Raw genomic sequence first — 1,153,433 nt, 5'->3', positions numbered from 1 at the left:
CTGCAGAACAGCCTTTGGGAGCTCCAGGCATGCTCCCTGGCAGCCTGTACAACCGCCCAGAACAGGGTGTACAGCCATGGCCAAAACTTTTCAGAATGACACAAGTATTGTTTTTCACAGAGTTTACTGCTTCAGTGTTTTTAGACCTTTTTGGCAGATGTTACTGTGGTATACTGAAGTAAAATTATAAGCATTTCATAAGTGTCAAAGGCTTTTATTGACAACTACATTAAGTTTATGCAGCGTCAATATATGCAGTGCTGACCCTTCTTTTTCAAGACCTCTGCAATTCACCCTGGCATGCTGTCAATCAACTTCTGAGCCACATACTGACTGATGGCCACCCATTAGTGCCTAATCAATGCTTGGAGTTTGTCAGAATTCGTGGGTTTTATTTGTCTACCCGCCTCTTGAGGATTAACCACAAGTTCTCAATGGGATTAAGGCTCATTCAGAGCCGCTCGTTAGCAGCAGTACGCTCGTTGCGTTCCGATGTTGAGAAACCGCGCATGCATCGGTGTAACACTGCGCATGTGTGTACGGCAGTTTGCGAGCTTATTTTCACTCATTCAGCAAATTGCGAACAGGAAGTGACATGTCAAATGTGATTGACAGAACAGGCCATTTTTGGGCGTTGACGGGGGTGGAGATGGGAAAACGCAGGCGTGGCGAGGCGTTTTTGGGGCGTACATAAATTAGCTCATGCGAACATCAAATGTGTTCGTACCAAGTCATACGTCACTGGCTGATCCTCTTGCCGTTCAAACTGCTCGCACAACTTGGGGTCTGGATTACTCGACCACAATGGCGATGGCCTTGTCCTCTGGTCCGGGCCTCCTCGATGTTTCATCGATTTATCACGGCTTCTCAGATAAACAATCAACTTTGGATTGAAAACCAGCTTGTAATGTGTTTTTTTTTTTTCCTTTGGGTTAGCACAAAACCGTACGCAGCTGAAAATCTCAGATGCTAATTTCAGGATTACACAATTAGCGTATTTTTGAAGGAATGTTTTTTACAATTTTGTTAGGGTTTTGTGATATTGTAACAATATTGTCATCATGTTTGTGTGTATTGTAACCTTTTGCATTGGCCTGGAGATTTTTTTTTTTTTTTAACAAAGTGTTCCTTAAAGAAACATTTTTTTTTTAAACCTTTTTTTTTAAGGTTTTTTTTTTAAAGTTAAGATTTCGTTTTTGCCTTGTGGTACAGGATTAACTCTAAACCATTTTTCAAATAATGTCACAATACAGTTGAGAAATTTTTTTATTTACTCAACACATTTTTGAACAAATCATGTGCATTTTGCCTTAAAAGTTTGGGGTCATTGTTACACACTAATATTTTTTACATTTGACTTTAAAATTAAGCCAATTTTGGCCAAAAAAACCCAACAAATTAAAAACAATTCACAAGAAAGGAGAGGGAAGTTTTGGCCCTTAAGGAATATGGGGCAAGCACAGAAGGAGTGTGGGAAAAGTAGCCAGTGTTGTCATCGTTTCCCCGTTTGGCTGGGGTAGGGTGGGCGCCAGACCGGGTCCGGGATATCCTCTGGCTGGCCTGTCCAGAGGCAGATGTTGTGGCCTCTGGACTAGGCACAGGGCTAGGCACATTTGGAGGAATGGCTGTTGTTGTGCCAGAGGTGGAGGATCCAGATGTTCCGGCAGGAAGGGAGGTCGGCTCCACCATGTGCTGGCGAACGAGCTGCTCCAGGGCATTGGCGATTCTGATGTTGGCCCTGGTATTTTCAGCCAGGGCCTGACCAATGGTAACGTTGGCCGCAGCATTTTGCTCCAGGGCCTCAGCCACCCGTAGCAGACTGGCGTCCATCCTCTGCAGAATCTCCGTATGGGAATCCGATTTAAAATTGAGTTCTGTGAGGAGTGCCACTGCCTGCGAGGGGGATTGCCCAGGACTGGCTTCTGCAGGGTCCTCAGCCGGATGTACTGGTTCCTCCCCTGCAGAGCCAGCAGAAATTCTGCGGCCAAGGCTCCCCTCTGGAGCAGACTCATCCGCCTGTGTCTCTGTGAGAAAAAAGAGAAAAGAGGAACATTACAATCTACATATTGTCACAATAACATTTCAGAGTTGGTTACATCACAACATTTACCTGGGACAACATGAGGAGCCGCAAAGTCTGGCATGTCCGTATCCATGTTGGACACGCCAAACACCTCCACATCCTGCACACACCCCTGTGCCAGCTCTTCCAAATCATTAAACTCCAATGACACAGGGGTGGGACCCCCACCTGTCCCCCTTGCATGCCTAGCCCTGTCAGCCATTTTTTGCTTCAGGCGATATTTGAAGTCTTGCCATCTGTGGGTGAAAAAGTAGGCATTATTCCTGCATTATTTGACCCTTTTTATTTGTGTGGGTCAAGTTTTTACTTACCGGCGTTTGACATCCCGGGCTAGACGGACATAATCACCCACCCTATTGACAGCACTGGCTATCTCCTCCCAGATTCTCCACTTCTGGCTTACACCCATATTCCTGTCTGCCTGTGGCAGGATGTCCACACACTTCTGAACCAAAACCTCCATCTCCTTTCTTGTGAATTGTGGCTGCATTTTCTTTTTGCCAGCTTTGGCCGGAATACTGGGCCCAGCAGCCTCTTCCATGTCATCCTCAACACCTATTTACATTAAATTATTGTTAAGTTAGATGTCAATCTTTCGCTATATTCTGCTTCTAAATAAGCCTTGATTAGAAATGTGAGAAATACTTACCAGCCGCCTCTTGGCCATTGTTTGGCTGGTCTGTAGCCATTTTTCAATCAAAAACAAGAACTACACCAGACCGTTTGTTTTTTGCCGTGATGTATTTATACATGTGTCCTTATTATTCGGCCGCATCATTGATTGTGCGTTCCTATGATCCGTCCTTAATTTGAGCGGGAAAAGAAACACTATTTATGGCTTTTGGCGACTCTAGTCGAGGTGGCGGGTGTTGTTTGTTGGAGGTTACGTAGGTTGGAGTGGATTGTTGGCGGGAGTTGTTTTTGGAGGTGTTTTGGAATTTGTTAGAGGCATTTTTTGGGGGTTTAACTTTCCGTTCGCATTTTTTGGTGTGATTCTTTTAGTTGTGGTGTATTTTTTGTGTAAGTTTTTTCCCGTCATCCTTTTGTAAAATATGGCTCTCCTTTTTGTTTGGTTTTTGCCCAAAACTAATTTTTTTTTTTCTTCTTTTGTAGGTTTATTTTGGCTCTGCCCCAACGACCTTTTTGTTCTGTGACTTCTTTATCGTGTATTGGTAAGTTTGGATTTTAACTTGTTTGTTAAATATTCATGACTTGTTTTTCGCATCTTTTGGGGACATTACTGATTTCTTCTGGGTTTGTGGGGATGTGAAAACTGCGAACTATTTTGCGCACTTTTGTAGGCTTGATTCCCCTTGTTAAAATGCGAACTATTTAGCGCACTTTTGTAGGCTTGATTCCCCTTGTTAGAATGCAAACTATTTAGCGCACTTTTGTAGGCTTGATTCCCCTTGTTAGAATGCGAACTATTTAGCGCACTTTTGTAGGCTTGATTCCCCTTGTTAAAATGCAAACTATTTAGCGCACTTTTGTAGGCTTGATTCCCCTTGTTAAAATGCAAACTATTTAGCGCACTTTTGTAGGCTTGATTCCCCTTGTTAGAATGCGAACTATTTAGCATTCACAATCTGTTTTTTTGGGGGGGGGCCAAATTGTGGAAGTCATCACAATGTCGGTTTGCTCTTTGTAGAAATGTGTGTTTACCCCCTTTATTTTTGTGCTTTTTCAAAAATCAAGCTTACAAAATGGACACCCCAAAAACTATAATTTTTATGGTCTGTTGAAATGTAGGTTTTGGAAATCATGACAATACCCCGGCATGTAAGCATTTTTGGATTGTATCGTAAAGATAAGTATTTTTCAGTATTTTTGGGGGGCAACATACCTTAACTACAATTCTTACCATTTCAGGTTGATGTTGGTCGTATTATTGTGGCCATGCTACCGGAAGCCGACCAACCTCAATCTCGTCCCAGGCGTAGGCATCGTAGGCGTGCAAGGCCCCAGATATATAGAACACGTGTCACCCTTTTTGGAATGCCCGATGATGAGGTGTTAAGGCGCTACCGTCTTCCCCCCCAAATCATCATAGACACTCTCTCATTAATAGAGAATGATCTTGAGCGGCCAATTGACAGTCCTACAGCAATACCACCACTTACGCAATTTGTGGCGGTGTTACATTTCTGTGCCTCAGGATCCTTTCAAACCACGGTGGGAATAGTTGCGAGAATATCCCAATCCTTCTTTTCAAGGATCCTGAGGACAGTGATGGAGGCCCTTTTCAAGCACCTCCATCATTTTATTAAAATGCCTTTGGATATGGGTTCCCTTAGTGTGGCCAAGGCCAATTCTTACCAAATAGCTGGCTTCCCACACATCATAGGGGTTTTGGATGGTACTCACATACCACTTCAGCCTCCAGCATGGCTGGAGGCCATTTTTAGGAACCGAAAACACTATCACTCACTGAATGTAATGGTGGTATGTGATGCCTCCCTCCAGATCCTGTCCCTGAATGCAAAATTACCCGGGAGTGCACATGACTCATTCGTCATCCGGCAATCAGGGATTTGGCAAAAATTAAACAACCTACAAGCTGGTGATGCGTGGCTTCTGGGTAAGTGGAGACCTTTAGTAGATACCAATGCAAAGCTTGATACACAGTGATCCTGATGTTGTCACTTCTTTTTCACAGGAGACAGTGGCTACCCTTGCACGCCCTGGCTGCTCACTCCTTATTTGGCTCCCACACCAGGCCCACAAAGTGATTTTAATTCTGCACTTACAGCCACCAGGCAAGTGGTGGAGCGCTGTATCGGCCTTTTAAAAGGCCGATTCAGATGCCTCCACCGCTCTGGTGGCGAGCTCATGTATTTGCCGGATATGGTTTCGAAAATTGTGGTCCTGTGTGGGATATTTCACAACATCGCCATAAGGAGTGGTGTCCCAATGCAGCCAGAGGATGCCTTGCCTGAGGATGGCCCCCCCGAGGTTGGTCGGAGGTCAGTATGTGGGGGGGCCATATGCGATGATGTGGTGGCCAGATTCTTTAGGTAATTATTGACACAAAATAAGTTATTTGACACAATGTAGAAAGGTAATTATTTTTAAATCAAATTAATCTGTTTGTTATTTCCCATCTTGTGTTTTCTTTCATAATATTTTGGAATGAAACGATGACTACTTCCTGCTCCCAAAAAATTACTTCATGTGGCCACATTGGATATATCTTCTGGACCCAATTTTGCAACGACACATTTGTGGAATCATGTTGGCATGCTTATTCGTCAACCAGTTCCTGATTGTTTTTTGCCTTTTTTATTATGGTGTAGGCTGGATTTTTTAGATTGTTTTCACTGTGTGTATTGATTGTGACCCAACACTTTTTGTTTATTATTTATGTTTAATAAATTTTCGCTTATTTTAAAAACATCTTTTCTTTTTGACATTACAAGCAAGTGTAAGCTGGTTCACCCAAGGAAAAGTTGCTTAATGGCTAATCCTGTAATGTGTCAAATTGCTCAGTATTTTACTATGCTTTGTGGGTTAAAACCAACACCAAAAGGTATTATGTAGAATCAGTATGTTTTATAATCTCGGCCTAAGCAGGTTTAAAAAAATATTTAACGAACCCAACAAATATTTAAAAACACAAATGCTGGTAACTCACCAAACCTATTGTTAGTGTTAGGTGTTTCATGTGCCTGCTTAAAAAAATCAGCTTAACACAATCTTAGTTACATTACGTTCAAATACTTGCTGCAATAGTCTACTTATGTAAGTTTAAACAATCTAAGATTTACAGACAAGGAATGAGACTGTATTCAAAATTTAAATTTTTATTGTTTTAAAATATTTTGCAAACAAAAAAAAAAAAAAAAAATTAGTGGCGCAGGATCCCCATCATTCTATCCAGGACCACCAGCAGGCCGATAACATGCCCCCTTAACATCTGGACACACCCGGCTAGCTCCGCCAACCGCCTCTGGTCCTCTGTGGGTTATCAAATTGTGGTGCTTACTAAAATGAATCTTTAATTTATGATTCTAAAAAACTTCAAAAGCAAAATCGACTTAGCAAAAAGTGACAATTGTTTTAAAAAATCCAAGAAAACACCAAATCAATTTTCAAATTAAAAACTTAACCCCCCCCCCCCAAAAAAAAAAAAAAAAAAAAAAAAAAACCATTCCTGCCACCGTAAACAAGAGATACAAGTATGAGTGTTTGGACATGTGTGATATGTGTATGGGGAAAACATCTGCAAAATTTTTAAACAAAGATATATATATATAACCAACCTTTTAAAATACTAAAAAATGGAAAAGGCACAGACAAAGGATTACATCAACACATTAAAAAAAAAAAAAAAAAAATGGTTAAAAGGAAACATACCGTTCAGACTGACGCCTGGACCAGGAACCACACCATCATCCTCCTCGGAGGTGGGACAATTGCCTAAGGAGGTCGGCGGGGTGATTACTGACAGTGGTGATGGGGTGGTCAAGAGAGGGGTGGGTTGAGGGGAGGGGGAATTTTGAGGGATGGGAATTCTCCAAGAGGGAGGGGCGTCAGGGTCTGGGCAGGCTGGGGTGGAGGGGGAATTTTGGGAATTTTGGGGAGAGGAGGTTTGGCTAGGAGTTGGGGAGAGGGGACGAGGGCGACGTCTTCGCAGGCGATGACACCGTAGTCTTCGCTCGGCCCCTAAATGATGGATAACAAATTGAGGTTAGTTTTTAAATTCACCTTTCTAAACGCTAATTGGTTAACAAACAAAAAGGAAAACATGCACACGCAGATATGTGTGAAAAAAGAAACAGGCCAAGCAATAAAACATGCACACGCAGATAGGTGTGAAAAAAAGAAACAGGCCAAGCAAGAAAACATGCACACGCAGATAGGTGTGAAAAAAAGAAACAGGCCAAGCAAGAAAACATGCACACGCAGATAGGTGTGAAAACAAGAAACAGGCCAAGCAAGAAAACATGCACACGCAGATAGGGCCGCAAATAAAAACATGAAAACCAAACAAAACATAACTTACTTTCCGCTATACGCTGGCGAAAACATGCCAGCAAGCGGGGCGTCCGCCGTTGAAGGTCGGACCACCTGCGCTCCAGCTTGCCGATCTGTTGGCGTGAGCCGAAGGAACGCAGGCGGCGGCGAACCTCCGCATAGATGGCATGCTTCTCCCGATTGCTGATGGGGGGAGGCTGGCTGGTGATACGCCGGTCCATCACCTCTGTCAGGACAATAAGCTCCCGCTTGGTGAATGCAGAGGCTCTCATGATGGCAATGGTGTATTTTTAATAAAACAGTTTTAATAAAGACCAGAAAATAATTTTGATTGGCTAATGTAGTTGGGAAATTAACAGGAACCATTCTATTGGTTAGTGTGTGAGTCATGTGTTCTACAGGCCAAAAAAATCTATTGTGACTTATTATAGGCTTGATGCAGTGACATGCATAAGCTAATTTAAATAAAGAAATGAAACCACTAAATATGCGTGGGTAAAAACACGGAAAACAATTTGATAATTGGATCAAACATGTATTTTGGATAAAGAAAACCATTGTTTAAACCGTACGTATTCTGCGGGTAAACAAAAACATGGACAAGAGTAAAGTTTATTGAAAATGAAAAAAAAAGGTTTTGAACACATGTGAAGAGCAATTAACCTAATTGATATATTGATTGGCATGATACGATTGAAGTAGGTAGGCAGAATGAACGAGCAGGTAATCGAAATCTGACAGGCCCACTTCCGGTTTGTACTTGTGCGAGCGTTCCCTGCAAGCCACATTGGGGATGTACGCTCGCTATTTGGCTCGCTCGTTAGCTAGAGGAGGGGTTGGGAGACTTTGGGGAGGAAGTTTAGCTGTGTACGAAATTACGAGCGAGCGCTTAAATTAACATATTTCGGCACGTACGCCGAACGTACGAACGGCCACTTGCGTCCGGGTCTGAATGAGGGCCTAAGGTCTGGGGAGTTTCCTGGCCATGGACCCAAAATTTTGATTATTTGCTCCCCGAGCCACTTAGTTATCACTTTTGCCTTATAGCAAGGTGCTCCATCATGCTGGAAAAGGCACTGTTCGTCACCAAACTGTTCTTGGATGGTTGGGAGAAGTTGCTCTTGGAGGATGTTTTGGTATCATTCTTTATTCATGGCTGTGTTCTTAAGCAAAATTGTGAGTGAGCCCACTCCCTTGGCTGAGAAGCAACCCCACACATGAATGGTCTCAGGATGCTTTACTGTTGGCATGACACAGGACTGATGGCAGCGCTTACCTTTCCTTCTCCGGACAAGCGTTTTTCCAGATGCCCCAAACAATCTGAAAGGGGATTAATCAGAGAAAATAACTTTACCCCAGTCCTCAGCAGTCCAATCCCTGTACCTTTTGCAGAATATCAGTCTGTCCCTGATGTTTTTCCTGGAGAGAAGTGGATTCTTTGCTGTCTTTCCTGACACTATGCCATCCTCCAAAAGTATTTGCCTCACTGTGCGTGAAGATGCACTCACACCTGCCTGCTGCCATTCTTGAGCAAGCTCTGCACTGGTGGTGCCCCAAACCCATAGCTGAATCAACTTTAGGAGATGGTCCAGGCACTTGCTGGACGTTCTTGGGTGCCCTGAAGCCTTCTTCACAACTATTGAACCTCTCTCCTTAAAGTTCTTGATGATCCGATAAATGGTTGACTTAGGTGCAATCTTACTTGCAGCAATATCCTTGCCTGTGAAGCCCTTTTGTGCAAAGCAATGATGACTGCACTTGTTTCCTTGCAGGTAACCATGGTTAACAGATGAAAAACAATGATTTCAAGCTCTACCCTCCTTTTAAAGCTTCCAGTCTGTTATTCTAACTCAATCAGCATGACAGAGTGATCTCCAGCCTTGTTCTCGTCAACACTTTCACCTGTGTTAACGAGAGAATAACTAACATGATGTCAGCTTGTTCTTTTGTGGCAGGGCTGAAATGCAGTGGAAATGTTGTTTTTGGGATTAAGTTAATTGTCATGGCAAAGATGGACTTTGCAATTACTGTAATTGCAATTCATCTGATCACTCTTCATGACATTATGGAGTACATGCAAATTGCCATCATAAAAACACTGAAGAAGCAGACTTTGTGAAAACCAATACTTGTGTCATTCTCAAAACGTTTGGCCATGGCTGTACTGCCGCCCTGTTATGGCACTGGTTACTGTATCTAATAAAGGGACAGATTAGATGTATTAGTTCATGATTTTCCTCCATGAGTAATAACAGAGACAGAATGGGAGCATTGCACCTTTTATTAATTATCAAAGTTCAATTTTACATTTGATTTTGGCTTTGCTTTTCAAATCAAATCTAAGTAAAGCCGCGTATCCACTAGATGATATGCTCCAGCGATATCGTCTAGTGTTTCCCCGGCAGTGATATGCTCAATGTCGTTGACGACATTGAGCACCCAAACTGGACAATATCATTCACGATATTGTTCAGTGACGTCACCCTCCCTCATCCCCATACTTGCAGAACCTGATGATATTGTCAGGTTGCCCTGCAAGTATGGGCAATGAAAGATGTCATCAACGACCTGCGGGAGGGCACATCTCTGGTCATTGACGGCATATCCACTGGAAGATATTGCGGATGATGAACGATCAAATCATCCAAGTTATCGTCTAGTGGATACGCGGCATTAATGTGGAATTTGTATGTTGGTCTATGTAAAAGTACCAACGTTTTTCCTATATTCGATTTTGAGTGGGATTTGAGTGAAATTCGGTTTTATGTCTGATTTGACATTTGATTTTGCCTTTAGTAAATCTCCAAATCCAAAATCGAATGAAAATCGAATGTCAAATCACACTAAGATCAAAATTGAACATGAGTAAATATACCCCTATGTGTTCTTTATATAGCGGTATTCAAACACATTGATAATGCGAATTGAGCACCATTTATTATTTACAAAGAGTATTATGTTGAATATCACCTGATGTGGCTATTTGTCCATTTTATGATAAAGAATTCAAAGTAGCACAATAGACTAATTAGCACCTGCTGGTCATTTGAAAAAGGAAGAAACCACATGACTGCAGAAATACGTAACCCATATACTGTATGTGAGAACAGAGAGGGTGGTGTCAGCAGATACATCTTGAGAAAGGATCATATTTGAACGCATGGTTGCCACTGGGGATTGGAGAGAATGATCTTCAACACCGGGAGCTGCAAACATCGGGAGCAGAGCCGGCCCTAAGAAATTTGATGCCCTAGGCAACATTTTTGTTGGTGCCCCCTAGCAGATAATCCCTCCATCAAGCTTAGTATTTATACATAGACACCAAAAATAACACATTGGTTTATTTGGTCTTTGCAATGTACCGGCTACACCACCGCTAGTTCCGCCTCTGACCCAGCACCCCTTTCCCTTTCTCACAGCTCAGCACCCATCACCCAGCAGCACCTCTTGTAAATGAGTTATATTGTGTAGTTCCACACAATTGCATCATCATTATGTTTTCCCAGACACGGTTACGTCAGCCATATTGGACGAATACTGCCTCTCCCAGCACACGTTTTTCCTGAGAAACAATGTGGACCCTAGCTAAACCAGTCACTGCCCATAGGGCTTCTGTGACGTTGGGGCTGACAGATCCATGCCAAAGAAACGCAATATGCCAATGGGAACTTGCTGACCTTCCAGCCAAACTTGTGTAAACGGCGAGCCAGTCAGCCACGTCAGCATCCCCGTTACCTTGTGGTGGTCATATTACATGGTTGTTACGAGCGGAGCAACAGTGTGAGTCTGACAGCAGGGACCGACACAAAAGACAAGAACAGTTGCTGAGGCTCTGGGAGAAGCCCAAAGAAACCGCAAGAAGACACTGCGGCCCACGGGTCAAGTTGAGCTGTGAGTCAAGTTCAGGATGCAGTGTGTTACACTGAGCTGATTTTTTGCAGTGGGAAGCAAAATATCTCTCCTCTCCTTTGTTTATCTATTAGTAATTGCTGTGTTTAGGAGGAGATGAATCCAGCTTTATGAGAAGCCTTAGCGAGATGGCAGATAGTTCCGAGTTAGTAGTGTAGGTAGCTGCATTGTATTTACTCACAGGTGTTGCATGACCTACAAACAAGGTGACAAGTGTTGCGTAAGTGAGTATTCATGTTTCCCTTCTCTCCTATACCAATTTGGTGATCCTTACATGCTCGTGTTACACCTTCTGTACAAAAAGCATTAAATAGGTGAAACTAGGATGTCTGAACCTTGTGCCTCTAATGGTCATTCATCCATCCTGTGAAGATCACCCTTGAAGTGTTCCTTTTCCAAACGGTGAGAAGGGAGATGACATGTATCGAGTAACGGTATTTGTCTCTCTAATCACAGCAACCCTAAACTCTGGGTTGCCAGTTTACCATTTGGGAATAGCACCTGTAAGGGGCACTCTATCCAGGTGTCACTATTTCACTCTGTTTGGTACAGCTGACCTAGGGACGAGAACTGTGGTGTTTGCCAAGAACTGCCACAAGACAGGAAGGTCTTTGTTGGAAAAACTTGCAGGTTGCAGCCCCCTAGGGTAGCACAGAGTGAGACAGGTTGAGGGAAATGAGAGGTGCAGGAACAGTGTATACTGTAGCCTACCCTCCAACATGACCCCTTCCACCCGATGCAAATTGCTCTGCTCCTGGACTTCCCACCTAATTTATGATTGCAGACACCTTTGTTGACCTTGTTAATTGATGAGACAGGTGTTTCAACACAGGTGGCTGCAATCATCAATAACAGTAGGTGGGAAGTCCAGGAGTAGAGCAATTTGTACCGGGTGGAACGGGTCATGTTGCAGGGTCTGTTGTAGGAGTGGAGACACTACAGAACAGAGGGCCTGATTCAGCAAGGAATGCACAGGAGAGAACACACGCACTTGGCCGATGTTTCCGTACTGTGCATGCGTATGCATCGCACTGTGCATGCGTGAACTACCCGTGCGAGCTGGTAAGCATATCCAGACTACACGCAGTGTGTACACAGACCCCTTCCGATGTTGACTGACACGAAGTGCCATTTGTGGGTGGTGACGGGGGTGGTCGTGCAAACGCAGGCGTGCCTGTGCATTGGGACGCCGTTTTAGGGGCGTCCATAATTAAGCCAGTGCAGCGACGGCCACAGTGATGAGACTCCGTGCACACAGGAAGTTGCCAAGATCCTATTATGCAAATGTGGTTGATGGTTCTCAATGTTACTGATGTTTACGCTATCTTGCATACTGATCAGGCTTTGAGTAAAGGGAGATGGGCAGTTTAATATGGGGCTGGGTGTCTGCATCTCGTACTGCGGTCTCTGTGCGTATGCATTGATTAGCATATTCTCGCAGCGGCTGGGTGCGTGCGTCTGCTAGCGTGTGTTCCTTGCTAAATCGGGCCCAGAGTATGCAGGAACTGAAGTAGAACTGTAGTCTGAATTTGTAGCAATTAGAGAGGTACAAGCTGAAGCTGTAAATTAGAGATGAGCAAATGCGGATATCAGAGATCCGAACCCACCTGAACTTTTCCGCCTGACTCGGATCTCAAAATGAGGCAAAACGTCATCATCCCGCTGCCGGATTCTCGTGGGTTTTGGATTGTATAAAAGTTCCCTGCGATCACCGCCATTTTCATTCTCGCTGTTGACAGTGAAGAGGAAGGACGGGGCTGTGATCGCTGTGCTGATAGGGGCTCTCTACTGTTGTCACTTGTGGCAGAGGCTGGCTGCTTAATGTCCATAGGGGCTGGCTGTCTGTTGTCCATAGGCGCTGGCTTTCTGTGCTGCTGTGTTTTCTAGGCGATGCTCACTGCTCTGTCCATCAGGGGTGCTCTTCATCTTCACCCCCAGTGTAAAGTTTTTTCCGGGTGTGCGCAATAGCCACACTTATCACCAGCAACGTAGCTGCACAGGGGTGCTGCCTATGTCATTTATCAAGGGGCTGCTGTTTTGCTCAGAGGTACTCTCCCCCCCAAGTGCCCCCCCAAAATGAATGAATCAATGTGTTTTTTGTGTGTGTGTGTGCGCGTTAGCCATACTTATCACCAGCAACGTTGCTGCGCAGTGGCTGCCTATGTAATTTATTAAGGGGCTGCTGTCTCATTCATGGGTGCTTTCCCCCCAAGTGCCAAAAAAAATTAATCAATCAATCAATGTGTTTTTTTTTTTGTGTGTTTGCGAGTTAGCCACACTTATCACCAGCAATGTAGCTGCACAGGGGTGCTGGCTATGTCGTGTATCAAGGAGCTGCTGCCTCATTCAGGGGTGCTCCCCCCAGTGCCAAGACAAAAATTATTCAATCAATCAATGTGTTTTTTTATCTTCAATGTGTTTTTGTAGTTCATTTTGATGGACATCATCTTTTCCACATTTTGGGGAAGTAGTCTCAGGCCGTTCACTGACAAGGTTCCTGGCTGTGCTGAAAACTCTTTCTGAGTACACACTGGAGGGTGAGTAGCTCAAGTAAAGCAATGCCAGTTTGTGCAAGGGCCTCCAAATTACTTTTTATTCCTGCCAGTAGTCAAACGGACTATCTGACATGCCTATTTGGATGCTATCATTAACATTTTTTAAATAGTCCTCAACCATTCTTTGAATGGTGACCGTATCACTGGTAGAGGTGTCAATTGGCGGCAATGTCTAAACTTGGTTGTGTTGACTCAACTGCATCACCAGTGGGTGTTTTTAAAGTTAATTTTTTTCTCACCAGATGCACTTGCTGGAGAAACTGAAGAAGCCATGGCAGCATCACGTGCCATTTGAGCTGACAATTTGCTTATCAACAATTATTTACATCTCTTCAGATCTATGTGCGTTGGGAAGACGAAAATATGTTTGCATCCCATCTGGGATGAAAATCCACTACCAGGACCTGGCATGGTGCTCAAGAATTCTCAAGAAAGACATAACGTAAGACAAACTTTAATCTGAAATGTTGCATTTGCTGCTCTGTTCCGCTTGTCCACATATCTGCTCTGGTTAAGTGGATAGTGGGTACAACAGCTGTTTGAAGGCCACTATGTTTTTTTTTAATGTCCCTGTATAGGTTGGGAAATGTTCATGTGGAATATTTGTTTCCTGATGTGCCATATTAGCAGTTAAACTGCCACGTGTGCCGCCCACTGCTGCCGCTTAGCTTAGTCAGCCAGCTAGCTTGGTGCAAATTTTGAGCCTACACTGGATGAAAACAATATAGTGAGCTGTGAGGTGGTCAAAAGTGACTGGAAACTAGTGGAAATAAATGTTATTGAGGTTAATAATACTGTAGGAACAAAAACATGCCCATTTTATGTGATTTAAGCTGTTTTTATGACTTTTTAAGAAAAAATACAGATCCAAAATCAAAAACAAAACATGGAAGGGATGTTATGGCAAAACCAATCCCTGTAACACGTGTCAGGCCATGCATGCACCTGGTCAGAGGTTGCACCTCCCACACGCTCTGGGTCCTAGTGGACAGAGTATATAACAGAGGGGAGACATAGGTGATATGTATTTTTCATGTACCCAAGTAAAGGTCCCATCCACTTGTGTCACTTAGCTTATTTTCTATATACTCCATAATAGAAATGCATAGATCATACTTTCCTAAATTTCTAACCTCAGAATGACTTCAAGTTTCCGTAATGTGTGTATAACATTAAGAATATGTAACAATCAAAATTCCATCATCATATTTTCCTCTCAGCACAATAACCCTGCCTAGTTAGATTCTCGTGGCAGCTCTCAATTAACATAGACTGAGATTGTTGAACTAATATTTCAGCATAATATGCCTTATTTATCACTTCAAAAGCGTTTAACAATGTTTCAAACACTGGGTTTGAAAATAAGTGTTTTACTTTGTGTGTGTTAATGGTTACATTAGCATTAATTTCAAGGTCGTAAAATGATCCAATCCCACATTTCGTTAAAATGACGGGTTTCGCCTTCGCTTTCTGTATTATAGTGATACTTTGAACTTCCGGATTCTCTTTACCGGAATACTTCACAGCACATATCACATTTGAAAAGTAGGATAAACCTGAGCATAAACTTGGTTAAATTACTGCGCTATTGTGAGAAAGGATGTCTCATATTTTATTCTAAGCTGTTCATTGTAATGTTCAATTTCTTTCATTCTAATAAAATACTCCAGCCCATGTGTCAAGCAAAAATGTATAACAAAGTGATTAAAATAACAGCATGTTATCACACTTCATTATAAAATATTTCAAAAATGCATAAGCACATTAATTAAAGTGATACCATAATGAACATGAAAACCAAGGTTCTCTCTTTCTCTCTCTCTCTCTCTCTCTCTCTCTCTCTCTCTCTCTCTCTCTCTCTCTCTCTCTCTTTCTCTCTCTTCATTTTGGAGCAAGCAACTGGAAAAATCATGTCCCTAAAGGGGTGAATTTCATTTATGCAAAAGTGAAAAATTTTACGACGAATTGCCAAACTGTATATGATATTCTATTCTGTAAAGTACTATTTTAATAAATTGTGATCATAAAAAGTTTTTTCAATTATTAAGGGTGTCTATAATAATATAATTGTATTAATTTTATGGGCTTTTTAAACAGACAAATGAACAAGTAGACCAAGTAATTGGTTAAAATCTATTACCATCTTTCAGTTTAATATATAACCTCTGATTTTAAGAAAATAGTGCTCCCTTCACACCTTGTAAACTATATATGTGTGTGCATATATATATAATCCATAGATATATATCTATATCTGGGGACAGCTATACATATGTATATATAGCACCGGCTTTGAAATTGCCAGTTCTTTGCCTTTGTAAATGACGATCAATTATCCCACTTACAGTCTCTTGTTCTTTTTCAATAGTGACAAATATGGCAGAAAGTAATCACTGCATTTTTCTTCAATGTCACAGATAATTCTACATTGCTTCCCAACTAATCTCAATGCCTGTTGTTGCCCAGACAAATAATTGTAGTATAATAGCTGAATTATATCATCTTTCATTCCTTGGTTCTATGCTAGTTACACAATTGGTCAGATTGCAGAGAGCAATACTTATAAACTTCAGATATTTAATTTTTCTCCATCTTTTATAAGTCACACACTTTCAGAGTGTTCTGCAATGGACCCTTTATATTTAAATCTTGGCTAAGCATGCATCCTCTATTAGTGCATAAAAGAAAATCATGCAAGATTGAATCCTGTGATACAATGTGTTAGATGATAATCAGTTTGGATTTGGTGTTACAATGCAGGTTTCTATATAAACTAGTTTGTTAGCAGAACCCATGATGATGATGGTCAAATGTATTATCATATCACTCTCTTTTTTAGGGTCTTATATTCTGATCATGGGTCCTTAGTGTTTGCTATGGATTGGACAGTATTATTAACATTCTGTAAGGCGTCCATTAATTATTGCAATTAACAAATAGAGATTAAAAAAACCTTATAACTTTAAAAATAACCACACGGACAGCAAGTGCTTGGATTAAAAGGTCACAGCTTTTATTGATTATGACCGCATTATATTTCTAAGAGTTGGCAAAGAAGACGCTACCGGATCAGCTCCTGCCAAATTAAATATACACAAGGTGAGGGACGACTAAAACACTACTCCTGAAGACGCAACTGCTCTGCGAAGGACCCACCTCCCTTTGCTCGGGCACAGACTGAGTGCCCCCGCATAAAAATGCCCAGGTCCCCCCACATGACGGTGATCTGCAGCACCTTCTCGCCACAGCTAGGTTAACCAAAAACCGAACCTGCCACCACAAAAGAAAAAACAATCCAAGCTACTCTATGAAGGAAAACATCTTTGTAATAAAAATTACCAACCTAATTAGATAAATTAACCCCATCAGGCCTGTACAAGGCCTGTGCAGCAGATCCCATACCACTACACCCCCAGAACTCTTGAAAAAACTGGATATAACGATATTGATTTTCTTTCTGGCTTTATCCAGAGCCACATGGTACCTGGACCTTCACCAAATCAAATGTGGCACTATCTCAGAGCATACCAACCGCACAGCTGGCCACCTTTTTCTCAAAACAGCAATATCCACATTTAATTTTAAGATCAAGTCAATACCTTTCACCTGCCCAACATCATTTACACCAAGATGAATCACTAACCAATCTTGCTCCCCCCAGTTCTGCTCTGAAATGAAAAGTACTTCAAGTAAAGATGAGCAACCAACACCCTTAATACTTATCCACTTAACCCTATGTTCCCTCAATAACAAAGTGGCCTTCCTACTAATCATTCAAACACTGGTGGGTGATCAACATTTCTGGGTTATCGCGGAAGTGCAAAACTAAGGCTTATCGCAATGAATGTATGCATTGTATGCCACCGACTTTCATCTACCAACCCTCTGAATGTCTAATGTTGAGAGACCAGCAGCTGAAGCACACGGAGCAGCACCTATCATAAAAAATGCTTAACATATTCTTCATCCTTTAAACTGAACTGAACCAAACAGTGCTTAAAAACTCATGTGAACTAGCATTTAATAATTGGGGAAAAAATCTGCATGAACTAACCAATGGCTGCTACCTTGAGGCCTCAAAGAAGAATAAAAAGAGCAAAGCTTAAATGGCATATTGCGCTATTAGACTGTACTTTCAACTTAGGGCCTGATTCATCACCGATCACAACTGCGATTGCAATAGCGATTACGCACCTAGTCAAGCTGCGATAGTATGCTAATCCATTGCGAACGCTATGCTGCCGTAGCACAACATAAGGACGCCCACTTTACCTTACACACATCCATAATGTTTAGCAATACTGTGAAACCATCGGTACAATCGAGTATCATCGCAGCCTCACACACACTTGAATTTTAACTTCTATGAGTCCTCAGGCTGTATATGGCATCACAGTGGCTAATTTATGCCTGCCCCTGTAACGGCGTTCAAACACACCCCCTGTCACCACCCACAAATGGCACTTCCTGTCAATCACTCTGCGATGGGTCTGCGTGGTCTCTGTGCGTAGTCCCGATCGCCGTGGACGGTTCGCACATGCACACTGCGATGCATGCACAACAGTCGGCCGATTGTGTGCATAATCGCAGTTGTGATTCTTTACTGAATTAGGCCCTTACACCACTGCAATAAATTTTACATATAACCTCACTCTCCCTAATGAGATCGTTTCATGCAAGCAAACCCGTTGAGGCTGGCCCTTATGGCAGCCACAAGCTCGCTCACTCAAAAGGCCCCAAAAATGCAAATGAAAAAGCTACTTTAGCAAGTTAGGCTTCAGATCTACCGGTTTCCTGGAATCTAGGTTAGCATATTCGTCCTTAGCCCAGCCCTTAATAGCCTTGGGGAGAACAAACGATTTTGTGGCATCGTAACAACTATTCAATTTGAAAAAGAAAGATATACCTGCCAAGGCTGCCCACAATAGCAGCCTTGGTCCCACCACGTTCATAATGCCCCCAACCAAAAGTTCAACAAACATTGATCCAGTGACTTACCCCCTTGATAAAAATGGGCTAAAACAATTTCTATCATGCCTAGCCGCAGTATAAACTCCCAGCATCGCCAGGGCCAATGATTTTTGTTTAAGCCCCTCTATGCCTGTTCGATAATCTGCCAGACATGAGAAGAGTAAATGAATCCTTCCATATTAGCTTCGGGAGCTAGAGCACAAGATTTAGCAAAGTTAAAATGCAACAAAACATCTGCTATTGCGTTGTCAACACCCGGCACATGTTTGGTTTTAAAACCTATATCTGCCTGTAAACATTTTAAAACTAAAAGCCTCAAAAGCCGCAGAGCTTGATGAGAGGATGAACGCTGATTGTTAAGTGCATGTACGACCCCCAAATTATTGCACCAGAATATAATATTCTGATTAGACAATTTGTCGACCCATAATTCCACTGCCACTATTATTGGAAATACGTAGTTCCAAAAATAGGAGGTTGGTTGTGAAACATGTCATTTTACTGTGGGTATGGGGCTAGCGTCTCCATCTCAGCTGACGAGTGACATCTACTCATAACTCATCTGTGCCAACACCCATGGTACTATATATAATATATATATATATATATATATATGTAGATCAGAGAAGGTAGCACTCATTCATAATAGGCAAGGGGGTGCACGGTCCTAAACAAAACATAAACCACTAACACTTCCTGAAGCAGCAAAGTGTAAAAATCAGCACTCACGTTTAATAGGTAGAAATGTTCCTTTATTCACACAGTGATAAACAGCAGCGCTGTTGCAGTGCTGCTGCTTATCACTATGTGAATAATGGAACATTTCTACCTACTAAACTTGAGAGCTGGTTTTTACACATTGCTGCCTCAGTAAGTGTTAGTGGTTTATATATATATATATATATATATATATATATATAGTGTATACTGTATATACACCGATTAGCTATAATATTAATAGTACATGCCAATATGCCAGTTATTGTGTAGATCCCCTTCGTGCACCAAAACAGCTCTGAGGCATGGACTCCACAAGAAGTCCTGTGGTGTCTGGCACCAAGAAGTTAGCAGCAGATCTTTTAAGACCTGTAAGTTACAAGGTGGGGCCTCCATGGCTCAGACTTGTTTTTCCAGCTCATCCCATAGGTGTTCAATTGGATTAAGATGTGGGGAATTTGGAGGCCACCTTGAACTCCTTATCATGTTTCTTAAACCATTCATGAACAATTTTTGCAGTGTGGCATTATCCTGCTGAATGAGGCCACTTCCATCAGAGAATGCCATTGCCATGAAAGAGTGTACTTGATCTGCAACAATATTTAGGTACATGGTACATGTCAAAGTAACATCCACATGAATGCCAGGACCCAAGGTTTTACAGCAAGACATTGCCCAGAGCATCACACTGCATCTGCCATATTAAATTATTTCCATAGTGCATACTGGTGCCATCTCTTCCACAAGTGAACAATGCACACGCACTTGACTGCCCACATGATGTAAAAGAAAACATGATTCATTAGATCAGATCACCATCTTCCATTGCTCTATGGTCCAGTTTTGTTGCTCATGTGCCCATTGCAGGCACTTTCGAGTTGTGGACATGGGCCAGCATAAACTACATCCCATATATTTATATCGTGATAAAGGTACTGGGGAAGTTATTAATGGGAGCTATATATGTCCCAGGTTCTTAACTTGTGAGTGGTAATCACCAGGTAAGTAGAATTAAGCTGGATACACACTAAACGATTGTGTACCCAGTGATGCGACCCACGATCTCAGCGCAGTCGAGCCGACATATCGGGCGGTCTGTATGCACTGGGCGATTCGGTGCCCGACCGCCCGATATGCTGGCCCCCACTGCATAGCGCTGCATGGGATCATCAGCCACATCGCCTGATCTCCCTGCATGTACAAAAGATCAGGCAAAGTGGCTGATGACCCACAGAAGCGCGCACTGCACGATGTAATGCATGCACACTGCACGATATTGACAATTTGTCGCTCTGATGCATCGGAATTAGCAAAATCGTTATCAATGTATCAATGTTGTGTAGTGTGTAGGGGCCAGTTTCTCTGATCATTCTCTCCCTGCCTGAAGAAAGCAGGCTCGAGGCCTGCTGAGAGACACTGGTTTTTTTTATGCAGGTGCTATGCTAAATATGCTAAATGCTATTTTGTTTGTGATTTGGACATTAGGGGCTTCATTCAGAGGCGGCCGTACGGTATACGACCGCACTTCCACCTCAATGTTTTTCCAGTGCGCATGCGCACGAGGGAGCTGGCTCCTTCGTGCGCATGCGTGAGACCCGCTACGGCCGACAGCGCCGGTCATAGCGGGTCTCTTTCCAAAGGGGGCGAGCTGTCGATGTTGATTGACAGCTCCCCGTTTGGAAGGCGGGCCGGGGGGGTGGCAGCCCAAACGGAGGCGTGGGAACGCCTGCCGTTTGGGGGAGGCCCCACTGACATCACTAGTGATGTCAGTGGAGAGCTTCCGGCTCTGACAGAGCCAGAAGCTCTCCGGGGCTTACGACAAGTGAGACCATACCCTAGGGTCTCGTCGTAAGCCCCGATGGTCGCGATGGTCTATGACCATCGCGACCATCACCCTAGCAGTCGTTAGAGCTGTGGGTGTAAACCCACAGCCTAACGACCGAAACAGAGGCGGCCGGTCAGGATGCAAGTGGCCTCCCAGTTTCTGAGCGACCGCTTGCATCCTCCGACCGCCTCTGAATTGTCAGCCTAGGTCCTTCCACCTGGAAAGAGGGAACTTTATGTTAGAGCCAAGTGGTTAGGCTTTATTTTTATATGTTGTTTATTTTATGCTGCCAAATAAAACTACTAAGGCACTGGACTGGTGTGCTTTTGATTTGCATGTGCAGTGCTGCCGTTAACAGCAACTACTGGCTTCTGGATTGGGATGTGAGGTATAAGTATACTGAGATATGGAAAGAAGTGTTTGCCTGGAGTAGAGACCACATGTCCTGGAAAGATGCAGTCTTATCTTTCCCTAGGATCTTGTGACATAACTGAGGCATGAGGTACAGTACTAAGGTCCTGATTCAGAGGCACTCGCTATTTGCGAGCACTCGCTCTGAATCAGGGCAGGTTTTTTTTAAAAAGAAATTCGTCTCCAGGCCGCTCGCAGCTTTTGCGAGCGGCCTGGCGATGGTCGCGATTATTGCGACCATCGGCTTGCGACGAGACCCTTGTGGTAGGGTCTCGGTTCCCGCAAGCCCGAGTGAACTTCCTGTGGAAGTTCATTACTGACATCACGAGTGATGTCAGTAGGGATGCCCACAAACAGCAGGCGTTCCTTCGGGAACACATTCGTTTGTCCAGCCACCCCGCCTCCCCGCCTACAAAACGGGGCGAGCTGTCGATCAACATCGACAGCCGCCCCATTTTGTAGCGAGCCCCGGAGCGAGTGGTTCTCACTCGCTCCAGGGCTCGCGCATGCGCATTGCGCACACCGCGCGTGCGCACTGGCCGACCAACGACCGGCTTGCGAGCACTATGCGCTCGCGAGCTGGTTTGAATCAGGCCCTAAATGTTTGCCTTCATGGTGAGCAGGTGACGTCTTATCATGAGGTTTATGAATTTATAAGCCTCATATAAACCTAAGTTCCTAGTGGTGATTCAGCACTTGGCGCTGCACTGGAATGGAATGGATAGGAATGTACAGCTGCTGGTATTTTGACCTGTATGTTTTATTTGTCCCAATTAGCATGCACAATGGGAATTTGCTGAGTTATATCTATGCCCGTACAATATTCATGATAGCAATTTGGTATCACTGTAGTTTCAAGGTTATCAGGTGATTGAAAACCTTGTTGTCTACTTCAAGGTGTAACATATAAAAAGGAGATGTCATCTATTATGAGGCTCCCTAATGTCTATCATAAACTGCAGATTTACACGTGGATGTGTCTGCCAGGCATGCCTGTGCTATCTCTCTGCCTCTAGAAAAGATATGGAGCCTATAATACAATGTAGCAATATGTAACAGAGCAGATCCAATGAAATCTACTTTCCCTTCACAGACTGGCTCATCAGGTTTAATACTAACATTACATAGCCATTATTGTGGAGCATAAGTAACTGTATTGTGTATGTGGATGAGAAAACTGTAAATATATATATATATAAATGTTATGTTTTTATTAACAGTTAATTAACAAAACACATACCTGTTATGCAGCTCTTTACAGAGTTCCCATCCCAGCGGAGCTTACAATCTATATTCTCAGCCATGTGGATACAACTAGGGTTCAATTTTGTTCAATTAGGCTATCAGTAAATTTTTGGGTTGCTTAGGAACACTGCAGTACCTAGAGAAAGCCAACGAAGCATGGCGAGGATCCTGGTTGGAATAAAAAATAATCACCCAGGTGCTGCGATGCAGCAAGTATAACCACTGAGTCACAGTGCAGCATGGTGCAACAGTGGTTGGCATTGCTGCCTCTGGATCACCGTACATGATTAAGACCTAAAGGTTTCTTCTGGTTAAAAAATAGTGGAAAAAACGTTATATAGCAAAAGCAACAACAACAGAAAATCAAACAAAACTATTTTTTATAGTATATAAACTTGAGGTTGCTTTTAGGCAGGCAATCAAGCTATAGTTTTATTTTTTCATATCGACACTTTTGATTAAAAAAAACTATTAATCAGAAGATCGTTTTGTTTCAATTTACAAACATTTGTCTAAATTACTTTAAAAAGTACGACTCATTTTTCATGTAAATACTTACAATCTGTATTGTATTAATCTTTTGATTGAAAATTAAGAAAGGTCATTTATTTATTTTGTTGCCAATAAAGATACAACCCACTTTTTTGGCACATTAACTTTTTTTGTGTTAGTGTTGCTCATAATGTATAATCTGGACATTTTTTTAATTTATTATTTCCTAGTTTGAGTGACACATTGCAATTAACAATATTCCTTCTAAAAACATTTGTTTTATTTCCAAGTAAAATACATAAACTCATATGTCCGATGATATCAGTTCACAAGACCTACTCAGCCAGTGTTGTGTAACATAACGGTACAGATAATACAGACTCAATATCAGTGATCCTCCATCTGGACTGCCCCTATGAAGCGACATGTGGCTCTGTAGGGGTCTTTACATCACATGAGTGATCCACAATATGTTCCATACATTAACTGGTGTCTGATCTTTTGGTATGTAGCACCAGGCACCACAGGGAGCTGTTTCTGCATTGTTCCATTGAACTAAAAAAAAAAAAAAAAGAACTCAATTTTATAGTTTCAATATATATATAATAGAGGAATCTAGTTATGTCCAACTTTCATCATTTTTACAGCGCTACTCTTTCCATACTCGATCGCTTATATAATGGGTAAAAACTTTTTCCATGATGATGGAAATATTAAGCTACAAGTGTAGAAAGAGAAAGGGTTAATGGGGCATATTAAATATCACAGTTTTATTACAGTGTGTAATTTATTGCTTATCATTTGGCTTTGTTTTACCATTATGTAATGCACATAAATTAATCAATACTTTTGATTGTAGTACCAATATTGTCAGCTTGGTGGTGTCTTACCCCACTCTTGGAAAGTCATTTAGAAGATTCCATTCCACACTGCTCAATGGCAAAAATGTATTCACTGCGCTATTGTAGGAGCTGTGCAGAATATGGCGGGTGGGGAAACGCTTTCTGCTCTGATATCATTACACAAATAGGAAGCAGGGCATACGTCCAGATATAATAATGTGTGTTAGTTTAGTCCTTGTTTTAATAAATAAAGAGTAGTGAAGCAGGCTGATTGATTTCACATCGTGTGTTTATTTACTGTATATTTATACATTACTGGATTGTGAGTGTGACCGCTGTGTCTTCTACAGTAAAGATAACCTCCCTGTTAATGATATGCTGTAACATGTTTGTACTTGTGTTGTTGTCCTTAAGCTCTATACACACTTGAACAATGTAACAAATGGTGCAACAATCGCTCCACTTCACTAATCCCAGAACACACGATAACAAGCGTACACACTATGCAATCTACTGAACGACGGCACAATATATTACGTTGGAGGATTGTATCCAATTAATTGTTACTCCTGTTCACTATGGCCAGTTGTGCGTACACACTACACAATGTGCACCATATCGTTCATTGCATTGTCGCATCTGACGTGCAGCACATCAGATAGGACGATGAATGTGTTAAAGACGGATTGGGTGTACACACTATATGATGGTCGTGCAGACTGGTCGAAAGTACCAAGCATACACAATACTGTATATCATATAGTGTGTACCCAGCTTTATTTTAACACTGTTTTCAATATACAGTCTAATGTGCAATGTCACAACAAAAGTAACATTTATATAGTATTGTGTCAATGCATTTGTTGAATAATAGCTCATTTATATATTTATTTACTATACACTGATTCATTTAGTATATCACTGAACTGAGGACCTGAATCATTAAGGATCGCTATTGCGATCACAGCTCCGTAATCGCATGCAGGTCTTATATGCGAAAATATGCTAATGCATGCAATCGCAATGCCATCGCACTGCCGGCATAGAGACGCCCACTGCCTCCCACTACCACTATCTCACATCCATAATACCTTGCACACCTCCATAAACCTCGGTAGCATCGAGTACCATCGGCCCCTCACGCACAATTACAGCAGCCCTGACCTTACCTAGAAATTGCTAACCTCATTGCCCTCAGTAAGCACTCATGCTGCATATGCAATCGCACTGGCTAATTTATGTAGGCCCACGGCGGTAAAACGGACAGACACTCCTGCGTTTCTTCGACCAATCCCCCTGTCATCAACCCCAAATGCTCACTGCCTGTCAATAAATCTGCGCCGGCTCTCCGTGATCGTAGTAAGATCGCAGTAAGATTGCAGAGGTGCCTTCGCGCACGTGCACTACGATGCATGTGCACTACGCAACAATCGGCCATATGCATATGCTTTAGCAATAGCGATCCGCAATGAATCAGGCCCTGTGACCTCAATGTGGATGTATGCCTCTTGTTCATTGATATTTGTGCTGGTATCTTGTTTGCCAGTGTGTAATGTCCCCCCACCCCATTTCTGGCACCAAATGTAGTGTGGTGCCCTAAAATTATCCAAGTGTCAGTCAGTAAATAATACATTGCAGCAAACATGTAATAAAGTGAATACAGTTTATTTGGCGCACATAAGAAATAATAACCAAAACTGGGGTCCCCTTTATCATTTCAGATGCTAAGTGATTGATAGTCAGTATGGTCTACTATTGTACTCCCTTGTGTAGTTGGTATAAGGTGCATGGGTAGATATTTATCTCCTCTCTGATTTATTCCTCTTTTCTGGCCAGCTCATGGGTGAGGACAGTAAGTGATTATGGAGTCCCTGTACTTGCAGGTTCTGCATCTGAAATGTTATTGGTGTTGTTACATGGTATAGTACAAAACAATAAGTTGGACACCTGACCATCTCTATGTTGAAAGCTAGCATGGGCCTGATTCACTACTGTACGCAACTGCGTATGCAATTCAACTGTGATAGTATGCTAATTCATTGCCATCGCTATTCCCTCACAGGACGGCCACTTTACTTACCACACATCTGTAATGTTTAGCAAGACTGAGAGACCATCGGTACAATCGAGTACCATCGCAGCCTCATGCACACTTGCACAAGCTCTGACCTTACTCAGAGCACACTATCAGGCCTCAAGCTCCTTAGGCCATCACAGTGGATAATTTATGTACGCCCTATTGATACCTAATAATCGATAGTCACTCTTTAGCGCTGCAAGTCGCTTCAGAAAAAATTGCTTTCCAGTCCAATCATGTGGTTCCAAAGCACAAAAAGTTATTTATGTAAAGAAAAAGTAACACGATTAAAGAGTTAACAATTAGAGTAAAAAGCAATAATTAAGTACAAGCCGATACATACGCATGCGCACTGGTCCCAGCATACAGCCATCAATCCAGAAGCCTGTGATCATCAAAGAGGATGTCTGAACACTGGGATCGGGACACATCTTATATACCTTACAGAGTTCTGAGTTAACAAAGGGACTAAGTAACAGCTTTCCATTGGTTCTTGCTTCTGGATAATCTGGTCATTGGTCAGTTCATACGGTGTCATCAGGGGCATGGCTCTGTTCTCCAACGGTCTCTTTGTGTAGCTTCCCGCCGAACAACTGGTTAAAACTAGCTACAACACTACATGCATGTTATAACATTTCTATCCAATAACTCCCTGTCATCCATAACTAGCGGACGCATGATGCGACTTCTTTGCCGATAGATACGGATGTCTGCAATTAAACAGGGATTTAGTATGATACCAAACATGACATGTCCACTATATTCTAAACCTTAGATCTCGTTTAAGTACATATTACATCATAATTATTAGCTAAAAATACCTTTAATAACACTGGTCTGCATATGTGCATCTGTGTGTTGAAATAGCAACTATATACAAATGAGCGTCCATGTGTAAGTATGTGCGTACGCATATGAGCGTCCGTGTATATAAGTATATATACACTTATATGTGTGTGTGTTATGTGCATCAGTATATGTGTGTTGTGTATACGCAGTTTAGCGCATCGGATTGCGCAACGCAAAATAGCATCGTGGAAACACATCGTCAGACCATAGACGATTAGATCGTCAGATAATAATTGCACAACGATCATAACCAATTATTAGACTTTGACAGCCCCTGCAACGGCGTTGAAACGTCATGGCGCGCCGACAACCCCCCCCATCCCCCTTACAAACGCATACCTCCCAACATGACCCTCTCCAGGAGGGACACAATGCTCCGGTCCTGGACTTCCCCGGTAAGAGGTGAGGCTGCAGCGCTGTTCAAAAGTCAAATAGGGGAGACACACCAACTGTCATTTCACACGCTGCCAAACATCACTGGCTGGGACTCACTGGCAGTTGGTGTGACTCCCCTATTTGAATTTTGGACTGTACTGCAGCTTCACCTCTGGAGCCTCCACCAATCATAAATTACCAGGGAAGTCCAGGACCAGAGCATTGTGTCCCTCCTGGAGAGGGTCATGTTGGGAGGTATGCAAACAGCACTTTCTGCCAATCACTCTGTGATGGGTCTGCGTAGCTGCTGCAATCACAGTAGCGATTGCAATAGCTATTTCGCACACGTGCACTATGATGCATATGCATGCGCAGTACGCAACAATCGGCCGATTGCGTGCATATTTAGCAACTGCGTTCCTTGCTGAATCAGGCCCCATATCCTCTTTAGGACATCACACAGTCACAAATTAAGGGATGATATTTACATAACTCCTTGGGGTATATTTACTAAAGTGCCGGGTTTTTAGAAGTAGAGATGTTGCCCATAGCGACCAATCATATTCTACTTAACATTTATCTAGCTCCTTCTAGAAGATAATAGCTAGAATCTGGATTGGTTGCTATGGGCAACATATTCCCTTCTCTCCTCCTGCACAAATGGTTAAGTTACAAAAGGACACCAAAAATATGCCCATCCAATAACTCCTCCTCTTATGACACAGTTGAACATGCTTGGCCCACTCTGTCACTTACCCCTTCTCTGCTCACTGACACTGTCATTCTGCCTGCAGTCATAATACGGCTATATAATGCCGAAGGGGGTATTACATTATCACTTTACTTCCAGATTTGTACACAGTGGCACAGCAGCACATGCAAGGCCATGAAACAAATTCAATGTGCATCGTGATCAGCTCCTAGGGCCCGATTTAGACCCACTCGCTAGATGCGTTCGTTCACAGCCGTTAGCTACCAAAGTATGCAAATCCTGATATCACATGGCAAGGCATTAGCATGTCCACTATGTCTTGGCATGCGATCGCGATGAGTATTTAGATGTCCACCAGCCTGTCACAAGATGCCCACTTTCCCTTTGTAACACACGTCATCTCCAGGCAGTGTATGTAACAATCGGTAACATCGAGTACCATCAGACCCATACGCAGCACTTGTGGCTGACCATACCCTACCGCAAGCACTGCGAGTGCTGCAGTGTGTATTTCAGCTATGTGACGTGTACTATGACGCTGCATCTTAATTATGCACAACTCTGAAACTTCGTTAAGACGCACAGATATGCCTGCAATTGCACAACCACAACCCTGTTTCCATCGACCACCCCCTGTCACCACCCACAAACGGCTCATCCTGTCACTCATTCTAGCGAGGCATCTGTGTACAAGGGGTGATCGCTTTGTGATCGCATGGACTGGTTCGCGCACGTACACTGCAACTTATACGCATGCGCATATTGCAAACATCGGCAGGCTATGAGCGAACACATCCTAGCGAGGAAGTCTGAATCAGGCCCCTAGTCCCCAGGCCAGGCAACAGATACCTTGGGACCCGGTACACGGATACCTCTGGGCCCACCCCCATCATGACTAGACAAGTCCGAAAAGCTAAGCATGTTAAATGGCCCCATAGCTCATACAGTAGCTCTGTTCCCGTAGATGGTAGTGGCTACTGCAAGAGATGGCATTTGAAAAGCTGGACATATATCCATCCAGGGCCATAACTAGAGGTGTGCGACTGCTGCTCAGGGCCCTATGGGCAGCACCATCACACCACCATGTAGTGCTGCGACAGTGCCACCTGTAGCGTCTTTTGATGCTACAGAAAGGAACCCTGCCGTTAGTACACCTGCTCGGAGCGTCTTCAAGACACTCTGGGCATTTCTGCACTTCTGGGTGTTGTCAGCCCCACCCCCTATGCATGACATCATGCGCAAAAGGGGTGTGGCCTGCACAGGACACCCTGTTACAGCACTGTCTCCAATAATGACTGCTTTCAAGCATTGTTAAATAGGGGTGATACATAATTCTGTAGTTAAACATGAGGAAACAGCTGTTTCCATAAGTTTTAAGGACAACATTTATTTGATAAATAAGCCATTGTGCAAGGACCTGATGTTACTCCCTTCTTTAGTTTTCTGGGCCAGGCTCCGCTTTCCTGCTTTCTCCAATCACTGCTATGCCTCTTCTGTTCCTTATGGCTCTAGCTGCCTCTTCCTACTGACTCTCACTCCCTCTCATTTCTTACTCCAGGGGAGATGTATCAAACCTTCATAAAAGATAAAGTGAATTAATCCATAGCAACCTATCAACTTCTGTCATTTATCTAGCACAGACTATAAAATGACAGTTATAAGCTGATTGGTTGCTATGGGCAACTTCCGCACTTTATCTTCCCGAATGGTTTGATAAATCTGCCTTCTCTATCCCCTTCTCAACTAAAAAGAAGGAGAAACAAGCAAAAATCATTAACAGTTACTACACTTACCCCACACTCGGGCCTGATTCAGAAGTCCACATACTGTAAGTGCGATGCTGAACGCAGAATCCCAATGGTCAAGAATCTGCACAGGCGCCAGACCAGTAACTGTACATGTCTGTGTGATCGCAGGCTGTCTGGTGGCAGACTGTCAGTGATTGACAGCCTGCTGCCGTTTCTGGGCGGGGAGGGGGTGGCGAAGGCCTCCATTTCCAAAAATGGAGGTGTGTCACTGCTGTTGAGGGGGAGGGAAGAGGCAGCTCGGACGCAGCTCGGATCTTTAATACATGCAGGATGTGTAACGTCTCTTGCTGCATTACCATATTAGCAAGGACGGAATTGCAAAGCTGCTTGTGTGTGGCTTTGCAATTCCATACTATGTTGAATCTTTACTATGTTGAATCTTTCCCTCAGTCACAGTGACTAAATGCAATTCCTGAAAATAGAATGTGACATAATGGAAATGGAAACAGGTGAATAAGCAACTAGATAACAAAAATACACTGACAATTCTTCGTGCCTCCTTTTGCTTTCTAACCTAGCGCCTCACAACAGAGCCAGAACAGGGCTCTGTGCTGAAGTGAGCTGATGCCACCCCAAACACATGATGCCATGATGTCTGAGCAGAGTTGGACTGGCCCACAGGGGTACAGGGGAAATCCCCGGTGGGCCCCACTGCCTAAGGGCCCACCCCCTCTTCAAGGTGTCAGGTTCCAGACCTCAAATTATACATTGTTACTCTATTAGATGGTCAGTTATCTGTTGGAGCAGTACCATTGATCAATATAGGTGCTTGGTTCCCTTCTATAGAATCTACACCTATTGATTAGCCATGCAATTTGGGTGACTGGCCACACCCCGTCTGATGGATAACCACACCCCTTAAGCATGGGCCCCTACAACTGCATTCCCCGGTGGGCCCTTCATGCCCCAGTCCGACACTGTGTCTGAGGGCGCAGGGCTGCCAGCACCAGGAAGTATAGCACTAGGATGCTGAGTGCAGCTTTACAGGCTGCAGGGTACGGGTATCCTTAGGACACTCCAGGCAGCTCTGTACCAGCGATACAGGCTGCAGCATGCTGTACCAGACCTCATAAGTCCTCTTTCACAATCTATCAATGTTAATGATTAAGTGTCCAGTCGTTTATATACCTTGTGATGGAAAACGGCATGTGGTTTCAGTGAGCCAATAGAAAATATTTTTGCAAAAACACACCATTCCACAAAATGATTTCGCCATTTGAAAACCGCCGCTCGTCACCAGCGCATTGAGAATTACTTTCCAGGCCACTGAATAGTAAATCCAGTGGTCTGGAGGTGAAAACCATTGGAGATTTTTCAAACAGTCGTAGAAGCTGTTTCTTAGTAAATAACTTCCTGAATGTCCCATAATTCTCATTAACACATTTGATTGTCCAATAGTCACAGTAAACAGGACTTTAGCATTCTTTAGCTGTGCACAGTGGAAAAATAAGCACAATTTGCGATACATTTTCTCCACCTCATAGATGACCCCAGTATTCTTTTTGGAAACTTTCTTTTTCTGCATTTGAGAGAACTGAGAAAATAGTTGTATCAGTAAATATGACAAATCAAGCTGCATAACCAAACAATGTATAACGATTGTTGCAACTAATGTTCCCCATAAGATCAGTTGTAATAATTTCACAAAGAACTGACCCTATTCCTATAATCAGACAGGGAAACAGTAACAAATCTATATTCTCCCATGTAATTGCTATAGAAAAAGGATTATGGATTCCCATTCTGTTATAGTAACTGTCAGTTTGGCCAGTGGTACAAGAAGTGTTAAATCAATATCTCGAGCTATTACATGCTACATTCCAGGGCAAAATAGATAATATGATCGGGCTGGCTTCATAACGCAGACAGAAACCGAACTTTGAGGAAAAGGATTTTTTTTTAACTATTTAATGATGTAGTATTATTTAAGAAGAAAATTAAATAAGTACATGGAATTTGGGCCATGAGGGAGGCAGCACCAGAACTCCACAGTGATGGAGGATGGGACATTTATACACATTTTGCAGCATTTAATTTTAGAAACATGTAAGGTAGAATCATAGAACCAAGTACGTGTGGATCATAAACAACATGGAAATGCAGCACAATAGCTAATTCTCCTTATCTTGTGATGTCATTAGTGTAATTAGACGGTGACCTGAAGTATTATGTGTGGACAAAGCTTACATATATATATATATATATATATATATATATATATGTTGTTCATATCTTCAGTGCTGGAGCTAACCATTGGAAAGGCTTGCGAAGGGTTGCAGTTCCATTCTACAGCCAATGCATATCCAGCTGACTTATGCACTTTCCAGGCATGCACAAATGTATTTGCACAGTTCACGAGGAATCACAAGAACATAAAAGCAGTTGTAAATGTAATATTGTGCTTACTTGACAGTAAAGGGGTTCTCCTATTAGAAGCAAAAACAAAAAAATCTTTATGTTGCCCTTTTACAACCCTCTCAGTAATTTATTTCATTTGTACTTCCCTTTCCAGCACTGTATCCTGCTAATTCCTTTTTCGTAGTAAAATTTACAGTGCTGCAGATTCACATTACCATTTGCCTCTCCTGACACTCTTACTGTAAAAGGGACAGCAGGGAACATTGTACTGGGCTGCAGGGCCAGTACTACCACAGGATGCCAGGGTATACGTTTAATATGCCGGCGGACGGGATCCCAGGTGTCGATATACCGTCACCAGAATCCCAATGCCTGGCATAATGCCAACGATTATATCCAGAAGAGGATTGGGATACTGACGTCGGCATCCCGACCCCCACCATCCCGAAGGTAAGATGACGGGTAAGTATGATACTGAGCCCGGGGATGGGGGGGTTAGGTTTAGGTACCCCCCGGGGAGGCTTAGGTTTAGGGTGCAGGAAGGGGGGGAGCGGTTAGGCACCACTGGGGGAAGGTTAGGGTTAGGCACCCCCAGGGAGGTTAGGGTTAAGCACCACCAAGGGAGGGTTAGGGGGGAAAGGGGGAGGGTTAGGGTACTTACTGCCCCTGTCGGGATCCTGGACAATCGGGCTTCTGGCCTCGGTATTTGAACTGGTGGCTATTCAGCTGCCGGGATATTATACCGATTCCAATGCCAGGATAGGAGGAGTATATAAAACACTGAAAGAATGCTAGTGTCACTCAGTATTCTTATTCACCCACATTGAGCTCTGGCCACTGATTTGAAGGGGCAGCAGCTGGTAGTTTCTTACCTGTGAAACTGTTGCCTTCTCTTCTGTGTTGGTAAAGGTCTGAGTGTTTGGTGCCAGGCTATACTTCCAGTCAGAGAGGACCAGAAGGTGCCACCCTGCCATTAAACCACCCAAGGTGAGACTAGGAGTGACAGGATAGCCCAAGATGCAGGGTGGGCATGGATGATGGGGAGGCATCTGAGACTGGTGGCACTGGTAGAAGTGAGGAGCTTCCTAGGATGCCTATGTGACCATATCACTAGGGGGGTCCACTTAGATCCATAGAGAGCAGCAATGCAGTCTTCTCCCAGGACTCCTGCATTTTCCTCCCGTCAGAGCCCAAAGATCTGCATTTACAAGGGTTGTTCCCTATTGCCAAGAACCCACCCCTGTATATCAAAATAATTTTTCTACAGCCTAAGGCAATATTTGCTAAACTTCTGCTTTCAGACTCTGGAGACAGGATGTCACAGGGAGGTCAAGCACAGTCTAAAATGACCAAATAATATGAAAGTGATGGCAGTGTTGGAGATGTAGAATCACGGTTTGGTATCTGGAACCAGGTCATTCCCAAGCCTACACATAGAGGTTGCGTTCGTCCTTTCATAGTGGGGATGAGCATCATGTACACTGTACACAGTTTGGCCAATGCAGAGTTGAATGCAAGTCGGATGTAATTGCACTCACATTGCGTACATAGAGAAAAATGTGGATATTTGCCCATGTGCTGAGTTGTATGCATCTATGCAACCACACTGTCCCTGTCTATTCGCTTGGAATCATAGCCATCACCATTATCAGGGTGCACTTGCACCATTCCTATTCTCGGTCCAAGAGCTCTGGGCCTGATTCAGACCCGCTCGCGAGCACTATGCGCTCGCAAGCGGGTCGATGGTGGCCCAGTGTGCATGCGCACGATGGAGCCGGCTCCATCGTGCGCATGCGTGAGACCCGGATAGCGACGGGCAAACCATTGCTCCGGGTCTCGTACCAAAGGGGGTGTGCTGTCGATGTTGAGTGACTGCACGCCCCCGTTGGTGGGCGGGCCAGGGGCATGGCTGCCCAGACAGAGAACGTTCCCATGGGAACGCCTACCGTCTGGGGCCGGCCCCACCGACATCACAAGTGATGTCAGTGGGAGTGCTTTCAGCTCTGGTAGAGCCGAAACCACTCTAGGGCTTGCGGTAACGAGACCCTACCACGAGGGTCTCATTGCAAGCCCGATGGTCACGATGGTATTGACCATCGCGACCATCATCATGGCCGCTCGCTATAGCTGTGGGTGGTCACCCACAGCTATGCGAGCGGCCAGGAGGCCGCTATAAAAAAACAGAAGGCCGGCCCTGATTGAGAGCGAGCGCTCTGTCAGAGCGTCCGGCTCTGAATCAGGCCCTCTGTCTGAAAACAGGCTTATTTCTGCATATGCGTAAATCTGCATAGCCAACAATTCCTTGCTAAACTTTGTCAACATATGAACACCCCATTAACACCCAATTACACCCCATCAGCTGTAAATGCAGTTGCATATAACTTATTGGCAGATACTTTAGGTGTTCATACAGGCGGCAGCAGTAGGTCAGTACACATGATGAATAACTTAACCAGGATTGGTTTATTAACAAGCGGTAGAATGAGTTGCAGTGGACCGAAGGGTTAATGCATTAGGTACAAAATACAGCAGATTCTACAGATCCAGCCAGGAGTGTTAGCAGCCTCCCACAGTCTTTATTCTGACACTCTCAGGACCACGTCTTTCCAGTATGGAGGACAGAGCTGGAAGATGTGTGAAGATGGCACGCATGAGCAGTAGCTCGTTCGTTTTAACCCATATTGTACATTTTATATTTACACTCACTGTGGCAGCAGATGAAAATTAATGACATGTTTAAGAAAATGGGACAAATGACAGTGTTTTCAGTGAATTGACTGCAATTTTTTAGTTTCATAAATAGGCTCCTATGTAACACGGGTCTATTCATGTAGAACATGAAGTGGCTACTAAAAGATGTCGTTATATATCGCATCACATCGATGCGATATATAGTGATGTTTAGTAGCCATTCATGTACACTTACCTGTTCGACATCTGCAGGGGCTGTCCAAAGCCCGATACGCCTGTAACTTACTGCGCATGCCCCGGCGTCCGAGAGCAGCAGGTCACGTCAGACCTGCTGTAATGGATGCTGGGAAAAGGGGGCGGAGCCAGTGCCGGGTGCTGGGCAGAGAGCAGAGAAGTATGCTACTTTCCTGCTCTGTTTGGCTTGCGGAAAGCTGAGCTTTCCGTTCCTTCATGAATCGCACTCACCATACAAAGGTATTGTGATGTGATGCAGGCATGGAGCAGGGATGCTGCTGGAGAGGGAATAACCTTCTCCACGGTAAACTAGCTCCATGAATAGCATTAAGCAGAGAGGAGCCCTGATTTCCGCTAAACAGGGCTCTTCTCATGCTTCATGAATAGACCCCATACTGTGGTGATCAAGACTGAAGTGCAGGGATGGGTGGTAGGTTGATAGGTATGGTAGGGTGTTAGTGAAATAGTGCCAGCACAAAGGTGGGGAAGGTAGGGAGCTGCTATTACCACCTGAAATTCATGATTATGGATAGCAGTCCTGTTACTGTATGAAGGCAGAAGAGTTGTATGGTAACACAGGTATATATAGCAGACCCAACAAATTGTCTCCATGAAGGGTTGGAGCAGAAAGTAAATTGGAATAACGTATGTATTGATCGGGATGTATTCAGGATGCCGGCGGTCGAAATGCCGACTGCCAGAATCCCAACACTGAAAGCCCGGCATGGGTCTAAAGATAGGTGTTTAAATATCAACGCCTATCATTAGCCCCACGTCAAAATCCCGACGCCCGGCATGCCGAACATAGGTTAGCTGGGCGTAGCGACGTGTTAGGCGCAGGGGGGGGAGGGTTAAATTTAGGCACTCCCGTGGGGACTTAGGGTCCGGCACCTCCCCCCAGGGTGGGTTAGGTTTAGACTAGGGAAAGGGGGGGTTAGGCACCTGATTCCGCAAGGAATGCACGGATGTAGACGCTTGCAATCGGCAGCTGCGAGAATATGCTAATGAATGCATACGCACAGCAATTGCGGCACAAAGATGCAGACGCCCAGCACTACATAATGCCGCGCCCTTTACCGTACGCTAACGTCCGTACTGATGCACAAGGCTGAGAGAACATCTTGAACATCGAGTAACATCGGAGCAGCATGCAGACTAAAGGTAGATCTAACCCTGCCGCAGGAGTGGAGAGACTTCCTGCACGCAGAGGATGCCAGGCTGCGTCGTCATCTCAGTGGATAATTTAAGTACGCCCCAGTAACAGGGTGGGAATGCACTGGCATGCCTGCGTTCGGCCCACCACTGCCTATATCCACCCACAAATTGTACTTCCTGCCACTCACTTTTTCTTGGGTCTGTGTGTTCACTGCACTTGCCTTTACGGACGCAATGAGCGGTTCGCGCACGCACAATGCGACCCAGATGCATGCGCAGACTGCGAACATTGGCCGATTGCGTGCGTCTGCATCCGTGCGTTTCTTGCTAAATCAGGTCCTAGGTTCAGGGAACATGGCTTGATAAGTATTGTATGCACCAAGGTCGATTAAGACCATGCAATGTCCCTGGAAATAATATTAACATTTTGATTTATATATATGAATATTGCCGTTTCTGCAAACATTCTAAAATAAATATACGATTACGCTGAAGATCACGGCAACGCCGCCCAATATTGCAGCATTTTATCTGTCTTGATGTTTTGGACTAGTGCCTTAGAGCACTAAATTGCTTTCACTTTTTGGGAAATGCAGCTTAAGTAGAGCCAAGAAAAAGATAATTACAGAGCAATTTGTTATATTGTTGTGCCTGATTTAGAGTTGAATATAAATAGGTACTTTTTGTGCGTGAGCCCCAAGCTTATCCACATATGTATGTTTAGTAGCACACAGTTTAAAAAGTCTCAACCTTATATGTGAACTAGACGACAGTGGCCCTGATTCAGAGCCGGACACTCTGACCAGAGCGCTCACTCTGAATCAGGGCCCTCCTCCATTAAAATGGAGCGTCCTCCTGGACGCTCGTATAGCTGTGGGTCACCACCCACAGCATATACGAGCGTGCAAAAAGATGGTCGCGATGGTCTTGACCATCGCGACCATCGGACTTGCGAGGGAAACCCTGCGGTCGGGTTTCCCAGCCGCAAGGCCAGGAGTGATTTTGGCTCAACATCGACAGCACGCCCCCTTTGGTGCGAGACCCCGAGCGATGGAAAGCCCGTCGCTCGCCGGGTCTCGCGCATGCGCACGACGGAGCTCCCTCCATCGTGCACATGCACAGTGGGGAACATCGACCCACTTGCGAGCGTACTGCCGCTCGCGAGTGGGTCTGAATGACCCCCAGTGAGTGCCCTATTTTAAGATATGTTTATGTAGGTAACATACTAATACTAAAGCTGCATACACACACAACGATTTAGTTAATGAACGATTTTAGTAAATGATTTTTTTCCCTTGAAAAAATTAACTAAAATCGTTTACTAAAGTTGTTCATTTACTAAATGTAATGAACGATTTTTTAGAACTACAAACGATTTTTGCATATTAACTTACTGAAAATCGTTCAGTTAACAAGTCTGACTGAACTACAAATTACAAACTACAAACGTGAACACGCATGAATGGTAATCGTTCATCGTTTGACTCAGAAAGTGAATGATTTTTTCAAATGATTATCGTTAAACGATATCGTTTAACGATAATCGTTCAAAAAATCGTTGTGTGTGTATGCACCTTAACAGATCATCTGTGTAGTGTAGCTCAGAATAAGACACATCTGAAAGGGATGTGCTTAACAGAATAAACCTTACTTAACTGACTCTTATACTGTATTAAAGTCCCCTGATCTGCATTTTGACACACAAGGGGCCACAAGTTCAAAATACATGCAGCTCTAAATAAGTCTAGAGGCCTGATTCTGAGTTGCACGCACATGCATCCAGATAGCGTGCGCACAAAGTCAGAGTTGCGATTAGGGCGCACAAGAGGCGCACAGTCTCAAACTATGTAGTGGCCGTTTCTGGGCGGTGACAGGGAGGTGGCTTAGCAGGCGCACAGAGGTGGTGCATTTTATGGGCGTACTATGGGAGTGTCATGGGCGTGTTGTGGATATTTCAATGTACACATAGGAGGCCATAATCGGATGGAGAAACTGCACCTAGCATAGCAAGAGCAGTGAGACGCCTACTTTCAGGCTGTGTAGCCTATGCATTACCAATGGAGATTGTAAATACAGAACATAAGCATCAATGGAACATCGCTTGCCCCATCAGCATTTGTGGTAGCCTAGGGTCTATTCTAGATCAGGGTCACCTACCCTCCCGATTCGTGCGGGAGCATCCCGATAAACGGGTGCAGCTCCCGCCCCCCCCGGAAAGGCAGGGAAGCCTCCCGCCTGCCGATCCCCCGTCCACCCCCCTGCCAATACCTGTTAAACCGCCACAGCAGGGGGGGATCGCTGACGTGATTCACGCTGAATCGCGTCATTTTGGCCCCGCCCCCTGCTTCACAATGCCTGTTTTTTGGCAATGTGTAGCAGGGGTAGGGCCAAAATGACGCGATCTATTGTGTGACCACGCACCTGTCATACCCACAAAACGTCCTCAGCCCGTCTGGCCACGCTCCCTTTTGCCGGCCACACCCCCTGTTCTGCCTATCTGGCTGCTCCCTCCCGGAAGGAGCAGCCAGATAGTCGGCAAGTATGTTCTAGATACTATTTTCTAACCCAACTAAACATGGCATCTGAATCATTGTATTTTTTATTAAATGGGGTTATCCGGCTAAATCATAGTCCGGGAGACTACCAAAGCATAACTGTTGTCCAGGGGCTTGATGATGTGATTCACGTTAAATCATGGCATTGTACAGCAAGGGGCAGGCCTGCAAAGATATGAATTGTCATGCCAATACCAACCACTAGGACATCCCCTCAATGATCTCCCAGAGGGGACATTGAAAAAGTAGGTAAGTATGTCAGAAATGCTAGCATTAAGAGAACCATTATTATTAAAATATAAAAAAATAAAAAAATGGCCTCATCTCAAATGACCTTTACAAGAAATCAGCATGAACATTTGAGCTATTGTGAAGTGTATATAAAAAATCTGTCATCCCATTATTTCATCCATAGCCTAAATTCCCTTGATGTTTTCAGCTGTTATTATAAGTACAGTTTGCAGGACACAGTTACCTGATTTAGTAATTTTATAAGAAGGACATGTGACAAACATGGCTCGATTAGACTTTTAATCTACCATCATAGTTTTTGCATAATGGAAAAAGGATAACATTTTATCAATCTTCCTTTATATTACCGCTTTCAAAAGAACTTTAACATTAATTGAATGTAGTTTTTGGAATTAACATTGAATAAGCTTCTTTGCCTCACTAAGCTGCGGCAATCCATGGGTAATCTTGAATCTTATCTGAAAGCTCATCCTTTCCGATGTGCTTTTAAATACACCATCCCCTCTCTGTGCAACCTGCAGTTCATTTTACTCTCATGCAAGACATGATTTGCATAACTAAGCTCTGTGCACCACGGACACCCTGTGCATTTGTGTCCTACTCATAGATTTTGAGACTGGCGATGTCTTGCCCAGGCACAATAACTAAGTATCCTTTGCTAAAATTGCTACAGAAGTCAACGTTTATTTTCAAAACATATATTTATGCTTTTGTTTTTATTGCTTTTTTAAACAAATAAAACTTAAATATAAGTGACAATACGTGGAAAAGAAACAAAAGCACAAGATATTTATTATATAGCTAGCTAAAGTCCCTGGCGTTGCCTGGGTTTAAATCTTCAAGTTATTAAATTAGGCATCCCAGACCAATTGCCATCCCTCTGTGAAGTTTTCATCCAAATCCATCCAGTAGAAGACTCAGAACAGGCTTCCAGGGTCAAAGTTCTGCCCAGCATACATCAACCGGAGGTCCCACTGGGACCTAATATTGAAGTTATTAAGTTAGGCATCCCAGACCAATTACGAGGCATCTCAGACCAGTTGCCACCCCTCTGTGAAGTGTTCGTCCAAAATCATCCAGTGGAAGGCTCAGCACAGGCACCCTGAGTTAAAGTTCTGGCCAGCGTACACCAACAGGAGGTCCGACCAAGACCCTATCCCCCCTAAAATCTGTCCTGGATCCAACTGGACCACGTGCCATTGGTTTCACCTCTGTAAAGTTTTCATCCAAATCCATCCAGTGGAAGGCTCAGAACAGGCTTCCCTGATCGAGTCCTGCCTTGCGTACGTCAACGGGAAGTCTGACCTAATTTTCAAGTTATTAAGTTAGGCATTCCAAACCAATTTCCAGGCATTCCAGATCAACTGCCACCCCTCTGTGAAGTTTTCATCCAAATCCACCCAGTCAAAGGCCCAGAACAGGCTCCCTGGGTCAAAGTTCTGCCCAGTTACACCAATGGGAGGTCTGACAGAGACCTCAACTCCCTAGTATGTCTTCTGGGATCCAATGTTACCACCCTGTAAATTTTTGTCCAAATCTATCTAGAGGAAAGCTCAGAACAGGCTCCCCTGGGTCAAAGTTCTGCCTAGCGTACACCAATGGGAGGTTCAACTGGGTCCCTTACCCCCCTAAAACCTTACCTCGAGTTCATTTCATCCCAGTCGGTGCAAGGGTGTCAGAATGCATTACCGGACAGACACACACATAGACCAATGAATTATATATAAGATTCATAGATGTGAAGGTAGGCAATGTTTTATGCCATTCAGCTCAAGCAAGTATATTAAATACACTAAGCAGTCAGTATTTAAGGTGAACCAGATCTTACCATCTAATTGACTGATCAGTCAGTGACAGCATAAGGTGTGCAGATAATACTGAATTTATTTTGTTACCTGGAATAGGAATTGGTTACGGTAACGAGAGAAAAGAATGGATTCAGCTAATTTACTATGGTTGCCTTTAAGTGCTTGTTGGGGCCCAATTATCTTGTAAACCAATGGGATTCAGCAGCGCTGTGTATTAAAGTTAGTTGTATCAAACAAACTGGAACTGCTACCCATGGAAACCGTTATATAGGCATGACATTACTAGGGGGCTGCGGGGTGAGTGGGTCATACCAGCTGACACCAGCTGAGGGAGTGACACCAAAATAGCAGAGTTGCTCCGATATGTTGGTGTCACCCCCTCAGATGCTGTCACCCAGCAAAACTGCAGTGATGATGGATGACAAACACATGCACGTGTCATCCACACTGTGCTTAGAGAGGCTGGGGAATTCCCAGCAACTCCTGGAATGCTGGGCTACCACCCAGTGCTACCACCCCCAAAATGGCTTTTACTGGAGGGGCTAGCCTTGTGGGCACCAGGTCACTCCCCCTTTCATGAATGTGAGAGGCTTATGTCGCACTGGGAGTCACCACAACTGGTCATGCCTCTGATATAGGAATTGCATATATAGGATAATGTCTCATGCAGTGGATCAGGGTTTGTTCTTACAGTATTATTAGCCTCAATATCATAATAATTTCCACTCATTTCCAGTCAACTTTGACCAGCTCACAATATTGTTCATAAATATTGGCCAAAGGCTGGCTGGATAAACTAAGCGACAAAGCAGCGACACAAACACATGGCTGTTTAAAAGAATATAGCAAATCTATGAAAAATTGTGGCACAGCAGTGGCAGACAGGATGGCAGTTTAATTAGCTATGCAACCCCATAGAAATAAAGTTTTATATTAATCAAGAACTAGATCAGAGGTCCGAGGGCAGTACAGAGAAATGGAGGAGGAGTATGTATATGGTGAAAAATAGGTCAATGATTTATTGATTGATAAATTGATTTAGATTATTTAATTCGAGACATGGCCCTGTTTTGCTGCAACTGAGAAAAAGCCATAAAAGAATACAATTTATTTTGTTCATATTGCTGAATAATGCTAAATATTCTCCATAATTCTGTAAAAAAAAAAATATAATTTTTTTTTGTGAGGCACCACATTATTTCGGGGTAAAAATGTGTTGCAAAACAGTAATGTATTAGAGCAATAACCAATAAAATTGTTTGTCTGTGCAAAAAAGCCCATTACCAATACTCCCCAAACATACAGCCCATAGTGAAAAGAAAAGTTGTGCAAGATGGAATTGTCCTTGGGAATTATGTTGTATATTTTTGGTAAGGAGCTCTTTGCATCTCTTAAGATCTGTGTCAGTTGGAAAGAAAGACATTACGTATGACTTAAACCTGGGATCAAGCATGGTTGCCAAAATGTGGTGATCCAATTGCAAGATCTTGACAACCCTTTACTCCTGCAAATAAAGAAGTTGATCTACAAGTCCAACATACTTAGCGGAATCACATTGTTTCATCATCTCCTTCAGTTTCTCTAGCTGCTTTTCAAGTAGTTTTATTTAGGAAATCACCTGACTCAAGTTGGCAGTGTCTGAACTAATTTCATTAGTTTAGACACTCCAGTGTGCTGAACTAAGGTACATTCCCCCTCCTCTGCCAATGTCATGACTTGTTGTGAATATTTGGATGGTTTGTTGCTGTTTCTCCATTTGCTGAAGCATATAAAGGGTAGAATTACACCTGGGGGTATATTTGCTAATGTTCGATTTTGATTTTTGAGTGATCTGACATTCGATTTTCATTCAATTTTGCATTTGGAGATTTACTAAAGGCAAAATCGAACGTCAAATTGAATGTAAAATCAAACTTTGATAAATATACCCCCTGGTAACTATCTTTTGCTTCAGTTGGTGGCATCGCAAATTGAATAGTTCTCGCAGCTGCTGTTGCAGAATGCCGAAAATGTCCAAAAACATTTTCAGGCCACAGTCAACATCTCTTGCACGCTCCTTTTATTCATTTTTTTAATTCTGAACCACCAAATTTATTGTGTGGGCAAAATATGGGACGTGTTCAAATTCACCAAGTTGATGATCTTACAATGTTACTTGCATTATCAGAAATGACAAATCATGAGGAGTGTCCTAGCAGGGAAAGCCATTTTGCTATGACATCCCTGAGTTTTTCTAATAGGTTGACACCGGTATGTCTTTTAGTAAAGCCGGTGATACAGAGAGTAGCCTGCCTGTGAATGAGCTGGCATTGTGTGTTAAATACTGCTGCTGCAGGAGAAGTGATACACCCATCCAGTGTAATCTTTAGTTTGACCAGTAGCGCTTGTCCTTATATCTGTGCTTAAGTGTATAGTGGGTACAATGGAATTTTCTAGGCCAAGAACTAGTTTTTTTTTTTTACTTCCCAGTACAGGCACAGAAATGTTGTTCTTGTAAAATGGAATCGAGATGGAATTTGGTAGCGGGGCCATAAGAACTCAATCAACTGTTTAAAACCACATGCATTGATGGTAAAAATTTGACACAGATCTAATGCTAGCATGACTTCAGTGATCCACTGTGCAACTGGATGGCAGCTTTCCTTCTTGCTACCTCTTGCAAAGGATTGTTTCACAGTCAATTGTTGTTTGCTATTAGTCTTCTTGGTTCCCTTCTGGGATGAAGATTCACCCCCAGCAGCAGAAGCAGCCCTAGCGCAAAATGATTCTGCTGGGATATCCTGGATAGGGGAGGAGTCAGTTAGCTTTCGCAAATTGGATGCAGGAAGACTACCTTCGATCATTAATGAGGAGATTGATGATGAAGGAGTTGGTGATGGAGATTGCATCTATCAATGCTGCTGGCAGCTGATGCCGGACTGCTTGTTAATATATTTTTACAGGATTTTTGAGATTTTCTCAAAACATTTGCATGAACTCGCTGCAAATGAAGTAACAGTGGGGTGGTTTCTAGATGGCTACCGTCTCTACTTATTTTAGCTTCACAGATGGTGCAGATAGCTTGACAAATTTTGTCAGGGATTTCTGTAAAAATAATTCCACACAAAGGTTGTGGCTTTTTTGGTCTTGTGCCCAGGGATGACAATGGCCTTCTTCTTATCATGGGCAAGAACTACTACCACTGGTGGTTGACTTACTTTTACACAAACATCCTCATCATTGACATCCTCAGTACTGTCAGATGCACAAATATCCTCCATACTGTTGCATGTCCACAGTAGCATCCTCAATTTCTAAGTCACCATCTTTACTTATACTGCTGCTCATCACTACATTTGCAGAGGGTGTGTAAATAGTGTAAGGAGACTTCTCCAGGAGTACAGTGTCAGAAATGTCAGACTCATTACATAGCGCTCATGGATACACTTATAGTGCATACACATGGTACGATTAAAATGCATATGAACTATAACGATATCATATCATGCCTTTTTCGGTGCCTCCAACCCACCAACAACCTGCGATGCACGGGCACATATGGACGATAAAGATATCATCTATCGACCGTGCATGCAGGCCAACCTGGTCGATATCGACCAGGTTACTATAGGTCACTAGCCATCGTTGATGGCTTGGTGGTGTGCTGGATGATTGATATCGATCATCCAGCACACCCGGCAGATCGTTCAATGATATCATTATCTTTGACAATCATCCCATGTGTATGCACCATAAGACCCTCCTCAGGGATTTATGAAGTTTGTTCTCCAGTCTTAGATTTGTCTTGGTAAACTGATTTGCCTGTTTTAAAGGTGAATAGGTAGTCTATTGCAAGAAACAGCAATAGCAGAACCACCACTCTCAAAGGTAGGCCTGAGCCTTTCCTTGCTACTGTGTGTGGTGTATGTAGAGCCTTTGAGAGCTGTCCAGGGACCCAGTACTCTTGGGGTGGTGGGCTTTTTAAGTTAAACACAGTGCTCCAGTCCTAATGGCATTTTTTTTGCTTTTCTTAAATGAAAACTATGCCCCTTTAGGTTAAACTCAGTGCTCCTGTCCTAATGGCATTATTTTTTTAATGAAAAAGTGCCCCCGTAGGCTTTAGGGCTAAATGATGAACAGTAGTACAGTAAAGTAGTGCTGATTAAGGAGAAATCTGTGCGTACACTCTGCGTAATGCATGTTACCGTAGGGGTTTTCAAAATTTTCACGCATGCGCAGTTGCAAGTAATCGCCCAACTATGTGAACATTGGCATTGTGTGCAGATTGCGTGCGGCTCTGAACTATGTGAACATTGGCATTGTGTGCAGATTGCATGCGGCTCTGAATCAGGCCCTATGTTATTCATAGAGATGTGCGCCGACCCCCGTGTTTTGGTTTTGGATCTGGATCTACCCTGATTTTGGATCTGTATTGGTTTTGCCAAAACCTCACCTCCGTGTTTTGTTTTCATGTTTTGCTTTTGGATGTGGATTTTTTCTTTAAAAAATCATAAAAACTGCTAAAATAACATAAAATGGGCCTGTTTTTGTTCCTACAGTATAATTAACCTCAATAACATTTATTTCCAGTAATTTCCAATCAATTTTGACCACCTCACAATATTATTTGCTTCATCTAGTTAAGGCCAAAAGGTTGCATCCAGCTAGCAGGCTGACTAAGCTAAGTGACACAGTGGGCGGCACTACATGTGGCAGTTCAGTTTCTAATTTCCAACATGTATACAGTGTGTTAAACAGTGTTGGTTGGATACACTAATAGTGCACTTACTGTGACAGCAGTGTCGGCAGAGTGGGGTTGCTGACGGTGTCCACAGTACATGGAATGGCAGTGCTGCGATGCTGGCAGCGTCCTCAGTGTAGGGTAGCGGTGATGTCGGCAGTGCGGGGGTGCCAGTGGTGTCTTTAGTGCAGGTTTGCTGGCTGTGTCGGCAGTGAGGGGTGCCAGCGGTGTCTGTAGTGCAGGTTTACTGGCTGTGTCGGCAGTGCAGGGATGCCAGCGGTGTCCTCATTGCAGGTTTGCTGACTGTGTCGGCAGTGTGGGGGTTGCTGGCGGGGTCCTCAGTACATAGAATGGCAGTGCTGGTAGTGTTCTCAGTGAAGGGTACCGGCGGTGTCAGCAGAGCGGGGGTGCCAGTGGTGCCCTCATTGCAGGGTGCCAGCGGTGTCGCCAGAGCGGGGGTGCCAGCGGTGTCCTCAGTGCAGGTTTGCTGACTGTGTCGGCAGTGCAGGGGTGCTGGAGGTATCCTCAGTGTGGGAGTGTCGGCTGTGTCAGCAGTGTGGGGGCTGCTAACGGTGTCCTCAGTACTTTGGACAGCAATGCAGGAGTGTCGGCAGTGGTGGTGTCGGCAGCGGGGGATGCTACCAGTGGGGGTGCTGACAGTGTCGGCAGTGGGGGGTGCCGGCGGTGTCAGGTGGCGTGGGATGGCGGGCGCCATCTTCTTTTCCTCTTTTGTGCTGTCTTCAATGGGCTTAACGTTGATTGGCTGAGAGCCATGACAGACGGCTCTCTCAGCCAATCAGCGTTAAGCCTGCTCAAAACAAAATCTCATGACTCAACAGAGGGGTCGCGAGGTTTTGCCTCGGGTCAGGGATCCAGGGCAGGCAGGGAGATCCGCGCTGTGCTAGGATCGCCCTGGATCTCTGAGATCCGAACCCGCTCATCTCTAGTTATTCACAAAAGAGCATTTGTCATGCAGGCTGGAACTTAGGGCCTGAATCAGGGCCAGCCTTCTGTTTTTTTACAGCGGCCTCCTGGCCGCTCGCATAGCTGTGGGTAACCACCCACAGTTATTGCGAGTGGCCAAGAGGATGGTCGCTATGGTCAAGACCATCATGACCATCGGGCTTGCGACGAGACCCTTGTGGTAGGGTCTCGTTTCCGCAAGCCCTAGAGTGCCCAAAAGCACTCCCACTGATGGGGCCGGCCCCAGACGGTAGGCGTTCCCATGGGAACGCCTCCATCTGGGCAGCCACGCCCTGGCCCGCCCACCAAAGGGGGCGTGCTGTCACTCAACATCGACAGCACGCCCCCTTTGGTACGAGACCCGGAGCGACGGTTTGCCCGTTGCTATCCGGGTCTCATGCATGCACACGACGGAGCCGGCTCCGTCGTGTGCATGCGCACTGGGCCACCATCGACCCACTTGCGAGCGCATAGTGCTCGTGAGTGGGTCTGCATCAGGCCCTTAGATATAAGGTATTACACTTATTGTGTGGCTGGAGTTAAAGAGACCCAAAGAATGAGGAGTGAAGTATTGATATAGATCTGAAAGTTAAAAGCATTTGAAAGACATCAGGTGCTGGAACTTAAAAGTAGCGATGTGCAGGCTTGGTTTTCTAAAAACCCAGCCCACCCAAACTTCATGGATCCTAGTGAATCCGAGCACCGGCTTGGGTTTTACCGCCTTGCTCAGATTCCAAATTGAGGCAAAATGTCATCATACCGGCAGATTCTCATAGGTTTTGGATTCTATATAAGTCCCTTCTGCAGTGATTTGGATGCCATTTCACACTGACTCCAGTCTGTGCTGTGCTAACGTGTTCAGTGGCTGCTGTGCTGGGTCCATCCTCTCTACCTTCAGTGGCTGCTGCTTTGTGGTGTTCATTCCAGTACCTGTGTCCAGTGGCTGCTGTGCTGTGTCCATCCTCTCCACCTTTAGTGGCTGCTACTGTGCTGTGTCCATCCACTCCCTGTGACCAGTATCTGCTACTGTGTCCATCCACTGCCTTACTAGTCTAACTGTCACACACAGTGGTGCTGCACTGTGGCTCTGCAGGCCATACCCCACTGTGATATAAGCAGTGTGACTCCGTAAAAAAGGGAGCCGGAAAGGGACGGAGGGATCTGAAAGGATCCCTCTTCGCAACCCGAAGGAGCGGGTTTGGAGCCCGGAGCAGGAGCACTCGCACCTGAAGATGGCAAATGCTATTGCAGTCAAGCTCCGGAAATATTAGATTTTCGGAGTTTGATGAATTCTTTCCCCATACTAGTGTATGGGGACAGCAGGCCATTCCACAAAAGGTAGGTAAGTAGGAGATATCTGTGTTATCTCCTGCTTTACCTTCTTAATGGATGGCCCAGTAACTTAATTTTTACAATTGCAGGTGAAAATGTGCATTTTCACTTGCTTTTGTAGAAATTAAGTGATGATGAATAGGCCTCTTAGAGTGTAGAAGAAGTGTAAAAAAAATGAAAACTGGAAAAGCAGTGCTGAAAAAAAACACTAAGCCAGTAGAACAAACTGTGTGTTCAGAAACATCACAAATCCCTGAGGAGAGTCTAAGGGGTATATTTACTAAAGCTTCTAAAACAGACAAGTGGTAATGTTGCTCATAGCAACCAATCAGATAATAGCTATCATTTCTCTATTGCATTCCAGAAAATTATACACAAAATCTGATTGGTCTGTCCGCGTATGAAAATATTTTTGTGCTAAGAACTTCTGGCCGTGATACTCTGTCTGTGATATATAACAGTCAGTATGTTAGGTATGACTGTTAAGAATTGTGTGAATTAAAATAAAGGATAATATATCTGAATGATAATCAACGCTCAAGTTAAGTGCAAGAATATGGTATAAGAGGATTAGTGTCCAAATCCATTTTATTGGAGGATTCTAAAAGGTGCTCTGTAAATGTTACACATACTGTAGATATGTATGCATGTATGTATGTATTGTATGTGTGTATATATATATATATATATATATATATATTATATATGTGTGTGTCATGCCGGATGTGACATCATACTGTAGCATGTGCTTCCTCTGGGTGCCAGGGCCCGTTGAACTTTGCATCCAATGGGCTCGCTGGGGGAGGATAAGGGGGACCCTGTCTGTTACATGTATACTGGGCCCCACAATTTCTGATGGCAGCCCTGAACTCAGCCACTGATTCCCAACCCAGGTGTTGCCAGCACACCTCAAGTACCTTTGCTGGTTAGTTAAGCTGCCGGCACAGGGTATATACACGGACTACTTGCCACTGATATTTGCTGCATATACACTACAAACAGCACTCTTTCTATACCTTCAGTCGGTGATCTACACTGCTGGTTCCAGGCTTGTGCACAGCTGTTCTGATGGATAAGTCCTGCTGCGGGTGCAGCTTCACCAGCGCTCTCCTACATCTAGAGCAGGTGAGTTATACTGCATAATTATTGGGTATCATCAGTTCAGTCATTACATTTATACTGTATTTTGCAGTGACACATGGATAACAGTGATACAAAGGAATCGGTAACCCCTCTTCATGCCCCTTCCCCATAAATCAAAGTTGGCTCACACTGACCTCTATTGCTTCAACCCTGATGAAGTCGACGAAACGCGTTATATGTTTATAATCTGTGTCACAACACTGCAAGTAACCTCTGTCACAAGCTTGCATCCTAGTGTTAGGGCAACACAAAGAGTGGGAATTTCCATCTGCAGTTCAGTGGTTTCTTGTCAATGGTGTATGTAAACAATGATGGTGATTTTTTTATTGAAAATATTTTAAGAAATTTTTTTTAAAAGAATATTTGTAAACTATTAATTAATGATTTTGTATCGATAATAATTAACACACAAATGAATGCACATCAATAGGTCAACTCAGGTTTGACTTATTATAACTTTTTTGTTTAGATGGACGTCTATCAGAATGCCCTCTTTAATAAAATAGCTTGTATATTGTATTGTATTGTATTTGGTGAAACCTATGCTGGAGGGTTATATTTGAGAGGAATGGCTCCAGTTACAACTTAATCTATGCGCAGAGGACAGATCACACTTTTTGTGTGTGTGTTATATATATATATATATATATATATATATATAAAAAATATCATACAAACTCGGCAGTCACATGCTTTTCAAACTGCAACTCCTTTGAACATAGGGAATGTTGGTTCCAAAATATTGCAATAATTTGTTAAGCTGGCCACCGCTTCGCGGTCATTCCCATCTAGCCAGTCCCTACACTAATTCTCAGATAAATGAACTTGATCTGCCATCTTGGGCTCAAGCTTGCATACATTTTAAACATGAAACTGGGTCCTGCCTTAAAGAGACAGGACCACACCCAGGGCTATCAGTTAACAAGCACCTGGAAAAAGAAAAAAGTTTGTCTTACATTTGAAAAACAGGGTGCCCTAGCAAGTGTGACCACAAAATTTAAATAAACGACAGGCTCAATCCACGGCACTCAACCATCTGGGGTGCCCTTGGTATGTGACCACACCATCTACATAAAAAATATCATACAAACTCGGCACTCACATGCTTTTCAAACTGCAACTCCTTTGAACATAGGGAATGTTGGTTCCAAAATATTGCAATAATTTGTGAGTGCATGCCCCAAGAACAAGCAGGAACTGAAGACATTTGCAGTAGAAGCCTGGCAGAGCATCACCAGGGATGAAACCCAGCGTCTGGTGATGTCTATGCGTTCCAGACTTCTGGCTGTGATTGCCTGCAAAGGTTTTGCAACAAAGTATTAAAAAGTGAAAGTTAGATTTAGGATTGTTTAGTTTCTCCCATTACTTTTGGCCCCTTAAAAAGTGGGAGGCACATATAGAAACAGTTGTAATTCCTACACCGTTCACCTGATTTGGATGTAATTACCCTCAAATTAAATCTGAAAGTCTGCAGTTAAAGCACATCTTGTTTGTTTCATTTCAAAGCCATTGTGGTGGTGAATAGAGGCCAAAATATGAAAATTCTGTCAATGTCCCAATATTTATGGACCTGACTGTATATATAGGATTAGACAAACTGCACACTTTTAGTCCATGAGGTGGAGTGCAAAGCACATAATCATATATACAGTATATATACAGCATAGCTAGCTGGAATCGAAATGTTGATTACTGTATCTGTTAAAAAAATGTGTCCTGTGGGTTGGAGTTCCTGCACCCAGCCAGAGAGACAGTAATGGGAAGAATTCTTGTTATAAACATGTTCTGTGATGTTGAAGCACTGTACCCATGCTGCAGACTACCTTTCCCAAATCTCCAATGTACTGTACGTTAGGTTTCCATCCCTGTATATATGTACTATTAATTGAAGCCTCTTTAATCCTCATTGTTACAAACTTACAATGCCTGTTTTATCAGTAAAAAATGCTGCTTATATTATCCCAGGTTAATTAGAAAAGTTATCTGATCAGTAAGAAGGATCTAGGCCATGGATCACGCATATGGTGGACATTGTAATCTGTGACGGGAATGTTTGAAAAATTCCAACCATCCATCATAGTCACTTGATAAAACCCCCTGAGGGGCAGAAGGCTGGTGAAGCATGCTCCTGCCAGTCTACACACCTGCTGTCCCCAGCCTTTTATAGTATTATTATTATTATTATTACATTTTAATAACTCAGAAATCTGTATTTCTAAAAACTTTCTACATAGAATTTTATTTACTAGAACATTACATGGTAGCCAACATTTATACAACAATCTTAATTAATAATCAACATGCATTATAGAGATGCATGAAAAAGTAGGAAAACTAATTAAGAAAAATATACAAACCTAAAACAGACCAAGGGCAGGATGCAGCAACGGGAGAAATGCGGTCAAACTCCCAAACTGCGGATTTGACCGCATATCTCATCTGCACCAAGCCTTGGAATACAATGCATTTCTGGGCTTGGATGCGGTGGGTAATGCCATCTTCTGATGGCGTTACCCTATAGAAGCCTATGGCCTTCTATCCAAAGAGTGCAGTGAGAGTGAATCCAATTAGATTCCTCCCAGCAGCCCCTGCGGAGTGAGCGTCCTTCTGCACATGTGCAGAAGGACACCAGAGGGACTTCTGGGTCATAGACCCAGAAATCTCTCATTCGCATAGAACAGCTCTTACCGAGAGAGTTGTCCTTTGCATTTTTGTTTCTGCATACCGGTATATCTAACAGTGTCATACTCCTGAGATTTGATATAAAAATTATTAGAATAAAACAAAGAAGATATCTATAACATAAACATTTTCTTTGTTTTTTGCAATCATTTTTATAGTTAACATTCGTCAGCTTTGTGGAGCTCCCTGGGACAGCAGGGAGACGAGAGATGAGGCAGCAATAGCTCAGCCTCGCTTCTATATAGTCAGACACTGCTTGCAGAGCTGGGGTTGGGGCCACACCATGGGCAGTAAGCTGCACAGAAATTCAGCTAATGGAAGCATGCCTTCAGCACTGATGGACACCCTGGATGTGTCATGTGACCAGGAAGTGCACTGCAGTGTTAAGAGACACAGTGATGCAGTTAGGAGAATCAATGGACACTGAAGCTGAGTGTAGTGAGGGGAGAGTTACAATCAGTAGAGGCTGAGACAGGCTCCAAGCACTCAGACCCATTTCCATGTGTGCCTCCCCAGCCATTGACCTCACTGCACATCACTGGTGGGTGCAAGTCCAGACACTAATGATGACAGTGCCGCCTTAGACAGAACTACAGAGGGTGGGATAAGCTTCTCCATGCATTTACATGGGTTTTCAGTATACACCAGCAGTTTTTCACATTAGCATAAGGAAATACCCACTCACAGGAGCATGGCATAGTATCCAGCAGCCGGGACTATAGTACTCACTATTAGGATGGCGGTCAGTCCCATAATAGCCACATTTTAGCTGGATGTATTTAGATGCTAAAATGTAACAGACAAAAATGAAAGGGCAAACTACTTTATATTGTACATTTCTCATTCAAATAACACATAAATAAAATCTATTCTTGTCATAGATAGATGAATGAAGGACTCCATTTTGACATTAACACAAGGTCATCTTATACACATTCCGCGGCATATATCCTAACCCACTGCTCCATGCTCCTTCCTCACTATCTCCCCATCTGTGTTGCCCCTGTCTGTTTGCCCCCCCCCCCTTTAGAATGTAAGCTCTTACGAGCAGGGCCCTCATCCCTCATGTGCTTTCCCTCCCTTACTTATACTATCATGTACTCCTAACTCCCCAATTGGCACCTAACACTTGGTTGCTTATGCCCTGCTGCTTGTAGTATATAGCAATGTTTATAAACCATGTCCTTGTCATGCATTGTTTTGTACTACTACTACTGTTTTTTCTTGTGTGCTCATTTATGTACTGTGTAAGGTGCTGCGGAACCTTTGTGACGCCATATAAATAAATGATAATAATAATAATGTAGGCTGCCGTGGCTGAACAGAGAAGCAGCTAAGAATCAGGCCCTATCTGTGCAATACTTATTATAAACAAGTCATTCAGGGCCGGATTCACTACCGTACGCAACTGCGTTTGCAATTGCAATTACGCACGGAGTTCAGCTGCGATAGTATGCTAATCCATTGCGATTGGTATCCCGTTGCAGCACTGCACAAGGGCGCCCACTTTACTCAGCACACACATACTGTTTAGCAAGACTGCAAAACCATCGGTACAATCGAGTACCATCACAGCCTCACGCATACTTGCACAAGCCCTGAACTTACTCAGAAATTGCTAACAACCACGCACGCTATGAGTCCTCAGACTGCGTAGGCCATCTCAGTGGATAATTTATGCACGCACCTGCAACGGAGCGCGATTGCACTGGCACGTCTGCGTTCGGCCAACCACCCCCCGTCACCACCCACAAACGGCACTTTCTGTCAATCGATCTGCGATGGGTCTGCGTAGTCACTGCAATCGCAGTCCCCATAGCAGCGGTCGGTTTGTGATACGTACCCAATCAATAGATTGGGTACGTATTTGCAGTGGTGTACGGTAGTGAATCAGGCCCTCAGTTCGGTGTCTATGGATAGACGTGTAGTTACAGTAGAATTATTTACCTACTCTTAGTCAATGTGATTAAACAGAAACACAACAAGAATTAAGAGAGCAGCTGGGAGCAAAACACATTAATTTAACACTCATAGGGGTATTCAATATGGAGCGAAAACTCAGTTTTTGCGATGTTTTCGCACCAATGACGTCATTTTCTGAGGTTTTGGTTTTACACCGTATTCAATTTCAAAGACTTTTCGCGGGTTCGAAAAGTCTTTGAAACAAAACGGGGATAACTTTTCACCACTGAATAGGTGGCGAAAAAAAGTGCAGAATTGGGGTTTAGGGGTGCAAGCTTAAAAAAAATAGCTTTCACCCCTTGGAATGACATTTTAAAAATAACTGTGTCAAAAAAAGTTTTAAAAAAAAAATAGGGACACCCCAAAAAATTACTTTAATAATTGTGGTGAAAAAAAAAATTGGGAAAAAAGTGTTTAAAAATAGGGAAATAGGTTCAGGGCTATTCTGCAAGTATGCGGCAGGTGTATTCTAGAATAGGCTTTTAGCGGCAGGTGCATAGTTGCAGATTTTTTAAAACTTACTTTAGGGACATAAAAATATGCTAGTACCCATTTTCATGTACCCCAAATTTGATGGGACCACTTAAAAAAACGAAAAAAAAAAGTGCTCTTCTGCAACACTTCAATGTCGGGCAAAAAATACCTGCTGCGGCTCTTTAAATCCCCGACTTTCATTTGCAGGCTAAAACGGGGGTACCCATAGTGATCCCCCATGTTTTTACAACTTTAGGGGGGTCCTACAATTTATTCCAGGAAAATTTAATTTTTTTTACGCAGATCCCACTTCGCAACTTCCCGTTTTCGTAGGTTTTATATTGAATATGGGGATAAAGCGGGTGCGCCACCGATACTTTATCCCAGGAAAATCTCTGATGTGGAGCAAAAAGTCCAGCACGGACTTTTCGCTCCCATATTGAATACCCCTCTTAGGGTCCATTATCACTAAAAGCTCATACAGCGCATGTGCTACATTGTGTATACACACAGAGGCACAGTTGCTATTGAGATGCATGGGCATTCCTTGGCAGTGATTTAATCTGATATTGACGACTCTTGATCCGCAGGATGGTGGAACCTGCATTGGAGAATAGCTAACATAGCTGACATACTACCACTCTGAGACACAAGCCATTGTACATGAGTAATACAAATCCATCACCCCTCTCCACAGTTCTTAGAATCTTCATTCATTTTTTGACCAAGATATTTTGAGTACATGAGATTGGGGATGTTGTAAACCTCTGACCATCTGGCAAACCAAATGGATACATGGCTCAGGAAAATGCCAGATGCAAGACAGCTGTAGTTTTCATTTCTGGACATGCGCCCCAAGGGTGCATGTCTGCTATTTAGTACAAGCTAAGGACACTCAGATGTTTTTTAATGTACCAAGTCAAGGACAATTCCTATTCAAAAAAGATGAATGCAAAAACTTAGTGAAATAAATGAATTTGAGTAAAGTAACTATGGGCCTGAATCAGAGATGGATGCTGATCATACAGCTGCCGCGTCTTTGTACGCAGCAGCTGTGCGATAATATGCTAATGCTGCAGGAGGTGTCTTGTGTAAATAAACACCTCCTGCTGGCTTCCCTGATCCGCTGCATCAGATCATCTGCGTGAACATCGGTCATCTGAGTAACATCGGGTTTACGTACAGCTCTGAATTAGGCCCTTTATCGTTATACAATCAGGTCCATAAATATTGGGACATTGACAGAATTTTCAGATTTTGGCCTCTATTCACCACCACAATGGTTTTGAAATGAAACAAACAAGATATGCTTTAACTGCAGACTTTCAGATTTAATTTGAGGGTAATTACATCCAAATCGGGTGAACGGTGTAGGAATTACAACGGTTTCTATATGTGCCTCCCACTTTTTAAGGGGCCAAAAGTAATGGGACAAACTAAACAATCCTAAATGTAACTTTCACTTTTTAATACTTTGTTGCAAATCCTTTGCAGGCAATTACAGCCTGAAGTCTAAACTGTCATTATTTAAACACAGCCTGTAAACTGACAGTTAGGAGCTGAATGGTTGACACTTTATCTCTCTCCACTTTATCTCTTTGCAAGTTTTGATACATCTAGCCCTTAGGGGGAGTTCAATTAGGTGTGATTATCTCACACCCACAGGCGAGGGGGGCGAGTTGCCATTCGCAACAGCATATAAATACCATCAACGGCTTAGACTTGCACCGGACTTGCACAGTTTTGCTCGCAGCCACGTGGGGCTGTGAACAAAAATCTGTAAGTCCGGAGGTACTGTAAGTGCGACTTACAGCCACACGTACTCGTAGGTGCGAACTGAATTCCCCCCATAGGGCCTGATACTGAGTTGAACAAGTGCCTGCTTATTTTGCGTGTTGAGGGGGCCCATATGTAGACTCAGTGCGGGCCCCCAAATATCTTTAGCGGTGCCGCGGCTGCAGTAGATTTCCCAGTGGTTTTTGCGCTGCTCTGCAGCTCCGACCCAGAGCTGCAGAGCAGTGCTTTGGAGGCAACAAACAGGTAAGTATAAAGACTATATGGGTGCAGGGTGTGCGGTGTGGGCTGGCCCCCCTTGTCCCAGGGTCCATGTGCACCGCACACCCTACACCCATTATAGTTCCGCACCTGCACTATGCATAAACTGCAACCAAGTACGGGTGATGCAGAGTCATAAGCATTTCAATTGCGTCTCCACTTGTGACTGAAGAATAGTAACTGTGCTGTAATAGAGCATTATCATTTAGGTAAGTTCAGTGAGAGTTTGTTGAAGCATCTGTGGACTATTCAGAGTTGGACAGAAGTGTCATTCTAACCCTGTTGCACCAAGTATAGGGAAACATATACATTTATTTGTTTGCACGCAATATGGGAGCATATATAGACGATTTGCATCAACTCTGTTGACAAACAGGGTAACAACATTTGATATAGTGGGAACACACACCCGGCAATGCCGTCAATACACAGTCACCCTCCCGGCAATACCGTCAATATCTGGTCACCCTCCCAATCTGAGTCCCTAGCTCCTCCCTCATACGCCTGCACCCGACTTGAGGCTCACACTTGTTTAGTGTTGAATTCAGGCACATAGTCAAATTTAGACATTGTGAATGCAATATTAATTGTGATTGTTTATAATATTACAACATGTTTTTTGCATGCAAATAAGCACAAATCATTTTGTAAGCATACAGTATGTAGGCATATTTAAAACACCTACAGTACTATTAAATTAAAGTAGACAAAGAAGGGGAGTACAAGGTGTGTAATATATTTAGATGTACGCAATGGCGTCACTGTTGTCGGTTGTGCTCAGTAGATGCCGTGAACTCACAGTAATGAGCTCATTGTGCTCATTTAAAATTAAAAATGTTTGTGATTATCTGGAAAAAGGACCAATCCACATATACGTTTTTTTTTGCCGTGTAATTTCAAGTTATAACTGTTGAGTATTAAAATTAGAGATGTGCGGTTTCAGTTTTAAATAATTGCTTCTTATCGCCAAATTATCGCAAGTTCAGATTAGTTCAGATTTCTCTCGTTGGCTATTCAAAACATGTGACAGCTGGAAAGCCAATATGATGCATTTTTTGAGATCCGAACATATCCGAGTAAATCCAAATAAAACTGAACACATCTCTAATTAAAATATATGATTCAATAGATACATGGTATAAAGTTGTTCAGTTTAAATAAAAGCCTAGGCTTATCTGTATATGTAGCTAGGATCAGAGTAGTGTCCTTATGTGTAAGATGTGCAGTGATCTGAAACAGATGTGCCTTGCTAAAGGGTCTGTATATCATAAAGGTCTTTGATTAACTCCCACCCAAACTTGGACTGCTAGAAACTGCTGTTTTATTACAACTGTGTAAATCTTTTGGGTTTTTTTGTGTGTGTTTTTTCATACCACTTTATGTAGTGTCTTTTTATTTACAGTATCAATTCAACTCCAATTCCCTTCCTACAGAACACAGATTGAATAGTGACATTTCCTAATGCTGTCTGTATGAATGTACTGTATAATACAGATCTGTCTGGCTGATTCTGTGTGACTGTACTGTCCTCTAGTGATCCATGATTAGACTGGTGATAGAACATTTGTGGCAATGACCAGCTTGCAGCATATTTTGAATATTACAGGACTCAGTGCCAAGGCACTTCTGTTCTGATTAGCAACTGAAAGGACAGTCGCACACAATCATTCACTCTTGGTTATAAATGAGCCTGGTTTCACCTTCTAGGGAAATTTTCTAATCAGCAGTGAACTTAAAAGCATTTTGCACAGTAATAAATTGCTTTAAGGTGCTGGAGAGTGTTTGTGTAACTATGATCTATCAAACTGTTTCGTACTGTAATATCTGGTACTCCTTACCTAGAAAAACCATTTGTAATACTAAAGTGACGATTATTTCCATTTACCTGGGCAATAAAACATATGTGCAGTCATTATGCATATGGGCAAGTATAAATCATTAAGCCATCTCAGGCAATCTTCCCATATTCTCGTCCATCTGTGCTCTTTTTCCATTCACCTGGCGTGCAGTGATATACCTCAGAGTGAGCTTGTAACACCCCTATGGAAAGGGCAGAAGCAGGAGGCTTTTTTAGGGGTAGATTTATCAAAACTGCTAAGAAGGAAAAGTGGAGGCATTACCCATATCAACTGATGAGATTGATTGTTGCTATTGGCAACATTTTCACTTTTTCTTTTCTAGATGTTTTAGTAAATCTACTCCGAAGGCATAGATGTTGGGGTATATTTACTAAAGTGAAAGGCTATAGAAGTAGAGTTGTTGCCCATAGCAACCAATCAGATTCTAGCTATTAACTTCTAGAAGGTGCTAGATAAATGATAAGTAGAATATGATTGGTTGCTATGGGCAACAACTCCACTTCTAAAAACCTGCACTTTAATAAATATACGCCGTTGAATCCATAATACAGATTAGCAATGGTCCATTAGTGACACCAGGGCATCAAATAGATCAAGGAAACTTCACTCCATCCCTTAATCCTCTGTATTTTAGCTGAAGATTTTGAACTTATTTAATATTTATTGTATCTGGTACTATAATGCTATAGTATATATCTTCCTTACTAATACTGCTTTTATACCTAAATACTGGGTCTGATCTGGAGGTTGGAAAAGAGTTCCAAACCGGTTCAGACCCGAAAATAGCCGGCGCCGACCCAGGAAATTTCCGAGTCAGCGCGTTCACACCTTAGCCGGGTCTGCTGTGACCTGGCTCTTCCGACGTGGAAGCGGACACTTGGAGATGACGTCATCTCCAACCGCCACTGAAGCCGGCCCATCGGCCGGCATGCGGAGCGCTCCAGGTCATCACGACCCGGATCGTGCTGTTTACACTGTAAGATTTCACGGGTCATTCCCATGTTAAAGCCTGTAAGTTACCCCTTTACACCAAGGAGCTACCCACGTTAACCCTGTAATAACCCGGGTTTTAGCTCTGGTGTAACAGGGGTATAAATGATTACTATTGTGAAAAGTAGAGAACAAATTAAGGGCTTTATTTATGAGTGTAGTCAATGGTGAAGGTAGCTAGCTATCACTATATATTGCTGCATTTTAATTTTTGACTGATCACACTGTAATATAGAGACCCTACTGTATCTTGCTTAACATTTATTTTTAACATTCATTTGCAACTCATAACAGCTGCAAATCAGGCTCTGTTTCTGTTGTCCTTCAAAACTATGGACAAAAAGCAGTATATTTAATGTCTGCATATGGATATGTTTACATACAGTTAAATCACTTTTTATATCTTTTAACTGTATGTTCAATTGTTGGAATGGGGCACAGCTGGTTTTGGTGTCATTATGCCTTCAGAGCTGTTCAGCTATTGCCTGTGTATGCAAATGTGATTAGCGCTGACTGTGTGAAATTATCCACCAGGGCTTATAGGCTTGTCAGCCAATCAGAGCTGCTGCTTTCCCTGGGAAATAAAATATGTCACATCTACTACAATATGTAAATGTAACCTACAACTATATAGTTTTGCAACGCAGAATATATATTTTGATGCAGGCTTACATTTGTAACGTTGAAGTCTAATAAGTGATTATATCAGTAATATTTTCTCTAATATTTATCTATTAAGTGCATACTTTATGTCCTATTATATGGCATATATTTCAGAAGTATCATTTAATGATCGCAAATCACATTTAGTTAAATAGGATTGCATGCCTACATACGATGCAGTGAAATAAAAAAGGCAGACAGACAGAGTATGATTACATATTATTAAGAGGGGACGAGCCCTAGAGACCAAATCCTTTTGTAACACAACATTAAACTCGGCTCATTTCATATGCACAGTTTACCACTGGCCCACAAGGAACATACTTTCTGAAAAAGTCAGCAGAATTAATAAGGCTTTAAAGCAGTATAATCATAAACATCTTCTGGGTATAAACTCCGATAACGCAGCAAACTTGCTACAATCATTTCGTTTGGATGGGGTTTGAGAAAATTAGGTATTATGTGCAGACTCCAGCTGACAATTTATGTAGAGATGGTGATTGCACACAGAGGCGTAGGAGATATAAGGAGGCCCCAACCACTCTTCAACTCCCCACGCAACAGCGCTCTTTCTGCAGGCCAACGGCATATGGGTGCTTTGTACGTTTATTATCCTAATCGACCCTGTGCTTACATCCTGTTTTTTTGTACATTGCAGACAGAATAAGCTCTAAGTTTCTGACACATGAACACTGATTCGTTCTGTGAATGAGAAAAGCAGGGCATAAGGAATGTAGCACTGATGTCATACTGATTATCTCCTCCCACTCCCACAACTTCTCCTGTGCTGCTCCTTTCTTCTGGTACTCACTCCCTCCATTTGACTCTCCACCAGCCTGTAGAGTTTCAAACATGTTCTGAAACTACACTTGTTCATTAAAGTTTCCCAGCTCTCTCCATAAAGGCGTGCGCAGGCTCTGGGTAAAGTGTGTACAACTTCACCACCTTTGTACTGCGAACCCTGGCTGGTCCATCTGCTGCTCTATTTGTCTTCTTGCGGCTACTCTTCCTGGAGGGTGGCCGATCATGTTGTGGCGCTGGATTGGAGCATCTGCCGAGGTCATTGCTACACAGTCTCATCCCCAGACACACTGCTATCCTGCCAGTGTACCCAGGGACGGTGCTAGGGTGCTATACATTTGAGCCCTCCTTCCCATTTTTTATAAAGGGACAGCACACACCGACATTGGATGCAAGTGGCCAATGTTTTAAGTCTATACTGTGGGACGCAAAATGAATTTGGACACAGAGGGCCTGATTCAGAGCCGCTCGTAAGCGGCCGCTCGTTCGCTCCGAGCGATGTTCGCACAACTGCGCATGCGTATGGGTCGTAATGCGCATGCGCCAACCACTCATTGCGGTCGGAAATCGAGCGCTCGCAAAATAGCGAGTGCCTGCTAATTTGAGTGACAGGATGAGGTGTTTGTGGGTGGTAACAGGGGAAGGTGCTTGAATACGGGGCGTGCCAAACGGTTAAAACGGGCGTTTTAAGGGTGTGCATAATTAACAAAGCAGCGTCATCGACCACGTCACTTGGTTGTTTCTTAGCCTGAACTGTTCGCATGATTGCGGTAGGAAAATCCAACCACAAGCACTGCGAGCAGTTCATACGCCTTTCGATGTACTCGATTAATCAAATAAATAGCGGAGATGACGTAGGATACGAGCGGCCAGGGGGCGTCTTTACAAAATAGCGAATGCATGTTTCGTTCGCTCGCTCAGACATAGAGGCGTCAACAGACCGCAAAGAGCGAGCGCTCAATTTAAATAGCCGGCCCCTTTTTCTGAACGAGCGAGCGCAAATAGCGTCCGGCTCTGAATCAGGCTTAGAGAGAGCAAATCTCAGTGGCCATTCCTGGATGGTAACGGGGGTGGCTATCCAGACGTGGGCATGCCGCTTGCTTTTTCCACAGTTGCACTGATTTCTGAAGCCATGTGTGGTCGATGGTGTGTTTTAATATGCACAGCGGTGGATTAGAGCAGCAGCTGGTGTGTATCTCAGCATGAATCCCATTGACCGAGGCATTAGCAGTCGCAACTGCATTAGCATCCACTTCGAAAACAGGCCCTATAATTGAAGTAAGGGCCTGATTCCAAGATTGACGCTAATGTAATCACGGCTGCAATATCTCTCGGAATGCTATTGCAAAAATATGCTAATGTTTCCTAAAGCTTACCCGAGCATAGGGACGCCCACTGCTGCCTTCTCATATCTGTCTGACAACTTTCAACAGAGTAAACATTGGTTACATTGACGCACATAGGGCAGCCACGCAGCCGCTAAGTCAAGACTGACATGCCTCAAACACTGCGCCTCTCCTGACACACTGAGAGCTTTCATGCTCATAAGGAGATCATAATGGCTAATTTATGCACGGCATTGAAATGGTCAGACACCCCTGCGTTTTTGTATACCCACCCTGTTACCTTCCCCAAACGCTAACTACCTGTCACTCAACTTCCAAGTAAATCCTCTGGGCCAGCGTAATCGCAATTCAATTGCTCAATCTCTGCAAATATCGGCATCGTGTAAATCTCGGAATCATGCCCTAAGACACAACAGTGAGGGAAAATGTAGCACGATGAAGTTACTTGTAGCTAGAAAAGGTTGCAAGGCTGAGGACACAATACCAATAACTTTGCAACGAAAAACCTGGTACATTATTTGCAGACTATTGTGCAAACTTTAGGTGACAGTAGCACAATAAAGGAAAAAGCAGCAAAGTTGAGGAAAAAGTACACAAGGCAGAGAGATAGTGGGAGAATGTAGCAAGGCTGAAGAAAAAGTAGAGAATGTACACAGGGCTGGTGCGAAACGAGCGACCCCCGCCATGCAACAGTATCTAGCACAGTCTATAAAATTACAGTTAGAGGATGATTGGCTACTGTGGGCAACTTCTCCACTTTATCTCTATCAAAGGTTTGATACATCTCCCCCTAAGTCAGTGAGTGCTACTGTTATCCACTGTTACCCACCGATTCTGAGCCAGACAGATCTCTTGGCCTAATTCAGACCCGCTCGCGAGCGCTGAGCGTTCGCAAGCGGGTCGATGGTGCCCTAATGCGCATGCAAACGACGGAGGGAAGCTCCGTTGTGCGCATGCGCGAGACCAGCATAGCGACAGCCAAGCTGTCGCTATGGGTCTCGCACCAAAGGGGGCGTGCTGTCGATGGTGACTGACAGCACGCCCCCTTTGGTGGGCGTGCCGGGGGCGTTGCTGCCCAGATGGAGGCGTTCCCATGGGAACGCCTACCGTCTGGGTCCGGCCCCACTGACATCACTAGTGATGTCAGTGGGAGTGCTTTTGGCTCTGATAGAGCCAAAAGCACTCCTGGGCTTGCGGCAGCGAGACCCTACCACAGGGTCTCGTCGCAAGCCCAATGGTCGCGATGGTCTTGACCATCGTGACCATCTTTTTGGCCACTCGCTATAGCTGTGGGTGGTCACCCACAGCTATGCGAGCGGCCAGGAGGCCGCTCCATTTTTAGGTAGGAGGGCCCTGATTCAGATTGAGCGCTCTGGTCAGAGCGTCCGGCTCTGAATCAGGCCCTCTGTGCACAGACACCAACAGCAAGTTTTTGTATACAGCGTATATGCAAATGCCAGCATACTGTACAGCGAATACAAGGATGGAAGCAGACAGCACATACGCACATGACAGCATACAGAGCATACACAAATGCCAGCATACAGCATATACACAGATGCCAGCATACACCACATACACAAATGCCAGCATACAGCACATATGTGAGGGGCGGGTGCGGTGCAATGCCTGCTGCCGTGCAGGTGTACGTCTGTTACTTACCTTGCGTCGCACCCTCTCACCTTCAGGCCGTGTGTTGAGCAGACGGTCCTGGAACCTCCGAAGAGAACACGGACACGATGACCTAGGGGGAAGGAGACGAGGTGAGTACCGTCCTTCCTCACGTCGACCGACGCGCCCTACCGAACCGGGGGATAAATTCTTGTTTTAAGTGAAGATCATCATTGGCGCTTTTGGCCTCAGATCCCGAATTTTCACCTATCGGTACTCACGCACCAGGTGAAGATCCGTCCTTGCACCGGGTTGCAAGGTTCACCGTCCGCCCAGAAGGAAGGAGATAGATAGTGACAAACAGGGAGAGACAGTACACACAGATATTCCTCACCGTGTCCACTCTTGCTCTTCGTCCGCTCACTCGCCTACAGGTCCCTGTAAGGAGATACACAACACAGCCGTGCAGGGCCTAAACCTATGTCAAGCAACTACACATACTAAAACGGCATCACCCTCAACCTACAGTGTGTGTAGTGCGACAGATATAACAAAAACTAAACATTTGCCCTGCACGGAACACCAAACACAGACTAAATACACAAGAGCAAAACACAGTGCTGTCCCTTTAAATGTCTGCTACCTATCCAGAGCTGGCCAGCTCCTCTTCTCGTTGACTGGGGAGACCACTACCTCATGGGTGGAAGCCGTACAGCTCTCCACCACTGCTCACACCTCTAATCATCTATGCGGGGGCTACCTAATGGGCTCAGGGCCCTGGACCTAACGCCCAGGATCTTACCAGCGGCTCAGGGCTTATGCCTGCCTACTGCGGGGTACTCAAGGGACTTGGGCCTACTGCCCAGAGTCCCGCTCTATTTTGCAGCTCAGGCCTAGTGGCCTGCCTAACGGTGGGCTCTGGTAGTGGTCTGGGCCTAATGCCCTAATGCATTAGGCCCAGACCACATTTTATGGGGCTCAGATATAGGGCCTAGTGCCCTCCTGTATGGGTACAGGCCTACGCCTGATTTATGGCCACGGGTCTAGTGCCCGCCTACTCGATCATTTAGTGGCCTGGGCCTAGTACCCAGGCCACTCACACCTTATTACGGGCCAATCCTTTTATAGGGCCTAATGCCCGCTACTGTCCCCCGGGCCTTGTGCCCGACTAATTGCCCACGGGCCTAGTGCCCGACAATACTCCACGGGCCTAGCGCCCGACAATCCTGGCGGTCTAGGGAGGGGGGTATATGGTGGGCCTCACGGAGGGCCTACCTGCTACGTTGGAAGAGGCTGCGGGGGGGGGAACTTCGTGACGCTCTTTTACTTTCCTCCCCCGCAGTCCTCTCCGGTCCTCAGCCGCATTCTTCGGCCGCTGGCCCGTCCTGGCCAGCGGCGCCGCCTCTTCTTCCTTTCTTCCAGCCGGCGCCGCCTGTCTTCTTCTTCTTTCTTGACAGCGGCGTCTTCTGGCCTCTTCCGCAGCCGCCGCCCCTGTTGACACGCCGAACTGCTGCTCTTCGGGAGGTCTTCTGTCCTCCCTCTCCGCCGCCGAACTGCTCTTTCCCGCTCGGCGCCGTCTAATACAAGACGGCGCGAGTGGGCGGGGCTATGACGCGGCGAGCCGTGATTGGCTCGTCGCGTCCGCCTCTGATTGGCTGCTGGCCCGCGAGCCAGGTTTGGCTCGCGGCCAGAGCCAAACGCCCGCCGCGCCCAACGCCTGACCGGCGCTGGGAGCAAGTACTCTCTCCCAGCGCCGGCTACCCGCCGCTTCTTGGCTGCCGGGCGCCAAGCTCCGCTGAGCTTGCGCCCGGAGCCAAGCTTCTCCCGGCGCCACAGTACCGCCGGCACTGGTGAAAGGGACCAGGCGGTCCCTTCACCAGGTGCCCGCGGTATCTGCACCGACGCTAGGGACATTACTGTCCCAGCGCCGGCAACGGATGTTCCCGCAGAGGACACATCCCTTCTGCCTGCCCCTGCACGTCGGCTGATGCTGGGATCAAACTCGTGATCCCAGCACAGCCTTCCACACATACACAGATGCCAGCATACTGCACATACACAGAAGTAAGCAGACAGCGAATAGGAAGATCCCAGCATACAGCACATACCCAGATGCCAGCATACAGCACATACCCAGATGCCAGCATACAGCACATATCCAGATGCCAGCATACAGCACATGTGCAGATGTTGGCATATAGCACATACCCAGATGTCAGCATATAGCACATACCCAGTTGCCAGCATACAGCACATGCCCAGATGCGATTGTATAGCACATACGCAGATGCCAGCATCAGTGGCGTAAGTTTATCCCAGACGCCCGGAGGCAAGCTATAATTTGGTGCCCCCATCACAGCCGCTGACATTGTAATGTCGGAAGTGTCGCACTGACATAATCTGAGGAGCAGTGATGCCAATGAGTAGGGACAGGCTATAGATAGATGGAGGTAACCGCTGGACCTCTCCACTAGTGTATGGTGGCTTCTCAGGTGCTGGGAAAGGGTGCCATGTATTGGGTGGCCATGATGGTACACTCCAGGTACATAGTTACAGCCCTAAGTGGGGTAAATATATTGTGGGCGATGGAGGAGGTGCCCCTTCAGTACTGGCACCCGGCAACAAGTGCCTCCATTGTCTTTCATAGTTCTGCCCCTGGCCAGCATACAGTACATACGCAGAAGCCAGCATACAGCACATACGCAGATGCCAGTGTATAGCGCATACGCGGATGCCAGCATACAGCGCACATGCAGATACCAGCATACAGAGCATATGCAGATGCCAGTATACAGCGTATATGCAGATGCCAGCACACAGTGCAGACACAGATGCCAAATTACATATCTTTGCATATGTCCTCCTAGTCCTAGCAGAACTTGGACGGAACTGTCTTCCTGTAAAATTGGGCATTTCAGTGTGGGAACTGGACAGCAGCAATGTGATCACATGGAATTGACCTAACTTGTGGGAGCGTCGCTACTCTGAGTCATATGTACAGGGAAGGGACGCCTGTGTCTGATGGATCTCTTGCACCCAGCATGGGGCTTATGTACTGTAAGTGTCTATACTAATGATGATAGTTGCATCGACTGATATAAAATCAATGGGCGGCACAGGGCGGCTCTTAGATACTGCCTACAGCACATACAAAAACCCACACACACACATATATATATATATATATATATATATATATATATATTAGTCCAAGGTGCGGCACTCTTGCTATAAATAATACCATACACATCAGGCCATCAGGATGTAACGTTTCGGTTTCTCACCATCTTAAGAACATGAAACTACAAGTACAAACATCTTACCTTTATAAATGCACCACCCAAGTGAACGCCGTGCAGCTGAAAACGGGACCCAGCACCCGATCAGCAGACGCCGGCTAATGACATCATCGCGCATGTGAAACCCATCACCAGGCATATGGTTGCTATGGAGACAGAATCAACAGTGCAATCACGATTTCGTTGCTCACAATTTAAATCACTAAAAAACGCTATGCACATTAATAAAAAATCACTGTACTTATCAAACTGGACAAACATGACTATATATCATAACACATCATAGAAATAATAGGTACTGAACACTCTACAAGAAAAATGAAAGAGGCAGACATTCATTAAGCCCCCGTGGACTAACAACATCCAACCTGTGGATCCATCGGGATTCACACTTTAATAATGCCAGATTCCGATCACCACCTCTATTAGAAAGAGGAATGTGATCGATCATACGATACTTAAGGCTGGCTAAATTATGTCCTGCATTGGCATAATGTTGTGCAACCGGCTGTTCACTTGTGCCATTAGTAATAGCAGCCCGAATGGCCGAACGGTGTACACCCATCCGTTCCTTCAATTTTAACCCTTTATCAACCCAAATTAATAACATTTCTAAAAAATTATGGCCCATCATTCAAACTGATGAGTCATTGGGTTTAACAGAAACATCTATTATGCCTTGTTATACCAGGGGCAAAAATCTGAGGGATTCCCTAGTTAAAACTGATGTTACTGGTATGGGGGTTTCTGCACCTAAACATTTTTTATCCATGAAACGCTGGGGCTGTTTTAGGTGCTCATGCGTTACTTGCCGTCATTTGATTATTGGTGACACTTTTTCTCATGCCCACTCTGGTAAGGAATTCCGTATCAGACACCATCTGACATGCAACAGTTCCTTTGTGGTTTACCAAATTTTATGTCCTTGCGGACTGTCATATATTGGAAAGACACAGAGGAAATTTAAGGAATGGATGGGTGTACACCGTTCGGCCATTCGGGCTGCTATTACTAATGGCACGAGTGAACAGCCGGTTGCACGACATTATGCCAATGCAGGACATAATTTAGCCAGCCTTAAGTATCGAATGATCGATCACATTCCTCTTTCTAATAGAGGTGGTGATCGGAATCTGCCATTATTAAAGTGTGAATCCCGATGGATCCACAGGTTGGATGTTGTTAGTCCACGGGGGCTTAATGAATGTCTGCCTCTTTCATGTTTCTTGTAGAGTGTTCAGTAACTATTATTTCTATGATGTGTTATGATATATAGTCATGTTTGTCCAGTTTGATAAGTACAGTGATTTTTTATTAATGTGCATAGCGTTTTTTAGTGATTTAAATTGTGAGCAACGAAATTGTGATTGCACTGTTGATTCTGTCTCCGTAGCAACCATGTGCCTGGTGATGGGTTTCACATGCGTCACGCGCTATGCGCGATGATGTCATTAGCCAGCGTCTGCTGATCGGGTGCTGGGTCCCGTTTTCAGCTGCACGGCGTTCACTTGGGTGGTGCATTTATAAAGGTAAGATGTTTGTACTTGTACTTTCATGTTCTGAAGATGGTGAGAAACCGAAACGTTACATCCTGATGGCCAGATGTGTATGGTATTATTTATAGCAAGAGTGCCGCACCTTGCCGACTCTGTATTTGATTATTATGTGATGGCACCTTGTGAAGTTTAATCACTTTTGAATGGAGTGCCGGACCTCCCATGTGTATATATATATATATATATATATATATATATTCTATCTATCCATATCATAGGGCCCCTCAGAAAAAAGCCCATGCTGTAGTTTGGTTCATTGCTTCATGGTAAATGTTCATCTTCCTTATTGAGCAAGGGACAAGAGTAAATGGATGTCTTCATTCTCCCTCTAAGGATGACTATGACATTGCTGTGCCACTGATTCATTAACTTAATCCTCCAACTGCTGCAAATAGTTACTGGTACTTATTTGTAATTGTACTGTAGATGTACTTTGCTTTTACCTCTGCCATGAGCTAGACTCAATGTACTGTAAAGTTGAATGGCTACCCATTACTGGAGCACACACTACGTGTTTTCTCACTACACCTTCTCCGAAATCAAGCGCATGTATTATCAGCAATAGAGAGACATAGACATTGTAGGGGCACACCTGGACTGTAACAGGTTGTTCTCACGTAGGGCAGTGTGCACTGAGGGCGAGCCAACAGAACTGCAATCTATGCAGAGTTGGACGGAAGTGTAAATACGTCTGTTGTCAGACAGATCTTTTGCACCAAGGATAGGACTTATGAAAGTGTGCACTTATGATGATGAGATACATTACAGATAGGAGTGATCTCTTATCATGTAGGTCGTCCATATAGAACAACTCATAGTCAATACAAGTAAACTGAATGCTGTGCCTTCACAATGGAAATTGGGTCAGGAACCTTAGGGCTGGCCTTCTTTACAGGAAAGCAGAAGACGCTGGGTGGTTTTAGGAGACTCCTCCCCATGCAGATCTGCTACTGATGTGTGGATGTGAAGGAGGAGTTGAGAAGAGATGAGTAGTGGTGTAAGAGTTTGGAGACAGATGTCAGAAAAGGCTAGGCAGGTATCTGGGAACCAGGGAGCCCTGGTAGGCTGAAGCTGTAAGCTGATGGCAGGTGCCCTATTTGACTGAGGCAGACAGCTGTAGATAGGTAGCGTCTTTGCAGACTGAAGTGGACAACTGTAGAGTGAGACAGATGGCACCTTTGCAGACTGAAGCGTACAACCCGAGACAGATGGCGCCTTTGCAGACTAAAGTGGACAATGCAGACAGATGGCGCCTTTGTAGACTGAAGTGGACAACTGAAGACAGATGTTGGAAAAGTGGCAAACAGAGAGACGTATATGGGTAGAGATATTGTTCTGGCAACGGCAAGTGAGTCCAGGTTTAAGTAGGGTGCCCTAAGCGCCGATATCCTGAGCGGTCATATGATCGGAGCAGGCTGCACTCTGGTTGGTTAGAGACTGTCAGGTGACTCACACCAAGATGGCGGTACCCATGCACCATAGTCATGGGAACTGCCAGGAGGGAGACGTGGACTCAGAAATGGCAGGGCAGCCAACCCTCACAGAGACGCAACTTAGCCATGACGGACCCAGATGGCACTCAGGACACAGTGTCAAATCGGGTAATGAGGACTGGCTAATGACCACAACAACAATTTTTATTTTATACCAGTCAGCATTTAAGAAAAAAAACAACAACATGTGATATTATAATGTATATTTGTATGTTTCCTCCTATTTGTACATCTATTTAGGTAATGTTACTACTGTAGGGTCAAGTAAAGAAAATTGAAATTTAGACCAATCAATGCATTTAATCAAATATACTATCTGAAATTATTCACAAAATAATTCACCAATGGCAAACCTTGGAAATTAGTCTGTTTATCAGAATCGGCCAAATCAATTCGCCCATCTCTTCTGATAACACAGCTGCCTATTATTTAGCAGAAGAGTAAAGAGCTATGAAGAGTTAGTGAATAAAGCTACACATGTGAGGAAGTCAGTTCGGTCTTGTTGTCACATTGTAAAACAGTTACATGTTGACTTTTAGAAAATAAATGATAACTTTGTTTAAATGTTTGTTTTTGTTTAAACGTAAATATAAATATCATACAACATTGATGCTTTTCTCCCAGAAAAACCTAATGATATTTACAATACTTAATTACTTTGGCCTCATTTAAAATGTAGCATATTGTATAGTAGCTGAATACATTAGGATAACTTAGTAGGGGATATTTGCATATTTATGAAACACTTTACCTCCTGTTTTGCTAATATAGGTAACGTCACTCAGCACAGCAGTTGGCGCAAATCGTTTAAGAGATGATTTACCTTTTTCGTAATATATTTTTTCATGGAGTTGAGTCAATTTACATATTTAACATATGAATAAATAGTTATATGAAATAAATCATTTTAATTAATTGGACAGTTTACATTTTGGTGCAGCAGCACACATTTAATGCTGGAGGATAATCCAATTTCTCATCTCTGTTCCTGAGTGTATTCTGTATTATGCTATAATGTTGTATGAGACAATTGCCTTTGGCCTCAAGGTAGTAAACGCCTTAATTAGCATATCAGTGGGATAAAAAAAAATTCTGTGCAATAAACAAGAGAAGTTAAAAAAAAATCTTCCCAATTGATGTCTATGAGACAGCAAATTCTGGGCCTGATTCATGGTGGTCCAGTGCGCATGCGCACGACGGAGCCGGCTCCGTCGTGCGCATGCGCGAGACCCGGATAGCGACGTGCAAACCGTCGCTCCGGGTCTCGTACCAAAGGGGGCGTGCTGTTGATGTTGAGTGACAGCACGCCCCCTTTGGTGGGCGGGCCGGGGGAGTGGCTGCCCAAACAGAGGCGTTCTCATGTGAACGCCTCCATTTGGGGGCGGCCTCGCTGACATCACGAGTGATGTCAGTGGGAGAGCTTTCGGCTCTGTTTGAGCCAAAATTTCTCTGGGACTTGCGGCAACGAGACCCTACCACAAGGGTCTAGTCGCAAGTCCGATGGTCGCGATGGTCTTGACCATCATAACCATCTTCCAGGCCGCTCGCTATAGCTGTGGGTGGTCACCCACAGCTATGCTCTAAAAAACAAGAAGGCCGGCCCTGATTCAGATGAGTGCTCTGTCAGAGCGTCCGGCTCTGAATCAGGGCCTCTGTTTTATTTACAGCTTGTTTTCTCACAACGTTCCCTTGGTGACCAGAGATCATTTATTTTAGTGTTTTTGAACCTGAATTAGAGGAGGACGCTTATCCTGTCACGGCTCTCACTTGCACATCGAACTTCTGAGCAACCCTATGGCTTCTCACAATGGGCCTGATTCAGTAAGGATCGCAACTGCGATTATGCATGCTATCGGCTGATTGTTGCATTCTGCGCATGCGTATGCATTGCAGTGCACGTACGCGAACCAGCCACTGCGATCGGGACAGCGATCGCAGAGACTACGCAGACCCATCACAGAGTGATTGACAGGAAGTACCATTTGGGGGTGGTGACGGAGGGGTTGTTGGTGAAACGCAGGCGTGTCAGTGAGTTTCAATGCCATTGCAGGGGCGTGCATACATTATGCACTGCGATGCCCTACGCAGCCTGAGCTCTCACTGCGTACAAGAAGTTTATCAATTCCTGAGTTATGTCAGAGCTTGTGCAAGTGTGCGTGAGGCTGCGATGGTACTCGATGTTACCGAAGGTTTCGCAGCCTTGCTAAGTATTACAGATGTGTGTAAGGTAAGGTGGGTGTCCTTATGTAGTGCTGCGACAGCATAGCGATCGCAATGGATTAGCATAGCATCACAGCGTAATCGCAGTTGTGATCCATAGTGAATTAGGCCCAAAGTCCACGAGAAGTAAGCTGCCGGTGAAGCTGCATACGAAGACAAAGTCGCTTTCTGCAAAACGCCGTCCCTAAAACTTTCACTGACTGTCAATCACGTTGCGTTCAAATACTCACTATACCAACATCGGTAAACCATCGCCACACATGCGCAATACAAAAACAGCGGCCAGCTGCGCGCACAGCATCACTGTAACCACTTCTGAATTAGCCCCTTTGCTACATTTAAAAATTTAATTTATAGCAAGAACAAGGTCAAATCTATTTTATTTTTATTTGAACAGATAGAGCAAACTTTTTAATATTATGGAAGGGTGGAAAAAAATAATTTGGAGGCAAGGGGCTGATACTGTATGAAGTCTTTGCCAGTTGTTCTCACCAGAGTGTCCAGATTTTGACAAGCTTTGTTGTATATGCAGTCGTTTTGAATTGGCTGTGTAATTATTAATGGTGGGTACACACTATGCAATATTTAGGTCAATCAGCTGACTAACGACTTATCGCATAGTGCATCAGCAGGTGTGTACAGGCGATACATTTGTGAACTACGTAATTCACAGACATATCGCATTGGCCCTGCAGCACAGCCAATGCCGATATATCTTAAAGGTATATCGGTGCATCTGGCTGTGTGTACAAGTGACCCACCGACCACCTGTACACTTGCTGCAGAGACCCGCTGACACTGACATGCCCGTCCAGTTGTGAGGTCAGCGCAGACACATGGAACGTGTATATAGGCTTACCAATTGGCTGCTCAGTATGTGGATCCCTGAGTCGGCAGATAAGACACCCAGGTGTGTATCCATCCTAAGCAAGAAACTCTTTGTAGGAACAGGGTTCTATTAACAGTAAATATTAAGGAAGTGATAATAAATACAGCCTTGGATGTATATTTGCTATCCAGCGTGTTAGCAAAGCTGGCGATCATGGGTGGCTTTGACCGATTGAATTATGATAGCAATAGAAATAAAGGCTAAGCAAGCCTGATTTAGCATTTATTGCTGGTGATTGGCAGATTATGACAATGTGCTGGTTATTAAAAACACTGATTGGTGTGATTCCTGGTTTCTAAAGCCGCATACACACTAGACGATTGTTATGAACGATATGGACGATAACGATATCGTTCAACGATATATTGTTCATATCGTCCAGTGTGTATGCAGTGAACGACCAATGATACGCTCTCCCGCGGGTCGTTAGCACTGTCTTTTGTCATCCGTACATGCAGGCCAGTCTGACGATATCATCAAGAATTGTCTGTTCAGAGATGTAGCAGGGTGACTTCACTGAAAGACATCAGTAAAGATATCTTTCAGTGTGTACACCCAATATCGTTTGTCCTGCACTACAGAAAGTTCAAGGGAAATCTTTCAACAATATCGTTTATACAGCACATCGTCTAGTGTGTATGAGCCTCAAGTAAGAGCTCCTGCTAGGATGCAAAGCAATGCCAGCTATGGATGACAGGTGGCAGTGCATCTCAACACTGACTATAGTGCAGCAGACTTATCAATAAAATCAGGACTAAGGCCCCTATTTACTACAATCTGTATTTAAAATGCAGTTGTAGTTTGATTTCTTTGACTAAATTTGCATCGCGAATTTAGGAAATATCACAAGGATGTACAAACATATGTATGAAGGGACAGAGCTTGCGATTAAGCTCTGTCCCTGCCAATCCTCTTCATACACTTCTCATGGTATTTCTTGCAAGAAATGTCTGCGCCGGCTACCGCTACACCTCACCCCCACGTCTGGATCCCCCCTCCCCCGGGAACTCCCCTTCCCCAGCTGACACCTTGGTGATCGGTGAGCTCTCTCTTTCGGTCAGCTGGTCGCCAAGGCTCCTGGTCTGTGACCACGGTCAGCTGTGCTGTAAACTGATATGCTGGGTTACAGCACAGCTGACTGGGGTCACAGTGCACGAGCCCCGATGACCAGATGACCGGAGGAGAGAGCTCACCTATCAGCAGAGTAAGTGTTTGAGGGTTTGATATTTTTCAAACTATTTTATTTTTTACAGTGATCAGCTTGTGATATATTTAGACCCCAATGCTGATCACAGGGGTCCGGCTCCTGGCTCTGGAGTTGGGGAAAGCCTGGATAACGCCATCTGAAGGTTTCCCCGGTATCTTTTCACAATATATTTTTAGTAAATCTGAGCTGATCACATTTCCCATTACAAGTATGGGAAATGCAATCTGTTTACTAAAAATATGTGAATTGAAGGGCTTGGAGTCGTTTTTCACAAAAACAACTCCATTTGCCCTTTAATACATTCATGTGATGCTAAAATAATGTGAAAAGGGTGTGAAAACACTAGTTTTCACATTATTTTAGTAAAAGTAATGTTAATAAATATGCCCCTAAGAGACCTCAACAGCAGTAGCAGCACTTTTGTTAAAGATCAAGTAAATTAAGACTAAGAGATATCACGCCTCTGTAATGCCCTCTTTACTACCAAGTTTTGCACAAACAAAGTTTGGATTTCGGTAACCACAGTGTGATAGTAATAGTGTAACATATATTTGTCTAAAACATGTACAGTAACTGTAGAATGTGACCACCCACAGGAAGACTTGTTGTCTAAATATAATAAACAAGTCTTCATAAAAGAATTTATAGTCACCTAAAGTTAAATGGTTAAACTCTGTCACTGCATCTCAGCAGCATACAGATTCATGTACAAGGACGACCCTGACAGCAGAGGAGTAGCGTGGAACCATGGCGCCCGAAGAAAGTGCATGTCATAGCACCCCCCCCCTGCCTGTACTGAACTGTGCCAGTGAGGCATGGCCAGCCTGCGGGGGGAATACTGAAGTGAAGAGAAAGGGAGCAAACAGTGGCAGTATGACACTTGGCATTGAGGTACCATTGGGGGAATAGAATGCTTCGGTGATGCACTATCTGACATTAAGGGGTAGCTCCTTTGGTACTGCTTTATTTATGTATAGCACCTAGGATCTGTCTTTTATCTCCTTTGAATCATTGTTATTAGTCAATAGAGGAGATCGTATTATATTTTCTGATCATTTAACTTAAATTGACAAAATATATGTGCAAGAGTGGGATTCCACAAGGTGCACAGCTTATTACTGCAGTTACTGCCCCAAGCAGCTTTCACTGGAGTGGGAACACCTATGGGAAGTACCCTTCTCAGCTATGCTCCTACTTCACAAATATATATTGCACCTATAATGTGAGTACTACTCAGTGGCGGAACTCGGTGGCGGAACTCCCGGAGACAATGGAGTCATTTGCCAGTGGGCACCAGCCCTGAAGGGGGCATCTGGCTCAATTGTCACCCGGCCATTCCGGGCACTACTGGAGGCACTGCATAGGGGGACCACTACTGGGGGCACTGCATAGGGGGACCACTACTGGGGGAACTGCATTTGAGGACCACTACTGGAGGTACTGCATAGGGGGACCACTACTGGAAGCACTGCATAGGGGGAACATTACTGGGGGGTACTACATAGGTGGACACTGCATAGGGGGACCTCTACTGAGGGCACTGCATAGGGGGACCACTACTGGGAGCACTGTATAAAAGGAACTGCATAGGGGGGCGGAGGCACCTGGGGGGTGGTACATTTTAATTTGGGGGGTGGGGGGGAGGCACCAACATTTAACTTGCCTCCAGGCACCTGGGATGAAGTTACATCACTGGTACTACTAACCATGGCATGGTCTGTCTACCACCATTATTATTATTTCAGGTCTCCTAATATATTTTAAAAGAACTTTCAAATAACACTTTGTGGTCATGTGTGGGAACACCTCATTACTTTAAATAGCAAAGCAGTGACTTTGTTTAATCTAATACCTTATAATTGAAGTTTAGGACTTTACCTCAGGTGTGTCACTTTTAAGTCCATTGAAGCACAATGAATGAATGAGGAGAGAAGGAGGGAGGGGATCAAAGAGGATATGGGAGAGGAAAGTGCAGATCAGAGAGGGAAGGTGACAAGCCAATAAGAAAAGGAGAGGGGTGGTGACAGAAGCCAATAAGAAAGGAGTGGACAGGGGCAAAGAGCTGATTACAGGGTAGAGAGGGGAGGGAATTAAAGAGGTAAGAAGTGAATGTAATCAATCTGACAGGAAAGGGGAGTTGACAGAAGATGATCACTGAGGAGGGAGGGCAGGAGGGGAGGCAATCTTGGCAGCTTGAGGGAGCATGAAATGTAGAAACGGATCTCAGATCCATAACTTATTTAGGATATAAAGCAAACAAACTGAGATAAAACTAACATGTCATATTGAGTAGTGCCCATGAATTTCGAAACCCTGGATGGCGCCCTCTGTCCATTTTGGCGAACGGAGCTCATGCTCCACCAGAGCCAACCTCGCTACTCCCCTGCCTGACAGGACTGTCAGGTTGTGGAATCCATTTTTACACTCACAACGTCGATATTCATTAGGACTACATGAGAATGTTGACATGTTCATAATGTCGATGTTGATCATTTTGGCATTCAGCATGTCAACACCGATCTACTTCCTGATTCTGAGTCGCAAGCAAAAGCGCACACAGCAGTGTCTATTGGCGGTCGCCAGTCTGCGAGTTTGTGCAAATTCAGCTACAAACTCCTTCCCCTGGTGTAAATCCATGCGCCATAATCTGCAAGAGCTGAGACACCCACTTTTAGCGACCGTACACACTTTAATACCGATTGGTGAATCCTTATACGCCACAATCGGTCACATCATACTTGCACCAGCCCATGAACAACTGCAATTTCTCTCTCCTTGCTTTGGACTGTGCAGCCACTTGCATTGACACGCCCGCGACACTACCATAATACGCCAACTGAATGGACCATTTTTGCATGCACTGTTAGCCACCGCACAGGGACGTCCATCACTTTTCCTCCATATTTCTGTTACCGTCTGAATCCATCGCATCAGCGCCTTTGTGCTTACAGAAATTTTTGGGCATGCGCAGTTGCAAAAATTGCTGAACTACGTGAACATCGGCATTGCCTGTGAATCAGAATCAGGCCCAATGTGTTTTGATTATAATTCTATCCCTTAACCTATCCCTAACGGTAAAACTAACCCTAACAGTAACCCTAAACAAGGGTGTATTAACTGAGGAGGGGGCCCGTGTGCAGTCACCGCCTGGGCCCCCTCCTCTCTAGCGCTAATAGCCGGAAGCACAAGCTAGTAGTAGAATCTGGTGCTGTGCCAGTGTCTACTGCGTATATGCAGGTCTCCAGGAAAATGGGCAAGCAGCCATTTTCCCACTGTGCATGTGTATGCTGTCCCTGGAATATGGAAAGGTAAGTATTAAAGAAGTTAAAGAACATGGGTGCAGGGTGTGGGCACATGTGAACTGCATACCCTGAACCCATTATAGATACGCCACTGACCTTAACCATAATGCTAAACCTTATCCTTTCCCTATGGCTAATGGATATTGTGATACCCCAAAGTTTGGGGTCTCCCATATATTATTAGGAACTCCTTTGCACCTTAGCACCAGTTGTTGTTTTTTAAAGCAGTGTTAGATAGCCTTATGAATAGGAATAACAGGCTACACTGAACTTTGGCTGACCCTGCTGTCCCTGGACCTTACTGAGCATGTGTAACCAGGGGGGAAGAAAATACCCCTTGGTCAGAAACAGTGGCGGATCTAGACTTATCTGTAAGGGGGGGCGGCTTATCGTCTAGTCCTGACTCCTCCCCTCTCCAGTCCCAACTCCTCCCCCCCAATGTATACAGCATGAGCAAGGATGAGCTTAGAAGAATAAGACAGCAACACCAATTAGCTGCAGCGTTAGGCTCACTCCCCAGGGGTGGGCATGGCATTTAAGGGTATCTGTAAGTTCCTGATATGAGATATCAGGAAGTATGGAGCCCCTATAGCTGTGAGCCAGTACAGGAGCCCCCACTCCAGCAGTCATTACTCCATGTATTTAATGTGCCACTTACCCCTCAGCCCCAGCAGCAGCAGCCAGATGCCCCAGAAGCCAGCACTCCTCATCCACAGGGTGAAGTGAACCCACCGCCTGATACTCGGGTGTGATAATATTGCACCTGCATCGGCGGTGAGATCGATGTCAGCGCCCTGTTTGGGTGACTGGTGAGATGAGTGTCAGAGGCCCAGGGAGGATGCACACAGTCCGGGTGATCTGGTAATATGGGTTCAGAGCCCGGGCAGACCCAGCTGCCGTATGCCTGGTGTAGTCCGCACCCTGCCTGCCCACCGCTGTCTCCAGTTTCCATCCTGCAGCCACACGTGTTCCTCCCTCTTCATAGTTAGAACGGTCTCCGGGTAACCTAAGGACACCGCCTCCCCCTGTGCCTGGCCGCCAGCCAATAGGGTAAGTGGGGAGGAGCAGGGACATGTGAGATGCTGCAGCAGGGAGCTGAGCCTGGTGCTGCTGTACACAGCTGACAGGACAAATGAGAGAGGGTCTGTGAGAAGAACTGCCGGTCACTGTATGTGCATCCTGGCGCAGTCACACGGGAAGCAGCAGTGTTAGGGGTGACGATCGCCCCAATTGCCCCCCCTGGATCCGCCACTGGTCAGTAACCCATTTATTCGGAAAAATGTCCCTTCTTTTATTGGTGGCCTGGGTGTCCGGGTAGAGGAACCTAGGGGCGGTGTGATACCGGGGCCCCCTGTCCACTCAGAGGAGTCAGGCCAGACCTAGGAAGGCAAGCAGAGTAGTGTAGGGAGACGATAAATACGGCTCCCCTGGAGGGGAGAAGTGAGCCCTGATGGGAAGGAGCTGGGCAGCAGGTGCTGCCATGTAGTTAATATGGAGTTTACAGATTCTGCAGTAGGGGGAAGACTGCCTGACCCCGGAGAAATAGTTGTCACAAAAGGGGACACTGATGGGAACATGCCAGTGAAACAATTCCAGCATGTAACAACAAGCAGTTCATCACCTGCAGTGTGAGATGGGGAAAGAGCTGCATAGCAGAGCTGCCATGTAGCCGAAGGAGAGTTGAGTGTGCCTGCAGAAGGAGAGCGGCTGAGGGCATGGGGAGCTGCCTCAGTGAAGTGAATCCCAGCTGCGGTAAACTGGCGCAAGACCCCCTGCAAGGACCCTGACCCATGGGATGCTGCTGATGCTACTACTGTGCCTGCTACTATGAGAGCTTGCTCTTAGAGGAAGGCTGCTCTCAGCCCCAGAGGTAGACCAGCAGGGAGATCTGCCACTAACAGAAAGGCATCACAGGCTGTTACCTGGACTGCTGCTGGAGTGCTGGAGGAGGAGCCTGATTGCCACTAAGAGGACACGGCAGCTGTGAGGAGTGCCTGCTGAAATCAAAGAACCTGCTGGGAAGAACTGCTCCTGCTGACCGCTGGGGTACTTTTTGGAGAAGAGACCTGCTAGAGGAAAAGCATGCCTGCCATGAGGAAAAGACCCAGGAATTGCACCGGCAGAGAGCGAGACACCCCCATAGAGCAAGACCCTGAGAGGACCCCTAATCACATGCCTGGAGGAGACTCTGTGACTGGAGCCTGGGAGGAGAGAACCCAAGCCTGACAGGTGGAGTGAAGACAGCATCGCAGTAATCCACAGACTTCAGGATTCCTGGCGTTAGGATCCTGTATGGAAGCACAGCCGGTGCAATGATGTACATTCCGGGCAGTGCAGGTGATAAGAGACGAGCTAAGGAGCTGCAGTGGTGAGATACCCTGACTTTAATTATGTCTGCTGCACTGGTTGGCTGTCCTGGGGGGTGGGGAAGAAAATACTGTAGTAGTTTCCACCAGTTAGTTAGGGATAGGAGCTGAGCTGGGGTATTCCCAGGAGTAGGGTATTTCATTTAGGCTGGACCCAATGGGTAAGGCAGTATGGAGGTATTTACTCTGTTGCCCAGGTCATAGGTACTGTTAGGGGTCATCTTTGGGGCGAAGATGGTTAGCAGTATGTTTATATATGATGCAATAAAAACTGTATTCTATGCTAAACGCTGGATATTGCTGATTTCAATGTGCTTGCAACGGTATGCAGTCGGGAAGCTGGAGGACGTAAGCCCGACAGCCGGCTTCCCGACTGCTTTATCCCGGGAAGGGTTAAATGACAGGCGTCTAAATCTAGATGCCTGTCATTTTACCGACGCCTGGAGACCGGCGCCTGGCATCCTGATCGAAATGATGCCGGGCGTCACTTTGGACAGCCGCGGGGGGGAGGGTTAGGTTTAGGGTTCCCGGGAGTACTTAGGGTTAGGCACCCCCCGGGAGGTTATGGTTAGGCTAGGGGAAGGGAGGGTCAGGCACCCCCGGGGGGAACTTAGGGTTAGGCACCCCCCCGGGGGACTTAGGTTTAAGCGGCGGGGAAGGGGGGGTTAGGGTTAGGCACCCCTAAGGGGGGGTTAGGGTTAGGGGGGTTAGGTTAGTTGATACTTACCTGCGGACGATCGGGATTTTCATGTCGGCCAGCCGCTGTCGGGATTTGAACCGCCGGTCTTGCGTCCAGTGGTAATTCATACCGATTCCAACTTGCAACCGTTATGCTTAAATTCTGCAAATAAATTTATTGGAATTGGAGTACTGTTGATTCTATTATGCTGTTTTGGGGTGCTCTCACCTTTGTAGACTACTGGTTTGTGCTAAAGTATAATGCTGAATTATCATGGAGTTGCCTTCAGACTGATGCCAGTTGCTGTTTAGAGTAAATTGCACATGAATGTGACTGTTTTCCATAGTATCTTCATGTCATGTTTCAAAGTAGTGCTAACTATTTCAGCAAAAGCAAGTAAATATTTTATATTTAAATGCTTCACTCTTAGGGCACTAATTACTACAATCCGCATATTGAATGCAGATTGTAGTGTGATATTACCAACTGAATTTGCATTGCGAATTCAGCCAATATCACAGGGATTTACTAAAAATCCCTTGCAGGGACAGAGCTTGTGATAAAGCTCTGTCCCTGCGAATCCCCTCCACACACTTATCACGGTATTTTCACCATCACTAAGCCCCACCGCCCGCGATCGCGACCCCCCCCTTAATTACACTCCGGTGACCGGTGCTCTCTGGTCAAGTTACATCACATGATGGGAGACCAGCTGACCGGAGGCAGGACATCTCCGGAGCACCGATCACTGGCCCTGGACTCTGGTAAGTTTTTTTTTTACTACTTCTTTTTCTTTTTTTTGCAGTGTATCAGCGTGTGGTCTGTTTAGACCACATAGCTGATCACTGGGGCCGGCTCCGGGCTCTGCTCTGCCTGTTAGAGTGAAGCAGTAGTCCGGTAACCGGGGGAGCCTGGATTATGCCACCTCCAGGTGGCGTTATTATCACAAGGCTTTCCTCGGTATTTTTTCACAATGTACTTTTAGTAACATTGGTCAGATCACATTTCCCGTTACAATTATGGGAAATGCGATCTGCTTACTAAAAATAAGTGATAATTAGTGCTTGGTGTAGAATTTTACAAATTTTACTCCAATTGCCCTATAGCAACTTTAGGTGATACTAAAATAATGTGAAAAGTGTGTGAAAACACCCTTTTTCACTTTATTTTAGTAAAAATAATGTTAATAAATATAGCCCATAGTGTTATGCGGTTATTCATTGTGATGGGTTCAAGCGAATATTAAGGAATAATTATCATAAATACATGATTAGGCTAATGGGTAATGTACAGAAGTGTATGCAAACACCTATACTCTATTTCACTCTTATGCTTTACTGTGTCTAAAGCTAAAGCCACAAACTGTATGCTAAATCTCTATTTGTTTTTACTGTATGCTAGTCTCTATTAATTTTGCCTTAATGCTGGACTGTGCTTAAAGCTTAGACCAAGAACTGTATGCTAATCTTTATTTGTTTCTCCTTAACACTGGACTGTGCTTAAAGCTAAAGGAGCCAACTGCATGAGCCCTGTTCTTTTCCTCTAATGCTGGACTGACTTAGCTGAAAACTAAAGCCGCAGAACTATAGGCAAAACCTTGTTTTCACTGTTATGCTGTACTGTGTTTTTATTTATATATATAACACGAAGTGTAATTGTTTTTCTGAAGCCAGTTGTTTTAGGAGATGTTTATTGTGGTGCAGGAGTTGAACGAACCTCTTTTAAAGGAAAGCTGAGATAATGTACTAAATGTACCATTGTTATCTGCCAGTTGTTTCTTGCATAATAAAATAGCGTTGTACCCTTATAAAACGTCTGTCATTGTGTTTGTTTGAAAGGGAAACACATTGCTTGATCCTCTGATCAAATTCGAACCTGGTTCCTAGTAAAAATGGGACATTACAGTATGGCAACATTTTCTATGTCGACGTTATGTCAATGACATTCTAGCCATGTCAACATCATGAATGTTGAGCTGTTGCCTTTTGAATGTCAACATTTTGAACATAGACATAGTGAATACATGCCCGACTGGAACCGATCTTAAACACATACTGGGTGACTGGGCTCAAAACAAGATGGTGGAAAATCTGGTTGGATTATAATTGCGATCTAACCATGGGTATATCTATAATGGGTGCAGAGTATGTGGTGCACACTGGCCCCTGAGTCCAGGGGGGCCCAAACCACACACCCTGTACCCATACCCTATACTTACATTCCCGGAGTCTGGCGCCAGCACTAACTCTTACTGATATTGCCATACACATGCTGCTCTTTTGAAAAAGTAAAAGAGAAGCTCAACATATCAAAGGTACAATAAATGTACTGTATATGCAATTTCTGCCTGCTCTGGTTCTCTGTACGGGTTGAGACTCTTAAGGCACACATCCACTTAGCGATAATACTGAGCGATTGCACGATTACGACATCGTAATCGTGCAATTGCTCAGTAATCATGCACAAATCGTGCACTTTTATATCGGAAACGACCTGCGATGCGCGCTCCCACTGGTCGATTCCAACATCAATCATCACCCGAAAAATGCTGTACAACCAGACGATAACGTCAGGTTGAGCATGGTAGGGGATGATTGATGTGCCTAAACTGAACGACTGTGCTCCCAGTGAACAATGTGTAAATGTTCTCTTCAGGGGCCAGATAGAAAATGTTCCATGTAGTGAGTGGACTGTCCTGAAAATATACCCTCTCACCGAAAGAAATCACCCAAGAAAAATGGCCAATTGGCCTCTTGTTAGTAGATATCAGAATATTTATTCTTGATAAAAAGGCATAAACAAATATAAGAACGTTTACAACACCTTTGAGGGTACCTCACAGATGGCTGATGGATAAGGCACCAATAATCCTACACCATAGGATTCTGCATCTCACCACAACCCCCTGCTTCTCACTCCTGCATCTCACCAGTGTCACCACAACCCCCGCAGCTGGCTGGGGCCTGGCCACTGGGATGTACTGGAAAGGGCAGGAGGATCATGGATGAGAGATTTGTATTGCATCTACCGTAAGCATTATCAGCAGCATGTCCCCGGTGCTAAGGCACCTGTGCATATTTCCACAGCCTCCATGCACACCCCTCCCCAGCTGCCGAACATGGCGATGAGCAATGTCCTCTTTGCACAATGCAACCTATATTTTCAGGGCTTCCTATTGAGTATGTGATGCCCCTGTCCAAGAACAGTGCTGACTTCCATGGGAGGTGTGTGGCTGAGCGGGAACATCATACGGAGGAGGTATGCAGGTTCAGCATAGGGATGGACATCCGAAACCTATGGTTACTAACCATCAATGTTTTGTTTCGATGGTAGTGTTTGTACCATTTGATGGTGGCAGTCCGATGTTTGCCACATCGAATGGATTTGGTGGTGTTTGTTTTCTATTAAAATCCACGACCAATGCTGCATAGAATAGTGAAAACCCCATCAATATCCGTTCAGTGGTTCAAGGGATGAGCCCAAATGAACAGACAGACCCCACACCGGAAACATATATATATATATATATATATATATATATAGTGTGTAGGTTCTTTTTAAAAAATATTGATCACACGTGCATGAAGTTAAAAGCTAATTTAGTGACATCCACCTTAATATCCACATACTCTCCCTAAGAGAACAGAAAATATTTTTCCAAACAATGGTCTGGATGAGCATCTTTAGAAAATTGACTATGTTTCCATAAATTACTCAAGTATGAAAAATGAGCTGTCTTCTGCGAGACAGTCTAAGCGTATTTGTATCATCATTATGCCTTTCATGTGTGCGCAGTCCTCGCATGCAGATAGCAAGCTTTATAGGCTTATCTACCAGAAGCAGCCTCTGGAGTTGTAGCAGGTTGTTCTTTGTAAAGGAAACAGTCCTGAATGGAGACCAGCTGCTGGCAAACAGTGCAGGCTCTCTCCCTCCTCAATCCGTAGTTTAACACAGCTTTGATTCCACTAATTTGTTAATTTAAAGTAAAGTCCCAATGAATATTCTTTCAAAAAAAAAAATCAGACTGTACGCGATCTTTGATCTTAATTCTTCACCATTAATATTAATAGTGAAATGACAGGATTGTCGGTGGCTGTTACATTTTACAGCATTGATCTGCTCAGGGAACAGCCTTCATGTGGTGAAAACTAATACATTACAATATGCTGCCTGCTGACCTTGCCAGTTAACAGAGATTTTCCTAAATGTAAGTGTACTGGTAATGTTCAAATATTAAAATAGATCAAAGCACCGATGCAGGCTTCAAACAGTAGGCTTGGGAGGATTCTGATCAGATTAAATTTTTTTAAGAAGTAATATTATTCTGTAGAGACTTCAGCATAGCTTAAACTTCTCTCCATCTATACTTGTCAGACTGTATACTTATCTTTAATATAAGCCCTTGAATCACTTATACACTGAAGTACTGTACTTTCCTCTAAGTAGGTCGAATTCACTTTTTTTTTCACCTCTTGACATAAAATCTGATAACAGAAAAATTGCCTGATCAATTTTAAGTGTAACTAACAGCGGTTAAAGAAGCTGAGATAATGTAACAAGGCAAATATTAATTATAGGATTGCAATAAATGATACCACAGAACAATATTTTGATGACAGTTTGTTAGACTTAATAAGGATACTTCTTTTTAGCGGCACATATTCATAAATAAAACACCATAAAAAAATTGCTGGAGATTAAGTAAACAACATCTGAACTTAAGTTTCAGAGAAGGTAGAATATAATGTTCGTTATTGCATTTCCCATCTGAAAGAGGGATATTACAGGCTTGTACAATAACTCATATATATGTAATATCTGCTCTATAATTCTGGTTTAAAATGTTAACCCACAAAGGCTGACTTAGGAGACCTCAAGACACTCTGGGCCTGATACAGAGATGGACAGTATTACACAGCCGCAGGGAAGCGGCTGTACAATACAGTCCAAGTGAAATGCAGATGCAGCAGGAGGTGTCTGTAGGAAATAGACACCTCCTTGCTGCATCTGCAATCCAAGTGCAGTGTATGTAGACTCTGCTTCGGATCACAATCACAAACATTGCGATGGTTGCTCCTTTGGCCAGGCTGTAAGTTCAGTCTTACTCAGCCTAGTTGGTTCCTGGCAGCCTGCAAGGTCAGGAAATCTGCATCCACCAATGCATATCCTGGTCACGTCCCTCCCAGCAAACGGAGTCGACACATTTCTATGAATACTGACCACAGACACACCCTTGCTCCACCCACCAAACGCAGTAGCATGTCAACCATGATGTTTTGGGTCCTGCGATCTGGCAGATCCCCCAAGCCGCAGCATGTTTGACCAGTTCTGCACAGGCGCAGAACGAGTCCTGTGCATGTGCAGACTCCAGAACATCGGAAATGTGTGCAAAACATCAGGTTTGCGTACACCTCCGAATCATGCCCTCTGTCAATTCTTTCATCCCTCAGTTCCTTCACTTACTTTGCATTGTTCCATCTGCCTAGAGTTGTCAGTTTCGGTGTACAGTTACTACCATAATTACATAATTTGTGACTGCCACAGGATCAGGGTATCCTGCAACACTAAGCCTCCATTACTGGGCACCAACTGACAAAGAGATCCTAAAAACCAGTGTCATGACTCGAAACCATGGTATTTTTTCCTAATCCTTTTGTCTTTGCAAAGTGTAGTAAAAGTTCCAACAGGATATATCCTAAAAAGAGGATTAGTCCAGACAGAAGTAGAGGACGAAGAAATAGCTCAGCCTTGTCAGGTAGCAGTGATATACTGTAGCCTTCTCAACCAAAGCTAAAGGTAACTGGCTCATCAGTTAAGGTGCACACACACGGGGTAATGTCACAGTTGATATCAGGCAATTGCCTCCCTGGTTCAGCGTATGTATGACAAAAAAAGATGCATATTATATTGTGTTGCTTCACTGTACAGGTGCTGGCCACAACACATGCTCCAATGAGTAGAGTGATGGCACCGATAGAATGGACTAGCACCGCCCCACCCCCTCATCTCCAGGTGGTAGTTCCGCCACTAAGAACTATCCTACTTGAGGGCGAGTCCCACCAGACTGTGAATCTCTCCCAACACTATGCTTTAGGGGTTCACATCCCACTTTCTGCCAGATTGTAACTGTGTTCCTGTATTCCTCAGCTGCGTGGGTGCTCCAAAGCCTGGCTCCTTATGTGTGGTTAGGGACAGGCTCAGATTTTCTATAAATTGGAGGCATGCTTGGAGTAGAGGGTTAAACATAATACTACAGTATAAACAGGCCAGAAGCCACTTTCCAACCGTTTGGTCCGAGTACTGTATGTGATAGTGTGTACGCTGCACCCGTGGCCGACAGTCAGACTAAAACCAGTGTCATCGGGTCCTGGTATGAGGAGTGCTGCACAACATTTGTCTGACCCGATGGTAAATTATTGGGCTGAAAATGTAGTGTGTACAGAATTCTGATTGCCGAGCTCCCATTCCTGCTGATAGTTCATGTTAAAATATCAACTTTGTGGGTGTCTGCATTTAAATCAGCAATAAGGTGCCTCTTCTCAGCCCCTCCTAAAACGAATGATTGTTATGTAAATATATACAGTGCAAGTCTGTGTGTCATCTTACACAGTCTTTAGTGATCTATTAACCAAACTTCTACACCATGCAAAGACCAAAACTGTAATGGCGAATATTATGGTCTCTCTTCCTGTATGTTCATTCCGTCCTGCCCATTATAATAATTCAGTTTACATTTGGCATCATGGAAGTACAATTATCTGACAGTATGTACGGAGACAAGATATTGGCGTAAGTAGTTAAGAACAGACAATCATTTAAACGATAATTATGTAGCGTGTACCCTCGAAATCAGATGTTCTTGGGATCATTTGGGAAGCTCAAAAAATTGTCTAGTCCCTAGCATCATTTGGCAAATCTGTCAGGTGTATACCCAGCATCAGGGTAGAGTGAGGATGGGGCTTGTTTAACCTTTCAAAAAAGTGCATCCCTGATACTAAGTCTAAAATATATTTTATAAAAGTTTTTTTTTTTTTGTTAATGGTAGACAGCTAACACCAGAAGTATGCCGAAATTGCTATAGAAGTAAATGTTTATTTTCCAAACATATATTTATGCTTTTGTTTTTATTGCTTTTTACACAAATAAAACTTGAATATAAGTGACAATGGGCCTGATTCACTACGGATCGCAACTATGATTGCAATATTGATTACGCACGCATTCTCACTGCGGTAGTATGCTAATCCATTGCGATCACAATGGATAAGGACAGGGCTGTCTTAACAGCAGTGTGGGCCCTGGACAAAGCAATGCACTGGGGCCCCTACCCACCCATTCACGGGAAAAAATTAAATGGTCAAAAAATGAAACCTTTAGATCCCCACAAGTAAATAAATATGCCACAGCAGCTGCAGCACTGGAGATAGGCTGCCATGTATGAGCAGTCATGTCTCTCACACTGTCCCGGGGCTTATTGCTGCAATAATATCAAATAACTGCGCAATCCTATAATTATAACATGACAAAATCTCAGTATGACGGGGCTTATTGCTGCAATAATACCATATCATACTATGATATGGAATACAGTGATTTAAAAATATAAAAAATGTACCAACTGGCCGCGGCTGCAGGTGGGTGGGTTGGCGGGCCCCTTTAAGCTTTTGGCCCTTGGGCAACTGCCCAGCAAGCCCAATGGAAGAGACAGCCCTGGATAAGGATGCCCACTTTACCTTACACACATTCGTAATGTTTAGCAAGACTGCAAAACCATCAGTACAATAGAGTACCGTCGCAGCCTCACACTGACCTTACTCAGGAATTGCTAACTTCATTGCATGTTATAAGTACTCAAGCTGCGTATGGCATCGCTGTGGATAATTTAAGCACGCCCATGCAACGGCGTTCAAACGCACTGGCGCACCTGTGTTTCCCCAACCACCCCCATCACCTCCCACAAATGGCACTGCCTGTCAGTCACTCTGCAATGAGTCTGCATAGGCACTGGCCGGCTTACACATGCGCACTGCGATGCATATGCATGCACAAAACGCAACAATTGCCTGCGTAAACGCAGTTGCGATCGGTAGTGAATCAGGCCTAAGCATGCATATTGGTTGGGAAGACAACTATGTGACACAAGTATCCAGATTTTATGCATACTTGCCGATTCTCCTGCAATGGCCGGGAGGCTCCTGAAAAGGGGGATGCTCCAGAAGGGTACGAGAACTCTCAGCATTGTATAGCAGTGGGTGGGGCCGTGCTAACACGTGCCAACCTGAAAGTCGGCGAGTCTTGATGTAGCTAAATGCATGGGCATAACTGCAAGAGGCTGCTATGGGGCCCAGAGTTTAGGGGGGCCCATCTTCCTTGTCAAAGTTGTGTGTTATATACATTTTTCACCATTGGGTGGTACATAGGATCGCTTACAAACTTTTGCTATGAGGCTTTCAAATACCTAGTTATGCCCCTGGCTTAATGCGTGAGTAGCACTAGGTAGAAACATTTAGATGCTGATTCTAATTTGGATGCGGAAGAGTACGCAGCAGCATCTTATTGCGTTCTCTTGTCTGGGACTTTATGCAAATGCTGATACAAACCCCTTCCCTTGTGTACATTCATGCATCCGAATGTGCAAGAATCTTTGCAGTAATACCAATTGGTGCATCCTCAGACACCACCATTAGTGACAGCATTGAAACCTCCACTAACCCTATGGCAGGTGTAGTTTATACGACTGACCATGTCCTCCTATGCTTGCGATTGTGTATCTGTGTATGCAATCGCTTTCATTGACACACCCGTAACACTCCCATAACACGCCCACTGAACAGACCATTTTTGTCTGCATTACTAGCCACCTCCCAGTCACTGCCCAAGAATGCCCATCACCTTTTAAAAAACATATCTAATACAATGTGTCTCGAACATAACAGCGACTTTGTGCACTCTGTGTAACGCATGAGCTGTAGGAGTGTTTAGGAATTTTCATGCATTGCGCAGTTGTAAAAAATCGCTCAACTGAACATAGACATTGCGTGCAGTTAGCGTGCGGCTTTGAACCAGGGCCTTGGTGACATTTGCAATCATTTTGTATTTTTCCTGAATGTTTTTAATAACTTTAACTTATCTTTATTTATTAATGAGTTTGTAAATGCAAGAGACAGTCAAAATCAGATTTATCTGAACTGGAAGAGATTGTATTTGATCATGTTTAGTTATAATGTGTGATTTCCTGCATGTACAAATAATTAGCATCATCTCAGTCACCAGTAGTTAGGCTCAGTGGTTTGGAGGATCAATGGTATTGTAGGGAAGTAATGTTCTGGCAGAGTGTTCACATTGAACTGTACATTACTGTACCGTGACATTCGTCTCTCTGTAAATTAGCTTCTTTTGTCATTTGCCCAGAATTCCTCTTTTTAACCCTATATTGCATAGAGGAAAAGTACATCAGGGGTGTGCCCAATTTGTGAGCACAGAACAGACATATGCTGCAGTAATATAGAGCCTGATTCAGAGTTGTATGCTAATAACGCCGCCGCTGTACCTATGTTTGCAGCTGCGATGCAAAAATATGCAAATGACACAGCCGCTGGGAGATGTATGGAGACGCCACCTGCTGCTTTGCAAATCCAAGCAACTGCGCAAAATGTTGCAGCATCTGCATACAAATATGCAGCATCTGCCGCAGATGATTCAATTATTGCATTCCTGAGTGAGCCTAGAGTCGGAATTGAGACACCTGGGCATTTTTCTTGTATATGGGATCACAGACACAGGGTGTGTCACCACCAAAACGGTAGTGACACACGCCTGCGTTCTGTGCCACCACTCCCAGTAACATCCCCCAAATCTTTAATTTCTCATATGGATGTATGTCACACATATTGCAAACATATATGAACTAATATAGGGACATAGCAATAGAGATACTGGCCTAGAGACAAAGACCAGCCAAATCCCTAACATCGAGTGGAAGAACATATACTGTATATCCTATCTGCAGTTATACTATACGTTTCACAGCGCCTGGAATCATTGTGTGGGCATAGTATTAACTTTCCAAAATTAATGGTTAACTACCTCTTTGAGATTAAATTAGTCAGATACCATCTATCAATTTACATTAACACATAGGTCATTTTGCTGATAATTGAAGTATGGCAATAGAAGGGAGTATTTATTGCAATTTTCTCATATACCTTAATGCATCAACACAATAGTGAATGTCCCATTGAAGTGAGTTACCCAATGGGAACATTATAACTCACGGTAAACTATGAAATGCTTAATGGAAACATTACTGTGAATAGAAACATCACAGATCCTCTATGCAAGAGATACATTGTTTTCAGCATACAGCAGGCGTGTGAGAAAGCCTAATAGTAATTGTATGATCTTCTCACCTATCTCAACCCGGATAAGAGAAAATTGAGCAGGACCTAATTCTGGGAATTCATTATAGCCGAGAAAGAAACAATAAATATACCTCTTAAATCTGCAATATTTTGTCAGCAGTCGGGGTACGAGCTCCGTGCAGCTTGGATTATTTTATTCACTAATTTTTCTTCTTTATTATACATATCTAGTTTTATATTTCACTGTCTTATTGATTTGATGTTTTAATTTTATATAACATAAATAAAAGTTATATTTTAATATTAGTGCATCATAATATGACAAATCATCTTTTCTGTGTGATTGTGTAGTACTTTATTTGTTGTTGATAGCACCCCCGGTGGTTTGATCTGTATTATACATATACTAATACATATTAGGGGTTTGAAAATCTATTACTAAATAATTTGGTTACAGATTAATTATATGAACAATACCTGTGCGGATAGTTTTTTCATAATCTTTATATCTTCTGGGCGGTGACTGGGAGATCCGTCTTATGGGCGTGTTAAGGGAGGGTCTCCGGCATGTCGCTAAAGTGGTTGCGAATTCAGATGCCTAATCATTCACATTGGAGTCTATACTCTGATGGAGATCTGCCACTAGCATGGGGCTAGTGCAAGTTTAAATAGTGCGATTGCTGAGTCTAAAGACGCACACACAGATGTTGCAGAGTCCAACTCAGAATCAGACCTATAAAATATTATTTGTTTTACCTGTTATAATTTTAGTAGGGAGTGACATGTGGGATGCAAGCTTATAGAATGGGGTAATATTACAGATGCATGTTAGGTGGGAGTGGTAGTAGAGACATATGATAGCTTGGTGGGGATAGTGGTAGCAGACAGTTAGGGTAGAGAGTAATAGTAGTTGTGACACAGGAACATAGATTAAGGGCCCTATTTACTACAATCCACATTTCTAATGCGATTGTAGTGTCACCTACAGCTTCTTCCAGTCACTGTCTGCCTCTCCCCATCAGCCACAGCCTCTCCCCATCACCAACAGCCTCCCCAGTCACTGTCTCCCTTTCCTCGTCACCCTCTCATTGTCACCCTCTGCCTCTCCCAGTCACACACAGCCTCTCCCTGTCACCCTCTCATTGTCACCCTCTGCCTCTCCCAGTCACACACAGCCTCTCCCTGTCACCCCCTGCCTCTCCCAGTCACACACAGCCTCTCCCTGTCACCCTCTCCTTGTCATCCTCTGCCTCTCCCAGTCACACACAGCCTCTCCCTGTCACCCTCTCCCAGTCACCCTCTGCCTCTCCTACTCACACACAGCCTCTCCCTGTCACCCTCTCCCAGTCACACACAGCCTCTCCCTGTCACCCTCTCCTTGTCATCCACTGCCTCTCCCAGTCACACACAGCCTCTCCCTGTCACCCTCTCCCAGTCACCCTCTGCCTCTCCCAGTCACACACAGCCTCTCCCTGTCACCCTCTCATTGTCACCCTCTGCCTCTCCCTGTCACACACAGCCTCTCCCTGTCACCCTCTCCCAGTCACCCTCTGCCTCTCCCAGTCACACACAGCCCTCTCCCTGTCACCCTCTCATTGTCACCCTCTGCCTCTCCCAGTCACACACAGCCTCTCACTGTCACCCTCTCCCAGTCACCCTCTGCCTCTCCCAGTCACACACAGCCCTCTCCCTGTCACCCTCTCATTGTCACCCTCTGCCTCTCCCAGTCAAACACAGCCTCTCACTGTCACCCTCTCCCAGTCATCCACAGCCTCTCCGTCACCCTCTCCCAGTCACCCTTTGCCTCCCCCAGACACACACAGCCTCTCCCTGTCACCCTCTCATTGTCACCCTCTGCCTCTCCCAGTCACACACAGCCTCTCCCTGTCACCCTCTCCCAGTCGCCCTCTGCCTCTCCCAGTCACACACTGCCTCTCCGTCACCCTCTCCTTGTCATCCTCTGCCTCTCCCAGTCACACACAGCCTCTCCCTGTCACCCTCTCCCAGTCACAATCTGCCTCTCCCAGTCACACACAGCCTCTCCCTGTCACCCTCTCCCAGTCACACACAGCCTCTCCTTGTCACCCTCTCCCAGTCACACACAGCCTCTCCTTGTCACCCTCTCCCAGTCACACACAGCCTCTCCCTGTCACCCTCTCATTGTCACCCTCTACCTCTCCCAGTCATACACAGCCTCTCCCTGTCACCCTCTCCCAGTCACCCTCTGCCTCTCCCAGTCACACACAGCCTTTCCCTGTCACCCTCTCCCAGTCACACACAGCATCTCCCTGTCACCCTCTCCCAGTCACACACAACCTCTCCCTGTCACCCTCTCATTGTCACCCTCTGCCTCTCCCAGTCACACACAGCCTCTCCCTGTCACCCTCTCCCAGTCACCCTCTGCCTCTCCCAGTCACACACAGCCTCTTCCCGTCACTGTCTGCCTTGGGGCTAGTGCAAGTTTAAATAGTGCGATTGCTGAGTCTAAAGACGCACACACAGATGTTGCAGAGTCCAACTCAGAATCAGACCTATAAAATATTATTTGTTTTACCTGTTATAATTTTAGTAGGGAGTGACATGTGGGATGCAAGCTTATAGAATGGGGTAATATTACAGATGAATGTTAGGTGGGAGTGGTAGTAGAGACATATGCTAGCTTGGTGGGGATAGTGGTAGCAGACAGTTAGGGTAGAGAGTAATAGTAGTTGTGACACAGGAACATAGATTAAGGGCCCTATATACTACAATCCACATTTCAAATGCGATTGTAGTGTCACCTACAGCTTCTTCCAGTCACTGTCTGCCTCGCTCCATCAGCCACAGCCTCTCCCCATCACCAACAGCCTCCCCAGTCACTGTCTCCCTTTCCTCGTGACCCTCTCATTGTCACCCTCTGCCTCTCCCAGTCACACACAGCCTCTCCCTGTCACCCTCTCATTGTCACCCTCTGCCTCTACCAGTCACACACAGCCTCTCCCTGTCACCCCCTGCCTCTCCCAGTCACACACAGCCTCTCCCTGTCACCCTCTCCTTGTCATCCTCTGCCTCTCCCAGTCACACACAGCCTCTCCCTGTCACCCTCTCCCAGTCACCCTCTGCCTCTCCCAGTCACACACAGCCTCTCCCTGTCACCCTCTCCCAGTCACACACAGCCTCTCCCTGTCACCCTCTCCTTGTCATCCTCTGCCTCTCCCAGTCACACACAGCCTCTCCCAGTCACCCTCTGCCTCTCCCAGTCACACACAGCCCTCTCCCTGTCACCCTCTCATTGTCACCCTCTGCCTCTCCCAGTCACACACAGCCTCTCACTGTCACCCTCTCCCAGTCACCCTCTGCCTCTCCCAGTCACACACAGCCCTCTCCCTGTCACCCTCTCATTGTCACCCTCTGCCTCTCCCAGTCACACACAGCCTCTCACTGTCACCCTCTCCCAGTCATCCACAGCCTCTCCGTCACCCTCTCCCAGTCACCCTTTGCCTCTCCCAGACACACACAGCCTCTCCCTGTCACCCTCTCCTTGTCATCCTCTGCCTCTCCCAGTCACACACTGCCTCTCCGTCACCCTCTCCTTGTCATCCTCTGCCTCTCCCAGTCACACACAGCCTCTCCCTGTCACCCTCTCCCAGTCACAATCTGCCTCTCCCAGTCACACACAGCCTCTCCCTGTCACCCTCTCCCAGTCACACACAGCCTCTCCTTGTCACCCTCTCCCAGTCACACACAGCCTCTCCTTGTCACCCTCTCCCAGTCACACACAGCCTCTCCCTGTCACCCTCTCATTGTCACCCTCTACCTCTCCCAGTCATACACAGCCTCTCCCTGTCACCCTCTCCCAGTCACCCTCTGCCTCTCCCAGTCACACACAGCCTTTCCCTGTCACCCTCTCCCAGTCACACACAGCATCTCCCTGTCACCCTCTCCCAGTCACACACAACCTCTCCCTGTCACCCTCTCATTGTCACCCTCTGCCTCTCCCAGTCACACACAGCCTCTCCCTGTCACCCTCTCCCAGTCACCCTCTGTCTCTCCCAGTCACACACAGCCTCTTCCCGTCACTGTCTGCCTCTTCTCGTAACCTACAGCCTCTCATTGCCACAGTTTGCCTCTCCCTGTCACCATCTCCCCCTCACTCACTGCCTCTCCCCGTCACCCACTGCCTTTCCCCATCACCATCATGGGCTTGGCATATCCTTTGGGGCCACATCCCTTGCCATGAGGCCACGCCCCTTTCTCAGACGCGCGGACCTTCAATGTGTGCAAATATCAATGTCACATCTATCCCCACACCCCTTCCCCTATTGTGGTGCCCTCCCTGTCAATTTCTTCTGGATTCACCCCTGCATATGGGTGAGGGGTAGTGGCAATAGTATGGACACACAGGATGACAGAGGAGGATACTCAAATCATACCTATAACTCCCCCGGGAAACGGGTCACACTGTCCTCTACCAGGCTGAAGTAACATTAAATGAGCTTATTCCTCACTCTGTCATTCTCTGCAGCTTCTCTATCCCAACCTAGCTCAGTTCTAGCGACAGTAAGGCAAGGTCCAGCTGGGCAGCCCTTCTCTACAGGATATAAAGCCAGGACACACTCCTCTCCCAAAAACATCCACGTCATTCACATACTGAGTTTATATTGGTCATACAGGGCTATAGGTACACTATACCCTATAGGTAACTGTAGGACTGTTCAATACTGTTGCAGTGAAAGGCTAAACAAGATGTGCATAGGCAGCCCTCGATCATGTCTAGCTACACCCTCAGGGAGGCTTCACATGGCCAAAAATGTCCAATGCAGATCATTATACTGTATATCATTATAGCAAGGGGCATACAAAGCGTAAGGTCCCCCTGACATAGTACCAGCGAGCCCTAGGTTAGCCAAGACAGGGCTGACCTAGGGACCTGCACAAACAAATTTACTCCCCGCTTCACACCCTAGGAAGAATCACCCCTGTGCTAATGGTATTGGGCAGTGGGTGTAGGCTTAATAAATATAGCTAAATTGTATATATTTTAAAAACTCCCCCATACACTCATTGCCATCTTTATTACTCACTCACTCATACTTCATGGAATCTTGGGGGGGGGAAAAAAACAAATCTATGTCACATGACTTTTTCCCATGTTGCTAATGACAGTCACAAATGGTCATCCCATTAAAATCAATATATTTGAAATGACAAAACAATAAATTATTTTTAAATCATTTACTTATTCAATGTGATACTAAATACTTTATGAATACAGTACTTTACAAAAAAAACTATGGGCCTGCTTTAGAGTAGTATGCAAATCCGAAGGTTTGCATATAACTCTGATTATGAGAGACCTGTGCATGCACAGGATCTGTACAGCGCATGTTCAGGTCTCCCTATGTGAGATCTCTTGCAGTTCCCCCAAGCCGCAGCCTGATTGACAGGCTGTGGCCATTTGGAGGCGGAGAGTGAGCAGGGCCAGCCTCTTTTCCAGAAAATGGGGATATGTCGTCCCCATTTTCTGGAAATACCGAGGCAAAGGCCTGCGTCTTCAGATGCAGACTTCCTGGCCTCGGCTACGGAGCAACGAGGGGCATTTTGAGTAACCTCAGGGTTACTCATATTGCCAATGGTCTCGCAGCAGATCTGATGTTGGATCTTAATCTTAGGACGCAGCACTCGAAATATGCAATGTAAATAGTGTAAGCAGACGCTTCCTGCTGTCTTTGCATATCAGTTGTAAAGTATTGTACAGCTGCTTCCCTTCGGCTGTGCAATGCCGTACAAATCTGAATTGGGTCCTGTGTTATTCTCTTTTATATTCAGAATTAGCAAAAGCAATATTTGATAATATATGTGCTGTTGTACTGTTGTATGCATAAAAACATCTTCTTGTAAAAATAACTTTATCTCAAATAGTTTTCTTCCTTAAAAGCTTAAACATTTACATTTATATTTGTAAATGTTATTATATCTCTTTTATATACTGTAAACCAACTTATTTGAGTTAAGTGTTCCTTTAAAGAAAGTTTCAATCCTAGTTTTCCCAATAAATACTGCTCATCACATGCTGAGATGACATGCTATATTTTCTATAATTATATTTTCTAAAAAATGTAACAAGAAATAAGAGGAAATGAGGGGAAGACTATTTCAATCTGTCAAAACTGCCAATTGATGTGTATCATAATGTATCTTATTAAATAAGTAATCAGAATGTTCTATATTCGCAAAGTGTCCAGTGAGCATCTCAATCACATTAATTGTTTAGATGAATATGTTTCATTTGGCTCTTCTTTTGCCTCTATTAATGATCAGGTCCACTCTTTCTGTAAGAGACGTATAACGCCTTCTAGAAATAGATAATTACACAAACAGCCAGCTCACATCGTACATCTGTATCCAGTTATTTCTGGGTTATAGATTTCTATTTTTTAGTATATAATTTATAAAGTTTTTAAAGTGCAATTGTGCAGGTTATTTGCGGAGGCTTACATAAATCGATGTATAATGATAAGTTGTCTGTATTCATTGGCATATCTATAATGGGTGCATAGTGTTCAAAGCCCACGGGCCCCAAGGTCTAGGGAACCCACACTGCAGAACAGCAGAAATCACTGGGAAAATAGTGTGGTGGCCATTTTTGCAGTGTTTTGCGCATGCACAATAGAAAAGTGTCTAGGAACGTGGCACGGGGGCCTTTTTCCCAGAGACCTGCGCACAAAGTCAGCGTCCACGGAGCTGCCAGAGAGGATGGGCCCTGTATGAAGCCTGCAAACGTACCCTTCTCCTCTATTATACCCACATCTGCCTTATTGTTTTGTTTGTAGCATGTTTTTTCCATTAGTTAGAATGACTAAAAGAATATTATACCAAAAAGGGCTCTGAAAAAAATTTGTCATTTACGTGTACTTAATTGAATTTTTTGAAAAAATGTGTCAGCATTTAGAGGTTAATCCAATTAGGTGCGAGTTGGTTCCTGCTAGCCGTTCTCACGGCAAACTCGCACTGCCAATTTAATTTGCAATTCCAAACTCGCATTCATTTTTCAGAGAAAATTGGATTGAGCCCAGTAAGGCATTATTAATTATCATCCACTGTGATTTATTTGTGCGAGTCCTCCTGCAACATAGCTACCTGGATGGAAGTGTATATTTTTATTTTCCTGTTTATGTCACAAAATGACTGTGTCTATATACAAATGTTACATACAGTCCAAAGGGCAGAGTTGTGTCATATCTAAAGATGATATACCGTAAAGGGCTTTGTAAAAAAAACAAAACAAAAGGAAGCCAAGAAAACTCTATATATTGTGATTTACAGGTGGTCTATACATCCATCTCATTACAGTGTAAGCATCTATCGGAGCTAAACAGTTAAAACAGTTAAACTGTTTACATTTATTTAAGGTTTTTATTAGTCTTTTTTGTAGTGTTGCAACTATACCTAAACACAGTTTGCGACTGATGCAAAGTGAGCATGGGTCTGATTCACTATGGATAGCTATGGGGATCGTGGCTGTGATTAAGCAGGCAGGTCTGCTGCGTAAATATGCTAATTAATGCAATTGCAAAGCCGTCACACAGCCAGCACAGAGACGCCCACTACCGCTGTCTCATATCCATAATACCTTGCAGTCCTGTGTATTCATCGGGAACATCAAGTAACATAGGCCCCTCACACACAATTACAACAGGTCTGACCTCCCTCAGAAATTGCTAACTTCGTTGCACACAGTGAGTACACAAGCTGCGTATGCTGTCGCAGTGGATAATTTATGCACATCCAAGTAACGGCGTTCAAACGGACAGGCACACCTGTGTTTCTCCAACCGCTCCCCCGTCACCACCCCCAAACGCTGATGTCCCGTCCCTTGCTCTGTGATGGCTTTGTATCTGGTGATCGCAGTGCGAATGCAATGCCAACTTACGCATGCCCACTGTGGTGCACACGCATGCGGCACCATTGGCCAATCTGTGTACGCTGTTGCAATTGCGATCCGTGATGAATCGGGCCCCATGAACTGTATTTTGTGTGTTTTCACTCTGAGCATGCCCAGAAAGAGAATGCATGCAAATGCCCAGTTGCTTCATACACATTATACATATATCACCCAATATGACAGGGGAGATGGAACGGGAATGGGAAGGGATGGTCTGACATAGTCCAAGTACAGTCAGAGGCGGATCTACAGTGAAACTAATAATGCTTAAGCTTTAGGGCCCCTGACACTGGAGGGTCCCTGAAGCAATTTTTTTTTAATGAGTGAATTTTAAGTGAGTGTTATTAAAATAAGGTTATTTTAGTGATAGAATCATAAGCCAATGGGTTGAAGTACTTAATATTGACCTTAGAATATGCTCTACAATAGTGCATGTAGGGGGATTTCTGAGTACCCAGAAACCCTCCCTGATCAGTACTGGCCGGTACACCCTCTATCTAAAGCTCCGACCAGAGGATAGCTGTTATAAGCCTGCCGGGTGCAGAATAAAGAGCTGCTGTCAGTTTCACTGCTGAGTGCAGCACTGCCAGGTGCCACTAGATGCTCCCATCTCCATTTGTGCTGTCCCATCTGCCAGAAGTCAGCCCTGCAGTGCTGACCACAAACTGAAAGCTAGGCTGACTGAGGGATGGCAAGTAGCTCAGAGGCTTGAATACACAGTGTGGGGGAGAGACTTGACTCAGGGGGTTTCCAGAGATCCCACTCAGGAGGATGAATAGCTGGGATCCTACAGAGGAAGTGAATAAGTTTTGGTTTTGTATGTGATCTATTTACAATCTCTCTCTCTCTCTCTCTCTCTCTGGGTTTCTAAATCTATCTATCTATCTATTGATCTACAGTCTCTCTCTCTCTCTCTCTCTCTCTGAGAGTTTTCTACATCTATCTTTCTACAGTGTCTCACTCTCTGGGGGATTTCTACATCTATGTATCTACAGTGTCTCACTCTCTGGGGGGTCTCTACAACCTATATGTCTACAGTCTCTCACTCTCTGTGGGGTTTCTACATCTTTCTATCTACAGTGTCTCACTCTCTGGGGGGTCTTTACATCCTATCTATCTATAGTCTCTCACTCTGTGGGGTTTCTACATCTATTTACAGTGTCTCACTCTCTGGGGGGTTTCTACATCTATCTATCTATCTATCTATCTATCTATCTATCTATCTATCTATCTATCTAGCTTGGGTGAAGACTTACCTCTTCACCCAAGCATTTCACTAATGGCCTTTGTTTAAGCTTATTTTGTGTTTTGTACTGTAAAGGCAAATGTAAAGCACTTTGAGTCCTTTAGGAGAAAAGCGCTATATATATATAAAATTATTATAATTATTATTATAATGATTATTATTATTATTATTATTATTATTATTATTATTATTATTATTATCTATCTTCAGTGTCTCACTCTCTGGAGAGTTTCTACATCTATCTATTTATCTATCTATCTATCTATCTATCTATCTATCTGTCTATCTACAGTCTCCCACTCTTTGGGGGAATTCTACATCTATCTATCTACAGTGTATCACTCTCTGAGAGGTTTCTACATCTATCTATCTACAGTGCCTCACTCTCTGGGAGATTTCTACATCTATCTATCTATCTATCTATCTATCTATCTATCTATCTGTCTATCGATCTATCTACCTACAGTCTCTCATTCTCTGGGGGATTTCTACATCTCTACCATTTGGGCCTCAAGATCCGTCCAAAGCCCTTTGGACCTTATTGGATCTTGCTTTATTTTTGCTGGTTGCAAAGGGGCCCCCATAATGGTTCAAGCTTCAGGGCCCCAAAAATGTAGATCCGCCACTGAGTACAGTTACAATGTTTTCATGCAAATATGGCCCATGCCATCCAGAAGTTTTGTAGCTATATTCAAGAAAGGAGTAATAGAATGTGCACCAGCTACAGAGCAGGTACAAATATAGCAGGGCTGGATTAAGGGGGGAGCGACAGTGGTGGTTGCCCCGGGGCCCCTACACAGGGTCGGCGTGACCCTGCCGAGTACAGGTGTCCAGTGGCACCTGTTGTCAGATGGGGGCACAGCTGCCACAGCTCTGTGTTCTGAATGCAGTAGCACAGACATGTCCCAAGTCCACTCATCGGTGTTATGTGACACATCACGTCTGTGATGCTGTTGAGGGGACAAGGGAGCAGCTCTGCTGGGGGTCAGGTAGTCACGTAATCAGCATCGCGGTGGGAATGGAGCAGTAGGCTCCTTGTGGTTTGGGGGGGCCCTGTGTGGCTTGAAAGGGGCCCCCACACTTAGGTTGCCTGAGGCCCCCACATGCCTTAATCTGGCCCTAAAATATAGCATGGTAATGATGATGATAACGACAAGCGGCAACATGACCACATCAATTCTCACTTGACTGACTAAAGAGATCTATGCATCAACAATCCATAGACCCATTTCTGCATTTTGATGATGATGTTGTAAAAAAATTTTTTTTTACTCTTTAGGCTGATGTTCCCGTGCTATTTAGGTTTTCCATTTTCCTATCGATGTTGTTCAGCCTCAAGTGTGTGGTGTCTCTAATTTTTCCCGGAGTCATACTGTTGAAGGCTGTGCAGGAGCAGCACATTGTATCACACATATTTGTGAAGTGTCTCCCTGCTATCCTATAAAAAAACATTCAGGTCTCATAGTCACTCTAACAAGGGCCATCAAAGAGTGGACAACAGGGAGGTCAAGTGCCATCCAAAGATGAACCACAGTTACCGAAGTAAGAGGCAGTAAGTAAAAAATTTATTTAAAGACAGGTTTAGTTAGAGTCTTCTCTAGTGAAATGCCAACAGACAGCCCATCGGATAAAGGGGAGGGACAACAACCTCAGTCAAATGAATAATGTTCCATATATCTGTGCAATAATGATAAACAACTGGACATGAACACAATAAATGCCAGATAGTCCCTACCAGAGCATTACATTTTGATAATTCAGGGGTACTGTGACTACCAATATGAAACAGCTTGACTAGGGTGAAAAAAAACTCTCTCTGAAATATAAAAATGTACCTGCTGATATCACAGACAGAAACTAGCCTCCCTGGAGCTGCCCAGCATAAGACATGTCCTCCCTAGGTTCAGTCACTTGTCACTTCTGAAGCACTAGACTGCCTCTCACCATACTTGCCAACTCTCCCTTATTGTTGGGGAGACTCCCTCAAATAGTAGCAATCTCCGTTGACTCCCTGAAGAGTCTAGTAATCTCCGTGGTTGAACTTACCCCCATTATGTAGCTGGTTTATATATATATATATATATATATATATAAATATATATATATATAAAAAAACAGAGTTATATACATGCAAATGGGATCATTAGTACAATTTCCATGCATTGATTAGAATGCACAATGATCCCTAAGCATTTTCTGAAAAAGTATCAGTGTATTTTCATCAACGAATAGATCTTACTAACTGCTTTTAGGCTCACTTATATTTGGGTGTAAATGAATGTTATGATGAAAAACCTCTCATATGTAGCAGTAGACGTCCACTTTACAGCGCGATTATAGGTGCTGCTTTCACAATCTCCCTGAAATGCTTTTTCAAAAGTAGGTATGTATGCCTCTCCCCCAGGGCCGTAACTAGGGTGGTGCACCGCAGGGCAGGGGGCGCTGTTTGGGCCTGTCAATTTTCCTGTTTATTATCATTCTCACTTGTAGCTTCCTCTTCTTTTATCCCCAGCATCTTCTGGCCTCCCCTATCTCTTCCCTGGCCCTTCCCCATGAGACCATGGCCCTTATATCCCTATTTAAAAAATGGAGAGGGTGGGCCCAATGCTCGCTCTGGCACAGGGCACCAAAAAGTCTAGTTACGGCTCTGCTCTCACCCACCTCTTCTCCCCTATAAACTTACAGACATTGCCACATCAGTGAATGGGTCACAGCTCTCAACAATCAGGATGGTTGGACAGAACCCTCAAATCTAAATTGTACACCTAAATTGGGGCTTACTCTTACTACCAGGCATATATGTCAAAAGTTGACATAAAATCTAAGTGCAAACACGTTCACATTTGCACTTAGCACCTTGCACTATTCGGTGGCAACAGGTTTGGTAAATAACCTCCTTTTGTGAATAACACCTATATTAACTAGGCAATTTTGCCATTTTAATTTAAAGCACGTGAATGCTAGAATAAGCATGAGAGGACATAAGCACCCTGTTTTTTATTGTGCTAATACTGGTTAGAACTGGTTTGGGGGTTGCAGTCTCGTTACAGGTTAGGTTAGTGGTTCAATCAGTAGTGACAGCCTATCAGGGACCTGTTTGGGCGGGCTCTGTTTAGGAATATTAGGGTGCTGGGAGGAGTCAGCTTTCTCTTTTCCAGTTGTGATCCCACCCACCCACCCTATGATTATTGAATCGGCTTGGGCCGATGTTGTTCGTTGGAATGTTGTTGTATATGTTTTTTCTTCCAACAGGGGAGGCGCAGCTGGCGGAAAGCAGTGCTCCTCGGCGGCTCAATTTAGTGCAGCTGAACTTGGCTAGCATCCCCCCTTTGAGAGAGGCGAGTCGGTCACTGCCTTAGGGGAGGACCAGGTCTCCATCTTATGGAGGGATCAGCACTGTGCTAGATTAAGGGGGGATGGTACTACTCAAGGCAGCTCACATTGGGTGGTGGATTATCCACCTCCTTCTTAGTAATACTCTTAGATGGGCTGTAGCCGAGTTAGCACTGCTTTTTTCGCCACCATGCTCGATCATTACAATTCAATTCCTAATCTGATTTCAATAAATTTGGCTGCGACCTCTTTTTTGCAAATCTATATCGTTGTCAGTGTCTTTATTTTAGTTGGATAAGTTTAAGTTAAGTATGGTAAAATAATAAAACTATGGGTGACTTACAGTTCTTCTGGTGTCCATCGTGTTAATGGCATTGCTGTTTGTGACATTTTTGTATCTATTTTGAGTGAAAATACTGATGGTTATGTACATAAACTGGCTGATGCAGTTGATTTTCGGCTATAATTGCTCCCGCATTGAGTACACAGTGGTGACAGCTGGTGCGCACTCCAAATCCCCCCACGTGTGGTGGTGCCGTGCATGCCGAAAAGGGGACGTGGCCTTCAACTCTGCATCAGCTCCAAAGGTTTTTTTTTAGAAGTTTACTAGAGTTTAGCACTTGTCACGGTCGAACTACGGCTGTAGAACAGCACGTAGAAAAGGGGTGTGTCCTTATGAGTCACGGGGCATGGCCCCATGGCACACCCTGTCTCTGCATACCAGCCAAGCAGAGCACCGGGAAGTGGAGCTACTCGGTCAAACTTTTGGGCCGGACCAGCCCATTAGGCCAACGGCGCTTCTGGCATTTGCCAGTAGTGACAGATGGCCAGTCTGGCCCTGCTTACCATCCCCACAGTAAAAAAAAAACAATTGTACACAAGTTGCTCTTTACACAGCCTAATTGCATTTCCCTAGGTACGTTCCATATTTGGACTGTTAATTAAAACATGCTTATACATGTATATATTATTTTCACATATATTATGCAGAGGTTTTTTATGATTCATGTTTTTCCACAGATACTCATCTTCGTTATTATACCTTTAATAAAATGCCCTTTTTAGGGAATAGCTGTGTTTTATTCTGGGACCAAGCACTGCATTGTTAACCAGGGCTCCTGGGCACTCAGCCTGTGTTTTTGACAGCACCTGTAAATCTAATTCACCTTGAAGACACACATTCTTCACACAGGCCTTTATCTCATGGAGAAATCCCAGTGCTGAGGTAACTCATTTTGATGTAGTATAAAGGAAAGTGAAGAAACATATCTGCTATTTCTTTTCCTTGTGTTTTATTCCAGCTCTTTAGTAATACCTTTTATTGTCATTGTCCACGTTTGTCTATAAGACAGAAGGACACCATCTTTAATGTTACTTACCCTGTGAGACAAATGTTGATTATAAATATTAGTTAAAGGTTAATTCTATATTCACACAATGGGCCTGATTGGAAACCAGTGGAAATGTGTATCTTATGCGTGGATATCTGCATAATATGTGCATGTGTGATGACTTCCCCCATTCTAAGGTGTCATTTGCATACGGATGCTCCATATCGGATGTACCATCTCCGCACTTAAATAGCCGTTTCCTGTTCTGCTGAGCGGTATTCAAGGCAATACAAGGAGGTGACTTTAAATTGGCTTCAACCCGGCAAGTATAGCGGGCTGCACAGCCGCCAAGGGACACAGTAGCGATTGCTGAGGCAACGTCAACCCTCATCTGGCACCCGCCGACTGTCTCTGGGAAAGCTATCCTCCTCCAAACACTACAGCGCTGTACAGCCTAATAGGCTATGGACAGGTATCATTGATATACAGCGGCATCTGATCAGACCAATTGCACTTGACACATTATTTCCATATATATATATTTTTTCTTCTCGTTTTTTCTGGACATTAATTTAATATATCAACTGGACTTTTTTTGCACTATCAGGTGCTCATCAATTACTCCAATTCAGATTGCACAAGATACTCAAATGCACTATTTATTCAAGTAGTATTTTTTATTTAGTTTTTTTATGCTCATTAGAGTTTTACTGTTGCAATTTAAGAGACAGTGTATTTGACAGTTGAATGTTTGTTTTTTATTAATTGAAACATATATATTTTTATAATAAAAGGGTGTATATTTATATGTTTGGAGCCATGACTGTTTTTTGATGCATGTGAATCCTGCGATCTAAGCACTAATAAGGCGTATTAGCACAGTCTGTGAATAATTCATGTTCTGTCTTTTTTTGGGTATTCGCCAATCCCATAGTTTAAGACTTGCTGCTTCAATTTAATTAATGATAGACATCTGTGTATTTAATTTATTTATTATTTTCCTGATAAGCGCCAGTATCATTAGTTTGTTGGTTGCATGTGTGATGACTGCGCCAGACAGAGCCGTAACTAGACTTTTTGGTGCCCTGTGCCAGAAAGAGCATTGGCGCCCCCCTCATTTTTCAAAGGGACATAATGCACCCAAAAAAGGGCCATGGCTTCATGGGGAAGTGTCAGGGAAGAGATATTAGAGGCCAGGAGATGCTGGGGATGAAATAAGAGGAAGCTACAAGCAAGAATGATAACAAACAGAAATTTGACAGGCCCCCTGACAGGCACCGGTCGCATTACCCTAGCTACGGCCCTGGCGCCAGATATGGCATCTACCAGGGACGGAAATGTCAAGTGCAGATGGATTGATCCATCCGTCCACAGAGCACTCTTTCAGTGAAATGGGCGGTAACTGGACAGCAACCATGCGACACACAGAACTTATCCATCCTATGGAAGTGTCATGGGCGTGCTCGATCGTAGCATGCAGACGGAGATAGGACGTCTGTGTCAGGTGGATCTTTTTTACCCAGCATGGGAAGTAAGTTGGCTACTGGGAATGGGTATGAATTCCCGGCGGCGAAATAGCAGCCGGTTCATATTCCGACGCCGGCAGCCCGAAGGGAGAAGAATCCGACAGGGCAGGTAAGTACCCTATTTCTACCCCTCTCCCCCCTTAACCCTCCCTTAGTCATGCCTTACCCAAACCTTCCCCTAGAGCCTAACCCTAACCCCCCCTTACCGCACCCTAAACCTAACCCTCCTGAGGGGGGGTGCCTAACCCTAACCTCCCTCCCAAAAACCCAATCCTAAGCCCACTACGCTTCCTAAACCTAACCCTATTAAGATAGCGTCGGTATTTTGATGCCTATCTTAAGTCCCTTGTCGGGATTCGGATGTTGGTATTGAGGTCTCATAACTACATCACCGCTGCTGTGGCCGTATTATAGCTGTGGATGGTGTAACTCAAAACCAGGCCCAATATCTACTATATAAAAGCGAAAATTTGTCCTTCTGTCTTTCTATACAAATCCACAGTTTACAAGCCACGATCATGAAATTTTACATACGAGCGTATTAAAACACGGTGGAGGCAACTAAAATAATTTGAAATCGAAATTGATTACTGCTAATTTTTAATGAAAAACCACAATTTTTGCATAGCATTTGCCCTCTACAGGTCAGGTACGGAATTACAAAAGGATTTAGCTTATCTACTATTTTTTCTTTTCTATTTTTTCTACTAAATCGAAATTAATTACTGTTAATTTTTAATTAATTAAAAACCACAATTTTTGCATAGCATTCGCCCTCTACAAGTCAGGTACAGAATTAGAAAAGGATTTAGCTTATCTACAATTTTTTCTTTTCTATCTTCTCTACTATATAAAAGCAAAAATGTGTCTTTCTGTCTTTCTATACAAATCCACAGTTTACAAGCGAAGATCATGACATTTTACATACGAGCGTATTAAAACACGGCGGAGGCAACTAAAAAAATCTTAAATGGAAATTAATTACTGTTAATTTTTAGTTAATTAAAAAACACAATTTTTGCTGGACGCTCATTGTGGGGTCTCACGGCATATGGGTAGGGCCTCGGAGCAAGCGTTTTGTGTTGTCATGCTTTGTCATGATCTTAATTTTTATTATCAAAGAGAGCTTTAGCAGGCTTTGCCAGCATTCTCAGCTCTCTGACTATACCAAATTACGCAACAACAGTCACTTCTTTCTTCCAACTGTGTCAAAATTATGACTTTGTAAGGACCCTGCTGTACTGTGAGCTGCCAAAATATTACACATGGAATGCTTCTCCAAAAGTTTTTCTGCGTAGAAAAAAGGTAGTCACTGTAGATGTTCATCCTGGTATTAGAGCAAAGCTCTTGGCCGTGTTTACACTGTACATCCTACAAATTTTGAATGCTTCTATCTCCGAAGTTTGCTTTACACCGTTACAGGTCCTACTTCCATCGAAGACCTTAGGACTGTTGATGGGGAAGTTTGCCACACTTTTCGTGAGGCCTGCCTAAGTAGAGGTTAGTTGAAGGATGATGTGTAAACAAACATTCTTAAAATCCCGGGCAACGCCGGGTACTCCAGCTAGTCTATAATAAATGTAATATTTGCCAAGAAATGTGTCTTACTTCGTTATCGTAATAGCTGGGTTACCTGTTAAAATTAATAGCAGTTTTCTGGCAATGTATCTTTTGCACAATGCAGTCCCGCTGGAGAATTGCAGCCTACAGTACCATTACAGCATTGTGTGCTATGTCCGTACCGTGCATTCTGTGCTTAACACTGATATAGTAAACAGTGTCTGCCTCTCTCCGTAATATGGTTGGATCAGCTGAACTAAAGTTTGCATTCCATGCAGCACTCTTTGTGGCATCTGCTGTGACCGTCCCCCTGAGCTGCACTAACAGCCTACATATACCATATGCAGGTGCACGCTGGCCTTATGCACAAGTCACATTGTTTTATATATGATTCTTCTTATGTTTATTTTCCATTTTTTTAACAGTAGTTTAATGAGCGAGCTCAAACACTATCAACTTACTCAATAATTATCTAATTTACATCATTGGTACTGTACATGGGTTTGTATCAAAGTGCCACCAATAAGAAACAAAGAGTTTATACACTTGTTACATGTAGGTGAGTGCTTAGTACAACTCCTATTACTGTTAATTAGTAGTACGTTACCTAGAACAACCACATCAAACTCTCAACAAAATGAGACCTGGTAGTGCCTCGGGACACTTGCAGGGGTGCCTCAGGTTGATGGTCCAGCACCTATTCAAATTATTTATGGTCAATGTAATGTAAATATCTGGACAAACATAAGTGCAAACCTGTCCACCATAACTGAACCTAAGGATGGCACTATTTACTTCCCTTTACTACTTTACTATATTTTTTTCAGATTTTTTCAATAACAAACAAACTTAGGGGTGCCGAGAAAATAATACTGATATTCTAGGGTGCCGTGATTAAAAAAAGTTTGGGAACCACTGTCCTAAACTCAAGCCCAGAGATGATATGCGATTTTGAGAAATATGTATATTTGGACCTGACAAATTTGAGGAAGCCATTTATGGCAAGTACCCGCTGTGAGTGTATGTGGCACTGAGGGCACTGCCGTGTTCCAGAGCTGAGAGTAGGACAGAGGCAGTGTGCAGTTCATTGTGACAGCGCTTATGTTGAGCACTTGCGATTTGTGCACTCAGGACTGAGATAAGAGCATCAGATGCTAATCTTTGCCTTGCTGTGGATACATAAATGTAATAGGACAGTGACCACCTACTGTAGCAAGAGAGTACTCCAACGGAAGAGCTCTGTGTTCATCTATAAGTAAATGACTGATCAGTCTGGAGTATATATGATATTTTGCATAGTAATATAAATGGATCCTATTTGCTATTCTCTGTATATATGAGAGTGACTGTGTGTCTTCAGAATCTAATGTGTAGAAGTAGTTGATGAATTGTATTTTCTACCTAATAATATTAAAATAGGTGCTTGCAGCAACCACAGTTAAGCAGTGTATTTGATTGTCAAGAGAAACGCAGTTTGCTGGTTATTAATAGAGTAGTATTTCTAGGAAATTAATGCATATCATTATTATCTCATTTGTGTTATATTGCATATCATTTGCATAGTGATAATTACTTTCTACTTATTTGCTGTTTATTATTTATTGTGTGTCTCATTTGTATGCAGATAGTAGTTTATTGCATACCTTATACCTGGACCAAATTACTTTTACTCCATTTAATAAATTTGCCAGATTATTCTGCTTATCAGGGTTGTTACTAAAGGTGCATACACATGGGAATATTTGCTCCATGAACAACATTGTCCCATGTGTCCCCGGCAGAGGTGTGCTCAGTGTCGTTAATGACCGAACACCGAACAAAATCAAGAACGATTTCATTAAGTGCCGGGCTCCCTCCCTCATCCCCGAACATATTCAACCTGACAATATCGTCAGGATGGACGGGAGGTTCGGGCGATGAACGTTAACTACCAACTACAAACGGGAGCGCACATTGGTAGTTACCGTTCATCATTTTGGTGCTGAAACTGAACGATTTTTTGGACGACTGAACGATAACTAAATCATTATCGTTTAGTCATCCAAAAAAATTGCTGCGTATGTACGCACCTTAATGCTAGGCATACACTATACAATTATCTGTCAGATATCTGTCCAATCTGGCTGGTTGGAATGAAAATCTGGTAATGTTTGGGAGCCAGTAGAGTTTTGTGCATACAGAAAATACACCTGTTTTCATCGGAATCATTTGCACAGGGAATAAGACCGGTGTAAGTGAGCACAGATAATGATGACAGCTTTAATACACAACTCTACATATGAGCATGTATACTTTTTTTGTGCACACAATGAAGGTGATACTACATGCTGTATCAGACCGATTGTTTATGTTTTGTGGCTAACATTTTTTGATTGCAGACAGAGGGGCTAATTCAGCATTGCACGCAAGTGCAATGCTGAAGGCAGATTCCCGATTATTAGGACCGATGATTGCGATGGTAATCCCAGTCTGCGACCTCGGTCACAGTGCTGGGATTGCAAATGCAGCAGTGGGGTGTCATACACCTCCTGCTGCATTTGTATGTTTGCAAAGACGGAATTGCAAAGCTGCTTGCGTGCAGCCTTGCAATTCCATCCCAAACTGAATCACTCCCAGAGACCCTTGGGTGGCACAAGGAATGGTTATGGGGACATCCTCTTTTAAGTTGTGATTGAAGATCACAACACCCTCTCAGGGTGAGTGGAGTCCCCATGGCCTGGTGTGCTGGGGACAGTTGAGGGCCGTTACTCAGCTTATGGCCGTTACTCAGCTTATCGCTTTTAGTAAACTGCTTGACTCAAGTCCTATATTGATTCAGATTAGAAAAGGGCAGAGATGCTGAACACAAAAAAAATATTATTGTACTGTATGAAAAGGAATCTCATAATATTAAAACAAAAAATCAATTCCATTTGTTGATCTCTGGTCCAAGATTACCACAAGCATGTCCCAAGCAACCCATCTCCATTCATTGGCATAGATTCATCCCAGTCGTCCGGAGGCAAGCTAGAGTTCGGTACACCCCCTCCCCTCCCCCTTACACAGAAAAAAATAGAAAAAAAAATATGGTGCATATATATCTATCTATATACACACATGCGCAAACACACTAAAATAGAAAATGTGAATATGTTTCTATTGGACCTATTTACTTAGCAAATTTAGGGTTTATCTCCCAAAAATAAGTTTCAGGTGATATGGGCAAATTTACAGTATCTAGAGGAGGACCGTATGGCAGATATCAGAGTTTTCACTCGCAAATCAGCCCCCAAGATGCATGGCAGGCTCCGGTAGCTAACGCCATCTCACACATTGTCCCCTACAGGAGAAATTTAAAGCACATTCCCCCCCCCAGAAAAAAAACACACTTATTGTCCCCCACAGGATAAAACACTCACACATTGGCCTCAACACAGAAAAATATAAAATACATTGACCTCCACAGGAAAAATATAAAACACCTTGGCCCCCATGGGAAACAACACACACATTTGCCGCCAAAGGAAAAAAACCAAACACATTGGCCCCCACAAGATAAATATAAAATACATTGGCCCCCAAAGGAAAAAAAACAAACACATTGGCCCCCACAGGATAAATATAAAACACCTTGGCCCCCACAGGAAAAAAACACACATTGTTCCCCACAGGAAAAAAAACTCACACATTGGCCTCAACACAGAAAAATATAAAACACAATGGCCTCCACAGGAAAATTCTAAAACACATTGGCCCCCACAGGAAAAAACACACACATTTGCCCCCAAAGGACAAAAACCAAACACATGTCGAAGTTGAATAATTGGCTGAGACAAGTTCAGTTTAAAATTTAATCGCAGCGACGCCATCTTGCGACTGGCCGCAAGATGCCATCTTGGAAATGAGATCGCAAGATGCCATTTTGCGAATGGCCGCCTAAGCGCCATTTTAGATAAACTCACATCTAGTACATGTGGCGATGATACTATTAGCACAATGCGATTGCATTTTTCACCATTTCTCATACACACATTAATACGCACAATTGCGCTGTTAACTAGTCGCATATTAGCGAATGCATAGGACTTTGTATGAAACCGCTGTTTTATTAGCTTTAGGCGCACGCATCTACCCCAAGTTATATGGGCCCTTATATCAAACCCTGAATACCCACACATTACATATTCACACATAAGGTTCAATAAGCTTTAAAGTGTATGATTTAAGTTGGTTCAGTTAGTTTAAATGCTGAGAAATAAAGGTATTTGATAACTAAGGTATTATACATGCTAAAGAAGCCGTGTTTGGTCTTGTACTGATGCGTACTCTTTTTACAGTATTCCGGTGTTATCGGTGGGGAGGTCGCATCATGCAAACTCAAGTTATGGATCGCAGAGCCTACAAGCAACAAAATGTATATTTCATGAACAACTGTTAGAATGTTGCAGGGGGCGTGAAGAGGAAGATCCTCAGCTGTTAGAGGCAGGGAGAGTCTATTTGAACCAGCCTGTTAAATGTGCTGTAACAGATGCTTCTCCCCTGGGAACCAATGACATCAGCAACAAACTTCCCTATTGTTCTGTTTATTCTGGGGGGGTATAAATATGTGTGCTGGAATGCTGGTTCTTAGTCTTCATGCTGAATGCTGTATGACTAGGGGTCTCTTGCTGATGCCTATCTCCAGGTCCGGAAGCGCTGCGTATGTATACTGTACTTGGGTCTGTATAATTTCCTTTTGCGCCTAAATTGTGTATGGATCAATTGCATGTAACTGTCTGAACTTTTACCTGAATAACACTTGTGCTTTGGGACCACAGATTCCACGTCTAAGTCTTTATTTACAGTATGACTGCGTACGCAAATTAGCGTCATCCTTCGAAGGTATAGGCAGGACATCAGAAGATATAGACAGGACATTAGAAGGTATAGGAAGGTGTATATAGAGGTTCTGATCCAGTATCGTTAGTTGGGGGCTCGTAGTGAAGTCACTTACCTGCTCATACGGTACATACGTCGATCGATATTTCAGCAAAGGGTGGAGTGGCCACATGCAGGGTTTGCCTGCAACCCCTTTGTGCTGAAAGATCGCTATCCGTCTCCGTGTGAATCAAGGAAGCTGACTAGAGTCCAGGGACAAGAGAGGAAAAAGTTTGTTTTCCTCTGTTGATAGAACCTTACGTTTAAAGGGGTGCCGCAGTACTGAGTACGGGGCTAAGTTGCAGGTTTGCACATAGCAAAGAAGCACTTTTGCGTACACAGTTAAAAAGCCATTATACGGTTGTGTGGTAGTCGCATTATTGTGTATGCGACTGGTCGCACAATAGCATATACTTACTTCCGGTTGTGCTGCCACGTGTTTGAACAAAGCCATTGAGGTCTACATTTTTTTTCTATTACCAATATCTGGGTTAACGTGTATTTTTTTGCGCAGGAAAAAAGTGTGTAACAGTGAATATTTGTTGAGCAACGTTAAGGGTATCATATGATCCTTAAGGGCTAGGTGCAAGGGTTAGTCTAGCCGCTCGGTAAGCAGCTTTACCGTTCTATACATAGTAGAAGGTGTACATGTTGTCTTTGTTGTAGAGAGGTGCATTAGAGTAGCCGACATATAAACTCTCATAGGGGTGGAAGTTGCCTTACTAAATCTTATCCGGGTGTGGAAGTTGCCTTTTTCAAATCTTATCCAGGTGTGGAAGTTGCCTTACTAAATCTTATCCAGGTGTGTGGGCGCCGCCGACTTAAATCGTCCACAGGTAAGTGAAAGTATCTTGATTGTCTTTCACCGGTTTAAATCTTTATTGAAAAGCGTAGGAGTTGTCTCAGAATGGGAGCCACGCAAACAGTAGAGATGTTAGGCAATGATGTGCTGCTAATGGAGGCGCTGATCGGATCGGCCCGTCGTATCATGCATACCAAGTATGGTACTTATGCAATAAGGTATGGTGATTTATGGTTTAATATGACGAGGAAGAGTGTTAGACCGTTTCCCAGAATTGGTAGTTTTGATAAAAATGTGTTAGACAATGTCCGGGATCGCATCAGTTTGATGCGCTCCCGAGAGAAAAAGGTTAAATATTTTGAATGTTTAAAACTGTGGCAGCATGAAGTGGATGCGTGGCTTAAAAATGTGCAAACGACGCAAACTAGCGTCGTGAGCACATTGCCAGAAAATACATCCGCGACGCTGAATTGCAATACGGGCGAGCTGCAAAATGGCGCGCACGTGCAACAAGGTAGCGTTGTGGAGAGTATTGCCAGCAGTTCATGCTCACCTCCCCCACCTTATGTGGATGGAGGTGCAAGTACAGTTACCAAAAATACCCATAAAAATGTAACAAGCAACTTGTACACTCTCTTAAGCAACTATAAAGAAAATGTTCATGATACGGATGATGAGCCTATTGTAATGCCTGCCATTTCCCATGCTGTGCAGATGATAGATGCTGCATCACCACAATCACGAGTGGTGCCTCCATCTCCATCGGTAACAGCAAGGGAAGTGTTAATGCCCTCTGCACCCGTAGAGGAAGTTGTTCATACCATACGTAGCAGCAGCAGACTAAACCCCCAGCCAGGTAATCAGGTCAAAGGTAGCAGCGCTACCGGTCTGCATCCCATTGGGACAATAACTGTTCCAAATGGAAATGCAGATGCAAACGGTATAGTGCCCACGAGCGAATTAGTAATGCATTGTCCTTGGACAAGAGCAGAACTAAATTCCATCATAAATGATTTCCCCGATCCAAAAAAGGAATTAGCCAAATGTCAAAGATTTTTGAGAAATTTGAGTAGTTCACATGAACCCACTAATAAAGATTGGCATGTGGTGTTAAGGGCCTGTCTGCCACGCAATACTGACGTGACAAAATTTATCACAGATTGTGTATTGGATGGTGACGTTCCCTTAACAGACCAAGTAAACCAAGGTAACATTTCCCGCATTGTAACTCAATTGGGTATATATTTTCCCGTAGTAGTTAACTAGAACAAAATTTTCACCATCAAGCAGAAAGAGAGTGAGACTGCAGAAGATTATTGTGATCGGGCTCTGCAAGCTATCACCCAGTACACTGGGATAGAGGATATTAAAGATAGCACTCACCACCGGGGGATGATAGTCACAGTACTTGTGGGCGGTCTGAAAGAGAGTTTAAAAACTCGGGTTCAGACCTCACAGCCTGGCTGGCGGAGACTCACAATAGATACCCTCATAGAAACCGCCACTGAACATGATAAAAACATCTCCAAAAAGAGAGAAGCCCAGAGCGAAAAACTAATGGCTGTCAGTATACAAGCTCTGGAGGGAATGACGGTAACATCACAGCCAACAGACACACTTGCACTTGCACACACACTCACGTCTGAACAAGTATGTGCTCTCACTAACCCCACTCAACAACAAACACAACTCTATCCCACTAACCTGATGCAACCACAGGTCCCAGGATATCCACCAACTTCTTATCCCCCACAATACCCTTACCCTCCCTATCCTTACCAATATCCACCACCTTTACCCTCTGCGCAAACCTCACAACACCACATGTCTTCACCCAAAACACGAACATGTTTTAACTGTAAACAAACAGGACACTTAAGTAGAAACTGTACAGTAAAAGGAGTAGGGATCCCACATCAGGGAAGACCTAGATATCCCCATAAGGGATATGCACAGAGGCCAGCACATGTTCAGCAGACACCAGCTCCAATTGTAGCCGTAAATGCTATATTGGAGAATGGTAGCCAACGCTAGGGGTCAGGTCATACCTGTAGTCTACAGATGGTCAGGTTATTGGGAAGTACTAGGGAAGAACTGGTCATGATGGTTGATGTAGCTGGTACTGAATATCCTTTTCTTGTAGACACAGGGGCGACCAGGTCGGTGATAAAATCTCCCATTAATTTGCAGGTGACCAACGAGACAGTACCAACAATGGGTGTAAAAGGGTAAAGTGGAACATTATCCTTTAACAAAGTCCACAGAGGTTACTATTGGGCCGTTGCATACCAGGCATTCTTTTCTCCTGGCTGCTGTGGCTCCTACGAACCTACTGGGCAGAGACTTGTTATATAAGATGGGATGCGTTATATATTGCACCCCTGATGGTGTATTTTTAGATATCCCAGAGAGAATGGTATACGAGGTGCGGGATATGTTAGACACTCCTCAAAGGATAATGTATCACTCTACAGTTTTAAAAGAAACTCCATCACAGGTAGATGAAATGTTGCCCCTAATTCCAGATTCCCTTTGGACTAAAGATGGACAGGACACTGGATTAATGGCAAACGTAAACCCAGTAATGGTAAATTTAAAAAACGGAAGGCAAGCTCCAAAAATTCCCCAGTACCCACTAAAACAGGAGGTAGAATTAGGGGTTTTTCCAATAATTGAGCGATTATTACAACAGGGAATTTTAGTCCATGCAGCTAGTCTAGCCAACAGTCCCATCTTCCCGGTAAAGAAGAGTGGTGGGAGGGGTTATAGGCTGGTACAAGACCTTAGAGGTGTTAATAAGGTAGTAGATAGCCAATTCCCTGTAGTGCCAAATCCAGCTGTCATTTTGATGCAGATCCCACCAAATGCAACCCATTTCACTGTAATTGACCTCTGTTCTGCTTTCTTCTCTGTGCTTCTCCATCCTGACTGTCAGTATCTATTTGCATTTACATACAGAGGTTTACAATACACATGGACACGATTAACCCAAGGTTTCATAGACAGCCCCAGTATCTTCTCCCAGGCATTGCACGACTGTTTACAATCTTTTCAACCTGCCAATGGATCTGTTCTAATTCAATATGTGGACGATTTATTGCTATGTTCTGACTCGTTTACGTCATGTTTGAATGATACTAAACTTTTGTTACTTCATCTCTCGCATACAGGACACAAGGTGGCTAAGGACAAACTACAGCCATGCCAATCCAGAGTAAAATATTTGGGACACTGCCTAACCCAGGGGTTACGACACCTTACAACAGATAGAATCCAGGCCATACAAAACATGACACTGCCGCAGAATCAACAGCAAATTCGTACCTTCTTGGGAATGTGTGGATACTGTAGAATGTGGATCCCAGGTTTTTCTATTTTGGCCTTGCCTTTACAGGAATTAGTCTCTTCCTCAAAGCCCGATCATGTCATACACACAGAGGAATCAGAACAGGCTTTCCTTAATCTTAAGGACAGTCTGACAAGAGCTCCTGCATTAGAAATACCTGATTATAAAAAACCTTTTGATTTGTATTGTACGGAAGCCGATGGTTGTGCTGCAGGTGTCCTTACACAAAAACATGGTATGCCAGTAGGCCCTTAGCATACTACAGTGCCCAATTGGACACGGTAGCAAGATCACTCCCCACCTGTTTGAGAAGTGTAGCAGCTACCGCTCTATTGGTGAGTAAAGGTGAGGACATAGTATTGGGCCATGATATGATTGTCTACACTCCCCATGCTGTATCTGCTCTGTTGAACTCAGCTCAAACCAGACACGTCTCCTCGGATAGGTTCACCAAATGGGAACTAGCTCTAATCGCTCCTGCAAATATTACTGTTAAACGTTGCAGTACGCTGAATCCAGCAACATACCTACCATATGTACAACATGATGTACAAAGGGTGGAAGGAGAGGAGTTGCTGGCGGGAGGTGAGTCCGGCAGACATAATGATACGCACGATTGTATGACATATCTGAATCAGACCTTTACTGCTAGACCTGACATACATGACACACCTTTAGAGAATGTGGATGTAACTTTTTATATGGATGGGAGTTGTCATAGACAAACAGACACAGGTGAATTATGTGCAGGTTATGCTGTTGTAAATGACACAGACATCATAGAAGCTAAACCTCTCTGTCCTCCTCACTCAGCCCAGGTGGCAGAGTTAGTAGCACTGACTAGAGCATGTGAACTGGCAGCAGACAAATCTGCTAACATTTACACTGACTCGAGGTACGCGTTCGGGGTGGTGCACGATTTTGGGGCTCTATGGTGTCTGAGAAATTTTATGACAGCAGCAGGCACACCAGTTGAACATTCCTGACACATAAAACATCTTTTAGAAGCAATCCAACTGCCCAAAGCAGTGGCAGTAATTAAATGCAAAGCCCACACATGTGAGGATGACCCAGTGTCACTGGGAAACAACAGAGCTGATGAAGCTGCAAAATGGGCAGCAGGGTTAAAAATGTTTTCTCCAACTGAAACAATTATGTCATTCCAAACTATTGATATGCTGAAATTAATTGAGATGCAAAATTTGTGTTCAATTCAGGAAAAATCCATTTGGAAGTCCAAGGGATGTGGGCAAGAGTCCTTTGGGCCTCTGGAGGGACAGACATGGTAAGCCAGTAGCCCCCAAGGCATATTACCCCAGCCTGGCTGAGGCAGCACACGGTCTGACTCATCTGGGTAAACAGGGTATGTGCAAGTTGGTGAGGGCATACTGGTGCGCACCAGGTTTTTCTTCACAAGCAGAGAAGATAGCAATGTCCTGTCTGACCTGCTTGAGAAAGAACATAGGGAAAGCGATCCCTACCGAACCGTCCCACATTCCACCGACTGATGGATCTTTCCATGTGATACAAATTGATTTCATCCAATTACCACCCTGCAGGAACCTTAAGTATGTATTAGTGTGCACAGACATATTTTCTAACTGGGTTGAGGCCTACCCAGCGGCCACTAATACTGCTGCATTTACTGCAAAGAAAATAGTCCAGGAATTTCTATGCAGGTACGGTATCCCTAAAATCATCGAGAGTGATGGGGTACCCATTTCACAGGTGATGTTTTTCAAAATATGTGTAAGCTGATGGGTATTAATAGCCGACTTCACACCCCCTACCGACCGCAAGCCAGTGCCAAGGTAGAGAGGATGAACGGGACTATTAAAAATAAGCTAAGTAAAATCATGACAGAGACTGGACTAGGATGGCCAGAAGCGTTACCTTTGGTCCTACATAGCATAAGGACCACTCCTAGACCTCCTCTGAATCTGTCCCCATTTGAAATATTGTTCGGTAGACAACCTCATTTGATTATAGGTCCACAAGAAGATCTAAAGGGTAACAACAAGGTAACTGTGAAGTATCTTATATCAATGAGTAAGCAGTTTAAAGCAACAGCAGCAGAAACTGAAATTGTTGTCTAATGATATGCCTGAAAAGAACTGTCATGATGTTGAACCAGGAGAATATGTATTGATCAGAAATTTCTTGCGTTCAGGTTGTTTGACTGATCGGTGGGAAGGTCCGTACCAGGTGCTGCTGACAAGTACTACATCTTTGAAGGTGGCCGAGAGAGATACCTGGGTCCATTCCACTCACTGCAAAAAGGTCAATCAGCCGGTGGAGAAACAAGTCGGAGACAAAGCTGATAGCGTGGACCTGTCGATCGCGAGCTTGTTCCGGGAGGGTTGAACAGGTTGTAGTGAGCTAAATGAACTGAGAGAAATTTGCAGGTCTTGTTGTGACAATGGACGGGCGTGCTGTGTTCATTTTCATATTCTCTTTTAGAGTGTTCACCATCCTGGTCAGTCCGGGGATATCCAGTGTCTGTGATGGGAGACTGATTGAGGAAACGGGAGCTGATGGCATTGCTGATGGAGTGGAATCAGGAGGAGTGCAATGCCAATCAGGGGAGTGTCTGACCAATCTTAGTACTGTTATTGTTAAGAGAGCTGTCATTCCGGATACTCGGGGAAGGTGTGGATGGTTATCGTCTGAAGATTCCTGTATTTGTGAGCTTTGTGGGTCCCTAGTTGATCAGAACTGTATCCAACGGTGCCAACCTATATATAATTCGTACTGGGGTGGGTATCCTCTAGAGGATTATCATAGCATGGTAGGCAAAGTGTTAAATCAAACTGATTGCTGGGTGTGTTCACATGTGCCACAGGGACAGCATAATGTAGGGTTGGTGCCATTTCTGCTGAATATCACGGAAATTTTTGAATTGCAAAAAGGGAAAACATTGGATGGAAAATTCCTCTCATCCAAACCACCTCATTTCAAACTCCATCAATTCCAAGTAGATAGATCACTTTTGTGTCTAAACATAACCAACCCCAATAAACCCGGGAGTTGGGAAGTGACGGGGAATAATCAGACGATGACCTTCTCGCAAAGAGCTGATAATGAGTCCATAAACCATGATCTGCTGCGCTCCATTAAGTCTGGTGGGAAACATTTTAGGTATCGGTATACATTGAGTTCCACCAAAGAAATTATTGGTAAGGTGCCAAATGGTTATTGTGCTAAAATAATACAGCCAGAAACTTGCATGTACCAGATGGAGGAACCAGAAATAGGATTGTTTGCAAGGGAAATGTGCTTAATGATACTGATGCATACCATTCCTTATGTTCTCCCTGATAATGTATATTTCATCTGTGGAAGAAAAGTGTATAAATGGCTCTCCCCGAGTTCTGAAGGTTTGTGTTACCTGGGAAGAGTAGTCCCAGAAGTTATGACCCTCACACATGTTGAATTGCTGGGTATACATAAAAACACACCGTCACCATATCTTCACACACAATATGAACACAGAGGCAAAATAAATATGGTACCTGGTGATATACATAAAGCCACTCGGTTAATCAGTGAGACAACTGGCTTCCAAGTTCTGGTCGCATTGGACCCCACCAGGATCGCTCGGGGTACATTAAATTTTAGATATATCCAGGAACTTGCTAAATTAATAGATAATATCACCTAGATGTACGATGACACATTCAGGTATACAGGGAGAGAATTGCAAGCGTACAAGAAAGAACTGGTGCAACACAGGCTAGTGTTGAATTATTTAACTGCTGTTACTGGAGGGTATTGCGTAACATTGGCTACCCAATTTGGAGTAAAATGTTGCACCTATGTCACCAATGATACAAGCGACCCTAAGGAGGTGATAGACCGGAAAATGGATGAAATTTTGCAGCTAAAATGGGAATTTCGTAAGAACCATAATGCTTCAGTGGCTGAAGTAGGGGAAAAGATAGAAGGATGGGTGTCATGGCTGAACCCAGTGAAATGGTTCTCAGGCCTAGGGGAATGGGTCCAGGAAGTGATCGCCAGCATAGGCAAATTCTTAATCCTTATACTAATTGTCATCATAATAATTGGCATATGTGTCCGGTGTGTTCCTATTGTGTTGAAGTGTGGAAAATGTAAAAATAGAGTAAAACAAAAGAATGAAATCATGATGGTGGCCAGTATGAATACCGAGGTAAATACAGAACTGCATTACAACCCTGAGCTAGGAAACACCATTATTTAATGTATTATATTTAGACATGCATAGAATGTATTATTGAAATGTTATTTATAGAACACCTCAGATAATGTAGTCTCAATTCCCCTTCAAGACTGCTTTTATAAGACTGGTGCATTCCCACACCTTTCACATGATCTTCCAAGATCCGCGGTGTGCGTATAATAGTAGTTTTATGTCCCCACCCAGAGACACATTATTGATGGATTAAGAACCACCTTGTGCCATCCCATAATAACACCAAATAATATGTAAATGTAAGCCTAAATTAAATTCTAATAGCAGATTGTGATAGCGTGTTGTTTGCTATCAAAGGGTGGACTGTCGAAGCTGAATAATTGGCTGAGACAAGTTCAGTTTAAAATTTAATCGCGGCGACGCCATCTTGCGACTGGCCGCAAGACGCCATCTTGGAAATGAGATCGCAAGACGCCATTTTGCGAATGGCCGCCTAAGTGCCATTTTAGATAAACTCACATCTTAGTACATGTGGCGATGATACTATTAGCACCATGTGATTGCATTTTTCACCATTTCTCATACACACATTAATACGCACAATTGCACTGTTAACTAGTCGCATATTAGCGAATGCATAGGACTTTGTATGAAACCGCTGTTTTATTAGCTTTATGCGCATGCATCTGCCCCAAGTTAACTAGCGTCTTTATATCAAACCCTGAATTCCCACACATTACATATTCACACATAAGGTTCAATAAGCTTTAAAGTGTATGATTTAAGTTGGTTTAGTTAGTTTAAATGCTGAGAAATAAAGGTATTTGATAACTAAGGTATTATACATGCTAAACAAGTCGTGTTTGGTTTTGTACTGATGCGTACCCTTTTTACAGTATTCTGGTGTTATCGGTGGGGAGGTTGCATCGTGCAAACTCAAGTTATGGATCGCAGAGCCTACAAGCAACAAAATGTATATTTCATGAACAACTGTTAGAATGTTGCAGGGGGCGTGAAGAGGAAGATCCCCAGCTGTTAGAGGCAGGGAGAGTCTATTTGAACCAGCCTGTTAAATGTGCTGTAACAGATGCTTCTCCCCTGGGAACCAATGACATCAGCAACAAACTTCCCTATTGTCCTGTTTATTCTGGGGGGGTATAAATATGTGTGCTCGAACGCTGGTTCTTAGTCTTCGTGCTGAATGCTGTATGACTAGGGGTCTCTTGCTGATGCCTATCTCCGGGTCCGGAAGCGCTGCGTATGTATATTGTACTTGGGTCTGTATAATTTCCTTTTGCGCCTAAATTGTGTATGGATCAATTGCGTGTAACTGTCTGAACTTTTACCTGAATAACACTTGTGCTTTGGAACCTCAGATTCCACGTGTAAGTCTTTATTTACGGTATGACTGCGTACGCAAATTACCGTCATCCTTAGAAGGTATAGGCAGGATATCAGAAGGTATAGACAGGACATTAGAAGGTATAGGAAGGTGTATATAGAGGTTCTGATCCAGTATCGTTACACATTGGCCCCCACAGGATAAATATAAAACACATTGGTCCCACAGGGAAAAAAAACAAACACATTGGTCCCCAGAGAAAAAAAACACATTAATTATTACACCAGCCCCCCCCCCAGAACACTTACCTGACCTGTCGGTAGCAGAGGTGAGAGGAGCACCCAGCCCCTCAGGTACAGACAGCACCTACAGTCCGCAGTGGCTGCTGTCCCAGTCACTGCATATAGTTTGAAAGAGCACTTTGCTGGCAGGACAGCGATGCGGTGTGCAGTTGCAACTTTTGATGTCACGTAGCTGTGTCTCCACTGGTCACTGCCAGGGTCGCGTCAGAGCCGCTCGGTAGAGCCCAGTGCTGACCAAGCCTGAAATTAGAACTGGGCAGACACTGGACCAATGGAGGAGTTGCCCTTTCAGGGTTGGCTCCCAGAGGTGAGTGCCTCCACTGTCTCCGATAGTTCTACCCCTGTCTTCATCCATGTTGTAATATCTGAATGACCATGTGAATGTACTGTACAAGCTGTTTCTTAATTTGTGTTGTTGTTTTTCCACAGGGTCTAACACATTGTCTAGATGGATAGACTAAGAAGTGAACAAGCACAGACTGGGGAATCATGGAGATCCAGGAGGTGTATTGGTAATTAGCTTTGTTATCCTACGTTGCCCTGACTTCAGCTCACAGCACAGTACAAGATTGATGCCCTATATATAATTGTCAATTTTTTGAGATCCTGTTACACGATTAATGACTCTTTTCTGCAGTGCACCAAAATTCATGAGTCGCAAAGGAAGAAACATTCAGACAAATGTACATCCTAAAGTCTGTCCTCATCCCTCATTAACTTAACATTTTATGTTTTCTTCAAGCATTCTGTAAAGCACAATTCCTACTCATTTAGCCATTATCTAACTCAGGAAAGTAAGAGAACAGCAGGGCTGACTTTTCTGTTGTATTTATGGATTTTGTATAGTTATATACATTGATTTATTTGTGCTTAACTGTCCTCTTGCTCTGCCTTACGTGTGTAGAATGAGTGAGCGGAGTCTCACCAGAAGTAATGGACACTGTAACCTCTGAGGTGGGATTCAGCACTGTCCGAAAGCAGTGTTCCAGCTTCTGCTATCTTTACCCATCAGAGCACATTTTAATATTAGACGCAGAGCAAAATCTCATTTAGCGATTTATCCACATAGTGAACTCAATTCTTAGCAATATGTGGTTCCCACATCACTGAGAATTATGGTATAGACTATATCACTCATGTTTAAAATTGATGATGTTAGTGGCCGCATTGTGCCAATGTTCTGACCCTTTTCACTGTATCCCGACGCCACTTTGCGGCCATCGCTTCTAACTGAATTCCCATCATAGAATTGAGACTTGAAAATTCTACACAAGAAACTCCACAATCCATTCATGAACTAGCAACAAGATGTTTTCCTTTGCAAGGAAGGACATAGACAAACAACATAGTGCAATGGCATCAAAGACAGTTGTCTGCATACAACTTATGCACACCAGTAATTAAAAAGATGAGTTGGCAACCTTAATGTTACAACAAACAGAATAATCTGCTCAAATGTGCTGCCCTTTTTGGTTGTAAATACCCCACTGCATAAACAGCACATTGTTTGAAAAATCAGATCACTCTGGATTTTAATCACTGGAAGGCACCGAGTGTACTGTACTTACAAACTATTATTTTTGTGTTTTGCTGGTCTGCACAAGTTATTACAGTATCTTGGGGAAATAGTTCTGGGGACACTTATATGTACACAATGAATATACAGTTCTGGCCTATATTTGAACGATGAAAAATTACCTTAATGTATGCCTGAAGCTGCTTCGACTGGTGTTTGGGTCACGCTGGAATTAAGACGTCCACTTATACCCAACATACACATACTAAACTACAGTATATTGGCTCATTCTTGTCTTTTTCTTAAATGACATCGAGGAAACTATGGGGTCAATCCAATTAGATCCAAAAGAGTGCGAGTTGCCGTTGCAACAGCTTTAAAACGCCGGCAACGGACCGGCACCTCACACCCTTTGCGGCCCGCTCTGAGTCCCAATTTGCGGAATCCAGGCTGCCATAAAGTGCGGCCATTGCCGCGATGACTCGCGCCGGAGAGATCATCACGGCTAATAGGATCGACCCCTATGTGTTGGATGGGAGATTGCTAGAGAAGTGTGCAGATCCCCATGTTTTGGTTTTGGCAAAACCACCACCAAATGTTATGGTTCGGTTTCAGTTTTGGATTTCTTTAAAAAGTTTATAAGCACTGATAAAATCAAACTTGTACTTTTTTTTGTACCTATAGTATTATTAACGTCAATAACATTTTGCCCCCTGAAATCACGAAGGAGGAACTTACATGCGCTTAAAAACAGCCGAGATCCGATTTTTAGATCCGAGATCCAACTTACCGTTAGACCTGAGCCAGGACTTGGTTCTACTTGGAAGCCCAAAGGTGATCCGAGTCAGGAGTAGGTTCAACTTCCAACCTCAAAGTTCGGGTGTGTTTGCTTTTCAGCAAAACCAAACAGCTCATCTCTAGAAATTAGCAATACTGAGCTATACACACATTTATTGGGACTGTGCACTTACCATTATTTGTCCTTTACTGATTGTTATGTTAATATTTATATAAAATTTCATTTTATTGTATGATTGCAATTAAACGTAAAGTACCAGGATAGTTATACTTCGATCTCTGTGCTTTTGCAGTTATTTTTCTCTAAAGTCATACTTGTAAACTGCGTGACTGCCATAAATGGTGTACAGGAGAAAGCCACATATGAATGTTTTAAATATTTGTCCCCAGATACGGTTTTCCCTAGAATTGTCCTTATTTCGAAGTACTGACCATCTACACAGCAACATTCTTCTCATTCTGTCATAATGAAAGGAATTCTCATTATTCTTATTTTGTGACATTGCGATTCAGTTGTAATCCTCATGTGACTATCAGGCTGCTTATAGCTAATGATAAAATAAAGGCAAAAGAATTGTAAAAACTAAAATCCTTCAGTCATTTTACACTTTGGGACGAAATCAATTAGCCCCATTAAATTAACGAGGGTAAAAAAGGGTGGTAGCCTTGAGCTTGAATGTATGGGGTTTTCCAATTCCAGACCCTTTTTCACCCAAGCCCCTTTTTAACGCCTGTTAATTTAACGTGTTTTTACACATAGAACCCATGTCCTACAGTACACATTAACAGAGTTACGACACCCGTTAACATGCACTTTAACAGGGTTTTCAGACCACCCAAAAAATCCATGTTAAGTGCAGCCTGCGCGTTGCCTTCAGGGTTAGTTGAATAGCCCTGGGGGATCAATTAGCCCGTAGTAAATTACTGTGGCTAATTGAATTCCCTTCTTTATCTGTACCACATCTTCTTTAAAAGTATATGTATGCAGTATAATTGGGGAAATAAGCTGTTGTCCTATTTGAATTAAAGGAAACTATGGCAAAACTTTCAGCACGTTTTTTTTTCCATATTATTTTAGTTATCTCAATGTGCTGTCAAAGCAAAGCCATGTTTGTCCTGAAAATCTCTCACTGTGGTCCTCATTTATCAACGAGTTTTATCATTCACAAAGAGTGATAAACTCGTGCATGATAAATGGTGCTCCAGCCAATCAGCTCCCAATTGTCATTTTTCAAACAGATGACAGATGGGAGCTGATTGGCTGGAGCACCCTTACCGTACACAATGAGTTTTATCACTTGTTGTGAATGATAAAACTTGTTGATAAACGAGGCTCTTTATAATTTGTTTTGGTAGAGTAAAAAAAAAAGATATTCCTGGTGAAACCGATGGATAGCAAATTCATGACAAAGGACCTGATCAGTGAGGTACAAGATAGTTCCAACTATTTAGGGATTTAAGATGAGTATTTAACGTATAAATAAAATCAATTACATTATGGCCACATCCATTCAGTAAATGTGTAATGCGGCACCTAGTCAGCAGCTGGTTGTCCCTGGAGAGCCATTTATCTATTGGAATATACAGTATATGCTATATCCTGCTAACCAGCCCCTTCCTCAGTTCTATGTTGACCCCGCATTGGTAAGGATGAATATATTTATTAGTACTAAATGAAATGATAAAAGGACTAACTCAAATTTCAATTATCTGTGCTTTGGTTAATAGGGAACACTGGTCCTTGGCATGCATTCTGTATAGCAGGAGATAAGATAGAAATAGCAAAATAAATAGCAAGGGCCACATAATGGACCAAGTGATAACTTTCTGCCATTAATTTAATATACAGTGACATTTATATTACCATTAAGACATTCACAGGTTAAATGTTGCCTTATTAATTGGACTGAATGTTCCATCACTGCCCTTATTCTAGTAGGGAGAATCTACCATGGGCACCTAAATGAATGTTTATCTTCTTTGGACATTGGCAAAACTTTCCAGTGTTTCAGAACTACTATTCATTCAGCCACATACTGTATAAGGCCTGATATAGAGATATATGTAAAGATTCACAATTTACATCTGTACACCTGCGTTTCCATATCTACATTTGCGTTGCACAAATGTAAGAATAGAAGCATCCATAATTTTAATTTATAGATACATCCACAGCAACCATGTGACATTCGCCATCCACACCCCCAAAACCTGCACCCGTATCTGCACTTTATGGCTCCCGATCCACTAAGTACAAGGGGTTGAAAGTGCAAGATACTGTACAACTATAAATATGAACCAAATTCTGCCCTTGTGCAGTGAATCAGTTTTGCAGCCAGAAGCAACTTCACAAATGCAGCACTCATTCAAAGCTTTAAATCAGGACCAAAGGCTTGTGGTTTTCTTCAGTAGTCATACAGTATGTGAGTGTGTGTTCTATTGTGTGAAAGAACATCTAACAGAGCCAGACTAATATAATAACTTGTCACTTTCATTAACATTTATTTAAAAATATTTTACAACGGCAAAAGAAATAATAAAGATAAGACTCCAGAAATAGTACAATGATTAGAGGCTAGGAACCGCCTGCTGCGAGCCTTTCCTGAAACATTTCACATTACAGCATGACCCACTGAATGCTTTTAGTTTGTCAGTAAATGTGCGACATAGAATCGAGTGACTCATTAACAAAGTGTAATTTGCTAAAAAGAAATACCTGGTGTAGTATATTAGAAGTAGAAAGAGAGAAAACATAGAAGTTTGCGAACATCGTACAAATGATTTGCCTTCATTTAGGTCAGGATCACCTTGCAATGCAGCGAGTTTAATAGCTTCTGAAAAAGTTAATTATGCTTAGAGCTGGAAATCTTGTCTCTACCTTATGTACTGTTGGGCTTTTTAAAATCTCAGTCACATAAAGCCATTAACTAAAAACCAAAACCAAAAAAAAAGAAAACGTTCGCCCGTTTGATGTTTTGTTATTGCTCATTCTGTTGGTTCCATGTAATTAACATATTTTCTAATTGATCCATCAGATAAAGAAATTTTATTTTCTCAAAATAGCAAATTGACTTCAATAATTGTATATTTATTATTATAATGTAATACCTTTTAAGGTCTGCATATGTATGTAAAGGCCCCCACACACGGAGCAATATAGTGGCCAATCCGACAGATTGGAAAGATATCGCAGCTATATCGTTCCGTGTGGGCATGATATCGTCCGCTGCGCACTCCCGTGGGGTCGTCCGTTGTTCCACCAGATCTTTCTGCATGCACAGATCTGGAGAATCGATGAATGATCCCATGCTGGTCTATGTGGGGGGCGGCATAAGGGCTCCGTGTGTGGAGACAGCCTGATATGTCAGCCATCGGATCCTTAAGCGCATCGCTGGGTACACATTGTACCATGTGTACCCAGCTTTAGAGAAGTCACTTCCGGTTTGATGCTCTGCAATGTACGGAGCATAGCCTGCAGAATTTGGGGATGGCCATAGATTTAATCTGGTGTGTGGCCTGTTTTCTCCAGATGTTATAATTGGAATGATGGAAAGTATATCACTCCTGTACTATACATGCTGTAAAGAACTCATTTAGATATTGTAGGCCTCATGAAGACTTGAACTCGAGACTTGGCTTCATCTCACATTTATGACTCACGGCTTAAAAAGACAGATCGGGAGAGGGAGGCTAAGTTCAGGCTAAGTTCAGTAAGGAGGTCACGTAACTGCTAAGAAGTGGAAGCAACCACATATACATCTATCAGAAGGTGTATCTGCTATGGGTGCTCGACCCCTGGTTCTGACAATTATAATGATGATGCTCATTAGCACGGACCTCTGTAGTGTAAAAAATAATAATTTTTATTTGTTTATTTTAAATTGTCTTACCACTCCGCAAAAGTGATCTAAGCAACAGCGCTCATAGCTTGGCCTGGTTGCAAAAATTATGTGCAGACAAAAAGTGTGGGGTCTCCTGTAAAATCTGATGTCATCACTAAGCTATGACAAGTTGGACTGGTCACACAAACCTGCAGCGTGATGCCCCCCTGTTACAGCCCCAGCCTGTTCAGCACGGAATCCGTAGGTGAAATTTTGCAGAAAAAAAGTGCCCCCACTATCCAGGAAAAAAACCAGCCCTGAAAGCAAGCACTGAAGCTCCTCCTCCCAGCTGGTGGAAGTTGGGGCAATAATGTGCTAAAGCTTTAAGATAACATTTCTATAAATGTGGTACTATTAGACCCAGCAAGCCCTGGCAGCCAAAAGCTGACTGGGTAGGTGGGTACTACTACAACATACCCATGGCTGTCAGGGCAGGCTGGCATTTACACTATTAAAAGCTCTAGCATGCTCTGATGTCGATGGCCTGCTGGGGCCTGTAGTGCCACATAGAAAATTGCATATACATCCAACTCTACATGGAGCCCTTTATGTTTAAAAGAATATCAATGTAAATGAGATACAATTACAGATGTAAACCGCATGTTGTTGAATCATAAATAAGGCACTGCAGGAGAATATTGTGCAGTCTCCATTGGCCCTAAAAGTGTCCAGCAAATCAGCCTTTAAAAGGCTGTGTACACAAGGCTCTGCTCCAGCATTCATAATACGGTCAGAAATAGCAAGAGATTGTTTATGTTACCTTTAACAGGTGTTGTTCCATAATAAGTAATATTCTCCAAACCAGTATACTTAAGAATTTGTCATTTTATTAATTAATTAAATAAATAGATCAAGCCCTTAACTGGGACATATTCTCCCAGGGTTATAATGCAGGAATAACAATGATTGACATTGTCACACAGTACTTATACATTATTACAATATTCAGATTATACGCCCCTTTCATACACCCACTAACATTATCAGATAGACAAAGCTTATTTTTGTTAACTCCTCCTTAGCAATCAGACTCGAAACTGAATTCCTTTTGAGCGATACTCATCGTTTGGTGCATCCCATATTTAGTCTGAATAGTTTCCCCAGCACAAGGACACATATATGGGCATGATCTCTTCACTGTGATAGATAAATAGTTTCCCTAGGGTGCGGCCTTAAAGACATCACACTAGTTTCCATTTAAATCTGAGTTTGGAGAGAGAAACAAAATGGACGTACCAATGCCCTGTTAAATCTCATGTACTGCTTCATTATACAGCATAAAGCATATGTAAATATGGAATTATGTAAATTAGTCTTCGAAAAGATATATACCTTTATGCGTCCTGTATGTATTCCCTCACATGATCAGTTTAGTCTGCCTGCGGATGTAGCCTCAAAGTTCTTATACAAATCCTATAGCTCCATGTGAAGTTACAATTTATCGTCTCTACCACAGGAACACACCAAGTCCAATTTAGTCAGAAACCATTAGTGTGTTTTCAGAAAGTCCAGGGAAACCATAAAAACATAGACAGGACATAGGGAAATTGATGTAAACACTCTTAAAAGAAAGAGTCGTAGATTATCTCAAATCCAGCAATTTGCAGGATACCAAACAGCATGGATTTACTGGGGGGAGATCATATCAAACAAATCTTATTGACTTTTTTGACTGGGTGACTAAGGAAATATATAAAGGGGGGGCATAGATATAGCTTATCTAGACATTAGTAAGGCTTTTGACAGTTCCACATCGCAGACTGTTAAATAAACTGGAAAGCATGGGATTGGATACAAAGATAGTTGAATGGATAAGATCTTGGCTGCAGGATAGGAAACAGAGAGTTGTAGTAAACGGAGTGCAGTCTCAAGAGGGAAAAGTTACCAGTGGAGTACCTCAGGGATCTGTACTTGGAACAGTGCTTTTTAATATCTTTATTTGTGACATTGCAAATGGTACTGAAGGGAAACTATGCCTTTTTGCAGATGACACAAAGGTATGCAACAGGGTAGACACACCAGGAGGGGTAAACAAATGACTGATGATCTAGGTAGACTGGAGGAATGGTCAAGAACGTGGCAACTACAGTTTATTGCCAAAAAAATGCAAGATCATGCACTTGGGTCTCAAAAATCCAAAGGCTAAATATAGTATTAATGGCACTATACTGGAAACTACTGAAGAGGAAAGGGATCTAGGAGTCACTATTTCAGGTGACTTAAAGGCAAGCAAACATTGTAACAAAGCAATGAGGAAGGCAAGTCAGATGCTTGGTTGCATAGGGAGGGGAATCAGTAGCAGATAGAAAGAAGTGATAATACTACTGTATAGGTCATTGGTATGTCCTCATTTCAAATACTGTGTTCAGTTCTGGAGGCCATATCTCCAGAAGGATAGAAGGGCAACTAAAATGGTGCAAAGTCTACACCACAAAACGTACCAGGAAAGACTAAAAGATCTTAATATGTATAGTTTGGAGCAGAGAAGGGAAAGGGGGACATGATAGAAACGTTCAAATATATAAAGGCTTTTAACAAGGTAAAGGAAGGAGACATTCTTCAAAGAAAGAGAAGTATTAGAACAAGAGGACATGTTCTGAAACTGGAGGGTAGTAGGTTCAGGGGAAATTTGAGGAAAAATTACTTCACAGAAAGGGTAGTGGACAAGTGGAATAGCCTCCGATTACAGGTGGTAGAGGCTAACACAGTATAGTAATTTAAACATACATGGGATAGACATAAGGATAACCTTCAGAAGAAGTAAGGATCAATAAGGGTTGAGGTAACAATATGTTTAAAAATGGGGCAGACTTGACGGGCCAAGTGGTTCTTATCTGTCGCCAAAATTCTATGTTTCTATGTTTCATACAGATAGTATCCTAGTAACGAACTCAGCAACACTGTAAGGGAGCGATGCTAAGTACAGTGCCACCACGCAAACATTGCTTTAGTGAGGTGACCGTTATGTCTACCAAAGGTGCGAAAAACACGCCCAAAATTAAGCAGTATGTATTGTCTTTTCATTGTGTAAAAGATTAAAGATTTACTGAGTGCTATATTGGATTAATCTTTGTTTTCTGATATCTAGAATGTCATGAGTATATACTGAATGCGTATACATGAACACCCCTATTTATTCTCAACCACAATTACACTTAGATTGTTATTAAAAATGATCTTTCCATCTTTTATAGAGCTGCACCCAGGGCTCTTTAGATCATGTATTATTTCATCTCTGAGCTCAGGTGGGGCATTTTTCGTAAATTCACAGGTCTCAGTTAAAAAGTCCAGCAACAACTCCCCGTTCCGGTCCCCTTCCAGGAAACATTCTGTTATGTCCATATCAGACTCCAAATCGTAGCACTGATACTTTACACCCACAGAACTGAGCATGTCCACGATGTGGCCAGCTGTGATGTACAGGCACTGATCATTGAAAGGTAGACGGGAGCCGTATTTCTTCCACAATATAGACCACCCACTGTGTCCTGACAAAACATGACCACAAGTTGGATTTATACATTTAATTCATGTTGAGGGGTTCTACACATTCTATCAATTAGTGTGAGTGCCAGGCTCTTTTATATCCCTCCGTGCCTTATAACTTCAACTTATCCCACACCCACAAATAACATTAATACACATTACATCCTATCTCCAGGTAACTTGAATACACCCACACTCATCCCCTCCCTAGATACTTATTTTCCCTTGTAAGTGTCTCTCTTGCAGAACTATGGAGAAGGGAGAAATAGAATGTGGGGTGTAGATGCTATAAGAGTGGGAAGGGGAGGCACTGTCAGCATTTGTGCAAAGACCACTGCCTCTGCTACGTGCAATAAGTCACTGAGTGCACACGATCGCCCCAACCAACCATCAATCCCCAGAGCATGTGATGGGCATCCCTGTGTATCACAGGGGCTACAAAGCAATAGCTTCCCAATGCAAAACACATGGAAGCTACTTAGTGTATAAAGAGATGTCCACATTCACCATTTGGCATCCCATGGACTGAGTTATTTGGTAAATAATGTAGGTCCCTTAGACATATTTAGCAGTTACCACAGGTCTACAGAAAGTATTTATTTGTCCTATTACAGTAGACTGTGACATCGGCACCAAATAGTGTTAATCAAGTACATATAGTGACGTAATCTCTATCCATGTCTTACCAGATACAAGAATAATAAGGAGTTTTCCATCTGCTGCCAAACAGGTCCTGAAGAATTTTAATGTGGCATCTATATCTTTCACATAGTACAGCATCTGAAATATGTAAAACATTGTGGTCATTTACGAGTCATACTGCACTAAAGTGTATTGTTTGCCTCGGTGTCCAACTTCCTACCAATTAGGGGACACCCCTTTTATTAAATAAACCTTTTATTGTATTACCTGGAAATACGCATATCCAAAAACCGGGCAAAATAAAGGCGCAAAACGGGTTTAATGAAAAATAAAGGACTTGAAGACTGCCAACCCTGAGCTAGTGCAAAACTGAAGTGTTTTTTTTTTAAACTACTTCTGGGTTTATTATTGGCATGTGTGGTATGCCATGCAAACCCAATACTGTGGGCAGAGTTGGCAGTAACTTCCTATGCAATAAAATATATTATGATATTGTCACCAGAAATATGGCTTCTCGCGCTTTCATAACTATGCATATTAAATTCTCAGCGTTGTGCCACAGAACATCACCGATATACAGTATCTGGTTGCCCACATTACCGCTTATTATGGTAAGCTCTTTGCTCATTTTCCTGTGCATGGGGCGTGAGGGAAAATGAGTGAAGATTATAGTAATGGGTAACTTTGCCCAAATCTTCAGGAGGCACTCTGGGCCAGCACCATAACAAGCTGTCCGGGCACTCTGTGCAGGCCCTGCCCCCTGAGCTCATGACGTTGTGCAGAGGGGCTGGGGCCAGCAGCACTGCCTGGTGCGTCCTGAGCAGCAAACAGCTTTTAACTGTCTTGTGCAATGGTTGCTGTGATTCAATGCACATTTTACACATAACGCATACTTAGCGACTTTTTCTAGTTCCTTTCCGGAAGCAGCCCGGTGACTGCTGCTGCAGGCCGGTTCGGGGGGCGGGGACAGGCTGTTGCCGCAATTAGGCCCCACCCCTTTCCCTGTAAAGTCTGTGATTCGTGGACCTGCAAATTCCCCATTAAATCTCCCCATCCTGCCCGCTTCACTAGGAAGTAGGCAGGATGCGGGAGATCTGCCTACACTTACAAGGGTGCTGGGAGCTACCCGAAAAATCGGAAGTCTCTCACGACTTCCGGGAGTGTAGGCAAATATAACCTAAAGGCAGTATTAACAAATGAGCCTTATAGACTATAAACCTCTTTACAAACAGCAGTATTCATAGTAACACTTGCATAGCATAACAAAGAGCCTAGACAAAGCATTAAGGGGGAATGTCATTACAAAACATTATTTGTAATGGAAACACTATTTCTAATGAAAATAAACTGTAAATAATTAATATATTTATTTTATTACAACCGAAATGTGTTTCTTGATATGTCCTGTAACATTAATTTAAAAAACAATAGATGGTTCCTATCAGGATTGCCTACCCTCCCGATTCGGCCGGGAGCCTCCCGATAAACGGGTGCAGCTCCCAGCCCCCCGGAAAGGCAGGCAAGCCTCCCGACTGCCGCCGATGCCTCACCCCCCTTCCCCTGCGAATACCTGTTAAACCCCCGCAGCCGGTGCCGTTAAACCCCCGCAGCCGGGCCGGTGACGCGAGTCACGCTGAATCGCGTAATTTTGGTCTGTTTTATCGGCATTGTGTTGCGGGGGCAGGGGCGGGGCCAAAATGACACAATCATGTGGCCCCACCCCCCGTCACACCCACAAATGACATCTGCCCATCCGGCCACGCCGGCCTTTTGCCGGCCACGCCCCCTGCCCTGCCGATCTGGCTGCTCCCTTCCAGAAGAAGCAGCCAGATAGTCGGCAAGTATGGTTCTTATTACTACTTCCTGTACATCTAAACATTGTTTTGTGTAGTATTTTTGAAGCACAGGTGAGGACAGAGTGGTAGGGGAGGAATATGGATATGAGCTACATGTAATCGTCCTGGTGCAATTTATAAAAATCCTCATAAGGGGCCTGATGCAGAGTAAAAAGCAACTCAGCTGTAACTGCTCCGGATTACATGCATAGAATTAAATGTGTATATTCACCCATTTGCAGATTTATATGCATCTTTGCGCTTTATTTGCACCTGAGTACCAACCATGTAACTATCCTCCATTAATAATAATAATAATAATACAGGTTGAGTCTCCCATATTCAAAATGCTTGGGACTAGGGGTATTTGGGACATCGGAAAATTCCGTATTTTGGAATATTTGCATAAAATAATGAAATATCTTGGGAATGGGACCCAAATCTAAACACAGAATGCATATATGTTTTATATACACCTTATACACGTAGCCTAAAGGTCATTTTATACTATATTTTTAATAAGTTTGTGCATCAGAAAAAGTTTGTGTACATACATGAAATTTATTTATGTTTCATATACACCTTATACACACAGCCTATAGGTCATTTTATACTATATTTTTAATAATTTGTGCTTTAAACAAAGTTTGTGTGCATTGAACCATTAGAAAGCAATGGTTTCACTTTCTCAGTCATGCTAAAAAATTTTTCCGTATTTCGGAATATTCCGTATTTCGGAATATTTGGATATGGGAGACTCAACCTGTAATAATAATAATAATAATAATGTTATTAATGCATTCCAGGTCCATGTCTGTAATAATTCTATTAGGAACTCTATTTAGTAAACATAAAAATTGATTTTCTCCAGTATTTTAGCTAGAGATGATCACTTATGCTATTTATGGAGAAGAGGAAACCTCTTCTCCAAACTTTTCTACAATAAGTAATGCCATTTCTATATAGTATTATGGTAAGAGAGAAAAAAGAAACACAAATAATTGTAAGAGCTTATACAGAAAAAAATAATACAAAGAAATAGAAAAGTAAAAAAGTATTATATATATATATATATATACACATATTTACAGTATATAATATATATATATATTATTTATATAGACACACATATATACAGTATATATATATATATATATATATTTATTATATGTATAATAATTTATATACTGCAATATATATATATATAGTTTGGATACATATTTGCATTAATATATATTTTGTATACACATTTGCATAATATACATGATACTGGCCCCCGTTCACAAGTACCTAGGAAGGAAGAGATAAGCAGCAGGATCAGGGCTGTCATTACTTTCATGCAGCACAGCTAATCCTGCCATGCACTCCCATCCCTCTCCTTTCAGCAGGGTCTGAGGTCACCAGAAGCATCAGACAGGCTGGTGCATGTGCAGTGGAGGCTGATCTCCAGGAACTTCACCGGGACAGACCTTTAACTCCAGGTCTGTCCCGGAATTAAGTTTTATTTAAAACCTATTACCACATTATTGACTAAATACACCCCTTAGTGATTAGTAGTATCATAAATATAAACCATTACCTGGATCATATGAATAAAATCATACTTTTTATCCTGTTTCTTTTCATTTACTTGAAGCTCAAACTCAGCAGAGGTTTTTTTATGCCAGCAGAAATTGATATGGTCGAGGCCTGGAGCCTTGGCAACACGCTCTAAAACAAGTGTAACATAAACTTGAAGCAATAAAACAATGAAAAAAGTCAGAGTACACTGGAAAGTGAAACATTGACACATACTCAATAAGTACAAAGTGCACACAGTACAGTGCCAGGAAAGTATACTTACTGTACCTTTGTAGCTTAGTATTTGTTCTGGACTTGGCTCAATAATATCATTATTAATAGAGACTGTGGGATATTGAGCATGTATCTTGGAGAGAATTTGTAGGTCAATTTCACCTAAAAGTGTTTGAAGAAATATATTATGAAAAATAAACTCATGAATATGGTTTGTAGTAGTAGCACCACAATATTGCCCAGGTCTCACCCCTGACCAACTCTGACTTGGGCTGATTCTGCGTTGGCCATGTATAAAATGTTTGGCAGTGGTTAGCATTGCTGCCTCATACCATTGGGGTCATGGGTATAATTCATCTGTAGAATTGAAAGTGCCTACTATCCAAGGAAGTCCTGGAAGGCAGTATACCCTGTCTCCTGACACTAAGGAAAATTATAGACTGTTACAACAGTTTCCAAACGAGAGGAAAATAATTTTTTTGTTGACTCAACTTCAGTTATGTTTAAGTTTTTCAATTTCATGGTTTCTTGTGTAAATATGTATGCAGTACAACAGTAATCGAACTTTAACTTCATTATTTTTTTTCTCCAATATGAAACAGAGTACCATGCTGATTTTTGTGTGGTAGTAAGGTATACCTTTGTTAAGCAAGTAAAAAAAATTAGGCTACCTAATGTTGATTTAACCATGTGTTTTTAATTCTGTTCCAAAATCTTGAATTTTTGCTGTAATTCAAAATGTAAGGCAGATAAAGTAATTTGGTTTGGATTTTTGGATTTGGGAGGAAAAGTTACCTTAGGGGTCCAAATTTCATGGTGACCCCTTAATAAACAACCGTGATACTTCAAATAAATTGAATAAATAAGCCGTGATTAGTAAATAGTTTAATTAATTGAAAAATCAATATTTCGGAAACTAACAGTCAGACAGTCGAGATATTTGGCAGAAATAGTTTTTTTTTACATCCTCTCTTATCAAAAAATAAATTGTAAAAGTCTGAGACAGGTGGTGGACATTTAAATGTTTTTGGGTGATCTGATATGGAATGACCCTAAAGAGATTAAAAAAAAAAAACAATAAGACATATTAAGAAATAAATTTAACACCAATATCTTCTCGGTTACCCTAATGGCTCCAACAAGTGTTTCACCCTTAGGCTTTATCACAAAGAACTACATGATAAAGGTTGAAACACGCATTGAAGCCATTAGGAAGCCTCTCTCTGCGCAAGGCAGGATCCCCTACATTAGTTTGCAATTACAGATGTGTCATCATACATCATTGCTGCAGTCGCTTTAAACAGACCCTTTCAGCACGCCAGGTCCCATGCGACTCTGCTAGTGCCAGGTGTCTTTTTTGCTGATAATGCTTCTTAGTCACAATGTGATTTGACTAGGATGCACCAGAACATTGCGCTGTTTAATTTGATATGTGACACTATCATATCTGTGTGCGACTGAGTCTCTGAATCTACATACGACGTGCTACAATACAGCAGCTGCAGCTTTTTTTTACACCAAGCTCCATTGTGCTTCATATATAGACTAGGTCACACACAGATATTCAAGTGTCGCATATCAAATTAATCAGTGCAGTCTCCTGGTGCGTACTAGATTAAAGACCCCCACACACAGTACGATTTTTTTAAACGATATTGCTGTTTTCGACCAACTGTAACAACAAATCGTTTAAAAATGTGCAGTGAGTAGGCACGATAATGATGCGCGCCACCGCTGGTCGTGGTCATTGATCTCTTCAACATGCAGAAAGCTCTCGACCTGCCTTCATGATTTGACACACATCGTTCTGTTTGTATGCACGATGAATGATGTCATGGATGACGAACAATTTATCATCACTTTTCCTGGCCACTCCCCTCCTCCATTTTGTGCCGATGGAGAGAGAAGATGCATCGTTAAGTTGTTTGCTGCTAAATGGTATACCGTTAACGATTTGCATTCGTTAACGACCCCTCTATATCGTTTGATCGTTTGTACAATCGTTCCATGTGTATGCACAATATCGTTTGTCCGGGGGTGTTCAGTAGTTCAAAGGAAATCGTTAACGAGATCAGATTGTTACCTACCTTAAGATGCAGTTTTGGCAAAGAAGATGCCCAACGCTAGCAGAGTTAAAAAGGAGAGATATGGTAAAACTTACCTTAGTTAACTCTCTTTCTATGAAGTCCATAGGGTCCACAGGGAGACAATGGGGTGTAGGTGGTACTTGGAAGACCGGACACCAACAGCAAAGCTTTTTATGTCCCAGGATGCCCTGGTCCTTCCCCCTATACTCCGCCCACAGCCAAAAGGCAAATCAGTTTTGTTAACAAGCCCAAGGCTGGAGCAGAATAGGAGAGAAGGAAGACTGGTACACTAAAGAATCACACTCTCAAACAGAGAAGGAAACAAGTGACCAAGAGAAGAAACCCAAAGAAGCCATGTGCGTCACGGCGGAAGCCCTGTGGACCCTATGGACTTCGAAGAAAGAGAGTTAACTAAGGTAAGTTTTACCATAACTCTCCTATTCTTCTTCAGGGTCCGTAGAGCTCCACAGAGAGACAATGAGGATGTCCCAAAGCAGTTGTTCAAGGGCGGGGACGCTCCTGAGCTGAGAGGAGAACCTGGCATCCAAAGGAAGCATCCTGTGAGGCAAATGTATCAATGTCATAGAACCTAAGAAAGGTGTGGACAGAAGACCACATGGCCGCCTTGCATTGTTGTTTGGCAGACGCACTACGGCGGGCCACGGTGGGCTGCCCATGAGGGACCCACAAAGCGAGTAGAATGAGCAGATACTGTAGCCAGCACATGAAATCCAGCCTGCGTGTAAGCCTGTGAAATAGTCATGTGCAGCCATCTGGTCAGAGTCTGTTTGTTAGCTGGCCATCCCTTCTTGTGGAATCCATATAGGACAAAGAGGGAATCCATTTTCCGGAACGAACCAGTACTATCCACGTACTGTAGATCTCCATAGCATGGACTACATCCAAGGAGGCCTCACCTGCCGAGAGGTCTGGTGAGTGAAAGGCTGGAACTCCAATTTCCTCATTAAGGTGCAAACGAGAGACCACCTTAGTAAGAAAGCCAGGGCACGTTCAAAGAACAGCAATGTCCTGATGAAAAATAAGAAATGGGGAGCATCAGGAGAGCGCCCCTAGATCCGATACCCTACGGGCAGACACTATAGCCAGAAGAAAAAGTGTCTTCACAGTCAGCCATTTGACATCTACTGAGTCCAAGGGTTCAAATGGAGGTTCTTGAAGTGCATGGAGAACCACTAACAATCCCATGTAGCCACAGGAGGGACAAAAGGAGGTTGTATATGAAGAACACCCTGCAGGAAGGTGTGAACATCTGGATGTGGAGCAATTCTGCACTGGAACCAGATGGATAGAGCCAAGATGTGCACTTTCAGAGAGGCCAGGCAAAGTCTGAGATCCAATCCAGCTTGAAAAAAAGGGAAGGATTCTAGAAACCCTAAAAAACCTGAGGGTCATAGTTTCTGGTAGCACATCACTGGAAATATGTATGCCACACCCGATGATAAATCCGGACAGAGGCTGGCTTATGCGCTCTGACCATGGTCTGGACCACAGACCTTAGGAGGGATGTCTCAAGAGCCAAGCCATCAAAGAAAGACAGGCCAGGCCCAAATGTAGACAGGGACCCTGAGACAACTGGTCTGGTCATTGAAGAAGTTGGAGAGGAGCATCTATGGAGAGACTTTGAAGATCGGAGTACCAATGGCATCTGAGCCAAGCCAGAGCTACCAACAAGACTGTGCCCCCTTCTTGCTTGAACTTCTGAAGAACCCAAGGAAGAAGGGAGACTCGGGGCAGAGGTACGCCAAATTGAAGATTCACTTCACTGACAATGCATCCACGAAGGCTGCATCGGGGTCCCTTGTCTTGGACCCGTACACTAGAAGCCTTTGGTTGTGTCGTGAAGCCATGAGGTCCATGTCCTGTATACCCCATTTTCCTACCAGGAGCTGAAAGACTTCTGGATGTAGAGACCACTGCCCTGCATGCACATGACAGCTGAGGAAATCCGCTTCTCAATTGACAATCCCCGGGATGAATACTGCAGAGATGACTGGGAGGTGGCGTTTGGCCTATGTGAGACTGCGTGACACTTCTGCCATTGCTGACCGACTTCAAGTGCCTCCCTGGTGATGGAGGTAGGCCACTGCCATGGCGTTGTCGGACTGTACTTGTACTGGCTAGCCCTGAAGAATATCCTGAGCTAGAGTTAGGGCTCTGTATATGGCTTGGAGTTCCAGGATTGGTAAGATCACCTCAGCTGGTGTCCAGCATCCTTGGAAGGAGTGCTGGCCGGTCACAGCGCCCCACCCACGGAGGCTTGCATCCATGATGAGGAATACCCAATCCGGGATCCAAAAGGGGCAACCCTTGTTAAAGTCTGTAGCCACCAGGATAGGGACTGGTGAACCTCCAAAGAGAGGACCTTCATCTGGGATCTGAGCAGATGGGGCAGCCCTTTCCTGGAGAGGTTCAGGTGTTATAGGGGCCTGGAGCGGAACTGAGCGTACTCCACCATATCGAAGGTGGACACCATGGATCTCAACATCTGTATTGCAAAGTGAACTGGCACTCGGCGACTGTGGAGTAACCTGCGCACTTAGTGCTGTAGTGCAGAGATTTTGTGTGCTGTCAGGAAAATTCTCTTAGCATGTGAGTCCAGGAAGGCTTCCAGATCCACCATTATTTAAGAAGGGGTCAGGGAAGACTTCTTCCAGTTGATCAGCCAGCCGTGCATTTGTAGAAAGGCAATGGATACCTGTAGATGGCGGTGAAGAACCACTGGAGAGCTTGCCAAAAGCAAGAGATCATCCAAGTATGGGAGCAGTCTGGTCCCCTGTCAATGAAGATGGGCCGCCATAACTACTATGATCTTGGTAAAGACCCGTGGAGTGTAGAAAGCCCCAAAAGCAGTGCTTGAAATTGGTAATGTTGCTGTAGGACAGTAAAACTGAAGATATCGCTGATGAGAGGGCGCTATAGGTACATGTAAGTAAGTGTCCTGAATGTCCAGAGACACCATAAAGCCCCCAGGCTCCATAGCCAGGACAATAGAGCGTAGGGTTTCAATATGAAACCTGGGCACCTTGATAAACTTGTTCAGAGACCTGAGTTTAAGGATAGGCCGATGAGACCCGTTCGGCTTCTGGACCAAGAAAAGCGTAAAGTAATAACCCATCCCTCGCTGTGATGACAGGACAGGAATTATTACCCCCGAGTGCAGCGAGGACTGAATGGCCTTCTGGAGGGGCAGGCTTTGCTTGGGTCCGATGGAGGGCCTGTGCATAAGAACTGCTGGGGAGCCGCCTCAGGAATGAGAGGGCGTACCCGTGGGAGACTACTTCTTGTACCCAGGTGTCTGTTGCCAGAACTGGGTGAACAAAAGTCAGCCTCCCAAACTAGGAGCAGCCAGGGGGAGGCCCATCCCGTCAGGCTGCAGGCATGTCCTCAGATTTGGTAGATGGATGTCTAGTAGCCCAGGCCTGTTTGATCCTAGGCTTGGAGGCCTTTGTGGATGCCGACTGGCATGGAAAGGACTGAACTTTAGCCTTTCTCTGGGGATGAAAGGACTGAAAGGATGACATCCGAGGCTTCGTAGTATATGCAGAGGGCAAGAATGCCATATTAAAAGAATTCTTTAGTTTGTTTTGTATATGTAGCACTTTATACACTTTTTATTATAACTTCCTGCTAATGTAGGACTTAACACATAGGCTTTCTTCTTTATTATTCTTTAAACCTCACACTATTGTGATGCCATGGGGCGGTTCTGCTGGGTTGGCCTGGGGGGTCTCGTGCCCTGTATTTGTTCCATAGGAGTGTTAGGGACCTGCCTGATAGAGGTCACCTGGACGCAGTGGGCAGGCCCATAATTATGGCCATTATTATGCTAAGAACCTCTTGGATACAATTTAGCAGTATAATTATTAGGTTCAGCATAGTTAGAGTGTGCACTTGCATCTGTCTCTTTTTCTGCTTGCAGCACTACAAGTCTCAGCAAGTAGCACCTCACATTGTGCTTAGGGTGTGCAATCTAGGGCCCCTCCCCCTACATATTAAAAACTGCCAAGGTAGTCACAATCTTGTCCAATTCTGGGCCAAACAGGATCTCACCAGAGTAAGAGATTCCAAAGCCATTTAGAGTGTGAGTCTGCCTTCCATGAGCGAAGCCAAATGATACATGGGCTATCACGGAAGTAGCAGATGGCTCCCCGGAGCCCCCCGAAAGTATCTAGCCTATGGCTGGAGTCGCGGTGCCTCAGAGGGGTGATGAAGCAGCAGTGCAGACATCCAGAGGGCTGTCTAGCACTGCTTGCTCTGTTATAGTAATAAAAAAATATATAAATTATAAAATAAAGCTTGGGCTGCTTAAAAGCAGCCCTACTGTAAAATGGTGATCCAGCTCCTTCCAGACACCAACGAAACTGAGTTGCCTTCAGGCTGTGGGCGTGGTATACGGCGAAGGACTGGAGCATCCTGGGACAGAAAAAGCTTTGCTGTTGGTGTCCGGTCCTCCAAGTACCACCTACATCCCTTGTTCTCCTTGTGGAGCCCTTTGGACAAGAAAGTTATGTTTTAAATAATTTACTGTAGATAAGAATGTCCCCTCCTGTGAGTCTTTCTCCTATTCTGTAAATATTTTAGTGAGAAAAAACATTTTGTAAAACTGTCTCTCTTTATTCCTTATTACACTTTATTTCCTTTACATACTGCAGTGTGTCTTATGTACTAAGCATTTGCACTGACATAGCAATCAAAACGACCTTACCTGAGCCACCTCCTACACTGAGGACACCCATCACCGGCTTTCCGTTCCCTATACTGAAAAATAGACACAATACTTGTTTATACACAAGATGCCAGGAACAAATGTATGTAATGTAGTTTCAAATTGACATTAAAAATGCTTACTTCTTGCTCTAAATGAGTGTAACAATATATAGAAATGGAAGTATTTGATAGAATATTAAATGCTAGCTGGGATACCCTGTGTTGTCTGGGTTGAAGAATGGACCTTGAATTACATCTGCAGCCTTCATTTTTTACATTGGAGACCAACATTGGAGACCATGGCATATGAAAATGGGCTTGGCGGAAATTAGTAACTGTCATTAAAGGTGCAGTTTGACAGTTGATCCTCTGGCTCACTCCTCTTTTGTTGGAGTTTTGCCTGACACCCAATGGTACATATCAGCCTGTGCCTTCAGATCAGTGCAGTTTTAATCATCCTGAGTGAACTTCCTTAAACCAAAATTTCAAATCAGATACTCCTATGACAGGGCCGGATTAAGGATTGTGGGGGCCCCGGGGCAACTAAATTGTGGGGGACCCATCAAAAAAAATGGCCACTGCCAGGGTAAAATGCAGAATTTAGAGTGAGGGGATATATACTGTATAGATAGATATAGATAGATAAGATAGATATATAAATTTAGATAGACATATATAGATTTATAGATAGAGATATATATGTAAACACTATAGATAGAGAGAGGGGGGAGAGGGGAGAGGGAGGAATGGATAGGGAGTGAGATAGATTTAGGAGAGAGACAGAGAGGGAGTAAAGGGAGAGAGGGAGGGAGGAAGGAACAGGGAGGGAGGCGAGTGACAGAGAGGGAGTAATAGCAGAGAGTTACTAAGGTGAGAGAGAGAATTAGGGGAGAGAGAAAGGGAAGGAGGGAGAGAGAAAGGGAGGGACGGAGGAAGTGAAAAGGAGAGAGGGAGGGAAGGAGAAAGGGAGATAGAGAGGGGGAGGGAGTGAAACAGAAAGGGATGGTGAGGGAGACCAAGAGCGAAATAGAGGAAGTGAGAGACAGAGAGAGGAAGGGAGCGAGAGGGAGGAGGGGACAGAGGGGAAGAGAGAGATGGAGCACAAACAAACCTCTTGCAGCTGCATCAGATAACCTATCAGCCTTCTGATGGGGGCGGGCATTTCACTGCATTAGGCCCCACCCCCTATCCGTGCAGCCGCAAATCACGGCATTATGTCAACATGGGGCAGGGCTTCCATAGACAGCCACTGTCGGGTCTGTGAATCAGTGGCAGTGAGGCTGTGCTATGATGCTGCTGGGACCGGAAGCGAGTCAGTTGAGTAGCCAGGTTCCAGTCAATATTTTCAGGCAGTGTGGGGGCCCCTAAGGTGTGGGGGCCCATGGATGACAGCCCCGTTCGCCCCTCCTATAATCCAGTTCTGCTCCACGGCCTACTTGATGAGCACCATGTAGAGCACCATGGCCCTGAAAAACTTCAAACATAGCTAAAAGCTAATCCTGGTCAAGCTATACCACCATGCCGAATTTGGTAGCGCTAGGTACAAAACTCTTGTGGTGCATAAAGTACAAACAGACAGATACACACTTTCTCGATTACACAGATTTAGACAATTGCAGGGTCCCTCGTTCCATCTTCAATGACCCCAAAGTAGTATTTGCACCCCTCTTCTAGATGTATCTAAATCAGCAGTGTTACTAAAGGCTCATACACACTAGACGATAAAGTGAATTATATGGACGATAACGATATCGTTATCATTCATAGTGTTCAATACCATCCAGTGTGTATGCACGATATCTTTGATGATGCGCGCTCCCGCGGATCGTTAACGATGTCTTCCATCGCCTGAACTTACAGGACGATCTGACGATATCGTCAGATTCTGCAAGTTTGGGGATATGGAGGGTGAGTTCACTAAACAATATCATTCAGTGTGTATGCGCAATGTCTTTCCTGACATTGAGCCCAGCAGTTCAAGGGATAACATTTAACGATATCGCTCAAGGAGCATATCATTAAGTGTGTATGAGCCTTTAGAGACACCACAGTTATCACTCTTAAAAATTCTTGCTCTGCTCAGCTTACTGAGATGAGGGGTCCCATTGGCTGGAGAAACACCACTCTGCCGCTGGGAACAGTCACCTCACTGAGACTGACACAAACTGAAATGATTACATTGATCAGTGCAATGGGGGACATTTATTAGATCTTGGAGAGAGATAAAGTGAAGGTTGATCATACCAAATAAACAGCTTCTTCACTTTACAGGCTGTACTAGATAAATTACAGACGTTGATTGGTTGCTATAAGCAACTTCACTTTATCTCTCTCCAAGATTTTATAAATCTCCCCCAATGTTTATCAAGCTGATTGGACAAGTCTTTAGTTCTTACACTGATTCAGTGTCCACGGGAGGGGTCATAGTACTACTCTTAAAAAAAACAGCAGCCCACTTTGTTGCTTCATGATGAGTGGAGTGTTGGTGAGATGAGTGCCCTGGAGGGGGGAGGGGTGATGTATCAAACCTTCGAGAGACAAGGTGGAGAAGTTGCCCATAGCAACCTATCAGCATTTGTCATTTCATAAACTGCAAGATAAATGATAGTTAGACCCGATTAGTTGCTATGGGCAAATTCTCCATTTTATCTCTCTTGATGGTTTGATACCTCTCCCTCAGGGATTGAGTTGAGAGTCATCTTTGATAAGGGGATAGAAGGTTTGTTGCATAAATGCTTATTACTTATTTACTTTCTTTTCTGATTCTGGTTTGCATGCGAATGAGAAGTAGAAAGTTCCAGTACATTTTACTGTCTCTATTCAAACTATTGGCAGTGGAACAAAAAAGTAATTACAATAGATCTCTTTTGTCTTTAGGACACATTTTGCTACAGAATAGCATATTGTAAGACACTAGTGCGGTTCTAGGCACAGATTATAACTGAGTGACTAAAATATTTCAGTTTTGCTTGTTGTAAGCAGTAATGCAGATTAGAATAGAACATGGTCTCATACAGCATGGTGGCGTTGGGTTTAGCATTACTGTCTCACAGCACTGAGGTCATGGGTTAAGTTCCTGACCAAGGCCACAAAAGGGTGGAGTTTGTATGTCCCCCCTGTGTTTGCATGGGTATTCTCCCGCTCTCCAAAAACACACTGGTTACTTGGCTTCTGACCAAAAAATAAAACTAGTGTTTAAGTGTATCCATGAGGTAGGGAATATAACGGTATACGTTCAGGAAGCCGGCCGTCGCAATGCCGACAGCCGGCTTCCCAACTACTTAATCCTGGTGAGGGTTAAATGACAGGCGTCTAGATCTAGACGCCTGTCATTTTACCGACGCCGGGAGACCAGAAAAGGCTGCTGACTCATATGTTGTCCCCCAAAATTACCTGTCTAAAATGGTGCCATCAAAGTCACTCCTTCAAACATGCAACTATTGATAATAGCAAATATTGTAGCTCTACATTAATGCTCAAATCTCATATATTATTATTATCCTTTATTTATATGGCACCATAAGGGTTCCGCAGCGCCTTACAAAGTACAGTAACAAATGAGCACAGAAGACAACAGTTATTAACAGTACAGACAATGCAGGACAAGTACATGATTTATAAATAATGCTGCATAACACCTAAATAAGCAGCAGGGTGTCAGTAAGCAGTTTTAGGTGCCATTGTAAATGAAAGTAAAAGTAAGGCAAGAAGAAGCACGTGAGGAAAGAGGGCCCTGCTCGCTAGAGCTTACATTCTGAGGGGAGGGTCAGACAAACAGGGGTGACACAGATGGGCTAGATAGTGAGGAAGGAGCATAGAGTAGTGGGTTAGGATGAGCGCTGGAAAGCATTGAGGAAGAAATGGGTCTTGAGGGCTATACACTAAACTCACACAGTACGCACTGTTTTATAGGCCTCAGCCCCTGTAAATTCTAGGCCAAATTTAGGCAACCTGTAGCTTATGTGCAACAACATGTCCCACCTGCTGGGCCTTGCAGTCTAAAGTTAAGCAATTTCTCTCCATGTTTATGGATCAGAAGCAGAGGTAACTAATCAGTGACTTTACAGCTGGCAGGGAATAATACATCCCAGCACTGTAGGGCCTGCTGAGACAAGCAGTTCCACAATGCTTATTATGTAATCCTTGGTCCTGATGCTGAGTTGAATGCATGCCTGTTTGCGGTTTGTATTTTGCGTGTACCCCTGAGACAAGTATACGCATTTCAAACAAATTGCCACTTGTGACTGAAGGGGAATAGGTGTAACGGTGTTTTCTCACGTAGACAAATTACAGAAAAGGCTGCTGACTCATTTGTGGGCTATGCAGAGCTGGACGGAGGCATAAATACACCTGTGTCCTTTGCACCAAGTACAGGCTGGTGCAAGAGCAACCAGAGGATGATAACATAGCTCCTCCAAAATTCACTCCACAGCCTCCATTGGCCATGCTCCCCAACATCAGAGCCTGCCGGAGCTGTCAGCCACCCTGGATGATGGTTATCAAACTAAAGGTGGATACCATACCTCCCAACATGACCCTCTCCAGGAGGGACACAATGCTCTGGTCCTGGACTTCCCTGGTAATTTATGATTGGTGGCGGCTCCAGAGGTGAGGCTGCAGTACAGTCTAAAATTTAAATAGGGGAGTCACACCAACTGCCAGCGAGCCCCAGCCAGTGATGTTTGGCAGCGTGTGAAATGACAGTTGGTGTGTCTCCCCTATTTGAATTTTGAACTGCGCTGCAGCCCTGCCTCTTACCAGGGAAGTCCAGGACCACAGCATTGTGTCCCTCCTGGAGAGGGTCATGTTGGGAGGTATGGGATACACACTGGGCGATGTGTGCCGGGACGATATGTCGGCCTGACCGCGGGTATAAATTAGAACGATGTACTGAATGACAGAAAGATCGCTCATTCCGTCCTTCATTAAAATGAATGGGGTCGCATGCGATATCGTCAGGTTTGACGTGCAAGCATATTTTTTTTCTGAAAATGTGCCTCTCATTTGCATAGTTAAAAGACATGCAAGTGACAAAACTACATTGCTAGCGTACACTGATCAAGGTGATGTGCGACACTTGTACATTTGTGTGCGACTGAGTCTGATTCTGTGTAAAAAGGGCTCCAATTCGAGCAGCCGCGGCTTTTCCTCACGATAAGTTCCATTGTGCATCATCTACGACTTTGTACATGTGTAAAAGCAATCCCTGTGTAGTAAAAATCTCAGTTTAAGGTCTCTGGTACACTGTGAGCAGCTTTTCGTTGCTTCAGCAATGCAACTAAGATGCAAAATTTAAAGGAATATATGGTGAGCTGCTCCTCTCGGACAGTCTCAGTTGCATCAGGCGCCATAGGGCAGGAGCGATTACAGTCAGCTTGAGTTCAACTCATCATCAGGTCTCTTGTCTTGTAAGGTGCTGCATTGTTACACGGGTGGTCTTATGTAAATAGTTCACCCTTTCACTTTCATAAACAGACATATATTTAGCCATGGAAAGGTGCAGCTACTGTATTTGCTGAACATTTAGCCTCACTGTCAGGCATGCTTTCACTAGAAATCACTGCTGATGGGAAAATCCTGCCAGAAAATGAAGCCAACGACGTACCTGGATATAATGTCTGGCAGCTTGTTTTCTATAAACTGCTGCATACACTGGTGCTCTGTGGAATTCTTAAGGAAAAGACGAAAGGACTCCACGTATCGGCTGTTGTCTGTGATCAGGCTTCTCATTCCAGACTCCATGTTTCCTTCTGATCAGCGAGAGGAGAGACTGAAGCTTTCTTGTGTTTTTCTTGGTGTCAGTACAACTTCCTCTCTCAGAAAGATCAGAACTCAGAGAGATTGCTTCACTTCCACCTGTAGATAGAGCAGCACCAGCTTATCTGCAAATATGTCTCAGTAATTACAATGGGATAATATGTCTCTGCATAACATTCCCTGTGCCTAATCTCCTTTCTTACTATTTTCTGCAGTGCAGTCACTATACGTTCCATACTCTATAATAACTAAATAAATGCTTCCTAAGCCTAATTTCAGCAGTGTTAAAATATTCTGTCATCAAATATATTAGGAAGCAAGGAAGGTAGTTGCTATATAGAAGCTTTTAATTGTCTATTATGTGTTTCATGTCATCCTCATTAAATATGTTTCACTTATTACTTTAAACATATTATGCCTATATTTTTGTGATACTTCCAGCCTCCTACTGTAAACTGCCCCAACACATTGATAGAGAATCACTGCACAGAATACTGCAATAATACATCTCTGTACAGTTACAGATTAAGTACTGCAAAAAGGCACCGTTGACTTTAACATAAGAAAAAAAAGTTTGTGAAGTTTTCAGTTTTTGGGCTTAATGCTGAGTTGAATGCAAAAAGGCCACAGATGCTAGCACTTAGCATGCACATAAATCATTGGAGTCACCCAGGGCTGGGGCTACCATTAGGCAACTTTAGGCAGCCGCCCGAGGGCACTGGCCACTGGAGGGCGCCGCTGAGTCCACACAAAAAAAATGAATGGCATAATTCATGGCTGAGTGACATATTATGAAATTGCGCCAGTGTTATGAGGTGCATTAAGATTTTGGCACTCTGCTGTGTGTAATATTTTATATGGTATATTATTAATTTGGGACACTGCTGTGTGGTATGTTATTTAACTGGGGAGACTGATGCATGGCATATTATTATTTGGAGGGAGCAGGGACGGTTGGTGAAATGTTGCCATGGGTGCCCGTAAACCTTGCACCGGACCTGGTGTCACCCAGAGCGCCAATGCAGAGTCCTTGCACGCTTCGGAGGCGCTGTGGCCTTGTGTCCGCATTGCCAGTGCCACCCCTCCTGGTGTAAGACTTTTGAGGGCATGAGCGCGTGTTACACCACCATTCTCTCAACACTGGGGGCTTGCCCGGCGTTCCGGGAGCTACTGGCAGCCCCCAGCCTCTCCAGGCACAGGACAGATGACACTTGCATGCACGCGTGATTGATCACCATTGTTTTGGTGCCACCATCCAAGGGGTGTCACTCCCTCGGATGGTGTCACCTGATTCTGTCCGCACCCTTTGCACTACCTAGTGACGCCACTGAAGTAAGTGCGTATATTCACCCGTATGCAGAGTTGTACCTGTATCCTTGTGATCAACTTGCGTATTATCCATATGCTTGGTTTGCTACTCATCATCAGGGTGCACTTGCACAGGCCTAGATTTGGTACAAATGGTACTCCTGGAAACTGCATAGCCTGCAATTCCATCCAGGGAGCGAAACTACCGGAGGTGCAGCTGGTGCATTGCACCAGAGTCCGCCACAATTAAGGGGCCCGCAGCTGGCAGCATTATAATGAGTCAGACTGACTCATTATATGGTGCAGTGGGCTGCCAGTCCCAGTAACAGAATGAGCTGTGTGGATGCGTTCTGGTGGAGGGGGAGGGAGAGGAAGGGCAAACGATGCAATCTTCAACTAAGCATCAGGCCCTTTGCAAGGAGACAGATTCCTGGATAACAATGAGAATCATACAATGATGACCAATCACTGCCCGCTTTCTCCTGTGTGACTGGGACGCTGTGGTGAGTGTCAGTCCTAGCAGCTGGGAGGTGTATTACCTCTAATGCAATAATGTGCATGAGGATTTTTTTTACTTTTTTCTTAGCTCAATTCACAGGGAGGGGAAGCATGGTGACCTCATTGCAGTTCAGAACACTGAAGCAATACTGTGATTTGTGATATATCGTTCATACAGCTGGCGAACGACATATTGTGCCAACCATCGGTCAGTGTGTATATACAAAATATTTGTGAACAACATTGTTCACAGATATATCGCATTTGCCATGCTGCACGGTACATATTATATATCATACAGATATATTGTTCTGTGAGTACACACAATCAAACTATATATCAGTCGCAGAATCCATTGATGTCACAAGTGGGCAGGCATATTCAATGGAGTCTGCTAGGCCGACATGTCGGGCAGAAGATTGGCAAGTGTCAGACACCAGAAGCAGAGGCTGCAACAATGCCACTCCCAAGGCACACTACTGCCCTGTGAGATGGCACCGGCAGCACTACCCTCCTCATGACGCTGGTAAGTGTGTATGCACAATATTGTTTGTGCATAAACTTTATCAATCATTGGATCGGTCATGCGGACGGCCGATATGTCGGCAACTTGTGTACCCCACATAAAATTCACTGCAGTGGAAACTCAACTGCTACAAACTGGTATACAATGAAATAACTGATGCAATCAACTGCAAGATGGCCAAATATTGGACCTCATTCAGAGCCGGTCGTAAGCGGCCGGTCGGTTGTACGCATCCGATGTTTCCAAACCACGCATGCGCACGGTTAGTTGTGCGCATGTGCGTACGAGGCTTTGCGATCCAAAATGCTGTAGATCGTACGGCTTACGAGCAGGAAGTGGCTTCCGAGAGTTGATTGACATGAAAGGCCGTTTGTGGGTGTTGACGGGGGTGGTGGTCTGAAAACGCAGGCGTGCCTCAACGTTTTGAGGGCGTTTTAGGGGCGTACATAAATTACCTGCTACGACTGACATAGAAGGCCGGAAGTAGTAAAACGTCACTCTGCGAGCAGGTTCGAGGGCTGGCTGATCGTACAGCTTAAGGTAGGGTAGGAGCTCCCGCAAGCCACACAGTACAATCGATAGTATCAAATGTAACTGATGTTAGGTTTGATGTTTCTATTTTGAGCCACACAATGCAAGCAGCTAATAATCGATTGTTGAAGCTGATAACACTGCTAATTGGCTTGTAATTGATTCAGCTGCGTTTGCATTAGCGAATAATAAGAATAAATAAATTTCATGGGGATGGCTTTTTCTATGCAGTTTTTTTTTTATTTTTGTGGGCATCAACTCAACACAATCGGCCGCAACCATCAGAAGAAAATTAACATACAGCGACTGACAATGACTGACAACGATTGACTTGATCGCTAGCTGCTATCACTCGCTAGCTAGAGAAGGTGTATTGTTCACGTATGGGCGTCACTTTGTGACCGGCCGGCCGTGCGATTGTTTCCTTTTTCAGTTTCTCGGTCGTTAGGCGTACGACCGAGCGGCCGCTTACGACCGACTATGAATGAGGTCCATTGTCCTTACCATAAGTAGTCATTTTTAGCGTCTGAAAGCTAAGGCGCTAGTGGCATCACTAAGGCTGTACTTCCAGATATATTGGTTATGATCGCAAAATAGCTGTCTCCACGGTGTGTAGCAATGTAGGCAGAATAAATGCTTTAAAGGCTGGCCATAAATAATAATATATTAGTGCAAGCTGTATAGATTCCTTAAGAATTCCATGCACTACTGAATGTGCAACAGTACAGTGTTGAGATTCACTCTTGACTTGCATAGTTACATTACTCATTCCTTTCCTCACATCTATCCTACGGTGCATTTCTACATCCCTCTGCTCCAGTAGATAGGGATTACGTAACTCTTCCTTTAATAAACAATAAAAGTCCTACAGCCCAGGAGAGAGTTAAATACCAGAGAGGGATTAGCAGGGTAGACGCAGGAAGAGGGAGAGAGGTGGTGGCCTAAGTTAACTCATAACGTTGTACTACTGTATACTGTATGCCTAATTCCAAGACCTTTATAGGATGTATATTATCCTTTTATATTTATATAAGAAGCAGCATTTCTGTACTCACCATGGTGAGAGGGCCAGCTGAGGAGTGTGTACAGTAGTAGCTGAATTCTCTCTCCCCACCCCCAGATTCCTGTGTGTAGCCATGTGTCCAGGAAGTGATTGCAGCCTGTGTGCAGAGCTCTATAGAGAAGAACAAATATACCTATTTATCAACAGGATTTTACAGCACTAAGTTATCATTGTTCACTGCAGCTTGTAGATATTAATATATGCTGTTCTGTAAACATGCATATGGATTATATATCTCTGTACCACAATGTTTTTGCTCTGCATGTTTTAGTACATTAATATAAAAATGGTCAAACATTTTTCTCCTGCTACCGTATCATGCACTTTTTATTTTTTTAAAAAGCGTATATCAGACACTGGGGCCTAGTTATTGATGTATTATTTGCAGTCAATCCTTTGAAAACTGCCACATACTATATATATATATATATATATATATATATATATATATATATATATATATACAAATCATCATTACAATTTTTGTAACAATTTATTAAACCCTTAAAACATTTTTTTTAATTGCTTTGTTTGTTTGAGACTTTTACACGAAAAAATTATTTATACTCTGAACCATTCTTTGCAAAGGGCTGCAGATTGTAAAGTGATCTTTACTAAAGACAGGCTGCTCGGTTTTCTGAGTGCGGGGAGACTGGACAGTGGGTACATGTTACTCTTACCCAGGCTTCCCCACAAAACATGGAACTGCAGACTAATACCCCTTTAACGCCGAATTGAAAATCCCGGGTTGATGCACGAAAACACGCATTAACCCAGGATTTTTGTCAGTGTTAATGGATCCACCCGGGTCCAGGGACCTGGGGATAGAACTTGGGGTAATTTGCAGGGTGGCCACAGGTCGTTCCCTTGCCACCCTGCAGTGTAAACGACGCGTCCCGGGTCATCTTGACACACGCTACCCGATTGAGTGGCTTCAGTGGCGCTTGGAGATTACATAATCTCCAAGCGCCACTGCAACGCCGGAACAGCCGGGTCACTGCAGACACGGCTCCGGTGTGAATAGTGCTGACCCGCCCTACCCCAGGTTGGCACCGCACTAGGTGAGAGTCTGTCCCAGGTCTGATCCGGGTTGGAAACATGTTCCAAATCCCGGTTCAGACCTGGGACTTCAGTGTAAAAGCAGTATAACTTATAAAAAAATACCTTTTAGTCTACTGTATGTTACCCTTTATAACACACAAGTGTTCCCCATGTATACTGAAGTAATGATTTCACTAACCGTCACTAATACTGATATTATTTCTGGAATTTATATATACTCACTTGAGTATAATAAGTCAGTATGTTTAGCTCCTGTAAAAATAATAATCTACTTGCATCCTTGCTTATATCATAACACAATTTTACAGACGGCTAATCCTCTCATTAGTGAGTATGAAGTTAATTATCTGTGCCAGAGGTAAAGAAATTCCTGGAGTAACAGAGCGCTTAGGATCTTCAGTCTGCAGCTGTTAGAAGTCTCCAGATGGATTAAAGTACAAACATTCACTTTCTATGAACAATTCATGATAGCATAATGGGAAATGTATAGAGTTGGACGAATGTTACTTCCAAAATGCAAGAGTATAATGTGTTAGTTAAAATAAAATGGACATAAATAAATACTGTACTTGTTCTTGAGTAACACATATACTGTACTTAGATGCATGTGTTAAGCATATTACAGTATGTTGTACATGTCTGGTGCATGAAGATACATTTACATCTTATACACCAGAGCTAAAACCAGTATTATTGCAGGGTTAGCCCGGGTAGCTCCTTGGTGTAAAAGGGGACAGGGTTGGATCCAACCCAGGTAACTTGCAGGGTTTTACACGGGGATATCCCGTGAAACCCTGAAGTGTAAACGGCGCGATCCGGGTCACGATGACCTTGATTGTGCCACATGCCTGCCAATTGGCTGGCTTCAGTGACGCTTGGAGATTACATCATCTCCAAGCGTCCACTTCAACGCCGGAAAAGCTGTGTCTCTGCAGACCCGACTCCGGTGTGAACGGCGCAAGCTAAATTCCAGGTCGGCGCCAGCTAAATTCTGGGTCTGATCCGGTTTGGAACCCTGTTCCAACCTCCGGGTTAGACCCGGAATTTAGGTGTAAAAGCGGTATTATAAGAAAAAGGGCTTTTGGCCTTTCACACTAAATGGGGCAGATATATTGAGAGTCTGTCAGACGAGGCACAAACAAATACAGTATATGCAAAATATTCAAAAGCAAAAGGGTTTATGTTACGACAGATTCCTTAGGGTGGGATGCATCCCTCCACTCATCGCAAGCATAATGGCGTTTAGTAAGACCGTATGCTTAAAGAAAATTACAAAAGACAGCTCTCCCGGTAAGAGCTGTCCTTTGCGATAGAAAGACATCCAGGTTTAGCACCTGGGAGTCCTTCTGCGCATAACTGAAGTGACGCAAGCACCGCGGGGGGTGTCATTTTCAGAGGTTTGACCGTGAAATATGCTTTGCTGCGTCCTGCCCTCTGTGTGAGCTGTGTCTATTCCTTTAGACGCTTTTTGTATAAGGGTTTTGTTTGCCTGTGCCAGTTGCTGCCTCTTTCATCCCCCCTTTATCTTTCTCTTTTCTCTCTTTCTAACATTGTGAGATGTATAGAGTTATGGCACCAGCGTGGGTTTGTTTTGTTCCTACTACACAGCCAGCACCAGGCTATGAAAGGTTGGGTTGGTCACAGTATAATAAAAAAACCTGCAGTGTGCAGTCCCCCTCTCGTAACGTGACACAGCCCCAGCCTGCTCAGCATGGGGCTGAATTCCCTAAGGGGTCTATTTACTAAGCAATGTTAAGAGACAGAGTGAAAAGTGATAAGGTGTCAGCCAATCAGCTCCCAACTGTCATTTTTCAAACACAGCCTGTGAGATGACAGTGGGAGCTGATTTGCTGGCACCTTATCACTTTCTTATCACTTTTCACTCTGTCTCCTAACACTGCTTAGTAAATAGACCCCTAAGTCTGCAAAACACAAGTGTCTGAGGGCCCTAGGTATAATACAGCGGAACCTGCAATTGCTCCCTCTCCTCCTTGCACACCTGTCTAGTGTGTATAACATCGGCGGGGGTGCTGGCATCGGCAAGTGCATTCTCACTTGCCGATGCGCTAAAGATATCGCTGGGAACGCTCATTGTCAGCGACATAGCAGGTACACACTGGATGTGAACGATATGTCAGCCCGATCTGCTGGATCGGATGACATACACATCGTCTAGTGTATACCCAGCTTAAGAAAGAGCATTTAACACTGCATGTTGGTCAAAACCATGTTGCACTGCAGGTGGGGCGCGCGCACACACACTCACACACACACACACACTCTCACACACACACACACACACACACACACACACACACACACACACACACACACACACACACACACACACACACAAATAAGGGTAAAGTACAAAAAAATAAAACAAAACATAAGTACAACAAAGCACAATTTTAATAATGGCAATGTGCCACGAACTTTGCTATCTTCTACACTGCGCCATCTTCCCGGAAAGGTGGCGCCCGGCTGAAAGTATGGTGATGGGAGCTGCAGCTGGAGCTTTGATACGTCCGCACTATTATATATAAATGTTATGAGCAAGAACAAATGGGGGAATGACATAAAACAAGTGTATCTGAAGCACGGCATTTATAAAGCCACAGATCACCCTGCTGACTTCTAGTATCCTTATATTTCACAGTGTGGGGGATGTAATATCCTCTATATTAGGAGCAAATGAAAATATGTCTCTGTCCACAAGGGCGACGAGAGGGGGGTGGAGCCATTACCCTGTCCAAGCATTGTCTGAGGGGTCCGTCAGGGGGGTTTATTACAGTAGCAAGCTGTGGAGGAGGAGAAATGTCCCCCTCTACATCATGCGTGCTGCAGAGGGGGTCATTCCTCCTTCTCTACAGATCGCCAGGCCCCTCAGCAGCAGCCCTGGTTTGTAGTAGCAGGCAAATCCCTTTTTTTAAAGCATTTAATTAATTTTTCTGTAGAGTTACAGGGATATTTTATCCTTATCCTGATTGTACATTGGGACTATAATCCAGACAAGGCTGCAATGTACAAGAACTGTAAATATTAATATTTCTCTTTTGTCAAGTACCAATTATATTGTTCTACAAGCCTTTGCCATATGGAGCCTCATCAGTCTTCTTTATCAGTGCATCAGCTTTTGATTTCTATTAATAGTTTGCAGATTATTAATTTTACTATTCTCTTTAGAGATTTGAAGCACTTGCTCTATTCAAACTATTATAACAAACTGTGCCCCCTGCAACCAGACTATTTATCATACTTGATTAAGTCCTCAAGTATACAAACTGTTGTTATAATGTGTTTCTATGTTGCACCCAGAACGGGATGCACTCCATTCCAGTCAATTAAGGTAGCCCTTGAGCATTTTTTTGGCTTTTTATCTGTAACACAGATGTTCCCCAGAAACATTGGATTTTTTTTTTCATTAAATCCTATGGAGGAAGGGGTGACACAAAATGCAGCAAAGCAGGAAGAGCGGTATTGTTTTTTTGTTCATACTTTCCCTACTGCTTTCTTTTTTTTGTATATTCTGTTTTTATTAAGATCTGCAAATAAACATAAGCAATACAAACATTTCACACCTATAGTAAAGCATAACAGAACTCGCTCAAAAAAGTGATCCAGAAATCTCAGTAAAACAAAAAATGTATTGCATATCAAATAGAGAATATTTATAGGAAAACAACAAAACCGAAAAAGAAAAAACTAGAAAGAACGGCAAAGAGAGGCGAAGGGGAGAGTGAGGTGAAGAGTAGGGAAGGGATCATCCCATATGGGAAAAAAAAATGGTAGTTATTTTCTGAGAGTCATGAGTTATGTGGTAGATGGGATAGAAGACATATAATTCTTAAAATCATCTGAGGATGTATAATCCAACCAGGGAAACCAGGTACTGGTAGAGGCAGAAGGCTTCCCTGAAGAGGAACTTAAAAGATCCTCCATTGAAATAAAGTAATCAAGCTTTTGCCACCAATCTTTGTATGTCAGGGATTTAGTAGATCAGGGCTATAGCTAGGGTAGTACGGCCGGTGGTGTTTGAGCCTGTCAAATTTCTGTTTATTGTCATTCTTGCTTGTTGCTTCCTCTTATTTCATCCCCAACATCTCCTGGCCTCTCCTATCTCTTCCCTGGCCCTTCCCCATGAGGCCATGGCCCTTTTTTGGGAGCATTATGAGAGTGGATGCTCTTTCTGGCACAGGGCACCAAAAAGTCTAGTTACGGCTCTGTAGTAGATTTCCAAATATTGGAATGACAGTGGGTGCTGCATTATTAAAGTGGCGAAGCAGAGATTTCTTGAACTTGGCCACTGGGATTGAAGAGTGGTTAATACCCCTTTCAGACATACTGAGATTCCCGGGATTTTGGCCTGCCTCGGCCAAAATTCCCGGGTCTCATGTCTGTGTGAAAGGTACCTACCCATTAACACGTTCCCGGGTAGCTGCCCCTGCAATCGACCAGGGTATTTCCCGGGACTTAAGTCCCGGGAAGACTACCCTGCTCTAGTGTGAATGGTGCAACCCGGGGATTTTACTCCCGGGCTGCACCAGGCAGATTCTGATTGGCCCTGGCTCTGACTGAGCCACCGGGGAGGCGGCACCAGCAGCAGTAACATCGCCCGCACCCCTTCCCATACTCAGCGCCGGCAGCACTGAGAGTAGCGCCCCCCTGTCCCTGCAATTACCGGCGGTAGCAGCGCCGCCGGTAACAGTGCCCGCACCTCCCCCCCTTCCCATACACAGCGCCGGCAGCACTGAGAGTAGCGCCCCCTGTCCCTATAATTACCGGCAGTAGCAGCGCCGCTGGTAACAGTGCCCCCGCACCACCCCGCTTCCCATACTCAGTGCCGGTAGCACTGAGATCAGCGGCTCCTCTGTCCTCAGCCCCAGCGGGGGAACTTTCTGGCTGTCACCAGGCAGAAGTGGAGGGAGAGATTACAGCCTCCCCGTATGCTGCACGGAGCTGCGCTGGGAAACTACAGCTACAGTGTCCCTCTTTCACTTTCCCCACCTGTCCTTCTGTCACTTTCCCCACCTGTCCCTCTGTCACTTTCCCCACCTGTCCCTGTCCCCACCTGTCCCTCTGTCACTTTCCCCACCTGTCCCTCTGTCACTTTCCCCACCTGTCCCTGCCCCACCTGTCCCTCTGTCACTTTCCCCACCTGTCCCTCTGTCACTTTCCCCACCTGTCCCTGTCCCCACCTGTCCCTCTGCGCCTTACCGTCCACTTTAATAAAACTGTCTAAAACTCTCAAAAACCCTGCTCTTGTCTGAAAGGGGTCTACCCGGGAATTTCCCGGGTAGACAGTGTAGTGTGAAAGGGGGGTCTAGACCAAATACCCGGGATTTTTCACAGGAGAAATTCCCGGGTCTGAGCAGGAAATTTCCTGGGTTCTATGTCTGAAAGGGGTATAAGTAGCCAAAATGTGGAACCTGTAGGAACGGAGGTACCTAAAATTTGCTGGGAGACAGAAATAATGTCAGACCAGAAATTTGATAGGAGGGGACAATCCCACCAAACATGTCGTAGGGAGCCCAAGGAACTGGAACATCTCCAGCAGGTACTACATCTCTGCGAAGCAGTTTTTCGGAAGTGAAATACATTTCTCCTGCACTTGGTCAGTTTTTACTGCCTGAAGACAGGCTGTGGACGATCCACCCCCCCCTCCCTGTGCATGCGCCCACCCACGGGTGTACAATCCGCCCCCCCTTCCTCGGGTGTACGATCCGCCTCCCCCCCTCCCTGGTATCCGACCCCCCTCCTTCCGGTTGTTGCATCTTCTTAGCCCGCCGTGTAAACTGACAGCCTCAGAGTGGTGTTCAGTAACACCATCAAGTTCCGAAAAAGAAAAAAATTTCAGAACTTGATGAATGGCCTGACATTTTTTTTTTTAAGTATGTGAAAATGTTAATTTTCAGATGCTTTTGTGAAAAATAAGTGATGATGGGCCCCTCAGATATACAATCTATAGAAATCATTGCATCAGGAATATTATTGTTTTTATACATCTATGTACTTTCTAATCTGCATACTGTAATACAAGACACTGTACAAAGTAGATTAGTTACAAAAATAACCAGTCTATTCATTTTCCTGACCCAGCAGCACAGTGTAATGTTCAGTTAAACATGTTAGTTAGTTGGGATTCTGTAATTGCATATAGATTTGTTCGACTATTTGAATGAAGAAGATAGACAGAGTAATACACCTTTATGCAGGATTTGGATTAATTAGTATAGTAGAAGTTCATTAACATTGATTAAATAATTGAAGAGCTGTTAGCCTATATGTTTTCTAATGGGCATTCATCACTCATGTGTGATATGCTCATTAGTCTAATCATTACTTCTTTTTTTATCAAGTACTCAGTGGCTGTTGTGTCAATAGAGGGTCAGTTATATTTTTGGCAACCAATAAAAGCACTTGCAGTGGTTTAAAAAAAAAACTTTAGAATGCTATTTACTGTGTATCATACAGCAAAGTACAAATAGTCATTCAAAAATTCCATGCAAGTCAAAGACAGGATAGTCCCATACAAATTTAAAAACTACACCTAGGGTTGGTGAGTAAGGACAGGTCTCATTGTATACTGTACGTCAATTTTCATGGCCACCACGTGAAAACACACACACAGAAAAATAACACACATAATAATGTTTCTTTCTACTTCAGGGTCCATAGGGTATCCACAGGATACCTTGGGGTATAGGTGTGATGTCAGTCATCGGGCACCATAGAGTTAAGCTTTCAGCCTCCCAGGATGCACTAGGGTCCCCCTCCTATACCCCGCCCCCGAGCCAAGGCATCTCAGTTTAGTTCGGTGCCCGGCTGGAGTCGGAGGCACCTGTTAGAGGGGGGCCATGAAGAGCCCCTGAAGTTTTCGTTTTGCAGCTGTGACTGCACATCTGGAAGTACAGCATGGACAGTCAGTTTTGACGTCCATGCTGTCTTCCCTACACCCCCGCCGGTACCAGAACGCCGGTACCGATCCGGGGATGCTGGTGAGCATCTGGGGTCACTGCTAGCGGTGACCCCAGATGTTTCGGACCATGGCCGGATTCAAGGGGGGCAGCAAGGTAAGCAGCGGGGTCCCGCGGTGGGTCCCCGCTGATACATGGTCCAAAAGTCCCCAGGCAGGGGGCTCCCTGGGGACTGGCAGCAGCGTGGAGCCAGGTACTAACCTGCGCTTCCACTACCCCCCTGGGACTGCAGGACCGCGGCAGAGCGGTAGCGCTGCGGCGTCCCAGGGGTTAAATGCATGCCAGGGGAGCGCGCCTTCCCTGTTTCACAGCCGGCGCCTCCCCCGCTGCACACAGCCCTCTCTGCAACACGCCGACTGGCCCTGTGGCAGCGCTCCTCCCCCAGGCCAGCCTCCTCTCTGCTCCTCGGTGGCCATCTTCTAAGAACGCATGGTGAACACTGCTGGAAGTCTGGACGGAGGCATCGTGGTCTGGGTCCCCCCGCATACCTCTCCTCCGCTGTGGTCAGGTCTGTGTATGCAGCGCTGTGTCCTACCAGACTCTGTGTCTGTGTAGTTGATTTATCAGCGCTGTTAGTGCAGGAATTGAGTTTCTTTGCATTGTATGTGACTGTGCTAGCGCTGCTGCCTGTACTTTCCAAGGACTTATGTTGACCGCACTTCTTCGTTTAGGAAGTCGGATGCCTTGTTTGTCCTCTATGGCTTCCGTAAAAAGGGTTGGCCTGCTTCAAAGCAAACTTTGGCAGCCTGGATCCATATGGCTATTTCTGAAGCTTATCTTCATGAAGGTCTGCCGGTTCCTCCTTCTCTGAAGGCTCATTCCACTAGGTCTGTGGGTCCTTCATGGGCAGCTCGACGTGGTGCCTCTGCAGTCCAGATCTGCAAGGCTGCTACGTGGTCCTCTGTCCATACCTTCGTGAGGTATTACAGGTTTGACACCTTCGCCTCTCAGGATGCTTCCTTCGGGCGGCGGATTCTCCTTTCAGCACAGGAGCGTCCCCACCCTTAAAGGATACTGCTTTGGGACATCCCCAAGGTATCCTGTGGATACCCTATGGACCCTGAAGTAGAAAATATGAGATATGGTAAGAACTTACCTTTGTTATCTCTATTTCTGCGAAGTCCATAGGGTTCCACAGGACTCCCGCCCTGTCGCACCTGTGCTGCAGATGGGCTTTGCTCTGGTCACCAGTTTTTCAGTCTCCCTCTGGTGAGAATGTGATTCTTGTGTGTATCCAGATCTTTTTTCTCTTCCTTCTTCTCCTCCGGCCTATGGCTTGGTAACTAACTGAGATGCCTTGGCTCGGGGGCGGGGTATAGGAGGGGGACCCTAGTGCATCCTGGGAGGCTGAAAGCTTAACTCTATGGTGCCCGATGACTGACGTCACACCTATACCCCAAGGTATCCTGTGGAACCCTATGGACTTCGTAGAAATAGAGATAACAAAGGTAAGTTCTTACCATATCTCATATTTTTCCAGCCGATGGGCTAGAGAGCTGTACAATAATGAGTGTTTGCAGGCAACAGTGAAGCATGGAGGAGGTTCCTTCCAAGTTTGCATTTCAGCAAATGGAGTTGGGATTTCAGAGCCGGACGCTATTTGCGCTCGCTCGTTCAGAAAAAAGGGGTGGCTATTCAAATGAACCGTTCGCTCTTTGCGGTCTGTTCACGCCTCTAGGTCTGAACGAGCGAACCAAACATGCAGTCATTTTTTTGAAAACTATGCCCCCTGGCCGCTCGCATCCTACGTCATGTCCGCTATTTATTAGATTAATCGAGTACATCGACCAGCGTATAAACTGCTCGCTATTCTTGTGGTTGGTTTTTCCTACCGCAATCTTGCGAGCAGTTCTGACTATAAAATAACCCAGTGACGTGGTCAATGACGCTGCTATTTTAATTATGCACACCCATAAAACGCCCGTTTTGACCTTTAAGCACGCCTGCGTTCTGATCTCCACTCCCCGTTTTCAAGCACCTTCCCCTGTTACCACCCACATACGCCTCCTCCTGTCACTCAAAATAGCAGGCATTGACTGGTTCGCGCATGCGTATTACGATCCGTACGCATGCACAGTTGTGCAAACATCGCTCGGAACGAACTAGCGGCCGCTTACGAGCGGCTCTGAATCTGGCCCTTGGTCAGGATTAATGGTGGCCTTAATGCTGAGAAATACAGGCAGGTACTTATCCATCATGCAATACCATCAGGGACGCGTCTGATTGGCTCCAAATTTATTCTGCAACAGGACACGGAATTAACATTCCCTGAATTTGAATATATACACGAAGCTGTAAATTGAGGATGTTGTAGTGCTCCACTTGGACTAATTGCAGCCTTTTACCGGCACCTGGGACCTATCCCAAAAGGTCCTGTATAGAATGAATAGTATAGAAGTGTGGTGTGGAAGAATGGCGCTATTATCACTGGTGCCTTAGAATGAACAACTTAACTGTAATAAATGTACATGAACAAGAAATAGTTTTCTTAATACTTAGCTTTGAAACAGCAGATGTATTTCAAATTTCTTATGGTGTGTAATGTCGGTATCCTCGAAGATATTGTATGTGAAAATTAAAGAGTATAATACATTGTATGAAACAGTGTTACTCAAAAAATGTGACCAAATTCGGTACTGTGACGATGATTAATTAAGGAGCATATCCCCACTCACTCTTCAGAGTAGGGAGAAACTCCTAAACAAGGTATCTTTTGACAGGGTCCTGATACCGCTGCATGCCTCAAGGGAATCCCTTATGACAATAAAGATAGATGGTATTGTACTCTTGTAAAGTTTTCTTTTTTATGTATATATTCGACAGTAGTGCGTCCCTTAATACATATACAGGTTGAGTCTCCCATATCCAAAATGCTTGGGACCAGGGGTATTTTGGATAACGGAATATTCCGTATTTTGGAATATTTGCATAAAATAATGAAATATCTTGGGAATGGGACCCACATGTAAACACAGAATGCATTTATGTGTTATATACATCTTATACACATAGCCTGAAGGTCATTTTATACTATATTTTTAATAATTTTGTGCATCAAAAAAAGTGTGCGTAAATACATGAAATTCATTTATGTTTCATATACACCTTATAAACACAGCCTGAAGGTTATGTTATACACTATTTTTAATAATTTGTGCTTAAAACAAAGTTTGTGTACATTAAACCACCAGAAAACAAAGGTTTCACTTTCTCAGTCATGCTAAAAATATTCCGTATGTCGGAATATTCCGTATTTCGGAATATTTGGATATGGGAGACTCAACCTGTATATATATATATATATATATATATATATATATATATATAAAAATCCAAAAATTGTCCTTATAAGCCAGGAACAGAGGGCACTCACCAAAGTCGTATACTTAGTTTTTATTCCCAACAGGTCACTTGGGTGGAAAAAAAAAAAATATATATATATATATGCAGTGTGGGCACTCAGTGGCAAGCCTTAAAGCCTGCATGCTCATAGATCGTGTACTAAAACTTCAACGTGGTGGTGACCGTGAGGCAGCTTTGCATAAACGTGAAGCTACAGTAGGTGGATCTTGAAATTGGACACTTTGGCTCCATGTGGATTAAATGAATTGAATCCAGATAATATTTTTTAAATAGTCTTTTATCACTTACTAGTGACTAAAAAAGTGAAAGAGACATGTATATATATTTTCTTATTTTTCTTCAATTTATATATAATTTTTTTTTAATTTTTGTTTATTCTTATTTTATTGGTTTACTCATACATTCGGTTGTTTATTTTTTCTTATTTTTTTTCATATTACTATTGTTTATTTATTTTTTTAGGAAATAACCAGAGACCTTAATATGTTTTTACATATTTGAATTGTAATAATTAATAATGCTGGGCATACACGGCCAGATAAAATGTCTGTCAGACCGACAGACATTTTATCTGGCCGGCTGCCAGCCGCAGATGTCACCGGCATACACTGTAAGATTTCTCTCACAGTGTATTTGGCAGACATCTGCGCTCCATCCCCGGGGGAGGAGACATTTCCCTGTTCCTTCCGTAGGAAGGAACACAGGAAATGTCTGTCTGTCGGCCGCGGCTGGGCATACACTGCCCGATGTGGCCGACAGTTTACTGGGAAATATCGCATCGGACGGGCATGCTGGACAATCCGGCATGCCCGACCGAGCAATATTTAACCCTCGGTCGCCCCCCCCACATGCTACAATTATCAGGGCGATCCGCCGATATCAGGCGGATCGCCCTGATAATTATAACGTGTATGGCCAGCATAAGTGTATTTTATATGTTTAGTTTATGTTGGTGATTCGGTGTTGCTGACTTATTTACCCTTAAGTACATTACATGTTCTGCTTGTCATAATAGATATATTGCGGTTAGTGGCACTATGAGCTATGAATAATGTATATATATAAATGATGATACCTGATTATGGTGTTTGGCTGAACTCAGTGACACTTTTGGTATGTGCATTCTACTGTGGTTGAGAGCACGGCACTTCCGGTTTCGCAGATAGACCTGTGGCCGGTAGATTAAGGTTATGTAAAGCCTTGTACTGTAGCTAAGGACTTGGTTTTTGTATGAAGTAGAGTTTTATCTGACTGTTTATACTTATTGTTGCTACGACTGATGGACGCTGACCCATAATGCCCCAGGATTGAGGGCATTTCTTTTGCTTTATTGATGAGGGTATTTAAGTCAGCTTTTGGTGATGATGCTCATATCTCTCTTTGGCTGCTTGGTCTGCACTTGTCTGGTTGTTGTGTTTTGATGAAGGTCCCATAGTGGACCGAAACGTCGACTTTATGCACTGCACTTTATGTCACCTGTCAGATATGACTATTAAATAAGACACTATTTTTGCATTAATATGGAGAGTTCCTGAATGTTTTCCTTTGGATATGTTAAGGAGTTAGGTCTTTATTGGAGCACCCCAAGTTCATCTATCTTTTTTATGAATGTGGACACTCTTGACTATATATATATATATATATATATATATATATATATATTATATATACACACACACACACTATATATACACACACACATTGGTGGCCAAAATTGCGGACACTTTTTGAAATTTTAATGTTTTTCAACTTTGAATCCTTATAAAAACTGTTACACTTCACGCAGTGCAATGATTCATAAATCGAATAAAAGGAAATTTAATGCTGAATTCAACACAATAAACAAGGTCAAATATTTGCATTACAAGGGAAGTTATGCAGTGAAATCAACACTTAGGGTGAAAATCCCTGTGTACTTATGATGTTACTGTCCTATCAGTATTTCGTTGGGTATCCTTGATTTTTCAAGACAGCAGCACAGCGATGTGTCATTGAGCCAACCAATGTTTGGAGCTCTTCCTTCTTTTTTATGTGGTGCCATGAGACAATTATAGCCTCAATTAATTGTCTTTTATTGGATGGACGCCTCAGATGTACCAATTTTTTCAAACAGAACCACAAATGTTCTATGGGGTTCAGGTATGGGCTGTTTCCTGGCCAGCACCTGTATGTCAATCTCCATGAACCCCTTTTTGCATGTCTGTGTAGTGTGGCAGGGAGCTGAATCCTGCTGGAAAAAAAATGAGGCATTATCTGGAAAAAGATCCCTGATAGAAGGTAGAAGTTTTGGTTGTAGGATGGTGTCAATGTACTTTCTGCTGTTCAGTGCCCCATCTATGACATCAACTTCGAATGCTTATAAAAACTGTTTCACTTCATGCAGTGCAATGATTCATATATCAAATGAAAGGAAATTTAATGCTGAATTCAACACAAAAAACAGAGGTCAAATATTTGCATTACAAGGAAAGTTATGCCGTGAAAACAACGCTTAGGGTGAAAATCCCTGTGTATTTATGATGCCACTGTCCTAGGCGCAGAACTCTGGGAGACAATGGAGGCACCTGCCGGCGGGCTCCAGCTCTGAAGGGGCACCTCCTCCATTGTCCACAATATATTCACCCCACTTAGGGCTGTAACTACGTACCCGGAGTGTACCGTCATGGCTGCCCAATACATGGCACCCCTTCCCGACACCTAAGAAGCCACCATACACTAGTGGAGATCTCCACATCAGACCATCAGCTGCTGCCTTCGTCTATCTATATCCTGTCTGCATGCAAATTGCTACATTACAGTATCAGCGGCTGTGAGGGGGGGCACCAAATTATAACTTGCCTCCAGGCGTCTGGGATGAACTTACGCCACTGCACTGTCCTATCAGTATTTCGTTGGGTATCCTTTATTTTTCAAGACCGCAGCACAGCGACGTGATCCAGCATTGTAGTGTTAAGTGAAAATGGTCTTTCGTATGCAGCAATTGCGAGAGAAATTAATGGGAATGTGACAACATCAGGAGTACGAAAGTTTTGTTTACGCTATCAGGAAACACAATCTATACAAAACAAAGAAGGAAAAGGCCGGAAAAAGTGCACAACAGCTGTTGATGATAGGAGAATAAAACGATTTTGCGTCAGGGACAGATGGATGTCATCTGCGGCCATTAGCGGTAAACTGAGTGCAACTGGTGTGTTTATCAGTGCAAGAACGGAACGGAGAAGACTAACTACAGCATCTGCTGTCATACATGCCCAGATCATAACACTTGTAGGATTCTTTGTTGTCGCTTGAATAAAATCTGGATGTACCTCTTCCCCGATGCGAAGTCTCACACATTTTCTCCCATCACTACCAAATATCGATATCTTAGTTTCCACTGACCTTCTGTCCATGCAATGTGTTCTTTTGCCCACTGTATTCCTTTCTGACGCTGCTTTTTATTCAGCAATGGCTTTTTGGGGGAATCCTACCTTTTAGGCCAACCTCCGTTAGTCTTCTCCATTCCGTTTTGGCACTGACAAACACACCAGTTGCACTCAGTTTACCGCTAATGGCCGCAGATGACATCCATCTGTCCCTGTCGCAAATTAGTTTTTTTCTCCTATCATCAACAGCTGTTGTACACTTTTTCCGGCCTTTTCCTTCTTTGTTTTGTATAGATTGTGTTTACTGATAGCGTAAACAAAACTTTCGTACTCCTGATGTTGACACATTCCCACCAATTTCTCTCACAATTGCTGCATACGAAAGACCATTTTCACTTAACACCACAATCCTGGATCACGTCACTGTGCTGCGGTCTTGAAAAATAAAGGATACCCAATGAAATACTAATAAGACAGTAACATCATAAGTACACAGGGATTTTCACCCTAAGTGTTGTTTTCACAGCATAACTTTCCTTGTAAAGCAAATATTTGACCTCTGTTTATTGTGTTGAATTCAGCATTAAATTTCCTTTCATTTGATATATGAATCATTACTCTGTGTGAAGTGAAATAGTTTTTATAAGCATTCGAAGTTGATGAACATTCAATTTCAAAATGTGTCCACACCCCTTTGGTGCGAGACCCGGAGCGACGGAGCACCCGTCGCTAGCCGGGTCTCGCGCATTCGCACGACAGAGCCGGCTCCGTCGTGCGCATGCCCAGTGGGCAAACATGAACCTGGTTGCGAGCGCTCAGCGCTTGCGACCGGGTCTAAATCAGGCCCTGAATACGTTCACCGGTAGTTAGGTGGCCCCCAGATATTCTAGGCACACCAGGGTATACGTGTCACCTACAAGAGGAGTGACAGGAGAACAGAATTTGCTGGTTAAGGCTCTGGAGTGGCTGATGAGTCAGGAAATGGCTTATAAGAGCCGGAGTGCATCTAATGCCGCGATGCGGCTTTGTCTGGCGTGATCCGGCTGGTACAGCCGATGGTATTGATGTGGCCCGGAGTGACCGGGGTGTGGCTAAGTAAGCCGTGATGCAGCTGGTATAGCTGGTGGTAATTGATGCGGCCTGGAGTGACCGTGGTGCTGCTAAGTTTAGCCGTGGTGTAGCTGGTACAGCCAGTGGTTTTGATGCGGCATGGAGTGACTGTGGTGTGACTAAGATAGCCGTGATGCAGCTGGTATAGCAGGTGGTAATTGATACGGCCTGGAATGACTGTGGTGTGGCTAAGTTAGCCGTGATGCGGCTGGTACAGCCGGTGGTAGTGATGTGGCTGGAGTAACTGTGGTGAAGAACAACAGTGCAGAGACAGAATCCACACAGCAGAACTGTAAGGCACATTCGGAGATGCAATAACCGGCAAGGCCATGAGGACAATGCTAGGCATAAAAAAGTTGAGGAACCAATCAGAACCATGAACAATCATCCCGTGTTCCCAGTAACGCGTGATGTCATCCGGTGTCCAGATCGCCTAGCAACAGTTGGTGCAGTTCCCGCACGGCAGGTGGAAGCAGTAGGAGAGATCACCGAAGCATTGGAGTTTGACAAGTCACACCGGTGTCTTGTAACAGTACCCCCCCTTGACAAGGGGTTAAGGAACCCCTAGATCCTGGTTTGTCGGGAAAGTCTTCAAAAAACATATATAACAGCACTCTGTCACTTTTAAGACTGCAGCTGTAAAATTATTTTTTCTCCCAAGTGGAGGTTCTGTAAGGGATATATGTGACTTACTATTCTCTAACAATCCCTTAACGTTGGATATATATTGTATGGAGGTTTTCCCGGCCGGTATTCATTAATGTTATGTTCATTTTTTAATTGAATATATTGACATTTACTTGGTTTTATTTTTATATTTATTTTTATGTCTATTATTATTATTTTCATTGTAATAAATTATCTTTTCTACTAGCGCTGTCTGCACCTTTGTATATTTATCCCTGGTATTGGGTTTGAAGTAATTCACTCTGGAATGCAGTCCAGTGACACAGAAGAATGGAGAAACTGAGGAAGCAGAATGACACAAATTATTAAAAGCAGAGGCAGATAGCAGATAGATAAGCCAGAGGCAGATAGATAACAGAGCCAGAGGCAGATAGATAACCCAGTCATTATGACATTATGGAAACGTAACAACGGAGATACTGTTCCAATGACTGATTGGCGCGCTCCATCTGGCCATTGGACTGAGGGTGATAACCAGAGGAGAGACTGAGGCTAATGCCTAATGAAGAATAGAAATCCTTCCAAAATTAAGCAATAAACTGTGACCCCCGGTCGGTCACAATATCTGAAGGTAACCCATGGAAATGAAAGATATGCTGGAAAAACAATGTAGAAAGTTCTTTGGCAAAGGAAAGTTTGAGCAGAGGAATAAAATGTGCCATTTTACTGAAGCGATCCACTACAGTCCAGATCACGGAACATTGAGAAGAAGTAGGGATATCAGCAATAAAATCCATGGCAATGTGTGTCCAAGGCTTACTGGGTATGAATAAGGGTAGAAGGAGACCAGAAGAAGCTACACATGGAGTCTTATTCCGAGCACAAATGTTGCAAGCGAGAACGAACTCACGGACGTCTTCCGCAAATGAAGGCCACCATACTGAATGGGAGAGTAATTCCCTAGTTTTGCAAATACCAGGATCACCTACGGCTTTTGAGAGTGGAAGTCCACAAGAACTGCTTCCCGGAGTCTTTCTGGGACGAATAATAACTCTGCAGGTTTTCCAGGTGGAGCATCCGACTAAGTAGCTTGCAGGGAATCCGCCAAACTACGTGTAACTGCCAAATGGATGCGAGAACTAGGATCCTCAGATTCCAAGGTTTATTATGCCGGCAAAAAACACCTGGAAAGGGCATATGCCTTGATATTTTTTGACCCCAGACAAAAGAAATAATGTAATTGAAGCAGGTGAAAAATAAAGCCCAATGTGTCTATCTTGAGTTTAGCCTTTTTGGTGTCTCAATGTTTGCCAAGTTCTTATGATCAGTAAGAACAACAACTTGATGTTTGGCCTCCTCTAAACCAATGTCTCCAATCTTCAAAAGCCCATTTGATTGCTAGTAACTCACGATTGCCCACATCATAGTTTCTCTCAGCAGTGGCAAATTTGTGGGAGAAAAAAACACAGGGATGCAACCTATTGTCTTGGGGATCCTTCTGGGACAGTATGGCACCAGTACCAACATCAGAAGTGTCTACTTCAACAATACATGGTAGATCCGGATTAGAATGATGAAGGACCAGAGCATGGTTGAAAGCAGCCTTCAGTTTATCAAAAACTTGTACAACTTCGAAGGACCAGTTTGAGGTGTCAGCTCCTTTTTTGGTTAATTTCACTATTGGAAACACAATAGAAGAAAAATAATTGATGAACCTCCTATAAAAATTTGTGAATCCAAGAAAGTGTTGGATAGCTTTGAGAGTTGTTGGTTGAACCCTGTCCAGAATAGCTTTGACCTTACTAGGATCCATGCAGAAGCTTGGAGAGGAGATGATATATCCCAGAAAAAACACTTTTGTCACTTCGAATTCGCATTTGTCGAGTTTAGCGTAAAGATGGGTTTCTCGCAGCTTTTGTAGTACCTGCCGGACATGTTGACGATGTTGATCCATAGATTGAGAAAAAAATCAAAATATCGTCCAGGTATACAACAGCAAAAACACCCAAAAACTGTTAGGATCTGCAGTTAAGCAGATCATATTGCTTGGAGTTCCAGCCTTACTTGCTGCTGAGGCACTGCACTAATTACTGCCTGTCTGTGTGCAGTGTCAGGTGCACTAATTGATTCTCCTGTCTGGACACAGCCCAGGTGCACAGTAGTCTGTCATTAAGGGAGACTTGCTCTGATTGGACTCTGTCTCTGTTAAATTCCAGCCAGCCCTGCACTCCATGCCGGTGAAGAAGTTTCTTCGTACTTCCGGTTTCCTGTATCCTGCTTGTCAGTTGAGTTCAGAGTCAGTCTTGCTGTGCTCCGTGTGTGCTGTTTGTTCCATCCAGGTGGCTCCACCTGTAATCCATCCACACATGTTGCTTGTTCCATCTGGGCAGCATGGAGTGCTTCCTACCTCTGAAGCGCCTGTCACCATCCAGCGGCTTGTGTCAACCCGGCGGCACTAGTCACAGTTCTGCGGTCCAGGTGCGCAATCTAGCACACCATTGCCAGTGTCATCCTAGCGACACTGGTACCAGCTCTGCATTCCGGATGCGCCATCTTGCACACCATCGCCAGTGTCATCCTGGCGGCACTTGTAGCAGCTCTGCATTGCAGGTGCGCCATCTACCACACCATCACCAGTGTTATCCCAGCGGCACTGGTAGCAGCTCTGCGTTCCAGGTGCGCAATCCAGCACACCATCGCCAGTGTCATCCTGGCGGCACTGGTAGCAGCTCTGCGTCGCCAGTGTCATCCCGGCGACACTGGTAGCATCTCAGCATTCCTGGTGCGCTATTAAGCACACCATCGCTAGTGTCATGTTGGCGACATTGGTAGCAGTGCTATGTTCTCTGTTGCATTCCTCTCCTGAGTCTCATCAGCCCAAAGGCTGCAATGGTTCTGGGGCCCCAGGTCACTATAAGGCCTCTAGGCTGCTGCAACAGCCCAAAGGCTGCTTCACACCATTAGTCCTTTGGCCATGACTATAAAGGCCACAATCAGCCCCCAAGGCTGCTACAACAGCCCAAAGGCTGCATAACATCGTCTGTCTATTGGCCATGACTAGTCTCTATCAAATCTGCCCTCAAGGCTCCTTCTACAGCCCTAAGGCTGCATCTCTTCTCTTTGCCCTTGGCCACAACTAGACTCTATCAACCAGCCCCGAGGCTACCTCTAGAGCCCAAAGGCTGCCCCTCATATTCTACACTTGGCCACAACTAGTCTACTGGCTGCAGTCCTCTGACAACTCTTGTCTGATTAACCATCCAATCCATAACATTATCACCGGCCAAAAGAAAGTAGGTTAATCAGTGAGTCCAGTCAGAATCCGGCGCAAATCCTGGCCGCCTAGATTCAGGTGTTAACTCAAAAAGTCCAGGAACTCTCCCTCAAAGTTGAGGAGCCACGGTCTGCTCCCCTTCTTGCCACGGTTTGTGAAACCAAATTTCACTTGCAAGTCCAGCGAGTCAGGATTATTATTTCACTTCTACAGGGGACCCACAGACCTGGGCATTTGGGCTACTTTCCACTTCTTCTGCACTCCAGACGGTGGATGCCTTCTTTGCTGCCTTGGGACTGCTTTATGACGATCTCGACGAGACAGCTATGGCAGAGGCCTGTCTCCGCTCTCTGAAACAGGAAAGCCGAGCACTGGAGGATTACTGTACAGAGTTCCGTAAGTGAGCCGTGGACTTTGGATGGAATGATCCTGCGCTGCATAGCCAGTTTCGTTGGGGGCTGTCTGACCAGATCAAGGACGTCTTAGTCCAGGATCCCACCACGAGCACCCTGGATGACCTTATGAGTTTGTCTATTCGTATAGACCAATGTCTCCAGGAGCGCAGGCTGGAAAGGAACCTGCCATCGCAAGCTCCTCATTCCTCTCTTTGGATTCCGGCGGCTGAACAGGAGGAGCCGTTTCAATTGGGAGCATACCACCTTCCGGCAGAAGAGAAACGGAGAAGGCGCTTGCTGGATCTATATATGTATTGCGGAGGCAAGGGACATTTGGCCCAACATTATCCTGTAAAGTTGGGAAAAGATAAGGTCTAGATGTTTGTGGAGGGATACATCTAGGGCTTGCATCCCTCTCTACAAAAAAATTCAGTCCTTTTCCCTGCTTTGCTTAAAACTTCTCACAGCCAGATTCCTGTTTTGGGTCTACTTCCCGAACCACTGGACAATCCGGTTGCTGTCGTTGGTCTGGATGGGAAGAGTCTATCTTCAGTTCCTGTTATTACCCGGACGCCACCTATTCAGTTGACAGTAGGTGCAATGCATCAAGAAGAGCTCTCATTTCTTCTCCTTCAGTGTCCTATGGCTCCCATTGTGTTAGGCTTACTATAGCTGAAGAAGCACAATCCTGTTATTCAGTGGCAGACAAGGGAGATTCTCCAGTGGGGTTCTTCTTGTTTTGTCCATTGTTTGTCCTGTCTGGTTCTTCTTGCCACTGTCATCTCCATGGACTCTCCTAAAATTCCTGCTCCATACCGCGATTTTGCAGAAGTTTTTTCCAAAAAAAAGCTAACGTCTTGCCACCTCATCGTCCCTTCGACTGTGCCATCAACCTGCTACCGGATGCCAGACTTCCTAAGGGTAGACTATATGCATTATCAATCCCTGATGATAGGGCTATGCAGGAATACATTCAAAATGCCCTTGAGAAGGGGTTAATTCGACCATCCAAATCCCCAGTGGGTGCAGGGTTCTTTTTTGTTCAAAAGAAGGACAGGTCCCTCCAGCCCTGCATTGACTTTCGTGGCCTGAACAAGATAGCAGTGAAGAATGCATAACCTCTGTCTCTGATCTCTGTTCTTTTCGACTAATAATGGGAGGCTTCAATCTTCTCCAAAATTGATTTACGCGGAGCCTACAACCTCATCTGCATCCGCAAAGGAGATGAGTGGAAGACAGCTTTCAGCACCCACTCAGGGCATTTTGAGTACTTGGTGATGCCATTTAGTCTGTCCAATGCCCCTGCTGTCTTCCAAGATTTTATTAATGGGGGGTTTTCGCTGGTGTACTTAGATGACATACTCATTTTTCTAAGTCCCTGGAAGAACATCGACAACACGTCAGGCAGGTGTTGCGTAGACTTCTGGAGAATAGTCTGTTTGCCAAGTTGGAGAAATGTGAATTTGAGGTGGAGCAGATCCCCTTCTTGGGTTATGTAATTTCCTCGTCAGGGTTCTCCATGGACCCAAGTAAGGTGAAGGCAGTTTTAGACTGGGAACAACCCATGTCCCTCAAGGCCATTCAGCGGTTCCTGGGATTCTCTAATTATTACCATTGCTTCATCAAGTCGTTCTCCACTCTCATATCTCCTATTGTGGAATTAACCAAGAAGGGGGCGGATGTCTGTAATTGGCCTTCCAAAGCCATGCTGGCCTTCAAACAGCTCAAGTCAGCCTTTGTGGGCATACCTGTACTCCGTCATCCTGTTCCCGACCTCCCTTTTGTGGTGGAGGTAGATGCTTCGAAAGTTTAGAGTTGGGGCCATTCTTTCCAGAGAGATTTGAAAGACAACAACTACATCCTTGTGCCTTCTTCTCTAGGAAATTTCAAGCAACTGAGAGAAATTACGATGTGGGCAATCGTGAGCTCCTGGCTATTAAGTGGGCATTTGAAGATTGGCGACACTGGTTTGAGGGGGCTAATCATGTAGTGTCCATCTTGACGGACCATAAGAATCTGGCATACATTAAGTCCACCAAAAGATTGAATGCCAGGCAGGCACAATGGGCCTTGTTTTTAATGCGTTTTAATTTCAACATCTCTTTTCGGCCTGGGTCTAAGAACGTGAAGGCGGATGCTCTGTCCCAAAGCTTCCCTACTGACCTGTGTCCTACAGATAATGAGGAAACCATCATCCCTTCTACTTGGATCCATTTGTCCATAACAAGGACCTTGGCAGACTCAGACAGCATCAGGCTGAAGCTCCGCCGGAAATGCCTAGAGGGTTAATGTTCATTCTGGTAAGGTCCTGCAAGGCAGTCCTTAAGGATTTTCATTCGTCCAAGGCTGGGGGTCATCCAGGTGTTGCCAGGACTCTAAATCTTATGTCTCATTCCATTTGGTGACAGTCCATGTCTCGACATATCCATGAGTTTGTGGCGGCTTGCGATGTCTGTGCCAGGAATAAGACTCTCCGTACTGCGCCTACAGGTCTGTTGTGTCCATTGGCCACGCCCCTTAAACCATGTACACACATCGCAATGGACTTTGTGGTGGATCTTCCATCTTCTGCTCACTGTACAGTTATCTGGACCATTGTCGACAGATTTTCTAAAATGGTACATTTTGCCCCTCTCAGTAAATTGCCCTCAGCCAAACAATTGTCAAGTCTTTTTGTGCAACATGTCTTCAGAACACATGGACTGCCTTTGTATATCGTTTCTGACCGTGGTGCCCAGTTTGGTGCTAGGTTCTGGAGGTGCTTCTGTGCTGATCTGGGCATCAAGGTCAGTCTCTCATCAAGATATCATCCACAGTCCAATGGGCAGACAGAGCGGGCCAGTCAGTCTTTGGAGTAGTATCTCTGGTGTTTTATTGCTAAATGCCAGAACAATTGGGTGTCCCTCTTGCCATTTGCTGAATTCGCCTACAACAATTCTTGCCATTCCACATCTTCTGTGTCCCCATTCTTTTGCAATTTTGGAATTCATCCCAGAAGCAATTCTTTTGAGTCTTCATCAAATTCAAGTCCTTCATCTTCATCTGTTTCCAGATTTTAATCCGTCTGGAGGAAAGTGCATCAGTCCGGCAGGCGTCTGGTCATTCCAATTCTGGTCAGATAAACATTGTAGACCTTGTAGGCTGAAGGTGGGGGATTTGGTCTGGCTGTCCACCAGGAATATCAATCTGCGCCAAAGGTCACAAAAATTGGGACCCAAGTTCATCGGGCCATTCAGAATAATTGCACAAATTAATCCTGTGAAATTCCCTTTGAAGCTACCCCGGTCTCTCAAGATCAATAGTACCTTCCACTGTTCTCTCCTCAAGCCAGTGTTCCTCTCCACCAGATACTCTCTCAGATGCTCAATCAGGCCACCACCAGTTCTTGTTCAGGGACAACGAGAGTTTGGGGTAGATAAAATCCTGGGCTCAAGAAATTCCAGAGGCTGTCTTCAATTTCTGGTACACTGGAAAGGGTATGGTCCTGAGGAGTGCTCCTGGATTCCGGGAGACTCTTTGCACGCTCCTATCCTGAGGAGACATTTTTTTGTGGATTTTCCAGAAAAACCTGGGCCTAGGGCTTCCTTAACCCCTCATCAAGGTGGGGGGGACTGTTAGGATCTGCAGTTAAGCAGATCATATTGCTTGGAGTTCCAGCCTTAGTTGCTACTGAGGCACTGCACTAATTACTGCCTGTCTGTGTGCAGTGTCAGCTGCGCTAATTGATTCTCCTGTCTGGACACAGCCCAGGTGCACAGTAGTCTGTCATTAAGGGAGACTTGCTCTGATTGGACTCTGTCTCTGTTAAATTCCAGCCAGCCCTGCACTCCATGCCGGTGATAGAAGTTTCTTTGTACTTCCGGTTTCCTGTATCCTGCTTGTCAGTTGAGTTCAGAGTCAGTCTTGCTTTGCTCCATGTGTGCCATTTGTTCTATCCAGGTGGCTTCACCTGTAATCCATCCACACGTGTTGCTTGTACCATCTGGGCAGCATGGAGTGCTTCATACCCCCGAAGCGCCTGTCACCGTCCAGCGACTTGTGTCACCCTGGTGGCGCTAGTCGTAGTTCTGCGGTCCAGGTGCGCAATCTAGCACACCGTCGCCATGGTAATCTCAGTGACACTGGTAGCACCTCTGCATTCTGGGTGCACCATTTAGCACACCATCACCAGTGTCATCCCGGCGGCACTGGTAGCACCTCTGCATTCCAGGTGAGCAATCTAGCACACCGTCACCAGTGTCATCCCGGCGACACTGGTAGCAGCTCTGCATTCCAGGTGCGCCATCTAGCACACCGTCACCAGTGTCATCCTGGCGACACTGGTAGCAGCTCTGCATTCCAGGTGCGCCATCTAGCACACCCGGTCACCAGTGTCATCCTGGCGGCACTGGTAGCAGCTCTGCATTCCAGGTGCGCAGTCTAGCACACCGTCGCCAGTGTCATGCCGGCGACACTGGTAGCAACTCAGCATTCCTGGTGCGCTATTAAGCACACGGTCAGCAGTGTCATCTCGGCGACACTGGTAGCAGCACTATGTTCTCTGTTGCATTCCTCTCCTGAGTATCATCAGCCCAAAGGCTGCAACAGTCCTGGGGCCCCAGGTCACTCTCAGCCCTCAAGGCTGCTGCAACAGCCCAAAGGCTGCTTCACTCAATTAGTTGCTTGGCCACAACTATAAAGGCCACAATCAGCCCCCAAGACTGCTCCAACAGCCCAAAGACTGCATCACATCATCTGTCTATTGGCCACAACTAGTATCAAATCTGCCCTCAAGGCTGCTTTTACAGCCCAAAGGCTGCATCTCTTCTCCTGCCCTTGGCCACAACTAGACTCTGTCGACCAGCCCCCCAGGCTACCTCTACAGCCCACGGCTGCCCCTCATATTCTACACTTGGCCACAACTAGTCAACTGGCAGCAGTCCTCTGATAACTCTTGTCTGATTAACCATCCTATCCATAACAAAAGGACATCATTGATAAGATCCTGGAAGACAGCTGGGTCATTAGCAAGTCTGAAAGACATGACCAGGTACTATAATGTCTTGAGTGAGTGTTAAAAGCTGTCTTCCATTCATCTCCTTTCTTTATGCAGATCAAGTTATACGCTCCCTGGAGGGCAATTTTGGAAAAGATGGTCGCTTCACGTAATTGATCGAAAAGAACAGAAATCAAGGGCAGAGGATAAAAGTTCTTAATAGTTATGTTGTTTAGACCTCTGTAATCAATACAGGGTTTAAGTGACCTGTCTTTTTTCTCAACAAAAAAGAATCCTGCTTCGACTGGAGATTTGGAAGGGCAGATGAAACCCTTGGCGAGTGCATCCTTGATATATTCCTCCATGGCCTTATTCTCCGGATTTGACAAAGCAGACAAACGACTTTGGGTAACTTGACACCAGGAATGAGATTGATCATACAGTCATAACGCCGGTGAGGTGGAAGGATATCAGCCTTTTGTTTGGAAAACACGTTGGAGAAGTCCTGATATTTCAGAGGAAGAGTCCGAAGCAGAAGGTTGTAACATATGAATAGGTACAAAGAGGCACGTAGAATGACATTTGGAACTCCACTTAATGAGTTCACCAGTCTGCCAGTCAACCACAGGATTGTGATCTCTTAGGCAAGGTAGACCCAAGACTATATGAGCCAATGGACAATGTATGAGGAAAAAGAGATCTCTTCAGAATGTAAGACCCCAATAGACAAACAGGTAGGTGGTGACCGAACTGTAACAACTCCTTCTGAGAGGATATAGCCATCCAAACCACAAAAGGAAATGGTGTGGTCCAGAGGGACAGGAGGAATTCCCAGGCTTTTGAAAAAAGATAAGTCCATGAAGTTGCCAGCTGCTCCATTATTGAAGAAAGCGGTAGTAACAAATTTCTTTTCGGAAATCTGAATAACTGCAGGCACCAAGACAGAGTTTTTTTGGGAAACTGATGTGAGACCTAAATGTAGTTTCCCCTGTACATTTACACGCAAAGTCTAAAAGAATGCCTTCTATGTCTTTCTTCCGGAGGTAGATGAAAGGCTCCCATCTGCATAGGTTCTTCAAATTCAGGAGGAGGATCCTAAGTGGAAAACCTAGGTGATCTTGTGGGTAGATCCTTATCACGTCTACGTTCACGTAAGCGACGATCTATGCGGATAACTAAGTGCATAAGATTGTCTTGGGTTTCAGAAACAGAATGTTGAGCCAAAATATCTTTAATAGATTCAGAAAGCCCTAAGCAGAGCTGGCTACGAAGAGCAGGATCATTGCAACCAGAGTCCACTGCCCATCTACGAAATTCTGTGCAGTAGTCTTCTGGTGCCTTCTGCCCCTGTTTAAGAGAGCACAGTCTTTGTCTCTGCCAAAGCAGCTTTATCTGGGTCATCATAAAGGAGACCTAACTCTTTATAAAATGCATCCACAGACTGAAGAGCTTCAGGAGTGGGTGGTAATCCAAATGCCCAGGTCTGAGGATCTCCTTGAAGTAAAGAAATTATTAGCCCAACGCGTTGCACCTCAGTTCCGGAAGAAATAGGGCATAATGTAAAAGAGAGTTTACAGATGTCTTGAAAATTGAGATACTGTCACGTCTGAGACTGGAGTAGGAGACGTGGTGGGCCTAGGTTGTGGGAGGAAGCAGAGACGAGGGGCCTGGATATATGTTCTCCTCATCCACAGGTCTTGAGTGTTGGTGAGCCCTGGGCAAAGGTGCGGAATCTAACCCACAGGATGGTGTTCGCCAGTGACCCCTCCAATTGGGATTTGGGCTTAGCTGCACCCCGTGAGCAGGTCGCTGTCCTTTGACCAGGTACCCAAGCCCTGCGGGAATAGAGACACAACACCCGTGGCCCAGAGAGGTTATGCCTGGATAGGCACTAAGCAATACCCTAACCGTACAGTAACTATACCTTGACACGTAGATCAAATATCAAGAAGAAATTCAAGTGGAGAGAGACTCACGGTTACTAGAGAAATCACCAGAGATAGAAGGCACACAGGTAGAGATGGTATATACTGCTGCACGGATATTTACCAGAGACGGGAGGCACACAGGTAGAGATGGTATACACTGCTGCATGGATATTCACCAGAGATGGGAGGCACACAGGTAGAGATGGTATACACTGCTGCACGGATGTTCACTAGAGACGGGAGGCACACAGGTAGAGATGGTGTACACTGCTGCACGGATATTCACCAGAGACGGGAGGCACACAGGTAGAGATGGTATACACTGCTGCATGGATATTCACCAGAGACGGAAGGCACACAGGTAGAGATGGTATACACTGCTGCATGGATGTTCACTAGAGACGGGAGGCACACAGGTAGAAATGGTAACACTGCTGCTGTAAGGAAGGTTAGGAACCTGGACCGGGAACTCACTAAGGTACGCTAGGAGACAACCGTTGTTCAGGCAACTTCCTGTAACCTGTGGAACAGTTATATACCCAGGGGAACCCTTTGATAGATGCACAGCGTCAGCTGATCACTCACCTATCCTGGGAAGAAGATACTGTCACATGGGCCGACTGTCATGGCGGCGCCCATGTCCGGAATTGCGATGCCAGACACCAGCCCACCAGGAAGCCACTGCATGCGGGGAGAATGCTCAGCTTCTCCCCCGTCGCCGCGCCAGCTGCCCGACCACCCAGGATGACAGGCGAAGCCGGCAGCGCAGTAAGCGGGAGCCGATCCCCGGCTGAGCCCTGACAGATACTCTTTACAATTCCCCAAAAATCGGTTTGGAAGATTCATCTTAGGTTCCTTAAGGCTCATCTGAACTGACGTGGAACAAACATCTTCAACTTCAACTCTGAGTGAGAGCTCTTGTATCTTCTGAGTAAGACTTGAATCTGGCCAGCAAGGATCTGAGCTGTATTCTGTTAAGGATCCATGCGTGTCACAATAGTTTGGCCGGCTATAATGTTACAGTCTCCCAGGACTCTCTGTGTAAACCCCCAGAACCACGAGGCGAGGTCTTCTGCTAATAACAGCCACCCGCTGTTCCCTTAGAACTGAATTCGTTCACTGGTACTTAGGTGGCCACTGGAACTTAAACTCAAGTTAGTAGCGGTTTACACAGATATCCTAGGAAGACCAAGTTATGTGACACCTACAAGAGCAGTGACAGGAGAACAGAATCTGCTGGTTAAGCGTCTGGAGCGGCTGAAGTGTCACGAAATGGCTTACAAGAGCCGGAGTGTGTCTAATGCCACAATGCGGCTTTGTCTGGTGTGATACGGCTGGTACAGCCGATGGTATTCATGTGGCCCGGAGTGACCGGAGTGTGGCTAAGTAAACCGTGATGCAGTTGGTATAGCTGAAGGTAATTGATGTGGCCTGGAGTGACCGTGATGCAGCTATGTTAGCTGTGATGCGGCTGGTACAGCCGGTGGTATTGATGCGGCCTGGAGTGACCGTGGTGCAACTAAGTTAGCCGTGATGTGGCTGGTACAGCCGGTGGTATTTATGCAGCCTGGAGTGACCGTGGTTTAGCTAAGTTTAGTTGTGATGCAACTGGTTTGGCTGTTGGTAATTGATGCAGCCTGAAGTGACCATGGTGAAGCTAAGTTAGCTGTGATGCGACTGGTACAGCCGGTGGTATTGATGTTGCCTGGAGTGACTGTGGTGCGACTAAGTTAGCTGTGATGCAGATGGTATAGCTGGTGGTAATTGATGCGACTTGGAGTGATTGTGGTGCGGCTAAGTTAGCCGTGATGCGGCTGGTACAACCATTGGTAGTGATGTGGCCTGGTGTAACCATGATGAAGAACAACAATGCAGAGACAGAATCCACACAGCAGGAACAGGAAGGCACGTTCGGAGACGCTTTAGCCGGCAAGGCCGTGAGGACGCTGCTAGGCATAAAAAAGGTGAGGAACCAATCATAACCATGAACAATCATCCCGTGTTCCCTGTAGCGCGTGATGTCTTCCGGCATCCAGATCACCTAGCAACAGTTGGTGCGTTCCCGCACGGCAGGCAGAAGTAGTAGAAGAGATCACCGAAGTTTTGGAGTGTGACAAATCTCGCCGCCGACTTATAACATCTGATAAATGTGTCCTCCTGTTTTGTGGTCACTCGAGGTTGTCCAGGTTGTTGGCGATCATGTACACTGTTGTTTACAGCGCATCTTTTGAGGATACACTGCATGCCACCAAGAGAAATCTTCTCTAGTTGAGCACTTTTTACACAACTATGCCCTGCATTTCTCAAAGTGACTATGGCAGATCAATTTTCGATTGATAACTCTTTCCTAGGAACCATTTAAAAGACCACTTTACATGTTTTCACAATTGTTCACAGTATCACAATACACCAGAATTCTGCCACTGTAGATGAGTTGTGGAATCAGTTTCAAAACAGCATTGGTCATGAATCTGATATCACCTCATGACCTTTAGGGGCGTAATTTGTTTATTTTCAAGGTTCAGACAATACCCGGCTGTTAGCATACATCCCAACTTCCTTACCAACTTCTTTACATCCGAAATTTGGGGTATGGCCTGAAAGTTAGAAGGTGTGGCCTCACGATTAGGGGCTGACATTTGTTTGGAAAGCACAGCTATCAAGTTCTTCCTTTAAAGAGAAATCAACGAATCTGAGGGTGTATTGAAATTAATGAACTGTAGTGTGTATGTATATATATATATATATATATATATATAATCACACTAGTGGTGTTGTACTTGTTTAAACCTCTGGAAATTATATCTGTATAATTGCTGAACTGTGATGTAATCACTTATGAGTGAGTTATGATATCATCACTCCTTTAGGAAAAAGTGTATTATGAGGAATAGTGAACAACCTACTATCTACTACTACAGACATTGCAAATTATGTCCTATTTCTGTGACCTATATGAAAGCACACGTTATAATCACCTGCTTTACATGGCCACAGATCTCCTTGATGACTTTATTATCCATATCATTTACAATAGGCAGAACTGCCATCAGAATTTGTGGGGCCAATTCCAAACCTGGAATTTCTAGTATACAGTAGGCTTAAGACCACTTGAATAATCTCACTACAAGAATAAGGACTGATCGACTTGTCCAGTCTCGTACATGAACCTGTGCCGCATTGATGATAATAGGCACAAATAGATTATAGGTGCATATAGCAATAGGCAAAAATAGAATTTAATTGTATGGTTTGAAGAACTGTGCATCTGAGACTGTCAATTTTTGGAGATACAGATTACTCTTTATGCAGTGATGTATCTATTATGGGTGCAGGGTGTGCAGTGCGACGAGACCCTTGTGGTAAGGTCTCGTCTGCCGCAAGCCCCAGTGAGCTTCCGGCTCTAATAGAGCCGGAAGCTCACTACTGACATCACTGGTTATGTCAGTACTGCCGCCCACAAACGGCAGGCGTTCCTTCAGGAACGCCTCCGTTTGTCCAGCCACCCCCCCACCCCGCCTACAAAACAGGGCGAGCTGTCGATCAACATCGACAGTTGCCCTGTTTGTAGCAAGCCCCGGAGCGAGTGCACAACCATCGTCCCGCTTGCGAGGGCATAGCACTTGCGAGTGAGTCTGAATAAGGTCCTCAGTGCGCTGCCGGACGACGGGGAAAGATGAGGGGGCACCGGACGGAGACTACACATGGGCCCCCTCCTCTCTTAATACACCCCTGCAATTATGCATTTCTCCTTGACTAGCAGGGTTTCTTCAAACACTCATCTGCCTGTGTTTCAATTTATATGGCTGTCAGTCACATTAATACAATACTCAGTGCTCACCTTTGTATGTTTGTTATATGTTACCTACAGTATATTAATGCTAATGGAGAACAAAAGTGGCACAAAGAAATAAAATTGTCACTATGTAGCATAACATTTTTATTGCACCAATGCCTCAGGTTAGGTGTCAGTGACTGGGAACAAGTATGAGTCTGATCAGGGCAGTAGGACAAATACACAACAATACATAAATATTGGGTGATTTAAAAATAGGGGGTTTGAAAATTTAGAAGATATAAAAATACTAAAAATGTATATAAAAGAGTCCTGTTACTAACTGCAGGCTTTCCTAATTACATGGGTATGTACCAAATGCTGTTTAAAATAAAGTTTTCAAATGCAGGTTCGGAATACTCCTTAATTGGTGATTGGGAGATGGTCTCACCCATGATTCTGCAGTATCCACATAGCACCCTTCTGCAGATGCATCCCATCTGGCAGGTAATGCTGGACTCAGTATCCAGGACACGGGTATGCTGAGTGGGTCACCAGAGTGAGTCCAAATGTGATGCTGCCGGGGGATGTTTGGGCGCACTCACAGGGACTCAGCTGGAACAAATGGAACAGTGGCAGGGTTGCCACCATTTCCCTCAGTGTTTACACAGCAGTCACCAGCGAGGAAACATACAGCCACCTCATAGGGATAACAGGAAGCCCTGGATCAAGCTAGAATGACTAGTGAGGCTGCAGTTGGTTTGCTGCTGACCTCAGCTTGACCTCAGCTTGCGTGCTGTCATTGGTTATTCATCGGTTTGCAGGAATGAGGTGGTTGAAAGTCAGATCAGGGGCAAGATGCATCAAGGGTTAAAATGCGGTCAAACCCCGAAAATGCGGGTTTGACCGCATTTCTCATATGCACAGGGCATGGATGTGGTGGGTAATCTCCTGATTGCCGTTACCCTATAGAAGCCTATGGGCCTCTCTCCACAGAGTGCTGATAGAGGGATCCAATTTAATCCCTCCCAGCAGTCCCTTCATCGCAAAGGGCAGCTCTTACTGACAGAGCGGTCCTTTGTGGTGATCATCATGCATACCGACGTTACCAATGCCGGCATGCATGCAATGGCCGGAGGAATGCATCGCATTACGAGTGCAATGCGTCATGCATACCGTTCTAGGTGTGGTATACTAACGCGTTTCAGCCAACACAACGACCTTTTTCAAGGATATTGGCTGAGAAAAAATAGTTTCCTTAAGTAAAAGTAGTGATTCCAGGATGTTCGCGCTATTGGTCCACATGTTTGGTTTAGGTGTCTGTCTTTGATTGGTTCATAGGGGTGCGCACGGGGGGTACCTGGTGTGCACAAACACACTGTACTGTCCAGCACCCTCACACACACATGCCTGCAGTGATCTCCACCAATTAATGTCCTCCCAACAGCACTTGGTCAGGACTGATTGCTGACTGGGTTAATCATTTTGAGTAGAGTAGTTCTGCCTCCCAGTGTCTTCTTTAACCTATGTGTGTGCTTGATGTGACGTGATGACATCACGCTGCATGCCTGCCAGCTCCTGGGATTAATGATGGGGTTATAACTTTTGGAATGGGTTAGAGGACCGTTAAGTTTTATTTTTCTTCCAAAATCTATTGTTTTTGTATGTTAGTATAACAATACAAGCCCAAATCTTCCTACTGAAATGAATTGCTACCTACTGTAGTGCAAAATACTTGTAGTGGGAAAATATAGAGTACCTTTACTAATAGTGTGTAATACAGTAGTACTGTTGTTGTTGTTGTTTTTATCCATCTTATTTGTCAATTTAAGTAATCTTCAAACATGACATATTGGGGGTGCTTGAAGATCACAGCTGAAAAACCCTGTACAAAGTGTATTCCATCATAATGAGTTTACTATTGCTACTTTATTTTTTTGTTGCTAGTTTTAGAAGACCAGTCACCTTAGAGAATGTATCACTTTACCTTTTAATTCATTTCCTGTTTCACAAGCTCATACTGAGTCTGTACTTTTATGCATGAAATGCGTTAGTACATTGTGCTCTCTCACTTGCATGACTTTCTATGAATGAAGCCTGAATCAGCATTGGCCTCCTGTGTGCAGCTGAGAATGGGCTTTGCAATGCTAGCACCAGTGAGGATTATTAGTGCCCAAAAGAAGTTACTTCTTAGAGGAACTGTATTTTCTTTTACTTCACAGTCTCCACTGATGCACATAAAGAACTCAGATATGCCATGGAACCTAGACTATTGTCCTTTATTTTTCTCACTCATTCTACAGCCAGATACATTTATTTTTCTACAAGTTCTCTGTTCAGTATCAAACTTTCTTCTTTGGAGTTTAATCTGCAAATTAGACTGTTAAGTACCAGAAAATGAATATTTAAATGTGTTCAATTAGTCATTTTTGAAATGTGTCTGGCTGAATTTCCTTTTACACTTGTGAGAAAAATTAAACCAGACGTGCAATAAATTGGGCTGTAGTTAACCATTATTAGTTATGTTAAATGCTGCATTTTTACTCTATACATTGTTCTTTGATCTCTCTCTGGTGCATTGCAATATGTCAGTACATATATATAGACACAATTAAGGATCTATTGTCGGACTTTCGGTGTGAGTCTGTGAACCTTTAGAGCTAAAGCCACCTACACAGCTGGGCTATTAACTTGTTTTAAATGGCACTTTAGGGCTATAGTAGAGGCAGGGTCGAACGGACCCACAGGGGAAATCCCGAAGACCCACGCATGCGCAATAGATACTGGCATTAAGCCAGAATCTACTGCGCTCAGTCCGCTGCCAGAGAGGAGGGCACCCAAAAGGAGGTTGCACAAGGGCCCCCTCCTCTCTTAAAACACCCCTGACAAGATCACCAGCGTCTCCTAGCAAACTCATGCCTGCGCTCCACTGGGACATCCCCTGTAGCGCACACGCAGTAGCCCAGAGTGCGGCAGCCGAAAGAGTCTCCAACTACAATCCTCTGCCCTCTGTATAGACAACTGGAAGGATCAAAAAAGTGAACATCCATCACCACTAGAATATACACATAAAGAAAACCAACAATAAAACATAAACTGAAAATACAGAAAAAAACTTACAACATATACGAATATACACCCAAAAAAATTAACAGAAAATTATCCAGTAATCAAATAACTATCAAATGAATAAATAGGTATAGGATTCAATAATAATTAACTCAAGATAGAGTGTTCCAATTAATCTTGTCATTTAACCCATTAGGACTCATGGTATCCAGTTTAAAGATCCATTTTGTTTCTTTATTCAGAAGGATCTTGGCTCTGTTTCCTCCTCTCCTTGATTCTGGTACATGGTCAATTCTAATATACTTCAGAGATGACAATTTATGGTTGGCCTCCTTGAAATGGCGTGCCACCGGTTGTTCACAATCCTTGCCAGAGAGTATAGATGTAATAGCCGAACGGTGGAGCGCCATCCATTCTCTAAATTATCACGTCGTCTGCCCGGGTGTGATATATATAATAGGCAGTTCAATTCCCGACAGTGGCTGCCTGACAAAGGAGGAAATCCCGATCGTCCTAAAGGTAAGTATTTACTAACCTAACCCCCCTAACCGTAACCCTCCTTAGGGGTGCCTAACCCTAACCTCACCCCCTGTGCCTAACCCTAACCCCCCTCTAAGTGCCTAAACCTAACCCCCCCTTCCCCGCTGCCTAAACCTAAGTCCCCCGGGGGCGTGCCTAACCCTAACCTCCCCCCGGGGGTGCCTAACCCTAACCCTCCCTCCCTCTAGCCTAACCTTAACCTCCCGGGGGGGTGCCTAACCCTAAGTCCCCCCGGGAGCCCTAAACCTAACCCTCCCCCCCCGCCGCTGTCCGCTGCGGCGCCCGGCATTCACTCGATCGGGATGCCGGGCGCCGGTCTACAGACGTCGGGCAAATGACAGGCGTCTGTCATTTGTCCCTAGTCAGGATAAAGCAATCTGGAAGCCGGCAATCGGCATTTAGACCATCGGGTTCCAGACTACATCCCGTCTGTCCAACCTAGTACAAATTACATGGACATATGATGATGCATACTACATGAGTGGTGGTGCACGTTACCACTTGTCAAATATCATAGACGATGTCATTATGGGGATGCTTAAATATTTTACCACTAAGAAGAAAGGAACATGTAACACATTTATAACATTTGTAACAGCCTGCTGGTTTGCTGTCTACATTAGGGATCCGCGGAATATTCATATCCATGATGTCCGTTCGTACAAGCATGTCTCTTAGATTTTTACCACGTTTAAAGGCTGTAATCGGTCTGATCTCTTTTAGCCCAGGCAAATCTTTGTCCGAGGAAACAATTGGCCAAAGAGCTTTGGTTGCTCTATGAATGATGGGACTTGCCACAGTAAAATCACTCGTCCATGGTAGAATTTTACTGTGGCAAGTCCCAAGAACCCTTTAAACTGAAAAACATTGAGTTCTACAAACGTTATATAGATGATCTAATTGTGACCTGGAGGGGCGATAGTTGTAAGATCGAAGAATTTATGTCTTATATCCATACGAATTATTTCAATCTAAGATTTACTAACAAATATGATAATTCTAAGATTGACTATCTGGATTTGGTGTTGGAAGGTATACCTAATGAAGCCATTAAAACGCTCACGTTCTTTAAAGACATTGATGCAAACAGTTTTATTCCATCTGGGAGCTGTCATTATCCTGTGTGGCTCAAAAGTGTCCCATTTGCGCAATTCCTTCGAATAAGAAAAAATTGTAGTACCATAGAGGAGCTTTGGAAATAATATATAGGTCCACTTTAAGGACAGTATGTTGCCAGATTTTTTCCGTTTTTTTTACAATTTCTACATTTAACCTTTAAAGGTATATTTTTATTGTCATGAATTATGAGTAATGTCCTGTGTAAACATATTATATGATGTCATTTTTTAAAAAATATAGGTCCATCTAAAAGGACAATACCTTGCAAACTTCCTTTGGATTTAGTGCATATTTCACATTTTGGTATGTATTGACACCAGGACCAATTTAAATTGTATTAGACCCTATACCACTGTTTTGTACACCCATTTATTTTTGTTTGTATTTATCTTTAATTGAAGATATATATATATATATATATATATATATATATGCAACTGATGAAGTCCTAACAGACGAAACGCATTGGTTTGTGTATTGTCAGAAGAGAGAAACCTGCCTATTTGAAAACCTGGTTTATAGGGGTTAATGGCAGGCTATACATCATCTTCATCTGTTGAATAATTGAGCAAACTGTGTAAGCATATAAATTTTCTTCATTTTTAATAAATTTATTGTTAAAAAATCTAACAGTAGGCCATTGGGCCATTTTTGGGGGTGTTTTCTGGTGGCTTATGAAATGTACTAAAACCTTGCGTCAAAGTTGGTCCAGTCTACTATAGGAGAAAAGTGGACTGATCCTTTTTCTCCAAAAAGAGACTTTATCGGATATCCCATTGGTGGAGACTCTGATTTGTATAACGTTTTAACCCCACTGGTGTGGGTTTTGAACTGTGAAAAAATATTGAAAATCTTTTGTATTATCCATTTAATTGTTAAGATATCTTTGTGATTTGCGCCCTCATCATATTTTGGTCGAGGATTGTTTTGTTCCCACTAACAGGGCTTCATTTTTGAGGTGCAGTATATATACCATTAGCGCCAAATAAGGGCATTTTTTGTGTATATATATATATATATATATAGCAAGAGAAGCGGTTCGGAACTCAGCAAACAAATATATAAATAAACAGCTTGCCATGGTGCCATCCAAAAGTCCAGTACAACAATACACTCCAAATCGGCGGCACTCAAGGGACTGACATAGACAGATACACAAGTACTGCTACCACAGCAGTCCAATGTTTCAGTTTATTTCAACTTTTATCAAGGGCAGATAAAAGTTGAAATAAACTGAAATGTTGGACTGCTGTAGTAGCAGTACTTATGTATCTGTCTATATCAGTCCCGTGAGTGCCACCGATTTGGAGTGTATTATATGTATGTATGTATGTATGTATGTATAATGTGCGACATGTATAAATAGGATAAAAGTTCAAAATTATTAATAAAACATCGAGGGGCCTATTCATCAACACTAAAATAAATCTTTTAAGGACATTTTCCTTAAATAACGTTATTTTGGTATTCATGAACAGACTTAGCACAGGAGATATCACAGATATCTCCTTGCTAAGTTCCCCTGTGTTAATTTCCACACTCCACACTCCACACTACATTACTATGGGGATGTGGAAATTGTGGTATTCTTCAAATTCCGCAAATTATGAATTTTCGGAATTTGATGCAGTTACTATTCGCCACTGTGAGGTGGCGAATAGCAGAATCGACTTACCTGTATCCGCGTGTGCAGGTCCCCCGACGAGTCCCTCCGGCGCTCTGCTCCGTCCTCAGGCTCCGGAGGCTGGTCGGACATGTTTTTTTTTTTTTCTAATCTGTCATGTGGTCTTTTGGGAAACCACATGACAGACCAGCAGGACGGAGCCAGAGGCTGCTGCGCGGACAGGTAAGTCGGGCTGGGAGGTGAGCGGAGGGGGGTGGGGGGAGGGGGGTTTACACAAACTTAACGCATCACTTAACGCATCTGTAGGCAGTGCTGCGCATGCGCTGATTTTACAGATGTAACAGCGCATGCGCAGCACTGTTTGCAGATGCGATAAGGTAGTGTAGGCAGGGAAAAGTATCTATTTCCTGAAAAGCTGTCATCGCAAAAATGACAGCTTTTCGGAATAGATACTTATGGAGAGGTGGAATGATGAATTCCACCTATAATTAGGTAGAACTCCATGCGAGTTCTAAACCTAATTATCTCTAGAGAATTTTTAGGTTTAATGAATAGGCCCCTATATCACTAATATAAATGAATAAAACTGCTCTGTTAAAAAAGCATCTATACAGTACTTTACATAATCTATACCAGGGGTGGGGAACCTTTTTTCTGCCGAGGGCCATATTGATATATATAACATTATTTGCAGGCCACACCCCCTCAGTGTGATGTCACATGGGGCGGGACTACAGTCACTGGTGATTACAGCAATGCCCAGAGCAAGCAACCTGAGAATGCTCCGGGGAGCTGTAAGGGCAGCAGTGTGGCTGCCTGAAGCATCCTTTGAAACGCTTCAGACGGCACTGCAGCATAGATTATGTCTGCAGGGTGCCATTCTAGGCACCCTGCTAGTCAGATGAGGTGAGCAGTAAAAATCTCAGAGGGCCAGTCCAAATGATTCTGGGGGCCTTATACGGCTTCCGGGCCTGAGGTTCCCCATCCCTGATCTATACAGTACTAAAACACAAAATCTGTGAAAAGGAGTGACTATAAATACTCCATAAAATTATAATAACCTCAAGATCTCACCTATCAAGAATCTAAAAAAGTGAGAAAAGGATTAGCTATAAAATACAACTGTGACTTATGGACAAATCTTTTATAGAACTGGCTTATATGAATGAACTTCAGTGAGCTCCATGCTCTGACCCCTCGAGTGGTATTTTTTGGACTTTTCTATTTTATTTCATTTTTTGACAGATCAGATTGTATTTATGGTAGTGCGCAGTAGTGGGTATTGTTCTCCACCCTTTTATATGCTTGTTGAGAGTTTGATGACCCCCCTTTGACATATCCCCTTTTGCAGCCACCTGTGCACAGTCATTCTCTATACTCATTTCTTTCATTGCCTGTTGCAGAGATTTGCAGAACAGACCTCTCTGGGGGGAGTGAGGGCACAAAGCACCCACAGAAAGGGAAAAGTACCTGTCTACTTCTATATATGGAGTGGTTGCCGCGGCCACCAGACGTACTTTTCACCACATAGGGGCTTTCTCAATGGTGGCAATGTGGGGAAACGTATGTCTGGCAGCCGCAGAAATCACTCCATTAATAGAATCAGACAGGTACTTTTCCCTTTCTGTGGGTGCTTTGTGTCCTCACTCCCCCCAGCAGGGCCGGTGCAAGGTTTCCGGGCGCCCTAGGCAACGTTTCACCAACTGCCCCTGCTCCCATAATAATCATAATATGCCATGCATCACTCTCCCCAGTTAAATAAGATGCCACATAGCAGTGTCCCAAATTCATAATATACTATATATAGAATATAGCATACAGCAAAGCACCAGACTACCTGGGCCCGGGCTTCCTGAGGGGCCCAGGTCCGGCACTGCCCCCACCCCACTCTCTCACAGCAGCCCAGCACACAGCGTGTGCTGAGCTGCAGTGGGAGACTGCTCGTGGCTGCTGAGCAGCAGCCACAGCAGCCTCCTATTCCTGTAGGGGGGAGCGATCACACTGATCACGCCCCCCCCCTGGCTTTGTGCCGGGCTGAGGGGGCTCAGAGAGCCCCGAAGCGGCGCTGAAAAACTTTTCTTTTTTTCGGGAAGGGGGCGTGGCCACGCATCCCGCAGTTAGGCCATGCCCCCTGTTACTCGGGCCCGCCTGCTTGTACAGGACATGTGTCCCCCTGTGCCCTGCTGATCATGCAGCAGCGCAGGCAGCAGACCATCTGTGCCCCTAGTCTGCACGTTGCCGGGCATGTCCATGGGGGCCCTCCTTTGTGTGGGGGCCCCGGGACGACCGCCCCTGTCGCTCCTCCCTTAATCCGGCCTTGCACTCGCCAGTGGCTGGCGCCTCTAGGCGGCTGCCTAATGGTAGCACTGGCCCTGCCCCCCAGAGCAGTCTGCCCTGCAAATTTCTGCAACAGGCAGCCTGGGGACATGGTGATAGGCAAAGTGCACCTTATCTTTATCTGCTTTCTGAATTTACGGTTTTCACCTTGGGGCAGCTCACCCCGGGTTTACTGTGCATATTGTCACATACTCTGGGCAGCAACACCCTAACCGATTTAATCCTTCCTTCATCATTTTTTCTAAAATCTTATATCTGGCACTCTCATTGTTCTTTGATACCACCACACAGCTGTCCCTGCAATACTTTGTATCAGAAACGCTGCCGTCGTGTCAGTCCAAAAGCAGATGTCATTTACTTTCTTCACTACCCTGACACAATCATAGCAAGTCTGCTCACATGTCAATCACTGCAGGTGCAAATGACATGCAGCAGCCACCTGTGGTCTTGTGACTACTATGGGTATCTCTGCAGTCTTTTTCTGATGAGTACAAGAATGATTCTGATCATACTGATCACTATTTATAAATATGCACATTTCAGGAGCTGAATTTTTATGCAAAATTGATTATAATATTGTTTGTTCCATATCGACCTAGTGTATATTTGGATTAATTATCTGCGTCATTACATCTTTGACAGTGGGGGCTGCCGCTGCCTTAAATTAAGATTTTTTTCCTATACATCTTTATATATACCATTTCTTTCTTTGCCTGGGGACAGTTATCATCACTGTATTCCCTACATTATATATGTTTTATATGTTTGCCCTGTTTCTAAACATCGTGAATATCAGTGGTTCTTTAATATGGAGCATGGTGAGAATTGACTATGTTTTCTGTATTCCTAAATCCCATTATTTGGTAGATTTGCCCTGGGTTCGATTATAAAGTGCATTATTCTAGCATTTCAGACCCAGAGTAGTGATCATTGGAGATCTTCATATTTAGACGTCACACTGGATTTAGTTATTAAATTGTATTTTTTTTTGTCTTACATGTGAGAACATATATTTTATCTGCATAATAATAAAAGTTATGTTTTAAACTCTACTCGGAATTTATGATTGGTGGATAAGTGCCCCAACAAAGAGAGATATTTTCTCTTGTGACTGCCAACTATATACAGACACAGAGGTGCTATATAAAGTGTTTGTGCACCGCTGACTTCACTGTTGTCATGTACAGGTTGGGGGGATGGACTCTTTAGTCAGTAAGGGGCCAGTGCTGGCAGTGTCGAGTCATGAAGTCTAACAAACCCCCTGGTCTTCACCCAGAACCACCACATAGTAGTACAGATATGCCCAGTTACATATTGAAGACAGAGGGCACTCATGTGTGCAGGACAGACTTTAAACCCCTAGGCCAAGGGTCTTCAACCTTTAAGGCAGTGTGGGCCACATTAAAAAATTAAACGAAGCCAAGGGTCACTAAGTTATACTGCAGTATTTAAACTCTGCACTCTCCTCACACAATTATGACCCATAACTGCCCACTCCTACAATTTTAATTATGTCCCATAACTTCCCCCTCTGCAGTGCCCTCAGTATTGCCCCTTATACAGTGCCCCCAGTAGTGGTCCCCCCTATGCAGTGACCACAGTAGTGGTCCCCATTATGCAGTGCCCCCAGTAGTAGTCCTCCCCTGCTATGCCCCCAGTAGTAGTCTCCCCTATGCAGTGCCCCTTATATAATGCCCCCAGTAGTAGTCCCCCCTATGCAGTGGCCCTTATATAATGCCCCATGTAGTAGTACCACTATGCAGTGCCCCAACAGTGGTCCCCCTTATGCAGATCCCCAGTAGTGATGCCCCCTATGCTGTGCCCCTTATACAATGCCCCCTTTAGTGGTCCCCCTTATGCAGGCCCCCAGTAGTGAAGCCCCCTATGCAGTACCCCTTACACAGTGCCCCCAGTAGTGGTCCCCCTTATGCAGCTCCCTAGTAGTGATGCCCCCTATGCAGTGCCCCTTATATAGTGCCCCCCCTGTAGTGGTCTTCCCTATTCAGTGCCCCCAGTAGTGGTATTCCCTATTCAGTGCCCCCAATAGTGGTCCCCCCTATGCAGTGCCCCTTATATAGTGCCCCTGGTAGTGGTCCCTCCTATGCAGTGCCCTCAGTAGTGGTCCCCCCTATGCCACCAGTAGTGCCCTTTATATAGTTCCCTCAGTAGTAGTCCCCCCCCTATGCAGTGCCCCTTATACAGTGCCCCTTGTAGTGGTATTCCCTATTCACTGCCCCAGTAGTGGTATTCCCTATTCAGTGCCCCCAGTAGTGGTCCCCCCTATGCAGTGCCCCTTATATAGTGCCCCTAGTAGTGGTCCCTCCTATGCAGTGCTCTCAGTAGTGGTCCCCCCTATGCCACCAGTAGTGCCCTTTATATAGTTCCCTCAGTAGTAGTCTCCCCCTATACAGTGCCCCCAGTAGTGGTCCCCCTATGCAGTGCCCCCAGTAGTGCCCTTTATATAGTGCCCTCAGTAGTAGTCCCCCTATACAGTGCCCCCAGTAGTGGTGCCCCCAGTAGCGGTCCCTCACGATGCAGTGACCCCAGTAGTGGTCCCCCGATGCAGTGCCCCCTGTTGTAGTCCCCCCCGATGCAGTACCCCCAGTAGTGGTCCCCCCCAGCAGTGCCCCAAGTAGTAGTCCTCTCCCCCGATGCAGTGCCACCAGCAGTAGTCTGTCCCCCCCCCCAGCAGTGCAGACAAACACACACGTAAAGAAAAAAAACCACTTACCTGAATACCCGCTCCCGCTCCTGCCGCCACCGCTCCTCTGTCCTCCCACGCCGGCCCGCTCTGAATTATGGGAGAGACGTCATGACGTCTCTCCCATTACCCACTGTGGGGGTCGGATGATGGAGCTCATGAGTGAGCTCTAGCCCGGCTCCTGCAGTGGGCGCAGCAGCCAATGAGAGTCTGTCTGACTGGCTGTCAAAACAAACACACTGCTGCCGGCGCCAGCGGCAGTGTGTTTGTTTCTGTCTGTAGTGCAGACTGCACTTACTGCTGTCTGAATTACAGTAACCATCGGTGGGCCACACGGAATGGCTCCGCGGGCCACGGGTTGAAGACCCTTGCCCTAGGCCATAGGACAGTGGTACATCATAGCTGCATAGAGAGAAGAGGGCTAATCTTGTTTCAGTGTGTAGCCCAATGGTAAAGTTATTAAGCTGTGGTGTGGGAGAAGATATGAGACTGCCTCGTTTCAGCTCCCCCCCCCCCTCCCTCCCAATTTTTTTGGGCTATTTTTGATGTCGCCTTTTTTCTTTGGCGTTGGGCGGGAAAAAACTGCAGCCGGGAGGTCAGTGAGCTGATTAATAGGTCACTCCCCTTTGATATACCTTTTGACTGATTGTCCCGGCTAGGGTTAGCAGCCTTGGTTGGCTAACCGTGCATTTGGAAGGTATGGGGGAGTTTCATGTGACCTATGGACTTGCTGAGTGGGCAAATGGCCCTGCAAGTTTTTCTAGTCATCTGATTTGGTAGTCACTGACCTCTGATGGCTGCTGTTTCTTTCGGCCACCACCATAATTAAGTTATTGATTGATTGATAAATAATTAAAAGGCCGACCAGTTTAAAAACGCTACATCTGTCTCCGTGTCATTATTATTAGTCATAGTTCATGTTTGGAAATGTTTATATATGCATTAAGTTAATGTACTAGTGTCAATTGGCGATAGGGCGTTTATTGCTGCTTGTGCGACAAATCTTGCTATGCATGGCGCGAGTCGCGGGCCCGTGAATGGTGCCTGCAACCCCATAGAATAGCATGGTGCGCACCTGCAACCCCATAGGATAGCATGGTGCGATCGCAGTAAGTTTGTAGCGTGATCAGCAATGATGTAAGCGGACGCATCTGTATGCTGAATCCTCACCTTGTTTGCTTCACTGAGACAGCAAGGGGGCCAGTATAAGCTTTGCCTCTATGGTTTAGATGTCTAGGAGTCTTCAGGCTTGACTCAACGTCTTCTATACTAGTGGAGTGCTCGGCACTGCCTCTTCTTACAGCCGGGCACTAGGACCCAGACTGGCTCTCCACGGAGGTATGACCTATGACCTGCACCTTTTGCGCATGCGCGACTCCCACAGTGAACGTATATACCCGAGAGTCTCCTCCATAACGGAGGCAGTATACAACAGCCCACCCCCCATTGTATAAGACCCCATAATCACTTTTCCAACACAGCACTATATATATTAACTATTGCACTGCCACCATTGTTAATATAGCCATATACAGTGTGTGCAACAACCCGCTCACCACAATGCCCAGCAAACCCTACAAATGCTCCTGGCTGCAACTGGAGATTCCAAATAACATATACCTGTTGTTAACCCTGTGTTTACCTGTTCCTGTTTCTTCCTGGTTAATAAATCTTCAGCTTGTTAAGTCATCTGTCAGTATGCAAGCTGCAATTGACTTGTGCCCAGCACCAATTTTAAAATGCTGCATGGCCTCCTCTTCTTCAAATGTGGGATGCCAATCCTCTGTCCCAGCGCTGGAGTCCTGCCTCGCAGTCAGCCACCCTGCTTCTCTTACAATCTGTAGGAACTATTGGTAGTTCCATGATCAATGTACTGGTAGTGGGCTTGCAATGTGTGCAAATCTGTGGCAGCAGACTACTGGTGGCCTCTGTTCACTAGTCCCTAATAAGGGGTTCGATTAGGCAATATTACCCCTTAGACTCAATTGATTGTAAACTAGCCAAATATAACCTTTTCCATGGGTATCATCCCAATCACCAACATACAAAGTGGATACAATAGATGCTGACACATCAGTGTTCCACTTTTAAGAAAGTACATTGACATTAGTATACTTTCCAGTTATCTTTCCAGTTGAACTTGCATTATGTAGTTTGGGCCACATTAGTACTGAGGTAAGGTAATTTGTAAAAGTAATATTTAATCAAATAGCTAGTTTGAATAAACAACTCTGAGAATTCAAACATCTTCTCAATAACCAGAATTATTTCCGTTTTTTCAGGAACTCGTCCAAATGCAATTTTGTTCCAATTACAAAAGGAAAAAAATCCAGTTTCTTTCAGATAATGTGTTGTGATATTTCCGCAGTCTCAGAATAAAGCACATTTTCATTTACAATAAAATCAGCTATATTCATCCTGATGAATGATCTCATGTCAGAGTCAATTGGTTACTGCCTTGTACCGAAGAGCCAAATATAATAACCAGATGCTATTATTAGCCTGTATTGGCTTGTTTGGAAAGACATGTTTTCCTTGTCTAGCAATAACATTAAAGTAAAATTAATTTCTCAACTTTAAAGTGTCATACACTGTTCTTGATTTAAGCAAACTTTTGCTATTCAGTTGCAGTGGAACTATAAATACCAGCATGCTCTGCCAAGATTTGTAACTTTATAACAACCGAAAGGCAAGAACCCACAAATTGTCTGTCTCTGGATAATCAGTTAACTATTATGAGACTTCCTCAGAATACAGTATATCAAGATAAAACAATAGAAAACTTGATTACAGTTAGTGCTTTGTTCTCTGCTGGCCTTGCTACACCAGGGTCCTCGGACCTCTCTCTCTTCCAATCAGGTTGGGGAGCAGGGTCCAGAAAGAAAAGTACTAGTGGTGTGGTATGTTCACTTCTGACCAGATATGGTTCTATGAAATGTTTGCTGTTTTGAGAGGCATAGATGGAACCAGCATTTGGTGGGCATGCTGGTTCTTATAATGCTAAATGGACGACCCAGGGGTGACTCCCAGGTAAACTGGCTCTCAATTTGGAAGTATTTCTGTATGTGCCTTTACCATGAGATCTTACAATAGACAATTACATGGCCTAGAGTGGGTACTGTTATAATGCAGTGTAGGGACCACCAGTATCAGAGAAGCCTTGAAGTTGGCCTGGTGGCTTACCATGTATTTGTAAATGCATGCAACAAATATCTCTGCATTTCTATTACCATATAGTTTTCAAGTATTGTTGCAGGTACAATTTAGTGTGCTGGGGGATATCTGGGGGACACCCCACTTTCTATTTTTTTTTGTATTGTATGACCCCTCCCTTTCATGCACCTGAAGAGTATTGCCAAATTGATATGAACAGCTTCAACTTTGTTATGTTTGACATCATGAGGACAGCCAGGTGCGTGTGCATCTTTATCTGGGGAAGAGATGGCACCTGGATGCACTATGGCACTGTTTACCAAAATTGGTGCCGAGGCACCCTGAGTTGCTGCAGGGCACTTGCAGGGGTGCCACAGGTTGATGCTCTAGGACTAAATCAAATTATGTATGGTCAATGTGATAGGCAAAACTAGGGATAGTGGCTGCCAATCATAAATGTGTGGACAAACAGAAACACAATCCTGTCCACCACCACATAACTGAACCTAAGGATGACAGATAAACACAATTTACTTAATTTATTTTTTTTATGAATTTCTTAATAAGAAACTTTTAACCTATGGGTCGTGTGAAAAAGATGTTGATACTCTAGAGTGCTGTGATTCAGGAAAGTTCGGAAAGCATTACACTATTGGAAGGAGGCATTCATGTGGATGTTACTTTAACATGTACCATCTAAATAAACATTTTTACAGACCAAATACACCCATTCATTTTAATGGTATTCCCTGATGGCAGTGACCTCTTTCAGCAGGATAATATGCCCTTCCACACTGCAAAACTTATTCAGGGATGGTTTGAGAAACATGACAAAGAGTTCGAAGTGTTTACTTGGCCTCCAAATTCCCCAGATCTCAATTTTCCAGCACATCCCACATATGCTCGATCATAGTTAGGGGAGAAGGGGAGAGGGTACGTATACTTACCTGACCCCTGTTGGGATACCAACCTTCGGGATGCCGCTGTCGGTATTTTGACAGGAGGCATCCCAATAGCCGGCATTACATACCCATTCCCTTGATTTCATGTGCAGGCAATCACTGTGCCATACAATATGTATTACAGGGCGAGACTGCAGCTGCATTATACACCAGACAATAGAGAGGTTGCAAGTTAGGTCATATAGCTACTGTATGCCACTGTTATATGTACAGGCTTATTAGTCACTAACGTAATACTTGCAAGGTTAATATTAAGAACACTGAGACTTGCAGTTACAGATGGCTTGCTTTTTATAAAACATAAAACAAACAAAAAATATTCTAATGAAATAATTAGCATACATCAACTGTAGATAATAAAAAAATCTCAATATTGCGTTTGGACTTTCTCCTTTATGTGGCTGTAATCAGGGCCGTAGCTAGGGTAGTGCGGCCGGTGCCATCGCACAGGGCACCACAGGTCAGGGGGCGCTGTTTGGGCCTGTCATATTTCTGTTTATTATCATTCTTGCTTGTAGCTTCCTCTTATTTCATCCCCAGCATCTCCTGGCCTCCCCTATCTCTTCCCTGGACCTTCCCCATGAAGCCATGGCCCTTTTTTGGGTGCATTATGTCCCTTTGAAAAATGAGGAGGGCGCCAATGCTTTTTCTGGCACAGGGCACCAAAAAGTCTAGTTACAGCTCTGGCTGTAATGATCCTGAATATGGAATAAAGTAAAGCTTTTAATCTTTTAAACTATTTTACGCAGAGACTTTCCGGGTTTAATATTTAATAGGGGAGTATGACCTGTTTCAGCTCCTAGTAAAACGTCAAAATTCATATCACAAACTTTAAACAAAAAGGTTGAGATACTGAGTGCTGTAATCAACATTATCAGCAAGGTAACTTTAAAAAGCAGTGGGATGACATATGATTGGATGGGACACGGAAAATGCAACATGTGGTTGGCCCCAGGGCCGCCATCAGGGGGGAACTGCCGGGCCTCGAGTCCCGGGCCCTGAGGGAGGGGACAGTAAGGGAGGCCCGGGCAGCAGCGCCGCTGCAACAGCAGCAAATGATGCAGGGAGGAAGATAGAAGCAGGGCGGCCACAAGCCAGCCTGAGGTCGTGGAACGGCAGCCAATCAGGAGCGGCCATAGCGGCCGCTCCTGATTGGCTGCCGGTCCACAAGCTGTGATTGGCTCGTGGCCCGGCGCAATAAGCGGCAATGTTTGAAATGCTGAGAGGCCCTGCAAATGTCAGCATCGTACATCATTACTTCCCTCCCTGGCATCCTGTCTGCCGCTGCAGCACCGCTGTCACCCGGGGCCCCATCTCTCTCCATACTACAAAAGTAGCCAGCGTGGATTCTACCTGGCCAGCTGCACCAGCGCTGCCAGTTGAACACACACTAACGAGGTACTCCCTGACCTTGACATGCCACCCTCCCTAGTTCAGCCAGCCTTCCCTGTCCACCCCCCTGTTCCAGACAGCCTTCTCTGCACTGCCCCCCCTGTTACAGCCTTCTCTGCCCTCCCCCCCAGTCCAGCCAGCCTTCCCTGCTCAGTCCCCCCCTAGTCCAGCCAGCCTTTTCCACCCTGTGCCTCCCCCCTAGTTCAGCCAGCCTTTCTTGACAGCCCTGGTTGGCCCACATCTAAATGTGCTTCCGTCGTAATGCTGTGTTTCCCTAACACCCCGCTGTTTCAAAGGGATTTTGCATGTAAAGGTTAAAAACTATTGAGTGCCTATAGCCGAGGGATGGGCTAGGGTACAAATACTAAGCCCCTCACGATGCCACTACTAATCGCCCCCCGGCATCATAGCAAAATAGTCAGTGACCAGTCCGGAAGCCAAGCCACACCAGAATGAGGGCTGTCACGTCCCATTTAAGTTAATAATTTATACATTTAATATAAAATAATCAGCACTGTAAAATATTTTGTAACCAACACTGTTAAATCATTTTATTAGAGACCCTCCAATTATTTCAGCTAGTCTAAAATTTTATAGAACCAGCCCTCTATAACAACCTCAAACAATTGGTCAAAGCAATCTCAAAAATATAGGCATTTATGTCTAGTTCTTAAATTTGAAATTTGAGTTTTGAACTTTGATATTGCAGAGTACAGTTAAAAGATGTTGAACTAAGTATACTTAAAACTTTTATTTTCTACATGTAAGAATTTAAATGGGGAATTTGATAGTATGTTTTTAATTCATTTTAGCAGCTGACACTCCTGTACCTCAGTTTGAATTCACTATTACCTTGAATTTAAAAAGATAAAATACTGAAAACATAACCATCTGAACTCAAACATCGCTTTGCTTAAGGTTTGACAATTTAGGGCCTGATTCAGACCCACTCGCGAGCGGCTGTCCGCTCGCAAGTGGGTCGATGGTCTGCACTGCGCATGCACACGACGGAGGGAGCTCCGTCGTGCGCATGCGCGAGACGCGACGAGCGAAGGACTTTCCTTCGCTCGTAGTGTCTGATCAAAGGGGGCGTGCTGTCGATGTTGATTGACAGCACGCCCCCTTTGGTGGGCGTGCCGGGGGCGTGCCTGCCAGACGGAGGCGTTCCCAAGCGAACGCCTACCGTCAGAAGCCGGCCCCACTGACATCACTAGTGATGTCAGTGGGAGTGATTTTGGCTCTGATAGAGCCAAAATCACTCCTGGCCTTGCGGTTGAGAAACCCAACCGCAGGCTTCTGCTCGCAGTGGCGATGGTCAAGACCATCGCGACTATCATCCTGCACACTCGTATATGCTGTGGGTGGTGACCTACAGCTATACGAGCGTCCAGGAGGACGCTCCATATTTATGGAGGTGGGCCCTGATTCAGAGCGAGCGCTCTGGTCAGAGCGTTCGGCTCTGAATCAGGGCCTTAGTGCAAATTTACAAATGTTGAACTTAATATAATAGATTTAAACTTTTAAACAATTTTCAGCATCTCTGGATTTTAAACCTATATGGCTGTTGTTTTTGTCTTTGTTTATTACTGTCTTTGTAAATTACAGTTTATAGAACTGATTTAGGGGTGGAGTGATTTTTTGCTACTGTGGAAGGCTGTGCTGGGATCAAGTGTTTGATCCCAGCATCAGCAGAGTTGCAGGGGCAGTCTGCGGGACACATCCGTTGCCGGCGCTGGGACAGTGATGTCCCTAGCGTCGGTGCAGACGCCATGGGCACCTGGTGAAGGGACCGCCTGGTCCCTTTCATCAGTGCCGGCGGTATTGTGGCGCCGGGAGAAGCTTGGCTCCGGGCACAAGCTCAGTGGAGCTTGGCGTCCGGCAGCCAAGAAGCGGCTGGTAGCCGGCGCTGGGACAGAGTACCTGCTCCCAGCGCCGGTCAAGCGTTTGGCGCAGCGCTCCATGCGGCGGGTGTTTGGCTCTGGCCGTGAGCCAAACCTGCTCGCAGGCCAGCAGACAATAGGAGGCAGACGCGACGAGCCAATCGCGGCTCACCGCGTCATAGCCCCGCCCACTCGCGCGGTCTTGTATTAGACGGCACCGAGCGGGAAAAGGGAGTTCGGCGGAGTTTCAGCTCTAATTTCACGCACAAGTGTATTGAAAATGTAGTTCGGCGGCAGAGAGGGAGGAGAGAAGAACTCCCGAAGAGCGGAAGATCGGCGCGTCAACAGGGGCAGCGGCCGCGGAAGAGGCCAGAAGACGCCGCTGTCAAGAGAGAAGACAGGCGGCGCCGACTGGAAGAAGAAAAGAAGAGGCGGCGCCGCTGGCCAGGATGGGCCAGCGGCCGAAGAATGCGGCTGAGGACCGGAGAGGACTGCGGGGGAGGGAAGTAAAAGAGCGTCACGAAGTTCCCCCCCACAGCCTCTTCCAATGTAGCAGGTAGACCCTCCGTGAGGCCCACCATATACCCCCTCCCTAGACCACCAGGGTTGTCGGGCACTAGGCCCGTGGGGCATTGTCGGGCACTAGGCCCGTGGGGCATTGTCGGGCACTAGGCCCATGCGCAAATAGGTGGGCACAAGGCCTGGGGCACAATAGCGGGCATTAGGCCCCATTAAAGGATTGGCCCTTAATCAGGTGTGAGTGGCCTGGGTACTAGGCCCAGGTCACTAAATAATAAAGTAGGCGGGCAGCTGCCCGAGCCACCCAAAATATAAGGTGGTCTGGGCATTAGGCCCAGACCGCTAAGTGAGCCCCACAGATAGGCAGGCAAATAGGCCTGAGCCCAATAAAAAGTGGTCTGGGCATTAGGCCCAGGCCACTACCAGAGCCCACCGTTAGGCAGGCATCTAGGCCTGAGCTACAATATAGAAAAAGGGGACTCTGGGAAGTAGGCCCAAGTCCCTTGGGTACCCTGCAGTAGGCAGGCCTAAGCCCTGAGCCGCTGGTAAGACTCTGGACGTTAGGCCCAGGGCCCTGAGCCCATTAGGTGTGCCACTCATATAGAAAGGCAGCCCCGTATAGATGATTAGAGGTGTGAGCAGTGGTGGAGAGCTGTACGGCTCCCACCAATGAGGTAGTGTTTTCCCCAGTCACTGAGAAGAGGAGCTGGCCAGCTCTGGATAGGTAGGAAGTATGCATTTAAAGGGACAGCACCGTGTTTTGCTCTTGTATACTTATAGTCTGTGATTGGTATTCCGTGCAGGGTAAAAGTTTAGTTATTGTTATACATGTTGCACTACACACACTGTAGGTTGAGGGCGATGTCGTTTTAGTATGTGTAGTTGCGTGACATAGGTTTAGGCCCTGCACGGCTGTGTTGTGTATCTCCTTTCAGGGACCTGTAGGCGAGTGAGCGGACGAAGAGCACGAGTGGACACGGTGAGAAATATCTGTGTGCACTGTCTCTCCCTGTCTGTCTGTCACTACCTATCCTTCCTTCTTTCTGGGCGGACGGTGAACCTTGCAACCCGGTGCAAGGACGGATCTTCACCTGGTGTGTGAGTACCGATAGGTGAAAATTCGGGATCTGAGGCCAAAAGTGCCAATGATGATCTTCACTTAAAACCTGAATTTATCCCTCGGTTCGGTAGGGCGCGTCGGTTGACGTGAGGAAGGACGGTACTCACCTCGTCTCCTTCCCCCTAGGTCATCGTGTCCGTGTTCTATTTGGCAGTTCCAGGACCGTCTGTTCAACACACGGCCTGAAGGTGAGAGGGTGCGACGCAAGGTAAGGAACAGACGTACACCTGCACGGCAGCAGGCACTGCACTGCACTACCTCTTACACTACTGCACATGCATCTATATTGCACAACGCATGCATCCGTACAGAAGGCCTGATTCAGACCCGCTTGCGAGCGCTGAGCGCTCGGAAGTGGGTCGATGTTGCCCAAGTGCGGATGCGCACGAGGGAGCCGGCTCCAAAAGGTAGGAGGGACGGTCCAGATTCAGGGCCGGCCCTCTCAATTTAAGAGCGGCCTTCTGGCCGCTCGCATAGCTGTGGGTAACCACCCACAGCTATAGTGAGCGGCCAAAATGATGGTCGCGATGGTCAAGACCATCATGTCCATCGGGCTTGCGACGAGACCCTTGCGGTAGGGTCTAGTCTGCCGCAAGCCCTAGAGTGCTTTTGGCTCAAAAGTGATGTCAGTGGGGCCGGCCCCAGACGGTAGGCGTTCCCAGGGGAACGCCTCCGTCTGGGCAGCCACGCCCCCCGGCACGTCCACCAAAGGGGGCGTGCTGTCAATCACCATCGACAGCACGCCCCCTTTAGTGCGAGACCCATAACGACGGCTTGCCCGTCGTTATTCGGGTCTCGCGCATGTGCACGACATAGCCGCCTCCGTCGTGCGCATGCGCACTTGGGCAACATCGACCCGCTTGCGAGCGCTCAGTGCTCACGAGCAGGTCTGAATCAGGCCCAGAGTTTCAGTTCTAATTTCACGCACAAGTGTATTGAAAATGTAGTGGGCGTCCCTGAACAGTGACAAGGAGGTGCCTTATACTGGGTACACAGTGGGCGATATAATGGCCGATCAATTGAGCGGCCAATATATCTGCTGCCTGTCGGCCCGTGTGTACAGACCATACGTCTGTCAACGACGTCGTTCACAGACATATCGCATTTGCTCTGCTGCACAGCCGGTGGACAGATTTGTCTGCAGAGTGTGTACAGGCGGTCTGCAGACCGCCCGTACACATGCAGCGGCAGCTGCAGGGAGGGGGGCTTCACCCTGCCCCACGGCCAGCGGGACCCACGGTTGCCGGATAGATAATGGCCGTTCAGTGTGTATGAACGACCATCATCTACTGATATATCTGCAGATCACTCCATCTGCAGATATATCTTTCAGGTGTGTACCCATCTTAACGCTGAAAGTTGGCATCTCATTCCTTGCACTCTCGAAAGCATGGATGTATACAAGGTATGGACTTTGTATCAAAATTTGCATAAAGTCAGAGACTGACTACCGTCAATAGACACAGCTGCGGACAACTTCTGCATCCACCTCTGTATCAGGCCATATACTGGTATTTAGGGGTCTATTTAGTAAGCAGTGTTAGGAGACAGAGTGAAAAGTGATAAGGTGCCAGCCAATCAGCTCCCAACTGTCATTTTTCAAACACAGCCTGTGACATGCCAGTTGGGAGCTGATTGGCTGGCACCTTATCACTTTCTTATCACTTTTCACTCTGTCTGCTAACACTGCTTAGTAAATAGACCCCACTGATACCAAACCATTTAGCTAATTTGCTCCTGGACCAAGATTTTCCCTTTTGCAATTTCCACCATTGTTGAATTTGCTTATTTTATAATACCCATTTCAAGTAGGGGTGTGCACCGGCCACTTTTCGTGTTTTGTGTTTTGGTTTTGGATCTGGATCTTTCTTCATGTTTTGGATCTGGATTGGTTTTGCCAAAACCACCCTTCCGTGTTTTGGGTTCTGGGTTTTGTGTTTTGGATCTGTAGTTTTAAAAAAAAAAAACATAAAAACAGCTAAAATCACAGAATGTGTTGGTTTTTCTGCTCCTATGCTATTATTAACCTCAATAACCTTAATTTCCACTCATTTCCACTCTATTCTGAACGCCTCACACCTCACAATAGTGTTTTTATGTCCAAAAGGTTGCACCGAGGTAGCTGGATGACTATTCTAAGCGACACAAGTGGGCGGCACAAACACGTGGCCCATCTAGGAGTGACACTGCAGTGGCAGACAGGATGGCAGTTTGAAAAACTAGGCCCCAAACAGTACATAATGCAAAGAAAAAAAAAGAGGTGCAAGATGGAATTGTCCTTGGGCCCTTCCACCCACCCTTATGTTGTATAAACAGGACATGCACACTTTAACAAACCAATCATTTCAGCGCCAGGGTCTGCCACACGACTGTGGCTGAAATGATTGGTTCGTTTGGGCCCCCACAAAACAAGCTGGCAATTAATCTGTCCCTGCACAAACTGGCTCTACGGAGGCAAGATGTCGTCCTCATCCTCCTCATTCACCGATTCTTCACCCTCTTCAGTGTTGTGTACATCCTCATCCTCACAGAGTATTAATTCATCCCTGCTGGAATCCACCACCACAGGTCCCTCTGTATGTTCTGGAGGCTGGTCTCCCTGGAAGAGTTGATAATTCATTTTTATGAACATCATCTTCTCCACATTTTGTGGAAGCAACCTCCTACGCCTTTTGCTGACAAGGTTCCCGGCTGCACTAAACACTCTTTCGGAGTACACACTGGAGGGGGGGCAACTCAGGTAAAATAGAGCCAGTTTGTACAGGGGCCTCCAAATTGCCTCTTTTTCCTGCCAGTACAGGTACGGACTGTCTGACATGCCTACTTGGATGCTGTCACCGATGTAATCCTTTAACAGACAGACGCACGCTTGTCGCTGCTGCTTTGAGGATGAATTTTTTTTTTTGGAGTGCACTTTGGGGGTTACAGCACCCTTTAACGGACAAGCCAGCCGGCCCTTTACTTATGACACAGGCGCACGCTTGGCGCTGCTCCTTTGTTGATGCACGTGCAGCCACAGTGCACACAATTCACAAACACAGAAAATAATTCCTCCACCATTCTGTCAGTGGTGACAGTATCATATGCAGTGACAGTAGACATGTCAGAAATTGTTGGCACGTCCTTCAGTCCGGACCAGATGTCCAAACCGGCCCTTGACTTATGACACAGGTGCACGCTTGGCGCTGCTGCTGTGTTGATGCACGTGCAGCTACTGCGCATACATTTCGCACACAAACACAGAAAAAAAAGAATTGTTTATTTTTTGTGGAGTGCACTTTGGGGATTACACCACCTTTAAACAGACTTATGAGACACAGGCGCACGCTTGGCGCTGCTCCTTTGTTGATGCACGTGCAGCCACAGTGCACACAATTCACAAACACAGAAAATATTTTTTTATTTTGTTTGGAGTGCACTTTGGGGGTTACACCACCCTTTAACAGACGAGCCAGCCGGCCCTTTACTTATGACAGACAGACGCACGCTTGGCGCTACTTTGTTGATGCACGTGCGGCTACTGCACACACAATTCACAAACACAAAAAAAAATCATTTTTTATTTTGTTTGGAGTGCACTTTGGGGGTTACAGCACCCTTTAATGGACAAGCCAGCCGGCCCTTTACTTATGACACAGGTGCACGCTTGGCGCTACTTTGTTGATGCACGTGCGGCTACTGCGCACGCAATTCACAAACACAGAAAAAAAAAATATATTATTTGGAGTGCACTTTAGGGGTTACGGCACCCTTTAACAGACGAGCCAGCCGGCCCTTTACTTATGACACAGGCGCACGCTTGGCGCTACTTTGTTGATGCACGTGCGGCTACTGCGCACGCAATTCACAAACACAGAAAAAAAATATATATTATTTGGAGTGCACTTTGGGGGTTACAGCACCCTTTAACGGATGAGCCAGCCGGCCCTTTACTTATGACACAGGCGCACGCCTGGCTCTACTTTGTTGATGCACGTGCCGCTACTGCGCACACAATTCACAAGCACAGAAAAAATATTTATTTTTTTTGCACTTGGGGGGAGCACACCTGATGGACAGAGCACCCCCTGGACAACACTACAGCACCCCTTTAGGACTGGGACACTGCACAGGACTCTGGAGTGGACACAGCCCCTATGGACAACTGACTGCACAACACAGCCCAGCCAGCCCCTATGGACTTTGGAGGAATGGACACAGCCCCTATGGACAACAGCAGCACAACACAGCCAGCCCCTATGGACTTTGGAGGAGTGGACACAGCCCCTATGGACAACAGCAGCACAGCACAACACTACACTGCACTACACTACACAGCCCAGCCAGCCCTAAATCCCGCCCTCCCACTTCACTGTCCACAGCCGAGTGAGAAAATGGCGCCGACGCGGGTACCTTATAAAGAATCCAAAACCTGCGAGACCCGGAAGGCAGGATGATGACGTTTTGCCTCGATTTCAGATCCGAGTCAGGCGGGAAAAGTCGAGCCTGACTCGGATCGGCCTCGGAAAATCCGAACCCGCTCACCTCTAATTTCAAGGTATGTAAATAGCATTCTAGTAAGATTTAAGCCTGTTTTCTAGAAAATACACACAGCAAGAATATTCACACTACAAATATTGAATAGACAGCTGCTGCCACCTGCTGTTGGTATTTGAATTGCAGTTAACTCATTTAAGAAAACAAAACTTATGGGCAGATTTAATTAAAGGGTGAAAACGATTTTTTTATTATTTTGCTTTACACTATACAGGAATGATTTACCGCCAGCAACAGCTTCACAAGCACTCACTAAGATTGAGATTCCAGCTGCTTGGGAATGGGTTGGTTGGGGGAACAGGACAGAACATTTTTTTTTTAAATCATCAATAAAAACATTTTAAAGTATTTTTAAGCTTCCTGTTGGCAGGCCACACAGCCGAGACCACGTATCATACTGCATGTGGCCACCAATTGACTTGATCAGGGCCGGATTAAGGCCCACATGGGCCTGGAGCTGAAAATGTTCAAGGGCCTATACTGAGAAGGGGAAGAGCTGTGAACGGTGCTGTGTGGCTGTGGTCAGAGTCACCTTGGTGAATACACCCTCTAAACTATGACCACAATGTCTGCCTAACTACATAGAAATAGAAAAATTGCATAATTTTGTTTTTTTGGGGGGGACTGGGGACTAGAAAAACTATTTAAATACTTAAAATTTATGGCCAGTTAGGCAGCTGGTAATCATTCTGTCATGTTGATGGGCCTATTTTTATTTGGAGGCCTGGAGCTGTAGCTCCATCCGCCCCATTGTTAATCTGGCCCTGGACTTGATCTATTTCTCCCCTTTCTTTCCCCTCCATTCCTGATGTATTCCTTCCCTTCTGTGTGTCCCCACCCCTCACTTCTGAGAGTGCATCAGCTGACATGCGTTCTGTCAGACATAAGCAGGCAGATGAAGAGGAAGGTAGAAGAGTCTGCCTCTGCAACACATAACGTAGATTCGAGGAAGGCATGGGGGTACAGGCATCCTGGGCACTCAAGCTGCTCTGGAACTATACATTCCAGCTTGCCCTGCCACAGTTTTACTATTAGGGATGTGTACTGTAGTTCCATTGCAGCTGGAGCACCACAGTTTGCCTACCCCATGGCTACTGATTTAATAGTGGAGTGAAAGGTGGGCCACAGCCAATCTCTTGCAGGCTGTGGGTATATAAGGCACGAAGTGAATGCATCCAGTGTTGGTGATATTATCTGTCCTTGGAAATTTGGATCTGAACCTGCTACTACTTGTGCAGAACGGATCTGCTCTTATACAGCCGGGGCACAGAGCGGGGAGGAGAGGTTCATATGCGCTGAGACCTTGCCAGCTGAAGCATAGCTGGCTCTGGACTCATCACATACAATGTCGCCAAGTAAGTGGTTACAGCGAGATGTGTAAATTCCCACCCATATCATAACTGAGACAAACCAACCTTGGATAGTAGAGGGCCCATCACGTCTGAATGGTTTTCTGCAGGTAAGGAATAACTGTCTATTATCTTGTCTATAAGGAGCCATGAGAGATAGGTACAGAGAAAGACAAGAAACTATACACAGATTATGATCTGAGTCATCTTTGATAATGCTGAATTCCACAATGGAATTATCCACTAAAGAATTTATTGTGTGGCTATGAAGGACAAGCTGGGATACCCGGCATTGCCCAGGTTGAAGACTGGACCCTGAAGTACACCTGCAGCCTTTATTTGTATACATTGTCGTTGCCTATGACCCCATAACATTGATCCTGAAAAGGATTCCACTGTTTGCTAACATGCATGCTCAATAACCGTGAGTGCAAGGGGTGTGGCTGCTATGGTGCCCGAGCTGCCTCTGTGGCCCGCTGCTCCCCCTGCCCTCAGTGGGGGCTTACTACTGGGGGCTAACTACTGGGGCATTAGAGGGGGCTAACTACTGGGGGCATTACAGGGGGCATTGCAGGGGGCTTACAACTGGGGGCATTACAGGGGGCTAACTACTGGGGGCATTACAGGAGACACTACTGGGGGCAGTACTGGGGGCTAACTACTGGGGCATTACAGGGGGCTAACTACTGGAGGCATTACAGGGGGCACTACTGGGGGCATTGCAGGGGATTACTACTGGGGGCTTTCTACTGGTGGCATTGCAGGGGGCTAGCTACTGGGTGCATGACGGGGGCACTACTGGGGGCATAACAGGGGGCACTACTGGGGGCTTACTACTGGCGGCACTTCCTGGGGCATTACAGGGGGCTTACTAGTGGGGGCACTACAGGGGGCTTACTACTGGGAGCATTACAGGGGGCTTACTGCTGGGAGCATTACAGGGGGCTTACTACTGGGGGCACTACAGGAGGCTTCTACTGGGGACATTACAAGGGGCTTACTACTGGGGGCACTACAGGGGCCTTACTACTGGGGCATCAAATGGGGGCACTACAGGGGGCATTACAGGGGCCTTAGTACTGGGAGCATCATATAGGGGCACTACAGTGGCATCACTACTGGGGGCATAATATGGGGGCACTACAGGGGCCCTTACTACTGGGGGCACTACAGGGGCCTTACTATTGGGGGCACTATTGGGAGCACTACAACTTGGGGCATTGCAGGGAGTATTACTACTGGGGGCACTGCAAGGGCATTACAACTGGGGGCACTGCATAGGGGGACCACTACTGGAGGTACTGCATAGTGGGACCACTACTGGAGGCACTGCAAAGGGGGATCATTACGGGGGGCACTACATAGGCGGGCACTGCTTAGGGCGACCTCTACTGTGCACTGCATAGGGGGACCACTACTGTGGGCACTGTATAAAAGGAACTGCATAGGGGGGCGGCGGCAACTGGGGCTGGCATAGGTGCTGGGGGGTGGTAAATTTTAATTTGGGGGGAGGGAGGGGGGGTACCAAGATTTATCTTGCCTCCGGGCACCTGGGATGAAGTTACACCACTTCCTGCACTCAGTTACACACACAAGGTGGGCCGGTCCAGTCAGGGCTGCCGATGGGGGCCCGGGTGTCAGCGATGTTGATTTGGTGCCGGCCAGCCAGCTGATTACAGCTGACACACCGTCAGGCAGACATGGAGAGACAGCACCACCGGTCATGAGGCAATCAGAGCTTGTGGACCGGCAGCCAATCAGCCGAGGTGGCTACTGATTGGCTGCCGGTACACAAGCTCCGACTCTATAACCAAAAACAGGGAGGAATTTACTAAAAAAGAGGTCATCCACCTCCAAAAAGGGTACAATAAAACAAAAATCAAGTACTCCTGCGCACAGCTATTCTAATGATAAGGGTTCTTATAAACCAACATGAGTGGAAAAATATCAAAGTCACTTGTTTTCAATTGACTCCAGATAGTGTCTCTGATCAATATGGAACTTCAATCCTGTCGGTCGTCTTTATCCCAATCTTCAAATTGTGATATATATCTCATATATTCCTCAGGAGAGGAAAAAGACAAAGAAGAAATAAACAATGGTACAGGATTTCTCAAATAAAAGTGAAAAATAACAGTCCTCCACTTCAAGTCTTCAATATGTCAATCACATACCGTACTCACGTAAAAAACGGAGAATATACCACCCAAAAAGTTTCTTTATCTTCTATGTCACTAGGTAATCAATCAATAGAATTCTGGACCCATACAGGAATATATAGACAATAATGGGTAAAATAGTAGCCGTACCCCAAATCACAATGAGATATGCTGTGGTAAGCATATCAAGGTTTCTTTATGTCGTCCCTTTAACTTTTCTCCATTCACATATTTTCTTATTCACTGCTAGAGATCAGTTACATGAAAAGCACAGAGCTACAGTAGTAATGTATATTGGGAACACATGGGGCAGATTGGAGGAGGAGAACATACAGGGGAAGTCTTCTGAAAACAATAAGTGACAGCAGGTGCTCACATTACTCCGATTGCCTAGCGACTGGCTCCAGATTTAAATTGCGCTGGCACTATCTGTCCATGTCTGCCGCTGCCTGCCGGTGGGTCAGTTTTAATTAGCTGGTGGCCCGGCACCAAATCTACACCTGCTGGCTGCTGATGGCACACAGGAGGAGGCGCGAGGCTGCTGGAGGGACATGGGGGGGTGAGTAACTGGGGGTGCATAAAGTGTAAGGCGCACTTCTATTGTGTGGAATAATGTGTTATATGGGGCACTATTACTATGTGGCATAATCTGTATAGGACATTACTGTGTGGTATAATGTGGAAGGGGCATTACTGTGTAGTGTAAGGGGCATTACTGTGTGGAATAATGTACAAGGGGAACTGCTACTTCATGGCACAATGTGTATGAGTGGTACTACTGTGTGGCATAACCTGAATGGGCTCTGTATGGGGGCAAATGTATGTGTTTTTTTACCTCTGGGGGAGCCCTTTTAAGATCTTGCTATGTGCCCCCCAAAGTTCTAGTTAAGCCCTTGCATGCAAACACAGGGGGCTGACTAATATATATATATATATATATATATATATAGTCACTTTAAAAAAGACTAACTCCTGGATATTTGTTCAGAACCTCATGCATAGTCCCAATTATTTTGTCTAAATGTATCTCACATACTGAAATGTACAGTATATGAAGTTGTTCTATCACATTTATCTGACTCCTGCCAGACTACATACAATATGGCCCTCCCAATCTAGACTGTGTTGGCGTACATGTGGTCAAGTAGGAGAGCTCTTCCATGATTTTTGGAAGAGCCCTGTCATACATACTCTTTGGCTCGATCTTAATCTTAAAGGTCACTGTCTTACAATCCCCTACAACTGCACTTATATATATATATATATATATATATATATATATATATATGTACCCTTATGCTGTCCCAGTGTACCATAAGTATTTTATAAACCATGTGCTAATTGCTACTAAAGCAGCTATTGCACAGTTCTGGAAACCAGGTAAGGCTCCACCTCTCACGTTGATTATATCCAAAATCAACTATAGCTTCTTAATGGAAACTTTGAATTGCCCTACTCCTCAGATAACTCAATGATTATGAAGTGGTTCAGCTGGCATGAGTCCTCCACTGAAGGTCCACGCTTTCCAGTAGATATGCAATAATAGGCTTTATCTTATATTTTCTACTGTGACTACCTCCTAGAGAAAGTTTTTTTTTCCAATTAACTCTGTGTTACACACTGATTTTGATTTACTGTTATTATTATTTATTTTTTCTCTTATGTGCAACGCATGCCTATGTTCTTCCCATTTATTTTTCTGTAACCCCTTATTGTTTGAAAACTCCCAATAAAAACTATTGCTTAAAAGAAAAAGACTAGCTCTAGATTAAATATGAACTTCCATGTGTCATAAAGTTTACTCAGACTGTGAAGTTAAAAGGATACTCAGGTTTTTGGCTGACTGCCAATTTCCACTGGAGCCAGCCCCAGAACCTGAGTGTTCCCATTTTTTAATGATTGTGTGACAGTGTGTGGCCCTGATTAAGTTCAAACCTAGGCAAAAATCTAATCCTGGTCAGACTACACCACCATGCCAAATTTGGTGGAGCTAGGTCCAAAACTCTGGCTGTGCATAAAGGACAAACAGACACACGTTGTCGCTTATAATATAGATTATGTGAAACCAGTGGCGTAACTAGGGCAGGGCGAGCAGGGTGCGTGCCCTGGGCGCTGTGGAACCGGTGGCGAGGGGGGGGGGCGCTGCCGGCCACAGTACCGGCCCACCCTAGTTAGCCAGTGTAGCACCGACCACAGTGAGTGCGGTCAGCGCTACACATTTACACAGGACCGGCGCTAGGCTTCCAGCGCCGGTCCTGTGCTGCACAGCTGAGCCCCTTCCCTCCCCCTGAGCGCTTGCCCAATAGCGCCAGGAGGAGGGTGGCAGGCGGGCTCAAGCTGTGCTAACACACACATCACCGCCAGCATGGCAGCGATGTGTGTGTTATTCAGCAGCCAATGAGAGTCAGACAGACTCTCATTGGCTGCTGCTGCTGCACACACATCTCCGCCAGTGCTGACGGAGATGTGTGTGTTAAACAGCAGCCAATGAGAGTCAGATAGACTCTCATTGGCTGCTGCAGCGCCCACTGCAAGAGCCGGGTTTCCGTCCGGCTCCTGCAGTGGGTAATGGGAGAGATGTCATGATGTCATGACGTCTCTCCCATAATGCAGAGTGTGCCAGCCTGGGAGTGCGGACGTTGCAGTGCCGGGACCAGGAGCAGGAGCGTGGATGCAGGTAAGTTTTTTATAAATTTTTTATTTTTTTGCTATGTATTGGGAGGGGGGTACCTCTACTGGGGTCAGTAATTGGGGGCACCCTCTACTGGGGGCAGTAATTGAGGGCACCACTGGGGGGAACCTCTACTGGGGGCAGTAATTGGGGGGCACCACTGGGGGCACTAAATGGGGGGACTACTACTAGGGGCAGTAATTGGGGGGACTACTACTGGGGGCAGTAATTGGGCGCACCACTGGGGGGAACCTCTACTGGGGGCACTAATTGGGGGCACCACTGGGGAGAACCTCTACTGGGGGCACTAATTGGGGGGACTACTACTGGGGGCAGTAATTGGGGGGACTACTAATGGGGGCAGTAATTGGGGGAGCTCTACTGGGGGCAGTAATTGGGGGGACCTCTACTGGGGGGACTACTACTGGGGGCAGTAATTGGGGGCACCACTGGGGGGACCACTACTGGGGGCACTAATTGGGGGGACTACTACTGGGGCACTCCATCAGGGACCACTGCTGGGGAGACTGCTACTGGAGGGACTATATAATGGGCACTGCATAAGGGGGGGTCTACTACTGGGGGCACAATATAATGGGCACTGCATAAGGGGGGGTCTACTACTGGGGGCATTATATAAGGGGCTTACTACTGGAAGCACAAGGGACACTGCACTGGGGGCACTAAATAGGGAGGACCACTAGAAGGGGCACTGGATAGTGGGGACCGCTACTGGGGGGCTGCATAAGGGGGATTACTACTGAGGGCACTGTATAAGGGGCACAACTGGGGGCCTGCATAAGGGGGACCACTACTGGGGGTACTGTATAAGGGGAACTAATGGGGAGCTGCACAAGGGGCACTACTACTGGGGGTCCTGTACAAGGGGCACTGCTGGGGGCCTGCATAAGAGGGACCACTACTAGGGGCACTGCATAGGGCGGACTGTATAAGGAGCACTGCAGGGGTTAAGGTGCATATGGAAAGGAATGTTAAGAGTGACGAGAAAGGGTTTATGTGTCCTGTTGACACACCCCATTGTCAATTGACCCCGCCCCTTGTGACCACGCCCATTTTTTTTGACACGCGCGCCTTTGGTGCGTGCATATTGGGGGGGGAGTGCTCCATTTTAAAATTTGCCCTGGGCTCCAAATACCCTAGTTATGCCACTGTGTGAAACCCTTGTGGTGTCTGAACAATCCATGGGGCTGCTATATCAATTAAAGTGAGTTCAACTCTCCGAGCTGCAAAGACTAGAGCTAATATGGAGGTGTGCTTCTGAGAGTTGGAAAGCAAGCTCTTTAAAGCATCCAAAGCAGTTAGCTGTGACAAGAACAGATTAATATCCCAAGGTTTTGAATATCTAGGACAAATTGTTCTGGATAGAAGGTAAATAATTTATCTCTGAAGCCTGAAATCAGAAGATTGAGTGTTGAGCTCTGTGGTCTGATGGTAAGTGATGCCATCCCTAATTCAAATTTGTGGGCCAAGAAATATAGTCGTAGTTGAAGAAAAGAGGCCCTGTGAGAACCAGAGGACTGAGAACATCAAGAAATAAAAATAATCTTTATTATTATTATTATTATTATTATTATCCTTTATTTATATGGCGCAACAAGTGTTCCGCAGTGCCTTACATAGTACATAGAACTAATAGGTGAACAAGAAACAAGTAACTTACAGTACATTACAGTGCAGGACAAGGACACAATTTATATACATTGCTGCAATAGCGATTAAAGCACTCACAATAAGCAGCAGGGAGTTATCAGTCACGTGTTAGGTGCCCTAATGGGCAGTAAAGAGTAGATGAAAATGTAAAGAGAAGCACATGAGGGAAGAGGTCCCTGCTTGTGAGAGCTTACATTCTAAAGGGAAGGGGTAGAGTATCTTTGCAGAGTATCTAGCCTCCATTAACCTCAGGGTAGCGTTATGGATGTAGCTAGTGGTAAGTCCATCAACAGCCTAATAATGTTGCCATCCAAATTGAGCAAAGGAGATTCTGCAAATAGTTTGGGGTGCCTAGGAAGCAATCTGTGGGAAACTCCAGCAGAACTTTGGGACCTATTCTAAGATGTGCAATGAGGGGAAACCAAGATTTGGACTGCCAAACTGGGTAGACCAAAATTATTTGAGAAACCTGATCTATTTTGATTTTGTACAATGCTCTTAACAGAAGAGCTGGTGGGTGAAAGGCATAAAGAAATGGAATGTTTTGCTATCTTCAGTTCTGTTGATGTGCAGGAGTGCTTCTGCTGGAGACCATTAACCCCTGATTGCTGTGTCCTGAGAAACAGCTCCCCAACCCCGAAGGGAAGCATCTGATATAATGGAGAGGACTAAGGGAGGTAGAATGAGTTACGTTGGAGCCGGTATAGGTAAAGTTGTCCGGCTATGTATGTTTTTGATTTACATGATAGGGCAGGTGACATACCGTATGTTTGACAGTTGCAATGATTGTGAATTAGTGCTATAATGAATCTGTGGGGTCCTCTACAAAGTGGACGCGCATGAAAATACCCTATGGAAAAGGGCTACCATCTTTCCTAGCACTGCAGCCAGGTCCCAGAGGGATATTGTCTGCCTGTGTGAAAATACAGAAAGGGCATTATGCACCCCTTTCCATTAGCCTGGAGGAACGCTAAGTGAAAAGAACTCGGTATCTAGGGGAATTCCTGGAAACTGAATCTGAGTGAGAAGGTAAGAGTTGACTTTGGGTAGTTTATAGTGAAGCCTAATTCTACCAGAAGAGACAGAACTATGGGGGTCATTCAGACCTGGTCGCAAGCACCGATGTGCTCGCAACCGGGTCGATGGGTAGCCCTGCGCACGCGCAGCGGCCACACTGCGCATGCGCAAGCCCCGGAGCGAGAGAGAAACTCTTGCTCCGGAGCTTGCTACAAAAGGGACAGCTGTCGATGTTGTTCGACAGCTCGCCCCTTTTTGTAGGCGGGCCGGGGGGTGGTTTCCAAAACGGAGGCGTTCCTTAAGGAACGCCTGCCGTTTTGTGGGTGGCCGCACTGACATCATCAGTGATGTCAGTGGGGAGCTTCCTGCTCCATCAGAGCAGAAAGCTCCCTGGGGCTTGCGAGTGCCCAGACCCAAGCTTAAGGTCTGGTTGCAAGCCCCGATGGTCGCAATGGACCATCACCCTGGTCGCTAGCTAAGCTGTGGGTGGTAACCAGGAGGCTGCACCAAAAAAAAAAGCGCCCGCCCTCATTCAGAGAGATCAATAGCTTCTTGCGACCGCCTCTGAATGAGGTTCTATGTTCTAGTGGGCTATCAGAGTATCTATGCAGGAGCTTACTAAATGGGTACCATCTAAATAAATTACTGTATGCAATCTATGCATTACTGATGAAGGTGGCATAGCCAAACACCACTGGTACAAATGATCTCTCCACCTTTACCGTAATAGGCGTCTGTGGGATAGGTGAATGGGAATAAAGCATCATTGAGATCTATCCTAATGCAGTAACAATCTCTGGTATGAAGAAATGGAGAATCCTGCAACTCTTCTATACGCAACTTTTTGTGTTGTGCTGCAGTTTTACAATTGCGATCCTTGCAGATATGGTAATGCAGCAGGAGGCATCACACCTCCTGTGTAGTAATTATCCAAGCTGCATTGTCTAACACAGCATTGGATAATCTGCGTACCATTGGCCGGCTGCGGTGACCCATGGGGTCCCGCACCTGAACGCCACAGTTTAGAAGAAGAGGCCAGGAAATCTCCATCAGCTGACAAGATCCTGGCTTCTTCTCTCCCACACAATGCGGCGACACATCTCTGTTCCGGGAAACGGAGGGCATCGCCGCCCCCTCCCCGCCCACAGCCGGCAGCAGACTGTCAATCGTTCTCATGCTTGTTGTCAGGGGTCTCATGCTCGTTGTCAGTGGTGTCATGCTCATTGTCAGGGGTCTCATGCTTGTTGCCAGGGGTCTCATTCTCATTACCAGGAATCTCATGCTTTTGCCAGGGGTCTCATCCTCATTGTCAGAGGTCTCAGGCTCATTGTCAGGGGTCTCATGCTCGTTATCAGGGGTTTCATGCCCGGGATTTCACACTCATTGCCAGGGGTTTCATGCTCATTGTCAGGAGTTTCACAGGAGAAGATGCAGCTTTCTACATCTTCTCCATGCGACGTTAGCGTTCCCCGCACCTCCGGGTATTGCTATGTGCTCCCTGAGAGTAGGACCTCGAACATCTGTCTCCTTCTAGGCTGCAGCTATTTTTAGAGGGAAGTTTTCAGTAGGGATGAGCGGTTCGGATTCTGTGGAATCCGAACCGCTCCGAACAATGGGGATCGGATTCCCACCGATTCGAATCCCACTGCAAGGCCAAAAGTCATCCTCCTGACGTCGGATCCTTGCGAGAGGTGAGAGTGTCGGATTCTCTCGAAAGGCGAGAGTTCGCCTCTACATAAGGCGCCGAGAACGGGACTCGGTGTCATTTCACTTCCATGCTCCACAGGCGGTGCACTGCTCTGCTGATATTCTATTCACTGGCTGTGTACAGGGAGCGGGACAAGTGGCTGTGCTGGCAAAGTGACTGTGTAAGGGGGCACACTGCATGCTGATGCTGTGCTGTGCTATACTCTGCTGGTTAAGTGCTGTGTCCAGAGACTCACAAGTAGCTGTACTGGTAAAGTGACTGTACACTGGGCCTGATTCAGACCTGGTCGCTATGAGCATACGTTCGCTCGATGTGTATGCAAATATTTGAAAGTGACACGGCGGGGAGCGATCGCTCACCAAGGCATAAGCACGCCCATCTTACCTGTACGAGCGTTCGCTTTGTATATGCAGACTCCCCATTGCGAATGCAGAGATGCCTACTGCCCCACGTCATTTCCTGGAAGTTTGTGAAAACATTGGTACATAGACCACTATCGGATGTGAACGCAGTGCTTGTGGTAGCTTTCTTGTACCGCAAGCATTGCGAGGAAAACAGAGTAAAAAAATTGCTGGTGACGTGTACTATGACGCTGCCTGTTAATTATGCACGCCTCTAACATGGCGGTTAAACACTCTGGCACGCCTGCGTTCGCACCTCCACTCCCCCGTTGGACTGCCCCTTTTACCACCCACAAACGGCCTCTCCTGTCACTCACTCTGCTGGATTTGCTGTGCGAGCGAGGGATCTGCGAATGCACTGTGTAGTTTGCGCACGCGCATGGCGATGCATACGCATTTGCAGATTAGCAACCGTCGACAATAGCGAGCGCACTGCAGATAGTGTCCGGGTCTGAATCAGGCCCATTGTGATTTAACGTATGCTGCACTATACTCTGCTGATTAAAGTGTCGAGACTGCTGTACCCCACTGTGTATACAGGAACCGTGACTCCTTGGGCCTCAAGGCCTGATTCAGAGCCGCTCGCTAGATGCGATCGCTCGCACATTAGCACGCCCAGTATTTCTTAGAGCGCGATCACATAGTGTATGCAGACACCCACCAGCCTGTTTTAAGACGCCCATTTGTGCAGTTCATGTCTAGGAAGTGTATGCAACCATCGGTACATCAGATGCTATCGCAACGCTTGAGGTTGACCATACACTGCCACAAGCACTGCAAGCACTTCAGTGTAAAAACAAGCCAAGTGATGTGTACTATGATGCTGTCTTATAATTATGCACACCTCTAAAACGCCTTTGAGATGCTCAGGCACGCCTGTGTTTGCACCTCCATAGCCCCTGTTACCACCTACAAAGGGCTTCCCCTGTCACTCACTCTGCTGGGCTGTCTATGTGCAGCGAGCGAATGCATTGTGAACTTTCGCTAAGGTATGCACATGCGCACAATGCATACCATCGACAGCAGCGAGAGTATGCATCTTAGCGAGCGGGTGTGAATCAGGCCCACAGTCCAATACATATATTAACTGTACCAAAAACGCAAATACAAATCATGTACCTAACTTTATATAATAGCGGAGGTGTGGTTTTCTACAAACGTGGTACACATAAGTGGTACCGCCAGGACCTGAGGTACCATCAGTTCACATACTTGAGTGACTGGGGTTAACCCCTGCAATGCCTTTCAATTGCGTACACTAGTTAACTGCCTTTATCACAAGGCTGAGACTGTACCCTCTTTCACCTTTATTATGTCAGCTGTATATCAGTACAATTTGCTGGTCCTTTAAGATTAAAAAGGCTCTGAGCTTTTAAAGGACCTTACAAGTATCACTGCTTGAATAGGAGAAAGGGCAATTTTATTTGCTGAGTCCTACCCATCTCCATTTGTGTTCCACGTTGCGCAGCACAGTCACTGGTGGGACGGAACTAAGTTTTGTGACTTTAAAAAGGGCATTTCTGTGTGGCATAATGTCTTATAAGGCACATTACTACTGTGTAGAATAATGTCTTATAAGGGGCACTTCTATTGTGCGTCATACTATGAATTGTGGGCCCTGGTGTGTAGTAGAGGCCTGTTTGGGGAAGGGGGGGGCAGTGATATAATTGCAGGCTCCGGCAGCAGGCCTGCTGTCATGTTAATCCGGGCTCAGTGTCGCACTCCGCAGCCTCCCTCACATAAGTGCAGGTGTGACTGTGTCATGTCTGCTGCCCGGGCGAGGAGTAGGAGTGCGAGTGCGGCTCCTTCCCACATGTCACTGAGCAGATAATACATCAGTGTAGTAGTAAAAGCGTGATTAATTCTGTTTATTATTTTCCATCCAAATGTTTGTTTCATGTGTTCTCCTTGTGTATCTTTAGTGAGGTCACACTGGGCCCACATTATGCTGTGGTTTGGGTGTTTATGGCTCATATTTTTATTCATTCAAACATCATGTGTTTCCTTTTCTCTTGTATGGCGGAGGATTGAAAGCAGGGGTGTGCCATGAGACCATGCCCGCGCTGGTGTGCCAGCCTCTGTAATCACTAATGCTCTAACAAAATTCTAGAGTGAACACTACATAGGAAACCAATATGTGTGAACACTATCTTAATCCTATACAACTGCTAAGCTAGGGCTTGGTTATTGGGAAAATGCTGTTCCTTTTCTTTGTGGGTGACCTACACCAATGAAGTGCCTGCTTTACCTAACAAAACCAATCAAATACTAATGTCTGACTATGGCACACGTTTGAATCAGAATCGGTATGAAATACCGACAGTTGGGATCCTGGTGGTCAGAATCCCGATGCCGGGATCCAGACAGGGTTAACATACTGACACTTGTCGGTCGGTATCCTAACCATCCCGCCCCTCCCCAACCCTCCCTCTTTGGTGCCTAACCCTAACCTCCCCCCTAGTGCCTGAACCTAACCTCCCCCTCCCCACACCCTAAACCTAACCCTCCCCCCTTAGTACCTAACCTAACCCTCCCCCCTTAGTGCCTAACCCTAACCCTTCCTCTAGTGCATAACTATAACTCTCCCCCTAACCCTGTTACTTACCTTCCATATCCATGTTTGGGATGCCGGCGCCAGGTTTCTGACCATTTGAACCCCCTACAGGGTGAGAATGAGAATGATGTATACTTGTATGTTGTCCTATTAATTATATCTGTAAGAGCATAGACTAAGAGGTGGGAGGAGTCAGGGCCAGTAAGGGGAGTGGTCTATACCAGATCCTGACGTGAGGTGGGCCTGTGTGCTTTAATTGCCAGGGCCTATTTTTAGTCCCAGTCCGGTCCTGGCTGGAGGCACAAATATACCAGCTATTGCAGCAGACTGGGGACTTCAGGATCCCATGACACCATTTGGCAAAAAGTATGAAAGGAAAGCTCCTCTTTTAGCAAGAGTAGGAAGAATCATGTACACAGTTTGGCTGGGGGGTGGTTTCCGACTAAGCAGAGACGGCGACTTGTCCAAAAGTGATGGAATCCGGGTAGATGGAGTTCGGGAACATTCTATGAGTCACAGTAGAGAATCTTCCAGACATTATGGTGATTAATTCAGACACGTAGTGGTTTTCTCATTAGTATTAAGTGGAGCACTTATAAAAAAAAGGTTATGAAGGCATGGCAAGGACTGCATCCCAGAGTCAGCTAGGCCAAGTTTTGTCTGTCCACAATGCCAACAAACAATTGTGCCAGCTACTTTGGCTGCTTCTTCTACTGCTTTGGTAGTTTCTTGTCAATGCAATGCCATTCATGGCTTACATTAGGAATGACAAGACAGCCATATAATAGAGCAGATAGATTCCACAGGTTCCATTTGAGTAGGCAACTTTATTTGAATCTCTACACCTGGAAGACAGAGCAAATGGCCATCGAGGTGAACAAGCATGGCTAGGAGACGGCATCGGAATGACAACGCAGGCTAGTTACACAGGCTGGGTGAGAAGAGGGTCTCCGAAGAATATAAGTCCACCTACATCAGATTCACTACAATGTCTTCTTCATTTAAGAAGACTTAAAAATGGGGCAGCATTCAATAAAGAGGAAAATTATTCTGTTTACAATCTATTTATATAAATACAATAAATTAAAAAGAGAGATCAGTACTGACCCGCAAGGATTACTAAAATATATACAAAAAGTAGACTGCGCTAGCTGAACCAGCTGGAATTGTATTTATGTTCAAAAAAACAGTCACAATAAAATAGTCTAATATGATATCTACAAACAATATCACTGCAACCGTTCGAAAATCAGTGGTTGTCTGATGGTGAAATGTATCTGCATGTAATAATTGGAACAGCACAAAGATATTGTAAGTAGGGGTGAGCGGGTTCGGATTTCTGAAATCCGAACCCCCCCGAGCCCCCCCGATCCGAGTCCGATCCGAGTCAGGCTCGACTTTTTCCGCCTGACTCAGATCTGAAATCGAGGCAAAACGTCATCATCCCGCCTTCCGAGTCTCGCGGGTTTTGGATCCTATATAAGGTACCCGCGTCGGCGCCATTTTCTCACTCGGCTGTGGACAGTGAAGAGGGAGGGTGGGAGTTAGGGCTGTGTAGTGTAGTGTAGTGTAGTGCTGCTGTTGTCCACTACTTCAAAGTCCATAGGGGCTGGCTGTGTTGTGCTGTGCTGCTGTTGTTAATAGGGGCTGTGTCCACTACTTCAAAGTCCATAGGGGCTGGCTGGACTGTGTTGTGCAGTCAGTTCTCCATAGGAGCTGTGTCCACTCCAAAGTCCTGTGCAGTGTCCCAGTCCTAAAGGGGTGCTGTAGTGTTGTCCAGGGGGTGCTCTGTCCATCAGGGGTGCTCCCCCCAAGTGCTAAAAAAATAATATATTTTCTGTGTTTGTGAATTGTGTGCGCAGTATCCGCACGTGCATCAACAAAGTAGTGCCAAGCGTGCGCCTGTGTCATAAGTAAAGGGCCGGCTGGCTTGACCGTTAAAGGGTGCTGTAACCCCTGAAAGTACACTCCAATCCAAACCAAAAAAAAATTATTTTCTGTGTTTGTGAATTGTGTGCGCAGAAGCCGCACGTGCATCAACAAAGTAGTGCCAAGCGTGCGCCTGTGTCATAAGTAAAGGGCCGGCTGGCTTGACCGTTAAGGTTGCTGTAAGCCCCGAAAGTACACTCCAGTCCAAACCAAAAAAAATTATTTTCTGTGTTTGTGAATTGTGTGCGCAATAGCCGCACGTGCATCAACAAAGTAGTGCCAAGCGTGCGCCTGTGTCATAAGTAAAGGGCCGGCTGGCTTGACCGTTAAGGGTGCTGTAACCCCCGAAAGTACACTCCAGTCCAAACCAAAAAAAAAATTATTTTCTGTGTTTGTGAATTGTGTGCGCAGTAGCCGCACGTGCATCAACAAAGTAGTGCCAAGCGTGCGCCTGTGTCATAAGTAAAGGGCTGGCTGGCTTGACCGTTAAAGGGTGCTGTAACCCCCAAAGTACACTCCAGTCCAAACCAAAAAAAAAATTATTTTCTGTGTTTGTGAATTGTGTGCGCAGTAGCCGCACGTGCATCAACAAAGTAGTGCCAAGCGTGCGCCTGTGTCATAAGTAAAGGGCCGGCTGGCTTGACCGTTAAAGGGTGCTGTAACCCCCAAAGTACACTCCAGTCCAAACCAAAAAAAATTTATTTTCTGTGTTTGTGAAATGTGTGCGCAGTAGCCGCACGTGTATCAACAATGTAGTGCCAAGCGTGCGCCTGTGTCATAAGTAAAGGGCCGGCTGGCTTGACCGTTAAAGGGTGCTGTAACCCCCGAAAGTACACTCCAATCCAAACCAAAAAAAATTATTTTCTGTGTTTGTGAATTGTGTGCGCAGTAGCCGCACGTGCATCAACAAAGTAGTGCCAAGCGTGCGCCTGTGTCATAAGTAAAGGGACGGCTGGCTTGACCGTTAAAGGGTGCTGTAACCCCCGAAAGTACACTCCAGTCCAAACCAAAAAAAAATTATTTTCTGTGTTTGTGAATTGTGTGCGCAGTAGCCGCACGTGCATCAAAAAAGTAGTGCCAAGCGTGCGCCTGTGTCATAAGTAAAGGGCCGGCTGGCTTGACCGTTAAAGGGTGCTGTAACCCCCGAAAGTACACTCCAATCCAAACCCCAAAAAAATTATTTTCAGTGTTTGTGAATTGTGTGCGCAGTAGCCGCACGTGCATCAACAAAGTAGTGCCAAGCGTGCGCCTGTGTCATAAGTAAAGGGCCGGCTGGCTTGACCGTTAAAGGGTGCTGTAACCCCCGAAAGTACACTCCAGTCCAAACCAAAAAAAAATTATTTTCTGTGTTTGTGAATTGTGTGCGCAGTAGCCGCACGTGCATCAACAAAGTAGTGCCAAGCGTGCGCCTGTGTCATAAGTAAAGGGCCGGCTGGCTTGACCGTTAAAGGGTGCTGTAACCCCCAAAGAACACTCCAGTCCAAACCAAAAAATAAATAATTTTCTGTGTTTGTGAATTGTGTGCGCAGTAGCCGCACGTGCATCAACAAAGTAGTGCCAAGCGTGCGCCTGTGTCATAAGTAAAGGGCCGGCTGGCTTGACGGTTAAAGGTTGCTGTAACCCACGAAAGTACACTCCAGTCCAAACCAAAAAAAAAATATTTTCTGTGTTTGTGAATTGTGTGCGCAGTAGCCGCACGTGCATCAACAAAGTAGTGCCAAGCGTGCGCTTGTGTCATAAGTAAAGGGCCTGCTGGCTTGACCGTTAAAGGGTGCTGTAACCCCCGAAAGTACACTCCAGTCCAAACCAAAAAAAAAATTATTTTCTGTGTTTGTGAATTGTGTGCGCAGTAGCCGCACGTGCATCAACAAAGTAGTGCCAAGCGTGCGCCTGTGTCATAAGTAAAGGGCCGGCTGGCTTGACCGTTAAGGGTGCTGTAACCCCCGAAAGTACACTCCAGTCCAAACCCCCCAAAAAATTATTTTCTGTGTCTGTGAATTGTGTGCGCAGTAGCCGCACGTGCATCAACAAAGTAGTGCCAAGCGTGCGCCTGTGTCATAAGTAAAGGGCCGGCTGGCTTGACCGTTAAGGGTGCTGTAACCCCCGAAAGTACACTCCAGTCCAAACCAAAAAAAAATTATTTTCTGTGTTTGTGAATTGTGTGCGCAGTAGCCGCACGTGCATCAACAAAGTAGTGCCAAGCGTGCGCCTGTGTCATAAGTAAAGGGCCGGCTGGCTTGACCGTTAAAGGGTGCTGTACCCCTAAAGTACACTCCAGTCCAAACCAAAAAATAAATATTTTCTGTGTTTGTGAATTGTGTGCGCAGTAGCCGCACGTGCATCAACAAAGTAGTGCCAAGCGTGCGCCTGTGTCATAAGTAAAGGGCCGGCTGGCTTGACGGTTAAAGGTTGCTGTAACCCACGAAAGTACACTCCAGTCCAAACCAAAAAAAAAATATTTTCTGTGTTTGTGAATTGTGTGCGCAGTAGCCGCACGTGCATCAACAAAGTAGTGCCAAGCGTGCGCCTGTGTCATAAGTAAAGGGCCTGCTGGCTTGACGGTTAAAGGTTGCTGTAACCCACGAAAGTACACTCCAGTCCAAACCAAAAAAAAAATATTTTCTGTGTTTGTGAATTGTGTGCGCAGTAGCCGCACGTGCATCAACAAAGTAGTGCCAAGCGTGCGCCTGTGTCATAAGTAAAGGGCCTGCTGGCTTGACCGTTAAAGGGTGCTGTAACCCCCGAAAGTACACTCCAATCCAAACCAAAAAAAATTATTTTCTGTGTTTGTGAATTGTGTGCGCAGTAGCCGCACGTGCATCAACAAAGTAGTGCCAAGCGTGCGCCTGTGTCATAAGTAAAGGGACGGCTGGCTTGACCGTTAAAGGGTGCTGTAACCCCCGAAAGTACACTCCAGTCCAAACCAAAAAAAAATTATTTTCTGTGTTTGTGAATTGTGTGCGCAGTAGCCGCACGTGCATCAAAAAAGTAGTGCCAAGCGTGCGCCTGTGTCATAAGTAAAGGGCCGGCTGGCTTGACCGTTAAAGGGTGCTGTAACCCCCGAAAGTACACTCCAATCCAAACCCCAAAAAAATTATTTTCTGTGTTTGTGAATTGTGTGCGCAGTAGCCGCACGTGCATCAACAAAGTAGTGCCAAGCGTGCGCCTGTGTCATAAGTAAAGGGCCGGCTGGCTTGACCGTTAAAGGGTGCTGTAACCCCCGAAAGTACACTCCAGTCCAAACCAAAAAAAAATTATTTTCTGTGTTTGTGAATTGTGTGCGCAGTAGCCGCACGTGCATCAACAAAGTAGTGCCAAGCGTGCGCCTGTGTCATAAGTAAAGGGCCGGCTGGCTTGACCATTAAAGGGTGCTGTAACCCCCAAAGAACACTCCAGTCCAAACCAAAAAATAAATAATTTTCTGTGTTTGTGAATTGTGTGCGCAGTAGCCGCACGTGCATCAACAAAGTAGTGCCAAGCGTGCGCCTGTGTCATAAGTAAAGGGCCGGCTGGCTTGACGGTTAAAGGTTGCTGTAACCCACGAAAGTACACTCCAGTCCAAACCAAAAAAAAAATATTTTCTGTGTTTGTGAATTGTGTGCGCAGTAGCCGCACGTGCATCAACAAAGTAGTGCCAAGCGTGCGCCTGTGTCATAAGTAAAGGGCCTGCTGGCTTGACCGTTAAAGGGTGCTGTAACCCCCGAAAGTACACTCCAGTCCAAACCAAAAAAAAAATTATTTTCTGTGTTTGTGAATTGTGTGCGCAGTAGCCGCACGTGCATCAACAAAGTAGTGCCAAGCGTGCGCCTGTGTCATAAGTAAAGGGCCGGCTGGCTTGACCGTTAAGGGTGCTGTAACCCCCGAAAGTACACTCCAGTCCAAACCCCCCAAAAAATTATTTTCTGTGTCTGTGAATTGTGTGCGCAGTAGCCGCACGTGCATCAACAAAGTAGTGCCAAGCGTGCGCCTGTGTCATAAGTAAAGGGCCGGCTGGCTTGACCGTTAAAGGGTGCTGTAACCCCCGAAAGTACACTCCAGTCCAAACCAAAAAAAAATTATTTTCTGTGTTTGTGAATTGTGTGCGCAGTAGCCGCACGTGCATCAAAAAAGTAGTGCCAAGCGTGCGCCTGTGTCATAAGTAAAGGGCCGGCTGGCTTGACCGTTAAAGGGTGCTGTAACCCCCGAAAGTACACTCCAATCCAAACCCCAAAAAAATTATTTTCTGTGTTTGTGAATTGTGTGCGCAGTAGCCGCACGTGCATCAACAAAGTAGTGCCAAGCGTGCGCCTGTGTCATAAGTAAAGGGCCGGCTGGCTTGACCGTTAAAGGGTGCTGTAACCCCCGAAAGTACACTCCAGTCCAAACCAAAAAAAAATTATTTTCTGTGTTTGTGAATTGTGTGCGCAGTAGCCGCACGTGCATCAACAAAGTAGTGCCAAGCGTGCGCCTGTGTCATAAGTAAAGGGCCGGCTGGCTTGACCATTAAAGTGTGCTGTAACCCCCAAAGAACACTCCAGTCCAAACCAAAAAATAAATAATTTTCTGTGTTTGTGAATTGTGTGCGCAGTAGCCGCACGTGCATCAACAAAGTAGTGCCAAGCGTGCGCCTGTGTCATAAGTAAAGGGCCGGCTGGCTTGACGGTTAAAGGTTGCTGTAACCCACGAAAGTACACTCCAGTCCAAACCAAAAAAAAAATATTTTCTGTGTTTGTGAATTGTGTGCGCAGTAGCCGCACGTGCATCAACAAAGTAGTGCCAAGCGTGCGCCTGTGTCATAAGTAAAGGGCCTGCTGGCTTGACCGTTAAAGGGTGCTGTAACCCCCGAAAGTACACTCCAGTCCAAACCAAAAAAAAAATTATTTTCTGTGTTTGTGAATTGTGTGCGCAGTAGCCGCACGTGCATCAACAAAGTAGTGCCAAGCGTGCGCCTGTGTCATAAGTAAAGGGCCGGCTGGCTTGACCGTTAAGGGTGCTGTAACCCCCGAAAGTACACTCCAGTCCAAACCCCCCAAAAAATTATTTTCTGTGTCTGTGAATTGTGTGCGCAGTAGCCGCACGTGCATCAACAAAGTAGTGCCAAGCGTGCGCCTGTGTCATAAGTAAAGGGCCGGCTGGCTTGACCGTTAAGGGTGCTGTAACCCCCGAAAGTACACTCCAGTCCAAACCAAAAAAAAATTATTTTCTGTGTTTGTGAATTGTGTGCGCAGTAGCCGCACGTGCATCAACAAAGTAGTGCCAAGCGTGCGCCTGTGTCATAAGTAAAGGGCCGGCTGGCTTGACCGTTAAAGGGTGCTGTAACCCCCGAAAGTACACTCCAATCCAAACCCCAAAAAAATTATTTTCTGTGTTTGTGAATTGTGTGCGCAGTAGCCGCACGTGCATCAACAAAGTAGTGCCAAGCGTGCGCCTGTGTCATAAGTAAAGGGCCGGCTGGCTTGACCGTTAAAGGGTGCTGTAACCCCCGAAAGTACACTCCAGTCCAAACCAAAAAAAAATTATTTTCTGTGTTTGTGAATTGTGTGCGCAGTAGCCGCACGTGCATCAACAAAGTAGTGCCAAGCGTGCGCCTGTGTCATAAGTAAAGGGCCGGCTGGCTTGACCGTTAAAGGGTGCTGTAACCCCCAAAGAACACTCCAGTCCAAACCAAAAAATAAATAATTTTCTGTGTTTGTGAATTGTGTGCGCAGTAGCCGCACGTGCATCAACAAAGTAGTGCCAAGCGTGCGCCTGTGTCATAAGTAAAGGGCCGGCTGGCTTGACGGTTAAAGGTTGCTGTAACCCACGAAAGTACACTCCAGTCCAAACCAAAAAAAAAATATTTTCTGTGTTTGTGAATTGTGTGCGCAGTAGCCGCACGTGCATCAACAAAGTAGTGCCAAGCGTGCGCCTGTGTCATAAGTAAAGGGCCTGCTGGCTTGACCGTTAAAGGGTGCTGTAACCCCCGAAAGTACACTCCAGTCCAAACCAAAAAAAAAATTATTTTCTGTGTTTGTGAATTGTGTGCGCAGTAGCCGCACGTGCATCAACAAAGTAGTGCCAAGCGTGCGCCTGTGTCATAAGTAAAGGGCCGGCTGGCTTGACCGTTAAGGGTGCTGTAACCCCCGAAAGTACACTCCAGTCCAAACCCCCCAAAAAATTATTTTCTGTGTCTGTGAATTGTGTGCGCAGTAGCCGCACGTGCATCAACAAAGTAGTGCCAAGCGTGCGCCTGTGTCATAAGTAAAGGGCCGGCTGGCTTGACCGTTAAGGGTGCTGTAACCCCCGAAAGTACACTCCAGTCCAAACCAAAAAAAAATTATTTTCTGTGTTTGTGAATTGTGTGCGCAGTAGCCGCACGTGCATCAACAAAGTAGTGCCAAGCGTGCGCCTGTGTCATAAGTAAAGGGCCGGCTGGCTTGACCGTTAAAGGGTGCTGTACCCCTAAAGTACACTCCAGTCCAAACCAAAAAATAAATATTTTCTGTGTTTGTGAATTGTGTGCGCAGTAGCCGCACGTGCATCAACAAAGTAGTGCCAAGCGTGCGCCTGTGTCATAAGTAAAGGGCCGGCTGGCTTGACGGTTAAAGGTTGCTGTAACCCACGAAAGTACACTCCAGTCCAAACCAAAAAAAAAATATTTTCTGTGTTTGTGAATTGTGTGCGCAGTAGCCGCACGTGCATCAACAAAGTAGTGCCAAGCGTGCGCCTGTGTCATAAGTAAAGGGCCGGCTGGCTTGACCGTTAAAGGGTGCTGTAACCCCCGAAAGTACACTCCAGTCCAAACCAAAAAAAAAATATTTTCTGTGTTTGTGAATTGTGTGCGCAGTAGCCGGACGTGCATCAACAAAGTAGTGCCAAGCGTGCGCCTGTGTCTTAAGTAAAGGGCCGGCTGGCTTGACCGTTAAAGGGTGCTGTAACTCCCGAAAGTTCACTCCAGTCCAAACCAAAAAAAAATTATTTTCTGTGTTTGTGAATTGTGTGCGCAGTAGCCGCACGTGCATCAACAAAGTAGTGCCAAGCGTGCGCCTGTGTCATAAGTAAAGGGCCGGCTGGCTTGACCGTTAAAGGGTGCTGTAACCCCCAAAGTACACTCCAGTCCAAACCAAAAAAAAAATTATTTTCTGTGTTTGTGAAATGTGTGCGCAGTAGCCGCACGTGTATCAACAATGTAGTGCCAAGCGTGCGCCTGTGTCATAAGTAAAGGGCCGGCTGGCTTGACCGTTAAAGGGTGCTGTAACCCCCGAAAGTACACTCCAATCCAAACCAAAAAAAATTATTTTCTGTGTTTGTGAATTGTGTGCGCAGTAGCCGCACGTGCATCAACAAAGTAGTGCCAAGCGTGCGCCTGTGTCATAAGTAAAGGGACGGCTGGCTTGACCGTTAAAGGGTGCTGTAACCCCCGAAAGTACACTCCAGTCCAAACCAAAAAAAAATTATTTTCTGTGTTTGTGAATTGTGTGCGCAGTAGCCGCACGTGCATCAACAAAGTAGTGCCAAGCGTGCGCCTGTGTCATAAGTAAAGGGCCGGCTGGCTTGACCGTTAAAGGGTGCTGTAACCCCCGAAAGTACACTCCAGTCCAAACCAAAAAAAAATTATTTTCTGTGTTTGTGAATTGTGTGCGCAGTAGCCGCACGTGCATCAACAAAGTAGTGCCAAGCGTGCGCCTGTGTCATAAGTAAAGGGCCGGCTGGCTTGACCGTTAAAGGGTGCTGTAACCCCCAAAGAACACTCCAGTCCAAACCAAAAAATAAATAATTTTCTGTGTTTGTGAATTGTGTGCGCAGTAGCCGCACGTGCATCAACAAAGTAGTGCCAAGCGTGCGCCTGTGTCATAAGTAAAGGGCCGGCTGGCTTGACGGTTAAAGGTTGCTGTAACCCACGAAAGTACACTCCAGTCCAAACCAAAAAAAAAATATTTTCTGTGTTTGTGAATTGTGTGCGCAGTAGCCGCACGTGCATCAACAAAGTAGTGCCAAGCGTGCGCCTGTGTCATAAGTAAAGGGCCTGCTGGCTTGACCGTTAAAGGGTGCTGTAACCCCCGAAAGTACACTCCAGTCCAAACCAAAAAAAAAATTATTTTCTGTGTTTGTGAATTGTGTGCGCAGTAGCCGCACGTGCATCAACAAAGTAGTGCCAAGCGTGCGCCTGTGTCATAAGTAAAGGGCCGGCTGGCTTGACCGTTAAGGGTGCTGTAACCCCCGAAAGTACACTCCAGTCCAAACCCCCCAAAAAATTATTTTCTGTGTCTGTGAATTGTGTGCGCAGTAGCCGCACGTGCATCAACAAAGTAGTGCCAAGCGTGCGCCTGTGTCATAAGTAAAGGGCCGGCTGGCTTGACCGTTAAGGGTGCTGTAACCCCCGAAAGTACACTCCAGTCCAAACCAAAAAAAAATTATTTTCTGTGTTTGTGAATTGTGTGCGCAGTAGCCGCACGTGCATCAACAAAGTAGTGCCAAGCGTGCGCCTGTGTCATAAGTAAAGGGCCGGCTGGCTTGACCGTTAAAGGGTGCTGTACCCCTAAAGTACACTCCAGTCCAAACCAAAAAATAAATATTTTCTGTGTTTGTGAATTGTGTGCGCAGTAGCCGCACGTGCATCAACAAAGTAGTGCCAAGCGTGCGCCTGTGTCATAAGTAAAGGGCCGGCTGGCTTGACGGTTAAAGGTTGCTGTAACCCACGAAAGTACACTCCAGTCCAAACCAAAAAAAAAATATTTTCTGTGTTTGTGAATTGTGTGCGCAGTAGCCGCACGTGCATCAACAAAGTAGTGCCAAGCGTGCGCCTGTGTCATAAGTAAAGGGCCTGCTGGCTTGACCGTTAAAGGGTGCTGTAACCCCCGAAAGTACACTCCAGTCCAAACCAAAAAAAAAATTATTTTCTGTGTTTGTGAATTGTGTGCGCAGTAGCCGCACGTGCATCAACAAAGTAGTGCCAAGCGTGCGCCTGTGTCATAAGTAAAGGGCCGGCTGGCTTGACCGTTAAGGGTGCTGTAACCCCCGAAAGTACACTCCAGTCCAAACCCCCCAAAAAATTATTTTCTGTGTCTGTGAATTGTGTGCGCAGTAGCCGCACGTGCATCAACAAAGTAGTGCCAAGCGTGCGCCTGTGTCATAAGTAAAGGGCCGGCTGGCTTGACCGTTAAGGGTGCTGTAACCCCCGAAAGTACACTCCAGTCCAAACCAAAAAAAAATTATTTTCTGTGTTTGTGAATTGTGTGCGCAGTAGCCGCACGTGCATCAACAAAGTAGTGCCAAGCGTGCGCCTGTGTCATAAGTAAAGGGCCGGCTGGCTTGACCGTTAAAGGGTGCTGTACCCCTAAAGTACACTCCAGTCCAAACCAAAATAAAAATATTTTCTGTGTTTGTGAATTGTGTGCGCAGTAGCCGCACGTGCATCAACAAAGTAGTGCCAAGCGTGCGCCTGTGTCATAAGTAAAGGGCCGGCTGGCTTGACCGTTAAAGGGTGCTGTAACCCCCGAAAGTACACTCCAGTCCAAACCAAAAAAAAATTATTTTCTGTGTTTGTGAATTGTGTGCGCAGTAGCCGCACGTGCATCAACAAAGTAGTGCCAAGCGTGTGCCTGTGTCATAAGTAAAGGGCCAGCCTGCTTGACCGTTAAAGGGTGCTGTAACCCCCAAAGTACACTCCAGTCCAAACCAAAAAAAAAATTATTTTCTGTGTTTGTGAATTGTGTGCGCAGTAGCCGCACGTGCATCAACAAAGTAGTGCCAAGCGTGCGCCTGTGTCATAAGTAAAGGGCCGGCTGGCTTGACCGTTAAAGGGTGCTGTAACCCCCGAAAGTACACTCCAATCCAAACCAAAACAAAATTATTTTCTGTGTTTGTGAATTGTGTGCGCAGTAGCCGCACGTGCATCAACAAAGTAGTGCCAAGCGTGCGCCTGTGTCATAAGTAAAGGGCCTGCTGGCTTGACCGTTAAAGGGTGCTGTAACCCCCGAAAGTACACTCCAGTCCAAACCAAAAAAAAATTATTTTCTGTGTTTGTGAATTGTGTGCGCAGTAGCCGCACGTACATCAACAAAGTAGTGCCAAGCGTGCGCCTGTGTCATAAGTAAAGGGCTGGTTGGCTTGACCGTTAAAGGGTGCTGTAACCCCCGAAAGTACACTCCAATCCAAACCAAAAAAAAATTATTTTCTGTGTTTGTGAATTGTGTGCGCAGTAGCCGCACGTGCATCAACAAAGTAGTGCCAAGCGTGCGCCTGTGTCATAAGTAAAGGGCCGGCTGGCTTGACTGTTAAAGGGTGCTGTAACCCCCGAAAGTACACTCCAGTCCAAACCAAAAAAAATTTTTTTTCTGTGTTTGTGAATTGTGTGCGCAGTAGCCGCACGTGCATCAACAAAGTAGTGCCAAGCGTGCGCCTGTGTCATAAGTAAAGGGCCAGCTGGCTTGACCGTTAAAGGGTGCTGTAACCCCCAAAGTACACTCAAGTCCAAACCAAAAAAAAAATAATTTTCTGTGTTTGTGAATTGCGTGCGCAGTAGCCGCACGTGCATCAACAAAGTAGTGCCAAGCGTGCGCCTGTGTCATAAGTAAAGGGCCAGCTGGCTTGACCGTTAAAGGGTGCTGTAACCCCCGAAAGTACACTCCAGTCCAAACCAAAAAAAAATTATTTTCTGTGTTTGTGAATTGTGTGCGCAGTAGCCGCACGTGCATCAACAAAGTAGTGCCAAGCGTGCGCCTGTGTCATAAGTAAAGGGCCGGCTGGCTTGACCGTTAAAGGGTGCTGTAACCCCCGAAATTACACTCCAGTCCAAACCAAAAAAAAATTATTTTCTGTGTTTGTGAATTGTGTGCGCAGTAGCCGCACGTGCATCAACAAAGTAGTGCCAAGCGTGCGCCTGTGTCATAAGTAAAGGGTCGGCTGGCTTGACCGTTAAGGGTGCTGTAACCCCCGAAAGTACACTCCAGTCCAAACCAAAAAAAAAATTATTTTCTGTGTTTGTGAATTGTGTGCGCAGTAGCCGCACGTGCATCAACAAAGTAGTGCCAAGCGTGTGCCTGTGTCATAAGTAAAGGGCCGGCTGGCTTGACCGTTAAGGGTGTTGTAACCCCCGAAAGTATACTCCAGTCCAAACCAAAAAAAAAATTATTTTCTGTGTTTGTGAATTGTGTGCGCAGTAGCCGCACGTGCATCAACAAAGTAGTGCCAAGCGTGCGCCTGTGTCAAGTAAAGGGCCGGCTGGCTTGACCGTTAAAGGGTGCTGTAACCCCCAAAGTACACTCCAGTCCAAACCAAAAAAAATAATATTTTCTGTATTTGTGACTTGTGTGCACTGTGGCTGCACGTGCATCAACAAAAGAGCAGCGCCAAGCGTGCGCCTGTGTCCCATAAGTAAAGAGCCGGCTGGCTCATTTCTTAAAGGGTGGTGTAACCCACAAAGTGCACTACTCTCCAGCAAAAATAAAAAAATATTTTCTGTGTTTGTGTGCGCTTTAGCCGCACGTATATATCAATATAACATAAATGGAGGACCAAACTTTCTCGGAAAAAAATAAAATAGGGAAAGATCAAGAACCACTTCCTCCTAGTGCTGTTGCTGCTGCTGGGAGTTGTTTATCATCCCAGAGAGGAAGTAGGAACATCACTACTTTTACTAAACAATTGACCCTCCAACAGTCCCTAGCGATGAGGATGAAGTACGACAGCAGTCATCCTGAAGCAAAATGTATAACTGAGGCCTTGACTGCTATGTTGGTGTTAGACGTGCGTCCGGTATCCGCCATTAGTGCAGTGGGATTTAGACAATTGATGGAGGTAGTGTGTCTCCGGTTCCAAATCCCATCTAGATTCCACCTGCATCCTCAAAGCAGCAGCGACAAGCGTGCGTCTGTCTGTTAAAGGATGGTGTAACCCTCAAAGTGCGCTCCACAAACAATAAAAATATTCTTCTTCTTTTTTCTGCCTTTGTGAATTGTGTGGGCTGTAGCCGCACTTGCATCCTCAAAGCAGCAGCGACAAGCGTGCGTCTGTCTGTTAAAGGGTGGTGTAACCCTCAAAGTGCGCTCCACAAACAATAAAAATATTCTTTTTTTTTCTGTCTTTGTGAAATGTGTGGGCTGTAGCCGCACCTGCATCCTTAAAGCAGCAGCGACAAGCGTGCGTCTGTCTGTTAAAGGGTGGTGACACCCTCAAAGTGTGCTACTCAAACAATAAAAATATTGTTCTTTTTTTTTCTGTCTTTGTGAATTGTGTGGGCTGTAGCCGCACTTGCATCCTCAAAGCAGCAGCGACAAGCGTGCGTCTGTCTGTTAAAGGGTGGTGTAACTCTCAAAGTGCTAGAAAAAATAAAAAACTATTTTTTAAATGTGTTTGTGACTTGTGTGCGATGTAGCCGTAAGTGCATCAACATAGTAGCAGCGCCAAGCGTGCGCCTGTGTCATAAGTCAAGGGCTGGTTTGGACATCTGGTCCGGACTGAAGGACGTGCCAACAATTTCTGACAAGTCTACTGTCACTGCATATGATACTGTCCTCAAAGCAGCAGCGACAAGCGTGCGTCTGTCGGTTAAAGGGTGGTGACACCCTCAAAGTGTGCTACACAAACAATAAAAATATTGTTCTTTTTTTTTCTGTCTTTGTGAAATGTGTGGGCTGTAGCCGCACCTGAATCCTTAAAGCAGCAGCGACAAGCGTGCGTCTGTCTGTTAAAGGGTGGTGACACCCTCAAAGTGTGCTACACAAACAATAAAAATATTGTTCTTTTTTTTTCTGTCTTTGTGAATTGTGTGGGCTGTAGCCGCACTTGCATCCTCAAAGCAGCAGCGACAAGCGTGCGTCTGTCTGTTAAAGGGTGGTGTAACTCTCAAAGTGCTCCAAAAAATAAAAAACTTTTTTTTTTCTGTCTTTGTGAAATGTGTGGGCTCTAGCCGCACCTGCATCCTTAAAGCAGCAGTGACAAGCGTGCGTCTGTCTGTTAAAGGGTGGTGACACCCTCAAAGTGTGCTACACAAACAATAAAAATATTGTTATTTTTTTTTCTGTCTTTGTGAAATGTGTGGGCTGTAGCTGCACCTGAATCCTTAAAGCAGCAGTGACAAGCGTGCGTCTGTCGGTTAAAGGGTGGTGACACCCTCAAAGTGTGCTACACAAACAATAAAAATATTGTTCTTTTTTTTTCTGTCTTTGTGAAATGTGTGGGCTGTAGCCGCACCTGCATCCTTAAAGCTGCAGTGACAAGCGTGCGTCTGTCTGTTAAAGGGTGGTGTAACTCTCAAAGTGCTCCAAAAAATAAAAAACTATTTTTTTAATGTGTTTGTGACTTGTGTGCGATGTAGCCACACTTGCATCCTCAAAGCAGCAGCGACAAGCGTGGTCTGTCTGTTAAAGGGTGGTGTAACTCTCAAAGTGCTCCAAAAAATAAAAAACTATTTTTTTAATGTGTTTGTGACTTGTGTGCGATGTAGCCACACTTGCATCCTCAAAGCAGCAGCGACAAGCGTGCGTCTGTCTGTTAAAGGGTGGTGACACCCTCAAAGTGTGCTACACAAACAATAAAAATATTGTTCTTTTTTTTTCTGTCTTTGTGAATTGTGTGGGCTGTAGCCGCACTTGCATCCTCAAAGCAGCAGTGACAAGCGTGCGTCTGTCTGTTAAAGGGTGGTGTAACTCTCAAAGTGCTCCAAAAAATAAAAAACAATTTTTTTAATGTTTGTGACTTGTGTACGATGTAGCCACACTTGCATCCTCAAAGCAGCAGCGACAAGCGTGCGTCTGTCTGTTAAAGGGTGGTGTAACTCTCAAAGTGCTCCAAAAAATAAAAAACTATTTTTTTAATGTGTTTGTGACTTGTGTGCGATGTAGCCACACTTGCATCCTCAAAGCAGCAGCGACAAGCGTGCGTCTGTCTGTTAAAGGGTGGTGACACCCTCAAAGTGTGCTACACAAACAATAAAAATATTCTTCTTCTTTTTTCTGTCTTTGTGAATTGTGTGGGCTGTAGCCGCACTTGCATCCTCAAAGCAGCAGCGACAAGCGTGCGTCTGTCTGTTAAAGGGTGGTGACACCCTCAAAGTGTGCTACACAAGCAATAAAAATATTCTTCTTTTTTTTTCTGTCTTTGTGAATTGTGTGGGCTGTAGCTGCACTTGCATCCTCAAAGCAGCAGCGACAAGCACACGTCTGTCTGTTAAAGGGTGGTGACACCCTCAAAGTGTGCTACACAAACAATAAATATATTCTTCTTCTTTTTTGTGTCTTTGTGAATTGTGTGGGCTGTAGCCGCACTTGCATCCTCAAAGCAGCAGCGACAAGCGTGCGTCTGTCTGTTAAAGGGTGGTGACACCCTCAAAGTGTGCTACACAAGCAATAAAAATATTCTTTTTTTTTTCTGTCTTTGTGAATTGTGTGGGCTGTAGCTGCACTTGCATCCTCAAAGCAGCAACGACAAGCATGCGTCTGTCTGTTAAAGGGTGGTGACACCCTTAAAGTGTGCTACACAAACAATAAATATATTCTTCTTCTTTTTTGTGTCTTTGTGAATTGTGTGGGCTGTAGCCGCATTTGCATCCTCAAAGCAGCAGCGACAAGCGTGCGTCTGTCTGTTAAAGGGTGGTGTAACCCTCAAAGTGCGCTCCACAAACAATAAAAATATTCTTCTTTTTTTTTCTGTCTTTGTGAATTGTGTGGGCTGTAGCCGCACTTGCATCCTCAAAGCAGCAGCGACAAGCGTGCGTCTGTCTGTTAAAGGATTACATCGGTGACAGCATCCAAGTAGGCATGTCAGACAGTCCGTACCTGTACTGGCAGGAAAAAGAAGCAATTTGAAGGTCCCTGTACAAACTGGCTCTATTTTACCTGAGTTGCCCCCCCTCCAGTGTGTACTCCGAAAGAGTGTTTAGTGCAGCCGGGAACCTTGTCAGCGAAAGGCGTAGGAGGTTGCTTCCACAAAATGTGGAGAAGATGATGTTCATAAAATGAATTATCAACTCTTCCTGGGAGACCAGCCTCCAGAACGTACAGAGGGACCTGTGGTTGTGGATTCCAGCGGGGATGAATTAATACTCTGTGAGGATGAGGATGTACACAACACTGAAGAGGGTGAGGAATCGGTGGATGAGGACGACATCTTGCCTCCGTAGAGCCAGTTTGTGCAGGGACAGATTAATTGCCAGCTTGTTTTGTGGGGGCCCAAACGAACCAATCATTTCAGCCACAGTCATGTGGCAGACCCTGGCGCTGAAATGTTTGGTTTGTTAAAGTGTGCATGTCCTGTTTATTCAACATAAGGGTGGGTGGGAGGGCCCAAGGACAATTCCATCTTGCACCTCTTTTTTTTCTTTGCATTATGTATAGTTTGGGGCCTAGTTTTTCAAACTGCCATCCTGTCTGCCACTGCAGTGCCACTCCTAGATGGACCACGTGTTTGTGCCGCCCACTCGTATCTCTTAGCATAGTCATCCAGCTACCTCGGTGCAACCTTTTGGACATAAAAACACTATTGTGAGGTGTGAGGTGTTCAGAATAGACTGGAAATGAGTGGAAATTAAGGTTATTGAGGTTAATAATAGCATAGGAGCAGAAAAACCCACAAATTCTGTGATTTTAGCTGTTTTTATGCTTTTTTTCAAAAAAATACAGATCCAAAACACAAAACCCAGAACCCAAAACATGGAAGGGTGGTTTTGGCAAAACCAATCCAGATCCAAAACACGAAGAAAGATCCAGATCCAAAACCAAAACACAAAACACGAAAAGTGGCCGGTGCACACCCCTAATTGTAAGTGTATAAAACCACTGCACAGAATGAGTCCAAAAGCAAAAATGTATTGATACATATTATATAGAATTATATATCCATAAAATTGGTGAACAAATAAAAGGTGTATTGTAGTAAAATAAATAAATAAATAAAAAATAAATAAAAATATAATGAGAGCATCCCGATGTAAGGTTTACAAGTCACTGGTTCAAAAATCAAACTTAGCCTGCAGATGAGTTACCTCTGACGAAGCTGCGATTGACAGAGAAACGCATTTGATGGACCCTATATTCCCCGGATTACCATACCAGATTGACCTGGTTCATCGAATAATAGCAGAGAATTCTGTTCCAGTCCTATTGAGCCATACCTCCCCAATCCTTTCAGGAGTACAGGTACACCCCAAGCGGGACGGCACAGAGCTGCAAGAATACCTCAATTCTCCTGTTGAATTACCATCACCTCCTTTTATGGGACTGCATAGAGCTGCAGCAATTATTTCATCCACATGAACATGTCTACCGGATGGTATGGACACTCACTTTTGGACACGGTAACTCATTCATTTTCCTACCTGTAGGTTAGGTTTGATTTTTGAACCAGTGACTTGTAAACTTTACATCGGGACGCTCTCATTATATTTTTATTTATTGTTTTACTACAATACACCTTTTTTTGTTCACCAGTTTTATGGATATATAATTTTATATAATATGTATCAATAAATTTTTGCTTTTGGACCATCCTGTGCAGTGGTTTTATATACTTACAATATCTTTGTTCCGTTCCTATTTTTACATGCAGCTGCAAGAGTTACTGTATACTGGGCCTGATTCAGCAAGGATCGCAGTTGCTAATACGCATGCAATTGGCTGATTGTTGCGTTCTGCGCGCACATATGCATCGCAGTGAACGAACTAGCTATTGCGACCAGGAGAGTGATTGATAGGAAGCACCATTTGTGGGTGATGACAAAGGGGTGGTCGGGGAAACACAGGCATGCCAGTGCATTTGCACGTCGTTGCAGGGGCGTGCATAATTTAGCCACTGTGATGCCATTGCGCAGTGTGAGGTCTCATAGCGTGTGTGTTAGCAATTCCTGAGTAAGGTAAGGGCTTGTGCAAGTGTGCATGAGGCTGCGATGGTACTCGATTGTACCGATGATTTCGCTATTCTGTAAAACATTACAGATGTCCTTATGTTGTGCTGAGTTTGCATTTTGATTGCAATGGATTAGCTTGCTATCGCAGTTGAACTGCATGTGTATTCAGTATTGCGATCCGTAGTGAATCAGGCCTACTGCTAGACAGAAGGTGGGGATATAAAGCTGAGCTTCCAGCCTAATGCTATGAGAATAACAAGACATAGATGCAGAAGGACTAGTGCTGCTGGGTAGAGCTTATAGTCCAATTATATCAGGGAAGTACATTACATAGGGAGACAGATAATTCCTGCCTTGCAGAGCTCACAGTTTAATGCAATAACACATACATGTAATATAAAAATAAGGCATTGTCCTGCCTTGTATAGCCTACACTTTAGTGCTATAAAATAAGTAGAAAGTAATCATAAAAAATATGCCTGGATCTGCAGGGCTTGCACTCTATTTTTGGTACAAGCACATGCATAAGATGGATGGTTCTGTCCTTCTGATCTCACAAACAACATACGTGTTTAATAGATGACAGATAAATAAATTATTTTGTAATACTAATGGAAAATTAGGGCTCAGTTAATAGAGCTAGAGCCAAGGCAGGGCCGCAACTAGGGGGGGCTAGAGGTGCACATGCACCGCTGCTGGATTTCAGGGGGTGATGAAGGGCTGACTAAGCCCTGTCACACCCCGCAGAAGCTAGTGGGGCGCGGCGGCTTGGGGGCTGCAGATTCCAAGCGGACCAGCCATCCGCATGGAATCTGCTGCAAACAGCCCTCCGAAAAAGGCCACCGTCTAGGAAGCGACAGATGCTAGAGGTCCTACTGGACCTCTAGTGTCTGTTAGGCCAGCACAATGCACATAGTGTTCCCGGTAGTGCCGGGAATGCTAACACTGCCGGGAGAATATGCAGAATGCTGCATCTTCTCCCGTGAAACCCCCTGGCAACGAGCATAAACCCCCTGGCAACAAACTTAAACCCCCTGGCAACGAGCATGGAACTCCTGGCAACAAGCATGGAACCCCTGACAACGAGCATGAAACCCCTGGCAATGAGCATAAACCCCCTGGTAACGAGCATAAATCCCCTGGCAACGAGCATGAAACCCCTGACAATGAACATGAAGCCCCTGGCAAAGAGCGTGGAACCCCTGGCAACGAGTATGAGACCCCTGGCAACAACCATGAAACACCTGACAATGAGCATGATACCCCTGACAATGAACATGAAGCCCCTGGCAACAAGCGTGGAACCCCTGGCAACGAGTGTGAGACCCCTGGCAACAACCATGAAACACCTGACAATGAGCATGAAACCCCTGGCAATGAGCATGAAACCCCTAACAACGTGCAGGAAATTTTTAAGTAATTAGAAGCCATACTGTAGGGCATAATATGGTGTTGGGCAAGTGGCACTTTGGTAATAGGCATTACAGTGTGTGGCATAATGTGTAATGGGCATTATTTAGGGGTGTGCAACGGCCACTTTTCGTGTTTTGTGTTTTGGTTTTGGATCTGGATCTTTCTTCGTGTTTTGGATCTGGATTGGTTTTGCCAAAACCACCCTTCCGTGTTTTGGGTTCTGGGTTTTGTGTTTTGGATCTGTATTATTTTTTAAAAAAGCATAAAAACAGCTAAAATCACAGAATGTGTTGGTTTTTCTGCTCCTATGCTATTATAAACCTCAATAACCTTAATTTCCACTAATTTCCAGTATATTCTGAACACCTCACACCTCACAATAGTGTTTTTATGTCCAAAAGGTTGCACCGAGGTAGCTGGATGACTATGCTAAGCGACACGAGTGGGCGGCACAAACACATGACCCATCTAGGAGTGACACTGCAGTGGCAGACAGGATGGCAGTTTGAAAAACTAGGCCCCAAACTGTACATAATGCAAAGAAAAAAAAGAGGTGCAAGATGGAATTGTCCTTGGGCCCTCCCACCCACCCTTATGTTGTATAAACAGGACATGCACACTTTAACAAAGCAATCATTTCAGCGCCAGGGTCTGCCACACAACTGTGGCTGAAATGATTGGTTCGTTTGGGCCCCCACAAAACAAGCTGGCAATAAATCTGTCCCTGCACAAACTGGCTCTACGGAGGCAAGATGTCGTCCTCATCCTCCTCATCCACCGATTCCTCACCCTCTTCAGTGTTGTGTACATCCTCATCCTCACAGAGTATTAACTCGTCCCCACTGGAATCCACCACCACAGGTCCCTCTGTACGTTCTGGAGGCTGGTCTCCCTGGAAGAGTTGATAATTCATTTTTATGAACATCATCTTCTCCACATTTTGTGGAAGCAGCCTCCTACGCCTTTCGCTGACAAGGTTCCCGGCTGCACTAAACACTCTTTCGGAGTACACACTGGAGGGGGGGCAACTCTGGTAAAATAGAGCCAGTTTGTACAGGGGCCTCCAAATTGCCTCTTTTTCCTGCCAGTACAGGTATGGACTGTCTGACATGCCTACTTGGATGCTGTCACCGATGTAATCCTCCACCATTCTGTCAATGGTGACAGTACCATATGTAGTGACAGTAGACATGTCAGAAATTGTTGCCAGGTCCTTCAGTCCAGACCAGATGTCCAAACTTGGTCCTGCCTGCCCTGCATCACCGCCAGTGGGTTGCTTAGGATAGCTAAGTTTTTTCCTGGCAGCCCCAGTTGCGGGAGAAAATGAAGAAGAAGCTGTTGACGTGTCACGTTCCGCTTCAGCTGACAGTGTGTTCACCAGCAGGTCTTTGCACATCTGCAGGCTTGTGTCGGCCGGAAAGAGAGACACCACATAGGCTTTAAACCTAGGATCGAGCACGGTGGCCAAAATGTAGTGGTCTGATTTCAACAGATTGACCACCCTGGAATCCTGGCAAAACGAATGAAGGGCTTCATCCACAAGTCCCACATGCCGAGCGGAATCGCTCCATCTTAGCTCCTCCTTCACTTTCTCCAGCTGCTTCTGCAAAAGCCTGATGAGGGGAATGACCTGACTCAAGCTGGCAGTGACTTCACGTGTGGCAAATTCGAAGGGCTGGAGAACCTTGCACAACACGGAAATCATTCTCCACTGCGCTTGAGTCAGGTGCATACCCCCTCCTTTGCCTATGTCATAGGTGGATGTATAGGCTTGAATGGCCTTTTGCTGCTCCTCCATCCTCTGAAGCATATAGGGGGTTGAGTTCCACCGCGTCACAACCTCTTGCTTCAGGTGATGGCGGGGCAGGTTCAAGAGTGTTTGCTGGCGCTCCAGTCTTCGGCACGCAGTCGCTGAATGGCGAAAGTGGCCAGAAATTTTTTGGGCCACCCAAAGCGTCTCCTGCACACCCCTGTCGCTTTTCAGAAAATTCTGCACCACCAAGTTTATTGTGTGAGCAAAACATGGGATGTGCTGGAATTTGCCCAGATGTAATGCCCGCACAATATTGGTGGCGTTGTCAGATATCACAAATCACCAGGAGAGTCTAATTGGGGTAAGCCACTGGGCGATGATTTCCCTCAGTTTCTCTAAGAGGTTGTCGGCGGTGTGCCTCTTACTGAAACCGGTGATACACAGCGTAGCCTACCTTGGAACGAGCTGGCGTTTCTGAGATGCTGCTACTGGTGACGCTGCTGCTGTTGCTGCGTAAGGTGATACATCTACCCAGTGGGCTGTCACAGTCATATAGTCCTTAGTCTGCCCTGTTCCACTTGTCCACATGTCCGTGGTTAAGTGGACATTGGGTACAACAGCATTTTTCAGGACACTGAGGACACTTTTTCTGACGTTTCTGTACAGTCTCTGCCTAGTGAAGTGGAATCTAGACGGGATTTGGAACCGGGGACACACTACCTCCATCAATTGTCTAAATCCCACTGCACTAATGGCGGATACCGGACGCACGTCTAACACCAACATAGCAGTCAAGGCCTCAGTTATACGTTTTGCTTCAGGATGACTGCTGTCGTACTTCATCCTCCTCGCTAAGGACTGTTGGAGGGTTAATTGTTTAGTAAAAGTAGTGGTGTTCCTACTTCCTCTCTGGGATGATGAACGACTCCCAGCAGCAGCAACAGCAGCAGTGGCAGCAGGAGGCGTAGCAATGCAGGATCCTCCGGAGGAATCCCGGATAGGAGAGTCATTCATGCCAGTGACATGGCCTGCAGGACTACTTCCGATCCTGACTAAGGAGGAAATTAACGAGGAGGGAGTTGACGGTGTGGTTTGCAGGCGCTTGGATACAACGGGATTTAGGTGTCCCTGGACTGCTTACGGTCTTTTTAAACTTGACAGTAACTTTTTATGAACGCGCTGCAGGTGCCGTATAAGGGAGGATGCTCCTAGGTGGTTAACGTCCCTACCCCTACTTATTCCACCTTTACATATGGTACATATGGCAAGACAGTTGTTGTCCGGATTTGGATAGAAATATTGCCAGACCAAAGAGGTGGAATGTTTGGTCTTCTGCCCAGGCATGACCGTGATGGGCTTTTTCATCCCATGGACAACAACTGTCTCCCCCGGAGCCTGATTTAAACAAACCACATCACCATCAGAATCCTCCTCGCCAACTTCCTCCTCAGCGCCTGCTACACCAGTATCCTCATCCTGTTGTACTTCAACAGTGACATCTTCAATTTGCATATCAGCAAGTGGACTGTGGGTGCTCCTTTCAGCACTTGCAGGGGGCGTGCAAATGGTGGAAAGAGCCACCTCTTCCCGTCCAGTGCTGGGAAGGTCAGGCATCGCAACCACCACCACACTTGGACTCTCCTTGGGGATTTGTGATATCTTCTTAGAACGCACAGTTCTTTGCTGTGCTTTTGCCAGCTTAACTCGTTTGATTTTTTTAGTGAGAGGAGGGCTTCCATCGTCATGTGAAGCTGAACCTCTAGTCATGAACATAGGGAAAGACCTTAGCCATTCCTTGCCACTCCGTGTCATAAATGGCATATTGGCAAGTTTACGTTTCTCTTCAGATGATTTAAATGTTTTTTTCAAGGTCATTTTCCTGAACTTTGTCATTTGGGATTGTATGTGCCCTCTACTATGACATTGGGCATCAGCCTTGGCAGATGACGTTGATGGCATGTTATCGTCTATGTCATGACTAGTGGCAGCAGCTTCAGCACTAGCAGGAAGTGGTTCTTGATCTTTCCCTATTTTATTTTTATCGGAGAAAGTTTGGTCCTCCATTTATGTTATATTGATATATACGTGCGGTTAAGGCGCACACAAACACAGAAAATAATTTTTTATATTTGTTGGAGACTAGTGCACTTTGTGGGTTACACCACTCTTTAAGAAATGAGCCAGCCGGCCCTTTACTTATGGGACACAGGCGCACGCTTGGCGCTGCTCCTTTGTTGATGCACGAGCAGCCACAGTGCACACAATTCACAAACACAGAAAAATATATTTTTTTATTTTGTTTGGAGTGCCCTTTGGGGGTTACAGCACCCTTTAACGGACAAGCTAGCCGGCATTTTACTTATGGGACACAGGCGCACGCCTGGCACTACTTTGTTGATGCACGTGCAGCTACTGCGCACACAATTCACAAACACAAAAAAATATATTTTTTTATTTTGTTTGGAGTGCCCTTTGGGGGTTACAGCACCCTTTAACGGACAAGCCAGCTGGCCTTTTACTTATGGAACACAGGCGCACGTTTGGCGCTGCTCCTTTGTTGATGCACGTGCAGCCACAGTGCACACAATTCACAAACACAGAAAAATATATTTTTTTATTTTGTTTGGAGTGCCCTTTGGGGATTACAGCACCCTTTAATGGACAAGCCAGCCGGCCTTTTACTTATGGGACACAGGCGCACGCTTGGCGCTGCTCCTTCGTTGATGCACTTGCAGCCACAGTGCACACAATTCACAAACACAGAAAAATATATTTTTTTATTTTGTTTGGAGTGCCCTTTGGGGGTTACAGCACCCTTTAGCGGTCAATCCAGCCGGCCCTTTATTTATGGGACACAGGCGCACGCTTGGCACTACTTTGTTGATGCACGTGCGGCTACTGCGCACACAATTCACAAACACAGATAATATTTTTTTATTTTGTTTGGAGTGTACTTTGGGGGTTACAGCACCCTTTAGCGGTCAATCCAGCCGGCCCTTTATTTATGGGACACAGGCGCACGCTTGGCACTACTTTGTTGATGCACGTGCGGCTACTGCGCACACAATTCACAAACACAGAAAATATTTTTTTGTTTTGTTTGGAGTGCCCTTTGGGGGTTACAGCACCCTTTAATGGACAAGCCAGCCGGCATTTTACTTATGGGACACAGGCGCACGCTTGGCACTACTTTGTTGATGCACGTGCAGCTACTGCGCACACAATTCACAAACACAAAAAAATATATTTTTTTATTTTGTTTGGAGTGCCCTTTGGGGGTTACAGCACCCTTTAACGGACAAGCCAGCTGGCCTTTTACTTATGGAACACAGGCGCACGTTTGGCGCTGCTCCTTTGTTGATGCACGTGCAGCCACAGTGCACACAATTCACAAACACAGAAAAATATATTTTTTTATTTTGTTTGGAGTGCCCTTTGGGGATTACAGCACCCTTTAATGGACAAGCCAGCCGGCCTTTTACTTATGGGACACAGGCGCACGCTTGGCGCTGCTCCTTCGTTGATGCACGTGCAGCCACAGTGCACACAATTCACAAACACAGAAAAATATATTTTTTTATTTTGTTTGGAGTGCCCTTTGGGGGTTACAGCACCCTTTAGCGGTCAATCCAGCCGGCCCTTTATTTATGGGACACAGGCGCACGCTTGGCACTACTTTGTTGATGCACGTGCAGCCACAGTACACACAATTCACAAACACAGAAAAAAAAATAAAAAATTAAGCACTTGGGGGAAGCACCCCTGACAGACAGAGCACCCCCTGGACAACACTACAGCACCCCTTTAGGACTGGGACACTGCACAGGACTTTGGAGTGGACACAGCCCCTATGGACAACTGACTGCACAACACAGTCCAGCCAGCCCCTATGGACTTTGAAGTAGTGGACACAGCCCCTATGGACAACAGCAGCAGAGCGCAGCACAGCACAGCACAGCACAACACTACACTGCACTACACTACACTACAACACTACACTACACTACACAGCCCAGCCAGCCCTAACTCCCACCCTCCCTCTTCACTGTCCACAGCCGAGTGAGAAAATGGCGCCTACGCGGGTACCTTATATAGGATCCAAAACCCGCGAGACCCGGAAGGCGGGATGATGACGTTTTGCCTCGATTTCAGATCCGAGTCAGGCGGGAAAAGTCGAGCCTGAATCGGATCGGCCTCGGATCGGGGGGACTCGGGGGGATTCGGATTTCAGAAATCCGAACCCGCTCACCCTTAGCATTATTGTGTGTGGAATAATGTAAGTCACTATACCAGGGACGTCTGACTAGTGCACTGCCTTATGGAGGCACAAGGACATAATCCAGGTACAGGAAGGGAGGGGGTGCAAAATCACTGTCTTGCACCGGGTGACATATATCCTAGTTTCGGCCCTGGCCAAGGAGATGGTTACAAATAAAGGAAACTTGTGAGTGCGCTTTAATGAGTTGGGAATTGAACCAACTTTGTTCTGATGGCAACAAAAAGATGCGGCTGATCTACTAGAGAAGGAAAGAAAACTCCATTCCCAGACTTTGCTGTTTTCTATCCAGACCTGGCATTCAGAAAATATAATGCATCACCACTGATGATAGATCCCATGGCAACTGGAGGAAGCAGCACTGCACCTAGAACATTGGATCTCTGAAGGCAAAAAGACATGAGCTGGTCCTGGAGAGCAGTGAATGAAGTATTAGGGCAGCAGACTGTCATTTCTGGAGCTCCCATTAGCAGCACTCACTTTGCACAAATGATCTTTGGGATGTAGGCAATGGAGGCTCAATTTGTTCAGGTTTCTGTATGTATCTCCAATATCTGCTGCCGATATTCCTCAATTTCTGACAGCAGCCGCAACGGTGCAAAGCTGCCAGATTCACCAAGATTTGGAATGCAAAACATTCTGGAGATTGGCTCTCACCGCTATCACCATCTTTGGATGGTGTTGTGCTGCTATTTCCTATGGGCTACACATCGCAAAAATTACCAGGAATCCTCACCCAACACCGACAATCGCCACCACGCATGTGTGGCCTGTAGACCGCATATGCACAGAAGTCCTGCCAAAGGAATGACCGCTGACTTGGTCACTTCACTCGCAGTCCCTGTACATGCGGGCGCTCTTTAGTACACTGGACCGGTATGATCGCTTACTGCAATGCGATCATGAGCACTAATATCACGCCCAGATTACACTGAACATGCGATCATTGATAAATGGGCCCCTTAGAGACATCTAATGACGAGTTTCTCCAGAGATCTTTTTCTTCCTCTTCCGATTGTTAACTTAAGGGAAGTAAAAAGGAAAAACATTCATAGGGTAATAATGTAGCACAGTGGTTCCCAAACCAGGCGAGCACACGGGGGGGTTTCCGAGTACCTAGAAACCCCCCCTGTCTACTGATCCATCCATGGCACGCTGACCGATTTTTTTCTTTTACTTTTTAAAAGAGTAGCACTCAGGGACTTGTCACTGCCTCATGTAGGGGGAGCTGCAGCAGTAGCGTGCAGCTCCTCTTAGTATTTTCTCCTGGGTTTTGAGAGAGAGCTGGCTGGGCGAACCAGTGACTGTCTTCACTGACTCTGCAGCGGCGGTGTCTTGCATGCCGGAAAGGCCCGGCGGCAGGGGGCTGTGTTCCTGTTTTTAGGTGAGTGACGTGTTTGTGACTGTGTGTGTCAGTGTTTTGTATGCGTCTGTAGAGGGCTGCATCCGGCCGCCCTGACTTCGCTGATCCCAGCCTGTGCGGATGTTAATGCAGGCTGCTGCTGCCAGCAGTGTGCAGGTGTACACCCCTCTCCATCAGGAGGATCAGGTTACTGAGAGCCTCTTCCTCGTGGATGACTGCCTCCTTCAGTACTCCTGCTGGCTGGGTTATCTCCAACGCTGCCTCGGCTGCACAATGGGAACAATTAAAAGAAGGGCACTTCCAATTTATTGCAGATGCTCAGCGTGTTGTCCGGGGCTCAGGGCTGAAACCTGATTCCCAGTGAGGGACCTTTGCTCCTTATACAGCCAGGATAAGCCTTGGTGCACAGCCACTGCCTTCTATTCTCACTACCATCTCACACACAGATCATTATACCAGAGGACACATTTTATAGTGTTATCTTACAGTGCAGACACACAGATTATTATATCAGAGGACACATCTTATAGTGTTATCTTACAGTGCAGACACAGCTAGGAATTACAGAAGTAAAGTTTACCAAGAGACTCACATGCTCACTGCAGGGTTATTATGATGTCACAGCTCATTTCCTCATAATAAATAAGTACATTCACATTTATTTATAGAAAACTGTATTACATCATTGAATATTTACTAGTGCTAAGCTGTTGATGTCATAAAGCTTACAAGCATTCCCATTACACTTACACACCAGAAGCAGCTATTTGTGACTATAGAAACACTTAAAGTAAACAATAAAGTTTATGTTGCAGCCTTATTCTGATTAGACGTTTTTGGCATTGGTTCTGTAATCAACTATTCGGAAACCCCCCTTTCAAAATCCTGCGTTTGCCACTGCAAACTCCTCCATTATAGTCCAGGTTTTAAGGATATCCCAGCTTGAACCCAGATGGTTAAATCAAATTGACTGCTGTACTAATTAAATCACCTGTGATTAAGCATGGATATCCTTAAAACCTGGACTGTAATGGCGGAGTTTGGGGACCTCTGACTTAAGCGAATTTAAGAGTTCACTCTGTGTTCCACACTTACACCCAGTGAGAGGCCTCTCTGTAAGTAATAGTGCTGGAAAGAGGTGTATTAGTTCCCATATCTGTTTAGGATAAACAATAGAATAGATGCACCTTTAATATGAAAGAAATAGCACAGTATTGTAATGCCCTAATATTGGATTCCTGGGTTCAAGCATAACTCAAATTATTCTTTCACACTTTTCTTCATAACAGCATTCCATATGGGATGTGTGAGATAAACATAAACATGTACATAGCATGATAACGGCTTTTAAATGGCAAAATATATCTTTAATTGATGTACGCACATAAAAACAAATCAGTATATACATATAACAGTGACAGCCACCTACCAGAGATAGCATATCATCTTACGCCCAACAGGGTATTTAGGGCCTGACTCAGAGTTGTAGACTATGCCGATGTTTTTGCAGTTGAGCGATTATCAGCAAAATCGTGTTTCTGAGTCACACAGCGCATGCGTCACAGTGAGACTGACAGTTGGTAGCACTTCCCTCAATCAACAGTGATTGACAGCAGGCACCCTCCCCCCCCCCCCCCCTGGCGGCACGGTTGCCATGAATTCAAAAGTTGCAGCAGCCATGGCTCCTGGTAGCCGTGACTGCTGCTGTGTCCTGATCACTGTGGCCAGCAGTGATTGGGAAGCCGACTTCACCCCCCACCTACTGCGGCTGCAGGGAACCTGTTAACCTCCATGGAAGCAGGAGCTGCTGCTCCTGGAAGCAAGCCGCGGCTACTGCGGTGTCCAGCAGGCGGCACCCCACCTCCTCCTTCCGGCTGTTGCTGTGTCCCGATCCTTGTGGCCAGTACCTGACATACTATAACAGTGTGGGGGCAGTGCCATGGCAGGATGAATTTAATAACTACAAAAATAATGCCAAAGTTACTGTTGAACAGTCTGCATGGTGCGTGTCTTGTGTTTCCACTTACCAAATCAATGCTGCAACTTCCTCCCACATCTTCCTCTTCAGCTTTGTGTGGTTTCCCCCAGGTCCCTTGTTTCCTCCCACAGGTTGGGTACGCGATCCCAGCACATGCAATGCTGACATTCAGAATCCCGGCGCTGTAATCCTGACAGTGGAAACCCTTGTGCTTGCAGGTAAGTATCCTAACTCAACCCCTAACCCACCTTTCCTGAAGCTTAACCCTTACTCTCCCCCCCAAAGTTAAATGCCAACCCTCCCCCCCATCGCAGCCTAACCCCATCCCTCTCCCACGCAGCCTATGCCTTACCCTCCCCTTAGTACATAACCCTAACCCCCCCAAACTTAACCCTGATTCTGACTCCTGTCCGGATTCCGGTGCCGGGATTCTGAGCAGCTGCAATGTGTGCTCCAGGATGTTGCCTACATTCCCCTCCCACAGTTCAAAAACCTACTATATATTAGTGTGTTTGTGGGATGGGAAATGTAGACCATACCATCCCCAGGGCTTAAGCATGTCTTGCTGTAAGGGAAAGGCAGCTTGCTAAAAGTGAAGACCTCATGTTCTAATGGTCTTATCATCTCTCTTCCACTACTGCGCTAACATAAACCTTATGAGATCTAAAAATAATGTTATAAATCAAATACAATAAAATAAGGATACAATAAAATTAATTTATGAAATGTAATGAATTGAAACCACTAAAATCACCAATGATGTTTATTTAATTGGTAAGATGTTATTTGATAAGTGGCCGATGGTGTTATTGTACAATGCAGCAAGGTGACAGCCTCGGCCCAAGCGGATCTTTTCATCACCTTCCATGGGCACATTCCAGATGGATGACAGAACGTTCGTACAACGAGCTGTAGTCTTGATCTAAAGGGAATTCAATTAAAGTTTCAGATAATCAATTCATAGGAATAATTAAACATTTATGATTTAACAATAGAGAGAATACTCTAAATATAACAGCAATGAAATAGAAATTGTAACCAGAATACAATTCCCCAAAGAATTCTAATGGAAAGTATGTAATTACATGGTGTAAGCAATCACAGTTTTAGTTACTGCATGTAAAAAAAAGTCATTTTTATTCCAACTTTTAATAAGTAATCCAATGGGATTGTGTTATACAGTATGTGGAATCCACAAGAAAATATTTTTAATTTGTCATTTAATGGGATCTTCTTAATTTTTTAGGCAAATACATTTTAAATATTTTTATCTACAAGAAAATCTTTTTAATTAGTAGTCACATTTTTTTTTTCTTCTTGTAATTTATTGGTACTCTTCCTAATGTGTAATCCGCAAGAAATAAAAGAGAACAATAAAGACCCAAACAGATCCGCTCAGACTGTCTCTGCAGAAGGTTGGCTGTATTTCCCCTTCGTGCTAGGGAGCTGGAAGTGACGTGAGTGAGGGCGGAAGTGCAGTTCCTGCCCATGACAGCCAGCTAAAGAAGAACTTTGTCCCCACTTAAACAAGTTTGTTGTCCCCTCGCGGACTCGCTGCGCTTGCCACGCTTCGGGCTCGGTGGCTCCCTATGCTCGCCACATGGTTATATTCCCCCTCTATGCCCACTTGGATGGCAGGGAATGACGCTGGACACTGGCTGATGACGTCAGGGTCCTCTCCGTGAAGGGGATTTAGACATTACCCTCTGCAGAATGACTATGAGCTGGCTGATCAGCCAATTACAAGTGGTTTACTCCACACTAGCTGTTGTGATTGGTAGACTGTGAAGGAGGTCATGGGGATTCTTTGATATAACCAAACATCAGTACAGCTTAACTGAATCTCTGCTGATATAGGAAAAAAATAATTAGCAATGCTATGAGGCTCCATTTCTGTCAATCCATTTCCTATTGATTTCAAGAGAGTATCTATGTGTAGCACACAACTCCATTGTAACAAATGGGCTACTGGAATGTCCATTGACAGGAATTGCAAAAATATTGCACAATGTTGGTATAACCAATATCATATACAGGTGCTCAAAGGATATCTACCCAGCATCTTGTCTTATTGTCCCACCCCACCGCCACTGATGAACCTGAATAAAGTATAGATGATAAATTAATAACCCATCTTTGAAGCCTGTTTAAAGCACAGACTATTAAATTGGATATCTACTATACACTAGCCATCAGATTATGGGACTGTTTTATACAACACATACCTAATTGAGTATTTGATTTATATGCTAGCCACCAGATTGGGTCTTCTTAGTTTACTGGCCACCAGATTGGGGTCTTCTTAGTATACTGGCCACCAGATTGGGGTCTCTTTAGTATACTGCCCACCAGATTGGTGTCTGCTTAGTATACTGGCCACCAGATTGGGGTCTTCTTAGTATACTGGCCACCAGATTGGGGTCTGCTTAGTAACTGTGTGGAGTTTGTATATTCTCCCTGTACTTGCGTGGGTTTCCTCCGGGTACTCCGGTTTCCTCCCACACTCCAAAAATATACTGGTAGGTTAATTGGCTCCCAAAAAAAATTAACCCTAGTGTGTGTGTGTGTGCAGGTGGTAGGGAATATTGAGTGTAAGCTCCACTGGGGCAGGGACTGATGTGAATGGCCAAACATTCTCTCTGTAAAGCACTGAGCACTGAATATGTGTGCGCTATATAAATAACTGGTAGTAATAATAGTAATAATATACTGACCACCAGATAGGGGTCTGCTTAGTATACTGGCCACCAGGTAGGGGTCTGCTTAGTATACTGGCCACCAGATTGGGGTCTGCTTAGTATACTGGCCACCAGATTGGATTCCTTATACATGCAGATCATCTCCACCTTGGGATATCTTGTTTGGACACAGGATTTTTTTCCCAAATTGAGAATAAGTGAGCTCATCACTACATCTGGAGGTTCTCCTGAGTATTTGGGACGCTATCCCTAATAGATCTTGCTCTATAAAACTATCTTTTAAACCCCATGGAGCAACTAAGGATATGGTGTATTCATCTACCTATATCTGTGTGTACTGAAGAATTGTTATTGATATACTTAGATCTGATTTTATATATATATATATATATATATATATATATATACGCACACAGTACAGTATATACAGTGCTTGCGGTAGGGTAGGGTCTACCTCAAGGGCTGTGAGCAGCTCCGATGGTTCTCGATGGTTCTGATTAATCATGTACTTCCTGGAGATGACGTGTGTTAAGAAAGAAAAGTGGGCATCTTTAGACCGGTGTGCGTTCGCTCTGCTGTCGCTCTTTAAGACATAAAGGGCATCCTTACACCAGACAGTGGGATCGCGGAATTTGCATACCCGGTTCCTTGTGGCTGCGAAAGAGAGAACAGCTTAGCGTCCGGATCTGAATCGCCCCCTATGTCTCTGCCACGTCATTTCCATTACAAGAAACTGATTTTTCCTTTCTCCAAATTGTGTATAAATTATGATAAACGAGGAGTAATATGAGATGCAAATGTGAGTGTAATAAGAATTACATTGGTAAGTAGTGGGGTTAGGGGGAAGGCTAGGGGTTAGGGTTAGGCACTAGGGGGAGAGTTAGGGTTAGGCACTAGGTGGGAGGGCTAGGTTTACAGTGCCGGGTTGTATAAATGCTAAGTCATAAGGAAAGTGAAAGCAGACACAATAACACTGAGAGCACTTACGTTATAGCCAGATGTTTCCTTGGCATAGAGATCACGGGGGGCAATTTATGCCGCAAACCCCTAAAAGAGAAAACAGACACCATAGTATCTAAATGATGCCATGAGAACATCATTGGGACACTGTCCTCCTCATTTTATACTCATCAGTTATTCTATATTATTATACTCAAAAATAAATATATTACAATGACATACTGTATTAAGTAAAATGTACTATGCTCTATGATAGTTACTGAGATGCAAAGATTAGTATATGAATGGGATCCATAACTATATATTATGGCAGAGCCGTAACTAGACATTGTGGCGTCCTGTGTGAGAAGGAGCATCGGTGCTCCCCCCATGTCATATTTTGATATTACTGTTAGTTTGCGACACTGGAGGGGTCATGGCAAATGATACTGTACCAGTCTGGTCCTGGGGCTCTTGGCTGTTAATATTGTTTGTACCCATTTTGTGTGTTTAAATGCTGGAAAGTATGTACATAGGGCATGATTCAGCTTGGATCGCAGTTGATAATACGCATGCAATCGGCTGATTGTTGCATTCTGTGCATGCATACGCATCACAGTGCGTGTGCCCGTGCCGTCCACTGTGATCAGGACTGCCATTGCAGAGGCTACGCAGACCCATTACAGAGTGATTGACAGGAAGTGCCATTTGTGGGTGGTGACGGGGGGGGGGGTGGTCGAGGAAATGTGTTTGCATGCTGTTTCAGGGGCATGCATAAATTTGTCACTGCGAAGCCGTATGCAGCCTGAGGTCGCATAGCGTGCGTAGCTGTTAGCAATTTCTGAGTAAGGTCCGGGCTTGTGCAAGTGTGTGTATGGGTCCGATGGTACTCGTTTGTACCGATGGTTTTGATATTCTTCTGAGTATTAGTGATGTGCATTTGGTAAAGTGGGCAACCTTATGTAGTGCTGAGTTTGCATTGCGGTCGCAGTGAATTAGCTTTCTAACACAGTTGAACTGCGTGCGTATGCAGTATTGCGATCTGAATCAGGCCCATAGATCGAAGAACACAATTAAACACAATATATTATTCTCTGTAGGACACCTTTTCCTAATAGTAGAGGTTGGCAGTAGTGTCCTTAAATTAGATTATTCACATGAAATCTGTTGTGTAGATGAAAAATATCTCCATGGTGTAAAGTAATATAGTATAATATATGTGGTGCCAGGGAGTCCCTGACTGCTGCATACATACTATACATTTTTATATTAGCTTTTACTATAGTTAAAATGGTATAACTGTCAGTATGAGGGTACTTTGATATGTGTAACCTATTTACCTGCTATGACTGTGCACTGGAGTCCAGTGTGTCAAAGTGACACTCACACTGGGCCCTTCTATGTAGGATACTGGCGCCGGACCTGTCACGGTCCTGCCGCTGCCGCCCTCTCCTGCACACCCATGTTCCAACTTCCAACAAACAGCTTTCCTTGGAACTGTGGGAGCTGAGGAGAGACGTCATGACATCTCTCCCGTCACTGCAGACGGGTCAGGAGGCGGAGCAACCAGAGACTGACAGGCAGGGCTGCAGCTACAGTAACATAGCCAGGTGCACCGCTACTAATATATAGCAGTGGGTTCCCAGTGGCATATAGAGATTGCGTCGGGCACACCTGGTTCTGCCGTCAGGGCATTTTGCACCCTAGTTACGGCACTGTTATGGTATATGATGAACATTTAAATAGAATTAGCTAAAAATATTTCATAACAATCTATTCTTATCTATAAATTACACTATTTTTCATTATGTTCAATTTTTATCCATAATTCCCATTGTTACAATTGTTCATGAGATATCAGCACAAAGTACTTACGTACATCTCATAAGAACAATGTCCCTGGAACTGAGCCTGTTGTCCTTCCAGTCCGGCCCTATTGAAAAGAATACAGAAACACTACAGTTACTACTATGTCTGGTATATGTTGTGCATCAGTTATTCAATGGATTATAGTTTGTAAGTATAAACCACTATTTGTTCCTACTGTTAGGTCACTCACTTCCTGTGCCTAATCTGCATTCCAGTCCAGTGCAGTATACACCACTCCATTACAGCATACCCCAAGGCAGCCTTTATATATATATATATATATATATATATATACTCTGTATAGTGTGTATATATATATATATATATATATATATATACATCCAATTGTATTCCTCAATTATGGAAAATATATATATATATATAGTGCATAGCTGTAAAGACCAGCATGTGTACACACGTCCCAACTGTCCCAGCATGGTAACTTGTGGGATAACTACAATTTGTATTGCTGCGATGAGCTGTGATGCTGATTGTTAGTGCACAACTATGATAAACAGATCCCTTAAACTTTTAATTACATGGTACAAGAATACCAGGAGGACGAGTCTCAGCTGAACATTGGTTGCTCTGGCACCTTCAGGAATCTTGTGGGCCAGACTCAGATGGTGCGCCTTCACCTGTAGGAGGAAGGGTGGACAGCAGAGAGTTAGTTACTGGGCAACGAAACACTCAGAGACAGGATTATGGATGGATAACCTACGTGTTCTCACACAGACATGTAATACCACAGGTGTAGCTTTTATGACTGATTGAGCCTATAGTTGATATTTTTAACATATTTTAATTGGTAGCTGAATTTCTAATAGAATTTCAGTATTTAACTATATAATACTATAATGGATGACTAGATATATTATATATAATTGGAATACATTTATTGTACTAGTTTTATCTGGAGGTTTTTCATGCCTTTATTCACATTTCTTAGTTTTATATATTTAGCATATCTTATTGGCCATGATTCAATTCAGCACACTGTTAAGTTGGGGAATGGCGGTTCTCGCGACTTACCATGGGTGTTTAGTTGCGAGAACCGGCATTCACCGACTAAAGTGCCGGCCGCAAGGCTGTTTGCGCACTTTTGTTGGGTTTTTCCTCGCACCCCCAGGAGGGTGAAAGAAGAAATCCTTTAGTCGGGCCAAACATCAGGCTGAATTGATTAGCTCTGAGCGCTCCCTCCCGGGGCTATTCATCATTGCTTTGAATTGAATCGTGGCCATGGACTTGTCCACTACCAATTATTTTTATTTCATTTACAACATATAAAATGTAAATGTCAGTGTAATAAGCATTACATTGTATGAAAAAGAGATATATAATACTAGGACATAAGGAAAAGGTAAGGAACCACAATGGCACTGAAAGCACTTACCTCAGGTACTGCCAGGTGTTTTATTGGCATAGGGCTCATGGCCTCAATTACTGCCAGGTGGGTGTTTTCTTGGCATAGGGATCACAGCCTCAGGTACTGCAAGGTCTTTTCTTGGCATAGGGACCACAGCCTCAGGTACTGCCAGGTCTTTTCTTGGCATAGGGACCACAGATGACAATTTAGGCAGCAAAGCCCTAAAAAGAGAAAACAGACACATTTGCAACTAAAGGACTCCAAGAGAATGTAACTATAGCTAAGGTTAGTATAATATAATAATGTACCCATATATACATATTATGGTATATTATGATTAACATTTATATAGTAATAGCTAAACAAATACTTCATAACAATCTATTCTTGTCTATAAATTACACACATTTTCATCATTTTACATTTCTATCCATAAATCATATTGTTAGTTATTGTTCATGTGATATCTGCACAAAGTACTTACTCAGAGCGTCTCATAGGACCAGTGTTACTGGAACTGGGTGCTTTGTCCTGATGGTCCTTATGGGCTGGCTCTATGGAAAAGAATATGAATAGTACAGTTACTACTATGTCTGGTATATGTTTTGCATTAGTTAGTTAATGGAATATTGGGCCTGATTCAGAGCCGCTCGTAAGCGGCCGCTCGTTTGTTCCGAGCGATGTTTGCCCAACTGCGCATGCGTACGGATCGTAATATGCATGCGCGAACCAGTCAGCGCGGATGAAAATCGTTTGTTCGCTAAATAGCGAATGCCTGCTATTTTGAGTGACAGGAGGAGGCGTATGTGGGTGGTAACAGGGGAAGGTGCTTGAAAATGGGGAGTGGAGATCCGAACGCAGGCTTGCTTAAAGGTCAAAACGGGCGTTTTATGGGTGTGCATAATTAATACAGCAGCGTCATTGACCACGTCACTGGGTTATTTTATAGTCAGAACTGCTCGCAAGATTGCGGTAGGAAAAAGCAACCACAAGAATAGCGAGCAGTTCATACGCTGGTCGATGTACTCGATTAATCTAATAAATAGCGGACATGACGTAGGATGTGAGTGGCCAGGGGGCGTAGTTATCCAAAAAACGACCGCAAGTTTTGTTCGCTCATTCAGACATAGAGGCGTGAACAGACCGCAAAGAGCGAACGGTTAATTTGAATAGCCACCCCTTTTTTTTGAACGAACGACCGCAAATAGCGTCCGGCTCTGAATGAGGTCCATAGTTTGGAAGTATACACCTCTATTTGTTCCTATTGTTCCTGGGTCAGTTGCTTCCTTTGCCTAATCTGTAACTGTAATGACCAGCATATGAACATACCCCCCAACCACCCAGCATGGTAACTTGTGGTGTAACTACAATCTGTATTGCTGCGATAAGTGGTGATGCAGATTGTTAGTGCACAACTATGATAAACCAACCCCCACTCTTTTCATTACAAGAAACAAGAATACCTAGAGGACGAGGGACTTTCAGCTGCACTTTGCTTTCTCTTGTAGCCTCAGGGATTTTTGGGGGGGCATAAACACTGCTCCTCTCCACCTGCAGGAGGAAGGGTAAACAGCAGAGAGTAAGTTACTGGGCACTGGCACACTCAGAGAAATCAGGGAGACAAGAGATTATGGATGGGTAACCTACGTGTCCTAACACTGGGGCCTATTCATCAACCGATAAATGGCCTGGTAACCATGCGGAAACGCTAGTTTCCATATATATAGGTTACCGGGCTATTCATCATCAGGAGACCAAAATGGACCACCTGATATTCAGCAAACTCTGAAAACTGAAAGATTTTAGAGTTTGCTTCTGAGAACAAGCGCCATCTTTCAGTTTTTGGAGTTTGCTGAATACTAAGGGGGTCCTATCGGACCACTGATGATGAATGGTCCGATAACTTAAATATGTGGAAACTAGCATTTCTGCATGGTTACCGCGCCATGTATCGTTTGATGAATAGGCCCCTAAACTTTTCATTACATGGTACAAGAATACCTGAACAAGTCTCAGCTGAACATTGATTTTTCTGGCACCCTCAGGGATCTTGTGGGTCAGGCTCAGATGGTGCGCCTTCACCTGCAGGAGGAAGGGTGGACAACAGAGAGTGAGTTACTGGGTACTGGCACACTCAGAGAAAATAGGGAGATAGGAGATAATGGATGGGTAACCTACGTGTCCTCACACAGACATGGGCAGCACAGATGGTGTAATGGTTAGCATCACTGTCTCACAGCACTGAGGTCATGGGTTCAATTCCCACTTCGGCCCTAACTGTGTGGAGTTTGTATATTCTCCCTGTGCCTGCGTGGGTTTCCTCCGGGTACTCCAGTTCCCTCCCAGACTCCAAAAATACTGGTAGGTTAATTGACTCCAAACAGAATTTAATCCTAGTCTACATCTGGTAGGGAGTATAGATTGTAAGCTCCACTAGGGCAGGGACTGATGTGAATGGCCAAATATTCTCTGTAAAGCACTGCAGAATATGTGTGCACTATGTAAATAACTGGTAATAAATAAATAAATGTAATACCACAGGTGTAGCTTTTATGACCGATTCAGCCTGTAGCAGATATTTCTAACACATTTTAATTGGCAGCTGAATGTCTAATAGAATTTCAGTATTTAATTATACAATAATACAATGGATGACTAGATATATTATATAAAATTGGAATTAATTTGTATTACTAGTTTTATCTGGAGATTTTTCATGCCTTTGTTCACATTTCTTAGTTTTATATATTTAGGTTATCTTATTGGCCATGATTCAATACAGCGCGCTGTTAAGTCGAAGAATGGTGGTTCTCACGACTTAACATAGGTGTTTAGTCACGAGAACCGGCATTTTCAGACTAAAGTGCCGGCCGCAAGGCTGTTAGTGCACTTTTGTCGGATTTCCCAGAAGGGTGCGAGAAGAAATCCTTTAGTTGGGCCAAACATCAGGCTGAATTGAAAAGCTCTGGGAGCTCCCTCCCAGGGCTATTCATCATTGCTTTGAATTGAATCGCATCCATGGACTTGTCCACTACCAATTATTTTTAGTTAATTTACAATTCTAATGGACTAGATTTTTGCAAGATCATTTGTATTACAAGCAACCTATTTTTCCTTTCTCATATTGTGCATAAATTGTGACACTTGTGGAGTAATATAAAATGTAAATGTCATTGTAATAAGCATTACATTGTATGACAAAGAGATATATAAATACTAGGACATAAGGAAAAGGTAAGTTATCACAATGACACTTAAAGCACTTACCTCAGGCATTGCCAGGTGTTTTCTTGGCATATGGACCAAGGCCTCAGGTACTGCCAGGTGTCTTTTTGGCATAGGGACCACGGCCTCAAGTATTTCCAGGTGTTTTATTGGCATGGGGACCACGGCCTCAGGTACTGCCAGGTGTTTTATTGGCATGGGGACCATGGCCTCAGGTACTGTCAGGTGTTTTATTGGCATATGGACCACGGCCTCAGGTACTGACAGGTGTTTTATTGGCATGGGGACCATGGCCTCAGGTACTGCCAGGTGTTTTATTGGCATGGGGACCATGGCCTCAGGTACTCCCAGGTGTTTTATTGGCATATGGACCACGGCGTCAGGTACTGCCATGAGTTTTACTGGCATAGGGACCACGGCCTCAGTTATTGCCAGGTGTTTTTTTGGCATGAGGACCACGGCCTCAGGTACTGCCAGGTCTTTCTTGGCATAGGGACCACAGCCTCAGGTACTGCCAGGTCTTTTCTTGGCATAGGGACCACAGATGACAATTTAGGCAGCAAAGCCCTAAATAGAGAAAACAGACACATTTGCACCTAAAGGACTCCAAGAGAATGTAACTATAGCTAAGGTTAGTATAATATAATAATGTACCCATATCTACATATTATGGTGTATTATGATTAACATTTATATAGTAATAACTAAACAAATACTTCATAACAATCTATTCTTGTCTATAAATTACACACATTTTCATAATTTTACATTTGTATCCATAAATCATATTGTTAGTTATGTGATATCTGCACAAAGTACTTACTCAGAGCATCTCATCGGACCAGTGTTACTGGAACTGGGTGCTTTGTCCTTATGGTCCTTATGGGCTGGCTCTATGGAAAAGAATACAGTAATAGTACAGTTACTACTATGTGTGGTATATGTTTTGCTTCAGTTAGTCAATGGATTATAGTTTGGAAGTATAAACCTCTATTTGTTCCTATTGTTCCTGGATCAGTTGCTTCCTTTGCCTAATCTGTAACTGTAATGACCAGCATATGTACATATCTCCCAACCACCCACCAGGGTAACTTGTGGTGTAACTACAATCTGTATTGCTGTGATAAGTGGTGATGCAGATTGTTAGTGCACAACTATGATAAACCAACCTCTTAATCTTTTCATTATAAGATACAAAAATACCTGGAGGACGAGGGTCTTTTAGCTGCACTTTGTCTTCTCTTCTAGCCTCAGGGATCTTGTGGGGGACACAAACACGGTTCCTCTCCACCTGCAGGAGGAAGGGTAAACATCAGAGAGTTATGCTGGGTACACAATAGCCGATCAATTGATCGGCCAATACATCTGCTGGCCATTGGCTGTGTCGTTTACAGACATATCGCATTGGCTGTGCTGCACAGATGATGGACATATATGTCTGCAAACATATCTGAGCATCAGCAAGTGTGTAGAGACCACCCGTACACACACAGCAGCAGCCACAGGGAGGGGGGCTGCCCGCCTCACTGCCAGTGGAACAAGCAGCTGCCAGATAGATGATGGCCGATCCGAGTGTATGAACAACCACCATCTAAAGCAGTGGTGTCAAACTTCACTCGATCTGCAGATATATCTTTCAGGTGTGTACCCATCTTTAGTTACTGGACTTTGGCACACTCAGAGAAAAAAGGGAGACAGGAGATTATAGATGGGTAACCTATGTGTCCTCACACAGACGTAATACCTCAGGTGTAGCTTTTATCACTGATTGAGCCTGTACTATATATTTTTAACATATATTAGTGGCAGCTGAATTTTCAAAAGAAAGTAAAATGACACATTCCAACCAATCTTCTAATAAAACTGATTTTGAATGCTCATGTTTGTTTTATTTAATAATAAATCCCTTTTGCACCACAGTTATACCCAGTAACATAGATTAATATGCAGTTACCCCTTTTGGGCTGCTCACCACTGTTTTGATGTGCTTGGCCTTGCTCCCATAGGTGAGTGTGCTGCGAGAGTCTTCATAGGCAGCATCCGCAGGGCTGATGTGTGTGATCATCACCATTCTGCTCCTGCCACTCAGTGCACCCTGTGATAGATAAAGCTCTGGTTATAGGAGAGATCACTGAGGAATCCTCACACAGTGTAATGAGCAGTTTAAAGAACTACTATTGTTTTATACTATGTTTGTGAGAAACAAATGATTGCACTAATTACTAATATCATGGTTGATTGCAGCTATTATCTGAGATAATACAACAGGACATTGTGTTAGGAGCAATATTCCTGATGACTGGGGTTCAGGCATAGACAGGGCTGCTAAGAGAAATCTTGGGCACGGTTACAGCAATATCCTTTGGGCCCCCCAGGAGGAGGCGTGGCCACAGCATGTTGGGCATGGCTGCACCTCTTTGTGGGTGTGTCTAGCATGTGAGAAGCACCCACTCACAGGAGCATGGCATAGCACCCAGCAACTGGGACAAAAGTAGGGATGTGCGCCGGACCATTTTTGCCGGATTTGGATTTGGATTTGGTTCTAATTCGTCGTCCGGCTTTGGATTTGGATTTGGATTTGCCAAACTGCGGTGACTGGCTTTGGATTTGGATTTGGATTTGGATTTTTTTACAAAAATTGACAAAAAAAGCTAAAATCACATAAATTGGTCTTTTTTTTCATCCTAGAGTATTATTAACCTCAATAACATTAATTTCCAGTCAATTTAGACCATATCACAGCTTATAATATTGTTTTCAACATTATTGGCCAAAGGTTGCAGTGAGCTGACTGGTTACTAAGCGACAAAGCAGCGGCACAACGACACAGACACCACAGTATAAAGCACATTATGACACATTGCCACACAGCAGTGGCAGAAATGAAAAGTAGTGCACCCACCCAGTGGGGTACGGCCAGCAGAGTCACAGTACTTGTTTACAAAGTGGGCTACGGCCCTAGGAGTCACAGTGCACAATCTTATTAGCATTACACCGCACATAGGGCCTGATTCACATTACACCATAAAGTAGTGTCTCTTATTTATGTTACGACACACAGTAGTGCCCCTTTTACACAATGCCCACAGTAGTGACCCTTTTACACAATGCCCACAGTAGCGGTGTCCCTTACACAATGTCCCCCAGCAGTGGTGCCCCCTATGCAGTCCCCTTAGTAGTACGGTCCACTATGCAGTGCCCCCAGTTGAATGCTCCCCAGTAGTATGCCCCCCATTAGCAGGCCCCCCAGTAGTATGTCCCCCATTAGCAGGCCCCCCCAGTAGTATGCCCCCCATTAGCATGCCACCCAGTAGTATGCCCCCCAGTAGTATGGCTCCCCCAGTAGTAGGCTGCCCCAGTAGCAGGCCCCCCCAGTAGTAGGCTGCTCCAGTAGTAGCCCCCCCTGTAGTATGGGCCCCCCCTGTAGTATGGCCCCCCCTGTAGTAGGCCCCCCCAGTAGTATGGCCCCCCCCAGTAGCAGGCCCCTCAGTAGTATGGCCCTCCCAGTAGCAGACCCCCCCCAGTAGTATAGCCCCCCCCCAGTAGCAGGCCCCTCTGTAGTATGGCCCCCCCAGTAGTATAGCCCTGCCCAGTAGCAGACCCCCCCCAGTAGTGCAGACCCCCCCAGTAGTATAGCCCCCCCCCAGTAGCAGGCCCCTCTGTAGTATGGCCCCCCAATAGTGCAGATCCCCCCCAGTAGTATGGCCCCCCCAGTAGCAGACCCCCCCCCAGTAGTATAGCCCCCCCCAGTAGCAGGCCCCTCTGTAGTATGGCCCCCCCAGTAGTATTGCCTCCCCCAGTAGCAGACCCCCCCCCCAGTAGTGCAGACCCCCCCCCAGTAGTATAGCCCCCCCAGTAGCAGGCCCCTCTGTAGTATGGCCCCCCCAGTAGTATAGCCCCCCCCCCAGTAGCAGACCCCCCCAGTAGTGCAGACCCCCCCCCCCAGTAGCGCCCTCGGACCTTTGACAAGTAAAAAAAAAACAAAAAAAAACTTACCTGTATCCCCGCTCCCGCGCCGTCCGCTCTGTCACACGCTGAGGAGGGAGCCGGAAGACGGAGCTCATGTGTGAGCTCCAGCCGGCTCCCTCCGTGCAGCAGCCAATGAGAGTCTGTGTGACTCTCATTGGCTGCTGTAACAAACACACAGCTGCCGCTGGCGGCTGTGTGTCTGTGTCTGTGTAGGGCAGAGCGCTATCACTGCGCTCTGCCCTACACGCGAGGAGACCTGATGTCGGATTCTCTAGTGAGAATCCGACATCAGGCGGCCGCCGTTCGGCCCCGAACGGGGATCCGAGTCAGGCGGTGAACACCCGAACAGGGTTCGGGTGGACTCGGATCCCCAATGTTCGGAGCGGTTCGGATTCCACAGAATCCGAACCGCTCATCTCTAGACAAAAGTATTCACAATTAGGAATGCAGGATAGTCCCACAATATCTGCATCTTTAGCTGGATGTAACAGACAGAAATTAAAGTGCAACAACGTTATTTAGTACATTTCTCATGTGTATATAACACATAAATAAAATTATTTTCTGTCATAGAGATAGATGAATGAAGAACTTAATTTTGACACATCAGGTCATCTTATAACACACACACACATTCCGCAGCACATATCCTAACCCACTGCTCCTTCCTCACTATCTACCCCATCTGTTTCACCTCTGTCTGTCTGCTCATCCCCTTTAGAATGTAAGCTCACGTGCTTCTCCTTCCCCTACTTATACTAGGCCCTCGTCCCTCACATGCTTCTCCTTGCCCTCCTTATACAGGGGTCTATTTACTAAGCAGTGTTAGGAGACAGAGTGAAGAGTGATAAGAAAGTGATAAGGTGCCAGCCAATCAGCTCCCAACTGTCAATTTTCAAATACAGCCTGTTAGATGACAGTCAGGAGCAGATTGGCTGGCACCTTATCACTTTTCACTCTGTCTCCTAACACTGCTTAGTATATAGACCCCACAATCATGTACTCCTAACTCCCCAAACAGCACCTAACACTTGATTGCTGACACCCTGCTGCTTGTGTTATTCAGCAATGTGTATAAATAATGTCCTTGTTCTGCATTGTTCTGTACAGCTAAATAAAACATTTTCTTGTATACTCATTTATGTACTGTGTTAGGACCTGTGGAACCATTGTGGCACCATATAAGTAAAGGATAATAATATAAATACAGTAGGATGGCGGCACTCCAGAGTAGAAATAAAGACTCATTGCAGTGTTACAAGATTTCAACGTTTCAGCGCTTTATTGCGCATTTGTCGGGAACAGCATTTCTAATTTATTCCGGAATGCCGCCATCCCACTGGATTTATCTATATCAGCAGCATAGAGGGCACCCTGTAAGCAGCAGCTTTATTGAAAACAATGAGTGTCAGACCTTGCATTATATATATATATATATATATATATACATACTTATACACACACATATATTACACATGTTTAGAGATACAGTATGTACATTTTATGTAAATATGATATGGGATGTAAACAGTATCATATATATAAAAAAAACAAGTCACAGTCACTCACACAGTGCACTAAAGTACGCAGGAGGGGTTTCTAAGTACCAAGAAACCCCCCTGGCGAACCATTTTTTTTTTCAGATTCAGAGATGAAAAAAGCCTCGTCTCCGTCTCTGCATCAGCCGCGATCCACCCAAAACACAATGGGAGCTGCCCGGCCGCTGCTGGTTCAGCTGTCAGCTTTGCTGCATAAGGTGAATTTCATACAACCTGACGCAGAAGCGCTGACAGCTTAACCAGCAGTGGCTGGGCAGTGCGCTGCTATAAACTCTCTCTCAGAGGGAGAGAGCGAGATTGAGCGGGATGTTCGTGGCCGGCACCCAGGGTCATGGCAGGAGATCCCCAACTGCAGCTAGCAGCAGAGGGCCTGATTCAGACCCGGTCACAAGCGCTGAGTATTCGCAACTGGGTCGATGGTGGTCCAGAGCGCATGCGCACGATGGAGCAGGCACCATCGTGCGCATGCGCGAGACCCGGATAGTGACGGGCAATCCGTCGCTCCGGGTCTCGTACCAAAGGGGGCGAGCTGTTGATGTTGAGTGACAGCGTGCTCCCTTTGGTGGGCGGGCCAGGGGAGTGGCTTCCCATACGGAGGCATTCCCATGTGAACGCCTCCGTTTGGGGGCGGCCCCACTGACATCACTAGTGATGTCAGTGGGAGAGATTTCGGCTCTGTTAGAGCCGAAATCTCTCTGGGGCTTGCGGCAACGAGACCATTCCACAAGGGTCTTGTCGCAAGCCCAATGGTCGCGATGGTCTTGACCATCATGACTATCTACCTGGCCGCTCGCTATAGCTGTGGGTGGTAACCCACAGCTATGCGAGCGGCCAGGAGGCCGTTCTAAAAAAAAAGACCGCCCTGATTCAGAGCGAGCGCTCTGTTAGAGCGCCCGGCTCTGAATCAGGGCCAGAGTCCACACATCAAAGGACAAGCTACTATGTGTATGTGTGTAAGTATGCATTGTGTATGTATGCTATGTGCATATGTGTTTTTGTAAGTACAGTATGCTGTGTGTGTACATTCTGTGTTTTGTGTGTGTGTATGTATCTACATATGTATGGTGTGTGTGTGTATATGTATGTATGTATGCTGTGTGTGTGTATGTATGTATGTTGTGTGTGTATGTATGTTGTGTGTGTATGTATGTATATATGCTGTGTGTATGTATGTATGCTGTGTGTGTATGTATGTATGCTGTGTGTTCATGTATGTATGTATGCTGTGTGTGTATGTATGTATGTTGTGTGTGTGCGTATGTATGTATGCTGTGTGTGTGTATGTATGTATGCTGTGTGTGTGTGTATGTATGTATGTATGCTGTGTGTGTGTGTATGTATGTATGCATGTATGTATACTCTGTGTGTGTGTGTGTGTGTATGTATGTATGCTGTGTGTTCATGTATGTATGCTGTGTGTGTATGTATGTATGTTGTGTGTGTGCGTATGTATGTATGCTGTGTGTGTGTATGTATGTATGTATGCTGTGTGTGTATGTATGTATGTATGCTGTGTGTGTGTGTATGTATGTATGCATGCTGTGTGTGTGTGTGTGTGTGTGTGTGTGTGTGTGTGTGTGTGTGTGTGTGTGTGTGTGTGTGTGTGTGTGTGTGTGTGTGTGAATGCTGTGTGTGTAAATATGAAGGCAAGCTGTGTTTCACATATATACAGTGTGTGTTTGTATATATATATATATATATAGAGAGAGAGAGAGAGAGCCTGCGTTTGCCCCTGCAATGACAGACTCGCAGCACAGCAGTCAGTGGCACGCTGGAGCTCTTCCCTTCACAGTGCAGTCACCCCCTTATACTCAGTCACACTGAGTGTCTTGCCCACGGTCACCACTCACCTTAACTTCTGCAGTGATAATCCCTCTCGTCTCTGATGGCTGCCTGGAGCCTGGAACTGGTGCCCGTTGGTGATGGGAAAGAGCCTTGCGAGATGATGACGTCATCATCTCGCGAGAGCATCAGCTCCACAGCAGCGCGCCTACACATGGCCAGTGACAGGGACAGATCCTCTGCTCCCATCTTACCACCCCACCCCCCGCCCCCCGTTCCTCCCTCCCGAACTGCCGCCCACCAGCAGTGGATTAGTAAGGGTGACTGTCTAAAAAAAAAATAGAATTAAAAAAAAAAAACCTGTGGTGTGCTGCGGGCGGCCCGGGCCCCCTGCCATGCCTGGGTAATCTGTACCCGCTCCCCCCCCCTCTCGGCGCCCCAGGGCATAGATGCTGTGGCCACATCCCCTGTACACAGGACCTCAGCATTTACAACGAGGGTTGGTCATACCCCCATACACTAGAGCACACACCGCATTAAGTACCAGGGAATAATAGTCTCTTAATGGCCCTGTTTGATAACTCACATTCATATTCCTAAATGTTTATATCCCAAGAAGCTATCTAAGAAGTGACTAATGCTACTTATACATCAGCCATGGATGTATTTACGGGCTTATTAAGAGATGCTGTACTTTTTGATAGGTTGGGAGTAGGGGAAAAGAATGGGCAAGGGAAAATTGGAAAGGATAAGAGGGTAATACACAGCACAGAGAGATGGTATATAGAGTATTCACAGTCAGTTCGCTGATGGCAGCCGGGGAGAGAGAAGGGGGCCACAGATGGGTAGTGAATACGGACACACTCCTTTCTCCCCGGCTGCCGTCAGTGTACTGACAGCAGCAGTAGGCTCTGGGCACTAGAGTGTGCCCGGAATCTACTTCGCATGCGTAAATCACAAGGAAAATGGCGTGTCAGCACACCCTGCACCCATAACATATACCTAAACACTCTGCCAATGCTGCTGTAATCACCAATGTAGTCACCGGGAAAATTACATGGGTGCCATATTTCCAAAGTCCTGCATATGCCCAGTAGAGAAAGTGCATGGCCAGAGTATAATTAGTGCATGTGCCTGTAATACAAGGGGGAGGCCTGCATGGAGACTACACGTGGGGCCATTCTCTCTTATCACTGTCCCTGACATCAGGTACAGTTGTATTGTCATATGTGTGTAGGAAATCTCATAGTAATGACATACCTTTAGCAGCCAGGTCAATTTGCTGTCCCGATAATTGATATGGCTGCCTGGTCTCTTGCGTAGCGCCATAATGCAGTTCCTTAGGGCCAGAAGGGAGCGGTTTATATAGCCACTTTCTTTAAAGGTTTGGCCAGTGGACCTGATTCAGAGCCGCTCATAAGCGGCCGCTCGTTCGCTCCGAGCGATGTTCACACATCTGTGCATGCGTATGGATCGTAATGCGCATGCGCCAACCAGTCAGTGTGGTCAGAAATCGTGTGTTTGCAAAATAGCGAGTGCCTGCTAAACAGGATGAGGCGTTTGTGGGTGGTAACAGGGGAAGGTGCTTGAAAACGGGGAGTGGAGATCCGAACGCAGGCGTGCCAAACGGTCAAAACGGGCATTTTAAGGGTGTGCATAATTAACAAAGCAGCGTCATCGGCCATGTCACTTGGTTGTCTCTTAGCCTGAACTGTTCGCATGATTGCGGTAGGAAAATCCAACCACAAGCACTGCGAGCAGTTCAGACGCCTTTCGATGTACTCGATTAATCTAATAAATAGCGGAGATGACGTAGGATGCGAGCGGCCAGGGGGCGTCTTTACAAAATAGCAAGCGCATGTTTCGTTCGCTCGCTCAGACATAGAGGCGTCAACAGACCGCAAAGAGCGAGCGCTCAATTTAAATAGCCGGCCCCTTTTTCTGAACAAGCGAGCGCAAATAGCGTCTGGCTCTGAATCAGGCCCCGTGTTCTTAGTCTGATATAGAAACAGAAAAGATAATGAGAACACATCTGACTTCAATCACGGTGTGGATGTAGTGCAAACACTTAAACTACTATGGGCTCTATTTATCAACATTATTTTTACTAAAATAATGTGAAAAAGGGTGTTTTCACACCAGTTTCACATTATTTTAGTATCACCTATAGTTATTACAGGGCAATTGAAGTAGAATTCGTAAAATTCTACTCCAACCCCTAAGTATCACTTATTTTTAGTTTTTTTTTTTTTTTTTTATTTTCTTACAGAACAGAAAAACTGATATTTAAACATTGGATCAAATATCCTTGTTGTGACAAAATTAAATAGAGAGAAATAATAATAATAATAAAATAAAAAAATAATAAAAAAAAAAATAAAAGTAAAAATAAAATAAAATATAGTATATATATATATATATATACATCTACACATATACATACATACACATACACATATGTAGAAAATAGGAAAAATTTAAATTAAATATAAAAAACTATAAAGAAAAGGAAAAGGAAAACAAAGAATGGGGGAGGAAGCAAGGGGGGGAAAGGGCAATACTGAGACATAAAGAAAGTATCACAGAGGGGCTCCCGGCAGGGAAGAAGTGTGGAAAGTAAACCAAAGATTCCACACCTGTTGATATGCGGACACAGTATTGTTTAGAAGGGAGGTAATGTATTCCATGGAGGAAACATACTGTACTCTGTTAATTAGGGCAGTTTTAGAAGGAGATTGAGGTGATTTCCAATGTTTGGCTATTAAGAGCTTAGAGGCATTACATATATGTACAATCAGTTTATTCTCAGCTTTCGACACCGAACGCAAGGGCTCATGAAGCAAAAGTACAAGCGGATCCATGGGAACAACACAGGAAATTACCTCTGACATTAAATCAACTGTCATAGACCAAAACTGTTGGATCACAGGGCAGTCCCACCAGATGTGGAAAAAAGAGCCCACCATACCACAGTTGCGCCAACATTGATCAGAAGAGTGTGGATACAAACGATGCAACCTTTCAGGAGTTAAGTACCATCGAGTATATACTTTGAAAGCCGTTTCTTTGATGCTGACACTAATGGAAACTTTAGCAATCCGTTGTCGGATGCGGGACCAACCCTCGTCGTCCAATTGCAACCCGAGATCGCGTTCCCATGCCACTTCAAAAGTTTCTTTAGTGGGTTGTTCAGGGGCTAAAATAGAATGGTATAACACGGAGATTGCACCCTTACGTACCACAGAGTACAAACACTGACGTTCAAATGGGGTAGGTTGGCGGAGACTTCTAGAGTGGCATTGGGTATGGACAAAGTGAGAAATTTGTAAGTAGGGGTAATGAAGTGTGGAGGGGAGGTTATAACGTTCCTGAAAGTCTGCAAATGTAGATGGAGCTAACTCCCCAGATAAATGTAAAAAACGTGTAATCCCAGAGGAGAGCCAAGGTGCGGCCCATCTTGTAGAACAACCCATGGGGAATAGAGGGTGTTTCCAAAGAGGAGTTAGGGGAGATGGATAGGATGTGAGTGAGAGACGTCTATTAATAGCATCCCAGATTGACAGTGTAAATTGGATAGAAGGATCAGTGTAGGCCGAGGCTGGTCTGTGGACACGTGGTAGCCAGGGGAGAAAGTCTACACCCAAATCTGAGGATGAAGCACTTTCGATATCTACCCATTTCTTGGTACCAGGGGGAGAGTGCCATGAAATAATATGACTCAATTGGGTGGCGTAGTAATAGTTCTGCAGCAAAGGAAGGCCTAAACCGCCATTATCCGCAGATTTGGACAAAGTCAAGCGGCTCAGGCGTGGTTTTTTCCCCCCCCAGATAAACTTCCCAAACAAAGTTTGCAGGGACTGTAATACCTGCACAGGGACTCGTACAGGAAGTGTTTGGAATAGGTATAAAAGTTTAGGAAGTGCGTTCATTTTCACTGCATTTAACCTACCTACCCAAGATATGTACAAAGAGTTCCAAGTCGATATGTCTTGCTTTAGCCTCTGAAATAAGGGGGTATGGTTTGCATGATATAAATGGGCATAATGTTTTGTGATATAGATTCCTAAATATCGAATTTTTGCGGGTCGCCATTGAAATTTATTGGTGGATTCCAAGCGAGCCCTAACTTGACGCGGGACATGCAGGGAGAGCGCCTCAGACTTTTCTTCATTAATCTTGTAACCTGAGAGAGCACCAAATTGGCGCACTTCCTGAAACAAGGATGGAAGGGAGACAGTCGGGTTGGACAGTGTGAGAAGCACGTCGTCAGCAAATAATGATATCTTATATTGGTGACACCCCAAGGACACTCCAGTAAAGTTAGAGTTAGATCTAATGCGTGCAGCGAATGGTTCTATACAAAGTGCAAACAGCAGAGGTGAGAGAGGGCATCCCTGCCTAGTCCCATTCCCCAACCTGAATACTTCTGAACAAATACCATTAGATGAAATCATAGAGAGTGGATTTTGATATAGAGACCGGACAGCATGTAGAAAACGATCACCGAAGCCAAACGCTTCTAAGGTATTGAACAAAAACGGCCAGGAAACCCTGTCAAATGCTTTCTCAGCGTGAATTGCCAGAATCACCGAGGGTAACTGAGAGCGATTGATACTGTGTATAAGATCAATAGTTCTACGAGTATTGTCCAGTCCCTGGTGGTGGGGTATAAAACCTACTTGATCCGGGTCAATTAGTACAGGCAAAATCTCATTGAGTCTATTCGCCAAGACTTTAGCGAATAATTTGATGTCCGTATTCAAAAGGGAAATGGGTCTAAAATTAGAGCACAAGTTATGGTCCTTGTCGGGCTTAGGAATAACAATAATTTTGGATTTAGTAGATTCAGGGTGGAAAAAGGATCCCTCTAAAATAGAGTTAATTAGATTTGTTAGGTGAGAGATTAAGGTGGCACCAAAGGACTTGTAATAAATCATCGGGAAGCCATCTGGGCCCGGGGCCTTCGAAGGCTTTTGGGATTTAAGAGCCTTGGTGACTTCATCTATCGAAATATCTCGACCAAGATGAAGCGCCGTGTGGGAGCTGATGGATGGAAGATTACATGAAGCAAGGTATTCCTTACAATGCCGTGCGGATGCTGAAGGATCAGAGGGTGTGGGCAGATTATATAGTGCCTCATAGTAAGCTTTGAATGTCTGATTGATAACCTTAGGATCAAAAGACAATCTACCTGAATTATCTTTTAGAGAAACTATCGCTTGAGCGGCACGTTTAGCTCTAAGTTTGTTAGCTAATAAAGTGTCCGCTTTGTTGCCTTTATCATAAAATTTTTGCCCAAGCCAGCGAAGACTTTTTGCTGTTTTTTCAGCTAGGAGATTGTACAGCTCGCCCCTGGCATTATCAAGCTGTCGCAGTATCGAAGCAGAATGAGTGCGTTTATGTTCCGCTTCCAAGTGTTGAATCCGACCGTTCAAAACCGACACCGCAGCAAGTTGAGTTTTTTTACGCTGAGAAGCATATTTAATAATTTCCCCCCTAATTACTGCTTTATGCGCCTCCCATACCGTCCCCACCGACACATCAGGGGTAGAATTAGTCTCAAAATATTCTTTCAGTTTTGTAGTTAACATTGCCTGGAAATCTGGTAGCTTCAGGAGTGTCTCATTAAGCCTCCAGAAGCGCCCTCCCAAGCATGATGATGTCAGGTCTAATCGAATTACTAACGCAGAGTGGTCAGACCAAGGGTTAGCATAAATGGTCGAATCTACAAGAGAGTTAGTCAAAGAGACACAGCAAAGGAGCATATCAATCCTAGAGTAGGAGTTATGGGGGCGGGAGTAAAAGGTATAATCCCTGGCTGTGGGATAGAGAACCCTCCAGGAGTCAAACAGACCAGCCCCGACCATTTGTTTCCCCAAGGTCTTGGAGCTAGCAGAGCAGGAAGTGTAAGGGGAGCTACCTGAGCGATCTAGGGTATGTGAAAGAATTGTGTTGAAGTCACCTCCTAATATGACCTCCCCTTGGCGGAAATTATGGAGTTCAAAAAAAAAACTGCGGAAAAAAGCAGACTGACCTGAGTTTGGAGCGTACACTGTTGCAAGGGTGATGTCCCGTCCACCGAGCTGACCTTTCAGCATGAGGAAACGACCATTCTCATCGTGGCGCGAGTCAAGCAGCGTAAAAGGAACAGAATTGCGAATAAGGATTGCCACCCCACAACGTTTGGACCTATGGTTCGAATAGTAAACGGTTGGGAACCGCCGCGAGGACAACGAGGGATGGTCCACTTGCTTAAAATGTATCTCCTGCAAAAAAACAATGTCAGCAGAATGGGAGTGGACATAAGAAAACAACATAGAGCGCTTCTGTGGAGTATTGAGGCCCTTAGCGTTCAGCGTCAAAACAGAAAACGTCATGACAAATAAATAGAAGGTAAGAGGTACAGACTGAGGAAAGATAATGAGAAAAATAATAGGGAAAAGAAAAATAAAAGGAAAAGAGGAAAAAAGGGAACAGGGAATGTGTGCGAGGACCCCCCAAGGAGGGAGACCGGCCACACTGTTAGAGCACCCTTAAGGAAGTGGGGCTCAGGGTAGGGTGTGAGAAAATTAAACCCACATGGGTAACAGTAGAAAAAGTTTATCAGAAACAGTATAGAAACACCCTAAAAATAAAGTGGAGACGTGGACAGATAAAGAAAAGAAACCAAGATATAGTGAGACACTTCCAGAGCCCTCAGATAAAGCAGAATATAGCAAGTACAACCATATTAAACAACATCGAACAGTCATATAATAATATAACACATGTAAATGTAAAGGTTGAACAACTGGTACCCAAACGAGGGAGTCCCAGATGTACAGGGGCATATAGCCCACACCAAACAGCTAAAGGGGGAGGCGTTTACAGTGGCGGGGCCACCGAGCCTCATAAGCATCAATATAACTTAATAAGATATGTATATATCAAAACAGTTCAGGTAATTGGGTCGTCATTTCCAGCAATCAAAGGGCCTGGAGGAGCAGAGCACAGGTTCAACTGATGGAGAAGTTCTTTACCCTCGTCTGGGGATCGGATAACATGTTGACGACCTCCAATCTCTACAAAAAGACGAAAAGGGAATCCCCAGCGATATTTGTAGCCATGTTCTCGGAGTGCGAGAGTAACTTCTCTGAGATCCCTACGTTTGGCTATGGTAATAGGGGCGAGATCTTGAAAAATTTGAAGCTTTGACCCTTCAAAGGAAATGGAAGCAGCATTACGACTCGCAGATAGAATTTGTTCCTTAGTACGAAAGGGTAGGAAACGTAGGACCACATCTCTCGGAGGCTCAGATTCTTTAGGTTTAGGACGTAGGGCACGATGTGCACGCTCAATGCCTATATCTGAAGGGGACAGAGAAGGCACCAATGACACAAAAAGACGAGTGAGATAAGAATTGAGATTTGTAGGCTCGATTGATTCTGATATATTCCGGATGCGGAGATTATTGCGCCTTTCTCTATTCTCAAGGTCCTCATTCTTTTCCTTCAGGATATCCAGTTCACGACTACGGTATTCCAAATCCTTGCATGTTTCAGATTGAAAGTTAGAATGCTGGGAAGAGGTAGCTTCTAATGCTGTAGTACGTTTATCAAGAGCAGTAATATCCTGCTTCAGTTCGTCTACCATCTTGTGTAGTTCGGTAGTGAGGGTGTTGTTAAGGGTCACAAGTAGAGTCCGGAGATCAGAGATATCTTTCTTAGTAGCCGGTGCTTCTTCTTGGTCCATGTCGTGATCAGTGGAGCGACGAGGAGAGACAGATTGAGAATTAGTGAGTCCCAATTTATCCTGTTTGCTGAAATGATGTGTGATTTCGGCCTGGGCCCCTTTTTTACCTCTGGGCTGGGTTTTATTCATAGCGTAAAAAGAACAATGGTGTGTTCCAATAATAAAACTGATAAAGGGTAGACTTGCTAGGAGAAAGAAGCTCAGGAAGCGACACTTGGAAGTTAGCAAGGCATTATTATGGGACAAATTGGTAGGTACTGTTCAGGTGGTACTGTCCAGAAGCTACAGCTGTACTCCAGGAAAAAATTAAGCAATGTATGGGTTGGTGAAGATACTGCACAGGGAGAGTGTGGCAGACTGCTTCTCAGTCTGTAGTGTATGCAGCTGTATTCCTGGGCTCAGGAGGCACCCAGCAAGGACCTGGATGACTGGCCCTGCTGGTTATGGGGGTCTCCCAACGGGCGTGTATCACTGCCGTAGATCCACAACACAGAAGGGCAATAGGAGAGGAGCCGCAGCAAGCAACACCCCAGGACCACCCGGCGGCTGAGAAGGAAGCTGCGCTGAGCAGGAGCCACAGGTCAGATAGGCAGGGCTGGCGCCGCCCTGCAGATGGATGCTGGAGCTCACCAATAGCAGCGGTGAGGTCACACTGTGCTCCCGCAACTGTATGGGAGGAAAGACTCCGCTGTGGGGCCGCACTTTAGTCCGCGGCCGGGCGCTGTCTGAGAGGCCGCAATGCTGGGCAGGCACAATCCCGGGTGCAGGGAGCAGGAGATCACAGCCACAGGTGCCCTCGACAGTCCAGGGACATCAGCCAGCGCTGATCACGCAAGGATCATGCAGGGTTAATGAGGATAGCAGTCCCAGTAATCGGCGGTGGATGTAGAAACTGCGGGAGGGCCGAGACGCGCACCGGCACCCGCAGACACCACCGGACAGGCAGAGAGGATGCGGTAAGTAGGGGTGAGCTTTTACAAGCTCTATTGGCTGTGGGTCATGCAGGAGGGAATACCTCAGGTATACAGCCGCCGTCCGCGGCGATGTTATAGGCGGCGGCGGGTGACGGCCAAAATCGAGGCCGCGGCTTTTGGCGCGGACCAGGCCTCTGGTCCTCGGGAGCTGGTTGTATACCAACGGGATCTCCAACCACCCTAAGCGAGGGTCCGTGAGGGACAGTGAGCTGGTGGCTACAGTGGTAAGTCGCCATTGTTCCTGTCTGAAGGCTATAATTGGGAGTTTTTTGGGCTATATAGCCGGAGCCCTCATGAACCACGTCCTTCCTATTTTGTAGTCAGACCACGCCCCTCAGTATCACTTATTTTTAGTAAGCAGATCGCATTTCCCATAACTGTAATGGGAAATGTGATCTGACCAGAGTTACTAAAAATAAATGAAAAAAATACCGGGGAAAGCCCTGTGATAATAACGCCACCTGGAGGTTACCGGCCTCCTGCCCTGCTCTAATGGGGAGAGCAGAGCCGGGAGTCGGTCCCAGTAATCAACTGTGTGGTCTAAACAGACCGCAAGCTGATTACTGTAAAAAAAAGAAAAAAAAATAGTAAAAAAAAAAAATTACTTACCTGACTCCAGGGACCGGAGATCGGGCCTCCGGTGATGACTCCCCTCCAGTCAGCTGGTCTCCCACAGTGCACTGCTGCCCGGTCATCAGGTGATCGGGCCCCAGTGCAGTATGGGAGATCACTTGACCGGAGGAATGGAGAACATCACCGGAGGCCTGGAGCATGCAGGTAAGTGTAAGTAAGGAAGGGGGGATCGCGGGGGAGGAGGGGGGGTCGCGGGGGGGTCCGAGATCATGGGGGCGGGGCTTAGCACCGGGGGCGGGGCTTAGCGCCGGAGGGGGGTAGCTGCGGCGAACGGTCGGCGCATGCGCGGGCACTTAATCACGGTATTTTTTGCGAAAATACTGTGATAAGGCTCCTAAGGGGATTAGCAGGGACAGAGCTTTATCGCAAGCTCTGTCCCTGCAAGGGATTTGTAGTAAATCCCTGTGATATTGCCTGAACTCGCAATGCGAATTCACTCGGTAATATCACACTACAATCTGCATTACCAATGCGGATTGTAGTAAATAGAGCCCTATATGATAAATCTATTGACACAATTTACTTCAATTGTGGCCTAAAACAGTGACTCCCATTCACCTTAGTTACAGTTAGTGATATTGTTCAAAATGCTTTTCTTACTGCATGTAATTTAACCTAAGCTACTAAAGAAAGAAAAATGTAATTCTACTATTAGGATCATTAAATTGATACTGGTTTATGTTATTAATTAAAAAAATACTTTAATCAAAATGTTATATAATTTGTTATGAGTAAGGTCTCAGTGGGTGGGGGTCACAGAAATAAATGTATGTAACCAAGGAGGCGGTGGCTGGTAACAGATTGGGAATCACGGCTCTAAGGGGAGAAAGACCACGCTTAGGGAATACTACAAACACAAGATAAAAAGAGCTATAAACATGAAAGGCTCTGTTATAACTCCATCTCTACAGAAAGATGCAAAAACAAATTACAACGTTCATTAGAGCTTTAATCAAAGAAAATAGCTTACATTACATGCCACCTCAGGATACAGGACAAGGACTACCCTAGGACTACTTAGCGCTCTAATAATTATACACATAATGGATGTAATTTACGTTGCACAGTGCAAGAGCAGCTTTGGTCTCATCATGTGCCTCAATTTGTGTGAGCAGAGTAGTAACTAGGTATGGGCCACCAGTGCCACCCCACGGCCCTTGCTCCTGGCTAGCAGGGTGCATGGAATCCTGCAGTCAAGATCTCTGCTGCAGCACCCATGGGGCATCCTGCGGACACTACAGATGAGCACACTGCACAGTATATGCAGCCCACCGGGCATACTGAGGACACCCAGCCAGTACTGCGCTTTTTGGAGCTGCCAACCACAGCCCCCTGCACAACATAATGATGTCATACAGTACATGCAACATCATGACATGGTGCGTTCAGAGGGCGGGGGTGGCCCAGGGTGCAATTATCCCCTGTTACAGCTCTGTATGCGAGTGCACCTAGATTTCCATCAGGGTTTAACTGAACCAACCAAGCTGTCCCTAGCATAATATGTAAGGTGTTGGTGCACCACTGCTCCTCATCGTACAGAGCAGACCAGGACCAAAATCTTGCACAGTGCACATCTGGTGATTGTTCTCTAGGTTGCAGACGTTCCCCTAGAGCGGATAGTGGGCACACACCCAGGCGTGCTCTGGGTGCACAATCTATGCTCACTGGTGCAAAACCAAAGCATTTAGCATAGTGCAGCTTTAGTAACCTTCTATATTCCTGAAAATACATTGTATGTTCCTCTTTGTGATTGCGTGGGTTCTCTCTGGGTGCTCTAGTTCTCTTCAAAATCATTGGGGTATATTCAATTGGGCATGAGGTTTAGCAAGGCTAAAACCTCGCGTCCCTCGCGGCCAATTTCGGAATCCCGCTGGTATGCGCGCTCCCGATACCCGCGGGATTCAATCAAAAAAACAGTGGGTGCATGGTTTTTAGTGCCGCATAAATAATAAAAAAAGAAAAGTCACTTACCTGCACGGAGCTCCCCGGTGGTCTCCACGGCTCCCGGTGACTTCCTCTCTCTTCTTACTGGAGAGGGGGATGCTGGGAGTCCCGGGGGCTGCTGGGAGGCTCCAGGGGCTGGTGGGTGGGGCAAGGGCTGCTGGGAGATGTAGTTCTCCCAGCGCCCATTACGGGGGGTCACAGTGGCACTGGAGGGGGCACACTGACACCGGGACACACACTCATGCACACACACACAATCAATCACATACTCACCCCTGCTGCAGAAGAGCCGGCTCCTGACGCAGGATGAAGAAGACAACGCTGCCGAAGGTAAGTAATTAAAGACTAATTAAGCTAATTGGATACTTCCAATTGCTTAATTAGTCATTAGGGGGGAGCGGTGAGGGTGTCAGAGCAAGTCCCAGTGATTTTACCTAAAATCATCGATTGTAGGAAAAATCACGCTTACTCAGGAGGTGCAAGAATAAAAACCTCCCGACGCGTGATTTTAAAAAAACCCGCACCTAATAGAATAGCAAAAAACCCGCACCTACAGGGCAAACCTCGTAGGTGCGGGTTCTTGCTATTCTCGCAGCCTATTGAATATGCCCCATACTGGCAGGTGACTTGGCTGCTGGCCACAAAAATGGATACATGTGAGTGTATGTGTGTGCATGCGTGTGTGTGTGTGTTAGAGTATATATACTGTAAACTGCAATGGACCAGGGACTGGTGTGACAGACAAATATTCTCTCTGTAGAGTAGACAGTGCTAAAGCATGAACACTGCAGAAGGAGAGCAAACCCTTACGATATTCACCTCTAGGGATTGTAGGAGGAAATACAAAGATATTATAATGATATGTAAAACACAAGTGATACCTGGCATGCTCGCTCTGATCCCGCCAGATCTACCATGTACAGCCGGCCAGTGCACACTCCATCATTGCTCATCTGCTTTACGGTGACTTGTACAACAGCATGGGAGCGGGATGAGTTCTTATTGGCAGCTGTGGGTACCTTAGAGCGGCGCTTATTCCCTTTAGTCAGTAAAGCGATGGCCTGAAAAAGAAAGTAATATAGATCAAGGCTGCAACTAGGGGAGGCTAAGGGGGAATGTGACCCAGGTGCCGGACTTGAGGGGGTGCCGGGTAGAGGCTGCCGGGAGGCCAGGTTGCTGCTCTTGTGGGTTTGGAGTCACATCCCGGCCTTGAGAGGCACAGAGACACCGTCAGTCTAATGTGGTGCCAGTAGCAAGCCAATCAGTGCTCGCGGACCAGCAGCCAATCAGCAGAGGCTGCTTGTCCGTGAGCTCCAATTGGTTGGCGAGCGGCACCACATTATAATGATGGCAGTGCTGACAGTTCCCCTGTGTGTGGCAGCCCCCTCCCGTGCCACCCCGAGTTCACCCACCACATGGCCCTGGCAGATAAGAGAAGGGAGATGGGGCTTTTTTGTGGCTTAATAGACAGGGATGACTAATGGTGAAGCATGGACACTGCATAAGGGTAGCACAGACTAATGATAGTTACCTCTTCAGGACTGCTGGGGAAGAACGCTGCAATCCCTTCTATCTTGGTGTTGCCGTAGGGATCCTCTCTAAGGTTCAAACATTCCGAGGACAGTCTTAGCAGATCCCGAATGGTTTCATTGTAGACCTGAAAATGTAATGAAGGAATAATCACTCTCTGCAACACAATTAACAATCACTGTCTGCAGTACAAGCATGACAAGTGTGTAATCCACATTTACTCTCTGGAAAGGGCTTGGGTTACTTGTGGCTCTCCACATGCTGTATATCATGAAGAAAGTTTTTTGGGGGAATGTACATATAGGGCAGGGGCCCATCTTAGCTTTCAGTTCTACACCAGTCCCCATGAATTTTCAAAAAAGCAGAGATGGGGGTCTCAGTTGCCCCCTCGAGCTTTGTTATGGGTCTGGTAGTTGTTATTTATACCCAATTACATGTTATCATATGAAGGGGATCATTTACAGTTGGCCACATACAGTATGTGCGCAGAATGTACATAAAGAGGACACATAAAAAGCTTATTTAATGCATTTGTTGGGCCAAAATCATCTCAAGATGCATTCAGCTGATATACAGCATTTACTGCAGGTGCATGTCAGGTGTAATAAGTGTGTATAGCACACAATAACACAGATAAGGTGTAGATATGTGGATTGATAGTGTTATTAGAATATTATTAAGTAGCATTACCCTTTTTTTTACATATTTAATAAATGCTTAAGTGGCATGTTCCATATAGTGTACACAGATACTGTGATTGCAGATAAAATTATTTTAAATACTCTTTCCTTCTACCTGTTCCCATCTCTCCCACTCCTCAATCTCTCCCGCTCACCTGGCACTGTCCCCTCTGCATTCAACCATGCTCTTATTACCCCCATTCTTAAACAACCTACCCTTGATCCTAGCACTCTTTCCAACTACCGACTCATATGTCTCCTCCCTTTTTCTCCAGACTCCTTGAGCTTATTGTTTACAACTGCATTACCACCCCCCAAGGTTCTATTCTTGGCCCTTTCCTATTCTCCCTCTACAGGTCCTCTTTAGGTTAGCTCATCAGCTCTTTTGGCCTCCAATATAATCTCTATGCTGACGATACTCAGATATACTTCTCTTCCCCTGACCCCTACCCCTCTCCCCTCCCCTTGTATCTCTAACGGTCTCTCTGCTATCTCTTCCTGGATGTCCCAGCGCTTTCTTAAACTTAATATGTTTAAAACTGAACATCTTCCCACCCTTCCACATAACCTCACTACCCATAATTTAATTATCTATTCATGGCACAACCATCTTTCCTAGCTCCCAAGTGCGCTGTCTTGGAGTTATCCTTGACTCTTCACTCACATTCAAACCACACATTCAGTACCTTTTGCAGCCTGCCAATTCCATCTCATAAATATCCCTGAATGCTACTAAGACCCTCATCCACTCACTGGTCATCTCCAGACTACTGTAACCTCCTCCTATCTGGCCTCCCTGACTACTGTCTCTCATCTCTCCAATCTGTCCTCAATGCTGCTGCACGGCTCATCTTTCTCTCCAAATGTACTACATCTGCCTCCCCTCTCCTACAAGCTCTTCCCTTTCAGAACCTAATTCAAGCTCCTCACACTCACTTATAAAGTCATCACCCATTCCTCTCCCAGTTACATCTCTGACCTCATTTCCCTTCACACTCCCGTCTGCCCTCTTTGCTCCACTAATGAATGCTGCTTCTCCTGCCAACTGATTACTTCTTCCCATGACTGCCTCCAAGATTTTCCACATGTAGCTCCCTACCTCTCCCTGTTGGACTCTACACCTCTCTACAAAACTTCAAACGGGCTCTCAAGATGCACATCTTCATCAAAGCCTTTCATCTCTCATCCTAACACTCTGGGGGTCATTCAGACCCGGTCGCAAGCACTGAGTGCTCACAACAGGGTCGATGTTTCCCCACTGGGCATGCGCACGTCGGAGCCGGCTCCAACGTGCGCATGCACGAGACCTGGCTAGCGACGGGCGCTCCATCGCTACGGGTCTCGCACCAAAGGGGGTGAGCCATCGATGGTGAGTGACAGCTCGCCCCGTTTGGGAGGCGGGCAGGGGGCGTGGCCGGCCAAACGGAGGCATTCCCGATGGAACGCTTGTCGTTTGGGGGCGGCCCCACTGACATCAGCAATGATGTCAGAGGGGAGCTTCCTGGTCGATCAGAGCAGGAAGCTCCCTGGGACTTGCGGTTGACGAGACCCAACCTTAGGGACTCGTTGCAAACCCCGATGGTCGCGATGGTCTTGACCATCACGACCATCACCCTGGTCGATAGCAAGAGCTGTGGGTGGTAACCCACAGCCTAGCGATCGATCAGGAGGTGGCACTTATAAATGTAAGCGGCCACCCTTATTCAGAGCGATCGCTTGCAGCAATCGATTCTGAATGAGGTCCTCTGTCCCATGCTTACTGTCTATGCCATCTGTGTCAACCCCTGTCTGTCTTCCCCTACCATTTAGAATACAAGCTTCCAAGAGTAGGGCCCTCTTCCCCATATGCTTTTCCTTCCCTTACTATTATTTACAGCACCTAACTCTTGACTTCTGCAACCATGCTACTTATTTCACTGTTATGACAGCTGTTGCAGCAATATTTATATACGTTGTATTTGTCCAGCATTGTCTTGTACTGTAAGTCACTGTTTTCTTGTCTGCTCAATTGTTTATGTACTTTGTTAGGCGCTGCGTAACCCTTGTGGCTCCATATAAATAAAGGATAATAATAATACAAACATCTGTTACCTCATTCAAAATTCAAATGAGATGATTGTGTCCTGCAGTAGTCCTAGTGGTATCAATTAAGTAATGTCAATATATTGCCGTGACTCCATATAACATAGCCGGGATTCTAATGAATCTACTACTATCATCTGATGGGGTAGATACACAATCAGCCAATCAGTGGATGGCGCTGCTAACAGTTATAATCACTCTGTGTAGTTGCATCTGGCCCTCCAGCACCGGCAATAGACACATAACCCAAAATCTGCCTTTGCATCATGTCTAATTGTGCTGCAATATACTTGGCCTATGTATGCTCGCCGCTGCCTGTGCATGCGCAGTATGTAAATGCATATCTCCCAGAGTTCCATCCACTTCTAAATAAGACACATAGGGGGCCTATTCAATTTGGAGCGAAAAGACCGGACTTTTCGCATGCCGGACTTTTCGCTCCACATCGGAGGATTAGCAGGGGATAAAGTATCGTTCGCGTGCCCGCTTATCCCCGTATTCAATTCCAGAAGCTGCGGAATCGGGACCCGGCGGAAAAGTAAGTATAGAAAAAAAACAGGGAATTTTCAGGAAATGTTACTGGCACCCCCCTAAAGATGTTCAGACATGGGCGATCACTATGGGTACTCCCCTTATTGCCTGCTGAAGGGAGTCAGGGTTTTTAAATAGCAGCAGCAGGTGCATAAATGCGGCTTTCAAGAAGGGGAGAAGAATAGCACTTAGCTGATTTTTTGGGTCAAAATAACTATGCCCATCAAATTTGGGGTACATGAAAATGGGTGTACAGTAAGCATATTTATTTTTAAAATGATTTTTAAAAATTCTTCAAAAAAGCACCTGCTGCTACCAAAGTCTTTGAAATTGAATACAGGGTTAATTGTAGCAGGCGAAAATGACGTCAGCCAAATTGAATACCCCCCATAGAATATAAAACCAAGCACATATTTCTCACATACTTACCTCAGGATAGGACAATGAAACAGAGAATTTATTCTGCCCTCTCTGCACCTCGATGGTCTTATATAGATCTTTCAGAGTGCGAAATATCACTCCGGGCTCATGACCATCATGGTAAAGGTCTTCCCGGTGCCTGTGATAAATATAGAGGTATTAGGCATATACTCACTGACGTTACAAGAAAGAATGGCAGATATGCATTTATACAATGTGTCATGTCAGTAGTGAACAGTGACAGACATCATGTGACTAAGCCAATATTAATCAGGATGCTGCCCATCAGGTCACTCTCTCAGGGATGTCACCGCTGGTTAGTGAATGGATAGACTGTGCAGCATTGTATATCTGTTCTGCCCATAAAATGCTGCCTCCACATTTGGTGATGGGTGCATCTATTCTCTGGTCAGTGAACGTTAGAAGCAGTGGTTACCACAGCCTATCACAAGCTGACAATGTAACCATTAAAATGTAAACATCATTTAGAATGCTATATAAAAATCTAAAATATGCACATTTACCACCACTTATTTTACCAGATCACTACTTTTACACATGCAATATAAACAATTAGACTTATGTATTAATACCATTAATATTACCTGTAGGGCCGTATGCAAAGATAGCAGCACTGTACCCTGAGATGATATCATCCACTAGGTTCTTCATTGTGGACTGGTAGACATGCTCCTGAAATGACACATGTATTGATGCTACATAAGCAATCATGAAAATAATGAAAATACTATGCTCTATACTGAATAAGGAGAAATGACAGCTGTACAAGCATTACTGGCTGATGCTACAGTCACATACGGTATGATGATAAATTGTTCTCATGAACTATATTACTCCCTTACAAGATACAGGGGTGTATTTATCAAGCAGTGAAAAGTGTGGAGAAGTGGACCAGTGGAGAAGTTGCCCATAGCAGCCAATCAGCTTTGAAGTAGCATTTAAGTACAGTCTGTAAAATAATAGGTAGGAGCTGATTGGTTGCTAAAGGCAACTTCTCCACAGGTCCACTTCTCCATGCTTTACACTGCTTGATAAATAGAGACTTTGTTTGTAACCCAGTGGAGAGCGCCCGACTTGTTGTTTGTATTTTTCTCTGCTTGATAAATAGATCCCACAGTATGAGCAGTGCTGCCATATGTATAATGAGTGTGGGGCGTATGGTGCACATGGGCACCTGAATCCAGGGGAGCCCACACCACACTCCATACACCCATTGTATGTACTTACCATGCAGCTGCCTCAAAAGAACTCTACCTTGTGGCACCATTTTCCCAGAGATATACTGTATACCTGTACAATAGGCTCTGGCACAGTACCAGAGACTGCACCTCACATTCAATGGTTTGGGAGGGACCCATTCACAGACAGCACACAGGAACCCTCCTCTCATAACATGTCCCTGAGTACTGTATTATATATATTATTATTAACCCTTATTATTCATTGTAAATAGCTTAGGATTACAGTCACCTGGGTAGCTGCCTGATCAAACACCTCATTAAAGGTGAATGTCCTCTCCCTGGTCCTGCAGCAACGCAGGACGTCATCAGGATCCTCACCAGGGTCCTGCAGTAGTACTGTCTGTAAGGAAAGAGAAGACACACGTTCAGTATATGTTATCAGGCTTTACAAGCACCTCTGCGGCTGGAGCAGAAGATCTTAAGTCCAGTTTGTATTAATGGATAAAAGCAAAGTCACACATGGGAGTATAGAGTCATATTTGTCAGCATTTCAGCACAGTTTCCAGGAACATTTTGCTGATATCTATATAAACTCTTCTAGTCACTGGTTCTTATGCCCTTAAGAAACAGAGTGGTCTAACTCAATGGTTCCCAAACTGTGTGCTGTGGTTCCCTGGGTGCCTTAGGACACTTGCAGCGGTGCCTCAGGTTGGTGGTCCAGCACCAAATCAAATTATTTGTAGTCAATGTAATGTAAATATGTGGACAAACAGAAGCACAAACCTGTCCCCCACCACATAACTGAACCTAGGGATGTCAGATAAGCACAATTAACTACACTTTACTATTTTACTAAAAAAAATTCTGAATTTCACAATAACAAACTTAAACTTAGGGGCACCTTGAAAACAAGGCTGATACTCTAGGGTGCCGTGATTCAAAAAAGTTTGGGAACCACTGGTCTAACTCATAAGCCTGGCGGTCCTTCCAACTGTAAGTGAGACATATTATAATAATAACTTATTGGATTATGTCTCAAGTGGTTTGCTAACTATAGTGGAACTACAATTCACAGCATAACCTCCTTATTGGAAGGAATTGCCATATCTTACTGTCCATAAAATATGTCAATGACATCTTTTATCCCTACTGAACCGAGAGCCCTGGATTGGGCAGATAGGGTGAGATGGAAGATGTTGTCCGGCCTCTCTGCAATATAAACATAGACACATCTCCTCACACTAAAGTTGGGTACACACTGACAGATATACAGTATCTGTTCAATCTGTCTGGTGGAAAGGAAAATCTGGTCTGTCTTCCAGGGTTTTGGAGCAAATTTCTATTGGTATTTGATCCCATACATTACCAGATTTTACCAACCACCATCAAGATCTTAAATGGAAGGTCGACCTGCATAGGTTTAATTGAGCTTTACGCAGAAAAGAGTTTTTCCAACATAAACCACCATCCACATCAATTGACAAATTTGCAGATTTTTTTCAATCACATTCCTCCTCAACATTTGACCCACCCTCATCAAATGCTTCATTGAAAACTTTTTCAAGGTTATTGGATGAGTCTGCGACGAAATCTAAATTGTCTAACAAAAGAATTTACCATAATTTGAACAGAGAGGAAAAGACAGCATTAAAAAATTTACGTGATGATCCTAATATAGTAATCCGTCCAGCGGACAAGGGGGGAGCATTAGTGGTAATGGATACCATGTATTATTTACAAGAGATTGACCAACAACTATCGGACTCTAGCACGTATAGACTATTATCTCATGACCCAACCACCACATTTTTGAAAGAACTTGAAATAATTCTGACGTCTGCTTGTGAACAAAATCTCATTAATGCAAAATTGAAGGATGCTTTACTTCAAAAATCCCCTAGGATTCCGATTATATACACTATCCCTAAATTACACAAGGATTCCTTGCACCCACCAGGACGACCGATTATATCGGCTAGGGGATCACTATATCAAGTTACAGCTCAATTTTTGGATTTTTTGATCCAACCTTTAATCATGAAACAAAGTAGATTTTTAAAGGACACTACTCAATTTCTGCTCAAACTGCAAGACTTGGAGACTTTGCCAGCAGGAGCCATTCTCTGTACATTAGACGTGAAAAATTTATACATGGTCATTCCTCATCAAGAGGGCATAGCTGTTATGCGCAGATTCTTGGTAAACAACCAGTTTGATCGGCTGGATATCGACTTGTTCATCAAACTATTGGAGCTCACGCTCATTAGAAATTATTTTCTACACAACAATCGATTTTATTTACAGCTGAGGGGCTGCGCAATGGGGTCCTCTGTGGCCCCATCATTCGCTAACATTTTTATGTTTGAATGTGAACTCCAGTTCTTTTTTTCAGACAGCCATATCAGTAACAATATCATCATGTATACGAGGTATATTGACGATCTATTCCTGATATGGTCAGGAACAGAAAATGGGCTCAGCAGTTTAGTTACCTCCATCAATGCATTAGATTGTCCTATCAAACTGACTCATACATACAGTACAAGTGAGATTCACAATTTGGACGTCGCAGTATCCATATCTAATGGTACTATCACCACTAACTTGTACAATAAGCCCACGGATCGCAATACAATTCTTCATCACAGTAGCTGTCATCCCCCATCTCTAAAGCGATCTTTACCTCGATCCCAATTTATGCGAGCAGCCAGTATCACTAGCGACCCACAATCTGTGGAATCATGTATGGATGTATTAGTCAACAAGTTCATCCACCGTGGTTATCCCAGAGCTGGATTACTTATCAATAAACAAGAAATGTTACATACACCTAGATCCGAGCTGTTGAAACCAGCTATAAAAAAGAACACAAATCAGAGAATTCCCTTTATTTCTCAATTCTCTACCAACAGTTCATCCGACAATCAAGCCAGCAAAAGTCTTTGGCCTATTGTTTCAGGAGACGGTGACTTACCTGCATTGAAAAATTCTTGCTTAATGCCTGCATATTCTAGAGGAAAAAATCTCAAGGACATGTTAATGAAAACGTACATTGTCTCTCCCACGCCCAGTCCAAATACCTGTGTTCAAAGAAAAAAGTTGGGGTGTTATAAGTGCATTGCATGCACCACTTGTAGATATCTAGAACCTGGTCACTACTTTAAACATCCGCATAGTGGCAAGAAATTTCCGATTCGTCATGTATTGACGTGTACTTCCACGTTTGTCATATATATCATTATCTGCCCCTGTGGACTGTACTACGTGGGGCAGACTACTCGCACCTTTAGAGAGCGGGCTGCTCTGCATCGATCTGCCATCAGAGCATGGCTTGGGGGCAAGGAGGTAGAGCAACCTGTAGCTCGCCATTTTCGACAGGCTAACCATTCATTGGCCAGTCTCAAATATAAAATTATCGACTATGTTGCAGTGGATATTCGTGGGGGTGACAGAGCCAAGCGGCTGAGCCAATGTGAAGCCTATTGGATTTTCCATTTGGACACATTGGCCTCTAGAGGCCTCAATGAAAAGAATATGTTAAATGTGTTCCTGTAGTTCTACATATGATTATATGATGCTGGACTTATCTGCCACATTATCGCTATAGTTGTATACATGTATACTCAGGGCTGTTCCCAGTATGTTTATTTGGTATATAACTTGGCAGTAACTCTATGTTTTGATATATATTTTTCTCATTAAGTTTTGGTTATTGTTTGTTGTCACTATTAGTATGGTTTATTTTATGGTCACAGTTTAGTTTAGGTCTGTTACACGTGGGTTTTCACTTTTTCTTTCTTTTTTCTTTTCTAATTCTCCGTTTTTTGCTTTATTTCTATAGGGTCTCCCAGCCAGACCGGCCTGTCTGGAGTTGTAGCGTTGGTTGCTGGGCAACCACAGTAACGACCAGTGGCTGCGGGATTCCCTCACTTGCGGCTGACGTTCTGATCAGGTGGCCTCCGGCGTGGATTACATTCCAGAGGTCCCGACAGATGCCGCGTCACAGGTTGCTGGGCAACCCCAGCACAGGGTGACGTCAGGTGGGTTCCCCACTTCCGGCTGACGCTCCAGTCTCGTGGCTCCTGGCTGGGTGAGAGACCTTCTCAGCATTTCTTCCTTCTTTATATAAGGTAGGACCTCATTGTTTGTCTGTTGCTTTTTTTTGTGTCCTGATGAAAAGGCCCAAGGGCCTTGAAACGTCGACATATGTGTTTAACATGTTGATACCAGTTTGAATAATACAATTACTTTTTTCTATTGGAGTGCCGCCTCCTTCCTAGACTGTTTGAGTGTATTCTCATTCTTTCTGGATCACATATATATATATATATATATATATATATATATATAATGTGAAAAATCAAATAAATAAATGCGCTGTAAAGTAAAATGTAAACAACAAATAATGTATTGGTAAGAAACCAGTTAAATGTGTTTCATGTTAAACTAATTCAGTTGCTTAAGCTAAAATAATATTATTAGCATTTTCTTACCTGCTGCCCGAGCTGGTGTACAATGCATCGGGCGCTGCTCTTGGTCTCTGTCCTAGTAAATGGACGGATGCGCAGAGCGACCTGTGAAATAATGAAACAGACATAAGAACAATGCAGGATTATTAATGCCAAGATAATCTCCCTATATGGCAAAAACCACTAATATAAAGCAAACCAAACAGTGATAAAAATGCTCTTCCCCTGGTATAACAGCAGTTCACAATATGTTTGCTTTTATTTGAAGTAATTTGAAATCAGAACATTAACATACATATTAGAAAGTCTGGAAAGCTACTAAGCAAAACACAAAATAATACTCCAAAGTAAATAGTATTAATACAGAGAAAATAGGAGTTTTTAAAACTAATGCATCTAACTCTGAACTGATATGAAATCATATAACAGTGACCTATTATCATTACCCATCAGTAATACAGTGAGTCCATGGCTCTATAAGAGATACTTACAGTCATTTGATGGTCTTTAGGATGGTTATTTCCCACCTTCTTCATCTTAAAATAATTTTATCCACTCAAAAAATGAGAAGAAAAATATCTGTACTGTCACTAGTCCAGCAATATCAGATATGACCCAGGAAGCATACAGCTGCCTTGTTATACCCATCACACCTCCAATAGTGACATCATCAGTTGCCACTATGACATCACTGGATGCCCTGGCAGGGGGCTGCTATGTATCTTAGGCAGGGTATTGGGGGTTAACAGTAAATACAATGTGATGACTATAACGATACTGAATTAGAACCTGTGTGTACCCCTGCCTATACCTTCTAATATCCTACCTATAAACCTCTAAGAATGACGCTAATTTGCGTACACAGTCATACAGTAAATAAAGACTCCAGACTTGGAACATGTGGTTCCAAAGCACAAAGTATTATTCAAGTAAAAAGTACAGTCAGTTATACGCTATTGATCCATACACAATTTGGCACAAAGGAATTATACAAACCCAAGTACAGTATACATACGCAGCGCTTCCGGACCGGATGTTAGGCATCAGCAAGAAACCCCTCGTCAATCAGCATTCAGCACGAAGACTAAGACCCAGTGTTGGAGCACACATATTTATACCCCCCAGAAATAGACAACACAATAGAGTAGTTTGTTGCTGATGCATTGGTCCTCAAGGGGGATGCATATGTTACAGAGCATTTAACAGGCTGATTCAAATAGAAACAACCCAGCCTCCAACAAGTGAGGGTCTCTGGTTTCCCGCCCCATGCAACATCCTAACAGTTGTTCATATAATATACAGTTTGTTTCTTGAAGTCTCTGCGGTCCATAAGTTGAGAATGCATGATGCGATCTCCACACCGATAATACCAGAATTCTGTTGAAAGAGTACGCATCAGTACAAAACCAAACATGGCTTACTTAGCATGTATAAAACCTTAGTTACCAAATAATCTTTATTTCACAGCATTTATACTAAATGAACGAACTTAAATCTTATCCCTTAAAGCTTATGGAACCTTGTATGTGGATATGTAATGAGTGATCATGCGGGTTTTGATATAAAGAAGCCAGTTAACTTGGAGCAGATGCGTGCGCATAAAGCTAATGAACAGAGTTTTCATATAGGATCTTATGCATTCGCTAATATGCGATTAGTTACCAGCGCAATTGTGCGTATTAATGTGTGTATGAGAAATGGTGCACTTAAATCTCACTTAACTAAGTGAACACCTAGCAGTATGGAATGCTGAGCCTTATAGTTCCACACGCCCCCATCTCTCAGCAGCCTTCCCAGGCTCAAAATTAAAGTCCTTTTTTTCTCCCAGGTTCTTGTGTAAATGCAAATTAGCACAGCTACAAGACCCAAACCTAAGATAACACTCTTGGCTTTGAAGGTATTTTATTGCAGGAAGCCTGCTAATGTAAGGTGTGTATTCGAACAGGACCACCTGGAGTGAGAGCAGACGTTATATCCAGGAAACTTGTATACACAGGCTAGTTGTCACATGGCCATTTGCTCTGTTGTTGCTAATGCAATCCAATTTTGACATGCTGTAAAGCCATTTCTGAAATATATCCTTTAGGGGAATTATAATAATATACACTTTATCCAGAGCACCCAAACTACGCAAAGTCATGAAATGGGCTTTTGGTGAATCGCTGTAACTTATGGCGATGGTCACAGATGCATTTGCATGCTGCTAATAGTAATATCGCCACATGTACTATAGTGTGAGTTTATCTAAAATGGCGCTTAGGCGGCCATTCACAAAATGGCATCTTGCAATCTCATTTCCAAGATGGTGTCGCTGTGATTCAATTTTAAACTGATCTTGTCTCAGCCAATAATCCAGCTTCGACAGTCCACCCTTTGATAGCGAACAACATGCTATCACAATCTGATTTTAAAATATAATTTAGGCTTACATTTATATACTATTTAGTGTTATTATGGGATGGCACAAGGTGGTTCTTAATCCATCAATAATGTGTCTCTGAGTGGGGACATAAAACTACTATTTTACGCACACCGCGGATCTTGGAAGATCATGTGAAAGGTGTAGGGAAGCACCAGTCTTATAAAAGGCAGTCTTGAAGGGGAATTGAGATTTTACATTATCTGAGGTGTTTTAAAAATAGCATTTCAATAATACATTTTATGCATGTCTAAATATAATACATTAAATGATGGTATTTCCTAGTTCAGGGTTGTAATGCAGTTCTGTATTTACCTCGGTATTCATACTGGCCACCATCATAATTTTGTTCTTTTGTTTTACTCTATTTTTACATTTTCCACACTGCAACACACTATTGAACACACCGGACACATATGCCAATTATTATGATGACAATCAGTATAAGGATCAAGAATTTGCCTATACTGGCGATCATTTGCTGGACCCATTCCCCTAGACCTGAGAACCATTTCACTGGGTTCAGCCATTAAACCCATCCTTCTATCTTCTCCCCTACTTCAGCCACTGAAGCGTTATGGTTCTTACGAAACACCCATTTTAGCTGCAGAATTTAATCCATCTTTCGGTCTATCACCTCCTTGGGGTCGCTGGTATCATTGGTGACATAGGTGCAACATTTTACTCCAAATTGGGTGGCTAACATTATGCAATACCCTCCTGTAACAGCGGTTAAATAATTCAACACTAGCCTGTGTTGCACCAGTTCTTTCTTGTACGGTTGCAATTCTCTCCATGTATACCTGAATGTGTCATCGTACAGCTCGGTGATATTATCTATTAATTTAGAAAGTTCCTTAATATATCTAAAATTTAATGTACCCCGAGTGATCCTAGTGGGATCCAATGCGACTAAAACTTGAAAGCCAGTTGTCTCACTAATTAACTGAGTGGCTTTATGCACGTCACCAGGTATCATATTTCATTTGCCTCTGTGTTCATATTGCGTGTGAAGATATGGTGATGGTGTGTTTTTATAAATACCAAGCATTTCAACATGTGTGAGGGTCATAACTTCTGGGACTACTCTTCCCAGGTATCACAAACCTTCGGAACTCGGGGAGAGCCACTTATATGCTTTTCTTCCACATATAAAATATACATTATCAGGGAGAACATAAGGGATGGTATGCATCATTATCATTAAGCACATTTCTCTTGCAAACAATCCTATTTCTGGGTCTTCCATCTGGTTCAAGAAAGTCTCTGGCTGTATTATTTTAGCACAATAACCATCTGGCACCTTACCAATAATTTCTTTGGTGGAACTCAATGTATACCGATACCTAAAATGTTTCCCACTAGATTTAATTGAGCGTAACAGATCTTGGTTTAAGGACTCATTATCAGATCTTTGTGAGAAGGTCATCGTCTGATTATTCCCCGTCACTTCCCAACTCCCGGGTTTATTGGGGTTGGTTATGTTTAAACACAAAAGTGATCTATCTATTTGGAATTGATTGAGTTTGAAATGAGGTGGTTTGGATGAGAGGAATTTTCCATCCAATGTTTTCCCTTTTTGTAATTCTAAAAGTTCCGTGATATTCAGTGGAAATGGCACCAACCCTACGTTATGCTGTCCCTGTGGCACATGTGAACACACCCAGCAATCAGTTTGATTTAACACTTTGCCTACCATGCTATGATAATCCTCTAAAGGATACCCACCCCAGTATGGGTTATATTTAAGTTGGCACCGGTGGATACAGTTCTCATCAACTAGGGATCCACAAAGCTCACAAATACAGGAGTTTTCAGACGATAACCCTCCACACCTTCCCCGAGTATCCGGAATGACAGCTCTCTTAACAATAACTGTACTAAGATTGGTCAGACACTCTCCTGATTGGCATTGCATTCCTCCTGACTCTACTCCATCAGCGCTGCCATCAGCTCCCATCTCCTCAATCGGTCCCCCGTCACAGAAACTGGATATCCCTGAAACAACCAGGATGGTGAACACTCTAAAAGAGAATATGAAAATGAACACAGCAGGCCCATCCATTGTCACAACAAGACCTGCAAATTTCTCCTAGTTCAGGTATCTCACTACGACCTTTTCAATCCTCCCGGAACAAGCTTGTGAGCGACAGGTCCACGCTGTCAGCCTTGTCTCCGACTTGTTTCTCCACCAGTTGATTGACCTTTTTGCAGTGAGTGGAATGGACCCAGGTATCTCTCTCGGCCACCTTCAAAGATGTAGTACTTGTCAGCAGCACCTGGTACGGACCTTCCCACCGATCAGTCAAACAACCTGAATGCAAGAAATTTCTGATCATAACATATTCTCCTGGTTCAACATCATGACAGTTAGTTTCAGGCATATCATGGGACAACAATTTCAGTTTCTGCTGCTGTTGCTTTAACTGCTTACTCATTGATATAAGATACTTTACAGTTACCTCGTTGTTACCCTTCAAGTCTTCCTGTGGACTTATAATCAAATGAGGTTGTCTACCAAACAGTATTTCAAATGGGGGCAGATTTAGAGGAGGTCTAGGAGTGGTCCTTATGCTATGCAGGACCAAAGGTAACACTTCTGGCCATCCTAGTCCAGTCTTTGCCATAATTTTACTTAACTTATTTTTAATAGTCCCGTTCATCCTCTCCACCTTGGCACTGGCTTGCAGTCGGTAGGGGGTATGTAGTTGGCTATTAATACCCATCAGCTTACACATATTTTGAAAAACATCACCTGTGAAATGAGTACCCCTGTCACTCTTGATGATTTTAGGGATATCGTACCTGCATACAGATTCCTGGACTATTTTCTTGGCAGTAAACACAGCAGTATTAGTGGCCGCTGGGTAGGCCTCAACACAATTAGAAAATACATCAGTGCACACTAATACATACTTAAGGTTCCTGCAGGGTGGTAATTGGATGAAATCAATTTTTTATCACCTGGAAAGGTCCATCAGTCGGTGGAATGTGGGATGGTTCGGTAGGGATCGCTTTCCCTATGTTCTTCCTCAAGCAGGTCAGACAGGACATTGCTATCTTTTCTGCTTGTGAAGAAAAACCTGGTGCGCACCAGTATGCTCTCACCAACTTGCACATACCTTGTTTTCCCAGATGAGTCAGACCATGTGCTGCCTCAGCCAGGGGGCTACTGGTTTACCTTGTCCGTCCCTCCAGAGCCCGGAGGACTCTTGCCCACATCCCTTGGACTTCCAAATGGTTTTTTCCTGAATTGAACACAAATTTTGCATCTCAATTAATTTCAGCATATCAATTGTTTGGAAAGACATAATTTTTTCAGTTGGAGAAAACATTTTTAACTCTGCTGCCCATTTTGCAGCTTCATCGGCTCTGTTGTTGCCCAGTGACACCGGATCATCCTCAAATGTATGGGCTTTACATTTCATTACTGCCACCGCTTTGGGCAGTTGGATTGCTTCTGAAAGATGTTTTATGTGTCTGGAATGTGCAACTGGAGTGCCTGCTGCTGTCATAAAACTTCTCAGATGCCATAGAGCCCCAAAATCGTGCACCACCCCAAACGCGTACCTTGAGTCAGTGTAAATGTTAGCAGATTTGCCTGCTGCCAGTTTACACGCTCTAGTTAGTGCTACTAACTCTGCCACTTGGGCTGAGTGAGGAGGACCAAGAGGTTTAGCTTCTATGATGTCTGTGTCATTTACAACAGCATAACCTGTACATAACTCACCTGTGTCTGTTTGTCTATGACAACTCCCATCCATGTAAAAAGTCACATCTACATTCTCTAAAGGTGTGTCATGTATGTCAGGTCTAGCAGTAAAGGTCTGATTCAGATATTTCATACAATCGTGCGTATCATTATGTCCGCTGAACTCACCTCCCGCAAGCAACTCGTCTCCTTCCACCCTTTGTACATCATGTTGTACATATGGTAAGTACGTTGCTGGGTTCAGCATGCTGCAACGTTTAACAGTGATGTTTGCGGGTGCGATTAGAGCTAGTTCCCATTTGGTAAACCTAGCCGAAGAGACGTGTCTGGTTTGAGCTGAGTTCAACAGAGCAGATACAGCATGAGGAGTGTAGACAATCATATCATGACCCAGTACTACGTCCTCACTTTTACTCACCAATAGAGCGGTAAAGCTACACTTCTCAAACAAGTGGGGAGTGATCTTGCTACAGTGTCCAATTGGGCACTGTAGTACGCTACGGGCCTACTGGCATCACCATGTTTTTGTGTAAGGACAACTGCAGCACAACCATCGGCTTCCATACAATACAAATCAAAAGGTTTTTCATAATCAGGTATTCCAAATGCAGGTGCTTTAGTCAGACTATCCTTAAGATTAAGGAAAGCCTGCTCTGATTCCTCTGTGTGTGTGACACGATTGGGCTTTGAGGAAGAGACTAATCCCTGTAATGGCAAGGCCAAAATAGAAAAATCTGGGATCCACATTCTACAGTATCCACACATTCCCAAGAAGGTACAAATTTGCTGTTGATTCTGCGGCAGTGTCATGTTTTGTATAGCCTGGATTGTATCATTTGTAAGATGTCGTAACCCCTGGGTTAGGCAGTGTCCTAAATATTTTACTCTGGATTGGCACGGCTGTAGTTTGTCCTTTGCCACCTTGTGTCCTGTATGCGAGAGATGAAGTAACAAAATTTTAGTATCATTCAAATATGACATAAATGAGTCAGAACATAGCAATAAATCGTCCACATATTGAATAGAACAGATCCATTTGCAGGTTGAAAAGATTGTAAACAGTCGTGCAATACCTGGGAGAAGATACTGGGGCTGTCTATGAAACCTTGGGGTAACCGTGTCCATGTATATTATACACCTATGTATGTAAATGCAAATAGATACTGACAGTCAGGGTGGAGAGGCACAGAGAAGAAAGCAGAACAGAGGTCAATGACAGTGAAATGGGTTGCATTTGGTGGGATCTGCATCAGAATGACAGCTGGATTTGGCACTACAGGGAATTGGCTCTCTACCACTTTATTAACACCTCTAAGGTCTTGTACCAGCCTATAACCCCTCCCACCACTCTTTTTCACTGGAAAGATGGAACTGTTGGCTATACCAGCTGTACGAACTAAAATTCCCTGTTGCAATAATCGCTCAATTATTGGAAAAAACCCTAATTCTACCTCCTGTTTTAGTGGGTACTGGGGAATTTTTGGAGCTTGCCTACCGCTTTTTAAATTTACCATTACAGAGCTTACGTTTGCCATTAATCCAGTGTCCTGTCCATCCTTAGTCCAAAGGGAATCTGGAATTTGGGACAACATTTCATCTACCTGTGATGGATTTTCATTTAAACTTGTAGAGTGATACATTATCCTTTGGGGAGTGTCCAACATATCCCGCACCTCATGTGCAACTCTCTCTTGGATATCTAAAAATACACCCTCAGGGGTGCAATATATAACACATCCCATCTTACATAACAAGTCTCTGCCCAGCAGGTTAGTAGGAGTCGCAGCAGCCAGAAGGAAAGAATGCCTGGTATGCAACGGCCCAATAGTAATCTCTGTGGACTTTGTTAAAGGATAATGGCCCTCATTCAGAGCCGTTCGTTAGCATCAGTACGCTCGTTGCGTTCCGATGTTAGGAAACCACGCATGCGCCGGTGTTCCACTGCGCATGTGCGTAAGGCAGATTGCAAGCTTTTTTTTTCTCGTTCATCAAATTGTGAACAGGAAGTGACATGTGAAATGTGATTGACAGGCCGTTTTTGGGCGTTGACGGGGGTGAAGGGAAAACGCAGGCGTGGCGAGGCATTTTTTGGGCGGACATAAATTTTCAGATGCGAACGTCAAATGTGTTCGTACCAAGTCATACGTCACTGGCTGATCCTCTTTCCGTTCAAACTGCTCGCACAGCTTGGGGTGTGGATTACTCGACCACAATGGCGATGGCCTTGTCCTCCGGTCCGGGCCTCCACGATGTTTCATCGATTAATCACGGCTTGTCAGAAAAACAATCAACTTTGAATTGCAAACCAGCTTGTAATGTGTTTTGAAAAGAGTTTTTTTGGTTAGCACAAAACCGTACGCAGGTGGAAATCACAGCTGCTAATTTCAGGATTACACAATCAATTAGCGTACATTTGTAGGAATGTTTTTTTTATTTTAATTTTGGTTTTGTGCTATTGTAACAATAATGTCATCATGTTTGTGTGTATTTTTTCCATTTTGCTTTGGCCAGGAGAATTTGCATCCTTTTTTTAATTTTAAAGTGTTCCTTAAAGAGCCCTTTTTTAAAAAACCCTTTTTCTTTTTTTTGGAGGTCGTTTTTGGCTTGTGGGCCAGGATTAACTGTAAACCATTTATAAAATAATGTCACAATACAATGTAGCTCATTTTTCATATTTTTAATTTTACACACACATTTTAAACGTTTTCGGGGCCATTTTGCCAAAACACTTTTTGGCCAGTGTTAGACACAAATAACAAATAATTAGGACAAACATATTAAAAGGTTTGGGCAACTTAAACAAACAAATTAAAAACAATTCACAAGAAAGGAGAGGGAAGTTTTGGCCAGAAAGGAATATGGGGCAAGCACAGAAGGAGTGTGGGAAAATTAGCCAGTGCTGTCATCGTTTTTTCCCCCGTTTGGCTGGGGTAGGGTGGGCGCCAGACCGGGTCTGGGATGTCCTCTGGCTGGCCTGTCCAGAGGCAGATGTTGTGGCCTCTGGACTAGGCACAGGGCTAGGCACATTTGGAGGAATGGCTGTTGTTGTGCCAGAGGTGGAGGATCCTGATGTTCCGGCAGGAAGGGAGGTCGGCTCCACCATGTGCTGGCGAACGAGCTGCTCCAGGGCATTGGCGATTCTGATGTTGGCCCTGGTATTTTCAGCCAGGGCCTGACCAATGGTCACGTTGGCCACAGCATTTTGCTCCAGGGCCTCAGCCACCCGTAGCAGACTGGCGTCCATCCTCTGCAGAATCTCCGTATGGTAATCCGATTTAAAATTGAGTTCTGTGAGGAGTGCCACTGCCTGCGAGGGGGATTGCCCTGGACTTGCTTCTGCAGGGTCCTCAGCCGAATGTACTGGTTCCTCCCCTGCAGAGCCAGCCGAAATTCTGCGGCCAAGGCTCCCCTCTGGAGCAGACTCATCAGCCTGTGTCTCTGTGTGAAAAAAGAGAACAGAGTCACATTAGAAACTACATATTGTCACAATAACATTTCAGAGTTGGTTACATCACAACATTTACCTGGGACAACATGAGGAGCCGCAAAGTCTGGCATGTCCGTATCCATGTTGGACACGCCAAACACCTCCACATCCTGCACACACCTGTGCCAGCTCTTCCAAATCATTCAGCTCCAATGACACAGGGGTGGGACCCCCACCTGTCCCCCTTGCATGCCTAGCCCTGTCAGCCAGTTTTTGCTTAAGGCGATATTTGAAGTCTTGCCATCTGTGGGTGAAAAAGTAGGCATTATTCCTGCATTATTTATCCCTGTTTTTATTTTCGCATATAAGTTTTTACTTACCGGCGTTTGACATCCCGGGCTAGATGGACATAATCACCCACCCTATTGACAGCACTGGCTATCTCCTCCCACATTCTCCACTTCTGGCTTACACCCATATTCCTGTCTGCCTGTGGCAGGATGTCCACACACTTCTGAACCAAAACCTCCATCTCCTTTCTTGTGAATTGTGGCTGCCTTTTCTTTTTGCCAGCTTTGGCTGGAATACTGGGCCCAGCAGCCTCTTCCATGTCATCCTCAACACATATTTACATTAAATTAATTTTAATTTAGATGTCAATCTTTCACTATATTCTGTTTCCAAATCAGCCTTGATTAGAAATGTGAGAAATACTTACCGGCCGCCTCTTGCCCATTGTTTGGCTGGTCTGTAGCCATTTTTCATGCCAAACCAAGAACTACACCAGACCGTTTGTTTTTTTCCGTGACGTATTTATACATGCGTCCTTATTATTCGACCGCATCATTGATTGTGCGTTCCTATGATCCGTCCTTAATTTGAGCGGGAAAAGAAACACTATTTATGGCTTTTGGTGCCTCGAGTCGAGGTGGCGGTTGTTGTTTGTTGGAGGTTACGTTGTTCGGAGTGGTTTGTTGGAGGGAGTTGAGTTTGGTGGATTTGTGGATTGTGTTAGAGGCGTTTTTTTTTGGTTTACTTTCCGTTTGCATTTTTTGGTGTGGTTTTTTTTATTTGTGGTGTTTTTTTCTGTGTAAGTTTTTTCCCCTCATCCTTTTGTAAAATATGGTTCTCCTTTTTTTTTGGTTGGGCCTAAAAAATTTTTTTTTAATTTTTTTATTTTTGTAGGTTTCTTTTGGCTGTGCCCCAACGACCTTTTTGTTCTGTGACTTCTTTATCGTGTATTGGTAAGTTTTGATTTTAACTTGTTTGTTAAATGTTCATGTCTTGTTCTTCGCATATTTTGTGGTCTTTATGGTTTTTTGGGGGGTTTTTGGGGTTGGTAAAAATGTGAACCATTTAGCGTACTTTTGTAGGCTTGATTCCCCTTGTAAAAATGCGAAACATTTAGCGCACTTTTGTAGGCTTGATTCCCCTTGTAAAAATGCGAAACATTTAGCGTACTTTTGTTGGCTTGATTCCCCTTGTAAAAATGCGAACCATTTAGCGTACTTTTGTAGGCTTGATTCCCCTTGTAAAAATGCGAAACATTTAACGTACTTTTGTTGGCTTGATTCCCCTTGTAAAAATGCAAACCATTTAGCGTACTTTTGTAGGCTTGATTCCCCTTGTAAAAATGCGAACCATTTAGCGCACTTTTGTAGGCTTGATTCCCCTTGTAAAAATGCGAAACATTTAGCGTACTTTTGTTGGCTTGATTCCCCTTGTAAAAATGCAAAACATTTAGCGTACTTTTGTTGGCTTGATTCCCCTTGTAAAAATGCGAAACATTTAGCGTACTTTTGTAGGCTTGATTCCTCTTGTAAAAATGCGAAACATTTAGCGCACTTTTGTAGGCTTGATTCCCCTTGTTAAAATGCGAACCATTTAGCGTTAAATTCTGGATTTTTGTGTTTCGGGCAAATTGTGGAAGTTCTCTCAATCTCGGTTTCCTATTTTTCGAAATGTGTGTTTACCCCCTTTATTTTTGTGCATTTTCCATAAAAAAATAAAAAATGGCCAGCACAAAATATAAACTTATTATGGTCTTTTGAAATGTAGGTTTTGGAAATCATGACAATACCCCGGCATGTAAGCATCTTTGGATTGTATCGTAAAGATAAGTATTTTTTGTTTTTTTGGGGGGGCAACATACCTTAACTACAATTCTTACCATTTCAGGTTGATGTTGGTCATATTATTGTGGCCATGCTGCTGGAAGCCGACCAACCTCAATCTCGTCCCAGGCGTAGGCATCGTAGGCGTGCTCGGCCCCAGATATATAGAACACGTGTCACCCTTTTTGGAATGCCCGATGATGAGGTGTTAAGGCGCTACCGTCTTCCGCCCAAAATCATCATAGACACTCTCTCATTAATAGAGAGTGATCTTGTGCGGCAAATTGACAGTCCTACAGCAATACCACCACTTACGCAATTTATGGCGGTGTTACATTTCTGTGCCTCAGGATCCTTTCAAACCACGGTGGGAATAGTTGCGGGAATCTCCCAATCCTCCTTTTCAAGGATCCTGAGGGCAGTGATGGAGGCCCTTTTCAAGCACCTCCATCATTTTATTCAATGCCTTTGGATATGGGTTCCCTTAGTGTGGCGAAGGCCAATTTTTACCAAATTGCTGGCTTCCCACACATCATAGGGGTTGTGGATGGTACTCACATACCACTTCAGCCTCCAGCACGGCTGGAGGCCATTTTTCGGGACAGGAAACACTATCACTCACTGAATGTAATGGTGGTATGTGATACCTCCCTCCAGATCCTGTCCCTGAATGCAAAATTACCCGGGAGTGCACATGACTCATTCGTCTTCCGTCAATCAGGGATTTGGCATAAATTAAACAACCTACAAGCTGGTGATGCATGGCTTCTGGGTAAGTGTAGACCTTTTTTAGAAAGCAATGCAAAGCTTGATACACAGTGATCCTGATGTTGTAATTTCTTGTTCACAGGAGACAGTGGATACCCTTGCACACCCTGGCTGCTCACTACTTATTTGGCTCCCACACCAGGGCCACAAAGTGAGTATAATTCCGCACTTACAGCCACCAGGCAAGTGATGGAGCGCTGTATCGGCCTTTTAAAAGGCCGATTCAGATGCCTCCACCGCTCTGGTGGCGAGCTCATGTATTTGCCGGATATGGTTTTCGAAAATTGTGGTCCTGTGTGGGATATTTCACAACATCGCCATAAGGAGTGGTGTCCAAATGCAGCCAGAGGATGCCTTGCCTGAGGATGGCCCCCCCGAGGTTGGTCGGAGGTCTGTATGTGGGGGGGGCATACGTGATGATGTTGTGGCATGTTTTTTCAGGTAATTATTGACCAAAATGAAGTGAAATGACACAATGTAGACATGTAACAATGTAATTAACAAATTTAATTTTTGTTTTGTTTGTGTGTTTTTTCCATAATATTTTTCGGGGAAACCATGACTACTACCTGATCGTCAAAAATGACTTCATGTGGACACATTGGATTTAACTTCGGGACCAAAAATGTCGTCAACTCATTTGTGGAATCATGTTGGCATGCTACTTCGTCAAACAGTTCTTGATTGTTTTGTTTTTGTATATTTTGTGTGTAGGCTGATTTTTGATGAGTGTTTTCACTGTGTGTATTTATTGTCCTTAATCACTTTGTGTTTCTTAATTTTTAGTAAAAAATGTTGGTTACGTTAAAAAAAAGATTTCCTTTCTAAATTACATGCAAGTGTAACCGTGTTCCAAAAAGGCAAACTTGCTTAAGGGCTAATCCTGTAATGTTTTAAATTTTGCAGTATTTTACCATGCTTAGTGGCTCAAAACAAACACCCAAAGGTATTATGTGGAATCAGTATGTTTTCTAATCTCGGCCTAAACAGGTTTCATTTAATATTTACCTTACCCCCCCAAAAAAAAACAAAAAAACGACAAACCTATTAGTATGGTTAGGTGTTGAATGTGCCAGCTTACATAATTCAGCTTTCTAGAATCTAAGTTACATTACTTTAAAATACTTTCTGCACTAGTCAACTTATGTAAGGTTAAACAATATAATATTTACAGAGAAGGAATGAGGCTTTAAACGAAAACTTTTTTTTATTTTTTAGAAAACATGGCCAAATTTGGCAAAATCAAAAAAATTAAGGTCGTAGGATCTCCGCCATGTGATCGAGGACCACCAGCATGCCTATAACATGGCCCCTCAGCCTCTGCACACATGCTGCTGCCTCCGTCAGCCACCTCTGGTCCTCTGTGGGTTAAAAAATTGAGATGCTTAATACAAAAAAAACTAAATTTTGTTTGACCAACAACTTCCAAAGGAAATACAACTTTAGAGAAAGTGTCAATTTTGCAAAACATTACAATTCAAAGCCAACATTCTTGGCCAAAGTAAATTCCAAAAAATGACTCATAAAAAAAAAAGGAAACAATGAGAAGTACGCTGAAAAAATACTTTTGTGGGTACTGTAAACAAGAGATACAAGTATGAGTGTTTGGACATGTATGATATGTGTAAGGGCCAAACATCATAGACATTTAAAAATCAAGATATATAGAACAAACATTATAAATAAGGCAAATTTGAAAAATGCACAGGCAAAGGATAACATCCCCCCCCCCCAAAAAAAAAAAAGGGAAACATACCATTGCCAATGACGCCTGGACCTGTAGCACCACCATCGTCCTCCTCGGAGGTCGGCAAATGCAGGTCGGTTGGAGGAGGGGTGATTTCTGAAGGGGGGGAGGGGGTGTAAAAGAGAGGGGTGGTTGGAGGGGAGGGTGATGAAAAGAGAGAGGGGGGTTGAGGGGAGGGGGAATTTTGAGGGATGGGAAGTATCGGAGAGGGATGGGCGTCCGTGTCTGGCCCGGCTGGGTTTGAGGGTGAATTAGGGGTAGGGTGGGGAGAGGAGGATTGGCTGGGAGTTGGGGATAGGGGACGAGGCCGATGGCATCGCTGCCGATGCCGTCGTAGACTGCGCTCTGCCCCTAAATGATGGATAACAATTTAAGTTATGATTAATTTTTTACCTTGAAAACATCCGCAAAAATTTATTTATTAAAAAAAAAAAAAAAAAAGCACACGCAGATATGTGGTAAATAAACAAACAGGGCAAGAATGAAAACATGCACACGCAGATATGTAGTAAATAAACAAACAGGGCAAGAATGAAAACATGCACATGCAGATATGTAGTAAATAAACAAACAGGGCAAGTAATGAAAACATGCACACGCAGATAGGGCTGGAAAATAAAAATGGAAAGCAAAATAAAAAAAACTTACTTTCTGCTATACGCTGGCGAAAACATGCCAGCAAGCGTGGTGTCCGTCGTTGGAGATCAGACCACCTGCGCTCCAGCTGGCCAATCTGTCGGCGTGAGCCGAAGGAGCGCAGGTGGCGGCGAACCTCCGCATAGGCGGATCGCTTTTCTCTGTTGCTGATGGGGGGAGGCTGGGTGGTTATCCTCCGGTCCATTACCTCCATCAGGACGAGAAGCTCCCGCCTGGTGAACACAGAGGCTCTCATGATGGCAATGGTGGATTTATGAAAAAACAGTTTTTATAAAGACAAGATAATATTTTTGATTGGCTAATGTATTTGGAAAATTAACAGGAAACATTCTATTGGTTAATGTATGAGTCATGTGTTCGACAGGGTCAAAAATATAATGAGAGTTATGATTGGCTTAATGCAGTGACATGCGTTAGCTAATTTAAACCAAAAAATGAAACAAGTAAAATATGCATAAGACAAAACACAGAAAACAATATGAAAAAAGCCCAAAACATGTATTTTGGATAAAGGAAACCATTGTTTAAACCGTACGTATTCTGCGTGAAAAAACAAACACGGACAAGAGTAAAGTTTATTGAAACTGAAAAAAAAAAAGAAAAAAAAGGTGAAGAGCAATTAAGCTAATTTATCTGTTGATTGGCATGATACGATTAAAGGATGTATGCAGAATTAACGAGCAGGTAATCGAAAACTGACAGGCCCACTTCCAGTTTGGACTGGTGCGAGCGCTCCCTGCATGCACAATTGGAGATGTACGGTCGCAATTTGGCTCGCTCGTTAGCTAGAGGAGGGGTTGGTAGACTATGGGGCGGAAGAATAGCTGCGTACGAAATTACGAGCGAGCGCTTGTATTTGCATTTTTCCGCTCGTACACCGTACGTGCGTCCGGCCACTTGCGTCCGGGTCTGAATCAGGGCCTATGTTCCACCTTACCTGTTACACCCATTGTTGGTACTGTCTCGTTGGTCACCTGTAAATTAACGGGAGATTTCATCACTGACCCGGTCGCCCCTGTGTCTACAAGAAAAGGATATTCAGTACCAGCTACATCAACCATCATGACCGGTTCTTCCCTAGTACTTCCCGTTAACTTGACTATCTGTAGACTACAGGTATGACCTGACCCCTAGCATTGGCTACCATTCTCCAATAAAGCATTTACGGCCACAATTGGAGCTGGTGCATGCTGAACATTTGCTGGTCTCTCTGCATATCCCTTATGGGGATATCCAGATCTTCCATGATTTGGGGTTCCTACTCTTTTTACTGGACAGTTTCTACTTAAGTGTCCTGTTTGTTTACAATTAAAACATGTTCGTGGATCGGGTGAAGACATGTGTTGTTGTGAGGTTTGAGCAGAGGGTAAAGGTGGTAGATATGGGTAAGGATAGGGAGGGTAAGGGTATTGTGGGGGATATGAAGTTTGTGAACAGTATGGGACCTGTGGTTGTATTGGTTTAGTGGAATAGAGCTGTGTTTGTTGTTGCGTGGGGTTAGTGAGGGCATATAACTGTTCAGGTGTAAGTGTGTGTGCAGGTGCGAGTGTGTCCGTTGGCTGTGATGTTACCGTCATTCCCTCCAGAGCTTGGATACTGACAGCCATTAGTTTTTTGCTCTGGGTCTCTCTCTTCTTTGAGATGTTTTTATCATGTTCTATGGCAGATTTTATGAGTGTATCTATTGTGACACCCCTCCAGCCAGGTTGTGAGGTCTGAACCCGAGTCTTTAAATTAAAGACCGTCCATGAGTACCATGACTATCATTCCCCTTTGGTGAATGCTATCTTTAATATCTTCTAACCCAGTGTACTGTGCGATAGCCTGCAGAGCCCGATCGCAATAATCTTCTGCTGATTCACTCTCCTTTTGCTTAATGGTGAAAATTTTGTTCCAGTTAACTACTACTGGAAAATATATACCCAATTGAGTTACAATGCGGGAAATGTTACCTTGGTTTATTTGGTCTGTTAAGGGAATGTCACCATCCAATGCACAATCCGTGATAAATTTTGTCACGTCGGTATTGCGTGGTAGACAGGCCCTTAACACCACACGCCAATCTTTATTAGTTGGCTCATGAGAACTACCCAAATTCCTCAAAAATCTTTGACATTTGGCTAGTTCCTTTTTGGGATTGGGGAAATCATTTATGATGGAATTTAGTTCTGCTCTTGTCCAAGGACAATGCATTACTACTTCCCTCGTGGGCACTACACTGTTCGCATCTGCATTTCCATTCGGAACAGTGATTGTCCGAATGGGATGCAGACCGGCAGCGCTGCTACCTTTGACCTTATTACCTTGCTGGGGGTTTAATCTGTTGCTGCTACGTATGGTATTAACAATTTCCTCTACGAGTGCAGAGGGTGTTAGCACTTCGCTTGCTATTACCGATGAAGATGGCGGCACCACTCATGATTGTTGTGATGCAGCATCTATCATTTGTACAGCATGGGAAATGGCAGACATTTCAATAGGCTCATCATCCACATCATGAACATTTTCTTTATGGTTGCTTAAGAGAGGGTACAAGTTGCTTGTTACACTTTTATGGGTATTTTTGGTAACTGTACTTGCACCTTCATCCACATAAGGTGGAGGTGGTGAGCGTGAACTGCTGGCAATACACTCCACAACGCTACCTTGCTGCACGTGCGCTCCATTTTACGGCCCGCCTGTATTGCAACTCAGCGTCGCGGATGTATTTTCTGGCAATGCGCTGGCAACGCTAGTTTGCGTCGCTTGCACATTTTTAAGCCACGCATCCCCTTCATGCTGCCACAATTTTAAACATTCATAATATTTTCCGTTTTTCTCTCGGGAGCGCATCAAACTGATGTGATCCCGGACATTATCTAATACATCCTTATCAAAACTACCAATTCTGGGAAACGGTCAAACACTCTTCATCGTCATTATAAACCATACATCACAATACCTTATTGCATAAGTACCATACCTAGTATGCATAATACGACGAGCCGATCCAATCAGCGCCTCCATTAGCAGCACATCATTGTCTAACATCTCTACTGTTTGCATGGCCCCCATTCTGAGACAACTCCTATGCTTTTTAATAAAGATTTAAACTGGTGAAAGACAATCAAGATAATTTCACTTACCTGTGGACGATATTAACAGGATGCGCCTACACACCTGGATAAGATTTGAAAAAGGCAACTTCCACACCCGGATAAGATTTAGAAAGGCAACTTCCACACCTGGATAAGATTTAAATAGGCAACTTCCACACCTGGATAAGATTTAAATAGGCAACTTCCACACCTTCTCTGCAACAAAGAAAACATGTACACCTGCTACTGTGTATAGAACGGTAAGCTGCTTACCGAGCGACTAGCACTTAGCCCTTAAAGGTCATACGGTACCTCTAACTGTAGGGAACAAGTTACCCCTACCAACAAATACTCACTGTTACACACTTTTTCCTGCACAGAAAAAATACACGTGAACCCAGATATTAATAACAATTGAAAAATTTAAACCTCAATGGTTTTATTTAAACACCGTGGCAGCACAACCGGAAGTACGTATACTCTATGGTGCGACCAGTCGCATACACAATAATGCGAGTACTACACAACTGTATGACAACTTTTTTTAGTGGCGTACGCAAAAGTGCGTCTTTGCTGTGCGCAAAACTGCGACTCAGCCGCGTACTCAATACTGCGGCACCCCTTTAAACGTTAGTGTGAGGAATATAGCGATATGGCACATAGTGCAAATTATAGTTCTCACATCATAACAGATTGGTAATTAAAAGCCATAGAATCACTGGGCTTTCTCATCAGGGCAATATGGGAGAGACGCTTGTGGAATGATCTGGTGGATCATATCCCCGCGCCTCTTCTTAAATGGGGAGGTGTGAAGAATTATAGATTTTATATGATTGTGAGTTTGTTCTATAACAAATTGTTGTTGAACCTTGGCCCCTCACTGATCAATAAGATGCTAATGTCATGACTCACAGGGTAATTATTATTTTGAAGTGTACAAGTTAAGAAACCTGTTGGTTAGAGTCTGCCCAGGAAATGAATTTAACAGGGACAGGCTAAATTCCCTGTTAATGAAATTAGGAAGTACAACACAGATAGGCTCTAAGCTAGACAAATCTGTGTTGTACTTCATAATTTCATTAACAGGGAACTTAACCTGTCCCTGTTAAATTCATTACCTGGGCAGACTCTAACCAACAGGTTTCTTGACTTGTAAACTTCAAAAGAATAATTACCCTGTGAGTCATGACATTAGCATCTTATTGATCAGTGAGGGGCCAAGGTTCAACAACAATTTGTTATAGAACAAACTCACAATCATATAAAATCTATATTTCTTCACACCTCCCCATTTAAGAAGAGGCGCGGGGATATGATCCACCAGATCATTCCTCAAGCGTCTCTCTCATATTGCCCTGATGAGAAAGTCCAGTGATTCTATGGATTTTAAATACCAATCTGTTATGATGTGAGAACTATAATTCGCACTATGTGCCATATTGCTATATTCCTCACACCTCCCCCTTTTAAAAGATGACATGGGGATTGACTGCTCCGTCATTCCCCAAGCTCATCTCCTACAAATTCCTTGTAAGGTACCACCTTAGCTTCTGCTATTGATTCTACTTCTTGGCAAAAGCTTTCGGCTCAAATAAACAATTGACTTCTTCAGGCAGGGGTTCTGACACTGACACTGCTGTCTGTCTCTAGACGGGCACCCCCTCTCTGATCTCACAGGGATATCTCCACCACACTTTTGGGAACAGCTAACAGGGGCCACTACTTCGGTGATAGCTTTCAATTTCCTGTAGTCCACCCAGAAACGGGTAGTCCGGTCTTTCTTAGGATTGAGGACTACATGTGAGGCCCACGCACTCTGAGACTCCTGAAACACTCCCAGAGCTAACATTTTATCTAACTGTCTTTTTAAATCTGCTTTGACTTCTAGGGAAACTCTATAATCAGGTTGCCTAATGGGAAGATGGTCTCCGGTGTTCACCTGGTGAACCACGGGGATCGTCTTTCCCAGGATCCCTATGAAGGAGGTTAAGGCTAAAAAGTAGCAAAAGCATTCGCTCAGCTGGGCCCGCTGCGGCTTAGAAAGCCGGACTGAAAATTCAGCATCTTCTATTGATCCTGCCTCCCTGGCTGTACCGACTATGTCTACTAGAGAGTCGATTTCACCCTCTTCTGGCAGGCTGCATACTGGCAGGGCCCAAGACTCCCTGTCATGATGAGCTTTCATCATGTTTACATGAAAAACCTTCTGGGTTTTTGCTAACAGGATCTATAGTGACCACATAATTCACGTCATTCAGGCGTTGGTGAATGACATATGGGCCCTCCCAGGCCGCCTGAAGTTTATTTTGGGTCATAGGGACTAGCACCCAGACCTTCTGACCCATCTCATAAACCCTCTCCCGGGCAGTGCGATCATACCACTGTATTTGGTCAGCCTGGGCCTGTGCCATATTCTCCTGCACCAACCCTGTAAGAGCTTTCATTTCTTCTCTGAGTTTTAGGACACATTCTACACCTGAGACTTCAGGGGTCTCTAATTCTGGTCCTGCAGGACCCACAGTATCCCAATTACTGTACATTTTGCCCTTTATAGACACCATCTCATCCAACTACCCCTAGTCCAACAGCTGTAGACATAGCATCTGCAGTCCCTACCTCTGGGTCTGAGCTATGCCAAGCTACAGGGCTAGATTCTGGCATTATAGGGTTAAATGCTGCAGAATCTTCACCCAGTTTAACTAGCTCACTGATCACACCACTACCAAGTACAGAGTGAGTGGTTTCCACCATGCGGGACACACAAGTGTTGCAGGTGACCTTCTCACTCTCATACCTATTCTCTTTCTTAACCCAGCATTGCTTAGCAAGATCATAATACAGTTCTGCACAGTCATATACATTTACATTTTGGTAGTTATCAAAGGCATTACCATGTATGTCAGCATTATCACAACCTTCTACACAACTGCAGGTTTCAACATTAACACTGTGGGCCTGATCACTAGTGCACAGGAGGGAAGAATCCTCATTTCCTATCTCAATTCTCTCACAGCATTCTGTAGGATCCAAACAGTCCTCTTTCTCATTTACCTGTGACCCCTGGTGAATGTATGGGCTCACCGATGGCCCCCTTTGTGGGCTGTCTTGTCAGCAGAAAGCTCATTCTGCAGACTAAGGTCACTATTATACAGGAGAGCAGAAGCATTACCTCCTACCTCATAAACCCTTGAACTCTGGTGAGGGTATGGGCTCACAGCTAGTCCCCCCTTGTGGGCTCTCCTGTCAGCAGAAAGGTCTGTCTGCAGATGAAGATCTGCAGGCTGAACCCTCTGACTGCACAGGCCCACAGCTACATACAGGGAACTCCCACCTTCTGGGACATTGTATAAAGCATTCACAACACAAGTTCTAACAGGTTCAATATACATTTCCTCATTATTCTGTACCTCTAAACATAAATCATCAGTAGTACATAGTAGACTCTAACCAACAGGTTTCTTGACTTGTAAACTTCAAAAGAATAATTACCCTGTGAGTCATGACATTAGCATCTTATTGATCAGTGAGGGGCCAAGGTTCAACAACAATTTGTTATAGAACAAACTCACAATCATATAAAATCTATAATTCTTCACAGTTAGGTTCTATCAACAAAGGAAAACAAACTTTTTCCTCTCTTGTCCCTGGATTGTAGTCAGCTTCCTTGGCTCACACGGAAACGGATAGCGATCTTTCAGCACAAAGCGGTAGCAGGTAAACCCTGCATGTGGCCACTCCACCCTTTGCTGAAATATCGATATCCGTATGTACCGTGTGAGTAGGTAAGTGACTTCATTACTAACCCCCAACTAATGATACTGAATTAGAACCTCTATATACCCCTGCCTATACCTTCTAATATCCTACATATAAACCTCTAAAGATGACGCTAATTTGCATACGCAGTCATACAGTAAATAAAGACTCCAGACTTGGAACGTGTGGTTCAAAAGCACAAAGTATTATTCAAGTAAAAGTACAGTCAGTTACACGCTATTGATCCATACAGAATTCGGCGCAAAGGAATTATACAGACCCAAGTACAGTATACATACACAGCGCTTACGGACCGGATGTTAGGCATCAGCAAGAAACCCCTCGTCAATCAGCATTCAGCACGAAGACTAAGACCCAGGGGTTCGATATAAAGACGCTAGTTAACTTGGAGCAGATGTGTGCGCATAAAGCTAATGAACAGTGTTTTCATATAGGATCTTATGCATTCGCTAATATGCGATTAGTTACCAGCGCAATTGTGCGTATTAATGTGTGTATGAGAAATGGTGCACTTAAATCTCACTTAACTAAGTGAACACCTAGCAGTGTGGAATGCTGAGCCTTATAGTTCCATACGCCCCCCTCTCTCAGCAGCCCCCACCCTTCCCGGGCTCAAAATTAAAGTCCTTTGTTCTCCCAGGTTCTTGTGTAAATGCAAATTAGCACAGCTACAAGACCCAAACCTAAGATAACACTCTTGGCTTTGAAGGTATTTTATTGCAGGAAGCCTGCCAATGTAAGGTGTGTATTCGAGCAGGGCCACCTGGAGTGAGAGCAGACATTATATCCAGGAAACTTGTATACACAGGTTAGTTGTCACGTGGCCATTTGCTCTGTTGTTGCTAATGCAATCCAATTTTGACATACTGTAAAGCCATTTCTGAAATATATCCTTTGGCGATGGTCACAGATGTATTTGCATGATGCTAATAGTAATATCACCACATGTACTAAAGTGTGAGTTTATCTAAAATGGCGCTTAGGCGGCCATTCGCAAAATGGTGTCTTGAGATCTCATTTCCAAGATGGCGTCTTGCGGCCAGTCACAAGATGGTGTCGCTGTGATTCAATTTTAAACTGATCTTGTCTCAGCCAATAATCCAGCTTCGACAACTACATGTCAGTAAATCAAAATACAAAATTGGGATGAGCAGAAATGTAATCTTTACACACAGCAGTGATGTGTATTATCTGTGCACTGTGTCTGTGATACATTCAGGCCCATACTATGCATCAGTGAAAACATATACAAAGTGAGGCTCATGTAGTGTTGGACGTACATCTATTATTTGGAGTCAAATACGCATTTTCATACCGCATCTTCCTACCATAAAAAGCGCCTATACGTCTGTATTCAAATTGTGGTGCCTCTTAAGCTGGGTATACACTTAGCAATGTGTACCTGGACGATATGTCGGCCCTGCGGGCAGACATATTGTACCGTGGGTACACATTGAGCGATGTAATGAACTACGGAACAATTCCTTGTTCCATCCTTCATTACCTGCAACAGCACCACATGCATTATTGTCCTGTTGGTCATGCAGCATGGCCAGCCAAATGATATCGCATGCGACCATGGGAGCGCAGTCCGTACACACTGGACGATCCTGCCAATATGTAATTCAGATTTGACTGGAAACAATATATCGGGCCAAAATCGTCCTAGTGTGTACTCTGCTTTACACTTGCGATTTCTTAGGCCCTGGAGAAGTGTCATGAGGACGGGAAGGAAAGGGGGGTATTCTCATAATTATGACTGAAGCAAACCTGAAGGCAGATACACCTGCCTGGAGATGTATCTCTTGCGGTGGCTGGAGTGCTGGTGCATCCATACACAATGATGGTGACAACTAGCAGCACCAGCTGATCACTTCTGATTGGGTGTACTGAGCTCTCCAGCTGATAGAGCTTTAATCATTAGCATCTTAGCTATGTTATATCATCAATTCACATTACTAATGCTGGGCATACACTATATAATTATCTGTCAGATATCTGTCCAATCTGGCTGGTTGGAATGAAAATCTGGTAATGTATGGGAGCAAATGACAATCTAACATTTGCTGTCAAACACTGGAAAACAGACAAAAATGGTGATTCTCATACAAAATGGTTAAATCTAATGAATTTAACCAATTTGAACAAACATTTTTGTCCATTTTCCAGTGTTTAAGATTGTATGGTTGATTGTCATTTGCTCCCATACATTACCAGTTTTTCATTCCAACCAGCCAGATATTACAGATATCTGACAGATAATTGTATAGTGTATGCCCAGCATTATGCTGGGCATCAGGGCCGCCATCAGGGGGGGACTGCCAGGACTGGAGTCCCAGGCTCGGATACTTGCAGAACGGAAGGGGGCCCGGGCCCGCTCCTACCCCCAATGCACAGCACACACTACCCCCCGTTTCCCCTCATCCCCTCTTCAGCCTCGGAATGCAATGGGGCGGAGCCAATGCGACAAGCCCCACCCCCATACAACCAAGATTCACGTCATTGTAGAGGGGACGGGGCCTATTTATACGAGGTGCCCGTCCTCATTAGCAACCTCCTGCTGCATCTAAATGTAAGTCATAAGTATGTACAGGGGACTAGCGAGGGTGGTTCCAATGGAGCACGAGCTCCGGGCGCCAAAATGGACAGAGGGCGCCATCCAGGGTCCCAGAATTCATGGGGCGCTGCACAGTGTGACGGCCGCCTGTTAGGATATAGAGCAAACAAACCGAGATAAAACTAAATAAGTTACGGATCTGAGATCCGTTTCTACATTTTATGCTCCATCAAACTGCCCAGATTGTCTCCCCTCCGGCCCTCCCTCCTCTGTGATCATCTTCTGTCACCTCCCCTTTCCTGTCAGATTGATTACATTAATTCTCACCTCTTTAATTCCCTCCCCTCTCTACCCTGTGATCGGCTCTTTGCCCGTGTCCACTCCTTTCTTATTGGCTTCTGTCACCACCCCTCTCTGATCGACTCTTTGCCCCTCCCCTTTCTTATTGCCTTCTGTCACCTCCCCTCTCTGATCGACACTTTCCTCTCCCCTCTCCTCTTTGTTCCCGTCCATCCTTCTCTCATCATTCTGTGCTTCAATGAGATTAATAGTTACACAACTGAGGTAAAATCCTAAACTTCAATTATAAGGTGTGAGTTTAAAAAAAAGTCACTGCTTCACTATTTACTGTAATGGAGGTGTTCCCAGGCATAACCACACAGTGTTATTTGACCCCCCTTCCTACCACCTGCAGCAGCCGGCCCTCTCCCCCCACATCAGCCGGCAGTCTCCTCTCCCCCTTCCTACCACGAGCAGCAGCCAGCCCCCCCCCCTCCCCCGCATCAGCTGGCAGTCTCTCTCCCCTTTCCCACCACCCGCAGCAGCCGGCCCTCTCCCCCCGCATCAGCCGGCAGTCTCCTCTCCCCCTTCCTACCACCTGCAGCAGCCGGCCCTCTCCCCCCACATCAGCCGGCAGTCTCCTCTCCCCCTTCCTACCACGAGCAGCAGCCAGCCCCCCCCCCTCCCCCACATCAGCTGGCAGTCTCTCTCCCCTTTCCTACCACCCGCAGCAGCACCCCTTCCTCCCTCTCAGCAACCCAGCCGTTCCTTCCCCGTGAGGCAGTGGCAGCAGCCTCCCTTCCCAGCCCTTCACATAGCACCATGTGCTGGGCTTGGAAGGGAGGTTGCTGCTGGGCAGGGATCCTAGAAGGGAAGATACACAACACATACGCCGCTTTCAGCAAAAAAAAAACAGCAACTTAATTTGCCGACACTGTTTGTGTAAGTAAAACAGTGCTACAGAGTTATTTACACTAGCGCTCGCCGGCAACAGCATCATTAATAAATACAAGTTAAAAAAAAAAAACTGCAGCGAGTGAGAACGTTAAATATCACTCCACTTTAGTTTTCAGCTTCCAAACTGCAGGACAGTAAGTATTGTGGTTTAAGTCTTTAACACTCATCTAATTTATAGTGGTTGTCAAACCAGACAATAAACTGCAGCTTAGTACATGAATTCCTTGGTCTACTAAATGCCATTTTCAGTGCCATGACCAGCATGGAGGAGCCTCATCTATAGTAGGGTTGAAAGCTTAGAGATCATTGTTCTGTGTACATCATGACATCAGCATGTATACAGGGGCGTAGCCAAAACTTTGAGGCCCCCATATCCAGGGCCATCTCTTCCATTGAGCTTGTTGGGCAGTTGCCCAAGGGCCCGAAGCTTGTAGGGGCCCGCCAACCCACCCCCCTGCAGTCGCGGCCAGTTGGTAAATTTGTGATATTTTCATAAGTCGGCCACCGGTGCACTGTATTCTGATCTAACCTCCCCCACCCCAACCCCTCCCGATGATGAGTACTAACCTCAGTCGCAGTTTCACTTCATCCGCCGGCTTCAGACCAGTAAGACAGAGTCTCTCTGTATGTGTGTGAGGTCTGATGGGCATGCAGAAGAGTTTAATTTTATTGACCATTTAAATTTTTTTCTGTGAATGGGTGGGTAGGGGCCCCAGTGCATTGCTTTCCCCAGGGCCGACACTGCTGTTAAGACAACCCTGCCCATAGCAACATTTTGAAGGTGCCCCACCCCAATGCTCCAAAAGAGACACCTCTTTCCACATCAGTTGTTAATTTTATTCCCAATAGTAACAGTGGCGTCATGAGATATGCGGAGGGTGCGGGCCACACCCGGGTGTCACCCTCGGAGCTGGTGACAACAAAATGCCGGCTCCTCTGCAGTGACAGGAGCTGAGTGCTACAGTGTGACATTATCCTGCAGCACCCGGCTCCTGTAATAGAAGAGGAGCCGACAGTGCAGACTGCCCATTCTCCGGGGGCAGCCCAGCACCTTTGGTGATGCTGGGCTTCCCTCGGAGTGATGTTATCAGGATCCCACGCAAAGCCACACCCCTTTATATAGGTCACACAACCTGCTGGGTATCCAGAGTGCGCACCTGGTGTCACCAGACCTGGTGACATCTCTGCATAGTAATGTCCAAGTTAATTTTATGCCCCATAGTAGTGCCCTATTTTATTTTATGCCAGATCATTTATTATTATATTATTAGATTTTTATGCCATCATCCCATCGTAGTGCCTAGTAACATTACTACAATAGTAGTGTCCTAGTTCACATTACTGAAATAGATATTGGAGACAGGTGCGCAATGTAGTCTGTGTGAGCTATATTTGACTACTGAGCTGCCACAGTAATAAGTGGGAACTGTGACCCACTAAACAATGAAGTAGAAAAAGGAAAAAAGAAGGTAGCGCTAGTAGACAAATAAAAAACAATTTATTACACCACAATAATAAGCTAAACAGTACCAACAAGTAAAATAAGCAACCAATGTTACTAATACAATGTACTGTAGCAATAAAAGAACAAACTGCTGAAATTGACGGAATGATAACATAATATCCCCGGTGTTCCCCTTCTGAGTTGTAACAGTCCAGATGGTGAGTGGAAATAATAAAAGATTGTAAAGTCTCACCTAGTAGGAAAGTGTTTGTAATGTCCAATCTGATTATAGGGAATAAAGTCTCTGTGGTGGACTGTATGCGTGGCCCAGTTAGGATAAGGATAGAAGCTGCTGGAGTATGCTCATAACTGAGGGTGCCGTGGTATAATTCCCGTTTGGTCCTGTGGCTCACCTCAGCCTGAGTTAGCTTCTTATGACACAGTCTCCATTTGGATCTCTCTCACAGTATGCTGTATGTGTGGCACAGTGGGGTTGAGGCCACCGTAATGGAGAGGCACCATAGCGCATTAGCCGCCTGGTCGTCTGTCTCACCTCAACCTTAATAGGTAGTCAGCAGATAGCGGTCTCCGTATAGGGCTCCCACATGTAATCGGCCCGTGCTCAGTATTGTAATCGCAGTGGCCAGCAGCTTCTGTCCGCCTGTCCATGGAGCAGTTAGAAGGACAGAGGGGATAAGCGTCAGTGTTGTTCCGTCTCTGGTTGGCAGCATAAAACCAAAAAGCCCATATGCCTTAACACGTTTCTCCGGGACTTTTACTCCCAGTTTCTTCAGACGGAGGGCATGAGTGCTGTGCAGTACTAAAACAGGTTTATATATGGCTTAGAGTCACACCCCTTTCATTAGTTAATTAATAAAACACCTGTGATAGTACCAGAGTCTCACTTCATTCAGTTAGCTCAACACAATTTAAAGATTAGGAGGCAATACAAATAAAAAAAATAAAAAAAAGACACAGTGTGCACACTTAGCAAAATACATTTATACATATATAGCAATATGGAAAAAAAACTAGTTACTCACTACACTGGTATAGAATATAACGTATAACAAATAGCAAATGTATTTTGTTATCTGTATATGAGGCACCCCTTAAAGGACACTATAAGAGCTAGAAAGAAATAATATCCTACCAGCTCAATATTCCTATTGGTTTATATTAGTTTGTTATATCATATGCAGATTGAATTAGTCATACTTTTATATTTTTATTATTTATTTTATTATATTTTATTTTGAATTTCTGTATTTTTATATTATTATTATGCCCAGAGGGGTGACACATTTATTATTTTGGTTTGATTGTACACTTCATATGCCAATATTATGTAATCCCCTACTTTAGAGATCAAATACTCCAATGGTTTCTAGGTTTATTTATTTTATTTATTTTATAATATTACCAGTTATTTATATAGCGCACACATATTCTGCAGCGCTTTACAGAGAATATTTGGTCATTCACATCAGTCCCTGCCCTAGCGGAGCTTACAATCTATATTCCCTACCACATGCTCACACACTTACACACTATGGTCAATTTTGTGGGGAGCCAATTAACCTACCAGTATATTTTTGGAGTGTGGGAGGAAACCGGAAGTACCCGGAGGAAACCCATGCAAGCACAGGGAGTTAGGGCTGTAATGGGAAAACATGGGAAATCAAATACTCTAAATAATTTGTAAATTAGTTACATAGAGATGACCAAATTTTACAATGTTATTTATACACAAAAAATCTAATCATATAGGGGTATATAGACATAAAATACCACCTAACATGAGACACCACCTGAAACTACGTAGTGTTACATGATCACTAAGGATAGTCTAGCCTAAACATTTATATTAATTTATATTAATTGTTTATCAGTAAATCCATGTGTGGTCTCATATACATAAAAAATAATCACATTTGTTTTGGTCTAATCATTCTCTTCATGTTGCCATATTAGGCTATCTCTAGTCAAGACCAACAGAGACTCTAAATTAAGAATGAGTTACCACATGAAGAGAGATCAAAGGAAATATATGTAAAATACAATATAGGGGAAAAAAAGAGAGAGATGGGGGAAAGGGAAAGGGGAAGGAGGAAAATGAGGAAAAGGAGAAAAAATGAATGAACAAGTTGAATCACACCATCATTGTTTCATACTGGAGGGACCTAGAAGTCCAATTTAATGTTTTCATTATGGCCTTCAGGAGAAAGTGTGTGCATTATATGGATCCAGTAAGCTTCTCTAGCACATAATTTGCTATATCTGTCCCCTCCTCTCTGTGTGGGTTCAATTTGTTCTATAATTGTGGCCCCCTCAAGAGTTCAAAGGCAGCATTATGTGTCTCTGAAAAGTTGCGTGACAAGCTATGATTTCGGAATCTTCTCTTAATATTCCTGCAATGTTCCAGATACCTGATTTTGAATTTTCTGGTTGTGCGACCAATGTATTGTTTTTTTGCAAGGACATGAGAGTACATATACCACAAGCTCAGTTTCACAGTTTACGAAGGTCTTAATATTCCTCTCCTGTCACTTCACAGATAAAAGATAGAGCATCGGCACATGAGCAGCATCTGTACTGCGCATGCACCGCTCTTCTTCTGCAAGATCCCTCACAGTTCCCCAAAGTTGCAGCCTAATTAACAGGCTGTGGCCATTTGGGAGCAGGGAGTGGGTGGCGCCAGCCTACATTCACGGAATCAGGGACTTGTTGCCCCTGTTTTTTGGGAGGGCTGAGGCCAGGGTTGGATTAAGCAGCGTTACTGGTTATGGTTATGCTGGTAAGACGGCCATTCTGAGTAGCTTTCACATTTATTAATGATAATAACAGGAACATGCACTTCACCTCAAAGTATAGCAAAGAAAAAGTAGAGTTTCTAGATTTGGACATCTTCATTTCCAACTCTAAGATTCAGATGGAAACACATCACAAACAGGTTGACGGAAATAGTTATATTTTGTCAGACAGTAACCATCATCCAAACTGGATAAAAAGCATCCCCAAAGGACAATTCACCAGACAGGAGAAACTGTACCAAACTGAAGGATTACATTACACAGGGGAACAATCTAATTTAAACAAAAAGGTACAACATGGGAGATGTGGAAAAAGCCTTTAGAGCATTAGAAGATACATCAAGAGACAAGCTGTTAGAAGACACATCCAAATTACCCACAAAAGCAGAAGAAAAGGTTTATTTTGTCACAGACTATACAGGGGGTGGCGACAAATTAAAAAGGATTCTTATAAAGCACTGGCACATCCTACATATGATTGAGAAATTAAGCACAGTTTTGTCAGACAAACCAGAACTTGTGTTCCGCAAAGCAGCAGACCTAAGGAATAAGTTAACCCATAGCCATTTAAAATCCAACAATAATTCACAACAAAAAACTTTGGAGGGATCCACGATAGCCAAAGGCTTTTATCATTGTGGTAGATGTTCAGGTTGCAGAAAGTTAGACTACAACAGCACTAAACCAATTAGGACTATCAGGTAAAAATCAACACAAAAAGAGTATAATATATCTGAGAGGATCACCTGTGACCTCGACAATGTCATCTACCGTGTGAGCTCCAATATATAGGCAGAACTACTAGATCCCTAAAAACTAGACTGTACGAACACCTCGGGAACATAGCCAGAGGATATGAGAATCATAGCTTGTCCAAACATTTCAAAACCAGTCACCAATGTAACCCTAAAGGGTTCAAATTTGTTGGAATCGACAAAGTCAGATATAATTGGAGGGGTGGGAACAGGACAGAGAAGATAGACAAAGTGGAAAGTAGATGGATGTTTGACCTATGTACTTTACATCTAGAGGGCCTTAACATCGATCCATCAATTATACACTTTGCATTAAAACTCCCTTACGTCCATATTCATGGAATCAAATATGAGTCGACTTCACATGTCAGCCTAAGTCACTGATCAGTGTCCAATAATTATAGAGGGAGATAGGAACGTTATTTTACCACACAAACACCTTAAACTCCCATTTCCACTAAAGCAATCATGTATTATTGATTTATTATTATTTTATTATTGATTATTTATTATGATAGAAACACACACCTGAAAGTAAAGAATTCCATTCTCTAATGATACAGGGCAGATAGGGAACCCATCTAACCATATAAGCACCCTATACTCCAAATTATATTCCCCCAAAGAAATTATTCAATATTTATTATAGAATTACACACATGTAAGAAAATTATTCTATTCTCCAATTGATCCCTTTAATGCAAACTCATGAATATGAGATATTCACAATTAGATGTACACATAAAATTGTCACGACCCTGTCTAGTTTTCACCTTTTGCATGTAGACTTACCCTTGCCAACTGTCTCATGAATCTGTGTGTGTGATTTCCCTGGGAGATCTGCTCTCGTTATGCTGGGAATGCATTCCTTCCCACAGTGATTATTCACCTGGGTTCTTTCCTGTCTGTGAACACTGCTAGTCTTTATTGGAATTGCAGGTGTGGTTCTGACTCTCAGTACTGCCAGACCACCTGACTGTATCCACCAATTCCTGCGATACCCAGGGTATAAACTTCCTCCTCTGATAGCATTCTGGGCCTGAACATCTCATTACTTCCCATGGTGTGTAGTTCGTGCTACTTCTCAGTACAAGTGTATCCCAGGCTCCCCCAGGTTCCTAGACCTGTTCATCAAGAAATCCAGCTAAGTGAGTTCCTGTGTTCCTGACCTTAGTCTTGTGTCCTGCTGCTTGCCCTGCTCCTGGTTGGTCCCTGGCACCCTGCAAACCTGCACCATGTTACTCTGCCTTGCTTCCTGCTGTGGATCAACTCCTGGTCTTTCTACCCTGAACCTAAAATTCCCAGACCTACCTATTCCTTCCTGAACCTGTTATTCCCAATTACCCAATCCAGCCTGCACCTGAGTTCCAGCCTTTGTCACAGCATTTCCGGATTACCCTGTTTAGCCCTCAAAATCCCAAACCTACCCATTCATTCCTGGACCTGTTATTCCCAATTACCCAATCCAGCCTGCACCTGAGTTCCAGCTTTTGTCACAGCATTTCCGGATTACCCTGTTTAGCCCTCATCTCAGCATTACCTGATTTCTCTTCAGTTCAATCCACGTTATTCCAGTCCAGAGTCAAGTTCCAAGTTCTTCAGTTCAATCCATGTTATGCCAGTCCAGAGTCAAGTTCCAAGTTCTTCAGTTCAATCCACGTCACTCCAGTCCAGAGTGAAGCCCAAGTTCTTCAGTTCAATCCACGTCACTCCAGTCCAGAGTGAAGCCCAAGTTCTTCAGTTCAGTCCACGTCACTCCAGTCCAGAGTCAAGTTCCAAGTTCACCAGTTCAATTCAGCAAGTCTTCCTGCTGGTCCCAGTCTGGTTCCTCCAAGTTTCCTACTGGTTCCAAGTTCCTGTCATTTATCATCAAAGGCAGTTCTCACTGCCACATAAGTCTTGCACTAGAGCTATTTATGTCATCTGTGGTTCCAGTCATGCCGGTCTCCGTTGAATCCAGCTCATCACCTGAGACAGGTAACTCACAGACACCAATCGTGACAGAATGTTCAGACCCAACAATGGTAACGGATCAAGCACTCTATACTGGACCAAATGCTTTCCGTAACCTGGTCGCTCACTTGGATTCACACGAGAGCATACAGCATCAAGTGCTGCAGCTTTTGCAAATCCTGAATAATCAGCTAGATGGTACTCAAATCACACCTGAACCCCTAACTACCTTCCATCAACTGCTGGAGCAGCTACAGACTTTACACATCAACATTTTTCAGATCATTCCTGAGTTTCTTAGAGCTACCCCTTTCTCAACTAAAATCTCTGCCTTGGAATCTCTAAGAACCAAACATTCTTCCATACCAAGTAAAGTGAGACATCGAAGTTACCCGTGCCCCAAGCTCTCTGTGGCTGAATGCCAGTGGCGCAAATATTTACAGCTCTGTCTCTATTGTGGGGGTTCTGACCACTTTGTTAAAGACTGTTCCCTTTGCAGCTCCAGCAGTGGTTCCAAGTGTCAGCATCTCAGTGCCCATTCCGGTCCCAGCCCAGATTCTGCTCGTCCCAGAAGGGAACTCCAGTTGGGAACCCCAGGAGGGGCCTCAAATCTCACACCCCAGCAAGGGGTTTCAAGCCTTGCACCCCAGCAGGGGGTCTCAAGCCTCGCACCCCTGGAGGGGGTCTCAAGTCTCGCACCCCTGGAGGGGGTCTCAAGACTCGCACCCCTATAGGGGGTCCCAAGTCTCGCACCCCTGGAGGGGGTCCCAGGTCTCGCACCCCTGGAGGGGGTCCCAGGTCTCGCACCCCAGGACGGGGTCTCAAGTCTTGCACCCCAGGAGGGGGTCTCAAGTCTCATGCCCCAGGAGGGGGCTCCAAGTCTCATACCCCAGGAGCGGGTTTCAGGTTCCAGTTCCCAGGGAGGAGTGTTGTGTACTACTAATTCTAATCATGGTTCCTGTTCAGCATCCCCTGTGAATATTGTTCCAGAAGATGACAATCTCTATTTTTATTTTATTTATTTATTAACAGTTTCTTATATAGCGCAGCATATTCCGTTGCGCTTTACAATTGGAAGCATTGATAGAACAAAACAGGGTAATAACAGACAGACATAGAGGTAAGAGGGCCCTGCTTGCAAGCTTACAATCTATAGGGAAACAGGCATTGATACACAAGGATAGGTGCTATATATATTGCAATTTGGTCTGGCCAGAATGCAGAGTTTCTTGGTGGGCTGCTTGATCCAGTCACATAGGAATGTCGGCAAAATGTCAGGAGTATGTGAAAGAAAGACAATATGTGAGGTTATGTATGGACTGTGAGAGGGGATGTGATAAGACATGGAAGCTATGAAGGTTATGTGGTCGGTTCTGGAATCTGATAAGCTTGTCTGAAGAGGTGAGTTTTCAGGGAACGCTTGAAGGATTGAAGAGTAGAGGTAAGTCTTATTGTGTGTGGTAAGGCATTCTATAGTCTGTTCTCAGCTTTGATTGTTGATGCTACTGTCTCTAGCTCCCCAGGACTCCTTCCAGTTCCATCAATTGGTCCGAATTCCAAAACAGCTGTCAGCTTCAGTTATTTCGACTCCTCATCAATCGGAGTATCCTCAAGTTTCCTCCAGCCCTGCACTTGAATGTGCTCTGCAATCCTCGAACACACAGGATTCGTCGGATACTCCAGCATGTATTTATTTTGATGGGGACTTATCTCAATACTATGCTTTATTGAAACAATTCTTTGCTATGATGAATTCTTCTTTGCCATGTGGAGTCAAGCCTACTAATATTGTAGAATTTATTATCCCATCTTTTCAAGGTAAAGCTTGGGACTGGGTTGCCTCTATTTACTACTCCAATGATCCAATGCTTCTAAATATAAAGACTTTCAGTGAAGCTGTTGTCAAAGAATTTGGTCCTTACCCTGTAAACCAAAATTCTAGCGAAGTTCTCAGTTCCAAAATATTGTCCAAACAATCTCTTTGTGCTACCAAGAAGTCGTCCTCCACTCCCCTGAAGTCCGAACAAGGTCAAGTTTTCAAGGGTCAGCTTGCTGAATTCCAGGCATCCCAAGAAAGCAGCACTTTTGAATCTGTAACCCTGAACATGACTTGTGCGCACACTTCCTTGTCCCCTTTGTACTACTGTACCTCCCAAAATTCTGATCCTGTCCTTCCCAGTCACATATTTGCACAGGAGTCACCTGAAATTCCATGTCCGTTGGTTGGCACAAAACATTCTCGCAGCAAAAAGAAGAATCGGCGAAGGTCTTGAACTATCTCATTTGTAGACTTTCCACTCCAGATATCCCAACAAAATAGAGAATTGGGAAGATGTCTGAAGAAAGGTTTTTTGGTGTCCGGAGTCCAACCATAAAGAGGGGGGGTACTGTCACGACCCTGTCTAGTTTTTACCTTTTGCCTGTAGACTTACCCATGCCAACTGTCTCATGGATCTATGTGTGTGATTTGCCTGGGAGATCTGCTCTCGTCATGCTGGGAATGCATTCCTTCCCACAGTGATTATTCACCTGGGTCCTTTCATGTCTGTGAACACTGCTAGTTTTTATTGGAATTGCAGGTGTGGTTCTGATTCTCAGTACTGCCAGACCACCTGACTATATCCACCAATTCCTGCGAGACCCAGAGTATAAACATCCTCCTCAATAGCATTCTGGGCCTGAACATCTCATTACTTCCCATGGTGTGTAGTTTGTGCTACTTCTCAGTACAAGTGTATCCCAGGCTCCCGCTGATTCCTAGACCTGTTCATCCAGAAATCCTGTCACAGCAAATACCTGGCAATCCAGAGATCCTGCTACAGCAATACCTGGCAAATCCAGAAATCCTGCTTACAGCAATACCTGGCAAATCCAGAAGTCCTGCTTACAGCAATTCCTGGCAAATCCAGAAGTCCTGCTTACAGCAATACCTGAAGCATCCAGAAATCCTGCTAGTTCCCAGGCCAGTGCAACTCGTGTGTTTTCAGCATCAGCTAAGTGAGTTCCTGTGTTCCTGACCTTAGTCTTGTGTCCTGCTGCTTGCCCTGCTCCTGGTTGGTCCCTGGCACCCTGCAAACCTGCACCGTGTTACTCTGCCTTGCTTCCTGCTGTGGATCAATTCCTGCTCCTTCTACCCTGAACCTAAAGTTCCCAGAACTAACCTATTCCTTCCTGAACCTGTTATTCCCAATTACCCAATCCAGCCTGCACCTGAGTTCCAGCCTTTGTCACAGCATTTCCGGATTACCCTGTTTAGCCCTCAAAATCCCAAACCTACCCATTCCTTCCTGAACCTGTTATTCCCAATTACCCAATCCAGCCTGCACCTGAGTTCCAGCTTTTGTCACAGCATTTCCGGATTACCCTGTTTAGCCCTCGTCTCAGCATTACCTGATTTCTCTTCAGTTCAATCCACGTTATTTCAGTTCAGAGTCAAGTACCAAGTTCTTCAGTTCAATCCATGTCACTCCTGTCCGGAGTCAAGCCCAAGTTCTTCAGTTCAATCCACGTCACTCCAGTCCAGAGTCAAGTTCCAAGTTCACCAGTTCAATTCAGCAAGTCTTCCTGCTGGTCCCAGTCCGGTTCCTTCAAGTTTCCTATTGGTTCCAAGTTCCTGTAATTTATCAATAAAGGCAGTTCTCACTGCCACATGTCTTCCACTAGAGCTATTTATGTCATCTGTGGTTCCAGTCATGCCGGTCTCTGTTGAATCCAGCTCATCACCTGAGACAGGTAACTCACAGACACCAATTGTGACAAAAATATGATAAAGTATAGATATAAAAAAACATCTATACTATAACCCATTCTGGGTAAATATATAAACATAAAGACACACTGTAATGGCTTAGTGATATACTGTTATATTGACATATTAAACACACTCATGGATTACAACGCTATGGATACAAAACATAGGTTTGAGACTATTCAAAGATGGGTCCGCCCAAGAGAAGACAGAAGCCTGATCACTAGGATAGCCCAGCCCAGAGGCTGCTACTGGCTCAAAGGCTGCATCTCAACTCGTTTGCCTAAAGGCTTCAACTGTCCCGGGGCTGCTACTGGCCCAAAGGCCGCACCACAACTTTTTGGCCATCAGGCCTCAACCAGCCCAGAGGCTGCAACCGGCCCAAAGGCCGCATCACCACATACTGACTCACAGGCCTCTACCAGCCCAGAGGCTGCAACCGGCCCAAAGGCCGCACATCACTATACGGCCACACATAGCCAAGATACTCCAGCCCTCAAGGCTGTGCAAGACTTTTTCCCCCACTGTTTGCTCTGAGCCTTAACACAGGGCTTAATTTTGACCTTGAAACTTTCCTAAATCCACCTGGGATCTTGATGTGTCTATAGCCACTTATCATGAACAGTCCCTTTGTAGTGATATACTGTAGATTTTTTTTAAAAATCCCTTGCTAACAGAGTTTATAAAAAATATAAATAACATTTTTTGGATACATTTTGTCAATATGGGAACAACAGTTGTTAGGTTCATATGTTATATTTTTCAATAAAGAACAATTTGGGCCTAATTCAGAGTCAGGAAATACTAGACTACTATCCCAAGATAGCCAAGAGGCTCCCAAATCTCGGGCATTGCTTCCGGCTTCCCGGTAGAGTATTCAAGTCTCCCAGAGCTGCACCACGTCTGCTCAGCACTGCTCACTCCCTGAGTAAAGAGACGTGACTTGTGCTGAATTGCGTCATCGTAGCCATTCCCCTGCATTACGATGCCGTTTGCCTCAGTATTGTATAGCATGGGCGGGATCATGATGAACATGTTTGCACCATCATACCCTTGCACCACCCACCTATGCCACACCACGTCCCTTGCATACTACCTGCTGTGGCAGCCACAAAGTCAGCAATTAAGAGTTAGGGGCAATTTTAAAAAATAGCAAAAAAAAAGGACAATTTACCCCTTGCTAAAACCATGTGTCACTGCAGGTAGGACAGATTTAAAATGTGTAGAGATATTTAGTAGGAAGGGCACACTTGCTGACTTTCTGGCTGCCCCCTCTGGGTGGGCGCAGCCAGGTCAGCATGGCCTGGGCATGGCGCAGCATCGCTGGGCAGTGCAAGGGGCATTGTAAAGCAGGGGGCGGGGCTACCATGACACGATTCAGCACAAATTGTGTCTTTGGCCGTCCGGACCCACACTTCATTCTGGAAGTGGATGGCACTAGGCGGATGCAGGCAGGCTCTGGGAGAATTGTCCACTCTTACGGGTAGCTAGGATCGCATCCATTCTGGGAGAGTAGGCAAGTATGTGGGAGGGTGTGTCCCAGCATAATTCTACATTATTCAGTGTAAAAACAAAGCTACAGAATATTTATTCGCTACATGCAACAGCATCTAGAATTTTTCCTGCATTCAAAGAAATATATTAATGAGGTATTAATCCCACTCTGACGTTGGGAGTTATGATATTAGACAATCAATCTAAGCATCTCTGCATTTCAAAATCAGTTGTTTTCACATATTTCCACTAGGTGGCAGCAGTACAGTATATTTTACATTACATCTTCTATTTTCAAAATGCAATTGACTAAAGATATTTAAGGCTGGGAAAATGATTACTGTTTTAGGAACAGATTGTAAACAGCAGACACATATGCCAGGTTAATCATAATTATAATAAATGAGGTTGTTTAATATAAGTATATTATTTTATTATATTTCTGTTACTGTGTTGATTTTATATTGACTAAAGGGAGTTCCAACAGTACTAATTTTTTTAATGTATGTCTAAATCTTGGATTTTATTATACTTATACAAACCCTGAGTGCCCTCTTTTTGGGAAATCTTTTTGCAATCTTTTACAATTTTTTTGTTTACTAATTTAAAATTCTATGATGGACCTTCTGGATCTACATATCCTAATTTGGGCAAAATAAAAATACTTTGGAGAATTCCCGTAAATGGGGTTAATGAATAAATCTTAAATTGCACCGAACTAAAGTTACACAAAATGCATGACCGTGTTGGGCACTCTCTTTTGCAACGGGCATTACAGTATGTGTACCTGGAAAAGCAAAACTACTAATATCAAAGCATGGTCTAAAGCTGAGTACATACTATACAATGTGTGACCCAGCCAGTAATGTGATGTAACGATAAATTGCGCGTGCTGTATGCTGCATGTAACAGCACTGCGTCGTTCATTGCATCATGTTCAGCGGTGCAGAACAGCAGCTGGGATAATGCAGTGAACGACCATTGTGAACGACCGATCAAGAGTACACACTATATGTTGTGTACGATATATATCGATCCAATCCACATCGGAATAAAATATTGTATAGTGTGTGTACCCAGCTTATACCTTTCCTTCCCACCGTGGATGGTGTCCAGGACCCGAACCAGCTGTGACGTTCCTCTACGTCACAGCCGATTCTGATCCCGGAAGTTCTCTGAACAGCTGGAGATTTGGGCTTGGTAGAGCTTATTTCCCATTCGGAAGGTGTGCTTCCAGAGGAAGATAGAAGAGCTGGTACCAGGAGACATGACTGGGAACAGCGCGAGTGACTCGAGGAGGCCGGGGAAGGTGCAGAGCTTATGAGGGGAGGATCAAGCTCTTCATTTCGATACAAGAGAATTTTTGAGGACCTATCAAAGAAACCTTGATGAGCTTCTTGAATGTTCCCTGCCTGTAAGTAGGGTACGTGTTTGCCTTTGTACACTATCTCCAGTTGTTGTGATCTATATATCGGGGGACATAGCGAGAAGGGAAGATAAAGATACCCAGATAGGATTTTCCCCACTTGCCTTTATGTGAGTTGGGGTGCGCAATCCACATATATATAGGATTTTCTCCAGTAAATTGGGAAACCATCTTATTAAGAATCACATCTAAAAGGAAAAAAGGAAAAAAAAAGAATCCTGGTGCCTAGCCAACCTAGCACTTATGGATACAACCAATATGTTTGCTGCAGCTATCTGTATAAGGGAATTGCCCACCCTTCTTGAAAGATACGAATGTAAAATAAGAAAAATAACAGATAGCGCTGCAATCAATAGGATAATCCACACAATCATTTTAATATGTAATATACATAGGCAAACGCAGGGGGGGTTTCCATCTGCCTGGAAACCCCTCTCCCTGGCCCACACCATTACCACAATAGAAATAGAAATATAATAGAATTTTACTAGTGCTGCATGTTCTTGGAATGGTGCCCACATCTAAAATGAAAACATTCAGCTCAGGCAGGATGGACCTACTGCCGCACCTAATGGCTTACTGTGACCGTTGGTCCTGTATTTGCTGGAATTATGACACACAATACACTTTGTATGATGCATATTACAGCTGGTTAAGTGCTAATTATGGCCTCTTCATGGACTGGCCACACTCACTCTAAAATCAGCCATTTGGAAACCCCTCTCTAGAAATCCTGTGTTTGCCACTGATATACATGTTTATTAATACAATAATAAAAAAATAAAAATAAAATTGGGCAATATTAAAAAGAAAAAAAACAATTATAAAAATTGGACAAACATAGTATGTAATATTCCACTTGTTCAAATTGACAATGAATATAAACTGATCTCTTATAAAAAGCACCATTAATATGGTACCATCAATTAGTAGCTATATACTCCACACATGCATAGACTGCACATTAAAAATAAATACATATATTTTGGATAATCAATATTTACTAATCATGCTCTTTTAGGTAGGGCTGTATATAATTCCAAGGATAATGCTACCAATAGTGATTCTTAATATTCCCTATGGTCCGTTTTGGAGAATATGGAGCGCAGATATAAATATCCAATTCCTCAAATGGTCAGCATAATAGATGATATCTCCGTTCGTTTTGTAATTATAAAGAAAAAAAAACATATAGTCCAGCACTTGGATTGTTAGCACATTATGGTGCAAGTCTCAATAATTCATTGGTTGAAATGATTATCAAATTAATGAAAACATACGTTCCAGCACTTATATGGTTAACACACTGTGGTGCAAATCTCAGAATTCAATCCTCTTAGTGTTTTCTATATAGTGTTTGTTATAGCCCATATCAAGCATTAAGATAATTATTACACTGAGGTACAGATCAACGTATTATATAAAGGCATATAGTCCAGCGCTTTGGTGGTTAACACACTGTGGTGCAAATATCAAAGTTTAATCTTCTCAGTTGCTTTTTTAGCACATACTCATGTGATAATATTCACTAAGTGCAGATCTCAGAATTCAATCCTCTTAGTAGTTTTTATAACACATATCAAGCACTGAGATGGTTATCACACTGAGGTACAGATCAACATATTGAATAAAGGTATAAAATCCAGCACTTAGGTGGTTAACACACTGTGGTGTAGATATCAAAGTTCAATCCTCTTATTGGCTTTTTTAGCACATATCCATGTGATAATACTCACTGGGAACTTAGCAGAGGGATATTGTAAAACTCCTTCCCAGCCTCAGTGTGTTTTAAAGCTGAATAGTCCTTGCTGCATGCAACAGGTAACGTGGAGCATACACGTTGGTGGATAAGATGTAACGCGTTTCCCCGCCTCTCTCAGAGTCTCAGCGGCTTCCTCAGACAGAATACTCTCCATATTGAAGCTGGGGCTTTTATACCTCCTTGATCATTCGTAAATTGCAGGATTAGATCCTGCTGTGTTACTTCCTGACAGTGCGAGTCTCATTATCGCTACTTCAGGTTTTATGCGTTCCAACTGGTATCATATGCGTTCCAGCGGCCATTTTAGATGACTGTTTAGTTTGATCATGCGTTCCAAAAGGCTTCCTTTGCGTTCCAGCAGTCATTTTCACTTCCTATCTAATGGAGTTTGACATATTCTATTTCTCCCATGTATTTAACTTAGTTTTTATATATATATATATATATATATATATATACATTTTGATGGCCATTTATATCTCTCTTATTAATATACTTTAACCCTTTTAAAGGTGCCATTTCATTTGTGTTTTTTAACAACCTTTTACCAGTTATATCAATTGGTTGATATGCACATTTGTCCGCTATAGTGTCACATACCACACATAATATATCCATCACAATATTAGAACACAATGTAATACATACATCTAACTAAAACGTACTAAATAATTAATATAAAGTTATATAATATATAGATCACCTAAGAAACTTACATTCCCTAGATACATTTTATATTTTCTAAACATTGGTTTTGTCTATCCCAATTGAATTAATTATAATTAACTATAATCTAAGAGCATATCCAGTGCAGAAAATAATACTTAGTTCCTATTTCAATCCACCTAGACATTATTAAGTTCAATTGAATCATTTAAACCTTCTGGACATAGTGTTTTTAAACTATAGATCCAGAAGGCCTCTCTTCTACATAACCTATTATATCTATCCCCCTCCCTTTTTGTAATTTTCACCTGTTCTATTGCTTTTATCTTGATATTAGTCACATTACCCTTTTGACAATCTGTCATATGTCTATACAGAAAATTCGTTTTGGCATTCATAAGCACATTCCTCTTATGTTCCATAAATCTTACATGCAATGGTCTGGTGGTACGGCCTACATATTGAGAGCCGCACCAACAGTCCATCACATATATCACATAATCTGTTCTGCAATTCAAAAAACTCCTAATATAAAAAACTTCCTTGGTCACAAAGGAATTGAACTCAACAGTCTTCCTATGTGAACATTTACAAGTGAAACACCCAGTTTTCCCACATTGATGGAACCCTACTGGTCTCTCTGGAATCCATGTATTGATGTTCTTCTCACTACATTCCCTTTTTCTTCTAAAAAAACTTGGAGCAAGCTTCTGCTTTAGATTATCTGATTTTCTGAAAATAACATTACTATCTAAAAGTCCAGAACTAACCAATACATCATCCAATTGTAAAATGTGAAAACATTTTCTTATTATTTTCTTAATCATATGTGCTTCTGCATTAAATTGTGTCACAAACATTACTGTTCTATCCTTATTTTTTATATTTTTATTTTTTATAGTCCCACTAGCTGGGATTTTATCTTGACTAGTTAAGAGGGATAATCTATCTAACTGTCCTACTTGTATAAGTGCTCGATCTAAAAGATCAGCCGGATAACCTTGATCTATAAATGAATCGTACAAAAGTTTTGCTTGTTTATTAAAACTTTCAATGGATGAATAGTTCCTCCTCACTCTAAGGAACTGTCCTTTAGGTATGTTACATTTCCAATTGATATGATGACTACTATCATAGTTCAAATATCTATTCTGATCTACTTTTTTAATATAGGTCTCTGTTGTGATACAATTATCCACCACTGAAAGTGCAAAATCCAAAAACGTCATATGTGTAGCATGTATAGTATTAGTGAATTTAAGACCGTAATTATTCTGATTTAATCGGTCTGTAAAATTAATAGCTGAAACTAAATCCCCATCCCAAATAAAAACTAAATCATCAATATAGCGACCGTAAAGGACCAGGCTCGCCCCGCAGCTCCCCCAAATGTGCTCATCCTCAAACCTCCCCATGAACAGATTGGCAAAGCTCGGGGCGAACCTGGTCCCCATTGCCGTGCCACGTATTTGTAAAAAATATTGTGAATTAAAAAGAAAATAATTGTGACAAAATAAATTGTATGGATGCAAGAATAAATTTCTTTGTTTCATCTGTAATAGTGTTGTCATGTTTTAAATAATAATCTACCATTTTAATACCCAGCACCTGTTCAATATTAGTATAAAGCGATTCTATGTCGCAAGTAATCAAAAGATAAGTGGATTTCCATTCTACAACTCTTATCATATTTAGGAAATGTGTAGTATCCTTTATATAAGATATTAAGGACTTTACATATTTTGTAAAAAGCTGTCCACATATGCCGAAAGATTGTTAGTCATTGACCCCACCCCCGAGATAATAGGTCTACCAGGGGGTGAGGTCAATGACTTATGAATCTTCGGCAGATAGTAAAATGTTGGAACCACTGGATATTGTGAATAAAGAAAATGATATGTGTCCTTTGAGATCACATTCTCATTCAGGGCATCGTCTAGCATGTCTTTAAACTGTCTCTTGTAAAGCTCTGTCGGGTCCAACTGCAGCCTTACATAGAAACAGGGATTGTTCAGCGGTCGATATGCTTCCATTACATAGTCTTCGATATTCAAAAGGATCTATTAAAAAGCAATAGAACAGGTGAAAATTACAAAAAGGGGGGGGATAGATATAATAGGTTATGTAGAAGAGAGGCCTTCTGGATCTATAGTTTAAAAACACTATGTCCAGGAGGTGTAAATGATTCAATTGAACTTAATAATGTCTAGGTGGATTGAAATAGGAACTAAGTATTATTTTCTGCACTGGATATGCTCTTAGATTATAGTTAATTATAATTAATTCAATTGGGATAGACAAAACCAATGTTTAGAAAATATAAAATGTATCTAGGGAATGTAAGTTTCTTAGGTGATCTATATATTATATAAATTTATATTAATTATTTAGTAAGTTTTAGTTAGATGTATGTATTACATTGTGTTCTAATATTGTAATGGATATATTATGTGTGGTATGTGACACTATAGCGGACAAATGTGCATATCAACCAATTGATATAACTGGTAAAAGGTTGTTAAAAAACACAAATGAAATGGCACCTTTAAAAGGGTTAAAGTATATTAATAAGAGAGATATAAATGGCCATCAAAATGTATATATATATATATATATATATATAAAAACTAAGTTAAATACATGGGAGAAATAGAATATGTCAAACTCCATTAGATAGGAAGTGAAAATGACTGCTGGAACGCAAAGGAAGCCTTTTGGAACGCATGATCAAACTAAACAGTCATCTAAAATGGCCGCTGGAACGCATATGATACCAGTTGGAACGCATAAAACTGGAAGTAGCGGTAATGAGACTCGCACTGACAGGAAGTAACACAGCAGGATCTAATCCTGCAATTTACGAATGATCAAGGAGGTATAAAAGCCCCAGCTTCAATATGGAGAGTATTCTGTCTGAGGAAGCCGCTGAGACTCTGAGAGAGGCGGGGAAACGCGTTACATCTTATCCACCAACGTGTATGCTCCACGTTACCTGTTGCATGCAGCAAGGACTATTCAGCTTTAAAACACACTGAGGCTGGGAAGGAGTTTTACAATATCCCTCTGCTAAGTTCCCAGTGAGTATTATCACATGGATATGTGCTAAAAAAGCCACTAAGAGGATTGAACTTTGGGCCTGATTCAGACCCACTCGCGAGCGGCTGTCCGCTCGCAAGTGGGTCGATGTTATGCACTGAGCATGCGCACGACGGAGGGAGCTCCGTCGTGCGCTTGCGCCAGACGCGACGAGCGAAGGAAAGTCCTTCGCTCGTTGTGTCCGATCAAAGGGGGCGTGCTGTCAATGTTGATTGAAAGCACGCCCCCTTTGGTAGGCGTGCCGGGGGCGTGCCTCCCTGACGGGGGCATTCCCACGGGAACGCCTCCCGTCAGAAGCCGGCCCACTGACATCACTAGTGATGTCAGTGGGAGTGATTTTGGCTCTGATAGAGCCAAAATCACTACGGAGCTTGCGGTTGAAAACCTCAACCGCAGGCTCCGGCTCGCAATTTCGATGGTCGCGATGGTCTCGACCATCGCGGCCATCAAAAAGCACGCTCGTATAGCCTGTGGGTGGTGACCCACAGCTATACGAGCGTCCAGGAGGACGCTCCATGAAAATGGAGCCCGGCCCTCATTCAGAGCGTGCGCTCTGCTCAGAGCGTACGGCTCTGAATGAGGGCCTTTGATATCTACACCACAGTGTGTTAACCACCTAAGTGCTGGATTTTATACCTTTATTCAATATGTTGATCTGTACCTCAGTGTGATAACCATCTCAGTGCTTGATATGTGTTATAAAAACTACTAAGAGGATTGAATTCTGAGATCTGCATTTAGTGAATATTATCACATGGGTATGTGCTAAAAAAGCCACTGAGAAGATTGAACCTTGATATTTGCACCACAGTGTGTTAACCACCAAAGCGCTGGACTATATGCCTTTATATAATACGTTGATCTGTACCTCAGTGTAATAATTATCTTAATGCTTGATATGGGCTATAACAAACACTATATAGAAAACACTAAGAGGATTGAATTCTGAGGTTTGCACCACAGTGTGTTAACCATATAAGTGCTGGAACGTATGTTTTCATTAATTTGATAATCATTTCAACCACTGAATTATTGAGACTTGCACCATAATGTGCTAACAATCCAAGTGCTGGACTATATGTTTTTTTTCTCTATAATTACAAAAAGAACGGAGATATCATCTATTATGCTGACCATTTGAGGAATTGGATATTTATATCTGCGCTCCATATTCTCCAAAACGGACCATAGGGAATATTAAGAATCACTATTGGTAGCATTATCCTTGGAATTATATACAGCCCTACCTAAAAGAGCATGATTAGTAAATATTGATTATCCAAAATATATGTATTTATTTTTAATGTGCAGTCTATGCATGTGTGGAGTATATAGCTACTAATTGATGGTACCATATTAATGGTGCTTTTTATAAGAGATCAGTTTATATTCATTGTCAATTTGAACAAGTGGAATATTGCATACTATGTTTGTCCAATTTTTATAATTGTTTTTTTTCTTTTTAATATTGGCCAATTTTCTTTTTCTTTTTTTATTATTGTATTAATAAACATGTATATTACATATTAAAATTATTGTGTGGATTATCCTATTGATTGCAGCGCTATCTGTTATTTTTCTTATTTTACATTCACATCTAAAAGGACTTTGCATTTGTCTTTACCCTATTTCCCAGGTGGGCCTTCCCATTATGATCTTTTTACAGTAGCAGCAGCCCATGTTTGCCCCTCCCCCTGCGCAATACATGCCGCAGGCGTATTTTCAGCCATTGCAGCAGCCTGCCGGTTTCAGTATTGCCCCATCTCAGTTAGTACAGAATTTGCTTGGCATGCCAGTTAGGCCACAGCAGGCATTTCAATCCCCTCTCCCAATGATGCCCTCCCGGTTGCGCCACCTCCCCCTTTGCCAGTGGTTCAGGTCTCCCCCATCTGCTCCATCCGCCCTTACGGTTTCATCAGATACTGTTGCGCAGGAGGATAATATGGCTGTTTCAATTCCGCTGGTTTCAGCAATGATTTTGACCGCATCTGGGTCAGTGGCGCCAGCAGAGAGCCAGCAGATTTGGGATCGGCAAATCAAGCCGCGGTGGGTGCACAGTGCACCGTGGGACAGGATTCGGTTTCTCAAGATCCTTAGGCGGGCCCATCTGGAGCAGGTGAGCATGAGGTTTCTGTTCCCAGCAGCGACAAGCGTTACTCATTTTCGGATGACTCTACCGATTCGTCCAGTTCTTCGGGGAAACCTCGGAAGCTTATGCGTTATTTTGTTCAACAGCTTAAAAGGAAGGGTAAGAGCCCGAAAAAATCACGTAGCGGGGAAAGTAGCTCTTTGCCGGATGCTGCAGGGGACATGGTACACTGCACAAATACAGCTATATTGCGCGGCGTACGGTCCAAGGTTCGGGGTAAGATTAGGAAGGGTAAATTTGTAGATCTATTTGCAATAACACACGATGCTAAGAAGGCTTTGGATGCGGCTAAGTCCAGTGGTCCAGTAGCGGATGAAAGTAGGCGGAGTTATGCCAATTGGCTGTCGGGCATGTACGTGTTCGCAGCTTGTTATTTGGAAATGCGCCCTGGGGAGTATGTGAACATTTTGAAGTATATGCATAAGAGTCATGGCATGTATTTACCAGCTAGGGTCAATGTTTGGCGTTAGTATGACGAGGTGTTTTGGAAGAAGCAGGATAGGCATAAGGTGTTGTCTTTAGGTTTTATAGATGCTGAAGTGTGGCTTGAAGTTATGCAGCAGGGGAAGGTCATCACTAAGGGCTCAGTTAACCGTAAGCAGCCCTTTCCGGCAAAGCCTGGCTTTAATGTGCCCGGTAAGGGAAGATGTTACGCCTTCAATAATGCCCAATGTAACAGGGGTACCAGTTGTAAATATAAGCATGTCTGCATGTAATGTGGGGAAGCCATCCTGCCAAAGATTGTAGTAATCCCAGCAGTCAGGCAGCGCATCGAGGAGAGCAGAAAGGATCTGGTAAACATAGCTAGATCCGCTGTTAATAGTACTGTTTAGAAGTCTGGTTAGTGCACTATTCTCTGAAGGACAAGGCGGCCTTTTTGTTACAAGGTTTAACAGAGGGTTTTCGTTTGCCTCTTGTGCGACCAGTTTTGGTTGTTGCTAGAGGTAATCTTAAATCTGCTAGGGATTTTATGGTGGTTGTGTTGGCTAAGGTTAATAAGGAAATAGAGTTGGGGCGCATGGTGGGTCCGTTCCAATCTCTGCCTCTTGATGGTCTCTGTGTGTCACCTTTGGGGGTTGTGCCAAAAAAGGAGCCAGGTAAGTTCAGTTTGATACAGCACCTGTCTTACCCGGAAGGAGGATCGGTGAATGATGCACGCAATCCTTCAGATTGTTCTGTCAGTTATCAATCCTTCGAGGATGCGCTGAATATTGTACAGGAATTTGGGAGGGGGCGTTACTAGCTAAGGTGGATGTTGAGTCAGCCTTTTGGCTGCTTCCCCTTCATCTGATTCTTTTAGATACTTGGGGTTTAAAGTCGGTGGCCAATTTTATGTAGACAAGTGTCTACCGATGGGTTGTTCGATATCTTGTTCCTTTTTTGAATGTTTTGGTTCGTTCTTACAATGGTGCATGCAGGTGGGCACAAGGCAATCAGGCGTTGCTCACTATTTCTGTTGATGGGGCCGGCTGATTCCGCAGTTTGTAGGGGCTAGCTACTAGGTTATCCTACTTAGGTATTGCGATAGACACGGTTTTGGGTCTGTGTAGGTTGCCGGAGGATAATGTGTACCGGTTGCACCAATTTTTGGTGTCTTTTGTCTCCGCTAAAAAGGTTTCTCTGAAGCAGATGCAGTCTTTGTCACTACCTTAAAGGGGGGAACCAGGTCACCATCTCATGGAGGTACCAGTACTGGGCCATGTAGGGGGAACTGGTTCTACCCAATTCGGTTATGCGCAGGTGGTGGATTTCCACCCCCAGCTGCTATTTAATAATTTATTCCTGGAGCTGTGACCAGGGTGCATTGCCTTTCACCACCATTGCTAATAGGTTAAGCAATAATTCAATCAATAATTCAATTTGATTAATAAATTTGGCTGAGACCTCCCTTTTTGCAAACTTATTCAGTTGTCCATGTCGTTATTTTATCTGGGTTAGAAAGATAAATAGTAATTAGTAAATATTTAGGTTTGTCTGTGTCATTATTTTATTTACATTTAGGTTTGTCTGTGTCATTATTTTATTTAGTTAAGTAAGTGAAGTGTGAATAATATATAGGTGACTTATCCTTTATATAAAATGTATAGGTGGTGTTGACAAATAGTTACCAGTTCATGGGTAAGATTCCAATTGTAGAGGAGGTAGATGATATAGAGATGAGGGCCCAACCTGCAGCTCCTTGCAGTCACATTGAGGATTTTTGAGGATAAATGGTCAAGACCTGTGTTGCCAGAACACTCCTTAGAACCTCAGTGGAAGTGGTTTGATCACTGAGTAATAACTCTCATCATTGTGTACTATAGTCTGTCATCAAAGGGCCCAGTGAATGCAATTTGTAACGTGTTTCACTGTACCAGACAGCTTTGCCAGAGGCAGAATGGTGGATGCTCTGTGTTACACACACACACACACACATATATATATATATATATATATATATATATATATATAGAAACAGAGAAGTAATGCATACTCAAAAATAATGTGAAAACTGGGTGCACAGACATATAGGATTGTATAAATAAATTCATAAATAAATATATATATATATATATATATAAATATACCATAAATACTATCATCATTAATTTGTCAATTACATCTGAGTAATAGGGGCAGAGCAAATAACATTTTCTCGGTTCTCACACAGTATAATAAACATCTGAATATTCTGTACAATATTAGTAAAAGTAAAAAGTGTGAGAGCACCCACTCTGTGGTGAATAGTGAAATAGGAGCAGCAGCTAACCAAGGGATCCACCAACACACTTTGAGCATATAGCCCAAACCAACAAAGAGAAAGAACATGGAGGTCATCTTGTATGACTGGAGTGTCATAAACCTCTGGTCAGTCACGTGACACTCTGTTACACAGAAAAACGAGCAGTGGGCCTTGAGTGGGGCTTGGGTCTGTTCTTATTGGTCAATAACATATCAGTCGGGTTAGGGGGGGAGCCTGTTGAATGGGTATTGTGAAAAATTATAGTTGTTCCCTCTCTTTCTTCTGGAGATTGACGGTGCAGTACTGTTTCCATATTGCTTTCTATTTTTCAGTATAATACTGTGATTTGTATTCATTGTGTGATTTTGCCTTATAAAACCTTTCTTTCCTTTGCTAGCCTTATACCTCGTTATTTCTGAATCTGATCTAAACACTTCTCTTTCATTTTCATTTCCTATCCTTCCTTTCCCCTTATTAATCTGATCTAAACACTTCTCTTTCATTTTCATTTCCTACCCTTCCTTTCCCTTTATTTTTCTTACTGTCCATTCATGGATCGCCCCCGCCGTTCTGTCGGCATCCCCGCCCGTTACCTGGCTAACGCTGTGGCTGCGGGAGCGGGGTCTCCGAAAGAGCTACGTGGCAGGTCTGCAGGCCGCAACCTAGCGGCTGGACGCCACGCGGCGGGCCCCGGAGCGGGGAGGGGGGCCAGACTTCGTGCTGGGGCTCGCGGCCGGGTGGCTATTAGAGGGCTTTCTAGCTCTCCCATCCCGGTCGCTATGCCTGTGCGGCGCACTCCGTCGCGGCAAGCTAATCGGGCTCCCGGACCAAGTGTGGCCAGGCCGTACACGTCCAGGGACACGAGATCCCACAGCAGGGGGGGAAGGGTACCCTCCCATCCTGTGCATAATACGGCATACTTGGCGCCCACCGGTTCTAATATGACCAATACGCGGAGAAACGCTGCTCAGCGGAGAAAGGCCATGGTGCCTGCTTCCCCATCGACGCGCATACACGGGCATCAGGGGGTTGTTCCCGACTTCCCTCTGCCGCAAGATGGGGCTATTATTTCCCAGAGGTCACGAGTGTCCACCCGTTCGGCGGGTGCAAGGGAGCATAGCAACGCTCGGCCCCTTGGGGCAGGGGGGATGGCAGCCCCCTCCCTGCTTCGTGGGGAGCGTGCGGACCGGGCTAATCAGCGCAGCGGCAGATGTCTGGCTGACAGGAGGGGTGGTGAAAATGTTAATGGACGCAATCCGCGAGATGGGGAAAACATAGTGTTCCCCTCCGACAGCAGTGACTCCGCAGCAACGGATTGGGATGTTTCTGATGGGGGGCTTTCGCATGGGCCGGGGGATAGTCCACCAGCTCATACTCGCAGGTCTTATGCAGAGGTGGTGCGTGGGACACATGTGTCTCAGGCAGGATCTGTAGCTGGGTCTCATGCGGGGGCGGGGCTGGGCACGGAGACTGTGTCCTCTTTGTGTGCTTCACTGCTCTCTGCACTGGTGCCCTTGTTGGTGGGTAATAGTGGGCACACTGCCTTGGGTGCGGCAGACGGTCACATAGCAGCGCTCGCGGACCGGCTCTCCGGTGCCATGGGTCCCCAGGCGCACCCGGAGTCGCATCACGGCCTGGGAGGTGCAGGCGCAGACTGCACATGGGCAGTCTATTTCTGTGCAAGACAACAATGTTTGTGTCCCAGCAGGTGAAGGATTATCGGAGTTGGACATGCATCGCCAAACAGGATGTGAGAGGGCCGAGGCTGCGGTCGCCGTTGGCGCGACTAGTCAGTCGGATGGTGAGTCTTCCATCGATCCCGATTGGATAGGCGGGTCCAGTAGCAGTAGTCAGGGAGCACCGGCGCAGCGAAGCAGGAAGCGTAGGCGGGATAGCTCAGAGCAGGGCACGACTACTCTTTCCTCCACCTCCTCAGACTCCTCCGAAAAATCACGGCGTTCAGGCAGGAATAAGTCTAGGCGGTACAAGCGCAAGCATCGTTCGTCCAGCAGCAGCATGACTGTAAACTCGGATTGCTCGGAAGGGGTATTATGCTCTAATACAGCGGTGCTGCGTGGGGTTCGGCCCAGGATCCGGGACCGGATCAAACGCGGCCGTTACGTTAATGTATTCGCGCTTACAAGCAGAAGCAAGAAGGTTTGGGTAGCCGCAAAGAAAAAGGGGGGGCTGCACTCGACGGGGTCCTGACCTATCATACATGGCTGAAGAACATGTATATCTTCGCCTCCTGCTACTTAGAAACGCGGCCTGATGAACACATGCGCTTGATTAGATACATGTACCTAATACATGACATGTTTACTAACTCCAGAAGTGGCGCCTGGCGGACTTACGACGAAGAATTTCGTCGTAAGCAGCACGGTCGGGAGATCATAGATTTCGGAACAAAGGACGTCGAGATCTTCGTGGACGTCACGCAACCACAACGCTTGCAATCGGAGACGTCGTCTTTTCAAAGGGGTTTCAGGGGGCAGTCAGCCGCGCCAGGGGGAGGCCCGACGTGTGGGTCCACTTCCAGGTTGGCCCACGGAAATTGTTTGCCTTTAACAATGGGCAATGTGCATTGGGGACGCGCTGTCATTTTCGACACACCTGCATTCGTTGCAGTGGCCCACACCCCATCAAGGATTGTGCAAAGGGGCCAGGGGGTGCGACGGGGGGGAAAAGCGCTAATCTTGTCCGTGGTCCCACGGATCCATCCCACAAATAGTTCTCAGATACTGGATAGGGCCCCCACACCTGTCAAGGTTGAAGCCATGGCTTCAAGGTTGGCTGAGTATCCATTGCAGGGCATCGCACGGTTTTTGCAGGAAGGTTTCGCAACGGGTTTTCAAATTCCCATAGTCAGCGTAGTGCATGGGGGTTCGGCCCGAAACCTTCGCTCGGCCAGAGAGATGCCGACGGTGTTAAGAGCGAAAGTTAAGAAGGAAGTGGAGCTGGGTCGGATTGCGGGCCCCTTTACCGAACCACCCATCCCAGGCCTGGTGCTCTCACCGGTTGGGGTGGTTCCCAAAAAGGTACCAGAGAAGTTTCGTTTTATTCATCACCTTTCGTACCCGGAGGGTCGCTCAGTGAACGATGCTATACCAGACGAGTTATGTCGAGTGCTATATCAGTCTTTTGACAGTGCACTTGACTTGATTCGTTCCTTCGGTTATGGGGCCATGATGTGCAAGGTAGATATAGAATCAGCCTTCAGGTTGCTTCCCCTCCACCCACGCTTCTTTCAATTCATGGGGTTTCGGAACGGCGATGAATTCTACTTTGATAAATGTTTGCCTATGGGTTGCGCGATCTCGTGTGCTTATTTTGAACGGTTTAGCTCCTTCTTACATTGGTGTCTAGCCAAGGGATCCCTGGAGGCGGGGATAGCTCATTATCTCGACGACTTCTTGTTAGTCGACCCACGCAATTCACTCAGGTGCGAGTCTTTGTTGCATTTCGCTAGTAAGCTTTTTGCAACCTTTGGAGTTCCCATAGCAGCGGAAAAGACGGAGGGCCCTACCACTAGACTATCATTTTTAGGCATTGAAATTGACACGGTCGGGGGGTTGTGTCGCCTGCCGGATGACAAAGTGCGTCGGCTGCGGGATGAAATTGTGCTGGCCCTTTCCGTAGGTAAATTAACATTGAGGCAGGCGCAGTCGCTGCTGGGCTTGGTCAATTTTGCCTGCAGGGTGATCCCCGTCGGGAGAATTTTTTGCAGAAAGTTAGAAAGATTGACGGCTAAAGCGCACAGACCCAATCATTTTCTGCGACTCTCGGGGGAGATTCGGCGGGACCTGGGTATTTGGAATTCCTTTTTGATTAATTTCAATGGGGTTCGCATTTGGCCTGCGCAACCGGTATCGAACGTCATGTTACATCTTTTTACGGATGCGGCGGGATCAGTAGGGTTCGGCGCTTTGCTAGGAAGACGTTGGTGTGCTGCGCCCTGGCCACTCAGCTGGGGGAGTGAGGGCCTCATCAGGAACATGTTGTTATTAGAACTTTTCCCAATCATGGTTGCGCTGGAGCTGTGGGGGGGCTTGTTGCAAGATAGAGCGATCATATTTTAGTGTGATAATTTGGGGGTAGTGCAGGCGCTGAATCGTCAGAAAGCAGCCGGGTTGCACGCCATTCGAGTGATTGCGCAAATTATATCACGCTGCTTGCAATTTGATATTGAGTTTAGCGCTAGGCACGTTCCAGGAACCAGTAATGAGGTTGCTGATGCGCTCTCGCGCGGCGAGTGGGCAAGGTTTCACAGACTTGCCCCCTGGGCGAATGTGGTCGGTGACTTGTGTCCCGATTATGTGTGGCAGGTTGTTCGTCCAGCATGGAGGCTATAACACACCGGACCCTGGCCCCTGGGACCTACAGGGTGTATCTGGCGTCGTGGGAGCCCTGGAGTGGATTCCTCCTCAGGGAAAGATCGAGAGGTAAGATCTCTGTGATTCTTAATCGGGAACAAGGCCGGGGCCGCTAGGCTTGGCCGGCATTCTTTTGTTATAAAGGGAAGGGTAGAGTGGGAGCCTAGTTTCCGTTGGAGGCCAGGCACATCCCGCCTTGCCCAGGGTTGTCTTAACAGCAGTGTGGGCCCTGGGCAAAGCAATGCACTGGGGCCCCTACCCACCCATTCACGGGAAAATATTTTAAATGGTCAATAAAATTAAACCCTCCTGCATGCCCATCAGACCTCCCACACATGCAGAGAGACTCTGTCTGACTGATATGAAGCCGGCGGATGAAGTGAAACTGGGACTGAGATGAGTACTCGTCACCGGGGGGATTAGGTGGGGGAGGTTAGTTCAGAATACAGTGCACCGGCGGCCGGCTTATAAATATATCACAAATTTACCAACTGGCTGCGGCTGCAGGAGGGCAGGTTGGCGGGCCCCTACTAGCCTCAGGCCCTTGGGCAACTGCCCAACAAGCCCAATGGAAGAGATGGCCCTGGCCTTACCCCCCCTTTTTTTCGTTAGGACGCGGTGGGCAGATGCAATGCAGCAATGCCCCCCCCCCTTTTTCTCATTATTTTGCCCGGGGCAGGGTTGCTTGGGTTCTGCCCGAGGGAGGTCACAGGCAAGTTTGACGACCTCTCAAAGGTGGTCCTTTGCATTCTCTCTTTTGCCCTGGGTGGGGGGCTTTGAGGGGTTGCACCTGCTTGCCGAGTCGTCGTCTGCTACGGTCGGCCCATCTGGTCAGGCACGGGTTCACATAAACCAGTGTTATGACAATGGGACGTGGTCGACGGCAGGCGCTGCGGCGGTTCGGAGTCGGGTGTTGTTACCTTAGGTGACGCCCGGCTTCGGGCCTTTGCTTATCCCAACTTGGGGACTAGCTACTCGCCCTAGGTGGGGGTCTTGAGGAATTTTTGTTTAACCACTAGTTTTAACCTTGGCTTCTGCCAGCTGGTGGATTGTTTGTGTTTTTGCCTCAAGTCAAGTTGGGATACTCCCTTGCCCAAAACATCCCTCATGCCAGGTGTTAGAGATAGGTGCAAATAGGCCTAGCTTTACTGTAATACATGTCCCCTATTAGACACCAAAATTTAAAAATAAACTAACAATTATGTCATATCACCCTAACATTTTATTATGTGGTTTCAGAACCTATGGTTTATAAATCATATTAATCTATTTTCCAACAATTTTTCCCTGCCAGGATGTCGTCTGGATGATGCCTTCATATGGATTGTGGGGCATTCATTTGTATACTGGCTCTCTAGGTCAGAGGTAGTCATGTCAGCTAGAGAGATCCCGGAGTTGGCGCATGTCCGGTGGATCGGTCACCGTGGCATGCGTTGGGTTCAATTAGATGCAGTCCTTCGGGATGCCGTGGCCAAGTTCGGGTTCCCCCGTTTCCTGGTCATTCACTTGGGGGGCAATGACCTGACAGAGAGGACATGCCTGGATCTGCGCATGTCAATGAGGAGGGAGTTGTTGGCGCTGGTCCGGAATTGGCCTTTCTGCCGGGTCTTGTGGTCGGAGATTGTGGCAAGGTTATGCTGGAGAGGGGCGGAGCGCCCAGGAGCTATCGAGCTCTCCAGAAGGCGAATTAATTTGGTAGTGGGTAGAACCATGGTGAGTGAGGGCGCTGCAGTTGTGCACCATGGTAACATCTCTGTGGTGGATAGGCAGAATTACAGGCCCGATGGGGTACACTTATCTAGGGGCGGCATGGAGATCTTTTCCTGAAATTTATTCGGTGTCCTCAGAAGTTTGGATGTAGTGAGGTAGTGGATGTTGGGTTTGGAGTTATGGTGGCGGCGGTGGACTTGGTCCTTGTTGGCAGGTCTTGAATGACCCTTGTTATTAAGTGTAGCAGGGTGGATCTTTTTTCTTTGATTTCTGTGGAGTTGCCCGTGTGGATGGGGCGGACTTGAGGGCGCAGTCAGCACCACCGGTCCAGGTGGCTGCGGTCCCCCTAGGATGCGCGGGGGCTCCACATGTTGTGATTCCCGCATGGTAGGGCAGGAGGCCTAGGTACCATGCGAGTTGCAAGGGGCAGTTGGTCCCGAAGTCCCCCTTTTCCTGCTGGGCTGTTCAGGCCCGCAGTTTTTTGTTATTTTTCTTACTTTGTGTGATAAATATGTTGTTTCGTTTAGGCCATTCAAGCCCCCGCCACCATTTTGCCTTAGTATTTAGTGAGGAAATGCATGATAATTAGTTAGGTGCTTCATGATTTAGATATCACTAAATAGGTTTTAGTTTCTTGAAGTTTAATAAAAAGCTGACCCAAGTTTCAACCAATGCTATGTCTCTGCTTCGTTATTTTAGATAAGTTGGGGTGCGAGTGGTGTGGCATGAGTGTGTTGAGTGATCTGACCATAGAGCGTTTAAGAACATGGAGGTCATCTTGTATGACTGGAGTGTCATAAACCTCTGGTCAGTCACGTGACACTCTGTTACACAGTAAAACGAGCAGTGGGCCTTGGGTGGGGCTTGGGTCTGTTCTTATTGGTCAGTAACATATCAGTTGGGTTAGGGGTGGAGCCTGTTGAAGGGGTATTGTGGGAAATTATAGTTGTTCCCTCTCTTTCTTCTGGAGATTGCCCACTCTCCCTCCCTATGGTTTTAGGACGATTGTTTAGGTTATGTCAGCTCTTGTTGGTGTGGCAGGTCTTGAATGACCCTTGTTATTAAGTGTAGCAGAGTGGATCTTTTTTCTTTGATTTCTGTGGAGTTGCCCGTGCGGATGGGGCGGACTTAAGGGCGCAGTCAGCACCACCGGTCCAGGTGGCTGCGGTCCCCCTAGGATGTGCGGGGGCTCCACATGTTGTGATTCCCGCATGGTAGGGCAGGAGGCCTAGGCACCATGCGAGTTGCAAGGGGCAGTTGGTCCCGAAGTCCCCCTTTTCCTGCTGGGCTGTTCAGGCCCGCAGTTTTTTGTTATTTTTCTTACTTTGTGTGATAAATATGTTGTTTCGTTTAGGCCATTCAAGCCCCCGCCACCATTTTGCCTTAGTATTTAGTGAGGAAATGCATGATAATTAGTTAGGTGCTTCATGATTTAGATATCACTAAATAGGTTTTAGTTTCTTGAAGTTTAATAAAAAGCTGACCCAAGTTTCAACCAATGCTATGTCTCTGCTTCGTTATTTTAGATAAGTTGGGGTGCGAGTGGTGTGGCATGAGTGTGTTGAGTGATCTGACCATAGAGCGTTTAAGAACATGGAGGTCATCTTGTATGACTGGAGTGTCATAAACCTCTGGTCAGTCACGTGACACTCTGTTACACAGAAAAACGAGCAGTGGGCCTTGGGTGGGGCTTGGGTCTGTTCTTATTGGTCAGTAACATATCAGTTGGGTTAGGGGTGGAGCCTGTTGAAGGGGTATTGTGGGAAATTATAGTTGTTCCCTCTCTTTCTTCTGGAGATTGCCCACTCTCCCTCCCTATGGTTTTAGGACGATTGTTTAGGTTATGTCAGCTCTTGTTGGTGTGGCAGGTCTTGAATGACCCTTGTTATTAAGTGTAGCAGAGTGGATCTTTTTTCTTTGATTTCTGTGGAGTTGCCCGTGCGGATGGGGCGGACTTAAGGGCGCAGTCAGCACCACCGGTCCAGGTGGCTGCGGTCCCCCTAGGATGTGCGGGGGCTCCACATGTTGTGATTCCCGCATGGTAGGGCAGGAGGCCTAGGCACCATGCGAGTTGCAAGGGGCAGTTGGTCCCGAAGTCCCCCTTTTCCTGCTGGGCTGTTCAGGCCCGCAGTTTTTTGTTATTTTTCTTACTTTGTGTGATAAATATGTTGTTTCGTTTAGGCCATTCAAGCCCCCGCCACCATTTTGCCTTAGTATTTAGTGAGGAAATGCATGATAATTAGGTGCTTCATGATTTAGATATCACTAAATAGGTTGTAGTTTCTTGAAGTTTAATAAAAAGCTGACCCAAGTTTCAACCAATGCTATGTCTCTGCTTCGTTATTTTAGATAAGTTGGGGTGCGAGTGGTGTGGCATAAGTGTGTTGAGTGATCTGACGATAGAGCGTTTAATGTCAGCGCCTGTTTCTCCTATAATAAATAACTAGCGTTTGCCCGCATCTTTGCTTGCGTGGATGTTGTTGTTGCACAGGGGAACTAATTGTACAAAGACAGTAGTGACATCTAATATTGTGATATTTTATATTGAAGACATTGATCGCAAAATGTCTTTGTAAACAGTATTTGCAGTTTTTACTACCACAAAATATTCTTGGGGTTAATAACTCATGAACATGCCACGTAAAGCTGTCCATGACAAACAAATCTTATCTTTTAGATCCCAAATCCGTTACTACTTAACCTAGCGTAACACTGAAAGATTGCAAGTAACACGGAGAGCTACTCTGTGATATAAAGAAAAAACAAATAGGTGCGCTATCTGTTCAGTTGCTGTCTTAATATAAAAACCTGCAGCTGACACCAGAGGGGCTTCTGCATTAACCCTCAAATTATAGTAGAAAAAGGGAATTGAGGTATCTGCGCTGGTAATTATATAAATATATGACACCTTAATAATAAAACAAATATGTCATTTATTCAATAGTGAACTGCAGTTCAATACAACATATACACATATAACAAATGTTAGTAAAAATAGTTACCATGAATGATGCAAACAACCAATTGATTGGGGTGGTTGTTGCAAAATGGTATCCAATTGTTCCCAAAGGATAATGTATAGCCAATAAAAAAAACAAGCAACTGACAATAATGTTGATATATAAAAGAACCCAAATTAGGGAATAAAATTACTCAAGCTAATCAATGTCACAAATCGCTCACATCCCAATGTGTAAAGTCCAGTAACTACAACTCCTAACCCCAAGGGCTCACAGGAGAGAAATTGAGCGGCAGTGATGTATAGCTGAGTCACACCGTTCAGGCGACTCCTGCCCGCACTTGGAGGGATAGCGAGAGAACGTGGATGGAAGGTGCAACGTACCAGGTGCTGGTGTATAGCTGGATAGCCCCACGGGAACGACTCACATGCACATCGCTGGCAGATGGACAACAGCCCGCAGTAAAAGGGGCACCACGGCCAAGAAGCCCCAGAGGACGATGGAGACCAGCGGCAACTAGTGCGTGTCTGTCCTGACCGGCACAGAGGCCCGGCGGCTGAGCGGGATGGAGTCAAATAGCCGCTAGGTAGGTATGGGCGACTGCCGGGAGCTGAGCACGCATGGGCCCAGAGAGCTCAACCGGAGAGCACAAATGGCAATCACTTCAGCAATTGGAGCCACGAGTGTATGAAGTTATCGGCAGTTCACTGGTTCCTTGACGCATTTCTCCCCTATGCAGGGGTTTTCTGGGATGCTGCTTGCCTTTTGGTTGCCTTGCCTTTTGGTTGTTTGCATCATTCATGGTAACTATTTTTACTACTCTGTGATATGTAGCATTTGTCTTGGTGTGCCATCTACTGGATTGACATGTATACTGCAACTTCATGATTCAAGATAATCTGCCTGATTAATGCTTAATATATAGTTGGATTTTCCAGCAAAACAGATCTTGAGATATATATATATATATATATATATATATATATGTGTGTGAGTATTTCTATATGCATACATATGTAACTGTTTGCATTCAGGGTATGGAATATATGTATATATTAACATACATATAGTCTTCAGGTCAGCTGTCTCTGTGTTGGAGCAAAGATGAATTGCTGCGTTGCTTACCGTGAGTAAGAATGTTAATTATCTGGGTCCGCCCAGACCCTGATAATTAACATAATGAATAGAGCCCTTAGTCATTATCAATATTTTTCATGTCTCAATTATTACTGCTATACTTTATATCATATCCGGTGTCAATAGTCTTCTAATATTCTATACATTTGTGGTACTTGTTGCTGATATTTGTTTGTTTTATATGAAGCTGAAAGAAGTTGCCCCACCTTTCTTACCCTTGTAATTAGTAAATGTACTGTGGTGGTTTTAGCAGCAGACCCTGTGTATCTCATATTCGCTGGTTTTTAGGGTTGTCAATTGATCTCTGGATGAAAAAAACGTTCCCTACTCCGTGCTCTATCAAGATTCAGGTGGAGGCATTGGCAGAAATCAAGAGAGGAGAGATAAATACCAGTTACATAGCATGGCACTACAGAAATTAATGGTGTATCTATATTGTTCATTATAACAACTAATGGTACCTTAGTGTTATATATTTATACAGTACTCATTAGATTGGATACAAACCATTTTTAGGAAAAGGAGCAGATACACAAAACCTCTTTAGCGGCTGTAGTTAATTGCACAAGATGTAGTCTGGAAACAAACGGTCGAAATCCCGACCGCCGGCTTCCCGACTGTTAAATGCCGGTATGGGACTAATGATAGGCACCCCCCGGGAGGGTTAGGTTCAGGCTATGGGAAGGGAGGATTAGGGTTAGGAACCCCCGGGGGGAGGTTAGTGTTAGGCACCGCCCCAGGAGGGTTAGGTTTAGGGTGCGGGGAGGGGGGTTAGGTTTAGGCACCAGTGGGAATAGGTTAGGGTTAGGCACTAGGGGGGAGGTTAGGGTTAAGCACCTCTAAGGGAGGGGTAGGGGGGGGAGGGGTAGGGATAGTATACTTACGGGCGATGTCGGGATCTTCACCCATCGGGCTGCCGACGTCGGGATTTTGACCATATTACCCACAATTGAACGATTGTGTGGCACGTCCCTTTTGAAGTATGTTGAGGTGTCCTGCTCTGGAGGGCTAACCAGGCTTTGTCCTTGTGGATCATTCAGTCTGGCACAGTAAAGGGTGTTGGATTCCCTACAGTCCGGTTTGAGTTTGGGGTGGATGTTCTGCCTCTGTTTGAATATATTACGTTAACCCATACTGTTTTTCTGCAGTGCTTTACCAGCCACCCCTTAGTCTGATTTATTAATCAATTTAATAAAATATATGACCTTAATAACAACTACATTGTTGTTATGTTACTGCTTTAGCTAAGTTATTTGAAGCCCATTAATCAATAAGCGGCTTATAATTATAACTAAACAAAAATAACCAAAAAAAGTAGTAAACTTATTTACAATGGTTTATTGGCAGACATTTGTATAGCAGAGAGTTCAGGCACACACACAACAGGCAATCATCATATTCTGCACAAGCCTGATGCATTAACCTGTCTGTATGTACTTAAGAAGCACGATTGGTAAGCATTTATGCATACTAGGGGACATCTATACAGCAGGGAATCTTTTATTTTAGAAAACAAGCACCTGTGGCTGACAGTTATTATATAATGACCAATGTTACACATTTTGGTTTGCAGAGCAAAATTTCTATTTCTCATATCAAAATATCATTACAGACGGCACAATCCACCACCCTTTCTTACTTTCTAGACTGGAAGAATACATATTTAATGTGCTTCATTGTATATCAACATATTACCACTACTATAAGGCCAGTATTGTTTTCTGACTGTAGGGAGACAGGTTTATCAGTAAAGCACAATGCTGGCTTCTTACTCACCTAATAAATTATCTTGTCAAAAATAATTATCTAGCATTATGTATAGAGGTGCATTATTATAGCACAATAATACAATACATGATGTTAACCAAAAGTAGGAGAATTGGGATGTATGACACAGTCTACCAGAGGATTCATCACTGAAATTCCAACATATTGTATAAAGCAATTATTCTATGAACATTATTGAGATTCATTTTTCTGTTTAGGAGAATGATTTATGCCAGGGCACGTAACATCTGCCTGTTGGCAGTGACAGCATATTATTTAAGTAGACGGCTCCTGCTACCAAGCATTGAGCATCCAGTACCTGTCACAGAGAACAACTTAGTAGCAAACATGAGGCAGTAAGAAGCAATGATGAGGGTTCTCCAACTAGCTGCATTGTACTGAGGGGCAGAAACAAATGCACAGACAGAGGAGGACAATCTAGTATCTGTGGCATGATATCTACAACATACCCAAACAACGCTGCAGGAGGGACTTAGGGCCACATGAGAGTCCAGTAGAATATATGTAGCAAACAATGAGGCAGATGTATGAAGCTCTGGAAAATGATAAAGTAGAGAGTGATAAACGACCAGCCAATCAGCTCCCAACTGTCATGTTAGACTCTGGCCTCCATTTACTAACGAGTTTTATCACCAAAACGAGTGATAAATATCACTGTATATGATAAATGGTGCTCCAGCCAATCAGCTCCCAACTTCAACTGTTAGAAAAAAGACAGTTGGGAGCTGATTGGCTGGCGACCCGCTATTAGATTAGAGCAGATACAGAGATGAGTAAGGGGTTGATCCCACCAGTAGACAATAGCTTATTCATGTGACCTATCTTGAACGAATATACGCTGCAGCAATAATGTCCAGTACTTGACACATCCTAGACTGAAATTGATTTCCCTCAGAAATAACGAAAACATCTTTACAATATGTTGTGATTAATGAAGACTGATTGTTTAATGTGCTCTCTGTAAATTAATATTAGCCTTCAATTAACATCAAAGTTTAAACAATGCTTTCTGGTGAATATTATAATAATGTGTATTGTAAAGCAGCTGGCAGCAAAGTCAGGGAGCTAAGGGTCCGATTCAGACCCGCTCGCTAGGCTGCGTTCGCTCGTAGCTGTCGATGGTTCGCAATGTGCGCATGCGTACGCATCGCAATGTGCGTTCGCGAACTAGTCCAGGCGATCGGGAGTGTTCGCTCGCTGTGCATAGACAGCTCGCTACACTGAGTGACAGGACAAGCCGTATGTGGGTGGTGACAGGGGTTGGTCGATGGAAACGGAAGAGTGGTGGTTCGAACGCAGGCATGTCTGAGCATCTCAACGCCGTTTCAGAGGTGATCATAATTAATACGGAGCGTCATAGTACATGTCACTTGGTTGAATTTCACACTGAGGCACTCGCAGTGCTTGCGGTAGGGTATGGTCAACTGCAAGCGCTGCGTTCGCTTCCGATGGTACTCGATGTTACCGATGGTTGCATACACTTCCTGGAGTTACGTGAATAAGTGGGCGTCTTAAGACAGGCTGGTGGGTGTCTGCATACACCCTGCGTTCGCACGTCACAACATAGTTGGGTTGCTAATGCCTTGCCGTGTGATCATCTGCCTTTGCATACGTTGGGTGCATGCGAACGCATCTAACGAGCGGGTCTGAATCAAACCCTAAAGCCACAGTTAGCATTACAGCAATTTCCAAAAATGTATTAAAGTGGAACTAAAACCTTAAACCCCTCACAAAATTGTTTGCAAATCTCAGTTGTGTAAATGTTTGTCTTGACCCACAAATAACTCAATGTCCTTTATAAACCAGGAAACAAAGGAAAAATTCAAAGGTGCATAAGCAATTGGCTGCAAAGTTTTGCCTACAAAACATTACTTGGACCTCGTAAGTAATATTGGATTACCACCAGTATGCGCGCTAATCCAATATTAAATATTAAATCCAATATTGGTTACAGGGTTTTTTGTGGGCAAAATCACATGGGAGGAGATGCGGCCACACTCACCTTTGTTCTGGTGCGCCTCTCCCGGCTGCAACATGCTCCACACACACACACAGGGGACACACATGCACTACTGACAGGGATTCTCACACACACAGTACACACACAGGGGACACACATGCACTACTGACAGGGATTCTCACACACACAGTACACACACAGGGGACACACATGCACTACTGACAGGGCTTCTCACACACACAGTACACACACACAGGGGACACACATGCACTACTGACAGGGATTCTCACTCACACAGGAGACACACACTGACACCCCTCACAGACACCAGCTGCACCCCTCACACTGACAGACACCGGCTGCACCCCTCACACTTACAGACACCGGCTGCACCCCTCACACTGACAGACACCAGCTGCACCCCTCACACTGACAGACACCGGCTACACCCCTTACACACACAACATACATTGGCAGCACACACAGGACACACACACACTGGCAGGTGGTCAGACACATAATAACAGGGGTCACACTCAAGACTTCAGTCGGGGAAGTGGAGGAGGAGGACAGCATTGCAGAAGGTGAGATTGACAGCGTTGACAGGAAAACATTTTTCCTGTCACCTCATACTGCTGCCGCTGAACACGTAATTCGGTCAGTCCAGTATATGATTCCCCAGTGCCTTCCAATACCAAACAGTAAATATATACAGGGACTGGCACAATGGAGAAAAAGTACTTGTCACCTCTCTCTGCTTTCACATATATACATAATGTATGTGTGTTTGCATGTATACATTTATAAGCTTCACTTAGTGACTCTTTGTTTTCATTCTCACTATAGGGTATAGATCTGATATCTTCTTGGAATAGCTAGTAATAAGATTAGGTCCTTTTTATATAGATAGATGACACATTCATGACATAAGTAATTGACTCACATGCTTTTTAGTAGAGAGGGTTCAAATTCATGTGATCACTAAGTGCCATTTTTCTTTTTTGCCATGTTAATATTACACTGTTGATACATACATGTCTACCCTCCTGGTTTTCGCAGGAGGCTCACGATTTTCTGTGTAACCCCCCACACCCCTGGAAGGGTAGGAACTTCTCCCGCATTCTGCCCACTTCCTAGTGGGCAGAATGGGGAGAATTTCCATGGTGATCACGGGTCCTCGTGTAGGGGGTGGGGCTTAATGACGCGATTGTTCATGAATTGCGTCATTTAGCCCCGCCTCCCATATAAATGTGCGCCAATCACGGATATTTACTGTGAAGGGGCGGGGCTTAATGATGCAGACCATCAGGCCCCGCCCCATCACAACTCATTTGCTTCTCCTCCCAGGGAGGGTAAATTAGTGTTGATATAAGCAGAGTGGGGAGTGCAATTGAGGTGATTAAAGGAAGGCACTAGCCACACCCCCTGTGCAGACCACACCCCCACAGCACTGGTCATACCCCACCAAATCACTAGTGATTACTCACACCCCCTGACGCGGCACATAATAGGCCATTTGTAAATCTCCAGGCCCATGTGGACTTTATTCTACCATGGGAGAGGATCCAGCTCTGTCCGCAGCCAGGAATCCAGTCTCCCATGTGCTTCTGGATCACTGAGCTGTGAGTTCAGGTTCTTCAGCTCTGATGTCCAGTCCCAGATATTCCACATGTGTACAATGTATTGATGATTTTCCTATAGATTGTAAGCTTGCGAGCAGGGCCTTCCTGCCTATATGTCTGTCTGTTACCCAATTTTGTTCAATATTTCCAATTGTAAAGCGCAACGGAATATGTTGCGCTATATAAGACACTGTATATAACTAAATAAATGATTTTACTGCATAATACATATACTGTACTGTAAGTGTATACATACCCATTCATATTTTCATGGTCTATTTGACCAGATGCCTTGCATGGTATTTTATAGGTTTGTGGTAAGGGTACGAATACCAGTTAATGTAAAGGCACCTGCACATGTATCTTACTGTTAGACTAGGAAAATCCCATCAATTATTTTAGACTTTTAGGTTTTTATGTTAATGTAAAGCTCATTGAGCCCATCTATGTATTATATAAATAATAGTGAAAGCAAATTATTATATAATTAAAACTGAAAGCAAATATTTAAGTCATGCAGGGATGTTGTCACACATCAGGGTCTGAGTCCCTGTTACCAGGTCTGGCTGTGTTAATCATCGGGAGGGGGACCCCAATTTATATATATGCACAAACTTAAAACATAGGGGCCTATTCATCATCACTTATTTTTCACAATTAACATTTTCATATACTTTTGTGAAAAGTAAGTGTCGAGGCTATTCATCAAGTTTCGAAAAAACATTTTTTTCAAAACATGATGGTGTTACTGAACGCCACTTTCAGGTGGTGTTCAACCCCCAAAGCACTTCGTGTAAACAGCAGCCTGTGAAGATTAATTTATTCAGATCCCTCCCTGCTGTGTCTGTACTGCAGAGGCAGACATGAGGCCCGGCTCACCAAAAGAAGACAGTTGAGTCGGGTTAAGGATAAGGACACCCGTGTGGGGAGTCGTACACCTGCAGGGGGGGAGGTGTGCCGAATCATACACTCTCAGGGGGGAGGGAGGGCAGTGAAGTCCGCAGCCTGTCTTTAATAGGTTGAAGTGAAATAGGCAGTGAAATGTTTCACACATCAAAAAAACTGCTTCATAGATACAGCAGTTTGTCGGAGATGATAGAGTAGAGCAGGAGGCATAATAAATGCCTCCTAAACTGTATTTGAACTTGCATTGAGTTCAAACCATATTTATACATGTGATAATTATGTTTTGATGAATAGGCCCCATAGGCTGCTTGTGTGTGGTATCAACATTATGTGCCCCCCTCAATCAGACCCTCTAGGTTTCCCAACAGATTATATAATATACACCATTTTAAACTCATCTCTGTTGGCCTGCGTTCAGCAGACAGTGCATCTCCAGAGATGTAGCCAAGGTCGGGGGAGGCAATAGACAGTGCATCTCTAGGGACATAGCTGAGGTCAGAGCAGGTGGCAGACAGTGCATCACTAGGGACCTAGCCGAGGTTGGGGCAGGTAGCAGATAGTGCATCTCCTGGGAAGTAGCCAAGTTCGGGGCAGGCGGCAGACAGTGCATCACTAGGGACCTAGCCGAGGTTGGGGCAGGTGGCAGACAGTGCATCTCCAGGGACATAGCTGAAGTTGGGGCAGGCAGCAGACAGTGCATCTCCAGGGATGTAGCCAAGAATGAGGCAGGCAGCAGACAGTGCATCACCTGGGACATAGCCAATGTTGAAACAGGCAGCAGACAGTGCGTCTCTTGAGACATAGTAGAGATCGGTGCAGGCAGCAGACAGTGCATCTCCAGGGACGTAGCTGAGGTAGGGGCAGGCGGCAGGCAGTGAATCTCCTGGGATGTAGTCGAGGTCAAAGCAGGCAGCAGACAGTGCATCACCAGGCACATAGCCAAGGTCAGGCAGGCGGCAGAAGTGCATCTCCTGGGACGTAGCCAAGATCGGTGCAGGCAGCAGACAGTGCATCTTCAGGGATGTAGCAAGGTTGGGGCAGGCAGCAGACAGTACATCACCAGGGACGTAGCTGAGGATGGGGTAGGCGGCAGACAGTGTATCTCCAGGGATGTAGTCAAGGTCAGGGAAGGTGGCAGACATTGCATCTCCCGTGATGTAGTTGAGATCAGTGCAGGCAGCATACAGTGCATCTCCAGGGTTGTAGCAGAGGTAGGGCAGGTGGCAGGCAGTGAATCTCCCGGGATGTAGCTGAGGTTGATGCAGGCGGCAGACAGTGCATCTTCAGGGACGTGGTCAGGGCAGGCTACAGAAGTGCATCTCCAGGGATGTAGCTGAGGTTGGGGCAGGCAGCAGACAGTGCATCTCCTGGACATAGACAAAGTAGAAGCAGGCAGCAGACAGTACATCTCCTGGGAAGTAGTTGAGGTCAAAGCAGGCAGCAGAGAGTGCATCACCAGGGACGTAGCCAAGGTCAGGGCAGGTGGCAGACAGTGCATCTCCAGGGACATAGCTGAGGTCGGGACAGAGTGCAAGTCTAGGGACATAGCCAAGGTTGAAGCAGGAGGCAGACAGTGCATCACCAGGGATGCAGCTGAGGATGGGGCAGGCAGTAGACAGTGCATTTCCTGGGGTATAGCCAAGATCGGGGCAAGAGGCAGACACTGCATCTCCAGGGATGTAGCCGAGGTAGGGGCAGGCAGTGAATCTCCTGGGATGTAGCCGAGGTCAGGGCAGTCAGCAGACAAAGCATCTCCTGGGACATAGCTGAGGTCGAAGCAGACGGCAGACAGTGCTTCACCGGGGCATAGCCGAGGTTGGGGCAGGTGGCAGAAGTGCATCTCCTAGAATGTAGCTGAGATCGGTGGTGGCAGCAGACAGTGCATGTCCAGGGATGTGGCCAAAGTCAAGGCAGGAGGCAGACAGTACATCTCCAGGGACGTAGCCATGGTCAAAGTTGGAGGCAGACAGTGCATCTCCAGGGATGTGGTCGTGGCAGGTGGCAGACAGTGCATCTCCAGGGACATAGCTGAGGTCATGGCAGGTGGCAGACAGCGCATCACCTGGCAAGTAGCCGAAGTTGAATCAGACAGGGACATAGCTGAGGTCAGGGCAGGTGGCAGACAGTGCATCACTAGGGATGTAGCCGAGGATGGGGCAGGCAGCAGACAGTGCATCTTCAGGGACATAGCTGAGGTTAGGGCAGGAGGCAGACAGTGCATCTCCAGGGACGTAGCCAAAGTCGGGGTAGGCATCAGACAGCAGGAACAAGATGTTTTTAGAACTGCAGATTTTTCTACTTTTTGTTAGTCAAGGTCTACATCTGATGGCATAGTAGCTGCTTCTATTGGCACATTGTGATAAGTTTCACCTCATTTAGGTGACACAAATTGAATGCCATCAAAAAGCCTTTGGTTCATGGTAGTAATTGGTTCTTTGAACACTTCACTATGGGACAAAGGAATTTGCTGATCTTCATTTAGATCCATGGTCCTTTTGCAGTGTAACTGGGGATGCGGTTTTTCCAGTCTCTGTTGCTGCCCAGTTAATTAGAGAGAAGTAGGGGTGTTCCTGCACATTGCCATTTGCCCCGAGCCGGAGGGACTGTTCCTTATACAGAAGCTTTGTTATAATGTCCTTTGTTACAAGATCAGTAAGCCCCGACTATATTGGTACTTGAGTAAGGATCATTGTGTTTACCACTGAAGCTGACTCGCCATTAAAAGGGTACTTTGTAGGTAAAATAACGTCAAATGCGTACCAATCCACACCAGCACTGTACGGCTGACAAGTTATAATTTCTGGAGCATTATAGCCATTAGTTCCACCAAGTACTTTGACATTGGTTTCTCCATATGCATTCAATAAGACAAGACCAAAGACTGTGATCTTAACATGACCCTCTGTGGTCAGCAAAATGTTCTCCAATTTTAAGTCTCTGTGAATAATTCCTCTTGAATGCATGAACTGCAATCCACAAACCAGTTCAGCAGCTATAAATTTTATTGTAGTTAGGTCCACCAATGAGGTTTTCTTAATAAAATCACAGATCCCCTCTGCCAGCCATTTCCATTACACAGTATAGATAGCTCTCTGTGTGGAAGGCTGCATAACCATGGATCATAAAAATGCTCTCATGTGACATCTCAAGTACCTGACACTCAACCAGACTGTTCTCATGTTCTATTATTGCTCTCTTCTTTAAGATTTTGATTTATGCTCTCTTCTTTAAGATTTTAACTGCTACTCTTTCCCTATGAACAGCATCTGTTACCAGCATCACTTTGCCATAACCTCCCTGTCCAAGTAGTGAGTGGAAAGTAAATTGTTCCACTGTTAAAGGGACAGTGTCTGTGCTTTTGAGGCTGCTGGGTATAGTGCAGCTCTCTTTTGCAGTTTGCTGAACCTGTGGGATGCTTGGTTGGCCTCTGCTAATTGCTGTTATGAATTGATTTTTCTTATTTTTTAAAAATCATGCAAACCTGTCCCAGCGTCTCTGTAAAGCTGCTTTGCCTGACTCTTTTTGGTCCTCTCTTTTTTTAAAGGTTTGTCTGGCCTGCCCAATGGCTGCATCCATCACCTGGATCTTCAGCAAGGTCAAAGTTTCTTCTGTGTCTCACTCGTCAAAATCTGTGACATCTGCTGCATGCTCTTATGAACTGATCTCTTTTCTAGAAATGCAGCAAACCTTTCCCAGCCCCTCTGTACACCTGCTACAAATGCGTGTTTATTCTCTTCGCTCTCTTGACTGGTTTTGCCTGGCCTGCCTCCTTTCCTCTGCGTCTCTCTCCTTTTTATCGGGCGAATGCTGCATCGTGTCTTTTGGAATTGAATTGTGCAAAAAACTGGTGCGCGCATAGACAAGATAAGCTGAATTCGCATGTGAATGGTGCGAAAAGTTATTGTCCCCTATAGCTTTATATTTATAGCTTTTTTAGGTTTACTGAATAGACCCCTATTTCTGCACATTCACATCCATGTTTATGCTCACATCACTTCTCTGTGCTGTTTGAGGACCCTGTTCTTCCTGCCATTCCCTTACTACCATCCTTACACAGCCCTTTCATTACGCAATCACTCTAATGCACGAATGCAACACTCAGTGCCATGTGTTGACAAAGCTGATTGGATGAGCCACAGCAGCCATCCAATAAGCTTTATTGACACATTGTATATATGCGAAGTAACCACCACAGTTGATGGTATTGGAGATGCCATTGCAAAATAGAAGTGCAGCTAGGTTTGCAGAGAAGCATAAAATTCTGAAACGGTGCACTGTCCATATCAAAGTCCAATGCCGCTACCTGTTTAGGATCTTCTTTTCATTAAAAAGCCATACAGATCTCTGTACTAAAACCATACTTGCCAACTCTCCCCGATTGTCAGGGAGACTCCCTGAAATAGCAGCAATCTCCCTGTCTAGCTGAAGATTCTAGCTATCTTCCTGATTGCACCTTACCCCCATTATGAAGCTCTTATATAAAAGAAAAAAACAAATATCTATACATTCAATTAGGAAAACTAGCATAATTTCCCTGCATTGGTTATAAGGCACAATGATCCCTGTGGCTACATAAATTTTCTGAAAAGTATCAGGGGTCTATTTACTAAGCAGTGTTAGGAGACAGAGTGAAAAGTGATAAGGTGCCAGCCAATCAGCTTCCAACTGTCATTTTTCAAACACAGCCTATGACATGGCAGTTGGGAGCTGATTGGCTGGCACCTTATCACTTTTCACTCTGTCTCCTAACACTGCTTAGTAAATAGACCCCTTAGTGTGTTTTCAATCAACAAGTAGATCTTACTGACTGTTTTGGGGCTTCTTTACATTTGCATGTAAATCGGGATTATGACACACCTCTCAGAAGTAGCAGTTCATGCCCACTTTACCGCCACACTCATAAGTGTTGCTTTCACAATCTCCCTGAAATGCTTTTTCAAAAGTAGGCAAGTATGACTAAAACCCCGCTCAGTTTATCATCATGTATGGCTTGAATGAATCCTGACAGGCTATCTTTTCCCATTGTCCAATGCAAACTTCTCATCACTCAGCAAAGATTACCATCTTGTATCACAGCCCCTTGCAATGCCCTCTAGATGCACAATACAAAGCAAGGTGTAAGACTACCAGAACATCAGCCATTTTTATGCGCCATAAACGATCTCCCTGATCATAACAACATTTATGCACATTGCAATAGCTTCAGGGCCTGATTCAGAGATGGACGCAAGGTCAACATTTGTGCAAATTGAGCTATTGTTTACCTTTGCACATGCGTGTAAGTTGCAGTGCACACGTGCAGCGATTGAATTGCGATTACACTCGCACAGAGGATTCACTCGCAAAGTGAGTGACAGGTAGTCCGCATTTGGGGGAGCATTTAAACTCCGCTTTCAGGGCATGCATAAATTAGCCACTGCGTCCTGCGTATCTGGAGACACGCTGTGTTACACTTACTATACTCAGATGGCCGTCTGATCTCCGTTCGATGTTTCTGCTTTTGTGCATGAGCGGTGGTTGTGAGATGCTTTCAGTGGGCGTCTTAGCCCTGGACGGCGAGTGAGTCATTAGCGTATTTTCGCAATTGCGATCCGAGGGAAAGCGCCGTCGCAACTACATTAGCGTACATTTCTAAGTCAGGCCCTCAGTATGGCTCATAAAAAGCGTTTGTAAAATGTTCTCCTCTTCAGTGCTTAGGCTGCATATACTCCCATAATGGTCAAGTCTACCTGAGGTGCATGAATAAAGCCATCACACAACACTTGTCATTGAAGAAGTTTATTTGCAATAATAATTTAAACCTTTATGAGTCTTCAGCTGAAGTCTTCACTGGCAGAGATGTATTGATGTATTGATATTTTTACATTAGATACAAAAGTTGGGTTATAAATATATCACAAAATCCCATAGAAAAACAGATTTGCAGGTGTTAAAATGTGTTATCAGTCCAAATATTTACAATATATACAATATCATGTTTTATTTTGCATAACCCGACACAGTCATCGTCATTCATACCGTACACAGAAAGTGGATATACTGTATTCATGTTGAAAGTGTAGAAACTATTGGGTGATGCCACAAGATGCTTTTTAACAAATCTTGCAAACAGTCCACAATAAGTTTGAAATCACAACGGCTTATGTAGCGACAGAAACAAACTATGTTGTTTTAAACCAACGATGAGTTATGTAGAAATGATGAATTATGACAAGTCCATCCTACTGTAGACTGTAAAATTTATCTTTTAATGGATTCCTGTAGTATAAATTTACATTTTAGGTATTTAAATGAAAACTACAGACAGGCTTTGTCTATTGAAACAAGTATGAAAAGTTATAGTCTGAGCTAAAATATACGAACATCAGTTTTATCGTTTCTAGAAATCCATGAACGATGCAATATTTCCATACAGAGTTAAGGCAGCTGATTTATCTGTATTACGATTTATATACATATATATAAGTTACATATCAAAATCTCCATCGTACGCCAAGGTTAGAGGCTTTTGCTGAGGAAGCTTGCTTTTCTGTCCTTGTGGCTTTCTGCTGTAAGGGGAAAATTAAATAAAAAGTAAGTATCTCATTTACATTGCTTTAGTGACTGAGTTAAGACCTGACATAATATATCTTTTGGATCTCACCTATGGGACATCACAGAGGGGACAGTAGCGCGAATGCAGTGTATATAAGATGCAATTCACATCATTGTAATAACCACAGCACTTCTGTGCAATGCTGCTAATTGCATCATCTTGTAGTGAAGGGCCAGGGTCATGATGCGATTTTAGTGAAGCGCTTTATCAAGACTATGTGGGACATTGATAACATTCAGGAGGGTGGCCTACTCTCCTGAGAGTCCAGGAGAAATTTGGGAATCTCCTGAACAATCAAAGGTTCCCTGTTCCCTGAGCTAATGGTAAGCAGAGGTTGGAGAGAGTTCTAGATGGAACCGATATTAGCATTTAAACATTACATTCTGAATCGAGATAAAACAGAAATAACATTTATTTATTACCTCTGTAGAGCGCGAGGCAAAACCTGCAATGTTGATGGCCATAATGTGATGTTCCACAGTGGTACAGCACTAGAATAGTCCCTTGTGTCTGTGTGATTCTGCATAGCTGTGTTACTTTGGACAGGATGTATCCAGCATTGTATTTTGCATGACATGCACCCTGCCACTCATCGCATACATGCCCGCTTTAATAACGTCGGTATACATGAACATTTGCAAGTAAAATCGCAAAGGACAGGTCTTGTCGGAAAATTAAAGTTGCTTGCTATACATAGATTGGGTGGTTGACTGCTTGGAGAGAAATTCATTACATGGGAGGCATTACTTGACTGGAAAGGGTGCATGAATTCACCTGGGTAAGCAAGAATTAAATTTTGGGCTTGAAGTGATCTGAGGTAGGAATTAATTGATCTGGATTGAGGGTCATGAATTAATGCTATGGAGTACATTTACCAAGATTCGTTTTTGGTCGATTTGGTGTTTTTCTGCAATTTGGTGTGATTTTGCAAATCGAAGATTTACAAAAGACCAATTCACCTGCGACTTGCAGGTGGAACACGACTTAACACACCTATTCGGCACAATACACCGTTGAACCAAACATAATATCTTTTATACGGACTGAAATACAAATCACAGACTTACAAAGAATCGATGGCGCAATCTTAATCTTTCTTATCTGGGACGGGCTAACTTAGTAAAAATGTTTTTATTCTCGAGGTTACTCTATCCACTGCAGTCTCTTCCTATCCTTTTGACTAGAGGGAACACACTTGAGATTGAAAAGATGATTCATGTTTGTATTTGGAATGGTAAGATGGCTGGAATAGGCCTTGTGAAGCTCCAACAAACTAGAGCTAATGGGCATTAACTTACATCATATAGTCATGCAGCTCTTCTTTGTTACTTGAGGGACTGGTTACATAATCAGGACATACAGTATATGCCAATACATCATTGGAATCTGCTTTTCTAGAAGGAGTTACTTTAAGTACCTTTTACACTTACATGATTCTGAAATATCTCCTTCTGTTCAATCTAACCCATTATTGATGTCCACCTGTAGGCTCTGGCATATATTCAGACACAAGCGTTCTTTAAACTTGTATGTATCTCTTTTTTTACCTTTGACACATAATCCTGGTTTCAAACATGGTGAAGCGAGATATCCTTTTACCTCATGGTCAATATCGGGCATTACTTGTGTTCGTCAGCTCGCCGACCCCTCCACTAGGAAACTGCTGCTATACCACTTACCCGTTCCTTAGGTCCTTCCCTATATCCTATCTCCAAGCTCTGCACTACATAGCTACACTTGTCAAAGCATTGTTACCTGATGACTGGGATAATCCTCTGGATACTCTTTTTTTCCATGAAAATCCCACCCACAAAGATATTTCCGTACATTATCCCTTTTTACACACTCCTCTAGATTATGACAAATTGACCACTGGATTTGCCCAAAGGCGGGATCAGTTAGTTTCCTTCACTGTCCACTCAGACTATGTTGAGAATGTTGGATAAATCTATTAAAATGATTCCAGCAGCGTCCTATGTAGAACTTTTCCTTAATATTTTTTCATAGGACATATCTCTCACCTCATCGGAGATACCTGATAGGATTGACAGAGGATCACTCCTGTCCCAGATGCGGCTCTTTAAGGCAGATTTATTTCATTGTCTTTGAACTCAGGTTTGTAGTTATGTTACTCGCAATTTGGTTAATTATGCGTCCTTAACACCTGAGTGGGCCATATTTGGCATTCTTCCCAATGTCATTAGAGTGGCAAAGGGGGTTCAGAAACTAGAAATTAGTGATATCTACGGCGGCAAAGAAATGTATCCTTTAGATGTGGATACAGCCCATTAGCCCACCATTTTCACTTTTTCTAGAAAAGATGTTCTATATATTTAGGATGGATTGGCTGGAAGCTTCCCTTAAATAAGAAATATTTACTGAACGTTTCTTTAGTACTTGGGATAGTTATATTGACACCCTCTCCCCATCACTGAGGGAACGGCTCTGGAGGTGCTTCCGAGTTACAGAGTGGTTTGAGACACGTATGTGTTCTCAAGACACTCCGATATCCATTGATTTAATCTTTACCTGAGGTGCAAGTGGTATGCAGATTCAAGTCTAATTGATTTAATTAACCTTATTGTAATTTTTATTTCTATTTTTCAATATATGGAAATTGACATTATGGTATTGTTTCTCAATATTGTTATTTTTAACATGTTGCATTTTTTTTCTATTATATGATGCTATATGAATGCTTCAATAATGAAAAATTTGTTTAAAAAAAATAAATAAATTGTGTGGGGTCCTCCTCCAAAACCATAACCAGCCCCGGACCTCTGACCTAGTCTGGTACTGGAAAAAAATGGCATGGGGTCCCCCCTATTTTCCAGGAACCAGCACCGGCCTGAACTAGTTGGGGGGTTACTCTATACAGTGCATCTGGAAAGTATTCACAATGCTTCAGTTTTTCCACATTTTGTTATGTTACAGCCTTATTCCAAAATGGAATAAACTCATTTTTGTCCTCAAAGTTCTACACACAATACCCCATAATGACAACGTGTTAACAGGTTTTTTTGAGATTTTTGCAAATTTAATAAACAAAAAGACTCTAAGAAATGACATGTACATAAGTATTCACGGCCTTTGCCATGAAGCTCAAAATTGAGCTCAGGTGCATCCTGTTTCCACTGATCATCCTTGAGATGTTCCTACAGCTTAATTGGAGTCCACCTGTGGCAAATTCAATAGATTGGACATGATTTTGAAAGACATACACCTGTCTATATAAGGTCCCAAACTTGACAGTGCATGTCAGAGCACAAACCAAGCATGAAGTCCAAGGAATTGTCTGTAGACCTCCAAGACAGGATTGTCTCGAGGCACAAATCTGGGGAAGGATACAGAAAAATATCTGCTGCTTTGAAGGTCCCAATGAGCACAGTAGCCACCATCATGGAAGAAGTTCGGAACCACCAGGACTCTTATGAGTTGGCGGGCAGTCTAAACTGAGCAATCGGGGGAGAAGGGCCCTAGTCAGGGAGGTGACCAAGAACCCGATGGTCATTCTATCAGAGCTACAGCATTCCTCTGTGGAGAGAGGAGAATGTTCCAGAAGGACAACCATCTCTGCAGCAATCCACCAATCAGGCCTGTATATTAGAGTAGCCAGACAGAAGCCACTCCTTAGTAAAAAGCACATGGCAGCCCACCTGGAGTTTGCCTAAATGCACCTGGAGGACTCTCTGGTCTGATGAGACAAAGATTGAACTCTTTGGCGTGAATGGCAGGCGTTATATGTTTGGAGGAAACCAGGCACCGATCATCACCAGGCCAATACCATCCCTACAGTGAACCATGGTGGTGGCAGGATAGAGGGAAAGATGAATGCAGCAATGTACAGAGACATCCTGGATGAAAACCTGCTCCAGAGTGCTCTTGACCTTCATCTTTCAGCAGGACAATGATCCTAAGCACACAGCCAAGATATCAAAGGAGTGGCTTCAGGACAACTCTGTGAATGTCCTTGAGTGGCCCAGCCAGAGCCCATACTTGAATCCAATTGAACATCTCTGGAAAGATATGAAAGTGGCTGTGCACCGACGCTTCCCACCCAACCTGATGGAGCTTGAGAGGTGCTGCAAAGAGGGATGGGTGAAACTGCCCGAAGATAGGTGTGCCAAGCTTGTGGCATCATATTCAAAAAGACTTGAGGCTGTAATTGCTGCCAAAGGTGCATCAACAAAGTATTGAGCAAAGGCAGTGAATACTTATGTACGTGTGATTTCTTAGGTTTTTTTTTATTAAATTTGCAAAAATCTCAAAAAAACTTTTTACATGTTGTCATTATGGGGTATTGTGTGTAGAATTTTGAGGACAAAAATGAATTTATTCCATTTTGGAATAAGGCTGTAACATAACAAAATGTGGAAAAAGTGAAGCGTTGTGAATACTTTCCGGATACACTGTAGCAGGGAGACACCATGGGGTCACCCTGCCATAATATAAACCAACACCAAACTGGTTAGCTCACGGCTGGAAATCCTCAGAAAGTGGGGACTCTAAAGATAAAATGGAGTCTCACCTCCCGAGGATATGCCAGCCCTGGGCTGACCAGTTTGGGGCTGGTTTTACATTATGGCAGGGGGATTCCACACTGTGTGTCTCCCTGGTTCAGCCTGGTGTTGGTTACTGGAAAATAGAGGGGGCCCTACGCTGGTTTTCACCCTATTTTCCAGTACCAGACCGAGCTCAGAGGTCCAGGGCTGGTTATGCTTTTGGGGGTGCATGCAAATTTTTGTTTTTAAAATTACCCTTTATTTACACTTTTTAACATCAAAGCCTGCACAGATCATACTGACTGATCGCGCACACAACAGAAATCGCTGAGTATCACCATCTAATATAAATAGTCACTCAAATACGAAGATTAGTAAATTTGGTTCCTTGATCATAAAACCATCCGGCAATGTCCAGCGATTTGGATTCAACTTCAAACATGATTCTTAGTAAATTTACCCCTAAGTGTGAGCAAGGAGATCATCAGATACTGGGTCCTGCCACGATTTGCTGCTGTCATTGCCAGTGTCCGGCCTCTGACCCAGACAGACATGTGTGAGTTAGCCCCACATACTGTATTCACTCAGGTAATACAGACAGGTATTTATTTATATTGGGATATTTGGTTAGGGTTTTCTGTGTGTATGCATGTATGGAGAGTTAGGAGTTAGAGTTCGATCTAGTACTAGGCATATCGTCTATGGTTTGGCCATGCCCCTTCTGGTGGCATACATTGGGCCAGTTGAGTGGATTTTCCCCTGGGCTAATAATTGGCAGCCACACCCTTGACCAATTACTTCCATTCTCATTGATAGATGGTGACTCTTCATGTTGGCTTCTAACTTGCTTGATTTTCCTGCATGTATGTAACATGTAACATAGACATGCAGGGCAGCTCCAATTTCTGCACAAATTAACAATATTGCAAATGTAACCTTAAAAATATGAACTATTGTATTTGGAAAGAAACATGTAAAATATTTTGTGATGGATTATTTAAGATTTGCTTTCTCTTATGAATGATACTACTTTACTCAACATGTATGATCTTATGGGCAACGTTGTTTTAAGTGCTCAGGGTCCTTTAAACCCTTAATCCAGCTCTGGTGACATTTTTACTGTTTTGACATGGGCATTTTCTAGAATCGTAGGAAATGGTGTAGACTGATTTCATGAGGGTGTCTCATGAGACCAGCAAGCGGGCGTGAATCCTAAATGTGATTGGCAAACAGTTATGTGCACTTGCTGGGAATAAAACGGAAACACTTTTTTTTGCCAATATCTGGTAGCAGATATTTTCTGGCTAATATAATAACAGGCTGTGGTGTCACTGAGATTACGGACATAAAGCCTGGTGTGTGCAGGAGAATCTCCCCTCACAATCGTAATTATTAAACCTACCTTACCAGCCAACTGTTCTGAGTTTTATGGGACAATTGTTTTTTCTAATGGCCAAAGCAGAGTATGGCCTAACCGTAAAGGGGCACAAATTGGGTATGATTTGGTCAGTTCAGAACAGCGTTTGGACCAGGGCACGAAGTGAGCCGGTATACAGCGGTATGCCATACCGCTACTTCTGCCAGCAACCCCCGAAGCAGCAGGCGACGGCGCAAAAGAGAAGCAAAAGAGAAGCTGCAGTATTTTGTGGCGATGTTTCCCACTGGGGACACATCTCTGAGCAGTGCTGGCATGACCGATCATCAAATAACGATTTATGGTGGGCTGACACTAGGACAGATGCGGCGGCAGTACACAACCCCAGCGCAGGTAGCAAACCAACCACAAACCGACGGCCAAGTAAAAGAATCAGCGGAGATGGCCTTATAAAATTGGTGCTGGCTGCTAGCTAATCGTGGCTTGTAAACTAGCATCCAATCAGAGGGTGGGAGAGAAAAGCAGGTAGTGTGAGGTGCAGGGGCTGGGAGAGGGAAGTAGGCAGTGTGAGATGCAGGGTGTGGGAGAGGGAAGCTGGTAGTGGGAGAGGGAAGCAGGTAGTGTGAGGTGCAGGGAGTAGGAGAGGAAAGCAGGTAGTGTGAGGTGCAGGGGGGGGAGAGGGGAATAGGCAGTGTGAGGTGCAGGGTGTGGGAGAGGGAAGCAGGTAGTGTGGGGTGCAGGGGCTGGGAGGGAAGTAGGCAGTGTGAGATGCAGGGTGTGGGAGAGGGAAGCTGGTAGTGTGAGGTGCAGGGAGTAGGAGAGGGAAGCAGGTAGTGTGAGGTGCAGGGGGGGAGAGGGGAATAGGCAGTGTGAGGTGCAGGGTGTGGGAGAGGGAAGCAGGTAGTGTGAGGTGCAGGGTGTGGTAGAGGGAAGCAGGTAGTGTGAGGTGCAGGGTGTGGGTGAGAGAAGCAGGTAGTGTGAGGTGCAGAGGGTGGGTGAGAGAAGCAGGTAGTGTGAGGTGCAGGGGGTGGGAGAGGGAAGCAGGTAGTGTGAGGTACAGGGTGAGGGAGAGGGAAGCAGGTAGTGTGAGGTACAGCGTGAGGGAGAGGGAAGCAGGTAGTGTGAGGTACAACGTAAGGGAGAGGGAAGCAGGTAGTGTGAGGTGAAGGCTGGGAGGGAAGTAGGCAGTGTGAGATGCAGGGTGTGGGAGAGGGAAGCTGGTAGTGGGAGAGGGAAGCAGGTAGTGTGAGGTGCAGGGAGTAGGAGAGGGAAGCAGGTAGTGTGAGGTGCAGGGGGGGAGAGGGGAATAGGCAGTGTGAGGTGCTGGGGGTGGGTGAGAGAAGTAGGTAGTGTGAGGTGCTGGGGGTGGGTGAGAGAAGCAGGTAGTGTGAGGTGCTGGGGGTGGGTGAGAGAAGCAGATAGTGTGAGGTACAGGGTGAGGGAGAGGGAAGCAGGTAGTGTGAGGTGCTGGGGGTGGGTGAGGGAAGTAGATAGTGTGAGGTACAGGGTGAGGGAGAGGGAAGCAGGTAGTGTGAGGTTCAGGGTGAGGGAGAGGGAAGCAGGTAGTGTGAGGTGCAGGGTGTGGGTGAGAGAAGTAGGTAGTGTGAGGTGCAGAGGGTGGGAGAGAGAAGCAGGTAGTGTGAGGTACAGGGTGAGGGAGAGGGAAGCAGGTAGTGTGAGGTGCAGGGTGTGGGAGAGAGAAGTAGGTAGTGTGAGGTGCAGAGGGTGGGAGAGGGAAGCAGGTAGTGTGAGGTGGAGGGTGTGGGTGAGAGAAGTAGGTAGTGTGAGGTGCAGAGGGTGGGAGAGGGAAGCAGGTAGTGTGAGGTACAGGGTGAGGGAGAGGGAAGCAGGTAGTGTGAGGTACAGGGTGAGGGAGAGGGAAGCAGGTAGTGTGAGGAGCAGAGGGTGGGAGAGGGAAGCAGGTAGTGTGAGGTACAGGGTGAGGGAGAGGGAAGCAGGTAGTGTGAGGAGCAGAGGGTGGGAGAGGGAAGCAGGTAGTGTGAGGTACAGGGTGAGGGAGAGGGAAGCAGGTAGTATGAGGTACAGCGTGAGGGAGAGGGAAGCAGGTAGTGTGAGGTACAACGTAAGGGAGAGGGAAGCAGGTAGTGTGAGGTGAAGGCTGGGAGGGAAGTAGGCAGTGTGAGATGCAGGGTGTGGGAGAGGGAAGCTGGTAGTGGGAGAGGGAAGCAGGTAGTGTGAGGTGCAGGGAGTAGGAGAGGGAAGCAGGTAGTGTGAGGTGCAGGGGGGGAGAGGGGAATAGGCAGTGTGAGGTTCTGGGGGTGGGTGAGAGAAGTAGGTAGTGTGAGGTGCTGGGGGTGGGTGAGAGAAGCAGGTAGTGTGAGGTGCTGGGGGTGGGTGAGAGAAGCAGATAGTGTGAGGTACAGGGTGAGGGAGAGGGAAGCAGGTAGTGTGAGGTGCTGGGGGTGGGTGAGGGAAGCAGATAGTGTGAGGTACAGGGTGAGGGAGAGGGAAGCAGGTAGTGTGAGGTTCAGGGTGAGGGAGAGGGAAGCAGGTAGTGTGAGGTGCAGGGTGTGGGTGAGAGAAGTAGGTAGTGTGAGGTGCAGAGGGTGGGAGAGAGAAGCAGGTAGTGTGAGGTACAGGGTGAGGGAGAGGGAAGCAGGTAGTGTGAGGTGCAGGGTGTGGGAGAGAGAAGTAGGTAGTGTGAGGTGCAGAGGGTGGGAGAGGGAAGCAGGTAGTGTGAGGTGGAGGGTGTGGGTGAGAGAAGTAGGTAGTGTGAGGTGCAGAGGGTGGGAGAGGGAAGCAGGTAGTGTCAGGTACAGGGTGAGGGAGAGGGAAGCAGGTAGTGTGAGGAGCAGAGGGTGGGAGAGGGAAGCAGGTAGTGTGAGGTACAGGGTGAGGGAGAGGGAAGCAGGTAGTGTGAGGTGCAGAGGGTGGGAGAGGGAAGCAGGTAGTGTGAGGTGCAGGGTGAGGGAGAGGCAAGCAGGTAGTGTGAGGTACAGGGTGAGGGTGAGAGAAGCAGGTAGTGTGAGGTGCAGGGGGTGGGAGAGGGAAGCAGGTAGTGTGAGGTGCAGGGGGTGGGAGAGGGAAGCAGGTAGTGTGAGGTGCAGGGGGTGGGAGAGGGAAGCAGGTGGTGTGAGGTACAGGGGGTGGGAGAGGGAAGCAGGTAGTGTGAGGTGCAGGGGGTGGGAGAGGGAAGCAGGTGGTGTGAGGTGCAGGGGGTGGGAGAGGGAAGCAGGTAGTGTGAGGTGCAGGGTGTGGGTGAGAGAAGTAGGTAGTGTGAGGTGCAGAGGGTGGGAGAGGGAAGCAGGTAGTGTGAGGTACAGGGTGAGGGAGAGGGAAGCAGGTAGTGTGAGGAGCAGAGGGTGGGAGAGGGAAGCAGGTAGTGTGAGGTACAGGGTGAGGGAGAGGGAAGCAGGTAGTGTGAGGTGCAGAGGGTGGGAGAGGGAAGCAGGTAGTGTGAGGTGCAGGGTGAGGGAGAGGGAAGCAGGTAGTGTGAGGTACAGGGTGAGGGTGAGAGAAGCATGTAGTGTGAGGTGCAGGGGGTGGGAGAGGGAAGCAGGTAGTGTGAGGTACAGGGGGTGGGAGAGGGAAGCAGGTAGTGTGAGGTGCAGGGGGTGGGAGAGGGAAGCAGGTGGTGTGAGGTACAGGGGGTGGGAGAGGGAAGCAGGTAGTGTGAGGTGCAGGGGGTGGGAGAGGGAAGCAGGTAGTGTGAGGTGCAGGGGGTGGGAGAGGGAAGCAGGTGGTGTGAGGTGCAGGGGGTGGGAGAGGGAAGCAGGTAGTGTGAGGTGCAGGGGGTGGGAGAGGGAAGCAGGTAGTGTGAAGTACAGGGGGTGGGAGAGGGAAGCAGGTGGTGTGAGGTACAGGGGGTGGGAGAGGGAAGCAGGTAGTGTGAGGTGCAGGGGGTGGGAGAGGGAAGCAGGTGGTGTGAGGTGCAGGGGGTGGGAGAGGGAAGCAGGTAGTGTGAGGTGCAGGGGGTGGGAGAGGGAAGCAGGTGGTGTGAAGTACAGGGGGTGGGAGAGGGAAGCAGGTGGTGTGAAGTACAGGGGGTGGGAGAGGGAAGCAGGTAGTGTGAGGTGCAGGGGGTGGGAGAGGGTAGTAGGCAGTGAGAAGTGCAGGGGTTGAGACTGAAGCAGAGGCTGAATCTTATTATCAAAATCCCCGAAGCTTGGGGAAGGGGATTCAACTAAAATTTCCTTACCCCCATTTCAAAATTCCCACTTTGAGCACTACTTTGGACGGATTATGGCAGTGAGTTAAATCAGAAATTTTGGCAAGTTTGTTGTAAGGCAGGGGTTCTGTGTGTTTGGAAACGTATGATGTCATGCACCTTCTACACCGGCTGTGTCCTGATAAACTAGCTACTGTATTAGTATTAGTCTTATTTTAGTATAGTTATGTTGTGCAAGCTCACAATCAAATGATATTGTATTTATTAACAGTAATAATAAGTGGCAACGTAGATCTACAAATAATTGAGATGAGGGATATTGTCTATGACACAACAATGACTGATGTTGGTATTGTAAAATAAATACTTACCAGACTAGGTAAGAAATTATGATGAGAAATACCAGGATGAGAAAACTTCCCACACATACTACATAGACCCAAAGACTCACGCGTCCATCTGCAAACAATATACAAAAGGAAAAAACTGTAAAACACACTGGCAAGGCCCTATGTGTTTTATTACTGTCTTATATCACACCTGTACACTTAACCTTATTGGTTGTGAAATAAATGTAGCATTTATGGGATACTAATCTTTAAATTATGAAGCAGGAACATTACCCTTTATATAGAATTGTTTCCTTGTATCTTAAAGCAAATTATCCATTATTTTGTCTGCCCATTCACTGCTGCTCAGGAACAGGAGATACCTCCCAACAGGAGATACCTCCCAACCTCCCAACCTCCTCAGCCTTAAATAAATCATCAGCTAAACATATATTGTACTTAATGCTCCAAAGAACAGATTTATCCACTTTATTTTTTAAACAAACCAAAGTTTGGGAGGCAAGAAGCTTAGAACAGCCTTGTCACTAAGTAAAACAACATTTGACACTCCGCACCCCCTGATTTCTGAAAACTAAGGGGACTATGGACCTCATTCAGAGCCGCTCGCTAAGCTGCGCTCGCTCGGAGCAATTTTTGCCCGTCTTCGCATGCGTCTAAGTAACAGTGCGCGTGCACAAGCTAGCGTCTGCGATGCACAATTGAGCGCTCATAGTACACAGACAGGTCGCTACTTTGAGTGACAGATTGTGCCGTTTGTGGGTGGTAACGGGAAGGTGCTTGTGAACGGGGGAGTGGTTGTGCGAACGCAGGCATGTCTGACCGTCAGAACGGCGTTTAATGGGTGTGCATAACTAGCAAAGTAGCGTCATTACACACGTGACTAGGTTGTTTTTAGCCTAAACTGCTCGCAGTGCTTGGGGTAGGTTAGGTGAACCCCAAGTGCTGCGAGCAGCTCTGATGGCCCTCGATGTTCACGATTAATCAGACACTTCCCGTAGAGGATGTGTGCTGCGAGTGACAGGTGGGAGGTTTTATAGTCCGACGTACGCTAAGTGCCGTCACTCACTAAGACATAGAGGGCGTCCTCACAGCGCAAAGAGCGAGTGCTTGATTTGTCTACCTAGCCCGTTATTGCAAGCGAGCGATCGCATCTTGCGAGCAGCTCTGAATGAGGTCCTATGTGCTTAATAAATAATGAGTGATATTCTTGTTATCACTCATTACTAACTTAAATGGTGCTCCAACCAATCAGCGCCTGTCATGTGTTTGAAGAATGACAGTTAGGAGCTGATTGGTTGGAGCACCATTTGAGATTCATAACAAGTGATAATAAAAAATAAGAATATCACTCGTTATTAAATATGCCCCATATTAGTAGTAGTCTCTCAAAGGCAGTCTTCTCACTTACTAAAAAACAGTATTTACAGTATATTTATTATCTTTACATTAAAACTGCAAAATGTTAAAATTAGCTCAGCTCTTCCTAGAACCACTCACTTATTTAAGTTTTAATTTAACATTGTTTAATATGCACTTGCCTTGGTCAAATAGCTGAATCGACCAGTTAAATATCTGCGGGAGTTTGGAGTTGATGGGTTTGCTTTTTTCAATAAAAGTTTTCACATCAGCTTTCTTAGATTCAGTGCCCGGAACCTTCAAACAATAGTCAAGGACGCCGCTAGATCTCATTATTTGTGTGTATCCATCCTGGCAGCCGCAGGTTCCACTCTGGAAGAAACATGACCAAGCTGAGAATCACCAGGAGTAGCTCTGTGCAGAAACTGATATATTTTTGTGAAATATAACTACAGAATTGCTATAATAACTTATTGCACTATATGTTACTCTCATACAACATACTGGTATTTGGACAATATTCCCATGCAAGGTCTCACAGCCCTGGAACTTCTCTACCCTTGAATGTACCTGTAGAAGAGAGTATAAAGCTTATAGGATCCTACCAATTAGTGTCTACTCTACTTTGTCTGTAGTCTAAAGCTGGCCATACACATTGCGATTGGCACCGTGCGACACGACGGGGAATCCGACGTCCAACATATCGGGTGGTCCCCACACATGGTGCATTCGGGTGGCCGACCGCCCGATATGCCTGCTCCCCTCACCTCCCCACACATAGCGCGGCATGGGATCACACATCGCATCCTCTAATCAACTGAACCTGCAGTAAGATCAGAGGGTGCGATGTACAACCCTACGGGTGCGTGCTCAGTCTGACATCAGGCCCATACACGGTGCGATATAGCAGTCAAATTGTACCAATCATTCGGATTGCCTGCTTTATCGCACCGTGTATGGGGGCCTTTAGGGGTAGAGTACATTTACTAAAGATCGAATTTGGTAATTTGAAAACTGACCATTTACTAAAGGCACAACTGACAGAAAAACAACCAAAATACCAACTTTATAACCTAGGACCAACCATTGATTATTTTCGCAAAGATAAATAAAGAAGCCACAGATTTACTAAGCGGCAGTTTGGAAATAGACCAGAAACTGGCCCTAAAACAACGGCAAACCCACCCAAACAAGTTTGGGAGAAGCACTGACTGCACATATCAGTATGATCTGCACAGGCTTTGTTTGCTGTAGATATTAATAAATAGTTAAAAATAGAAAAAAAAGTGTGCTATCCCACCCCAAATCCATAACCAGCCCCAGACCTCTGAGCCTAGACTGGTATTGGAAAATAGGGGGAAAAATATTGTGGGGTTTCCCCTATTTTCCAATAATCAGCACTGCTGCTGACGCTACAGCAGGGGGACACACAGTGTGGATCCCCCTGCCGTAATGGTGACCAGCCCCAAGCTGGTCAGTCCCAGGCTGAAATCCCTAGAGTAAGTGTGGACACTTCCTCCCCCCACAAAATGGGGTTCCTCTCCACAAGAACAACCAGCCTTGGGCTGATAGCTGGCTACTGTAGTCCACCTATTAAAAAAAATAATTACACAAAATACTTAACACACACAGCGAAGGGGAAAGTCCTTTGTTAAATAAACACACCACACGGCCCTTGTACACCAGTTTAGTACTTACAAGATAAAGGGGTCACGCCTTCACTAGTCCATGTAGGTATCCAGACACTTGTCAAAACATAAAAACATCACTACTGCTCTTTACAAAGCCTTGTTGCAAATGACAGGTCTCTCCCGATCACTCTCCAAAGAAATGAATGAGGATGCACTGATTTGTAAGAGCATAGGAACTGCCGCGCTGTGACCAGTCACTGCATTTCTATGGAGAGTGACCTGTCATTTGTGATGGGGCTTTACTAAGAGCAGTAGTAGCTTTTTTATTATGCCAAGTGTCGGGATGCTACATGGACTGGAGAGAATGTGACCCCTTCATTTTGTAAGTAATAAATGGGTGAATGAGGGCTGTGCGGGAAATGTTTATTTAATAAAATACTACAATACTCCAGTTTGGGGCTGGCTGCCATTATGACAGGGGCAACTCCCACTGTGTGTAGCTTTGTTATAGCCATAGCACCCCAGCTGGTTCAGTCTATTGCTGGTTATTGTAAAATGGGGGAACTCCATGCCGTTTTTCCCCCCTATTTTTAAATACCAGCCTAGGCTCAGAGTACTCCAGAACTGGTTATGTATTATGGGGCACCCCACACATTTTATTTCTCTATTTTTAACCATTTATAAACATTTTAAGCTAATTAAGCCTGTACAGATCATAGTGATATGTGCATGGCTTCATCACCACAGCAGATTGATAGCGGATTTGACTTTGGATCTGCTGCGGTATAGGGGTTTGAAATGCAGTCAAAACTGATGCATAGTAAATGCTGGATTTTTTTTTTACTGCAATTCAATGTCGATACCTGTCACTGTTTGTTGCCTTTGGAATAGACCAAAACCTGACGGATAGTAAATTTACCCTTAAGACTCATTAATAATAATTTATTTGGGGGAACTGCCAAGTTTTTTGTAAAAATGTTTCTACAGCAAAATGGTTACTATCATTGTTCTTAATTTTGGACTCTAGTGTATTGTTCTTATGTTTCAGCTTTTATGTTACATTCATTTTAAGTGAATGTAAGATGAAACTTAGTAATAATTTGATAGCTGTATTCACTTACAAGATATTATATACATTTGATAAGATAGTCAAGATGGATATACTTAAATTAGGTTATTATCATAGCTTCGTTAATACCTCGTTTTTATTTAAAATGCATTTAAATACATAACTTATTATCATTATTATTAATAATATTAACAATACTTAATAATAATACAATAATATTAATAATAATAAAATTAATATTATTATTATTAGTAGTAGTAGTATTAATATTATTGTATTATTATTATTATTATTATTATATGTTATTTTTCTGTTATGTTAAAGAATATTTTCAAATGCCCAGGTATCATCACATGATGTAAGGTCTATTGCAACAAAAGACTAAAATGATTACAAAGAGTCACACTGTGACTTGCATGAATTTGTTATAATATGTCATTTATGAATGCATTCAATTACAGGCATGATTAAATATATAGCTTATTGTGAAGCAATTTAGTACATAATATAATGCTGACTAAAAACAGCAGATGTCAATTGTATACTATCTTACGTATAAATAAATGTATTTGGTGCTAAATTATTAAAGCACTGTGTCTTTGTAGAGTATTTCCAATGGAGAGAAGAATATATATGTATGCATTACTTTGTCTCATGTTTGTTTTCAGTATTTGAGCCTTGAGAATAATTGTACCATACAGATACAGAGGAAACAAGATAATTCATATCTGTGTGAGAATTATGAGAATAATGAATTCATAGATGTGTCTGTATCTAAAATACTAAATGAAAGATCAATACAAGCTGTGGGTTGGCAATTAAATACCTATTGTTAACTATTTCCTTATATGTTCCAAAATCAAGCATTTGGAAAACACTCTTTAGAAATATTTCCTACCCTTTATGGTCAAATGTTCAATACGGAATGGTAAAGGGAATATTCACAAAGTAATTTTAAAAAATAAAACAAATTAAGATTAATTTCCTTAACATGGACAACAACTGGGATATTAATTTCATTTTTTTTACAACATTAAAAATCAATTGGCGCTCAGGAAGCATTGTACCTAAGGATCTTTTTTTATGTGTTTCTGTAAAATAGGTCTTTCCATACAACGCATGTGTACAAAAAAGACTAAACTTGTATGGTTGGGTTACATCTAAAGTTGGCGATTCTCTACGCTAATACCCCTTTTACACCAAAGTTCCAGGTCTGACCAGGGGTTGGAACAAGATTAAATACTGCAGCTCCGACCCAGAATATTCCCGAGTCGGCGCCGTTCACACTGGAGCAGGGTCTGCAGTAACCCGGCTCTTCCGGCATTGCAGTGAATGCTTGGAGATGATGTCACCTCCAAGCGCCACTGAAGCTGGCCAGTTAAGCGGCATGCGGCACGATACAGTTCATCGTGACCCGGATCGCTGCGTTTACACTGTAGGGTGCCACGGAACGACCCGTGACCAACCCTGCAAAGTACCCAAGTTGGATCCCCGGGTCCCTGGCACTCAAGCCTGGGATTTTTAAGTCGATGTAAAAGGAGTATTAGAGAAGCTGAACAGGGCTAAAAAAAGATGGGACAAAGAGTACAGCTTTGGAGAAGTCTAGTTGATATCCTGATCAACAACTTATGCACCTTTGCCCTGGGGTACATGGAATATTATTGTAAAATGCACTGGAATGTAGCAACAACATAGCTGACACCACTCCCTAACTCGCAAAATTGCAGTTATGTTAATGTGTAAGATGGTAGTACTTTTTTTTTACCAACATAGTTATTCTTAGAACTATCCTGTAAATTGATAAAAACTGATTAGATAATATGTACATTTGTTTCCATATATATTAGACATGAAACTGTTATACTCTGTAACCATCACATAATGTACATAGAAACCCCATATGAAAGCATTTATGTACAGTACAGAGAAAATATCATACAGTAATTAAATCTACAAATCATTTCAACAATCCTGTGTGGTTTTCATTAATAAAAGATACTGAACCAGTAACGTGTATTGTTAAACTAATTTATGTATAGCAATATGTGGCCACAGTAACAGTATGAAAATCATAATAAATCATAATACATATTTCACTGGATGGTCACAGGTATCCAGCATCTGCGGTCCAACTTAAATGTCAACTCTGTACAATTCACTGAATATCCGCTAGGTGACACTATATCCTTTTAAAACACATCCCAAAGTCTGTTCTGTTCTGTATCTGTGTGTGAGATGAGGTTGGTTTATGCAGCAAGTGTTGCTTTAGAAGTAGGTTACCTGCATACAATAGGAAAAAGGTTTTCTGCATGGTGGGTCACAGTTCCGAACTTCAGCAGGCTGGGAGTTAGGAGAGCAACCTCCTGCAAGAAGAAAAACATCAATACCTAGTAAATCCACCTTCTATCTCATTATCTACACAGCTCTTCATCCAGTAGTCCCAAGTCTGGCTATGTTCATGTAGAGAGGCTCAGTGATGCTAAGCAGTACAGGCAGAACATTCTCATACTGTTGTACAGTAGTTATATTGTTTAATATACTTTTCCAGGGACAATTTGCTGCTACTGTGGCATCTTGGAGAACTACAATCCCCATCCTGCTGAATTTGGTTGCAGGATACTTTTCTTTGTATTTTCAATATTCTTATTTAATAAATATAGAATATAAAGCCAAGATAACAGGGATACAGTAGATCTAAGAATTGCATCGAATATGCAAAAAATTAAGAATTGTATTGTGCAATTTGGCTAGTAATGAAAAATAAACTTTTAGGGGCAAATTACAAACAAAATGGCACTGTCCCAGTAATTTAGGGACAATTAGCAACAATAGAATTGTGATAAGTAGCTGAAAAATATACATCCCAACTGTCCTGATATAGGCAGGACAGTCCCAGTTTGAGGGCTCTATCCCTCTATTGTGATTTGGGACAGATTTTTAGAATATAGAGTTCATGTAGCTTCATTTTAAGAACATTTTAGCTTTTCTTTCTGCTTCCTCCACTTTTATATAGTTTCCAAAATAAACCCATCACAAGATACAGAATTATTGCTGGAGGGCGCAGGTCTAACTATTCCCGGAATTCGTCCCCGTTTTCTAGTGAGGGATGAAGCCAGGGTCTGCGTCGGTGGACCAGGCACAGGCCAGGCTAAGGTAAGCTTCAGCTTACACAACCTTGCCAATGGAGCAACCAGATGGTTATGATGGTGATACGAGGCAGGGTCTACGTACGCTGTAATCGGATTGCAAATGCAGTAAGGAGGTCGCTATCTCCTACAGACACACCCTGCTGCATTTGCAGCTTGTTGAATGTTATTGAACAGTTGCATCTGTGCGGCTGTGCAATACCGGCCATCTCTGAATCAGTCCCTAAGGTCCCTGTGCCGTGTTACCACAGTATGCAGAGGAATGATGAAAAGGGTTTATGGTCTAAAAGTGCCTGCATTACATGTCTCCTTTGTTAAAAATCCTAATGATATTAATCCATACATTTCAGAATTAAAGAACTAAAAGCTGTATGGGGTAAATGTAATAGCCTGTGCGCTGCAGGCAATGGCAAGTTTCTGGTAAGTCTGCCTAATTTTTTAAAGAGACAATCATTTTAAATTATATGCCCAATTAAAACATCGTGCAGACTCGCCAGAAATTCGCTGATGTTGCATCGCGCAGGCTATTACCTTTACCCCTATGTGTTCTGCATCCACAGTACCTCTAATGCAGTATTTCCCAAACTCAGTTTTCAAGGCACCCTAATAGTCTAGTTTTTAAAGATACCCGTGCTTGAGCACAGCTGGATAAATCAAATTATCCTTAAAACCAGGACAAGGAACAACTTTTTGAAACACTAATATAATGTTTTATCATTCTGCCTTGTTAGTACAGCTGGTCAATGGTCGATGGTTTTGCCATTAATTGTGGTGATATGACAGTTCTTCGCCATCGATTGGTGAGAGGAAGCAATGTTTTTTTTTTTTTAACAGAGCATATACCCACCCCTGGTGGCCCACCAAATCCTGTCCCCTTCCCTTACTGACCTGCCATTCCCCTCAGCAAGGATGGCCATCAGTGAGTGCAAACCATCAATGGCTCCCGGTCTATGGTTTACACCATTGATGTTGAGCACCATCAATGGTGACCATCGATAGTTAACCCATTCCCAGTGGCGTAGCTAGGGTATTTGGCGCCTACGGCAAGGTTAAAAATGGAGCCCCCCCATCCCAAACTGTGTGTGTGACCATGTGCCAAAAGGTGGCGTGGTCACAGAAAAATGGGGGCGTGTCAACATGAACTCAGGGAACATTCCTTTCCTTTCCATATGCACCTTAATGCCCCCAGTAGTAGTGCCCCTTATGCAATGCTCCCAGTAGTAGTGCCCCTTATGCAATGCCCATTGTAGTAGTGCCCCTTATGCAATGTCCCCTGTAGCAGTGCCCCTTATGCAGTGCCCCCTGTAGTAGTGCCCCTTATGCAGTGCCCCCAGTAGTAGCGCCCTTTATGCAATGTGCACAGTAGTAGTGCCCCTTATGCAGAACCCCTAGTAGTGCCCCGTATGCAGTACACCTGCAGTGCCCCTTATACAGTGCCCCCAGTAGTGCCACCTATAAACAGTGCCCCCAGTAGTCCCTCTTATACAGTGCCCCCAGTAGTGCCCCTTATACTGTGCCCCCAGTAGTAGTGTCGCTTATATAGGGCCCCCAGTAGTAGTGCCCCTTATATACAGTGCCTCCAGTTGTAGTGCCCCTTATACTGTGCCCCCAGTAGTAGTGTCCCTTATACAGTGCCCCCAGTAGTAGTGCCCCTTATATACAGTGCCCCCAGTAGTAGTGCCCCTTATATACAGTGTCCCCAGTAGTGCTCCTTAAATACAGTGCCCCCAGTAGTGCTCCTTAAATACAGTGCCCCCATTAGTAGTGCCCCTTACACATAAAGCACACATATATTTTATATTGTCTCCACAATTTTCCTAAGCAGCTCCAAATTTCTGCAAGTGTCTTCAGTGTCTACTGCATCCATACAGTACTATGGGCCTGATTCAAAGATGGATGCTAATGCATTCGCTAGTACAACCGCTGCGGGAATATACAAATGCTAATCTCAGCCTTGTGCACCAGCGTGCGACGGAGAGTACAAGCACTGCAAAGCACACTTTCAGGCTCCAAAGACTGTGCAACTGCGACAGTGGTTCTAAACACTACACCATCGGCGCATCATTGGATGTACCATCGGCACTTGCGGTGGCCTAGGCAATATTCAGGCTATTCATCTCAAGTAATTCTAATATGGCCTCTGAGACTGTGGATGCACAAATTATCGCACCTCCAGTCTCCAGCCTGAAACACCCATGGATCACAGACACCATCAAAGTGATGTTGTATTCAATTGCATACACCATTGCACACCTGGGTTTGTGAGTGTGCAGTAAAGGTTTCCTAGCAGTGTCGTTATTTTGCATAATCTAAGGTGTTATTACAGATTGATGAATTTATGAAGATTTACTCCCTGTGCTTAAATGGAGATATAAGGTTTATCTATAATTACATATACCCAGGGGCGTGCATTCAGGGTAGAACCTCCCCTGTCATACTCCCTGTCAGACTGCAGAGTTTTGACTATAAAAATGATTAGAATAATATAAAGAAGATATTTATAACTTATAAACATCTTCTTTGTATTATTCTGATCGCTTTTATAGGTAAAACTCACCAAAATTGCAGCACTCCTTGGAAATACAGGGAGAGATGAGGCAGTAAGAGCTCAGCCTCACCTCTTATAGCTCAGACACTGCCTGGAGCTGGAGGCTGGGCCACAAAGCAGCCAATAAAACACGGAGAAAAAGAGCTAGCGGAGGCATGCACTGTGAGGGGGCATGCCTTGAGCTCTGATGGACACCTCTGACGATCAAGTGATCAGGTGACCAGTTCAGGAAGTACTCGGGCATCTGAGCTCAGCAGCAGCACTGAGGAGGGAAGAAAATTGGAATATGCACACAGAGGAAATACACAAAGGAGCAAAAGGTGAGGAGGGTCTGCTGTGGCCCACAGGACACTGTCTGGGGGTTTGTAAATCACTGTGTTACAGGATAGGAGGTTTCCCTGCAGACACAAGTACTGTAGCTGGCACCTAGTCACTATGCAGGAACTGGCACATTCTGTGTAAAGCTGGGTACACACTACACAATGAATACCCAGCACGACATCACTCTGATACTAGCCAATGCCTCCCCAGCCATTGACCTCACCGCACGTCCCTGCATATACCACACATGTAGGCAGAACCCTATTTATACTGAATGGCAGCAGTAAAGCTGAATGCAAAAGAGCATATGTGTTCTGACTTTGTTTTGCCGTTTCACAAATGCCCATTGGAATGAAAAATAAATAAAACAGCCAAGTAATCTCTATGTTTATTGACTGAATTTTTTTTTATTCAAAGAAAGATGGCAACAGCAAAAAAAACGTGCTTGCAGCGGTACATGTATGACTGCGAACACTCTTAAGTAGGACAAACCTAGCGAATATTTTCTCTTTTGGTGTCTACCCTTAGCTGTCACTCTAACATATTGTGAGAAAAGGTTTAACTCCCTTAGTAAATAGAACACTTACTACTGTGAAAAGATTAAAAGGCAGGAAGGTAATAAATAGCACTGAAGCACAATTACAGTATTGAATAACAATTACAGACTCATTTCTGTACCTGTCACATTCATCCCATCCGAGCGCTGGCACCAAACTATCCTTTTATTGTCCCTCCAGGGGCTCATCTTCCACATGTATTTGAAACATTTTCCTCCTGTGATGAGACACACACATTATAATTTTAACAATTCTACTGTTCACCTCCGTATCAAAGGCTTTAGATTTCACTGAATATATTTTGCCAAAACATTAAGCATTCACTAACTAATTGTGTGAAAATACTCTTGTGCACATAAAAATTAAATATAAAAAAATATATGAAAAATATATTTTAGGAACAAAATTTTTTATGAAAAGTTTAAATGACGAACTGTGTTCCCAGATTATTAATGAATACGGAGTCAGGGCAGGTGAATAACTGAAATGTATTCCAGCAATTATGAAAGATTGGATCAGTGTTGCCAATTTCTGGATCTCAGCTGCATGTTCTGCTGCCAAATGTGTCTCTGTAGGAATTGGAAAATAATTGCGATGTCATCATTGTAAAGTCTTTAATAAAATAGAAAAAAAACATATGAGCGTAACACATACTTGCCCATTCTCCCAGAACCTATGGGTGACTCCCGAAATAGGAGGAGATTCTCCCAGGTTCCATAAAAAAATGGGCAAGGGGCATGGCATAATGTGGCATGGGGGTGCCGTTGTGCCCCTCAGCCAGGGCCAGATCCAGGGGGGGGGGACGCGACCAGTGCGATCGCTCTCCCCCCTCCTATCAGGTGCAGGCAGATGAGACTGCTGCTGAGTTCAATGACAGCAGCAGCAGACTCCCTGTACTCACTGCAGCCCAGCACACAGCAGTGTATGCTGGACGCTGCTGCCTCTGACAGGGTAGGGGAGCGGCGGCCCCCACCTGGACCCTCCAGCAAGCCGGGTAATGAGTGCCCGCTCCCCCCTCTTGGCACCCCTGCTTACAATAAGTAAAAGTTTGTAAATTGTCACACAATCCCTATTTTAGGGGGAGATGTACTAAGCCTTGGAGAGAGATAATGTGGAGAGAGATAAAGTACCAACCAATCAGCTCTGTTTGAAAAATGACAGTTAGGAGCTGATTGGGTGGTACTTCATCTCTCTCCAAGGCTTAGTACATATACCCCTAAAGTAACATAAGTTTTGTTTGTGAAGATACAGAGTCAAGTTCTTTTTTCCTGCCAAACAAATAAATATATATAACCTGTACAGGGCCGAGTCTCAATAATAGGCCTTGGACAGTTTTCCTGGTTCTCCAAAGACTGTATAATAAAGGTTCTTGATCGGGTCTGCCGACCAACTGTTTCAAAACTGCGCCCATCAATGCAGGTGACCTCACAGGAACTCCAATGGGACCATTCCGTAAGGTGGCAATCACCTAAAGGACAAATATAATACAATCAGACACACGAATATCAGGATAATTATAATGTAATGTCTTCTCTCCCAGATAATCGAGCCCCCTGTCATGCAATTTAGAAATGTCAATGTAGATAAGCGTATCCTTGTCTGTGTAATGATACATCCGGGACTTGACACATGAGCTGGTTCAGTGCATAGCGTCTGCTTTACAGAACGCTGCAGAGATTTCAGAGAAATTAAAAATGCAATGTGCTTCATACGCAAGACAGGAACAAGTTGTGGGACGTAATCACCATCATTGGTGTTTTATAGCATTTTTATTATAAAATCATACAATATATTCCTTATAACCGTACAGGATGTTCGAGGATTTGATAGATTAATGTAAGAATAGTCAATAGCATACTACATATTTGCATTACATTTCTATGCTCTTAAACCTCTGTTATTAGGACCATTGTGTGCGTGTGTCAGGGAGGGGGGGTGTCAAAAAGACAAAGCCGTGTCCCCAGAATTGTGTGGCGATGCTCCCTTCAGCAGTGTCATGCAGCATCTAAAGAGGGGGCAAGGTGTTTGGAGCAGTCATGGTTACAAAACCATACTTAGGGCCTCATTTATCAACAAATTTTATCATTTGTTGCGTAAAATAATGGTGATCCAGCCAATCAGCTCCCTACTGTCATCTGTTTGGAAAATGACAGTTGGGAGCTGATTGGCTGGAGAACCATTTATAATACCAACAAGTTTTATCACTCATTGTGAATAATAAAACTCGTTGATAAATAAGGCCCTTAGTACCAGGACCCAAAGCTTCTAATGGCAAGCTTGCTGGATTCCGCCCCAAGCTTTTTTAGTAGTAACAAATATAATATTATAAACAATATAAAAATGTAAAAATAATCAAAAATCTTTTCAATCTTTTTGTTAATGCCAAGTGACACATGAAAAATAATACAAAGCACTGATCGGTGAAAGCATTCCCAAAAATGTTATAATCAATTGATGGAATAAAGTGTTCAGAATAGGTGTAACGCAGCTGATGTTTCATTATATAACTTTTGCCTTTGAACAACGTAAATCCGAAATCTAACTACTGTGGTACAGGAATTGCTAATGTACTGTGGACCTGATTCAGCATTTGTACGCAAACTCAATGGTTTGTGTAGAACTCCAATGTTTGAAGATCTGCGCATGTGCATAACTGCTTCTGTGAGTTAGCTTGCAGTGTCCGGACGCCGCAGCCGTTTGGGGGCTGCGTCAGACAGGGTCCCAGAAAACAAAGGAGTATCAACCCCATTTTCTGGGTGTGCTGAAGCCAGTGGCTACTGAAGGTTACTCCTCATGCTGCACCCTTGGGCACATCAGTGGATCACAGAAGCCGTCAGGAAGCGTCTATTTACACAAGACCCCTTCTGCGCCATTAGAATATTACTGCACAGTAGCTGTGTCCAAGGATGCAGCTACAGTGTAATAGTGTACAACTGTGAGTCAGGCCCTGTATCACAATCCGCTTTCACATTACAGTATGTAAAACACTGAGGGGCCTATTCATCGATAAATGGCCCGGTAACCATGTGCAAATGCCAGTTTCCGCATATTTTAGTTACCGGGCCATTCATCATCAGGGGTCCAATAGGGCTCCCTGATATTTAGCAAAGTCTGAAAACTGAAAGTTTTCGGAGTTTGCTTATGAGTGCAAGCACCATCTTCAGACGACGCTTGCTCTCGTAGCCCCGCTCCTTCCTATGGGAAGGAGTTCCGGGAATACGAAGAGGGATCCGAGTGGAGTCCCCGGCGGCTGTGCGCACGCGTGACCTCGGGCTACGCATGCGTAGCCGGGCCAATGGGGAGGAGGTAAGTAACGCAGCTACATCTGTAGTTGTGATACTAACCGAGGGGACACCTGCTTTTCAGAGCAGCTGTCCCCGCACCGGAGCAATGATGAATTGCTCCGGTATAAACTATCCCCTGCTGCGAGTTGGATACTTAGGTATCCCTCGCAGCGAGAACAATAATTAATTATCGGAGCCATACAGCCTCCGTTGATGAATAGGTCCCTGAATGGTAAAAGCAACAACCACAGTATATATAGTTACCTGGACAAGCAACATAACAGCTCATGCTGAGTAGATTTTCCTCACTGGGTAATTGGCCACAGAATTTAGGGTCTACTTGCTGTTTGGTTCCAGAGATGGTAATATTGTGCACCACACATGTGAGGTTACGAGACTTAAATCCTTCTCCACACTGGCCATTCTGCAAAGATGAGCCGAGAAACAAATCATGATATTCCAAGCCTACTTCTGCTGAACACCAAAAATGATATCAATTAGGGATGCAGCACGTTTAGTATATGGTTTGGGATTTTAGCAAATTCCAGAAAAGATTCCCGTTGGAATGAATCCTAATCAGGGGTGTCTCCCCTGTGAGGTTAGTGCAGAGTGCATAGAGACATGCATGAGCTTCAATTACATATCATCCTGTAACATACAATACTTTGAAATTCGGATTTGGAATTTATTAAGCAGAATCTAAAAAAAGAATTGTGTGTATCCCTACCATTAATACGGATGAAGGAACCCTAGATTATAATGCAATATGGTTACACATAGTTTTCCCCAAATGAACATGGACTATAAGCTGAGCTTGAGATATTTTATTTATGATCTTGGTCCATTAATATTTCAAAACAAGGATCAATATACCTTGAGCTCCTTCTTTGATTTTTTCTTTTTTCAGACAGACACATCCCCATTATCCCAAACTGCTAAACTGGGCTCAACCAATTTGTACTTCACAGTCTTTGTTATTAAGCTTTTATGTGTTGTCACATTTGGTAGTAATACTAAAAGTACCTGCTTTTTATTAAAACCTTAAGATAAGGGGAGAGATTCATCTGCTAACCTGTTTCAAAAAGTCAAAATTACACTAGAAATTTTAAATAAATAGGTCATTACAAATCTTTCTATTTAAACATATAGGGCTAATTTAGTACACAAATTGCTGCGAGAAGCAGCGGTGGATACTAAAACACTGGTGCAATTCAACATTGCTCCGGTGCGGAGACAGCTGATCCAAAAATCATCTTTCCCCGCAATCTTTATCACCACTACTTACGTAGCAGAGAAACTTAGCACTGCCGAGTCTGACTTGGCAGTGCTATTGTGCATACGTGAACTGGGATTTTTGTATGCGCACAAAGCTCTCAATTAGCAGAGGGAGCGGAACAGAGGCAGAGGGATCCAGAAGAATCCCTTATCTCAACCCGGACCTCTATAGGAAGAAGCGTAGGTCTCCACCAGGGACGTGCGGTCACGGTAGTCATACTCCCTCCCCTATCACACTCCCTGTCATGCTCCAGAGTTTTGATATAAAAACTGTGTTTTTATACATGTGTGCCTCCCCAACCATTGACCTCACCGCACGTCACTGGTCTATACTGTCTAATTTTTCAAAACTTCTGTATTTTCGGAGCTTAATTAATTTTTGTCACAATACTATTATATTGCCGGGCTAGATTGGGACTGAAAGATAAGCAGGAGATATCCATGATATCTCCTGTATTACGTTTGTACAGAATGGCCCCAATACTTAATTTCTACAAAAGTAGGTGAAATTTAATATTAACACCTACTTTTGTAGAAATTAAGGGATAATGAATAGATCCCCATAAAAACAAAAAAAAAGGTGTATAATGTTAATTCACCATTTAGCAACATGCTTGATTACATCTTTTCCGCTTTTGTGGCAAATTGCACCACACATGGCGCGAGTCGCATATGCGCAAGCATGTACGCTCACTGCTGGCACACCCGCAACTCCATAAGTTGCATGGTACAAAAGCAGCCCGTGGCATGGCTTAACGTAGCGCACGCTGCTGCGGCTAATCGCATGTCGCGATGCGTGCGCACGTTTGTAGTGCGATCAGCAAAGATGCAAGAGGACACATCTGTACGTCACTTGAGTAGTGTCTATTAAGAATAGTAGTCACCGTTTAATGTTTGCTGGGGTTAGCCATGATGCTCTGTATTGCAAGGAAACATGCCCCTTTATTTAAACAGCAATGAGATAACTGATGATTACTATGGGTTACCATAGGCAAAGGCAGGGGGGGTTTCCGTCTGCCTGGAAACCCCCCTCCCCAGCCCACATCATGACCACAATAGAAATAGTAAGGTAATTTTACTAGTGCTGAATGTTCTTCACAGTATCACAAATGAAATAATTAGCACCACCTGTGGATCTTTTAACATGTATCAGTCAGTAATAAATAACCTGTGCACCAACTAGGAGATCTGGAAAACATTCACTGTTAGGGATGTGCTGCTATAGAGCCCAATATGTACATATATGTCCAGGGCAGGGCTAGATTATTCTGCTGCTCCCCCAGACTCCCAGACTTGCTCTAATGCTCTCGAATGGTGCACACATCTAAAATAAAACCATTCAGCTCCAGTAGGATGGCCCTATTGCTGCATTTAAAGGGTTACTGTGATTGCTGGTCCTGTATATGATGGAATTATGACACACAATATACTTTGTATGGCGCATATTAAAGCTGGTTAAATGCTAATTCTACCCTCTTCATGGACAGGCCACACTCACTCTAAAATCAAGCATTTGGAAACCCTCCTCTAGAAATCCTGCGTTTGCCACTGGTTACAGTACTTTTTGAGCAGTTGCCAGTGTACCTATTTTCATAATTATCTCCCAATGCTTATTTTGGTATTCAACATTAGCTATGCTGAGGCTGACATTCAAATTGCATCTGAATGATACATAATATTAAGCTGTCTAAGCTCAGTTCCCATTGAATTCCTGGACTACTTTCCCTAAAGTACTGTACAGACACCTGCATCATCTTCAGACCTGTATCTACCATTCCTCTGGCTGCACAGGTAGTGTCTGCACCTGGTTCCTGATTCTGCTACAAGCCTGTGCTCATCATTCCCTGGCAGCACAAATAGTTACAGCTTGTTCCTGATTCCTGTATAGCTGGTTCTGCTCCGCATCCCAGCCCATCCCAAATAACTGGTTCTGCTCTGCATCCCAGCATATCCTGTATAGCTGGTTCTGCTCTGCATCCCAGCACATCCTGAACAGCTGATTCTGCTCCTCGCCTGTTGAACCAATCCACAGACAACATATGTAATTCCACTCCATTCCTGGCTCTATTCCTGATTATACACTACCATCCATTCCGGTTTCGGTCTGCATTCTGGTTCTGCTTCCATCTGAGTACATCAGTGCCCATCCAGTATATTGCTGCAGCAAGAGTACCTATAGGATATTATGCATGCTTTATGAGGTTGTGATTTGGACCTCCATCTACTATCGCAGTGGATCCACAATATTACCACACACATTATTTTGATATGTTTTTATTTTCATGATTGTATTGTTTTTATATTTATATTAAACTGCATCTATTATCAGCGCTGCATATTTTCCTTTCTATATTGTCATATAGGAGGCTGACTACCTCCCCTTTTTGCAGCTGCTGGGAAGACTTCTCACCACAGCGTCCTATTTACTATCTTTATAGTTCTATTCTTGCATAATATTAAGCTGTTTCTAGATAATCTTCATATTATAAATGGGGATCCGGGATACAGTCAAAATGCTGATGACTGGGAGTAAAGACAGGCGTCAAAATCCCGGTTAGGGTTAGGCACCACTAATGGAGGGTTAGGGTTAGAGGGGGGAGAGAGGAGGGTTAGGATACTTACCAGCCCCAGTCAGGATTTAGAGCGTTCAGACTTGCGGCGTCGGGATTTAGTCAGACTTATTCCCGGCCGTCAGCATTTCATACCCAACCCAGGGATCCTGGCGGATGCTTACAATATGTCACATTATAGCAGAAAACACAAGAATCAACCCAGCAGGACAAAATGAACACTGGGGCAAGAATAATGGCTCTTTTTTGAACCTACCACAAACACCCTGCAACCACATTTCCATCTTTTTGAGTAGGGTATTAGTGCAGGGGTTCCCAACCACAGTCCTCAAGGCACTCTAACAGTCTAGGTTTTAAGGATAGCCATAATTGAGCACAGGTGACGTAATTAGTACCTAAGTTATTTTGATTTAACTGCCTGTGCTCAAGCATGGATATCACTAAAACCAGAACTGTTAGTGTGCCTTGAGGACTGAGGTTGGGAATCACTGTATAATACCTCTTTTCCACCAAAAACCCAGGTCCGACCTGGGTTTTTGGAGATGGTTGCAACCCTGGTCAGACCCAGGTCAAACCCATTTACACTGCACCTTGGATCTGGGTTACTCCCAGGTCAGCCCTGTGCACACTGAACTCAGGTCTGCCCTGCTAAACCTGTGAGGTCAATAAAAGTGTGAGGTGACTGCCCCACAACCACCAATCAGCTCATTTTAGGCATGACCCAGGTCAGATAACCCGGGTTGCACCGTTTACACTGCACCATTACCCGGGTCCATCCTGGGTCCAACCCTGGTAGCTACCTGGGTTGGATTGCTGGGTCACTTGACCTGGGTTATTTTTAAGGAACCCTTTTACACTGAGCTGCGACCCAGGTAGACCCAGCAAAAACCCAGGTTTTTATTCTGGTGTAAAAGGGGTATTAGTGATACGGCTACTGCATTATATTGACTTCTCACTGTTTTCCTGGGATGTAAAACATTCAACACCATTTACCATTATTATTCTGATATCTGTCATAAGAAAATGAAAAAGTTTGCTGAAATAGAGAGACTTGTAACAAAGAAGCAATTCATTATTTGTGGTTAGAAAGAGTGGGCTTGGGAATTTATTATTTCACCAGTGGAGAAATAATGAGCATAGGAGGGAGCTGGAGTGGACACACATAAGTAAGAACAAAACCATTAAAAGAATGTAATTTGTAGGATAGAACCATTTTAGAGCTAATGAGACGCACAGAAGTTATTTTTAGTTAGATTCGTTATTTCAATATTATCACTTAGACTCCTGGAGCACTATGTATGAAAACTCGGAGCAATTTTCTGGTGGCAGAATAAAATAAAACATTCATAGAATGAATGTGCCAACACTTAATCCCATTTACAGACTTCCCTCAACATTCTAAAGATAAGAACAGAATTCTACTAATAAAATAAATGATTCTGAGATATATTCATGTTTTATTTTACTATTTAAATTTTTTTTTCTCCTTTTAAACTGCAATCGTAATAACATTATGGCAAGGTACTGATTCATCAGTCATTAGGGAATGCAATGAATTGTAAACTCTTTCCTCCAACAAGTGTGGCACTGGCAGTCTAGATGGGATTGGTATGAAATACCGCCGGTTCAAATCCCGACGCTGGAGGACCGGCAGTGAAGATCCCGACAGGTATTTAAACTATTACTAACCTAACCTCCCCACCCGAATCCTTAACCCTCCCTTAGAGTTGCCAACCCTAATGTCCCCCCCAAGTGCCTAAACCTAATCCCCCCTTCCCCGCAGCCTAAACCTAGGTCTCCTGGGGGGGTGCCTAACCCCTCCTTACCCTAGCCTAACCCTAACCCTCCCAGGGGGGTGCCTAACCCTAAGTCGCCCCCGGGAGCCCCTAACCTAACCCTCCCCCCCCCCGCGGCTGTCCGCGTTCGGCGCCCGGCTTACCTTTGACCGGTATGCTGGGCATCGGGCTCCCGGTGCAGGTAAAATGACAGGCGGCAGGATTTCGACGCCTGTCATTAGACCCCTGCTGGGATTAGACAGTCGGGAAGCCGGCAGTCAGCATTTCGACCATCTGCTTCCTGACTACATCCCGTCTAGACTATAAAGTACAGTACTGTATTGCAGGTATTCAGATAGGGATGTTTAGTTTGCTGCTGTGCTTACCACATACTGTCTGAGATGACAACAATCAAAGTTACCAAGAACAGTAAGTATAAGGGGTAAGTGGAGGAGCTACACCTGCAGCTGTAAACAAATACAGACATATCTCACTTTTTATATAGAAAAGATAAAACACAATTTTGCAAATGGAAGTTTTCTTCTTCAGTCCACAGGGATACCATGGGGAATATTATGTTTGGAGACCAGGCACCAAACAATTAAAGCTTCAGTTCCCAGGATGCCTCGGGTCCTCCTCCATATATACCCCGCCCCTAGCCTTCGGACTTCAGTTGTTCGTTTGGTGCAGCAGGATCAAGACACACCTTTGTAACAGGGGACTGCTCTGGCAGTCCTAAGCTTTTATTTTATGTTTTATTTTATTTTTTTGGGGTTGGCAGTACTAAGTGTCTAAATTAAGAAGCATATACTGCGACTCCATCTACCCCCGCTGGGCCACAACACCAGTGACTGGGCTGGTGATTTTGTCGGGTCGCGGCTAAGCTTGCTAGCCGCAATGCTGCGACCTGGACTGCATGGAGATATCAGGTAAGGCGATACAGGGAATCGGGTGCGGGAGTCCTTGCTTCTGGTGTCAGAGATGCACCAGAAGCCGCTGCTGTCAGGGCCCGGGATTGTCCACATCCTCACTACACCACCGGGGCCTTATCGTCTGACACCGGTGATCGGCAGCAGGCGCTTCTGCTACCACAAGGCTAGCGTACACGATTGGTTAACGCAGCTTAGGGGAGAGAGGCGGTCCCCAGCAGCTCCTCCCCCGACCCAGATGCAGTCCCTACAAAGGATTTTGGGTTTGGGTTGCTCCGCCTACCCTCCACGTGTGTATGAGATGCTCACGGTCCACGCTCAGTGTGCCCTGTAGCTGTTGGTCTCAGGAGGGTATGGGTCAGTTTCCCAGTATACCTCTCCCTTGGTTAAGGTATATAGGGCCTGATTCAGTGCCGGACGCAATTAGCGCTCGCTCGTCCAGAAAATAGGGGTGGCTATTCAAATCAACCGTTCGCTCTTTGCGGTCTGTTCACGCCTCTAGGTCTGAACGAACGAACAAAACTTGTGGTCGTTTTTTGGAAACTACGCCCCCTGGCCGCTCGCATCCTACGTCATGTCCACTATTTATTAGATTAATCGAGTACATCGACCAGTGTATGAACTGCTCGCTATTCTTGTGGTTGGTTTTTGCTACCACAATCTTGCGAGCAGTTCTGGCTATAAAATAACCCAGTGACGTGGTCAATGACGCTGCTGTATTAATTATGCACACCCATAAAACGCCCGTTTTGACCTTTAAGCACACCTGCGTTCTGATCTCCACTCCACGTTTTCAAGCACCTTCCCCTGTTACCACCCACATACGCCTATTTCTGTCACTCAAATTTTCAGGCATTCGCTATTTTGCGAGCACATGAATCTCGACCGCACTGACTGGTTCGCGCATGCGTATAACGATCCGCACGCATGCGCAGTTGGACAAACATCGCTCGGAGCGAACGAGAGGCCGCTTACGAGCGGCTCTGAATCAGGCCCATAGTGCTCTATATCCTACCATTCCTTTGTGTTTGTGTAGTTTATTTAGAGTCGATTGTAATTTTATTACATATGTATTGTATGTTGCTATTTGCTAGCTGCTGTTTAGACACTGTCTTTTATTTCTGTCTGTCAATTATAACTATCACTGTTTTATCTCTCCATCCTCCTGGGGTGGAGATTTTTCTTTGAGTACTTCACATTCATTTAGATTTTGTGCAGGCTATCACATAACATTTCAATTATTGCCTGTACTGAACATGTCAAAAGATGAAGGGATACAGGAGGGGGAACCCACTGTGCTGGTTTCATGTGAATCATGTATGGCTTATTTGTCCCCTTAGGACATTAAGGATGGTTTGTGTGTTGTCTGTCATAAAGAGCCACCTAACCAGTCCGATTTACCTGTTCCTGGACAAGAGCCTTCTTGGGTAGCCTCTTTGTCCCAGGTAATGAAGCAGTTTGTCGATCGTATGGCTGCTCCCACTATGCCTCCTTGGATGGGGTCGCCACAGCATGCTATGTTTGCACCACTATACATTTTTCCTGAAAGGATGTTGATGGCCATTCTAGTCGGAGTATGGCAGCATCTAATGTTGATAGCAGCCCATTAGTTAATAAGCTAACTTGCGCTTAGGCGCCTTAATATCAGTCTGCTCAACATATGGATTCAGACGTATCATCAGAGGATTCAGATGATGCGCAAAGTTCCTCTCCAGAGTCTAGCTCGGGGGAGGAGAACCATCCGTCTATAGTGGATGTTCCTTTTTTGGTGAAGGCGGTTAAATCAATCCTAGACATTCAGGATGGTGAACCAGCTCATAGTAAGAAGGCTCCAATGTTTAACCACCACCAGAAGGTGGCCAAAACAGAGTTTCCTGTATCTGAACAGCTCACTGAGCTTATGGATGGGACATGAAGTAACCCTGACAAACGTTTTTATGTGAATAAAAGAGTAACATTGTTGTATCCTTTCCCGGTTTCTGTATGTACTAAGCGGGAGGTATTTCCTACTGTGGATGCTCATGTGAAACATTTAATCAGAAATGCTACATTGCCTATTCTGTCGGCATCTTCCCTAAAGGATTCCATGGATAAAAATATTGAAGCATGTCTTAAAACGATCTTTTCATCATCTGGAGCCTTTACTCGTCCAGTTATGGCTGGAGCCTGGGTAGCCAAAGCTATTGAATAATGGATGGGAGCATTGGAAAATTCTCTACCAAATGCTACCAGAGAACAGATGATGTATATCTCCCATATACGGGAATCGACTTCCTATCTGGGAGGAGCTGCTGTAGATGCTGGAATTTTAGTTTCTAAAGCATCAGCAGCTTCAAGAGTGGCACGCAGGACCCTTTGGTTAAGATCCTGGAAAGCTGATACAGGATCAAAGAAGGCGCTGGAAGTTTTACCTTTCTATTGAAAAGTACTTTTTGGAGCAGAGTTGGATAAAATAATAGCTACTCTGGCAGCTTCAGAGTCAGCAGGTCTGCCATTTAAGGCAACTATAAAGTCTAGGAAGGTTTCTTTTTGGTCCTTCTGTTCTCAGGGATGAGCAAGGGAACAGCCATCCTCTAAGACGTCTAGTTTTCACAAAATATCAAGGCGACAAACTACTGAAAGAGGTCTGGCCCGGCAAGATGTCCAGCTTCTAATACAGACGACAAATCCTCTGCCTGATGGGGCGGGCCTCATCCTGGGGGATCCCAGGGGGGAGGCTGACTTCTTCAATTTGCGGATTGTTGGCATCAAACAACAACAGATGCCTGGGTCCGAGAAGTGGTCTCTCAGGGGTATGCCCTCACTTTCAGGAGGCATCCTCCCCAGAAGTTTTTTGCACAGATCCTCCAGCAGATGCAGTAAAGGTTTTTACCATTCAGGAAGCCATTCACTCCCTGCTGCAGGCGGGTGTAATAGTGCTGATTCCTGTGTCTCAACAGGGAAGGTGTTATTATTCCAATCTATTTATGGTTTAGAAACCGAATGCGGTTTATCGCCCTATACTAAATCTAAAAACCCTCAACAGGTTTATCCATGTACCTAATTTACGTATGGAAACTCTCTGATCAATTGCTTGTTCTTATTATACCATCCCACAAGCAATTTTTACAGTTTGCTGTCCTTCAGCAACATTACCAATTTCAGGCTCTACCCTTTGGCCTATCTACGGCTCCCCGGGTATTTACCAAAATAATTGCAGTCATGATGCCCTATCTCAGGTGTTGGGAAGTCAGAATTCTGCCATATCTGGATGACCTTCTGATAATGGCACAGACTCCGATTGTTTTACAAAACCATCTTCATCTGACCATAGCCTGCTTACAAAAGCACGGCTGGATCATCAATTGGAAGACATCACTTTCTCCAACACAGCAGATAGTACAGCTGGGAGCTCTTCTGGATTCTCAGGCACAGACAGTGCTTCTGCCAAAAGACAAGATTATGGCCCTATCATTGCATATATACGCAATCTGTTTAGCAAGTGAAGGGTATCCATTCTGTTAGCAATGCAGGTCCTGGGAGCAATGGTATCCACCTTTGACATGGTGGGGTATACCCAGTTCCATTCCAGGCCTCTGCAATATTGATTGTTTCTCTGCAAGTGGAACGGACAGTATCATCAAATAAAGTACCAGAGGATCCTTCTTACTCCAGAGGTTCGTCACTCCCTCCTGTGGTGGGTGAGAAAGGATCATCTGAACAAAGGAAGCCCATTCTGGATTCTATATTAGGTGCTGCTCACCACAGATGCCAGCCTTCACGGATGGGGAGCAGTGACAGGTCGTCACACCTTGCAGGAAAGATCGACAAATTAGGAAAGTCATCTGCCAATAAACATTCTGGAACTGCGAGCAGTATACAAAGCACTTGTCATGGCACAGGACCTGCTCCAGGGCAAGCTTGTCCAGATCCAGTCCAACAATGCAACAACAGTGGCCTACCTCAATCATCAGGGAGGCACAAGTTATGCATCCATGAAAGAAGTGACAAGGGTTCTGATTTGGGCAGAACGTCATCTTCCGGCCATCTCGGCAATATTAATACCTGGAGTCCTCATTTGGGAAGCAGACTTCCTAAGCCGCCAGGACATACACACCGGAGAGTGGTCTCTCCATCTGGGAGTGTTTCAGCTCCTGGAAAACAAATGGGTCTACCAGAGATAGATCTCATGGTCACATCACAACCACAAGGTCCTCAGGTACAGGTCCAATTCCCGAGACACATCAGAAACCTTTGCAGATGCACTAGCAGTAAGATGAGACTTCAAGCTGGCATATCTCTTTCCTCCGATCTCCCTCCTCCCAAGAGTTCTCAGGAAATTCAAGCAGGAAGATGGAACAGTAATCATGGTGTCTCCAGCTTGGCCCAGACGTCATTGGTTCACCGGCATACAGAATCTGTCAGTAGACAGTCCATATCCTCTTCCTCTATGGCAGGATCTGCTAACGCAAAGGTCCCTGCCGGCATTCGGACTTACCTCGCCTGGCTTTGATGGCGTGGCTCTTGAATCTTCCATCCTAAGAGCAAAAGATTTTTCCAATTCTGTAATTAAAACGATGTATAGGGCATGGAAGCCTGCCTCTGCCTGCATATATTACAGAGTTTGGCATTCATTTGGTCAATGGTGTTCCCACAGAAAGTATGATCCTAAGGTGTTTAGGATTTCCAGGATACTAGCTTTTCTCCAGGCAGGTCTAGACGGTGGTCTCTGTCTGGCTACTTTGAGAGTGCAGGTTTCTGCACTGTCAGTCTAGTTCCAGAAGAAGATTGCCTCAATACCAGATGCTAGAATTTTGTTCAAGGAGTTCTGCGAGTTCAGCCTCCTTTTGTTCCACTGGTAGCACCGTGAGATTTGTCTTTGGTTCTTAAGGGGCTACAAGCTCCTCCATTTGAACCTCTAGACTCTGTAGATTTGAAGTGATTGACAGCGAAGACACTTTTTCTTCTCGATATCTCTTCTGCTCAGTGCTTTCTGTCGCTCTCCTTTTTTGATTTTTCACCAGGATAAAGCTGTTCTTTGTACAAGGAAGAGTTACCTTCCTAAGGTAGTGTCCCGTTTTCATATAAATGAAGAAACTGTAGTTCCAGCTTTTCAGGCTCCAGATCTTTCTGTAGGTGAAGCCTCCATGGATGTAGTTCATGCTCTCCATATCTATGTAGAGCTCACAAACTCTGTTAGAAAATCAGATGCTTTTCTTGTATTATATAGTTTTCACAAGCGAGGATGGCCAGCTTATAAGCAGACTCTAGCGAGATGACTACGGATGACTATCTCTCAGGTGTACACACAGGCTGATCTCCCTGTCACAAGCACGGTGACAGCACATTTTACTCACAGTCTGTAGGGCCACCGTGGGTGTTTAGTCGTGGTGCCTCTGCTGAACAATTGTGCAAGGCAGCCACGTGGTCTTCTGTCCACACTTATCTTATTTTTATGCCTTTGATACATTTGCCTTTCAGGATGCTTCCTTTGGGAGATGAATTCTCCTTTCTGCTCAGGAGTGTCCCCCACCCTAGGGGAACTGCTTCAGGACATCCCCATGATTATCCCTGTGGATCCCTATGGACTTGAAGAAGAAAATTAGAATTATGGTAGACTTACCTAGATAAATCCTTTTTTTTAAGGTCCATAGAGTCCACAGGGAACCCACCCTGATGCACCTGGCTACATGGGTATTTTTTATTTTGGTAGCAGATTCCCTCATTTTGTGTAAGAGTGTTTCTGGAGTACGATTGCTCTTTCTTCTCCTCTTTCCTTCTCCTGCCTTGAGACTAACTAAACTGAATTGCTATGACTAGGGGCGGGGTATATATGGAGGAGGATCCGAGGCATCCTGGGAGCTGAAGCTTTAACTGTTTGGTGCCTGGTCTCCAACCATAATATTCCCCATGGTATCCCTGTGGACCCTATGGACCTTGAAGAAAAGGAGTTATCTAGGTAAGTCTACCATAACTGTAATTATTTTCAGGCACTTATTGACAGAAGCAAAACATCCAACAATCTACAAAAGTTACAGTAAGCCTTTCATTCCTGCTTTATCACATTAAGGACTGCAAGGAACTACTACTGTATATTCACCTGTATACAGAGTTGTTAACATCTTTGCGGCTCACCCGTCTCCTATACGTACTCTTAGAGGTATATTTGCTGAAGTGCAGGTTTTTAGAAGTGGAGAAGTTGCCCATAGCAACTAATCAGATTTTAGCTATAACCTTCTAGAATCTGATTGGCTGCTATGGGCAACATCTCCAATTCTAAAGACCCGCACTTTAGTAAATATACCCCTCAGATTGATACTCGTCATCATCAACAATGTGCACCTACGCCAGCCCTATGACATGTCTGGCAATAGGTGCAGTTCCATAGACATGCCCTCGCTGAACATTGCCTGCTCTGTTACAGCCCAGCTACACTGCTTCAGTGGCCTGTGGAGATGAGATTGAAATGTGTATGACTCTGCATCGCCTGTATTTGCATACTGTAAGCTTGGTTCTGGAACATGTGTAGTGTGAATTCAAGATATGCCTGCACTGCACACCCTGCACCCATACTTTTTTTTTTATACTTACCACTCCGAAGTCCCACAGAGTAGCGCTACACAAAACGCTGGGAAAATGGCTGCCACATCATTTTTCCGGTGACCTGTGCATACGCAGTAGACTCTGGGCACACTCCAGAGAGGGAGTGAACAAGGGCCCCCTCCGCTTTTAATAAGCACCTGCTGTACATGCTGCAGTGTGCATGTCTGGAGAGTTCAAATGACACTTTAGGTGGCACTGTAGCAATGATTCTGGCTGCAGGGTGCTGTTCCTGGCACCCTGCTAGCAAAATGAAGGGGCTGTGGGGCAGCGATGGTGATGCATACTGGGCTCTACACGGCAGCACCATTTACACACCCTTAGTTACGGCCCTGTTTATGCTTACACACTTCCCCCTGCTTACCTCCCACACTTCTTCCTTCTCTGGAAACCTCAGTAGTCATTGTAATTTACATAAATAAAAAAACCTTATAATAGTAATACCCAGATACTGTCAGTGCACACTATTTCTATTAAAAGTACAAAGAGCCATATTCATTATGTTAATTATTCTCAGGGCACGGACATTCTAACTAGCATTCATCATTGCTCCTGCAAAGAGACAGCTGATCCGAAAATCTGCATTTCTAGGTACTGTGACAAGGTCACTGGCATCATAGTGGAAGGCAATATATTTGCCCTAGACTCCTGGCCTATGTGTTTTGAAACCTCAGGAAGATGTTTGTGTTAGGAGCATTTTGGGCCATTAGCTTCACAGGAGGCTAATTAGGGCTTTCAGCTGTGTGGCTGTGTTTTAAGGCCGTCAGGCTGATCAGTATGGAAAGACACTACCTGAGAAAAGAGAGTCTTTTCGTGTCTCTCTGAGAGAAACAGGTCACTGAGACCAGGTAAACTATGTCTGGTAAAACTTCTTGCACCTTGTTTTATTATAAAAAGCTAGGATCACTTTTGTGTTTAGTTAGTGCCAGACGACAAGGTGTTTGTTTCTGTTTATTTTTGTTTTGCTGCATAATAAAACTGGCTGAGGCCAAATGCACCAGACCAAAGGACTTTGTGTGGTTTCTCAGCTGCTGCACATAGCCATCTACCCCAGGAGATGGTACCAGTTCTCCAACCCTGTTACAGTACATACCACGATAAATGTGTACCTGATAAGAGGCAGGATGTACTGCATCACAGATCCAATGCTTATTACATCCCGCCCTATGTCATTATCACCAAATCCCTCTTTTTAAATGTTTTTCAGATTCATTTAATACCATCAGAAAACATAGAAGCATATAATATAAGTCCCATTATTCTGCTTCACATGTGCAATGTGTATGTATATGGCAACATAGAGGTGTAGTTCTGTTCTGCATCTTTACCCCTGGTGCCTAGACAAATAGTCCCACCACTGGCCTATGGTCTCAGCTGTGTCTTCTCCAGTAGTGTAGATAATATACACTGGTGCCACAAGGACAGTGCAAGCCAGAAACATTTACAACAAGTTCAAATATTGAACTGCCTTCATGACAAATTTTGCAGGTAGCTATAAATATATTATCAAGTATTCTAATTGCTTCTCTTATTAATGTTTTAGCGCCTCTATAAAGGGATTTCATGTGGAAAAGTACCGCAGGAGCCTATTTTTATTACCTACAAGAAATTGCACATTTACAAGTGAAGAATGGAAGACTGTGAAGTAGATAAGTTGTTATAAATATCACAGTTATTGGGATGTCAGAGGATGATGTACCGAAATTGCTACTATTTTTGCTTCACTCTGAGGAAAATAAATGTTACGACTAATTTATTGGGTAAATGGTTTTGGCAAAATGAAAACCTGGTTTTTATTTTTTATAATTTAAATTATTTCAGCAGAAAAAGAAATTAAACTTTTGCTTCAGTTTTTTCAGAAGAGCTGTCCTTTGCCACTGTAATTGCATTTCTAGGTACATACCGGCATTATTAACGCCAGTATGTACCCAATAAGTGGTGGGATGTACCGCATCCACGATGCAGTGCTTAGTGATCTGTTTTTCTTGGGAGGGTATTTTGGTGACAGTTTACTTTTCATTATATTATTTATTTCCAGACATTATACAGTAATACAAGTTGAGTCTCCCATATCCAAATATGCCAAAATACAGAATATTTTTTAGCATGACTGACATAGTGACACCTTTGCTTTTTGATGGTTCAATGTACAGTACATAAACTTTCTTTAAGGCACAAAATTATAAAAAATATTGTATAAAATGACCTTCAGGCTGTGTGTTTAAGGTGTATATGAAACATAAATGCATTCTGTGTTTAGATTTATGTCCCATTCCCAAGACATTTCATTATGGTATGCAAATATTCCAAATTACAGAATATTCTGATATCGAAAATAAACCTGATGTGCAAATGATACATACAGGAAACAATGGTTCCAGTAGTCCGTGTGTTGTACTGAGGGTAAATGTATATAAAAAAAAAGTATATCAAAAAGTGAAAATGCTGCAGTACTGGTTACATAGCTATATAGAGTAAATGCAGCAGGTACACAATTATAGTGTAGTCTGGGCCACAAGTAGTTAGTCACATAGGGGCAAACAGATATACACACACTGCCTTTAATGCAGAAGGGGCAGGGTTGTGTACTTCACATCATTAGGCCTCGCCCATCAGTTTGCTGGCCTATGGGAAGGGGGCAGAGCTTGACATGTTGGCCCCACCCCTCCTTTCCTGGCGGCCAGTGTGGAAAAAATATATCGGTCCATCGGGGCGGGGGTCTGGGTATTCAACACCCCCCATCCTTAATGCACCAGTGGTCGCAAACATAATTCACACACTTGTACCCCTTACACAATCCAGGAAGCAGAAGTGATTAAGGAACTTTAAGGACATACCTGTACATCCTACTTGCCTAGTCTTTTAATATGGGAGATATACTGTATGTGGAAAGTGTAAGGGACAGGCCAACATCATCATGGTAACAAGCAGTGAGGATGGGGCCATGATGACCTGATTCACAGTGAATGTGGCTATTAGTAGTAGCCCAGCCTACTCTATAAATGCTTATTTCTCTAGTGGGGTGAATGATGAATAATTCCCAAATTGAATAGCTGACAGTCACATTGATTTGCCCATCTCCAGCTGTAACCTTCTTGAAGTGAACTCGGCACCAGTGGTGTCAAAAAGAAGGAGTATAGGGTGCAAGGCACTGGGGCACAGTGGTGCAGACACGGCACCCAACATGGGGTGGTCACACCCCTCCCTACTTACTAGGGCAAGACATTTGTAGTAAAGGAGCCCGTTTCTTCAGACCTGCATTTCTCTTGGTGGCCTTGCACAGTACCTACATTTCCAGAACAAATATTTAGATCATGACACAATACTAAGCAATGAGGGACAAATGTTAGCTAACAATCAAGATTAAAAACAAATTAAATATATTTTTTATTTAGGGGGGTTGTCTTTTTTGTCATTGTTTTATGATATAGTAAGTTTGTTTTCACATTTTAATGAAAAATAAACTAGTCCTTTACTACTCAGTGTGTGTTGCAGGGTATAGAAACACAACATTTTCTCATATCAGTAAGAGATATGTGGAGCTCATGAAATTTTAGTATCGCGGGAATATGGAAACCAGTAGGTTATATAAATTTTGCAGAGACGACCTCCTGCTCTCAATAACAGGAGCTAAGATGCAATAAAAGTGACTGAGAGCTTGATTAATCTAAGCTGTGCAAATGAATAAACAGTTGAATTCATAGTATCTGCATTGCTTTTATATATGTGGAGCCTTTATATAAAGTATTCTATTTACATTTCAGCACAGGCCGTATGACAGTGATTTGTCAATCTGCCATAAACATCTATAAACTATACATTTTGTACAAACATAATAATTTTTATATGAAATGTCTGTTTTATTTATTTTTATAACATAACCATCTTTGAACATTGTTAACAATGCTAAATATATATTTCTTAAAATATCAAAAACTTGATTGCAAGACGTGCATGCACCCACCCTTATGCACAAATAACTACCAACCCAATAAACAAACAAAGAGCATGGAGAGAAAAGACAACCATCTCTCTTGGATTAGAAGCAATGGGAATGGGTGAAGCCAGGGCCGAAACTAGGATATCTGTCACCCGGTGCAAGGCATTAATTTTGCGCCCCCTCCCTTCCCGTGCATGGAATTTGTCCTTGCTCCTCCATAAGGCAGAGCACTAGTCAGACGTCCTTGGTATAGTGACTTACATTATTCCACATACCATAATGCCCATTACACATTATGCCACACACTGTAATGTCTATTACCAAAGTGCCACTTACATATTTGCCCGAAACCATTTTATGCCCCACAGTAAGGCTAAAATTACCTGCTCATTGTCAGGAGTTTTATGCTCATTACCAGGGGTTTTATGCTCGTTGCCAGGGGGTTCCATGCTCGTTGCCAGGGGGGTTTCATGCTCGTTGCCAGGGGGTTTCATGCTCGTTGCCAGGGGGTTTCATGCTCGTTGCCAGGGGGTTTCATGCTCGTTTCGGGGAGTTACATGCTCGGTGCCAGGGAGTTACATGCTCATTGCCAGGGGGTTTCACAGGAGAAGATGCAGCTTTCTGCATCTTCTCCCAGCAGTGCCAGCGTTCCCGGTACTTCTGGGAACGCCCCATACTTGCCTTCTCTCCCGGGACTGCCGGGAGCCTCCAGAAAATTGGGTGCCGCTCCCGGCACCCCGCAAGACTAGGCAAATCCCCCAGAATAGCTGCAGGCACTCTGCAAACCCCTGCGCCCACCGCAAAAGTGGGCAGTCCGGGGGTGCGATGACGCGAATTGTGCTGAATCGCGTCATCATAGCCCCGCCCTCTGCCTTCTAATGCCAGTAATATTGGCATTATAAAGTGGGGGGTGGAGCCACTATGATTCGATCGCATTGGCACTCCCCCGCTCCGCCTACTTGAACCGCCCCCACCCTCTCTGCTGGACGCACCTGCCAGCCCCCTCCCGGATCCCCATGCACAAATGTCGGCAAGTATGGGGAACGCTATGTGCATTGCGCTGGCCTAACAGACACTAGAGGTCCAGTAGGACCTCTAGCATCTGTCTACTCCTTGGCGGCGACCATTTTTGGATGGCCGTTTTCAGCAGAGCCTATACAGATGGCTAGTCCGCACACTACAAGACTGCGCGGGGTGTGCAGGGGATGAGTCAGCCCTTTTTCACCCCCTGCATTCCGGCAACCGGTGCACGTGCACCTCTACCCCCCCTAGTTGCGGCCCTGGTGAAGCACAGGTGAATCCAGCTATCAGGTCACGGATGCCATCCCCAAGCCTTTTATCACCTGACAGTGAGTCCAACTGGTCAAGAAGGGAGGATAGCGCCACATAAGAGAGAACCATTCAAGTCCGCTGTAAAGCCAGATCCAGGAGACCTCCCCCCAATATCTGCTTGTCCCCAGGCACATATTGAGCTGTTGCTACGAACGTGTATCACAACAGAAACACCTCCCTGAATGTACTCTTCTAGGCTGTGACAAGTTAATAAAAACAAAGGAAAACATTAAGGGGCTCATGTAGAGTTGAAGTCCATTTTCAGGGCGTATTTTGTGTGTTTTTGCACTGTGCATGCTCCTGAGCTGAGCAAACACAAGTACAGGTGATGCAAAGTTGTAAGCAACTCACTCTCATCTCCACTTGCGGCTTACAGGATGTAACTGGATTGTAAGAGGGTTTAGCAGGGCCACGATAATGCAAACAAACTATATCATCACTGCCCACTGACGCCCACTTCACAAGGGAAGGTGTTTACTCTTCCGGGAGTCTGGTTTACATTCCCAAAAATGAAGCAAGGAGGTAAGTATGGTACGCACACATACTAGCGACAATCTAGCCAGTGGCAAATTAAGTTTTTAGATTGTGGGCAGCAACTTAAATATCTTGAAATCACCTATATGTACATGGGAATAATATACAAACTTTAGACAAATACTACGATGATCTAAATCTAACCCAAGCCCCCAGAGCCGAGAGGCAGCGATGCAAAATACTGTGCCATGTGGTCAATTAATCTCATTTTACATAAAATGTTAAATATTGTATTTTGTCAGCAGCTCTTTAAGTGTAGATAGTTTTTGCAGATTTTTTTTTCATGAATTTAGGAACAACCAAAAATCTAAAGGTGGGTACACACCTAGCAGATATATCTGCAGATCGAGTGGTCTGCAGATATATCTGTAGATATTGGTCATTCATATACACTGAACGGCCATCATCTTCCAGGGTCTCGCTGGCTGGGGGCGGGTCCTCGCAGCTGCCGGTGCATATGCATGGTCGATCAGCTGATTGCCCGACCACACTTGCCAATGGACAGATATATCTGTCCATCTACGTCGTTCACATACACGGACGGACTGGGGCTGTATATCAGCCCTGGCAGTCCGCCCTGCACTTCCGTGTAGAGGGGGGCGTGGTAAATGCAAGGGGGCGTGCCGTGAGTCACGGGGGCTGGCCTCACGCCACAGCCCTGTCTCTTTTCGACCCAGCTCAGCCACCGCCGTCCCATACACGCCCCCACCCCTTCCGGCTCCGTGAAATCTTAATGATTTCAGAGCCGTTGGGTGGAGGACGGGGATCTTTTCCTTCACCCCCTCCTCGAGCCGGTCTTTAGGCCATCGGCCCTTCTGGCGTATGCCAGAAGTGCCCGATGGCCAGTCCGGCCCTGTTCACAGACATATCGCTGGTACACACTGGCCAAAGGGCACCAGATATATTGGCCGATCAATTGACTGGCCAATATATCTGTCAGTGTGTACCCAGCTAAAAGAAACAGCTAAAGTGAGAAATGTTATAAAAAAAATGTAAACGTTCTCTGCACCTTGTTTAACACAGAGATAGATTTGTGAGGTAATTTTCTCAAAACTGAGATTTGTGTATTGTTTTTTTATTATCTGTGTAGTGTAGCTCACTTTATAGGCTCCTTTTTATTTGCTTTTTCTCAGCGTTATCACTTAACATGTTGCAATGACACGCTTGGCTGGAAATAGACGATTGCTCGGTCTTACATGCTTCACTCTCTTATTGTCTTTTAAGTGCTCATTATTGCTTTAACAAGAAGCAGTGCATGTGTAATGAAAGGCCTAAACTTTTAATAAGTCAGATGAAAGGGTTTTTGAATACGCTTAATAAGAAAGATTTCCTTTAATACGTCTCATGCTGTTTTTTTAACTGACGTCCGTTGACAATAAGTGTAAGACAGAAATCAAGGCCAGATTTGTAGAAGGGACAAAGAAGCTGGAATTTAGTACAGCAGGATTGCAGTGAGTTAGATCTACAGTAAGTTTTAAAAATTATAGATATACAGAGTAATAACTTTCTTTAGTTTTATTTTTTATATGGCTCTGTAAATTGGTTGGGGCTGGGTGAGTGGTTATGTGTGGCAGCATATTAAAATGAATGATCATTTTATTTGCTAGTTTAATATAGTTATGTATCATCAAAAAATGGAATGTGGGGGTGATTGGGGCTATGCGTGTGAACCTTTTGGGGCCACAGACATCTATAATTAGGTCAAAATTCCAATCTGCAGCAACAACTGGGCAGATGATACTGTAGATGGTATAAAACAACACAGAGGAAACATATTATAGGGGCAGATTTATATTACAGACACATGTACCTGCTTGAAAGCCTATCTGGCCCTGACAGAGAAAATAATAAAGGGGTACCACCCTTGACATTTATGTTTTCAAATGTAACATTTACCCACTTAAATTAGGTTTTTTTCTTTCCTAATCCCATTTTTCTGTGATGGCGAAAAGAACAATAAATAAACAATTTGACTTGCATATTCTGCAGACAAAGATCCACCTCACAGCCTGTGCTGCCCTTAGGCACACTTCCAGTATGCGTGTCTCAGGAGAGAGGAGAATAGGATTGAAGTGCTGACACTGAACCATCAAGGCGTTTTTCGCTATGGATCCAGCATGCTTTACAAATCCGATTCAGTGACAGATAAAAGCTAATTGCTATTTAGTTGCTATGATTTAGTTCCAATCTATACCTACAGTACATGTGATGTTAGTAAGTAAGTCTCACGGTTTGCTAAAATGGATTGTATTTATCACATGGTACCTGATGAGTTCAATGCAAATTGATTATAGTAGCCAGGGCCGGAACTAGGCTTTTTGTCACCCGGGGAAAGACAGTAATTTGGCACCCACCCTGGTATTGCTCCCATAGTAATGCCCCCTGCAGCAATGCCCCTATAGTAATTCCCCCTTTAGCAGTGCACCTATAGTAATGCCCGCCGGCGGGAATGCCCTTGTAGTAGTGCCCAAATAGTAATTAGTAATGCCCATATAGTAATGCCGCTGTAGTAGTGCCCATATGGTAATGACCCCATAGTAATGACCCTGTAGTAGTGCCCATATAGTAATGCCCCCATTGTAATGCCCCGTAGTAGTGCCCATATGGTAATGTCCCCATAGTAATGCCCCTGCAGTACCACTTACACACAAAAAAGAAAAACAATACCTTAAACCCCGCTCCTACGTCCGCCGATGTCCGGTCCACCCGGCTGCTCCCCGGAACTATGGGAGAGACGTCATGACGTCTCTCCCATAGTGCCCGTGGGGAGAGCTGAAAGCTGGAGTTCAGGAGAGAACTCCAGCCTCCGGTAACCGCGGCACTGCAGAGAAGGAGCCAGGCGCCCGCTGGTAATAAAACCTCAGCGGGCGTCCGGCTTGGAGCCTCCCTGCAGCGCTGGCCTGGAGGACACTGGCGGTGAGTGCAGCAGCGCACCCGCTGCACGTGTACCTCCAGCCCCCCCCTAGCTGCGGCCCTGTAGTAGCTCATGCACTGTGTACATGGAAATAATCTCTACATCTGCCCATATGTAGTTATATGCATTGTCATGGTACAGCCACCTCCTGGTTTGGTAGTCGTCGTCACCATCAGCATGCACTATGCGCCAGCCTATACTTGGTGCAAATTATATGTCTGGTAACAGGTGTACATACACTTAATGGAGGAGGTGTATGAAGAGCTAAAGCGGCATCAGCGCACGTTATGTGCGCTGATACCGCTAGTCCCTCATGTATGATTGGGGGGCTGGGCGGTGAGTGACCCTGTCATTATCAGCGCTGCTATGTACAAGATAGCAGCACTGATAGCCTGGGCTATATAGGAACAAAAAGTTCGCCTAACCATTTCACCCACTGCAGCTGTCGCTATTGACAGCTACAGCTTGGCGATGCCCTATCCTCACAGCAGAGACAGCGCTGTTTCTGCTGCAGTGGCTGCCGGCTCCTGGGCTGCACACGGGATCTCGTGATACTTGCAAGATCCTGCGCATGCACAGTGGAGCCGGCCGGGACTGAGACACAGCGCATCAACACTAGGCTGATGCACTGTGTACTCAGGCAGGGATCGCCGGAGAGAGGGGAGTTATCACTCTCCCGCTCCGGCCAATGAGATGGTAATTCATCTCATCGTTAGCGCTTCCTGCTTCGCCTCGGTAAAGAGGTGAAGCAGGAAGCACTAACGATGAGATGTATTAACGTTAAGTGCCGCTATAATACATCTCCCCCAATGTGTGCAATCCTGCATAGCCCGCAGAGGTGTTGATATGCTCTCAGTGAACTTCGCGTATATTTAAGAGAATGCGCCACTAAAGACCAGTTCCACTTCTTCAGTTGCAGGCGAAGATGCGCTTGAAATGTGTATGACTCTACATAGCCAATAACCTGGAGCATGTGCTACACGCAAACACACAAGATATCTTCTGCAAACAAGCATATGTCTAACTCAGCATGCAGCCCATGTACACATATATTGGGCGGGTGCATCACACATCGCATTTCAATCCATCCTGCCACTGATCGCATGCATAGCTGCATTTATTAATGCCATATACTGTACTTGAAGATATGTGATATAGAGGTCTATTTACTAACAGGTGTTAAGGGTGTAAAGAGGTCAGAAGCATAGAAAATCCAAGTACATACCGCCTCTCGATATGTACTAATGAATTTTCTGTTCTGTTGTGCTGCTAGTGCTAATTCTGTGGGAACTTATCACGCTGCCATACGCTCCTATGGTAGCACTAAGTGCCTCAGATGTTATCAAACTTTTTTTTCCACTTACTGTATCCTATGATTTCCAGCGCCGCATCGCGTCCCCCGGCTGCCGCTAACTCCTTTCTTCTGTCTCACTAATGAAGTCCTTGCCATCTGTTTTGCTCTTTGTAAATAAACTTGGTTTTGAAAGTACGAAAAAACACACAGTGCTACTGTGTTTGTGACGTCTCCCCCATCTCTCTGGATGCTCCACAGAGAAGATGTCAGATGCCGGAGGTCACGAGCCACCACACATTAAGCGCATGAGCAGACACTTTGCAGCCAATGGTAAGGAGGGGGGTAGAAACCGATGAGGGGTGAACTTAACGTTCACCCTTTTCGACAGCATGTTTCTTAGTAAACATTGCGGTAGCCGGCTCCTGCTCGCAGCGGTAGCAGGTGAAGCAGGAGCGGCATTAACTCCACGGTATGTGGAGTGTTAGTAAATAGAACCCTAAAACTGCAAATGACAACTCTTCCTATAAGAGCTGTCCTTTGCGTTGTGAGGACTTCTAGGTTTATGACCCGCGAGTCCTTCTGCACTTGTACGGTTGTCGAAAAAAGCATGCGTGAGCCGTGGGGGACTCTGGGAGGGATCCAATTGGATCTCTCTCCGGGAAGTCTCTGGTAAAAAGCCCATAGGCTTCTATTAGGCAACACCATCTATAGATAGCATTGCCTATTGGAAACAAGCTCCAGAAAGTTTCTCTTTCCGTAGCTTGATGCATATGGGGAATGCAGTAGAATCTCAATAAATGGCATTTTTGGAGGTTTTACCGCATTTTTGAAGATAGTGCAACCTGCCCTTAGAATTTTAATTATGTTATGCCCCTTTTGCTTAATATCTATGCACTAAGGGCCTGATTCAGTACTGAACAGAATTGCAAAGCTGCACACAAGCAGCTTTGCAATTCCGTCCTTGCAGATATGGTAATGCAGCAGAAGGCATCACACCTCCTGGTGCATTACTTATCCGAGTTGCGTTGTACAACGATAATCTGCGGGAACATCGGTCAGCTAAATGATCCATGGGGTCGCGCAAGCCGCCCGCTGCAGTTACTACAAAACGGCCAGGAAAGCCAAAACAGATCCTGGCCTCTCCTCTCCCCCCATCGGCGGTGACACACCTCCGATTCGGGAAACAGAGGCCATCATCACCCCCCCCACCCACAAACGGCAGCAGACTGTCAATCACTGCCAGTCTGCTGCTGAACTGTGTGTGATCATGCAAGACACATACTGCACATGCGCAGTACGGGTTTGGCACCTGCGCAGATTCCCGACCATCGGGAATTTGCTTTCAGCAGTGCAGTGCTGAATAAGGGCCCAAGTCCGATGATACCATTATTCTGCCAATAAGAACGAATGCTGACTCCCTGACACAAAGCAGAAAGTGGAGATTTATCCGCTGATGATCTGTTTGTCATCTTGCATTGTGTTCCAGAAAGCCCTTTGAGAGCTATATAAATTAACTAATTTGCCTTGCAAGCTTTCCATGTATAATATAATAACATATTGATTTTCTTTGCCAATAACTAAATAATTCAGCTTCAAAGATACCGGACACCCATGCACTCTCTATTCTACTAATTATCAACTGCAAGATCAATCAGGAATGTGCTGTAGGAATGTTTGTCCAATCAAAATTGACCTTTAATGCTATTAAATGTATGGCATGCTGGGCTGTAGAATTGATGGTAAATACACATGATGGGAATCCGCAAGTGACAAACTTTAGTAAAGGCTGACGTGCACATTACAAGAAGACTAATCCTAAGGAGTAAGGAATCAATTTGTCATAAAAACAGGCTCAAGCTTGACACCACTCTCTCTGAAAGTGACAAAGTAATTCTTAGTTACTGATTACATCTTCAGTGCTTTCATTTCTACATACCTCAACTTTACACATCGACCATCCCCCAAAACTCCAGGCATAGTGAGGGTAAACTGGGCAGCTTCTGTACTGGTTGAGCAGTGTTGGGCAAGGTCGCCCATCCCCTTCAGCTTGCATGATTATGTGTCGTAAGCGCATCTGTTGGCCTGCAAGACATATTCATTTGTTACCTTATTCGTTTTACAGAAATAGTAACAAGCATATACTAAATGCATATTCATAAACTGGTTTCCAATTAAAAAAAACACAATAACAATGTTACAGTAAATTATGAGAAATTTCTCAAATACAACAAAACAAATATAGCCTGGACCACCATCTGGTCAGCTGTGATGTGATCGTATAACACACTGTAGGAACTACAGGCAATACAGCACTTGTCAATAACTGAATTATACTCATGGCTTTGAAGCAGAAAAAAATAAACAAACTTTTATTTGACACATTCAGGAAAAAAATGTGAAATGGCGCAAAGAACCTGTTGGTAGCTGTTGTTTTCTAAATAAAAAAAATGACAGTTATATTATAATCTGATTGGTGGCAAAGGTCACCACCAGTTCATTACGTTTGCATATTTTTTTTTTAAAATGAGCTCAATCAATTTGAAAATAGCTAGTAAATTAAAGAGGGATACAAGTGTGAAAATTGATTTAGTTTTAATTGCAATTGCAAATGCCATAATTAGTTGTCAATTGATTTATTTTTTGTTTATGGGGCATTCTGCGTTCCATAATTATTGTATAAGCATTTAATTTCCCACAGGAGTCAGGCATGCTACTAGGACACCTGCTAGCTGTTCAATAGAGCTCCAGCAATTGTTGGTAAAGCCAAACATAATCTTTTCTCTGCAACCTAACCTATCCCCACAGTGCAATTTTACCCTAAAGCTGGGTACACAGTTGTTTATATATTGTTTGACTGTTGAACGATATTTCACGAGCATAGTAGCCTACTCTCCAAGAAGTTGTGGGAAGCTCATGATTTTTCAGGTAACCCCCCCACACACACACACACACACACACACACCCTGGAAGAGTGGCCGTCAATTAAAACAAATAATCATCTGGACAATTATTATTTAATATTTTTGGTGTTAGTTCCTCCTCGTTGTTGCTAGTTTCATGTCATGGTGATGGTCAAAACCGATGTATGTTGTGTGACTGAACTAGTGATTTTTATGATTTAATTTGGTTTGGCTGAAGACACATTAGATGTTTCTTAAATATGCAAAATGAGGAAAGCAGTTCCAGGCGTGCTATATTTTAATTCTTTAATAGCTCCCTATCCATACTATAGTTATACCCCTTTTACACCAGAGCAAAAACCTGGGATTTTGCTGGGTCTACCCGGGTCGCAGCTCAGTGTAAAAGGGTCCCTGAAAAATAACCCGGGTCAAGTGACCCGGCAATCCAACCCAGGTAGCTACCAGGGTCGGACCCAGTATGGACCTGGGTAATGGTGCAGTGTAAACAGCGCAACCCAGGTTATCTGACCTGGGTCATGCCTAAAATGAGCTGATTGGTGGTTGTGGAGCAGTCACCTTTCACTTTTTATGACCTCACAAGCTTAGCAGGGCAGACCCAGGTTCAGTGTGAACGGGGCTGACCTGAGAATAACCCAGATCGATGGTGCTGTGTAAACGGTGTCTGACCTGGGTGGAACCATATCAGAAAACTCAGGTCGGACCCTGGTTTTTGGTGGAAAGAGGTATAAAATTACACCCATTTTTACAAAATCAAATCCCAAGGCACTGTTGAACTTTTCCCAACAGGAAAAACAGAAATAAGACGGATATATCTTTACTGCCACAAAATTGCAAGAATAACTACAAGGTTTTTTTGCTATAATTATTAATACAAATAACCCCATCACAGAGCACGGTATTCCTTCCTGAAAGTGTAGTTACAATTATCTCAGATGAAAACACAAATGTAACTCATCAGAGCTGACAGAGGAACATTCATTGGTAGTTTCTCTGTAGGATATGGGCTATAATTATTGAATAAATTATCTGTAATTTCCAAGAACACCTTCCTGATCTTTCTTTTTCCCTCTTCATTATTTGGTGTAAATATTCCTGACAGGTCACATGCAGCAGAATACAACTTAGTCACCTCAGAGTGCAGCTTTTGAAGAGATGTTTTGTAATAAATGAATCATTGATTTGCTACATCCCCCTATTGTTATTGCTAAACCTCATTACTGATTCACTTCATATCTGTGCATATATTACTCTACAGCAGTCTCCGAAAATCACTGAGGAAAAAAAACGCCACAATGGCAATAAACCTCTCATTATCTATTCTTTTGTGAATTAATTATTAACAAGAAGTAAAAGCTCATAAAACGTGTGTCACGGCATTGTATTATGATCATGTCCAGTGGTCAGCTTATATTGGGGGTGTAGTGTTTTATGGGGCCTATCCAATTAGCCCCGGGGTTTACCAAAGCTGTTGGCTTGGACCAATTCCATTAGGTCCCTTATCCCCGACATCTTAAGCCCTGAAGGTTCACTCCTCCTCAGGAGCTGCAAGTTAAAGTCTGCATTAAAATACACAGGCAGGGAAACTGCTTCCGCATTTTATGCTACGCGTTGCACAAGGGTTTACCATGCGGGGAAAATGCTGAATAATTGAATAACTCAGGGCGTGGAACCTGGAGCTTAAGCCCACACCTAATTTGGATATGCCCCTAGGTCTGTAAAGCGTATAATAGAATTGAAGAAGCGAGTGGATCAAGGTGTTATGTTACATTTAGAAGAAACTGAGATATGTACAGTTAAAAATAAATTTGAATTGGACACAGCACTTTGACGTTAACCACAAAATATATCAGTAAATAGACTACCAACATTTAAAATAACATTGTTAATATGATCCCTAGGTCATGACACCATCATCCATTAAAAAAGTTATTTTTCACAAAATTGTTGCATAACACCTTCATCCACTTACTTCTTCATTTGTATTATGATTATGTCCAATTGTCAAATCATGTTGGAGGTGTGGTCCTCTATGTCTATATGCATTGTAATAGTTTGTATTATTATCATGTCTAGTGGTCAGGTCATGTTGGGAATGCAGTGTCGTAATTCTGTATATAGTGTAATAAAATTGCATTATTTATGATTATGTCCAATGATCATGTCTTGTTGGGGGTGTAGTATCCTGCCTGTATAGCATGTAATACAATAGCTGTTTCCTCACGTAGAAGAAGTGAGTGAAAATGGAATCCTCTGTTACCTTCAGATAACCAACTTCCGCTCTCCCTGATCTACATTGACATGGAGGAAAAGCAGCTGCTGACCCTCTATGCTAGTGTTCATTACTGAAAATAAAACACTGAAAGAGTGATATATCATTCTTTCAATGTTTTAGGAGCACCCCAAGCTTTGGTGCTATAGGCGATCATCTAGTTTTGCCAAACACTGTTTAAACACCATGCTAAACTGGAACTTAATGAGAGGTACACCATTAAGATGAACCAGCCACTGAGAGCGACACATGGCAAATTTCAAACAACACAGTGGAAAGTGTGAAAGGCATTGCTCTTTGCCCTATTGATCTGTTTTGAAGCAATGAATCTTAAGCTGGGCATACACGTCCAAATAAAATGTCTGTCAGACCGACAGACATTTAATCTGGCAGCCTGCCAGACGCAGATGTCCGCGGCATACACTGTGAGATTCCTCACAGTGTATTAGCCCAACATCTGCGCTCCGCCCCCGGGGGAGGAGACATCTCCCTGTTCCTTCCATGGGAAGGAACACAGGAAATGTCTGTCTGTCGGCCGTGGCTGGGCATACATTGCCCGATGCGGACGATATTGTACTTATGAATATCGCATCGGATGGGCATGCTGGACAATCCGGCATGCCCGTCCCAGCAATATTTAACCCTCGGTCGCCCAAACACATCGGGTCGATCCGCGGATATCGAGCGGATTGCCCCGGTAATTGTAGCTTGTATGGCCAGCATTACACAGAATCACCGCCTCCCACAGCAACACATTCTTAGAAATAAGGCACGTGGACACGGACCTCTTCGCCAAAGTGACCAGCTCTGCTTACTCAGATCCTCCTGCTGGAGTCTATAGACATCCTGCCGGGTTTTCCTTAGCCCAATATTTAGACTAATAAATCAAGAAATATAATTCAAATTTTTATTTTATTTTTAGAAATTTTTAAAAACACAAAAGAACACACTATAATGCAACCAGTTAAAAATGAGATCAAAGGAGAGTGAACATAAAATACCATAAAAAGCTACGCATGTCACGGAATATCCATCCACTTTCTCAGGCTGATAAATATTTTTTTAAATTATACACTACTTATTTTGAAAGACTATTTTTAAGCACCAAAATGTCCAAGACACTTGAATAGCAGAAAAAGGGTGAGTATAATAAATCCACCTGTTTCTGAACACCATCTTTATAATTGATGTGCATGATATCTGACAATCTTGGTCATCCCATATGAGTTATCGCACACAGAGGATCACTGAAGGAAATTTTCCAGGTTGGCATGATAATTTGCCAGAAATATAAAGGACAAGCTAAGCCTACTGGGCTAGCTGTAGATGCCAGTGCTCTAAAATGGAGACACTGAAAGTTTGACAAATCATCAGCAATACCATTACCTGTGTTGCCAACATGGCACACCTGAAAGCCAATATTGTACTGCAGGCAATGCAAAACCAGATGCTGCAGTAAGTACAATGCCATAGGGCAAGTGGAGTGCTGGTCGTTAATGGCCTGCATGAGCCCCATGTTGTCTGACCAGAAAACAATATTCTGGTCACAAAGTCAAGAGGACACAGCTTAACAGCGACAACTATCAGAAACAATTCCAACAGAATCAAGGTAGCTGTCAGACCTTTCATGCCAATTATGAAGTCAGGGCTTGGCACACCAAGCCCCATCCAAATAAGCTATTCACTGATGTTTCCAGGATGCTGGGTTTTGGAGCTTATCTCAGGACTAGGACCCAGAGCTGGAGGCTAAATGTGCACCCTGTTAAATTCCTGGAGGAAGACACAATACATCACCAGGTCATCACACAGCTCCCTAGGAAGGTGAATTTTACAAATAGAACAGTACTCAATGGGATGATGAAGTATAGAAGGCAGAACAATTAATGATACTGTCACTTACAGGTTTTAAGGAAATGGATATCTGATCAATTAATCTATGAACCTTATCAACCAGCAACAGCCAGCCACTGTGTAGGTCCTATGGTCTTGTTATCAGTAATAGGTACACCTAAAATACGGAAAAGCACTTGTATGGAGAAGAGCACATCCCTGAAAAGGGCACTTCACTGCGGTGACCAGGGGAATTTGATCATGGAGGGAAGCATGAGAAGTGCAGGAGCAGAAGAGAAAGGTGGGAGATGGGCATATCGGCCTTGAACACAAATCGGTCTGGGGAGGTAATGGTATCATAGGCCTGAAGTGAAGGGAAGAAAGGAGCAACAGGGGTACATGGAAGAGAAGGGGTAGGAAAGGGCAGGGACAAACAGTAGTGGGGGGCAGGGAAGGCTGATGAAACATAAGGTGAGAAATCAGAGGAGAATAGAAGGAATGGGGGTCAGAATGGGGGGTGAGGGCGGTGGCCGTCACAACAGCGTCCAATAGGAAGGCCTAAGTGAGAACACATTGGCGGTACATTTTCAGAAGGATATACACTGGTGCCTGGATGAGGAGGAAGCTGTTGCATGCACCTGAGAGAACAGCGCACTGCTGCATTAGAACAGGAAGCAGCAATGGAGTGCAGACTATGGTTCACAGTATGTGGCTATCTGTGTGGACCTAGAGGCAGCTGAAGAGACAATGCCATCTCCAGGGTGGCGAGAGCATGGGAGCAGACAGGGCAAGACATGGTGGGGATGGTCTGAAGGGGAGAAGGGAAGTGTACATATGGAAAGGGGTAATCAAGTTGAAAGTAGGCTAGAAAATAGAGGAAAAAACATATGGGGAAACAGAAAGGAGGGAAAATCAAGACAGTAAAGCAAATGAGCAGAAATAAATACAGTTAATGTAAATTAAAACACTTCCGGTTTGTTGATGCAGGCACAACGATAATTGGAACCAAGGGAGATCCCTCCCACAAATCCCAACCCCCATTACACATACTAAGACTACACCAGGGGGCCTGTCCACCACGGGCAATAGTGACATTATGACACACAGCTCTTAAAACATTATATCATGTCCCAAATCCAAGGAGCTCATAGGCCTTCAAGCTTAGTAAAAACTCCCAATTGTCTATAGTGACAGGTCAGTGTTCTAGACTAATATAATTATATTACAATCATGCAGAGTTGTCAGGTTCTGTTTGGAGAGTGTAGTGTAATAGATTGTATTATGATCATGTCCATTAGGATATACAGTATGTAGTGTCCTATGTGTTTATAGGGTGTACTAGCATTGTATTATAAACATGTGCAATGATCAGGTCATGTTAGGTGGTGCGTTGTCCAATATATTTCTTAAATATTTAGGTCTATAGATTCACTGGACCGTCAGCAAAGCCTAACTCTAACCCTAGACCTAACACCTAACCCTAAAAATAAACAAAAATTTTTTCAAAATGATAGTTTTTGTAATTCTGAACGTGTTGACATTTTAACCATGTCAACCTAACTGTATGTTGACATAATGGTCATCGACCTAATGCCCTTGTTGACAATCTGAATGTCAACCTTCTGAATGTCGACTAGCTGACCGGATCCTTTATTTCAAAACCACATGATAATCTGTTTTTATTTCCGTGAGCATATAAATATGTTTGTTAGTATCCTATCAAATATGTGTCATCCTTGGTGACTTTTCAAGAAATCTTCAGAGAGAGTCCCAAAAGGAGCAAACATGTCTGAGTTCTGGTGGGGCATGGCCCTGCAATCGTGTCATTGTCACTCCACCCCGAATTTCAAAGTTTTACAGCAGAGGGAGGGGACAAAAATAGCAATAATGTGTGAATAGCATCATCAAACTCCCGGTCCACCCATGTCACTCGGGAAGTGGCAGCATGTAGTAGACTGGCCCACTGTTTTGGGAATCCCAGGGAGCCTGCAGAAATGTAGGACTCTCCTGAAGTGGACATACCAGGAGAGTTGGCAAACAGGATTGTGTGTTGTCTTTGTAATAATTACAAAAACAGCACCAGTTTGCAAGAGAGATTTTAAAATAAAAAGTTTCTAAAAATATAAGCAAATGTTGTCATTTTTGTTAATAAAAGGAAACTATTTGTTTGTGGATCTTTGAAGGGTATAGCACATTTATTGCCAGACTGGTTTAATCGCCGGTGACACGCTCTAAAACTTGTTGCTGCAATGGGTCATTGAGCAAAGTCTGGTCTCTTGGGGATTTGCAGCAAAATAAGGGAATAAACACTCTACAGTTCTGCTTCTTGAAACGCCTCAGAACAAGCAGAAAGTTAAGATGACCTTGAGTAGAAATGAAATGCAATGTTCCCTACAGCCGATCACCTAATTCTATCTAAGTTACGTTATAAGAGTAGAAAAGCATTAAGTTAATCATGGTTTTTGCACTGCAATTCTATGGAAATAGTGACAGGGTATGCTAAAATTAAACTGCAGCCCATTCGTATTCAGCATTTACCTAGTAAATACAATGGATTCACAAACATCATAAGCCTGCTGGTAACAGTGCATTGAATATATATTGCAGAGCCGTAACTAGACTTTTTGGTGCCCTGTGCCAGAAAGAGCATTTGCGCCCCCCTCATTTTTCAAAGGGATATAATGCACCCAAAAAAGGGCCATGGCTTAATGGGGAAGGGCCAGGGAAGAGATAGGAGAGGCCAGGAGATGCTGGGGATGAAATAAGAGGAAGCTACAAGCAGGAATGAAAATAAACAGAAATTTGACAGGTCCAAACAGCGCCCCCTGACCTGTGGTGCCCTGTGCGATGGCAACGGCCGCACTACCCTAGCTACGGCCCTGATATATTGTATGTATACAATATGTTATACTATTTATAAAACATGATTTTTTACAAATCTATCTAGTAAATTATTAAACAAGGTTGTATAAAGGATTGATATTAAACAGGAGGCCACACCCCTGAAGAAATCATGCAATGAAATGCGTAGGATAGTCTCCCATGCGCTATTCTTTTTATGTTACTACCAGTCTGGAAGATTATTCAAGCTAATGAATTTTGTATGTATTATTTCATTATTTTGTGTACCACTTTAATGACAGTACCTAACTATTAGTCTCCTAGTATAGTGCTGTTTGTGTTCATGAAATAGGTCCATTGACTGGCAGAGGACTATCTGCAAGAAGCAGCATGGAATATCAATTTCCCTAGCACAAAATATTGACTTTACCAAGAATGAAACTTATCTCAAAGATAGGTCGTAGTCCACAACCAAAACATTGATCATTGTTCTAATAAACTCAGTTTTATTTCCATGGACAAGTCCTAATAGTACTATTCTGTCTGTGTTCATGACTGCTATTTATATTGATATTAACTTAGGAGGCATTAATCACCTGACATGATATGCATAGAAATGGTTTAACAGCCAATCGAGTATCTGCTCATAGTAGGATAAACTTATTGTATAGTCTACTGCACAGCAGCCAATGAAAGGGGGAATTTAACAACTTTCCTTGACTGGGCGGTAATGCCTCTGACTAGCTATCGGCAGGTTTACCTACAGCTATTCTGATGCAGCTCTCCGAAGCTAATCTTTTGGCCACCTACTGGAACCAAGAGAGACATGTGGGTTCCCTAAAACTATATCTAAATTCAATCTAAACTATGATTATTCTTTTATTCCTTATTTATTTTCTAGTCAGCCATAATACTTAAATAGCAACATATAAACTTATAATTACCTACACATTCAATACCTCAAATATTCATTAAATATCCACTCTGCAACATTCTATTCTTTTGATTATTTTATATTACATAAGTCAAAAACTAGTTTACTTGTGAAACATGTTATTTATAAGTGTGTGTACACAGTGGTGTGACAAATCCCACAAGCTCTCCAGCTACAGTAAGTGCTAGAAATGAATAATGAGATTAGATTTAGAACAGAACAATTAACTTAAGAAACAACTTATTTATATCTCCATTAGACACTTTGAACAAACAGTCACAGCAAGAAGTGAACCTTTTGGATAAAATACCAATTGGGTAAATGGGGAGTCAGTGAGATGACAATCTAATATACATAAACCCCCCCTCCCCCAAGCCACATTCTCACCCAAAAAAAAGTTTGTTACTCTCGGAACTCTTCCCCTTTTCAACTTATCTATGTCCTCATGCACTTTTACCAATATTTTATTTCCTCAGCTTTTGATATAATGAGACAAGGTGTTTTAAATCATTGCCATGTGATATATGAGACATCTCTGAATACAGTTAATTCTGGTTTACAGAAAGGGCAATAATGCTAAAAAAAAAAACACTGCCACATTATACAAATACATAGCTAAATATATAGAAGAAATAACGGAAATGCTAAATATTTAGTAAGAGTTGCAGAAAGGTATGAGCAAGGTAATAGTGCAAAGGTGTCTGAAGGTGGAACCCCCTTTATTAATACACTGTTTGTGGGAGAATCCTGGAGAATTCCATAATAGGCTTGTTGATCGATAAGCTGACCAGAAATGTGCTGATCTTGCCACAAGTAGAGGCCAAAATAGATCATATCTGGCCATTTGGACCCATGGAACTTGTGGTCACTTCACACCCATCATGACTTTACCCTGTTTGAGCAGTTGGGAAATGACCAAGCATACAGGTTAACATCTAATGACATTTCCAGCATGTCCAATAATGATCTGATCATTTCCAGTTTCAAGAAATGCCATCAAGTTATACATATTCCGATATATTATCAATGGTCCGATAACAGCAATCGCAGAATGAGCGGCCAGTATAATACAGTAAAGCATTGCTAAAGCCTCTGACCAGCATCTGTCCATGCTAAGACAGCCAGGAGAGCTGACTGACTAGTCATACATACTGAAAGCAAAATACCCTTAGTGGTGTAGAGATGAAAAAATAGCAGAGATTTGTAAATCACTAGTGTCAGGTTCAGTCTATAGAACACTCACCTGCAAAGCCACCAGTCTGAGCGCAAGGAGACCAGGCTGACCAGTCAGAGACGTGACAGTCAATTGTGCATTCGACCAGACATCGCAGATTCATTTTATCAGGCTTCTTCAATCCTTCCTAGATGGCAAAAGGAGAATAACAAGTTTCTTCAGTACTGACGTGAAATGTTAAACTTATCTCAGCATAACTTAGGAAAACTGAGTGTAGTGAGCAGGGGTTCAATTATCTGGTAAACGCTATATAACATGTTCTCTATCATATTTTGGATAGATTGGGGCATTTTTAAAAGTGTTTGTCCTGTCTCAGATCAAACTAACCAACTCTGCATGATAACATAAGTAGATAGCTGAAAGGCTATGGAAAAAAAACAAAAAAAACAAATACAAGTTGAGTCTCCCATATCAGGGGCGTTTCTAGAGAGGAGGAGGCCCGTGAGCAGTCTCCGACATGGGCCCCCTCCTCTCTGTCCAACGGCTGGCAGTGCACTGAGCTGTGCACGGCCAGTGCCGGAGTTATAGACTCTCGGCACTAGAGTGCGCCCACAGTCTATAGAGGATGCACTGGTCACTGGGAAAATGGCCGTGGCGGCCATTTTCCAGTCGTTTTTACAGTGCCGGACCCCCACGCCGACGTGGGACTTCGGTGAGGTAAGTAACTCTATGGGTGCAGGGTGTGCGGTGCGGGGCCCCCCTGGACCCAGGGGCCCGTGTTCCCCGCACACCCTGCACCCATTATAGATATGCCCCTGTTCCATATCCAAAATGCTTGGGACCAGGGTTATTTTGGATATCGGAATATTCTGTATTTTGGGATATTTGCATATCATATTGAGACATCTTGGAAATGGGACCCAAATCTATACACAGAATGCATTTATGTTTCATATACACCTAATACACACAGCCTGTAGATAATTTTACACAATAATTTTGTGTCTCAAAGTTTGTATACATACATGAAATAAATTTATGTTTCATATACACCTTATACAAAACCCCTGAAGGTAATTTTATACTTTAAAGCACAAAATTATTAAAAATAAACAAAGTTTGCGTACATTGAACCATCAAAAAGCAAAAGGTTTCACTATCTCAGTCATACTAAAAAAAAAAAATCTGTATTTCGGAATATTTGGATATGGAGACTCAACTTGTACCTGTATATCTTTAAAAAAGTTGCAGTTTGGCAGTTAAGCCCATTTGATAGAGGAAAACGAAAACTCATTTAATTTGAATAAAAAAATATACCCTATAAAACAGTAATGTTTGGTTTCTTTCTTTATTCTTTATGTGTCTCCTTCAGATGCAAATTACCAGTTGCAAATTCAGAATTACAGTCTTGCTGAGTATTGGGAAATAGGGAGAATATTAAATGGCCACATGAGAAGGAGAACGGTGCTAAGGCCGAGAGAGGCCTGATCGCAAGAGGGCCCGACAGTGTGGTCATCCATAGATGTTACACTGACCCATTTAATCTGGGAAACAATTATCTGCCTTAGAACCTACTTTTACACTGAATAAATTAGATAATTTGAAAGACTTGCACTATTAAGTAATTAGGTAATTGAGCCCTGTTTATTTCAGTCAGAAAGTCATTGCTAGGTTCAGAGGCAGACACATATCTTGGGTCCTTGGCTATATGCCCACTATAAAAAGGCATTTGGATGACTACCACAGTGATGTCATTAGTTCTTAGTGAAGTGATAGGTAGAATATTGGTTCAGTTTACAAAATGGCCGCCTGCACTGCATGCACACGACATCGTTTGAAGAAAAGATGACCTAGAAAACCTGTGGGGATTTTAAAGTTGTCAAATGTAACTATTGTTCTGTAAACAGCTAAATGTCAAGTCAATAGTCTGTTTTCATGCTGAGGCCAGCTCAGCTGAGGTTAGCCCTTAAGAGAGGCTGCCTGGACCAGTTCTGTGCCCTGAACATTACCTGCTCACAATAGGACATTTGTACAGATTTCCCATCGCTGCGTGTACAGTCTAAAAGCCGAGTTTTTATTCCTTCTCCACAGATAGCCTTTTCACTGACCTGACAGGTGCTCCACTCTGAAACAACCAAAAACCCTATTTACATGCAGAGAAAACACAATATATTATCCTTAATTACTGCATTGTTAACCCCTTAAGCACCACTTGAGTCTGAAATAATTTAAATAATTTCCTGCCACTTCAAACATTATGGGATTCTCCCTGATGGATCCCCTTTCAGTGTTAGCAAGAGAAACAACAACATTAAGGCAATACATTATTAATGGAGCAATGGAGTTCTCTTTATAACAAAAGCCACACTTTTGGAAAAAGAAAACAAATAGTGGACTTAATACACAATTATATTATTATTCCAGGTGGTATGTATCAAAAAAAGCTAATCAGGAGTTTTGGACTGGGGCACAGATTCAAAGTAATGGGGCCTCCCTTGGGGGCAGATTATAGTGGGCCAGTAATGGTGAACACCCTGGGCCCAAAGCTAATCACATCAGCCCACCTATGGGCACATCTGAGCTGGATTAGAAATGGGAGGAATGCCCCTAGATTTGAAACACAGCAACAGATAGTTATGAAGCTGTATGTACAGCTAGGAGATTGGGGGGCAAGGAGAAGCAGTTAAGGGGCCCAATGTTCCTTCCTTTCATTCATGACAAGAGAATTTTCACATAGGCCACCATTGCTAATAGGTTTCTTTACTTAGTTGGACAACGTTGCTACACCATGAAAACTGTTAAACCTTAGTGCTATAGAGAAGCCAATATGTTTAAATTAGAGATGTGCAGGCTTGGATTAGTTCAGATTTTCCCGACAAAAATCAGGTCTTAGAAAGAGGCAAAACGTCATCTTTCATAGACAGGCATGATCTTTTATAGACTTTTGTCCAGGAACGATGATGTTTGTCCATGAAAGATGATGTTTTGCTTCTTTCTAAGACCTGCTTGTTGGCAGGAAAAATTCGAATTTGGCGGGAAAATTCACATTTATATGCATTTGCTACAATTGCTAGTAGCTCTTTTTTTTACTAAGCAGCCTGCAGTTCTTACTTCCCATTAATTATATACAGTACTGCGCACATAACATATTACACAGCATCTTACAGAGAATATTTAATCACTGGAGACTATAGTCTAAGGGCCCCATTTAATAATGAGTCTTAATAGCAGCTGCATATTTGTTTAGTATCACAGTGATACTAACGAATATGCAGTTGGTATTCAACATTATCTACATCTCCAGCGAGGTCCAACAATGTCCCCCTCCTCAACGGCATCCTCGGCTCTGTTGCTGGCAGCCTATAGCTGCAAGTGACGAGCTTCTGTGTCATTGGCTTGCGAGATGGCCAGTCTGCACATCACTATCACTTGGTGGATACACAGCAAAGCCTGGAAGGCTTCACTGAATCTGGAAAGGCTGCGCTGGGTCCCCATTGCCGTATCGCTCTCGCCTTATTGATGGTGTAAGCGATGCAGTGACAAACAGTGGTAATCTTAGTTTATTGCTGCTTGTTGAATACTGAAACAAACGATGACATAACCCCTTTAGCGAGTGTTTTTTGCAACTAATTCTTCATCAGCCCCAAACACTTTAGGGTTAATTCTATTATAAGGCAATTCATTTACTGTGCCAGTATATTTTGGGACCATGAGAGGAAACAAGAACACCCGCTGAATACCTCCAGTATATTGGCACAGGCAGAATAAACATACCCCATACAGATAGTGGTCAGAATCTTATTCATGGCCGCAGCACTGTGAGATAGCAGATCTAACCACTGAGCCAGTTCTTTTCAAAGCCATTAGCAATAGGGCTGATTTATGATCACTGTATTTCAATGCAAAATTTGCATGGAGCCACAGCAAGCAATCAGCAATTAGCATGTAACAGGAACCAATTAGCAATTAACTTGAATCTGTCTAGTTCTAGTTTTGTAAATTGTAAGTGTGAATAGTGAAAATGTTGCACATAAATGCACTGTTGGTGTAATGGTAAGCATTACTGCCTCAGAGTACTGAGATCCTGATTTTGATCCCACAACGGCCCTAACTATGTGGAGCTGACGCCCCTAACTATGTGGAGCTTGTATATTATCCCTGTGCTTGCGTGGGTTTCCTACGGGTATTCCGGTTTCCTCCCACACTGCAAAAATATACTGATATATTAATTGGCTACCAACAAAAATGCATGTGGTAGGGTAGATTGTAGGGATCTGTATGCTAGGATTAGTTCGAATTTGCATGCCGGGTTCAGATTTTTCCCTCCAAAAATCGGGTCTCAGAAAGAGGCAAAACGTCATCTTTCATGGACAAACATCATAAGATGACGTTTTGCCTCTTTCTGAGCCCCGATTTTTGGAGGGAAAAATCCGAACCCGGCGTGCAAATCCAAACTAATCCGAGCCTGCACATCCCCAGTAGATTGTAAACTCCCCTGGAACAGGGACTGATGTGAAAAGCCAAATATTCACTGTAAAGCGCTGCGGAATATGTGTGTGCTACATAAATAACTGGTAATAATAATAATATGCTAAGCTATGATAATGAGCCCTGGTGTGACTGATAGGAGCTATCTCAGGAAAAAGAACCAAGATTAGCACAGTGCAGAGGATACCAACACCAGATAACAGATGCTGTAGTGGAATATTGTAATAATTATTAAATTTGATGGTAATGGATGGCATATTACCCACAATTAAACAATTACATTGATTTCAACCAAATCAATTACATTTTATCATTGTTTCATAATTGATTTAAATACAGCAATTTGCATTTTAATTAAATGTCTGTTTTCTATTGTAATAAGCAAATAAAATGTCTGAATATTTTTTAAATTGATTCTTCTACATAAAATGTGATGTCCTGTCCTTAAGAGGTACTTGGTGGGTCTTGAATAGCAGGACATTTAAATAAAACAATAAAAATATAACTTGAAATAAAAACAAAACCCTAAAATTAAAATGTTACACTGTTACCAACAGTAAACTAGTTAGTACTTTCCCAAAAATGCAAATAGGACGGATTTACTGTATATACAGTAGCAGAAACCTGCAGGCACAATAATATTGGGACCCTAAAGCTCTCCCTGTTCCCCAGACACACCTGCCTAGCTTCACCTCCATTTGTGTCCAAGGTGTCTTCTGCTCATTCAATAAGACAATTTACAGTGTATATTTTTGACGTAACACAATTAATAGAAATTCCGATGGGTCAATAATGACTCAGTAGAAGTGTGATTTAAAGCATGTTAACTGTGTTGGCATCATAACTTTAAACGTTATGGTAAAGTATCATATTTAAAGTAATAATGCTGACATGGTTAAAATGCTTTAAATTGTATCACCATTGTGTCTGCATTGATCCATCGGCAACACACCGTCAACATTTTGATCATTTTGATCGTTATCTACATCCCGCTAAGAAATTTGTTTTACAAATATTGCACAATAGCACTAGATTGATGCACAAAACATTCTATATGCCCTTAAGGCCTGTTTTGGCACTTAGTATAAAGCCGCATACACACTTAACGATATGCTCCATGAGTGATATCGTTAAGTGTTTCCCCTGCACTGCCGCACTCAATGTCATTAACGACACTGAGCATACACACTGAGCGATATTGTACAGTAGCTGCACCCTCCCTCATCCCCGTACTTGCAGAACCTGACAATATCAATATCACCAGGTTGCCCTGCAAGTATGGGCGATAAAAGACATCGATAACGAACCGCGGGAGAGCTCATCGTTAACAATGTCTTGCATACGCACTGGATGATATTGAACGCGATGAACGATAACGATATCGTTATTGTTCATATCGTCCAACTTATAGTCTAGTGTGTATGCGGCTTAACTTACAGTACCTGCCTCTTAGTTCAGTTATGTTCCTTGTTTTAAGTTTTTAAACCAATATAATAATTACTACATCTAAAAGACCATTACATATAAAAACTATTTAGTTTTTTTATAAACCCATCAGTTCTCCAGTGATAAAGTTGCCCATACAGTAACTGCTATTCCTGTGACTAATGCTGCCCATCTACTACACAACATAGAAACAACAGCACGATTACGACATTGTAATCGTGCAGTCGTTTCTATGTCTGTGATGTGCCTACTCTGAATGAGCAGTCGTTCAGTGCAGGCTCATCAATCATCTTGTAACATGCTGAACCTGACTTTATCGTCAGGTTGATCAGCTTGTTTGCCCGATGATAGATGTCCAATACGACCAGCATGTACGCGCATCGCTGGTCGTATTAGACATTAAACTGCATGATTTGCGGGCGATTACCAAGCAATTGAGCGATAACGATGGTCGTTATCGCTCAATCGATAGGTTTAATCCCCTAGTGGATGGGCAGCTTTAAACACCCTGCTGGGAAAGGGAAGACAGTTTCCTCCACAGAAAAGTCTGAATCCTTGGTGGTGCAGTCATGTACTATTGGGTTGACTCGTATCATGGAAATAGTGGAGAGGTGGACCAGTGGAGAAGTTGCCTATAGCAACCAATCAGCTTTGAGCTAGCATTTTTCAAGAACATTGTATAAAATAATAGAAGCTGATTGGTTGCTATGGGCAACTACTCCACTGGTTCACTTCTCTGCTCTTTTCACTGTTTCTCTGGTCTAGAGACTAAAATAGGAATGGACAATCTACATAGTATGACTAAATATTCTTGTCAGATGTATCCACATACAAGAAGTGCAGCTACATGTACAGAGAGGCATAGAGTTGGAGAGGTGCATTGTGCAAGAGTCTACAGATGTGTCCTCTATACATACGCCATGGATGCCCGGTGCTCCTGAGGCGCTCCGAGAGGAGTAGCGTACCGTAACTTTCTATGAATTTTGCATTGTATTTGCAACGCAGATGCAGTGAAAAGCCACTCACAGTGTAATAGAGACGCTGGGCTGCGACTTTAACCACACGTACAATGGAAGACGGCCGCTTGCATCAGCCTTTTTTACACCGATTCAGACTCATTCCAACATAAATGTCGCACATTGATCAGTACAAACTAGCAATTTAGTTTTGTCACTCCTAGTTGTTTGATTTATGTGAATAAGACTCAAGATTTTGAGCGAGAAAGACATAGAGAGTGGCTCTTTGGCGGGACTGAAGTCACAGTGAAAAAGGACACATCTGCAAATAAGATTTCACAAGATCGACCACCTCTTTTCAGTTTTTCACATCAAGTACCAATGAGTTTTAGCCTTATTTATGGCCTAACTTACAGGTTCTCAAACTCGGTTCTCAGGACCCCAAACAGTGCATGTTTTCCATGTCTCCTTACAGAACCACAAGTAAAATAATTAGCTCCACCTGTGCAGCTGCTGGGTGATCTGGAAACCGTGAACTGTGTGGGGTCCTGGTTACCAAGTTGAGAACCACCAGCCTAATTTAACAATGAGAATGAGAGGACAACATGACTGTTTTTACTAAAGAGACCTGATCTTCACTAGCTTGGACATGATGCCAAAATCAAGAGCTCTTGTGAAGTGGGTATGACTGTATTCCCTTCACCCAACAAGGAATAACCCTAAAGAGAATTCCTCTCTACTCCTTACTTTAAGTCAATAATATTGATCTACATAAGTAAATCTCGAGTTTTGCATGGTTAATCCACACAGGTGTCCTTAATTCATGCTTTACAAAGAATCCCCTAAATCTGCCCAACTACACCAATCAGTTGGTGGTACATTGCCAAATGGTGCCATCTAGTGCTGGAAACCCAAGTTCTAGATTAACATGTGCAAATCACGGCATTTTCAAAAAGGATTTCTCACTGCAACTCAGTTTTTTTGTATTTTGCTAACAGGACTTCACAGTGAATCCATTCACAGCCCAAGAAGCAGGGTAAGGGATAGGTTTAATAGCATGTGCTCCCAGCAGTGAGATCCCTCAGGAGTGAGATCAAGGAGAGGCTGGGGACTTCCCAGCAGTTCCCAGATCACTGGGCAATCCCCCAAATGGCATACAACAGAGGGCAGGCTTCCTTTGCAGGAGTAAATAGCTCCATGTGTAAGGTGTATGACTGTGAAGTGAGAGTTGATGGGTTCGAGTCTCGGGTATGACAGTATTTTGAAAATGTGTGTGTTAAATAAAGGAGGATGTGATTGAAGATGCTTGGGGAGGTGGTCAGTTGCAGAGGGAGTCGGTTATGGAGGGGATAAGGGTGGCAAGGAGATGCCGGGGATTAAAGAAGAGGAGGTTACAAGTAAGAATGATTATAAACAGAAAACTTACAGGCCCGAACAGTGACCGGTGCCATGGCACACGTCGTACAATGGCATAACTAGGGTGGTGTGACATGTGCCACCGCACAGAGCAACGCAGGGCAGGGGGCACTGCCCAGACCTGTCAATTTACTGTTTATAATTATTCTTACTTATATTTTCCTTTTATTTTATCCCCATTTCCTGGTCACCCCTATCTCCTACCTGGCCAATTCCCCCTCCATCTAACCACCTCCCCAATCACCTTCTGTCACATCCACTTTTATTTAACAGACACATTTCAAAATACTGTCATGCCCTGCACTCGAACCCATCACCTCTCACATGATAGTTAGACACCTTACACATGGAGCTATCTGACAAATAATTTCTGATGGCAGCCCATGAGGCCACATTATGGGGCATATACAATTGGGTGCGAGGTTTAGCAAGGTAAAAACCTTGCGCCCCTTGCGACCAATTTAGAAATGCGCACTCCCAATACCTGCAGTATTCAATTCCAAAAATACTGGTCGCAGGGTTTTCAGTTCTGAAAACCCCAGGCCGCGTAATTTAAAAAAAAAAAAATCTTCACTTACCTGGCCGGGAGTCTCCAGTGGTCTCCGCCGCTCCCAGTGGCCTCCCCTCTCTCTTCTTACTGGAGAGGGGACTGCTGGGAGTCCTAGGGATTCCTGGGAGCTCCAGGGGCTGGTGGGAGGGGCAAGGGCTGCTGGGAGATGTAGTTCTCCCAGCGCCCATTCCTTGGTGGCCACACAAACACTGCGGGGCCACACTGACAGTGGGACACACACACTCATACACACACACGCACACTCATACACACTTACATACACCACACACACTGACATACTCACTGCTGCTGCAGAAGAGCCAGCTCCTGATGCAGGATGAAGACAGCGCTGCAGGAGGTAAGCAATTAAGGACTAATTAAGCTAATTGGATACTTCCAATTGCTTAACTAGTCCTCAGGGGGGGGGGGGTGCCGCGGGGGTGTCAAAACAAGTCCCATCGATTTTAGGAAAAATCACACTTGCTCAGGAGGTGCGTGAAAAAAACTTCCTGGCACGTGTTTAAAATAAAAACATGCACCTAATAGAATAGCATAAAAACCCGCACCTGCAGGATAAACCTCGCAGGTGCGGGATTTTTGCTATTCTCGCAGCCTATTGAATATGCCCCTATGTATAGAGGGGGAAGCGTCAATGCTCTTTCTGGCTCAAGGCACCAAAAAGTCTAGTTACGTCTCTGCATCACACCACCCTAGTTCCGGGGCTGGTAAAACATTTTATACACAGCCTGAAGTTGAAGCACAATCAGCCATCTTATAGTAAGAATTGTGTCTTCACTGAGGGTTTGCTGTGAAAAATGAAATTTGCAAACTGTGCTATGGGCTTTCAATCGTCAAGTTCTATGATCATCATCATTTTTCAGATATGGACAAGTATTAATGTATCAAGTACGACCTGTAATGATGCATGTGCTAAGTGTATTAACGGGCATAAATAATGTACAATTAAAAATTCTTCTCAAATCGAATCATTAAACCAGTTAATGACTAACCACTGATTCTCAAAATGATACTACAGATTTTATAGGTTCAAAGAATATACTGCTACAGACAATTAAGTGTCACATTAGTTTCAAGAAGGTGTAATGTTGCATAATATTAATCACAAATGTTAAAATGCATAATTTCACTTTAAAATTAACAGTACAGTTGTTTTTCTCTTTTCACACTATATTAATTTTCTAGACCAAGTTTTTGTTCATATATAGCAGGGATTATTAACTGTATGTGATATACTTGTCGCGCCGGAGCGGGGATTACCACCTTGCGCTAACCCCCGCAGTCAGACTAAACCGTGCAGCTCATGGAAAAACACAAAATCGGGGTCGTGCTTGGGGAAAAAAAAAACATTAATTCCGCAGTTTACGTGGAATCAGTGGGTTTCCGTACCTGAATCCACGGAGATATTTGCTGGTAATTAGTCGCAGGGGAAACCCTGCTGCTAATTGAATACTCTCCTATGTATTTAAGAGCAAATTAACGCAATGCTGGACATACATAAATATATGTAATGTAACTTAAATATATGTCTTTTTTTATATCACTAATACCTCTTTCAGACAGAATTTCCCCAAAAACCTGACTTTTACCTGGCATTTGAGTGCTGGGTCATTTGGCCAGTCCCAGCCAGACAGAAAAGCAAATTATCGGGTAAAGCACTTTTACCCGGTAATTTGCTAATCAACACAGGTATTTTTTCTGTCTGTAAGGGTCAACCCGGGTCGAAATTGCTGGGTCATCGACCCTGGTAACTCTTGGGAATTTAGACCCAGGTTGACCCTTTCAGAGAAAATTACTGGGTAAAACTGCTTTACCTCGCAATTTGCTTTTCTTTCTGAAAGGGGTATAAATCTACCCATCATGTTATCAGTCCCATCCACTTATTAATAGATGACATCCTGAAAAAGCTGCCATAGGGGTGGAGAGGGGTCAGCTGTACTTCGCTATCATAAATCATTCAGGGGCGGTGCTTTAGTCACATGCATGCCCATTCGCTAATGAAAATTACTGTAGCTGCACAGGTTGGTAAGTTCAAACACAGGTATGTCGCCGTAAGAAACCACAAGATTTGAGAATAAATAATTGACAAATTGAGACAATACTATATAAAATTACCATATGGGAAAATGGGAGGTTTTGACCTCCTAGATATCTGACTTAACAGGATGCTGTTTTGCAAAAGATCTGTATACTAATATACTAATTAAATATACTAAATATACTAAATATGTAACAAGAAAAAAAACATTACCTGAAATAACTTAAACTTAAAGTTTGTATACTTTACTAAATATCTAACACCCCTTGTGTAGCAGGTTGTCCTTTTAAGAAGGAACTGCTTACATAGGAGGCAATTCAGCTTGGGACGGAATTGTAAAGCTGCACGCAAGCAGCTTTACAATTCCGTCCTTGCAATTATGGTAATGCAGCAGTAGGCATCACACCTCCTGGTGCATTACTTATCCGAGCTGCGTTGTAAAATGCAGCATCGGATAATCTGCTGGAACATTGGCCGGATCAGTGACCCATGGGGTCATGCAAGCCGGCCGCCGTAGATGAGAGAAAGAGGCCAGGAAATCTCCGTCAGGGGACGGAGATCCTGGCTTCTTCCCTCCCCCCAACAACAGTGACATGCCTCCATTTTGGGAAACTGCCATTGCCGCCCCCTCCCCGCCTACAAACGACAGCAGACTGTCAATCAATGACAGTCTGCTGCCAGTTGCTGTGCAGGACCGCACACCCGTTCTGCACATACGCAGAACGGCTCAGGTGCCTGCACAGATTCCCGACCATTGGGAATCTGCATTCAGCAGTGCACTAGCGTGAATCAGGCCCTCAGTCAGCAGAATGTGAGTGATAAGCTCGTTGTGCAGAAATGCATGGTGTCACCGCCAGTGATGTCACAGTAATTTAACTGACATCTTTTTATCTTGTTACAGTTCCAAAACAGAGCTCTGTCATTTAGATGTGAGATGTGGCTTTGATGTAAGATTGGAACAAGAAAAAGCCCCAATACAATGAACTAGTACGTGTACAACCACTGAAGAGGTATCTCCAGCTGTCAGAGGAGGTAAAAGGAAAGAAACAGAGTCAGAAAGAAAGAAAAAAAACATCCATGCGACATGGCACCGAGTCATCTATCCTTCCGATACGGCACAGGATCCACGCTGCTGTGTGGTGGGGATGGAGCCCTAGGAGCCTGCGGGGGCTTTCACTGGTACTCCAATGTGCCAGAAAAACATTGCAGTTGCTTGCACAGGACTGTGGAGGCAATAGCTTATACAGTCAATGGTCATTGGCAGTGAGCAGGTAAGTCCTTGGCATTTGCAGCAGTGATAACTACTGTAGGCGCTGGAACAAGCAAATCTGAAGATTTGTGGTGGTCCAATGAGAGCCAACTAGTTCTCACCATATGACTTTTGAATAGGCGAGCGCGATGAGCCGATCCTTGTTTGCAGTATCATTTCCCCAAACCCATGGTAATAGCCATATATTTGTTATTCCCAAGCAGTAAGGCTCAGTGGGTGAGGTTGACGATTCAAGAACTCCTGTAAGGGAGAAGGCACCTGGCAAAGGACATGTCAATGTCAAGCCAGAAGATGTTGAATGAAGCAGAAGAAGCTGGGTTAAGAAAGCATCAAGTTCAATATAGAAGATTCCTGGAAGCAAACAGGACACAGTGACAACAAAGCAGGTGGCTGCAAGAGTGATATCATGGTCCCCCCTGTTGGCGTCACAAGGCACCAGACCAAGTAAGGCACATGGGGCACTATACCCATGGCACTAGCATGTAGGCCAGTCTAAGGCATTAGACTTTATACCACCTCTGTTTCCTGGCATCAAGCCTGTGACCTCTATTTGTTCTGGACACTAGGTTCACAAACCCATCATTAGGTGTGTGTCGCAGTCCAGGTCTTGTTCACTCCAGGCATCTTTGTGGACTGCTCCCTTTTTACTCAAACTTTAGATCCTCCCCTCTGGAAAATCAGGGCATCCACTAGTTTAGTGGTTGCACAGTACTGGGCCACGACCCAAACCTCCGGTTTCCCACCATCATTTAAATTTTCCACTAAAACCACAACCTGTGGACCTAAGATTTCTCCTTCATCTCCCTGACCAATTAAAACAAGTAGGTTTGGGATTTTCTGCTATGTCACTTACATAATATTGATTGACCATTGGTAATTTATTTTCTTTTTGTATTTGCAGTGTGTTTTTCATTGTGAGGTTTTGTGGCATTAAAGAGACAGAGCAGTGCACTACACCAAACAATTTATTTGTTAAATTGTTCAGCATTACTGGCCACATACATTGTTGTTAGAGTCCTCAATCAAGAAAATACTATGGAAACCACCATGAGAATCTCTGTTGTGTTCACTCTTGGTTTTGCCCTTTTAATGTATCTGTGCAAGAGCTCTCTTTCATGGTGACCTGGGTCCAGGTCAGAGTTAATGAGGAAGTAGCTTCTGGCATGCTGCCTCAGTGCAGACCCACCAACATGACTCCTTAACATCAGGTACACAATGCTCTGATCCTGGATTTCGCTTTTAATATATGACTGCCGTAACCTGTATTGAACTAGTTAATTTATAAGAACGTGTTTCACACAGGTGACGGCAATAATACAGATGTTTCCTCATACATCTAACCTCCTTATGCGTTAAACAGCCTTTCTACTCGTGCCATGCCGTGGTGTGACTCGGTAGCAGCGAGAGTCTTTTTACCTTCAAATGCGTCTTAATCGCATAGCGTAGGTAGAGTATGCAGCATGCTTATATTCTGTGAGCAACTACGGGTGTATATGCATGCCAAATGGTACGTTACAGTGTCAGCGGTGTATCATATTGAATGCAGATACATCCACAGTTGCACACAGAACATAGGCATTCTCAGGGGTTAAAGTGGGCCGGAATGGGGCGGAACTGCGCTCTGTCACTTCTATTTGGAGATGGAACCAGTTCCGCCTCCTCTGACCCACCACAGCCTGGCACCACAGGGTGGCTCCATTTGCCGGGCGCCCGCTAAGATTTTGTTATCAGCGGCACCCGGCACCCTTCTCGCAGCGCCCCGGCTTCCGGCTCCCGCAGTGCACTATGGTTCTCCCATAGTTCGGAGGAGCAGCCTGGAGGACCAGATGGCAGTGGACGCGGGAGCGGGGCTTAATATAAGTATTAGTTTTTTTGTGTTAGTGGCTTCTCTATAGGGGGCTCTACTATAGGGGGCATTACTCAAGGGGCTCTACTACTGGGGGCATTACTCAGGTGCATAATTTGAATTGGAAATACTATTGTGTGACCAGGCCCATTTCTTTTGAGACCACACCCTTTTTTCGGCACGCACCTGCGTAGCGCGCTGTCCCTTTATTGAGAAAGCACCGAGGGGGGGGAGGGGAGTTCCACCACTTCTCTAGGACTACTTTAAGCACTGGGCATGCTGCATATCATTTTAATCAGCAGAAGATGCTTGTGCTACCTATTCGCATTACTGTGTGAATAATATGTATTTGAAGATTAAAAATTGCACGTAAAGATGCTCGGCACTACCGAGTGACACAGAGCTCCTGTTTTATGTGTAGCGCGACTTGTAGTGCATGGAGGATAGATGTATAGGGACACCACTGTATACAGTATATTAAGAGGGAAGTCCAGGAGCAGACCGTTGAATACCTGATGAAAGGGGTCACGATGGAGGATCTGCATTAATCCAGATACCACCTTATACACACCCAAGCTTTGTCACACCTGGTACTCATGTCATCCTCTTCCTTGTAGTGGAGTGAAGACTTTGGTGATTGCAGAGATCCCGGTGTTACAGTCTGCAGTTCTTCATGGGTTAATGCAACAAAACCAGGTAGGCCCCTTTCACATTGCAGTGTAATGTCAAAGTAACACTGTACAGTGTGTAATACTTTTACATGTGACTGAATTGCACATTTGGGGCAGTTCTTTAAGCTTTTCATCTTTTGTTTCCTTTTGGTCATATGGCAACTCCCACTTATGTTTATGAAGTCATATACAGTACTATATACCAACAATAAAGTGAAAAAATGAAAAACAGGCAATTATTTTTTTTCCTTTAGGTGCAGGATAAAATCTAACACTGGATGACTTTTCACCTATCAAATAAACAGCCATTTAATTATCCATGTTGCAATACATATCATTCTGAATACCTCAAGTAGGGATATCCAGGACCATAACCTCTGCCCTGCTAAAAACGGTTGATAATACAATTAAATTGGCTCAATAAATCCTGCTACAATTTCAAGTTAGTAATAGAAATATTAAACATCCTCTTTAATAAATATATATTGTATATATAAAAAGGGATCAAGTTAATGAATAATGAATGGTAACATTTAATGTTCTAGTCACATTATTAGGCCGTTCTAGTCCAGATTATAATAACCAGGGGGGGTGCACTCTCATACCTGTGACATTATACTGATAGTGGAAACAGTTACTGTTCAGGACACATGGCTCAGTTTCTGAGTCCTTAGGGCAGAGCTTTATGTTAGCAGGAAATCTCAGAGGAAATCTTGTCCTTGACCGCAGTGAGGAAGAGTCACAAAACTGATGGAGAAAACAGATAAAAGACTGTTAATATCATGATCAGTACATTAAGTCTCCACAAAAGTACTAGAAGTTATTCCCAGATATACATATCTGCAATATTTCAGGAACCTTGACATAGCTCAAGATCAGAGGTATAACTAGGGGTCTGCAGCAGGGTCAGGACAGAGCCTAGAGAACAGGCACGGTTAGGTAGGGGGATACTGGGAAAAGCATCAGGTGGAAGAGAAAGCAAATTAACAAAAAATAAATTTAAAAAATGTAAGACCTGATTCAGACCCGGTCGCTAGATGCGACTGCTCGCTCCCAGTGTATGCAAATTCAGCTAGGTGACGTCAAGGCAGGCGATCGCATGGCAAGGTATAAGCACGCCCACTATGTTTTGGCAAGCGATCACTTTGTGTATGCAGACGCCCATTAGCGTATGGTGAGAAGCCCACTAGCGCACGTCATCTCCAGGAAGGGTATTAAAACATTGGTACATCGAGGACCATTGTAAGTGATCGCAGCGCTTGTTTGCCTCTACCCTACCGCAAGCACTGCGAGGATTTCAGTGTAAAAAAAAGACTGGTGACGTGTACTATGACGCTGCCTGTTAATTATGCACGCCTCTGAAATGGCGTTGAGACACTCAGTCACGCCTGCGTTTGCACCTACACTCCCCCGTTTTTACTGGACTGCCCCTGTTACCACCCACAAACGGCCTCTCCTGTCACTCATTACACTGGGCTGTCTTTGCAGGGCGAGCGAGCGGGTCCCGATCGCTATGAGTAGTTCATAGCGCACTGCGATGCATACGCATGTGCAGATTAGTGAACATCGGCAGCAGTGAGCGGACGCTTGCTAGTGACTGGGTCTGAATCAGGCTTGTAGTGCGGTCTTTGATATATTGCTGACAATGGAGCTGGCAATCTAATTGTATGATGAAGGTGTCCATTTTGTAGCAATAATTTCCTGTAAACATGTAGACATCCCTGCATGGTGTCGGTATGTTTTGTCAACAGTCATTATTATAGACACCATAATGTCAGCAAGTACATGTCCACAGACAAAATGTCAACATGTTCCAAATGTTGTTACCCTAAACCTAGCCATAACCCTCAAATTTCTATTTTCAGCATTTTGACTGGGTCGCCATTTACAGAAGTTGATACACTGAATGTCAACATTTTAACAATCTCGACATTTTGCAATTGTCAGCATGAGGACTACATCCCCTCTGCATGGTACGTTTATAAATCTCCTATTGTAGCACAGCTGTCACAGATTTGGGTGACTGGTCTAAGAGGGGAGCGCCTTTGTCAATAGAAGGGGGCTGGGAGTGTAAGAAGAAGCATTTGGGGGGGGGGGGGGGAGCTGCAAAATATTAAATCCAACTCTGCATTAGCCCCCAGTGTACACGGAAAAAATACTACCCCAGCCCGAATTGTCACATTATTGCATGAAGACTTTTTAATATATATTTGTGAATCTAGACAAGTTACAAAATCTCATCGGTGGTCATACGGCAATAAATAAACACTATCACTTTGCAGTAAGGGTCAATTATTTAAAAATGGAACATAGCAGAACTGGGGTTCACAGAGAGATTTTCACCACAAAAAATCGTGCCCAATTTTGGATTACAGCGGATATGAGTGCTTCCAATACCCACCATATTAAATTTTAAAAAATGCATGCGGGGTTTTCAGAGCTGTAAACCCCATGGTGCGAGAAAAAAAAGAAAACAAAACTACTTACCAGTCTGATGGTCTCCAGTGGTCTCCACGGCTTTCGGTCATCACCTCTTGATCTCTGCACTGTGGAGGGGGCTGCTGGAATTCGAAGGGGCTGATGGGAAGGGAGGTGGCTGCTGGGAGATGTGGGGGCTTAAACACACACAGGGGTCACATAAACAGTCACACATACAGTACTTACACATATTCATATATACACTTACTGTACACACACTCATACACAGTCACACACACGCTGCAGCAGAAGACCGAGTCCCGACAGCCTGGAGGAAAAAGACAGTGCTTCGGAAGGTAATTAATTACTTTAGTCCTTGGGGGGGGGGCGATGGGGCCCAGTTCAATTCTCGACCCCTTTTTTAAAAAAATATGGACTTTAGGAAAAATCGGTCATGCTCTGGACTGGATGATTGAATAGCAAAAATCCCACACCTGCAGGAAAAACCTCGCAAGTGCGTGATTTTTGCTATTGTCACGCCTAATTGAATAACCCCCATAGCACAGGTTCACAAACTCGGTCCTTGGGACCCCAAACAGTGCATGTTTTCCCTGATTCCTCACAGAATCACAAGTGAAATAATTAGCTCCACCTGTGGATCTTTTAAAAAGTCCCAAGGGCCTATTCATCATACCTAAACTTTCTCTGGAGGTAATTAGGTTTAGAACTCGCGTGGAGTTCTACCTAATTACCAGAGGAATTCATCATTCCTCCTCTCCATAGCTATCTATTTAGAAAAGCTGTCATTTTTGCGAGGACAGCTTTTCGAAAAATAGATACTTTTCCCTATCTACTCTACCTTACCGCAGCTGTAATCAGTGCTGCACATGCGCTGTTACATCTGTAAAACCAGAACATGCGCAGCTCCCTACAGCTGCGGTAATTTTGTTTGTCCCCACCTCCGCGACTTACCTGCCTGCGCAGCATACTCCAACTCCGTCTGCTATGCTGACACGTGTTCTCCCGGCAGAACACTGTACAGTTTAGAAAAAAAAAACACATTTTTGTTTCCAAACTTTATTGTGTTCTGTTGGGAGAACACAGTGTCAGCACAGCCACCGGAGCCAGAGGACGGACCAGAGCGAAGGAGGGAGACGCCGGGGGACCTGCCCAGCTGAATGCAGGTAAGTGTCAACTATTATACGCCACCTCAGTGGCATATGGTAACACCATCAAATTCCGAAAATACATAATTTTCAGAATTTGATGAATAGCATAATTTCCATATCCCCATACTAATGTATGGGGAGTGTGGAAATTAACGCAGGGGAACTTAACCAGGAGATATCAGTGATATATCCTGCATTAAGTATCTTCATGAATATTAAAATAACGGTAATTAAGGAAAATGTCCTTAAAAACGTTATTTTAGTGTTGATGAATAGCCCCCCCAGTGAGTAACGAACACACCTGTGCATCTGCTAAGTGACCTGGAAAATGTGAGGGGGAGTTTGAGAACCACTGGTATAGTGTATATGACATCTCCTCTGTGACACTTGTTGAAATGTCTCACTTCACATCTAGAGAAAATTAAGCTTAAAGATCTAATTAGGGTACTTCTCAGTGACTGTATTTCTATAGACATAAATATCAATAACAAGAGTGTAGTAAAACTGCTAGACTTTAAAATGTTAATTTATAAAATAGAAAAAATATGGATGCCAGACACTTTTTCATCGCTAGCTCCTATATTACCACCATACTCATACACAGTTTTACACCACCATGCTGAAATATGGGATTGCATTCCATCATGGGGATAAACATACTGTACATATTTGTTACTGCAATGCAGCTATCTCCATTCAAATTTACTTTCCAATAACCAAACCAGTACCCTGTGCAAACGATTAACAATCTGAGCTGACAGTTATTAAATGTCTGAAAATAATCCACTAGCGTTCCTTATTCCATTGTGTGTTCTCTAGTGACTAATTAACTTCCTGTGCTCCCCCGCTCAATAAATACCCAAAGCAGATGGCGGTAACTCAATGAATTACTCCAGGCTGATAAACAAAAATAAGCAGACAAATAATATATACACAAAATAAACAGCTAAAAAGAAATTGGACCAACGGTATTAAGCATATTTTACTTCTAGATGATTATATACAGTAGGTTATGTATACAAAGACCGGTGGTCTGTATAGTAGTGTAGAAATGTCATTTCATCAGGTGTTAATGGATACCTGTGAAGGAATTTACTGGGTCTGATTCTGAGTTGGGAGCAAAGCAAAAAAAAAAAAAAAACTTTGCAAACGTACAAACCATGTTGCAATTCAAATGTGCCCCAAACTATGTTGCAATTAAAAGGGGGGCTGCAAAGGGTTGGGTACGAGATCCCCACGGTCAGGATGTTGACGGTAAAAATACTGACAGCGGCATCCAACAGTTAGAATCCCCTCAGATTTCTGTAAGTATTATAATATAATTATAATCATTACCCTAACCCTCCCTCTAATCCTAACTTGCCCCTCCCGCATCCTAACCCTCCCATCCCACAGCCTAACCCTAACCAGGGCCGAAACTAGGATTTCTGTCACCCGGGGCAAGACAGTAATTTGGCGCCCCCTGCCCCCCACAATAAAAAAACAGCAACATTGAGCACAAAAAGGATGTGTGGTTTCGGGACACAATAATGCCCCTTACAACACATTATGCCATAGTAATGCCCCTTGCAACACATTATCCCGCAGTAATGCCCCTTACAACATATTATGCCACAGTAATGCCCCTTACTACACATTATGTCACAGTTAGGCCCCTTACTGCACATTGTGCCACAGTAATACCCCCCCCCCAGAACTGACAGATGAAACACTATTAAAACTGGACTTTCACATTAAAATGGGATCTCCCAGTGAGCCGGCTCCCACCTTTTACCTGCCAGGGCTGCATATTGGGAGAGCTCGGGTGGCGCGGGACGGGACGGAAATGCCACATGTCGGGGATCTGTCAGCAACACTCATTCTAATGTGGCGCCAGTCGTGAACCAATTGAAGCTCACAGACTGGCAGCCACTGCTGATTGGCTGCCGGTCTGCAAGCTCTGATCGGCTTGCGACCGGCGTCACATTAGACTTATGGCTGCACTGTGTCTCTCAAGGCCAGGTTGCAGGCGGCTGCCTGCAGGTCCCGGCGTGCGGGACAAACCCACACATGCAACTACCTGGGGCCGCCTCTCCTAATCACCCCCTCAAGTCCAGCGCCAGGGGCAGGTTCCCCCTTAGCCCCCCCTAGTTGCGGCCCTGCCCTAACCCTCCTGTCCTGCAGCCTAACCCTAACCCTCCCCTCCCGCAGACTAACCCTAACCCTCCCCTCCCACAGGCTAACCTTAACCCTCCCCTCAAGTAGCCTAACCCTCCCACTCCTCAGCCTAACCATCCTGTCCTGCAACCTAACCCTAACCCTCCCCTCCCGTAGACTAACCCTAACCATCCATTTTGCATGCAGGGTAAATGCTGGCTGCATTTGCATGTAGCCCACAAATGTTAGAAAGCTTTTTTCTTAAACTGAAATTTACATTTGAGTTTGGACCCTCCCAAATTAAATCTCTCTGCACATTTTAAATCTGCCCCACCTGCAGTTCAACATAGTTTTGCCATGATGTAAAGTTACTTGCTTTCAATGGCGGGCTGGACCGGGGGGCAGGGTGCCATGTGCCCCCGGGCCGCAGCATCATGCGGGCCGCGGGCCGGTGCAGTCTGTGTCACTGTGACACAGACTGCACCGCGTGTGTAGCGCTGACCGGATGGAGTTCGGTCAGCGCTACACTGATAAACACACAGCCGCCGGCTCCGGCAGCTGTGTGTTTGTTTTGATCAGCAGCCAATGAGAGTCTATCAGACTCTCATTAGCTGCTGCTGCGCCCACTGCGGGAGCCGCTCCATCTTCCGGCTACCGCAGTGGGCAATGGGAGAGACGTCATGATGTCATATGACGTCTCTCCCATAATGCAGAGCAGCCCGGCCCGGGAGGACAGACGGAGGAGCAGATGGCGGCGGGAGCGGGGATTCAGGTAAGTGTTTTTTTGTATTTTGTTTTTTTATATTACGTGTATTTACTGGGGGGGTGTCTGGCACTACTGGGGGGACTACAAAGGGGGGACTACTACTACTGGGGGCATTACAAGGGGGGTGGGGGACTACAACTACTGGGGGCACTACAAGGGGGGGGACTACTACTACTGGGGGCACTACAAGTGGGGACTACTACTGGGGACACTACAAGGGGGGGGACTACTACTGGGGGCACTACAGGGGGGGACTACTACTACTGGGGGCATTACAAGGGGGCGGGGGACTACAACTACTGGGGGCACTACAAGGGGGGACTACTACTACTACTGGGGGCACTACAAGTGGGGACTACTGCTGGGGCACTACAAGGGGGAGGGGACTACTACTACTGGGGACTACTGCTACTGGGGGCACTATAAGGGGACTACTACTACTACTACTGGGGGCACTACAAGGGGGGTGGGGGACTACTACTACTGGGGACTACTACTACTGGGGACACTACAAGGGGGGACTACTACTACTGGGGACACTACAAGGGGGGGACTACTACTGGGGGCACTACAGGGGGGAACTACTACTACTGGGGGCACTACAAGGGGGGGACTACTAATGGGGGCACTACAAAGGGGGGGACTACTACTACTGGGGGCACTGCAAATGGGGGGACTACAACTACTGGGGGCACTACAAAGGGGGTGACTACTACTGGGGGCACTACAAGGGGGGGGACTACTACTGGGGGCACTACTGGAGGCCTGCATAAGGGTGTTCTCTCCTGTGGCACACGGGGGCACTGCATATGGGCACTACGACAGGGGGCTGCCCTAATCTTTATTTTTACCTTACATTAATCCCATATGGACCCGCCTCCTCCCTGGAACACTGGAGGGGGGGGTGCCGTAGCATGCATATTCTTCGGACACACACGCTACTCCTCTGCCAGGGCCGCCTGCATGCATTTGCCCCCCCAGGCTAAAAGTTGCCAGCCAGCCCCTGCTTGCTTTGCTCCCAATTCGAAAAAAAAGAAAGAAATGTCTCCCAGCACGCTGTAAAAGAGCACTATAAGATTTGAATACTGTTATGCCACATGATAATAGCACATACATTAATATATCTGAGTTGAGGGCCAACTCACCTGGAGGTACCCCAGAATCCTCCAAATAGCACTACAAAGATCCCTGAATTTCTATTATCAATCATGTAGGATTCAAATCTTATTGCTGATCTTTTGCAGTGTGCTGGCGGACATTTTCTTTCTAGTTTAGATTAAACACCTCCCTTTCAAGCACATGTCAAAGACCATTAAGTTGATCTGAGCAGCCACTATTTTACATCACTGTTCTAAGAGGCATGGATTGGACCAGCATTGGGAGGATGTGCTGGTTCCTGTAGTGCTATTTAGAAGATTCTAGGGTACCTCCAGGTGAGTTTGCTCTCAAATTAGATACATTAATGTATGTGCTATTATCATATGGCATAACAGCATACTTGCCTACCCTCCCGATTTGGTCGGGAGCCTCCCGAAAATCGGGTGCCATTCCCGACCTCCAAGGAAGGCAGGCAATCCTCCCGGCTGCCGCCCACCCCTCTTAACCCCCCCGCACTTACCTTAGAAACTCCCGCAGCCGGGGGAGCCATGATGCGATTCACGCCGAATCACGTCATTTTGGTTCCGCCCCCTGCTTCACAATGTGTGTAATATCGGCATTGTGTAGCGGGGCGGGGCCAAAATGACGTGATCGTGTGGCCCGCCCTTGCTCCGCCCACAAACGTGCATTACCTGGCCGGCTCCGCCTCCTCGCGATGGCCACGCCCCCTGTAATGCCGATCTGGCTGCTCCCTCCCGGAAAGGGCAGCCAGAAAGTCGGCAAGCCTGCATAACAGTATGCAATTATATGACCCAAAGTGGGTGCTATTATAATGTAGCGTTCGGGACCACCAGTACAGAGACGTGTTTACGCGGTCCGGATGGCTTAAAAATATCTTTGCAATATATTCAACAAAGTTCTCTGTATTTCTTTTATCATGTGGTATTGAAATCTTATTGCTGGTCTTTTTCAGTCTGCTGGGGGATATTTTTTTTCTAGTTTAGATTAAACCCCTCCCTTTCAAGCACCTGTGAGAGACCGTTAAGTTGATCTGAGCAGCCACTATTTTATATTTTGCTCCCAACTCATTCCCAGTTGTCTGAGTAAACCCTGAGAATAAAGCTTTATAACTAGGAATAAGTAGATTAGACTGGTTAACTGTCTTTAATCTGCCATCTAAGGCCCGTATTCAATTTGAAGCATTAAGTCCGGATCCGCGTTAAGTTTCTGCCGATGATGTCATTATCGCCTGTTTTGGTTTTACCCCGTATTCAATTTGAAAGACTTTCCGCCTATGCAATGTAATAGGCGGTAAAGTATCGCCTATGAATAGCAGGCGGAAAAAAGTGCAGAATTGGGGTTTTGGGGTGCAATGTTGCGGGAACCCCCATGCAGCCTTCAGACAGTCCTCCAAAGGTAATCTGTTTCAAAAAATTTAAAAACAAACTTAAGGACACCCCAAAAATTGACTTTGAAAAAGGGGGCGGAAAAAAAAAGTTGGGGTACAAAGTTAAAAACTAGCGAACTTGACTCTGTGTGGGCCCCCAAGTATGCCCCAAGTGTTTTTTGGATTGCAGGTTCTTGCGGCAGATGGATTTTTCACAATTTTTTCAACTTCACTTTAGCAACTCTAAAATATGCTAACCCCATTTTCAAGTACCCCAAATTTGCTGGGATAACTTCTTTTCTGGAAAAATTACTCCTAAATACTATTCTGCATCAGGTATAGAAAAACGCTATTTAGCAGCTATTGAGCCCATTTAAAAACACCAAATACAGTACCTTCAGCAAGCCAAATGCATAGTGAACCCCCATGTCAGAGCATCATTTGGAGGGTGTCAGGCTGATTTCCCCAAAACTGACAGTACTTTCCGCTTGTTAAAGTATCGCCGAGTCCCGTTTACGCGTACTTTCAAATTGAATACAGGGTGAAGCATGCACGCACGCGATACTTTTCCTCCTCCAAAACAGGAGAAGTTGGTGTTAAGTCTGGGCGGCATTAACTTAACGCGGCTCGGATCAAATTGAATACAGCTCTAAAAGTTTCTGTTTATAATGTCAGCATTTTCTTTCCATAGACCTACTGTCTTTATATAGAGCAGTGTCTTATATTCGCCGATAGTTGGTTTCATCAGGATGATTGGGAAGCACAAAAGATTATAAACTACAGACTAAGGGCCTGATAAATAGCCGCTCGCGAGTGCACAGCACTCGCAAGCGGCTCGATGTTACCCCACTGCGCCACGTACGGCATGCGCGAGCTGCGTCCAGCGACTGCAGCTCACACGCTACGGGGCTCGCTACAAGTTGGGTCAGCTGTCGATGGTGAGTGACAGCTCGCCCCGTTTTGTAGACGGGGAGGTGGGTGGCTGCACAAACGCAGGCATTCCCTTAGGAACGCCTGCCGTTTGTGGGAGGCCCTACTGACATCACTACTGATGTCAGTAGTGGGCTTCCTGCTCTATTAGAGCAGGAGGTCCACTCGGCCTTGCGGTAGCCGAGATCCTAGCACAGGGTCTCGTCGCAAGGCCGATGGTCGCGATTATCGTGACGGCCTCCTGCCCGCTTGCATAAGCTGTGGGAGGTCTCACACAGCTTTGCGAGCGGACAAAGAGAAAAAAAAAAACACGCCCACAGACCCTTTGGCAGCGAGTGGGTCTGAATCAGGGCCTAAATGTATTCCTTAAATGAAACAATCTCAAAGTATACATACATACTCTACTGGAATGTCTGGGAGACTCACAAACTTAGCAATGTCTTTTGGGAGTAGACAACTCTCCCTGATCCTGCCTACTTCTCCAGCAAAGTGGGTTGGACACAGCTGTGATGTGATGACTCGATTCACTATGAACAATGGCCCTCATTCAGACCCGCTCGCAAGCACTCACAAGCGGGTCGATGGTGAGGGCCTGTGCACGCGCAGCGCTCGCAGTAGGCGTGTGCACGCCCCGGAGCGAGTGACAAATTCACTCACTCCGGGGATCACTACAAATGGGATGGCTGTCGATGGTGATCGACAGCTCGCCCCGTTTTGTAGGAGGGGTGGGGGGGTGGCCAGACAAACGGAGGCGCTCCTGAAGGAACGCCTGCCGTTTGTAGGCGGACCTACTGACATCACCAGTGATGTCAGTAGGGAGCTTCTTGCTCTGTTAAAGCAGGAAGCTACCTGGGGCTTGCGGTAGACGAGACCCTACCACAGCTTAGCGAGCGGCCAGGAGGCCGGCTTTTAAAACATAAGCGGCCGCTCTCATTCAGAGCGAGCACTCGCTTTTTGCGAGCGGCTCTGAATGAGGGCCAGTATCCCCACACACACTGCATAATGGCACAAATTGCAGCATTATGCTGTGTAGGTGTCACAAACTCTCAGACGGATTGTGGATGCAGCCCGTATTTAGGGAATTGGCTAGACCTATGCCTGAGGCGCGGAGTCTAATGTCCCGGCGGTATTCACCAGGGACCCTCACAAGAAGGTTTGGACTTGGCTACTTCCGACACACAGGTCGCGGCCCTCAGGTTAGGTTCCCCTATACAGGTGCTGGTGAGTACGGGATGTCGTGCGGAAGAATAACGTAGTCGACAGGCCGGGTCAATAGCAAACAGATGAAACGGTACCAGGGAGCAGACGAAGACGGGTAACAGAGAGGAGCAGAGATCAGAACCAGATATCAGGAGCAGTACAAGGGATCAGGTGAAATCTGAGTCATGAACAAACCAAGGTCAAGATCAGGATAACAGGTGAGTTCTTGGAATGCTGGGTATGGTATAGAGCCTATACTTTGGCACAGGAGTGTTCCCAGCAACTTCCTTTTAAAGGCAGGGCTAGCATAGACGCCTCCGGTAACGTCATCACAAGTAATGCACTGGCCCTTTAAATCTTCTGCAGAACGGCACGCGTGCTCCTAGGGGAGTCACGGCTGCCTGCTCACAGCCGCAACAGCAGGGGCCGGAAGTAGCCAGCGCTGGGATCTCCCTGCTGCTGGCCTCCGGAAAACCAGTGCTGCCAGACCGGGTAAGAGATGACCGGGGTCCAGCACACTGTGACATTACCCCCCCCCCCTCTAGGGGTGCGCACCGAACACCCCACAAATGGCTTGTTAGGAAATTTCGAATGGAATTTTTTAAGAAGTTGCTGTGCATGAATGTCTGAGGCCTTGACCCAACACCGTTCTTCTGGGCCATATCCCTTCCAATCTACCAGGAACTGTACCGATCACCTTGAAAACCTGGAGTCCAGGATTTGCTTCACCTCATACTCCTCCTAATGATCCATTGAAATCGCAGGAGGAGGACTGCAAGGTGTAGAGAAACGATTAAGCACCAGAGGCTTCAGGAGAGGCTCTGTCGCAGCGGGTGCCGGGTTCTCCATGCCCGCTGCCCTCCAGAAAACCAGTGCTGCTGGACCCGGTAAGAGATGACCGGGGTCTGGCACACTGTCACAGTAGGTCAGGACTCATGCACCATGTTCCCTGCAGCTCACACTTGGGCCACCCCCTGGATCTCCTGGAAGGCACCACTTAGAAGCAGGTATGTCTGTGTTGAATATTTGTTCTTCAGATTAAAAATAAAAGTACAGGAAATTCGCCATTTAGAAATTTGCCCCTCCCAACTTCACTGCTAAAGTCACACCTGGCCAACAAGATTTGGAGAGGGTGTCGTTGATGCAGTCGAACGTCCTCCTACCACGGCAATGGTTATTTTACTGATGTCAACCCAAAAACAATAAAATGCCATTAATGCTCCATGCCACAAGGTCTTGGCATGGAGCATTAATGGTCTTCAATAGGAACGTTTCTAACCAAAAGCTAACCATTTAGTTTCTAACCAAAAGCTAACCATTTAGTTTCTAACCAAAACCTAACCATTTAGTTTCTAACCAAAACCTAACCATTTAGTTTCCAGCACACAACACAAACAAGGAATAATTGAGGTTAAAAAACTTTAATTTGTTGAACAAAGCCATGTACTTTTCTCCAGTTCGTATACAGAAAAGTGACACACAGTCAGAACTGAAGTTCAAACTCCTCCTCGCTGTGCCTACTTCGGTACAGGGAGAACACAGGGTCTGGGAGAAGAATTGGCACACTATGGCAGAACATAGTTCATTCTTAACTTTAGCTGGGCAAACCTTTTAAGCTATCATTAATACCCCTTTTACACCGCCGCTTTGATCGTTATTGCTGTGTCAACCCGGGTAGCAGCTCAGTGTAAAAGGGCCAACGTTGGATCCCTGGATCGAGTGATCGAACATTTCAACCCGGTAGCAAGCAGAATTGAACACGGCAATGACCCGTTTATTGAATTGAACACGGCAATGACCCGTGTAACCCTGCAGTGTAAATGGGTAACTCGGGTCATTCGACCCGGGTCTCGTTTACAGCATGGGGAGATCCGGATTTCCCAGCGCTTGGAGATTATGTCATCTCCAAGCGCCAGCAGAAGAGTTCCACTGCAGATAAGCGCAGTGTGATCGGCGCCGACCTGGTAATAATAACCCAGAACCATGTTTGACATTTTGGGTAAGACCCGGGACATAGGTGTAAAAGGGGTATTCATGAATTAAATAAAAGGCAAATTGTATAAACAGCATTGTGTCCAGGGCTTGGGTAATAAATCCCGGCTGTTGCGATGCCGCTGGTCAGAATACCGACAGCGGCATCCCGACAGCCAGAATCCCGACAATCCCTACCCTAACGCTAACCCTCCCTCCACGCTGCCTAACCTTAACTTCCCCAGTGCCTAAGCTTAACCTCCCCCTCCCTGCACCCCAAACCTAACACCCCCTCACCGGTGCCTAAACCTAACCTCCCCCCTAGTGCCTAACCTAACCACCCCCTCCCCGCACTCTAATCCTACCACTCTCTCTCCGGTACCTAAACCTAACCTCCACCTCTAGTGCCTAAACCTAACCTCCCCCTCCCCGCACCCTAATCCTAACACTCCCTCCCTGGTACCTAAACCTAATGCTCCCCCTAGTGCCTAACCCTAACCCCGCAACCTAACCCTAACCTCCCCTTAACACCCCGATACTTACTTTCGGGATGCTGACGGTTGGGATACTGGTGCCGGGATCCCGACTTGTCGGGATTTAAGCATGGGTATTTAGACCGTCGGCATCCCAGACGCCGACTACACATGTTGTGATACTAGATCAATAAGGAATGAAAATGACAGTAAAATGCAAAAGCGCCTGTCACCGAACTTGTTAGTCAAAACAGGAAAAAAAATAGTCTCTGATTAATAAACAAGCAAAATATCTAAATTACTCTGACCTAAATAGACTACTAAATGTGCCACACCAAACACTTGGTCCTACACAACAAGGGACATGACCACTGGACAGTTACCAATCCCTAACGAGTGCCCTACCCTTGCAGGTTTATTCTGGTTTATTGTGGCACACGCCAGTATTACCCCTAGAGTTTCAGCAAATGGTGCATCCTGACAACACTGCTGCAGCTGCTACATGTATCTATCCTTTAGGTCTTGCTTAGGGCATAGTGCCTAGAACAATAGAAATGTAATATAAAGGTGACAGCCCTCTGCAGTACAAATAAGCCATCAATCTCCATTTTTATCCATATTCAATACCTTTCCCAGGAATATATTCTCCTGTTTATGTTAATGGAGCCGTTCCTCTCTGGCAGGGGGAGGATGCACTGAAAAGACATCTGTGTCTCTTATGGCCTCTTCATGAATGTGTCCATGTAGTTTATGGAAATTTCTCAATAAAAGAAAATGCAAAAAAAAAATTGAGGCGGCTTTTGACAAACAAGATTCTGGTTTTATACAATCAGAATCCAAATTGGTTGCAAAGAAAAGAGACTGAGAATTTCCGGCAGTGTCAGGTGTATAACATCAGTGCAATTTAATTTCAGGAATGGGTTGAATATTAATGAGGATGGAGCTACACTACTAAAGTGATTCTATACAAATATATGTTTAATCTGTATGCAGAAAATATTATTTTTAATTAATTTTATGCATTCATATAGTCAGAGCTATATATTGTGACATCACACAGCCACTGTTTATTTGTATTATTAGTATGTGCAAAATGTGGATTTATGTAAAGAACAGTATATATCTAATATCTTGCTGTCTTGGATATACACTGTTCACTGTCATTGCCTTCAATGTGAAATACACATCCTCAGAAACATGCAATTGCTTGGTACTCATCAACACATTGGTACCCCTATTGTATTATTCTGCCTCTGCTTTATATGACATTTGCATGACTTGCTCCTTGCCTAATGGCTGTCCTCTCTTGCTGTGGGACCTGTTGCCAACCTAGCCTAACTCTGACCTTCTTCCCACATATGTGACTGTCCTGCTTATGCTTACCTTAACCAGTCAGTGTTCTGATTCCATGCCTTCATTAACAATGAACACCTCCGGTCCATGTGCAGCACATGGGAGTAACTGACTACACTAGTACCATTAGGGAAAGGCATCTTCTACAGGTAAAGAGCATGCTAGCCTGGTCACTTGTCTTAATTAATAGACAGGACAATATAATGGCAAAGAACATCAAAGGGCAGCTTACAAAATCAAAAAGCAGAAAATAATAGTATGATATAAGGAAATTGGACAGACTTTGGCCTTCAAAAGGTGTCAGGTACTGAAGCAGTCACATCCCCTTCACCCCTGTGAATTAGACCAGGTATCAATGAACTGGACAAAATAATAATCAGTAAATCGATGCTGTGTTTGTAGTAAATGCAAACTCATGAGTTCGTTCTGCAATTTTTAGAGAAAAAAGGTAGCACAACCAGCTCCTTCAAAAAGTTTGTCCAACAAAGAGTTTAAGGTGAAGCCAAGATGAATGTAGCACTTTTGTCATATAAATTTCACCCCTGGGAATTGAGAGACCTTATTTCAGTAAAACAATCAGTATTATTTAACAATTCCATCTTCTTAATGTTAATCTTATATGTGATATCACAAATCATTTTTTACAGCATCATGATGTTGTCTAATTGTTATATATTTTAAACATAGTTTCTTAAGACTCATATAGGAATAAATGTATTACCTTTGGGCATTGACTCCACTGGCCCCAGTTAGACATCACACATTCACCAGGGCAGGAGAGAGTGCAGTTTTGCCTGGTTGTAGGAATTTCTTGGTGGTTACAATATACATCATTTACAAAGTCATCCTCAGCACTTTTGGATTTATTTACACATCTAAAAAAAAACATAAATGCATTGTTGTATGTGTTTCAATACAGTATTAAATTGCTGCATAATACACATTTATGGAAACTGGTGCAAAGGACAACTGTAGTGTTGACTAAGGCAAGCCATCAAATTCTGGTACATTTAGTAGTGAAGGCAAATATTTTATTAGATCAACAGCACCACTTTTTCCATTTGTACATGTCACAAATACTTACGTCCCATTTGTGCTCATGTTACTTTATTTATACTATACATATTATGGGCAAATGTATTTGCCCTTGAGCATCAATTAAACAAAAAAAAAACAATTATAAATTTATAATACAGCAGAGAAACAACTCTGCAGAACAAAATATTACTTAAACACGCAAACAAAGTCATAATATACTGTACACTCAAGCGAAAAAGAAAAACTTAACATCAAAGGAGTTTTTGCAAACAGTCAATTATAAGCTGTTTGCTAGTGCATGTGACCATCATCATCATTAGGACCTGCCTCTGACCTCCCACAAACAAGTCACCTTTCTTAGAAGTACATGCGCCTGGTTGTCATTCTGCATGTATTTGCAATTGCGCAAACATGACTTTACTATACTTGACCTATGTTAGAATGACTCCGTCCCAACTATCCAGGCACAAGCAGGTGTAGTTTGCAGAAAGAAGCAAATCTGTGTATGTGAACAGTGTCCGCATGTGTATGCACCCAAAGTACTCTTTGCCCATAGGCCCACTGTGTTTACTTAAGTGATTAATCTAATAAGCTTTCATATCATTAGTTAAAAATTACAAGGGGGCCCACCCCGCACCCATGCATAATAGGTAGAGACTATTTCCACTTAAGATTCTGTACCTGGAAGTGACGTGCACTGAGGGCAGAAGTGTAGGTTTCCTGCCCACACAGTCCACCAAAAAAAGTAAATTAACCCCTCGCAGGCTCGCTTCCTCATCACGCTTCAGGCACGGTGGCTCGCTATGCTCGCCACATGGTTATATTCCCCCTCTATGCCCACTTGGATGGTAGGGAATGACGTTGGACACTGGCTGATGACGTCATGGTCAATCTACGGAAGGGGATCTAGCTGCTTCCATGCATAATACTTATCTCTCCGTCTGCTCCAAAGATGATCACTGGGAACATGGTGCAAGCGCCATGTTTCCGGAGATCTGCCCGTGCACACAAAATAAATCACGGGAAAATAATGCAGGCGCCATCTTCCTGGAGATCGGAGGATGAGCAATTGCGCAGTAGACTCTAACAAGTGCCAGTGTCTACTGTACTGTAGAAATCTGCAAGGGAGAGAGAGGGGGGAGGGGGCACGGAGTGTAGATTGCACATGGGCATCCCCTCTCTTGATTCGCCCCTGCCAGCAATACAGTTTTGTTTTAAAATGTCCCTGAAATAGGAAAACAAATAGTGTATTCTACATTTTGGAGATATGCCAAGCACATGCGTTATATTTGTTTCTAATCTCCTTAATGTCATTTTGTCAAATACATTCATATACCAGACAAGAGGCACATACATAGAGCTGTGATACAGCATAGAGGTCTGTAGACACCCAGACCTGTGAGAAGAAATGCAATGTCATGGGCATTGTGTACGTGGGAAAGCTCTATTACAGCCCAGCTACAGTTGTAAGTAGAGATGCTACTGAAATGTGTACAACTCTGTACCAGTATTGCATACTAACACTTGATTCTAGAGCATGCACAGGGCGTAATCACCTAAGATAAGTTCTGCAAATAAGTGTATATTCTGCTTTATTACTGGAGGCTGATAATGCTTCTGCCTGGCACTAGCCATACACAGGAACCAACTACAAAGTTATTCCTTACATGTCATGTGTTCCCCACACCACATAGATTGTAAGCTCATTTAAGGGGAGATGTGATGGGGAGAGATAAAGTAGAGAAGTTGTCCAAAGCAACCAATCAGCTTACAGTCATTTCATAGACTGTGCTAGATAAATGACAAGCGGATTGGTTGCTATGGGAAATGTCTCCACTTTATCTCTGTCGAAGGCTTGATACATCTCCCCCTTAACCAGGACCATATTTATCTTTTGTTTCAGGTATTTGTTTGTATGATGATCCCCTCAACAGGCGATGCTGCATATTATGTTAATATAAATGCTAATAATAATAACAACAACAAAAATACATAATTACTTATACCAACTATGATGCACATAGTGATGTTTAATGAGATAGTAAAGGTTTCGCACATTTATTAATACTTAAATTATATCAAGCAAGAACAGCCCCAAAATTTGTCATTTTGATCATTTGCTTCCTGGATAAGTGCAGCTGTCTAGGAGACCTATCCTGCCAATAATTCTGCACAGGAACACTAATCCTGTCTCCTACTTTCCACCATCTACTGATGACAGGAATTTGGAATTTGTTTCTTGTAGGTAAGTGGAATTACTGTAGTATCAACTGTCGCATTTAAACAGCATATTCTATATTTTTTTTTAAAAACAACAGCTTGAACTGCAGTAGTTTATATGATTAAACGGTTTTTGAACCCTCAAAAGCTTTTTTTTTTTTAATTCATTTTTCAATTAGTGCCATTATTATGAACAAAACGAAGATCTAAACCGCAGATATTTGCTCCTTTTTACCGCTAATATATGCTTGATACACAGTCCGCTTTAGTTTGCGGGTGTCACAAACCATATCCCTAAAATGAGAAGATTTCTCAAATATTGCAATGAATCTTGTGCCTGGGGAGCAATAATATTATAAAGGAAATGAAAATGTTTCTCTATAGATAGAGTCCATTGTGATGATGGATAAGCCACTAGACTGCACAACCTCCGTTCTGCACTAGTCCCACAGGATAGAATGATGCGCACAGTATTAATGCATAGATGTTTCATCTGATAGGACGGCCTTTTGCTTCCCTGCCTACATTAACTTCACATACATTTTCTTTGGCTATATTTCACCCAGATGCTGGACACCAGATACATTAATGTCAATGTACACTCGGCAATTTTTCCATGTAAGTAAAATGGTATGTAGATTTGGAATGTGAAACCTGAGCTTTATTGAATGTTAACTAGATTTGTAGCACAATACCCAAAACATAGTTATTTGTAACCAGTATCACAACAGACAACTTTGGAATAATTCCATATATTATGACACCCTAAATCGGTCATACTTATTTACTTATGAACAGAGCCGGCCCTAGCCCATTTAGTGACCTAGGCAAAATTTTGACTGGTGCCCCCTAAAACAAGTGGCCCTCCTTTTGGCCACAGGTGTAGTGCCCGCCCACTTTATTCAATAGTAATCTGGGCCTAGTACCCATGTCACTTACACCTAATAGGGCAATAACTCCCTCTAGGGCCTAATGCCCCTTATGTAGCCCGGGCCTTGCGCCCGCCTATATGCCCACGGGCCTATTGCCTGACAGTGCCCCCACAAGCCTAGTGCCCGACAACCCTGGTGGTCTAGGGAGGGGATATATGGCAGGCCTCATGGAAGGCCTACCTGCTCCGTTGGAAGAGGCTGCGGGGGGGAGCTTCATTGGCTCTTTTACTTTCCACCCCCGCAGTCCTCTCCGGTCCTTAGCCGCATTCTTCGGCCGCTGGCCCGTCCAGGCCAGTGGCACCGCGTCTTCTTTGCTTCTTCCAGCCGGCGCCGCCTGTCTTCCTTCTTGATCACAGCATCTTCTGGCCTCTTCCGTGTCCGCCGGAACTCTTGCCGCAATGCTCTCTTCGGGAGGTCTTCACTCCTCCCTCTCCGCCGCTATATTGCCTTTTCCCGCTCAGCGGCATCTGATACAAGACACCGCGAGTGGGCGGGGCTATGACACGATTGGCTCGTTGTGTCTGCCTCCTATTGGATGCTGGCCCGCGAGCCGGGTTTGGCTCACGGCCAGAGCCAAACACCCGCCGCGGCCGACACTGTACTAAGGCTACCGGGTGAAGGACTACAGTAGGCCCACACCCGAAGCCAAGTCCTGGCCGCCACGCCCGATGATTGACCGGTGCTGGGAATACATACTACGTCCCAGCGCCGGACGCTGATGTGCCCCACAGGGGACACATCTCCTCCTGCTGTGCCGATGCTGGGATCAGCCACTTGATCCCAGCACGGTATTCCACAAGGCAGCGGCAGCAAGGCAGGGGGGAGGGGCATGCAGCGCCAGTGGGGGGGGGTAACTGCGGCAGAGCCCTGGAATGCCTCTAGGCATTCCAGTTGCCCCTAGGCATTTGCTTATTATGCCTTTGCCTAGGGCCGGCTCTGCTTATGAAAGAACAGTGTTTATAGATATCCATATGAATAATTTTCATTGTTTGTATATACGTGGAAAGAAAATTGGGATCAGAATGGTAAGGCTATATTTCCTACATTACTCATAACCCCTCAGATAGATAACAGCATAGCTGCTAACATTTGAATATATTCTCCAGGGGTCAGGGCCAATTTAATTCTGGTCAGTCCTTAAACGTTTTAGCAGAATAGTTTAGATGGACGTAGAGCAGCACAATTCCTATAAATATATGATCCCATTATTATGTCCACCCTGAGCATACACAAGACTATTGTGACAAAGGGGCCTATTCATCATGACATAATTATCACTAGTGATAATTATTTTTTAAAATAGCTGCGATTTTAAAAAATATTTTCAAGTCATTCATCATGGCTCCCTAACAAAAGTATCACTTCCGAAAATCTGCTCTTTTTGCGGAGTCAGCTATTTGAAAAATTTATACTTTTCCCCCTTACCACTGAGGTATCCATATGGATTTCCTCACTGCTGCATCTCTCCCCCCCTCCCTCACTCTCTATCACTCAGCTGTGTCTCACCTCCTCCTCCCTGCAGCGCCTCCGATGTCCGATCCGGCCTCCCTCCCACCCCGCATCGCTGGTTTCCGATCGAGCCCCACCCGTGGGTTCCAATCCGGCCCCCCCTCTCCCCTGAAGCCTCCTCCACGGGTCTCCAATGCCCCTCACGGATGTTCGATGGCACCCCCCGCGGGTGTCCAATCCGGTCCCCCTCTCCCTTCACGGGTGGCCGGTGCCCCCTGTGGGCGTTCGATGACCCCCCCTGCTCCATGTCACCTGTGTCTTGTCTCTTCTGTCTTCTTCAGCCGCTGAGTGTGGCCACATGTCTGCAGTGCCCCAGAGCTCTCAGTTCCGGGGCTCTACAGTGCAGACACAGCAGGGAGGGATCATTATAGATCCCTCTGCTGCTACTGGAATGTAAAGAACAACCTGTAAAGATTATCGGGGGCTGAATGCCATCTTAGGATGGCGTTCAGTAACACCATTAAGTTCCAAAAAAAAATGCTTTTTCGTAACTTGATAAATGGCCATGACACTTACTTTTTACAAAAGTATGTGAAAATGTTAATTTTCACCTGTTTGAAAGTGATGAATAGGCCCAAAAAACACTGGAAAGGTTGTTAAGGGGAGATTTTTATACTCCAGATATTTAGCTTCTGTCTAGTAGACATAAGTTGATTAGTAGCTTTGAATGCCAGACAACCTGTTAGAAGCTGAGAAAGGGTGTGTAAGTCTCTGTAGTCAGTCTTTCACTGCCTTGGGAACAGGTCAGAGGCCTTTGTGAAACACTGCGATTACTGAATGTAAGTACTGTACTAAAGACTTTTGTTTTGTTTTCTGAAAGGGACTTTATGTCCTTCCACTCTAAGAGAGGGAATAATTTTGTTTAGTTAGAGTCGGACAGGCTAGGATTTACTTTTATGTTTTGTTTATTTTTGTGCTGCTAATTAAACTAGCTGCGGTACTTGTGGCAAGACCCTAGACTGGTGTACTACTACTGGGCTGTTGCATGACAAAGTGCAACCGTGCATCCCAGGAGATGGCATCCTTACTCTGATCTTGCTACTCTATATAGTGCCAGGCCCGTCTTAACAGCATTGTAGGCCCTGGGCAAAGCAATGCACTGGGTCCACTGTTCACCCATTCATGGGAATAAAAACTTACATGGTCAATAAAATTAAACCTTTAGATTTATTTGTATTTTAAACAATGTTAATGTTTAAACATAAAAAAACATGATGTAAAGTGAAGATTATGGACTCCACCTCCCTCTTCTCCAGCTCGCAGTGAAGTTCCTGCTCTACGACAGCTGTGATCAATGTATGAGGGACTCCTGAGAGAGGGAGGCACGGGGGCCCAACCCCCTTAATCTGGTTATGTGGCTGCAGGCTGGGAGGCAGGTAGATAATGCTGTGTGATTGTCAGATCACCCGTGGAGTACCTTTCTCTGTCTGCCTCTCAGTCAGCTGTCCTATGCATGGAGCAAGTGGCAGCACACTCCATGTAGATGACCCCAGGCCCAGCCCGCCCCTGATCGAAAGCCCCTAGAATCACAAGGCCCTCGACAGCTGCCCAGTGAGCCCATACTTTAAGATGGCCTTGTATACTGTCCTTTATTGAAAGATGAGTACAGCCACACTTCCCATTACATATACTGTATATCAAGCAAGCCAGTCACAGTTACACTCACTATGAGTTTGATTCTGACACATAACAGATTCAGTGTGTACAGGCACAAACCGTTAGCTTTTGTATACAGCACAGAATTTACGCATCTTTGCATATGTCTGTCCTATTGTGAGTCGGACGGAACTTGGCTGGATCTATCTTTCTGTGAAATAGGGCATTTTGAGGCGGGAGCTGGGAGGTGACAATGTGATCGCACAAAGTGTCTAAACCTATTCCTCCCCCCTTGGTGCCTAAACTTAACCCTCCCCCCAGGCTAATACCTAACCAGCCCCGCTATACTTACGTTCGTCATCCTGGCTGTCGGGATTCTGGCGTCAGTATGTCACCTGCTTTCGGTATTCCGGCACCAGTCTTGTAGCCGGAGAGTGACATTCCCGTGCCGAGATATCTTCAGCCGGGATGCCACGTGTCGGTATTTTAACTACATCCCGTTACTGATGGATCTCTTGGACCTAGCATGTGGCTGGTACAATGTGCAGATACAAATGATGACGGCTGCGGTGTCTGGCATAAAATCAATGGGTGGCATTTCCATCTACAGATGAACCAGACAACCAATTTTGCTGCATGGATCTAGCGTTAGCATAAGGGTTGAGATGTACTAAATGGGTAAATGCGGTAAAACCAGCAATAATGCAATTTTCGGGGGCTTTACCGCATTCCTCATATGTACAAAGCTTCGACCTAGTGGGTAACGCCACCTTCAGGTGGTGTTACCCAATAGAATACTATGGGCTTCTTATCGGGATGCTCCCCCTTGGAAGGGATATGATCGGATCCTTCCCGTAACCCACGCGGTACGCGCAGAAGGACTCTATCCGGAGCCAACGCAAAGGACAGCTCTTATTGGGAGAGCTGTCCTTTGCGATATTCTAGGTACATACTGTGGTGTGTTCCTAAAGACAAGCGGGATGTCCTGCATCGCTGATGCAATGCTTAGTACATCCCGCCCAAGGTAATTAACCAGACTACTGAGGCTGCCCACAACTGTAGCCACTTTCTATGTGACTCAGAATCAGACCCATTATGTGCACCAAGCTGAATAGGGGAATTCGCCCATATACTGAATTGTATACATCTATCTGTCCACACTGCCCCATACTGCACATACTTTTGATAAAATAGCTGTAATCATCAGTACAAATTTGTATCAGTCCTGTCCTTGGTTCAAGAGACCTGTCTGAGATCTGTTTTACAACCTTGCATAGTGTTCAGTTGCATCTACATGGCCTCACTAAACTTAGCCTACATGTGAACACCCAATTGCCACCCAGTTATGCCCCTTGAGCCACACGTCGATATGTGACAGAGATGGGAGTGACTGTGACTCGCCAATAAATGCATGCACACAGTTATAGAGCAAACACAATGCGAAAAATCACAGATCCATCTGCAAAATGGGTTTACTAACAGCTCTGCATCAGACCCTATTACACATAGAATACAGCACAGTTATGCTGCATGAACATACAGAGTAAGATCAGATACAGGTTGCAGGCAATTTCATGGATGGAAGAAAGCTGGATCACAAAGCTCACTTAAGAAAACTGTTATAGTCTTTTTCATCACAGCTATAGAAATCCCTAGAAAATCAGACCCTCAAATGTTCAGCGACAAAGGGCCTGATTCAGCAAGGAACGCAAATAAGAGTAGCATGCACTTGGCCGATATTTTTGCACTGCATATGCATCGCATGGCGATTGCGCAACCTAGCCAGAGCGATCGGGTTATGGTACGCAGGCTACACGCAGTGTGTACACAGACCAATCCGATATTGATTGACAGGAAGTGTCGTTTGTGGGTGATGACAGGGGGGTGGCCAGGCGAACGCAGGCATTATAACGCCGTTATAGGAAGCAGTGCGGTGGATTACGCAGCCATACCGTAAGCTGTACACAGGAAGCAGCCAAAATCCTGCGGCAGATCAGGTCAACCACAATTGTGCGTATGGGTCTGATGGTTCTCGATGTTACCGAAGTTTACGCTATCTTGCCTGCTGATCAGGCTGTGAGTAAAGGGAGATGGGCGGCTAAGTATGGGTCTGGGCGTCTGCATCTTGTGCTACGGTCTCTGCGTATGCATTGATTAGCATATTCTCGCAGCGGACGGGTGCGTGCCTCTGCTAGCGTGCGTTCCTTGCTGAATCAGGCCCAAAGTCCAAAACTTCAAAAGCATCTTCATCCAATTATTATTGTTAAAAGGTTGTAAGACAAATCCAATATTTTAGAAGTAGTTGTGTGAAGTTGAGCTCTCAGTACTCAGGGCTTTATTCAGAGGCGGTCGGAGGATGCAAGTGGTCGCTCAGAAACTGGGCGGCCGCTTGCATCCTGACCGGCCGCCTCTGTTTTGGTCGTAAGGCTGTGGGTTAACACCCACAGCTCTAACGACCGCTAGGGTGATGGTCGCGATGGTCATTGACCATCGCGACCATCGGGGCTTACGACGAGACCCTAGGGTAGGGTCTCACTTGGCGTAAGCCCCGGAGAGCTTCTGGCTCTGTCAGAGCCGGAAGCTCTCCACTGACATCACTAGTGATGTCAGTGGGGCCTCCCCCAAACGGCAGGCGTTCCCATGGGAACGCCTCCGTTTGGGCTGCCACCCCCCCTGGCCCGCCTTCCAAACGGGGCGAGCTGTCAATCAACATCGACAGCTCACCCCCTTTGGAAAGAGACCCGCTACGACCGGCGCTGTCGGTCATGGCGGGTCTCACGCATGCGCACGAAGGAGCCGGCTCCCTCGTGCGCATGCGCACTAGACAAACATCCAGTAGGCCGTGCGGTCGTAGACCGTACGGCCGCCTCTGAATAAAGCCCTCAGTGTGGTTCCAGGGATGGCAATTTCCAACATTGCTTGTATTTTTCATGCACTTGTATTTTACTGTTTAGCAGTGCACTGTGTATCATTTAACATATACAGTAAACTTGTAAACGGGATCAAATCAGAAAAGTTCAGCAGTCCCTACAACTTGTGCATACTGTATGTGTGCAAAATGTATGTCATACTCACAGCTGTATTTAGTCAAATTCTTCTGTTATCATTAGCCGTTAAGAAACCGGTGAATAGCAAAGGCCCCCATACATCAGAGACGGATCGCTGAGATCCTACGATCGGATACGCCGATCCGCTGGTCGAAAATGCCTACAAGTGGACATCGATGTTCCATGATCCGTCACTAGATCGGTGAAATTCTACATGTTAAATTTCACCAATTTGCCAATCACGATCATTTTTTTGATCGTGATCGGCACATCTGTTAAATTCAACATGTTGGATTTCACCGATCCGCTGACCCGGCATCTCTGGATCACCGCATCGCGCCGATCCGTCACTGATGCATGGGGGCCTTAAGCCAGTTCTCTTGATTGCAATCAAGGCAGTGGGCAAGCTATTTCATTGATCAGTTTTCCTCAACTGAATCCAGGTATCAAATTACACGGTGTCCAGTCACATATGTATAATGGGTATAAGACCCATGGGTCAAGTGGCACCCCATACCACAGACCCTGCACCCAGAATATACTTACACTGTGCTCTGCAGCTCCCCAACCCCATATATGTTGCATACTTGCCTACCTTTAGGCTGTCCCTTCCGGGAGGGGACAGCCTGGTCGACTCTCTGTACACAGCAGGTGGGCGGAGCGGGGGGCGTGGCAGCTCAATTACGTCAACGTGGCCCCGCCCCCCGCTGTGCAGCGCCCGTAATACAGGCACTGTACAGCAGTTGGCAGGCTTCGATAACGCAAATCGCGTCATCTGATCCCCCGGACTGCATACTAAGGGATGCGGGCTGCTACGACTGGTTCCGGGAGACTTACCTAGTCTTCCGGATGGTCGGGAGTGCAACCCGATTTTCGGGAGGCTCCCGACCATTTCGGGAGAGTAGGTAAGTATGATATGTTGCCAGCAGCCCGATCTTTTGAAAGGATGGCACCACCAAAAGGGGTCTATATACTAGGCTTTGTTAGGAGATAAAGGTAACGGAGATAAGGTACCAGCCAATCAGCTCCAGCTATTATTTTTCAAACACAGTCTGTGACATGACAGTTAGGAGCCGATTGGCTTAGTAAATAGACCCCTAAGAGACAACAAGGACTCTGTCGCTGTGCCAGAGTTGTTGCTATCTTTTGCCCATGTACCATCTTTTCTCAGTGATATCAGTGACTCCTAGTGAATTGACAGGTTGAATTCTCATTGTTAGTTCACACAAAATGGCTGCTTCTACAAAGTAATTTGGTGATTCTACTAACTTGATAAACTTAGACCTGGATTTGTTATAAAAACAAAACATAAAGATGGGTTAACGTCATTCAAGCCCCTTAGTGAACACTGGGCCTAAGGCAGGAGCCTACAGTAGGTTGTGTAATTGATAATCCAGCTATGGAAACCTACATTGTCATGAATATTGCTTCAATTCACTATGTATAGGAGATGAACAGACTTTAAAATTAGGTTCAAACATTAACAATCAGGGGCTGGCTGGCAACTTTTGGCCTGGGGGGTAGACACAAGTAAGTGCCCGATTTCTCCACCAGCGCATTGCAATGGAGAAAAGACACATGATAATAGCCTCTGTAAGTAAGGTGTGCCTAATGTGGGTGTGCTTTAAATAATGTAGAGAGGTTTGCAGTGACAGCCAGATTAGGGAGCATCGCAGTGACTGCCATATAATACAGAGAGGTTCGTAGGGACCATCAGATCAGGGAGTGTCGCAGTGACTACCATATAATGCAGAGAGGTTCGCAGGGACCATCAGATCAGGGAATATCGCAGTGACTGCCATATAATGCAGAGAGGTTCGCAGGGACCATCAGATCAGGGAGCGTCACAGTGACTGCCATATAATGCAGAGAGGTTCTCAGTGACCACCTGATCAGGGAGCGTTGTAATGGCTGCCAGACAACGCAGTAATAACCAGATTATGCAGAAATCATCAGTGACCCACATATAACACAGGTATTATGAATATACAGTAGCCCTCACACACAATAATAATACCCCCCCCCCCCACATTCACACACATTATTAAATCACCCCCAGCACCGACAGTATTAAAACACCCGATCCCCCAAAGATAAAAATAACTACAGCCCCCCATTGCATAAGTATTCCAACACCCCCCTTCCCTCTCAAATGTCATTTAATCATGTACACCTCCACTGGCACTTACCTGCCTGGAAGGCTGCTCTGTCTCTGGTCCCTGCGGAGCTCCAGGGTACAGGAAGAGATCACACAGACAGGATAGACCAGTGAAGGGGCGGAGACTCGTGGTGAGGGGGCGGGGTCTTCAGCAGGGACAGGAGGTGAAGGATTAATATAGTCAATCAGGGTAGGAGGGGGCGGGACCTTCCGATGAGGGGGCGGGGCCTTAGCCGGGGAGAGGAAGGAGCCCGAGGGAAGGGACAGAGGACACAGAGGTAGGTGCACAGCCCCTGCAGCGGAGCGGCCTCGGAAGGAGTGCTGCTCAGTGTGCAGCCACAAGCTACATAGGGTGACAGACAGCCCGGTAACAGGCAGAGAATGCTGCCCAGCCGCGCTGATGCTGCTATAGTCGGAGCGACTGAGAGCACTTTCTGCCTGTCACCCGGCCGTCAGTCATATGATACCGGCCCTCACTGAGGCAAAAGTCTACCGGCCCGGGGGGCATATGGCACTCTGCCCCCTGGCCCAGCCCGCCACTGTTAACAATCATTTAAGATAAAATACAGACCATATCCGTACAATACATCCTTTCTAATATTATACATTACAGCCTGATGCCGAGTTGAACACAAATCAGCCATATATGTTCCTGCATTGTGTACATGGAAATAAATGTAGAGTTGTATACGTGTTGTGGTGCGTTCACCCCCTTTCTGTACACTTGGTTTACTCTTCCTCATCATCATTTGCACCAGCCTATACTCAGTGCAAATGATATTCAATTCGACACACCATCACTGAACTTTGCCTACGTGAGACCACCACATTACAGCCCAGTTACACCTCTTCAGTAGTAAGTGGAGACTCAACTGCGTACGACTGCATCACCCATACTTGTATACTCTCAGTTCCGTAGCATGAGCGGGTGTGGTATAAAAAAGATTAACGGTGTATAGATAGTCAGTAGGTCAACAGGGTCAAACGTTAAAAGGTGGACATGGACTAAGTGATCAGAGTCAACTGATCGATAGGGTCAAAAGGTCAACACACAAGTGGTCGACACAGAAAAGGTCAACACATTTTTTTGTTATTTTAACACTAATCTTCACCCTAAACTCCCCCTAGTGCCTAACCCTTCACCTTCTGCATCCTAAACCTAACCCTCCACCAAGTACCTAAGCCTAACCCTAAAACATTATGAAAACCCATGTATCAAAAACACTTAAGATATGCATAAACAGATGTATGTTCAACTCCGCATCAGGCCTAACATTTTGTATAGCTTATAAAAAATGCAATACATATCTTCATTATTGCCTTCAAAATCCAATGATTACATTCATACAGGAATATTTCCTAGAAATGTCAGAAACATGTAAAAAAACCAAAACCACGTGCTAAATAGAGTTTGGAACAGAATTATTTTATATATTCGTTTCAAATTGGCAGCATCGCTGTAAACAGTCCACAAATTGCAATAATTGCAGAGTGTTGAAATACACAGCAGTTCATTAACATGTAATTTTAACTACTGAGTAGCCTGCTTAATAATATGTTAATCACCAATGGCGTAAATAGCCGCCTTAATGTGCTAATGCATCCATTCTGATTACCAGGTGCTAGTATCAGCCAGTGTTACTAATCAATAAAATGGATTGAATGTTTGTTCCCTGTGCCAAGGAGTTTATTTCCCCTCCCTGTTCTGACAAGAGGCCTGGAGAAGAGCTACCGTGAAATTTGTCATCTTCTGTGACAGCGACAACACATTTAAAGGAAACATAGCCTTAATAATAATAATAATAATAATAATAATGCCATTTTTATAAAAAAAGAATGGCAGCAACATGCACAGTTGATTCTTAGGAGTGTATTTACTAAAGTGCAGGTTTATAGAAGTCTAGTTATTGCCCATAGCAACCAATCAGTTTCCTACTATTATCTTCTAGAAGGTGCTAGATAAATGATTGGTTGCTATGGGCAACAACCACTTCTAAAATTCCGCACTTTAGTAAATATACCCCTTAGCGTGATTTTCTATTGCAGGTTTCCTAAAACAAATTGATACAGAGTAGAGAAGGCTGGGATTACATCACTGATATATTTTGGAACAATACCTACAATGCAATAAAACCCACCCTATTCACTAACTAACAACTGTATTGCATTGGGCAGTGTTTCCAAAACTCGATTATCAAGGCACCCTAACAGTTCAGGTTTTAAGGATTTCCACCTGCATATATATGTGTGCAAAAGGAGGATTGATACAACTGGTGATCTGTATCTATTATGTATCTGGAGGCTGATGTTTATTGTGGAACCATATCGAAATAGTGTTACACTGAATATAGGTTACCAGATACACCTTCTGCAGGGGTGTATCTATTTTGACCTTTGCAAAACAAAATCGGAACCAGCTTATATGTATTTTACTTTGTATTGTGTGTGATTTATATTTTTATTTATTCCTTGTCTTTTTATGCTCTTATAATAAATTGCTGATATAGCGCTCCTTGTCTGGATTTAGTCACAAGTTTTATAATTTATATACTATTGGGATTACCGTTAGTGATATATTTTTATACATCCACCAAGTGACGTTTCATCCAGGTTTACATAAATAACATAAAAGTAAATGTCCCAGCATTCCTTGTGCTAATGTCTGTGGACCTACAAGGTCCTGGCGCCCTAATGCTAACCACCACCCCTGACCTGTCGCCTGGCCAGTTTGTCTGGCATCAGGAGCAAGGAGCATCAGGTGTGTGAAAGTTTTAAACCATTCCTTTGCTCCAGTGATTATTCCAGCTGGGTCTGTGTAAATGTGAAAACCTGTAATTCTACACCTCCACTGCTAATGCAGTACGCACAGGTTTCATTCCAGCCTTCCTTAGAGGGGGCTGATTCCTCCAGAATGTGGGCAATTCAGGTGAGAGACAATCCCTCTCACCACAATATATAAAGCACAAATGAGTGTGTGTGTGTGTGTGTCACTCACAAGCATGTCCCTCTTCCCTCATGTGCTTTATATTCTCTCACGTATACCATCATTTCCTCCCACTGCCCAAAACAGCACCAAACCCTTGTGTTCTGCCTCCCTGCTGCTAATTTTGGTACTATGACAGCTGCTGCAGCAATGTTTATAAACCTTGTCCATGTCCTGTAATGTACTGTTAGTCACTGTTTCTTGTTTTGTTAATAATGATATTAATAATAATAATAATAATAATAATAATTATAATTAGAGATGTGCAGCACCGACCCCCGTCTTTTGGTTTTGGATATGGATCTCCCCTGGTTTTGGATCTGGATTGGTTTTGCCAAAACCTCACCTCCGTGTTTTGTTTTCGTGTCTTGTTTTTGGATCTGGATTTTTTCTTAAAAAATCAAAAAAACTGCTAAAATCACATAAAATGGGCCTTTTTTTTGTTCCTACAGTATTAATAACCTCAATAACATTTATTTCCACTCGTTTCCAGTCAATTTTGGTTACCTCACAGCTCACAATATTGATTTTTTTCCATCTAGTTAAAGGGCCAAAAGGTTGCATCCAGCTTGCTGGCTCAAAACTGATTGATATAATTATTAATAGAGTTGAGGACTGTGCAAAGATGATGGTTGGGATACCCTTGAGGATTGAAGGCATGGGCCTTCATAGAGGACAAGGAAGTTGACGGCCTTGCATTATCATGTTGACTGCTGGCGGCAGCTACAACATGTGGTTCTTGGCCTTGCTCTCCTGTCATGTGACAACTTTCCATATTTTCTGCGGTCTTGAAGCAGTGTCACAAGCACCAATAGTGTAGCCAAGGTGCGGTTACAAAATTCACACACGTGCAGTCGTGCGCACACAGAAAAACAATATACAAAAAACACTATTTTTTTTTTCCAGGTCCAGAACGTTGGCCCAGAGCACAGATTGGTGATGACTGGAGTCGGGCAGCACTAGGTTGCGTTGCTGTATCTTGTGTGGCTAAGCCTAAAACGCGCACACACAAAGAAAATAAATAGACAAAAGACACAATTTTTTTTGAAGGGGGGGGTTTTGGGTCCAGAACTTGGGCCCACAGCACAGATTGATGACGACTGGAGTCGGGCAGCACTAGGTTGCATTGCCGACTTGCTACATCTTGTGCGGCTAAGCCTAACACGCACAGACACACAAACAATTATTAGAAAAAAAAAACAATTGATTTTTTTTTTTCAACTCCAGAACTTGGGCCCAGAGCACAGATTGATCACAACTGTAATCGGGCAGCACTAGGTTGCAACTTGCGTTGCTGGCTGGATCTTGTGTGGTACTGCGGTCAGGGCTGCCATCAGAAATTGTGTGGCTCGGGACTGATAAAATACGTAGGGCCCCCACGACCCCATTATACAGTGCACATCTGGAAAATGGAGGCATATTAAAAATAGCTGAAGCCAGTGGAGCTGACCATCTTACAGTAATCACCTCACAGCTCCCCCCTATAGTAATAACCCCGTTCTACAGTAATTTCTGCAGCAAGTGCCCCCCTTAAATAATCCTTTCCTCCTTCAATAATCACTTGGCTCAACCTCCCTTCCCCTTCCCCAGCAAAACTTACCTTCTTAACTTTGGTGACGATCTCTAGTCTCCCGTTCTGTCCTGAGCCAGCAGCTTTCTCCTCTTCAGTGGTTGGCGCAGAGCAGCCTGCACTGATGTGACATTATCCACAAACACGGCGGCGGCAGCGAGAAGAGAGCTGGGTGGCCGCACCGCAGTGCACTGGTAGGCGGCAGGGCCCCAGCCGGGCCTGTCTGTGACAGACAGTAAATATTGTTATTGTGGCAGGGGGAAGAAGCTAGCAGGCAGTAGCACCAGGCGGGCCCCCCGCGTGTCCGGGCCCAGGACTAATGACTCGGCAGTCCCTCCCTGATGGCGGCCCTGACTGCGGTTAAGCCTAACAGGCACGCGCACACACACACACAGAAAAATATAAAAGACACTTTGATTTTTTTTTTTTAGCACAACTGGAGTCGGGCAGCACTAGCTAGCAACTTGCGTTGCTGGCTTGATCTTGTGCGGTACTGCGGTTAAGCCTAACACACACGCACACAAACACAGTAAAATATAAAAGACACTTTGATCGATTTTTTTTGACTATATATATATATATTTTTTTATTTTTTTTGAGTCCAGAACTTGGCCTAGATGGACACAGCACCAACCCAGATGTATCTGCAGTTCTGCACCAGCCCAGATGGACACAGCAGACATGAAAAACACCAGCCCAGGACACAGCAGACAGCACAGACAGCCCAGATGGATCAGCAAAAGCCCAGATGGACACAGCAGACAGCACAGTGACAGCTGTCACAGGCACCAGCCAAGAATGGATCAGCAGTCACCAGCCCAGGACACAGCAGACAGCACCAGCACCTCTCCCAGCCCTACACTACCCACCCTCCCTGTTCAGTCTCCACGGCCGGAGTGAAATGGCGTCTGTCGCATGGTCCCTTATATATTACATTGATCATTGAGAGGAAAGCTCGCAAACCGTGAGATTTCGTCTCTATGGTTTTGCCTCGATTTGAGAGATCCGAGTAAGGCGGTAACATCCGAGCCGACTTGGATCCCACTCGGATCTGCTAAATTCGGGTGGGTTCGGATCTCTGGAAACCAAATCCGCTCATCTCTAATAATAATGTGTATATGCAAGTGTGTAAAAATTTGCACTGCAGCTCTTAGGCTTTTTCTGTTTGACCACTGCCTATTCACTGCACTATTTAATACTGATAGATAGATATATAGATATGCAATATAAGCAGTAATTAATTAATTTCTAGTAGAACCTTTACAAGCAACATATAGTACTGCAACTGTCATTTCAGTCTACAGCTTGTACCACATACTCCATTGAACAGAACTGCCCCCTCATTCTGCTCAGGTGTGACGCTGGGCTTTCTGTACACCCCTCCCCCCACCCTTTTCTCACCCCATAGTTAGTAGTCACCCTTGGCTTACTGGATACCGCTATCAACAATGTAAAGTCTGAAATGTATCTAGTGTGAGGGGAAAAACATTTTTAGTCCCATAATATCAAGGTGCCAGCACCTGCTACATTTATTCTGTGATTCTTTTCATTTTCAATGGAGCATGAATGCTCAACTGTCTCAAGATCTGAGCGATCGGTATAGGATGCTACTTCCAAAAACTGTGGATCACCAAAATCAACTACAAATTATTGGAAGAATGTACATTGGCTGCTAATTACAAGCAGAGACTGTAACGGTGGATTCCTGTGGGAATAAGCTAATATTGTGTGCTGATTATTTTAACAACAGTGATGAGAGTGATGATGAGGATGACATCTTCAACTTTGAGGATGATTAACACTGTAAGCCTTAATCCCATTGGTAGCTTGGTTTAACCAAACCACCAAAATGTTTTCTTTTGTGGGGGCCCCAAAACACCAAGCACTTCAGTGACAGTGGCAGCAATAAAAGTGATTAGTAGCCCAATACAGTTTCAACATCTATTATTTATACATCACACATAGGAATATTAGGGTTTGAGTGCAGTTAGAATTTTCCATATTATTCCGTGACAGGGACTGTCACTTTTGTGGCTAAAGTGCTTGATGTGTTAAACTATGTATGTCCTTTTTAATATACAAAATAAAGGTGGGTGGGAGGGCCCGAGGACAATTCTATTGTGCACCATTTTATATTATGGGTTTTGCCCACCTTGCTGTGTTTTTTTTGTAAAGACTACTAGCCTGTTACTTAGACTCAATTTTTCTGAACTGGCTTGACGCCTGTTATTTGCCGGTTGAAGAAGATTGTTATTATTATATTTTCTACTAGGCTAATACTCTGGCTTAATTTGCCTGCATTGGCCTGAGGCAGGGGTCTTCAAACTTGGCCCTCCAGATGCTGTGGAACTACACATCCCAGCATGCACTGCACATAATTTTAGCATGCTGTTATATCAAAAAGGTGGCAGTGCATGCTGGGATGTGTAGTTCCACAGCAGCTGGAGGGCCAAGTTTGAAGACCCCTGGCCTGAGGCCTATGATTTGCTGTTTGGATTCAGTTTGTATTTGAAAACTCACATTTGGAAACTTGGATTTGAATAATTTGATCCATGTTTCAGATTTAAGTTTCAGAAATACTCCACCACCTCCAAGCACCTGGGCCTGTGATTTGCGCTGTTTGGAAAAAGTTTAATGTTCTACTAAGCATTACTCAGGCAGAAATCACAAGTACTGGCCTAAGGTCAGTGATTTGCTGTTTTGAGAAGTGTGTAGGTAATATATTATAATTTCCCCATGGCTTTTACTTTTATGCTATTAGTTCTTGATTAATGAAAACATTTTAATGGGCTGTATAGGTTATTAAACTGCCATCCTGTCTGACACTGCTGTGCCACCATGTTTCATAGATGTGCTATATTCTTTTAAACTGCATGTGTTATGCTGCTGCTCTGATGCTTAGTTTAGCCAGCCAGCTCTCTGCAGTCTTGGTCAAAACAATATTGTGAGCTGTGAGGCTATGAAAATTGACTGGAAATGAATGTTATTGATGTTAATCATTTTATAGAAACAAAAAGAGGTCGCAATTACACAATTTTAACAGCTTTTCATATTTTTTTTAAAATAAATTCAAACCAAAACAATCAGTACTTAATAAAAGGAATTTACACTTCTTAGTCCTGTGTGCTGACAGTGGCTATGGTAAGGCTCCTCTTTAGGAGAATGCCTTTGTAATGGCTCAGAAAGCAAGGTCCTACCTCCCCCCTCAATCCTTCACACCCTCCTCCCAACTCCCTTCATTCTGTGTGTGCCATTGCCAGTATATCAATGCAGCCTACGGCTGTGCTGTGATGCAGACTTGAGGCAGACACAGCTGTGGCCAACGGCGATGCTGAAGGGTTATGATTGATCATCAATAACTCATCATTGATCATGTTGCTGCAGCTTCCTGCTGACCAGTGCCCCCCTCAGTCCTTAACCGTGGTACATGATCCGCCCATCCATACCCTAGCTGCGCCCCGGACCTGGGTGATGTGTAACATGTGGGTGTCAAAAGGTTAATTAAAACAAAACCAACTCTCTGTCTTAAAATTAGTAGAATCTCACAAAACTCACATACTTCATTCACACTATTAAAAACACACTACAAGATTTAGTTCAAAAGCAAACAATTTTACTGCCTGAATGATCCCAAAATTAAATCAAAATAATATAATCAGAGTTACTGTAAACTAACCAATTCCCTGTACAAATGTACCATCTTTAAAAACACTAATGGTGGGTACACACTGGGCGATATTACTGAGCGACTGCACGATTACGACATCGTAATCATGCAATCGCTCAGTAATCGTGCACAAATCGTGCACTCTTATGTCTGAAACGACCAGCGATGCGCACTCCCGCTGGTCGTTTCCGACATTGTCCATCGACTGAACGTGCAGCACAATCTGACGACCTCGTCAGGTTGCTGCATATTGGGGAATGGGGGAGAGAGCCCGGCGCTGAACGAAAAGTCGAGCCTGACTCGGATCGGGGGGCTCGGGGGGGTTCAGATTTCAGAAATCCGAACCCGCTCACCCCTACTAACAACCTACTGGGCAGAGACTTGTTATGTAAGATGGGATGTGTTATATATTGCACCCCTGATGGTGTATTTTTAGATATCCCAGAGAGAATGGTATATGAGGTGCGGGATATGCTAGACACTCCACAAAGGTTAAAGTATCACTCTACCGTTTTAAATGAAACTCCATCACACGTAGATGAAATGTTGTCCCTAATTCCAGATTCCCTTTGGACTAAAGATGGACAGGACACTGGATTAATGGCAAAAGTAAGCCCTGTAATGGTAAATTTAAAAAGCGGAAGGTAAGCTCCAAAAATTCCCCAGTACCCACTAAGACAGGAGGCAGAATTAGGGGTTTTTCCAATAATTCAGTGATTATTGCAACAAGGAATTTTAGTTTGTACAGCTAGTGTAGCCAACAGTCCCATCTTTCCAGTGAAGAAGAGTGGTGGGAGGGGTTATAGGCTTGTACAAGACCTTAGAGGCGTCAATAAGGTAGTAGAGGACCAATTCCCCGTAGTGCCAAATCCAGCTGTCATTTTGATGCAAATCCCACCAAATGAAACCCATTTCACTGTCATTGACCTCTGTTCAGCTTTCTTCTCTGTGCCTCTCCATCCTGACTGTCAGTATCTATTCGCATTTACATACAGAGGTTTACAATACACATGGACACGATTACCCCAAAGTTTCATAGACAGCCCCAGTATCTTCTCCCAGGCATTGCATGACTGTTTACAATCTTTTCAACCTCCCAATGGATCTGTTCTAATTCAATATGTGGACGATTTATTGCTATGTTCTGACTCGTTTATGTCATGTTTGAATGATACTAAACTTTTGTTACTTCATCTCTCACAAACAGGACACAAGGTGGCTAAGGACAAACTACAGCCATGCCAATCCAGAGTAAAATATTTGGGACACTGCCTAACCCAGGGGTTACGACACCTTACAACAGATAGAATCCAGGCCATACAAAACATGACACTGCTGCAGAATCAACAGCAAATTCGTACCTTCTTGGGAATGTGTGGATACTGTAGAATGTGGATACCAGGTTTTTCTATTTTAGCCTTACCTTTACAGGAATTAGTCTCTTCCTCAAAGCCCGATCGTGTCATACACACAGAGGAATCAGAACAGGCTTTCCTCAATCTTAAGGATAGTCTGACAAGAGCTCCTGCATTGGGAATACCTGATTATGAAAAACCTTTTGATTTGTATTGTACGGAAGCTGATGGTTGTGCTGCAGGTGTCCTTACACAAAAACATGGTGATGCCAGTAGGCCCGTAGCATACTACAGTGCCCAATTGGACACGGTAGCAAGATCACTCCCCACCTGTTTGAGAAGTGTAGCAGCTACCGCTTTATTGGTGAGTAAAAGTGAGGACGTAGTATTGGGCCATGATATGATTGTCTACACTCCCCATGCTGTATCTGCTCTGTAGAACTCAGCTCGAACCAGACACGTCTCCTCGGCTAGGTTCACCAAATGGGAACTAGCTTTAATCGCTCCTGCAAATATTACAGTTAAACGTTGCAGTACGCTGAATCCAGCAACATACCTACCATATGTACAACATGATGAACAAAGGGTGGAAGGAGAGGAGTTGCTTTCGGGAGGTGAGTTCGGCAGACATAATGATACGCACGATTGTATGACATATCTGAATCAGACCTTTACTGCTAGACCTGACATACATGACACACCTTTAGAGAATGTGGATGTAACTTTTTATATGGATGGGAGTTGTCATAGACAAACAGACACAGGTGAATTATATACAGGTTATGCTGTTGTAAATGACACAGACACCATAGAAGCTAAACCTCTCGGTCCTCCTCACTCAGCCCAGGTGGCAGAGTTAGTAGCACTAACTAGAGCATGTGAACTGGCAGCAGGCAAATCTGCTAACATTTACACTGACTCGATGTACGCGTTCGGGGTGGTGCACGATTTTGGGGCTCTATGGCATCTGAAAAATTTTATGACAGCAGCATGCACACCAGTTGCACATTCCCGACACATAACACATCTTTTAGAAGCAATCCAACTGCCCAAAGCAGTGGCAGTAATTAAATGCAAAGCCCACACATGTGAGAATGACCCGGTGTCACTGGGCAACAACAGAGCTGACGAAGCTGCAAAATGGGCAGCAGGGTTAAAAATGTTTCCTCCAACTGAAACAATTATGTCATTTCAAACTATTGATATGCTGAAATTAAGTGAGATGCAAAATTTGTGTTCAATTCAGGAAAAATCCACTTGGAAGTCCAAGGGATGTGGGCAAGAGTCCTCTGGGCTCTGGAGGGACGGACATGGTAAGCCAGTAGCCCCCAAGGCATTTTACCCCAGCCTGGCTGAGGCAGCACATGGTCTGACTCATCTGGGTAAACAGGGTATGTGCAAGTTGGTGAGGGTATACTGGTGTGCACCAGGTTTTTCTTCACAAGCAGAGAAGATAGCAATGTCCTGTCTGACCTGTTTGAAAAAGAACATAGGGAAAGCGATCCCTACTGAACTGTCCCACATTCCACCGACTGATGGACCTTTCCAGGTGATACAAATTGATTTCATCCAATTACCACCCTGCAGGAAGTATGTATTAGTGTGCACAGACGTATTTTCTAACTGGGTTGAGGCTTACCCAGCGGCCACTAATACTGCTGCATTTACTGCTAAGAAAATAGTTCAGGAATTTGTATGCAGGTACGGTATCCCTAAAATCATCGAGAGTGACAGGGGAACCCATTTCACAGGTGATGTTTTTCAAAATATGTGTAAGCTGATGGGTATTAATAGCCGACTTCACACCCCCTACCGACCGCAAGCTAGTGCCAAGGTAGAGAGGATGAACGGGACTATTAAAAATAAGCTAAGTAAAATCATGGCAGAGACTGGACTAGGATGGCCAGAAGCTTTACCTTTGGTCCTACATAGTATAAGGACCACTCCTAGACCTCCTCTGAATCTGTCCCCATTTGAAATATTGTTCGGTAGACAACCTCATTTGATTATAAGTCCACAGGAAGATCTAAAGGGTAACAACAAGTTAACTGTGAAGTATCTTATATCAATGAGTAAGCAGTTAAAGCAACAGCAGCAGAAACTGAAATTGTTGTCTAATGATATGCCTGAAACGAACTGTCATGATGTTGAACCAGGAGAATATGTAATGTCCAGAAATTTCTTGCGTTCAGGTTGTTTGACTGATCGGTGGGAAGGTCCGTACCAGGTGTTGCTGACGAGTACTACATCTTTGAAGGTGGCCGAGAGAGATACCAGGGTCCATTCCACTCACTGCAAAAAGGTCAATCAACTGGTGGAGAAACAAGTCAGAGACAAAGCTGATAGCGTGGATCTGCCGCTCGCGAGCTTGTTCCGGGAGGATTGAAAAGGTCGTAGTAAGATACCTGAACTGAGAAAAATTTGCAGGTCTTGTTGTGATAATGGACGTGCCTGCTGTGTTCATTTTCATATTCTCTTTTAGAATGTTCACCATCTTGGTCAGTCCTGGGATATCCAGTGTCTGTGATGGGGGACCGATTGAGGAAACGGGAGCTGATGGCAGTGCTGATGGAGTGGAATCAGGAGGAGTGCAATGCCAATCAGGGGAGTGCCTTTCCAATCTTAGTACTGTTATTGTTAAAAGAGCTGTCATTCCAGATACTCGCGGAAGGTGTGGAGAGTTATCGTCTGAAGATTCCTGTATTTGTGAGCTTTGTGGGTCCCTAGTTGATGAGAACTGTATCCAAAGGTGCCAACCTAAATATAATCCGTACTGGGGAGGGTATCCTCTAGAGGATTATCATAGCATGGTAGGCAAAGTGTTAAATCAAACTGATTGCTCGGTGTGTTCACATGTGCCCCAGGGACAGCATAACATAGGGTTGGTGCCATTTCCGCTGCTATTATAAGACTGGTGCATTCCCACACCTTTCACATGATCTTCCAAGATCCGCGGTGTGCGTATAATAGTAGTTTTATGTCCCCACCCAGAGACACATTATTGATGGATAAAGAACCACCTTGTGCCATCCCATAATAACACCAAATAATATGTAAATGTAAGCCTAAATTAAATTCTAATAGCAGATTGTGATAGCATGTTGTTTGCTATCAAAGGGTGGACTGTCGAAGCTGAATAATTGGCTGAGACAAGTTCAGTTTAAAATGTAATCACGGCGACGCCATCTTGCGAATGGCCGCAAGACGCCATCTTGAAAATGAGATCGCAAGACGCCATTTTGCGAATGGCCGCCTAAGCGCCATTTTAGATAAACTCACATTTTAGTACATGCGGCGATAATACTAATAGCACCATGCATTTGCATCTTTCACCATTTCTCATACATACATTAATACATACAATAGCGCTGTTAACTAGTCGCATATTAGCGAATGCATATGACTTTGTATGAAACCGCTGTTTTATTAGCTTTATGCGCACGCAACTGCCCCAAGTTAACTAGCGTCCTTATATCAAACCCTCAATACCCACACATTACATATCCACACATAAGGTTCAATAAGCTCTAAAGTGTATGATTTAAGTAGGTTCAGTTAGTTTAAATGCTAAGAAATAAAGATATTTGATAACTAAGGTATTATACATGCTAAACCAGTCGTGTTTGGAGTTGTACTGATGCGTACTCTTTTCACAGTATTCCAGTGTTATCGGTGGGGAGATCGCATCATGCATTCCCGAGTTATGGATCGCAGAGCCTACAAGCAACAAAATGTATATTTTAGAAACAACTGTTAGGATGCTGACGGAGGCGTGAAGAGGAAGACCCCCAGCTGTTAGAGGCAGGGAGAGTCTGTTTGAACCAGCCTGTTAAATGTGCTGTAACAGATGCTTCACCCCCGAGAACCAATGATATCAGCAACAGACTTCCCTATTGTCCTGTTTTATCTGGGGGGTATAAATATGAGTGCACGAACACTGGTTCTGAGTCTTCGTGCTGAATGCTGAATGATGAGGGGTCTCTTGCTGATGCCTATCTCTGGGTCCGGAAGCGCCTGCGTACGTATACTGTACTTGCGGTCTGTATAATTTCCTTTTGCGCCTAAATTGTGTCTTGATCAATTGCGTGTAACTGTCTGAACTTTTACCTGAATATCACTTGTGCTTTGGAACCATAGATTCCACGTCTAAGTCTTTATTTATGGTATGACTGCGTACGCAAATTAGCATCATCCTTAGAAGGTATAGGCAGGACATTATAAGGTATAGGCAGGACATTAGATGGTTTAGGAAGGTGTGTATAGAGGTTCTGATCCAGTATTGTTAACTCTGACTTTACAAAGGGTACAGATGTCTTGACAATTGTTGTCCGGATTTGGGTAGAAATAATTCCACACATAAGAAGTCAATTATTTTTGTCTTATGCCCAAGCATGACAATGGGCTTTATGTTTTCACTTGTGCCTGATTTACACAAACAACATCCTCATCATCAACATCCTCATCATCAACATCCTTATTATCGTCAGATACAAAAATATCCTCCTCATCCAGGTCACTTCCACAGCAGCATCCTCAATATCTATTTCAGCATGTTGACTTGTGCTGCACATCCCCACATTTGCAGAGGGCACACAAATGGTGGACAGAGGCTCCTCTTTGAGTACAGTGGGCCTGATTCAATACCATACGCAACTGCATATGCAATAGCCATTACGCATGCAGTTCAACTGTGATAGTATACTAATACATTGTGATAGCAATACCCTCGCAGCACTGCACAAGGATGCCCACTTTACTCAGAACACATACACGTAATGTTTAGCAAGACTGCAAAACCATCGGTACAATCGTGTACAATCGCATCCTCACGCACAGTTGCACAAGGCCTGACCTGACTCTTAAATTGCTAACTTCCACGCATGCTATCAGGCCTCAGGCTACATAGGGCATTGCAGTGGATAATTTATGTGCACCCATGCAACAGCGTGCGAACACACTGGGATGCTTGCATTTCGCAGACCACTCCCCATCACCTCTCACAAACGTCACTTCCTGTCAATCACTCTGCGATGGGTCTGCGTAGTTACTGTGATCGCGGTCACTATCACAGCGGCCAGTTCACGCATGAGCAGAATGAAACAATCATCTGATTGCGTGCATAATCACAGTTGCGTACGGTAGTGAATCAGGCCCAGTATTGGAAAGGTCAGGCTCATACATGGCACCTGCAGACACATTTAGACTCTCTTCAGGGATTTGTGACATTTCTGAGCACACAGATGGTTCCTGTGCCTTAATGCTTTTTTTTAAACTTTTACAGGGAGAAAGGCTTACATCATCATAAGAGGCAGAACCACCAGTCATAAATAAAGGCAAAGGCCTTAGCCTTTCCTTGCCACTTCGTGTGGTGAAGGGCATATTGCCAATTTTATGTCTTTCTGCAGCTAACTTTCCCTTTGATTTTCTTTTTTTTACCACTTGAAAAGATTGGTTCTTTGATTTAAGATGCCCTCTATTAAGCCCTCCTTGCCCTTGGGCATCGGCTTTAGTAGATGACATTGACAGACTAGTATCGTCACTAGTGGCAGCAGCTACAGCACTAGTATGTGGTTCCTGCTCTCCTCTCAACTGATCGTTCTCCATATCAACAAACACGAATGAAGTGGGGTACAGCACACATCAATTTGTACCAACATTTTTAACTTTATTTTAAACTTTGTTCCCAAACGACACTGCACAGTCACACCGCTTATGTGAATGCACTGGAGTAGAACCTACAGTGTCACAATATTTTTATGAATATTACACTGCGGTATGATGAACATACAGCGTCACAATACTTTATAAATTTTTCACTGCGGTATGATGAACCTACAGCGTCACTCAAAATACTTGTATGAAGTTTACACTGCGGTTTGATGAACCTACAGTGTCCCTCTCAATACCTGTATGAATTTTACACTGCGATATAATGAACCTACAGCGTCACAATACTTGTATGAATATTACACTAAGGTATGAATGACCTACAGCGTCACAATATTTTAATGAATATTACACTGAAGTATGACCAGCAGTGTCACAGTGCTTATATATGGATACACTGGTGAGGGGGGGATGGCATTCAGCATCACAGTGCTTATATGGGTACACTGGGGTACAGCACAAAAAAAAAATCTTTTAAACTTTCTTTTTTACTTATTTTTTTAACTTTTAGTACATATATTTTTTTTTTTTACAGCCCGTGGATGGACAGCACACTGGATGGACAGCACACCCCTAGATGAGCAACATAATCCCCTGGACAGAGCACAGCACAGCCGTGGATGGGCAGCACAGCCTCCCTACTGGACAGAGCACAGCACACCCCTGGATTGGACAACACAGCCCCCTGGACGGAGCACAGCACACCCCTGTATGGGCAACACAGCCCCCAGGACAGAGCAGAGCACACCCCTGGATTCGACAACACAGGCCACTGGGCAGAGTAGAGCACATCCCTGGATTTGACAACACACCCCCCTGGACAGAGCAGAGCACTCCCCTGGATTGGACAACATAGCCCCCTGGACAGAGCACAACACACCCCTGCTCACCACTGGATTGGACAACACAGCCCCCCCTGGATGGAGCACAGCACAGCCCGAGAGCCTGGGACTCAGCAAGGAAATGGCGCCGATCACCGCGGGGAGGGACTTATATACAATCCAAAACCTGCGAGAATCCAACAGCGGGAGGATGACTTTTTGCCTCGTTTGGGTATCCAAGTTAGGTGGGAAAATCCAAGCCTGACTTGGATCCTGCTCGGATCCCCTATGTTTGGGTGGGTCCGGTTCTCAGAAAACCGGACCCGCTCATCTCTAAGTCACATTACTTACCAGAAATACTATAGAACAGTTAGTAGCATAAGGTGGAACAGCTCTGTAGAATAATTGAAATTGAATACAAATTTTAAAACCTTTAGTCATTGCAGTAAACTGCTCACAGATTTGTCTTTCAGCCACTGTGAGATACTGTAACTACAATTTTCACTCACCGTACTTTCCTGATTTGTATTCCCACCCCGCAGTCAGCAGTCTTCTCCTCACTGTGGAGTTTGCAAGCAGACCAAGGCTCGGTCACCCACAAGTACTGATTGCATTCATTATAGCATGGGATTGCCTCGTACACCTGTCAGGAGACACAGAAGTGCAGGATGTAAACAACGCTAATCAGTGTAAACAGCTGTCACTTTATATGTGTGCATAAAGCAAAGTGCTGCCTGGCTTATATGTTTATTTGCATCTGATTAAGATAACAATGTTTCATACTATGAACAAATCTACCAACTTTAGCCATTTCGCAGTGTGACAATGTTCTGCTCCCGTTTCCCATCCTGCTACCAATTATTGTAAACTGGGCTGAATGAACGATTACCAATTAATTAACCACAAATACATAATTCATGCTAAATGATTACAAAATGGAGGGAGGAGGGGGGAAATGGAAGGAGGGGGCAGGAATCAGAATAAAACAGAATAATGACATTATTCCACTGTGAACATTAGTCATGAAGGCATAGTATAGACTAGGTGCCTCAGAAAATTTACTATATATGTAAATATGAAGGATGTAAGCTTGCAGCTTGCAGTTAACCAGTTGTACTTTCCAGCGCATGTTGTATCTAAAGTTCATTAGTAACAACTTGACAACATAGCATTAATAATTGGAAATGTTACTTCTTGTAAATATTATGATACAGAAGTGGCCTTATACATACATAAAACCATGTATTTATAAATAAGGATCAATAATTTAGATATCATGAGAGGCATTTAATACACAATACATACAAACGCATGTAAATGCATGAATAAAAAAATATTTAAGTAAGACTCTGCTTTGGTCATTTTCTCCTAATTATATAGATGATTTTAAAGAAAATGTCCTTTTAAAATCAATCTAACTATAATACGATTTCAGACCTTATATGCTTGTACTTTGCATACATGCCATTTATTTCCAAATTATGTTTATTGTGCATACTGCCTTCTGTGTGTCTTACCAAAGCTAACGTAAAACAGCTCAGTGAATGCAACTGTTGAGCTGTAGAGGCAACTGTGCAATTGTGTCATTTTGGATATATATTTCTTATTTGTTACTCTCTTACCCTCCTCACACCCATATTTGAATATGGTAATATCAGTTTAAGGGGACAGAGTTTCACCTTCTGTGCTTGTTTTGCCATTTTTGTATGCTGGGAACATGACAAAACACATGAAAGCTGATGTGCACTGTAGATACATTTTAATGATGATGTTTTCTTTTAAGGCAGTTTTAAAAAGCACAGTCAATTGTAGGGGTACAGGGCATTAAAACATGAGAAATAGGTTCAACAGCAGATACTAGAGGTGTGAATGAGGCCTTGAGGCAAGGGTTGTATAGACATTTTTGATCCGAGGGCCAGATTGGAAGATAGCACTCATTTGAAAGGGCTGCAATAAAACACAACTTTCTTAAACGTGTCAAATACTGTATGTATAATTTACTACAGGAAAAAAGGAACACATTTGCAGTTATGTCACAACTCCCAACATGGTTAAAAGACAGATTCCCATGGAGACAGAAGTGTGTGCAACACTGTAAAGCAATGGTGCACCACTAAAGGCAGCATGTCCATCCTATGTAATGTGTGTGATCGCATCTCATAGGGAGTGAGCCATGTTCCACCTCTATAATACTTAGCCTACCTCACGTTTATAATAGCACATTTCCCCATCACCTCTGTAGGAACACATGACCCCATTATCTCTATAGTAACACATCCCTTAATCACCTTTGTAGTAACACATCCCTCAATCATCTTTGCAGTAACACATGCCCCCATAATATCTGCAGTAACACATGACCATCACTTCTGTAGTAACACATGACCCCATCATCTCTGTAATAACACATTCCTCAATCACCTCTGTAGTAACACATGCCCCATCATCTCTGTAGTAATACATGCCCCATCACCACTGTAGTAAACCATCCCACCATCATCTCTATAGTAACACATCCCCTATCATGGGTTGGATACAGGATGCCGATGCTCGGCATCCTGGCGGTCAGAAGGGTTAGTGTGCAGCAACAGCTAGAGAGGGGAGAATGTGCTAGAGAGAGCATGCTGCTATAAGGGTAAAGGTGATGGGGAAAGAGGTGATCATGGGAACATGTTATTGTAGAGGTGATGGGGGAACGTATTAATACAGAGATGATAGGGGTACGGTATGTGTTACTACAGAGGTGATGGGAGGAATGTGTTACTATAGAGGTGATGGGGCAGTGTGTTACTACAGAGATGATTGAGGGATGTGTAGACTACAGAGGTGATGGGGAGATGTGATACTACAGAGGTGATGGGGGAATGTGTTACTACAGAGGTGATGGGAGATGTGTTACTATAGAGGTGATGGGGTAGTGTGTTACTACAGATTTGATTGAGAGATGTGTTGTAGCAGCACACCCTCCCTCCCTTAAGCATCATATACTCCCCTCTCCTCCCTGTAGAAACATATCTAATTCACTACCAGACAGACCTCTTTGGCAAATGTCAGGTCTATGGGATGGTCCCCCTGAGACCTGACATTTATTGGGACCTTGAACACAAATATTGCACTAATACTTCTGTGCCAACATCCTGAGAATCCATAACTGCTTGGTAAGTGCTACTGATTTAATGCATAAACATTTTTGAGTTGTCCAAAACCCTTCCAGACAAAATTCTGGCCAAATAAAAGAATAGAACAGACTTGGGGGTACATTTACTAAAGGTCAAATTTAAGAGATTAAAATTGACCTAAATCAATCAACATCGATGTTGTGTTTCAGGGGCTAAATTGCACATTTACTAACACTTAAAAATCGATATAAAAAAATTGTCTGTTAGTAAATGTGTGATTTAGCCCCTGAAAAACAACATTGATATTGATCAATGTAAATCGACCTTTAGTAAATTTACCCCTTGGTCACAATGCTGTTCTGCCCAGCCACACCTCCTGTCCATCTGGCCAGACTAAAATATTACCAAGTGCCCCCAAAAGACCCTCCATTTTTAGTAAAATTGAGGCTGTTGGAGGGTTTGGGGTGCTTCATATTTTTGGAAAGACAAACAGTTTAGTTAGTGGCTTTACAACCTGAGCTTTTATAGGTAACCCAGCCAACGGAATTTGCTGTTTATAATGTATCAAAACAATCATTTGTTTTCTCATTATTCACAACTCTGCAAAAGTTTTCCTCCTGCACAACAAAGAGATATTTACTGAATGAGAAGTTTGAGCGAAAGATGAAGTTGATTTACTATCTCATCTAACAAACAAAGAAAACTTCAATTACCTATCTCTAGAAAATGTTTTAAGAGGAAACATAATGTAAGGGATACAGACGTGAACGTAATGAAGTTGTATTTTATTTGACGGAAATTCAAAACAAGTCAGTTTGTGAAAACACAAATAATAATTTCTAGAAGATATCAAAGGCCAGGATAGCTAGAATCAAACAGAAAATTTCCATATTTTATATTTCTGTCCCATCTAATGTGTGAAATCTATTTGCAATACTTGGATTTTATTTAAAACGTCCTCTAGGTTTTTTCTCTTTGAAGCTCCTGCAGCAATAGCAACTATCTTTGACACTTCAACATCAATTAAAAACACTTTCAGTCCAGTTTGTATTATCCTTGCAGTGCACTGTACTGTTGCTGCAGCACAAATCTCAAATTGTATGGACCAGTGAGATCAGAATGGTGATACAAGCCACATTTTCCAGTTTTGCAGCTTGTATATACTGGCGTGATGAATTTAAAATAGTATTCCACCAAAACGTTTATGTTTTTTAAATATCCTATGTGTATAAATGTACACTATCCTCCCTGCGCTGTTCCCATTGTAAAGTCGGGTACGCGCTAGATGATATGTCATCCGATCCGGCAGATCGGACGACATATCGTCCACATCGACCAGTGTGTACCGGCTATATTACTGATGATGTGCGCTCCTGAATGCAGCATGGCTCCCACCATTACTCCGTTGTTACCGACATCGGCAAGTGTGTATGCACGTGCCAATGCCGAGACCCCCTCCGGGTCCAGGCCTTAGCGAGATCGTTGTGGGTACACATTGTTTAGTGTGTACCCAGCATTAGTGTCATTTTGTGGTGAACTATTGCTTACAGTAATTGATGCATTCATTAAATCTGTCTGATCAGATAAACATTAGACACCTCTGCAAAGCATTATGGGACAGGCAACATTTTGAGGAGTACACCTCTATTGGCTGCTTATCTGTCACATCCAGAGTGTCCTTTGTGTCTTTGTCATACTTATATAGTCATGGGCACAGAAAGGTGGCAATGCCTCTTCAGCATATACAGCACACTCGCCGAGTCTTCCGCAATGGCCAGGAGGCTCCCGAAAATCTAGTGGCGGCCTCGCCCCCCCGCCCCCCCCCCACGGGAGAGGGCAAGTCTCCCAAGTCCGGCTGCGCCAGCTTCCCCATGCAACCCCCCTTCCCGTGATTTGTGCCGAATCGCGTCATCGTAGCCCCGCCACCTGCTTTGCAATGCCGGCATTGTATGGCGGGGCCGCGATGACGTGATCAAGCCACCACACCACCCACCTATGATGCCACCACGCCCCTTCTGTGCCAACCTGGCTGCCCCCTCCGGGTGAGGCAGCAGCTGAATTGTCGGCAAGTATGTTTACAGAAATGGAATATGAGAGGTAGCATGGGGGAGGGGTGGGCTGTGTATATTTTAATGTAATATGGGGTGCTGTATGGGGGAGGAGTGGGCTCTGTTTAAATGTAATATGGGTTGTATAGGGGAGGGGTGGGCTGTGTATGCTGGAATGGAATTTGAATGGTACCATGGGTGAGGGGTAGAGCTGTATTTAATGTAATGTAATATGGGGTGCTGTAAGGGGAAAGGGAGGGGTGGGCTATGTATACTGGAATAGAATATGAGAGGTAGCATGGGGGAGGGGTGGGATGTTTTTAATGGAATGTAATATGGGGTTAACTAAGGGGGAGGGGTGGGCTGGGCTGTGTATGCTGGAATGGAATATGAGAGGCAGCATGGGGGAAGGGTGGACTGTGTATATTGGAATGTAATATGGGGTGCTGTATGGGGAAGGGGTGGGCTGTGTATACTGAAATGGAAAATGAGAAGTAGCATGGGGGTGGGGTGGGCTGTGTATATTGAAATGTAATATGGGGTGCTGTATGGGGAAGGGGTGGGCTGTGTATACTGAAATGGAAAATGAGAAGTAGCATGGGGGTGGGGTGGGCTGTGTATATTGGAATGTAATGTGGGGTGCAGTCATTAAAATGTGTAATCTTAGATGTAATTAAAAATAATGCACTCCAAATACCATGTGATGATTTATTGGTGCATAAAGGATACAGAAATAAAAGAATGGACAATAAATGTATCCTGTGGGTGAACCAATTCACTTTAAACAGTGCACAAACAGTCAAACGGGCCAAGCAGTGGTGGCCTATCATAAATACTGACCGTAAGCTTCCTGCTTTACATAATTCCAAGTTGTTACCTTGTTTCACTAGGAATAGAAACATCAGAGACCATGTTGTCCGGCTTGACATCATGGAGGTAAGTCGCCAACAAAGACCAACACACTTTTTAAGTACTAAAATGGGGTGTTACCGTTGTTTGGAGTGTGTAACTTGTAGAACTTTATTGACTGGAAATTCTTTCAGTCACCCCCACACGGGTAAAAGATACAAAATTAAATTTGCATTAACTTGTTCGACCACCCATGTGGTTTATATGCTCACCTGTCCCTGTGGCTTGTCATATGTGGGTAAGACCCAACGACAGTTTAAAGAGAGGATGGCACTTCACCGCACCACCATATGACAAGTCATAGAAAATGGGTCTAGTGAGCAGCCACTAGCTCATCATTGTGCCCAACATAAAAATTGGGAGAGCCTCCATTAGAGCAATAATTATTATCATGTTCCCCCACTATTGAGGGGGGGGTGATAGAAAGAAAATCTTAATGCGTAGAGAGAGTAAATTGTTTTTTACTCTAGACACCATTGCTCCTAGAGGTCTAAACAAGTCCTTAGGACTTCAATGTTTATTAGGACTATTCATTTATGTGCTAGTTTATTTATAGGCATACTTATTTGATATAAATGTTGTGGTAATTGATTACCTGTTAATGTGATTTGGCCTATATTTATACATAATTGTCTGGCAGTCATAATATAGTATTTGGTGCATAGATTTGCCCTTTATATCTATATATCGATGTTTGCATTTGTTATATGTATTTTTATTATTGTGCTTGCAATAGGTGTTTATTTCAAATTAGTACAGTGGAGCTGATTCAGACCCGCTCGCTAGGATGCTAATGCTCGTAGCTAACCGATAGTTGCGATCTGCGCATGAGTATGCATTGCAATGTGTGTGCGCAAACCACTGCGAAAGATCACAATGCATTTGCTCATTGCGCATAGACAACCCAGCAGAGTGAGTGACAGGAGAGGCCGTTTGTGGGTGGTGACAGGGGCAGACCACAAGAAACGGGGGAGTGGAGGTGCGAACGCAGGCGTGCCTGAGTGTTTCAAATCCATTTCAGAGGCGTGCATTATTAAAAAACAGCGTCATAGTACACGTCACTTGGTGGGATTTCACACTGAAGTGATCGTAGTGTTTGCGGCAGGGTATAGTCAACCTCAAGCGCTGCGATCGCATCTGATGGTACCCGATGAACCAATGTCTTATAAATGGCTGGTGGGCGTCTGCATACACTAAGTGATCGCACGCCAAGACATAGTGGGCGTGTTAATGCCTTGCCGTGCGATCGCCTGCCTTGCTGGGCGTGTGCTGGACTTGCATACGCAGGCTGCGAGCAAACGCATCTAGCGAGCAGGTCTGAATGAGCTCCAGTGTTCCATAATGCTTCATAATGTTGTTATACTATATATATTGCTTGTACTTTGTTTTTTAAATGAGTTTTTATGAAGATCCATGATATCGTTGGTTGATAAGCAACATATACACTGTGTTACGGCTGATGACGTCACGTTCCTGCGTCAATAGCGCGTGGCTGTGGTGTTCTGATGCCGGCGTCCTGCAGATAAGTGCAATTTTATTGATTCTTGTGGCTATATATGTCTGTTTTTATCATTATGTTATTGTAATCTGCTGTCCCTGACGAAGGGGGGAACCCCGAAATGTTGGAAAAATAAAGGACCGTTTTAAAGATTAAATAAGGCTACTGAATGCTGTCCTGTTCTCTATCTACAGTATATGAAATGACTTTGACAGTCTGGACGGGCACCGTTGCAAATATCCTGCTTACCCAATATTTGAGTGCCGGGTTCAATTGGTTGTATATATGCAGTGCATCCGGAAAGTATTCACGCTTCACTTTTTCCACATTTTGTTATGTTGCAACCTTATTACAAAATGGAATAAATTCGTTTATGTCCTCAAAATTCTACACACAATACCCCATAATGACAACGTGTGAAAAGTTTTTTTGCGATTTTTGAAAATTTAATAAAAAAAACAACAACTAAGAAATCACATGTACATAAGTATTCACAGTCTTTGCTCAATACTTTGTTGATGCACCTTTGGCAGCAATTACAGCCTCAAGTCTTTTTGAATATGATGCCACAAGCTTGGCACACCTATTTTGGGCAGTTTTGCCCATTCCTCTTTGCAGTACCTCTCAAGCTCCATCAGGTTGGATGGGAAGCTTCGGTGCACAGCCATTTTCAGATATCTCCAGAGATGTTCAATTGGATTCAAGTCTGGGCTCAGGCTGGGCCACTCAAAGACATTCACAGAGTTGTCCTGAAGCCACTCATTTGATATCATGGCTGTGTGCTTAGGGTCGTTGTCCTGCTGAAAGATGAACCATTGCCCCAGTCTGAGGTCAAGAGTGCTCTGGAGCAGGTTTTCATCCAGGATGTCTCTGTACATTGCTGCATTCATCTTTCCCTCTATCCTGACTAGCCTCCCAGTTCCTGCCGCTGAAAAACATCCCCACAGCATGATGCTGCCACCACCATGCTTCACTGTAGGGATAGTATTGGCCTGGTGGTGAGCGGTGCCTGGTTTCCTCCAAATATAACGCTTGGCATTCACGCCAAAGAGTTCAATCTTTGTCTCATCAGACCAGAGAGTGGCTTCCGTCTGGCCACTCTAATATACAGGCCTGATTGATGGATTGTTGCAGAGATGGTTGTCCTTCTGGAAGGTTCTCCACTCTCCACAGAGGAGTGATGTAGGTCTGACAGAGTGACCATCGGGTTCTTGGTCACCTCCCTAACTAGGACCCTTCTCCCTCGATCGCTCAGTTTAGACGGCTGGCCAACTCTAGGAAGAGTCCTGGTGGTTCCGAACTTCTTCCATTTGCGGATGATGGAGGACACTGTGCTCATTGGGACCTTCAAAGCAGCAGATATTTTTCTGTACCCTTCCCCAGATTTGTGCCTCACGACAATCCTGTCTTGGATGTCTACAGACAATTCCTTGGACTTCATGCTTGGTTTGTGCTCTGACATGCACTGTCAAGTGTGGGACCTTATATAGACAGGTGTATGTCTTTCACAATCAAATCATGTCCAATCAACTGAATTTACCACAGGTGGACTCCAATTTAGCTGTAGGAACATCTCAAGGATGATCAGTGGATACAGGATGCACCTGAGCTCAATTTTGAGCTTCATGGCATTGTTAGTGTTTTTATTTGTCAATTAAATTTGCAAAAATCTCAAAAAAACTTTTTACACGTGGTCATTATGGAGTATTGTGTGTAGAATTTCGAGGACAAAAATGAATTTATAAAATTTTGGAATAAGGCTGTAACATAACAAAATGTGGAAAAAGTGAAGCATTGTGAATACTTTCCGGATGCACTGTATGTATGTATATATATATTGTCATAAATTCAACTTGTAATGTTAAGTCTTAGTCTTTTATTAACAGTGATTTCAAAATCTCAATTTCATATGTTAGATTTCCCTTTTTCCACCTGGAGCCTATCAGCCAGTAGCTCCATGTCTCAGCCACAACCTCCATCATTAACCTTATGAAGAGTTGTACTTTGACTGTGACATTTTCATTGCAGTTCAATAGAGCCGGGCTCTCCAGACTTGTCTGTGCTGAGATGCTTCAAAGATTGACATTTCAAGATCAGCTTTTAACTGAAGTTCATTGCTCAGGACCGCAGCAAAAAGCATAACTATCGTGTCTGATTAAAGACACATCCCCAGCATCTAAAAAGTCTGCTGGTTCTATACCAGTATAATGAATATATAAGGGAGAAAAGTAACCAAGTTAGATAATTCCAGTAGAGTTTTTTTTTCTGTTATTATAATGTAGATGTACATTTCTGATCTCTCATATTGAGGGATATTTGCCAAAAGGAAAGAATCACACAAAAACAGCATTTAATTTTACACCAAGGCACCTATTTATAGGCTCTGTACATAAAGATGCCGACAGCTTTGTGTGTGACCTTTTGCAGGATGGGAGGCCTACACTGGAAATGCACAAGGTGAAAACAACTGCTGATCATACAGTACAATCATGTTAGGACCACTCCGTCACTTTTCCTATTTCTACCTTAAATACTACATTCTGAAATTAATCATGAGCAATGACGCCAAGAGGGATCCCTCTCATGGGGCGTCTCCAAAAAAGCCGGGTAACGCCATTATCCACCGGGTCACAGCACCGAAATTCATCGCATTGTGCTGCTTAATACATATGAGAAATGCGATAGAACCCCTGAAAACTGTATTTTTGGGTGTTTTACCTAATTTTTTAACTTAGTACATTCCCACCCGTAATCTGAGGAGCTAATTCTGAGTCTCACGGACCTTTGTTCACAGATGTAAATTGCCAGATGCTGCATACAGTGCAAAAGTGAGTTTCTATATATTTAGGTAGGTCGTCCTTTTCTGAGTTGGTCAGAACTGGAGCTGTCTTTCTGTGAAATCGGATGATTTGGGGTAGGAACAGGAAAGTGACAATTGGAACGCATGTAACCACCCTGACTTGTGGGAGTGTAGCGGCCGATTCTGAGTTATGCGTACTGTAATAGAAGCACTGTAAAGTGGTCAAAGGCAGGTACATTTGTCCTAGGTTTTTGGCTATGTGTTCTAAAAAACCCCAGGAGAAGTCTGTTTTGTAAGCAGACCAGAGTATCGGCTTTTGGAAAAGCCGGTTTGGGTCCTGGGGGTGTGGATGTGAAGAGAGGGAGGGCTCCATCCACAGGCCACTCCAGGTTTTGGGCCTTTCAGCCTGGTAGCAGGCTCATTAGGGCTTACAGCTGGAACTGGCTGATATAAGCTGTGTTCAGTTGTAGCTGAGTGTCTCACACCTGGGGAAGTAGGCATGAAAGGCTAGCATGTCCAGAGACACTATTATGACAACCCTGTAAGTACTGTGCACTTGCTGTTGTTGATGGTGTGCGGGCAGTAGGCCCTACCGTCCTGGTAGTGAGGGTACCTACTGTTTAGTTATTGCCCAGACGGGCCAGGATTTTGGTTTATGATTTGTTATATTCATTTGGCACAATAAAGACTGGTGCCGACCAGTTTGTATGAGAACCCTAGACTTGTGTCCTGTTTCTACGGCTGCTGTGTGTGTAAAGAGGGAGTCCATCTACCCCAGGAGAGGGATCCCTATCCCGACTGTGTCACAGTATGGAGAAGGGAAGCCAGTTTATGATGGATGTCTTCCATCCAGCTTGGGGATGGTGCACATGCAGATACTAATGATGATGGCTGCAGCGGCTGGCATAAAAACACTAGGCACCACTGGTATCTGCTTGCACATGTACAAACAGCCGCATTAGTTGAATGGATATTCACATTAGCATCAGGTTTCAGGCTTCCGCGACTATAGAGACTCAGAACCGGCCCCTGAATGTTTTCATCCCATTGGTAGAATTGCACCTATAAACCATTCGGTATAAAATGTGCGTATAAGTGAAGTGTAAGTGAAGCTTCCGATATCTAACAACTCCAGACATGTTAGATGAAATCCTTTAGCAGGAGAAAGAGGCTCTACAGCTCCTTTAATCAGAAGATACATATGTCTGTGTACCTGCTGACAGTGCCATGTGCTTTCTGTCAGTGGCGTCCCTCCACTGGGTGACACCTGGTGCGGTGAGTACAGCAGTGTGTGCAGCTTCAAAAAGGGTTTGTGGGCTCACAGTAAAGGGGTAAAGGGGCATGGCTTCATGGGTAGGGTGTGGTCTCGCTGCCTGAACCCCCCATTTTAGTTTCACCAGGGGGGGTCACGGAGGTGTGGACTGTCGCGGGGACCAGTCTATTTGCAGTGCTGGCTCCCTCACTGTGTCAGGAGCCAAGTGCTGCACGTAATGCTACAGTACAGCACCCAGCTCCTGTCACCCGGGAGTGGCTCGCATCCCCCTTGTGACGCCACTGCTCTATATAAAAAGCACTTATTTAAAAATAGGTGTATGACAATGGGACAATTCAATTCTTATCCATGTACACTGAGTGCCTCCGCTACAGTTGGGTGGAGGCACTCCATGACAAATACATATGCTAATATTTAGTGTCCGCAGTCTCTGCTCCCGGTGCAAGTATATCCTGCAAGTCCGGGAGGCACACATCCCCTCATCCGGAAAATCCTCCCAGCTTCCCTTTGGCCCTGGTCTCCGGCAGGCAATCATTACTGTGCAGCCGGACAGAGAGCCTTAGTACTGGATCAGCTGCGTGACTCCGAGACGGTTTTCTGACCTGGTCAGCATTCTCCACAGTACAGCTGGTGAGAGAACAACGCTACCTCTATTTTTTAGCCATCTGAGATCTTGAGACCGGTCAGTACTCCTACCTTGTTCCTATTATTGTGTGCCCAACGGGGTAAAACTTTGAGTATCCCATAAGTTATTAACTGCCTTTGCTATACAAGCATCAGATTGTCTATTGTGGATATCTCAACGGATACAGTACTTGCAGGCTAGTGGCTACAATATTACCAAATCAAGTTAATAACTTGCAAAGTGTGTCTAAACTGTTGTCATCTGAAGCATCTGGAATCATTCCATGCAGTAACTGTTATCTTGTAAGTCTATCCCAGCACATTAGTACCACCAGCTAGTTAATACAATATTCATTCATTCATACGGTTTTTATTTTTACTGTGAAATATATATTTTTATTATTGATTCTATGTCCTATTGAGATATATATATATATATATATATATGTGTGTGTATTGTCCTATTTTTTCATAATTTTAAGTTATTATTAAATATTATAATTGTATTCTAAATTGCCTACCAGCGCGGTATGCGTGTTTAACAATATTTCGTGGCTTCCCATAGAGTTGGAAAATTTAGAAAATTGTCTACCATACTAAATAACAGTCTGCACACATGGACATAGCAGTGATGTCTGGCGGCATATCACTGAAGATAGAATATTCCTCAAAATGTCAAATGCACCAGGGATCTGATTATTCTGCAGCTTTGCAAATTACTTTTACTGTCTAGTTTCTTATGAGCTACCAAATATATTCCAATTTCTATAGTAGAATCAAGAGAATCCTAATCTAACATACCCCGAAATATTTAAGGTCTTTCTTCTTCAGGGTCCATAGGCTCCACAGGGAAATCTTGGGGTGTAGGTTGGGCACCACGCAGTTAAAGCTTTTGCTCCCAGGATGCACTGGTCCATCCTTCATATACCCCGCCCACAAGCCATAGGCACCTCAGTTTGAGTTGGTGCCCGGCCAGAGTCGGGTCACTGTTAACGCAGAGGGGCTACATAGCAGCCACTAAAGCTATTTTATTTTATAATTTGGTAGTTTCTGAACTAACTTCAGAGCACGCATACACAGACCACTCCATCACCCTGCCGCTGCCGCGACGCCAGTATCGATCTGGGGATCTCGGTGGGACCCCGGGGTCCGTGCTAGCCGGGTCCCGCGGACTTCCCAGACTGCGGCCAGACATACGGGGACAGGTACGGCAGGTCACCGCTTGCCATTGCCTCCAGTCTCCAGTCTCAGGGGACAGACCAGAGGCGCTGAGGTGGACGCAGGCCCCCCATAGCGTGCGCTTCCACTGGACCACCAGGGACAGTATTGGCACGGGAAGCCAGCATCTCAGGGGTTAATATTCAACCAGGGGAGTCAGCCTTCCCTGTTGTAGTGGCTCCTTCCCTCAGCTCAGCGCGCCTTTCCACTGCAGTCTGGCTTTGCTGAGCTGCTCCCCCCTACGCAGAGTTGCCTGCCCTCCCGAATTTCACAGGAGTCTCCCGAATTGAGGTTGGAGCTCCCGCCACCCTGCAAAGTTGGCTGAATCTCCCACATTCACAAAGCCCTGCATAAAAATATGGACTGCGCATGCTCAAGTCCGAAGGTAAAGGAAGCGGGGCCTGGGCTTAGGACGCAGGGGGTACTCACCGGGTGCAGTGAGGCAGGAGTGTGGCTGCTACTGGCTCGGAGGTCTCCTGGGCACACCTTCCCCTGCTCACAGACTGCTGCTGGGAGAGGCTGATGCTCCCAGCATTCCCTGGTCAGCATGTGATAACGGAGGGGGGAGGAGCCAACGCTGGAGGACAGGCAGTGGACACTGAAGATAGACCAAGGAGCTGCCTGAGACTGTGAGTGTTATGGTGCATACACACGGTCAGATTTTTCTTCAGATCTGAACGATAACTATTTAAAAAATTGTTCATATCTGAAGGAAAATATGACAATTCTGACATGTCTGAACGATGAACAATGTTCGTTCCCGATGGTCAGATAACGATATCTGACATCTGATGTGTTTGCAGTCAGATTTGGATGATTCCATTCATTTTAATGCAGTCAAAAATCGTTCATAGTTGAAATCGTTCAGATCGTTTAAATCGTTCAATCGTTCATCTGACACATCTGACAAATCTGACCGTGTGTATGCTCCATTAGAGCTCACTGCTGCTTCTGTCAAATCTATTCATGTCAGTGCGGTGGGGGAGGGAGATCTATTACTGTGTATGTGTGTGTGTGTGAGACTGTGTGATGTGTGGGAATCTATTCAAGTGATGTGTGTGTGTGTGTGTGTGTGTGTGACACTGTATGTGTGTGAGACTGTGTGATGTATGGGAATCCATACCTCCCAACTGTCCCGCATTCAGCGGGACAGTCCCATTTTTCTGGGACTGTCCCGCCCGCGGGCCGCAGTGTCCCACGGTGGGGGGGAAGTTGGGGAGAGCAGCGGGTGTACATGCACACGGCATCTGTTCTCGTCTGAACGGACTGCCTGGGGGCTGCCCAGCATCTTGGAGAGTGCTGGGCACGCCCCCAAAAGTGACGAAAATGGGGGAAGCAGCGAGGCTCAGCCCCATTTTCAATAGGCTCCACCCATTTTTACTTAGGCCACACACCCTTTTCGGACGCACGACCTGTCTCTCCTTCCAACATTGAGGTATGGTACGTTGGGAGGCATGGGAATCTATTCAAGTGATGTGTGTGTGTGTGTGTGAGACTGTATGATGTGTGGGAATCTATTCAAGTGGTGTGTGTGTGTGTGTGTGTGTGTGTGTGTGTGTGTGTGTGTGTGTGTGTGTGTGTGTGTGTGTGTGTGTGTGTGTGTGTGTGTGTGTAAATCTATTCTTGTAAGTGTGTGTTTGTGTGTGAGTGAATCTATTCATGTAAGTGTGTGTGTGAATCTATTCATGTAAGTGTGTGTGTGAGACTGTGTATGTGTGTGTGTGTGTGTGTGTGTGTGAATCTATTCATGTAAGTGTGTGTGTGAGTGAGACTGTGTGTGTGTGTGTGTGTGAATCTATTCATGTAAGTGTGTGTGTGAGTGAGACTGTGTGTGTGTGTGTGAATCTATTCATGTAAGTGTATGTGTGAGAATGTGTGTGGGAATCTATTCATGTAAGTGTGTGTGTGAGACTGCGTGTGTGGGAATCTATTCATGTAAGTGTGTGTGTGAGCTTATAGGAATATATACGCCCATAGGTGGAAGATGTGCAGGCTCGGTTTTACTCGGATTTCCCCGGATCTCAAAACGGCATTTTATTGGCTATCGCCTATCATGTGTTTTGGATAGCCAATATAATAAATCCGAATTTGCGGTAAAGCGGCGATAAGAACCGAGTAAATCCGAGCCTGCACATCCCTAGTCACCAGGGCCGGTTCTAGACATTGCGGAGCTCAGGGCGAAAGTTCACAGTTGCGCCCCCCCCCCCAAAAAAAACAAACAACTTTTTGTAGATGACGTTCCTCTGCACGCGCTGAAAGCACACGCGCTTCTGGGAAGGGGGCGTGTCCTTGCGGAACACCCCCAATTCATCACACTGTGGGGCATGCCCAGCACTTATGAAGGTGCTGGGCTTCCCCCAAGCTCTCCCCTCGTGGCGAATAATTGCCATGTGCAGTAATGCACCTTACACAGTAATGCCCTTTATAAATACATTATGCCACATGCAGTAATGCCCTGTATAACACATTATGCCACACGCAGTAATGCCCTGTATAATACATTATGCCACACGCAGTAATGGCCTTTATAACACATTATGCCACACGCAGTAATGCCCTGTATAACACATTATGCCACATGCAGTAATGGCCTGTATAACACATTATGCCACTAGCAGTAATGCCCTGTATAACACATTAAACCACATGCAGTAATGGCTTTTATAACCCATTATGCTACATACAGTAATGCCCTGTATAACACATTATGCCACATGTAGTACTGCCCTGTATAACACATTATGCCACATGCAGTAATTCCCTTTATAATACAGTATCCCCAATTCAAATTACGCCACACATTAGTCCCTTATTCATGTTATGACACACAGTGGTGCCCCTTTTACACAATGCCCAAATTAGTACCCCTTATACACAAGGCCCACAGTACTGAGTAGTATTGCCCCTAATACAATGCCCTCTTTAGTAGTGCCCACATTAGTAGTGCCCCAGTAATAATGCCCCCTACAGTAGTGCCCACAGTAGGAATGCCCCCTATAGTAGTGCCCAAAGTTGGAATGCCCCCATTAATGCCCCCTATAGTAGTTCCCTCAGTAGGAATGCCCCCTTATAGATATGTCCCCAGTAGTAATGTCCCCTTATAGACATGCCCCAGTAGTAATGCCCCCTTACAGACATGCCCCTAGTAGTAATGCCCCCTTATAGACATGCCCCCAGTAGAAATGCCCCCTTATAGACATGATCCCAGTAGTAATGCCCCCCTATAGACATGCCCCCAGTAGTAATGCCCCTTATAGACATGCCCCCAGTAGTAATGCCCCCTTATAGACATGCCCCCAGTAGTAATGCTCCCTTATAGACATGCTCCCAGTAGTAATGCCCCCCTATAGACATGCCCCCAGTAGTAATGCCCCTTATAGACATGCTCCCAGTAGTAATGCCCCCCTATTAGCATGTCTCCAGTAGTAATGCCTCTTATAGACATGCCCCCAGTAGTAATGCCCCCTTATAGACATGCCCCAGTAGTAATGCCCCTTATAGACATGCTCCCAGTAGTAATGCCCCCTGTAGTAATGCCCCTTATAGACATGCCCCCAGTAGTAATGCCCCTTATAGACATGCCCCCAGTAGTAATGACCCCTTATAGACATACCCCAGTAGTAATGCCCCCTTATAGATATGCTCCCAGTAGTAATGCCCCCCTATAGACATGTCCCCAGTAGAAATGTCCCTTATAGACATGCCCCCAGTAGTAATGCCCCCTTATAGACATGCCCCCAGTAGTAATGCCCCCTTATAGACATGCCCCCAGTAGTAATGCCCCTATGCCTCCCTTCTGAAAAATAAAAAATATAAACACAATACTTACCTTAGGCCCCGCTCCTGCGTCCGCTGCCATCCAGTCCGACCAAGGCTCCACCACGGATCTATGGGAGAGATGTCATGATGTCCCTCCCATAGTGCTCTCTGCTGGAGCCGGAGCTCTGCAGTGAGCTCCGGCTCCACGGATCTATGGGAGAGACGTCATGACGTCATGACGTCCCTCCCATAGTGCTCTATGCGGGAGCCGGAGCTCTGGAGTGAGCTTCGGCTGCCTCTGCAGGGAGGGAGCTGGGTGTCCGCTGATAACAAATATCAGCAGACTCCCGGCAACGCGGGGGGGGACCGGCACTGTTTTTTTTTTATTATGGTTTTTTTTTACCTTCTGGGGACTCAGTGGCGCCCTCTAGGGGCCGGCGCCCCAGGCGACGGCCCTGTTAGTCCACCCCTAGAACCGCCACTGGGTGGAACTAGACACGCCCTTTGGGTGGAGCAGACCACGCCTCCAAAACGCTGTGCCATGCTGCGCACAGCGCATTCTACAGCCCAGCCATCTGCAATCTCCCTCAAAGTAATTTTCAAAAGTAGGCAAGTATGCTCCTATGGCCACGCCCCCTCTGAGGTCTTCGGTGGCCATTTTCTTGTAATGATGCATCGCAGATCTCCTAGGACAGCGTTTGGTCCAGTCCCCCTGCCTACCTCTCCTTTGGGTCAGTGCTACGTTGCAGTATACTTTTTGCATTGTATGTGACTTATGTTAGCGCTGCCTATCTGTGACTTTGTTTCCTAACTGTCAGCATGTATCTATACCTTTCCTCTAATTCTACCCTAATACAGGTGTAGTTAAGCTGGTCTGTTAACTCACATATATAAAAGATAATATTTGTGAGGTCTGACACATACTGTTGTGTGCTGCACCATATTTAGGCAAAGGGTTCCTGCAGCTTACCAAAGTGACAGGACCAGTGTGTCGCATACTTAGGCAGTGGGCTCCTGCAGCTTATCCAAGCATTAGTCAGGACCAGTGTTGTTTCTCGGACAATTACCTTAACATACAGGTGTATTTGGGGGTTTTACTGTGCCTCACATTTATAGAACTAAGTATTTGTGAGGTTTTGTCACATACATTCGTTGCACTGTGCCATATTTGGGCTGTGTGCTCCTGCAGCTTACCCAGGCATAAGACAGGACCAGTATATTGCTTCCTACTAGTATCCTATATACACAGTGGTCGCATTATACCCTGTGCCATATTGTGTGCCGTTTACTCTGCAACTATGTCTAGCAAAGGCACCTGCTCCCATACTACTATCAGGCAAGTTATGGGCTGCAGGCTTAAGTGAGGAGGATTTGATAGGGGCTATATACAGTATATATATTGCCATGCAGCTGGTACCATGTATGATATGGGTAAAACCGAGCACGGGCATATTTCTTTTCTCTTTTGTTTCAAAATGTTGCCTTGTGCTATCATGGCAGCTTTCAATTAAGGCTATAAAGGCCTAGTTGGGTGTGGCTAACAGCCAGCCCCTGTATAGATGTGCCCCTCTGTATCTAGGAGGTGAGTACATTTAACTGTAATGTAATGATGTGCTGGGCATATATGCTAGTGTTAGGACCTGCAGAAAAATGGGGTCCCTTGATGCTGGGCTGCAGGCTTAAATGCTTTGATCAAATCATGACAAAATCCCCTTTGTTTTATTTGCAGCACACACATAAATTTGCAGTATGTTATTGTTAGCCTGATAGCAAAAGTTTTTCTGTTTTGTATATATATATACAGGTACTGGCCACTATTACGGACCGTCTAGCGGATCCAGCTGTAATTCCTCCAAGTGGGTTATCACAGCAGGATGTAATGCCCCCTTTGGAGTTGTCACATCAGGTTCAGGCGATACAGGTACCTCCTGTACCCCCACCATGTGTAGACGTACTCTCTAACTCAGTACAGAGTCTGATGGCTACATCTAATGCCTTTCAATTCAAATCATGTTGCAAGGTGGGAAACCTCTACTCAGTAAATCCTTTACATGTCTTGTGTTATCGTCACAGTCCACGCACAGATGCTGATCTCTTTAACCCTGACTCCCCTCCAGGGGCGCCGAGAGGGGGGGGGCGGGTACAGTTTACCCGGGCCCGGGCTTCCAGAGGGGCCTGGCGGGGGCCCGGGTCTGGCGCCGCTGCCCCCCCTCACTTCCTCCCTCCCTCTTCAGCAGCCCAACACACAGCGTGTGCTGGGCTGCAGCGGGAGATTGCTTGCGGCTGCTAAGTAGCAGCCACAGCAATCTCCTATGCCTGAAGGGGGGAGCGATCACACTGATCGCGCCCCCCACTGGCTTTGTGCCAAGCTGAGGGGCTCACAGCGCCCCCTCCCCGGTGCGCAGCGATGCTTCGCGGCGCTGCTTCGCGGCGCTGCTTCGCGGCGCTGCAAAACACTATTTTTTTTCAAGGGGGCGTGGCCACGCCTTCTGAAATTAGGCCACGCCCCCTCTTTACCGGGGCCCCGCGTGGCTCTCTTCGCCCCTGCTCCCCTAGAGAAGAGGATGGGAGTCAATCATAAATTAATGTACCTGCCTTGGTGCGAGCTGTCAGATACATCTTATTAATAGAAGATGACGAGCCAGCCCCTAAATCTAAGAACCCTCTGTTTAAATGACAGAAAGTAGCTTCAGCAGAATTCTCTCTATCGGATCATCTAGCTGAACTCATGGCTGCAGCCTGGCAATTGCCTGGTAGGAGGTTTCATACTGACCTCATGTTACTCTTTTCCTGTGGCTCATTGTGCAAAATGGGAAACACCCCCTGTGGTGGATTCGTATGTTACGTGTTTAATTAAAAGCGCTACGTTGCCTATTCCTACAGTTACTTCCTTGAAGGATCCTACAGATAGGAAAGTAGAAGCTTGCCTGAAATCGATATACTCTTTTTCAGGGACTGTTGCCCGTCCAACCATGGCTATTGCATGGGTGGCTAAAGCTATAGAGGGCTGGGCTGACGCACTTGAAGACTCTTTTCCCTCAGATGCTTCTAGGGACCAGATGTCTTTTATGCTCACATTCAAGATGCAGCTTCCTATTTTAGAAAAGTGACATTAGATGCAAGTCTTCTAACCTCCAGAGTCGCGGCTGTGTCTGACCACCGTACCCTGTGGCTATGCTCATGGAAGGCTGATGTGGATTCCAAGAAAGGCCTAGAAGGGTTACCCTACAATGGAGAGATCTTGTTGGGCACAGACTTTGACATAATTGTAACTACTTCTACTAGGCCTAGGAAAGCCTAAAGGTTAGTCCTTTCCTAGGCGTTCGGCTTCCACTAAAGCCGCCTTTGACATGATGGAATATGGAATATCAAAGCTCAGACGATGGTGCTCTCTCCAGAGGTGCGTCTGTCTCTATCTTGGTGGCTACAGACATCTCATCTATCCAAGGGTCACCCCTTTTGGTTCCCAGACTGGCTAATCCTAACATCGGGCACCAGTCTCCTGGGTTGGGGTGCAGTGACCGGTCCGCGCTCCTTTCAGGACTGTTGGACATCGGTTGCCTCAACCCTGCCAATCAGCATATTGGTACTTCAAGCTGTCTACAGGGCCCTCAACCTGGCCCAGCACATACTTCACGGAAAACCTGTACAAGTTCAAACAAGACGTAGGCACTGTCCTGCTGGTGACTCCAGCATGGCCCAGACATCACTGGTACCGGTACATTTATTAATGCAATCATTAATAAATGGGAAACAAAGGCACACATTTTCTCATTCCATTTCTGGGTGTGCCACCAAGCAAAATTTGGTCCATAGTAGGATTGTGCAGAGCAGGGGTGAAGCTAGGGCGAGGTGAGGACTTGTGCCTCAGGTGTTGGAGGGGTGTGTGCCAGGGTTGGATTACTCATTAAGTGCCCTGCGTGAACAGACATTTACCACTGTCATTTGTAAGATCAGTAAATTTCACACTATGTGGTAGTGGAGCCAGAGATCATAGTGATGTGAAGGGCTAGTTGCAGATCCAGAACCGTAACTAGACTTTTTGGTGCCCTGGGCCAGAAAGAGCATTGGCGCCACCCATTTTTGAAATAGGGACATAAGGTGTGTGCCCAAACAAGGGGCTTAGCCTCATGGGGAAGAGGCATGAAAAATTTGATTTGTTCTGGTGTTGGTGACAAACACAGTGTGAATACAATGGCTGCAGTGATGACACACAAAAATTATGCAGTATAACTCACCTGCTCTAGATGTAGGAGAGCACCGATGAAGTTGCATCTACCAGGGCCGTCTCTTCCATTGGGTTTTCAGGGCAGTTGCCCAAGGGCCTGAAGCTTCAAGGGGCCTTCCAGCCCCCTGCAGCCGCAGCCAGTTAGTATTTTTTTTTTTTTTAAAGAATTCTGTCTAATCCGCCAGCCCCCCACCCCCCGTGACGAGCGATACCCCCCTTCCCCTGGTACGAAGTCAAGTAGGGTGCCACATAGTGGAGGGTGCCTCGGCTGCGACCATGCGGGCTGCTGGCAGTCTGTGTCTCTGTGACACAGCTGCACCACACGTGTAGTGTAGTACTGACCAGACAGAGGGCCTGTTTCAGACCCGGTCGCAAGCGCTGAGCACTCGCAACCGGGTCGATTGTGGCCCACAGCACATGCGCACGACGGAACCGGCTCCGTTGTGCGCATGCGCGAGACCCGGCTAGCGACGGGCAATTCGTCGCTCCGGGTCTCGCACCAAAGGGGAGAGCTGTCGATGTTGAGTGACAGCTCGCCCCCTTTGGTGGGCGGGCCGAGGGGGTGGCTGCCCAAACAGAGGCTCTGTTAGAGCCGAAAGCTCTCTGGGGCTTGCGATGAACGAGACCCTACCACAAGGGTCTCGTCGCAAACCCGATGGTCGCGATGGTCTTGACCATCGTGACCATCATCATGTCCACTCACTATAGCTGTGGGTGGTCACCCACAGTTATGCGAGCGGCCAAGAGGACACTCAAAAAAAAAAAAAAAGCCCGGCTCTGATTCAGAGCGAGCGGCTCTAAATCAGGCCCAGAGTTCGGTCAGCACTACACAGTGAAAACACACAGCCGCCGGCACCGGCAGCAGTGTGTTTGTTTTAATTAGCAGCCAATGAGAGTCTGTCAGACACAAAGGGCCTGATTCAGACCCACTCGCGAGCGGCTGTCCGCTCGCAAGTGGGTCGATGTTATGCACTGAGCATGCGCACGACGGAGGGAGCTCCGTCGTGCGCATGCGCCAGATGCGACGAGCGAAGGAAAGTCCTTCGCTCGTTGTGTCCGATCAAAGGGGGCGTGCTGTCAATGTTGATTGACAGCACGCCCCCTTTGGTGGGCGTGCCGGGGGCGTGCCTCCCTGACGGGGGCGTTCCCACGGGAACGCCTCCCATCAGAAGCCGGCCCACTGACATCACTAGTGATGTCAGTGGGAGTGATTTTGGCTCTGATAGAGCCAAAATCACTCCGGAGCTTGCGGTTGAAAACCTCAATCGCAGGCTCCGGCTCGCAATTTCGATGGTCGCGATGGTCTCGACCATCGCGGCCATCACAAAGCACGCTCGTATAGCCTGTGGGTGGTGACCCACAGCTATACGAGCGTCCAGGAGGACGCTCCATGAAAATGGAGCCCGGCCCTCATTCAGAGCGTGCGCTGTGCTCAGAGCGTACGGCTCTGAATGAGGGCCAAAGATGAAACCAGATCCAAAACCCAATTGAGCTGGTTTGGGATGAGTTGGACCGCAGAGTGAAGGAAAAGCAGCCAACAAGTGCTCAGCACCTCTGGGAACTCTTTCAAGACTGTTGGAAAACCATTTCAGGAGACTACCTCATGAAACTGATTGAGAGAATGCCAAGAGTGTGCAAAGCTGTCATCCAAGCAAAATGCGGCTACTTTGTGGAATCTAAAATATAAAACATATTTTGATTTGTTTAACACTTTTTTGTTTACAACATAATTCCATATGTGTTCTTTCATAGTTGTGATGTCTTCAGTATTAATCTACTATGTTGAAAATAATTTAAATAAACATAAATCATTGAATGAGAAGGTGTGTCCAAACTTTTGATTGGTACTGTGTGTATATATATATATATATATAATTAGGGGTGTGTACTGGCAAATTTTCGTGATTTGGTTTTGGATCTGGATTGGTTTTGCCAAAGAAAAAAAAGAAGTGCAAGATGGAATTATCCTTGGGCCCTCCCACCCACCCTTATGTTGTATAAACAGGACATGCACACTTTAACAAACCAATCATTTCAGCGCCAGGGTCTGCCACATGAATGTGGCTGAAATGATTGGTTCGTTTGGGCCCCCACAAAACAAGCTGGCAATTTATCTGTCCCTGCACAAACTGACTCTGCGGAGGCAAGATGTCGTCCTCTTCCTCCTCATGCACCGATTCCTCACCCTCTTCGTTGTTGTGTACATCCTCATCCTCACAGAGTATTAATGCGTCTCTGCTGAGATCCACCACCACAAGTCCCTCTGTACTTTCTAGAGGCTGGTCTTCCCGGGAGAATTGATAATTAATTTTGATGAACATCATCTTCTCCACATTTTGTGGAAGCAACCTCCTACACCTTTCGCTGACAAGGTTCCCGGCTGCACTAAAAACTCTTTCGGAGTACACACTGGAGGGGGGGCAACTTAGGTAAAATAGAGCCAGTTTGTACAGGGGTCTCCAAATTGCCTAATTTTGTTGCTAGTACAGGTACGGACTGTCTGACATGCCTACTTGGATGCTGTCGCCGATGTAATCCTCCACCATTCTTTCAATGGTGACAGCATCATATGCAGTGACAGTAGACATTTCAGAAATTGTTGGCAGGTCCTTCAGTCTGAACCAGATGTCCAAACTTGGTTCTGCCTGCCCTGCATCACTGCCAACGGGTTGGTTAGGATATCTAAGTTGTTTCCTGGCAGCCCCATTTGCGGTAGGAAATGAAGAAGGAGCTGTTGACGTGTCACGTTCCACTTCAGCTGACAGTGTTTTCACCAGCAGGTCTTTGCACCTCTGCAGGCTTGTGTCTGCCGGAAAGAGAGACACCACGTAGGCTTTAAATCTAGGATTGAGCACGGTGGCCAAAACGTAGTGGTCTGATTTCAACAGATTGACCACACTGGAATCCTGGCAAAGCGAATGAAGGGCTTCATCTACAAGTCCCATATACCGAGCAGAACCGCTCCGTCTTAGCTCCTCCTTCACTTTCTCCTTCTGCTTCTGCAAAAGCCTGATGAGGGGAATGACCTGACTCAAGCAGGCAGTGTCTGAACTGACTTCACGTGTGGCAAGGTCGAAGGGCTGGAGGATCTTGCACAACAGGGAAATCATTCTCCACTGCACTTGAGTCAGGTGCATGTCATAGATGGATGTATAGGCTTGAATGGTCTTTTGCTGCTCCTCCATCCACTGAAGCATATAGAGGGTTGAGTTCCACCGCGTTACAACCTCTTGCTTCAGGTGATGGCAGGGCAGGTTCAAGAGTGTTTGCTGGTGCGCCAGTCTTCGGCACACAGTCGTTGAATGGCGAAAGTAGCCCAAAATGTTTTGGGCCCCCCAAAGCGTCTCCTGTGCGCGCCCCTGTTGTTTTTCAAAAAATTCTGCACCACCAAATGTATTGTGTGAGTAAAACATGGGACTTGCTGGAATTTGTCCAACGTTAATGCCCGCACAATATTGGTGGCTTTGTCAGATATCACAAATCCCCAGGAGAGTCTAAGTATGTAGGCCATTGGGCAATGATTTCCCTCAGTTTCTCTAAGAGGTTGTCTCCTACTGAAACCGGTGATACACAGCGTAGCCTGCCTTGGATTGAGCTGGCGTTTTTGAGATGCTGCTACTGGTGACGCTGCTGTTGTTGCTGTGTAAGATGATACATCTACCCAGTGGGCTGTAACAGTCATATAGTCCTTAGTCTGCCCTGTTCCTCTTGTCCACATGTCCGTGGACACTGAGGACACTTCTTCTGATGTCTCTGTACATTCTCGGTATCGCCTGCCTAGTGAAGTGGAATCTAGACGGGATTTGGTACCAGGGACACACTACCTCCATCAATTGTCTAAATCCCACTGCACTAATGGCAGATGCCGGAGGCACGTCTAACACCAACATAGCTGTCAAGGCCTCAGTTATCTGCTGTCGTACTTCAGTAGTTGTGCCTCTTCTTCAATGCTCCCTGTAGTTGTGCCCCTTCTCCGATGCCCGCAGTAGTTGTGCCCCCTGCAATGCCCCCAGTAGTTGTGCCTCTTCTCCAATGCCCCCTGTAGTTGTGCACCCTAAAGTAGTGCCCCCAGTACTAGCTCCCCCTCCCCGCCCACACCCGTGTAAAAAAACTTACCTGTATTTGCTCCACGCTATCTGGGCTCCCGGGTCCCACCGTCGCTGCTCGCTGGATCTAACTGGATCCAGTAAAGGCACGCAGGCACCTCTCATCGCGGGTGACGTCATGACATCACCCGCGCAATGCATCACTGGGAACGCTGGCCTCTGAAGCAGATTCAGAGGCCAGCGTTCCCAGTTACCTTCCAGTAAGTTGGTCACGATCTACATGCAGGAGCTGCACGAGCTTCCAGTAGCTGGCGACCAACCTTTTTAGCCGGACCTGACCTGGGGCATGTGGCCAGGATTCGGGGACAGTGTGTGGGGGCCCCGGGACGAACGCCCCTATCGCCCTGCCTGGGTAATTCATATTATGTATAATGTGTTTGGGGATCTCATAACATGTTTGAGGTGTTTGTACCTACTGTACACTATGGCAGACACAGAATGTCTGACTGAACATGGCCACTGGTGTCAGTGCAACTGTGTATTTAGACGCAGTCGCTGACACCAAAACGCCTGTGACACATCAGCGTCCCTGTGCAGTAGCCATCAGGACACATGCTCAGTGCGGTTCAGTCATAGAGGAAAACCATGGCCAACTTGCGCCTCCACAAGGCTTATGCAATGTTCCACGGTGCGACCGATGTTGCATCTTAATGTGCACAGCGGCAGATTAGCACTGCAGCCGGTAGGCACCTCTGTGTCTCTGTAGGAATTGAATCCTATCGGCTGCAGCATTAGCATAAAGAGTAACGCACTCGCACTGGAACAAGAGACCTCTTAATCAGGCCCACCCATTTTCTAAATAACTAGCTTACAGCCTCCTTGGTAACACATGTTTTTATAGATTGGTGATCCAGCACAACTATAGCTAGCAATGTCACCGATGGGTGATAGCATTTAAAATGTTTACACATAGGTAAATACTAATCTGGCTTCAGGGTTACTAATCTAGAAAGAGGGTGATAAAACACAGAGATGTCAAACTTACACTAACCACTGAACACATTAAAGTAAGTGCTGGCATGTGATAAAGTATTTCATCAATCACAATTATGACATATATTTGTATAATTTGTTAAATGACGAGACCTCTCCAAAGCCATTATTCTTGCTGGTCACGGTGAATCACTCATTTTCCTGCTGCCTCTGCAATATTCCCTCCAGTCCAATTACCGAAAGACAAAGCCATTAAGCAAAATAATTTCTTAAAAAGTTTCTCATTTTAAAGCCATAAAATATATACCTACAGTATTTTTGTATTATACAAACATCCCAGCAATTTCAACTATTTTCTATTTTCTTTTACCATGTTCCAGGATAAAAAAATATTTATTTTGTCTTTATAAAAATATTTCTAGTATTTGATGCTACTGCTGTCATTTGACTATTTTTGGGCCATTCGGGAGATCTTTGTTATTTCAAAATAAATATTTCATCAATCGATTTAATTTCTGCATTTACTTATTGATTGTTTTATGTATATCTATCTATATATATATATATATATATATATATATATATTAGGGGTGAGCGGGTTAGGATTTCTGAAATCCGAACCCCAACGAACCCCCCCCGATCCGAGGCCGATCCGAGTCAGACTCGACTTTTCCCGCCTGACTCGGATCTGAAATCGAGGCAGAACGTCATCATCCGGGCTTCCGGGTCTCACGGGTTTTGGATCCTATATAAGGTACCCGTGTTGGCGCCATTTTCTCACTCGGCTGTGGACAGTGACAGGGAGGGTGGGAGTTAGGGCTGGCTGGGCTGTGTAGTGTAGTGTAGTGCAGTGTAGTGTTGTGCTGTGTTGTGCTGTGCTGCTGTTGTCCATAGAGGCTGTGTCCACTCCTCCAAAGTCCATAGGGGCTGGCTGGACTATGTTGTGCAGTCAGTTGTCCATAGGGGCTGTGTCCACTCCAAAGTCCTGTGCAGTGCCCCAGTCCTAAAGGGGTGCTGTAGTGTTGTCCAGGGGTGCTCTGTTCATCAGGGGTGCTCCCCCCAAGTGCAAAAAAAATAAATATATTTTCTGTGTTTGTAAATTGTGTGCGCAGTAGCTGCACGTGCATCAACAAAGTAGCGCCAAGCGTGCGCCTGTGTCATAAGTAAAGGGCTTGCTGGCTCGTCCATTAAAGGGTGCTGTAACTCCCAAAGTGCACTCCAAATAATATATTTTTTTTTTGTGTTTGTGAATTGTGTGCAGTAGCCGCACGTGCATCAACAAATTAGCGCCAAGCGTGCGCCTGTGTCATAAGTAAAGGGCCGGCTGGCTTGTCCGTTAAAGGGTGGTGTAACCCTCAAAGTGCGCTCCAAAAAAAAATTAAAAAGTCTCCTTTTTTTCTGTCTTTGTGAATTGTGTGGGCTGTAGCCACACCTGCATCCTCAAAGCAGAAGTGACAAGCGTGCGCCTGTCTGTTAAAGGGTGGTGTAACCCCCAAAGTGCGCTCCATAAAAAATAAAAAATTCTTCTTTTTTTCTGTCTTTGTGAAATGTGTGGGCTATAGCAGCACCTGCATCCTCAAAGCAGCAGCGACAAGCGTGTATCTGTCTGTTAAAGGGTGGTGTAACCCTCAAAGTGCGCTCCACAAAAAATAAAAAATTCTCCTTTTTTTTCCTGTCTTTGTGAATTGTGTTGGCTGTAGCCGCACCTGCATCCTTAAAGCAGCAGCGACAAGCGTGCATCTGTCTGTTAAAGGGTGGTGTAACCCTCAAAGTGCGCTCCACAAAAAATAAAAAATTCTTTTTTTTTCTGTCTTTGTGAATTGTGTGGGCTGTAGCCACACCTGCATCCTCAAAACAGCAGCGACAAGCGTGCGTCTGTCTGTTAAAGGATTACATCAGTGACAGCATCCAAGTAGGCATGTCAGACAGTCCGTACCTGTACTGGCAGGAAAAAGAGGCAATTTGGAGGCCTCTGTACAAACTGGCTCTATTTTACCTGAGTTGCCCCCCCTCCAGTGTGTACTCCGAAAGAGTGTTTAGTGCAGCCGGGAACCTTGTCAGCAAAAGGCGTAGGAGGTCAGCTTGTTTTGTGGGGGCACAAACGAACCAATCATTTCAGCCACAGTCGTGTGGCAGACCCTGGCGCTGAAATGATTGGTTTGTTAAAGTGTGCATGTCCTGTTTATACAACATAAGGGTGGGTGGGAGGGCCCAAGGACAATTCCATCTTGCACCTCTTTTTTTTCTTTGCATTATGTACTGTTTGGGGCCTAGTTTTTCAAACTGCCATCCTGTCTGCCACTGCAGTGTCACTCCTAGATGGGCCACGTGTTTGTGCCGCCCACTCGTGTTGCTTAGCATAGTCATCCAGCTACCTCGGTGCAACCTTTTGGACATAAAAACACTATTGTGAGGTGTGAGGTGTTCCGAATAGACTGGAAATGAGTGGAAATTAAGGCTATTGAGGTTAATAATAGCATAGGAGCAGAAAAACCCACAAATTCTGTGATTTTAGCTGTTTTTATGCTTTTTTTCAAAAAAATACAGATCCAAAACCCAAAACCCAAAACACGGAAGGGTGGTTTTGGCAAAACCAATCCAGATCCAAAACACGAAGAAAGATCCAGATCCAAAACAAAAACAAAAAACACGAAAAGTGGCCGATGCACACCCCATATATATATATATATTTTTTTTAAAATTAGTTTCATATGTTTAATATTTCAATTATGTTCTGTTAACAACAGCTTATAAACCATTTTAATGTTGTTTTTCTTAAAATTATTCCATTCAAATATTTATTGACCTTTGTTTAGTCATAATATTAAGAGATGAATATAAGAGATGAATATATAATATCCTGAAAGCATCCCTTGGGGTAAATTTACTAAAGGTCGAGTTTTGAGTCGATTTTTATTTCGATTTAAATTGACTGAAATTGACTGCATAAATCACTAGCCAACTTTCTAATTTCCTAGCATTCGATTTTGAAATCGATTTCAAAATCAAATGCGATGTGGGTTGATTTTCAAGAGTGCAAAAATGGTCGATCAGGAATGTACACTTCAAAATTACCTATAAAATCGACAAACACTTCCTTATGTACTCCTACTGACCAAAACATACCACATGCACTGTAAGTCACAGAAACTCATTATAAAAATGCTGGCACGCACCCAAGCAAATTAAATGGTTGTTTGTGTAGAGATGTGTGCGGCCCCCTGTGTTTTGGTTTTGGTTCTAATTCATCAATGTGTCTTGGCTTTGGTTTTGTCAAAACCACCCTCAAGTATTTTGGTTCAGATTTGGTTTTGGATACCTTAAAAATTTATAAAAATTGAAATAAATTGATAAAAACAACTAAAATCGTGTAATTTGGACTTGTTTACAAGCAATCCAAAACTCAAGTTTGGTTTTTAAATCCGAGTTCCGAACTGACAGCTGACCCGAGCCAGGACTGAATTCCACTCGGAACCCCTAAGTTTGGGAATATTCGTATTTCAGGAAAACTGAACCGCACATCTCTGTTTTGTGGAGAGAGGGTAAGAGGAGTGTTTAGCAGGAGAGTGGGGATTTCATATAGGTATTTAAAAAGTGATTTCTGACAATTTTGTCCTTTTAATTTCTGTATTGTTATTGTTATTTTGAGGATTGTCTTATTTTTTGTCTTATCTATTTTTTTTATATTTTGTCAATGTTTCTGTGTGTGTGCCTGGGAAGTGTGTGTTTTTAGGTTTTGTGTTAAACTGGGTACACACTGGGCGACATACTTGCCAAGTCTCCTGATTGTCAGGGAGACTCCCTGCCATAGCAGCAATCTCCCTGACTCCCTGAAGAGTCTAGCAATCACCCTGATTGCACCTTACCCCCATTATGAAGCTGTTATATATTAAAAAAAAACAAAGCAGAATTATACATTCAAATGGGATCATGAGTATTATTTCCCTGCATTGGTAATAACTAAGGCACAATGATCCCTATGGCTACATGCATTTTCTGAAAAGTATCAGTGTGTTTTCATCAACAAGTAGATCTTAGTAACTGCTTTAGGGTTCATTTGCATTTGGATGGAAGTCAGTATTCTGACATGCCTCTCAGATGTAGCAGTACACGCCCACTTTACCACCACGCTCATATGTAGCAGTACACGCCCACTTTACCACCACGCTCATAGATGTTGCTTTCACAATCTTCCTGAAATGCTTTTTCAAAAGTAGGCTGGTATGCTGGGCATTATATCAGCTGCTCAGTTGACCGGCTGATCAATTGCAAGCGTATCAGTGGGTGTGTACTCCTGATATGTCTGTGAAAAATGTCCTTTACAGACTTATCGCATCTGCTCTGCAGCACAGCAGATGGCCGATATATCTGCAGATATATCAGCACATCTGGCTGTGTGTACATGCTGTCAGCCGACCTCCCATAGGTTGCTGCAGGGGCTGCCGGAGACTGACTGCTCAACTGGGTGGGTAAATTCAAATGTCAGTCCCATTATGATGTCAGGAGAACACACATCAAGTGGCCGATCAGTAAGTCTGTATAGCTTACCTAATCGGCTGCTGAATCGGTGGATCCCCCCGTTGGCTGATGCGTCGGCACAGTGTGTACCAAGCTTTAGTTCTTAAGTGTAGTTTGTGTATTTATTTTTCTATTTGTTATGGAGGCTGCCAGGAGTAGGGCAAGAGAGACTATGAAGGTGGGGGAGAGGAATCCAGTTGGTGAGGATATTATGATGGAGGAGGCAGAGGGCCAGGACGCTGATTCGTGCAGGAGCCTCAACCTGGCAAAACTAAATCTGGCCGCAATACCAGGTTTATCTTTGAGGAGAATTGTGCATTGGTAAACTCACTGTTGTGTAAAGGTGCATATCCACTTGCCGACAATGAAGGACTGAACGATAACAATGTCGTTATCGTTCAGTCGTTCATTATACTGTGCAGTGCCCACACTGAACAATATGTAGTTCAGTGCAGGCACCCTCCCTCATCTCCGAACATGCTCAACCTAACAATATCGTCAGGTTGACCACCACGTTCGGGTGATGAGCGATGCCGACAACGACCAGTGGGAACGCGCATCGCTGGTCATTGCAGACATTTTTCTGCATGATTACTGCACGACTACTGAGCGATTGAACTATAACTAGTGATGTGCGCCGGATCATTTTTGCCGGATTTGGATTTGGTTCTAATTCGTCGTCCGGCTTTGGATTTGGATTTGCCAAACTGCGGTGACTGGCTTTGGATTTGGATTTGGATTTTTTTACAAAAATTGACAAAAAAAGCTAAAATCACATAAATTGGTCTTTTTTTTCTTCCTAGAGTATTATTAACCTCAATAACATTAATTTCCAGTCAATTTAGACCATATCACAGCTTATAATATTGTTTTCAACATTATTGGCCAAAGGTTGCAGTGAGCTGACTGGTTACTAAGTGACAAAGCAGCGGCACAAGGACACAGACACCACAGTATAAAGCACATCTATGACACATTGCCACACAGCAGTGGCAGAAATGAAAAGTAGTGCACCCACCCAGTGGGGTACGGCCAGCAGAATCACAGTACTTGTTTACAAAGTAGGCTACGGCCCAAGGAGTCACAGTGCACAATCTTATTCACATTACACCGCACATAGGGTCTGATTCATATTACACCATAAAGTAGTGTCTCTTATTTATGTTACCACACACAGTAGTGCCCCTTTTACACAATGCCCACAGTAGTGACCCTTTTACACAATGCCCACAGTAGTGCCCCTTTTACACAATGCCCACAGTAGCGGTGTCCCTTACACAATGCCCCCAGCAGTGGTGCCCCCTATGCAGTCCCCTTAGTAGTAGGGTCCCCTATGCAGTGCCCTCAGTAGAATGCCCTCCAGTAGTATGCCCCCCATTAGCAGGCCCCCCCAGTAGTATGCCCCCCATTAGCAGGCCCCCCCAGTAGTATGGCCCCCCCAGTAGTATGGCCCCCCCAGTAGTATGCCCCCCCCAGTAGTAGGCTGCCCCAGTAGCAGGCCCCCCCAGTAGTAGGCTGCCCCAGTAGTAGCCCCCCCTGTAGTATGCCCCCCCTGTAGTATGGCCCCTCCAGTAGTAGGCTGCCCTAGTAGTAGGCCCCCCTAGTAGTAGCCCCCCCAGTAGTAGTAAGCCCCCCCCAGTAGCAGGCCCCTCAGTAGTATGGCCCCCCCAGTAGCAGACCCCCCCCAGTAACAGACCTCCCCAGTAGTATATCCCCCCCAGTAGCTGGCCCCTCAGTAGTATGGCCCCCTAGTAGCAGACCCCCCCTAGTAGCAGACCCCCCCAGTAGTATAGCCCCCCCAGTAGCAGACCCCCCCAGTAGTATAGCCCCCCCCCAGTGGCAGGCCCCCCCAGTAGTATGGCCCCCCCCGCACCCCCAGTAGCAGACCCCCCCAGTAGCAGACCCCCCCAGTAGCGCCCCTGGCCCTTGCACAAGTAAAAAATAAATAACTAAAAACTTACCTGTATCCCCGCTCCCACGCCGTCCGCTCTGCTGTCACACGCTGAGGAGGGAGCCGGAAGACGGAGCTCATGTGTGAGCTCCAGCCAGCTCCCTCCGTGCAGCAGCCAATGAGAGTCTGTGTGACTCTCACTGGCTGCTGTAACAAACACACAGCTGCCGCTGGCGGCTGTGTGTTTGTGTCTGTGTAGGGCCGAGCGCTATCACAGCGCTCTGCCCTACACAATAAGAGCCCTGATGTCGGATTCTCTAGTGAGAATCCGACATCAGGCGGCCGCTGTTCGGCCCCGAACGGGGATCCGAGTCAGGCGGTGAACACCCGAACAGGGTTCGGGTGGACTCGGATCCCCAATGTTCGGAGCGGTTCGGATTCCACAGAAACCGAACCGCTCATCTCTAACTATAACGATGTCGTAATCGTTCAATCGCTCATTTTTCTCATCTAGTGGATACGGGCCTTAACTTTGAGGAATTATTTTGTCGCTGACCTTGTGGTAGGCCACATTTATGTGGTGAATTCTAGTGGTCATTTAAAATGAGACAAGCACCAGTTTGTGAAACGTTTTTAAGACATCCGATGACGTGTCAAATCCAAGATGGCCCTGGAAAGGCGCTCTAAACGCAACACTGGAGGATGGGTCACCTGTGGAGGTAGATTATAATAAGTACATTATGAGGAATGGGTTCATGTGAATTATGCCACAGGAACTGGTATCAGGAGTTACAGTGCATGCCACAGCGCACCACATGCTTGTGTCTACTTTTATAGGCATCATAATTAAGTTCCTAAGCAAATTAAAAACAGTGCTCTATTCTGAAATCTATAGCTGGTCAGTATAAATATAGTAAATATGATAGGTAAACGAGCACTAGAGAATATGTGAGAAAGCATAAAACGTATTTATTAGAATAGACTTATACTGTAGGACTGTAATCTTAAATAATTTTTGTGCCTGTTTTGGTTTAAATTTGCTTATTAGTTTAATATCCGTTCCAAGATTCTTGCACCTTATACATTTGGTGCAATGGTAGAAGCTATTCCTGATCATTTCCAATATTCTCCATTAGTAGAAAAATTCTTGTCAGTTGTTTCTTTAAATTGTATGCCTTCCTGTACATGACATTTGGTTGAGATGGTAGTGAATCTCTGATTTCGTGTTCCAGAAGAAGGATATGCCAGTGTCGATTGAGGATTTTTTTTCATTTCTCTATGGTTCCCACTGTATTGGCTGATGAATGTTGTTGGTTTTTCAGTCTGGTGTGTATTTGGAATTTTTTATGAGATTAATTCATTTCTGTCCAGCTGGGAAACTGTTTTGATCTCATCTTCCAATTTTTGTCATTGTTCTTGATATTCTTGATAAAGGAATCTTTGTTTTAGTTCTTGGCTCTGTTTAAAAAATGGGGAATCTTCAGTACAATTTCTTCTTATTCTGTGAAATTGCCCTCCAGGAATATGCTTAATCCATCTTCTATGATGGTTACTATTGTATGGCAAAATAATGTTACCATTACATGTTTTAGTGTGGGTTCTCGTGTGGATGTGGTTCTCCTTGATGAAAATCTTCAGGTCTAAGAAGACCACCATCTCCTTACTATAGGTCGTTCTGAATTCTAAATTCATCCCATTTTTGTTCATGTACTGCATGAATGTTACAAGATACATAGATGACCTGGTTTACCACATGAAGAATAGATCATCTATGTATATTAACCAGCATTTTATGTTCTCCCTGTAGATGTCGTTGTCCCAGATGAACTGATCATTCCACTGGCCCATTTATACACAAAGTTTAAATGTAAAAGATCCTTGAGGTGGTGGAGTTTGTACTGATGAGGAGAGTGCCATTCTTCTTCATTTGTGTATATGTATGTATATATATATATATATATATATATATATATATTTTACACATACTGTACACACACACACATACATATATATATATATATATATATTTTATTTACACATTCACACACACACATATATATATATATATATATATATATATATATATATATTAGGGGTGTGCACCGGCCACTTTTCGTGTTTTGGTTTTGAATCTGGATCTTTCTTCGTGTTTTGGATCTGGATTGGTTTTGCCAAAACCACCCTTCCGTGTTTTGGGTTCTGGGTTTTGTGTTTTGGATCTGGATTTTTTCTTAAAAAATAAAAAAAAAGCGCTAAAATCACATAAAATGGGCCTTTTTTTGTTCCTACGCTATTAATAACCCCAATAACATTAATTTCCACTCATTTCCACTCTATTCTGAACACCTCACACCTCACAATATTGTTTTTAGGCCAAAAGGTTGCACCGAGGTAGCTGGATGACTATGCTAAGCGACACAAGTAGGCGGCACAAACACGTGGACCATCTAGGAGTGGCACTGCAGTGGCAGACAGGAAGCCAATCAGCGTTATGGTGCCCATTTGCATGTAGCACGAACCCGGGAGATCCGTGCTACATGCATCTGTGTGATTGGCACAGAGCAATGACAGGTCCGTGAGACCCGTCTGTGCTGCTGTGGTAAAAAAAAAAAAAAACCTGTGTAAAAAAAGAAAAAAATGGCGTGCACCCCCCCAAAAAAGAGCAACCAGCCCCGGGCATTAGTAACCCAGTGCTGGGTGTGCTTAAATACAGGGGACAAATGACGTAGGGGTCCCCTGTACTTAAGCACAACCAGCACCGGGCTAGTCAGAACCAGCGCTGGTTGCCAAAATACGGCGGACAAACGACATAGGGGTCCCCCGTATTCTGCGCAACCAGCTCTGGGCTCTGATCCGGTCCTGGTTCTGGAAATACAGGGGAAAAAAATTAGTAGGGTTCCCCTGTATGTTCCAGAACCAGCACTGGACTTTTTCTAGCGGGGGGCTGATGCCACAGCCAGGGGAGCCCTTTCACCGGGCCCCCCAGCCGCAGCATCAGCCCTGACCGCTAGTCAGCCCAGGCCGGGGATCCCTGGAGAGCTGGGGACCCCCCCAATAAAGGGATCACCCTCTCCAGGGCACCCCAGGCCCAGGCTGATAGCCCGGGGCTATCCCCGCCACCCCTGGTGGCGGTGGGTGGCGGGTTGATTGTGTGGTGTGGTGTAAATAAAGAATATCAAACATTGTCTTTACAAGTAGAACTGCAAGTCCCAGCTAGCCTGTCCCGCATGCTGGTACTTGGAGAACCACAAGTACCAGCATGCAGGGCATTAAGGGCCCACTAGTACCTGTAGTTCACCTGTAAAAAAAATGTTTAAAAAAACACAGGACACACACACCGTGACAGTATAAGTTTATTAAACATACATACACACACACACACACATGTACACATACTCACCTATGTAACATCGTCCACTTGTCCGGTAAAGTATCCATAGGGGACCTGTGAAAAAAAACATACTCACCATCTCCTATGCGAGGTTCTGTCCTCTTCGTTCCAAAGTAGGCATCCCCGGACTTGGCAAAAAAACAAAACGAAAACGCGATCCACGAACTTAGTACCGTTCTATAGAACGGTACTTCCCGAATGAGAGCTTAGCGGCGGGGTATCACCATGGAAACCCCGCTGCTAAGCGTTCATTGGCTGAGAGAGGTCATCTCCCGTCTCTCAGCCAATGAACGGCTCCCTCCATTGTAGTCAATGGTGGGAACCGCAGGGTAAACTTTAATAACCTTGCGGCAGAATACGGGGGACCCCTACGTCGTTTGTCCCCCGTATTTTGGCAACCAGCGCTGGTTCTGACTAGCCCGGTGCTGGTTGTGCTTAAGTACAGGGGACCCCTACGTCGTTTGTCCCCTGTATTTAAGCACACCCAGCACTGGGTCACTAATGCCCGGGGCTGGTTGCTCTTTTTGGGGGGGGGGGGCACGCCATTTTTTTCTTTTTTTACACAGGTTTTTTTTTTACCACAGCAGCACAGACGGGTCTCACGGACCCGTCAGTGCTCTGTGTCAATGACACAGATGCAAGTAGCATGGATCTCCTGGTCCGTGCGTGCATCTGTGTCATTGAAATACACAGCAGCACAGACGGGTCTCACTGACCCATCTGTGCTCTGTGTCACTGTCAGTCACACAGATGCATGTAGCACGGATCTCACGAGTCCGTGCTACATGCAAATGAGCACCATAATGCTGATTGGCTGAGAGCCGTGACAGACGGCTCTGTCAGCCAATCAGCACTTTGCCCATTAAAGGCAAAGGCATTTTTTTTAAAATGGCCGCTCGAGGCAGAACCTCGAGATCCGACAGCAGATCTCGAGGTTTTGCCTCGGGAGAGGGATCCGGGGCAGACAGGGAGATCCGAGATTGGGCTCGGATCGCCCTGGATCCCCGAAGTTCGGGTGGGTTCGGTTCTCAGGGAACCGAACCCGCTCATCCCTAATATATATATATATATATATATATATATATACACGCACACACACATATAAATATATATAAATGTGCATGTATGTTCATATATCTATATACAGTATACATATATACTGTGTATAATTTTATTGAATGGGGCCCTCACAAGTTTGTTGCCCAGGGGCCCCCACAGACTTTAATCCGGTCCTGGGGCTGGTATTGGGTTCCCAGAACCCGAAACAAAGGACATGTACAATTGTGTATCATCTGCATACTGTACAGCAGTAGTGGTAAACCAGGCCACTGCAGACCACTTGTGGTTCGACAAGTGTCATTCTGCCCGGGCAGACTTGCTGTAACCTGTAAGCCACATGTAAGAAACAATATTATTGAACTATTACCTCAACACCCAAAGCCCAGGGGGAGCAGAGAAGAGCCATGGGCTGAAAACCGTGGGAAAGGGGAACCCCATTTTTTTTTTGAGACCCCACTTTCCTAAGGATTCCAGCTGCATGCTGACCAGTTTGGAGCTGGATGCTGTTATGGCAGGAGGAGCCAACATTGTGTGGCATCCTGCTATATAGTGATCTGTGCAGTGTTTCACACCAATTTGCCTGCCAGACTCAGGTAAAATAATCAATAGTCTGTCCGATGGTCTGTTTCCGTCTATTCTCTGCGAATTTCCATCGGATTTGCCTTTAGTAAATCCCAAATGTGCAAATCCGATGCAGAAAAAAAACCCAAATCGTCTAATAAACTTTAAAGCTGCAAAGGAGAAAATGTCTTTTTACCATTTTTAAATGCCTGTAGAATGGGATCTGTGATGATTGATCATTCCACTCACATCTCCGTCACACAGTTCTGGTGTTCACCCAGGATGGTGCAAGAACCCCATGGGACTCTGAGCCTGATTCAGCACGGATCTCAACGCTGCGTTCGCACGCGCCCGTCAGTTGCGACAGTATGCAAATGAATGCGATCCCACTAAAGCCGCCCCCTACACTGTATGTACATCCGCATTAGTTAGCAAGACAGCGAAAACATCGGTAACATCGAGAACCATCAAACCCATACGCACAGTTGTGGTTGACCCTCATCCACAAACTGCTACGTACTGTATGCAATCGTAGGGGCTTAATTAAGCACGCCACTGTAATGGCGTTCAAATGCACAGGTACGTCTGCGTTTCTCTGACTACCCCCGTCACCACCCCAAACGGTCACTTCCTGTCAATCACTCTGCCATTCATGTGCCTGCTCACTGTGATCGCATGCCGATCACAGTGGTTGGTTGGCGAACACGCAATGCGATGCATACACATGCGCAGATTACAAACATCGCCTAGGTGCATGCGATTGCAGCATTGCGTTCCGTGTTGAATCAGGCCCTCTGGCAGGAGAAGGAGCTAATTAGCTGTAGGGGGTAATGCAGCTTTAAGACTTCCACGTTTACGCACATGATAATAGTTATTATTTTAGTTGTGATACATTTTCGTTCGTTCTCAAAATGTACAATTATTCTCACATAAGACTTGAATACATCATATAACAAATTACCAAGATTTAGACACAAATTTATACTACACTACAACATTTGAATTTTACGTCCTATTGAATATGGCTTTAATGTGATATTAGATATGTGATCCTACTCCATTATGTCTTAGATATCCTTTTTTGCGATCAGTGATTTTTAATATACATACAATTTACGGCAGCAAATACATCATCTTATACATAATTGATGAAATAATTGACGTCTAAATATTCTACTGTATTTATAGAATGTGGTCAAGTGCTTCTAATTTGTAACCAAAGCATCTTTCGTAAATAAAATAAATTGTCTTAAATTATGTATGGTACCAGAAAGCGCTAAAAATTAAGTGTAATAAATACAATTAATATGCCTTAAACAATAGCAAAAAATATAATACAATAAAATATATAATAAATGTACAATAAAAACGGGTCTGCAGGGTGTAATCAGTTAATAAGACACACATAAAATGCACAATTAAAAGATGTTTATAGCCCCTTTTGTATGAATGTGGTGAAAAAGGCCTTGAAAAAGTTACTCATTGTAACGAAACATGTTGGTGAAGGAAGGCAATCAGCAACAGTGATTTTACTCTCTCTTGGTGAGTCCCCTGGGCTATCCGCCTTCAGCGCTCAGGACGGAGCAGAGTGATCATACAGCCGCTTGCCAAAAGCCGGACAGACCCTAGGAGCCGTTATCTCGGGCAGAAGCAACAACAGCACGTCTGCTAGCTGCATTGACTGTGAACAGAAGATCACTCAGTAGGGTAAGACAGGGAAAGTTTTTCAGTACTTACAATGCTGAAACCCGAGAGGTTAATCACCACATTCATACAAAAGGGGCTATAAACATCTTTTAAGTGTAAAAAATATGATACCTAAGAATAAAAATTAAGCACAACCAATAAAATACAATAATAAATAATTGTTAGCTATATAGCAGCTCCCAATGACAGTGCTGGAAACACTACCCAATTAAGATCAACATAAACAAAATGAGTAAATATATATATATATTACCCAAGGGACCGCTGGATTAATTAATAGTAAATTTAATGCATAAATAACATTACATATAAGTACATCAATAAAATTAAGATAAAAGATACTGTATGACTAATATCCTATAGCAACATATTCTCATAGAGATATATCACTGATGACTGGCAAATTTCGGTCGCTTGAAAAATGTAATTCAAAGGATCCTGTGGAAATCCACTAGTGGTATAGAAACTTGATTAGTAGAGCCAGTGTGTTAATATGATTTGCATCCATATAGTCTCACCACCCTTAAGGAAATCCTAAGCAAAGGCAAAGTCCCCAGATAGTACCGGTGGTAGGGCAATACTCTGTGAATTACGTTCCCCGTCTGGTAATCAGAGTCTCCGCTTGGCAATGTGATGACGTCAGCGGCAGTGGGAGCAACACATCAGTGCCCAGATATGAGAAGAAGTCACGGCTCTTTCATAAGAAACAGAGGTTTAACATCCGTAGTACCACACTGTTCAGCAGATCCACTTGTCAAGCAGCCAGTATTAAGTCTACAAACGTAATGCGTTTCTCCGTTATTAGACCATACAAGGGTTTCCTCAGAAATTTACTATTATTTAATCCAGCGCTCCCTTGGGTGTATATATATATTTATTTACTCATTTTGTTTATATTTTAAGTGTGCATTTTATGTGTGCTATTAACAGATTACACCCGGCAGATTCGTTTTTATTGTACATTTATTATATATTTTATTGTACTATATTTTTTGCTATAATTTTATGCATATTTATTGTATTATTACACTTAATTTTTAGCGCTTTCTGGTACCACACATATTCTACTGTATTGTTCTAACTTTTAAAGGCAATTTCACATTTTTCACACGTTGTTTTTTTTCTTCTTGTACTTCTACTGAAAGCATAAGACTTAGTGAAATTTCAATTATTTTTAAAAGTAGTTGATTTGCCGAATGAAAAGTGTGAAAAGTTGCACAATAATTTATAGTGAATACACATTGCTTTTGAAACAAAATATAGTATATATATATATATATATATATATAAATTTTCTGTTACTGAAAGTTGGTAGATATAGAAGAGATAATTACTGTATAATGGTGCACAGGTTTCCTCATTTTCCCAGAATAGTGACAGATTTTGTCACTGGAGATCTTAAAATGCTTATAAATGTGGTTTCCTGATGCACTTAGATTATCAGGATAGTTGGTTGGAAATACATTGCTACAGTATAATGATATTATTTAAACAAAATCTTCATGTTAATCTGGTGTCATCGGTTTTACGTTAGATTTCATCTAATGCAAGATCCAATTATTTGCAGAATTGGGAGGCACCACGGTTACATCTGCTGTATTATTATATATTTGTTGCAAAAGACAGTAATGATTTATGTTACACTATAGCTATAATATAATAAGCCTGCTGTATTTCTGCCACAAAATCCTGCTTACAGAATATGTATGTTATCCAGTCAGGAAACAAGCTGAGGCAGGGAATGAAATAAGATATAACAGTCACCACAGGCAATCAGTGAGAGCATTGTACTGTATGGGCCGACAGTGTGTCCATGGTAGAAACCACCTGCTTCTATTCAGAAAAGGTTATAGCGCCCCTGCAAATACCCCCATTCTGTCACCTGTGTTCCCATGTGCAATACTCCAGAACATGGATCCACTACCATGTTGTACCTATTGTTTTTCACCCATTATGTGTATTCCTCCTACCTATAGAGACTGGGCACTGTAATTACTCCATGCACTTGCTTGAGGTGGTACACTCATCCCAAGCTGCAAGGATTCCTGTCAGGTGCGATACTTTATGGAAAACAAAGAATAGGCACTGGAGCCAGAAACACTGGCAATTTGTTTAACCAAAATGAGACTGCTATGTATTAGGTATGCTAGATAAACATATTTGGTGAAAGTAAGAACCTTTATTTTAAAATATGCTCACTTTTTTTAATTACTATGGATGGTTTTCAAACACTGGTGCTCATTTCTCTGCTGTCTTGAAGTTGAAAGACAATTTCATCTAATGCTCAGCTTCTCTGCAGTGCTAAGAAGAAGAGTTTACAGTTTCGGATGGTGCAACAACAGTGTACAAAGCTAACAGTGATGCTGCCGGCCGCTTGCTAAAGGTTTTCCTAATAGATAGGGAAAGATGAGGAAGGTAAGCCTAGATCACTATGCTTTCACACTCATTTCATACACGCTGGCTGACATCTCCAGTACACTAGTAGAATTGTTTACAGCACATTTAATATGTTTATTGGTGCTGGGGTGACATTAAAATTAAAGCAATAGCCCTCAAAAGTACTGCAAGAAGTAAAAGGGTTGCTACTATGGCATTCATGTACAATGTAATAGAAACATTAATCATTATCATTTTAAAATAATCTGATTATCAATTGGGGGAATTTCCTCCTAGTCAAGTGGAATTCCCTATGTAATGAAAGTCATTAATAGCTTGGTACTATTTTGATGGCACAGGTTATTAATGTATGACTTCTATGACTGATAATAGATTGCCGTAAGGCACACATATGCCAGACAACCCTGTTAAGTGATGGCATTATTACATGAATGTAGTGTTTTAGTATAGTGTATTGCCCTAAACTCTGAACAATATTGCAGCAATACAGCGATAACATTGAACCAGCTAAATGATATAGCAACAGCTCTCCCTGTCCCATTACAGGCTAAATTATTTACCACGCACACACACACGCACACACGCACACACACACACACACACTTACATGACTTGGACTGTGGGAGGAAACTGGAACACGTGGAGGAGACCCATGCTAAGACGACAATGCCATTCACTATGCAACCCAAATACACATTATCTTATGCAAAAACACACTTCAAATACATTAGGAGATGACTTTAGTAATTTCTTCCAGAAATGCTTACTTTATACATCTGTCTCATATCCTTTATGTTTGTCACCATGTATCCAATCTAGAAAGAGGAGTTTGTAATTTAAAAGAATATCAATATGGTTTTATATGGAGATATTCTGGCATATTCAATTAGATACGAGAATAGCAATAATCCTGCAGCAGCGGGGTTTTTCCTGCAGATGCAAGATTTTTGCTATTCAGTTAGGTGCAGGGTTTTTAATTTTTTAAGCGGCGGGATTTTCTTTCTCGCAGCCCCAGAGCATGACATATTTTTTCTAAATTTCATGTTTTTAGGAAAAATGGTCGGGGATTGCCCTGGGACCCCTGAGGCACTCCCTTAGTGACTATACAAAAGCAAAAATGGAGTGGCGCTTATCAATCAAGCAGCTGTTAATAGGAGGGTGTTAGTCTCCTCAATAGATAATGCAAGTAAAAGATAGATAACAACACTAATAGTGGTATATATATTCTCTAAAGTGGGGTTTGAGAAATTCATCCTGTATCAAAAATTGTTATAAATACACATGACTTGTTAATAAAACACTTAATAGACACTTACTACAGTACCTTATCACCTCCTGGAGAGGGAATAATATACACATACAAATAAAACAGATTAATGCATCCGAATACTTGAATAAGTTTGAGGATAGATAAGCACCCTGTTTGATATGTAATTTTGTTAGGTAAGTTAAGGGTTAAAAGCTGGAGGGGATGTGGTTAGTATTCGTCACTTGAGGAGTATAAGCCTATGGTAGGATTTAAGGGAGGGCTTAGAGGTTCCATATAAATATCCTGGTGAGGGGAGCCATCTTCCTCTTTACAGTTTATTTCAACCAGGCTGGCTAAGTGGCATATGTATTGTATTTTATATGTCTGTCTTTCTCTTCTTCTTTCACATTTCACACCCCATTTATTTCCCCTGGTCTACCACCCTCTCTGTCTCCTGTTAATTTTATCTTTTACTACCTTCCTTTTTCTAATTTCCCCCCTGTCCTTTCCTTTCTGCACATGTTCCATACTTTTCTTCCCCCTTCCCCTGCTTGTGTTTCCATATAGTCCCTGTTACCTGCCAGTGCCCTCCCTCCCTGTCATTTCCAGATACACAGGCCCCGTGTCCCCCCCCCGCCCCCGGCTGCCAGGCCTCTCACCTCCGTGACTGCTTCCCCAGCCAGGCGAGGGCCATGGTCCGCTCAGGCGCAAGGCTCCACCTGCCTACACTCCCTCTGCCGGCTCTCGATTGCCGCTCCCCTACATCGACCACCCCTTCCCCGCAGCCGCCTGCTCTCAAGCGGCAGTGATATTAGCTAGACGGCCCCCACTCCCCGTCTCCCCTCACGCTAAGCGCGGCCATCCCGCTCCCTGCACCGGTGGCTAGCTCCACCCACAGGGTTGCGGCGCCCATCTTGTGCAGCCAGGCGCCGCATGGTGCTCTGCCGCACCCCTCCGACCCCCCCATGCTCCCACTACATAAGAACAGGGGGGCACCTCCCTGCACAGCCCCCCCGCTCTGCCAGCACCAGAGACCCCCCTTGGTGCGGTGTCCCCTAGCGTGCCACCCACCAACTTGTCCCCTTTCCCCCCCCGCACCCTGGGGTGGGGGTTACACCCCCCCTTGCATTTAGGGGCAGCTGGTGCACAGCACAATAATCCTGCCCCATTCAAGCCTACAATGACACGCCGCCGGGCTGCCCCCCCCCTTATTTCCCTGCCACAGGGATGCTGCACATAAGCCCAATGCATTTTTCAGCCCCTTATCATCCGCCCCCCGCTTATGCACTGCCAGCCACTGCCCCCCACTCTCCTCCAGTTCGCCCCCCTCCACAGCTAACGCGGCCCCCCCCTTTTTTCCCAGGGATTGGCGCCTCACTACAAGGCGCAATAGCTATGCCCATCCAGCCGCATGCCACTACAGCTGTTTTCCTGAACCCATACATGTTTCCACCCCCTCCTCACACCCCTCCCCCCAAAACCTGATCCCGTACCCCCGCTGGCTACAGCATCTCCTGCTCTTTCTTCTGCGGAGGGACTTTGTTGCGTGGGTTTCATCGGATATTTTTTCGAGCCCCCAGGTCAGTTTTTTGAGCATCTAGGACCATTGTCGAAGTCCAGCAGACAGATGGTGCTGATGTCGAATCAAGTCGTGGTGGGCGCACCGCGCAGCGAGGGACTGTTGGCGAACACAAAGGAGCCAGTGGCTGGGCCTTCCACGTCAGGATCAGGTGAGCATGGTGTTAACCCATTTGCGCAGCACACATTCCCCTTCCACTGATGATTCTAGCGATTCTTCCAGTTCATTTGTAAATCCGTGCAAGCTTAGGCGTTACTTAGTGCAAATTTAATGGGTAGCAAGGGTGCCCTTAGAGATTTAACACAGTGTCAGCAATTGAGGTACCGGATGAAGCGCGGTTTATGGTTCACTGAGCGAATACGGCTATCCTTAAAGATTTAAAGTTTTAAAGTAGGGAGCGGTTAGTGAAGAGTAAATTTGTGGATATGTTTGTGATTACGGCTGACGCACATAGGTTTAGTTCAGGCTAAGTCAGCAGGAGTAATGGCGGGGGCCTTCGGGTATGTTATGTTTTTTGCGGCGTGCTACCTTGAGTCCAGACACAACAGGAGGGACAGGCAGTGTTTTCAATTAGGTTTCAAGGATGTTGAGGTTTGGCTTGCTCGACCAACTGCCTAGCTTGCCTGCGGAATCCTTGGTTGGTCGGAAGCAGCCCTTTCTGGCCTGCCCAGATCTGTGGGCATCAGCCGCTGGTAGTGCTACGCGTGTAATAACACGCAGGGTCATATGGGGCAGGCTGTGGATACAGTCATATCTGCATGCTCTGTGGGAGCATTCATCCAGCCAAGGTGTGCGCGTTGGTCTGCCGCACAGGGTCAAGGAGAATATTGCAGCAGCAGCGCAGAGGTGTTCAGAAAAGCACCGTCATTTATTAATTTGGGGGTTTTTGGCGTGGGTTTGCATTTATCTTTGACACAGGAATATCCGTGGTTTCTGAGAGGAATCTGAAAGCGGAAGTCCGGTGGGGGCCCATGCGTGGCCCCTTTTGCTCCACCCACTTTTGGTAGGGTTTAGGTGCACCGCCTTCAAGGGGGTGTCGTAGAAGGAATTGGGTAAATTGGGGTTGTTACAGAGTCTCTTACATAAATGGAAGGGTTCGGCAATCACACAAAATATCTGTCAGATCACTGCGCCGTTTAACAAACGGGGGGAGGGCTCTACTAGCTAAGGCAGATATCGCATCTGCTTTTTGACTGCTGCCCATTTCACCCCGAGTCCTTTAAATATTTGGGGTTTGGAGTTGCAGGGCTCAATTACGTTACACAGAGGGAAAGCCCTTATGGCCTTGTGGTTAAGATGACTGTTTTTACATGCCGGCCGATTGGCTTTTTCATTTCGTGTACTTTAGTTGAAGGTTTTAGTTACTTTTTGCAGTAGTTGTCCATGCGGGTATTGGGACATACTGTTGTGTCCCGCTACCTGGATGTTTTCAGGTTATGGGGCTAGTAGATACCAGAGTTTGCCAGTATTCAATTAATTTCCTTAGTTTAGTCGATATGGGAGCCCCGATGGCTCGTGACAGGTATGAAGGTTCAGTTATGCGCATTATCTTATTTGCGGATAGAAATCGATACCTTGATAGGATTATGCCGCTTGCCTAGGGCGAAGGCGTGGCGTTTTGGGGAGTTACTAGTAGCATTTAATTTTGGCAAAAAAAAAAAAAGTTTCGCTAGTACAGTTGCAGTCGCTATCGGGCCCCCTCAGTTTGGCATTTAGAGTCATACATAGGGGTCGGTTTTTCAGTAGACGGCTAGAAGGAGCCACAGCAGGGGTTAGGAAGCCTCGTCACCTCATATGTGTCCCTCTGGAGCGGAGTGGACATGCTGCGCATTTGTTTGTTTTTTATGCGCAAATTCAACGGAGTACAGTTCTGCACACGTCATCCGTAGCCAAGTCCAAACTTAGACCGTTACGTATGCATCCTGTTCATTAAGTGGTGCATTTGAAGGGGAGTGTGGCATGGAGCCTTGGCCGGTTTCCTGTGGGGTTCAGGGCCTAGACAGGAACATCCTTATTCTTGAGAATTTTTCAATTGTAGTGGCGGTCGAACTGCGGTCCAGCAAGCCTTGCATTAGGAAAATCCTGTTTGGTGATAACTTAGGTTTGGTATAAGAAGGCTCTAATCTAGGACGGACTTGGATCCGGCCTCGCAGTGGTTAGGCATCTATGTGTTTAAGGAATATTGGGTTTAGGACACGGCATGTTTCGGGCGTTGCTACCAAGATAGTGGACATCTTATATCGTTCAGTAGGACATGTTTCATTCGCTCGCGCCTCCTGCTAATTTACATGGTTTCTCCTTCCCCTTCCATGCCTGGCGGATTGTCACGCCGGCATCCAGGGACTAGCACAGAAGTCATGGGCACCAAGTACATTAAGACCTACACGCTAGTTTTGTGCGATTGGCAAGGTGTTTAGCTTCCAAGAGCGGGCGGTTTCAGATGGTTAATGATTGTATGGCAGAGTTTGTCTGTAGCTGCTATGACAGGGGTCGTTCCAAGGCGGCTTGTCTCCAGCGTTACCCAGTATAATTTTCCAAGTTGCACGTTTGGCGGATCCTGACAAATTATTTGTATTAAACAAGGCATTTAATAGGGTGGGCAAGAGAGTATTAACAAAAGTATTTAATAGGGTGGGAAAGGGAGCGTCCTAACAAAGGCGTTGCGCTGAGCCCCATCAACGCAGCCCTATTACAGGATTTGATTGGGCCAGTAAAGGAGTGGCTTCGGTCAAGTGCTAGGCGCCTTCCCCCCCCCCCCCCCCTTTTTGGTTAGCATTTTCATTAGCTTACTTTAGGGCTTTTAGAATGGGTGAGCTAGTTGCTGCTACTAAGATTTCTGCGCTATCAGGTTTAATGTTAAAATAAGGTGGTTATCAAACCGGTATTGAGCTTGTGCTGAATAGATGGGTCAAAGACAGATTAACTGGCAGGGAGCGAGGGATTTCTATTCAGATGCATACAGATCCAGTGATTTGGCCAGTTGCTCTTTGAGGTACTTTAATAGGGTTTGCCATCCAGGTGAGCAGTGGTTATCCATGTTAATCTAACTCCCTTTTGTCCAGGTCGTAGTTTACGAGGGTGTTTCAGAATTATATTATAGCTAGGGCAGTGGAAGTCGTATTTAAAACAAGTAGCATTAAGTAGTTGCGCTCCTTGCGAGTTTGTTGGGAAACCCAGGGGCCTTATGCCTACTGCCGCTAGGGATTCTGAAAGGATTTTCAGCTTTTGCCCTCAAGGAGGTTTTGCTGTTTTTCATCTTCAGATGGGTCACCCAACTATTTGTTTCCCTTTCCTTGTGGTTAGATTATTGTTGTTATTATACATAGCAATTTCTGTTTGTATTAAATACCAATATCTGTCTGTATAAATGCCAATTCTGTCTAGGTGAACTTTCGGACAGGGTTGTCCGTGAGTGCTAACTGTCGGGTGTGGGAAAATTCCTATATTTACTGGGCTAGCCAGCACCCTTTGGAGTTACATGCCCAATTTTGGTTGTGAGTGCGTAAGTGGCATTGCTTAGGATTACGAGAAATGCACTGTAAGTGCCTGCTAGATGCCCCATGGGCAGCAGAGGAGAAGTTTGGGGCCAGACTTGGGAGGCAATGATTTGGTCGCGTTCGTGGGTATTGAACAGATATGGCCATTGCACGCTTGTCATTTAGCGTTTGGTGGACGCGTCATACAATACCCAAGTTTATGTCACGGGGCAGAGAGCTTGCATAGGCCCGACGAGGTACATCTCACGAGCGCGCGGCTAGAGCGGTTGACCGGTGACCTCTGCAGTTTTCAATTTCATTAAGAAGGTCACAGTTTTGGTGGCGGGCCTGGTTCTGCGAACCGGGCTTTGGCGGGAAGCAGTGCTCATGGGCGGCCTAATATTAGCGCATGAGTGCCTGTGGTAGCATTCTTCCTGTTAAGGGTTAAAAGCTGGAGGGGATGTGGTTAGTATTCGTCACTTGAGGAGTATAAGCCTATGGTAGGATTTAAGGGAGGGCTTAGAGGTTCCATATAAATAGCCTGGTGAGGGGAGCCATCTTCCTCTTTCCAGTTTATTTCAACCTCACCCACCCACCCGTGTAAGATGGTTTGTGTAAATGTTTCTGTTGTTGGTTTGTGCATTTGTCTGTGTTTGCTTCCAACAGGTAGAGGTGCAGCCTGGCAGGAAGCAGTGCTCATGGGCGGCCTATTATTAGCGCAGGAGTGCCTGTGGTAGCATTCTTTCTTTGAGAGCGGCCAGTTTGTCACCGCCTAAAGGGGGGACATGGTCATTGTTCCAAGGGAGGGACCAATGCTGTGCCAATTAGGGAAGGATGGTACTGCCCCAGGTCAGTCTGCGCAGGGCGGGGATCCGCCCCTTTTTATTTGTATTGATATCCACTGGGCTGTGGCCTTGGAGCACTGCTTTCTTCTTGCCACCTATTCTAGAATTTCAATTTGATCAATAAATTCTGGCTGTGACCTCTTTGAATTCCATATACATGTGTCAGTGTGTTTATTTCTAGGTTTAGGATTAAGTTAAGTTAACAAAAGGGAATAAACAAATGGGTGACTTAGAAAAAAGAGAGAAGGTTGCTGATATTCAGCATGTTTTATTAACAAGTCATGTGTATTTATAACAATTTTTGATACAGAGTGAATTTCTCAAACCCCACTTTAGAGAATATATATATACCCCTATTAGTGCTGTTATCTATATTTTTACTCCCTTAATGACTAATTAAGCAAGTGGAAGTTTCCAATTAGCTTAATTAGTTAGCAATTACTCACCTTCAAAAGTGGTGTCTTCTTAATCCAGCGTTGGAATCTGGTCTTCTGCAGCAGCGTGTGTGTAAGTATGTTGTGTGAGTGTGTGTAGGTATGTGTGAGTCGCTAGTATGTGTGAGTGTGTGTGGTATGTGTAAGCATGTGTGAGTGTGTGTCTGTATGACCCCCCTCGTGTGTGTGAGCCCCCCAGAGGCAGCAGCGTGTGTGTAAGTATATTGTGTAAGTGTGTGTAGGTATGTGTGAGTCTGTGTAGTATGTGTGAGTGTGTGTGGTATGTATGAATGTGTGTAAGCATGTGTGAGTGTGTGTGCATGTCTGTGTGACCCCCCCATGTGTGTGAGCCCCCCAGAGGCAACAGCAGGGAGAACTACATCTCCCAGCAGCTATCTCCCCTCCCACCATTTGCCTCCCAGCAGCCCCCTCCCCAGTGCAAAGATGGAGGGGAGATGAACGGGGACCGCGGAGACGACCAGAACGGTAAGTATCTGTATTTTTTTCTCTCACACTGCGGGGTTTTCTAACCAGAAAACCCTGTGTGCATTTTTTTTAAATTGGAAACTGCGGATTTTGGGAGCGCGCATATTCGCGGTAATCCAAAATTGGGTGCGAGGTCTGCAAGTTTTTTGCTGTTCAAACCTTGCTCCCAATTAAACATGCCCCAATGAGTTATGTTTAAAGTTAACTAATAACCTGGACACAATGGACCTCGATAATGTTGTAAAACTGCTGAACATGGAAAAATCCTCTCTGGTGATGTTCTGTACCTCATTTTGTACTAGAGAATCTAGATTTCTGTATGGATTTATGAAGCAAGATGGGATATCTGAGGAGGAGCAGAGATTTGTACCAGCTAGTATGAGGATCTGTGCAGAGTGAGCGTGTTACTTGCCAAGTGCAGACCAAGGGCCTGATTCATTAGTGCACGCTATGTTCGGGAATCTGCGCAGGCTCCTGACCGTACTGCGCATATGCAGTAAAGGGTCCTGCGTGTATGCACACAGTGCGGCAGCAGACTGTCAGTGATTGACAGCCTGCTGCAGTTTGTGGGCGGGAAGGGGCGGCAACATCCTCCGTTTCCCGAAACGGCGGTTTGTCACCGCTGTTGGGGGGGGGGGGAAGAGGTGAGTATCTCAGACGGCTGACAGAGATTTCCTGGCCTCTTTCTTGTATCTGCGCTGACCGTCTTGCCTGCGTTACTGCAGATTATCCGATGCTGCGTCCTTGCATGCAGCGTTGCAATTCCGTCCTAAGCTGTATCAGCATGTAGTAGTGCAAGATAACAAATGGGTATATTTATTAAAGGTGGATTTTACTTGATTGTCATTGATTTAAAATCAATGAAAATCAATTAACATTGATGTTGTGTTTCTGGGGTTAAATCATTACTAATACTTAAAAAAAAACAAATCAAAAATTGTTTGTTGATAAATTTGTGATTTAGCCCCAAAAACACAACCATCGATTTTGATAGATTTTCAATCAATCAAAATCGAATATAATCGACCTTTAATAAGTATACAGTACCAACTGATATTTTAAACAAGATAAGGGGACGGAGAGTGTACATTTATTGGTGTGTTCCCTTTTGTGTGCAGAGGAACATGGCTAGTTACAATATGTGAAAGGATTTGATTTCTACACTAGCTCATGTCCCTATAATAATAATAGGACACACTTTGCACAACTTCTGCCCTTCCCCAGATGAATGCCTTTCTGGGTGCACACTGAACAATTAAAAACATGTTTTTATCAATCACGCAAAAGTGCCACATGTAATAAATACAGTCCCCATGTCCCTTTACCCACATGATTCATTTACAAGATAAATGAAAATAATCCAATCACTATATTCATCTAATAGTGGTTGTAAAGTGCCAGGAGGTTGGACTATAATGCCATACATACTCTTTTACTCAGCGCATCCTTATGATTTTCTGTCCTTCCACACTTCTATGATCACTTCTAGATTGCAGATACTGTGCTGAGCCTCATTTATTAATGAGTGATATTCTTGTTATCACTTGTTACTGGTGCTCCAACCACATGACAATTAGGAGCTGATTGGTTGGCGCACCATCTAAGATTAGTAATGAGTGATAACAAGAATATCACTCATTGATAAATGAGGCCCTGAATATCTCTCAGAGAGAAGACAATGATGGCATACCAATGCAAACTGAAATGTGCACATCTGTACATTGTAAATTAGGCCCACTGTGCTGCTTCTGGTGATCTGTTTTCTCTTGTGCAGTATATATACGCTCTATAATGGACAGTAAAGTGATTCATATTTTCAGTAACTAGAGAGTGAGAGCATACAGTCCGCAATGGGGACCAGGTGATTTTGTCAGTATAACTCAGAGTCTTATCTGAAGTTCTGCTAGTCTGCAGTAAGGAATTTACATACAACACTTCACAGAAAATTAGTGTTTACACATAGACCATGGACAATACAGTATGTATACAGATCTGCACCCTACAGCTTATAATCAAGAATAATCTTACTGTGTATGAAATGCCAATCAATATAAGAATGAAATACCAACCTGAGCCTTTGTCGAGGTCCAGATTAGCAGTGTGCATGACAAGCAAAGAGAAAAGAAAATTATATAGCCATTAGTTCACCTGCTTGATGACAAATGCCCACCAGAAGCTTATTCGGCTTCTACAACTTGAAAAACGTCTCTATACTATGTCTATAACTTGTAGGTGTATCCGAGCTGCAGTCACAATAGACACATATGGAGCAGAATTCTAATCTAATTATAATTAGGGAAAAACTTGGCATCTAAAAAATGCAAAATGAAACCTACTAAATAGAATTTTAGTGGCGGATTTATTAGCCCATAAAGTTTTTTATTATTACTATTCAGGCTGATTCTGAGTTAGGAGCAACGCAAAGCACCTTGATAAAGCCATGTTACAGTGCAGATGGGGCAGACATATTAAATGTGCAGAGATGTTGGTGTGAGAGGGACATTTACAAACTGACAGAAATTGCAGTGTAAAAATAAAGCTGTCCAGCATTTGTGGGCTACATGCAAAAGCAGCCAGTATTTACCCTGCATGCAAACCTTGTCTTGCAACATGGTTTCTCCAGGTCCAAGTTACCTGCTTTCTTTTGCTTTGCTCCCAACTCGGAATCAACAGAATTACTACGATCTCCAGCTTGTTTTCTACATTTCTCCACACAGACTTCAACAGATTTGCTCCCATATCTGTATTTTATCATTTATTGGTTTTATACGTATCTGGATTCCTGCATCTCTCTATTGTTTTATTGTTTAGAATATTAAATTGTTACAGAATAATTTCAGTTCTATATTTTACACCTATTTCCTATAGCGTTGTGTATCATCCTATGGACCCTTATTCCATACGTGGAACATTTGAGGTTTGACACCCCTCAACATAGCTGCTTTCATTTCACTGTTAATATCCTGTGCCTTTTGGGGTCCTTTTTTTGTTGTTCTTCTCTGTTAGACACCTGTCTATCTTTGTGATTTGTGTTAATCCCCTTGGCAGCAGTTATGCATTGTTACAATCAATTTGATAATAGAACATCTAGGAGGTAATCTTTCTTGTCTAATTGGGATAAAAGTTCCAGTAATTCCACTACCCCTGAGTCTCAATCTTTTAATAAAACATTGTATCACTTAGAAGATCTCTTAAAAACTGAGATTAAACATTGGCTTGATACGGTCAATTTACAGAAATATATAGATAACAATATGATACCTAGAGGTTTGAGACTAAATAAACCCTCTATTTTTGAAGGTAATGAGACCCTGCAGGGGGAGTGGAACTCTATTTTAGATAATTGTTCTTTTAATTTAATGAAAATGGTTATTAAATTTCGAGAAAATAAATGTATGATGGCAGAAAAAGAGATTATAGATATAAAGAGGAAATTAGAACCTTATCAAACAGAGGTGGAATTTATAGAAATGGATAGAAAAATAAATTTGAAAAACTTCTAGTTGAAACAAAACAAAAGAAATTCCAAAGAGATTTGGGGGATTACAAGAGTGGAGATATTAGAAACTACAGAAGGAATTTTCAAAGGAGATCTCCCAATAGATCTGGGAGAGCTATACATCAGAAATTGGGTAGATGTGATGATGATCACAATGCCCCCAATATCTTATCCCCTAGGAGACCATTTAGATACAAAACTAAGATCCCATATTACAAACACTCTTTATCCAGAGCAGAGCATTTACCATCTAGAGATTTGAGTGTCAGACCAAAAGAATCTCATAAGAAATATATGAGAAGGAATTCCATACACACTAGAGACATGGAGATCAAACGACATGACCTACCATGTGAATTACCTTATGAGAATACCTCTCATTACCATTTTTTAGACAACCCCAGACACCAAACCCTCAGAGATCTAAAATTAACAAACAGGTACCAACCTTTAGGTACACCAAAAAGGGTCAGAAATTTAGATTCAGAGGAAGAAGAGAAGGCCAACGATATAAGAGGAAAAAAGAAAAATGTAAGACAGATTTTAAATACACTTCCAAAAAGTATCTTTAATCTCTCTTCAAAAAATCAAAACAGCTGACCCCCAATCAGATTTCTTTATTGGAAAAAGGACTTCAATTATCCCCTAGTGTTGGTCCTAATCTTTTTGATCTTTTCATTGAATTAAATAGATTTGTTAGAACATTGTGTAGAAAGATATATTTTGCATCCAAAACCCTCAATTGGAAGAGAGATGATGCCTCTCCCATTATATTGGACTCAGAGGATTTGATTGGTTTAGCCTGTTTGGAAGAATTATGGGAAGGAAATAAGGTTAATAAGGATGAGGAGTTGGATCCAATAAAAATTTATGACATCAAAAGACCCGTCTCTTAGTTCAAGAATAAATCAGAATTCTTTCCCATTAGCGCTAAGAGTTCCAATATTGAATGCTTTTATAAAGTAACCATGAATGATTTTAAACATTTATGTGTGAAACATTCAAAAAACAGGATGCTCCCGACCAATGTCAAACCCAATTTAAATAAATGGGAAAGAGTTTCTTTAAAATCATTACTGGATGATAACACCTTGGTCATTAGAGAAGCGGACAAGGGTGGTGGAATCATCATCCAGGACAGGGCTGATTACCTCAAGGAAGCCCTCAGACAATTGGGGGATGTGGGGTTCTATGCCATCCTGAAGGGCAATCCCACCACCACTTTTATACAGGCATTAACCACACTAATTGATACAGCGCTCTCTACTGAGGTGATCTCCAGGGAGGAATGGAGATTTCTGCACAACCCTCACCCTTTGGTTCCTATTTTCTATCACCTTCCTAAGATCCACAAAACCCTCACTTCACCCCCCGGGAGACCTATTATTTCTGGAGTGGGATATTTAACCTCCAATCTTTCGGCTTATGTGGATCATTTTCTTAAACCCTATGGTGGTCAGCTGAGATCCCATATTAAGGATACCACCCATTTCCTTACCTTGATAGAGGACATCCAGTGGAAGAGCACATATGCTTTTCTCACACTGGATGTTTCCTCTTTATACACGAACGTCCCTCATGAATTAGGCCTTTTGGCAATTGAATCTACTTTAAATTCATCAGGGGACCTCCCTGACCAACATAGGGACTCTCTTCTATTAAATTTATTTTGACCCACAATTATTTGTTGTTACTTGACATGTTTTACCTTCAGTCGATGGGGATGGCCATGGGAACCTGGTTTGCACCTAACTACGCCAACCTGTACATGGGTGCGTTTGAAGAGCAACATGTGTGGGGCGGGGGCTTTGACGTGAGCCTGGTTCTCTATGGCCACTACATCTGCGATCTATTTATAATTTGGGATGGGGACTATGACACTGCTCTCTTTTTTATTTCTTCTCTTAATCACAACTCTTATAAATTTCATTCACACATTCCTTCAACAGAAGCTCTATTTCCTTCCTGGACATCACCTTGACCATACAAGATGATCAGATCATTTGTTCTAACTATTGTAAAGATGTTAATACCCACTCTTATTTGCATTATTCTAGTGCACATCATTTACCTTGGAAAAAGAATATACCAAAGGGGCAATTACTCAGGGTGAGACGAAATTGTTCCAATTTAATAACCTTTGATAATCAAGCTGCTACACTCCTAGATGCCTTTAGAGGACGTGGCTATCCTGAGGACCTTCTAATAAAATCATTGAAAGAAGTAAGATCCCTTCATAGAGCCACGCTCCTAAAAGGCAAAAAGGGATCTAAGAAATTTGCTTTTGATACTGATCTTTCAGAAAATATATCCAGATGTAATACGGTTTTTGTTTCGAAATATAATGACGCATCTATAGAAATTAAAAGAATTATTCATAAAAATTATGAAATTCTTAAACACGATAATGTGTTGAAGAAATATCTTCCAGCAAAACCGAAGGTTATCTATAAGAAAAACAGATCCTTTAAAACCATTCTGGCACCCAGCTTCCTTAAACCCATTAAAACATCTGAGTTGAGTACTACTAATTGGTTACCGAAAAGGCCAAATGGGTTTTTTTAATGTGGTAAATCGAGATGCACTACCTGTAGATATGCCTGCAATAACATCAAATCAGTCTATTGTAAAAATGACAATAAGACCTATGGGATAGACTCTTTTATAAACTGTGATTCTAAGTATGCAATCTACATGTTAACATGTGATTGTAACTTTATATATGTTGGTCGGACAATTAGATCCCTGAAGTTACACTTCATGGAACATTGTCGGAATATTATTAACCAACTTCAGAAACATAGTGTCTCTAGACATTTTAGCAATGAACATGGAGTCAACCCAGATTGTCTAAAATTTATAGGATTAGAATTCATACCTCCAAGTGTTAGGGGAGGTTCAAGATTTCAGAAATTGTGTAAACTAGAAATCGTTTGGATTTTTAGGTTGGGTTCCCTTCACCCAGAGGGTCTCAATGAGGGTTTAGAACTTAATTCCATTCTATGACAAATTATTTTTCTTTTATCTTTTCCTTTCTCTTTATTCTTTTTCTCTAGATGGTTAAATTGTTCTTTATATGTATCCTATGTGTGTCCATGTATACTTATTGGTTATGTGTTATGCTGATTTTTATTCATACTCATATTATGTATCACTCATTCATTATTTTTTATTTTTATTTATATGCATTTATATTTATTTTTATTAATTTATATTTATTTTTATTATCATTATTATTTTTATTTTATTATTTTCACAAAATATATTATATATTTTAATTTTTATCTTCTTTTTAGGACCAATAATTATTTATATATATTTTTTATATTAATTTTGCAAACATTTCCATTTACATATTAAATGAGTTTCATTGTTGATATTATCATTATATCATTACTAATTTATATATTTTTTATAGTATTTTCAAGATAGATTGCCTCCAGAAAGTATTTGGATATTGTGTATTTACTTTTGTTTCTTACTTTATTATTGTTACAAACATAGTTTGTTTTGTTTCATATAGAGACTGTTACTGTTGCAAATTGCCTGCTGCTTCATGACCACAGAGTACAAAGGGTCACAGCTTCAGGTGCTATTTATTATGGGATTACTAACCCTTTTTAAATGGATTTTGTGGACTGAACGGCATCTGCCTCTGACGAAGCCGTGGGAGGAGCCACGGGGAAACGCGTCAGGATATTGCCATTTTTTACTGCAGGAACCAAGATTCATCATCACTCATCCACAAGTGATTCGGATAGCCTTGTATAGCCCCGCGTACTGCCCTGACAGCCGCATTGCTTGGATACAATGTCGGCTAGGATTAGCACTAACGGACCGTACCATATCCAGCTTGGCGTATCACATTGGTGATTCAGGACTCTTTGCCGCCTAGGCATTTCAACAGGTGAGCTCACCATTCTACTATCTTCATATCATAGAGGCTTTCCGTTCCAAGCAGTGTGCAGTCACATACTGCGGTTATATCCTTCACACTTGTACTGGACTTCCATCACTCCGGATAGTAGTGTGAGAAACTGAGCTATTGATTCCCAGTGTGGACATTATTTTCAGCTTACAGTTTACTACAAGCATTATAGGAGACCTCTTCCTAGGAGGGCAATTACTACGATCTCCAACTTGTTTTCTACATTTCTCCACACCGACTTACAACAGATTTGCTCCCATATTTGTATTTTATCATTTATTTGTTTTATAAGTATCTGGATTCCTGCATCTCTCTATTGTTTAATTGTTTATAAAATTAAATTGTTACAGAATCATTTCAGTCTCTATATTTTACACCTATTTCCTATAGCGCTGTGTATTTATTTATTTTATTTATTAACAGTTTCTTATATAGCGCAGCATCTTCCGTTGCGCTTTACAATTGGAAACATTGATAGAACAAAACAGGGTAATAACTGACAGACATAGAGGTAAGAAGGCCCTGCTTGCAAGCTTACAATCTATAGGGAAATAGGCATTGATACACAAGGATAGGTGCTATATATATTGCAATTTGGTCCGGCCAGAATGCAGAGTTTCTTGGTGGGCTGCATGATCCAGTCACACAGGAATGTCGGCAAAATGTCAGGAGTATGTGAAAGAAAGACAATATGTGAGGTTATGTGTGGACTGTGAGAGGGGATATAGTAAGACATGGAAGCCATGAAGGTTATGTGGTCAGTTCTGGAATCTGATAAGCTTGTCTGAAGAGGTGAGTTTTCAGGGAACGCTTGAAGGATTGAAGAGTAGAGGTAAGTCTTATTGTGTGTGGTAAGGCATTCCATAGAGTGGGTGCAGCCCGAAGAAAGTCCTGTAACCGTAAATGGGAGCAAGTAATGCGGGTGGATGAGAGACGCAGATCTTGTGCTGAGCGGAGAGGTCGGGTTGGGAGATATTTTGAGATGAGAGATGTATGTTGGTGTAATTCGGTTAATGGCCTTATGTGTAAGTAACAGTATTTTGTATTGAATACGGTAGAAAACCTGCATCCAATGGAGGGACTGACAGAGAGGGGCAGCAGACGATGAACGTTTGGCAAGGAAGATAAGCCTTGCAGCTGCATTCATAATGGATTGTAATGGCGATAGCCTGTTTTTGGGAAGACCAGTAATGAGACTATTGCAATAGTCAATGCAGGAAATAATGAGATTAGAGTTTTTGCAGTGTATCATCCTATCAACTCGGAATCAACTAAAGTTCCCCTCTGGGAACTTTAAGAGGGGAATTAAATTTGTTTCTCATGCCTGAACTCCTGTTTATAATTTAAATTTCATATAAGCATTTGAAACAATCAAAAGTAGCAGGTGCCTAATAGTGTAGTACAGTGGTTCCCAAACATTTTAGAATCACGGCACCTTAGAGTATCAGCATTTTTATCATGGCACCCCTGGGCCAAAAGTTCCTTAATGAGAAATTCAGCAAAAATGAAATGAAGTAAATTGTGTTTATGTCAGCCTTAGGGTCAGTTATGTGGTGGTTGACAGAACTGTGCTTCTTTTTGTCCACATAGTTTTTGATTGGCAGCCGTTAGCACTGGTTATGCCTATCACACTGACTAAATATCATTTTATTTGGTACTGGACCACCAACCTGAGGCACCCCAGGGCGCCACGGCACCCAGTTTGGGATCCACTGGTGTAGGATATAAAAGTTAATAAAGCAATTGTGCTCAATAAAGTGCAAATTTGCTTTTACCAAATACATAATAATTTAGGCTTATCTATATTTAACTGTTATCTAGATTTCCTTGCATAAACTCTCTGGAGTGTTTCCTTGGTTGAATGTCACAAATTTAAGAAATGGCAAAGCAAATTTGACAACTATAATGTAGACTAAATAAAATTAACAGAATTAAATAATAGTTAATAAAAGGGAACTAACGGAACTAAAGTTCCCCTCTGGGAACTTTAAGAGGGGAATTAAATTTGTTTCTCATGCCTGAACTCCTGTCCAAAGTGATAGGGCGATATTCACTTGTTTGGCGGGCGCGAGTTAATGGGTGCGCCCATATGCACCGGCTTTTGCCGCATAAAATGACTAAACCTGTGCAAAGTACTGGGGCCTGATTCACCATGGAACGCAGTTGCTAATACGCACGTAATCAGCCGACTGTTGCGTACTGCGCATGCGTGAACTAGCCATTGTGAACGGAACTGTGATCGCTGCTGCTACGCAGACCCATCGCAGAGTGATTGACAGGAAGTGTCGTTTGTGGGTGGTAAAGGGGGGTGGTCAGCCGAACGTAGGTGTGCAAGTGTGTTTCAACGCCGTTGCAGGGGTGTGCATAAAGTATCCACTGTGATGCCCTACGCAGCCTGAGGCCTGATAGCGTGCGCTAAAGTTAGCAATTTCTGTGTAAGGTCAGACCTTGTGCAAGTGTGCGTGAGGTAAAGTGGGCGTCCTTATGTTGTGCTGAGATAGCATTACGATCGCAATGGATTAGCATACTATCGCAGTGAGACTGCTTGTGTAATCACTATTGCATTCGCATCTGCGTTTCTTGCTGGATGAGGTCCTGGGGGCACTGCATTTTGGCACCCAAAAGCACAACTTTTTGCCACCTCGGGAGATTGCATACAGAAATAATGGGCACTCACACCAATCAACCCCAAGCAATTATGTTGCTTGCTCCTGTCACTTGAGACAAGAGCTGTTGACAGCGCAAAGCAATTGAATCCCCCCCATCCCTCCTAAAAAATACACCAGGCTCCTACTGTAAGTCCACAATTATCTGGAATAAGAAGCAAGAAGAATGGAGATTCAGTACAATCAAGAGAGTCCAACAGCACAAACCCCTTTCTCTCATAGGATAGAAGGCCTTCCCATTATGTAAACATTAGAGGACAGTACTGTGTCCGTGGGTTCTGCGTATCTGGGCGGATGAGTATGTTTTTATTTTTTTACAGCTTTTGGAGAATCTAATGGAAAAGGGGACGCATCGGTGCAAGGGACAAGGTAAGTATATAGTGTGAGTACGGATGAGTGAGTGAAAGTCATCATTTGAATATTTCTTTTGCAGGAGGACCAGAGGTACCAGTGAGCTCTTACTCATTCGACCCCCCTCCCCCCCGTATTTCCACAACCAGGACAGGCTCACACAGCTCGGAGCTGGATATGCTTTGGAGGGGGGGTGGACTTAACATAATTTTTTTTAAATGTTAACTTACAGGAACCTACACTTTTAACTTAATGATCTGTGCATGCTTCTGATAAACTCACAACTTGTAATGAAACTCGCTCGCATGGACTAGCATCTCGGACATACTCGCACCCTCCAACTCAAACTCTATTACAAACTTGCTGTAAACTGATGCGAGTCCATAGTTACACATAAACTCGGACTCTAATACATTTTCCCCTCAGTCTGTTGTGATCCCAAGGAGGAGTACTAAGGTGATAAAACATATATGCCCAAACTATGTTTAGTAAATATTTAAAACTATGATATATATATATATATATATATATATATATTTATACAGAAGGAGTTATGGTTGAGTGTCCTTATTTTGCACTAAGAAAAACACAACAAGTTTCGCTGTATATGAATTTCTACTGAATGTGCACCATGGCATTTGCTAGATAGTGGAGAGTGTCGGCTGCTTGGACTGTTTATATATACTGTATTTACATAGATATAATGAATGTACGTACGTATCAAACATTAAATATTATTTCATAAATAAATACAAAAATATAAAATAGTATGGGTATTCAAACACATATATAAAAGAAGAAATTCTCAATAAGCAAGAAACGCATTAAGGGTGTCTCCGAAGTAAACCTGCACACCTGACTCATATTTATGGGAGATTGTGAGGAGTACCGCTGAAACTTCTACCCTCTGGCACATGCGGTCCAGCGATTGAACTTTGCTGATATCGGTAGCACAAACATTGGAACATCATTGTCCGGGCGTAGACCTCAGAGCCCTGGAACTTGTTATCACTGGGACCAGGCAATCACCACCTGCCGCTCATACTAGGAGAGCGGAAACGCCCACGTTCAGCAGTCCTCGGGACATAGCCACTACAGCAGGACCCGGCTCTCAGTGCCGATACATACCAGGTGAGCAGACACTTCTGCATGCAGCAGCTCCATGGCTACGGCCACTAACAGTGGGCCGCGGCGGTGAATACTATGGGAAAAATTTACTAAGCGGCGGGTTCTAAACGTCGGCGGTTTGGTGGCGGTTTGACCACGGTTTCTAAACCCCAGCAGTTTGGTGGCGGTTTGGCAGTGGTGCCTAAATGACCCCCAAACCACTGCCTAATAATTTTAGCCCTAGCCCTGTTCTATTCTATTTTAAAATGTGTTTTGACTGAGGTTTTGTGGCGGTTTTGCTGCGGTTTTGAAATGTTTTTGGGCTTAGTAAATCTGCAGATAGCAAGACCGCTGCCAAGCTGCAGGGGTTTAGAACACACTGCTTAGTAAATTTTGCCCTAAGTCCGGTATCCCATCCAGTTATAAGTGTGCAGAGACTTGTCAGTTGCCTACTAAACAGACTTACCCTTACTGTACATGGAACGCCGTATGGAGCAGTAGCTCAATAAAGATTCTAAAAACTGTGTGGAGATATATTAAGGATTCCCTAACTTGGACTATAGATTGGATACATTGTATGTGCCGAAATGTTACACTGAGATATGCAAATGACACTTTTTAATTTTCCAAGGTGGGATATGTACTAATGATATAATTGAATCTATTTAAAGCCACAATCTGCATCATATTGGAATACACAGCCAATACTAGTTATACCTTTGCAGGGATTTGAGCATTTGCTATTACCTTCTTTTATTTTCTACTTTTTTCTGCATGCAGAATAGGACTGATATATTTAACTTTTTTATATATTGTGATTAACATCATATAATTATCTATTAAGATGAACACATCTAATCATTGTTTAATTTATTGAAATAAATACATTGTTATATTTCTACAAAATTTGTTGTCTCTTGGGTCCGGTATAGGCTATTGGATGCTATCAATTACTGTGATATTAACCTTTTAGGACTTGGGCGTTGGTGGACCTGTAGGAGAGCAGCCAGCCATGATTCAGTTGCAAATAGGTGGGTGCCCTATTACCTTTCTATCACATATATAAAAGTATAAAAGAAAACTGTAGTGTATAAAGCCACCTGTTCAGGACAAAAATAGGCAGATATTATCCATCAAATTACTAACCATTTCCTGTAATAAAAGGATATAAAATTCTTGAAAATTAATAAATATTAATATAACTATTCTGAATTTATGAGATAAAATTACAAGAATGGAATCTCATACTGTAGCGTTGTAGGTGATGGGGTATTCAGCTGATATATCCAAAACTTTTCACATGATGAAACTTTGCTAAGTATATCACCTACTGTACTCTTTCACCTACCATTACATGCTCACTGGGCTTAAAAGACATTTTTAGGCAAAAATTACTTTTAATCAGATTTTTTTGATACGTGCGTATGTACATACAGTATATCTATGTTTATATTCCTAACATGCTCTTGCAACTTGAGATTCATATTTTCACTGCGCACTTAGTGGTCTAATCATCATATAATAAATTTATACAATGCAGTTGAAAATTATAATTTTCACCTACTTTTGTATAAATTAAGTATTGGGGCCATTCATTATATAGGTAATGCAGGAGATATCACTGATTTCATCTGCTTACATCTCAGCCCCGATCTGGCCCACTATCCCCATACAGTAGTAGCTTGACTGCGGGAACATTCACCATTTTCAGATGGCATTTGTTTCCACACCCTGCTCATTCTGTCACTGCCCAGCTTTCTCCTCCGGACGCCAGGACTTTGTGCACCTTTGTGAACCCCAGTTCCCCAGGCCCACTAACACTGACAAGCCAGATTACAATTTTAATTCTAAAGTAGCTATGAAGGCATTCGCCAGGAATGCTGATACTTCGGATCAGCTGTCTCCATGCCGGAGAAATGTAGAATTACACCAGTGCTCGCGACAAAACAGAATGCTAATTATTGGGGGCTGCCCGGCCCCCGATAATTAGCATAATAGACCCCTTAAAAATAAAATTATATTCTAATACGGGTAGGCAACCTGTAGCACTCCAGCTGCTGTGGAACTACACATCCCAGCATGCCCTACCACAGTTTTACTGCACAGTCCTGCGTACAAAGAGCATGATTTAGATGTTGATGCAAATGCCATTGCAGCTGTGATCTCTCATGCAGAGCCGTAACTAGACTTTTTGGTACCCTGTGCCAGAAAGAGCATTGGCGCCCCCCTCATTTATCAAAGGGACATAATGCACCCAAAAAAGGGCCATGGCTTCATGGGGAAGGGCCAGGGAAGAGATAGGAGAGGCCAGGAGATGCTGGGGATGAAATAAGAGGAAGCTACAAGTGAGAATGATAATAAACAGAAATTTGACAGGTCCAAACAGCGCCCCCTGACCTGTTGTGCCCTGTGCGATGGCACCGGCCGCACTACCCTGGCTACGACCCTGCTCTCACGGATTCGCAAAAGCAAAAATATGCTAATAAGCCAGTCGCCATCCTGTGCTTAGAGACGCCCACTGATAGCATCTCACATCCGCTGCTCACGCACAAAACCAGAAACAATGAACACAGATCAGGTGGCCAAAAAACTTCTGAGTAAGGCTAAGCTGTTGCAGGCATAGTGGATCTCCAGACACGCAGACGTCTCTCCTGCAGTGTGCAAGAACGCAGTGATTAATTTATGGACGTCCAGAAAACATGCCAGCGTTTCTTTAGCCTCACCCCGTTATCTGTCCCAAATGCTGACTACCTGTCACTCACATTGCAAATGATTCCTTGGTGCGAGCATTATTGCAAAACAATCACTGCTCATGTGCAGTGCAACTTACACACATGTGCAATGGCTAACAATCAGTGCGACTTACGCACATGTGCAATGGCTAACAATCAGTGCGACTTACGCACATGTGCAATGGCTAACAATCAGTGCGACTTACACACATGTGCAATGGCTAACAATCAGTGCGACTTACACACGTGCAATGGCTAACAATCAGTGCGACTTACACACATGTGCAATGGCTAACAATCAGTGCGACTTACGCACATGTGCAATGGCTAACAATCAGTGCGACTTACACACATATGCAATGGCTAACAATCAGTGCAACTTACACACATGTGCAATGGTTAACAATCAGTGTGACTTACACACATGTGCAATGGCTAACAATCAGTGCGACTTACACACATGTGCAATGGCTAACAATCAGTGCGACTTACACACATGTGCAATGGCTAACAATCAGTGCAACTTACACACATGTGCAATGGCTAACAATCAGTGCGACTTACACACATGTGCAATGGCTAACAATCAGTGCAACTTACACACATGTGCAATGGCTAACAGTCAGTGCGACTTACACACATGTGCAATGGCTAACAATCAGTGCGACTTACACACATGTGCAATGGCTAACAATCAGTGCAACTTACACACATGTGCAATGGCTAACAATCAGTGCAACTTACACACATGTGCAATGGCTAACAATCAGTGCGACTTACGCACATGTGCAATGGCTAACAATCAGTGCGACTTACACACATGTGCAATGGCTAACAATCAGTGCAACTTACACACGTGCAATGGCTAACAATCAGTGCGACTTACACACATGTGCAATGGCTAACAATCAGTGCGACTTACACACATGTGCAATGGCTAACAATCAGTGCAACTTACACACATGTGCAATGGCTAACAATCAGTGCGACTTACACACATGTGCAATGGCTAACAATCAGTGCAACTTACACACATGTGCAATGGCTAACAATCAGTGCGACTTACACACATGTGCAATGGCTAACAATCAGTGCAACTTACACACGTGCAATGGCTAACAATCAGTGCGACTTACACACATGTGCAATGGCTAACAATCAGTGCGACTTACACACATGTGCAATGGCTAACAATCAGTTCGACTTACACACATGTGCAATGGCTAACAATCAGTGCAACTTACACACGTGCAATGGCTAACAATCAGTGTGACTTACACACATGTGCAATGGCTAACAATCAGTGTGACTTACACACATGTGCAATGGCTAACAATCAGTGCGACTTACACACATGTGCAATGGCTAACAATCAGTGCAACTTACACACGTGCAATGGCTAACAATCAGTGCGACTTACACACATGTACAATGGCTAACAATCAGTGCGACTTACGCACATGTGCAATGGCTAACAATCGCTCAATCTTTGTATATATCAGCATTACGTCCACATCTGAATTAGGCCCACAGATGCAGCGACTGCGCTATAGAATTCATCTCAGAATCAGGCCCACAGAACAGATACAGTAATGCAAATAACAGAATCACTCACTGTCTTTAGGTTCTACCACAGTACAAAGAGAAGGATGGGGATGTAGGCGAAATTGATGCATGTCAGCTGAAATCATTATTTTACAAAGAGATAGTTTAGAAACAACTTTAATATATACTTATTTTGCCACCAGAAAAAGAAACTATTAATGGAAAAAAATTTAAAACCTGAGATTACACTTAGAAACTGAGGATAGTTGGTAACTATGCATTTGTGTAATCAACACACTGTATTATTACATAAACTGTACAGACACTGTATTCTTATGTAATGTACAGTATCATGTCATGTGTAATGTAATGAGAAGACATACAATGAACATAACTACGTATTGCTGTTGAAATAGCTGAATAGATGACAAGAGCCACTTGTCTTTATAGATATCAAGCTACCAGAACAAACGGCAAGTAAATGGCAAATAGGCACCCGAATCCAAAATCAGCATAGTGTAGTCAACATTATCCCAAAATGATGTTTAAGCTTAATTAGGATTATTGACTGAGATTATTTGCTAAACAACATTCCTAGGTAAAATAACATAAAATAATTAGCTTTAGGATTATTTTAGCTGTGTCTGTAAGTAATGTGGCCAAATATAAAGCCGTTTCCTTTTGGGATACTATTGGCTCTATCTATATTTCACAGTACTTGACCTTTCCAGCAGGTAATTAGACCTCTGGATCTCCCTGCTGAATGTGATCAGGATCTCTGTCAATAAGAAAAATGACTGATGCTTATTTCACTCTGGAGGACACTATAAACCACTCTGGCTTCCAATTAGACGCTAATTATCCCTATCACCAATGTACAGAGGAAGCTGATAACACAGCTTGTTATATTGTCCTGCAGTATAGACAGAAAAAGGTCATTTGTATAGCTGTATAAATAGGTATGCAATGCATATGTAGTTACTATCGATTCAGACTTGAACGCAAACCCGATGGTTTACATACAAGTCCGGTGGTAGGGGAATAACCCATTCTGCAGAATGCTCGCAGTGCATAACTGACTTGCTGCACAAGTTTGGGGGCAGGGTGGCGACGCTGACCATTTTTCAAAATGGGGGCGTGACGCCCCTGTTTTGTAGGCGTGCTGAGACCAGGGTCTGCTTCTTCCAATGCAGATTTACTGGCCCCGGCTGAGCAGTTCCAATGGTCATTCTAAATCAGCTGAGGCTTACTCAGATAGCTGATGGCTGCAACCATCGCGACCGTTATTTGCGGATCTGCGATTCTGGCAGGCGGCGTCTTTTGTCCTTAGACGCCTCCTGCAGCAATAGCTGTACGGTATTACACAGCCACTGCATACAACATTCCTAAAGACCACCCATGACTCATTGCAGGCTGTGAGGGGGAATGACAGGGGAGGTGGGGTTGCTGCAGGAATAGATGATTTCTATGATTGAGAGTTGTGTGGAGATTTTTTACATTTTTTTAGAGGCTTGAAAAAGTTGTGATTTATATGGTCATTTGCCTTTTAATATTACGTAAAACAAAACAGATTTAGGGTTCTATTTAAGAATGTTTGTTTACACCTGGTCTTGCCTTTTAACCACTTGCCTGATGTGATGGCATCAGAGGAGACCAGGCTGGGCTTTCCCTGACACGGCCGTATCTGATGTGACCGTGCCAGAGAAGCCTGCTGGAAGCTAATTTTCCTGCAGCCGCCCGACTCAGCACACCCGGCCAGCCCTTCGGTAGAATTCCTCCTGGTGGCCGGGCTAAAGAAGAGGGCGATCGTAAAAAAGTTTGCCAACCCGCTGCTGCAGGAAGGCAATCTTCCTGCAGTCTGAGCTCAAGTAGCTCAGTGCTGCCGCAGGCGGCTGTCCTTGGCCACCCAGACTGTCGATCCTAACAGAATTACCCTCTCTCCCAGGCAGCACAGCAGCAGCAGAAATATAGCTTTATTCTATAGCTTTATAATACCGTTTAAAAAAAATTACAAATAAATAAAACTATGATGACACATACTGTATATCGGCTCTGGTGGTCCTACTCTAGATAGCACCACTTTAGGTCATATATTCATTTATTTCATAATTGAGAACTAACTCATCATGCTGTACATCAGTGTAATGAAATGTGACAACCGAAGAGCCAAGTTCTACATAACATTAATAAATGTAAATAATTCACTTATTTCACAAATTCTTAATGTTTGATGGATTCAACATGGCATTTTTATTAGATAAATCAACGGTGCAAATAGAATTTCATAGAAAAACATGCTGATACATCCCGTTTCATGTTAAATCATCCCTATAATCTATCCCCAGTTTTAGGCCTCATCAACAAGGGCTTTCCACTGCACATAGATTTCAATACCATTAAACGTGTATTTCTGCTACTCAGCATACACAATATCCATTTGTTTATACGCTCCTCTTACCTGTTAACCTCATTTCTGATGAAGCAATTAGTGTTATTTGATGTTTAGCACATCTGGTGAAAATGCAATTCATTACGCAGCTAGTTCTAAACAAAACCCTGCATAAATGCATAATCTAACTGTATTGTCACAGCGTGCAAAGCTATTAATGTAATATTTAATGCATACACTATTATAATCTCATTACAAAGACAACACGTGTGTGTTGTGTAGACAGTTTGACAGATAGATAGATAGATAGATAGATAGATAGATAGATAGATAGATAGATAGATAGATAGATAGATAGATATCCTTCAAAATATATATGCATTTTTGGAATGGAATGGAATGGAATGGAATTGTTAGTGCAGCGAGATTACATCTGATTTGAGAATAACTTCATGCAAGTAACTTGCTCTGTTTAAACTTGTGAACCCACTTATGAAAAACAAAAACAAACGAAAAAAAAAAAAAAAAAAAAAAAAAATATATATATATATATATATATATATATACATACACAGTCAGGTGCATAAATATTGGGACATTGACAGAATTTTCATATTTTGGCCTCTATTCACCACCACAATGGCTTTGAAATTAAACAAACAAGATGTGCTTTAACTGCAGACTTTCAGATTTAATTTGAGGGTAAGTACATCCAAATAAGGTGAATGGTGTAGGAATTACAACGGTTGCTATATGTACCTCCCACTTTTTAAGGGGCCAAAAGTAATGGGACAAACTAAACAATCCTAAATCTAACTTTCACTTTTTAATACATTGTTGCAAATCCTTTGCAGGCAATTACAGCCTGAAGTCTGGAATGCATAGACATCACCAGACGCTGGGTTTCATCCCTGGTGATGCTCTGCCAGGCCTCTACTGCAAATATCTTCAGTTCCTGCTTGTTCTTGGGGCATTTTCCCTTCAGTTTTGTCTTCATCAAGTGAAATGCATGCTCAATCGGATTCAGGTCAGGGGATTGACTTGGCCATTGCATAACATTCCACTTTTAAGCCTTAAAAAACTCTTTGGTTGCTTTTGCAGTATGCTTCGGGTCATTGTCCATCTGCACTGTGAAGCACCATCCAATGAGTTCTGAAGCATTTGAGTGAATATGAGCATATAATATTGCCCGAAACACTTCAGAATTAATTCTGCTGCTTTTGTCAGCAGTCACATCATCAATAAATACAAGGGAACCAGTTCCATTGGCAGCCATACATGCCCACACCATGACACTACCACCACCATGCTTCACTGATGAGGTGGTCTGTTTTGGATCATGAGCAGTTCCTTTCCTTCCCCATACTCTTCTCTTCCCATCACTCTGGTACAAGTTGATCTTTGTCTCATCTCTCTATAGAATGTTGTTCCAGAACTGTAATGGCTTTTTTAGATGTTGTTTGGCAAACTCTAATCTGGTCTTCCTGTTTTTGAGGCTCACCAATGGTTTACATCTTCTGGTGAACTCTCTATATTCACTCTTGTGAAGTCTTCTCTTGATTGTTGACTTTGACACATATACATCTACATACTGGAGAGTGTTCCTGATTTGGCCAACTGTTGTGAAGGGGTTTTTCTTCACCAGGGAAATAATTCTTCTGTCATCCACCACAGTTGTTTTCCGTGGTCTTCCGGGTCTTTTGGTGTTGCTGAGCTCTCCTGTGCATTCTTTCTTTTTAAGAATGTTCCAAACAGTTGATTTGGCCACACCTAATGTTTTTGCTATCTCTCTGATGGGTTTGTTTTGATTTTTCAGCCTAATGATGGCTTGCTTCACTGATAGTGACAGCTCTTTGGATCTCATATTGAGAGTCGACAGCAACTGATTCCAAATGCAAATGTCACACCTAGAATCAACTCCAGACCTTTTACCTGCTTAATTGATAATGAAATAACGAGGGAATAGCCCACACCTGTCCATGAAATAGTTTTGAGTTGATAGTCCCATTACTTTTGGCCCCTTAAAAAGTGGGAGGCACATATAGAAACCGTTGTAATTTTTACACCGTTCACCTGATTTGGATGTAATTACCCTCTAATTAAATCTGAAAGTCTGCAGTTAAAGCACATCATGTTTGTTTCATTTCAAAGCCATTGTGATCGTGAATAGAGGCCAAAATATGAAAACTCTGTTAATGTCCCAATATTTATGCACCTGACTGTATGTATAATCCATAAGCGCTACCATATATAATTTATTATTAGACTTATTATTATTATCATTTCACAGAGTCTGAACTGACCTGATTTTTAAGGTCAAGCTTCGGACAAGGCCGTCCTCCATTGTAAGGTTTTTCTTTCAGAAATTTAAATCGCATTTTCACTCCAGGTCCACACGATGTGCTACATGGAGTCCAGCTAGACCAGTCACTCAGTCTGCAATCAAACGGGCATGGAATTTCACACTTTTCCTCAATGTAACCTGCAGAAAGCATGAAGAATACATTGTGTAGACAAAATAACCAGCAGTTCTTACTTCTATAAACCATATAACACTTTCATACCTCAAATACAATTGAAACCATCCCCATTTTATTTTTTATTTTTTTAGAGCAGCAAATATAGGAAAAGAACTGACTTTCAGAAGCAAAGAAAAGGGTTCTAATGCGCTTGTTGGCTACGGGCTGGTTCCAGCATAAACCACTTTAAACTTGCTAAAATAAAGACATTAATGAAACAAAAGCAAACAATAGGCAGTCCTACACAAATAAAATATAATTTAGAAACATTTGAGCAGCAGTTCAAGATGTAAAGCTACAGACATGTTTAACTTATGTGTGCAGTCAATTTGCACAGGGGGAAGAGGAATTCTGGGAGCTTTTCCCCAGCAATCTGTGGATTTTTGTGCCCCCCCATGTGGCAACTGATGGTGGAACAACTCTAAACAGCAGAATACCTTTTATAACACTTGACACTCTCATGAAAGTACCTTGAAGTGGGTAAAAGAACTCTGTGATACAGAACCTGACTGGCAAAAATAGGGCAAACGTTTTTAAAACACTAACCACAATGAGATATTAAACTACAGTACAGGTCATAGTACTCAGCAAAATTCATCGACTTTCTACAACAGATGTTTTTTCTACAGCAGATGCAGCTCTAATTAAACAGTATTTACATATATATACAATTAATTGTAATGGACATTTTTATTATTGTATTGAGAATTCCTATTCCCAAGTTCCAGTTAAGAGCCCTGATGACTGTTGTAAATGGAAAACTCCCCATATGTTTTAGAAAAGAAAGCAGTACCTACTGGGGTTCCCCTCAGGAGGATTTCCTTTAACTACAGTACATTGAATCATTGCACTAAATTGAGACCAACTGGGATTACACTTTTCTTGGGCTCCAATCTTCAGTCGTAATGTGGGCCTGATTCAGAGCCGCTCGTAAGCGGCCGCTCGTTCGCTCCGAGCGATGTTCGCACAACTGCGCATGCGTATGGGTCATAATGCGCATGCGCCAACCAGTCATTGCGGTCGGAAATCGAGCGCTCGCAAAATAGCGAGTGCCTGCTACTTGGACAGGATGAGGCGTTTGTGGGTGGTAACAGGGGAAGGTGCTTGAAAACGGGGAGTGGAGATCCGAACGCAGGCGAGCCAAACGGTCAAAACGGGCGTTTTAAGGGTGTGCATAATTAACAAAGCAGCATCATCGACCACGTCACTTGGTTGTTTCTTAGCCTGAACTGTTCGCATGATTGCGGTAGGAAAATCCAACCACAAGCACTGCGAGCAGTTCAGAGGCCTTTCGATGTACTCGATTAATCAAATAAATAGCGGAGATGACGTAGGATGCGAGCGGCCAGGGGGCGTCTTTACAAAATAGCGAGCGCATGTTTCATTCGCTCGCTCAGACATAGAGGCGTCAACAGACCGCAAAGAGCGAGCGCTCAATTTAAATAGCCGGCCCCTTTTTCTGAACGAGCGAGCGCAAATAGCATCCGGCTCTGAATCAGGCCCTCTGTTCCTACCAACCAGAGATAAAGGATATACTATTACTTTCTCAAAATAAAATTTTATTTCTTAGTGACTTGAACGTCAAGTCTTAGCAATATTATTTGCTTTTAATGAGATTTAAAACAAGTGCAGTTGTAATGTTCATGAAATGGGTTATATTTTCACTGCCTTACTATTCTCATAATATTTATAAATTATTATTGATAAGAGGGTCTATTTATGAAGATCTGCAGTAGTCAGTTCTTATTTTATACTGCACATCACATTTCTGTGCCACCAGATAGTAAAAAGATGCTGCACTTTGGGCAGTGAAAGAGAAGCCAAGAGAGCAGTCTCTCTCCCCAGCCCAGCACATACACCCCCCTTTGCGGTGTGCCCAGTAGGAAAGTATAGTATGTTCTAAATTTTTTTGTAAGGTGGAGGTCTGGTCAAGTTGGTCACGTCCCCACTAAGTACCGCGGTCTGGTGGAGCTGTCAGCGGCCTTCATCGGAGCAGGCACATTCTGTATAAGTACAGGCTCTTGGGGCTCCGCACAGACCTGCCAAGTTTGAGAATACAGTGAGAGTGGCGGGCCGGCCCGTCAGATTGGTGCGGCCGCTCTGCTGAAACAGGTCTCGAGCAGGCACTGCACATGACATCCAAGATGAAATTGCAGAAAGAGATTAAAAAAGGTCCAGGGGCATCTTAAGAGAGGAGGGGGCCCGTGTGCACTCCCGGTGCGGGGCCCCCTCCTCTCTCCTCGGTGGCCGGTAGCCGACTGATGCGGCTGGCTAGCCACCGGAGCCTTAGTAGACTCCGGCAACTAGAGTGTGCCAGGAGTCTACTGCCCATGCGCAAAACACCAGAATATGGCCGTGGTGGCCATTTTCCGGTGTTCTGAGCAGCGCTGACACGGGACCGCGGACAGGTAAGTTTAAAATAATATCGGTGCAGGGTGTGCGGAACTGGGCCCCCCTGCACCCGGGGGCCTGTGTGCCCCGCACACACTGCACACATTATAGATACGCCCCAGCAAGGGTCAGTAAAGAATGTTAAAGCTGTGGAGAGGATAAGTCAATTTGGGTACCTTCTGCATAGAGGTAATTCTGAATCCGAGATAGACTATTAGCTTTCCAAGAGATGCCGTGTAAATAGAGAAGAGCAGATGACCTAGGATTAGGCTTTGTAGTACTCTTAAGTAATAACAGAAGCGGAGTGGAGATAGATACAGAGAAATGAACACTAAAATTTTGATTTGATAAACCAGGATAGGACAGTGGACCTCATTCAGAGGCGGTCGGAGGATGCAAGCGGTCGCTCAGAAACTGGGCGGCCGCTTGCATCCTGACCAACCGCCTCTGTTTCGGTCGTTAGGCTGTGGGTTTACACCCACAGCTCTAACGACCGCTTGGGTGATGGTCGCGATGGTCAGAGACCATCGCGACTATCGGGGCTTACGACGAGACCCTAGGGTAGGGTCTCACTTGTCGTAAGCCCCGGAGATTTCTGGCTCTGTCAGAGCCGGAAGCTCTCCACTGACATCACTTGTGATGTCAGTGGGGCCTCCCCCAAACGGTGGTCGTTCCCATGGGAACGCCTCCATTTGGGCTGCCATCCCCTCGGCCCGCCTTCCAAACGGGGCGAGCTGTCAATCAACATCGACAGCTCGCCCCCTTTGGAAAGAGACCCGCTACGACCGGTGCTGTCGGTCGTAGCGGGTCTCACGCATGCGCACGAGGGAGCCGGCTCCCTCGTGCGCATGCGCACTGGCCAAACATCGAGGTGGCCATGCGGTCGTAGACCGTACAGCCGCCTCTGAATAAGGTCCAGTGTCCTGGAGACATAGGGAACAGCGTTTTGGATGTGAAGAGACTGGTCCACAGTGTCAGCAGAGATATCCGGGAGAATGAATAGTAATACCTTTCAGTTGTATGTTATTCTATATATTATTCAAGTCACTTGATATATATTAATGTTTGGGCACCTGTAGCAATACACAGTGATTGATATGATAGACTGCTGTGTGACTAAATTGCTGGTATAGTTTGTATTGTAAAGGTTTTTAGGAAAAGCGCATGCAAGCGTCTGGAGACCTGATTCTGAATGTGTACAATATATTCTGGATAAATTGCTTATGTTGCAGCTTGAGACCAAATCACTCAGCTCAGTCATCCATAAATGCAGAACTAAGGGTGTCTTGTAATATTAATAACCGCTTGTCGCTCTGTCAGCGCAAAATCAATTTAAAGAGCTCCTCTCCTCAGACTGGTCAGTGACTGAGGTGTGAAATAAGGGCCTAGTATGTTTCTCTCTACCACTTACTGTCTCACTTTCCCAGCTCATGTGTTTGTATTGTACAATAAATCTATCCTGTGATTTTCAGTAAAACAAAGTTTATCTGACTTTCTCTTGTATCTCATTTGACGCTGTTGGACTGAGGGAGGGTTAAAAGAAAAGAATATCTTTATACAGGGAGTTTGGAAAGTCCCTCCGCAGTGACTGTGTGCTAAGTGTATGACAGAGTGTGACGGCTCCAGAGGTGGTACTGCAGCGCCACCCCAAACGCTGCCTAACATCGCCGGCCGGGATTCACTGGTAGTTGGTGTGGCTCCCAAATTTGAATTTTGGACTGTGACCCACTTAGCACTCAGGGGCCAATCAGCTCCCAACTGTCATCTCACAGGCTGTGTTTGAAAAATGACAGTTGGGAGCTGATTGGCTGGCACCTTGTCACTTTCGTATCACTTTTCACTCTGTCTCCTAACACTGCTTAGTAAATAGACCCCTCAGTCACTGTGGAGGGACTTTCCGAACTCCCTGTATTTGAGTTCACGTTAAATAACCATCTATAGCAAATATGTTTTATACTTTAAACAATAATCTGTAGAAACAGATGGAAAAGGATATCTAAATGTGTGTGTGTATATATAAGTAGCATTCCTGATGAAAGTGCCACATGTAAAAATAAATAGGCACTGAAACGTTGACCTATATGCCGACTAAGCGCTGATTATTTCTTGAGCCAGGAGTGCTGCATCCATTGGTGAAGTATACTATACTGTGTTTATGCATTTATGCGGGCACCCGGCATGATTACATACATTGAAGGGAGAGACGGACTCTGGACATTTTATATATATATATATATATATATATATATATATAAAACGTACAGAAAAAATGTTGGTGCTAGGCCGTTGTATGACAATAAACAATAATGTAAATAAATGAATGCAAAATAAGTATAATGCAAATATGATATGTCTTTGAAAAAACGTCCGTGTTAGATGCCTAGGATAATCCACTTGTATTGGACGTCAAAAAGCTCCTTCTTATCAAGCACACCACCTCCTTTCATCTGAAAAGTTATAAAAAACAAGGGCACCTCCTAGTGCAATAACCGTGATAACAACACTAAAAATTGTGTGAAGGGAGCTATGAGTAAACCCGTACCAAGTGTATAAAATTATAACATTTTATCTCAAATCCTTTGTGAAGGTCCTCATTAGGTCACTGACACCCGTAGTATTTTTCACAGTTTTAATAGGAACTGTGTATATATGCACCTGTCACTTGCATGTACCATTTAATCCTAAAATAATTTCTAGGGTGTTTTCTATGAGGGACCGTTTAAACAGACTAATAATAGAATGGAAGCACTCTGCTAATAAGTCCCATAAAGCTGTGTAGTCTAATCAGAGATGGATCATATATCAAGCAACTTGTGCTCCCGTCTAAGGCCTAGAATTTTTTTTTTTTTGGCAAACTGTGGTGGAAGTCAACACCAGTGTGTTATCTGGGGCCCCATGGGTTCTTCAGTCAATTGGAAGGAATATAGAACCATTTACCATTCTATTATTATGTTATTACACTTTATTGTTACATTATTATATCTTATATAATATGAACTTATGTCACGTGATGTTGACATTCCGATGTCAGTTGACAAGTCGACGAGAGGGTGGTGGGACGGGTACAAATGACACCAGCTGGCTGTGGAGTCGTAACTACGCCTCCAAAGCTGATGCAGATTTACATTGTTTAGAAGATATAAATGGCCTTCATAGTGTAAATGTACTCACTGTTTACTTTATTGTTATGTTGAAGATGTAGCAGTTTTGTAAAATGCCACATTGTAAATTTACCCCTTAAGTTTTATAGTTGCACAATATACTGTAGAACAATTTTTAAAATCTCCTTTCAGAAAATGCCTCCAATAAATATTAGTCCAAACTGCTATACCTTCACTGAACTTGAGATGTTATTAATTTTATTTACATTTACTATGTAGTTTTTATAACTAGTATTATCTGGTAAAGGTAGTGATTTAGGGGGATTGCCCTTTCAATAAGATTAATGCACAAGAAGTCTGGTGTATAAAGAAAAATATGTTCCCCTCCCAATAAATTGCATTTTATTTTGATATCCTCAGCTGCAATTTGCTACTAAAATTTTACCTATAAATTGTAAATGTTATTAATTGTATATTACACAAACCAACTTGTATTTACGTTTAGATGTCCCTTACTGTCCGCTAATAAACAAAGTGCTCTGTTAATTAAAAGAGTTTTTTCTTTTTCTTTTTAACACAAAAGAAGAATGGATGGGTTTTTTTTCCAATGCCATAGAATAGAGACTCTGCGTGGTCTTTTCTCTGTGGTATTTTATCTTTTCATTCTATTTGATTTGCTCTTGTAAAGTGCTTGAATACATTGTACATCTGTGAGCAGCAGCTCTATAGAAGTGTCACTTGCTCTGCAGAAGTGACAGGTAATAACTGCAGTCAGCACGTCGTGTTCCACCGCCCCGTGACCTGCAGCGCCGGAGAGAGTTCTTACACCTCCCTGGAAAGAGCGGATTGCAGTAAAAGCATTCAATGGATCTCTGATGGGGAAAATGCTATAAAGCCTGTAATGAACGGTAGTAGCTATTTATTACAGGAGTGGTGCCCAAAGGGGAAAAGAAAAAATATGCCTGATTTCCACTAAAGTATGTCTAAAACACACAATATGCTTTCATCTTGCTTATATAGAAAAGATGTATAGAATTCACAGAAATGTATAGTGCATTGAATCTATACCATATAAGAGACTATTGCCAGACTTGTAGGGGTAAATCATTGTGCTGTATGGTGCAACCAAATTGACCACACAAAGTATTGTGTCAAAGGACCAAACAAATTTTGAAAATAGATTGACACATTTTTTGGTAATTAAGATATTTAAGTACTGTTATCAATTATGTCAAGTATTTGAGGGGAAAAAAACCCTCATTACTATACTGTAGTTGTTTCCTCCCTTACAAATATTAAGCTTGTGATTAAGTGGCTTTTTTTGTTTATAGTGATAGTAATTTTTGTTTTAATTATTTATTTTAAATGTATCTACTATAAAATTAAAACACAAGAAAAAGCGATACAAAATTATAAAATATCAAAAACACTACCCACCAAAAGTTTTAGAATAGCCCCATGTTCTAGTTTTCATTGAAATTTAAGTAATTTAGTCTCAATACACTCTGAAATTAAAGCATAAACAAATAAACAATTGGAGATAAAAATAAATAAATCATAGAATGATTTTGTTTAACAAAATCTATTCTAATATTTGATTCATAAAAGTAGCCACCTTCTGAGAAAATAACAACTGAACACACTCATTCTTTTTACACTGTTGCAGTAAGCCCCACAAATGTGTTACACTTCATCCCAAGCCTGCTTGATGGGGTTTAAGTCTGGAGTCTGGGCTGACTATTCCATGATTTGAAGCCTAATGCTCTTTTCCTTGAAGGTAGTCCTGACAAAGACTTGGGGTATGTTTAGGATTATAATCTTGCTGTAGGATGAAACCTTGGCGTAGTCCAGAGTGTATTACATTGTGCTGAAAATGCAATGGTAGTCTTTTTGGTTCAGGGTGGCAGTCACTCTACAAGTCGTGAACTCTGGATTCAGCAAAAGAGCTCCAGACCATCACACTTCCTCCTCCATGTTTGACAGTTGATGTCACATGGTTTGTAAAACCAATACTTCCCTGCATGCTTAAACCCTTCACTTAAAAGGGACAATGCTTTTAATAAAAAAGTGGTGTTTTACTAATACTTACTAATGAAAGCATTGCCCTTTTAAAATGTTGGGCTGAAACATGCTGGGAAGTGGAGGCTTGTATAAACCACTGCTTAGTAAATAAACCCCACACACTGAGGAACCATCCTTTCGCCTACTCAATGTTGTACAAAAATCCTGCGTTATTAACCAAACATTTGGTCCATAGAACCTTCTTCCAGTGGTCAGTAGTTCACAAGCCATGCTTCATGGCTCACACAAGGAATGGGTTTGAAATCCCGGCAGTCGATAAACCAACAGCGTCATCCTGATACTGAGGATCCCGACAAGGGTCCGGTAAGTATGGTAACCCTCCCCCCTTCTGCCCATAACCTTATGTTCCTACATCCTAACACTAACCCTCCCCCCACCCCATCCTAACCCTCCTCGCTAGTGCCTAAACCTAACCCTCCCCCTTGGTGCCTAAACCTAACCCTCCCCCCTTGGTGCCTAAACCTAACCCTCCCCCCTTGGTGCATAAACCTAACCCTGCCCCCTTAGTGCCTAAACCTAACCCCCCCCAGTGGTGCCTAACCCTAACCCACCCTCGGCGGTACCTAACGCTAACCCCCCCTTGATGGCTAAACCTAACCCTCCCCCACCACGGCTAAATCCTAACCAGCCCCATTATACTTACATTCAGCAACCCGGCTGATGGGATTCCGGCATCGGCATGTCACCTAATGTTGGTATTCCGGCGCCGGTCTTCTGTCCGGCTAGTGGCATTTTGGCGCCGGGATTTCGTCAGCCGGAATGCCGGATGTAGGTATATTTACTACATCCCCTCAGAAAAGTCTCTTTTTCATTGCTGCAGAACAGCTGTTAGTTCTTAACCAATTACATGTTTCCTGAAAAAGGCAGTTTTTTTTAACAACTCTTAAGTTTACATTATTTTTCCGCTTTTGCTAACCTAAACTTGTTCTTTTGACCTCAAGCAGTTACTGCCCACCTATCTTATTTACTGGACTTGAATTGCTTAAATTGAAATAAAAAGACAGGGAATATAGGAATACAACTGGACGGCACTCAGGGTACAGAAAAAATAACAAAGATGAGTGGATAACCATTGCAGGGTTAGACAACTGTGGAGTGTCCGTCATTTTTCACTGTGCTCTCAGAGCTGTCTATCTATATTCCTATCTTAGGGGCGTTCCCCTTTTGAAAGGCAATGGAGTCAAGTAATGTTTTTGCATTAATCTGTCAGTACCAGAATTGCACATTTTTTTGCTTAGTTCCTTTATCTTCATATATTAATTTCTAACATTGAATCTATGGAATACTGGTAATATAATAATTGTTGTCACTTTTACTTATAACTAAAATTTGTTTATGATTAAGACTCAGAGTAACATCTAATTTTGAAAGGTATATATACAATATTCTAGTACCAAGAGTATTGACTTCAATTATGTACATTATGCTATTTTGAAAATATGTCATAACAACAAAAGTGGCACATACAACAGATAATTATGGACCATAAAAAGAATATCAATTACATTTTACATGTTCAGTAAGGGAATAGCTATGAAAGTTTCCAGGTCTTGGAGGCAGTGGCGTCACTAGGGTGGTGTGGGCCAGGTGACACCATCCAAGGGGGTTGACACCAAATTAGCAGAGTTGATCTGTTATTTTGGTGTCACCCCCTTGGATGGTGTCACCAAGTAACGTTACAATGGTGATGGATGACGTGCGTATACGCCGCCATCCAATGTTGCTGGGAGAGTTGGGGGGCTGTCCTGCAGCTCCCAGAGCACTGGGCAAGCCCTCAGCGTGATGCGAACGGGGGTGTGACAAATGGTTATGCCCCGAAAATGGCACACATCAGAAGGCTATGGACTCGAGGCCTTGCCCCTTTTTTTGCGCGTGCACTAATAATTTATAAATGCTGCACTGGGTACCACGACCCATAGGGATCTCACTGCATCAAGGGACGGAACATTATTACATAGGAGCAGAACATTATCCAAAGTCAGGCTTAATACATATTTATGAAAAGGTCTGATACCTGCTTCACATCAGAAATTCTAAACAAGGGAATAGCTAAAGTATTGTATGTAAATCTATTCCGGTTGATCTTTTACATTTCTTGGTGGAGATTGGCCATTATTATTATTATTATTACATTTTATTTATAGGGTGCCACAAGTGTTCCGCAGCGCCGTACATACAGTAAAGCGTACACAGAATATTACATTACAATACAGTAACCAAAATATAAACAGAACACAAGTAACAATTAGCAACACAATTCTCCATACACAGTACAGCTCTGAAGGTGAAGGCTGTCATAGAAGTGTGTCGAAGCTGGATAATTGGCTGAGACAGAATCAGTTTTAAAATTAGATCGGAGCGACGCCATCTTGCGAATGGCGACAAGACTCCATCTTAGAAATAGGTCACACAGCGCCATTTTGTCAAAACCACATAGTACACAAAACACAAAGCAAAATTGCTAATAAGTAGCACGGCCAGCTTTTTAACAATCTTCACCAAACACATATCGACAGTGTCTGACATACATAAAAATGACTTTCCAACACATTAAAATCACCACAGACTTAAATATGAACAGCACTAAAAAGTAGCAAATTAGTGGTGTTTTCCCTGCATTCACATTAATACGTACACGCAATGTTAAACAGTGCACAATGCAAAATAGCTAATTATTAGCACGTTCAGCTTTTTAACGATCCCTACACAACCAATACCGACTTAGTCCCATACACTCAGAGATACCTTTCCAGCTTAGTGCTGCTCGCTAAGTACCCCACAGACCCCCAGACGCACAACGCTATTTAGTGTCATTCTCCCTTGCATACATACACTTAAAGCAATAGTTCCGTAGCGCAAAAGGGTTATTATTATTCAATTCAATCACAATGCCAGCACGTAAAGAAATGACTGTTTTCTGCAACTAAGGTTTAGTACATGATAAACAAACCGTGTTTGGTGTTGTACTGATCTACTCTGTCTCAACAGATTTCCGGTAACATCGGTGAGAAGATCGCAACATGCATTCTCAACTTATGGACTGTAGAGAGTTAAAACACTAAAATGTACTTTGTAATATTAACAGCTTAGATTTGCATGCAGCGGGAAAAAGGAAGCAAAAGGCTGTCGGAGGCTGATCTGTGTCCATTTGAATCAACCTGTTAAATATCCTGTAACAGATGCACACGTACTGGGAACCAATGAAACCATGCCACACTCTTCTATTGTGTTGCTTATCCCTGTAAGAGTATAAATGTGCGTACCGACTCCAATCTGTAGTCTTCATGCCGATGCTGTTGACGGAGGTTTCTTGCTTATGCCGGTAACTGGTTCCAGTGCGTGGGCGTATGTATAACTGTACCTTGGGTCTGTATAATTTCTTTGCGATAAATTGTCTTTAGATCACAGCGTGTAACCTACTGTTTTTATGTTGAATAATATACTTTGTGCATTGGAAACACATTTCTGAAGGCTTTTTGTTTTACTGTATGACTGCGTACGCAAATAGCGTCAACTTAGAAGGTATAGGCAGGAGTGTATAAAGGTTTAGAATGTAAAGGCAGGATTGTACAAGGTTTAATTATGTTATAACAAGTGCTAGAGAAGAAGACTGTGAGACATTGGGGAGGAGAATCCTGCTCCTAGGAGCTTACAATCTAGGGGAGAGGGGAGATGGACAGATGACATGAGGCGTTAGTGTCTATAGGGGGACCTGAGTGCAGGAAGTAAGCAAGGTAGAGATGGCTGAGGCGGGAGGGACAGAGACCTGGTAAAATGGTAATGTGGTAAAAGTGTATGCTTTGGTGAACAGGTGGGTTTTCAGTGCACGTTTGAAGCTCTGCAAGGTTGGGGAGAGCCTGATCAAGGGAGGGAGCTCATTCCAGTGGAGGGGTGCTGCATGGTTAAAATCTTGGATACAAGCATGAGATGATGCTCTATATTGCATCTTGCTAGCCCAGGCCAGAAGCCAAAGTTTAAGGGATAGATTTACTATACATCAGTTTGTTATAGTCGCCGATAATCGGCAACTTCGATGGATAGATTTAAAATGGCAACAGGAATCAATGATAAACCAGCATGGTTTAGCATTGATTCCTGTTGCCATTTTAAATCCATTGGTCAAATCTGACAATTATCAGCAGCATTGACAAATTGAAACTTAATCTACCCCTAAGTGATGGATCTGCTGTTACCTATTACAGAATAATGACTTGCAGATTGATATGTTTATACAGAGGGTATGGCCTGTGATCTCACAGCAATCATAAAAGACATGCAGTGATTTATCGTTTCATCTTTTACCCTAAATTAGCAGCCCTTTCACCAATGTATAATACAGGATAGATATACTCTATATCTATTTGTGACAGAGCTTAATGTAAGCATATTCTGCCATGTAGTTTTATATATTAAAGTTAAGGTCTAGTAGGAAGACATCAGTGAAAAGTTTTATAATGTAATGTTTTGGAGCCTGACTTCCAAATGGAACCTTTAAGAGAATATGGTTGGATTGTCAAAAAGTACAATATTTATAAATCTTTATTTTATAGGCTACAGGTGTCACTATTATCACTGCTGTCTTAAATTTGCATGGCACTAGCCAATGAAAATGTATTTAATAACAAAAATGTTTTCTCTATGTAGACCAGACGAGGACAAGAAACAGTATCTAGCTTCTGTCTCCTATCTCATGTATCATACTGAAATGCAGAGACTCTACTGATGCTAAATGTCTGCAACATGTGATAAGAAAGAGATAGCACCTTTCAAAATAATACACAAAAACTCTGAACAAGTGTTCCTGGTCTATTCATGCTATACCGACCCTTCAAATACAAACACTTTATCGCTTGGTAACAGCTTCTCTACAACTACCCTGTACAATATCTTGATCCTGCTGTAACGACATCCATTTTATAATAGGAACATCTCATGTAAGCTGAATCACCTTATCTCAGGCATTACAGAACTGCAGCTACTGGTAAATGAAACAAGATTATCTGTAATACTGAGTTAACCTGCGCGATATAACCTGGCCGATGCAGAATGTGACACTTGGTGAAAAATGTTAAGTTGGAGCAGCAAACAGATAGTCGGGCTTATTTATAATAGTGAAAGGGGCATAAGAGACAAAAATATATTATGGTATACTTTGTAAAATATATCCTTTTGACAAAGACAATGTGTTGTATACATTAATAGTCGTTTACAAAAAACCACAGACCTGCAGAGAGAAGGCAGTTTTATTCTTGTTTTCTGATATTATGGAATGGATTGTGCCAATTTTCATGAGTATGTGATTAGCAGGTCAACAAGGCAGTGACTTAAAGGTGCAAAAATGTTGCTCCTTCTATGGTTTACCCACAACTGCATGCACTGTTTCTAGAGCTAAATAGCTCTCGTCTGTATGGCTGAGGGGTGTTCCTTTGTCCTGTCACCACTGGAGCAATCCATCTATATGAATGATGCCTTTTTGACACCACTCGAAACTATTTACTATCAAGGTTAGCCATTGATCATCGATGACTAGCAAACATCAATGATTCCTCCCAATGGTCTATGGTTTTACCATCCATTGGGGAGTTCCAATGGCAAAAGTCCATTGCTTTTCTGTATTTTCCGCATGCGCGGCCATAGTGTCTATTCATTTGCGCATGTGCAGCTCTGGACCAATGATGGTTAAACCATGTTTCCCCCTGATGGTTAAAATCCATCAACCACAGATTGTTAACCTGTTAATGGACAACTCTATGTAGTGGTATAACAGCCTAATATACTCATTAATATACTAATTAAATTATACTAGAACATTTTGTGGTGGAATTAATTAGATGCAAATTTCCTCCAGAACCTAGCGTGCTAATGGGCTGAGGGATATTAGGTTAGGCATTTTTTTTTATTATTTTTGCTCACACTCTAGAGAGGTAAGATAAAAGTAAGCAAGGGTTTACCTAGTGTAGTAAATGAAAATGCGCAAAGGGACAGATCGCATGAGGTTTTGATGGGACCTAGTAGCAATTTTGAGCAAAGTGAAGACACATCAAAAATCTTTATTTTCTTTAAATAGATAATATCAATATAAGATTGTTGTTGTTTTTTAGCACTCTTCTGTTTATATGTCCTTAAAGAGCAAGTAAAGCCAATGACATATATATTTAGGAAAGAGTTTGTGTTACTGATCTGAATAATATGCATAAAATAACTACATTGTTAGGGAGGTGCTTCTCTATCTAAACAAGTTACTGACAGTTGGGCAGGCTTGCTTTGAACACTGTGGATTGGTTGATTCATACACAGGTATGAGGATAGTGATGTCACAGGAACTCAGTCAGAGCTTTGTGATTGTATCAGATATCAGGAAATTGTCCTAATTATGTGGGAGGAGCTTCAGCTGTATGTAGAGGGGATGGGAAATAATAATGTCACAGTAGCACTGAACAAAGTATTTTACTTTCAAGGTTTATATATGAATATGCAAATGTGTGGGTTTAGTGATCATTTAAAGTGGGATTAGAGTATATTCTATACTCCAATGTGAATAACACCATTTTGGCCCTGCTTCCTCATCATAGACCTGTGATTTGCGGCATTATGCTGCAACGAGGGTGGGGCTTAATGACCTGGAGCTCCCAGACACTCCCCCTCAGTGGCCAGCTGTATCTCCTTAATAAAAGTCCTCAAATATGACACCACCAATTGATATGACAACTAGAGCTAAAGCTTTGGGGAGCATCTAGAAAAATAATGTTATGGGACGTGGTCAGTGGCGTAACTATAGAGGGTGCAGGGGGTGCGGTTGCTATGGGGCCCAGCAGCTTAGGGGGCCCGCCGGCCCAGCAAACAACCCCCTGCACCCAGAGCGGTATTAATGGGGCGAGTGGACAGCATGCTGGTCCCTGCTGCAGTGTTGCCCAGGCCCGGCGACAGGGAGGTACACCTATGCTGGGCCCCATGAATCTGAGGGGCCCCGAGGGCTCAGGGGCACGAACAGCAGCTGCGGGTCGCGGCTGATATTAAATAATTAAAATTACAACCCCGCTGGCTTCCAGTCTGGCATGTAAGTATGTGTTCACCACCGGACCTCCTCAGTCCCCATCCTAAGTGGCCGCGGCGCTGCGCATAGTGCGTCATGACATCACTGCGCATGACGCGGCTGCGCCGGCCCTCCTGTGTTCCTGGCCTGCCACTGCAACATCCATCCATCGAGGAGCAGGGAGGCAAGAAATCGGAAACGAACGCCGCCGGTCACACAGGCTGCCCAGCGCCAATGTCCTCCTCACCTCCAGTCTTCCACTGTCTGTCCACCGGATAATTGTAGGGGTAAGTGACCAGGGAGAGGGGTTAGCTGCTTAGTTATGAGGCCGCGGGGGAGAGGGAAGGGGTTGTTTGCCCGGGGTTAGCTGCTGTGGAAGGGTAGTTTGCCTAGGCCCGGGGTACCCTGTTAGTGATGTGGCCCTGGGGGTTGGTTGCCTGGGGGGTAGGTTAAGTGTTCAGTAATGCGGGCGTGGTAGTGTGGGGGTGTCTGGGTCATACACTTTCATCCTGGCTCCTAAATTTTAAGAAAAATTTGTCAAGCTTTGAAATATATATATATACAGTATATGTATGTGTATATGTATGTATGTGTGTGTGTATATATATATATGTGTGTGTGTATATATGTGTATATATGTGTGTGTGTATGTATATGTGTATATATTTATATATATATATATATATGATACATACAGATATATGTATATCTGTATCTATCTATCTATCTATCTATCTATCTATCTATCTATCTATCTATCTATCTATCTGTATATGTGCATTTCTTATCATTTACGAGCGGACTGCCGGACCTTTTTTTTTACTGCTGTATACTGTAGATAGAGATTGATAGCACAATTACAGTGTCTTTTATTTGGTGAGACATGTATTGGGAGGGATGTGTGGGTTGTGTAGTGGGGGGCCCTTTAGATATCCATGTAACGGGCCCCAAGATTTCTGTTGCTGGCCCTGGTGTTGCCTAAGGGGAGGGGACCTGGGGAGTAAGTACCCCTGAGGCCCCCTCTCTAAGAGTTCCCCCACACCACAGATCGAATCTCTATTAGCGATCTGGTCTGCAGCGTAGCGCACCACACTGACCCTAAGGTCTTGCAATCACACCCTCGGGAATGTCATATATATTTATAATTTAACACCTTAGTGCCCTCTGGTTAAGACCTGAGTTGGGGGCCCCTTAAAAATTTTGCTATGGGGCCCACAAAGTTCTAGTTACGCCCCTGGACGTGGTGATGCAGTGTTCCACCATGAAGAGAAGACACAGTAGCAATCAGAATATATATAACAAACAACAACAAAAAGCTTCTGTTCAAACACACTGTCCTCTTATCTAGCACAGTAAATAGATGACCACCCATCTATGGTGTTTTAATGTTATCTGACAGTACAGGAAGGGGTATAATAAATGTGCATATTCCGCTGTATAAAAGAAAACCTACACGGTTACAGAAGCCTTCCATAACAATTAAAGCAATTGAATGATAAATGACCGTCCTAGAAATAATTCAGCATTTATTCTTACCAGAATGACTACAGAAAGTGGGTTCTGCTATCCGGCCACTTAAATCATAACAAGCGATGGGACGTAGTCGGACACCTTCTCCGCAGCCTTTCGTGTTCCCCCGAGTTCTCGTCCTCAGCTGAATCTCATTTCTTGAATCTCTTATTATGCAGTCTGACCAATTTCCATGTGGCTGAGATTTATATGCTTTACAGACGCATGCCTCCGTCTCCACTAACGGATAAACCTCTGCATTCTGACATCTGTCCCGCTTCTTGCTTTTCCCTGGAACGAGTATGGCATTGTTTTATTGAAATCCAAAATAATATACAAGTGTAACAGAATTTATACTTCAGCTAAATAAAAGCATATTTATCTTCTGTGTTTTCAACCACCTAAGAGCAAAAGTTTAAATACAGCATTTCAGATTTTGTGACATTTCACGGCCAAATAAAATTGCCTTCTGCTCAGAAAATAAGTGATACATTTTATTAGAAAACAATAACATCAGAGGATACAGAGTGGATTTACTCACTGAAATGTTCAAGGTATCAAATTATTTGTCATTAAACAAGAAGTATACCAGCAGCGTTACACAAAAGAGAAATTGCGTGCCATTATTCTGTCTCGCCAAGGCTATATACATTATTAATATTCCTCAATTACATACTGCAAATAAAACAATTACTATACCTCTGTTTACAATAAACATGCCAAATATTGCTCACAATTTGAGGAGCCCTAGATGGCTGTCATCCTTTGTATAAAAGCAAATGAATGCAATTTAACAGTAAACTCATTAATTTTGTAATTATTATATATTTTTTTATGTTTTAATGTTTATATACAATTTAATATTGGGGTTATTTACTACCATAATGCAAAGATCCAGCCAATAAGCAGGATGCGAGTTGCAGATGCATGCACAAGCGTGATACCAGCGTTTTATATAACACCTGGTTTAAAAATACATACTGACTCATAAGAATCGCGTCTGTGTATGCATCTCGCAGGCTATTACATAAGGCCGTAAAGATTATTGATGGGTGCAAAGTGTGTGCCTTAATACCTATATACTTGTGAACACATCAGTTTTACGGGGGAAGAGTATGGATTTGTGGGCCATGATGGGCACATATAGTGGGGCTGGAAAATATCTAATCTTCTGATGGGTGGGGCCACTGACCACTCCCACTGGTGTTACTCGGACAACAAACATTCAGTGACTGTAAGTGCCAGTTGCACACTGAATTGAGTAGTCGCTGTCACCACAAGGCTTTTCACTGGCACCTGGTACTGCTGACTTCTTGGTGTATGGCGGAACAGCTGCTGCTGTACCAGCAGAGTGTTAACTCAGAAGATTGCATTCAAAAAAGGACAGCTGGGGGTAACAATGTTTTTCTCTTCGGGTGCCAGATGTTTAATAAGCCAAAAAAAATTCTGGAGTGCCACCACCATAATAATAAAATGCACTAACCTTATTGAAATGACTAAATGCTGTAATATCACACACCTACAGTAATACACACTAATCACTAAACACAGATCACACTGATATCATACACCTGGTACCCAAGGATCTCTCTATAGAGGGCACGCAGATATCACACCTGGGACAGGGTGATCACTATACACAAGACACACTGATCTTTATACATAGGAAGGGGACTTAAAATACATATTCAATATAATTTTACTTACAGAAGTCCTGGGGGATACTACTTACTTGCCTGTCTCAATGCTCAGGCACTCAGAGGTGGTGGCAAATGGTGATGCACCAAGACGGCCTCCTATCTGGCCCAATTGCTGGTCAGCACTGAACACTATACACAGTTACATTATAAAACAGTGGGTTAGGCACTCTCAAATGGGTTACACCTGAATCACCTGAATATTCCAACATGGACGCCGATACAAGAAGTGACTAAATGAAAGGTAAAAACCACTTGCTAGTGGACAACATATTAATATAATATGCCCATAACAAGAGGTTATGTTTATATTAAGGTTTAAATGACTTTTGGATGTACATACTCCACTTCCTGATCATTAACCAATGACAAGAAGGGAGGGGGGATATAAGGGTTTGAATCCACCAGGTAGACGCACCTTGAAAAAGACTCTAGCAGTTGAAAGTAACACGTTGGTGGAAGGTGGGAGCTGACAGACCAGGGAAGAACATCTGGAGCGATGATCCGCACGAGTGTGTGCTATTACAGGTTTTAAATCCGGATTGAAACCTGTTTATTATACAAATGCTGGTGTATTGATTACACCCATATCTCTTGTATGCAGATTAATCCCACTAATGGTGGACATGTGGTTTTATGGTATATGTTTGAATTAAAATGGTACTTAACTTTATATGATTTCATCTTTTTTCCCTATGAGCTGAGTTTGGGAACTGATGAATAATCAAAGGAACAACACAGATTAATTGTTGTTGATGAAGAATTTTTGAACTGGCATCAAAAACACATGATGATGTAAGAGACTGAACCAAATTGGTGAACCTGTGGAATGTTGTATGTTTATGATTCAGGTGTAACACATTTGAGAGTGCCTGATGCACTGTTTTATATTGTTACTAGTTATAAGAGTGAGTGACCTCCTTTTTGGGTCAATTGGCAGCACTCATTGTGAAGAGCAAATTTTCCAGCTTTTATACTATACACTATATACCATATTCTCCAATTCTTATTGTTGCACCAATGCATGCAGTATTCATCATTTAAATAAAAATCATAAAACCTGCCAGTCGCCAGAATTACAAAGATGTTCTGTTTAAGAAGACATCTGGCCCTAGACGCCAGCACCAGGATTCCACGGAACACACTACAATACTCATGGAACTGTAATAAGTGAACATGCAGGTAGTTAGTGAATAAAGTATAGAAATTTAAAACACTTTTTATTTCTCTTTATTTTCCAACATGCTTCATATTCACCCTGGTGTCTGTCCAATTTAAGTCATGAATTATGTCTGTTAACCCCTTGACTGTTCTTCTTTGCTTGTGCTGTAAGTGACCCCTTGCCTGATGTCTGCCAATGCTTATCTTTGCCATATTTTGTTTGCCAGCTGCCTCTACTTACCTCATCTCTACCAAGTCTCCTTTGCCTCATGTATTCCCCTTATTTCCTTTGCATTTCTGCTTCATTATCACTATACAGAGGGCAGTTCTGGATCTGATTTGGCTAGTACTGGCTTAGCACTGCTTCCTCAGTGGCTCGCAGGGGCCTAGGTCTTCACCAGGGACCCCCGCAAGGAGGTTTCAGCTTTGTTGCTATTGCCCCACAGGTGGTCAGCAGCTGTAGTGACTAACGTAGTGCTACAGACTGCACAAGAGGTAAGGGCTATGGCCCAATACTGCGGAGTATTGTGGGACACAAGGCACTGGGAGGTCTGGTGGAGCAGCGATTGCCCTATGAGACACAGCAAGGTTCTGACCATACAGAAGGTGGAGATGGAGCAAAAGACACAATGTGAGTGCTGTGAGCCACAAGGCACTGTGCGTTCTGGGGTAGTGGTTGCACTATGAGACACAAAGGGGAATACAGTATACCAAGCCTTCCTTAGTGTGGAAATGTGAACAAGAGGAGAAAATACTTATAGCAACCAATAAGCTTCAACTGTAGTTAGCATTTATCAATTACATTTAATAAAATGATAGGTAGAAGCTGGTTGTTGTTTTGGGCAATTTCTCCAGCCCACAAGAGCTGAAAGATTTTACTGAGCCAGCAAGTGAAGGCTTAGTATAGCATACAGTGTGTGACACCCGAGCGCCATGTGTCTCCCTTATTTCCTGTATGTACTCCCTTGCCTAATGTTTGCCACTCCCTCTCCAATGGTCCCTGTAAGCTGTCTGTTGTTTTAAGTCATTCACATTTTTTCCTCTACCAGATCCTAATAAATTGGGGGTACTCCTCATTGTATGCCAGGCCAGCAATTCAAAGGTCATGCACTGGTAGTCCTGGCACCTATGCTCACAATTGCAGGCTGTTCCTTACCTGCCGATGTCTAATGTCACCCATCCTCACATGAGGGCCAGGTGCATGTGCTGAGTGCCACTAATCTGGGCTCAGCACGTTTATCTGACCCCTGGAGCTCCTAGTATTTCCATGCAAAATGACTTCTATTTTCTTGCCTTATACTGTACATCAAAGGGTTACTGCCAGTGATAACACTGCTGCTGCCAGCAATAACCGTGCCCCGCTCTCACCAGCAAATGCTTTCACATTGGAATTTAACAACTATTATTTATCAGAACAATTTCACCAAGGCTGCTGAGTGCATTGTAGAAGACTTGTGTCAACATAATATAGGGAAAGGTCCAGTCTTCAACAGAACATTAACTCTTACATACAGCCAGCGGAATTGTGGATGCTTCTAGATACACTGTATACATATTAAATGAAACAGGGTTCCTTGGTACAAATTCCAAATTGATTAGAAAAGAATGAAAACAAATATAGTGTGTACTGTAAAGTTTGTTTAAACAGTTTAGGTTGCGATCCTGCGCTCGAATACGTACTATTTGTACTTAGGGAGCTGCTCCGATGCTAGTGATGTCCTGTCTCTTAAATCATATAGTAGCAGTTGTATTTGTTTCATCTGAGTGCTACACCTGATGGCTTCTATCATATAGGGGTCTATTTACTAAGTAGTGTTTGGAGACAGAGTGAAAAGTGATAAGGTGCCAGCCAATCAGCTCCCAACTGTCATTATTCGAACAGAGGGCCTGATTCAGACCCGTTTGCGAGCGCTGAGCGCTCGCAAACGGGTCAATGTTGGCCCAGTGCGCATGCGCACAATGGAGCCGGCTCCGTCGTGCGCATGCGCGAGACCCGGATAGCAACGGGCAAACCGTCGCTCCGGGTCTCGTACCAAAGGGGGCATGCTGTCGATGTTGAGTGACAGCACACCCCCTTTGGTGGGCTTGCCGGGGGCGTGGCTGCCCAGACGGAGGCCACAGCCTGTAAGATGGCAGTTAGGAGCTGATTGGCTGGCACCTTATCACTTTTCACTCGATCTCCTAACACTGCTTAGTAAATAGACCCCATAGTTTGGTTGGTAAGGCCGATAATTGCCTTTGGAAACCACTATGTTTCTGCAATCAGTACATAGGTGTATAATGCGATACTTTGTATATGCAGGCGAATTAATGAATTTTGAGCTAAGAATGATAAAGTGAAATCACATGCACAAGTAAAATTAAAAACAATACAGTTAATGAAGCACATGAGAATAGAATATCAAAACATAGAAGATATCTACATATTGCAATGGGTGGTGCTCCCACACTGCGGGTAGGTCACGCTGACCGCATCGGGCTACCCATACAAAGTAAAGCAGATAAAGTAATCAAATTTAAATAAATAGCATAAGCAAAAAACAAAACCAAAACAAAGCAAAATAAATGGGCAGTCTTCTATTTCCACACAGCAGTTGATCTCACAATTTCACTCATCCCCCATGGGGTCACTGAGCGCAAACACTGAGAGCTGTGTCGTAGTTAGCAATGGTGGTGTATTCTTTCAGTTAGGTATTAATCACTGTGTGGGTAAATGTTTGTGAGTCACAGGAAGGTGAGGAATAATTACCTCAAAGTCATCAGAACTGCGGCGTCCCGCCAGTCTGAAGGTATGGAAGGGTTGAAGTGAGGAATCGGTGGCCCTGGGGTGATCTTCCTGGGGTAGGAGTACGGCTGATACTCTGATTATGCAGGGAGTGCTCTCGACATGAGCGTCCTCCCTCTGGGCACAATATGCCGGTGTGACTACTGGATCCCAGCCGCCCAGCCACAGTGTCGCACAAGGGGGGGCTAACTGCCGTCTGGGGTGGGGATGTGCCTGTTTGGGTTCCTTAGAACCATGTGCCATCCATTTTCTCCTGATTGAGACTTGCCTCCCTTTGCACGGACAGGTGGCCGCTCCTTCCCCTTTGCCGGCTATGTTGTATCTTTGGCCATTATCCTCTTGTTCCCCAATGTTGTGTCTATTGTGCCGCGCAGTTGCGGTGGGTCCGATAGCGTGTGTATTGTTAAGAGAGCATGGACGCTATATGCCTCTCTTCCTCCTGGCATGTGTGTCCGGTCTCCAACGTATTTTGGCTTCCGCCTTTGTCAAGGAGAACTGTAAAGTATGTTACAAAATACTTGTACAATTGTATAAGCTCACCTAGGGATCTATTTATCATCCCTTAATTATCATTTTCACCTACTTTTGTATAAATGAAGTATCAGGACTATTCATTATAAAGGTAACACAGAAGATATCGCAGATATCTCCTGCTTACCTTTCAGCACCGGTCTGTCCTGCTGTCATACACTAGTATGGGGACCAAATTCATCAAGCTCTGAAAATACAATATTTTGGAACTTCACTGTGGGAACATTATCCATCTTTCACTGCTACTAAACTAGAGGTGAAAGGATTTGCTGGGACAGCTGATCTTCGGATGACTTGCCCTGCAAGACAGAATGTTAATTATCGGGGCCCCCTTACACTGTATTTGAATAGCTTTAATTTTTCTTCAGATAAAACAGTTGTGAAGTACTATGTAGTGTTAATTATCCTTAATGAATTAATTCGATTGTAGGTCCCCTGTATGCAAAAAAGGTCAGAAAACAGAAACTGCAATGCTATTGTGAAATAATAAAAGTGAATAAGTTTATAAAGTGTGATATGCTCATCTTGTGGCTTTGTACACAAGCAGTTCAAGTTTCTTTTTTCTTTTCCTAATAAGATTATTTCACTTAATTCCGGAGTTAAGTCACAGCATAAAGTCGAATTTCAAGCTTCTTTAAATGTCTTTATTCTCCAGAGATGGTGGAAATCTTCATAAACCAGCCTTATGCATTTCTTGTTTCATGTAACATGCCTCATCAGATAATGGTGGTTTATAAAGATTGAGTCTTACTTCAAGTGTAGTATGTGCATGATTCCAATTGGTTAGATAACCCAAGTCAAACATCATATGATTACCTCAAGATAGGCTAATCATCCTTAACTTCAGTCTATTAGCATATTATTGCTGTCTTTCATAAAGTGTTACAAAATTAGAATTCATCAAATTTTATGTAAATAACATATGATAAATGCACAGACACCCATTCCTAATAAAAAATGTATCCCTGATTTACAAAGTTTGAATGTAGAATTGATTTACAAAGAACTACACTACAGCTCATTACTTTCAGTTTCAACACACCTCCAGATTTGTTGATCCTCTGTAAAGGATGAAATTGATACGTGTGTATTGCACAAAAATGAGGCCACCTGCTGTGACTTGTGGGTGCGGCATTCCCTGCGAAACCAGGCCCCCTAAACTCGGGGACACACCCCACTAACTACGAGATCACACCCCCTAATTTATGGCATGTGACTGTGCCATGCACAAAGGTCCCTCTTCTTAAGGTAAAGAAGATGGGAGTTATGGTAATAGCCGTATAATGTCTAATCCCTAAAAATAAATAAATTACACCTGCAAGGTCACGAGGTGCTCGTAGTGATATCAGATACATGCCCAATGTTGTTTTGAAACCAGTTAGTCAAAACATATACAGTGGAAGAATTCCGGTGCTTGCCTTGTATTGTGATACTGTGAACACTTGTGAAAATGTGTAAAGTGGTCTTGTAAATGGCTCCCAGGAAGAAGTTATCAATCGAAAAGCGATCTACCATAGTCACTTTGAGAAATGCAGGGCATAGTTTGAGTGAAATTTCTTGCCTGGAGAAGGTTTTCTCTTGGCAGTGTGCAGTTCAAGAGATACGTTGTGAACAACAGTGTAAGTGATCACTCACGAGCTGGACAACCTTGAGTGAACACAAAACAGTTGGGCAAATTTATCAGAGTGTGTTCCAAAAGAGACAGATTCCAAACAGCTCGTCAGAACCGTGCTGCTCTGTGGAAATGAGGAAGAAAAGCGTGTTAATCACGACTGTCAAACACCGTCTTGTAGCCGGTGACTTGAAGGTACTGTATGAGTTGCAGCCCAAAAACCATTGCTTAGGCCCATAAATAAAATGAGACTATTGTGGGCAAAAAAGCACAGGAGCTGGATGGACCACTAGTCAGTGGAAGAAGGTCATTTTCACAGACGAATCGAAGTTTGAGGTGTTTGAGTCCAAGAAATGCAAGTTTGATCATCGTGCGACAGGTGAGCTCATGTTTACTGCTTGCACTCAGTCCACAGCCATGTATGGAGGAGGTTCCATTATGGTCAGGGGATGTTTTGGAGGTGGTGTGGCTGGTGACTTCGTAAAAATCAAAGGAATCATAGCGTCATGCCATCCCTTCTGGCACCCATCTTATTGGTTGTGGTTTCACACTACAGCAAGATAACGACTCAAAACACAGTCAAAACAATGACAACAAGTGCTGAAGAACATGGTTTGGCAAACCAAGAGTCCTGATTGCAATCCAGTTGAACTCCTTTGGGAACATCTGGACAGTGTGTTCAATATATTCAAGTAATGAGCCAAAATCACCTTTGGGAGTTGCTACAAGGCAAATGGGCTACAATCAGAGCTGAAACTTCAGACAAGGTGACCGACAGAATGCCTTACGTTTGCACTGCTGTGATCGCCGCTAAGGGTGAATACTTTCCTGAGAGAAAAATTTAAGGAAATCAAACTCAATTTATTTGTAAATAATGTGTATGAGCACAAACCATGTTTACTTGCCTAAAATAATTATATATGCATGCTGAACTAGCTTCTTTTGTTCATTACTTTCTGAAAAATCGACAATTTGGGTGGTGTATTGAAATTGATGAGCTGTAGTGTAAAACAAACTACAGTATATCAAATATATTAATGAAATATTACAGACACTGTAGAAGAGGATGCATGCAGTCTGACTTAGGTTTAAGGTCACATGAGGATCAGGTCCTGTAGCCACTTCAACACAGGAATGGCTCCCATGCAAATTTTGATCTGTTGAAATTTTTTATGTTTCCTTCTATCTATTAAGCACAATTAAAGTAACAGCATGAGCAGGAAACAACAGCTGCATCTCAGAAGGATGTTAAGTACAGTTAGATTGTAATCCATCAGCTTTTATAATGCGGAGCTCTAATACACCAAAACAAAGGTTTTTTGAGAAGTCCATCAAATTATCAGACTAATGAAATAACTGATCTCCCACATGGTGTGTTATGAGAGTCCATTTCATAGTCATTGGTAATGCTGTGCTATATACACACCAACAAATCACAGTCCCTGTGGTGTGTTTAACAGTTCTCAACATCAATGAATGTTTGAATGGAGCAATTGAAGGATCTATTTATTATAGACCTGCAGTAATTATTATTCTGTATTGCCGCTGCAGGGAAACAGAATGTTGTACTTCCAGTATATATGATTCCAGGGCTGCTCTGATCCCAAATGCCAGGTAAATCTAACACCAACCTGAGATGCATCAGGCCCTTAGGGCCAAATGTAATAGGGTGAGCGTTTAGAAAATGTGAGAGTTTAGCAGTAACCTCTCACATTGGTCGAGTTTTATCTTCAACATGGGAAAACATCTGAATGAGATTTTAAGTCATGAGAGTTTTTAGAGTCTGAAAAATAAGCGAGTTTGCTCTGTTGCTTTGTTCTCGGACTCTATTACATTGGCCGAGTTTAAAAAGTGTGAGAAAACTCTCACATTTCCTAAACTTTCACCCTATTACATTTGGCCATTAGTGTTTACTACAGTATAATCCCAAATCAATTATTGGGTCTATTCATAAAGCTGAGATAAACCAAATCTCCAGCGACAATGCTGGTGGGATGCTCTGTCTCCGCCCTTCACAATTTAAGAAGGCAAACCGCAGAGAAATCAGTTGTTTCTACTGCAGTACTTCATTGTCTGATGTTTACCACAGTCGCCACATACGGTACAGGGATGGTGGCCTTAGTCATTTTACAACAGTAGCACATGTTCCTTTATGTCTACATGGGTGTATATGTACATTCAACACGGTTCTGAGTATGCACAGAGCGATTTCATGCAACGGGCAAGATTTACTAAGTGGCGGGTTTTTAAACCCCCGGCGCATTGGTGACGGTTTGACAGCGGGTTCTAAAGCCCAGGGGTTTGGTGGTGGTTTCTAAATTACAGCCCTGTTATATTCTATTCTAAAATTTGTTTTGATGGCGGTTTTGCAGTGGTTTTGCAGTGGTTTTGGCCTTAGTAAATCTGCAGATAGCAAAACCACCGCCAAACCGCCACCAAACCGCCGGGGTTCAGAGGCTGCCACTTAGTAAATTTTGCCCATGGTCTGCTATATCGAATGGTGAGAAAAAAAACTATGCCTCAGCCCCTAAGCATTCTTTCCTGATACACTAACTATTAATTGCCAAACCTACTGGTGACAGTGTACCATGTAGAGTTCCATGATGGCACATCTCAAAATCCTGTAGCAGAAACAATACCTGGAAAAGGTGACATGTACTGAGTAGAATCAGCTCAGTCTGATGTAAAATAAACACTATCCAGCACATTGCAGTAAGGGAGGATTTTTCTAGCCATAATATAATGCTGCCCATTTATACTATGTACAAATTAGTTTGCCCTAAAGATCTCTATTCACATATATTTGTCATTTTATTTCTAGGAGGTGAAATAACATTTACCAGTGAGATGCCTCCTCCTGATCCTGGATGAAACACAGTCTGCGAAGCATGAGGTAAACTGGGTCCAAGGGGTAAATGTGCAGTCGTCCTTGCAGGGGATGTTACACTCCTGTGCTAAGGGTGGGACTGGTCCAGCCCATCGGAGACATTGAGTCACCTCTGTAGGGCGGTCATCAGCAGTAACACAGATTATATCTGTAAAACAAGAAACAATAGATTCAGACTTTATTGTTAATGTGCATTTTACTAGGGTTCAAGCACCTTGTTTAGCTTATATTCTTATCTCATCTGTGGTTCTACAGTTCTGATCTGGGTTGGGCTACAGAAACCTATAACCAGTTAGATCATCGGAATGGTCACAGCAGCACATAGTATATCAGAAGATGGTTTGACTAATGTGTGAGGCAGTGATCTGTCCATGGATTGTGATGGCCATGCTGCATATGAAAGAGGTAACATTATAATGTGAGGAGGGAATATAGTGACAGTAAGTGGGATGTAAGAAACTCAAAGTTCGATTGTGGAAGCTTCAGAGTCAAGAAATGAGAGATGTGTTAGCGAGTACAGGGCTGCATGTGACAGTGGTCAGTGGCAAGATGAAAAAACATAGCTTGGTATTTAAATAGCAGAAGGAGTAGCGTCCCCACCAGCACAGAGTAACAATGTGGGATCCAGGGCTGGCGCTACCATTAGGCAGCTGCTTAAGGGCGCCAGGCCTCTGGAGGGCGCCGGAGAGTCCACCTAACATAAAAAAGAAGGATGTCTCTCAGAAACATCCTTCTTGTACATGGTGCTGGCAGGGCCAGATACTGGTAGGGCGGCCGCCAGGGTCTCCCTCACACAGAGATTGTCACCAGGATGGTGCAGTTCTGGGACCATAAGCCCCCATTTGCCAGCGGTACCTGTTCCCGGCAGCATTGTGGATGTTATGTAATGAGGTTGCAACGCTGCCACAATCTGAACTGGAGGAGCCGGCTGCCGAAACACAGCACTGCAGAATGTTAAGTCAGTGGAGGTGGAGCAGACAAAGGCGAGGAATGGAGGAGCACAGCGCAAGACAAGAGGATGGCCTGAGGTTAAGTGAACAAGAGGAGAGAAAACTGGGGGGAGCAGGGGCAGCAGAGTGAATCTTTGCCTAATGGCACTTGAAAACCTAGCATCGGCCCTGGTGGGGTCCCTGTCAAATTAGTGCATTGAAGGTTGCTGTGTCATACACCCAGCTTAATATTTCTATATAGTGACAATTGAACAATTCCGTTATCCGGCATTGTCTGCTGGATCAACTTCCGAGCAATAACACAGGAAATTTTATCACAGGAATAATAAAATAAATGCTAAAATATGGTAGTCAAATAACACATTTGTTTTTAGTTTTTTAAATAAAAATCAGTATTAACAATTTTTACCTTCACCTGTGTTGCTTTATGTTAATTGTAAAATGCATCTGATGCTGAAATACTGTATTTAAACCCCTTTGCATGAGGAGAAATATACTGTGAATAACGCTGGCATGCAGAAAATCATACACACACTATATATATATTTTTTTTCATCTCCATAGTAACTTGTTAAATGTATCAGATCGATGTACATTAAAGAATCAAAAGACTTTGCCCCGCACTTTAAAATAACCTTTTAAGAGAGGATTTACGAGCTGACGCTTGTAGGAAGTCAGCCACCTCACGCTGTGCACTGAAAAATACTTTAAATGGAGAGAGATCTGTCATTTCTGCAGACTGTGACTCTTAATAAGTGACATCCCTCACAGCATGGTAGGGACTGCTAACGTTCGCTACTGTAGCATCTGAAATAAATGACAATACCTTTTCTTTTTAGGAACACGCTATGCCATGCCTCTAGGCACCATCTGTATAGATAAGACAGTGTCTGTGAGTCTACTAGGAGTCTGACAGATAAATAAATGTTTTTAGAGCAGGGCTTCTCTAAACTCCTGGTAATCTTTCTATTGCACGGCCGTAACTAGGGATGTGTGAGCATTGCCACCGTATAGAGTGCAGGTCTCTGTGGGCAGCACCATCGCGACCCTTGCTTCTGGCACGCAGGGTGCCTGGAATGGCACGCTGCCCCCAGGATCACTGCTATAGTGACGCCCGATGCATCCTTTGGATGCTCCAGACAGACCCCCCGCAATCTGAATAGCTGATTGGGGCATTCTCAGGATGCTTCGGTCAGTGCTGCACTTACTGGTGCTGGTGCGTAATGACGTCATGTGTGCGGCATCATTACACCATCCGCTTAGGGGGTGGGGCCCGCATAAGGCGCAGTTGAGCCCTGTTACTGCACTGCTCTATTGTATTATGTGTACTTTTTAGTTTTTACTTCTATTTCTCATTCTGAATTATTTAGAGATGAAGTTATATAAATAATATGCTTTTTGTAAGACTTTAGTGTAATCAGACTTATCAGCACCTCCATAGAAACTATTCTGTGATTATTTTTACAAGTGAATACATTATGGTCTTTGGAGAGTACTATTGTCCCCTGACTACAAGTGAAAGTGCTCATTAATTATTGCATGTCAAACACAACACCAGGGGACAGTCAGCCTTAGAAAATAGAGCATTAATACAGTTTATTTGCCTGAGGAGTATATTATTCTGAAATGTGTAACAAGAGAACACTACTGCATGTCTGATTCACCCACGTATTTATGGATAATAGTGGTGTCTTAACCCACATTTGCTTTATTAGACTTCCTGCTTTATTAGCAACTCTCCAACTGAAAGAAGAGAGATTACCTTTACATTGTAGCGCAGGAAGTGGGAAAATTCTGAATTGTGAGTGTCCCTGAAGTAAATCCCCACAATAATGCTAGCAGCCTATGCTCACCCAACGTAGTCTTGCTTATTGCCTCACTTCTACTCTTAGCTATTGCTAACAGTTGGCTAGAGTCACAGAGCAAAATAGCCACCCTACACACTTCATGAATGCTCACTTCATTAATAGTAATACTCTGGAACTAAAACCAATGTATAACAACCGCTTTTCCCTTAAAACTGGATTTACTTACTAGTACTTGGATGCAATCATGGCTTATCAAGGGTCACTGTGATTACCGAAGGATATATGGAACACAGAAATCAGGTCTACTGTAATACTAAAACAAATACAAAGGTGGCGGTTTGATGGCGGTTTGACAGCGGGTTCTATTCTGTTCTAAACCCCGGGGGTTTGGTGGCGGTTTTGCAGCAGTTTCTAAATGACAGCCCATGTTCTATTCTATTCTAAAATGTGTTTTGACTGCGGTTTGGCAGTGGTTTTTCTATCTGCAGATTTACTAAAGCCAAAACCGCTGCAAAACTGCCGTCAAAACACATTTTAGAATAGAATAGAACAGGGCTATTATTTAGAAACTGCTGCAAAACCGCCACCAAACACCCGGGGTTTAGAACAGAAAAGAACCCACCGTCAAACCGCCACCAAACCACCGGGGTTTAGAACCCGCCGCTTAGTAAATTTTGCCCTCAAAATCAGTGGCAAGGATCAGCAACTCTTAAAAACGCCATCAGACCTATATAATAAAAAAATAGTTGTGATGTTTCCGTACTCTCATGAGGGCAGAAAAATGAAAAAGTATAAATGAATTATGGTCAGTAGTAATAGATTGGTGTTAATTTCACTCCAGTCCACCATGAACTTTTCCAAGCGATCTGCAAATGATCACACCTAGGAGGAGATTAATTTTGTGGACAGGTGCAAGTACCAAAAAGTGAGAGTGCACAATGAAATGCGCCTCACAGACAAATAGGTGCAAATGTGCAAATTAAAAAAGTATATTTTACTATCTAGTCAATTTGTTTTTGTGCCCTTATTCTGAGATCCGTTTAACAATAATTGGATACATTTCTCATTAAAAGAAGAGTTGTCTAATACTGTAACAATTCGTTATCTATGAGCGCAATTAGGTGATCATAACTGAGTTTTGGTGCAGAAAGAATTAGAACGTTTGAAGCCTAAAAGTACGTTATAGATATTTACTTGTAGCAAGAATGTAATGATTAAAGGAGAAGTTCTACTTTGAATGCTCTTCAAAAAAGCAGAAGAAAGTCTGAAAAGTTATAAAAAAAAATGTAATTTACAAAAATAACATTGCATTATCAAGAAACAGATGTTGAGAACCCTGGGAAAAATTTTATATACACAAGTTCACTATTTTTAAATCAATTAAAGTGTGAAAAGAAAATCAATGATTATTTAAGCTGGTGGTAGAATTATATATTTAATTTATAAACATGGCCTAAGGGGAGATGGAGTTGGACCATGGAGCTTCATTGTGATGAAGACTGGATGGGGAGTGGCAGACAGATCAAGGTGGACCCAAAAGTTATTGTTAACCTTGGCTCCTTTCCAAGGTCAACAATTACCTTCTTATAGCCAAATCCACTTCTTTTTTCTCATCCACTTTTCCACCCACTCACTTCTCAATCCTATCTACCTGACTTCTTTCCCTTTCACTACATTCAAACTGCCCTCGTCAAGGTCAACAATGCCCCCTCTTTGCTACCTTCAACTCCCTCCTCTCCACATCCTCATTTTCCTAACCCTCTACCCTTTCTACCCTTGATTTTGCCACCCACTTGTCTACCAAACTTGAAGTCAATACACTTCTCTCCACTTTCCTTCTCCTTCTCCCCCTCCACTATACTCCATCACTTGCTTTCCCACCATTTCAGCACTACTTCCTGAAGATGTGGACTGTAGATCCGAGAAATGAGTTACGCAATCTGGTAAAAGCGAAATATTCCTGTAATCCAACATTGTTTTTGGACCTTAATGCCCCATCTTCAGGGAACAACAAAGAGAACAAAACAAGGCTTACCTTAAGTAGCACCCATAAAAGTGAACATGCGCTGATCGCCCCAACTCCATCTGCAGCATTTACTGACTCAAACCAGAAGCCCAGTAAATGCCACAAAGGGAACTGGAGGCGATCCGCACATGCTGTTCTATGGGTGCTACTTAAGGTAAGCCTTGTTTTGTTCTCTTTGTTGTTCCCTGAAGAAAGCAGCACAACAGAATCTGCGGAAAGGTACATTTTATTAACTATGTGTGCACGGTGTGTGGTGTGGGCCCCCCTGGACCCAGGGGCCTGTGTGCACTGCACATCTTGCACCCATTATAAAGATGCCTATGCTCCCATGACTCCTGCTAACTTCAGCAAGTCGCCCTACCCTTGCCCCTGTTTGGTACTAATGCTATGGTCTACCACTGTACATTGTACCTATGCTCTGATACCCTATTACTGTGAAATGTTTTCTATGCTTACCATGTATGGTGCTGTGCAAGCTTTCTTCTCAGGATAGAAGTGATAACACAGGAATATGCGGACTGTACACGTCTCGTCAGCAATTCATGAATATATGCATGCTTATGTATATCACTATTACTTTTATTGCAATTAAGAATGTATAGAAATAATTGACAATATATAAATTAGTTGTGTGAGTTGCAGAAGACCGTATTTTCTCAAATGGCTTCAGCCTAGAGCAGATAGGGCCCTGTCTATCCACTTTAAAGTAGGCAAATCCTGTGTATGATGCAGCAGCCATCTTGTTTAGTGGTTAGCAATAAGAATTGTAGCTATAAAATTTCAGTATTTAGCGTGTACAGATGAGGATGCAGCAAGTCTCAGATTTTATAAATAAAAACAATTAAATCAGATAGCCTTGGTCTGCAAGAAGGCTAAATGAGAACAGAAAGAGAAGATAACAAATTATATTGTCAATATTTTGGTTAGGACATATAAACAATTAGGGTCTAGTACATATGAATATTAAATAAATTAATATTCGCCATTTTTGGGTTAACTGGAGATATAGCCAAAAAGTATAGTATATAGTATAGTATAAAACTCATGAAAGAGGGGGGGGAGCAGTCGGGGAGCATTCAGAGGAAGGAGGAGGGAGCACACAACGAGGGTGCTGGGTGTGGGTGCCGTACGTATGTATGAAATTGGCTGACCGGTATACTGCTTCTAATATAACCTTTTGTTGTAACTCTGCATTAGCAAAATACATGTATAATTATGCTGTTTTTAAGTAAAAGCATTGTCATTTATTTTAGAATCTGTATTGGTGTGAACTATTTCATTTCTTCTTATAACAAGTAAGGTTTATAAACAAATCTAGAACACATTGCGTTATCAATTTTGGAAGCCCAAGCGAGATACACCAGTTAACGCCTGCTATAGGTGAGGGAGGGAGGGAGAGAGTGAGTTATTTTTCTCATAAAATTATTTTAATTTTTTTTATTATTATTACTAAACGTGCAGTATAGTTTTTTCCTCCTCTTTCTCCCTCAGTCTTTGAATAGTGGTAAGTTAACTGTGCTGTACTAGTGTTTTGGATTTATTTATTCTTGTTAGAAGTTTTTTCCCCGTTATTTTAATAGTATGGTAATAAGTGTAGTTTTTCAGCCAGTTACAAAATGGCGCTGGGAGCAGAAGATTCTCCCCTCCTTCTCAGTCTGGGCAATACGCCAAGTAGATACGGAAAGTAAATGGTATCTGCTGTGTTTTTTTTTCTTCCCATGCACTGAAATATGTTAAAGAGTAAAATATTGGCAGTCTTTAAATTTGCAAGTTAAGTGATTGTCTTTGCATTATTCTTTTTGTTGAGATATTGATTTCTGAAATTATTAATAATAAAAAAAAAACCTGATTAGGTGGTTAAAGTAGATGTGTTTTAATTGTGTGTATTTTGCTGTGTTAGATTTAGCAGATAGTTTGATTAACATAGATCAGTTTCTGCTGATGTGTTATGATATATTGTAAACTTGAGGTGTTTATTCCAGAATTTGAAATATTGTTTAAGATTTGTGTCAGATACATGTTTTAGGTAATAGGCATTGGGGACATAGGTATTTTTAGATTTTCTTTATTGTCTTTTCTGAAAGGTGTGTGTAGAGAGACGTGAATCTGTTTATGTGGAAGTTGCAGGGGTAATATTATAGACAAAGAAGAGAAGTCCACGGCCGTGGCTAGATAGTGTAAAATCGATCTGCAGATATATATTTTTTTTAAAAACAAGAAAATATTGATGTGAAAGTGCTAAATCTGATAACGAAGGGCAAATAAGCACAGTATAGGTACAAATCTCTTAACGAGGTCAGATTGTACATGAGAGGTGTTTGACCTGATAATGAAAAGACAGGTAAACACGATTAGGGTAGTTTTTTTAGGTTTTTATTTTGACAGACGTGTCACAATCTTGTGAAAAAAAAAGAGTTAGTCTCATTTGTTTTTTTAAAGGGCAGCATTGTCTAAGTATTTGTATGGGATTGAAGATAGTTCATGTAAGTGATATAGCGGGTATGAGCTAGTGATTTGAATGTGCAGAGGTTGATTGTAGCCTGCAATATGCTACAGAGTACAGGGGAATGGCACGTGAAGCACCTGGATGATAATGATTGTTTGGATGAAGGTGAGAAGGAATTGGTTTGGTGAAACGGTTAATGGAACCAGGGTAGTTTACCACAATTTGTATGGAATCCCACTAACATGTTTAGACTTTAGAAAGAATTAATGTTCCTCACTGCAAGTGTTAAAACTTCTTTGAGGCGCTGAAAGAAAGAGTGTTCCCATTTCAAGATCAAGAGATTGGCTATTTGAGAAAAAAACTGAGTTTTATTTTTGCAGCAGAGAGAAAAAAAAAGAGAAAGACATTTCTTGTGTATGGCATTGAGTGAGTTGCCATGGGGTTAACCAAGTTATTTTAAAAAAAATAGTTTAGAGCTTGGTAGCCAGGAATGAGATTAGCGTAATGTGGGATCTAGGAATAATAATTAAAAAAAATGCATATGTGATTAGAAATGACAAGTATGTATGCAATTATGAAAGATTTGTATGATGATGAGAGTGTAAAATTTATCTTTAAATGGTCACCAGAACCTTTACCAATGTCTGGCACATTTAATCTGTTTTAAGAAGCTTTTAAAGCAACAATTATTTTATCCAAATTGGCCAAATTTATTTCATCAAACAATTGTAATTTTTTACAGTGTAACAATAAGAAGCTACACAATGACACCTACAGTGTGGCATGGCAGTCAGCCAATGGCACCCCCAGTCTTCACATCTGAAGACCAGCTCTCTCCTCCTTCTTCCTCCCTCTGCTCTCCTTCCCCAAACCCCCTTACCTATCTCCTATAGAAATGTTGTTATTTCTCCTGTTTTGTCTTTTTATTCTGTTTAATTCAAGATGTGAACCTCAGAGACTGATGTCTCTGATGATAAAAATGCTGATGTAATGCCTGAGCTTATTGCTATATCTATGCTTATTCTAATCAACAATACCAATATTTGTATCTCACAGACTATTGTCTCTGAAGACGCTGATTTTATGTCTAAGCTTACTGTTATAGCTATGCCTGCTTATTCTAATCAACAATATGTTTATAACCATTCCCCAGAAGTGAATTGTTAGATCTGATTCAGCTGATGCAATTGATATGTATTACTGATATCTGTGTCCTTCCTGCAACTAATCTCACTATCATTAGCAGGTTTAGTGTGTCCTGGATACCTTGCAATTATCTAACCATTTATTGTTTGTGAGTACTTCACAGTTTCCTGATGAAGTGACCCGGATGTTGTCACAGAAATCTGTCATCATGTGCAGCATCATTCACAGTGCAAGAATTTGTGTCCAGATATAGTATCCCATGTGTTGTTAAAGGTGACAGGTACACATTTTACAGGGAAGGTATTCCAAGCAATGTGTCAATATATGGGTATATAAAAAAGTAAAATTGAATATGTAAACACTAACATTAAGTACAAAGTTAGCTAAGGTGGGTGTGGGGACTGCCATGAGTTGACTGGGGGCTTTTACCGCTGGTTTTGTATAGCATCCACACCACTCCAAAGCAGCCACTTAACCTGTGCCTTATGAGCTATTTTTTGGAAAACTGCCTATCCTCATTGTAAGTCCAGCAACAGATTTGTAACTGTCATATTGTCATATGATTTAACTATGGACTATGTTGTATAATTCTCACAGCATCTGAAGACTTTACAAAAAAAGCAAGGAAAGCTTATGAAGAGACTCCCAGAGGGACCTTGCCATGGAGTCCAGCCTAGAGACTATGTAATGGTGAGAAATTTCTTATGTTCTGGTTGTCTCATAGATCGATGGCAAGGCCTGTTCCAGGTTCTGCTAACAACCTCAATGTGGCTGAATAGGACAATTAGATTCACGCATCTCACTGCAAGAAGGTTTCCGACCCGGCGGTGACGTCAGTTATAGCAAAAGAAGACACAGATAAAGACAACGACTGTGATTTAAATTTAACAATCAATTTGATGATGGGCCTTATCAGACCCATAGCTCAGACCAAGATAAGGTCCACAGAATCGGGAACATTATTAGTAGTGTTCTGCGGATTGTGGACAAAGAAAAGGAAAGATGACTATTGGTGATCAAGTCTCTGTAGATCCATTATTTTTGTTGCATTTTTACATTTTTTATAGTGAATGAGAGCTGTCAAGGAATGGTGGCTAACGAGGACGGTGTGGAGAGTTATCCTAGGGGTACTGCCAGGGTCATAATGGTGGACTCCACTCTTATTTTAAAACCCATAATTATAAAGGATTGGGTATTAATCACATTAATAGCTATAAAAGATGCACACACTCATTTTTACTACTGATACTCCCAGGTATAGGTACGGATCAGAGGAAGGTCAAAAGACCAAGATGGAAAATTCTTAATAGCCCATATGTAAAAATAATTAGAAGGTTTAAAAAAAGAAATACATTAAAGTAATAAAATAAAGGTAAATAAGAACTTATACTGGTACTGGGTATAAGATGTATCTGGTGAAATATTGGAAAAGAAGAGCCATTACAGTAAGGCAAAGGTGTAAAGGTTTGTCTCACAATTCCAAGGTGTATATGTAAATACTGTGGTTTAAATTCAGAGAAAAGGGGTATACAATGGTGCAAAGACAGCAACTGTATACAAACAAACTGACACTTCTTCCCTTAACACTTATCATGAGCTCATAAGAGGAACAATAAAGTTGATTGTTGGTTATGTAGTCACCATGTCATTCAGGGAATGTTGTGCTAATGTCTATCTCATTGCACTTAAATCAAACAACACTTCACTCACTATGTGTAACTCACACACTTGAACCTTATAATATCACAGGTTCCCTATGTTTAAAATTAACAAGGTACCCAAGGTATGATCAGGTCAACATCATATGTATTAACAAAAAGGTACAGGAGTTGAAGGTACTTATTTGGGAACCAGTATTTGTAACACAATCTTACAAAGAGAACCTTTCAGAATTAAACTTGGTTGGGGATCTTTTAGAAATCAATAAATACACAAAATCTAATAATGAAGTATGCGTGAGTGCATTAATAATAACAGAAAGAATGTAGGGGTACAATAAAACATACAGTCATCATATAGCAGAATGTGACAAGCAAGAAGAAAGCGTGGATGAAAATAGTGCCCGTTGTAATGTTCCGTATGATGTTTTTTTCTAAACACATTGTCTAATAAACCATGGACACTACCACAGGGGTTATATTATATTATATGTGTGGGCATAGGGCTATAAATGGTTACCAGTGAATTCTTTTGAAATGGGTCTTATAAGACTATTGCTACTTAATACAAAGATAACACAATAGAAAAATCTAAAAGAAACCTATAAAATATAGAGATACAAATGGTATATGAAAAGTACAAGCACCTCGTTACACTGTCCCAAAGTTACAAAGTTGAGTTAGGATTTGGTAACATAATAACATTTGGTATATGGAGAATAACTATAAATTAAAGAATGGTACAGGAATTTAATAGAATTAATAAACAATATCACAGACATTGTGGTAAGAGAGTTTCAAGCAATAAAACACTGAATTAAATGCAGCACACACTACCTTACAGGTGCAACTTCAGGATATTGTGTCACATTACAAACAGTATATGAGTTAAAGTATCATACATACATCACAAATACTTCTGATGCAGAAGAAATCAAATAAAGGTTAAATGAAGTTTAAAAATGAATTTGTGGAACAAATAAACATGATGGTGCGATTCCCGACAGCTGGTTCACCTGGTCGAACCCCAGTACCTGGTTCGCATGGGTTGGAAATTGGTTAAGCAATATGATGCACATATTGGGAAGGTTAATATTTTTTTGTCATGATAATGTTGTTGATTTTCTATATATTAGTGAAATGCTTCAAGAAGATGTTCCAATGCATTAAGAAGAAATGAGATGATGCAATTTATGAGAGAGATGAACTTTCTTCTGAGTTATGTTCAGAATGTTCAGAGGATGGACTAATAACACAGGAATATGCAGACTGTACACGTCTCGTCAGCAACTCATGAATATATGCATGCTTATGTATATCACTATTACTTTTATTGCAATTAAGAATGTATAGAAATAATTGACAATATATGAATTAGTTGTGTGAGTTGCAGAAGACCGTATTTGTCGAATGGCTTCAGCCTAGAGCGGATAGGGCCTTGTCTATCCCCTTTAAAGTGGGCAAATCCTGTGTCTGATGCAGCAGCCATCTTGTTTAGTGGTTAGCAATAAGAATTGTAGCTTTAAAATGTCAGTATTTAGCGTGTACAGATGAGGAGGCAGCAAGTCTCAGATTTTATAAATAAAAAGAGTTAAATCAGATAGCCTTGGTCTGCAAGAAACAGGAGCTGAAGGCTAAATGAGAACAGAAAGAGAAGATAAATTATATTGTCAACATTTTTGTTAGGTCATATAAACAATTAGGGTCTAGTACATATGAATATTAAATAAATTAATATTCGCCATTTTTGGGTTAACTGGAGATATAGCCAAAAAGTATAGTATAAAGCTCATGAGAGAAAGAGGGAGGGGGAGCAGTCGGGAAGCATTCAGAGGAAGGAGAAGGTAGCACACAATGAGGGTGCTGGGTGTGGGTGCCGTACATATGTATGAAATTGGCTGACCGGTATGCTGCACTGGGTGTCACAAATTTATTTTACAAATATTCCCTACTGCTGCTAATTAACCTTTTGTTGTAACTCTGCATTGGCAAAATACATGTATAATTACACTGTCTTTAAGTAACAGCATTGTCATTTATTTTAGAATCTGTATTGGTGTGAATTATTTAATTTCTTCTTATAACAAGTAAGGATTATAAATAAATCTAGAACACATCGCGTTATCAGAAGTATTATTTATTTGAATAGAATTGAAGAAGAATATTTCTTCATTTATTAATGGTTTTACAGATATCAGTTTACACAGTAGTTAAAAAAAAAAAGATTCCAGTGGGATTGGTTATCAAAATACTACAAATCAGCTCTGATCAGCCCATTTATAACTTTGAGAAGTTCTGTGAGGTCAGCTTGTCTTGTTTATGCAGCAACTGGTCTCTACTTTTTAGTAATCTAAAATCTTGCTACACAATTCCCCGCACAAGCAGTCACATAGATTAATAGCCTTCATGAAAATGGGAAACTAACAGACTCCCTTGTTGGGATTAGTGTTGCAACAGCCATTACAAAAATATTGAGTTTGCACAGCAGAGATATGAAGCGCATCTCCTTTCAGTCTGCAAAAATAATTCACTGATGTCAAAAGCTGTATATATATTTACTGTGGTGCACTGAACGTTTTGCTGGTTTTTTTTTTTTTTACTTATCATTATAATTTATTTTACCAGCTTTAAAACACTTACTTTATGGAATATTTTAGAAAAAAATTATCTAGTGAATAAAAGAACTGTGCTAACGCAGTAAATATATTAATAAAAAAATAAATGGTTGTAACTGTAAAAGTCATCCATTCTGCATTCCACTCAGCTGCGACACCCCTTGAGGATAAATGCTAAAAACAGTCTCCCAGGATTCATATCCATACAGGTAAAGACTGAGTCATCGGTACTATAACTGTGGTCTGTAAGAAGGAGATAGACTCCAATAGTTACAATTGTACTTTGAGAATTGCAATTATGGATAATCAGCATTATTGAAATACTGTATATAACACATTGTACCATCCCAGCAACTTCAAACTAATTCTTACACAGTAAACAAAGAGCCTGATAAACGGGTTACCATACTAACTCTAGAAGCCTATAATAATAAATATTCACATGTGTTAGGTAATACAGATTTTCATATTAGACATAGACCATGACCCTAATTTTGATTATGAGGCTTAAACCCAGTTTGCAATAATGTACTGTATATAAGGAGATATTTCTACATTTATGAGTTACATTCTTTTGTATGTACTGACAAACATAGGATTTTGGTATTCCATCAGCTGTCCAAGATTCATAAAATCTACCATCTCTCCCTCCCCGAGAGAACAACTCCAGTTCTCAAGTACCCCCAACAGGTCATGTTTTCAGGATTTCTATCTGTGGAAACAGGTGAGAGAAGTACTGACACAACAAAATAGATGAACTCACCTGTGCATGACCAAAAGAAATCTACAAACATGACTTGCTGGGGGAACTTGAGGACTGGAGTTGAGAACCACTAAATTAGGGGATTATAGCTGGCCATACACCAGACCAACTCTCCTCCAACCATCCAACTAGTTGGTTGGTTGGAATGAAAGTCTGGGAGCAAATGACAATCAGCAATTTGCTCCCAAACATCAGAAAACACGAAAAAGGTCATACAGGCAAGCTGGATAAATCTATTTGATTTAAAACAACAGCTTTCATTTTTTTTTCCGGTGTTTGGGAGCAAATAGCTGATTGTGATTTGCTCCCATGCATTACCAGATTTTCATTCCAACTAACCAAATACAGTAGTTGGATGGTTGGAGGAAAGTTGGTCCACTGTATGGCCAGCTTAAGCCCTTGGCTTCCAACTAATCGAAATCCCTTGATTCTTTTCTAAAACCTCTAGTCCTCATTCTTTTCTAATAAGCCCTAAGGTTGTTGTTATCCTATGTGAGAGTATTAAATGTGAACATGGCTAGCTATTGGTAAATCATGAAATCCCTTTATACTGCAATTACCCATGAAAATTGCCTACATGTTTGTTAATTGATATATGGACACCTTAGTATTTCTGTTTCTTAAATTTCTATTTTATTGCCATTCCTATAATTTATCCTCCACAGCAATTATTTTATATATGATAATTTACTATACAGGCACCATGGGGTTCCAGCCTAGCAAATGTAAACATGGGGTTTTGAGAACATGAATTCATTTAGGACCATGTTTTTCAGACATACAGTACATGGTATTGTAAAATATACAGTATACTGTATTGGTGATATTCTATTTATTGTTCAATGTATATGGAAGGGGGTATACCCTTCATTTATTGCATATTTGGATATTAACCTTTAACATTTCCTTCATATATACTATCAACTGAGAACATGTTGTTGGGGGTTTTTTTGCAATTGAGTTGAGTTGATGGTACTAAGGACCTCATTCAGACCCGCTCGCTAGCGCTGTGTGCTCGCAAGCGGCCCGATGGTTTGTGTACACACATGGGCACGCTTCGTTCTGCTCGCCCAGCAAAGACAGCCCAGTGAAATGAGTGAAAGAGGACGTTTGTGGGTGGTAACAGGGGCAGGCCACTAATAACGGGGGTGTGAAGGTGCAAACGCAGGCGTGCCTCGGTGTTTCAACGCCGTTTTTAAGGCATGCATAATTAACGGGCAGCATCATAGTACACGTCACATGCCTGTTTTTTACACTGAAGTCCTCACAGTGCTTGTGGCAGGGTTAGCTAGCTTCCGATGGTGCTCGATGTACCAATGTTTTAATACACTTCCTGGAGATGACGTGTGCTAGTGGGTGTCTCAACATACGCTAATGGGTGTCTGCATACACAGAGCGATCGCTCGCACAGCCAAAGTGGGCGTGCTTATGCCTTGGTGAGCGATCGCTTCCCATGTCGTCACCTTGACAAATTTGCATACGCTGGATGCGAGCGATCACATCTAGCGAGTGGGTCTGCATCAGGTCCTAAGGTCAACCTACTTACTAGCACTTACTTCCAAAAGGTAGCTGCTAATACATACAGTACATACTGGTGAACAATGGACAAAACAGAATCATGAATTTCCAATGTAAATAATTTAAAAATATTATAATAAACAGGTTGACTTTGATTGATGATGCAAGGAAAAGGGTTATGATCTAGATTTTTAAAATCCTGTTAAGCAATCAGTAGATACTATAGAGCAAGACTGACTTTTTCTTAACATAACACACTGGTTGAGAATAACATTCACTTTTGAGAATTTCTGAAGAAAAACTGAGATATTTGTTTATTGGTGACTTTAAAATAAAAATGATTTTATATACAGTAGGTCTCTGACTCTTAAGAACAATATATCCCCATATATCCCTTATAAAAACATGTTAAATTGCAATTAATTATGGATGTACTGTTTCACAGCAATACATTATACACACTCAGAATCCCTGCACCATCACCACAACAGCCCCTATTCCACACACACACATGAGCCCACCATCCAACAACAGTCAGCCATCTGTCCACCAGCGCACACATAGAACTTGCCCCCCCAACAGTGTGCTCTTTTCCCCCTCATCTCACAGACAGAACCCCCACCACAATAGTCTGCCCCCAATTCGAGGCACCTCCCAACAGCCAGCCTTCTGTCCCCCCAAACCACACACAAAGGCCCTTCCTTAATGACCTGTCCTCTGTTTGTGCAATGCGCATGCATGCTGTTGTTAAAGAAATGGTCAGACAGAAAAGAGTTGTGTCACACAAAACCAGGGAAATTAGAAAGAAAACAGTGAGAGAAAGAGAGAGCAAAGAAGGGGAGAGAGAAAAATAAGGGGACACGAGAAAAAATGAGGGAAGACAAAAGAAAGGGGGAAAGAGAAAGAAGAGGGGAGAAAGAGAAGGATAGTGAGAGAAAGATGGGGGGAAAGAAATTGGGAGATTAAGGGAAAAGAGGGAAAGAAAGATAGGAAAGTGGAGGAAGACCCCAGCAATGTCAGGCATAACAGCTAGCTACCCAGCGAATTAGAGGTCCAGAACAATAGTGATAATATTGGGGACATTCTATCCTATATATATATATACTATCCTCTCACTGACCTAAGCAATTGGATTCTGGAGACTTATGAAGAAGGAAACACCTTTGAAATGTGTAGCTGGCCTTGATTATTACTTGGTTAATCTGGTCTGAACACAGGTGGACAACCAACTGCTAAATGTTTCAATTTACCTGATTATTCGGAATCGGTATGAAATCGATTCCCGGCAACGCCTGGCCGACCACAGCAGAGTTCCCGTCAGCGGAAGCTCGACAGCGCTGGAAATCCCGATCGTCGATAGGTAAGTATTGACTAACCTAACCTAACCCCCCCTGGGAGGGTTAGGCACCCCCCAAGTCCTCCGGGGGGTGCCTAACCCTAAGCCCCCCCCCGGGGGTGCCTAACCCTCCCAGGGGGGGTGCCTAACCCTAAGTCCCCCCTGGGTGCCCTAAACCTAACCCTCCACCCTGCAGCTGTCCGCTCGTGGCGCCCGGCATCCCTTCGATCGGGATGCCAAGCGCCAGTCTCCCGGCGTCGTGGAAATGTCAGGCGTCTACATCTAGATGCCCGGCATTTCACCCTCGCTGGGTTATGACAGTCGGGAAGCCAGCTGCCGGTATTAAGGCAGCCGGCTTCCCGATTTTATACCGATTATTCATCTATGTGCATTTCCTAGTGTATCCTTGCTGTAATAAAAACTTTCACCTATGATAGTCTAACTCCATCATACAGTGCCTCTGTTATATATCCTATTATTGAATATTTAACATTTCAGTAGTTTTTTTCCTAAACAAGGATTTATTTATTTTAAATAGACTAATGAGGAAGATTTCAACTATGCACTTGTTTAAGTTATGTCGCGTATCTGCGCTTCACAAAGCAATGGATTGTTCCAGTGTAGGTGGCTACAGTAGATGGTGAAGGTGCAGATTACTTGGAAGTTTGCTAGTGAATCATCTTCTCTACATTTTAAACATATATAAATAACTCCACAGTTACCTTCTAGTAATTGTGTGGAGACAATAATATATCTGTTTCAGAAATGCTTGCATGCTGTGTACAGGCAACTAATACTGTAAATAAAATGTAAAACAGTACATCAGGTTCAATAGGCAAAAAGAAGGAAAATTTTATAGCTTCCCTTTTATCATTTTCCTTACTTTTTACAAAAGATTACTGTAAAAATGTGCATACTTAAATGGAATTAATTTGCAGGCTGATCACATGATGCTCAAATCCTATCATGTGACATCTTCCTTCTCAGAGGTGCCACCGGGTGTGGTGAGACCCAGTGCGGCTCCTTCAGACCCGTTGTGAGCTGAAGGAGTGCTCTCAAACGGCGGCATGGCCTTGTGCCTATGAGGCCATGACCCTTGGTTTTGTGCTGTTTCGGGGTCACACCCCTTGTTGTCATCACACTGAGGGCTTGTCCAATGCTCTAGGAGCTGCTGGGAAGCCACCAGCCTTTCCAGACACAAGGGTGTGTGGAACGGGGCATGCATCATCCATCACCTGTGCTCGGTTACACCATAAAAAGAGGTAACTCCAGAAAGCTGAGCAGCTCTGCTATAATGGTGTCAACCCCCCAGATGGTGTCACTCAGTGCAGCCCACAACCCCCGCATCCCCCTAGTGATGCTACTGCTCTTGCTAGTAATCTCAGTACATATTGTGATTTTGCAAAATATATTTAGTCCCTCTAAAATAAAATGTATGTATGAAAGTTCCATGTAACATTTCCCGAAGAAAAACATGATAGCTTTGATATTCTGAATATTTGAGAAAATTTTTTTATAATGTATAAATGACAAGAACATTTCATGGTAAAATAAGTTTTATGCATATTATGTTGATTGCTTCTATTCGTTATAGCTGTAACAAGTCCTCAGCAGGTTCTCTACAAGGTGAAGTAATTCATTTTAAAATTGTATTTTAATGCCATGTTTGTGAATAACTTGCTTGATGGTAACAGATATTACTGCACTTACACTCCAAGATAAAAATAAAATAAAACAAATGCAGCGAGTGCGAAGGTCTCAGTTTACTGGAAATCAAGATCTGTGGGATTAAAATTATACTTAATGTGCACTTAGCACACTGACAAGCAACTCTAGAAACTACACTATATTGTGCGAGACTTGCTTTTGCTGTATAAAATTTTTAAAACATTTTCACTTAATACAATAGGGAACTGATTTTTGAATACGTACTGTATATCAGTTACTACTTATCAGAATTTATAATGCATAATTTAATTTAAAAAAAAGTAAAAAAACCTCTCAAAGTAGAAAACATCACATTAACCTGTTGATATGTAAATTTAAGAAATGAATGTGTAATAATCAATACTATATTGTAAAAAATTATAAAAAAAATATTTATCCAGACTTTATTCACACAAATGTATCCTCCACAAAAAAATAATCAATAAAGTAATTTTAGGGTTAGGGTAAGTATTACCAACTTGGCTAAATAATTGATTACCAAATTCAAATAGATCTCAGTTACCTGTTGATATCTAAATTAAATAGCTAAGTATGTAATAATCATTAATATATTGTAAGAGATTACAATAAATATATTTATCCACACTTCATTCACACACGTGTATCCTCCACAAAAAATCACCTAGAAAGTAATTTTAGGGTTAGGGTAGGTATGACCAACTTGGCTGATTAATTGATTAACTGGTGAATCCCCCCTCCTATAAATCATTTAAGACACAGCTTCAATATTTTTTAGACTCATAACTTAAGCATCTTAGGATATATTTAATGTTTTAATCTCTATCAGAGAGCCTGGGACGCTCTGGGTGCTGTGTAAAAAAATGTCCTGAGCAAAACTGGATAATTACAGGTAGCCTGACCCTAATATGGGTGAAGAATATATATATGCATATATGAACTCCATGAGCATTATTCCTCTCCAGCCTTCAGTTGACCAAACCCTGGAACCCACACCAGCTGTCAAGTGAAATTTCTGCTGTGCCTGATCCTGCTCATTTGATAACAGCCTATTGCTGTGCATGCTGACATTTACCCATTCAGAGGGCATAATCAGTCATCCTCCAGAAAATTAAGGAATCATACACACATGCAAACTGATTGGCTTGTAAAGTTGGTTGAAGTTCTGTACTTCTCTGTGAAATTCTGAGTTTTGGAAAGTAGATCTAATTTGTTGTGCTTTCAATGTAATGTGATGGCTTGTAACAAGAAAAGACACCAGAAAACTATGCCCCAATTGCCTTGGAGCATGCCTCCTGCCCGAACACCTGAGCTGCAAAAGGCTAACTTAATAGGAAGTTGCTAAGGGCTAAGAGCAGACCCCCTGATTACCAGATTTGTCACTGCAGGCTGCATCACTATGGGTGGCCAGAAGTCAAGTGGATGGCCCTTAACTCAAGGACCTATGTGCACTGCCCACCCAGGGCAGATATGTCAGTGTACTGTACCTTGCATATTGTGTTTTGTATATTGTGACTAAAATGCATATTAGAGCAAAAATCTAAGATGCACGGAAAAACAAGCGCGCTAAAAGGTCTGTTTGGCACGACTGCGGCAGTAGTATATGAGGAGACATCTGTAGTTTGGATTGTGTTACTGACACGTTCAAGACGATGCTCAAAAAGTAATTTTCTTGCAAAATCAGTCTGCTTTATTAGTCAAGATGGCAGATGACAGGACATAAATAATTTCCCCTTTGCTATCCCTAACAGTTCTCCTCTCTCTTAGATAGGCCAGCTTGTCCAGCATTGATAGCCGCACCTGCAGGGAAAATCACCTGTGTAAAGTAAACCCTTCGCTCCACCACAGCTCTATGCTAACTGGCTGGTTTTCGCTTCCATGAATCTGACAACTCCAACCTTTCCTAAATAAAGCTGACTAGCCCATGTATTCTGTTTGACTTGTCTGCATGCATCCCCACCCTGAGACCTGCCAGCAGCAGTGAAAGCAGACTCTTCTCTAAACGTACAGTATGCAGTCGCGATACCAACGGTCTAAATGCTGATCATCGGATTCCAGACTGTCTAATCCCGGCAAGGGTCTAATGACAGGCGTGGAAATCCTGACGCCTGTCATTTTACCTACGCCGGCAGCCCGAAGCCCGGTATCCCGATCGAACGTAAGCCGGGCGCGTACAGTCGCAGGGGGGGAGGGTTAGGTTAGGGGTTCCTGGGGGGGACTTAGGGTTAGGCACCCCCCCTGGGAGGGTTAGGATTAGGCTAGGGGAAGGGGGAGTTAGGGTAAGGCACACCCCCAGGAGACTTACAGGGGGGGTTAGGGTTAGGCACTTGGGGGGGAGGTTAGGGATAGGCACCCCTAAGAGAGGGTTAGTTTAGTGAATAGGAAAATATTTACCTGCCGGGATTAGAACTGCTGGTCTTCCAGCGTCGGTATGAGAACCGCTGGACATGCGTCCCCGATCCCCATACAGTATGTGGTAAGTCCTTTAATTTGCCACAGGATAATCGGATAATCAGTTTGGTCGGATAATTGGACATGCATTAAACTATGTATATATGTTGTTTCTCTTTACATTTTAGCTATTATGAGCTAAAATACCATCAAATATTATTTTTGGTTCCCCTAGATTGTGTTTGGATAATTGCCATTTGAATATTTAGCATTCTACGATAATTAGAAGAACTACTGGCACAATAAAGTCCCACATTTATTGCTATACATTTTATCAGTTATATCACATATTTTATCCAAACACTGTTGAAAGAATAAAATATATTTTCTAAGATGAGAAACCATATTTCTTTTATGAATATTTTATGAAAAAACAATCAATTTGTTATAAATAATAATTACATAATTCTCTCTTCTACTGACAAAATGACAACAAATCCCTGCGGGCAGTCGTGTCGACCAGTCTCAGTTTTTTTGTTTTTACTTTTCATGGTTTGCAACGAATAAAAGGCTGCATATAAATGACTCAGTATTGAATCAGTAAAACTTTGTGGATGCCTAAGGTTTTCTGACTATACTAATTAGCAGTGACTTTCACAGTCAGATTATATGGAGCAACAGAAGATCTGTAAAACTGTAAAACATAAATGACCGGGGCACCGACTTTGATGCAACTATGATTAATTGAGCTCAGTTTCATGAATCTTGCCTGTAATGCATTTGCCTACCTTGTATCACAGAAGGATTTATATGAAAGGTAATGATTTTGAGGATATGCAAATTTCAGAGATGTTTACTAAATTGGTAGGACTCCCAGCCTTATTTATCGTTATATGATTGGGAAGCTGGACAGCAGCAGGTTGTACTGAAGGAAGAGGGCACTGTCACTGAGTGTAAACATTTTAATTGGTGCAAGTATTACACTGATGCAGAATGTGTGCCACATAAACTGGCATATTATATTGACATATTGATGCTTGGCATGGGGTTAGTGAGGGATTCAATTTGATTAGATTTTTTTTTTTGCAGTTTGAGTAAACCACATACAACAGAGGGAGAGACTGGCAGGTCTCCTCTACACACTAACATTATTAAGGCCACACTAGACAATATTTTGAATGATTTGGCCAATTCCGATGCATCGTAACAACAAATCATTCAAATCGTTAATTGTGTATGCACTATGCGCGCTCCCATGGCGTCCTCCATTTCATCTTCGGATCTTCTCTACATGTAGGAAGATCTATCACAGTGGTGTCCCTCCCCGCTGTGACACCCTGTGCGGGGAGGGTTATAGTGAGCACGACTATCCCGCGCGATGGGAAAAAAGGACGTGTGCCTCACGGACATGGGGCGTGGTCTCACGGGCAGGGGGCATTGTCTCGCAGGCCGAACCCTTGTTTTAATCACTGCAGGGGTCCTGGAGGTGTGGACTGCCCCCGGGGACCACTCTGTGTTCAGTGCCAGCTCCCCTCACTGTGTCAGGGGCCGAGTGCTGCACATAATGCTACAGTGCAGCACCCGGCTCCTGTCACTGAGGAGTCAGAACTTTGGTGTCAACCCTTGGCGGGTGACACCCGTGTGTGGCCCGCACCCCCATAGTGACGCCAGAGATCTGTTAATCTCGTTAACGGTTCCTCACAGATCGTGCAGTGTGTACGCTCTACTGAACGACCAGGCAATATGGTTACATTATATAGTTAACGATCTAACCACCAAACGATGGAAGATGTATAATTTGGTCTTCTGTTAGATGCACAGTGTGTATGCACTAGATCGTTTGTCCAGGAGTTCAAGGTAAATGGTTGACGACATTGCATTGTTTGCAAGTTATATAGTGTGTACCTAACTTTAGATTTGCTAGCAAAATATGGAACATTTATCTGCCTGGTGTAGGAATTTCCAATAGGGAGAAGCCATGAGAGGAGAGGACCGGGCGGTGGGGATGGGCGGTTGGGTAGGGGTGTACGCTTAGCTCTAACATCTGTCCTGGGCCCCATAATTTCTAATGTCAGACCTTTGCTTAGGCATTTGGGTGGGATCACTTTCAGGGTGCATTAAATGTCCATTACTGCAAACTCAGATTCAATCCCACCCAGATTTGAACTCTATAAAAGGATGTGAATTTCGCATTAGCTCCAAGCTGGTGGTCTTCGGGTCTCAACCTATACTTTTAATGGGACCCATTTTGCACCTTTAGGTGGCACTGCAGAGAAGAAACACATTTCTAGTCAGATTCAAATTCACAGATAGGAAATTAACATTTGCGGATGATCTACTACTATACTTTGCAGACCCAAAACTTTCCATGCCACATCTGATGGATTTATTTGATTCTTTTGAACTGATATCAGCATTTAAAATCAATTGTAGTAAAACTGTTGCTCTGGCTTTTTTTCCTGAGGCTAAATTGGGTTGGGGGGATAAATATCCTTTCTGGCGAGCTACCGATGATTTCATCACCTATTTGGGAATTAAGATACCATTACACCCTACTAATATATGTGATACTTATTTTACCCCCCAAATATCACGGACTTTCTTGGACTTTAATAGATGGTCACGTCTTCCTCTATCTTATTTAGGCAGATGCCATCTATACAAAATGATTTGTTTTCCTAGATTTCTCTATGTTTTACAAATGCTCCTGATAAATACCATCCAAAACAGATATAGCAATATGAAATAGAGCATTGACTAAATTTATATGGGCAGGTAAACGCTTGAGTGTACCTTTCTACAAACTGCAGCAAAGACGGGACCTGGGAGGTGTTAATTTGCCGTGCCTCCGTATCTATGCACCAGAAAATCTTACATAGAACATATTTCACCCCAAAATTAAAACATATTATAGGGGACGCGGTAAACTTTAACTGTTACAAATGCGGAGCCCCTGATGCAGATATTATGCATTGTTTTTGGTATTGCTCTCAGGTTCAGATGTTTTGGAGAACCCTTCAAGACTATATTGTTAATCTTTTGAAGATATATTTCAAAATCACTAAAGAATGGTTTTTTTGGGGTATGTACCATAATGGTGGTAATGATGATCTAACGAAGGGCAACCACATTTTACTCATTAAATTTGCAGCAGCTGCCAAAAAGGTTATTTTATCACAGTGGATCTCAACTGATTCCATTCCTGTAAATCTATTTTCCATTTTATTTTTATGGCAAGGACAGAAGCTTCTTTAAATAAGGAAAAACAGACCGGAAATATTTTTGAAACCTGGCTTCCTTATGTTTGCACAATTTCAGATATATTAAGCATTAAGAAAATGTATTGGTTTAACGGAATGGTACAATTTGGAGGTTCTAGGCTCTGGTGTACCTTTCTAGTTAATGAGGTTGGTCATGTGACCAGTTTTTATATGTGGGAGATATACTTTTGTTTATATTTTGATTATATATATTTTGGATATCACTTTTTATATGCCATCAAATGTTTTTGTAACAAATATTTGTACCTGACATTGTATTTGGATTTCTTTGTCAATCTGTCAATAAAATAGTTTGAAAAAAAAAAGGAAATTTATCATATGTAATAAAGGACACCTGGGGTCTTATTCTGAGTCAGTCTGTAACTTAGTTGCAATTTGCGATTTGCAAAAGTAAAATTTCCTGTATTAGGAAGTATCCCCCTTATGCTGGGTACACACTGAGACCACGAATTGGTCAGCAGACCAATCCGCAGTCTGAGCGGCCAATTGGTAAGCTATACATACTCAACAATCGGCTGCTCGATATCTCTGGGTTGACATCACAACTGGGCATGCCCAGTTGAGATATCAGTGTCGGCAATTCCTGCATCAAGTGTACAGACGGTCAGCGGGTCACCCATACACACATCCAGACACCTATAGATATACCGGCATCGGCTGTACTGCAGGGCTGACATGATATGTCTGTGAACGACGTGACAAGTGTCTACCCAGCATTATGTAGGTGTTAGTTGGTCCCCAGTCCCTCCTGCTTTGTCTTTACACTCACTGGAAACTGCAATCTTTTCAGCTCTGAAGGCCCTGCAGTCATGGGGCTGCCCTGTAAATTTCAAAAGCTGGCAATAATGATGGAGCACTTGAATAATCGTCATCGGCAAATAACGTGAGATAAGATACGGGGTCAAGGAATATAGGGCGGAAATAAGTATGCTGAAAAATGCGGTAAAACCTCAGAAAATGCTGGTTTGACCTCAATCACAGTATGCACCAAATTCCATAAAGCTGCCCTATAGGTCACTATAGGTCTAATAGAAGACTATGGGCTTCTTATAAGAGAGTTTCCCCTGAGAGGGATTCAATAGGATCCCTCCCAGGGTCCTCCACGGCTCGCGCATGGGCTGCCCTATGCAGAAGGACTACCGGGTCATAAACCTTATAAGGAAAGCTGTCCTTTGCTTAAATCTTCATGCATACGTCATTAATAAAGACTGGTATACATGCCATCATTGGTGGGATGCATTGCATAATAGATACTTTCAAGCAGTAAACTTTGTTGCCACATACTGCGATTTGACCTCACTTTGCACTTTCACCCCTCACCTCACTGATTTGTTGCATGAGGGGCTCTGTTAGCATAAACTGTACAAGTTCAGTTCTCCTGTTTCTTGAACCAAAGTGATTTTTTACACTTTGCTGATTGTCTTGTATGACCAATAGCTGTGAAAGAAACCCTGGAGTAATAACTCTTTCTCTCATTTAAGTGTCAGTCGATGCCTCGGCCGGCTTTGTTTTTCTATCTATTAATGTTATAAATTGTACAGTCTAACCATGTGACGCTATCTGGACTTTGTATTGGGAAGTGAGTGTTAATGCAGTTAACATGTCAGGAATTATTGGTTCCCTGGTGTCAAGTGGTTGAGTATTAAATTATTTTTACATGATCGACTTACAGCCACCTCCTGCATACTACTGTGTTAAAAAGACTTGTTTTTTTATTAGAGATGAGCAGTATTGGCTCGGATCTTCCCTCCAAGCTCGGATCTCAGAACAAGGCAAAATGTCATCTTTCACTGACATCTGTGAAAGATGATGTCTGAGATCTGAACTTCGGGAGTGATTCAGTAATGGACGGAATGGCAAAGCTGCAAGCAAACGGCTTTGCAATTCCGTCCTTGCAAACATGCAAATGTAGCAGGAGGTGTATGACAGGGATGTAGTCAGGATACCGGCCGGCGCTATCCCACCCGACGATATCCCGACACTGACATCCCGACAGGGACTAAAGATAGGAGTTGAAATCCTGACGTCTATTATTAACCCCACTACAAAATCCTGACACCCGGCATACCGAATGAAGGTAAGCCGGGTGTCTAAGCATTTAGCCATGGGGGTGAGTATTAGATTTAGGGACCCCCAGGAGGACTTAGGGTTAGGCACCCCCCGGGAGGGTTAAGGTTAGGGTAGGGAAATGGGGGGGGCTTGGCTTAGGCACCACTAGGGGGGGTTAGGCACCCCCCGGGAGGGATAGGTTTAGAGTGCAGGGAGGGGGGTTAGGTTTAGGCACTAACAGGGGGAGGTTAGGGTTAGGCACCACTAAGGGAGGGTTAGGGTAGGGAGAGTAGAGGGTTAGGGTACTTACCTGCTGCAGTCGGGATTTCGATCCGTCGGGCTGCTGCTGACGGTATTTGAACCGGCGGCTAAACAGCCACCGGCATTACATACCAATTCCATATGACACTCCCTGTTGCATTTACGATCCCATCACTGCAACGAGGTTGCAGGCTGGGATAACCTAGGTGGACGGCGCCGGGCTGGGTGGACGGCGCAGGCTGGGTGGACTGCGCCAGGCAGCCGACTAGCTGAGTTAGCCTTTTGCCGGCTTGCGAGGCCAGAAAACTGTACGCAGTTCCGTGGACGCAGCCCCTGGCCTTGCCATTCCCAGAAAATGGGGCGGACATGCCCCCATTTCCAGAAACGCTGTCCACCCCCACTTTACCCCTTTAATGCCTCTGCCTGTCAATCAGGCATAGAAGGGGCTGCGTGCGATCATGTAGAACCCATTCTGCACATTCACAGAATGGGTGCTGTGCAAGCGCAGATTCCCAATAAACTTGCATGCAATGATAAATTAGCCCCTTGGTGGGAAATGAACAAAAGCAATACATATGTGTATATTATAAAGCATTTATGACAGTTATAGGTAACAGGTGACCATCTGAGCCTTCACCTGCAACCTCCAGCTCCTTCATGCTATACTGTCAGGTTTATTTGCTATAACTTATTTTAACTTGTTTTAACTAGTACTACAGTATGTGTAGAGGTACTGTGCAGCCCTTTAGATGGTTAGATACGTCATTTCAATCCTTTAACTCTTTAGTGGCTAATTTTTCCATATGGTTTATTAATTTATAAAGTCAATATAATAAATCCATTCATATGATTTATTTGCTGTGCAGCAGATGACAATCCCTTTAGAGGCTTTGTGGTTCCATATTTTATCTTGAAAAGACACTCCTCTTATGGGTCTTATCCATACTTCAAATGATGACAAATTAATCTATATAATGTGTTAGAGCCTGTCTCCGTTTCTCCTGGAAGCACTAAAAAGACACCCTCACACCAAAAAACACCCAAAAAAATGAGGCCGAAGGCCAACATTAATAGATATAAAAAATATTTTATTAAAATATAACAATTTTAAATTAGAACAAATTGCTTACATGGTTTTCAATAAATGTATTTGTTCCACAACTAGGGAATATTTCCAGAACATCAGATGGTGGTTAAGTCTCAACAAAATGACCAAGGTAACCAATAATATAACCCTACGCGTTTTGTCTCTCCGCAAGACTTCTTTAGGGGTATATCTATAAAACACATGCAGGGTGTCGAGGTGATATACAAGCTCAAATTCACACTAAAACAATGTGTAATGTTACAATACAAAATACAACATACCTCATACAGGTGTGTACATATCCCAATTATTGGGTCACATTTAACAATACACTTGAAGATGCACCAATTCAGACAATGTAAGATCAGTGGACCACAAATCTGCGATATATCTTCACTAGTAGAAACAGTGAAGATATGTGATTGGTTAATAGAAATAGGATAATAACCATTGTTTATCGAGCGTTAGTTACGACTTATCATTGTATAAGTATATAATGATAACCTAATAAGTAATTATCCAAGGTCTAGGTAAAAGTTGAAATTGAGAAGTATGTATGTTTGTCTTAACACAGGTAGGTCCTTACATTGTCTGAATTGGTGGATCTTCAAGTGTATTGTTACATGTGACCCAATAATTGGCATATGTACGCACCTATATGAGGTATGTTGTATTTTTTATTGTATCATTAAACATTGTTTTAGTGTGAACTTTAGCTTGTATAATACCTCAACACCTTACATGTGTTTTATAGAAATACCCCAGAAGAACTCACACGGAGAGATGAAACGCATAGGGTTATAGAAGTGGTTAAGTTGGTCAATTTGTTCAGACTTATCCACCATTGTGTGAATATTCCCTATTTGTGTAACATAGTAAATTTATTGGAAACCATGTAAGCAAATTCTTCTTTATATAAATGTTATATTTTAATAAAATTATTTATATATCTATTAATGTTGGCCTTCAATCTGATATTTTGGGTGTTTTTTGGTGCAAGGGTGTCTTTTTAGTACCTCAAGGCTGAAACACATTATATCAGAGGTTTTCAACCGTCGTGCCGCGGCACAGTAGTGTGCCGCAGGCGGTTGTGAAGTGTGCCGCAGAGCTAGAGCCGCCTGTCACATTAAAGAACTGCGGACCGGGCAGCACTGCAGCTGAGCTCCTCTGGGAGGCTCAGGCACACCCGGGCCGTGACCTGCCTAAATGCAGCAGCGTAACATCACAGTAACGCACGCCACGTGCCTGCCTGCCCGCCCGCACAGCATCTCAGCCAGCCCTTCCCTCCCGCCTGTGGCCAGTCACCAAGCCAGCCCTTCTCTCCCTCCTGCCTGTGGCCACCCACCCAGCCAGCCAGCCCTTCTCTCACTCCCGCCTGCGGCCAGCCACCCATCCAGCCAGCCCTTCTCTCCCTCCCGCCTGCGGCCATCCAGTACTACCCCCTTCACCCACAGCCAGCCACCCAGCCAGCCTTTCTCCTCCTCCCGCCTGTGGCCAGCGAGTACTACACTCCTGCCCACGGCTAACCAACCCAGCCAGTACTACCCTCCCACCCACCCGTGGCCAGCCAGCCACTGCTGACAGTCTGCACCATGGGAACCTGCAGCCGATGACAGACAGGTAAGTCTAGAAATTTTTTTATTTATTTTTGATGTGGTAGCCACTATGATTTGATTTTGTGGGGAGCAATGTGTTTTGTTTATTTCTGTGGGGGACAATGTTATTTTTTTTCTGTGGGGGCCTATGTTATTTTTTTTTCAATGTGGTCCTATGTTATTTTTTTTTCTATGGGGGCCTATGTTATTTTTTTTTTCTATGGGGGCCTATGTTTGTTTTTTTTTCTATGGGGGCCTATGTAATTTTTTTTCTATGGGGGCCTATGTAATTTTTTTTACTATGGGGTCCTATGTTATTTTTTTTTTTCTGTGGGGGCCTATGTTATTTTTTTTCTGTTGGGGCCAATGTATGTATGTGTTATTTCTTTGGGGCCACTGTATGTGCGTTTTATTCCTGTGGAGCCCAATGTAGTGTGTTTTGTTCCTGTGGAGGCCAATTGGTGTGTTTCTTTATGTGGGAGCCAATGTGTACGTTTTTTCATAGGTTGCGCATGCCGTATCGCCGGTTACTGTGCCTTGGCAATTTTAAAATCTTGCGTAGTGTGCCTCTGGTTGAAAAAGGTTGAAAATCACTGCATTATATGGACTAATTTGTCATCATTTGAAGTATGGATAAAGACCCATAAGAGGAGTATCTGTCTTTGCAAGATAAAATCTGGAACCACAAAGCCTCTAAAGGGATTGTCATCTGCTGCACAGCAAAGAAATCATATGAATGTATTCATTATATTGACTTTATAAAGTTTTTTATTAGTATTGGAGCGCCTCCGCAGTGTATTTTTTTATATATATATATATATATATATATATATATATTATAAGGGCACAGTTGTGCCCTTATATTAAGGCTGAATCTCCATTATGTTTAAGGGACTACACCTTAAAAGCTATTGGAGGTACCAGGCTGGAATTTGGGCGGATAGAACTGTCGCTCGGTGCTGCATGCCAAATTTCAGGGCAAAAACATAAAAAATTAGAATTTGGAAGTAATCTAAAGTTCCAACTGTCAGTTTTTTTCTGACACTCAGGGCCTGATTCAGAGCCGGACGCTATTTGCGGACGGTTGTTCTAAAAAAGGGGCCGGTTATTTAAATTGTGCACTCGCTCTTTGCGGTGTGTTGACGCCTCTATGTCTGAGCGAGCGTTCGAAAAATGCGCTCGCTATTTTGTAAAGACACCCCTTTGCCGTTCGCATCACACGTCATCTACGGTATTTATTAGACTAATCGGGAACATCGAAAGGCATCTGAACTGCTCGCAGTGGTTGTGGTAGGATTTTCTTACCGCTATCACTGCGAGCAGTTTAGGCTAAAAGACAACCAAGTGACGTGGTTGATGATGCTCCTTTACTAATTATGCACACCCATTAAACGTCCTTTTGACCGTTAGGCACGCCTGCATTCGGATCTCCACTCCCCCGTTTTCAAGCACCTTCCACTGTTACCACCCACAAACGGTACATTCTGTCAATCAAATTAGCAGCCCCTCGCTGTTTTTCGAGCGCATGATTTCCGACCGCAATGACTGTTTTGCGCATGCGCATTACGACCCATGCACATGCGCAGTTGTGCGAACATCGCTCAGAGCAAACGAGCGGCCGTTTACGAGCGGCTCCGAATCAGGCCCTCAGTTAGGACCACTTTTCTGCTGTTCTCTATGGGGGATTTTTGGGAAGGCATAAAACTTAGGGTAGGAAGCGAATTTAGATTTGGGGTTTGTTTTATTAGGTAGCTCTTGTTCCAGGGTAGGGCCTTTTGGGGTTCAGGTAATTGAGAAAGTTACAGTTTTGAAACTATTACCTTACAATTGCACCATTATAGTGATAGGAAGATTCAGGGCTCGATTCAGACCGCTAGATGCGTTCGCTCGCTAGATGCGTATGCAAATTCAGCAAGGCAGGCGATCGCACGCAAGGCATTACCATGCACACTATGTCTTAGCTTGCCATCGCATTGTGTATGCAGATGCCCACTTGCGCATGTCATCTCCAGGAAGTGTATGCAACCATCAGTAACATTGAGTACCATCGGATGCACAAATTAAAATTTTAACACAGATGAATAGATGGATCTCACTGATTCATCCATGCATCTGTGTCTTATTTTCTCACATGCATGCACAGCACCAGTGAACATCCCCGTAGCCCGCTGATGCCCCTGTGCATTGCTCCGCTGCTGCCCCACACTCCTGCAGCCTGCCCTTGCAGCCATCTCTCCCTGTGATTGCCCAAAACACCTCCTTTGTGCCAGCCTTCCTCCAGCTGCGCTAATGTACCATTTTGTTGCTTTTTTCCCCTGCAGGTGGCCCAGTTTGCTTCTCTGGTATGCAGTCGGGATGCCGACAGTCTAAATCGCGACCATCGGCATCCCAACTGTCTAATCCCGGCAAGGGTCTAATGATAGGCATCGAAATCCCGAAGCCTGTCATTTTACCTACGCCGGGAGCCCGATGCCCGGCATCCTGATCGAAGGTAAGCCAGGCGCCGGGCTTGGACAGCCGTGGGGGGGGGGGTTAGGTTAGGGGCTCCCGGGTGGGGACTTAGGGTTAGGCAGCTTCCCATGAGGCTTCGGGTTAGGCTAGGGGAAGGGGGGGTTAGGGTTAGGCACCCCCAGGGGGAGGTTAGGGTTATGCACCCCCTCGGGAGACTAGGTTTAGGCTGCGGGGAAGGGGGGTTTAGATTTAGGCACCTAGAGGAGGGTTAGGCACTTGGGAGGTGGTTAGGGTTAGGCACCTCTAAGGGTGGGTTAGGGTTAGGGGGTTAGGTTAGTTTGTACTCACCTTAGCTGCTGTCTGGATCTTCACCTCTGCCGGGCTTCCGCTGTCGGGATTTGATCCGCCGGTTTGCTTCCGGCATAAAATCATACCAATCCTCCAAACCCTGATAGGTAATACATTTGAAAAAAGCAATGAAATTCCATAGACAAAAAACCTTACGGTTTCACATGTCCCATTGAGGCTTGGTTAGACATGATCTGAAATTTCACAAAACCTATTGAATTTCTGCCACTCAAACTTCAAAAAGCAATGAAATTACGATCATTAAGGCTGACGCTTTAATGGACGTGTTCCTTGCAAAATACAGATATGGTATGACGTGACACCATGTGGTTAACTGCAGATTCAGCACTCTGGTGGAGCTACTAATTTACAGAATTGTGTGCTCATTGGAATACACACATGCAGTCTATGAGGTCTGAGCAGATATGTGGCACACACATCTCCTTCAGTGCTCACAATCTTCCCATTCCATCACCACAATAATCCCACTTTGCATTTAGGGCAGCTGCCCAATTCGTCTGCTACCATATGTTGTCTCTTTGCTTGGGATATATATGCTATATAGAAAATGTTATATGTATTTCCTGTAATTTAACCAAGCTTACAAACTTCATAGAGTGCTAGAGTGCTCTAGTGAAGTGAGAATTCGGCACCTCCGCACTGAGAACACTGCCGGCACTCCTGTACTGCTGACTCCCCCGAACTGCCGACACCGCCAGCATCTCCGAACTGCCGACACTGCTGGCACCCCCCCCCCCACGGAGGACAACGCCGGCACCCTCTGTCACAGTAAGTGCACCATTGGTGTAGTCTACCTGTACTGTATTTGACCTGCACTGTAACCCGCACTGTATCCGACCCGCACTGCATCCAACCCACACTGTATCTGTTCCGCACTGTATCTGACCCGCGCTGTATCCGACCCGCGCTGTATCCGACCCACACTGTATCTTGTACTGTTTGTGACCAGGACTGTCTGCGACCCGCACTGTATCCAACCCACACTATATTCCACACTGTATGCGACCAGTACTGTATGTGACTTGTACTGTATGCGACCCACGCTGTATCCGACCCGCACTGTATCCAACCCGCACTGTATGTAACCCATAGTTGCCTACCTTTGGCTTCTCCTCCCCGGTAGAAGCCTTGGTAGGAGAAGCAGGTGGGCTGTAACGGGGGCTGGGCCTGTCGTGTTGCATCATTAAGCCCCGCCCCCTCCGCAACAAATTGCTGTGATTGGCTTACATTTAAATAGGGGGCAGGGCTAAATGACACGATTCACTGAGAATAGCATCATTAAGGCCTACCCCCTACACGGGGACCGCTATCGCCACAGAAATTCTCCCCATTCCGCCCACTTCACTAGGAAGTGGGCAGAATGTGGGAGAAATGCCTACCCTTCCAGTGGTGCGGGGGGGTTACCCGAAAAATCGAGAGCCTCAAGCGAAAACCGGGAGGGTGGGCATGTATGATGTAACCTGAACTGTATCCAACCCACACTGTATCCTGCACTGTATGCGACCAACACTGTATCCAACCTGCACTGTATCCAGCCTGCAGGTACAGAACGCTGTTTTTATGGTTGGGAAGATTTTGGGGAACTGCTCAACAGAAAGGCTGATTGATCACATTACTAATTTGCAAAACATTTTTAAACAGAAATAACTGGTCTTTTTATCATGAATATTTCAACAAAAGTACAACAGTACAGACGCAACTTAGGGAAGGGAAGGGCTGTATTTGCTATAGGCTAGGGTTTATATAGTAGCACAAAAAATGCTAATTATATAGTATTCAGTGGCTGTTCAGCCTGAATGTGGTTAGTTCAGGAGATCCAGGTTCTAACATAGCGATGGTGAACGTGATACAGAGGAGCTTTAATGTATTCCTGATAAACTGCAGGGGCTTTATTGTCAATATTAACATTACATACCTAAGCAAATATGGCTAATTTAATAACTGAATAACTTTTCATAATTAATAACTAATTATATAACTTTTATACTCATTAATATTAATACTAAAGGGCATATTTCTTAATGAATTCTGCCCTTAAACTACTCGGAAACTGCTTTTTCCACATATTTATGGGAAGAATTAAGTAAACCTTAAGGGGCATATTCAAGTGGGTGCGAGAATAGCAAAAAACCCGCACCTGCGAGGTTTTTCCTGCAGGTGCGGGTTTTTTGCTATTCAATTAGGTGCGTGTTTCTGTTTTTTGCAAGCCGGGAGGTTTTTATTCTTGCACCTCCAGAGCAAGCGTAATTTTTCCTAAAATTGTTATTTTAGGAAAAATCAGTGGGACTTGATCTGGGACCCCGGCGGCACCCTCCCCTTAAGACTAATTAAGCAGTTGGAAGTTTCCAATTAGCTTAATTAGTCCTTAATTACTCACCTTCCGAAGTGCTGTCTTCTGCATCCAGCGTCGGGAGCCGGCTCTTCTGCGGCAGGGTGAGTATGTAGTGTGTGTGGTGCTTGTAAGTGTGTATGAGTGACTGTGTGCGTGCATGAGTGTGTGTGTGTGACCCCCGGTGTATGTGTAACCCCCCTGGAATGGGCGCTGGGAGAACTACCAGCCCCTGGAGCCTCCCAGGAGCCCCCGGGACTCCCAGCAGCCCCCTCTCCAGTAAAATGAGAGAGGGGAAGCTACCGGAAGCCGCGGAGACCTTCAGAGACCCCCGGCCAGGTAGGTGAAAAATGTTTTACATTTTTTTTTACGCGGCGCAGACATTTCAGAGCTGAAAACCCTGCAACTACTATTTTTTTAATTGAAAACCGCAGGTATCGGGAGCGCGCATACCCACGGTATTCCTAAATTGGGCGCGAGGGGCACGAGGTTTTTCCTTGCTAAACCTCGCGCCCAATTGTATATACCCCTAAATGTACCACAGAGAAAAGCAGGAGATGGTGGGGGCATAATAGGCTTTGATTTTCTCAAATTTTACCTTTTTGGCGATTGCTTCTAGCTATTTGAAAACCACTGTATGTTACAAAGGTAAAATCCATGTAAAAATTTCAAGAAAATCGTGATTTGAAAACATTATACCAAAAATGCTGGAAATAATGGGCAAAGAATAAAGGCGATTGTGAAAGGCGAGGTAGCTGCAATGGCAGTTATCTTGCCTGTCATAATGTAAAAAATACATTTATGAAAACAAAACCACGTTCAAGGGGCATCAGGATGGCTCAGTTATGTCTAGGTAGAGGGGATCCCCAAGAAGACCAGACCCAGTGCTGAATAGCATAACATGTGGGGTTTAAATCGCCAGCAGTATTGGGGATTTTTACCTTCCAAAACATTGGGTATTACAGCAATTTTTCAATTTGCCAAGATTTGTGGTGAGTTGGAATTTAGGACTCGATTCAGACCCGCAAGCTAGATTCGTATGCAAATTTTGGCAAGGCAAGCAGTCGCACGGCAAGGCATTAGCACACCCACAATGTCTTAGCGTGCGATCACATTGTGTATGCAGACACCCACCAGCCTGTCTTAAGATGCCCACTTGCGCACGTAATATCCAGGAAGTGTATGCAACCATCGGTACATCGAGTACCATCGGAAGCGAACGCAGCGCTTGTGGATGACCATACCCTACCGCAAGCACTGCAAGTGCTTCAGTGTGAAATACAACCAAGTGACGTGTACTATTACGCTGCCTCTTAATTGTGCATGCCTCTGAAACAGCGTTAAGACGCTCAGGTAAGCCTGCATTCGCACCTCCACTCCCCCGTTTCTAGTCGCCCGCCCCTGTCTCCACCCACAAACCACAAACAGCTTCTCCTGTCACTCAGTCAGCTGGGCAGTCTATGCACAGCGAGCGTACGCTTCCCGATTGCTCGCACTGGTTCGTGCACGCGCACTGTGATGCGTACGCATGTGCAGATTACAAAAATCGTCTCGCTGCGTTCGAACGGGTCTGAATCGGGCCCTCATTCCCCCAGTGGTGGTACTGCTAATCAAAATAAGGCACGAACCATATAGCTGACATTTTGTTGCAACTTTGGAAATTATCATCAGTGTTAAATTTACTCTACGGTTAAGCAAATATTACAGCTACAATAAGCTCTTTCATTTACACCTGGCAGCCAGCAAGTATCATATTAATAATAAAAAGAAAAATATGACTATGAAAGAAAGACTAATGACAATGTAAATTAGCTCTCATTAACTTCGCCCACATGTATTTGAAAGTTTTCCCAATGTATAAAATTGCCCTTTAATAATGGCTCCATTATATCATAATGAAATTCTCTGGATAAAGACTTTTTAAATGTGTTCTTGTGAAATTCAATGCAACTTGCGTAGAGCTGAGTTTATTAAACAGACAATTGTGTCCCATTTGTTGATACAATTTTGCATATTTTCATGAAATTACATGTTCAGAAAAAAACAACAACAAAAAAAAACAATTTGAAAAAATTACAGGTGCCAATTTGTTTAGCAATGTATACTGTATACACCGTGTGCATATTTGCATTTGTTCTGTGACACAGCTTAATGAGGAGACAGACGCATAGTGTTGTCAAAGCCAATGGGAACTGTGCACTGGTGGTACAAGGTCGGATTCAGAGATGTATGCCAGGGCCGTAACTAGGTTGATGCATATGCAATGCTTTTCAGACGCATACGTACACCACCGCAAACATCTACATATTTTCCATCTTTGAATCATGCCCTCATTGCCTTCATCTCTGCACTGAACTGTTGCAGCATATCATAGTAAGACACATCATAGTAAGTGTAACACCCTTCATTCTCATTGCTGGTCATTGTTCATGCTCTCCTCTACAATTCTCTTACCAACTGCCCTATTCCCCCCATCCTGTTATCTCCAAACTGCTCACCCTTCACATCACTGGCCTTCATGTTCTTTCCTGGTTCACTACCTATCCAACTGCTCCTTCAATATTCCTCCCTGAGACATCCTCCCCTTCATTTTTCACTATGGGGGCCATTTATTAATGATCGCATTTTGCAATGCGATCAGGGCATCCAGTACCGCCCATGATCGCATTGCAAAATGCGATCATAGTGGCCGGATGTATGATCCGGCACATGCAGGGAGACGGGCTCCAAAAGGAGCCCATCCCTGCGATGTGTCCGGAGTGCATGCGGGGCTGCTGCGCGGCGCCCATTGCCGGTGGAGGGATCTGGAAGATCCCTCCGCCGGCTGAAATGCGGTAAGTTCCCATAGACAACAGCGGCTAACGCTATCTTCAGATGGCTTTTGCTGCTGGGGCCAATATTGGGAATGCTTCGCATTCACGATATTGATACATTTGGCAGCATCGCATCCCCCATAGAAACCTATGGGGGAGGCGGCTGCCAGTGGCAATGGAGGGATCGCAGTAGGTACCTGCTGCGATCCCTCCTTTATACATCCGGGGGATACTTAGTATTTGAGGTAAACCCCGAAAACAGGTGTTTTCGGGGCATTTACCTCAAATTACCTTTGATAAATGGGCCCCTATGTGTTAGTGCCCCACAAGGCTCTGTTCTCTGCACTTTTATTTTCTTACTACTACAGATCTATTATATTGATGAATTAAATCACACATTCAGCCTGCTGTATTATCTCTATGTGGATGCCACCCAAATCTACTACTTCTCTCCTAACCTCTACCCTTCTCTACTATCTTGTGTGATCAACTGTATCTCTGCTATTTCCACATGTCCAAATGCTACGGCGAGATGAAGATGTCCAAAAGAGAGCTTTTAATTTTCCCTCATCCAAGATGTGGCAAGATCAAAGGTGACAGGCACTGAGAATAAAGTTTTAGCCTGCAGGACGCTACCACCAGCTGCTGTAATGACGTGTGTACCATTATATACTGGAATTAATGTCACCACGCAGAATCTCCCACATTGCTGCTGTTTAGTTCGTTATGTAGGAGATACATCTGTTTGTATTCGGAGAGCGTCCAACTGGGCCTGCCTTTCTGCTCCACCGGAGGTTTCTGTCCTCCCTGAGCTCGCCTTAGGACACCTGCATTACGGTTAGACAGGTAAACCGCCCTAGTCAACGAGGTGTACCGCACTGCGACGAGGTAAAGGCTGGGGGAAGTCGCCGGAGCAGCCAGATGAAGTGAATCACCAGATGGGATTGAAAAGACACATCACAATGCAGATGTGTTCAATATCACCTAGACAGTGCTGGTACTGGGTTACTGCTCTATTTGGACTGGATGCAGGGTGATTGTCCACAAGTGTATAAAGTGAATCTAGCAACTTCCATGGACTTTGCTCTTTTTTACTCACTTAGAGGTAGATGTACTAAGCCCATACTTGCCTGCATTCTGGCTGCCCCCTTCGGGACAGGGCAGCCGGGTCAGCACAGCAGGGAAGGTGTGGTGTGGCATAAGGGGGGGCGTGGCAGGGACATGAGGTGGCATTGGCGGCGGGGCAATAATGATGCGTTTCAGTGCAAATCGCATCATCCCCCCCGATGTGTAGTAGCGCGGGGTCCAGGCATATGTAGCCTGGCGACTTGCCCACTTTTCCAGGTTGCTGGGAGTACCACCAGATTTTGGCAGCCTCCCGGCCATTCCAGGTGAGTAGGCAAGTATGAATAAAGCCTGGGTACACACTAGGATGATGGATCCGCCGATCCGCTGTCCTATCTGACAATTGGTAAGTACATAAACACTTACCAATCGTCAGCCCGATGTGTCGTGAATGAAGTCACAACTGGGTGGGCATTTACAGTTGAGCTGTCATTCAGTAGTGGTCTCTGCAGCAAGTGTACGGGCGCAGCCGACACAATATTCAACTAGCAATAAAATGCATCTTATTTGCAAACCAAAGCAAACAGGACGCATAAGCAGCTTAGGCTGATTAAAATGATATGCAGCATTCTTTATTCTGCATGCGAAATGCTTAATTAGAGTGTCACAGCTGCTGACTCTGTAACTTAGCATTTCGCATGCAGATACACCCGCAGTCGCACACAGAACATAGGCATGCCGCATCACTTTGCGAATAAAATATTTTAAGGGGGAAAATTGCACAAAAAAGGCACCCTGCGCTACCGAGTTGCACATCGCTCATGTGTTATGTGCAACGCGACTTGTAGCGCATGGAGGATAGATGTATGTGGACACATCTAAATAAATATATATATATATATATAAAATTCTATATATATATATATATATATATATATATATATTTGTTAGAGATGAGCGTTTCGGTTTTGGCTCGGATCTTCCTGCCAAGTTCCGATCTAAGACTGACGAAAAATGTTTTTCAAAGACATCTGTGCCCGCTCATCTCTAATATATAGTTTAGAAAAAATATACAGTACAGATCTTTGGAGATAATATTTTCTCCACTGTCCTATTATTGCTATGTTATAAGGGCCCATTTTGGCTTAGAGACGAACAAATGATCTTTTATTGGCTTTAATGGCCAATACAAGCCTGGCAATAAAATAAAATTAAAATTCATCTAGAATACTTTTGAAATGTGTCCTACCTCTAGTTTGTATTCCTCGTCCACATGAATCACTGGCTCCGGTGATCCCTTGTCTCACATAATCTGGCACAAGGACACATTGCTTCCACGCATGAGGTTTCCACCTGCGAATCATTACAAGACATGAGGATGAGAACAGGTGCGCAGATGTGTAATTGGGTTTTCCTCCTGATTTATTTGTGAATTGGGAAATTAATTATGATTATGATCGCTGGCAATATACAGCTAAGGCAGCATTGCTAATTCTCATTTAATTGTAAGGAATAAACCAGCTAAATGTGCATAGGAGAAAATAGATGGAAAATATCAACAGCTAATTACATTTTTCACGTCATTCATTTTTAAAATCATTGTATTATTATTGTTTCCTTGTTGTGTAAAATATTGAAACTTCAATCCCTGGCCATATTGCAGTCATGTTAACACTGTATTTAAGGTGCGTGTGACTAATGGTGCATACACGTAACGATTTTTTGAACCATTTGTCGTTAACGACGTCATTATCGTTAAGTCATTCAAAAAATCAGTTTCAGGGTTATAACGATGAACGAAAATCACAAATGCGCGCTCCTGTTTGTAGTTTGTAGTTTTCGTTCATCGTCCCTTCTGACTGTCCAACATGACGATTTTCGTTCAGAAAATTATTCATGTTTGACAGAATGAATGATGAACGATGAACAACGGCCACTCCCTGAACTGTTTTTCTATTTCAACTTCATTTTACATCTAATTTCGTTCATCGTTCAGGAAATCATTGAAAAAATTGTTCATTACATATTAAAAAATCGTTCACTTTTTCAAGGGAAAATGTTGATGAAAATCGTTGGTAACAAAAATCGTTACATGTGTATGCACAGGTCTGAGCTGGGGGGGCAGTTAGAAAGAACATGGGGCCTGATTCAGAGCCACTCGTAAGCGGCCGATCGTTCGCTCCGAGCGATGTTTTCCCAACTGCGCATGCGTACGGATCGTTATACGCATGTGCGAACCGGTCAGTGCGGTCGAAATTCATGTGCTCGCAAAATAGCGAATGCCTGATAATTTGAGTGACAGAAAGCGGCGTATGTGGGTGGTAACAGGGGAAGGTGCTTGAAAACGGGGAGTGGAGATCCATTCGCAGGCGTGCTTAAAGGTCAAAACGGGCGTTTTATGGGTGTGCATAATTAAAACAGCAGCGTCATTGACCACGTCACTGGGTTATTTTATAGCCAGAACTGCTCGCAAAATTGTGGTAGCAAAAATCAACCACAAGAATAGCGAGCAGCTCATACCCTGGTCGATGTACTCGATTAATCTAATAAATAGCGGACATGACGTAGGATGCGAGCGGCCAGGGGGCGTAGTTTCCCAAAAAACGACCGCAAGTTTTGTTCGCTCGTTCAGACCTAGAGGCGTGAACAGACCGCAAACAGCAAACGGTTCATTTGAATAGCCACCCCTATTTTCTGGACGAGCGAGCGCAAATTGCGTCCGGCTCTGAATCAGGCCCATGATTCATTAATTCAATCTTCATTTCCGGTTTATCTCAAATGTTCTCAGTTGTGAAGTGGATGGACAAAAACAAGCTCCAATCAGATCATAAGAGTGTTCACAGAGAATATCAGGAAAAGAGTGAGCTGTTTGTGGGAAGCAGTGACCTGTGATTATTTTAGCAAGGGAATGGCTGTATGGGATGGGGTCAGTGGCATGAAATGATGGGAGAAATGCAGGCAGCAGTAAGCTAAAGACTGAGAGTTATATAGTGGATGAAGCAGGGTCCTCCAAAAGCACAGTGATACCTCCCAACTTTCCTGGTTCTGGCGGGACAGTCCCACTTTTCAGGGACTGTCCCGCCATGGCACCCGACAGGCTGCAGTGAATGGATGCCAAGTGCATGGCACAGTGTTCACAGTGCGGGGAGAGCCCTGGAGAAGCCCTGCCTTCAGCGTGCCTGTATGTCGACTTCAAGAATGAAGATGCTGGAGGTATGGCAGAGTAACAACGTCAGAAATACGCTGGGTGAAGTTTGTGTTAACTATTAATGCTAATACTATGCAGAAATGGCTATTTATGCACGTTTTAAAAGCCTAACGCATGAGATATAATAGATATAGAGATGCTGCAGACTACTGTCAGCATTATTTTTAGTCAAGACTGAAGTCTGGACCTATTCACTATTTTCAAAAGAGCTTAGCTTTTCAGAATCATCTGCAGCCATCTGAATATGGTGCTAGCTGGTAGCCGTTCTGTTCCATTAGAGAGCATAGCAGTAGAGGTATCTTCTGATCCCTCACCGGCAGCCCCCATACTCTTCCTCTTCATTCTACCGCAGGTTTGTTATGCACATGAGCACGGTTTGAGCTGGCAGTAGGACTAGCTATCATTATCAATTTACTGCAGACCTATTATCTAATTTATCTGCAAAAGATACAATTTACTTGCACAAACCCATGCACAATATTGTAAAACAGAGTAGGGGCCTGATTCAGACCTGCTCACTAGATGCAGTCGCTCGCTCCCAGCGTATGGAAATTCAGCTAAGTGACGTCAAGGCAGCTGCTTGCATGGCATGGCATAAGCACGCCCACTATGTCTTGGTGAGCGATCACTTTGTGTTTACAGACGCCCACCAACCTGTCTAGCCACCCACTAGCGTACGTCATCTCCAGGAAGTATAGACAACCATCGGTACATCGGGTTCCATCACATCTGACCGCAGCGCTTGCGGTTGACTGTACCCTACAGCAAGCACTGCGAGCAGTTCAGTGTATTATTCAACCAGGTGACGTGTACTGTGATGCTGCCTGTTAATTATGCACACCCCAGAAACGGCGTGAAAACACTCTAGCACGCCTGCGTCTGCAACTCCACTCCTCTGTTACTACTGGCCTGCTCCTGTTACCACCCACAAACGGCCTCTCCTGTCACTCAGTCCACTGGGCTGTCTTTGCAGGGCGAGCGAGCACATTCTGGGCCTGATTCAGACCCGGTCGCAAGCGCTGAGCGCTTGCAACCGGGTTGATGGTGGCCCAGAGCGCATGTGCACGACGTAGCCGGCTCCGTCGTGCGCATGCACGAGACCCGGATAACGACAGGCAATCCGTCGCTCCAGGTCTTGCACCAAAGGGGGCGTGCTGTCGATGTTGAGTGACAGCACGCCCACTTTGGTGGGCGGGTCGGGGGGGTGGCTGCCCAGACGAAGGCGTTCCCATGGGAACGCCTACCGTTTGGGGCGGCCCCACTGACATCACAAATGATGTCAGTGGAGAGCTTTCGGCTCTGTTTGAGCCGAAAGCTCTCTGGGGCTTGTGGCCACGAGACCCTACCACAAGGGTCTTGTCGCAAGCCCGATGGTCGCGATGGTCATGACCATTGCGACCATCATCCTGGCCGCTCGCATTAGCTGTGGGTGGCAACCCACAGCAATGCGAGCGGCCAGGAGGCCGCTCCATAAAAAAAAAAAAGACGCCCTGATTCAGAGCGAGCGCTCTTTCAGACCATCCGGCTCTGAATCGGGGCCCTGATCGCTCGTACTAGTTCGCACTGCGAACTACACGCATGTGCACATTAGCACATTAGCAAACATCGTCTGCAACGAGCGGCCGCTTGCTAGTGAGCGGGTCTGAATCAGGCCCTAGGTTCACAAGTACAGCTTTACAAAGTCACAATGACACTTGAGAACCTCTTACCCTATTATGCCAATTTGTCAGTGCCAGAATAGGACATGAAGGGACTACTGAGGGAATGCAGTGGTAAGGGTCCATGATTAAGGGTTGTGGCCATCCAACACAAAGGGGTGTAACCAGCCACCGCAGAGGTTTGGCCAACCATTAGAGAGGACATATAGTAGTCTGCAAATAACATGGATACTCAGAGCCGTAACTAGACTTTTTGGTGCCCCGTGCCAGAAAGAGCATTGGCCCCCCTCTCATTTTTCAAAGGGACATAATGCACCCAAAAAAGGTCCATGACGCCATGGGGAAGGGCCAGGGAAGAAATAGGAGAGGCCAGGAGATGATGGGGATGAAATAAGAGAAAACTACAAGCAAGAATGATAATAAACAAAAATTTTACAGACCCAAACAGCACCCCCTGACCTGTAGTGCCCTGTGCGAGGCACTGGCCGCACTACCCTAGCTACGGCCCTGTGGATACTACAGTGCATGGTCTGGGCCCCTAACTGTGAAATCTACCAGAATATGCACTGTATTAAATATACAATAATCCTGGGAATGCAGTATAATGTAATATATGTATGATGATAATAAAGTACATGATTGTGCTTATGTCTATATTTACCACATTAATGCATTCATACTATAGGGGACCCCCTGTACAAACCAGCCAGTCTAAAACTCAAGGAGTCCTGCATTAGGTCTAGTAAAGGCCAAATACATGCCATTGTAAAAAAGAAGAATCAAAGGAAAAATAGTCAGGAGGGAAATTAAACCTCTAAAGCAGGGCCTCTAAATTGGCTACAAAATGGGCCAGTGAGTGTAGATTTAAATTATTGTTGCTGGAGAGAAATGAAGCTGATGATGTAGCATTAGAACCAGCATTAGCACAAGTCGGTCCTGTGGTCTGGTTTTGAATACGTTCTCTTGTCTGTATTTTCTTTCATCTTCTTTCCTGTGTTCTCTGCCTGTTCCCACTGTCTTTCTGTCCATATGCCCCTTTCATTTTCCTTCCTTTCCTTATCTTGTTCATTATGGCTCAATCACCCCCACCCATCTCATCACGTTCAGCGTCTTTTGCTATTTTCTTCTTCTCTTTCTGTACCCGCTGCTACTTTGAGGCCCAGCCTCAATTCCCTTTCTCATGCTCATTCCTGGAGGTTCGCACTAGTCGGTGTTCTGTGTGGCCCCGTACTCCTGTCACTCTAGGTGGGCGGGGGCTCCAGGCCTCTGTGCCACTGATATGCTGGGACCAGTGCTCTCCTTCCTGCCACATGCCTCTGGGGCTGGGGCTGCTTCTGTCAGGTTTGCTACCATGGCACTTGTGTGTTGGTCTAGGTGCACCTGTTGTGCCATGCTGGTCCTTACTCTGGCCGGCCTCCTCTGGGGCTATCTCTGCCTCCAGTTAGTGGTGCCACAAGCACTGAGGAGATGTGACTGACATGCCTGTGATCCCTTAGACTATGAGCAGTGACCTAGTATATTGGTTTAGGTGCTGTTGACTGTGTTCCTCCCGTTGTCTGCCCATTGTCCTTCAAGATTCTCTGTCGGAGCAGGAGGTCCTGAGGGCAGTGACTGTGCTACAGCAGTTGTTCTCTGAGCCTGTTGCTGTGCCCAGGTTGGTTGGGGCTAACTGGCCCCTTGCAGGCACTCCTAATATCCTACCTTCCACCTCTGGCTCTGCGTGCTCGGGTCCTGCTCCCTTGTCCTCTCCACCGTCAAGGATCCCTGAGCTGCTACCTATGTAGGGGACTTTGTTAGCTCGCTTTTGAAGAGATGGCCTGTTGGCTGGATTCTGGTGAGATGTCATTCCACTCTGATCTCTCGCACTGGTCTTCTCTCTGCTTCTCTTCACGTCTTCTTATAGTGAAAGCACTGCTTCCTCAGGGTCTAAAGCTCAGGCATGCTTCATTGCGACATAGTGCATGAAGATCATGCTGCTGGGAGCCATGAGGCTGTGGTGCATAACTCTAATACTTCCATTACAAGTGGGTTGTGGGAGCATGCTTGAGAGAACATAGCTCAGGGTCATTAGGTGGACTTCTTTGCCCTTACAGTTGATGACAATATGAAGCTATGTCATGCTAGGTCTAAGAAAGGGCGGGGAAGGACCAGTTTCAGACCTTCAAAAACTGGTTGGCAGTTGTCTATGTCATTTCAACCTGCTATTTGGAGACCAAAAGGGTGAGGCTATCAATATTCTGAAATTTTTCCATTTCATTCATGGCATGTACCGATGGTCCTGGGGTGTTCTGTGGCATCTTCAAGATGAGCATTTTAATATAGAACAGGACTGCCTCCCTGTTATTAACGTTGTCTGCAAAACTGTAGAGATTCTCTTAAGGTTACGAAAGTCCTAGGGTGCTGGCCAGGGCCGTCTCTACCTATAGGCTAAATGGGCAGTTGCCCAAGTGCCCCAGGATTCCAAGGGCCCCAGGATTCCAAGGGCCCGTGGCCATTAGCTCCCTACCCCCCATCGCATAGCTGCCATTGCTAATAGACCTGCATGGGGAGGAGGCAGAGGCAGATACCGACTCAGGGGGGAAGTAGCGGCAGTGCAGCCGGTCCATTGCAACGGGGCCCGCTGTGGTGCAGGGGTCCATAACCACCACTGCACCCCCGCTAGTGTTCCCCAGGCCCCAAGTGTAGGGCAGACTGCAGTGAGAGCGGTCTGTCCTACAAACTTTACAAACACGCAGCCGCCACCGGCGGCTGTGTGTTTGTTATAGCAGCCAATCAGAGTCACATAGACTCTCATTGGCTGCTGCGTCATCCAAGGAGGAGCCGGCTAGAGCTCACTCATGAGCTCTGCCTTCCGGCTCCCCCCACAGCGGGTGATGGAAGAGACGTCATCCCCATATTGCAAAGCAAGCGTGGGCTCGGAGTGTACAGCGGGGATCAGGTAAATTGCTCTTTTGTGTGTGTGTGTGTGTGTGTGTAAGGGAGCATGGGGACTCGCAGAGCATAGGGGGGCGCTACTGGGGCACTATATAGGGGGGTGCTACTGGGGGCACTGTATGGGGATGGTGGCCACTACTGGGGGCATTGCATAGGGGGAGGCACTACTAGGGGCACTATATAGGGGGGCCGCTACTGGGGGCACTGTATGGGGAGGGTGGCCGCTACTGGGGGCATTGTATGGGGATGGTGGCCACTACTGGGGGCATTGTATGGGGGGACTACTACTGGGGGCAATGCATAGGGGGGATTACTACTGGAGGCACTGCACAGGGGGGATTACTACTGGAGGCACTGTACAGGGAGGATTACTACTGGGGGCACTGTAAAGGGGGGATTACTACTGGGGGCAATGCATAGGGTGGATTACTACTGGGGGTACTGCATAGCGGGGTTTAATACTGGTGGCACTGCATAGGGGGACTACTACTGGGGGCAATGCATAGGAGGATTAGTACTGGGGCCACTGCATAGAGGGGACTACTACTGGGGGCACTGCATAGGGGGGACTACTACTGGGGGCAATGCATATGGGGACTACTACTGGGGGCACTGAATAAGGAGGACTACTACTGGGGACACTGCATAGGGGACTACTACTGGGGGCACTGCATAGGGGGATTACTACTGGAGGCAATGCATAGGGGGGACTACTACTGGGAGTACTGCATAGCGGGGATTAATACTGGGGGCACTGCATAGTGGGGATTAATACTGGGGCACTGCATAGGGGGACTACTACTGGGGGCAATGCATAGGAGGATTAGTACTAGGGCCACTGCATAGAGGGGACTACTACTGGGGGCAATGCATAGGGGGACTTCTACTGGGGGCACTGAATAAGGGGAACTACTACTGGGCCCACTGCATAGGGGGGACTACTACTGGGGGCACTGCATAGAGGGGATTAATACTGGGGCCACTTCATAGCGGGGATTAATACTGGGGCCACTACATAGAGGAGACTACTACTGGGGGCACTGCATAGGGGGGACTACTACTGGGGACAATGCATAGGGGGGACTACTACTGGGGGCACTGCATAGCGGGGTTAATACTGGGGCCACTTCATAGGGGGACTACTACTGGGGGCAATGCATAGGAGGATTAGTACTGGGGCCACTGCATAGAGGGGACTACTACTGGGGGCACTGCATAGGGGGGACTACTACTGGGGGCAATGTATAGGAGGACTACTACTGTGGGCACTGAATAAGGGGGACTACTACTGGGGACACTGCATAGGGGACTACTACTGGGGGCACTGCATAGGGGGATTACTACTGGGGGCAATGCATAGGGGGGACTACAACTGGGGGCACCGCATAGCGGGGATTACTACTGGGGGCGCTACATAGGGGGGACCACTTCTGGGGGCACTGTATAAGGGGAACTACTGGGGGCACTGCATAGGAAATTTGGTGTACTGTACATGTTCAGACTGTGACTTGTGTTTCTTTCCTGTAAATGACTTCTGTTTTTCTGCCGATAGCCAACAGCCCCCCCTCCACCCCAGCACAGCCTCCACCGATAGCATCCCATCCCCGGCAGAAGATTGTATAATAGGGGCCCCAGTGCATTGCTTTGCCCAGGGGCCTGCACTACTGTTAAGACAGCCCTGGTGCTGGTCCTGATGGTCAATTGGGTAGAAGGGCCATTCCCTAGTCCCCAGCTGTGAACCCTGGGTTGGTTGTCCACCTGCATCAGACCTGATTTATAAGGGTCTCCAATTGCTATATAATAAGCCTTCCTCGGATCCTTTTTTGATAACTTACGGTACTCCCGAGGGCTGTCCCCTTTCTCCCATCCTGTTTGCTCTTGTAATAGAACCATTAGCCACCAGCGTAAGACTCAACACAAATATTTCAGGTGTTACTCTGGGCTTTGCAGATCATAAAATTGTACTATATGCTGATGACAAGAATCTTACTTTAACCAACCCACAACTTTCACTGTTCAAAGAAATAAATAAGTACTGACAGCTCTCCATTTACAAAATAAACACTGATAAAACAGAGATTTTAGACTTAAATGTTCCATCACATGACGTTGCCTTTTTGTAGGCCTCCTATCCATTCCGCTGGCAATCTCATAAAATCAAATACTTGGGTATATATTTCACCAAGGGGCCTATTCATCATCAATAAATGGCCTGGTAGCCATGCAGAAACACTAGTTTCCGCATATTTTAGTTACCGGGCCATGCATCATCAGGGGTCCGGTAGGAGTTTGCTCACGAGAACAAGCGCCATCTTCAGACGGTGCTTGCTCTCGTAGCCCCGCTCCTTCCTATGGGAAAGAGTTCCGGGTATGCGAAGAGGGATCCGAGCAGATCCCTCCGCTGCCTTCCCATGGACTCCCCAGTGGCTGTGTGCATGTGTGATCTCGGGTCACACATGAGTAGCCAGGTCAGCTTTTCGGAGCAGCTGTCCCTGTACCAGAGCAATGGTGGATTCCTCCGGTGTCATGTTTCCCCCGCTGTGAGTTGATATTTAAGTATCCCTCGCAGTGACAGCAATACTTAATCATCGGAGGCCATACGACGCTCTCAATGCACTAAAGGACTGATCTCTACAATATATCAGCTATTGCTCACCTATCATCAACCACAAAGAACTGCATGAAATGGACTGGGAATGGGAAGTGGGCGAGACTGTCCCCCCCCCCCCGAGGAATGGTCTAGAGGTGGCTAGGAGTTTTATTTCAATGCGTGTCAAAGATAATGCCTACAAGCTGTACTTCTGCTATTTAGTCCCCACTCGCCTTCACTCAATCTATCTGCCCACTACTGCACTTTGTTGGCGTCAATGTGGTTAACAGGGAACCGTGTTGCACATCTGGTGGTTCTGTATATCCTTATATACAGCTCTTTTGGAAGGAAGTCCATGATTTAGTACAATAACAGGGGTCCGGATACCTGATTCTCCTTGGTATTCGTTATTCTCTCGTCCTATACTCCATCTCCCTCACTCCACTCAAAAACTCATCTACTGAACTCAGCTAAATGTCATATTGCTACTGTACATGTTGGAAGTCTACAGCTCCCCCAGCTATAGTATCTACTTGGAACACGGTTCATATGGAGAGCATCACATCCATATTACATGATACATCAACCAACTTTATCAAGGTTTGGAAGCCCTGGACAGACCACTTTGAGACCAAACCTCCTTTAACCACTTTTTAGCTTCACTATTTCAACATTGACACACTGACTGACAACCTTTAAAAAATTCTCAAAAGAAAAAAATATTGTATACCTTAGGCTGTGGGGATTTTTGAAGTTTTTTTCACCTTTGGGAGTTTACCTTTACTGTGTTGCATGTAGTTGTTTGCTTGTTTGGGCTTACATCATTGCTAGATGTTTTTGGCAGGGTCCTGTTGTAGGCCCCCATGTAGATTAGGTTCGTTGGAAAGTACACTCAGCTGTAGGCTGTTTTGTTATTGGTTGTGGGTGTTCAGTGATGTGCCGTCTTCTCTTGCTTTATGTTTCTGCTCACTTGTATAGGTGTAATGAGGTGCACCTTTCCGAAAAGAGAGATTTTGTTTCTGCTAGTTGGGTCAGGTGAGTTTTCTGTTGAGGTAGTTAGGCTGGTGGTGGGCTGTGGTTTGTAAAAATCCAGCTGTGGTGATAAAGCATCACATTCAGTAACCAATAGATATTTGCATGTTTGGTTGAGTGCACATAGGCATTTTACTGTTGTTGATTTTGCCATTAAGGAGTTTGCAGATACCACCCCCAATGGTGAGTCCAGTATTAATCTGATTTCTGGAGGGGTAGGCACACTGTCAGCCGTGTTGCACAGATGTTGGTTATTGAAATGCATCTTTGGTCTACAGCTGCTTGCTCATTGCATTGCCAACCTCAGATTGTCCATCAGTTGGAACTGCAGATACACTTGTAGCAAGACATTTCACTGATGAGGTCACACATTGGCAAGTCTGCTATATACCATTATAAGATCATGTCCCTCGACAATGGAGAGGAGGAGACAGAGGGAGAATGCTCCTACAAAAGAAGAAACAATGGATACACAGGCTTCAGTTATCCCGTTGGGGATATATGACCATATTCCAATGAAATATTGTTTGTAGTGACACTATCCTATTCTTTGATCCTTTTGGGACCCTTATTTATTTTGTTTATGTCTGCCTTTTGTGTTTTTTATTGGCTGCCAGATCAGAAATGCAAAAGTTAAAAGTCATGTGGGCAGTTCTGGAAGGGCCAAGATTTAATTAACCACTTTTTTCCAAAAACCGCTTAGAAATTGTTGGGTTATTTTTTATGACTGAATTAGGTCAAGAACATCTATTTAAACTTATCCTATACAATCTTATTCATAATTTTTTTTTTAAACACATAAAAATTAATATTAATTAGTTTAAAAACTGGGAACCAATATATAGGCCTTTTGATGATTTGGCTATTGCGACCATCGCACTATGCATTAGGGATGGCCATTGGTGGGCTGCCTATTGATGGTCTCCATCAATGGTTCCACTGGTGATTATCATCGATGCAACAAAATCATCTATGGTGAACTATTAATGGTTTGCACCCCTCAATTGTCAACGCTGCTTGGGAGCACAAACAATCAGCACCAGGTGTGAGGCTTAGCAGGCCACTGGAAGATGGGGAACCCCACCCCATGACATCGGGAACCAGGAAAAAAACATTGGTTCCCAATCTGCCATCGATGGCAGGAAACTATTGGATCTATGCCATCAAACATCGGTAGTTAATTATCAATAGTTCTTAACTATTGATGGTCGATGTCCATCCCTACTATGTATTTCCCCTGCGGTTGCTCCATTCTTTCAGCTGCCGGGCATACACTGAGGATGCTGAGGGCTGCTCCTCTCTACAGGCAGGCAGTGTTGGCTTCCCCAGCAGCAGCTCAGAACATCAGTGGGGACAGACTTCCCTGGCAACTGCTGCTCACTGCAGCCCCCCGGGTATACACAGTGGGGGCAGAGCTGGATTTACCGGCAGCTGCTCCTCCCTGCAGCCACCGGGTAACATCAGAGGGGTCATGGGGGCCACACTGGCTTCCCCAGCAGCTGCTCCTTTCTGCACCTGCAGCATAATATCAGTGGGGACAGGTTTCCACAGCTGCTGCTGCTATCTGCAGTCACCGGGGGTGGGGGAGGGATGGCACCAGGTTGCCCGATCACTGCTGGCCACAGTGATCAAGACACACTAGGAGGAGGAGCAATGGGTGTATAGGGACTGGGAGGCCACTGCCAGTCTTAGTGTAGCCAAAGCAGTAACGTACTGCAACTGGATTACTGAGCTGGCAAATTTTACTGGGTAAAGTCTGCCACTGGCTATAATTGTTATTAATTGCTAGAAGCAGTAGTAGACCAAACTAACTGTGTGGGAGTTTGTGTCATCGAGTCTTCACAATTGTACTCGAGTATTTGGGGATTCTAGCACAATTTTGGCCCTTTGTGTATATTTACCACAGATGATGGCAGTAAATAGAGGTGTATAGTATAAAGGGCATAGTTATAGAATATTCAGTGTATTATATTCAGCTCTGCCCTCACTGCATCAGGACTTGGGGATCTGTATGATCACAGTACGTACACTAGTGTGATACAGTCAAGTTGAATAAGCCATAGCCAGAGTGCAACCATCAGGGATACTTATTGGGGCCCCTGACACAATATCTTTGTGGCACTTTAACAGATTGGCAGGACAAATGGAATACCAAGCTGTCATGCTGACTGGCAGCCCTGACACCTGGGATTTGCCTTTAACAGCTCAAAGCACATTACAATCTCTGACTAATTAATTTGCTTATTTTTGTAGTAATTAAATAAACTTGCTTCTCAATGTACATGGGTTGAGTCATTACATCCACTTAAATCTAGATAATAGCTGAATAATAGAGTAGCTTATCACTATACCTACACTATATATTGAGAAAATTCCCTGATCAGAGTTATTGTGATGTAATGTTACTGTAATGAATAGAACTCCTGATCAGGGGTGTATCTAGGTGTCCGAGTGCCCCTGGCGAAGTAATGGACTGGTGCCCCCATAATTTCTGAATAATTACTCTTTCTACTTCTAATGTCTACCCAGCCAGCCCCCCTTCTACATGCTCAGCCACCCCCATGTTTCATCAGCCAGCACCTCCTATTGTTTCATCAGACAGCAGCCCTTCTGTCTCCCCAGCCATCGCCCTTCTGTCTCCCCAGCTACCCCCCTTCTCCCTCCCAAGCCAGAACCCCATCTGTCTCCCCAGCCAGGGCTGGACTAGGGCTTGTGGGGGCAACTAAGTTGTGGGGGCACCCACCAAGCCACACGGAGTCTTGGCAGGCTAACACCAACCCTATGTGGGAAGGGGCAAACGCAGGATTCTCTGGGAGGTTCTAATATGGGATGTGTTCGGCATCCTGGCGGTTGGGATGCCGACGCTTACACTACCAATGCCGGTCAGAATCCCGGCGCCTGCATCCCGATCGCCAGGATAACAAAGGTAAGTAGCGGGATTGGGGGGTGGGTTAGGCACTTACGGGGGAGGTTTAGGATGCGGGGAGGGGGAGGTTAGGTTCAGGCACTCGGGGGTAGGTTAGGGTAAGGAGAGGGGGAGGGTTAGTAACAAGTGTTGGTATGTGTTAACCCTGTCAGGATCCCGGCGTCGGGATTCTGACCGGCAGGATCCCGACTGTCGGTATTTCATACCGATCCCTCTAATATATATATATATATATATATATATATATATATATATATTGTGATAGGATCACTGGTAAAGTGGTCTGTGGCAGGTACATTTGTCCCAGATTCCTGTCTTTTGTGTTTTAAACCCCCAGGAGAAAGTCTGCAGTGTAGCAGGCTTGAGTTTCGGCTTTTTGAAAAGCCGGTTTGGGACCTGGGGGTTGTGGGTGAGAGGAGAGGGAGGGCTCCACCCACGGCCACTCCAGGTTTTGGTTCTCTTAGCCTGGTAACAGGCTTGTTAGGGTTTCCACCTGAGAGTGGCCAATATAAGCCTAGTGTGTTGAGGGCTGATGGTCTCACCTGGGAGAGCAGGCAGGGAGTTTGCTCAGAGACACTTGAAAAACCTATTTGTGAGTACTGTGCTGTGCTTTGTTGCTGGCGAGGGCATTAGGCCCTGCCAGGTTCTGGTAGTGAGGGAACTACCTGTGAAGTTAGTGCCCCGACAGGGCTAGGATTTATATTTATGTTTTCTTTATATTTCTGTCATTGTACAATAAAGACTGGCGCCGACCAGCTTGTACTTGCATCCAGACTGGTGTGCTGCTTCCCTGCTGCGGTGTGTGTGTGTAAGGAAGGAGTCCTCTACCCAGGAGAGGGACCCCCTAACCTAACTGTGTCACAATATGGTGGAGAATGCGGGCAACCACACACACTGAAGTTGCAGCAAGAGGAAAACTTTCCATTTAAAAATTAAAGGGACGGACACCCAATTTGTGAGTGTGGAAATAACACGGTGTCCTTGGAGTCCCATAGAGGAGGCGTCAGCCAATGCTCAGAGAGGCAAGGTTCAGCTTTCAACCTACACCCCAGGACAAAATGGAGGACATTATTAAGGCCTTGCTCCAAGCTACCAGGGCTCAGCAGGAAGCTACAGCATCTCAGCAGGAGACTAACAGACTTCAACAGGTCTCCATTGAGGAAAACAGCCAGGCCATAAGAGAGGTGGTACAGCACCTGGTCGCCCGGCCCAGAGAGGTTACTACTGGTCCTTCCACCCCCACTCACTCCGTACGAGCCAGTCACTTCCTCCAAAAGATGACTTCGGGCGATGATGTGGAGGCCTAGCTCACCGCGTTTGAAAGAACGGCCAAAAGGGAGAGTTGGCCCAAGGAGCAGTGGGCAAGTCTGGTGGCACCTTTTTTGTCTGGGGAGCCACAAAAAGCATATTTCAACTTATGCCTGGCTGATGCCAAGGACTATAAAAAACTAAAACAGGAGATCCTAACTTGCTTGGGAGTCACCACCTTTGTTCGTGCCCAATGGGTCCACTGCTGGGAGTTCCATAAGGACAAGCCTCCACGTTCACAGATGCATGACCTCGTCCATCTGTCCTCAAAATGGCTACAGCCTGAGACGCTGACGGGACCACAGTTCGTGGAAAGGGTCGTGATGGACCGGTACCTGCGATCATTACCTGTGACTCTGCGCAAGTGGGTGAGCCATGCAGACCCTAAGTCCGCGGACCAGTTGGTCGAGCTGGTGGAGAGGTACGTGGTGGCTGAGGAGCTGATGAGTATGCCCCACCGAGCCCCGATGGTGCACCGACGAACTCCCACAGACACTGGTAAGACTGTTCCAGGGGAGAAGGGTGCTGGGCGGTGGAATGTACCTAAGACTGAGGGTGTAGAACCTGTAGACAGGCCTGCCAGGCCGGGAAGGTTCTTGCCCCGTAAACGACTAGACATTAATATGACTCAGTGTTTCCGATGTGGTGGCTTCGGCCATATTGCCGCTAATTGTGCACTTACAACTGAACCTATGCAATGTGATACTGCTCATGTCTACTGCAGGGGGTCTTTCTTTGCACAGATAGCCTGTACGGCTGACCGGCAGGCTGTGACTGATAAGCACATGTGTGTACTCACTGTAGATGGCAACCGAGTAGAGGCACTGTTAGACTCTGGTAGCTTGGTGACACTTATAAAAGCTGAGCTGGTGAACCCCTTGCGGCGTGAGGGGAAAACTGTTGGTGTGACCTGCATACATGGGGATACTCCATATTATGTTACTGCCGAGGTGAACATCGAGACACCATGTGGTTCTGCTATAGTTTCTGTAGGTTTGGTACATGGTCTGATGTACGATGCAATATTGGGGAGAGACTTTGCTCGCTTCTGGAAGTTGTGGGAAAGCCGTTTTGTTCCAGAGGTGAACAACCCCGATCCATTTGAGAAGGTTATCGATGTAGTGGAGGAGGGAGTTTCTTCTGAGTCAGAGTTATTCCCTTTTTCTACTATGATTGGTGAACTAGAGAATGCGGAGCGTGACGGTGGCCCGCCAACTGGTGTGCCTCCCATTGAGGTGGGAAGTGTTGTTGGCCAGGTGATCGTCTGCCTGATTTAGAGGTCAGAAGAGAGGTCTTTGCCGTGGAGCAGTTGAATGACCCTACTTTGGTAAAAGCCAGGGAGAATGTAAAAGTAGTTGATGGTAAACCCGTAGACCCTGATAGTCCTTTGTCCTATCCCTACATGGCAATGTGGCAGGATTTGTTATATCAGGTGACTAAGAAGGGGGAAGATGTTGTGGAACAACTAATAGTTCCCAGAAGAACAGTGTTGGATCTGGCCCATGGTCATATAACGGCAGGCCATATAGGGGTAGAGAAAACCACTGAGCGAATAATGCAGAGGTTTTTCTGGCCCGGGCTTCATAAAGAGGTATCTGACTTTTGCGCATACTGCCCTGAGTGTCAGTATCATGCTCCCAGGCCACATTTTAAGGGTCCACTAGTTCCATTGCCTATCATAGAGGTGCCTTTTGAAAGAATAGCGATGGATTTGGTTGGACCCTTAATGAAGTCTGCCAGGGGACACCAGTATATTCTGGTCATAATGGAGTACGCTACCAGGTACCCGGAAGCGATCCCGTTGCGCAATACGTCAACCAAGACCATTGCCAGAGAGCTAGTTCATGTCTTTAGCAGGCTGGGTATACCTAAGGAGATACTAACTGACCAGGGTACACCGTTTATGTCCAAAGTCATGAAAGAGTTATGCCGCCTGTTCAAAATCGAACAGTTAAGAACTTCGGTTTATCACCCCCAAACCGATGGGCTGGTCGAGAGGTTTAACAAGACGTTAAAACACATGCTTAGGAAAGTGGTCGACAAGGATGGTAGGGATTGGGACTACTTATTGCCGTATTTATTGTTGGCCATAAGAGAAGTTCCCCAGTCCTCCACCGGGTTTTCAGCCTTCGACTTGTTGTATGGGAGACACCCAAGGGGGTTACTAGACATTGCCAAAGAGACATGGGAGGGGCAGTCTAGTCCTTACAAAACTCTGATTGAGTATGTTTCTCAAATGCAGGAGAGAATTTCTGCGGTAGTGCCGATAGTGAGAGAGCACCTGGAACAGGCTCAACAGGCACAGCAGAGGGTATACAACCGCAATGCTCGGTTACGCACCTTTGCTCCTGGGGACAGAGTGTTAGTATTGGTTCCCACTGTGGAAAATAAACTTTTGGCTAAATGGCAAGGGCCCTTTGAAATCTTAGAAAGAGTGGGGCAGGTCAATTACAAAGTTTACCAGCCGGGGAAAAGAAAGCCGGAACAGATATACCATATAAATCTGTTAAAGCCCTGGAAAGATAGAACGGTACTGTCGGCCGTCTGAGACCCTCCAGTAAGTCCAGGGCCCTTAGTTCCCGAAGTGACAGTGGCAAACACCCTGTCGGCAATTCAACAACAAGAGGTCAAGGAGTTTCTGATTAGAAATAGGGTGCTGTTCTCTGACGTACCTGGGAAAACCTTGGTCATTAAACATGACATCATCACTGACCCAGGGGTTAAAGTTAATCTAAAGCCCTATAGGTTACCAGAAGCACAAAGAGAATCGGTGTCGAAAGAAATTAAAAATATGCTAGAGTTAGGGGTTATTGAAGAATCACATAGTGAATGGTCAAGTCCCATTGTGTTGATTCCAAAGCCCGACGGGAGTGTGCGTTTCTGCAATGACTTCCGAAAGTTGAACAGTGTTTCAAAATTCGATGCCTACCCGATGCCAAGAGTGGATGAACTGATTGAGAGACTAGGGACGGCAAGGTATTTAACCACTCTTGACCTAACCAAAGGGTATTGGCAAGTACCGTTAACCGAGAGCGCCAAACAAAAGACAGCTTTTTCAGCGCCAGAGGGCTTGTTTCAGTACAAGATGTTGCCCTTCGGGCTACATGGGGCACCTGCTACCTTCCAAAGAATGATGGACAGGATTCTAAGGCCCCATAGACGGTATGCGGCTGCTTATCTGGATGACGTGGTCGTTCATAGTCCTGATTGGCAGTCTCACTTACAAGCAGTGTTGGACTCCATCTATAAGGCAGGTTTGACAGCCAACCCAAAAAAGTGTTGTCTAGGCATGGAGGAAGTAAAATATCTGGGATACACCATTGGCAGAGGCCTGATAAAGCTTCAGCTCAATAAAGTTGATGCCATACAAAACTGGCCAGGGCCTCTGAATAAGAAGCAGGTGAGAGCCTTCTTGGGAATTACGGGGTACTACAGGAGGTTTATACCCAACTTTGCCACCATGGCAGTCCCACTGACTGACCTGACCAAAGGCAAACAAAAAGTCATGGTATGATGGAGTCCTAAGGCAGAGAAAGCTTTTCAGGAGTTGAAAGTAGCGTTGTGTTCCCAACCAGTCCTGATGACTCCTAATTTTGAAAGGGAATTCATAGTACAAACCGATGCATCAGAAGTAGGTATAGGAGCGGTCTTGTCCCAGAACAAGGAGGGTGAGGAACACCCTATTTTCTATCTTAGCAGAAAGTTGAATGTACATGAGGGAAACTATGCCACAGTGGAGAAGGAGGTGTTGGCCATAAAGTGGGCGTTAGAGGCTCTCAGGTACTACTTGGTCGAAAGAAAGTTCAAATTGATCACTGACCATGCCCCTCTGAAGTGGATGTCTGAAAATAAGGACAGTAATGCGAGAATTACAAGATGGTTCTTGGCATTACAAACTTTTACATTTTCAGTGGAACACAGGCCAGGAAGCCAGCTGGCCAATGCTGACGCGTTGTCACGCGTTCATTGTTTGGGGGCTTCAGTTGATCCGCCCCACAGGTCGAAACAAAGGGGGGGGATATGTGATAGGATCACTGGTAAAGTGGTCTGTGGCAGGTACATTTGTCCCAGATTCCTGTCTTTTATGTTTTAAACCCCCAGGAGAAAGTCTGCAGTGTAGCAGGCTTGAGTTTCGGCTTTTTGAAAAGCCGGTTTGGGACCTGGGGGTTGTGGGTGAGAGGAGAGGGAGGGTCCACCCACGGCCACTCCAGGTTTTGGTTCTCTTAGCCTGGTAACAGGCTTGTTAGGGTTTCCACCTGAGAGTGGCCAATATAAGCCTAGTGTGTTGAGGGCTGATGGTCTCACCTGGGAGAGCAGGCAGGGAGTTTGCTCAGAGACACTTGAAAAACCTATTTGTGAGTACTGTGCTGTGCTTTGTTGCTGGCGAGGGCATTAGGCCCTGCCAGATTCTGGTAGTGAGGGAACTACCTGTGAAGTTAGTGCCCCGACAGGGCTAGGATTTATATTTATGTTTTCTTTATATTTCTGTCATTGTACAATAAAGACTGGCGCCGACCAGCTTGTACTTGCATCCAGACTGGTGTGCTGCTTCCCTGATGCGGTGTGTGTGTGTAAGGAAGGAGTCCTCTACCCAGGAGAGGGACCCCCTAACCTAACTGTTTCACAATATATATATATATATATATATATATATATATATATATATAATGTGAATCATAAAGAATGCACTCACCAGGGCTTCTCTTCAGGTTTCAAAAAGTTTGTAAAACCTACTTTAATATTCAAGTAGATTTTAGAAACTTTTTGAAACCTGAAGAGAAGCCCTGGTGAGTGCATTCTTTATGATTCACATTGTATTTTTGTACCTTTCTAGCACCATTGAATGGTCACCCCAGGCAGTATTATTTGGCTGCTCACAGTTAACTTGCCTGGGTGCTCACCCTGAGGTGCTTAACCTCTTCCATACACTCCGTAAGAAACAGGCAGCACACCAGGACTGATACTGCAAAAAAATTACTTCAACACACCTGATATATATATATATATATATATATATATATATACATATATATCTATGTAGCAAGCATATATATTACATACACACTAACACACACATATACAGTGTACACACATGAACACATACATACACAGTATACACACACTAACACATATATACAAATTAACACATACATACACATATATGTACATATTAACACATTCACAGTATGCACACAATAACACATACAGTATACACATACAAACACATACATACACATATATACACAATAAACCAGTATACATACACTTACATATTTATGCTGCATCTTGGTAATGGGGGCGGGCACCTCACATCAGCTTGTCGTATTAGCTCTGCCCCCACTTTGTCGCTTGTAAACGGGGGATTTGCCCATCAGGGGGGGTTTCTGAGTACTCAGAAACCCCCCCTGCGTGCTCTTGTTGTGGGGGCTCCTCTATGTGTGTAGGCCCCAGGATGACTGCCCCTGCCGCCCCCCCTCTCAATCTGGCCCTGTCCCCATCCATCCCCTTCTATCCCCCCAGCTACCCCACTTCTGTCTCCTAGGCAGCCCCCCTTCTGTCTCTACTTCTCCAGCCTTGGCCACCCACATCCAGCCCCTTCAGCCTACAGATACTTACCATATCTTCTGGCAGTGGCTGTGGCTGACTCAGTGCAGCGATGCGGCATTCATGACGTCATGATGTCACACGTGTCTTGTGTCAAAAAAAAGACTTTGTTCATTAATTGTACAGTACATACCAGGCAACTGCTGGGCATACCCTGGACTCCAGTCCTGCTAGTCCCATCCTGATTCTACCCCTTGGCTATGGGCTCCCACCTCCAGATGGCGCCACCATCTGGAGGTGAGAACCATAGGGAGAACAACTAGACCATTAAAAAAGAGGATGGGAGAACACCTAAGAAAGTTTAAAAATGGGCTAGAGACACACTCTCTTTCAGCCCATTGCAAAAAGGAAGACAAATGTTCAGTCGAAGGAATAAGAAATTTGTGTGGCATCAAACATGTTAAGGGGAGCCCAAGATGAAATTATATGATGAATCTTATTGCAAAGACAGAAATGAAATACATATAAATGTTTAATACCTTAGCACCAAATGGTTTAAATAATGATTTTGAACTAAAGTGGTTCCTTTAATTTTTTTAGATTTGCTTTATTTTAATGGCTGATTTATAATGGATATTTCTTATTGATTTCTTAATGATTTTTTCACTGCTTTCGTAATGATTATAATATGTAAATGAAGTTTTAAAATGGGTCCATCTTAAAGTTACTTTACAATAAGAATATGTGGTTTGAGGAATCTGGATAAAGAAATGTTTCATGTTAAATATGATGTATATATTGTTTGTATACATGTTGAAGGGCACAGTGCAATACAGCTATAGGTTGATTGCACTGAATTAGAAGGGTTTATAAGGATCTCCATTTCAGTCAACCCGGTTTATAAGGATCTCCATTTGAGTCACCCCATAAACCTTGAAAAAGACCCTTTTGAAGGGTCGAAACTAGGGGTGTGCACCGGCCACTTTTCGTGTTTTGTGTTTTGGTTTTGGATCTGGATCTTTCTTCGTGTTTTGGATCTGGATTGGTTTTTGCCAAAACCACCCTTCCGTGTTTTGGGTTCTGGGTTTTGTGTTTTGGATCTGTATTTTTTTGGAAAAAAGCATAAAAACAGCTAAAATCACAGAGTTTGTGGGTTTTTCTGTTCCTATGCTATTATTAACCTCAATAACATTAATTTCCACTCATTTCCAGTCTATTCTGAACACCTCACACCTCACAATCGGAAAAGGTTCAAGAGTGTTTGCTGGCACTCCAGTCTTCGACACGCAGTCGCTGAATGGCGAAAGTGGCCAGAAATTTTTCGGGCCACCCAAAACATCTCCTGCACGCCCCACGTTCCAAGCTCATCAGTTTGAGCCACGTAGTTTCAGTCCAGAGTCAAGTTCCTAGTTCATCAGTTCAACTCAACAAGTCCTCCTGCCGGTCCCAGTCCGGTTCCTCCAAGTTCCTGTCATTTATCATCAAAGGCAGTTATCACTGCTAAACAAATCTTGCAAATAGAGCTATCCACCTCACCTGTGGTTCCAGTCATGCCGGTCTCCATTGAATCCCGCTCATCACCTGAGACAGGTAACTTGCAGACATCATTTGTGACAGACATTGGGTACAACCACATTTTTTAGGACACTGAGGACACTTTTTCTGACGTCTCTGTACAGTCTCAGTATCGCCTGCTGCCTAGCGAAGTGGAATCTAGACGGGATTTGGTATCGGGGACACACTACCTCCGTCAATTGTCTAAATCCCACTGCACTAATGTCGGATAACGGACGCACGTCTAACACCAACATAGCAGTCAAGGCCTCAATTATCCGTTTTGCTTCAGGATGACTGCTGTCGTACTTCATCCTCCTCGCTAAGGACTGTTGGAGGGTCAATTGTTTAGTAAAAATAGTGGTGTTCCTACTTCCTCTCTGGGATGATGAACGACTCCCAGCAGCACCAGCAGCAGCAGCAGTAGGCGTAGCAATGCAGGATCCTCCGGAGGAATCCCGGATAGGAGAGTCAGTCATGCCAGTGACATGGCCTGCAGGAATACCTCCGATCCTGACTAAGGAGGAAATTGACGAGGAGAGAGTTGACGGTGTGGTTTGCAGGCGCTTGGATACAACAGGACAGAGGGATTTAGGTGTCCCTGGAATGCTTATGGTCTTAGCCAAAGTTTCTGAACTTGATAGTAACTTTTTATGAATGCGCTGCAGGTGACGTATAAGGGAGGATGTTCCTAGGTGGTTAATGTCCCTACCCCTACTTATTTCACCTTTACATATGGTACATATGGCAAGACAGTTGTTGTCTGGATTTGGATAGAAATATTGCCAGACCAAAGAGGTGGAATGTTTGGTCTCCTGCCCAGGCATGACCGTGATGGGCTTTTTCATCCAACGGACAACAACTGTCTCCCCTGGAGCCTGATTTAAACAAACCACCTCACCATCAGAATCCTCCTCGCCAACTTCCTCCTCAGCGCCAGCTACACCAGTATCCTCATCCTGTTGTACTTCAACAGTGACATCTTCAATTTGCATATCAGCAAGTGGACTGTGGGTGCTCCTTCCAGCACTTGCAGAGGGCGTGCAAATGGTGGAAAGAGCCAACTCTTCCCGTCCAGTGTTGGGAAGGTCAGGCATTGCAACCGCCACCACACTTGGACTCTCCTTGGGGATTTGTGATATCTTCTTAGAACGCACAGTTCTTTGCTGTGCTTTTGCCAGCTTAACTCATTTGATTTTTGTAGCGGGAGGAGAATTTCCATCATCATGTGAAGCTGAACCATTAGTCATGAACATAGGTACAGACCTTAGCCGTTCCTTGCCACTCCGTGTCGTAAATGGCATATTGGCAAGTTTACGTTTCTCCTCAGATGATTTTAATGGTTTTTTTTAAGGTAATTTTCCTGAACTTTGTCATTTGGGATTTTATATGCCCTCTACTATGACATTGGGCATTGACCTTGGCAGACGACGCTGATGGCTTTTTATCGTCTATCGTCTAGTGGCAGCAGCTTCAGCACTAGGAGGAAGTGGTTCTTGATCTTTCCCTATTATATTTTTATCGGACAAAGTTTTGCCCTCCATTAATGTTATATTGATATATATATATACGTGCGGCTAAGGTGCACACAAATACAGAAAAGAAGAATTTGTAATTTTTTTTGGAGTGCACTTTGGGGGTTACACCACCCTTTAACAGACAGGCGCATGTTTGTTGCTGCTACTTTGTTGATGCGCGTGCGGATACTGGCCCTGATTCAGAGCCAGACTCTCTGACAGAGTGCTCGCTCTGAATCAGGGCCATCCCTCTGAATTTAAGAGCGGCCTCCTGGCCGCTCGCATAGCTGTGGGTGACCGCCCACAGCTATAGCGAGCGGCCAAAATGATGGGCTTGCGACGAGACCCTTGCGGTAGGGTCTCGTTGCCGCAAGCCCTGTAGTGCTTTTGGCTCCCACAGCCCACACAATTCACAACCACAGAAAAGAAGACTTTTAAAAAAAATTTGGAGTACAGTTTGAGGGTTACACCACCCTTTAAGAGATGAGCCAGCCGTCCCTTGACTTATGACACAGGCGCACGCTTGGCGCTACTTTGTTGATGCACTTGAGGCTATAGCACACACAAGTCACAAACACAGAAAAAAAGAAGAATTGTTTACTTTTTGTGGAGCGCACTTTGGGGGTTACACCACCCTTTAACAGATGAGCCAACCGGCCCTTGATTTATGACATAGGCGCACGCTTGGCGCTGCTCCTTTGTTGATGAACGTGTGGCTACAGTGCACACAATTCACAACACAGATAAGAGGAATTTTTCATTTTTTTTGGAGTGCACTTTGGGGGTTACACCACCTTTTGACAGACTTATGACACAGGCGCACGCTTGGTGCTGCTCCTTTGTTGATGCACATGCAGCTACAGTGCACACAATTCACAAAAACAGAAATAAATGTTTTTTTTGCACTTGTGTGGAGCACCCCTGATGGACAGATCACTCCCTGGACAACACTACAGCACCCCTTTAGGACTACAGCCTTTATGGGACACTGCACAACATAGCCCAGCCAGCCCATATAGACATTTTTTTAGTGGACACAGCCCCTATAGACAACTGACTGCACAACACAGCCCAGCCAGCCCTTATGGACAACAGCAGCACAACACAGCCCAGCCAGCCCCTATGGACTTTGGAGGAGTGGACACAGCCCCTATGGACAACAGCAGCACAGCACAACACAACACGTCACAGCCCAGCCAGCCCTAACTCCCACCCAGAAGGCGGGATGATGACGTTTTGCCTCTATTTCAGTTCCGAGTCAGTCGGGAAAACCCGAGCCGGACTCGGTTCCCAGCTCGGATTGGGGGGGGCTCGGGGGAGTTCGGAGTTCTAAAATCCGAAGCCGCTCATCCCTAGTTGAAACTAGGGGTGTGCACCGGCCACTTTTCGTGTTTTGGTTTTGGATTTGGATCTTTCTTCATGTTTTGGATCTGGATTGGTTTTGCTAAAACCACACTTCCGTGTTTTGAGTTCTGGGTTTTGTGTTTTGGATCTGTATTTTTTTGGAAAAAAAGCATAAAAACAGCTAAAATCACAGAATTTGTGAGTTTTTCTGTTCCTATGCTATTATTAACCTCAATAACATTAATTTCCACTAATTTCCAGTCTATTCTGAACACATCACACCTCACAATAGTGTTTTTAGGCTAAAAGGTTGCACTGAGGTAGCTGGATTACTATGCTAAGCGACACAAGTGGGTGGTACAAACACGTGGCACATCTAGGAGTGACACTGCAGTGGCTGACAGAATGGCAGTTTGAAAAACTAGGCCCCAAACAGTACATAATGCAAAGAAAAAAAAGAGGTGCAAGATGGAATTGTCCTTGGGTCCTCCCACCCACCCTTATGTTGTATAAACAGGACATGCACACTTTAACAAACCAATCATTTCAGCGCCAGAGTCTGCCACACAACTGTGGCTGAAATGATTGGTTTGTTTGGGCCCCCACAAAACAAGTTGGCAATTAATCTGTCCCTGCACAAACTGGCTCTACGGAGGCAAGATGTCGTCCTCATCCTCCTCATCCACCGATTCCTCACCCTCTTCAGTGTTGTGTACATCCTCATCCTCACAGAGTATTAATTCATCCCCGCTGGAATCCACCACCACAGGTCCCTCTGTACGTTCTCCAGGCTAGTCTCTCTGACAGAGTTGATAATTCATTTTTATGAACATCATCTTCTCCACATTTTGTGGAAGCAACCTCCTACGCCTTTCGCTGACAAGGTTCCCGGCTGCACTAAACACTCTTTCGGAGTACACAATGGAGGGGGGCAACTTAGGTAAAATAGAGCCAGTTTGTACAGGGGCCTCCAAATTGCCTCTTTTTCCTGCCAGTACAGGTACGGACTGTCTAACATGCCTACTTGGTTGCTGTCACCGATGTAATCCTCCACCATTCTGTCAATGGTGACAGTATCATATGCAGTGACAGTAGACATGTCAGAAATTGTTGGCAGGTCCTTCAGTCCAGACCAGATGTCCAAACTTGGTCATGCCTGCCCTGCATCACCGCCAGTGGGTTGCTTAGGATACCTAAGTTGTTTCCTGGCAGTCCCAGTTGCAGGAGAAAATGAAGAAGGAGCTGTTGATGTGTCACGTTCCACTTCAGCTGACAGTGTTTTCACCAGCAGGTCTTTGCACCTCTGCAGGCTTGTGTCAAATGGAGAGAGAGACACCACATAGGCTTTAAACCTAGGATCGAGCACGGTGGCCAAAATTTAATGGTCTGATTTCAACAGATTGACCTGCCTCGAATCCTGGCAAAGCGAATGAAGGGCTTCATTTACAAGTCCCACATACCGAGCGGAATCGCTCTGTCTTAGCTCCTCCTTCACTTTCTCCAGCTGCTTCTGCAAAAGCCTGATGAGGGGAATGACCTGTCTCAAGCTGGCAGTGTCTGAACTGACTTCACGTGTGGCAAGTTCGAAGGGCTTGAGAACCTTGCACAACACGGAAATCGTTCTCCACTGCGCTTGAGTTAGGTACATACCACCTCCTTTGCCTATGTCATAGGTGGATGTGTAGGCTTGAATGGCCTTTTGCTGCTCCTCCATCCCCTGAAGCATATAGAGGGTTGAGTTCCACCACGTCACAACCTCTTGTTTCAGGTGATGGTGGGGCATTTTCAAGAGTGTTTGCTGGCGCTCCAGTCTTCGGCACGCAGTGGCTGAATGGCGAAAGTGGCCAGAATTTTTTAGGGCCACCCAAAGCATCTCCTGCACACCCCTGTCCTTTTTCAGAAAATTTTGCACCACCAAATTTATTGTGTGAGCAAAACATGAGACGTGCTGTAATTTACCCAGATGTAATGCCCACACAATATTGGTGGTGTTGTCAGATATCACAAATCCCGAGGAGAGTCTAAGTGGGGTAAGCCATTGGGCAAAGATTTCCTTCAGTTTCTCTAAGAGGTTGTCAGTGGTGTGCCTCTTACTGAAACCGGTGATACACAGCATAGCCTGCCTTGGAACGAGCTGGCGTTTGTTTGCTGCTGCTACTGGTGACGCTGCTAACACCAACATAGCTGTCAAGGCCTCAGTTATCCGCTTTGCTTCAGGATGACTGATGTCGTTCTTCATCCTCCTTACTAAGGACTGTTGGAGGGTCAATTGCTTAGTAAAAGAAGTAGTTCCTCTCTGGGATGATGAACGACTCCCAGCAGCAACAGCAGCAGCGGCAGCAGTTGGCGTAGCAATGCAGGATCCTCCCGAGGAATCCCGGATAGGAGAGTCAGTCATGCCAGTGACATGGCCTGCAGGACTACTTCCAATCCTGACTGAGGAGGAAATTGACGAGGAGGGAGTTGACGGTGTGGTTAGCAGGCACTTGGATACAACAGGACAAAGGGATTTAGGTGTCCCTGGACTGCTTACGGTCTTAGCCACAGTTTCTGAACTTGACAGTAACTTTTTTTGAACGCGCTGCAGGTGACGTATAAGGAGGATATTCCTAGGTGGTTAACGTCCCTACTCCTACTTATTTCACCTTTACATATGGCAAGACAGTTGTTGTCTGGATTTGGATAGAAATATTTCCAGACCAAAGATAATTGTAATGGGAAATGTGATCTGGCCAAAGTTACTAAAAATAAAATATGAAAAAATACCGTGGAAAGCCGTGTGATAATAATGCCTGGAAGTGGCGTTATCCAGGGTCTCCCTCGATTACCGGACTCCTCTAATGGGCAGAGCAGAGCCCGGAGCCGGCCCCAGTGATCAGCTGTGTGGTCTAAATAGACCACACACTGATCTCTGCTAAAAAAATAAAAAAATAAAAAATTTGTAGGGGCAGGGGGCAGGGCTTAGCGACGGTCATTCGGCGCATGCGTCGGCACTTGTCACTGTATTTTTTGCAAACATACCGTGATAAGTGTGCGGAGGGGATTCGCAGGGACAAAGCTTTCTCGCAAGCTCTGTCCCTGCAAGGGATTTTTAGTAAATCCCTGTGATATTGCCTGAATTCGCAATGCAAATTCAGTCGGTAGTATCACACTACAATCTGCATTACAAATGCGGATTGTAGTAAATACCATCAACACTGATAATGGCTCCTGATGTGCCACATTTGTGCCACTGGTTCCTAGATATTTACTAATGAGTATTGGTCCTACCCACAAAATAGCTGATTCCAATTTGTGCACCAGGAAGATATACACTTCAATGTTATCCTTATACAAGTGTTCTAGACATCCTCCCAGAAAAATAGGTGATGTGATGAGTAACATGTGTAGATCATTAACAATATATCAGTAAATACCAATAATTCTGAAAGGACATCTGGAAAAACCTGTACAGTACTGTTGTGGAGGAAGATGCATAAAACTAATGTTTCCAAGTCCTAATTTACAGAAAATAATCCAACACTTTTAAGCCGTGAGAGATTAGCCATATTTTCAATTAACTGATGCTAAATGTTGCATTTAAATCAATTAAAAAACTGAGTCTAGGTTAATCCTGTCAGGCCATAATAAGTGATAAATAATGTAGCAGACAAAGATCTCCTAAATGACACCAGTCAGCCTCATGTTTCCACTAATTTATTAAAAGTCGTATTTTAGGTGCAATTTGTAATTGTAGGACAGTTATAACCAGAACATCTATAATTATATTCCTGTAACACAGATTAGTCTTTGAGATACATTTATTTAGACATTCATTCATTAATTGTCTAAAAATGGCACAAAAGAAATGTCTTAGTGATATCAGAAAATATTAATTACAGTTAATCCCCTAGACTATAATTAATGCTACAAAATCTGCTTAATATCACTGTAAAACTCAATAGCAAATACAAAACTATAATCCCACTAAGAGTAGAGATGAGCGATTGCGAGAAGAAATTGTACAAATAGAGTGTAACATGCTGCTCACAGAAGTGCGTAGTTCCAGGTAATGTTGAAGTTCCGCACCTGGGGCCGGATTCAGCACGGATCACAGTTGCAACAGCGTATGCAGATCAGCCAATGGTGCGTACAGCGCATGCGTATGCACCACAGAGCAGGACAGCATTGCTATCGCACTGCGATCACGCACGGGGATACAAAGCCATCGCAGAGTGAGCGAAGGGACGTCAGCGTTTGGGGGTGGTGACGGGGGAGTGGTCGGAGAAACACAGGTGTGCCTGTCCGTTTGAACACCGTTGCATGGGCGTGTATAAATTAGCCACTGCGACGGCATATAGGTCAGACTTGCTGTAATTCTGCGTGAGGGGCCGATGTTACTCGATGTTACCCATGTATATGCAGGACTGCGAGGTCTTACTGATGTGAGAAAGCGATACTGGGTGTATCTATACTCGCTGAGCGGTTGCAAACATTAGCATATTTTCGCAGTAGAACTGCGTGCGTAATCGCAGTTGCGATCACAATAGTGATCCGTAATGAATCCGGCCCTTGGATAACTATTCCACACTGTATTTGTAATTTAGCATTTTGCAGAATGAATAGAGCTGGGCATGATGTTGGTCAACTCTGCTGTGTTGTATGGTCAGGGAAAATTTAAGACCAAATGATGTCAACAAAATGCAAAATATCATCTTGAATTGGGAATAACAGATAAATTGCATACAGCAGTGGTTCACAAACTTTTTTGAATCATGGCGCCCTTGAGTATCACTATTGTTTTCACAGCACCCTTAAGCAAAAAGTTTGTGAGAAATTCAGAAAAAAATGTAGTGAAGTAGTAAAGTGAAGTAACTTATGCTTACCAGACATCCTTAGGGTCAGCTATGTGGTGGGTTGCAGGTTTGTGCTTCTGTTTGTCCACATATTTATATTACACTGACCATAAAAAATGTGATTTGGTGCTGGACCAACAACCTGAGGCACCCCTGCAAGTGTCCTGAGGCACCCCAGGGAGCCACGGCACACAGTTTGGGAACCACTGGCATACAATATTACACCAATATTTTGTGTCAACATTTTTGCTATTTGCTATTTCCAGAACATACATTTTATTTTTATTCTTACAAATACAAACCTAATTAAAATCTAAAAGATCAACAGCACTAATGAAATAAATAAATGATTTGCAGATATTAAGTTCCCCTAATTAACTTCAGGAGTTTTATATATCAGGAGATATAACAATAAAACACATAAAATCCAAATTGGACAAGCAATAAAATGTGATTGAAATAGTTGTATCTCTGCAAAGATGCTGGCCAAAATGACTAAATAAACTTTTACATATATTACAGCAACTCTTTCTTTCTTTTTGTATGATATTGTCAGTACATGCATTGCATTGAATCCTTTTATTTTATAACAGTATGTAGAGAAACAAAGGTCAATAAAACATTTGTATTTATTTTGTGGTTCTATATCTTGTGTATTTTGTAGACAATGTTTTTAGAGTTAAAGGAAACCTCAACTTTTGTTGAAGACCTACACATAAGGGCAGGGCTGTAGAGAGCGCCACCGAGCCCCCTTAAAAAAAAAAGAAAGAAAACACATAATTTTGCAGCGCTGGGGAGGGGGCGCTCTGAGCCCCTTAGCCCGGCGCAAAGCTAGGGGGGGGCTTGATCAGTGTGATCGCTCCCCCCCTCAGGCACAAGAGATTGCTGTGGCTGCTGCTTAGCAGCCGCGAGCAATCTCCCACTGCACCCCAGCATGGCTGCCGCAGAGGAAGGGAGGAGGGAGGAAGGGTGGGGGGCGGCGCCGGACCCGAGCCCCTGCAGGGCCCCTCTGGAAGGCCGGGCCCGGGTAAACTGTACCCGCTCCCCCCCCCCTCTCGGTGCCCCTGCATAAGGGGATCTGATGTGTAGAATTGTTCACAACCCAGAAATAAACCCCACCCTGCCCACTGAGTTGTACCCCTATGTCAGCGTGCTGATATAATGATATTTGAAGATCCGGAAATATTGGTAATTAAAGGCCCCCATACACGGGGTGATAAAGCAGACGATCCGACTGCTTTGTGCTATTTGCCTGCTATATCGCACCGTGTATGGCCCTGATATCGGGCCGAGCGCGTTCCCGCGGGGTCGTACATTGCACCCCCTGATCTGTCTGCAGGACCATGAGATCAGGTGAAGCGAAGTGCGATCCCATGGATTGCTATGCAGGTGAGACAGGGGGGAGCTGGCATATCAGGAGGTTGACCACCTGATCGCACCGTGTGTGGGGATCACCCAATATGTTGGACGATGGATCCCCGATCGCCGTGCATCGTGTATGGGGGCCTTAAGTCAGTAGGTTCAGTCTACAGTATGGCAGCATTAGTTTACACTCTGCCGCAGCTGGCCTTGATTGTCACCTTAGGAGAGACCACCAATATTCATATAAGAGGTCATGGGGTTCCAAAGACTTCACAGCGATCCATTAATGGTCATGCAAGGTATAAGGTAAATAGTTAAAGACCTACCTGTACATTAGACAGACTGGGACATCCTCACATTCTCTTTCCTCGTACAGAGTACCTGGACATTCCTGACCTCTGTTTAGAACATCTTCTATTATTATCCTGTATCGAAACTGTTTGGCCACAGAGCTGTTCCCTAAAATATTGCAAATATTTCAGTATCATATAATATAACCACTCACCTTCTTTTGTTCATGTTCTCTCTGCATTGGCCTAAATATGTATAGCCTAATTTGTGTATTGTAATGATGCTATGAATTATCACAAAGTTATGTGACTATTTAAAGACACAATGCAAACATTTGTATACAGGCTAATTAACTCTAAATAACCTTATGATACAAAAGTGATGCTAATATACAGTATACATAAACACTTGTATATAATATTGATGTAAGTGGTGAGTTATGATGTCATTGCCTTCAATCAATTCAGATGTTATCACTTCATAAAGCACCCTCTGTAGTCAATTATTAAATATATTATTGGGACCCAGAGGGGGATTCAATTAGTGAAACCTCGCTCGGTATTGTAACACATGTTATCTGTCAGAAATATCTTGCTTGTTACTGCTGACACCCCATAGAGATGCACGCAGACACAAGAAATGTTTTCCTAACATAATAACCTGCTATGCGCACAGACACGAAATGCACAAGGCTCCGACAGAGCACAATATTTTGCTTTTTTTTCCTAAATGTTATTAACATGGAAAAAATCTAAATGTATTATTTGGCATAACTTCACTTAATAAAGTGTTTCCAGCATGTTATTGCATATTGCTGTTTTAGTGGCGGATTCAATCAGTGGCGAAAACTCGCAGCTGGCGAAATGCAATCGCCGCTGCAATCTTTTCGCCTCATTCGACCTTAGCGGACGCAAAGTTTTTGCGTACTTTCACAATGTGCTCACCCGCTCTTCGCCCTATTCAATTCGAAAACAGTCGAAAATGCATAAGTGCGAATGCAGCGAATGGCGAAACTAGCAAAAAGGACTGCTTTTTTAGGGGGAAATCAGTTTGCACCCCATGAAAAGCTTAACTGACCCTGGAAATCAATATAAAAGTGTATTAATAGCCCTAATATCAGTATTTAGGGTTCTTACCTTGAGTGAAAGGGCTATTATATGCATATTTGCATAAGTGTTGAAAAAAGCAATTTCTTATGTGTAAAATAATTGCTGTAGATAAATTAGGGGTACATTTAAATGGGTACTAGTATATTTTTGGATCTCTAAAGTGCCTATTAAAAAACATTAAAAAAAGCACCTGCTGCAGCCTCCTGCAATCCTAAAAACAACTGTCCCATCCATACAACACCCCTAAATACCAGACCCAGTACTTTATACCCATTTTCATACACTTTTTACATTTTCACCCCAAAAATGACATGACTTTTTTCGGGGGGGAATTAAGATATATATATATATATATATATATATATATATATATGTATATATATAGCCTATTTAGTCATTTGGGGGTTGTCCAAAGGGTTATGAAGCAAATCCCCACATTTTTAATCAAAAATAGGGCTTTTGCACATCTTTTCTCCTGCCTTTGGGTGGTAACTTTTTTGTTTGGTTTTGCCTATGGAGTTTTTGCAAAAACATCCTGGAATTGAATAGGGCGATACGCAGGAATGTGGCAAAAACCTTGCATCGGCAAACGCTTTTCGCTGATCGTGGCTTTTCGCCTCTAATTGAATCCGCCCCTTAATGTGACCGCATTTTTATCTTCCATTTATTTGCAACCTAACAAAGTACAGTCTATGAACTTGCAGTGGGAAAGTCATTAGTGAGTTTTCAGATAAAATGCAGGTAAATGTGCTCACAGGCAGAGGGCAATAGCACAGGAGATATTGTATAACTGCAAATGCGAAAGGTTATGTTCTGCTTATTATATGGGTAACTTGCAAAAACACAATTACAGTAACCTTTACCAGACCAGTGGCGGGCTGGGCCGGGGGGCAGGGTGCCATGTGCCCCCCGGGCCGCAGCGTCATGCAGGCCGCGGGCCGGTGCAGTCTGTGTCACTGTGACACAGACTGCACCGCGTGTGTAGCGCTGACCGGACGGAGTCCGGTTAGCGCTACACAGCACAAACACACAGCCGCCGGAGCCGGCAACTGTGTGTTTGCTGTAATCAGCAGTCAGACTCTCAGCGGCTGCCGCTGCTCCCACTGCGGGAGCCATCTTCCGGCTCCCGCAGTGGGTAATGGGAGAGCCGTCGTCATGACGACGTCTCTCCCATAATGCAAAGCGGCCAGAGGAGCCGGTGGAAGCGTCGGGACCAGGAGCGGGGTTTCAGGTAAGTGGTTTTTTTTTATTTTTTTATTAAGTCTCTCTCTACTATGGGGGCACTACCAAGTGGGGGGATTACTATGGGGGCACTACCAAGGGGGGGATTACTATGGGGGCACTACCAAGGGGGGGATTACTATGGGGGTACTACCAAGGGGGGGATTACTATGGGGGCACTACCAAGGGGGGGATTACTATGGGGGCACTACCAAGGGAGGGGTTACTATGGGGGCACTACCAAGGGGGGGATTACTATGGGGGCACTACCAAGGGGGGGGATTACTATGGGGGCACTACCAAGGGGGGGATTACTATGGGGGCACTACCAAAGGGGGGGATTACTATGGGGGCACTACCAAGGGGGGGTTACTATGGGGGCACTACCAAGGGGGGGGATTACTATGGGGGCACTACCAAGGGGGGGGTTACTATGGGGGCACTACCAAGGGGGGGGATTACTATGGGGGCACTACCAAGGGGGGGATTACTATGGGGGCACTACCAAGGGGGGGATTACTATGGGGACACTACCAGGGGGGGGATTTCTATGGTGGCACTACCAGGGGGGGATTACTACTGGGGGCACTACCAGGGGGGTGGATTACTACTGGGGGCGCTACAAGGGGGGGACTACTACTACTGGGGGAACTACAAGGGGGGACTACTACTACTGGGGGCACTACAAGGGGAGGGAACTGCTACTAGGGGCACTGCATAGGGGGGCGGGGGCTACTACTAGGGGCACTACATAGGGGAGGGGACTACCACTGGGGGCACTGCGAGGGACCACTGCTGGGGGCTCTATATAAAGGGCAATACTGGGGGTACTGCATAGGGGGGAGACTACACCTGGGGCCACTATTTAAGGGACATTGCATAAGGGTTACCACTATTGGGGGCACTGCATGGGGGGGTGGACTGTTACTGGGGGCACTGCATAGGGGGTACCACTATTGGGGGCACTATATAAGGGGCCTACTACTGGGGGCACAAGGGGCACTGAACAGGGGGGACCACTACTGGGGGCAGAAGGGGCACTGCATAGGGGGGGATCACTACTGGGGGCACTACTGGAGGCCTGCATAAGGGTGTTATCTCCTGTGGCACACGGGGGCACTGCATATGGGCACTACGACAGGGGGCTGCCCCTAATCTTTATTTTTACCTTACATTAATCCCATATGGACCCGCCTCCTCCCTGAAACACTTGAGGGGGGGCGGCGCAGAAGCACGCACGTTCTTTGGGCACCGTAGCTACACGCTACTCCTCTGCCAGGACCGCCTGCATGCATTTGCCCCCCAGGCTAAAAGTTGCCAGCCAGCCCCTGTACCAGACCATTGGATTTTGCGTGGCTTTGACCACCAAATTTAAACAAGCTTGCTTTGCATTTATTGCTATTGCCATTTTAAATCCAGTGGTCAAAGCTGTTTAGTAAATATACCCCCGTGCTCCAATTTACAGAACTGTTCGAGGTTAATACATTACTCATACAAAATATATGACGGCCCAATATACTTCATTTATATGGGTGGTCAGATATTACATTGGATTACAGGGTGCTTTAAGAAAATTTAAAATGCGATTTGGCCAAATTATAACTCAAACAATCAAGTTATATTAAAAATGAGGTTAAGCTTTAGTAGGACTTTATTATGGGAAAAGGCTAGCAGAGTTTTATGGTAGTACATACATTTTTGAACACTTTTCTAAGATTTTCAATACAGACAATCAAAAACAATGAAAACTTGGAGATGTGCTGCTGGAATTGTAGTCAACTAAAACCAACCCAGGATTACCAGGACTCAGCCGTTAAGATACAGTACTGTTTGAAGAGTGAATGCCATTGTCAAAAACTTCCATATAGAACACAAGAAAATGGATCTCCCAAGGCTCAAGATACAGATAAAAAGTCAAGTTGTTTTTCTTCCCTTCTTATTCTTTTCCAAGTTCATTTGTAGCTTAATAACAACTAGGAGTGACCCAAGCTTTGCCTTTGCAGTTTAACCATAGATACTGTATACTCCGGGTATACAAAGAATATGGAAGCTGGAAAAAGGGTAATTTTGTCCATGTCGGCATAATAACCTTAAATATGATGCTTTGCCATCATGTTTAAAGTTATAATGCTGACACGATTAACATGCTTTAAATCACATTACTACCACAATAGCATTGTGTGGTCGACGTTACACTGTCGACATTAAGAGTGTCAATCCCCAGGAGAAAGAGCCAATTGATATGTAGTAGAGACTAATTTGAAAGTTGTTGCTGATTACATCCCACCATTCGATGATCCTGCACAAATCCTTCTTCTCGGAAGTGACATGCTGGTGATACACAAGTTTCACCAACAGCCTAATGGCTTCCACAATCTGCCCTGTGCCCAAAAGCTTGCTGTAAGATGGGTAATAGTAGGTGATGCTTACATTGAGAAAGTGACAAACTAGACTATGGGCCTGATTCATCAAGGATTGCTATTGCGATTGCAATAGCGATTACGCACGCAGTCTGACTGTGAAGATATGCTAATGATTGCAATCGCAATGCCAAACGCAGCCTAACATAAGGACGCCCCCTTACCTTACACATATCCGTAATACTTAGCAAAACTGCAACACCATCGGAAACATTGAGTACAATCACAGCCTCACACACACTTGCGCAAGGTCTGACCCTCCATCACCACCCACAACCGGTACTTCCTGTCAATTACTCTGCGATGGGTCTGCGTAGTCACTGCGATCACAGTCCCGATCTCAGAGGAGTGTTTGAGTACTGCAATGCATACACATGCGCAGAACGCAACAATCGTCCGATTGAGTGCGTAATCGCAATAGCAATCCTTGCTGAATCAGGCCCTATGTTACTATGCCCTAATAACTCTCTCATCAGAATGTAATGTACCCCCTTGAACCTGTTCAGTGAATAGCTTCCTACACAGGAGATGGCTTGCTACAATATGATTTTGGCTATTCTGTATTACAAACAACGAAAGCTGACTGTAGCCCTGTCCTTTCAATGGAAAACAAATGACACCCATGTAAACCAGGTCAGTTAAGATTGGAATTTGACTCATGCTACATTCCAAGAAATGGAATAAAACAACATCCTCTTCACTGGACCAAACAGAACATATAGCCTTCTAAGAATGTTAATCTTCTTCAGAAAAAGAACATGTCACTATAACAACCGATATTCAACAGATATTTACTGTTTTGTTGTAAGGGATGACAACTACTTGAGGTTCTCATGGTATTAAAATTATAATGTGCATGATGATATCAAATACTAAATAAAAGTAAATTTTTTTGGTAACAGTCCTTCTCCTGTAATGGCTATTTATGGACTTACAGTAAAAGAACAGCCCAAGAAGGAGAAAAGGAATACTGTGCTGATGCAAGACAATTAATCGAGAGAGACTTTTACGTGAATGTACAGTAGGACTCAATTCATTGCTCACAGATCACCAAACTATGGGTCTACCTAATAGAGTGCAAGCTATATTAGCTGTTGCTACTGTAATTTGAGACTTCACTAAACAGTCTTAGGCTGGGTACACACCTAAACGACCAGCCTTCACCCTGGACACTTTGTGATTGCTGGTACACACTTAAAAGATTTAATGAACGACAGAACAATCACTGTTCTGTCCTTCATTAGTATGTATAGCCTCACGTGCGATATCGTGTGATTGTGCAGCACGGCCAATCACACGATATTGCATGCGACCGCGGGAGCGCGCAAATTGGGCATACACACTGCACGAAATGCCCGATTTGTCATTCCGATTTAGCCAAATCAGGCCGATATTGTTAAAGTGTGTGTGCACCCTTAAACAGTACCAGATTTATAAAGGTTTTCAATCCAGAAAACCATGTAATGGATTTGAAGAACTTAGATTTAGGCATGGGTACTTGTGCCTATTCAAAGTAGCCTATGGATAATATGGGATCTAAAGACAGATGGTTTTATGTTCCAGGTATCAAGTGGAGAGAAATCATACATAAACAAGATATACTATTAACACTGAACAGTATCTATGACCCACTGAGATTAGTAGCTCCAGTAGCTATTCAAGGGATATCCTGAACATTCAGGACACATCACTACCTTTAGGCAGGCAACAGGAGTGGGATAAATGGAAAAATTCCTATATAGAATAAGTACAGGGTCCAAGTTGTTACATCTATGTGTCATTCATTACAGCAAAATGCAAAAAAAAAGCTTCTACAAAGACTATAGCTGCAGTTGCTTACATACAAGTGACATATTCTAATGGAAACCTAAGACCTGCCATGTAAAGTTTGTTCTAGGAAAAGTTACAGTTAGCACCACAACCTGAACATGCCATTTCAAGACTTGAACTGTGTGAAGCTTTATTGGCAGTAGAAATAAGAAGGCTAATATTAATGGAGATGGACACTGATGGAGTAAATAGCTGCTGAAGATGGGACATTTGTGTAAGACCTCTTGTTCCCATTTCTACCTATCCTGAGATATTGTCATCTTGACTTCTTACACATGAATTTGATATGTCATCTACGTCTGCTGGCAAGTTTAATGATAACGGGGTCTATTCATAGAGCAGTGAAAAGCCCTGTTTAGCTGAAAACAGGTTTTTTGTCATGTTTGGGCTATAGCGTTCTTGTGCCGAGGGATTAGAAGTCGAGGTCTCAGGTTGGGAAAGGAACTGGAGGCAAGGGGCCTGGATGTATGTCCTCTTCATCCACAAGTACTGGATGTAGGCGAGACCTGACCAAAGGCATGGAGTCTAACCTACTGGGTTAGACTCCATTCACCAGTGACCCCTCCAAGCGGGATTTGGATTTAAGCTGCACCTAGTAAGCAGGTCGCGACCCTTTGGTCAGGTTTTCGGCACAAGTGGGAAACAGAGGAACACAATCCAGGTAAAGCACTGGAGAAAGGCACTAGGGGGTAAATTTACTAAGATTCGAGTTTGATCAAGATGACAATCTTGGGTGAGTTTAGGCATGTTTTTCATCTCGCAAATTTACTAAAGACAAACTCTGGTGCGTTTGGGAAAGATTTCTTTATTCTCACTCATAAAACTCGGGTGACATCGCAAACTCGAAACTACTCACCATCGGGAAAACTCGGAAGTACTTTTCATGTAAGAAATACAACTCTCAAATTTACCAAGAATCGAGATTACAATCTCGGGTGAGATTGTTGCAAACTCGCAGAGAAATTGAAGTTTAAAACACTTCACCTCCTGAGCTATGAGTTTGGCAGAAATATACACAGATCAGTGTGATTTGTGTATGTTTCTGCATGTGTATTTAATTGAAAGTGTTTATATTTTTAAAAAATGACTTAAGGCCCCCCCCCAAAAGACATAACCAGCCCCAGACTGGTCAGCCAGTCCTGGTTCCAAAAATAACGGGGAACAAAACGAGTAGGGTTCCACTGTCATTTCTAGAACCAGCACCTGGCTGCAGGGCCAGTCCTGGTTTTAAATGTAGGGGGAAAAAAATTGTGTAGGGGTCCCCCTATATTTGAAACCAGCACTGGACCCAAACCGACCGGGATGTAATGCCACAGCGAGGAGACCCTATTACCAAGTCTCCATGGCCAAAGTTTTTGCACCCCAAGCAGGTTAGCCCAAGTCAGAGATCTTAGGGGAGGTGGGGACCCGCACAAGAAGGGGTCCCCCCTCTCCCAAAACCCCAGGCTTGATCTGAAGTCCAGGGCTCTTCCCCACACCTCTGGGCTGTGCGTACAGGGGTAATAATGTGTAAAATAGTTGAAAACTATTGTATTTTATAGTGGAACTACAGGAGCCAGCATGCCTGCCCTTTGGCACTAGTAGAACTACAAGTGCCAGCAGGCGGCCGGCACCCGTAACCCCCACTGTAAATGAAAAAAAACAGTACACACACACACCGTCTAAAGTAAAACATTACACACCTACCTCACTCACATATACTTACCTGTTGCCAGCTGGTCTGTCCCCTTGTCCCATGTAGAATCCATTTGGATGTACTTGGAATAAAGATCTGATACTCACCTCCATCCTTGCACTGCTCTCCGTAGCATCCAGGGATCTTGGCAAAATAACAAATTGAAAAACCGAACCCATACGGACAAGTTTTGGTATGTGTTGTTACACACACCAATACTTAGCGAATGATTGCTGATGGGCCTCCTCGGGAAATCCCAGGACCCGCCAGCCAATCAGAGTCCGTTTTACATATAGCGGCCACTCATTGGCTGGTTACACGTGGGTCCCACGTGGGTCTGATGAAACCGTTGGATATACATAACGGAGAAATGCATTAAGATCAAATTTACCTTTCCACCCCTGAGCTCTTCCCCTCGCTCCTTACCCGTATCTACAACTGTCTCTATGCTGTCTCTTCATGGATGTCCCAGCGCTTTTTTAAACTTAACATGTCTAAGACTGAGCTGATCATCTTTCCACCCTCTTCCACTACATCACTTCCCACAATTTCATTATCTATTGATGGCACAACTATCTCCTCTAGCCCCAAAGTGCGCTGTCTTGGAGTTATCCTAGATTCCTCCCTCTCCTTTAAACCACACATTCAGCACCTCTCGCAGACCTGCCATTTCCACCTAAAAAATATCTCCAGGATTAGACCCTTCTTCACCCAGGATGCCACTAAAACCCTCATCCACTCACTGGTCATCTCCAGATTGGACTACTGTAACCGTCTCCTAGCTGGCTTCCCAGTCTCTAACCTCTCTCCACTACAGTTCTCAATGCTGCTGCTCGGCTCATCTTCCTCTCCAAACGTTCTACATCTGCTTCCCCTCTCCTTCAAGCCCTACACTGGCTCCCCTTCCCCTTCAGATGCCAATTGAAGGTTCTTACACTGACCTACAAAGTCCTCACCAAATCCTCTCCTGCATACAGAGCCTGATTCAGACCCGCTCGCGAGCGATGAGCGCTCGCAAGCGGGTCGATGGTGGCCCAGTGCACATGCGCACGATGGAGCCGGCTCCGTCATGCGCATGCGCGAGACCTGGATAGCAACGGGCAAACCATCGCTCCGGGTCTCATACCAAAGGGGGCATGCTGTCGATGTTGAGCGACATCACGCCCTCTTTGGTGGGCATGCCGGGAGCGTGGCTGCCCAGACGGAGGCGTTCCCATGGGAATGCCTACAGTCTGGGGCTGGCCCCACTGACATCACAAGTGATGTCAGTGGGAGTGCTTTCGGCTCTTTCTGAGCCGAAAGCACTCTAGGGCTTGCGGCAACGAGACCCTACCACAAGTGTCTCGTCTCAAGCCCGATGGTCGCGATGGTCTTGACCATCACAACCATCTTCCTGGCCGCGCGTTATAGCTGTGGGTGGTCACCCACAGCTATATGAGCGGCCAGGAGGCCACTCTAAAAATCAAGAAGGACGGCCCTGATTCAGAGCGAGTGCTCTGTCAGAGCGTCCGGGTCTGAATCAGGGCCACATTTCTGACCTTCCCACCCGTCCACTTCGTTCAACAAATGCATGCCGCCTCTCTTGCCAACTGATTACTTCCTCCCACTCCCGCATCCAAGATTTTGCCCGTGCTGCTCCCTACCTTTGGAATGCTCTCCCTCTCCCTATCAGACTCTCCACCTCTCTACAAATCTTCAAACGGGCTCTCAAGACCCACTACTTCAACAAGGCCTTCCAGCATTCATCCTAACCCACCTATTGCTCTTTCCTCCCTATCTTCCATTCTGTGTCACGCCTGTCTGTCTGCCCCTCCCCTTCAGAATGTAAGCTCTCACGAGCAGGGACCTCTTCCCTCATGTGCTTCTCTTTACATTTTCTTCTACTATTTACTCCCCATAAGGGCACCTAACATGTGACTGCCAACTCCGGGCTGCTTATTGTGAGTGCTTTAATCACTATTGCAGCAATGTATATAAATCGTGTCCTTGTCTTGCACTATAATGTACTGTAAGTAACTTGTTTCTTGTTCACTTATTAGTTCTATCTTCTATGTACTATGCAAGGCGCTGCAGAACACTTGTGGTGCCATATAAATAAAGGATAATAATAATAATAATAATAATAATAATAATAATTAATACCAGCTGCTGGACATTTAATTTGTGATTGGTGAGATACCTTGGACACTGAACTGTGTCCAAGAGGTGACTCCCAGGTAAGCTGGCTCTCAATTTGGATGCATTTATGTATGTGCCTTTATCATGAGGCCTTACAATTGACAAAATATATATGTGCCTTTATCATGAGGCCTTACAATTGGTTAATATATTACCTGTGGGGTGAGCGTTTGGGCGTAGGGGCCCCGGGGCTACTCTGGCTGGGCTTCTTCAGGGCATCACCACTTATTACACATAATCACTTTTATTATCACCTTTTGTTTGTTTTTTATTCATGTCATTTTTTCACATATATTTTAATCCTTTTTCAACACATTAATTATTCTCACACATCTATACTTTACAGTTCACTGTCACCCTTTTTCTTTTTTCGTGTCATGCCCTGGGGGGGTCCTGGGCTGGATGATTTTTGGGGTGCCCTGTGCCCCAGACGTGAACCCCTTAGTGTTAGGGACTGCTAGTAACAGAGAAGCCATAACGTGGCCTAACAGCTTCCCATGGATTTGCAAATGCATGCAACTAATATCTCTGAATTTCTATCACCATATAGTCTTCATGTATTGTTGCAGGTACAATTCAGTGTGCTGAGGAACAAAAGGGGGTTAAAACCCCCCCTTTTTTCTACCTTCTAGAAGATAACAGCTAGAATGTGATTGGTTGCTATGGGCAACATCTCCACTTCTAAAAACCCGCACTTTAGTACTGTAAATATACCTCATAATGTGAATTCATCAGCGACAACAAAATGGGTATGAAGTCCTGGTGGTTCATATCCTGACGCCGGCAGCCCGAAGGGAGAAGATCCTGACAGGGGAGGTAAGTATCCTTTCTCTACCCCTCTCCAACCCTAACCCTAACCCTTCCTTAGTGGTGCCTAACCCTAACCTCCCCCCTAGGTTCGGATGTCGGTATTGAGACCGACGGCCGCATCCTGAGACAACTGATTTCAGCACTGAATAGCGTAATGGCATCCTACGCCTCCAAAACTAGTTGTATGAGTAATTTTTAGTTATGATCTAATAAAGGCATACTTTTAAGTGCAACTATTCCTGATCTATCATGGCTCCCTGTTGACATTATGCCAATTAAATTGGTTAGCTGTCTGCAGTTCTGCAGATCCGTAGCTTGTAAGCAGCCTCAAAAACTGCTTACATGTTTATTTGAATTTTAATTGATATAAAGTTTTATATGTTCTACATTTCTTCTGTATGTTGTTAAAATAAAAAGGCTATTCCAGATTTTCTTTTTTATTTCTTTTTATCGTCTATTAAATTCTTTTTCAGCACACTGCTATTTACACAGATAATGCCATCTCGCATGCTGAGTCAAACCACTTTCCCCAGGTACATTATGCCATTTCTTTCTATAATTGTGCAGGTATTTTCTGCTGCAAGTAATGGTAACACAGATGTTGCAGATTTCATTCTATGTGTAATTCCTTTCATTAGTTTTTGATTATTCAGCCAGTATAGCATTGGGTAACAGTGGATATTTACTGTCCTGTCAGGTTCATTGTACATTCAGCACTCAGGGGGCAATTCAGACCCGGACGCTAAGCAGCGCACTATTGCTACCATCAGGGGCCGGGTATGCAAATTCCGCGAACGCACTGTCTGGTGCAAGGACGCCCTCTATGTCTTAGTGAACGACGGCAGAGTGAATGCACACCGGTATAAAGACGCCCACTTTTATTTCTTAGCACACGTCATCTCCAGGAAGTGTACGATTAATCAGTAACATCGAGAGCCGTCGGAGTTGCACGCAGACGATGAGGTAGACCCTATCCCGCCGCAAGCACTGCTATCCCTGCAGGCTGAAATACAACCAAGTGACGTGTACAATGACGCTTCCATGCTGATTATGGACGCCCATTAAAGGCCATTTGGACTCCCAGAGACGCCTGTGTTCACAGCACCACTCCCCCGTTTACAAGCACCTTCCCCTGTTACCACCCACAAACGGCACTAGCTGTCACTCAAAGTAGCGTCCAGTCTGTGTACTACAAGCGCACATTTGCCGAGCGCAGTGAGTGTCTCCCGCATGCGCATATTGATGCATACGCATGCGCAGATGGGCAACTATCGGCTATAGCCTGCGTTCGCGGCTTAGCGTCCGGGTCTGAATCAGGCCCTCAGTTCACTATTGATTTATTTAGATCTTATATTTATGATGAAATGTAAGACTTGGATAATATGTTGTAGGGATGAGCAGCAACCACTATTGTAAATTAACAATGGGCCTGATTCGGATCTGAATGCAAATAAATCATTGCAGTAGGGTAGGTCTCTCAGCAATGTTAGTTCATTACTAGCTCCACCCAACCTATACATCTATTTTACCTAAAACTGCAGCCATACATTTCATATCTTACTAGGTTTCATTTTCACTGAAAGCCCCATACAGCTGTGTTTTGCTTGTAAGTCTTTATCATATGAATCTAGCTCTGAGTGACCTCTAGTCAGGGGCGTTTAAAGAGATGAAGGGGCCCGTGTGCACTCCTCGTGCGGGGCCCCCTCCTCTCTCTCCAGTGGCTGGCAGCCGACTGACGCGGCTGGCCAGCCACCGGAGCATTAGTAGACTCCGGGCACTAGAGTGTGCCCGGAGTCTACAGCGCATGCACAGAACACCGGAAAATGCCATTTTCCCGGTGTTCTGAGCAGCAGTGACACCCAACGCGGAACCTCGGACAGGTAAGTTTAAAAAAAATATGGGTGCAGTGTGTGTGGTGCGGGGCCCCCTTGGACCTGGGGGCCCGTGTGCCCCGCACACACTGCACCCATTATAGATACGTCACTGCCTCTAGTATACAGTGATGAAGCTGATGGAAGTCCACCAGGTTGGTTATAAGTCAGTGTACTCACCAGGCTGACACGTTTTGGGACAAGGGGTCCACTCACTAAAGAGGGTCACAACACAATCTCTATTGCAGGGTAGGAGACAGGTGCGAATTGTTTCAGGTTTGCTAGACTCTGGACACCTGGAAATAAAAATAGAAGTTATTTAGTAAAATATAAAATAGTAAGACTACGACCAATTCCACAAACAACAAAGACAAATTCATTGCTGGGGTCTGGAGTTTCGTACAAAGAGGTACTTTGAAGTCCTGTTTTTTTCTAATGGAAATATAAATGTATGATACAGTAATACTTGGTTACACTAGTTTATCTAGCATTAACAGAGGTGTAGCAAATTTCTTTAGAGTCGACCAGGAGAATCGAAACACAGCCTGCCACTTGCTCCAATCTGGCACCCTGTGTGAAACTGCAGAAAGGGCCAGGCATGGCATGCTGTTGCTTCAGTCGGATGAGAGCCGTTTGAGCTCAGGGGGTTTGTACCTCAATGCCTCCTCTACTTTGGGGGGAGATTGGGGATTGGGTCTCTTTCAGCGAAGAGATCTCCGATTTCGGCTATCCGCAGCCATTTCAGATTGAATCAGAATGATGTCACAGCTTCTGTCCTCATTCTGCAGCTGCATCTGAACCAACATAGAGTATATACGAGGTCACGGTGTGGTTATTAAATAACAAGGCTGTACTTGTAAAAAATACTGCATGAGTTAAAAGGCAGTGGGGGAATATTGACCTTGGACTATCCCAAAATGAATTTGCAAGTGTGATCCCTCTTGACAGATAGTTTGCTGTCACACAGCTTTCGAAGAATTTGTGTTTTTCCTTTGTGTCGTAAAAATGCTTAGTTCAAAAGTAGAGCAACTTTTAATTAAATTGAACAAAACACCTGCCGAATCTTTCTGTTTGCTAATCAAGGCTTATGGGGAAGACTGTATGTCACGAGCATGTGTGTTTGAGTGGCAAAAAAAGATTTAGTGTCGGTCGTAAGGATATCAAAGATGATGAACATCCTGGAAGGCCTAGCACATCAAAAACAAATGAAAATGTTGATAACATTTTGAAAATTGTTCGAATTGACCGTCGACTCAGCTTCCGAATGATAAATCAACATTACTCCAAAAATGTTCTAGCAACTTTGCGGGAAATAATTTAGAAGAAAGAGGCCAGAGTTATGGAAAAATGGTTTAATCCTCCATCAGGACAATGCAGTTTTTGGCTGAGAAACAGATTGCAGTGCTAGATCACACTCCATACTCACTAGAACTAGGACCGTGTGACTTCTTTCTTTTCCCTAAAGTCAAATCTGTACTCAAGGAAACCTGGTTTGCATCAGTTACTGAAGTAAAGAAGAAAACGATGGAGCTGTTGAGACAGCTGACAGATACTGAGCTACAGCACAGCTTTGACCAATGGAAAATAAGAATGCACACAAGTTTTAGCATCAATCTTGATATTTAACAGCCACACCTCGTATGCAAGTGTTACAGTATGTATATTTCATTGGGGACACTGCTGAGTAGTATATTATGGGGTATATTTATTAAATTGCTGGTTTTTAGAAGTGGAGATGTTGTCTATAGCAACCAATCAGATTCTACTTAACATTTATCTAGCACCTTCTAGAAAGTAATAGCTAGAATCTGATTGGTTGCTATGGGCAACATCTCCGCTTCTAAAAACCTGCACTTTAGTAAATATACCCCTATGAATTGGAAGCACTGCTGTGTGGCATATTATGAATTTGGGGCATCGCAATTTACTCAGCAAAAAAAACCATACCCAATTAATGTGAGGCTAAGTGATAAAAAACATTTGTGGCCCTCAATTCTAAGTAATTTCCTCAATATGGGACTACAAGAAAACAGTTTGAATACCCCTGGTTTAGACGAGCTAAATTCTGCAAGCAGAGGCCAATAATTGTGTCTCTATCCTTTAGACATCCCAGTTTATCCCACAGTTTTCATGACAAACTTATACATGGTATAAATAAATTCATAATATATATACATATGATACTAATCTTAAAATACAACACCTTATAGCATACAGTAATCCAGTGACAGTGGACACAGAATGACGTTAGAGGGGAGGGGTATTTAGCATCAGTGGGCACATGATCAGGGTCACAATTGTCAGAGACCAGACAAAGAGGAAAGATCATTTTTAGAACAGAAAGTTTTCATATAATGTATCTTCAATAGATTTTTTATATAAAACCATGGACATAATATAAATTCCCCGGTACTATGCACATTTAGCGGAGATAATTTGTTTAGATTTCATAGCCTTAAAGGTGGACAGAGGCAGGGACACAAACAGGCCTATAGGCTAGATATTGGTTTAAGGTGCCTAAGCCCCTCTGTTCTATATAAAAAAAAACACACTTAAAAAGATTAGAGTAATACAGGTCCCTAGTGCCCACTAAGCTAATTGTCTTAGTTACGGCTCCATTTGTAGTATGTCACATGTTCGCTGTGAAGCACTTTCAAACTGAGTGATGATGCTGTGGCCTGTCTTTTGAGTACATGTCAGACACTATCTATAAAGACCTTTGCGCATTATAATCTCCATGACGACATGTTTGCTGATCAAGGCTATAACATATATATGCACTTTTCAAATACAGCTACTGCATTATAATAATATGTGAAGGACAATGAATATCATACGATCAGTCGAAAAACATAATTGGAATTTTTTTCTTTCTGTGTGTTGAAAACATTGCTGCTACTATACTCACACTAGGCCTGATTCTGAATCACACACAAGTCCAAAAGTATATCATACTTACCCACTCTCCCAGAACAGCCAGGAGGCTAACGAAAATCGAGCGGTGCACCCTGCCACCCGAAAGAATGGGCAAGACTCCTGGAGCCAGCCTCACACCCGCCTGAAGCCGCCCACAATGCCAGTAATCGCAGCATTGTGCAGCAGGGCCAGAGCCACTTCCCTGGTAATTTATGATTGGTGGCGGCTCCAGAGGTGAGGCTGCAGTACAGTCTAAAATTTAAATAGGGGAGTCACACCAACTGCCAGTGAGTCCCAGCCAGTGATGTTTGGCAGTGTGTGAAATGACAGTTGGTGTGTCTCCCCTATTTGACTTTTGAACAGCGCTGCAGCCCCACCTCTTACCAGGGAAGTCCAGGACCAGAGCATTGTGTCCCTCCTGGAGAGGGTCATGTTGGGAGGTATGCTGTTCCCTGTTAGAGAAGTGATTTGTGGGTACTAGGATCAAGAGCTTGTCAGAGGTGTAGCCTCTGACCTGCCTAATGTGCTACTGCACATGCTCGTCTTTCCTCCTAATCTGTCCTAGTAAACAAACGTGCCCCTAAACATTTTATTCCATAACAAAGGCTGTATATATTTACCACAGAGACCCCACAGACCCACTGTGCCACCACCACAGAATATACATATAAATCCCACTGCATAGCTGCAATATGTCAATGTGTACTACAGGCAATTTACAATGCCCAGCACAACCTTTATAACAATCCTGGCTGCAACTGAATTATCCTTACAACCTGTACATGCTGTTTATACTGTTAACCCTGTGTTATCCTGCTACCTGCTTCTACCAGTTATTAAACTAAATTCCTGGTTAAGTTTATCTGTCCTGTGTGGACTGACCTCCATCGCACACTGCTGCTGCCACCTACAGATGCGTTCTCTTACATCCTTGCCGATCGCGCTACAATCGTGCACACGCATCGCGCCATGTGGTTACCCGCAGTAGCGTATGTTACTGTATGCTATGGCGTGCACTGCGATCGCACCATGCAATCCTAATGATTCACGGGTGTGAATGCAGTGCGCGTATCCACTCGTGGGTGCACACCTCACAACATGCGTGGCGCGATTTGCCACGTATGCAGCAAAGATGTAGCAGGAGTGGACACACCTGAACTACCACCATAGGATCTTCCAATATTCCCATCACTCTGGGCAGGGCCGTAACTAGGGTAGTGTGACCAGTGCCATGGCACAGGGCACCACAGGGCAGGGGGCACTGTTTGGGCCTGTCAATTTTCCTGTTCATTATCTTTCTCACTTGTAGCTTCCTCTTCTTTTATCCCCAGCATCCCCTGACCTCCCCTATCTCTTCCCTGGCCCTTCCCCATGAGGCCATGGCCATTTTTTAGGTGCACTATCTTATGTCCCTATTTAAAAAAAAAGGGGGGGTCGCCAATGCTCTCTCTGGCACAGGGCACCAAAAGACTAGTTACGGCTCTGACTCTGGGGTCATGCCTAGCGCTTCCCAAGCTGCTGGGCTGCCCCCAGGCTCATCCCTGTAGTGTGTAGATGCTGTGCACAGCAGAGCAGCAGTGAGAGAGTGCTCCCCCGACCTTCCCCCTCCTTGGGACAGTTAAGACAGTGTCCGAAAAGCAGGACTGTCCCATCTAAAGTGGCATTGTGAAGGTACACAAGAAATCTGGGGCATAAGAGTGTTGTGCGCATGTAGCCATTGTCTCATGCTGTGATGGGTCATGCGTATGCAATCGGGATGCTTGATTCTGAGGGATCATTTGCACCCAGCATGGGGTAGGTGAATGTGCCGATACTAATGATGATGGTGGCAGCACGATGCCATACTTGCAATAGTATAAGATAGTAAGTCTGGTTGCTGTGGTGGCTGTGGGTGCGACTCAGAGTCAGGCTCACTCTGAACAAAAGGAAAATGCAGAGAACAAAAGTGCTTTATCACTGTAGCTACTGCAGTGCAATATTTTTCATTTCACACTGAAAATTTTAATTTCCCACATAACTTACCGTTTGCCAGCGACTTGTCCTGTATTGCTCTTCATGCAGAAAACTTTCCTGGATTGTACTCCTACACCACATGTATTCTCCTTGCTCCAGCTGTCGGTGAAATTTAGTTGTGCTATCTGTGTGTTTGTGGTACATGGTTCCCATGGCGATGTCTCCCAGTAAAACGTTGCGCAGGGATGGTCATTGCACGATCGATACTCATACAATGCTTGGCTTGAAGGACAAGACTTCCCACCTGCCACACAAGAGTTTACGTCATTCTCTTGGAGATAATAACAGTTGTTATTCGGTCTAAAAAGTCAATCTCATTAAATTTGTCAAAGAGGGGGTAAATAAAACTAAACAATTGTGCAATATAAATATGTATGTTGTGAAATTTACAAATGTAAAATTATTCACAGTCATTTATGGAGAGCAGGTAATATGCATTACAGAATACCCTGGTTTTGCACTAGTGCTCACCAATGAAGCCCCCAGCGTACCTAATAAGCCCACATCTTCCTAGGGCCATCTTAACATATGGGCACACTCGGCAGCTGCCTAGGGGCCTTCGAGCAGGCTGGTCCAGGGATCATCTACATGGAGTGTGCGGCAGCTCATTTCCTGCATACAGAAAGATGCTCCCAGACCGCTTTGATTGTGAATTACACACAATAAGAGCGGCCAGGTAGCATTTTCTACCTGCCTCCCAGCCTGCAGCCACAGAGTCAGATTAAGGGGAGGGGGCACATCCCCTAGGGCTCCCCTCTCTCAGGGGACCCTCATACTTTAAATATTAGCTGCAGTTCAGCTGGAGAAGAGAAGAGGTAGTTGCCATCTGAGCGGGGGGCGGGGCTCAAGAGCAATGTGCCTGCAGCAACTTGGGAGAAAGGAGGGGGAGGAGCTGCTGCAGACCCAGTTACCGGAGTGATAAATACTACCCAGCAGCCAGTCTACAAGGTAAGAAGTACTCATAAAGGGGGCACTGTCTATATTTATTTATGTATGTGTATAAAAGGGTGATATGTACAGTATGTGTGTGTGACTGTAGCACCATAAAAGTGACTGCCTGATTGGTTGCCGCTTTGCACATACACCAAATAACCCATTTACTTGGTGGCATCTATGGGCTTGTTCATGACTTTGGGCCTGATTCAGAGATGGACGGATTTGCAGATCGACACACAAGTTGCTGTGCAATTCCGTCCATCTCAGATGCAAATGCAGAAGGAGGTGTCACACTGTCAGACATCTCCTTGTTGCATTTGTGATCCCAGCACTGCGACTGACATCACAGGCTGGGATCACAATCACAATCGATGACCTTTGGTCAGGCTGCGGGAGCCGAAGCTTCCCACAGCCTGACCGGGTGCTGGTCACTTAAGAGATCTGGAATCTGCGTCCACTGGCGCAGACTCTGACCTCGTCCCTCCCAGAAAACGGGGCCAACACACCCTTGTTTCCAGGGACGGCGACCTGGCATGTCCCCATCTCTGCCCCCAAACACTGTAGCATATCAATCGTGCTGCGGCTTAGGGGGCCTGTTAGCAAGATCGCAGGATCCAGTCTGCACATGTTCAGACCCCTGAACATCTGAGATGTACGTTAATCACCTGATTAAAGTACATCTCTGAATCAGACCCTCAGTTCCTATGCACTATGATCCCTCAATGATCGGGATCATTGTTCCATATTTCATTGCTCCTTCTTCAGCATATGTGCTGGACATTTACTCATTAATATGTAAACATGAGAAATATGTTCATACATCAGTACAAATGAGTGCAATGTAAAAGGATGCACTGTGAATACATTCAGCATGGTGCAACCACACAGTGCATCTACAGAACAAAAAAATGCGATCATTCTTAGATATACAGAGGTTAAAATAAGTATTGAATACATCAATATTTTTCTCAGTAAATATATTTGTACTGGGGCTATTGTAATGAAATGTTCACCAAATGTCAGCAACAAATCTTGCAATCCACACATGCAAAGAAATCAAACCATAGATGTCCATAAATTAAGTTATGTGTAATAATGTGAAATGACTCAGGGAAAAAGTATTGAACACGCTTTCTGAAACTTATTTAATAATTCGTACAAAAGCCTTTGTTGGTAATGACAGCTTCAAAACTTTAAATGAGCTTCAACATGCTTTTTCTTTAGCAATGGAGTCTTGCGTGGTGAGCGTGCATACAGGTCATGGCGGCTGAGTGCATTACTTATTGTTTTCTTTGAAACAATTGTATGTGCTAATTCCAGGTCTTCTGAAGCTCTCCACAAGTGGTCCTTGGCTCTTGGACAACTCTTCTGATAATTCTTTTCACTCCTCTGACAGAAATCTTGCGTGGAGAACCTGGTCGTGGCCGGTTTATGGTGAAATTATGTTCTTTCCACTTCCGGATTAAGGCCCCAACAGTGCTCAATGGAACATTCAGAAGTTTAGAAATCGTTCTGTAACCAATGCCATCAGTATGTTTTGCAACAATAAGATTGTGAAGGTCTTGAGAGAGCTCTTTGCTTTTACCCATCATGAGATGTTTCTTGTGTGACATCTTTGTAATGAGGCACCTTTTTATAGGCCATCATTTGGGACTGAACCAGCTTATATTAATTTGCACTAACAAGGGGCAGGATTGCTTTCTAACTACTGATATATTTTAGCGGGTGTCTTGGATTTCATTGCCTTTAAGCACCTCCCTTTCTTCATGTGTTCAATACTTTTTCCCGATGTCATTTCACATTGTTACACATAACTTAATTTATGGACATCTATGGGTTGATATCTTTGCATGTGTGGATTGCATGGGATGTTGCTGACATTTGGTGAAATTTTCATTACGATAGCCCCATTACAAATATATTTACTGAGAAAAAGTTGATGTGTTCAATACTTATTTTGCCCGCTGTATATAATAATTACAAGCGCAGCCTGCAAGTAATTCAGCTGTCTCACCTTCTCCAGGATAAGCAAGGATTGATCTGGTTCTGCTCTGTTTCCCTTCTGCATTTTTAGTAGAACAAGAACGGGAACACGGCGACCAGTCTGACCACTCACTAATGACACAGTCCAGACTGCACGGCACTTTACAGACCAGCTGCACAGGAGGCTCATCCACACAGAGCTCTGCAGAGACAGATTGTCCTATAACAGAACAAAGAAAGACATCCAAGGTCACACTCACATGAAACTATCTAATAAGGAGGTTTCTAGTCAAACTCTTTGTAATAATATAAAATAACTTTTTTATCTAAAACAACTTTATATTTTCACAAACTATATAATAATACAATATAGCAGCAGATGACATAGGCCAGAAAGGTAACAATGGAATCAACATGTAAATAAGCAACCAAACCCATGATTTGATGGAATTCGAATATATAACTGGCTGTAGAAGAATGCAGAATAAAATTAAATTGGATACAAAGACATAGCTGTAGAGTGGAACAAGACAGAGAAGAAGAGGGCAGGAGGGGAGACTCACACTGCCCCCCCCCCCTTCCCCTGAATTTGCCCCTTGCTGAGGGGCACAAGGTGCCCGCTCGTAGTGCGCATATATTTTTTGTAAGGAGGCATAGCCATGCCTCCTTACTCTAGGTCATGCCCCCCCCCCCCCCGGAATTACCCGAGCCCAGATCAGCTCTCTGCAGCCCTTGGCGCACCGATCACCAGTACTTTTCCAAGAATACGCAGGTTACCTCCATCTCACCATACATTGGCCATTACCAATTTTTTCTCCTCTCTGAATGCTAGAATAGAGTATTACTCCACAAACTAATACACCAATGAAATATCTAGATATGCAAGCACAAATTGAGGCAAGTGATATCACCAAAGAGGATTCTGCAGTGTACGTCAGCCATTTTACACTTCATAAATGAGGCCCAGCATGTATAAGCTATATATAGGTGATTTGCCCTCTTAAAATTCTACTCAAAGTAAAATCTGTCATTATTCTGAGATCCAACATAATTTCCATTATAAAACATGCATGGCAGACATTGTGCCGTTCGTTAGGAAAGAATTACACTTATTGTTCCAAACTGATCTGTTGACATGTACTGAGCATTTTGTCTGTGGTAATTACATTGCCTTTGTATTGCCACTAATCTCCATAATTGTTCTTTTCCACTTTGCTTTCAGAATTGGCCTTGTACATTGCAGAAGTTTGTGCATATATCTCCTAAAGTAAAAAAGAAGAGAGCGGCGCTGTGTGTATAAAGCAGAATGGGAAACCTTCAGTAAGACTGTGCTTGACATTGATCAGAATTTAAAGACGTTTTTAGAACATGTACAGCTCCTACGTAATGGGTCTGATGCAGAGTCCAATACAACACATCCATAATGGCTCCACTGCAATTGCACAGATCACGGAGACTTCATTTACTGCAGATGCCTTGCTACGCGTTCAATTCATAGCACCGTGGAGCACAAAAGGAAAGCTGCGGTAAGCATTTGCATATTGCCGCAAACCGCTATTGAGTGAACAACTGCGATGGCAGCTTCATTAGCGTCCATCTCTGCATCAGGCTCTAAGGGGGTCATTCAGACCCGCTCGTGAGCGGCAGTAGGCTCGCAAGCGGGTCGATGTTCCCCCACTGCGCATGCGCACGACGGAGGGAGCTCCGTCGTGCGCATGCGCGAGACCGGGCGAGAGACGGGCTCTCCATCGCTCCAGGTCTCGCACCAAAAGGGGCGTGCTGTCGATGTTGATTGACAGCACGCCCCCTTTGGTGGGCGTGCCGGGGGCGTGCCTGCCAGACGGAGGCGTTCCCATGGGAACGCCTACCGTCTCAAGCCGGCCCCACTGACATCACTAGTGATGTCAGTGGGAGTGATTTTGGCTCTGATAGAGCCAAAATCACTCCAGGGCTTGCGGCAGTGAGACCCTACCGCAGGGTCTCCGTCGCAAGCCCGATGGTCACGATGGTCAAGACCATCGCGACCATCATCATGGACGCTCACTATAGCTGTGGGTGGTAACCCACAGCTATCCGAGCGTCCATGAGGACGCTCCAAAAAAAGGTAGGAGGGCCCTGATTCAGAGCGAGCGCTCTGGTCAGAGCGTTCAGCTCTGAATCAGGCCCTAAATGCATATATTCATCCATCTCCAGAGTTATACGCATTTTTTTTGAAAATTGTTTTTATTAAAGCAATGAGCGTTACAATAAAGAGTATGCTATCATATAAACAAATAGTCCATTAGTCCATGCTTATCGTAACAAAGAACTAGAAGGTGTTTGGAATGCTAAATAATGTATAATCTATGAGAATTTACGTGTGTCACATCACCACAGTTGTTGAATACAAGAAATATTCATAGATGAAACAGGGTACACATATGTCAATAATGTTTCCACAGTAAATAGATGTGCAAGTAACATTGTACACACGTATAAACAAAAACACAGAGGTTAAAAACACAAGGATTAAAAAGAAATAAAAGACTAAATTAATGTGCACACCCCCCCCCATACGGCCCAAAATAATCCTCCCCTCTTGCATAACTTTGTACATATAAAAAAGGAGAGTCATATCACAACTGAGGGATCATTATCCACCATATGGGTCAGATAGCATATAGTGTACATCCCACCCAGTGTCGGACTGGGAAGTGAAGGGCCCATCGGTGGAATGCAGTGATAGGGGCCCAAACTTAGGAGCCTTCAGAAGGTGTGCGGCCAGCCTCCACAGAGGCTTGGTTGACCATTACAGAAGGCATGGTCTGGGCCTCTTTAAGTATATAGTAAATACTGCTAATGCCTGCATGATAATGTACCAGATTAATAACAGCAACATAGTCCTGTGCAGTATAATGTAACATATACATAACTCAAGTGCAGTCTGTAACCTGATCCCTAGAGGAGGGGGTGGGCCCTCAGGCAGTGGGGCCCACCGGGGGTTTCCCCTGTACCTCTGTGGGCCAATCCGACCCTGATCCCACCCACTCCATTATAAAGAGATAGAAAAGCTTTGCCTTAAAAAGGGATACAGAAGGGGGTACAAAGTGTGACCAAGTTTGTAGAATAGCTTTCCGTGCCACTGTACTCACTGCTAGCAATAACTTCTTATATCCCTCAGACTCTGTGGGAGAATTCGGAAAGTGCCCATTCCCATTCTTAAGATAATTAAGTGTTCTACAGAATAAGGGCCTGATTCAGACCCGCGAGAGCTGAGCGCTCACAAGCAGGTCGATGGTGGCCCAGTGCGCATGCGCACGACGGAGCTGGCTCCATCGTGCGCATGCATGAGACCTGGATAGCGACGGGCAAACCGTCACTCCGGGGCTCGTTCCAAGGGGGACGTGCTGTCGATGTTGAGTGACAGCACGCCCCCTTTGGTGGGCATGCTGGGGGCGTGGCTGCCCAGATGGAGACGTTCCCATCACTTGTGATGTCAGTGGGAGTGCTTTTGGCTCTGTTAGACCACAAGGGTCTCATCACAAGCCCGATGGTCGCGATGGTCTTGACCATCACGACCATCTTCCTGGGCGCTCGCTATAGCTGTGGGTGGTCACCCACAGCTATATGAGCGGCCAAGAGGCCGCTCTAAAAATCAAGAAGGACGGTCCTGATTCAGAGCGAGCGCTCTGTCAGAGCGTCCGGCTCTGAATCAGGGCCTAAGTGCGTATTTGTACCCAGATTTTATGGATCAAGGGACACGCCCAAAGACAATGCAACAAATCCGCTTGAGGTGTGCCACACTTAAAACATAGGTGCGAAGTGGAAAGGCCAGTTACAAACCGTCTGTACGGAGAGAGGTATGTTCTATGGAGAATGTTTACAAACATCTCCATATACATTACAAAAGAGAATGATTTACATGATCTCAAATGGGCTTTTAGTAAGTCATCAATCTGCAAGCCAAGTATCTGTAAAGACAAAACCGCAAGGCCCCTCTGTCGAATGGTTGCTGCTGAAGCAGTATATCAAGCTAATTTTGCCACTCATCTGGAGAGAAATGTCTGATAACCTGACTTGTATAATGTTGGGCTAAAATAAATGCCACTGGGTGTCCAGCCAGCACTGGGTATACAAGGCAGCCAATATTTATCACTCCACCCAGTCTCCATAAATTAAAGTGAGTTTGCCATTCTTTCAAATCTGTATTAGAGACAAAGGGGAGATACAGATGGGCCCAGCTAGTTTGTTGCTCAATACGCCATGTAGCGCCACATGCATCTCCAGCCACACAGTATGCCTTGAGTCACGCCACACAGAATGTTTCATAAGGGAATGTAGCGTAGAACTGGAAAAAAAGTCATAACATGTAATATAACTTTTTGTCCACCAGGTGTCATTTTTCCTAAACTACACAGCGCATGGGTCAGATTTCCAATGCATGTTCTGTATCACCACCTGATGATTGACTGACAGAAGCTGTGATACGGTACACTATAGTACAGCAGTTTCCTCATAGAATCAGAGCTGTAGAAGAATGTCTAATAAAGTTTTAAATCATTACATTAAGTGTGTGAGTCCTGTACTTTTTTATTAAATATTTCACACGCACGCACAGCTTGTAATGAGGCGGGATAAATATTCACTAATACTCCTCAACCAACATTCGCTTCTAATCAATGCTGCCGAACTCAATACATTGTCCACAACTTCATACCACCTGGCATTTCTATGCTACTTTATGCCATTGTACTGCTGATGCACTGTGTGCTCAAGAAAGTGATGTCTGGGGCTCCATACAGTACGCCATGTATTTATTATTATTTATTTATTACCAGTTATTTATATAGCGCCCTGCTAGTGCGCTATGCTGTGGCGTATGCTGATGCACTGTGTCACTCTCTACCAGCTCCACTGGGCATGTGCAGTACTATGAAATTCCATCTGCCACAGCATAGCGCGACTAGCAGGGCGCTATGTGGCGTACTGTATTGAGCGCCGCACACCGCTTTCTTGAGCATACAGTGCATCAGCAGTACAGTGGCATAAAGTAGCATAGAAATGCCAGGTGGTGGGAAGCTGTGGATAATGTATTGAGTTTAGTAGGCTTGGATAAAAATACTGAACTTCAATTGCTCAGTCTTTATGCAATGCTGGGAGTGCGTCTTTTTGGTCAACACAGATACCTGTATAAAAGACAGAACTCACACACCACCAAGTGATTTCTTTTTAATCCTGTAGTGAAGATTAAAAAAAAAAAATGTTGTTTTCCGGGTCTCAAACCTGGCACAACCACTGTGCAAGGCGCTCACCCAAACCTCTAGCCCACACACGACCAGCCGTATCAAGAGCTGCACCTGTCGTGTATGTGATATGACGTCTGCGATGCGGGCAATGTGTGCAATGTCAATAGCAGGCTCAACAATGTGCAGTCCACCCACCCGCTGCTGTTTTTAATAATAAAAAAATGTGTCTTCCTTTCAAAATATTATACTAGTACATGTAAACACAGTACCCCACCATTAGAGAATAATTCATCCCGTCTCATTGAAAGCTATGCGTGCATCTCATTAATGTACAGTATCGGTTATACTGTCATAACAACAGGACAATTACACTACTGTACAGTTATGTATGTGTACTGATTTGCATCCCGTTCTAAGAGCTTATGTGATATTATTAAAAAGATTGGTTGTGCGAACATGCAATATGCAAATACACTGCATGAATGTGATTGGCCCGCTCGTCAGTGATATCCATCCAATTTAACAGTATGGTATTCAGTAGTACAAATTTAATCAGTGGAGCACTCGTCACCCAGCGGTTAAGCATTGGATTACATGCCGTGGCTTATCTTTTGTTATAGAATACCATGGTACGCCACAGTACAGCCATCACGTAACATTCCATGGCATAACAGAGAGGCCTGAATGGTGCGCTATAAGCAACAAACTACCTTGACCCATCTGTACAAAGGTGTGCCATAGCTTCCTAACATACCAAAGGAGTGAGTTTTCTCGAATATGGTTTAGGATTTCTTGGTCATGTACTGTAGGTGTAAAAAAGACACCAAATCTCCTCCCCTAAGGAATTCCCTCTTCAAGGAGGTATTTGCATAATTGTCCTGGCAATGGAATCAGTCCTTAAGGTATCTTAAGAGAGCGGCCTGACAGTACAGTTGAACATTGGGAAAATGAATACCCCCATCAGGGCCAAATTGATGTAGTTTTACCAGTCCTATGTGTGGTTGTCTACCCTGCCATATGAACTGCCGGGAATAGAAATTGTATATGTTGAATATCCTTGGAGGTTAACATAAAAGGTAAAACTTGAATTAGATACATTAAACGTGGAAAGAAGATAATTTTTATGAGATTTACTCGCCCAATGTAGGACAAGGATAAAGATTTCCAACCCTCCAGCTCAATGGACAACCCCCATAAAGCAGACTTGAAATTAAGATCATAGATAAGGCTTGGATTCCTAGGGAATTTGATCCCCAAATATGTAATAGAATCAGATCTACATGATAACTGTACATTTCCCACTTCATGTCTATAGAAGTCCCCCGAACCCAAGCGGAAAGCATACAGACTTTGACCAGTTAACTTGAAACCCTGAGATACCCCTGAACTGTTGAAATATCTGAAAAATACACGGCAAAGAATTGGAAGGCTGTGACACCTACAGTAGTATATTGCAGTCAGTTTACTTATTTTATTTCCAATCCCAATCCCTTGAAACCCATTGTCATTTTGGAGGATGCGTAGGAGAGGGTCAATGGCTACAGTACGTTAAACAGGAGTGGGAAGAGGGGACATCCCTGATGAAACATAGTTATTGGACCACCGCTATAGCCATTGGTCTGAAGTGAAGTGGAAGGTGACATGTAAAGCTAACGAATCAGTTCAATAAACGAAGGATGAAAGTTTCTAAGCTGTAAAACTGAAAATAGGTGAGGCCAAATCACGGTATCGAATGCATTTGTTGTGTCGAGACTAAGCAATATACTTTGCGCTGTAGTTATACGCATTTTATAGTGCACCCGCCCCCTATTTGTAAGCTTGGTGCAAAAGATACATCTGAAATCAATAATATTTACACTTCCATCTGATTTCATTGTTAATAAATAAATAATCTGAGGAGTGGGGGTGTACTACTGTTATCTGATGGGTGTATTATTATTATGTGGGGTGGCAGTGTATTTAAGTTACGGGGTGTATATTAATGATATCTGGGGGGATTATTGACATTGTGGTGTGTGTGTGAGGGGGTTGCAATGCAAAGTGGAGTGGTGGTGTATTAAAGCCATACGGTAGATGATGTAGGGACATATTAACAAACGCTTTACATCTATACTGTACACAGTACCAGGATCTTAATGAAATGGAACGTAATATTGCTTTTAAGGAACAAATGGAATACACAACTGGCAGTCACTTTGAAGCATACCATGAGAAGAGCTGAGATGGGTCAATAAGATTAGGGATAGATAGATGGATAGATAGATAGATAGATAGATAGATAGATAGCACAAAAAAGAAGGAAATGGAAGCATGGAAACCAGCGAAAGACACATGAAGGTAGATATGTATCATCCCTTATGATAAGTATTTATTGTAAATATATTCTTGCAAGATTATTACTTGTAGTTGTTAATGTTTGTAGAATATCTGTTTGTTATGTTATATAATTAAATATGGAAGCATAAATATAATTAGAATATTTATCACTACTGTGCATTCTATATTCTGTTGACTTGTCTTGCCTGTAATTAAAACATTAGCTAAGTGCAGATACTTTCACGTCTCTTGGATACTATTGGAATCACTGGCTAAATGTTGAATACAGCATATATGCATCAGGTTGCAATGTTGGACAGATATTAATATATTCCACATAGTCAATGAGCCAGTTGGGCATCCTAAAACAAATCCAAATCGTTTCGACACTTGCATATTTTTGCACAGCCGCTGCATACAAATTAGCAGCTTCAGTGGCATTAGCGCACATCTCAGAATCAAGCCCTCTATGCTCTTCATTTTACAGCAGTGGTTCTAAACTAGAGTCCCCAAGTAACCCTAATAGGTCATATCTGTGTAAACAGGTGGGCAAAATACTGTCCCGGCAAACTCACTGCACAATTAAAGAATACACAAATCATGACCTATTGTGGGTACACAACTTTACACCATAGGACCACTTAACTGGCTAATATTTTTTCCAAAAATGCTCAGAAATTGTTGGGGTTTTTTTTATTATTGAATTAGGTCAAGAACATCTATTTATAACTTATTCTACACGATTTTCTAAAAAAAAAAATGTTTAAAATTACACATAAAATTAACATTGATCAGTGATATGTTGGACCATTGATGATTGAAGCATCGTGGCATCACAACTGTGCTGAGATGAGGAGTGCTGCCGGGTTAACTGATCAGCAGTGATAGGTTGCACAGCAGGCACTTAGATGCAGAGTGGTCTTGAGGGTCCCTCTGCGATTGGTGGCTGCTGGAAGATTATCTTCCAGCTGCCACCCACTGGGCGTTTCTGACTGGTTGCTGGAAGATTACCTTCCAGCAGCCACCCACTGGGTGTTTCTGACTGGTTGCATTGTTTGCAACCAGGTCAAGGAATGTACAGTCTGGCATGGCTGCATATGATACCCATGGCCCCCTAAAGCCTAGATCCAGCTCCAGAACCAGGTAACATTAGATGCGTACATAACCAATTTCATGTCGATTTACCAACAATTTTAAAAAAAGAGAAACAAGTACATTTCTGAATATGATAGCTAGAATCTGCTCCACTTTTTGTTTTTAGAAGCTTTAATAAATCTACTCCTAAATGACTTAGGCAGGGACTAACAAAATGTACATAGTTCCTCCACATTGAGCAGACAGTATTCAATTTGTTGCAATGATTGAAGGGTAAAAAACTGTATAAAATAGCAGGGATCCACCGATGGAGGCCAGCATCCACCACCTTTATTTTGACATAAATAGGTGACGTGCTGCATAGTGATACAATGAAACATTATGTTTATAAATATTAATGAAATCATTGTTTATGTTGGTTCATTGTACAGGCAAACACTTCAGAATATATTGATAAACAAATAAATAATGCATTAATCATTGTTACATGTATATGCAAATAATATGTCTACAGTATGGGAACTTTAAAATGTAATTTTATGATTTTTTTCCTTGGTCAATATAAATGAGTCTGGTAAAGTACTGCAAATGTAATATTTATGTGAAAGACGTAGAAGTAAAGTAGTACACATCTGTGTCTCACACCACATCATAAAATGAAGAGAGATCATCGAGAGCACAATAACATAAATTGCTTTCTCCTCTAGGGTAAAACACATGGTAAACATACTGTGCCGGCATGCTGGTATCTCTGCAGAACGCAGCTCGGAACACTTTCACCAGTAGGGAAATAAGAAGAGAAGATCGCTAACAAAGCTAATTTAATTTAAGCACCAGATTTCAAGTGACTGGCAAAAGTGACAGCTCGTTATCTGAAATAGAAAAGGGTCTACAAAGTAATAACCATTTCAAGAACTTTCTGATAAAGGTATCTGGATAAGAGCTCTTATATCAGTATAACTGTTTACTTTCTAAAATTTGATAATTTGTTTTAGACATTTCCATGACATACAATATTTTGGGGCTGAAGCAGAGTTGAATACAATATGGTCATAATTGCTATGCATTGCGTGCACGGACCTCAATGTGTATATTTGCCCATATGCAGTTTGTACCCTATCAATACACTTCTTGGTTTGATACCTGTCGTCATTGCCAGTGCCCACTTGTACCAGCCCTATTCCTGGTGGTGGAAAAGATGTCTGAAAACAGGTGCATTTATACTTACGCACAATCCCGGTGGTGCACCGGCTTCATTTACCTGCTCCGGCGGATCAGGCGGTGTATTGTGGTCCTCCGGTCAGCTGACAAGGAGTTTCGGCCGAGTCTCAGCGGTGAGTATGCTACCCCTATTCCTAACCCATAACCCTCCCCTCCCCCAGCCTAACCCCATTGTGAACATGTCAATATTCTGCAGATGTCAACATGATTCATGTTGCCATTTTAACAATGTCGATATAACAGTTGACATTGTGGTGACGACATGGTGGCTAGATCGGCACAAACCCTTGAGGAGCTAGGTATAGACTAGACCCGAGGGGTGTCAAACTGTTGGCCATCCAGGTGCTCTGGGACTACATATTGCAGCATGCCCTGCCACAGTTTTAGCATGCCCTAATAGCAAAACTGGCAGTGCATGCTGGGATGTGTAGTTCCACTGCAGCTGGAGGGCCATGAGTTTGACACCACTGGGAGGGTATTGCATGGCACTGCAAAATGTTGTGGTAGCCATTTTGACTCAGGGCGCTAGGCACTCTGTGCAAATCACTGACTCTGGACCCAGTAAAAAAGCTCCAGACCCTCACACTTCCTCCTCTGTATTTGATGCTTGGTGTCACACAAATATCCTTTTCCCTGCTCAAAGGAGTTTTGCTTGATAAACCATAAATTAAAAATTTTGATTTATTGGTCAATAAGACCTTCTTTCAGTCTTCAGCAGTCTACTGGTGGTGCTTCATGGCCCAGACAAGCCTCTTTTCGTTGCTGCAGAATAGCTAGCATGAGGTTGTTAACCCATTACTTGTTCCCTAGAAAAGGTATTTTTTTTTATAACACTTTTTCAGTTTCTGATAAACTATTACTGCTTACACTTTGGGCCTGATTCAGAGGCGCTCGCTGTTTGCAAATGCTCGCTCTGAATCAGGGCGTTCTTTTTTTTTTTCCCGGCCCCCAGGCCGCTTGCACAGCTGTGGGTGACCACCCACAGCTAGTGCGAGCGGCCTGGTGATGGTCGCGATTATCGCAATCATCGGGCTTGCGGCGAGACCTTGCATATTGGCAGCACGGACGGTGTAATGGTTAGCATTACTGTCTCCCAGCATTGAGGTCGTAGGTTCAATTCCCACCACGGCCCTAACTGTGTGGAGTTTGTATATTCTCCCTGTGCTTGTGTGGGTTTCCTCCGGGTTTTCCGGTTTCCTCCCACACTCCAAAAATATACTGGTAGATTAATTGTCTCCTCACAAAAATTAACCCTAGTGTGTGTGTGTGCATGTGGTAGGGAATATAGATTGTAAGCTCCACTGGGGCAGGGATTGATGCGAATGGCCAACTAGTCTCTTTAAAGCGCTGCGGAATATGTGTGAGCTATATAAATAACTGGTAATAAAATGATAAATAAATAAATGTCAGTAGGGCCGCCCACAAACGACAGGAGTTCGCATTTGTTCAGCCACCCCCTCCCCGCCTACAAAACTGGGCGAGCTGTCACTCACCATCGACAGCCGCCCCGTCTTGTAGCGAACCCCGGAGCGACTGAACTTCAGTTGCTCGCTGGGGCTCGCACATGCGTATAATGAGGCGGCGCATGCGCAGGGGCCAAACATCGACCCGCTTGCGAATCAGGCCCTTTGTACCAATTCAGGTGTTTCACTTGTACTTGAATTACTTACATTTCAATAACAACTGAAAAATTGGGGGTATTCAGAAACTTTTGACAGGTAATGTAAGTTAAACTAGGCACCGGCCCATTTTTCCCTTTTTTTCATTGCATTGGTCAGGTTATAATAATTTTTCTTTTGTGCTGTGAGACATTTACAGTGCTACGCATCCCTTCTACAAGCAAAAGATGATTTATTTTTGCTGCATTCAGTGGGCTTTTACATCACACTCATACATCTGGAAGATATAATAATGAACAGCTCTGCAATTATACAGCCATTTCTTTAATTACTATAATGTGGACGGAGAAATTGTTGCCAATGCTAGGTAGATGCAGCTTATAGTACACTGAGTAATCACAGGATTGCTAAATGGGTAGATTGCACATAAACGTAATGCACAGTATGGTTTAATCAGAAAGAGAATTGTCTGCAAAAATCTGTATCCACTTAACTGCATACTTGCCAACTCTCCATCATTGACTCCCTGAAATAGTAGCAATCTCCCTGTCTCCCTGAAGAGTCTAATAATCTCCCTGATTGCATCTTACCCCAATTATGAAGCTGTTATATTAAAAAAAAACAGAGAAATATACATTCAAATTGGATCCTTAGTATAATTTCCCTGCATTGGGTATAAGGCACAATGATCCCTATGGTTACATGTATTTTCTGAAAAGTATCAGTGTGTTTACATCAACAAGTAGATCTTAGTAACTGCTTTTGGGCTCATTTACATTTGGATGTAAGTCAGGATTATGGCACGCCTCGCAGATGTAGCAGTACACGTCCACTTTACCGCCACGCTCATAGGCGTTGCTTTCACAATCTCCCTGAAATGCTTTTTCAAAAGTAGGCAAGTATGCTTAACTGACCATATTTTTCTCAAAAAAACAACATAAAAATTTTTTGCTTTTTTTAAACTTAACTGAAGCAAGCGTATTTAAATATTTTTGTGTAAATGACATCTAGGAGCAGGGCAGGGTGGGGGGAAATGGGAGGGTAGCATACCACTCCCCAGTTTCCATAGGTTCCTATTGTAACATTAGCCCCCACTTCCAGTGTTAATATATCACCCTTCTAGTGTCCATAGGCCCCTACTGATGTTCCCCCTTCCACACTCCAGTGGCAGTCACTCCCGCATCAATATAACACCCCACTCCCCAGTGGCAATAAATTCTCCTTCGTACCCAAAGTGGAAGATGCTGATAATAATTTTTTTATCTAAACTTTTTCCCTTAAAAGATCATATACAGAACATCATTATTTGTTTACCCTTAACTTATTTTTTGCTGAGAACATTGAACAGCAGTACAACTAAAACTCAAACTATTATTCCATAGCCATTGTATTAAAGGAGGGGGGGGGTCACATTTTTTTGTTTCTAATTAATTTTGCCAAACATTTGGTTCAAAACTTTTTTTAGCACATTATTGAGCACTTTGTGTTGTTTAGCAGGTCCATTGAGAGCGGAGATGGGCCAGAGTACTACAGGTGTAGCCAAATTGGGGAGGTGTGGCCATGCCCCTTCCACCCAAAAAAAGTTAAACAATTCTATGGGTGGCACTGCTCGCTGGAAAGGGGGGTGCTACACACAGCCTCAGCCAAGGGCGGATCCAATGGGCATGATCAGTGTGATCACCACCCTCCCCGTACAGCTAGCCACTGTATAGCAGCACAGTGGCAGTGAGCACATCATGCAGGGGGACAGAGGAGAATGCTGGTCCGGGGGCATAGCAAGGTGTGCTGGGCTTGGAAGAGAGGCTGTTGCCAATAAGCAGCAGCAGTCTCCTTTCTCTCTCTGCCCAATGTGCAACCGACAGGCCCCTCCAACAAGCCCAGACCTGGGTAAAGAGTACCCACCCCCCTCTCCTCTCGGTGCTCCTTTGATTAGTGTCAATAAATTTTAATTAAATAAATCATGGTTCCATGTCATAACACAGCAAAATGTGAGAAACCCCAAGGAGGCTGAATACCTTTTATAGTCCCTGTATCTGATTATTTTTGTCTACATGTAAGTCTGCTGCCTGCAAGTCAGAATTTTTATTATTGGTACTACAGCCCTCATTATCCTTTTTCATAGGGAGGGTCTATATTCTATTCTGTTTTTTAGATTTTTCCATTCCATACATGTCTCAGAAATAGAGGGGCCTATTTACCATTATTCGGACTTTATTGTGTTTGACAAGAGAAAATCTTGCCACTATTCACATTGTGATTTAATCATATTTCTCTACAATGTATCAATATGACAGAGCAGGGACAGTGGCTGTGAAAATCAGCTATCCCAGCGAATCAGTACCTCAAGCTGACTCATCAGTCTTCCTTAAATATGAAAGACTTCCCGTGCTGTCCTTTCATATGGGCATGCGCTGAGTCTCCCTTTCCCAATAACAGGGATCTTCTGGTCCAGGTGTTATTGTCACCGCCCCTCTGCTGCAGGTGTGGCATACTGGGGAGTGTCTGGTGATGTCAGGAGGGGTGTTCCTGGAATCATGCTGTCAGTGTCAGGAGCAAGTGATCTTGATACCGGACAGTGACTTGGAGGAGACGCTTGACATAATATAGCTGCAGCTCTAGTAAATGAAGTACTATCAGCTGAAAGTGTTGATGCGCAAACATGCAGCATTATAGTGTTGCTGGTGTCGTCATCATCACCACATATCTTTACATCAGGCCTTTAAAACTCATACATGATACTCCAGACCCTCCACCATGACCCGTTCCATCAGGTACAAAATGCTCTGCTGCTGGACTTCCCGTGTAATTTATGATTACAGCCATCTGTGTTGAAACACCTGTCTTATCAGTTAACTACAGAAGTTCAACACAGGTGACTGCAATCATTAATTAGGTGGGAAGTCCAGGAGCAATGCATTTTGTACCTCATGGAACGGGTCATGTTGGAGGGTAGGGATACTCCTCCTATGAGGAGTATCTGGTCATGTGTCCAAGGGATAAATTCAGTAGCCTTCAGATACAGGCATCAGTGAGTTCCTGGTGAGTTTGTCAATGTTTTTAAAGGGCAATACCAGGTTGGTTTTACCTTTTAATTGATTGTCCCTTTAAAACATTAGGCAGACCCGACGGGTACCCACCGATGCCTGCATTGCACAGGCTATTACACTTACCCCCAATAGGCCACATCTTCACTGGACGTGTCATACTGGTTGTACTCAACTAATGCTTGCTCACTTATTTAGATACAGATGCATAAACAATGAGCATACAGTATACTGTATAAATTTGATGTAAAATCATTATCTGTTTTCTTAACCTAATTTAGAAAAATAATCTATATAATATGGATTTGTATGGCCAGTGCCTGCAAACAAAGTCCACATATGTGTGAGAAATTACCATCATTGGCAGCAGAAAATGAGGACAGCTGGCTTCATGTGATAACTTTATATCACAACCCTTTCATTCTAGAAAGGAGAATTTATATATCTTGCCACAGTGCCAGAAAAATGATGTATAGCTTCATCTGTTGTATTTTTATGACAATGCAAATACATTCTTACTCTGGTAATATTAATAGAGATCACGGAGGATCTTGGAATGACAATTAAGGTATCCAGCTGTGCTTGACTTACAGATACTGTGTATAGATTTCGCTTTGTGACATTATCCGCTGGGTTGAGCTGAAAGGCAGAATCACACTCACTCTTTTTACTTTCCTTCTCCCTGGGAAAACTGTGGGGCTGAACTATGAGGATATCTCCACCAATGCTGGTGGCAATCATACTGAATGGCACAAAAGCGAAATGTTTAATTCACACACAGAACCCCTCAGGTTTCTTTTGATCCAACAAAGTTTACCTAATACATACAGAATATTCTGATCTGCTGACATTTCATTTAATTCATTATTTCCCACTCCACATTATACTGATCTTTCATATGACTTTCCTACCTTGTAATGGACTTATTGTCCAAAACCTGTACTGAACTGGAATATTTGCCAAACATGTCTGAACACTATGCACGTTACCAGTGATATCATATAGAGAAATGCTGTATAAAATATTTTATAGGGGTTAATTGTCCCTGTTTAGAGCTAATATGATTGGGATTACAGATTCCCCCAAATGTCTTAATGACTTCTCCTGCCACACTGTTTCATTGCCTTTGGGATTGCCACTGGATTCTGGGCCCGAGTTAAACAATATGCAATGTCGGATCTGATAAACTTCCTTCCATTAACCCATAAATGGGCGGTGTTGGGTGTCTGTAGCTCAGATACAGGATGACCTATGGTAACCGGAAACTTCTTACTATCATTTCTGCGGTAGCTTGAAAATGTATCCTGCAACAATGGTTAAATTCCCTCCCACTTTCCATTGCCCTCTTTAGGGAGAAACTTTTTTACATTCAAAATGGACTGGATTGAGGCCTCCTTGCAGAAGAAAACTCAGGTTAAAAAGTGATTTACTATTAGAGAAAGCTATATAGATTCTTTGCTAGATCCCACAAAATCTCAAATTTGCATCTGCTTTCAAACTACGCAATGGTATGAGACCTGACTATTACTATGTGATCCCCTGATACAAATCTGAGTACTCTGCAACTTTGTAGAGTCTAAACGGACAGCATCACCGTAGGCTTGGAATCCCCTCTTCCTGGGCTTACTGCTTCCCTCCCTTTCTCTCCCCCTTCTGTCCAGGGGTATATCTATAATGGGTTCAGGGCCTCTGAGTCCAGGGGGTCCATACTGCACACCCTGTACCCATTGATTCAATATTTACCTCCATGGACTCCCACATCGGGGATAGCATCGCTGTACAAATCACCTGTAAAATGGCCGACGCATCCATTTTCCCGCGTTTTACACATGTGCAGTAGGGAAATCACTAGGAAAATGGCTACCGCACCATTTCCCTGGTGATCCGCACATGTGCACAGACTAGAGCCCAAAGTCTACTGCTGCGCTCAGTGTGCTGCCAGCCACCAGGTAGAGAGGAATAGGTACCGAACGGAGGCTGCACACGTTCTTATTCTCTTTTATTTGGTTCCCCTTTCACTTTCCTTTCTCTTTTCCCCTCACATCATCTTCTCATTCTTAGGGCCGTATTCCATTAGTTTTGCACCCAAAATACTTTTTTGCCTGGCGGACTTTTCGCCTACATCGCGTGTTTTGCATGCGGAAAAGTATCGGGCGCACTCCCGCGAAAATGGCACCCGGTGAAACTGAAACAGGCGAAAAGTCCTGTCAAAAATGGGGAATTCAGCCTGACATCCCCCAAAAGATGCACTAACATTGGGGATCACTATAGATGCCCCCATGAGCCCTAATGAAGGTATTTGGAGTACTTAAGTTGTGTCAATTGGTGCCAATTAGCACATTAACCCAAGTGGTGAAGGAAAGCATTAAGCAGTATTTTTATGTGAAAATAACTACTCCCAGCAAATTTGGGGTACTTGAAAATGGGGGCTAGCATATTTTTAAGTTGCTAAAGTGAAGTTTTAAAATATGTTAAAAATCCACCTTCCGCAAGCACCTGCAATCATAAAAACACCTGCCCCATACTTGGGGACCCCCCAGAAGTCTAATTCACTAGTTTTTTCGTTTGTCCCTCAACAGAACTTTTTCGCCCCCAAAATGAAAGTACTTTTTTGGGGTGTTCTAAAATTTTTTGTTTGTTTTTTGACACAGTTCATCTTTGAGGGACTGTCCCATGGGAGTAGGGGGGTTTCCCGAAGTTTGCACCCCAAAACTGCAATTCTGCACTTTTTTCCGCCTGCTATTCATAGGCGAAACTTTTCCGCCTATTACATTGCATTGACTTTTCGCGTACGCGAAAAGTCTTTAGAATTGAATATGGCGGAAACTTTCCACCTAGCGAAATGACGTCACCCGCGATATTTTTCCGCGGATTCGGACTTTTCGCGTCTAATTGAATACGGGCCTTAGTTTGATATGTTCACGATCTATGCAACATGAAAAAGAAAGAAAGAAGATAAAAGAAGTTTGGATGATATGTCTCTGTAGAATACCCGCGATAGGATGCGGTATCATTTTTTGTGAAGTATTGTACTCTGTTTACTATCTACATATTTTGCTGTACGATGTCAACTGTAATTTTGGAGGTTATTTATGTGTCCATTGTTCATTACTTCAATAAAAACAATAAAAAAATAAGCATCTGAAATAGTTCTATTGCTTTTAATGCTTACAGAACGCTGGGCCTGATTCAGAGATGGACGCTCTGAACGAGCGCTCGCTCTGAATCAGGGCGTTTTTTGTTTTTTTTCGTTCGGCCTCCTGGCCACTCGCATAGCTGTGGGTGACCACCCACAGCTATTGCGAGCGGCAGGATGATGGTCGCGATGGTCAAGACTAGGGGTGAGTGGGTTCGATTTCTGAAATCCGAACCCCCCCGAGCACCCCCGATCCGAGGCCGATCCGAGTCAGGCTCAACTTTTCCCGCCTGACTCGGATCTGAAATCGAGGCAAAACGTCATCATCCCGCCTTCCGGGTCTCGCGGGTTTTGGATTCTATATAAGGTACCCGCGTCGGCGCCATTTTTTCACTCAGCTGTGGACAGTGAAGAGGGAGGGTGGGAGTTAGGGCTGGCTGGGCTGTGTAGTGTAGTGTAGTCTAGTGTAGTGTTGTGCTGTGCTGCTGTTGTCCATAGGGGCTGTTTCCACTCCTCCAAAGTCCATAGGGGCTGGCTGTGTTGTGCTGTGCTGCTGTTGTCCATAGGGGCTGTGTCCACTCCTCCAAAGTCCATAGGGGCTGGCTGGGCTGTGTTGTGCAGTCAGTTGTCCATAGGGGCTGTGTCCACTCCAAAGTCCTGTGCAGTGTCCCAGTCCTAAAGGGGTACTGTAGTGTTGTCCACGGGGTGCTCTGTCCATCAGGGGTGCTCCCCCCAAGTGCAAAAAATATTTTTTTTTTCTGTGTTTGTGAATTGTGTGCGCAGTAGCCGCACATGCATCAACAAAGTAGCGCCAAGCGTGCGCAAGTGTCAGAAGTAAAGGGCCGGCTGGCTCGTCTGTTAAAGGGGGGTGCTGTAACCCCCAAAGTGCACTCCAAATAATATATTTTTTCTGTGTTTGTGAATTGTGTGCGCAGTAGCCGAACATGCATCAACAAAGTAGCGCCAAGCGTGCGCCTGTGTCATAAGTAAAGGGCCGGCTGGCTTGACCATTAAAGGGTGCTGTAACCCCCAAAGTGCACTCCAAACAAAATAAAAAAATATTTTCTGTGTTTGTGAATTGTGTGCACTGTGGCTGCACGTGTATCAACAAAGGAGCAGCGCCAAGCGTGCGCCTGTGTCCCATAAGTAAAGGGCCAGCTGGCTTGTCCGTTAAAGGGTGCTGTAACCCCCAAAGTGCACTCCAAACAAAATAAAAAAATATTTTCTGTGTTTATGAATTGTATGCACTGTGGCTGCACGTGCATCAACAAAGGAGCAGCGCCAAGCATGCGCCTGTGTCCCATAAGTCTGTTAAAGGGTGGTGTAACCCCCAAAGTGCACTCCACAAAAAATAAACAATTCTTTTTTTTCTGTGTTTGTGTGCGAAATGTATGCGCAGTAGCCGCACGAGCATCAACACAGCAGCAGGGCCAACCATGCGCCTGTGTCATAAGTCAAGGGCCAGTTTGGACATCTGGTCCGGACTGAAGGACATGCCAACAATTTCTGACATGTCTACTGTCACTGCATATGATACTGTCACCACTGACAGAATGGTGGAGGAAATATTTTCTGTGTTTGTGAATTGTGTGCACTGTGGCTGCACGTGCATCAACAAAGGAGCAGCGCCAAGCGTGCGCCTGTGTCATAAGTAAAGGGCCAGCTGGCTTGTCCGTTAAAGGGTGCTGTAACCCCCAAAGTGCACTCCAAAAAAAATAAAAAATTCTTCTTTTTTTCTGTCTTTGTGAATTGTGTTGGCTGTAGCTGCACCTGCATCCTCAAAGCAGCAGCAACAAGCGTGCGTCTGTCTGTTAAAGGGTGGTGTAACCCCCAAAGTGCGCTCCACAAAAAATAAAAAATTCTTCTTTTTTTTTCTGTCTTTGTGCATTGTGTGGGCTGTAGCCGCACCTGCATCCTCAAAGCAGCAGCAACAAGCATGCGTCTGTCTGTTAAAGGGTGGTGTAACCCCCAAAGTGCGCTCCAATCAAAATAAAATAATCTTCTTTTTTTCTGTGTTTGTGTATGAAATGTATGCGCAGTAGCCGCACCTGCATCCTCAAAGCAGCAGCGACAAGCGTGTGTCTGTCTGTTAAAGGGTGGTGTAACCGCCAAAGTGCACTCCTACCAAAATAAAATAATCTTCTTTTTTTCTGTGTTTGTGTGTGAAATGTATGTGCAGTAGCCACACCTGCATCCTCAAAGCAGCAGCAACAAGCGTGCGTCTGTCTGTTAAAGGGTGGTGTAACCCCCAAAGTGCGCTCCAACCAAAATAAAATAATCTTTTTTTCTGTGTTTGTGTGTGAAGCGTATGCGCAGTAGCCGCACCTGCATCTTCAAAGCAGCAGCGACAAGCGTGTGTCTGTCTGTTAAAGGGTGGTGTAACCCCCAAAGTGCGCTCCAACCAAAATAAAATAATCTTTTTTTCTGTGACTGTGTGTGAAATGTATGTGCAGTAGCCGCACCTGCATCCTCAAAGCAGCAGCGACAAGCGTGCGTCTGTCTGTTAAAGGGTGGTGTAACCCTCAAAGTGCGCTCCACAAAAAATAAAAATGTCTTCTTTTTTGTTCTGTCTTTGTGAATTGTGTGGGCTATAGCCGCACTTGCATCCTCAAAGCAGCAGCGACAAGCATGCGTCTGTCTGTTAAAGGGTGGTGTAACCCTCAAAGTGCGCTCCACAAAAAATAAAAAATTCTTTTTTTTCCTGTCTTTGTGAATTGTGTGGGCTGTAGCCGCACCTGCATCCTCAAAGCAACAGCGACAAGCGTGCATCTGTCTGTTAAAGGATTACATCGGTGACAGCATCCAAGTAGGCATGCCAGACAGTCCGTACCTGTACTGGCAGGAAAAAGAGGCAATTTGGAGGCCCCTGTATAAACTGGCTCTATTTTACCTGAGTTGCCCCCCCTCCAGTGTGTACTCCGAAAGAGTGTTTAGTGCAGCCGGGAACCTTGTCAGCGAAAGGCATAGGAGGTTGCTTCCACAAAATGTGGAGAAGATTATGTTCATAAAAATGAATTATCAAATCTTCCAGGGAGACCAGCCTCCAGAACGTACAGAGGGACCTGTTGTGGTGGATTCCAGCGGGGACGAATTAATACTCTGTGAGGATGAGGATGTACACAACACTGAAGAGGGTGAGGAATCGGTGAATGAAGAGGATGAGGACAACATCTTGCCTCCGTAGAGCCAGTTTGTGCAGGGACAGATTAATTGCCAGCTTGTTTTGTGGGGGCCCAAATGAACCAATCATTTCAGCCACAGTCGTGTGGCAGACCCTGGCGCTGAAATGATTGGTTTGTTAAAGTGTCCATGTCCTGTTTATACAACATAAGGGTTGGTGGGAGAGCCCAAGGACAGTTCCATCTTGCACTTCTTTTTTTTCTTTGCATTATGTACTGTTTGGGGCCTAGTTTTTCAAACTGCCATCCTGTCTGCCACTGCAGTGTCACTCCTAGATGGGCCACGTGTTTGTGCCGCCCACTCGTGTCGCTTAGCATAGCATCCAACTACCTCGGTGCAACCTTTTGGACATAAAAACACTATTGTGAGGTGTGAGGTGTTCAGAATAGACTGGAAATGAGTGGAAATTAAGGTTATTGAGGTTAATAATAGCATAGGAGCAGAAAAACCAACACATTCTGTGATTTTAGCTGTTTTTATGCTTTTTTAAAAAAAAATACAGATCCAAAACACAAAACCCAGAACCAAAATACACGGAAGGGAGGTTTTGGCAAAACCAATCCAGATGCAAAACACGAAGAAAGATCCAGATCCAAAACCAAAACACGAAAAGTGGTCGGTGCACACCCCTAGTCAAGACTATCGCTACCATCGGGCTTGTGACGAGACCCTTGTGGTCTAATAGAGCCGGAAGCTCTCCAACTGACATCACTGGTGATGTCAGAGGGGCCGCCCACAAACGGCAGGCTTTCCTTCGGGAACGCCTCCGTTTGGCCAGCCATGGTGGCATTCATGAATTAAAAATAAATAAATAAATACACTAATACCAGATATGCACCCAATCGCAATGACTGGTTTGCGCACGTGCACTGCGATGCATATGCATGCACAGACGGGGGACTATGGTCCATAGCGTGCATCCGCGACTTCGCATCCGGGTCTGAATCGGGCCCTGTGCCTCTTGTTTCATCACTTTATGTGATCCTTCCAGTTTACATAAACAAAGAAAATGTAACCTAGGGGAAAAAGAAGGATACCGGGAATACAGAATGCACTAAAATAGTCACAGGATCCCATTACTCTAATTCTTGGAAAAAATTGAATAGAGATTAAACATTTTAAATGTCTGACATCAGGGCTATGTTTGGAAAACATAATCTATACATATAAATAAAATGAAAATTTTGTCTAAATCCAAATTTATAGGCAATTTCAAATCAGACATACAGATTATAGGATATCTAGCCCGAATTAGCTATTTATAAATTTCTGGGAATACGTTTAGGAAGCCGGCAGACGCAATGCCGACCACCGGCTTCCAGACTACTTAATCCCGGCGAGGGTTAAATGACAGGTGTCTAAATTTAGACGCCTGTCATTTTACCGACGCCAGGAGACTGGCAACCGGGATCCCAATCAAAGGGATGCCGGGCGCCGGGCGCAGAGAGCAGCGGGGGGGGAGGGGAGGGCTAGGTTTAGGGCTCCTGAGGGGGATTTAGGGTTAGGCACCCCCCCGGGAGATTAGGATCAGGCTAGGGGAAGGGGGGTTAGAGTTAGGCACTCCCGGGGGCAGGTTAGGGTTAGGTACAGGGGGGAGGTTAGGGTTAGGCACCCTAAAGGAGGGTTAGTGTTAGGGGATAAAATTCGGTTAGTTTATATTATACTTACCTTTAGGATGATCGGGATTTTCGCCTCTGTCGGGCTGCCGCTGCCGGGGATATGAACCGCCGGCCGCATGAATCATACCGGATGCGTATGTCTATTTGTTTGTTTGTTGTGGGTTAACTCGAAAACTACTGAAACTATTTTGATAAAATCTTCACTATTCTATTTGGTAAATTTCAGGGATTAGGATAGGCCAGAGGTTCCCAAACACAGTCCTCAAGGCTCCCCACAATTCAGGCTTAGAGATATTGATATTTGAGTACAGGTGGTTAAATCAAATTGACTGAGGTACTAATTAAGTCACCTCTGCTCAACTATGGATATCGCTAAAGGCGCGTAACCACTACACGAAAGGCTCCATGAGCGATATCGTCTAGGAACGAAATTGAGCATCCACAGTGAACGAAATCGTTCAGTGACGTCAAGCTCAATCATCCCCGTATTTGCAGAACCTGACGATATTGCCCTGCAAGTACGGGTGATGAAAGATGTCATCAGCGACCAGCGGGAGCTCGCATTGCTGGTCGTTGACGGCATACACACTGAACGATATTGCGGATGATGAACGATAACGATATCGTTCAAATTGTCCAATTTATCGCTTAGTGTTTGGGAACCTCTGCTATATATAATTGCGCCCGTACTCAAGGGTGGTATGTAGTAAACAAAAAAACAAATTGTGCGCAGGACCTCAGGCTGTGTGTCGGGAAGGGGGGGGGGGGGCGGTGCAGCTGGCAGCACATTATTTTTTGTTAAAAAGGAACTGCAAAAATATACGCTCAGGAGTTCCTCAATACTTCAAATAAAAAAAAAGATGTAGGAAAAAACAATTTCAACGTGGGCAAAGCAAAGTAATAGCTAGTTTCTAAATAAAGTATCATTCTGTATCAGTCACAACTGCCTTGGTCGAGATTGTAGGACTTCATGTAGGAAAAAACTTTAGACATAAAGGGGTTGAGGAAGCGGCCTAGGAAGTGGCTGCAGTTGGGGGCAGCCGTGGAAGCCTGTATTACTGCTATATGTTAATGCGTGTATCTGTTCAACTAATGCGGGGTCAGTGCGTGTGCAAAAGGAAACCCTTGCTGCCCATTGGTTTTACACCGGCTGCTGCATCTGTCATCATTAGTATCTGCTCTTGCACCAGCCCCATGCTAGGTGCAAGAGATGCGTCAGAAACGGGCTTTGCTCCCATGTATGCACAACTCAGAATCGCACAGAGTTTCTGGTACATGCCTATAACACTTCCATTACACCCTTACAAGTCAGGGTGGTTCCATGCGATTGCCTTCCCACTACCCAGTACCCGCCCCGAAATGATCTATTTCACGGACAGACAGATCCAGCCAAGTTGCTTCTGACTCAAACTAGAACGGACATATGCAGAAAATGCTTATAGTTGCTTCTGCGTTTGTGCTGTATGCAAAAACGTATCATTTGTGTCTGCAAAGAGAGATCCGTGCAACATAGAATCAGCCCCAAAGTGCCTAATGCAAAGTTGAATGCAAATGGGCCATTTATTCTCTGATCTATCTGTGTCAGCGATTGGTTTACTACTCACTACCATCAGCGCACACTTGTACCAGCCAATACTACAGTAGGTGCAAAGAATACACCTGGAAACACATATATACTGTATACTCTTATGTCGAACTCTGCATAGCGCCCAGTCATTGACAAATCCTCACTGAACCTTGGACTACATAAGAATGCCCTATTACAGCCAAGTAAGCATCTACAGTCGCAGGTGAAGATGAAATACCCTAGGCTCCACATCAACCCATACCTCCCAACTGTCCCGCATTGAGCGGGACAGTCCCGTTTTTTTGGGACTGTCCTGCTGTCCCACCAGCGGGCCGCAGTGTCCCGCGGTGAGGGGGAAGTTGGGGGAAGCATACACTGGGGCTATGTAGAGCAAGAATAGATGCTGTGCGCATGCGCACAGCATCGATTCACAGTAGGGGAGGAAGCCCGGGGGCAGCCCAGCATCTCGAAGATGCTGGGCACGCCCCTTAGTGACGAAAACGGGGCATACCGCCAGGCCATGCCCCTTCATGCATAGGCCACGCCTCACTTCGGGAGCACGCGCGCCTTCGGCGTGCAGATATCCCAATTGGGCTTCACCAAATGTTGGGAGGTATGGTCAACCTTACATGTGTACTCTCAGCTCCCTAGTATGCGCAGTTCAAAATCAGGTACGGTAAGAAACACTCAACAAACTGAAATACATTCAACTCTGCGTCAGTCACAAGTGTCATGCTTCACTAGGATTGTGCTGTATATAGTTCCCATTGCTGTATATGTATTCTGGTGGAAGGTTACAACAGATCTTATTTTTTGTGTGTATTAGTTGGCGTATGAATCTCTATTCTGTGTCTTTGGTTTCCTGCAGTTTTACAGTAAAGAAGCATGCAACACTCACTGTGTCCAGGTTATTAAGTAACCCTTATTGAAGTATAAGTCACAGACTTAGCAAGGATTAGTAAACATTTTATACAGACAGTAGTGTACAATAGGTACATACAAGCATATAGTCAGCTTGTGCAGATCTGATAATGCAGGCACTGGGCCATACAATCTGCCTCAAGGGTGTTTCTAACATGAAGAGAGTGTTGGTGTAATCAGTGAGAGTCATTTTCTACTACTAATGGTGATCATGTGGATATAATTAATGACGACAGTATTATCAGAGCCACAAGGTCGGGGTTTGCGACTGGTGGCACTGCCCATAGCACACGGTCACTGCCATGTGCAGGTTTGTGGTGTATTGTGAGAAAGGCACAGAATTCATCCTTAGAATGCTGCCAGCATTGGTAGGCACTACATTTAACCAGGTAGAAAACAGGAACAGGTAATACAGGGTTAATAGCAGGTACAGGTTGTAAGAATTGTCCATGTGCAGTTAGGAACTTTAGGGTTATGCTGGTTATACATTGTGATACTCAGGGGCACGTCCCTTTGTACAGGACGATGGAGGAAAAAAGATGTGGCAGGTAGCCGTGCATGTGCAGGTAGCGCATGTCAGAGGTCGCTCCTCCATGGAGAGCTGCTGGCTCCTAGTGCCCGGCAGCTACTGTAAGTAAACAAGTGCACAGCGCACCCCTAACAACCAGCAACCATATTCCTTTTCTCATTGCTTGTTCTGTGATGTCATGACATCAGGTGCGACGGGGAGGAGCCTGGTGCCCTAAGCAAACATCTTCCATGTGGGGGATTCTTTTCTTAAAACACCTTTATTATTTCCCTTAGGCGGGTCACAGGATGCTGCATTAAATGTGCTAAATGGGGGATTTATCAGAGGAGGAGGTCCCTGTGCATTATCTGTGGACCCACCCTTGGAAGAATAATGAAGCATGAAACCACACTTCTGAAGAAAGCTCCAGACAAATGGCGTTGGACACTGCAAAGTAATTAAATTCAATGGGAGCAGGGTGTGGATTATAGATTATAATTTATAATCCATTACACTGGGGAACAGTCAATCTGTTGCCAGGGATTTAAGAGTCTCCTGATCCTGATATGCCATGCTTATTTTTCAATTGGCTCTAGTTTCTGAGATATGCATATGTCTTTATTTATGAAAAATGAAATTAAACAATGTTAAAAGTAGTTAAAAAGATATTTTTTTTATTCTGATTAAATTTGATTTGTAAGATGTTATAAAAAGACACAGGATAATTATATACATAAGTGTTAGGAAGCTATGAGAACTTTTTTTGTAGGATTTTCTTTTGTATTCTTGTTGCGGGCAGTCCCTCTACAGACTCCAACAGTAATCGGCCATCATGTGACGATCCCACCTTCCTTGATATCTTTCTTCCATTATCTGAATATCCTGGTGGAACCGTTCACCCTGTTCTTCGCTTAAATCTCCTAGATTAGATGATAAGTGATCTAAATGGCTGTACAAAAAATGTACTTTAATTAAATTAAAAAATTTTGAATGACAGACACATAACTCAGCCATGCTTCAGATTCGGTTTCAGTCATAGATGTGGTAAAATTTGGATCCTTCACCAGTTTCCGTATCTGTGGGCCGTCAAAAATTCCTGCCTTTAATTTTTCAATACTAAGAGATGGAAATGTTCGACAAATATATGTGAAACAATTGCCAGACTTGTCCAATGCTTTTACAAATTGTTTCATTAAACCCAGTTTGATATGGAGAGGCAGCAGTATGATTTTTTTTCCTGTCTATTAAGGGCTCATGAATGATGTTGGCTTCTCCTACAGTTATAACTTCTCTTGGAGGCCATACGGTTTGCTGCCAGTGCTTTTGCTTTGCAGACTATCCACTTTGCTGCCCAAGAAGAAAGTTTACCATTTTTAAAACGACACAAACAGACCATTGATGCTGAGAATAAGCAATTTTTTCTAAGACTAACTTGATATTTTCATACTGTTCTTTAAGTTTTGTTGAATGACCGATAGGAATCAATGCAAATTTATTCCCATTGTGCAGTAATACGCATTTTAAGCTCCTTTTAGAACTATCCAAAAAGAGCCGCCAGTCTTCTGCTCAATATTCTGGTAAACCCATCATCTGGAGAAGTTCCGGAATATTGTTGCAATACACAAGATTGTAATCTTGGCTAAAGAACGGCAGTATGGCTTGCTGTCTATTTCAGTACAATGTTATAGTAACATCCGGCTCAAGACAGTGCTTTTCTTGAAGTCTGGATGCTAAAAGCTCAGCTCCTTTTTTCAATAACTTCAGGTCACGAATTAAATAGTTTAGTTTCTTTTAAGAAAATGTATTTGGAGTAGAGGAACTTTCTTCAAACTCACTTTCATCTGTGTTGTCACTTGCACTGGATGAAATTAACATTTCCACATCATCACATTCAACTTCACACAAATAACTGAATGATGGTACAGGTAAATCTTCGCTATGTGGTATCGGTTGTTTTGCAGAATTCATGCTTGGGTATTCCCATTTACGTTTCTTAAATCGATTCATACCCTTCACATTTACAGCACAAAAATATCAGTCACTTAAATGATCTTTTGGCTCACACCACATCATAGGTATACTGAAATTCGATCACCTTTAGTCCAATTGCAGAGCAATTCCACTCAGGTTTTACAAACTTTGTGAGGCACACAAATCTTGTCTTGCTGGCTTATGTGATGTCCAAAATAAGCCTGATACGCTTGTTTCACGGATATAGTTATATTTTTTCTTTTCTTTTGCAACACTATATTTGCCACAAATATAACAAAAAACATCAGGGTTGTTAGTACACTGGGCCTGATTCAGAGACGGACGCTCTGAAAGAGCGCTCGCTCTGAACCAGGGCGTTTTTTTTTTGTGCGGCCTACTGGCCGTTCGCATAGCTGTGGGTGACCACCCACAGCTATTGTGAGCAGCCAGGATGATGGTCAAGACCATCACGACCATCGGGGCTTGCTATGAGACCCTTGTGGTTGGGTCTCGTGGCCGCAAGCCCCAGAGAGCTTCTGGCTCTAATAGAGCCGGAAGCTCTCCCACTGACATCACCAGTGATGTCAGTGGGGCCGCCCACAAATGGCAGGCGTTCACATCGGAAAGCCTCCATTTGTGAAGCCACCCCCCCTGCCACGCCTACAAAACGGGGCGAGCTGTCGATCAACATCGACAGCCACCCCATTTGTAGTGAGCCACGGAGTGAGAGAATTTCTCTCTCGCTCCGGGGCTTGCGCACGCACAGTGAGGCCACTGCGCATGCGCAGAGCACACCATCGACCCACTCACGAGCGCTCAAGCGCTTGCGAGCAGGTCAGAATCAGGCCCACTGTCTCCAAGAAGCACTAATTTCTACGACGAAAACGTTTTGTTTCAAACATTCAGTGCTAACTCCCAACAAAAGCGGAGGACGTACTGAGCAAAACAAGCCCAAACGGCGGGAAATTGGTTGTGGTGAGACATAGAGAGGGCCGAACAAAGGAACAGGAGGTGTGCTAACTGCGTCACTCGGACCTCTCTGTTGCTCCTCTCTGTATGCTGGGAGGAGGCGTGGCTGTGGTCTGAGGATGTCCCAGCAGGCTCAGCAGTGCACTGGCTACCCCTCTTTCCAGCGTTAGTGAGGAGATATGAATGTGTTATGTGTCTCAAACGTGACTACCAGCTACATTATCACAAATAAAACAAATTCTTGTTATTGTTGAAAGAGGGTAGTTGTTAAAAAAGCAAAACTAAGTCGATTCTGTTAAGTAAAGCAGGCCTAGACTAGAAAGGTAAAGTACTTCAAATGGAGAAAATAATTGAATTTTATAATTTTTCATTAATTTTAAAACTGGAGCCAATTCAGCTATAGTGAAGATCTAATGCAAAAATAGGACCTGCGAGTACTCTCAAACCGATCTTAAATCCTTGGCAAGAAAAAAAAATATTTTTTGTTCCCCAGTGTTATAGATACGCCATTGGTTGCTAATCAGTACAAATCTTTTTTTTTTAATACCTCCCTGATTGAGTTTGAAACTCAGCTATATAGAGACAAACAAGACAAGAATTACTAGAGCCTAATCAAAAACAAGGAGACCTCTAGTTCTTCTGTAGGTTCATTGCCTGTTTATGTAGCATTTTGGGCGATCTCTGGGAATATTCCTGCATCAGGGAGAAGCTATCACACTGAGCATACACACAGCATGTGAAGAAGGAATTTGCAGCATTTGGTAATCACTATGCATGAGTATAATTTTGACAGCAATGCATTCCCTTTCCCAAGTGTGCTCGTTTCACTGAAACAAGAGTTCAAGGGTGAAATAAATATGAGCTGAGAAAAGGAAAGTAATTTAGAAACTCCAGCACAATACTATCCACATATATGATTTATGAATTTATCACTGAGGCAATGGCTGCTTCTGGAATCTTGTTAGTTCTGGGAAACCTGGTATGAGAAAGTCTTTTTTTTCTTCAAACTGCGCTTTATTTGAATATTTTTTCCTCTGATTAAGTCACTGGAAAATATTTATCCTCTCAGGAAGCCGGTAGTAAAAGCAATGCTTGTGGAAATGAGCAATGAGATGGGCATTATATAGTCTAGCCGGAAGAGATATTGCTTTGCAAAGTGAAGCCTCGGATATGAGAACTTTTCTTTATAGTATATTTCGTAATATCAACTGTTTGCCTGTACACCGCTGAGCCCATTACACAGTCAACAGGATACATTTCAGAAGGCAGAAAGCAACTAAATACATTTTTCTAATTTTAACACTGAGCACATTTGGTGGTTGTTTGGGTTAGACTAGTTTCTCTTTTTTATATATATATATATATATATATATATATATTATTTTTTTGGGGGGGGGGAATTAGATAACAGCTTGTATGTCAAAGCAGGGCTGGCTCTATGCATGTTCCATCTGTGCGGCCACACAGTGCAGAATCCACCAGCCACGAAAACTGGCCCGAAGAACCTTGCCCTCTACCTATACGCTGATGTTATTGGTATGAGCTCAGGGGGAGGGAGCGATGGAGGGTAGCGGCGACAGTGCAGCACAGGATGCATTGCCGCCGTGATATGGCGCTAGGTGCCGAGAAAACTAGCACCGGCCCTGTGTCAAAGACAGTTATAATTCCATGCCTAGTCTTGTCCTGGCTAAGAAGGGGAGATGGGAGAGAGCCTAACGATGACAGGAAATTGTAGACACGCCCAGTTCATTTGTGCACGCTGCCCAGCATGTAAACGGCATATGTTCAGCTCAGCATCAGGACCAAAGCCCTGGTAAACTAAACACATTTTGTTTTTAAATCTTACAAAATCCACACATGACCAAATATGAATAATTTCAATTAACTACAACTACAACATACTACAACATACAACTCTTCACACAAGTTCTTGGCTCTTCCATGTCCTTGGAGGCTTGGACTATCTTACCATTCTTTCAGTGGGGACACCTACATTATTGCATCTTCTAAGTGCATGATACTGTACACAGGAATGTAAACTTTAAGCATACTTTAACTTCAGCCAATTAAGAAAAACATTGAAATGTATGATACACTGTGATATAGAGAGCCCCAATGTTCTCTTGCTCTCATGACTCAGATAGTTATTTTAATGGAAAAAAGGAATATAAATGAAGGGGGTTGTCCATACAGGCTAGTGGATTAAACATTGAGCGGACTTTAAACTGTTGCCACCATGTACATTTTTAGGTGACCAGCAGACCCCCAAAAGTGTATGCATCACGTTTTTAGCAAGTAAAAAGCTGCCGGTGGTAACTTGTCCATGTCAGCAGCTAGCACTCACAATAGGGAAATGTTGCTAATAGGATGGGAGTGTGGCGCTGGGCAATGATGTCATAGCTTTTTGACGTAGAGAACAAAGCATGCTTTGACCGCTCACACATATAACCTAAGAATGGTATGTGTGGATTAAGGCCTTCCAAGGTAATTGGACCGGCCTTGCTTGGCTGTCAAAAATATTTTCAAAAATAAAATTACTGCAGGCCCAAATTAATACCAAGCCTTTCTCATACCTGTCAACATTGGGGACTTTCATGTACACACCTTTATGATGTGCAAGGCCAAACCCACTTTTGTGAACATTTTGGGGAGAGGGGGTGACTGCACGTCATGCCCCTGTTCTCATCACGCTGGAGGCTTGCCCAGTGCTACAGGAGATACTTGGCAGGCCCCAGCCTCTCCTAGCACTGATGACAAGCCCCCCCAGACCCCCTGCCTACTGTTAGGATGCAGCCTGGGATCCATTGTGCTGGCTTCCCCTGATCTGAATGATGGTCAGATGCCAGGTGTGGCAGCGAGTGGCGCTGAGTATTCTTCTCAAGGTCTGCTAGGACTTCAGCTGACTAGTCCCTCATCCAGTGGTAGCCTGGCCAGCTCTCAGCTAACTCCTTCCTCCAATGGACAGCTATCTAAGGGTATAAAACAGGACTCCAGGTAACAGGAAGGGGCCTGTTTAACTTCATTCACTGTCCAGTGTTTGTGGCTATAACATCGCTCCAGGCTCCATTCTGAAGATATTCTCTGGTGTGCTCACCCAGCCTTCATGCTGGCTTCTAGTGTTTAGCTTCCATGCTGATTTCAGGTGTTCAGCTCTCTCGATGATTTTCTGGTGTTCACTATTCAGCTCACATGCTGATCTCTTGTGTTCAAGTATTGAGCTTATGCAATGATCTCCTGTGTTCAAGTATTCAGCTCATATGCTGATCTCCTGTGTTCAAGGATTCAACTCACACGCTGATCTCCTGTGTTCAAGTATTTCGCTCACAAGCTAATCTCCTGTGTTTAAGTATTCTGTTCATATGCTGATCTCCTGTGTTCAAGTATTCAGTTCACATACTGATCTCCTGTTTTAAAGTGTTCAGTTCACACGGTGATATCCTGTGTTCACGTATTAAGTTCATACGTAATCTCCTGTGTTCATGTATTCAGTTTATACTCTGATCTCCTCTGGTCAAGTATTCAGCTCACACGCTGATCTCCTATGCTCAAGTATTTAGTTCATAGGCTGATCTCCTGTGTTCAAGTATTCAGTTCACACGCTGATCTCCTGTGTTTAAGTATTCAAGAGCTCATTCAGACCCAGACGCTGCACTGCACTCTCTCGCTGCTGTCAGGGGCCGGGTATGCAAATTCCATGATCGCAATGTCTGGCTTAAGGACGCCCTCTATGTTTTAGAGAGCAACGGCAGAGTGAGGGCATGCCAGTGTAAAGACTCCCACTTTTCTTTCTTAGCACACGTCATCTCCAGCAAGTGTATGATTAATCAGTAACATCGAGAGCCATCGGAGCTGCACGCAGCCCTTGAGGTAGCCCCTACCCCACCGCAAGCACTGCGATCACTGCAGGCTGAAATACAACCAAGTGACGTGTACAATGACGCCTCCATGCTAATTATGGATGCCCATTAAACTCTGTTTTGATGCTCAGACACGCCTGCATTTGCACCACCACTCCCCAGTTCACAAGCACCTTCCTGTTACCACCCACAAACAGCACTGTCACTCAAAGTAGCACTCAGTCTGTGTACAATGAACGCACGATTCCCGATCGCAATGACTGGCTTGCACACGCGCACTGTGACGCATACGCATGCACAGACGGGCGACAATGGCCCATAGCGAGCATCCACGGCTTAGCGTCCAGGTCTGAAATGGCCCTCAGTTCATACGCTGATCTCCTGTGGTCAAGTATTCAGGGCCTTATTCAGAGCCGGAAGCTATTTGCGCTCGCTCGTTAAGAAAAAGGGTCCGGCTATTTAAATTGAGCGCTCGCTCTTTGCGAACTGTTGACGCCTCTATGTCTGAGCGAGCGAATGAAACATGCGCTCGCTATTTTGTAAAGACGCCCCCTGGCCGCTCGCATCCTACGTCATCTCCGCTATTTATTTGATTAATCGAGTACATCGAAAGGCGTCTGAACTGCTCGCAGTGCTTGTGGTTGGATTTTCCTACCGCAATCATGTGAACAGTTCAGGCTAAGGAACAACCAAGTGACGTGGTCGATGACGCTGCTTTGTTAATTATGCACACCCTTAAACTGCCCGTTTTGACCGTTTGGCACGATCTCCACTCCCCGTTTTCAAGCACCTTCCCCTGTTACCACCCACAAACGCCTCATCCTGTCACTCAAATTAGCAGGCACTCGCAATTTTGCGAACACACGTTTTCCGACCGCACTGACTGGTTAGCGCATGCGCATTACGACCCATGCGCATTCGCAGATGTGTGAACATCGCTCGAAGCGAACGAGCGGCCGCTTACGAGCGGCTCTGAATCAGGCCCTCAGTTCGCACGCTGTTCTCCTGTGTTCAAGTATTCAGTTCATATGTTGATTCCCTGTTTTAAGTTTTCAGCTCACTAGCTGATCCCTTGTGTCCTAGTTATTTCATTTTTATGCTGGCCTCTAGTGTTACACCTTTATTGTCTCCGTGCTGGTTTCCTGTGAATTAACTCTGTCCTCATCCAGCATCTAGACCCAAGTGCATTCGGTACCCTGTCCAGCACCTGGACCCCAAGTGCATTCAGTACCCTACCTAGCGTCTGGATTCCAAGTGCTCTCAGTACCCTATCCAGCGTCTGGACCCCAAGTGCATTCTATACCCTACCCAGCGTCTTGATCTCTAGTGCATTCAGTACCCTATCCTGCATCTGGATCACGAGTGCATTCTGTACATTTCCTTTGGTCTCAGGTGACACTGTCCAGTGCACCTTCTACAAGTTATTCTCCAGTGAACCCTCTGGTGCAATTCTCCAGTGAATTCTTTTTGTGCAAATTTTTCAGTGAACCTTCTACGTGGTAGTCTCCAGTATAGTTTCTCCAGTGTTACACTCTACGTGTCTCCCACCAGTGTGTTCCCTACGAGTACTTTCTAGTGAGGGTATTTCTCTTTCTGCCCTAGCACCTTGTTTTACTGCTAATTTCCAGGTACCTGACCTGAGGGCCGCGACCTGCCCACTGGGCACCGCAAAGCCCATATCCCAATAGGAGGGGTCACTGGTGAAAACCACCAGTGGGTTAGACTCTGCGCCTCAGGTCAGGTCTCGCCAACGCTCGGATCTAGCAAAGGAGGAAGATATACCTGCTTTCTCCTTATCTGCTGTCACTCCACACCTCAGTACCCTGATTCCCAGCCCTCTTCCCAAAGTTTCCTGTATATGGACATGACACCCACAAGACACTGAACAACTGGTGGGACAGTTGGAAAATGCCCAAAAGTGGGACTGTCCCACTGAAATGGGAATGGTTGAGAGGTATGCTTTCTGCTCCTAATCACCTACTGCCACACTCCACTCTGAACAAAGGGCTTGATTTTGAAATTTTTCAGAAGACAGGAGCAAACATAGGCCCTCATTCAGAGCCGTACGCTCTGAGCAGAGCGCACGCTCTGAATGAGGGCCGCCCTCCATAAAAATGGAGCGTCCTCCTGGACGCTCGTATAGCTGTGGGTCACCACCCACAGCCTATACGAGCGTGCAGTTTGATGGCCGCGATGGTCTTGACCATCGCGACCATTGAAACTGCGAGCCGGAGCCTGCGGTTGAGGTTTTCAACCGCAAGCCCCGGAGTGATTTTGGCTCTATCAGAGCCAAAATCACTCCCACTGACATCACTAGTGATGTCAGTGGGCTGGCTTCTGACGGGAGGCGTTCCCGTGGGAACGCCCCGTCAGGGAGGCACGCCCACCACAGGGGGAGTGCTGTCAATCAACATCGACAGCACGCCCCCTTTGATCAGACACAACGAGCGAAGGACTTACCTTCGCTCGTCGCGTCTGGCGCATGCGCACGACGGAGCTCCCTCCGTCGTGCGCATGCTCAGTGCAGACCATCGACCCACTTGCGAGCGGACAGCCGCTTGCGAGTGGGTCTGAATCAGGGCCATAGTTGATTCTGGCAATGTTCTGACGGCTTTCAAGAATAAGACAGAGTATCTTAGTCAAATGGATCAGTCAATACCTAATTCCATTCTTATCCTTGCTCCCAGAATACCAAACTAATCAATTTCAGGGCATAAAAATAAAGTCGGTAAAGTAAGCATGTCTAATGCCCTGAACATTACTATAGCTTTTGAAAGATTTCATCTCCTGAGCTTGCTCTGTGTCCCTAATTATCTAATGACGTCATCCCTGTGCTGCGGTCCCTATTTTCTTGTCCATGTCAGCAGCTAGCGCTCAGTGTGAGGGCCCCCTATTTTGTAATGTTATAGGGAATGATTCACTACCGATCGCAACTGCGATTACGCACGCAAGTGGCTGATTGTTGCATTCTGTGCATGCGTATGCATCACATTGCCCGAATCGGCCACTGCGATCGTAACTGCATTTGCAGTGACTACGCAGACCCATCGCAGAAGGATTAACAGTTTCGTTTGGGGGAGGTTGACGGGGGCAGTCGGCAAAACGCAGGCGTGCCAGTGCATTCAAATGCCGTTGCATTGGCGTGCATAAATTATCCACTACAATGTCTTACGCAGTTTGAGTATTCACAGCATGCGATGAGGTTAGCAATTCCTGAATAAGGTCTGACCTTGTTCAAGTGTGCATGAGGTTCCGATTGTACTCAATGTTACCAATGGTTTGCAGTCTTGCTAAACATTACGGATGTGAGTAAGGTAAGGTGGGCGTCCTTATGTAGTGCTGCGATGGCATAGCGATAGCAATGGATTAGCATACTGTGCATAATCCCTATTGCAATCGTAGTTGCGATTCATAGTGAATCAGACCCATAGGCCACTATCAGAGGGCCCCAGACGGGGTATGCACATGGACTCCCTCCTCTCTCCTCGGCGGCCTCCAGCGTACTGACTAATCTGTGCCCAGAGTCTACTGTGCATGGGCAGATCACCGGGAACATGGGGCGCCAGCCATTTTCCTGACGATTTTCCTACTGCACATCCGCAAAATGCTGGGAAAATGGCCAATGCCATTTTCCAGGCATTATGTGTAGCGCTGTACCAGCCGACGTGGGACTTCGGAGAGGTAAGTATTAAAAAGTATGGGTGCATGTTGTGCAGTTTGGGCTCCCCTGGACCCAGGGACCCGTGTGCATCGCACACCCTGCACCCATTATAAATACGCTCCTGACCACTATGCTTACTGTGGGTGGTATGTACTGAAAAGGAAAATGCGGCCAGAAATACAGTTTTCGGAATTTAGAGACATTTTCCATATGTACCAAGCTCCGGAATGTGATACATTATGGAGCTTCGACCCGGTCGGAACGTCATCTGCTGATGGTGTCACCCAATAGAAGCCTATGGGCTTATTTTTGCATTCTGCACTGAGAGGGATCCAATCGGATCCCTCCCAGTGTCCCCTGCGGCGCCAGAAATCCGGCAGTCTCTGTATCACAAAGGACAACTCTTATCGGGAAAGCTGTCCTTTGCGCATTTCTAGGTACACACTGGCGTTATAAGCGCCGGTGAATACCAGATAAGTGGCGGGATGTACCGCATCAGCAACGCGCCCTATGTGACAGAAATTTCAATAGTTTTGAATAAATATATAATTTTTACTTTTACATAAATCAAACCTTTAAAAAGTTTGAGAAAGGAAACATTCACAGTGTTGTTGTAAAATGCCTAAAAAGGCAGATTTTATGCACAGATCAATGATAGGAATAAAACACAATATATATGTGAGCAACTGGTCTACCAGCCCGCAGGAAGTAATTCATTTTTACTACATATATCAGTAACCCTTACACCATAATGATTATCATCCTGAGTCCCTAGAAAATTGTTAATCAAAGTCTGCTCAGCACCTGCATGCTGCAGATTGAAATGTAAGGAACTGGATTCAAATATTAATTTCATATAATCATGGGGAAGAGATGTACAGTACAAAAAAAAATTACACTTACTTTATATCATTACTGAACAATTTATGTTGTGTTTGAAAATCACCTCTGTGCCAGGGTGGGATAGCTAAAAAGTTATAAAGTAAAATAAATGATTCATCATCGTGGTCTTACTTATTCTCTGCAAGATGCCACAATTATATATGTACAGACAGGGTCGGTGCAAGATGTCTGGGTGCCCTAGGCAACATTTCACCCACCGCCCCTACTCCCTCCAATTCATACTATGGGCTCTATTTATCAACATTATTTTTACTAAAATAAAGTGAAAAGGGGTGTTTTCACACCCTTTTCACATTATTTTAGTATCACCTATAGTTATTACAGGGCAATTGGAGTAGAATTCGTAAAATTCTACTCCAACCTCTAAGTATCACTTATTTTTAGTAAGCAGATCGCATTTCCCATAATTGTAATGGGAAACGTGATCCAACCAAAGTTACTAAAAATAAATTGTAAAAAAATTACGGAGAAAGCCCTGTGATAATAACGCCATCAGGGTCCAGGGTCTCCCCCGGTTACCGGACTCCTGCCCTGCTCTAACGGGGAGAGCAGAGCCCTGAGCCGGTCCCAGTGATCAGCTGTGTGGTCTAGACCGCAAGCTGATACACTGCAAAAACAAATAGAAAAAAAAAATTAACTTACTTGACTCCAGGGACCGGTGATCGGGGCTCCGGGTGATGTCCTCCCTCTGGTCAGCTGGTCTCCCATGGTGCACTGCGGCCCGGTCATCAGGTGATCCGGTCCCAGTGCAGTATGGGATATCACCTGACCAGAGGCATGGAGGATATCACCGGAGGCCCGGATCATGCAGGTAAGTGTAATTAAGGGAGGGGGGTCGCGGGGGGGTCCGCGATTGCGGGGGCGGGGCTTAGCAACGGGGGAGGGTAGCAGCGGTGGCCGGTTGGCACATGTGCGGGGCACTAGTCACGGTATTTTTTGTGAAAATATTGTGACTAGTGTGCGGAGGGGATTCGCAGGGACAGAGCTTTCTCGCAAGCTCTGTCTCTGCAAGGGATTTGTAGTAAATCCCTGTGATATTGCCTGAATTCGCAATGCAAATTCAGTCGGTAGTATCACACTACAATCTGCATTCAATATACGGATTGTAGTAAATAGAGCCCTATGTCACACATTAGTGACACCAATTTATAATATGTCACACAGCAGTTTCCAAGATTCATGATATGCTGTATACAAATGTCCCAACTAATATGTCACACAGCAGAGCCCCAAAATCATAATGTGCATCACAACATTGCCTCTAATTCATAATATGCCAAACATCCTTCTTTTCTTTTTCTTTTTATGAACTCAGTGGCGCCCTGTAGTGTGCGTGGCACCCTTAGGCAGCCGCCTAAAGCTGTATATAGATGTGTCCACATACATCTAGCCTCCTTGCACGTAAAATAGCCCTTCTAGTTGCGCCAGGCCGTGGCGTGACTCAGTAGCGCTGAGCATATGTTCGTGCGACTTTTTACCTTCAGATGCGTCAGAATAGAATGCACAAGCAGATACTGCTGATTAAAATTATTAAAATATATGCGGCATGCCTATGTTTTGTGTGCAACTGCGGGTGTATCTGCATGCAAAATGCTATGTTAGTGTCACAGCTGCTGACACATGTCGCATGCAGATACACCCGCAGTCGCACACAGAACATAGGCATGCTGCATATATTTTAATTGCTGTGCGACTTGTAGCGCACGGAGGATAGATGTATGTGGACACATCTGTATTTGTATACGTATATTCTGAATGCACAACACACGTAACTACAGGTACATCATATTTGCCATGGATAACTGTCACTCCAAGCCAGGATGAACTTTAATTTAAAAGCAGTTATTTAAAACAATTACACATTAATTTGAATTAAAAGAGGGAATCCACCTCAGAAACTAAAATTTACTACAGTACCACCATCAATCATTCTTATTTCTAAACTGTTAAACTGTGGACAATCATATTGAACTAATTTTCAAATATGACATAGACCTGAGCAACTGAGCTTACAATCTTAGAGGGCCCGGGTTGTAGAACACTTGATACATACAGTATGATAGTGAAGTCACATCTGTAGCTGTTAGTGAGGAAAGTGTTAAGTGTCTACTGTAAGGCAGCAACATTATCAGCTGTCAATTTTAAAACATCCATTGGTAACTGGCATTGCTGCCCAGTGTTCAGTCGAGTGGTACAGTTGGAATGAGGAATTCAATTCAATAAATATAATACCAATTTAGAAAATATTAAATAACAATATGATTGACTTATTAATGCAATACCTGCCTTTATTATAGCCACAATAAATAAATGTGATTGTTGGACAAATGATACTGTAATATCACAAATAATATGTATATATAATAAACATTGTGGGAAAACCATTGTACCTGGTCTGTCAATGGAGCTACAAAGCTATGACTGACCATAAGCATAAAGAAGTTTCTAATTTTATATGCTAATACATTTCACACCCCAATATCAGTATAACAGTTGGACAGAAGCCCCACACAACTACTGTTCAGTGGCGTAACTAGGGCAGGGCGAGCGGGGTGCGTGCCCTGGGCGCCGTTGGACCGGCAGCGCGGGGGGGCGCCGCCGGCCACGGTACCGGCCCACCCGCCCTAGTTAGCCAGTGTAGCGCCGACTGCAATGAGTGCGGTCAGCGCTACACATTTACAGAGGACCGGCGCTAGGCTTCCAGCGCCGGTCCTGTGCTGCACGCCTGAGCCCGTTCCCTCCCCCTGAGCGCTTGCCCAATAGCGCCAGGAGGTGGGCTCAGGCTGTGCATAACACACGCATCGCCGCCAGTGCTGTAGGCGATGCGTGTGTTAAACAGCAGCCAATGAGAGTCAGATAGACTCTCATTGACTGCTGCAGCACCCACTGCAAGAGCCGGACTTCCGTCCGGCTCCTGCAGTGGGTAATGGGAGTGACGTCATGACGTTTGTCCCATAATGCTGAGCGCGCCAACCCGGGCGGAAGCGGCGTCGCGAGCAGGACCAGGAGCAGAGATTCAGGTAAGTATATTTTTATATATATATATATATATATATATAGATTTTTTTTAAACCTATCTGCACAACGGGGGAGGGGGGTGGCTACTAATGGGGGGACCTCTACTGGGGGAGGGGTGGCTACTACTGGGGGGACCTCTAGTGGGGGAGGGGTGGCTACTACTGGGGGCGCCATTGGGAGGACCTACTCTACTGGGGACTACTACTTGGGGGGGAACTACCACTGGGGGCATTATAAAAGGGGCCTACTACAAGAGGCACTGCACTCGGGGGACCACTACTGGGGGCAATAATAGGAAGGGCCACTACAGGGGGCACTGGATAGGGTTGATCACTACAGGGTGCCTGCAAAAGGGGACCACTACTGGGAAAACTGCATGGGGGGTTCTACTGCTGGGGGCACTATATAAAGGGCACTGCATAGGGGGGGGGACTACTACTGGGAGCACCATATAAAGGGCACTGCATAAGGGGATACCACTACTGGGCGCACTGCATTGTGGGGACTGCTACTGGGGGCACCGCATAAGGGGGAACACTACGTGGGGCACTGCATTTGGGGGGGCCACTACTGGGGGTACTGAGTAAGGGGAACTAATCGGGGGCTGTATAAGGGGGACCACTACTGGGGATACTGTATAAGGGGCACTACTATGGGCCTGCATAAGAGGGACCACAACTGCATACTGGGGGTATTGTATAAGGGGTACTACTGGGGTTAAGGTGCATATGGATGGGAATGTTCAGCGTGAAAATAAAGGGGTGTGTCATGTTGACACGCCCCATTTTTAAGTGGCCACGCCCACTTTTTCGCGCACGCGCCTTCGGCGCGCGCTCATCTCGGGATGTTGGGGGGGGGCTCCCTTTTCACATTTGCCCTGGGCTACAAATACCCTAGTTACGCCACTGCTACTGTTGATAAGTTGATGATTGGATTAGCTACATTTTGGCCTAGCACCCTCTGCCCATCATATTTGGCTACAAGTGGGGAAACAGGTGCCCTCTGTTTTAAATAATAACAACAAATGGTGGCCTGATTCTAGTCTAGTACCCTTAGTAATATCTGAAAGGCTACTGTTAGAGTCAAATCTGGAAAAGGTACCATTTTATGCGTGCACAAATCTGCGCCTATCTGCAGGTATGGAAAGTGGATGCCACCTGGGAAAGTAATCCTTATTTGCAGGAGAACAAATGTACAGTAGCTATGTTTATAGAAGGAAGAACACCAAGGCATCAAATAAATATATTGGGCCTGATACAGAGTAGGAACCAGACATGGCTGCTTCTATTGGCTGTTGAACTTATGTGATTTTATTCAAATGCCATTACAAAGTCCTTCCCTAGTGTACATCCATGTGTATAAATGTGTAAAGATTGAGACGCCCACTGTTAGCATCCACGCACGCTATAATACCGTCTTGTGTTTCTTTAGACGCCACTATCGTTTGCACCATCGTTGGAAAGAAGTACAAGGAGACTTACCAATTTCACCTTGGCATGTTGTGTTTATGTGATATTTCCCATGTCCACATTCTCCATCTTCAGGTACACAATGTAAGTCTCCAAATACAGCCCATTTATAACACACAGGATCATCACAGGGGATTGATTCTTCTAAATGTGGACAATTTCCACTAGTAATCATGGACGCCACTGTAACTTGTCTTCTTCTGAATTTATAACCTAAAACAAAAATAATTTAATTACTACAGTACACTATGGGCAGAATTCAATTAGCCGTGAAAAAAGTGCCGTCTGGCGAAAAGCAGATTTAATTTGCCTCATTCGCCTGTTTCGACACAATGTTTTCTCCATGCGCGTCCCCGATTTTCACCCTATTCCATAGTAAAAAATGCGGATAGGCGAAGGTTTTACAAAGCAAAACTAGTGAAGAGGACATCTTTTTTGGGGGGGGGAATTCAGTCTGTACCCCATAAGTGCTTCAGTGACCCTGGGAATCAATATAGAATAGTAGTAGTAGCCCTAATAAAGGTATTTAGTGAACTTAGGGCCTGATTCAGAGCCGTTCGCTATTTGTGGTCGTTCGTTCAAAAACAAGGGGTGGCTATTCAAATGATCCGTTCGCAAATTGCAGTCTGTTCCCACCTCTAAGTCTGAACAAGCGAGCAAAACATACGCTCGTTTATTTGATAAAAACGCCCCCTGGCCGCACGCACCATACGTCATGTCCGCTATTTATTAGATTAATCGAGTACATCGTACAGCGTATGAACTGCTCGCTATTCTTGTGGTTGGTGTTTTCAACCGCTATTTTGCGAGCAGTTCTGAGTTAAAAAAGACCAAGTGACGTGGTCAATGACGCTGCTGTATTAAATATGCACTCCCTTAAAACGCCCGTTTTGACCTTTAAGCACGCCTGCGTTCGGATCTCCACTCCCCGTTTTCAAGCACCTTCCCCTGTTACCACCCACATACGCCTCATTCTGTCACTCAAAATAGCAGGCCCTCGCTATATTGCGTACCAACGATTTTCGGCCGCACTGACTGGTTCGCGCATGCGTACTAAAAACCGTACGCATGCGCAGATGTGCGAACATCGCTCGGAACGAGCGTACTACCCGCTTGCGAGTGGCTCTGAATGAGGGCCTTATTTTGTTGCAATGTTTTTTCAGCAAAATAACTACTGAGGTTAAATTTGGGGTACCTGGAAAAGGGTATATTTTGATGCCTGTAAAATGAAGCCTCGTGCAATCCCCAAAACACTTGTCCCAACCATATAGCCCGCCAAAGTACCAGGTCCCCCACTTTTTTTCCATTTTCCATTACTTTTTTCATTTTTGTCCCAAAAATGACATGTCTTTTTAGGGTGAATTAAGTTAATTTTGTAATTTTTTTTGCTCTATTAGTCATTAAGTGGGGGGGTGGTGTCCAAAGAGTTCTGAACCAAGTCCTCACATTTGTACCCCAAAATATGGATTTTGCACTTCTTTTCTCCTGCCTTTTGCTGGAGAAACGTTTTTGCCTGTTTTTGCCTATGGAGTTTTTGCCTAGGCGAAAACTCCGGGGAATTGAATATGGAGATACTTTGAAAACAGGGCGAAAAGTGCAAATCAGTGAAAACTTTTCTCCAAACGGCACTTTTCGCGACTAATTAAGTACGGCCCTATGTAGCAAAAAGAGGTACTGTAGTTCACAAAGCATTTGCTGTTGAATAATTCTACTGACTCTTCGACAGAGCCGGCCTCAAAGACCGTGGAAAAATAGGTGAAATATATCTTACTGTATTTTAAGAGTGTCTGAAAATAGATCTCTATGCAGTGACATAGATAATGTACTGTATATTTCTGAATACAAAAAAATTGTAACAAACTTGGCCACACACACAATCAACTGCCATCTTCCAATTCACCATGGCAGTGATTCAGATCTGAAGAGTCACAACACCTCTGGTTAGCGATTTCCAAAACATTTGTGGTACATAGGTTAGTGGAGGTCATTTACAAGGTGCAACGATATGGCAAGTGTTGCCAGATTTTCAACAAGGGTATCAGTTTGTAGAGTAAGATGGCGGCATATGAAGAGAAACAGAGAAGTTTTGGACAGGTGGAAGGGACTGATTAAGCAGATCAAGGGAATCTAGTGGCGGATCACAACATTACCAGGCCCCATAACAATATTTGGAAGGGGAGCAATGTTGGTCTATCCTTTTGCTGCTTCTGCTTTGTTGTTCTGAGGATGCATACTTGACCCATTTGGGCTTAACTGCATATGCTCTGTGCTGATAGGAGATGATAGTGTCATCCAGGCAAAATAGCTACTGCATCACCTGCAATGGCATCTCTTCTGCAATAAATGTACTTACTTTCTAGGAGTTAGTTAATTAGTTTGTTAGTACTTTAAATTTAATGAAGGGGTTAGTTCTAAGTGGTAGGCGGACCTTTTAGTGACCATGGGTCTTTAACTTGTAGAACATCTAGATGGAATGGTATCAGGTGGTGGTATCATGGGCTACAATGACTTGCAAACTCTGTAAGATAAATAAAGTAACAATAAATACCTTTTCTTCCGTGAGGGTCCAGACAATTTTCGTGTATACAGGGCCCCCAATCAGTCCAGGAAGATAATAAGCAGTCTGTGGGGCATGGGATGTTGCACAGCTGAGATTCGGATGGTGCTGGTCCCACACAAAACTCTGGTCTTACAGGTCTGTAGACTAAACAACACAGTACAATCAATCAATACTACTTTAAAATGCAGAGTGCCTTTCCACCAATGTTTATTTATTTTGGATAGTGGCTATCTGTGTGCACAGTAACAAGCCAAAAAGCCACATATCCCAAAACTCCATAATGTGATCCTGTTTATTTATATACTTAAGGGTATTTCTGTTGAGTTGACTTAAGTTCTGGGTTTGGATCAACACTTCTGCAACATATAATAATTATGTTTCTCCTTCTTTGTAGCATCAGTCTATGTATATAGCCATGGTTTTATATTATCAGAAATGGAAGCATGTTTGTGTTGCCTTTGGAATCTGACACAAAGCTTAACTCTTATAAATGTATCCAATGCAGTGAGCACAGCAGTCCTGTGTCTTATTCTAATGTAAAACAATAAACTACTGATAAACAAAACAATAAATTAAAGCTGATAGAGACTGAAAACTGCAGAATAAAACCACACCTAAAGCTATTTATTTTGTTAAAACTTTGTGATGGGATTAACAAAACAAAAGGCTAAAGTGTGAACATGGATAGCATCTGACAAAAAAAAAACACAATTTGTAATATTAAGTTTGTCTAATATTTCTAGAAAGACAGAGGGCTTCATTCAGAGCTGCTCGTAAGCGGCCGCTCGTTCGTTTCGAGCGATGTTCGCACATCTGTGCATGCGTACGGATTGTAATACGCATGCGCGAACCAGTCAGTCTGGCCGAAAATCGTGTGCTCTCTAAATAGCGAATGCCTGCTAATATGAGTGACAGGAGGAGGTGCATGTGGGTGGTAACAGGGGAAGGTGCTTGAAAACGGGGAGTGGAGATCAGAACGCAGGCGTGCCTAAAGGTCAAAACGGGCGTTTTAAGGGTGTGCATAATTAATAAAGCAGCGTCATCGACCACGTCACTTGGTTGTTTTATAGTCAGAACTGCTCGCAAGATTGCGGTAGGAAAAACCAACCACAAGAATTGCGATCAGTTCATACGCCGTTCGATGTACTCGATTAATCTAATAAATAGCGGACAAGACGTATGATGCGAGCAGCCAGGGGGCGTTTTTTCCAAAATTACGACCGCAAGTTTTGTTTGCTCGTTCAGACATAGAGGCGTCAACAGACCGCAAAGAGCGAACGGTTAATTTGAATAGCCACCCCCTTTTTCAGAACGAGCGAGCGCAAATAGCGTCCGGCTCTGAATCAGGCCCAGAGTGAATGTAGGAGATAACTGACCTTAAGCTGGGTACCTGTATCTTCAGATCTGCCTGCAGTGCATGCTAATCAGAAGATCCGTGCTTCTGGATGTGGCGGGGGAATGATATATATCGGGCGGTCGTGCACCAGATTGTTCATTGTGTATGGACCGCCCGATATATCATGCCATCGCATCTGCCGTCGCTGACATGGCATTACTCAATAGAAACCTGTGGGTTTCTTTCCGCAAAGTGCTGTGAGAGGGATCCAATCGGATCCCTCCCAGCATGCGCGTCGTTCTACACATGTGCAGAGGGACTTCTGGGTCATAAATTGAGAAGTCCCTCTCTCGCAAAGGGCAGCTCTTACTGACGTTATCAATGCATAGTTATAGTAACATCATTATATATACAGCAAGAGCAGGTACATGCAATGACTGGCGGGATGTATCGCATGCAAAATGCGATGCTAGATTCATTTCGCCCTTTATTATAATAAGATAAAAGTTCCACACATAGAAAAAAACCTGTGTACAGTCCATACCTTAGTTATACAATCTATAAATCCAACTATGGCCATCACTGACTTTTCACTAGGGATGTGCTGGAGGGGTATACAGTTATGAGACCGGCAAACGCATGCTCGCCGGTCTCAATACCGACAGCATAATCCCGGCAAGGGATCTAACATAGGCATCGAAATGCCGACACCTATGTTAATCCCGACGCCGCGACCTCGACAGAACGCCAGATCAATCATACAACACCGGATATGGGGAGGTTAGGTTTAGGGCACCCCTGGGGGATTTAGGGTTAAGCAACCCCAGGGAAGGTTAGGGTTAGGCTAGGGGAAGGGGGGTTAGGTTTAGGCACTAGGGGGGGTGGTTAGGGTTAGGCACCCCCATATGAGGGTTAGGTTTAGGGTGCGGGGAAGGGGGGTTAGGTTTAGGCACTTACGGGGGAGGGTTAGGGTTAGGCACTAGGGGGGGAGGTTAGGGTTAGGCACCCCTAATGGAGGGTTAGGGTTAGGCGGGGAGGTTTAAAAATACTTAAATTACCTCCGCTGTCGAGATCTTGTGCATCGGGTTGCCGGCGTCGGGATTTGAACCGCTGGGCTGACGTCCGGCGGTCAAACATACCCATTCCGCTGGAGGTGCTCATCAAACTGTTGCTGTTTATCCTCAGTAACATATTACATTGATTTCTATCCAAAGTGACAACTAATTTAACACCTGCTCGTTAAACACTTTATACACTTGTTTATTTAAATTAGCCCTGGAATGTATATTTATTGAGCTTCCTTATGACTATAACTAATAGTTTAGACCCTGTGCTTTCCATGTTGTCTTTCATGCAGTTATCAGCAATCTTAGGGCCCGATTCAGAGATCCACACAATGAAGATGTCAGACGCAAGTGGCCAATGTTTTCAGTCTGCGCATGCATCCGACTGTACATGCGTCCCGATGGTGACCTAACATCACAAAGACGCAGATCGAAATTGCAGGCAGATCCATGCAATTTCGGCAGGCATTTCTGGGAGGCAATAAGGGGGTGGCTAGCCGTGATTGCACTGACCCAAGTGGCCATGTTCAGACAGAGAAACTTTGGGGCTCCGAGTAGAACAGAGGGCCTCATTCAGAGGCGGTCGTAGGATGCAAGCGGTCGCTCAGAAACAGGGCGGCTGCTTGCGTCCTGAACGGCCGCCTCCATGTCGGTCGTTAGGCTGTGGGTTAACACCCACAGCTCTAACGACCGCTAAGGGAGATGGTCACGATGGTCAAGACCATCGCGACCATCTGGGCTTACGATGAGACCCTAGGGTAGGGTCTCGTCAACCTTAAGCCCCAGGGAGCTTCCTGCTCTGTTTGAGCAGGAAGCTCCCCACTGACATCACTGATGATGTCAGTGGGGACGCCCACAAAACGGCAAGCGTTCCGAAAGGAACACCTCCGTTTGACCGGGCACGCCCCCTGCCCGCCCAGCAAATGGAGTGAGCTGTCAATCAACATCAACAGCTCGCTCCGTCTGCTTCGAGCCCGCTAACGACGGGTGATCCGTCGTTAGCGGGGGCTCGCGCGTGTGCACAACGGAGCAGTCTCCGTCGTGCGCATGCCCTGTGGACCAACATTGAGTCGGTTGCGAGCGCTGAATAAGGTCCAGAGTCCTGACTTGAGTCTTCTCACAATTTAGAACTCGAATGTAAAAACCACATCCTGCGTGTTTTGGATTGCATTTAAGTCCCTCCTTCATGATTTCAGGTGCTGTGAGGTGGCCAAAACTGACTGGAAATGAATGGAGATGAATGTTATTGATGCTAATAATACTATAGGACAAAAACAGGTCCAAGTTAAATGATTTTAGCATAACGCTATCACACTGCTTCCTGGTTCAGGTCTTCAGCGCAACACTGCGCATCCGCAACACTGCGCATTCGTGGGCGTCTGAAGATTTTGTGAAATAGTAGCCCATAGGCTATTATGGGATAACGCAATTTGGAGATGGCATTACCTATCGGGGCAAAGCTCTGTAATGTTTCGCATTCCGGAGCTTGGTAAATCCAGCAGCACAGCAATCCAATAGGAGGCTACATTTGTAGATGAAAATGGAGTGACCGCAGCAAATATCCTTGATATCTGCTGCAATCCCTCCATAGTGCATCTAGGGGATCCCAAAAACATCTGTTTTTAGGCAATATCCTGCAAATATTAAACTAAGCATTAAACCAAGTAGTGTAAAGCATGGAGAAGTGGACTAGTGGAGAAGTTGCCCTTAGCAACCAATCAGCTCCTACCTATTATTTTATAGACTGTACTTAATAAATGCTACTTCAAAGCTGATTGGTTGCTATGGGCAACTTATCCACTGGTCCACTTCCCCACGCTTTTCATTGCTTGATACATAAACCCCTTAAAGTGAATCACATTCTAACCATCTTAAAGATTTGTATGGCACTAAGGGCCTGATTCAGCAAGGATCGCAGTTGCTTATACACACGCAATCGGCTGATTGTTGTGTACTGCGCATGAGTATGCATCGCAGTGCGCGTGCGCAAATCGGCCACTGTGATCAGGACTTGGATCGCAGGGGCTACACAGACCCAACTCAGAGTGAATGACAGGAAGTGCCGTTGTGGGTGGTGACGGGGGGGGGGTGGCCGGCCGAAGGCAGGCATTCCAGTGCGTTGCCACGGCGTTGCATGGGGGTGCATAAACTAACCACTGCGATGCCAGACGCAGCCTGAGGCCTCATAGCATTCGGTGAAGTAAGCAATTCCTGAGTGAGGTCTGACCTGCCTTGACTGTGTGTATGGGTCCGATGTAACCTGATGTTACCGATTGTTTCGCTATGTTGCCAAAGTATACGGATGTGAGCAAGGGTTAGTGGGCGTCCTTATGGTAGGCTGTGATCGCAATGTGAATGCAAACATTTACATATCACCGCTAATATTAGCAACTGCGTTGCGTGCGTATAAGCAGAATAGCGAACCTTGCTGAATCAGGCCCTGAGTACAGTTAAAAGATAAAAAGGCTGTTGGTGGAAGGGGATAAAAACAAAACCCACATCCCTAAATATCCAGATTAAAGTGACGTGTGACATCCAGCCATTTCTTCACTGTGAAATCTCAGCAAGACTAACTTTTCCCATCTTTATCCAAGCGACGTCTCATTAGAAAAAACATAATCTTCTGCTGCATCTGGACATTTCATGCAGAAAAGTAAAACTATTACAGGATTATTCATATGTAGCCATTACATAATAACAGATATATCACCAAGAGAGCTGGTATTAAGAATTCTCTCTAATGAATATAATTTGGCAGGATGTTATCATACTGCATTCTATAACAATACACTGGAAGCCTCCGCAGCCAAAGTATCTCAGACAAAAGAACAAAATTGTCAAACTACTTAAAAATAATTCCGGAGGCTGCTGAAACTGGGCATATAGAAAATTATTATTAAAAGATGCACGATTCCGGCTTGTGAATAATTTCAAGCTTGTACAATAGAGATGATAAGAGTTCAGATGTGTTTAACTGGCCCTACGCCCATCTAGCTAGGGGGGACACAATTTGACTGACAATACTTATAGTACAAATAAATGTAACTTTAGTATGAATGGGGAGTAGTAGCTTAAATGCAGAGCAATACACATTTACAGATGTTTCCACACACACCTATCGAAATGTCACAAAACCGCGCCATGCGTCTTTTTCTCTTAGTAATTTACCCAATTTACTAATGTGAGAAAAGCACAAGGTACGTGTACCAGTGTATTTGTGTGATATACTGCAGCTGTGTGAAAAAGATACTAATCTAAGATAAAAGGCAAGAGACCGACGGGGAGCGATATGAATGTGCCGCACCATTCATCCTACCACATAGCATTCATTGAGCAATTTACAGTATACTGTCAAGATTCCCAAAAAAAATACTGCGGGCCTGATTCAGCGCCGGACGCTCTGACAGAGTGCTCGCTCTGAATCAGGGCCGGGCATTTTTTTTTTCAGAACGGCCTCCTAGCAGCTTGCATAGCTGTGGGTGACTACCCACAGCTATAGCGAGTGGCCATGATGATGGTCACGATGGTCAAGACCATCGCGACCATCGGGCTTGCGATGAGACCCTTGTGGTCTAACCGAGCCAAAAGCTCTCCCACTGACATCACTTGTGATGTCAGTGGGGCCGGCCCCAGACGGTAGGCGTTCCCATGGGAACGCCTCCGTCTGGGCAGCCACGACCCCGGCCTGCCCACCAAAGGGGGCGTGCTGTCACTCAACATCGACAGCACGCCCCCTTTGGTACGAGACCCGGAGCGACGGAGTGCCCGTCGCTATCCGGGTCTCGCGCATGCACACGAAGGAGCTGGCTCCGTCGTGCGCATGTGTACTGGCCTACCATCGACCCGGTTGCGAGCGCACAATCAGGCCCTGAATCAGGCCCTAAGTCCTTAGTACACTACAAGTGTATTGGTATGCGGCTGCTGTGCAAAAAAGCATCTAAGGTGCACAAATGCTAGATAAATGAGGATACATCTGTATTATACTTTGTATTTCTATCTAATATGATTTGATATTTCAAAGCCTTATTGGTTCTTAGTGATGGCATTATTAGAGGAATCCCTTGGCTTTATGCTGTTAGATGTCCTTCATGCTTCTCAACATTCCTGGTTAAAAATTGGGACAAAAACTGTCCATGCTCCAATCTGCTTATAAACTGCACCCAAATCCATTCACAACACACCCATATTTGGTAATGCTATTTCCACAAATAACATAATCACACCCTTTTAGATTACAAAAAGTGGGATCCCTTCCACCAACAGGCCAGTACTCCTAATACTGATGCCCATATCACTGTAGTCCCTGTACAGAGACTACTACATGAAGAGCCCCATAGTATTATGATTTTTCCATACAACATTCCTAATTGGAAGATTGGGACTTGGTCACAAACTACTAAAGCAACAGCTAGATCCAGCCTAACCATGACCAAATTATGTCACACTCCCCTTTTCCAGTGGACAATGCCGTTTTAGGATGCTAAAAATTGTGACTTTTCCCCCAAAAAAATCAGGAATCTCTGTAGGTGCAGAGTACAGTGATACTGGGGCCTGATGTAGAGGTACATGGAAAGGGGCTGGTAGTCAGAAATCTTACATTAGATAACTGGGGCGAAAATATTTTCATGTCAAATAGGCCACTTAATTCATTAATAATAGAGGCACAGGCACGTGTAGTGTTCAATATAATTTGTGCCAAAATCATTAATTCATTTATATGGCCCCAATCAACGTAAAAACATTATTACCCTGTTATTTAATTTACAAATACTATTGACACCTTAATTAAGTAGTTATAATTGCCACCTTAATGCATACGGTTAATGTGCCTCTTTATTAGGTCTTGGCCGGACATATAGTTCAAACTAAATGCAGTCAGAGACAGGGCTGTACGTTCATACCAAGTGCCCGGAGGCGAAATAGGTGTCTCCGGCTTGCACATGTGCCGACATCCACCGGGGGCGGGGCTTAGCACCGGGGGGGTAGCAGCGGCTGCCAGTCGCCGCATGCACGGGCACTTTGTCACTGTATTTTTTCCGAATACTGTGACTAGTGTGCGGATGGGATTCGCAGGGACAGAGCTTTATCGCAAGCTCTGTCCCTGCAAGGGATTTGTAGTAAATCCCTGTGATATTGCCTGAATTCGCAATGCAAATTCAGTCGTTAATATCACACTTCAATCTGCATTCAATATGCGGATTGTAGTAAATAGAGCCCAAGATCATCTCCGGTGCTGACTTTAGTGTATATAAATGTAACTTTGCATAAGCACCTTAAATGTGGACAAATAATGTACTGTATGACCAGGACTTTGTCTGTCCAATGAACAGCCTCCTTCTTTACTCACTTTACGTGAGCTGTGCACTCAAGAAAATGAAAATTATCCACTACAATAGTTTAGGGTGCGTATTTACAAAATTTCGATTTTGTATTCGATTTTGTGATTGAATTAACTCACCTGAAATCAAATAAAATTTTGATATCACTGTCAAACTCCCACATTTACTAAAATTCAATTTTGAGTTCTATATCAAAATCGAATTAGATGTTGTTCGATTTTGACTAGTGATATCTTCTTCGGTTTTGGATGTCCATTTCAAAATCGCCTGTGAGTAGCCTGGCTGTCAATCAACAGCCAGCTCGCTGATTGGCAATAAGTGGCCTTGTTGTTGATTGACAGCCAGGCCACTCACAGTCAATCAGCGTCCCGTTACTATAGTAACAGCCAGTAATTGGCTTGCGGCCCTACAAGTACAGCAAACCTTGTGGGTCCTGTCACTTGCGGAGAAGAGCTGTATGTGTATACACATACAGCTTTTCTGTATCCAGTATGCCTCGGGACAATGGGGTTTGTTATGTTATGGGCATATCTGGCATGCTACTAGAGAAGCGGACCGACCTGCGCCAGGAATTAGGTGAGTCGTTTTTTAGGAGGTTATATCTGTATGTAATAAGATTTTACTTTCATTGGTGTGTGAGTACTGTCTTTATTTTAATATTGTCTTTACAGGGTGAATATAGGTACCAGCAGCCCCTTAATGCCCTGCATGCTGGTACTTGTGGTACCAGCATGCGGGGGAGAATCTATATGGGTCTATTTACTAAGCCTTGCATGGAGATAAAGTGAACAAGAATAAAGTACCAGCCAATCAGCTCCTAGCTGTTATTTTTCAAACACAGCCTGTGACATGGCAGTTAGTAGTTAATTTGCTGGTACTTTATCTCTGTTCATTTTATCTCCATCCAAGGCTTAGTAAATAGACCCCATAGTCCCCATGTAAAAGACAACATTAACTATATTCTATTTTTTACACCTACTGTATCAATCCTACACCCACCGCCCAGGTGTGTGGAAGATAGCCCCCATATTTTCACAACCAGGACTGGCTCACATAGCCAAGTGCTGGTTGTGTTTTTGGGGGGGACCCCACGTCATTTACTTTCTTTATTTTAACACTTACATAACACACAAGAACCATGCTAAAATCACCAGCATGATGCAGGACTATTATCTTGGGGATGTTGTGTTCGATTTGGTGTTCGATTTCAATTGGAATTTTAGTAAATCAGAAGATCTTATGCTGGTCTATGTAATGTTTAGACGATATTCAATTTTGAAGGGGATTTGGTTTTATATTCGATTTCACATTAGATTTTGACTTTAGTAAATCTCTGATGAATCAAAATCAAATGCAAATTGAATGCAAAATTACCAGAAATGAAAAATCAAACAAAATCAAACTTTGATAAAAATACCCCTAGGTTTGGAAGACATTTATTTAATTATATAATACACAGTATATAAGTTATAAATATGTCTTAGCTCCTATTACAGACACTGACTAATTTAATAATACAAAATAAAATAAATTTAACTAGGCTGTTGGTATTAAAAAGTCAGATAATAAATTAGGGGTGAGCGGGTTCGGTTTTACTCAGTTTTACTCGGTTCTTATCGCCACTTTACCGCAAATTCGGCTCGATTTTATTCGCTATCCAAAGCACATGATCGGTGATAGCCAATAAAAAGATCCGAGTAAAACCGAGTAAAACCGAACCCGCTCACCCCTATAATAAATACAAACAGTTACAATTGTGAATCAATTGAGAGAAAAAATAGAACATAAAATCATAAAACAGAATGAATCTTGCAAGATTACAAATAAGTGAGACTTTCTGTGACTGCAGGATGCTCTAGAGACGGCACTGCACAAGCGAGCCTGGCAGGAGGTGCCGTTCCAGGCAACCTGCTAGACAGAAACAAGGAACATGGGGTAGTGACAGTGCTGCCCACAGAGCCCTTGTGCTCTGTGAGGTGTCACCAGATGCACACCCCTAGTTATGGCCCTGACGAAAACAAGTTACTATGGGCTCTATTTACTACAATCTGCATTTGTAATGCAGATTGTAGTGTGATATTACCGACTGAATTCGCATTGCGAATTCAGGCAATATCACAGGGATTTACTGCAAATCCCTTGCAGGGATAGAGTTTGCAATAAAGCTCTGGCCCTGATTCAGAGCCAGACGCTCTGACAGAGCGCTCGCTCTGAATCAGGGCCGTCCCTCTTAGTTTTTAGAGCGGCCACCTGGCCGCTCGTATAGCTGTGGGTGACCACCCACAGCTATAGCGAGCGGTCAAAAAGATAGTCGCGATGGTCAAGACCATCGCGACCATCGGGCTTGCGACGAGACCCTTGTGGTAGGGTCTTGTTGCCACAAGCCCTGGAGTGCTTTCGGCTCTATCAGAGCCGAGAGCACTCCCACTGACATCACTTGTGATGTCAGTGGGGCCGGCCCCAGATGATAGGCGTTCCCATGGGAATGCCTCCATCTGGGCAGCCATGCCCCCGGCACACCCACCAAAGGGGGCGTGCTGTCACTCACCATCGACAGCATGCCCCCTTTGTAGCGAGACCCATAGCGATGGCTTGGCCATCGCTATGCGGGTCTCGCGCATGCGCACGATGGAGCCGGCTCCCTCGTGCGCATGCGCACTTGGCCAACATCGACCCGCTTGCGAGCATTCAGTACTCGCAAGCGGGTCTGAATTAGGCCCTCTGTCCCTGCAAATCCCCTCCGCACACTAGTCACGGTATATTCGGAAAAAATACCGTGACAAAGTGCCCGCGCATGCGCCAACCGGCCGCCGCTGCTACCCTCCCCCCGGCGCTAAGCCCTGCCCCCAGCACTAAGCCCCACCCCCCGCAATTGCGGACCCTCTCTTGACCCTCCCTCAATAGCACTTAACCTGCAGTCATCGGTGCTCCGGTGATGTCTTCCATGCCTCCGGTCAGCTGACATCCCATACTGCACTGGGACACGGTCACCTGAAGACCAGGTCGCAGTGCAGCATGAGACACCAGCTGACCAAAGGGAGAACATCACCGGAGCCCCGACCACCAGTCCATGGACTCAGATAAGTAATTTTTTGTAGCAGAGATCAGCTTGCGGTCTGTTTAGACCACATAGCTGATCACTGGGACCGGCTTCAGGCTCTGCTCTGCCCGTTACAGCAGAGCAGGAGTCCGGTAACTGGGGGAGACTCTGATTAACGCCACGTCCAGGTTGGCGTTACTATCACGGGGCCTCCCTAGGTATTTTTTTCACTATTTATTTTTAGTAACTACCATTACAATTATGGGAAATGCGATCTGATTACTAAAAATAAGTGATACTTAGGGGTTGGAGCAGAATTTTACGAATTCTACTCCAATTGCCCCTTAGTAACTGTAGGTGATACTAAAATAATGCGAAAAGGGTGTGAAAACACCCTTTTTCACTTATTTTAGTAAAAATAATATTAATAAATAGAGCCCAATATCTTGTTAATAAAGAAGTCACCTAGGAGCATACTTGCCAACTCTCCCTCATTGTCAGGGAGACTCCCTCAAATAGTAGCAATCTCCCTGTCTCCCTGTAGAGTCTAGCAATCTCCCTCATTTCATCCTTACCCCCATTATGAAGTTGTTATATTAAAAAACAGAGATATATACATTCAAATGGGATCATTAGTGTAATTTCCTTGCATTGGTTATTATAAGGCACAATGATCCCTATGAATTTCTGCAAAGTATTAGTGTGTTTTCATCAACGAACAGATCTTACTAACTGCTTTTGGGCTGGTTTACATTTGGATGTAAGTCAGGTTTAGGACACGCCTCTCAGATTTATCAGTACACGCCCACTGTAAGACGCGCTCATAGGTGCTGCTTTCACAATCTCCCTGAAATGCTTTCTCAAAAGTAGGCAAGTATGCCTAAAGAGTTCAGTGACCATATGAAAGCACAATGTTGTAGCGTTTTTATACAGGTCTCATAAATCTGCTACTAATAATAATAATAATATACAAGTACTGTAGCAAGTGGATTTGTGTTACTAATAAGCCAATTTACTTTCAGATTTCATCTGATGTCTTTAAATGCATCTGTACCAATGTGATGAATCTGTTGTATTGGTGCAATGCACTTCAATAAAAAAGTCTAAAAAAAACTAATAATAAGATGCAAATGAAGACTGCAGCAATAATATCAGAACTCACTTATTATAAGTGATAATGGGCCTGATTCATTACCAATCGCAACTGCGATTACACACACAACCGGCCAACTGTTGCGCTCTGCACATGCGTATGCATCGCAGTGTGCAGCCAGCCACTGCTATCAGGACTGCGATCGCAGTGACTACACAGACCCATCGCAGAGTGATTGACAGGAAGTGCCGTTTGTGGTAGGTGACGGGGTAGTGGGTGAAACGCAGGTGTGCCAGTCTGTTTGAACGCCGTTGCAGGGGCGTGCATATATTAGCCACTGCAATGCCATACGTAGCTTGGACTTTCACTGTGTGCGATGAGGTGAGCAATTCCTGAGTAAGGTCATGGCTTGTGCAAGTGTGCGTGAGGCTGCGATTGTACTCAGTGTACTCTAGGGGTGAGCGGGTTCGGATTTCTGAAATCCGAACCCCCCCGAGCCCCCCCGATCCGAGTCCGATCCGAGTCAGGCTCGACTTTTCCCGCCTGACTCGGATCTGAAATCGAGGCAAAACGTCATCATCCCGCCTTCCGAGTCTCGCGGGTTTTGGATCCTATATAAGGTACCCGCGTCGGCGCCATTTTCTCACTCGGCTGTGAACAGTGAAGAGGGAGGGTGGGAGTTAGGGCTGTGTAGTGTAGTGTAGTGTAGTGCTGCTGTTGTCCACTACTTCAAAGTCCATAGGGGCTGGCTGTGTTGTGCTGTGCTGCTGTTGTTAATAGGGGCTGTGTCCACTACTTCAAAGTCCATAGGGGCTGGCTGGACTGTGTTGTGCAGTCAGTTCTCCATAGGGGCTGTGTCCACTCCAAAGTCCTGTGCAGTGTCCCAGTCCTAAAGGAGTGCTGTAGTGTTGTCCAGGGGGTGCTCTGTCCATCAGGGGTGCTCCCCCCAAGTGCTAAAAAAATAATATATTTTCTGTGTTTGTGAATTGTGTGCGCAGTAGCCGCACGTGCATCAACAAAGTAGTGCCAAGCGTGCGCCTGTGTCATAAGTAAAGGGCCGGCTGGCTTGACCGTTAAAGGGTGCTGTAACCCCCGAAAGTACACTCCAGTCCAAACCAAAAAAAAAATTATTTTCTGTGTTTGTGAATTGTGTGCGCAGTAGCCGCACGTGCATCAACAAAGTAGTGCCAAGCGTGCGCCTGTGTCATAAGTAAAGGGCCGGCTGGCTTGACCGTTAAAGGGTGCTGTAACCCCCGAAAGTACACTCCAGTCCAAACCCCAAAAAAATTATTTTCTGTGTTTGTGAATTGTGTGCGCAGTAGCCGCACGTGCATCAACAAAGTAGTGCCAAGCGTGCGCCTGTGTCATAAGTAAAGGGCCGGCTGGCTTGACCGTTAAGGGTGCTGTAACCCCCGAAAGTACACTCCAGTCCAAACCAAAAAAAAAATTATTTTCTGTGTTTGAGAATTGTGTGCGCCGTAGCCGCACGTGCATCAACAAAGTAGTGCCAAGCGTGCGCCTGTGTCATAAGTAAAGGGCCGGCTGGCTTGACCGTTAAGGGTGCTGTAACCCCCGAAAGTACACTCCAGTCCAAACCAAAAAAAAAATTATTTTCTGTGTTTGTGAATTGTGTGCGCAGTAGCCGCACGTGCATCAACAAAGTAGTGCCAAGCGTGCGCCTGTGTCATAAGTAAAGGGCCGGCTGGCTTGACCGTTAAAGGGTGCTGTAACCCCCGAAAGTACACTCCAGTCCAAACCAAAAAAAAATTATTTTCTGTGTTTGTGAATTGTGTGCGCAGTAGCCGCACGTGCATCAACAAAGTAGTGCCAAGCGTGCGCCTGTGTCATAAGTAAAGGGCCGGCTGGCTTGACCGTTAAAGGGTGCTGTAACCCCCGAAAGTACACTCCAGTCCAAACCAAAAAAAAATTATTTTCTGTGTTTGTGAATTGTGTGCGCAGTAGCCGCACGTGCATCAACAAAGTAGTGCCAAGCGTGCGCCTGTGTCATAAGTAAAGGGCCTGCTGGCTTGACCATTAAAGGGTGCTGTAACCCCCAAAGTACACTCCAGTCCAAACCAAAAAAAAAATTATTTTCTGTGTTTGTGAATTGTGTGCGCAGTAGCCGCACGTGCATCAACAAAGTAGTGCCAAGCGTGCGCCTGTGTCATAAGTAAAGGGCCGGCTGGCTTGACCGTTAACGGGTGCTGTAACCCCCAAAGTACACTCCAGTCCAAACCAAAAAAAAAATTATTTTCTGTGTTTGTGAATTGTGTGCGCAGTAGCCGCACGTGCATCAACAAAGTAGTGCCAAGCGTGCGCCTGTGTCATAAGTAAAGGGCCGGCTGGCTTGACCGTTAAAGGGTGCTGTAACCCCCGAAAGTACACTCCAGACCAAACCAAAAAAAAATTATTTTCTGTGTTTGTGAATTGTGTGCGCAGTAGCCGCACGTGCATCAACAAAGTAGTGCCAAGCGTGCGCCTGTGTCATAAGTAAAGGGCCGGCTGGCTTGACCGTTAAAGGGTGCTGTAACCCCCAAAGTACACTCCAGTCCAAACCAAAAAAAAAATTATTTTCTGTGTTTGTGAATTGTGTGCGCAGTAGCCGCACGTGCATCAACAAAGTAGTGCCAAGCGTGCGCCTGTGTCATAAGTAAAGGGCCGGCTGGCTTGACCGTTAAAGGGTGCTGTAACCCCCGAAAGTACACTCCAGTCCAAACCAAAAAAAAATTATTTTCTGTGTTTGTGAATTGTGTGCGCAGTAGCCGCACGTGCATCAACAAAGTAGTGCCAAGCGTGCGCCTGTGTCATAAGTAAAGGGCCGGCTGGCTTGACCGTTAAAGGGTGCTGTAACCCCCGAAAGTACACTCCAGTCCAAACCAAAAAAAAATTATTTTCTGTGTTTGTGAATTGTGTGCGCAGTAGCCGCACGTGCATCAACAAAGTAGTGCCAAGCGTGCGCCTGTGTCATAAGTAAAGGGCCGGCTGGCTTGACCGTTAAGGGTGCTGTAACCCCCGAAAGTACACTCCAGTCCAAACCAAAAAAAAATTATTTTCTGTGTTTGTGAATTGTGTGCGCAGTAGCCGCACGTGCATCAACAAAGTAGTGCCAAGAGTGCGCCTGTGTCATAAGTAAAGGGCCGGCTGGCTTGACCGTTAAAGGGTGCTGTAACCCACAAAGTACACTCCAGTCCAAACCAAAAAAAAAATTATTTTCTGTGTTTAGCCGCACGTATATATCAAATCGATATAACATAAATGGAGGACCAAACTTTCTCCGATAAAAATAAAATAGAGAAAGATCAAGAACCACTTCCTCCTAGTGCTGAAGCTGCTGCCACTAGTCATGACATAGACGATAACATGCCATCAACGTCGTCTGCCAAGGCCGATGCCCAATGTCATAGTAGAGGGCACATACAATCCCAAATGGCAAAGTTCAGGAAAATGACCTTGAAAAAGACATTTAAATCAGCTGAAGAGAAACGTAAACTTGCCAATATGCCATTTACGACACGGAGAGGCAAGGAACGGCTAAGGTCGATCCCTAGTATGTTCATGACTAGTGGTTCAGCTTCACATGACGATGGAAGCCCTCCTCCCACTAAAAAAATCAAAAGAGTTAAGCTGGCAAAAGCACAGCGAAGAACTGTGCTTTCTAAGAAGATATCACAAATCCCCAAGGAGAGTCCAAGTGTGGTGGTGGTTGCGATGCCTGACCTTCCCAGCACTGGATGGGAAGAGGTGGCTCTTTCCACCATTTGCACGCCCCCTGCAAGTGCTGAAAGGAGCACCCACAGTCCACTTGCTGATATGCAAATTGAAGATGTCACTGTTGAAGTACAACAGGATGAGGATACTGGTGTAGCTGGCGCTGAGGAGGAAGTTGGCGAGGAGGATTCTGATGGTGATGTGGTTTGTTTAAATCAGGCTCCGGGGGAGACAGTTGTTGTCCGTGGGATGAAAAAGCCCATCACGGTCATGCCTGGGCAGAAGACCAAACATTCCACCTCTTTGGTCTGGCAATATTTCTATCCAAATCCGGACAACAACTGTCTTGCCATATGTACCATATGTAAAGGTGAAATAAGTAGGGGTAGGGACGTCAACCACCTAGGAACATCCTCCCTTATACGGCACCTGCAGCGCGTTCATAAAAAGTTACTGTCAAGTTCAGAAACTTTGGCTAAGACCGTAAGCAGTCCAGGGACACCTAAATCCCGTTGTCCTGTTGTATCCAAGCGCCTGCAAACCACACCGTCAACTCCCTCCTCGTCAATTTCCTCCTTAGTCAGGATCGGAAGTAGTCCTGCAGGCCATGTCACTGGCATGACTGACTCTCCTATCCGGGATTCCTCTGGAGGATCCTGCATTGCTACGCCTACTGCTGCCGCTGCTGCTGTTGCTGCTGCTGGGAGTCGTTCATCATCCCAGAGAGGAAGTAGGAACACCACTACTTTTACTAAACAATTGACCCTCCAACAGTCCTTAGCGAGGAGGATGAAGTACGACAGCAGTCATCCTGAAGCAAAACGTATAACTGAGGCCTTGACTGCTATGTTGGTGTTAGACGTGCGTCCGGTATCCGCCATTAGTGCAGTGGGATTTAGACAATTGATGGAGGTAGTGTGTCCCCGGTTCCAAATCCCGTCTAGATTCCACTTCACTAGGCAGGCGATACCGAGACTGTACAGAAACGTCAGAAAAAGTGTCCTCAGTGTCCTGAAAAATGCCGTTGTACACAATGTCCACTTAACCACGGACATGTGGACAAGTGGAACAGGGCAGACTAAGGACTATATGACTGTGACAGCCCACTGGGTAGATGTATCACCTTACGCAGCAACAGCAGCAGCGTCACCAGTAGCAGCATCTCAGAAACGCCAGCTCGTTACAAGGCAGGCTACGCTGTGTATCACCGGTTTCAGTAAGAGGCACACCGCCGACAACCTCTTAGAGAAACTGAGGGAAATCATCGCCCAGTGGCTTACCCCACTTAGACTCTCCTGGGGATTTGTGATATCTGACAACGCCACCAATATTGTGCGGGCATTACATCTGGGCAAATTCCAGCACGTCCCATGTTTTGCTCACACAATAAACTTGGTGGTGCAGAATTTTCTGAAAAGCGACAGGGGCGTGCAGGAGACGCTTTGGGTGGCCCGAAAAATTTCTGGCCACTTTCGCCATTCAGCGACTGCGTGCTGAAGACTGGAGCGCCAGCAAACACTCTTGAACCTGCCCCGCCATCACCTGAAGCAAGAGGTTGTGACGCGGTGGAACTCAACCCTCTATATGCTTCAGAGGATGGAGGAGCAGCAAAAGGCCATACAAGCCTATACATCCACCTATGACATAGGCAAAGGAGGGGGTATGCACCTGACTCAAGCGCAGTGGAGAATGATTTCCGTGTTGTGCAAGGTTCTCCAGCCCTTCGAACTTGCCACACGTGAAGTCAGTTCAGACACAGCCAGCTTGAGTCAGGTCATTCCCCTCATCAGGCTTTTGCAGAAGCAGCTGGAGAAAGTGAAGGAGGAGCTAAGACGGAGCGATTCCGCTCGGCATGTGGGACTTGTGGATGAAGCCCTTCATTCGCTTTGCCAGGATTCCAGGGTGGTCAATCTGTTGAAATCAGACCACTACATTTTGGCCACCGTGCTTGATCCTAGGTTTAAAGCCTATGTGGTGTCTCTCTTTCCGGCCGACACAAGCCTGCAGAGGTGCAAAGACCTGCTGGTGAACACACTGTCAGCTGAAGCGGAACGTGACACGTCAACGGCTCCTTCTTCATTTTCTCCCGCAACTGGGGCTGCCAGGAAAAAACTTAGGTATCCTAAGCAACCCGCTGGCGGTGATGCAGGGCAGGCAGGACCAAGTTTGGACATCTGGTCCGGACTGAAGGACCTGGCAACAATTTCTGACATGTCTACTGTCACTGCATATGATACTGTCACCATTGACAGAATGGTGGAGGATTACATCGGTGACAGCATCCAAGTAGGCATGTCAGACAGTCCATACCTGTACTGGCAGGAAAAAGAGGCAATTTGGAGGCCCCTGTACAAGCTGGCTCTATTTTACCTGAGTTGCCCCCCCTCCAGTGTGTACTCCGAAAGAGTGTTTAGTGCAGCCTGGAACCTTGTCAGCGAAAGGCGTAGGAGGTTGCTTCCACAGAAGGTGGAGAAGATGATGTTCATCAAAATGAATTATCAGCTCTTCCAGGGAGACCAGCCTCCAGAAGGTACAGAGGGACCTGTGGTGGTGGATTCAAGTGGGGACGAGTTAATACTTTGTGAGGATGAGGATGTACACACTGAAGAGGGTGAGGAATCGGTGGATGAGGAGGATGAGGATGACATCTTGCCTCCGTAGAGCCAGTTTGTGCAGGGACACATTAATTGCCAGCTTGTTTTGTGGGGGCCCAAACGAACCAATCATTTCAGCCACAGTTGTGTGGCAGACCCTGGCGCTGAAATGATTGATTTGTTAAAGTGTGCATGTCCTGTTTATACAACATAAGGGTGGGTGGGAGGGCCCAAGGACAATTCCATCTTGCACTTCTTTTTTTTCTTTGCATTATGTACAGTTTGGGGCCTAGTTTTTCTAACTGCCATCCTGTCTGCCACTGCAGTGTCACTCCTAGATGGGTCACGTGTTTGTGCCGCCCACTCGTGTCGCTTAGCATAGTCATCCAGCTACCTCGGTGCAACCTTTTGGACATGAAAACACTATTGTGAGGTGTGAGGTGTTCAGAATAGACTGGAAATGAGTGGAAATTAAGGTTATTGAGGTTAATAATAGCATAGGAGCAGAGAAACCAACAAATTCTGTGATTTTAGCTGTTTTTATGCTTTTTAAAAAAAAAATACAGATCCAAAACACAAAACCCAGAACCCAAAACACGGAAGGGTGGTTTTGGCAAAACCAATCCAGATCCAAAACACGAAGAAAGATCCAGATCCAAAACCAAAACACAAAACACGAAAAGTGGCCGGTGCACACCCCTAGTGTACTCACAGTTTTGCTAAGTATTACGGATGTGTGTAAGGTGAGGTGGGCGTTCTTATATTAGGCTGCGTATGGTATTGCAATTGCAATCTTTAGCAGGTCTTCACAGGCAGACTGCGGGCGTAATCGCTATTGCAATCGCAATAGCGATCCTTGCTGAATCAGGCCCATAGTTGCATGGGCGTGCATAAATTATCCACTGCGATGCTTTACGCAGCTTGAGTACTCGGTTAGCAACAGATTAGCAATTCCTGAGTAAGGTCAGAGCTTGTGCAAGTGTGTGTGAGGCTGCGTTGGTACTCAGTGTTACCGATGGTTTTGCAGATTTGCTAATAAGGATTATGGATGTGTGTAAGATAAAGTAGACGTCCTTATGTAGTGCTGTGATGGCATAGTGATCGCAGTGGATAAGCATACTCTCGCAGTGAGACTGCGTGCGTAAACGCTATTGCAATCGCAGTTAGAATCCGTAATGAATCAGGCCCTATGTCAGAACTCACTGTTCATTCAGATTTTATTTACAGGAATGTGTACTGTGCAGTACATATAGCAACATCATTTGTGATTTCAAAACTCTTATAACTACAGTAATATCTGTATTTTAAGGTTAGTTCTGATGTCATCAATCCATGCTTGCCAACTGTCCTGGAATCATGTACCAAATTGTGGGGAGTTCTGCTGGGCTCTCGAGAGGATAGTCCAACCTCCCAAATCCAAGCAGTAAAAATCTTACAAGAACCACAGGCGCTAAACAAAGTCCCAATAAAACCAATTCCCTCCACGCAGCTGTTCCAAACCTCCCATCCCACCATTCTCTCAGTGAAGTGGCTAGATAACATAGGGCCTGATTCAGACCCACTCGCAAGTGGCTGTCCGCTCGCAAGTGGGTCGATGGTGTGCACTGCGCATGCGCACGACGGCGGGAGCTCCGTCGTGCGCATGCGCCAGACGCGACGAGCGAAGGACTTTCCTTCGCTCGTTGTGTCTGATCAAAGGGGGCGTGCTGTCGATGTTGATTGACAGCACGCCCCCTTTGGTGGGCGTGCCGGGGGCGTGCCTCCCAGACGGGGACGTTCCCATGGGAACGCCTACCGTCAGAAGCCGGCCCACTGACATCACTAGTGATGTCAGTGGGAGTGATTTTGGCTCTGATAGAGCCAAAATCACTCCGGGCCTTGCGGTTGAGAAACTCAACCGCAGGCTCCGGCTCGCAGTGGCGATGGTCGCGATGGTCAAGACCATCGCGGCCATCAACCTGCACGCTCGTATAGGCTGTGGGTGGTGACCCACAGCTATACGAGCGTCCAGGAGGACTCTCCATAATTATGGAGGACGGCCCTAATTCAGAGCGTGCGCTCTGCTCAGAGTGTCCGGCTCTGAATGAGGGCCATAATTTGCAGTGAAATGAGTCATTAAACCCCAACACTACTGCACGATACTATGATTCATGGCACTGTGTATCGGGGAAGAGGCTGCAATAAGGGGGGGGGGCCCATACAATGTTGACATGTATGCACCACCCCCTACTGTATACTATCATTATCGATACTAGAAGTAACCATTATATATTAGAAGTCACCATTTCCATCAAAGGGCACATATATGTCATTACTTGTTATTTTCTACATTTATCGAGGACAGAGGTCTATCTAAAACAGGGATGGGGAACCTCAGGCTCTGGAGCCGTATAAGGACCTTGGAATCATTTGGTCTGGCCCTCTGAGCTTTTTTCTGCTAGCCTCATCTGGCTAGCATGATGCCTAGAATGGCACACTGCAGCCAGAATCTATGCAGCAGTGCCGCCTGGAGCGTCCTTAGGGCCTGATTCAGACCCGGACGCTAAGCTGCAATCGCTCGCGGCCAAAAAGGCCGGGTATGTAAATTCCGCGATCGCACTGTTGGCGTAAGGACGCCCTCTATATCTTAAAGAGCGACGGCAGTGAGCGAGGTATATAAAGACGCCCACTTTCCTTTCTTAACACACATCATCTCCAGGAAGTGTATGAATAATCGATAACATCGAGAGCCATCGGAGCTGCACGCAGCGCTTGAGGTGGCCCCTACCCTGCTGCAAGCACTGCAATCAGTGCTGACTGAAATACAACCAGGTGACGTGTACAATGACGCCTCCATGCTAATGATGGACGCCCTTTAAATGGCGTTTTGACGCCCAGACACGCCTGCATTCACGCCGCCACTCCCCCGTTCACAAGCACCTTCCCCTGGCACCACCCACAAACTGCACTATCTGTCACTCAAAGTAGCGCTCAGTCTTTGTGCTACGAGCGCACGATTCCCAATCGCAGTGACTGGCTTGCGCACATGCAGTGCGATGCATACGCATGCACACAATGCGAACCATCGGTAGGTACGAGCGAACACTTCTTAGCATCCGGGTCTGAATCAGGCCCTTAGGGCACTTCAGATGATCACACCGCTGCCCTTACAGCATCCTGAGGATGCTCCAGGCATTGCTATAATTACTGGCGATTGTGGCCCGCCCCATGTGATGTCACATGGAGGGGGCGTGGCCTGCACCGGTCCGCGAATAATGTTATATATCAAAATGGCCCTCGGCAGAAAAAAGGTTCTCCACCCCTGATCTACACCTTAAGGAAAATTAGTACATAAATTAGTAAGGTGCTGTTTGTATGTGGTGAGACATTCCATTAGCCCAAACTTGCAGTCACTGATATATGCACTGTACATCTGTTACAATGTTCAATATGTACACATCAGGGTGTGCGAAAGAACTTGAGATTTCTAATAAAACGATCTCAATTTCATCACTAAACTCTGCCTGAGAGATCTTACCCACAGACACAATGAGCAGATGAAATCAAATTAAATTATTCCACTGCTTAATATCAATGTTCTGCCAAAAGTTTTTCGTTGTGCCATTTGCAATTATTTTCACTTCATTTTCACCAGCTGGGGATAATGAATTAGGTTATAAAGTTATATATCCTTTCTATGAAGAAATACTCTCCAGGGAAGTGAGTGCGCTGGTAATTTGCGAGTCGTACAGGCATAATTATTTCCACAGTTTAGAGACATTTGAGCATTTCACAAGCAAATGATTCTGGAAATGGCAACAAGTAGTACATTATATTTTCAGTTTAATCAGTGAGAGTTATAGCTGCTAACTGTCCAAGATATCTGGGGATTATCCCAATTCCAGTAATTTATACATGCAGTTTTTCATGCAATATATTAATATAGGCACGCATAGGGCCTAGGCTGAGTACAGGTACAACCTAATGTAGGACGCTGTCTCAGTGCTTGTGAGCAACCCTACTGGATGAGCGTCAATGACTCACAAAACGTTGGAATATTTGGTGGGATATAATTATAGGAGGAAATTGGGTGTGTTTAATGATGATGATGATGATGATGATAGGTGGGATTAATGACCTGAAAATAGTGCTACAGTAGATCAGGGATATGCAGTCAGGGTAGGCAGTCATACTCCCTCCCCTATCATGCTCCCTGTCATGCTCCAGAGTTTTGAATGAAAAAGTGTGTTTCTGAATGTCACTGTGCTAGATATGTTGCTGGGTGGTGCTAAACACACTCCTGGGTGGTACTAGACTAGACAAGCTTCTTGGCCAGGAGTCTCCCTCTCTAGATTTACCTGGGTGCTCACTCCAATCAAAAGTGCTGCACACACCAGTGTTTAAAGGGGAGAACCATACTCTTAAATTTACTGTATGACCATTGTGTTTTTGCAATGCGCATACCAGATGCTCCTCACTTAACGATCGAGTTGTCGTTAAACAAATTGGTCACTAAACAAGGAGCCATATATACTTAATACAGGTAATCATTTTTATTTATTCTGAATAAATATAAGGTCTAAAGGAAACTCAAACTTGATACGGTAACTGTGTTTTAGGTTGCATAACTCTTACATACTGTACGGTACAATTAAAGTTATGTATAAAAAGACATTCAGAGTAACATTTTAGTCATTGTACTATGGGTTCCAGCTGGTCGGAGGGCTGGTCATAAGTCCGAGCGGTTGTTAAACGAGTAGGTTAAGTGAGGAACATCTGTGCTCCGAAACTGAACACACTATGGTTGATGCAAAGTTATACGGATTTAAATCTTCACTTGCAATTTAAGAGGCGTAACTCAGTTATAGCGGAGATTTCTCACATAGGCAATGTTCAGAGAGGGCTTGTTCACAGAACTACAGGCTTTGCAGAGTTGGACGGAAGCATTAATATGATTGTTTTCAGATGTATCTTTTACACCAAGGATGTGGCTGGTACAAGTGTGTCTTAATGATAATGACAGGTATCAAATCAATCGTACAGATACAGGCAGATCGTTCGCATTTAATTATGTACAACAATGTAGTAGTAATTATGGCTGACTCTCGTTCATCTCTACCTCAAGCCCTCTGCCTGCAGTATTACTACTTATACCTCTATAATATTTAAAACTCTGCAATACTACTCCTGCTATACTCCTTATAACCTACCCTTCAATAATGCTACTATACCTTATGTAACTATAACTGTACTGCATTCTGCTTGTAACCAATTTACTTTAACTGTACTACAATGGAGGCCTTCCCTCTACGCTTGTTCTCTCTGTGCATTGTCAGCTATTTTGCCATGCTCCCCCTTCCTCCATTGTTCTTCCAGACAAGTGCTTTCACTCACAAACTCTTTCTATTTTAATAAATACTTACCTGCTTTCCAGTGTGGGATATAAATAATTGGATGTTTATGCACACAACTCAAAGGAAATGTGGTACTGAACACCAGAAAACTTACATACGGCCCTGAAAAGCCATTTCCACTGAGAACCAACATCTTACACTGAGCACCAACATGCACATCTTTCTTTTGGCTGATTCTGCTATGAGGAGAGTACAAACCAGCTGTTGCAATAGGAATTATAACTATTAACCCTCTAATTAATGTGTGCAATACTTTTCTTGCTTTCAGGAACTGGGACGGCAAGTTGGGAATATCAGAGGGCTTGATTATCTAATTAAATGTTTTTAAGTGGATCAAATCATCAGTAAACATTGTGTCATCATGCTCCTGTTGCTATGTAACAGTAGGGATGGCCATCAGGAGGGCGGCATTTAATAATTCGCTGTTTCCACCTTGCATCAATCCTATTGATGGGGTATTAACTTTGTTCGAGAACCATTTGATAGTCAGAAGTTAGAACCATCAATGGTTCCACATATGAGCCAGCGGCCAGTGTAGTAGGACATTAGAACAGCAATAACTAAACTAGACAGTAGGGCAGGGGGCTACCGCTTTGCACAAATCTCTGACAGGCTGTAAGAGTGACAGCCAATCAGTGTAAGCCTGTTCGATAGCCTCCAACAAACAGGATAAGCGCTCTCACCATGGGGTGGTGGGATCTAACCACAAGGTCACCATTGGATTTTCTCAAGTCAACAGTGCCGAACATCACAACACCGTCATGCACTTTAATGGAGCTTTTATTTCCATCAGAATAAAATCAATGGTTTGTTATCATCCCTATCGGAGAGAAGCTTCTCCTGTGCAAGGTGCCTGGTAAGGGGAACCATAGAGTCCCTAATTCTCTTGTTCATATGTTGTGTAGGAGAATGCCAGCCAAACACACTAATAGCTCCACCCACGAAACAAAAACTACGCTTGCCACAATTCCTCACAATACCCTTCTCTGACCTACAATTTGCCTTAAGACAAACAATTGCCATCAATGTGTTTAGAAAAACTAATAAAAATATCAGTGTTGAGCCCCCACCTGAGCACTGACCATTCAGCTTCTGCAGTCTCTATTTCTGATTTTACAGTATATTAACATGATTTTCTCACTAATTAAGTTGAACTACCAAAATAACTTACTTGCAAACACATAATGATTGCTAACCTTACATAACCTTACACAATCATTTTTTAGAATTGCTATTAAATCATCACGGATTCTGAGAAAAGTGACATCCCAGTTTATCTGGGAATATTATGTAGAGAATTCTTTTATCTGACAATGCAAAGTATTCAGAGATGTCGCGGTGAATAATTTAATGAGCCCACAAGGAGATTTCTCAGATTCCGAGCAGTAAATGTGTTTACATTGCCAATGATGTATCGTGGCTCTGCCAGCCTAATAATTTGAGAATTTCGATTACAAGGGACTGAATGGTTCATAACAGCATTTTTTAATAGTTATTCCGTTGTCCATCAATTTTAATTAAAGCCACTTTTACCGTATTAAATTGATACTTTCATCTTACAAGCTTGGAAAATGTAAACCAATTATACAGCTTAGATGCAGTAAGGAGAGGCTGGAGAATTCGAAATTTGAAGAATTCTGTTATACCCAATAAATTATTTTCACATTTATATCTGATAAATGTATATATATTAGATCAGAGGTAGGCAGACAGTGATTCTCTGATTGATGTGTGACGGCATTCTGCATTGTTGCACAGGATGCACTAACATACTTTCTAAATGTCTCTTCTGAGAGATCCCTGTGTGGATGTCATGGTGGGTGATGCTGCGATTTTCATCACAGGTGAGGTCCATAACCCCTTTACGTCGATGTTTCACCTTGGTAGCCAAGGAGTTTTACCCTACACATTGGGAGCACTTTATAAATTACCTATACTAAATCCTGTGGAGTTTAATGATATTTAACCTTTATGAATGCTAACTTTGTATACTTTCATAGGGTCAGAGTAGGCAATTACCAAAAAACTTGGTGATCCAGGGTAGCCAGATGTCTGAATATCACATTTTTTGAATGAACCTCCAGCAAGTTTGGAACCCATGTTAGAGAATGTAAATTTTATTTTAGTCCACCGTTAGTTGTCATAAGATGCCCTGAGATGGCGTTTCTTTGCGGCAGTCCCCTTTGGAGTTTTATAGAGATGGCAGTAAGCACGGGTAACTTAAGTAGGATCATTGGATGAATCTCTGATTTCTCTGACTTTCTGTTAAATAATGCAAAGTGGTGAATGAGCCCTTTTCCGGAGAAAACAGTAGTTTTTGATGGATTCTAGGTTTTTCAATACTTACTAAAGAATTAATCCATCATTCTGTAAATCTGGGATTTTTGTAAATATTTTCTACAGTATTGGAAACATCAAAGGTTATATTTTATTAAATGTCTAAAAAGCATCAGCTTCACACTTAAAGAGTTCCCCTTGCACTGACATCATGGGCGCACTGACCAGCTGTTAAGGGTCTGTATGCTGACACTGGCTGTGTACAGTTCAGTGGGAAAGAAACTGGCATTGTAATTGGAGGGACACAAATCGAGTCATGATGCAGCCGGCAGCCCAGCAGAGGGAAGATGAGTGGCTGTGACTGACCTACAGCAATGTATAGTAATGATTACTACTGTATGTATTAAATTACTTTTCTCATCCTCCCAAGTACTGAGATCAAACCAACCACCTTTGATTACTATAGCTGAAAACTTGAAGTCTGGGACCATTAGTGCATATACAACTTACGCTCATTATTAGACCACATTCTACTTGCTTACTATTAATGTTACTGCTAAGTACAGTATGTAAATTGTATTTTCATTATCTACAGCATTTAATTTTGTAACCTGTTTAATTTGAATATTTCTGGTCAAGTAATAGGTGAGTGAAGTGAGGGCGTTGAGGGAGTTGACGGGAAATGTGATTATATGGGTGGAAGGAGATTTGGTGGGACATGATATAGGGGCAGATTGGGAGTGAGATGATGATGAGAGGGGTATTTGATGAAATAAACTATTGCTAGACATGACCCTGGGTGGTGCACATCTTTCTGGTGGCGTGCCGGGGCGCAGAATAATATAAAGCAGTGATATCAATAACGCATGGCTAATGCACAAAGACAGGCAGGTCCTGGTTGACAACTGTACCTACTACTTGTCAGAGTATAACTTTATTTATTTTCACATTCTGCTTTAAAAAATTTGTAATTTAATTACATATGAAAATGTAATTTAATTCTATATGTAGAATAGAACAAAATAACAGTATGGTTTGGGATTTTGGTATGGCTAATAAAAGTAAATACATTGTAAAAATAAATGAAGACAATGAAAAAAAAAAATAAACATTGAAAAAATGCTTTACTGAAATATTCAAACCTTAGCAGATGGTTGGGTAAGTTTCAGACTGGTAAGTATTTATTAAGAATGAGCATTATGGAGATTAATGCTGAGTTGGACGTATTATAGGTGTAAAGAATAAGCTCTATACAGGGGCATAGAGAGGCCGGCTGGGCCCGGGTGGAGGGGCGTGGCGTAATCGTGGTTGTTGTGACCACTCCCCATTAGGATTAAAACATAGGTTTTTTTTCAGCTCCGTTGCACGCTGGGGAGGAGTGCGCTATGATCCCCTCAGCCCGATGCAAAGCGGCAGGGGGGCAGGGGGGCACGATCAGTGTGATCTCTCCCCCCCACAGTCATAGGAGACTGCTGTGGTCGTGAGCCACTGCAGCCCGGCACACAGCAGCATGTGCTGGGCTGCTGTGATTTAAGAGGGAGGTGGGGTGGTTCCGGGCCCCTCCAGCAGCCCTGGCCCAGGCAATTAGTGCCCCCCCCCCTCTCGGTGCCCCTGGCTCAATATAGCCATAAATAAAAATAGCACATCATACCGTATGCTGAGATGGATGCATTTGAAGATAGTTCTAGCTTTGCGCCAGTAGCTTATGCGCCAGGTTTATGTCAGGCATACAGTATTTACACCCACATACATTTACACTCAACCAGGCCATACGCACACATTTTGTATAACATTTTGATAGTGAAAAACTAATTTGTTTTTAGGTACAAATGAAAGTAGCAGATAAATTAAATAAAACTGTGTTCATGGCATCATATAATAGAGACACAAGCAATGAAGAAAGGGGTTGGGTACGGGATTCCGGCAGTCAGAATACTGACAGCGGCACCCCGACAATGAGAATCCTGACATATTTTTGTAAATATTATTACAACCCTTACCCTAACCCTCTTACTATCTGACCCTTCCTGCAGCCAAACCCTCCCCACCCCCTAACCTTAAACCACCCCGTCCCGCAGCCTAACCCTAATCCTCCCATTTCGCAGCCTAACCTTAACCCTCCCACTAACCTTAAACCACCCCTCCTGCAGCCTAACCCTAACCTTCCCATTCTGCAGCCTAACCTTAACCCTCCCACTAACCTTAAACCACCCCTCCCGCAGCGTAACCCTAACCCTCCCATTCCGCAGCCTAATCTTAACCCTCACCCTAACCTTAAGCCACCCCTCCCGCAGCCTATCCCTAACCCTCCCATTCCGCAGCCTAATCTTAACCCTCCCCCCTAACCCTAACCCTCCACTCCTGCAGCCTAAACCTAACCCTCCAATCCTGCAGGCTAACTCTAATGGTGGGTACACACTGGGCGATTAAAGTGGACGACTGAACGACAACGATATCGTTATCGTTCAGTCGTCCACTTTATTGTCCATTTTTATCACAAAAACGATGAACGATAATGACGACGCGCGTTCCCGTGGGTCATTCGTCGTCATCGTTCATCGGGTTAACATGCAGGCCAACCTGATGATGTCATCAGGTTGCTGCATGTTGGGGAATGGGGGAAGAGAGCCCGGCGCTGAATGATATCGTTAATGATATCGTTCAGCGGGTGTGCTCAATGTCATGAACGACATTGAGCACACACTGCCGGGGACACCCTAGACGATATCGCTCAGGGAGCATATCGTCTAGTGTGTACGCACTATAACCCTTCCCTTCCGCATTCTAACTCTAACCCTCCCCTCCAGCAGCCTAACCCTAACCCTCCCCTTAGTTCCTAACCCTCCCCCTAATGCCTAGCCATAAGATTCCCCATAACCTGAATACTTACCTTTGCAATCTGTCAGTATTGTGACCGTTGGCATCCTGACTGTCGGGATGCTGACTACATCTGTCAGCTTCAGAGATGTATCCGCCATAAGCCAATAAGAAGCTGCTAGCCAATGTTGACAATAGTCATCATCAGTAGTACTGACAATAGTCATCATCATCTGTGCTGAGATTGATCATCATAGGCTTTGGAGAACTACTCTGTTATTCTTCACAGAAGTAATGAAGATGTGTTACATGACAATATATGGGAAATCAGCATGATCAAGCCACTCACCTTCCTTTCTTGTCCCTGATTCCATCACACTTTGTGCACAAAACACGTTCCGGGTCTGAACTCCACCACCGCACTGTGCCGCCTCCTCTGCCCAGGGAGCGTTACCCTGCTCAGTGAGTAAAGATACCTGGCACTCCGTCCACTCAGAAGTCTTCCAGGAGAAGCTTGCAAAAGAAAATTTTCATGTAAACTACAATCAGACATGTTCCTGAAGTTACTTTTAGTTATAGAGTTACTGTTCAGCCCTCTTAGGCTCAGCCTATTTAGGCATTATCAGGCTGATTGCACTGTGGCTTCAATATAAGTAATACAGTCAGGTGCATAAATATTGGGACATTGACAGAATTTTCATATTTTGGCCTCTATTCACCACCACAGTGGCTTTGAAATGAAACAAACAAGATGTGCTTTAACTGCAGACTTTCAGATTTAATTTGAGGGTAATTACATCCAAATCAGGTGAACGGTGTAGGAATTACAATGGTTTCTATATGTGCCTCCCACTTTTTAAGGGGCCAAAAGTAATGGGACTATCAACCTGACTGTAGCAGGTGCAGCAATGGAGGATCATTTTTCACACTTTTGATTTATTTAGTAAATTGGAGTTGGGCAAACATTTGATACAGAGAGATTGTCAACTAGCTGCTGATGTCCTGGCAAGAATAGTACCCCATTTGTATTACCTGACTTAGGGCCTGATTCAGCAAGGATCGTAACTGCGATTATGCACGCAATCTGCCGATTGTTGCATACTGTGCATGCATATGCAATGCAGTGCGCGTCCGCGAACCCTCCACTGTGATTGGGACTGCAATCGCAAGGCTACGCAGACCCATCGCAGTGCGATTGAAGGAAGTACTGTCTGGGAGGGGGGGGGGTGGTCGGCTAAACACAGACGTGCCAGTGTGTTTGAAAGCTGCTGCAGGGGCATGCATAAATTATCCACTGCGATGGCATACATAGCCTGAGCACTCGCTGCGTACCGGAAGGTCTGTCCTTGTGCAAGTGTGCGTGAGGCTATGATGGTACTCAATGTAACCAATGGTTTCACAGTCTTGCTAAGTATTACGGATGTGTGTAAGGTAAGGTGGGCATCCATATGTTGTGCTGTAACGTCATATCGATCGCAGAGGATTAGCATATGATCGTAGTGAGACTGCATGTGTAATCGCTATTGCAATCACAGTTGCGATCCTTGCTGAATCAGGCCCTTAGTGTAAAAGGGTTTCAGGATACAAATATGTCACTAATATTTTTATTTACATAAATATGTATTTCTTTGGGGTTGCGTTTTTTTCCCAGAAAACACCCATTTTTGGGGGATACCCATAAATATTAAGTATTCCCTGAATGTATGTACAGGGGAACGCATCAAATATTGGAGGTATCTGCTGAGGTCCTCTGTTTTCACTCGCAAAATCATGCCCCGTAGGTTTCCATGGGGGGCTGCTTTTTTGCCACTGAAATGCATTGCTTGGCCCCGGTAACTAACATGATCTCCAGATAGCGTTACACATTGTAGCCTGTGCGTTAGAGATCACAAGAGTTACCGGGAGGGAAATCTATAAGATCCCTCCAAAATCTCCACTCACACATGCGTGGTCAGCAGTAGTGATCCCCATGCCCCGAAAGAGAAGTGAAGTGATCGCAGTAGCTTTTGGAGCCCTTGTCCCTGCAGGTGTATTTTAATACATTCCAACGATGTTTCAAAAATTACCCCCGATAATTACTAAATATTCCCCTATGTAGGGCGATCGGAATTGATCATCAGTCATTACATAAAAAAGTCACTGCCTTGTTTGAAAGAGGAGACATCCTCTTTCATATGTGGTTGATCCCGTGGATATCACAAGTGTTAATTGGGATATGGTTTCTAGCATGACCTTCCCTTGGATTACATAAATTACGTCCTCCCCGGACGTAATTTATGATAGTGACCATAACCCCATTACTATGGGCCTGATTCAGCTTGGATCACAGTTGATAATATGCACGTAATCGGCCGATTGTTGCATACTGCACATGCGTATGCATCACAGTGAGCGAACTGGCCACTGTGATCGGGACTGCGATCGCAGTTACCATGCAGACCCATTGCAGAGTGATTCACAGGAAGTGCCGTTTGTGGGTGGTGACGGGGGGGTGGTCAGGGAAACGCAGGCGTGCCAGTGCGTTTGGACGCTGTTGCATGGGCGTGCATAAATTATCCACTGCGATGCCATATGCAGCTTGAGGCCTCATAGCGTGCGATGAAGTTAGCAATTTCTGAGTAAGGTCTGTCCTGTGCAAGTGTGCATGAGGTTCCGATGGTACTCAATTGTACCAATGGTTTTGCAGACTTGCTAAACATTACGGACGTGTGTAAGGTAAGGTGGGCGTCCTTATGTTGTGCTGTGGCGGCATAGCGATCGCAATGGATTAGCATTCTATCACAGTTGAACTGCGTGCGTAATCGCTATTGCAATTGCAGTTACGATCGGTAGTTAATCAGGCCCTATGTTTTTACAAAACTGGCAAATGACATTTTGAAATTCCAGTAAAATGACCTGTCTCCTGCTTTCTTTTAACACAGTGATGTATAATTTTAGACATCTTTTCTAAGTGGTACTTTAACCATGATAAACAATAAAAGGAACTAAGAACCCTGGTATATACTGTAGAATGTGAGATCTATCACCTCACAACCTTGCTAACTGTTACGATCATTGAACATTTTGGGGCATGGCATCACCGCCTCTTTTTCCAGTTCCTATTATTTCTATTTGTCCAATTTATTGAGTCCTAACAAATAACACATTGCAATCCCTCGTTCTCTAATGTTTACAATTATGTTTCAAGTGCCTCTTTACCTCATTCATTTTATATGACTCTGTGTACACGTCGTCTTCTCCTACTAATACAGATTCATTTCAATGGAGTGCACAGACAACTTATAAATAAACATAATAAAGATAATAATTCCCCCATAGAGATGATTATATGATCAGAGGCGACAGGCAGTATCAGTACATTAGTTCCCTCTAATGACTGATGTCTCATTTACTTTTATAGTAGGTAAAACGCAGGTGGATCTTTACAGGGAGATATACTGTAATATTTTAGCAGCAGTGTTTGTTTGTTTTTTCTATAGGAAATAACTCACACAGATTTTTTTGATATAGAAACATTAATACAACATATAATTACATTATTGCTAGAGAGTGTTCCATTTAGCAAACCCGCGGGCTTCCCGAGCCCGAACAGCGGGGTGTCATTAAGTGAGGAAACAGCTCAATCTGATGATCTGGTAATGACTGTAATTTAAAGCAAATGTACTAATGCTGAGAGCGCTGCCACACTCCATTACTTTTTGTGGTGTATTTTCTTTACTTGCAGTAGACGTTGTCAGAGCTGTTGATAAAATGTGATATAAAGAAGGTGCATTGTATAAGGTTCTGAAAGGAATGCAGCCTGTCAACAGGAAGGCTACATTTTCTGGATCTATTGCCCAGAAATGCACATAAGTCAGTGGTGTCTGTTAACAGGTTTCCTGCTCCGTGATGAGTGTGTCCAGGATTTTTATTGTCATATACTAAGCTAACCCTGATTCCCCAGGGACTAAGCAGTTGTCTCAATCAGGTGAAGGGTTGGTCTAAAGTGGAATGGAGGCAAACAGGACACTGCAGAATGTGCATTACTGTATATAGGGAAAGGGTCTAAGGATCTTGTGGCTTTAGCACATTGCAGAGTCTAAGATCTTGTAGTCTTAGCACATTACAGAGTTTGACATATTGTGGTCTTATCGTATTGCAGGGTCTGAGATCTTGTGGTGTTAGCACATTACAGTGTCTGAGATCTTGTGGTCTTAGCACAGTGCAATGTCTGAGATCCCAGGGTATGAGATCTTGTGGTGTTAGCACATTGCAGAGTCTAAGATCTTGTAGTCTTAGCACATTACAGAGTTTGACATATTGTGGTCTTATCGCATTGCAGGGTCTGAGATCTTGTGGTGTTAGCACATTACAGTGTCTGAGATCTTGTGGTCTTAGCACAGTGCAATGTCTGAGATCCCAGGGTATGAGATCTTGTGGTGTTAGCACATTGCAGAGTCTAAGATCTTGTAGTCTTAGCACATTACAGAGTTTGACATATTGTGGTCTTATCGCATTGCAGGGTCTGAGATCTTGTGGTGTTAGCACATTACAGTGTCTGAGATCTTGTGGTCTTAGCACAGTGCAATGTCTGAGATCCCAGGGTATGAGATCTTGTGGTGTTAGCACATTACAGTGTCTGAAATCTTGTGGACTTAGCACAGGGTATGAGATCTTGTGGCCTTAGGGCCTGATTCAGGTTGGTTCGCAAGGCTGCGTTAGCACGCAGCTAGCCAATGTTTGCATTCTGCGCACGCGTATAAGATGCAGTGGGTATGCGCGAACCGGCCACAGCAAGCAAGAAGCGATCTCAGTGAGTACGCAGAGTCTTCACACAGTGATTGACAGGAAGTGAGTGTTTGAGGGTGGTGACAGGGGATGATCAGAGAAACGCAGGCATGTCTGGGCGTTAAATGACGTTACAGGGGCGTGCATAATTAAGCCCCTGCGATAGCATACGCTGGCAGAAGTCTAGATGGCGACAGGAAGTTTAGCAGTTTCTGCGGTAGGGTCAGGTCAACCACAACTGTGCGGATGGCTCCGATGTTACTCAATGGTACTGATTTTTATCGCTGACTTGCAGATGCATGTCATGGGAAGTGGGCAGGCTTTATACAGTGATGGGCGTCTTGGTATAGTGCTGCGGTTGCCGTGCAATTGCAATCATTAGCATATTTTCGCAGTGAGCTGGGTGCGTGCGAACGCAGCCTTGCGAACCAACCTGAATCAGGCCCTTAGCACATTGTAGGGTCTGAAATCTTATGTTTTAGGGCCTGATTCAGACCTGATCGCATGGCTGCGTTCGCACGCAGTCTGTCGGTGTTTGCATTCTGCGCATATGTATGCATTGCAGTGCACGCGCTCGAACTGCCCACTTGCTCTTGATGAAGGTGTAGTCACTGCCACACGGAAACGCGTTCAGCCTACATTTATTGGATCCCCCACTCATTGGATTTACATTATTTACACTCATTAGATTGCTTGGTATTTGCCATAAATAGATCTGGACCAGCCCCTCTCTGAGTAGAGATACCACTGGACTACTTCCACCATCACAGGATTAATCCCTGCGAGGACACCTTACTAATGCTGCCAGAAATGGTAATACCTATACCTTTCAAAAATTTCTGGAAATTATACCAGGACATAAAAACCTTTTATAAACCTTATCTACAACAGTGACTATTATTGAAGTGCGGGTTACCCTAACAAGCAAAATGATAATTATCACCAATAGTTTTTTTTATATGTACCAATATGCTAGAAATAGAATTAGAGTACTTTACATTTCTAATCGGGTTCTCTCTGTCCCACTATAGACACCATAAACTTGAACATTTTTTTACATTTTTCAAACAACTTTTCATTTATAATCGATAAGTACATTTGCTTCCTATTCTCTCTAAACCTCTCAATAAATATATTCTCTAGAAAAAAGAAACCATGTTTGCTATGTTTAATGGAGTGAATAAAATGCATTATTAGGCACTTATAGTACATTAGTCGGTAAAGCGGTGAACCAACGTATATTATTATCTTAGGAAAGGGAAATTATAAGAAAAATTCAAATTGTGTAAGCAGACTGAAAATGTATTTGACAGCTAAAAAGTATTTTATATTTTAGATCGCTTTACAGAAAATTGTAAAACAGTAAATACAAGTGGTGCATTATAACTTGATAGAGATACTCAGAAGAGCCAGATGTCTTGGGTGAAAGGAGAATTTGGGACACAGTTTCACATTTTAAGGATATCCATGCTTTACCACAGGTGACTTAATTAGGACCTCAGTCAATTTGATATAACCATCTGTACTCAGCCATGAATATCTCTAAAACCTGAACTGTTGGGGTGCCTAAAGGATCATGTTTGGGAACCTCTAGATTACACTATTGTCTCTATCTCTCACTCCACCTTCTCACCTCTTTCTCTGTACCTGTGGCATATCCCAAGGCTTTGTTCTTGCACCCCTGTTCTTCTCCCAGTACACTTCCTCCCTTGTTGATCTTATCTATTTCTTTGGCCTCCAATACCTCCCCTATGCAATGATACCCAAGTTTACTTCTCCTGCCATGACCTCTCCCCTTCCCTCCTCTCTTGCATATCCAGTTGCCTTCTCCATCTCCTCTTGGATATCCCAGCACTTTCTCAAACTTTACATGTTGAAAACTGGAATAACTGCCCTCCCCCAAAAAGGTCTTCTTACCTCCACTCCTCCCCAATCTATTAACAAAACAGCCCACTCCGATGTCCCTCAAATGCGCTGCCTTGGTGTTATCTCTAACTTTTCAATTTCTTTAATTCCCCACATTGAGTCCTCCCCCCAAATCTGCTGATTTTATCTTCATATCTTCTCCAGGATCAGACCCCCTTTCAGTTTGGAAGCAACAAAAACTATGTTCCACTGTCATCATCTCTTTACTCGGCTACTGTAACCTCCTCCTCGATGGCCTCTCTCTCACCAGTCTCACCCCACTTCATTCTATTTCTATTGTCGCCAACCAGTCTACTGCTTAAAACTCATTTCCTACACCTAAAAAGCCCTTAGCCACTCTTCTTTGACCTACATCTCCAACCTCATCTCTACCCACTTGCTCCTGCCCTCCACGATTTGAGAATGACTGCCACTTCATCTCCCCACTCATTTTCTCTCCCAATCCCAAATCCAAGACTTGTCTCATACTGCTGCCCTCCTTTAGAATGCACTCCCATGCAAAATTAGGCTGTATACTAGGCTAGAAGGCTTCAAACTAACCCTAAAAATGCATATTTTTATCAAAGCCTACTACACATCCCCCTAACTCTTCCTCCATTACAAACCCTACCTGGTTCCCTTTCAGTATTCACCCTCTTTTGTGTCTGTCCCAATTCATTTAGATTGTAAGCTCTCATGAGAAGGGACTATTTTATATATATCTGCTTTTTACAATCCCTTCCTGGTCTTTAAGCCTCAGAATCTCTAGCCCTATTTCTTGCACCCAGCTCTGGGGCACATATTTGCTTCATGATGGAAATCTCTTAAGTTCCCCCTATTATTCCTTTCCCCTCCCCATTAACACCCCTATTACAACGATGACCTGGAGCGTGCCACATGCTGGCCGATTGGCCGGCTTCAGTGGCGCTTGGAGATGACGTAATCTCCAAGCATCCACTTCTACGACGGAAGAGCCGGGTCACTGCAGGTGTGAATGGAGCCGACTCGGGAATTTCCTGGGTCGGCGCCGGCTAAATTCCGGGTCTGATCCGGTTTGGAACCCTGTTCCAACCTCCGGGCCGGACCCGGAATTTAAGTATAAAAGCAGTATAACTATACAACCTTATGCTCAGTGTGAAATATGTAGTTGTTTTGCACTACTTTGTACTATATAGATATACTGGCTGTTCTGTCATTATGTAAGTTTGTGAGACAACCATTTGTTCAAATGTACGGCACAGCTGACGTCTTATGATGCAATTATGTTCTGTCAGATTCTTTCCCAGATGTAAAACATTCTGAATGATAAAATGGTGGCTGCAGATGAATGCTATTAATATACTAGTATATATGGAGACATCCTGTGAAGTCAAAGCTGCAGTTTTCACAGATGTCTGAGCTATATATTTTTTTTTTTTTTTAAAGTCCAACGGTGGGCATCTAAATCCATAGAGGAAAGGGAAGGCATTCATTTGATGCAGAGGCTATCAAGGTTGTTTAGATACACTAAATAGAAGATACTTAATATCGCATAAATAAAAAAGATGTCTTAAAAGTTGTATAGCGTAGTATACCTGGCTTTAGAAATATATGTGGGTATTTAATATCTGTTTTTATAAAATGTATTCCTGTTTTGTATCTATAATACAGATCTTTATAAATACAGTACAATAATTTGTGCCTTAGACAAAGTATGTGTACATTGAACCATCAAAAATCAAAGGTTTCATTATCTCAGTCATGCCCCAAAAATTCCTTATTTTGGAATATTCCATATTTCGGAATATTTGGATATGGGAGACTCAACCTGTATAACATTATACTGTTTATACCATTCTTTCTCCTATATCCAGCATGCACTGCCCTTATGTTTGCTGCTAGGTACAGTAATCTGTGATTTACAGCATACTGGATGTGCTTTGGTTAAAGGGTTTATGCACACTAAGGGAAAAAATGTACTTTATACTGCTTGCAAGCAGCACAGCGTAAAATAGGGGCAGCCAGGGGTGAGTACAATTATTTTACTTTGTGCTGCCTGCAAGCAGTGTAAACTTTCCTTGTTTTTTGCATTGATGTGTTGAAACCTTTAAAGCTGCACTACCATCTGCTCGGTACATATTACTAAGATTCTGCCTATTCTAACTAGAAACTGCAGTTGCTTCATGCAGATGGCTCTTCTCACAGCCCTTGGTGAATTTAGGACCAATCACAAGTCTCAATTAAGAGACTGTGGCTAGTGATTGGTCCTCCCTCTCTTACACAATTTCACAGCCACCCTTTTAAAATTGCAAACTGATGTAATGTGCATGTTTTGTACTTTAGAATTGGTGGGTCTCCATGAAACATCTATCAGGTTTGTGTAGACATTTTAATTAGTGTAGAAAGTTTTGTATAATTGACTGAGTAGTTGGTAGTGTAGCTTTAAAGCAGTTTATGTAAAACCCATACCAAGATACAGAGGTAAATTTACTAAGCGTCGCTTTTGGTTGATTTTCTGTCGATTTTGCAATCTGACAATTTTCCAAAGACAAAGCCATTGGAAAACCAACCAAATAACCGATTTTAGAAAACCAGAACATCGGACTAAATATTGATTATTTTACGTAGACAAGTATACTAACCACAGATTTACTAAGCATCAGTTTCCAGTTGATATTGAAAACCGACAGATAGTAAATACACATTTTTTTAGACTCAAACACGCCATCTATAGCTGTTGGTTTCACTTGGCTTTAAAACTGACACTTAGTAAATTCACCCCTAGGGGTTTATGGAATAGGGTGCGATCTAGTTGCGCTTTGGAAAGTCTTCCTGTATTTATAAAGTGGCAATCATGTTAAAGGCGGCAAAACCAAGCTGGTTTTGCCTTTACAATGATTGTCGCTTTAAAAATGCATAAGACTTGCAGGAGTTCCTGAATCGGCTTCATATCACACACTATTACATAAGCTCCATAGTCTTCATTCTCCTAAATCTTTTCTATTTTATGTTTAGATAATAACATTTCACCTGTAGAGTAATTTTCAACAACAAAATCCAGTACTTGCCTACCAGAAAGCAACTAATAACATTTTTTTGACATTTGTATGCTGAGAGCGCATATACCTGAGACATGGTGGCTCACGTCCTCCTGAATTACATGCTTCCATTTCTTCCAGCACTGGACAAGGTTTCCCTCCACCAATAGCTAGGTGTTTAACATCCCTCCTCCTGCTGCGTAGTCCAAGAACTGCCCCTCCAGGCTGACAGGTCTTAGAACACAGACTCCACGCAGACCACACTGATACTTCACAGTCTTTTGGCATTATGCAAGATTGGTAATGTAGAGGCATGTTGTCCTGGGTGCAGATGCTGAGACAACAGATAACAGCAATTAATTTATGTACCTCCTGCTCTTGTTACCAGCATTTTAATTAGTAAGAGATTTATCTACTTCACTGATGAAATTTAAGAACTGTAGAAACAATGCAATTTATCAGCAGTAAATTCTTTCAAACCTCCAGGTTTTTCGGTCAAATTGTCTGATCTAGTGTGTGCATTGTGGGGGAGTGTAGACTGTCAAATCTGTACCACGCTTTCCAACACTTCCATATTGTATTGAAATTTAGAGATTTCTTTTTTTAACTTTTTTCCAATTTTCAAAAGCCTGGGCTGAAATAGTTAACTGTTCTTAAAGGGGAAAGTCACAAATGATGCAAAGGCTATAGTTTTAATTTAAAATATCCAGCTAATTCTTCCTATTCACTTGTGGGATGGATCAAACCAACATTTATGAAAAAAAATAATCTTTACGAACCATGCTAAATCGGAGATGTATCAAACCATCAAGAAAGATAAAGTTGGGAAGTTAGCAGCCAATCAGCTTTTAAGTGTCATTTTATAGACTATGCTAGACAAATGACAGCTAGAAGCTGATTGGTTGCTATACCTTCTCCACTTTATCTCTTTTGAAGGTTTGATACATCTCCCCTTTAAGTGTTTTATTCCCTTACTAGACATAGCCCTATCTTTCTACTAACTGCCTCTCTGCCACGGTCCTCACCAGTCTTGTGCACTGGTAGCGCTATTTTACAGCAGGGGGACAGCAGCTGAGACAGAGTTTAACAAGTTACAGTACAGTAGCTGTTCTTGAATCAGGGAATAAATGTTTTTGTTTGTTTGTTTAATTAACTTCTATGATTTCAAGTTAAATAAATCGAATGCTATTGACGGTCCTTATTAAAAAAAAAAAAAAGTAAAAAAATAAAATAAATGACCTGGTGTAATACAGTTCATTAAAACTGAAGATAAAAGAGGAGAAACAGCAGTAGAACATTATTACAATGAAAATGAGGCTGCAGTTAGCAACACTATAAAGTACCAGTTATGTCTTTATAGCCCATTTTAGTAGATGAACAAGAGATAAAGAAGGAATGACTGACCATCAGAAATATCAATTATAGTAACTGGGACTATAAGCTTTCATATTACTACACAGTAAGTTGCCTAGCGCTTGATGGCTTCCAACTAGGCATATCAAACTACTCGTAAAAACCCTTAGCCAACTTAGGGCCCGATTCAGAGCTGAACGCTGTGACCAGAGCGCTCGCTCTGAATCAGGGCCGTCCCAGCTAAATTTGGAGTGGCCTCGCATAGCTGTGGGTGACCACCCACAGCTTATGCGAGCGGCCAAAAAGATGGTCGCGATGGTCAAAGACCATCGCGACCATTGGGCTTGCGGTAGGATCTCGCTTCCGCAAGCCCAGGAGTGATTTTGGCTCTATCAGAGCCAAAATCACTCCCACTGACATCATTACTGATGTCAGTGGGGCCGGACTCAGATGGTAGGCATTCCCATGGGAACACCTCCGTCTGGCAGTCACGCCCCCCTTTGGCGGGTGTGCTGTCAATCAACATCAACAGCACGCCCCCTTTGGTGCGAGACCCGGAGCGACGGAGAGGCTGTCGCTATTCGGGTCTCGTGCATGTGCAGTGGGGCAACATCGACCTGTTTGCGAGCGTCCTTTGCTCGCGAACGGGTCTGAATGACCCCCTTAACCCAACTAAAGCAAGACACGGACTCATGATTAGAAGTATAAGCTCATAGCTTCTGTTAATTGAATAATAGTAAAATGGGTGGCCAAAAAAGCATTGCAGATTTTTAGTTACACCCAACACACTATGTAACCAACTGGGGGGGAACATAAGATCCCTGATGTTGTTGGATAAGGAGCACTCCTGCGCTGCCTCCATCCACATTGCATACAAGGTAACTGAACTGGCTGGCTCTAGGACCTGCCAGACCTCAGCAGAAGGCCTCCAAGATACGCTACTGCACATGTGTGCCCTGTTGGTACGTCTTTCTCCCTGGCGTTCTTGCCAAATGGATGCGACTCTGAGACTCTCCCACACTAATAGCCGTGCAGAGCCTGCTAACTAACCGCAAGTACACTACTGCTATAGTTAAGGGGCTTAATACTACCTTCCGCCTGTGCATTTAACACTCAGACGTCCAGTGAACTACAATGCCCAGCAGTACTCTTAAGCTCTAGGCGCCATCATTACTACTGTTAGACCTGTTTTAGCCACGTGTCTTTATACTGATTATTGTTTCTACCTGGTTCAATAAACCTAAGAACTGGTTAAGCTGGACCACGTGTTGGCCAACCAGTACAGCACCCAACAACAGGAAAACACACTTAGGGGTAACTTTACTAAAGTGAGAGTTTCTAGAAGTGAGTTTTAAAAGTGATGTTGCCCACAGATTCTACTTAACATTTAACTAGCACTTTCTAGAAGATAATAGCTAGAATCTGATTGGTTGCTATGGGCAACATCACTTTTAAAACTCACTTCTAAAAACTCTCACTTTAGTAAATTTACCCCTTAATATCACATACACTCTGGCCCAGCGTATTCTCTCCTGGTTAGTAAATTGGTTGGACAACAGAGATCCAGTTGTTTCTTTTGCACAGAACATACTTGACCTCTGTTCGTTTAATGCAATTTGGTGGCCAGATAGCAGATCATTGCCCCATGTGTGGTGGTTCCCAAGGGTCCTTCTGGCATCTTCTTTGGTAGTGTTCTGTGGTTCAGTTATTCTGGACTCAGATGAAATCTGCAATTTCCAAAACTGGCATTCCTATTATGGCTCTTACACAAATATTGTGCACTATTGGGCATCACAGCTTAATAGCTGTGATGCCCAATAATCTATTAATGTGCATTGGCTAAAGTCTGTCTGGTCCGTTCATGGTTGGCCTCATCTGGTCCTGACTTTTCTGCATGGATTGAGCTAGTGAATGTCATGGTGAAACACGAGCGCTATAAGTAACTCACTTGTAAGGCTACTTTTAAATGTAATGAATAAGGTCCAGATGGTTGGAATCTACCTATGCAACCACCGTTCATTCCACGTAGCGCATTATGATATGGGTATATTTGAAATTTTATGATTAATATTAACACGTGTTGTACACTTTTCTACTTATCTTTGAAGGTTCTTTTCTCCTTTTTTTATGACTGTTTTCTTTTGTTAGGGGTTTCAATTTTTTCTATATAAAATATGTAAACTTGGAATTGTATGTATGATGTTAAATCAGCTCATTCAGGTGATAATGTAAACTAATTTAGATTGGTTTTCTATTATAAATAGTTCGCAATGTGTTTTAGCAAAGCATCGTATTCTGCTATGGACTGTTATTTTGTTATGTCTGAATCTGATGTTGATTTAATGCACTTCTCTAGTATATTGTATTTCTTGTAAAAACAGTACAATTCTGTAGGTTCAATAAAAATGACTTTATTAAAAAAAATTGGTTGGACAACATTTACATCTTGCACCAATCACAGTACACCATGCTGTTAGGCCACTTTTCTAATAGATGCAACATGGGTTGTGGAGAACCCACCTCACCTTACCTGGGTTACCTCCTCAAGGACAGTGACCAGTTCCCCCCTCCAGTGTAATACAACTCAGCTCACTCAAATGAGAAGTGCTTCACAACCTCCTTTTCCTCCACCTGAGGCACCTGAAGAGCATTGCTTTGCTGCCAACAACCAATGGAACTGAAGCCCACCACCTATGATACCTCAAAACCCCCAATCACAAAGGAAAAGAGCTGCTCTGAGAAAAGGTCCATACCTGAACCCCCAAGATGCACATTGTCAAACCTGTACAGATTGGCAACCTTGAAACAAATCAGGGGGAGATGAATTGCACCCCCAGAATCACATATTGCACTCCCACCCAGAATCACATATTAAGCCATATCAGCATTGGCCACTGAAGACACCCTTATGTGGACAACACCCTACCTGTTGTGGAAACATATAACCCAACCAATCACACCGAACCCCACTGACATTAGACTTCTGCAATGTCATACTGAATACACAAGTCAAGGGCAAATTTTACTCTCATACTCTAGGTCATACCCTGTAAAATGAACTATGCCTAGGAGAAAAGACAGCTGCAAGGACATAACATTATAGTACAATCATAACAAGACCAAATGTTGCCTAAACAAAGTGATGCATAGCAGAGTAATTAATGGGTAAATCATCTGAAGGTGACCATAAAAATGCCTCTGGGAGAGCAGTAGCTAATCAGGTTCCAATTGGAGGAAAAATTAGGTAAAGCACTTCATGCTCCACAACAACAGTGGCAACACAATTCAGGGAGCATGAAAATAAATGAAAATAACATAACCCAGGACTCCTGGAAACAAAGCATATAAGAGCTGTTTCTGAATTGGGAGTGTTGGATAAGGAGTGCTCTGTAGTGCAACATTGTTTCTTCAGGTCCAAAGTTACTTGCTTTTCTTTTTTTTGCTTTGCTTACAATTTGCTCCCAACTAAGTGAAAAATCGAGGACTGCAGAATAACAACACATGACAGAGCCCAATCTGGGGCTACTGAAAGTAGCATCCTATCATGAGACTACAATACAAAGCAGATTTAATACAAAACAGTAGGTAAGCCAAAGGGCGTGACAGAAAGCAGAGCCAAGTCAAGCAACAGGATTGACATAGTGTTAGGATTTGCGGTTAGCAAATCATCTTGGTGACAATTCCCAGTCTTAGTTGTTACTGGGATACTGCATCATGTCCTATCCTTGTTCTGGCTTTTGCAGGAAGTTGGAAATCCTGTCTTGTCTGTGTCTATTCATTGTCTGTCATTCAGGTCTGTCTGTGTTTGTGTTGTTTCATGTGTTCACTAATTAACTAGCTCTCTCCTTGCAGAGCAGGTACACACATGCCTTTTAATTAGGAATCACTCTCCAGGAATGGTCTCTGATTGGATCCTGCATCTCATAAGTATACACCCAGCCCTGATCTCATTGCCGGTTATACTGTGTCACTACCAGTGTATGTTTGCTGTGTTCAGTTCCTAGTGCTTGCTGGTCTACAGAGTACTTTGGTTATCGAATCTGGATTCTGTCTCCATTCAGCCCTGCAGTAATATACCACAGTCCTGTATGTCTGCATTTATCTTGTTACCTGCAGTGTTTCCACCTCACTGCCTCCATTATGTGTTACTGCAGCATCTGAATCCACCTGTCTGCTGTTTAGGCCCCTGCCTAGACCATCTCAGCTGCTTGTGTTAACCGGGCGACACAGACTGCATTACAGAGTGTCTGTGAGTTCCCTCAGCCTGGCTGCAGAGTCAGGTTGTTCCTGTTCTCCTGTTCACTGAACTACCATATGGCTTCCTAGCCGCTCCAAGTAGTTTCTGTGCTACCAACAATCTCCAAACGGCTTCATAGCCGATTCCAGCAGCTCCCATGCTGCCAACATTCACCATACAGCTTCCTAGCTGCACCTAGTAACTCCCGTGCTACCACCATTCCTCATTTGGCTTCTTAGCCGCTCCAAGCAGCTCCCTTGCCGCAACATCGGCACCATTGCCGCAACATCGGCACACTTGCTGCACCATCGTCTCTCAAAGCCATTATCAAACCATAGACTGTTTATCTACGGCAATTGCCCCAACATCGGCACCATCGCTGCAACATCGGCACACTTGCCGCACCATCTGCTCTCGAAGCCATTATTAAACCATAGACTGTTTATCTATGGCTATTGCCGCACCATCGGCACCATTGTCGCACCATCAGCATAATTGCCGCACCATCGGCATCACTGCCGCACCATCAGCACCATTGCTGCACCATCGGCACAGCTGCCACACCATGTCCAAAAAAACCAAACTGTACTCTCGCAACATCTGGACCATCGATATCCTTATCAACATCAACTGTGTCCGAACTGTACAACTAAAGTCCGAACTGTACATTCTTTAACTATTGAATTCTCCTGTATCTCCATGTGAGCCACTACTACCTCGAGCATAAGTCCAGGCGGCCACCTAAGTACTGGTGAACGTATGAACGTATCCTAGTTCTAAGGGAACAACGGTCGGTTGTTATTGGTGGAAGATCTCGCTAGCTGGGTTCTTGTGGTGTCACATGGAGTAGGCATCGGAATTCGTAACATTATAACCAGCCAACAAATTACAGACACTACTACAGTGTCTTCAATATGGCCTCTGTCCTGTCAAATCCTTATATGGAACTATCAAAAAAAATCTGAACCTCGAGAGCATGCAAACGCTGCTGCTACAAGCCTTCCTTGGATTATCATCTCGTGTGGATATGCTCCAGCAGCAAACATTTCAAGCCTCCCAGATTTCGTCTGTCGCACCTTGCTATTGCAAGAATCAGTCTAGGGAGGAAAAGTTGGACGGCACCCCAACAGTAAACTGTTCTATAACACCTCAGTCATCTGATTTGATACGTTATATCCGGAGTTCTTACGGGAATTTCATCTAAAGACTGAACAGTTACAAAAAATATTGTCTAGTACTAACATGTTAGTACAAAAAATGTTTTGGAATTTACCAGACTTTGAAGATATTCCATCCTTCCCAGCGGAAACAAAAGAGATAACAGACTCTACTTCCGTTTCCCCTGCAAAGCCATCCTCTATGCAGACTGCTCTTTAAGCAAGCAAAGAAGAAATGACCAGCCTCAAAGTCCTAGGCTTCAAGTTAACCATTCGCCTTGTATGCTTATTAATGCCACAGACTCCATAATTCCTGACAAAGGTGCCGCGGTTCCCCAAAAGAAGCCAGTTATTTATAATTGGGGTCCCATTACTAAGGGACCGAGTCTCAAATTAGGGAACCATTCAAACAAAGACTCTCATTGTACTAGTAAGGGTTCAGTTGGTTCTTTTGCAGGAAGAACTTCCAACAATAAAGTCGATAAACCTCACATAGCCAGAGAGACACCTGATCTTCCTACTCCAGGAGGGGTCTATTCTGTCTGTTCCGGTCCCAGTCCGGATTCTGTCAGTTCCGGTCCCAGTCCGGATTCTGCCTGTTCTGGTCCCAGTCCGGATTCTGTCTGTTCCGGTCCCAGTCCGGATTCTGCCTGTTCTGGTCACAGTCCGGACTCTGGCTGTTCTGGTCCCAGTCCGGACTCTGGCTGTTCTGGTCCCAGTCCGGACTCTGGCTGTTCTGGTCCCAGTCCGGATTCTGCCTGTTCTGGTCCCAGTCCGGATTCTGCCTGTTCCGGTCCAAGTCTGGATTCTGCCTGTTCCGGTCTCGGCCCGGATTTTGCCTGATCCGGTCTCAGCCTGGATTCTGCCTGCTCCGGTTCCGATGTCTCAGTCATCCAGACCTCAGGAGAGGACTTCAATATGCCAACCTCAGAAGAGGTGTCAGAAGTATCGACTCCAGTAAGGGAGTCTGATGTGCCGACCTCAAGTGAGGAGTCCAATGTTCCAACTCCTGAAGCAATTACCGATGTTCCAGTCATCCAGACCCCAGGAAGGGACTTCGATGTTCCAACCTCAAGTGAGGTGTCCGATGTACCTACTCCTGAAAGGGTTCCCAATGTTTCAGTCATCCAGACCCCAGGAGGGGAGTCCAATGTATCGACTTCAGAAAAGGTGCCTGATGTACCGCTCTCAGAAGAGGTCTCCGTAGTACCACCAATCTCCAAACAGCTTCCTAGCCGCTCCAAGTAGCTTCCGTGCTACCACCAATCTCCAAACTGCTTCATAGCCGAGTCCAGAAGCTCCCGTGCTGCCAACGTTCACCATACAGCTTCCTAGCCGCACCTAGTAACTCCCGTGATACCACCATTCCTCATTTGGCTTCTTAGCCGCTCCAAGCAGCTCCCTTGCCGCATCATCGGCATAATCGCCGCAACATCGGCACACTTGCCGCACCATCGTCTCTCAAAGCCATTATCAAACCATAGACTGTTTATCTACGGCAACTGCCCCAACATCAGCACCATCGCTAAAACATCGGCACACTTGCCGCACCATCAGCTCTTAAAGCCATTATTAATCCATAGACTGTTTATCTACTGCTATTGCCGCACCATCGCACCATTGCCACACCATCGGCACACTTTCCGCACCATCGGCACACTTGCCGCACCATCGGCTCTCAAAGCCATTATTAAACCATAGATTGTTTATCTATGGCTATTGCCACACCATCGGCACCATTGCTCCATCAGCATAATTGCCGCACCATCGGCATCACTGCCGCACCATCAGCACCATTGCTGCACCATCGGCACAGCTGCTCTCAAGCTATTGTCCAAAAAACCAAACTGTACTCTCACAACATCTGGACCATCGATATCCTTATCATCATCAACTGTGTCAGTCCTAACTGTACATTCTTTACCTATTGAATTCCCCTGTATCTCCATGTGAGCCACTACTACCTCGAGCATAAGTCCAGACGGCCGCCTAAGTACAGGTGAACATATCCTAGTTCTAAGGGAACAACAGGCGGTTGTTATTGGTTGAAGATCTCGCTAGCTGGGTTCTTGTGGTGTTACATGGAGTAGACATCGGAATTCGTAACACATAGTTACCCCCTTTGGCAACCAAATGTCAGCAAAAACAGAATTCTGAGGCAACAAGGGAAAGAGTAACCGAAGCAGAGCCAGCAGCAAAGTGTACTATACATACATGAGCACCACCAGCACACTCTAATTGCAAGAACCAATTCGAGCATATGTCACTTAAAAGGAACCATGCAGGGTAGTGGTACACAAGCTAAGTGCAATCCGACAGCTGGTCTAACAACAGAAAGAGTGCAATGAGGCAACTAGTGCACAAGACCTGATAGACAGGTAAAATAATGGCATGGTCAATTCTGAAGGTTAGTACAAAACCATACCCAACCTAACATCTATGTAAAAAAAAGCACACACTTCCCCTTTTACACAACCAACAAAAAGTTTATCAATCAAATTCTAACAGTGAAAGAAGAGACAGGCCCAAAAAGACAGCTATCCAACCATGACAAAAACAGCAGAGGTTTCTTGCCCATTTCATGTTACTTACTAACTGCTAACACAATACAAACCCTTGTCTCTCCCCTTCAACTGTACTGTAAAGGCAAAAAACATGATGCAGGTCACACGGGGAACACTTGTTAATAAATGCAACATAAGGAAGGGGCAGCCATACTGCAAGTTAGGAGCTGGGAACACCTAAAAACTGTCGTTGATGAGGCGAGGGCACACTGACAGCATAGGGTACCATTGACCTTGTCACATAACAATAGTCATAACACATTACCCATAGCAACAAATATGAAGACAAGCATCAAAATTATGCAAAAATAAAAAATATGATGATACACTTTCCAGCTGAGGAGAGTTCAGAGCCAGGGAGGCAACAGGGAGTGGGGACACCTGTTTAAAGTGTATTTAGATGAGGAGCCAGGGGGTTGGTCAGTATAAACCCTCAGAATTGCTGGCAGGGGACGGGGAGAGGTTGGTCAGAATATAAAATAGCATGCAGTAGAGGATGGGTCCAAACCATCCATCTGCGAGTTATGGGCCATCAGACTTCCATTGTGCCACCCTGTTGCCCATGACTTCTGGCTGAAAGGCACACTGCTCCTGCTTCAGAGCCAGGGAAGGCCAAAACTGACCCTGAAGGAAGGTGGAAGGGGAAGCAGCTGCGCTGCAAGGGGGAACTGAGAACACTCACCAGTTGTCCTTAGAGAGGGGGGAGCATCCTTAACAGCACACTTACATTGCAGCAGGGGGTGGTCAATGCAGTCCCCGAGAAAGAGGTGGCAGCAGTGTTGCAAGAGAGGAGCTGGAAACACCTACAATACAGCCTTGAGGAGGCACTCTGAAAGGCACAGTTCTCCTGCTTCAGGACTACAGGAGGCCAAACACAGCCACTGAAGGGGAAAGGGGGCATCCATACTGCAAGTGAGGAGCTGGGTGCACCCAGCAACTGGCCTTGAGGAGGTGAGGGCACTGAATGACACATTCTCCTGTCTCTGAACAACAGATGGCCACACGGTCTCTTCTACAAGTGAGTAGCTGTGAACACCCATCAGCCAGCCTCAGGCATTCCTGGATAGGGGCAGGCTATGCTATATTCTATGCCTAACGAGTGTTCACTACTCAGACTTTAATGAATGCAGGACAGGATAATCTGTACCTCGCAAAATTGTGCTTGTATCCCTCAAATGTGGGCTCTCCTGAAGAGCCCATTCATTCATACCCAGTATGAACACTGGCTCCAGAGACACCATGTTTGCTGACTGAATGTCTGGATGCTCAGCTGACTCCATCTGTCAGCTTTGACCCAGTAACACACTGTTCAGTTTCCTCAGAAACATTGCTGTGCTCCAGCTAAACATGGACCAATAATCTGGCCTTGCTGAAAATCTAACAGGTCTCCCATTTTAAAGCACTTAGGGCTCTATTCTATTCTGAGCGGACCATGATAATTAACATTCCAACTCGCCGCGAGTGCTGGAGCAAATTATCATTGCTCCTGCGAAGAGACAGCTGATCCGAAAATCAGATGTATCCACGAATCTTTTCACTGCATCTTTTGGAGCAGTGAAACTAGTGTGCCTGCGTGACCTAGAATTCACGTAGGCATACAAAAGCCCCGGTGTCCGTCGGAAGGAGCCATACAGGGACAGAGGGATCCAAAAGGATCCCTCTCCGCAACCCAGGACTCCTTCCCATAGGGAAGGAGCAGGTCTTGCACCGCAAGCGGGAGCAAACGCCATCTGAAGACGGCGAATGCTCCCGCAGTCAAGCTCCGATTGTATTTTTGGAGCTTGATGAATTTCTGTCTCCATACTAGTGTATTGGGACAGCAGGACACATCGGGAGAGAAAAGTAAGCAGGAGATATCTGTGATATCTCCTGTATTACCTTTTTGATGAATGGCCCGAAAACTTAATTTCTACAAAAGCAGATGAAAATGTTCATATTTCACCTGCCTTTGTAGAAATTAAATGATAGTGAATAGAGGCCCTGATTCAGAGCCGGACACTCTGACAGAGCGCTCGCTCTGAATCAGGGCCGTCCCTCTTACATTTTGGAGCGGCCTCCTGTGACCACCCACAGCAGTGGCAAACGTAGGATTTCTAAAGGGGGGTTTCCAAATGCTTGATTTTAGGAGTGGCCAGTCTATGAAAAGGGCATAATTATCACTTATCCAGCTTTAATATGGTCATGCAAAGTGTTTTGAGTGTCATAATTCCAGCATATACAGGACCAGCAATCACATGTATGTGTCATACATGTATGTATGTGTCATACATAGTGTATTGTGTGTGATAATTCCAGCATATACAGGACCAGTGATCACAGTAAGCCATTAAATGCAGCAGTATGTCTATCCTGCCTGAGCTGAATGTTTTTATTTGAGATGTGGCACCATTCCAGTGCATGGGAGCAAGTCCGGGAGTCTGGGGGAGCAGCAGAAGAACCTAGCACTGCCCTGGACATATATGTACATATTGGTCTCCTATGATAGTGTATTATTATACAGTATTAATAATTAACCCTATCAATGGTCTATAGCAGTGCACCCCTAACAGTGCATGTTTTCCAGATCTCCTGGTTGATGCACAGGTGTATTTATTACTTGCTGACACATGTTAAAAGATCCATAGGTAGTGCTAATTATTTCATTTGTGATACTGAGAAGAACATGCAGCATTAGAAATATTCTATTATATTACTATTTCTATTGTGGTCATGGTGTGGGTTGGGGAGGGGGGTTTCCAGGCAACCGGAAACCCCCCCTGCGTTTGCCTATGACCCACAGCTATAGCGAGCGGCCAAAATGATGGTCGCGATGGTCAAGACTTGTCTGGTCAAGTCTTGTCTGCCGCAAGCCCTGGAGTGCTTTTGGCTCTACCAGAGCCAAAAGCACTCCCACTGACATCACTAGTGATGTCAGTGGGGCCGGCCCCAGACGGTAGGCGTTCCCATGGGAACGCCTCCGTCTGGGCAGCCACACCCCCGGCACGCCCACCAAAGGGGGCGTGCTGTCAATCACCATCGACAGCACGCCCCCTTTGGTGCGAGACCCATGACAACGGCTTGGTCTCGCGCATGCGCACGACGGAGCCGCCTCCGTCGTTTGGGCAACATCGACCCGCTTGCGAGCGCTCACTGCTCGCGAGCGGATCTGAATCAGGCCCCGAGCCCTTACACACGTATTGTTGCTGACCACAATCTGTACTGAACTGACACTGTAAAGATACAGTATAAACAAACTGAAGCCAACACAAGTTCAATCCTAGTGTTGTTTTGTGTTTCCATTATTTTTGTCCTGAGGTAAAATAAAACAGCTCTAGAGGGTAATGTACAATTGAGGAACAATGCTAAAGCACAGTGAAATAGAAATGTATTTATTTTTGGTGACATCATCCATCCTGTATGTTCAGATTGGGGTATTCCAGGTGGGATAGCTGCACTCATGTTCTTAATGCACGCAAATGTAAAATAAATGTTCCATCTTGAGGAACAAGATATTAAAATTAACTTGAAGGGGTTTAGACTGCATTTTGTGAGAGGTGTTTCTGTATTTAATGGATATCTGCAGAGTCTCTAGGTGGACAGCTGTCTGCAGCACAGCTAAGGTGGCATCTGGATGACAGCCATGGGACACTATTTATATCATATATACTGTATATACACAAAGGAAGCACACTAATACGCTTACCTAAACCCATGTAAATAAAGCTTTAAAAAATATATATTTTTAAAATGTTGCATGCTAACATGCAGTAAATGACCCCCATAGACTCCAATTAAACAGTGCTTCTAGTGGCAAGATTATTATGAAACATGGAATAATATATTCTAATTTTTATACATTTTTTGCAGTTTTCTAAACCCAATGGAGGCAGCTATTTTGTGGGCTAGGTCAACATTCATAAGATTGCAGTCTCAGTGATGTCCTGCTTGAGTATTTAAGTGAAAAGAGACAAATATATGTTGCAATTAAAATGTAGTCATACAATACACTATATAGATTGTTAGGTAAGGTGAGGGCCACCAAAACCAAAAGCTATAAAGAGCCACACTCGACCTGAGGTTGAGTAGTTGCACAGGCCTCACCTGCAGTTACTGTCTACAAGTTACATTGCAAGATAGATTAAAGAAGTGAGAGTAATGGATAAGATTAATGTCAGGAAGCTTGGATTAGTAATAAATGGTTCCAAACCCCAGATGTAAGGCATATCACCAACCCCCTCAAAATTTCACTTTTAAATTAGCGTCTGTGGCTTAATAATTTAGCAGTGTAACCTATACAATTCTGGTATGGCAGGGTGGATCAGGATTGAACATGGCCAAAAGATCTCAATTTGAGAAAGTTGGGTTATGACAAATGTTATAGTTGAAAATAATTCTTACCTCAGAAGAGCATTCTTTCCATCACTTTGCATACACTGCACTTGCCTTGTTTGGTAACCAATTTCCAAGTCCCACATGTCAGCATCTTCAAGTGACTTAGGTCCTTCCTGTCTAAATGTACTTCTTTCCCCAGAGTCAGAACCAAAATCCAACATGGTTCTTCCACTCAGATTGACTTCTTTTACATGAGGCAGCCTGCACTCACTCCATGGTCCAACTTTTAGGCTGTATGTATGTTCTTCTTCTCCAAAAGAGCAGAAACTGTGAAATGGACAAGACCGCCATACTGTAAGGTTCGGACAGTCTGAGCCACCATATAAAGCTGCAGAAATGACTGATCGAGTTATGTGTTGGAAATGGTTCCCACAGGTTTTACTGCATGTGGACCATGGTGAGAATTCAGATACAATACAATCCTGGGGGCAAGGTACAAGACAAGCTTGTTCTGCTGGTGGCCGTGGGGTAAAATTCTCACAGATTTCAAAATGTGTGATGGACCTGTTGGCCTTGTGGACACAACTCACTTGTCTATGCTGTAGACCACGTTGGGCAGTAACACATTCTGTGCTTCTTGTCTTGACCTCACTGTTGGAATGAGGCACAAGAACACATGTGTCCCATTCTGTAACCTCCCACTGAAATAAATCTCGGTGCCAGTCACAAATTTTAAAGCAGTTCCTTTGGCTTGCTGGCTCATCCTGTGGCTCACAGTTTGAGATATGGGTAACCCAAGATTCACCATGTACACACCACACCGATCGGCTCTGGAGCCCACCTGATCCACATTCTCCAATGCATTGACCCCATGCACCTGGAAAAAATAAGTATTCGTCAGCTGTGAATAATACAACAGAAAATGTACAAAATCAATATATTAGTATCCTCTATTTTTATATACTTATATACTGAATTTACAACATGCATTGATAGCCCAAACCGACAGTGATGTTTGATTGGCTGAGCCCTCTTCCGCACTTAAACTCTTGATCCTACTTTCCAGTCTCAGTTACTTACTGGAAATGAATCTTAAGGTCATTCTTTAATAATACACACATATCTTTGTATAATGAATTGTCCCTTAGTCATAGAAAATACATTTCATGGCACAAAACACTGATGCATATACTTGTTACAAAATAAAACTGTTACATTGTGAATGTTCACAATTCTCAACAGCGAAAGACCCATCATTGTTAGCTTCTATGAGTCTTATCTGAACTCAGTCTAAGTGACTTTGTATAGCTTAGTCATTTTCATATTTGTGTATTTCAGCTCATCTCAAGGTCACAGTTAGTTGGAACACAGAGAGGGGACTTCAATTAATAAACATGGAAAATGTTCCAGAAAAAGTCAATGAAACATTGCATGTACTGCACAAATTGAAAAAATAGCATAACAAACAGAAGTATACAACATATATGTAGCGCTGATTTGGGGAGTAGCTTGAGATCAATAGTTGCAAGAGGGTCCAGTCTTTTCCTATTCAAAATCATGTATGTTATAAAAAAAAAAATAATAAAGTAAAATTTGGGTGGGATGTTGCTGTTTGTTCCAAAGAATTTTATATAATAAACTGTGACAGGATCACCAGAGATGGGCGATGGTGAGCAATGGATTCTGTGAGGGGTTAGAGGAATCTGCCCACACAGGGTAGTTAAATTAAGTTTTGCCACACCTAGGGACTGCCTTGTGGAGAGAGTCCAGGTGTGGGCTGATGAGAAAGCAGACCAGTCAGGCTGCCATTGGAGATAGTCGAAGTGGGACTGTGGCAGCAAGAGAGCCCAGTAAAGCTAAGCCAAGCCATTAGGAGCCAGAAGGCCTAAGTCCAGACCTGAAGGAGGCAGGTATGACCAGAAACTTCTCAGAATGTGTCACATTGAAGCAGCTAAGCTGCAGGCTAAGGAAGCCAGTGTCCATACCAGCAGGAGGCAGGGAGGACCACAAGTGAAACTTTGTGCGAAAGTCAGATCGGAGCCTGTGATAGATAGAGACTTTGGACTTTATTTGCAGACTAGCTGCCCAAGGTTAGTCAGGGGCGAAGAAGTGAGTCAGTGCCCTAAATGGGGGCTAGGCATTTGTTGTTTTTTTCTACAGTATGCTGACAGTAAAGCACTCTTCTTTTATTTATACCTTGAAAAGCTATGTGTGGACCCTGATTAAAGCACCTAACACTGCATCATTGACACTCTACCAAGCTAATTACCATCACAAAACAAACTAGGGTGAAAATTTATGAAAAATTGTACTCAGGAAAGTTTAATAGAGTCAAGTTAAGAAATAGAAATATTTTAGTGAGTACTTGGCTATAAACATATTGGCACAGTTGCACAGTAACTACATTCAGAATTTGTCATTGTCCACTGTGAAACTGGGTATACACTTGTCCAATTCACATCCAATCCAACCTCCGACCTACCAGTTGGTCAGACATTGGTAGAGTGTGTACGCTCACACAATATCTGGTTTCATCCAATTCTGATTGTCTGGTCTTGTCAAAATATTTTTGAACCTGCTAAAAAATCATGACACCAGATCACCAATCAGCAGGCTAATTTAGAAGTGTATCTGCTCCTGACACTAGTTTGTCCAATTCTTCGGCATATGGTTTCAGCAGATGCAGGTTTAAGCAAAATTGAAAAGGTGTGCACACATACAGTAGATAAAGGGGTCTATGTACAGAGCCTTGGAGGGAGATAAAGTAACAGCCATGTCACAGGCTGTGTTTGAAAAATGACAGTTAGTAGCTGGTGGGCTGGTACTTTACTGTATATCTGCCCACTTTATCTCCATCCAAGGGCCGTATTCAATTAAACGCGAAAATCTGAGATCCGCGAAAAGTATCGCCGATTGCGTCTTTTTCTATCTCCATATTCCATTCCACCCGCTTTTCGCATACATGGAAAAAGTTTCGCCTCTGAATAGTAGGAGAAAAGAAGAGCAACATTTTTAATTTGGGGGTGGAAAGGTGGGGAAACCACTCACAACCCTCGGGACAGCCCCCCAAAGGACAACTGCATCAAAATTCCAGAAAAAAACTTAAGAATACCCCAAAAAAGTATTTTTATTTTGGGGGCAAAAAAGCACAAAGTTTGGGGACAACTTCAAAAACTAGCGAAATAAGGTTCTAGGGGTGCACTAAGAAGGGGCCAAGTGTTTTTGGGATTGCAGGGATGGAGGAATTTCACTTTTATTAAAACTTCACTTTAGAGAAATTAAAAGATGCTTGCACCCATTTTCAGGTACCCCAAATTTGCCAGGACTACTTATTTTCTCCAAAAAATACTGCATTATGCCATTCTTCACCACTTGTGCAAAGATGCTAATTAGAGGCAATTGAACCAAATTAAGTGCCCCAAACAGTTTTGTTAGGACTAATTGGGAGCTACTACATTGATCCCCAATGTTTCTGCATCTTTTTGGGAGGTTCAAGCTGATTTCCCCAATTCTGACACCACTTTCCGCCTGTTCTAACTTCGCAGGTCGCCATTTACGCGTCTTTTGGAATTGAATACGGCGAATGGTGGGGACGCGCTCGATAAGTTCCAAAAGATGCGATGTAGGCGAAATTCCGGCAGGCAGGACTTTATCGCGGACGCAAAACTAGATGAATACTGCCCCAAATCATAATAAATAGATCCCAAGTGTTGCATCCGAGACCTAGATCTATAGTAGGATTGTGTCAGCAGTCTGGTTGGGATTTGGATCCCTGGAAGATTGTACAAGTGTGTAACCAGCTTAATGGTTGCTTGACAGATGGTGATGGTGGTATTTCTTCTTGGTCCATTCGCTCTCGTATTAACAGTCAATTAGACCTTCATGGCCATCATAATTGCAGCATGTACTAGCTTCTTAAGGCTGACACCATACATGTATTATATAAGTAGTTTTATCTTGTAACAGATACAGTATGTCCTCATACACCTAGCCTCAACATACCATGCGGCGTGAGACACCTGGCGCGATTGAGCCAAGCTGAGCAATGTAGCTTCTTTTTCACTCAAATGTGCATCTTTTTGGCGCACATGAATGCAGTGCTTCACGAGACTGCACTGACTAATTTGATATGCATCATATATGTGTGTGATTGAATCTGAATCTGTTTGTACAGCCTTGGCCAAACGTTTTGAGAATGACACAAGTATTGGTTTTCACAAAGTTTGCTGCTTCAGTGTTTTTAGACCTTTTTGTCAGATGTTACTATGGTATACTGAAGTAAAATTATAAGCATTTTATAAGTGTCAAAGGCTTTTATTGACAATTACTTTAAGTTTATGCAAAGAGTCAATATTTGCAGTGATGACCCTTCTTTTTCAAGACCTCTGCAATTCGCCCTGGTATGCTGTCTATCAATTTCTGGGCCACATACTGACTGATGGCTGCCCATTCTTGCCTAATCAATGCTTGGAGTTTATCAGAATTTGTGGGTTTTAGTTTGTCCACCCGCCTCTTGAGGATTGACCACAACTTCTCAATGGGATTAAGGTCTGAGGAGTTTCCTGACCATGGACCCAAAATTTCGATGTTTTGTTCCCCAAGCCACTTAGTTATTACTTTTGGCTGATGGCAAGGTGCTCCATCATGCTGGAAATGGCATTGTTTATCACCAAACTGTTCTTGGATGGTTGGGAGAAGTTGCTCTTCGAGGATGCTTTGGTACTCTTCTTTATTCATGGCTGTGTTCTTAGGCAAAATTGTGAGTGAGCCCACTCCCTTGGCTGAGAACCAACCCCACACATGAATGATCTCAGGATGCTTTACTGTTGGCATGACACAGAATTGATTGTAGCGCTCACCTTTCCTTCTCCGGACAAGCTTTTTTCCAGATGCCTCAAACAATTTGAAAGGGGATTAATCAGAGAAAATAACTTTACCACAGTCCTCAGCAGTCCAATCCCTGTACCTTTTGAGGAATATCGGTCTGTCCCTGATGTTTTTCCTGGAGAGAAGTGACTTCTTTGCTGACCTTCTTGATACCAGGCCATTCTGCAAAGTCTTCGCCTCACTGTGCATGAAGATGCACTCACACCTGCCTACTGCCATTCCTGAGCAAGCTCTGCACTGTTGGTGCCCAGATCCCGCAGCTGAATCAACTTTAGGAGATGGTCCTGGCGCTTGCTGGACGTTCTAGGGCACCCTGAAGCCTTCTTCACAGCTACTGAACCTCTCTACTTGAAGTTCTTGATGATTCGATAAATGGTTGATTTAATGCAATCTTACTAGCTGCAGAGGAAGACCAATGATTTGAAGCTCGATCCTCCTTTTAAAGTTTCCAGTCTGTTATTCTAACTCAATTAGCATGACAGAGTGATCTCCAGCTTTGTCCTCATCAACACTCTTACCTGTGTAAACGAGAGTCAGCTGGTCTTTTTGTGGCAGGGCTGAAATGCAGTGGAAATGTTTTTTTTGGGGATTAAGGACCTCATTCAGAGACGGTCGCTCAGGAGCGATAGGTCGCACCCAAAGTGATCGAGAATATGCAAAACGAGCGCTCAGTCGCAACGCACATTGTAAGCGCGGAAACACCCACAACAATGAAAGCACACCTCCTTATCTCTACGGCCTAATTCAGAGTCGGTCGCAGGCGGCAACCTACGTCAGCACGATTAACACCTGTTACATTGTTAAATGCCTACAAACATCGGTTGAGGCAGAAACCATCGCCAGCACTCGCAATGCTTAAAGTAGACCCTGGGCTACCCTTAGCTCTGCGAGCAGTAGCGTCGTTATTGCAATGAGATGACGTGTGTGATGACTCGCTCAGTAATATATGCACGCCCTTAAAAAGCCCTTTTTAAGATCAACCACGCCTGCGTCCGCACCACCACACCCCCGTTCACAAGCTCCTTCCCCTGTAACCACCCACAAACGGCATGAAATGTCAATCACAGCTACGACCTCGTAGTGACTAGCGAGCAAGAGGATTGCGGTCGGGAAGACAGGCTTGCGCACACGCACTGCAATGTACACGCATGCGCAGTTGTAAAAACATCGCTCACTACGACAAATCGCTCCATGCGACCGCCTCTGAATGAGGTCCTAAGTTCATTGTCATGGCAAAGAGGGACTTTGCAATTAATTGCAATTCATCTGATCAATCTTCGTGACATTCTGGAGTATATGCAAACTTCCATCATAAAAATTGAAAAAAAGAAAGTATTGATAAATATGCCCCATAGAAATAAATACCATGCAGTACAATTTTATAATATTGCCTGATTGCTTAATTTACTCTTGTAGAGGGATTTAATAGCTGGGTAACAATCTTACTGCTGCTTCCATCTCTGTTAGTGCTGCTCCACTAGGGATTGGAACGTCTGTGGAGCCAGGCAGAGCCGGCCCTAACCAGTTGGATGCCCTAGGCAAGATTTTGTGTGGTGCCCCCTAGCACCATTGCTAGTTTTGCCTCTGACCCAGCACCCCTCTCCTAGCACAGCATCCATCAACCAGCAGTACAATCACAGCAGCAGCCAGCAACATCCATCACCCCTCAACCATTGCAATACTCATCCACAGAGCTGTAACTAGACATTTTGGTGCTCTCACCCCCACTCCCCTATATATCTCCCTGCAGACAAGACCAGCCTGCTGGACCCCGCAAAGATCCATGGGAGGAGGAGCTGCTGCGGCTCAGCATGCCCAGCAGCCCTCCTCCAGCAGCAATTTCTGCCCCCCCCATTGGCTCTGCTCCATGCTACCACTGCTGTCGGCTGTATGAGCTGCTGATCAATCAGAGCTGACCTGAGAGCTCCTGTTGCGGTAGGACAGCAAGAGCAGAAGCGCGATCCCCCGTCCCAGTCCCACCATTGCCCGCTGTCAAGCTGAGCTGTCCCTACGCTTGGAATGCATGCCCCTTGGCATTTGCCTAGTTTGCCTATGCCTAGGGCTGGCTCTGGCAAGGAGCAGTCAGATCATGATGCTGAAAGGGAGAGCTGGAAGCATGCACATGCACACAGCTGTGCGCGGCTATGAGCTGTTGGTCAGTGACAGTCACACTGCACCACTGGTCTGCCGGTGTTATAATAATGAGGAGCATCCAGCTGCGGGCCTGATTTAGATGTGGAAGCTAATGCAATCACAGCAGCTGCGATCTTGTACGCAGCTGCTGTGCGAAAATATGCTAATGCTTGCAGTCGTCTGGAGATGTATTGAAACGCCCACTGGTTATTTCGCAGTTCTAAGCAAGTGCGTACAAACACGCAGTGGTGGTCACAGATCCTTCGATAAATTGCCATCTGAGTAATCCTATGGTCGTGCAGAATAGCCACAGGCGCTGAGACGCTGGAGCCATATTTTAAGCTTACGGGATCACAGATTTAGGTAGATACACGCCCTGAAAATGGTCACGACACGCCCACGTTTTTGCCGCTACTCTCTGCTATTTCCCACAAAATGGCTTCTGTCTGGCAATCACTTGCGAATAAATTCTTAGCACATTTGATAGAAATTCAATCGCAACACGTGTGCAATGAGGTTAAGAAGCATGCGCAGTCGGAGCATAATCATTCAACATTGCGTACATATCTGCATCAGATCCTGCGTACGGCTGTTCTCTATGGCGGTAGTATGTAGGTAGCACAATGACAAGCGGCTGGTCGGGCAGTGGTAAGAGGCATCAGCCAGCCAGGATTGCCTGGCGGCCCGTATTTTGCCCACCCCTACTATAGATAGACAGGCATAGCCTACGCATACGCTTGCTGTCCCGATTACTGATGTGAGCATTGTGTACACATGGTAAGTGTAGTCCCTGTAAGTGTCGTTATTTACAGCTACTGCCCAATAATTTCACTTCATGTTTGTTTTATTCAGGAAATGAAAAACACTCTTTAAATTTTCTCACTTTAACTTATTCTGTTAAATCCTAATAAGACCATCTGCTCCTGGCTGTTAAAACAGGATACCCATCTGTTTGCGAGCACTGTTTTGCTAACACCAAGTGCTGTGTAATTAATGTTATTTAAAAATACTGTCTGCACACTTAGTACACATGGCAAAGTTCAGGAGTACAGAGTAGCAGACAGTTTTAAATGAAGAGCGTTGAACCAAGGAGTCAATTGAGGTTATTAAGTTTAAGGTAGCAATGTTACAGCCACTGGCATGCATCCTATGGTCTCATTCAGACATTATAGGTTTGAGAGTGGCTGGAAGGGAAGATAAGGTAGTTTTATATGCCGATTACTTATTATTGTTTTCATCTAATTATGTAATCGGGCTAGCAGCGGCTCTTCAAGTCATAAATTTATTTGGAGTGTACTCTGGTCCAAAAATTAACTGGGATAATAGTATGCAACTTAGAGGCAGCTGCTTGGTAACCCCTTTAGTCTCTCTCCCTCTTTATTTTGTAGACAGTTTTAAATATTTAGGTATTTGGATAACAAATACACCTAGTGATTTTGTTTCCCTTACTATAAACCCTTTTTTTATTTATGTTAAGGATACAATTAGGGTGTAGAGCTGACTCCCCCTTACAGTTATGGGTCGGGTCAATTTAATAAAAATGGTCCTGCAGCCCAAGCTTTTATACTTACTTCAACATTCTCCTGTTTTTCTTTCTGCTGGTATATTTAGGAAACTAAATAGTCTCTCCTTTCTCCATTGGTTTGGGCGAATCGTCATTCTCGTATTAGTTTAGATACTCTTACTAGGACTAGATCTGCCGGAGGTCTTGCATTGCCGAATTTTAAATACTTTTATTATGATTCAGAGCCGCTCGTTAGATGCGAACTGCAAATATGGCTTCAGGACCTGTCTAGTGATGCTTTACATGTTCTTTTAGTATCTCAGCCATATCCTGGGTTTACTTCTTTACTAATATTGTTAGACTGTAGAATTATTGCATCCAGCCCGCCCTCATTAAAACAAGCAATAAAAGTTTGGAGGCATGTCTCCAGCATGATAGACGCTCATGGATTAGATCCTGATACCTCCTTGAGTAGCTCCAGTATACTGACCGAACTGGCTGGTTTATAGCCTAACTTAGTCTGGCAGCCTGTGGGCATTTCTACACTAGGTCAGTTGTATGATAACTCAGTTCTTTGCTCATTTGATCAGCTTAGAGAGAAGTATTACTTACCATCACAGTATTTCTATCGATATCTACAGATTAGACATGCCTTGTTGACACAGTTTTCAAATTCACCCCTGGTTTTAATTTCTTCTTTATTAAATACATTTTTGCTGACTCTCGGCCCCTCTATGCCTTTATCACACTCTTATTCAAGAAATCTTGTTAATGAAAACAGTAAACAGTTTATAATAAATATGTGTGCCTTAGCTTAATGTCTATTGCCCGTTTATGGATGGCTCCAGAGGGACTGGAAGTTGAAGCCTGGTTGTCCAGAATGAAAGACACATTTATATTACACGTAAGGTGGAAATTAAATTTAATCAGATTTGGGGTAGATGGTTGGAGTCCAGAGTTGCCTCATCATAAACAAATAAGGAAGATTTCATAGTAATTTATCTCCAGGCGAACATTTACCAAATGTTAGATGTACGTACATAGTGTATGGTTTTCTTGAGTATTTAAGTTATAATAAGAGAGCTAGTGCAACTTTTGAGTTATTTATTTATTTTTATTTATTCATTTTTATATATTTTTTTTTCTCTCTGCCTTTCTCTTTTCTCGTTTTTGTATATATGAGTGATGCTATGTATAGGCATGAGATTTATATTGTAAAACGAGATAGTTATTAAATTTAATATGGGAATATACTTTTTTGTTTCATAAATTATATATTTTGGTTGTAATTGGGTTGTTAATAATTATTAAGCATATAAAGGTTGTATTTATGGTTAGTATATATGTGAATTTTATATTTATAGACACAATATATATGGTTTAATAACGGTAACTAATAAGTTATTCATAGTCACTGTTATTACCACTATATAATTAGTAAGTAAAATGATAGTTATTACACCTATAGTTAATACACATATAGTTATTACAATTGAAGCAAACACATTTATAATCAATGCACTTATGATCAGAAAGGTACACTTTCATATATACAATCATTATATTTATAGTAATTAAGATTGTGGTTATTACATTTGTTGTTAATAAATGTATAGTTGATGTGTTAGTGGTTTGGATACGCATAATAACTATATAGAATTTCACCATGGATAATATTTATTATGTTTAAGTTAGTTGTAATTGTTATAATTATTGTTACGTTTGTTATAGTTGTAGTTATGTATAGGTCACTATATTTCGAATATTTATATCGCTATAGTCGTGATGGTTAAATGTGGAAGTGGATTCAATTTGTAACTAGGCACTAGTTCTATTTATCGTATGTTGGAATTGGTATTGAATTTTAGAGATGTTGCTGTGTTATGCCTGTCAAGTATCACTGTGTTTCATTTTATGTTATATTATTTGTTACATGTTTTAAAATGGTAAATTAATAAAATATTACTAAATTAGAAAAAAGTAAGATAGCAATATTGCAGTATCATATTGCAGCCAATCACACTTGTATAATGACAGTAACTTGCATCAGTGAGTGCTTGTACAGTATATCTTAAAGAGGGAAAAACTCTCCCCAACAGTTTTTGCAATGTGTTCCACTTGGAAAACTACAGTAAACATTTGTGTGGATGAGCCCATATAGAGCCTGTCGCCAACTGATTACAGTAAGAGCTACACTTCATCTGTTCCACTAACATCTTTAAAGACAGAATGGATAATCCTTCCATGCTGACGCACCTGACACCCCGATCAAATAGGACCCTTTAGAGCCCAAATTTACCCACCAACAGCTGATACTCCCTAGGAGAGGTTTGGTACTGATTATATTGATTATGCCCCAGATCTACCAGATTTCAGAACTATACATGTATTTGCTGTTGCCCAAATTCCATTCTGTCTTAGAAGCTTACTTATCAGACTGTGAAAAAGACATTTTTGGGATTTAATCCACACACGATTACTAACGCCAGCTTTTCACAGAGAAAACATCAAAATTCAGTTCCATTCCTCTGACTAGGCAAATTTTTATTTAGGTCGGTTGTCACTTACAGACTTTAATTTATCTTTGTTTTATAGTGTTTTTTTATTTTTCCAAATACTTTTTTGTTTGGTTTGTTTGGTGGGCTTTTATTTGGCTTGTTGTGATTTGTTGTCAGACTTTGATATAAAGTTAAATTACAAAAATGGTTTCTTACAATGGGTTGGGCATGAAATCCATAGCCGCTGGGATGAAATGTTGATGCCGGAAGCCCGACAGAGGAGAATCCCAATGCAGCATGTAAGTACCCTAAGCCTACTCTTCTCTCCCCCCCTAACCCTAACCCTCCCTTAGGGATGCCTAACCCTTAAACTCCCGGGGTGGTGGCTATCCTTAATTCCCCCCACGGGGGTGCCTAAACCTAACCCTCCCCCTCACACCTTAAACCTAACCTCCCCCTAGTGGTGCCTAACCCTTCCCGAGGGGTGGCTAACCCTATGTTCCCCCGTGGGTGCCTAAACTAAACCCCCTCCCCCTACGGCTAACTGCTAAGGTCGGCCGGACTTACCTCGATCGGTCAATAAGCTCCATAAGATGCTTATACAAGGTGGCTATTTTGATGGGCACACTACAGTATGTCCACAAAATGAATACCAGTCCTCTTCAACATCTAATCTGGAAAGCAAACACTGATTGGGACTGGTGGAAGATAGTTGACTGGATGATAACTGCAACAGTATGTTACCATGTGCATACTCATTGTCCAAACGTGTTAGCTGTGCCCCATAGGTTCCAATATGTTTGGATGCAAATTATTGCCAATCTCTCAATGCACAGCTGGGAAGCCAATGTAAGTCATTAGAATAAGAACTATTGGAAACTACAGCAACATTACCAATCCTTCAGCCATCATTTTTTGGCAAAGCTCCATACAAGTGAACCAGAAATTGTGGTCATGTCAATCTTCCATGCAATGATTGTTAAAGACAGCAACACATTAAGTATACAATCACATAGTGTAGACAGATAGAATACAACTTGTATTGTTGCATGAAATGTGTTTACAATATAAACCAGTGGAATCAATGCTTTTAGTATTAGATAGGAGGCAATTGCAAATCTAAACTTTCTTTTTTAATGAAATGAGAATTGATTTTTTTTATCCTTTTGAATCATGGCCCCAGAGCAATTTCTTTTTGTCGAAGGTTCTCACATTTAATTTGGATGTATGCTGAGGGAAGAGCTCTTATAAATCAGCCCGAGAGAGCTCTTTAGCGGGATAAAGTGTAATTGCTGCACTATACATAAAAATAAAGTATAATACTTCTGTATTTGCAAAACTAGGCAGAACAGAGTCTTCCCAGCAGTGGGTCCCAGATCAATATAAAATAGCTAAGCACAAAACTTTTAGCACAAATTCAACTTCCCGATCACGGTATAAGCCAGAAAGGTCATCTCTAGTTGCACAAAATATCCTATTTATCTGCATTGTGCATACATAAATGCACGCTCACATTCCTGTTTTTGTAATGGGCCTCGTACAATCAGCATGCCTCTCCTTTTGCTGGATTATTAGTAAAGCTCTGTCCCTCCCGCCTCAGCCATCTCTACCTCGCCTACTTCCTGCACTCAGGTCCCCCTCTACACACTCTTGCCTCATGTCATCTGTCCGTCTCCCCTCTCCCCTAGATTGTAAGCTCCTAGGAGCAGGGTCCTCCTCCCCACGGTCTCACAGCCTTCTTCTCTAGCAGTTCTATGACAGCCTTCACCTTCCCAGCTGTTTTGTGTATGGAGAATTGTATTGCTAATTGTTACTTGTGCTGTTTATAAGTTGGTTACTGTATTGTAATGTAATATTCTGTGTACCCTTTACTGTATGTACGGCGCCGCGGACCTCTTGTGGCGCCCTATAAATAAAATGTAATAATAATAATAATAATAATAATAATAAAGCTGGAATATTGCTTATCAGCTTGTTATATGTGTTGATATGTTTGTACTATTTGGCGGTGGTATGTGGAGTAAATAGTATATACCAATAGATTCACCAGATGTACTAGACAACTCAGGTCTTAACCAGCAGTTATGTTTATTGTGTAACAGTATATTTGTACAGCCGTACTCACAGTTATAAACACACAGTGTCCTGGATGGAGTGGAGCATGAGCGGAATATACAGATCACCGCTATGGTGCATATACAAGCAAGCGGTATGCCTCTGTAGATTGTATATGTGGGTATATTGCAGGGTCTCTCTGGAGCTTTGTGGAACACGTCTGTGTTTCACTGTGACGCTCTAACACAGTGACAGGATGGCGATGCACAAGTGCAGAAGACTAAACAGCGGCTATCTTGGTAAAGGAAGATGATTCTCTAAAGCAGCATCATGGAGGCAGCGCAGTAGCACCCTCAATATTTCAACAATATGATACATAATACAGAATAAATTAACTAAAAAAATTATTAGTGTATATTTCCATGTAAATCACAATGAGGCAATGTGCTAAATGCAAACTCAGCTTTGGACGGGCTGTGCACATCATTTCACCAGTTTACAGAGCAAGACGGCAGCTTTAGTGAAGGCACAGGTTTGCACAAGCAGGGGGATGGATTTGAGTGGAGTGAAGGCATGCCTAATAAACTATAGAAGGGGCCTCCACTGTGCCTCACTTAACAAAAACATTAGTGAAACAAGATTACTGGGAGGTTGTCCGTAGTTTTATTGGCATATCTTACTATCCTGGTGGGTATATGGCCTTTAATATTCTACAAAGGACTTGAACTTTACACCGGCTCAGAACTATTGGTTGTTGAGTCTTGTAGTATAGTTTTAATGAGATGCCTTTTTCATTTCTATGTGCATTTCCATGCACACACTGATCAATGTAATTACAAAGCTTTACACCCTAAAAATAGCCATATGTAATAAAGAAAGTACCCATGTCTTCTCACTCTGATCAATAATTCAAATCATAAAACTTACCTGAGTTGTTTTATGGAAAGGGGTGGTAGTAATGCCATAGGAGATTGGACTTTGATACAGAACCAAATTACTCATCATTAGGCAACCTAAAGGTGCATAGACACGTAACGATTTTGTAACCAACGATTTTCTGTCAGATTATCTGTCAGATTACCTGTCACATTTTCTCTTGAAAAAGTGAACGATGAACGAATAATGTTCCTTCCTTTAATGAAAATCGTCTTGTTGGACAGTCTGAAATGGACGATGAACGATAACTACAAACAGGAGTGCGCATTTGTGATTATCATTATAACTCATAAACTGAACGTTTTTTTTAATGATTTAACAATAACAACGTCGTTATCGTCAAATCGTTCAAAAAATCGTTACATGTGTATGTACCTTAAGCTCCCGTCCATGACCTAGTAAGCATGCAGAGTTACCCTAGCACATTTTCATGTGTGGTTCCATTTACAAACAGAGTGAGGACCCCCTAACCAATCTTTTGCCTAGCGCACCAGGATCTCCTAATCAGGCCCTGTTTTGCTATGGCATATACACATTTGCACGGTTCACCTTTAGCGGTTTAGATAGCTTCCGAAGAGTACTGAGTTGCATGCATCTCGGGCAGTGTAGGGCTCACCATCCAAATGCACAGGTGCTCTTAATAAATCACATTGAGGAACCATAGGATTTTATGGAGCTGCAATGTGACCGTATACATTAAGCTCTGGAAAGCGTAACTTTCTAGAGCTTGTGCCCGCTACCTAATGTCATCACTAACTGGATTTGGCTATAGAAGGCTATAGGCTTTTTTGCGCAAAAATCCGTAGGATCCTGCTCCATTACTTGTGGCTTGTGCATGCGCAGGCCAATGGCCACGCATGTGCATCTGGATGCCTGGGTCATAAACCCAAATGACTATACATCGCAGAGAGAAGAATATATCAGAAGAGCAGTACTGGCAAGAAGGTCTTTCTGCATATTATAGAGGGAGAATAGTGTCATTTATTTGCAATATTTAACACATCTCCCAAAAAGTGAGTTGACAGGATATATGGGAAGGGAGTAAAAGTTATATATGAAAGTGAACCTCTTTTAACCTGAAGCTAATGGTATGTCTACTTTACTTGTTTATGTATATAATGTCATTGGGTACCTGCAGGTTACAACATTTATAAAATACAGTGCAAGGACTGATTTCAAATAGAGTAATATAAATACAACTGCATTGCAGGGCACCTGAAAAGAGTCCCTGACACGAGAAGCTTACAGTCTAACTTTAACAAAATCAAATTGTGCAATAATCTTCTCCTTCACAAAGGTACAATAACAAAGCCATTTTTCTTTTTCTAGTATTTTCTTGCTGAAGTAGTCTCTCCTGCTTCATATGCATACAGTTCTGCTAAAAAAGGTGATATACATAGAAATTAGGAGCTCTGGGACACATAGCAAGGATGACATTACTATTTTACTATACTGTTACACTCTTAATTCATGATGACAGACAGACTTTAACAGTACTAAGTATTGTGGTTTACTAGTCTCAGGAGCTTACAGTTTACAAGAAGGTGATTACATTGAGAATACACTCAGTTTGCCTTTCCCATTACACTCAAAAAGATCGATGTACAGTAACTCCCAAATGAGACGCGAGCATCTGTGAAATGCTGGAGAAAATCTGAATAATGCCTACAAGCTGGAACTCACCCCACATGAAAAGATTCTCAAACATTCACTCTCTTTCCTTTGGGTTTATATATTATGTAGGAAAAAAGCCATTATATTTCAAGATTTCTTCAAAGATAGAAGGACTGAAAAGAATCAAATGACTTTTGTGTCTTTTATGTAATGTGTGGCTGATAAGAGAATTGCCAGAAGTCCTTAAACAGACTCAAGGAAAGTTACTGAGAAAATATACTGAACAGTACTATAACAGAAAGTACTGTTGTTGGGACTAAAAAAAAAAAGTGATCAGGTTGTTTTGGAGAAAGTGAACCGAGTGAATGGTATTTCATTAGATGTTTTTAGATATTTTTTTAATTCTTTAAAAGATTTTGAACATTTAGAAAATGATATGCAATAGTTACTCTTTCACTGGAGAATAGAGAATAGACTTCTGGGTAATCCTGTAAATGATTGCATGATGTCCCTACGATGTAGTTTAAAGATCTCCATAACTCTTTTTCTTGTTTCAGAGAGGTAATGTGTACATGCTGGCCAGAAGGTCCTAGAGGGGAGAGCCATGTGAGACATTAGCAACCTGTTAGCATGGCAGTGTACAGTGGAGGTGGAAAGGGCTGTAGTGAGGAGGTGGGTTTTGACCAAAGGTAGAGAATTGTCCAAGTACAGTATGGTGGCATGCTGATACAGCAGAAATTCTCAGCACCACATCAGATCTCATTCGACTCCAAGGCTCTAGGATGGGTTAGATGTATGCCAAGGGTGGGAAGTGAGTGGGAGGTGTGAACAGCGTGAGCAAAGTGCGAGGATGGTGCAGAAACCTTGGTTCGTATGGATTGTGTAACTGAACATAAAATGCTTTCGGGAAGGTTGTATAGGAGGGAAATGTACTGTGCATTTGCATATGTCTGTGGTAGGGGCATTAGGTCCAACCACAGTTGAGAGAGGGATCCTGTTTGCTTAATTAGAACCCAGACGGGTTAGGATTTTGTTTTATGTTTTATTTTTACTGATCAATAAACTAGCTTCGGCTAAATTACACGGAAACCCTTGACTGGTGTGTTGTTTATTGGCTGCTGTGTGTTTGGAAGGTCACATCTACACCAGGAGAGGATACCCCTACCTTGATCTCATCACAATATACACTACTGTGCAAATGTTTTAGGCAGGTGTGGAAAAAATACTTCAAAGTGAAAATGATTTCAAAAGTAGAAGTGTTAATAGCTTATTTTTATCAATTAACAAAATGCAAAGTGCATGGATAGAAGAGAAATCTAAATCAAATCAATATTTGGTGTGACCACACTTTGCCTTCAAAACACTATCAATTCTCCTAGGTACACTTGCACACAGTTTTTGAAGGAACTTGGAAGGGAGATTGTTCCAAACATCTTGGAGAAATAACGACAGATCTGTGGATGTAGGCTTGCTCAAATCCTTCTGTCTCTTCATGTAATCCCAGACAGACTCGATGATGTTGAGATTAGGGCTCTGTGGGGGCCATATCTTCACTTCCAGACTCCTTGTTCTTCTCAATGCTGAAGATAGTTCTTAATGACATTGGTTGTATGTTTGGGGTCGTTGTCCTGCTGCAGAATAAATTTGGAGTAATTAGACGCCTCCTTGAAAGTATTGCATGATATTCCTGTAATTCTCAGCATTGAGAACACCATTAATCCTGACCAAATCACCAACTCCATTTGCTGAAATGCGAACCTCTACCATGCTTTGCTGTTGCCTGCAGACCACTCATTATTGTACCGCTCTCCAGACCTTCGACAAACAAACTGCCTTCCGTTACAGCCAAATATTTAACATTTTGATTCATGAGTTCAGAGCACTGCTGACAATTTTCTGCACCCGTTCTTATGTTTTCGTGCATAGTTCAGTCGCTTGGCCTTGTTTCCAAGTCGAAGGTATAGCTTTTTGTCTGCAATTCTTCCATGGCCACTTCTGGCCAGACCTCTCTGAACAGTATATGGGTGTACTTGGGTTTTCACTGGTTTCTGCCAGTTCTGAGCTGATGGCACTGCTGGGCATCTTCCGATTTTGAAGTTAAGTATGCATGATGCGTCTTTCATCTGAACCACTAAGTTTGCTTGTCCGACCACTGCATCTATGGTCCTCAACGTTGACCGTTTCTTTGTGCTTCTTCAAAAGAGCTTGAACAGCACACCTTGAAACCCCAGTCTGCTTTTAATTATTTGCCTGGGAGAAACCTTACTCATGCATTATAACTACCTTGTGTCTTGTTGCTGTGCTCAGTCTTGACATGGTGTATGACCTGTGACATGAAACTGTCTTCCACAACCTCACATTTGTAGCAGAGTTTGGCTGTTTCTCATCCAGTTTTAAGCCTCCTACACAGCTGTTTCTGTTTCAGTTAATGACTACTGTATGTTTCAACCTACACATGAAAATTATGATCATTATCACCTTTTTAGTATGATTGGTTAATCATACACCTGACTATACTCCTACAAAATCCCTGACTTTGAGCAAGTGTACCTAGAAGAATTGCTGCTGTTTTGAAGGCAAAGGGTGGTCACACCAAATATTGATCTGATTTAGCTCTCTTCTGTTCATTCACTTTGCATTTTGTTAATTGATACAAAATAAACTATTAACATTTCTATTTTTTTTTAAAGTATTCCTACTTTGCAGCATTTTTTCCACACCTGTCTAAAACTTTTGCACAGTATTGTATATATACAGTATTTATTTTATCAGTATTTGAATTTGGAATGGCAAAGATGGAAAATTACTTTTAATTATATAAAATATACATGTGGGAGAAAGGGTTATTATACAGCACAAATAATATTACACAGAACTGTACTGAGAAAATACTTCTACACTCTTCCGCTTTAAAATGTTTGATATATCTATCATTCTGTGTGTCCTCACTACCTTCATGCCAAGATATCCTTAATTCTTAGTGGATTGAGTAATTCTTGTAAAGGGGGGCATCCACTAAACGATCTACCCCCTGTCCAATCTCTAAACGATTTTTCCTTGATTTTTTTCCCTTGCAATTTTATCTTTTAGTCTGAACGATTTGCAAATGATTTGCAAACTATCTTTAATAGATCAAGTGAAATTGACCTGCATGTTCAGTCGACTGACGAGACGATCAAACGACCAGCGGGAGCGCGCATCGTTGATCGTTAACGAACCAAACACTGCACGATTTATAAACGATTTTTAAATGATTGAACGATAACGATGTCGTTATCGTTCAATCGCCTGCTAAAATCGTGTAGTGGATGTCCCCCTTATGTAAATCCATCTAGATTGTACAATTTTGCCCTTGATAAAACAATGTTTCTCTGTGGGATATGGGTGGACAGATTTTGAGTTGGGATGGGACCATGTGCATATTTAACTGTACATCACAGTGTATATTAAAACTATCTAGTATTGCATGCAAAACAAAGCAGTATTTTCCCTCTATAATAAAAAGAAACTATAAAATTGCATTTATGTCTAGGTGCAAATTTGCAAACCCTCAGTTACCACCCAGTTAGGTCACTTCATTCAACTTCAAGTGGAGATGCAATTGCTTTGCGTATGACTCAGTATCACCTGTAATTGTAGACACTTACTGGAGCATGCGCAGTGCAAAAACATGTAAAAAAAAAAAAAAGCCTGCAAAGCTGGCTTCTGAGTTGAAAAATGGAATGCTCTACTGCGCTGTCTCCATGAATGCTCCTTACATGAAGCATTCTTTACCAAGATGACCGCCCATTTGGTATTTGGCACATGCGGGGCACCAGCCTGTCTTTGTGCATGTGTTCCACTTAGCTCCTGCCCTGAGACACTTTTGAGTAATCCTGCATATGGCCTGCATTACCCTGCATATATCTATTATACCCCTTTTACACCACAGCTAAAACCCTGGATATTGCCGGGTTAACCTGGGTTGCTCTTAGGTGTAAAATGGGACCAGGGTTGGTTTCCCAGATAGAGTGACCTGGTAATTCAACCCGGGTAATTTGCAGATTCTAACACGGGAACAACCCATGTAACTCTGCAGTGTGGTAACGTATCCCGATTACAAGATGGAAAGTTCCAGATTTTCTGGTGCTTGGAGATGATGTAATCTGCAAGCGACGGCAGACCAGTTCTGCTGCTCCTGTGCGCAGTGTAACTCAGGCCGACATCACACGTTCTAAAGGGGATCTGTCCTGGGTCTGACCCGGTTTGGAACCGTGTTCCAAATATCAGGTCAGACCCAGTAATTTAGTGTAAAATTGGTACTAGATTCCTGCACCTCTTCCTTCATACATCACTGGCTGGTGCTCTGTATGTTCCACTCTGCTCCATCCAGATGACCAAGTGTATAAGTCACTGTGAGTACGGCTGTACAAGCAACTTCTACTACAGTTTAATAAACCTCACACCTGGTTAAGTACTTGGGCTGTCTAGTTGATCTGGATTCCATTGGTGTTGCTAATATACTCTGCATTCTACTGCCAATAGCATGCACATATCAATATGTCGTTCATCTCTGCATTAGCCCTAATGCCCTATTTCTCCACTGTATAGAGATGCAGAACTTTGTGGTGCCCTATTACTATAAATAACACTATCGTTTACAGGGATGGACTGGGGCTGTACATCAGCCCTGGTAATCTGCCCTGTGTGTGCGCTCGTGCTCACGAAGGAGGTGTGGTTTCATTTCAAGGGGGCGTGGGGGCGTGCCAAGAGTCACAGTGGCTTGGCCTCGCAGCATGCCCCCCTCTCTTCCCGGCCCACTTCCGCCACCCCCCTCCCTCCCCCGGCGGCGTTGTGTGGAGGGCGGGGGTACTTCCGCCCTCCTCAAACCGACCCTAAGACCATTGGCAAATGCCAGAAAGGCCAGATGGTTAATCCGGCACTGATTGTTTATGAGACTGTAGTCTTCTTTCACATGAAAGCATCATGCCATTTGACCCACAAATAAGAGGGTTACACTTACTTTCTTTACTAATACAATGTGAGAGTCTGCAGAGCAATTACATTTTGATTGATCAAGCAGCATTCTCATCTCTTTTCTGATCAATACTGGGCAAGAGAATTCAGTTTGCAAGTGAACAGGAATCATTTTTGTAACAATGATGAGCACACAGTGCACAGATATGTGATAATGATTTCAGGACTTCATCATTAAAACTGATTGTGTACAGAGACTTCACTCTAACACTCCGAAGATCAAGTGGGGAATTTAACAGACTCAAGCAAGACAGTGTCTATTTTTGCCATCCAAGTTTCAACATGATAAGAATCCATTAGTGGATAATTAATTGTTCATTAACGTTCATACATTAGAGCGGTAGTTAACACATGATTACCATATTGAATAAAAATAGTTTGCAGCATACTTAAATACAGATGGGAGATGTCCCAATATTAGAAAAATTGAGAAAAGTCAGGGAGCAAAAAATTCCATAAAGATTACTAAAATAAAAAAAGGCAAGACGTAATACAGCCAGATTGGACACAACTGTACTTGGTTAACACCTTGTATCAACACATATCTATACACCGACATAAACACATCACTTCATGAACTCAAGTATAAGAAGAAATAGGGGGAGATGTATCAAATTTTGGAGAGAGATAAAATGGAGAGAGATAAAGTACCAACCAATCAGCCCCTAACTGTCATTTTGCAGGTTGTGGTAGATAAAAAAAAGTTAGAAGCTAATGGGTTATTAGTACTTTATCTCTCTCCACTTTAAATCTTGTCAAGGTTTAATAAATCTCCCCCATGATGTTTTATAATGTATGAGACATACTCATACTCACAACAACATAAACACTCCAACTCCTTTATATTATTGCTTCACTTTTATTAATGTAGAGGAAATCTTACCAGAATCAACTTTAGCCCTCCACACAGGTATTGTATACTGTGGGAGACCCAGACTTATTTAACCCAGACTCATTTTAATGCAGCTGCATGCCTCCTATTTGAGCCTTTCAAAATAAAATTGCTCAATGAATAACTAGTAGTGTAAAGAAGGGCCGGAGCAATTCACTACAAGTACTGTACACACACAGAGAACAGGACCCGATTTTTCAGGTAACCCCCAGCACCCTCGGAAGAGTAAGAATATCTCCTGCATCCTGCCCACTTCCTAGTGAAGTGGGCATTATGGGGAGAGTTCCTGAGAAATTTGCGGGTCTGTAGGGAGGGGGTGGAGCTAAATGACGCGAATTGTGCCATTTAGCCCCGCCCCTCCTCACGGACCCGTGAATCTCTGAGGTTTCCTGTGAAGCGAGTGGGGCCGAATGACGTTAATAGTTTGGCCCTGCCCCTGAACTTGAGAGAAGCGGCTCCTCCCCGGCTGCTTCCGGAAAGGAGTCCTTAAAGGTCAGTAAGTATGGAACAGGGTCACCTCTGACATATTTTCCAGGTCATAATTGACTCCTAGGAGGTACATTTACAAAGCAGTGACTTTTGCAAGCTGCCGGTTCTCCCCGGGTTTGACTTCAAAATATAAAGAGGCACTAATATTAATATTTACTTAGTACTCACTTTTTAAGCCCATTAAAAAATCATGCATACTTTCATAGAAGTGGGATAACATTATTATATTAACCACTTAACTGGCTAATATTTATCTTCTCCAAAAACTGATTGGAAATTGCCAGGGGTAGGGAGGGTCCCTCTGCAATTGGCGGCTGCTGAAAATGATCTTCCGGCAGCCGTTCAGTGACTGGTCGCATTGTTTGCGATCATGTCAGGGAATACACAGCCTGGCGTGGTCGCAAGCGATGTGACCAAGCCAGGCAAATGGCTAATAATAACATTATTATAAAATATTATTGTAAATAGGGCCTGATTCTAAGAATTACACGAATGCATTCGCAACTGCGATTTCTCACGGATTATAATTGATAAAATATGCTAATGACTTCCAAAGCTTCCCTGAGCATATGGATGCCCAACGCTGCCTTCTAATGACCATCCGGCAACGTGCAACAGGGTAAACATCGGGAACATTGATGCAGATCGGGCAGTCAGGTTGCTCTTGAGTGAAGTCTGACCTGTCTCAAACACTGACATGCTGAGAGCTGTGGAGGAGATCGAAATGGCTAATTTACAGTATGCATGCCCATGAGACAAAGTTTAAACTGTCCTAGATACCCATCCCCCCCGTTACTCCCCCCAAACGCTGACCCTCACTCTGCTAATTAATCCACTGTGTGAGCAGAATAGCAAATCAATCGCTGCGCATGCGCATTACGGCTTTCACGCATGTGCAACGGCTAAAAATTGCTCAATCTGCGTAAATATAGGCATTGTGCAAATCTCAGAATCAGGCCCATAGTTTGCAAAGCACTGGAGAGAAGGCAAAAAAACTCCAATATTTAAAGTGCAAATTTAAACAATAGAGCAAACTGGGATATACAGATGTGTCCTCACTCGTCTTTGCTGTAGTAGCGCCAAGCTATCATTTTTCAAACACAACCTGTGACATGGCAGTTAGGAGCTGATTGGTTGGAACTTTATCTCTGTTCACTTTATGTCCATCCAAGTCTTAGTAAATAGACCCCTCTGAACTGAACTGTACTAGGGGAAATTACAATCTGGCTGATCTATCTTTGCCAATGTGGACATCAGAAACTGTCAAAATGCTGTCTAACCCTACTTTGTGTGAATTGTAAGTGCATTTCATTCTATTTTTTACCAAATAATATCTAACTTGTATTTCATGTATTTAAGGTTCACCCCTTCATTTTGTATCCTCTAGCTTCAGTCAGAAGTCAGAACTTAAGTCTCCACAAGAATTGTAAGATCAATATATACCTTTATTTATAATTATTTTTATAATTATTTTTACAATAATATAAATTTTTTTTAATCAAGATTACTATTGATGTATTTTATGTTGGCTAAAAGTGAAGTATATTTATGATAATGAAAATAGAAAATCAGATGCAAAGATATCTTAGGTGTAATATCTAGCCCATCAATAAGAAAGCTTCATAATAATAATAATAATAATAATAATAATAATAATAACAGGCAAATTTGACAGATGCAGGGTTCATCATGCTTGTTCTGTGCAACAGAAGAAACAAAGAAATGGGTGGAAATAAGTTTGACATACTTGCTTACTATCCTGGAATATCTTGGAGACTCCAGAATTTTGGGGAGTTCAGTGCATACTGTACTTGCCTACTTTTGAAAAAGCATTTCAGGGAGATGGTGAAAGCAGCACCTATAAGTGACGTAGTAAAGTGGACGTGTACTGTAACATCTGAGAGGCGTGCTATAAAATTTACTTAAAGCCACATGTAAATGAGCCGCAAAGCAGTTAGTAAGATTTATTTGCTGATTGAAAATACACTGATACTTATCAGAAAATGTATGTCGCCAAAATGATCATTGTACCTTATAACCAATGCAGGGAAATTATACTAATGATCCCATTTGAATGTACAGGGTGAGTCTCCCATATTCAAATATTCCAAAATATGGAATATTCCGAAATACGGAATTTTTTTTTCTGGCTTGACTGAGAAAATTAAACCTTTGATTTTTGATGGTTCAATGTACACAAACTTTGTCTAAGGCACAAATTATTAAAAATATTGTATAATGCTCTTTGATAAAGCTTCATGTAGTGGAAGCAAAACTAGTTAGAGGATTTTCATCAAGTGACACAGTCATTTTGCCTACTTTGGATACCCGTTTATTTCCACGGAGAGTCATAAGCGCTACACATTGCGGTGACGGTGCCCGCTGGCTGGATTCAAGACGGTGAGAGATAACCAGGCGGTCATGTGTTGACCATATTACAGCCTCAGGATTTCCCCGTCAGAGGATAACCTTGTCCATTGGCCAGGCGGTAGGAGATACCAATAACCGCTACACCTCTTCAGGATATACAGGTGGATTATATGCGCGCTTCAAATTAGCATGGAGTCCGTGTTTCCTAAATAACATTGTACTGTTTACACCTTTGGAAAACATTTCCTTTGTCAAAACCCAGAGGTAAAACCAAAGGAGTTATTAGGACTCTCATATGTGGACTTTGATCGGGTGAGAACTGTCAGATTAAGATTGGTCACAGTTTACATGCAATATACAATTTTTCTATATTTTTATGTTTTCTTTAGTAAACCTGTCAGTTATGCAGGTTTCTATTAGGAATCAAGAGGTTCCACGGTAATATATGATAGTCTGTACAGACTTTAACAATATTAAGGTGATTGTTATATGTCATTTGTATACCATTACTGATATGCTTATTGTGTATTTATTAAATTCATGGTAGATTTATTTGGTGTCTTGAATTCATTTCTGCCACGTTAAGTATTTATTTGTAATTACAAATCCAATTAGCGCAACACCATCAGTGTATTATCTTTGTTTGGGATCATCAGCAGGTGATCTTTTATTGGGTTTACACAGACCCATAGGTGTTGGCAGCTGTGGTCTATTATTCAATTGTAGTTTATTAGCGCCAGGCTGTTATTTGGTGGGACATATTGTATAAAATTACCTTCAGGCTGTGTGTATAAGGTGTATATGAAACATAAATGAATTTCATGTATGTATACAAACTTTGTTTGAGCCACAAAATTATTGAAAATATTGTATAAAATTACCTGCAAGCTGTGTGTATAAGGTGTATATAATACATAAATGCATTCTGTATGTATATTTGGGTGCCAATCACAAGATATTTCATTATGATATGCAAATATTCCAAAATACGGAATATTCCGTTATCCAAAATACCCCTGGTCCCAAGCATTTTGGATATCGGAGACTCAACCTGTATATATCTCTGTTTTTTATATATATAACAGCTTCATAATTGGGGTAAGGTGCAATGAGGGAGATTGCTAGACTCTTCAGGGAGCCAGGGAAATTGCAACTATTTCAGGGAGTCTCCCTGACAATCAGGGAGAGTAGGCAAGTACAGTATGCTTCAGTGTCCTAGTGAAGTATGTGGGACAGTGTAATTCTCAGTGAGCGTTATCATGTTGTGATTTGCGTTGCCTGTACTGGCCACCTGCAAATTCCTCTCCCGAGAGGTACTGTAGATGAAAAAAAAAATGGTATGTAATGTATTATGTTGGTTTTGATTATTTTATTCCTCTGTGTAATCTAACTTAAAGGGCAAAAGAGTTCTTAGATTAGTTCAACAAAATTAACGATAAATGTCAGGAAGACTCTCAGGGAGTCAGTTATAATTTAAGACCTGAATAACCTCTGTCTGTAATTGTGATGTAAAATCAGCAAAATAAAACAACAGCATCGCTTACTATACCAGCACTGATTTTGTCCGGAGATGAAGGGGGAGATTTATCAAGCCTTGCAAAGAGATAAAGTGGAGAGAGAAAAAGTACCAACCAATCAGCTTCTAACTGTCATTTTACAGGCAGTGCTAGAAAAATGATAGCTAAAAGCCGATTGGCTGTTATGGATAATGGTTACATCTCCCCCACACAGAGCTTAGAAAACAAATAGCATCTGTCCAGACTACACAGAATCCTCATTACAACATTTCCATAACTTTCTCAGAACTCAGAATATTGATTGCTATAGGTGGGCCACAAATAGAAATGAGTAAGTTTAATTGCTGATATGTTGTGTGTATTTTGTTTATACGGTCAGTGGCCACATTATTGGGTACACCAGTACACCTCCAAATATCTAATCAGCGGAAGTAATACAATTCACAAAAGCATGCAGACATGGCCAAGTGATTCTGTTGTTCAGACCGGACACCGGGAAGAAATGTGATCTTTGATCATGGGGTGTTTGTTTGTGTCAGACAGGGCTGCCGACAGGGCCCTGGTAGTGGGAGGGAGTGTGGCCAGATCCCCTCCTTAAAAAAAAAAAGATAATATCGCGCGTGCCACACAGGGTGGCGCCGATGGCAGATTTGGGAGTGGGGGGTGAGTGCGATTGTCCCCCCCACACATCACGCAGGGAGAGGGTGGACTGATGGTTGCTGCAGCTACCACTCTCCCTAGCCCAGCACACAGCAGCATATGTGCTGGGCTGGGGAGAAAGGTTGCTGCAGCAGCAGTCAGTCCTCTCTCTCCCTGCCCCAAGTACCAAATCCTGTTATAGGGGTGGGGGCTGCAGAACCCAAGCCCCCCAGTGGGGCCCTCCAGCAAGTCCGAGCCAGGGCAAAGAGTACCCGCTCCACCCCTCTCAGGACTCCTGCTGCCAGACAGTGCAGTTTGAGTACCTCAGAAACCACTGTTCTCCTGGAATTTTAACACATTTACAAAGAATGACATGCAAAACAGAAAACATTCAATGAACAGAACTTCTGTACGAGAAAATGGCTTGTTAATAAGAGAGGTCAGAACAGAATGATCAGATTGGTTCACCCTGGCAGGATGGCGACATTAACTCAACTATGTGTTATAACATTGGTATGCAGAAGAGCAGAAAATGAACTCTGAATGCACAGCGTATCAAATTTTCCAAAGGATGATCTAGGGTGGAAAGCAGGATTCGTCTCCTGGCAGCTAAGAACAGGAATAAAAGGCTACAGTGGGCACAGACTCAACAAAACTGGATAGATACATTTTAAAAAATATGTCTGGGTCAGATACACATAATCAGAAATTGGTGTAATAACATGAATCCATGCCATGTGTCAACAGATCAGACTGTTAAGGTGTAATGGTGTGGAGAATGGACCAGACTCTTGGGCTCCATTACACTGACCTTTTATGGCTGTCTTTCTTCATTCTAACCACTCCGTCACTTCCAACTCTACCTTCCCTTGTTTCCCTCTCCCCATAGGCATTCCAGAAGGCTCTGCCCTTGCCTTTGAAGAAGTTGTAAAAGTTTCAAGGAAACATGTTAGACTAATCCTTCTACAACCCCTTGGACTTTATTTTGGGACATGTTGGTTTTCCACCATCTGGTGTATGGAGTTGTAATACAACCAACTGGTTACAGCTACCAGAATATCTCACTTAATGGTTTCCATCATCCATGTATAGATAGAACTTTGGAATTTACACCACTCAAATAAGAAATGCATCTCTCTGGGAACTATTTCCTTAACAAGTGCTTTCCTCAACACCATAGTTCCATGTGTATTCCCATCGAGGTAGACAGCCCCTCACACACGGCAGACCACAAACCACACAGTGCAGACCACAAACCACACAGTGCAGACCACAAACCAAACGGTCTTACTCAAGGACCGCTGATAATCTTGTTGTGCTAACACACCCTACATACAGCTACACCTACAGGTCTTAACCTCATTCCAGCGGGTAATATCCTCTATAAATACTATTTATGAAGTAACTGTGTAACAGAGACTTATTGGTCCCCCAAATTGGCGTTCCCACTCTCATTTCCCGGTCCCAATAACCAGTACTAGGACATTTTCAGCTACACTAATACACATAATACAACAGTTAGCTTATTCCAGTTCATTTTTATGTTTGTTTTATATGTTTTCATGTGCAATAAATGTCATTTACAGCAAACATACTTTTTTTATAGTGTTCCTATACATACAGTACACATGCACCCACACCTGCACTGTTACCCCATTTATTTCACTCTGCCCTTGGTGCCATTCTCTTCTCTCTCTACCCCTCCATCCTTGCCTTGTAGATCTCATTATCTCCTTATGCATTCAAGCAACCTTGACACTGATAATAATCAATCTACCTCTCCATCCCTGACCTCTCTCTCTCCATCCTCTCTCTAATCTACAACTATTTGTTTTCCATACCTAATGGATGTCCCAGTGCTTTCTTAAACTCAGTACTGTATGTCTAAGACTGAGCTTATCGTGTCCCCCATCCATCCAGGACTACTTTACCTTCCCATCTTTCTCATACTGTTGCCAATATCAACCTCTTTCCCATGCCTCAAGTCCATTGCCTAGGGATTATTCTTCCCAGGGAATTCGAGTCATTGAGTGCTACTGTCTATAATTTATTTGTCTAAACAGTTCACTTATTTTTCCCCCTTGTGCTGTCTGTTTGTAATGTTCTGTAGTGAATTGTTTGTATTTCATTATATTTTTTTCTTTTATGGAGCTATAATATATATCTGCAGTTACAAATATTTAGAATATAGTACATAATAGTTTGCAGAAAAATGATAATAGAGATTCAGACCAAAGCTGAATGTGAGGACGTTTTTGGAAAGTCACCTACACAATTTCTAAACTGTAAATACTTTTATGATGCATTTGTCACAATAAAGGTCAAATCAGAATGTATATCTGTTTAATTTCAAAGACAAGACAAACTGAATCAATGCTCAGCTCTGCGTTCAAGATACTGTACTGAGCTGCTACACAGATTATCTGTACTACGCATTAATCTCTAGAATACATATCGGTCTGACTGCGTACGCGTGATTCCCAGCTCTTCTATCTCTGCCGCTACAGCTCATTCCCTGTATTAAACGTCTGCATAACAAATCTGATTCCCAATGCACTAAACACACAAGATAAATAACTCTTGTTTGCTCGATGCTAAGACCTAGTAGTCTAACTTACGAGATGTCAAATGCTCCTTCTCTGTGTTCCGATTGGATTCTCTTTGAACATATGCCCTTTCAAGTGAAATTAATCAATCTCTTTATCACTCTGGCAACATCTGGAGCTGTAATCATTACCCAACTGCTGAGAAAGGAATGAGACTGCTAATCGCCCAGGGAGACAGGCTTACCGCTCTGAGGAGAAAAGTTTTTGTGAAGTTCCTAATTTGGAGAATAATTCTTTATAGTTATCTGTTCAGGATTCCACATCCACCAGGAGGTTCTCACTATAGCAACTGCTCTCCGCAGGCTGGAAATAAACAAGTGGGAACCTGTTTTTTTATACTTGTGTATTATATTTCATGTACTGTAGTATTCTAAGAAACTCAGGTAGTATCAGATCCATCTGTACATGTTTATGTAACTGTGCACGCTACATACCTGTATGTGTGTTCTAATGGGAGGCTCTGGCTATGTACTTTCTTTAAATCTAAATTATTATATTTTTATTGCAAGGATCTGTAAATGTTCTTTAAAGGGGTTGTCTACCTTCAGATGACTTTCATTTACAGATTTATCACCACACACAGGGCCTCCCGTTACACCCACCAGACCCCACCCACACCCTCAGCACCCGCCAAACCCCCTTTACACCCACCGGACCCCGCCACCTCCACAAGGTATTCTGAAAACCGAATAATCCAAAATCTGAAATGCTCCTGCTCCCCAGCATTTCGGATATGGGAGACTCAACCTGTATATGGTTATTTTTTTTTTTTCTTTATCATAAATAATATTTATTTCAAATTCTCAGGGTAAAGGGTAGGGGTAAAGAAAAGAAAAAGGGAGTGAAGGAGGGACTTGTAGAAGGGATACAAACAACAAATTCCACATTGCACACAAAGTGATACATAATATAAGAAAACAACATAGACTAGAGGTTCCCGGCGGTCAGAATCCTGATGCCTCCCCCTCTCCTTAACTTAACCCTAACCCTCCCTGGTGCTTGAACCTAACCTCTGCCCCTAGTGCCTAAACCTAATCTCCTCCTCCCCGCACCCTAAACCTAACCCTCCCCCTTATTGCCTAACCCTAACCCTCCCCCTAGTGCCTAACCATAATGCTAACCCTGCCCCTAACCCCACTACTTACCTGTGGGTTTCCGGTGGTCAGGATGCCAGCGCCGCGATTCTGACAGGTGTCGGGATTCCGGCCCAGGCATTCCGAGCGCTGGAATCCCCGTGGTCGGGATTATGGCCGCATCCCCATAAAAAAGGGCAAGTCCAAAAAACATGAAAAATATGGCCCATCTCACCACAATTCCACCAGCAAAACTTAGTAAATGAAAGCCAATAGGTGTGTAATCTATCGGGTGTGAGGTTTAGTCTATTTAATAATTTGACCTGCATTTCCGATGGTTTAAACAATGGGACATATGAAAAGACATAGAGTAAACCATCTCCCATTGGGAGTCAGAAATGGGGTGACCCAAGTCCAACTCCCATCGCAGCTAAGCAGCCGAATTAAAATAGGGGCACAACCCCAAAATAAATTTAGAATAGAAAGAAATACTACCCCTAGTCCTGCCCGATGCTAGATGAGATAGAAGATCAGTAGGAGGAATCTGTAATGGACCACTTGAATGAGTCACACTCTGGAACTAATGGTGTATCTGAAGATAATTTAATATTTCCGTAGTAGGTAGGGAATATCGAGCTTGTAAATGAGGGAAAGAAAGAAAAATACTACCCTTCATGAGATCCCCTAGAGTGTGTATACCTCGACCATACCAAAGGGAAATATTAAGATTAGGGATTAATTTAGCTACTGTCCTAAGAAAAAGGATAGGAGTTGGAAAAGAAAATTTCAAGATTCAGGAAACCAACCCATCACAAACCTGCAGCGAGGCTTTCACAATAATGAGGGGCACATGAGTCTAGGGGTCCGTAATAAATCTGCTAAAGAGAAACCAGGACAGCAAGATTGTTCAAGAGACACCCAACAGATAGCAAGAGATTGGCAGAACCATTCCTGAAGCTGTGCCAGTAAGCATGTTTCTTGGTATTAAGCCGGATCTCCACCATGAAAAGTTCAGGGGATGGTTCTTCCAGAGATAGTGAGATAATATAGAATGGTATTTATCCATATATTTATTGGGGAAACATAAAAGGGATTGTACAAAAGAGATATATGAGTTTGGGGAGTAGGATCAACTTAAACGTTGCTAAACGGCCCAACCAAGAAATCTCTTGAGATAACCAAGATCTAGTGAAGTTGGTCAAGCGCTCAATTAGGGGAGGAAGATTTACATCAAAGACAGAGGTGGGGAGGGGGTATATACTAAATGGAAGTAGTTTGTCAATTATATGGAAAATTAGAGTGAAGATAAAAAAATAACAAAGTCATGAAGATTGATAGGCATAGCGTCAGTCTTTGTTGTCTTTAGCTTATAATAAGAGGCCGCACTTTATGCATCTAAAACCATATGCAGGTGATGCAATGAAGTCAGAGGTTTCACAACAAAAAGAAGAACATGATCCACGAAGAGACAAAGTTTATGAGTTTTGTTCCCAAACACATGCCCAGGAAAGTTACCATCTGCCTGCAGTTTAGCAGCCAGAGGCTCAATAGCCAAATCAAATATTAAAGGCGAGAGGGGACACCCATTAGGCATAGAGAACGTGTCCGACAGAAAACCATTACTAACACTTTTGCAGAGGCAGTACTATAAGAAGCTAAAATTGAGGACGGTATGAGGTCACCAAAACCAAATCTGGAAAGAACCATGCACATATACAACCAGAGCCGTAACTAGACTTTTTGGTGCCCTGTGCCAGAAAGAGCATTGGCGCCCCCCTCATATTTCAAAGGGACATAATGCACCCAAAAAAGGGCCATGGCTTCATGGGGAAGGGCCAGGGAAGAGATAGGAGAGGCCAGGAGATGCTGGGGATGAAATAAGAGGAAGCTACAAGGAAGAATGATAATAAACAGAAATTTGACAGGCCCAAACAGCGCCCCCTGACCTGTGGAGCTCTGTGTGATGGCACCGGCCGCAATACCCTAGCTACGGCCCTGTATACAACCAATTCTGCCAGTCGAATGCTTTTCACCATCGAGAGAGAGCATAAGCAGCCCAGAATTGGAGGCAGTAACAGAATCAATGAGATTGAACACCTTGTGAGTATTATTCGAAACTCCACCTGGTCAGGATGGATTAGTGAAGGAAGTAGAGGGGTAAATCGAGTAGCAATTAACTTAGCATTTTAACATCTCCATTCCATGCAATAGGGTGGTAATTTTGACAATAGGCAGAATATTTCCTTGGTTTAGGGAGGATCACAACTTAAGCCTCTAGCATCTCTGTAGGAAATGACCCCAAGACAGACAGCTCATTAAACACCGATGTCAACATAGGAACCAAGTGTTCTTGAAAGGTCCCATAAAGATCATTGATGAAACCATATGGTCCAGGTGCTTTTCCCATGTGAGAGATTGGATAGCGACCAAGTGAGGCCCATGAAGCATTCACATCCATGAGTTGATCTACAGTCAGTGAAGGTAAGCAAATATCTGATAGAAAAGATTCAATAGGAGGAATAGAAGGTTGAGGAATAGAAGAGTCTGAAGCCAAATTATATAGTTGAATTTCAGATGGGTTAGCAGTCTTAACACCTAATGGAGAGAGAATGTGTTTAATTCTGTTCTTGGCCTGCTGTGTCCAAAGTTTATGGACCAAATATCTCCCAACTCTATTAGCCGCTTAATAAAACTTTTGATGCAGCCTATTCAAAGCAGCTTAAGTGCGAGCCATGAGAAGCTTCTGGAGTTGGCTTCTAATGGTGGACAACTCTTTGTGAGGATCTTTAGAGAGAAGCAGTTTATCACAATTCTTCAAGTCCTTTAGCTTAGCCTCCAAATCCACCTGCATCTGAACATTCTGTTGTTTACGCCTAGCAGCCACTTCAATTACAAAACCTTGAACAAGTTAGAGTAGAAGGGGTAAATTTGCTAAGGTGGAATGAGATTGAAATTCATCCGTTAACTGCATATTCGGAATTTACTAAAGGTAAAACTGTGCCGATTTTGCTCCATTTGATGTCTAGAACTCAGCCAACAATACTTGTAGCCCGGCCAGTAACATGTTTTCCGACACATTGGGCCTGATTCAGACTCGGACGCTAAGTTGCACTCACTCTGAGCAATGGTCGCCCGTCTGCGCATGCGTATAAGTTGCAGTGCGCAAACTAGTACGAGTGATCAGAGTTTGCTCGCTCGCCCTGAAAAGACTGCCCGGTGGAATGAGTGACAGATAGCGCCGTTTGTGGTTAGTAACAGGGGAAGGTGCTTGTGAACGGGGGAGTGGTGCTGCGAACACAGGCTTGTCTGACCGTCAGAACGGAGTTTAATGGGTGTGCATAATTATCAAAGTTGCATCATTGAACACGTCACTTGGTTGTTTTTTACTCTGAACTGCTCGCAGTGCTTGCGGGAGGGAAAGGTCTACCTCAAGTTCTGCGAGCAGCTCCCATGGCTCTCGATGTTACCGATTAATCCTTCAAATACCGGAGATGACGTGTTGTTGCGAGTGGCAAGGGGGCATCTTTATACACTAGCGAGTGCTTATTGCCAGGGCTCACCAAGACGTAGAGGGCGTCCTTACGAGACGCAGTGCGAGCACTTAATTTAAATATTCGGCCCCTTTTGCCAGTGAGCGGCCGCAATTTGCGAGCGGGTCTGAATCAGGCCCATAGACCATCGGTACAACTCAGAGGCACTTTGCCATAGAAAGCAATAGGACCTGATATTTACTAAGGATTCAGATTTGTGTTAACAGACGAAATATAGTGCAAATCAGCTGCAAAACGTACAAAAAATAAAAAACTCAAATACTGTAGAACACCTTTTTCTATTCGAGTTTCACATCTGAACCTACACAGATGCATGCACAGATTAAGGCATCTTGATATATGCATCTGTGTGTAAATAAATATACACAGAAGCACGGATGGGATCAGTGAGATCGGTCTATGCTTCTGTGATAAAAAAATTAAAACCATTGTAAAATTTGAAAAAAAAACTGACGTGGCCCCCTTCCCAAAAGAACAACCAGCACCAGGATTTGGAGATACAGTACTGGCTGTGCTAAATACAAGGGACAAACAACGTAGAGGTCCCCCGTATTAAGTACACCAGGCTATTCAGAACCAGCCCTGGTTGCCAAAATACAGGGGACAAAAGACGTAGGGGTTTCCTGTATTAAGCGCAACCGGCCCTGGGCTCTGAGACGGTCCTGGTTCTGGAAATATAGGGTTCCCCTGTAAATTGAACCAGCACCGTACTGTTTCTAGCAGGGGGGGTTAATGCCACAGTCAGGGAAACCCTTTCAGCAGGGAACCCCCCCTAAAGGGGTCTCCCTCTCCAGGGCACCCCAGGCCTAGGCTGATAGCCTGGGTCTATCCCCGGCACCCCTGGCCAGTGGGTACTGGGTTGATAGTGTAGTGTGGTGTAAAAAAATAGATGAGATAATATTGTCTTTTGCTGTGGAACTCCATTACAGGCCCGCTGGTACCTGTAGTTCCACAGCAAAATAAATATAAAAAAACACAGAACACACACAAACTGTGACAGTACAAGTTTAATAACACATGCATGCACACACACATGTACACTCACACTCCATATCTCACATACTCACCTATGTATCCCTGAAGTCATCATGTCCTCTTCTCCAAGTAGATAATCCATAGGGTACCTGTAATAAAAAAAATCCATACTTACCTCATCCTATGCGTGGTTCATGTCCTCTTCTGTCCATGTAGGCATCCGCGGACGTGGAAAAACAAAAAAATTAAAAATTGCGGACCCACAAACTTAGTACTGGCCTCTAAGGATAGCACTACCCGAATGAGCACATCGCCGACGGATTTCAGTATAGAAATCCCGGTGCTGAGCTTTCATTGGCTGAGAGAGGCAAACCTTCCGCCTCTCAGTCAATGAATGGGTCCCACCATTGACTTCAATGGTGAGAACCACAAAAGTAATCTTAAGTAACCTTTGCGGTTCTCACCATTGAAGTCAATGGTGGGACCCATTCCTTAGAACAGGGAACCCCTACGTCGTTTGTACCCTGTATTTAGCACAACCAGTACTGGGTCTCCAAAGCCCGGTGCTGGTTGTTTTTTTGGGTAGGGGGCCATGCCATTTTTTTTTCTAATTTTAAACAGGTTTTAATTTTTCTTAACACAGAAGCACAGACGGATTTCACTGATCCCGTCCGTGCTTCTGTGTTTATTTATTTACACACAGATGCATGTATCATGGATCTCCTTGATCCATGCATGTATCTGTTCTTTCAAATTAGTGAAGACAGAACGCTACTGTAAATAGAGATTAATAATATGAATGACAACGAAGGATTACACCATCGAGCAACACGAATGACAGGAACTCGGCAGCTTAGTAAATTCAGTAACCTGTTCTAAAAATTAAACACATATATCCGGACGATGTCATCCGAGATTGATCGGATGAATAGAATAGAAATTGGCATCTTAGTAAATTTGCCCCAAAGTGTCAGAATGGGTGTTAGTGTCCAAATATGACATTAAACTATCACCTGTTTAGTGGTAGGATCTGACAAAAGGTGAGGAGATAATCTCCAAGGGTAAGGGGGCGTATAATGTTAGGACAAGTCCCAAAACCACAATAAAGGGCTCAGACCACACAATAAGCAAAATATTCAATGACCCTGAATGTTGTAATGGTAAATAAATAAAAAGGTCTATGCGAGAGTAAGAGTTATGAACTGGCAGTAAATAGGTATAGTCCTGCCCAGTTGGATTCTGCACCCGCCAAACATCATATATATAAAATTCCTCAGTAGGGTGAGGAATGCAAGGTGGGGACCAGATTGGAAGGGAGCACTGGAAGGTTTTCTTGATTTATCCAACTTAGGATCCAGAACCAAAATAAAATCACCCATTAATATAAGGGAACCCGGTTAAATTTCTGAATAGCTAAATACACCTTCGTAAGAAACTGGACCTAATTGTAGTTAGGGGCATATATAAAGAGTCACCCATCTATCCGCCAAACAATCCATAAGGATAAGATACCACCCACTATTACCTGCCACTTGTGAATGTAGAACAAAATAAATAGTTACAAAACAAAATGGCCACCCCTTTGTATTTAAAGGGCCATTGGCAAAATAACCTAGAGGGTATCTGCGATTCTTAAGAAAAGGGGCACCCTTAAAGGAAAAATGAGATTCCTGTAAAGCAATCACATCCATCCTATGTTTGTGAAACATAGATAATGCTAACCTGTGCTTATTGGTTGAATTTAAACCCTTAACATTTAAGGAAAAATATCTAACATCTAAACTAAATAAATCAGGAAACATACAGTAGCAAGCTTAAACAAATAGAACAATAAAAATCACAATGTGTTTTTTTACAAGAAAAATCCCAATGGTATGGAAAAGGGTAGGAAAAGAGGAGAATCAAGGGGATAAAAACAGGAAAAAACACCAAAATGACCCGGTATATTGTATCCGTTACTGCAGGGGAAAAAAGTGTGCTGTAAAAGTAAAGTGAAGGAAGCGGCCTTAACGTTACAACCCATGTTTTTAAAGAACTGTAAATAACAGAGTATTACTAGTCATTATATTGTAACTAACAAGTAATTATATATTACATATATACAGAAAATTGTAGAAATGGAAATGTCTAGAAAAACAAACTATAAAATTCTGTATTAGCAACACAGCAACTCATGTGTCTCGGAGGAAGTCTATAGACACCTACAGGAAACATGAAGTCCAGCACTTTACAAAAGAATAATGTCAAAAAGTGAGGAAAACCTATCAAAAGTGACAGGGATATTGGGACATTCAGATTGAGGACCATTCAGGTCTAGGTGAAGTTGTTTCTGTGTTGTATTAGGTAGCTTGATAGGAATATCCCACTCTGAGAGAAGCTTGGCCCCAGCTTCCGAATTAGAGACAACATAGGACGATCCTTCATCGTTGATAATCAAATTTACTGGAAATCAAAATTGATATTTGTTCTCTTAGGAATGAAGGGCCGAGGTGATGTGGGCCAAGCGTCTGCGCTTAGAGATAGACAAAGGGCTGTAGGCCTTCTAATATGTCAGATTCCACAGCTGACCCTGCAGCCTGAAGGATAAGTTCTTTAAATGGAAAGAAATGAACAAGGAGAATAATAATTCTAGGTAAGGATCCAGAAACCAATCTGGGTCTAGGTAGACAGTGAATTCCCCATCTATCCTCGACCGAGCAGAGCACCGGGAGGCGGAGCTGCTCTCCTAGAGTTTGACACCAGACCAGCCCATCTAGCCATTGGCCCTTCTGGCATTTGCCCTGATGTATTGTTACTGTTTTATATATATATATATATATATATATATAATGTCGCACCCGGATAATTGGCTGAGACAGGATCGGTTTAAAATTCAATCTGCTCGATGCCATTTTGCGAATGGCAATGAGACGCCATTTTGCGACTGGCCGCCCAGCGCCATTTTAGTGAATCTCGCCCATTATAAGTACATACGGAGATGCTATTATTTAGCGTCGTGCGATTCCCACGCAATAGAAAAAAGTTAAAAGTCCTCATCATATAAATACCGACAGTCACTAAAACATATAAAATGATCAACCCTGAAAAACATGCGTACCATGGTGTACTCCACAAACACGTAGTCGCACAACGCTAACTAGCGTCTTTTCCCAAAACCCCAATACTTACACACTGCACACTTACATAAAAGGTTCCCTAGCATTAAAGTGTAATATTCAAGGTTTATTCAGTATTATTATGTTGTGAAATAAATGTAATTTGATATCTAAGGTTTAGTACATGGTAAGCAGCTGGAAAAAGGACACAAAGGGCTGTTGGAGGCTGGATTGTGTCCATACGAACTGACCTATGAACTATACTGTAACAGAACAACCAGGAAGAAGAACCAATGGAATCATGCCAATCTGCTCTATTGTATTGCCTATCCCTGTAAGAGTATATATGTAAACCTGGATGCCAGTCTTCTTGCTTTGCTGTTCACGGAGGTTTCTATATTGATGCCGGGATAAGTTTCCAGAGCGCGTGCAAATGTAACAACTGTACCTTGGGTCTGTATGATTTATTTGCGCTAATTGTATTTAGAACACAGCGTGTAACCATCTGTTTTTATATTGAATAGTAACTTTTTGTGTTTTGGAACCACACTCAAAGTCTGAAAGCATTTATTTCTTGTGCGACTCATAAAGCTAAATAACGACAATTTTAGAAGGTATAGACAGGCAGGAATCGAAAAAAAAAATATATATATATATATATATATTAGGGGTGAGCGGGTTCGGATTTCTGAAATCCGAACCCCCCCGAGCCCCCCCGATCCGAGTCCGATCCGAATCAGGCTCGACTTTTCCCGCCTGACTCGGATCTGAAATCGAGGCAAAACGTCATCATCCCGCCTTCCGAGTTTCGCGGGTTTTGGATCCTATATAAGGTACCCACGTCGGCGCCATTTTCTCACTCGGCTGTGGACAGTGAAGAGGGAGGGTGGGAGTTAGGGCTGTGTAGTGTAGTGTAGTGCTGCTGTTGTCCACTACTTCAAAGTCCATAGGGGCTGGCTGTGTTGTGCTGTGCTGCTGTTGTTAATAGGGGCTGTGTCCACTACTTCAAAGTCCATAGGGGCTGGCTGGACTGTGTTGTGCAGTCAGTTCTCCATAGGGGCTGTGTCCACTCCAAAGTCCTGTGCAGTGTCCCAGTCCTAAAGGAGTGCTGCAGTGTTGTCCAGGGGGTGCTCTGTCCATCAGGGGTGCTCCCCCCAAGTGCTAAAAAAATAATATATTTTCTGTGTTTGTGAATTGTGTGCGCAGTAGCCGCACGTGCATCAACAAAGTAGTGCCAAGCGTGCGCCTGTGTCATAAGTAAAGGGCCGGCTGGCTTGACCGTTAAGGGTGCTGTAACCCCCGAAAGTACACTCCAGTCCAAACCAAAAAAAAAATTATTTTCTGTGTTTGTGAATTGTGTGCGCAGTAGCCGCACGTGCATCAACAAAGTAGTGCCAAGCGTGCGCCTGTGTCATAAGTAAAGGGCCGGCTGGCTTGACCGTTAAGGGTGCTGTAACCCCCGAAAGTACACTCCAGTCCAAACCAAAAAAAAAATTATTTTCTGTGTTTGTGAATTGTGTGCGCAGTAGCCGCACGTGCATCAACAAAGTAGTGCCAAGCGTGCGCCTGTGTCATAAGTAAAGGGCCGGCTGGCTTGACCGTTAAGGGTGCTGTAACCCCCGAAAGTACACTCCAGTCCAAACCAAAAAAAAATAATTTTCTGTGTTTGTGAATTGTGTGCGCAGTAGCCGCACGTGCATCAACAAAGTAGTGCAAAGCGTGCGCCTGTGTCATAAGTAAAGGGCCGGCTGGCTTGACCGTTAAAGGGTGCTGTAACCCCCGAAAGTACACTCCAGTCCAAACCAAAAAAAAATTATTTTCTGTGTTTGTGAATTGTGTGCGCAGTAGCCGCACGTGCATCAACAAAGTAGTGCCAAGCGTGCGCCTGTGTCATAAGTAAAGGGCCGGCTGGCTTGACCGTTAAAGGGTGCTGTAACCCACAAAGTACACTCCAGTCCAAACCAAAAAAAAAATAATTTTCTGTGTTTAGCCGCACGTATATATCAAATCGATATAACATAAATGGAGGACCAAACTTTCTCCGATAAAAATAAAATAGAGAAAGATCAAGAACCACTTCCTCCTAGTGCTGAAGCTGCTGCCACTAGTCATGACATAGACGATAACATGCCATCAACTTCGTCTGCCAAGGCCGATGCCCAATGTCATAGTAGAGGGCACATACAATCCCAAATGGCAAAGTTCAGGAAAATGACCTTGAAAAAGACATTTAAATCAGCTGAAGAGAAACGTAAACTTGCCAATATGCCATTTACGACACGGAGTGGCAAGGAACGGCTAAGGTCGATCCCTAGTATGTTCATGACTAGTGGTTCAGCTTCACATGACGATGGAAGCCCTCCTCCCACTAAAAAAATCAAAAGAGTTAAGCTGGCAAAAGCACAGCGAAGAACTGTGCTTTCTAAGAAGATATCACAAATCCCCAAGGAGAGTCCAAGTGTGGTGGTGGTTGCGATGCCTGACCTTCCCAGCACTGGACGGGAAGAGGTGGCTCTTTCCACCATTTGCACGCCCCCTGCAAGTGCTGAAAGGAGCACCCACAGTCCACTTGCTGATATGCAAATTGAAGATGTCACTGTTGAAGTACAACAGGATGAGGATACTGGTGTAGCTGGCGCTGAGGAGGAAGTTGGCGAGGAGGATTCTGATGGTGATGTGGTTTGTTTAAATCAGGCTCCGGGGGAGACAGTTGTTGTCCGTGGGATGAAAAAGCCCATCACGGTCATGCCTGGGCAGAAGACCAAACATTCCACCTCTTTGGTCTGGCAATATTTCTATCCAAATCCGGACAACAACTGTCTTGCCATATGTACCATATGTAAAGGTGAAATAAGTAGGGGTAGGGACGTCAACCACCTAGGAACATCCTCCCTTATACGGCACCTGCAGCGCGTTCATAAAAAGTTACTGTCAAGTTCAGAAACTTTGGCTAAGACCGTAAGCAGTCCAGGGACACCTAAATCCCGTTGTCCTGTTGTATCCAAGCGCCTGCAAACCACACCGTCAACTCCCTCCTCGTCAATTTCCTCCTTAGTCAGGATCGGAAGTAGTCCTGCAGGCCATGTCACTGGCATGACTGACTCTCCTATCCGGGATTCCTCTGGAGGATCCTGCATTGCTACGCCTACTGCTGCCGCTGCTGCTGTTGCTGCTGCTGGGAGTTGTTCATCATCCCAGAGAGGAAGTAGGAACACCACTACTTTTACTAAACAACTGACCCTCCAACAGTCCTTAGCGAGGAGGATGAAGTACGACAGCAGTCATCCTGAAGCAAAACGTATAACTGAGGCCTTGACTGCTATGTTGGTGTTAGACGTGCGTCCGGTATCCGCCATTAGTGCAGTGGGATTTAGACAATTGATGGAGGTAGTGTGTCCCCGGTTCCAAATCCCGTCTAGATTCCACTTCACTAGGCAGGCGATACCGAGACTGTACAGAAACGTCAGAAAAAGTGTCCTCAGTGTCCTGAAAAATGCCATTGTACACAATGTCCACTTAACCACGGACATGTGGACAAGTGGAACAGGGCAGACTAAGGACTATATGACTGTGACAGCCCACTGGGTAGATGTATCACCTTACGCAGCAACAGCAGCAGCATCACCAGTAGCAGCATCTCAGAAATGCCAGCTCGTTACAAGGCAGGCTACGCTGTGTATCACCGGTTTCAGTAAGAGGCACACCGCCGACAACCTCTTAGAGAAACTGAGGGAAATCATCGCCCAGTGGCTTACCCCACTTAGACTCTCCTGGGGATTTGTGATATCTGACAACGCCACCAATATTGTGCGGGCATTACATCTGGGCAAATTCCAGCACGTCCCATGTTTTGCTCACACAATAAACTTGGTGGTGCAGAATTTTCTGAAAAGCGACAGGGGCGTGCAGGAGACGCTTTGGGTGGCCCGAAAAATTTCTGGCCACTTTCGCCATTCAGCGACTGCGTGCCGAAGACTGGAGCGCCAGCAAACACTCTTGAACCTGCCCCGCCATCACCTGAAGCAAGAGGTTGTGACGCGGTGGCACTCAACCCTCTATATGCTTCAGAGGATGGAGGAGCAGCAAAAGGCCATACAAGCCTATACATCCACCTATGACATAGGCAAAGGAGGGGGTATGCACCTGACTCAAGCGCAGTGGAGAATGATTTCCGTGTTGTGCAAGGTTCTCCAGCCCTTCGAACTTGCCACACGTGAAGTCAGTTCAGACACTGCCAGCTTGAGTCAGGTCATTCCCCTCATCAGGCTTTTGCAGAAGCAGCTGGAGAAAGTGAAGGAGGAGCTAAGACGGAGCGATTCCGCTCGGCATGTGGGACTTGTGGATGAAGCCCTTCATTCGCTTTGCCAGGATTCCAGGGTGGTCAATCTGTTGAAATCAGACCACTACGTTTTGGCCACCGTGCTCGATCCTAGGTTTAAAGCCTATGTAGTGTCTCTCTTTCCGGCCGACACAAGCCTGCAGAGGTGCAAAGACCTGCTGGTGAACACACTGTCAGCTGAAGCGGAACGTGACACGTCAACGGCTCCTTCTTCATTTTCTCCCGCAACTGGGGCTGCCAGGAAAAAACTTAGGTATCCTAAGCAACCCGCTGGCGGTGATGCAGGGCAGGCAGGACCAAGTTTGGACATCTGGTCCGGACTGAAGGACCTGGCAACAATTTCTGACATGTCTACTGTCACTGCATATGATACTGTCACCATTGACAGAATGGTGGAGGATTACATCGGTGACAGCATCCAAGTAGGCATGTCAGACAGTCCATACCTGTACTGGCAGGAAAAAGAGGCAATTTGGAGGCCCCTGTACAAACTGGCTCTATTTTACCTGAGTTGCCCCCCCTCCAGTGTGTACTCCGAAAGAGTGTTTAGTGCAGCCGGGAACCTTGTCAGCGAAAGGCGTAGGAGGTTGCTTCCACAGAATGTGGAGAAGATGATGTTCATCAAAATGAATTATCAGCTCTTCCAGGGAGACCAGCCTCCAGAAGGTACAGAGGGACCTGTGGTGGTGGATTCAAGTGGGGACGAGTTAATACTTTGTGAGGATGAGGATGTACACACTGAAGAGGGTGAGGAATCGGTGGATGAGGAGGATGAGGATGACATCTTGCCTCCGTAGAGCCAGTTTGTGCAGGGACAGATTAATTGCCAGCTTGTTTTGTGGGGGCCCAAACGAACCAATCATTTCAGCCACAGTTGTGTGGCAGACCCTGGCGCTGAAATGATTGATTTGTTAAAGTGTGCATGTCCTGTTTATACAACATAAGGGTGGGTGGGAGGGCCCAAGGACAATTCCATCTTGCACCTCTTTTTTTTCTTTGCATTATGTACAGTTTGGGGCCTAGTTTTTCTAACTGCCATCCTGTCTGCCACTGCAGTGTCACTCCTAGATGGGTCACGTGTTTGTGCCGCCCACTCGTGTCGCTTAGCATAGTCATCCAGCTACCTCGGTGCAACCTTTTGGACATAAAAACACTATTGTGAGGTGTGAGGTGTTCAGAATAGACTGGAAATGAGTGGAAATTAAGGTTATTGAGGTTAATAATAGCATAGGAGCAGAAAAACCTACAAATTCTGTGATTTTAGCTGTTTTTATGCTTTTTTTCAAAAAAATACAGATCCAAAACACAAAACCCAGAACCCAAAACACGGAAGGGTGGTTTTGGCAAAACCAATCCAGATCCAAAACACGAAGAAAGATCCAGATCCAAAACCAAAACACAAAACACGAAAAGTGGCCGGTGCACACCCCTAATATATATATATATATATATATATATATATATATATATATATATATATATATAGTATAGCCTTACTTGTGTTGCCCTGCTGAGCCATTTATACTGGATATAATTATAGCCAGAGAGCTGTTGTTGTGTTAGATGCCAGGAAAATTAAAAATAACATTGGCTCTTCTACATGCTGAAATTTAGGTCTAAACAGCTCAGGCAAAAATGTAGCTTGGTTATTCAAAATTAAAGATAGTATCACAACAAGGGGATGGACAGGTATAGCATTGGTACAGTCAGCCACACATATTTAATACTACATGCACCCAAAGCAATGCAAAGAAGTCTATTAACACATGGTTGTGGACAAGTGGCCTGATCAAGTACCGTCGCAGCCTCACGCACACCTGACCTTACTCAGAAATTGCTAACTTCCGCACACGCTGTCAGGCCGTCATAGTGAATAATTTACGCACTACCGTACGCAACTGCAATTCCACACCCAATCCGCTGATTGTTGCATACTGCGCGTGTGCGCGAACTAGCCATTGCGGTCGGGGCTGCGATTGCAGTGACTACGCAGACTCATCGCAGAGTGATTAACAGAAGTGCTGTTTGTGGGTGGTGATGGGGGAAATGGTTGGGTGAATGCAGGCCCAGTGTGTTTCAACACCGTTGCAGGGGCGTGCATAAAGTATTCACTGTGACGGCCAACACAGCCTGAGGCCTCAGCGTGTGTGGAAGTTAGCAATTTCTGAGTAAGGTCAGGTGTGCGTGAGGCTGCGACGGTACTCGATTGTACCAATGGTTTCGAAGTCTTGCTAAACATTACAGATGTGTAAGGTAAGGTGGGCTTCCTTATGTAGTGCTGCGTATGGAATTGCGATCGCAATGGATTAACATACTATTGCAGTTGAACTGCAGGCATAATCGCTATTGCATTCGCAGTTGCATTCCATAGTAAATCAAGCCCAAGGTTCATGAATTCCTTTAATTTTGAGCCAAAATGCACAAGAAATATATACATGTATCCACTCTTATTCAGAGTTATATGCATCTTTTGGTGTACTCGTCCCCAATCTGTACATTTAGTTTGCTCTTCTTCATCATCAGTGCGCACTTTCAGCAGCCATGGTGCAAATGATACACTGAAAACAGGTTTATTTAGGCTTACACCAGAGATGGACTGGGGCTCTAAATCAGCCCTGGCATTTCCTTTTGCTTATGTCAAAGGGGACATGGCTTTTCCTCACAGGGTGTGGTCTCACCTCACAGGGGAGTGGTTACATCTCACGGAGGCATGTTGCGAGTCACGGGGACCTGGTTTCATGGTACACCTCCATCTCTCAATATCCCAGCCGGGAAGCGGAGCTGCTCTGCCAGGCTTTCAGACCGGATCAGCTCATCAGGCTATTGACCCTTCTGGCATTTGCCAGAAGTGTGAGATGGCCAGTCTGGCCTTGCTTACATCTCACTTTGCATAGCCCACTGTTCCATCATAGCACCCTCGCTGAACTTTGACTATATGAGAACAGCCTTTTGAATAATTTGACTTAAATAAGTAGTGATAATCAAAACTGTATAAAAGTGGTTCTCAAACTTGAATTGGTTCAAAAATGTGAAACTTGAGGAAAAATAAGGGGCCTATCCATCACTGAAGGCCGTATGGCCTCTGATGATTTAGTATTTATCTCAGGATACTTAAGTATCCAACTCACAGCGAGGATAATTTACACCGGAGCAATTCAGCATTGCTCCGTTGTGGGAACAGCTGCTCCGAAAAGCAGCTGTCCCCTCGGTTACTTACCTGCTCCCCGTCATCCCGGCTACGCATGCTTGACCTGAGGTCACACATGCGCACAGTCGCCGGGGAGTCCGTGAGAAGGCGGCGGAGGGATCCCTCTTCGCATCCCTGGAACTCCTTCTCATAGGAAGGAGCGGGGCTACGAGAGCAAGCGTCGTCTGAAGATGTCGCTTGTTCTTGGCAGCAAACTCAGAAAACTTTCAGTTTTCGGGGTTTGCTGAATTTCAGGGGGTCCTTTTGGACCCCGTTGATGAATGGCCCGGTAAGTAAAATATGCAGAAACTAGTGTTTCCGCCTCATTACCGGGCCATTTATCGATGATGAGTAGGCCCCTAAATGTCTAAACCTGTTGGGGAAGGAGGAGAACTTTTGTGGACCAGTGGTAAAATAAGACTAGCAGCTAGCAATAATATTTAAATTAGATAAAGGCGAGAATTTATTTTTGGGCAGGGCCTGCGCTTCCATTAGGCAGCTGCCTAAGAGCACTGAGACCTGAGGGGTCGGCCCGCTGAGGCGTGGTCTTGCCTCTCCAGGAAACCACTTGTTTCGAAGAGACCTGGTGAAAGCTGCTTATCCGAGCAGTGGACACCCATCTACACCTGCCCCTCAGAGAAGGAAAAAAAACCCACACAAACCTGAGAGCCACAGAAGACAAGATGCAGCACCTGGGTCCACTGCCGATGACGCCTCGATATCACTAGCCGGCAAACTCTGCTGGAATCCACCAACCCTGATACCGACATGTCCACTAATAACATCTATCTATCTATCTATCTATCTATCTATCTATCTATCTATCTATCTATCTAAGCCTACTTGGGTGTACCTGCAAATGTCACACATAGTCGTTTTTACATATTTTTTTGGAGGGGGTGTTTCTCTGTTTGACAGTGGAGACTTTGGAACTTTTAAAATACCACCTCCACACTTTCACCTGAGGGGCTAAAAAGTGGGTATTCGGGAGGAGTAGGACAGGAGGCAGAAGTTTTGCCTAGGGTGCCAAGAAACCTTGCACCTGCCCTGATTTTAGGGCTGTAAATACTTTTTACCTACATGTTTGTTTGTTTTATGAACCGGGAGAGGACTCTCTGCAGTGAGAACGTGTTTGACTGATGTTAATTAAGACCTGTTCTTTCCTTCAGTACATTGCCAACAAAGAGCTGTGTGGGGCATGAGTGAATTGTGCCCTAATATAGAAATTTGGCTGGCTATGAAATTGCTGGGACACTGACAAATGAGCAGCAACATCCAACATTAGAGTCTGTATGCTGCTGAAAACAGTTTGGAAAGAAGAATGTATCCTGACACATTAACTGAGGCTTCATGCTTTAGCATTCCCCATACACCCTGTCTTGAATGATGAATCACGGGTTCAATAATTCATCTCAAATCCAATATTGCAGGGAGAATATTTCCTTAAAACATCCAAACACAACTTCTGTGTATCAATTTTTTCTGATACCAAATTTATTTTCAAGTCATACATAGTGCATGGAAACGGACCTTATACTACACCAAACAATAAAACACAAATTCGGCTAAGTGCTAAATATTCTGTCTGTAATTGTTATGTACAGTTCAGTGACTGAGCTTAATTTAGATCAAAGCAGAAAATAGACTGTTCCTGGATCCCTGACTTTCTAGGCAGAAGCAATGAATAATCAGCTTATCAATTTCATAGGAACCATTGATAATACACTTACTAAGTGGCCTATTTATCATTAAATAAAGTATTAAGGAGTTCCCAGATGTACTATGGAGAAATCACAGCAAATATCTCCGATATCTGCCGCCATCCCTCCACTTTCGTCTGCAAATGCATACCCTATAGGTTTCTATGGGGGCTGCTGTACCGCAGATTTATCAATTAATGTGCGCCAAGGACCCGAACCAGGAAGCAGTGTGATAGCTTTTCACTATCACACAGTTTCCAGGTCTTCTCCAGGACAAGTTCTTATCGGAGCCCATCTCCTAGCAAGGGCAGAATAGTAAAATTGCTTGAAAATATTATGCATTTACACTAAAAATATTTATCACATCTGCATTAAAAATGAGGATTGTGATAAACATTACCCTTAGACATTATAGTGAGTGTTACATAAGGCCGTCAGAGCACCAGTCTGACATGTGTGATCCATATCATTGAACTGCCCTGATGGAGGTAGAACAGTTCCGGTGTGAGTGGTGTATCCCACCACCCTGACAGTCGGCACACTTTTGAAGACTGACAGAATTTTGGTAGGTGTGATCCACACACCCATCTTTTCACAGTAAAGCAACAATGAGAAGCTGTCACACATTATTGGGCTGATCCAGAGTTATTATTATTATTATTATTATTATTATTATTACATTTTATTTATAGGGCGCCATAAGTGGTCCGCTGCGCCGTACATACAGTAAAGGGTATACAGAACATTACATTACAATACAGTAACCAAAATATAAACAGAACACAAGTAACAGTCAGCAACACAATTCTCCATACACAATACAGCTCTGAAGGTGAAGGCTGTCATAGAAGTGCTAGAAAAGAAGGCTGTGAGACAGTTTGCAATCTAGGGGAGTTGAACTTAAATCCCTTTGCAGAGTGTATCCAGGGGCGCAGAGATGGGGGGGGGGCGAGTACTAATTACCCAGGCCTGGGGCTTGATGGAGGTGCCCAGGTCCTTTGCCTGCCCCCCCTTACCTGTCAGCGGCTGAGGGGGAACATGGTGCCCCCCGGTGGAGTGCAATGTGCTGCAGCAAAACTGTATAAATATTTTTTAAGGAGACATGGCCATGCCTACTGACATTATGCCACACCCCAAAAAATTACTGGGCCAGGCAGGGTGATATCAAGTGGACAATGGACAGTGAGGGTGTGTCAGTGCAGCTTCAGGCTATGCAGAGATGTGGGGAAGAGTAAATGTGCCTGTTTTCAGACAGATGATTTGCACCTAGTATAGGGCTGGTGCAAGTGTACAATGATGATGTTTATGGATATTAAAACATCCTTATGGAATGGAGCGGTCCAGCTACAGAGATGTGAATGATTCTGCATACTGGCGAATATATTGGGTCCCACAATGTGAGAGCATTTGCATATGACTTGCTATCAAGTATGCATTGGGAGATATTTAACCTTAAGGTATCTACTGAGGAAATCAATGTGCTGATCTATATAGGAAGGACAAACAATTGTAGGGGTTTCTGTTTGGATGATGGTGTCTCAAACAAGCAGATGCAGTGTACATAGTGAATGAATTCCAAGTCAATAACATTTTGATCATCTTTGTTTATGAGGCTCATACACATCCAAATTGTCTGCCAATTTGGTTGCAACCCAGTAAACAAATTGTGCCCATGAAGCCTTTTTAATCCAGAACAATTTGCTAATGTGTCTGTAGCTCTAGATAAATGACCTGCACCATAGCAAAATTGTCTTTTAGACCAAGAACTTACCTATAAATGAGTATAGGTCAATAGAGAAAGATGAATAGAAAGCCTTACACTATGCAAATAGCTCTTAATTATGGCCCTCATTCAGAGCCGTTCGCTATTTGCGGTCGTTCGTTTTCTAAAAAGGGGTGGCTATTCAAATGAACCGTTCGCACTTTGCGGACTGTTCACGCCTCTAAGTCTGAACGAGCGAGCAAAACATGCGAACGTAAATTTTAAAAATACGCCCCCTGGCCGCTCGCACCATACATCATGTCCGCTATTTATTAGATTAATCGAGTACATCGACCAGCGTATGAACTGCTCGCTATTCTTGGGGCTGGTTTTTTCAACCACTATTTTGCAAGCAGTTCTGAGTTAAAAAAAAACAAGTGACGTGGTCAATGACGCTGCTGGATTAATTATGCACTCCCTTAAAACGCCCGTTTTGACCTTTAAGCACGCCTGCGATCGGATTTCCACTCCCCGTTTTCAAGCACCTTCCCCTGTTACCACCCACATACGCCTCATTCTGTCACTCAAAATAGCAGGCATTCACTATTTTGTGAACACATGAATTTCGGCTGCACTGACTGGTTCGCGCATGCGTATAACGATCCGTACGCATGCGCAGTTGGGCAAACATCGCTCGGAGCGAACGAGCTGCCGCTTACGAGTGGCTCTGAATCAGGCCCTATGTTTATTAAATGCACTAGTAGTTAACACTTGATAATCACACTCAATTTTACAGTAAATACATTGCTGTAAGTGGAAATTATTGATGTGTTGAAGAACAGAAACCCAAGAAAAAGTGTTGCCTTCTGTAGATTTTCACATGTACTTACATTTTTCTAAACATGTAATAATAAAAAAGTAGAGGAACATGACCATCCGCACTGGTTTACTAATAATACAATTTTTTCAGAAAGAGAAAGAGAACCTCTAATAATAGTTACAGGGGAATCGGTATGTAATGCCGCCGGATGTATTGCCAGCAGACTAAGGGTCTGATTCAGGTTGGATCGCAATGCTGCTTTTGCATGCAGCCGGCCAATGTTTGATATCTGCGCATGCGTATAAGACGAAGTGCGAACCAGGCGATGCGATCGCAGGCAGTACGCAGGCCCACCACTAAGTGATTGACAGGAAGTGCCGGATGGGTGGTCGTGCGAACGTAGGCGTGTCAGTGCATTCGAACGCCATTGCAGGGGCGTGCATAAATTATTCACAGCGAGCCCTTATGCAACAGTACTCACTGTGTGCAGGAAGTTTAGCAACTTCTGTGGCAGGGTCATGTCAACAACAAGTGTGCGTGCAGCTCTGATGTTACTCGATGTTACAGATGATTTTGCAATCAGTACTTGCACATTAGTACAGATGTGAGAAGAGAGTAAGGGGACGGCATTATGTAGTGCTCGGCGTCTGCATCTTGTGCTGCGACGGCAGTGCGAATGCATTCATTAGCATATTTTCGCAGTGGCAGGTTGCGTGCGAAGGAAGCATTGCGATCCAATCTGAATCAGGCCCTAAATGCTGATTCTGGAAGCCTGAACCGCCCTAACCCAGCCCCCCTTAACCCTAACCCTCCCTTAGTGGTGCCTAACCTTAACCTCCGTCCGTTGGTGAATAACCTTAACCTCCCACTAGTGATCCCTATCCCTAACCCACCCTCCCCCTAGCCTAATCCTAAACTTCCACGGGGGGTGCCAAACCCTAAGTCCCACCGGGGTGCCTAAAACTAACCCTCCCCCCCCATGGCTTACCGCTAACAGTCCCCGCTTACCTGCATACGTAATACCGGGTGTCAGGATTTCGGCGCAGTGGCAGGGGGGTTTCCAAATGCTTGATTTTAGAGTGAGTGTGGCCTGTCCATGAAGAGGGCATAATTAGCACTTATCCAGCTTTTATATGCATCAAACAAAGTATATTGTGTTGCATAATTCCAGCATATACAGGACCAGTGATTACAGTAACCCATTAGATGTGGCAGTACATCCATCCTGTGTGAGCAGGATGTTTTTTTTCAGATGTGGGCATCATTCCAGAGCATTGGAGAAAGTCCGGGAGACTGGGGTAGCAGCAGAAGAACCTAGAACTGCCCTGGACATATATATTTGTACATATTGGTCTCCTTATGTACTGGATAGTGTATTATTATTAGGGGTGTGCACCGGCCACTTTTCGTGTTTTGTGTTTTGGTTTTGTATCTGGATCTTTCTTCGTGTTTTGGATCTGGATTGGTTTTGCCAAAACCACCCTTCTGTGTTTTGGGTTCTGGGTTTTGTGTTTTGGATCTGTATTTTTTTTTTAAAAAAAGCATAAAAACAGCTAAAATCACAGAATTTGTGTGTTTTTCTGCTCCTATGCTATTATTAACCTCAATAACCTTAATTTCCACTCATTTCCAGTCTATTCTGAACACCTCACACCTCATAATAGTGTTTTTATATCCAAAAGGTTGCACCGAGGTAGCTGGATGACTATGCTAAGAGATACGAGTGGGCGGCACAAACACGTGGTCCATCTAGGAGTGACACTGCAGTGGCAGACAGGATGGCAGTTTGAAAAACTAGGCCCCAAACAGTACATAATTCAAAGAAAAAAAGAGGTGCACCCACCCTTATGTTGTATAAACAGGACATGCACACTTTAACAAACCAAACATTTCAGCGCCAGGGTCTGCCACACAACTGTGGCTGAAATGATTGGTTCGTTTGGGCCCCCACAAAACAAGCTGGCAATTAATCTGTCCCTGCACAAACTGCCTCTACGGAGGCAAGATGTCATCCTCATCCTCCTCATCCACCGATTCCTCACCCTCTTCAGTGTTGTGTACATCCTCATCCTCACAGAGTATTAATTCGTCCCCGCTGGAATCCACAACCACAGGTCCCTCTGTACGTTCTGGAGGCTGGTCTCCCTGGAAGAGTTGATAATTCATTTAACATCATCTTCTCCACATTTTGTGGAAGCAAACTCCTACGCCTTTCGCTGACAAGGTTCCCGGCTGCACTAAACACTCTTTCGGAGTACACACTGGATGGGGGGCAACTCAGGTAAAATAGAGCCAGTTTGTACAGGGACCTCCAAATTGCTTCTTTTTCCTGCCAGTACAGGTACGGACTGTCTGACATGCCTACTTGGATGCTGTCACCGATGTAATCCTTTAACAGACAGATGCACGCTTGTCGCTGCTGCTTTAAGGACGCAGGTGCGGCTACAGCACACACATTTCACAAAGACAGAAAAAAAAGAAGAATTTTTTTATTGTTTGTGGAGCGCACTTTGAGGGTTACACCACCCTTTAACAGACAGACGCACGCTTGTCGCTGCTGCTTTAAGGATGCAGGTGCGGCTACAGCCCACACATTTCACAAAGAGAAATAAAGAAGAATTTTTTTATTGTTTGTGGAGCGCACTTTGAGGGTTACACCACCCTTTAACAGACAGACGCACGCTTGTCGCTGCTGCTTTGAGGATGCAGGTGCGGCTACAGCCCACACAATTCACAAAGACAGAAAACAAAGAAGAATATTTTTATTGTTTGTGGAGCGCACTTTGAGGGTGTCACCACCCTTTAACAGACAGATGCACGCTTGTCACTGCTGCTTTAAGGATGCAGGTGCGGCTACAGCCCACACATTTCACAAAGACAGAAAAAATAAGAATATTTTTATTGTTTGTGGAGTGCACTTTGAGGGTTACACCACCCTTTAACAGACAGACGCACGCTTGTCTCTGCTGCTTTGAGGACAGTATCATATGCAGTGACAGTAGACTTGTCAGAAATTGTTGGCACATCCTTCAGTCCGGACCAGATGTCCAAACCGGCCCTTGACTTATGACACAGGCGCACGCTTGGCGATGCTACTGTGTTGATGCACGTGCGGCTACATCGCACACAAGTCACAAACACATAAAAAAATAGTTTTTTTTATTTTTTGGAGCACTTTGAGGGTTACACCACCCTTTAACAGACAGACGCACGCTTGTCGCTGCTGCTTTGAGGCTGCAAGTGCGGCTACAGCCCACACAATTCACAAAGACAGAAAAAAAAAAGAAGAATTTTTTTATTATTTGTGGAGTGCACTTTGATGGTTACACCACCCTTTAACAGACAGACGCACGCTTGTCGCTGCTGCTTTAAGGATGCAGGTGCGGCTACATCCCACACATTTCACAAAGACAGAAAAAAAAAAGAATATTTTTATTGTTTGTGGAGCGCACTTTGAGGATTACACCACCCTTTAACAGACATATGCACGCTTGTCGCTGCTGCTTTAAGGATGCAGGTGCGGCTACAGCCCACACATTTCACAAAGAGAAAAAAAAAGAATTTTTTTATTGTTTGTGGAGCGCACTTTGAGGGTTACACCACCCTTTAACAGACAGACGCACGATTGTCGCTGCTGCTTTGAGGATGCAGGTGGAATCTAGACGGGATTTGGAACCGGAGACACACTACCTCCATCAATTGTCTAAATCCCACTGCACTAATGGCGGATACCGGACGCACGTCTAACACCAACATAGCAGTCAAGGCCTCAGTTATACGTTTTGCTTCAGGATGACTGCTGTCGTACTTCATCCTCATCGCTAGGGACTGTTGGAGGATCAATTGTTTAGTAAAAGTAGTGGTGTTCCTACTTCCTCTCTGGGATGATGAACAACTCCCAGCAGCAGCAACAGCACTAGGAGGAAGTGGTTCTTGATCTTTCCCTATTTTATTTTTATCGGAGAAAGTTTGGTCCTCCATTTATGTTATATTGATATATACGTGCGGCTAAGGCGCACACAAACACAGAAAATATTTTTTTATTTTTGCTGGAGAGTAGTGCACTTTGTGGGTTACACCACCCTTTAAGAAATGAGCCAGCCGGCTCTTTACTTATGGAGTGTACTTTGGGGGTTACAGCACCCTTTAACGGTCAAGCCAGCCGGCCCTTTACTTATGACACAGGCTCACGCTTGGTACTACTTTGTTGATGCACGTGCGGCTACTGCGCACACAATTCACAAACACAGAAAATATTTTTTTATTTGGTTTGGAGTGTACTTTGGGGGTTACAGCACCCTTTAACGGTCAAGCCAGCCGGCCCTTTACTTATGACACAGGCGCACGCTTGGCACTCCTTTGTTGATGCACGTGCGGCTACTGCGCACACAATTCACAAACACAGAAAATATTTTTTTATTTGGTTTGGAGTGTACTTTGGGGGCTACAGCACCCTTTAACGGTCAAGCCAGCCGGCCCTTTACTTATGACACAGGCGCACGCTTGGCACTACTTTGTTGATGCACGTGCGGCTACTGCGCACACAATTCACAAATACAGAAAATATTTTCTTATTTGGTTTGGAGTGTACTTTGGGGGTTACAGCACCCTTTAACGGTCAAGCCAGCCGGCCCTTTACTTATGACACAGGCGCACGCTTGGCACTACTTTGTTGATGCACGTGCGGCTACTGCGCACACAATTCACAAACAGAAAAAATATATTTTTTTTTAGCACTTGGGGGGAGCACCCCTGATGGACAGAGCACCCCCTGGACAACACTACAGCACCCCTTTAGGACTGGGACACTGCACAGGACTTTGGAGTGGACACAGCACCTATGGACAACAGCAGCACAGCACAACACAGCCAGCCCCTATGGACTTTGAAGTAGTGGACACAGCCCCTATGGACAACAGCAGCACAGCGCAGCACAGCACAGCACAACACTACACGACACTACACAGCCCAGCCAGCCCTAACTCTCACACACCCTCTTCACTGTCCACAGCCGAGTGAGAAAATGGCGCCGACGCGGGTACCTTATATAGGATCCAAAACCCGCGAGACCCGGAAGGCGGGATGATGATGTTTTGCCTCGATTTCAGATCCGAGTCAGGCGGGAAAAGTCGAGCCTGACTCGGATCGGCCTCGGATCGGGGGTGCTCGGGGGGGGTTCGGATTTCAGAAATCCGAACCCGCTCACCCCTAATTATTATACAGTAATAATAATTAACCCTATTGATGGTTTATAGCAGTGCACCCCTATCAGTGCATGTTTTCCACATCTCCTAATTGGTGCACAGGTATATTTATTACTGGCTGACACATTTTAAAAGATCCACAGGTGGTGCTAATCATTTCATTTGTGATTCTGGGAAGAACATGGAGCACTAGTAACATTGTATTATATTACTATTTCTATTATGGTCATGATGTGTCCTGGGAAGGGGGGTTTCCAGGCAGATGGAAACCCCCCCTGCGTTTGCCTATGTCAGCGTCTGTCTAAAGATAGGCGTCGCTATTTAGATGCCTATCTTTAGTACAGAGTTGGGCTTCCAGCATCAGGATTCCGACGTCCGGCATTCCGGACGCCAGTAAATAAACTGCATCCCCTTACGGGTATATTGTCATTATTTCTGTGTCAGGAAAAATAAGGGGTGCTATCACTGACACTTATAAAGTACAACAACATATACAAAAAATAGTAATTGTCTTATGGTGATGTACAAAAAAACAAAACAGTTATTATGCAAAATGTTTAAAATAGTTTGATTATTAACCAAACAGCAAAATAATTAAAATAAATATATAGAGATAAGTGTTTTAACCACTTAACTGACTAATTCTTTTTCCAAAAACCGCTCCAAAATTGTCGGTTTCTTTTATGATTGAATTAGGTCAAGAACATAATTTTAAACTTATCCATCACTATTTTATTTAAAAAAAAATTTTTTTTATAACCCAGTATACCATAAAAATAGCACTTTTTATGTTATACTGTAGTGATGGCCATTGACAGCTGTACCATTGATGGTTCAACCGTCGTTAGAAGTAGAGATGAGCGGTTCGGATTCTGTGGAATCCGAACCGCTCCGAACATTGGGGATCCGAGTCCACCCGAACCCTGTTCGGGTGTTCACCGCCTGACTCGGATCCCCGTTCGGGGCCGAACGGCGGCCGCCTGATGTCGGATTCTCACTAGAGAATCCGACATCAGGTCTCCTCGCGTGTAGGGCAGAGCGCAGTGATAGCGCTCTGCCCTACACAGACACAGACACACAGCCGCCAGCGGCAGCTGTGTGTTTGTTACAGCAGCCAATGAGAGTCACACAGACTCTCATTGGCTGCTGCACGGAGGGAGCCGGCTGGAGCTCACACATGAGCTCCGTCTTCCGGCTCCCTCCTCAGCGTGTGACAGAGCGGACGGCGCGGGAGCGGGGATACAGGTAAGTTTTTTTTTGTTTTTTTTTTACTTGTCAAAGGTCCGAGGGCGCTACTGGGGGGGGGGGTCTGCACTACTGGGGGGGTCTGCTACTGGGGGGGGGGCTATACTACTGGGGGGGCCATACTACAGAGGGGCCTGCTACTGGGGGGGCTATACTACTGGGGGGGGGTCTGCACTACTGGGGGGGGGTCTGCTACTGGGGGAGGCAATACTACTGGGGGGGCCATACTACAGAGGGGCCTGCTACTGGGGGGGGCTATACTAATGGGGGGGGGTCTGCTACTGGGGGGGCCATACTACTGGGGGGGATCTGCACTATTGGGGGGCCATACTACAGAGGGGCCTGCTACTGGGGGGGGGCTATACTACTGGGGGGGTCTGCACTACTGGGGGGGGTCTGCTACTGGGCAGGGCTATACTACTGGGGGGGCCATACTACAGAGGGGCCTGCTACTGGGGGGGGCTATACTACTGGGGGGGGTCTGCTACTGGGAGGGCCATACTACTGAGGGGCCTGCTACTGGGGGGGGCCATACTACTGGGGGGGCCTACTACAGGGGGGGCCATACTACAGGGGGGGCCCATACTACAGGGGGGGCTACTACTGGAGCAGCCTACTACTGGGGGGGCCTGCTACTGGGGCAGCCTACTACTGGGGGAGCCATACTACTGGGGGGCATACTACTGGGTGGCATGCTAATGGGGGGCATACTACTGGGGGGGCCTGCTAATGGGGGACATACTACTGGGGGGGCCTGCTAATGGGGGGCATACTACTGGGGAGCATTCAACTGGGGGCACTGCATAGTGGACCGTACTACTAAGGGGACTGCATAGGGGGCACCACTGCTGGGGGACATTGTGTAAGGGACACCGCTACTGTGGGCATTGTGTAAAAGGGTCACTACTGTGGGCATTGTGTAAAAGGGGCACTACTGTGTGTCGTAACATAAATAAGAGACACTACTTTATGGTGTAATGTGAATCAGGCCCTATGTGCGGTGTAATGCTAATAAGATTGTGCACTGTGACTCCTAGGGCCGTAGCCCACTTTGTAAACAAGTACTGTGACTCTGCTGGCCGTACCCCACTGGGTGGGTGCACTACTTTTCATTTCTGCCACTGCTGTGTGGCAATGTGTCATAATGTGCTTTATACTGTGGTGTCTGTGTCGTTGTGCCGCTGCTTTGTCGCTTAGTAACCAGTCAGCTCACTGCAACCTTTGGCCAATAATGTTGAAAACAATATTATAAGCTGTGATATGGTCTAAATTGACTGGAAATTAATGTTATTGAGGTTAATAATACTCTAGGATGAAAAAAAAGACCAATTTATGTGATTTTAGCTTTTTTTGTCAATTTTTGTAAAAAAATCCAAATCCAAATCCAAATCCAAATCCAAAGCCAGTCACCGCAGTTTGGCAAATCCAAATCCAAATCCAAAGCCGGACGACGAATTAGAACCAAATCCAAATCCAAATCCGGCAAAAATGGTCCGGCGCACATCCCTAGTTAGAAGCCATCAATTGTTTAGCGATTGGGCAAGATCTGTGTAGACCACAATTGTTGATGGTTCCTAAACATCGATTGATGGCTACCATCGATGGTGCAAAATTGATGGCCACCAGCAATGGCAAACCACTTGTTTTCAGTCAGACCATCAATGTTTGCAAACCATTTATGGTTGGTGGACATCCCTAAACAGAGGCTCTGCGATATCTATCGAACATATATATATAATATATATAGAACATATATGTATATATATATACATATATATATAGAGATAAAAAGTGGACAAAGAGCGCCTCCTAGTGCAATCTCGTACCAACTGCAAGACCCTTCTCCTATAGTATACACCTATGTGATGGAGGTGTACCTTAGATAGTGGAATTAATCCACAACACAATCAGCATGAGACAACCAGTAATTTGTTCTGCACTTCCACTTCTCATTCAGAGCGAGAAACCATTTCTTCTGTTCTGGATGCACGAAAAATACAGAATTCACCAATCTTCTTAAAAACATTTCTTTATTACATCTCAGTAAAAATTTTACAGCATATCAAAATCCTACAGCATATCAAAATCCGACGTTTCGGTCCTGTGCATGGACCTAATATATGCATATATATATATATATGTATGCATATATATATATATATATGCATATATATATATATATATATATATATATATATATATATATTAGGGGTGTGCACCGGCCACTTTTCGTGTTTTGTGTTTTGGTTTTGGATCTGGATCTTTCTTTGTGTTTTGGATCTGGATTGGTTTTTCCAAAACCACCCTTCCGTGTTTTGGGTTCTGGGTTTTGTGTTTTGGATCTGTATTTTTTTGAAAAAAAGCATGAAAACAGCTTAAATCACAGAATTTGTGGGTTTTTCTGCTCCTATGCTATTATTAACCTCAATAACCTTCATTTCCACTCATTTCCAGTCTATTCTGAACACCTCACAATATTGTTTTTATGGCCAAAAGATTGCACCGAGGTAGCTGGATGACTATGCTAAGCGACACGAGTGGGCGGCACAAACACGTGGCCCATCTTGGAGTGACACTGCAGTGGCAGACAGGATGGCAGTTTGAAAAACTAGGCCCCAAACAGTACATACTGCAAAGAAAAAAAAGAGGTGCAAGATGGAATTGTCCTTGGGCCCTCCCACCCACCCTTATGTTGTATAAATAGGACATGCGCACTTTAACAAACCAATCATTTCAGCGCCAGGGTCTGCCACATGACTGTGGCTGAAATTATTGGTTCGTTTGGGCCCCCACAAAACAAGCTGGCAATTAATGTGTCCCTGCACAAACTGGCTCTACGGAGGCAAGATGTCGTCCTCATCCTCCTCATCCACTGATTCCTTAGATAAAACAGGAAAAAGGGATTTAGGTGTCCCTGGACTGCTTACGGTCTTAGCCAAAGTTTCTGAACTTGACAGTAACTTTTTATGAACGCGCTGCAGGTGCCGTATAAGGGAGGATGTTCCTAGGTGGTTAACGTCCCTACCCCTACTTATTTCACATTTACATATGGTACATATGGCAAGACAGTTGTTGTCTGGATTTGGATAGAAATATTGCCAGACCAAAGAGGTGGAATGTTTGGTCTTCTGCCCAGGCATGACCGTGATGGGCTTTTTCATCCCACGGACAACAACTGTCTCCCCCGGAGCCTGATTTAAACAAACCACATCACCATCAGAATCCTCCTCGCCAACTTCCTCCTCAGCGCCAGCTACACCAGTATCCTCATCCTGTTGTACTTCAACAGTGACATCTTCAATTTGCATATCAGCAAGTGGACTGTGGGTGCTCTTTTCAGTACTTGCAGGGGGCGTGCAAATGGTGGTAAGAGCCACCTCTTCCCGTCCAGTGCTGGGAAGGTCAGGCATCGCAAACGCCACCACACTTGGACTCTCCTTGGGGATTTGTGATATCTTCTTAGAACGCACAGTTCTTCGCAGTGCTTTTGCCAGCTTAACTCGTTTGATTTTTTTAGCGGGAGGAGGGCTTCCATCGTCATGTGAAGCTGAACCACTAGTCATGAACATAGGGAAAGACCTTAGCCGTTCCTTGCCACTCCGTGTCGTAAATGGCATGTTGGCAAGTTTACGTTTCTCTTCAGATGATTTAAATGTTTTTTTCAAGGTCAATTTCCTGAACTTTGTCATTTGGGATTGTACGTGCCCTCTACTATGACATTGGGCATCAGCCTTGGCAGACGACATTGATGGCATGTTATCGTCTATGTCATGACTAGTGGCAGCAGCTTCAGCACTAGGAGAAAGTTTGGTCCTCCATTTATGTTATATTGATATATACGTGCGGCTAAGGCGCACACAAACACAGATAATAATTTTTTATTTTTGTTGGAGACTAGTGCACTTTGTGGGTTACACCACCCTTTAAGAAATGAGCCAGCCGGCCCTTAACTTATGGGACACAGACGCACGCTTGGCGCTGCTCCTTTGTTTATGCACGTGCAGCCACAGTGCACACAATTCACAAACACAGAAAAAAAATTTTATATTGTTTGGAGTGCCCTTTGGGGGTTACAGCACCCTTTAGCGGTCAATCAAGCTGGCCCTTTATTTATGGGACACAGGCGCACGCTTGGCACTACTTTGTTGATGCACGTGCGGCTACTGCGCACACAATTCACAAACACAGAAAATATTTTTTTATTTTGTTTGGAGTGTACTTTGGGGGTTACAACACCCTTTAACTGTCAAGCCAGCCGGCCCTTTACTTATGACACAGGCGCACGCTTGGCACTACTTTGTTGATGCACGTGCGGCTACTGCGCAAACAATTCACAAACACAAAAAAATATATTTTTTTATTTTATTTCGAGTGCCCTTTGGGGGTTACAGCACCCTTTAACGGACAAGCCAGCCGGCCTTTTACTTATGGGACACAGGCGCACGCTTGGCGCTGCTCCTTCGTTGATGCACGTGAAGCCACAGTGCACACAATTCACAAACACAGAAAAAAAAAATTATTTTGTTTGGAGTGTACTTTGGGGGTTACAGCACCCTTTAACGGTCAAGCCAGCCGGCCCTTTATTTATGGGACACAGGCGCACGCTTGGCACTACTTTGTTGATGCACGTGCGGCTACTGCGCACACAATTCACAAACACAAAAAAATATATTTTTTTATTTTGTTTGGAATGCCCTTTGGGGGTTACAGCACCCTTTAGTGGACAAGCCAGCCGGCCCTTAACTTATGACACAGGCGCACGCTTGGCACTACTTTGTTGATGCACGTGCGGCTACTGCGCACACAATTCACAAACACAGAAAAAAAAATTTTATTTTGTTTGGAGTGCCCTTTGGGGGTTACAGCACCCTTTAGTGGTCAATCCAGCCGGCCCCTTATTTATGGGACACAGGCGGACGCTTGGAACTACTTTGTTGATGCACGTGCGGCTACTGCGCACACAATTCACAAACACAAAAAAATATATTTTTTTATTTTGTTTGGAATGCCCTTTGGGGGTTACAGCACCCTTTAATGGACAAGCCAGCCGGCCTTTTACTTATGGGACACAGGCGCACGCTTGGCGCTGCTCCTTCGTTGATGCACGTGCAGCCACAGTGCACACAATTCACAAACACAGAAAAAAAAAATTATTTTGTTTGGAGTGCCCTCTGGGGGTTACAGCACCCTTTAGCGGTCAATCCAGCCGGCCCTTTATTTATGAGACACAGGCGCACACTTCGCACTACTTTGTTGATGCACATGCGGCTACTGCGCACACATTTCACAAACACAGAAAATATTTTTTTATTTTGTTTGGAGTGTACTTTGGGGGTTACAGCACCCTTTAATGGACAAGCCAGCCGGCCCTTAACTTATGACACAGGCGCACGCTTGGAACTACTTTGTTGATGCACGTGCGGCTACTGCGCACACAATTCACAAACACAAAAAAATATATTTTTTTATTTTGTTTGGAGTGCCCTTTGGGGGTTACAGCACCCTTTAACGGACAAGCCAGCCGGCCTTTTACTTATGGGACACAGGCGCACGCTTGGCGCTGCTCCTTCGTTGATGCACGTGCAGCCAGAGTGCACACAATTCACAAACACAGAAATTTTTTTTTTATTTTGTTTGGAGTGCCCTTTGGGGGTTACAGCACCCTTTAGCAGTCAATCCTGCCGTCGCTTTATTTATGGGACACAGGCGCACGCTTGGCACTACTTTGTTGATGCACATGCGGCTACTGCGCACACATTTCACAAACACAGAAAATATTTTTTTATTTTGTTTGGAGTGTACTTTGGGGGTTACAGCACCCTTTAACGGACAAGCCAGCCGGCTCTTAACTTATGACACAGGTGCACGCTTGGCACTACTTTGTTGATGCACGTGCGGCTACTGCGCACACAATTCACAAACACAAAAAAATATATTTTTTATTTTGTTTCGAGTGCCCTTTGGTGGTTACAGCACCCTTTAATGGACAAGCCAGCCGGCCTTTTACTTATGGGACACAGGCCCACGCTTGGCGCTGCTCCTTTGTTGATGCACGTGCAGCCACAGTGCACACAATTCACAAACACAGAAAAAAAAAAAAAATTTAACACTTGGGGGGAGCACCCCTGACGGACAGAGCACCCCCTGGGCAACACTACAGCACCCCTTTCGGACTGGGACACTGCACAGGACTTTGGAGTGGACACAGCCCCTATGGACAACTGACTGCACAACACAGTCCAGCCAGCCCCTATGGACTTTGAAGTAGTGAACACAGCCCCTATGGACAACAGCAGCACAGCGCAGCACAGCACAACACTACACTGCACTACACTACACTACACTACAACACTACACTACACAGCCCAGCCAGCCCTAACTCCCACCCTCCCTCTTCACTGTCCACAGCCGATTGAGAAAATGGCGCCGACGCGGGTACCTTATATAGGATCCAAAACCCGCGAGACCCGGTAGGCGGGATGATGACGTTTTGCCTCGATTTCAGATCCGAGTCAGGCGGGAAAAGTCGAGCCTGACTCGGATCGGCCTCGGATCGGGGCGGCTCGGGGGGGTTCGGATTTCAGAAAACCGAACCCGCTCACCCCTAATATATATGCGTATATATATATATATGCATATATATATATATATATATATATGCATATATATATATATATGCACATATGATTACATATATATATGCATATATATATGCATATATATATATATATATATATATACATATATACACATATATATATATACACATATATATATACATACATATATATGCATATATATATATATATATACACATATGCATATATATATATACATATATATATATACATATATATATGCGCATATATATGCGCATATATATAGATAGATATATATATATATGTGCGCATATATATATATATATATATGCATATACATATGCATATTATATATTTTATTATGGCCAGGCCCCTTATATATGTGGGCATTATGGGGGAGGAGGAGCAGCTGAGGCTGGAGGGAGTGGCCCAGATACTTAGAAGCCGCTGCTCTCTATACATGGCCAGTGATCACTGCCGGAGCCGCAGCGGGAGGGTCTGCCGCTGGCGGCCCGGACCCATAGCACAGCGGCGGCTACCAGAGCCGCCGCTGCTGCTTCTGCTCAGCCAGTGATCACTATGTGATCACTGCTGTGCCGGAGCCACAGCGGGAGAGTGTCCCGCTGGCGGCCCGGCTACTCAGCAGCGGCGGCTACCAGAGCTGCGCTGCTGCTGCTTCTACACAGTGATCAGTGTGATCACTGTGTGTTCCCGGAGCCGCAGCGGAAGGGTGTTCCGCTGGCGGCTCCGATACATAGCAGCAGCAGCGGCTACCAGAGCCGCCGCTGCTGCTTCTCACTGAAGGGGGTGGGGCCGGCTGGGCTGCCCGATCACTGCTGGCCACAGTGATCGGGATATATTGGAGCCTGCAGCCGTGCCGGGAGGGGGGTGCCGCCAGATGCACGATCACTGTGGCCAGCAGTGATCGGGACACAAAGGAGGGGGAGCCGCGGGTGTAGAGGGACCAGAAGGTCCCTCTGATATAGGCGGCAGTGGGAAGATTAACTTCCCATAGCCGCCTAGTGGCCATTCCTGACTGGTCGTATCAGATACGACCATGTCAGGGAAAGCCCAGCCTGGTGTGGTCGTATCTGATACGACCATGCCGGGCAAGTGGTTAAGTAGTGGCGTATCTAGGGGGGGTCGAGCAGGGGTCGTGCCCTGGGCGCCATTGTACCGGCGGTGCGAGGGGGAGCTGCCGGCCGCAGTCCAGGACACTGGACAGTGAAGTGCACTACACAGTAACAAACACCGCCACCGGTTAGTGCACTCGTGCTACCCAGTGGCTGTGTGTTTGTTTTGACAGCCAATGAGAGTCTGTCAGACTTTCAGTGACTGCTGCACCCACTGCCGGAGCCGGGTTGGAGCTCATTCATGAGCTCCATCTTCCGGCTCCCGCAGTGGGTGATAGGAGAGACATCGTGACGTGACTCCCATAGTGCAGAGCGGGCTGGCCCAGGAGGAGAAACTAGATGATAACAAATTTAAAAAATATTGCAGAATAGACTATATCAAAGGAGCAAACAGAGGATTTAATTTGTGCAACCTATTTTCTGAAATGCTGTATCATCAATGTGGCATAATCCACCACTAGAATTGTTTACAAACTTAAATATTAAAGATGACTCTTAAATATTTCAATACATAGTTACTCTGCGTTTTGTACTTTTTAGCATCTTTTGCATCATGATTTTTGAATTGGAAAAATTCTAGATATTTATAATTCCCCAACCTACCCACCAGCATTGTTTTCCCAACTGATCTGGTTCAATAGTGTCTTGTTGGTGATGTAGCTGCAATAAATGTACAGAATACTGACCAGTAATCTATAAAGTGTCAATGTGACCTTCTTCCCAATATTACCTATACAAGAAACTTTTTGATTATTTTTCTCCACTGCTTTATTATACTTCTTCCTGACTTTCACGTTGTTTGAAATTAGAACTCCTAGATTACCGTATGTATTTAGCACTTGGATTATTGTGTCCTACATTATATGCATTCATTTTATTTAACATTCCAGATCCACTCCTCTGTTTCTGTTAATCACTAAGCATTTAATTTACCACTTCTGGGCTTACAAAACATAGATTACGCCGATGCATAGAATAAGTAGGTCTTAGATTCATTAGAATATGAAAATTCAAACTGTCAGGAGATGAGAAAAAAATCCTTTTATGGATTACTTATTCTCTTATTTTACTAATGGAATTTTAAAAGAAACTGTATTCAAAAACGGAATTATGCAAACAGCATTTGTTGTATAGAGTCCTTTCTATTGAGTAAAATAAGGATAATCCATTATCAGCGAGAGCGTTTATTTAAAAGTTATCTGTATCTTAAGGCATGAAAGTAATCTTCAGTTTTCCATGATAAAGTTCCAACTGGGGGCAAGGACAGGCTGGCAACTTTTGCATTATGGGTCAAACAAAAGCAAGTGGTCCATGCTCTTCTACCAATACATGGCAATGGAAAAATGTGTGCAGTGGAACACCTTAGTTTGTCTAATGTTGATGTGATTTAATATAGCCAATAACATCTGAACAATTGTTAAGTTAAAGAGCCAGAAACAAATCCAACATTTTATCTGACTTGTAATCAATTCAGAGACTATTTTAGTGACTGCTACATAATACAGAGCATTTTAATGACCCCCATTCAAAAAAGGAGCATCATGGTGAGCTTTATACAGAACAGAGAACATTCCAGTAATCGCTATACAATACAGAGTACACTAATGATATCTATAGAATACAGAGACATTCTAGTGCTCTTTATATTATATAGAGAGTATTCTAGTGATCTCTATACCATACATAAAACATGGTAATGATCACTATACATTATAGAGAACATTTTAACAATGTCTATACAATTTATAAAAAAAACAGAGAGGGGCTGCGCAAAAAAATAGAGTCAAAAGACACAAAACAAACACATAAAAAGGTGATAAAGGGAGGGGAAGTAGGGGGGGGGCTGCTGGAAAAATGTGGGCTACCCTACTCACTATAGAATGTATACAAAAAAGGGAGACCAGCACTCACCCAAAATATTACTATGGAAGGATGGAGTAATAATTGGAAAAAACAAGACACAGAGTGGTATATAATTGTATATAATGTTTACATTTATTATTAGTAAAAATATCCTATATGATGAAATATATATTAAATTATTTGTAATATTGATGAATACTAATAGGACCCAATCAATGCTCAATATATGAGCATTGATATTAAAAAACTATAATATAAAAACAGGTTATAGAGTCTTTTAAAACCTAATACCGGTATACAACATAAAAGTGTAGAATAACAAGATAAAACAACATTCAAGATATTTTCCCAAATAGGCTTCACAAAGTAGAGGAGCAGGTATATGGGATCTCCTTGTTTATCCCACGGTGCTCTAAATAATAGCAAGTTGCAAATGAAAATAGAAATATTGCTGGTTTATTAACAGTCACAAAGCGTATTGTCCGTATTCAATGCTGGCAACGTCACAGTATTCGTATAGTTTTTATTAGGGGTGAGCGGGTTCGGATTTCTGAAATCCGAACCCCCCCGAGCCCCCCCGATCCGAGTCCGATCCGAGTCAGGCTCGACTTTTCCCGCCTGACTCGGATCTGACATCGAGGCAAAACGTCATCATCCCGCCTTCCGAGTCTCGCGGGTTTTGGATCCTATATAAGGTACCCGCGTCGGCGCCATTTTCTCACTCGGCTGTGGACAGTGAAGAGGGAGGGTGGGAGTTAGTGCTGTGTAGTGTAGTGTAGTGTAGTGCTGCTGTTGTCCACTACTTCAAAGTCCATAGGGGCTGGCTGTGTTGTGCTGTGCTGCTGTTGTTAATAGGGGCTGTGTCCACTACTTCAAAGTCCATAGGGGCTGGCTGGACTGTGTTGTGCAGTCAGTTCTCCATAGGGGCTGTGTCCACTCCAAAGTCCTGTGCAGTGTCCCAGTCCTAAAGGGGTGCTGTAGTGTTGTCCAGGGGGTGCTCTGTCCATCAGGGGTGCTCCCCCCAAGTGCTAAAAAAATAATATATTTTCTGTGTTTGTGAATTGTGTGCGCAGTAGCCGCACGTGCATCAACAAAGTAGTGCCAAGCGTGCGCCTGTGTCATAAGTAAAGGGCCGGCTGGCTTGACCGTTAAGGGTGCTGTAACCCCCGAAAGTACACTCCAGTCCAAACCAAAAAAAAAATTATTTTCTGTGTTTGTGAATTGTGTGCGCAGTAGCCGCACGTGCATCAACAAAGTAGTGCCAAGCGTGCGCCTGTGTCATAAGTAAAGGGCCGGCTGGCTTGACCGTTAAGGGTGCTGTAACCCCCGAAAGTACACTCCAGTCCAAACCAAAAAAAAAATTATTTTCTGTGTTTGTGAATTGTGTGCGCAGTAGCCGCACGTGCATCAACAAAGTAGTGCCAAGCGTGCGCCTGTGTCATAAGTAAAGGGCCGGCTGGCTTGACCGTTAAGGGTGCTGTAACCCCCGAAAGTACACTCCAGTCCAAACCTAAAAAAAAATTATTTTCTGTGTTTGTGAATTGTGTGCGCAGTAGCCGCACGTGCATCAACAAAGTAGTGCCAAGCGTGCGCCTGTGTCATAAGTAAAGGGCCGGCTGGCTTGACCGTTAAAGGGTGCTGTAACCCCCGAAAGTACACTCCAGTCCAAACCAAAAAAAAATTATTTTCTGTGTTTGTGAATTGTGTGCGCAGTAGCCGCACGTGCATCAACAAAGTAGTGCCAAGCGTGCGCCTGTGTCATAAGTAAAGGGCCGGCTGGCTTGACCGTTAAGGGTGCTGTAACCCCCGAAAGTACACTCCAGTCCAAACCAAAAAAAAATTATTTTCTGTGTTTGTGAATTGTGTGCGCAGTAGCCGCACGTGCATCAACAAAGTAGTGCCAAGCGTGCGCCTGTGTCATAAGTAAAGGGCCGGCTGGCTTGACCGTTAAAGGGTGCTGTAACCCCCAAAGTACACTCCAGTCCAAACCAAAAAAAAATTATTTTCTGTGTTTGTGAATTGTGTGCGCAGTAGCCGCACGTGCATCAACAAAGTAGTGCCAAGAGTGCGCCTGTGTCATAAGTAAAGGGCCGGCTGGCTTGACCGTTAAAGGGTGCTGTAACCCACAAAGTACACTCCAGTCCGAACCAAAAAAAAATTTATTTTCTGTGTTTAGCCGCACGTATATATCAAATCGATATAACATAAATGGAGGACCAAACTTTCTCCGATAAAAATAAAATAGAGAAAGATCAAGAACCACTTCCTCCTAGTGCTGAAGCTGCTGCCACTAGTCATGACATAGACGATAACATGCCATCAACGTCGTCTGCCAAGGCCGATGCCCAATGTCATAGTAGAGGGCACATACAATCCCAAATGGCAAAGTTCAGGAAAATGACCTTGAAAAAGACATTTAAATCAGCTGAAGAGAAACGTAAACTTGCCAATATGCCATTTACGACACGGAGTGGCAAGGAACGGCTAAGGTCGATCCCTAGTATGTTCATGACTAGTGGTTCAGCTTCACATGACGATGGAAGCACTCCTCCCACTAAAAAAATCAAAAGAGTTAAGCTGGCAAAAGCACAGCGAAGAACTGTGCTTTCTAAGAAGATATCACAAATCCCCAAAGAGAGTCCAAGTGTGGTGGTGGTTGCGATGCCTGACCTTCCCAGCACTGGACGGGAAGAGGTGGCTCTTTCCACCATTTGCACGCCCCCTGCAAGTGCTGAAAGGAGCACCCACAGTCCACTTGCTGATATGCAAATTGAAGATGTCACTGTTGAAGTACAACAGGATGAGGATACTGGTGTAGCTGGCGCTGAGGAGGAAGTTGGCGAGGAGGATTCTGATGGTGATGTGGTTTGTTTAAATCAGGCTCCGGGGGAGACAGTTGTTGTCCGTGGGATGAAAAAGCCCATCACGGTCATGCCTGGGCAGAAGACCAAACATTCCACCTCTTTGGTCTGGCAATATTTCTATCCAAATCCGGACAACAACTGTCTTGCCATATGTACCATATGTAAAGGTGAAATAAGTAGGGGTAGGGACGTCAACCACCTAGGAACATCCTCCCTTATACGGCACCTGCAGCGCGTTCATAAAAAGTTACTGTCAAGTTCAGAAACTTTGGCTCAGACCGTAAGCAGTCCAGGGACACCTAAATCCCGTTGTCCTGTTGTATCCAAGCGCCTGCAAACCACACCGTCAACTCCCTCCTCGTCAATTTCCTCCTTAGTCAGGATCGGAAGTAGTCCTGCAGGCCATATCATTGGCATGACTGACTCTCCTATCCGGGATTCCTCCGGAGGATCCTGCATTGCTACGCCTACTGCTGCCGCTGCTGCTGTTGCTGCTGCTGCTGGGAGTCGTTCATCATCCCAGAGAGGAAGTAGGAACACCACTACTTTTACTAAACAATTGACCCTCCAACAGTCCTTAGCGAGGAGGATGAAGTACGACAGCAGTCATCCTGAAGCAAAACGTATAACTGAGGCCTTGACTGCTATGTTGGTGTTAGACGTGCGTCCGGTATCCGCCATTAGTGCAGTGGGATTTAGACAATTGATGGAGGTAGTGTGTCCCCGGTTCCAAATCCCGTCTAGATTCCACTTCACTAGGCAGGCGATACCGAGACTGTACAGAAACGTCAGAAAAAGTGTCCTCAGTGTCCTGAAAAATGCCGTTGTACACAATGTCCACTTAACCACGGACATGTGGACAAGTGGAACAGGGCAGACTAAGGACTATATGACTGTGACAGCCCACTGGGTAGATGTATCACCTTACGCAGCAACAGCAGCAGCGTCACCAGTAGCAGCATCTCAGAAACGCCAGCTCGTTACAAGGCAGGCTACGCTGTGTATCACCGGTTTCAGTAAGAGGCACACCGCCGACAACCTCTTAGAGAAACTGAGGGAAATCATCGCCCAGTGGCTTACCCCACTTAGACTCTCCTGGGGATTTGTGATATCTGACAACGCCACCAATATTGTGCGGGCATTACATCTGGGCAAATTCCAGCACGTCCCATGTTTTGCTCACACAATAAACTTGGTGGTGCAGAATTTTCTGAAAAGCGACAGGGGCGTGCAGGAGACGCTTTGGGTGGCCCGAAAAATTTCTGGCCACTTTCGCCATTCAGCGACTGCGTGCCGAAGACTGGAGCGCCAGCAAACACTCTTGAACCTGCCCCGCCATCACCTGAAGCAAGAGGTTGTGACGCGGTGGAACTCAACCCTCTATATGCTTCAGAGGATGGAGGAGCAGCAAAAGGCCATACAAGCCTATACATCCACCTATGACATAGGCAAAGGAGGGGGTATGCACCTGACTCAAGCGCAGTGGAGAATGATTTCCGTGTTGTGCAAGGTTCTTCAGCCCTTCGAACTTGCCACACGTGAAGTCAGTTCAGACACTGCCAGCTTGAGTCAGGTCATTCCCCTCATCAGGCTTTTGCAGAAGCAGCTGGAGAAAGTGAAGGAGGAGCTAAGACGGAGCGATTCCGCTCGGCATGTGGGACTTGTGGATGAAGCCCTTCATTCGCTTTGCCAGGATTCCAGGGTGGTCAATCTGTTGAAATCAGACCACTACATTTTGGCCACCGTGCTCGATCCTAGGTTTAAAGCCTATGTGGTGTCTCTCTTTCCGGCCGACACAAGCCTGCAGAGGTGCAAAGACCTGCTGGTGAACACACTGTCAGCTGAAGCGGAACGTGACACGTCAACGGCTCCTTCTTCATTTTCTCCCGCAACTGGGGCTGCCAGGAAAAAACTTAGGTATCCTAAGCAACCCGCTGGCGGTGATGCAGGGCAGGCAGGACCAAGTTTGGACATCTGGTCCGGACTGAAGGACCTGGCAACAATTTCTGACATGTCTACTGTCACTGCATATGATACTGTCACCATTGACAGAATGGTGGAGGATTACATCGGTGACAGCATCCAAGTAGGCATGTCAGACAGTCCATACCTGTACTGGCAGGAAAAAGAGGCAATTTGGAGGCCCCTGTACAAACTGGCTCTATTTTACCTGAGTTGCCCCCCCTCCAGTGTGTACTCCGAAAGAGTGTTTAGTGCAGCCGGGAACCTTGTCAGCGAAAGGCGTAGGAGGTTGCTTCCACAGAATGTGGAGAAGATGATGTTCATCAAAATGAATTATCAGCTCTTCCAGGGAGACCAGCCTCCAGAAGGTACAGAGGGACCTGTGGTGGTGGATTCAAGTGGGGACGAGTTAATACTTTGTGAGGATGTACACACTGAAGAGGGTGAGGAATCGGTGGATGAGGAGGATGAGGATGACATCTTGCCTCCGTAGAGCCAGTTTGTGCAGGGACACATTAATTGCCAGCTTGTTTTGTGGGGGCCCAAACGAACCAATCATTTCAGCCACAGTTGTGTGGCAGACCCTGGCGCTGAAATGATTGATTTGTTAAAGTGTGCATGTCCTGTTTATACAACATAAGGGTGGGTGGGAGGGCCCAAGGACAATTCCATCTTGCACCTCTTTTTTTCTTTGCATTATGTACAGTTTGGGGCCTAGTTTTTCTAACTGCCATCCTGCCTGCCACTGCAGTGTCACTCCTAGATGGGTCACGTGTTTGTGCCGCCCACTCGTGTCGCTTAGCATAGTCATCCAGCTACCTCGGTGCAACCTTTTGGACATAAAAACACTATTGTGAGGTGTGAGGTGTTCAGAATAGACTGGAAATGAGTGGAAATTAAGGTTATTGAGGTTAATAATAGCATAGGAGCAGAAAAACCTACAAATTCTGTGATTTTAGCTGTTTTTATGCTTTTTTTCAAAAAAATACAGATCCAAAACACAAAACCCAGAACCCAAAACACGGAAGGGTGGTTTTGGCAAAACCAATCCAGATCCAAAACACGAAGAAAGATCCAGATCCAAAACCAAAACACAAAACACGAAAAGTGGCCGGTGCACACCCCTAGTTTTTATATGTATATATTGCGGGTGACACGTCTAAACGGCATTTTAATTCACCCGATTAGGTTGGTATACTGAATAAAGAAATATCGCCGGCTGTATGAAAATCAATTACAGAGCGTATTGTCCGTATTAGATGCAGGAAGAGTCACAGTATTTATACAATATTAGTATACTGCGGGTGACATGCCTAAACAGCGTTTAACTCACCCGATTGGGTTGAATGGCAATTAAGCTCTTTCTTTTCCCCTCAAACAGTCAGTCCTTTCTCGTGAATAGGATCCGAAGTGGGGGAGAGATGTGAGCACTCACCTGTAGTCTGTGAATGTGATTGAGACATCCCATGCTGGATATAATAAAGAACATATGCGTCCGCCGGCAGACTTCTGACAGGCTAGGTAATAAAAGAGTGTCAGTGTCCAAGATGAAGTTCCCACAATACAACGCATTTCACCAGCCGTAGCGGACTTCGTCAGGCTAGGGATACAGTCTAGCCAAACAGGCATGCCTTTTAAAAGGAGTTAATTGGTATTAAAGAGTAACCACTGCAATCAATTAGAGACTGATATGTTCCATTGTGATTATTGGGATAACATACAAGATACATATACACATATACCAATGACAAGACACTAAGCATTGTTGCAAAAATACCGATTGTAGAAATAGGGAATTGTAATCATAATAATTAAGGGTCAAGATCGTGTTTTGAGGGTAATTATGATAAGCATGTTAAAACTGAGGTTAAGAATTAAAATATGGGTAGTTGTCCTGGTATTAAATATTGGTACTCCTTATTAAAAGATAAGGGTACCATAATACTGCTATTAAAATCCGATTGATATTGAATTAGCTTATGAAAGCGATATTATAAATTGGAAAATATCATATATTAAGAAAAGATAGGTATGGGTTTATGATCCATACTTCTACTGAGTGCTCTTGTAACAATAGATATTCCTACATACAATGTAATATATGAGCCTAGATCAATCAAGACACATGTGGTCCAGCCCAGCGGGGATCCGCCCCTGCTCTTTGTTACATGTAAGCATCCATGTCCTTGCAAAACCACTGATAATGATGACTGGCTCCTTAAGGGGCTCCGGACTAAAGGACTATGAAGTGGTGTACTATATTATTTCTGTTTATGCGGGGGGGGGGGCTTGGATGGGGGGTGGCGTTGGTTTCCTGTTGCATTTTAAAACATAGCACCATCTGCACCATCTCAGGATATGTTAACTAAGTTATACAGCCACTGGAGTTTGATTCATCAGTGAAGAGTCTTCTCACCAGAATGCTACTCCCTCCTTCCATCCTCTCTCTGCTAACTACCTTTCTTTTTTCCTTTTACTACATTAGTCTTTCCTCTCCATGTCTATAGTTTCCTCCTGGTATAAAGTCCTCTCTCCCGGGCTGAAACAACTGCACTGTACACTGTGATTACTGGGCATGCGCGGCCTTATTGGATTCTGTATGCGTAGTCATATTGTGTTAACACAGAATGTGGGATAACACAGAGAAAGGCTAGTTGACAAACATACCCCTTTACAGCACAGGGGTGTATTAAGAGAAGAGGTGGCCAGTATGCAGTATATGTGTAGGCCCTCTCCTTTCCAGCACCAGATGCAGGTGAGTAAACACTGTGCCAGAGTCTACTCAGCCTGCACAGATCTACTGTACCATTTTCCTCATGATTTGTGTAGTGCCACCAGCCGGGACTCCAGAGAGGTGAGTGTTAAACATGGGTGCAAGCAGGGGCGCCGAGAGGGGGGGGGTTCTAATTACCTGGCACAGGCTTGTTGTAGGGGCCCAGCGGGGGCCCAGGTCTGACCTCCCCCTCCCTCTTACCTGTCAGCAGCCCAGCACACGCTGTGTGCTGGGCTACAGTGGGAGAATGCTTGATGCTGCTGAGCAGCAGTCTCCTCTCCTCTGCCTGTGGGGGATTGCACCTCCCCCTGGATTTGTGCCAGGCTGAGGGGCTCACAGTGTCCCCCCCCCTCCCCAGTGCACAAGTTTTTTTCTTTTACCTTTTTTTGCTAAGGGGGTGTGGCAACACCTCTCGCTATTAGGCAACGCCCCTGCCCCGGGTCGACTCTCTATGGCCCTGGGTGCAAGGTGTGCACTCATTGTAGGTATACCGGTGTCTATATGTCATCAAACTTTTTTGAAACAATCTGTTTTGCCACAAAACTTGTTTGTCAACACAATTTCAATCATATCTAATCTATAATCCCAGCAGAAGCAGCAGATATATGTAAAAAAAACCAAGCTCGTTCGCATTATCATTTCACTGCAGACAAGAGGGAATGGCCGGTTTGGAGGGAAGTTTGCAGTAAATGATATACAGTTATTGTCTGTTTAATACACAGATGATAGCAATCTGCATACACTAGCTATACACAATTCCTCCTCTACAAAGATAAATGCTGAACAAATAGCCCCTGGCAAGAGCAACAGTACAGTCTCGTCCTGCAATAAATCATCTCTGATGGGAATTTTGCAGAACAATAATATTTACAAAAACATGCAAAGAGCTGAGATTACCAAAATGGAGCAATTGGTGTAACTACCAGATAATGAAACACAATTATATCATAAAGCAACCCGGCATCATCGTCACATATTGAATATAACAAAAAACAAACAGACAAAAAGACAACTTCCTCATATTGATCAATACAGTATTATTGATTTGAATCAATTATCAATATATTGTTGATGTCGGCCTGTCTTTAAATTGAATTGCAATCTTTCATCGTCACATATTGAATATTAAAAAAAAAAACAATTTCCTTATATTGATCGATGCAGTATTATTGATTGAATCAATTATCAATATATTGTTGATGTCAGTCTGTATTTAAATTGAATTGCAATCTTTCACAGCAGGCTGCGAGCCAATCATGGTGCACTACATTACAAAGTGATGCAGGGACAGAGAAGCTCCCCCCTTAAAAGTTTTTTTTAAATATGTCAGCTATCGGCTAGCAGGCGAACAACATAAATGGTTAGAAGTCTGTACACTGCACTATAAGCGCACCATTGGCCAGGCCACCGGACATTGCCTGCAGAATGTCTGACTGAACATGACCGCCAGAGTCTTTAGAAGCAATCTCTGCCTACGACGCACTTGTATCTTATAGCCCCCTCCCCAAGTAAAATTGCATGGATCTGTATGCAATTGAGATCTGCGTCTCTGTGCAGTAACATTGGAACGCATGTGCAGTGCAGCTCAGTCTCTTGCACATGCACAGAGGGAAACCATCGGCCACTTGTGCCTGATGGCTTCCCTGCATCCACCTTCTGAATCACCTCCCAAAAGGCATGAAAATCATGCCTGAAGTGAATCAGCCATCAAACATTTTCAGTGAGACAAACTTTATCTAAGTATTATGCTACAAATGTTAATTTATTGAGGCTAGATAAGCAAGGACATATCTGAAGCTCACTTGAAATTTAATGCACATTTCATTCTACACATACAACTAAAGACATATAATGCTAAATACATTCCAATGACTAATGCTATCCAAAAAAAAAAAACATTTAGCACAATCAAATTGATAGTTAGTTTGAATCAGAGAGATACTAAGCTCAAGTAAAAAAATTTTACAAACACAGGTTTCAGGCAATGTGCTGCACATCAGTAAGTAAGTCTGAAATTACTTACCACAGAAATTCGGAACGGAGTATCTGCACGTAGTAAAACCTACAAGGTTTGTAGCTTATGGTATGTCAACTTCTTCAGTCACAATGTGTAGTAGTCTGCTACAATAAACATGCCATGTCTATTGATTGCTGTTAATTATTTATAGTGTGCAGCCATAAATTAACGTGGAAATACTGTCCGAGATCGCTATTCATAAGAGCTGCCAGCCCTCACAATGCAAATAACTTGAAAGCAACTTGACATTACAATGAATTTCTTAAGAGAGTTTGGGATCTGTTTTAGAAAACTGTTGACACAGTCCTGGTACTTTCAGCTCCTTAGTCACGGACTTGCCTAGGCAATGCCGGGTACAGTGTACTACAGCTAGTTTACAATAATTAACCAATATAGTTATTCCCATTTTTTTACCTTTTATAGTCTCTTTACTTATTCCCCTCTCCCCACATTACCACTCATGCATTATTGCACAGGTCCTTTCACAAATAATTTATATCTTCTCAAATCATCTTAATGTGTACATATGTGCCTAAAATGTACATACTGCAATCCTGGTGTGTCCTTATGTAAGCTTTACACATTGGGGCTGATACAATGCTCCCGCATTGTATTGGCACATTTCTGCATAGGCCGCATTTCCTTGGACACGTCCTCAGAGAACACTGCTGACTGTATATGAGAATGCCCTGTTAGAGCTCTTGTTATTGCCTTTTAACTGAAATGCTTATGAATCTGCATCACTTGTAGTTAAATACTCTTGGTTCCAGAGCATGCTCAGAGTAACAACATACAATATACATAACGGGCATACATTTATCTCTGTATTAGTCCCATTTTATGCACCGTTTCCATGCCTCTTGCATAGGATGCTAATAGCTTTATGATGTATATGATAATTATAATTTGGACATTGGGTCTTGTCATGAGCATTACATGTTTTATGTGTACTGTTAAGGGGCCCATACATCTGCCCTTACCCAAAACGGTCGGAATTGGCGAGTCAGAGACTTTTAACATGTTGAATCTATTCAATCTGTCGATGAATCAGAGATCATCAATGTCCACGGATAAGTACTTTTGATTGCCAATCGGCATATCGGATTGGCGTCAGCAGGACGGGCAAACAGGCCATAGATGTATGGCCCACATTAGAGCATTATGGCAGGTGATCTCTCTGACATTTAGGAGGTCTTACTGTATGTGTCAGATGATCTATCAGTTATATGCTTATGTGGTCTGCTGAATCCTCCACCTTATACATTAAATGTCTGCACGTACTCAGATGTAAACCACCCTTCATGGCTCTGCTAGACATTGGAAGTTAATACTGTATGTCTTAAATTAGTTATTTGGGCGCCCCCCAATTGCTGATGTCCATTTATCACACACATCCCTCTTTTCATATGTTAACTAGGAAAAAAATGGTTGGTAAAGGCCTAGTTGGAGGAAATTTTATGGAAACGTTAGTAAAATGAGCATAACACATTTCTATGTTGGCATATATGTTGAAAACAGTTTTAGCCCATCTCCATCATGACGTTAAACTTTTCCATTTGCTTTTTTTTATCTGTTCCTTGGTATTTGAGCATAGTCTTGTGTATAACTTGCACCTCAATTGAGCAAGGTGCTGAGGTGAAAATTATTTGTAATTACTGATTTCTGCCACTTCCACCTTTTTTAATGATATCTGTTTTGGCCTCCATATTGTATTTGTCACAGTTAGCAGCCTGCTCACCATGAGCAGAAAGCTGTTTCAGAGTCCAGAGGCTGTGCTCCGTCCCCCTGATGACTGGAATGCAAGGTCGGCCAGATTCAGGCGCACAACCAATGCCAGTCAGAAACCCTGCCTCCTTTCAACTTAAAAGGGGAACCTCACATGGCAGTCCTTACCAGGTGATTAGTTACCTTTGTGGAAGCTGAGCCTAGCAGTTTACAACATTAATGCTGCTTAGATCTGACTCTTGGAGCAGATTTGGTACCTGTATTTGTCTGCCTCTTTTGGTCTATCTGCTGCTACATACTTGCGATTCTAATGTGGACTGGACTTTGACCACTGGCTGCCTTTGATTGCTCCTTTAAACCATTTCTGCTGGATACCTGTGCATTGAACCTGGACTGGACTTTGACTACTGCCCCTATTAGTTCTTTTAACTCTTTTCCTACAGGATACTTGTGCATTAAACGTGGATTAGATTCTGATCACTTCCTTTGCCTGCTCCTTCAAAACCTTGACAGATTTTCTGCATTCCTGCCCCTGGACGGTTTCCTATTACACGCTGAGTCTGCCGTGAAGACATCTTACAGGTGAGCAACATTTTATTGAGTCATTATCTTGTTGCTCACTGTTATATGTGTGTGGCCCCAAACATTTGTGGCTCCCAAGAATTATCTGACTGAAAACATTCTGATTACTTTTGGCCGCACCAGCAAAGTTGTATATCACCTGTATTGGCCTACACGGTGTATGTTCTAGGGATGGACATCGGAAGCCGATGGTTAGCAACCATTGATGTTTCCAATTCAATGGAAGTACTTTTTCCATCGAATACCGGAAATTCGATGGTTGCCAGCCATCGGATACAGCTTTCCGATGCCCATCCGATGGTTGACTGTGGAGGGGGAGCGTAGAGCAATGGGTGTGCAGCAGGAGAATAGATGCCAGGTGCAGTGTAGGGGGAGCCTGAGGGCAGTCCAGCATTTTGGAGAGTGCTGAGCACGCCCCTACAGTGATGTGTGCGGGGGGTGGAACGAGGCACCGCCCCTTTTGTACAGGCTCCACCCCCTTTCCTAACTGTAGTATAACCATCCCGATGGTTATACTTTCGAATATTTGTGATGCAGTGGCCAGTTGCATTGCATCGCATGAACCAAGTGAAAGGATTGGCCTATATGCTGGAACTTCAACATGAATACTGTATACAGTATGTGGATGTTATCAGTCGCTGTTTAATTTAGCTAAATTAAAGGTTTACAGTTCTTTAAACTACTATTATTATTAACATTTATTATATAGCACCAGTATATTGAATTGTGCTTTTGAATTATAAAGACAGTTATAAAATGAGTCTGGGTAGTAACGCATTCGGTATGAAATCCCGGCTACCGCATGGCCGGCAGTTCAATTCCCGGCAGCCCGACAAAAGAGCAGAGCCCAGCGCTGGAAATCTTGATCGTCCCTAAGGTAAGTACTTACTAACCTAACCAACCCTTCTAACCCTTAGGGGTGCCTAACCCTAACCTCCCCCCCAAGTGCCTAACTCTATCCTCCCCCATCCAAGTGCCTAGCCCTAACCACCCCTTCCCCGCTGCCTAAACCTAAGTCCCCCGGGGGGTGCCTAACCCTAAGTCCCGCCCGTGGGTGCCTATCCCTAACGCTCCCTCCCTCTAGCCTGAACCTAACCCTCCCGGGGGGGTGCCTTACCCTAAGTCCCCCCCGGGTGCCCTAAACCTAACCCTCCCCGCCCCGTAGCTGTCCGCTTGCGGCGCCTGGCATCCGCTCGATCGGTATGCTGGGCACCTGTCTCCAGGCGTCGGGAAAATTACAGGCATCTAGAGTTTAGTTGCCTGTCATTTAACCCTAGCCAGGATTGAGGATTCGGGAAGCTGGAGGTCGGTATTGGGGCCGCCGGCTTCCTAAACGTATCCCGTAGTAACACAGGAAACAATTTGAAACATTCGTCTTGTACATAAATTGACAGCAAATCTGTTTTTGATATACTGTAGTTGATTTAGAATCTCCTAGCAAACAATCCAGATTGTTGTGTTGTATTCCAGTGTATGGCATTCCTATAGACAAATAGTAAAAGCTATTACCTGATTTCCAAGTAAACAGTTTGTTTTCTTGAGTTTCCAAATCAGCCCTTGTAAGAGGCAGCAGGAAAGCCACAAACCACAGAAATTTCTGCTTGTTTCGGTGTGGACAGGGGCCCATGGATCCCTCGTGTCTCAGATACATTCTGCACCCGAATGTCTTCTCCTGTCCTTCCTGGCCCTAAGGGAAAAATTCAGATTTAAAAGTGGCAAGTAAAAAAGTATATATTTTTTTTATCATAACACAGTTGAATATTTTGATAAAGCTTCTTTAGAATGGTTAGTTTTCCTTACAGTGTACATGTATCCTACAGACACTGGATGTATTTTTATAAAGTGTAAACCCAACTCTAGCCCTGACTCATTTCTGGGACCACTATTACCAATATGCATATTCCTACACCAGTGGTTCCCAAACTTACTTCCATCACAGTGGCCTGGAGTATCAGCAATTTTTCCATGATATCCCTAGGCCAAAAGTTTCTTATAGAGAAATTCACCAAAAATTATTAAACTAAGTAAATTATAATTATATGTCATCCTTAGGGTCAGTTATGTGGTGGTAGACAGGATTGTGCTTCTTTCATATACAAAAGTCGAGTCAGCACAAGATCAGTTTACAATTAAGTATCAGATAAATCCCAGCATAATAGCTGTAAGGATATACAGTCAAGTGCAAAATATTGGGACATTGACAGAATTTTCATATTTTGACCTCTATTCACCACCACAATGGCTTTGAAATGAAACAAACAAGATGTGCTTTAACTGCAGACTTTCAGATTTAATTTGAGGGTAATTACATCCAAATCAGGTGAACGGTGTAGGAGTTACAACGGTTTCTATATGTGCCTCCCACTTTTTAAGGGGCCAAAAGTAATGGGACTATCAACTCAAAAGCTATTTCATGGACAGGTGTGGGCTATTCCCTCATTATTTCATTATCAATTAAGCAGGTAAAAGGTCTAGAGTTGATTCTAGGTGTGACATTTGCATTTGGAATCAGTTGCTGTCAACTCTCAATATGAGATCCAAAGAGCTGTCACTATCAGTGAAGCAAGCCATCATTAGGCTGAAAAATCAAAACAAACCCATCAGAGAGATAGCAAAAACATTAGGTGTGGCCAAATCAACTGTTTGGAACATTCTTAAAAAGAAAGAACGCACGGGAGAGCTCAGCAACACCAAAAGACCCGGAGGACCACGGAAAACAACTATGGTGGATGACAGAAGAATTATTTCCCTGGTGAAGAAAAACCCCTTCACAACAGTTGGCCAAATCAAGAACACTCTCCAGGAGGTAGGTGTATATATGTCAAAGTCAACAATCAAGAGAAGACTTCACAAGACTGAATATAGAGGGTTCACCACAAGATGTAAACAATTAGTGAGCCACAAAAACAGGAAGACCAGATTAGAGTTTGCCAAACAACATCTAAAAAAACCATTACAGTTCTGGAACAACATCCTATGGACAGATGAGGCAAAGATCAACTTGTACCCGAGTGATGGGAAGAGAAGAGTATGGAGAAGGAAAGGAACTGCTCATGATCCAAAACATACCACCTCATCAGTGAATCATGGTGGTGGTAGTGTCATGGCATGGGCATGTATGGCTGCCAATGGAACTGGTTCCCTGGTATTTATTGATGATGTGACTGCTGACAAAAGCAGCAGAATGAATTCTGAAGTGTTTCGGGCAATATTATATGCTCATATTCAGTCAAATGCTTCAGAACTCATTGGACGGCGCTTCACAGTGCATATGGACAATGACCTGAAGCATACTGCAAAAGCAACCAAAGAGTTTTTTAAGGCTAAAAAGTGGAATATTATGCAATGGCCAAGTCAATCCCCTGACCTGAATCAGATTGAGCATGCATTTCACTTGAAGAAGACAAAACTGAAGGGAAAATGCCCCAAGAACAAGCAGGAACTGAAGACATTTGCAGTAGAGGCCTGGCAGAGCATCACCAGGGATGAAACCCAGCGTCTGGTGATGTCTATGCGTTCCAGACTTCAGGCTGTAATTGCCAGCAAAGGATTTGCAACAAAGTATTAAAAAGTGAAAGTTAGATTTAGGATTGTTTAGTTTGTCCCATTACTTTTGGCCCCTTAAAAAGTGGGAGGCACACATAGAAACCATTGTAATTCCTACACTATTCACCTGATTTGGATGTAACTACCCTCAAATGAAATCTGAAAGTCTGCAGTTAAAGCACGTCTTGTTTGTTTCATTTCAAAGCCATTGTGGTGGTGAATAGAGGCCAAAATATGAAAATTCTGTCAATGTACCAATATTTATGCACCTGACTGTATAGTACAACCCTTGGTTGGTGGTGCTCCCAAGTATCTAAATTTATTTTCCTTATTCTTTGCAAGAAAGCAAAGCAAAGACAAAAAAAAACGTCTTTTTGGGGCACACATTAAACAGAATAACTACATCAAAATTAGCAACTGTAATTTTAAAATATAATTTTAATTGGATGCTACCCCCTAAAAATAGTCCCAAGGTTTCAAAGTTTGGAGTACATCAAAAAGTATAAATATATAAAACAAGTATTAAATGTTCTCATGCTGCCCTTAAACACAGAATCCTGATTCAAAATATTCAACAGTTCAAAAGCATGTTCCTAATATAGTAGGATATAATAGGATAGTGCCATCTTCAATTATTCTATGACTATATGCTGCTTTTGCACTTCAGTTACTGCACAAAACACTTACATATTGTCTGGCCTAAGGCAGGAATTTAGCCATTTGTATAGGAAGCTTTACTTAAGGATTTTCTTTTGCAATATTAAAAATAAATAATAAATAGGTTCCATTTTTGTAACTTTTTTATCATCATTTCTGTGTATCTCATGCTCTGGTTTACATCATCCGTAACGCAAAAGAGCGTATGTACAATTTGACATATACAGATTATTTTTGCATAAAATATGCATTTCTGTACCGCATACACACTTATGCTTAGAGAAATGGAGGGGTGACGCGGATGTGTGCAAGTGTAGGCTGAGTATAGAAAGTGTATGTTATCATAATTAGGACTGATTCAGACCTTTATTGGCCACAGGTATGCCTCTAAGGAGGTGTGTATTTTGCTGTAATTGGAGAACTGTTGCAAAATACGCCCTGATGATGTTTGACTTCTGATTGGTTGATTGCCCTCTCAAGTTGATTGAGCTTAATTCATTGACATTGTGGCTATTTGATATTTGTAATTCCTACTTTTACATCCATTGTGATAAAAGAAATGAAGATTCCAAAAGCATCATATGTGGTAAAACGACAGGTGTGGGACTGTTTGTAATTGATGATTATTTAATTTTCTTAAGTCCAATTGGCGCATTTTCTTATTAACGCTGCAAATGAGCACTTCAGCATTACAAGAAAATTTGCCTCGCACAGACATTAAAAATGTGGGTAGTGCAATCGGCAAAATTTCCTACTAACACACTAAAGGAATGTCATGATCGAGAAATATATGCTCCTCCTAACAGAAGAACAAAAACAATCCTATAGAAAGATCCACATGACTGACTGGTTGATTGCAAGGTAATTCTTTAATCATAAGAGTGTCACACAATGTACACAATCTTTGACCCACAAAGTGGCACTGTAATGGTGCATATACACGGTATGACTTTCATGAACAATAACAATATCAATGGCAAATGTCCTAGGCAAATGCCTAGGACATTTTGAAATGCCTAGGGGAATGCATTCCAAGCCTAGGGACTTGCTGTCCTACCGCGATAGGAGCTCTCAACTCAGCTCTGATTGGTCAGCAGCTCTTACAGCCGACAGCAGTGGCAGCATGGAGCATAGCCAGTGGGGGGCAGAAATTGCTGCTGGAGGAGGGCTGCTGGGCATGCTGAGCCGCAGCACCTCCTTCTCCCATGGACCTTTGCGTGGTCCAGCAGGCTGGTCTTGTCTGAAGGGAGACATACAGGGGATGGGGGCGCCAATGCTTTTTCTGGCACAGAGCACCAAAATGTCTAGTTACAGCTCTGTGGATGAGTATTGCAATGGTTGAGGGGTGATAGATGTTGCTGGCTGCTGCTGTGATTTGTACTGCTGGTTGATGGGTGCTGTGCTGGGAGAGGGGTGCTGGGTCAGAGGCGAAACTAGCAATGGTGCTAGGGGTCACCACACAAAATCTTGCCTAGAGCATCAAACTGGTTAGGGCCGGCTCTGCATGTCGTTATAATTCAAATCGTTCACTTTTTTGCAGTCACCAAACTGACGACGAACGATGCGCGTTCTCGCATGGACGATAAAGATATCTTTCATCGTCCATTCATGCAGGCCAAATTGGACGATATCGTCAACTTTGCCTGTTCTTTCAAGTCATTAGTGGTACAGATCATACCGTGTGTATGCACCATAAGTGTCCAAATCATAACCACTTCTGACATACATCAGCAGTATCCTACTCATATACAATACGATATCCTGTATGGAAATAATCAACATACTGTACTACATATAACTTGGCAGAAGATATGCATTAAGTGACCTGATGTAAAAATTGTGCTTCATATGTATTATAAAGTAAGAAGACATTACTGTAATACAGTATGGCATTCTGTATAAATTAGGGGTGTGCACCGGCCACTTTTCGTGTTTTGTGTTTTGGTTTTGGATCTGGATCTTCGTGTTTTGGATCTGGATTGGTTTTGCCAAAACCACCCTTCCGTGTTTTGGGTTCTGGGTTTTGTGTTTTGGATCTGTATTTTTTTGAAAAAAAGCATAAAAACAGCTAAAATCACAGAATTTGTGGGTTTTTCTGCTCCTATGCTATTATTAACCTCAATAACCTTAATTTCCACTCATTTCCAGTCTATTCTGAACACCTCACAATAGTGTTTTTATGTCCAAAAGGTTGCACCGAGGTAGCTGGATGACTATGCTAAGAGATACGAATGGGCGGCACAAACACGTGGTCCATCTAGGAGTGGCACTGCAGTGGCAGACAGGATGACAGTTTGAAAAACTAGGCCCCAAACTATACATAATGCAAAGAAAAAAAAGAGATGCAAGATGGAATTGTCCTTGGGCCCTCCCACCCACCCTTATGTTGTATAAACAGGACATGCACACTTTAACAAACCAAACATTTCAGCGGCAGGGTCTGCCACACGACTGTGGCTGAAATGATTGGTTCGTTTGGGCCCCCACAAAACAAGCTGGCAATTAATGTGTCCCTGCACAAACTGGCTCTACGGAGGCAAGATGTCATCCTCATCCTCCTCATCCACCGATTCCTCACCCTCTTCAGTGTTGTGTACATCCTCATCCTCACAGAGTATTAATTTGTCCCCGCTGGAATCCACAACCACAGGTCCCACTGTACGTTCTGGAGGCTGGTTTCCCTGGAAAAGTTGATAATTCATTTTATGAACATCATCTTCTCCACATTTTGTGGAAGCAACCTCCTACGCCTTTCGCTGACAAGGTTCCCGGCTGCACTAAACACTCTTTCGGAGTACACACTGGAGGGAGGGACAACTCAGGTAAAATAGAGCCAGTTTGTACAGGGGCCTCCAAATTGCCTCTTTTTCCTGCCAGTATAGATACGGACTGTCTGACATGCCTACTTGGATGCTGTCACCGATGTAATCCTTTAACAGACAGACGCACGCTTGTCGCTGCTGCTTTGAGGATGCAAGTGCGGCTACAGCCCACACAATTCACAAAGACAGAAAAAAAAAGAAGAATATTTTTATTGTTTGTGGAGCGCACTTTAAGGGTTACACCACCCTTTAACAGACAGACGCACGCTTGTCGCTGCTGCTTTGAGGATACAAGTGCGGCTACAGCCCACACAATTCACAAAGACAGAAAAAAGAAGAATATTTTTATTGTTTGTGTAGCACACTTTGAGGGTGTCACCACCCTTTAACAGACAGACGCACGCTTGTCGCTGCTGCTTTGAGGATGCAAGTGCGGCTACAGCCCACACAATTCACAAAGAAAGAAAAAAGAAGAATATTTTTATTGTTTGTGTAGCACACTTTGAGGGTGTCACCACCCTTTAACAGACAGACGCACGCTTGTCGCTGCTGCTTTGAGGATGCAAGTGCGGCTACAGCCCACACAATTCACAAAGACAGAAAAAAGAAGAATATTTTTATTGTTTGTGTAGCACACTTTGAGGGTGTCACCACCCTTTAACAGACAGACGCACACTTGTCGCTGCTGCTTTGAGGATACAAGTGCGGCTACAGCCCACACAATTCACAAAGACAGAAAAAAAAGAACAATATTTTTATTGTTTGTGTAGCACACTTTGAGGGTGTCACCACCCTTTAACAGACAGACGCACGCTTGTCGCTGCTGCTTTGAGGATGCAAGTGCGGCTACAGCCCACACAATTCACAAAGACAGAAAAAAAAAGAAGAATATTTTTATTGTTTGTGTAGCACACTTTGAGGGTGTCACCACCCTTTAACAGACAGATGCACGCTTGTTGCTGCTGCTTTAAGGATGCAGGTGGAATCTAGACGGGATTTGGAACCGGGGACACACTACCTCCATCAATTGTCTAAATCCCACTGCACTAATGGCGGATACCGGACGCACGTCTAACACCAACATAGCAGTCAAGGCCTCAGTTATACGTTTTGCTTCAGGATGACTGCTGTCGTACTTCATCCTCATCGCTAGGGACTGTTGGAGGGTCAATTGTTTAGTAAAAGTAGTGATGTTCCTACTTCCTCTCTGGGATGATGAACAACTCCCAGCAGCAGCAACAGCACTAGGAGGAAGTGGTTCTTGATCTTTCCCTATTTTATTTTTATCGGAGAAAGCTTGGTCCTCCATTTATGCTATATTGATATATACGTGCGGCTAAAGCGCACACAAACACAGAAAATATTTTTTTATTTTTGCTGGAGAGTAGTGCACTTTGTGGGTTACACCACCCTTTAAGAAAAGAGCCAGCTGGCCCTTTACTTATGGGACACAGGCGCACGCTTGGCGCTGCTCCTTTGTTGATGCACGTGCAGCCACAGCGCACACAATTCACAAACACAGAAAATAATTTTTTTTTTGGTTTGGAGTGAACTTTGGGGGTTACAGGACCCTTTAACGATCAAGCCAGCCGGCCCTTTACTTATGACACAGGCGCACACTTGGCACTACTTTGTTGATGCACGTGCGGCTACTGCGCACACAATTCACAAACACAGAAAATAATTTTTTTTTTGGTTTGGACTGGAGTGTACTTTGGGGGTTACAGCACCCGTTAACGGTCAAGCCAGCTGGCCCTTTACTTATGACACAGGCGCACGCTTGGCACTACTTTATTGATGCACGTGCGGCTACTGCGCACACAATTCACAAACACAGAAAATATTTTTTTTTTTGGTTTGGACTGGAGTGTACATTGGGGGTAACAGCACCCTTTAACGGTCAAGCCAGCCGGCCCTTTACTTATGACACAGGCGCACGCTTGGCACTACTTTGTTGATGCACGTGCGGCTACTGCGCACACAATTCACAAACACAGAAAATAATTTTTTTTTTGGTTTGGACTGGAGTGTACTTTGGGGGTTACAGCACCCTTTAAGGGTCAAGCCAGCCGGCCCTTTACTTATGACACAGGCGCACGCTTGGCACTACTTTGTTGATGCACGTGCGGCTACTGCGCACACAATTCACAAACACAGAAAATATTTTTTTTTTTGGTTTGGACTGGAGTGTACTTTGGGGGTTACAGCACCCTTTAACGGTCAAGCCAGCCGGCCCTTTACTTATGACACAGGCGCACGCTTGGCACTACTTTGTTGATGCACGTGCGGCTACTGCGCACACAATTCACAAACACAGAAAATAATTTTTTTTTTGGTTTGGACTGGAGTGTTCATTGGGGGTTACAGCACCCTTTAACGGTCAAGCCAGCCGGCCCTTTACTTATGACACAGGCGCATGCTTGGCAATACTTTGTTGATGCACGTGCGGCTACTGCGCACACAATTCACAAACACAGAAAATAATTTTTTTTTTGGTTTGGACTGGAGTGTACTTTGGGCGTTACAGCACCCTTTAACGGTCAAGCCAGCCGGCCCTTTACTTATGACACATGCGCACGCTTGGCACTACTTTGTTGATGCATGTGCGGCTACTGCGCATACAATTCACAAACACAGAAAATTATTTTTTTTTTGGTTTGGACTGGAGAGTACTTTGGGGGTTACAGCACCCTTTAACGGTCAAGCCAGCCGGCCCTTTACTTATGACACAGGCGCACGCTTGGCACTACTTTGTTGATGCACGTGCGGCTACTGCGCACACAATTCACAAACACAGAAAATAATTTTTTTTTTGGTTTTGACTGGAGAGTACTTTGGGGGTTACAGCACCCTTTAACGGTCAAGCCAGCTGGCCCTTTACTTATGACACAGGCGCACGCTTGGCACTACTTTGTTGATGCACGTGCGGCTACTGCGCACACAATTCACAAACACAGAAAATAATTTTTTTTTTGGTTTGGACTGGAGTGTACTTTGGGGGTTACAGCACCCTTTAACGGTCAAGCCAGCCGGCCCTTTACTTATGACACAGGCGCACGCTTGGCACTACTTTGTTGATGCACGTGCGGCTACTGCGCACACAATTCACAAACACAGAAAATAATTTTTTTTTTGGTTTGGACTGGAGTGTACTTTGGGGGTTACAGCACCCTTTAATGGTCAAGCCAGCCGGCCCTTTACTTATGACACAGGCGCACGCTTGGCACTACTTTGTTGATGCACGTGCGGCTACTGCGCACACAATTCACAAACACAGAAAATAATTTTTTTTTTGGTTTGGACTGGAGTGTACTTTGGGGGTTACAGCACCCTTTAACGGTCAAGCCAGCCGGCCCTTTACTTATGACACAGGCGCACGCTTGGCACTACTTTGTTGATGCATGTGCAGCTACTGCGCACACAATTCACAAACACAGAAAATATTTTTTTTTTTGGTATGGACTGGAGTGTACATTGGGGGTTACAGCACCCTTTAACGGTCAAGCCAGCCGGCCCTTTACTTATGACACAGGCGCACGCTTGGCACTACTTTGTTGATGCACGTGCGGCTACTGCGCACACAATTCACAAACACAGAAAAAAATTTTTTTTTTGGTTTGGACTGGAGTGTACTTTGGGGGTTACAGCACCCTTTAACGGTCAAGCCAGCCGGCCCTTTACTTATGACACAGGCGCACGCTTGGCACTACTTTGTTGATGCACGTGCGGCTACTGCGCACACAATTCACAAACACAGAAAATAATTTTTTTTTTGGTTTGGACTGGAGTGTACTTTGGGGGTTACAGCACCCTTTAACGGTCAAGCCAGCCGGCCCTTTACTTATGACACAGGCGCACGCTTGGCACTACTTTGTTGATGCACGTGCGGCTACTGCGCACACAATTCACAAACACAGAAAATAATTTTTTTTTTGGTTTGGACTGGAGTGTACATTGGGGGTTACAGCACCCTTTAACGGTCAAGCCAGCCGGCCCTTTACTTATGACACAGGCGCACGTTTGGCACTACTTTGTTGATGCACATGCGGCTACTGCGCACACAATTCACAAACACAGAAAATAATTTTTTTTTTGGTTTGGACTGGAGTGTACTTTGGGGGTTACAGCACCCTTTAACGGTCAAGCCAGCCGGCCCTTTACTTATGACACAGGCGCACGCTTGGCACTACTTTGTTGATGCACGTGCGGCTACTGCGCACACAATTCACAAACACAGAAAATAATTTTTTTTTGGTTTGGACTGGAGTGTACTTTGGGGGTTACAGCACCCTTTAATGGTCAAGCCAGCCGGCCCTTTACTTATGACACAGGCGCACGCTTGGCACTACTTTGTTGATGCACGTGCGGCTACTGCGCACACAATTCACAAACACAGAAATAATTTTTTTTTTGGTTTGGACTGGAGTGTACTTTGGGGGTTACAGCACCCTTTAACGGTCAAGCCAGCCGGCCCTTTACTTATGACACAGGCGCACGCTTGGCACTACTTTGTTGATGCACGTGCGGCTACTGCGCACACAATTCACAAACACAGAAAATAATTTTTTTTTTGGTTTGGACTGGAGTGTACTTTGGGGGTTACAGCACCCTTTAACGGTCAAGCCAGCCGGCCCTTTACTTATGACACAGGCGCACGCTTGGCACTACTTTGTTGATGCACGTGCGGCTACTGCGCACACAATTCACAAACACAGAAAATAATTTTTTTTTTGGTTTGGACTGGAGTGTACTTTGCGGGTTACAGCACCCTTTAATGGTCAAGCCAGCCGGCCCTTTACTTATGACACAGGCGCACGCTTGGCACTACTTTGTTGATGCACGTGCGGCTACTGCGCACACAATTCACAAACACAGAAAATAATTTTTTTTTTGGTTTGGACTGGAGTGTACTTTGGGGGTTACAGCACCCTTTAACGGTCAAGCCAGCCGGCCCTATACTTATGACACAGGCGCACGCTTGGCACTACTTTGTTGATGCATGTGCGGCTACTGCGCACACAATTCACAAACACAGAAAATAATTTTTTTTTTGGTTTGGACTGGAGAGTACTTTGGGGGTTACAGCACCCTTTAACGGTCAAGCCAGCCGGCCCTTTACTTATGACACAGGCGCACGCTTGGCACTACTTTGTTGATGCACGTGCGGCTACTGCGCACACAATTCACAAACACAGAAAAATAATTTTTTTTTTGGTTTGGACTGGAGTGTACTTTGGGGGTTACAGCACCCTTTAACGGTCAAGCCAGCTGGCCCTTTACTTATGACACAGGCGCACGCTTGGCACTACTTTGTTGATGCACGTGCGGCTTCTGCGCACACAATTCACAAACACAGAAAATAATTTTTTTTTTGGTTTGGACTGGAGTGTACTTTGGGGGTTACAGCACCCTTTAACGGTCAAGCCAGCCGGCCCTTTACTTATGACACAGGCGCACGCTTGGCACTACTTTGTTGATGCACGTGCGGCTACTGCGCACACAATTCACAAACACAGAAAATTATTTTTTTTTTGGTTTGGACTGGAGTGTACTTTGGGGGTTACAGCACCCTTTAACGGTCAAGCCAGCCGGCCCTTTACTTATGACACAGGCGCACGCTTGGCACTACTTTGTTGATGCACGTGCGGCTACTGCGCACACAATTCACAAATACAAAAAAAATATTATTTTTTTAGCACTTGGGGGGAGCACCCCTGATGGACAGAGCACCCCCTGGACAACACTACAGCACCCCTTTAGGACTGGGACACTGCACAGAACTTTGGAGTGGAGACAGCCCCTATGGACAACTGACTGCACAACACAGTCCAGCCAGCCCCTATGGACTTTGAAGTAGTGGACACAGCCCCTATTAACAACAGCAGCACAGCACAACACAGCCAGCCCCTATGGACTTTGAAGTAGTGGACAACAGCAGTACAGCGCAGCACAGCACAACACTACTCTGCACTACACTACACTACACTACACAGCCCTGCCAGCCCTAACTCCCACCCTCCCTCTTCACTGTCCACAGCCGAGTGAGAAAATGGCGCCGACGTGGGTACCTTATATAGGATCCAAAACCCGCGAGACTCGGAAGGCGGGAAGATGACGTTTTGCCTCGATTTCAGAATCCGAGTCAGGCGGGAAAAGTCGAGCCTGACTCGGATCGGACTCGGATCGGGGGGGTTCGGATTTCAGAAATCCGAACCCGCTCACCCCTAGTATAAATACTGTACTTGACTTACTCTGTTATTCAGGCAACAATGTTGGTACAGAATTACACCCTATAAAACAAACTTTCAAGGTGGCTCCGATCACTTATTCTCTCAGATTCTCCTGCTACATTCATGCATACCCAGAGGTGGGTGCATCTTACACATCTTACTATCAGCTGTAAAAGTGGAACAGGGGAGGGAATGGACAGGCCATTGTAAGCTGAGTACAATAAGGGCATATTAGCATAATTGCGATTCAAGTAGACCTGTCCACTTCCCCATATTTCCCTGTCAGAAGGCATCATTATTGTAGGTGCTGAAGGGCTGGTGCCATGATACATAATGATGATGGCAATCAGCAGCACTATGCAGCCACTTCTGTGTAGCTAAATGCGTATTGACCCCTCCAGCTGATAGTACTTAAATCACTAATGTCACAGCAATGTGATATGAAGTAATTGTCTATTACTTAATTGATATTGCTATTTATATACTGCTCTTTGCGTTACAGTAATGGGTTAAACAACAAATGTTATTTCTGTTAAATCATTTTTATTTCATTTAAGTTCATTTTAATTGAATTTAACTTGTATCTGTAGTTGCATATATATGTATACAATTTATATTAAAATTATATTTATGACTGTCAAGACACAACTACCTATGACACATCATTGCATCATTATATTGGGCCTCATTCAGAGATGTACGCAAACCTGATGGTTTGCATACATCTCCTTTGATGAGAGAACTGTGCATGCACAAGACGTGTACTGCATGTGCAGACCTCCTGCTCGCTCGCTCGCTCACAGTGTCTGCAAGTCCAGCCTGTTTGACAGACGTGGAGGGAATGTCACCGCCTTGCGTTCCCAAAAATGGAAGACGCAGATTTCCTGGCCTCGGCTGCTCAGGTTAGACTGCCTTTCTGAGTAGCCTTTGGCTTTCTCAGATGGCCGATGCTGCAATCATCGCGACCGGTGATCTGATGCTGCATCTTCAGATGTAGCACCCGTTTCTGCGATGCTTTCAGGAGGCGTCTTTTCTCCACAGATCTCTCATGCATAGTTATTGCATACACATCATTGTTGTGTCCAAAGATGCAGGAAAGATGTGAACTGTGTCCGTCTCTGAATCAGGTCCATTGTGTACAAGAGTAGAGTAAAGTTTGTATACTTTCTCTACACTATATGCCTTACATCTGGCACAAATTATGTTTTACAGCAGGACTCATCTTGTGTGTACAAGTGGACATATGTGTGACTAGCTGCAGTACCTGGTGGAAGTCGGTGATCTGTCTCTCCCTAGGCAGCCAGCTCCCTCTCTAGAACACCAGCTTCATTGTACTAAGACAAGCCTCATGCACAGGAACCACCTCTAAGGACTCGTACTGAGCCGGCCACTCTGTTCTCTTCAGTGAATACCCTCCGGAATTCTCGTCACTGAGGACAGTGCTGCAGCCACCCCAGATGACAGGGAGCTCCACCAATCACCGCACATAACGTGTCCCTGAACAGATGTTACACCAGCGTTTTTGCAATGGGTCTCCTCAGGTGGCATCTGCACTCCTTACTGCAGGCTCTGGACTCTTCTCACAGCAAAAGCTCCTCTTTGGCGCATAGGGCTGAAAATAATTTAGACTTGCCAAGGGCAGTGCAGGTGACTGCTCCTAGCGTAGCCCTGCCAACAGCCCCCTGACGACCGATTGTGATGATCCTTAGCCTAAAACCTGCCTGTGAAAATTACCTACACAAGCGTGAAAACTTAAGAAAGCAAATCAAAAATTGTCTGTTAGTAAATGTGAGATTTAGCCCCAGAAACACAACATCAATATTGATTAAAATCTACCTTTAGTAAATATTGCGCTAAGTGTCTTTGCAAAGAAATTAGTTTGGAAAACCGCTCAACTTACTATGTCTAACTTATAAATTGCAGAAAAGACAATTATAAAATAAGCATTACCGTATACATCACCTATGATACTATAATGTAGAGATGTGCGCCGACCCCCGTGTTTTGGATTTGGTTTTGGATCTGGATCTTCCCTGGTTTTGGATCTGGATTGGTTTTGCCAAAACCTCACCTCCATGTTTTGTTTTCGTGTTTTGGTTTTGGATCTGGATTTTTTCTTTAAAAATCAAAAAAACAGCTACAATCACATAAAATGGGCCTTTTTTGTTCCTGCAGTATTAATAACCTCAATAACATTTATTTCCACTCATTTCCAGTCAATTTTGACCACCTCACACCTCACAATATTGATTTGTTCATCTTGTTTAGGCCCAAAATTTGCACCAAGATAGCTGGCTGACTAAGCTAAGCTGCAGCAGTGGGTGGCACAAACACATGGCAGTTCAACTTCAAACATGGCACATCAGGAAACACTTTTATTATTCAAGAGAGGCCTGAGGGAGTTGGAGTATGTATGTAGTTGAAGGTAGGGCAGGGACAGGAAGGGTTGATTGATAGTAAATTTAATTTAGTTTTTCGATTCAAAAGAAAATTTATGAGGGAGAAGGGGAGGAGGCATTTACAAAAAAATGTGATAGAGTACATTTACATCAGTCCTTGCCACAGAAGGATCCTTGAGCTTGGCTGCTGCTGCTGGGAGTTGATTTTCTCATCCCAGACAGGGACCAGGAAGAGTGCTTTCCAAAAAAAATAAACAATTGACTTAAATAATGCTTTGCAAATCTTCTATAAAGGCATTTCCCAACCTGCACAGTGACATAAAAAAACATAGTTAATTAGTGGCCTTCAAACTGCTGTTGTTCCCACTGTCCACTTAACCATATGTGAACAAGTGGAACAGAGCAGCAAATGCAACATTTCAGGAGGCATTTACAAAAAAATGTGATACAGTACATTTACATCAGTCCTTGCCACAGAAGGATTCTTGAGCTTGGCTGCTGCTGCTGGGAGTTGATTTTCTCATCCCAGACAGGGACCAGGAAGAGTGCTTTCCAAAAAAATAAACAATTGACTTAAATAATGCTTTGCAAATCTTCTATAAAGGCATTTCCCAACCTGTACAGGGACATAAAAAAAACATAGTTACTGGCCTTCAAGCTGCTGTTGTTCCCACTGTCCACTTAACCATATGTGAACAAGTGGAACAGAGCAGCAAATGCAACATTTCAGATTTAAAGTTTAAGTCTTGCGTTGTGTCTCTCTTGGGAATTCTTTCTTGAGCACCATGCCTGCTTGCTGGGAGTGGATTTTTTTCATCCCAGAAAGGGACCAGGAAGCGTGCTTTCCGAAAATAATTAAACAATTGACTTAAATAATCCTTTTCAAACCTTCTGTTCTGTAACAGAATTTCCCAACCTGTTCTAGGACATTAAAAAAAACAGAGTTAGTTAGTGGCCTTCAAATTGCCATTGTTCCTACTGTCCACTTCTTAGATATGTGAATATGTTAGAATGTAGAAGGCCAAAAATTGGGTGGACCGCACATGGCTGATTGTTCAACCATGGCGACTGAATTAGTGTCATAAGGAAGAGGAGGCTGCAAACTGGGTGTCATGTTATGAGTTGGCCATATGGGGTATGTTGCTGTTAAGGGATCAGGCTAGTTATCAGTGGACACATTATTATAGTTGTTGTTATTTTGGGATGCCATCTCCTGAAGGGTGTTTACCAACAGACAGAGACTATCTACCACTATCAGCTCAGGAACAGACACTTCCTGAGGAACAGAGCTCTGTTCTCTGGAGGTAAGCCAAATAGGTGGGAGCCCCTGTTCCAACATCTGAAGCTCTTATCTCTCCACATCTTCTATTATAGATGAAAAAAAATGTCATCCGGGACATCTAGCTCCTCTTTCTGTTCCCTGCTCACCCTTTTTGGGCAGGAAGTCCAGGATAGATGGTTTGGAAGAAGAAGGCCTAGCAGCAGATGGGGATGGTCATTATCAAGACCTGGTCCCCCCAGTGGGTGTAGTCTGGGAGGTATTGGTTGGCATGCAGGCAGTGGAATAACAAAGGCCTCCATGTTGTCTGTGCTTACAATTCCGTATTTCAGTTTGCGATTCAGGTAGGAATAAAGTCGGCTACAGAACACAGTGACAGAATCACTGGATGTTTTAGTGCAGCAGTAGGTTGCAACTTGCGTTGCTGGCTGGATCTTGTGCGGTACTACGGTTAAGCCTAACACACGCACACACACACAGAAAAATATAAAAGACACTTTTATTGTTTTTTTTTTCTTAGCACGACTGGAGTCGGGCAGCACTAGGTTGCAACTTACGTTGCTGGCTGGATCTAGTGCGGTACTGCGGTTAAGCCTAACACATGCACACACACACAGAAAAATATAAAAGACACTTTTATTGATTTTTTTTTTTTAGCACGACTGGAGTTGGGCAGCACTAGGTTGCAACTTACGTTGCTGGCTGGATCTTGTGCAGTACTGTGGTTAAGCCTAACACGCACGCACGCACGCACGCACGCACGCACACACACACACAGAAAAATATAAAAGACACTTTGATTGATTTTTTTTTTAGTCCAGAACTTGGGCCCAGATGGACACAGCACCAGCCCAGATGTATCTGCAGTTCTGCACCAGCCCAGATGGACACAGCAGACAGCAAAGCACCAGGCCAGATTGGATCAGCAGCACCAGCCTAGGACACAGCAGACAGCCCAGATGGATCAGCAACAGCCCAGATGGACACAGCAGACAGCACAGTGACAGCACCAGCCCAGAATGGATCAGTACCAGCCCAGGACACAGCAGACAGCACCAGAACCTCTCCCAGCCCTACACTACCCACCCTCCCTGTTCAGTCTCCACAGCCGGAGTGAAATGGTGTCCGTTGCGTGGCCCTTGTATACTACATTGATCATAGAGACGAAAGCTCCCGAACCACAAGATTTCAGACTCTATAGTATTGTCTCGGTTTGAGATCCGAGTCTGGCGGGAAAAAACAAGCCTGCTTGGATCCGACTCGGATCTGCTAAATTCGGGTGGGCTCGGATCTCTGAAATCCGAATCCGCTCATCTCTACTATAATGTACTGTAAATCATCTAGAATCACAATAAGAAATAAATGTTGCCAAGGACAGACACTCAAAAAGGGAGGAACAAATCACATCTGCCAATAGTTTTTAAATCTGCGACGGCAAAACGAATGTGGCTAAGCTTACAATAAACAGCACAGCAATTTAATTAGTGTATGCTGTAAATAAATTATGTATTTAAACACGTGTGTTCCATCTGCGCACTCCTTAATAAAATTCAATCTAATGTAATTTGTTTCTGATTCATCTGTCTGTAATCTTTATTAGCTTTTATATTTGGTTTTTAATTTGATGTCTCTGCTATACAGTATTATAAAAATATACTATATAGTTAATTTGGCTTTGTTAAGCTATAACTGGCCTCATCATTATAGCAAATGGAGAGAATACGTTTAATTACAAGTATATTATGATATTATGTCAAGATCCTGCAACAATACGGCACTACTGAAATAAAACTAAAATGTAAAAAAGATCAGTTGTGTGATATATTAGAAGTATAGAGATTAGAGGTCTATAAAATGTGCTGTACCTCCTAATGTTATTGCAACTGGCAAGTACTATGACTAGAGATGAGCCAACACTTTGTGTTCTGTTTTATGACATTATTAAATCAATTGGGTCAATAGTTCTATTTTTGGATAAAAGTTCACTAGAACGACATGCTGCGGAAAACGATAAAATAATATGTGTTGAGTCAACTAATCGAATTTTGAGTAGAATTATCAAATACTCACATCAGCACTGTAGTATTTATAGGCTGCACTGGTATGATTATTAGTTCATCCAACAAAATGGTTGCGCTCTCTCAGTGTGACAATGAGCTTCATGTCTCAGTGATGTCATTACAGTGCATCTGGAAAGTATTCACAGCGCTTCACTTTTTCCACATTTTGTTATGTTACAGCCTTACTCCAAAATGGAATAAATACATTTTTTCCTCAAAATTCTACACACGATACCCAATAATGACAACGTGTGAAAAGTTTTTTTGAGATTTTGCAAATTTCATTTTAAAAAAAATCACGTCATAAGTATTCACAACCTTTGCTCAATAGTTTGTTGATGCACCTTTGGCAGCAATTACAGCCTCAAGTCTTTTTGAATATGATGCCACAAGCTTGGCACACCTATCTTTGGGCAGTTTCGCCCATTCCTCTCTGCAGCACCTCTCAAGCTCCATCAGGATGGATGGGAAGCGTCGGTGCACAGCCATTTTCAGATCTCTCCAGAGATTTTCAATCGGATTCAAGTCTGGCCTCTGGCTGGGCCACTCAAGGACATTCACAGAGTTGTGCTGAAACCACTCATTTGATATCTTGGATGAGTGCTTAGGGTCTTTGTCCTGCTGAAAGATGAACCGTCGCCCCTCTCTGAGGTCAAGAGCGCTCTGGAGCAGGTTTTCATCCAGGATGTCTCTGTACATTGCTGCATTCATCTTTCCCTCTATCCTGACTAGTCTCCCAGTTCCTGTCGCTGAAAAACATCCCCACAGCATGATGCTGCTACCATCATGTTTCACTGTAGGGATGGTATTGGCCTGGTGATGAGCGGTGCCTGGTTTCCTCCAAACAAAGCCTGGCATTCATGCCAAAGAGTTCAATCTTTGTCTCATCAGACAAGAGAATTTTGTTTCTCATGGTCTGAGAGTCCTTCAGGTGCATTTTGCAAACTCTAGGCGGGCTACCATGTGCTTTTTGCTAAGGAGTGGCTTCCATCTGGCCACTCTTCCATACAGGCCTGGTTGGTGGATTGCTGCAGAGATGGTTGTCCTTCTGGAATGTTCTCCTCTCTCCACAGAGGAATGATGTAGCTCTGACAGAGTGTCCATCGGGTTCTTGGTCACCTCCCTGACAAGGGCCCTTCTCCCCCGATCGCTCAGTTTAGACAGCCGGACAGCTCTAGGAAGATTCCTGGTGGTTCTGAACTTCTTCCATTTGCGGATGATGGAGGCCACTGTGCTCATTGGGACCTTCAAAGCAGCATATACTTTTCTGTATCCTTCCCCAAATTTGTGCCTCGAGACAATCCTGTCTCGGAGGTCTACAGACAATTCCTTGGACTTCATGTTTGGTTTGTGTTCTGACATGCACTGTGTGGGACCTTATATAGACAGGTGTATGCCTTTCATGTCCAATCAACTGAATTTATCACAGGTGGACTCCAATTAAGCTGTAGGAACATCTCAAGGATGATCAGTGGAAACAGGATGCACCTGTGCTCAATTTTGAGCTTCATGGCAAAGGCTGTGAATACTTATGTACATGTTATTTCTTATTTTTTTATTTTATTAAATTTGCAAAAATCTAAAAAAAAACATATTACTCGTTGTCATTATGGGGTATTGTGTGTAGAATTTTGAGGACAAAAATGAATTTATTCCATTTTGGAATAAGACTGTAACATATCAAAATGTGGAAAAAGTGAAGCGCTGTGAATACTTTCCGGATGCACTGTAAATCTTAATATATTAACAGGCTGCAGCCTTCTAAACATTAATTCAGCCTTCAAAATGGCTGCCTCCGCTGTGTTTAGTCAATGTGTACCCTTTAAACATTAAAGGTCATTTAAGAAAGGGAAAAAAGTGCAGAACCTGCAAATGCACCTAACTGTCCATGTAGCGCACTGACAGATGCACGCCCAGTGGCGTAACTAGGGCAGGGCGGGCGGGGTTCGTGCCATGGGCGCCGTTGGACCGTGCCGCCGGCCACGGTACCGGCCCGCCCTAGTTAGCCAGTGTAGCGCCGACTGCAATGAGTGCGGTCAGCGCTACACATTTACACAGGACTGGCGCTAGGCTTCCAGCGCCGGTCCTGTGCTGCACGCCTGAGCCCGTTCCCTCCCCCAGGAGGCGGGCTCAGGCTGTGCATAGCTCACGCATAGCTCACGCATCGCCGCCAGCGCGATGCGTGTGTTAAACAGCAGCCAATGAGAGTCAGATAGACTCTCATTGACTGCTGCAGCACCCACTGCAAGAGCCGGACTTCCGGCCAGCTCCTGCATGGGTAATGGGACTGATGTCATGACGTCTGTCCCATAATGCTGAGCGCGCCCGCCCAGGCGGGAGCGGCGTCGCGATCAGGACCAGGAGCAGGAGCAGAGATTCAGGTAAGTATATTTTTATAGGTATATATATATATATTTTTTTTGTAACCTATCTGCACAACGGGGGAGGGGGGTGGCTACTACCGGGGGGACCTCTACTGGGGGAGGGGTGACTACTACTGGGGGGACCTCTACTGGGGGAGGGGTGGCTACTACTGGGGGGACCTCTGCTGGGGGAGGGGTGGCCACTACTGGGGGGACCTCTACTGGGGGAGGGGTGGCTACTACTGGGGGCACCATTGGGAGCACCTACTCTACTGGGGACTACTACTTGGGGGGGAACTACCACTGGGGGCATTATGAAAGGGGCCTACTAGAGGCACTGCACTCGGGGGACCACAACTGGGGGCAATAATAGGAAGGGCCACTACAGGGGGCACTGGATAGAGGGGATCACTACAGGGTGCCTGCATAAGGGGACCACTACTGGGAAATCTGCATGGGGGGGGACTACTACTGGGGGCACTATATAAAGGGCACTGCATAGGGGGGGACTACTACTGGGGGCACCATATAAAGGGCACTGCATAAGGGGATACTGCTACTGGGCGCACTGCATTGTGGGGACTGCTACTGGGGGCACTGCATAAGGGGAACACTACGTGGGGCACTGCATTTGGGGGGGCCACTACTGGGGGTACTGTATAAGGGGCACTACTATGAGCCTGCATAAGAGGGACCACAACTGCATACTGGGGGTACTGTATAAGGGGTACTACTGGGGTTAAGGTGCATATGGATAGGAATGCTCAGTGTTAAAATAAAGGGGTGTGTCATGTTGACACGCCCCATTTTAAAGTGACCACGCCCATTTTTTCCATCGCGCGCGCATGTCGGTGTGTTAGGGGGGGTGGGGGGGGGCTCCGTTTTCAAATTTGCCCTGGGCTCCAAATACCCTAGTTACGCCACTGTGCACGCCCACATATTAATGTTTGGTATTGCCAGTGTTGGTTCCTGTACAAATATATACAGAGTAAAGAATTAAAACGCCACTAATGGCGACACACATTTCTAACAATCTCTATGCTAAATGGGCAACTCCAGACACAGTTTTATTGTTTCTTTATTTCCTTGCTAATTACTTTGTCTTAATTATATATTGTCTTTTTATCTCTCTCTTATGCCTTCGTCTGTGCTTACCCTCATCAACTATATAGCTATGTAATATAAATTAACTATTAAAGATAATTAAGACATCAAAATGCCCCATGAAGCCGAGGAAGACGAGGAAGACACAGCACTGGAAGTGCTTACACATACATCTCCCACTATAGATAAGAGCATTAGTAGATAGGGTGTGTATAAAAGATCAACAATATAAAGGTCAACAATCAATAGGTCGACAACAAATAATCGACATGCAATACATTGAAGGAACCAAAGGCAACTTTTTGTGTCCACCATTTGTGTGTCCACCATTTGAACCTGTCAACCTTTTAACCCTTTCAACCTTTGGCACTATCAACCCTTTGCCAGTCGACAATTTGTCCCTGTCGACTTATTACATGTCGACCATCTGGTGTCGACCTATTGACTGTTGACCTATTTATTGTCAATCTTCTATCCGGGTACCAGTGGATCTGCCATAAACAGGCTTTCCTGTTAAAGTGTAATTAGAAGTTGATATTACATTAAAAGTATAGGATTTAAGATTATCAGAACCTTTGGAGCACTCATATAATGATGATGTGCATGGGCTTTGAGTACTGTATGCTAATACACTAGATCAGTGGTCGCCAACCTTAATTGGGGTGTGAGCTACTCGAGAAAAATTAAACTTCCTGAAGAGCTACTAACATTTTTGAAAAAAAAATCTGGCTAATAACCAAAAAATACACAATGAAGAAATACAGGTGCACAACTCCAAATTAATCAGTTAATTTGGAGTTGTGCACCTGTATTTCTTCTTTGTGTATATATCAATGGTCTCCACAGGTAGCACCTCCAATTATATATATATGTCCAGAATGTGCAGTCTGAGATCTATTTTCTTTGTAAACTGATTATTGCATTGATTTGCACACCTGGGAAGCCTGAGCCACTTCCCACTCAGAGTAGCACTTCTACTACATTGGTTACAGCATGGAGTCTGGCAATGTAATATGCACACCAGTCAGAGGCACAATAATAGGTAAGTCCTGCTAATATTTAGACTGTGTAGTGCAGCTTTGGTTCATTTTTAGGGTGTGGGTCCCCCTAGATTGCTTTGCTGATCTGCTTCAGGGCACCGCAGTATAACACATTTTCCTTTAACACATTTTAATACTTCACTGTCTGTTTCCTTTATATATATGTATTTCACTTTTTTATTTTTATGCTTTATATGCGGCCAGCGGCTGCTCTTAACACTTCACTTTTCTTATTAGAGCGGTGCTTTGGGGTGGATTGGCTGGGCTAGTTTGGGGGTGTCCTGCGCTCTGGATTTGAGCCTTAGTATGTTAGGGACCTGCCCGACGAGAGGTTACCCGGATATGGTGGGCAGGCCCATAAGCTTGGCCAAGATTATGCCAAATACCTCTATTGTATTTACTGCAAAATTTATTTATTTATTTATATATAATCAGTTAATTTGGAGTTGTGCACCTGTATTTCTTCTTTGTGTATATATCAATGGTCTCCACAGGTAGCACCTCCAATTATATATATATGTCCAGAATGTGCAGTCTGAGATCTATTTTCTTTGTATAATAACCAAAAAATGTAAGAAAAAAATGTTTCATAGAAAACAACAATGCATTTAATTAATACAGTGATATTGTTGCACATTTCACTTTTAATTACCGTCTCCAAGGAGGTAAGTACACTAGAGGAGCAAAAGATATAGTCAGGGCTGCTGTGTGATTTTTCGGCAGGACTGAGCAGGAGTCACTCGACCCAAATGCAGTCGATTCCTGTGATATCCAGATGATGTCCGTCATGTATTGTGTCGCCCTAATGCAATCACCTGACGCGCTTCCCCATCCCTCCAACCACGGCTTTTTCAGGGGTCACTTCCCCCTAGTTGACTCAGCAGTACTGCAGCTAGGAGAGTTACCTAAATTACTGCCGCAAGCTACGGGTTGGAGACCACTGCACTAGATTTATCATAAGAGTGCGGACTCACGATTATAGATACACAAATGTGTAACTTTTATTCTCATCTCCAAATCCCTATAGTTACTTTTTATAACAACTGGAGACTTTGCACATTATTAATTTTTACAGAACTTAATAACTTAAATCATTTTGTAATGGCTGGAGACGTTGGACACTATTACGCTTATTAAAATTCTTAATTACTAAAGCACATAAGGGTATTTTAATTAACATAGCTCTTACAAACAGCAAAACAATCAGTATTAAAACACAGGAACTCTGGGCCTGATTCAGAGCCGCTCGTAAGCGGCCACTCGTTCGCTCCGAGCGATGTTCGCACAACTGCGCATGCGTATGGGTCATAATGCGCATGCGCCAACCAGTCAGTGCGATCGGAAATCGAGCGCTCGCAAAATAGCGAGTGCCTGCTAATTTGAGTGACAGAATGAGGCGTTTGTGGGTGGTAACAGGGGAAGGTGCTTGAAAACGGGGAGTGGAGATCCGAACGCAGGCGTGCCAAACGGTCAAAACGGGCGTTTTAAGGGTGTGCATAATTAACAAAGCAGCGTCATCGGCCACGTCACTTGGTTGTTTCTTAGCCTGAACTGTTCGCATGATTGCGGTAGGATAAACCTACCACAAGCACTGCGAGCAGTTCAGATGCCTTTCGATGTACTCGATTAATCAAATAAATAGCGGAGATGACGTAGGATGCGAGCGGCCAGGGGGCGTCTTTACAAAATAGCGAGCGCATGTTTCGTTTGCTCGCTCGCTCAGACATAGAGGCGTCAACAGACCGCAAAGAGCTCAATTTAAATAGCCGGACCCTTTTTCTGAACGAGCGAGCGCAAATAGTGTGCGACTCTGAATCAGGCCCTCTGACAAGAGACAAGTCCTACATTTTAATTAAGCATGAAACCCATAATACACTGTGTACACAATTACGCAACATTGTAAAATCTAAGCCATAGCAATACTATTATGCCATTAGTGATAGTGAAAGACAAGCTGCACTGCTTCTTCTCCCTCCAACATCCGTCTCCTACTAGGGGCTCTTCCCTATGTATGTATGATAAAAGTGCACAAACTAGGAGGTGTATTCTAAGGCGCTTAGGAGCAGTGGTTTGTGGCTGTGGTAAAATGTATATATTTTTATTAGAATTATGCACTGGCTACCAAGTATAAGTAAAATATGATTTATTATAAAAGTTATGTGTAATCCACCATTCATAATTCTTAATCAATTTAATAAAAAAAATAGATGTATAATAGCGACGAGAAGAACATATAAAAAAATAATAAAGTTCAAAGAGAAGGGTAATTCTTGGTTTGTACTGGATCGATGTCCTCGATAACAAATGAATTAGAAGATTGAAACACTGTAATAACTTAGATTGTCAGTCCACAACTTTGTAATCACTGCAAATATAAAGATATTGGGTTTTTTTGCTACACAAAGGCAGGTTATATAGTAACAAGCCTGCATGAAAGTCAATTCAAAAGTGACTGCCGCTTGTAAAAAGATTTGTCCTCTTTATAGATTCGGCATTCTGCAGAAGTATAAAGAGGTAAAAAGCGAAGTGGATATAGGGAATGATTCAGAGATTTACGCAATGCTGATATTTATACAGATTGAGCAATTGTTTTCCAATTGATTGTAAGCTGCAGCAATTGCATCACGATTACGGATGCACAGAGTAATTCATAGTTAAGTGAGTGACAGGTAGTCAGCCTTGCGGGTGGTAACAGGGGATGGTCAGAAAAACGCCTGTCCGTGTGAACGCCGTTTCATGGGCGTGCAGAGATTAGCCACTGAGATTGCATACAAAGCATGAGAGCCCTCAGTGTGTCAGGAGAGCTGGCGAGTCTGCGGCTGGTCAGACTTGCCCCGAGGGCAAGATGGCCACTCAATGTGAGTTGATGTTACCGATAATCACTCAGGTAAGCGACGTTGTATGCAGATAAGAAGGCAGCAGTGGGAGTCTCTATGCTCAGGTGATCTTTGGACAATTAGCATATTTCCGCTGCTGCGTTCCATACGAAATTGCAGCTGCGACCGCATTACCGTTCGTCTTACTTTTTAAGGCTGACCAATATTCCTTTGCTATGCAGTAGAACACTAGTAGAGGTTGAGTCTCCCAAATCCAAATATTCCAAAATACGGAATATTTTTAGCATGTGAAACCTTTGCTTTCTGATGGTTCAATGCACACAAACTTTTGTAAAGCACAAAATACAGTATAAAATAACCTTCAGCTGTGTGTATAAGGTGTATATGAAACAGAAATGAATTTCATGTACTGTATGTACACAAACTTTTTTTGATGCATAAAATTATTAAAAATATTGTATACATTTACCTGCAGGCTGTGTGTATAAGGTGTATATAACACATAAATGCATTCTGTGTTTAGATTTGGGTCCCATTCTCAAGATATTTCATTATGATATACACATATTCCAAAATACGGAATATTCCGATATCCGAAATACCTCTGGTCCCAAGCATTTTGGATATGGGAGACTCAACCTGTACTCCTATTTGAGAATCAGTTCCTCTACCAGGAAAGCGCTGCTTATATTTGTTGTAATATAAGGACACTGTCACAAATGGTATTCATGCTCTACTAGGAGAGCACTGCCTATTTTTGATGTAATATAAGGATACAGGGGTCTATTTACTAAGCAGTGTTAGGAGACAGAGTGAAATGAGATAAGGTACCAGCCAATCAGCTCCTAACTGCCATGTCACAGGCTGTGTTTGAAAAATGACAGTTGGGAGCTGATTGGCTGGCACCTTATCACTTTTCACTTTGTCTCCTAACACTACTTAGTAAATAGACCCCATAGTCACATATGGTATTCTCTGTTGTATGATGATGACATTAGTTCAGGGCCGGATTAAGGGGAGGGAGGGGGAGACAGGGGCGATTATCCCAGGGCCCCCACACACAGAAGGGCCCCACACATTAGCAAACAGGGATTGTTTCTGTGTACCTAGAAACCCTCCTCCACGGACCAATTCCCCCCTTCACTGGCTGTAATGGGGATGGAGCCAATACGGCAAGCCTCACCTTCATATCACCCGCGAATCGCTGCATTACGACATGAGGGGACAGGGCCTAATGCTGTGAGGTGCACGCCCCTATTAGCAACCTGCAGCTGCTGCATACAAATGTGTGTCTGTGTACAGTTTTATTGTGTATATATAAATATGTTTGTGTGTATATATATATATGTGTATGTGCTATTGTATATACAGTTAGTGTGTGTATACTGTGTATGTGTTAATGTGTGTATAGTTATGTGTTAGTGTGTTTGTATGTTTGTGTGTTAGTATGTTATATATAATATATATGTTTGCTACATATATTATAATATATATATATATATATATATACATATACTGTATATATATATACAGTCAGGTGCATAAATATTGGGACATTGACAGAATTTTCATATTTTGGCCTCTATTCACCACCACAATGGCTTTGAAATGAAACAAACAAGATGTGCTCTAACTGCAGACTTTCACATTTAATTTGAGGGTAATTACATCCAAATCAGGTGAACAGTGTAGGAATTACAACAGTTTCTATATGTGCCTCCCACTTTTTAAGGGACCAAAAGTAATGGGACTAACAACTCAAAAGCTATTTCATGGACAGGTGTGGGCTATTCCCTCATTATTTAATTATCAATTAAGCAGGTAAAAGGTCTGGGCTTGATTCTAGGTGTGACATTTGCATTTGGAATCAGTTGCTGTCGACTCTCAAAATGATATCCAAAGAGCTGTCACTATCAGTGAAGCAAGCCATCATTAGGCTGAAAAATCAAAACAAACCCATCAGAGAGATAGCAAAAACATTAGGTGTGGCCAAATCAACTGTTTGGATCATTCTTAAAAAGAAAGAACGCACAGGAGAGCTCAGCAACACCAAAAGACCCGGAAGACCACGGAAAACAACTGTGGTGGATGACAGAAGAATTATTTCCCTGGTGAAGAAAAACCCCTTCACAACAGTTGGCCAAATCAAGAACACTCTCCAGGAGGTAGGTGTATATGTGTCAAAGTCAACAATCAAGAGAAGACTTCACAAGACTGAATATAGAGGGTTCACCACAAGATGTAAACCATTAGTGAGCCACAAAAACAGGAAGACCAGATTAGAGTTTGCCAAACAACATCTAAAAAAACCATTACAGTTCTGGAACAACATCCTATGGACAGATGAGACAAAGATCAACTTGTACCCGAGTGATGGGAAGAGAAGAGTATGGAGAAGGAAAGGAACTGCTCATGATCCAAAACATACCACCTCATCAGTGAATCATGGTGGTGGTAGTGTCATGGCATGGGCATGTATGGCTGCCAAAGGAACTGGTTCCCTTGTATTTATTGATGATGTGACTGCTGACAAAAGCAGCATAATGAATTCTGAAGTGTTTCGGGCAATATTATATGCTCATATTCAGTCAAATGCTTCAGAACTCATTGGACGGCGCTTCACAGTGCATATGGACAATGACCCGAAGCATACTGCAAAAGCAACCAAAGAGTTTTTTAAGGCTAAAAAGTGGAATATTATGCAATGGCCAAGTCAATCCCCTGACCTGAATCAGATCGAGCATGCATTTCACTTGAAGAAGACAAAACTGAAGGGAAAATGCCCCAAGAACAAGCAGGAACTGAAGACATTTGCAGTAGAGGCCTGGCAGAGCATCACCAGGGATGAAACCCAGCGTCTGGTGATGTCTATGCGTTCCAGACTTCAGGCTGTAATTGCCTGCAAAGGATTTGCAACAAAGTATTAAAAAGTGAAAGTTAGATTTAGGATTGTTTAGTTTGTCCCATTACTTTTGGCCCCTTAAAAAGTGGGAGGCACATATAGAAACCGTTGTAATTCCAACACCGTTCACCTGATTTGGATGTAATTACCCTCAAATTAAATCTGAAAGTCTGCAGTTAAAGCACATCTTGTTTGTTTCATTTCAAAGCCATTGTGGTGGTGAATAGAGGCCAAAATCTGAAAATTCTGTCAATGTCCCAATATTTATGCACCTGACTGTATATATATATATATATATATATATATGTGTGCGTGGTTAACACACATGTTGGGCGGTAGGGGTAGGCTCCATGTGGTTGGTGGGGTAGGCGGAGTAGGTTCTCTGTGGCTTGGTGGGGGGCCCCACAACTTAGTTGCCCCATGGCCCCCACAAGCCTTAATCCGGCCCTGCATTGGTTACAGTCCTACACAAACAGGCATCTTCCGGACTATGTGATCTCCTACATGAATAGTGAATACCAACTGAAGACACTGTCTTTCCAGGAAGTATCTATTTGGCACACACAGCTACAACAGTCTCAATGCCTGGGGTGCAAACTCAACGTCACCACTTGGAGTTCCAACTTATAATTCAAAAGAAAGGAATAGAGTGCATTTACCAGTGGTTTTTATAAAAACTACTATATTCTTCAAAAGTGGTATAACATCTTAGTGCAGTCGACGTTTCGGCCATAACCTGGCCTTTCTCAAGACAAAGCAGGTTAGGTGCTTCTTATTTAATGTGGGCTTTGTACTGAGGAAGGCCAGGTTATGGCTGAAACATCAACTGCACTATGATATTATAGCACTATTAAAGAATTAAATCTGTTTATAAAAGTCGCTGTTCAGTGCACTCTATTACTTTCTTTTGGATTATCCAGTAGAAAACAAAATTTTTGCTACTAGGAAAACTCTTGGTGTTCTAGGATAATTTAGGTGTTCAGATTACAAATCTGAAATTTAAATTGACCTATCACATCAGGAATTCAAGTTATAGACATTATCAACGTTTAAATTGTACATTTATTATATATTGTTTGTTATTTTACACAAATGAAACTTAAGCAACATTATTTTGCTTAAACATTAAAAATTATCAAAAACACTTGGGTTACATATAAAATATGTTTACACATTAGATGAATATATTCAGAAATGCTTTAAGGACATACTCTTGCGCTTATGTGTTATATTTGTTTCCCTGCACAGAATCCAGCAAAAGTCACCCATCATATTGGGGTCAAAATTACCTTAGTATCTTGTTTCCATTAAAGACATTTCTTGATGAAAGCTCTTGTTCATCGCTAACTGCACCTAGGTCAGGTGGGAGGAGGTTGAGGTGACAGTGGAAAAAATGCATTTTCAGGGACATTTTGCAGCCCATTTGCTTGTAATCTGTAAGCATGTTGTCTACTTGCTCAAACCCCAGCCAATGAAGGACAGGACAGGGACGACAGTGAGCCTTCTCAGCTGGTGGGGCTAATGTGATTTCTTTTTGTTTTGTTTTTTTTCTGTGAGGAGCAATGTGTTTTGTTTTTTTCTTTGGGGAGCAATGTAAAAAAAATTTCTGTGGAGGTCAATGTGTGTGTTTGTTTTCTCTGTCTGTGGGGACGATATTGTTTTATATTTTTTTCTGTGGGCCATTGTGTTTTATTATCTTCTGTGGGGCTTAATGTGTTTGTTTTTGTTCTGTGGGGGCCAATATATATATATATATATATATATATTTCTGTGGGGGGCAATGTCTGTTCTTTTTCCTGTGCAGGGCTAATTTGTGAGTGTTTTTTTCCTGTGGTGGCCAATGTGTGTTTTCTTTTTTTGTGGGGGACTGATGGTGTGCATTAGCGATTTTAAAATCTTGTTCAGTGTGCTGCAGGCTTGAAAAGGTTGAAAATCTATGAGATAGAGGAACCCACTTCCATTGTGATCCATAGCCTTCATCAATCCCAGTTTTATGGAGTGGTGAAAGATAAATTTTATGAGGATCTACTAGGGACTTATGGAGAACATTGTGCTTACGAATGATATGTTCAGATCTTGCTGGCCAGTCTTTCACATCATAATTGTGTTTGTCATCACAGCACATGTTTTTGGTGTACCATAACTGCAGTCCTAAGAGCAAAGAAATCATAAAGAAGTATCTGTAATAGCTATTGTATAATGTTTAAAACCTAAAACAGTAGGATGCCCATAACTTTAGTTCCTTCCTGACATGATAGGCCAGAAATTGGATTTTCATCAGTAGCTGACAATGATAATTTTTTTTTGTTGTCTAGTGTTTTATATATATCATATTTATTTTCATTTATTTTTTTTGGGGAGGGCAAAGGAACATTTCGCCCTGGGCTCTAGAACCGACCCTGTCAAAGACACATCCACGATGAAGCCCTTACGTGCAATCGGTGTATTGTGTAGGTTTATCATACTGCATATGACTGTGTCTTTTTTTTCACAGCGAATATTGACAGCGAATATATGCAGTACTCAGTATTCGGACTATAGATCTACATTAAAAAGGTTGACAATGTCTAGGTAGACAGCAGGGGGTAAATTTACTAAGATTCGAGATGGTCCCGATTTGCAAAGTGATTCATCTCGCTGGAACTCGGCAAAACTCGGGTGATTTAATCACTTTTTTCATTCCAAATTTACCAACAGGCAATTTGAGGCTAAACGAGTTGGCTGATGGTGAAGCAGAACGATATATCTCTCCCAAGTAACTCAGTTTGCAGAAGATTACTCACCCGAGATGGCAGTGTTTTCTCTCTGCAAATCTCTCCCGAGTTAGCAGCCTGCACATATGTATCAGTGAGATATGTGCTTACTGCTTGTGTGTTAAGACTTGTAAAAAAGGTGTTTTTTTTTTTGTTTTTTTTTAAATGACGTGAGGTCCCCCCCCCCCAAAAGGCTACTCAGCCCTGGACTTGCCAGCCAGTCCTGATTCTTAAAATTACAGGAAAAAAAATGTGTAGGGTTCCACTGTAATTTAAGAAGCAGCACCAGGCAGCAGAGACAGAGCTGATTTTAAATATAGGGATAAAAAAATTGGCGTGAGGTTACCCCTATATTTAAAACCAGATGCAGACCCTTTCTAGCGGGGGAATGATGCCACAGCCAGGAGAGCCCTTTCACTGGGCTCCCCAGCCGCAGCATCAGCCCTGACCACTAGTCATCCCAGGCCAGGGATCCCTGGGGAGTTGGGGACCCCTCCAATAAAGACAACCCTGGCCCAGGTTGTTAGCCATGGCTATCCCGGAACCCTAGTGTTAAATAAATGGTTAAATATTGTCTTTAGTTGTGGAACTACATGTACCAGCAAGCCTCCCCCGCATGCTGGTATTTGGAGAACCACAAATACCAGCATGCGGGGTATTACGGGCCCGCTGGCACTTGTAGTTCCACAACCAAAGCAATACGGAAAAAAAACACAACATACACTGTGAAAGTAAAATTTTATTATAACATACATACACACTCACACTCACTATCACACTCACTATCACACATACTCACCTAGTATCCGAAGTAATCCATAGGGGTACCTATAAAAAAATCCATACTCACCTCTCCAAAACAAAAAAACGTGAGGTACCGAATCCAAGCCAGACTGAGCAAAGCTACGTGTTTCCATGCAGTTTTACTCCGCACTAATGACCGGGCTACACGTTAATTGAGGTTAACCTTGTGGTTACAGCAGTAGATATAATGTTAACTGAGGTTAACCCTGTGGTTACAGCAGTAGATACAATGTCGCGGTTCCCACATAGACTTCAATGGTAATTTCTCCCCATTGAAGTCTATGGGGAGACACGCTGACCGCACACAGCCAATCAGTGAGCTGCTCCGATGAAGATGCCTGCTGAATGGCTGGCGGCTCCTTCAATGACGGGGCACACGTGTGCCCCGGTCATTCGCGCGGAGTAAAGCAATGTGGAAACACATAGCTTTGCTCAGTCCGGCTTGGATTCGGTACCTCCCGTTTTTTTTGTTTTAACCCAATCGATGCCTACTTGGAGAAAAGGACGTGAACTACGTATAGGAGAGGTGAGTATGGATTTTTTTTTATAGGTAACCCTATGGATTACTTCGGTTACTAGATGAGTTTGTGTGATAGTGAGGGTGATAATGAGTGTGAGTGTGCATGTATGTTATAATAAAATCTTACTTTCACGGTGTATGTGGTGTTTTTTTTTTTCGTATTGCTTTATGCCAGCGAGCCCGTAATGCCCCGCACACTGGTATTTGTGGTTCTCCAAATACCAGCATGCGGGGGAGGCTTGCTGGTACGTATAGTTCCACAACTAAAGACAATATTTAACCATTTATTTAAAACTACACACAAACACTATCAACCCGGCACTAGAAAGGATGTTTAAGGGTCAGTCACCTACCCCGACAGTTAGGGTTAAGTACTAGGAGAGAGGGTTAGGGACCAAGGGGAGGGTTAGGGTAAAGATTAGACTTAGAAAAAAAGCATGTGTCGACCATTTGTGTGTCAACCATTGTTATGTCGACCCTGTCATCCATTTGTACCAGTTGAACTTCTTCCATGTTGACCTTTAGTGTGTCAACCTATTATATAGGGATGAGCGGGTTCGGATTTCTGAAATCCGAACCCCCCCGAGCTCCCCGATCTGAGTCGTATCTGAGTCAGGCTCGACTTTTCCTGCCTGACTCGGATCTGAAATCGAGGCAAAACGTCATCATCCCGCCTTCTGGATCTCGCGGGTATTGGATTCTATAAAAGGTCCCCACGTCGGCGCCATTTCTCACTCCGGCTGTGGACAGTGAAGAGGGAGGGTGAGAGCTAGGGCTGGCTGTGCTGTGTTGTGCTTCTGTTGTCCATAGGGGCTGTATCCACTCAGTCCATAGGGGCTGACTGGGCTGTGTTGTGCTGCTGTTGTCCAAAGGGGCTGGCTGGGCTGTGTTGTGCTGCTGTCATAGGGGCTGGCTGGGCTGTGTTGTGCAGTCAGTTGTCCATAGGGGCTGTGTCCACTCCAAAGTCTATAGGGGCTGGCTGGACTGTGTTATGCAGTGTCCCATAAAGGCTGTAGTCCAGGGGGTGATCTGTCCATCAGGGGTGCTCCCCCAAAGTGCACTCCAAAAAATTTTTTTAATTTTTTTTCTGTTTGTGAATTGTACGCGCAGTAGTCGCACGTGCATCAACAAAGTAGCGCCAAGCGTGCACCTGTGTCATAAATCAAGGGCTGGCTGGCTTGTCCGTTAAAGGGTGCTGTAACCCCCAAAGTGCACTCCAAAAAAAATATTTTTTTTTCTGTTTGTGAATTGTACGCGCAGTAGTCGCACGTGCATCAACAAAGGAGCAGCGCCAAGCGTGCGCCTGTGTCATAAGTAAAGGGCCGGCTGGCTTGTCTGTTAAAGGGTGCTGTAACCCCCAAAGTGCACTCCAAAAAAAAAAAAAAAATTTTGTTTGTGAATTGTGTGCACAGTAGCCGCACGTACATCAACAAAGTAGCGCCAAGCGTGCACCTGTATCATAAGTAAAGGGCCGGCTGGCTCGTCTGTTAAAGGGTTGTGTAACCCCCAAAGTGCACTCCAAACAAAATAAAAAATTATTTTCTGTGTTTGTGAATTGTGTGCACTGTGGCTGCATGTGCATCAACAAAGGAGCAGCACCAAGCATGCGCCTGTGTCCCATAAATAAAGGGCCAGCTGGCTTGTCCGTTAAAGGGTGCTGTAAACCCCAAAGTGCACTCCAAAAAAAAATAAAACATTTTTTTTTGTGTTTGTGAATTGTGTGCACAGTAGCCGCACGTGCATCAACAAAGCAGCAGCGCCAAGCGTGCGCCTGTGTCATAAATCAAGGGCCGGTTTGGACATCTGGTCCGGACTGAAGGACGTGTCAACAATTTCTGACATGTCTACTGTCACTGCATATGATACTGTCACCATTGAGAGAATGGTGGAGGATTACATCAGTGACAGCATCCAAGTAGGCATGTCAGACAGTCCGTACCTGTACTGGCAGAAAAAAGAGGCAATTTGGAGGCTGCTGTACAAACTGGCTCTACTTTACCTGAGTTGCCCCCCCTCCAGTGTGTACTCCGAAAGAGTGTTTAGTGCAGCCGGGAACCTTGTCAGCGAAAGGCGTAGGAGGTTGCTTCCACAAAATGTGGAGAAGATGATGTTCATAAACATGAATTATCAACTCTTCCAGGGAAACCAGCCTCCAGAACGTACAGAGGGACCTGTGGTGGTGGATTCCAGTGAGGACGAATTAATACTCTGTGAGGATGAGGATGTACACAATACTGAAGAGGGTGAGGAATCGGTGGATGAGGAGGATGAGGACAAAATCTTGCCTCCGTAGAACCAGTTTGTGCAGGGACAGATTAATTGCCAGCTTGTTTTATGGGGGCCCAAATGAACCAATCATTTCAGCCACAGTCGTGTGGCAGACCCTGGCACTGAAATTATAGGTTTGTTAAAGTGTGCATGTCCTGTTTATACAACATAGGGCTGGGTGGGAGGGCCCAAGGACAATTCCATCTTGCACCTGTTTTTTTTCTTTGCATTATGTATTCTTTGGTGCCTAGTTTTTCAAACTGCCATCCTGTCTGCCACTGCAGTGTCACTCCTAGATGGGCCACGTGTTTGTGTCGGCCACTTGTTTCGCTTAGCATAGTCATCCAGCTACCTCGGTGCAACCTTTTGGACTAAAAACAATATTGTGAGGTGTTCAGAATAGACTGGAAATGAGTGGAAATTAATGTTATTGAGGTTAATAATAGCATAGGAGCAGAAAAACCCACAAATTCTGTGATTTTAGCTGTTTTTATGCTTTTTTAAAAAAAAAATACAGATCCAAAACACAAAACTCAGAACCCAAACCACAGAATGGTGGTTTTGGCAAAACCAATCCAGATCCAAAACACGAAGAAAGATCCAGATCCAAAACCAAAACACAAAACACGAAAAGTGGCCGGTGCACACCCCTACTATTATACCACCACCGCAGTACTCTGATGGCAGCGCAAAAATACAATTTGTGACTGTGTCCTTATATTACAGCGAATATATGCAGCTCTCTTCTGGCAGAACAACTCCACCCCACTGCAAAGAGAAGTACCAGTGTTCTACTGCATAGCAGAGGAATATAGATCAAACTTAAGAAGAATCTCACTAAACACTCCGGACTAGCATTATCTGCCTGGGCAGTCAGACACCAGCTGTCAGGGGTGCGCAAAGGGGGGGGGAGGAAGGATGGACAGCCGTATCTTTAAATGGTGCAGATCGTGTAATTGCAGCTAGAATTGTAAATGACTGTGCACTACAGACAGTGAACCTCATTTAGCAAGGATCGCTGATGCGAACGTGCACGCAGCTCTGCTGCAAAATTATGCTAATAATTGCCATCACAAAGCACTAGAATGGACAACATGCAGATGCCCACTTTTATCTCTCGTACATTCGTAATACCTCACAATCCAGCCAAAACATCAGTAACATCGAAGTAGCTCGGAGCCACTCGCACATTTAAGGCAGGTCTGACCCTACCACTAAATTGCTAACTTTCCTGCATGCAGTGAGATCTCAAGCTGCGTATGTCATCATAGTGGCTAATTTAGGCACGCCCCTACAACAGCGTTCAAACGCATTGGCACGCCTGCATTTCTCTGACCACCCCCCGACACTACCCCCAAACGACACTTCCTGTCAATCACTTTTAGATGGGTCTGTGTACTCACTGCAATGGCATTCCCGATAGCATTAAGGCATTCACGCATGCTCACTATGATGAATACGCATGCGCAGTACGCAACAATCGACCATCTGCGTACTCTTTAGCAGTTCGATCCTTGCTGAATCAGGCCCACAGTCTGCAATGCAGAAATGTCCATGACCCCTCCAGGACTTCACCTTTGCTCCCGGTAGGGAGTGAGATGGGGTTGTTGTTGGAGCGTGGCAGGGTTGCTAAGGGGCGGTCCCTGGAGACCATGCCTCTGGATACCCTGTCCAAAATTCCACCACTGGACCAGCTGTCTATAGTATCACCCAGCACTTTTGAGACAGCACAGAATATAAAAAACTGGGACAACATGAATCATGATCCTACCAGTAAGATCATAAACATTATGCTAGGAGGAAAGCCGCTCATAGCACTGTTTAACCTTCAGTTATTGCCATTGTTTGACCTCAAAAAGAGAGATTTCTAACTACTGTATCCACATAGCTTCTTACCACTTATGCCGCTGCTGACCTCTGTATCTATAAGAGGAAAAACCTTTTTAGAAGCGGCAGTCATTTTCAATTGACTTTAATGCAAGCTTGTTACCATGTAGCCTGCCATCACACAGAACAAAAAAACTATAGGGTATATTATTTACTAAAGATATTTTTTTAAAGGGTTACATTTAAATAGCAGTACACACAAAATCATGGTTGCTTTGCATGTATTACTGTTGCTCTTTTAAATCCATCCCTCAACACCACAGAAAATATTTTTACCTGCCACTTCATGGGTGAGATGTTTATATATTGTATATTTTTGGAAAAGACAGTCCTTGGATTGATTGATTGATTGATTGATTTATTTACTGCATAGAACAAATTACAAACAATGTTCTAAAATTAAAAAGTAAGATTTTAAAGAAAAAATATAATTCAAAAAGCATCTCCGCTATTTATTTTGATGCATTCTAATTGGCTTATTTTGAAAGATTTACATAAATATTTGTATATTTTATTTAGCAGCCCTTTGTACAGGGCAGAACACAACATTGCTGCGTCCCACAGCAACATTTTGGGGTGGGCCATTGGGAGTTTCAATGCACCACAGCCATGCATACCAAGAGAAGAGTAGGGAGTGGCCACGTAGTGACACCATCCTTGCAATGGTAATAGTTCTGTCACTGTGGATATATACCTCTTTAAGGAGGCATCCTGGCAATTGTGGTGGTTATTGTGATAAAGCAGGGGGTCTTCAGTATCCTACCTCCCTACTGTCCTGCATTCAGCGGCACAGTGCCGTTTTTCTGGGAGTGTCCTGCTGTCCCACCCGTGGGCTGCAGTGTCCCGTGGTGAGGAGGAAGTTGGAGGGAGCACAAACCGCTGCTCTGTTTAGCAGAGCAACGGGTAAGCAGAAGGAGAACAGATGCCGTGTGCATGTACATGGCATCTGTTCACCAGAATAGGGAGAGCCAGGGGGCTGTCGAGCATTTCGGAAAGTGCTGGGCACGCCCCCACAGTGACGTAAATGGGGGTTGTCGCGAGGCTTCGCCCTCTTTTCCCAGAAGCCACGCCCCAAACTGTCCATCTTCAGTGATCCTACAAGTTGGTAGGTATGTCTAAGGTTAAATCTTTCCTGGGGGCATGGCTATGCCCCATCAGAGGCATTCAATTGATGGTGCTCATGGGGGCAATGCCATTGCATCTGGGGAGCGTGGTTACACTCCCAGGATGCCCTGATACCTTTTCGATAAACTGACAGCGGTGGAGATGTTTTTTTCAAACTGCTGTTACTAACCAAAAATTGATATACAAGCTATAAAGACTAGAGATGAGCGGTTGAGATTGCTTGGTATCCTAACTCGGCTGAACATTGGGAATCTGAGTCAATCTGAGTCGAGGCTCGGGTCTTCCCGCCTGACTCAGATTCCATTTCGAGGCAAAACGTCATCCTCGTGGTATTGGATTCTAGTGTGTTTTTGATTCTATATAGGGCACCACGGATGGGATTTGGCACCATTTCCTTGTCAGGCACGCTGCTGTATAGGCTGTGCTGTGTTCAGACTCAAAAGTGGCTCTGCTACTTAGTGAAGCACACTGTGCTTTGCTCTACTCTGCTGTTTCCAGACTCACAAGTCACAAGTGGATGTGCTGCTTAAGCTGGTTACACACCTATACAATTATCGGGCCGTTCATCCAATATCGAAAGAACGGCCATTGGATTGTATAGGTGTGTACCCTGTCCAAATGCAGGAGCATTAGCCGATAAACGTCTTTTAACTAGGGGTGTGCACCGGCCACTTTTCATGTTTTGTGTTTTGGTTTTGGATCTGGATCTTTCTTCGTGTTTTGGATCTGGATTGGTTTTGCCAAAACCACCCTTCCGGGTTTTGTGTTTTGGTTTTGGATCTGTATTTTTTTGGAAAAAAGCATAAATTGCAACAGATTGACCACCCTTGAATTCTGAGAAAGCGAATGAAGGGCTTCATCCACAAGTCCCACATATCGAGCAGAATCGCTCCGTCTTAGCTCCTCCTCCACTTTCTCCAGCTGCTTCTGCAAAAGCCTGATGAGGGGAATGACCTGACTCAAGCTGGCAGTGTCTGAACTGACTTCACGTGTGGCAAGTTCGAAGGGCTGGAGAACGTTGCACAACACGGAAATCATTCTCCACTGTGCTTGAGTCAGTTGCATACCCCCTCCTTTGCCTATGTCATAGGTGGATGCATAGGCTAGAATGGCCTTATGCTGCTCCTCCATCCTCTGAAACATATAGAGAGTTGAGTTCCACCGTGTTACAATCTTTTGCTTCAGGTGATGGCAGGGCAGGTTCAAGAGTGTTTGCTGGCACTCCAGTCGCTGAATGGCGAAAGTGGATCGAAATTTTTCAGGCCACCAAAAGGGTCTCCTGCATGCCCCTGTCGTTTTTTAAAAATTATGCACCATCCAAATTTATTGTGTGAGCAAAACATGGGACGTGCTGAAATTTGCCCAGATGTAATGCCCACACAATATTGGTGGCGTTGTCAGATATCACAAATCTCCTGGAGAGTCTAAGTGAGGTAAGCCATTGGGCGATGATTTCCCTCAGTTTCTCTAAGAGGTTGTCGGTGGTGTGCCTCTTACTGAAACCGGTGATACACAACGTATCCTGCCTTGGAACGAGCTGGTGTTTCTGAAATGCTGCTACTGGTAATGTTGCTGTTGTTGCTGCGTAAGGCGATACATCTACCCAGTGGGCAGTCACAGTCATATAGTCCTCAGTCTGCCCTGTTCCACTTGTCCACATGTCCGTGGTTAAGTGGACAATGGGTACAACCGCATTTTTGAGGACACTGAGGACACTTTTTCTGACGTTTCTGTACATTCTCAGTATCGCTTGCCTGGTGAAGTGGAATCTAGATGGATTTGGTACCGGGGACACACTACCTCCATCAGTTGTCTAAATTCCCACTGCACTAATGGCAGATACCGGATGCATGTCTAACACCAACATAGCTGTCAAGGCCTCAGTTATCCGCTTTGCATCAGGTTGACTGCTGTCATAGTTCATCCTCCTCACAATGGACTCTTGGATGGTCAATTGCTTAGTAAAAGAAGTAGTGATGTTCCAACTTCCTCTCTGGGATGATGAACGACTCCCAGCATCAACAGCAGCAGCAGCAACATTAGGTGTAGCAATGCAGGATCCTCCGGAGGAATCCCGGATAGGAGAGGAGTCAGTCATGCCAGTGACATGGCCTGCAGGACTACTTGATGAGGAGGGAGTTGACGGTGTGGTTTGGATACAACAGGACAAAGGGATTTAGGTGTCCCTGGACTACTTACAGTCTTAGCCACAGTTTCTGAACTTGACAGTAACTTGTTATGAACGCACTGCAGGTGACGGATTTGGGAGCATGTTCCTAAGTGGTTAACGGCCTTACCTCTAGACAGTTGTTGTCCGGATTTGGATAAAATATTTCCAGACCAAAGAGGTGGAATATTTGATCCTCTGCCCAGGCATGACCGTGATGGGCTTTTTCATCCCACGGACAACGACTCTTTCCATTGGTGCCTGATTTAAACAAACCACATCACTATCAGAATCCTCCTCGTCAACTTCCTCCTCAGCGCCAGCTACACCAATATCCTCATCCTGTTGTACTTCAACAGTGACATCTTCAATTTGAATATCAGCAACTGGACTGTGGGTGCACCTTCCAGCACTTTCAGAGGGCGTGCAAATGGTGGAAGGAGCCGCCTCTTCCCGTCAAGTGTTGGGAAGGTCAGGCATCGCAACCGCCTCCATATCTTCTTAGAATGCACAGTTCTTTGCTGTGCTTTTGCCAGTTTAACGCTTTTTATTTTTCTAGTGGGAGGAGGAGGGATTCCATTGTCATGTGAAGCTAAACCACTAGTCATGAATATAGACCAGGACCTTAGCAGTACCTTGCCACTACGTGTCGTAAATGGCATATTGGCAAGTTTAAATTTCTCCTCAGATGATTTAATTTTTTTGGGGGGGTCATTTTACTGAACTTTGGATTTTTGGATTTTACATGCCCTCTACTATGACATTGGGCATCGTCCTTGGCAGACGATGTTGATGGCATTTCATCATCTATGTCATGACTAGTGGCAGCAGCTTCAGCACTAGGAGGAAGTGGTTCTTGATCTTCCCCTATTTTATCCTCCAAATTTTTGTCCTCCATTATTTTTATGTAGTGCATTATTTTTATGGAGTGAATCACCCCTGTAAAGATTAGTTTGATGATGAAGGGCAGTGTACACCACACAGGACAGCTCCTGTAAAAATTAAGTTTGATGATGAAGGGCAGTGTACACCACACAGGGCAGCCCCTGTAGTTTGTTGCAGGGCAACGTATCCCTACTCCACACAGGACAGCCCCTGTAAAAATTAGTTTGATGATGAAGGGCAGCGTACACCACACAGGACAGCCCCTGTAAAAATTAGTTCAATGATGAAGGGCAACGTACCCCTACACCATACTGGACAGCCCCTGTAAAAATGAGTTTGTTGAAGGGCAACGTACCTCTACACCACACAGGACAACCCCTGTAAAAATTTGTTTGATGATGAAGGGCAACATACCCTACATCGCACAGGACAGCCCCTGTAAAAATTAGTTTGTTGAAGGACAACATACCCCTACACCACACAGGACAACCACTGTAAAAACTATATTTGTTTTTGGGCAGCAGCCCCTTGACAGGAGCACAGCACCCCTGCACACCTACCTACGCCGATGACAGGTGTGGCTAACACGGCACACACAGAAAAAATAATATATATTTTTTTAACACTGGTGGTAGGTGAAGAGAGCACCCCTGAAGGACGAGCTCCCCCTGAACACAGCACTACAGCCATCCAGCCAGCCCCTATGGACAGGACAACAGCCAGCTCCTATATGGACAACAGTAGCCAGCCAGCCCCTATGTTTATGGACAACAGTAGCCAGCCAGCCCCTATGTATATGGACAACAGTAGCCAGCCAGCCAGCAACAGCTCCCAGCTCCCTCCCTCTACACAGTAGCCAGCCAGCCCAGTATAATGTATATATACAGTATATATTATAAGTACTACTAAGTTTACTTTATTATTATCACACAACAGTACAATAGCCATCAGCTCCCTCCCTCTGCCAGCCCACATGGACAGGACAACAGCCAGCCCCTATATGGACAACAGTAGCCAGCCAGCCCCTATGTATATGGACAACAGTAGCCAACAACAGTAGACAACAGCAACAGCTCCCTCCCTCTTCACACAGTAGCCAGCTAGCCCAGTATGTAATGTACTATATATAAGTATATTTATTATATCACATAACAACACAGTAGTAGACAACAGCACCCTCCCTCTGCACACACGCTCCACAGCTCGAATGAAAAATGGCAGCGAATGCGGGACCTTTATAGCATCCAAAACCCGCGAGAATCCGACAGCGGGATGATGACGTTTTGCCTCATTCCAGGAACCGAGTCTGGAGGGAAAACCCGAGTAGGACTCGGTTCCCAGCTCGGATCGGGGGGGTTCGGATTTCGGAAATCCGAACCCACTCATCCCTAATTATTAGTGTATTGTGCGGGAAGCTGGGTGGGATGGTAATGGTGTGTTTATATAATACACAGATAAGGGCTCAAATAATCTAAAAAATGTATGTTGCTTATTGTTATTGTCATTTATTTATATGGCGCCACAAGTGTACCGCAGCACCTTACAAAGTACATAAACAAATAGGTGACCAGTGACTTACAGAACAAAACAATACAGGTCAAGGACATGGATAATAGACATAGCTACATTAGCAACCATAACACCCACATAAGCAGCTGAGCATAAGCATCCAAGTGTTAGGTTCCCTAGTGGTAAGTAAAAAGAAGATAAAAGTAAAGTAGGTGGAAGCACAAGAGGGTAGATGGCCCTGCCCGTAAGAGCTTACATTCTAAAAGGGAGGGCCAGACAAACAGGTTTGACACAGATGGGATAGACAGGGATGAAGGAGCATGTAGCAGCGATTTAGGATGAGAGCTGGAAGGCTTTGAAGTAGTGGGTCTCGAGAGCCAGTTTGAAAGATTGTAGAGAGGTGGAGAGTTTGATGGGGAGAGGTAGAGAGTTCCAAAGGTGGGGAGCAGTGTGGGCAAAATCTGGAAGTGGCAGTGGGAGGAAGTAATCACTTGGCATGAAAGGCGGCATGCATTAATTGAACGAAGATGTCGGACAGGAGAGTGAAAGGAGGTGAGATCAGAGATGTAAATGGGAGAAGATTTGGTGAGGGCTTTGTAAGCGAGCGTGACGACCTTAAATTGGGTTCTAAAAGGGAAGAGGAGCCAGTGGAGGGCTTGTAGGAGAGGGGAGGCAGATGTAGAGCATTTGGAGAGGAAGATGAGCCAAGCAGCAGCATTAAGGACACACTGGAGAGGAGAGAGATGGGATTTGGGGAGGCCAGATACAGTAGGCGGAGGTTACAGTTGTCCAATGTGGAGATGACCAGTGAGTGTGTGAGGGTTTTAGTAGCATCCTGGGTGAGATAGGGTCTGATCTTAGAAATATTTTTTGAGATGGAAACGACATGTCTGCGACAGGTTCTGGATATATGGTTTGAAGGAGAGGGATGAGTCTAGGATAACTCCAAGACAGCGCACTTTATTGCAATATATAATTTGTTATTCTTGTTCCAAAATCTAACCTTTGGATACCCTTACTCTAGAAATCCTTCAATGAGCAACTTTGTCTTCTGCATGTGCAGTCAGTGCATAAAATGAAGAGCGGTTCCTGAGACCTCTCAACAATGTCACATGAGGACAGATGCTCTGCGCTGTGTACAATGTGTATGCAGAACTCAGAGCCAGAAGCATTCAAGAGGAACCAGCCACAGGAGGTGAGTACTTAGGGGCCCAGGTGGGGGGACTTTGGGGCATACTGGGGGACGCCATATGGCATATAGGTTGCACTGTGGGGCATATTGGGGGTGGGCACCGTGTGGAATTTAAGGAGGACTTAATTTGGCCCTGGTTCTTGCATACCATGGCTGCCAAGTAATAATGTCATTTGTAGTTCTCCAAGTTTCAGAATGCTCTAGCAGACATAGGTATGACGGTGCTACTGGTACTATATAAGAAACACTAATTTAGACAGGTACATTATATTATTGCAGTACAAACTTATAGTGAGCGGTGTGACACATTAACATTATTATGTGCCAGGGGTCAAGTTAATTCTTAGTTACTAGATCTGTAGCAGGATTATAGCCTCCCTATTTCATTTAGGGGTCTATTTCCTAAGCGGTGTTAGGAGACAGAGTGAAAAGAGTATAAGGTGCCAGCCAATCAGCTCCCAACTGTCATTTTTCAAACACAGCCTGTGAGATGGCAGTTAGGAGTGGATTGGCTGGTACCTTATCACTTTTCACTCTGTCTCCTAGCACTGCTTAGTAAATAGACCCCATAGTATGGAACATTCGTTGTCCTCAGGTATCATTTATTAATGTAAGTGATTTGTATAATTTATTAACAGTGTAGGGGCAAAACTACAGTATCTGCCCTAAGGAAAACATTTCTGTCACTGGATTTTATAAATAAATTGTTAGATGATGTCAAATGATTTGCTTAGCAAGCATACCAGAACATATGCTACTATCATTATTTATAGAGAAATCTGTATTATATTAATATTTTCCATCATTATGTTAAAGTAGCCTGTATATCTCTTGTCCCTATGATGAGATGTTATCTAGATATAAAAGATAGATATGGATATATTTTTTACAAATCGTTAATAAAATAAAGTACACCATGTGTTGACCTACACAGCAATTTCCATGTTATCATATGCTGAATATATACAATATATTGTCTGGGCAAGGGCGCATCTATAATGGGTGCACGGTGTGTTGTGCACACTGCACACCCCACACCCATATTTTTAATACTTACCTCTCCAAAGTCTCATGTCATATCTAGCAGCGCTGCATAAACGTCTAGAAAATGGCCACCTCTGCCATTTTCCCAGTGTTTTGTGCATGCGCAGTAGGGGAATCTTAATTTTGGGAGGGTGGCAGCAAGTTTTCATTAGCATGCCCCATAGTGGGACATTTTTTCTTAATAAAGACACGTGCCCAAATAGATATATATATATATATATATATATATATATATTAGAGATGAGCGGTTCGGATTCTGTGGAATCCGAACCGCTCCGAACATTGGGGATCCGAGTCCACCCGAACCCTGTTCGGGTGTTCACCGCCTGACTCGGATCCCCGTTCGGGGCCGAACGGCGGCCGCCTGATGTCGGATTCTCACTAGAGAATCCGACATCAGGTCTCCTCGCGTGTAGGGCAGAGCGCAGTGATAGCGCTCTGCCCTACACAGACACAGACACACAGCCGCCAGCGGCAGCTGTGTGTTTGTTACAGCAGCCAATGAGAGTCACACAGACTCTCATTGGCTGCTGCACGGAGGGAGCCGGCTGGAGCTCACACATGAGCTCCGTCTTCCGGCTCCCTCCTCAGCGTGTGACAGAGCGGACGGCGCGGGAGCGGGGATACAGGTAAGTTTTATTTTTTTTATTTTTTTACTTGTCAAAGGTCCGGGGGCGCTACTGGGGGGGGGGTCTGCACTACTGGGGGGGTCTGCTACTGGGGGGGGGCTATACTACTGGGGGGGCCATACTACAGAGGGGCCTGCTACTGGGGGGGCTATACTACTGGGGGGGGGGTCTGCACTACTGGGGGGGGTCTGCTACTGGGGGAGGCAATACTACTGGGGGGGCCATACTACAGAGGGGCCTGCTACTGGGGGGGGCTATACTACTGGGGGGGGTCTGCTACTGGGGGGGCCATACTACTGGGGGGGCCTACTACAGGGGGGGCCATACTACAGGGGGGGCCCATACTACAGGGGGGGCTACTACTGGAGCAGCCTACTACTGGGGGGGCCTGCTACTGGGGCAGCCTACTACTGGGGGAGCCATACTACTGGGGGGGCATACTACTGGGTGGCATGCTAATGGGGGGCATACTACTGGGGGGGCCTGCTAATGGGGGACATACTACTGGGGGGGCCTGCTAATGGGGGGCATACTACTGGGGAGCATTCAACTGGGGGCACTGCATAGTGGACCGTACTACTAAGGGGACTGCATAGGGGGCACCACTGCTGGGGGACATTGTGTAAGGGACACCGCTACTGTGGGCATTGTGTAAAAGGGTCACTACTGTGGGCATTGTGTAAAAGGGGCACTACTGTGTGTCGTAACATAAATAAGAGACACTACTTTATGGTGTAATGTGAATCAGGCCCTATGTGCGGTGTAATGCTAATAAGATTGTGCACTGTGACTCCTAGGGCCGTAGCCCACTTTGTAAACAAGTACTGTGACTCTGCTGGCCGTACCCCACTGGGTGGGTGCACTACTTTTCATTTCTGCCACTGCTGTGTGGCAATGTGTCATAGATGTGCTTTATACTGTGGTGTCTGTGTCGTTGTGCCGCTGCTTTGTCGCTTAGTAACCAGTCAGCTCACTGCAACCTTTGGCCAATAATGTTGAAAACAATATTATAAGCTGTGATATGGTCTAAATTGACTGGAAATTAATGTTATTGAGGTTAATAATACTCTAGGAAGAAAAAAAAGACCAATTTATGTGATTTTAGCTTTTTTTGTCAATTTTTGTAAAAAAATCCAAATCCAAATCCAAATCCAAATCCAAAGCCAGTCACCGCAGTTTGGCAAATCCAAATCCAAATCCAAAGCCGGACGACGAATTAGAACCAAATCCAAATCCAAATCCGGCAAAAATTGAATATTTTTAGCATGACTGAGAAAGTGAAACCTTTGTTTTCTGAAGGTTTAATGTACACAAACTTTGTTTAAAGCACAAATTATTAAAAATAGTGTATAAAATGACCTTCAGGCTGTGTTTATAAGGTGTATATGAAACCTAAATGAATTTCATGTATTTACACACACTTTTTTTGATGCACAAAATTATTAAAAATATTGTATAAAATGACCTTCAGGCTGTGTGTATAAGATGTATATAACACATAAATGCATTCTGTGTATAGATTTGGGTCCCATTCCCAAGATATTTCATTATTTTATCCAAATATTCCAAAATACGGAATATTCCGTTATCCAAAATACCCCTGGTCCCAAGCATTTTGGATATGGGAGACTCAACCTGTATTATGTTTGTATTTCTGTTTACTTTAAAGGATCGGCAGAGGCTACCAGGGAACATCTGAGAGAAAAGAGGAGCTTTAATTGGGATTCAAGTACAGTCATTATTTTATTTTATCCCTGCCCCAATTCACTTGATATAAAAGTCTAATTTAATGGTATTTACCTTGTGGGCTGGAAATTACATTATTCATTATTAGCCCCCTAAAGTGCACATAGGCCCTCATTCAGAGCCACTCGCTAGCGGCAGTACGCTCGTTCCGAGCGATGTTCACACATCTGCGCATGCGTACGGTTTTTAGTACGCATGTGCGAACCAGTCAGTGCGGCCGAAAATCATTTGTACGCAATATAGCGAGTGCCTGCTATTTTGAGTGACAGAATGAGGCGTATGTGGGTGGTAACAGGGGAAGGTGCTTGAAAACGGGGAGTGGAGATCCGATCGCAGACGTGCTTAAAGGTCAAAACGGGCGTTTTATGGCTGTGCATAATTAATACAGCAGCGTCAATGACCACGTCACTTGGTTTTTTTAAACTCAGAACTGCTCGCAAAATAGCGGTTGAAAAAACCAACCACAAGAATAGCGAGCAGTTCATATCCTGTTCGATGTACTCGATTAATCTAATAAATAGCGGACATGACGTATGGTGCGAGCGGCCAGGGGGCGTTTTTATCAAATAAACGAGCGTATGTTTTGCTCGCTCGTTCAGACTTAGAGGTGTGAACAGACTGCAATGTGCGAACAGATCATTTGCATAGCCGCCCCTTGTTTTTGAACGAACGCAAATAGCGAACGGCTCTGAATGAGGGCCATAGTTCCCACGTGTATGGTAGTGTGTGTAAGAGAAGCCACCTCAGGCAGACGGCACGCATAGGCCTGTACATGTCACTGGGCTCTATTTACTACAATCTGCATTTGTAATGCAGATTGTAGTGTGATATTATCGACTGAATTCGCATTGCGAATTCAGGCAATATCACAGGGATTTACTACAAATCCCTTGCAGGGACAGAGCTTGCGATAAAGCTCTGTCCCTGCGAATCCCCTCCGCACACTAGTCACGGTATTTTTGCAAAAAATACCATGACAAAGTGCCGACGCATGCGCCGACACACCGTCACTGCTACCCCCCGGCGCTAAGACCCCCCGGCTAAGCCCCACCCCCCTCGATCACGGACCCCCCCGCGACCCCCCCCGCTACACCCCTTCCCTCAATAGCACTTACCTGCAGTCATCATTGCTCCGGTGATGTCTTCCATGCCTCCGGTCAGCTGACATCCCATACTGCACTGGGACACGTTCACCTGATGACCAGGCCACAGTGCACCATGGGAGACCAGCTGACCGGAGGGAGAACATCACCGGAGCCCCGATCACCGGTCCCTGGAGTCAGGTAAGTACATTTTATTTTTTACTTTTTTTTTTTTTTAGCAGAGATCAGCTTGCAGTCTGTTTAGACCACACATCTGATCACTGGGACCGGCTCCGGGCTCTGCTCTGCCCGTTACAGCAGAGCAGGAGTCCGGTAACTGGGGGAGACCCTGGATAACGCCACCTCCAGGTGGCGTTATTATCACAAGGCTTCCCACGGTATTTTTTCACTATTTATTTTTAGTAACTACCAGGCAGATCACATTTCCCATTACAATTATGGGAAATGCGATCTGATTACTAAATATAAGTGATACTTAGGGGTTGGAGTAGAATTTTACGAATTCTACTCCAATTGCCCTGTAATAACTATAGGTGATACTAAAATAATGTGAAAAGGGTCTGAAAACACCCTTTTACACTTTATTTTAGTAAAAATAATGCTAATGAATAGAGCCCATTGTCTCTTACACGGTGCTGTGACAGGATTATTGTTCAGTTTCTGAATTAGACAAGATTCCTCCATTCTTAGCCTGGTCATAAATAACCACATGTGATAGGCCGACAGCAGTTATTATGTGCATAGTGTTCATCTTCCCGGCTCATTATCGGGGAAGTCAGCTGTTTGTAGGCGCCACATGCTAGTACCAGTACAATTGCCAGATATCAGCTGCTGTATCACAGCATATGTAGGCACCTCACACAAATCCCAGTCTCTCTATGTGCTTCTCTCATCTTTTTTTCCTGAACAGTTATACCAGTGCAGGGCATCGTGGCTAAGGTGGTGGTGGCTGGCACAGGCCTCCTTTGCATTGCTATAGTGGCCGGAGCATGTATTTTCATTCGTGCCTGCTAAGTTACTAACATTCTCTACACATTATATTATATTTTATAGGCGCTCTAACCTCAAATATCTACTGTTCTTGAAGTGCACTTGCTGCATACGCAGGATGGAGGAAACCATTTTGTGGATTTAACCAATATTCATAAGGATGCAGCCTAATAATTCAATAGGAACCGTTGTCTTGTGAATATTGGTCATGAGGTGCCTCATTGATATCATTGGTACCTAATAGGGGTGAGCGGGTTCGGAATTCTGAAATCCGAACCCCCCCGAGCCCCCCCGATCCGAGGCCGATCCGAGTCAGGCTCGATTTTTCCCGCCTGACTCGGATCTGAAATCGAGGCAAAACGTCATCATCCCGCCTTCCGGGTCTCGCGGGTTTTGGATCCTATATAAGGTACCCGCGTCGGCGCCATTTTCTCACTCGGCTGTGGACAGTGAAGAGGGAGGGTGGGAGTTAGGGCTGGCTGGGCTGTGTAGTGTAGTGTAGTGCAGAGTAGTGTTGTGCTGTGCTGTGCTGCGCTGTGCTGCTGTTGTCCATAGGGGCTGTGTCCACTACTTCAAAGTCCATAGGGGCTGGCTGTGTTGTGCTGTGCTGCTGTTGTCCATAGGGGCTGTGTCCACTACTTCAAAGTCCATAGGGGCTGGCTGGACTGTGTTGTGCAGTCAGTTGTCCATAGGGGCTGTGTTCACTCCAAAGTCCTGTGCAGTGTCCCAGTCCTAAAGGGGTGCTGTAGTGTTGTCCAAGGGGTGCTCTGTCCGTCAGGGGTGCTCCCCCCAAGTGCTAAAAAAAAAATATTTTTTCTGTGTTTGTGAATTGTGTGCGCAGTAGCCGCTAGTGCATCAACAAAGTAGTGCCAAGCGTGCGCCTGTGTCATAAGTAAAGGGCCGGCTGGCTTGACCGTTAACGGGTGCTGTAACCCCCAAAGTACACTCCAAACCAAATAAAAAAATATTTTCTGTGTTTGTGAATTGTGTGCGCAGTAGCCGCACGTGCATCAACAAAGTAGTGCCAAGCGTGCGCCTGTGTCATAAGTAAAGGGCCGGCTGGCTTGACCGTTAAAGGGTGCTGTATCCCCCAAAGTACACTCCAAACCAAATAAAAAAATATTTTCTGTGTTTGTGAATTGTGTGCGCAGTAGCCGCATGTACATCAACAAAGTAGTGCCAAGCGTGCGCCTGTGTCATAAGTAAAGGGCCGGCTGGCTTGACCGTTAAAGGATGCTGTAACCCCCAAAGTACACTCCAAACCAAATAAAAAAAATATTTTCTGTGTTTGTGAATTGTGTGCGCAGTAGCCGCACGTGCATCAACAAAGTAGTGCCAAGTGTGCGCCTGTGTCATAAGTAAAGGGCCGGCTGGCTTGACCGTTAAAGGGTGCTGTAACCCCCAAAGTACACTCCAAACAAAATGAAAAAATATTTTCTGTGTTTGTGAATTGTGTGCACTGTGGCTGCACGTGCATCAACAAAGGAGCAGCGCCAAGCGTGCGCCTGTGTCCCATAAGTAAAGAGCCGGCTGGCTCATTTCTTAAAGGGTGGTGTAACCCACAAAGTGCACTACTCTCCAGCAAAAATAAAAAAATATTTTCTGTGTTTGTGTGCGCCTTAGCCGCACGTATATATCAATATAACATAAATGGAGGACCAAACTTTCTCCGATAAAAATAAAATAGGGAAAGATCAAGAACCACTTCCTCCTAGTGCTGTTGCTGCTGCTGGGAGTTGTTCATCATTCCAGAGAGGAAGTAGGAACACCACTACTTTTACTAAACAATTGACCCTCCAACAGTCCCTAGCGATGAGGATGAAGTACGACAGCAGTCATCCTGAAACAAAACGTATAACTGAGGCCTTGACTGCTATGTTGGTGATAGAAGTGCGTCCGGTATCCGCCATTAGTGCAGTGGGATTTAGACAATTGATGGAGGTAGTGTGTCCCCGGTTCCAAATCCCGTCTAGATTCCACCTGCATCCTCAAAGCAGCAGCGACAAGCGTGCATCTGTCTGTTAAAGGGTGGTGTAACCCTCAAAGTGCGCTCCACAAACAATAAAAAAATTCTTCTTTTTTTTTCTCTTTGTGAAATGTGTGGGCTGTAGCCACACCTGCATCCTTAAAGCAGCAGCGACAAGCGTGCGTCTGTCTGTTAAAGGGTGGTGTAACCCTCAAAGTGCGCTCCACAAACAATAAAAAAATTCTTCTTTTTTTTTCTGTCTTTGTGATTTGTGTGGGCTGTAGCCACACTTGCATCCTCAAAGCAGCAGCGACAAGCGTGCGTCTGTCTGTTAAAGGGTGTTGTAACCCTCAAAGTGCTCCAAAAAATAAAAAAATATTTTTTTTATGTGTTTGTGACTTGTGTGCGATGTAGCCGCACGTGCATCAACACAGTAGCAGCGCCAAGCGTGCGCCTGTGTCATAAGTCAAGGGCCGGTTTGGACATCTGGTCCGGACTTAAGGACGTGCCAACAATTTCTGACAAGTCTACTGTCACTGCATATGATACTGTCCTCAAAGTAGCAGCGACAAGCGTGCGTCTGTCTGTTAAAGGGTGGTGTAAACCTCAAAGTGCGCTCCACAAACAATAAAAATTTTCTTCTTTTTTTTTCTATCTTTGTGAAATGTGTGGGCTGTAGCCGCACCTGCATCCTCAAAGCAGCAGCGACAAGCGTGCGTCTGTCTGTTAAAGGGTGGTGACACCCTCAAAGTGTGCTCCACAAACAATAAAAATATTCTTCTTTTTTTTCTGTCTTTGTGAAATGTGTGGGCTGTAGCCGCACCTGCATCCTTAAAGCAGCAGCGACAAGCGTGCGTCTGTCTGTTAAAGGGTGGTGTAACTCTCAAAGTGCGCTCCACAAACAATAAAAAAATTCTTTTTTTTTCTTTCTTTGTGAATTGTGTGGGCTGTAGCCGCACTTGCATCCTCAAAGCAGCAGCGACAAGCATGTGTCTGTCTGTTAAAGGGTGGTGTAACCCTCAAAGTGCGCTCCACAAACAATAAAAAAATTCTTCCTTTTTTTTCTGTCTTTGTGAAATGTGTGGGCTGTAGCCGCACCTGCATCCTTAAAGCAGCAGCGACAAGCGTGCGTCTGTCTGTTAAAGGATTACATCGGTGACAGCATCCAAGTAGGCATGTCAGACAGTCCGTACCTGTACTGGCAGGAAAAAGAAGCAATTTGGAGGTCCCTGTACAAACTGGCTCTATTTTACCTGAGTTGCCCCCCCTTCAGTGTGTACTCCGAAAGAGTGTTTAGTGCAGCCGGGAACCTTGTCAGCGAAAGGCGTAGGAGGTTGCTTCCACAAAATGTGGAGAAGATGATGTTCATAAAATGAATTATCAACTCTTCCAGGGAGACCAGCCTCCAGAACGTACAGAGGGACCTGTGGTTGTGGATTCCAGCGGGGACGAATTAATACTCTGTGAGGATGAGGATGTACACAACACTGAAGAGGGTGAGGAATCGGTGGATGAGGAGGATGAGGACGACATCTTGCCTCCGTAGAACCAGTTTGTGCAGGGACAGATTAATTGCCAGCTTGTTTTGTGGGGGCCCAAACGAACCAATCATTTCAGCCACAGTCGTGTGGCAGACCCTGGCGCTGAAATGTTTGGTTTGTTAAAGTGTGCATGTCCTGTTTATACAACATAAGGGTGGGTGGGAGGGCCCAAGGACAATTCCATCTTGCACCTCTTTTTTTTCTTTGAATTATGTACTGTTTGGCCTAGTTTTTCAAACTGCCATCCTGTCTGCCACTGCAGTATCACTCCTAGATGGACCACGTGTTTGTGCCGCCCACTCGTATCTCTTAGCATAGTCATCCAGCTACCTCGGTGCAACCTTTTGGATATAAAAACACTATTGTGAGGTGTGAGGTGTTCAGAATAGACTGGAAATGAGTGGAAATTAAGGTTATTGAGGTTAATAATAGCATAGGATCAGAAAAACCCACAAATTCTGTGATTTTAGCTGTTTTTATGCTTTTTTTCAAAAAAATACAGATCCAAAACACAAAACCCAGAACCCAAAACACGGAAGGGTGGTTTTGGCAAAACCAATCCAGATCCAAAACACGAAGAAAGATCCAGATCCAAAACCAAAACACGAAAAGTGGCCGGTGCACACCCCTAGTACCTAATGAATTGATCGGCTGCATTCCCGTGAATTTTGGTTTAACCCACAAAATTGTTGCCTCCAATATTAATACGGTTGGAGACTGATGCACCAGAACAGAAAGCCAAACCCCAGGCAGGAAAGAAGAACGTAACGGGTTGTGACAGTTGCAGGGTGCTAGAATAGACACTAAATATCCATGCCTGATCACAGGTGACTAAATTAGTGCCTCAGTCAATTTGATTTAACCATCTGTGCTCAACCATGGATATCTCTAAAACCTGAACTGTTAGGGTGCCTCAAGGGCCGCGTTTTGGAACCTCTGCCTTAAGTGAAGGTGTCATTATGGGAGTTACAGAACTTCAGAAGGACAATGAATAAGGTAGACAATTAGCAGGACACAGAGATGCTGGGAATAAGATTATGACTCAGTGATGGGTAAACTGGGGGAACCAGTCTCTGGGCCGTGCTGTGTGCGCTGTTATCATCTGACAGCGCCTCATTATTTTTACCATTCAGCTTCAAAGCGCTAAGAGAGTTTTTGAGCAATTCGGCTGAAGAGCTGACTGAACAGCTGACTGATCACCTGACTGAGCACCTGGCTAAACACCTGACCGGACGTCAAACCCCGGAAGAAGATATAGAGGCATTCCTGAGTCACCAGATATCTAAACCAGGTAATAATAATTATGTATTTCTTATAGAAAGTGGGCACTGCCAGGTATTCCTTATATTAAGGGGGCCATCACTTGCAGTGCACACGTGTTTTACTACAATAGTCAGTAATAATACTGTAAAATTATTTTTATTTACATAACTAATTTCTCCCAATAGGACAGAAAGCGATGTGCGGTATCGCAGAGGGTAAGGCAGCCAGCTTGGGCACCCCCAGTTGCTGTTCTATACAGCCATTCACATCAGCGCCTGCTCCATTGGAGCTTACAGACTAATGTTTTATCACCCACACAAGGGTCCATTTTTGTAAAGAAAAAAAAAAAAACATTTATTCTATCAGTATGTTTATGTCAGTGCATGCTAATACCTGTAGTGCCATGCCATGCTTACAATATTAGCATTGGGCTGGCCATCTCTGGAGGTGGAGGTGTGTGCGTCTGTCTGAGCTCTCCCCTACAGGACAGGGCCTGTTGCAGAGTAAGGGAGGGAGGATTAGTTTTTCAATTCTTTATTACTGTGTCTATAATTTACAGATCTGCCAGGCAAGATAGCTCATACAGCATGCAGTACCTCCTAGCACCCCTAGGGCGAGTATTACATTTACATGTGCACACCCCACTGTACTCCTGATGTACTGAGGTTATGCCTGATCCCCCACTCCAGGCCCAAGGGGCCACAAGTGTAATTTACATCCCAATCTAATACAGTAACATTTTCTGCACATGCGCATTGCAGGACAGCATACTCATACACGCTGCACATGGACTTGTGTCCAACCCACAGTGTCACCAAATCAGTAACATGGAGAAAACATTTTGCTATTTTATATGAATAGATATGAGAGCAGTGCCTTATATTACACATGAGGAAACCAGACCTGTTTGATCAGCGCTTCCATATCTATGTCTGGAATATGCCATGGTGTTGCTGTTCCGCACTTACATTATCTCACCATTTCTTTCATGGTCCATAGCACATGAACATCACATAGCGGGTGCCGAGGAACGGACGCAGAACAGCAGGAGCCAGAGGAAAGAGAGGAAACCAAAGATGCCCAAGTTCGCAAAGAATCTCTTCAAAAAGCACAATGTGAAAAAAATTGTGCCCAAAATGCCCAAGAAAGCGCTGAAATTAAAAAAGCCAAAATTCCTTAAAAAATGAGGAAATAAAAAAACAACGACCACTGGGATGGGGTAATTTGTAATAATTCTACAAATTGGGCATCATTTATTATTTATCAATTATCCATTTTTTATTTTATTTTTTAAGTTAATTAAAAAAAAACATTATTCCCTATACACTATGATAGAATAAAGACCAATCATTTGTGTATAAAACATGCTGAGTGTATTTGTGCAGCCTTGTGCTGACCGTGCACCTCTCACTGCATAGAAACATGATGAGATGGGGGCTAGAGGGACAAAGGCATACACGCAGCGCCTTGTATTTCAGCTGCTATTTCCCTCCTAAGCAGGGACACATTTATACATGAAGGTGCTGTTCATCAGGCTCAACCTAACTAAGGGCCTGATTCAGAGCCGGACGCTATTTGCGAACGGTCGTTCAGAAAAAGGGGCCGGCTATTTAAATTGAGGTCTTTGTGGTCTGTTGACGCCTCTATGTCTGAGCGAGCGAACTAAACATGCGCTCGCTATTTTGTAAAGACGCCCCCTGGCCGTTCGCATCATACGTCATCTCCGCTATTTATTAGATTAATCGAGTACATCGAAAGGCGTCTGAACTGCTCGCAGTGCTTGTGGTAGGTTTTACTTCCCGCAATCACTGCGAGCAGTTCAGGCTAAAAGACAACCAAGTGACGTGGTCAATGACGCTGCTTTGTTAATTATGCACACCCATTAAACGCCCGTTTTGACCGTTTGGCACGCCTGCGTTCGGATCTCCACTCCCCGTTTTCAAGCACCTTCTCCTGTTACCACCCACAAACGCCTCATTCTGTCACTCAAATTAGCAGGCCCTCGCTGTTTTGCGAGCGCACGATTTCTGACCGCAATGACTGATTGGCGCATGCGCATTATGACCCATATGCATGCGCAGATGTGCGAACATCGCTCGGAGCGAGCGGCCGCTTACGAGCGGCTCTGAATCAGGCCCCAAGAGCCTTATTGAGGTTAGTTCGCACGGCTGTGTTCGCACACAGCAGGTCGATGTTTAAGCCCTGTACATACCTATGCATCGAAGTGCACGTGTGTGAACCGACCGCTGCGATCGGGAAGCGATCGTAGTAAGCACGCAGTCCCATCTCATAGTGATTGACAAGAAGTGTCTGTTTGAGAGTGGAGAGGTGGGTTGGTCGGTGGAACGCAGGCGTGCCTGTGCGTTTGAACGCCGTTACAGGGGCGTGCATAATTAAGCCCCTGTGATAGCATATGCTGGCAGAAGTCTAGATGGCGACAGGAAGTTTAGGAGTTTGTGAGGTAGGGTCAGGTCAACCACAACTGTGCTAATGGTTCCGATGTTACTCGATGTTACCGATGATTTGCTGACTTGCGGATGCATGTCATGGGAAGTGGGCAGGCTTTATACAGTGATGGGCGTCTTGGAATAGTGCTGCGGTTGCCGTGCGATTGCATTCATTAAAATATTTTCACAGCTAGCAGATGCGTGCGAACGCAGCCGTGCGATCCGTGCTGAATCAGGCCCTAAATCCACTGGGATCAGGTGGGATCTGTCCATCTTAGAGAGGCAAGGGGATATTCTTTAGGGGCTCTTAGTTTAATTATATTAATTTTGTGGCCTATCCAGAATTTCCAACCTGCATGAAAATGACAGAATTATAGACTTGTGGAAACATGAACAAAGTAGAAAATGGGTTTTGGTGGACGAGGCATAAAATGGGATAAGACTGAGGGGTAAATGTAATAGCCTGTGACTTATCATTCACAACAAGCGATAAAACTTGTTGCGTATGATAATTGTGTCCCAGCCAATCAGCTCCCAACTGTCATCTGTTTGAAAAATGACAGTTGGGAGCTGATTGGAGATCACATGACACCACCTGTACTGATGTTTCATTTGTAGCTGTCAACATTAGGCAATAATCTGGATCTTCCACAAAAAAAACCAAAAAGGTATACATGAGGCCCATATCCATTAACCAGTCTAGTGGTTATAGGAATTATTTTCCTCCAAAAAGGAATGGATCCCACTCCTGCTCCATCACATTCTTGAAGATAACGCTTATAGGTCTCTGACCTAAGTGAGGGAATATTTGGCATACATCCACTATTATTGGATGCATACTGATTTATTATATGATTTCTCTTGTTAACCATCCATAAAAGTAGCACAGCTTTCCCCATTATTATTGTCCCACATACAGTATTGTGCCTCTAGTCGCTGCTGTTATAACATTACAATATATACTAAGCATTAGCAACAGAAAACTTTATTAATAAGTTCTGCAGTGTTGGACAGGAAAAAAGAAAAAACATACAAATAAAATAAAATAGACATGGCCTTAGTAATGTGAGAACAGTTATATGTCACGACAGAATGTGTGGAAGTTCTCAGAGCCGGTGTAATCATACAGTGAGAAGCATGTGCTGATCATACAAACCATATATTGATCATACAGTTAGAGGTAGCACAAAGGATGGACACTGTGTAATGGGTAGACACATGAGGTTCAGAGGCCCTGCTTGTGAAAGCTTACAGTCTAATGAGAGGGGAAAAAGCAGACAGGGGAAGGTGATAGGACCACATGAAGGTTGGAGGAGATGCTTTGCTGGTGGATTAGGAAATGCCTCAGGTGGGGAGCAGCACAGAAGATGTCCTGGATGCGGGAGTGTGAGATGGCTATCTGGTGGGCGTAGGTCAAGTGAAGATCAGAGAACTATGAGCGGGGATGTATCTCGAAAAAAGGTCAGATATCTGTGGGGAGAAGTAGCTGGTGATGGCTTTGAAGGTGATGGTGAAGAGTTTGAATTGGATACTGGCAAAGATGATGAGCCAGTAGAGAGAAATTCATAGTGATGTAGTAGAGGTGGAAGACCAGTAATGAGGAAGGCCAGATCACTGGAGGTTGCGGCAATTAAGGCGAGAGATGATGAGGGAGTGGATCAGAGTTTTGGCCATATCCTGTGTCAGGAAAGGACGTATTTTCACAATGTTACAAAGATGGAGGTGTCAGGATAGGTGGAGGGACTGCATATGGGGGCTAAAGCTAAATGAGTAGTTGAAGGTGATGCCAAGGTAGAAAACTTGGATAACAGGCTAGAGTGAGATGTCAACTGTATAAAATGCAATGAATGGGGAGGGATCTGGTGAACTGATAGAACAACACCTAATTGCTGTCTAGGTCGGACTAAAATAAAGTTTCCCACTTTATAGATAGAAAATTAGATGAAATGTGGACCTCTTGGTGGACGGGATGTGTGGGTGTCATGCCTTCTATTAGGGTCCAGATGGGTAAATCACAGGTGGTTATTAGCAGATAGCCAAGTCTTCCTTTAGGATATGCGGCTTGGTGCTATCCCTCTGCACTGCGCACTGTCCTGTCTGCAGTCTTGGCACCTGATAGTACCTCACTGGGATACGGGCATTTGGGCTTCACTCCTGGCAGTTGCAGGAACCTGAAAGTGTGAGGTCCAAGGATCCCACGTTTTAGTAAAACTTTTAGAGGAATCATGTAAGATACTAGTGCTATATTCCATGAAGTAAACCTGACAAATCTTGGCTATGGTCTCTCCTATGGAGGGGATTTCAGTACTTTTCCAAGCTGTCACAATGGCACATGTGGCTGCTGACATCACATGTCTGATTAATTTGTGTTGGTGACTGGTGGCATCCAGCACATTTAGCAGTAAAAGAAAAAAACTTACAGTTAAAAGGGAATAGAGTTTATATGTGTTTTCTTTTATGCGTACACAGATGGAGCTAGATGCCACACTGACATATATTATAGCCCAATCTTCTTTATCTAGGGTTTCCCTAATGTCAGACTCCCATGGGAAAGGTCTTAAGCTGGGTACACACTACATGTGGTACACCCAGCGCAACATTACTGGCGATGGGACCCTGCACACAGCAAGTGCATACACACTTGAAGATACCAGGCCAGGTGCGGGGGGGCTAAGTGTCATGTTGCATTCTACAGCATGGCATCTTTGGCGATGTCGCTAGCGACCTGCGGGAGCGTGCATTTCATGGGTACACAGTAGACTATGTATCCTATATGTCGCTCTGATCCCCGGGATCGGACGACATATCACCTAGTGTGTACCTAGTTTTAGGGGGGATCCGGTCTACAGATATACAGTAAAAAGGTAGACAATGTCTAGACAGACACCAAATGTTAGACAGTCAATAGGTTGACAGGGATAAAAGGTCGACAGGGACTAAAGGTCGACATGTAAACAGGTTGGCTGGTACTAATAGTCGATAGGTTAGGTTTAGGGTTAGGCACTTACTGGAGGGTTAGGGTCAGGCACTTACCCCAACGGTTAGGGTTAGGCACCAGGAGGGAGGGTTAGGCACCAATGGGAGGGTTAGGGTGAATATTAGGATTAGAAAAAACAACATGTGTTGACCATTTACATGTCGACCGTTTGATCCTGTCAACTATTTGTACCTGTTGACCTTACTTGTCGACCTTTAGTGTGTCGACCTTTTGTCCCTGTCTAACTATTGACTGTCTAACATCTCTTGTCTATCTAGACATTGTCTACCTTTTTACTGTAGATCTTTAAATCCACATCAGTTTTAGGGAGACTGGTCCATTATACTGGGAGCGCTAGATGGCAAAGTTACCACTCCAGGAGTTCCAGTCTTTCTCATTATCATAACCATCACATAACAGCTTTCGTCTCAGGGCTGGTGGTCTCTGGGTGGCAGTGACACAATCTTTCTTGCCCTCATCCTTAGAGGAACGAGTCTTGTGTTGCCCAGCATGTTTGCTATGATAGTGGAAACCCATCCAAGCTGCCTCCTGCTGGGGCTGGTTTAGATTTTTATTTATTTTTTTATTAATTTATTGAGCTGAGCTTTTCCCATTCATTTCAACAGATCCATTTATTTCAATGGCGCTTTCAGCATGTCTGCTACATATAGTAAGCCCCATTGAAATGTATGGGCTATTGAAATATGTGCATGAATTCATCATTCATCCATAAATATTTTCTCCCACTCATCTAACTGGTTTGAGCCAAAATCATGTGTCTGTAAACAACAAGTTTATATTTGACAATTTTTTATTGCTACAACCTATTGGAGGAAAATGTGAAATGGAGATTAGTCCACACAGAGAGTCCTTAACCAGGCTTGCAGGTTTATTGGTAACAGCAGCAACACAGTATATACAGTGATGCAGGGTAACTGTGGTGGTCACTGGTGTTGCCTATAATGGCAATAATGTTGGTCTCACCTAGAGGAGCTAAATGCTGCATGTGTGCAGTACTGTGGCAACTCTACATGGAATCGGTATGTAATGCCGGTGGCCATTTAGCCTCCGGATCAAATACCGACAGCAGCAGCCGGGCGGGTCGAAATCCTGACAGCTGAAGGTAAGTACCCTAACTCCCCCCACCCCCCTAACCCTCCCTTAGGGGTGCCTAACCCTAACCCCCCCTTCCCGCACCCTATACCTAACCCTCCCAAGGGGGTTCCTAACCCTAACTCCCACCTAGTGGTGCCTAAACCTAAACCCCCCTACCCTAACCCCCTCGGGGGTTGCCTAACCCTAAATCCCCCCAGGGGTCCCTAAATCTAACCCTCCCCCCCTACCCACGGCTTGACGCTAAGACACCCGGCATACCTAAGACACCCAGCATACCTTCCTTCGGTGTGCCGGGTGTCGGGATTCTGTAGTGGGGCTACTGATAGGCGTCGGGATTCCACGCCTATCTTTAGTCCCATGTCGGGATGTAAGTGTCGGGATATTGGCGGGCGGGACTGCATCACCTCTACATACATAGTGGTGTGCGCCGGGTTGCAAATGCGCAGTGGTTCCTCCGGGGTCACTGCACAGAGGGGAGGAGACAGCTAACATTTTTCATGGTGATTTACTAAATCATTAATGTATAGATTACCCCCGTTCTATACTTAATATAGCAGAAATCAGTTTGCGATGCCAGTTATTTATTTTTTTATTTTTTTATGGTTTAAAAGAAATAGTAACTTCTATAGTGATTTCTCTTCCAAAATGTTGTCACTTAAAAAAAAGAATGTAAATTGTAACAAGAATTACATCTAAAATAGTTCTTTAATAAATTATACCCCCTTGTCATATTTTTTGTATATATTCCCCTGCAGAGACTGTTATATATGTACATATGTACATATTAACATAATATACGTGTAATATAACAAAAATTGTGTTATTCTATATCTAGCACATAACATAAGTACTCAGTTATATACAGTAGCAGCAACATGTAGAGAGGCCCCCACAGTCCCCTGATAGAAGTACGCCTACAATGAGTGTATATACGAGTAACGCTAAGGTGTACTGTTTGGTGCTCTTTGTTCACATGCATATATAAGCAGGAATTGGTCTGTGACATCAAGAAAATAAATTAAATAGTTGTACTCTTTGGTGTGCTTTGTTCATGTGCATATATAAGCCCTGTGGCTCCAGTCCATGCAGGAAGAGAGCTGTGACATCAAAAAAATAAATTAAATAATTGTACTGTTTGGTGCACTTTGTTCACGTGCATATATAAGCCAAGCAGTGATCTGCGAATTGAAAAATGGATAACGCTCCGTTTTGAGAAGAGCAACCAAATACTGTTGCTGCAGATGCTGCCACCAGTAATGATGAAAAAGCTAGTCCTTCAACATCATCTACTACAGCCGATGCTCAAGGGAATAGAGGGTCTAAGTCAGGGAGGGTTAGGTTTAGGCACCTCCAGGGGGACTTAGGGTTAGGCACCCTCCTGGGAAGAGTAAGGGTTAGGCTAGAGAAAGAGGAGGTTAGGGTTAGGCACCTCTGGGGAGACTTGGGGTTAAGCACCACCAAGGGAGGGTTAAGGTTAGGGGCGGAGAAGGGTAGAGGTATTATACTTACCTGCCCCGTTGGGATTCTGGTATTTCGGGCTTCTGGCGTCAGCATTTCACCCAGCAGGTAGACAGCTACCAGGATTTCATACCCAACACAAAAAAATACATCTAATAAAGGGAAAATGTGGTGCAGAAAAGCATAAAATTGCCAAAATGCCATTCACCATGCACTGTGGCAAGGAAAGACTGAGGTCTTGGTCTTTACTTATGAGTGGTCTTTCTGCAAGTGTCAGCGAGGCTTCTTCCTCTGCCTCTCATGATGATGCAAGACCTTATCATTCAGAGTGTAGAAGAGGTGTAAAAAAATTAAAACCACTAAGGCAGTAGAACAAACTGTGCATTCAGAAACAGAAATGTCACAAATCCCTGAGGAGAGTCTAAGTGTGTCCACGAGTGCAATGTGTGAGTCTGACCTATCTGATACTGTTATACTCGCCTTCCACCATTTCTGCTCCCTCTACAAATGTTGGGATGAGCAGCACAAATATACAGTAGCTGACATAGAAATTGAGAATGCCACCGAGGAATTGCAAGAGGTTGAGGGGGATATTTGTGTAGCTGACATCAGCGCTAATGAGGATGTTGAGGATGAGGATGTTGTTCGTGTAAGTCAGGCACCAGTGGAAGCAGCTCTTGGCCATGATTAGAGGAAGACCATTGTCATGCTTGGACATAGGACCAACAAAATCATCTCTTATGTGTGGAATTATTTTTACCCAAATCCTGACAATTATCAAGCAATCTGTAGAGCCCGTCCCTGCGATGTGTCCTGTATGCTGCGGGGGCTACTCCGCTGGCTAAATCTGTAATGTGTAGCTCATTTTCTAAAGCGGGCTTCCGCCATCTTTAGATAGTGGTAGCTGCGGGTGCCAATCTCCGGAATGTATCAATTTCTGGAAGTTGGTAAATATGGCAGTATTGCATTCCGCAAAGACACCTGCAGGGGTTGTGGCTGACGGCAGTAATGGAGGGATCACAGCAGGTATCGGAGGGATTCTAAATATTTATGGTTACCCCCCGAGGAGGTGTTTTCGGGGAATAAGCTGCAAATCTTTATTGATAAATGAGTCCCTAAATGGAAACACAGAGAAACTTGTAGCTGATAAGGATAACATTGTAGTGTGCATTACTGTATGTCTGTGTATATCATGTATATTACAACATATAAAACCTTAAAGAAAAGAGTCCTGGGGATGGGAGAAGGGGGAGGAAAGACAAACAATGGAGGGAGGGAGTTAGGAAAGGAGGGGTAGGTAATTCAGTCATGCTTGTGATGGTTGCGTCTCACCCACCTGCAATCTTTGTTAGGCCTGCCAGGGGCTCTATTGGAGATGTTGTGTTCAGAATCAACAGTCTTGTTTAAAACTCCAACCACCACATTCCCCTTCAACAATGCCTCTGCCTTCCCCAACACAGAGGAAATTAAATTTGGCTGCCCCTGAATAAGTGAATATGGATTAAGGAAAGTGAAATACTGGTTATATATAGCAGGCATCGAATCAACTGGCCTCTCACTTCTACAAGCTGCAGGCAGAGACAGTCAGGTATCGGAGGGATGTTGGGCAAACGGTATGGCAACCCCTATGGGTAAATTTACTAAGAATTGAGTTTGCTTTTTTTTAACTCGATTAGCTTCACCAAAACTCGGGTGATTTGAGGCTCCTGAAACTCTCACATTTACCAAGAAGTGAGTTTAGCTGAGAGTGAGATGGCCGATGGTGAAGCAGAACGAGATATCTTTCCCGAGTAGCACGTTTTGTAGGAGATTGCTCACTCGAGATTGCAGTGTCTTCTCTCTGCAAAACTCTCCCGAGCAAGCAGCCTGCGCATATCAGTGAGACATGTGAAGGCTGCTTGTGTTCTAGCCTGTAAAAAAACAGGTTAAAAAAAATGACATAGGGCCCCCCCTAAAGCTTAACAAGCCCCGGACTTGCCAGCCTGTCCTGGTTTCTAAAATTATGGAGAACAAAATGTGTAGGGCTCCATCGTAATTTAGAAATCAAATCCATGCTATAGGGCCAGTCCTGGTTTTAAATATAGGGGGAAAAATTGCGTAGGGTACCCCCTATATTTAAAACCAGCACCGGATCCAAAACGGCCGGGCTGTAATACCACTGCCCGCAGACCTTTTCACTGGGGCTCCGGGGCCAAAGCATTATCAGCCCAAGCCGGTCAGGCCAAGCCGGGGATCTCAGGGGAGATGGGGACTCCCCTAAGAAGGGCCGCCCCCCCCCTGAAACCTCAGGCTTGGACTGAAGCCCGGTGCTCTTCCCCGCACCCCTGGAGCATTGGGTACGGGGGTAATAATGTAAAGAATAGAATGAAACCATTGTATTTTACAGTGGGACTACAGGTGCCAGCATGCCTGCCCTTTGGCAGTTGTGGAACTACAAGTGCTAACAGACTGACGGCACCTGTACCCCCACATGGGAACTGTCAGTAGCCGAAGCCAATTAGTTACAGTTAGCGGCCACTCTACAGTTAGCGGCCGCTGATGGGCTGGTGGGACGTGCAAACTCCATGCACTCCCGTCAGCTGGCATTCACGAGGTATCAGTATGTGTGGCAACACACATACTGACACCAGGTCCGTGGCTCAGGTAAGACGTTTTTTTTTTGCAAAGTCCATGGGATAGTACGGAGACCAGCACCTGGATATAGGTGAGTATGCAATCTTTTTTGAAGGACCAGTCTTTAAGTGTTCTACATGGGAGAAGAGGACAGAAACATCTGGTATAAGTAATTATGTGTGAGTGGGTAGGTGTATGCAATAAACTTTTACTTGTCACAGTGTGTGTGTTTTGTCTTTATTTAACTATTTATTTTACAATGGGGGTACCGGTGCCGCCTGTCTGTTGGCACTTGTAGTTCCACAATTGCCAAAGGGTAGGCATGCTGGCACCTGTAGTCCCACTGTAAAATACAATAGTTTCATTCTATTCATTACATTATTACCCCCATACCCAGTGCTCCAGGTGTGCAGAGAAGAGCTCTGGGCTTCTGTCCAAGCTCGGGGTTTCGGGGAGGGGGACCCCTTCTTGGGGGTTCCCCACCTCCCCTGAGATCCCAGCTTGGCCTGACCGGCTTGGGCTGATAATGCTTTGGCCCCAGAGGGTGAAAGGGTCTCCATGTTGTGGCATTACAGCCCGGCCGTTTTGGGAACGGTGCTGGTTTTAAATATAGGGGGTACCCTATGCAAGTTTTCCCCCTTTATTTAAAACCAGGACTGGCCCTGCAGCCTAGTGTTGGTTTCTAAATTACGGTGGAACCCTACACATTTTGTTCCCTGTCATTTTATAAACCAGGACTGGCTGGCAAGTCTGGGGCTGGTTAGGCTTTTGGGTGGGGGGACCCTATGTCATTTTTTTTCTGATATTTAACATTTTTTTATATATTTACAGGCAGAAACATACATGGATCACAATGATCTTTGTATGCTTCTGGCAAACTCGCAGATCACAGGTAGGTGTATTTATTTCACAAGTTTTTACGGGAGAGTTTTCCCATCTAATGAAAGTTTAGAAACTCTCTGCTTGGTAAATTCCCAAATCCTATCTTCACTAGTGAAAAGGTTCTCGATTTTTGCTGATGGTGAATTGAAGAGAGTTTGCTAACTCTCCAGTATTTTCCTGTAGTAAAGGAGATCTCTCTCCTGAGTTTGACATTAGTAAATTTGAAAGTGGGAAAAAATGCCTAAACTCTCCACAGTTTGCAAACTCTCTCAAACTCTCACCTTAGTAAATTTACCCTTAAGTAAATTTACCCCCTAGGGTCTTCTCAGCAGAGTAGCTACTACAAAAGAATTGTATGAAGTAACAATTCCTGAGCGAGGGTGAATTACTGTATCTAAAATGATTTTCTGGAACAAGTGCTACAACGATTTTATCTGAGCAACCGAGATTCTATTCTCAGGTGCATTCAGCCCTTTAGCATTTACAGTGATAGCTCGAAGAGTGTTTTTCAGACCAGTCATGAGAAATTATAGAAAGAAGCAATGCGGAGGCCAACACACAGATGCCTAAAACCAGGAGCACCCACCAAGAAAGGAAAGGTATGGAGGGAAGAAGGAAGGAAAAGGGATCACGTGGGATGAAAAGAGAGACATAAGAATGTTAAAAACAAAACCACAAAGAAAACCAAATGCTGAAAACACTAATACTGCATCTTAAAGACAGAAGTGAGCCAACTATATGTCCAGTGTAGGAAAGAATGCATTACGAGAGCAAAGGGGGACAGCACCAGTAATCACAGGCTAGTACCTTATACCAAAAAATTGGTGAACAATGAAAAAAACCTGTTCCTAAGCTGAAACTGAAATGTAAATATATGCTCAATGCTAGAATTGCAATGAAATGTGACTAAGCCATAGGTTATAACATGACAAACAAATAAAATGCAATAATAAGTTTTCTGAATAGCTGAAAGTCATAAACAGGAACAATCTCACTAAAGGCAAAGATGCGCGTGGACCAGACAGGTTTGAACTGACAAGGTTCCTCTTCCGAAGAGAAGGAAGGAATCTCCACTTAACAATAAAGGGCCTCCCACTCCTGGAAGTGCAAGAGGTTGGATGACAAGTGTTGAGGTTCGCTGGGGTATGCAACGATATGACTTTGCCATGGAGAGGAACATGCAAGTAAAATGGAAAACCCCAGCGTTACTTCAATTCAATTCATATTTGCAGAGATTGTGAATCGTGGCTTCAAAGCCCTCAGTTCTTGTAAAGTGTACCATGACAAATAGGTAAATATTTGTATTTTGTCGCCATTAAAGTCTATCCTATCAAGTTGACAGATTTTCCTTAGGATGACCTCCTATAGTAATGAAGGTGACAGATATTATCTCGCAGTTTGTCCTTTGGTAGGCCTCTGGGCCTACCAAAGGACAGGCCCTTTGATAGGCGCAAACTGAATAATATTAAAAGACTTACCAAACCCTTATTCACCACTTTAATATATTTTCTTCATCCAAGGTGTTTTTATATAAAAAATAAATAAAATGTTATTTAAAGCCAGGAGTCCAGGCCATCAGCTAATCAATCAAGTGTTTTTCTTTAGTTGGCCACTGATGATTTTTGAGCCCAGGACTGCCAACCACAAGTGGTGACTGTGGGACATCACTTGCAATTGGCTGGCCAATTAAGAGAAGTATTTTGCGTAAGTTGCTAGTAGTGTAGAGGAGATGAGATCCGATCTCTATTATCTTTGAACTGGTCGTAATATCAAGTGCTTTTCCGGAGTAGAAATGGACATTCAAGGCATGACCTTGCAAATGAATCCTCTCCACCTCCTTTCCATACTTTGTTATACTGTTCCTTCATAAATGCATCCATGCCGCTCCACAAATGTATGCTCCCTGGTGAAAGTTACTTTGTAAAAGTGGATCCAAGCCATTCTTTGCGCTGCAAAGTGACCGTTTTGCATTACGCCAATGTACTTCCATTGATGGTCAAAACTAATTATAACATCTTATAACATTTGTAGTATATTTTTAAAAATGTATGCAGATTTTTCAATATGTCAGTGACATATCTTTAAAATGATCTCAATGGCACCCTTAGGGGGGTTTCCTGGCACCCAGATTCCCTCCTCTAACCTTCACTATGGTGAATGTATCCAGCTGCATACTTACATCAGTACTGAATGTACACACATTGATGCTGCTAACTACATTTTATTTTATAGAATGAAGAAATCATTTTCACTGATTTAAATATTTAAAAAATATTTTTATTAGATAAGACTGTTTACCTAAGCAACACTTAGGGGCTCAACTACTTGTTATGTATGTAGAACAATTTAATTATAAAAAAGTTTCTGTTTTAGTCTTATTGCGACGGTTATTTTTGCTTTGTCCCAAAATCAAGTATTCAGAAACCCCCTGTTAAAATGCTACATTTGCCGCTGGATCTTTGACTGAATTTCTGGAGCAAATCATTTACAAGGTAACAGCATCCTCCAAATCTTCAATAGCAATCATTTTTCCTCCCTTCAGAATATGTGACTTGCAAGGAATTCACTGACTAAAATTGCCAGTCTAAGAAATAACTGTGATTCTGAAAGTTTGTTCGCAGCGTGTTGCAGATGGATAGAACTAAACCAACTTCTAGATACATCTAGTTTTGGATTCACCTAGAAATCAACTTCTAGTGATTAAGGGTCTATTTATGAAACACTGAAAAGCCCTAACTACTGTATAGTGAAAATTGCTGTTTTCAACTGAATTATGGCTTTTTGTTATTTATCAAGTCCTAATGCAGTATTACCGTGGAGCTGAGAATCAATCAGCTGCCCCGGCAATTTTATTTCCTAACTCGTCCCGAAAGATATTATAAAATCTTTTTTATAGGCCCCTAAGTATGATAATTCCTAAGCTTTGTGCGAAAACTGTAGATCACATTTACCATCTCTGCCCTCCAGATAAACTAATATAGAAGAGGATTTACCAGGGAAGTGATGTATAAAAATATATAGTTTTATATATATATATATATATATATTTATATATATATATATATATATACAAATATATATATATATATATATATAGATATATATATATTTATATATATATACAAATATATATATATATATATATATTTATATATGATATAACAAACAAGCCCAGCACTCTGTAAACCTCACTATAGGCCGTTTAACCCGCTCTGGGTGCCCTCAGCAGTGGAGATCACATAACAACTGCACTCCGGAGACTTTCATAAAGTAGTGAAAACAGTCTCCCCCTTCCTCAGGAACACACACAGTGACAAGAGAAATATATATCAAAAGTTTAGATATAGCTCACTTACTGCATGTATCTCATTTTTAGCTAATCCTGGGTGATTTTAGGTGTATCACTGCATAATCAGATATGTTCCAGATTCTTAATCAGGAATTTTTGGCCATTATAATACCTCTCGACTGTCTGATTTAAGTAAGACCATCATTCTGCAGACCAGGGGAGCTTATGTAACAGCTTGTGCAAAGCAGTGATATTCTGATGACTATGTCCATATTTGTAAACAGGCAATCATTTAAAAGACAAACCAGATTGGTTTTGCTGTTTAAATGATTACCACTTTAAAAATACAAGTAGACTCGTCCCCAGGACATTTGTACCGATTCCAGGACAGTTGGTAGATGTGCCCCACTAGTAGTACCTCTTCAATTCTATATGTAACAACTGCAGGAGCATGCAACATTGAAAGGGTGTTTTTTGGTAGAGGAGAAGAGGCAGTGGCGTAACAACGGCCCCTGCAGACCCCGCATTGGCTTGGGGGCATTGGAGGCCAGATTAAGGGGGGCGCAGGGGCCGTTGCTTCGTCACTGCAACTCTCTGAAGTGATCAGAGGCTAAAGGGGATAGGCGCTGAGCGGGATCCATCGGACAGTAATTACATGCAGGCAGGAGTGGGGGAGCGGACCTAACTCAGCACTCATTGGTGTCTCCCCTTGTAGCTGCCGATTCCCACCGTCGTGCTTCTGTCCCAGCTGTTCGGCTTCCTGGGCGCTGTGTATGTATGGGCACTACTGCTGCCGCCCACTTCATGCTGGGGGGATATAAATATCATACATGCCTACTCTCCAGACTCTCCCGGATGTAAACACCCGCACCCCCGGAAGAGTAGGCATATCTACCCCATCCCGCCGATTTCCTAGTGATGTGGGCAGGATGGTAAGATTTTCCGGGGAATTTTCAGGTCGAGGGAGTAGGGGACAGGGCTAAAATGATGCGAATCACGTCATTTAGCCCAGCCCCCTGCTTGCGGACCCGCAAATCGCAGCCTTTTCTCGATGTCACAGTATCTCCTCTCTGGGGCTTCTCCCGGGGAGGGGATTTAGAATGTCAGCAAGTATGATAAATATTGAGATGAACAATCAGGGTGAGGAGCATGTGTGTGTACACTGAGTGGGATAAGGATGGTCACTGGCCGGTGTGGGCCCATCCTGCTGCTGCCACCGCTGCTGATGAGGATGTGATGATGAGGGAGGAAGAGAAGACAGGGCCGAGGTGGGAGCAGCCTCTGCTATATTCAAGGTATCAAAGTCTAGGCAGCAGTGCATGGCTGGTGATGTGGGGAGGGGGCAATAGGTAGGGCCATATTGAGCTTATTTCCCCTTCACTGTAAGGACCTGGTAGTGATGTGAGGTGAGGGCGGAAGTGTGGTACCATGCCCATAAAGACCACGGGTTTATATTCCCCCTCTATGTCCATATGGATAGTAGGGAATGACGTTGGACAGTAACTGATTACATCAGGGTCCGCTTCGTAAAGGGCATTTAGATACTACCGTAGGGCCAGTGTGTAAAATAAATTGTCAGAAGAGGGGGGGCAAGGGGATAAGATGGCAGCACAGTACATAGGACGGCAGCGTTTGGTGTGTGGCCATGTATAGTACAACCTGTCATAAGCTGAGGTGACAGACTGGCAGGAGCGGAGAGGAGGGTTGGTGAGGTAGATCTTTCAGGGTGGGATGTAATGGGCATTACTGTGCGGCATAATGTGTAAGGGGCATTACTGTGTGGCATAATGTGCTATAAGGGGTATTACTTAGTGTGGCAAAATGTGTTATACAGGGTATTACTGTGTGGCATAATGTGTTATAAGTAGCACTATTGTTTGGCATAATGTGTAAGGGGCATTATTGTGTGGCATGATGTGTGAGGGGCATTACGGTGTAGCATAATGTGTTATAACACATTATGCCACACCATAATTTCCTCTCACACATTATGCCACACAATAATGCCCCTTACACATTATGCCACACTGTAATGACCCTATAAGGGCATAATGTGTTATAAGGGGTATTACTTAGTGTGGCATAATGTGTAAGGGGAATTACTGTATCACAAAACCACACACATCTAAGTCTTTGGGATTTTTTTTCTTTGGGCGGATGGGGGGGTGTAAAAAACTTTTTTGGCAGGGGAGAGCAAAATTTATAGTTATGCCACTGGTAAGAGGGCTGGTAGATATGCAGTATTTCTTTTGTTTCACTTGCAAATTTATTTCTTGTTCTTATTTGCCAATGCCAATATACTGTAGTAAAGCTTTCCAGACGATCCCTGGGAAATGGGCAGGTTCTTGTCTACATTCTCGGGACACTGAGAGAGCTCCCTAAAATTCAGGATTCTCTTGGATTCTCAATTCCCAGTTTACTTCCTGTGTCATCACATAAATAGGGACACATTTTACTTTTTGTTTTTTTACTAAAGTATCTCCCAACCTCCTGCTTTCGGTATACAATCTTGATTTTGGAGGACTGTCCCGTGATCAGGACTTCCCAATTTGCAGGGGGTTGGGAGGTGCAGCATACAAAAAATAACCATGCAAGACTGCACACACCAATGGCCAGTGGGCCTGATTCAGAGCTGAACACTCTGACCAGAGCGCTCGCTCTGAATCAGGGCCCTCCTCCATGAAAATGGAGCGGCCTCCTGGCCGCTCGTATAGCTGTGGGTGACCACCCACAGTATATGCGAGCAGCCAAAAAGATGGTCGCGATGGTCTTGACCATCACGACCATCGGACTTGCGACAGAGACCCTGCAGTAGGGTCTCCCTGCCACAAGCCCTGGAGTGATTTTGGCTCTATCAGAGCCAAAATCACTCCCACTGACATCACTAGTGATGTCAGTGGGGCCAGCTTCAGACGGTAGGCGTTCCCATGTGAACACCTCCGTCTGGCAGGCACGCCCCCAGTACGCTCACCAAAGGGGGCGTGCTGTCAATCAACATCGACAGCACGCCCCCTTTGGTGCGAGACCCGGAGCGATGGAAAGCCCGTCGCTCCCCGGGTCTCACGCATGCGCACGACGGAGCTCCCTCTGTCGTGCGCATGTGCAGTGGGGAACATCGACCCGCTTGTGAGTGTCCTGACGCTCACGAGCGGGTCTGAATGACCCCCTGTGTTCCCAAAGGGATTATTTTAGGAAAAGGGGAGCTGATGTTGTCCCAGTGTAGTTTGTACGTAATGAACCTGATACCGTGGAGATGTGACATTCGCACAAAGGGCCTGATTCAGTGCCGCTTGCTATTTGCGAGCACACGCTCTGAATCAGGGCGGGGAGTATTTTTTTTCTTTTTTTTCCTGTCCGGTTGCTAAGCTGCGGGTGTCCACCCACAGCTAGTGCGAGCGGGCAGGAGATGGTCGCGATTATCGCAACCATCGGCATTGCGAGGAGACCCTAAAGTAGGGTCTCAGCACTCACAATGCCGAGTGGACTTCCAGCTCTAATAGAGCCAGAAGTCCACTACTGACACCACGAGTGATGTCAGTAGGGACGCCCACAAAAGGCAGGCATTCCTTCGGGAATGCCTCCGTTTGTTCAGCCACCCCCCCTACCCGCCTACAAAACGGGGCGAGCTGTCGATCAACATCAACACCCGCACCGTTTTGCTGCGTGCTCCGGAGCGAGTGAAGGTCTCACTCGCTACGGGGCTCGCGCACGCGCGTGCGCACTGGGCCACCATCGACCCGCTTGCGAGCGCAATGCGCTTGCGAGTGGGTCTGAATCAGGCCCAAAGTCCGAACAGCTTATGTTAAAGTATAGAGGCATATTTATCAAGTATCTGGTTTTATACCTGATAATTATAATTTCTTATTATTTCTCATTTTTACAGAAATAAGAAATTATGTACTACAAAAATATTATATACAATGGCTAAAGCCATCTGAAGATGGCGTTAGCTGGCGGGACCAAGCTCTGGTATGCTTCACATTCCTGACCTGAGTAAATCCCACAGTCTAGTATTGGGATATTCCAATAGACTGAGGGCCTGATTCAGCCAGGATGGCAGTTGCTCATATGCACACAATCGGACGATTATTTTGCACTGCGCATGCGTATGCATTGCAGTGCGTGAACCAGGCGCTGTAATTGGGAAAGCAATCGCAGAGGATACGCAGACTCATCGCAGAGTGATTGACAGGAAGTGCCATTTGTGGGTGGTGACAGGGGGTGGCCAGGCAAATGCAGGTGTGCCCGCTGGGGACGGGGCCATGATGACGCGATTCTACGCGAATTGCGTCACGGGCCCCCTCCGCTGCCGGGGTTTCTGTAATTAACGTGGGGGTCAGGCGGCAGCTGGGAGACTTGCCTGCCTTTCCGGGGGTTCATGAGCGGCACCCGATATTCGGGAGGCTCCCGACCAAATCGGGAGGGTAGGCAAGCCTGCAGCACTGGGGTCATGGGTTTGATCCCACTATGGCCCTGACTGTGTGGAGTTTGTATATTCTCACTTTGCTTGCGTGGGTTTCCTCCAGGTGCTCCGGTTTCCCCCCACACTTCAAAAATATACTGTTAGGCTAAATGGCTCCAGACAAAAATTAACCCTAGTGTGTATGTGTGTGAGCATGTGGTAGGGAATATAGGGCCTGATTCAGAGCCGGACGCTCTGACCAGAGCGTTCGCTCTGAATCAGGGCCCTCCTCCATGAAAATGGAGCGTCCTCCTGGACGCTCGTATAGCTGTGGGTGACCACACACAGCAATAGCGAGCGTCCATGGTGATGGTCACGATGGTCAAAAGACCATCGCGACCATCGGGCTTGCGACGAGACCCTGCGATAGGGTCTCGCTGCCGCAAGCCCAGGAGTGATTTTGGCTCTATCAGAACCAAAGTCACTCCCACTGACATCATTACTGATGTCAGTGGGGCCGGACTCAGACGGTAGGCGTTCCCATGGGCAGGGGCGGGCTGGGCCGGGGGGCAGGGTGCCACCTGCCCCCCGGGCCGGTACAATTTTAGCATTCCAGGGCCGCCAGGTTGCGGCAGGCAGAGGATGCTCCTGCCCCAGCTAAAGAGAGATCCTTCATCCGAGTAGCAGGGGCTAAAAGAAAATGGCTGCCCCCATATCAGGCTACAAAAAAAATGGCCGCTGTCAGCCAATGGGGAGCCAGGGTTCCCTACCCAGAAGCCCAAGAGGCTGAAGAATGAGAAAAGGGGGCGTGGCTTATCGGGGAGCGTGTGTAGAGGAGCTGAAAAAATTAAGTTTATGGCACCGCACCTATGGAGGACTCAGAGAGGGCAGAGATGAGGAGTGCCTCAGAAAGGAGGAGATTCTACTTCCTGTCTTCTCCAGCCATACCAGGTAACTGGAGGTTAGAGTGGGGCACAGTTGCATAAACTTTGCAGGGGGATGTTTTTTTGTTATTTAAAATATGTGTGTGCTCATTACATGTGTCTGTATTTTGTGTGTGCATGTGTATATATATATATATATATATATATATATTTGCCAATATACATGTGTCTGTATTTTGTGTGTGCGTATATGTATATATATATATATTTGGCAAATAAAAAATTGGGTGGTGCAAGGTCCAGTTAATCAATATTGTAGAATCCTTTCCAAAAGCTCCATCAGGGGCCCTGGTGCAGACAAGACCAGCACTCTCGTATGTTAGAATCAGAAAATTTCTTTATCTCCATTGTATTTTTTCACATAATGGAACAAAATGAGTAACCTGAGTGATTCTCCCTGGGGTTTCACCATCCTACCCAGTTACTGATCCCAACAGCTGTTTCCATTGTTAAACAGTCTTCAGGGGAATATCAACCATAGAATGCTGGTATAGTCTATATATACAATCCTAATTGTCCCAACAACACTCACCTGTCTGGTCATCGGGATCGATCGCACCCACCGGAACAAGTGGACATGTGCAGCTGAACCCAGGCACTGAAGTCATCCGCCGGAAGTGACGCTGGCGGTACAACAGCAGCGTCAGAGTTACCCAGCAACCAGGACACGCGGCACCGCTGGAGATGTCCGCCGGATGTAACCCCGGTGGCCCATCAACAGCGTCCATGTTACCCTGGCAACCGCATACCACAAGCCCGGAGGTAACGCGATCTAATCCATCAATGGTGCCTGATGGATTAAATGAAGAGCTCTGATTTTCTTGTTTTTTTTAGTGGGTTGACACTATACCGCCATAATATAATTTGACTATGTTTTATGCTTACTGATTTCTGTGTGGGCTAATGGATGTTTTTCCCTGATGTCTAGTTCCATGTGTATATGTTATATGTAATATTTTGATATGTATATTTTCTAATATCGGAGCTTTAGATATTTTGTGGCTTTATCTTTATGCCCTTTACTCTATATGAAGTGTATTAATTAAGGTTTTTCCATATATTTGTAGGATTAGCCCTTTATAAACTAGTGCACACCCATACATCTCTATGCACTAGAATGCTTGGTCTATTATTAATCGTTGCTCCGATATCTAATTAATAATATTTATTCCTTTATACTGTGGTTGTTTACATCTTTGCATTGATGTATATGCTGGTTGCCAGGGTGATAGATCGCGTTACCCTGGGCTTGTGGTATGCTGATGCAGTTGCCAGGGTAACGTGGACGCTGTGGATGGGCCGCCGGGGTTACATTCGGCGGATGTCTCCAGCGGTGCCGCGTGTCCTGGTTGCCGGGCAACGCAGACACTGCTGCTGTACCGCTGGCGTCACTTCCGGCGGATGACTTCAGTGTGCTGCCGAGTGCCTGGGTTCAGCTGCAAGTGTCGGCTTGTTCCGGTGGGCGCGATCGGTCCCCTGATGACCAGACAGGTAAGTGTTGTTGAGACAATTAGGATGGCATATATAGACTATACTAGCATTCTATGGTTGATATTCACCGAAGACTGTTTAACAACGGAAACAGCTGTTGGGATCAGTAACTGGGTAAGATGGTGAAACCCCAGGGAGAATCACTCAGGTTACTCATGTAATGTATGATATGCTGAAGATTATTTGTATGCTGCTGGATACTACATTTTGTTCCATTATGTGGAAGAAAATACACTGGAGATAAAGACATTTTTTGATTCTAACATAAGAGAGTGCTGTTCTTGTCTGCACCTGGACCCCTGATGGAGCTTTTGGAAAGGATTCTACAATATATATATATATATAGATATATAGATATATATATATATATATAGATATATATATCGTTGGGTATGTAATCCCGGCAGTCAGGAATGCCGGCTGTCAAAAGACCGACAGCAGCATACCGATGCTGAGGATCCCGATGGGATAAGTATGCTATACCTGCCCCCTTCACCCCATAAACATAACCCTCCTTTTCTCTACTTGATCATAACCCACACTACCCTGCACCCTAACCCTCTCTACCCCGCACCCTAACCCTCCCTTCCCTGCACTCCAAACCTAACCCTCCCCCCTTAGTGCCTAACCCTGACCTCTCCCCCGCGGTGCCTAAACCTACCCCTCCCCCGCAACTTACAGCTAAGGGTGCCCATTGTACATACAATATGAATGTCAGCTGTCGAGATCCTGGCATCGGTATCTCCACTCATGTCGGGATTCCGGCACCGGTCTTCTGTCCCCAGCTCAGTATTCTGGTGCCGGGATTTCAGCAGTTGGCATCCCGATCGTAGGTTTTTTAACTACATCCCATATATATCTAATGATTGGTAAGTGCATACAACCTTACCAATTGTTCAGGCCGATGTGTCTGCGCTGGCTTCACAACTGGGTGGGTATTTAAATTTGCCCACCCAGTTGAGATGTCAGTAACTGGCGGACCCCTGCAGCAAGTGTAAAGGTGCCTACACACATAGCGCTGTACTCACAATCCCACGATGTGTACGATTTCCCCCTGAACTCTCCCCGGGAGCTCCCTGGCAGTCGCGAGCACGATTTGGTCTGAAAAAGCTGCCAATTTGACACACGATCTATCGTGCCTCCTAAACTATCCAGTGCATCGTGACTTGAGATTGTCAGATCTGCCCTATAGCACGGCAGATCTGAAGATGCGATGTGCGACCTGGGGGGACCCGCATTGATCGTGATCATGAGTGGGGCATATTTTACACGATCTGACGTTCTGATGCGTTAGAATCAGCCAGATCGGGTTAAATATTGCCATGTGTGTAGGCACCTTAAGGACGTTCGGCGGGTCACCTGTACACAGCCAGACGTGCCGATATATCTGTAAGATATATCGCCATCAGCTGTGCTGCAGGGCAGATGCGATATGTCTGTAAATTATGTAGTTAATAGACATATCATTTGTACACACTCACCGATCATGCTCTACAAATATATTGCCCGTTCAATGGAACAGGCAATATATCTGTCAGTGTGCACCCAGCATTAGTCATATGGGGCTGGTATGTGATATATTTGTTCATAGCTCTTTGTCGTAACAATTTTTCATATTTAGGCCCTCATTCAGAGCCGTACGCTCTGAGCAGAGCGCACGCTCTGAATGAGGGCCGGGCACCATTTTCATGGAGCGTCCTCCTGGACGCTCGTATAGCTGTGGGTCACCACCCACAGGCTATACGAGCGTGCATTGTGATGGCCGCGATGGTCGAGACCATCGCGACCATCGAAATTGCGAGCCGGAGCCTGCGGTTGAGGTTTTCAACCGCAAGCTCCGGAGTGATTTTGGCTCTATCAGAGCCAAAATCACTCCCACTGACATCACTAGTGATGTCAGTGGGCCGGCTTCTGACGGGAGGCGTTCCCGTGGGAACGCCCCCGTCAGGGAGGCACGCCCACCAAAGGGGGCGTACTGTCAATCAACATTGACAGCACGCCCCCTTTGATTGGACACAACGAGCGAAGGACTTTCCTTCGCTCGTCGCGTCTGGCGCATGCGCACGACGGAGCTCCCTCCGTCGTGCGCATGCTCAGTCCATAACATCGACCCACTTGCGAGCGGACAGCCGCTCGCGAGTGGGTCTGAATCAGGCCCTTAATTTGCTATTTAAATCACACCCACATTACGCAAACCACACCCCCAACATTGTCACGCCCACTTTTAAAATTGCATTTGCTTGTGGAAAAACTGGGCCACTTGCTCTTGTTTGCCCCCCAGGCTGAAAGTTGCCAGCCAGCCCCTGCCCATGGGAACGCCTCCGTCTGGCCGCCACGCCACCGGCACGCCCACCAAAGGGGGCGTGCTGTCAGTCACCATCGACAGCACGCCCCCTTTGGTGCGAGACCCCGAACTACGTATTTCTCGCCGCTCGCCGGGTCTCGCGCATACGCATGACGGAGCTCCCTCCATCGTGCACATGCGCAGTCTAACAACATTGACCCGCTAGCGAGCAAACTTTGCTCGCGAGCGGGTCTGAATGACCCCCATAGATTGTAAGCTCCACTGGGGCAGGGACTGATGTGAATGGCTGAATATTCTCTCTGTAAAGCGCTGCATAATATGTGTGCGCTATATAAATAACTGGTAATAAATAAAAATAAATTATAATGCGTATAAAACACAGTGAATGTGCGCGAATCAGTCCATGCGATCGCAAAGTGATGACCCCACAGATGCCTCGCTAGAATGAGTGACAGGATGAGCCGTTTGTGGGTGGTGACAGGGGTTGGTCAAAGGAATCGGAGGAGTAGTGGTGCGAACGCATGCTTGTCTGTGCACCTAAACGCCATTTAAGAGGCGTGCATAATTAAGACGCAGCGTCATAATACACGTCACATGGCAGAATTACACACTGAAGCACTTGCAGTGCTTGCGGTAGGGTATGATCAGCCACAAGTGCTGCGTATGGATCCAATGTTACTCGATGTTACAGATTGTTTAATACACTTCCTGGAGATGACGTGTGTTACTAAGGGAAACTGGGCGTCTTAAGACAGGCTGGTGGACATCTAAATACACACCGTGATCGCACGCCAAGACAAAGCGGCTAATGCCTTGCCGTGCAATCGTGGGATTTGCATACTTTGGCAGCGAGCGGGTCTGAATCGGGCCCTCAGGCCGAGACTTAATAGTGTTGTTTGAGTGATTACATTGGAAGGACAGCAGGTGGCGCTAATTACGAAGTGTGGGTGAGTTATCACTCTGTAAATAGTACTGTACTTTGTTGTTACAGGAATTTTCAGGTAGAAGATGTGATGTGGTGAAGTCATGCTGTTGTTCTTACCAGATCAGACCACGTATACACATGAACAACAGCGTGACTGTACCAACCTGTTGAAAATGTAAAGACCGCAACATGTATTGGCGATACCTGCCATGGTTCATCTGTTACATTTGAGTGGTCCTTAGTATCCTACAAATATTATTTGATAAATAGGCCGCTGTAAAGAGATGTCCAGTTGAGTTAGTAAAAGTTCTGTTATTACTTGTATTGTTGATTTTGTATCTGGTGGTAACTGGTTGGGCAGAATCTTTGGATAGTTCTATTTACAAGGGGAGAGTCATATCTAGCCCTCTGCACACAAGTTGCCCCCATTACTTTGTCATCCGTCCAATGTTAGCTGTTGGAAATTTATGCCAGGGATTTCAAAAACACAGATATAAAGACAGCAGGTTTGCAAATCATTAATACATTTACTGACAATCAGTAACATTGTGGGGTCTATTCATGAAGAACATGAACTGGCTACTAAATAATATCACTATATATCGCAGCACATTGATGCGGTATATAGTGATTTTTAGTAGCCATTGATATAAACTTGCCTGTCCGGCATCTTCGTGCGCTATCTGGCCCCTCTGCGATCTCTGAAAGCAGTGGGAAGACAGGTCAGACCTGCTGCAAAGGATGCTGGGCTAAAGGAGGCGGAGCCAGTGCTGGGTGCCGGGCAGAGAGCAGGGAAGTATGCAGCTTCCCTGCTCTGCTCGGTTCGCAGTACAGATTACACCATCCTGAGATGGCGAATCTGTACGCAACAGGGGAACGGAAAGCTGAGCTTTTTGTTCTTTTATGAATTGCAGTCACTATACAAAAGTATGGTGATGCGATTCATACACAAAGCGGGGGGTGCAGCTGGAGAAGGAATGACCTTATCCACGGTAACCCCCTGTATGAATTGCCAAAAGCAGTGAAAAGACCTATTTTCAGCTAAACAGGGCTTTTCACTGCTCTATGAATAGACCCCTTTGTGACATTTACAGTTGTCAGTTAGATACAAACTAGAGGTCAGGGAAAGAGCTGACGCTATTGTACTATATAAAATAGTACTAAACCAGTGATTCTGGGACTGTATGCTTGATAGTTCCTTACTTATTGTCCCTAACCTTCTTTCCGCTAACTCTGGCAGTCCCCCTGTGCGTGCGTCGAAGGGGCGTGGCCTCATCTCACGGGGGCATGCCGCGAGTCATGGGGGCGTGGCCTCACGGCATGCCCCTGTCTTTCAATATCCCCGGCCGAGCAGAGTGCCAGGAGGCGGAGCTGCTCGGCCGGGCTTTGACGCCGGACCGGTCCATCTGGCCATCGGCCCTTCTGGCACTTGCCAAAAGTGCCAGATGGGCAGTCCGGCCCTGGCTATTACAAATTTTTCTGTTGGTCAAATTTTGGTATAATCAGCAATGTGTCAATGCTTGACAGAGAGTCTACCCTGATAGGCTGATAACATGGTGGTGGAGGAGACACTATGCACAGCACTGCAAAGTCCACCCTCTCTGGCGAGAGATTATTATTATTAGATACTGGTAGACACACTATACACACTGTAGTCATCTTACCAACAAGGCAAGTCAGGCACAGCATCTTTTTACAAAATTTACCGCTTAGGGCCGTATTCAATTAGAGGTGAAAGTCCGAATCCGCGAAAAAGTATCGCGGATGACGTCATTTCATCAGGCGAAAACTTATCCCCGTATTCAATTCCAAAGACTTTTCACGTACGCGAAAAGTCAATGCAATGTAATCGGTGGAAAAATTTTGCCTATGAATCGCAGGCGGAAAAAAGTGCAGAATTGCGGTTTTGGGGTACAAACTTCGGGAAACCCCCCTGCACCCTTGGGACAGTCCCCCAAAGATAGACCGTGTAAAAAAAAAAATACTTTAGAACACCCCAAAAAAGTACTTTCATTTTGGGGGTGAAAAAGTGAAAAGTTGGGGACAAACTAGCGAAATAGACTTCTGGGGGGTACCCAAGTATGGGGCAGGTGTTTTTTTGCTTTCAGGTGTTTGAGCTAGGTGTATTTTTTACGAGATTTAAAACTTCACTTTAGCAAATTAAAAATATGCTAGCCCCCATTTTCAAGTACCCCAAATTTGCTGGGAGTACTTATTTTCATCAAAAAATCTTCTTAATGCTATTCTTCACCACTTGTGTAAATGCGCTAATTGGCACCAATTGGCACAAATTAAATGCCCCAAATACCTTCATTAGGGCTAATTGGGGGCATCTATAGTGATCCCCAATGTTAGTGCATCTTTTGGGGGGTATCAGGCTAAATTCCCCATTTTTGACAGGACTTTTTGCCTGTTTCAGTTTCACCTGGTGCCATTTTCGCGTCCTTTCTAATTGAATATGGGGAATAGCGGTAGCGCGCCTGATACTTTTCCGCATACAAAACCAGCGATGTAGGCGAAAACCTCACCTTGTGAAAAAATGTTGCAGATGCGAGACTAATTGAGTATGGGCCTTAGCCTGTTAAATATCATCGAGAAGAATACATATCCAACAAAGGTTGGATTATGCTTTGTTATATACTGAAGAAGACTATATAAAGTACAAATAAATTGCTCTATAACATTACTCAGTTAATAGGTCTTGAAGGGTATTATAATTTACCTACAATCCTTTTTTATACGTGCATGTAATGTCCCAGCATATAACAATAAACAGGTTTCGGTTAGGGTTACTTTAAGTGCAGGCGTTTTACAGACCATTTACAGAAAAATAAGATTTAAACAAAGTACTCAAGAACAAGTCTTATTTTTACTTTACAATCAGCTACTTCAGAGCAGATGTAGGAAACAGGATGCATTGTCCTACTTTTATTCAGTTATATAGATTTTCCTCTCCTAATAGAACATTCTTTGAACAAACAGTTTTGTTGACTCCTGAGATGTGTCAAACTGCAGTGCCAACAGAACGGAGCACTTCGCTATGTCAGCACTGTGCCCAGTACCTAATTGAGATGTTTTAAAACTGGGAGATAGTTGGAAATAATGGATGTCTCAGGAGCAATTACAGAAGTTAATGTATCAGTTTTCCTCACCAAATGAAAAGCTTCTTTGCACTTGTTTTAAAATGCTTACAACCCTATGTCATATCTCAGCTAATAGCTACTGATACGATTCTAATCTTGCTGCATTAACTCAAACACACACAGGTACAGAAAACAGGACAAAAACATATTTCTACAACATGGCGTGCTCAGCGGATTTTATCACAACATGGTTTGCTCAGCGGATTTTATCACAACATGGCGTGCTCAGCGGATTTTATCACAACATGGTGTGCTCAGCGGATTTTATCACAACATGGCGTGCTCAGCGGATTTTATCACAACATGGTGTGCTCAGCGGATTTTATCACAACATGGCGTGCTCAGCGGGTTTTATCACAACATGGCATGCTCAGCGGATTTTATCACAACATGGTTTGCTCAGCGGATTTTATCACAACATGGCGTGCTCAGCGGATTTTATCACAACATGGTGTGCTCAGCGGATTTTATCACAACATGGCGTGCTCAGCGGGTTTTATCACAACATGGCGTGCTCAGCAGATTTTATCACAACATGGCGTGCTCAGCAGATTTTATCACAACATGGCATGCTCAGTGGATTTTATCACAACATGGCATGCTCAGTGGATTTTATCACAACATGGCGTGCTCAGCGGGTTTTATCACAACATGGCGTGCTCAGCGGATTTTATCACAACATGGCGTGCTCAGCAGATTTTATCACAACATGGCGTGCTCAGCGGGTTTTATCACAACATGGCGTGCTCAGCGGATTTTATCACAACATGGCGTGCTCAGCGGATTTATCACAACATGGCATGGTCAGCGGATTTTATCACAAGATGGCGTGCTCAGCGGATTTTATCACAACATGGCATGGTTAGTGGATTTTATCACAACATGGCATGCTCAGCGGATTTTATCACAACATGGCATGCTCAGCAGATTTTATCACAACATGGCGTGCTCAGCGGATTTTATCACAACATGGCATGCTCAGTGGATTTTATCACAACATGGCATGCTCAGCGGATTTTATCACAACATGGCGTGCTCAGCGGGTTTTATCACAACATGGCGTGCTCAGCGGATTTTATCACAACATGGTGTGCTCAGCAGATTTTATCACAACATGGCGTGCTCAGCGGGTTTTATCACAACATGGCGTGCTCAGCGGATTTTATCACAACATGGCATGCTCAGCGGATTTTATCACAACATGGCATGCTCAGCGGATTTTATCACAACATGGCGTGCTCAGCAGATTTTATCACAACATGGCGTGCTCAGCGGATTTTATCACAACATGGCATGCTCAGTGGATTTTATCACAACATGGCATGGTTAGTGGATTTTATCACAACATGACGTGCTCAGCGGATTTTATCACAACATGGCGTGCTCAGCGGGTTTTATCACAACATGGCGTGCTCAGCGGATTTTATCACAACATGGTGTGCTCAGCAGATTTTATCACAACATGGCGTGCTCAGCGGGTTTTATCACAACATGGCGTGCTCAGCGGATTTTATCACAACATGGCATGGTCAGCGGATTTTATCACAACATGGCATGGTCAGCGGATTTTATCACAACATGGCGTGCTCAGCGGATTTTATCACAACATGCATGCTCAGCGGATTTTATCACAACATGGCATGCTCAGCGGATTTTATCACAACATGGCATGGTTAGTGGATTTTATCACAACATGGCATGGTCAGCGGATTTTATCACAAGATGGCGTGCTCAGCGGATTTTATCACAACATGGCATGGTTAGTGGATTTTATCACAACATGGCATGGTCAGCGGATTTTATCACAAGATGGCGTGCTCAGCGGATTTTATCACAACATGGCATGGTCTGCGGATTTGATCACAACATGGTTGCTCAGCAGATTTAACCACAGAAAAGATTTGTGTTACTTCTTTGGAGGCATTAAAGGTAATATATGAAAGATTTTACCACTGGGCTGTTTTCTTCCATGGGAGGTGACCCGATTCCCCCTAGGAAACTCAGCTCCATGCTGAACAGGCTATGGCTGAGTGACACTATAACAGGGGACCCCGTGCTGCCTAGTCCCGATATGAGATTTTATTTGGGAAGGGGGGGAGGGGCACTGTCCTCCCAGATTTGCTATTACCAGGGATGGGTGGTTAGAATACATTTTTTATTTAATTATTATTTATCTTCATATTTTTACATTTTTAAAACACAGAAAAGTTGGTTGCTGGTGACCCTCACCAGAACAAATCATTGCACTAACCCTCAGGCATCTGCAAAAGGTACGACTACTGCCAGGTGTATCTGCGTGACCCTGCAGGCGTATCTGCATGGCCAGCATAATTCACAAATACACACCCTTGCTGTGTTTGGCCTGCATTTGAATGCCCTTTCCAGTAATAAGGAGAAACAAGATGCTTAATACAATGGTCGTACGCTAAACTTAGCATCAGTGTCTTGGACTCCACAATCTCTTATGACTTTGTGAATAAAAGGAGGAAATGCCCACACTCCTATTTGTATTTTGAACCCTAGAATATAACTTATGTAATCTGGATATACATAGTGAAATATTTTTATTGCATGTCTTTGGATAACTACTGTAGGTACATTGGGCCTAATTCAGATTTTATACAATCCCAATGGTTTGTGTACAGCGACGATAGTTACCAATCGGTGTCTGTGATGATGGTCGCAGTGCCCCCCTTTTGGGGTCGAAAAATGGGCGACAACGGGTGCTGGTTTTGAGGTGTGCCGATGCAGCTTCACTGGCCCCATAAGCATGAATTTCATGCACATTCTAAATACCCTGATGGTTACTCAGAGGGCTGATGTTTCACCATGAGATGGAGTTACATTTTCTCCCCTCCTTTTGTCTCAATTTACACTTGAAAAATCTACATTGTTGCAATAAATCATGTGCACTTATGCAAAAACAGCGGGAAAAGGCATTTGCACTGCAGGAGATACATTCTTGTAAAATAGCCTTTGGTTTGGCAATAAAAAGTAACCAGAAGAATATAACAAAAAGCTTACTGCTGAAAATGTCTGTTCTGCAAGTCAGGATGGTGTGCTCACACAGGGCAGTGAGGTGGTCTGAAAACAATACTACAATAATGTCCTCCTAAGTGGTCTGATGTGGTCATGCTTCAATACTGTGGGAATCTTATTTAGCTAATGTGGTAGGGTGCGTGAGCAATTACAGGTGACATGTATGATCCGCGTTGTTAAACACATTTAACAACTCAAATTTAGATTAATAGAAATACTCAGTAAATAGGTTCTTGCTATCATCCATATTAAAGACAAATTACACTATTTAGGATTCTGTTTAAGCACAATTAAGTGAATCCTATCTGCAATATTCTCCCTCAATGTAAGTCCAGCATCCCAACTTTACCAGTCTACTTTATAAAATTAAATATACTGTATCAGGGTCCATAACTTTTACTGAAAGCAATGGTTAAAAAGTGTACCATTTATTTAAAGTGCTTCAATTTCAATCAAAAAGCCAAAAGTTGGATACAAACTGTTGGAGCGGACACACTAGACGATATGCTCCCTGAGCGAGATCGTCTAGTGTGTCCCCGGCAGGCTGTGCTCAATGTCGTTCATGACATTGAGCACACCCGCTGAACGATATCATTAATGATATCGTTCAGTGCCGGGCTCTCTCCCCCATTCCCCAACATGCAGCAACCTGACGACATCGTCAGGTTGGCCTGCATGTTTGCCCGATGAACGACAATGATGAACGACCCACGGGAATGTGCATCGTTGTTATCGTTCATCGTTTTGGTGTTAAAAATGGACGAGAAAGTGGACGACTGAACGATAACGATATCATTCAGTCGTCCACTTTAATCGCCCAGTGTGTATGCACCTTTACTGTGATGATACCACATACCAGATGATATGCAAGACATTTCCAATGATCCAACCACCTACTTTGCCTAACCTGAGAAATACTCCATTCTGACACACAGTTGTACCGCTTAGTTCTCTGATGATGGGTTACCAGACCCTGCATAACTTGGCTCCCTACTATTACAACTAACAACTTCAAAATGGTATTTACAACGTATTACATTGACTACATTACATTCCCAGCAACACTGGGGAAGTGAGTGAGATCCGGGAGGCTGGTCTCCTCCCTCAGGAGTCTGGGAGAGCTGCCTGAAACTCTGGAGTCTCCCAGAGGCAAGTATGCATGCAAACCTTTGAAAATATTTATATCTAATACATTTAAATTGCACTGTATGGGCCAGATTCAGAGGCGGTTAGTAATGCTGCCATGTTCACAGCCACTCTCACAATAGAGGTTGCAGGAATATGCAAATGCTAATCTCAGCCCTGTCACGGCCAGGGTTTCTCGGCATGGTAGTCACCGGGTATTACCTGTGAGGTCGTTATGGCGGGGGGTCTCTGGCAGCGGTGCTGGTGTTTGACGAGGGGCATTGGCTGCCCGTGATTCTGTGCAGGCACATTGTCATTAGGCCAGGTGAGGTCTGGCAGTGTTTCCGTTCCGTTGGCATGGGCGCCGCCATCTTGCCTGCGGGCATGTGATTCCGGCTGTCCAATCCTGGTAGGTCATGTGCTCATTCCAGCCAGTCACAGCACGGCACTGAGTATTTAGGAAGGTCCAGAGCCTTCCTTCCTTGGCCAATGCAACGTGTTTCTCAGCTGCGGCTGAGAGAGAGTACCTGTGCCTTACCTGCCTGCCTGTCTGTTTCACAACTAGCCTGTACCTTGCCTGCTCCAACCTACTGGATTTACCCTGCACCATCCACATACCTTTCACCTGCCTGAGTACCTAAACCTGCTGTTCCCTGCACATTGCCTCCCTTCACTCCCAGCTGGACTGAAGTGCATCATTCCTGCATTCAGTTACAGCTCATCATACCTGAATTCTGTTCAGCTCACCATACTTGTTAACTGGACTGTTCCTGCTTGTCACTATCTGGACATTTTCCCATTAACCCCCACTACAGTTATCAAGTTCACTTTAGTGCTATACCTGGACTTTTCATTTGCCATTCCCATGTCTTCTAAGTCACCTATTAAAAACCCAAGTTTTTCATTTAAGTCTGCTTCTGTGTCTGCTCCTATCACCACCCAGGGTCCACAACAAATTCAGAACCTCACAAGCCCTCCCTTTGTGCTGGACGGTGCAGTGGAGGTTATGAGCGGCGAGACGCCCACTTTCAGACTGCGTGGTCTGTGCATTTGTGATTTGAATCTTCATAGTTCTTATCAGTGAGGATAGACAGCAAGATGTGATCTCCTGCAATCTGGTTTATGGAACTGTATGTTGCTGTTATTACCATTGTTTCTAGTGAATTCATTCACAAATCATTAAATCATAAAAAGGTGCATTAGATGTTTTAAGGGTATAACAGATACTTTTAATGTATAATTTTTCAAGCAAGATAGTACAATGTACAGTAGGTTTCTTATGGTTATTGGAAATAGAGCACAAAATTATCTTAAATCACAGGTGGATTGATTAAATTAAGAGGTAGCTGAGGATTTATACAAGAATAATTATATATGGTTGTCCGTAGCTGTTAATTGAGTCGGTCAGACTCCATAAAAAATAATACATATTAAAAAAATTATAAAAAGAAATGGTGGACACTTCTTTTTGTAAATCAGTATGGACCACCTAGGCTGGCAAGCAGCAACCAAAGGTATTTAAGTTATGTAAAGATTTACTCGGAAAGTGGGCACTGTGGTCAAATTGCAGGTTTCATTAAAAAGAAATGAAAAACGTCTAGTTAGTACACAATTCCGCATGATATATTTCTGCCCATGTTAATTCACATTTACAATTCATTTACTGCATTTAACAGATTGAAGAAATAAAACAGTGAATGTGGCATGTGTTTTTGAACCCTTTAAAATTATTTGTTAATACAGGTTGAGTCTCCTATATCCAAATATTCCGAAATACAGAATTTTTTTAGCTTGACTGAGAAAGTGAAACCTTTGCTTTTTGATGGTTTAATGTACACAAACTTTGTTTAAGGCGCAAAATTATTAAAAATATTGTATAAAATTACCTTCAGGCTGTGGGTATAAGGTGTATATGAAACAAATGAATTTCATGTATGTACACAAACTTTGTTTGAGCCACAAAATTATTAAAAATATTGTATAAAATTACCTCCAGGTTGTGTGTATAAGGTTTGTATGAAACATAAATGCATTATGTGTTTATATTTGGGTCCAATTCCCAAGATATTTCATTATGGTATGTAAATATTCCAAAATACGGAATATTCCGATATCCAAAATACCCCTGGTCCCAAGCAATTCAAATATGGGAGACTCAACCTGTACTTATTTTTTTGAAGACCTCAAAATGTTGGGTCTTAAGCTAAAGTCAGATGGAGATAACTGCAGGCTCGAAGTATTCTCACCCTTCTAGCTCTTTATTATGTTCAACTTACTCTCAATGATCAAAGACTCCTGAGCAAATTTCGTGCATAGTAGGGTCCAACTTTTTGTTTTTGAAAAGTTTAGGCTAAATATACTTTGTTCTTTTTTTATTGTGATAACATTGTGTGTTCAGGGAGCAAGTTCTGCATGATGTGAAAGGAATTCTACTCCGTAAAGGTTTTTCCAGGCCAAATGATCCAGCAGAATTTGAATGCCAGACAGGGTGGCGGGAGATCACATGGGCCCCAGTAATAGGTTGTGTGCCAAAATGTGAAGACTTGGCCATGCACCATCATGAATACCAGGGCCCTACATGCTATGCCGGCCACTTTGCCATGGTACTTTGTACCCACTGCTCCCCCTCTAAGCCCTCTTGTTGCCAGAATCCCAAATCCATGCAGGACTAGAGCTATACCCACCTTCTCTGGGTGCTCTGATCAATAGAGCTTCTTTTGCTGGTCGTGCATCTTTTCTGATGATATCTGAGGCCTCTATGTTGGCAATAGCTGTCACAAAACATTTAATGTCATGTCTCTACCTTCCATGTATCTCCACATTCTATACATATCACACCACTGGTAGCTGCACAGAAATGCCAGGTATCAATTGCTGCTTATAGGTGGCTGATAATGTTTCTGCCTTACAGAAGCCACACACTCTCTCCCCACTACCAGCTATGATAGTGATTCCTCTACCTTATGTATCACTGTTCCTTACACTTCTTAAATTGTAAGCTCATTTGCGATGGGCCATTTTTATTTTCTGATTCTTATCATTATGTGTAATTTATTTATATCATGTTTCACTCACCTGTTTAATATGTTGGGACTTCATTAAGAGCAAAAATAAAACAAAATGATAATAGACTAGTTGGGTTACAGGCTCAGAATTATCCCACAGCCATAGATACATTGCAATGATGGACACTAAAATACCCAATGTATAAGACAACAGAGGCAGGGTTGTGCAATAGCATTGAGCAGGGACTTATTTATATTTTCGATACAACATGTCTCAAAAAATTAGACAATTCCCAATTGATCCCCATATACAGAAGAAGGTTTATGACATAAGAAACCATAGCAGCAAATATGGAAGTCACATGTTTCATTATTTCCTAAGCTCATGCATTCCAGTTTGAGCATATTGTGTCAATATATCCCAGTATAGTGAATGCGTTGTTGTTACATTCTATAACCTTCTTAAAGCAACAGTACCACAAACATTTTTTTCCTTTAAGTAGCAGATCAAGTACTTTAGAAGCTTGCATAATTTTTCTTATCTGTCTTTCTTCAAAACACTATCTCTTTTTCAAAATATCTCTGGAGGTTACACAATATGACTGCAAGATACACAGACACGGGTTCACAGCTCTCAGCATGTCATGTGAAGCAAAGGGGAGGAAGGATATTACAGTACACAGAGCAGACAGGGCTCTGAGCAGAGGCGAGGTTAAGACCTCATGGGGGTCTAGGCAATATATTGTTTCAAAGCTCTCCATCCTTCCAATCCATCTTTGCAAAAATCCATTTTCTAGACAAACTAGCACCCCTCTTTTAATTTACCTGCACATGGGAATTAATATATAGACCTGATATATATACAACATATGTCCTTTATCTTGCTGGGCAGGAGTGCTGGGCCAGAGCCCAGAGTGAGTGGGTGTAACCATGTTGGAGACTGGAAAAGAACCTATGCAGAAAATGTAAAAATAAATGCATGCAATGCATGTGGTGGGCGGCGGGATACCCAAGGGCCTATTTTGCCAAGCAGGTGATAAGTCCTTGCTCAAAGGGGTATTCCAAAGATTCTTTGTTTTCTACATCTGTGCCACATGACTGTGATTGCCATGGTAGTCCATGACACTGTGCAGAATTATAAACCATTAATAACAAACCTAGCTGAAATGGTAAATTCTACTGTTATGATTTATGTAAAAAAAAAGGTAACCACACACATAATTTTAAGGGAATTTCTACAATAAAAATAATGTACAAAGTAAATAAATAAGTGAACATCCATTCATCCCAGAACTCATTCTAGTACTATTTCATGTCTGGTGACCCTTGAAATATCAAAACGACAGCTAACCTCTTGGAGCTTCTTTAACTGTCCATGGAAGCAAGTACTGGGTATCAATGATATTGCTGGGACTATCTGTTGCAGGGATGTGCAGTCAGGGTAGGCAGAGCCTCCCCTGTCACTCCTGAAATTTGATATAAAAATGATTAGAATAATACAAAGTAGATATTTATATCTTATAATCATCTTCTGTGTTTATTGTAATCATTTTTATAGTTAACACTCACCAGGATTGTGGAGCTCCCTGGGACTGCAGGGAAGCCAGAGAGGAGGCAGCAACAGCTCAGTCTTGCTTCTGTATAGTCAGACACTGCTTGCACAACTGGAGGCGTGGCTATACCACAGGCAGTAAGCTGAACAGAAAGAGAGCTAGTAGAGGCATGCATCTGAATATGGGGGGCGTGCCTTGAGTACTGATGGGTATCTTGGATGTGTCATGTAACTAGGAAGTGCACTGCAGTGTTTAGAGATCAGATCTCAGTCAGCAGCAGCAAAAGACACGGAATGCAGGTAGGAGAATCAATGGACACTAAAGCTTAGTGTAGTGACGGGAGAGTTACAGGTTGTGACAGGCTCCCAGCACTCAGACCCATCTTCATCTGTGCCTACCCAGCCATTGACCTCACCGCACATCATTGATATGTTGGCTACATGAACTACTAAGAATAACATGGTAGCAGCTCTACTTCATACTAGTACAAAATTAAATTGAGGGAGGAAATAAAGCAGAGTCTGTGGGCCTACATGAGTGGCATCTGGGGTTTCAGGCACTTGCCTGGGTTTGTTACACAAGCATAGAGAGAGACATTGGTTGCTGTGGTTTACAACACACTGTTTTTATTTACCAAGTTTTACAGAAACCTGATGTTGTTGCTCCATGTCCCAGCACCGCTGATATGCCACACTGTTATATATATTATAACTAAATTACCTTCAGGGACCCAGCGACGGCAGCAAAGAAAATCCCAGCGGCCGCCTGGAGTAATTCAATGAAGATATGCTACAGAGAGAAAACTACATAAAAAGAACTTTCTGTACCCTTTCTTTAAAAAATGCTTCTGGGGAACGGAAAAGGACTTTAGATGAAAATCCTTACGTGTATATTTCTCAAGACTTATTAAGAACAATTTTCAACAACGGAGAGAAAAAAACAGCATTTCACCAGGAATCCTGACTTTTCTCATTCTACCTGCAAATAAAGCAGTTTTTCTAGCTCTCACACTCTAACAGAATAATTACCAGTTCAACGCACAGACCCCTGAACTGTTAATGGTGTCATAATGTAACACAACTGCAGAGATCTGTCATTCTGCAACTGTTTTTTTTTTTTCTTGTAAAATGCTATTTATCCAGCAGAATTGCGAGATGATTTTATTTGAAACGGCTGTAACATTTCCTAATGAGGGAGAGAGAACTGTAAGGTCATATTTAAGCACAAGTAATATATTGAAAAGGTTCTATACACTTGTTCACATTATACAGTAGTTTCAGGGTCCTAATGAGTATCCAGCTCTGCACATTGTATGTATTATTTCATGCACTGCTCTTTAGCACCTCAATGTCTGTCTCATTAGCTGCCATTAATGTAATCAGTCCAATTAAATAAAAATACTCCCACACGATCTGGCTCACCTGCATCATTCTGGCTAATGTAGTATCATGTAATATATTACATAAATGATTCTCTGCTCCTACAATCATAAAGCCAGGATTTGTTACATTTGCCTAATATACATATATATAGTGTTTTGGACTGGAGCATGATGGACCCACTGGGGGAAGGCAGCGGTATGGGCCCATGCTTAAGGGATGTGGCCAACCATCACAGAGACTTGGCCAACCATTAGAGAGGACATAGGCCCTCATTCAGAGCCGTACGCTCTGAGCAGAGCGCACGCTCTGAATGAGGGCCGGGCTCCATTTTCATGGACGCTCGTATAGCTGTGGGTCACCCACAGGCTATACGAGCGTGCTTTGTGATGGCCGCGATGGTCGAGACCATCGCGACCATCGAAATTGCGAGCCGGAGCCTGCGGTTGAGGTTTTCAACCGCAAGCTCCGGAGTGATTTTGGCTCTATCAGAGCCAAAATCACTCCCACTGACATCACTAGTGATGTCAGTGGGCCGGCTTCTGACGGGAGGCGTACCCGTGGGAACGCCCCCGTCAGGGAGGCACGCCCCCGGCACGCCCACCACAGGGGGCGTGCTGTCAATCAACATTGACAGCACGCCCCCTTTGATCGGACACAACGAGCGAAGGACTTTCCTTCGCTCGTCGCATCTGGCGCATGCGCACGACGGAGCTCCCTCCGTCGTGCGCATGCTCAGTGCATAACATCGACCCACTTGCGAGCGGACAGCCGCTCGCGAGTGGGTCTGAATCAGGCCCATAGACTGCAGACAACATGAATACTATATTTCATGGTCTGTTCATCCATGTTCCAGCTCTGCCTGGTTATCTAACCCTGTAATAGAGTAATGGTGCATACACACGGTCAGATTTTTCTTCAGATCTGAACGATAATGATTTTAAAATGCGTGTTCCCGATAGTCAGATACCGATATCTGACATCATCTGATGTGTTTGCAGTCAGATTTGGACGATTCCATTCATTTTAATGCAGTCAAAAATCGTTCGTAGTTCAAATCGTTGGTGAAATTGTTCATCAAATCGTTCAAATCCTTCAATCGTTCATCCGACAAATCTGGCCGTGTGTATGCACCTTAACAATGTATATTTGAGTGCATAGTCCGAAACATGAAATTAGAAGAGGAGGTGGGGCCCTCAGGCAGTAGTGATGGAAGCCTTCACTTGTATTCACTTTTATTTCATACAGTTTTAGGGGCTGTCTCTTAAAGTGCTCAGTCAATTACAAATACGAGACTGTTACCGGAGGTTAATTCGTTTTGCGCCGAGCACACCCCTGGCATGTTCATTCCAGTCTATTATTTTTTAACTATTCTTTTAATTCCAATATGGATTATCAGTTTTTACAATGGATTACTATATGTCAGACAAAGAAAGAAAGAGGATAAGAAGACTTTAGGTCAGTATTCATCAGAGAGACAACCACCCCTAGACGGCCAGCCATGATGCTTAGCAGCCCTGGGCTTGTAGAAAATGAAAGCGGTAATGGCCTGAACTGCATTCAGTTTAAGGTTTTGCAATGCGCAACAAATAGGAAGTTTTTGTTATCCAAAGTGTAGGGTTTTATATACCACATACAAAACAACTCCACAGTAAATTTCCCGACTGTATTAAATCTGGCGAAACGTGACACTTAGGTGCAGTGGCGTCACAAGGGGGGTTCGGGCCACATCTGAGTGTCACCCATCTAAGGGTGACACCAAAGTGCCGACTCCTCCTAAGTGACAGGAGCCGGGTACTGTACTGTAGCATTACGTGCAGCACTCGGTTCCTGACACAGGGAGCCGGCATTGAACACAAAGTGGTTCCCAGGGGCAGTCCGCACCTTGGGGACCCCCCAGGTGACTAAACGGTGGCTTGGGCGGCGAGGCCATGCCCCCTGTTCACAAGGCAATGCCCCTTTTTTTACCTGGCGCTACAGCCCTCACCGCACTGCGTGTCACCGCGGGGAGGGACGCCACTGGGTGCAAGAAAATAAACTCCTTTCAATTCTGCATGTTTCTTGTTCAAATTTTTTTTCATTTGAACTACATGGCAGGGTTCTCGATTTTCATTGGGAACATTTTTTTCAGAACATCACGCTAGTGCGTTGTGCTCCTCTACTCTTGAAAACATTCACAAGGTAATCTCCACTCCTGTTGGCATAGATATCCTACCCTATTGAAAAAAATTTACCCAGGAGTCTCAAATGAATACTGGAGATGCAAAGCAGCCCCTGGAAGCCTCCTTCATATTTGGTGTGATTGTCCATCCCTCTCCCCTTTTTGGTCTGATGTCCTTAAATGCTCTGAAGTAATTCTGAGGAGAGTCTTTCCTAAAGGCCCGGGGCTTTGGCTCCTGAACATCACCTCCGCTACTACTATCACTTATAAAAATTCCTTTTTAAGACATCTTAATGACGTAGCAAAGGCCGTGATTCCATTTCTTTGGAAATCACCATCTGCTCCTTTATTTAAAGATTGGTTAAAGAAGATCGATTATTACATGGAAGTTATTATTTCCTATGGATTTTACAGCCACCTGGTTATCGTGGCCAGGGTTGCCATCAGAAATTGCGAGGCCCAAGACAGATGAAACGGGCAGGGCCCTCCTCTGACCCAATGGATACGTAGACTATGACACCTCCCAGCACTGTTACCATATGCCTCATGCCCCACACACTTGGGATGGATGTTGGCAGAAACACATTTGGGAGGGGGAAGGATAGAGGCACAGTTGGGGAGGGGGATCAAGGCATACTTTGGGAGCGATGGTGATAGAGGCATACTTGGGGAGGAGGATCAAGGCACACCAGGCGAGGGAGGGGGCAGAGGCATATTTGGGGAGGGGGATCTATGCACAATTTGGGAAGGTTGGAGCAGAAGCATACTTGGGGAGGGGGATCAAAGCACACTTGAGGAGGCATGGAGCAGAGGCATACTTGGGGAGGGGTATCAAGGCACACTTGGGGAGGGGGATCAATGCACACTTGGGGACTGAAGGAGCAGAGGCATACTTGGTGAGGGGGTTAAAGGCACACTTGGGGAGGGATGGGGCAGAGGTATACTGTACATGAGGAGGAGGGCAGCCTCAGAAAAAAATGCTATAGCAGCTCTGTCCAGCTGCCAGTAGAAGCAGCCAGCAGCTGGTGCTGTGCAAGTACAGACAGGGCCTCATCACTGGAGGAAAAGCAGAGGAGAGGCAGCAGTTTGCAGACAACACTAAAGGAACCATGTCTGACATTCCCCATACAGACTACTTTGGATTCCCAGCAGTGCTGGTCCCTGGATGTGGAGGAGATCTGACTGCAGCCATCATGTAATAACAGCCGCAGGCTGACCTATTAAGGTCACAGCTTTGGATACATGAGTATCACCCCTCAGCCGGCCACAAGCAGTGATCCCAACCGCACAACTCCGCAGATTCCAGAGACTGTTCCCGGGGTAGGGGGACTCTTATGGGCAGACAGCTACTGTATAAGGATGCCACTGATCGCTAGAGAACACCGTGGTGAGGGCTGAGAGGAGCGGGGGATGGAACAGTGACCATGGAGAACTCAAACACCCGGGACACGTGACTGGGCCTGGAGCAAGTCAAGAATCAGAGGGAGAGATGAGAGCCCAATGGTACATCAGCTTCTGGTGCTCTCACTCTTGTGGTGTCACCCGCAGCGGCCGGAGCATCACTCCTCCTGGCTGCACGCTCAATGAGAGGTGGGCCCAGGACACACAACTCCCTTGTCCCCATCTAAACCTTCCCCTTCTAGTGCTGCCATGGTCTGCTAGTCAGCGTCTGACAGAGGTGGGATCATCTGTTTGCTTTGGGCCCCCCTATAGGCCCGGGACGGTCCATTAGTGCCTGCTGTACCACCTGATGATGGCCCTGACCGTGACTGGAATTTAAGGAATTCTCTTTATAATCAGCTTATATGGGTCTACTCACAGGCCCCTCCCTCTCCTCTTCATAATTTTCTCACTATGCTCTGTCCTGAGTTCAAACTGCCAACCTCTTTAGCACAAGAAATGGGGCCCATTCATCAGTGATGGTTTGCCCCGATCCTGCGATGCTGCAACCCGGCATCGCGTGATCGTAGAAATCCAACATGTTGGATTTTCCCGATTTGACGATCGCGATCAAAAAATGATCGCGATCGTCAAATCGGGGACATTTATCATGTAATATTTCAGCAATCCTGCGACGGATCGCTGACCATCGATGTTGGCCGGCCGGCGCTTCCACCCGGCAGATAGGCATTTCCAATCACGCCGCAGGATCGCGGAAATACCGGTCAGATGTATGGGCACCTAAAGAATAGATCTACTTCCTAACCTCCATTCCCCCTCTCCTCCCCTCTCTCCCTTAACCCCTTTTTGCTACCCTATCCGTCTCATAATTATTTTATTTGTATTTCTCTATCCGTGTTGTTGGTTTTTTTTACTTTTTCTCTTATTTACTGAAATTTTTTTTTTCTTTTTTTTCTCATTTTTATTAAAGTTGTATGACTTGGATAATGTTCACGATGACTAGATGCAATACAAAATTGTAATAGGATACATCCTTTATTAAATTCCCACTGTAGGAGGGTATTTTCTTATTTTATATTCATGTAATGTAGTGTTTTCACTTCAAATATTCATTATCGTGTGTATATGCTTCCAAATATGACCTCTTTTTCAATAGAAACAGTCGGAGTTAAAAAAAATATATATTTGAGTAATGTAAGAAAACTTTCATGAAAAACTTATTTCCAGCAAAACCAAAATGCTAAAATACTAAACTATTGTCCTGGTCTTTGAGGACATTAAAGCATAAAATGCCATAAATGAACCAAGCTCCTGGCAGACTGAAAATATCATGCAAGTATCCACCTAAAATGAAGTTTCTGTCTTGCAGAGTCTGAGCCACCTTGAGATGTTATGGGAACAGTAAAACAAATATATATTCTGAAGCCAGAACACTGTAGATCCCTGAATAAATAAAACAAGGGCACTAACATGTCTATGTAATACCTTGGTGTACAGTTATTGGGGATATTTTGCCATGATAAAGATGCAGATAAATTAGTTTGTCTCAGTGCAGAATAACTCACACATATTTTACTGAAGATCTACAAAACAACAATAAAACAATCTCTCCATAGAATCAGAGTATTTTTACTTTTATACCTAAATGTGATACATTATATGCTATAAGGGTATTTTTTCCCCTTTAATAAGTAAAAATACAGTTAGTTGTTATTGTTAGCTTTGTTTTTAACTAGTGTCCATTGCAGCATATAATGGCCAGGAACGTAGAGAGTAATGTTGCCCCCCATGCGGTGCCTTTTGCCCCACTTGGCTACAACTGCTGCCTCTCTGGATGTGACTGCGCTGACCTCCAGGCTGTGAGGGCTTAAGCCGGTTAGGGGCACACAGCTTAAGGAGCTGTGTTTTAATGTGGACCAAATGAAAACTATTGGTTTGTGCAAGGGTGGATACTGTTGGAATGGTTTTTCATAGACAGATGCCCTATCAACCCTCCCCATACTCATTTACTGCCGGACCCAGAAGGGAGACCCAAAGCCCAATGCTGTAACCAATACTTTGCCCCTCCTAGGAGCCGCAGATAATTACAGGAATCTTAATACAACAATGCTTTAGTGCCGAACAAGTCACAAAGGAAAAGCAGAGTGAAAAATGTTATTTAAATGGTTTTGTTTTCTGAGAGAACTGTACAATTGTCTAATGGATATTCTGTTCACATACAGAGACGTATGCTGTACACCCAGACAGCTACTGTAGTCTTTGGCTTCTGGCTTCCAGCATATGGATCTCAGTTCCTACATTCAGATGGTTGCAAGATGATAAAAATATTATGGAAATAGGATACATTTTTAGTCAGTGCAGCTGTATCAAAATTTCGTCCTTGGCTATAACATGGTCTTTATATATAAAAGAAAAGTGGAAAAAAAACTGTCATCTTCTCTTATCAGGCATCTGTCGATGACCGTAAGAATTCAAATTTTATTTTCTTTGTAGCAAACTTCTGTCACTATCTCAATTAATTCAAACAAAAGCCTTTTGTTTTAATGTCTCATTCTGTGAAGCTTCTTGAAAACCAATTCAGCACTGACAAATATTTGATTTTCTCACATAACATTAGAAGCCAACAGAAGCCCAGAAATGTGTCATGTATCTCAAATCCAACCCAATGAATCTTAACCTTCTCTGGATGATATGTGGGATTAGGCACGTTGAGTTTACGTCTCTGAATAATGAGTTCTTTGCCGTTATCCCAATACACTTTTGATTAAGAAACAATAACTGCAGGTCACATTACACTGTAACTGTTCACTTATACACAGCTGAGGTAGCCATTGTTTGGACTGAAACAATAATGATAAGATTGTATCCTATCATTTCACAAGGAATCAGTGTCATCACTGAGGCATGAGGCACATTACATTGTACCTTGTGTCTCAGTGGTATACTTGGTTCTTTTGCATTTTTAAGCTTTTTATATTATTTTTAGGGCGCTTATACTGTACATTCCCATCACCTCACCAGCACTTCGTAGAGAGAAAACTACTGTGATTGTGTCGTTTCACAAAGCAGAGAATGGCCCCAATAATGAGACCTATCGATCTAAATTAAATAATAGTATCTAGCAAAACAAAATGTCGATTTTGCATGTATCTGTAAAATTTTAAAACCCTTGAAGATTTCTCCATCTTAGGTATAAATACACGTTCCATAAAATCAGGTGTACAGATGTTTCCAAATACACTGTTGCTCAAGTCGTGGCAAATAGCCACTGTCGGCGTGCAAGGTACAGGGCGACTCGGCCTCGTTGAGCGCCTTTCTCACTTAAAATGTGCGTATTATTCTCATAAGTAAAACAACTGGAAATGACAGAACTACATTGCTAGCATGCACTGATCAATTTGATGTGCGACATTTGTATATCTGTGTGCGACTGATTGTGAGTCTGTGTAAGAAATGCTCTGATGCAGCGGCAGTAGCTTTTTCCCACGTCAGCCTCTGTTGTGCTTTATCTGCGACTTTGTACATGTTTAAAACTATTTCCTCTGCATATAAACAAAGTACACTTTGAGTGGTGCGAATGAGATGCAATATTTCAAGAAAAAGACTGATCCTTTCGGATCGTCTCAGTCGAGCCGTGCATCTCACGCCATATGGCATATAGACGCTAGGTGTAATTTCCTGCAATCTCTCTATATATATACAAAATAAAGTTCCTGGTTATGGGGTCGGTCTGTCTGTTTGTTCAGGCTAATTTCTTGAACCTCTGGACAGATTTTGATGGGGTTTTCACTATTCTATACTTCATTGGTCGAGGAAGGTTTAGGTGTATGAACCATTTATCTGCGACAAAAGGGAGCTTGGGAAGTGACGATTTTAGTGAAGCAGTCACAGAAAAAAAAAATCTAATTTTACACAAAGTTGAAGTAGTGTAGCTGCCCATAGTGCTGAAACAGCAAAATATAAAGAATACTGGTTCAGGTCTCCAGATAAATTGCAGTTATTGCATGTACTGTAAATGCTACGTGTACTTTGGTGTCATGTTGAGTTGAATGTAATTTGTAGCTTAATAGCAAATACAAAATGTGTCTCTAAAATAGTGCATTGTGCATAGTATGCATAACTAGTTGCACATACAAGATGCAGTTCTATGACCATATAAGAGATTAAGGACCTGATTTAGCTGAGGACAGAGGGCCTGATTCAGAGCCGCTCGCTCTGACAGAGCGCTCGCTCTGAATCAGGGCCGGGCTTTTTTATTTCTGGAGCGGCCTCTCGGCCGATCGCATAGCTGTGGGTGACCACCCACAGCTATAGCGCGCGGCCATGATGATGGTTGCGATGGTCTTGACCATCGCAACCATTGGGCTTGCAACAAGACTCTTGTGGTAGGGTCTCGTTCATCGCAAGCCCCAGAGAGCTTTCGGCTCTAACAGAGCCGGAAGTTCTCCACTGACATCACTTGTGATGTTAGTGGGGCCGCCCCCAAACGGCAGGCTTTTCATGGGAACGCCTCCGTTTGGGCAGCCTCCCCCACCAAAGGGGGTGAGCTGTCACTCAACATTGACAACTCGCCCCCTTTGGTGCGAGACCTGGAGCGACGGAGTGCCCGTCGCTAGACGGGTCTCACGCATGCGCTGTGGGCCACCATCGACCCGATTGCGAGCGCTCAGCGCTTGTGACCGGGTCTGAATCAGGCCCAGAATTGCAGAGCCACACACAAGCAGCTTTGCAATTCCGTCCTTGCTAAAATGCTAATGCAGCAGGAGGTGTCTGACACGCCCTGCTGCATCTGCGATCCCAGTGCTGTGACCGAAGTCACAGCCTGGGATCACCATAGCGACCATCGGTTGCAGTGTTAGACAGCGCCAGCCAGCTGAGTAAGCAGTGAATGCAGATCCTAGCCTTGCCACTCCAAGAATATGGGTCCGTCACACCCTGTTTACGGGAACGCAGGCCGTCCTCGCACCATCCCGTAAACGCCTCTGCATGTCAATCAGACAGAGGTAGACAGGGGCCTGCACTTGCGTGCACTGCTCAATCAGGCTCTAAGTTTGTAGGCCGAGTGCTTTTATTCAAGAACCTAAGATCATTTGAAATTGTCTGTAATAATTTACAGTAAGGTATGTATTATTCATTATAATACACAGATTTCCTAATGAACACTGAAGTGAAGCTCTCAAAACTCACCGATTTCGAGCATTATACACCTGTATTCACTGTTTATACATAGAGCATTACAAAATATGGAGGCTTTACCCATCAAAACATTTTTTTATTCTTCCTGTATAGTTATAATTGTGGCAACGTTACATAATGTCAATCAGATCATCGTGTCATATTTAATTACTCTCCTGGAACATTCAGGGGACTCTCAAATTTTCGGGGAGATCACTGCACCCCAAGAAGAGTAGGTGGCCCTACGGCATCCAGTCGACTTTCAAGTGAAATGGACGGGAAGGTTAAAATAATGCCAGGAAACGCAGGTCCATGCAGAGGGCCCAATATAACGTGATCCTATGAGAATTAATTCCAGTGGATCGGTTGAACCCAACATGATCCCCAACTTTCCTAGCATGGAAGTAATTATTTACCAGTGCCTCCTTTAAATAAACTTCCTGAACTGAGTCACAAAGATAATGCAACTTTGGATCATGTGGACTCTCCTGCAGAGGTGGAAACCACTAATAGAGATTCAATGTCCTAAATCTAACAAGGAGCCCCTGGAATCTCTACCACAATCTCTACCAGAATCCCAAGGGTTTTTCTGTTTCCCAGACAGAGTGCAGAAGGCTCCACAAAAGACTGGACTTGTAATTAGTTAGCATTGATGTTTTGTAAATATTATGTTGAGCCCTTATTTATGATGTGAGGAGTGTGATGTGAAGCAGATGATGTTTGTATACTGTACTATGTATTAGACTGTTGGCATAAGAAAATGTGGGAAGTTCTTACTTGTTACTGGTATTTCCTGGTTATGTATCTGTTCTGCTCATAAAGTTATGTTCTTGTCATAAGAAGCACACTGGAGATCAGGCATAGCAACTGCCTTGTACCTGTATAACCCTGTGGCCAAGCCACCTGTTAATCTACCTAGTTATTTTGCATAAGGTCGGGTACACAATAGACGATATCCATGAACGATATGAACAATTACGATATTGTCAAAGATATATATCGATGCGCGCTCCCACGGGACGATAACGATATCCCCAGTTGGCTGTACATGCAGCGCATCGTTGTTTCGCCAGCATTGGAAAGTGTGTATCTGCACTTACCAATACCGGCACTCCCGCCAGGCCCACTGCTGATGACATTGCCCCGTACACACATCGTCCAGTGTGTACGGGCCTTTAGACCTGGTTAAGTTGCCTCCCGTGGCCACTAATCGCCACTCACACACCCGATGCGCATCCCAGCATGCAACACTAGTACTCCCTATGCATACCTCCCAACATGACCCTTTCCAGGAGGGACACAATGCTCTGGTCCTAGACTTCCCTGGTAAGAGGTGGGGCTGCAGCGCAGTTCAAAATTCAAATAGGGGAGCCACACCAACTGTCATTTCACACGCTGCCAAACATCACTGGCTGGGACTCACTGGCAGTTGGTGTGACTCCCCTATTTGAATTTTGGACTGCACTGCAAGCCCACCTCTGGAGCCTCCACCAATCATAAATTACCAGGGAAGTCCAGAACCAGAGCATTGTGTCCCTCCTGGATAGGGTCATGTTGGGAGGTATGCCTATGTAGTACCCCACTATAGCCCAAAAGTGCCCTTATGAGTGACACTACCTATGTACATACCTACATGTATAAGTATGTGTCGAAACTCTGTTATACAACTTGTTGGATGTGGTCAAATTTATTTATTTACATAAATATAGCTTATAGGCAGTGGCGGCTCCAGGGGTGGTGCTGCAGCGCAGTTCACAATTCAAATAGGGGAGCCACACCAACTGCCAGTGAGTCCCAGCCATCTATGTTTGGCAGCGTTTGAAATGGCAGTTGGTGTGGCTCCCCTATTTGAATGTTGGCCCCATCTCTGGAGCCACCACTGCTTATAGGTATACCAGTGTGTTAGGTATACGTACTTATTGCTAGTACTTTATTCATGTATGTGAACTCCATCACAGAGGGGAGATTGATTACTAGGGGGAGGGATAAGGTTAGGCACTAAGAGGGTAAGGTTAGGCTTAGGGTGCGGGTGGAGGGGATTAGGTGTAGGCACTGGGTACAGGGAGGGTTAGGGGTTGGGAGATATCCTAACCCTGTCGGGATGCTGGCATCCGGATTCTGGCCCTCATTCAGACCCACTCGCAAGCGGGCGCACGTACGTTAGGCGTACGTACAAAAATATTTAAATTCAATGGCTCGCTCGTATTTTCGTTCGCATCTAAAATTCCTCCCTAAACTCTGACGACCCCTCCTCTAACTAACGAGCGTACGAAATAGCGAGCGTACATCCCCGAAATGGCTTGAAAGGAACGCACGCACAAGTATAAACAGGAAGTGGCCTTGTCAGATGTCGATTACCTGCTCCTTTATTCTGCCTACCTCCATCAATCGTATCATGCCAATCAATGTATCAATTAGCTTAATTGTTTGTTTTTTTTCAACACAATGCAAGAAACTTTACTCTTGTCCGTGTTTGTGTTTACCCGCAGAATACGTACGGATGAAACATTCGCTTTTATTGTTCCAAAAACATGTGAACCACAATTAAACAATTGTTCTATTGCTGTGGATCCCCACATATTTCCCTGGGTTCATTTCTTTATTTAAATTTGCTTACGCATGTCACTGCATCAAGCCTATCATAACTCTCCAGAGATTTCAGGCCCTGTCGAACACATGACTCATACTCTAACCAATAAAATTGCTCCTGTTAATTTCCAAAATACATTAGCCAATCAGAAAATTTTTACACACTTTATCAAAAATGATTTTTAAGAAAAACACCATTGCCATCATGAGAGCCTCCGCATTCACCAGGCGCGAGCTGCTGGTGCTTACGGAGGTCATGGATCGCCGGATCACCAGCCAACCTCAACCCATCACCAACCGGCAGAAGCGCTCCGCGTATGCGGAGGCACGGTCCCGCCTGCGGTCCTTCGGCTCACGCCGCAACATCGGGCAGCTGGAGCGCAGGTGGTCCGACCTGCAACGGCGAACGCCCCGCTTGCTGGCATGCTTTCGCATGCAGATCCTGGAAAGTAAGTGTTATGTATTGTGGTTTTAATGTTTGTGTTTGTGGGGCAAACTGCGTGTGCATGTTTTCCTGTCTGTCCTATTTATTATTTGTACTCATATCTGCGTGTGCATGTTTTCCTGTCTGTCCTATTTATTATTTGTACTCATATCTGCGTGTGCATGTTTTCCTGTCTGTCCTATTTATTATTTGTACTCATATCTGCGTGTGCATGTTTTCCTGTCTGTCCTATTTATTATTTGTACTCATATCTGCGTGTGCATGTTTTCCTGCTCATCCTATTTATTATTTGTACTCATATCTGCGTGTGCATGTTTTCCTGTCTGTCCTATTTATTATTTGTACTCATATCTGCGTGTGCATGTTTTCCTGTCTGTCCTATTTATTATTTGTACTCATATCTGCGTGTGCATGTTTTCCTGTCTGTCCTATTTATTATTTGTACTCATATCTGCGTGTGCATGTTTTCCCTCTATTTCTGATTTATTCATTCTACTCCTATTTGGCTTATTTTTTGGGTTGTTTTTTTTTTTTGTAGTTTTGGTCCCCGGATTTGTCCATAAACTAACCGCAATTTCTTTGACATATTTTAGGGGGACAGCCAAGACTCCGCCGTCACCGTCCGTCCAGACGGCGTTCCCGGCCACTATCCCCAACCCCCAGCCAACACTCCACCCCAAATCTTTCCCCTATTCCCCACTCCTCCCCATCCTTCCCAGACCCTCTCCCGGAAATGTCGGGCCTCCTTCCCCTCCGTCCCACTTCCCACTCTCCTCCACCCACCCCTCTTCCAATTACCCCCTCCCCGGAGTCCATCATAACTCCTCCCCATTCTTTGGGGAATGACGGATCCTCCGAGGAGGATCATGGAGGCATTTCCGGAGCTCCCGTTTTGGCTCCCGGTATGTTTTTATTTTGTTTTTTTTTAAAGCACAAACTGTTTGTATGTAATCATGTGTCGTGCCTTTCTTCGTGTTTTTGTGGCTTGACTTTTGGTGATTTTGCAGTTTGCCTTTACCTCTTCCTGGTGATTTCAACATACACATATCACACCTGTGGGAATTTGTACATAGGCCTTGTATTTTTGGCAGCACCCCCTTTTTTTTTTTTTTTTTAGGTTTAGGAGTGATTTCGTTGTGTTTTTGTTTTTTTAATGTGGATTCCCTATTGTTGTATTAACCCACACACTTTTCTCACCCACAGAGGAACAGAGGCGTCGGCAAGAGGTGGCGGATTGTGTTGGCCAGATGCGCCAACATGTAATTGGCATTCTGGTGGCCCTCGACCGGCTGTCTGGCCTCCTTCGCCAGTAGTTTTTTTATTTTTGTTAACGTTTCAAAATAAATTTATTCAGACAAATATACGTTCTGGCTCATTTTTTAAATCCAAAACCAAGATAGTTTAGCATGACATAAGTAGACTGTTCCTGCAAGGATTTCCCTTTTTTAAAAGTTAGATTGTGTTTTGTCTTTGTATGTCAAACAGACACAAGAAACACATAACAGTAACAATGTCATTTCCCTTTTGGGTGTAGTGTCAATTACATATTTCTACATTTTACAGGTTCCTAGTTGGTGCGCAAGCTGCTTAGGCCAATCTTACAAATCCCAAGGTTGGGCCAGGCTTCCTTTTGGTGTGGGTTGGGAAGCTGAAAACATATTTCAGTTTAGCTCAACTGGCATCAGTACTGGATTACCCCTTAGTCAAATGTAACTTGTGTTAACCTGGTTACACTTGCTGTTAACGTCCCAAAAAAGGAAGACCATTTCACTCTCCAAACATTTATTCACAACATAACAGAGAAAACAAAGTGGTCACTCCCAAAAAAAGAACACAGTGATAAATTCAAATACAACACATACCAAGAAATAATTAAATAAAAACAAAAAATCAAGAACTGGTTGACGAAGGACCATGCCAACATGATTCCACAAACATGGCGTTGCAATATGGGTTCCAGAATATATGCCCAAAAGGACCAGATCCAGGTTTGGTAAGGGTAGCAGGAAGTAGTGAGCATTGAGTGCCAAAGATTATGTGAACAAACAGAAGATGGTGAGAAAAAAACCACAAAATTAGATGTTCGCAAACAAACACAAACACATTAGGTATAAACACTGTAGTTTTGTTACAACTTACCTAAAAAATCTGGCCACCACATCATCGCGTATGGCCCCCCCACATACTGACCTCCGACCAACCTCGGGGGGGCCATCCTCAGGTAAGGCATCCTCTGGCTGCATTGGGACACCACTCCTTATGGCAATGTTGTGAAATATCCCACACAGGACCACAATTTTAGACACCATATCCGGCACATACATGAGCTCGCCACCAGAGCGGTGGAGGCATCTGAATCGGCCTTTTAAAAGGCCGATACAGCGCTCCACCACTTGCCTGGTGGCTGTAAGTGCGGAATTATACGCACTTTGTGGCCCTGGTGTGGGAGCCAAATAAGGAGTGAGCAGCCAGGACATGCAAGGGTATCCACTGTCTCCTGTGAAAAAAAATAGACAACATCAGGAACACTGTGTATCAAGCTTAACATTGTTATGTACTAAAGGTCTCCACTTACCCAGAAGCCACGCATCACCAGCTTGTAGGTTGGTTAATTTCTGCCATATCCCTGATTGCCGGATGACGAAGGAGTCATGAGCACTTCCTGGTAATTTAGCATTCAGGGACAGGATCTGGAGGGAGGCATCACATACCACCATTACATTCAGGGAGTGATAGTGTTTACGGTTTCTAAATATTGCCTCCAGCCGTGCTGGAGGCTGAAGTGGTATGTGAGTACCATCCACAACCCCTATGATGTGTGGGAAGCCAGCTATTTGGTAAAAATTGGCCTTGGCCACACTAAGGGCACCCATATCCAAAGGCATTTTAATAAAATGATGGAGGTGCTTGAAAAGTGCCTCCATCACTGCCCTCAGGATCCGGGAAAAGGAGGATTGGGAGATGCCTGCCACTATTCCCACCGTTGTTTGAAACGATCCTGAGGCACAGAAATGTAACACCGCCATAAATTGCGTCAGTGGTGGTATTGCTGTTGGACTGTCAATTTGCCACTCAAGATCACTTTCTATTAATGAGAGAGTGTCTATGATGATTTTGGGAGGTAGACGGTAGCGTCTTAAAATCTCATCATCGGGCATTCCAAAAAGGGTGACACGTGTTCGAAATATCTGGGGCCTTGCATGCCTACGATGCCTATGCCTGGGACGAGTTTGAGGTTGGTCGTCTTCCGGGAGCAGGGCCAGAACAATTCGCCCCAGATCTACCTGAAATTCAAAGTTTACAATGTAAGGCTTTTGAGCCACCCCAAAAGTAACATAAAACAACTTAGCTTTATGATACCATCCATAGCTGCTTACATGCCGGGGTATTGTCATGATACGTATAAACTGTAAAAAAGCCAAAAATGAGACATCAAAAATTTAGAGGGTGATTTTATGTTTGTCAAATTGGTGCAAGCCAACACATAAAATAGGCGAAACACACATTTGGCCATCGATGAAAACGACATTGCACACCGTACGTCAAATAGGGGTCAAATGGACCCCAAAAATGGAAAAGGGAAAAGCAAAACTGGTTTACATGATGAATAAGCCGCGAAAAATGCGTTAATTAGTTCGCAAATGCAAGTCACTACACCAACAGTCAAAAATGCGTTAATTAGTTCGCAAATGCAAGTCACTACACCAACAGTCAAAAATGCGTTAATTAGTTCGCAAATGCAAGTCACTACACCAACAGTCAAAAATGCGTTAATTAGTTCGCAAATGCAAGAAAAATAATGGACTTACCAAAATCGAATATATAAGATTTCCAACAAAAAGGTCTTTGGGTCCGAAAGCCAAAACGATGAAATTAGTGTAAAAAAAAATATATAAAACAAAAAACCAGAAGTAGACACCAATTGGCCACAAATTAGACTGCACAAAACTTACCAAATCAGGAAACGATGGCAAAAAATAAACCAAAAAAATGCGAACGGAAAACCAAAACAACTGTAGCAAAACAAAAAAAATACAAACACCGCCAAATCCTCCAACCGCAAACAACCAAATCCAACCAACTTAACCGCCAACAATCCAACAACGCAACCTCGACTCCACACACACCAAGCCATAAATAGTGTTTATTTTCCCGCACAAATTAAGGATGAATCATAGGGACGCACAATCAATGATGCGGCCGCAAACTAAGGACGCATGTATAAATACGTCACGAAATCACATTTAATTTCTGGTTGATTTCATTCTGGAAGCAGAAACATGGCTTCAGACCAGGGAAACAATGGCCAAAATTCCGGCGGTAAGGCCTTCATGCATTTTGTCTCAATGATTCTTTTAAAACATAATATTGTGCAAGTTGTGAAGTGGCTAAATCTGCATATTTACCCAAATAGGTGATGAGGATGACATGGAAGAGACTGCTGGCCCCAGTCAACCCGCCAAAGCTGCCCAAAAAAAAAGGCAGCCACATTTCACAAGCAAGGAGATGGAGGTTTTGATCCAGAAGTGCATTGACATCCTGCCCCAGGCAGCCAGGAATATGAGCCAAAGCCAGAAGTGGAGAATGTGGGAGGAGGTCGCCGTTGCTGTCAATAGGGTGGGTGATTATGTCCGTCTAGCCCGGGATGTCAAATGGCGGTAAGTAAACACTTTCCCATCCTATAAACAAACCCCATTGTAAAAAAAAGGATAATGGTTCCAATTTCATTCCACAGATGGGCAGACTTCAAATATCGTCTCAAGCAAAAACTTGCCGACAGGGCTAGGCATGCAAGGGGGACAGGTGGGGGTCCCACCCCTGTGTCATTGGAGTTGACAGACTTAGAAGAGCTGGCACAGGGGTGTGTGCAGGCTGTGGAGGTGTTTGGCGTGTCCAACATGGATACGGACATGCCAGACTTTGCGGCTCCTCATGTTGGCCAAGGTAAGTCTTGTGATGTCACCAACTCTGAAATGCTATTGTGCCAATATGTAGATTCTAATGTGAGTCTTTTCGCATTTTTCCTAACAGAGACAGAGGCGGATGAGTCTGCTCCAGAGGGGAGCCTTGGCCGCAGAATTTCTGCTGGCTCTGCAGGGGAGGAACCAGTACATCCGGTTGAGGACCCTGCAGAAGCCAGTCCAGGGCGTGCCCCCTCGCAGGCAGTGGGCCTCCTCACAGAACTCAATTTTAAATCGGATTTCCATACGGAGATCTGCAGAGGATGGACGCCAGTCTGATACGGGTGGCTGAGGCCCTGGAGCAAAATGCTGCGGCCAACGTGACCATTGCTCAGGCCCTGGCGGAAAATACCAGGGCCAACATCCGCATCGCCGATGCCCTGGAGCAGCTCGTTCGCCAGCACATGGTGGAGCCGACCTCCCTTCCTGCCGGAACATCCGGATCCTCCACCTCTGGCACAACATCAGCCAATCCTCCAAATGTGCCTAGCCCTGTGCCTAGTCCAGAGGCCACAACATCTGCCTCTGGACAGGCCAGCCCGATGGCATCCCGGACCCGGTCTGGCGCCCACCCTCACCCAGCCAAACGGGCGAGAAAACGGTGACAGCAATGGCGACTTTTCCCACACTCCTTCTGTGCTTGGCTCATATTCCTTTCTGGTCAAAACTTCCCTCTCCTTTCTTGTGAAATTTTTTTAAATTTGGTATTTACGTTTATGTTACCAGTTATGGCTTTTTTTTTTTTTTAACAAATATCTTTGCCACAAAAAAAAGGCAACAAAATATTAGGCCAATTTGTTTGTGTTTAAACAATAAATTTAAAACAAAAAACTGACATTGTATTGTGACATTATTGTACAAATGGGTTACATTTAATCCTGGCCCTAAAGGCAAAAACTGACCCTCTTAAAAAAAAAAAAAGGCCTCTTTAAGGAACGTTTAAAAAATCACATAGCGATGCAAATTCCACAGTAAACCAAAAAAAAGGGGAGCTAATTAAAACATGATGACATTATTGTTACAATAGGCCATAACCAACAAATTGTGGCCAAAAGAAAACACCAAAAATGTACGCTAATTGATTGTGTAATCATGACATTAGCAGCTCTGATTTCCACCTGCGTACGCTTTTGTGCTATCCCAATAAACTGCTTTCCAAACACATACCAAGCCGGTTTTCAATCCAACACTAATTACTTTACTGACCAGCCGCGATTAATCGCAGCACCATCCTTGAGTCCCGGGACGGAGGAGAAGGCCATCGCCAATGTGGTCGAGTAATCCTGACCCTAAGCTGTGCGAGCATTTTGAAGGGAAAGCGGATGTTCCAGTGACGTATGAGACGGTCCGAACACATTTGACGTTCGCATCTGCTAATGTATGTACGCCCCAAAAACGCCTCGCCACGCCTGCGTTTTTTCATCTCCACCCCCGTCAACACCCAAAAACGCCCTGTTCTGTCAATCACATTTGACATGTCACTTCCTGTACGCTATTTTAGGAACGAGAGAAAAAAAACTCGCAATCTGCCGTACGCACATGCGCAGTGTAACACGACGCATGCGCGGTTAGTCAACATCGGAACGCAACGAGCGTACTGTTGTTAACGTGCGGGTCTGAATGAGGGCCTCTGACCGCTGGGATCCCGAACACCGGCATCCCGTACCCAACCCAAGTGCACCTTATATATACCACCAGCTTTGTAATTGATTAAAAAAAAGGTTGGCTCTGAAAAAAACATTTTTTAATATACAATTGTATTGAGGAAAGATGTTTTTACAGGTCAGTTATAACAGCAAATAACAATGTGCATAACAAAGGTTTCATACAGTCTTACAGTGTGATGTGAGTGTGTATATTATTCCAAATAAATATGCTGTGTTGCTACTGCTACTATATACATATATAATGTATAGGAAGTAGCATAGCAGCAGCAAGCAGCAATATAGCACATTTATTCTAATAATATACCCCCATAATTTCCCATATATAAATATCCAATGTAAAAATAAAGTAAAAATATACTGTCAGTCATGTCACTTGAATTGAGTTACTACAAAGTCTTGTTGGTGAAGGCTCAGCTGCTGCACTGCCATGTCTCTCTGCTTCATGGGTGGGACTTCCAGCGAGTGAGAGATGGGTGTCATTAAGGACAGTGGTGGTGTTGCAGGCCGGCAGCATGAAGTTGACTGTGCCCTATTGGCAGCGGTTCCTGCTCTGCTGCTCCCCTCCTCTTAGGTTTTCTGAGCCGTGGTGTCAGACACAGAACAAGGAAGGACTGGTGCAGCGCAGTGACGTCACAAGGTCTATTATATCATGTGCAGCACGGACCGGACCAAGTGACAGGGGTAACCGGGGGTGGTGGGGTGGCTTGATGATTTTTTTCTCCCCTACTTTCGCCACGCTGTAGGGGAAAAAAACTAGGTGCATCAAATTTGGGGTACATGAAAATGGGGGCAGGCATATTTTTAAGTCCCTAAGGTGCATTTTTAAAATTCTTCAAAAATGCACCTACCGCTACTACCCGCAATGAAGAAAACACCCGCCACATACTTGGGAACCCCCCCTTAATTAATTTTGTTAGTTTCAAACTCGTTAGTTTCCCTTTTTTTTTTTTCACCCCAAACTGAAACTTTTTTGGGGGGGTGTCCCGATTTTTGAAAAAACTTTTTTTGACACAGATCTTTTTTAGGGGAGTCTCCCAGGGGTGCAGGCTATTTTTTTTAAGCCTGCACCCCTAAACGCCAATTCTGCACTTTTTTTCGCCACTTATTGAGTGGTGAAAAGTTATACCCGTTTTTTTTCAAAGACTTTTCGCACCGGCGAAAAATCTTTGAAATTGAATACGGGGATAATGAAAATAGGCGAAAATGATGTCATCAGTGATAAATTATCGCCGATAACGGCCTTTTCGCTTCAAATTGAATATGGCCCTTTGTCAGGGAAGTGCTTAGTTTTGCAACTCAGAGGGGTAATTAAGGAGTGCTGGACAAGGGTAAGTTTATTGCAAGAAGCAAGGGCTAAGAAGTGCAAGGAATAACCCATGAGTTATTAATATCTCAGCTATAATAGAGGAGAAACTGATTGTAATTGGAATTGAAAATCTGCAGCTTAGAATGACAGACACCTTACAGATATTGTTTAACCTCCTGGGATATTGAAACATCACATGAACCAGTGCATAGCTACATATCTACATATAGTCAGATTTTTGCAGCAGTAACTTTACAAGGGATTCTTAGTGATCACCATCTAAATCTTCACAAAGTACAGTAAAAGTAAATTGCTACCAAACCCAGGTTTGCACCTTTCAAGTAACCCCCATAGCAATACCAATGCTGCAATTACCAGGATTCAGTGTTTATTTCAGTGTTTATTATAAGAACAGCAACTATACTTTCATGAATTTCTAGGAAAAGGGATTCAATAACTCCATACCTATGTGCACCAACATAAAACAGTGTCTGGCCAGAACAAGTAAAGCCCATATTAAAACTATTATAGTATGTTTTTAGCAAAATGTACAAATAGAATGATAGATCGGAACTGCATGATATCAGTCATAAATGTAATAGGGTCTATATTTAATGTGTATTGCTAACCCCATTTGCTTCCGCAGTACAAGTCCCGAAGAGAACTTCAGTACAATAGATATTTTGTTCCTTTTTGCAACTGGGTAATACGTCAGTGCGAAAAGTTTGCCTTCAGATAATGTTGTATTGTAAAAACCAATATACGTTAAATTTAATTTATTGTTTCATTGGAAAACTAATTTATTCTTGAATAAACAAAATCCTTCTTTTAAAAAGTGTTGATTATTGTGCTAAGGACCATACTCCTTACCTCTCTGTTGGAACCAGAAAGAAAAAGGGGAACACAACAGTGCAGGGGAATATGCGCTTACTGAGTAACATATGTGATCAATTGGGATTGTACCATTTACCCCACTAACAGGATGTTACACCTAAGCCCAGAGAACTATTAAGGGTCACACTCTACTAAACTCTGTTAACAGTTTATGGGCCCAGACTGCTGTCCCAACCAAATCTGCTAATAGTACTTTATACATATATAAAACATTACACATGGATTATATTATTATAAATGTACACTAAGTATTATCTTGGGATATGATATGTTCAAGTCAATGCCGACAGCTGCTATGTATTTAAATATTGGATCATTTAATAAGGTACACGGTCACAGACAATGACAATTCTAGAATTGAATTTCCACTGACAATTTCTAACTTGCTTATCTGCCGACTGCAAGACAGAGGTTTCTCTATAGCAATTGTCCTGTATACAGAGAATTCCCAGTAGCCATAGACAGCCATATCTAGTCATTTATATAGCCATATAAACCTGTGATTTATTTGTTTTCATTGTTTTTACACCCTAGAGATCAAATCAGCAGGGTTGTCAGTTTCCTGGTAAATGGCTCAGAAAATGGAGAACTGAAGACATCGCAGCCACCATGATGTTATAAATGATAGAATCAGGAACAACCGTTAATCACGCAGCGCTGAGATTCTGCAGGGCTGGCATTATATGTTCCTTGGCTCACACAGAGGTAGATTTGTTAGTTGCATCCTTAGCATTTTTGCTTATTTCTCCCCACTTAACTTTATTTTGGCTCAGATCCCTACCAAATGACTACAGTACGTATTAGGTTCAGTCTTCAACTGCTCTTTTCACTTGACATAAATTTCCATTTTTATAAAGATCATGTACCTGTCACCCCAAGACTCATATTTTTTTTTTTAATTCAACAGCAGTTTCATAGCACTGACCAACTGGCAGAATGGACAGGACCCCTGAAACCTCGCTGATTGTGAAGTGCTCGCCCCGTAGCAATTCAGTAACATCCATATGTATTTGGCTTATGAGAGTCTTGACACCTTGATACAAGGAATGTGGTATATAGAATATATTTGAAGGTGTTCATGATTTTGCTGGACTCAACAAGGCTCTATACTGCCCAAATTGCATCCAAAACTTACATGAGCTCAGATCCTGGCTCAAACTGATAAAGTTAGAGCGCACACAGCTCACTCTCAGATAGAGGTGTAGATTTGTTGCTCACTTCTGGGTTGGGTACGGGATACTGGCGGACGGGATGCTGGAGGTCAGAATACCGACAGCAGCATCCTGACAGTCAGAATCCTGACACCTGGAAGTATGTAGCCCACCCCTAACCTGCCCCTAAACCTAACCCATCTTCCCCACATCCTAACCCTAACCTCCCCCCCCACAGCCTAACACTGACTCTTCCCCCTGCAGCCTAACCCTTACACCCCCCCCCCCCGAGGCCTATCCTCTTTCCCTTCCCCCCGGCAACCTAACCCTAACCCTCCACCTAGTGCCTAACCCCTAACCTTAAACTTAACTCTCCCCCTAACCCTAATACTTACCATCGGGATGCCAGCGGTCGGGATTCTGCAGTCGGGATTCCAACTGCTGCCAGGATTCCTGTGCCAGTATTCTGAGCATCGTCATCCCAAGCACCAGGATGGTGACTACATCCCTCACTTATAGTGTATCACGTCTGCTGTTGTGCATACATCAAGTTACTGTAAGTACAGTACATCCGGAAAGTATTCACAGCGCTTCACTATTTCCACATTTTGTTATGTTATAGCCTTACTCCAAAATGGAATAAATACATTTTTTCCTCAAAATTCTACACACAATACCCCATAATGGCAACGTGTAAAAAGTTTTTTTGAGATTTTTGCAAATTTAATAAAATAGAAAAACTAAGAAATCACATGTACATAAGTATTCACAGCCTTTGCTCAATACTTTGTTGATGCACCTTTGGCAGCAATTACAGCCTCAAGTCTTTTTGAATATGATGCCACAAGCTTGGCACACCTTTCACCCATTACTCTTTGCAGCACCTCTCAAGCTCCATCAGGTTGGATGGGCAGCGTCGGTGCACAGCCGTTTTCAGATCTCTCCAGAGATGTTCAATTGGATTCAAGTCTGGGCTCTGGCTGTGCCACTCAAGGACTTTCACAGAGTTGTCCTGAAGCCTATCTTGGCTGTGTGCTTAGGGTCGTTGTCCTGCTGAAAGATGAACCGTTGCCTCAGTCTGAGGCCAAGAGCACTCTGGAGCAGGTTTTCATCCAGGATGTCTCTGTACATTGCTGCATTCATCTTTCCCTCTATCCTGACTAGTCTCCCAGTTCCTGTCGCTGAAAAACATCCCCACAGTATGATGCTGCCACCATCATGCTTCACTGTAGGGATGGTATTGGCCTGGTGATGAGCGGTGCCTGGTTTCCTCCAAACATAACGCCTGGCATTCACGCCAAAGAGTTCAATCTTTGTCTCATCAGACCAGAGAATTTTGTTTCTCATGGTTTGAGAGTCCTTCAGGTGCATTGTGGCAAACTGCAGTTGGGCTGCCATGTGCTTTTTACTAAGGAGTAGCTTCCGTCTGGCCACTCTACCATACAGGCCTGATTGGTGGATTGCTGCAGAGATGGTTGTGTTTCTGGAAGGTTCTCCTCTCTCCACAGAGGAATGCTGTAACTCTGACAGAGTGACCATCGGGTTCTTGGTCACCTCCCTGACTAGGGCCCTTCTCCCCCAATCGCTCATTTTAGACGGCCGGCCAACTCTAGGAAGAGTCCTGGTGGTTCCAAACGCTTCCATTTACGGATGATGGAGGCCACTGTGCTCATTGGAACCTTCAAAGCAGCAGATATTTTTCTGTACCCTTCCCCAGATTTGTGCCTCGAGACAATCCTGTCTCAGAGGTCTCCAGACAATTCCTTGGACTTCATGCTTGGTTAGTGCTCTGACATGGACTGGCAAGTGTGGGACCTTATATAGATAGGTGTATGCCTTTCAAAATCATATCCAATCAACAGAATTTACCATAGGTGGACTCCAATTAAGCTGTAGGAACATCTCAAGGATGATCAGTGGAAACCGGATGCAGCTGAGCTCAATTTTGAGCTTCATGGCAAAAGCTGTGTATACATATGTACATGTGATTTCTAAAGCTGACCACACACATAGCGATATTTTACCCGATCTGGCCGATTCTGACAAATTAGAACGACAGATCGTGTAAAATATGGCCAAATTGAGAGGAAATCGTGAGTCCCTACTCACGATCACGCTGCAATGCACGTCCCCGCTGGTCGCACATTGCATCGTCAGATCTGCCGTGCAGTAGGGCAGATCTGACAATCTGGGACACAATGCACTGGAAAAAAAAAAAAAAGTTAAGATGCAAGATAGATCTTAAGTCAGATTGGATGCTTTTTACTCCAAATCGTGTGTAGGACTGCCGGGAGAGAGTTCAGGGGAAATCGCACACATCGTGGGATCGTTTGCAGATCGCTATGTGTGTGAGCACCTTTAGTTTTTTTTTCAATTAAATATGCAAAAATCTCAATCAAACTTTTTTTACACGTTGTCATTATGGGGTATTGGCCCTCATTCAGAGGCGGTCACAAGAAGTGACCGCTCACTCTGAATGAGGGCGGCCACTTCTTTTTTTTAGTGCGGCCTCCTGGTCACTAGCTAAGCTGTGGGCTACCACCCACAGCTTAGTGACCGACCAGGGTGATGGTCGCGATGGTCAGGACCATCGCGACCATCAGGGCTTGTGACAAGACCCTAAGGTTGGGTCTCGGCAACCGCAAGCCCCAGGGAGCTCCCACTGACATCACTGCTGATGTCAGTGCGGCTGCCCACAAAACGGCGAACGCCTCCGTTTGTGTAGCCACCCCCGCCACACCTACAAAATGGGGCGAGCTGTTGATCAACATCGACAGCTGGCCCTTTTGTAGTGAGCTCCGGAGCGAGAGAGTTTCTCGCTCCGGGGCTTGCCCACTCGCAGTGCGGCCGCTGTGTGTGCGCAGGACCAAAACATTGACTCGGTTGCGCAGCGCTTGCGACCGGGTCTGAATGAGGTCCATTGTGTGTAGAATTTTGAGGACAAAAATGATTTTTTTCCATTTTAGAATAAGACTGTAACATAACAAAATGTGGAAAAAGTGAAGCGCTGTGAATACTTTCCAGATGCACTGTATCTACTGGAAATATACAGTTAGGTGCATAAATATTGGGACATTGACATAATTTTCATATTTTGGCCTTTATTCACCACCACAATGGCTTTGAAATGAAGCAAACATGTGCAGTTAAAGCACATCTTGTTTGTTTCATTTCAAAGCCATTGTGGTGGTGAATAGAGGCCAAAATATGAAAATTCTGTCAATGTCCCAATATTTAAGCACCTGACTGTATAATCTACAGCAATACAACATTACCAATGACAATAACATCAAAGATCTTAGGAGGGGCCTTGTTTACCTAGACCTCTGTTTAATAAAATGTTGAACAACTTCTATTTTTTTGCTACAAATGCACATGTAATAGTCTTTTGTAATTGTCAGGGCAGCACGGATGGTGCAATGGTTAGCAATGCTGCCTCACAGCACAGGTCTTGGGTCAGGGCTCCAACTGTGTGGAGTTTGTTTATTCTCCTTGTGCTTGTGTGGTGTTCCTCCGGGTGCTCCAGATTCCTCCCACACTCCAAAAATATACTTGTAGGTTAATTGGCTCAAAATAAAAAATGAACTTTAGTGTGTATGTGTGTGTGCGCATGCGGAAGGGAACATAGAGTGTAAGCTCCACTGGGACAGGGACTGATGTGAATGGACAAATATTCTCTGTAAACCACTGCAGGATATGTGTGTGCTATATAAATAACTGGTAGTAATAAATAGTTACACCTCTGCTTAAAGGTCTTGTCCACTTCGGACAACCTCTTCTTAATTGAATCCTTCCTTCCTTCAAAATCATTGCTCTACTCCACTGTATTGGGATAGCAAAATGGCTACTGACAGCCATTTCTATTCATGGTTCTTATGTGTGTATCAGACATGAAGTGTATCAGGTATGAAATGGTATAGGAATGTGGAAAGCAGACAGGCCATAAATCCACAAGGCGTTGTCTACTGTGATGTATGCTTGCGTTAAGTTTTAGAAAGTCCTTATCAGTAGTTAACCAATAGAGTAGTTTGAAGTAGGTTTATGCCCATACTCCTGGATCGTGTAACCATCTTATATTCCGAAGCTAAGTAACTATTATTCTTCCATATCTTGTTATCTGTTGTAATAAATTATATCTTTTTTCAAGATACTGTTTTGTGTGGCTTAATTAACCTTCTGTATCCAAGAACCTTATCTCGTTCCACCGGGAACATCCACTCTTAGCTATCGTATATATTTCTAGATATTATTTCAGGGTGTATATTTTACCACCATCATAAGCTATAATAATCTAAAACAGAATTAGTAGTATATACTAAACTTGGTTTTTAGGGTAATCTTTGACTCCAACCTATCTTTTTGAGTTTGAACTTAAAACTAAATAATGTAATTATATTATAAATTAATAATTATCAATTATTAACATAATAATATATCATAATAATTGTACAACTAATGCTGGCCATACACGCTACAATTATCGGGACGATCCGCCCGATATCGGCGGATCGCCGCAATAATTGTAGCGTGTGGGGGGGCGACCGAGGGTTAAATATTGCTCGGTCGGGCATGCTGGATTGTCCAGCATGCCCGTCCGATGCGATATTTAGCGGGTAACTGTCGGCCGCATCGGGCAGTGTATGCCCAGCGCAGCCGACAGACAGACATTTCCTGTGTTCCTTCCTACGGAAGGAACAGGGAAATGTCTCCGCCCCCAGGGGCGGAGCGCGGATGTCGGGCTATACACTGTGAGATTTCTCTCACAGTGTATGCCGGCGACTTCTGCGGCTGGCAGGCTGCCAGATAAAATGTCTGTTGGTCTGACAGGCATTTTATCTGGTAGTGTATGCCCAGCATTACTAATGAAATTGGACAGCTTGTATGTTGTTTTGATATTTACCCTATGTAAAGAAAAACAAAAGGAAAATTTTTTTTAGTGAAAATTAAAAAAATACAGAATTGTTTTGAGTGGGTTTCTGATGGAGTAACACATTGTTGCAGTTAAGGTTGAGGCTGGGCACAACACGTGAGTTACAGGACTGTACTTATCTAACAGAAAGTTGATGCCTGGTACCTCAGTTTGGAGAAGTGCCTCCCTTTGTCTCCCCCTGTCCATATATTGTGTGCACAGCGTATAATCATACCTCAAAGCCAGCATTGCTATTACAGATGTCCACAGAACTCCACAGAACCTTGATTGAGTTCTATTGAACTAGTTACGGGACTTCAAATATATTGCATCAATTGATATAAAATTACATTCTGCAAGTATCACACAATACAATCCTTATACTGGTAATACCAGATTTTTTAGTTTTTATTATACATTGTAGTGTATTATTGATTATTTAGCTTATACTAATTTTCTGTAGTTAATAATATTATTGTCTTATATGTGATATTCTATCACCGGTCATATTGTTGTTTCAGGATATTAAATTTACTTTTATATTTTGATAAATTATATTGTGTTTTATTTTCAGTCAGGTCTTCTTTTCATCCTAATTAGTGCAGATAATACAATTATTAGTTTTCTGATGGAGTACATACATAAACATTATATTCTGTAGTAGTAAAAGAGAGGTTATTGTTTGTTTTCCTTAATAGCATTGTTAAAACCAGTTTTATATTCACACATCATTGAACTGTTGTGATTGCATTGACCATGAGTGATTTTATTGATCATTGGAACCATTTCCACCTCGTAAGCCAGAAAAATAGCAGAGACAATAGAACTGTGGGCCTGATTCAGCTTTGGAAATAGAGTGAGAATTAGCACTTAACTGATCATCTTGATGAAACCATGTTGCACTGCAAATGGAGAAGATTAATGGGGGGTATCCACTTAGCGATTTAAACAAGCGATTGCACGATAACGATGTCGTTATCGTGCAATCGCTTGCAAATCGCGCATGCATCGTGCATGCATTGGGCATGTTTTGGACGGAAGCGACCCGCGATGTGCGGGCCCGCGTGTATCTTCCGACAGCACCCGATCTCGTCAGGTTCTGCATGTGCGGGGATGAGGGATGTGCCGGGACTGAACGAGTGAACATTCAGTCTAGGCACATCACTAGCTATACAAACGAGAGCACGATTGCAATGTCGCAATCGTGCTCTCGTTTGTATATCGCTAAGTGGATACCCCCCATTAAAATATGCAGGGAGATTTAGATTTTGGAGGAAGGTGTCCAAACTGACATCTAAATTGTACAGTAATAATAAAGCTGTGCAGTATTTGTGGGCTACTTGCAAAAGCAGCCAGTATTTACCCTACATGCAAAAAATAATTATGTTTTTACACTCTTTGCATTGCAACATGGTTTGTTAAGTGCTAATTCTCACTCTATTCCCAAAGCTGAATCAGGCCCAGTGTTCTTTCGGGAAACATGTTAGGAATTAGGTCTGCAGGCCTATCAAGCGTACTTTGTAACAAAATACAATATCAGAAAAATAATACTGGGCATACACGGACAGATAAAATGTCTGTCAGACCGACAGACATTTTTTTCTGGCAGCCTGCCAGCCGCAGATGTCGCTGGCATACACTGTGAGATTTCTCTCACAGTGTATCAGCCCGACATCCGCACTCCGCCTCCGGGGGAGGAGACATTTCCCTGTTCCTTCCGTAGGAAGGAACACAGGAAATGTCTGTCTCTCGGCCGTGGCTTAGCATACAATGCCCGATGTGGCCGACAGTTTACCGGGTAAATATCGCATCGGACGGGCATGCTGGACAATCCGGCATGCCCGACCGAGCAATATTTAACCCTCGGTCGCCCCCCCACACGCTACAATTATCGGGGCGATCCGCCGATATTAGGCGGATCGCCCCGATAATTGTAGCGTGTATGGCCAGCATAAGCAATGTGTAGAGATAAAGATGATACTTTGTGAGCAATTTAGTAATCCTGCAGGACATACATGCTTAGCAGCATCTTTAGAACAATTACGAGGATCTGGGAATAAAGTGGTACAGTTCCAGCCACTTGTCAGATACTCTGAATGCACAGGGTACTTGATGCTTAATAAGCCCAAAGGTGTAACTTTGTTAATTGTATCAAGGGACATGTGACTGAGAGATGGCAACTTCCAATCTATTGATGATTGGGGCAGCAAGTAAAGTGTTTACAGACACCCTGTGCTCCAGCACTGGAGTAAATACAGTATAAGCAGTGTGAATCTGGGAATTTTTATAGTGTAAGAGCAACCATATGATTTCACCAAGTTTCCATTACTTCTGCAAATAAATACAATGAAAACTGCCTAGTCATGAATTAGTCTTACTACAAGCCCCAGCAGGCCCTAGATGTCAGTGACTACTGGAGTATGTAGTTCTACAAGTGCTAACATGCTCTGGCAGCCATGGGTATGATTGAAGTTCTATAAAAAAAAAAATCTATTTTTACACATTGTATTACTCTAATCCACAATGAACAAGGAGTGGTGGGAAGAGCCCTAGTACTGTCAGCATGGGGCTTTATTTCCCTGGACAGGGCGGGAGGTGGGGAGGAGACTTTTTTTTGCAAGTTGATTCCTGTAGAGAACTGAGCCCTGTGATGATCAAACTATGGCTGATAAACATTATGGGACCTATTCATCAAATGATAAATGGCCTGGTGATCATGTGGAAACACTAGTTTCCGCATATTTAAGTTACCGGGCCATTCATCATCAGTGGACTATCATCATCAAGGACCCCCTTGGTATTCAGCAAACTCCGAAAACTGAAAGTTTGCGGAGTTGGCTGCCGAGAGCAAGCGACATCTTCTTCAGACGGCGCTTGCTCTTATAGCCCCACTCCTTCCTATGGGAAGGAATTCCGGGAATGCGAAGAGGGATCTGCCGCCTCCTCACTACCTCCCCGGTGGCTGTGTGCATGCGTGACCATAGGTCACGCATGCGTAGCCGGGGCCGACGGGGAGAAAGTAATAAATGCAGCTACATCTGTAACTGCGATACTTACCGAGGGGACAGCTGCTTTTCAGAGCAGTTGTCCCCTCACCGGAGCAATGATGAATTGCTCCGATGTAATCTATCCCTTGCAGCGAGTTCAATACTTCATTATCAGAGGCCATACGGCCTTCGATGATGAATAGGCCTCTATGGCAGTGAGACCTCATGCAGTGTTTTTTCTTGTTATGGTGTCCCCAGAATGGCCTGTCAAAGCCTACTGCTGGTACAGGCTTTTTGGGGGGAAACCATGCTGTTTGCCACTAACAGTATAGGCTGTGAGCGCTAGAGCGTTGCACTTTGGGTAGGTGCAGATACGATTCAGATGCATATCACTCAGCATTCCCTCATTTTCTGAGCATGCACAGTGCGTACATATGCAAAATATACTCCGCCACCAGGTGTACATCCAGTTTTGCATCTGCCCCTATAACTGACACCGACTCACACCAGTTCTGAAATGACAAATCCATCACAAGATCTTCTCTGTTCCACATGACACCCAATAAGGCAGTACACTAATTACATCCTACATTCTATTGTAAGCATCTCACTAATTAGTAACAATTTCCCTTCATGCTCTATTTTCCATAACATGAGGAAAGTGAACATGACACTTTTCATGACCATTTACTGTTTCTCCGCAATAAAACTCCTATGACAGGCAATAAACAAATAGGCATAGTCAGCAATCAGTCACAAGTCATTTTCAGACTCATTCAATTTATACATGCCCATTCATTTATTTCCCAATCTATCATGGGAAAACTAAGAAATTAAAAGCATGAAGTTGCATACACACCATACTGACCAACTCTCCCTCATTGTCAGGGAGGCTAGTAATCTCCCTGATTGCACCCCTATTATGAAGCTATTACCTACCCTCCAACATGACCCGTTCCATTAGGTACAGAATGCTCTGCTCCTGGACTTACCACCTAATTATTGATTGCAGCCACCTGTGTTGAACTAGGTGATTGATGAGACAGGTGTTTCACCTCAGGTGGCTGCAATCATCAATTAAGAAGGAAGTCCAGAAGCAGAGCATTTTGTACTAATGGAACGGGTCATGTTGGAGGGTCTGCTATTATATTAATAAAGACAGAAATAAATACATTCAAATGTGATCATTAGTATCATTCCCCTGCATTGGTTATTATAAGGCACAATGATCCCTATGGCTACATGCATTTTCTGAAAAGTATCAGTGTGTTTTCATCAACAAGTAGATCTTACTAACGGCTTTTGGGCTTATTTACATTTGGGTCTAAGTCAGGATTATGACACGCCCCTCATATGTAGCAGTACACGCCCACTTTACCGCCGCGCTCATAGGTGCTGCTTTCACACTCTCCCTGAAATGCTTTTTCAAAAGTAGGCAAGTACAGTATGCTACACACCATGGAGGGAGCCATTTTTTAGCAGTGTTCATGATAATGCAGTCCATTCCTTCACCAGGACCCAGTCACATCACAGAGACAGGATTTACTTTGTGTCACTGATGTGTATATCCTTTCTACATTGAGTTTTTTTTCACTGAGTGATATATTCTTTCAAATATACGTACTCAGTTTTCCTATAGAGGTTTGATGAGTAAGTAGGTGAGGTGACAGTTAGTGTAAGAAACCATTAGAGGGAGTTCTCTGGTAAGGAGACAGAGAGACTGTCAACATGTTTGGGGAGAACTATCATAGAGTTCGGATCAGGGCCGTAACTAGGGGTGTGTGAGCAATGCCAACACACAGAGCCCTGTGGACGGCACCACCACTCACCCATGGCGCCTGCACCTGACTAGCAGGGTACCTGGAATAGCACCCTGCAACCAGAATCGCTACTGCAGTGCCACACACTGCAGCTCTAACAGCCTCCCCAGAGCATTCCCGGCGGTGCTGGCCCAGCTTCTTCCACATGACATCATGCACTATGAGGGCGTCGCCGGCACAGGACACAGAAAGGCCCTGTTATGGTGCTGGTTCGGAGAATGGAGGGAATTAGCTAATCTATCAAGTTATTTTAACGTCACTAAGGGCGAGTTGTATAAATAATTACCTTCATTCAATATGTGATTATTACTGCATATTACCATGGCTTACTCCCGCCGGCATGTATGAAAATCTTCTTGTCAGGACAGCTGTGTGAATACCAGCTGTAATGGTAATAACTTGATGGTTCAGATTTCTGTCCTAGAATTAGTAATGCGCATGAGCTACCTGCGCATACAGGGGCCATAATTTGTACTGTGGCAGGGAAATTAACTGAAATTATTACTGTTCCACCAAATTAAAGACAGTTGGTAGATACAGTATAGACATACTTGCCGACCTCCCCGCAATTACTTGTGAAACCCCCGCAGTGGGGGTGGGGTGGTGAAACGTGTCATTTTGGCCCCTGCCCCGAACTTCACAATGCCTGTAATATCAGCATTGTGTAGTGGGTGTGGGGACAAAATGACATGATCATGTGGCCCGCCCCTCCCACAAATAGAAGTCATCTGTCCGGCCACGCCCCCCTGCCCTGCCGATCCGGCTGCTCCCTCCTGGAAGGGGCAGCCGCCAGAAAGTCGGCAACCATGGGTATAGATATAGAGGAATATTTATAGTAAAAAATGTGGCCTAATCATTTTAAGTCAGGGTTTTCTTCAGCACCATTTTCTGGGGGGTGTAATTTTTAAATCTTATAACTAGTACATTAAACAGGTATAAGGGACCTATTTATCATTCAATATTTGCAACATTGCCCCTGAAAACACAAATTTTCGGGGGCTACATTCAAATATTAATGTATGAAAGAGGAACTGCAGCTGATATCTCCGATATCTGCTGCTTTCGTTACATTTCCCACAGCGCCGCAGCCACCATAGGTTTGTATGGCGCTAAAAAGCTGTCAGATTTACCAAGCTTTGCATTCTGGAGTTTGGCCCTGGCAGCTAATGCCATCTGAAGATGGCATTAGCCGCTGTAGCCTATGGGATAGATTCCGCAAGATTCGCCGGCAATGTATGCCACACTTGCATGGTGGGTAGACCGCACATGCGCAGTAGCTCTGGGGGTGTTTCCGATAGGCTCCAGTCCTAACACATCGCAGGTACAGGCTCCTTTTTGGAGCACCTGTCCCTGCATGTTTATATTAAAACAAACGGGCAAATGTTAATTTCTTATTGCCGTGAATATCGGCAATAAGAAATTACAATTATCGCGTTTAAAACCTGATAAAGTTTTCCAACACTGCATCAGACGCAATGGGCTTAACTTCACATGCTGGGCAACAGTGTCTTTAGAAAATAATGTTGTACAATACCGCTTTGTAAAACAATACTATTTTGTCAGCTACATGTCAAAGCTGAAAAATTAATTCATTTTGCAACACTGTCAAAATATGGCATCAACAGTCCCTATAGTAGGGGTGTGCACCGGCCACTTTTCGTGTTTTGTGTTTTGGTTTGGGATCTGGATCTTTCTTCGTGTTTTGGATCTGGATTGGTTTTGCCAAAACCACCCTTCCGTGTTTTGGGTTCTGGGTTTTGTGTTTTGGATCTGTATTTTTTTTTAAAAAAGCATAAAAACAGCTAAAATCACAGAATTTGTAGGTTTTTCTGCTCCTATGCTATTATTAACCTCAATAACCTTAATTTCCACTCATTTCCAGTCTATTCTGAACACCTCACACCTCACAATAGTGTTTTTATGTCCAAAAGGTTGCACCGAGGTAGCTGGAGGACTATGCTAAGCGACACGAGTGGGCGGCACAAACACGTGACCCATCTAGGCGTGAAACTGCAGTGGCAGACAGGATGGCAGTTTGAAAAACTAGGCCCCAAACTGTACATAATGCAAAGAAAAAAAAGAGGTGCAAGATGGAATTGTCCTTGGGCCCTCCCACCCACCCTTATGTTGTATAAACAGGACATGCACACTTTAACAAACCAATCATTTCAGCGCCAGGGTCTGCCACACAACTGTGGATGAAATGATTGGTTCGTTTGGGCCCCCACAAAACAAGCTGGCAATTAATATGTCCCTGCACAAACTGGCTCTACGGAGGCAAGATGTCATCCTCATCCTCCTCATCCACCGATTCCTCACCCTCTTCAGTGTGTACATCCTCATCCTCACAGAGTATTAATTCGTCCCCGCTGGAATCCACAACCACAGGTCCCTCTGTACGTTCTGGAGGCTGGTCTCCCTGGAAGAGTTGATAATTCATTTTATGAACATCATCTTCTCCACATTTTGTGGAAGCAACCTCCTACGCCTTTCGTTGACAAGGTTCCCGGCTGCACTAAACACTCTTTCGGAGTACACACTGGAGGGGGGGCAACTCAGGTAAAATAGAGCCAGTTTGTACAGGGGCCTCCAAATTGCTTCTTTTTCCTGCCAGTACATGTACGGACTGTCTGACATGCCTACTTGGATGCTGTCACCGATGTAATCCTTTAACAGACAGACGCACGCTTGTCGCTGCTGCTTTGAGGATGCAAGTGTGGCTACAGCCCACACAATTCACAAAGACAGAAAAAAAAAAGAAGAATATTTTTATTGTTTGTGGAGCGCACTTTGAGGGTTACACCACCCTTTAGCAGACAGACGCACGCTTGTCGCTGCTGCTTTGAGGATGCAAGTGCGGCTACAGCCCACACAATTCACAAAGACAGAAAAAAGAAGAAGAATATTTTTATTGTTTGTGTAGCACACTTTGAGGGTGTCACCACCCTTTAACAGACAGACGCACGCTTGTCGCTGCTGCTTTGAAGATGCAAGTGCGGCTACATCGCACACAAGTCACAAACACATTAAAAAAATAGTTTTTTATTTTTTGGAGCACTTTGAGAGTTACACCACCCTTTAACAGACAGACGCACACTTGTCGCTGCTGCTTTGAGGATGCAAGTGCGGCTACAGCCCACACAATTCACAAAGACCAAAAAAAAAAGAACAATATTTTTATTGTTTGTGTAGCACACTTTGAGGGTGTCACCACCCTTTAACAGACAGACGCACGCTTGTCGCTGCTGCTTTAAGGATGCAGGTGCGGCTGCAGCCCACACATTTCACAAAGACCAAAAAAAAAAGAACAATATTTTTATTGTTTGTGCAGCACACTTTGAGGGTGTCACCACCCTTTAACAGACAGATGCACGCTTGTCGCTGCTGCTTTAAGGATGCAGGTGCGGCTACAGCCCACACATTTCACAAAGACCGAAAAAAAAAGAACAATATTTTTATTGTTTGTGTAGCACACTTTGAGGGTGTCACCACCCTTTAACAGACAGACGCACGCTTGTCGCTGCTGCTTTGAGGATGCAGGTGGAATCTAGATGGGATTTGGAACCGGGGACACACTACCTCCATCAATTGTTTAAATCCCACTGCACTAATGGCGGATACCGGACGCACGTCTAACACCAACATAGCAGTCAAGGCCTCTGTTATACGTTTTGCTTCAGGATGACTGCTGTCGTACTTCATCCTCATCGCTAGGGACTGTTGGAGGGTCAATTGTTTAGTAAAAGTAGTAATGTTCCTACTTCCTCTCTGGGATGATGAACAACTCCCAGCAGCAGCAACAGCACTAGGAGGAAGTGGTTCTTGATCTTTCCCTATTTTATTTTTATCGGAGAAAGTTTGGTCCTCCATTATATTGATATATACGTGCGGCTAAAGCGCACACAAACACAGAAAATATTTTTGTATTTTTGCTGGAGAGTACTGCACTTTGTGGGTTACACCACCCTTTAAGAAATGAGCCAGCCGGATCTTTACTTATGGGACACAGGCGCACGCTTCGCGCTGCTCCTTTGTTGATGCAGGTGCAGCCACAGTGCACACAAGTCACAAACACAGAAAATATATATTTTTTTGGTTTGGACTGGAGTGTACTTTGGGGGTTACAGCACCCTTTAACGGTCAAGCCAGCCGGCCCTTTACATATGACACAGGCGCACGCTTGGCACTACTTTGTTGATGCACGTGCGGCTACTGCGCACACAATTCACAAACACAGAAAATAATTTTTTTTTTGTTTGGACTGGAGTGTACTTTAGGGGTTACAGCACCCTTTAATGGTCAAGCCAGCCGGCCCTTTACTTATGACACAGGCGCACGCTAGGCACTACTTTGTTGATGCACGTGCGGCTATTGCGCACACAATTCACAAACACAGAAAATATATATTTTTGGGGTTTGGACTGGAGTGTACTTTGGGGGTTACAGCACCCTTTAACGGTCAAGCCAGCCGGCCCTTTACTTATGACACAGGCGCACGCTTGGCACTACTTTGTTGATGCACGTGCGGCTACTGCGCACACAATTCACAAACACAGAAAATATATATTTTTTTGGTTTGGACTGGAGTGTACTTTGGGGGTTACAGCACCCTTTAACGGTCAAGCCAGCCGGCCCTTTACTTATGACACAGGCGCACGCTTGGCACTACTTTGTTGATGCACGTGCGGCTACTGCGCACACAATTCACAAACACAGAAAATATATATTTTTTTGGTTTGGACCGGGATGTACTTTGGGGGTTACAGCACCCTTTAACTGTCAAGCCAGCCGGCCCTTTACTTATGACACAGGCGCACGCTTGGCACTACTTTGTTGATGCACGTGCGGCTACTGCGCACACAATTCACAAACACAGAAAATATATATTTTTGTGGTTTGGACTGGAGTGTACTTTGGGGGTTACAGCACCCTTTAACGGTCAAGCCAGCCGGCCCTTTACTTATGACACAGGCGCACACTTGGCACTACTTTGTTGATGCACGTGCGGCTACTGCGCACACAATTCACAAACACAGAAAATAATTTTTTTTTTGGTTTGGACTGGAGTGTACTTTGGGGGTTACAGCACCCTTTAACTGTCAAGCCAGCCGGCCCTTTACTTATGACACAGGCGCACGCTTGGCACTACTTTGTTGATGCACGTGCGGCTACTGCGCACACAATTCACAAACACAGAAAATATATTATTTTTTTAGCACTTGGGGGGAGCACCCCTGATGGACAGAGCACCCCCTGGACAACACTACAGCACCCCTTTAGGACTGGGACACTGCACAGGACTTTGGAGTGGACACAGCCCCTATGGAGAACTGACTGCACAACACAGTCCAGCCAGCCCCTATGGACTTTGAAGTAGTGGACACAGCCCCTATTAACAACAGCAGCACAGCACAACACAGCCAGCCCCTATGGCCTTTGAAGTAGTGGACAACAGCAGCACAGCACAGCACAACACTACTCTGCACTACACTTCACAGCCCAGCCAGCCCTAACTCCCACCCTCCCTCTTCACTGTCCACAGCCGAGTGAGAAAATGGCGCCGACGCGGGTACCTTATATAGGATCCAAAACCCGCGAGACTCGGAAGGCGGGATGATGACGTTTTGCCTCGATTTCAGATCCGAGTCAGGCGGGAAAAGTCGAGCCTGACTCGGATCGGACTCGGATCGGGGGGGCTCGGGGGGGTTCGGATTTCAGAAATCCGAACCCGCTCACTCCTACCCTATAGTAACTTCACCCTATTTAGGCCCCCACTCTGCTCTTGTGAACATGATGTGGGGGGGTCAGCACAGTATAGTGAAGCAGTCCCACCACCAGCACTGGTGGTAGTTCTGCCATTGTAATGCAATATGTAAAATAAGAGAAGTACAATTACCTACTGCAGAGGCTTTCACACTCCGCCATTGCAGTCCAGGTTTTAAGGATATCCATGCTTGATAGTAGATGGTTAAATCAAATTGACTGAAATACTAATTAAGTCATATGTGCTCAAGAATGGATATCCTTAAACAGTGGACTGTAATGGTTTGGGAACTACTTATCTACTGTATGTTTATATTGGATTTTCACTACATGCAATGGAATCAACCAAATTGAAATTCAGCCAATCAAATCACTAGGAAGTTGGAATTAATTAATACATCATGAAGGCCATTTGTGAGTTGATAGGCTGTACTGGTATGAATACTGTATAAAACTGCTGCCTCACTTTAAAATTGTATAGATTGTGTCTCTGTTCTGCTAGTTATTCTGACATTCCTGCTTGTAGCAAGGTCTTTTTACTTCAGAAAACATTGTCACATGTCCTTACCTACAGGGACTCTATCACCCGCCAAGGACTCTATTGTCTGTATATGCTTTGCTGTCAGCATGAGGAAAAGATAACCAATTAATGCATCTGTGTTGACTTTTGGTTCAAGAATTTGCACACCCTGGTGTGAAATTAATTATTTTTAGAAGTACTAAAAATGCCAAAGCCCCGGGTCCTATAGTTCTTGTTCTGTAGGTAATTGGATAAAAAAGAAGCACCCCCTGTTGACACCTCTAATGATTGTGCCAACTGCTTGAGAAACCCATCCTCTAATTGAGGGAGAGTTTTTTACAAGGTGACCCACAGACCCCCCCCCCCCCCGCTCTCAGAAACCTTTTAAAATTCTAGAAAACACTTTGAAAAACTACCCACAAACATGTGAGCACACACAGATGAAACAGTCTTCTTCTAAAAATAGAATATATCATACAGAGTGCTACACAGTCAAGGTCCATGAATCATACTGTATATAATCATTATACATTTTTGTCATGTATTTTCATATCTCTTCATTTATATTAAGCAAATATTAATTTATTGATTATACAAGCATACACTTGTCCAAATCAAGGTATATCTATCTAATCTAATCATTTCTATGCAAAACATTCACGTGATTGACAGCAGCAGAAAGCCATGCCACTGCAGTGCTATAATATTAACCCTTTAAATAATGTATCTTCTATTCCAGCAGAGTGAGGGCCTGATTCAGAGGCGCTCGCTGTTTGCGAGAACTCACTCTGAATCAGGGCGTTCTTTTTTTTTTTTCGGCCTCCAGGCGTTTCGCACAGCTGTGGGTGACCACCCATAGCTTGTGCGAGCGGCCTGGCGATGGTCGCAATTATCGCGACCATCGGGCTTGCGGCGACACCCTGCGGGAGGGTCTCGGCTCCCGCAAGCCCGAGTGCACTTCCTGCTAGTCCACTACTGATTTCACGAGTGATGTCAGTAGGGCCGCCCACAAACGGCAGGCGTTCCTAAAGGAACGCCTGCGTTTCTGCAGCCACTCCCCCTCCCCGCCTACAAAATGTGGCGAGCTGTCAATCAACATCGACAGCCGCCCCGTCTTGTAGTGAGACCTGGAGCGACGAAGCTACTGTCGCTCGCTGGGGCTCGCGCATGTGCACGCCGAAAGTGGCGCATGTGCAGTGGGGGAATATCGACCCGCTTGCGAGCGCTGTGCGCTCACGAGCTGGTCTGAATCAAGCCCTGAATTCTCTCTTAAGGTGGTCCTCACTGAGTTTCACCCGCTGAATTTGGCCCTCATCATAATTTTAAAAGCGCACAATGACCAAGTGAGTATACTTTATATACATTTTAGATGACTTTGGGGTCTATTCATCATCACTTAATTTCTACAAAAGCAGGTGAAAATGCACATTTTCACCTGCAACTGTACAAATTAGGTATTCGGGTCATTCATCAAGAAGGTAAAGCATGAGATTTCACAGATATCTCCTGCTTACCTTTCTCTCATGGAATGGCCCTCTGTCCCCATACATTAGTATCACAGATATCTCCTGCTTACTTTTCTCTCGTGGAATGGCCCTCTGTCCCCATACACTAGTATCACAGATATCTCCTGCTTACCTTCCTCTGGCGGAGTGACCCTCTGTCCCCATACACTAGTATCACAGATATCTCCTGCTTACCTTTCTCTCGTGGAATGGCCCTCTGTCCCCATACACTAGTATAGGGACAGAATTCATCAAGCTCCAAAAATGCAATGTTTTCGGAGCTTGAGTGCGGGAGCATTCTCCATCTTCAGATGGCATGCTCCCGTTCTGGGCTCGCAACCCACTCCTTCCCAACGGAAGGAGTCCCAGGTTGTGAAGGGGGATCCTTTCGGATCCCTCCGCCCCTGTCCGGCTCCTTCTTCAGGACGTTGGGGCTCTTGTATGCGTGCGTGACCTGTAGGTCATGCATGCGCACTAACGTCACTGCTCCGAAAGGAAGTGAAGCCGCTCGCGAGGACAGCTGATTTTCGGATCAGCTGTCTCAACGTCGGAGCAATTTATCATTGCATCCACAGCGAGTTAGAATGTTATTTATTGGGGTCCCCGATAATTAACATCATGAATAGACCCCTATATATGAGTATGATAATGTGGTCAGGTAATGCACAAAATGTATATTAAGTGGCTTTAACACACTATGGGGTAAATTTACTAAAGGTCGATTAAATGGTCGATTTGAAGTGTGATTTAGCAAACCTCAAACCGACTCAAATCGAATTGTGACAACCCCGTTTTTTTACAAGATTTACTAATGGTCGATTTGTTTTGCGATTTGCAAAACAAATTCGATTGGACTCGGTTTTGAACAGTGGTTTGTAGTTCGATTTGACATGTTCATGTACAAATCGCACGGCAAATCCCACTTCAAACCGAACTGCAAATCCCCGACAGCATAGAACTGCTTCATGCTTTCACTTTCAGCATGAACAGTTCATTCTCACACAGATACATGCAGACATCAGTGAGATGCCTACATTTATCTGACTGTAACAAGCAAACAAATAGTTAAATGTTAAAAAAAAATGACGTGAGGTACCCCTCCAAAACACAATCAGCCCCGGACTTTTCAAATCCAGTCCTGGCTGACTAAGTACAGGTAAAAAATTGCGTAGGGTCTCCCTGTACTTAGTTCAACCAGCACTGGGCTATGGGAACCAGTCCTGGTTCTGGAATACAGAGAAAAAATTGCATAGGGTCTCCCTGTAATTCACAAAACCAGCCCTGGACCCTTTCTAACGGGGGACTGATGCCACAGCCAGGGGAGCCCTATCACTGGGCCCCACAGCCACAGCATCAGCCCTCACCGCTAGTCAGCCCAGGGGAGTTGGAGACCCCTCCAATAAAGGGGTCCCCCTCTCTGGGGCACCACTAGCCTAGGCTGATAGCCCGGGCTATACCCACCACCCCTCGGCGGTGGGTTGATTGTGTCAATGTAGTGTAAGAATAGTAGAAAAAAACATTGTCTTTACAGTAGAACTGCAGGTCCCAGCAAGCCTCCCCTGCATTCTGATACTTGGAGAACCACAAGTAACAGCATGCGGAGCATTAAGGGCCCACTGGGACCTGTAGTTTACCTGTAAAGAAATGTTGAAAAAAACACACACACACATTTTTCACAGTATAAGTTTAATACATACATACATACATACATACATACACACACACCTATATTACCTCAAGTGGTCCCCTTGTCCAGTAGGCATCCATGGTCTTCTTAAAATAACAAAATGAAAAACATGACCCTCGCACTAAGCAATAACCATCCTAACCAGGATGATTATTACTTCCCGACTGAAGCGCTCAGACGTGGCTTCCTCCTTTGAAGGTCCGCGTCTGAGCGCTCATTGGCTGAGAGAGGTCAGCCCCCACCTAAAGTTTATACTGCAGTTCCCATCTTTGAGTTCAATGGAGGGAGCCGTTCATTGGCTGAGAGGCGGGGGCTGACCTCTCTCAGCCAATGAACGCTCAGACACGGACCTTCAAAGGAGGAAGCCATGTCTGAGCGCTTCATTCGGGAAGTAATAACCATCCTAGTTAGGATGGTTATTGCTTAGTGCAAGGGTCGCGTTTTTTTGTTTTGTTATTCTAAGAAGACCATGGATGCCTACTGGACAAGGGGACCACTCGAGGTAATATAGGTGAGTATGTGTGAGTCTGTATGTATGTATTAAACTTATACTGTGTAAGGTGTGTGTGTTTCTTTCAACATTTCTTTACACGTGAACTACAGGTCCCAGTGGGTCCTTAATGCCCCGCATGCTGGTACTTGTGGTTCTCCATGTACCAGCATGCGGGGGAGGCTTGCTGTGACCTGCAGTTTGACTGTAAAGACAATGTTAAACATATTCTTTTTTTACACTACATTAACACAATCAACCCCACCACCCACCGCCCAGGGGTGGTGGGGATAGCCCCGTGCTATCAACCTAGGCGAGGGGTGCCCTGAAGAGGGGGACCCCTTTATTGGAGGGGCCCCCAACTCCCAAGGGATCCCTGACCTGGGCTGACTAGCGGTCAGGGCTGATGCTGCGGCTGGGGGGCCCGGTGATAGGGCTCCCCTGGCTGTGGCATCAGTCCCCCACTAGAAAGGGTCCAGGGCTGGTTCTGTGAATTACAGAGAGATCCTATGCAAAATTTTCCCTGTAATTCCAGAACTAGGACTGGTTCCTATAGCCCAGTACTGGTTCACCTAATTACAGGGAGACCCTACGCAATTTTTTCCCTGTACTTAATCAACCAGGACTGGGTTTGAACAGTCCGGGGCTGGTTGTGCTTTCGGGGTGGACCTCACATCATTTTTTTTTAACATTTAACTCTTTATTTGCTTTTTACAGTCAGATACATGCAGGCATCTCACTGATGTCTGCATGTATCTGTGTCAATCCGACCTGCTCATGCTGAAATCGAAAGAATGAAGCAGGTCTATTCATTTGGTGATTTGAAGTTCGATTTGAAGTCCGATTTTGAGGTCAATTTCAAATTGAATCATAGTAAATAAGGGTTTTGTGTGTTGGGCTATGTAAAAGTACCAATGTTTTCCCGATATTCGATTTGAGGTCGATTTGACTAAAATTCGATTTGAAAGTTGATTTTACATTCGATTTGGCCTTTAGTAAATACCCAAATGCAAAATCGAATACAAATCGAATGAAAAGCACACCTCAAATCACTCAAAATCGACGTTTAGTAAATTTACCCCTATATCTTATCCATCACCTGAATCAACTGGATGTTTGTAATTTTTATTATCTGTGGCTGATCCCAACCTCTTCTACACTTCTCCAAAGTGGTTGTTCATTTTATGCACTATACAGTAATATGCCACACTGTATTTCTCCCAGTTCTCCCATACATGCCTATTCTTCCGGGATGGCCGGGAGTCTCCCGAAAATCGGGTGGTGCTCCCTTCCCCCTGGAAAATTAGGCAAATCTCCCGGCCACCGTCACCCCCCTGCAACCGCTCCGGACCCCCCAGCATCTCATTACATACACCTCCGCAGCAGGGGAGAGGTGGGCATTGACAAGATTTGTGCTGAATTGCATCATCATGGCCCAGCCCCTTGCTTCACACAATGCTATTAATATCGGCACTGTGAAGAGGGGGCGGGTCCAGAATGGTCACTCACCTGGCCCCTAATACCTCATCATCACCGTGCCTCACCCCCTTCTGCCACACCACGCCCCTACCCCCCCCCCCCCACCCCTGCAGTAGAAGCCTCATTCAGCTCCTTCCCGGAAGCAGGGCCGAAACCAGGATTTTTGTCACCTGGGGCAAGACAGTAATTTGGCACCCCCCTGGTAATTCCCCCAATGTAATGCCCCCTGCAGCAGTGCCCCTATAGTAATGCCCCCTTCAGCAGTGCACCTATAGTAATGCCCCTGTAGTAGTGCCCATATAGTAATGCCCCTGTACTAGTGCCCATATGGTAATGACCCCATAGTAATGCCCCTATAGTGGTGCACATAAAGTAATGCCCTTGTAGTAGTGCCCATATGGTAATGCCCCTATAGTAGTGCCCATATGGTAATGCCCCATAGTAATGCCCCTGTAGTAGTGTCCATATGGTAATGCCCCCATAGTAATTCCACTGTAGTGCCACTTACACAAAAAAAATTACTTACCTTAAACCCCGCTCCCACCTCCGCCACTGTCCAGTCCACCCGGCTGCTCTTCGGAACTTTGGAAGAGACGTCATGACGTCTCTCCCATAGTGCCCGTGGGGAGAGCCAGAAGCTGGAGTTCAAGAGAGAACTCCATCCTCCAGTTACCGCGGTGCTGCAGGGTAGGAGCCAGACTCCCGCTAGTAATAAAATCTCAGCGAGGGTCCCTGCGGCGCCGGGCTGGAAGACACAGCCCCCCCCCCTAGTTGCGGCCCTGGAAGAAGGGAGCTGAATGTCGATAAGTATGCAGTACACATTATGCCACACAGTACCTCCAGTTCACATTGTACCACACCGGGGACCAACCAGCTCCTTCCTGAAATGAATACTGCCTAATGCAGGACATTCCATTTTGAGTACAGGTCTTCCTAGTTTAAGCACACTGTGCCTTTATGGGACAGTTCTAATTCCTGAGACCAATACCTGTCCTCCAGCTTCACAAACTCAGTAAACAAGGAGAAGCCTACTCTCTGACAATCCTGGACTTACTGATTAGCTCAGCTGTCTCTGAGCATGAACAGGATTGTGGATTGTGGGAGATGGATCATATCAGTGTGGAGCTTTACTGAGAGGGAGAGACAGAGATCGCCACCAACGTGCTCCCCTTTTGAAGCCCGGGCAAATAAAATATTGTTAACCTTCCATTTGTATGAATATGTAGTCGCATTTCACAATTACGACTCCATACTCTTAGATGGAATGGGTGAAGGAGGGGGCATGCAAGAATCTGCCGAGAACAGTTAGGTGCAGTCAAGCAAATGTGGCTCATACAGACCCCAACACAGATGCTCCTCTCAGGCGTATACCTTGTGTGTTCTGGATTACTGGTGCAAATTGGGCACTGATGATAATGACGTTCAGCAGTCACTCTGTTTGGCTGAGTGTGTCTTGATCCCTCCTATTAATACTATCAAAATTTGTCCGCATACACTGTGGCTACAGTTGCACCAAATGGCCCCCTCTCGCTGCTCCAGGTACCAGGCGACTCGGACACGCAAATGGGTCTTTCTCATTCAAAATATGCATCTTGTTTGCATATATAAAACAAATGGGACCAACAAAACAACTTTTCTAGATTGCACTGACCAATTTGATGTGCGACATTTGTATATCTGTATGCGAGTGTGACTGAATCTGAATCTGTGTTATAAGTCTTGTGATGCAGCTTTCTCAAGCCAAGTTCCATTGTGCTTCATCTGCGATTTTGTACATGTAAAAATTTTATAAAACAAATTCCTGTGCAGTTAAAGTCATAGGGGTCTATTTACTAAACAGTGTTAGGAGACAAAGTGAAATGAGATAAGGTACCAGCCAATCAGCTCCTAACTGCCACGTCACAGGCTGTTTTTGAAAAATGGCAGTTCGGAGCTGATTGGCTGGTACCTTATCTCCTTTCACTTTGTCTTTGTCTGCTTAGTAAATATACCCCACAGTGTCTCTAGCACACTTTGCTACACCTCCTGGCAGGGGCGTAACTAGACCTAGGGGGTCCCCATAGCAACATTTTCATGGGCCCCCCTAGGTCCCCAGCCCCCCCATTGTCCCCCACCTCTGCACCCTCCTCACTCCCCTTTCCTCGATTTACCTGCTCCATGTTCGCGCTGCGCAGGGCAGGCACATGTCCTCTCCCAGTTGGCTCTATCTCTCCTCTCTGACTTATGCTACGAGGAGGCAGCCACACCTCCTCCCAGTATCAGTAAATCAGTAAATGAGGGGAGCCGGATGCGGAGCCGACCGGGAGGACACGACCACGGAGGGGGGCCTCGCCTACGACCATGGAGCAGGTAAGTTGATGGAGAGGGGAGTGAGGAGGGTGCAGGGGGGGTGCGGAGGGGGTGGCCACGTACCACAGCCTGGCACGGTAGGTGTAGGAAGAGGGCTGGGTCAGTCCGGGCCCAACAGCAGCCACACCCCCTGGACCTACGGTAGTTACGCCACTGCCTCTTGGAATGTCTAAAGGGGCCTATCCATTAGAAGATTTTTTTTGTCAAAGACCAAAGAATTTTCCTGCCAACAAAAAGTCTTTTACGCAAAAAGTCTTTCACAAACATGAAAGACTTTGTGAATGATACAGGTAACTTTAAAGACCAAGGACCAAGGATTGTCGCTGAAGAGACAAGATAATGGAAATTTTTAATTAATGGAGTGAATATTCATTAAAGAAGTCATTTGCCATTCGAAGTTGGTCGTTCACAGCAGATCCACTGAATCCACAAAATACTTCCTTTGTCGTTTGAGGGAGTACGCGGCGCAGGACGTTTGCAGCCTATCCATTAGACGACTTTTTGAATGATCTGACCAAAACCTCCTGGTTTTGGTCGGATTGTTCAAAAAATTGTGTAATGGATAGGTCCCGTAAGTCTTGCGCCATATGGTGTAAGAACCCGTAAGAAAACAGAGTTCCTTTCAAATGAGATCAAGGCAGCAAACAATAGGCCGGCTCAGCTTTTCCAGTGGAGATGCTTTGCAAACCAGCATGCCTGCAGCATGATGAAACCTCTCCCAGTCAAGATGCAATGAGTTTGCAAAATTCTTTGCAGATAAAAGTATCCTCCATCTGGGCTGGAGTCCCCACAGTGCCATCAAAGGAGTGCCAAACTACCATTGTTCAATCTTAATCCTTCTGGATCTCTCAGCAGCATTTGATACTGTGGACCATGGGACTCTAATTGATCGTCTGAAACATTTCTGTGGTCTTGATGGCACAGTCCTTAGAAGGGTTCAAATCATTTCTCACTGGTAGGTCACAGAGAGTTTCTTCTGGAGTAAACTCTTAATCACCAGTGCCACTTCCATGCGGTGTCCCACAGGGTTCTATACTATCTCCCATGCTTTTTGCAGTATACATGCTACCATTGGGTGAAATAATCAGACGTCATGGCCTGGTCTACCACTGCTATGCAGATGATACACAACTGTACCTGTCCTTTGCTCCAGGTACAAAGGACCCAATAACAACCCTAAATGGCTGCCTAGCTGAGCTTCAGGAGTGGATGAGTGCCAGTTGGCTGCGACTGAACCCTGATAAAACAGAGGTTCTTATGATAGATCACAGGACAGGGCTACAGCATAGCCAATCAACAGGACTTACGCTTGGGGGGTTCAGAATTACAAAACACTAAACGTGCGAATCTTGGTGTTGTCCTGGATAGTGGCTTGACACTTAAACATCAGGTATCAGCCACAATCAAATCCTCATTCTTTCATCTGAGGAACAAAGCCAGAATCAAGCACTTAATTCCCTCAGAAGGTCTTCCTAAAGTCATACATGCATTTATATCATCACGCCTAGACTACTGCAACGCCCTCTACCTCAGTCTCCCAGCAAAAGAATTACACCGCTTGCAGATGGTACAAAACACAGCTGCCAGGCTATTAACCAACCAGCCCCGTTCCAGCCACATAACACCCATTCTCTACTCCCTTCACTGGCTGGCTGTCAGATGGCAAATTGTTTTCAAGATTGGCTTACTGACTTACAAAGCCCTTCATGACCACGGCCCAGGGTACCTGAAGCAGCTTCTGATTCCTTACTGTCCCACTCGATTACTGTGATCCGTTGACGAAGGACTATTAACAGTACCTAGAACCTCATGGAATTCATCTGGGGGTCGAGCTTTCAGTTTTGTGGCTCCAACCTTTTGGAACTCACTTCCCCGCACGGTTCGAGAGGCCTCCACTCTAGAATCCTTCAAAACTAGACTCAAGACTCAATTATTCACCCAAGCATTTCACTAATGTCCCTTGTTTAAGCTTATTTTGTATTTTGTACTGTAAATGTATAGCACTTTGAGTCCTTTAGGAGAAAAGCGCTATATAAATAAAATTATTATTATTATTATTATTATTATTATTACTATTATTATTATAGGTATATGAGGACACATCTGTATAAACTATTTGTGTGGGCACTGTGGTCTATGAGCCTGATTCAGAGCCGGTCGCTATTTGCGCTCGCTCGTCCAGAAAATAGGGGTGGCTATTCAAATGAACCGTTCGCTGTTTGCGGTCTGTTCACGCCTCTAGGTCTGAACGAGCGAACAAAACTTGCGGTCGTTTTTTGGGAAACTACGCCTCCTGGCCGCTCGCATCCTACGTCATGTCCGCTATTTATTAGATTAATCGAGTACATCGAACAGGGTATGAGCTGCTCGCTATTCTTGTGGTTGGTTTTTGCTACCACAATTTTGCGAGCAGTTCTGGCTAAAAAAAAACCCAGTGACGTGGTCAATGACGCTGCTGTTTTAAATATGCACACCCATAAAACGCCCGTTTTGACCTTTAAGCACGCCTGCAATCGGATCTCCACTCCCCGTTTTCAAGCACCTTCCCCTGTTACCACCCACATACGCCTCATCCTGTCACTCAAATTAGCAGGCATTCGCTATTTTGCGAGCACATGAATTTCGGCCGCACTGACTGGTTCGCGCATGCTTATAACGATCGGTACGCATGCGCAGTTTGGCAAACATCGCTCGGAGCGAACGAGCTGCCGCTTACGAGTGGCTCTGAATCAGGCCCAATATGCTTTATTTACTTGACATATGCAATTGGCCCACAGCAGGAATGCACATTTCCATTTGTTTTTATTTAAGTGGAAGACAACAGATGTTTGTATTTAATTTAATTTATTTAGTATTTTAATTTTATATGGTAAATATTACTTAGATTTAATAAGGAACATCAGCAGCTTTGACTAATGGTGCATACACACGATCAGATTTTTTCTTCAGATATGGACGATAACGATTTAAAAATCGTTCAGTCGTTCATATCTGAAGGAAAATCGTTCATATCTGACATGCCTGAACGATGGACGATCAACGATGCGCGTTCCCGTTTGTCAGATAGCGATATCTGACATCTGATGGGTTTGCAGTCAGACTTGGACGATTCCATTCATTTTAATGCAGTCAAAAATCGTTCAAATCGTTCAAAACTTTGGTAAAATCGTTCAAATCGTTTAATCGTTCAGTCGTTCATCTGACAAATCTGACAAGTCTGACAAATCTGACCGTGTGTACGCTCCATAATAGTTTTAAGACTGCAATAGGAATAAATATTACACCAGATTCGTTTAGCATTTATTCCTATTGCCGTTTTAAAACTATCAGTCAAAGCCGGCAATGACTAATGGCTTTGATATACTGCTTCTTACTATATATTCTGCTTCTTAGTATATCTATTACTTAGTATTTATTAATAACACTGCCCAGGCGCAGGCAGATTGTCTTGTTTATATGATACTTCTCTGGAGTACTATACTGTGTATAGATTGGGTACTGTAACTTTAACATTATCTGCTAACACTGTGAAACCGCAAGTGTATTTTATGTTTGAGATTATGGTGCAAAAATGCCAGAGCCGTATCAGGGCTTTACCGCACTCTGTGCCAGCCATACCTCAAACCGCATGATGTCATGCAGTGGGAGCGGGACCACAAGCATCGGTAAGGACAGCATTATCACAGAGCATCTTCAGGATATTCTGGGGTGCTGTAGGGCGGCATGTCTGGAGCGTCCAACACTGGCTGCAGGTACCCTGCTAGCCAAATGCAGGGACCATGGTGCTGCCCACAGAGCCATGCACTCTAGTTACAGCCCTGCATAATGCGACCTAGGAGTAAATTTACTAAAGGTCGATTTTAAAAATCAATATACAGTAAATCGATCAACATTGATGTTGTGTTTCAGGGGCAAAATCACACATTTACTAATAGATTACTTTTTTAATGATCGATTTTAAGTGTTAGTAAATGTGTGATTTAGCTCCTGAAACACAACATTGATGTTGATCGATTTAGATCAATTTTAATAGATTAAAATCAACCTTTAGCAAAAAGTAATCAAATGCATCTGGTTTATTTCCAAAATAAACATATCTAACCTATAATGTAAAAAGTCAAGAACGTCATAAAATATGGGCTCCCTGGTACTCATATCACACCCTTCCACTACCCGGCACCTTATAATCCAAAAAGATAATTTTAGAAAGGTTATTCCCTGACTCGCCTACTTCCCTGTTTTAGCACTGCTTATCCCATCACTAATTCTTATGCTTCCATCTCTCCACTTACCCTCTCCCTCCCTCTGCCTTCATACACCTTGCTATAAATGCAGAACATAATCACTGCACAGGCAAACAGTTGCACTTTCACCCAAAGTTTATTGATTTGGTCCCAAAAGACCTTATCTTCCATAACAAGGTAATTAAAATGGAATTTATTGCTTTATCTTATGCACAACTGCCTAATGCTGATGTTGCTGTACAGTATGTAAACGTCTAACCTGCACTTTGTTCTCTTTGGTTAAAATTGCATTTGAAAAGTTAAATAAATAAATATACAATATAATAATAATAATAATAAATAATAACAATAATGTATCACCCCCCCATCCGCTGGTTGATAACATATTTTATTAAAATAAATCTATTGGACTTTACTAACGCTTGACCAATGTGTAATCAGTAATACCCCCATCCTCAATATTCATCTGTAGTAAACTATGTATTAAAGAAGCCTTCAGTCCTGTACTATTGATCTGTCATAGTCCATTAACTATTGGAGAGAAAAGATGTACAGTATCTGATTAATTGAAGCTCACAGCCATGCTAGTATAGAGAATAAATCTAATTGTTAGGAATTGGCTGCAGTGTTCAAGCAGTGCTCTTCTCCATCCTAATCCCTGGCCTGGACCCCTTCGCCTCTACTTCGCCCCAATATTTTGCATTAATCCTTTATCCCTAGCTGCCCACTCAATTCCTACTTCCAACCTCAGTGTCACCTAGGAACACACTTATTGTTAAGCAATTACTTATGCTTCATTTATCTTTCATCTATGAAATTATATAATTTCACTTAATTTATCATTATTCAATATCTGACACATCAGCATTCATAATTTCTGTCAGGCCCCGCCCCCTCTGCTATTCTAAACACCCCCCAGATGCTCTGTCCCGCCTCCCTCTCTCCAGTCCGTCACTCTGGTGGAGCACTGGAGGAGGGCACTTTCACAATTTTGCTATGGGGCCCACAAAGGTCTAGTGGTGCCCCTGGCTCCTTCCTACTATTATACAATGTTAATGTGCTGCAAATGTTATGCGTTTTGAGCCTTATTGGGACAAAAGCACTATATAAATCTATATTATTATTATTATTATTAATAGACTTTAACTACTGTGACATTAACTTTTAATGTCACAGTAGTTTTCCCACGATAATAGTGGACAAGATATTGCTTCTATTTCAACTGTATAAATCAAATGAGCCCTGAATTCTGTCTGTTTGCTGAACTTGTCTCACTCCTCTTTACTTCCTCTGTATGTCATTACCAGTTAATGGTTTATGGTCGGCATCATGCAATGTTTTTTATATGAAGAAAAACAGTGCAGAAAGGGAAATGGTAACTAATTACAGCTAATTAGTGAAATTCATACATTACACTAGGTAATGAAAAGAAGCATGTCTGACTTGGTTTAGGATTGATTCATTTATTGAGAAAATATAGGAACAAAGAGATTTTATTTTATTGTTATCATTGCACATTTTTTTGATATCACACATCTCACATTTAATTAACACCGCATATACTGTATACTATCTGTACCCCTGTGCTTATGAAACTGTTTCCCTGTCTCTGATGTAAATAAAATTGATTGTCCGGGTAGAAATGGAATATTTTGCAGTGTCAGTGCCTCATGCCACAGTGATACCACCATGATATATATGGTATAGTGATACCACTAACTCCTAGTGAATTTATTGCATTCCTACGAATATAAGTACTGCTTACAAAACGGCCACATCTGCTTAGGAGCGCAGAGGGGGAAGGGGGTGTTTGTACAAAATACCATTGTTATGTTCTGGGTTGTTTGTGGACCCGGGGTGGTAGCAGGAGCGATCACAGAAGCGGGTTTGAATAAAAAACTAGGTTTTTTTTATATGTGCTTGAGTAGACATAAACTATGGCAGTAAATAAAAGTCCAGGAATATATAAATGTGCACAAGAGTTCTGTGGTGGGAGCAATGGGTTAATGTCCAAGTAGAAACAATTAGAGCTGTCCAGGTGTGCAGGTAGTGAGACTGAAAATGATCAAGCAGGTATGCAGGTAGTGATGCAGGAAATAATAAGCCAGGTGTGCAGGTAGTGAGACTGAAAATGATCAAGCAGGTATGCAGGTAGTGATGCAGGAAATAATAAGCCAGGTATGCAGGTAGTGAACTAAGGCAAATGAGCAGGATGTCAGCAGGCTCAGGCACTCAGGTATGGGCAAGGGTGATGGAGGAAGCGGGGTAGTCCAGTGGAAGCTAGGACAGGCAGACTGGCAGACAGCGAATTCACAGGAACAGGATAAGCACAGAGAACTCCCTCTCAGCTAGGCTGAGATACACATTGCACTGGCAATGCAAGGGAGCTCTGAACTCCCTTAAATCCCCAGTGCTCAGCCGTGACTGGTCAGAGAGGAGCATGTGACACAACAGGATAGGGCAACTAAGTCACCTGACCGGAGGCAAGATGGCGGCGCCCATGCCAGAACGGAACAGAAGCACCACCAGGCCCAACCAGACCAGAGTGACAGTATGCCCACATGGAACCACGCACAGCCAATGCTCCCCGCCAGGCACCAGTGCCACCGCCAGACGCCCCTCGCCATAGCGTCCTCACAGGTATTACCCGTCGACTACCATGCTGAGAAATCCTGGTCGTGACAACCATGCCTTACAAAGAGGAAATGCCACACCTCTGACCTTATGCAATGCCACCTTGAGCGGCACTCAGCATCCATGGATAGAATTACCAATGTAGCATGGCCTTGCCACTCCTGCAGTGCGTCGAAGCCCGCTCTCCCGTCCTTGTACCAGGGCTTGGGTTCTCATGGTGGCCCTGGTTGTATATAGGAGATATATACTTGCTAGCTAAAGTGAGTTCCTTCCCCATCTATTCAAGGGTTACAAATAATACAGTTGTAGAAGAAGTATAGTAATTCTGAAGACACTTTTTGAAGGATTTCACCCATGTGAACCAACAAACAAGAAAAAGTGGTATATGATATTGTAACATTTTATCCATTTCACTCAGTAAATCTCTAAACCGCTATTACTCTGAACCTGAAGTATTTAGTATTCTACCTGTGGGGAGATCTCACAAGATTTATAATCGCTAATGTTCCAGCCTGAATCATCTGTCCCCCCATAATGCTGATTTGTCCTCTCCCCAGTGTCTACGTGGAATGCTCAATTAGCAGTATGAATTAAGGATCCTTATAAAAATGTGCTTTTATAATTAAATAGAATACAGATTTACTGTACATTTAAAGGTCAAATTATTCAACAACTGTGGCATTATTTTATTATGTAAATTATGCATAACTCCTCAACCAAATATAAATCCCACATGTGAATTCACAGAAAGAGAACACAACATTAAAAAGAAAAATAACGGTCTTTTATTGCAGGGAGATGAGCCCTAAATCCGTAGAAAATCTGCGTTTTCACTGAAGCACCTCCCCCTTTGACTTAGCAGACCAACCAGTACTGTAAGTTCTAAACAAAGGGCCTGATTCTATAGAGGGCGCAGTTTTGCATCCTCACGCAGATTCCCAATTATCGGGAATCTACACATGCGCAGGACCCCTTCTTCGCATGTGCAGAACGAGTGCTGCATGAACGCATGCAGGCCCCGCTATGTCTATGCATGATTGACATGCAGATGCGTTTGCAGGGCAGTGTGGGGACGGCAAGAGTTCCCGGAATCAGAGAGGGGGAACGCCCCTGTTTTGAAGGAGGAACGAGGCTATGGTCTGCGTCCATGGATGCAGACATCCTGGCCTCGCAAACCGGCCAGCCTGCGTAAGCTGAGGCTTACTCAGCTGGCCGGTGCTGCACAACATGATGGTGATCCCAAGCTGTAACCTCGGTCACAGCGCTGGGATTGCAGATGCTGACAGGGGGCATCTCTTCATTTCAGACGCCTCCTGCAGTATTTGAATTTTAGGATGACGGAATTTTCAAGGCCTCTTGTGTGCGGCTTTGCAATTCCATCCACTGCTGAATCAGGTCCAAAGGTAATAAAAGGCAACAAGAAGATCTCTACTGTACAATAAAAGCTGTCTCAAAAAGAATGCAGCTACAAGTTCCTTTCAATGAAAAATATCATTGCCTCCTCCTTATGTCCTTCTTGACTAACTTAGCTCACAGCTGATCCCTGTAGAGTCTATTGTGTAGTCAGTGTTGGGACCAGAGATCGCCACCTAGAGCCGAGTTGTTGCATCACACCTAATGCAGGAGTTGATTGGCACTTTCCCCAGCATCAGAATTTGTATCACTAAGATGTGTTAAAGAGCTTTTTTTGAGGTCTACTGAGAGCAAAGAGTTTCAAATTCTAGATTATGTGTGTCCCTTAGCTTTCTGATTTGTACACTGAAATACTTTAAAGAAAGGGGACAACACACACAACATTGTGTTCTTTACTGTGTTTACATCAGAAAACAAATCCATCATAGGGATGAATCACTAACTGGTACCTAAGTGCAGCCTATGAACAACTGCTGTTTGCCTAGACCAAAAACCCTGGGTCATATGGGACTGTTAGCTTTGTAATTTGTACACTCAAACACTGTCATCTGGCGATTCAAGATTTATATGCAAATATGATGTAATACAATATTAACTTACACCAGGGGCTTAACTACAGCAGGTATTTGAAGGCCCCATAGCAAAAGTTTGTAAGGGCCATCTGTACCACCCAGTGGTAAATAAATTTACCAAATGTAACTTTGACAAAGAAGCTGAACCCCCCTCAGAGCTGGTCCTCATAGCAGCTGCACCCCTTGCACCTATGGTAGTTATGCTCAGGGCCGTAGCTAGGGGTGTGCGGCCGGTGCGGCAGCACAGAGCGCAGGGCTCTGTGGGCAGCACCATCGATATCCCACGGCCTCTGCTTCTGACTGCAGGGTGCCTGTAGCAGCGCCCTGCAGCCAGAATCACTGCATCACTGCAGCCTGTAGCGTCCCGCAGACGCTACAGGCAGGCACTCTGCCATAATTACAGCTGACCGGCGCGTCTTGAAGACGCTCCGGGCGCTGCTTGAGCGTCAGTTGCCGGCAGTCCTGTCCCCTTGTGCGCGACATCATGACGTCACACACAAAAGGGGCGGGGCTGGAACAGGGCGCTCAGAGCGCTATCTACGGCTCTGGTTATACCCATGCCTTACATATTAGTTACATTATATTACTGTCTGTTATACTGTAGAAGATTTCTGAGGTTTATTTTTATGGATTTGATTATGAGTAAGATTGTTTTATTATTTCTAACTATATTATACAGTATATGTCCTGAAACATTAAATAATTAGACACATTAGTTATTTCTTAAGTATCTGACTTAGGTATCTTAAGTAGCAGAATTGTAGGGACAGCAGGCTGTTCTTTCCTTATCAACATGTTTATATGTCTTATATGTGCTTTCAGTTTTTAAATTAAATCTATTTTTTTTGCCTTATTTCAGCTCAGCAGTTTTGCTGGGGGTCAAGGAGCGAGTACATTTACAAAGGAACACCCTGATTCGTCCAGCTGGTGCCATCACCCACTGACACCCCCATCTGGATCCAGCCAAAGCTGCCGTTTGACTCAATAATCCATGCACTTATTTGTAAATAGAAAAAAAGCTTCAAAGACTGACAAATAATCATAGTCATGAGTCTGACCGGCAACTTGAAGATATCAGCAATTGAGCTGAACCTCTTCTTTTTCATGTATGTATACATTAGATTTAAATTAGAATTGTGTACCATTACATTTATGTAGCTAGAAATGTACAATGTTAAACTTTTAGTTAAAAACATGTCTATTGTAGGATAAGGAATGTTTTAAAAAGTAGTCTTTTACAGAACACAATTTTCTATTTGGCACTTCACATCCCCACTACAATTAGTTCTAGGTAACCGCTTAAATTCTTTAAGCGCTGCAATGTTTTATTGATTTTATAAAGGACTTGAATACTGTTAACCACAGCTTACTGACAATTGGATGTTCCATCCTAAGCTTAGCCCCTGAAGTGATAGCAGTGTCAGAAATTAATGTTTATTAAGGTTGACAATTGTTCCTGAGGGCCTGACCTGAAAGACCTGGTTTGTTGTGTGATGAGTTCTGATACATGAGAAAACACTACCTACGTCTTCTCCTACTCACAGGTCACACAACTTCACAAAGGGTTCCTCTTTTTTCTCCAAATATTTTACAAGCTGCATAATGTAAGTGCACCTTTCACCTACACTGGATTTTTGGATATATTCTCATGATTGGTCCAGGCAGTAAGGGGGTTGCCAAAACTAAGTATAAGTGACAGGAGAACTGTAAAGGGGATGACCAACCAAAGGTCCCCTGTTCCCCCTGACTAGCATATTGAAGATATAATCTACATTTTATCAGGATATGTTACAAAATGTAAAACTGTTTTATAATCTAACACATTAGCAATGGAGAATTTTAAGTTCATGGGGCTATACTGTATGTCAAGCACTCTGGACTCCGAATGGCCGAACTTACTTAATTGTAACCCTGTGTTTGAACCCCTGCTTTCTGCTAAACGGATTGAGTAGGGCTTGGTTTGTGGAAAGGCAACACACATAAGCATACCTCCCAACTGTCCCACATTTAGCGGGACAGTCCCATTTTTCTGGGAGTGTCCCGCTGTAACGCCCGCGGGGCGCAGTGTCCCGCGGTGGGGGGGAAGTTGGGGGTAGCATACACACTGCTCTGCTATGCAGAGCAACGTGTATGCAGAGGTAGAATAAACACTGTGCGCATGCGCACAGCATCTATTGAGAGTACGGGTGGAAGCCCGGGGGCTGCCCAGCATCTCGGAGATGCTGGGCACGCCCCATTAGTGATGTAAAAGGGGGCATGTCATCTGACCACGCCCTTTCTGATTAGACCATGCCCCTTTTTGGGCGCGCGCAAGTCCCGACTCCCTCCCAGCAAATTTGGGAGGTATGCATAAGTGCCTGGGGTGACAGTGCTTAACTTATGAAACAAAGGAGTAAATGTAATAAGAATGCTAATACTGCTGACTAAATGCTGCTCCTGCCTCACTGATTATCATAGTGAAGCAGGAGGCATTTAGCATGGCATGTACTAATAACCCTTGCGCTGAAGAGGGTGAGAGAAAACCCACCCCTCTGGCGAAATGCACAGTCAAGAGGCCTATCCTTTAGCAGATCTTTCTCTAACGATGAAAGACAAAAGATTATCCCTTGAAAATTCCTGGGGCTGCGGTGACAGATATCTGTCATGTACATGACAGATTTTTGGAACGACGAACGACGAACGATATTGCATGACATCATTCAGGGAGTGGATTTTTTTTAATGTTTCTATGAATTTTCATAAAAAATATCGTTCGTCATTCGTCGTTTACCGCTTATAAACTGCCAGATATTTCTAATATCTGTCAGCGATATGCGATAATTGACCAACATGTTGGAGAGGCGAAAGACACAATTTATCGGCTGCGGGAGTGCGCATCTGTCTTCATTCAGGGCCTATCCATAAGCAGTTAAATTGAACAACTGAACGATATATTGTTCAGTAGTTCAATTTATCTGCTAATGGATAGGCCCCTTAACGCTGTCATTAGAAAACACTGCACATGTGCAAGAAACTGGCCTCAGCTGCAGCAGTGGGAATATTTTTGTCCAAACTTTATTAACAACCGGACAAAAGTAACAGAGCTCACTTCCTGCTTCTCACTAGTCTTCTCGTCAGTGGCAGATAACAGAAGCTAGAGGTGACAAAGCCGGCACTAGAGAAGACAGCTGCCGGTAAGTGACAGCTAAGAAGTGTTTTATTCCTATTCTTGTGCAACCAAATAACCTACTGACTGTGGGACTAATTCATTACGGATGGCTATTGCGATCGCAGCTGTGTATACGCACGTAGGTCTGCTGCAAAAATATGCTAATGACTGCAATCGCTCAGCTATTATAGAGACGCCCAAAGTCAGCATAGAGATGCCCACTACCGCTTTCTCACATCTGTAATACCTTGCAATCCTGCGTATACATTGGGAACATCGAGTAACATCTCCCCTCATGCACAATTACAACAGGTCTGACCATACTCAGAAATTGCTAACCTCGTCACACATAGTGAGCACACAAGCTTTGTATTTCGTCGCAGTGGCAAATTCATGCACGGACATACAACGGTGTTCAAACGTACAGGCACGCCTGCGTTTCTCCGGCCACTCACCCGTCACCACCCCCAAACGCTGACGTCCTGTCCCTCTGTCTGCGATAGCCTTGTATCTGCGCAGGTGAACGCAATACTAACTCACACACGTGCAATGCGATGCATACGCATGCGCAGTACGCACCATCGACGATCTGCGTACACTGTTGCAGTTGAATTCCGTAATGAATCAGGCCCTGAATCCAGTGCTACGTGCACAGCTTGCTGACCCTAATGTCATCTGCAAACTATACATCTAAGGCAAAGCCGTAACTAGACTTTTTGGTGCCCTGTGCCAGAAAGAGCAATGGCGGCCCCCTCATTTTCAAAGGGACATAATGCACCCAAAAAAGGGCCATGGTTTCATGGGGGAGGGCCAGGGAGAGGCCAGGAGATGCTGGGGATGAAATAAGAGGACGCTACAAGCAAGATTGATAATAAACAGAAATTTGACAGACCCAACAGACCCCTGACCTGTGGTGCCCTGTGCGATGGCAGCGGCCGCACTACCCTAGCTATGACCCTGATCTAAGGTCACTTTCTTCTATTGTTGTTGACAGATTGCTACCATTCAGTTTACATTATGCTTTTGAACTTGTATTCCGCATACATTAATCCCCATTGCATCCCATTTACATTTCCAAAATGTAGATTGCCCCTCTTCACTCTTTAAATCCATATTCATTGTTTATGCCTTCTGTGGTATCAAGTCTTATCCACAGTGAATACATTAAGCAAAACAGGACACATAATACCTGAAATGCTCCATGGGTTTCCAGCCCTTTACTCCAGCTTATACCATTGGCTTGTCAAGGCACGCATGCTCAGAGGAACTGGGCTTTCTGTTCCACTAAGCAAAAAAATTTTATAATAAAAAAGTAAAATAAATTTAACTTAGTTTAAATAATAGTTAAATATTTTTAAATATTTATAAAAAAAGGATTTCAAAATTCAAGTAATGGGCAAAGGGAAGGACAAAAACCCTATCACTAGTTTTTTTTGTGGCAAAACATTAGTTAATTTAGATGTGTACTATCTGAAGCCCATTGACTTTTGTATCTATTTTTAATTGTGTGAGTTCAATTAACACTTCTTATATAGTAAATATAGATTTGATGATGCAATTCGTGGCATTGCACATTGGGGACACGGCTTAATAAAGAGAATAAAATCACCATGCCCACCTCAGATGTCCCGCTTGGACCTTCCTCTCGCTAGGATGGCAATAGCAGGGCATAATACTGTAGAAACAAAGGACCTGATTTCAATGGTGGCCGATTGGTGCATGCGCAGGATCTGTACTGGACATGTGGCCCTGGCTCCCACTGCACATGCAGGCTGGAAATAGGACATACTGTACCTTAGGTGATTATTATATACTGTACAGATACCTTTACATCTAAGCTATTTCCTTAATAATCAAATTACTAATTTTGTCCATGTGGCATATAAAACTCCCGCAACAGTATCGCTTACAAGATAGACAGTTCACGGAGCTTATTTCCTTCACTACAATGAGTAATTACTTTTCTCCACTGGCTGAAATAAAACATATTATAGGGGTGCAGCTATGCTCGAGGACCCTGGAGAATACTACGGTAACTTTATTGACCATTAAAAACCTGATAGTGTCATGTAAGAGTGAGGGTAGATAGTAAATCAATAGGTAGAAATCCCTGTTGAATGTAACAGAACTTTGTACAGGTACCGTATGTGTAACTTTCATCATTAGATTTATATGCAGTTTGATTTTCATTGACGTTATTGTAAATCAAGTCTTCAATGTCTACACTCTGCTAAAAAAAACAACGGAGCCGATATTTTACCCACATTCTGCTTTCTCAAGTTCTGGCACTGCTGATCTTAAATTAATTTTCACATCCTGCTTCCGTGCACAGTAATTAGATTAGGTGCCTCGGAAATAATGTCACATACTTTATATAGTACAGCCTCAGGATTCCAATATTATCACCTGACTAGAGAGCCTACAAGGTGCGAATATTCATCCACAGTAAATGAGCCCCGGATATTACCCAATTATCCCATTCTGTATCAAACCAGTACAATCAGGAATTTATTCTTGTTACGATGATGGAATTTACGGACCCTCAACCTTCCCTATTATACAGTATATAAATATTATATACAGTAAGCTAGTAGCATACTTGTTGCGCTATTAAATAGATGCACAACTATATCTATCACATTTCTTTCTGGTGAGATCGGGGAACTTGCCAGTGTCTAAAGCTGCAACATAAGTCCAATTAACCCCTCCACCTTATTCCTAAGTAGCGCACAAACACCATCAAACTTTTATAGTAAGCTAGTAGCATACTTGCCTACTTTCGAAAAAGTCGGCTGCCGGCCACCAGGAAGAGAGGAGGTGGGCCTGCACGGGTAGTGCACACGGGCCCCCTCCTCTCTCAAGACGCCCCTGATTGTGCCTTATATCCAATGCAAGCAAATGGCACTAATGATCCCATTTTATTAATATTATTGTTTATTTATATGGCGCTAACAAGTGTTCGCCAGGACAAGGACATGAATAATATACATTGCTACATTAGTGACCATAACAACCCAAATAGCAACAGCATAAGCAACCAAGTGTTAGGTGCCGCAGTGGGGAGTAAGGAGTAGATGAAAGTAAAGTAAGGAGAGCTGGAAGGCTTTGATAAAGTAGTGGATCTTGAGAGCCAGTTTGGATTGTAGAGAGGTGGAGAGTCTGATGGGGAGAGGAAGAGAGTTCCAAGGTGGGGAGCAGCACAGGCAAAATCTAGGAGGTGGGAGTGGAAGTAATCAGTTGTAAGGAGAAGCGACACGCATTTGTTAAATGAAGAGAGTGGACAGGAGAATGAAGGGAGATGAGGTCAGAGATGTAAATGGGAGAGGGCTTTGTAGGCCAGTGTAAGAACCCTGAGTTGGGTTCTGAAGGGGAAGTGGAGTCAGTAGAGGGTTTGTAGGAGAGGGGAGGTGGATGTAGAACGTTTGGAGAGGAAGATAAGCTGAGCAACAGCATTGAGAACAGACTGAAGAGGAGAGAGAGGGGAGTTGGGAAGGCCAGATAGGAGGAGGTTACAGTAGTCCAATCTGGAGATGACCAGTGAGTGTATGAGGGTTTTAGTAGCATGCTGGATGAGAAAGGGTCTGATCTTGGAAATATTTTTGAGATAGAAATGACAGGACTGCAAGAGGTGCTGGATATGTGTTTTGAAGGCGAGGGAGGAGTCCAGGATAACTCCCAAGACAGTGCACTTTGGGGCTAGAGGAGATAGTTGTGCCATCAATTGATAAATAAATAGTGGGAAGAGAGGTTATGTGGGAGGGTGGGAAGACAATCATCTCAGTCTTAGACATATTATGTTTCAGAAATCGCTGGGACATCCAGGAAGAGATAGTAGAGAGACAGTTGGAGATATGAGTGAGGAGAGAGGGGGAGAGGTCAGGGGAGGAAAGGTAGATCTGAGTATCATCAGCATAGAGATGATATTGGAGGTCAAAAGAGCTGATGAGTTCACATAGCGAGGACGTATAGAGGGAGAATAGGGGAGGTCCAAGAACAGAGCCTTGGGGAACACCTACTGTAAGAGGATGTGGGGGGAGAGGAGCCATGAGAGGAAACAGGGAAGGATCGGTCAGAGAGGTACGTAGGAGGACAGGTCAGTGTCACATAGACCAAGGGAGTGAAGGATTTGCAGCAGAAGAGGGAGGTCCACAGTGTCGAGAGGCTGAGGAAAATGAGCAGAGAGTATTGGCCATTTGAATGTATATATCTCTGAATTCTTTTTTTCCAAGCTACATATTGGGGGCAATGTGCAATCAGGGAGATTGCTGGATTCTTTAGGGAGTCAGGGAGATTGCTACTATTTCAGGGAGTCTCCCTTACAATCAGGGAGAGATTTCAAGTATACTAGTAATAATATGGCAAGAAATGCCGGTAAGTTCGCAATGATGTGCGGTAATGATCTCATAATAAATGTGATCATTAGTACATGTATTATAAAGATTAATAAAAAGCTTTCTTATTGGAAGCAACATTTAATTTTCATAATGGAAATATTTTACGTGCACGGAGCAAATATTTAGGCATGTGTTTATGTTTTGAAGTAATCTGTCAAACTGTAAGTAAACAAGACATGAAAACACTTTATACACAATTATATCTGGAATATCACTTCAGAAAGTCAGATTTGCAAAGGAAAAGCATGCTAATTTCCCTAAAGAAACACTTAATATGACTTCAAAGGGAAGTAACCCTTTCAGTCTAATCTGAACTATGCTTCCTTTTGTTGGAAATGATGTGTGTGCAGATATTGATTCTTCAGAGTTATGTAGGCACACACCTGCGGATGAATAAAACTACGAACAGCCCAGTTACATAAACAGTGGAATTGGTTTATTTATAGAAAATAGGTACAGCCGTACTCACTGTTATACACACTGGTAGATGGAGCGTAGCTTGAGCGAAGCAGGGTTCTTACAGTTCACCAGCCAGTGAGTGAATGCTGCTAACAAGTAGAGGTGCGGGGATGATGAGCTTTATGCAGTTATAATATAAACTGGGGTCTCTCTGGAGCTAAGAGGAAGACATCTGTCTCCCACTGTGACACTCTTGGATGAATGCAGTCACATGTGCATGAGCACATCAGGTTGAAGGACAGATCTTCCTGCAGACTCTGGGTCCTAGTGCCCAGCATGTATGCACAGAGGGGCTTTCTAACACCTGTATATAAACATTTTTTTTAGTGATTAATTTATTAACAGAGTGGTCACTAATACTTAGGGTGAGACGTATTAATTATATTTTGCCTTCAATCTGTCAAAATGCATTAATTAATTGGATTGTAATGTGAGTGTCCAGATTAAGGCCCCTAATCATTATAATGCAGCAATGACACATTTTTCTCTACTTATTGCAGTGCTAAAAATTTTTTTATCTGTGCAATTTAACAATAAAATATTACAGGATCAGCTAAGTAATACTCATCAGCCTGGCAATGCTGGCTTGCAGCGCTGAGTCTTACCTCTTCACTGGCCAGTCTTGGTACATCTACACATGCATACTGGATCTGAAAGTTTATGTGCAATGTATCCAGGGCCGTATTATTCATATTGCTGACTAGGGTGAAGCCTAGGGGCCCCGCAGGGAGAAGTTGCAAGGCACACTTGTATTCAGCTGAGGTTTGTTTTGAGACAATGGAGAGGGGGGAGACAGCGGACCAAGAGCGTACTAGCATCAGGGCTGCTGTCACCACCGCTTCCTGGAGGCAGTTCTCTGTCCTCCAGATCTCAGCACACCAATTGGACAGAAGATTCAGCAGGACTTGCGGGGATTTCAGCTGCCCACTAGAGAGCCACTACCAAGTGCAGAGCAAGGATACCCCAGTGTAGGGGTAAACCCAACTGGATTGAAGATCCGGAGTGCACACACTAGGACAGATGCTGCAGCATACTGGCAAGTGCATAATGCAGGACGGCACACACAGAAGGACATCCAAAACCCTGATGACCACCTTCAGCATGAGGGAAACGTATGGTTAGCACACAATACAGGAAGAGATTCCCCCCAGCTACAGTAGGGTTATCTTACACATCCCATTCCCAGTGTGTGACTGCACTATCAGTAGACGTTACACTGCAGACACGCCACAGGGAGATATCACCACTATTTGGAATATGGGCAATAGACGGGAGGCAGTTATTTGACCGGCGGACTGAATGCCACCGGTCTAAATATTGACACCTAAAGCCCGACACGGGACTTAAGATAGGCATCATAATACCGACGCCTATCTGGATCCCGACGCTGGAAGACAGACAGAAGCCAGACCGATATAGGTAAGTCCAGCGCGTCTTAACTGTTAGCTGCGGGGGGGATGGTTAGGTTTAGGCACCCCAGGAGGGAATTAGGGTTAGGCACCCCCCTGGGAGGGTTAAGCTAGGGGAAGAGGAGGTTAGGGTTAAGTGTCAAAAGGGGGAGGTTAGGTACCCCCCTGGGAGGGTTAGGTTTTGGGTGAGGGAAGGGGGGGTTAGGATTAGGCACCCCCGGGGGAACTTAGGGTTTAGGCACCACCCTGGGAGTTTTAGGGTTAGGTACCACAAAGGGAGGGTTAGGGTGGAAGAGAGGAGGGTTAAAATACTTACCAGCCCCAGTCGGGATATCCTCCTGTTGGGCTTGTGCAGCCGGGATTTGAACCGGCAGCTGAATAGCCACCGGTATTTCAATCCCATTCCCAGTAGAACACCCTACCGTACCAAGGTCAGGCTTTCAGGTGTAGTGGGGTGAAAGACTGAAGTGGCGGAGTGGCCATGGGTTAATCCGGCCCTGATTGGCTCTGAATACTGTGCATGGGTGGATATGGTGGATAAGGGCTAATAGTACAGGAGTTTCTATGGTCACTGGGGGTGAGGAAATGTTAGAAGGTCATCTATTGTCACTGAGGGGTGGGGTGTTCTGTGATAATAGACATCTATGGCCACAGGGCTTAAGGATACAGAAAAGATGGGAAAATGCAACAGGTTGGGATGAAAATGCTGCAGGGCCATCAAGCCTACATTGGAGGAATACTACAGGTAGATCAATTGCTATAGTGAGATCTATGGCTACAAAGGTGTTGGGAAAATGCTACAGGTGTCTGCTAGACACATCCCCAGGGTACTGCTGTACACCCCCTAGATGTATTTTTTTGTTTACTAAAATATTGTTAAGCAAATTTTTAAATAGATGTAATTATCCTAATTAATAAAAAAATAAAGAAAAATTCTTGAAAAAACATTCATCAGATAAGTAGGTGATGATAGGGGAATCTTTATCTCTGGTGTACTAATAGGGTTTTTATTCTCTGCACAATTCAGCCCTAAATAGAGAGGTTATGTGCATGTAATGAATACAGTGGTGTTAAGATGAGTGAAAGTGAAGAGGAATATGACAGAAATAATTTTGTTGCAAAGTTCCAGTAATACAATCTACAAATACCTGTTTTGCTTTGCAATTCTGCGTAATGGCATTCTTCACTGTATTTGTAATTTCTGCATTCCGTATTTTGCAGAATATGTCATCTTTAAATAGAGCTGGGATGATAACAGCGTGAATTTATTCTGTATTGTCGTGTGATTGAAGCACAAGTACTGTAGGATATTCCACGTGGCACACAAAGCCAGTATTCTGCGCAATATTCCGTGCCCAAATGCAGAATGGGGCAAATATTCCACAGAACAGTTGTGAAACGGTTCCTTTATCTCTACAGTGAGGATTTTCTTTAAAAGAGAATAACTCACAAGGTATAAGTAAATGTATTTCATATTCTGTAAAAGAAAATCTCAACAATTTTACCAATGGGGCATTAAAATGTGGTGTTATTTCCTACAATGCAGATAAACCTTCCCAATAGGTCCAATTTATGGATCATGAAAGGGGCAGAGTATAACGGGAAGTACATTAATCTAAGATATTCCTAGCATCAGTAAGGAGCTAATAAACTAGTTTACTGTATTTGATATTACAAACTGCATAATTAAAACATGTGAAACTATGCCATCCCCAATGTTTCCTTACTATTATCAGTTATTAATCAAATGTATCTACATAGCACTAACATATTCCACAGCACTGCACAAATGTCCTTTCACTCCAATCAGTGGGTCCATGTGCGAGTCCAGACCGGAATGCTCACCTGTCAAACCCTGCACAGGTAGTTGCAGACTACAAAGGGGCTCATTCTGAGCTGCTCGCAAAGTGACTATTTGCAGGCAGCCGTGGAAGCCTGATTTGCTACAGTACCTTGTTCTAATGGGAGAATCTGTTGGGCTAATGCGGGGTTTGTGCATCTGCAAGTGGGAACCCGTACTGCCTATTGATGTCATGCCAGGCTCTGCAACCGTCATCATCAGTATCTGAACTTGCACCAGCCACATGTTAGGTGCAAGAGATCCGTCAGACACAGGCTTCCCTTTCCCATATGCACGACTCACTCAGAGCTTTTGATACATGCCCATGACACTCCCACAAGACAAGGCATTTCCGTACGCTAGGATTGTTGACGCCCTGAAAACCCCGATTTCACATTCAGACAGATCCGGCCAAGTTTCGTACAACTGGATGGACATACACAAAAAATGCATACATTGGCATCTGCATGTCCACTGTATGCAAAAACGCGCCATTTGCATCCCAGCGCAGAGATCTGTCCGACTCAGAATCAGCTCAAAACTGTACATAGTCATTTCATCAAAGGAGTAAAAGTATTGCCCAAAGAGGAGTAATTACAAGTTAACCTTTATTAAAGCAGATGGCCTGCATCATTCAGTTGTCAATGATTTCCAGTATTGACTAAGGGCCTGATTCAGAGCCGCTCGCTATTTGCGGTCGTTCGTTCTAAAACAAGGGGGGGCTATTCAAATGAACCGTTCGCTAATTGCGGTCTGTTCACGCCTCTGAGTCTGAACGAGCGAGCAAAACTTGCGGTTGTAATTTTGAAAAATACGCCCCCTGGCCGCTCGCATCCTACGTCATGTCCGCTATTTATTAGATTAATCGAGCACATCGAACAGCGTATGAACTGCTCGCTATTCTTGTGGCTGGTTTTTTCAACCGCTATTTTGCGATCAGTTCGGGGTAAAAAAAAAACAAGTGACGTGGTCAATGACGCTGCTGTATTAATTATGCACACCCTTAAAAAGCCCGTTTTGACTTTTAAGCACGCCTGCGATCTAATTCCACACCCCCGTTTTCAAGCACCTTCCCCTGTTACCACCCACATACGCCTCCTTCTGTCACTCAAACTAGCAGGCATTCGCTATATAGCGAACAAACGATTTTCGGACGCACTGACTGGTTCGCGCATGCATATTACAATCCGTACGCATGCGCAGATGTGCAAACATCGGTCAGAATGAACGAGCGGCCGCTTACGAGCGGCTCAGAATTAGGCCCTAAATGTTATTTGTCATTTCAAGTAGCATAAAATGCTGCCACACTGTCTAGAACAGATGAGACCTTAGGCTTATTTATACCCAGTTACATCCTTAATCACATACAGCATGGTTTATGTATCCAACGCTTTGAAGAGTAAGGAGAGCTGAAAATTAGAATTCTGATACCAATGTAATGAAACAAGTTGGCAATCTTGAACTTTCAGCATTCTCGGGAAATACACTACAGAAGAGGATATTTTTGTAGCGTACTGACCTAAATTTGAAGAACTGCAGTCAAAGTCTGCACAGGACCTAAGTAAATATCCTGGAACTTAAGTTTACACCGTGTACACCCCAGGAGGTTCCTCAGATAGATTCAAGGGCTTCTTCAGTCTCTGTTAAATTTAACAAAAATAACATATTTTTTGATAACTGACAAAACATATTCAAAACAAACCTAAAGTGTTATTTGTTGAAGCCTTTAAATGCACACACTTGATATAAATTTACTCACACTGGGGGTACTGTACTTTAAAAAAAATGACAAACATTAGGAACTCCTCGCTGGCTGCCGGCGAGGAAGAGAAAACCTTTGCATAGCAGTGGGGTTTTGCCGGAGCTATGAATAGAGCCCTAGATTTATGAATTGAGATGCACCTAGAATCTGTATTATGGCGACAAGCAACTTTTAATTAATATGTTTAATAAAACATATAATGTTAGGCTATTAAAGCATGAGATAATTGGTGGAAGATAAATAGGAAGCTGAGCTTTTGAATATTTATAGGAGAAAAGACTACAAAGAAATAGATTGTGTATCATTCTCCTAAGCACACTATTAAGGGGGGAATTCAATAGGTGCGAGTTTGCAAAAGGTGATAAACGCACACACTTCGCCTTATAACTCACACATATATAATTGGAAATGTCAATTTGCACTACTCGCAGTAAGAGTGTGCGAGTTTTGTCCAAGAGCGAAGAGGGAATATAGCATGAAAAAGTGGGGAGACCTTCCTGGACCCCAAAAAAGTGAAAACTTTGTTAGCAGAATCATATAGAAATCTGTTAGTGGCCATAAGGAAAGTACTTTACGCTTTTGAAAAGTGTCAAATGGCCGATCCGTGCATTTTTTTTTTTTTAAAGTCAAATGTAAAAAGCTATTTAATTTTGTATAATTACAAAGGAATTAAATGGAAAATGCAAAAAAAAAGCTGAAAAAAGATGCTTTAGGGGTAATTTGAGACAACCTTAAAAAATCTAAACAAATTATCATAAGCAATTACTGTATTTTTCATTGAAATAAATACTTTTATTACATTTGGGGTACATTATTTCGATTAAAAGCTTATGTCCATAGGATTCTGAAGCAAGTCCCGACATTTTTACCTTAACATAAGCTATTCCCTACCTTTTCACCTGCTTAAGGGGAGTGTGAACAAATACAGGAGAATTTACTCTGAAAAAGAAATGTGAGCTTGGAGTTGAATTGCAAATGTTATTCACAATGCAAATTTGCCATGAATTTGCCTTGCGGGACCAAATTCACACCCGACTGAACTCCTCCCTAAGCATTCAAAAAATGAAAAGACAGATATTGTAAATCATCTGGCCAGGCCCGCCATTAGGGGGGGACTGTCGGGACTGGAGTCCCAGGCCCGGACACTTGGGGGCCCGCCCGCTCCTACCGCCTGGCGCCCGCTCCTACAAGCCCCTTGAGTTAAAAGTGACAGGCTCAGGTTCCCGCTCCAGCGCACTGCCCACTACTTACCCCCCTGCCGGCATCCCTGCCACTTTCCCTGCACAAGAGTGACAGGCACAGGGCCTGCCTCCAGCTCTGCCTCCTACCTACGCCGTAGACGCAACTGCTCACCGCTGATACTAAACCACCAATCCGGGACTGCAGAAGGAACGCCCAGACCGCAGGTACCATAAACACCAGTCCGACCCTTTTGCAATAGGGTGCATGGACGGGAAGCAGAAGGAGGGCACGAGCAAGGCAATGGTGTCATTTGTTTATATCCCTCATTTTGAAGAGCTTCCAAGGGGGACCTGTGGGAGGTATATACCTGAATTGGCCACATATACTTTGGAATAGGAACTATGGCTAGCTAGACTGGGAGATTTTGATAAGGAATACAGAACTTGGAACTTGCATACAAAAGTGATATATGCTTTGAAAAGAGACATTTTTTATTTTCAACTAATTTTTATCATTTTTTCATATTTCACAATCAACGGACACCTCCTACCATCCGGCGCCTCCCTAGTCCCCCCCTAGTTGCAGCCCTGCTAATGTTAATAAACTGACTCCCTGGTTAAGCCAATCAGCTGTATGGACTCACCTCCATATGCACGCTTGCTGCACACTTATGGCACTCAGCACATTAGTCAAACTCTACCAATACAGCGGACTGCAGCAAATATTATAAATATGTCTGCTGCAGTCCTCTATTTTTGACCGCAAAATCAGCCCTCATCATGATCGTGTCTTATGAGTCAGCCCATGAGTGCAGAAGGCAGATTTTGCTTGCACCATAAGGCGGTGCAAACAGAATTTGCATACTGTAACTGGCTGAAAATCCATCTGTAACTGGCGTGTAATTCAATCCGGAGGCAACTAAAAACATTTTAAATGAAAATTAATTACTGTTAATTTATAATTAATTAAAAAACACAATTTTTGCTGGATGCTCATTGTGGGGGCCTCACCGCATATGGGTAGGGCCTCGGCGCAAGCGTTTTGTGTTGTCATGTTTTGTCATGATCTTAATGTTTATTATCGAAGAGAGCTTTAGCAGGCTTTGCCAGCATTCTCAGCTCTCTGACTATACCAAATTACGCAACAACATTCACTTCTGTCTTCCAACTATGTCAAAATTATGACTTTGCAAGGACCCTGCTGTACTGTGAGCTGACAAAATATTACACATGGAATGCTTCTCCAAAAGTTTTTCTGCGCAGAAAACAGGGAGTCGCTGTAGATGGTCATCCACAGAGCAACAGAAGCTCTTGGCCGTGTTTACACTGTACATCCTACAAGTTTTGAATGCTTCTATCTCCGAAGTTTGCTTTACACCATTGCAGGTCCTACTTCCTTCGAAGACCTTAGGACTGTTGATGGGGAAGTTTGTCACACTTTTCATGAGGCCTGCCTAAGGAGAGGTTGGTTGGAGGATGATGTGTAAATAAACATTCTTAAAATCTCGGGCAACGCCGGGTACTCCAGCTAGTTGTAGATAAATGTAGAGTTATGCAATTAGGTCATAGTTACTATGCTACTTACACATGAATGGATTACAATGGGATGGAAAAGGCTTTAACAATACAAGGTGACACTAAGCTGATTTATGGTACACAGTGCCAAACAGCAAAGATGAATCAATTCCTATGATACATAAAAAGATGTATAAATGTACATGATCTAGGCATAGATATACTATTGTATAAGTCACTTGTTAATTCACATGGGCTACAGTTTTGGGCACCACTCTGTTTATTAAACTCCACGAATTTGCCCTGTGTGTATACATGGTGCATTCCTAGGAAATGTTTCATACTGTTTGCTTATCACAGTGGTGAAGGAGTGTTTGTACTGGGAATGAGCACACTCCAGGCTGCTAGGGAGTGATTCAAAGATCCCTCTCTGGTGAAAAACTTTTTTTAAATGTGGCCTGTAGGCTATATTGGCTAATGCCATCTGAGGATGGCTTTATATCAATGGCATATCTGTAATGGGTGCAGGATATGCACACACTGCACCCATATATAGTGAAACTTACCTCTCCGAGGTCTCCAGAGTGCTACTCTGCAGTGCTAGGCCGGCACTGCAGAGCAGCAAAAATCACAGGAAAAAAAAAATCACAGGAAAAATGGCGGCGTACCATATTCCTGATGACTTGCGTGTGTGCAGTAGAGATGTCCCCAAGAATAAGGCTTTGGCGCCATTTTCCCGGAGACCCGCGCATTCACAGCAGATTCTGGCACCTAGCCAGAATCTACTGCTCTGCCACACAGAGTCTGCACACAGGCATTCTCCACTCTTAAAACACTCCTGCATTATACTGGGGCAAAGATCTAATTATCAAAGCTTTTTGGAGCTTGGCAAATTGTTCCTTTGTTACTTAGCGGAACATAGGAGATATCTTTCATATCACGTACAATCAGCCTTTGGTAAATTGCAGGGACATTTCAATCATGCAGAAACTTTTTCTCGCTTCTTTTAAGGGCAGAACAAGCTTGACAAATACGCCCCTTGGGACATTAAATTCATTAATTAAGGGAATGGAAAAAAAAATTGTAATTCAAGGACACAAAAAATAGGTTTACAACATTGGGGAAAAACAGCTCCTTTTTAATTATTCAAGGACAATACAAAGATTTTTTTTATTTCTTTGAGAAAAAAAAAAGTTTGTTTTAAAAGAATACTTGGATCTGACAGGTGAGAACTTATGAAATGGTCCATACAATAAAAAGATTTGTTTGAGTAACAATAGTGATGACCATACATATTATAGCCTATTATACATTTAGAAAATGCTTAAGTATGTATTTCTATAGTATTAACATTTTAAAATATGTATTTAACATGTAAATTAAATGAAACAGGTTTTTATACCTTATTTTCCCCCCCTCAAATTAGTAGAACTGAAAGCCCAAAACGAACACACACATGCAATATTGCAGATATTGGCCAGTGGGAATCGGTATGAATTACCGCCGGACGCAGCTGGCCGACATGGTTGAAAATTCAGATCGTCCCAAGGTAAGTATTTACTAACCTAACCTCCCCCCTAACCCTCCTTAGGGGTGCCTAACCCTAACCTTCCCCCCAGTGCCTAAACCTAACCCCCCCTTCCCCGCCGCCTTAACCTAAGTCCCCCGGGGGATGCCTAACCCTAAGTTCCCCCCGGGGTTGCCTAACCCTAACCCTCCCTTCCCCTAGCCTAGCCCTAACCTCCCGGGGGGGTGCCTAACCCTAAGTCCCCCCCGGGAGCCCTAAACCTAAGTGGGCTGTCCGCACTCGGCGCCCGACATCTCTTAGATCGGGATGCCGGGCGCTGGTATCCTGGCATCGGTAAAACAACAAGCGTCTAGGCTTCCCGACTGCATACCGGCCAGTGAAGTGGTAAGTTAGCTCTTTACAAATCAAGCCACTATCGATTGAGCAGCTAAGTCACACTAAGCTGCCTTGGCGATAGTTTTTGCATATGTAATTTAATACTTATCGCTGTGATGGTGCAGGTGATAATAAATAGACCCCCAGTGGGTTTCTATAAGGCCTATTTATTTTTACTCCACCGAAAATGGTAATTTTTGCAGTATTTATGGCAAGCTTATTTTTCACTCCTATCTACACTAACTCCAGAGATATTTCTGATAACTCCAGTACTTACTAAAGTACCACGGAGTAATCTAAAGAACTGTTATCCCCATAGTTCACTATGTTGGTGTGATATGGGATTATTTACTAAAATAGCCCTGATAAATAATCCATCTTGAGATGGTATTAGCCACTGTAGCCTACCAGCAACTTCAGCTACCGCTCCGTCAGCCTATACTAGAAGTGCAGTAAAATGGCCGCTCGTGTGCAGTAGAGAGGTTGGGTGTTGTGAACCTGGAAGTAAAGTGTTAGCTGAACCTATCACTCTAGTTTTCACTCTTCTCGAGAGAGGGCTCTTATGGGAGCTGCTGTCTCAGAAAGAGATATTTAATAAATCGCTCTGAACATACATTACTTATTGCTGCGATAAGCAGCGGTAAACAATGACACTTCTCGGGGCTAAATTACAAAGGGTCATAAATAGTACACAATGTCCATTTGTATCAGGTTAATGCAAGCACATTTCACTTTATCCTAGTCATAGGACAGTAAATATTTTTTTTTAACCTCAACAATCACATAATTAATAGTCCTCCTTCTTACTGGGTATTGCAGTAAAACAATGCATTATGATTTAGATGAACGTAGAACTATGAATTACGTGGCCTTGAGGTGACAATACTGTTACACAACATTAGTCAGCTTGGCTAAGAGGTTAATACATGTCCTTACTCATGTAATAGCCTGTGAAAATCGTGCTGTGTATACAGTATGTGTGTGATCTGTCTACATAGGTACAAGTCAATGCCATCACCAGATTAATATATATGTAATATAACAGCAAAGGCCTCTTAGAGTCTTGCATGCACCAATGCTTTGTGAAATCTAATAAAAAAACATGTTGGAAATGGAATATATCCTATTTTACAAGTGATTACCACACTGGGTAAGCTGAATATACGGACATGCTTCATCCATCACTCCCTGACATTGCTGCAAGACTTACTGAAGATGCTTGATATATAGAACACCTTGGACATTGATAGAAACTGGGGAAGAGCAGTGTGGTGACAAAGTGGGGAGGGGGCATGTATGAGAACTGGTGCTCTGATTGTGCAAATATGTCGCTGTAACCCATAACAATGAAAAAGGTGCTTTAAAGACTAAACTTACCCTGAAAATGCAGACGCACTGTTCCATGAATAATGTAACCCCATCTCCAGTACAATACCACGTTTCACTACATCTACATTCTGCAGTGCGTGGCAGGGTCCACGCTGATACAATTCACATGAAACTGCATCATCAATGCCCTCTTAATTTGGAAGGGGGTGAATTCGGAAGGCTGAGCTACTCTCTTGGGGGTATGGGAGAGCTCTCCTGTATCTGTGAGTCTGTTGCAGGGCCATCTTAACAAATGGGCACATTGGGCAACTGCCCAGGGCCCCACAATTCTGGGGTCCTACGAGCAGGGGCAGGGTGGGCTAGATGCCATCTACAGTGACCACTCGCTTCATGCGTAGGGCAGCCAGCTGAGAGGCAGGCTGTGAAAGATGCTCCCCAGCTGCTCTGTTTGTGAATTACACACAATCAGAGCCACCAGGCAGCATTATCTACCTGCCTCATAGCCTGCAGCCCCAGACAAGGATTAAGGAGGGGCCAGAGGGGACACTTCCCTCCTAACCCCCCTCATCCTGGGGGTCCCTAAACTTTAATCACAGCTGCAGTGCAGATCAGAAATTGCACTGTGAACAGGAGAATAGAAGAGAGAGGCGGAGTCCGTAATACTCATTTTACATCATGTGTTATGTTTAAACATTGAGTTTGTTGCAAGTGACCAATAAATCTAAAGGTTTAATTTTATTGACCATTTACATTTTTATTCCTGTGAATGGGTGGGTAGGGTCCCCAATGCATTGTTTTGCCTAGGGCCTACAATGCTATTAAGACAGCCCTGGTCTGTCAGACAACCTGGGAGAGTGAGAAAGTATGTTTCAAACCATATCTAGAAAAGATGTGGACTGTTATACTACATAATATATGTCCAACATACCTGACAACAGCTCAGATATTCAACTCTCAGACACAAGTTTTTGTATCAGTTAGGGTAGTGACTTCCCCCGAAATGTGCTTGTCTGGAAGGATCTGGGTGTGGCTTGGGCATATTTGAAGGCGTGGCATAATTAGTTTGGATTTTCCTATCAAAAATGTAATGTTGACACGTACCTGTATCGTTCAGCATTTTCTTTATCTTTTATGATTGTGCAGTTTCACTGAAGTGGGACTTGTGTATTTAAATAACAAGAGAAGTAACACTGTTACTATTACTACATTATAAATAGGAATCAGGACGAGCTCAATAAAATATGGGTTCTGTTTTGGTGATTTTTCCTGAATAGACTACTTTCTATAAATACTCCATACCAGTCCTCCTAGATATGAGAATGTGGAACATTGGATCATTTAGGGGTCTATTTACTAAGCAGTGTTAGGAGACAGAGTGAAAAGTGATAATAAAGTGATAAGGTGCCAGCCAATCAGCTCCCAACTGTCATCTCACAGGCTGTGTTTGAAAAATGACAGTTGGGAGCTGATTGGCTGGCACCTTATCACTTTCTTTTCACTTTTCACTCTGTCTCCTAACACTGCTTAGTAAATAAACCCCTAAATGTATACCGTACTGTTATTTAAGAATGTGCTGAATTGCAATGTATATTCATTGGTTACCCCAAATGTATATGGAATATTTTCTGTATTTTAGAAATTCATTCAAGTATCATTTATTCCATTGAGAATAAATTGCATTATTTGTCAGGCTTTAAAATATGGTTAGTTTTAGGCTTAGCTGCAGTGGAACCATTCTCTCTCTTTTGCCGCCTGGTGCCTGGGGGTCCTTATGGAACTACAAGTCCCAGCATGCCCTTGACTGGCTGGCTTTACTGTAGCATCAGTTCAATCATCACCAATACAATGTAAATTTTTCTCCTCTCAAATCACCAATGGTTGATAACTAGATGGAACTCAGTTTTAATTATTGACATTTCACTACAGATTTTTATAAATGTTTTCACTGTAACATGATGTTGTAAGTCACTCTGCTATTTTATTGCATAATTCTATTTATGATCATCACTGGAAGCTGCCATATTTAGTGCGTAATCAGTTTAAATGAACCAACCATAGATTGTAATGTAATACAACAACACCACTAAAGCAATATTATCACAATTAAATGAAAGACAAACATGAATTACTTTTCCAAGATGTATCCTTTGATCAAAGTGGTTCTAAGACATAAGAGTACCCATGTTTCATTTAACAGGGGAGCACTACAACACATATTTAGTGAAATGAACTACTGTAGGTATCCAGTGTAATAGCCCTTTAAAGAAAAACTTTAATAGTACTGCATTCTAACACAAAAAAATGCCACCCAACTTTACCTTTAAACTAATAATTCTTGGGTGGGCTTTTCTCTGACATCCAAAATAAAATTCACAGATAACAGTGCCTGCGATATTCAGGGTTGTTTAAATCTCATTAGCCAATGTTTAGAAGCAATGACCAAGGAATATGTTGGTTTTTCGTAACCTACAGTGATTTCCAAACCGCAAACCTGTGCAGACACTACAGAATCAATGCTTCTGCTGTCAAACTGATCCAGTTGGTAACAAATGCTTGCTAATCCTAGTGTAACCACAGACAAGTTTGGGGCTAAAGGGGGTTATGGATGTTTGCAATCCTGTTTCTAGGAAAGTAATGATACATAGATAGAATACAACAATAAAAGGAAGCCATAGCCTTACCACTGGTAGCGCTACAGAAGCCACTGCACTTGTCCTGTGACTCCTAGAAGGCACTGCACTTGTTCCTGTGATTCCTAGAAGGCCACTGCACTTGTTCCTGTGACTCCAAGAAGGCCACTGCACTTGTTCCTGTGACTCCTAGAAGGCCACTGCACTTGTTCCTGTGACTCCTAGAAGGCCACTGCACTTGTTCCTGTGACTCCTAGAAGGCCACTGCACTTGTTCCTGTGACTACTAGAAGGACACTGCACTTGTTCCTGTGACTCCTAGAAGGCCACTGCACTTGTTCCTGTGACTCCTAGAAAGCCACTGCCCTTGTTCCTGTGACTCCTAGAAGGCCACTGCACTTGTTCCTGTGACTCCTAGAAGGCCACTGCACTTGTTCCTGTGACTCCTAGAAAGCCACTGCCCTTGTTCCTGTGACTCCTAGAAGGCCACTGCACTTGTTCCTGTGACTCCTAGAAGGCCACTGCACTTGTTCCTGTGACTCATAGAAGGCCACTGCACTTGTTCCTGTGACTCCTAGAAAGCCACTGCACTTGTTGCTGTGTTGGTGTGTGACTCCTAGACTATTCCAGAACAGGAAAAGTTTGGTTGCCATGTAAAAGTCATTGGACCTCATTCAGAGCCGGTCGCACAGAGCGTGCGTTCGGTCTGAATGAGGGGAGGACCTCTTGAATTTTCAAGACGTCCTCCTTTGCGACCGCCTAAGGTGATGGTCGCGATGGTCAAGACCATCGCGACCTTCGGAGCTTATGACGAGACCCTAGGGTAGGGTCTCCCTTGTCGTAAGCCCCGGAGAGCTTTCGGCTCTGTCTGAGCCGGAAGCTCTCCACTGACATCACTAGTGATGTCAGTGGGGCCGTCCCCAAACGGTAGGCATTCCCATTGGAACGCCCCCGTTTGGGCTGCCACCCCCCCGGCCCGCCTTCCAAACGGGGCGAGCTGTCAATCAACATCAACAGCTCGCCCCCTTTGGATCGAGACCCGCTACAACCGGCGCTGTCGGTCGTAGCGGGTCTCACGCATGCGCACGACGGCGCCGACGCCGTCGTGCGCATGCTCTGTGGGGGGCCATCGACCCGGTCCGAGCGCATCGGCGCTAACGACCGGGTCTGAATGACCCCCATTGTTCACCCGTTGCGATATCAAAAGTGGAATAATGGGTGTTCAGTATTTATTCATTTATTTCTTTTTGAAAGTAACACAGACCATATGTGGAAATTTAGCGGCTGATTCTGAGTTGATTGAATCTTTTTCTATGGATGCAAATAGTGAGGTTTAGCGTACAGCACATGCGCAGATGCGAATGTACACATTTCTACGTATATCCAAACTATTTTAAGTTTAGCTGGATCTGTCTTTCCATTAAATCTGTGTTTTGGAGTGGGATCTGGGCGGCGACAAAGCATTTGCATAGAGCTGTTCTTAATTATGGGAGTGTCATGGGCGAATAGATGAAACTCAATGAAATTCTAAGGTGTGCATATGGAGAAAGGAATCCTGATACAGATGGATCCCTTGCACCCAGCATTAGCCTGGGGCAAAGGCTTACACTAATGTACAGTAGTTAACCTTGGAGAAGCCCGGAGTTATCTAGCTGACCAGGGGGAGTGGGGAGGGGGGGGGGGTAGTTGGCTCTCCATGTCATGTCATTAGGCCCTGGCTCCATCACTGAAAAATTATTTGATTTGCGTAACTTTAGCCCCGCCCTTCCATACGGACCCGCAAATTCCCTGTATAATCTTCCCATCCTTCACTATCAAGTGCGTGGGATGCAGGAGATCTGCCTACTCTGTGAGGGGTGTGGATGACTACACGAAAAATCAGAAGCCTCCCACAACTTCAGGGAGATTAAGCAAGTATGGCTGACGGCTGTGGCAGAAAAACAGTGGGCGGAGCGGCTTTCCGCTTGAAGTTGGGCGGATCATCGCATTAGCCCTACACATAAGGTGGTACCTCATGCAAAAATAGCCCCTATTCGCCCTACTCAGAATCAGCCCCTCAATTTGCAATGGTCCTTAGCTTTTTCGGCAGCATTTTAATGCGACTCTCATTTCTGTGAGTACCATCATTTTGGAGCAGAGCAATAGTAGGTGTTTTGTCCATCAGACACCCACTACCAAATAATACATTCATTATTCAAATGGAGCCAGTGAAAAATAGAACATACAGTATATGTGAAGAATGGCTACACCATGAATATAAATGTTTGAGAAAAGAGAAATGCCCCACATTGTCTAAATGTGGCACAAAGCATTATTAGACATAAAAAGTCTCTATATATAGAACAGAATGTTAACTGTATTACATATGGAGCAATACAGCTTTTCTATATGTGATGATCTTGCTATTTATATAGCCACTATAAGATCATGCTATGACTTTCAGGAGAGATTGAAACTTACAATATTACCTTGTAAATATTATAATAAAAGTCTTATCCAATACGGATAAATCATATAAGCCATTCAGGTGAGGAAGAAAAGAAAATTATGCTTCAGGACTCCTGTATGCTTGTCACCTATTCTTGTCACCTATAGGACCTGTAACATTTTACTCCCACCACCTGTCACTTACTATAATGCATGCTTAGGCAAGCGGTGGATCTGGAGCTGTTGTGGAACTACAAGTCCCAGCATGTCCTGCCAGTCTGAGGCTCAGTGCATGCTGTCCACTGATTGCCTAAGCCTGCTAAAGAGCAATACAGTTAGAAGTGTACAAACAGGCAAATACTGTATATGAAGAATGCACCACCGAACAGTCACTTACCTTTCACAAGATAATGGGCATGGATTACCAGGACTATGTGCACCGTACAAAATGTATTAGCATATTGGATACTGCAGGATCATTGCTGGAATGTGGGGACGGAGCATCTTCTGAAAGTCAGGAAAGTAACTAGCTGTTATCAAGGAAGAATCCAGTAGATTAGGAAGTGCAGGGGTTAATGGGACCAGACCTGCATTGATTTGCAGCATCCGTTTCTAGAGTGAAGTATAATCCACTTTCGGCAAAGGATGGATGTAGAGCGATGCAGATGCCCAGACAGAGAACATCACACACAGCTCACGCTCAGTGAAACACTGAAAGACTCTGCTTCCAACCCCAATCCTCACCAACAGCAAGACACTCCTCCCAGCTATGATGCCATCTGTCTCCTACTGAAGTCTCGGGGAAATATGCAGTATAATGAATGCACACATCCCTCTGTTACACTCAGTACAAGTTATACTATGTAAACTGAAGTCGCACTACACACACACACACACTGACAAGTACATCAAACAGATAGCATGGCTACCTGAGAGTTCTGTGCTTAGTATCACCTCTACTCTATGTAGTGTCTGATGATTGTAATTAGTTGTATCAGTTCTTATTCTATAGAAGTATTTGCTTCAGTAAGGTACTGAGGAGCTCATTCAAACCCTCTCACTAGATGCGTTCGCTCGCTCCCTGCGTATGCAAATCCAGCACACGCCCAGCAAGGCAGGCGATCGCATGGCAAGGCAATAGCACACCCACTATGTCTTGGCGTGCGATCACTTAGTGTATGCAGACGCCCACCAGCCATTCATAAGACGCCCACTTGCGCACGTCATCTCCTGGAAGTGCTTGAAACCATTGGTACATCGAGCACCAACGGATGCGATCGCAGCGCTTAAGGTTGACCATACCCTGCCGCAAGCACTGCGCTCACTTCAGTGTGAATTTCAACCAGTTGACGTGTACAATGACGCTGCCTGTTAATTATGCATGCTTATGTAACGGCGTTGAGACACTCAGACACGTCTGCGTTCGCACCTCCACTCCCCCATTTCTAGTGGCCTGCCCCTGTCACCACCCAAAAATGGCTTGACCTGTCACTCATTCAGCTGGGCTGTCTATGCTTGGCGAGCGTATGCTTCCCGATCTCTCGCTGAGGTTTGCGCACGCGCAATGCGATGCATACGCATGCGCAGATCGCAACTATCGGTCAGCTACGACCGTTCGCATCATAGCGAGAGGGTCTGAATGAGCTCCGGAATGAATAACTAACATCTTTTATTCTGTGACCGTGCTGCTCTCGGTGTTGGCTCCTATTCTGTGTAGCTGCACAATCTCACTGCTATACTTCTGTATGCTGAATATGCATACAGCTTTATTTGTCTGTTTATCTGCCAAACACTTTTCAAGCTGCGCACTCACTCCCTGTCAAAGTCTGCATCTCGCTTTGCCGGTTGAGAATCCACCTGAAAATATACATGGGGGAAAGAGTGCAATATTACACTAAACTAAAGTCCATAAAAACTACAAATTTAGGCCACTTCATTATATTTAAACTTTTTTTACTATTTTTTTACTCCCTAAACACTGTTCAGTTTGGCCTAATTGATGTCTTACAACTCACATGAATGAAGAGTGTGGGGCACCTGTCATTTTCGTGTTTTTGAATATTTTTATCACAGTAAATTATGTTGTAGAGTTTCAGCATTAGGGAATGTAGGCTAATGCAGGGCATAGGGGGCACAAACAAAGAGGCCAGATTATCCTCAATAATGTGTTTTCAGGTTTATAAGAATAGAGAGGAGAGAAGGGGGGGGGGGGGGGGGCAAACTTGCATATGGCTCCATGGGATTATAATCCACTTCTACAAGATGACAGAATTTTATGCAACTGGCAGGTTGAAACTATCCCAATAAAATGTCCTGACCGATCTCTGGCTATTCATCCCTAAATTTGCCATTTAAACAACTTCATCTGCCAAAATTATACCTCAATGTTCATATGTGAGTAAAAGTAAGCCAACACTCCTGATCCGCCTAACTCCCACTGGTTAGTACAAATTATTACAATTCCACAGATTCAACTATCTTGGCCCAAATATTTGCGCACTTGCCTGTAATATTGGCTGCATCTGCACAAAATATTATGCTTAACATCATAAAAGAGGATTTGTATTGGGGATTTGCACTATGACACGGTATATGAGCCTTACTAAGTAAAATGAGGCATGTAACCTGGAGCACCATTTTGCCCACATTGAGGCTGTTGTGGAGTTGGACACATTTTGAGCTAAAAGTGAAGAGGAAACAGAACAAACATACACATTTTGCGCATGTTGCAGAGCTGAACGAGTCTCAAGATGCCTCCAGCTCTGCTCTGCAAGGGTAATACATATGCAAATTTAATGCCAGGAGAGAACAGTCGTATAAGCATATTTGCCTTCACCCCTGGAAGGTGCAGGAGACTCCCAACTTTTCAGGTAGTCCCCAAAACCCCCGAAAGAGTGGGTGGATCTCCCACATCTCACCCATTTCCTAGTGAAGTAGGCAGAGTGAGGAGATAATACTGGGAATCGCGAGTCCATATGGTGAGGGCGGGACTAAATTATATGAATTACGTAATGACGAGAAGGCACCGCCCTCGCTCCCTGAAATAGTCAGCTGCATCTCCTCTGGGCTTCTCCCGGGGAGGAGCAGCTAAAAGTTGGCAAATATGAGTATATGCATCAGCTTTATGATGCATATGAAGAGTGATGTGTGTGCAGGTGTTGATATTGCAGAGTTATGTAGGCACTAGAGATGAGAGCGGACCCCCATGTTTTGGTTTTAGTTCTAATTCATCATTGTGTTTTGGTTTTGCCAAATCCACCCTCACATGTTTTGGATCTGTATTTTTTTTTTCAAATTGATGAAAACAGATGTCATGTAGGCCTGTTTATGTTCATGTAGTATTAGCATTAATTTCCAGTCAGTTTTGACCACTTTACAGCTCACAAAATTGTTTTCACTCATATTGGGCAAAGACTGGCTAGCTAACCTAAGCAACAGAGCAGCAGCACAAATACACGGTAGTTTAAAAGAATATAGCACATTTTTGAAACATTGCGGTGCAGCGGTGGCAGACAGGATGGCAGGTTAATAAACTTTACAACTCAATAGAAATAATATTTTTTTTAATCAAGAAGTAGATCAGAGGCTCAAGGGCAATACAGGGAAATGAAGGTTGAGTATATAATGGAAGGCAGGTAAAGCATTGGGTGATTGATTGATTGAATAATTAAGAAAATTTAGTTTGAAATGTGGCCTTGTGAGATCAGCTTTTCAGCAATTAAGAAGAGAAAAAGCAATAAAAGAATACAATGTTGTTGTTAATATAGCCAAGGATTCCTGACAAGGAGAGAAGCTGACCATATTACTTCCCTTCCTCTTTCCTAATTGGATAACAACCCCTGTAATACATTTATGAATTGCACCAGGGAGTCTGAGTATGAGGGGAACTAACACAGAGGCCTGAAGGCAGTACAGGGAAAAGGAGGTGGAGTATGTAGTGGGAGGCAGGTAAAGCATTGGTTGATTGATTAAGAAAATTTAATTTGCGAGATCTGTTTTGAAGCAACTGAGAAGAAAAAAGGGCATAAAAGAATACAATGTTGTTGTGGATTCCTGACAAGAGTTGCAAGAGCAGCTGGCCATACTACCCCACCCCCCTCCTTCCTTATTGGGTAACAACCCCTGTAGTACATTTATGAGGTGCACCAGAGTATAATTATATTGGGAACTAGCTCAGAGGCCGAGGGCAGTACAGGGAAATGGAAGTGGACTATGTAGTGGAATGCTGATAAAAAGGAATGATTGATGGATTAATTAAAAAATTTAAATTGAGATGTGGGATTGTATCTTCTTGTTCATATAGTACTATATACTAACTATAGTACAGAATAGTACTAAATATGCTCCATAATTCTGTTAATTTTTTTAATATTTTGTGAGGGACCACATTAATTCTTATTAAAATTGTGTTGCAAATTAGCTATGTGTTAGAGCAATAACTAATAAAAATGATTGTATTTGCAAGAAACACCATCACCAATGACCCCATAAAATACAGCCCATAATGAAAAGAAAAGCAGGCTATGATGAAATTGTCCTTGGACCCTCCCACCCACACTTATGTTGTATATTAAAAAGGACATGCACTGTTTAACAAACCAAGCAGTTCAGCAACAGGGACTGCTACTTTGTGTTTGAAGTACTTGGTTTGTTTGGGCCCCAACAAAACAAGCTATCAATGGGTTTAAGGTGGCTAACAGCATTGTTAATAAACTCTACACTGGGAAGATGTCATTATCATCCTCATCTTCTCCCTCATCAGTGTTAACATCATCATCACACAATATTAGCTCATCTCCACTGGAATCCACCGTTACAGAAGTCTCTGTACTTTGTTGCAATTGGTGCAAAGGTCTTCCTTATAGAATTTGTAGTTCATTTTTATGAACATGAGTTTTTCCACATTTTGGGGAAGTAGCCTCCTACACCGAATGCGCACAAGGTTCCTGGCTGTGCTAAACAATCTTTTTGAATACACAATGGAGGGTGAGCAGCTTAAGTACACCAAAGCTAGATAGTACAAAGGGCTAAAATTTTCCTCCCAGTAATCAAAAGGACTGTGTGATATGCTAATTTGTACATTGTCATTAAAATAATCCTCCACCACCCTATTGATAATTAGTGTATCAGATTGAATCACGGTAGAGATGTCAATAATTGTGGGCAATTCTTTTAAGTCTGACCAGATGTCAAAATGGTGTATCACTTTGGTGCACTAACTAGACTCATCATCCACACCCCCAGTGGGTCTCTTGGAAAAGGTCAGTTTTTTTTTCCTGGCAGCAGCATCTGTAGTAGAAACTGAAGCAGAAGTCGTCATCGTGTTATATGTCATTTGAGCTGACAACTTGCTGGCAAGGAGCTCTTTGCATCTCTTAAGATTTGTGTCAAATGGAAAGAAAGACATTAAATATGACTTAAATCTAGGATCAAGAATGGTTATCAAAATGTAGTGATCCAATTGCAAGCTCTTGACAACCCTTTGGTCCTGGCAAAGCGAATACACAAGCTGATCTACAAGTTCAACATACTTAGCAGAATCACTCCAATTTATCTCCTCCTTTAGTTTCTTTAGCTGCTATTCCAGCAGTTTTATTAAGGGAATCACATGACTCAAGCTGGCAGTGTCTAAACTCACTTCATTAGTTACTACTTCAAATGGTTTCAGTAGCTTGCATAAAACAGAGTATTCTCCAGTGTGCTGGACTAAGGTACATTCCCCCTCCTCTCCCTATGTCATGGCTTGTTGTGTAGGTTTGGAAGGATTTTTGCAGTTCCTCCATTTGCTGAAGCATGTAAAGGGTGGAATTCCACCTGGTCACTACCTCTTTCTTCAGTTGGTGGCATGGCAAATTAAACTGTTCTTGCAGCTGCTGCAATCTTCTACACGCGGTTTCCGAAAATGTCCAGAATTTTTTCAGGCCACTGACAGCATCTCCTGTACATACCTGTCATATATTTTATATGCGCTAAATGGACAAAAGTATTCAGATGCCTGACCCTTACACCAGCAGGGACTGCAATTACATTGTATTCAAATACATATACTTTAATATGGAAATTTTTGCAGCTACAACAGCATCCACTCTTATTGGAAGGCTTTCCACAAGATTTTGGAGGGTTTCTTTGGGAATTTGTGCTCATTCACTCTATAGAGCATTTATGAGGTCAGGCACTGATGTTGGATGAGAAGGCCTGGATCGCAATATCCATTCCAGTTCATCTGAAAGGTGCTCAATGAGGTTGAGGTCAGGGCTATGTGTGGGCCAGTCAAGTTCTTCCACACCAAACTCATCAAACCATGTATTTATAGTCCTTGCTTTGTGCACTGGGGCAGAGTCATGTTGGCATAGAAAAGGGCCTTCCCCAAACTGATGCCACAAAGTTGGAAGCATAGCATTGTCCAAAATGTCTTGGTATGCTGAAGCATTAAGATTGCCCTTCACTGGAAATAAGGGGCCAAGCCCAAAAAACAGCCTCATACCATTTTCCTACCTCCATCAAACTTCACAGTTGGCACAATGCAGTCAGGCAGGTAACGTTCTCCCAGTATCCGCCAAACCCAGACTCACCCATCTGACTGCGAAACAGAGAAGCGTGATTCGTCACTCCACAGAACACATTTCCACTGCTCCACAGTTCCGTGTTGGTGTACTTTACACCACTCCATCCGACGCTTGGCATTGGACTTGGTCATGTGAGACTTGCATGCAGCTGTTCGGCCATGAAAACCCATTCTATTAAGCTCCTGTCGCACAGTTATTGTGCTTACATTAATGCCAGTGGAAGTCTGGAACTCTTCAGCAATGGAATCAGCAGAGCGTTGGGGACTTTTACGCACCATGCGCCTTAGCAGTCGTAGACCCCACTTTATGATTTTACGTGGTCTACTGCTTCATGGCTGAAGGCCTGATTTACTATGGATCGCTATTCTGCTTATATGCACACAACTTTATTGCTAATATGTTATTTAAATGTTTGCATTTGCATTGTGATCGCAGCCTGACATAAGGACGTCCACTTCCCTTACTCACATCCGTATACTTTAACAACATAGAGAATCAATCGGTAACATAGATTAACATCGGACAGTTAGAGAAGCCCAGACCTTACTCAGGAATTGCTTACTTCAGCGCACGCTATGTGGCCTCAGGCAGCGTGAGGTTTCGCAATGGCTAGTTTATGCACACCCATGCAACGGCATTGAAACGCACTGGCACGCCTGTGTTCGGCCAACCACCTCCTGTCACCACCCCCAAACGGCACTTCCTGTCAATCACTCTGCAAAGGGTCTGCGTATACTCTGCATTCGTAGTCCCGAGTGCAGGGGCTAGTTCACGCATTCGCACTGTGATGCATACGCATGCGCAGTACGCAACAATCGACCAATTGCATGCATATAAGCAACTGCGTTCCTTGCTGAATCAGGCCCTGAATTGCTGTTGTTCCTAAACGCTTCCACTTTCTAATAATTTCCTGAACCGTCTTATTGCAAAAGTGGCATCCTGTCCTATCACTTGAAGTCATTGAGCTGTTCAGATCGACCCATTTTGTATCACAAATGTTTGCAAATGGAGACTGCATGGCTAGGTGCTTGATTTTATACACCTGTGGCAGCGGGTCTGATTGAAACTCCTCAATTAAATAATTAATAAATGTGGCCAAATACTTTTGTCCATATAGTGCATTATTTATTGTGTGGGCAAATCATGGGACGTGTTCAAATTCAACCAGTTGAAATGCTCCCACAATGTTGCATGCATTATCAGAAATGACAAATCCTGAGGAAAGTCTTAGGGGTCTATTTACTAAGCAGTGTTAGGAAACAGAGTGAAAAGTGATAAGGTGCCAGCCAATCAACTCCTAACTGTCATTTTTCAAACACAGCCTGTGAGATGACAGTTAGCAGCTGATTGGCTGGCACCTTATCACTTTTCACTCTGTCTCCTAACACTGCTTAGTAAATAGACCCCTTAGTGATGTAAGCCATTTTGCTATGACATTCTCTGAGTTTTTCTGACAGGTTGACACCGGTATGCCTCTTAGTGAAGCCGGTGATACAGAGAGCAGCCTGCCTGTGAATGAGCTGGCATTGTGTGTTAGATGCTACTGTTGCTGAAGGCAATACACCCACCCAGTGAGCTGTCACAGTCATAAAATGTTTAATTTGACCAGTACCACTTGCCCACATATTTGTAGTTAAGTGGATAGTGGGTACAATGGCATTTTGTAGGCCAAGAACTAGTTTTCTTTTTACATCCTGGTACAGATGAGGAATTGCTGTTCTTGTAAAATGGAATCGAGATGGAATTTGGTAGTGGGGACACAGGACCTCAATTAATTATCTAAAACCACATGCATTGATGGCGTTATCTTGGATGCAGATCTAATGCTAGCATAGCCATCATGGCTTCAGTAATCCTCTGTGCAACTGGATGGCAGCTATCAAACTTGCTCCTCTTGCAAAGGATTGCTTCACAGTCAATTGTTGTTTGAAACTAGTCTTCTTGGTCCCCTTCTGGGGTGAAGATTCACTCCTGGCAGCAGCAGCCCTAGCACGAAAGGATTCTTCTGGGGAATCTTCGTTAGGGGAGGAGTCAGTTACCCTTATTCGCAAATTTGATGCAGGATCACTACCTCCCATCATTAATGAGGAGATTGATGATGAAGGTGTTGGTGGTGAAGATTGCATGAGCTGGGAGCTAGCTGATGCTGGACTGCTTATTATTTTGCCAGATTTAAACCTTTTTCAAAAACTTTGCATGAACTTGCTGCAAATGACATAACAGGGAGGAGGTTCCCAGATGATTAATGTCCCTACCTCTACTTACTTTGACTTTACATGGCAAATGTTGTCAGGATTTGGGTAAAAATAATTCCACACAAAATAGGTGGCAGTCTTTTTCCCAGGCATGACAAAGGCCTTCCTTTTAACATGGACAAAAACTGCTGTCACTGGTGGCTGACTTACTTTGACACAACATTCTCATCATCAACATCCTCATCAGCGTCAGATACACAAATTTCCCATGCACCGTTGCACTACAGTAGCATCCTTGATTTATATTTCACAATCTTTACTTGTGCTGATCATCCCCACATTTGCAGAGGATGCAGAAATGAGGAGGCTTCTCTAAGAGTACAGTATCAGAAATGTTAGACTCACACATAGCACTCGTGGAAACACTTAGACTCTCCTCAGGGATTTGTGAAATTTGTGAACACACAGTTTGTTCTTAAGCCTTAGGGGTCTATGTACTAAGCAGTGTTAGGAGACAGAGTGAAAAGTGATAAGGTGCCAGCCAATCAGCTCCCAACTGTCATCTCACCGGCTGTGTTTGAAAAATGACAGTTGGCAGCTGATTGGCTGGAACCTTATCACTTTCTTATCACTTTTCACTCTGTCTCCTAACACTGCTTAGTAAATAGACCCCTTAGTTTTGTTTTGGTGAACTTATTTGCCTGTTTAAAGGTGACACATTTAGACATAGGGCCGTATTCAATTGCCGGCGAAAAGTCCCAGACTTTTCACATGCTGGACTTTTTGCCATCATCACTAGTTTTGGCTCCGGAAAAGTATCGTGCTCATCACCGCGATTCCCCCTATTCAATTGCAAAGAACGAGAACGTGTCCCGGCGAAACTGAAATCGGCGAAAAGTCCTGTCAGGTTTGGGGAAATCACCCGGACACCCCGAAAAGTCCTGTCAGGTTTGGGGAAATCACCCGGACACCCCCCTAAAGATGCACTGACATGGGGGATCACAATGGATACCCCCGATTAGCCCTGCTGAAGGTATTTGGGGTGCTTAAAAGCTCTCAATTGGTGCTATTTTGCGCCTTTGCACAAGTGGAGAAGAATAGCATTTTGCAGGTTTTTTTGGACAGAATAAGTAGTCCCAGCAAATTTGGGGTACATGAAAATGGGTGCAAGCATGGTTAAAAATCGCTAAAGTGCGTTTTTAAAAAAACTTAAAAAACGCACCTTCAGCATGCACCTGCAATCAAAAAAAAAAAAGCTTGGGCATACTTGGGGAACCCATGGAGTCGATTTCGCTAGTTTTTAAGTTTGTCCCCCAACTTTGTTTTTTTTTTGCCCCCAAAACGAAAGTACTTTTTTTGGGTGTTCTAAAATATTTTTTAAACTTTTTTTGATGCAGTTTACCTTTGGGGTACTTTCTCAAGACTGCAGTGGTGTTCCCGCAACTTTGCACCCCAGACCCCCAATTCTGCACTTTCCTCCACCTCCATTCACAGGCGAATCTTTTTCGCTGGTTACAAGGCGCAGACTTTTCGCACCGGCAAAAAAAAGTCTTTGCTATTGAATATGGTGAAAAGTTCTCGCATGGCGACATGATGTCACCAACGAGAACTTTTCGCCGATCTCAGCTTTTCGCTGGCAATTGAATACGGCCCTTAGAGTGTGGCATGTGAGGTGTCAAAAAATGAAAAATGCCTCCCTGAGATCCCCGGCTTGGGGTGTTAGTGCTTTGGCCATGGATAGGGTCTCCTGGCTGTGGCATTACACCCCGGTCAATTTGGGTCCAGTGCTGGTTTTAAATATGGGGGACCCCTACGCAATTTTTTTCCCCCTATATTTAAAGCCAGGACTGGCCCTGCAGCCAGGTGCTGGCTCCTAAATTACGGTGGAACCCTACTCATTTTGTTCCCTGTAATTTTAGGAACCAGGACTGGCTGACCAGTCCGGGGCTGGTTATGCTTTTTTTGGGGGGGGACCCTACATAATTGGAAAAAAAAATTAACCTTTTTTTAATATTTACAGGCAGAAACATACACAAATCACACTGATCTGTGTATGTTTCTGGCAAACTCGCAGCTCCGGAGGTGAGTGTTTAAAATCAATTTGGCAGAGAGTCTGCTGTCATCTAACCCGATATTGTCATCTCCATTCTTGGTAAATGTGCGACCTGTATATTTTAGGTGAAAAGTGCTTCCGAGTTTATCTGATGGTGATAAGATTCGAGTTTGGGATCTCACCAGAGTTTTACAAGTGAGAAGAGATACCGCTCTCCCAAACTCACCAGAATTTGTCTTTAGTAAATTTGCAAGATAAATAACATGCCTAAACTCGCCCGAGATTGTCATCTCGATCAGACTCGCTTCTTAGTAAATTTACCCCTTATAGTAATGATGATGTTATATAGTCTATTTTTGTTTTATTTTTTTGTAAAACAAAAAAAATATTATGTCATCATTACTATTAGGATGGTGTTACAGGTATTTAGTGTCTCTCGGTGGCTGCTTCTCTGAATGGGACCTGGTTTAGGCACCTGATCTTTGAGTCTCCTCATGTATGTATAGAATATAACTTAGCTTGATTGTATTGTACTGGCAGTAGTGTGACCTCTCCATCCTAATCCCAGGAAATATAAATTTCATATACAGGTCACTACCCATGCAGAGGCAGATCTACTGTGAAACTAATGAAGCTTAAGCTTCAGGGCCCCTTACCCAGGAGGGTCTCTAAAGCTATTTTTTTAATGAGTAACTTTTTCAACAAAATCAATGGAGTTTTTTAAGTGTGTGTTATTAAAATAAGGTTATTTTAGTGATAGAATCATAAGCCAATGGGTTAAGGTACTTATATTGAACTAAGAATATGCTCAGCAGTAGTCCATGAGTGCCCAGAACACCCCTCAATCAGTACTGGCTGGTACACCCTCTATCTACGGCTCCGACCAGAGGATGGCTCTTATGAGTTGGCTGGGCGCAGAATAAAGAGCTGCTGTCAGTGTGCAGTACTGCCAGGTGCTTCTAGTTGTTCCCATGTCCATTTGTGCTGTCCCATCTGCCAGAAATCGGCCCTGCAGTGGTGAAAGCTGAGTTGACTGAGGGATGGCATGTAGCTCAGAGACAGGAGCACGCAGCATGGGGGAGAGACCTGTCTCAGGGGTATTCTGGAGATCCCACTCAGGAGGATCAATAGCTGGGATCCTACAGAGGAAGTGAGCAAATTTTGGTTTTGTACGTGATCTATCCTACAGTCCCTCTCCAGGTGTTTTTTTACATCTATCTATTTACAATCTCTCACTCTCTGGGAGGTTTCTACATTTATCTATCTATCTATCTATTTATCTATCTACAGTCTCTCACTCTCTAGGAGGTTTCTACATCTATCTATCTATCGTCTCTCACTCTCTGCAGGGTTTCTACAGTCTCTCTCTCTGGGTTTCTACATCTATCTATCTATCTATCTATCTAGTCTCACTCTCTAGGGGGGTTCTACATCTATCTATCTATCTACCTACAGGTTCTCACTCTCTGGGGGGTTTCTACAGCTATCTATCTATTCACAGTTTCTCAACTCTCAGGGGGGATTCTAGATCTATCTATCTATAGTCTCTCACTCTCTAGGGTGTTTCTACATCTATCTATCTATCTATCTATCTATCTATCTATCTATCTATCTAATGTGTCTCACTCTCTGGGGGTTTCTACATGTATCTATCTATCTATCTACAGTCTTTTACTCTCTGGGGGGTTTCTATATCTACCTATCTACAATCTCTGTCTCTAGGAGGTTTCTACATCTATCTATCTATCTATCTATCTATCTATCTATCGTCTTTCACTCTCTGGGGGGTTTCTACATCTATCTATCTATCTATCTATCTATAGTCTCTCACTCTCTGGGGGGTTTCTACATCTATCTATCTATCTATCTATCTATCTATCTACAGTCTCTCAGTCTCTATTTTTTTCCATCTGTGTACAGAATCTATCTACAGTCTCTCTTTCTATCTGGGGGATTTCTAAATCTATCTATTTATCTACAGTGTCTCAATCTCTGGGGGGGAGTTCTATATCTATCTATAGTCTCTCACTCTCTGGAGGGTTTCTACATCACTGTTATTTGGGCCTCAAGGTCCTTGCAAGTGCAGCAAGGCCTATTGGACCTTATTAGATGTTGCCCTTTTGTTGCTGGTTGCAAAGGGGCCCCCATAACAGTTCAAGCTTCAGGGCCGGAAAAATGTAGATATGCCACTTTACTCATGTAACCTCCTCCCACCTGTATTATGTGCATACACATGACTCAAAGATCTGTAGCCAATAGGCTTTTTAAGTAACAAAGTGCTGCAGTTCACTCCTATGGCTTTTTTTATGCCTCACAGAGTGCTGCAGCCAGCCCACAGTAAATAGTGCCCCTGCTTTCCGTGTTCCTAATCCTTCTTTCTATTTAGTAAAGATTATGTGCCCCTATACTACCCACACCCTCTCCCTCCGGTCTCCAGTGTGAAATAGTGACTGATCACGAGGGAGGGACTTTAATATGCGATCTAAAACACGCAAAATCCGACACCGGGAAGATGACGTTTCGTCCTGTTTTGAGATCCAAACAAGACAGGAAGACCAGAATCCCGGCTCGGTTTGACTTGTAACTCCTAAGTTTGGGTGTGTTTGGATTCCAGGAATCTGAACCCCCACATCTCTAGTAGGCACACACCAGTGGATGACTCAAACTATAAACAGCACAGTTACTTAAACAGAGGTGGTTTTTTATTGATCTATAGTAGGTACAGCCATACTCACTGTTACATGCAGACTGGTGTTGGAGCGCAGCAGGTTTTTTCATACAGCTCACCAGATGTGCAGTGTATGCTGCACATCTGGTGCAGGATGCTGGAACAGCGATACATGCAGTTAATTAACCGGGTCTCTATAGAAACTACTAGGAGACTTTTGTCTCACCATATCACTCTTACACAGTAAAAAAAACAAGATGACCCCTGCACATGCTCAGTAGTGACCTCAGTAGTGACCTCAGTGGCCATCTTTGAACATTGCATGAAGCCTCCTTTGAGGGACAGAAGACTGGTGTTTGCGCAGTAGAACACTCCTCTTTCGACAATATATGCTCCAGGTTGATATCAAGAGAAGACAGTAGTACATGCACCTGGTAAAAGCTTTTCAGTTGTAGTTATAAATGCTAAAGTTAGAGGGCCTGATTCAGAGATGGACAGAATTGCACAGCTGCACACAAGCGGCTGTACAATTCCATCCATTTAAAATGCAAATGCAGAAGGAGGTGTCACACACTGCCGATTATCATAATAATTAGCCCTTATTTTAGTACCAGGGATTGAGTGATCCACCTCCTGACAGGTGCATACGTGTCTGTGCCCTGGTCTGTATAAGATACTCTTGCGTAAACGCCCTTACTGTCCCTGTCCTTGGCCAATACCCCACCCATCCTTCATTGCACCTTTCTAAGCTTTAGGAGTCGTAAGTGCAAAATAATGACCAAATCTACATATGGAAGAATGTTTGTGGAGCTTTGTAAGTATGCGCAGTACAGTAAGGAGCAATTTGAGAAAAGAATGCTTATATAGGCTGTGACTATGAAAGTAAGGATTGGAACACTTTTTAATAATCTTTCATTTTAAAAATAAAAATATTAGTGCATCTATTATTTAGCTGTATCTCTGTAACCTCATCCTTAAGGTAAGAGGTGGTTCAGAGAGGCCTGGGGCCACAACTTTGCATGACCTACATTTTTAGTTTTTCTATGAAGCCAATGGCCCATTTTTGCACTGACAGACCATAAAGGGTGATCTGCGGAGCCCGGTTACTTTAACTGTACAAGGTACTATATAAAATACAATAATAATATACTGCTGAAGCTACTGTATAGTAATATGTAATAATGGGAAGAAAAACATATTTTACAAACACATATTAAAAGCAAAATATGGATTTTCTTCCCAGAGTGTTGGTGGTCACTATGTGGGAGGGGGAGCTAATTGTGTAATTTGCCCCTCCCCCTGTGATGCTTTGCTCGATCCATGTTACATGCCCCCAGCTCACGCATTTCACTAGGATATGGATGCATTGTGGGAGAGTGTTCTACTATTCTGGAGTGCATGGGACACCCCAAAAATTGTGGAGTCTACTGGATGTTCCAATAGAGAGGGCAAATATGCTATTACCTGTTTTTGTACTCCCATGTTTTGGTTTTGTCAAAACCACCCTTGAATGTTTTGGTTCTTTTCTGGTTTGGTTTTGGATTACATTTGATTAAAAAAACAGCTACAATCATGTAATTTGGTCCTGTTTACCCAAGACTCAGTTTTAAAATCCGGGTTCCGAACTTACAGCAGACCCGAACCGGGACTTTGTTCTGCTTGGAAGCCCAAAGTTCAGTTGTCCGCAAAACCGAACCACACATCTCTAAGATGTATAGATGCAGGGACGGCTCTAGGGGCGGGCTAACAGGGCCATCACCCAGCGCACCGGCCCCTAGAGGACGCTGCTGAGTCCCCAGAAAAAAAAAAGCTGAGCAAGTCCCCACACACTCCCCCCTGTCGCAGGGAGGCTCCATTTGCCGGGCACCTGCTGGGATTTGTTTCCAGCGAGCAGAGCTGTAACTACACTTTTTGGTGCCCTGTGCCACAGAGAGTATTGGCGCCCACCCCATTTTTTTAAATAGGGACATAAGATAGTGCACCTGAAAAAAGGGAAGGGCCAGGGAAGAGATGGGAAGGCCAGGAGATGCTGGGGATAAAAGAAGAGGAAGCTACAAGCAAGGGCTGGCTGGCAACTTTCAGCCTGGGGGGCAAACACAAGCAAGTGGCCCAGCAAATCAGGTCAATTTAAGGCTGTTTATTACGGTGGGCCGATTTTTAAAAAAAGAAAAAGGCTTAGACTGTGCTAAGGTCACAGTGGAAATAGGGGCCTCTTTATGGTGAGGTGTTATTCAGCTATGGCCACTACCGTCCGCCTGTGTCTAGCCGCCAGTCTGCCTCTCCTATGCTTAAGCCTCTCACTCACAATTACAAAATGACCAGCAGCTTGTGTGTGTAGCATCTAATAATACCTGTCCTGCCGGATACTGGCCCAAAGCTTTCAGCCTGCTCCATATCCTTCAGGTAAATTCATGTGCTCTGGTGTCTCGCAGTCATAGGGGAAAGCTGTACGTTCAGGTGTGCTTGCGTTGATTGGGCTGCTGGAGACATTGGGCCTGATTCAGAGGTGGACGCTAATACGTACGCAGCCGTGCTTCCCCGTGCTCACAGCTGTGAAAATATGCTAATGTTAGCAAAGATCACCCGAGCATAAAGACGCCCACTGATGCGTTCCTACTTGCGTGCGTGATTGCAAGCACGCATAAATATTGGTAACATCGAAGGACATTGGTGGCCATTTTACCCTTGCGGAAGGTCTGACCTGTCGCAGCCTAGGGAGCTCTTCTGCCAGCAGGGCTGCGTATGCACTTGCAGTGGCTAATTTATGCACGCCCATGAAATGGCGTTCAAACGCCCAGGCACGCCTGCGTTTCCTTAACCACCCCCTGTCACCACCCCCAAACGGTCACTTCCTGTCAACCAATCTGCAATGGGCATCCGTGATCTGCGTACTCGCACGGCGATCATATGCTCAATGGCAAATAATCGCTCAGTCTGCGTGCGAATTGCAATAGCGTCCACCTCTGAATCAGGCCCATAGTACATAAGGATCTATGTACTAAGTCTTGGAGAGAGATAAAGTGGATGGAGATAAAGTACCAACCAATCAGCTCCTAACTGTCATTTTTCAAAAACAGCCTGTAATGATTGGTTGGTATATTTTCTCCACCCACTTTATCTCTCTCCAAGTCTTAGTACATAGACATCTAAAGTTTTCTATTTGCTATTATTATGCTATATATAATGTATATATGTGTGTGTGTGTGTGTGTGTGTGTGTATGTGTATATATATATGTGTGTGTGTGTGTGTGTATATATTAGGGGTGTGCACCGGCCACTTTTCGTGTTTTGTGTTCTGGCTTTGGATCTGGATCTTTCTTCGTGTTTTGGATCTGGATTGGTTTTGCCAAAACCACCCTTCCGTGTTTTGGGTTCTGGGTTTTGTGTTTTGGATCTGTATTTTTTTTTAAAAAAGCATAAAAACAGCTAAAATCACAGAATTTGTAGGTTTTTCTGCTCCTATGCTATTATTAACCTCAATAACCTTAATTTCCACTCATTTCCAGTCTATTCTGAACACCTCACACCTCACAATAGTGTTTTTATGTCCAAAAGGTTGCACCGAGGTAGCTGGATGACTATGCTAAGCGACACGAGTGGGCGGCACAAACACGTGACCCATCTAGGCGAGATACTGCAGTGGCAGACAGGATGGCAGTTTGAAAAACTAGGCCCCAAACTGTACATAATGCAAAGAAAAAAAAGAGGTGCAAGATGGAATTGTCCTTGGGCCCTCCCACACACCCTTATGTTGTATAAACAGGACATGCACACTTTAACAAACCAATCATTTCAGCGCCAGGGTCTGCCACACAACTGTGGCTGAAATGTTTGGTTCGTTTGGGCCCCCACAAAACAAGCTGGCAATTAATGTGTCCCTGCACAAACTGGCTCTACGGAGGCAAGATGTCATCCTCATCCTCCTCATCCACCGATTCCTCACCCTCTTCAGTGTGTACATCCTCATCCTCACAAAGTATTAACTCGTTCCCACTTGAATCCACCACTACAGGTCCCTCTGTACGTTCTGGAGGCTGGTCTCCCTGGAAGAGCTGATAATTCATTTTGATGAACATCATCTTCTCCACATTCTGTGGAAGCAACCTCCTACGCCTTTCGCTGACAAGGTTCCCGGCTGCACTAAACACTATTTCGGAGTACACACTGGAGGGGGGGCAACTCAGGTAAAATAGAGCCAGTTTGTACAGGGGCCTCCAAATTGCCTCTTTTTCCTGCCAGTACAGGTATGGACTGTCTGACATGCCTACTTGGATGCTGTCACCGATGTAATCCTCCACCATTCTGTCAATGGTGACAGTATCATATGCAGTGACAGTAGACATGTCAGAAATTGTTGCCAGGTCCTTCAGTCCGGACCAGATGTCCAAACTTGGTCCTGCCTGCCCTGCATCACTGCCAGCAGGTTGCTTAGGATACCTAAGTTTTTTCCTGGCAGCCCCAGTTGCGGGAGAAAATGAAGAAGGAGCTGTTGACGTGTCACGTTCCGCTTCAGCTGACAGTGTGTTCACCAGCAGGTCTTTGCACCTCTGCAGGCTTGTGTCGGCCGGAAAGAGAGACACCACATAGGCTTTAAACCTAGGATCGAGCACGGTGGCCAAAATGTAGTGGTCTGATTTCAACAGATTGACCACCCTGGAATCCTGGCAAAGCCCCACATGCCGAGCGGAATCGCTCCGTCTTAGCTCCTCCTTCACTTTCTCCAGCTGCTTCTGCAAAAGCCTGATGAGGGGAATGACCTGACTCAAGCTGGCAGTGTCTGAACTGACTTCACGTGTGGCAAGTTCGAAGGGCTGGAGAACCTTGCACAACACGGAAATCATTCTCCACTGCGCTTGAGTCAGGTGCATACCCCCTCCTTTGCCTATGTCATAGGTGGATGTATAGGCTTGAATGGCCTTTTGCTGCTCCTCCATCCTCTGAAGCATATAGAGGGTTGAGTTCCACCGCGTCACAACCTCTTGCTTCAGGTGATGGCGGGGCAGGTTCAAGAGTGTTTGCTGGTGCTCCAGTCTTCGGCACGCAGTTGCTGAATGGCGAAAGTGGCCTGAAATTTTTCGGGCCACCCAAAGCGTCTCCTGCACGCCCCTGTCGCTTTTCAGAAAATTCTGCACCACCAAGTTTATTGTGTGAGCAAAACATGGGACGTGCTGGAATTTGCCCAGATGTAATGCCCGCACAATATTGGTGGCGTTGTCAGATATCACAAATCCCCAGGAGAGTCTAAGTGGGGTAAGACACTGGGCGATGATTTCCCTCAGTTTCTCTAAGAGGTTGTCGGCGGTGTGCCTCTTACTGAAACCGGTGATACACAGCGTAGCCTGCCTTGGAATGAGCTGGCGTTTCTGAGATGCTGCGACTGGTGACGCTGCTGCTGTTGCTGCGTAAGGTGATACATCTACCCAGTGGGCTGACACAGTCATATAGTCCTTAGTCTGCCCTGTTCCACTTGTCCACATGTCCGTGGACATTGGGTACAATGGCATTTTTCAGGACACTGAGGACACTTTTTCTGACGTTTCTGTACAGTCTCGGTATCGCCTGCCTAGTGAAGTGGAATCTAGACGGCATTTGGAACCGGGGACACACTACCTCCAGCAATTGTCTAAATCCCACTACACTAATGGCGGATACCGGACGCACGTCTAACACCAACATAGCAGTCAAGTCCTCAGTTATACGTTTTGCTTCAGGATGACTGCTGTCGTACTTCATCCTCCTCGCTAAGGACTGTTGGAGGGTCAATTGTTTAGTAAAAGTAGTGGTGTTCCTACTTCCTCTCTAGGATGATGAACGACTCCCAGCAGCAGCAACAGCAGCAGCGGCAGCAGGAGGCGTAGCAATGCAGGATCCTCCGGAGGAATCCAGGATAGGAGAGTCAGTCATGCCAGTGACATGGCCTGCAGGACTACTTCCGATCCTGACTAAGGAGGAAATTGACGAGGAGGGAGTTGACGGTGTGGTTAGCAGACGCTTGGATACAACAGGACAACGGGATTTAGGTGTCCCTGGACTGCTTACGGTCTTAGCCAAAGTTTCTGAACTTGACAGTAACTTATTATGAACGCGCTGCAGGTGCCGTATAAGGGAGGATGTTCCTAGGTGGTTAACGTCCCTACCCCTACTTATTCCACCTTTACATAAGGTACATATGGCAAGACAGTTGTTGTCCGGATTTGGATAGAAATATTGCCAGACCAAAGAGGTGGAATGTTTGGTCTTCTGCCCAGGCATGACCGTGATGGGCTGTTTCATCCCACAGACAAAACAACAGTCTCCCCCGGAGCCTGATTTAAACAAACCACATCACCATCAGAATCCTCCTCGCCAACTTCCTCCTCAGCGCCAGCTACACCAGTATCCTCATCCTGTTGTACTTCAACAGTGACATCTTCAATTTGCATATCAGCAAGTGGACTGTGGGTGCTCCTTTCAGCACTTGCAGGGGGCGTGCAAATGGTGGAAAGAGCCACCTCTTCCCGTCCAGTGCTTGGAAGGTCAGGCATCGCAACCACCACCACACTTGGACTCTCCTTGGGGATTTGTGATATCTTCTTAGAAAGCACAGTTCTTCGCTGTGCTTTTGCCAGCTTAACTCTTTTGATTTTTTTAGTGGGAGGAGGGCTTCCATCGTCATGTGAAGCTGAACCACTAGTCATGAACATACTAGGGATCGACCTTAGCCGTTCCTTGCCACTCCGTGTCGTAAATGGCATATTGGGAAGTTTACATTTATCTTCAGCTGATTTAAATGTTTTTTTCAAGGTCATTTTCCTGAACTTTGTCATTTGGGATTGTATGTGCCCTCTATTATGACATTGGGCATCGGCCTTGGCAGACGACGTTGATGGCATGTTATCGTCTATGTCATGACTAGTGGCAGCAGCTTCAGCACTAGGAGGAAGTGGTTCTTGATCTTTCTCTATTTTATTTTTATCGGAGAAAGTTTGGTGCGCTTTGTGTGCACTTTGTGGGTTACACCAGCCTTTAAGAAATGAGCCAGCCGGCTCTTTACTTTAGGGACACAGGCGCACGCTTGGCGCTGCTCCTTTGTTGATGCACGTGCGGCTACTGCGCACACAATTCACAAACACAGAAAAAATTTTTTTTTGGTTTGGACTGGAGTGTACTTTTATGGGTTACAGCACCCTTTAACGGTCAAGCCAGCCGGCCCTTTACTTATGACACAGGCGCACGCTTGGCACTACTTTGTTGATGCACGTGCGGCTACTGCGCACACAATTCACAAACAAAGAAAATATATATTTTTTTGGTTTGGACTGGAGTGTACTTTGGGGGTTACAGCACCCTTTAACGGTCAAGCCAGCCGGACCTTTACTTATGACACAGGCGCACGCTTGGCACTACTTTGTTGTTGCACGTGCGGCTACTGCGCACACAATTCACAAACAGAAAATATATATTTTTTTGGTTTGGATTGGAGTGTACTTTGGGGGTTACAGCACCCTTTAACGGTCAAGCCAGCCGGCCCTTTAATTATGACACAGGCGCACGCTTGGCACTACTTTGTTGATGCACGTGCGGCTACTGCGCACACAATTCACAAACACAGAAAATATTTTTTTTTTTGGTTTGGACTGGAGTGTACTTTGGGGGTTAAAGCACCCTTTAACGGTCAAGCCAGCCGGCCCTTTACTTATGACACAGGCGCACGCTTGGCACTACTTTGTTGATGCACGTGCGGCTACTGCGCACACAATTCACAAACACAGAAAATATATATTTTTTGGTTTGGACTGGAGTGTACTTTGGGGGTTACAGCACCCTTTAACGGTCAAGCCAGCCGGACCTTTACTTATGACACAGGCGCACGCTTGGCACTACTTTGTTGATGCACGTGCGGCTACTGCGCACACAATTCACAAACACAGAAAATAATTTTTTTTTTGGTTTGGACTGGAGTGTACTTTGGGGGTTACAGCAACCTTTAACGGTCAAGCCAGCCGGACCTTTACTTATGACACAGGCGCACGCTTGGCACTACTTTGTTGATGCACGTGCGGCTACTGCGCACACAATTCACAAACATAGAAAATAATTTTTTTTTTGGTTTGGACTGGAGTGTACTTTGGGTGTTACAGCACCCTTTAACGGTCAAGCCAGCCGGCCCTTTACTTATGACACAGGCGCATGCTTGGCACTACTTTGTTGATGCACGTGCGGCTACTGCGCACACAATTCACAAACACAGAAAATATTTTTTTTTTGGTTTGGACTGGGGTGTACTTTGGGGGTTACAGCACCCTTTAACGGTCAAGCCAGCCGGCCCTTTACTTATGACACAGGCGCACGCTTGGCATTACTTTGTTGGTGCACGTGCGGCTACTGCGCACACAATTCACAAACACAGAAAATAATTTTTTTTTTGGTTTGGACTTGGAGTGTACTTTGGGGGTTACAGCACCCTTTAACGGTCAATCCAGCCGGCCCTTTACTTATGACACAGGCGCACGCTTGGCACTACTTTGTTGATGCACGTGCGGCTACTGCGCACACAATTCACAAACACAGAAAATTATTTTTTTTTTGGTTTGGACTGGAGTGTACTTTTGGGGTTACAGCACCCTTTAACGGTCAAGCCAGCCGGCCCTTTACTTATGACACAGGCGCACGCTTGGCACTACTTTGTTGATGCACGTGCGGCTACTGCGCACACAATTCACAAACACAGAAAATTATTTTTTTTTTGGTTTGGACTTGGAGTGTACTTTGGGGGTTACAGCACCCTTTAACGGTCAAGCCAGCCGGCCCTTTACTTATGACACAGGCGCACGCTTGGCACTACTTTGTTGATGCACGTGCGGCTACTGCGCACACAATTCACAAACACAGAAAATATATTATTTTTTTAGCACTTGGGGGGAGCACCCCTGATGGACAGAGCACCCCCTGGACAACACTACAGCACCCCTTTAGGACTGGGACACTGCACAGGACTTTGGAGTGGACACAGCCCCTATGGAGAACTGACTGCACAACACAGTCCAGCCAGCCCCTATGGACTTTGAAGTAATGGACACAGCCCCTATTAACAACAGCAGCACAGCACAACACAGCCAGCCCCTATGGACTTTGAAGTAGTGGACAACAGCAGCACTACACTACACTACACAGCCCAGCCAGCCCTAACTCCCACCCTCCCTCTTCACTGTCCACAGCCGAGTGAGAAAATGGCGCAGACGCGGGTACCTTTTATAGAATCCAAAACCCGCGAGACTCGGAAGGCGGGATGATGACGTTTTGCCTCGATTTCAGATCCGAGTCAGGCGGGAAAAGTCGAGCCTGACTCGGATCTGACTCGGATCGGGGGGGCTCGGGGGGGTTCGGATTTCAGAAATCCGAACCCGCTCACCCCTAGTATATATATATATATATATATGCCCCGCCCCACCCCACCTGAATAAAAGGGGCACTACTGTGTGTCATAACATGAATAAGGGACTACTGTGTGGCGTAATGTGAATTGGGGATAATGTATTATAAAGGGCTTTACTGTGTGTGGCATAATGTATTATACAGGGCATTACTGCATGTAGCATAATGTGTTATACAGGGCATTACTGCGTGTGGCATAATGTATTATACAGGGCATTACTGCGTGTGGCATAATGTGTTACACAGGGCATTACTGCGTGTGGCATAATATATTATAAAGGGCATTACTGCGTGTGGCATAATGTGTTTTATACAGGGCATTACTGCATGTGGCATAATGTGTTATAAAGGGCATTACTTCGTATGGCATAATGTGTTATTAAGGCCATTACTGCGTTTGGCATAATGTGTTATAAAGGGCATTACTGCTTGTGGCATAATTTGTTATAAAGGACATTACTGTGTAAGACATACTGTACTGTGTAAGGACTGAAGCATTGTCAATTATTCACCATGAGGGGAAGCCCAGCACCTACGTATGTGCTGGGCACGCCCCAAAGTGTGATGAATTAGGGGTGTTCCGCAAGGACACGCCCCCTCCCTGATCGGCCACGCCCCCTTTACGGAAGCACGCAGAGGAACACCGTCTATAAAATTATTTCTTTTTTTGGGGAGCAACTGGGAACTTTCGCCCTGAACTCCACAATACCTAGAACCGGCCCTATATGGTATTATGGTGGCATAGTGGTTAACTTTACTGACTCTCAGCTTTAAGCTCATGAAATCAATTTCCAAGCAAGTCCCTATCAGTGATTCTGTGTGGATTTAATTGTGTTTTTTGAAATCTGAATGCTTTTGTATGTACAATATCAACAGTGAAATTCGTTCTTTTTTCAGAAATCAAATTTTTTAGTCTTCACCATCTGTAGATGGGGAAGCACATACATTTCAGGGAAGGGGTTAGGGTTAGTCCGCGGGACGGGACGGTTAGGCTGTGGGAGGGGTGGGTTAGGGTTAAGCTGTGGCAGGAGTGAGTTAGGGTATTCTCCAGAGAGAATTCCATTGCTCCTTTTGTGGGGTTTCTGCTGATAACTAAGTGGGGCTGCTAATATATTCCTCTTTGATAAAGCTTCCTTATCCAAAGCTAAATATGTCAGAGGATACCTGCTACTGTTTGTATTTTTACTTGCCGAGTCATCTGCCGCAGCTGGAGCTGAACGGGGACTTTGACATCGACACTGATCCACCTGTTATATGCTGTTGCTGGATGGAAGTGCTGTAACCTTGCCTAATGAGCGATGCTGTGAGCTTAGTGACTGCTCTGTGGAGGGAGCTATCACAGTTCATCAAAGGACTTTTTGGTGAGACCAACACTATATTTTTTTTTTACCTACTGACAACAGGGTCACAGGAGGTGTACAAATCACGCCGGAATCCCACTGGTAACTAAAACAGAGTTTTAGGACTCCTTTACTCCAATTGATGGTTTTAAATACATTTTATATATAATTATCTGCGAAAGCTCATTATAAAGGCTTGTGTAACATTTGCCATTTTGTAGATGTAACTGATGTGAATGAAATTTTCTCGGATATATCTATATATATGTTTTATAAAATATTTTTATTACAGTAGTGGCACCTGACTATTTTTTCCGCCATGCAAAGTTTTTTACATTTTGTTGTTTTATATATATATATTATTTGCATCTATATATGTCGTTAATGCAGCACTAATGTTGTAATTCCTAATAGATTCCACCTTCCCACAGCTGAAAGTAAAGTATGTATTTTGTGTACTTCCATAGATGGTGATTGCAGTGCTGATAAAGTGGTTATACAAACACTGCACATCACTGAGCTGCCTGCTTCCAGCCTTCATGGAGATAATTTGATAGGCCTGCAGTTCCGTGTTTACAGGGAGTTCTCTCTTTCCTCTGGGAGCAGGGATGTGACCAGTGTGTAATGTCGGTGCAGTGCTGTAATACTAATTACACAATACAAAAATATTTGACCACTTTTGGTGAATCATAAGTGGGAGTTTTTTCGGGACTACAGTCAAAGTACAGTATACTGTTGTCAAACTAGATATGTGTATGGGGCTGCGCTACTCAGTGAGCAAGAGGAGAAATAGGGAGCCTATTGTACTGGCTGTATAAATTGATGAGGATCACATATATAAACTCCTTTGATTATTATGTCAAAGTGATTGATGTTGGTATTGTCAGATCTATAATTTATTAGGGTGCTACCAAAGACATGGAAAGCTCAAAATTGTTGCCCACACTTTTCAATTTAAGTGGCAGCATCTAAATGCTTTTAACTTTCTGTACATATTGGTTTAGTTTAGTTTTAATTATCTTTTTTTTTGCCGACATCTATTTTACAAATTAAGAATAATGGAGGAAAAGGGGGTTAAGTAAAGGGATATGTATATGTGGCGTACACTAATTTTGGGTATAATAACCCACAACTTACACCAGCTCTAAATACAGGGTACAACCCTTGGGTAGTCAGTAATTATGTTTGACTAGAGGACTCTTTTAAAGGCGTTATTATTTGTTCTACTTAATGTTATAGTAGGGTAATGTAAACACAGAAATAATGTTTTAAACATAATAGTGACTATGGACATGCCATCACAGTCCTGTACATGCCAGACAATAACTGCTATGGCACAGGTTCCAGAAACGTGACCAGCATTATTTGTGAAGCTACAGTATAATTGTTGCTCAGTGCACCGTGAAGGAGAGTGTTCTAAGATGTATCCTACTGTACTTTCTCTTTTTCTTCTTTTAGCAGTGATGCTAAGCAGCTATGATCTTTGTTTCTTTAGAAACATTAAGAAGCTTATTCAGAGTCACACACTGCTACGACCGCTTTAGCATCTTTTAGCGTAGGCATGTCTGCGACTTTATGCTAATGCCAGTAAAAGCCCTCCCCCTGGTGTACAAGTGTGCGTCCGACAGTGCAAGAACTGAGATGACCACTTTGGCTATCTTTAGATGTAACAATCCCCCTTGGAGGATCTTTAGACGCAACCACAGGACGCACCTTCAAAACATGCATCTGCCCCATGCTAGGAGCAGAATCTCTGTCAGAGTACGGCCTCCAATGAAGTGATTAAGGGCCATGGGCTATATTGTTGGAGCTGAAAATTGAAAGCAGTACTCACATCCAACAGAAAGCCTGGCGTGCTGTTGTAAGCCACAGCTTCCTAAATATAGCCCTAAGTGTCTGAGTTTGCAACCAATTATGCAACACACCCGCGACACTGCCATAGTATGCCCTTAAAATGGTACGTTTCCAATCAGCTAAATAGCCACCTCCAAGTTGCCACCCAGGAACACCTAATACCTTTCAATACTTTCTTAGACCATGCATCTTAGGTGCCTGATTTAGAGTTGGACGCTCTTGCAACAGCAATTGGCTGTGCGAAATTATGCTAATGCCACAGGAGGCGTCTGGTGTAATAAGATGCCAGCATCGCAGATCCAAGGGCTGTGTCCAAAGTCACAGCATCATATCTACATTGTGACCATCGGTCATCTGAGTGAGCCTAAGGCTACTCAGAATGGCCACTTCATCTCCGCTGCTGAAGACAGTAACTCTTTGTCGGAAGAAGCAGTCACTGTCCTCGGCACACCCACAAAATGGAGATACACGCCTCTGTTTTGGGAAACAGTCCTCGACTCCATCCTGGAAAGCCTGCAGAATGTCAATCAGATTGCGGTGTCCAGGGCACTGCGAGCGATGTCGCAGGATGAGCTCTGCACATGCACAGAGCGACTTCTACGCATGCGCAGGTCTCAAACCATCGGAGATGCATGTGAACATTGGAGTTCCGTACATCCCTGAATTAGACCCTCAATTGCTACTGCGACTCTGTGTGTACACACTGTGGGACACATGCGTTGTGCAACTTTTTAGCGATATTGATGCATGCGCAGTTTAAAATTTCAGCCATTTGTGTGAATGTCGGCATTGTGCAACTCTAAAATTATCAGAATAAGACCTTTCAGTCTTGATCTGGCACATCATCTTCATATATATAATAGTATGGGAAACTAAATACAGGATGTAGTCACGATTTCAACGTTCACACCACTGACAGCAGCATCCCGACGGTCACAATCCCGACAGATTGCAACAGTCAGTATTCGGGTAATGGTTAGGTTTAGGGTTAGGCACTAGGGGGAGGGATAGGCTGCGGGAGGGGAAGGTTAGGGTTTGTCTGTGGGAGGGGTGGGATAGGGTCAGTCTGCAGGAGGGGTGGGTTAGGGTTAGTCCGTGGGAGGGTGGGTTAGTCTGTGGGAGGGGTGGGTTAGGGCTGCGGGAAGGGAAGGTTAGGTTTAGTCTGCAGGAGGGGTGGGTTAGGGCTGCGGGAGGGAAAGGTTAGGGTTGTCTGTGGGAGGGGTGGGTTAGGGTTAGGCTGCGGTAGGGGAAGGTTAGGGTTAGTCTGCAGGAGGGGTGGATTAGGGTAAGGGTTAGAATACTTACCTAAATACCAACCCCAAAATACATCAAGCTCTGAAAATACATAAATTTCCGGAACCTGACTACCGGAATTGTTGCAATCTTCAGAACCTCCACCAGTCCGATTTCTCTGCAACCAGTCAGCTATGCTCTGCAGTGCATGATGGATACACCCCTAAGAGAATCATGCAACTTTACCCAGGTGCTGACATTTTGCATTAATGTTTGTTCCAGGATGACATTCATGTTTTTTGCACATCTGTCTCAATTAGCCTATGATAAACGAAGATTTCCGTCATAATTACATTTTCTTGAGATGGGCAGAACAGTTGGAGTTATACTTCTTTGACGTGATTGGTTAATCTGGCATTTTTACACTTACTATGTGCCTGATGAATGGTTGTTGCATCTAATTATATTACTGTTCCATCTTTCATCTTCATGATGCCTGCTTGATACTTACAACTTCACAAGCAGTTCCTGACAATTGGGTTTCTCGTGTCATTTTGTTTTGTGAGGCATTGTCACTAGTATCTGCAAACACTGATTGCTTTCATTGCACACAGCGGACAAATATTTGATGCACATAATTTTTAAAAAAAAATTACATAAGTTGGGTATCTATGTATCAGCACTACTTTATTTCATTACCACTAGCACATTTTCATCCTTATCTGACCATCTTTGAGCATGGGATGAGAATGAATATTTATCCTCATCATCCCTTGCACTTCAAGTACATATTTGACTCATATCTAAAAAGCCATTGTGTTATACTTGCTGACTTTGCTGTCCCCAGGGACAGCCAAGTCGGCACAGAGGGGATGTGGCAGGGCAAGATGGGCAGTGCAGGGGGTGTGATGGCACAATCGCAGAAAACAGGCATTGTATTGCGGGGACGGTGCTACGATGATGCGATTCAGTGAGACTCTCATCATTGGCCCCCCCATGGACCGCCCACTTGTGCCCTGTAAATGGGCGACCACACGGGGGAGGGGTGCGAGCGGCTGGCGGGAGGGTGCCGGAAAGAGGGAGGTGCAGGAGACTTGCCCATCCGAATTTCGGGAGCCTTCTGGCCATTCCGGGGGAGTAGGCAAGTATCCAGTGAATGGAGCTAAGGGCCTGCTTCAGACTTTGGAATAAAGTATGATAGAGCAAGTAACTGTGCATCTGGAAAAACCATGTTGCAATGCAAATACATAATTTTTTTTTGCATGCAAAGTAAATATTGTCTGCTTTTGCATGGAGCCAACAAATGCTGGACAGCTTTATTATTACACTGCAATTTAGATTTCAGTTTGGAGCCTCCCAATCCTAAATCTCTATGCACATGTTAAATCTGCCCCACCTGCTGTGCACAGGGACGCCGAGAGGGGGGGGGGAGCGGGTACAGATTACCGGGGCCCAGGCTTCCTGAGGGGCCCGGTGGGGGCCCGGGTCCAGCGCCGTTCCCCCTCCCTCACAGTAGCCCAGCATACAGCGTGTGCTGAGCTGCAGTGGAGACTGCTCGTGGCTGCTGTTGTTGTCCATAGGGGCTGTGACCACTCAGTCCATAGGGGCTGACTGGGCTGTGTTGTGCTGCTGTTGTCCATAGGGCCTGGCTGGGCTGTGTTGTGCTGCTGTCATAGGGGCCGGCTGGGCTGTGTTGTGCAGTCAGTTACAGTCATAGGGGCTGTGTCCACTCCAAAGTCTATAGGGGCTGGCTGGACTGTGTTGTGCAGTGTCCCCTAAAGGCAGTAGTCCTAGAGGGGTGCTGTAGTGTTTTCCAGGGGGTGATCTGTGCATCAGGGGCGCTCCCCCAAAGTGCACTCCACAAAAAAAAATTTTTTTTGTGAATTGTGTGCGCAGTAGCCGCACGTGCATCAACAAAGTAACGTCAAGCATGCGCCTGTGTCATAAGTAAAGGGCTGGCTGGCTTGACCGTTAAAGGGTGCTGTAACCCCCAAAAAAGTGCACTCCAAACAAAATAAAAAATAATTTTCTGTGTTTGTGAATTGTGTGCACTGTGGCTGCACGTGCATCAACAAAGTAGCAGTGCCAAGCATGCGCCTGTATCCCATAAGTAAAAGGCCGCCTGGCTTGTCCATTAAAGGGTGCTGTAATCCCCAAAGTGCACTCCAAAAAAAAAAAATATATATATTTTTTTATGTTTGTGAATTGTATACACAGTAGCCGCATGTGCATCAACAAAGTAACGTCAAGCGTGCGCCTGTGTCCCATAGGTAAAGGGCCGTCTGGCTTGTCCGTTAAAGGGTGCTGTAACCCCCAAAGTGCACTCCAAAAAAAATAAAAAAATATTTTTATTTTGTGAATTTTGCACAGTAGCCGCACGTGCATCAACAAAGTAGCGTCAAGCGTGCGCCTGTGTCATAAGTGAAGGGCCTGCTGGCTCGTCTGTTAAAGGGTGGTGTAACCCCAAAAGTGCACTCCAAACAAAATAAAAAATTATTTTCTGTGTTTGTGAATTGTGTGCACTGTACGTGCATCCTCAAAGCAGCAGCGCCAAGCCTGCGTCTGTCTCTTAAAGGGTAGTGTAACCCCCAAAGTGCACTCCAACAAAAATAAAAACATTTTCTTCTGTGTTTGTGAATTGTCTGCACTATACGTGCATCCTCAAAGCAGCAGCTCCAAGCATGCGTCTGTCTGTTAAAGGGTGGTGAAACCCCCAAAGTGCACTCCAACAAAAAAAAAACATTTTCTTCTGTGTTTGTGAATTGTGTGCACTGTACGTGCATCCTCAAAGCAGCAGCACCAAGCATGCGTCTGTCTGTTAAAGGGTGGTGTAACCCTCAAAGTGCGCTCCACAAAAAATAAAAAATTATTTTTGTTCTGTCTTTGTGAATTATGTGCACTGTAGCTGCATGTGCATCAACAAAGGAGCAGCGCCAAGCGTGCGCCTGTGTCCCATAAGTAAAGAGCCAGCTGGCTCATTTCTAAAAGGGTGGTGTAACCCACAAAGTGCACTAGTCTCCAACAAAAATAAAAAATAATTTTCTGTGTTTGTGTGCGCCTTAGCCGCACGTATATATCAATATAACATAAATGGAGGACCAAACTTTCTCTGATAAAAATAAAATAGGGAAAGATCAAGAACCACTTCCTCCTAGTGCTGAAGCTGCTGCCACTAGTCATGACATAGACAATAACATGCCATCAACGTCGTCTGCCAAGGCCGATGCCCAATGTCATAGTAGAGGGCACATACAATCCCAAATGACAAAGTTCAGGAAAATGACCTTAAAAAAAACATTTAAATCGTCTGAAGAGAAACGTAAACTTGCCAATATGCCATTTACGAAACGGAGTGGCAAAGAACGGCTAAGGTCTTTCCCTATGTTCATGACTAGTGGTTCAGCTTCACATGACGATGGAAGCCCTCCTCCTGCTAAAAAAATCAAACGAGTTAAGCTGGAAAAAGCACAGCGAAGAACTGTGCGTTCTAAGAAGATATCACAAATCCCCAGGGAGAGTCCAAGTGTGGAGGCGGTTGTGATGCCTGACCTTCCAAGCACTGGACGGGAAGAGGTGGCTCTTTCCACCATTTGCACGCCCTCTGCAAGTGCTGAAAGCAGCACCCACAGTCCACTTGCTAATATGCAAATTGAAGATGTCACTGTTGAAGTACAACAGGATGAGGATACTGGTGTAGCTGGCGCTGAGGAGGAAGTTGGCGAGGAAGATTCTGATGGTGATGTGGTTTGTTTAAATCAGGCTCTGGGGGGACAGTTGTTGTCCGTGGGAAGAAAAAGTCCATCACGGTCATGTCTGGGCAGAAGACCAAACATACCACCTCTTTGGTCTGGCAATATTTCTATCCAAATCCGGACAACAACTGTCTTGCCATATGTACCTTATGTAAAGGTGAAATAAGTAGGGGTAGGGACGTTAACCACCAGGGACATCCTCCATTATACGTCACCTACACCGTGTTCATAAAAAGTTACTGTCAAGTTCAGAAACTTTGGCTAAGACCGTAAGCAGTCCAGGGACACCTAAATCCCTTTGTCCTGTTGTATCCAAGCGCCTGCTAACCACACCGTCAACTCCCTCCTCGTCAATTTCCTCCTTAGTCAGGATCGGAAGTAGTCCTGCAGGCCATGTCACTGGCAAGACTGACTCTCCTATACGGGATTCCTCCGGAGGATCATGCATTGCTACGCCTACTGCTGCCACTGCTGCTGTTGCTGCTGGGAGTCGTTCATCATCCCAGAAAGGAAGTAGGAACACCACTACTTTTACTAAACAACTGACCCTCCAACAGTCCTTAGCAAGGAGGATGAAGTACGACAGCAGTCATCCTGAAGCAAAACGTATAACTGAGGCCTTGACTGCTATGTTGGTGTTAGACGTGCGTCCGGTATCCGCCATTAGTGCAGTGGGATTTAGACAATTGATGGAGGTAGTGTGTTCCCGGTTCCAAATCCCATCTAGATTCCACTTCACTAGGCAGGCGATACCGAGACTGTACAGAAACGTCAGAAAAAGTGTCCTCAGTGTCCTGAAAAATGCGGTTGTACCCAAAGTCCACCACGGATATGTTGACAAGTGGAACAGGGCAGACTAAGGACTATATTACTGTGACAGCCCACTGGGTAGATGTATCACCTTACGTAGCAACAACAGCAGCGTCACCAGTAGCACCATCTCAGAAATGCCAGCTCGTTCCAAGGCAGGCTACGCTGTGTATCACCGGTTTCAGTAAGAGGCACACCGTCGACAACCTCTTAGAGAAACTGAGGGAAATCATCGCCCAGTGGCTTACCCCACTTAGACTCTCCTGGGGATTTGTGATATCTGACAACGCCACCAATATTGTGCGGGCATTACAAATGGGCAAATTCCAGCATGTCCCATGTTTTGCTCACACAATAAACTTGGTGGTGCAGAATTTTCTGAAAAGCGACAGGGGCGTGCAGGAGACGCTTTGGGTGGCCCGAAAAATTTCTGGCCACTTTCGCCATTCAGCGACTGCGTGCCGAAGACTGGAGCGCCAGCAAACACTCTTGAACCTGCCCCGCCATCACCTGAAGCAAGAGGTTGAGACGTGGTGGAACTCAACCCTCTATATGCTTCAGAGGATGGAGGAGCAGCAAAAGGCCATTCAAGCCTATACATCCACCTATGACATAGGCAAAGGAGGGGGTATGCACCTGACTCAAGCGCAGTGGAGAATGATTTCCGTGTTGTGCAAGGTTCTCCAGCCCTTCGAACTTGCCACACGTGAAGTCAGTTCAGACACAGCCAGCTTGAGTCAGGTCATTCCCCTCATCAGGCTTTTGCAGAAGCAGCTGGAGAAAGTGAAGGAGGAGCTAAGACGGAGAGATTCCACTCGGCATGTAGCCCTTCATTCGCTTTGCCAGGATTCCAGGGTGGTCAATCTGTTGAAATCAGACCACTACATTTTGGCCACCGTGCTCGATCCTAGGTTTAAAGCCTATGTGGTGTCTCTCTTTCCGGCCGACACAAGCCTGCAGAGGTGCATAGACTTGCTGGTGAAAACACTGTTAGCTGAAGCAGAACGTGACACGTCAACAGCTCCTTCTTCATTTTCTCCCGCAACTGGGGCTGCCAGGAAAAAACTTAGGTATCCTAAGCAACCCGCTGGTGGTGATGCAGGGCAGGCAGAACCAAGTTTGGACATCTGGTCCGGACTGAAGGACCTGGCAACAATTTCTGACATGTCTACTGTCACTGCATATGATACTGTCACCATTGACAGAATGGTGGAGGATTACATCGGTGACAGCATCCAAGTAGGCATGTCAGACAGTCCGTACCCCTGTACTAGCAGGAAAAAGAGGCAATTTGGAGGCCCCTGTACAAACTGGCTCTATTTTACCTGAGTTGCCCCCCCTCCAGTGTGTACTCCGAAAGAGTGTTTAGTGCAGCCGGGAACCTTATCAGTGAAAGGCGTAGGAGGTTGCTTCCACAAAGATGATGTTCATAAAAATGAATTATCAACTCTTCCAGGGAGACCAGCTTCCAGAACGTACAGAGGGACCTGTGGTGGTGGATTCCAGCGGGGACGAATTAATACTCTGTGAGGATGAGGATGTACACAACACTGAAGAGGGTGAGGAATCGGTGGAGGAGGACGACATCTTGTCTCCGTAGAGCCAGTTTGTGCAGGAACAGATTAATCGCCATCTTTTTTCTGGGGGCCCAAACGAACCAATCATTTCAGCCACAGTCGTGTGGCAGACCCCGGCGCTGAAATGATTGGTTTGTTAAAGTGTGCATGTCCTGTTTATACAACATAAGGGTGGGTGGGAGGGCCCAAGGACAATTCCATCTTGCACCTCTTTCTTTTCTTTGAAAAACTAGGCCCCAAACAGTACATAATGCAAACTGCCATCCTGTTTGCCACTGCAGTGTCACTCCTAGATGGGCCACGTGTTTGTGCCACCCACTCGTGTCACTTAGCATAGTCATCCAGCTACCTCAGTGCAACCTTTTGGACATAAAAACACTATTGTGAGGTGTTCAGAATAGACTAGAAATGAGTGGAAATTAAGGTTATTGAGGTTAATAATAGCATAGGAGCAGAAAACCCCACAAATTCTGTGATTTTAGCTGTTTTTATGCTTTTTTTCAAAAAAATACAGATCCAAAACACAAAACCCAGAACCTAAAACACGGAAGGGTGGTTTTGGCAAAACCAATCCAGATCCAAAACACGAAGAAAGATCCAGATCCAAAACCAAAACACAAAACACGAAAAGTGGGCGGTGCACACCCCTAATTTATTTATACACAGAATTGTACACATCTTTGCAATGAGTTCTTCCTTCATTTCTCCCACACTCATCTTTCATATTACATTTCCTCAAGCTGTAAAATGTAGCCAATTTTATTATGTGTATTTAGCACAGTTATTAATACATTATCCTCATATATTTTTATTAGCCAAGATCTTCTGACATGCCTATGTGACCTACAGTACCCACATACCCTTTACATGCCTCCTGTGCTCCTTATCACAGACGTAACATTATTCCTATTGATATCAAACTGTCACAACCCTGACTTAATGATGGCAACTCCAGCCATATTGCACATATAACATAGACATAATCTAATATTTCTTTTCAAGTTACAAATAATGATCATATTTGGTTATGTTCCCATTTGGAGTAAAATAAACCTTGTTTATCAGCAGGAATATATACATATCTTCTGGGGCTAAGAAGGTATACCTTTCTTTTCTGCTTGATAAAAATTAGAGATGTGCAGTTTGGTTCCCCAGAAATCCGAATCCATCTGAATTTCATGAATCCGGACAGATCCGAGTCGCGTTTCTAAACTGCAGAGGAGGCCAAAATGACGCGATCACATGGTCACGCCCCGCCCCGGCCCTATGCCGTGTATTATCCCCGGCCGCGCTCTCCTATGCCGCATCAGACCCCCTCTATGCCGACCTAGCTACCCCCTCCCGTAGGGGGCAGCAGAATGTCGGCAAGCATGATCCAGATCCAAAACCAAAACATGGGGATCAGCCACATATGTAATAAAAATTTTACTATAGGAAAAATCCACTACTTGATTATAGTAAGACTTAGAAATACCTGAGAGTTTAACACAAACTCCTGTAACTTTTTTTTCTATACTGTATGTCCTTTATGCACTGTGTTTCAGAATTAAACAGAAGGGCAGTCACAGTACTTTCTAATCAATCCCAGTTCTTCCTACAGTATGTAAAAAGGATCGGATAAACAAGAGGAGCATAAACAGCACATGAAAATTGCCAGGGTGTTGGATCAGGGGTGGGGAGTTGCAGTACAGGGGCAGTGTGTTGGAGCAGGGTAGGCAGTGAACAGTACAGGGGCAGGGTGTTGGAGCAGGGTAATTGCCTTGGTTTTGGAGTGGGGGTGGGGTGTTGGAACAGTGGTGGGGTGTTGCAGAGCAGGAGCAGTGTGTTGGAGCAGGGAAGGCAGTGGGCAGTGCAGGGGCAGGATGTTGGAGCAGGGTAGGCAGTGGACAGTACAGGGGTTGGGTGTTGGAGCAGGGTAGGCAGTGGGCAGAATGTTGGAGCAGGAGCAAGGTCCCGAGTGTTGGAGGTGCAGGGGTAGGATGTTGGAGGAGGGTAGGCGGTGGGCAGTGCAAGGGTGGAGCTCATAATTAATTTATTTCTGTGGCAGTCTCAGAGGTTGCCTGTCTGTGAAGGAGCAGCAATTTACAGTTGGGCACATCAGCACCCTCTAGTCTACTCTACTACCCCCCCTTGACGGCCATATTTGCAGTGTCAACAGTAGAATTAGTAAAATTAACCCTAATTATCACATATTGTTAGTAAACAGATTGCATTTCCCATAATTATAATGTGAAATGTGATCTGGCCGAAGTTACTAAGAATAAATTGTGAAAATTTACCGGGGGGAAGCCCTGTGATAACAACGCCACCTGGAGATGGAGTTTTCCAGGGTTTCCCCTGGTTCCCTGACCCCTGCTCTGCCCCAATGATCAGCTGTGTCTTCTAAACAGACCACAAGCTGATCACTGCAAAAAAAGAGTAAAATAAAAACAACGTACCTGCACATCCATATGATATTTCCTAAATTCGCAATGCAAATTTAGTCGGAAATATCACACTACAACAGCATTTTAAATGCGGATTGTAGTAAATAAAGCCATTTGCCACTTGTTGTTCTACCTAGTTAAATAAACCTAAGACCTGGTTAAGCTGTACACCATGTGGACTAACCTCCTCTAGCACCACGTGCTGCGCAATACACTTAATACCCTAACACTCCCTTCCTGCATCCTAGCCCTAACCCACCCCCCTGCACCCTAACCCTCCCGGTTAGTGCATAAAGATAACCCTCCCCCCTTAGTGCCTAACCCCCCCTGGTGGTGCCTATCCTTGACCCACCCCCGGGGGTTGCCTAACCCTAACCTCCCACCCCCTCAGCCTAACCCTAACTCCCCCCCCCTGCACCCCAACACCCCGGTTAGTGCCTAACCCTAACCTAACCTCCCCCAGTGGTGCTTAACCCTTTCCCACCCTCGGGGGTTGCCTAACCCTAACCTCCCACCCCCACAGCCTAACCCAACCCTTCACCCCTGTGGTGCCTAAACCTACACCCAGCTACTGTATATCCTGCCAATAGATCTGGCCCAGGGTGCTTCCCCTGGATACTCTGCTAATAGGATATGGGTCCAGCAGCCTTAAGAGTTGCAGTAACTGGTCTGGTCTCCATAAACCAGATCTGCTAATACTAATGACAAGTGGAGAAAAAAAATATTTTGCATGTCAGTGCATAAAAAAGCATAAACCAGTTGAGGCAGCATGCTATATATATTGCCTTTGTACATAGTTAATGACTGGTACAGGATTTAGTACAATAGTCAATGAAATAAAAATGGGGGATTTAAAAATATTTGCAATATAGACAAATCTGGCACTGCTTCTACTGTATGTGCCAAGAATGTACAGAACCGAAGTGGAAATTAGGATTAAAATATTCTGAGGTCAGGTCACGGCACAAGTCCCATCACAAGTAGCGGCAATGCAGTAAGAATGAGCGACAGAGGAGCTGTAATCACCTTTTGTGAGTCAGCGATTATTGGTCAATCTAGAGTGATTCACAAATTAATTTGCAAATCACAAATGGCTGAAAAATGTCTCTTTACTTCAGAATCTGCAGTATCAATTCAGCCATCTTTATTCTCAAATATAAAGCTGTTCAGTTCATAGCATTATCTGTCAGCAAAACTGGTACAGATACTGTATGTTTTTGTAAAAGCTGAGTTAAATGGAACATAATTTAATCGGAACTGCTCCTTGGGTCACCAGTATATTTGTCTACTTTAAACTGCACATTAAATAAACCACAACTCTTTACCTGACAACATCCCTTTAAAAAGTGAGTATCACAGAGGAAAAAATATATTATATAAATACGGTTATTCCCACAGACTGCTAAACCAGATGGCTTTACCCCAGAGGCGAAATCTAATACTCAGTAATAGGTGAAAGGTTATATTGAATGCACTGTATCCTGTTCATCTGCCCACAAGAAATGAAATGACACAGAAGATCCATTTAGTTGTGTTTAAATTATTACTGAGGCCCCATCTAGAAAGTAATGGGCACATCACCCTCCGACAAAGAACAGCCGCTTTGACATAATTCATTATTTAAAATATATACATGTATATTCAGAAGAAATGGTTCCTATGACCTGAGAAAGTAAAATGATCAAACTATAAGTGTCATGACATTTTCTGTGAACACTTCGGGATTAATCTAAGGGAATTCTACTGCTGAGTTAATGTATCGAGATAGTACAGTGCATTACCGACAATTCCGCAGAACAGAATGTGTTACTAGCACGCTGGAATTGAAAGCATAAAACTCACTGCAGGAATTGCACATACAATAGAGACAGGCATAAGGAACCTAAAATTATATTAATTCTTTCTAAGTTTTATTTAGTAGAGCATAGAACAATGTATTTCCCCTGCAGGGGCCAGTAGTATGACATGACTGATAGTACCTTGCACAAGAATGCAATCACCCATGGTACTTATTGGGGGAACCAATAGATAATTAAGTTGAGTTCCCCTGCTGAGGCTCAACCTAAGTTCTTGCTCCAGAAGGTTTATCTTTTTTTGCTGTTGTTACATGCTGCTTCCAGCAACCATATCAGAATGGAACACTAACACTATACTGTGGAGATTTTGCTAAGAATAAGCCAACATTTCCTTCTCTCATGCTAAAAATAAAGTCTTAAGCTACATTGGACTCCAGTAGTGGGGCCTGACAAATAACTTGAACTTTGGTTTTGCCTAAGGATGACCCATGCAAGATCAGCTTATATAGGATAGTAAGATCAGTTTATATTGGATAGGCTGCAGATGTTAACCCCATTTCTATTGGCTCATCCCACTGGTGATATTTCCAGATTGCGTAATGTTCAGCATTTTATTAACACCAAATAGCCACCTTGATACAGTAGGTCTTATTATAAAGGGTTAATATACTAAGATTCGAGTTTGGTCGAGATGACAATCTCAGGTGACCTTAGGCATGTTTTTCATCTTGCAAATTTACTAAAGGCAAAGTCGGGTGAGTTTGGGAGAGAGTTCATTAATCTCACTCGTAAAACTCGGGTGAGATCGTAAACTCGAATCTTCTCACCATCGGGGAAACTTGGAAGTACTTTTCATGAAAAAGATGCAGTTTGCAAATATACTAACATTCCAGATTTCAGTCTCGGGTGAGATTAGAGCAAACTCGCAGAGAAATTGAAGTTTCAAACACTCACCCTCCTGAGCTGCGAGTTTGCCAGAAACATACACAGATCATTGTGATTTGAGTATGTTTCTGCATGTGTACTTAATGTATAGTGTTTTTTTTATTTAAAAAAAATATATGTAGGCCCCCCCCCCAAAAGCCCAAACCAGCCGGTCCTGGTTCTAAAAATCACGGGGAACAAAATGAGTAGGGTTCCACCGTAATTTAGGAACCAGCATCTGGCTGCAGGGCCAGTCCTGGTTTTAAATATAGGGGGAAAATAATTGCATTGGGGTCCCCCTATTTTTACAACCAGCACCGGCCCCAAAACGGCCGGGCTGTAATGGCATTACAGCCCAGAGACCCTATTACTGGGGCTCCGTGGCCAAAGCATTATCAGCCCAAGCCGGTCAGGCCAAGCCAGGGATCTCAGGGGAAGTGGGGACCCCCGGGGGTTTTCCCCACACCACTGAGCTGTGGATATGGGGGTAATAAAGTGTAAACTCAAAGAAAACTATTGTATTTTACAGTGGAACTACAAGTGCCAGCAGGCGCCTGGCACCTGTACCCCCATGGTTAAATAAATAGTTAAATAAAGACAAAACACACACACCTTGCCTAGTAAAACTTTATTTCATACACCTACCCATTCACACATACTTACCTGCTTCTAGATGTGTCTGTTCCTTTCTCAAGTAGAATCCATGTGCCTGGCCCTGCAAAAAAGAATCTATACTCACCTAGATTCTGGCGCTGCTCTCTGTAGCATCCAGGGTCTTGGTAAAACAAATAAAGGAGTTACCCGAACCAGACCGGACAGATGTAAGTATATGCTGTTGCATATACTTACACCCTGCGAAATGACAGCTGACCAATGTCAGCTGTAATTTCTCACGGGGCGCGAGCCAATCAGCGGCCGCTTTACATGTAAAGGAGTTACTTGAACCAGATTGGACAAATGTAAGTATAAGTTGTTGCATATACTTACACCTCGCAAAATGACAGCTGACTGAAGTCAGCTGTAATTTCTCACAGGGCGTGAGCCAATCAGCGGCCGCTTTACATGTAGCGGTCACTCGTTGGCTGGGACCCACTTTGGAGCAGCCAATGAGCATGGAAATTACATGTAAAGCGGCCTTTTGGAGGAGGGGGACCTACACATCATTTTTTTTTAAGGATTTAACCCATTTTTTACAGGTCTAACACACAAGCAGCCTGCACATATCTCACTGATATGTGCGGGCTACTATCTCGGGAGAGATTTTCAGAGACAAAACACTGCAATCTCGGGTGAGTAATCTCATCTTCACTTGCAGCTTGGGGGAGATATCTCGATCTGCTTCACCATCGGCCATCTCACTTTCAGCTAAACTCACTTCTTAGTAAATTTGAGAGATGAAAAACGGGAAAATCACCCCAGATTCGGCGATGCAAATCAAGATAAAAAAAAAGTAAACTTGACCATTCTCGATTTTTAGGAAATTTACCCCTGAGACTCAGGGATACAAGCCAAGGAAGCAGAAGTACTTAACATCCTTAAATAGATGGTCTTTAAATATATTCATACTGTAGGAAATGTATACCCCTTCCTCACACAAACCCCAGGACTGACAGGGGATACTGAACACAGGTTTAATGTGTGTTGCACTTGGCCATATCGCACTTTGAAAATCCTGTGTCTTGCCTTTTGTACTAGTCCTGTGTCTGACCTGCAGAACAGGGTCACCACGTTGCTACAGCATTAAAAATAGATGCTTTAGCAGCTGTATATAGTGCATTCAAGATGACTTATGATGTATTTACCAGGTAGTATGTAGTCCCAAATCCCTGTACTTTTGTGGATATCTCTTGTTTGAAACTGCAAGTTAAAGCTTAATGCAACTACTTCTGTTCTGCTATCATGGTCAATATTATTTCAGAAGAAGAGCAGAATGTAAAGTCACTGCCAATGCTTACACAGGAGGGGGGATTTTCTGTTGTCCAAAATTGCCCTGACATGAACCTCAGCTCAGTGACTATCAGAAGAATGTGGCTCAAAGAATGGAGTCATGGACAAGCTTACGGTCTACTGTAGAAGATATCAATGATGATCACAAGATGGCAGATTCTCATGACTGTTTGGTTGAATTTATCATCCCATTTCTGTTTAAATAGCCTACCAAATACCCAAGTAGGAGAGTATCCATAGTGTTGTGGTGGTTTGCACCAATGGAGAATATCACACAAGTTTTTGCTTGTTTAGAGTTGGAATACCCAATGTCTGTAATCTAGTGTGAGAGAATGAAGCATAGGTTCAAAGTTACCCTGTAACAAAGTGTCAACTCCGTTCCATATGTGCAGAGCTTACAGTAGGTGACACATTTAAAGGATTTCAACAATGCAGTTACGCTCTGTACGCTGGAGCCTTAGATATACTATATGGGCATTGCAGGAGAGATATTGCTGGATATGTCTCTGTAAATCATCTTAGCTGACCATATGTATCTATGGGCATATGCCATAATAATTAACTTCAAAGGGCCCAATAAGGTAAAAATTAATTTTGAAGTTATTCCATTAACTTGTAAATGACTGCTAGTGTCCTCTGTGTGTTACCAGGAAAAGATGGGATAATTAAAATACAGACAGTTACAACACAGTTAAGGAAATTGGAATCAATGGTAGACTTCCTTGATGCCAATATACATCTCCTTCTCTGCAGCCTTTTACACACCTACCAAGAGCTTCAAAGGAATATGTGTCTCCGAGTACAGCTGTTCATCGACAGGCCAAAGCCTAGCAATACATAGGTGTCAAGGACAAAGCAGCTGGATATTCAGTCAACTAGCTAGTCATAGAGGATTTGGACATGACATCAAAAGTAGTTAAAAGGTTGATGATGACAGTTTTGACAATCATAATGTCGATAGTTATGTTGTTGACAATGCCAAAATGTAGACAGACAACATGTCGACATGCTCAGAATGTTGACATTAAGGTTAGGCTGTGGACATGATGGTTAGGGTTAAGATGTGGCTACGGGGGAAGGTTTAGGCACTGGGGGGCAGGGTTAGAGATTAGGGTTAGGAATAGGGGTGAAATATTTACTGGAACACTGGTGGATCCCAGCTCTGACCCGGAAGTCACATGACCGCTGGGATCCGGAAGTCGCACTGGAGCCGCTGCTGCTGTCAGGAGCAATTAGGACACCACTGGGCCACCAGGGACAATACGACAAAATTCTAACATGTCGACATTTCACCACTGTCAACATTTTGAATGTCGACATGGTCAGTGTTGACATTATGACCATGTCAGCATTCTCCGACAGTGGCTCTATACACTAAAGCAAACACACTGCCGCTGGGTAGTACATTCACTGACAGTGAGTGTACTACCCGGCAGCTGTGTTTGTTTTAGCAGCCAATAAGAGTCAGACAGACTCTTATTGGCTGCTGCACCCAGGGCCAGCGCCTCTGCCTTCCGGCTCCCGCAGTGGGTGAAGGGACAGACGTCATGACATCTCTCCCATAGTGGCGAGTGGGATGGGAGGAGCAGATGGCAGCGGGCACAGGAGCGGGGATCCGAGTAAGTATAGTTTTGTGTTCTGTGTGTTGTATGTGTAAGGGGCACTACTGGGGCACTGCATAAAGGGCACTGCATTAGGGGCACTGCTAGGGGCACTGCATAAGGGGCACTACTACTGGGAGCTCTGCATAAAAGGGCACTACTGTTGGGGGCACTGCATAAGGGGCACTACTACAGGTGGAATTGCATAAGGGGCACTACTACTGGGGGCATTGCATAAGTGGCACTACTACTGGGGGCATTAAGGTGCATATGGAATTGAAAGGAATGTTCCTAGAGTGACGAGAAATGGTGGCGTATTGACACACCCATTTCTCAGTGACCACGCCCATTATGGCATGTGGCCAGGCCCACTATTTTGGCACATGCACCTTCGGCGCGCGCACACAGTTGGGGGGGCATTTTTCATCTTGCCCTGGGCACCAAATACTCTAGTTACGCCACTGTTACAGAGGCTGCACTATTGTAACTAAAAAGATTTGGGGACCTGTGACCTTTTCACTGCAGTTGGTGGCAGACTACTGGGTTATAGATACATATCTAAACGGGTGTATTGTGTAGTTGGATGAATGTTAAAATATTAATTGTAGGTATAATATTAAGCTCCACCCTCACTATGTCAGGACTTGGGGATCTGCGTGACCACAGACCTGACCTACTGATTGTAGCACCAGTTAGGGGGATACAGTGACTGGCTCCTGACACTACACAACAGGAAAGGCTGGCATTGAATTATTATTATTATTAAATATTATACAACAGGCTATATTTGACCACAATTTCTGGCATGCATTACAAGTGTTAATGTGAGTCATTTACCATTAATAATAATTTTTGTAATATGTTTTACAGTAAAATCATTGAACCTATATCTGACTTATTCATTCCAGTTTCACAGACGTCTATATTGGCTGACCCGAACGTGCAGATGATGCCAGAGTTCTTGCACATTCAGACCTTTACCTTAATGCAGATGTGCAGCTAGATGGCTAACTGCTCCCAAGAGAGGAGATAATGTAGAACAAAATGCTTGTCCTGTCTACAGAGAACAAAACTTAGAGCAATGGCAATAACAAATGGTAATAACAAAGACCATTTTGCGTACAGTGTCAGTACCTGCACAGTATTTGGATTTCTCTCCTATGCCATCTCTACCTTTCAATTACAACTACTTTATTGCTTCACAGACATCAAAGATGGTTGATGGGGTGGAGACCCCAGTCCATATTTCTTGTGATGCATCATACTACTGAAGTGATGATTAATGAAAGGCTTCACCCAGCATCATCAACTTACAGCAGAACAAATTAGCTTCACCCGCACTTTCAGTTCTGCTAGGATGATGGTTGAAAATGCCTTTGGACAACTGAAAAGATGACGCCGTTGCTTATTATAGAGGTGTGACATATTCATAAAGCTAATACCTGATGTAGTTGCTGCTTGTTACATTTTATATAATGTGTGTGAACAAGTATATCCTGCCTGAGTGTACTGCTGAGGAGGCTCAAGTGGGTGATAGTTGTTGGAAAGGAGTGTGTTCAGCACTGTCTCCATCTCCTGCTTAGTGAAGCTACTGAGCGTCCTTTGCCAAGATGAAAGCTAAGGATGCTTCTGCGCATCTTGTCACTGTGTCTGGGCACCTCACTGCTACCCGGCTGTGTAGTACATAGCTCCTGCATGACCCAATTGTTTGTACCTGTTACAGCTGTTACCGCAGGACCAGATGTCCTCTGCCAATTGCCTCTATACTCTGCTACCGCTACCAGATAATACTGTGAGTACTGCTGGATACTTCTACTGTATAGACCCATAAATCTGGTTAAGGATATCTTGTGACCTAAGGTTCATGATAAATAATCCGCTGGTCAACCCAATGCAGTCATTTTCTGTGTGAGGGAGAGAGACTTAACAGTTCTCAAGTCATCCATATTTCCAGTAAAGGCAACCTAACCACAATGCCTGGGTAACTATTGCTGCCTTATATGACATACTGTAACGCTGAACCGCTGTCTCCTCCACCCTTCATGTGGTCACAGGACCAGATTCAGACCCGGACGCTATGCTGCGCTCGCTCGCATTGAGCAATTTTTTGCAATCTGCGCATGAGTATGAGTTGCAATGCGCGTGTACGAACCAATCATTGCGATGGGAAAGTACTCGCCCGTAGCCCGCAGTCGGGCCACTATTTTGAGTGACAGATAGTGCCGTTTGTGTGTGGTAACAGGGGAAGGTGTTTGAAAACGGGGGTGTGGATGTGCGAACGCAGGCGTGCTCGACCATCAGAACGGCGTTTAATGGGTGTGCATAATTAGCAAAGTAGCGTCATTACACACGTGACTGGGTTGTATTTTAGCCAGAACTGCTCGCAATGTTGTGGTGGGAAAACGCTACCACAAGCGCTGCTAGCAGCTCCGATGGCTCTCGATCGTCCCGATTAATCCTACAACTGCCGGAGATGACATGTGTTGCGAGTGACAAGGGGCGCCCTTATACAGGTGCGAGCGCATAGTGCGACCGCTTGCCATTTTTTAGTGGGCGGCTTTACGCGACGCAGTGCGAGCATATGCTTTAAATAGCCGGCCCCTTTTAGCCAGCGAGCGGATGCAAATAGCGTCTTGGTCTGAATCAGGCCCACAGTCCCTGTTTCTCCCCCAAGCAATCAGTACCAGATAGAATATTATTCCTTGAGTATGTTTAGATCTAGATCAGTTACTTGACGACCTAGTCTGTTTGAGTCAAGAACAAAAAATCAGTACGAGTGACAATAGTAAGCATGTTTGAGTACCATGTGCATACAAAAGTCCATATAGCTTGAAACCTATATGTGATGTCACATTTCTGTCAAACATGCCTTCTACTGCTTTCTGGAACCAGAATTTGATTGTCAAATCTGACAAACCAGGTCCTTCTACATCCAGATGTGCATCAAAGCTTTTTCCAACTGGCACGAGAATAGGTTCTAGGGTTCTATATAATTGTGCATGCAGCAGCATCTATTGGTGATCACCATCTGACACAATCGCAACATCACCTATGTGCGTACACTGTAACCATAGTGTATTAAAGAATAACACTCAGCGTCTTACAGCATCTAAAGTACTGTATATTTACTAAACTCATATTAAATTGTCTGCTATCTACTGGTGCAACCGTGCATGTACACACTATGGACCAAGTTAAAGGCACTGTGCCGATATATTACGCTGGGACTTAAGCCGCATACACACTATGCTAAAAACGACCAGCGACCTCCCGCTGGTCGTTTATGATAACCTCAGTCGGCTGTACAAGATGCCCAATCTGGGGTTATCGTGAGGGATGCCATGCTGCTAAATGCAGCATAGCCCCACCCCCCCCCCAAGCCCTCGTCCGTCACTGGTCGGCATCGGCAAGTGTGTGTGTATACATTTGCCAAGGCCGGGCCCGTCGATGACGATATCACCGCATACACACATCGTGTAGTGTGTATGCGGCATAACAATAATACTTTAGGAACAACTCCGGCTGCACAATACATTCCGGAGGAAGCAACATATAGCACATTGTTGGTTTTTGGACGAATACAGCACTTAACATCTTTCTATACAAACCTATAAATATACTTTAGATGCTGTTAGACGCTGAGTGTTAAGGGGCACATCCACTAGCAGACTGTGAAACGACTGCACGATTACGACATTGTAATCGTGCGGTCGTTTCACAGTCTGTGCTGTGCCTACACTGAACGATCAGTCATCCAGTGTAGGCACCCTCCCTCATCCACAAACATGGCCAATTTGTCGTTATCGGCAAATTGACCAGCATGTTCGGGCGATGATAGATGTCAAAAACGACCAGCGAGAGCGTGCATAACTGGTCGTTTTTGACATTATGCTGCCCGATTTGTACCCAATTAACAAGTGATTGAACGATAACGATGTCGGTATCGGTTAATCGCTCTGTTTAATCGGGTAGTGAATACCCGCCTTGTTTCTTTAATACACTCCAACCTATTTTCAACATTGGAATTTGTTCATTTACCTAATTGGTTTTAAGTGCACTTCCCTGGATATACAGGTTTTTTTTTTACAGAGATCTCTGATTAGATTAAACATTTAGGTTTATGAATATGTTTTATGCTGTGTTTTAATGCTAGATACCTGTATGTGATTATATGTATATTTTACAATAAAACTATTGTTTTTTTATATCCCCTGTGGAACTGTCAGTTTGCTTGAAAGTGCAGCCAATTATTTTATTTATAAAATAAAATATGCACAAAACATTAGGTACAGCAACCAACAAACTTTATAGCTCATTATTAGTTTTAGCTAGGGGTGTGCACCGGCCACTTTTCGTGTTTTGTGTTTTGGTTTTGGATCTGGATCTTTCTTCGTGTTTTGGATCTGGATTGGTTTTGCCAAAACCACCCTTCCGTGTTTTGGGTTCTGGGTTTTGTGTTTTGGATCTGTATTTTTTTGAAAAAAAGCATAAAAACAGCTAAAATCACAGAATTTGTGGGTTTCTCTGCTCCTATGCTATTATTAACCTCAATAACCTTAATTTCCACTCATTTCCAGTCTATTCTGAACACCTCACACCTCACAATAGTGTTTTTATGTCCAAAAGGTTGCACCGAGGTAGCTGGATGACTATGCTAAGCGACACGAGTGGGCGGCACAAACACGTGACCCATCTAGGAGTGACACTGCAGTGGCAGACAGGATGGCAGTTAGAAAAACTAGGCCCCAAACTGTACATAATGCAAAGAAAAAAAAGAAGTGCAAGATGGAATTGTCCTTGGGCCCTCCCACCCACCCTTATGTTGTATAAACAGGACATGCACACTTTAACAAATCAATCATTTCAGCGCCAGGGTCTGCCACACAACTGTGGCTGAAATGATTGGTTCGTTTGGGCCCCCACAAAACAAGCTGGCAATTAATGTGTCCATGCACAAACTGGCTCTACGGAGGCAAGATGTCATCCTCATCCTCCTCATCCACCGATTCCTCACCCTCTTCAGTGTGTACATCCTCATCCTCACAAAGTATTAACTCGTCCCCACTTGAATCCACCACCACAGGTCCCTCTGTACCTTCTGGAGGCTGGTCTCCCTGGAAGAGCTGATAATTCATTTTGATGAACATCATCTTCTCCACATTCTGTGGAAGCAACCTCCTACGCCTTTCGCTGACAAGGTTCCCGGCTGCACTAAACACTCTTTCGGAGTACACACTGGAGGGGGGGTAACTCAGGTAAAATAGAGCCAGCTTGTACAGGGGCCTCCAAATTGCCTCTTTTTCCTGCCAGTACAGGTATGGACTGTCTGACATGCCTACTTGGATGCTGTCACCGATGTAATCCTCCACCATTCTGTCAATGGTGACAGTATCATATGCAGTAGACATGTCAGAAATTGTTGCCAGGTCCTTCAGTCCGGACCAGATGTCCAAACTTGGTCCTGCCTGCCCTGCATCACCGCCAGCGGGTTGCTTAGGATACCTAAGTTTTTTCCTGGCAGCCCCAGTTGCGGGAGAAAATGAAGAAGGAGCCGTTGACGTGTCACGTTCCGCTTCAGCTGACAGTGTGTTCACCAGCAGGTCTTTGCACCTCTGCAGGCTTGTGTCGGCCGGAAAGAGAGACACCACATAGGCTTTAAACCTAGGATCAAGCACGGTGGCCAAAATGTAGTGGTCTGATTTCAACAGATTGACCACCCTGGAATCCTGGCAAAGCGAATGAAGGGCTTCATCCACAAGTCCCACATGCCGAGCGGAATCGCTCCGTCTTAGCTCCTCCTTCACTTTCTCCAGCTGCTTCTGCAAAAGCCTGATGAGGGGAATGACCTGACTCAAGCTGGCTGTGTCTGAACTGACTTCACGTGTGGCAAGTTCGAAGGGCTGGAGAACCTTGCACAACACGGAAATCATTCTCCACTGCGCTTGAGTCAGGTGCATACCCCCTCCTTTGCCTATGTCATAGGTGGATGTATAGGCTTGTATGGCCTTTTGCTGCTCCTCCATCCTCTGAAGCATATAGAGGGTTGAGTTCCACCGCGTCACAACCTCTTGCTTCAGGTGATGGCGGGGCAGGTTCAAGAGTGTTTGCTGGCGCTCCAGTCTTCGGCACGCAGTCGCTGAATGGCGAAAGTGGCCAGAAATTTTTCGGGCCACCCAAAGCGTCTCCTGCACGCCCCTGTCGCTTTTCAGAAAATTCTGCACCACCAAGTTTATTGTGTGAGCAAAACATGGGACGTGCTGGAATTTGCCCAGATGTAATGCCCGCACAATATTGGTGGCGTTGTCAGATATCACAAATCCCCAGGAGAGTCTAAGTGGGGTAAGCCACTGGGCGATGATTTCCCGCAGTTTCTCTAAGAGGTTGTCGGCGGTGTGCCTCTTACTGAAACCGGTGATACACAGCGTAGCCTGCCTTGTAACGAGCTGGCGTTTCTGAGATGCTGCTACTGGTGACGCTGCTGCTGTTGCTGCGTAAGGTGATACATCTACCCAGTGGGCTGTCACAGTCATATAGTCCTTAGTCTGCCCTGTTCCACTTGTCCACATGTCCGTGGTTAAGTGGACATTGTGTACAACGGCATTTTTCAGGACACTGAGGACACTTTTTCTGACGTTTCTGTACAGTCTCGGTATCGCCTGCCTAGTGAAGTGGAATCTAGACGGGATTTGGAACCGGGGACACACTACCTCCATCAATTGTCTAAATCCCACTGCACTAATGGCGGATACCGGACGCACGTCTAACACCAACATAGCAGTCAAGGCCTCAGTTATACGTTTTGCTTCAGGATGACTGCTGTCGTACTTCATCCTCCTCGCTAAGGACTGTTGGAGGGTCAATTGTTTAGTAAAAGTAGTGGTGTTTCTACTTCCTCTCTGGGATGATGAACGACTCCCAGCAGCAGCAACAGCAGCAGCGGCAGCAGTAGGCGTAGCAATGCAGGATCCTCCAGAGGAATCCCGGATAGGAGAGTCAGTCATGCCAGTGACATGGCCTGCAGGACTACTTCCGATCCTGACTAAGGAGGAAATTGACGAGGAGGGAGTTGACGGTGTGGTTTGCAGGCGCTTGGATACAACAGGACAACGGGATTTAGGTGTCCCTGGACTGCTTACGGTCTTAGCCAAAGTTTCTGAACTTGACAGTAACTTTTTATGAACGCGCTGCAGGTGCCGTATAAGGGAGGATGTTCCTAGGTGGTTGACGTCCCTACCCCTACTTATTTCACCTTTACATATGGTACATATGGCAAGACAGTTGTTGTCCGGATTTGGATAGAAATATTGCCAGACCAAAGAGGTGGAATGTTTGGTCTTCTGCCCAGGCATGACCGTGATGGGCTTTTTCATCCCACGGACAACAACTGTCTCCCCCGGAGCCTGATTTAAACAAACCACATCACCATCAGAATCCTCCTCGCCAACTTCCTCCTCAGCGCCAGCTACACCAGTATCCTCATCCTGTTGTACTTCAACAGTGACGTCTTCAATTTGCATATCAGCAAGTGGACTGTGGGTGCTCCTTTCAGCACTTGCAGGGGGCGTGCAAATGGTGGAAAGAGCCACCTCTTCCCGTCCAGTGCTGGGAAGGTCAGGCATCGCAACCACCACCACACTTGGACTCTCCTTGGGGATTTGTGATATCTTCTTAGAAAGCACAGTTCTTCGCTGTGCTTTTGCCAGCTTAACTCTTTTGATTTTTTTAGTGGGAGGAGGGCTTCCATCGTCATGTGAAGCTGAACCACTAGTCATGAACATACTAGGGATCGACCTTAGCCATTCCTTGCCACTCCGTGTCGTAAATGGCATATTGGCAAGTTTACGTTTCTCTTCAGCTGATTTAAATGTCTTTTTCAAGGTCATTTTCCTGAACTTTGCCATTTGGGATTGTATGTGCCCTCTACTATGACATTGGGCATCGGCCTTGGCAGACGACGTTGATGGCATGTTATCGTCTATGTCATGACTAGTGGCAGCAGCTTCAGCACTAGGAGGAAGTGGTTCTTGATCTTTCTCTATTTTATTTTTATCGGAGAAAGTTTGGTCCTCCATTTATGTTATATCGATTTGATATATACGTGCGGCAAAACACAGAAAATAATTTTTTTTTTGGTTTGGACTGGAGTGTACTTTCGGGGGTTACAGCACCCTTAACGGTCAAGCCAGCCGGCCCTTTACTTATGACACAGGCACACGCTTGGCACTACTTTGTTGATGCACGTGCGGCTACTGCGCACACAATTCACAAACACAGAAAATAATTTTTTTTTTGGTTTGGACTGGAGTGTACTTTCGGGGGTTACAGCACCCTTAACGGTCAAGCCAGCCGGCCCTTTACTTATGACACAGGCGCACGCTTGGCACTACTTTGTTGATGCACGTGCGGCTACTGCGCACACAATTCACAAACACAGAAAATAATTTTTTTTTTGGTTTGGACTGGAGTGTACTTTCGGGGGTTACAGCACCCTTAACGGTCAAGCCAGCCGGCCCTTTACTTATGACACAGGCGCACGCTTGGCACTACTTTGTTGATGCACGTGCGGCTACTGCGCACACAATTCACAAACACAGAAAATAATTTTTTTTTTGGTTTGGACTGGAGTGTACTTTCGGGGGTTACAGCACCCTTAACGGTCAAGCCAGCCGGCCCTTTACTTATGACACAGGCGCACGCTTGGCACTACTTTGTTGATGCACGTGCGGCTACTGCGCACACAATTCACAAACACAGAAAATATATTATTTTTTTAGCACTTGGGGGGAGCACCCCTGATGGACAGAGCACCCCCTGGACAACACTGCAGCACTCCTTTAGGACTGGGACACTGCACAGGACTTTGGAGTGGACACAGCCCCTATGGAGAACTGACTGCACAACACAGTCCAGCCAGCCCCTATGGACTTTGAAGTAGTGGACACAGCCCCTATTAACAACAGCAGCACAGCACAACACAGCCAGCCCCTATGGACTTTGAAGTAGTGGACAACAGCAGCACTACACTACACTACACTACACAGCCCTAACTCCCACCCTCCCTCTTCACTGTGCACAGCCGAGTGAGAAAATGGCGCCGACGTGGGTACCTTATATAGGATCCAAAACCCGCGAGACTCGGAAGGCGGGATGATGACGTTTTGCCTCGATTTCAGATCCGAGTCAGGCGGGAAAAGTCGAGCCTGATTCGGATCGGACTCGGATCGGGGGGGCTCGGGGGGGTTCGGATTTCAGAAATCCGAACCCGCTCACCCCTAGTTTTAGCTAGTAAGTAACAAACAATAACAGACTAAAATGAGATAACTTACCATTTTAATGCAATGACTGTGTAATGTTAGTTTGGACCCTTGCTTGTTCGACACCATTTCTTCATGAATAGATAATCCATATGCACTCTTTAGTCACATTGACTAGTGAAGGTGAGGCAGACAGGCTGCTGTCAAGGGTTGTACTCCATTTTTCAAAGATTGAAGAAGAAAGTGGAATGGGGTTAAATATTGTTGAGTTGCCAAAAATATTATTGCACGTCATAATATGGCCAATTAATACGCCCAATGCTGCTTCTGTTTTTGTTGTGAACTTTGGTGTTTTGCTTCCTCAGAGACTTTCGTATATTTATAACTTGATTCTGAGAGTGCTATGTGCCAAGTAAGTAGTCTTGTATTCGGGCTTCCTTAGGGATAGACACTGATGGTATGCCATAGTGACTGAAATGGGGATTATGGTTTTCAAAACAGATGAGCGTTTATTTAATTTCCTGCAAGTTAGCCTATTATCTGTGTGTTACGATTCCTCACTAATATCAAACATATGCTGTATACACCCTCACCCTCTTATGTAATCCATTGAGGAAAATACTAGTGCCTGTAGGGAGGGGTGTGCGTGGCGGTGCCATCTTCCAGGGAGCAGGGCCTTAGAGGCGGCACTGTTGCTGCCCCAAGTTCCTTGCATTTGGATAGTAGGGTGCCTGGAATGATATCCTGCAGCCAGTAGCGCTGCTTCGGTGCTGCTCATAGCATCCAAAAGAAGCTGCGGGCAACTCAACACACTGCAGGGTAGCTCTGCACTTTCTTCTGTCGGCGGCCCCACCACCTCATGTGATGACACGTATTCAGGTTGCGGGGTCAGCACATGATGTCCATGAGCCCTGCTCCGGCACTGGATAGTATACTAGCATATATTCTTTAATCCATATATAGACTACTTTGGTGAATCCTAATCATGGAGAGAAAGGTTTGCTGACATATGGCAATTGAACTGATTGATGAGCTCTACCAACAAACTTACAGGATGCGGTCAACATGCGATCAATATCCCAATGGTAGGAATCCTGGCGTTTAGAATACCGACTCCAGGATCCCGACACCTGTCAGAATTACGATGCTGGCATCCCAAAGGTAAGTAGCGGGGTTAGGGGGAGGGCTAGGGTTAGGCACTAAGGGGGAGACTTAGGTTTAGGGTGCGGGGAGGGAGAGGTTAGATTAAGGCACTGGGGGGAGGTAAGGTGTAGGCAGCGGGGAGCAGGGGCATCTTAAGAGAGGAGGGGGCCCATGTGCACTCACCATGCAGGGCCCCCTCCTCCCTTTGCAGTGGCCAGCAGCCGACTGACGCGGCTGGCCAGCCACTGAAGCATTAGTAGACTCCGGGCCTAGAGTGTGCCCGGAGTCTACTGCGCATGCACAGAACCCTGGAAAAATGGCCGTGGTGGCCATTTTCCGGTGTTCTGAGCAGCGCTGACACCCGCTGTGGGACCACGGACAGGTAAGTTTGAAATAATATGGGTGTAGGGTGTGCGGTGTGGGGCCCCCCTGGACCCATTATAGGGGCACACACTGCATCCATTATAGAAACGCCACTGGCGGGGAGGGAGGGTTAAGGGTAGAGAGAGGGGAAGGGTTAGGATACTGACCGACAAGTGCCGGTACCCTAATCCTGTCAGGATGCCGGCGTCGGGATTTTGACTGCTGGTATCCTGAGCGCCAGCATCCCATAGATAACCCAAACTAACTTATACCATCTAAAAAAATGCTAAACGTCCTATAACAAGAATATTTGTATACACTCATCCTCTAATATTTACCTTAGATAAAAACAAAGTAAAAATAGACAAATATAATATACCACGTTGGCTCAATTCTTTGTAATGTGTCACCAATAGTTGGGCTGCGCACACATCACTAAACTACTTCAGCCCAACATTACCCCTGCACACATCTATGGAGTGCGAGGGAATATTAGCAGTTACTGGTCACAAAGTGCCTTTATTTAGAAGTGAATCTCCTCTTACTTAATTTCTTTAAAACAAGTCCATGAATAGCACCATTCTCAATTATAGCATCAGGCTCACATACAGTAAATGGGGTCATTATACTGAATGTATGAATCCATCTGTCCTTCTGACCTAAGGCAGATAAGGTTGGAAGATTTACAGGAGATAAAATATCCCCAGGAAATGAAAGGCTGGTGCACAGCATATTGTCAAGTGATTTGTATGCACAGCTCGGCACTAAACATGGTGCATTCTGTATGCTGCTCATAAACAATATACAGTGTCCATTGTGTACTGCTCCATCCCTAATGATTCACAATCAATAGTGGAGAAATAAAAAATAGTAAAGGTAATTGTGACTGAAAATTGTAATGCATTTCACTACAAAACCATGCTCAGTTTGTATTATATTAATTTATATGTAGTGTTTTGCCCCAATTATTGCTATTTTATTAATATTATATTGTTGTTTGTGGCAACTTACACGCTGACAAAACTTATTTATGGTCAGTTAGCGGTAGCGCGCATTCTCGCATAAATAAATATATATAGTGTATAAGTTGTGTGCACTTTTAAGGAAAAATATAGTAACTTTTCTGTATTATCACATCTACCAACAGGATAAACAATACTAATTTAGAATTTATCATTAAGAAAAGCTGCTTTTAAAAGCTTAGTAATTTCTTAATTTCAAGCTGTCTTACTATTATCTGTGGGGCTCATGTAGAGGTGTCATGTCTTTTCTTTGTGTACAATATGCATTTTTGTTCTGCGCATGCGCACAAACAAGCCTTACCCGTCTGCCCATGTGCAGATTTAGTCACATAGTACGCTTAGAGATACAGAATGTGGCAGGGAATGCAGGGGCATACTAAGAGAGGAGGGGGCCCTTTTCCCGATGATTTCCCAACTTTGCATGTGCAAAATGCTGGGAAAATGGCTGCGGCAGCCATTTACCAGGCGTTTTGTTTTGTGCAGGGCTACGACACCTGACGCGGGACTTCGGACCGGTAAGTATTAGAAAATATGGGTGCAGGGTGTGTGGTGCGAGCCACCCATGGACCCAGGGGCCCGTGTGCACCGCACACCCTGCACCCATTATAGATATACGCCCCTGGGTGGGCATGTATAGGCTGAGTATATCAGTGAATGTACTGTACTGTCTATATATAAATGCAATAAGGTAGTCCTAGACACAGACACATATGTGCCTGTAGGGAAGGATTCTCTAGTAGGTGCTCAACCCTTGGTGAAAAATATGCTTTGATTATAATGATGACTGGCATCCAATTCTGATTGCTTGTTTGCATCTGGACCCCTTAAATGAATAGTATATAAATCATTGGTGTTACTGCTATGTTATATGAACTTGCAGCCATTTATTCTAGGGGTAAGCGGGTTTGGATTTCTGAAATCCGAACCCCCCCGAGCCCCCCCGATCCGAGTCCGATCCGAGTCAGGCTCGACTTTTCCCGCCTGACTCGGATCTGAAATCGAGGCAAAACGTCATCATCCCGCCTTCCGAGTCTCGCGGGTTTTGGATCCTATATAAGGTACCCGCGTCGGCGCCATTTTCTCACTCGGCTGTGGACAGTGAAGAGGGAGGGTGGGAGTTAGGGCTGTGTAGTGTAGTGTAGTGCTGCTGTTGTCCACTACTTCAAAGTCCATAGGGGCTGGCTGTGTTGTGCTGTGCTGCTGTTGTTAATAGGGGCTGTGTCCACTACTTCAAAGTCCATAGGGGCTGGCTGGACTGTGTTGTGCAGTCAGTTCTCCATAGGGGCTGTGTCCACTCCAAAGTCCTGTGCAGTGTCCCAGTCCTAAAGGGGTGCTGTAGTGTTGTCCAGGGGGTGCTCTGTCCATTAGGGGTGCACCCCCCAAGTGCTAAAAAAATAATATATTTTCTGTGTTTGTGAATTGTGTGCGCAGTAGCCGCACGTGCATCAACAAAGTAGTGCCAAGCGTGCGCCTGTGTCATAAGTAAAGGGCCGGCTGGCTTGACCGTTAAAGGGTGCTGTAACCCCCAAAGTACACTCCAGTCCAAACCAAAAAAAAAATTATTTTCTGTGTTTGTGAACTGTGTGCGCAGTAGCCGCACGTGCATCAACAAAGTAGTGCCAAGCGTGCGCCTGTGTCATAAGTAAAGGGCCGGCTGGCTTGACCGTTAAAGGGTGCTGTAACCCCCGAAAGTACACTCCAGTCCAAATCAAAAAAAAAATATTTTCTGTGTTTGTGAATTGTGTGCGCAGTAGCCGCACGTGCATCAACAAAGTAGTGCCAAGCGTGCGCCTGTGTCATAAGTAAAGGGCCGGCTGGCTTGACCGTTAAAGGGTGCTGTAACCCCCGAAAGTACACTCCAATCCAAACCAAAAAAAAATTATTTTCTGTGTTTGTGAATTGTGTGCGCAGTAGCCGCACGTGCATCAACAAAGTAGTGCCAAGCGTGCGCCTGTGTCATAAGTAAAGGGCCGGCTGGCTTGACCGTTAAGGGTGCTGTAACCCCCGAAAGTACACTCCAGTCCAAACCAAAAAAAAAATTATTTTCTGTGTTTGTGAATTGTGTGCGCAGTAGCCGCACGTGCATCAACAAAGTAGTGCCAAGCGTGCGCCTGTGTCATAAGTAAAGGGCCGGCTGGCTTGACCGTTAAAGGGTGCTGTAACCCCCGAAAGTACACTCCAGTCCAAACCAAAAAAAAATTATTTTCTGTGTTTGTGAATTGTGTGCGCAGTAGCCGCACGTGCATCAACAAAGTAGTGCCAAGCGTGCGCCTGTGTCATAAGTAAAGGGCCGGCTGGCTTGACCGTTAAAGGGTGCTGTAACCCCCGAAAGTACACTCCAGTCCAAATCAAAAAAAAATTATTTTCTGTGTTTGTGAATTGTGTGCGCAGTAGCCGCACGTGCATCAACAAAGTAGTGCCAAGCGTGCGCCTGTGTCATAAGTAAAGGGCCGGCTGGCTTGACCGTTAAAGGGTGCTGTAACCCCCAAAGTACACTCCAGTCCAAACCAAAAAAAAAATTATTTTCTGTGTTTGTGAATTGTGTGCGCAGTAGACGCACGTGCATCAACAAAGTAGTGCCAAGCGTGCGCCTGTGTCATAAGTAAAGGGCCGGCTGGCTTGACCGTTATAGGGTGCTGTAACCCCCGAAAGTACACTCCAGTCCAAACCAAAAAAAAAATTATTTTCTGTGTTTGTGAATTGTGTGCGCAGTAGCCGCACGTGCATCAACAAAGTAGTGCCAAGCGTGCGCCTGTGTCATAAGTAAAGGGCCGGCTGGCTTGACCGTTAGGGGTGCTGTAACCCCCGAAAGTACACTCCAGTCCAAACCAAAAAAAAAATTATTTTCTGTGTTTGTGAATTGTGTGCGCAGTAGCCGCACGTGCATCAACAAAGTAGTGCCAAGCGTGCGCCTGTGTCATAAGTAAAGGGCTGGCTGGCTTGACCGTTAAAGGGTGCTGTAACCCCCAAAGTACACTCCAGTCCAAACCAAAAAAAAATTATTTTCTGTGTTTGTGAATTGTGTGCGCAGTAGCCGCACGTGCATCAACAAAGTAGTGCCAAGCGTGCGCCTGTGTCATAAGTAAAGGGCCGGCTGGCTTGACCGTTAAAGGGTTCTGTAACCCCCAAAGTACATTCCAAAACAAAAAAATATATATTTTCTGTGTTTGTGACTTGTGTGCACTGTGGCTGCACGTGCATCAACAAAGGAGCAGCGCCAAGCGTGCGCCTGTGTCCCATAAGTAAAGAGCCGGCTGGCTCATTTCTTAAAGGGTGGTGTAACCCACAAAGTGCACTACTCTCCAGCAAAAATAAAAAAATATTTTCTGTGTTTGTGTGCGCTTCAGCCGCACGTATATATCAATATAACATAAATGGAGGACCAAACTTTCTCCAATAAAAATAAAATAGGGAAAGATCAAGAACCACTTCCTCCTAGTGCTGTTGCTGCTGCTGGGAGTTGTTCATCATCCCAGAGAGGAAGTAGGAACATCACTACTTTTACTAAACAATTGACCCTCCAACAGTCCCTAGCGATGAGGATGAAGTACGACAGCAGTCATCCTGAAGCAAAACGTATAACTGAGGCCTTGACTGCTATGTTGGTGTTAGACGTGCGTCCGGTATCCGCCATTAGTGCAGTGGGATTTAGACAATTGATGGAGGTAGTGTGTCCTCGGTTCCAAATCCCGTCTAGATTCCACCAGCATCCTCAAAGCAGCAGCGACAAGCGTGCATCTGTCTGTTAAAGGGTGGTGACACCCTCAAAGTGTGCTACACAAACAATTAAAATATTGTTCTTTTTTTTTCTGTCTTTGTGAAATGTGTGGGCTGTAGCCGCACCTGCATCCTTAAAGCAGCAGCGACAAGCGTGCGTCTGTCTGTTAAAGGGTGGTGACACCCTCAAAGTGTGCTACACAAAGAATTAAAATATTGTTCTTTTTTTTCTGTCTTTGTGAATTGTGTGGGCTGTAGCCGCACTTGCATCCTCAAAGCAGCAGCGACAAGCGTGCGTCTGTCTGTTAAAGGGTGTTGTAACTCTCAAAGTGCTCCAAAAAATAAAATAAAAATTTTAATGTGTTTGTGACTTGTGTGCGATGTAGCCGCACTTGCATCCTCAAAGCAGCAGCGACAAGCATGCGTCTGTCTGTTAAAGGGTGGTGACACCCTCAAAGTGTGCTACACAAACAATAAAAATATTCTTCTTCTTTTTTCTGTCTTTGTGAATTGTGTGGGCTGTAGCCGCACCTGCATCCTTAAAGCAGCAGCGACAAGCGTGCGTCTGTCTGATAAAGGGTGGTGACACCCTCAAAGTGTGCTACACAAACAATTAAAATATTGTTCTTTTTTTTTTGGTCTTTGTGAAATGTGTGGGCTGTAGCCGCACCTGCATCCTTAAAGCAGCAGCGACAAGCGTGCGTCTGTCTGTTAAAGGGTGGTGTAACTCTCAAAGTGCTCCAAAAAATAAAAAACTATTTTTTTAATGTGTTTGTGACTTGTGTGCGATGTAGCCGCACTTGCATCCTCAAAGCAGCAGCGACAAGCGTGCGTCTGTCTGTTAAAGGGTGGTGACACCCTCAAAGTGTGCTACACAAACAATAAAAATATTCTTCTTTTTTCTGTCTTTGTGAATTGTGTGGGCTGTAGCCGCACCTGCATCCTTAAAGCAGCAGCGACAAGCGTGCGTCTGTCTGTTAAAGGGTGGTGACACCCTCAAAGTGTGCTACACAAACAATAAAAATATTCTTCTTTTTTCTGTCTTTGTGAATTGTGTGGGCTGTAGCCGCACTTGCATCCTCAAAGCAGGAGCGACAAGCGTGCGTCTGTCTGTTAAAGGGTGGTGACACCCTCAAAGTGTGCTACACAAACAATTAAAATATTGTTCTTTTTTTTAGGTCTTTGTGAAATGTGTGGGCTGTAGCCGCACCTGCATCCTTAAAGCAGCAGCGACAAGCATGCATCTGTCTGTTAAAGGGTGGTGTAACTCTCAAAGTGCTCCAAAAAATAAAAAACTATTTTTTTAATGTGTTTGTGACTTGTGTGCGATGTAGCCGCACTTGCATCCTCAAAGCAGCAGCGACAAGCGTGCGTCTGTCTGTTGAAGGGTGGTGACACCCTCAAAGTGTGCTACACAAACAATAAAAATATTCTTTTTTCTGTCTTTGTGAATTGTGTGGGCTGTAGCCGCACCTGCATCCTTAAAGCAGCAGCGACAAGCGTGCGTCTGTCTGTTAAAGGGTGGTGACACCCTCAAAGTGTGCTACACAAACAATTAAAATATTGTTCTTTTTTTTTCGGTCTTTGTGAAATGTGTGGGCTGTAGCCGCACCTGCATCCTTAAAGCAGCAGCGACAAGCGTGCGTCTGTCTGTTAAAGGGTGGTGACACCCTCAAAGTGTGCTACACAAACAATAAAAATATTCTTCTTCTTTTTTCTGTCTTTGTGAATTGTGTGGGCTGTAGCCGCACTTGCATCCTCAAAGCAGCAGCGACAAGCGTGCGTCTGTCTGTTAAAGGGTGGTGTAACCCTCAAAGTGCGCTCCACAAACAATAAAAATATTCTTTTTTTTTTCTGTCTTTGTGAATTGTGTGGGCTGTAGCCACACTTGCATCCTCAAAGCAGCAGCGACAAGCGTGCGTCTGTCTGTTAAAGGATTACATCGGTGACAGCATCCAAGTAGGCATATCAGACAGTCCGTACCTGTACTGGCAGGAAAAAGAAGCAATTTGGAGGTCCCTGTACAAACTGGCTCTATTTTACCTGAGTTGCCCCCCCTCCAGTGTGTACTCCGAAAGAGTGTTTAGTGCAGCCGGGAACCTTGTCAGCGAAAGGCGTAGGAGGTTGCTTCCACAAAATGTGGAGAAGATGATGTTCATAAAATGAATTATCAACTCTTCCAGGGAGACCAGCCTCCAGAACGTACAGAGGGACCTGTGGTTCCAGCAGGGACGAATTAATACTCTGTGAGGATGAGGATGTACACACTGAAGAGGGTGAGGAATCGGTGGATGAGGAGGATGAGGATGACATCTTGCCTCCGTAGAGCCAGTTTGTGCAGGGACACATTAATTGCCAGCTTGTTTTGTGGGGGCCCAAATGAACCAATCATTTCAGCCACAGTTGTGTGGCAGACCCTGGCGCTGAAATGATTGGTTTGTTAAAGTGTGCATGTCCTGTTTATACAACATAAGGGTGGGTGGGAGGGCCCAAGGACAATTCCATCTTGCACCTCTTTTTTTTCTTTGCATTATGTACAGTTTGGGGCCTAGTTTTTCAAACTGCCATCCTGTCTGCCACTGCAGTTTCACGCCTAGATGGGTCACGTGTTTGTGCCGCCCACTCGTGTCGCTTAGCATAGTCATCCAGCTACCTCGGTGCAACCTTTTGGACATAAAAACACTATTGTGAGGTGTGAGGTGTTCAGAATAGACTGGAAATGAGTGTAAATTAAGGTTATTGAGGTTAATAATAGCATAGGAGCAGAAAAACCTACAAATTCTGTGATTTTAGCTGTTTTTATGCTTTTTTTCAAAAAAATACAGATCCAAAACACAAAACCCAGAACCCAAAACACGGAAGGGTGGTTTTGGCAAAACCAATCCAGATCCAAAACACGAAGAAAGATCCAGATCCAAAACCAAAACACAAAACACGAAAAGTGGCCGGTTCACACCCCTAATTTATTCACATTACTTAGATGATATTGCATTTGCACTGTGCAAGGCTGCAACTAGGTGTGTGCAGCCTGTTCAGTTGTGCAGGGTCCTGGGGGCTGTACCACTGCTGCCCCATGGCATCCTCATGTGGCTTGCAGGGTGCCTGGAACGTCACCCTGCAGCCAGTAGTGCTACTGCAGAGCCGCCCGAAGCATCCAAGAATTGCTCTGGGCAGCGCTCTACTTCCCAGAGCCGGTGATCCAGCCCCCTGGGTGTGACATCACAGGTTTACAGGGTGGGGTCGGCAGAGGGCGCACTGCCGTCCTCTTACGGCGCTGACATCTCGGCAGTAAGGAATAGTTTTTTATTTTTAGAGGTTTTTAGAGGGGAAAATAATAGATATTTGTATTTAATTAAATTTAATTAGCATTTTTGTTTTGTATTTGCATTTATTTGTATTTTACAGTACACGGTAAATGCAGCTTCTATATTTATTAATACTGTTTAGACACTGTTCTATCTTATGTATACTTCATAACAGTATTATATTTTGTACAAAAAATATTTCATTTGATTTTAGCATTTACTAGTAACACTGTTAAGCCACATATTTTGGCACAAACTAGGTTCATATACTACTGTGGCAGATCAGAAAGCTGCTCTGCTCTCTGCCGTTCTGTGCAGCAGGATCACGATCCCACATATGCGCACAAATTAACCAGCAGCCACAGTCCCTATAACGGCAGCCAGACAGGGCTGCCGTTATAGCGGGGGAGGGACTTCCCATTGGAAGCGCTCTCTCACTGCTAATTGCAGTCCTTCTGGGTGGTGGATTTTACTGGGTAGACTGCAGTCCTGCGGCATCTAGGTAAAATCCGCCACTGAAAAGCAACATGACAAAAATAAGTCTTATAAATATTATTATTATCCTTTATTTATATGACACCACAATGAGTTCACAGAGCCTTACAAAGTACAGTAACAGAAACAGTTTGCAGAAAACAAGAAAAAAGTGACTTACAGTACAAAACATTGCAGGACATAGACAAGGTTTATAAACATTGCTGCAGCAACAATCATAGTACCCAAATAAGCAGCAAAGCGGCAGAACCCAAGGCTTTGTGGGGAAACTGGGAAAAGTGCATGAGGGAGGAGGGCTCTGCTCGTGAGAGTTTACAATCTAAATGGCAGTGGCAGACAGACAGGGGTGATACTGAGGGGTGAAATCACACACACACACACACACATATATATATATATATATATATATATATATATATATATATTACTGTGCAAAACTTTTAGGCAGGTTTGGAAAAAATTATGCAAGGTAAGAATGCTTTCAAAAATAGAAGTGTTAATAGTTTATTTTTATTCATTAACAAAATGCAAAATGAATGAACAGAAGTGAAATCTAAATCAAATCAATATTTGGTGTGACCACCCTTTGCCTTCAAAACAGCATCAATTCTTCTAGGTACACTTGCACAAAGTCAGGGATTTTGTAGGATTGTAGTCAGGTGTATGATTAACCAATATTACCAGGTGATAATGATCATCATTTTCATATGTAGGTTGAAACACAGGGACCTATTCATCATAACTAAAATTTCTCTGGAGGTAATTAGGTTTAGAACTTGCATGGAGTTCTACCTAATTACCGGAGGAATTCATCATTCCTTCTCTCCATAACTATCTATTTACAAAAGCTGTCAGTTTTGCGATGACATCTTTTCGGGAAATAGATAGTTATCCCTCTCTACACTAACTTACCGCAGCTGGAATCAGTGCTGCGCATGAGCTGTTACATCTGTAAAACCAGTGCATGCGCAGCACTGCCTACAGCTGCGGTAATTCTGTGTGTCCACACCAACCCCCTCTCCCCCCTCCGCTCACTTCCCTCCTATCCCCCACTTACCTGGCCGCTGCAGCCGCCTTCGGCTCCGTCTGCTGTTCTGACACTGTTCTCCAGGCAGAACACAGCAAAGTTTAGAAAAAAAAACACGAGAACACAGTGTCAGAGCAGCCATAGGAGCCAGAGGAGGGACCAGGGAGCGCCGGAGGGAGCGGAAGAGGACCTGCCCACGCTGTCACCTGCTATTCGCCACCTCACAGTGGATAGTAACTCCATCAAATTCCGAAAATACATAATTTTCAGAATTTGATGAATAGCATAATTTCCATATACCCATACTAATGTATGGGGAGTGTGGACATTAACGCAGGCGGACTTAACCAGGAGATATCAGTGATATCTCCTGTGTTACGTGTATTAATGAATACTAAAATAACGATAATTAAGAAAATGTCCTTAAAAACGTTATTTTAGTTTTTATGAATAGGCCTCACAGTCATTAGCTGAAACAGAAACAGCTGTGTAGGAGGCTTAAAACTGGGTGAGGAACAGCCAAACTCTGCTACAAAGGTGAGGTTGTGAAAGACAGTTTCATGTCACAGGTCATACACCAAGGCAGGACTGAGCACAGCAACAGGACACAAGGTAGTTATACTGCATCAGCAAGGTCTCTCCCAGCCAAAGATTTCAAAGCAGACTGGGTTTCAAGATGTGCTGTTCAAGCTCTTTTGAAGAAGCTCAAAGAAATGGGCAAAGTTGAGGACCGTAGACTTCCCTTCAAAATCAGAGGTTGTCCAGCAGTGCCATCAGCTCAGAACTGGCAGGAACCAGTGGGATCCAGGTACACCCATCTACTGTTCGGAGAAGTCTGGCCAGAAATGGTCTTCATGCAAGAATTGCGGCCAAAAAGCCATACCTTCGACATGAAAACAAGGCCAAGGGACTCAACTATGCAGGGAAAATATAGGAACTGGGGTGCAGAAAAATGTCAGCAGGTGCTCTGGACTAATGAGTCACAATTGTAACAAAAGGCAGTTTGTTTGCTGAAGGACTGAAGAGCGGTGCAATAATGAGTGTCTGCAGGCAATAGTGAAGCATGGTGGAGGTACCTTGAAAGTTTGGGGCTGTATTTCAGCACATGGAATTGGGGTTTTGGTCAGGATTAATGGTGTACTCAATGCTGAGAAATTCAGGCAGGTACTTATGCATCATGCAATACCATCAGAGACGCGTCTGATTGCCTCCAAATTTATTCTGCAGCAGGACATCTACCCCAAACATACAGCCAATGATATTAAGAACTATCTTCAGAGTAAAGAAGAACAAGGAGTCCTGGAAGTGATGATAAGGGTTTACATGAAGAGACAGAAGGCTTTAAGCAAGCCTACATCCACAGAAGATCTGTGGTTAGTTTTCCAAGATGTTTGGAATAGAGATGAGCGGTTCGGATTCTGTGGAATCCGAACTGCTCCGAACACCAGGGATCCGAGTTTACCCAAGCCGCAGCTCGGGTGTTCCGCTTGACTCGGATCCCACTTCGAGGCCACATGTCATCCTCCCGATGTGGGATTGCTGTGGTGGGAGTTGGTTTCTATGTAAGGCGCCGTGACCGAGACTCGCCGCCATTTCACTAGCACGCTGCACACTGCTCTGCTTAATAAAGTGGCTGTGTCCAGACTGACAAGTGGCTGTGCTGGTAAAGTGACTGTAGGAAGCACACTGCACGCTGATGTATGCTGTGCTATACTCTGCTGATTAAAGTGGCTGTGTCCTCCAGACTCAAAAGTGGCTGTGCTGTTAAAGTGACTGTGTATAGGGGGCACACTGCACGCTGAGGAATGCTGTGCTGTAGTCTGCTGATTAAAGTTGCTTTGTCCAAACTCACAAGTGGTGGTGTGTACAAGGCATGCTGATGTACACTGTGCTGTACTCATGCCCTTCTGCTGCAGTGTAAAAAAAAGAGTAAAATAATATTTAAAAAAAAAGTTTAAAGAAGTAAAAAAAAACCTTTCAACTTTGGTGCTGTACACCACTGTGTATACAAGCACCATGACTCCTTGGGCCGCAGCCCACTGTGTATACAATTACTGTGACTCCTTGGTCCATACCCCACTGTGTATACAAGCACTGTGACTCCTTGGGCCGTACCCTACTGTGTATACAAGCACTGTGACTCCTTGGGCCGTACCCAATTTTGTGAGCTGTGAGTGGTCTAAGTTGACTGTAAATGACTGGAAATTAATGATATTGAGGTTAATAATACTCTAGGAACAAAAAAACCCAAATTATGTGATGTTAGCTTTTTGTCAATTTTTGTCTAAAATCCAAATCCAAAACCAGTCACGGCAGTTTGGAAAATGCAAATTCAAAGCTGGTGATGAATCAGAGCCAAATCCAGCAAAAATGGTCCGGCGCACATCTCGAGTTTGGGACAATTCATTAAAAAACTGTGTGCAAGTGTACCTAGAAGATTTGATGCTGTTTTGAAAGCAAAGGGTGGTCACACCAAATATTGATTTGATTTGGATTTCACTTCTGTTCATTCACTTAGCATTTTTTTAATTGATAAAAATCTATTAACACTTCTATTTTTGAATTCATTCTTACTTTGCAGCATTTTCTTCCACACTTGCCTAAAACGTTTGAGAGTCTCTAAATTATATTCAGTTGAGATTAGATATAATGGAAAACACAAATTCTTATGGAGGATTGTGCAACGATGACCCACAAAACTCAGTATTATCCTTCAAACCTTATGTTCCACGTTAAATCCTTTTACTTGAAGAAAAAGCATCCAAGTGGATAAATGTTCTTAGATTTCAGAGATATTGATTAAGCTTTTTTATCCAACGAGTTGCTCCTTTTGGAGTTTTATCCTTTTATTAGAAAATAAACCCTCACAGCAAGGGAAGACACCCAAAGAATAATAAATAAAAGGTTCTTATAAACATAAATATATTTATTATGACATAAAAAATCTCTTTAAAATATCTAATAATAAAAGCATATACGATAAGGCATAACACAACTCAGTTTAGGAGTACAGCGAGAAGAATTTCCCCACCTTAGAATACTATACTCCACATCTGTGGGAACTAAACAGGTGTGCCAAATCGATACCCGACGCGTTTTGTCCTATGCGAAACGCGATTAAAAGCTTATCTTGTTTTTAGATGGAGAGGATCAAAGTGTCAATGAGGTACAGGCTTATTGACATTGTAATCTTGACAAAGGTCCTTCGGTATTGAAACGTTGATTGAGACCACAACCATACCTGAATATATCTGGGAAATAAAAAGATTAAAGCGCACGGTTTTTAGTGAGTGCCCTCTGTTTCTTGTATCTACATGAACTACATTGGATTTATATACAGGTTGAGTCTCCTATATCCAAAATGCTTGGGACCAGGGGTATTTTGGATATCGGAATATTCCGTATTTTGGAATATTTGTATACCATAATGACATATCTTGGGAATGGGACCCAAATCTAAACACAGAATGCAATTATGTTATATATACACCTTATACACACAGCCTGAGGGTCAGTTTATACAATATATTCAATCATTTTGTGGCTCAAACAAAGTTTGTGTACATACATGAGATTCATTTATGTTGCATATTTCACCTTATACACATTACCTGAAGGCTATTTTATACTATATTTTTAATAATTTGGTGCCTTAAACAAAGTTTGTGTACATTACACCATCAAAAAGCAAAGGTTTCACTACCTCAGTCATGCTAAAAATATTCCATATTTCAGAATATTCCGTATTTCAGGATATTTGGATATGGGAGACTCAACCTGTATATTTATATATATATATATATATATATATATATACAGTCAGGTCCATAAATATTGGGACATTGACAGAATTTTCAGATTTTGGTCTCTATTCACCACCACAATGGCTTTGAAATGAAACAAACAAGATGTGATTTAACTGCAGACTTTCAGATTTAATTTGAGGGTAATTACATCCAAATCAGGTGAACGGTGTAGGAATTACAATGGTTTCTATATGTGCCTCCCACTTTTTAAGGGGCCAAAAGTAATGGGACAAATTAAACAATACTAAATCTAACTTTCACTTTTTAATACTTTGTTTCAAATCCTTTGCAGGCAATTACAGCCTGAAGTCTGGAACGCATAGACATCACCAGACGCTGGGTTTCATCCCTGGTGATGCTGTGCCAGGCCTCTACTGCAAATGTCTTCAGTTCCTGCTTGTTCTTGGGGCATTTTCCCTTCAGTTTTGTTTTCATCAAGTGAAATGCATGCTCAATCGGATTCAGGTCAGGGGACTGACTTGGACATTGCATAACATTCCACTTTTTGGCCTTAAAAAACTCTTTGGTTGCTTTTGCAGTATGCTTCGGGTCATTGTCCATCTGCACTGTGAAGCGCCGTCCAATGAGTTCTGAAGCATTTGACTGAATATGAGCATATAATATTGCCCGAAACACTTCAGAATTCATTCTGCTGCTTTTGTCAGCAGTCACATCATCAATAAATACAAGGGAACCAGTTCCTTTGGCAGCCATACATGCCCACGCCATGACATTACCACCACCATGCTTCACTGATGAGGTGGTATGTTTTGGATCATGAGCAGTTCCTTTCCTTCTCTTCTCTTCCCATCACTCTGGTACAAGTTGATCTTTGTCTCATCTGTCTATAGGATGTTGTTCCAGAACTGTAATGGCATTTTTAGATGTTGTTTGGCAAACTCTAATCTGGTCTTCCTGTTTTTGTGGCTCACCAATGGTTTACATCTTGTGGTGAACCCTCTATATTCACTCTTGTGAAGTCTTCTCTTGATTGTTGACTTTGACACATATACATCTACCTCCTGGAGAGTGTTCTTGATTTGGCCAACTTTTGTGAAGGGGTTTTTCTTCACCAGGGAAATAATTCTTTTGTCATCCACCACAGTTGTTTTCCGTGGTCTTCCGGGTCTTTTGGTATTGCTGAGCTCCCCGGTGCGTTCTTTCTTTTTAAGAATGTTCCAAACAGTTGATTTGGCCACACCTAATGTTTTTGCTATCTCTCTGATGGGTTTGTTTTGATTTTTCAGCCTAATGATGGCTTGCTTCACTGATAGTGACAGCTCTTTGGATCTCATATTGAGAGTTGACAGCAACTGATTCCAAATGCAAATGTCACACCTAGAATCAACTCCAGACCTTTTACCTGCTTAATTGATAATGAAATAATGAGGGAATAGCCCACACCTGTCCATGAAATAGCTTTTGAGTTGATAGTCCCATTACTTTTGGCCCCTTAAAAAGTGGGAGCCACATATTGAAACTGTTGTAATTCCTACACCGTTCATCCGATTTGGATGTAATTATCCTCAAATTAAATCTGAAAGTCTGCAGTTGAAGCACATCTTGTTTGTTTCATTTCAAAGCCATTGTGGTGGTGAACAGAGGCCAAAATCTGAAAATTCTGTCAATGTCCCAATATTTATGGACCTGACTGTATATATATATATATATATATATATATACTGTTTTACAATGATGTAGAATTGATTTAACGGATTGAAAGAATGCACCTTAATTATATTCCTTTAAACAACTGTCATTACAACCAGAATCATTAGTTCAGTCTAGACATAATATTGGCTTTAAATACAATACTGGTTCATTACCAGCAGAATTCTTTCTACTGCGTACAGTTCAAAATATAGTCTGCAATAAGTGCCTCATGCCTCAGTGAAGTAGGCACTACTGAAATGATTGAGTATTGGCTCAGTGCACAAAATGTCTGCCTCTCCTTTGAGCAGGTGACAGGTGCACTCCAAATGTTGATGTACATAGACAAATTTTGATAAATTGTGTTTCCTCAGTGGTCTTGAGGTCATAAGTCATTATCTAAATCCATAAAATCAGTCCACCATGGCCGCCTGAGCCGCAGGACGCAAATTAACATTGATCCGAGCGATCTCAGCTATTGTGGTTGAGCTCTTTCTCCTCTTTAATAAATGTACTAGTACATTATTTGCTTCACTAGTAAAGACCTGTCAGCACATGACATATACACTAAATATTACGCTGTTAGGGATTAATCAAATGAACAAAATTGCCTACATGTTTTTACCAAACTGAAGCACAAATAGAAGCTGAAAATAGTCTTTATTGTACATTATTAGTATGAGAGTTTTGTGTGAAAAATGTAATAAATTGCATATAATTATATTCTACATTTGAAGTCAAATATTATATGTTAAGTGGTGACAAAAGTGTTACCTAACAACTTAAAGGCGATGGAAACGCTGTCCGCATTGCAAACATTTATTAAGATTGTCAGTGATACTTAAGTTGTACCCAAAGACAAAGAGGGTGTACCAGGGTTGGATGGTAGTGTGAGGTGACTGGGTTGCGTGCTATGTTTGGATGCCTTCTTCGACTAAGTATGACCGGCTTCTGCTAAGACATTTGGTAACCAAATGTGATGGATTGAGTGCTGTATTTGGATGCCTTCTTTAACTTTATTTGGAACGCACTTTAGCTAAGTCAAATGGTAGAGTCATGTGATTGGGAGAGTTCTATGTTTCAATGCCTTCTTTGGCTAAGTATGCTTCGCTGCTGCCAAGACATGTAAAAGGCTCAAATGATTGGGCCAAGTGCTGTTTGGATGCCATCTTCTGCTAGCCAAGATGTGTCTAAAGCTGCGTACACACACTAAACGATATCCTCACTGATCGATATCGTTTAGTGTTTTTCCAGCAGTGGTGTGCTCAATGTCATAAACGACACTGAGCACACACACTGAACGATATCATTAACGATATTGTTCAGTGCCAACATCCTCCCTCATCCCCGAACCTGCACAACCTGACAATATTGTCAGGTTGGGCTGCAGGTTTGGTCTATAAACAATGTTGTCAACGACATGCGCTCCGTTCATTGCCTGTCATTGACGGCACATGCACTGGCCAATATTGTGAACGATTGAACGATATTGTTATCGTTCAATCACTCATAGTATCGGCTAGTGTGTACGCGGCTTAAGAATTTCAATTTAGATCCATTACTGGACAGGTGTTGGGGTTTCTAAATATCTTTTGATACCTATTTTACATTTTAGTCTAGGGCACATTTCTCTTTATTCGGGTTATGCAGGGCTTCAGTATCAAGCAGTTGTTGCTTCACACGTGGTCTGCCCCATGTAAGGCTCATTAGCTGTAGGAACTCTCTCACATATTTTACATTTTTCACTGTCTACTCTTCTTCTGTTCCATTGTCCAGAGGGGGGAAAATAGCAGTGGGAGATCTATAATTGCTCTTGTAGATCCATACAGACAATGCCATAAAAACATTTTGGTTTTGTGTCTGTTTGTTTTTTTCTTAAATGTATTTCTCTGACTAAATATTATCTGGTATTTACACAATATTCATTATATTAAAATAATGAACATCACTAGATTGAGCTACTGGCAGTCAGTGTACAATAGACTGCAAGGACTATGCCCTGCTCATGTTCTCTGATTTATTGTAAAGATGTGCGCTGACCCCCATGTTTTGGTTTTGGATGTGGATTCATCTTTGTGTTTTGGTTTTGCAAAACCACCCTCACGTGTTTTGGTTTTGGATCTGGGTTTTCTTTAAAAAAAAAATGTTAAAAAGTTTTTAAAAGCAGCTAATATTATGCAATTTTTGCAATCCAAAACCTGAAATTCAGAGTCAAAGGGCCTGATTCAGACCCACTCGCGAGCGGCTGTCCGCTCGCAAGTGGGTCGATGTTGTGCACTGCGCATGCGCACGACGGCGGGAGCTCCGTCGTGCGCATGCGCCAGACGCGACGAGCGAAGGACTTTCCTTCGCTCGTTGTGTCTGATCAAAGGGGGCGTGCTGTCGATGTTGATTGACAGCACGCCCCCTTTGGTGGGCGTTCCGGGGGCGTGCCTCCCTGACGGGGGCGTTCCCAAGGGAACGCCTACTGTCAGAAGCCGGCCCACTGACATCACTAGTGATGTCAGTGGGAGTGATTTTGGCTCTGATAGAGCCAAAATCACTCCGGGCCTTGCGGTTGAAAACCTCAACCGCAGGCTCCGGCTCGCAGTGGCGATTGGTCGCGATGGTCAAGACCATCGCAGCCATCAAACTGCACGCTCGTATAGGCTGTGGGTGGTGACCCACAGCTATATGAGCGTCCAGGAGGACGCTCCATAATTATGGAGGGCGGCCCTCATTCAGAGCGTGCGCTCTGTTCAGAGCGTACGGCTCTGAATGAGGGCCAAAGTCCGAATTACGAACCGCGGGAGGATCAGAACCACAACTCAGATCTGTCCTGGATTCACAAAATCCAGGTGGATTCAAATTTCTGGAGAACAGAACCGCTCATCTCTAATTAATTGTCATATACTTCAAAAGTATGGATAATAATAGCAGTAATAATAATATGACATTTGTTTTAGCAATTACACAAAACCTACAGTATGACGAGAGGATTATATACAGGCTTGCTTTCGCTAATTAATAATAATCTGATGTCTAGAAATAAAGGATCATAATATTCTAACACACTAGTTTCAATTATTGCCAATCATTATAGACTTTTCCTGGATTTTTGCAGCTATATAAAATCCATATGTGATGTCAACATGTGATATTGATTGTTTACCTTGAGAATATGCATTATATACTTTTATGTACTGCGGTGTGCTCCCATAGCAGGTGTATACAGTATAAGATCCATATAGCAGTATGGAGATTTTTTTTAGTTATACTGTATATTAAAAGACTATGGGTGTTTGGATTACATTTTTAGATGCCACTTTTGAGCTTTAGGATAAACACAAATCACCTGGATGTGCTCCTGCAATGCTTGAATGGACAAAAATGCATGTATACCTCTATATACAGATGTGTGCCCCCGCCCCATCTGCATGGTTGGTTTTGCCACTTGCATTATCATCAACAGTGCCCATGTTCACCAGCCTATTATTCCTATAAGTGACAGTGGTCGAGGAGGGAACCACAGGTAGGTGGGCAGCAGTATTTGGAGAGTCTACACCCACCCAAGGAAGTACTACAGCACACTGCCCCTCTCTTCCTTCTCTCTGGTGGCCCCTCTTCCTTTCATGGCACAGGATGCATCAAGCATCATATTTTGGATGCGATGCATCCCACCAATCATCGCATGCATACCGATGTTTAGTACATCATATGCATGATGATTTTAGCAAGGGACAGCTCTTAGACAGTCCTTTGCAGTGCTGGTACTTCTGGGTCTATGATCCAGAAATCCCTTTGCACTTGTGCGACTGTCGGCATGAACGATCAACGGCGGACCCAGGGGGGAGGATATTTCTAAGTGAGTTTTAAATGAAAATAATGTGACTAGGAGAGTCATAAGCATTACTCAAACAAGAGAAAACTTTGCTGACTTCTCTAATTTAATATGAGCATTTCCTGCTTTGTTGTAGCTTAAAATGTGTTTTATATTTATATTAATCACATATCCCATTAAACTCTATAGATAAGATTAAATCCCTAAGGGTCACGTTATTGGAGAGATTAAATTGCAACCCTGAGTGACTGAAGGAGATCATTGCACTACACGGCGATTTAAAATGTCTTCTGTAGCACAGCTCATTGGAAACAATTACGAAATGTGCAATAGCTACTAATTAGTTCTAATTATGCACTTAACACTGTATGAGCAAAACTTGCTAGTGGAGGAGCTTATCACCTCCTGATGTTTTCCTGCCTTAAAGGTTTAATAAAATATACACTCACACCCAATGATACATTTTTGAAGGGTGTTCAATCGGAAACCGGCTGACGTAAGCCCGACAGCCGGCTTCCCGATTGCTTTATACCGGCGAGGGTTCAATGACAGGTGTCTAAATCTAGACGCCTGTAATTTTTCCGACGCCGGGAGACCGGCGCCTGGCATCCTGATCGAAGGGATGCCGGGCGCCGCGAGCGGACAGCCGCGGGGGGGGATGTGTTAGGTTTAGGGCACCTGGGGGGGACTTAGGGTTAGGTACCCCCCCTGGGAGGGTTCGGGATAGGCTAGGGGAAGGGGGGGTTAGGGTTAGGCACCCCCTGGGGGAGGTTAGGGCTAGGCACCCCGGGGGACTTAAGTTTAGGCAGCTGGGAAGGGGGGTGTTAGGTTTAGGCACTTAGAGGGGGGTTAGGGTTAGGCACAGGGGGGGAGGTTTGGGTTAGGCACCCCTAATGGAGGGTTAGGGGTTAGGGGGGATAGGTTAGTTTGTACTTACCTAGGGACGATCGGGATTTCCAGCGCTGTTCTATCTGTGAAAGTGTAAATAAGATAAAAATCTAAAAAATCCTCAAGCTTCACGTAAAATAAAACTAAGCAATTTGCTACTGACCACCTTGTATGAACTTGTTAAACAGTTTGTTCCAGCATGTGAACCGTCTACACTTGGCGGGCTTTCATTAGAAGAAAAAGTAGAAAAAATGTCATCATCATAGTAAAGTAAAATGTAAAAAATCTAACTTTTTTTATTGTCGAAAAATATATCCATCCAGTTCTATGAGCTGCCTGTTCTCCCGGTACGTCTGGGAGACATAATGTATGCACACCTTGCACCCACTATTGATACACATTGCACCATTTTTGTGGCAATATCTTCGGAAACATGGTTCCGACCCCATATTTTTGAAGAAAGCACCAGAAATATGACACCAGTGACATATTTCTGAAAATAGTGATGGAATATAGCACATGTGCAAAAGACTCTGGTGCAGGGCCATTTTTTCAGGAATGGGAGGGGACCCACAGATTTCTACATAATGGTCCCCATAATGGTCCCCACCAGGGTCGGATTAAGGCCTGTGGGGGCCCCTGGGCAACAAGCTTGTGGGGGGCCCTATGAAACTGTTATACTGTATATTATATAGCTATATATAGTGTGTGTGTGTATATATATATATATAATTATATATATATATATATTATATATATAAATAAAAAAATGTGAGCTACCTGCCTGTCAGCTCTGTAGCTCAGCTCACGATAACTGCACCACTAAGTCTGAGCTGTATCACGGGGGAAGGCTTAGAACAAAGGAGCCACTGGCACTGAGAATCTTCTCTATGCTGCAGTCTCGGCTTCTGACAGTCAAACTCTCGTGAGACTTGGCGTCATCTCGCGAGGCTTTGACTGTCCGAGCCGACGCTGCAGCACATAGAGAAGATTTTCAGTGGTTGGCTCTGACTATTGAAGCTCCTCGGCGGCCGCTGTTTAGGGAACAGCTGAGCCTCCGGAGAGGATCAGAGCGGAGACAGCTACAGTACATGCTGTTCTCCAATACAATATTTGTAACAGTGGCATGTCTGGGGACAGTGTGGGGCCCCCCTATGTGTGGGGGCCCCTGGGCGACCGCCCCTAACGCCCCGCCCATAATCCAGCCCTGGTCCCCACCAGTTTTAAGATGTTCCTGACTACCACATTTTGGCAAACTCTCTTGGACTCCTGAGAGAGCAGACCAGCCTCTTAGAGTCACCAATATTCCTAAAGAGGTGGGGAGCTTGATAATGAGAATTGCGGTCCACCTACACATCGTATCATTGAGCTGTGGCAGCAGGTGCGAATCCCAGTGCCACATCTAGCTCCTCCTCCCTCCTCCTGCCTTCCGGTATCTCCTGGAGAGCATTATTAAGAAGTCAGCAAGTATGTACAGTACAGTATGTTTTATTTTTTACATGACTAAAGGGTTCCATTCATCATGCTAAGTATCCAACTCACTGCAAGTAGCAGCGATGGATACAAATTTGCTGGAGCAATTCAATGAGTCTAACTCGGCAGTGCTAGTGTGCCTGCGTGAAATAGGCTTAACATAGGTGCACAAAGCTCGGCGGAAGTAGGCTGGGCAGGGGTGGAGGATACTGAGGAATCCATCCTCGCAACCATAGGGAAGGAGTGAATGTTCCCGCAGTTTAGCTCTGGAAATTTTATATTTTCGGAGCTTGATGAATTTAGGTCTCCATAATAGTGTATGGGGACAGCGGGCCAGATCGGAGCTGGAAGGTAAGCAGGAGAAATCAGTGATATCTCCTGCATTACCTTTATAATGAATAGTCCCGGTCCTTAATGTCTACAAAATTAGGTAAAAATTTTAATTTTCACCAGCATTTGTAGAAATGATGATGAACGGATCCCTAAAACATGAAAATCTGTATAGAACACCTGCAGTAATACACTACAAAAAACACCACTACACAGCAATATGACATCACAAAATATTATACACTAATCTTTTAGCACAAATCAGAGAAATTGTTCAACAGCAATGTATTAGAGAATGAGGGGATTGTAAAAAAAAAATGCTTATTGCTGTAAAGATCCAGAAAAATATGTAAATCTGGCCGTGATAACCTGGGCTCGTTGGCAGTGCCTGTCATTTGTACAGCAGAAATCTGTCTTGATCATTTTCCTACAGTCCTCCCTAAGGAGAAACAGAATAACTACACAAATATCTGCATTCTGCAACCACAAGTGTAAAAGACAAGGGCAGAGAAAGAAATGTAATCTTACATTTCTTGCAAATGTTATTCTTACAGAAATAAATATTTTGATTATTTTTTTACTTATAAAATGCACTTTTGCATATACTCCTAGAATTTCATTGGACCACGATGATGTGAATCACTGTGAATTGCGTCATAGTGCCATGCTACCCATTCGCATAATTAAGTAGCAGGTAAAAGGGCATGATGGCACAAATGATATTGGCACACACATCTCACCTGGATACAGCTCCTCCAGATCGCCTGGTGGGCAGCATGAGAGAGTAGGTAGGTATGATATAGTGGCGTTCTACAGAGAATATTTAATCATTCACATTAGTTCCAGCTCCATTGGAGTTTACAGTATAAATTTCATACCAAACTTTAGGGCCCACTAATCAGTTATCACATACTCAATGCGATCTGATATTAGCACCCAAAATTACATTGCAGTATATGATAATACCGCCGAATCAAGCCCATCCCTGCGAGGTGCTGGGAGTGAAGAGACCACACCAGCAGTCTCTTCACTCCTCTATTGGTACTGTTGTGCATGGGCAGTCTACTGACCACTTATGTGTGCCTGAAATTGCTGGGGTGTGTTCCAGTGGAATCCTCTCCCGTTAAATTTTGCAAAGCGTAGCTTATAGACTACAGCGTCTAATGCCATCTTCAAATGGCATTAGCTGCGGGGACCAAACAAGCTTGCCAAATATGACAGCTTCACAACCCCCATAGAAACCTATGGAGGTTGCAGCTGCTGTCGGAAATGAGGGGACCGCAGCAGTTGTCAGAGATATCTCTATAGTATATCTGAGGGATTTTTAATATTTGCATGCATCCCCCCAAAAAGGGTGCTTTCGGGGAATAGGGGAAAATGCCTTCAATATTTCATGATAAATAGGCCCCTTACAAACACATACGTGGGTCCATTTTTATCATCAGACAATTAACCTACCAGTATGTTTTTGCATTGTAGGAGGAAACTGTAGTACCTGGTTTTCTCTCAGGAACATACACACTTTCTATAGAGAGGGCCCTTGTTGAACTTGAACCCAATACATACCACTGTGCAGCCCAAAATCCATAAACATGCAGCAGCATAAAAAAGCTAAATTAATTCTAATATATTATGATAACAACCAAATAAGTATCATAAAAATATATACATTTTATTGAATAATCCAGAAACATGAATATGAGTAAAAAAATTAGGGTAAGAATATATTGATCATAAATGCAAAAATATTTGGTGTCAAGTCTGACAAGGCTAGTTAGACATAAAGCTATCCTAATTTTGATCAGTAGGATGGTGATAATAGAACAAGAATAGCATAGATACAGTACATGTACTGACACCATACCTGTTAAATAGGCTTCCCATGCAGAGGTATGCTCATGAAAATGATCACACTTGCATCGTGGGCGGTAACACTTTCCTATGCAGGGCAAATTGCCATATCACAAACAGAGAGTGATTTTATTATTTAAATGATTCTAAAACTACAGTACAAATAAACATGAGATATAGTAAGAACTTACCCTTGTTATCTCTATTTCTACGAAGTCCATAGGGTTCCACAGGATACCTTGGGGTATAGGCGATGGCGGCAGACATCGGGCACCAGGCAAATCAGTTACGTAACAAGCCATAGGTCGGAGGAGGAGAAGAAAGAGAGAGAGAAGAAAGTCTGAAATACACAAGAATCACATTCTCACCAGAAGGAGACGGAAAAACCGGTGACCAGAACAAAGCCCATCTGTAGTACAGGTGCGACAGGGCAGGAGTCCTGTGGAACCCTATGGACGTCGTAGAAATAGAGATAACAAGGGTAAGTTCTTACCATATCTCATATTTTCTACTTCAGGTTCCACAGGGTATCCACAGGATACATTGGGGATGTCCCAAAGCAGTATCCTTTAAGGGTAGGGATGCTCTTTTGCTGAAAGGAGAATCAACCCCCCGAAGGAAGCATCCTGAGAGGCGAATATCAAATGCATAATACCTCACAAAGGTATGGACAGAAGACCACGTGGCTGCCTTGCAGAGCTGAACAGCAGAGGCACCACGACGAGCTGCCCACGAAGGACCTACAGACTGAGTAGAATGAGCTTCAACAGAGGATGGTACAGGAAGGCCTTCATGAATGTAAGCGGTATGCCAACCCTTCTTACAGAAACCATAGAGGACAAACAAAAAGTCAGACTTCCAAAATGAATTGGTGTGGTCAAAATAAATCCTCAGAGCACGTACCACATCCAAGGAGGCCTCACCAGCTGAGAAGTCTGTGGAATGAAAGGGAGGGCGACATTAGAGAGCCCCCAAAATTGAGACACCCTACTGGCCGAAGCAATGGCCAGAAGAAACAGAGTCTTGCTGTAAGCCATTTTAAATCCACTGAGCCCAGTGGTTCAAACGGCGGTCCTTGGAGAGCCCTCAGGACCACAGCCAAATCCCAAGGAGCCACTGGTGGAACAAAGGGAGGCTAAATATGAAGTACACCTTACATAAAGGTGCGGACATCAGGAAGGGTAGCAATCCTACGCTGAAACCACACTGATAGGGCAGAAACCTGCACCTTCAGGGAAGCAAGGCGAAGACCGTGATCTAAGGCCGCCTGTAGGAATGCCAAAACCCTGAATATCCTAAACACCTGAGGATCACAGGCTCTAGGTCGACACCATTCAAAGAAAGTTTGCCACACTCTGTGGTAAATTCTTGCAGAAGCAGGCTTCCGAGCTCTGAGCATGGTGTTAACTACAGAGTCAGAAAAACCCCTGGACCTTAAAAAGGGCTGTCTCAACAACCACACCGTCAAAGACAGATGACCCAGGTCCAGGTAATGGCAAGGACCTTGAGACAATAGGTCAGGACGTTGAGGCAACAGCATTGGAGTGTCTATGGAGAGACTCCGAAAATCAGAGTACCAGTGACTGCTGGGACACGCTGGAGCTAACAACAGGAGCATGCCTCCTTCTTGCTTGAACTTCTGATGTACTCCAGGAAGAAGGGAGAACGGAGGGAAGAGGTACGCAAACTGGAAGGTCCACCGAACTGACAGAGCGTCTACCAGAAGAACCTCCTCATCTCTTGTTATTGACTTGTACATAGACAGCTTGTTGTCTTGTCAGGATGCCATGAGGTTTATCTCTGGAAGGACCCACTTGTTCACTAGGAATTAAAACACCTCCTGGTGAAGCAACCATTCCCCTGGATGCACGTCCTGACGGCTGAAGAAGTCTGCTTCCCAGTTGAGGACTCCTTGTATGAACACTGTTGAGAAATCTGGAAGATTGCCCTCTACCCAAGCCAGAATGTGGGACACCTGTGTCAGGGCCACCTGACTTCTAGTTCCTCCTTGGCGGTTTATGTAAGCCACTGTGGCGTAGTCTTACTGGACCTGCACGGGTTTTCCATGAAGAACTAGTCTAGCTTGCTGAAGAGCTGTGAATACCGCTCGAAGTACCAATATGTTGATTGGAAGAGCAGATTCTGCTGACGGCCACCTTCTCTAAATATGTGTGGACCTGTCACAGCCCCCCAAACTCGGAGACTGGCATCCGTTGTCAGGAGGACCCAGTCTGAGATCCAAAAGGGGCGTTCCTTGTTGAGGTGGGAAGTCTGTAGCCACCAGGCCAGAGACAGCCGTACTACTGGAGGAAGCACCAAGGTCAGTGTCTTTATCCGATTGGGCAACCCATTCAATCTGGAGAAAATCAACTTCTGCAGAGGTCTGGAGTGAAAACTGGGCATACTCTACCATGGTGAACTTCGACACCATGGACCCTAGTAACCTTATTGCCGAGTTAAGGGACACTCAGCGACTCTGAAGACAAATATGAATCTATGCCTGTAGAGCAGAGATATTTTCCTCTGTCACAAAGGTCCTTCATTGTCTGTGAGGAAACACTTCCAGTGTATCAGCCAGCCGTGAGTCTGCAACTGACAAGTGTCAAGTCACGGTCACGACTTGACACTTTCTGACAGTATGCCCAGACAGGACGGGGTTACTCCAGTTCTTCCTGTTGCTAGGAGATCAGCACGCCTCAGGAAGTGATGTGTTTTCCACAAGTGCAAACCTGATTGGGACTTCAGCCTATTTATACTCACTGATCTATTGCATCTGTGCCGACTATAGAGTGTCTGTGAGTTCCCTCAGCCTGGCTGCAGAGTCAGGTTGTTCCTGTTCTCCGGTTCACTGAACTCCCACACGGCTTCCTAACCAATCCAAGTAGCTTCCGTGCTACCACCTATCTCCAAACGGCTTCCTGGCCGCATCTAGCAGCTCCCGTGCTGCCATTGTTCACCATACGGCTTCTTAGCCGCTCCAAGTAGCTACTGTGCTACCACCAATCTCCAAACGGCTTCCTAGTCGTATCCAGCAGCTACCGTGCTGCCATCGTTCACCATACAGCTTCCAGGCCGCTCCAAGTAGCTTCCATGCTACCACCAATCTCCAAACGGCTTCCTAGACATATCCAGCAGCTCCTGTGCTGTCATCATTCATCATACGGCACCATCGCTGCAACATCGGCTCACTTGCCGCACCATAGACTCTCAAAGCCATCACCAAACCATAGACTGTTTATCCACGGCAATTGCCCCAACATCGGCACCATCGCTGCAACATCGGCACACTTGCCGCACCATCGGCTCTCAAACCCATCATCAAACCATAGACTGTTTATCCACGGCAAGTGCCCCAACATCGGCACCATCGCTGCAACATCGGCACACTTGCCACACCATCGGCTCTCAAAGCCATTATTAAACCATAGACTGCTTATCCACGGCAACTGCCCCACATCGGCACCATCGCTGCAACATAGGCACAGTTGCCACACCATCGGCTCTCAGAGCCATTTACTAACCCTGGACTGTTTATCTACGGCTATTGTCGCACCATCAGTACCATTGCCGCACCATTGGCATAATTACCGCACCATCGGCATCACTGCCGCACCATCAGCACCATTGCTGCACCATCGGCACAGCTGCCACACCATTGACTGCCAAGCTATTGCCCAAAAAAACAAACTGTACTCTCACAACATCTGTACCATCGATATCCTTATAATCATCAACTGTGTCAGTCCTAACTGTACATTCTTTACCTATTGAATTCCCCTGTATCTCCATGTGAGCCACTACTACCTCAAGTCCAGGCGGCCGCCTAAGTACCGGTGAACGTATCCTAGTTCTAGGCTCACTAGTGATGTCAGTGGGAGTGATTTTGGCTCTGATAAAGCCAAAATCACTCCGGAGCTTGCGGTTGAAAACCTCAACAGCAGGCTCCGGCTCGCAATTTCGATGGTCGCGATGGTCTCGACCATCGCGGCCATCACAATGCACGCTCGTATAGCCTGTGGGTGGTGACCCACAGCTATACGAGCGTCCAGGAGGATGCTCCATGAAAATGGAGCCCGGCCCTCATTCAGAGCGTGCGCTCTGCTCAGAGCGTACGGCTCTGAATGAGGGCCAAAGTTGGTTACTGAAGTGCAATTACGGTTGGATGTTTGTGTGTATTGTTTAGTGCTAACGACGGTGTAAAAAATAAATACAACAATGTCATCCAGGCAAAGTGGTGACTGGTCACCCAGGAAGAGATCCAGAATTGTGGTGTTATGTGAAAATTGTCTTTTGTATGCAGCAATTGCGAAAGAAGTTGGTGGAAGGTTGACAACATCAGGAGTACAAAGTTTTGTTTACGCTATCAGGAAGCACAATCTATACAAAACAAAGGAAAAAACTGGAAAAAGTGCACAACAGCTGTTGATGATAGGAGAATAAAATGAATTTGCATCAGGGACAGATGGATGTCATCTGCGGCCATTAGCAGTGACCTGAGTGCAACTAGTGTTTTTGTCAGTGCAAGAACGGAACGAAGAAGACTAACGGAGGTTGGCCTAGAAGGTAGGATTCCCCCAAAAAAGCCATTGCTGAATAAAAAGCAGCGTCAGAAACGAATACAGTGGGCAAAAGAACACATTGCATGGACAGAAGGTCAGTGGAAACAAGTGATATGGAGTGACGAAACTAAGATATCGATATTAGGCAGTGATGGGAGAAAATATCAGAGACGTCGCATCGGGGAAGAGATACATCCAGATTTTATCCAAGCGACAACAAAGAATCCTACAAGTGTTATGATCTGGGCATGTATGACAGCAGATGCTGTAGGCCACCTTTATGTCATAGATGGCACACTGAACAGCAGAAAGTACATTGACACAATCCTACAACCAAAACTTCTACCTTCTATCAGGGATCTTTTTCCAGATAATGCCCCATTTTTTTCCCATCAGGATTCAGGGCTTTTTACAGAGGCGGCCGTACGGTCTACGACCGCACGGCCGCCTCGATGTTTGTCTAGTGCGCATGCGCACGAGGGAGCCGGCTCCTTCGTGCGCATGCATGAGACCCGCTACGACCGACAGCGCCGGTCATAGCGTGTCTCTTTCCAAAGGGGGCGAGCTGTCGATGTTGATTGACAGCTCGCCCCGTTTGGAAGGCGGGCCGGGGGGGCGGCAGCCCAAACGGAGGCGTTACCACGGGAACGCCTGCCATTTGGGGGAGGCCCCACTGACATCACTAGTGATGTCAGTGGAGAGCTTCCGGCTCTGACAGAGCCAGAAGCTCTCCGGGGCTTACGACAAGTGAGACCCTACCCTAGGGTCTCGTCATAAGCCCCGATGGTCAATGACCATCGCGACCATCACCCTAGCGGTCGTTAGAGCTGTGGGTGTTAACCCACAGCCTAACGACCGAAACAGAGGCGGCCGGTCAGGATGCAAGCGGCCGCCCAGTTTCTGAGCGACCGCTTGCATCCTCCGACCGCCTCTGAATGAGGCCCTCAGTTCCCTGCCACGCTGCATGGATATGCCAACAATGGTTCACAGAGAATGACATACAGGTGCTGGGATGGCCAGGAAACAGCCCAGATCTGAACCCCATAGAACATTTGTGGTTCAGTTTGAAAAACCTGGTACATCTGAGGTGTCCATTCAATAAAAGACAATTAATTGAGGCTATAATTGTCTCATGGCACCACATAATAAAGAAGGAAGAGCTCCAAACACTGGTTGGCTCAATGCCACGTCGCTGTGCTGCTGTCTTGAAAAATAAAGGATACCCAACGAAATGCTGATAGGAGTAACATCATAAGTACACAGGGATTTTCACCCTAAGTATTGTTTTCACTTCATAACTTCCCTTGTAATGCAAATATTTGACCTCTGTTTATTGTGTTGAATTCAGCATTAAATTTCCTTTCATTTGATATACTATATGAATCATTGCACTGCATGAAGTGTAACAGTTTTTATAAGCATTCGAAGTTGAAAAATATTAAAATTTAAAAAAATGTCCGCAATTTTGGGCACCACTGTACATCATATATATACATTATAGTAGTAAAGCAAAATACTAGTCCTGTCTGATGCTTGTCAAGCCGCAGGAACTTACTGCATAGATAGTGCAATACCAATTCCCACAAATACATATACTATATAAATGTGAGAAACCCTCAGTGTTCACATCACCCTCCGCTAACAGTACTGAGCATGTGGTACATTTTAGCTGAGGAGAATAATCACATTCACTCTCAGACATGATGAGTGTTTGTAAACGATGTGTATGTGACGCACCACACAGAAAAACACTTTTCATTTTAACTGTGAGGCAATAAGCACCCTGCAGCACCGCACCGCAAGGGAGAGAAAGACAGGGATAGTAAAATGGCTGACAGTGAGAAGTGAAGTACAGTCAGACAGCGCTAGCATATAGTCACATACCATGCAGAAATAAATCACCTGCACTACAAGCACTATGATCAACTTCGCAGACACAGAGCCTGGTAGGAAACAGTGCTGCATACACTGACCTCAGTGGAGGAGAGGTATGTGGGGGACCCGGACCACGATGCCCCCTGTATCAGAATCCAGCAGCGTTCGCCACATGTATAAAATGGCTGCCGAGGAACTGATAGGAGACAGGCCAGGGGGAGGAACGCTGCCACAGCCTGCCAGACAGCTGTGGAAAGGCACTGTGCAGCGGGGGAGGCGCCACCTGTGAGACAGGGACAGCACACACCCCAGGCTTGCTATTAACCCCTGGGACACTGGAGCATTTTCCATACTGCTGCAGCCCTCTGTCCCTGGTGGTCTAGTGGAAGCGGAGGATCAGTACCTTGCTTCACGCGCAGCCTGTCCCCAGGGAGCCCCCTGCCTAGGGACAAATAAGACTGTGAACCCACTGCGGGTTCCGCCGCTTACCTGAATCCCCGTGAATTCGGCCACAGTCTGGAATGCCGGGGTCCCCGCTAGCTGAGACCCTGGTACCCGCCAGCATCCCCGGATCAGTACTGGTGTTCTGGCCCGGCGGGGTGAAGGAGTGGCAGCATGGACCTCTAATTAGCCAGTTCATGATGCCCGCTCATATCGCAGCAAAATCTGCTGGAAGAAACTTCAGGGACTGTCCAACAGCCCCCCTCTGAAGAAGTGATCCGACTCCGACCCGGACACCTACGAAACTGATTTGCCTTGGCTCGGGGGCGGGGTATAGGAGAGGGACCCCAGTGCATCCTGGGAGGCTGAAAAATTAACTCTGAGGTGCCTGATGTCTGCGCCATTGCCTATACCCCAAGGTATCCTGTGGATACCCTATAGGTCCAGGATGGTGCATGATGAAGTGATTTGCAGCAATTTGAGGCACCACATAGAGAGGGGTATAATGACATGATTCACCACCCTAGTGAAGTGTACAGCATCTAGGAGGGTCCACTTCAGCACCCTAGTGAAGTGTACAGCATCTAGGAGGGTCCACTTCAGCACCCTAGTGAAGTGGATAGGATCAGGGAGGGTTGACTTCTGGGAGTCAAGGAAAACTCTCTAGAATTTGAGGGGTCCGGACTATAGACAGACAGTAATTAGTTAGACAATGTCTAGATAGACCCCAGATGTTAGACAGTTAATAGTTAGACAAGGATAAAAGTTCGACACAGACAAAAGTCAGACACACTAAAGTTAGACATGTAAAAAGTTCGACAGGTACAAAAGATCGACAGGGTCAAAAGTTTCACATGAAAAAGATCGACACAAAAATGGTCGACACATTTTTCTTTTTTTCTATAGGATTAGGGCTAGGTTTAGGGTTAGGCACTTACCCCCATGGTTAGGGTTAGGCACCAGGAGGGAGGGTTAGGCACCAAGGGGAGGGTTAGGGAGAAGGTTAGGGCTAAAAAACAAAACAAAAATTTGTCGACCATTTTTGTGTCGACCATTTTCATGTCGAACTTTTTCCCCTGTCGACCTTTTCTACCTGTCGAACTTTTTACATGTCTAACTTTAATGTGTCTGACTTTTGTTTGTGTCTAACTTTTTTCCCTGTCTAAGTATTGACTGTCTGCGATCTGGTGTCTGTCTAGACATTGTCTAACTAATTACTGTCTATCTCTTATACCATACCCGAATTTGAGAGTCTACTGGCCACTACGGGAGAGTATGTAAGTATGATTTGATTTAAATTGTGTCCTTATGTTGACAATAAAGAGGGCGATATAGAGCAAAAATGAAATCAAACATTCAATAGGAAAAATAATTATTCATGTTAAAATAGTAAAAGTAATATCATTATGCTATAGAGTCTGGATAATACCATGTTTTTTTGAATCATCGCTGAACTAACCGGCTAACATGGGAGTGTCCATATGTAATTACATATCTTCCAACAGTCTTGAGTTTGCCCGAACAGTCCAGATTGCATATCTGAGGGAGCTGTCCCATCATTACGTAATCGTATTCTACATATTGTTTTTCATGTAAATATGATTACTGGGGCATGACTTCGCCCACCATGATGCAGTCGGTCATGACCACAACATGCTGCTAATTTTCCAATGTTGGGAGGTATGAAATCATTGCAGATTTTCTTTGAATGGCACTTTTTACCCAAACAAACCCTAAAAGACATATAATTTTACCCAAGTGTATCTGAAGAACGTCTACATGCGCCACCATAACAGTGTGGCAGTGCGCCCCGTGTGCCAATCCCGTCCCTAAATCAGTTTCGTCATGATGTCACGCTTAGGGGCAGGCCTGTCTCCACTGTTGGGTGCAGCTGTAATCAGACAAGTCAAAGAGAGCACTTGGGCTAATCAGCTTAAATAGGGACGGAAGAAGTTCTCAGACTCCTAAAAAAAAGTCCTGTTAACCAATAGTCAATTGGACTGTTACCTTAGTACTAGAGATCACCAAGAAAGAGACGGATTTGTCTGTGCAGGTTGTCTTCAATCCTGACAAATAAAGCAGACTATTGCACCAAAATCAGAGTCAGTTATAAACGCTATTTGCAATTTATTTGTCTCAAGTTGTGATTTTTAGCATTGTACATCTTTTCACAATTCACGTTTTTAAGTCTCACGACTTGGGGACTGAGACCAGGGGTAAATTTACTAAAGTGAGAGTTTTTAGAAGTGAGTTTTAAAAGAGATGTTGTCCATAGCAACCAATCAGATTCTAGATAATGTCTTCTAGAAAGGGGCTAGTTACCGTAAATGTTAGTAGAATCTGATTGGTTGCTATGGGCAACATCTCTTCTAAAACTCACTTCTAAAAACTCTCCCTTTAGTAAATTTACCCCTAAGGGTGGAATGAATATGGAGTTGTGGGAAGTGGTCATGCGTGCGATCGCAATGGGAAGGCAGTTGCAGCAAAATTATAGTAGGGAGTGCAAGTCACACTCTCCTTGAACCTGCGGGAGGCTCCCGACTTTTCAGGTAGTCCCCCAAGCCCCAGGAAAAATAAATACTCCTTCTGCATCCCATAGATAATACCGGGAATCCATGGTCTGTGAGGAGGGGGCAGAGTCTAGTGATGCGATTCTATGATAATTATGTCTTTTTGGCCTTGCCTTCTGTTCAAATATGCGCGAATAGCCCAGCTCTTCCCACGTCACTGCCCACCTATAGTACATCTCCTCTCCGGGCTTCTCTGTGCTAGTGCAACTAAAAAGTCACAAACGCAGCCCACTGGAGGGGTTGAGTTGTGTATGCATGTGATTGGTCGCAAATGGTAATAACACACCTATTTCTGCAAAACCCCATAAACTGATGCAGTAGTTTTTTAAAAGTAATCATTATCTGCAATACACACTCATTTTGCACACATAAATAATGTTTTATACTTACCCTGCACCCTTTGCACATTACCTCATGATGTCGCGCATAGGGGGATGGGGCCACCAGCACCCGGAAGTGCAGCAGTGCCAGGAGCATCTTCAAGACGCTATAGACAGCTGTGCACATGGCAGGGTGCCTGCCTATAGCGTCCAGTCCTGGCTGCAGGGTGCTAGCCATAAGCAAGGCAGTAGGGCATAGGCAGTGCCATCCACAGAGCCCTGTGCTCTGTGCAGCGGCACCCATCGCACACCCCTAGTTAAGGTCCTTGTAGCCACGCTTCGCGTCATAGTCCAGTCTTACATAACTCCCAACTGTCCTGCATTCAGCGGGACAGTCCCGTATTTCTGGCACCTATAGTGACGTCAAAGGGGGTGCCACGAGGTTCTGTCCCATTTCATTGAGGCTCCACCCCCGTACCATCAAGGAGCCATTCCTTTACATGAAGCCCCACCCCTTTTCAAGTGCAAAATGTCCCGAATGATGACACTTAAAAGTTGGGAGGTACTGTGTGGTCTTATCTCATCCAGGTACACAAAGGGAAGCGGGTAACAGCTCCAGATCTGCATATGTGACTGGCTCTAAAATAGCCTAAGAAATAATAAGGCCCAAAGTCTGAGCATCAATTTGAAGGTGTCAGTATCTCAACACTATTAAACAAATATACACACACGCAAACATACACTCTATTTTAATTAATGCAATACAATAATATTGAAATTTACTCTTTGTTAATAAAGAGTGATAACAATAAAGTTAGACATTGTTCAAGAGTAGTGACAGTCAGCAGCTGCTCATGCACATACTGCATGAAACCCCTTGCCAACTGTGCTAAGCTGCGGGTGTGAGGGAGGATACCCTTGCAGTGGAATTCTCATAGGGCGCATTTATGAATTGAGGTGAAACTAAAATCTGCTACTGTGACTGGGCTTAACGCTACTGTGAGGAAGTCTGATTGGACGAAACGCAACTGGGTGTGATGAACATTGTAGACGTGACTACCAGTGGTGGAACTAGCGGCGGTGCAGCCGGTGGCTTGCACCAGGGCCCGCTGTGGTGCAGGGGCCCATAGCCACCGCTGCACCCACCGCTAGTGTCTCCCGGGCCCGACGAGTGTAGTGCAGACCGCAGTGAGAGTGGTCAGCACTACACAGTAACAAACACACAGCAGCCATTGAGAGTCAGACAGACTCTCATTGGCTGTTGCGTCCACGGAGGGAGCCGGCTGGAGCTCACTTATGAGCTCAGCCTTCCAGCTCCCCCCACAGCAGGTGATGGGAGAGACGTCATGACGTCTCTCCCATAATGCAGAAGATCGGGCTGGGAGGAGCAGACAGCAGCGGTCGCGGCAGGAGCGGAAATTCAGGTAAGTTGTGGGTTTTTTGTGTGTAAGGGGGCACGGGAACTGGCACAGCATAGGGGAGGACGCTACTGAGGGCACTGTATAGGGTGGTGGCCGCTACTAGGGGCACTGTATAGTGGGGGCCATTACTGAGGGCAGGGGGCGCTACTGGCAGCACTGTAGAGGGGGGACTACTTCTGGGGGCACTGCATGGGGGGAATACTACTGGGGGCAATGCATAGGGGTGATTACTACTTGAGGCAATGCATAGGGGGGACTACTACTGAGGGCACTGCATAGGGGGACTACTACTGGGGACAATGCATAGAGGGGACTACTACTGGGGGCACTGCATAGGGGGACCACTACTGGGAGCACTGCATAGGGGGGACTTCTACTGGGGACAATGCATAGGGGGGACTACTACTGGGGACAATGCATAAGGGGGACTACTGGGGACAATGCTTAGGGGGGACTACTACTGGGGGCACTGCATAGGGGGGATTACTACTGGGGGCACTGCATAGGGGGGACAACTACTGGGGGCACTGCATAGGGGGGACTACTACTGGGGGCAATGCATAGTGGGGACTACAACTGGGGGCACTGCATAGAGGGGACCACTTCTGGGGGCATTGTATAAGAGACACCACTGGGGGCACTGCATAGGGGGACCACTACTGGGGGCACTATATATGGGGCAGTGCATAAGGGGACTACTGGGGGCACTGCATAGGGTAGACTACAACTGGGGACACTGCATAGGGGGACTACTGCTGGGGGCACTGCATAGGGTAGACTACAACTGGGGACACTGCATAGGGGGACTACTACTGGGGGCACTGCATAGGGGGACTACTACTGGGGGAAATGCATAGGGGGTACTACTACTGGGGGGGCATTGCATAGGGGGGACCACTTCTGGGGGCACTGTATAAGGGGCACCACTGGGGGCACTGCATAGGGGGACCACTACTGGGGGCACTGTATATGGGGCGCTACATAGGGGGACTACTATTGGTGGCATTGGACAGAGGGGCCCAAAGCATATTCTTGCACCTGGGCCCACCACTGTCTAGTTCTGCCACTGGTGACTACAGTGATGTCACATGATCCAGGAAGCAAGCGCGGCTGTGCAGTGTGATACCAGGAGTGTTTGGCTTCATACACTGACCGGAGACTTGCTGTTATGTACTGTCTGTGATTTCATATAAATCACATTTTCCTACAGTATGTGAGTGGTTCTATTTTTTAAGTAAAGTTTTTTGCTTTTAATATTCAGTCTGTGCTCAATGCTGTTGCTCAGCTCATCTTCCTCTCCAAACGCTCTACACATGCCTCCTCTCTCTTACAAGCCCTTCACTGGCTCCCCTTCCCTTTTAGAACCCAATTCAAGGTTCTTACACTCACTTACAAAGTCCTCACCCATTCCTCTCCCATTTACATATCTGATCTCCTCTCCCTTGACTCTTCTGTCCGCCTCTTTGTTCACTTAATATACGCCGCCTTTCATGCCAATTGATTACTTCCTCCCACTCCCGCCTCCAAGATTTTGCTCCAGCTGCTCCCCACCTTTGGCACTCCTTCCCTCTCCCCATCAGACTCTGCACCTCTCTACAATCTTTCAAACGAGCTCTGAAGACCCACTACTTCATTAAAGCCTTCCAACTCTCATCCTAACTTGCTGCTACATCTTCCTTCCTCCCCGCCCACCCCATTCTGTGTCACTCCTGTTTGTCTGCCCCTCCCTTAAAGAATGTAAGCTCTTTCGAGCAGGGACCTCTACCCTCTTGTGCTTCTCCCTACTGTAATTTAATTTATCTCTTACTCCCCACTAGGGTAATTAACACTCGGCAGCTTATGTGGGCGTAAAGGTCGCTAATATAGCAATGTTTATTATACATGTCCATGTCCTGCTTTGTATTGTATTGTAAGTCACTGGTTACTTATTTGTTTCTATACTTTGTAAGGCGCTGCGGAACACTTGTGGCGCCATATAAATAAATAATAATAATAATAAAATGTTCTTCTTGCATTTCTTCTAATTTATGCAACTGTGATTAGTTTTAGCAAGACAGATTTTTAGTTAGCAGAGGTTTTTAGTAGTTAAACCCCTAAATTTGCTGAATTTTTACAGTCGTCATATAGAAACAAACCATGTGTAAGGTCAGAAAAAGCTCTGAACAGTGATGTTAAAATAGTAACATCAGAAATTCCACCTGACTCTTCCGCACAAGCAGTGAACTGATCTCAGTTGAATTGTCATAACTGATACATTTTTGATAAGGTTATTCAGAGTCTGGAAGCATCAATAAAGTTCTTCTTAGAATCATGTCTTATTTTATATTGTTTAACAGGAAGAAAAGCAACAGTCCAACATACTACACTAGGGAAAACTACCCAATACATCATTTTACATCTTATGATCCCAAAAAACTTTTGCTGAATTGCCAGTAGACTGGGAATTTCACGCAGAAGAAAGCAGTGAAGACTGAGAAAATAGAAAAAAAACCCTCCAGCTCTGATTGGTTGTTTTTGCTTCAGGCGCCCCAATATTAGTGCTGTCACCTCCACTAGCTACTGTATAGCTAAGAATGGAATTTTTCAGTTGTATGAGGTGGGAATGTTCACTTGAGCATTCAAAACCGTTTTTAACAATTTTGTCTACTTTAAAAACAACATACATTGTAGTCATAGCTCCCAACCTTTAAGCTGGGTACACACTAGACGATGTGTAAATGATGCAATTGACGTCCCGTTTTCCCTTAAACTCCTGAACAAACGATATAGGCCCTGATTCTGAGCCGGACGCTCTGAAAGAACGCTCGCTCTGAATCAGGGCCGGCCCTCTGGTTTTTTAGAGCGGCCTCCTGGCCGCTCGCATAGCTGTGGGTGACCACCCACAACTATAGCAAGCGGCCAGGAAGATGGTCGCGATGGTCAAGACCATCGCGACCATCGGGCGTGGTAGGGTCTCGTTGCCGCAAGCCCTAGAGTGCTTTCAGCTCTATCAGAGCCGAGAGCACTCCCACTGACATCACTTGTGATGTCAATGGGGCCGGCCCCAGGTGGTAGGTGTTCCCATGGGAACGCCTCTGTCTGGCCAGCCACGCCCATGGGCCGCCCACCAAAGGGGGCGTGCTGTCACTCAACATCGGCAGCACGCCCCCTTTGGTACGAGACCCAGAGCGACGGCTTGCCCGTCGCTATCCGGGTCTCGTGCATGCGCACGATGGACCTGGCTCCGTCATGCGCATGCACACTGGGCCAACATCGACCCGCTTGCAAGCACTCAGCACTCGCGAGCGGGTCTGAATCAGGCCCATAGTGTGTACACACTCTGCAATCTTTCAAATGACCGAACAATATATCGTTTGTCGCTAGGTCATTAACTCTATATCGTTCAATTTCTAAACACTTGACGACCATCTTAAAGATTTTTGCAAAAATTAAACAATGGGCTGTACTTTCTAGAAGGTATAACAAGCAGCAGCCATTTTAGTTCTTTGTATTTCTGCTGTGTGACTTGGTGTATACCTGCTGAACGCTGTACATTGCTTTACTGCTCTGCTTTGTTTCACTTAACAAAGTGTTTCTATACTTTCATAATGGATCATTATCGCTATGAAGTTAAGTCACCATACACTGTCAGTACTATGTTAGGCTATAAGGAGAGGGCCCAGAATAGGAGAAGAGTCATGTGGTCCTTTTGGGAAAAGGAGTGGCTAATGCAGAGGGACGCTCTGACTCACATGCGACATATCATTCATCGTCCGGTAGTGCGTACACGCTGCATGATTTGCTCAAAATCGCTGGCGAGATCTTCAGAATGGCCTGCACTGCAGGCACATCTGAATACGCAACGAAAGACTCACGGAAGCGCGTATGCACTGCACGATGTGGACGATTTGTTGTTCCGAGTCATCAGAAATTGTGAAATCGTCCAATATATTGGTTCTCAAACTTAGTCCACAGGATCCCACACTGGTCATGTTTTCCAGGTCACTAAGCAGGTGCACAGGTGTAGTCATTATTCACTGACACATTTTAAAAGATCCATAAGTGGAACTAATTATTTTGCTTGTTAATCTGTGAGGAGACCTGGAAAACATGCACTGATTGGGGTCCTGAGGATCGAGTTTGACAACCTGTGGTTTAGTGTGTACCCAGTTTAAAACATATAGTACCGAGACAACATAAAACTTTAGCAATAGCAACATTTGAATGGGCCCCTTTCCAATACTTCTAGAGAAACATTTTATTTTATGCATCATAGTAGTATAGTGGTGTCCCTATAGTGGTGTCCCTAGTTCACATTATGCCACATTATAATTATTCGGTTCACGCTTCGCCACCAGGACCGTAGAGAGCTGTGCCGGGTACTTTTGGGAGGGGGGCCATGGCCACTCTTGCCTAAAAAATAATAATAAAATAGGGGCAGAGGCAAATACAAGGGGAGCTATAGAATTATATTAAATCATCATCATACGTTTATGTAAAACAATTTCTGACCCATTAACGGGGCCAAAAATGCTACATAGTTGTGGGTCGTCAACAGACTCTTCTAAAATTACTTTTATAAATTTGCATTGATTAATAGCCCCCTCAACCCCATGGATCCACCACTGCCTCATTTCAACCATAATGACATACCTACCTTTACTGCACTGCTCAGGACCATGACTGGATCCACAGCATGGCTGCTCTGAGCCTGTCCAATCATATTCACTCATTAAAGGCTGGAAGTCGGATGGAGTGAGTGGTGGCGTTGCTCAGAGCATGGGTCGGGGGTTGGAGACTGGTGACCACCCCCAGTAGTTCTGGAAGAAAAAAGGTTCCAAAAATAATACAGGGTGTCCTGACCCCGAATCTGCCAATGTAGTTTGAGTTGGGTGCAGTAGGGAAGTGCCCCTAAGAGCACTACCTGCACCCAGTATAGTTACACTCCTGGCCCCACTTGATATACTTGTATGCATATATGAGAAATATGTGTATATATATATATATATATATATATATATATATTAAATTAGAAAATGTGACAAGTGGCGCTCCATAGTGCATAAATGTTTAATATAATAAAAAACATTTAAGAACATTTAAACATTTATGCACTATGGAGCGCCACTTGTCACATTTTCTACTTTATTGTTTATATCCGTGGGATTACGGTGGTTCCGTGCGGAAGATAAGGGAGCAGCGGTCCTCTAATTATAAGGATTCTGGTGCTTCAAGGATTCTTGTTTTCAAAATCACATGCTGGATATGGACAAGTCAAACAATCCGGCACTCCTACACAGGGTAAATTGCAGCCTGGTGCCTCCACAATGCGGTCACGCACAAGATAATAGCAAGAGAGTGGCACTCACGGCACTTCTCAGAGAAGGAATGGCACAAACACAAATCGTGTCTTTAACGTCTCATTCTGTATTAAGAATTTACTTCCTGACAAAATTCTTAATACAGAATGAAATGTTGAAGACACAATTTGTGTTTGTGCCATTCCCTCTCTGTGAAGTGCCGTGAGTGCCACTCACTTGCTAATATATATATATATATATATATATATTTTATATATATATATATATATATATATATGTGTGCATGATTGCTACTAATAGAATTAGCACTGTTCCTTACTGATGGGGGCTGGAGCACCAGGAGCAGACATCCAGGGTCTCATCAAATTTTTCTATGATGTCCAGACAATAATCTGCTTTTGCAAGATTAGTCATCATAAGTAATAATATTTTATTGGAATAATGTCATCCAGAAACAAAGCAGCAAACTGAAAATTTGGTACTAGTGTAATGTACATAACTCTATATTTTCACCAAGTTGGTCTGAAATAATTAGTTGTTAATAAACCTGGTTTAGATCATTATCAAACTGATTGCTCGTGCTTGGCAGACCTTACTCTTCATGCTATGTGCAATGTATTAATTAATAACAGTGACTCCATCTGCCGAGGTGTCAAGTTGTGGATGTTGAGAAAAGTAAATTGGGTGGGTTTAATGTTATGCAAAACCAATAAATCAAAATAATAGTTAGAAAACAAATTGAAAGTGTTACTGGTGAGATATAAAGCTGTGCTATTTTGAATGCTTGCTATGTAAGATGAAAACAAATTCCCTTGTCAGTATACTGTACACATTCTAGGTGACAGCCAATCCATATCGTTTCACTCTCTCGTGGGATACTGGGTAATTGCAAGCACAAAGAAAAGCCTCTATCTTGTTCCGGGCTGATATATAACACTTCAGGCGGGTGCAAATTGAAGAGACGCTAATTGTATTCCGTCTGTTTATACGGCTACAAAATAGATGACTTTAATTTTAGTTTTATTTCTATGATTTAAAAGATAGTTTCCGTCAACTCATCAGTGAGAACTTCAAATCATAAAAAGTGCTGATCTCATTCCAAATGCTTGATTATATGGCCTTGCAATAAGGCATTCATTAACAAAATCCATGGATTTATCTCATTGTATTTTAATTATCATGATTTATAAGTTCATTTCTTTTTTTTTGTAGCACTATGATTCGCGGGTTTATGTATTTGTAGATCATTTTATATGATGTGCTGTGTTCATTTTCAAAGAGAGTATCAATTGTTCTAAGTAAAGTGTCCTTTCATCAAGAGGTAATAGTATGCATTTTACATTTAGGAAGAAACATGAAATTAGAAGTATCCTGCAATTAAATAGAGGAACAGAATTCATACATTTTAAAGTTGAAAACAGTATTAAAATGTCTATTGTAGCAGTCACAAATACTGTGTATATATTCTAATACTACAATATACTATAAGCTAAAACATATACACTTAAAGGAATTGAGAATACAGTATCACCCTTTTCATATTCCAAAAAACCTTTAGAAAAAGTAGCAGACAATATCTCTGACTTGCGTAACAAAAAATCACCCCACTCACTTGGATAGTATATTACTATAAGTCTGAATCTATTCTAAATGTACTTAAAATTGTTAATGGAAGATCTTCCAGGGCAAGAAAGTTGGATTTCAGGTGCAGATGACATTATATGTTTTACAAATTCTTCCTGAGGGGGATCCTCCGGATCCCTCTCCATGGGCCCACACTGACGCATGCACCAGCTGCTGGCCTCGCATGTGCTGTACGTCATTTGAAGCTTATAGCTCTTTGCTGGGACAGGCTCTTGTTGGAGCCCATCTCCTGGCATGGAGTTATAGAAAAGTCACTCGGAAGATTGATTTTCACATTGCAAATTTAGGTAAAAATATTTATCACATCTGCATTAAAAATGCAGATTGTGATAATTATGCCCTAGAGTGCATAGGTGTATCTATGATGGATCCAGGGGCTCAACACCACACACCCTGCACCCATAGACTATACTTACCTCTCTGCCCAGCATCGCACAAATCACCAGGATAATGGCACCGGGGCTGTAGAGAAAACACCAAGAAAATGGCGAAAGCCACGGGGGCAGCGACTGTACCACCTGCTTAGTCTTGGGCTCTGAGCTGCAGCCCCAGTCGCATACCTTTAGTTACAGCCATCAGTGTGGGGGAAGGGGAAATTAATTACAGGGGAACACAAAACTTACTAATATTATTTAGGTGCAAAATTTGCTCTGAACCACTGCAACCAATCAGCAATTAGCTTACATCTGTCTCGTGCAAGTTACAGAAAGAAAGGGAATGCTTGATTTGTTGTTATTGGACCTGATTCAGAGTTGTACGCTAACGCCGCCCCCATTGCCAATGTGTATGCAGAATATATGTGAAAATATGAAAAACGCCGGAAGATGTATTTAGTTGCCCACTGGCGGCTTTGCAGAGCCATGCATCTGCATACAAAGACGCAGCATCAGTCACAGATCATTCCATTTATTGCAGTCCTAAGTGAGGTCCCGCAGAATGGCAGTGGGAACTGGGACGCTGGAGCAATATTTCTTGCAGACGGGATCACAGATGTAGGATATGACACACACCCCAAAATGGTTGCGACATGCCTGCGTTCTTTGCCGCCACTCCTCATTACCTTCCCCAAATGCTCCCTGACTGTCAATCACACTGCAAATAAAATGTTGCTGCGTACAACTACGATAATGAACCTTGGCACGTGCACAGTGCATCTTAGACGTTTGCACAACTTACCGATAATCGTTCAAATCCGTACACATCAGCATTGCGTACAACTCTGAATCAGGCCCATTGTGTATTGCAAATTTGGAACCTAAATGAGCCTGTATGTGGTTATTCAATTTAACTTATAAGCAGTGGTGGCTCTTACCTTCCTTCAGGACAGGGGCTACCCACCGTGCTGCTTTCTGGTCCCCAAGTGTCTCACTGCCTTACCAGGTCCATTGCACATGGCTGTAAATTAGCTTTGGGCAACCGGTGCTGTTGTACAGAGCACAGAGGCTCTGGGGGTGGCACTGTCGACCCCCTGGTCCTGGCTTCCCCTGGCCCTTACTCCTAGCTAGCAAGGTGCCTGGAATGGCATCCTGCACCCAGGATTGTGGATGCTCCAGACCGCATATACTGTGCATACAGTATATACACAGTATATGCAGCCGATTGGGCCTCCTGTGAACGTCTGGTCATCGCTACACTTACCGGAGCAGCTAGCCATGCCCCCTTCTGCGTGATGTAAGGACACGCTCAGTGGGTCCTGTTATAGCTTTGCCTTTGCGCATGTGCAATAAATCTGATAGGCGCACAACTCCGGCAGACCAGCGCATGCACACAAGCCCGGCTTCTAGATACTGCATCAGCTGCAGCCCCTAGAAGCCAGGTAAGGCAGACATGAAGGCAGGAGAGTGACTTACACTGGAAGCAAGCTCTGTGTTAAATGCAGCCCAGACTGGCAGTCCCAGGGGGGGAAAACTGCCTGTCCTGCGTGTGATTGGCAGGTAACGCCTCCATTGGAAAGCCACTGCCAGTGTAGCCAGTGTAGTCACGGACTGCAACTGGCTCACTGTAGGAAACTGATTTTATTGGAGCCCCTAGGCAAAATCCGCCACTGTTTGTAAGTATATTCAGGCGCTACGTCTGTCTTGCTGCCTCTGTTATATTTCTGTCCTATTTAAAAATGCAAGTACAGAGTGACAATTTTACCAGCAGTTCTAACATTGCTACATATAATTGTTCTTATTATAGCAAACACTTAGTGAAATCTATGCTGGTGGCAGTAAGGGGTATCAGCTAGGAATTAAGCAGATGGTGTGAATGGTGTTTCATGCGGCATATGCTCAGTAAAATGTAATATATCTCTGTCACAGAAGTGTTCCTCAGATGCCTAGTGGAATTAGTAAATTACTTATCTTAAAACTATAAGTACAGCAAGGAAATGATATGTGCCGCAGATAGTGACTACAAGGTTATTGGTACTAATATCCCTGTAAGTCCCAATGTCATAGAGACATTAATGCAGTTTTATTTGGGATGTTTTTAAGTAACAAAATATATATTTATATAATATGTGTACTAATACATTTATTGAATTGTAAATGATACCATTGAATACATGTCAGCTCCACTTTGTCAATTATGTTTCACAAATCGCGATCTTAATCATCAAGTAAAGCATTTTACTCCTGAAGACATTATTGATTAGAAATGTTTTTGCCTGCGGCATTGTACAGTTACACCACAATGGAAAGAGAATATTGTAGATGTGAATACAAAGTAAACATTCAAAGTATATTAAAACAGCGTGAAAGGAAATTATCAGTCATTTTATATTTGTATGCCCACTGCCTAATTCCATTTGTAGTCTCCTATGCTGTATCTGTTCTTCTGTCCCCTCTCCCTTGTGTATTGCGGCATTGCTAGAATCAATTCTCCTTAAATCAATCAGTCCTTATGGCACTGTAACTAGTAGGGCCATAGTCTGGTGGCTATTGTCAAATCAGAGTTTATTATATATGAATTTCTCAATATTTATTGCGTGATTTAGCACTTTCTCACACATTGTGCTTGTTCTCTAGTATTATTTTTTAGGACTGACAATTTCAAAAGAGCTGCTGTGACCCAATTAGTTACTCACCTAAGTGTTTGGAAACCACTTCTATCTGTGCACGTAACACTTTATAGCTTTGCAGTTTTATTGATGCCTAATAGCAAATAAAATAATTGGCTAAAAATGTTGACCTAAGTGGTACAGTACGTTAAGTGTGTGTGACGCTTGTCTGGTGCAAACCAGCTGCATAGGCTCCTGGAATGCCTCAGAAGCATAAGGACACAATTGTGGCGTCTTTAATAAATTGAATTGCGCTTGCGATTTGGGGAGCAATTGTGGACAACTCTGCATCAGTCCTTTATAGTGATGCTGAAAAAAGATACAGGTCTGTCAACTTTGACCTTATTGTGAACTCTAATGGTGGGTACACACTACACGATATGCTCCCTGAGCGATATCGTGTAGTGTTGTCTCCGGCAGGCTGTGCTCAATGTCGTTCATGACATTGAGCACAGCCGCTGAACGATATAATTAACGATATCGTTCAGTGCCGGGCTCTCTCCCCCATTCCCTGACATGCAGCAACCTGACGAGATCATCAGGTTGGCCTGCATGCCAGCCCGATGAACGATAATGATGAACGACCCGCGGGAACGCGCGTCATCGTTATCGTTCATCTTTTTGGGGTTAAAAATGGACGATAAAGTGGATGACTGAACAATAACGATATCGTTATCGTTCAGTCGTCCACTTCATCGCCCAGTGTGTACGCACCTTAATTGTGTTGATCCAGAGGAGGGCAAAACTTCCCAGTGCGACAATAGATCATTTAGTAACACAGTAAAAAATTGTCTACTATCTCCTTCCCTCTCACTTCCCCTTCTCATCACTCTCACCCCTCTCATCTCTTTCCTTACCTACTCTCTTCTTCTGTCCCAGCAAATCTCTGTATGATGCATAGTCTTCTTCATATGAGAGAACACATTTAAATATATGAAAATTGTTAATGTTAAATCAGTTTTACTTTTGGTCATTTTGAATAATAAATTTTTTTATTTGGGTTAAACCAGTGGTTCCCAAACTTTTTTTGACTCACTGCGCCCCAGAGTATCCGCATTTCTTCCACGGCACCCCTGGGCCAAAAGATCCTTAATGAGAATTTCAACAAAAATTAAATGTAGTAAATTGTGCTTATATGTCACCCTTAGGTTCAGTAATATGATGTTTGACAGGACTGCGCTTCTTTTTGGCCACATATTTTCTGATTGGCAGCCATTAGCACTGGTTCTACCTAAAAATCACTTTATTTGGTACTGGACCACCAGACCGTGGCACCCCTGCAAGTGCTATGAGGCAACCCAGGGTGCCACGGCACCCAGTTTGGGACCCACTGGGCTAAACATTTAGCAACTGCACAATTTTAATCTGATTTGCAGCAAGTAAAAGAATGTGAATAGTTCTATAATTCTAAAGATGGCTATGCTATCTAGTGGTGCTGTCCTCCCCTTTGCTGTGCCTCTCTCTCCTCCCCAACCACTTCAGAGGCCAATGTGAACTGGCAGGTGAGGTGCTTGTCCCTGAAAATATTCACCATCCCAACTGGACAGCAGTCAAGTTTTTTTTTGGGGGGTATCAATATTATGTGGGTCCTGGTGGAGTAATGATTTTATGCTGGTTCTGGCTGGAGTAATAACATGGCTACTGGTGAGGGTATTAATTAGTGTGGTTTGGATCACTAATAACTATATTTGAGGTTTCTATTAAATGTTGGTACTAATAAAGTGGAGGCTTGCTATTGACATTTGAACACTACTAGCTTGATATTGAAGCTGGTTGGGGAAAATAGGCATGTGTATTACATGTGAATGCTATTTAATTTTGGGTGTGTTTGAGGTGGAAGGAGACATATTTATTAAACAGAAACACAATTTAATGTTGGGATGGTTAGGAGTGAAAGAAGCCTAAATCTTAAAAATGTGAGCTATTGATTTAATGTTGGGAAGGTTGATAGGGGGCCTAGAGTGTTATTCACCCAATGCAAAAGGTGAAAAGTACATATCTCTTTTCCAAACAGAACACTAAAATTCCAGGACACTGTCCAAGCAGTTACTGAGAAGAAGACATCAGCAGCAACACCAAGTACAAATGTTTCAAGTACAGTAGGAGAGAGCAGCACAGTCTACAACTGTACCAGAAAAGTCCCAATTGTCCTGGAATGTCCCATGAGTTTAGTATGTAGTTCCAACTGGCCCGCTTCATGCTGTTCTGAGCACTGTACTTCCAGTGTGTGAAAAGAAGGACAGAACTAGGGAGGCCTAGCACTGGGATTTCCGGGAATGGTTGGAGGTTAAAGGCTAGTGTAATGCTTGTAAAGGGCTTGGCAAACCCCATAGTAGGTGATATCTACTATTGCTCTCTACAAGATGAGGGGTTACGCTGTGTTCACTTTCGCCCAGGGCACTGAAATGTCTAGTTACGGCTCTAGATGCAATACCCTCTTATTATCTTCTAGAGTCACATGGAATCCTGCATTGTACATGGTATTTCTTTTCTCCTTACTTAGAAGGACAATAAAGAAAGACACAGTATAAGCAATTATACATAGAAAGTATAAAGCAAGAGAAGATGTGAAGGGGAGGTCTCTAAAATAAACTTTCTATGCTTGGATGACTTTATTAGTTTATACGTGCTTTTAAGGAACATTAATGCATTACTTTTTTTATCTGCTTTCTCTGAAAGGTTATTTTTTTATTTCCATTGTATGTAATGAATGGCGAGAGAAGAGTTGTATCATATCTCAGAGCAATACAAACAACAATGCCACAAAGCATAACTATAATACAGTCAGTAGCTAGGAAAAATGAATGCATTTATTAAAAATGGCATTAAAAGAATTTTGAAAGTAAAAAATAAGACCTGACAGTTTAAGAAACCTTTTAAATCCTGCTATTTGACTACACACATGGATCTAACAAGCCTAGCAACGGTCTAATTACTGCTTGATGGGCTTTTCTGATTTTGATAAGTTGATAATATCCACCAAACAATTTGCCCAATTCAGAGATGTACAGAGGTGTGCCTCTGCAAATTCATAAGCATCTGCAGAGGTTCCAGCGTCTTAGGTGGGACGAACATTCAGAGACACCAAAAGGTTGCCCAGATGATCAGTGTGTGACCAATGTTCCCAATGTTTCGTCTTTTGCACCCAAAGAGCGGATATAAGATGCCGGATGTAGTTACCATCCCGGTGGTCGAGATGCCGTGCTCAGAATGCCAGCTCCAGAATCCTGACACCAGAATCTTAACCGCCGCCATCCAAACAGTAAGTATTAGGGTTAGAGCGAGATTTAGGTTTTGGGTTAGGCACTTTGGGGAGGGTAAGGGTTAGACTGGCGGGTGGAGGGGGGATTTATGGATAAGCTGCAGGGGGGGAAGTTTATGGTTACACTGCGGGAATGGAGGGTTGAGACACTTATCTAATTGGGTCATGATTCTGACTGTCGGATGCCACTGTCGGTATTCTGACTGCCGGCATCTCGTACCCAACCGTAAGATGCTGGAGATGAGCATCTCTGTGCACAAGACATCAGCTACATCGTTACCATATTTTTCGCAGCAACATTGCTTATGGAATCGCGGTTGTGACAGGATTTGCATGCACCTCTGAGTCAGGCCCAATGGCCGCTTCCACTGCACCGCCTGTAAGTAGATGGTTTGTAAAGAAACTACAGAATTCAGAATCATTAAATCTAAAATCTATAGATTTTTTAGTGCTTGTTAAATTGCTTGTTTACCATTTAGAATACTTTCATTTAATGTAACAAATAATATTACATAAAAAAAAATGTATTTGTTTGCTTCCAATGTAGCATATTTTTTTTTTAAATCTGATGCTCAAGTAGTGGGGAATAATGAGAAAAGATTTTAAAAAAATAGAGGGGTGACTCTTCCCCTTTAAGATTTAAATGAAAAGTTTAACCTCACATACCACAGTCATTTTTGGTTCTTCGCACAAATACAATGACGTCACTGTGCTCTAAACAAATAGATGGAAAAAAAGTCTCCAAAATCATTAAAAAAATAAATTGGAATTGCATGGACGACTTGATTTCAAATTATTTCACTTGAAATGTCTGTCTAGCAAATAGCCAAGACAGAGGGAGATGAGAATATGTATAATGAAAGAGTATGGCTAATTTCATTAGCCTCCACTGCAACCCCATTAAAATGTTCTCTTTGAAATGAACCTAGAACTCTGAACCCTTTGTGTAAAACCATGAGGTGTAAAGTTGTAATTATCTGTTAGTTTATATAAACTGAATGCAATATTAGTGTAGAATCCAAGCAAATGCAAAGTGAGTGTATGGTGCCCCATAATCTAGTCTCAAACAATTATAACTGGAAATCAAGACTAATTTTATTGGCAGTAATTACTATTTGTTTCTTTTTTAAAAGACAATTTTACAGTTTAAAAAGTACAAAACTTTGGCGGATTGTAAATGTTTTCAATCACAAGTGGGAACATAAGTGGAGTGAGGTGATAGCGGAAACTTTGCACCCCAACGCCCCCCCCCCCCCCCATTGTTCCTGATAGGGACCTTACTTTGCTGTAATTAGAGAAGATGCCTTGGATAGGGTTTTGATTAACTGCTGTCCAGTGAGGGAAACTCCCCATCTCTTGTTCACTATTTAGCAGAACTATGTACCCTATTGGCTTGAGGTCTGGTCTTTCCAATCCCACAGAGTTCTCAAACCATTCAAAATAGAACAAGGATAATGAAGGATCAATATAGGAGTATTAAACAGACAGGAAAGTGGACAGTGTTAGGTGGTGAGTTTGACTGGGACAATACACCTGTCAAACCATAACGCAGGTATCCTAAGGCAAGCTCAGGGAGAACAGAAACCTCATGTGGAGTAGAAGGACTATCCTGAACAAAAATTATTCACGCTGTATTTAGTTCCATATTCTTTCTGTAGTCTATTGTCCGTTGTCTAATTACATTATAATGGTAATTTAGGAAGGAATAGCAATCGCATCACCATGGACCCAAACCCTGCTTCCATAAAATAATCATTACATTGTACATTCCACATTGGGGGTGGCACCACAGCGATGTGAGAGATGACAAAAGCAATTAAGTCACTTCCTACCTCTGCCTCTCCTTCTTTAAATACACATGAAGTATGTGTTAGTGGGTTGATGCACAGCTGGATCATCCATTAGCAACCTAAGCTCATGCCAGTGATACTCTGGGGCCCACATTACCCACAGACAAATTTATTTACTTATTTATTTTACAAATGAAGGTGAAAGAGGGCCCCAAACTAGCTTACTGTTAGTAGTCTTAATCCGGCTCTGGATATTTTATGACAAATTTACCTTTTTAAAAAAAAAATCTTAAATGATTGGGGCTAAAGTTCTACTTTTTTACGCATGTGTTATATATCATATTGCATTAACAGATGTGTCTAAAATGTATACAGGCTATTTACCCCACATATGTAATGTTTTTATAATACTCATACTACAAAATATACATTTTCCCAGCTTGAAGTGACTTAATCGCTTTTGTCATCTCTCATCTTATACATCCTCAAAATGTAATGGATAGATAGTATATTTTTTTCTTCAGTCAGCTATTTAAGTTAGGGGCAAGACATAAGAATATAAAAAAACCTAATCTTTCCATGTTGAATATAATTTCTAACTTTTGCAACGACTTTCAGAATATATTTATTACTGTAACAAAACTAAAAAAAAAGCGCAATTCTTAGAGTAACTGTTGTTGATATAAACTAATAAAATAATAGTAATGATCAGCTTTTATTATATTTAAACAAACCAGAAGTATCAGGCTTTTAATAACTTGCAGGCATTAATAATTTAGTTTCATTAGATTTAATAACCCTTCCATTATCACATCAGCCAAATGAAAAGATAATGTGCAACACGGCGTGATAATTAAAGTTGCATTTCAGATTTGTGCGTCTGGCACCTACTGAGCAGGAGGATTTTCAGATGTATTGTACAAGAGGGAACAAATGGGGGCTTTTGTTCCATGTGCGCTCCAGGCACAGAGAGGGGCCCATTATTCAACATGAGAGCTCTCAGCCCCCTCCTACTGCTATTACTCAAATCAACGCGTGGTTCCCCCTTATAATGTACAAGGCACAAATACCATCATTGAGAAGGCAGGAGACACATGTTGGTCAGGGAGTAATGATCAGAAATTATAGGAGAATAATACTTCCTATTAGACTACTTATAATGTTTAATTTTTTTTATCTAATTATATATTTACTATTTTTCACAAATTGCAAAAGTTAAAGAGATAGAGAAGTGAGTGCTATGGGGGCAAGTGGTTCTGGCTCCGTGGGCCAGTGTGCTCTCTGCATAGAGGGCCTGCTTCAGATGTGGACATAATGGTGATATTTACAAAGATTGAGCGATTGTTAGCCATTGCGCATGCGAGTAAACTGCATTGCATACGCCCATCGATTGTTTGCTATTAAGCTGACACAGAGGATTCATTTGCAAAGTGAGTGTCTGACCGTATAAACACTGTTTTCTGGCTCTAAATACCCATATTAGCATATTTTCGTAATTGCGAATCTGTGAGAAATGCGGCTGTGATGGAATTTGCGCTCACATCTAAATCAGGCCCAGAGATCGCATGTTCTACATACCTGTGTGCCGGTTTTAGAGATGTGCGCTAATGCTGTCCCCGCTGCCTCAATGTACTCTGCAGCTGTGCAAAAATATTCAAATGTTGCAGCTGCTAGGATTTGTATTGAGACACCCATAGGAGGCATTGCAATTCCAAGTGGTGGCATACAAAGACGCAACATCGGTCACAGATCCTCCGATGATCGACCTTCTGAGTAACCCTATAGTCGCACGGAATTACAGCGTGTACTGAGACACCAGAGCCATTTTCATTGTGTATAGGATAGCAGATGCAGGCTGTGACATGCCCCAAAAACACGACAAACTTGTGTTTTTGCTGCCATTTTTCCACTGCCTCCCACAAATGGTCCCTATAACCCATACCATTAATAACCACTTAGAGATTAAGTAAAACCATTGATTATCTCATTACAATGGAACCTGTCAAGGGGTGAGATATATTAGGCAGCAAGTGAATACTCATTCCTTGAAGTTGATGTGTTGAAAGCAGGAAAAATGGGCAAGCAAAGGATCTGAGCGACTTTGCAAAGGGCCAAATTGTGATGGTTAGACAACTGGGTCAGAGCATTTCCAAAATGGCAGGTCTTGAGGGATGTTCCTGGTATGCAGTGGTTAATAGTACCTACCAAACGTGGTCTAAGGAAGGACAAGTGGTGAACTGGCGACAAGGCTCATTAATGCACTTAGGTAGTGAAGACTAGACCGTTTGGTCCTATCTTACAGAAGAGTGACTTTAGCACAAATTACTGAAAAAAAGTCAATTGTGGTTATGATAGAAAGGTGTCAGAACACACAGTGCATTGCAACTTGCTTGGTATGGGGATACATAGCCGCAGACTGGTCAGAGTGCCCATGCTGAACCCTGCCACCCCCGAAAGCACCTACAATAGGTACCTGAGTCTCAGAATTGGACCATGGAGCAATGGAAAAGGTGGTCTGTCTGATGAGTCGCATTTTATATCATGTGGAAGGCCAGGTAAGTGCGCATTGTTTACCAGGGGAAGAGATGGCACCAGGATACACTATGGGAAGAAGGCAAGTGTGATGCTCTGGGTAGTGTTCTGCTGGGAAACCTTGAGTTCTGCCATTCATGTAGATGTTACTCTGACATGTGCCACCTACCTTAACATTATTGTAGATCAAGTACATCCCAGATATCAATCCGATTGAGCATCTATGTAATGTGATGGAAAAACAAGTCCGAGCCATGGACGCTCCACCTCACAACTTACAGGACCTAAAAGATCTGCTGCTAACGTCTTGGTGCCAAATACCAAAGGACACCTTCAGAGGTCTTGTGGAGTCCATGCCTTGACGCGTCAAAGTTTTTATGGCAAGAGGGGGACCTACACAATATTAGACATGTTATGGCTGAATGTGTACGTCTGTGTGCGTGTATATATATATGTTTTTGTGGACAAATCGTCACGAGTGGCGCCTATCAAACTATATATATATATGCAGTAACAGATGGTTTACAGATAGTCCAGCACTCCACTTAGTTACTAATATACTACTCCAGTGCCCTCTGTGTGTACTATGCAAAAAATTAAGAAGTGGCTTGAATAAAGCACATTATAATTATTCCATGAAATTCCGAAGTTTCGGAGCACAAGTGCCTTTTGTTAAGACAGAGAACAAAATATACAAAACATAACAATATTCCTAGTCTGTCTGTGTCTAAATAATATACAATTTCCTCTCTCGAGGTGGAAGGACTTAAGCTGGGTACACACCTAAAGATTTTCTGTCCAACCGACCAACTAGTTGATTGGTTGGAATGCAAATCTGGTAACGTACGGGAGTAAATGATGATCACCAATTGCTCCTAAATGCCAGAAAACAGATGAAAATGGTCGATCAGACAAGTTTGTTAAATGTTTGATCTAAACAATTTGTTCAAACAACAGTTTTTGTCCATTTTCCGGCGTTTGGGAGCAAATTGCTGATCGTCATTTGCTTTCATACTTTACCAGATTTTCATTCCAACCAATCAACTAGTTGGATGGTTGGACAGAAAATCTTTACGTTTGTACCCAGCTTTAGTGTCCAACTCATCAAAACAGCATTTAGCACAGCACGTACAATCACAAGCAATGGTCTCTCTTTCTCTGCAGGCCTCATCTTCTCCCCAGGCAGTGATAGACAGTCTAGGAAAACTGGCCCACCTTTTATCAGCCTCTCACAGGTGGTCTGACAATCAAGGTTGCTAATTAGCTAATATATATATTTGACTTTTTTTTATCATCACCAAAAAAATACATTAATGGCATTCATCCATCTTTTCAAAATAAATAAAAATTGAACAATGTCTTCATGATTCATATCTAAATGTTTAAATTGTAGAAACCCTTTAATAAATTTCAACACTATTCCTAACTACCAACACAAAAAACGTCACTATAAATTAGAGATGAGCGGATCCAGTTCTCTGACAACCGGACCCACCCGAACGATGCAGATACGAACTGGATCAAAGTTAGGCTCCGGTCCTCCCGCCTTTCTCGGATCTGAAAACGAGGCAAAACGTCATCAATCCTGCGTCAGATTTTCACCGGTTTTGGATTGCATATATGTACCTCGACGTGGTGATTGGAGCCATTTGCTTCACTCCGTCCGTGCTGTACTCTGCTATGTAGCTGAGTTGTGGGCTGTGCTGAGTCTGTTCAGGGGCTGTGCTATCAAGGTGCAGTATTGTCCATCCAGGGACTGTGCTGTCCATCCACGGGCTGTGCTGTCCGTCCAGGGACTGTGTGCTGAGAGCCTGATGCAGACCCGGTCGCAAATGCTGAGCGCTCGCAACCGAGTCGATGGTGGCCCAGAGCGCATGTGCACGACGGAGCCGGCTCTGTCGTGCGCATACGCCAGACCCGGATAGCGAAGGGCAATCCGTCGCTCCGGGTCTCGAACCAAAGGGGGCGTGCTGTCGATGTTGAGTGACAGCACGCCCCCTTTGGTGGGCGGGCCGGGGGAGTGGCTGCCCAAACGGAGGCGTTCCCATGTGAACGCCTCCGTTTGGGGGCGGCCCCACTGACATCACTCTGTTAGAGCCGAAATCTCTCTGGGGCTTGTGGCAACGAGACCCTACCACAAGGATCTCGTCGTAAGCCCGATGGCCTCGATGTTCTTCACCATCGCAACCATCTTCCTGGCCGCTCGCTATAGCTGTGGGTGGTCACCCACATCTATGCGAGCGGCCAGGAGGCCGCTCTAAAAAAAAAGACCGGCCCTGATTCAGAGCGAGCACTCTGTCAGAGCGACTGGCTCTGAATCAGGGCCTGAGGGCCTGATTCAGACCCGCTTGTGAGCGCTTGCAAGTGGGTCGATGGTGGCCCAGTGCGCATGTGAACCATCGCTCTGGGTCTCGTACCAAAGGGGGTGTGCTGTCGATGTTGGTGGGCGTGCTGGGGGCATGGCTGCCCAGACGGGGGCGTTCCCATGGGAACGCCTACCGTCTGGGGCCGGCCCCACTGACATCACAAGTGATGTCAGTGGGAGTGCTTTCGGCTGTTTGAGCTGAAAACACTCCAGGGCTTGCCGCAACGAGACCGTACCACAAGGGTCTCGTCGCAAGCCCGATGGTCGCGATGGTCTTGACCATTGCGACCATCTTCCTGGCCGCTCGCTATAGCTGTGGGTGGTCACCCATAGCTATGTGAGTGGCCAGGAGGCCGCTCGAAAAATCAAGAAGGACGGCCCTGATTCAGAGCGAGCGCTCTGTCAGAGCGTCCGACTCTGAATCAGGGCGAGTCCATCCAAGGGCTGTGCTGTCCATCCAGGGGCTGTGCTGTGTCCGTCCTTACACTCCAGCGGTTGCGCCTGTGCTCAGTGCTGTGCTGTGTCCATCCACTCCTGTGCTGCCGATGCACTTGTCCAGAGTCCATCCGCTCCAGTGCTGCCGACACTCATGTCATATGTCCATCTGCTCCAGTGTTGCTGATGCACTTATCCGGTGTCCATCTGCTCCAGTGCTGTCGGCATTAAAAAGTAATAAAAAAAGTTTTAAAATATATTTTTTTTAAGTAAAAAAAGGAAGAAAAAAGTTAGAAAAAGGAAAAAAAACACTTAATAAAAAGTCAAGAAAAGTAAAAAAAAGTTAAAAAAAATAAGTAATTTTTTTTTTTTAATTGTTTTTTTTTGTGCTGTACCCCAGTGTGTCCATATAAGTACTGTGGTATGCTGCATGCCATACTCCAGTGTATCCATATGAGTACTGTGATGCTGCATACCGTACCCGTGTATCCATCTAAGTACTGTGACGCTGCAGTCCATACCCCAGTGTATCCATACGAATACTGTGATGCTGCATACCGTACCCCAGGGTGTATCCCTAACATACAAGTACTGTGACGCTGCAGACGATACCCCAGTGTATCCATATAAGTACTGTGACGCTGCAGGCTGTACCCCAGTGTATCCATACAAGTACTGTGATGCTGAAGACCATACCCCAGTATGTATACCTAACACACAAGTACTGTGACGCTGCAGGCCGCACCCCTGTGTAGTGTGTACCCATACAAGTTCTGTGATGCTGCAAGCCATACCCTAGTGTGTATCCCTAACACACAAGTATTGTGACGCTGCAGGCCTTACCCCAGTGTATCCATATAACTACTGTGACACTGCAGGCCGTACCCCAGTGTATCCATATAAGTACTGTGCGCTGTTTGGGGCATTGCTGACTGTCTTTTTGCATAGACAACAAACATTTTTAAAGTTTATTAAACTGCCATCAAGTCTGCCAGTGCAGTGCCACTCTTGTTTACTAGATGTTGGAAGTTGCACTGCCACAGCCGTTGAAATCTTCTACATGTGGTTGATGAATCCCAAAAATGTCCAGAAATTGTTATGGCCACAGACAGCATCTCCTGCATACCCCTTTCATTTTTGAAAAAAAATTCTGAACCATTAAGTTGATAGGGTGGGAAAAACATGGTAGATTTTCAAAAGTACCCAGTTGTTTTAATTATTCCCCCACCCCAGCCTGGTGAATTGATAAGCTGGTATATAAAATGGTTCAGCTCAATAAGCGCTAGCTTCCTTTGTATGTAGGTGACTCTAAGAGGAATAACTGGATAATGTAGATGGTGGGTGTCATGCGAGAGACCAGAAATATGAGCAGCAGCACAGAGCATCTTCCTGCCAGGATGTGTGCAATAAAGTGCTAATATGTTTGATACAACAATTAGTTGTGCATATTGGTCACATGCATACATATTTAAATGGTACATACTGGGCGTAAAGCAAGCTGAGGTAACCTGAGGCACTCCACCCGTTGTTGACAAACAACCTCCAGCAGGCCCAGCAAACAGCACGGATGCTGGGAGTTGTAGTCCAGCTGGAGAGCTACAGGCTGCTTTCCTCTGATGTAAGCAGCAAGTTTTGGTCCCATTATCCCCAACAACCTTCCTGAACAAAATTGTAAACGTCTATTTACAGTGTGTACTATTTAGCACCTCCACAAGCAAGGCCACTTTCTATTAGATGTATAAAAAATGTACAGCGTATATGGGCTGAATCAATATTCAATCAGGACATGGCACAAAATGGCTGCCCTCACTGTGTGTTAGCGACAGGTGCTCTGCAGATGTCATTAAGTTGATCAGGTTTTAGGTGGTTGGTTCACATAGGATTCGACACAAGTGGGCTTCAGTGAGCCTGCTCCCATATACACCCCAAGCATCTCTAGGCAATGATGCAGACACTGCATAGTAACTTCTGGCAACCTCTCCATGATCAAATATAGCGAACCTTCTCCAGATCAAAGATGTCTTCAGGAACTGAAGAACTTGATCCTACATTGATCCTCCCCGATAATTTTTCTTCAGAATACATTTTTTTAATATAAATTTACAAATTAATCAATCCTTCCTTCCTTTCCCTGCCTTCAGCTACTCCATAAACATACTCCATCTCCCTCGGGGCTCTGACATTCTTGGTTTCTCTATGGAGTTGTATAGTTTATTAAACTGCCATCCTGTCTGCCACTACAGTGCCATGCCGTTTTCCTAGATGTGCTATGTTGGAAGCGGAACTGCCACATGCTTGTGCCACCCACTGCTTAGTCAGCTAGATTGATGCAACCTTTTGGCCTAAACTGGATGAAAATGATATTGTGAGCTGTGAGGTGGTCAAAATTGACTGGAAATGAGTGGAAATTAATGTTATTGAGGTTGATAATATTGTAGGAACAAAAAAAGCCCAAATTATGTGATTTTAGTAGTTTTTATAAATGTTGGGGAAAAAAATACAGATCTAAAACCAAAACACAAAAGTTATAGTAGAGTGCACATCTCTACTATAAACATGGATCGCTATGTACATATTGCCATATTGAATTTCACAGAAAATGTGGATGTGCAGAGGCGCTAGCTATATATATTGTGAAGTAAGATTGTAAAGCTTCCTTATGATTGTGCAAAAATTCAGATACACAGCAAATATAAATGTTCCCAATTATTTGGAAATCCACATAGATATGTGAGCTAACATAGTGGCATCTGGTGGGGTGCAAAGGTTTATGCTGGTCAAATATAGTACAGTTGAACTATTTAATTTCCTAAATTAGCAAATCTTGCATAACAACCTTATCAAAGGCGTCATTGGGGTTGGTGATACCCAGTGTGCAGTACTCACCCTGTCACCCCTCTTATGGTCTTCTGCGCTCGCCAAAGGCACACTCATGAAGGGGCATGGCCTTGTATCAGTGAAGCCATGCCCCTAATGCATGAAGTTTTGGAGGCGTGATCGCATGACAGACCCCCATTTTCATCATGCTGGGGGCTTACCCAGGGTTATGCGATACCCCTGTCTCTCTCCCTGCACAGTGCTTCATCCTTCCATCTCTGCTGCTTGCCGCTTGGTGACACTATCCGAGGGGGTGACACCAAAATAGTAGAGCAGCTCTGGTATTTCAGTGTGTTCCCCTCAGATGGTTTCACCTGGTGCGGTCCGTACTCCCCTAGTGATGCCACTGGAATTCATGCTGTACATGCCCAACAGAAAAAAAACAAGACAAACCAATGCCCACTTACAAAGTGACTTAAGATACCAAAGTAGTCAAACTAATTTATTATTAATTATTACCAGTTATTTATATAGCACACACAGATTCAGCAGGGTTTTACAGAGAATATTCACATAAGTCCCTGCCCCATGGAGCTTACAATCTATATTCCCTACCACATACACATACACACTAGGACCCAATTAACCTACCAGTATATTTTTGGAGTGTGGGAGGAAACCGGAGCACCTGGAGGAAACCAACTCAGGGAGAATATACAAATTCCACACAGTTAGGGTGTGGAGGCAATCCAGCCTACGACCTCTGTGCTGTGAGGCAGTAATGCTAACCATTACACTGTCTGTGCTACCCTACTAATCCCAAAATAGGATGGCAAATACTGTGGAAAGAATTGATATCAAAATGTATAAATTTGGACAAGTGCATTACAGGGTTTATCTGGGTCATTCAGGGAAATATATGTGTAAATATGTATTGGCTAGTGTTTCCCACTGTACTAGGGGGTGGCAGAGTTACAGTAGATGGCAAAGTAGGGCTATCCTTAATAAACAAATTAATAAAAAAGAATATTCTTTTTTTTTTAGTGTATTCAACAAAAAAATGTATGTATGCTTTTTAATATGAATAATAATAACAATAAACAATAAAGTATTGTTAAGTGATTGTTTGGCCTGCCTTCCCCGTGGGTAGTATCCATGATTACCCACATGTAGTGTAAACTAGAAGTAGTGCAAGATTCTAACACCAAGTTCCCATCTTTGTATAATGTTTCCCTACATTATCTTTGACCCAGAAGTGGTTAAGTAATTAATACTAACAGTATTTTTGTTTTTCCCACGAACATCACATTAGGGACCCGTTCTCAAGCGCCCTTCTATTTGGGTTACAAGTGTTTACAGGACAAGCATTAAGCAGCTAGAACTTTATTGTGTTATATATTATCTTGAACTCACTCTTTTTCTCTGAACTTACTTTTGAATGTTGACTTTGAACTTTTTTCTAGGACAATTAAAGATCTAGTATCGTTTACCACTTGTGAGATTTTATACCATCTCCATTTGCAGTCCATACCACATGTACAGTGGGGCTGATTCAGAGGTGAACGCAGAGTGGATCGTGTTTGGTCGCAGCGGATTTGATGGTATAAGCTAATGCCGCAGGTGGCATGTTTTGTAAAAAAGACACCCACTGCTGGCTACTCAGATCCGCTGCCTGCTTCTAAAGATGCAGCATTGGTTCCACAGCGTGAACACTGTGGCCCATCAGACATCTGAGTAACCCAGGTTACTCAGGATGTCCGGAAAACCTATGCTGCCGGGTCCAGTAAAATTACTTCCCAGGATGCAGCCACTGGCCTTGGCACACCCAGAAAACAGTGTTAGCTACTTTCAGACATTTACATTCTTTGTCACACTGCAGTAACTGAGATGCACCTTCACGGTCATACAATCTCTGGTACATTCATAAGTTAAGATCAGGGTCCTTAGATTCACATAATACTCGTGTGTAGCAGACCCCTAACATTTGCTAAACATTGTATATGCATTCAGTAATGTTGCCTATCAGAACTACATCTAAAACAATTACCTCTCTTCTGTCAAGTGGATTTGATTTGCAGATTAGCAAACCGCACCTTCCTACATTGTGATTTGTATTGTTTTCATGAGAAAAAAATGAATGATGACAGTCTCTATGAAATCCATGCTGTTTGGTAGAAACACGTATTAGTGAATTCCCGCTTTTCTGTCAGATAAGATCACATTCAGTAAAGTTTACTGTCCATGGTGGGTGCTGAACTGGATTGCAGGGCTGGCTTGGACAACCTGCAAATCTTCAGCTTCTGCGTTGCTACAGGTCTTAAAACAGGGGTGGGCAATAAGAGGCCCTCCAGCTGTTGTTGAACTACAATTCCCAGCATGCCTTGCAACAGTATTAGCATGGCCAAATAGCAAAACTGCGGCAAGGCATGCTGGGATGTGCAGTTCTGCAACAGCTGGGGGGCGGCTTATTGCCCACCCCTATACTAGAATGATGTGCCTCCCTGAGGCTGTAACCCATAGCAACCAACCAGCGGTTGTCAGAACATGCAGCTACTTGCAATTCCACGTCAACTGGAGAGCCACCAGTCTGGTTTTGGGCTTATGAAAAACCATATGCCCATACTTATGGGAGTTATAAGTATTTATACAGAGAAACAACAAATTATAACTGTCTTCCAATATTAGTACTATTATTTTTATTCAACTCTTGTACAACGCTTGTACTGGGCTAACACTTTACACCATGCTGTGCCCTTACTAATCGTGAATGGTTGATCAGAAAAATAAATGAATCTTGCTCACTTCATTTGGTAAGGTCCTACAAGATTTCCCTTAGTTTGAGGTCAGCATAATACATGTATGTGTAATGTGTCTCTTATTTGGAGTTTTAAAATCATTGCTGACTCGTTGAACTTTGTTTCATTTATAGATATTTTTTACTTCATAATCACCTAAGTCAGTGTGACAGGAGCCTGATCCTAATTGGCCAGATGGGCAGGCCCTGATAGGATACGCATCCTAGTGGCTGGCTCCCTCCCAAGAGAACAGCAACCCATAACAAGTGACATGGATTAGCTCTAAGCTGATCTGTTTCCCCACTCTTCAGTCCTCACTCCAAGGGGTAAATTTACAAAGATTCGTGTTGATCTGAGATTGCTATCTCGGGTGAAAAAACAACTTTTTTGCAATTCAGGAATTTACTATCATTAAAGTTGGGTGATTTGTTCATCTTTTGGGGTTGAAATCCGGTGATTTAATGCCGGAAATTCGGCCGTTTTTTTCAATAGAAATGAATTCACCATTGGCTCATATCGGAAGAACTTTTCATTAATTTCTGCCTTAGGGCCATATTCAATTAGAGTCAAAAAGTCCGAGCTCTGACTTTTTGCCATCATCAGAGGTTTCTGCAGGGATTAAGTATCGGGCGCGTGCCCGCTTTTCCCTGTATTCAATTTGGATCCGACGAAAACGGGATGCAGCGGAAAGGTAAGTAGCGAATAGTCCTGTCAATTTTCAGGAAATCATCCTGGCTCCTCCCTAAAGATGGTCTGACATGGGGGATCTCTCTGGCTACCCCCGATTTGCCCTGCTTAAGGTAAGTCGGGTTTCTAAATAGCCGCGGCAGGTGCATAAATGTGCCTGTGAAGAAGTAGTGAAGAATAGCATTTATCTTTTTTTTGGGGGGGGGGAATAATTATTTCCATCAAATTTGGGGTACATTAAAATGGGTGCAAGCAGATTTTTAAGTCCCTAAAGTAATTTTTAAAAATTCTTCATAAATGCACCTGCACCTACCACCCGCATTCTAGAAAACACCTTCCGCATACATGGGAAACCCCCCTGAATCAATTTAGCTACTTTAAAACTTTGTTCCCCAATATTTTTTTTGCCCCCAAAATGAAAGTACATTTTTTGGGGTGCCCTGAGGATTTTTTAAAAATGTTTTACACAGATTACTTTTAGGGGACACTCCCAGGGCTGCAGGCTATTTTTTTTAAGCCTGCACCCCTAAACCCCAATTCTGCACTTTTTTTTGCCATGTATTACATGGAGAAAAGTTATCTACGTTTTTTAACAAAGACTTTTCACACCGGTGAAAAGTCTTTGAAATAGAGTATGGGGATAATTGAAACAGGAAAAAACTGACTTTTCGCCCCATATTGAATATGCCCCTTAATAGGGAATTTACCATTATTCATTTTGCTATATTTGGCCGTTTTACAGCCAAATCGGGGAGTCTATAGAAGTTTCAAATGCACCACCTTCTGATCTGCGAGTTGCCATCCATCAGTTTGATTTGTGTATGTTTACTAATTATTAGTGTGTTTTTAGGGTTAATATTTCTGAAAAAATTGACTGGTCAGCCAGTCCTGGTTCCTAAAATTATGGGGAACAAAACTAGTAGGGTTCCACCGTAATTTAAGCACTAGCACCTGGCCAGTGCTGGTTTAAATATAGGGGGGAAAAAATGTGTAGGAGTTCCCCTATATTTAAAACCAGCATGGGACCCAAACCGACCCGGGTGTAATGCCACAGCCCAGAGACCCTATTACCTGGTCTCCAGGGCCAAAGCATTCGCACCCCAAGCCAGGGATCTCGGGAGGTGGGGACCCCCAAAAAAAGGGGTCCCCACTCTCCCGGACCCCAGGTTTGGTCTGAAGCCTGGGGCTCTTCCCCGCACCCCTGGAGCGGTGGGTACGGGGGTAATAAAGTGTTAAAAAGTATTAAACTATTGAACTTTACAGTGTAACTACAGGTGCCAGCATGCCTGCCCTTTGCAACTTGTGGAACAACAAGTGCCAGCAGGCACCTGTACCCCCACTGTAAAATAAATAGTTAAATAAAGACACAACACACACCGTATACAGTACAAGTTTATTACATACACCTATCCCATTCACACATACTTACTGTACCTTCTGCCAGATGTTTCTGTCCCCTTGTCCCTGTAGAATCCAATGGGAGTAACAAAGATCCTATACTCACCCCCATCCTCGCGCTGGTCTCCGTAGCATCCAGGGTGGACTTTGCAAAACAATAACATGATTACCTGAAACAAACGGACAAGTATTGGTATGTATGTTGTCACACATACCAATACTACGATAATGCCAGCTGACGGGACGTTACAGGATTTCCCATGGCTGCCAGCCAATCAGAGGCAGCTACATGGGAGAAGGGGACAGAAACATCTGGCAGAAGGTAAGTAAGTAAACTTGTACTGTATACGGTGTGTGTGTGTTGTGTCTTTATTTAACTATTTATTTTACACGGGGGGGGGTACGGGTGCCGGCCGCCTATTGGCACTTGTAGTTCCACAAGTGCCAAAGGGCAGGCATGCTGGCACCTGTAGTTACACTGTAAAGTACAATACTTTTTATCACTTTATTACCCCCGTACTGTACCCACCGCTCCAGAGGTGCGGGGAAGAGCCCCGGGCTTCAGACCAAGCCTGGGGTTTGGGAGAGAGAGGGGCCCTTTTTTAGGGGGTCCCCAACTCCCCTGAGATCCCCGGCTTGGCCTGACCAGCTTGGGGTGAGAATGCTTTGGCCCTGTAGACCTGGTAATAGGGTCTCTGGGCTGTGGCATTACACCCCGGTTGGTTTAGGTGCGGTGCTGGTTTTAAATATAAGGGGACCCCTATGCATTTTTTTCCCCATACATTTAAAACCAGCACTAGCCCTGCAGCCACGTGCTGGTTCTTAAATCACGGTGGAACCCTACTGTTTTTGTTCCATGCAATTTTAGGAACCAGGATTGGTTAGCCTTTTGGGGGGGACCCCACGTCAATTTTTTTATTAAAATTAACCTTAAAATAAATCCTAATTGGAGGAGCTAAGCACACATAGTTAATGAGTTCTGGGGCAGTGCAGTGCCTGGAACCCTGTGATTAAACCCCATCCAGTGTCCAGGGGTAAGTTGCACTTAAAATGTGCTGCAAATTTAAAGAGAAGCAACCTATCTAATAACTCATCTAAACCAGTTTTCTGCTACATCCTTATACATGACTCTATAAAGATATAAAAATAAATGTAAATTAACTTTTATGCATCTATACCAAACACCCCCCACCCTCCCTTTCCACCCAGGTAGCTTCAACCATTTCAGTTTTCTTACCATAGGAATCCTTTCATCTTAGTTTCCCATCCTACTGAGTCTGTGGCTGACTGTTACCAGCTCCTCTCCATGACAGATGTCATGATTCAGAAACGCCTGCGCTGCTGCAGCTGCCTGCTCCCGGCTTCTCTCTTATGCTGCAGGAAGCCAGGGGGAGATGGGACTTTGTTTTGACAAGCCTGTAAAGTATCCAGTGGAGCAAGGGGATAGTGGGAAATCATACCCTCCTCCCCGTGCTCTGCTGATTAGCCAAAGCTAATCCTGGAGCAAGGGGGAGAGATGGAAAGCATACCCTCCCCCCCGTGTTCTACTGATTGGCCAAAGCGCATCCTGGAGCAGGGGGGGGGGGAGGGAGAAAGCATACCCTCCTCCCCATGCTCTGCTGATCGGACAAACGGAATCCTGGAGCAGGGGGGATAGCGCAAAGCATACCCTCCTCCCCGTGCTCTGCTGATTGGCCAAATGGAATCCTGGAGCAGGGGTCAGAGCGCAAAAGCATACCCTCCTCCCCGTGCTCTGCTGATTGGCCAAAGCACAACCTGGAGCAGGGGGGAGAGAGGGAAAGCATACTCTCCTCCAGTGGCGTAACTAGGGTATTTGGAGCCCAGGGCAAATTTGAAAACGGAGCCCCCCCCCCCCCTAACACAGCGATATGTGCGCGCGCGCGGCAAAAAATGTGCGTGGTCACTTAAAAATGGGGCGTGTCAACATGATTCCTATCCATATGCATCTTAACCCCAGTAGTACCCCTTATACAGTAACCCCAGTATGCAGTTGTGGTCCCTCTTATGCAGGCCCATAGTAGTGCCCCTTATACAGTACCCCCAGTAGTGGCCCCCAAAATGCAGTGCCCCACATAGTGTTCCCCTTATGCAGTGCCCCCAGTAGCAGTCCCCACAATGCAGTGCACCCAGTAGCAGTATCCCCTTATGCAGTGCCCTTTATATGGTGCCCCCAGTAGTAGTCCCCCCCCTATGCAGTGCCCTTTATATAGTGCCCCCAGCAGTAGTCCCCCCCCATGCAGTTTTCCCAGTAGTGGTCCCCTTATACAGGCACCCTGTAGTGATCCCCCCTATCCAGTGCCCCCTGTAGTGGCCCTTCCTATTATTGCCCCCAGTAGTGGTCCCCCGAGTGCAGTGCCTCTAGTAGGCCCCTTTCATAATGCCCCCAGTGGTAGTTCCCCCCCAAGTAGTAGTCCCCAGTAGAGTAGGTGCTCCCAATGGTGCCCCCAGTAGTAGCCACCCCTCCCCCAGTAGAGGTCCCCCCAGTAGTAGCCACCCCTCCCCCAGTAGTAGCCACCCCTCCCCCAGTAGAGGTCCCCCCAGTAGTAGCCACCCCTCCCCCAGTAGAGGTCCCCCCAGTAGTAGCCACCCCTCCCCCAGTAGAGGTCCCCCCAGTAGTAGTCACCCCTCCCCCAGTAGAGGTCCCCCCGGTAGTAGCCACCCCCCTCCCCCGTTGTGCAGATAGGTTACAAAAAAAAAATAATATATATATATCTATAAAAATATACTTACCTGAATCTCTGCTTCTGCTCCTGGTCCTGATCGCGACGCTGCTCCCGCCCGGGTGGGCGCGCTCAGCATTATGGGACTGACGTCATGACGTCAGTCCCATTACCCACTGCAGGAGCCGGACGGAAGTCCGGCTCTTGCAGTGGGTGCTGCAGCAGTCAATGAGAGTCTATCTGACTCTCATTGGCTGCTGTTTAACACACGCATCGCCGCCAGCGCTGGCGGCGATGCGTGTGTTATGCACAGCCTGAGCCCGCCTCCTGGGGGAGGGAACGGGCTCAGGCGTGCAGCACAGGACCGGCGCTGGAAGCCTAGCGCCGGTCCTGTGTAAATGTGTAGCGCTGACCGCACTCATTGCGGTCGGCGCTACACTGGCTAACTAGGGCGGGCGGGCCGGTACCGTGGCCGGCGGCGCCCCCCCCGCGCCGCCGGTCCAACGGCGCCCAGGGCACGAACCCCGCCCGCCCTGCCCTAGTTACGCCACTGCTCTCCTCCCTGTTCTCTGCTTATTGGCCAAAGTGTATCCTGGAGCAGGGGAGAGAGTGGGAAATCATACTCTCCTTCCGTGCTCTGCTGATTGGCCAAAGCGCATCCTAGAGCAGAGGGGAGAGAGGGAAAGCATACTCTCCTCCCTGTGCTCTGATGATTGGCCAAAGCGCATCCTAGAGCAGAGGGGAGAGAGGGAAAGCATACTCTCCTCCCCATGCTCTGATGATTGGCCAAAGCGCATCCTAGAGCAGAGGGGAGAGAGGGAAAGCATACTCTCCTCCCCATGCTCTGATGATTGGCCAAAGCGCATCCTAGTGCAGAGGGGAGAGAGGAAAAGCATACTCTCCTCTCCGTGCTCTGATGATTGGCCAAAGCGCATCCTGGATCAGGGGGGAGAGAGGGAAAGTATAATCCCCTCCCCGTGCTCTGATGATTGGCCAAAGTGCATCCTGGATCAGGGGGTAGAGAGGGAAAGTATAATCTCCTCCCCGTGCTCTGCTGATTTTCTAAAGCGCATCCTGGAGCAGGGGGAGAGCGGGAAAGCATACTCTCCTCCCCATGCTCTGCTGATTAGCAGCATCCTGCGGGACCCAACCTTTTTTTCTTTAGTCACTGCACTGGCATTGTTAGTGACACACCAGTGACCACCTCTTGACACACTAGGGTGTAGTGACACACAGTTTGAGAAACACATATACGAATTAGTGTGAATATTGTTGGATAAGGAGTGCTCTGCAGTGTCTCAATTCAAATAGCAGTAGAGCAGGCAGTTTCTAGGACCGTGTTGGGATTTTGTCCATGTCAGTATAGTGACTTGTTGGTATTTTGTCCATGTCAGTAAAGTGACATGTTGGTATTTTGTCCATGTTGGTAAAGTGACCTGTCAGGATTTTGTCCATGTTGGTATAGTGACATGTTGGTATTTTGTCCATGTCGGTAAAGTGACCTGTCTGTACCTTGTCCATTTCTGTCTTATGTACCTGCTGGCATTTTGACTGTCAGCATGTTGATTGTCTGTATTCAGTCTGTGTCGGGATTATGGTTACCAGGATTTAGACCTGGTCTGGATGTTGGTGCCGGTAGTATGGCTGCCGGAATTTTGTCTGTTGGGATATCATACCAATGTGAACTGGGGCACTGCATTACATAATGTGAACTAGGGGCAACTACAATGTGCATATTGTGAACTGGAGGTACTGTGTGGAATAATGTGAAAAGTGGGGACTGTGTTTATCGCAATGTAAAATGGAAGCACTTTGTGGCATAATGTGAACTGGGGGCACTACAATGTGGCATAATATTAAGTGGGTGCACTGTGTGGCATAAAGTAAATTGGGGTCTCTATGTGGCATAATGTGAGCTGGGGACACTACTGTGGGCCATAAAATTAACTAGGGCACTTCTACGAGAGCACACAATAAACAACTGTTACAGAAATCTGTCTCTCTAGAAGCATTGGGGGTTGGTTCAAAATGTTGCTATGGGGGTCACAAAGTTTTAGTTATGCCCCTGCATGCAGCCCATTCTCATTAACACATCATATTCCTTGATATATTCTGCACTGCTTAGGAGTCCCTGCTCCTTCCACTATTTACCTCTGTCTGTGGTGTCCTGTTGCCTTCATTCCTCACATTAAATGACACTGATCCTGTCACATACAGCTCAGTCCTCTCTAGCACATCACTCATCTCCTGACATATTCTGTGTTGCTTAGACACCCAACTGCTGCTACTATATAACTCTCACATTTCTGCTGCCTCTGTTTCCCTCCTACCATCATACACTACCCCTGTCACATGCAGCCCACATCACTTATATCCTAATATACGTTGTGCTGCTGGTCCTTACACTATATAAATTCAAATTAATTTGCCCTATATTCTGCTTCCCAGATGAACAAGAACGTCTCCTGAAATACTTTGACTATATAGTCTACAGGTTGTGCACATTTTTTTTGCTGCATTATAAGATTTTATTTTTTGCACTCCATCATGATCTAATTCTGTTTACATGTACCATTCAATAAAAAGCATATAAATTAGGGGTGTGCACCGGCAACTTTTCGTGTTTTGTGTTTTGGTTTTGGATCTGGATCTTTCTTCGTGTTTTGGATCTGGATTGGTTTTGCCAAAACCACCCTTCCGTGTTTTGGGTTCTGGGTTTTGTGTTTTGGATCTGTATTTTTTTGAAAAAAAGCATAAAAACAGCTAAAATCACAGAATTTGTAGGTTTTTCTGCTCCTATGCTATTATTAACCTCAATAACCTTAATTTCCACTCATTTCCAGTCTATTCTGAACACCTCACACCTCACAATAGTGTTTTTATGTCCAAAAGGTTGCACCGAGGTAGCTGGATGACTATGCTAAGTGACACGAGTGGGCGGCACAAACACGTGACCCATCTAGGCGTGATACTGCAGTGGCAGACAGGATGGCAGTTTGAAAAACTAGGCCCCAAACTGTACATAATGCAAAGAAAAAAAAGAGGTGCAAGATGGAATTGTCCTTGGGCCCTCCCACCCACCCTTATGTTGTATAAACAGGACATGCACACTTTAACAAACCAATCATTTCAGAGCCAGGGTCTGCCACACAACTGTGGCTGAAATGATTGGTTCGTTTGGGCCCCCACAAAACAAGCTGGCAATTAATCTGTCCCTGCACAAACTGGCTCTACGGAGGCAAGATGTCATCCTCATCCTCCTCATCCACCGATTCCTCACCCTCTTCAGTATGTACATCCTCATCCTCACAAAGTATTAACTCGTCCCCACTTGAATCCACCACCACAGGTCCCTCTGTACGTTCTGGAGGCTGGTCTCCCTGGAAGAGCTGATAATTCATTTTGATGAACATCATCTTCTCCACATTCTGTGGAAGCAACCTCCTATGCCTTTCGCTGACAAGGTTCCCGGCTGCACTAAACACTCTTTCGGAGTACACACTGAAGGGGGGGCAACTCAGGTAAAATAGAGCCAGTTTGTACAGGGGCCTCCAAATTGCCTCTTTTTCCTGCCAGTACAGGTATGGACTGTCTGACATGCCTACTTGGATGCTGTCACCGATGTAATCCTCCACCATTCTGTCAATGGTGACAGTATCATATGCAGTGACAGTAGACAAGTCAGAAATTGTTGCCAGGTCCTTCAGTCCGGACCAGATGTCCAAACTTGGTCCTGCCTGCCCTGCATCACCGCCAGCGGGTTGCTTAGGATACCTAAGTTTTTTCCTGGCAGCCCCAGTTGCGGGAGAAAATGAAGAAGGAGCTGTTGACGTGTCACGTTCCGCTTCAGCTGACAGTGTGTTCACCAGCAGGTCTTTGCACCTCTGCAGGCTTGTGTCGGCCGGAAAGAGAGACACCACATAGGCTTTAAACCTAGGATCGAGCACGGTGGCCAAAATGTAGTGGTCTGATTTCAACAGATTGACCACCCTGGAATCCTGGCAAAGCGAATGAAGGGCTTCATCCACAAGTCCCACATGCCGAGCGGAATCGCTCCGTCTTAGCTCCTCCTTCACTTTCTCCAGCTGCTTCTGCAAAAGCCTGATGAGGGGAATGACCTGACTCAAGCTGGCAGTGTCTGAACTGACTTCACGTGTGGCAAGTTCGAAGGGCTGGAGAACCTTGCACAACACAGAAATCATTCTCCACTGCGCTTGAGTCAGGTGCATACCCCCTCCTTTGCCTATGTCATAGGTGGATGTATAGGCTTGAATGGCCTTTTGCTGCTCCTCCATCCTCTGAAGCATATAGAGGGTTGAGTTCCAACGCGTCACAACCTCTTGCTTCAGGTGATGGCGGGGCAGGTTCAAGAGTGTTTGCTGGCGCTCCAGTCTTCGGCACACAGTCGCTGAATGGCGAAAGTGGCCAGAAATTTTTCGGGCCACCCAAAGCGTCTCCTGCACGCCCCTGTCGCTTTTCAGAAAATTCTGCACCACCAAGTTTATTGTGTGAGCAAAACATGGGACGTGCTGGAATTTGCCCAGATGTAATGCCCGCACAATATTGGTGGCGTTGTCAGATATCACAAATCCCCAGGAGAGTCTAAGTGGGGTAAGCCACTGGGCGATGATTTCCCTCAGTTTCTCTAAGAGGTTGTCGGCGGTGTGCCTCTTACTGAAACCGGTGATACACAGCGTAGCCTGCCTTGGAACGAGCTGGCGTTTCTGAGATGCTGCGACTGGTGACGCTGCTGCTGTTGCTGCGTAAGGTGATACATCTACCCAGTGGGCTGTCGCAGTCATATAGTCCTTAGTCTGCCCTGTTCCACTTGTCTTCATGTCTGTGGTTAAGTGGACATTGGGTACGACGGCATTTTTCAGGACACTGAGGACACTTTTTCTGACGTTTCTGTACAGTCTCGGTATCGCCTGCCTAGTGAAGTGGAATCTAGACGGGATTTGGAACCGGGGACACACTACCTCCATCAATTGTCTAAATCCCACTGCACTAATGGCGGATACCGGATGCACGTCTAACACCAACATAGCAGTCAAGGCCTCAGTTATACGTTTTGCTTCAGGATGACTGCTGTCGTACTTCATCCTCCTCGCTAAGGACTGTTGGAGGGTCAATTGTTTAGTAAAAGTAGTGGTGTTCCTACTTCCTCTCTGGGATGATGAACGACTCCCAGCACCAGCAACAGCAGCAGCGGCAGCAGGAGGCGTAGCAATGCAGGATCCTCCGGAGGAATCCCGGATAGGAGAGTCAGTCATGCCAGTGACATGGCCTGCGGGACTACTTCCGATCCTGACTAAGGAGGAAATTGACGAGGAGGGAGTTGACGGTGTGGTTTGCAGGCGCTTGGATACAACAGGACAACGGGATTTAGGTGTCCCTGGACTGCTTACGGTCTTAGCCAAAGTTTCTGAACTTGACAGTAACTTTTTATGAACGCGCTGCAGGTGCCGTATAAGGGAGGATGTTCCTAGGTGGTTAACGTCCCTACTCCTACTTATTTCACCTTTACATGTGGTACATATGGCAAGACAGTTGTTGTCCGGATTTGAATAGAAATATTGCCAGACCAAAGAGGTGGAATGTTTGGTCTTCTGCCCAGGCATGACCGTGATGGGCTTTTTCATCCCACGGACAACAACTGTCTCCCCCAGTGCCTGATTTAAACAAACCACATCATCAGAATCCTCCTCGCCAACTTCCTCCTCAGCGCCAGCTACACCAGTATCCTCATCCTGTTGTACTTCAACAGTGACATCTTCAATTTGCATATCAGCAAGTGAACTGTGGGTGCTCCTTTCAGCACTTGCAGGGGGCGTGCAAATGGTGGAAAGAGCCACCTCTTCCCGTCCAGTGCTGGGAAGGTCAGGCATAGCAACCGCCACCACACTTGGACTCTCCTTGGGGATTTGTGATATCTTCTTAGAACGCACAGTTCTTCGCTGTGCTTTTGCCAGCTTAACTCGTTTGATTTTTTTAGTGGGAGGAGGGCTTCCATCGTCATGTGAAGCTGAACCACTAGTCATGAACATAGGGAAAGACCTTAGCCGTTCCTTGCCACTCCGTGTCATAAATGGCATATTGGCAAGTTTACGTTTCTCTTCAGATGATTTAAATGTTTTTTTTAAGGTCATTTTCCTGAACTTTGTCATTTGGGATTGTATGTGGCTTCTACTATGACATTGGGCATCGGCCTTGGCAGACGACGTTGATGGCATGTTATCGTCTATGTCATGACTAGTGGCAGCAGCTTCAGCACTAAGAGGAAGTGGTTCTTGATCTTTCTCTATTTTATTTTTATTGGAGAAAGTTTGGTCCTCCATTTATGTTATATCGATTTGATATATACGTGCGGCTAAGGCGCACACAAACACAGAAAATATTTTTTTATTTTTGCTGGAGAGTAGTGCACTTTGTGGGTTACACCACCCTTTAAGAAATGAGCCAGCCGGCTCTTTACTTATGGGACACAGGCGCACGCTTGGCGCTGCTCCTTTGTTGATGCACGTGCGGCTACTGCGCACACAATTCACAAACACAGAAAAAATATTTTGTTATTTGGTTTGGAGTGTACTTTGGGGGTTACAGCACCCTTTAACGGTCAAGCCAGCCGGCCCTTTACTTATGACACAGGCGCACGCTTGGCACTACTTTGTTGATGCACGTGCGGCTACTGCGCACACAATTCACAAACACAGAAAATAATTTTTATTTTGGTTTGGGCTGGAGTGTACTTTGGGGGTTACAGCACCCTTTAACGGTCAAGCCAGCTCTGGCCCTTTACTTATGACACAGGCGCACGCTTGGCACTACTTTGTTGATGCACGTGCGGCTACTGCGCACACAATTCACAAACACAGAAAATATATATTTTTTTTGGTTTGGACTGGAGTGTACTTTGGGGGTTACAGCACCCTTTAACGGTCAAGCCAGCCGGCCCTTTACTTATGACACAGGCGCACGCTTGGCACTACTTTGTTGATGCACGTGCGGCTACTGCGCACACAATTCACAAACACAGAAAAAATATTTTGTTATTTGGTTTGGAGTGTACTTTGGGGGTTACAGCACCCTTTAACGGTCAAGCCAGCCGGCCCTTTACTTATGACACAGGCGCACGCTTGGCACTACTTTGTTGATGCACATGCGGCTACTGCGAACACAATTCACAAACACACAAAAAATATTATTTTTTTAGCACTTGGGGGGAGCACCCCTGATGGACAGAGCACCCCCTGGACAACACTACAGCACCCCATTAGGACTGGGACACTGCACAGGACTTTGGAGTGGACACAGCCCCTATGGAGAACTGACTGCACAACACAGTCCAGCCAGCCCCTATGGACTTTGAAGTAGTGGACACAGCCCCTATTAACAACAGCAGCACAGCACAACACAGCCAGCCCCTATGGACTTTGAAGTAGTGGACAACAGCAGCACAGCGCAGCACAGCACAGCACAACACTACTCTGCACTACACTACACTACACAGCCCAGCCAGCCCTAACTCCCACCCTCCCTCTTCACTGTCCACAGCCGAGTGAGAAAATGGCGCCGACGCGGGTACCTTATATAGGATCCAAAACCCGCGAGACCCGGAAGGCGGGATGAAGACGTTTTGCCTCGATTTCAGATCCGAGTCAGGCGGGAAAAGTCGAGCCTGACTCGGATCTGCCTCGGATCGGGGGGGCTCGGGGGGGTTCGGATTTCAGAAATCCGAACCCGCTCACCCCTAATATAAATGTAGCCTAAGAGTTAACTATTTTGCTGGAAAACTTTGAAATAATTTAAAAAAGTAAAAAACAACATGTAGCTGTGACTGAATGACACGCTGTATTGCAGTGCACAGTGAAGAGAAGGGATGGGAGAGCATAGACCACTATGTTTTCAAACTAACTTGATGTCAGTCTACCATTTTGAAAGTACATAGGTTGGAAATAATGATCATGTATGCTTATTTTTCAAGCAAGAGCCAAAAAAGTAAATATCAATAAAACTCTCAGTGGCCTGAGACTTCATGATAACACTATTCCAGCTAGCAGTAATAGAGGAGATCTGGACACCTGTGGGTAGTGGTGATTGTTATGTTGAGATCCATTGAGGCTGTGGAGACTGCAATATTTGGTGATATGCCATATACCTTTTAAATTCTGTTAACTGCAAGTTTTCGTTTAATTTCATTCTGTTTATGCACTAGGGAGCGCACCATTGTAATTTTATTTATATTAATTAAGGTCTATTAATAAAGAAATTAATAAATAAAAGAATGGGATAGACTATATTAAACAATTGGGAGTTTTATTTAAATATTAAAAACTCTGAAAAATATTGGTTGGATGTGTAATTCCCATTATTAGAGAGGATTTATTTCTAATGAGAAATTTGGATGGGAATGTTCATAATAATAATAATAATAATAATAATAATAATAATAATAATAATATGCTTTACCTATTAAATACATCATTTACAAGCACTTAGGAGATATTTATCAATATTATTTTCACAAAAATAATGTGAAAACAGGTGTTTTCACACCCTTTTCACATTATATTAGTACAGGTTGAGTCTCCCTGATCCAAAATGCTTGGTACCATGGTTATTTTGGATAGCAGAATATTCTGTATTTTGGAATATTTGAATACAATAATGAAATATCTTGGGAATGGGACCCAAATCTAAACACAGAATGCATTTATGTTTCATATACACCTTATACACAATGTCTGAAGGTAATTTTATACTTTATTTTTAATAATTGTGTGTCTTAAACAAAGTTTGTGTACATTGGACCATCAAAAAGCAATGGTTTCACTATCTCAATCATGCTAAAAAAATCTGTATTTCGGAAAATTCTGTATTTTGGAATATTTGGATATGGTAGACTCAACCTGTATCGCCTAAATGTATGAAAGGGCTTTTGGAGGAGAATTCGCAAAATTCTCCTCCAAGCCCTTACATTCGCAATTTTGTATTAAACAGGTTGCATTTTCCAGACTTGCAATGGGAAATGTGATTTGCCCAAATTTACTAAAATTAAATTGTAAAAAAATAGCGGAGGGAGCCACGTGATAATAACGCTATCTTCTGATGGTGTTATTATGGCTGCCCCCCATTTCTAATACTCCAGCTCCGACAGCCAGAACAGAGCTCATAGCTGACACCTGTGATCAGCCATTTGGGTCTAATTAGACCACAGGCTGAACACTGAAGAAAATAAAAATATGAAAAAGAAAATAATAAAATAAAACTTACCTGCACGCTGCTGCAGCCTGGGATCCTTGCCGGCTCCTGTTACCCCAGTCAGCTGATGCCTTGAAACTTCCAGCCGGCATCTTACAGAGAGAAAGAGTCATGACCCTGTTAGCTTAGTGGCGGAATGGGGGGGGGATTGTGGGGAGGCTCATCGGTGAGGGTGGGGTCGTGGGGGGCGGTATTGTAGGGGTTTAGCCAGTGGCGCATGTGTGGTCACACTCACAGGGTATTTTTTGCAAATTGCAAATAATACCCGATAAGTGCTGGGAGAGGATTCGCAGGGACAGACCTTTCTCGCAAGCTCTGTCCCTGCATGCGATATTTGATACATCCTTGCAATGTATTCAAATATCGCTATGCGAATTTGGGCAAATTTATCACAACTCATCAGCATCTGAGATGTGGATTGTGATAAATATGTCCTATAGTCACTTTAAAGCAAGGTTCTAGTCAGGAGACTAAGCTAAAACACAGATTCTTTGACTATCAAGTTTTGATACAACTGTTCAGCATGCAGTAGAAGGTAAAAACCGTATTAATATATTATTTTCTTATATTCTCAGTAAGGGAAATACACTACAGGTACTTAAAATAGAAAATGTATTTGTTGCATATAATAATCTATCGGTGAGTCAGCAGTGGGCCATTATAATGAGATTCCCTGTTGGGTTTTTCATACCTCAGTCAGACCCTACTAAAACGTCTACAAATCTCATATGCTAAATAGTGACATCCAGCTGTCTAACCAGCCCCTGATATATGGTGTCAGTCATAAGTAGTACAAACATCCCCCCTCAAATGAAGTTGGATGTTTTTTTCTGCATGCTGCAGTTTGCGTATAGATTCATCTCTGTGTTGGAGACCAACAGAATTGTTACTCTGGCTACCCGCCAGTCTTACTTTGTCCAAGACGATGCTTAGCTAGAGCGCTCTCTTGTATGTTCTGTTCATTGGACCCACCAGAGTAATTTATTATACAGTTTAAATATATATTAGACTTCTGAGGGATCCCAACCACAGCTGGCAGAAAAACAACACTTTACAAATCTATAACTGGGAAAGTGAAAAATATTTCTAGGCATTGTGTATGTGTGCGGGTTATTTCCTAATAACGTCGACAAACAGTCAAACAATGTTTATAAGGTAAAACGAAGAGAATTCTCAGCTCTTATGCCACACATTGATCTGCCATATTATTAGATGGGATTCTTTCGAATCATTGATTTGTGCAGTCTTCAGTCAAAGCAATAGATTGGAATAGTAAAGTTAGAAAGGCAACAGAATGTCAATTTTGCAGTACCAATATGTTTCATAATTCACTTTGGACTGATAACTAATTGAAATTTCCAAATCAATAAAAAAAAATAAAAATGAAAAGCACATGATGTGATAAAATGCAGTCATACTTGGGTCTCACAAACATAATAGCATTATTCTGAACAATAATGTGACACACATGGCATTGTATGCATGGATAAGTACATGACAAGGGCAGTACATGAGCTCAGCTCATACATGCTAATTACATATTATATCTACTCCCTACAATATAAGCTATTTATTCTGATATATCTAAAAATGTTGTTTGTTTTAAAGGATAATAATAATGTTATTTATATAGCACTTTTCTCCTAAATGACTCAAAGTGCTTAAACTCACTAACGTGTATTATCGTGTTACCATATAATAACTTTGTTAAATACAATGAAACTTAACTTCTAAAATAAAGACAGAGACAACAGTGTTGGCATTTAAAATTGTTGGAAATTTATTTTTGCCAAGTCATTACATTTTTAGACTATAACTAAAATAATAATAATAATGGTGACGGCACAAAAAGAACGACCAGGACAATAACAACCAAACAGCTCAAACAAACACATACACAAGCCAAGCATTGGTGATCAACTCTCCTTTACCTTCAACCACCCGTCCAGGTGGTATAGCCATTTCCCGTCCAGGACAGTTGGCTGTCGCTTTACTCCACTTCAAGGAGAACGCATCCACTAAATCTAACTATTAACATAAACTAACTCAAAGTGCCATTCTTTCTGCCAAGCGAGGCCTAAACCAATGCGCCACCACTGTAACCAGAAACACCGCAAACCAGCAGAAAAATGCTTTCCAGAAAAATAGCCAAACCCTCAGGACTAAGATGCATGCCATCTCCACAATACAAATATGCATACCGGAATTGATTCCACACATGTTCCACTACACCACCACCATTCTCCAACATGTACCTCACCACTGCAGTATTTACCTTCCTCCTAGCCACATCCAACTATGCACCAGAACCAGCATTGCTCCAAACACTCCTATGGACAATGAAGGACCACTCCAATTTGCAGGAAGGCAGGGCTTCTGCTATCAAATGGAAATCCCTAAGACAACAGAGTGCAAATCCAGTACAGTGTGCTGACCTAAATCATTTCCACCCAGATGCAGTACTTTATAACATGGAAAGAAAACACAAAGCAGCAAACCCACAGACACACCATACCAACAAGATATGGAAACATAACAAAGAGGGGGAAGGGGGACGGAACAACGTAGCTAACCAGACTTGAGGCAAAAAACATAAAAAAAAACCCTGGAGTAAACTTACAAATCATGAAAATATCATATAATTCAGTAGCCAATTGGGCCCCCGGGGGAAAAAAAAAATTCCTCGTAGACTCCCGCAGTAGGTCGGCATCCGTGGTTAGGCATCCGGTGAGCTACGTTGGAACAAAACAGCTAAACCCTGCCGAACATAGCACCAGAACGCAGCAGAACACCATCGACCAAGGCATTGGATATCCCCGTCGGATAAGCCAGCAGAAGCCACAGCTGTAGCAGCTCCTATTCTAAATGAGTGAATACCGAACTCACCCGGCTCGAGTCCTAAAGATGCCAAACAATGCTTCAAAACATGACAAAACTGGTATTTCGTAAGTGGGGATCCATCATCGTGCATCAAACATGCCCCATACCATTCGCTACACATCTGTTCAAAGGTGCGAGCCAGTGTCACTGGACATACTGCAGGAATGGGATATGGTTGAAGTGAAAAGCCAGCACCCTCTACCAACCTGGTCCATCTTGGAGCGCTGTATAAGACATAGCATCGCGTCTGGGCATACAATTACATCCGGAATAGTGAGTGGTGGGTAAGCCCTCTAAGAGGGGGCAACTAATTTGCAGACCCAAAACGCTCCATTAAGCGCCATGGCAAAACCTAATTGAAGCAACAAGTATTCAAAAGCTGAAAAACAAACTGAAGGGACTGCAGCCACAAAGTAAAGCAACACGGAAATATCACTGAGATGCCTGCAGTCAACCGCTGTAGCGGTCGACCTGGACCAACCCCCCCATGCCCTTGAAAGTATGAAGGACCTGAAGGGGTCAGACCTGTCATATAATGTAGAGAAAACTACATACCTGCTGAAATATGAGCGAGCGCCTGTCACAGCCCGCAACAGAGACCTCAGACTCAGACCCCGACACTTACCTTTGTGGGTCCTATCCCGCTGCGCATTCCGGCTCCCATGACGTGCAGCGCTGCCCGCTGTTCTCTCTGACGGGTCCTACTGTCTTCTCTCCTCCACGCCGGCTATGGATGGCCGCTCTGGCTCCAATACTTACACGCTGAAACATGCTGTTCTCCGGTCCATGGGCGCTGCCATCTTGGATTGCCCATGTGACACGATCTCCTCCAATGAACATCCAGCACTCCCTATAAAAGGATCTCCACTTCTCCCAGAAAGTTGCCAGTGCAACAAGTCCCCTAGTTTAACTAGTGAGCCTCACCACTGTGCTCCGTAGGTGTTGTCGCCGCTCCAAGTAGCGTCCGAGCTGCCATTGTCTCCATACGGCTACCCAGCCACTCCAAGTAGCTTCCGAGCTACCACCGTCTCCATACGGCTACCCAGCCACTCCAAGTAGCTTCCACACTACCACCGTCTCCATACGGCTACCCAGCTGCTCCAAGTAGCTTCCACGCTACCACTGTCTCCATACAGCTACCCAGCCGCTCCAAGTAGTTTCCATGCTACCACCATCTCCATTCGGTTACTCAGCCGCTCCAAGTAGCACCCGAGCTACCACCGTCACTCTACGGCTCCTTAGCCGCACCTAGCTGTCCGTGCTTCCACCATTTACTACACAGCTCTCCAGCCGCATCAAGCAACTCCCATGCTATATCAATCCTCTGCCAGTCTTCTGCATCCTCTCATGCGGAGGAACTTCATCAAACCTAGTCTCCTCTAGCGAGCATCCTAGCTAAGTAATACAGGTCCAAGGCCCAGCCCGGTAACACAGTCCCAGAATCCCACGACTCTGACAGCGCCCTTGAGAATACATATCCCAAATAAAAGCCAGCATGACTTGCTGCAAGCTCTTACGTGCCTGAGCCACCGAAACCCAGAAATGCTCCCATTCCAGCCAACCCACCTGATAACATCGCAAAGTCTTGGGGGCAATGGCCCTCAAAGCTAGTTCCTCCATGCCAGCCTGATGATCTGCCAAACATAAGGAGGACATCGGTCATCAGACAACTTGGCCTGCGGTGCTAATTCCCTAATTATATGCCAGTCGAATCGGGACAATGCATCTGCTATCGCAATTTGTACACCAGGCACATGTCGGGCCACAAAATGGACATTAAGCAGCAGGCAACGCAGCACAAGTCTGGCCAGCAGACGACAACCGGGAGAGATGATGAATTCTGATGGTTAATCGCATGTACTATGCCAAGGTTGTCGCACCAAAATATGATGCTAGCATTCCTCAAGCGGTCCCCCCAGAGTTCCAGAGCAACTACAATGGGGAACAGCTCAAGCAACAGCAAGTTCTTGGTAAAGGTGCACCGTTGAGGTAAGATCCAAAGCCAGTTGCACCAGCAGCATCAGTAAAGAGCTGCAGCTGAGTATTACTGCAAGATGGGACAGGCCATATACTTAGTTGAACTGAGCAAGGAACACATTCCAAACACGCAAGTCACGCTTGATTCGGACGATAAATGGACAAAATAATGGGGGCAAAGGACGCAAGCAAAAGACCTTTCCAATTTCCAGTAAAAGATCCTTCCCATGGGAATGATCCTGCAAGCAAAATGGAATAGTCCAATCAGGGACTGCCCCTGATGCAGGGTGAGTTTACCCACTCCCAACGCAACCACAATAGACCCGTGCAACCTATCCAATTTGTCCTGAGGGAGACGACAGCATCCCACCAAGGCATCAATCTCAATACTCAAGGAGAGCCACGTCACTGGACCTTCTGTGTATTTGCTCACGATAGGGACCCTGAAAAAAACAAAACATTGACTGCATGGAATGTAGCAGTTTACCACAGCGAGGGGAATCAGCTGGACCAATGCATAGGAAATCATCTAGGTAGTGAGCTACCCCAGCCTCCCCTGTGCCAGCAACAACACACCAATGCAGGAATGAGCTGAAACACTCAAAAAAGGCGCACGAGATGGAACAGCCCATAGGCAAGCATTTGTCTATGTAGAAACTGTTCTACAGGTGAAAACCCATGAATCTAAAAGAATCCGGGAGTAGTGGCAATAGAAGAAACGCCGATTCAACATCTATCTTATATCTCCATATGTTTAGGGAGATATATATATATTTCCAGTTCCACTTTACCATTTTTTACAGGTGACAGTCCACATGAATTAATATCATTAGTAATACCATTAATATGGCATGAATCGGACAAACTTTACTACATATCAGAATAGGAATCACCATGCCCACATCTATCCACTATCATAGACAAATACAGACTAGGATCCTACTAATATATTATGGACTAACCGAGGACAGACTACACGTTAACACCAGTGATCATAGCTTACCCTTATCCTATACACAATACCTAACCAAAGGTGGCCGCTGCCACAAGTGAGATCATTATTACCAATAAAGGAGACACTGGATCACTGAAAGATAGAGGAGAATGGATCGAGTACACACTGAACTGCAAGGCATTCTAATGTCTGCAGACAGGACTCAACAAACGCTGTGACGTAATGACGAACATAGGTGCTTACCGCACATGCGCACCAATACGGAACCGAGAAGTGCGGCTCGTTACAGCATAATGGGCAAACTAATGAGGAGACTCAGTATATAAGATGGTAAGAAGACAACAGCAACCATTTGCCCTTGAAAAAGTCCCACATAGGGACGAAATGCGTTGGTACGATACACTGATTGGTTTATTTGTTATTGACTTTATGTCCTATATTTGTATTTACTTTTTTAGGAAAAAAAATCTGGCATTGCTTTTTTCACATTAAATAGCTTGTTTTATCCTTTATGCTATTAAGACTCAGTGGGCACGATTCAATTCAACGCGATGTAAATAGCGCCGTGAGATAGCTCCCGGAGCTATTCAATTCATCGCGATGTTAGGTCGGGGAAGGCTCGTTATTGCGCCTTAAACAGGGTGTTTAGGCGCGATAACGGGCATTCCCCGACCTAACTTCCCGGCGCAAGGCTGTTTTCCAGGCGCGAAGGGCAGAAAACAGCCTCGCGCCGGGACTTTTGCCGGATTTCTTCTCTCATCCCCGGAGGGATGAGAGAAGAAGTCCTTAGTCGGACTTGGCAGCGCGGTGTATTGAATAGCTCCGGGAGCTCACTCCTGGAGCTATTTACATCACGTTGAATAGAATCGTGCCCAGTGATATTTGCTATACACACTGGGCCCCTTACTCACACAGGAATCAGTATGAATGACCACCGGCCCTATGGCCAGCGGTTCAAATCCCAATGCCGGAAGACCAGCAGTAGTGAAAATCCCAACAGGGGTTATTGGTAAGTATAACTAACCCTACCCCCTAATGTTAACCCTCCTTTAGGGGTGCCTAACCCCAACCTCCCCCCTAGTGCCTAACCCTAATAAGCGCCTAAACCTAACCCCCCCATCCTCACAGCCTAAACCTTAGGCTCCCAGGGAGAGGGGGTTGCCTAACCCTAACCTCCCTCTTGGGGTGCCTAACCCTAACCCCCCTTCCCCTAGCCTAACCCTTCCAGTGGGGTGCCTAACCCTAAGTCCCCCCCGGTAGCCCCTAACCTAACCCTCTCCGTGCGCGGCTGTCCGAGCCCACCGCCCGGCTTACCTTCGTTCGGTATGCCAGGCATCGGGCTCCCGGCGTAGGTATAATGACAGGTGTCGGGATTTCGATGCCTGTCATTAGTACCCTACCGGGATTTGACAGTTGGGAAGCCAGCGGTTGGCATTTTGACTGTCAGCTTCCTGACTGCATCCCCTCACACACACACGGTGGATAAGGACACAGGAAGGAGTTTGGCCAGCAGACACAGGGCCGGAGTATGGTCTGAGGGGGCCCTGAAGCAACAACTTTGTGGGGGCCCCTATCAATATAATTGTATATATTTATATATACACATATTTTTATATACTTACACACAGTGGTCGAAGTGGGAATTTTGAAGTAGGGGTATGGAAAATATAAGATTGTACCTATGCGCGCGTCTTCGGCGTGCGGCGGGGAAAGGGGGTGGCCATTTAAAAGGGTTGTGTCCTTAAGGTGTGCACCTTAATGTAGTGCACCACGCCATAGTACCCCTTATACACATTATGCCACACAGTAGTAGTGCCCCTTAAACAATGCCCACAGTAGTAGTGTCCTCTATACAATACCCACAGTAGCAGTACCCCTATGCAATGCCCACAGTAGTAGTGTCCTCTATACAATGCCCACAGCAGTAGTGCCCTCTATACATTTCCCATAGTAGTGTCCTCTATACATTGCCCAAAGTAGTTGTGCACCCTTTGCAATGCCCATAGTAGTGCCCTCTATACATTGCCCACAGTAGTAGTGCCCTCTATACATTTCTCACAATAGTAGTGCTCTCTATACATTGCCCATAGTAGTTGTGCCCACTATAGTAGTAGTGCTCCACATGAAGAATCAAGCACAGATTTGCCACCCTCCCACACACACTCCCCTTATTAAAAATAATGCAGTACACACACGTTACAAAATGAAAAATAATGCCACAAATATCCCCTCATTAAACATCTGCCTTCCCTTTTTCTTAAAATGTATGGTTCATATCTATTCTCCCTCTTTCCCTACTTGCAAATAGTGTAATAGACCTCAGATCTATGAGGCGACCCAACCATGGAACCTGCTGTACTTACTTACCCTGCCTGCAATCTCTTGGTTTCTAGTCCTGCAGCCTTCTGAATTCTGATTGGTGGATAGCTTCAGCCATCCACCAATCAGTGTGGGGAGACATCCCACCACTATGATTGGTGGATGGGACTAGAGCCATCCACCAATCAGCATTCTGTCAGACATCGTCGGACGCTGCGGCTGCAGGACAGTTATGTGACAGGCAGCAGGGAGATAGAGAGAAGAAGCTCCCCGGCCGCTCTGACTGAACGGAACGGTAGGGGAGCGTCTTCTCTCTTTCTTCCGGCTGCAGCCCGCAGGGTATGTAATGCATTGCAGCACGCGGCTACAGCGGCCCTTATTTTTAAAATGGGAGAGGCCAGGGGGAAGATGTCATACTGCCCCCCCTCCCAGCCCACTGCCCAGCCCGGTCTTAGCAGAGGGGGGATCTGCTCATGGGGGACGAGCACACTGGTGGGTGGGCGGCGTCAGCGGCACTAGGGGTTTGGGTGGTCCTAGGGGCTGTCCTCCACTGACACTGAGCGGTGTCATGCAGTGTAGTGGGCGGAGTCATGTACTGTAGCTTTCTCTCTCAGCGCTGTGGCTGTAGCCACGCCTCCACCCTTGATCTGTTCCTTCCAAGCTAGTTAAAAAAAAAGTAGTGCTTGCTTGAAGTGCTGGTATGCTATACCGTTGCATACCGGCACACTTCGAGCACTGCTTACACACATATATACATTCACACAGAAAAACACATATACACACCACACATGCATGTGTCACGCATACTCTACATTACACACAAACATACATACACACACAATTCAAACACACACACACTTACCTTGCACCATCTGCACTGCATGTTGTGGATGGGGAGGGGACCTGGCAGGAAGGCGATATGTTATTAAGCTCCAACCCCCTCATGGCTTTGGCCGCGATTTACGGGTCAATCAGAAAGGGGCGGAGCCAAATGACACAATTGTAATGGAATGCATCATACTTGCTCCGCCTCCTGCTGATTGACCCGCGAATCGCGGCATTTTGCAGTGAGGTGGGCGGGGTTTAATAATGGTGCCTGCTCTTGTGCAGCTGCTGCTGCTGTGTGGAGGCCCTTTATGTGTGGGAGCCCCTGTCGCCCCCCCCTATCATCTGTCCCTGAGCAGACATCACGCTGTGGTAAGTCTATCTTACCTAACACTGCCATATAGTGTCCATATCACCCTGATACTGCGTCGGTGGCCACAGCCGCAACCCTGCTGACCGGGAGAAGCGTGGATGCATGGCGGCCGCGAGGGGCAACAGTAGAAGAGCCTGCAGCTACAGACCTGAAGTAGGAGGTAGGAGACCAGGAAGAGCGGCGGGGGGGGCATTATAGCAGAGAACAGGCTGAGCTAAAGAAAATGAAAAATGAAGGGAGAAGAAAGAATAAGGAATGACAGGATGAGAGTGAAGGGGAGGAGGAGACTCAAGAAAAGGAGAAAATAGGAAAAACTAGAAATTAAAGAACTAAGAGATTATCAAGGCGAATCAAACTGATTAAGGGTACTTCTCTGTCCTGGAAAAAACTGGAACAAAGAGGCAGATCACACTACTTCTCCACACTAAATAGACCTTAACCACTCCCCACAAACCAGTCATTGGCTGCCTATTAAAAATAAACTTAAAGGGGCAATAATCAACAACTTATAAAAATGGCAACACTCCAAACACTCGTGGTTTAATGTCCCTCAAGCTTAATTGTCAGCCTTCGGGCTAACCTACATTTGCATTTACAGCACAAAATACAAAACAAGCTTTACAAGGGACATGCTTGGGTGAAACTGTAGCTGTGATCATCTCAATCCCAGAACAATGCCCATCACTTATAAAGAATAAGGACATGAATTTAAATCAAAGACAGGTGCCTGAGCCATATGTAGTATCACTATCTTCAGGTACCCCCCCCAAAAATCAGAACATCAGCTATATTAATGGGGACTGTAAAGGAATATATTATTCTATTTTGAAAAGACCACTATGCTCCTATGGCTTATATCAGTCATATAGAGATAAATGCACAAATAAACGCAAATCAGTTTGTGCATATCTTGTGATTGTTTTCCACTGTGAACTCAAGTGTATGCAATTACATGCTATGCAGACGTACCCATCTCAGGCACTTCTCCACTTACGTAGTAGCCACCACTGGGCTGTAACTGGGCAAGTTAAGTTTAGAGAAGGCATGTTGCCGGAGGTGCAGGCTATGTAGAGCTGTGCATACACATTAATACACTTGTTTCAGATGCACCTTTTGCACCTTGGATAGGGCTCGTGCAAGTGTGCACTGATAATGATGACAGCATACGGACAGAAGCTGTCTGGACGCATATGGACAAAAGTATGCATTTAGTTCTGCACATCAATGCAGTGAGCCGGATCAGGTAAGTACTGTACACTTACCCTCCCCCCCTTCTCCCCCTAACCCTCCCTTCTTGTAGCCTAACCCTAACCTCCCCATCCCGCACCCTACACTAACCCTCCCCATTAGTGCTTAAACCTAAGTCTCCCCCATTAGTATCTAACCCTAACCATCTCCCACCCCCCCAGTGGTGTCTAACCCTCCACCCTAGGGGGATTGAGATAGGTGACGGTATTTCGATGCCTATCTAAAGTCCCTTGTCTGGATTTAGACCGGCTGCATCGCGGCCTCTAGTCTCATAACTACATCCCGAATATACACTGTCTGCTCTATGAAAGAATATAGTAGAGGGGAGATGTGAGACCTGCGCTATAATATATATGTAGCTGTGTGTGGTCAATACTTGCTGCAGACCTTGTTTGAGAATACCCAACCCAAAAGAATTGAAGTACACAAATATAGTATAAGGTCAGCGCTACATATAGATATATGATGAACGTGCACAGTAGATAGTATATAAAAATGGTTCCTAATTTATTAGTAGAAAAAAATAAAAGGGTCACAATGCCCCTTGTCAATGAATGGTAAATGCAGGTATATAGGAGTTCCTAAATGCACATCAGGATATTAACCGTGAAGTCACCTACAATCATACAAATGTTGTCCTGGAAAAACCAATTGTGTGATATAAAAAATAGGCTGGTAGAGGGGTGATCCGTTGTACCTCTCAGATGTGGGGTGTATCGGCAGGGGGTAGAGTAGTAACGCGGGGTGTAACAAGTGTGTGTCTGGCGGGGAGGCGTCCCGTATCCCCCAGGTGCACAACTTACCTCCGGGTGAGCAGTGTCTCCTTCTTAGTTGTTCTTCTTTCCCAGTCCTTTGCTCCACTGGTGCTGTCAGCGCACGTGCATACACACGCTGACTGGGAAGCGATGTCCTCACCGCTACTCTGCGAGACTTCCGGGTCTAGTAATCTCGCGAGATCATTCTAGTCCCAGGCTCATCAGATAACAACGTGGTGGCTCGACTCGGCACCGCGAGGAGACTTAGGAGTAGGGTCAAAGGTGTGATCCAGTCTTGAAGTACTGGGCATATGTCGTCCCAACGCATATCGGCTATACAGCCTTCCTCAGGGGTTAAATTAC

At 44.2% G+C, this 1,153,433-nt stretch overlaps 3 protein-coding genes across 5 annotated transcripts; all 3 read right to left on the bottom strand.

Moving 5' to 3' along the window:
- Positions 1-129,650: 129,650 nt before the first annotated feature.
- HNMT (histamine N-methyltransferase) lies at positions 129,651-153,121 on the bottom strand. The gene is made up of 7 exons (XM_088474912.1): positions 153,093-153,121; positions 149,023-149,273; positions 143,416-143,468; positions 136,657-136,764; positions 136,388-136,518; positions 133,018-133,111; positions 129,651-132,333 (listed from the first exon to the last, which is right to left on the bottom strand). The coding sequence occupies exons 2-7, from the start codon at positions 149,157-149,159 to the stop codon at positions 131,975-131,977; spliced, it is 882 nt and encodes a 293-aa protein (XP_088331038.1). The 5' UTR covers positions 149,160-149,273; positions 153,093-153,121; the 3' UTR covers positions 129,651-131,974.
- A 99,636-nt stretch (positions 153,122-252,757) lies between these two features.
- LOC148521664 (uncharacterized) lies at positions 252,758-262,235 on the bottom strand. 3 transcript variants are annotated; one of them, XM_088474910.1, is made up of 10 exons: positions 262,087-262,235; positions 260,821-260,901; positions 260,283-260,370; positions 259,304-259,373; positions 258,847-259,040; positions 257,993-258,091; positions 257,460-257,517; positions 255,633-255,692; positions 255,100-255,299; positions 252,758-252,868 (listed from the first exon to the last, which is right to left on the bottom strand). In XM_088474910.1, exons 1-5 carry the CDS (start codon positions 262,198-262,200, stop codon positions 258,890-258,892), a joined length of 504 nt encoding a protein of 167 aa, XP_088331036.1. In that variant the 5' UTR covers positions 262,201-262,235; the 3' UTR covers positions 252,758-252,868; positions 255,100-255,299; positions 255,633-255,692; positions 257,460-257,517; positions 257,993-258,091; positions 258,847-258,889. The 3 variants fall into 3 exon arrangements, with proteins under 3 accessions (XP_088331036.1, XP_088331034.1, XP_088331037.1); XM_088474908.1 differs by having other exon boundaries at positions 257,464-257,517; XM_088474911.1 differs by lacking the exon at positions 257,993-258,091 and having other exon boundaries at positions 257,464-257,517.
- Positions 262,236-363,287: 101,052 nt separating this feature from the next.
- Positions 363,288-1,014,918, bottom strand: THSD7B (thrombospondin type 1 domain containing 7B). The gene is made up of 28 exons (XM_088474863.1): positions 1,014,639-1,014,918; positions 844,909-845,086; positions 765,901-766,711; positions 752,301-752,546; positions 742,873-743,036; positions 713,851-714,006; positions 711,315-711,515; positions 670,035-670,223; positions 667,094-667,328; positions 662,336-662,451; positions 649,077-649,209; positions 618,188-618,291; positions 579,249-579,443; positions 568,650-568,913; positions 552,291-552,469; positions 482,172-482,305; positions 453,821-453,974; positions 438,804-438,945; positions 425,509-425,624; positions 423,569-423,686; positions 413,467-413,612; positions 388,653-388,812; positions 386,399-386,572; positions 385,226-385,321; positions 380,813-380,895; positions 376,015-376,204; positions 374,498-374,585; positions 363,288-364,073 (listed from the first exon to the last, which is right to left on the bottom strand). Exons 2-28 carry the CDS (start codon positions 845,048-845,050, stop codon positions 363,992-363,994), a joined length of 4,818 nt encoding a protein of 1,605 aa, XP_088330989.1. The 5' UTR covers positions 845,051-845,086; positions 1,014,639-1,014,918; the 3' UTR covers positions 363,288-363,991.
- Positions 1,014,919-1,153,433: the final 138,515 nt, after the last annotated feature.

Source organism: Taudactylus pleione, unplaced genomic scaffold, assembly GCF_031769625.1.
Source record: "Taudactylus pleione unplaced genomic scaffold, aTauple2 ptg000156l, whole genome shotgun sequence".
Taxonomy (NCBI): domain Eukaryota; kingdom Metazoa; phylum Chordata; class Amphibia; order Anura; family Myobatrachidae; genus Taudactylus; species Taudactylus pleione.
The sequence above is the reverse complement of the archived record's forward strand: the minus strand, read 5'-3'. Positions and strand labels throughout refer to the sequence as shown.

What these genes read in the sequence shown, in the direction of transcription:
- THSD7B (XM_088474863.1), bottom strand. Translation starts at nt 845,050, where the DNA reads ATGTATCTGAGACACGAGGGATCCATGGGCCCCTGTCCACACCGAAAC. An exon ending in GGTCGATGTGTAAAGTTGAG is followed by an intron (nt 388,813 to 413,466) that starts GTATGTAGAAAT and finishes TCATCTTTGCAG; the next exon opens with AATGGCCAGTGTGGAGAAGG. An exon ending in CTGTTATGTTGCTTGTCCAG is followed by an intron (nt 386,573 to 388,652) that starts GTAACTATATAT and finishes TTTGTCCTTTAG; the next exon opens with GTGATTGCCACCTTACGGAA.
- HNMT (XM_088474912.1), bottom strand. Translation starts at nt 149,159, where the DNA reads ATGGAGTCTGGAATGAGAAGCCTGATCACAGACAACAGCCGATACGTG. An exon ending in CAGTGTAGGAGGTGGCTCAG is followed by an intron (nt 136,765 to 143,415) that starts GTAAGGTCGTTT and finishes AAACACTTTTAG; the next exon opens with GTGAAATTGACCTACAAATT. An exon ending in ATTTTATTCATATGATCCAG is followed by an intron (nt 133,112 to 136,387) that starts GTAATGGTTTAT and finishes TACATATTTCAG; the next exon opens with ATGCTGTACTATGTGAAAGA.
- LOC148521664 (XM_088474910.1), bottom strand. Translation starts at nt 262,200, where the DNA reads ATGCCAATAAAACACCTGGAAATACTTGAGGCCGTGGTCCCTATGCCA. An exon ending in TTCAGCTGAGACTTGTTCAG is followed by an intron (nt 260,371 to 260,820) that starts GTATTCTTGTAC and finishes TTCCTCCTGCAG; the next exon opens with GTGGAGAGGAGCAGTGTTTA. An exon ending in GGTCCTATGAGACGCTCTGA is followed by an intron (nt 259,041 to 259,303) that starts GTAAGTACTTTG and finishes TTCTCTTTTTAG; the next exon opens with GGCTTTGCTGCCTAAATTGT.